The sequence below is a fragment of the Lepisosteus platostomus genome, chromosome 18, assembly GCF_059453375.1.
Source record: "Lepisosteus platostomus isolate fLepPlt1 chromosome 18, fLepPlt1.hap1, whole genome shotgun sequence".
Taxonomy (NCBI): domain Eukaryota; kingdom Metazoa; phylum Chordata; class Actinopteri; order Semionotiformes; family Lepisosteidae; genus Lepisosteus; species Lepisosteus platostomus.
In genome coordinates, this window is record NC_142628.1 from 8,223,735 (window position 1) to 9,355,528 (window position 1,131,794).

General features: G+C 36.3%; 24 protein-coding genes and 3 long non-coding RNA genes across 89 annotated transcripts; 10 read left to right on the forward strand and 17 right to left on the reverse strand.

The window, feature by feature from the left end:
- Positions 1-64,101: 64,101 nt before the first annotated feature.
- galnt18b (UDP-N-acetyl-alpha-D-galactosamine:polypeptide N-acetylgalactosaminyltransferase 18b) lies at positions 64,102-196,711 on the reverse strand. 2 transcript variants are annotated; one of them, XM_088610883.1, is made up of 11 exons: positions 196,127-196,711; positions 122,621-122,741; positions 117,840-118,006; positions 105,140-105,323; positions 99,839-100,036; positions 98,906-99,020; positions 92,726-92,911; positions 89,026-89,163; positions 86,256-86,351; positions 74,897-75,061; positions 64,102-64,874 (listed from the first exon to the last, which is right to left on the reverse strand). In XM_088610883.1, exons 1-11 carry the CDS (start codon positions 196,362-196,364, stop codon positions 64,728-64,730), a joined length of 1,755 nt encoding a protein of 584 aa, XP_088467009.1. In that variant the 5' UTR covers positions 196,365-196,711; the 3' UTR covers positions 64,102-64,727. The 2 variants fall into 2 exon arrangements, with proteins under 2 accessions (XP_088467009.1, XP_088467008.1); XM_088610882.1 differs by having other exon boundaries at positions 122,546-122,741.
- A 17,476-nt stretch (positions 196,712-214,187) lies between these two features.
- pyurf (PIGY upstream open reading frame) lies at positions 214,188-214,929 on the forward strand. The gene is made up of 2 exons (XM_088611440.1): positions 214,188-214,510; positions 214,770-214,929. The coding sequence occupies exons 1-2, from the start codon at positions 214,299-214,301 to the stop codon at positions 214,909-214,911; spliced, it is 354 nt and encodes a 117-aa protein (XP_088467566.1). The 5' UTR covers positions 214,188-214,298; the 3' UTR covers positions 214,912-214,929.
- A 39-nt stretch (positions 214,930-214,968) lies between these two features.
- LOC148645592 (phosphatidylinositol N-acetylglucosaminyltransferase subunit Y) lies at positions 214,969-215,365 on the forward strand. Its single transcript, XM_088611441.1, has one exon. The coding sequence runs from the start codon at positions 214,969-214,971 to the stop codon at positions 215,182-215,184; it is 216 nt and encodes a 71-aa protein (XP_088467567.1). The 3' UTR covers positions 215,185-215,365.
- Positions 215,366-215,620: 255 nt separating this feature from the next.
- Positions 215,621-219,150, reverse strand: LOC148645593 (uncharacterized). The gene is made up of 4 exons (XM_088611439.1): positions 218,941-219,150; positions 217,971-218,031; positions 217,716-217,812; positions 215,621-217,361 (listed from the first exon to the last, which is right to left on the reverse strand). The coding sequence occupies exons 3-4, from the start codon at positions 217,785-217,787 to the stop codon at positions 215,910-215,912; spliced, it is 1,524 nt and encodes a 507-aa protein (XP_088467565.1). The 5' UTR covers positions 217,788-217,812; positions 217,971-218,031; positions 218,941-219,150; the 3' UTR covers positions 215,621-215,909.
- An 8,044-nt stretch (positions 219,151-227,194) lies between these two features.
- On the forward strand, positions 227,195-229,226 carry LOC148645594 (uncharacterized). Its single transcript, XR_015928139.1, has 3 exons — positions 227,195-228,491; positions 228,785-228,882; positions 229,105-229,226. It is a non-coding gene; the product is annotated as an uncharacterized LOC148645594 (long non-coding RNA).
- A 1,959-nt stretch (positions 229,227-231,185) lies between these two features.
- Positions 231,186-248,000, forward strand: LOC148645595 (BTB/POZ domain-containing protein 10). 2 transcript variants are annotated; one of them, XM_088611118.1, is made up of 9 exons: positions 231,186-231,381; positions 232,232-232,380; positions 241,011-241,207; positions 242,398-242,692; positions 243,652-243,754; positions 245,128-245,248; positions 245,575-245,772; positions 246,078-246,188; positions 246,841-248,000. In XM_088611118.1, the coding sequence occupies exons 2-9, from the start codon at positions 232,280-232,282 to the stop codon at positions 247,149-247,151; spliced, it is 1,437 nt and encodes a 478-aa protein (XP_088467244.1). In that variant the 5' UTR covers positions 231,186-231,381; positions 232,232-232,279; the 3' UTR covers positions 247,152-248,000. The 2 variants fall into 2 exon arrangements, with proteins under 2 accessions (XP_088467244.1, XP_088467243.1); XM_088611117.1 differs by lacking the exons at positions 231,186-231,381; positions 232,232-232,380 and adding an exon at positions 237,268-237,858.
- Positions 248,001-250,261: 2,261 nt separating this feature from the next.
- bmal1a (basic helix-loop-helix ARNT like 1a) lies at positions 250,262-276,504 on the reverse strand. 9 transcript variants are annotated; one of them, XM_088610825.1, is made up of 22 exons: positions 276,367-276,480; positions 270,385-270,614; positions 269,887-269,942; positions 263,263-263,306; positions 262,337-262,481; positions 261,533-261,553; positions 261,003-261,143; positions 259,986-260,024; positions 259,361-259,399; positions 258,674-258,831; positions 258,029-258,108; positions 257,833-257,925; positions 256,971-257,088; positions 256,312-256,461; positions 255,868-256,114; positions 255,215-255,321; positions 254,866-255,016; positions 254,374-254,462; positions 253,230-253,338; positions 252,755-252,848; positions 251,915-252,014; positions 250,262-250,919 (listed from the first exon to the last, which is right to left on the reverse strand). In XM_088610825.1, exons 5-22 carry the CDS (start codon positions 262,474-262,476, stop codon positions 250,759-250,761), a joined length of 2,037 nt encoding a protein of 678 aa, XP_088466951.1. In that variant the 5' UTR covers positions 262,477-262,481; positions 263,263-263,306; positions 269,887-269,942; positions 270,385-270,614; positions 276,367-276,480; the 3' UTR covers positions 250,262-250,758. The 9 variants fall into 9 exon arrangements, with proteins under 9 accessions (XP_088466951.1, XP_088466948.1, XP_088466950.1 ...); XM_088610822.1 differs by having other exon boundaries at positions 263,263-263,310; XM_088610824.1 differs by lacking the exon at positions 270,385-270,614 and having other exon boundaries at positions 276,367-276,487.
- Positions 276,505-278,788: 2,284 nt separating this feature from the next.
- On the forward strand, positions 278,789-622,502 carry LOC148645597 (TBC1 domain family member 2A). Of its 3 annotated transcripts, XR_015928206.1 has the most exons (16): positions 278,789-279,044; positions 279,711-279,798; positions 280,236-280,343; positions 281,183-281,369; positions 282,039-282,164; positions 284,746-284,869; positions 285,315-285,384; positions 287,755-287,869; positions 291,176-291,293; positions 296,024-296,136; positions 557,983-558,164; positions 563,349-563,488; positions 571,681-571,899; positions 583,782-583,888; positions 585,173-585,289; positions 622,388-622,502. XR_015928206.1 is itself a non-coding variant. In XM_088611885.1 (14 exons), exons 1-14 carry the CDS (start codon positions 278,911-278,913, stop codon positions 583,858-583,860), a joined length of 1,803 nt encoding a protein of 600 aa, XP_088468011.1. In that variant the 5' UTR covers positions 278,789-278,910; the 3' UTR covers positions 583,861-584,802. The 3 variants fall into 3 exon arrangements, 2 of the variants coding, with proteins under 2 accessions (XP_088468011.1, XP_088468012.1); XM_088611885.1 differs by lacking the exons at positions 585,173-585,289; positions 622,388-622,502 and having other exon boundaries at positions 583,782-584,802; XM_088611886.1 differs by lacking the exons at positions 571,681-571,899; positions 585,173-585,289; positions 622,388-622,502 and having other exon boundaries at positions 583,782-584,802.
- On the reverse strand, positions 589,238-603,908 carry LOC148645598 (uncharacterized). The gene is made up of 4 exons (XR_015928067.1): positions 603,676-603,908; positions 595,566-595,685; positions 594,622-594,726; positions 589,238-593,999 (listed from the first exon to the last, which is right to left on the reverse strand). It is a non-coding gene; the product is annotated as an uncharacterized LOC148645598 (long non-coding RNA).
- LOC148645599 (ras association domain-containing protein 10-like) lies at positions 601,145-603,676 on the reverse strand. The gene has a single exon (XM_088611154.1). It carries the CDS (start codon positions 603,507-603,509, stop codon positions 602,115-602,117), a length of 1,395 nt encoding a protein of 464 aa, XP_088467280.1. The 5' UTR covers positions 603,510-603,676; the 3' UTR covers positions 601,145-602,114.
- On the reverse strand, positions 612,763-679,521 carry LOC148645600 (transcriptional enhancer factor TEF-1). 7 transcript variants are annotated; one of them, XM_088611888.1, is made up of 15 exons: positions 679,263-679,521; positions 678,687-678,819; positions 655,920-656,172; positions 632,514-632,578; positions 630,105-630,167; positions 629,953-630,015; positions 626,815-626,826; positions 625,338-625,472; positions 624,945-624,982; positions 624,668-624,729; positions 622,417-622,541; positions 620,691-620,864; positions 617,636-617,776; positions 616,884-617,036; positions 612,763-616,488 (listed from the first exon to the last, which is right to left on the reverse strand). In XM_088611888.1, the coding sequence occupies exons 3-15, from the start codon at positions 656,074-656,076 to the stop codon at positions 616,375-616,377; spliced, it is 1,302 nt and encodes a 433-aa protein (XP_088468014.1). In that variant the 5' UTR covers positions 656,077-656,172; positions 678,687-678,819; positions 679,263-679,521; the 3' UTR covers positions 612,763-616,374. The 7 variants fall into 7 exon arrangements, with proteins under 7 accessions (XP_088468014.1, XP_088468013.1, XP_088468015.1 ...); XM_088611887.1 differs by having other exon boundaries at positions 624,945-624,991; positions 679,263-679,515; XM_088611889.1 differs by lacking the exon at positions 626,815-626,826 and having other exon boundaries at positions 624,945-624,991; positions 679,263-679,514.
- Positions 679,522-693,457: 13,936 nt separating this feature from the next.
- On the reverse strand, positions 693,458-723,087 carry LOC148645601 (alpha-parvin). The gene is made up of 13 exons (XM_088611589.1): positions 722,733-723,087; positions 714,409-714,498; positions 714,234-714,304; positions 713,294-713,396; positions 712,474-712,614; positions 710,428-710,543; positions 709,884-709,942; positions 708,928-708,947; positions 708,157-708,218; positions 707,780-707,848; positions 706,858-706,959; positions 701,879-701,951; positions 693,458-699,395 (listed from the first exon to the last, which is right to left on the reverse strand). Exons 1-13 carry the CDS (start codon positions 722,866-722,868, stop codon positions 699,319-699,321), a joined length of 1,119 nt encoding a protein of 372 aa, XP_088467715.1. The 5' UTR covers positions 722,869-723,087; the 3' UTR covers positions 693,458-699,318.
- A 1,596-nt stretch (positions 723,088-724,683) lies between these two features.
- On the reverse strand, positions 724,684-804,637 carry LOC148645602 (F-actin-monooxygenase mical2b-like). 15 transcript variants are annotated; one of them, XM_088611577.1, is made up of 38 exons: positions 804,412-804,637; positions 800,877-800,925; positions 791,826-792,182; positions 783,267-783,474; positions 782,099-782,215; positions 779,930-780,031; positions 777,931-778,086; positions 776,672-776,772; positions 774,504-774,761; positions 773,737-773,852; positions 773,103-773,229; positions 771,880-771,970; positions 769,631-769,778; positions 767,635-767,834; positions 766,758-766,867; positions 766,228-766,314; positions 765,837-765,986; positions 764,021-764,137; positions 763,596-763,808; positions 762,966-763,070; positions 761,528-761,659; positions 760,545-760,607; positions 760,093-760,188; positions 759,192-759,299; positions 756,882-757,068; positions 756,053-756,132; positions 754,936-755,035; positions 745,156-745,318; positions 742,986-743,122; positions 741,125-741,202; positions 739,105-739,205; positions 737,720-738,686; positions 734,830-734,918; positions 734,301-734,411; positions 732,761-732,854; positions 727,634-727,733; positions 727,221-727,294; positions 724,684-726,135 (listed from the first exon to the last, which is right to left on the reverse strand). In XM_088611577.1, exons 3-38 carry the CDS (start codon positions 792,087-792,089, stop codon positions 725,951-725,953), a joined length of 5,535 nt encoding a protein of 1,844 aa, XP_088467703.1. In that variant the 5' UTR covers positions 792,090-792,182; positions 800,877-800,925; positions 804,412-804,637; the 3' UTR covers positions 724,684-725,950. The 15 variants fall into 15 exon arrangements, 14 of the variants coding, with proteins under 14 accessions (XP_088467703.1, XP_088467702.1, XP_088467705.1 ...); XM_088611576.1 differs by having other exon boundaries at positions 791,826-792,187; XM_088611579.1 differs by lacking the exon at positions 800,877-800,925 and adding an exon at positions 804,135-804,172.
- Positions 804,638-810,961: 6,324 nt separating this feature from the next.
- Positions 810,962-823,177, forward strand: LOC148645603 (dickkopf-related protein 3-like). Of its 2 annotated transcripts, none has more exons than XM_088611902.1 (8): positions 810,962-811,084; positions 811,405-811,695; positions 812,193-812,318; positions 812,800-812,880; positions 819,311-819,403; positions 820,380-820,524; positions 820,794-820,950; positions 822,416-823,177. In XM_088611902.1, exons 2-8 carry the CDS (start codon positions 811,447-811,449, stop codon positions 822,465-822,467), a joined length of 903 nt encoding a protein of 300 aa, XP_088468028.1. In that variant the 5' UTR covers positions 810,962-811,084; positions 811,405-811,446; the 3' UTR covers positions 822,468-823,177. The 2 variants fall into 2 exon arrangements, with proteins under 2 accessions (XP_088468028.1, XP_088468027.1); XM_088611901.1 differs by having other exon boundaries at positions 810,967-811,124.
- A 260-nt stretch (positions 823,178-823,437) lies between these two features.
- On the reverse strand, positions 823,438-850,673 carry usp47 (ubiquitin specific peptidase 47). Of its 6 annotated transcripts, none has more exons than XM_088611896.1 (29): positions 850,424-850,673; positions 842,383-842,442; positions 840,792-840,986; positions 839,992-840,105; positions 839,511-839,664; positions 839,314-839,410; positions 839,075-839,220; positions 838,621-838,700; positions 838,058-838,207; positions 837,666-837,761; positions 836,453-836,605; positions 835,834-835,992; positions 834,938-835,069; positions 834,166-834,242; positions 833,844-833,899; positions 833,505-833,617; positions 833,260-833,364; positions 832,399-832,606; positions 831,784-831,899; positions 831,329-831,448; positions 830,054-830,825; positions 829,284-829,459; positions 829,103-829,183; positions 828,749-828,864; positions 827,995-828,113; positions 827,256-827,386; positions 826,887-826,934; positions 826,587-826,717; positions 823,438-825,079 (listed from the first exon to the last, which is right to left on the reverse strand). In XM_088611896.1, the coding sequence occupies exons 1-29, from the start codon at positions 850,466-850,468 to the stop codon at positions 824,905-824,907; spliced, it is 4,125 nt and encodes a 1,374-aa protein (XP_088468022.1). In that variant the 5' UTR covers positions 850,469-850,673; the 3' UTR covers positions 823,438-824,904. The 6 variants fall into 6 exon arrangements, with proteins under 6 accessions (XP_088468022.1, XP_088468025.1, XP_088468020.1 ...); XM_088611899.1 differs by lacking the exon at positions 850,424-850,673 and adding an exon at positions 849,570-849,861; XM_088611894.1 differs by lacking the exon at positions 850,424-850,673 and adding an exon at positions 844,346-844,721.
- LOC148645605 (uncharacterized) lies at positions 827,381-828,207 on the forward strand. The gene is made up of 2 exons (XR_015928207.1): positions 827,381-827,842; positions 827,909-828,207. It is a non-coding gene; the product is annotated as an uncharacterized LOC148645605 (long non-coding RNA).
- Positions 850,674-860,036: 9,363 nt separating the features above from the next.
- Positions 860,037-868,423, reverse strand: LOC148645606 (uncharacterized). The gene is made up of 13 exons (XM_088612121.1): positions 868,265-868,423; positions 867,493-867,689; positions 867,240-867,377; positions 866,954-867,092; positions 865,715-866,336; positions 865,135-865,276; positions 864,422-864,580; positions 864,174-864,232; positions 863,670-863,845; positions 863,062-863,462; positions 862,278-862,374; positions 861,601-861,790; positions 860,037-861,083 (listed from the first exon to the last, which is right to left on the reverse strand). The coding sequence occupies exons 1-13, from the start codon at positions 868,382-868,384 to the stop codon at positions 860,941-860,943; spliced, it is 2,583 nt and encodes an 860-aa protein (XP_088468247.1). The 5' UTR covers positions 868,385-868,423; the 3' UTR covers positions 860,037-860,940.
- Positions 868,424-872,080: 3,657 nt separating this feature from the next.
- On the reverse strand, positions 872,081-881,354 carry LOC148645607 (uncharacterized). The gene is made up of 13 exons (XM_088612122.1): positions 881,140-881,354; positions 880,516-880,712; positions 880,252-880,389; positions 879,869-880,007; positions 878,148-878,412; positions 876,929-877,070; positions 876,521-876,679; positions 875,178-875,236; positions 874,673-874,848; positions 874,127-874,527; positions 873,368-873,464; positions 872,904-873,093; positions 872,081-872,582 (listed from the first exon to the last, which is right to left on the reverse strand). Exons 1-13 carry the CDS (start codon positions 881,257-881,259, stop codon positions 872,440-872,442), a joined length of 2,226 nt encoding a protein of 741 aa, XP_088468248.1. The 5' UTR covers positions 881,260-881,354; the 3' UTR covers positions 872,081-872,439.
- A 3,759-nt stretch (positions 881,355-885,113) lies between these two features.
- On the reverse strand, positions 885,114-893,434 carry LOC148645608 (uncharacterized). The gene is made up of 13 exons (XM_088612123.1): positions 893,288-893,434; positions 892,265-892,461; positions 891,858-891,995; positions 890,474-890,612; positions 889,867-890,065; positions 889,418-889,559; positions 888,998-889,153; positions 888,843-888,898; positions 888,365-888,540; positions 887,730-888,130; positions 887,340-887,436; positions 886,765-886,939; positions 885,114-886,200 (listed from the first exon to the last, which is right to left on the reverse strand). Exons 1-13 carry the CDS (start codon positions 893,405-893,407, stop codon positions 886,061-886,063), a joined length of 2,136 nt encoding a protein of 711 aa, XP_088468249.1. The 5' UTR covers positions 893,408-893,434; the 3' UTR covers positions 885,114-886,060.
- A 4,349-nt stretch (positions 893,435-897,783) lies between these two features.
- Positions 897,784-906,556, reverse strand: LOC148645609 (uncharacterized). The gene is made up of 13 exons (XM_088612124.1): positions 906,163-906,556; positions 905,679-905,872; positions 905,091-905,228; positions 904,283-904,421; positions 902,692-902,869; positions 901,741-901,882; positions 901,449-901,607; positions 901,311-901,369; positions 900,972-901,147; positions 900,368-900,768; positions 900,047-900,143; positions 899,262-899,463; positions 897,784-898,510 (listed from the first exon to the last, which is right to left on the reverse strand). Exons 1-13 carry the CDS (start codon positions 906,280-906,282, stop codon positions 898,383-898,385), a joined length of 2,133 nt encoding a protein of 710 aa, XP_088468250.1. The 5' UTR covers positions 906,283-906,556; the 3' UTR covers positions 897,784-898,382.
- A 6,050-nt stretch (positions 906,557-912,606) lies between these two features.
- Positions 912,607-937,031, forward strand: far1 (fatty acyl CoA reductase 1). Of its 4 annotated transcripts, none has more exons than XM_088610891.1 (12): positions 912,607-912,717; positions 920,851-921,073; positions 921,414-921,589; positions 922,073-922,252; positions 923,942-924,119; positions 924,854-924,898; positions 925,597-925,724; positions 926,065-926,132; positions 927,878-928,049; positions 931,491-931,620; positions 932,625-932,752; positions 933,878-937,031. In XM_088610891.1, exons 2-12 carry the CDS (start codon positions 920,885-920,887, stop codon positions 934,038-934,040), a joined length of 1,557 nt encoding a protein of 518 aa, XP_088467017.1. In that variant the 5' UTR covers positions 912,607-912,717; positions 920,851-920,884; the 3' UTR covers positions 934,041-937,031. The 4 variants fall into 4 exon arrangements, with proteins under 4 accessions (XP_088467017.1, XP_088467015.1, XP_088467014.1 ...); XM_088610889.1 differs by lacking the exons at positions 912,607-912,717; positions 927,878-928,049 and adding exons at positions 913,066-914,468; positions 928,331-928,502; XM_088610888.1 differs by lacking the exon at positions 912,607-912,717 and adding an exon at positions 913,074-914,468.
- Positions 937,032-944,734: 7,703 nt separating this feature from the next.
- On the forward strand, positions 944,735-959,321 carry ovch2 (ovochymase 2). Of its 2 annotated transcripts, none has more exons than XM_088611767.1 (24): positions 944,735-944,864; positions 945,253-945,350; positions 945,723-945,820; positions 945,995-946,167; positions 946,594-946,689; positions 947,505-947,656; positions 948,228-948,423; positions 948,787-948,816; positions 949,040-949,130; positions 949,552-949,685; positions 949,766-949,906; positions 951,211-951,341; positions 951,755-951,848; positions 952,195-952,326; positions 952,734-952,814; positions 953,514-953,697; positions 954,182-954,257; positions 954,355-954,547; positions 955,570-955,712; positions 956,358-956,523; positions 956,800-956,904; positions 957,843-957,942; positions 958,219-958,358; positions 958,866-959,321. In XM_088611767.1, the coding sequence occupies exons 1-24, from the start codon at positions 944,738-944,740 to the stop codon at positions 959,003-959,005; spliced, it is 3,021 nt and encodes a 1,006-aa protein (XP_088467893.1). In that variant the 5' UTR covers positions 944,735-944,737; the 3' UTR covers positions 959,006-959,321. The 2 variants fall into 2 exon arrangements, with proteins under 2 accessions (XP_088467893.1, XP_088467894.1); XM_088611768.1 differs by having other exon boundaries at positions 957,861-957,942.
- Positions 959,322-959,583: 262 nt separating this feature from the next.
- On the forward strand, positions 959,584-965,488 carry cyb5r2 (cytochrome b5 reductase 2). Of its 2 annotated transcripts, XM_088611769.1 has the most exons (9): positions 959,584-959,735; positions 960,935-961,093; positions 961,324-961,396; positions 961,832-961,938; positions 962,133-962,262; positions 963,061-963,144; positions 963,402-963,487; positions 964,124-964,223; positions 965,077-965,488. In XM_088611769.1, exons 1-9 carry the CDS (start codon positions 959,721-959,723, stop codon positions 965,247-965,249), a joined length of 927 nt encoding a protein of 308 aa, XP_088467895.1. In that variant the 5' UTR covers positions 959,584-959,720; the 3' UTR covers positions 965,250-965,488. The 2 variants fall into 2 exon arrangements, with proteins under 2 accessions (XP_088467895.1, XP_088467896.1); XM_088611770.1 differs by lacking the exon at positions 963,061-963,144.
- On the reverse strand, positions 965,487-968,573 carry rep15 (RAB15 effector protein). The gene is made up of 2 exons (XM_088611771.1): positions 968,264-968,573; positions 965,487-967,550 (listed from the first exon to the last, which is right to left on the reverse strand). Exon 2 carries the CDS (start codon positions 967,511-967,513, stop codon positions 966,749-966,751), a length of 765 nt encoding a protein of 254 aa, XP_088467897.1. The 5' UTR covers positions 967,514-967,550; positions 968,264-968,573; the 3' UTR covers positions 965,487-966,748.
- A 138-nt stretch (positions 968,574-968,711) lies between these two features.
- ppfibp2b (PPFIA binding protein 2b) lies at positions 968,712-1,031,365 on the reverse strand. Of its 19 annotated transcripts, XM_088611762.1 has the most exons (31): positions 1,017,557-1,017,657; positions 1,012,286-1,012,491; positions 1,001,984-1,002,070; positions 1,000,846-1,000,959; positions 995,812-995,943; positions 991,406-991,597; positions 989,406-989,498; positions 988,973-989,101; positions 987,441-987,552; positions 986,691-986,723; positions 985,750-985,811; positions 983,390-983,465; positions 982,965-983,071; positions 982,790-982,857; positions 981,489-981,554; positions 980,577-980,637; positions 979,860-979,901; positions 979,381-979,525; positions 978,394-978,426; positions 977,925-977,957; positions 977,552-977,687; positions 976,442-976,570; positions 975,426-975,576; positions 974,958-975,069; positions 974,735-974,823; positions 974,465-974,587; positions 973,325-973,477; positions 972,644-972,832; positions 972,258-972,443; positions 970,155-970,220; positions 968,712-969,083 (listed from the first exon to the last, which is right to left on the reverse strand). In XM_088611762.1, the coding sequence occupies exons 1-31, from the start codon at positions 1,017,618-1,017,620 to the stop codon at positions 969,021-969,023; spliced, it is 3,252 nt and encodes a 1,083-aa protein (XP_088467888.1). In that variant the 5' UTR covers positions 1,017,621-1,017,657; the 3' UTR covers positions 968,712-969,020. The 19 variants fall into 19 exon arrangements, with proteins under 19 accessions (XP_088467888.1, XP_088467872.1, XP_088467873.1 ...); XM_088611746.1 differs by lacking the exons at positions 968,712-969,083; positions 970,155-970,220 and adding an exon at positions 1,031,146-1,031,365 and having other exon boundaries at positions 971,564-972,443; positions 1,017,557-1,017,661; XM_088611747.1 differs by lacking the exons at positions 968,712-969,083; positions 970,155-970,220 and adding an exon at positions 1,031,146-1,031,365 and having other exon boundaries at positions 971,564-972,443; positions 1,017,557-1,017,682.
- Positions 1,031,366-1,033,654: 2,289 nt separating this feature from the next.
- On the reverse strand, positions 1,033,655-1,036,870 carry olfml1 (olfactomedin-like 1). The gene is made up of 3 exons (XM_088611572.1): positions 1,036,364-1,036,870; positions 1,035,447-1,035,732; positions 1,033,655-1,035,169 (listed from the first exon to the last, which is right to left on the reverse strand). Exons 1-3 carry the CDS (start codon positions 1,036,487-1,036,489, stop codon positions 1,034,370-1,034,372), a joined length of 1,212 nt encoding a protein of 403 aa, XP_088467698.1. The 5' UTR covers positions 1,036,490-1,036,870; the 3' UTR covers positions 1,033,655-1,034,369.
- Positions 1,036,871-1,056,730: 19,860 nt separating this feature from the next.
- Positions 1,056,731-1,093,233, reverse strand: syt9b (synaptotagmin IXb). 2 transcript variants are annotated; one of them, XR_015928151.1, is made up of 7 exons: positions 1,092,454-1,093,233; positions 1,077,595-1,077,946; positions 1,075,544-1,076,090; positions 1,061,080-1,061,200; positions 1,060,020-1,060,191; positions 1,059,377-1,059,501; positions 1,056,731-1,057,524 (listed from the first exon to the last, which is right to left on the reverse strand). XR_015928151.1 is itself a non-coding variant. In XM_088611447.1 (7 exons), exons 1-7 carry the CDS (start codon positions 1,092,599-1,092,601, stop codon positions 1,057,450-1,057,452), a joined length of 1,545 nt encoding a protein of 514 aa, XP_088467573.1. In that variant the 5' UTR covers positions 1,092,602-1,093,223; the 3' UTR covers positions 1,056,872-1,057,449. The 2 variants fall into 2 exon arrangements, 1 of the variants encoding a protein (XP_088467573.1); XM_088611447.1 differs by having other exon boundaries at positions 1,056,872-1,057,524; positions 1,059,377-1,059,506; positions 1,092,454-1,093,223.
- Between the last annotated feature and the right edge of the window lie 38,561 nt (positions 1,093,234-1,131,794).

Genomic DNA, 1,131,794 nt, shown 5'->3' on the forward strand with positions numbered 1-1,131,794 from the left:
TATACATTCATATTCATCTTAACTTCATTCCTAGTTAATGCAAGAGCTATAGGCTGGCATTCATAATACAAGCTACCTATTTTATGTGGCGATATAACCTCAACATAAAACTCTCAATAAAATCAATCAGTTTTAATCAGCGAGCTGATTTAGTAAAGACTGTGATTTCATCGCTGTTCTACGTCTTCCAACTTCATAAAGTCTGAATGATATTCCCTGGCAGGCTTGCTTAAGACTTTGCTATGCTTGTATAAATGAATGTAGATTTGGCACATTTATACACACAGTATATATTTTCATATATATGAGCACCTTCTTCTGCTTCTTTTGTCATCACAATATTGATATTGACATCACATTGACATCAATTATTTTGCGGGCTATTGTCTTACATTTATCAACCCAGGAGATCTGCACGGAGCAGGTTCATCTACATATTTTCACAGTTGTACTTGTTTCATCCTGACAGCTTCAGAGGAACATTCGCTCATAGTATTCAGCAGCAGAACTTCTCTTTTCTTCATTTATTGCAGAAAATAAGTCCATCTGTCAAGCTACGAGCTTAAATGTCATGCAGTCTCACTTCAAATCTTATAATAAGACCCAAAGTGACAGTAATGTAATTTACATAAGCTTGGCAGTTTTGTTTTCGTAGTAGGGATGGGATATCAATGAGCTGGGTGTGCCCTCTTACACAGTAAAATTAATATATAATTTACTGCTGAATACACAGTCAAAAGATTGTGTGCATCTGCGTGACATGTTGGGTGTCTCTCTTTGCAATCTCAGAAAACCTCAGCAGGAAACCTGAGATGAAAGCCTAGTTGGCCACTAAACCCATTAAAAAGCTGCTGGCCTTGATGAAGAGCTGTTAACGGACTTTTATCTTCTTTGCCTAAACATATCACCCGTCAAAGCTTCAGAAAGCTAAAGAAGCTAAAGACGTTTTTTGCTTATACATTAGGATGGAAAGGAATAAGCACCATGGGCAATAATTACATGCTCTCTCTGTGTGCGAAAAGAGAGCTTACGTCTCTCATATGCTGTCGAAAAGGGATAATAAACTGTTGAACACTAACATATGATGATAATTAGCCACATTATTCCTGGTACATCTGCTTCAGCCAGTTCCTGACAATGAAGTCATACTACTTTAAAAATACACAGGTTACTCACATCATGGTCTGAACTCTTCTCACCTAACTTCAACATTTTAGTCTTCAAAAGTTTAATGGTGAAGTAGTCTTCTCTCATATCAAGGAAGTTAAAAGCTTGAAGAAGCACTAGCTCTCAATGCAAAATGAGAATAATGTTATGGACATCATCAGTACAGAGCAAGCTGGTGTACTATTCAGAGCATCAGAATGCTGTTGTAAGGACAAATTTGACATCTGGTAATGAATCAATAGTTTCATTTACTGGAACAGGATGGTCTTGTCAGCATCCTTGCTTATTTCTAAGGGTTCAATTTAACATAATTATTGTGGGCATTGAGTGGGTTATGATCTCAAAAACACTCAAAAGCACCAATATCTTAAAACTCCTGGTGTGACATATGAAGCATTTTCCATATGTGAAGGAGCACAGTGGCCTTTACGGTGTATGTACAGTCAGCAAATGAAATGGCCTGTTGGCCCACTGTGTTAAATTTAAGACTTTACAATGGCTGAAATCCTTTTTTCAAGAATCTGAAAGTCTTAAAATGCAGTGTTTTGACATGTACGTTTTTTTCTGCATAAAAGAGAAGAAGGGAACAAGCTGTAACAACCAAGGAGTCACTATCATAATGTGTTTAGGGTAGTTTCAGGTTACCCTACTCATCTAACACAAAAGGAAGCTCACCGGATTCAAGGATGTATCTGCCTTGCCAACCAATTCGAAAGCCTATTGTTTTTTTAGTTAGTGCCTGGAAGACTGATTGAATCAGTAATTCATTGTATATCTCTCCCTGTAATCATACACTCATAAACCACTATTTTATTAATCTCTGTTGTATTTGACAGCATGGTTAGGCTAAGAGATGATTGTGCTGTATATAATACCATAATCCTTGCATGTTTTCGAATGCGTTCTGTGAATTAATGGAAACAACCCTGTCACAGAATCAGGGTTAAAGCAAAACACAAAATTCTGGGATAACAGTTAGATCCTTGACAGGGAACTCTGTAACCTGTTGGAAATGCATTACTGTGGTATTGCTTTCAGTATGGCTAGTAATTGACATTTGTTCGACTTCAAGAGAGGTTTAAATGTCTTCACAAAAACGCACAGGAATAGTCATCACAAAAAATAGTCACAAGACTATAAATGATTAATAATTGGACTATCTGAACACTGATTAATCAAACACCATTTTCTAATGCTTTCCAACATTTGTTATCATTTATATTGAGCTGTTCTCATAGCATTCTAGTTGCTTTTTTAACTTCATACGTTCTAAGTCATGCTTGAAAAGATACAGTCAGTTATTTCTGCCTGTTAACATTTGTTTCCACTATGTTCCCTCTAATTAAAATATTCTATTTTCACTTCTAGAAAACATATGGGTTATGAAATGGGTAACTAGTCTATAACCCATATTAGTAAAATGATGCCAAAGCAAAGTTTAGGTGGTAGAATCTCTGTCTAGATAAAGGGCATCAGAATGTCAATGTAAGTAAACACAATAATGATTTTAAACTCCCAGAAGTGGTTCCTAGGATTGGAGTGTAGATGGACAAAAAAGCCTATATTTACGAGCCCAGCAGAACAAAAAAAATCAAAGTTTAAAAATTACATAAAGCCATTGCTTGGGAAGGAAAATCACCATGTTCATAATATTTCAAAGCAATTCTGGAGTTTGGGACTCTGGTTGGAGTGAGTTTCTTGCTGCAAAGTTGGAATCTCTGATTATCCAGCACTGTGAAGCACAAAGGCGCTTGTGTAACCAGCTGTGTGGTGTTGTTTCATCACTCACACAGTAAAGGAGGATATCTCTGCACTCAGCCAACATCACTTCACACCAGCCTTCTGGTATTAGCTCAGATCAGTAGCCCTGTCACATATTTTGCTAAAAAACATAACATTTTAAAAATAATAAAACAACCGGAGGTACGGTAAATGCAAGACCCCCGTAAAAAGGAAATAATATCACGTATAGCCAGCAGATGGAGCTGCTGTCACTTTTTAACGTGTTTTCTGCAACTAGTATTCGTCCATTTGATTTTTCTTGACAGACAAAATCTTCAGTTCGTTCTTTTGATAATTTAACATAGCTTACCAAAGTATACAATGAAGTTTCTAAAATATAGCGGTGAAATGCTGAATAGCAGAATGGAGTAAAAGGTTGACTGTTTATCCATGATGTCAAATGTTCCACTCATGCAGTTCAGAAATGAAAGAAAGTTTCATTAAGTGATATAGGAATTTTCGCTAAAACACCAGCAGAGAGAAAAGCTGATAATTCAAATAGTGAGATTTTAAACAATGGTCATACTAGATTGGGTCATTTTTCACACAATCTTTCATATAGTCAATTTTAAAGGGGGAGAAGTTTTTTGCTCGACACAACATCTACAGATTCAGATCTTCGTCGGACGTTTGTGCATTTAAATATCTTCTGCGTGTAGAGGCTGCAAAGCCCTTAGTGTTAAAAATAAAATAAAAACAAGTTAAAAAACAACAATACATCATTATAATAAGCACAGCACAGTCCCCTATTAGTTTTAATTAAAACCACAAGTTTAAATATTATCATTGTTTAAAACGATGTGTGAAAATTGCTCTGGGATATTTTGGTGCTTGATAGAGCAGTGTATTGATTCTCTCAAATTACTCTTAACTCCGTTTACTCTCGAGGTGAAAAAGTTGTTTCTCACTGGCTGTGTTATCTTTGTGAATAAGTGATGAAAAAAGTCCCTTAAATCATATTGTTAATTATGAATAATTTGCTGTTTTCTATGAAGCGTTCAAACGAAATGTTCATTTTTTTAAAATGCTGTCTCCCTTAAGGTTTTGTAGTTCATTTACAATTCTAATTGAATTTTATGTGGTACATACTAGCTTATATTGTTTTTACCCCTATGTTTTAAAGAAAACATTGCTCTTCTCCCTGCAGCATCCTCATTTATACAAAGTGTCTGGCTTAAAACAAGATTCCTTGTTTAACACTTGCCAGAAATAAAGAAGGAAAGAAAGCAGCATGTGTCAATGTTGTATGTCAAGTCAAAGATATACTTTGACACTGACACATCGCATCTTGCATCCCAACGTAATGAACCACCATTTTTAAAGACAGTTTACTGAATAAGAAAATAAGCATGTTTTTTTCCATTGCATTACTAAACGCACAGTATCTGTTGTCACTGAAACTTGAGCAATTCCCCAAAACCACAACAGAAAGGTACTTGAATGCCTTGATCTGTTTCAGTTGAGTGAGTGATTGATAGGAAACTGGAAAAACATCAAGCTTTTTGAAAAATGGTGGCACGGCCTTCACTGTAATGCCCTGTTATCGACCAGGCAGACTGCCCATTTCTTGCCTGAGATTTGTGTCCAGTGTCTGCCATATCTCTGAACACCAGAAATCGTTACGTGAAGATGTCTTACAGTAAAAAATGGAGCTTGTTGCTTGATACTTTTTGTTCTTTAGCTTTGCTTGCAAGTCTCAGGCTCCGAGTCACTGTGTCACGTGTCACTGGAATTTCTCTTCTGAAATCTATGATGCACATAGGGAGAGGTCTAGTTAAATGTATTTTTCTATAACCCTCTTCACACCAAAGCCTCCATATTTGAATATAAACCAAGTAAAAATATTAAAGACAGTTTACAAAGTAGAGGAGGTCATATCTAGTCCATTTGCTAATTTGCAGCTAAATTATTCAAGAATGTCATCCAGAAGCCATGATATCAGCTTCAATGACATTGCTAGGTAGCTTGTTCCATACTCCCACCACCTTTTGTGGGAAAAGGCACTTCCACACAGTTCCCACTGGTTCCCACTGGTTCCCACTGGTTCATGATTTACTATTTATCCTAAAGACGTCCACTAGGCTGACTTTGACATTGCCTTTGAGGATTTTGAATAGATGTTATCAGGTCCCTCATAGTATATATACTCTGTTCAAGACTAAAATATTGATTTCTTTACCCTCTCAGTGTAGGACAATCCTACATGTCTGGTTGCTCTTCTCTTGATTGATTACAAAGCAACAATATATTTTTATTGTAAACTAGTGCATTGTAAAATGAAAACACAACACACAGTATCTTGAATTCTACCTTTTAACTGTGTATTCTAACATTTTTATCGCTTCTCCATATTGTTTACAAGATTTAATTTGTGTATTCTTAAGCACATAAGTCTTTTTCATAAATAGCGAATTCAAGTTTAGTGCTTCTCTGTACGTGCATTGGAAAAACAAAATTAAATGATTATAAGCTCATTCCAGTGAAGTGTTTTCAAATTAAAAAAACTCCAAAAATGCCTGCCTACAGTCTAATGGAAATTAGTTCCCTAAATTGCTCCATCGGTTTTCAGTACAACCTGAGAGTCTGAGTTTGTAGATCTAAGAGAGCATATTGGTGCATACTGTATGTGCATATATACAGTAGCTGCTGAGGATTTAAAGACCCTTAATGAAGATGATGAAGATTTGATTATACCATAAAGTCAGTTTGATGATTTGCAGATAACCAATGTAACGATTTTTAAACTGGTCTAACGTGCTAGAAATGCCTGGTGTGAAAAAGTAGTCATGCAGTCAACTTTTTAAAAAAGTTGAATCCTTAAATTACAGAAGAGAGAACCTGCAAACAAGGAACTGCAAAAAGAAGCAGAGCAGTAAGAAATTCTTATATCAAGATCTTTTAAGTCCTGGTGGTAAGTCCAGCACAGGTTTCAGACTAGCTATATTTGAGGTGATAAAATATATCCTTAACAGCAGAATTAAAGAGAAATTTAAAAGAGAGCTCTAAGTCCAATAGACTTTCCTGTAGTGTATGATCACACATTATTGGGGTCAGGTTACTTCAGAAACTGGATGTCCCTGTATTGCATTGCTAAACCAAATACAGAATCTGAGAAAAAATCATATTTATGAAGAAGAACTTATCTCATCGTAATCTGATGTGTTTCCTAAACAGTTTATTAACATTTCCTAGTTTTCAGACTGTGAAATCAGAACCTTTCCTGGAACCAGTGCTCACATATTTGGACACACACCACAAACGGAGGACTGAGAGACGTCGTGGAAGTGGGGAGGAAGTCTGGAAATAACCTGAATGTTGATGCAGGAGGCCATGCAAACATCAATTAGAAGGTACCTCAGTTCGGAATCGCACATTTGATTTATTTTTATCTTCTTGTTTTTCTTACTGTTTAGTATGTACTTTGCTTTTCTATATATAACCTTTGGGAACATTCTAATGTCGTGTCTTAAAGAAATGGGAAGGCTTGACATGCTTTTAATGTTGACGGTGAGTTTAACATTTTGAAAAACAAATCTGCAAGGGTTTTCTGAAGCAGATGCACATTGGAAGTGAGGCACATCCGCTTGTAGCAGAGCGTTTTGAAACCTTTGTCAGTAATCATATGAGAGATTCTTTTTTTAGCTTTAGCCATAGAAAATGGAACAAATCCCGGTAACAAATATGACAATTTGCTATATGCTGGTGTGGCTGCCGCAAAGGCCCCATGGCATTCACTGCATGCTACAAAAATTAAGATAGACAGGAATCAGGTGGGAAAAGCATACAAAATACTCAAATATGGAATGTTACAGATCACCTGAGATCAAGTCATTTGCATTCATAAACACAATGTTTTATGCAAACTATTAATAAATTAATCTCGGCAAAGACACTTTCACCTTGTTACAACCATTCCTTTTGTTTCACTGTTACGCTATGTTTTCACATATTCATGGAACAGCAGGTGTTCAATGACAGAAAAAAAAACATTTTCAACAGTAGGTTTTTTTAAGTGGTTATTTTTCAGTGCTGTAGTCATGTAAAAGCTAAAACACGTTTCCTGGTGGTTCTTGAAGTGATGCTGTTTTATGGTCTCTGGAATAAAGCCTGGTGTTATTTAATGGCACTTTTGAAGTACAGAAGCTTCAATTCCTAAACCTGCAGCTGTTAATACTTTCTGAAGATGAAAATTGCTTATGTTCAAGCTGAAGTCTGTCTGTAAATGTATACAAGTGCAGAGTATTAGAAAGAAGGTATAGAGTGAATGTGAAGAAGCTGCCTACCATGAGTAAAGGTTAAACAGGAAAAATTTCGATTCATTGCATAATTTTTCACAGGTACTCACAAATTGTGATAACCATTCTAAATAAAATTTCTGTAGTTTAGGAAAAATCACAGGCGAACATCTACCAGTACAATTTTTAAACTATATTACCATTGATGCAGATGCACATTTGAAGCAAAAAAAATTCTCTTTTTCTTAGATATGTTAAATAAGTCTGTGAGCCATATGTGATTGCATTAGATTCATTGAATCATTTAAATACATATCTTTTAGTTTGCTGAAGCCCATGCAGTGGTGTTTCTAAATCAAGCAAGATATAACACAGTCCAGTGGCAACAATATATAATTTAATATAAAGGTCATGGTCTTCTTTGGATCTACTCATGCTTTCATTATAATGTTCATTATGCTTTCTGAAAAGTGGCAATGCCCACAAAAAATTGCCTTTTTAAAACTACATCTCAGAGCTGATTAATTTTTGCTTTATGCCAGTAGGGAATAGATTTACATCAACAACCCCATGTCCACAATACTGAAATGAAAGCGAAGGCAATAAATCAGTCACAAGAAAAGCAAACCACAAAATAGATTTGTATATTAGTGCAACAGTTTGAAAAGAACTTTAATGAAAACAAACAGCTTGTCTGAGAACGCCCCGAAGCATCCAGAAATCAAAAGTAATCAGCTAGAATCATGCTCGGAGAAGCATTTTAATAGATCAGTGATTTTGTAAATACCATTTGCTTCCTTTGGGATTTTTAAAGTTGCCACTTTATTCTTCCTTCAGCAAACCATTACCAGACCTTACAAACTTTCTACCATTTTACCAAGTACTACATCTTCAACATGATCTCCATCCCTGTGCCTTTGTAGTCCTGACTCTTCATCAGTCTGTGGGTAGTGTAATAACAGCAACACCACTCTGTCATAAAACTTTGGCTCTGCAAGATGCTGGAGCACAGTGTGGTTGTGACAAGTTAGATCATGGAAAAAGCTGATTCTTACAAAGCAGAGCTACGAGTCCTGCTGTCAAATGGAAGCCCAGCAGAAGGACTGTGGCGAAGACCACACTGGAAACAGTGGCCAGACAGACCATCTGACTGCTTGGTTAGACACCACTTACAGTAATGCAGAAGTACAAATGAGTCTTCGGATGAATAAGAACACAGGTTTTGTGCCGGCTCTCACGTTTTAATCTCCTTCTGCTTGAAATAAAAGCACTCATTTCCTTCAGTTAAAAAAAAAAGTCAGCTCAACATGTACGTGTTCTTGAAAATTGAAGTGAAATGGCCTTCAGCGCAGTCAGAAATTTGTAATGATAAAAAAAGGTGATGCAAAAATTTGCATATAATGTACATTGGTTTTTTATGATAGATTTCATGGGCTGTTTATACTGTCTTGACTAATTTAGTCATTTTGACGTGGTCAGAGACGTGCTCAAAACAAGAGTTAAATGTAGGGATTTTGAAGCAAGCAGTTTATTCTTCTCTCAAGCCGTGTCAGATTGCATTATCTCCAAACTCATGCTGCCGAAGGTCCCTTTTGCCTGCCCAGTCCTTCAGCAGTAGGTACTTCAGGATGACAGAACTGGCAAAAACTGATGATCGCACAAGCTGTCATTCTTTTGACAGTTAGCAAATACGTATGTTTTACAAATTGGAGGAGGTTAGCTGAAAATGGAAATTTAGTGGAATACTCTTGGGAAGGACTTCGACCAGTGTAGCTTGTGTGGTTCTTCGATCTGCAAACGTCTCTCTGTCCCCTGAAGGTGTACTGTACACAGGCCAGGAAAAAGATCCAGTGAGCGCAGAAGACTGGTCATGTGACGCTTCAGAGTCTGCCGGTTATGTCACTGTAACAGGCTCACCTCAGTGACAGAAAATGACAGAAGTTTTCTTCATAAATACCAAGTAAACAAAACATAGGTTTTCTTGCTGGACCTATGCACTCTCTTAAAATTCTAAAATGGCAAAAACCAAATAGTGTTAATTTATAATATTAAATGTGAAACTTATTGTTTACACAACGAAAAGTCTGAGTGTGCAACTTATGTCACAATCTAATGGGTAAAAGCAGAGAACAATTTTACCTACAGTTTTGTATTATGACTGACAAGGGGGAGAGAACATACAGTACAACAATTAGTGGAATTTCCATCTGTTAATTTTTAGTTTTGAATTCTATCGTATCATACTATTAAAATGTTAAACTAAATTGCATATTTAAATATATACAGTATGTCATTAGTTTTAAGCTTCTAAATATTAGCATGAAATAATTGTCTCTCATGCCTAGTTATCAAGCATTTCAATTTGCAGCTTTCAGTTCATTTTTATATATTGTTAAAAATGAGCAAAAACATATCTTGGGGGTTTACGCTATATTAAGGAATAATTGTATGCAATATTTGAAAATTGTTATAATATTATTAAATGGCTTCAGAGAAAACATATATTAAAAAATTATCTTAAAGTCTGTTTTCTCAGGCAGAAAAGAAAACTGTACATGAAAAACAAAGTTTTATTCACCCTTTTCCAAGCCTTTTGATCGCAGATAAAGACAATTCTATGGTTCTGTTCTATTTTTCATATTTTTTATGTTTAGAAATAACCTGAATTGAATATAGTAAGATTCATCATATTAAAACAGACCCCTGGATCATCAGAATATAATATATAATATATATAATATTATATAATATATATATATAATATAATATATAATAAGTAATTGCTGTTTCTGTGTGTCCAGTTTGGTTCTTGTGTATTTGTGTCATAAATTGTGCATATTGTTTTAATCACACAATTTTGAGTCCCTTGTTTATTGTTCTAAAACATTAAATTGTGTTTTTGATCCACTATGTATTAAATGAAATGACATAATCTCCTAATATCAGGCCATGAAGTGTTTAGAGGCCATTAAAGAGAAAGCTAGATTTTTTTAATGCTATTTTGGAAATTTTACTTTTTTTTTGTTTTAGCACTTGTTTTGCTGAACCACAAAGTCACTACTAATGGTGATGTGCCCATATTCTTTTTCACCTCTAACACACAAGAAATATAAAACGAAGGAATCTCGACAAACAGGCTGACACAAAGTTAAATTAACCTTCTCTGTCTATAGGAATGTAGCACTGTATCACATTCCACTGACAAGAGACATGTGACTGAGAGGTTCAGCACACTGCCATGTCTAAATGCTCACTTAAACCCACTCTACTGAGTCACTGGGAACCTTTCTGGAATGTACAGAGGCATTTATGGGTCACTGATTTGTGGATGCCCAGCCTTTCTATTAAGACTTTCTATTAAGAGAGAGGTTTCAGGCAGCAGCTCAAAGAACCCTTACCCAGCAGCTCAAAGTACTTTGTGTACTGTACCTTGTACTTTGTCTGTTTATGGTATTGTGTGGGATCAATCACCGGCTCATCTAATATCCATGTGATATATTGTGCAGTTTGCAAAACACGCACTGTACCTACTGCTTGCTGTATTTTGCTGCAGCGGTACTCTATTAACCTTAGGTGAAGGTCCAAGCCATCAGCTAGTTGTGCTTTATTACAGGAACAAGGTTTGCTTCCTTTGTGAATAGATGGGATTGAGCTACTCTGATTACTGCCCTTGTGTCTAGATGAGACTCCACAGCTCTGATTTCAGACCAAGGTTTGTTGTGTTAACTAATAACAGTATATTGTTTACATTCTTAACAACATGTAAACGGGGGGGAACATTCCTCACTAAAGTAACTGCTTTGTTTTTCTCCTACATCCTTCTCTCTAAAGCCTGTTTTTCATCCATTTCATATTGTAGTACTCCAGTATCTTGTAAGCAGAATCTTTTTACCCAGGATTCAGCTTCATTTTACTTTTATTAAAAAAATGCATGTTTGTACACAAGAGACTTTGACAGCTTAACTGATTTACATGACTGTGCAAGAGGTAGGCCACTGATAGCTTCTGGATGGGATGACAGGTGACCCTTGGAGACATTCACAGAACTCCCATAAGATCCCAAAAATACATTGTCTGCTCTGCCTGCTAAGTGATTTTTTCACAGCCATTTACCTAGTCTAAATACTCAAATGCGCTTGATTTAGCTATTTTTCATTAATGTGCTGTAGAACGTTGCTTGGTGTGTTAGAGGGTTCAAAGCTGGTTCAGGGTCACAGATACAATTTAATCCCCCCCCCCCCGTTGTTGGAGAATTTGCTTCATTACAGGAGGTCACTGTCTCTTCTGTAATCGGACCCTAGTCTGGGGAAAGTAGCCCTATTCCAGAATTAAAAACTATAGTACAAGTTAATTCAAACTGTTTAAGTGTGGTCCTCATATCCTGACAAAAGTTCAGCTATGAGGTAAGAATGGAAACCTTAAAATTAATGAAAATGTCTCTTGTGATCCAAACAACTTTGTCTTGAGGACGAAAATGCAAGTTATAAGGAGATGGCAAAGAACTGAAATGAATTGCATACATTTTTCTGAAGGTCTGCAGATTTTGCTGTCTGTTGGTTCATTGAGCTTCATTATGAGGAGAAGCTGCATTTGTGGAGGAATACAAGTGGACTGTAAATACTGTATGCCTCATTCATGTAAGGAAAGAAATCTTGTCTGGTTTCTAAAAGAGATGTTTTCTGTCAAGCTCAAACTTGCAATGTCTTGTTCTCCTGATGTCCTATGCTGGCTTTTGCAGTGAAATAAAACCTGATACACTGACTTTCTGACTGGAAAAGTGAAGAAACATATCACAAATAACATGCTGCCACAAATCGTTTTCTACTATGTATACAATGAGATGCTTCATTTGTTTCTCCGTGCAGTTGAATGGAAGCATGGGGTTTTCTCAGTCTTCTCAAAAGGAGCTGTCAATTCAGCCTATTCTGTAATCAATTTCAGAGCCACGGGCTCCTATACAGAAGTATAATAGAGATAAGCAGCAGAATTAAAACCTATGAGTGACTGACTATTTGAGATGAGCAGTGAGCTGTTGTGCTAAAATGGAAACCTTTTACAGTAGCATACCTCTGCTGCAGTATTTCTGACATTTGACAAGACTCTGTCCTGAACTACGCTTACAATAATGTAGGTGCAGAGTAGAGGCCTTTAAAAATTGTTGATGGAATAGGCACAGGGGCTTTGCTTTTCAACCAAAATATCACAAACCTTTTTAGATTCAGGATAGGACCCACTTTATTTATTATCTGAAGCATAGCACCTCCTACAACATGGTATCCCTAGTCTCCATGCCTTGATTTTGAACGCTCTAGTCCAGAGGGAAGAGCACCACCTAGTGGTCCAGGCAGACCACTTACAGCAGCAACCTGGTATTCCTAGAGGCTCCCAAACCAGTGCTGTACTCACTGGTGCTTCTGTGATCATGCATCCTTACAGGGTGGTAATGCTAGTGTCACAAGGATCGGAAAAATACTGACCAAAATTCTGCACGACATTTTATATTTACAGCACTGAAAAAGGGAAAACATGCACATATTCTAGAATCAACATTTGCTTTGATAACTTAATATAATTTGTAATCCATGCCTGCATCTTCTATTATAGTTTATAGCAGTTTCTATAAAATACTTTATATATCGTGAATTGTTCTTGTATTTTTATATTTTGCTTTCAGCCTGTACCCAGGTATTTTACTGGCTCCACAATGGCATGATGATGTTGCCTAGGGAAATCGCCAGTTATTCCATTGCCATCTCAGCGGCACATGTATGTTTAAGCACATTTAGTTATTGTCTCTGAAACAGCTGTCTTCTGAATTTACTACTTACACAATTGCCTACTGTTTTTTTTTAGCACAGCCCACAAAGGCAAAACTTGACAGTTTACTCACTCGGGGGACAACGGGCTAAAACAATGCGATTTCCCTTATCACAACTACCCCTGTTGTACAGAAAAATACATTCTGTTCACACCTAAAAGTTTAATATCATTCAATTCTGAAGTAGTACACCAGTATATGTAGCAAAATCTAAATTAAATTACATTTAACAGCTATTAAATGACATTGAACTGTGTATATATGAAGGAAACCAGACTACCAGAACCATAGAAAGTAAAGGAAACCTGAATTTTGTCAGCAGAAAGCATACTGCTGCTGTTGCATATAAGCCTTGTTATTGAAATCTGAAATAATTTACTAATCTAAACATTAAAATGGAAGAATTTTATTCAAGTGGCAACATCAGTGAGAAGCACTGTGAACTGAAATTTCAAGTTGATTGATCAATCCCATGATTGCCAGTGACTGATTTTTGAGCCTGTATGGAAGTATCTTAATAGCATAAAGTGACAGCTTGTTCACTTTTTTATGATATTATAACTGTACAACAAAGAAATCAGTGTTTCAGCTTGTTGTAAGTTAAGATTTCCGTGTTGAAAACCAATATAGAAGGATCTTAGAAGGATTTGAATGCGTTGTTTCTCGTTATGAAATCACAACTTCTCAATGATAGCATAATTTGTTCTATTAGGGTGAATCAGATGTAAAGCTCATTTTGTATTTGAACTGCATTTGTAGCAGGAACCGCAAAACCTCAGTAAAAACTCCCATTGACAGCGATATTGAACTGTCCTTGGTAAAAGGTGATCTCTGTCTGATTTTTGACAGAATGAAAATAATTATGGTCTTTGCTGATAAGACTAGATTTATTTGTGCTGTGTATGAAATTCAAAATAAAAAATCCATCATAATCTGTGCATAGCATATGAAGCAATGTTGATGATCTTATAAATGCTGCTGTAGTTGTAAAAGTTTTTCTTATATCATTATGTGAATTTCTCTGAAGATGTCGATTTGGAATTTTCTGAAAGTCATTGTGATACACAAGCCAAACTCGCACTGTGGTCTTGGAGAGAACAGATGGTTTGTGTGTCTTTTTCTAAATACCAGCAATAAGCAAATCTAGGAAGCAGCCCTTTAGGAATACTTGTATTCCTTGTTTTTTTTTCCACTTCGTTCTGCCTTCTGCCAGATAAATCTGTAGCCCCTCTTTATCTAAACCGAAAGCCCTTGTGGCAATAAATGATAAATACCTTAAAAACATCAACAGTTTCATGTGATTTAAGAATAATCTTCCCTGTGTGACTTTTGGTGTTCTAAAGCTCAGTATTTGGATGTTTTATAAAAGTCTCCGAAGCATTTCAGATTGCATTGCTGTGCATATTATTTCTGATCTCTTGTACCAGCTCTTACAAGCAATTGTCTCTATACAATCAGATATCAGGTCTCCTCGCTCCCATAATCATTGTTTTCTGTTGTGCATAAGTTCTCCATCATGGGTTGTCAGTGCAATTATCATTATGACACATGATTCCATATAGCCATTTATTCTGTATTTCTCAATTCTGAATTTTGCAATCGAATCTCAAAAAGAGACATTTGATACATTAATATTTGAAGTCTCTTGGAGAGGTGGCTTTCTGACGTTTTTTCCAATTTGCGCTTTAAAAATATGTTTAAGTGTGAGCACCTAAAATGACTGAAAGGTGGCAAATAATTGTATTCAATGTACTACGGATTGCTGCATTTGGGACTAATATCTTTCGTCTGTCAGATTTGACAGATGTATGATCCCTTCACATCTAATGATCTTTGTAGTAAAAATAAAATAGTAGCAGGTGTTGCTAAAGAGGAATGCTGGGATGTTAATTATAATACAGGATCATGGAATAATTCCAGCTTGTGAAAATCCTGACCCAGCACAATACTTGTTAAGCGCTAAGTCCCTCGTGCTTTTTGCCTGTAGTAGCCATGCACACACACTCACTTGCCTAATTGTCAAGTTAGCCTTGTTGCTCACCCACCACTCTCGGCAGGACAGGTTTGATGTGCTCAACATGATGGATAGCAACCTTTAAATGTCAAATGGGAGAACAAGATTAAAAACAATGCATCTTATGCAGCTCTTCAGAGGGTTTGCTAAAATCTTTTTGCTTGTGTAATATACATTTTTAATAAGACAAACTGTGCTGTCAGAGCAACAAGCATGCAAGGGAGAAAACAAAAAACTGAATAATGTGTGCGCTCGAAACCCACTAGCACTTTGACTGACGGCCACTTGCTGTTAGAAGCCTACGTTGCTGTTTGGAGACTTCTCAAATTAAATGAGAAAAGGATGGTTGTAATAATTCTCAACAACAAATTTGCATTCAGTTTGATTTCTTATTCTTTTAATTATATTGTTTTAGAACATGTTTTGCTAGATTCACACAGACCAGCACTTTTCAGTGGAAGGTTATGATTAAATAAATAAAATAAAAATACATCTTGTAGAACAAGAAACTAGGATTTTGTAATTCTGAAATGATACGTCTGCTGTATTTTACATGGTAAGGTTTATACAGTCCAAATATCTCATTAAGACAATTGCTGAGTGCAAGGTGTTATTGGATTGAGACAGTCTGACTGTTTCACTTGTCTGTGATTTTTGTAAAAATGATCTGTCTGAAGCGCCTTTGCACAAATCTGAAAGATGCTGCTTTACATGAATAGTTTTTGATTCACTTTTCATTCTTCCATTTTAGTTGTTTTCCTGGTGCATGAAACTAAATGTGGTTTCTTGGTAGCCTGCATTAATATTCACCATTTGTATTGCTGTGGATGTAGCATCTTTTGAACCTGCTAATTTCAATCCCTTAGGCCATCTGTTGTACTTTTCATCACAAAATATCTCTCCTTAGTGTATTAATGGTAATTGTACTTGGTATTGTGCTTAATGACTATGATTTATGAGGCTGGTCAGAATTAACAAGGCTTGCACTTATTAAATATATCGGTTACTCAGCATTAAATAAAAAGGAGGCAGAAGCAAACTCAAGTCTTTATAATTCAGGCAAGGTCACTAAGTTTCCTGCTACCCTGTCAGCTGTAAAATAATGAAAGAATATCAGGTCACCCAAGTAGAAACAATTAAAATGTCTTCTTTTTATTTCAATCATTGTTCTAACTTTTAATTTCAGACACTCTGTTACTGAACTGTGCTTCACTGCAGGGAAAGTCTTTGTGAATGCATGTAGATTCTGTTCTTGGGCTGGACGGCCTTATTCCAGCAAGATGACTCAGCCACACTCGATCTGCCAGATCAGCCAAGCTGTGGACCAGCTGATCTGACAGAGGAGAGGATGTGTAAATCCTCGTGTGAAAACCAGCGCAGGGAATTTGTCAGGTTGCCCATGATACGATAACCTAGTGCACCCTGCGTTTTCAAAAACAGGATCCTTTTTTAACTGAAAATCTGCTATTTGTCATTTTTATTGTGGTTTTTGTCATGTCATGATTTGCACTGCTTAAATCCAAACCCTGGGCTCCAGGTTGGTGTAAGATGAATATTTAGATTTAAATTAATCAGTTCCATGTTGGTAATGAAGTGTTGCTTTTGCCCAAATGCGAAGGCGCCCATTTTTCAGTGTAAATTAATAAAAAATACATAGTTCTATGACACTGAGATGCAGATAACCCTGCTCGGATGCAAGGCTTTATTCCATCCTCCATACAGCTTTTCTGTGCTTTGTCAGTAACACCATCTATGCTCCTGAAGTAGCCTCCTGAATCAGTTGGTCAAGATTTGCCCTGGTGTTCCTTTCTCTGACCTGGACTGGTACTCAACCATTCACTGCTTTCACAAGAAGCAGATTTTTTGACTGGCAAACAAATGGCATTTCCATTTTCAATGTGATCCTCACATGAGCCACAGAGGTACATTCCTGATGTGACTGCAAATTGGGCTCGTTTATCCCTCTTTTTTAGCACAAAAGCTTTAGGGGCTGGTCTAAATTAATTCTGAACTATGTCAGTACATATCCATCACCCACCAGGGGAGCCCATCGAAACATCAACACGAGTATTGAGACTCTGTTAGCAAAGCTGCTGTTTCTGTAGTCTCCTGCTTTCTCCCCTTCATCCACATGAGCTTTAGAATAGCATCACGTTTGATGCACCAGCATTTTCTTGACGACAGCGTACTCTGACATTTTACCTGTTCAACTCATGCAAAAAAAAATATTAACCCACTACTCATGTGAAACTTTTAGTAACTTTGTTTGTAAAATCATGAACATTTTGCTTTTTATACCATGTTTGAGTTCGATTAATATCATTAAGTGGGTTTTGAAGTGAGTTACTTCCAACCCCATCAATAATTTTTTAATGTATGTATTATGTCTTATCCTTATTTTTCATTCATTTACATTTTATTTACGACTGTAAATCGGTACATTTACATTGGTATCGGTAGGTCTAATTCACCTGGAGTAGAAAACAGCTGAGGCATGAGGAAGGAGGTTGTATCGAGCAGGGGATCAGGAAATATGTTATAACTGAAGGATTACAAAAGGTTAAAAACAGGCTTTTAATGAGACCTTGTAATGATGAGAGGAATGTAATCCTGGCAAATCCTTGTTTTACAAGATTAGGTTTGCTGGTTGAGGGTTTAAAAATAAATATATAAAAATCCAATATTTAGAAATAATTATAAAATCTATAAAGGGTGTGAAAGTCCTCTCCTATTCTACTGTTATTGGGAACAATGTGAAGATTTGTGACAAAGTGGACACGTCAAGAAAAAAATCAGTCTCCTTGATGCTCAATAAAAACACAGTTTTATGTACTGATTTGTATAGGATTTTGCATACTCGTGTAATGACTGAATAATAGTCGGTACCTTACTGTTTCTTCTGCTGTGGATGATCCCTGAAGATTAGAAACCGAAGAAGCTAGCTGAGATTGTTTGACCTTCATGTCAAGCCACCATCATCGTCAAATCCAGATAATGCAGAAAGAACAAACAAATCTAATTAGTCCTATTGTGAAGGCTGTGTTGCAATTATTTCCTGCCAGTGTCTGTTTGACATTAGATGACCTTCATTTACCCTTAATGAAAATTAGCTGTAATTCTCAGTGAGATGGTTCAGCTTGTTTAATGATCACTGTCTCTCCACGAAGGTAATAAAGTCAGATAAATGTGCAGTGCCTGTGACCTCATTCACCATCTTTATCATATTCTGTGTAATATTGCTACTAATTACTCCAATCCGAACCAGTTTGGAATATTAAATTCTACTTTAAATATGCAGACCATTTTTGTTTGTTGTGTGGTACACCTGGTCTCACAGGATCTTTGAATAAAACTCACCAGAATCATGTTCGCTGGCTTTGTGGTCAGTTAGATCTTTCTGCTCCTTTCTCCCAGTGGTGCAGCACACAACAGGGACAGCTAGCAAGCAGATGTTGACGGCCAGCCTGGAATGTTATGCTGGTTTTAAGTAACCATTACTTGATCAATTATCTTTCTCCAATTAGTCAGGTGACTACAAATGGCAGGTCATTCGACATTGCACTCTGGATAATGTTGATAAGTTAAGAAACACCATCTTGTCTGCACATACTGCCCCTTTACAGTTCTTTCATTTGGTCCACAAAAAAGCTATGTGAATTTTTTCAGGCTTTTTTTCCCCCACTGCATCTTGAAAAAGTATTACAAATCAATATGGTTTATGTCTAATACAATACATAAATTTTCTCAAATGAATCTAAAAATGACTGAATTCCTGAAAGGGAATGCAAATACCTGAGGACAGTTTTATTGGATTTATTTTTATAGATTAATCTGTGGTAATTACTTCATCCTCTTCTATAAGGATATACTGCATGGCTGCAACAATCTGCCTCCACCTTTGTCTCTCTTTGGCTAGGCGTTCTGCCTCACATGCGGAGGCCTAACCATTGGGCTGTTCACATGTGAGAGAGTGAAACACAGAGACGTTCTCCTCCAGCACACCTGCGGAGCCTAGTAATTTGACACACACAAGCTCAGCAGTGCCTGACGGGAGAGTCAGAGGTGCATTAGAGGAGCAGCACGTCTCTGACTGATGTCACTGCAAGGCTGCAGGGAGGCAAGTCACAGGAGTTGCTATCTGTGAAATAGCTTTACTTTATCTCAGCCTTACCTTTACAGTTGACTTAGTACTACAATTTATGTGCTGTTATATCTGCCCTTTAAAATGTTTGTATTATTGTTTCTATTCTTTCTTTTTGAATGTAGTAGTTTGCGTCATTCTTTTGGAAATCAAAACAATAGGATGGCTTTTGGCATATAATAAAAGATGGAAATCTTATCTGTGGAATTCACTGCCAAAATATATCCCCTCTGAACAGCAGTTGTAATATTAATTTGGTTGAAAGACATGGCGAAAGTTCATCATAGTTGGACAGTTGATGCAGTTTCTTTTTAACTATAATTATATCTTAGCCGGACAACAGACCCCTGGATTGGCAAGCCATTTTTGCTGGCTTGTACAAAGCCATGGCTCAAAAACAGTGCCTTTAATGAAGGAACATGATTAATAGGGACTATAGTTGGTGCATATGGGAAATGAAAAATTGAGAATATGTCAAAACGTATAGTAATTTTACTAATAGTAATACATTTTAAAAAGAGATGCTTTTAATCAAATCGGATATCTAATGCTTTCTTGTGAAAACCATCTCACATTTATCAAAATAAAATGAAATCTAACATCTCTCAGAACACTCTTCAAGAGAATTATGCTGCAGCTGAAGTGGTTTTTACTGGGGCAAAATTGAAATACATAAAACATATTTATGAGCTTTTACTGTGACTGCAATTGTAATTATACCTCTTTTGCACTTTGAGGTTTTATTTCAAAGACTTACTTGGTCAGGTTGATAATAATTGTAATGTTAAAATAACTCGTTTTATTATTTAAAAATTTCATAGGACTTCTATACCTTATAGTAATAACTAGACATATGAACTTGAATACTGTCATGAGAATGAGCAGTAACAGTATGGTTTCTTTAATCATTATTTTCATATTTATCATTATATATATTTATTAACAATACTTTAATATTTTGCAAAAAAAATAAAAATGCCATCTACAGATTTTACAGCTTCCACCAGCTATGAAATATGTTGAGTGTTAAAGCTTGTACTTTTTCATTAATGATGTATGTTTTTTGTGCTATATTTGTGCACAAAAGTAGTTCTGTGGGTATCTTTTAAAAAATGAGTCCCTTTCCATTTTCCACTTCTGTGGTTGTTTGGCATCTCAAAGACACGGAAATCATTACAAGCCCCTCAGAAAAAAATGTGATCAGCTGTTTGAAGCCTCCTTTAAGCTTCAGAATGAGAACAAAAAAAGCAATAGACGTTTCTCATAAAGAAAGCACTGTTTTATAAGGTGAAAGCGTGTCTGTGACACTTAATGTAATATCAAAGTTCTTCTATGAATAATGCCAACAGCCATTCAGAAATTATTGAAAGATGACATCTGAGCTGAAGAAAGGTTACTGTTTGGAAGTTGTTCATTGTACTTGGTTCACAACCAACTTTATTTCACTATCATAAATTGTGCTGCTGCATAGTGCTTAAACAGTTTTGATAAATTTCATGAGAAATGTGAGTCCTAAGATTTCATTGGAGTGTGTGTTATTTATTAGTGCCACATTGCTGTGCAAGCAGGGTTTCACTTAAAAATGATCATATATTACTATAGTCCCCTTCAGACTTCATGTTAAAAACTGTAAATAATGTCCTTATACAAGATGCATTGAACACAGGCACTGAGATGCACTTATTTTAGTACATATCCATGGAATCTAAATAAAAAATAAAGAACAGAAAGTGAAAAATGTTCAGCATCAACATGGAGATGTTTTCAGAAAACAGATAAGGATAAGATTAATTGACAAATAGGTACTAATTGCTGATTAGGATGATTCCTGAAGCAGGTAGCCAAAATGTTCATTGTCGTAGGATTGATAATACAAATATTCTGGGATCAGATTAGGAATATAAATGTTGGAATAATTTATAATTAATGCCTTTGCAGATGAAAACAAAGTACATATACTAGTGTACTATATCTTAATTAATTCACTGAAATGTTATCTACTCAGGTTTGCTTCTGGATGTTGTGTTTGGTGCCTGTGTTCCTGACTCAGGTTTGCTCCTCTCGGCTGCGTTTGGTGCCTGTGTTCCTGACTCAGGTTTGCTCCTCTCGGCTGCGTTTGGTGCCTGTGTTCCTGAGTCAGGAGCTGCTTCAGAGGAACTGAATGTTGGCTTGTCAAAAGCAGGTTTGTGAGGATGACGGGAAATCTGTATCTGCAGTATCTGAGTGGCCCAAGGAGCTGGAACTTTGCCCCTTTGGCATGACCGCTAAAAGACAGAAAAGTAAAATATAATTAAAAGACCTTCAGGTTTGAATGACCATTTCAAAGGCAGTTGCAGAGTTTTTTTGAGCCAATACAGTCATGGAAGCAATTGTGACCTGTCTCACTCCATATTTCCCACTACCTGCATACACTTAGTTAAACTGGATTTCCATTGAATTGTCACGGAAAGAATAAACAGGCTGTCACACTTTATTTGGCTGGTCTGTTTACGCTTCACCAATACTAAACTTATTCCAGGACTATTTAACGGCCAGTTATTGCTGTATAATGACAGCCTGCTGCATAAAAGGGGCTTTCAGTAAAGTTGGCACCACCATGTAGCTCGTCTGTAAAGTTTTTGAACTGTTCAAACCAAAGCAGTCTCATTAGTAAGATATACTGGGTTTTTTCTGGGTCACTGACTTGTTTGTTCATCTTAAATCATGTTATTTCTTGTCAGGGTTGTCTGTTTTTGGAATGTGTTGACAGTGACAGTTGACTCAAAGGACACAGGGAAGTCATTTGCTAAGTTTTCGAAGACTGTTGACAGGTGTGATTTTAAAATGAGCTGAGAAGGGAGAGGCATATCATTCCAGTTTATTGTTTGTTGTTTAAGAAATGAACAGCACATGAAGAAATATCCCATGTGAGCTGCCTGCTGGTGAGTAGCACACAAAGCTGTTGTTCAAGATCAATTTCACTTTCATTCCTACTATACGTATGATATAAAGCGCTTGTTAGAAAGAGATGAATGAAATACATGTCATAATTGATAGCTTAAATTAGTACATTTTAATAACTTTTTTAATAAGAATTATTGAGATAGAATGCAGGCATGCTGAAAGAAGGACTTATGTGACTGTTTTGCAAAATCTTACCTTGTGTAGTGTGTTGAGTATAATCTAAAGACATATTGTTTCTATTTTTAAAAAGAAAACTTTTTCATAGTGTTTTCATTTCAGATTATTGTACAAAACTATTTTCCCACTTGAAATAATTCATGTTCATGGTTAATTCTTACGATTCCCCTTCTTACAATTGTATATCTGCTTTTAATGCGAGGCTATAAAGAATGACATTTTGTGGAACTCCTGACTTTGCTGCTACCTCTCCCCTTACTCATTACTCTGTTTTCACTGCTTCCTGTAATGTGTCTTTTGCAATGTCTTGAAGTCAGTCTGTCAGTTTAAATAGCATTCTCTCTGTGCCCTGAGTTACATATTTCCCTTGCCTCACCCAGCCAGGAATTCTTGAATCTGGGCCTACTTGACGTTGCCCACATGAAAACTAAGACCGTTTATGTTTTTCAATGATTAAACACCAAAGCTGTACACTGTAGCCCATCCAAAAGAATTGTATAATGGTAGCATTGGGTAGCTATAATATTGCTTTTCTTTTACATATAATATTTTGATGCTTTCTTTATAAGTTAGATTTATAGTTAAGAATTGCATAAAAAGAGATCTGTATAAAATACAATCAGGCAGAGTAAAACAATAAAAATGTAGTTTGTCTTTACAGTCAAGTCAGAAGCACTCTCGTGCTGTAACTTCATACTCATAACTTTTGCCATTGTCATTAATATTATTAGAGTACTGTAATGCAAAATTACACTACAAAATAGTATTATCAAAGTATACTGTGCAGGACTGCAGAGTAATTGGATGGTGCTGTTTCCCAGAATCGGCACCTGTCATGTCACTGGAATGCTTTTCAGCCGAGAACACACAGTAAATTATTCCAGGCAGCCCACGTGTAGGGATATGCACATGGGGCGGTGTGGAACAAGACTGAGGACGCACACAACATTTAAATTAACCTGGATTTACATAAGGTGTGGAGTTCATGTAAAGGTAAAACAGGTATCAATGGGCTTTGCATGTGGGACAGTATCTGGACCATGTTAAGTCAAAGGCATTGTATGATCTCTTCAAAATGTTAAGTCTCTCTGGAAGTCTCCCTGGAACTTGCATTACTTGAAGTTCTGCTTTCCAGCAGCCACAGACGGAGGGAAAATGAGACTCATCAGCTTGTAAGAAAATGCTACAGATTTTCTGGGGTCACAGGCTGTTTACTTCGGTGACTTTTTAAAAACCATTTATTGAACTGCGGGTGGCAGAGCAGCTTGTCCTATAATTTATGTCAAAAAGCGAGGAGTGCTGTATTGTCTTTCACATTAGAGGTGCACTCTTTCTCAGTTTGATCATTTGGAGGGAAACAATGCCTTTGTTGTTAGAGCAGAAAACAACCCAGAACGTTTTCATCAGGCAGGGTCCTAAAGATTGTAATTATAAATTTTATTCACGATTCATTATCCAGTTAACAAAGACAAATGACAGGTCGGAATATTTTTAAATAGTGTTAAGAATCACTAATGTTGTTTCATTCAATTATTTCTGCTCTGTTCAAAAACATCTAGCATGTGTGTTTTGTTCAATAACTGCTTATTCATCACAGTCATGCTGGCCCAGAACCTGTCTCAGGTAGCATTAGGTGCAAGCCAGGACACACCTTGGAGGAGACACCAGTCCATACACAGACACACACACTAACACCAGGGGATTGTGAACCCACATCTATTACAGCGTGCTTAATGATTTAGCAATGTTCCAGCAAAACTGCTCACATTTATATGTCTAGAGCATCTGATGAGGTTTCTGTTGTGTTGTAAAGCACCTGTTTTTTTATTAACAGTCCTGTCAGATGTACCCTATCTAGGGAAAATATTTTATCTTGTTTTCTGAATTATTGCAAAAAAAAAAAGCGAAGCATTAAACCACATTTTGCTGTTTTTTTTTTCTTTTTCTCAAACATCCCTTTCCCTGGAAATGAAATCTATTCTACTTCAGCTGCCTCACTTTGGTATATCTCACATGAGACCACAGCGATGCAGTGGGAATCCGGAATCCTGGAATGGTTCCTTAATAATAATGTCTTTGCTTTCTGAAAAGTGGTCACTACCTTTGTCAATGTAGACTTACTGAATGTAGGGAAATAAAAACGAAAAAACCCTGAAGTACATTAGAAATTCTCATCAAAAAGCAAACAAGTTAAACCTCCTAATTATCTCCAAATCTCCAATTTTGTATATACATAGGATCCCAGAATAGCTTGGGAACAATTTAATTTGTCGCATTTCAGTACAGTTGCCAGGGAAATGGCTAATGCTTATGTAACAGGAAGAAAATGATTATCATTAAAAAATATTCACAGGATTTCATTTCCCACATTGTAATTTTTCATGGCTATAAACAATTTCCATTCCATCTGCAGTAAGATATTTTATCTGTACATTACCACATCCATTCCTGCATTAAGAAATTGAACTTGCCAAAGCAATAATTTTCTCTGGGTACAGAATAAATTATATCATACCATACACTTTTATTTTGTAAACATTTTAGTACAATGGCTACTATGGAATCTGAACACTTCCTCTGAATACTTGTCAATGCTCAATTAAAATATTTTTGCAGAGGGACTGGTACTATTGTTGTTTCTGCGGCCATACATGCTGATTCTATCCCACTAGCAGCTAACTCTATAAGCCCAGCTAGCAGTTCTGCTTGAGCTTTAAATTCTCAATATTGACAATCTTTTCTTCAAATCAGGTTTTTAATTTTGAAACCTGAAGCTTTCCTTGCAGCTCCCGCTGAAACGTGATATGATGAGAAGTGACAGGGATGCTGGCCGTTAATTCTCTTCCCAGTGTCTCTCTGCACACTCCTGAGTGCCATGGAGCAGTGATGTTCAGAGACCAGACGCAGTACAAGACTCCAATTAACCTTCGTGGGCCCATTTAAATAGAGTCGGTGTCTCCTGTTTCTGATGTATCAAATGGCCAAGATTATGTAGAAACATAAGCGACTATGTGATGCATAGGAAGGAGTTTGTCCAGGCTAGCTGTGCAATTAGTACTATCCGTCACTTTGATGCAAGAACATGATGGAAAAGCTGTTCTGCTAGAATTATTATTCAGCTCTCCCTCATCTTTCTGTCCCCAGTTCCGGTCCCAACCCTAGATTTGTTGTTATAAAGTTATATGTACTGTATTATTATTTAATCATCATCATCCTCATCACCCGTGGTACCAGTGGTCATTTTACTCGAAAATCGTGTGCTCTGTATTTCAGACTTCTGAACATCTGAAGGCACAGTTTATAACCTTTCTTTTGAATTCCCAGTTGGCTTTGTAGCTGTTGAGTTGTGAGCTAGAATCCTGTCAGGTGTGTTTATGGCAGAGCTAAATAATTCAATTTCTCGTCACGGCTCTCTCTGCAATTTCCACTAAATTCCATCTTATCACCCAGAGGCTGTTTACTGGTATGTTGACTAATGTTTTTCAGACACAGTTTCTGTGGAGTTTTAATAACACCAATCAAACCTTCTTTTTACGACTTGAAACCAAGGAAAAAAATCATACAGAAAAGGTGATGTTTTGAATTTCAACTACAACGTGCTTGTAGAAAGAAATCATTGCATATACAGTATGCATGGCCAAATAAGGACTTTGCATGCTCAAGGTTAACATCAATATATGGCAGAACTGGAGCTTATGGGGGAAGTTTTTGTTAACAACGAACATGGTGTGTCTTACGTGTCTATTAACTGTAATTATCTTTTGTGTTATTTTTCTCGTTTTAAACATGGTGCTTCATTGTAAACCTGTCACGTTTCCGTGTTTACGGAATAGGAATATTAATGATGATGCAATCTTGAGCAGTTTCAAGAATTTCAAACTCGAATCTCCCCCTTACCTTGTGATGGCGTTTAAGCTTTGATTTATGGGTCTCTGGAATTCCATGAGACCCTAGATGGTGCCTGCAATGCTGTTACTCCGGTGGACTCACTGCCCACACTAGAGGAAATGCAGCATGTTTCCCAATGTTCTTTCACTCTGGTTACTTTGCAGCCTTTAATTTTTGTTTCCTTGGTAACTAAATAGCCAGCAGAACTGACAAACAGAATGACTAACATTCCATTATTCACCCTGTCGCTACGGAAAGGAAATATTGTTGCCAGTACCCATTATCAGTGGTAGCCAAACAACTGAATTAATATCAGGCTGAAACTCTCATGGAGTAACTGCACATACATTTCATATGCAATTTGAATTAAATGTTTAAACATAAAGCTGCTTTCAATAAGAAAATATTAAAAACTGAAAATGACTGTTGTCTCCTAACCAAATGTATTTTCATTTAGTAACTTTAATATAATGAAATGTTTCCATTAATTAAGAGAGATAAGTCTCTACAGTTTCATGTCTCAATTCATGTGACACAATATATAGGTACAGTACAATATACAAGTGCAGTAAGGTCATCCGAGTTTCCATTTTTAAGGATTATTTTAGTATAATCCTAGAAATGATCATTAATTATTTTAAATTAATGATATCACTTAGCAGTAATTTAATATTCAAAATACAAAATGAAATGATACCAACAACCTAAATTGTGTTTGGCCAGACAATAGAGATTTTAATTAAAAAACTTTCCTGACCTAAAAAAAGAAAAAACCCATACATTTCCATTTCTGGTCATTTGAACCAGATACTCAGCTTTGACAAATGTCATGATGTCTCTCCTGTGCTTTTCCATACATTCTCCTCATTCTTCATAGATTGGGGTTTGTGCTGAATAACTCCAATCATCTTAATGCACTGTTTCCTCCATGTTAATGCTTGCCAAGTGTTGTGCCCATTATACTCCAGAAAACATGCAGTTGAATTCTTTTAAGCTTGGTAACATATTGTATTTAATTCTTTTGCTGATGGTGCTCTGTCCTTCTGAAATTTATTTAAAAAAACATGAAACAGAGCTCGTAAAATTTTAGGATCAGATGGAAAACTAAGCCAAATGGTGCTGTTCTTTTTTACTAAAGATTTTTTCATTGCTCTTGGATGTACTGGATGTGTCTTATTATATACAGTATAATGAGAGTTTAATCCAGCAGAGTGAGTAGGATTCTACCAATATATCTATATGATATTGATGAAGATTTATATGTATCAGCAACTGCATATCTATCTTGAGATAAGTCAAGACCACACTAAACCAACTAGTCTGCATAGAATTTGTATGGAATAATTTGTATTATTCAGATGATAAATTGATGGGGACTCCATCAGTTTCTCTCTTTAAAGGCAATCAAACATGCTTAATGTTAAATTAAATTATTATTGTCTAGGGAAGTTAAATTTCAGATACAAAAAAATATAAATCTGGTACCCGTGTTTGGTGTTTATTATATGACCTCGTCAGGCAAGCATAGTAGCTGTGTCTCTACTGTGCAAGATTTACTAGAGTTTAGAAATCACAGACCATCTGTGGCTGGGGTAGCAATTCCGCTAATCCCTTGAGGAATGTAATGTAGTACAAATCTGTTAAACCACAGTCATATAAGAAATCATCAGTGGAAAAAAATAGGGGTCAGATTTTTGTTGCTACTTTTTTTGGGTACAGTTTTTGCAGCTCTGCGTTTGGCAGGAATATTATTATTTTCCTAATTAAAAAGGAGATGCAATCGCTGTTTGGTGGCACAATTGGAAAACTACAGAGAAGCTGTTTACCTTGTTTTGGCAGCTTTGATTACGCATTTCCATCTGCTGTGAGTTTGAGCCTTATCTAGCATGTTGATAAAAGTTTAATTCTTTGTCCTTTGAGATTCCAGCACATGCAGACACACCACGCTAATTTAAAGTCCTTGCACAAGCATTGTGTTCAGTACATAGCCCACGAAGAAAGGATGTGCTTTACTGATGCATGTAATATTTAACTTGACGCAATTGTGAAAATTCAGAAATGACATAGGGTTTGTCAGACCTCCTTCGAGAAAGACCTTAATCTATCCTCTACAATGACCATGGAGTGATGACTTTTGAAAGCAGATGCAAAATAAGATGCTGAATATTGAATGGAAGGAAGCCAGATTAATTCAGTATTCAGCACTGTCTATGGCAGGCATTGCAAGGAACAGCTAAAATCATCATTGCACAGGAGTGTGATCCATTACAAGTTTTATGAACTGCATTGAGCAATAAAAACAAAATGTGTATCAAACAATTTTGACACAACAGCTATTCTAAAAACATTCACTCAAAATAAGGTTACAATGGTTCCTCAAACTAATATGCAAACTGGATTCAACTGCTAATGTGTGTTACAACTCGATATATTCCTGTATGTGGCAGTGTTTGCAATTTTTGTGTTTATTATGATTAAGGAGAAGTGAGTATGGTTGTTGTTCAATTTATTGTGCTTTTATATAACAAAACAGTTAGGTTCAACCTTAAACTGCAAAGGTTTTAAGGTTGGAATTTAAATTGTAGTGCTAGGTATAGACATTCACCCTTAAGAGTTTCTGGCTACAGTCTTTGCAAATTTTTAATCCTGATCTAAAATCCCCTGCTGAGTAGAGACAATATAATAAGTGTTGGATAAGTTTTTATACCCTAAGGAGGTCAGGAGGGAAAACAGAGACTGGAAATTAAGACTATATGTTATCATAAGCATCCTTTGCTTTTTCCAAAACATCCACAGGGTGTTTTAATATAGATGTTTTTTCTGTTCATCCCAGAAATTATTTAGCTTCAAGGCAATCATAACTGTTTTATATTCTCCCTATCCAGTTTTGTATGGCTATAAGGTTTCTTAAATTGTCTGTATTATTTGGTTGTGATAAATTGTTAACTGACCAGAGACAGAAACAGTTAATTATATATACTATGTTTATTCTGTGGAATGAAGTTGTTGAAAATACTTTAAGCTCTCTGGTTACATAATTTATACTCACAAAAAAGCTTTAAATAAATGTTCACTTGATTCTTCTGCATACAGAGTTTTGTCACCAACTTGAATTAATTTTGTTTATCTTTCATTTATTTGTTTTGTTGCTGTTGTATCTGGTACAAAGGACACAACTGTGCATCTTCAGCACCAAGAGATACAAGGGTGTGATTTATCAGAAAAGAAACCCAAGCTCTCGTTGAGTGTGATGCAGAAACTAAAGAGGATTGTGAACACAGTAATTGAATTCAGGTTCTTTTAATAATGCAGAAGAGGAAAATCATAATCTTCACAAAAGTGATGATATAAGGAGAACACTTCTTACAATAGCAGAGCTCATTAGCTCAGAATGTGCGGCATCGAAAAGCAGGAAGCTGGGTGAAACAGGTGCAGAAGAAGTGTTCACAGAAAAGGAGGGCAATTACAGTGGTATGCTCAGACAAGAGGTCTGCAAATTAATTCAAAACAAAAGCAAGCATCTTCCACTTTTACATGAAAGGTCTTTCCTTTCTTTAGTTCTTAAAGATCAGAATAATCGTATTGTTGCTTTTACCACTGAAACCTCCTCAAGGCTTAAACTGGAAGGTCTGAACAGAATCCAGTAGTTGTTAGTTTAAGGTTTTGAATTCAAATAGTATTGTCAAGGAATGCATACTTCATTTTTTTCGCCATGGAAGTGATATGTGCAAATTGTCCATACTTAAATATTATGCAGTCTCAATGTGATGAAATGAGATTTAGATTTACACAGAATGCATGCTGAATTTGGACTTTTGCTACAAAATAGAGGGTGCATGCTTATTTCATACCCTTAATGTGAAATGAGAGTTGGTTCTCTGGATGTAACTAGGTATGAACAAATTGAACCACACTTATTATGCTGTACCAGGTTGCCAGATACTACATTCCCCCTGATAAATGATACAATGACCATTCCCTTAAGGGAAGCCCTTGTACAGATTCTGAAGCACAATTGGAAATAATAAAGGATCATCTGATGCATCAAGTGTTAAATGTGGCATGACCGGGTTGCAGAAATGTTCAATACCCCTGTCCAGGAGACACCTGGGTCTTCTTGCTTTTGTTAATGATCTATTTTAGTCAATGGTTAATCGCTACTCCCCGTTTTGATGGAAAGAGGAAGTGAAAGAATGGGCACACCATGGCAACCACAGGAGGTATTGTCATGGTGGGGGCTGTTGAAGTCTCACCCAGGCTTCTCTTTGCTTAATGGGAATGGAGAAGATACGCTGAAGTCTGACAGACTGAGACATACGGTGTGTTTTTTCACTAATGTTAGCTGAAGGAGAAAAACGAGCTGTGTGTCAGATAGTGACATTGTAATCAACCTTTATCAGGTTTATTATCAGGTTGACGAAAGTGAATCCAAGGGACCTACTGTGCCCCTGTAGTGCTCCAGTTCAGTCAATCAGGTTTTGTGAAACTTCTGATGTGGAAGTGCAGTTAATAGATTTGCTCATCATTTTTAGTAATATGAGAAAGGAAGCATTTTGAATATTGGAAGCTACTGTTTTTTTTTAATGTTTGCTGTTGTAAATTGGTACAATGTCATTAGATTTTGTGTTGGTCAATCCAAAGAGAGCTAAGCAACAAACAATGTTTGTTTCTTAAACCTTAAGTGGCTGGAGTACATTACAATATAGTGATTGTGAAAATAATTATTATAGAATAATTATACTCACTCAATAGCCACTTTTGGTTTTAATTTTACCTTGAATCTTAAATTTTATTCTGAATGTTGCCCCCTTTTGCAAGCATATGTCCTAATATCCTTATCCCAGTGTTTTTCCCCATGGCTCTTGCCCTTCCCTCTTAAATATTTAGGAGATCACAGTCACAGGCAACAAAGTGTGCTGCATTTCCAAAGAAGCTGTGTGGGAGGGGAATTCATAATCTTTCACACGCTTCTTCCTCCAGCCCTCATATGTCATTTAAATGATGCACCTGTTCTTAATGACTTCATTGATTCAGATTTTGATTTAATTGTTCTTAATTACAGCTCTTTCAAGCTTTTAGTCATTGAAAGGTTTGTGTTCCATGTAAATTCTGCAGGACCTTGGCTCTCTAGAACCAACAGTAATTATTGCATTTGAATTATTTCAAATCAAAGTTTCATCTCGCCTTAATGTGGCCGATAGACTTATAGTAGGTTTTCAATTACTCCAGGTCCCCTTGTTTATCTGAAGCTCTCTCTGCTAGCACCTCAGCTCTTCACAAAAAGCTTGTTTCAGGACTGTAAAGATTAACTGCTTCAGTTCAGTCCTTGGGAAATTTTACTTTCCACTTTTTTTGTTTTCAATAGGTACCAATGCTCAGTAGACAGAATATCTGCTCGTACTTAAATTATTTCTTGCCAATTAAAAAATAGTAAAAGTTTGCAGAAATCCGTTACAGAGACAATTCAATCTGAGCAGAACATAGCCTTGTAGAGGAAACTAACTGCATTATAGAGAGAATATACGGTAATGTTTAGAAATGTCTTCATTATCACAGCGAAACATGATGTCGTTGGATTCTAAATAAGACTTCTATAGGAAGCAGAGTCTCTTGGTTTAATATGTTATTTATTTACTTGTAAAATCAGATGTCTCTGTTCCCCAGTGGACGTCAGGGAGGTTTGTACGTTAACCATTGATTTTCTTTCTGGGTGATTAAAACAGCAACTGACATTATGATTAGGCTTTAATAAAATTCATAAGGCAAAGTGAGAAAATTCTCTAAGCTCTTTCTCCCTGGAGTCCTGTCTATCACATTTCACTTGACTTTGTGCATTCACTGTGTAATTAATTTAGCTGTGTATTTGCCTTAGGTAACAATTTTCAATTGCTTTGTATTTTCACAAAGTAACTATCCCCATATAATTAAATCTGTTGCAGTAGAAACAATGCAGAGTAGCTTTAGTGAAAAAAAGAACATGACCTCTTAGTCTTCTTGACATGCTTCGTATGGTGTCAGTATTGAATTGCATGTATTTAAATTGCTAATCAAGAGGCCTTTTTATCTATTTCAATTTATTTTGTGCGGCATCAAACAAAACAAAGGATGGGAAAAGCCAAGCCAGCAGAATGAGAGTGAGCTGCACAAGCAAAGTATGTCTTTATATATTGACCTCTATGCAGTAATTAGAGTGCCAAGATGGAATCTGAAGCTGAAGCTCTGAAAATCTTAAGACGCCACGTCCAGTTGGTACAGACCCGAAACTTGTATGCCTACAACATTAACAGCATTTCTTTTTGAGAAAGCAAAGTTTCTGATTTTTCTTGAATCCATCAAAATAACACGCAAGGGGGAACTACTTCTGACTACCAATATCAGGCTTACCGACATCTTTACAGTCTGTGCCGCAGTTCCTATAGTTATGCAGTGACATTTTCTTATGTCCCAAATCTCTTTCTTCCATGCATTATTGAGCAGAAATGGTACTCATTCCCGTGATATATAGTATAGGTCATTTTTAATGTAAAATTTAGCTTGGAAAGCAAGAAAAAAGATTTGGAGAGATTTCTGTGTTCATGTTTATGTCCTATTTTCTTGTATAACGCATTACCAGATTGTCAGGTACCTCTCTTCTTCTCATATTCCTTGCTATCAGGTAAGACAGAAAGTAGAAAAAATAGATCTAACAAATAGGTCTTTCCGCCTACCATATTTTCACCTGTGTGGATGGTTTTAGATTTGTAGATTAACATTGTGTTTCCTTCATATTTGCTTGAAGATTCAGTGCCCTAAACTAAGAGACTTTAAAAACTGAAAGTAAAAAAAAGCAAACGTGGCCAAAAAGAAAGCAAAAAGCAGTGTACTTTAATCAGTAACACAGACAGCGTGCACGAGGAGGGACTGTGAGAAAGCGTATAAGGCTGTGAACAAAGAAAGATCTTAAATACAAAATAAAATAGTTCATCAGATGTGATCTACAACATATGTTCCTCTGTCTCATGCTGGCTGATTAAACACCACCATCTGCAGTAAGGGTATTGTTGTGGCTAATTGTAAAGGCCATCCTTGACTTGGCACATATCATGGGTGACAGTGCCATCATTTCTTATTCCTCACATCAGGAAGTAGAACAAAATAAGTTCTTATATTGCATAATACATTAAGATTCAGAACTCAGCTAAGAAAGATGAGAGCGAGATAGACCAAAGAGGCAGCAAATCAAGATTTTTTTTTTCCCCACGTCAAACAGCCTGAAAACCTTGGGGAAACAGCATTTATAGATATCATCTGCCATGAAATATGCATGATTAATTAACCTTCCTTTTGAAATCATTGGGGTCCTCCTCTTGCCTCTTTTCTCTTCTCCTTTCCAGTAATCTGGTAATCCCCAATGTTTAGATTTAAGAGAAAAAATAACTAGACCCAGAGCAGATTTAAAAAAAAAAATTCATTAATGAAATCAGCATGTACATGATGATAAGGGAAAGTAGGCCACTCTGGTGGGTTTAGAAAGAGATTAATGGTTCGTTCGGCTGGTTAACACGTAGGTTGATGTTTAAAATAAAATCCCAATTGGAGCAAAGGGTTCCGGACCACAAAATCTGTTCTAAGCTGCTATGAATTGGATAAAAAAATACAACAAACGTTACAAAATGCAGGTTGGTCAAAAAACTTGCATATTTCTTTGGGTTCTTTTAATTCATTCTGAATTATGGCTAAATGTACTACATTTATTTGATAAAACAAATACATCTGCTCTCAATGTGTTATAGTTTTCCTAACTGAAAATGATCATTTGAAGATTGAAGAAACTCTCCTTGTTTAAAGTGCATATAGACTATAGACTACTATGGGAGTATTTGTCACTGAAATAACATGAGTCTTTCAATACACTTGGCTTACACATGGCAAGCTTTACAACGGATGACTTTTGACTTGGTTTCTGTTGCCTTGGTAAGACATAGTGCGGATGATCCAGGTCCTTAACTGTCCAGTGTCCTTAGTACCTAAATCTCAAATGAGAAAAGATTTGAAAATTATATTTCTTGATTTGACCATGATCTTTCATTTTCCTCACACAATTAGGAATTTTCTTTATATATTCATCAGTTATATAAAGCAGACGTGCGTTTCCTGGACCACTTTGTACTGTATATCAGCACAAATCCTTGGCATCTGTTTACCTGAAACACGGCAAACCTCCCTCTTCTTATTCTTCTCAGTATCTTTTCCAAGCAAGATTTTCATTTTAACAGCTGGCCCTCATAGCTAAGGGGTCTTGAGGTATTTCTCCAGGGAGTCTGGGAGGAATTCAACCTGAGTTTGCTAAGCACTGTGATTGAAATAAAAAAGGGCATATTTGTCAAGCTCTGTAGGTTCTTAACCCTTCATCTCCCTCAATCAGATGCACGAATGAGCTGATTCACCTGTCTTTATGCGCAAGCTATCAAAAATGTTTGCCCTATGGAGAGCCGTCCTTCGATCCTCATTTATTCTGTTCACAATGTAAACTGAAAAACGTTATGTTCTGTGCAGATTCATTAATATTGTTCAAATTATAGGATCTACAACATTTTGACCTGGACATACATTTTCACTCAGTTCATGGATATCCATTGCATCAGCAGCACAGCCCTGCGCTGGAAGTAAAAATATAACTCTATTTTCTTTATTCTTCTATTTCAGCGTTGAAAAGCACTGCGTTGCCAATTTGTTACATTTAAGTGAAAATCCTGGACCCCAGTTTAGATCTAAAATCAAACTGAAATAAAACATGATTATAAATAATGCTTATATTTTTAAAAAATGTTAGTGCTTGAGACGTCCCTGAGGAGGACCTGTGGTCCCCAGACTCCTGATTAAAAAGCCCAGCACTACTAGTTGTGACCTATTTTCAATAAAGTAGTGGAATCCTATTTTTGAATATTTAAGCTGTGAAAATGAACTTAACTTATTTAATTAATTGAAATACAAAAGTCCAATGTGTAGAGCTGTTTCCGTACAGGATGGTATTTTTTTTTCTGTTCAGTGTGTTAAAAAGCCTATCCGACAATGTACTTTATAGTTATGTAAAATGAAGTTCATGATTAAAATTTTATTTAAAATCTTAAGAGAAAGCATTAATGAGTCTTCAGCACTAGGGATTAATATGATGGGTTTAAATAACTGTGTTATTTCTGTAATGCTGTTAGAGTCTGATTTTTAACCCTGCACATTTCATGTGAGTTTCTTTAAGTGTTTGGCAGTAGGATTTGTGTGCTGTAGCATAAAAGGTTACCTGGCCAAGGTAAATAAATTAAATACTTGCAGGGCAACAGTTTTTTGTTCATACTTTAATAATACATGTACGGACATCCTGGATAATGTGTACCTATCTGTATGTTTATTTGCTCTCAACCTTTCATGTTTAAGGCAACTTAATAAGATACAGTAATTAATCATTTATGTGCAGCATTATTTTATTATCTTACAGCCGAAGCTATGAGGGAGGTCAATGGGTCACATAATGAATAATAACTACGGTAAAGCATCCAGCAGTTATGCATGATTATCTGTGCTTTATCAATCATATATTTGCTGTATCAATCATTGCATTTATGTGAATGTTTTATTTTTTATTTTGAAAAAATGTGCAGGTTGTTTTATAAAAAAGTGACACCACAATTCGGATTTAATAATGTTTCCTCTTGAAGAAGAAATGCTTATTTTTGTATTTTGCTATAATTTCCATTAATTTTCATTATTGCACGTTTGGAGACATTGCTTTTGAATTGTTTGCAAAGATTCAAAGCCCAGAATCATGAATTCCCTGAGGTTTCCTGCAGTGTAATGTACCATGACAAGGAAGCACTGTGAGAAAACAGAAAGCAGCCAGGTTTGGTGGTCATTTGTCTGGATTAAGTCTGATGATGGCATTTGTACCAATGTGAATGGAGGACTTGAATAACTCAGGTGGCAATTAAATAAGGAAGATGAAGGGTATTCATATGCTGGCGGTTACTTATCCATTCAAGGTGAGACATTGTTACTTCCAGTTTGCAAAGCGTTCTTGGTCTTATTCCCATAGATACGTTAAGGTCAGTTTAAAATTGATCAGTCACTGTCAGGAACTGGATCATCCATTGGGGAGCTGCAAAAGATAATCAGCTCCAGCAACTAAACAGAAAGTAAATTAGTAACTTGCATTTGTTTTGTGTTTGTTTGTGTTTTTCACCTTTTTAACAATGTTCATGGGGTTAAAGAAACTGCCTTGGCAACCATTTTTGTTCCATCTGGTACAGTAGGAATGAAACAGCATGGCATTTTTTAACTAAATGAATGCACCCTGTACCACTCCACGAAACATACTATCATACACTGTGGAGCTGCAGAACTTCAGAACTGGCAATCAGATGTATAGTAACCTTTTAAAAAATATTGACTCAATACCAATGAAAGAGACTAATAACCTAATTAATTTGAAACCCTTTCATATTGTACAGACAGACTTGTGGTCTTTTATTCTTTTTCCAAATGAGTTACTGCATTACAGCATAAAAATCCTTTTAATCTTCAGAAGCACAACTGCCTTATTATAAATAATTCATTTGGTAACTTATGTTTATTAATGAAAAAATATTAACACTGCAGAAGCTAGCATTCTCAAGCGTTTGGTTTAGGAATTTCTACATGTAATGGAGTTGAAAATTACTTTGCAAGGGTGTGGGTTGTTTGGATGGTGGTGAGGGGACAGGGGGTTCAGGTTTAAATAAATCAGTTTAGTTTATGATTATTAATGTTGCATTTGAAATTTTCCTCAACTACTGGGAGTAACCTAGTGTGGTTTTCATGTGCAAAGCACTTAATGGATTCCAAAGCAAGGTGGAGCTCAAAATGTTTGTCAAGGGGATACTTTGAATATTTCCCAATGTGTTCAGTCAAGATACTGAAGGTAGAGCTCTAGTTTTTGTGCTTGCTGTGCACACAAATGCTGTTGAAATCTGCTACTTGCTCTCACCCCGTCTGTATCTTGGTAATACATCCATCTTGATTGCTGGCCATTAATTGCTCATTTATACCATACCTTTTTTTATGTAGTAATCTACCATTGATCCACAGGAAAGTGAAGAGGTACCCTTTCAAATTATGGTACAGGCTGCAGTCATTACACACTGCAAGCTAGAATGAGAATAGTAAAGCTATATTGCTAAGATACTAGCGTAGTTCCTTCTTATTGTGTACAGTCCTATAAGCTCCCTGCCAACCAGTTGAGACCTTGTTGTGTTGCTAATCCTTAAGGAAACCCATCACAGCACAGGCCGTGAAGTCTCCAGGCTGTGCTTGGCGTGTGCAGTAGGCGCTATGGAGATTAATTCTGTTTTCCTTTGTTCTTTTCCTTACAAATTTACAAAAAATAACTTAAATCACAAAAGTCTCACAAGGCTTTGTCAGCGAAAAACAATATTCATGCTATATTTTGATTGCATTCTATGCAGAACTGATTGAAAGTCATCTTGTTCAAAGCCCACTTTATTACTCAAATGCTGATTGAACATCAAGAAATTGTGCAGTCCAGAGATATTGATTATGAAAGTAGAAATGAGTGGGAATTAATCTAATGGAATGCATCTCCCTTCCATGTATTTCAAAACCATTCATGCCAAATTCCTGTGTGCATCATTATTTTAACATTTCTGTCAATATCAGTATATCAGAGATGAAAGTGGTGTTTTCTGTTCTTACCCTATTTATTAGGTCAGCTGAGGAACATACAGTAGAATCCAAAGAGTTTAATCTTTCACTACAGGAGATTCCATTGACCCTAGTCTATATTGAGAAATTAGCTGATAAATTAAATTGATATTTTACTGCTAGAAGTTTATCCCTTCCTACTTTGCTTGGAATGCTAATGTGTATGCGCATGTGTACTGTATAAAATAATATACATGCACAGGGTAAATTTTTGTACTCTTCTGTTGTTGTGTGGCCTGTTTGCACTTAATAGTCTGTCTTTTTATTAACATACCTCCTGCTTTGTTTTACCTTTTCAAATTTTGTTTTGAAACCAATGACTCTAGATTGCTCAATATGAATAACTTAAGAGGTTTTACTCATCCTTTTGGCACCACTGTACATACTGCAGAAATGATCAAGTGTGCTATTTCTACTGATAACTAAGCTACAACAGAGTCCTGTAAAGTTCCATAATACCAGTTTCTCTCTAACAGTATCTCAGGTGCAGTTCCTCTTACTATGTTTTTTTCTACTCATGTTCTCTTGTGAAGGACCATCTTACATTTCTCATTACCAGTAAATGCTGTGTTTGTGAAAAACAACAGCAGATGTTCAAATTCTCTTTTGTAATTTGATTTTTAAATGTGCTTTCTAAAATTAATTTTCTCCTAGCAGTTAATTTATGTTCAATTATGAAACAATAGGAACATTGGGAATACTGCTTCAGTCCAACTTACACTGATGGTGTTAAAAGTGGGGTGTGTTCTTCTTCATACGCTGGGTACAACCTGAAACTGCCTGAAGTTGTTACACCATTTGATGTAGAATGAAATCAAACTTGTTTTTGTCACTTGTGACCATCTTTTAAAAAAATCTCCATTTCCATTCATGGCGGTGAGTAACTAAGCTGTCATTGCTCCAGGCTGTGGCCTAGTTCTCAGGATGTGCCCACTTCATAGGAGCTTTATATAAATAGACAAGTCATCTGGGATGGCCACTGACTGTCAACGCTGTGTTTGTTTCCAGCTGTAGTGCCTGTTGAGGATTCATATGAAGGCAACAGAAGGAAATTCATGCATTCTGCAAGAATTTCTAATAATTGCAGTCTCTCTCCTGAGGTAATTGGATCATTATAAAAGGCTTTTGATTTCTGTTTTTAATATTTGTTTTTTCATAGACTTTACCCTCTCTTACTTTTTCCTAACTTAGTGATTTAAGCTGAGACCAAGAGTTAAGAATGACTCACAAGTGTGGGACTCATGCACACCATGAGTTTGTTAATAAAATAGCATAATAAATTGCTAATTAAAATACTTCATAAAGGGGATGAAGTAAATGTTTCCTTGCTAATCTGCTAAGGTATGAGATGTAAAAGATTTTGATCATGTTCTATTTTTATTGACTCTTTTGTTGACTGTTAACAAGGATTAAAAGATGTTTACAGCCGGAAGCTATATCACCCTGCAACCCACTGAAGCTCAGCAGGTGTGAACCTGGTCAGCACCTGGATGGGAGACTCCTTGGAATAACTAAGGTTGCTGCTGGAAGTGTTGTTAGTGGGGCCAGTAGGGGGCGCTCACCCTGCAGTCTATGTGGGTCCTAATGCCCCAGTATAGTGATGGGGACACTATACTGTAAACAGGCACCATCCTCCGAATGAGACATAAAACTGAGGTCCTGACTCTCTGTGGTCATTAAAAATCCCAGGGCTTTTTTACAAAAAGAGTAGGGGTTTAACTCTGGCACCCTGGCTGGTGGGGCTGCACATTGGTAGTGGTGGAGGGGATCCCCATTACCTGTAAAGAGCTTAGAGTGGAGTGTCCAGAAAAGTGTTATGTAAGTGTAAACAATTATTATTTTTATTATTTCATTGCAATGAGGTTGTTACATCACAGGATATGTTTTTTTTAATTAATGTCGTATGATCAGAATTTTTATTTACATGGTATATGGTATAATCCCATGTACTGTAGTTGTTCCATTGCAGCAAACTTTTGAAAAAATTAATTCTTTTGTGCTTCTGTTGTTCAAGAGCAATAAGTAAACAAGTTACACTTAAACATTTTAAACTTAAAATGTATCAAAATGTCAGATTTATTTTTTCAGCAGTATGGTTTCTCCTACTATTTTTAAGTTTAAAAATCACTAAATAAACTTATAATCATGTTTATCCATATCCCAGTGGAAATACATTCACCCCTGAATTGGTACTGCTTTTCTTTTCATTCATATTTGATCAAAGAATAAAAGTCTTACAATATGGTCTATCATTTCCCACCAGTCCATATTAACTAAAACAAAGAGCTCAGCCACAAGAGGCTATTACACTAAATGAAAAATGTGAGTTCAAGAAACCACTAAAAATTGTTTGCATAAATTTAAACTAGGAATCACATATTTAGCATTAGCTCAAATTGTTAAATACTGTATATCGCAGTGAGCGTTTAGTAGGAAATGCTAGTCCTTTTTTAATTTTTAATTGTAATTTTTTGTATTTTAATTGTTTTTTAAAGTTATAAGTTAGTTAATGAGGATGAACTGTTATCAGCACTTTGGCGGCTTAGAACGTTGTACATCTGATCACATGCACATTGCTCCCTAGCCTAAGGATGTGAGTCAGACATTGCTTCTTCTTTTAAATTTTGGTCGTGGATCAAAGTAAGAAAAACCATTAGTCTTGCAGTCTGCTGTAATCTAAAGTTACATGCAGTGTTTCAGCAACATTCAATCATTTCTCTCACTTTTTTTCCTCAGTTTCCAGCCATTTGTCTATCAGTTGAAATGTGACTGCTCAGCTGTACCTGCCAGTTGTGTGTTGCGTCTTTTGGACTGTAGGAAACAAAGCACTAGCCTCGTTTCTGTAATGCTTACTTGGTTTTGAAAAGGACAGTTTGAACTCCAGGCCGTTTTATGTACAGTATGTCGTCTTCCACAGCTGACGGGAACACATCACCCTAAATTACAGTAATGATTGAATCACAACAGCCTATCTCAAGAGAGTCTCAGGAAGGAAATTAATCAATATTCCACTTACAGTGAGAGTATGAAACCATTTCAAGTGTCTCTTTAATAACTTTGCACTCCAGTGCACTTTTTCTAGATTGAAAAAAGTTAATCAGTTAGCATATCAAGCGAGTTCCAAACTCATGCTCACCTTTGATTATTTCCAAGGTGACAACAGCAAACCTGCTCATGATTAATGTTTCTGTTTCTGATGTGATTAATTGTTCTCTCTGTGAATGCAATGCAGTTAAAAGGTGGGGGTGCATAAAACAGGACATAGACTAAGTAATAACAAACATTTCAACTAATTTGAGCACTGCTGCCAAAACTAAGACTTCAGATGGATCAATAATCTACCAGCCCAATGATCAAGATGGTAGATCAAGATGGTAACCTCCATGGTGCTCTTATTTCAGGCAGTATGTCAGCTCAGCCTATAGTTATTCTGAGCAATAAAATCCAGGCCAATATGTTTCTTTGTGTAGAGTTTTGACAACAAGAAGAGCATGTTTGATTGTACAAATTGCAAATAGTTATAGGATACTGAAAGCTTTAAATTCATGGGTGTACAGTACATAAGGGGAAAAGGCATTGTTCTGAGGAAGAGCATTGATCTGAATCGTTGCCAATCTTACTGATGCTTCTTTGCTTTATTTCAGTGTGATTTCATATGTTACCACTTCAAATAGCAGCAATGAAACAGAACAGTGCTTTTTTTAAGAGGCCATTGTCTGTTTGCATCTGGGAATTGATTGCTAAGATTTCAGCTCTCCTTTCGCCTGTATACATTTTCTCTCCTCTATGTTATGACAGGCAGTCTGAGATTACCCATTCTATTCTGTTCTTTTCATTTCTGTCTTTAGTTTGATATTCTGTTTGAATTTTAAGAGTTTAAAGATGTGATGAAACATGAAGGATTTCAAAGAGTGAAATCAATAGAAACATAGATTTGGGGTTCACAGAAGTGGTGTGTGGACAAGTAACTGCTGCACTTTTTAGCTTTATCATATTGTTACCTCTTCTGTTTCATTGATGAACTTGCTGTTTTATTTTCATTTTATTTTTTATGTATTTGTATGCTTCACGAAACATTGTTTTTTTCTTTTAATAAGTGTCTTTTCGCAGTACATGTCTTCAGTTGCTAGATGCACAAAAAAAGTGTAACACTGAACAATCCATTAAGGAAAAAAGGTCATCTTACGACTTTATGACACTAGCCTTCAGAAGACATTATTGTAAAATGCATTAAGAAACCAAGTCTGGTCAGAATGGTCAAGAATGGTCAGCCTTTGCTTTATCATTCCAGATCATTCGAGGACATTGAACCTTCCAATACATTAATCACTGAATTGAGCCTTAATTCTGGTGAGATTAATTAATTCTGGTGCTTAGATTTATTAAGGATTAGCAAGAGCAAGCACTTGAAATGGATGAGTCAAGACTGGCTACCCCTGATTTAGATTGGCACTGCCATAACCACAGTTCAAAAAAAGTCTACCTCCTCTTTTTCCATTCCTTAATTCTAAGAGTGACAGTGCTTAAAACCATATACCTTATAAAAGTCCAAATAAGAACATTTTAACTAGCAAATCCTACATTACATTAATATGTATCTTTATAGCCATGATACCACCTCCCCAGGCTGTCAGATTGTTTTTCTTTGTAAACAAGCCAACTTGGTTTTACTTAGTAGCCTCCTGCTTTGTGCAGTTTGAGAATATTTCACCATGTGGCCTAGCCTTTTTGTTTTACAGTACTTTTGTTCTTTTATGCGTAAGTCATTTTAATACCCTTGCTATTGCTGCGCTGTAAGAATAATTTTTAATAGGGAGTCAAGGATAAGTTATATCCTTTTATTACTTTCACCTCGGGCTTTAAGGCACTGATGCCATGTACCAGCTTGAATATAATGACAAGATTGTATATATCTCATACGCTTTTTTGCCCTTTGGGCTTAGAACAATGATCTAAGGCAATGATTATAAAACTTAGTTCATCTCGAGGCAGCCTAACAGCATCTACAACAAAGCAGAGCCCCACTGGCAGATGAATGATAACGACTCCAGTACTGTAGGTAATGGTTTTGATGAGGGCGTGTGTGAAAATGTCTGGTGATTTACCCTAAATATTGTCATGCAGAGATATTAACTACTTTGTGTTTAATCTATTATTTTTATTGCACATCACATCTGAATTGTAGTTGCAGGAAGCTTGTTATGTTTGATGTAATGAGGCAGCTAAATTGTTTCAGTTTTCCTACATATTAAAGCTCCCGCGATTTATTCTGCTTCAGCAAGCTTCAGTTTTGAGATTCCAACTCCACGTCTTGGAGATGAAGTGCTCATCATTTTACAACCAAAAAAAATGCCATTAGAGTGTGCATAACAACTTTAACTTCATTAATTACATAAGTCATTAAATCCAATTACAGGTAAGATAATATAACATCAAGGATTGTATAACCTCACAAAACAGATGCATAGCTTAAACAAGGTAATAGTGAGCACTAAAGCGTAAAGAAAACTTTAATAAATATCCATTAGCAATACATTTTGTAGAAATAGAACAGAAGGAAGAGTGAGTTCTATGATCCCTGTGTAAATGGGGAGATTATATATACTGTATATATAATGCTGTTTAGCTGATAGCACTCAACCATTTTTTTACCAGCTGTGATGTTAAAATGTGATGTTGAATGACTTTTTGCAAACTGTTTGTGACAAATGACAAAGATCTCATTTCTCCACCTGATCTGCTGTGTAGTGGGGCTGAAGGCACCGAAAGGCTGCTTTGCATCTCTCTCTGGGTGCTGCACTTCAGAGGTAGATGAGCTGTGATCCTTTCTACACTTGGAGGGCTTTGGGATTCTTCAGGATAACAAGTGTAGTATAAATACAAGGAATCGTGAATTTATTTACTACTAAGAATGATTTATTTATTAAATGTAAGTACTACTAAGAATACAGAGAGCATGCAAATGAATACAAAGCTATTTAGTAAAAGTAAACTCCAAAAGGTGTTTTAAGAATTACAATTATAAAAATTATCTCTTGTTCTACACTGAACATAGGATCAAATTTAATTTATAACTATTTAGCTCTAATCAACATTCCTGGTCAAAAACTGGTATATTAATGGAAATTATTAGGAAGTGTCCTTCAGTGTTTTAAAACTTTAGATCCAACAACAAATAATGTTACTAACATCTCCTTTTTTTAACACTTACTTTTAATTGATTAATGGGGGATAGTTAGCTGGAGAGTGATGGATTAAAATGAGGAACCACCCCTGGTGATCCAGGATTTTAAATCCTGTGGGCAAGTAACAACCTCAATCAGCTCATTATTGGCTTAGTTTGTCCAGTTCAACAGCTTCTCCCAGATCTTCAGATGCTGGTACTTTCTTTGTTTTTGGTACAAACCTGTGAAATATCTACCATATTAAATATCTATCATGCCCAGTTTACAGTGTTGTAGAAAACGTAACATTAAGGCAGTTCAAAATACAGACATGGTACTGAGAATTTGACTGCATGGAACTTTATAGATCAATCAATTAACTTGTTTGAATCCATAGATTTGCTTGCTGGTATTATTCTAAAACAATCTCATTATAAATGACTCCAAAATGCATGTCAAAAAGAATTCCTTCAGTGCCTCAATTAGAGTAATTAGAGTGTGGTGTCCTAAATTTAAGGGTTGCAAATCATAGTTAAGAATTTTAACAAAAGGTTGTGTTCTATTCTTATTTTATTTTTAAAATAAAATGTCCGTCTGGACATGATTGAGTTGTGTCTTAAACATTGCAAGTATACACAAGTATAAAAGTCCACTAGTAATTATAAAATGGGAAAGTTGTTGACTCCTTATCCATTAGAAAAAAAAGGTTTGTGAGGTAAAAGCCAGTGTCTGTGTTTGCAAAGCCACGCAGGGTGGAATGTACTGCTATTAAATTTAATGGGGTCATGAAGAGTCTAAAATCACTCTGCTGCCATATATAAAAGATTAAAAAATAATTATGTTGTATAACCAACTCAAGACAGGGCTCAGCTATATAATCATCAGAGAGTGTTATGAAGTTTCATTTATCCCTATAGATTACAAAGCTCAGAAAATTTTAAATGCAACTTAAAAGATGGGTATTCCTTTACAGCTATGCTATGGAGACAGTGACATTGGTAATGAAATACATTTGCGTTGTTTCCAACAGTTTCATTTAATATTTTATTTAATAAGACACTCATATTTATTTGATATGTGTATGTTATTTGTTAATACTCTACATCATTTGAAAGATTTCTCCATGTTGTTCAACTCTCTGCAATGTTTTAAGAAACCTTTGAAGAAGCAGTCATGGTTCTGCGTTGATATGATAACCTTTATTTTTACCTGGAGAAATAGCAAAAATATTAAAAAATGTCTCACAAAGGATAATATTCATATTCAAACAAGCTATGCCGAATGGATTCTTGCATTTGCATACTTTTCTGTGCTCTTATTAGTCACTAAAACCTAATTTTCAAATTATTTTGAACATATCTAACTTGTTAACTATTATTTGGAAAGTGATTTATGCTGGATTGTATGCACAGTATAAGCTATAAGTGTACAGTATAAGTGCACTGTGCTTTTCATAATTTTGTGCTAAATGTCATTGTTTGTCATATTATAGATGAGTGCAGTGTCTGGGCTTTGGTAAGCATCTGCACAGTATCCTCCAAAGTCTGTAATCCTTTATTGTAGCTCCAGAGTAGTTCCCTTTCTACTCACTGGACAAAATGAGGGATGTGCAGGGGCTGCTCACAGAGCCTGCGAAATTAAAATCAGTCTTTCCCTCCTAGGCATCACCTGGAGCCTTGTCAGTTTGGATCAGGTCCAGTGTTTTTCTACCAAACTCAACAGTATCACAAACAGTAGACCGTACCAAAAGCTCAAGAGCACGCTGAGCTCTCTCAACATGGCTTGCCTGGCCAGGTGAGCTGTAAAACTCTCCATCTGACTGTTTTTCCTGAACAGGGGGAACAGAAAGAAATTAGTTATGCTTAATGGCCAGATGCTCAAATGGTCATTTATAGAACATGTGCTATTCTTCCACGTGCAGTATTTCAGCTGAACTGGAAAGGAATGGCAATGCTTCTGAGTTGCATGCTGTAAAGTTAAAATTTCAATGGAACAAGCCCACATGACCTTAAGAAAAAAGACAAAGAAACTGTGACTATTTTTAAATTAAATTACTTTTATTTATTTTTATTGCCTGCCAGATGCCAGAGGTCTGCCAACATTCCAACATTTCTATGACTTCCAATCATGAAGTCAAATACAAAAATACAAAACAGAAAAAGACTTAAGAGTTGTTCAATTTTATGAACCAAAGACTACAAAAAACAGCAGTTTCAAAATACTTAAGTCTACCAAGCTTTCCTTTTCTTCATTTCTTATTTTCGATGGCTAATTGCCTGCATAAATCTAATGTCTTGAAGATGTTTAATGAGGGTTCTACACATAATAAAGCTATTCAATTTCCTGATTTCCAAAGGCTAAAGGATTAGCCTCTAAATAGCCTAGAAACCGTGCTTCTGATTTAATCATGTGCATTACTAATGTACAATCTTCCTACAACACGAAAAAAGAAAATTAAAAAAGTACATCAGACTTCATAGTTTAAAAAAAGGTAAATAAAAAGTAAAGTAAAACTGTTGTTAAATCCAGCCATTTCCCTGTGAAACAAGTTTTCATTAGTTTTAATGTTTTTCACGTTTTGATAAACTAAGGTGAAGAGTTTTGAATTGTTATTAAGTCCAGATAATTGGAAAGTCTCTGTGGAATCTTGATTGGCCTCCTTTAAAGGATAGAATCCATGGAGATGCTGCAGTGCTCTAGTGTGATTTGTGAATCCATTACAGCAAATTAACAACAAGTTGTGCCATTTGATGTATTACTTTAAATAGTTTTCCGGAGGTTCATCAAACACAGCAGAATAAAGGTCTCTAACTGCATTATCAGGAAAAAATTGTGCTGCTTAAAAAAGCAACTGCATAAATTACTGTCTTTTGAAAAGCATGAACTTAACAAATGTGACATAACTTGCACCCACCCATTAGGGGAAAGCAGCTGATAAGGGTCATGGCAACACAGAGCGGAGGATTGTGCATTGTGGATGGGATATTGCTGCATAACTTGCATTGTGAAATATCAGGGGATAAATTAAGTGAAAAGAAAAAATTAGGGGTGACCATTTTTATGGCAAAAATTATACAAAAAAAATAAAGATAGGTAATGTGATTATTTTTTGCAAAGACATAAAGGCTTCAGTAAAACACTTAACCACCATCTTTTACTGGTTTTGAAATAGGTTTCAGGTCTGATTGGATAAGGGGAAAGTCTCTTATGAATTAGAATTGGGTTAAATCCCCTTGGTTCTCTTTACTCTGCTTTCAGTTTTCCATACTGTTTATCGCCAGCTGAAGTAAAAAGTGGTGAAGTAGTAAAATCTTCTGTATTTACGGTTTTCACAACCAGTCATGTGTTGGCTCCGGAATTCTGCCACCATGAAACACAGCATTCTGATTTTCATGCAGTGCTGTGAAGCTGAATGACCTGAATGACTGCAGAAGGCTCTTGACTAGGAAAGGATGGCAAGAAAAATAAAACTTGTGATTAATCATCAGTCCCTCTCCTTGCCTACGATAATACAGAAGTATGACAAATATAGAAAGCTGTAATATTCAAGCTCATTGCTCTGCCTCACTGTGAAATACTGCCAGTGACTGCTCCGATAACCTTTCTTATTAATCTTACCTCAGCCTGGTATCCCACCATCACTGCAATATCAAGATGTTGAATAAGCAATGTCATGTTTCTCCTTCCAAGTTTGTCTAACTTATTAACCTACATGGTCTGGCATGAAGAAAGGTTATTTGTGGACAAATGTCCTTAAAGTTGAGAAAGCCAATGTGCAGAAGAACAGAAAGACGGACAATAACAATAAGGTGAAGTTGACAGCATATGGAGGAAGCATCTGGTCTTATAGTTTAAGTTGACAGTTATTGTTAGTGTTACTCACTGAAAAGGAATCTTCAATATGTATTACATCTTACCTGAAATGTATTGTACGCCATTTTATTTTTTGACAGAAACAGGATTTTTAGTATATATCAAAAACCAAAATGGGTTTTTGAATGCGTTATTAAATTATTTAAGTGGTTTCACTTTTAATTCTTCAACTTTACTGTTACTCGTTTGGACTACTGATTCTCTGTCTAACATGAGCTGTGCTGTAGATGCTGTGGGGTTTCATGGTGTAAAAGATAGCAAGTGTAACGAGAGCCGGTCCAGGCTCCTGCGAGGCGTGGTTGAGGACCCTATACAGACGGTATAATCCGGAAGTAAGTGGAGAAGAACATCCGGGGAAGGTACAGCAGGATTGGATGGGTAAGCAGACAGGGGGGCGTGACGACGGTGATCCGGTGCTCAGGGGGCGTGGCAGAGCCAAACAGGTCTAAACAGTCCGAAGGGGGGAATCCAGGGCGCAGTCCAAAGTCCAAAATCAGGGGATCCATCCAGGACAAAACAAACACAGTTTAAATCCGGAATGGGATACGGAACAGGGACAGGGAATAAAAGCAGGATAAGGAGGCCAGGCGCTCTGAGCCCCGGACTCAGATGGTCAGGACGCCGTGATGAAGCCTGTGCGGTCGGGTCTCTCCTGGACCCGCTGGTAGGCCGGTTTCCGGGCGTCCACCTCCCAGTGCTGAGCCCGGAATTGCGAGAGCGCCCGGCTTAAATAAGGAGACAGAACAGGGGGCAGGGGCATGTAATCAACTCAAATAGGAAGGGGAGCGCCCTTGAGGGGAGGGATTACGATCGTGACAGCAAGTGACTTAACTGAGCTTGTGTTTTGGAGGATGGTGTGCTTGCCTCTTCTCCCCCTTTTACTGTAAGATTAAGTTTAAGGTATGGAAATATGTACAAAAAGAAACAATTCGTTTGTCCAAATTTTAAAACAAGGCAGAGAAAGAAATGGAGTCTGTGGTTCTGTTTCTCCTGTGAAAATCTTTTTTTTCTTATGTTGAGCAACGAAACAACTATAGTTTCAGGAAATATGTCTGAATACCATAGAACACCACTGACTTGAAAACTTTCATTTATCTACCCAATGAACTTGGACCAAACCCAAATCTTTTGTGTAATCCATCAGGACTGAATTTATGTTTAATTTTTTTCGGGAATGGTCTTCAGAACCTTTTTAAAAATTAATCCTCTCCTCAGAATAAAGCATCTCCGTTTAGTTTTTCTCCTATTGTCATTTTATGTTCACACTAATCACTGCTGTATTTGTAGGCTGGTTTAGCCATGCAGGAGAAGGGGAATTTACATTCGTTATGCTACCAAGATTTACAGTATTCATCAAAATTTAATCTGGATGGGTAAATGTATATTTGTCTTTGAATCATCTGTATGATCATATTGTGGACTTAAGAACTCCCTACTTTCATTCTGGTTGTAACTGTGAATTTGGAAACATACAGATCATACCGGTTTCTACTTTCTTGTAGAAAAGCCAATTTTAGAGGATTTTTGTCCTACGTTAACAGTACATCACAAGTTTCTTGCTTATATCTCATTTAGGTTTGCATTTTGTTTTTGTATCCCCTGCTTCTACATGACCTAACTAACCAGATGACAGTATTTTGCTAAAGCTACAGAATACCTTCAACTTATGCTGGACTCTGCCTTTCTTACCCATCAAACACAATGTGAATTTCCTTATCCTGCAGGCTTTGCAATTTACTTGAAGGGGTGCTCATTCTGGATCGATTGCTTCATCCACTTACAGTTGAGCTCAGGAGTCAAGGAAGCTACTTTATGTTCAACATAAACAGGGGATGCCATGAGAGGGCTGTAAGGCCTGTGGTTTTCCACAGAGGTACAGTGCAATGAGGCTATGATGGTCGTTCACTGTTTCCAGGAAAGAACCCCAACATTAAATTAGACTCTTTAGGTTAAACATTAGATGCTCATTTATATTTGCTGTTGGAGGGTCGCACACCTACAGCCTTAGTTTGCTTGATATCACGACAAAATAAAAGCAATTTGTGACAAGTGGCTCAATTAAGGGATAAATAGGTATGAACTTTTCCAAGAGGGAAAGGATGGAGAATGTGTGATCTGTAAACCTAAGAAACTTAGACACATTGAGGCAGAATATTTTAAGCACAGTGGAATCGTAAGAATTACAGCTTCCCACAGTAACATATGTTTGGAGATACCTTGGAGAACATTTTAAATAGCACCTTGAAAAGACCAGGACAGCACTGTTTCCCATTCCCCAGCATTGTAAGTGCTTAGATTGCTAATGTGTTGGATTAGGCCTCTTAGGGATTTGTGACGTAAAGTTTTCCAATGTGCTTCTGCATGAAGGGCAAATGTCTTTAGTGGCTTTCAGGCATCTGGACTGTTAAACCCAAAGAGGCTCATTTTAGAAATTAATTTGAAAATAGGTTCTAAATAAAATTCTTTATATGCTTTTTAAATGTGACTTTCTGCACTTTATCCTGCTTAAATGGCTTTACTGATAAGGTTTTACCAGTTGCAAAATGAGTCATTCTGATTTGCTCTTATCATAACAGAATCTTACCATGAGGTGGTAGCCGTCCACAGACAGAAGTCCTTTTTCTGTAGCTGTATTCTTCTGAGGTATTAATATCAAGCTTTTTTTTTTCTTTTGTGCTTTCATACAATATTAAAGAAAAAAGAAAAGTGAAAAACATTGTTATTAAAAATGCTTGGATAAGTGAGTAATCTCTGAAGGAAAAGTTTTCTTTCTAATGTTAATTATATTTCTAATACAAAGTGCATTAAAGTGTTGATTACAAAGCACGTAATATTAAAAAAATTTTAAACAATTATAATTGCAATTACTTTTACAAATTATTCTCACTAAATATCCAATATAAACACTAACTTGGGTAATATTTCTACGATATTCATTCGGAATTTCTTAGTAGTGGGCAATTTTTAGAAATTGTACTGTATCTTTCTTGTATAGAGAGTTTTAAGAGGATGGAACTGTTATATAATTTGCATTCTCATCAAAACAAATTGTAAAACTGCAGTTAGACACAAAACTGCACTGAAGCAGTTTAAACAAGACAATGTCCCCAACAGCTTGTTTGTACTTGATATACATGTGCTAATATGAGAATATCAAGTTAGGAAGTTTATATTAGGAAGTTGTGTCTGTGGGTGAGCTGCAAAGGAACAATCAGATGTAAACCTTCCACTGAAAAGTAAAAAGAAATGTATGTTAGCATCTGAGTTGCTTAAGTTTGTCAGTTTCCTCACTTTGAGCCTAATGCAATTCACAATGGCATATTGGAATGCTAGAAATATTCTTTCATTACCTAGAATCCCATTTTAGAAGTGTGAAAGGAAACCCCCTATACCATAATATCTCTGGGTTATTGGTTCTCTCCAACATCATGGCCACAGATTTCATGTAACCATGGAAACTTTGAGGAGAATATTTTCTGTCAGAGAAGAGGCAGGACAGTATAAGTGATTCTGTGGTTAGTCTGTGATGCTTTTCACAAACTATATGTGCTAAAATGTAAGATTACATTAATCTCTGATTTGAATTATTCTTTCAATTTCATTTTAATCATCACATTTAAGTTTTTTTTATGACTTGGTGGCTTTTTCCTCAAGAATCCTAAACTTCTTTTAGTGTGCTTGTTCTTCAGTGGTTATAAAATAAACATTTTGAAAAATACCGAACAAAAAAGGGGTGAAACGTACATTTTAAACCTTGCCATAATTTAAAAAAGATTAACAGCATAGTCTGATGTACTGGCAAGAATGAGGTAATTTTACATTTCTCAAAATAACATTATGTCCAGAAGAGTAATTAAGCGGTGGAGGCAAGGCCAAACTGAGTGTTACATTGTCTGTGATTTAAGTCGGTGATCAAATAACTTAATTAATTAAGGCATTAGGTCAGACCACAAGTAGAACTTGACAATCTAGACACCACTAGTTCAAGGCTATGTAAACTCATTAGCCAAATGTAACTAGAATTTGCTAAGCTGCTGGCTCAAATCTGGCCAAATTGCACTGGTGCTCTTGGCTGGGATTGAGCCTGCCTGGCTATCCCTCAATTCTAGGGCACATAATAATGGCCTCCAGGAGTTACCGACTGTGAATAAGTCATAAGATACCATTGCTCCCTTGTGTCTGCAGTGTTGTGGGTCTTGCAGTGTGAAAAAAGATGTTTGGCTCTAGCCACATGCATTCTGGAGGAGAGCATGGACAGTCCTCACTGCCTGGGGGCTGTTATGAGTGAAGTAACGGTGAGCCGAGTTGATGAAAGGTTGATAAATCTCAGTGGTAATGGAATAAAACATAAAATTGGCAGTTTTAAACATAAAAAATCTTTTTTGGTAACTATTCCTAATGATCTCCTAAGGATGAGTGGTTAAAATATATAGCTTACTGTAGATATGTTTAGCAGTCTGTCACTGTGGTATAATACAGGGAAACTGGTGTCCTGCAAAAATATCTATGGCGCTGGAAAACCCTAATGCCATCTGCATGTTTCATCTGCTGAAGATAATACCACTTTGTTTTGAGAAGTCAGTATTTCAGAAAAATTGCCATAATTTAAAAATTTCTTGAGGGAAGCCAATGAGAATGGCAAGGAAACTATTAAGAAGTGCAAATTAAGTGCAAAATACAAGAAATTATAAATGCAGAAAAGTACTTAAATACAATAGGGCAGTCCAGAAGCCTGAAATATATTGTATGGTGTTGTGTGATACAATCTGAGTTCAGTATGTCTCACACATTGATATTACTCACTGGCAGCATAATGTGGTGCTGGTGCTTTTCTACACCCTGGGAATCTGACGGTTTAAGGTTACAATTTTTGTTTTAATGAAACTGTGAAGTGGCTTTTCAATCAAACTTCAGTTTTTTTACCTCTGCTTGTACCTGCTGGGTTCCCTGTGGGAGCGACCTGAACAGAGTGCTAAAGTTGAAACCAGGTCACGGTTTTCAACAAGTTCACAAACCTGTCAGTTCCCTGCCACTGACAGAACGTATCAAAAGTGTCACGCAGAATATTTATTGAGGTAAAACTTGTGAAAGATGGTAAGAGTTCTTTGTTTTGATAAGAAATGTTACTTTTTTCAAAATGACAAGTGTTCAGTTCACTTTCACAAAAATGTTGATGAATCATGCTTCACAACAATTGATTGGCAAAACTGTTACACCTTATAAATATGACAGTTTTTTTTCCTGTATGTTAGATATACAGTAGAACTGTTTGAACTGCTGTCATATGTGACATTCGGACCCAACCATATTGGTTATACAGAAGCTCGACATATTTCTCTCAAGATTCCTTTTTCATGGCATGATTTAAGAAGGTTGTGCATTATTTATGTGTGAATTATAACTTTTGCTACAGTTTCATCTGCTCACGTGACTCATTTCCAAACCCTATTCATGGTTTCAAAAGAAGATGTGTCCTTATTTTGTAGAACTGTATATATCCCAGATATACAGTAATTCCCTCATGACATGTGAACAATAAACCCCTCATTCTCAGTAACCCAGAGTCTGAAGTTCTTATTTCTAAACTGGATTCAATTTAATAATAAAATAATAGTTTTGAAGATTTTCATAAAACTAAAATCTGTTCTAATTCATTGGAATCATTAGGAAGCCTTATGAAAATAAACATGCAAAGCTGTGTAAGCCCAATTTAAGAAACCAATGTTCCGAATCGGTGTTGGAAAGTCTGGTGTGAGAGCAACTGGAGACGAGAGACATGTGGCATAGCTGTCATGCATCTTTCTATGCTTGAAGAGTTTTACAGAGTGACTAACCTACACAGATGCTCTAACACAAAAAAATGTTAATTAATAAAACCGTGTGCCTAATTTGCTCCATATAGATTCAAACCTGTAATCCAGACAAATCAACTGTTATGAAAGGAATAGAATGTGTGGGTCAGAATATTTGTACTGTACCTCTTTTATGTGTATTGAAGGAGATGAAACACTCGACTCACCCAGTGTCACCTAAGTTTCAATTATCCTGTCTCGGAAAGGTGTGACTTTATTATGCAGAAGTTATAATAAAACCAATTAACTCCACAAATAAGTCTAACTGTCCCAGCTTGGGAACTCGGAAGAAAACATAGTAAAAAAGAGGGCCAACAGAGTCACTCGAAGCAAAGAAAAACAAAATAAGAGGTGGGGATATTTGAGGTACAGTAACTCTTCAGAAAGCTATTAAAAAGGATGAGGGCAGAGCAAAATGAGAAAAGAGAAAAAAGCCAGAAATGTGCCCGGTGCGACAAACTTTCTATCACTGACTTCAGTACACTGTATAAAAGTATAACAATATCCATACTGATCAGCATCAATATCAGTTCAAAAAGGCAATATAAACACTATTAAGCAAAGACAGAGAGTCCACCACCTTGTCCCATAAAATAACAAGACAATAAGTACAGGACCAGATTTCTGAATCCCTTCGATTTATAAAAAAGAAAAATAGAGGAAAAAGCAAACTCCTTTTTCATAACCCTTTCTACAGTCATTTCTTGAGAACTTCCATAAAGGTAGATAAGAGCGTATCAAATAGAAGCATTTTCCCTTTGTTTAAGGGCTAATTTATCATGATAAGTCAATCTTCACAACATATTGAGCAAACAAAGCTCCTTTTTTGAAGGATTGAATTTGCTCCATTTTTACTTGGCTTTTGTTAAAACATCCTGAATAAACAGCAGTCAGGATCCATTGTAGATGATTCAGACTTTTTTCTCCTGGCAGCCTGGTGTAGTCTTCTTATCCCCATAGAGGAACAACAACACTTCTTGGTGAATGACTGGGCCCTGGAGTGAGTCCAAGTAATCCGTGAGCTTGTTCAATATAAAATGGATCAGGGGTATGTGCTGAAAGCAGCATTTTTACTTTAGGAATTTAAATGGAGAGCCAGAGCCAGAGCCAGATCCTTCCCCCCTTCCCAGGCCCACAATTTCTCAGCTTATGGATTTTGTCCCTCCTGGTTCTGGTCTTCATGAGCAGGCTGGGGTGGTGGGCTTATCTCCGCATCTGCTGATGGCTGTGTTGAGACCTGCGTCTGAGCCCTCTTATTACCAGCCACCGTTTTGTGTGAATGAGAGGAGGCAAGAGAAGGAGGAGATTCCTTGAATCGCAGAGATTCTCTGAGGTGCACATTTTCTACGATTAAAATAAACCGTATATTCTAAGGAGTTTCTCTGGAAATGAAATGGAGAGAAAACTGAGGATAAGAAAAAAGATAAGATCAATATGGAGCTCTGAATGAAGCAGCCATCACGCCTGTGATGCTCACTTTTTTGTTTGTGTTGTTTTATTAACTGTACACAATGTACAGTGTAAACATGGATTCTCAACCAGTCTGACAGTATCCAGCGCTCGTAGAGCATGATGGTTTTATAATTAGAAACTCTTTTTTTAATTTCAAGGATAAATAGCTCAGATTTGTAGTGTTGGGGTTATCATATTGTGGTCAGATTTTGTCAAGTGTGTGTATCATAAATTGCCAAACAAATGTTAAACTTGTGTTTTGGAAAACTAACAAAAGTGTGTTTCTTTAAATCCATATACATATTTCCAGCATGCACAGAACTGTAGTGGATTTCCTGTATTTCTTTTAACTGTGACATTTCTAAGATATTTATTATAAATATATTACATTTGTGAGAAATAGAATGGGGGTTAGATACAACTAATTTGTAAAATACTCCAGAAGGTGCTGAATGAAATCATTTTCAGACATTTTACATTGTTTTCCCTTGCAAATGAGCAAAACACATCTCCGTAACTTTGTACTTCTTGCCTATCAGCTTTCACTATTAAAAGAATTACCTGCTATCATCTTTATAAAGCTTCACAGGTAACTGAATTCATTGCCATTTCAAACAAAATTGGCTTCTTCACATACGCTGTTAGAAAATTCTCTTTGTTTCTATAATCATATAGTGCAAGGGATTAGTTTGTTTTTTCTCCACAGCAAAATCTTTTTTCCTTTTGTTTGAGGAAGTGTATGCCATTACTGAACTTGATTATATAGCTGTAGTGCTCCCTGCCTCAACAACACAGGCCCAAAAAATACTCAAAGCCTGTGGATTCATCCTGGGCATGCTGATGAATTGCACTACTTTACTGTAGGTGTTTACTCTCATTTTCCATGGGCAGCCTGTGTGTCGGAGTGAACACATGCCAGAGGAATTGTTTTTATGAAGGCTAGGAGGAGAGGGTGCGAAATGAAGGGCGATGACCCAGAATAAGCAGAGTTTTGTTGCAGTCTATTGCACGTATCCAGAAAATGTGTATATTGTACAGTAAGCAGCGAACACGCGCAGCTCCACGCATTTCTGAAAGTCTGCAAGCAGTATGAGGCTAATCTATAAGGCTGTTTTGAAAGAAAGGGAATATTAATAGGTGTGACTTCTATCTTCAAAATATTATTTTTTATCATGTTTGTTGCTTTTGTCAGTGTTTGTGTTTTGCCTTTTTTAACTCCATGAATTGCTAGCGCAGAACCTTCCTGGTGAAAGCAATGATTAAAAATAATATTCAGCAATACCAAGGCACCCTTACCCACCTCTACACTGATGTTGTTCTTGCTTCATCATCTGTTCACACTGTTTTTACAGTGTCTTTAACTGATATTTAATTTAACAGGTGAAGGATAGTTGCTGTCTCATGTGACTCGGTCCTTTGTTTTTGACTGGTGTGGAAAGATGGGGGGGGGGGAAGTCTTCTTTGCAGCACAACAAGCCAACAGTTCAGTTTAAAACTTTTATCCTTTGATCATATATGAATAAAAAGAACTGCAGTATCTGTAAAGAGAAGGATGCATTTCCTCTGAGACCATATGATGAATGTGGTTTAAAAATTGATAGTAGAGATGTTGGTCTTTGAAGCACTGTCTCTTTGTCTTTTTATACTCTCACTTGTCTGCATGTGATGTCCATTTTGGAAGTTTGGAATTAGATTTACATTTGTGTTAAGTCTTGAAATTATATACATTTTAAGGGGCACACAGGATCCCATAATAATAATCGAAAATACACCTTGTTAACTACATATCCCACTGTTACTTGATAGCAGCTATGCGATTACAACTATTACATTACAATTGTACAATTTATCAAGTAGACAGGATTATTGAAAACATTAATAGTTCTAATCTTTAATGACATGCAAAGTGTTATCTCTTAGCAAAGTGTTATCTAGGTAAGCTTCTTTGTTTCCTTACATTCTTGAACGTTTAAATTGATTTCTTCTGGAAAAAAAAAGATCACTGCAGTAACCTATTCCAAGCAAATTTAGCAAAGCTGAAAATGGAAAACCCTGCATTGTTATGCCAGTTTTCCGGAACACTGTAGCACTGTGCCAGCGCTGTTATGTGATCAGGAGCATTCTTCAGTAAGTAAACAAACTCACTGAAGTGGCCGTGAACTGCAGTGTCAGGACCATTCCAAAACTGATGCTGAAAGCCTAGAATACACCCATTCCAAGTCACCAATTCCAATCAATATCTCAGAAAATAAGTAGTAGGGAGACAAGGAAAAAAAAAACCTTCTGGCAACATGAAGGAAATAAAATAGAAACATGACAAAAATAGGCTACATTTCATTGTGCAAGGAGCTTCCCGCTGTCTTTTTAATTTCCATCTGTAAGTTTCTTACGTTAAAAAAAATAAAATCATCACTAAAACAAACAAAACAGGGCTCTGCCTTGATGCTTCTTAGAGAATGTTTGTTACCATGGTTATGATGATATGTATCACTTCATCTCTTTCATCCAAGGTTGGACCGTTTTCTTGGGGATATTCCAGACAGCTTTTAGCATTCTGTGGTTTGTATTGGATATCTCTCTGGAATGGCATGGAAATATCATGCAGTGTGAGTTCAAATTGAAAAAGCTGGATTTTGTTTCTTCTTTGGTGTCACTTGCACTGCTCGTCTGACACTTACGCAAGGTCTCCCTTGCAAGATTAGAAGAGCAGAGGAAATGTTAGAGACCTGTCTCTTAAGAAAAGAGTGTTTACTAAGCGATAAAGTATAAGAGATAGATAAGGCTGTGTGTGTGTGCACTGAGGGTTTCACTGAGGTACTGTGTATCACTGGGGGGGTGTCTAGGTGTGTGTGCTTCAGTGAGTGTGCATGTGAAGAACTATTGAGTTCAGAGGGGCCTGTCCCCTGTGCTTTTCAGGCTTCAAGGTCTTGCTGTTCTTACGGTTGCCATGGATATGCCCACTGGAAAGTCAGACATTATTACATCCAGGTGTGTCAGCTGCAGCACTCTCACCGCTGCCTGCTTCAACAATTTTAGATGGGCATTTATCTCTGTCAGGAACTGTCTGAGCTCAGAGCTTCTCCAACTGCTGGGACTGTCAGATCGCTGAGCAATACACATGCTGATGTTCCAGTGCCCCAGAAACATGTGAATAAAAAATTAAATGTGGAATGTATTTAGAATTTTATGGTTCTGTTTTAAATATTGTCATTGTTGGTGATCATAGCCGACATGAGCCATCCATGTTCGGTTGACTTGCGCTAGTGAGGGTCCTCATGGTTAACGCTGCGTATTTTAAAAATACTGAATTCACCATTTTGACAAGATGAGGTGTGATGGTGATGCCTTCATAGCAGACCACAAGTGGGATCAGTGAGCACAGCAAAAGCCATTGCTTTTGTAATGTTCCGTTATGCTCTAGAGTAGCATGAATTGAGAAGAGATGCATAATAAGGAAAACTGTGGAAAAACATGAAAATCTTTCAATGGAAGTTTGTTCAGCTACTTTCATACATATTTCACACAGACAGAAATGATCCTTCAGCCTTACTATCATGCTAAGACAACCTGTTACCAGATTCTGTTAAATAAACATGAGTAGAACATGGATAATCACAGTGTTTTTCTGAAGAATACAAAACAAAAACTAAAGGCATAAGAAAAAAGTCATACTGTAAATGATGTCACCCAATAGCTCACACCTACACAACCTTATTGGATTGTCAAAATCTGTAACTGTATCTGTAATGCAGGTTAACAATATTGTAAGTACAGTATGGCAAAATAGTGCCTCACATACAGTACATTACAACCAAGTCTGTAAATAGAAATCAGCTTACAGTGTAAACAGATTAAGCCTGGAAGTTAAAACCGTGTCAAACTCAACAACTTTAAGTGATCATTTGAAAGGTCATTAGAAAGTATTTGAAGTGAATTTACTAGCTCTGTTATTGAGTCCATGTTTAGTGATCAATCCTTTATTTGACCTTGTTGACTCACCCAAAGCTCAATTGTCATTTATGTGGCCCTTATTAGATTCTAATATCTGCAAATCTAATATCTGATTCATATATAATATCTGCTTCATAACACCTATCTGGCATTTGCCTTTATGAATCCAGCTGCCACTTCTTTTATAGATGTCCTTTATTAAATACCGTGGGTGCAGACAGTCACCTGGGTTTGAGAAAATGTCTTACGTTTTGGCTGAATTCTGTTTAGTCGTCAGCATCAATTAAATATCCCTAAACTATAACAGGAAATTAATCATGTAAGGTAGTTGTTTAGAAAATTCAGTAGATTTGATATTAAAACAGCCAGACAAATAAGGACAATAGGTGAAAAGCTGGTTTATTAAAATGATTCTAGGCCTGCATCCTGAAATTGCATCTCGAGAACTGGAAGTCAAAAGTGCACCTATAAAGTCATACCTTCCTTTTAGCTCAGTCAACTCCTTCCCAGTAGCATTTTGACAGTAAAAGACTTGCTTTCGCAGCTCTGTGTGTATTACTGTAATATGATTGTGGCAGATATCTCCAAGAAGCTTGGAGCTATTATCTGTCACCTCATTAAACAGCCTCTAACCATTACCCTGCCACACAACATGGTGTTTGCAGGAGTAAGACACTCTTCCATTTGTAAGGCATTAGTGTTACAGAATTTACTGTGAAAAGATTGGGCTGAATGCCTGTTTTTGCGTGTAATCAGGAAAGCTTCCTGTAACACATTAGAGGTGGGTTTGTTGTGCTGTGCCACCCGGAGAAAGTTATTTTACCATCTCCTGCTCTTTGCTTCACAGAGAAGTAAAGGCGACTGTGTTTGATGGCAGATTACCTGGGTTAAAGGAAGAGGCCTCTTGCAAACACAAAGATGCAGGATATGATATGAGATGATGATTTATGTGTAAGGTGTACCATTTATAACTGGCTGCTGGATCATGGGCAAGGCTATTGATGTACAGTATGGTGTGCCCAGTAGGCTCCATGCATAGTTTTAAATAAAGGCGTATGCTAAATTATTCTTATTATGTGCATATTATATGTTTACATGCAGATTGTAGTTATTATGAAAGATAAAAGCACAGGCAGATTAAACCCTCCCACTGAGATTTCTTTATCCCTGTGCAATTCACCTCTTCTGTAAGATTCCTCCATCAGCACTCCATTGCAAAGTGCAAATACAACACAATAGACTTTCTTTGCAGTTTCAAAGAAAAGTTATTTTCAGTAATTTGTATTTTCATCAAGTTGAACAGCTCTGGAAGACTGGTCAAACGATGGGCACCTTTTTAGTTACAGGAGCAATCACACATTTATGTTGAGCATCAGATACATGTAATAGTTTACTGTAGTATACTGGAAAGTTTGCTTAGCTGTACAAATCCCACAAAAAGATTTATGCTAAATCTTCCTGAAAGTTGGGTCTTACATAATGCTTCACCAGTGTGCCAGTCAGAACCTGTCATTTCCTGCTGTGAAAACATGTTTAATTCATAAAATAAATGCATGCTAGGGAATGTGGAATTGTGGACAGGATTAATTGCTTTCTCAGGAATGAATCAGCTTGAATCAGCTTAATCAGCTTGGTTTTGTCTTAAGACCTGAGTGACCCTTAAGTCATCCTTTGAAGCACTACTATATATTGGTCTGAGATTCTTTTTCTGAAATCTGTTTCAAACTTCTGTGGTTGAATGGTGAGGAAATCAAAACATTATGTAGCGCTTTAATTTGTGAAATAGCACGAAAGACAAATCTCTTGCATAATATTTAAGGTCTATGTCACCTATCAGCTCAGCTGACACATAGTTCTAAATTTTGCATTTAAAATGTCATAATTCAAGATTTCCTGTGGTTTGTATTAATCAACAATCACCAGGGTATTTGTGAAATATATGAGCTTACTTTCGAAGTAGCTGCATGACGAGGTAATAATCGTTGTTTAGTCTTTTAGATTCTGTCAGGTAATCTCCATGAACTATTTCAAAATATGCAGAACCATCAAAATGATACATTTTGCTCATACTTCAGCAAATGAGAAATCTAATTCCTCTAAGCTGAATCTGGTATTCATCTTTGTATTTGCCTAATTGGTTAATAACTTACATACAGAACAAGGAACTGCTAAAACGCTGAACTAATTTAAATTGGGAAATTGATTACAGTAAGCTGCTAGAGTTCAGTTTTGGAATGATTTTCATTTTTTTATTTGACTTAGAAGAAAAGGTGTTAGAGAACATGCATAAAATTATGGCTGAAACAATTATTTTCTTGCATACAGGCTATGTGAATGCTGCTCCTTTCTCTTTGAAGAAGGTTCTATTATTTTTGTATTGCTATTCTTGAAGAGTGTGACAGAATAAGATATGGGATTTGTGCCCGTCTCATCAAGTATCTTTATAAGTAGTTGTTATGGTAACGGAATCTGGATCCCTCTGGCTGTGTTCTAATAAGAAATCCTCTCCTTGAGGTTAGAGAGGCATAAAAATCTCATACCAATAACAAAGTTTAAGGGATGTGCCAAAAACTGCAGAAGGAGCATTGCTGTCAAGATGAGACAGGTATCAACTTTAATGTGAAAGAAAAGTTAGCATGCACCAAGGATGAACATCTTTTTTTTGCTTTTGCCTTGATATTGTATATGCTCCTGCTATACTTATAATTAGTATTATGATCAGCGTCATATGATTTATACATGTTAATTAACTGTGTTCTTTTCAGAATTGCCCCAAAACAAATGACAAACATGGGAATTCTGGTTACTTTACATTACTTTTGTGTAAATTGTAACTCTGGGGTGCTCATATTTTACATATTCAACTCATTTTGGCAGTTTATTTCATCACAAATATCAACACTGAGTGCTTGGCAGTTTTATGAAATCATGTGCATAAACACTACTACTAAAATACACCTACAGTATAAGCTCAGTATTTAAATCTTTATCTGAATGTGAATAAAGCCTAAGGCTATATTAATATGTCTTTAATTGTATATCAGTATATTCAAAAACCTCTTTATCTGACATTTTTTTAACAGAACATATAATTTCAGAATCAATTATTGAATTGATTAGGAAACTTCATACAGTATGTGCATGTGAATGGGAAAAAAAAATTAATAACTTTTTTATACTGTTTCGGGTTACTACAGAACATTTGAAAGTTCAATTTTATGCATATTTTATAATGTGCAATACCTTCTTGAAAGCAAATTGAATGAACTCAATGATGTTTGACATGTCAGAAGTAGAATGCACAGCATTTTCCTCCAGTGATAATCTGTGATGTGAAAGATTTATGGCAGGATTGGCATTTTTTATAGAATACCTTTTCACACTTGAAACGGCAAATAAATGAAGTTTTAATATGTCACTGCATCACAGGTGTGCCTGAGTAAATGCTTTGAGATTGCTGAATTGTGCACTGACCAAGCACATTTCTTGTCTAAGGAATAACTCTTGGTGCACCGCACAGTTATTATGTGAGGAGAAGTCTGTGTGAAGTATTCTGCAGGCCTTAAACCTCCAGACTTCGATGTGGAATGCATTACTCAGATAAGTTTGAACAAGTATTGAAAACTGATGAAGGTGAATGGGGGTGTTGATGTTTCAGTGGTGCCTTTATTTTCAGCATTTTCTTACAAATTGTTTTATAAGCGTTATAACACAATTTTCTATGCAGTATTCATATGCGGAAACTCACTGGAAACGTAAGAAATGCTTAAACCATATTATAAATGTCACAACTAACTGCTAACTGAATAAACTGCTTGAGTATGATACTATTAGAAAGCATGAGTTTCTCGACTGCAGAAAGTCACAAAGTGAAGGTCATTATGGCATCAGGGCAACCTCGCCTACAACCAGGAGGGGGAGCAAGGTAGATATACACATGAGCACCAGCCACCAGCAAGTAAAAATCAATTTAGCACTTGCTTTACAGACAGATTATGGGACCATTCATTTGATCTTTGATTACTATACTGTATGTCTAATGGCATGCATATGACTAAATGTGGACACACCAAGAGTTGATAAATTATGTTTGTAGGTTGTGTTTTCAATAGAATTTATTAAGCGATCTATCAACACATGAATTTCAAGCTTTCTTGTTTGTTTAGGTTGGAGGGTTAATCCCCCCTTTATACAAGTCATCATCAAAGGTTTTCCACCTAGTAATTTTTGTCAGTGAATGTTTTTCCATTGTTTCACTCTAGTAACTTATCATGACATTTCTTGTTTTAACTCCAAGTACATTTTTGACTTGTCCTGATTGAGCTGAGGTGCTTGACGCAGTGAGGAAAAACAGATAATTACTTTATAATGACGTGAGGTATCTGAGGAGAAATGGCAATGTTTGAGTTTTCTGTTAGCAACAGAGAGTTTGAAAGAGGTTTCCTTGATAATATAGCAGATGTGTTCAAAATGCCTCACTCAGTTTGTTTGGCAGTAGTTGATATTCTGCCATTGTCAAAGAACAGCAGCTCTGCTTCATGCAAAGCTACAGTATCCCATGCAAGTTAAATGGAAAAATAATTACATTCCTTGCTGAAGCTTAGGATTGTCAGCCGGCTTTAAAAACTTAATAAACAAAGAACAAATGGAGTGTACGGTCCCACTTGAATGCCTCATGTAGCTGTTTTATTCTGTTCTTAATAAATAATAAATCATTATTCAGAGAGGCATGGGACATTAAGTCACAAAAACAAACCTGAATTGATCCATTATCTCTCATGTGGAATAACTTACTAGCAATATTTTTCCATTTGCTTGTTTTTCTCATTAGTTCATATGATGTTTGCTAAGGATTGTCTTAAAAATGGAAGGACAGCTTTCAGTAGTAAAAGAAAACACACATAAGCACAGACGTCTGCTTCACTCCTCTTTTTTACTCTCAGATATTATAAATAGATTGAACTTTACCCATATTTACATTTAGAAAAAATCTTGAGTCTGACATATTCCAGCCTGTTAGCACTTCCTTATAATCATACAGCTTGATTTCAAAATAAACTTACTCTACAAACCTGAGACACTAGAAGAAAAATAAAATACAGCAGGAAAATATGTAAATGTTTGCTACACAGTAGCAAAAATGTATCAAGTAAAGAATGAACAGAATAGGGCGAAGTGTATAACCCTCAGATAAGGATTTCAACACATACTGTAATTATGGATTCTTTGCACAATATATTCTGAAATATGCATTAGGGAGTTCTTTTCTCATGAAATGCAGATTTTAATATCTGATTTATAAACACATTTATCCTAAAAAAAAGCTTGATATTCATCACATGATGTCATTAAGTAAAAAAGCAGGACATCAAGATGCTGTAAATTTCTTGTTTTGACATGATAGGATTAACATCTTCTTTGTTTTCTCAAAAATAAAAATGTGTTTAAAAGGCATAAACAGCAGAGAGTACCCTCTCTCTTTTCAACCCTTTCCAGTGCTGTATGTTGGCAATCGTTCGCTCAGATGAGGTAAGATTCCATCACAGAGTTGCTCCTGACAAGATGTTAGTGATTGTCCATCTTTGACCAGAGCACCTCTGGAGCACAAGTTGGAATCCAAATTCGTTGTCACTAGTTTCCATCAGCTCTAGACACCTTTTTGATTTCCTGTTCTGAATTGAACCTCCCTAGAAGACAAAAAAAACAGAAGTATTAAAAATTCTTCCACGTAAAGGGTGCGCTTTAGAAACATTTGACACTAACAAAATAACATTTGGTGTTTGGGTTCGACAAAGCTAGACTGTCACGTTGATAAATTGTAAGGCACAGAACTACATGAAAGCACTTCTGTTTAATAAGTATTATTATTGTTGTTGTTAGTGGTGCAAGGCAGTCATTCTACACCACAGCAGATTTAGTGGAGAAGTGAGAAACTGTTTCACCAACTAAATTAGAAGCGAACTTTAGGGAGGCCAGATTGTAGCAGCCCAAAGTGGAGTTTAACACGGATGCTGGGCAGTAGCTTTGGTGATTAAGTCATCAGGACCTTAGTTTAGGACAGCACTGAAATAGGAAGTTACTTGCTCAAAGAGCCATGTTGAGCTCTATGGCCCAGACATTGCTAGTTCACACCTGGGTAATGGGACTTGCTAGCTGTTACAGGGATACACCAAATGGTCGTGCACAACTGGCTGAGTGTCACTGGGATAGGGCTCTCTCAGCTGTCTGGGATGCAGCAGTGGCTTGCTGAGTGCCTGCAGACTTGTGATGAGGCAGTGAGAGACATTCTGCTCTATCGGTGCTCTCTCTCCTGCCAGCCTGTGAGAGGCTCTCTGTGAGAGATTGTGTCATGGCAAGTGACAAATGGCTTAACAGGTGGCACGGTGGAGGAGCATGTTTACAAGCCCCATTCTTGCCTAAATCATTGCAAGTGTTCTGGAAACGGGTGGCTATTCTGAATTGGGTGGGTATATGATAAATACAATTTGCAATGACAAATTTAGAAAACAATATTAAGAAGTTTGTGCAATGATCTACTTGAGAATCTTAAACTTGGGATCAATATGAATGCTGGAGGAATGCAATGACCTGTAATTTCTGGTCACTCGCTGGTTTAAGACAGCTGCTTGATTATATACCATACCACATAACTGTAATATTAATGGTTTACGTAAGCCAATTCAGGAGATTCAGGAACAGAGTGCAGGAAACAGAATACAAAAATAGGCTTCACCGATCTCTGTAATACTCTGGGTTAGTCTACAGTTTCAGCTTCTTTTTGTTTTCCAAGGGATCTTAACTGTAAACATTAGACATGCAAGATTACATTTATGAAATATACCAGATAACAGGCAATGAGTGCTAGAGTCTTCGTTTAATCTCCGGCGTATGACTTCTAAGTGTGCCCAGCAGGAGGCCTGTCTGTCTGAGCTTCTATTACTGCTTCTTCGAGTTGTCTGTTGAACCCCCTTTTTGACATGTGAAGTCAGTAGTATATCTTTGTGTGTGTCCATCATGTTGGAATTAATGGAAAATCAGAGGTTTCTGTGTGTGTATCAATGTGAGGACAAGATCTGTGAGAACATTCCACTGGGCATTTCCTCACCACATAAATGACCTTTGTTCTAGACCTCATGGCATAACCTTTTAAATGCAAAAGGGCAAAATGTTTGTTGTGGGTCACTTTTTCAGTGTGTACAGTTTGGAATAAAATAAAACAGGTGAGCACAAAAGAACGCAAAATAAGAAATTTAGTACAAAATATTCTACCAGATGTCTTGAGACACACTATAAAAGATGTTTCTCTGGAGTTCTGATGTGAGGGTTGAAGTTCTAGTTCCTTATTTTAACCCTCTCCATTTTCATCTCTGTTCAAAGACCCACTCCATGTGGCTGACACATAAAAGCATGACCCGAAGGCAGTTCCCAGCGATTTGAACAGCTGTTAGTCTCAGGCACACGAACTCTTTGCATTTCCCATAGCCGACTGGGCAGTTTCATCCAGCAAATGTTAATTCCCCTTTATTTGACGATGTGCTCATAGCATAGCATGACAGTTGCACCATTTGCAACTGTAATTCTCTGAAACTAAACACCTTAAGCTTGGCTCCCAGTTATCTTCCGTCTCCACAGTACTAGAAGCCCTCAAACCATGGCAGCTGTTTGATTTTAGCTTATCCCTTCTGAAAAACACTTGCAGGCTGAGTATCATCACTGTGCACTGCCAGCTGAGACTGGGTTTTGAAATGATTGTGATGTAATTTGTTTACCAAAGGGTAGGACGTTTTTTTAAGTATGCTTCAAAGTATAAAGTATGCAGGTTCCCAATCATTCTGACTGATTTACAGTAGGAATGACATCTGAACATCTTACATTATTCCTACACATGAGAAAAGTGTCTCTGATGCATCTTTTCCTTTTCATTACAACTGAATCTATGGGTTATGATATGACATGACAGCGATGGGTTTTGGGTTATGTTTTAGACACCTTGAGCAAGAAAAGGCACTTAAGGTTTTAGATTCTTGTGTTATTCAGCTAGAAGTCATGACGAAACTGATGGCTACTGCAACAAAGTCACACTCCCTTTGACTGAAGTAGAGAATATCAGAAAGAGCCTTAGAGGAGGTCACTTGATCCATTGTCCTCAGTTCTGTTCTCCATACTTACATAGACAACTCCTTAAAATTAAACCTGTGAATATCACCCTCAGAAAGCATTGGTATAGAGTAGGCAATCAGGTTGAGTCTGTGTGTCTTTGGTAGCTGGGAAGAAAGCACCTGGCTAAAACCCATGCAAACATGGGGTTGGACATGCAAAGTCCACAGAGACAAGAAGCTTGAGTTAGAACTGGACCCCAGGTCCTGAAGCTGTAAGGTCAAAATGACACCCACCATGTCACTGGACTGCCCTTGAGCTACACCATCAGACCTACACAGTTAACTGACTTATACTTCATGACTTCACGACAGCAGACCTGATCGTGTGAAACATTCTTTCTTTAGAAAGTTCAATAAGTTATAATGCATCATATATTCTAAAAGTACTTTTTTGTTCTGAAGATAGAGTATCAGCTCAAATTAAATCTGAAAAATCATTACTATTCATTCATCGCATTTATTCATCAGCTAAAAAAGATGCCACGTCTGTCTCTTTGAATTAAGGGGGGCAAATGGAGAGTGCCAAACTCTCAGAGAATGTACTGTAACCATGCCTCATTTCATAATCTCAGTACGAAAAGAAGCTATAAACAAACGTGAAACCTGAATTCTTCATAGAAAGAATCACTACCAAGAGAGTGGCCTTATTGTTTTCAGAGTCAGTATGAATAACAGCAATAAAAACTTGATAACTGAATAAAATTAATTGCATTCATACAGTATTATTTATCTCAAAGCATCTTCACACTTAAGAGGGGACACTGTGTTCACTATTGAAGAGTAGCCCCACCTGTAAAAAGTGAAAACATCTGATTCGTTGTGTAGCCTTACCTTCCATCTTTAGAAAAAGCCAATGTTAAGGAGAATATATTCACAGATTAAACTAACAGATTTTACACAGTTTTGTCTTTAACACCTACAGTTTAGGTTGTTCTCTGTTCATACCTCTTGCTTGTTTGCTGTCAGTTCTCATTTGTCTTTAAAGAGCCCTCTTGTTCAGAGTTTTAATGAGCTAGAAAGTAAAACAGCTTCAAAACCCTTCTACAGTATGTCTTTGAGATTGGAAAGCCTTTCCACCCTGGAGATTTAGACTTAAAAAGAATTAGCTTTTTATTCCATTCTTTCTTTTTTGTCTCAAGAATGTAAATATATTTTGAGAAGCATAGCCCTCTGTATAGATAAACTACATTTTTTATTCTCTTGATTTTTTAATAAGTGTTCTAGAAAGAATAGGTCTAAATGACACAAAAAATATAATTGTGGCACACCTGAGTCATCGTCAAAGAGCCTCACAGTGTCTGGTCAAAGGTGTGGAGATTTAAATTAAAAGTTTGGATGAATCAGCCTATGTAATTAATATCTGTCAGCCCAACACAGTATTACATACAGTATATCTCAAAAGAGTTAAAAAAAAATTAAAACAGTTGTTAGTGCTAGATAATCCTTATGGGTGTGTTTCCCATAGTAAAAATAAATCTGTGCTCTTTGTATAGTATTAACACACCTCTTTCCTAGAGTTATGTTCTTTTGGGTGAAACAGCAAGGGAGTATAGACATGTAAACTAACAAACCAGAAATAATTGATAATCAAATGGCCTTTCTAGTCTTCCTTTCCAGCGCATTAACCTCCGTGTTCTGTATATTTTTGCTTATGGGGAATTCTCTGATTTTAAATAAAGATAATTAAACCAATTAGGAAGCGAGAGTCATTAATGAATGAAAGCTCTGATACTATTATAAGGATTGTTTTGCACTTGCGAACTACAGTATCACAAAGAGCATATTTCCATGCTAATATCAATGAGGAGATTCCTTGTATAAAATGAAAAGCCAGACCATACTCTAAATGGAGTGGTAGGTGCTCCAGGGCAGTGAATACAAGCCAAGAGGGAGATGCACAATGTGATTTGTGCTTGTGCTCAGTGCATATGTGTAAAACTCTCGGTTGACCTTGTACTAGATTGGCTCATCCCTAAATAAAACAAATAATTGTTTTTTCTATCTATAGAATGATGAACATTTACAAAATAAAAACTACAGGATACAATACCTTATATGTGGGTGTTTAGAAAAATAAAATTTGTATGATAACCCAAATATTCCTTACCCATAAAGACTCTTATTAAAGACCCAGTGGTAGTTTGTCAGAAATGCGCTATCCAGTGTGGACCACCTGTACCATGTGGTGAAGCTTATTGCATTGGGATAATGCCAGTACATCTGAATTACCATAGCTCACTGTACAAACGCAAGGTAAAATCCATTGCAGATGACCTTATGGAGATGTTACACTTAAACATCACTTTTAGAGTTATCTCAAGCTAGGTTTGTCTTATAGTGCCATTCCATTTGACCACCATTAAGAAAATGATAATTTCTTAAATATATTCTTGTGTATTTTAGCCTTACAAAGTAATTAGATCTTCATAAGCTTTATATTATAAACCATTGAGACAATTAGGATAAGACAAATGTATAACAAAAAAAGACATAAAATATTTGGATTATGTAATTAACAAAATGATCCAACAGTAAGTATATTTGTGTGAAAAGGTCTGTGAACAAATTCAGTAACAGGTGGTACCTCCTTGAGCAGCAAAGAATTCAACTTGATGTTCCCTGTAACTGTTTATCAATGTCGCACATCAAATTTAATTAATTTTGACCCATTCTTCCTTACAGAACAGCTTCAAGTCAGTGACATCTGAGAGCTTTCTTCCATGAATAGCTCACTTCTGGTCCTATCATAACACTTCAATGTGGTTTAGGTCTGGGCTTTGACACTTCCATCCAAATTGCAAAATTTCTTCTTCAGACATTTTTGTTTTAGATCTGCTTGTATATTTAAGATCATTGTCTTGCTGCAAGACCCCCTTTTAGCTCAGCTTCAGCTGATGAATGGATGACCTGCCATTCTCCTCCTGAATTTGCTGAAGCAATGCTGAATTCATGGCTTCATCAATGATGGCAAGCCATCCAAGTACTGAGGCAGCAAAGCAGCCCCAAAGCATGATTCTCGCAGGGAGTATTCATGATACTCCTCACCCCCAACAGTCAAGCACTTGCTCTGAGTTGTAGCTTGGGGAATCCTGGCCACGCCCGATCTAGGTTTAAACTAGTAGCATCTGGGAGCTCAGTAAGTGCTCAGACCATGTGCTCTACTGGTTGAGCCTCTAGTAAGTTTCCAAAAGTGAGCTAATTTAATTAAAAAGAACATCCTTCTTTTTTTTTCTTATCGGCTTATCCAGTACACAGTCCCAGTGTGAAGCTGGACTGCTAACTAGGCAAGCAGTGGCAGCAAAGCAAGACAGACCCTGGACAGGATGCCAGGCCATCTCAGTAAAAAGAAAATATTATTTTAATAACACTTTGTGATTCACACTTAACTTTACCTTTTCCTGCCTCAGACTTTGATTATAAAACTACCTCAAGAGGATTTGAACTTTAAAACAAAACCTTCACAGGGCAATTAATATTAGTATTATTCTTGAGATGCCTCTTACAGTACATGGGCCATACTTTGTAAATATAATAATGATAATGAAAGCAACTAACTGAATGTTCTGTGAAATTATCTTGACCATTTAAGCGGCCTGCTGTGGCTCTGAAGCAAGTTTTTCACAGTCCCTGCCATTCCTGTAATGAATGGCTGGTAATACAATGTGCAAAAACCTTTCACTTGAAACACATTTCCCAGTTACCGTATAACAGTCCTGCAGGTATCAAATGTTATTTTTCCTTTTAGTTCTAAAACCAATTTCAGGAACATATCTTAACAAAAGAAACTGTTCCAAAGCGACAAGATGATGACAATGCAGTGCATCCAAAAGTACATAAAAGGAGGAAAGCACCACACCATTTTATTCTTATTATTATTCTTAATCCTTCAATTAACTGCTTCTTCGAAATCAGGGCAGCAGGGGTTTATTCTTAATACATACCTGTACTGTATTTTAAATTAGTGTATTTTGAGAGCAATTGAGGTAATATTCTGATAACTTCATTTCCTCAGGGAGCTGAATGTCCTTCATCTGAAATTAATACTTACTGTACGTGTAAATAATTATTGCTACCATATATGCTCAAATTGATTGTTGACTTTTAAAATTAAGGTTTTTGTAGTGACTTTAAAAAATGTGCTGTCTTCACATTTGTTCTACAAAGCAGGAATTTTTAATCTTTTTTGACAGAAGACCTCTTTGCAAGATATCACTTTCCTCAGGCACACCAATTAAATTAGGTCTGTAATTATTACAAGTAATTATAAAATCTTAAACATTGAACAAAAGATCCACCATAACTACTGTTAGTATTGGCAGTTTACAATGCTAGATGTGGGATGATGTTTATGTTATGGGTTATGTTTTTAAGAACCAGACATCCCACAGCCCGTATTAAAAAATCCAGCTTTAAAGGATTTTTTATTTTGATAATTCCCCAAGAGGTCCATACAGTTTTAGCCGGTGTGTGGGCCTACGCATGACCAGCAAAATAAAGAAATTGGAAAAAAAAAGAGCAGAAGTAACATATGTTCAGGCGGTCACATCCTGGCACAGATTAAATTGCTCTGGTTTGGCGCCATCAGGATTGCATTACGGGAGGTGAAGACGCGATAGTGGCTTGCAGGCCCAACACGCACCGTTTTCAGAGGCGGTGAGAAATGTTTTCACATTTCTGCAGGCCTGGGAGCTTGACCCATCAAGGGTGTGAGGGAGGAAGAGGAACGCGTGGCGCTTCGAAGCAAAGTTAGAAAACACATAGATTTCAGTGAATGAAAGAGAGATCGTTGCCACATGAGAGAAGAAATGTTCTGTAATAATACCCTCTGTTTTATTCTGTGAAATAGAGAGCTTCTGACTGGAGGGGGGAGCTGCTTGTTAAATCAGTAGCTTCTGGAATGACTCCACGCGAGGCAGTAGGCAGCGGTTTCGAAATTGTGTGCCGGGCGAGGCTTGCAGTGATAGTTTGCATGTCAGCGTTCATCAGTTCTGCTACAGCGCACCTGTCTCTGATGGGACGAATTGTAAGGCATATTCTTCAGCCTAAGAAAATGGCTACTCTCTGATGAAGTTACAGCATTTTCAGAGAAAGGCATGCTTCTCAATAATAGCTTCATCCTCCAGTGAATTAATAATCTGGTGCTGCCCCCTTTGTTATTTGCATAAAATAATAATGGAATCCGTGCAAAACCATTTGTTGAAAACCGAGACCTGAAATCTGCTGATCTCATGGCACAGCTAAAATGTATGTAATATTTGTGGTTAGCAATAAACTGCTTTAAAACATACCAGATATGCAGCTGAAAAGATTAATTTAATGATTATTCCAGTCGAGGGAGAGAGATCAATTTCGCAGATCTCAAATCTTAACTTCTAGTTCTCAAGTTATTTAAAATGACTTTACATGTGTAAGACGCCAGACTGTGGAGTGTTTTACAATAAATCATTTTTGTATCGCACTTCTTCAGATCGGTCTAGTCGACTGTTCTACTATTTACTGGTCTAGTTTCTGTGTCAGAAGTAAAAAAAAAATAGCAAAAAGATTGCACTGCTTTCTCATTTTCAGCCAAGTTGTTAAAGTTGGCAGTGTCATCGCTCAAGGAATGGCTGGATTAGAGTTTGGGACTGATTGCTTATGAACAGCCAGACAAACAAAATGGGCCAGATGGCCACCTCCTCTCCTTTGTAATGTAATGTTCTTGAATGAGTGCTGCTTGAGTTTGTTATTTTTTTGCTCACAAAATGTTTAAATAGTAGTACATTGTTAAATACAAAAATGGGACCTGTTAATCACCATTATGCATCCAAAAAGGCAGAGCTAAATCACTGCAATACTGGGCGTTAGTCTGTACTTGTCTAAAGCAATGCACCCAGTCCTGCTGGACCTTTAATACCTTGCATACAGGGCTTTTCTGAGTGAAGGTTTGGCTCTACGATCTAGGGTTCGAGCCTGGCACATTAGTCCAAACTCTAACGTCTAGGGAATAGTGAGCAGGGGCTCTTTCTCTCTGCCAGTGATATGGCAGTGCCTGTGGGCACCTGGTCACTTCCAGGGATGCAGTGGGGCTGTGAGGGATGCTCCCCAATCGGCAGAGTGACATGTTAAAAGACGAGTGTTTCGAATCTGGTCAGTTCTACACTTCAGGTCTGTCCCGTGTGTGCGGTCTTTGTGTTTGTAGCTGTGAGCTAAGATGTAAATAAAAATAGGGGTATTCCAAATCAGGTCAGCACGACAAAACATAATGGGCAGTTCTGATTTATTAGAAAATTTAGAATTGCCCGATCACACATGCAAAGAAGGGGGCACTTTAAAGAAGTATGAAGTACTACACATAATATTATTCACTTATTTGAGTAGTGATTCCCAATGTACATACTTAAGTCTAAGCCTCCTGCCCAAAGTGATGTCTGTTTGCTTGGTCAGGGGGGCATATCATGTGGGTTATTTTATGGTGCCATCTTCTGCACTTCCAGGGTTGATAAAAAATAATGCAATATATTTTCTCTTCTTTGACATTAATATAGATGGCTTCTTGAGAAATAGTCTAACTGAATTCATGTCTGAGATATCTCTGTATCCACATAGTCTTGCCCTGAGATATGATTTTTGACTTATAATCTAATTGCAGTCTTAAGTTACATCCTGCTAGCATTATCCAAAGTCACAGAATAATGTGTTTTTCTACATCCCATCCACTGACATGGCCATTAGTTTTGACAGACTTACATTCTGGCTTGACTAATTTATGACTCTACTGTGCCTTTGAGCATCTGTGCTATTATACAGCTTTAGAATTTATATACAGTATCTAGAAATCTCCACTGGAAATTTATGTCAGCTTAAAACCTTACAATTTGGCTCATTTAAACCTTCTGACTTGTAAACAACTTTACAGCTGATGGAGAAAAAACACCCCGTCATTTTTAGGTAGCGTGAGAAAGTTTTCAAAGCAAATGTGGACTCCTTGACACTTTTGTGTAAACATAACATGATTCATTCATTTGTTTTGAATAACCCTTAATGGGTTAGCAAATAGCGTGTCTTCTTAATGAGACACTAAATCAACAGTGAAACACAAACAAGAAGACACAAATGGCAAATAAGGCAAAGTGCGTTTAAAATTGAGAACAGGAGACACTTTCATTATTCCAGTGGGAGATGGGAACTAGTTACCCAGCCGTATTGTTGAAGCTGATAGATTGGTTAGATCAGAGTTCTTGAAAACATGTCTGGATGAGATCCTCTGATCAATTAGCGACTCACAAAATGACAAGTTACATCGACCAACATCTTAGTTTTAACATTTCTTATGTACTTAACAGTCAAGCTCACTGACAATCACGGTAAAGTGCCTTGTGGTATCCTAATGAGTCAGAGGCAAATCTTTAAATCTTCATGATCCTGGACCAAATAACTTAGAACGTCTGCATTATTTTCCATGAAATCTTCGCTGGAAATATGATTGGAATTTTTATAGCCATTGAATAGGGTTTTGGCTTTTTGACACCTGGTCGATATTCAATTTAGCTTCATTTGCTGCTATTTCTTACCTGAGTAAACAGCCAGTATAGCTTCATCCTCTTTGCTTTGGCATAGCTGCACTCAATCAGCCTAGGCCTGCTGTTGACATCCACCAGACATTTGTTGTCATCATCATCGATGGTGGGGCTCAGGACACCTACATGGAACTGCTGGGTACTGGTGTAATAAACGTTCTGGAATGAAAGAACACGCAGAATTAATATTTTGTAACAAAATACACAGCAAGCAGCAGAAACACGCAGGCATGTTAAAAGGTGTATTTATTTTTTGTTTCTGTATTACACCACGGCAACAATACAGGATAGCAAACCATAGCTACAAGTAGTAACAAAATAAAGGCCAACATAATGTATGTTACTTGTTTAGTTTCAAGTTTACAATATTCTGGGCGGATAATTTCAAAAGACCTCTTGATGGGGAAAAGCTGAATGAGTACACACATTATGTATATACATGTACACTGTAAATGATGAAGAAAGTCTTTTATATCCTTCATATTATAAAGGAAAGGAAAACATAGTCATCTGCTAAAACTGAGCTAAACAGTTTTTTTTTCTGCCAGAACCCTGGTTTCAACATAAATATTTTACTCTCTTGTGTCCCACGAAGTATCCAATGGCCACATTAACAGGCCACAAGCACATACTCTGGTGTGTCAGTTTCTTTCCAAAGTCATGAGTCTTTCTCATGAGACATGACTTGCATGGCAAACGCGAGTTCCAGTACATTGTCAGCGCCAGCAGCTTCGGCTTCTGGACGCTAGACTTAAAAAAACTACATTGATTCGAGCAGGGTCAAATTTGCTAACACAAAGATTGTAAACAGCTGATATGAAAAAATCTCATGAGAACAACCCCCAAAATCTAGATTTAAAAACACATTCCCAATCTAAAGCTTTTCCCAGAATTGCCTTTTGATATTCCTGATGTTCCGAATTCATCATGAATAAATACATATTCAGTAGAACAAGGAAAACAGAGGAAAGAGACCAGTTAGGAAACTCTGATTATAATATATTTGGGATAGATATGCAGCTCTTGCTTAACTAATTTGTAGTACTGTACTTCAAAAACATCTCAACAAAATTCAAGGATGGGCACACACATTACATTTAGCGTAGGCAGGTGCAGAGTCTTCAGGTAAGCAAAACATAAACTAAACACTTTAAGAAGAAGGTAATTATGAAAAAGACTTGGATGTTTCCATCTTCATTTACTGAAGAAGAGGAAGCAATACAAAGGCAAACAGAACAGAATGTTAGGATACAGTATGAGGTTTCACTAACAGGAATCTGTAGCGATCTGTTTCGATTTAATTCTGCTTCTACTGTATAAGTAAAGTTACAAACGTTCAGTGAGCATTTCTCACGTTTGATTGATAACTCGAAAGACACACCCCTCTAAGATTTCCCTTCTAAAATCACATTATAAACTACACAAAAGGCAATTCATATTTAAGGGGAATCTTTGAAAATTTAAGTTCAGGCTCTCGGTTTTAACAATGGCTAATCAAATAATTGCAGCCAAAGCACGCTTTTTTACTGGAGATTTCTAACTTAATATTAAGATAAATATTTCTGACAGGTTTGATCCTTTCTCCCTCATTCTACTCCAGGCAGCTTAATTTTCTGAGTGGCTTAACCTGTCAAAGCAGTTCAGAGCACAAGCATTTAAGACCTAATAATAGATTCACCATAGAAAGGGGCTCAAAAATTCATGATACCTTTAAGCTGTGTTCCAGCTATATATTAAATCCTTTATTAGCCATGTGTTTTCTTGATTTTTTAAATTATCTTACAGAGAGAGGCACGGCTGAATGATTGACATTATCTTGTCTGTTGACTTGCAGTCAGTTTCTATTAGTTTTCACCAGCTGAGATATATATTCTGTCATACCGATAATAAAAGTTAAAATACAAAATCATGAAGCCTGACCTAATGGTATTGCTCCACGTACATTTTTTTGCGAGCAAACAATATTACAGCTGCTGTAAAACAATATAAATAATATAGTTAAACAATATCAATAATAAATAGGTTTGTATCAGTTTTTTAAAATTTAATTAGAGCAGGTTAAATATATCCAAAGTAAATTAAGTACCCTGTATCCCTAACCTAGAAATATAAATCACAAGATTAAGAAGTTTGAATATGAGGATAGGTTCACTGGATTACCTATAGACTATACTGTATGTCATTTATTACCGGGTAACTTTACAGCTGTTCGAACACTACAGCCCACTGAAAGACAGACCAGATTGTTGTTAGTTTGAATTCCCTATCTTGAAATAACACACACTAAGCCAGGGAGACATTCTACTTGAAGAATATTGCAATGTGAATGACATGCTAGCTTTAGAAAGAAACAAGCTTAATTGCATAATTGAATGATCTGCATAAAGCTTTGGTACAATAAGTGCATAAATACTTCAGCTGTGTGGAATTTCATATCTTTTCCCCTTTCCCTAGCTGTTTTAAACTGTGAAGGTATGCACCTGATCAGAAGAATAGGGCCAGGCTTGCAATATCATATGGTTTTAGACACTGTGTAATCCAGAATGATTCATATATAAGACTATAGGAATGGAATAAAAGTGATACTGCCCATGCAAATATACTGACAAGATGGGTAAAGGTTGTCCAACAAATTAAGTGTTTTGCAATCATTCACTGCACAAAATCATTCAGCTCCTGCAGAGCTTCTGTGGATACTGAGTATGAGAGATGCATTCCCCATGCCACTGCATTATACATACTGTGGATTTGTGCCTGTCACAGTTCTCCTGCACAAGGAATAATGACTGACTCAAGTACCGGTGAAGGAGCTCATTAATGTTGATTAGTCTCCGATCAGTTTTTGGCAGACACTCCTGATTGTTTATTGAGCATCATTGTGAACTGAAATCCCTTAGGACCACATTTTTCAAGGTCAACCAAAAGAAACGGATTTAGTAGATGTGCTTAACTTCTACCCACCGCAATATAAAAAAGTCCTAGTTTCATTTATCTGGCACAATAGAAGATAAAACAGCTCTTGCAGATTGCAGCAATTTACATAGAGACCTTTCATGCATTTGAAATGAAAATGCACATCAGCACAGTCAGCTTTAATGGAGCTCCGGTACTCAGAATGTTGTAGACACCTGGATGTAGTGATGGAAGCAGAGGCCCTGGTCAAAGAGCTGTTGTATTCAACAGCTGGCATCTGCAGCTTGTCCCTTCCAACCATTCCCCTGCATAGTTAATGCAGCTGTTTGCAAACAAATTAATGCACAAGCTTCCAGAATATGAAATGTGTGCAGCTCAGGTATAATTAGTGCCAGGATTTCATGTTTAATTCACAGAGATGGCACGGAAATTAATTTCATATTCAACAAAAGCATCTAAAGCAATACAGCATACACATATTCTTTGCTGCATTTTAATTGGTCTCACGAAACATCAAGCTCCGTTCATTGGCAGTTGTCAACATGTATTATTAATTCAATTGGCTGAGGCTTTGTCCAAAACTTTTATTTGTACTTGTTTATACAGCTGGGCAAAGTACCTTTTCTAGGGCAAAGTACCTTACCTGCAGTGCCCAGTGTTTGGCCCACAACATTCTAGTTAAAATTGCAGGGGTCCGACAACTCCTGCAGACTTCTGCCTCAAACCACATTAAACCACATTAAAGTTTTTTTTACTGAATAGTGATCCATTGCAATGATTCACGAGAACAAAGTGAGTCTCACCCAGTGTTAACGGCACATTAGCTCAGAGGTGTAAGTGAGAAAGAAAGTCTGGAGCAGAAAAGGTTTGTATCTTTAGAAGAGGGCAAGAGAAACCAAAACATAATTAGACATTTTATGCAGGTAATCAAATACTTTCTTGTGTGGGGAAAAAATATATATATAGAGTGTACTGTTTATTCATGACCCCTGCTGTGTGAAGCAGTCTACTTTTCTTGAAATATTACCAGAGTTCTGCACAGTTTGTGGAAATTTTATGTCAAGCCAGTAAATTACCAAAGGATCTGAAAGTAATATTGCTTCATTATTTTTCACAGGAGGTTTTGACAAGTGTCAGAGCTACCACAGGATCCTGATGTACATTTCAGTCAAGATGCACTTTGCTAATAAATTATCATTATTATTTATGGCCTTTATAAGGAGTGCAGCTCATACCAAAGGATAATTAGTTTAAAAGATTTTTAAAGAGTAGTTCTTGGGACTTGCAGGCTACAACACATTGTTTTGCTAACAAAATAATAATGTGCATAGTAAATATAATAATAAATATGCACATTACTAAGGAAAGATTTTGAGTTGAAATCTAGGTGGAACATTTGACCAATTTATCAATTAAAAATGTTCCAGAAAGGAACATTGAAAACAGTTTTGCTGGCTGCAGCTCGTGAAGTCAGATTTTGCCGTGGCACTTCATCTGGAGAAGTTAACCTTTTTACAAGCCTTGGGTTCCATCCCTGTGAAATACCTGCAGAGTTTTTCTTTTGCTTTTGTTGTCAATTACATTCAATATTTAGACGGAAAGAAGCCGTTCCTTTTACTCTGCATACAAAAGTGCATTGTGAGAACAGTTCTTTCTAATCAAGGTCAGAGCCCACAGATATGCCCTCATCCAGTAAAATTTAATCAGGGAGACTTGGACAGTATTTACGGAATTAGAATGAATGGGCTAGAAATCACAAAGAATAATGTGAAAACAGATAAAGAGAGACATGGAAAATATATATTTTTTTTAAATTGGTGTTTGGGTACTCTGCTTTCAAGCTGTCTGAAAAGCTCTATATCCAGTCTTGCGTGATTGTAATGTAAGATATTAGAAAGCTGTTGTATTTTTTAAAAAAAAGCCATTTAGGAATAAACAATGGAGCACTTTAATTTAGTGTTTTTTACTATGGGATCTGTTTCTTACTAGTTTTAGTCCTTTATTATTGTAGGTCTGTGCTTATTAAAATCCACAGAATATGAAAGCACTCTAAACCTTCATGCTCCCCAGAGCGTATCAGGGGACAGGTGTTGGTTGAGGCAAGAAGGAAATTAGCTTTAATTAATAGAGTGTGTCACTGATTATATTTATTGCATGGTTATGCTTAATAAGAATCTAATGTTCATTCTGTCTGGTAGAGACAAATTTGTAAGAATACGTTGCAAGTTTTTCATTCATAGCTGTTTAGTTTTATTTATTTGGGCATTCAGATCTCCCCTCACTTCCAGTACATTCATAAAAACGATAAAATCAAAGCAGTTTTGACTAGATGCTCTTCTTTACAGGTTTGCATTAGAAAATAAACCTGCATCCTCACCTCGAATTCTGACTTCATGATCTCCAGTTAAGAGAGAGTTTAGAGTTTAGAGATGCTAAATATTTATAATGATGGTATTTCATGTGTCTGACATGCAAAAACGATTTTATACAAATTTATTCCTCATAAGTCGGACTGAATAATGCAGCTAGACATTTGGGTATTTAATCTGTTTTTTCTAAAATTTAAACTGTTTTGCTGGTGATACTGTTAGGTCTTTAATTCACCAGCAGCTATATCACCTAGGTGTGAGAATGGTCAGTACCTGGATGGGAGACTCCTGAGAAAACTAAGTTGCTGCTGAAAGAGGTGTTAGTGGGACCAGTAGGGGGTGCTTACCCTGCGGTCTGTGTGCGTTCTAAAGGCCCAGTATAGTGACGGGGACACTATAGTGTAAAAAAGGTGCAGAGTCCAGAAAATCCCTATATAAGTGCAAGGAATTTATTTATTTATTTGGACACCTCAGAGCTCTCCTCTCTAATGTTAAGACCCCCCCAAAAAAAATTCTTAAACAATTTCGTAAACCATCCCAGATCTCCAAAGCCCACTGTAAACACTGCTCCTTGCAGACGATTATCTCATCAATATCTTGTCATTGCTTAGGGCCATGGGAACGCCTATGACACTGTACACAGCTCACCAAATCTATACTACTAGTGTATTGTGGAGATTGGAATAGAACAGCACTGTAGATGTCAAGTCCAGATCTTAATGAGTTAAAATAATTGCTAGAAGGTCAACACTGCATTATGAAATGGGTGAAAGTTTGAATTCTGGAAGTTATTTCTGAAATAATGCAGAATTAGAAACACTTTTAGGACCCATAAACCATTTTTTAAATTACAGCCTACAAAAATCCTTAAAAAACGATTATTACATACAGCGTACTATATGAAAAGCTCGCTGAAAAGGATAACTGACAAGTTATCACAGTCTTAAATTTTTCAGCATAAAGACTGGAGAAACTTGCATTCCACTAGTTTTGTACTTTTTCAGGCAAGTATTTGATCTCTGCTTCACAATTGTTTGTTTCATTTATATCAGTCCCATGAATATTATATATCCTGCTATTAAAGGTTTTGAAACATATCATTTGTCTTTCTTGCACTGTGATGGCCATCACTGTAGATTTGCACAAAACTGAATTCTCATTTCTTTTGCAGATTTGTTTTACTATTTTGTAGTACAAGGGATAAGCACAGAAATAGCACAACCCTCGGTAGAAAAAAATGATATCCACTTCATTTGCTGCAAATCTTCGAATCTCAAAGCCTTATGTCTTCAGATAAAAACAACATCTGAGCACAAAAATCATTAGTTTGCCAATAAGAAATTCAAATTGAGTAACTGAATTATTCACATTCATTTGTTTCTTAAAATAGGATGTTGCACTTCAAAAGATAAAGGTACTGTATGCCGACAGCATGAACAACAAAATCCATAGATATGCTTATTACTGAGAACTCTGTAAGTCAACAAAAGTGATCATCAATGAAGTAAAGCAAAGTCAAAGTCATGTTTTCAAGTTTATGTACAGTGAAGTCATTGCTGTTTTTTCAGCAATGTTCAATTCTAATTCAACAGGCCAGGGGAGGGTCAAGGCAAGACAGAGACTATCCTAGGGGGTAGAGTGCAAAAAGAGGACACACCTGTTTTCCCCTTGGACTGGACGCCAGTCCATCACAGCAGCCACAGAGAAAAGGCCAATATAGAATAGCCAGTCCGATCTAGTTAGCATACTTTTGAGAGACTGGAGGAAAATGGCGCACCTGGAGATAACCCACACAGACATGGGGAGAACATGTGAACTCTAATCAGACAGATGCCTAACGCTGCAACCAACTTGAGGGCCCTGGAGCTGTGAGCCTGCATTGTTAACTACAATGCTGACATACCTGCCTTGCACTGTATAATGAGACACAACATCAACACTTCCTTGTCTCTCAACGGTATTCAAAGCTCTCTGTTCATTGCAAAGTCTTTTGGTGTTATCTAGATCCCTTAGCATACTTCTGTAATGCAGGTTGTTCTTAATATGTATATCTTATATAATATCCTGGGGATGAAAGTCTCAAAGCTTTCCACGCATCTCCTTTGTTCTTATTTTGAGAAGTGCTGTTGACTGAGGCTTGGATGTGGTTTGAGTCTTCATTAATGGCAAAAAGACTATCAAAACTTAACTTTTAAGACAAAGTTGGGTCTGTAGTTCACCTGGGAGCCAGGCGCTGGAGTGGGTTATCTTAGAGAAAATTATAATGTAAATATCAAAGCAAAAAAGTTTAAATAAAAGGCAGGTTAAGGTTTCTTAAACTTCTCATCGATCTGTGTGAACTCCTGTTTCTCCATGTGAGCATGCCAACAATTCATCATGTTGGCATTTGCCTTCATCTTCACTCATCCATTTCTCATTTCTTTTACTTGACTCAGCAAGCAACGTCTGATATCCTGAGGACGTTGCCTTAATTATTATGGACCACGTGTGTGCTTATCCAAACAATCTAGAAACAAGCAAACATATGCCAGGGAGATTTACAGTAAAACAAATGCATGTTTCTCTCCCTTAGTAGACCATTACAGTGTTTTATTTTTTTTATCTGTGAGAGAATGTTCTTGTCCTGCTGACAGCTCTAAAGCAAAATAAATGGTCAGATGATTAGAATTAGGTTTTGGGAATGAACAAACCCCAACTTCCCATTCAAGTCATTTAGTTTGGCCTCTCTGCTCCTCTAGAGGATGCTGTTTATTGTACCAGTGCATACCACTTATCTCATCCAAACACAATGCTTCGTTAGTTAAATGACTGCAGAGGGGAAAGCTAATGAAAGTGATGTTTGATAAATTGCATTTTAGTTTTTAGTCGCCAGCTAATGTCTTCACAATTAACGCAGTAAGTGCAATTTAGGTAATGGAATCTTGTTTCTTTTTACAGGGTACCTCTTCCACATTTCATTTCTATTCATGAACCATGTGACCCAGGTTGGAAGTTAGAAAGGTGCTTCAGAAGGTGTGCATTTTGACTAATGCTCAAAATAATGAACACAGCAAGGTTGGTCGCAGAGGGAGAGCTGACATTTTCTCTCATGTAACTTAGGGCTAATTCAATAAGTCACACGGTCTGCAGGCTTTTTAATTGCATTCTCCTCCCATGTATTCCCTCAAGCAGTGCTTTGAACATCATTAGCTGATAGCACTTCAAGTGCTTGAGGAGCCATTTAAAAACAAAAAAAAACTAGAACATGTACATTAAAATTGCCTTTTGGAAGAAAGCTTAAAAGGACACTTAATGTGAAAAAACTGCACCACCGGTTCTAAAAAGCACTAACCCTGATTTTACACTTTCCACCTTCACATTAAATTTCAAAAATCCAATTCGACTCTACTTGGGCTGCTGTTCTAAAAAAGCCCATCGTACAGAGATGTTAAGATCTATACTTTTCCCTTTCATCTTTACTAATGAATTTGGTTAGTCATCCAAATAGATCTTAATTATCAGTCTTAAAGAAGGAAGGTGGAAGTGATTCTGAGCTTATGATGTCCTCATTTCCCCTCTTACTTGCCTCATACCCTTCCTTGGGGAAATTAAAGTGGGGGAGTCATTTTGGAGTCAGTGCTAAAGTGAGTGTGTGACAGGATTCCAGCAGCACTCCTCTCAGGGGGCAAGCTGGCAAACTATAAAGGCTTCAAATTGAAAGTCAGACCCAGCATCCTAGGGGTTTGTGCTGAAGCAGGGCCATGCTTTTTGTGTTCCAAGAGGACCACTGTTCCTCCAGGCCTTCCTATGGCACTTAGACAGACAGACACTCCTGAAGAACTACAGTTTTTACACTGGTCCAAGATATACTGTCTATATGTCATAAAAAAGATTGGTCATGAATTATTGGTTATTACTGATTAGGTTATTAAGAGGTGTGTTGGAATTAAAGAAATATGCAAATGAACCAGACTGGAGGAAAATCTCCCAGGACCTGGACTGAGAACCTCCCCCATTTCCTGACGACCTGAAAGCCGGCCATTAGGTTTCCATTACAACCTACTGTACAGGTAGTCCTGCATAAACCTGCTCATGACAAAATATATCCGATGGTGTGCTAACTTCTCAAGTCACATTTTTATAAGAAATTCAATGACCAGTTAGTAATTTTATATTTAATATATATATCTAATAAAATTAGGTTTTGTAACATTTAAAAGAAATATATTTACCTTAAGTTGTGTTAGTCATTGTAAGAAAAAATATTCAATATTTTTTTTTAATCGTTTTTCAATCCAACTTGAATACGAGGTATTATCAGGTTGCAAACGAAACATGAAGAAAAAGCAGACTCATTTTGGAAGAGATGGGCCACTGAATACTCACTGCTAGTGATTTGAATACACAGAAGGCAGGTATTACAGCAACCCAAGATTTTCACAAGACACACAAACAACTTCATTCTAATCTAAGTGCTGAGAGTGAAATTAAATTTGATACCGAGGACTTCAGGGTCGAACCACACCACGATCGTCATCTATTTTGTAAAATTAACTGTGACCTGTTCTCATTGAAAGTCAGTGTGCAATCAACCGGGGAAGCAAATCAATGAACAACACAGAATGGCTAATCGACAGAGCTATCCATACTTCGGGCGTCGGGGAGATAGAAATTAACCTCTCAATCACTAAATGACTCTGAGGCATGATGGAAGCAGAATGTCAATGATGAAGTGACCAGCTGAGCTCACACAGCGGTGTTTGGATTGCAGAACAACAGTACCCTGCTGCACAGGGTCCTACTGTATGTTAATGTGATGTTCAAAGCAACCTACAGTACAGTATAAGGCACCCTGTACATACTGTCATGACATAACTTTTCATCCATCTAACATTTCTCAAGATAAAGACTCTGTTTGTTCTGATTTTGATTCAATTTCATCATCTCCAAGATTTCATTCTTACTTCACATTACTAGCCAAAAGCAGATTCATGATTTATTATGGAACACCTTGACTTCATTCAGCGCAAACTGGTTTGTCAATATGTAAAACAGATAGAACTGTTTTTTTAACCTGCAGATTTGACCAGGTCACCCGTTACTTATACTGTCTTTTCTTTGTTGAGCCTTCAGTCCTAAGCCATTTCCTTTAAGTGCAGCGATCCCCTTACCCTATACAGTAATGGCAATATCTATCTTGAGAATGTGCCACCTTGATACACCATTTTAGAAGGTCAGCATACTGAATTGGAAGCAATGGAAAGAGTTAGACAACCCTCTTGGAGGTGGAAAACATTGTATTATTCATGAGTAAGTCCACTAATTTCAAGACAGTACTAATTCACCATACACACTAATTGTGTGATTTTATCACGTTAATGTATACGCCATTTACATCAATGTACTTTCTTTCCAAAGTACTGCTCTCTCTTTCACTTTTTCAGTTGTATGCTCGGAAAGGTTTTTTTTCCCTCCATGGAAGCTTTGTAATTTTATCTTTAAGAACCTGACTCTATTCAAGACTGCAACAGTAACAGTATTATGCCAGTAATAATTTTAATTATTTGATATAACCCAAATCCCTGGCTCTAGTGTGCTTAATCCTCTACAGGTTGTACAGGCTGAAATCTAGAAATTAAAAACAACATGAATCAGGAACATACAGGAAGACAATTCCCTTTCTTTTTTTCTGCAGAATATTAAGCTGTAATTGAAGGATATGGGCCAATGAACTATTGTGTCTGTGCCATTTATTTTCTTGTATTGCATATTGTCAATAAAACCACTGGTGTCTTATTTTGGGATGCTGGTGCATCAGCAAAAACAAAAATGTTTTATTGTTAATCATGTAATAAACCACCACATGCTTAATCCTTTATAAATTCAGAAGCATGTTCCCCAGTGGCAGGAACAAAAGAATGTGTTGTAATTAGCTGCCATTAGTAATGGGCACAAAACACCTGTTTCATAAAGTAGTAATTAAACAGCTTCCTAAGGAGCTCGAGATGAGTAAGGGAGAGATGATGTAGCACAGTCCCAACAGCTTGTGAGAGATGAAAAAGGAAAGAGAAAACTGTTAAGCGTCCACTGACCTGGGGTGTCATCCCATGACAGATGTACAGAATTGGAACATTATCAGTGTCTGGCCCTTGATCAAGACATAAGTCAGTTTTGAGTGAATTCTTCAGCTGAAATGGGAAAAAGAGAGGATCAATGATTACAATGTGAGTCAAATTATTCTGCCAAATGAGATGCCTTTTGAGAAGGTATAGAGTGATTAAGAGATCAGTTAAAACTTGGACAAGTTCAGAGCTTCTGAGCCTTAGCAGACATGCTAATGAGGTTTTGAATGCTACAGATAATGGTTTCAGCAGTGCTTCTGCTATTTCTCATTTTTTGACAATAGGCAGCATGGATGAGGACATAAAAGTATTCAAATCCCAGATTTATTTAATCTTTTGTCAAAAAAGCAAAACATTTCAAGAAATTACACACATTTCAATAACATTCTTGTTGATAGGAGTAGCGAGATATTTCCGTTAGACACTGAAAGAGGAACATGGAACAATTGATGGAACCTTGAATTCTCAGATGTGCATTTTCAAGGTTTACCAAGTCCAAAACAACCTGAATTCCCTTCCTGTTTCATGAATGATTAATCAGCCATTGTTAGGCCAGGACACATCAGTGAATTACACATGTTTTGAATTAAAAAAATTCCAACCATACAAGAACGTCTCACTTGCAATTGCTTGATGGAATACTTATGAGTTGGATGTAGCGCCTATGTTCACTATACAGTAAATATCAAGACTACTAAAATCTCTCCCTGTAATTCATGTTCATTCAGGCAGTCAAAAACCTCTCTGATAAAAAAAAACTTTGAAAAACCTATTTCTCCCACACTGTCCATTTGAACCCAGTGAAAACTGTTTATCAGACAGTGTAAGGATTTTCTTATGTGTGCTATCCATTTGAAAGATACTTGCAGTCCTATTAATTTAATGCTGGAAATCTTTATAAATATTCTTGTCTGTATAACCACAGAGTAATTTCCATTAATAAACTATCTTTGAGCGTAGCAAGGCAGGCTCCAGATCAACGTGGCAAACTGCAGGGCAGTACTGGAGAATTCATCATTTCCCATTACATAAACCATATCCCTATTAATTAGACGTCTTTCATACTTACTGCCCTGTTCTTCCATAGCAAGTCTTCAGAGTTTAATTGCAATTCTCATGAGCTCCCATGTGCAGTATTGAATATGAGGGAATATGACATTTAACAAATAGAGTGAAGCTGACACTTTGGCATCTTACAAGGGTTCATTCAACAAAACAGACCTTTTCTGCACCATAGTGCGCATTGACTTATTTATCAAATAAGACCTACCTTTAATTAGAGATGCATCATGGCAGACAGAGCCAAGAATGCTTCTAGAATGTTTTACTAAGAAGATTCTGAGAAACATAATAACATGGAGTGGTTGTTTTTGATGCCAACATGCAAAAAAGACTGTCTTCCAGGGCAAGTCAAGATTTTGAAATACTACGGTGTCCTAAAACATATTTTCTACAGCGCTTTATAATGAATTCTGCTTTGGTTTAAATGTCCAACCTTATAAACATAGCAGGATATAGTTCACATAGTTCTAGTTATTATAGCAATTATTTCAGTTATTTCATTCATGTACTGTAGTTATTGTTGGACCCTTTTGTGTTTCCTTGTATTTTACCAATGGTACCAGTTTCAAAACGGTGATAAAAGCAGTATAATACATTAATTCTACCTCCTTAAATGCCTATAAGGTTATTTGTTTGAGAATATGTTTGTTTTGACCTTTTTAGTTACTTTTTTTTACTTCAATAAGCAGTAGCTTCAAACTAGAAGAAATGAAGTAAAGGACTATAGAGGTTTATATAAATATTGTCAGGTTCAAAGAATACAGGTGCAATTTGTTGGGATTTTCAATATGAAATATGCAATGAAAAACTTAATGAAGTTTGTACTAATAACACACTGTATGAGTATTTTGCTCATGTTCAGCAGCACAAGCATCAGAAAGTAAAATAATGTCCTTCCAAGTGAATAATTCATAAAATCCACATTTATGGGACAAAGTCTGTACATAATAAGCATCAGCTTTATAAGTCAGCAGGCTGGTCTGAGTCTCAAGAATAAGATTAAAGCCATAAACACCTTTTATAAACAATGGCAGTTCTTCAAACCTGTCTCAGTATTTTCTATCCTGTTTTCTGCTTCCATGAACTACCTTTTACTGATGAATGCTATCATGGAATATAACAAAACTGTGCTGGATAATGTTTGTGAGGCAATTCTGCCACAGAAACTCATCAAGCCAAAAAATTGTTTTCTTTACAGAGTCTGTAAAGCAAAACCTTTACATTTTGGACTTGGTTTAGTCTGGGGTGTGCATGTGTGTGTGGTGGGCATTAAATAGGATTATGCATTTGATATGTAAATAAAGGAATCTGGAAACATTTTTATTAACATTGCAGTACAAATGTATTTTTGGAAAGTGACATTCAAAAAAACCATTGAATGTTTCTTATAAACCATCTTAGCACTTAGATTGCTAAGGGACTCAGTTTGGTTATTTCCCCTAACTGTAGAAAGTGAGGACTGTTCTGTCTCTAACCAACAGTGTGTTTAATTAGAATTGACATTTCAGTCATCAGATACATTTCCTTCTGTTTTTTGTTCTAGTGCAAAAATATCTGTATGGCTCAAATATACAGTATTACAGGCTTTGTGCTTTCCAAGCACATTTTCAATATTGGTGATTAAGCAAATATAGATACTACTTCTACAGTGATAAAAGAGTATTAACAAGAATCTTACCACCCCATAGGCGATGGTTTCTGTGTACATTCTCATTTCAGAGTAAATGTTGACAAGGTACCACCGGAACGTCTTGCACTGCAGTTTCTTCCGCAGGGCTTTCCTCTCTGAAATATCACCGATGTCAATCCCAGAGTCCTGAGCAGAAACAGCAAGGAAAGCTTTAGTGTCACTTCTTTCACGAGTCGGGAGGCATAAAGCACTTGTGGGCACTCCTGAGTTTTAGATGTCTGTTTTTGTCCGCTGTGCATATGTGGGAAATAGTTTTTCTTTTTCTTTGCGTTATCTTTCTTTTCTTGTGTAGCAGAGCCCTTAGTGTTCACAATATTTTGCATAAAGTGCTCTGCTGAAATGATTTCAAACTACTTCCAACACAGCAGGCCCACAAATGACAAACAGTTTCTGTGTCTGAAGTGAGCAACGGCAAGGGTAAGGCAAATTGATCCTTGCACTCATGGTACGGACACTTCTAGAGCTCAGTTTTTTTTTAACTGTATCCCAATGGCATCTCTGGCTGTGATTGTTCTGGCTTCGGCTACACTGTTGATAGAACAGCCTGAAGACAGAGCATATAACTTACTCCAACAGGACATATAACTCACGGGTGCATCAAACTACAGCCTTCTCTCAGAGCATGAAACCATGGACACACAGTGGACACACGGAGTGCCAAAAATGTTACTTTATTCAGTGCTTTGCTCATTTCTCAGTTTTATTATTAGAAGGTTTCAGAGATGTAGCCTGGCTGTTAAGAGATTTTCAAGCAGGATGAACCTTATTTACATTTGTAGATTTGAAAATGTAACTTAAGCAGTTCCTTGCCATCTGTTTCCATTTTTCCATTTTTTTATTTAAACAGCAATAGCTTTCTTCTCTGATTTCTACACACACATTTTAAAGAAGATATCCACAAATCTTACTTTCCTCACAGGCTTCTGTTTCTAATCTTCATTATCATCATTATCATGTTAATTGATTTGCATCTTGTTATGTATCCCATTACATGTGTTCTGTGTTTTATCTTGGTCTTTAGAAAACTACTGTAGTTATCAGGATGATGGTACAGCCCTGCCACATTAAAATAAGCATACCTTCATAGTACTGTAATTACTCTTCCACCTGTACCTCCACATTCTTCATAAAAAAGCTTTTCTGTAACAGTATGACTCAGGCCCTGCATAACGAAGAAGGCCAGACTACTAGGTACATGTGTTGGTGTTCTCTCTCTTTTGTGACTGGTGTTGTGTTGCCGTTCTTTTGCCCTTGTGTCAGTGTCTCTTGTTTTAAAATGGCAAGACTCTAATTACAGTAGTAAAATAGGTGGACAGAAAATGGATGGATAACAAGATCCCTCAGTCAGAAAGAGAGGATGTAGAAAATATTTGAGTATCACATTGCCTAAGGCCATTTCATGTTTTGCAGGTGGACTTTCGTGGTCTGTGCAGAAATTGTTAGCGTGACAAATACTATTCAGAAATGAAGTAAGTGTGAGGGGGGTAAACTGTGCTTGCAGGGGAAAGAACTAAGGGTGAAGTTGCTAATTTGCATATCCTCTTGATTTTAATTTCATAAAGATCCTTTTCCACTAAATCCTGAGCTTTGATCATACAGAACTAATTCCTCATAAGCTCAAGCAAGCAGGAGAAAGCAATGTTGACTAAGCAGTGAAAGATGAGTGATTTGAGTTTCTTTCAGCCCAATGTCAGTCATGTTGGCTGGCTGAGAAGGGATTCAGATTCCTGCCTAATGCATGTGGCGGGTTTCCAGGTGCCCAGCTTGTGTGGCAGAGAGAGAAACCATTTAGAAAGAGTGAAATGTATTAGAATACATTTGCTTGTTTTGCCCCTGGCATCATTATTGGGAATGAAAGACTCTTCAGCTCTTCAGGGAGTCAGATAAAAACACATAAAAAGTATGCTATCTCCCTGATACCCAGATGTTAAATTACTGTGCTCAGCTTAATTCAAATGAATTTCATTATTGTCTATGTACACATACTGTAGTGATCTTTAATTTTTTGTTTTTAAAACTTCATTCTTTTATATTATGTCATTATCACCATTCTTGGTGAGCACTTTATATAATAATTAAAACCAGTTGATAAACAACTAAAATACACAAAATAAAATAATTGTTTAATAAATTAGTGATTTAACTTGTGATCATAACATTTTACAGTAAACACCCTGAAGGAAGAAATTTGAAGATTTTCTTTTTTCCTGTATGCTTCATGGACTGGAATTACCCTGCCTTCACAAGAATTAAGGATTGAATTAAGAATTAATCTAGTCCATGGAAACATAATTTTGAACATTATTCAGCTTTTAGATGGGGTGATTGTTGATATATCTGTTGCTTCTATGACTGTTTAAAGAAGACATGACCTATCAATTATGTGGCCAAAACAATGTTATACTAGAAACAATTTCTAAAACTGAACACAAATAAAAACAATATTTCAAAGTGAGTACTTTCATCTCCAATGGTGGCATTATCTAGTTTAACAACTGTTTAACTTATTGGAACATATAATTTGGTGTCATAGACTTCAGTATCTTACCAACATTCATATTCTGTATTTTAGTTGCTCTAATGGTGATATTGCCATCCAGCATATGTGAATAAAGCTGTGTCACATCAATCCATCATGAGAAAGCCCTCAACGAAGAGAATCATTTAGCTCATATTTACAAAGTCTGTATTTTCTCTTTCATCAAAGCTATCGAAGCACTGCAATTTAGATTCAGTCGCTACACAAATTAGAAGAAAAAGAAAGGCTATTTAAAGCACACTTGCAAGCTGATCAGGAATAATGAGCTGTTTATCAACTGAAAATTAACTTGTCACTAATTTTAAGGGGATTGTAATTGAAATCTGGGGCTTAGGGACATACTAGAAACAGAAGCATCAGTCAAAGGAACGAAGCTATCAACTAGTACTTAATGAAGATAACATTTATTTACTACTGTGCTCAGACACAATATAGTAACTGTTTGGATGTGTAGTTTTAGTCTACTCAGTCTTGTGTTTTACCCTTTGAAGTATCCATACAGTATGTAGGAATATAGTTTCTAGCCTAACAGTTAGATGAAAAAATTGTTATCCAGCTCTTCATTCCTTTGAAATACATCTGTTTTCCCATGCTTTAAAGCTATCAATGTACTGTATAATAAGTTAAAAAAATAGTAATGGATAATTCAAGAAGTGTATTTGTAGATAGAATTAATAAGCCTATTACGTCATCTTTAAAAAGTAATCCAGTTTGTGAAGCTTGGATTGTAGTGTCTCAATATGGCCAGTCTGTGCTAATGTTCAATTATACTGTACAGTATGTTCAGTCTGAATATGTACTTCTCTGCACTTGTATAAAATGATGGATATGAGTTCAGGAACCACCCTCTTTATGTCATACGGCACTGTTACTGTACTTCATGCATCCTTACAGTATGTGGCAGTACTTTCTTGCAGAACATGCTGGTATGTCATGTCTCAAGTTCCATTCTTCTTAGACCCGCTAAACGAAATCTAATTTGCCGCTTTTCATACTTTCATACTTCCGATTTAACTGTGTAATCTTGGAAAGCAGCTGTCTTGGACACTGACAGCTGTTCATCTCAGATTCCCTAAGTCTATATGAGTTCATGGTAGGGACCAGTGCTAAAAGAACTAGAGACATAAGACAGATGGCCAAAGCCCTCACCTCCTGTGGTATGTTCCATGCCATGTACACGTGGCTCTTGAATTCATCCATCCAGACTTCTGCCACCCTCAGCGCGTTCCTCCTGACGTGAGCGGTCAGGTCCTCAGTGTATGGTTTGTGTGCTCGCTCGATGTGAGCAATCCTGGAGCATGGAAGGACCTCCACACTGCCCCCGCACTGCCACACCTGGTCAAGACAGCCAAACAGCATTGAAATGCTCAATAAACTGCATGGGAGTTGCCTCTGTTACACTCCAGATGGAATATGTTATCCAGCAAGAATTATTCACTATGTACACTATGACAATGTTACAGAACCAACTGAATGAATTAAAAAAGCTACTTATACAGTATTTTATGCAAATATAAAAATCTGTTTTCTGGGAAAGATCAGTAGCACTTGGTTACTGACTACATTTGCAAATATGATACTATTTTTCTCTAAGAATACCGACCAGGTATATTAGCTCCACAACCAATTACCGCAAGTCTCTCTCTCTTCATAAGACTGAATCAGCATAAAAGACATTAAGACAACATACATGTATCCTCCGAAATGTGACCACCTGCTTCTTTTTCCAGTCTAATCGCACAATAATGCTAAAGTAGTAGTTCAGTTGTAGCAAACTACTAAGCAGCAGAGCTCAGGGTTTTGACAAAGGAGAGGTGCTGGTGCTCTTATTGACAGCTCTGCACACTCACAAGAGCCTGCACAGCCTGGGGAGTTCTGGGCATTAACACGCTCCCTCCTGGCGGTGCTGTGCCAACTTCACATCACCCAGTCTAAGGACCGATAGGCCAACATCAACCTCTCGGCTATGGTTCAGGACCTTACAGTAATTTCTTTAAAATGGTTTGTTTTCATTACATATCTTAAGAAAGAAAATTGGGCTGCAGAATATTTTATTAACGGAATTACATATCTGGGTTAATATCTATCCCATCTCACAAAGCAGATTCACCTCGGGAGATAATTACTTAGCCATCATTGTCTGCCATGTCAATGCTAATGTGTAATTAACTCCTACAGCTCCTCAGAACCTACTTCTTCATACATTTTCCCTGGTCTTTCTAGCAGCCTTGTATGTAATTAATCAGCATGAGGCCCTAACAAAGTGATCAAGCTGCGATTCTCCACAGACCAGAAAAAATGTCAAAACGTATTTTTTAATGCACAGAGCAAACAAGAAATCGTTTTCGCTCTTATGTCTCTTAAGATAGCCATTGCACTCTAGGATAAACAGTATATTTATATTTTTACGATATTTGAACATTTCTACCGGCGAGTGAAAACAGACAGCATTAAAATGGATATATATTATTTTGTTAAAACAGCAGAATTACCCGGGTGCACGTCTTCTACTCTAAAATGATTTATTTATTAACAGCTGTCAATGTTTCAGAAAACACAAGCCATCTTCCTGATGAAAGCCTGTGGTTACCAAAACATTGACAATGTTAACACATAAATTATTTTGGAGTAAAACGTGTTCACCCAGTTGATTTAGCTATTTTTCCTGTTATTTTTCACTGAGCAGCACTTCTAGGATCTTTGGACATGCATTCCGTTTCTCATTCTTTTTATATTATTTTGCAGCAATATGTTAAAAAAGCAGATGCAAATCTCTGTCCCTCCGCACAAAACATCTCAAGTTAAATTTCCCTAAAGGGTTCATTGCATTTAAAGGTTCTGAATAAAGCAGAACACACCACTGATATGTTATAAATCACTGATAGGTGATGTATGGTGAGCACAGTAGTGCACTTCGGTTGCTGTTGAATCATCCAGGTGGGGTTACACATTACTTTTAAAGTGCCTTGAGTGGAGGATCCAGAAAAACATCATTATTATTATTATTATTGTTGTTTTTATTACATAAGGTGTTTCATGCACCCAAACTTCAAATTTCGAATACCATGTGTTTTTTTTGGGGGGGGGTTTCTTTGACTTTGTGGGTTATTCTAATGTTTCTAGGCCAGAATATATCTTAAACTTTTTAGCATGAAATGCCCAAACTGCTTAACCCCTGACAGACTCAAGCCATAGGTTTTTAGCAGATTAGCTGCCCAGGAGATGTCACTGTACTTCAGTCTCCAAGCGATTATCTCTGACAAAGAGAAAGATGGACTGCAAGCCTGGTGCTGGCATTCCCTTTTTTCACTGTGTTGAGAAAATGTGAGCACAATAAAAAAGATCCCTCACTAAGTCTGCTGTGTAATTACAAGTCTCTGGAACGGAATAAATTGAAAGTGCGGCACATTTCTTTCAAAGCTGAATCACATCTACAGAGTAATGAGACAGTGCCCACATCATATGTTCAATTATGGCTGATTTACTACATACCACTGAGGCTGCCCTTCCGAATGGCAATCCCAGCTGTAGTGGGACCTTTGCTTTAGCTGGGTTTTTCACCATTGTAAATGGCAGCAGCCTTATTATTGAATTACTGATAACCATACTCGGTTATTTTCAATAACAATGTCTAATAATGCTTTGATTTCTAACCTTTGATTCAGTAGCACTGTTTATATAGGAAGCTACTGTATATGTCCATATTTTTTAATAAAAGAAGATGCAGTTGTTTGTCACCATGCTTTTGTATGTTTGCACTTTTATTTTTCCTTACTTATACCTGTAACATAGCTTTCTGTTTACCAGCTTGAGCACAATACCCCTTGAAGACTACAAAAACATCTATAGCTGTCTATACAGTAGGTAAATATTGTGAATTTATATAATAGATGGCTAGCCTTTTCTTTGCTCCCGCCAGCCACCCTTTGAGTAAAGAAGTGCCTCCTGTCCTTGGTTTTAAATCACGTTCCACTCAGTTTCTACCTGAGTCTTCTGGTGAGTGTCCACAGACTTTAGTTTGTCAGTGCCTTTGAAGATGTTTGAATAATCGACTAAAGGTCCTCTTGTAGTCTTCTCTTTTCAAGACTAAAATGGTTTGGTTCCTTTGGCCTGTCAGAGTAGGACATTCGTTTAAGCCTGGAAATTGGCAGGAGGAGCATGATAGCCCTTCCATATTCTTCCTGTGCAGTACACACTGTCAGTTATTGCTGAATGCCAAAACATAGATAGAAAAGAAAACCTGGCAATTCAAAACTGGGGAGGGTATGAAGTGTAACGCAGGCAAAAAGAAAAGGTTCAGTTTTTATGATATATGAGGTATACAGTGCTTGGCATCTGGTTTATATGCCCCAATACAGTATATCAATGAGGAACTGGAGTGTAATTCTAAATATCTCGTGACACTCTCCATAATTGTTGCATTGAATTCAATTTAGATGCCATTCAATTTTTTTATTCAATTTTCACAGTGTCCACATAAACCCATAATAGCCTAATGCTGTCCATAGAAGGAGTTTTTGGCGGCCATGAAGGTCCATAAAAACAAAGCTTTTTACAAATATATATTCATATTAATATACAGCTTCCATTAAACATACTAAGATTTATAAAGAATCTTATGTTTTGAATATAGGTTTCACTCCAGATGCAGCAGATTCCACTTGGTGTATGAAGTATTTACTCTGCAAGAGGCACAACACAATTCAATTCAAGAACTGAAAAAACAGAGTGAAAAAAAATGACTCACCCGCGATGTGGCACGACAGGTTTGAAGAAGCTAAAGCACAATTACGGCTCAACCACACTGTACAGCATAAAGAAAAGAAATTGCATCTGACTGAATGCCTAGCCTGCCTGTGTCACAGACAACATTGCATCACTGAGAAACTTAACAGAAAAGTGTTAGGCCACCAGCTTGAATTCCTGTCTCCAGCCTCTCTTTGGTTAATAAAAATAAGTACCCCTTTGAAATATAAAATTACATGAAAGGGTAACAAATGTTCAAGGTCATTCCTCGTGAGGGTAGCAGCTGTAGTTCAAGGACAAGGAGAAGAATTTAAGACCGCTCAGTTGAAAACAAATGGCTGCAAATGCTTTTTCCCAGGAATGTCTAGCCAGGCAGGGGATTAGTGAGTGGTTGCATTGTCATATTATCTAAACCAGAAAGGCACTGTCTAATGCAGTATGAATAAGACACAAGTGGAAAATGAAGGTCTGCATTAAGTATTTTTGATAGGAGAGTTTACTGAAGGCTTAAGGTATGTAAAACATGTTAAAGTGTTTCACGAGCCTAAGTGGCTCATAGGGATGACACTTGTCCCAGTTAAGCTGACTGAGACTACAAGACCGCCCCTGGATGTTATCCCAGCCCATCTCAGGCTCACACTGTTGCAGGCCTGACACAGCAAGGCTAACAGCTGGGGTAAAGGATAAAGCAGCTGTGTGTGCAATAGAGACTTCTGCTCGTCACTCTCTAGTAAAGGGTCTGGGGACCTGGAGCATAAAAATACAAATTGCCCCAGATACTAAGTTGTCCCATTAAATGAATGCAACAGCCGCACAGTTTACCACACTGATACTCTCTTTAAATACCTTCTGTAAGGTTTCTTTAGCCCATTTGAGTGACAGCAATTTTTGCTTTCTAACAGTTTTCTGAAAACTTAGTTCCTTATGGTGGCAGTTGGTCAATGCAAAATAGGAAAAGTGCAGCACACAATATTATGCAAATAAATAATCTCAGGTTGTGCATAAAGTACTATAACATTGGGACAGATCTATGCTAGTCCTTAGACGGACATATTACTGTTTATTAGGCCATTTTTCACAGCTGTTAGATGCTACATTACAGATAAAACCAGCCTATAAAAATCACTTGGGATGGTTAGAGAAATCACCCTTCGCAGAGACGTGTTGCCATGTTCATGCTTTTCCACGAATGATAACAGCTTGTAGAATTAGTTTGTGGCCCATTATTAAAACTAAGGCATGTGCTACTATGAAAATGGAACCAATCTGAAATTGAAATAAAGGCCAAAAGACATTCAGAAAGATATATTATTAGATATGTACGAAATAAATTTGACAAGGAAGGCTAGAAATACAAAGAAGAGCCAGGCCAATCTGTTATCTTAATTACAAATCTTCAACCTGCCAAGCTGAGAGTAACAAATCCTCCTGTTTAATGAATGATTATTATCTGTAATGTAATTGTTAACTGAAATTCAAATCACAACATAAACGTTACAATGTCATTACTGAGTATCGGCTTTCAGTTTGGGGAATGTGTGAACTGAATCTGCAGAATGCAGGTAGAAAATTAGCATATTTATTTGACCTTTTGATCTGAAATGTCTGTCCAGGTACACATCACCACTCAGTATTTCCATTCTAGTTCCTAAAATACATGTCACTGAGTGATCATCACCATTTTGCCAGGGCTTCCTGCATCACTTCTCTCCCATTGGCTGAGGTCAAGTTTGTCTATTCTGGACCTGGAGAGCCGGTGTGTCTGCAGCTTTTCAAGGTCTGTTTTACACCTGCAGCACCTGATTGAGGTAGTTAAGAGCTGAGTTAGAATGAAAAGACCTCTGGACCAGGACGAGGCACCTCTGGTTCAGAAACACATTATTACAGTATTGTGTTATACCTAATGAGAACAGCTCTCAGTCAAACACACTAAAGGTTCACTACACAGGTCAGTGCTTGAGCTCTTTGGGATCCTTTGGAATGAAAAGTGCAACACAAGTGCAAGGAGAAAAAGTTAAAAAAAAAACTTGCTAGCGTCTATGTAATGTAGGATGTAAGATTCAGCAGTTCAGGAATGCCTTCAAAGACATTGTTGACAATGATTTTTTCTTTAAAAGTTAAAAGGCGCAAAGAAAAGTGCATTTTAAATGAGTCACCTATTGGTTAAACGGGAGTCCACACCATGTTGAAGTTAGCTGTTTCTAAGGTGACTGTTTCCCTCCTTTTTATTAAAGGCTGCTAGCTAAGCCAACATTGCAATTAAGGTTCTAGTTTATGTTGTTTATTGTCGATAACAAGGTGCACAGGAGATGAAGAAGAACCTGAAGGAGAATGAGTTACTTGTCACTTGCAGGCTCCTCGGCATGTTTTCCCTGTGGTCTTGTCCATGATGAGAGCACCATATGTTTAAGCAATAAACATGGATTTGTGCTATAAAAGGTTTTTCAAGGCCAAAGCAAAGTGAGGATCTGGAAACCAAAGTAACAAGGAGGAATCTACATTTCTGTCATCCATTTTGTTAATGCATTAGGACTGGACCAGTTATCTGTATGATGTAGCAGCTGAAGTCTACCCATCACTTACCCTAACACCAAGCTCCACATTCTCACCACCATACACTTCCATTCCTTCATCAAGTAAGCCAATCTCTTCGAAATACTGTCTGTCGACAACAAAGCACCCAATTAGAGCAGGACTCCTGCAAGAAAAACATAGAGGAGACTGATTTAAATAGAAAATGTTTCATGTTAAGCTGCCCTGTTGTGTAGATGTCTTAGGCGGGGTGATGGTAAGTTATAGTACCCTATGATTTAAGACTGATCTGCACTATTGGATGACAACAATAAAACAGATGTCTTGAATGTTGAACTGTTCAGGAATACAAAAGGCAAAATCTTTGAAATGGAATTTCAAACTCTTTGTCAGCTTTGAAATCTAAAGTTATTTTCAATAATGTGGTATTATCATAAATATTTCAAGAGGCACTATATATATCCAGTACACGTGTATCTAAAATTTGTCATTGAATTAATTGAAATAAGATATAAAAAGTGGCCTGGTCTGACCTGTGCAGAATACTTTAAAACTGATTAGAAAACAACGGAAAATCTTAATAATGCATACAGTATATTGCAGCCTCTGGATTAAAAAAATACTGTTCTAGTTGGAGCAAGATCTCATCTTTACCACATTACCTCATAAAATATTATGAGGTAAGTGCTTCTAGTAGTGCAGTTCATTCCTAATTTAACAACATATCTAAAAAATACTAGACTTCCACAAGAAAGTCTAGTGCTAAAGGAGTGTAAAATGTTTTACAGACTTTTATCAGATCAATGTAAGCAACATTGATCCGCTAGAGGCATTTTGGAAAACATTGTGTGTGAGGTTTAAATCAACACTGTACTGTAAATCATTACATCTCAATATTCTCCATACAGTATACTTGCTTTAGGCAAAGGCTGGGTTAACACTGACAGCGATTCTGAAATGTTTCATGTAGTCGACATACAGTACCTTATTGGAGCAGTAGTGTTTCCGAGATTCCACCAGGATTTTGGGGGGTTGAGATAGCGACACCACAGTTCCCAGTCAAAGCCCTGTGCTGACAGGGGGTACTCCTCAATTTCAAAGGTGTCATATTTTATATTATCAAAGGAAGGGGAGATGATTCGAGTTCTGTCTTCCTTTATTCTCTGGAGAATGGGTTCAGCCCTTAAAGGGAAAACAGAAGAAAATCAGTGTGAAAGAGGGTGACTCAATTTCATGGTTTAGTTTCGCCGGATGCTTTGTAATCTGACAGGAAAGAAAAGATATCCAGATAACGTGTGTTATCTAAAACAAATGAGAGTATAAAAATGCATTTTCTAAATGAAGAACTGAAAATTAAGGTTGATCCAGCAAAGCTGTTAGTGTTGCATGTCTGAGCTAACTTCACTTTTGTTGGCACTGTATAAGATTAAAAGTGCCCGTGCATTATTAATTCAGGAACTGTGAATGCCTGTTTTTCTCATACTTCCAACACCTACTTTCAAAATCACCCATCTCATGGAAGGACACTTCTAAGAGTGAATATACGTTTCTGAATAGCCAAGTATGTTATGTGCTTTGGAAAAATGGTAAGATTTTAATAGTATCTAACTAATAATATCTTTCTCTTTTTAGTGCAATATGCTGGGTTAGTGTAGGAGATGCAAAATTAATTAGAGGATGAATAAACCACAGCTGTCTTAATGGCTACAAAGCATTTATACAAAACAAGTATGAGCAATTTCCTTTGTAATTCATATATTAAATATACTCTGATATGATTAATATAGAAATTAGTCACTTCTGCACTTAACTGTTGTAAACTTAATGTTCTAGGCCCTGAATGAAAAAAACAGAAAATGTGCCCTTCCCATTTAAAGATTCGATGTGAATGCTGGGTTCTCAAGAATAGGAATTTCCCCAATCCCATTGGGAAGAGCGCCAAAAAAAATACATGTGAACTACACAATCAAAAAGAGGCCATACAATACAAACCAAATGATTAAATCTTATCACGATTTTAAAGATTTTAGGTTTCCCACAAAGTTATGTAACTTTAAAGTACTGTGTGTTTACTGACTCTCATTTCTTAAAGTAATGTAATTAAACAGCATTGTGATGATTTGCTTGCAATCTACCTTAACTCTTCATGGCCTGAATGTTTCATTGTTGTACAACAATATTGACCGGTAGCGAGGCTTAGAAGACCCAACACATCTCTCTGCACCCGAATATCATGCTTTGGTATATGTAAATGTTGCATGTATTTGTTTATTAGATACTGTACATAAAATTTCAGTTTTATATACTTGTCAAGGATTTGAAGTGAGATACATTCATAGAATAATGATTCATCTATAAACAATGACTCAGAAATTCAATGGTCAAAATATATTTGGCAAAACTCAAATGCCTGTTTTTAAAAAAAATGGGAAATGTTTCATGAGTATGCAGAGTTAGCATCCTCAATGTAGCCGAAATTCCACATTTTATTTAGCAGTAGACAACTCACAACTGGCTTTCTGGGAGATGAACTCTGTCCATCTTGACAATCTAATGTAATTGCTCACTGAAAATCTTCCTTTCCTCATCTTTGCAGGTGGCAAAAAGTCCAGATTCAGAGTTCACAGACTTTTCTACAGGCAGCAAGTCCAGACAGGTCACACGTAAAGGGTTCAACGAGCAGGGTCTTTACCACTCTCTCAGCCCATTGATGCAGCTGCTGTAGCCAATAAAAACATTGTTAGGGATTTCTGTAGTAGGGTGTAACTGGCAACATAAGCAATTGACTCTAACTCTTTTTCTTTAACTGTTTCAATTCAAGGAAAAGAAGCAGCAGAATAATTAATGGAATATTTATAGCTGAACAGAAAGTATTAGATTGAAGTAGTAGATTAGTTTGAAGTACTGTGGTTACTAACTAACCTTTGTCATTGTTACAGGTAGTTCAGCCTCAGCCCCTAAAATCAATAACTACTAATTGAACCACAAGTAAAAATTTAGATACAATAAGATACCACAGATATAGAGATATAGAGATTCATAGATGTCATTTATCAGAGTGCTGAAATAAAAGAACAATACCTAGAGAAGAGGATTTTTTTCCATTCTAGGTCTACCTAATGCTTTTCTGATAACCTTTTTTAAAAGAAAATACATTGCTCTCTTTCGTTACAAAGCCTCAAATTGGGCCCAAGGTGACATGAACCATGAGGCAGAATGAATCTGTTCATGGTGCAGGATCAGTAAAGCTACTGAGGATGCTGCCAGCTAACCAGTCTGTCTGTTCCTCAGAGCAGAATACAAACTGTTCCAAAGCAGAAACCCTACAAACGTGTTTAATCGTCACTACTTTCCATGTAGCTTAAGCACAGGATTAAAAGCTTGTGCTTCAGGGCTCAATGGAAGCAACAACATTAAATGGAGTGTAACAGAACAGTCCAAGATCAGAAGTGAACACTCCAGCTTTAAAACCTTTTCTCTTAAAGTTAATGTCACCCTTGTAGATTTGTGTCTGTTAGCATTTTACTTTACTCACAATCCCAGAATACAGAGAGCAATAATTGAAGAAATGAAGAAAGTAAAGACCAAAGACCAAACTATATTGAAGCAGGGTTGTTGTTGTTTTAAGGACTTGATTATATGTGTACATAAAACTAAATTTTATAAAAGTATAAAATGTGAAAGCTGTTCCTCATAGGTTATCTTTACTGCACGTTGGAAGAATTTTGGTGTTTCAATTTTCTGCAAGGAATCATTTTCCTGTTGTAAGCCTAGGATATGTTGCTAAAAGGATTCCTAAAAGCTGACTTTTTTAGTATTTAGCCATTATTTTTTTCTATTTTGCTTTAATACCATGTCACAGAGGATTTAAAGTTTACATTTTTTGGAAGGTTTTCAAAGACTTTGAAAGATTTAGGCCAGACTGCTGGGTGTAGGATTAAGGGGCATGTACTGTACAGTATATTCACCATAAAGATATTAGTCTTCTTTCTCACAGGATGAAAGCAGGCAACATTCTTTTTCTTTAAGTACACACTATACACCTGAGACTGACCTACATAAACACCATGAATCGTTTCCAGTAGTTCAGTGTGCACCAGAAGAAAACTGTAGTGTTTTTCTTACATGCACACTGTTTCTATTGTAATTAATCCAGAAATAACTTTTAGAATGTAAATGACTATTTTTCACTTTTCTACAAAGATATCCAATACAGTCGTATACTGAACCTGCAACTGAACTCAAAATTTGTGATCTTCAATATTGCTGAGGCTAATATGTAAACCTATGTCAATTATTCAATGTGTTTATACTATATAAATGTATATAGTATGCATATTTATTCATCCATTCACCCATCCATCCGTTTTGGTATCCTTCTCGCAGCCAAAGGATTCTGATCACGTTGGACCAGACATTTTTTTAAATATATTTCACAGCCCATCCACTGCCAGTCGGGAGGTGTAATCCCTCCAGCATGTCCTGGTCTGTTTACAGGGGTCTCTGATCAGTGGTCATGCCTGGAAGAGCTCCAAAGGGAGTCGCCTAGAAAGTCATTCTTATCAGGGCCGAATAATCTCAGCTAGGTCCTCTCAGCGTCTCGCGCCCATGATCTTGACCTTTTGGTAATTACCCTGTTTATGACTGTAGTTAAGGAAGGGAACGTAGGTTATTCACATTGTGCAAAAGCTTGCCTTCCACTCCACAACATCAGGGCCAGCACTCTAGAGTACGTTTTACTGGGGAAGCTGAAGAGTGTGATTCCTCTGTCACAAAAGGTGGGACCCCCAAACCTGGGATGCCATGTCTGTATCATGATCTCTATCCACCTCCCATGCAATGTTGAAGAGGCACATTAACCACAACAATCCATCACTGTCCAGTGCCCTCAGCAGTCGACCCCAGTCGCATACTACCATTGCACAACACCGTCGCAGAGACTTGGGCAACAGGGATGGCTCACACTGAATCTGAGGTTTCTGGCATCGCTCTCTATAAGGAGGGCCTGTCCACCGGCTTGAGGAGCTCCTCCAAGTATTCCTTCTGCCTCTCAGTTAAGGTCAGTGTTTTGCAATCCTTACTGAAAACCATGTGGGGCGGTGTCCTGCCAATCTCTCCTAAGATGCTTCTGACTCGCGTGGAGTGCGTTATTAAAGACCCTATGCGGACGGTAGAAGACAGCTGAGGAAGGTACAGCGGGGTTAGGATGGGTTGACAAGACAGGGGGTGGTGACTGTAGTGACCAAGTGCTCGGGGGGAAATGCGGAAGCAACCAAGTCCAAGAAAGTCCAAAAAGGGAAGTTGGGGCGCAGTCCAAGGGCCAGGAGATCCATCCAGAACAAACAGTTAAAAACAGGAACCGGATCAGGACCGGCACAGGAACAGGAACTAAAAACATAACGGGACCAGGCGCTCTGAATCCCAGACCCAGGCGGTCAGGACGCCGGGGAATAAGGCCTGCCTTCAGGCTACCTGGAAAATAGGCCAGCCTTGTGGCGTTTGTCTTCCAATACTGAGCCAGGAACTGCAGAGACAATAGGCTTTTTACCAAAAACTAGACGAGACACACCAGGAAATAATAGAAACTAATCCTAACCAAAAGGGGTAGGAGCACCCCCTAGAGGAGGGATGTGGAACGTAACAACATCTCTGAGGCCGTCTGAGAAATCTTATGGCATCCAATAGTCTTTAGATGATTATTAAACCGTTTAAATCTCGGCATCTTCTACAGGTTCTCCAAAGGCTCCAAATGCACAAACGACTTTCACGATAATCTCCTTTCAGATTCTCACTCCCAAACCGTTCCCTCTGGCACTAACGCTCTCCTTTCATTCTCCCCTTTTTGGGGTACTTTACTGTAGCTGCAGCCACCCTTCTGCCTTCTCTCTCTTTCATAAGGCAGACGCTCGCCTTAAATACTGAGCCTAGCGGCGTCTGCTAGCCCTACTCCAGCCCAGCCCTCTCACTGCCAAACCTCAGTCCCCGGGAGACCTGATCACACGTCCACTCGGCTCTGCAGCTAGCTCTGGACTGACGCCCCGAGGTGGTCTATGCTCGGGGAGGTATCCGGCTGACTCTGAAAGGATTCCCACGGCTGAGGCTCATCAGCATTTACTCCCGTGGTTGACGAGGCAGCGCATCACTCTCCATCGAGAGCTCCACCTCCCAGCCAAAAACACCCCCTGTGATACCACACCTGGAAAAGGAATTGCTCACAACGCCTCCCTCGCCTAGACATTAGAAAGTGACAATTAAATGACACAGCATTAAAAAAAGAACAATCACCATCCCACGTTGAACTCCACGTGCGCGTCGAACAGAGCGACGACCGGGCCGCTGGCAGCCCTCCAGCCGCTGACCCGGGAGCGGATCAGGCCCTCCTGCTTGGTGTGACGGATCATCTTTACAAACCCTGGGTACCGGGTGTTCATCTCTCCCACGTACTCCTGCAGCTTCTCCTTCAGCTCCTCTGGGAAGGAAAGAAAGCCGCCAGGAATAGCAATGAGGGTGTGTTGTGAAAGCACAAACAGACTGTTGCCTTTGTCACATGTTGAAAAAAACAAAACAAATTAGTTGAATTTTAAGATTTCCATGAATCCACAGAACTCCACCCCCAGATTGTACTGCTTGTTCCTGTACTACAGAAATAGATATCAAATAGATGTTAATTATTTGTTAAATGTGCTATGTATTTAGGACTATGGCTATTCACAAGGCTTATGTAGATATTCTTACCCAATAATGGCAAACAATAACTGGGTTTTCGCCTTTTTATCATCTCTTCTGTCTTCTTAATTGTGAATTGTGGTACCCACCTGAATTTGGGCATTAATTATTGTATTTCTAATGCATCTTACAAAAGCTATCACATAGAGTCATGAATGCGACTAAATCATGTATCTCAGTCTCAATCACATTTTTGCTTAGAATCTGTAAAGTTGTGTTTTTTTTCTCAAGGTGTTTATTATGAGTTTGTGAGTTTGAAAAACAGACAGCAATGAAGTCTGCATAGAGAGCAGAATATACCGTGAGACGCAGGGAGGCAAGGCAGTGGTCTGGGGGGAAGAGTAGGTATTTTTATGTACAGTATTCCCATTGCTTTTCCTGACCCAACTATCCTCACCACCAAAATTTAGCATCTGGCTCTAGTACTGCCTCCCAGTTGTGACTCCTGAAGAGGGCTTCTGCTTGTGCTCGACTGAAGGTTGGTAAGGGTCAGCCAAAGATATTGGGTAGAAAATGAGTTCCACTGGATGAGAACAGAATCAGGCTGGACGACAACAAACTGCTTTTCCTGATCTGGCAAATTGTTCCACGTGAAGGGGGGTGGGGAGGGGCTTATCAATATTTCTCACACAACAGTCTACTATGCAGCACATTCAACAAACTGCCTGAGAACATCCTTCCCACCTTTTTCTGACTCTCCCTGATCTCTTAAATGCTGCAAATGTGTCATCACATAGACATGGGGAAAAAAAAAACATCTTTGCTCATAGCCTAGCCGTTCGTACCGCCTTCCTCTGAGCTGAGCTAGATTGGGAATGCTTTTGTTTCACGAAGCCTGCCTGCAAACAAGTAGATATATAAATAAAAGCATTTAGCCCTGCAGGATGCTGTAATTGCTCACAGTGGCAGGGCTGAATTATCTGGAAGACAATGCCCTTACACGGTTCTGTCTCTGGTGCTGTCAATCGTCTGTCTCAAGGCTGTTGACTTTATTCTTTTACTACCACCTAATTGAAGGCTGGGGACATCATCGTGGTAGGCCATTAGTGACAAAATGTGTTTTTAAAGGGATTCAAGGAATGCACCTAGCTAACCACCAAGCTTAGGTTTGTTAATCGGAATAAAGGAAGTCTAGGAGCAAATAATTCAACATTATTTGAAAAGTAGTGAAGACTCATGCAGGTTCATTTTTTTGTGTCATTTTATTACATGGCATACTGTAACTCAAGCACTGCTTCTTTTCTTTAAAATATACATTTTTTATAAGCTTGCCATTCTAGACACATAGGTCATGGCTGTGTGTCTAGAATGGATCCCTATTATATTACTCCTGTTTCACTTAAAAACAGCTTCATTCCTGAAATCCTTTTCTACCTTTCTGTATTGCTTCCTTGTCCTCATCAAAAGCAACCTACACTGCTCAAGGGCACACGATGAAAAGGGGAAATGTACCATTGATGACACATCCAAGTTTCCACAATTGTTTACCATCTTCATCTCTATTATTATGAGTCCTTTCAAATTCTCTTTGAAAACATTAATGCTCACAGTTGTGAATGCTTCTAATTTTTTTCTAATTGAAGCTTGGTTGCCCTTCTTCATTTTTTTGCTTTTGTAAGTGAAGCAGCAATAGTGAACTATCTGGGATAGTCACACGCCCTCAGTGTGCTCGAAACTACAGAGACCAGGATGGGCTCTGAGCTGATTAGCCACTAGCCCTTTTCCAAATTTATTTTACATTTTACTTTATCCAGTGGAGCAAAAATGCACCTGTTAGGGGTTCATACTTTTTCAGATTATTTACTATTCTGTACATACTCTTTCAATGTATGCACAATCATGAAAACTCACTTTCAAATATAAAGTATGGGACACTAGGCAGTAAGGGATTAATTCTTTAATTCAGTGTGATCATTAATTTTCAAGAGTTCCAGTCAAGAAATGTCTCACTGTATCTGCCATTTAAAATGTTGTGCTTTTTGGCACGTGTTGCAACTCAGTGCTGCAGATCCTTTCGGAACTTAGCTTGTCTGTTTGTTCCTACCATTTATTGAACAGATGCCTTTGTCTTCCCTTTAGGCCAATCTGCATTTGTTTCTTTCTTTTCAAATAAGCGATCATTGCTGTTTCTAATAAAACCGACCAGATGATATGATTTATAGGAAAGAAATGAGAATTACAGTAGTTGCCACTTACTGTATTATTGGAGCAAAAAAAATGAAACCAGTGTGGATTATTCTGCACATTATGCTTTGGAGAGCTGTAGTACAGGATGGTGTACAGTAGTGCACACACAAAATGCTGCTGGAGGAATGTGTCATCCTCAGCCTCTGCAGAAAAATTGAATAGCTTGATGTGGAAAAGGCGTAGTGCTTCTGCTTAGCAGCAGGAGACTGACAGCTTACCTTAAAAATTGTGACTCTACATGGACTGTAAATCAGAGCATATTCTTCTGAACATCAATGTGACCCATATTTTTCAGGCATTTTGTTTTTTTTAAATGGGGCTGAATTCATGTTTCCATTAATTTACTATCTGGGATCTGATTTATTTTTTTTTTCGCTTACAAAGTTTCCTGTGTATTTTTATGTGCTTTTTTGTGAGTGTATATTTGTGTGGGAAGGGTTGTTTTCAGCAGATACAGTAACTCAATTGCTCTGTAAAATAAAAAGTTTTTTTTTATTTTTCAGCCATGATGACTGAAGGTTTAGCAGTAATATATACTGTATATATTTTATTCAAAACAAAAGATAAAACTTCAAATTCTGCTGAAGCAGACTATCTTACAGAGGCAAACTATTCAGCCTGAACCAAGCTGTTTATAGATTTTATTTATGCAATTATTATGTATAAATTGATTATTTGTTAATGATGCAGGGAAACTATGTGACTTATCTGTCTTTGTCTGTTAGCTATGGGTGTTTGCTTAGAATATTGTACGGAAATTTATACAACAGTTTTTTTTACAGTCTTGTGGTTAATTGGATGATCCCCTTTGTGACAACAGTGGATTCGTTTTAAATGAGAGGTGGACATTCTCAAAGCATATTGCATGTGCAATTTTTCACTTCAGAGAAGGAAAAAAGAAAAACTTCAGGGAAAAACGTAATTTCTCCTTTCCAGAATATCCTCCATACTGAAAAGCTACAGTATATCCTAGTTGCTATCAGTGCAAGTTAGGAAATTTAACGCTGCTGAAATCTCCACAAGTCTTTTGCCACCCTGTAAACCTGGTGACTTGGTAATTTAGAAAGACCTTGTTACATTTCATATGCTTCTGATGTGTTGTGCTTTCTTTCCTTTATCTCTTTCAGCAGACTCCCATAATGCTGTAACAACTAAGCAATGCCATATAGCTATAGGCTGCCTGGCAGCATTATCTGATGTCAACCGAATTCACAATTCTCAATACAAACTCGACTGCCTTCGATCGCTGCCATCTGCTGAGGGTGAACTTTTTACCCTCTTGGAGAGAAAACTTCTGCTGAGTTAAGGTGTATATGATCCAGGGCAGATCATAATCTCACTGCCAGAGGCCTTGATATAGTAGCTGGCTGTTAGAAGTACTGAACTGGATGTGAGTGTGCTCTGTTTGCACTACTCTTTTGTATCATTATTATTTTGTAAATAGAGTAGTAAATTAAATAATGAAAATCAGGACATGTTTAAAGCATTTTAATATGTAATTAGTATAAAGGATATTCAGTATTACATAAAAAATACGATTTAGGATAACAAGAAGTTGAGATTAGTCTAGATAGCACAGTAGTGTCATCTTAAAGTAACTTCAGATCACCAATAACTTTGTCGATCATTGGATATATAAGTATGCATGAAGCTGCTGAAGATCTGTCTCTTTCTAATAGTTTTTTGTTTGGAACACAGTTTTCAGTACTTTACAATTTCGTTTAAATGATAATATTATTGTATGTGCCCTGGAATGAATTGGTTTCATTAGGCTATATTCTCTGCAATGTGCTCTGGCTCCTTGTGTTTTTATCTCGCAGTTCTGCAATATTACAGTACCTAGTGTTTTCTTCAAAAATTATTTCTGGACAGACTAATCAGGGAGAGGAGATGGCAGGAAGAAGCAATGCAGATTGTTCATTAAATCTTATTGATCAGATTACGATTCCCTAAAGTCTTCCCTTTGCATTACGGAATAGCTGGACACCAGAGGTACCTCTGTTGGTGGTTTATCTCATTTGTGGTTATTTGATTCAATAGAAGTTTTAAGTTCCTGTTTTTAATTGATTTTCTATACAAAACCATGCATTATTTTTTTAGTTTGAGTAGGCAATATTAGCAAATATATCTATGATATAATAACATGAAGACCATACCATCTACCTGCCCTTGTCCCTTAATGAAGGAGTCATGGCCATTTTAATTTCTTAATCAGGTCATTTTTTTCTTAATTAAATTTTCTCCACAAAGATGTCACAAAAGACTGATGGCGGTGTTCTATTTCCACCTTTTGTGAGAATATTTGTTTCTCTATGGGTTGTCATTGTGATTTTCTGCTGTCTTGGATCAAACTCATGCATCTAAAAGATGAATAAGCAAACCCCGGTTCTAGGGTTTTCTCCTATAGCCTTTTTCATTCACTTGATCTGTTCCAACCAGCCTTGAAAGTGCCTTTAACAGGTTTGCTTTGAAACCGGCAGGGATCCAAAAAGTAGTTCGACTGATAATCAGGTTATCGGAAAACAGCTGGGCTTTGAGTTGGCCGATGTAGGGAACATCCCCATTGACCGCAATAATTAAGATTAATGTTGCTCTGTCATTGCCTTTCAGTGGCTTGCTAATAAAACCAAACAAATCCACTGGTCCAGCCTCCCGTAATCTGTTTTGCTGGACATCTACAATATATACAGTACTTGTCTGTCAAATATTTACTGCAATGCTCCTGCAAACCCTGTTTGATTAACCTGATTTAATATGACACAGGCATAATATATTCTGCTCAATCTAACAGCCATGTTTTAATAATTTGGTTATTGAAAAACACTGCATATTGATTACCAGGCATCAACAGCATAATATATTCATTTGGAAATCCAGTTCCTTGGTGATTTTAAATGCAGACATTCGCAGCTACACTCAATGAATTATTATTTTGTACAGATATGAAAGATGAAGGTGAGATAAATGTGTGATATATCCCAAATCATTAACATTAAAGTAATTAATTTCAGTTTATGATATACTGTAGACTTCAGAGTGACTCAAGACTCGACTTTGTACTTGGCCATTGGAACTAAGGGCCTGACTCTGGCTGGACAGAAATGATCTGAATACAACTCAGCAAAGTACGAAGCGATCTACAGTACATCGTCGGTCACACACTTAATATTTTCATCTTGCTTAACATCCTACTCAGTACCAACAGCAAGAGGCACAAATCTGTGACAACTAATAAAAAAATAAAATTCAAAGATAACTCTGGTCCATGAACCACAAAATGAACAATACTTAGCTCCACTTAAAATTAAAGACACCATTTATTGTTAAAAAAAAGATTTTACAGGGTGAAAAAAGTATGCATAGATGTGTTTTGTGCAATTGAATTTTGTGCATCAAATGCAACAGATGTCTATCAATTGCGCACTCCTATACATGACACTGTTAAGAAAGAACAGGCCTACACTGACTTTTACTGGCAATGTGACAATTTGGGCTATGTGGCTGATTTATCTTACTGCTCATAAAGTTTAAGCTGAGAGCATTTTCAAGATCTCATCCATTAGCATGCTTGCCTTGAGTTGCTTACTAAACAAAACAACAACACAAAGTTTGGAGAAATTAGTGGGCAAAGCACACAAAAAAATGCTTTCTTTTAATTTAATTGCTTTACTCTGCTATCTTTCAGGCACTGTGGAATTATGGTAAACCACATCAGCATTGTGATCATTTTTTTTTTACTAGAGCTAATAAAATTTCTATAAATAATATATAATTATATACATAATAAATACATATAGAGATTAAGTATATGAGCTCATATAGTTAATCTATATTGTTTTTTCAGATGTCAGTAATCCTGTTGTTTGTCGAGTGAATTTGCCTATGTAATACTCAAAGCACTTCTAACATATTGGATCTTGAATCTAGTTCATAGCCTGCCCACTAATAGGGAATTTTTTCAGAAATCCTGCAGTTATTTCAGGGATGTCAAACAGGAAAACTGTCATTGTTTGGAATAGTGTAGTTGCTATTGGAGTCTGTCAAGCAAATAAGAACTAATTACTTGTGAGGCTAAGAAATGCTACAATCAAGAGGAGGTATTTATCCATTTCTCCCTGTTGGTGTGTTGCTAGTTTATTGATCAAAAGATCTCATTCAGCTATATTTAATTAATTAGGTTCAAAAAGCTTCAGTTCAGTACAGCTTTCAACAACCAGCCTCATCCATATATTGTAGATTTGCTTCTAGTTCAGCACCCACCAGCCTTTGTATAAAGAAGTGCTTTCTATTCTCATACCAGTGCAAATTCTTTTGTATCACTGAGTCACAGGTTCACTGGTGATTCTTGAACAGTTAATACCTGTAAGGATTTTTAATAGCTTTATAAGGTCCCCTAAAAATAACAATCTGTTCCATTCAAGGCAGAAGAAAGTGGGTTCTTTTAACCTGTTTGTGAAAGACATGTCTTTCAGACTATGAATTAATCTGGAAGGTCTTCTTTGAACTTCTCCTGGGCATCAATGCCCTTTTGGTGGTGACTATACAGTATGCTGATAATAATCTTATTGTTATATTTATATTCTTACTTAAAACCCTTTTGTGGTTGGCTTTTCCAAATGCCACCAACCTTATTAAGTGTACATCCATGATACTTGTTAGCTGGGCAAATGGAAGACAGTATCATAAGTAGTTAATTGGATGTAATTTACAACTGTTTTGGAAGTTTACTAATCTTATCTTATTGAACACTTTCAGAGACTATAGAAACTATCCTTCAAACTTCAGAGTTCTTTGGACACTTTTACATGTTCTTGTTAATATAAATGCTACTGCTCTACCTAAATTACCACACTCTTCACCTCAACGTTGTGTTCAGTGTTTTTCTGTAGCAAAAATGCAGACAAATTATCAATCAATAGGTCTTTAAAACTCATTTGAACACAGGGAGTTTATTTCAAATTTAAAAAGAATTTAGATTAGATAGAGGAAACAGCATAGCCACAGACCTGGAATGTTTAATTTCAGGAGCCTGATTGGCAATAAATGCACTCTTGATAAACATTAGGTCTGGTTTATGTTATAAAACAGACTTGCGTTCATAACTTCATTAATAACAAAAATATACTGTATGTACTCTGAACCATACTTACTTGCCCCAGGCTTCCTTCAGGGAACAAACAGCATTTCTGCTATAAAGGTCCCCAGAACTCATTTCTAAGATTGCCTTTGCTGCTGCTTCATAACTAAGATTTGAGTTTAATGATCTCTTAATAATTTAACTGCAGTGATCTTAACTTCAAAGCCTCTTGTATATACATATGTGGGTGAAATGTATTTTGTTTAAATAAATGTGACACCCATTGCAGTGGGAAATGTTGTTTAAAGGGTGATTGCATAAGCTCTTTTCATATACAAATGAGTTTTGAAATAAACTCCTCACCTCATCACCTGGGATTCTGGTACCAAAAACAAAGCTCGTACTTTTGCTAAGAAATATAAATTTTGAAGAATTTTGCTTTCAGCAATGACTGCTTATGCAATATTTTATACTGCACTGGGATTACTTAGAAAAAAAAACTTAAGCAAAACAACTGCTAGTAACTATAAAACGTCTTTAAATGATCAACTAATTGTGTATGGAATTTGGACTTTAAATGCATATTTTTAGTTTTAACATTCTCTTTTTAGAGAAACTTAAACTTACATTAAGTTATTAAATGAATTTAGATATGACAGTGACTGAAAGGACTTTTAGACATTTTTAAATGAAGCACACTTTCAAATCTGGTTTCTGCATTACCCATCACAACAGTACCGGATGAAAATTAGTTCAGAAATAAGCGGTATTTACAACAGCAAGAGCAAAATAATGCATTTAATATCCTCGACAGATTCCGTTTAATTAAATATTTAGAGAGACTAGAGCAAAGAGTTATGATTTTGTATGGTAAACTTGCCAAAGAAGACATGATATCAGATTTATGATAAGCAGAATAACAAATCTTTGACTCTGAGGGGTTAAACCATGTATTTATTTCTCATCTGTTACCTCTTTGATATACTGCCTATTCTGTAGATATCAGGCATGCTTTGAATTTAAACAAGTAATTTTGTTATTCTAATGATTATACATCTCCTCAATATTCCAGTGTCATAAATAAGACATATGCTCGGCAATTAAACATTGCAATCCTATTACTCTAACCATTACTGCCCCATTTCATGATCAATGCTGTAAATCAGAGAGATGTGCTCTGCATTTGAAACCTCATGTTCTGGGACTAACACGTGACTCCTAACAGACTCTGGATCTATAAAATGATTTTTGAATTAAAAGTTTTCTGCTTTACTAATAACCTACCTACCATTACGTGCTGCCCTAGTGATTGGCAATGCTCACAGCTTATTTGCAGTAATTATTTTAGTACAGCAGTTTTCTTTAAATTAATTAACTGTATTAAAGAAAATTGCCTTGTCAAAATCGCAATGCAAGAGCTGTCAAGGATAGCTAGAAGCTAGGTGGGGATTGTACTGAAACGGCTTTGTGATCACAAAAATGGGACTTGTTTATTGCAATTAGGCTAGTAAATGCACAAGGTTAGGAAAGTTTGATTGTGAAATTTGCTCTGCACTATTAATTTAGTCATTAAAATATCTCAGTAGAAAGCTGGCCTTTGCATTTTTATTTTTGTATTTATAATTCATAAAATGTAAATTGGAACCCATTACATTCCGTATTTAAAGTGTGTTCAAATTAGGATTAATAATAATTCATACAACTCCTAAATGTGAAATGGTGATTTTTTATTCAACTTTGTTGTTCTGGCATGACAAAAAAAAAAACTTCTTCTCTTCTTTGGAGTCAGAAGAACAAAATCTGCTTTCCTGTACCTCAGGTCCTGTTAAAAGACATTAAGACAACGTCCTTTGAAAGGTTCTTTCTGAAAGACTTATGGGTTTGTACACGCCACATGAGAGGTCCGATCAGCGGAGGGAGCAGTGCAGCTCTCACTTTTTAACGGTGCAAGCTCAGACACGCAGGGTACCTCAGCATCCCTGGTGTGCAGACACACGCAGTGTCCCTGGTGCACAGGAAGACAAGGCATGCATTAAGATTGAAATGCATACAATGGTATTTTAAAATAATTTATATCAGGTGTTGTGCTTTCCTTGGCTTTACAATGATTTATTGGCAGCAGCACCCCAATTAGCTTGCTTATCGAGCACAGTCTTGGACTTGATTGTATTATGCTTTTAGCCATATTCTTTTTATTTTCCTTTGTGAGTGTATGAAAATCCCTGTATTCAACTAGAAAGTACAGGAAGCATCCCTATGAACTGAATTCTTAATGTAGCTATTCATCAGCAAGATGTGTGATAGTGGTGGTGAGTGACCTTGTCAGGATGTAAATTCTGCACATGCACGGTACTGGATCAATCCACACAGTGCACGGGAGATAGAACTTCAGACATGACTGACAAAAAAAGAGGATGAGCAATATATAATAAGGTGGGACAGGTTTTAGGATTGTTATCAGTTAATTGTTTTCAGTTATTTGGTATCAAAATTGTTTTTCCATTCATGCAAAGGTGCATCAATACAATAAATCAGATATCTACATGAAATGCTTTAATATGGGAAGGAAATGTTAAAGGCAGGCAGAAAGGTAAGCTTAATAAAGCTAATTGGCACTTACACTTTTCAGAGCAGTCAGACTGTTGCATGTTTTGTATCTAAAAGTAAAGGTTTTATTCATTGAAGGTTACAGTTTTGCTGGAATACCAATAGGTTGTCTTAATTGAATTCTCTGAAGACTGACTAAGCCATCTATTGATGTTTGAATTCTGTCTTGTATTAAAACTCCCCACTGATGTTAGTTGAGGTCTTTTTCATTGTACTAAATAATGTGTCAGTCCAGAAAATTTAATTACATTGGACTGGCTCCAGTCATTCAGGTGCTTGTGCAATTGGGCTGCCTCACTGAATAACCCTCCTGGAAGACACATGGAATAAACATATGATCCAATTCAGCAGCAATAATCTGGGCAAATTTACCTTAAATTTCTCATGAATTGTGTGCTGTATTTCCAGAATGTTAATTATGATGTTACTGCTCAAGGCAAGTTTGGGCTTTAGTGCTATCTGCCTGGAAGATGAAGCACTTACAATAAATTAGAATTGGTGAGCTTGTTTTACAGTGGAGTAGGAAGATAAACAATCTACTCAATTTGTTTACGTTTTCCTGAAATGTTTGTTATCATGTTAAATAAAAAACAGAAGCTAGTAAAATACAGTTGTGGAATAAATTTTAAAGTTTACAGAACATGGCATACAATAGACCTTCTTAGGCTTTAGTATGTATGAAAATTTATATTTTAACCTTGCCTATTCTTTGACATTTCATGTGAATATACTGTTTTGCTATGGATCTTCGGTCTTCATGTTATTTTATAATAAGATGGGAAGACTTCTGTCCTTGACTGTAATTACTTTATAAAGTACAACAGTGATTAATCCAGATTCCAGCTAAAAATCAGATATAATTGACAAACTCAAGAATTTAATTTGTGGAAATATTTATTAAAGAGCTCCTAAACTTGTCAAATAAAACTGTGCTTGTTTACTGCTTTTATTTTCCAAAAGGGAATTCCTGCACCGTCTTTATTTACCTCCAGTGAAGTGAAAAGCTTATAGAAACTTAAGTAGCATTAGGTATACTAAGCCCCCAAAAGGAGGCTAAAGACTTCATTGCTGTCTGTTTTAACCATTAGTTTTACCTTGATAAGGTAATGAATATGCTGTAGATTTCCAGAGCCAGTCTAAGGGGGAACAGACAACAGGCACAATGCACAGTCTTTGAAAATGTAATATGAAAGTGGAGAGCAGCAATAGGTTGTATCCCAAGGAATGTTTAGTCTCAGTAGGAATGTAGTGGTATTCCATAACTAGCTCTATTGACTATCTTGCATAGCCTGAGGTGCTCTTTTAAATCAGCAAGTAACTCTGCCCTAAAATCCCTCTGTATTTTCTCCACAGTGTTTTGACCAATCAGACCAGACTCTGGAAGAAGTTTTAAGGTTGTAGGCATCATTACCCACACTAATGTGCCCAGGGGAAGATTCACAGACGAACCTGGCTGGAGGTGTACATGAACAAATTGATGAACCTCAGGCTATAAACACAACCAAGGTCTTCATGACCTTTTCTATTAACATGTCTTTATAGAGAATAGTTCATTGAGTTACTCAGAGATACAGTTTTTTGTCAAAAGGAAAGGAGTGACACTTCCTCTGTGCTTTAAAAAAGTATTTCGCAAATATTTCCAGCTCTCATCACACTTTTAACATCCCAGACTTTTTTTGAACAACTGAATGATTTTAAAATATTCAGCCTTGCTATTGCAAGAAATAACTATTATTTTGAACTGAAAAATAGACTACAATTTTATTGAAACTTTAATGCAAGCTTGTTACAACAAACATAACTTTAATATTTGGTTCAGTGCTGGAAAGAGCTACTTTATATAAGGCTCCTGAATTGTACTTTCTAAACCTGATCTCTTGGTTCCATGGGACACCTGAAGCCTTTTAATGGTACACCGGTGAGCCACACCACACAGTTTGGGAAAGCTCTGCTTTCTACTCTTCTTTTCTTTCAATTCCATTGCTTCTGGAAAGAGTTCTGACTCAAACTCCCTGCAATTACTGACTCCTAGAAGTGCTCCTCTTTAACTGTTTATTAGCGGTGGAGCACAGCCCACCTGTTTCAATCTTATGCATTTTTGTGCATTCAGATCTAAAACCTGTGGCACCAGTCATGTTCACAGAGAGACAAAAAGTTAATCAGAAGCTGTGAAAAAAACGGTTGGTAAGATTTTTTTTAATGAAGCACAACAATGTAGATTTTCTTTAAAATTACTGAAAAACGAGGAGTTATGTTCCACTTGATATCTTTTGCTTTATGTGTGATATCAATAGTCACATAAATATATATATATACATTTGTGAGAGTGTATTAATTGTACTCCTTAGTAAACAAAAATGAAGAAGATTTAAAAAGGTAGGCACTTACCATTACTACTGTTGTCATCCACCAGAACAATCTCTTTCAGTAGGTGAGTGGGAGTTCTTTGAATGGCAGATTGAATGGATCGCAGGATGACAGACAGGGCTTCATTTACAAAAATAAACACGATACTGACCTGTGGGAGATTTGTGGGATATGAAATGTTTTTGCACCTGTAAAAAAAAATAACAAAAAAAAACCTTTTACTTACAAAAAGCATATGGTGATTAAAAGGATATCAGATAAGCTATAATAAAAAGAATCTTAGGTGAGTGCTTGCTCTTGCTCAGCAATATAAATTATATTTGGTTGTATAACTGATGGATTCTACAGTCAGCAAATCATTTCAAATGTAATCTCTTACCAGTTGCTTCAAACCAGGGTCTCAAAGGCAATTCTTGTGGGGCCTATTGACTTCTGAAATGTGCTCCACCTGAGCTGTCAGTTACTGTACATAGTTGGTTTAACTATTTAATTAACCACATACACCATTTGTAATTCTTCTAATCAGGATCTGGGGTGTTTGATAGGTAATTGTATCTTTAATTGTGGGCAGGGTTTGAGTAATCTATTGTGAACAACCTTAAGAATATTCCTATATACAGTGTGTCAAACTAGGAAAATAATATGGTTGTTAAAGTGACTGTTGGGGTTGAAACATAAGTCTTAAATCACTACAAAAATATATATCCATTCATCCAATTTCAGTTATCTCTTAGTATGAGTACAATGTTGTATATACATACTATATAATTAATTCCAACAGCAAAAGCTTTCTAAACTATTAATGTTAGTGTTTTCTTTTCTGGAAGAGTAAAAATATCCTGTATAAAATCTCTAGGATATAAAACATCCTGTAAAATATATATTGTTTGTGTGAGAGAAACTCACTTTATCACACATTACAGCCAAGATCACAGCAGTGAAACCACCACAATAAAATCAATTAATATGTTCTTCTACAAAATATATCAGGAGTAAGGGTGCTATATTACCAGTTAACAAATGTTTTAAGGACTGATCCTTTAATTGGTCTGTACTGGCAAAAGTCCTTTGTTGATCTCTCACCCTCAAAGAAGCTGTTCCCTTACATTTTCCTACTAAATTCATTTCACTGACAGGTAATATCTGACATTTCAGCTTTAATAGCCTAAGGAGGGATCTGTCTATACATGATAACAATGTTATGTACTTTTGTAGATGGGAAAAAATGACCTCTGCAGTGCTTATGCTCTAAAACGTACTGTGTTATTAAAGGTAAGACAACTGTTGCCACAGTAACATGGAAACAGCAGAAAGTGCCCTTTTTGTTATTTTAGTATTGAACGAATGCCAGTATCTCTTAAAGATTTAATTGTCTCTTGAATATTAAGATATGAGGAACAATTAACGGGATCTGTTATGTATTAAAACCTCTTCACATTAACCTCATTAGCTCTTGACATAGTTCCCATTGGAGAACTATTTTCACAGTACAAATGTACCCTAAGTGAATGTTTTCAAATTTGTTCAAACAAAGCATCTTTGATGATCTGAATTATCTTCAGTAATTCTCCATGTCTATGAAAGGAATTGCCTTAATATGTATTCACCTCAGTGGAATGACACAAGGGCAAATCAGTTTGCACTGAATGCAAATGTGTTCTGACATCTTTATGTGTCTTCTTCTAGGTGCTGAAATAACTCTAACTAAATGCCCTGGCATTTTGCACTACTGTTACCACCGTCTTCTTAACGATCCAAACAGAAATGGGGATCCATTATTATAGAAAGACAGTTTGCACCTCCTTGACTGTCAATTTACTGCTGTTAAGATGTACCTGGATCAAATTAAACGATAATACAGTAGGCAGTCTTCTATAAGGCAAAACTGAGGAGGAGGTGGTTTAGCATGCATGTGAAAATAAGACACACAGCTGAAAGATGAAGCCATGTTTCAAAAGGACAAATGTAGCATAAAATAATGAACAAAAGAAAAATTATCTGCTTTCCCTGGAGTACTGTACGTGTTTCAAATATCCTTTAGGCTGTACACTTCCCTATAGAGGAAATTAAATTGCACCAGAAGCAAAATTAAATTAATCAAATTGCATTCAAAAAATAATATATTTTTATTATGATTGCTTAATACCACAAACTTCTAGTAATTAGACATATATTAATCTATTAATATTCTTAAGGAAATGATAGTCTAGAATAATATTCTATAATTTCAAAAGCATCCAAATCAGACGTATTTATCAGGCAAATATTATATTAGAATACTATTCTAGTATTATTCTGTTTGTTTTCAAAAGCATCTAAATCAGAATTTTAACCCACTTTGCTTTAGCTTAACTGCCTTTTCCACCAGGGTTTTAGCATTCTTAACCTACTATCAAAGATTAGAAAGCCAAAGATGTTTTTTAATCTTTTTTTTATTATGAACCCTTCCCTCTTTTCCTTGATTAAAAACAGCTTAAATAAATTGCTATAAAAGATCTGCATTCATTACAGAGTATATTCCCAGCACTTTCTGATTCACATGACATAGATATGACAGAAAGCACATTGCCATTTTCGCTCTCAACCCTGTGATCCCATCCACATGTTCTTAAGAGCTCTTCTTAACTGAGAAGTCTTGTATCAATGGGGATAGGCTGGATGGCCTGGATTTTAACTCCTTGCAAGAGCATTTTAAGTAGATTGTCAGCACCCAATCTGGACTTCCATGACAAGGAGAATTTTTGCACTTTTCCAGAGGTATTACTGTGATTTGACCATGGATCTTCTGTGGTTTCCAATGGTTTTATGATGCTTTACTACACTGAACCATGGGGCACCATAGTATTCCCATGGTATAGTGTAGTACCACAATGAGACCATGGTACAATTGTGACAAACCCACGACAAATTTACCACAGTAAACTATCATAAGGAATAAGTCAGCTTTTGCCTATCCACTGGTGCACTGTTGCACTTCCACAACCAGAATCCCACACAGTAGAGCTGCTTTTCAAATAGGCAGAAGAATTAAAGATGCTACTGTAATTAAGTAATAGCTGTCCATTAAAACGAAAAAACCCCAGTCATCAGAGCAACATTTTTCTGTTCTGTGCAGAAAATGATCAGATATGTTTTCACCACTTTAAAGTTTTTTTCTGGTACAGTGGACCAGTTGAGTGTTTAAAAATCCAAATGCTAACTCACTCATGGTGCAGCTTGCAAAGTTTGAAACAAAACCTTCCTGGACGGTCTGGTGGGGAAAAGACAGTAGTTCTGCACTTCGTCTTGGATCTCCACCGGGGGAACAGAAGAGTCACAGTGTCCCTCAGCAACTGCCACATGAGAAAATGTATGCAGACTAGAACAGCACCAGAGGGAGCCCAGGAATCTAGAATTTATTATTTAGCTGTTCTGCCACATGAACCAGTTTCCAAATGATTTATTCTGACATCATGTAATTTTTTTTGCAGCCCTTTATTGCTACACTTGACTGGTACCAAATGGAACTAGGCTATTTCAACCAGACGCTGCCCAGTCAATGGCCCGGGGACATTAAGCGGGAAATAAAACCACATCTAAAGAGGAATCAACAGTAATGTCATTACATGCGCACTGCCCCATCAGTAACAACAGGTAGGTGATTTAGACCTTAACTTTAAGGCTTAGGGTAGAGAAGACCTCAACAAGGACAGTCACGACACCAAAGTTCAAAAGTAACCAAGTAAGAATTTCACTAATGGTTGTAAAAGCAGGATACTAGTTGTACAGTATATCAAAATCGCCCGGGGCACATGAACATTCAACATTAAAAAACATATTTCTTTTAAAAAATCTGCTTTCAAGATTTACTTTTATTCAAGCCTGTGTTCTTTTTATGTTTCATTGTAGGAAACTTTTTAATGATAGATGGTCTGTTTGACAGCTCTATACTGTATGGGGATTTTATAGTCATTCCGAGCACGGAGCACCAGAACATGTATTTATTCCTGTGTGCTGAGATATACAGTATCTCTTCAGGAATTATTTGTGAACGGCTGCTGAATACAAGACAAGGGTCAGTGTGGCTTCAGGGCAGCCTCGTCTGAAGGCAAGACTCAGTAGAAGCATATATTTCCTCACTGAAACACACACTACTTGAGCGGAGATTGACAATCTAACTGAGAGCCACACGACAGGACTTCCTGCAGCCCGGAATTGAAAGAAGTGGTTGGAAAATGGGTGGATGGGTGATAGGATTTAAAACTGAAAATGGCTAATACAAGTTCAACAGTTTTTGTGGATTTTTTAAAACTCTGACACTAATCCTAAAGGGCTCTTGACATAAAATAATGTCAAGATTAAGGTATTCTTCATTTTGTTTAAAATGTAAAGAAGCCCATGAGGACAATACCTCCTTATTACTGTACCTCCTTAGAGTTATTAGCAGAAAACGTAAGTAAGCTATTACAGTGTTTCATTCAAAAGCACTAACACTGAAAATAATTTCCAATTAATCAAAAACCAGCAATGCACAAAGATGCAGTGCTCATACTTTTTAATTAAGTGAGGATGTGAACTTTAATAAATGAAGTAGCATAAATGATGGCTGGGCATTGGAAAATGTGAATACCTGTACAGTATATTTCAACCACAAAGTATCACCCTTTCTCTGAGATTTCTCTAGAGTTTTCTTTCACTATTTATGTTAAAAGATCCAACTGTGATCAAGAAGTGCACTAATAGGTTACCCTTCAGGTCTGAGGTCAGGTATCTGTCTGTCTAGAGAAAGTCGATCGCTAAGGTATGCATTATATCCGTAGTACTGGAATTTCTTCAGTGCAATCCTCCGATTCTCAGGGCTAAGGTCCTGACCCCAGTGTGCAAACAAGGAGGAATCAGAAAAGGACTCCACAGCTCCATTCTCATCCTCCTTCGGTGGTGCTTCTGGGAAAAGAAAAAACAGGAAAAGGCTATTTTAGAGAAAGCAGAAACTGAGAATGAGAGAAACCGGCAATACTTCGATCACACAACCAATCAGGCTTTATAAGTAACTGTTGAACTGCAGCACTTTTCTTTCAAACATGCTTTCTGTGAACCTAAAGAAGCCGCAACCCTTTGGGTTTCAATAGGCCATTTGGGCCACGTTGCATGTTAAGTTTCTGTTAGGTGATCCGAGGATCTCATCCAGAAGTCAGGGAGTCAGGTACTGTACAACAAGGGTGTGGAAGGGTGTTTCCAGATTCCCAAAACCTTTCTGTATAAAAAGATGCCACTTTTTTTGAGCAGCATAGTTCACATGCTAATCAATCCTCACTGATGATCCTGGTTTTACCAGGTTTTTAATCCCCTGTGGCTATTTTTTTCAAATTTGTAAAATTTCGCCACCTCTTTACATTGTTATCCAAATTTATTTGCAAAATAATCGAAAGAATTACACATGCAAGTAAATAGTTAAGCCAAAGCCACATTAAGATTTGAATAAACCCGGTCTCTCAGACTCAGCTTCCTTTCTGCTGTTGTTATTGTCACTGATCTTTCTGCCCTGTGGCAGACAACATGCCTGCGTGCTTCAGAATTCGAGCCCAGCACATTTTGATACAGTGCCTTCGTTTAGACAAGGAACTTCTTCCCTCTTTAGTGGTCATTTATAATGTGGAGACAGTCCAGCCAGCTTATCTTGAACATCACACATACGCCCCCTCATTAACAGAAGGTCTCCTGTATCACAGGTGTTCTTAGCAGCAGTTCTTACTCTACAAAATGTGTAGCTACCACATCAATCTGCTTATAGAAAGCTGAGCACTAGAGGGTGTCACATACTTCAGTAACTGATAACTAGGCAGAGCAAAATGCTGTCAAAGCAGAGGGCATAACTATATTAGATGTACAACCAAACACATCCGCTACAAAGTTAGTGTCCATTTTGAGATGTGATGCAATGAAATGCTGTTATTTCATTTTTGGACAGTAAATATATACCTGAAAACCAGGAAGTGAGTGTATCTTATGTTAAAAAAAATCTGAAAGCTACAAAGTATAAAAATGTAGCATGAATACTTCCATATAATTAAGGTTTTAAATGTGTATTTATAATATGTATTGCTGGTTTGCTGTCCCATACCTGTATAATGAAAACATTCAGGAATGTGGATTTTCCACAACTTCAGCAATGTGTACCCATGTGTACTTCCATTCTTTGAGGATGCATGCAGTATGTCATAATTGAACTAGCATTCTATCTTTAATACACTGAATTGTTTGTAAAATAAAATGACAGCAAATAATCTAACAGATATTAAATACTACACATACTGCATTACACCATATCAGACATGTCTGAAAAAGATTAGTTTGAAATTAAATGATTCATTCTTTTATTTAAATTGAATTTGGATTGATCTCTGCTCTTCATTAGATAATACTTTCATACTCATTGCCTCCTGTTCTGTTTATCTTATTCCTTTTATTGTTTGATCTTGTATTTATTGTTATTGCATTATGCAGTTTATTGTTTAATAAACATAAATATTATTATTATATTTCAAGGCTCAAACCTAATAAGTATGTCATAGACAAGACCACCGCTCCTTTATTATAAATAAATTATTTGGATATGACATTATCAATAATTAATATAAATAATTCTGGTATAGTTAGCAAACTAGTCAGGTGCTTGAATGACTCCAAAATACTGTAGATGAAATAGCAAATACAGCAGAGGTTAAAAAGGAAATTATGTGCAAACATCTGTCAGATGTGAGATGAACAAGACAACGATGATTACCTTCACATCATTTTGGTCTTCTAGACTATATAGAGAATCAATAATTAAAAGCAAACAGAATGTTAGGATGTATATTTAAAGATCTGGAATGTTTTAGACTTTTGAGACTTGAACAGAGAGAACTATAAAGGAATCTGTATTCAAAATCCTCAACAGCACTGACAAACTCCACTGGATTTGAGCCAACTGTGAAATACAGTACCAACCAAGGGACACAGGGCAAACCAGAAACTATACGGAGGTACTGTACATTCAGAACTGTGACCAGGAGGTCCTGTTTTATACAAAGGGTTGTGGAAGTCTAAAACAAGAAGCCAAACATATTGTTGAAGGTGACTCCCTGGCTTCTTTCTAGAAATGGCTGGAAATTATTCTTGGATCACTTAGAAGTCATATCATGTCATGTCATTTGCCAAACCGCTTTATAACATACGGTGTTGTGGGAAGCCGGAGCCTACGGGGCAAGCAACGAGCACAAGGCAGGGTAGGCTGGTAGTCCATCGCAGCACTCTGGCAAATGAGCCAAATACTGTAGGATGATTTGTATCTGTATTGTAACCTATTTGTGACCTTTGTGATTTTCATATTCTCATAATTCCTGAAGAATTATGCAAACTTATTGTGCACAATTGTGCAAAGGGTGGTGTGGTGGCTCTGTGGCTAAGGATCTGCGCCTTTGGCTAGAAGGTTGCTGGTTTGTATCCTGCGGCTGGCAGAGGAATCCTACTCCGTTGGGTTCCTGAGCAAGGCCCTTAACCCCAACTGCTCCAGGAGCAGCCATATAAATGGCTGACCCTGCGCACTGACCCCAAGCCTCTCTCCCTGTCTGTCTGTCTCATGGAGAGCAAGTTGGTATATGCGAAAAGACAAATTCCTAATACAACAAATTGTATATGTCCAATAAAGTGATCTTATCTTATCTAAACCCTAGAGAAAAAGCTGCCAACATCTACATCTACGTAGTAGCTTTCTAGCTGAACAATTCTCCAGTCTTAAAGCTGTTAAAGTACTGTGGTATTTTTGGTATTTTGTTTCAAAAAACATGCCTTTGCCCCTTCACACATGGATTAATGAATCAACCCAAAGGCAAAGAAAACCTGACTTTTCAGACTTCCTGTTTTCAAGGATGAATTAGAAACTACAATGGCGAGGAAAATTAATTGGAATAGGATTTATCTTTGGTACATTGCTCCCTGAAACGCTTTTGTATATTGTCGTCAATGTCCACCTGCATTCTTGAAGTAAACGTTATCCTTCAGAGAAGCAGACAACAACACCATTGTACAAAATACAATGACACAGGACACTGGGTCATGGATGAGAATTTGTGCAACAGAATGTAACTGTATTGTTGCTGTGACACTGGTTCTCACCAGGAGGTTCAGGCACAAACAGATTTACAGGGATCCAAAATTTAGGGACTGTCTTTCATTTTTTCTCAAATATTTACTATGTGCTGATCCACACTTTTCTGTTTGTACAATGTGTATATGCATTTTCACAGTTTTCACCATAATTTAATAATAATAATATAATTATATAAAGAAATATTCATAACAATGAATATATAAATAATAATAATAATAATATATTTTTTCACCATGATGAGAAACCACATTTTGTTTACCTTGTCATGATTTCTGTCTTTACAATGCATTTAGAATTATTTTTCTACACTACTGTACATTGCTTATTTTAATGAAATGGTACTTTGAAACTTTTCCCAGTAAATCATCTGAACACCTCTATCTCTTAGGCAAATATGGTTAAAATACTTTGCTAAATATATTTGGCTCACATACAGTAATGGGACTTAATTATTTTTCTTAAGAAGAGTAATTACATGGAACTATATACTGTAAAACTTGGATATCCTGCTTCTACATGATGTACAATGAACTTTGCAAAAGGAAATTCCTATCAAGGTGGGTCGCAGCTAGCACTGAGGCCACAAAGGCATTTGCTGGAGAATCACAGATCTAGGAGTTTAAACCCGGAGATAAGAGGGAACATTAAAATTAGCTGAAAATTGATTTGTTAGCTTGTTGGATTTGACAGCCACAGAGAGTCTTCAGACTGTGTCCCCATGTCCATATAAAATGCATAATTGTACATCTAAATATATATATAGTTTATAAATGTATAAATAGATCATTATTATATATTAATATAAATGCATAAATGTTGTGCATATATTGTGGAGGGGGCTTATGGTAAAGCATAGGATGAGGGTTATGGAAATTAACTCCAAAGGAGCTGGAAGCTGATAATATCCCAAACTCTCTGAAAACAAAAAAAAAAACATTATCTTAAGACCTTATACATGGTTTTGTCTGATGTAGAGTATGGAAGTGATTCAAACTTACATCCATCAGATTATGTCTGATGCTGTATAGTGTTCTGAGTGCCTCTATCTGTAAATTATGTTGTTTCCAAAGGTGTATAACATGTCCTGTCACTAACAGAAGCAGACTGAAGACGTCACACTGAAGAGACACGCAGTAACTACAGACTCTGGCTGTTGACAACTATGCACAGCAGACACACAGCCTGTAGCAAATAAGTCCCAAGTCCCTGACAAACAAATAGTTAATAATACTGGGTAAAATAAAGAAACAAACAAAACACAAAACATTGATGTAACAAAGAAGAAGCCTGTGGTTGCTATGTTCACACTAAATACAGTAGTTACTGGAACTGTAGGTTTGTTCAATAATGTAACAATTGAGCTATCAATACTGAACAACTGAATGAATGAGACGTGTACAGTAGATGTTTAGTAGTATTAAGAAAATGTGATTGTCTCCAATGTAAAATAATGATGTCCCCCTCCAGCCAAGAATATAAATATATTTTGTAGCAATTAATAATTTTATCAGTCACAATATATACTTTTGCTTACCTTTTACAAACTGATTCTGTTTAATGAATAATTTATAGGCACAGATTCAGTATATATTTTTTCATACAAAGATAGAGTTTACTACTGCCTTTTTTTCCTCCATGAACTTCTGAAAATAAATACTTAGTTTTGTTTTGGCATTTAAATCACATTCTTTGGAAGCTTTGTCTCATAAATACTGTAGTTCTTATTTATAAAAAAAGGATAGAATTTCCACAATATGCATTTGAGAACATCACCTTTCTATTCCTTAGTAGACATTTTCATTATTTTAAAATACCACTTTTGCATTTGTTTGAATAAAAAGTAAACCACTAAACTTCAAAGATAGAACATTGTTATTTTGTCCTCACAATACTATTTTAATATATATCTTTTATAAGAAAACAATGTTTTTAAAAGAAAGCATTATTCTTAATGGAACACAGCTGCTCCCAAGCTTAAGGAAATAAAAAAATAAAGATACATGTTTTCTTTTTGTTTCTTCTCTTAAATATAAATTAAATAGCAGGAAGTATAAATGTTATGAACAGTAGCCAACCATAACTTTAAGGTTTGGCTTTTAAACCGTTAGGTAATGTGATAGGTTGCTACCGGACATGACAATTCAATTCACTGGAGAGACAATTCATTAATTCACAGGACAGTAATCCAGTCAGGCTTAACAAATGTCAGATAACTGAAAGAAACTAGAAAAAAATACCCTTTCAGATTCAGTGGCATTTCTAAGTTTCATGTTCAACATTTACAGTTTTGGCAAAGAAATCTTTTGCCGGATTAAAAACTTCACTGTTAGAATGCTAGAAAGGCTGTTAGTTAGAAAGACTTCACTGTGAGGAACTGGAAATCCTAGCATTAGGACTGATCCATTGATTGGATTTTGCCAATGGCAAGTGACCAAGAGACTTCAAAAACAAAAACAATAAAAAACAGCGTGCTCACCACTGAGAATTCCAAGAATGCATTACATTTCACATTTTTATGTCTTACACTGCCTAAAATGATATATGCCAGTTTTAATAAGGCAGCACGTGCTTTTCATGGGTGTTGAAGCCTTACTAATGTATCAATCATGAATATAATTGCTGCCAATTTACTTAAATCAGTTTTAGAAAATAAAAGACAACAGATGCTAATAAGCAGTGAGTAGCTGTTACTCTAGACTGCCACAGAAACACATGGTGTAGTTATTAAAAATCAATACCATCTGTAACACCTGGCAACACCAAAGGCTATACAGTGCCCCTTAACTGACCCAGTGAGCTTTTGAGTGAGTGCCTGAAGCATCCTCATCCACTCCCATTCAAGATACTGAGTGTTCTGGGGCGGAATATGCTGTTGTCCAAGTTGCCATCAATCCTGAAGGTTATGTTCTGTTAAAGAGCTAGCCAAGGAAGCACTGGACAGTTCTAGCTTCAGATGCTATCTGTCCACATGAACCTGCCCATTGTCAGGTTGGACCACCTGTGGAACAAGACAGAGCTTGAGAGAAAGTCCCAGAATTCCTATCAAAGCAATGTCAGTGGATAGGTTTCCAATAGTAATAATAGCCAATTATTGTTTTCCATTTCTCTCCTCCCACTTTGGAATCACCTTGCATAAATCCATCAGCCAGCAGTCATGTCACCCTGCAACTCACAACTAGCAACCCACTGAAGCTAAGCAGGTGTGAGTCAGTGTCTGGCCAAATTTCCCATTGGCCTTTACCAGTCATGGCCTCCTAATAATCCCCATCTATAAATTGGCTTCATGACTCTGCTCTCCTCCCCACTGATAGTTGGTGAGTGGTGAGCACACTATGGCTGCAGTCACATAATCCAAGTGGATGCTGCACATTGATGAAGCGGAGTCCCTATTACCTGTAAAACGCTTTGAGTTGAGTGTCCAGAAAAAACACGATATAAATGTAAGGATTTATTATTATTAATTAACTTGGCTCACTGCCTTTAGGCTTGTACCACTCCTTTCCCAAAAGTGTCTGTTTTACCCATCATATTCCTTGCATTTCATTCCTTTTGGTGTCACTTATAAGCAATTTATAAGTATCATTGTGAAAAGTGTATGAATAAGAATAAGCTGAAACAGCAGCAGACCTCATGTTGAAAAAAAAGCATGCATGCATCAGGCATTTTAAAAAAGAACCCGTCTCTAGACATTCAAAGCAGCAAAACCTTTTTTTGTAATCTGGTTACCAAAATGGAAATGAAATCATAATGTAAATTTTACAATAAAACTTTCTGTTAATTTAAATTTTACACTTTTAAATATACAATATAGTCTGTATTTTTAATTGCTCCACCACATAACATAGAACAATTTAATATGTCAAAATAAAACATGTCCTTTTTTAAGTAGCTTGTTCAGGTTTATGTTTCCCATCTTACATACACATGTTTACTGTTTCTGCTTTTACTATTCACATGTAACACTTAATGTACTGTAACAATGTACAGTACATTTTATGTCAGGTGACTGCCTAATCTTGAAATTTGTCTTGAAATCTTTTTGCTGCTGCTTCTGAAGTGTTTGCATATCCTACTATTTTAGTATCACCCAATACATTTACTAGTTAATGCACTGCTCCAGAATATAGACCACTGATAAAAATCAGGAAGAGCACTAGTCCTAAAACAAATCCCTGTGTTTCTCTACTAATTGCATTGGCCCAATCTCTGCATTCACCCTTTATCTATATTCTCTGTGTTATGTCCATTAATCATTTCTCAGTCCATGCATTACTTTGCCTACCACCTGCAATTTGAGAATTAATCTTTTATAAGGAGCTTAATCATAAGCCTTTTGAAAATCTAAATATACCATATCATGTGTTCAGATTGCACTAATTACTGCAGTACCTTGTTCAAAGAACTCTATGTCAGTTAAGCAAAACCTGCCTTTTTTAAATCCCCACTGTCCCCTAGAATCCTATCATCTAGATAATAATTTAGTGTAGTTCAAAGTATCGTTTATATCTAATTAGAAGTTAGACGTATTCATCTATAATTACTGGGTTTGGTTTTGCCATCCCTTTGCTGTAAGAGTATTTTTAAAGGGCCTTTGAAGTGTATTTGTTTCAAGGAAACATCTTGTTTCCTACATACACTTGGTAGTTGTTTGTCCTTCCTGCTCCCAAGGAACACTATTGATCCCTTGGTAAACACCTGAGTGAAATATTAATTTAATACATTAGCACATTATCTCCATTTTTATCTCAGACACACTTGAAATGTCCTTCCTTAAGCTCATCCTCATTATGGGCTGATTTCCACTATTTCAATTTCCTTGCTCCAAGGTTAAACTACTATGTTTGCTGTAAGCCTGCCATGTCTGATAACATTCTGACCAGGGGACTGCTGTGGTACTTGTTTGTGGAGCTATGATCTTTGTTTTGGCTGTAAAGTATCATTCAGTGGTGAGACAGAGAGAGGGAGGATGAAGAAAGACATTTTCTTTTCTAATTTTTCATATTTCAGAGTGGGAACTAACCTCTGATTCTTCTTTTGCAAGCACCACAGCACCAAAGCTTCACAGCTCCTACTGTATCTCAAATCTGACCAGAAAAACTACTGTTGAAACTTTAGCAGGCACAATATGTGCATAACTTCCTTTGACAATATTTATGTTTGAAGAAGATGTATTTTGACTAAGTTCTCACAAATAAAAAGGTAATACATGAACAGGGTCCTACTGTATTTCACATATATATATATATTCACTGCTCATTGTATAAAATATATTATACATTATAAATGTACTTTGAGAAAAACTGAACATTTATATACTTTGAAACTATATGTATTTAAAAATACAAAAAACAATGAGAACTGTTATATTTATAGAAAACATTATTTTTTTAAAACCCAAAGCTAGTGTTAATTTCTGCCTGATTGGTTTTCATCCAAGTCAATGATGTATCACACTGAAATAATTAACACTTGACTTAAGACATACAGCTAATAAAACCTACACATGGTTGCACAGTGTGATGTTTAATTAAAGTTGGAAAGAAGACAGAACATTAAGAAATGAACTCATTCTACAAGACCCCAGAGGTATTAAAGTAATGCTTAAAATCCTTCCAATTACTGGTGCATTTACTTTCAGCAAAATACAGTAATATGTGATATGATAGTGTCAAAAGGCTTCAATAAAAGTATAAAGACATGAGAGTGATACTTTGCATGAATGGTCAGTTTCAAAGATAGCAATCTCAAGCCTCCAATTAATTCAAAATAGAATTTCCTATTCAAAATGTAAATTAAAAATGAAAAGAATTAATCAGTTTGTAGTTCGTCAAAAAGTCATTTCTCCTTCTTCTATTGCTGAGTTCTGTGCATTTGTACTGGTACCTTGTAGATTAATAGTTTGGGGCTTCATAAGACAAAAACAACTGGCATTTTACTAACAAAGAGAGGAGCTGGTTCACTGCGGCTAAATTCACATTCTGGGAGTTAAGGACTCCTTTGCTCTGTGCTAAGCAGAAGCACAGATGGAAAAGAGAAATGTGGCTGTTGGATCCTCTTTTCTCAGGAACATTGCAAGTGCGTTATGTACAGTAGTTGGGACCCCAAGTAAACAACAGTACGCCATCTTCCAGGAGCTCACGTGCTCTAAAGAGCCAGCAGGAGTCTAGTAACATGACATGAACACAAACAGCATCGTTTCCCATTGAAATACATTCAGATTTCTTTCTCTACCTAGAAGTGGTGGTGCTCTCAGGGCCTGAACCTTACAAACTGCAAAAGCTAACCTAAATGCTGGGGTGAGAGCACAGTTTGGCAAAGAAGGATACAGCTCTCTCAAACATTGGAAAGCTTTGTACAGCAGGGGCTATCAACACACACATGATGGATTACATCTAAATGAGAAGGGTAAAAATCAGCTTGAGGCAAAAATCTACAAAGTAATCCCAAAACATTTAAACTAGAATGAAACTGTCAGAGAATCCTAAGAAGACAACTTCAAGAGAGACACATAAAGAAGCAGAGACAGATAGAGAACTCAAAGGCAAAACAAGCCTTCAAAGGACCCAGTAATTAAGTGTGTGTATTTAATGCCAAGAGCATTATAGAAGAGAAGCTGCTGTATTACTTTATGATTATGATTTAATTGGAATCACAGAAACACAGCTCGCAGAAAGTGGCGATGAAGGAAACAACATTAACAGATACACCACATTCTGGAAAGACATGAAAGATAAAAGGGATGGAGGGGATGAAAGTGTCTATTTTACATTTATATTCCTGTATAAATCAGTTGTTATCATGAGAGATGTTGATTTGGATTACATTGAGGGTCACCACTTTGTAAAAAAGATTTTGCTGCTCTAGAATAACTGCAGTTCAAAAAAGTAGAAAACAGAGTTCTGCACTGAGAAGGCTAAAAGGACTGAATGTTTTTTCATTTTGAACAGAGAACACTTAGATGGGCCTTGGTTCAAGTATTCAAAATCCTCTAAGGCACTGAGAAAAGCACGTTTCACAATCTTCAAAATCAACATGAGAACCTGAGAAAACAAATGGAAACTACAGTGCATTTGAAACTGAGAATGAGGGTGACACAAAGGGCTGTAGGTATTGCGAAGAAACTACACAGCGATGCTGTTGAAACTGATACCCCGGCTTCTTCCAAGAAAGGACTGAATGAATGAGATCTTTCAATGATTTAGCTACTTACAATCAAATGAGGATTATGGGCCAAAACTACTATACTTTGAAATCTTTCTGATGTTCTTAGATTCTCCTTTTTTCATTGATTGTTTTTATCATTCGTGAATACTCCAGGTCAGTATTCTTGATGAACTGCTTCTGAATATGTCACAGGCCTTGGAAACGATGAAAAGGCCCAAAGGTTATGGATCACTGAAGACTGCACTGTGTGTGAGGATACCACTTTTTGACTGTGGTCCTCCACAATGATTATATATTTGCCTGCTGGGTATCCTCTCTGAAATCAATGTTTACCACTCTGAATGGAACATAGGGAGCTAGAGTTCAGGGACCTGTGGACGTTGTGAGAATATCCTGCTGTTCTCTGTATGAAATTCAATGTGCCATTTCATTTGCATTCTCAGCAAGCGTGTGTTTTTTAGAGTTATAGGTATTGATTTTTATATGGAAAAGCACAGCTGTACTCCTTCTAATTTGTTAGAGGACCAACTTTTCTATTACCAGAAATGCACTTCTATTACGGCCTCTGGTTGATAGATTACTATTATTGGCAGAGCTGACCTCAAGGCCAAGGTCTGCAGCGTCTCGCCAGAGCTTATAAAGCCAAGTGCTCATTTACCCACAAAGGGTAAATACAGGTAAACTTGCTTTTGGGGGCTTGTCACCTATTGCTGTAAAAGTTTAGGGTCTTTGGAAAATATTCCAAAGTTGGATGTCAAAACACCCAAAGAAGGCTCCACAGCTGAAACGTTGTTTTTTTTCTTCTCTTTTAAGTATGCAATAAACCTTTACTTGTTCCTTTGTAGCCCAATGCATGCTGGCACAGCTCCCTACTTGAACTATTTTGAGTATACATACATACAGTACAGCAGTACTTCCAATTAGACCAATTAAAGCACCTTCGTCTTACAACAAGAGAGCAATGCACGTCACAGTGGAGGTTAGGATAAAATGTTCAGAAAGGGCATCTGATATAAAAGATCTGTAAAGCAAGCATTGGGTTCGTGAATCAATATTAATTTGCCAACGAAGAAATTAATCTTTAAACAAAAATTAATTGGGAAAATGACCAAATAAATAAGAAATCCGAACCTTCACCCCTCTTTCGTTAAAGTGTCCTGAATATAAACAGATCCATACTGTTGCTTCTTTTCTCATGTTTAAAGCCTGCAGTAGGGCAGGCAGTACTGGTAGCAGCAAGACATTTGTTTGCACTTTCAATTAAACTATTATGGAAAAAAGGGCACAGGAACAGTGGGAAAATTTTGCTTTTGAAAATGCAGAGCCATTTTTTGTCATTTAGAAATAAAGAGACCATAATTTTCCTCCTGACAATAACTGACCTTTTTCAGCAGTTCTATGGTTGTGTCACAATTAGATGGCTTTTCTCTGTACTTTCTGTGAAACACAAAACTGATTGTTGTAAAATGCAACATAATAAGAGCAATAAACTAATACGAACATTTATTATGGCTGCAAAACACAGATGTGTCACTTTTTCATGTAGTTCCTGGCTCAATCCTGTCAACCCAGTCTGCAAAATATAATTTGTTGCAGATACCCATTTTTAGTATTTTTATCGCACATGAAAGCACTGTATTGTGGCATCAGATGACAATGCCTGAAACCAAGCTTCTTCAGCTACTACAGAAAAGGCAAAAACAAGCTTATGCTGTGAAATAATGTACAAATTAACACTACAAAAATATATGGGCAAGGACTTCAAATGTCAACTGTTTCTACTGAAAATCTATTACATTTTTCAGTCTAGACTACCGAGTTTCATTCCTTAGATTTCCAGTTCTACTTATTACAATTGTCTCCAGAAAAAAGCAGTAATAGCACTGTTTCTTAATAATAAATAAAACACTTCCATGTAACATTTAAATCAACTAAAAATAGTAATTTTGCATCACTGGACTGCACTCTGAACTTTCTTATTACCTCTGGCAATGAGTATTTAAGGTATTCATGTCTTAGATGCACTTGAAACAGGTTGATACATAATGGTTATTGGTTTAAAGTAAATGGTTTTGCTGTATTGCAATTGACGTACTTTTTCTTTCACCGACAGGATGCAGGGAGTGAATGCAAATGAGAGAGTGACATTTTAATAATTGACTTAATCCTCATTAATGTGAATACAATTACACACAAAGATTACACATAAATCATGTCCAGCAGTTAATGTTTCCCTTTATTAGACCGAGATTAGTAGCTTATTAAAATATTGCATTCTTAGTTTCTTATGTTCTGTTAATAAATGCAAAAAGGAGAGGCTTGGCCTAATACAAAAGACAATTCACTAGTTACACAACAAATGCAAGGCATTCACCATTACCAGGCTTCTCAGTTGTAATTGAGGCACATAAATTTCTTCAAGAGTCATCAGCTGAATTCTTAAAAAAAGAGAACAGAAGTAAGAAAAAATTTAGAAGCATAAGCTCTTTTATTAAAAAGACCTCTTAACCCTGTTAACCCTCTTAACCCTGTTTAAGTGTCTGCACTATTCGAATTATTCCCAGTTTACTGCAATTAGACAGTACATGGTAAACTACATAAAATAAATCTAAATAGAGCAGAGACTGTTTAACCAGTCTTAATTCTCATTTTAAAATGAAATGTTCCTTTATTTTAAACAATGAATCATGTTGTGAGATTTATAGTTATGAAATAATAACAAAAGGAGTGCTCTTTTGTCTTAGCAAGAGAGCTGCTTTGCTGTGACAATGGCACCTGTTTTAATAAAGCCTGACTCACTTGCTTTGGGCTCTGGACTAGCAAATAGATCAGAGCAGAGATTATCTACCTCTTCCAGCACGAACCCCCTCTCATTACGGACCCCATAATCCAAACAGAAATCAAGATGAAATATGTAATTAGGATTAATAATGTAACTATTGATTTTGACATAAGAAGAACAGAACGGCAGCGTAAAAGGTCTACCATAAGTTTGACCAGTGCAGCTCTTTGGTGTGAAAATATTGATTTGGTGTCAACGGCCCTTTATTTCAGGTCAATCCTATTGACAGTCCATGATGAACACCCTATGGTCCCAAGATCTTTGTTTGAGAAGCACTTGATAAAGCTTAAACTGAGCTTGTTAAGTTTCAGAGTGGTGGTGGCTCATTACCACTCAGTCTGTGGAAAAACAGAGACATTTACACCAGAAATATTTTCTGGCAGAAATGTGTGGCTCTATAGCCTTACTTATACATCATACAGTTTACTGTGCAGAACATCACAATAAGTCACTACAGTATCTGACACCCTCATCCCTAAAAGTTTTAGAATTTACTTTTCTGGAGTGAAATTAAAAAAGATTATAGTAACACAGAGTAGTGTTTTTTGTTAATCACAAGAAAACTACACTGTATATAACACGAGGAACAAAAGGTAAATACATAAGGTAAATTAAATTCTAGAAACTCACACCAAACAGCCTTTCTGAGCTTGTTCATTTCGTTTAACATGCCACTGATTCATCAGTAGTCAGGAACCCATTTTTTTAGCAGTCATCTACAGTTGTGCTCTGAGGGTCAAAAGGTGGTGTGCCGAGGACTCTGTAGCCTAGGCAACTTGCAGAGGATTAGGGAGCCCAGCATGTTACCAAAAGGGCCTTTGTCCAGAAAAGTATCTTATGCATTTTAAGACACAAGCTCTTTCTAAGTTTTACTTAAGTCCTTTCAGGAACTTTCCACTAACGCTGAGTTGATAACCGAGTGTTCAGTGTATTCATGTAAAAGAAATTACTGCACCATATGAAAAAACACTGGTCTTCATTAATGTGGTATCTTAGAGCACTCTTAATTTTATAGAAAAATATCCCTGGCTTACTAATATACAGTAGTAAGACTTAATTTTGAATAAATATTGAATTTATATTTACATTTCAAACTTGCTATAAGCCCTTTGTAAAACAGTTTTGTTTTCTTATATATAACCCAGAAGAAATTTTACACTGCTCAACATTGCCTTTATCCGTGTTTGTTCTTGGTACTGTAAGTAATCATGTCTGCGTCAAAGCTGCGTGTGGGGGTGGTCTATTTGGACATATACTGTGATGTCCTCTTGCTGTCTTTAGAAAGAACATTGTTAAATCATGCCCACTAATTACTTCAATCATGGAGAACTTGTGGTGTTAAACAAGCTCAAGTGTTGTTCTAGTTGTACACACCTTAAAGAAAATCTACCACTTTACTGTCACTGTAATATGCGCTAATCACTCTAATCACCACTTGTTTCATTAAACGGAGACATACTTTCTGGAAATACACCTCTCACTAAAATCATGAAATAATAATAATGCAGAGCTGACACTGAAACATTTGGGAAGATTCATTATTCATTTGCATTTAAAAAGGCCCAGTTTCCTTGCATTTGAGTGATAACCAGTCAGAAAACATGCCGCTTTGTTTTCTCTTCATTCACTGGTGTGAAGAAAATCTTGGTGTTCATTTGTTTGAATTGTTTTTTTTTTAATTAAAAAGAACTTTCATGAAAGAAACTGAAAAAGATTTATAACATTGATTTATAACATTTTTGTTGGGCTTTTTTCAAAATGGAACATTTAAGTGCATTTATTTTTCTGTAAGTGAAAACATAAGAGCTTTATGTGGTAAGCTGTTAGAAAATGTCATTTTTATTTAGGTAATTGATGTTGTATGTAAATTGTCCATTAACAGTTGCAGTTTTCATGTAGAACAGAAGCTTCAGAGAAAGAGAACTCACTGTTTTTTATGGAAAGATGAAATTGATTCCATTGATCGATACTCTCTGCAAATGTGCTTGAGAGATAGCCCACATGGGTAGCAATTAAACAGGGACTAAATATAGTAATCTTGTGAGAGATTTATTTGACATGTTCCACAAATCTGAGGGATTGTAGTAGTAACACTAGTTTATATTATACTACTGTTGATAAATGTATTTAATGGCATTATTGAGGAAAGGTAATTCATACTTGAATATTACTTCCCATGAAAATAAAGATAGACATTACATACGATAATAACTATATATTGATGCTGGTGGTGATATTAGAGAAACCAGCTCTCCTCCTAACAATAACTTAGTCAGACATTTCTTGCTGTCCTGTTTAGTACGAAAGTAGGAGAGAAGTAACCACAATGCCAATCATTTCACAGAAGGGAAGAAAATCAGGGATTATAGCCATCTCCCCCTCTAAGCAGTCTTCCAGGCAGTAATTTGAACTTGCTGGCAGTTTTTTATCTTGCTAATCCACTTCACGTCACTAAAAATCAGGTGGTGAAGTAGCTCTATATCTGGTGTTAAAAGCAATCTATTAGGCCCTAGATCATTCGCAAGGTAAGATGTGCTAAAATACTGCAGATCAGTTCAGCCAGATATACTGTAAAGCAGCATTAGAGTAAATGCATATAACCTCCCTGCTAAGCAATTGCTCAAATCACACAGGCAAATGGATGTGAAAATGTTGTCATTTTACTCAAAAACATTAACATATCCCTTTTGGTTCTGAGGGCTATGATTTCTAAAATGTGTCCTTGCGTGTATGTGCAGAGGTAGGGGGCGGACTGCAGTAAATAAGAATGTAATACACAATGCCAACATGAGACGAAGCCAGAAACAGTGCCAGCATGAGACACAAGAGAACACAATAACTGATTGCTTCATCATTTCATTCTAACAAAGAGATTTGTGTGCACGAAAGTATCAGGTCTGCCAAAAAGTTGATGTTCTTTTCATTGTCTTAGACATGCCGCATTTTTGTGGGCATTCTAATAGGAGAAAACCCTTCATGAATGGCAAATTTGAGTCAGACCTTTCTCAACAATTCTAACCTTCTGCTGCTTTTCATTCGTCTAAATTTTGCTTGAAACAGCATCCACAAGTATTATTGTGCGAATTTCGATGTTAGTTGTTGAATAGAATAAAACCAAATAAAACAAGCAACATTTAAACAGTGTCCTCCAAACAAGACCGACAGCAGAATCAAAACTCTCATTTTTGTGATCAGGGGATGGATATGAATGATAAGCACATTAGATGTTTTATTTGGGGGGTAATTCAATTATCATATTAGAACAGAAAAACATACTTTGTGTTCAACCCTGTGATTTCAAGTGACCACAAGTATTAAGGGCACTTGTCTTTACATAAATGTCGGAGTGCAAAAGTCAGTATTTAATTACATATCACCTTATGTAATGATTGCATGAAGTCTGCCAGCCACTAAGCTCAACAGACTCCTTGTGTAATTATTTGAGATGCTTTCTCGCAGCCAAATTGTCTTGTCTGTTTTTGGGATTTTCTGATTCCAGTCTTTACTTTGGCATGTAAAATTCATGCCAGTTAGATTTAAATCTGGATTTTTACTTGGTCTGTCCATGATTTTTTCTCCTGATAAAGTCCCTTGTTGCACTGGCCACCTGAGTTGTCTCACTGTATGTCTCACAGCATGGCGAGGCAACACCTTATACAGTATGTACTGTATGGCAGCACTTTCTCCAACATGTTTCTGAGAACTCATTCTGCTGCTTCCATCACTAGCTACATCATGAATAAAGACTAGTGAGTCAGCTCCAGAGGTGATATGTACAGTATGCTCAAACCATGACATTAACCCTATTACTGCATATACTGTATACATAGATTCTGTGGTGTTTGCTAATTCTCCTGTTTTGGTATTCTTTGCAGACTTGACTGTTTACCAGCTACAGTACATCCTTGATATAATTTAGAAAGAACAATGGGCCTAGCCCAGATTCCTGTGGTACTCAACTAATTGCACCACTCCAGTTTGAGCATGTCACCCTTATCTGTACTCAAAGTATTTATTCTTTGTTTTTATAACCTGACGTTTAATAGAAGTCAGACGTACTGTATTGATCTACTTGATTCAGTTTTGGCACTCTTCTTATGGATGGGCACTAAACAAGTTATTGTTCTTGAGTACTACTCCTTTCTGGAGTGACTGTTGTAAGAGTTGTCAATGACGTACAGTATGAATAATGTATCTTATTTCCTTAAGTACTGTACAACTGGTAGGACACAACTGGGCCCTGGATATTTTCTAACCTTGTGCACTTCAGGTATCTTAAGCACTTCTGCCTCTTCTGTGTTAATACTATTAAGTTGTCCTTCCACTACTGGAGGCCTGTTGTTGACTTCTTTCTAAGTGAACACTTGAGGGAAATAGTCATTTAGCACATAATCAATTTCGTTGTCTTTGTCTAGACATTTCCCATTATCGTTCCAGATACAATATACTTTATTATTCATGTTGCTTTTACTGTAAAATATTTCATGATATTTTAGCCTCTAATGCAATATTCATTTCCGACTCTCTCTTGGCATTTCTTAAATCCTTTTTACCTGTGCTAGTAATTCATTGTACCTCTATTCTTTTAATGGAACCTGTTGATTTCTGATCACTTTATAATGGGCTTTTCCCCTATACTATGATTTCTTTATCCCATACAGAGTTGGGTGGGAAAGTTGGGGTAACAGTGCCCCAACCAAGGTATGATACACCCTGGATGGGATGCACACACACACATCAGGGACAATTTTCCCAGAAGCCAATTACTGTACTGTACTGTATGCTTCTGGGCTGTGAAACCAGAGCATCCAAAAGAAACTCACACAAACAGAGGGAGAATATACAAACCCCATGCAGATAGCACCCCAGGTTATGAATTGTACCAAAGCAAAGCTAACCAGTGTGCCACCATGATGCCCTTTACCTTATATTTGCCCCCAACTGATTTACTGAATTCTTGAACCATTTGGTTCATTTCATTTAGTTTTTAAAGTAAATCTTTTCCATTCTTCAAGCAGTACCTGTTTAAAGTGTTGTGACACCCTACCCCCAGGTGTGCCATAATATGTACATTTATCTTTATAATATAAACATGTACCTTTATTTTTTGTCTTAATATTGTAATCCCTTTCACATTTATTAAATAGTAGACACATTTACTTTAATGGATTCCAAGAACTCCCCTCCTTTCCTTTATTTGTCAAACTTCCTAATTTCTCAGGCATTGTTTTGGCAGAAATACCAACACCCCTGAGACTTCTTGCTCACCCAGCACAGCATCTCCTCCTTTGTATGTATTCTTACTGCAGGGGTCTATCAGCATATTAAAGATGAATGTTTGCCAGGCTCTGTGTATTTAAACTGAAGCACATGATTCATTAACATCCATTAGAAGCTATATAAAACCTTTGATGTAACATTGAAACTGCAATGGCTTTAAGAGTAAACACAACAAAGCTAAAGAAAAACAATAACAGGGCAAGCTTTCAATGTGCACCTTTGCCTTCTACCCTAATAAGGAAGAATATACATAAACCAAAATAAATAAATGACACACGAAATAAATAGTGATTTAAAAGTGCATGACTCAGTTTAGTGTTCAGAAACTGCTTCTTACGGCAAAATACAGCTTGGCAGGCAGAGCACTTTCTTGACAGGAATTGACTGTGTTTTCACCCTTGGAATTTCAAAAGCATTTCCAGACTCAGTGATCACCTTCTCCACCTCAAGGCCATCTCCTGACAAAAGAGATGTGTTTTGGATGCGATTGCCCATCCCTCACAAAAGACAAAGAAAATTACACTCCAATTATTTGCTAACGCATACCTTCTCTTTATGCTGCAACAGGGGAAAAAAACTGCACTGCGCGAAATGTTTTCTGGGATTAGATTACGGTCCCTATTTCTCCAGGACGAACTGTCAGTGACTGTGATGAATCAGATCCCTTGTTTTGCAGGTAATTGAGATTCAGAAGCTCTCGGACCTCCTGTTGTTGAGAACCACATTATCAGATTCAGACAGGTGTGGTATATTGGGATGCATGAATGTACTTCGCCAACCCAAAGGATAGGCTTCAGCAACGTGCTTGGCCAGTGTAAGAGAGGCGACAAGCCCAACTTGTTTGCACCATCAACAACATATAACACCCAGAGAGCTTACTTTAAGTCATTTGGAGGAATGTCATCAATTAGTCATAATTTAGAGGCATGACAGTAACACATACTGGTCCTCAAGGACAGCCTCAATCTTGTAGTCACCTTTTACCCCTGTTATATAATTTAAAACTGCAAGACAATGCCTTGAGAATAGAACATGAGAATTCTCTCAAGCAGTCCAAATGGAATTAGAGCCATCTGGTTTCTTTTATCCTCCCCCTTGCAATTTGTTGCATCTTATAATCATTCATAATTCAGCAGATAATTGTATCTCAACAATATCAATTCCCAGCATCCACGTTTTCCCACTGTCAATGTCTAAGTGTGCTGTCAGTTTCACAGACCTTTATATTTATCAAATTAGGAACACATACATTTTGGGAAATACTTTCAAAAGTGTTGACACTGATATTAAAATGTGAAGCTGTTAAAGAGCCATTAACTGTTGTTCTGCAGGTCTTCCTAAATGCCCAGATACTTTTAGCGTATGTAAAACTAACAACTCATATTGGTATTGATGCATTTACTGTGTATCTGTATAATATTTAAACAAGCATAGGTAAATACAGTAGTTTCATGAAGGAAAATAAAACAAAATTTTGTTGTTGCAGTTCGTGCATACACAATAGTTAATTCTATTAGTCGTGGCAAACTACCCTGATTGTTATGATATGGCTATACAGTAGTATACTGTACATACAGTATAATTGAGAACTGTGAACTGCAAGGTGACATGACATGTTCATAAGGCATTAAAGACCAGACACGATACTTAATTCCTGGCCTGGATTTAACAGTGTCAATGGAGTAGCTGAATACATGATTGTTTATAGCAAAGCTGTACAGTCTACTGTACTAGGCATTTCTTGTCTTCTGTACGCCTTTCACTACATTCACTACAATAGACAGCAATGCAAATTAACAGAAGTGAGCCAGGAAATAAGTTAATTTCCACAAGCTTCTGGCACCTTTTCGTAGCCCACTCAGCTAACTGTGAGTTCAAATGTGTGATATTCAGTTCTCAGCCTGGTCAGGTGAGGTGAGGAATCAGACACAGTGTACTCTATACAGGTCAGTACTGATAAAGTGTGAGCTGTATTAATCATCTCTTAAGTGCATAAAGAAGTCGATAAGCCACACATTACTAAAGGAATGCTAAATATAATTTATCTCTTATTTTCACATCCCAAAACCATTGGACCTTGCACAGAAGATAATCCACTCATTGCATACAGACTTAGGGTAAACTATTTACTGTACCTAGTAGGTATTTCAATCAACTGCAAGCTGAAGTTCAATTATTTCTGGAACAAGAATCTGCCAGTAATCGTACTTGTCTTTTCTTATGATACTTGTTTCAGAGTACAGTACATTCAGTTCTACAGTACTATATTTCAAGCATCACGTTGCTTGTTGTGATATGGCTATAACTTGAAGTCATTAACATATCTGAAGCCAACATTTTTGCCTTTAGGTATGGCGTTCATCTTATCTGCAAAAAAGAAATCTACACATTTTGTTTTTTAGTGAATGGAGCCGTAGGTCAGTAAATAGCCAAAGCCAGTTTAATTTTAACTATTTTTGACTTTTTCTTTATCAGCACGCTAAATTCCCGCTTTACATATTATAGTATACATTGAAGAGAGTAAACTCCAAATCTTCCATTTTTGACCAGTTTAGAGAAACTTCTATTCACAAAGTAAAAGGGAATTCCAAAATTCAGAGGGTGTTTTGGCAGAGCAGACAAGGAGACAGAAGGCACTACAGCTGCACTAATTGTCTAGCAATAGAACTGGATCATCTTCAGATAGGAGCTTATCATGCATTCTGTCTGTTTTGAGACTTGTAAGATAAAAGGGTATTAAGCATGTACATTTACCAAGGCAGAAACTGTATTCTTCAGCTAAAACAGCTAACTGAAGAGGTACTGTCACATCTAGACAGACAGGGCATATGTGTGCCTCTCTGAGGGGAAAGTCATATAACATATGATCTTGAGAATGGAGGTCACTGTATACAGACTTTGGATCTGAGATATTAAAGTATCATTTTTCATTATGTTTGATACTCTGTATGGATACAAATGCTGGTCAGATACTAACTTCTCCAGTTGAAATATAAATATATAAAATGTTTCTGTGGATCCTGGCCCAAAGCATTCCTTATTTCCTTGATGGAGGGTAAACAGATCTATTTGGCAATGTAAAGCATTAGGGAGAGAAGTGTTTGAAGTCTGTTATGTGGTGCTGTTGGGCAAACAGTCGTCTGTTTAGATACAGTGGCTGAATGGATGCCAGTGTGCTAAAATAAGACCGGTCATTTTATAGACTAGCTATAGACTTCGGTGTTTTATATCTACTGCATGGGAACACTCAGCAGCTTTCACGTTTTTGAAAAATTAATTATACTTGTAGCTGTGTGTGCCCATTATATCCTCCCCACATTCATGCCCTAATTACAAACTTTAATACCACAAATTAATAAAAAGGCCATTAAGATCTACTTCTAAGTGAGATGATGATGGGAGTTTTAGTCTCCATGGTAATTTTCCTGATCCGTAAAAGGCCTGCACCTGGAATAGCAAATATGCTCAAAGCACAAAAGCAGCTTTCAAGAAAAGTTGTTTTTTTGGGGGGAGTTACTGTAGGCAGCCAGCCGTCTGTATGAGCACCCTGTAATCAGAGTAGTGGGGTACCCTTTTTTATTTAACAATGTTTGCACTTCAGACGTCTTCAGATGTGTGCCGACTGTACCCAAATGCCTTGCTAAAAGAAAGCTTTTGACTACAACAGGCACTCCTTTCAGCAGCTGCCTAATGGATAAATCTGATGGCTGTCAGCTGACCCAGTGATAGCGATTCTAAACACTTACTTTAAACAATATAAAACTGTCTGGCTAGAATAAAAAGCAAAATATCAACATGATTTAATTAAATCATAGGATGCATCTGAAAATTGTAAAGAAAATGCAAAATGGCAAAATGGAAATTCTCTTCATTGTAGTTCAATCAAGTAGGTTGCTGCGTCAGCCAGCGTAGGCAGCAAAGGGACAGGTAACGGAATTATGCCATGCTGAAAAGAGAAGAAAGGAAACACAACGTTTCGGCTGTGGAGCCTTCTTCAGCTTCTCTTCATTGTGTCAGGAAAATCTTTGAAAATATCCAATACATGTTCAAACAGGCTGGGTCATTTTTATCATTCATCTGACTATTGTAAAAACTTTGTAAAAACTGGAATCTTTATGTTTGAATTTAGACTGTCTGTCCTTAAGAAAACACAATCCCAAAAAGTGCAAGCAGCTCTAAGTGTGTTGTTAAGAGTTCGCCTCAGATAGAGCTCTGACCCAGACATCAATGCCTAATATTTATGCAGGACTGGCACAATCTCATGGTAACATCCTAATTCAAATTCAAATTTGATTAGTACTGTACTTGAAGAATCTTTTATTGCTTGCTAACCTACAGTATATAGCACTATATTGTGTTAGAAAGTAGTAATATAATAAACTGAATAAAATGCTATTTCCCTTGCGTCATTAAAGGATAATGGATGTAAGAATTAGAAATGCTTACTTTAAACTTAAAATATGCTTTAATGTACTTAGTGAGAGCTTAGTCATTAAACCACTATGCATCTTATTAATAGTGATTCATGTACGAGATATTAAATGCTGTACATGGAGAACAAGAGCCGTTAATTACTCATGTCAGTGTTTGCTTATTAAACTATTTCTAACACACGGACTATAGATTTTGAATCCTTTAATATTCCAGTACAATAATCTTTAGTTTTGTAAAAGATTATACAAGTTAACTCTGCAGAACACATGTAAAAGTGATAAAACATAGTATTAAGTTATCTCAGTGCTTCAAACTGATCATATTCTTTTATTTACTTTCATTTTACAACAGACAGCCTGTAAAACTAAGCATTGATTCTGCCAGGTCAGTGCATTTGTACTTAATGGATATTAAGCGACATTTGATTGTTACTGCATTGTTGCCTTTACTTTAAAATAATTACTGACATTGTGTCCATTTTTTGTGTTAGGAAGAAATCTTCTGGAACATTAACAATGTTTTTTTGTGCTTTAACTCAGCAGTCCAGACTAAAAACATACAGTTATGTACAGTTATGAACGTTCTCACAATGGCTTGGTGGTGTGCTGTTCCTATACTCTAACTGATGCAAAGACTCAGTTAGGGATGTTTGACAGAACATAATATATTTTTCCTTCTCATAATAAAGAAATCTTCAGTTTCCCAGTTTTATATTTCCCTAATATACCTATTTTTGACAATTTTGTTGTTTTCACACTCAGATAATAAAACAAACTAAACAGCCTACATAATGTGGCACTTTCCACCATTACTCAGCTAAGAAGTGAATTGTACTGTACAGTTTTTTTCTCAAACAAGAAAGGTAAAAGTTACATAATATACAGTACAGTTTGTTGACGGGTTTCTTTCTCATTTAGCGTTCAGTTTTTTTCCCATAAAACTAAATTCTTCCACTACTTGGCATCATTGTATGCCATGACATGACAGGACAAAGCACATGAAAAAAAAAACAAAAGGATCTCTTCACTCAGTCAAAATCATAAATAAGATGTTCAATAAGCACATTGCTGTAATTATTTTTTATTCTGTGCTGGAACGCTTTTACGTATTTCAATACATTCATTTTGTCCTCAGGCTATAATTTTTAAACCACTTCTACTGTTTTTATGATCACAAGTGTCTGGTGGCTGGTATTACTGCTATCGTAAAAGATACAGCAAACACATTCTGATTAGCACACACTCTTTCACTTATTACCTGCAGACAGGGATTAGCGTAATCTGTCCACATTCGGTTCACGTATTGACTGTTGCAGTAGATCTCTGTGGCTACTGGATATTGCTAATCCCTGACATTTCCGTTTCTGAACATTGTCGCATCAAATAATTTAATTCCCAAACTCACTCAGCAATCCTTCTATCATTTTCACAAGAGCAATTGAGTAACATTATGTTTATTTAAAATAGGTTCCTCATTTAAATGATCCTCTAATTTTTCTAATGTTTATTACTTATTCAAAAGTATTACACTTATTTGGTACAGTATATAATGGTATATTTTAACCTACATTATGTCATTTAACCGATTATGTCATTTTGCTTTTGTCCTCACAAACAAAATCTTTTTGTCCCTTTAAATTGCAGTATTCAGTACAGATATTGCATTCTGATGCTAAAGATATTGAATGTGAATTTTAAAAATTCACATCAACTCACATAACACAATGAAAACACACTAAGACATGTGACTTTATTCCTTCTGGTTTCATTTGCAAGCAGCCTTCATTTGAAGGTCACGTGTTGGGGGGGTTGGTCTTTCTTGTTTAAAAATGCAGTGATTTCTGGTGCTGCTAGTAGAGTTCTCCTTGAATCCTCTCTTCTGAATCAGTGACCTGCCTCTTCCTCTTAAGAAAGGACGCGTCATATTCACTTTAAATGACTTAATGTTTAATGCATCTACCGGGTCACCTTTCGGATTTACAAGTCGGAGGAAGATACTATTTTTAGGAAAATTGCCTCTTTCTACCTCAGCTTTTCTTAATGTCCCTCTCTATCTCCACCTCATTACCCCTTTCGTCTTTCTACAGGACACAAAGCAACTGCTAGGCAGCTTCTATGGCCAGCTGTATAAAACTCCTTCAGTTACATTTCCCTATAGTATGTCACTAGACAAATCATTTTTACAAGCTGTGCTAGACCTTGATTAGGAACTAAAATACAAATTATTCTATTGCAAAATTCTCTCAGTCATAGAACACACTGCATTATATTTTAACTGCTACTAAAAAAATTACATTTACCATTGCCCAAAAGGCAATAAAAATATTTGTAAAAAACATCTAAATAATAAAAACAACCAGGTGCATTCTAAAACACAGTGAAAATAAATATGCATTCCAGTTTTGTTGGACAGTTTCAATACAGATTTTAGGCAACTGCCATATTTAGAGGAACACATCAGGGTACCGTGTACCACGTCAATGGTGCGTATTCCAGTAGATCACGAAAACACAATAAGATGAATTTGAGTGTATTGGATAATCTATCACTTTAATGTTATGCTGTAATGACGCACTCTTTTTAGATAGCAGACATGATATGCTCCAATATCATACACTCTTAGAGGTTGTAGGAAGTTATTTATGTCTTGTGGTGGTAAGATTAAAAAGATTTCGTTTTTACCTATTTCAAATTAATTCTCAAGCTCGGGCTTCAAAAGGTAAAAAGGATTCTGACAAGCTATTAGACTAAATATAGTCATTTTTCATTTTCAATGTGGAATATTTGTTGTTACTGTTGCTCCCAGGCCCCTGGTGTGTACCTTTTAGAAGGAGTGAATGACAATTTTTCAAGTACATTTTAGAACAGAGCAAGCAGATCCTTTCTATCTCATGTTGGGTTTATCGTATTGCTCCTAATCTGTAACCTGCAGATTGTGTGCCCTTTGCTTGCTTCATGTTTTAGCTCTGTGTGCTCAATTCACTTAAGACTAGACACTGCCACATTTCTCAATAGCTCCTGCGTCACAGACAGCCCCTAGAGCATCTTAATCCATTGTTCCACACTATATGGGGTTCACCTTCAGACTTTTCATATGAAAAGTTCTGTTTCTTCAAACGTGAGCTGCCCAATAAAACAACACGTTTTTTATTCTATGCAAACAGGGCATGTCAGTCTAAAAGATGACATTTCCTAGCACTAGCTGACAAGGATTTTTATCATGAGTGGAATAGAAAGGGGAAAAAGATACAGGAGAAGTGTTGGCTTTGCAAGCTGTCAATAAGTTTGGTCACACAATATAACTCAGTGGGTTTACATATTGAGTGAAATGCTCCTTCACATTTCTATAAAAACATCACAATTCTCTTGAATTGTTTGTGATTTTTTGGCAGTGTTCCCTGGAGATTTAGGATTAGAAAGTCATGGGATGAGACAGAGGAACATGTTAGTCTATATCAAGGCAACTTTTAAGTACAAAACTGTTGTGCTCAGATACTTCCACCCACACTTTATTGTATCCCCTCATGAGCTCAGATAGCATTAAGGGGTCTATTTAGCTCATCATGTTCTAGTTCTTATCTTCTTTTAATCCCTTTATATCTACTGTGGATCATTCCTTTTCTGCAGTCAGAATGAGTAACAGTATTATCCATCATGTTTCAAAAGTATCCCAGCAAGACAGTCCATAGGGTTGTTAGCTACTATTTGGGCAAAATAGTGGCTGATGCCTGGTGCCTTAGTGGGACAGATGAGGACAATTAGGTGCTTAAAAATATATCCACACACGTACACAATGACACATTTCTAAGAACATGATATGATCTGCTGTAATCATTTCGACGGCTGCACATCCCACTGGGTTGACTAATAATGAGCTGTTGAATAATAAAAGTACGTGTTAAAAACCAACAGCAGCAGCACAAGTCTCCTGGGTGAATTTCAGTTTCAATCCATTTAACCATTTCCACCTTGAATCTGCGCTTTAAAAGAAAGTCATTCTTAAAACCTTCTGTTTTAGATGTAACAAACTATACCTTTTTATTGTTCTGCATTGTACTGCACCTCCAAGTGAAAGCTTGCGTACATGAGAAGTATGCTATCTTACCCGTAGAATACCAATTTTCCCTCAGTCTGGATAATACCACCCAAAGACTAATGTAACAGCAGTCATTTGACCTTTCTTCATAGATTAATACATTTTGGGCAACCCAAAATTCAGCACTTAGGATATCACCCTCAGTAAAGATACAGGTATTAAATATATATACTTTTTTCAGTAAAATCAAGCACAAGAGCTAAAGAATTCAAAGTAAAAAAGAAATCTTTGGAAAGTTGTTTGTATAAGAATAATATATGTAAAAGAGCTAAAGGCAGCTCTTTTCTATCTTTGAGCAAATAAAGAACATGTGAGCATGTGACCACAAACATGCCCATTGCCTTACGCTTCCAAACATATACAGTAAAGTTTAGAGTCTCAGAAATGTAAAATGTTAATTGGGGATTCAGATTTGTTTGGTAGGTGGATCCAGAGTAGTTCAGCTAGTAAATGAGTAATTCACAAATCACAGGTTCGAACACATGCCATGTCACTATTCTCCATGTGACAGCGCACAACTGGCCCAGCATTACCAGAGATCAGGGCTTGAACACTCTCTCTCAGCCCCCTGTCAAACAGCCACCATCGTCCAATCAGAACCGAACCTCCTGTACATTTCTGCAGAGCTTGTAGCATCCTCGAAAGTTGGGCGGCCTGGAAAAGCCTGTCAGGGTTCCTTCAAGCCCCATGTGTGGGTACAGGAGTTGTCACAGTTAGCGAAGTTTATGTGTCAGTCGTAACTCTCCCTGGTCCTCCTGGAATTCTAAGCGGGTCATCTGTGGGCTCCAAGTACACTCATCGCTTGTACATCCTTGTGTATCCAAGCACATCCTTTTCTAAAAACAGGATAACTCCGCCCACATCCAAAAGGCTGGGTCATCTAATGCTACAGAGTTGCACGCCAATAAAGATTTCAGAAGAGGGTGACATCACTTATGTAACCTGCTCAGTGCACTGTGCCCCGTTACTCTCTGACATCAAAACAATTGACGATTATAAGGTTTAAAAAAATAGGCGTTACTTTTTCTTATACTGGGAAATTTAAACATGGGTCTCTTGTCTGTCATGCACAGCAGGGTGTAATACAAATACTAATAAGATTACCTCCAGGCTCCAACTTATTTCCTGGAAAAATGAAATGTTCTGAAAGTACGTTGATGAGCACAAGCATGTTTAAAAATTAAGCCTTACAGCATTCAATTTTTGAAAATTAAATATTAATTCTTTCAAAGAAGGCTCCATTGGGCCCTTTTAAATATAAATCACCTTACAGAATTTTTCTACAAGAAATGTCTCTGTTAATTTTATATTTATAAAAGTGTATAACTCACATATATTTATAACACCGTGCTTTGGTCCTCTTTTTAATCTAGTTTTTTCCCCTGGCTGTGAGATTATTTTCACCAGTAAAAAATGGAACACTGAGACTGACCAGACAGACTGTGGCCAAGATATAAGATGAAATGAACCTGGGACCCCAAAATTAGATCTTATCCTTTCTGGTTATTCGTAGAGCTCGGGGAAACTATTGCAAAAATGTGTCTATGGCTAACCTTTTATTATTTTTTAAATAATAAATGTATGTCTTTAAATGTCCATCCTTTAAATGGACCTTTAAATGTCTTTTAAATGTTCACTGCTTTAACTATCCATTATGACAAAGCTGCTCATTACTGGAAAGAGTGGCTGCAAACCCACAGCACTGGATGCAGAGCAGGACTTCACACTTGCCAAACTGCTGCGGTGCACACACAACCATAGGGATAATTAGGAAACACTAATTAACCTAACCCACATGTCTATAAAAGCAGCACCTGGAGAAAACCCACACAAACACAGGGAGAAAATACAGCTTTAATTTCCTTTGTGGGAAAAGGTTCCAAGCTGCACATATTGGACCAGCATTTTTCAGCAAATGAAACTGCTGAAATTATTATGAAGAACAGTGCATGCCATTAAAAGCCATATCTTTCTCCAACAAAACACGGGCCCATATTTTTGAATAATTGCAGGTTTGCGCCACTACAAGCAAGGACTCATTTTCATGCTCTGGGATCAAAGCCTTCGGTTTTGTGATAACATGTCTCTTACTATCAAGGAGATTGGAACAGGATTTGAATGAGTAAAGAGCCAAGATCTGCCTTAGAGCTATGTGGCAGTGAGAGGTCTTAAAGTTGTAAAGACTATGATACATTCCTGTGTGGCATTTCATTACTTCCTGCTGTATGAAGAGTGGAGATTTACATATATTTAAGAAAATGTTAAACTTTCCTTTTCATTTCAGCAACATAAAACCTCAGCTGGCATTGTAATTTAAAGCAAAATATTCAGTGATATATATCCACTGCATTAAATATGCAGCATAACAAAGTATTGAAAACAAAGCATTTACATTTTTATTCCAGGATTTCTGCTGTTTCCACACTTACAGACTAGGGAGTCTACAGTATAGTTATTGTCTTTTATCCACATTAGAGGCTCTCGCGTGTTGTGGAACTGCGATGGAAATGTGACACATTAGAGTTTGCATTAGAGTTTCTTTTATATAATTCCTTTATTAAACATTTCGGAGTTTCGTTTTTATTAACTTTTTTTGTTCTGTCAATTAGGAAGTGTAATGCTTTTTAGAGGCATTTTGGTTACAGCCAGGGTTTTTCCTTGTGTCGTTTGCTGTTGTTTTTTGAAAAGTCAATAGATGTCTGCGTATCACAAAAGAGAGTACATGGACGTAAAAAAAGAGATCAATTCTCTAAGAGGCCAATTAATGCACAGCTTGAGGGCAAGTGTATTGACAACAAACAATCTGTGTGTTTAATCCGTGTTGATAAAGACCAGTGTCCAAGCTTTAACAAAAAATAAAACGTAAATCCATGGCTCTACATTCATAATTGCATTCTTATGAGGGAAATGTGACTTCCTCTAAATACTACATTTCTGAAGAGGCTTTCGAAAAGATGTATAACTCACAGAATTTGATAGGGTTTTATGTTGTTTCAAGCAGAGGAAAGGAGAGGTACCATTCTTTCATTTTCATATTAATGGAGAAGGAACAGCAATTAAAATGTTTCCTTGTTAAACAACTCAGCTTTCTACCATACACAGCATGTGGAAATAATGAGGGATACAGGAAAATATATTTTTTAAGCAGTAGAATATGAGTTATTATAGTTTTTGTGCATGATGGAACGTTGCAGTTGGTTTTAATACATTATGCAAAAACCCCTGTGTGGTGTGTGCAACTCTTAAAAGTGACTACTCATGGGTTCATGTACGTCTCAAAAAGATCTAAAAGCCATCCGTCCTATTTTCTTCTATAGACTCCATTTCTGTACAGGAATATTTCTTCAAATTATGATTTGAAAGGGGAATTGCACTGCACGATACCCCAGGCCCAGAAGCCGCTATAAATTGACCAAAAACAAAGCTCTAAGGTGTAGAATATGAATAATTTACATCAAGAGTGTTTTACATTCTTTGCATAGGCTTTGATGGCAATCTGTTTCAGATCATGCAGCAGTCCCAGACTCTGCTCATAGATGTCTGCTGCAATTTCTTACAGCTGCACCATTTGCATTACAGTGTAATCAGCTTTTGGACAGCTGTAAGTGGCAGTGGTGTAGCTCGTAGCTGGCATAATGGCAAAGCAGGGGTAAACAAGGAGCTGATCGCATCTCACAGAGAATACTTTCATCAATCTCCTTAGCCAGACTTGGAATACCATGCCCTTACATGATCAACATACCTAGTAGTTTACTTAGAAATGCACGAGGAGTTTCACAGAATGGTTTTTATTATATTAGGCCTGGCCTTTTACTTTTCTGCATCTTGCTCTTCCAGCTTAAGCTGAGCCCTGTAACACACTTTTAGTGTCCAGTGAAAAGGACACAGACTTCTGCACAGAATTAGATTTTGAGAAGCAGCAGTGAAAAAAGCTTTCTTCACGAATCAGGTACACAGCCTACACAGTACTTTCAATGCCTTCATCCTCCTTTCAAACAACAGATAAGGCCATATGTAATTATTCCTTAGAAATTATACTGAAAGGCCACTATATTCTCTTTACACAGTAAAGGGAGGGGAAGTTATCCTGAAGCGTCTACTTGCTACAAAAAAGAGTTGTTAAAGCAACAGACAGACAGCTTGACATCATCACCAATGTGATTTTCTGGATGAAGCTTATTACTTTGCACCATCTTCATTACATCTGCACTGACATTTAGCACTCAATAAATCTGTGGTCTCTGTGGAGCTCTACCTGACAATTACATTTAGTCTTTTCCTCTTCCCACTGTCACAGGCTGAAAGAAATAGAAAAATACCACGCGGATCAATTATAATTTTTTTATACTCCCTTCCTGTCTGCTTTCAATCAGCTTGTCACAGGAGAGTTTGTTTCTGGCAGGGAACAAAGGTCTTCTATGACTTCCATCCCAGTCTCAAGCTCTCTTTATTGTGAATGAGTGGGATAAAGAAGGACAAAAATGTAAATTCTGTCAGTTGCCCTCTGTCAAAGCACTGATTTAAAAGTCCACTCTCTACACTGTGAATACTTCAATGCTCCAGGCTGCGTACACTTTCCATCTATCAAGTCCCTCTCTTAAACATTCAATGAACAACAAGGCACCAGTGACATGCAACTGAACAATCTGCTGTTGTTGTAATCAGATCAGATTTCTAATTTAGTGCACAAGCAGAATATCTTGATAAGGTTTTATTCCCGTAAAATGTTCACTGTTTAGCTTCGTGCACAGAATGTTTATGATCACAGTCCCTTTACAATGGGGTTTAATGACATGCTCTTGCCACCTCAAGAGGCTCATATTATTCTAATATGGGCTTTGAAGACATTAGCATCAAAGTCACTGTGGATGTTTAGGTAAATTCCTTTCTGTATTAATGTGATTTTTTAATTTGACTGTCATTGAACCACCTCTCAGAAACCTGAACCAGAAACCTGAGCTGTCCTGCAGCCAAGCCTAGGCTCGGCCACTAAAAAACAGTTATTTAGTAACTGTATAAAAAGAAACAGCTAATTTTCTGGACTTTGAAATATTTCAAATTCATTTATGATACAGACATTTCAGAAGTAAGACTTGATGCTGTTCATCTATATTTCCCAAATTCTTGTCCGCCTCCCTGACAGCATTACAAAATCCTAAAAGTGCCAAAACACTGCTACCGCCCCCACACTACCCTGATTTTGCAACTAAGGTCCAAAGACGTGGAAAAGGTTATGTCTCTGAATTATTTTTTTTCATTCGTCTTTGCGCCTTGGTCAATCTACAATGTAGCAAGACCTTCCATTCTTTGCTGAAAGAGAACCAACTTTTACAAAGATAAGGTAAAAAGAACATTCTTTCACAATTTAATGTTTCAATTAATGATAAGTGTAAAGGTCTGAAAACATTCCTCTCAATGTCAACCCCTCTTGTGATGGTATATGTGTAATGGGAACAAATATTATAAAGCTTTTCAAATATTTTTTTACTCTTAACCACCAATAAACCAACTTACTATAATAAGTTATTTTAGCCTCACTGTCATCAAACATTTCAATTCAAACCCTGATTAAGAAAAAGAGCCAATTTAAACCTTGCATACTACTTCCACAATAATGACAGAGCACAGCGTAATGAAGAATTACAAGTATTTCAAAGAAAATACATTCCTTTCACTGCAGAATCACTAGTCTGCCTGACTTCACAACAGGCAAGGGCAAGTACCGGCTGCTGAAGGAAGCTACCTGGGAACAAAGGCTTAGAAAACTAACTTCTTCAGGACTTTGATGTTGATGTCTTTTAAGTTTTTTCATTGCATCGCTTCAACGTGTGTATTTGAGATCTCCAAAACCTGCCCTGGTTTGCTTGAGCCATATTCCCAGGTTTTCCAGCATGGAAGGACAAAGCTCACTTCATGGTGAAGCTGGTGGGTGAGTTTTCGTAAGAGTTTTCGCAAAAGAACGCTCTGCTCCTCACATGATGTACTCAAGATGTCTTGCTGATAACAAGCGTATGCCGAGAGAGTAAAGCACTTGATAGCCCCTGGATTCAATGATGAGATGATGCTTTTTGTGCACTCACATTTAATATTTACCAATACATGAAGGCAGCTGTGTTAGTACTGTACTTAAGAATGCATTTCAGAGATCATAAGAAATGTTGTAAACAAGAGAAAGAAACAAATTTGTCCCATCTAGCCTATATGGTAGATAGCAGCAAACTGATCTAAATACTGACACTTCAAGAAGTAACATGCAGAAATCCACACTAGACAGTTGGATGATGACCAGTTGTTCATAATTTCACATACAAAAAGAAGGGATACCGGTATAAAGAACGTTTCACTAAGGACAACAACATCCAAGTCCTGAATTCCTTGAGAATGCTGGGAATACGTGGTGAGAAAAGCTTGGCTTAGGCGGCCTGGTTAATGGGCCACAGGATGAGGAGGCTCACACCTGGTTCAGAGGGGAGAAGCAAGGGCCAGCTGCCAGGTGGAGATGGGGATAGGGATGATTGAGACAAATGTGAAGGGAGGCGCCCGAATGCAGCTAGTTCGGTGATGATGGCGATTAGGTGCAGCTGTGTGAGAGTGACGTGTCCATGTTATTCCTCCTGCACTTCAGTAAATAACTTCAATCAAAACATGAGAAAGGTTAGAAATGAGAGGAGGCCACTTGACCCATCTCACCCATTTGGTAATTGATTGGATATTGATCACAGGATCTTGTCTGGCCGTTTTGTGAAGAATGTATGTCCTTTTTCACCTTTTTTTCCCCCATCAATATTCCCAGATGGTGGACATGGGGCATGGCGATAGGCACTGCTGCCTAACAGCCCTTGGATAGTGGGTCCCTGTCTGGGGTGGGGCGCCTCCTGTGTTGGACTTTTTCTCCCTGTGTTTGTTTCTCACCTCATAAAACAGACTAGGTGAATTGTCTTCTCTACCTGCCCCACTGGCTTGCGTGTGTGTCCTGTGGTGGACTGGGTTCTATCGTTGCCAACAAACACGGATACTTTCCAATTGAACCACTGATCCATACACATGGGTTAAGAGAGCAAGTAGTTACCTTACTATTCAATTAAGCTACCTTTGACTGTGCTGTATATTGCAATACCAGCTAAGGGTTATCACTGTACTGTACTTGAAAATAGCCCAAGGCTATTTTGCATTTTGTGTCTTGGCAGTCTTCTAGATTTTCTTTTGTAAGTTTTCATCAATTACAAAACGTAATTCAAGCGCATTGAAACTTATGCATACTAAGCATGTAAATGGCAGCTGACAAGTGGTCAACATTTTGATATAGTCTGAAAACCATTTTTAATCCCCTTTAAGATAATTTTATAGTATGCAACCCAGAAGCTTCAGAGTGGTTGAAGGAGAAATTATTTCTACATTTGTCATTAAATGCATATCAGGGGGGCATGAAAGACAAATGGCTTAGGGATCCATTTCAGTGTTGTGCCAATAGCATTCCACAGCCATCACAGTGATGTGCTTGCCAAGTTCACTTTCCAGTGCTGTTTTTGTGTTTGTTTTTTCAGAAGCTGTTTTTTGCCAAATAAATGATGTAGGATTTAGAACTGCAAAACTGAAAACAAAACATACATAATATAATCATTAGCATGGCATTTTTAAGTTTCATCGTGGAAATTGAATTTTTAATAAAAAATTGTAATAGTAGAGTGAGGCTAAAAGCAACATGTATTTAATAAATAAATTGAGAGAATTCACTAGTTTCAAAGGTAAACGAATATTAAACTGATAAAAGCACTTAATTTTTTATCTGAACTCTGCTCCGTTTCTAGCTTTACAGTCAATCCTGAAACGTACTAGGTTTATGCAAGTTTTATTGGACTACATGTGTTTTATTCCTTTGTGAAACAGCACCATTTGCATATTTTAAATCTTCTGCATGTCACAAAACCCACTCTAGAATATAGTACAGCCCCCGGGTTTATTTCAATTCATATGTATATGTCATACCTCACAACCAATTTCATAATTTTCAAGAAAGGAAAGTAGGTGATTTTATGAAGAGTTATGCAATAAATCTGGCGCATTAAATTAAATGCTCTCAGCTCTTGTCTAGCAGCATTTTCTTTATAAAAAAATAAAAGTACAGGTTTCATGGATTGTATTAGTTATAACAATAATTTTATTTTTGTATTGTACAGAATTCAGTCTTACGTGTAGCCTTGTGATATGGTACGTTCAGTTTATTGTACAGGATATACAACATTTTAAAAAATATTTCAGTAGTTCATTTATAAAGAGCAATTTGTTTTTTATCTAGTTTTTTATTTGTTGTTTGAATATATACAGTACTACTTTCTAAATGGGATAACTTTATGAGGAAACTTCTGAACCAGCAGAAAACAAGACTTGTCTGTTCTAGAAAGACGAAAGGTGTTTTTCTTCAAACATATTTAAGGACATTATGATAATCCAAAATGCATTAGGCCTTACAGGGCAAAACAGAATGTTTTACAGTTTAAAAGCATTTCACAGTCTTAGTAAAATATTTACTAATGGATACCAAATCTCACATATAACACTGTGAAAAATTATTAGAGACTCTAGTGAAAGATTTCTTTGTATGACATATGAGTATGTACGTATCATGCATTGCACTGATCTTCTGAGGTTACTGTGGTTACAAAATTCACAATACAACTTTGGCAAAGCTGCTGTTAATCTATACCCATGCACTGGCAAATCCAAATTCTTTGGGTTGTAATTTGCTTAAATCCCCAGTGCTATGAATTTTTCTACACAAACTTTCGGGTCAATAGTTTGGGCTGAGTTTGAAGTCCATTTAAATATGAGATTTTGTAGCTCTGTCTTTGAGGCTGCTGTAACCACTGGAAGTCTGAAAAATTTTACATGGCAGAGTCTTTAGTTGAGTTTGTACCGTCTGCACAGTTAAAAGTGACCTGGAAGTATTACTGGAGTATATTTAATGTTTTAAATAATGGATTTCACAAACATTCATACAGAAATGGTAACAGCTAAAAAACAGCAACTCTAAATAGAGGATTGCCATCTGAGACCTTTTGATTCTGCCTGTGCACAGAGCACAGTTTTAACAGGGCATGTGAGGACATTTGTTAGATTAAGACAAGGTCCATGTCTGAACTGGTGCCAGAACAAGTAGCTTAGTTTTTTCTCCTTTCTCTCTGAATTCAGCTATTAAATGTCATTGTGAAGATCCACATCATATCCGTTCATTAAAAACTCATGAAGAACAAGACCGTCTTACACCTCTGAAAAAAAAGAGTCATTCAAGCACACTAGATTAATATAAATCTCTTCTAGCAGAACAGAAAAGGAGCAGATATCATCATTTGTGTTTCAGATTTACTGTGTGTATCTGTGGTATTATTGCAGTCCATCTAAAACGTTTAAGGCTGTTTAATGCTGACAAAACCTTAATTTGTCTTCATCCCACGTCATGTGCTCATCAGTGTATATAACTGACTTATATTAATAGATTATTATTAATGTCAATCAGATTATCTAGATGGGCCAAATAGTCTCCTATTATTCTGAACTTTTCTAATGTTCTAATTTTAACTACTTAATCATTTTTCATCAAGAAATATCTTTGCAATACAATCCAAAGCCAACCTTTGTTCTTGTACTAGAAAGGTAAGAAAAAAACTACTGTAAAAAGGGATCTGTAATAATCAGCAATATTTACCGTGAAAAGCAGGAGTATGATGATTGTAATAAAAATATTTTCTGTACATAATTCAGCAATATTTTTTCAGATGTAAAGTACAGAGAATTAAATTAACTTTTTTCCAAAGCTAAGGGCTCCTATAAAATAATATAATATAAAATGATACATTTTATATTAACAAGTGGCATTTGACTTTGACAGCTTGCAAAGTAGTGTGTTTCATGGCAGTAATGAAAAACATAACTGTGTACCAGCTGTATCTGAAATCACAAGACACAAGTACAAGCCATCTGAACAAATGAACAAACAGAAGAATTGCTTCTTTTTCATGGCCCATAAAATCAAAGCCTTTTTTAAACAAATAACTTCCAGTCTGAGAAAGAGGGCCATCAAGCCTGTACAATGGAGGCCTATCTGACCAGAAAACTTGAGGTTGATACATCCGCTTTGTAATTGTTGCTGGTTCTGCTACAAATACTGTAGGCTTGATCGGTTTAAGGACTGATATGCTCTATAAGATACAGCGGTATCTGGTCTGGAACTGTGCAAAACCACAGTAGCTCTTGAAACTTGACTGATTGTTACAGTAAGTCATTGAAATAACTGTCCACATTTCCGTTTACAAGGATTGCAAAGGAAGGCTCCCAAGAGTTTGAACGGTTCGCTGCGCGGGGCCCAGACTGAAATGCCACAGTGTAACATGCAGTGTTGATGAAGCAGCAGCTCAGATTCTATCAGGTCATCTAATAGGCCTCACCTGGTAGAAGACCATCTCAGTGTACAGTACCTGGTGAGTCAGGGCAAGATCCAGCCGGGTTTGCAAGTGTGGCAGGAAGCCTTCTGAGGATCAGTGCAGTAATGCTTATACCTTGACATTAAAAAAGCAGCTGGAATACAACTCCCATCTGTTTTATGAATGACAGCAAACAAAAGATAAAACTAAAAAATGATACTCCCAAAAATGCTATTACCACAATTTTATGCCTGAGTATCTTCCACTAAAAAGACAGCATTGCTAACAATACAAATTTAGAATTGCTGAATATTGGAAGAAAAAAGTTGAGTTTAATTAGGTTTGTTCATTTCCATTGGTACACCTCAGCCAGACCTAGATCATCCTTAAATGAACAAAACAATACAGTGCAGTACACAATACAGCAGTCCATCACTAGGAAGGTGCAGGCAGGGTGAGGGCATTGAAACAACCTCTTTCTCTGCTGAAGTTTCACTCAACCAGAGTCATTTGGAGCTGACATTGTTTCTTTCTCTTTTTCTGCCTTTTGGACTGTTGCCGACAGGAGAGAGATCCTGCCCCCCACCCCCGTCCTCCAGCTGACAAAAAGCAACTCGCCATTCCTTGACACACAAGGTTCACTTGGGGACGTAAACTGACAATGTCTTTATTCCTTTCAAACAAGACATCTTGAGAAGCTATATGAGACAAATGAGACATACAGCACATAAACAAAAAAATGGCAAAGGCTGTGTACTGTGTTAGGTGTGACATTCAACACATTCCACAAGGTTGTGGACCCTTATCCAGGTCTTCTCTACTAATTTAAGCATGTGTTTAAAGCAGAAAAGCCAACACCAGAAATCCTATCACTTTACAGTATATCAGTTCTAAATTTAGCTAAAAAACTGTCACAGTATATTCAGTAATCTTACTGTGTTTATCATACATCCACATTTTTCCCGCCATTTGTGTCATTGTTTTCAGTAGCTTACTACAGTAAATTTCTAGTAACAGTAGTATATGTACTGTACACTCCAGGGATCAGAACTGGTTTTTCACAAACGCCAGCTGTATATTACATTATAAGTTATGATAAAAACTGCTCCTTTCAACTGTAAGACAGATTATTTTAACAGCATCATAGCTGTGATGATAAACAATTAATAGGTGTGTGAATAAGTATATTCTCTCATTTTTATTACCACAAGGAAAGACCGTGCCTGACACGTTTCTTTAAGTGAAAGTGTAGGACAGGCAGAGTGTCTCATTCTGCACACTATTTTTCAGTGCCAATACTGGGAAGCTAGAAGTAACCTAAGGTCTGGATTTGCATGTCTGCAACCCCCTCTAGACGTGCAGCTGCCATGGTGCCATTTGAGATAAGTGATGGCTCTTTCTTGGCTGATGTTTCCTCAGCCACAGGTGATGTACTGACAAGTACGCTTCCTCTACTTCACTTCCATAAGACACCTTGATGAACTGTTTCTGACACGAGAGAAAATCGGTGCTTCCCCTTCAGCAGAACCAACCACTTTAAATACTGCAGGAAAGATTTCCCATGTCAGCTTTTTTGCAATATCTCAGAAGAAAAGAGCAGAAGAGAAAAGTCTCATTTGATTTCAATGGAATTTTACTCTCAGATGCAATGTAGCTGTTAGGATAGTTCTGTTTGGCCTGTGGCCATGCTGGGCACCATGCTGTCATAATAAAGTGCACTAGACGTTTTGACCAATTTTAAAAGTTAGGTCAAGAGAGCAATAGCAAAAAGCTTATATTCAGCGGACAAGATATAATGGCATTTGAGCTTAATCAAACTTTTCAATTAAAGAATACAGGACTGTTGGCTCTAATTATGATTTCCTGAAACATCCAAACTCCCCATATTGTTCTGTAAGTACTCTTCTGGCTCCTGTAGCATAACATTTGTACAACGGAGCTTTTTTAATGAATTATTATTTCCACTGGTTTCTTCCGCAATTCTGGAATTCTCTTAGTCTTAGTATACATGGCAGAGCAGTTCTCTGAGATTTTTGTTATCATCTTTAATCATGTCCTGATATTTCATGCTCTGTGCTGGGCGTTTAAGGGCTCAGCAAGCCAAATCAGAACTTCAAAACACCATTGCCATAAAACTTAACTATGATCATAAGCCCTGAAATTGGTACATCTGTGCAGTGGGAATATTTTTTCAGGACAGAGGACAAGGACAATAAAGATGAATAAACATCACACAAAAAACAGAATCTATTGAGCCTGAGTCGAACGGTAACATAGCCAAAGATTTACATATTAAATGGGTCACACTGAACTAGAAAAGACAATATATATACTGTGGAACTAGGAGTTGTGTTAACTCACTTTTTATTTATCTAGACAGTGTGAGGAAGCTATAATAAAAGGGTCACACAGTAATGTTTTCGATGTTATGTATTGATTTTTGTTTAAATAATTTTCAGAAGATGACGTTAATGAATTGTAAACTGCGGTTTACTTCTGTCATAACCTCAAAAGTTGAGACATAAAAGTGCTCTTTATTGCCGTGTCTTTCATACATCACTACCATTTTTTTTTACTTAAACTTACTGAACTCTTAATAACCCATGTCCCAGACAATCACATTATACTATCATTATCCTTTTTATGGAAAGACCTGTTGATGAATACTTCTTCACAAGTCTTAAAAGTACTTGGTGCTCACTAAGTCTTGTAGCTTTATAATGAAATGTGTTCCATGACTAATTAACTTCACAGTTTAGAAGGCACAGTAGTTTTCTGATGGTACTTTTTATGCTATCTTCTAAAGTTGGTGCCACTATCCCAGGTAAATGGTGTTACAAAGACAGCCTTTTACTTTCCCACAGTGGAGCAAAATCAAACTACAGTATGTCCTGGCAAACATCTCCAATGTTTTCAAATAATATACATACAAATGCACTCACCATCTCCAAAATGATAGCTCATGGGAGCAGAGAGCTTGCTCAGATCTCCGGGGTAAGATTTTCCGTGAATGTTTCAGTGAAGCGTTTACTGTAGATTTGCCCCAGAGGCCCACTACGACTGTGACACAAAGGTCACGGACTCTTGGGATAAAGCCATGATCGCCTAATCTGACAGCCCCTGCTGCACATCGACAGCTAGACTGCACTGCCTTGTCTGGCTCCTTCTCCCCTGCCTGTCTGACGAGGGAGTTCTTGAGTGGATGGGAGCTGGAGTCTGGGAGCCTTACAATTATCTCCTTCCAAGCTGCAACCCAAGCAATTATGTAATAGATTTCTCTCTGTCAAGTGTGCAAAAGAACAGAATGACCTCTCCAGAAATGGCACTGCCTGCAGGAAAGCGAGACAAAAGGAAGTGGATACAGAGAATGGCCATTATTAAAGTTTACGGTAGTTTTGGAGTTTACCGATGCTCTGACCAGGCCTTTGGTTTCCTTTGATTTGATTTCCTAGATATTTGCAAATCTAGGACATCTTTTTTTCAGACGGTGTCACTTCTTTGCAGCTACACTACACAAGTTACGCTATACTCCTGAACAACTAGGTTTGAATAAAAATAGCCATATTACTATTTATATATTATATCAGAGGAAAGCTTGTAATATTAGAAATGACTTTTTAAGGTAAAAATGTTGTAGACCTTTAAAATCAAGGTCTTTTTTTTCTGTTTTCTGCAATGCCATTGTTAAAACTATCAATTTGAAAAGGCAGGCTAGCCTTTTTATTTTGGACTGTGCTGGAGACACCACCAACCTTCCAGTCCTAATGTCTGTTTAAAGGGGATTTAACATATTTACTACCTTCACGCCAAACTTCCTACCATCAAGCCTAACTCTTTCTGCTTTTGTAATCTGACCACATGTTCTTCAAAATGCATCACACAGGGAGAAAAAGACACCATCAGTGCCCACTAATTCTCAGCACCAGAGTGCCTAGAAAATGTATATGCGTACACAGGTGCTGTTAACAATGCAGGTCAGGACTTAATTCAACTTCTAAAGAAAGTAATGAGCTGTACTTGAGATGCAACACAAAACGAATCCAGACAGGATCATGGAAAAAGTTCACATGGTCCAAGTATCTAGTAATACAAGCAAGGGAAAAGGTCATTTTCCAAGTAACACAAAACCGTTTAAAGTATGAGCCTTACAAAGTTTTAAAAGAATACATTTTTCCAATATGAATGAGTTTTAACAGAAAAACGTCTTGAATACAAGCAAATAAATTAGCACCTGATACATATTAGTCTTGCTAGCATTCTGCTGTACTGTAATTGAGCTGCAATGCTCCCGAACTTTAGCAAGCTCAAAAAGGCTCAAAAAGGACTTTCCATTCCGATTAATTACAGTGAATAGCCTGTGCATTCCCAGGTGCATTATCACTTGTGTGCCAACTGCAGTGGGTAAGTTAAATACAACATTCCTTTCTTTCTTGACTCACACGCAGGCAAAACAATTCCGTTAACATCTACAGGCAAAAGTATGAGGCATCTAACACATACACTTCAATCCTGGAGCCAGCCTTCCGATTCTGGCTTCCCTTGATCTGACCTGTGACTTTTATCGTCAGCCTTCAGCTATTAAGTGAAACACCAAGTCTCTCAAGGTGAATGCAGACAGTATGTCTGACATCCTAGGAGCCCTACACTGCTGTGTGTGGGCTGCATAATTAAAGGCATAATCGTGGCTGGCATGTTGGAAAAGCAGATCCGTAAATCACTATGCAAGCTAAAACAAAATAAATAAAATGCCTTTATTCTTCTACAGGCTGGTTTATTAAAAGAGTGGCAGATTTATTGTGTGTGCCGAGCATTATTTTGCTGTCCCTGTATAACTTCAGTAAGAGGACAGTAATCAGAGGCTGCAATTCAGGATTCAGTATGCAGTTGCAGCAGCCTAGCAAAAATCCACACTAGGAAAATATCCCTGACCATAACTCTTCCCCTCTGTTTGTGTTATACAGTATGTGCAATGTGCTACCTCTTTTCTTAAATCATCTCCTCAATAAGTCCTTATGAGGTTTTGTTCCAGAAAACCTTTCTAGGCTGGCAGAATTAACACAAATGGATTCAGCATTCCCCATGTATTATTTTATTTCAAGGTTCTTGCTTATTCTTTTTATATAGAGGACATAATAACACATACTGTATACCGTACTGTTCAAAGGCTTGAAAACATAATATCCAAAAAGATGAAGAAGACAATATAATTAATTCTTCTTCATGGTATTGTCTGCAATTTCTGTAGCAAAAGCCAACATTCCTTTACGATGCTTTTTTTCCACACCTTGCAAATTCTGCATGAAGGACAATGCAAATGTAGGCTTAAAGCTTCAGTGATCCACTCGCACCATAGGAAAGTAAAAGCCCAACAAAACTGTCAGACAAAAGCGCTACAAGAGGAAACTTAGGTGGCACAACCCCCGAAAGCCACATCCGTAAAAAAAAAACAGTGTTCATGAAAAAGGAGGGCTCCTGTTGCAAAGTCCATGGAAACAAAATCACAAGGTTGACATCTGTTCTTATGAGACAACCTTGAAAGCAGAGGCAGGTACCATACACTGACTGCACGCCTGAGTGCCCTCCTAACACTGGACAGGAAAAAAAAGATGAAGCAGCACAGGTCTTGGCAGTGCCTGTATTAATCTTCCCTTATTACTGTCACGATTCTCTACCTCATATGACATCTGTACAACACCTCCAAAATGAGTTGAATCTCTTTCTTTTTTTTGTTGTTGTTGCACCAGGCCGCCTTTATTCATGTACTGGAACAGAATTTCAAAGGATTCAAATGAGGATGTTAAGCTGGAGAGCTGTAACCAAGCCAACTCACATCTAGAGTCTTGATTTAAAAACAAAATGAAACTGTCAATTATGTTTCGGTGTCTGCCCACTTTGATTGGAATCGTCGGTTTTCTAAGACCGCTTGCACCTACAGCTCCTGGTCTGCCAAGGGAGAATGCAGACATGCTTCCCCAACATGCCCACCTGCTTGCAAGCTCCACAGGTGAGGCCACACTGGCTGGAAGAGCAGCACACCTCTCACTGATGTTGCGGCTGGCCTGCACGTGTCCAGCATGCTCCAGGGGTTGCAGTTTTGCTGAAAGTCAAGAATTCCCTGGCTGACTCACACCCACTCTACCCTGGCTACAGTCTGCCATGTGGGCACCTGCCCCTTCGGGAATCCCTGGCACTTTCAGCAAGTGGCGTAACCCAGACTCACACTGGCAGCGTATGGAACGATCGAGCACAATCCACGTTTTGAGCATCTGCCTTTACCAGTTTAGCAAACTCTGGCGCCCCATGTCTCACTACTTTGCTGTGTATCAAAATGGATGATCTTCAGTCGATGAAAGTATTGAAGCAAAATCTGTCACATGTACAAAGAGAATCCAAACAAGGAATAACCTGCTGGGGCTCCTTTCATTTATTAATGTATTTGAGGCAGATGGTTTTGTTTTCTACAGATAAACAGAGCAGGCCATATATAAAGATATACAGCCTCCTCATTTGCTGTTCTTTCACGTTAAGGCAGAATTGTTTTCTTTCTTGTTTTCACATTTCTTCTGCAGTATGCAGGATTTTGGTTTCACCATTCAGTAATACTGTGAAGGGAAGTACAAGGAACTTCTTTTCAGCATACCCACCTGTTTCCCCACATTCTGCTCTATTTTTATAACATGTTCACAATCCTATTTATCAGGCACACACCTCTAAATAATGAATGGTCGGTGTCTACGGTGTTTTGCAAAGCAATTTATCTGCCAACAAGCAGGAAATAACATGAAGGAGACTAAAAAAGCTGGTTAAAAAGATAATGTTTGCTTCCTTCTAAAGGCTGCAATACTACTGTTTATACCCAGTACAGTTAAACCAATAATGACTCAGGGAGGAATTTGTAACATAAATACACATTAAAATAATAATCCGGAAAGTATTGTTAGATGGGAAACAAACAAAGCCAAGTGTCTTTTCAAAGTCAATCTTCTTGATTGCAAAATGAGCATTTAAGGGTCTTGCAAGTGCTGTGACCTCCACACTACAGCGTTGAAATATAGAACGACATATGAGACATACTGTATCTCATGAAATGGTAAGCAGGGATACGGTTCTGAAATATAGATCCTGTAAATTGCACAGGCACATAAGTTATGGCACAGAGTTTAGTGAATGTGATTATTTTTTTTAAAACATTTTCATCCCTTTTGGCAGTAATTAAACCAAATATCAGTATTACCACACTCAATGAAAACATAATCGCAAAACTGCATAACAATTAGCATTTACATAATATACGATTGCATTATATATAAATTATAGTCAATTACAGACAAAGCAACATCTTAAATGCTTGCTGCATCCAGATCCAAAATACAGGTATAGTTTAAAGTTTCCATTTATTTCAAACAATTCTTTGTCTCACCAGATGTCCTGGGTGTCTTGACTGTTTGATTCCATGCATTATATTTTGAGGTCTAGTAATTAACAGCTCAGGCACGCCTATAGAAGGTTTATGACTTAGAGACAAGGTAAACAATAGTTATGTGAAGTAGAGGTTATGTTGCAGAAATCCTATCTGCTTCACAGTTTGTTTTTTATCAGAATAGCAGAGAAATTCATTTTCATTAAAAAAAAAACGTTTTTTAAACGAGTGGGACAAGACTCAGTGCAGGAAGAATGCTACAAAAGTGACCAGTCACCCAGGCAAAAAAGCCAGACTATTGGCACAGTGGTGTCCGAGCCACTGTGATCAAATCCCGCCACCTGCAAGCAGCAGTGATCACATCCCAGCAGGGGCAGAGAAGAACTGCATGATACACAGGCAGCACAAAACTGAAGGAGCCCCACGCCTTAGTCTTACATTGAAGCTGCTTTGGCAATAAGAATGCCAGCACACTTCCATTATGAAAACCATGAAGAATGGGATGTTATGTGTCACATGCCTAATGCTTAATCCCCGTCACAGACAGGAGTAACTGTGCACGTCACCAACGCCAGCAGATCCTTCTTATCACAGCAACCTGTGAATCCACTGGGAAATGTTTCAAAAAGGCCTGCATCATCCAGAGCACAGCCCACCATTCTAGTGGTATAAAGAATCGCCTGGAGTTATAGTAAAATATTCTTTCAGTTTTTTATCTAATTTTTTTTTATTATTTAATGAAACAGGAACCAAGACTGTAAGCATCTCTGGTGGCTTTGATGTGCAAATCACACTCTATTGAAGTATAAAAACAGAATTCTGCTCAGATCTCCAAAGAGAAACCTTTAATGCACAACGAACAGTAATTAGGTTTGAAGATGTCAAACACAGCAAATCCAAACAGATTCCAAGGTCAGGATAGTTTTTATCAGACCACTGAGGAACAAAATAATAAATATGTAAAAAATGTGAAGCCTCCTAACAAATCTGCAGCTCAAGTTTTTCTAACACATTTAAAGGTACAGGGTTGAGTCTAGTGGATGAGCAACTCTTAAGCTATGGGAGTTCAAGGCAGTAAACCTACAGTGATCTAAGTCCTTTAGTGAAGTCTCGTGGACATACAATGTGTTAAAACAGACAAACAGTGTCATGGGTCATCAGTTGGACTCACCTGAGCATAGATGAAATGATCAAATGCAAATCTTTCATGAATGCCAGTTACTCCAGTGATCCAGTTTAAAAACTCTGTGTTTCAACCTTTAAGAACACGTTGGACAATATGGCTAAACTTTATTAGCTAATGCAAAAAGTTCTACACCTTAAGCCTGATTAGCAAAGCTGAAAATGAGGAGAAAACATTCACAACTGTGCATTCGGATTCCAGAACTACCAGAAAATAACAACTGTTAACCGCATAATGTTGCTCTCCTTGCTCAGCAAATGTTAAGAGCTAGAAGCATGTGTTAAGTAAATAGAAGGACACTACAAAGCAGTGCTCTTGGCTTCCCCAAGTCACGGCAGCTTGATTCCTTAAACAAGTCTGCTGTCTTGATTGCTCACTCCTGCACAGCAAAACAAACCCAGCGTTGTCCTCTCAGTCCAAGTCTGGAACAGCTAAAGCTTTTGAGCCCTGCTTTTTTTGTCAGCATTATTAATTATTCTCTAAAAATAGCCTAATTATCTTGGCCATCACCAAAAAGAAAATTAATTCAATGGAATTCTGAAAAAATATGCTGGAGCAATGGATGTGGGTGATGGCAAGGAATATCGCTCTGAATTAATCTCATTTTTCAGAAGGCCAGTGGGTCACAGTTCGTGTCAGCGTTACAATGTGATCTTGAGATAATTGCCATCAATGACATTCTGGTAATTAGTTGTTAGCTGATCATTCTGCTTCCCCTCTATTATGTTTCACATAAAGCAATTTATTTAAAAATTCTTCTGACATTTGCACTGTCCCTCAGGTTTTAAACTTTCTACAGCTCCCAAAAGACCCTCAAGGATGAGCCACTAGCGATATTGATAAATGACAAAAATCACATCAGCCACTTCAGTGATGAATGAAATTCTGGTTTCTGTCCAGGCACTAAGAACTACTAAATTCCCCACTCTTTTGTTTTATGAGGATGTATAAATAGCACGCCGAACACCCTTTAGGAATTCGACAGTTACAATTATACATTGGGCAGGAGATTCCAATACAATGTACACATGACACATACAGCACTAAATGAGACAAAGCACAAGACAGAGTGAGCTACTGCACAACAGAAATTATGAGGCTATGTGAATCAATTAATATTTCCAATGCACTTTCATCAACATTTTGTAGACTCAAGAATTACCTCAGGAAAAGGTTTCATTAACATCTGGCATCATTACAATACAACAGCACTGGAATTAATATTTCTATGAATCCTTGTTAAAAATACTACAGTTGGTAGTTATTGAGTGATTAAATAGCAGCATTCTACCCCACTAGTTAAAAAAATTCAGGAACCCAGGTGCAAAAGCATGAACCTTTAACCCCACCCACACACACACACACACACACACACACACACACACACACACACACACACACACACACACACACACACACACACACACACACACACACACACAGGGTTACTGAAGCTGTTTATTAATTCAGACTCCTTTTTCACATATGAATTCCAGATCATGCTGTATGTGACACACCTCATTGAGTCAGCATTGAGTCTGACAGGGAAAACATCTACTGTCGCTATTGGTCATCTTTTATGACAAGTAGTCAAACAGAACAAATAATCAAGGAGAGGACTACTTTCACCTGCAGAGGAAGTCAACAGCACCAAGGTTATTTGAGGACTCCAACTGCTTAATCACCTAAAGATGTCTTTGGCTTGTTGACAAATTGTTACCTATAGGCTTCATATACAGTACAGCTGACTTTCAAGAAATAACTACACTTCAAATCATATTGAAACTGATGCCTATTTCTCCTTTCAAGAAGCACTCGTGACACATTGAGGTCATACTCTTTCTGTGCTTACCTTGCAATAGGTATAATTATGTCTCCATCCTCTGGAAAAGATCAATCAGTAAAAGTTGGTGAACTTTGGTAGTTGTAGTCTGCATGATTGGTGAGTCCCTGTGACAGTACTAGACTAATTTTGTTGCACTGAGCTGTCATTGCCCTCGGGTACTTATACATTATAGTAGGACTGCCTGGACAAGCAGACGTGTCTGTAATTGGATTTACAGCACTACAGTCTTGATTTTATAATTTCCTTTTAACTTATAGTTTTGGTGTTTAGAATTTATTAAGTTAAGAAGGATGACCTGTGCACACATCCTCAGACACAGCCTCCTGTCAGTTGTCACTCAACACCGAGGGCTCCTTATTGGAGAGTTAACAATGACTGAAGAAGCAATGTGATTTTCAATGACAGCTCTACAAGCTCACAAGCAACTAGTCCCAGGGGTCAGCAGGGGGGTACCCTCGGTAACCCAGACTCACACAACTCTTGCTGCAATGGGCCAATTACGCATTTCCAGTGGGAAATCATGGGAAATCCTGTCCACACTTGGCATAGCTGAAGATCAAGCCTGTGATGTACAGTATACAGTAGGCTGCAGCACTCATACCATACTCTGTTTGAGCACTTTTACTTGTTGAGCAACGTTCTATGTATCTTCAAATGAACAAATGCATTTTATCCTGCAGAGCGCTTGTTTGAGGCAGCTCTGCTCCAGAAAGAAGCAGAGTGTAAAGTAACCACAAAAGGTGCGTACCAGGCGCCCATTTTCCCTTACCCTATACTGTCTGGCTCCAGGAGATATTCAGAAAGTCATACCACTGGAATCTCATCCTGAACCAGCTGGAGATCCACTTCATGTAAAACCTTTCAATGATCCAGCTTCCACAAGCCTGACCTGAATCCTGTTTTCTGTCTGTCTTTTAATATGATCAGCAATTGCTATTGCTGAACCAGTTGCTGAAATGTAAAAATTCAAATGTATATTGGTAAAATGACCTATATTTGCTACCACTATTCTTGCTCTTGTCCTCCCTTATGTGACCACAATATACATCCTTTGATGAGGCTTTAGGTTTTCATTTCCACGGCTCTGAGAATTATTTGTCACTGTGTTAGAGAAGCAGTAAGCGGCACTGTTCCCCCTGGACTCGGATTTCTAATTAAATGTCCAAATATGGTGACCCAGGACCAAGAACCTGACTACCTGGTTATTAAAGACCTCATTCACTGTTCATAAGAGTAGGGGTGTTCACTCTGATGCCTTATAATTGAACAATGGGTTTAAACAATTTAGTCTCCCCATAGGTTCCCCTTAATTCAACTGGTGAAGCAATTGTTCATTTCACTTGATCTGATAATGGAGCTGCAGTCACATTAGTGGCTCAGGTAATGACTACACTTCTGTAGGGGATGAAGTGGGTCCCCTTCTATATGTGAAGTACTTTGGGATCCTTTGAAATGAAGTGTGCTATACAAATATAATTAATCAATCACATAGTCAAGTAATAGATTGTGAAATACAGCACAGTTGGCCACTTGCAGTGAACATTACAGGGGCCATTTTCAAAGTACTTTATTCCCTAATTAAAAATGCTTTTACCAAAACATAAGAATATTTAATTTAAACATTTGGAAATCTAGGGGTAGTTTAATTCTTGTTATTAAACTAGCATTTTTTGGGGGTGTGCATTTTTTTTTTCACTTTTGAAGAAATGTGTGGCTTGCAACATGGAAAAAATGCACATCTTTGCGAATTGCACCAACATGTCCTGTCAGACAAGACACAAATGATTGAATTTGTAAAGACAGAGCCTTGGAAACAGTGAAATTTCTTTTGCTTCATGCTGATGTGCCCAGTAGGATAAGCCTCCAAGATGTCATATTTTACACACCATTTGCCTGTTCTCTGATGTGAAGCACAAAAGACATCTTGCAGGCTTTTTTTTTATCTTAGCCAGCTGCTTTTGGTAGTTCTTAAAGTATTTTAAAACAGATTTTTTTATTTTCTTCTTAAAAAAGCAATTGTAAGACCAAGAAACCAGAATCTTATCTCCTAGGAGAAGCAAGATAGAACTGATTTTGTTGAGACAGAAAGTGTAAGCTGTAATGAAATTTCAGCTTTTTTTCAGGCACTGTTCACAGTGTGGACCTCAAAAAAGGCCCAGGAATCAATAGGCTGGATATTATCACACAGAATGATAGCAGCAGAAGAGGATTTACAACAGTGCATGCCAAGGAAAGGGATGTTATTCTACACCTGCACTGGGGCTGCCCATTTCAAGTGGGAGGGTGATGGGTTGCCATAGTGATATTAAGTGCAAAAAAAATCTAAAAATAAACATACAGGATGAGCTATGGTATTTTGTGTCTTGAAGTTAACATTTTTTAAAAGCCACAACATATTGAAGGATGGTGCACAACACGATTAAACTCTGAAATCAGGTAACCAGAGATATTGAATATCCTCAGGTTTAATATGTTCAAGTGTTTGAAACCAGTTTGAGTTTTAGTATTTTCTTCTAATCCTGTCTCGTGCTCTTTTAGTCTGAGTGTGTTCTTGTTTTGATTAAACCTACAGTATGTGCTTCTCACGTTTGCCAGTAATTCTAACTTCAGGTACAGTACATTAGTGTATCCTTTCAGACTATTGCCTCCCTACCTTCCTCAACAACAGTAGCTTTGGATCACAAGATTAGCCAATTCATCACCCAGCAGTGTTCTTACAGCAGTTGCACGGCCCATTCCTAGATGTAAAGTCAGTCCCTGAGTAGTATAGAGAAAAATACTAAATGCATACATGCTCTCTGACCCGACTTACAGTACTGATCATTCTCATCTACAGATGTGGGAAGCAAAAAATAAATCATGAGGAAAGCTGTCTTTATGTAATTACCATGTTCAGAGACTTAAATATAATTAATGCTTGTTAATTATACAGTGCTTTCTTTCTTTTGAAGTCAGAAAAAAACAACCAAGCATTAAGTGAGTCAACACCATTTTGTCATTTACCAAATAGTTAAATATGATACTGAATGAAGGAAAAATTAACCTTTGACAGGCTAATACAAAGTAATTCATAGTTTCATTATACCTCAGCATAATTCTTCATATGTAAGTGTTATACTCAATCGTTCTTAATTAAATATTCCCCTTGGTACCTGGAATACCAAAACTCATTGCCAGAACCTTTGCAGCAGAAAACTCCATATACATGCAGTGTATGAAAATATGAATGTTACAAAAACAGTGAACTCTTATTAGTTAACTTTTACTAAATATTCCTTAAATTAGATGACATGCCACACGTTTCTGATTAAACCATAACTATTTACCTTATTTTATCTACTGTAACAGATAACCTCTAGGTGAATGTAATGACTGGAAAGTTTTGTTAATTCACAAAATAATCCTTCTATACATAACACACGCATATTTAAATATTCCACACTCCTTTATGTTCACAATTAAATAATAACAAATGTAATACAATTGATTTATTCATAAACAAAGCCCTCTGTAGTGGATAGCTCTAAGTTTGCTTTGTAACTTGGAACAGATGCACTCAGTTAAGCAGGTACTCTGAAGTTTGTGAGTCAGGGGTTATTTCTAAATTATTCAATGTGGCAGACTAATCAGTCATTCAGACATTTCATCAATTGTCATCCTCCTTGTTTCTTGGTCAGTGATCTAGGTTAATCGAGTGCCTTTTAACTTGTAGAGGCAGCATGTCATTTTTCCTTCAGAATATTAAGAGTTCAGAGTTAAGACAGCAAGCAGGTAGTACTTCTTTACACAAAGGGTTGAACCCTGGCTTCTTTCAAGAAACAGATGGATGAGATACTTAGATCTGCTTGCTACAAACAACCAAATTTGCAAGTGGCCTCCTTGGGTTTGTACCCCTAATTAATTTTCTAAACGTCTTGGCTGTGATAAGAATCCTCAGATGTTAGCAGAGAATTTAACATGATTCTCTCCCCTTTTCACACAGACTGACTTTAACAAAGAAATACTCTTTTCCTCTCGAGGGTCTTATTGTGATTTTACATTGCTGTCTTCTAGTTCATTCATTTAATAATAGTCAATAATATATGTCTTTATAAGAATAGTCAACAAACATTACCCCATCCTACAATGTGTGACTGTCGGGCATCGATATGGGACTTTTTGGATTGTTATTGTTACCATATAATAATAATATGAAACAGTGACTCCTGACTTTGTAAGGCTGTGAACATAAGCAAGGTTACAAAGCAAAGGAGACCCTTCAGCCCATCAGCTAAAGTTAAAAAACAGGCAATTCAATCAGAATCTCTGTAAAAATGGACACTTTTATACAGATGAGTATGTTGTTTTCACAATCCGAGTACATTGCTTTGGCTAAGGTGACAGACTAACCTTGAATATTCATTAACTGTGAAGTCACCCAGACTATACTATATTTGTAGGAAATGTGCCAGTTATTATGTCATCAAAATCAGGCAGTAACCCTGACTTGGCTAGAAGCTAAAGCTGCAATGTCTGAAAAAGTACAGAATAATGTGAGTTAGATTCATTCTGTTAAATGCCATAGATCTCTTCAGTGTCAGCACAGCCCTCCTGAGACACATGCCTACTGCATTCTGATTTATTTGTTCACTACTCAGTACTCTGCTAATTTTTTAATGGAGTGAAACAGTATCCACGCTGAAGAAGAGAAGACAAATGCATCCAAGATGTGTGAAGTCATCCAAGGTCGTGAAACACAATGCAAAAATTGAGTATTATCAAATAAAGTATTCAAACTTGCACATGACTCTCACACATGACTGTGTACAGTTGCTACATATCATTCTTAATGTATAATCCACAGTGACATTCCCCATAGTTGATGAGTGTACTGCATGCAAAAACTAATTCATAATTTATATTTCTTTGCACGATAAAGCCCACAGTGGATGTATTTCTTCAAGTAATAGGATGCTAGATTCTCCACCCACCTCCCTCAATTAAACCAGGGTATGTCAGCACAGGACACTGTAATTGTAATTAATGGATACATTACTGCAGTACATTTAAGTTAATTACTTTAATCTTTGATGTTACACCAGTGGTTTTATTACAATGCTTCGCAAAGGACAAAAAAAATCCCCAAAATTAGGTCAGTCCAATCTTAGCTTTTAGGATATACAGATCATCTTCAACTTACGTCTGTGTGTTTGAGGTGCTGTTTGAGTGTAGGAGTTATTCAATCCTGCAGGCACTGATAACAGACAAGCACTGTTCCTTATCAAGATGGGTTAGTTTGTCTGTTTGGTTTCCAACCTTTCATATTTTTGCTTTACTTGTTCTGGTCAAGAGAATTGTTCCAACGTAAGGTCAAAGTCCCATCCACCAGGTTATCAAATTGGTCAACAATTCCATTTGAAACATAAAAGAGATGAAAGTATTCGCATCTTTTAAAAATGTTGTTTTAAACTACACCATAATCCTGAGCTGATCAAATTTAATGAGCTGACATATGCAGAATAAGTCTAATACGTCATGAATTGAAGTCTGCACTCCTGTTTTAAAAGTACCTTGCAGTATTAACAATGTTAAAATCTGGTCTAGGTTTGCATCAATTACTATTTTGGTGCATTTTCAGTAGGATGGTTTTAGACTGTCTATTGTCTAAATTTCTTACATAGATCAGAGAAACCTTCATTGATTTCCTGATTCCTTTTTCTATATTGTTTCGAAAATTAACGTTTGAACTCCCTTTAAAAACAGCCATGCTCAGTAACACTGTCTTGAGGATGAAGCTAAATGATTCCCATTTAGTATGTGTTTTTCAGGTTATGTAAAGTGGTATGACTTGAAATTATCCAAGCAATTTAGGCTGAGGGAAATTCAAAACAATATTCGACAAATAAGAAAATAAATCTTTAAAATGAACCCCCAACAAAGAGAGATACACACTCTAAAGGAAATCTCTTTATTATTAAGACTTATATACAACTTTCAAATGTCTGAGTTACTCCAAATCTGAAACCTGTCTATGCAATTCTGTTTCTTTGTGAATCATTCAGTCTGCTTTTACATGAGGTGGTTTGTTTCTGTGTGTTTTGTCAATGTCCATAACAATTCCATATTGTTATGGATGTTACTTTAATCATGCTGCACTAACATGCACAAATATCCAATTTCTGCACCAAACCTTCATAAATGGTAATTTATTGCAAAGAGATATTATGTACTGTATTTTTTCTATTATACCACCTCTTTACTGCTGTTTTTTTATACAATTAATGTTACAGATATTACATATATTCAGGAGACTAAATAATTAATCCAACTTGCAGCAGAAATGGATGCAGCCCACTAATGAATCTGTTTTCATATGCCAGTGAGCATGAACCCTGTGATGTTTATTTCAGTGATGTGCATGAGAAGATTCTCAGAAATTATAGAGCAGATTTGTTTCTTCACCCAAAATGACCATCAAGAAGTTCTTAATATTACATGAGGGCCTCCAAGAAACTCCGTATTTCATGGTAATTTACAGGACCTATGAAGATTCCTGTTAACAGAAGTGGCCAATTAAACTTGAAAAGGAGTAATAAATAATGCTGATACATCAGGCTATAAGATTACTCTTAATGAGAACCCCATTGATCTATTTTATTGGTTTATACATAAAGTGATAATCTATGGGGATTGTTTTCGTTTTAATAGTTTGGTTTAAAAACATATCTCTGTTTTACAGTGATATTGGCAGCAGTGATAACACATCTTTCTTTGTGCTTTATTGTATTTCTATTTACACTGGTATCATTGTCAAACGTCTTAATGAAAGTGATATCTGTATAAATAATGCTAAAAAATAACTACAGTATGTCTTTTTGCTAGATCTACAAGCGCTCACTAATTTTCCTGTGATCTGTTCTGAAAATTGATTTAATTTCAAGGCAAATGTGGAGTCCTATTGTAAAGAGTTTTGAATACCTTTGGGTGGGTGGTTCTGGTTTGTGTTATAAGATAACTAGTTATCCTGCCATTTTAATGCAATGCAGAATCAAGGAACTAAAAAGCTGTGGACATTTTAGCCTGTAATGAGCGCATGTTAGGGAGGGCAAGCACTATAAAACATGTGACCTACATGATGTCCTTGGTTCTTCCTGGAAATTAGTAAGTGAAACATTACTCATTCACATTTTAGAATGTGAAACATTCCCAGTAACTGAAGCTTATATATTCCATCCATCCATGTTCTAACTGCTTTATCCAACACAGGGCTGTGGGGAAGCAGGAGAGTCGCCACTCCGTCACAGGGCACACACAAACACAAACACGCACACACTTACACAGGGCCAATGTTTCCCAGAAGCCTGCTCACCCACCAGCAATTTTTTGGACAGTGGGAGGGAACCCACAGAAACGCAGGGAGCACATCCAAACTCCATGCCCCAGGTCCAGAATTGAACCCAGCACTGCGTGGCAGCAATGCGCTGCACCTCTGTGCCACTCGCATATTACCATTCAGAATTCATTTTTAATTGGAGAAAAGCAGAAACAAGCTCATGTTTTTTTTAATCACTTTTTTTGAAATATAAGCAAACTCAAGAGTCATGCTCCAGTCTTGCTGTGTTTTTTTTCCTCATGTCCCAGAGGCCCTCCCTGCCACTGTGTAAACTACCGAATAATCCGCACGCTCTTGAAATAGTCTGCCACAGAGGTGTAGTAAACACATGCCATGCTTGCTTTTACAGTGCCCGTAAAGTACCAAGGTATGAGGATGCCGTAGTTTGGCAGGATCCCATACTGCAGTAAATAAAACAGAAAATGGGTATTCGGTTGATCTGTTCTTTCAGGCTTTGCAGAGGGCTTTATGGTGAGTGCCATTTCACAAAGGCCTTAAGTGATATTAAAGCGTTATGTACAGTACAGTCAGCATTTTCCTCACAGTTTATTCAGTGTCTAACCCTAGAGGTACATGAAGACATCTACAGTATTGTGCTCCTTTAAGTCAAAGCTTTCCACAGCTGAACTATTCTATGATTTCAGACTGCATGCTAATTAAGTCAGCCTTTTTGCTAGTGCCTGGAAGGTGCCGATGGTTAGCGTGAGACACGGAATTAATTAAACCCAAAGTTTGGGACATCTCATGTTGAAGGATATGGCATATTCTGAAGACTGTAACAATCATAATGAAATATACTGTGTTCCCACAGGAGATATAAGCAGTTAATTTCCAGGTGATGGAATGCGGGAATAGTCTATTATTCAATACTATAAGATTCCAAAGTAAACACAGCTCATTATTGGCTCCATTTACACTTACCTTTTATTTCATATCGATTTTTTATATAAGAACTTGCCTTCTGTTTCAGCAATTAATGGCTTATCAAAGAAGAATTAAATAACATCATTCAGTTCTAGATGACTGATTTTTCCAAGTCCATACACAAAATTAATTTTGCTTTGCGCAGAATTTTCAGAGCATAGAACAGCTGTAAACCTTAATGAGACACACTGGAATTACAATACCTTATTTATATACTAGTGTGATGCATCTCCACTGCTTAGCCTGAATTCATTAGAACTCATTAGATCAACAAAGTTTGGGCCTAGTCACTTCTGAGATGGGAGACCTCTAAGGAAAACCAGTTTGCTGCTGCACGTGCTACTGGTAGATCAGTAGGTGGTGGTCTTCCATCTGGTACAAAATTTACAAACCAATGCTCGAGTAGAGTAAAAGGAAACACTTTATTGCAGCAGATGCCATTCTTTGAATGAGACATAAACCAGACATCCTTGCTACTTTATCATTAAAGATTCCATGGCACTGTTTGTAAAATTAGGGGTGTTATTAATTAATTGGGGGTCCTGGCTACATTCTTCTTTTATCTTGCAAAACATGGCCTAATTAAATTCCATTTTAGTGGGCAAAGTGATTTTTCACTTCTGCAACTGGTCTACTGTGCACCGAGTCTGGGGATGCAGAGGACTATGACCTAGGTGAAAGCAAATGACATGCTTAAAAGGCTACTTTCTAAAAAAGCATTTTCTATCTGTTTTATTTCTCTTTCTATATTAACCATCTTTCATGCTTTTCACAAGGATTACACAACCAAAAAAACAGACTACCAATTGATCGTCAAATGTCACCAGCCATTTCAAAGAGGTTTAGAAAACAGAAGAGGCAAGGTACAGAGATACAAAATGTATTATGATTGATCTTGGTGTTGAAAGAGCTTTCATTTAGTGGGTTGTAATGCACTTCTAGATCCAAGGAACACTGATATTATAGCAGAGGCCCATGGTATGATTCAGATTCAGTTCTTAGAATGCATTAAATATACTTCAGTTCAGTGTTGTATGATTTAGAAAAAAAGGGTACCTGCAAATAACACACAGGGCATCCTTGACTCACTGACATTGTAAAAATTCGCACTCGTACTTTACTTTCTTTGTGTGTCAAGGAATACAGTCCCATTTAAATATTCAAAGCTTTAGATAATATAACTTGTTCTTATAGAATTTCATAATCTTGTTCTGTCAGTTGTAACTAAAAATGATATGTCAAGTTGTCTGTCAAAATGATAAAGCCTAAGAATAAAGATTGTAATGATACATTATTACAATGTATTCATGTATTATTCTTTAATAATACACAATAGTACTTGTTATAATCTAACGAATGTAGCATTATATTACCTTGTGGCATACCAAGCAAGCACAGCACTTTAATCCAACAGTCTCTAGAATTGGCATTAAGGTGGGTAATTAGTCATGAAAGTGTCATATTCCTCCACTTTATTACTTTCAACACACGTGATGACGACGGGATCCTACAAAATAGTGGCCTGTAGTGGGTTAAGAAACCCATCCCTGGGCTCTTCCCTTAAATAAGCATGTTAACATGTTAACAGAGACAGAGCTTGCCAGTTTAGGGGCCTTGAAACACTACTGTCACTCTGGATCACAAAGAACCATAACAAACTGCATTCGACAGCCAAGTTGTGACAGCGGGGGGAGTTATCAGTTATGGGAGTCGTTTTTGGGCATGTGGTGAGCACCCTTCGCAGGAAAGAAGGAAAAACAAGAACTTTTCCTGATGAGACTTGTCAGCTCCACAGCCGGATAACTATTCTAGTTTTGCTCTAGGGAAAGCAAAAAAAGATTCAGTGCACAGCCAGCCTGCTTAGAGTGAATACAGTTGGAAATGAGAAAGCAGGAGCAATTCTCCTTTCAGTCCAGCAAAGGAGCTAACTATTAAGCTGACATTCGGTTTAGTGAAAGGGGAAGGCCTTGCTTTGACAGTAAAGGAAATTGTGGAACAAAGGCCCAATCAGGAGGAATACTGTATCTTCTCTGTTCTACAGGGGATTTTTGTAGATGACACTGCCAACCAGTTCCTTACGGTTGCTCACTGACGGAGCCATTAGCAAAGAGCTCAAAGTTACAGAGAGGGAAAGCGTGCAGAATCATGAGCTTTTCCACAGTTTTGTTTTCGCTAACACAGAAACCACTGACACTCTGTACTCACACTGTTTAAAAAAAGAAGAGAAATGAACAAAGAATAATGCACTGGTATGTACAGTATAATGCTGATACAGTGTTCTGGATCCATATAATTCAGAATCTCTATGCAGCTTTCAGCCTCAGTAGTATCTTTTCAAAAAACAGCAGCAATAATAGAGATAATGATGCATAAATAGTGCATTAAGTACTTAATTTTTTCTCTTTATACATGAGAGAATACAGATAGCTGTAGCCATAGTATTCACTGAATGCAAAAGGCCTTACTCACCGCTAGTCCCGAAGTGTCACAATTAATAAATGTTTCACCCCTCGGCCTGAACTGTTTGAAATGTGTATTCAACGAGAATTGTGAACACGCGAGAGGTGTATTCAGTACAAATAAACCCTGTTGAATGCGGCATATGGCTAGAACTGCTTACGTCTATGCTGATAAATTAGAAAAATCACTGTCATGGTCTCTTTCAGTGAAAGCATTAAAGAATCACTCTATTGATCAATTCTATTATTGTTGCTGATTGTAAAAGATAATGTCACAGCCATAATTGAAATATAAAATTCAATAAGTCTGAAAATAAGATTAATTTCCACAAATTACATCAAAACCTAAAAAAGATAACAGAGACAAAACCTAAGAAAAGATAACAGGGACAGTGCTCTACTTCAATTAAGTCTATAATTGTGAAAATATAATACACTGCATTCTGAAAACCATGTTTTTTAGGTTAGTTTGTGAGGCTTCCCAGAATTTGACACTAAAATGAAATTGCTTTTTTCTCCATTCTATTACCTTTTTTAAATTACATTTTAACATATAATAGGTTTAACTATTGTCATTATGATTATAGATTACACTGTTCTAAACAATCAACACACTCTGAATTAAAGCATAGCTTTCAGATTTAATCTTTGCACAGAAATGCTACCCTGTAAACTTGTTTTACAGCGTAGAAGCCATGTGTCTTTTTGTAATAACACTTTCAGTGTGGAGTTTCTCCTTAAGAAGTAGCAGGCTGATTCATGATTCAAAGCATCCCGTGAATTATTTTTTCCTGTATTCCTTTCTTCCAGTAGAAACACAGTCATTTGTGTCATTCAAACTGCCTCAATTACCTCTAATCATTCCACCAGATAATCTCTTTTCAGATTTCCCTTGTCAAATATCATATTCTTACTTTAATCAATTGTCTCCTCAGTCCAATTCTTTGCTGATTTACTTCACAGAAGCACTGCATCTAATGGGTTTTTATAATCTGAGAACGCATCTAACCAGATGGATTTAGTATCATAAGACTGTCTTCCCCCAAAATTAATTTCCATAGAATATATTCTGCTCTGTTTACCCTTAACAGCAAAAAAACATTTCCTTTTCATCTTTGGTCCCATTTTTATAGGCTCTCCTAAGAAAGTGTAATAGAAGATTATTGTTTGTCCAGACACTGTTTGTCAGAAACAATGCCATTGCTCTTTTTAATCCTATAGCACCTTATGATCCAGGGAAATACACAGAGATAACTTCCAAGCCATGTAATAGGGTATGTTTTCTGATGTGTTGCCTTTTTGAACACAATGAACCCTGATTTAATACTTCTGGTTTCCTTGGCTCCAGAATAATTTTCTTAACAAAAAATAAATTCATTTTGAATCCCCTGAAATGATCGTTTCACTAAATTAGTGCCAGTGTGACAGGGCTCCCTGTGATGGCTCACCATTGAGAACAAGCAAGTAATAGGTTCCTCCTCCTTGATAATGAGAACTTCACACTTACATTCTGGTTTCCCCACTGAGGCAAGCTCTTTATATCTGTCAGTGTGGGTTCTGCTTCTGTTCGGAGTTCAAACATAAAGGACAGAGATGTGAGAACATATTCACTTTCTTCATCATCAGCTGCAACCTAAATGAGATGGAGATGGAAAAAATGGAGCACAGGATGCCCAACACCTTGTTCTTTTGCTTGATTCCTGTTTGACATGGGCTGCTAAACTTCAAGTATCTTCTTATCAAGGAGACAAATTGCTTTCCTTACCTTTACAGCAGGTTGCTGTAACCGTAAAATAAATCAAACGAATGCCCTACACTATTGTGTTTAATAGGGAATACTGTATTATCTCCAAGAAGAATGCTGTGCAACAGAAAAATGTCAGTACCTTCTCTGACATGTGGCTATAATATTACTTAAAACTATAAGACATTAGTTCAGTTTAACCAATGAATTTACAGTAGCACAAGAAGGTCCAGAAATTTTAACTTATTGCACTGGTTTTCTATACCTTAAGAAAGGAATTATAAATAATGTTCAATGGTTTACATAATCCCCATCACCATCTAATGTTTGCCTGATAACCTTGTAATAGGATCCAATGCTAATTTTTTTCCCTATATAAATTCTCAAAGCACCAATGGAAATCTTTGAAATCGCACTAGAACAGAGGCCCTTATAAATCAGTCACAGTAATGTACCCAAAGATCAAAGTCACCTTTTTTCTTTCAAATTCCTTTCAATAATTCTATACAGCATCTTATTTCTCCTTACAAACCCCAAGAAAGAAATACAATTTTGATCATACAAATGCTATTCACTGACCTACTAAATCACCAAATCTGTGCACCAAAGATCACTTCAGTTACTTAGGAAACCTGCAGCAAGTTCAAAGTTTAGGTCAGGGTCAGCACTGCCTGACTCACAGTCAGTGAAAAGCAGTCTATTGCATTTAAGGCTGCTGAGCCTTAAATATTTGTAGCATGTGTCCCGTAATCTCTGAAAATCTGTTATGATCATTGCATCCTTCCTGGTACTGCACCTTGTTTCCATGACTTCAGCTTCTTTTTTTCTTAAATAAGAGTAAGGAACTGTGTCATCATTCATAACAATTCTTTCAGAGCATGGGTGCATTTTTGGCAAGGACACAAACTGTTATTTTTAGAAATAATATGAATGCTGAATCACTTTGGAGAACAGTAGCTGCAGTCCACAGATGCAGAGCACCTTACTCTAACACTTACCTTTTGTGACGCTAGGCCTTCCCTAATTAGCAGGGCTACTTGGGCAAATATGTTAGATTTTGCTTTGTGAAAAATGTTTTCTCAGCTCCGTTTTAAAAATACGCAGCCACACTGCTGACTTTAGCAACCCTTAATTTGCAAGCAAGCTGCTCCACAAATAACTGCAGGATCTATTTAGAGAATTCAAACAAACTATAATAGAAATGCCCTATGAATTACAGGACCTCAAAAATCAAGTAAAAACACGATACCTCACCCCTTAATAAATTACTTGTAGTTCATGGCTGTAACTTACAGGATAAAAACACATCACAAAACCAACCAAACTATATTAATATTCAAACATTCTGTGGATCTTTTTAAAGGAAGGTATGAAGAATATAAAATAACTAATGAATGCTCAGTGTTGCACATTGTTCCCAGAAGACAAGGGGGGAAAGGAAATAGACCAGCTGCTTAATTCCAGTTCTTTGTATTTTTCCTTGACATCCACACAGTAATAACCTATGGGCTCATTAATATGGAGCTCTTTGTTTTTGCCTTGAGGTGCATTAATTCTGTGTTTTGCATACGTGTTTCCAAGTCTGCTCTAAATTATTGAAATACACAGAACGAAAGTTGCAATCTGAGGCATTGCTTGACTGTGGTATAAAAAAATTAAAGAGGGATTCAAATAAAATGAAAAGGGTTCTCTGCAGTTTTTAGACGTACAATTTTCATCAACTATGGCCAGACAGAGTAATGTAGGACTTTTCCTTCATGAGTTAGGAGGCAGATCCCATGGTAGTTCCCTACTGGCAAGTTATTAAAGCTGCAGACTGGAAGAGGAAAACTAATTCTTTATAATGCCCTGACACAGGAGGTAGGAGATGGCTGGAGATTGATCTACAGCTCATTGGGGAGAAGGGCACTCCCACAACATTGACTGAACAATCATACAAATCATTCACTGAAAGCTGCTGAGACCACAGCATGCAGCCAGGGTTTATAAGAAAAATCACCGGGTCTGCTAAAGCACTGTTGTCCTATATAAATTTTTACCATGCTAAATGCAGTATTTCGGCTTTCTCCCATGTTTTACCATACATTTTACACTGTGGTGCAACAATGTCCTATGGCTTAGCTTCACTATGCTACAATAGATACAACACATTTATTATACAACTATATATAATATATAAAATGTCATAATAAAGATTAGAGATTAAATTAAAGAAAAAGTCAAATAAGTGTGAGCCCACCACTAGTGGTGATTATATGAAAGAAAGACTTTCAGGAGCACTGCACATGTGCTTAATAAGGTTTGAAGTCTATAGCTATATGTGCAGTGCTCCTGAAAGTTTTCTTTTCTATACCAAAGCAGATTGTGGAAAACCCATACAGCTCTCAGAAAACATGTGATAATACTTAGTAACGGGTTTTTTTCTGTTATTTTGTTAGGATCAATGGTGGTATAGCTCAGACTAGATTCTAGTCGTCTCTCAAGAAAGTGTATTCTGTACAGCAACCTGACAATGAAATACAGCTAACAAGAAACTGAAGTAAACATTAAGTTTGTTTTACTAAATTAAGACAGCTGTAGTTCGATTTTACTATTTGTATTAGTTTATAGTTTACTTCTTACACTAAAGCATGCTTACGTATTTAAAAAAAAATATTGATGTGATTGGACAAGGCGTGTAATTAGTCCGCAACATCACCTGTTTAAAGTTATTACTCTCTGCATCACATCCTGTTGTAGAATGGTGTCCCAGGGGACTCCAATATTAACGCAGCAGTCTTGAACAGGTTAAGCCTTGTGATACATAGAAGTGTTTTCCTCAGTTTCCCAGTATCCCTTGTCTTCATAATTAATTGTTTTCATTTGCAAGTATTCTCTGGTGTATTACAATCCCACTGCAATTAATTGTTTACCGCATTGCCTGTAGACTCTCACACAGTCAACACTCAAGGGGGCCCTTCTGTTCCATTCTTGTAACGACCACTTCCTCAAAACCTGAAACGTATGCAGCAGGGGTGGACAGTAGCCTCTGCCCTTGAGCTCTTATGTTAATAGACTTGACAACTCTCTAGTTGTTGTTTCTGAATATTTATTATCGATGTATCGCAGCTACCAAAGTACTGCTCCAGAAAAAAAAAATGTTATGAAGGAAAAAGAAAGGAGCTAAAAATTTTGAAACATTTGATAGGGGAAACAAATTTGAGCCTAGTTGTTCTGAGACCCTGTGCAGTAAACCTGTGAAAACGTTGACATATCCTAACTCATTCCATCACATTAATGCAGTATTTTGCTGGGATGCTAAAGTACACATACCACACGAAAGATATGCATCCAAACAGGTAAGAAAAATAAATCATGGAAAATACAGTAACTGGAGGTGATACAAAAACACTTCTTTAAGCTGTTTTCACAATACCTGTTTCCCCCCTTTTTTGAGTTTGATGTGCAGGCACAACCTAAAAATATAACTGTCTTTAACACCAGAGGCTCTGCTTGATTAATAGCCCCTGTCTTGATGGCCAATGGAATTTGCACTGTCTATGTCAAACAGAACTCTTTGAGATTGCCATGAAATAACTCTTGCAATACAGCCATAAATCAGACTGAAAATAGGCCCTTCAAAAGAGCTGGGTTCAGCCCTAAACTGGACAGCTGAATGGAAGAGTCCATCAGTCATCATGAGTGACAAAGAGCCTTCAGATTCAGTGGAGTCACATCCCTGGGTGGAGTCATACTGGCAACAGGGCAAGGCAAGATGAGTAATATGGCAGACATGCTTCTGATGCTGTCTGCTCCAAATGTTAAACTATAGCATTATTAACTCTGATTACAATACTGTTAGGAAGACTGGATTGTGTGTATGTTGGGAGCTGTGGGTAACACATCAAGAAAGCTTATTCTACAGCCTAGTGAATTTCTAAAGCACCTGTAATGAACATCATACTGCTCTGTGCAGGCTCTAGCATTAATGTCACTCTCCGTACGTGACAATGTAATCAGACAGTTCTGTCGACTGTGAAAACTCAACTTTCAGCTTTTAATGGATTCTGGGAAACCTGCTCCTAAAGCCATCTCATTCTGACACTGTTTTATCTCAGAATTGGAGAGGGAAGCGTGAAAAATTGAACTGCCTTGATCTTTCCTTTTCATAAAATCACATGCTGCTCTACTTGGGTGAAATGCATTTTCGTCAACTGCTCTGAATACAGTATGCTAATGGAGGGTCTTTCAAACACATTCCTGTACTACAGGTAACTCCAACTGTGGTGGTGAATAGGAGTTGTGGAGCTAAAGGCAAAATCAGGTTCTCTAGAATTCACCCCTAGAAGCAAATTTCAATTATATACTTTTTTTATATACATACGAATGAGCATCATGTTGGACTTTGGGTCCAAATGTGTTATTTAACAAGTACTACCTAAAAACACATACATGTAAGAAGAATTTTGTTGTTTTTGTAGCTTAAACTAGCTGTTTTGCCTCAATATTTTTTCTATGTTCTGTTGTCCAAGGAAATGACTCTAAGAACAAGCTTAGCAAAACTTAAAAAAAAGTCCTGGCAAAAACTTAATGGGTTAAACAACTGCTAACCTCCTTCAACCACTTATAACCACAGGAATTCCTAAAGAGCAGACATAAAAATACCAGTGCACTTGGTTTATTAAAGCAAAAGTTGTTTTACAACATCACCTTCTGAGTTTAGTAATATTAAACCAAAAACAAACAGTATCAAGTTGACAGTATTGTATTTTCAGATTAATAATAGGATATTTACCATTAACTTCATGAATTAACTTCAGGCTTCAAACCTCTTGCTGTCTTTAACAACATCAAGGGCATGTGTATTTTTCAAGGAACATAATTAAAATTAAAGGCTCCATTCAGATTATTTCAAAACAAAATAAATTTGTGATATAACACAGTCTGTATTAATGTAGATTCGCTGTATCCAGTTACTTAAAAAGCAGGCTTTCATGACATTTCTAATTAACTTTTTGACATAAAAAACACCAGTTTTCTGAAAACAGTTTTGTCAGTTAAAATTTATGCATGTGAGAGCTGGTTCATGTTTCTTTCTTACAAAAGACCTCTTTATTTAAAAAGTATTTGCTGTAAAATTGTTTGAGCATGGATTTTCCAAACGAAGTGTTTGACCACTCAATTTCCCTTAAAAGGTGTGTGTTTTGTGATAATTATTTTGACCTTATTTATTCTGGGTATCGTTATTATTTTCTTCTCTCAACTCCTTCCATTAAATACTGTAAGTCAGACTTTCCATTCCATGGAATGTGATGTTCCGATTTTAATCCAAGAGTAACCAGAGTCAGTTATATTAGTAGAATTTAAAGCTTTAATACACAGTCTTACTGTACTTTAAGACATTAAACATTCTGCATAATATGTGCCTTTAAATATAATTGCATGAATTACATTTAAATGATCATGTAATACTAAATGTTAAAAAGTCACTAAAAACCATGACTGCAATGGTGCTGGCAAGTCTAGACATCAACTGTGTTTGAATACAAAGAATGCCTTGGAAATTAAATAGACTGGTAAGCTTTTTAGTCACAGTGAAACTATTGTCCAAAAGTTTGCACAGGTTTCCAAAAATTACAAACAACTTTATATGCATCTCAGGCTGCAACATATCAGGTGCCATTTCACTTATTTTTTCTCCAGAATTTCTCTGCGTGTATTTAACACTGCTGTACGTTGGAAACTTCTTGGCTTTGAATCGGTCTGTAAATCTCCAGTGATTTGCTTCAGCTGAATCAAGCGGCTTCACTCTTCTTCCTCAAAACCTAAAGTGTTTTAGAAAGGAGTTCAAACAACTGACCCGTTCATCCTTACTATACTAATGCCTCCGTAAAGTGCTTTTCTCCGACATAACAGAGCTGATAAATGCACTGTGGGAAAAAGAACGATAAAAAGATGATGACACTCTGGAAAGCCTTTTATACTATTCTGTGCAAAACAGTGCTTTTTTTACTCTATTTATAGTCCAAACAAACAGGGGCACCCAGCATTCCTCATGGCTTCAGATTTCCGTTCCTACCTAGTTCTTAACTCCTTAATTGACTAGTTATCTACATGTTGCATCATAAATATCATCTTTCGCTGGTCTCATTCATGTGGTGGATTGAAGAGAGCAATAACACCAGCAGGGTTTGTCTCTTGAGCCTGCCCTGCTGGAAAGTATGTATCACTGGATCTCCAGCTCCAGTGCTCTATGGGTTTCATTCCACCTGAACTCTTAATTACCCAATTAAACTGATTATTCACTCAGTTTAACCTGACCAATTAAACACTCTTCCCTGGTTTAATACCATCCTCAATTTAAAGAGACCAATCAAATTTGCAGGACTGTGCCCTGAAAGCACTGGAAGTGTGGAACTGCTGTGTATATACTGTAGGTACAGTACCTGAAACCTGGAAGCTGAGTAAATATGGACCACAGCTTTTCAGCACATTCCACACCAAGCTGTGATTGTTTTTCTTTTTCTTTCCTCTTCTGCTTCATTGCTTGCAGTGTTCTGAAAGAATCCATTCCTTCTACATCCTGCTTTGTGTTTCATTAGCTGGGCAAGTACACAATTGAGCTGTCTCATCAAGAACATGAAGGTTTTCCAACTGACCTAACGACTCAATTTCACTTATTGATTTAGCTAACTTTAGATAAATTGACATCATTACTTCGCACAGACTTAGCTTGGGTTAAACCACTGACCCCTGACTGTCTTAATAAGTCATTTCAGCAGAGCTTTGTTAACAAAAATAGACCGGGGAACACAAGTCCACATGATTTTCCTTAAGACAAGCACACATTTCATCAACAATTCTGGAACTCATTTCAGTAATGTACCCAGCTGGGTAATCTGTAGCTCAGGTTCAGTTTTCTCTCATTTCAATGTCTCTAGACATCAATCATTAAGTCAGAAGGGCCTTATCTGTCCACTTTTCTTTGAAGTTGCTATGTCGTAGAAGGATGATTCTAGCTTTCCTGCTGCCAGTCTGCACAAAGGATGTCTTCTGCTTCTATCCAAATCAGAAAAATTAACTTAACCCTAGCCTATCCCACCAACGGTCTTGTCAACTAGAGGGGTGTTATTTTACTCCCCAGTCAAACCACTACAAACTCCTCTAAAGTTCTGAAACATGTTATCCCAAGCTAACATATTTGGTTCTTTGAAACCCCAGCACTCTCGGGATTTCAGCCCACGTGAGACCTCGTTTAGCTAATTAATAACATGATTGATTTCCATGATCAGAAAACCTCTCATTCCCGGCGAGGCCTGTGGTATTCTGCAGCCTAGCCTGACAGCACAGGGCCCACTCCCAGACTACATCCTGGAGCAGCGCTGGGCCTCCACTGGCGACAGGTTTGAACACTTCGATTCATGCCAGGAATTTTCCTCTTAACCGTTACATTTTAGAAGTAACTTAGCCCCTTTTGAGGAGAAGACAAATTGGATAAAAGACCTGTTAAGCCCCCCCAGGTTGTTTAATTATATAACCAAGAACTCAGCTGAAATGAAATTCAACAAGTGCGGGAATCCCAAGGATTGGAATTGGCAAGATAGCTGTTGCCTTTTACTTTTGAATATTGAATAATAGTTTTCATAGGAATCAATGAGGGCACGGTGGCACAGTGGTTAGCATAGCGGCCTTGCAGCGCTGGGGCCCTGGGGTGCTGTCTGCGTGGAGTCTGCATGTTCTCCCCGTGTTCACTTGGGTTTCTTCTGGGGGTTCTGGTTCCCTCCTGCAGCCTAAAGACACTCTGGAATGTTCGTTTACTTTGGGGAAAGTAGACCCTGGTGCGTGTGTGTGTGTGTCTGTGTGTCCGCCCTGCGATGGACTGGCACGTACCCACCCCACCTTGTTCCTGTTGCTTGCCGATATAGGCTCGGGCTCTCCCCGTGACCTTGAATTGGATGAAGCAGTTACAAAACAGATGGATGGAATAGTAATTAAACGTAAGTTTTAATTGTTTGCCGTTATCCTTTGAAAGGCATCCGTTTGCTTTTTGGCCCCTATCTGCTGCTATTAATTTAAATAGATGATGGTTCATTCCACATTAACATTCTCAGTAATGGGTTGTTTCTCTGCATTTACTATACAAACAGAGTTTCAAGGCACTTTCTCAAATTCGTATAAACTGTTAAATCTGCCAGGAGCAGAGAAAAGAAGTGAGAACACAGTTTGCAGTGGGAGGGTGGCTGTGCATTGAGCCTTATCTAAAATAAGAATAATTAAGTAGAGCAGAAGAGCTTGGTAAAGAAAGCTTTGTTTTACAAAAAGCGCAGCACAGGCTTGATATCAATTATTGTATGAGCTGCATAGTTATCCAGTAATGAATGAAACAGTCAAAGCAATTTTTGACAAGCTCTGTAAAATCTGCATACTGTAATCCCTACATTTTAGAGTCATCGTTTTTAAAATCTGAGTTTTGGTATGCTGTTTTTGCTGGCCCTTGAAACGTTGTAAGGATGACTTTGGAGGCACCAACAGCAAACACTGGTGGCGTGAGAACACAAAGAGCAGAAATTCAAAATCCTACAGGACAGGAACAGATGTTGTTGGTTGCCATCACTAGTACAGTTTCACTCACCATTACAAATCTTTTGGAAACTATTTTCAATGACGTCTCCTAGAATTTCCACAGCAATTATCCAGCATCATCATGTCCTCAGTGACAGGACAAAAAACTAGCTGTGTAACATACAAAAACAGCCCTAAAAATTGAGGTGACAGTATTCTGAAAAGGTGGATCACTTTACTGTGACTCAAAGCAGCTCAAATGGAACTGAATCAAGTAAGAGAACTTTCCAGAACATTTTCAGTTTTAGTTAATTGAGCAAGATGTCACTGCTAAAGTCTGCAAGTATACACCACTGTGTTTTAGACACAGAAGAGCATCTTGTAGACCAGATTAAAATTAAAACCTTCACTAGGACTCATCCACTGCATTTCCGATATTAATTGTGGTTATTAGTGACAAAAACATGCACAGTGTTTACTTCAGGATTAACGTTTTGAAAAGAAAAGCATTTAAGAGGCCCAGTGTACATTCATGTAGAAATACAATCTGTATTTAGAACTTTCTAAAAGACACAAAAAATGATTTTGCTATACTGTATTATTTAAAGGAACTAATGCAATGCCTTACAAAAAGAGGATGAAATCATGCAACAGAAACAGAAAAGTCTGCAGTTAAAGTATCTTATGCCAGAAGCTGACTCTGAAGGGTGAAAAAAGATCAACTGGAGTGACTACAGAATACTTTTACAAGCCAATCTCTACTGTCAGACTCAGCCAACTGGTGCATTTAAGATACCAGGGTCTGCTATTAAATTACCAATTCACAGCTATTGATGCTGGCTGCCTAATATTGTAACAATGCACATGTGAACAGTTACACTTTGCAAGGTTAAAGGAGATCACCCCCTGCTCACTAATGTCATGAAGATGAACCAGGTGAACTAAATCAGATCATGTGCCAACAGTATAATCTGGCATTGGCACTAAGTGCTAAAATCACAAAGATCAATTGTGCCAGGTTTTCTCAGTGTGCTTCAATACAAAGGGTTTTTGTCTACAAGAACTGAAATTGATGTTACAATTCCCAGCAGCATTCACAAGTAAGGGAATGCATAAACCGGATACAACAGAAAGAAAAATGTAAGACTGTATTTGCAATTTCCTCCAATGTCTAAAGTCTTTAAAACAACAAGATAAAAAAAATACTTATTTCAAAATAGATGAGAATATGTAAGCATGCATTAGCTTCATAGTTAATGAAACTCAGTAATCAATTAGACATTCTAGACAAAGAGTCTGGGCACCCAGCAATCACATTTTCTTTAGATGGGAGCTTGAAAGAAGAAACCAGACTCCAGCAAGTACACAGACGAGTTTCAGATCATAAGTAGACATTAAGAATCAAATCTGTGTTCAACAAGTAGCCAATTTACATAGCTAAGAGGTTTAGACTCTGTGTTCAAAGGTATAAAATCCTTAATGTATAAAAGGCATTGGAATGAATCTTGTGTTTGCAAAATCACAGCAAAGGAAGAAATAATAATACATTTAATTTATATAGCACATTTCAACTTTAAAATTGATAAGAAGGAAAAAGTAAGGTAATCAACAATTTAAAGTACTAGAATTTGATAGGCTTGTTGGTAGAGAAGGATTTTAAGGTCTTTCAAAGGTCTCAGTTCAAACTGCTTGTCTCTGTGTATTGTTGGAAGTGTCAAAGCAGTGACCATCAAGAGAGTGATGTTATCTTTTTGATGTTACAGAGGTGAGCCCTATGTCACCGGTTGGTTATCAAAATAAAAACAATTAAGTACAAGAGAAAGCTAACTGTATATCTACATTTGTATTGTTACCTCGTTGTGCCTAAGCCAAAATGCCCGATGAAACAATAAGGACAGGTAACAAACTCCATGAAATACAAAATAGATCTACAGCCTGCTTTTAGTGGCCAATGAGTGAAGCGGAGTGTAGCAGTGTGATGTCTACTGACAGCTTGAGCAGAATTTTGGGGTAGTAACTTGCACACGGATTCAAACACTGACCTTATGGTGCCTCTATCCCTCAATCCGGGCACCTGTTCATGCTGGAAAACTGCCTGTGCATGTTTTTTTGTCCAAGAAACCACACTCTCACGTCCTCACGGCACTCAGATTTCTCTCCACTAATTCCGTGCAATTACATTTTTGAGCTTCAGAAAAGAATGGATGCTGACAGACATTTGAAGTGCTTTCGTGGTGCGCACAGAGCTCGATCTCTGAAGTTTGATACAGTGTGTTAACTTTTTCGACACCCCTTTCAAAGATCAGCCTGTTGCAAATGTCCTATTGATTTTAGTAATGGAAGGTTTACTTCACTTAGGCATTGCACTCCTCGCACTTAATACAGCAGTTCAGAGTCTCTCTTCTGCCCTAAATGAATATCCTTCTCTTGAATATATTTGTCCCAATCTGTTCTACGGCTAATTGAATGCTTAGATCGCAATTACTGCCTCAGTTCTTGCTTTTGAAACAAATGGCAGTGTCAAAAGCTCAGGACGTTAATGGAAACCAATCTCTTATTGAAAAGGTAGAAACAAACATTTAAATAAGGCATTAAGTGTTTACTCTTACTATCTGCACTCTATATTTTATAGAAACTTCTACAACTAAATCAATATTCTCTTAACAGTAACGTTTTTAAAATACCGCAATGCCCTAAAGTATTATTATATTATTTATTACACTGTTCAATCCCGAACTGTTCAGACATTATTCTGTTAAAATCGGGGTGCTGCTATTAAAATATAAATTCCTCATTAAAGTAATGCATTTTTCTCACTTTTTACATCATTACCACTAAGGTAATATTGGCATTACAATTACTCACTGTATTACGGTCTTTAAGGAGGTGTTTCAGAACAAAGTTCTTGGCACGCAGGCTGGCTGCGTTGCTACCACGTTTAAATTTCCATGGAGTAACTTAAACTTGAGAGAAATATTTTTACATGTATTATATCCTCCAAAAGGAGAGGCAATTTCAAAAGTTTACACCATTTACAAAATGCATTAACTAGGTAACTAGGTTTCTCTTATTGATGTGTAAATTACGATTGCGCAGTACCTTGTTAACTCAGTTGGATGAGAACTTTGTTGTAGGGAATTAAACAATGATGAGAAAATGTTATCGAGTAATTAAATGACTGCCTACTCACAATCAATGTAAAAAGATACTGAAAGATTCAGAAATGTTACTACGGCTTTGCAAACGTTATTCTGAAAGCTAAACACGAAACATTACCTACAATGTGAAATGTATTCAACTGGTGTTCGGAACAACTAAAGATTAAATGTAAGCATGCTCTGTAGTACGACGTGACAGACGAGTCGAGATTTACAGAATACTGTTTAAAAGAATAACAGCCCAAATTAGCGATGTATTGAGGAATGGAGACAATGTAGACTGTATAAGAAAAAAATGCGTTTGTCACAGCAGCCGCTAAACTTTTAGCTAGTGGAGCTAGAGAATTCGGACGTTAAATCTAAATCATAGTGAGCAAGAATAGAATTTAACACTACATTTCTGCTATATCAGACTGTTACCTGTATCGGTCACTCAAGTCATAAATGGACACAAAAACAATTCCAAACTGCCAATTAGACAGCCACGGTCAGGACTTGGAAGTTAACAGTTGGCAGCAAAAGTTCTTTATGTTCGTCCTAAATTTGCTGTTCGTACTGCAATATACATAATCGCACATTAATAAGGATTAAATAGACTGGTTGTATATACGGAGTATGTTATATAATCATCTGGGTGGTGAGACGGTGTGCTGCATTATTAAGTATTATACATTTTATTTTTAGATGCATTATTACAATGTTATGGAGCAATGTTTGGTTGCAACCTAAAGTTAATCGTTTTCAGGAAATATGAGAGCTTCTGAATAAAAACTCATGAGCGCATTCTCGCATCTCTATAAAGAAAAGTCTCCCCCTTTTTTAAACAAGCGCCGTGTGAATTGTGGAGGCTAGTGTCAGTACACGAGAATCTTGCGTTTCTACAATGGGGCAATACATCCCAAACCGCTTCTTTAAGTGTGATTATGGCCAAGGCAAAGGGAAACAAACGTGTTTACATTGAAAAAGGACCCTGGACTTGTAGTTCGTGTGCATACACTGATGACCCTAATCGAGATAACGTAGACTGGGTGCACACACAACTAAGCACAATACATGCAGCGATATAAGGTTTCCTCCCTAAAGTATGAGATTCCAATTCCCGCAACACATTTTTATGGTATAAGACCCTACAAGAAGACTCCAGTGAAAAATGGGATCCTGGCACTTTGGTGCATGATCACAACATCCCGAATCAGTAAATAAGAAATCAAAGTAGGGATAATAATTGGAGAATAAAATATTATACACGGACATCATTTCAACGGTTACAGTACAGTAATGCAGAGTTTATCAATACCTTGTATGTGTTGGTTGACTACATTCTCCAGTCGATCGAGTCTTTCTATAATCCTCAAAGTTTCCCCTTTATTGTCGTCCTCCAACTTTTTCTCCGGGACGGGCTCTTGAACTTTGATATAGACATTCGCAATGTAATTAGTGACCCATCCGACATACAGCAGACACACGATGTTGGTCATGCCGCTCAAGATAACACAAGTAGATACCAAAGTTTTGGTTTTCCTGGTGCAAGCCATCCTGAGATCCCTCCATATAGATGTGAAAAGATGAAGCCCTAGAACACAAGTGCAGTAAGAAACTCAGACCGTGGTATCACTGACTGTTCCTTCCATTTATACGCAAAATCATTCCGACTACCACACAATCCTCCAGTTCCCCTTCGCAACGGGGCTGTGCTGAGAAATATCCCCGCTTGCTGCGTTTTTCGAAAAGGAAAAGGTGCAGCACAAACATGGATCACTTGCTGCAAAGTGCGTGAAACTTTCCTCCCACCGCCTCTTGCGCGCTGCTTTCCATCGCGGACAACCGGGGCTGAAACCACATCCACTGGCCGCAGTTCGGGACACGGGGCTGGCGGCCAATGAGACGTGCGTGAGAGGCAGTAACTTTCCGATTCAGCCGCTCACAGATCCAATAAGGAGTGAGAAGGGTGTGTCTTGGTTTTAAAGATAATACATCAGTCGGCGTTTTCTTCGAATAGCCGATCTGGAGCTATTTTAAGAGGGACCTGGTTACTTGAAGTGGGGAGAAGTCCTATTTTAGAGAATAGTGAACGAGAGGTAGAAAGGCTTGTGGCGGAAATGCAGATTCCCTGAATATCTTTTGTTAAATAGAATTAACTTGCGAGAACTGTGCTGTTCAGCTCGCTGGGGCCGTCGTTTCGAAGAACAAAGTCCATTAACTCGGCGCCGATTACATCACAGGTGTGAAGATGAAAGACACCTCTGCTCAGACTCTGGGAAACCGGGTCCGATTTACCGGGAGAGACGTGCCATGACAACAATACGGGTTCTGTCTTTTCCATTCCCTGCAGTCCTTTAAACGCTTTTGTCTTTTACGGTCATTCGTCGTCGTTCAGGCGACAAACTGCTTCAGGGCGTTATTGATAGTAATTAGAAATAGATTGGGGCTGTACTTGGATATCTGAATCGTGCTGTGGCGTTACGGTATTAGCTCATGAAAGTGAAAAGCTGGAGGCATTCACGGATGTTGATCTGAATGCATCGCCCAAATATTATTTTAAAAGTTTTAGAAATGGCCAAAATCACGCTTTTACTGCTGCTACTGATGCCACGGTGACTGTTGCTGATGAACATTCTCCTCATTGCCGAGTTTGAGCTGCTGAGATCACTGATATGTTTACCATTCCGTGATGATGCTATATAGAAAAAATGTATCGTGTATTATCGTGCAATATTTTCAATATTCCAATATTTCGTCACATTTTGCTTGTGCAATTGTGTAGATCCTACTCTCCGTAAACTAAAATCGACAGCCAGGACTGCCCGATTTAAACCATACATCAAAAATACTCATTTTCATGAGCAGTTGGTTCAAAATCATGCCGCTGTTGGTTTCGTATGATCTTGTTAGGAACCTGAACTTCAAAAGTCTGCAAATTTGTTAAGAGTTTCATTTAATTAATATGTAAAAACTGATATGTTCAAGTTTAATGTATGCAGTGCAGTGCAGATTACGTGGTTTACACCAGTTTTAAAAAGCGTCATAATCACAATTGCTGTCTGCAATAGATCTATTAGAACACGTTGCAGAAGCGAATGCAGTTTTGATTTTTTCACCCTTACACGCAGGGGTTATTGTTTTTTACGAAGGAATAATAGGCACAATGTAGCCCAGTAGTGTGTACGATGTGCAATGAACTAAAGTGTGGACAGTGAATACTCACATTGACCACTAGATGGAACCATTCGAACCCTAAACGAGTAAATTGTATCGAATTTACAATAACACCCTTATAAATTGCATGCGCAACATAGTAGCAAACATTTGTAAGTGTTCCACTTGTCTAAATATAAATATTCAAGTTAAAGGGTCCAAATATAAATGCAGTTGTATTTAAAGATATTATAATCCGATAAATAAAAATCAACTACGTTCCTTTTTTTCCCCAACTAAAGAATTTTCACATCTCATCTTAAATTTGACAAAAACACTATGACGTCTTTAATATGAAGCAGGATATTGTTGTTAAACCTTTCAATTTTTTCATTACTTTCAATTAGCTTAGTGCACTAAAGTTTTATAACGGGGGCCAGCTCAAATATATAAGTGCCATATGATAAGGCCAAAGGCTTATTCAAGATGACAATATTTTAAGTGTGTAAACTTTCATGTTTCTGTGACTATGAGAGTCATGTGGATCTACAGAGCTTTGTTCTTACACTGCAAGAATACTGTATGTTTCCGGTCGTCCTCCACCAATGTACAAATAAACAGAGAAAAGATGTAATGACATTGCAAAGGAACCAGACAAACGTCTCATGTCACAGACATGGTTTTTTAAATGTAAAGTGAATTAATCTATGGGAACATTCTCCTCAAAATGCATCATCATTCTGGATGTTCAATACAGTCAATTCTCAGGCAATCTCAGAGACATAAAAGTAAGAGTTTTTTTAATATGGTATTAAGTCTCCTGCTCGGGTTTATGAATTGTTTTGATGAAAGGTACATTTTATGTAAATTACCAGATGTTTTATTTGCACTTGGCATTGAAAACCTCGGACCAGATAGCAGGCACGTATCCTTGCTAAAGTACAGAATTGTACACCAGAATCACGACAGTCAAAGGGACTAAAAAATGGACAGAAAAGTCTTTTTTTTATTTGATGCAGGGTTGTTTTTTTCTACAAAATCTGTTAAAATGCTGTTTTTCCCTTTTGTGAAAGCATTTTCAAAATTGAATTTTCTGTCTAGACAAATAGCACATCAATTGACAATTTCCAAAGCCCTGACTTAACCGATCATTATTGTCTATAGGTTCAGCCTATGTAGTATTTTATGTACAGTACAGTAGTTTGATTTTTTTGCGATCTGTCATGTTTCAGTGCTTTTCATGTCTGCAATACTGTACGATTTGGGGAGATGTGGCATCCACTTCGAGAGCCATTGATTATTCTATGAAAAGTATCCTTTTTACATCAAGGAGCCGTTCATTTCATTGTGCTGAAAGTAAATTTGTGTATCTTTCTTCTCAATCATTAACATAGTAGACTACCGAGGAAGAAACCAAAAGGAATGTCAGCAATGACTTAATTCCCTGGAAACACCCTCATCAGGCCAAAGACTGAAAGAGTAAAAGCTGTGGTTAGCATTACTGCCCTGCAGCGCTGGGTTCAAGTCCCATCTCCTCGATCGGAGTGGAGTTTGTATGTTCTTCCCGTGTTTGTGCGGATTCCTCCAGGTGCTCTGGTTTCCTCCCACAGTCCAAAGATATACTGGCAGGTTAAATGGCTTCTGGGAATATTGGCCCTGGTGTAACTGGGTGTGTGTCTGTGTGTGTGTGAGCCCTGCGATGGACTGGAGTCCCATCCAGGGTGTACCCTGCCCTGTGTCCATTGCTTGCTGGGACAGATGCTCATGGTCCCTCACCGCTATGAAGTGGTTAAAGCAGGTTTGAATGCCTTGTGAAGCCATTACAAAGAAAGTGCACCAGAGATTTGTGTTTCCTGCATCATTCAGTTTTACAGAGCCACTATTGAGAGCATTCTTACACCTTCTGCATCTGTTTGGTTTGGCACCATGTCTGTCCTTTCTAGAGGCAAATTGCAACTCATTGTCCCCTGTGCAGTGAGAGTCATTTGCCCTCTATTGAAGACCTGCGTAAATTCAGATTGAAGAAGCAAGCAGAAAAGATTGTCAATACCTCCTCTCATCATGGACACCATCTGTTTAAAAAATGTGCCTTGGGGAGATGGTACCAGTCGATCAAAACCAAAACTACTAGGCATCTGAACAGCTTCTTCCCCATGGCCATGGCCACGCTTAACCAGGACTCATGAATACGGGAGGTAGAGTGTGTGTTCTTTGTGTTAGGTGTACAGTATAAATATTATTGATTGTTTCTATCAATGGTTTTGCACCAAGATTCCTTGTTCATGTAACTGACCTGGCAAATAGTGATTCTGATTCGGAAGATGGATGGATGCCTTTATTCCAGATAACGTCATCATTCTCGTTGCAGAAATACCACCCCTGCTTTGCTTTTCGTCATTACCCATTCCACTTCGGGAAGAGAAAAGAGGAATCTAATCATTCTTTCTTTCATTGCCTTTTTGAATTGAATTATGTGATTTGCCCCCAAAAGAAACTGCACTTTTATTGGGAAGAATGTGTTACTTGTCCGTGCCATTCTACAGGTCTGCATGGAGAACATCTTAAATCCGATTGTAAAACATCACTCTTTTATATGCTTAAAAAATGGCTACTTATCTTAAATATCAGGCCTGCTGTAACTTTTCCTTAAGTGTCTTGGTTTGAATTATGCAATCTGACTCATTGATCCTCTCTCTCTATTTTTTTTTTGTTGCTCAGGGGAAGTTGTAAGATAACATGTCACCTGAAAGGTGGAGCTCAGTGAAGAAAGAGTCAGGCACAAAACAGAAAGAAAACAAATCCGTATTATCTAATGTAATTCACGCTGTCGGAGATTAATGCATACATAGTGGGAATTTCATTTGTTGTATTTTTATTGGAATTCCCCTGGGGGAGATTCGTATGAGAATTCCCTTTCTGGATACATTATTGTAGTTTTATAAGACACTTGCCAGAGGTGAATCTGAATAAGATGACAATATAGCCTGACAAATTCTGTGAAATATGTTCATGGCATTTTCAAATCCCAAGACAATTCAATTATCCCAATCTTCAAATAAGAAAAAGAAATTAAACCTTAAAAAATCATTTGAAACTGCAAATATCAAAGTGTAAACACAGTGAGTCATTTATGTAATCCACAAGAGGGTTCTGCCTTGTTCCCCATATGTCTTTTGTGTTCTTAATAGATTATGCTTTAATTAAAAAAGAACATAAAAAAATAACAGTAAGAAAATAAACCTAGACATTTTGGTCAGACACACTGTACATGATAAACGAGCGTCCTCTTCAGTATCTAAAGCTGCCAATTAAATTAAAGTACAGTCATTGATCACCTCATTACTCCAGCCATAAACTGATTGAGCTTTAAGTTCAACTTTGAATACTGTAGAGCCAGTAGAAACTGATAACAGCCATTAGGTTGTTAATAGTTAATCAGGTTAATTCAAGGGACACATCCTGCCAAAACCAGAGTATCAGCTTTGAACAACATGGCTAAGTAGCTTGTTCCAGACTCCCACAACTCTTTGAGTAAGGAAGTGCATCCATTGCTTGATTTTAAATGGACTTAAATCTCTTGTGTCCTGTGGGTTGTGATTCATTCTTGATTCTGAAGCAGTCAGCTGGGTTGACTTTGTGAGTGTCTTTGAGGATGTTCGATAATTTTAAGAGATCCCCTCACACTCTTCTCTTTCCAAGACTAAAAAGGTTCAGTTCCTTCAGTCGGTCAGTTTACTTTAGGACATTCCCTTTAGCCCTGGAATGTATCTGGCTGCCAGAGAAGTTCAGAGTTCACAACTAAACACCCCTGTTAGAGCAAAACCAGAAAGTACTTAATTTTTTAAAAAAGTGAAATAATAGAAATCAGACTATGCTTCTAAGTTGAAACATTACAGCTAACCTAAAATAATACAGAAAAAAGACCAAAACTGATGTAGAAAAAATATTCAGTAGTCATCGTCCATATGGAATTACAGTGACCTCCTGTGGCTAGATTCTGAAATTTGTGAAGACGTTCAGTCTGCATGAAAGCCTCTTTATCCTCAATGGCTTGTGGTTCCTATAGTCAGACAGGCAAAAAAATTAAATTGATATAATTTCACATCTGTATAATCGATCAGAGCAAAGTACTGAAAGCCTGTAATATATCACTTCACCTTAGCTCATTAACAAGCTCCATAATATTGATTAAATTAAATTTTTAGAGGGAAATAAAGGACCATTTTATGGAAAACGTATACCTTCCCAATATTTGTGTTCTTCCGAATATGAGGTTATTACTGTGTTTTTGTCATTGGAAAAGGAAAATCGTCTAATAATCTAATAAACGTTTGAGATTTGAATTAGCGAGTCTTTACAAATCTATTCAGTAAATCTCCTCTGCTTGTGCCTTCCAGTTGTTGTATATCCCATTATAAATCCCTGATTAAAATCGTATGTAGGCTTTCCATAATGAAGTCTTCATGGGTTTCTTGTGCATTTGTATTCCAGCAGGAAAGGAGCACAAACAATTGAGCCATCCGTCATGTTCATCAGCAGCCTTTCCTTTCTTATTGACAATATATTCACGTTCCCACTGCAGAACAAGTTCTTACCTGTTTCCTTCACAACAGAAGGTTTACCCTGTGGAACTGCTCATGAGAGGAACAAGATGTACGTCTGAAATCATTCACTTTCCAAGGACCTTGAAGTAAAATAGGCGACATCACTGAACATCAGTGTATTATGATACAATATCACCACTGCCTCACATTCAAGCAGGCTCGTAGTGTGTCATACCCATTGGGCAATCAATCTGATTTCTCTTCTGCAACTTCTGAAAGAATTGTTCATGTGTATCAGGTGTAATTTTCAGTAAACGTTCATGAACAGTTCCATGGTTGATATCTGTAGTGGTTTTCACATGAAAGATCTCAAAGTCACCAGATGTGAAGTGAAAATTGAGGTATTTTAAGCCAAAGCACTACTAGAATTGACAATTACAGGTCACAGCAAAGAACAAAAAAAAATTGCTAGTCTGTCTGAGTTTGGGTTTCCAATATAGCATAAGCAAGGAGATAAAAATGTGAATTTATATTTACGTTTATATTTATATTTTTATATTCATATTATTCTACTGGGAGCAATAATGTACAGATGTCTGTATTGTTCTGTAACATAGAAATAAACTGAATAAGGCAGTTTCTCAAGTATTTAAGAGTATTTTTTTAAGATGAAAGGGTAAGTGTTTTTTACAAACATACAATCGAATTGAGTGACTGCGGCTCTCTGTAGCTCACTGGTTACTGTTTTACAGGTTACTGCTGCGCGTTAGGAGGAGGAAACCCTGGCTAATGTCAAGCCTTCTCAGCCTCTGCAGCCCTTTGGGAATCCTTGTCAGCTAATGAATGGTAGGCTGGTAGTGACCGGACTAGAGGGCCAACCCTTGAATTCAGATCAGTTTCTCCTGTGCTTGGCGGAGGTCCAGTGCTAGAGGGAGAGAGGACTGAGTTCAGGGTTTAGGTGCTTGTGCGGGGAGAAGCCATAGTGCCCAGCGGCGACGTGCCTGACGACATAAACTTCGATGTCCCTCACCTTTCATCTACCTGTAGTATTCCAGACATTGAGACACGATTTTATAATTAGTATTATTTCCCTTTCAGTGTTCTGAATTGTATGAAAAAGCAAGCCGTATGAACACATCAGACTGGCTCACCAGTCAGCTTCATCAAATGTGCTACAGCTTAATGCCATTGCCTCCAGGCTATGACTTTGAGTCTCTAATTCACACATTCATTTATTACAATTTACTTAGTCACCTGGGCCATCAACCAACAATTTTCCCTCAGACTTCTCACAAAGAAACAAAATTGCAGTGTGGAGTGATCAGGATTTTGATTCTCCACACTGTCTGGTTGATGATATTGGTTGGGGTCCATTGAGCAAAAATCTGGTTCTCTCTCACTCTCTCTTTCATGGCAGTAGTTCATTTTCTCTTAACACCCTGTCACAGTGTTAGACTGCCACTGATATCTGTATGATTCCTCCACCTGTACTGCAGTGACACGTTCATTTTAAGCTTTATAATATTTATTTAATAGCAGACAGATTGATAATGTATGAAAGCTCCGCTCTGTGAGGCAGTTGATAGGATGTGAAAAACTCACTAGCTCTATTTAGGATAACAAGTAGTAGAATACTAGTAGTAAAATGACATTATATCCTGTGGTCCCTTTTTTAATTAAAAATGAAAACGTTTTTTTTAATTGATTTATGAACACAAACTTCACATAATGCTGGTAAGCCGTCTGAAATTGCTTTGAGAGACAGGCTTCAAGCAAGAAATGTAAGAGAAAATGTGAAGTGAAAAGGAGAATTCAGTCTCCTGAATAACACAGTTATCTTTGGATCATGACCAGACTCAACATTTCCTCTTACGCTTCTTAACTGTTTTCTTACTTACTAAGAGAAGTAAATATTTTATACAAAACCATTTTTTAATGCTTCACAGTACAGAGACAGAAAAAAGATAGCACTGTTATTAAATTGTAATGTTATTTCAGATATTTTTGGGGGATTTCATGTTGTGGTATGTCGGGTAAGTCCAGGGAATACAATTTAAAAGGAAGAGAGAACTGTGATTAATCACCTCTAGGTTACATTTGCCAGCAGCCATATCACCCTGCAATTCACAACTGGTAACCCACTGCCACTAAGCAGGTGTGAGCCTGGTCAGTACCTGGATGGGAGACCTCCTGGGAAAAACTAAGGTTGCTGCTGGACACTATACTGTAAACAGGCGCCGTCCTTCAGATGAGACGTAAAACGGAGGTCCTGACTCTCTGTGGCTAGGGCGTTTCTCGAAAAGAGTAGGAGTGTAACCCCGGCGTCCTGGCCAAATTTCCCATTGGCCCTTACCAATCATGGCCTCCTAATAATCCCCATATATGAATTGGCTATATTACTCTGCTCTCCTCCCCACTGATAGCTGATGTGTGGTGACCATTCTGGCGCACTATGGCTGCCGTCGCATCATCCAGGTGGATGCTGCACATTGGTGGTGGTGGAGGGGAGTCCCCATTACCTGTAAAGCGCTTTGAGTGGAGTGTCCAGAAATGCGCTATATAAGTCTAAGCAATTATTATAATTAATTAATTACATTGTAAGAAGAGTTTGAAAGAATTTAGAAACAAAGCTACAGTATATAGCAGACAGCAGCGCATGTGCCAGAATGATTGTAAATTCCCTTGGTATATATAGTTAAGTAGCCTGCTAAGGGCAAGTTGCAGAGGAGTTCTGAATTATAGATATACAGCTCAGACATATAGTAAGAGTTTCACTTCGTTGAGTTCACTAGTTCAGTTGTGCATTGTCTTTAAATACAATGGAGATCTTCCACTGAACTAATTTCCTGCAATTCAGTGAAGATACAAAATGAGTAGGAAGAGTTGCATTTAAATAAGGACCCATTCAGTTAAAGAGGGCATCACTGTTATTCAAAGTAGAAGAGTAGGAGAGCTATTTATTGTATGTGCTTTCTTTAAGTTCTCATGCCCCTGCATTAGCTATTACCCTCAATTCTGACAAGCCTTGAAACATCAGTATAATAGTATTATGCCCAGACTGCAATGCACAGCTGCACAGTTCTGTTTGGCTTTAAATCATCTGTACAATGATTGATAGCCCCTAAATGCAAGAGTAGAATATTGGGAATTATATTATATCTAAAACAATAGTTTGCCAACTATTACTCCAGAAGAGAATAACAATGTCATGCGTGGTAATAGACTTTTTAAAAGGAAAGCTTGCTTTCCATCATGTTTTCTGATTGAACTGTCTCCCAAGCAAAAAGGAAATGGCCTGAATCTGTTACAAATTAGGGTGTTTTTTTCACTTGGTCTCTCATGCTGTTAATGGAACCCTAATTTTCCTCTATTTCACACAGTTAGGATTAACACTTCTTTGCTTATATTCTGAATGACCCCAATGAGTGAAGTGACAGTTTTGATTTAGAAATAGTCATTTTTCATTATTAGTATGTACTTCAACCAGAATAAACTCATTTTGAACCTTAGGTCATTTTTTTTATGCCTCATAGCGATATTTGTTTTGCACAACATATTTTTGCAAGCACAGATCGAGAGCATTAAATGATGTTAGTACATGGCAGAAAATGCAAGTTTATCTGAGCTCAGGAGTTTGGCAAGTTCCCTGTCTGATACTGGGTTGGGTTCTCCATGTTCTTCTAAATATATTAAAATATTGTTATTGTTTTCCACTTCTGCACCACTGCAGATTGATCTGCAAGAAATTTAAAGATAAGAAGTGTGGAACCAAATTAAACACTGTTTATTATGCATACGACTAGGTCACTGATGTCACTGTAACCATGTTAATTTCTTAAATTATCAGTCTGCAATGAATTTTTGAACATCAATCAATGCGATGAGAAGAATTTAGGTTATTTGCTCCCGCACATGTTCTTTAATTATAATTGTTGCTAAGGGCCTCTCTTTACCTATTTGAATGTTAATGGATTTTAAATTATCCTGTTAGATGAGACATTAATTTGATAATGGAATTTGCAATTAGCAATTTGACGTATATGTGAAAAGATGAAACTGTCTTTTCCAATTGTTTATGAAGTCAAAGAGTGGCCTGACTCACTTAATTCCACTACAGTAAGTCATCCAAATACAATACACCTCTGTCAGGACAGGAATGGAAGGTTTTGTCAAAGTGCAGTTCAGTAAGTTATGAAGAGCTCATTCAACATGCTAAAATGTACATGCTCTTCATAAAACAATGACTAGGACTACCAATGTTTTACTGTCTTTCTTTCTAAGCTTTTCATGAATGTGAATTCAAAGTTAATCAATTCTAACTGGCAGAGCTTGCCCTGAGAAGAATATGGGTTACTTCCCCAGAGTCCTCAGAAGGTTATTGGCTCTAACATCATGCTACCATCGTACGCCAGAAATGACCACCACATATGCCACTGGTAACTGGTACCAGTTAAAAATTCAACATATCTCATCTGTGACAATAGGCTTCACACTGAAAATGCCTTTCAGTATGTAGCAGCAGCATTTTGAAACCCTTTTCGTTTCCCTGATTAAAAAAATGAAAAAATAATTTGTCCAGTCTTTTCTCCCATGATGAGCTCATTCAATATTTTTTGTTTGACTATGCAATACATTAAATCACCATACATTGAAGGTAAAGAGCAATGTAATGAATATGCTGTTCCCGTTAAATCTCAGTACATCCTGCCTCCCCATCGCTATCTGATGCACATTATGAACCAGATACACTGCAGAAGGGGTCTTGAAATTAGCAGCCATCATGTGCATGAAATCCTGGGCATATTAGAAGTGCCATTCTGAATGCACATAGAAGAAGAACTGACTTTCAGAATTTGCAGTGCTTCACAGAGAACTACTGATCCTCAGCAGCAGGTGTAAAATGTCTGATTTCTTATCTAGTTTTGGTTTTACAATTCATAACTCAATTTAAAGGACATTTTTAGTCATACGTATGCTTTTGGGTATGATAGTATTTTGGACTGCTGGATTTATAACAAAGTCCTAATTTGCAAGCTGAGATTATGCTAAGATATTTAGAACTAAAATCACAGTTTATAGTGCAACGCAAGTCTCAGTAGCCACTGAAAAAAGGGATGAGGGGAATATTAATTATTCAAAACAGGACCAGGTTCAAAGATGATGTCACAAGCAGTCCCAGCAGGTCACCTGCTTTGCAAAATAATATAATCATGACAAATATTCTCATTTCATAGTAAACAGGGATGTCTTTAGGGTGTAGTTCTGGATTGTGAAGCATAATTAGTCTTCCTAGAGACTTTTGGAATATTCTACTGCAATTGTATAGCAAAACCAGTTATAAAGGACAGGATGCCCAGGCACCCCACTAAACAGGACACAGTGCAAGCCCTGCGATGCCACACAGAATTAATTATACATGCTTCACTAACGCTGTCTTTGGAACTGACTTGTTATTCCCTGCTCGGCTACACAAAAGACATTATGTGGAAAGAAACAGTAACAGAATCATGAGTGCATGCTGTTCCCATTAATATTTAAGCAGAAAGGAGTGTAGCTGTTTCATTACCAGTGACAGATGAGGGAACTTTCTGGGCAATGTTACAGTATTTAAAATGTGAAAAATGACTTCTGAGATTTTTGCTGTACTTTCGTGGTATGCAAGGAATAGACTAGAAGTACAAATATGTGTGTGGCATACTGTGGGACGAGTGGGAAAGTGGAGAATAATGCATGAAGCATTTAGGTGAGGAAACAGGCACATTGGGCAAAATTAGTTCCCTTCACTGCTCAGGGTAGTTCAGAGACAGACTGTAGCACTGTAACACCTAGTTGTGAAGGGGTACACATACATATGGCATGCATCATAATGTTGCCAAGTCAGTGCTGTGTAGACCAGCATTTTCTAGGTGGTTTGCATTGTCTATGTATTTAAGGTGATTAACGATTTGATTGCTGAATAACCCGTTAAAATACAAAGTAATATTTTTACTGTTACAACTTAGACCCTTGCAGCTACCAGACTCCTCGAACCCATGCAGGGATGGATATTGATTTTTACTGCCAGCTGTAGTTCAGACAGATCCTTCCAGAAAAAAAGCTCTATCAGTTTGTCCTGCAGTCTCACACAGCTCAATTTGAGCCCTGTCCCAGGGGTCCGAGCACTTGGAGCTATGGAACTGCTCACAGAGCACTGTAACAGACAGTAAGAGGGATGATGTCAGTTTAAATCAGCATGAGCAGAGAACACATTAACATCAACACAGTAATAACCTATCTCTGGAAACACAGAATTAAGTGTACATATGGATCAGTCCTTCTATACGGTGTTTTAGACTTTGAATCTTAACCATGAAAAAGCATTAATAAATTAATTTAAAAAAAACTATGGATCCTTTTCTGAAACATGCTGGATCTGACAAAGAGGTTTTCAGTAAAACTGTAGTTTATATAAAAGCTGAAAAGTATACAACTGTACATATCATAGTGTTTTACTGAACAATATTGTATCAGAGAAAGAAAATAATTTTAATGTAATATTATGAGAATTTATTGGTGTATAGTAATTAACATAGACATTAATAATTTTAGAGCAGCAAGGTGGCAGACTGGTTAGTATTGGAGTGTTGGAGCCCTGGCCTCATTTCTGGACCTGGGGTGCTGTCTGTGTGGAGTTTGTATGTTGTTCCTGTGTTTGTATGGGTTTCGATGGGTGCTCCAGTTTTCTGCCACAGTCCAAAGTCATGCTAGTTGGATACTTGGTTTCTGGGAAAATTGGCCCTGGGTGTGAGTGTGTGAGTGTCTGTGTCTCCCCTGCAATCGACTGGCCTCCTGTCCAGGGTGTAGCCTGCCTTGTCCACCTTCCTTGCCAAGATTGACTCTGGCTGCCCTGTGACCCTGCATTGGAAGAAGCAATTAGAAAAAGGATTTGTTTTTATTTGGTGGACCATGGCCGCAACAGATATATACAGATATATATACATTAATAATTAATGGGTCTTCATATAAAAAAGGCTGGTGTAGATGACAACCAAAGTTTTCAAAGGATAGGATTGGCTCTTGATGTTTTTGACTACATTGGTTAAAAAATTACCTTTTACTATGAATTCTCTGAATCCTATAATGAATTTGCTTTCTAAATGGGTTTCCCATGGTAGTTACAAAATATTTAGCCAAACTAGGTCCTGATTCTCTTGTATCTTCAAAGTTTTCATGGTAGATTTTGAAAAGAAAAATGTTGTATCAGGAAGCACAAAGGAATGACTGCAGACAGAAATAGTGTAACATATTCCCTAGCAAGATTCTGATTTAGTATGAGCAGACAGGAACATTTAACATCACAGCAGTGCTAATCTGACCAACAAAATTATTGGTCCTCTTTCAGCTTTAGAATTAAGATCATGCTGAGATGGAGATATGAGTCGGCCACACTGAATAATCTCTACACAAGGATCTTCAGTGTATTTCTAAATTTACTGGAGAAAATGTCAGCATTTGATTAGTAAAACACCACATCATTTTGTGTATACAGTACACAGCGTAGCTACAGTTTGCATTTTGTCATTGTGTATCAACCACTACACACCACAATATTCAAAACTCACATCACCATCTGCCATTTATTTGTTTTAAACCTTTTAAACAAAATGGATTTCAAAGAGGCTAATGGATATCAGAACGCATGCAGCACAGATGTACCAGCAGTACAACAAGTCAGAGAACATGTATATTTAAGATCTTTTACATTGGATTGTTGTTTCATATCTCACCATGCTGAGCATATTCTGTTCACAGTAACGTCTTACGTTGCTAACTGTTCACTTCATAGGTTTAACACAGAATAAATTAGATATACAGTAGTTGTGGAAGAGATTGTAATAATTCAGAGAAAATGTAAATAAGCTTAAAGTTCTCCTTTTTGACAAACTGCCATCTTCATTTAGACATATGAATTTGTTTTAAAAATGTATTGCTTTGTATGTAGTTAAAATGTAATTAAATGTAAAATGTCAAAAAAAATTGTTTTTGGAGAGATGGAAAGAAAAGAAATTGCTCAAGCCAGAAAATGTGTCAGCTCTCAAAATATTGAACCATTTAAATAGCATGGTACAAACTGACTGAATTAGTGGAAAATTAAATTTAAATATCCCAGAACATCAGACCACAAGTCCTGTTATGTGTTATTATAATCACAAATGCAATAAATTAAACTACCGCCACTATGTACTCTTGAAACAGTTTAAATTACCTTTAAAATTTGACTTATTCCAGTAAGAGGGTTGGATTGGATTAGTGCTGCATGAGAAAACTGCTTGAATTTGTAATCTCAGTAGTGAAGCGAAGATATTATATATGGTGGCCGTATATAAGGGTGAGACTGTAATATGAACATTTCCTCTGGTTTTATTTTATTTTTAGAGTGGTACTCAAACAAATGCTATTGTGTTCTGAAGAGGTGCTCACTAATTTAACAGATGGTGTAGGATGTGAAAAGGCATCTTCTACTTCTTGTTAGTTCTGAGCTGACAGGTAAGAAAAGGGCAAGAGCTAACAACACTGTCCACTAGCTTTCTATGGGATTATATCCCTGTAAATTATGAAACATAAGTGCAGCTATTCATCCTGTGAAACACATTTGCCTTTCAACAGAGCATACTGAAATTATTATGTTCTTATGAAATGTATTTAGACTGTTAATATACTGTACATAGGATATACAGGTACTTGGAATTCCCCTCGAGTTATTTCCTTGCAAAGTCAGTGCACAAGAGGATGGTATTGTACATTTAAATGCTTTATTCCTCTTCTATGTTATACATAAAGGGCTTTTTAGTAACTGCAGTACTATGCTGTTTCCATGGAAACATTTAAAAGTGTCACATTTTTCATCTTCCTGTGGAATTATTGCATTCCCCTGATATATTACTTTACTGGCCTTCCCAGAAAAGTAAAAAATATATCTGAGAAGAGGACAGAGTTTTAAATCTGGAGCAATTACCTATAATCCTTGCTCAGCAGCTCAGCATTAGCCTTAAGATAATACTTAAAATACCAAGGTAATATACTATGACAATGCAACTGAATACAAGAGACTTACATTTGTGTAACAGCAACATAAGTATCTGAGACCAGAGACAGTGTGTGTGTTTGGTACTATGTCTAATATTCACCTATGTAATTAAATTATCTTTTAAGATTCCCCCTCACTTCATTGATGGTGTTAATCATTTGTGTTGCAAATGGAACAATATTTCAATATTATGAATTTTCCCACAGCTTTCAGTCTTTCAAACTCTAAGGTATTGTGAAGACACCTGGAAGTTGCTAAATTATTATATCCTTTTGTTCAGTTACAGAGATAAATTGAATTATTTATGCAAAATATGGCACAAACAAACAGGTAATTGATTAAGACGAAAAGCGCAACTTGTGTGTTGAAAACTTTTATCTTTACTTGCTGTCGGTAGCAATAACAAAGGATTTATCCATAAATTGTGTGCCCATAAATGGAAATTAATTTACCGGAGATTTTGTACAGATTAACCAAAACGGTCCTGTCTTTGTCTCTACATCTCAGCTCAGGGTTAGGTACATTATTTAAACGTATTTCAAACTTGGAGGCTGGCGAAATTAATTATTGAAAAAAACGTTCCACCTCAGCGAACGGCAAGTAAAATATTAAAAGCGCTGCGTCTTTTGGGTCGGCCAGGTACACCCTTTAAAATAGCTCACTGTGTATATCTGCACAGGTGTGGTACAGTTCACGGATTCCATTCCTTCCGAAACAGGTCTTGAAAATAATGGAAGCTTTAGAAAGCAAAGATCAAAGATCGCTTTAAAAACAACTGGGGATAAAATAATTATTAGTTCAGGTGGGTACCTGCGTCAGCATGCGTAGGCTTTAAAGGATTATGTTGGGTTTTTTTTAATATCCAGGTCGATTAAATCTAGTAATGGGAAATAACTTAATGACCTCTTTACGTAGGAGAGTAGCGTCAACAGCCTTTGGTATCCTTGCACAGATTTTTTTCACTCAATAACTGCACCACGTCTTAATTAGCAGCACCTTGTATTACACGCGCTCCTCACCGGGTAAGCACAACACTAGCTATTAAATTAATGCTCCATTTCGGGACAACGTCTCGTTCAGAAAGCCTGATAGATTGGATGTAGTGTGAGCACATTTTAACATAACATCAAAAAAAACATTTTTGTGAAAGCTGTATGATCACTACCGAAAAAAAGAAAAAAAATCAAAAATATTTTTCAGTCGGGGCATTACAAATACATTCATTCATGCTGTATGCCGGATGGCTGATACATTTAAATCAGACAGCCGCTTTGCGGTAATGATGCATTTCTTTCACGTTGCGTTTTTTACTATCGCTCCTTATGTCGCCTTGCTTTTCTGAGGTTGTTTGCTTTTGGAACATAACAGACCATTTGATGCTTGAAAATATCGTCATCAGGGGTACAGTCTGTCGGGAGGTTACGTCCCCCACCCCAAGCCTAAAGAAGATTTGTACACCTCCCCCCATAATCCGGTGATGATGACACAGTGCTTTCTATCGGTATCTTTCCTAGGAAAGACGGCAAGCCAGCGGAGGCGTCAAGATGACTGAGGTACGCCTCCTCTTCCTCACAGAAACAAGTGTGTCCAAACGTGCCCGTCTCGCCTCTCTTCCTACCTGCACAGTCCTTAGTGAATCACTGCTACAGTAACAGGTAGCAGCAGAGGAGCTAGGTTGGGTTGGTAGCTGGTCCAGCGTATTAGCCTTGTTTCTGGTTTACCTGAATGCACTCATCTTCGTAAAAAATATAAAGGTGACCGTTTTTGTTCAAAGAAAGGATAGTTTGTCTGCTCTTGTGTTGCACTGTAATCTACATCTATGACTAAGCAAGCAGTCAGAATGAGAAGGATATCGGAGTACCTTGCAGCAAAGGATCAATGCAGTGCAATCAGATAACCTGCATCTGTGATGCATAGTATTTGGTCTTGCTGTTATTAAAAGCTCTTACACTAATTGCCCTTTGTGTTAGCAGTAGTCATATCCAATTAGAAGTGTGTATCATTTTATAGAGTGAAAGTTTTACATATTCATTTTAAAAATACATTTTAAGATTCAGTTTTCAAAATCCAAACAGAAGGAACTCCGGGATGAAAAATAACCACTTTACGGACACGGCGTCAATCAGTCTCGAAAAATATGGTTTCAAATAATGTTAACTTTTAAATAATGTGATTTAAATTTTGAAGTACATTGGTAAGAGGGATAAAATAAGAGTTGCCGTATGACAATAGTGCCATCTGCCGCTTGGAAACAATATAGTAAAACTCAGGCATTGAAACGGGAGCCTATCCCGTAATTTAGGGGGTACGCTAGTCTGAACCCCAGTATACTGTACACGTCATCCATCCAATTTCAGTAATAGCTTAGTATTAAATATTAAATACAATATTTCTTTACAGTGCCGTTCTTAATGTCACCACAGACTTAAAGAAGAAATCCAGAAAACTGCAAATTCAAAAATGTATTTATTTTTTTCACATATGATAACGTGTTTACGTCAACCAAACTTTCAATGCACCCGCCTCCTTCGCTTCCTCGATTTAATTACGACCGTCATCACTTCAGATGAACAAATGAGTGCCGGAATGACGAAGGAACTTTAAATTCGACGCAGTCGAAGTACGGGGAACACTATAATAGCTGCACAGGACGGTCGTCACGCAATTTCTTCCCTAGTAGTTTTAATCTTGAAAATCGCTGTGAACGCAGTGCGTTTTGGAACATGATTCAGAATGCTTGCAGAAGCTTTGTTTTCATAGCATTCAGGCGACAAAATATCTGGAGTTTCACGCCCTCGGTCCCCGGTGTCAGGCGCCTCCAGGTTTCTGTCGCCAGATTATCCGAGGACGGAGTGAAGGACAAGGAACACAAACAGAGCTTCGATACCTCACTGTTGAAATTTTTAGTTTGCCCCTTGTCTAAGAAACCGCTGCGGTGAGAACTCGGTTTTTAATATTCATAGCATGTTTTAATTGAGCCAACACCCTTTTATAATGCAGATTTTATATGCTGTGCCAAATCGCTACATTGCTGCAACGTCTTAATCTAGAGTCAGTATTTCGACCTGTTGTGATGGCAGTATTAAAGCGGTTATCGCATTTGCAAATGTATTCGCATTCACGATTGTTGCAAAAGAATATTGGCGTAACTGAACAGCTTTTTTACCAGTGTCTTAAAGTCTTTATTTTCCCAGATACGACGAGAAGACCAACGAACTGATAAACGAGGAGCTCGGAATATCTTATCCCATAATTGACGGTATACCGAACTTGATACCCCAGGACGCCAGGATGATTGGCAGAGACTCGCAGAAGAAAGAGCAACCGCAAGAATAATTTTTGAACAACCTTTCCTTAAGATTTTAAATCGGCGACAAATTTTCATTTTTCACAATGGTATTTTCTCTGTCCACCGTGACGGTGCTGGTTCCAATTATCTCTCTGTGTGGACTCTTTTACTCGGCGAGTGTCGATGAGAACTTCCCACAGGGATGCACCAACACCAGCAGTTTGTGTTTCTATAGTCTCTTGCTCCCAGTAACCATACCAGTGTACGTGTTCTTTCATCTCTGGAAGTGGATGGGAATCAAGCTTTTCAGACATAATTAAATGCCTTGCTGTACGTGCCTTAGACGTTGTTTCAAAAGTAATTAAAGACAGAAAATAATTCGAGTTTTAGGCATGTAGATTTCTTAAACATGGTTTACCAGTGTATATGATCATTCAGTTTTACTATTTGACATCAAGTACACCACAAGAACAATAAAAAATTCTGTCCACAAAAATGAAATCTAGTAACTTTTATTCATATAAGAATTCAATATTATTGCAGAGGTGTCTAAACATTGTCAGTAGAAATCCATAGAAAATGAAGTAGAATTGTGTAAGAGAACATCAAGTTTAACAGATCAACACATAGATAAACGTGAAAACTGCAAGTGTTTACAGGTCTATTTATAAAAAGCTTATTACAGATATTTACTATTTTGAGCATATGGAATAAGTATCAACTGGAATTTATATTAACATTCCATGTCAATGCAGAGAAATTGAGAACATTAATATAAAAATAATACAAATTATTCAGTGAATATTAATGAAAGTGTTACATATTGATATCTAAAGTTTAAATGCAACAATCAACTGTAATAGGGTATGAGTTGAGCTAAAATACATTTGTTACTAGAATACTTTTTTATTTAACCATACTTGCTTGTATCTTAACTCTTAAAAATGCTGTACCTTAACACAGTAGGAACATCTTTTCCACTTTCTAAGCAAAAAAACTTCAAAAGCATTCTGAACTGACTTTTAATTTCATATTGGTCTTTGTATCATTTACATTTTTTCTGATTTGCCATATCCAATTTCATTAGGGGAGAGAGCGGTTTGGGGGAGTCACCCTCTCCTTTAAGCCTGAAGAAAAAAGACTCATTGAGCTGCGTTTGAATATATTTTCCGTCCTCGCATCTGCGAAACTGAGAGATACCAAATTTATTTCGAATCTGATTTTCTTTTGAAATGTTGCATGTTACCCTGTGAGCCAAAGAGCAATCTTTTGGAAGAGAGGAGTCATTTTTCGAAGACATGCTCACCTCATTGTTTCTTTCTATAATGTGGCCCGGCATACTGACTGGGGTCAGTGTTGCCCTGGTTCTGTTGGGCAGACTCAAATCAACTGCTTGGTCTGAACACTTAATCTCTCTGCATGGGTTGTAAAATTTAAAAGAAGCAGTAAACTCGCTAGAGCTGAAGAAATCATGGGTCTGTGTGGCTTTCTCAGCTGTTGGCTTCACAGGTATTCCAGATGGCAGGAAAGATGAAAACTCTACTTCGGTGTGCTGACCATTCTTGGCATCTCCTGGGTTTGTAGCTCCACAGGCACTGTCTTCACTTGAGGTTTCCACTGTCAGGAAAGTCCTCTGAGTTAGGAAAAGTTCCTGGCTGTTGAAAGTTTCTGCTGTTTCTTGTGCAGAGTCGGGTCGATGTTTTTTTTTTCTCCTTGGGCCTAGCACATTCACTTTGTGTTTAGAATTTAAAGAGTCTTTATCAATAGCAAGCTTTAAAGACGGTAATGGTTCTGTGCCGCTCCAGTTGTCTGAGGATTCCCCTTGCATTTCTCCTACTTGCCCTTCTGCGTTTTTCTTTTGTGCAGATACACCTTCAAATGCTAAGGACTCCACACCAACGTTTTTACTGGGAAATGTTCCGGTATCCAGTGATACATTCTTAGGAAACTTTACAGCTCTGTCATTCTCTTGTCCACTGGAGTGAGTCTTTTCATATGTCGGATAACTTACGATGCTATACCCCTGTTCTTGCTCAGACTGAGTGATTCTGGTATTGTCACAGGCCACACTGCTCCTCCTAAGTGTAAGGTTTTCTTTACTACTGTCCTGGTTGGAACTATCTGAATTGTACTTTTTCTTCTTTGGTTTCTTAAAATAACTATTCACAGGAAGCAACAGAGAGGAGTCTTGATTTTTAGTTAGCTTGACTTTCTTGGTTTCTGTCTGCATCTCACTGCCTCTGTCAAGGTTACTTCTTTTGGACTTCTTTTTCTTAATTTTTAGCGAGCTGATTTTTCTCGCTTCACCGATGGGATGTGCTACAGGACAAAAGTCATCTCTAAGCTCTGTTTGGTGTTTCTTCTCTTTTCTACGGCTTTTGGATTTCTTTGATTTCTTAGACTTTTTGCTTTTTTTAATCTCATCTAAAGTGCCAAATAGTGATGTAGTTGAATTAAAATCTTCCAAGTCTTCACTCAAGGGTTTGTTCGAACACATCTAAAATTATACATGCATAATAATATATAAACATTGAATAAATGTTTTGCAATCCATGCATCTGACCTATCAAATTAAAAACTATTTTGCTTTCATTTGATTAAGTACAATTTGTTTTTCAAAACAATTTTAGGTATTTAATGCCTTTGTAAAACTCACAGTTTTATTCATCATGGTAGTAATTATAGAAAACGTAATATTGTTCATTTTATGCAAACTAATATAGATGATGTAAAATACACATTAAAAACATATAAACATGCCTTTAACATATAAACACAGCTTTAACTGTGATGGTGTCTTTTTGTTAAATGAAACAAAATGACAAACAATAACCATTACATTAATACTTACCAGATATTTCACACACTCTTTTTTATCTTTCACAGCTGGTGTGCTGCACACATTTTTTTTCTTCTTTAGCATTTTTGATATCCAGGGAACTGATAATCTGTAAATATAATGAAATTTCCCCTAAGAAACAGAAAAGTAGTTTTTCATCTTAAAAAAATTAATTATACTGCATCTTATAAATCAGATATAAAGTACAGTATTTCCTATCTTAAACTCTTAAATACCAACAACAAATCTAGAAAACTGCAGACTCACCTGTCCTCAAGTACTGGGGTTTGGTCACCCTGGCACTCACGGTTTTCTTTTGAATAGTTTTCTATTTAATTGGGGGAAAAAAGACAATGGTACAAATCACACAATGTTGTTTTTCCTTTATTGCAGAATTTATAGCAGTGGCCCAGCAAAATCTAGGCCGTAAATCCTGAAATCGTTAAACTACCATGATACAGTATATATTAAAATGCAAAGTTAAAAGATAAATTAAGTATTAAAATATATTTCGTTTCGCCTATTTTTACACCCTGCCTTTTAGGACAATATTTTAATAGGAATTTCCAGTTTCACAAGAAAGCATAGTTTTATCGTTTGTACATGCAGTGAATTAAAACAAGATTTCATTTTAGGATGTGTAATTTTTATTGTCATCATCCGGAGTTGTAACCGCTAAAATACAACACTGCTTTTACCTAGTATTTACCATATCTAAATGTACTGTATCGATAAAATAATACGCGAAAAAGATCAGGTATCCATGAAAGAATCAGGTAACATACTGTAGGCCCATCATGTTTTCAAGTCTAGTGGTTACATAAGGTTTTAAGTCATTTCCTTCAGATTATAATATGTATTTCCGTGCAGTATTCCAGAATGTCTTTTCAAATCGTAATTACTCGCATTAAACTTCACCCCAAAATACAAAAAATATAACTAAAATAGCATCTGATGTGACAACTACAGCATACGAACATGCAGGAGTATGTGACCTATGTATCTCATTTAATAGGCACTGATTAATAACCAAAAAGAAAAACGAATATATATTCATACCAGTTACATTCCAATCTGACAATCACATTTATACGATATATATTGATTATGTATTCTAATTTTGAATAGAGCTACCTCCCCATGAGTCACCTCAACAGTAACTAAAATATAGTAATATGATATTACGGGCTAAAACTACTGACTAATTAACATATTTGATTTGAAAAGATGATTTTACCTTGCTCTTTTGACACCACCTAATTTATTTTCTTAAGTCCCGCCTGTGGACTTTGCATTTTTCGAAAAGCGCCGATGCGCCTTTTTTACCCATATTTATACGAACACGATACCCTTTCTAGCCAATGAACTGATGTTTAATTTATTAAATAGTACGGTGGGACCATAAAATAAACGTATAAAAAAATAACATACAGACAGGAAAGGTTCTGTCAAAAAGTTTCTTTATTTGTTTCACTGACCAAAAATTACGCGCTAAATTTACATATTTCGCCAGTTCAATAGATTAGCAATAGCAAACTGTGAGAAGGGTTGCAAGGACATTTTAAAATAACGGTTTATTGAACGAAGACTATTTTGTGTTTCATCTAACATTTATTTTTTTACCACTTTCGTAATGAATTGAAATTGGAATATTGGACTTTAAAAGGCAAGTAACATTTTGAATTTGGATGCCACAGGAGCGTTACGTGTTTAAACTTGTTTCAATGAATTCCTGATTAAAAAAGAGAACTCACAGGTGGCAGCAGCTTGACATGGTTGAAAGAAGTCAGGTGAGTCATAAATTTACTTTCCATATTCTTGTTAATAAATCATTGTAATTGTATTATATAGTTAACATTTAAAGTGGCACAGAGGGAAAGTTCTGTTCCAGACGTTTCAGGCCTTCTAAAATACAGTGAAAGTTTTTTTTATTTGATTACATAAACCATAAATTTATTTAAATACAAGGAATTCATTAAATAATCATACCAACAATGCAACTGAGAGCTCAGGAGAAGTTGAAAACTGAAAGACACTAGTGTTTAGTCTAATTATATAATTAAGACACCATGCCCCAGGAATTAATTTGAGACATTTTGCCTCACAGTCAGCTTCATAACAATTATTTAAAAATCTTGTCTGAGTGAGGACTATGGTCCTGCTATTGCATTGTAATTAAACTTTACATTTGCTTTACATTAATGGTTATTCTACTTGCATCAGCAGTAGTGGCTTGTCTCCAGAGCTGTAAATATAACAAGAGCTGGGTGTACAAGATATATTTTATAGGCCTGTTTGATTTAATATGCACTCTATAAACAGTTTACTGTACGTCTTTGAAGTAAAATTACAGCAGCAGTCTCAAACTCTGTCCCTTGAACGCATTGTGTCTTTTCGGTTAAACCAGTTATCAAAACATATGGTGTTGTCAAGTCCTTTTAGTTCTCAGACTCCTTATTTGTGAAACTCCATACAGACTGACTGTAGGGATCTGTGGTCTTCTTTAAGTGACAACTCAAGGTGCGTTTTTTATAGTACCTCAAGAACAAATCCTTTCCTAATATATCGCACTGTAGTTTGATCAGTGCTGTTTTATTAGCATGAATGGTATTAGATCCCTTTCCACAAAAAAATAGTTTAAATTGTAATTTTACTTGGTGAATAATTTTAAATAGCTTAAATAGTGTTAAAATGACAGGAGTGAAATCATTCATTTTTAATGTATAAATGAAAGAAATCTGTGGACAAAATGAGCAAGGCCTTCAGCCTTTAAACGATGACCTCTCTGATGGCAAGAGACAGTGATTTGGTATTTAACCTTTCTGTACCCGTTCAGTTTTATGAATCACTGGAGTCCGGCTCACATCAGCTCCTCTGCTGATCTTCACTTTGAATTGCTTGCTGTGGCAGTTTGCTCCAAAGGAAATGCCTTCTCAGAATTTAAGGGAAAAGACCTTTCATTGGTTTTTTTTTAGTGTGGAAAAACAGTAGAGGATTTAGTTTAACAATTAATGTCACAGATTAATTCTTGCTTTAAAGAGGGCAAATTCTTTACAATTTACTTTGGGAATATTTCTGGTTTTTGAAATTGCTTTTCCTGATTTCCCTTTTCCTTCTTTTTCTTTTGACATTTTGAGTTTTCAGAATACTGATAAAAAATAACAAGATACTTTGAAACAGAGAAACTAAATATCTTTTATAAAATACATAAAATTGGATAGCCCATGGAATCTTTTATTATTAATAGATTGTATTAATTTATTAGAGATATATTTTATATTCTAGATAGATTTTCAGAGTCATTTTACTCTAATCTACTTTTCCCCTGTACTTATTTCTCATGCCTGTATCTAGTCACAAGGTGAGAAAAATATTCATGTTTAATGATAGTAAGGTTATACACTTAAAGTCTAAGGAAACACCACCAATGATGCATTTAGTGCATTATTTTCTTTATATAGTAAGCAGTGATTCACATATAATTCAGACTCAGTTTCCCTCTGTGGGTACTCTTAGAACTTAAAGACTGATTTATATGTCAGTGAAACATTTGTAGTTTTTGAAAATTCACTGTTTTTTAGCATTTTTAACTATAATTAAAGCTGATAAAGGCATAATGAGTATGGTCTTGTAAATTTGTAGGAAATTACACAGCTGTAAAAGAGGGGAGGGACAGCTGTGCTTTGTCATTGTAAGTGCCTCATTGTGAGGCATACAAAATCTTTCACTAGGGCAGTCCCAGGAATCCGCACACACAAAGACATACAATGGTAGAGTAGGCTTTTTTGCAGAGTTTTGAAGACCTACAATGGGAAAACTTCAACTACAGACACCCTCCCCCCATGACTGCTATCACACCACATTCACCCCAAATCATCATGCAACCTCTTTATATACTGGACCAAACACTGATTAAACCCAAAATGAGAATGTTTATTTTTATGCCACTACCTATAATTCTGGGCCAGCAGCCATATCACACTGCAGCTCACAACTGGCAACCCACTGAAGCTAAGCAGGTGTGAGCCTCGGGGGAAGAATTAATAGTATTATCATTTAATCAGTTGTCTAGTTACTGTACCTCCCAGTGAGACAATCTAAAGTCCTGTTGTCCCTTTGGTGGCCTCTAGTGGCGTGTCAGCTGCTACTCCAGTCACTTCATAGGCCTTGCCTGTCAAACTTATCCAAGGCTTTGGAACAGTGAAACACTGTGTAAAAATAGTCCCAAGTATTGCTTGACATATTAGGTTTTCATATGAATTGTAAGTAAAAGTTTGATATAGACCCAGTCTGTTCAATTAAGTTATGATTTATATACTGGATAGGCAATATTATTGTTGTGAGCTGTACTACTGTATATCAGTAGGTTTCAAACAGAGATTTAAATGGTACATCAGTTAGACACTTTTTATCAGTCATTAAAATGTGGAGTCATTAGTTAGGGGAATCTAATCACATGTAATAATGATGTAACGGTCAATCACAGCTCATTGTAATAAAAATGATGGAATGTTTTATTCCGTAACTATGACTAGTCCTTTGAGTTGCATGCATACCAAAAAACAATATTAAGACAAAATGAATTTAAAGTTAGGAGAAAGGTATAGTTCATTGTAAACATCTCTATATCTGCTTTTAATGCAACATAGAGATAGAAGTGTTTTAAGCACTGTTAATGTTTAATTCTCTTAATGAAGTGTGTATAATAAAGCTTCCATTTTAGTTTTTGTGTACCTGACTAACTTTTTATCCATTAAGTTACAATAGTTGAGCTAATTTAAAAATTTTGGGGAGGTTATTATTTTATGAAATTGCTTTTAGGACAGGCCCTTTGTCCATTGAAATGAATAAAAAGTATAGAATGTTATTTGAATGTCGAGTTTTCTATTATCCTTACTTGCTGTTATAAGGTTTCTTCACTATTTAAGTCAGTAAAAAATGGTTTGTAGTTTTGTGGTCTGGCTTTGTAAAGATTAAGTCCACATTTGATTTTTCATTCTTGATAAATTAAGTGTATCATAAACGTGCAAAACAATCTCTTGTTTTTTTATTTTTAATGTGTGTAACAGTGTTTTTTAATTCCTTACATTTATCATTTAAATTATATAATTGGATTCATAATTTGTATACATATTTAAGACTGGGAATAATCTGATGTGCTGAGCTACAGAAGACTGAATGAAGTGATAGCATCCTCAGGATATATACAGATTCCTTATTTTGGTTCTGAAAGGACACAACTCAACAACTTTTGTTCAGTTTGTAAAAACTGCCAGCACCATTAGAAAGTAGATTTTTCCATACTTTCAAAAATACTTTTCAATAGACAGCAACCCATGATTAGACACTTTGTTTAGTTTCTATGGCAATTATGAAGTAAACACATTTAAGATGGGGTTGTAACGTTTGTCATGTGTTAATGTACTTAGACTTTCTTAATGATCTGGGTAAATACCTGCTCATTGCTTAACAGATGAGGTAAAAGCTTATAGTGTGTGACAGTGTATAAATGGGACCATTAGAAATGCCTGTTACCTTAAATAGAACATGAGGCATGCATCCACTGTTCAGCTTCATGTTAAAATACAGTTATATAACAGGTCATCACTATTGGCATTTAAGCAACTTAACATCAGTGATAAATTGGGATAGGCCTTCTGATGAATATGGCTTCAGAGACCCCAAAAGATCTAGAGTGTGGCTATATATACTGTACAGTCTAAACATGATGATGACATCACCTTCCACAGATGTGCACTGAAGTCTGTTGTGCTTCTCCTGGGTCAAACAAAGATATGTCAAATGGGCAAATGACATCAAATCCCCCAAGTGAAAGGAAATGAAGCACTGCATCTCCTAATATTCTGGTAAGAATAATATTATTTCTAGTTTTTCATGCGTGAAACATGTTTAAGAGCTCTTGAGGATATGACAGCTGTTCTGCTAACTTTAAAATACGTTTACCTTTCTTTCAGAACATACTTAAAGTAAAACCCTCCTTAATGTCTACTTTTTATTTTCCTGATACATTAAAACTAAATGTCTGCAAAGGTATTTTCATGTATTTGTGTGGATTTTTTTATTGTATGTATTTTTCATTATGTATAAAATAATTATACTTCATTATATGTTAAATAATATTTAAGATTAATAATATTAAGATAAAGTTATAGTATTTACTTTTCTTATTAATTTATACTCCTAATAGTACACAAACTAATAACAAATGCCTGAAAGAGCATTTGAATAACCATACCTTTTAGGTGACAAAATTAATCTTAAACTGCTTTAAATGTGGTATAACAAGCCCTGTGTCTAATAAATTAGAATATGAAATCAGTTCTCACCCAAACTGTTTAATTGTTTAATCTTATTAAAACCCTGATTAAAAAAAGTAATCATTGTTAATGCAATTTTGCCAAGAATGATGGGCACCTCATCACACCAAATGTTCCTTCCTTAAATGTTCCTTAGACTTGGAAAACACTGCAGATATTTGAAGTTATTAAGCATTTACTGTTCAATCCACCACAGTTAGCTCCATTTATTTAAAAACAAAAGTAGTACTGTTGCTCATGTGCACAAATGACAGCTAGTTAGTTTCCTGTTATGTAGTAGTGATGTGACAGCAAATGTATCTGGTCAGTCCTTAACAGAATGCCCGTGACAGGTGCATGGCATACTCTGCAGTACATAATCATTGCCCTTTCACACCCTGAATCCAAACAGCCGAGAGCATGTCATGTACCACATTCAAATCATGATGCAATGTCTTTGGGCACAGTACTAAGAGGAGGAGTGAGAATATCCAGGACCATTGAAGAAAAAAACAACTGCTACTCATTTTGCCTCGGTGGGTACCCTCAGGCCATTGGCACTGCCTTGGGAAGAGCTCAGAAATTGCCACGAAAGTTTGCAGACTTTAGTTTTGAACTAAAATATTAAATGTCAAACCCCCAAAAACATTTGATTCCTTAACTTTCCTTAATGTGTTTCTAGTTAATTCGAACAAGATTTAATCTGTTAAATTAAGATTTGTAAGAACATTTAGCACCTACCAAGTTGTCATCTTGCCATTTTTTAACTCATTGTAGATTATTATAGTGGTAATGAAGCACTAGGAAGTATTTCAATACTAATCTACTAGTTATTATAACACATTATGAAATTATTAATACTTCATATATATTACATTTACCAACCCCAAATACCTTTTGTTCTTATATTATTTTTATTTAAAGCAGTTATTCATTCATCCATTTTGTAAGCCACTATATCCAGTACAGGGTTGCATGGGAACTCGGTTAGTAATTATGATTATAATTAATAATAGGCTGTGTTTCAAACGTGTTAGCTTCTGCCTCTATGCCCTCTTTATTTTGATGATTAATAGCTGTTTTTGTAATGGGTGCTGAAAAGAAAAAATATTCAACTCTGGTAGATGTATTCATGGCAGGAGATGAATCAAACTCTCCAAACTTAAGAGTCCTTTATAAATGCACACAGAAATGTGGCTCCGTCACACCATGTCATGAAGCATTCATTGAAAAATTAAGTGTCAATGGATTTTGCAACAGCAGTGTACATTGTGTATGTGTGTTGGGAGTTTTTCAATATAGTTTAAGTGTTAGTAGTCTTTCTTGGGTCACAACCCAGTGGTCAGAAATAATATGGTTTCGTTTTATTGAATGGAATACCCTTGTCTCTTTCCAATAATTTTATAGATCATGTTACCTAAAACATCCACATTTTTCAAATGTCGGTGTTAAGAAGCTGTAGTTTCACCATGGGGTGACCCATGTCCATGCTGTCCATACAGTTTTCACCTTGATTCCTTCTGAAGTCCTTTGCACAACATTGGTGTTGCATACCGTTGGCAGCATGGCTGGCATTGTGTTAGGATGAGGTCATGAGAACTACTGTTTGAGGGTTGAAGGTTTCCCTCCATGCAACTATATACTGCTTGGAATTGGAGAAATGAGGTTTAGAATCTCATGGAAAGGGCAAAGGCCAATTGGCTTTGGTTTATATCCTATAAACACACCATAGCCAAATAAAAGTTTCATGCGCAAGAAGTAAAAAGACCAAAAATGTCAAAGTGAGCTCATCCCTACAACTAATTTTAGATCTGCAGTGCTGTTTGTAAACAGCTACAACCTCCGGTCTCCATCAAAGCGTGCTGCTAACACACAGCACCTTATAACTAAACAAACTATTAAGTAGTACATATCCAAACCCAGTGGAATGAAGAACGATTAGAAACACTATCGTTTTACAGAAGAAATAATTCTAAACATAATGTTCAGAGGTTTGCATTGAAGCAAAACGTTAACCTAGCCAGACCAGCCAATTACAGTAGCAGAACTTGGCAGGGGTGGAAGTGAGGCATGTGAGGCAAACAGGTATGATTTATCTTGGCTTCAGGACTCATAGAAATCATGTTTATGATCTTTCAGCTCTTCCGACTACAGACATGACGACAGAGTTCAATGTACATCTAGCTGATATTTTCCCTGGCCTACTAGTTATCTCCTCAAACCTGCAACTGTCCTTATCCAAGTTTATCAACAGCTGACCACCTGCTGCCAAGTTCTTTTCCTATATTGAAATGCGAGAAGAAATTCTTACAGCTATGACAGAACGCCTAACCATCCCATGAAGGAAGAAGTATGGGCCTGTACTGTTTCATTCATCTCTGGGACGTACTCCTGACATGACATGGCCATTCCTGTCCTACATTTAGAAAGCTCGCCTCATGGCTGTCTATTCTAATATGTTACCTTGTGGCTGCAAAGGGGCCTAAACGTCTTTAAATACAATTTTAATGCAAAACACACAATTGTTTAGACCACCCAGGAAAAATGACATGCCAGCCTGCTTCTTGTAATTGTGTTTGTGCAAAAAGACTAACTGTGATCAGCCATTCCGATTGAAATCTATGTGACAACTTAATTAAACCTTTAATTTTATATTATTGCTTTAGCAGCATGGCAAAGAATATAATGTGATATTTGTGGGATTGGAACAAAGATAAAAACTGAAATGAGATCAACCTCTGGTGAGCTGTGCAGTGATTAAATACCAAGTGCTGATCTCTATACTTGCAAAAATGGCCCTGGAGTAATAACCTTTTACCTTTTACAATAACCTTTTTTGAAGATTTTTTTTTCCTGTGACGCAGGGTCTCATCATTATAATTAGGACTAAAATAAAATGATAAGACATAACATACTGTACTTGAAACACTGTATATTAACGTGTGTGATAGATTTTAAGTGAATTGTATTTGTCTTTGTTCAATCAACATTTTTCACAGTAAACCTGCTTAACAATACCTAATAAAGTAAATGGCAGATGTGAGAAATCAATATCCATTACAAATCTGTGGTAGGCGAATTAAAAGGACCACAATTAATATTTGTTTTCAAGAAGTGGGGTTACAAGAATATATATTGTTTGAGGTACGCTTTTCTCTTTTCTATTAACAAAAACTGAAAATACTGAAAAGTGTAATACTGACAAAATCAACGCTGGATTTGTCTTTCTCCAGCGCAACTACTTTGCTAACCTGGCGTTCACAGCTTAATACTTCAGGACATGAAGAAAATGCCTTAAAAGGGATGCGTTCTTTTTCCGTTTAGCAGAGTGACGCAATCACTTTTAGAAAGCCAGTCTTTTACTCATCCATTAACATTTGTGTCTGACGTGTGAGGGGTATGCTGACGTCATTGGTTCTAACACCTTTTCAGTGCGCTTCATGGTGTTACACACTCCGTGTAATTTGTGGGATTTCGGATGGTTGTTGCTCTCCGGGGCAACGTGATCTGCATAAAAGCGTTTTCAAACGACAGCCTGTATCTTGGGTGCTGTTGCAGCGGCTAATCTCATTAGGTCCGCATTGTGTCAGTCTGAATATCTGCTCTTACAAACAGCAAATAAATAAGTTACCGTTTCTCATTTCACATTGTTCATGAACGTTATTGATTATTTCAAACAGGTGGTAGCGACGGCAATATGATGGCGTTTTTTTTTTCTTTACAGGAACTAAAAACTCTTCTCGTTGCGACCAAATATATGAATGCATTTTAGTTTAAACGAATTCACGGAAATCTAAATTCCTTTTCAAAATTACGATTTTTAGGATTAATGCATTTACCAGAATATTATAAAAAGTAAGTTTTATGTTTATACATCTGTAAATTCCGGTTGGGGATAAGAAAAATAAAATCTAACCTCAACACGCTGTTTTGGATAAGATTCTTAATCTAATATGGAATTAAACTGGACCAAGACCGACAGTGTGTGCGTTTACATGAAATTACTTAAAATTGGAATATGATATTACGACAGATAAGACAAAAGCCCCCCACACTCCTCCACACACACACACAGTCGCATCCCCACGCAAGGCACAGAGATATTTCAATGCAATTAATTGGCCGTGATATATTTGATCAGCGTCACCGACTTAATCTGGGAGTCCACAAAGAGGAAAAAGTGATTTCCTTCTGGGTAATTAGTCGGTGAGGATGCAGATCGGCTGAAAGATGTGGTGTGGGGAGGGTTGGTAACGTTATTGCCATGCGCAAGAATGCTTCACCCCCATCAAAGCTTGGGGTGACATCAACGCCAACAACAAGAGCGGCCCATCAATGACCGGGAGCTATATAAGGCACTTTGGGGAGAGGTTCACTAATCTCAATGGACAGGCTGATGTGAAAACGGGGTTAAAAATCCAGCGCAGAGTCAGCCTCAGATCGCAGCTTCTGGAAAGCTATACCAAGGGTGGTAAGTAGAGTTCATCAGCACTTCAACTTGCTCTCAGGCTCACTCACTAAACCTGATCATCTCCATACAAACGAAAGCGATTTTTACTTTTCCTCATTTTGTTTTTTAAAAGACCTGTCAAATGATGTTTCTGTGTATGTGCTTTAAAACTTTTAAAATTACTATTTTGTAAAACTCCTTTCAGCAACATTAGATGTTTCGTAACATTTGATCTCATCAAGATAAGCAATTTTAACTTCAGTTATTGTTCGCAATAGGGTTACCCTTTTAAACTATTTAATTTTAATTGACAGGATACCAACATGTTTTTTATGAGAAGCCTGGACAAACTTTCCTGCATTATGGTCCTGTGTGCTCTTTACTATTCACAGTCAGAAGGAGTGCCACTGAGGTGTGTATAAATACAATTATATTTTGTTAAAACTATTGTAATGCTGCGTAATTAATTGAGATCTGGATTTTATTGTGGTGTTTCTTATTGATTTTTTAACGTATTAGTATTCCCTACAACGCTATGGTGCCATTAGGTCTAGAAGTCGTTAGATACAGTATTTTGCCTGGCACCGTTGGCTGTAAAGAATCACTTAAATAACACTTACATTGCATTTTGCAGAAAGAGATCCGTAAGTGAAGTTCAGTTAATGCACAGCCTTGGTGAGCACAAGTACGATAAGGAGAGACAAGACTGGCTTCAGATGAAGTTGAAGGACATTCACACAGCCGCTCTCAGGAGTACCGCGGAGAGGGGCGAGAAAGTAAGGAACAGGAGGCTTCTGCCAGAAGATTTCACGGACTTTGAAGTGCTTACGTTCGAAGAAAAAGAATATATCCGGAACTTACTAGAAATGCTGTTCAACCCACAGTAGACATTTTTTTATTGCTATATTGAAATTGACGACAGCAGCTACACATGGAAAACTCCGACCAGATTTTTTTTTAAAAATCGGAATAATTTAAATTCCTAAGAACGGGTCATTTTAAAATACGTATGTATTGACGACTGCTTCATTAATTCCTTTCTTTGGAATATTGAAGTATGAACAGAAACATGATAACGTAATTTCAGGAGGCTAAGCCATTTTTGCATATTATCTCAATTTAAGAGGAAAATGCACTTATTATTTATTCCTTGACGTGATATATGGAATTTTGAATACATTTTTTAAAATAATGTGCTGTTTTTATACAATATTTATTACAATGAGTAAAAACAAACACCAAAAATATAGGACCAAACTATTTTGTATCTGGAAAAAATAAGAGCATGAAAATGATTCATAATTCCTATATTGAAAACGTTGAAATAAGAAATATACATGTGGTGTTTTTCTATTAATGTATCCTATTAAATTATATTTTTCTGATTTTGTACCTGAGAGAATGCACTTGTATGAAGACGAATGTACATCCGGTAGATTGTGTTAATGTGTTGTAATTAACGCTGTTTTATATTTCAGAATTTAACATTACCAACTTCACATGAAAGATACAGTACATGTCTAATTGATGGAAGCACTTATTTGCTGTTCAACAAAAACAGCATGTTATTCTTGGTTATAATTACAACCTAAGAAATGTTAACTTTAATCTTTTTCAGACTCTGTACCATTAAATTAAAACAATATAGGAATTGCTTATAGTAATAAGTAAAATGACAGTTGCCACAAATACAAATGTAATGCAAATTGCAACAATTGGCAGATTTGATCTTATTTCCTGTTTCCCTTTACTTTATAATTCCTAGACAGCGTTTAAGGTCTGTTCAATTCAGACTTTGTCCTGGAAGTCCACCATAGGTAAACCCGTATACAGAAGATAAATGATAGAAATATGTAACCGCGATTATGCAAAGAAATGCCCATTAAAAAAGGGGAGGAGTTAGAATATGTAATGTGTACATTACCACTGTGATAAACACGCTGAATCAATCTTTAAATAAACTTTTTTTTTAAAAAAGATCTTGATCGAGTTCTTTTTCGTGTTTGGGACGAGATGTGGCCTGTTGTATCACGTTTACTAATGTAAGTGATCCACTTGTGAGTTCAGTAGTCTTTGTTAGCAATATCCACCTACTGTGAAATCATTCCTGGCTTGCTCTTACATTATTGCTCTCTGGCACAACGTTAGGTCACATCGCATTCTCCTGTTGAACATTATTCAAAATCAAAGCTTCGGGAAAATACATAAATCAATATAAATATCATATACATATGCATATACGACAGTGTTTTAGCTAAGACAAAGTGTGTCTCAAAAGTTACATTGACACCTGACTAGCAGTTTAATACTATTGAGGGTGTTATTCGATTGATATATTTGTTCGTTTCCAAAACATCTGATTATCCATCATTTGCAACCGAGGGAGCGGTACAACAGATGTCTTCCTCAGTTCATTATTTGTCATCCAACAGATGCATCATGACTGTATGCACAGTATGTCTGTGGGAGTCCAGCATACATGACAGGCTCACCGCAACCCTCAGTTTAGGTTAAAGCTGTCACCAAAAGTGATATGGGCGGATGAAACGTAGTATCCGCACTGTATTTCTCCGCTGCAACCATTGAAACTTTTCTGCTCTTGCTGGAGAGCCAATAAGATTCACTTTGGGTTTGTTGTGACCTTCTGTGTCATCTGATTCGCCACCTTAGGTGCACGTGTAGGGTATCTATGGAAACGAAGGAAGTCTCGCGAGATCCGAGCGGTTTTCGTGAGAGGGGCGACTGAGGGCCCTGACATTTTTTTTACGAACCTGAAGCGAGAGTAGTTTTGGGTTGTCGGAGTGTGTCAAGAAAGCTAACTAGAATGTAGTTAATTATTGTTGTGTCATTTGTAGCTTAAATGCGTGCTGCACCTGGATCATCGATGCTTATGTACTCTGAGCCAGACAAGGTAAGAAGTCGTTTTCATGTTGTTTGTAGAGAGCGTCCATCATTCTTAGAAAACGCGTACAATCCCTTCTAGACCCAAATTTGGTCATAGTGAAATTGACTGTTTTTTGTTTATTGAAGCAGAACCTCCACTGTTTTGCCATCGTATTAGTTATGTAGTATTAAAATGGTGACAAACTCATCGATCAGTTTCGGTGTGATATGCACTTCTTGTTTTGTTGCCCGAATGCTGTGTGACTCGGAGTATACAGTACGTAGCTGACGCATTCCGGTAAGATTTGTTTTGTAAACAACGTTTTTATTTTGTTCCTGCTTTTTAGATAATCCAGGCTTGCGATGCTTAAATTGTAGTTGATTGTTTTTGCCAATAAGTATTACGATACCTTGTCTTCTGTAGCTCTGGCCTACCTCACCGAGAGAGCTGGTTTGAACACTGTAAGTGGGTGTTAAACTGAAAAGGCTTCATGTAGGTACAGTAGTGCTGTTTCCGTGCGTCGACTGCTTCCTGTTAATTAACTAGTATCGCATTTATTTAGTTCATTTGTGCTGTCGTAATGGAATAAACCTCATGTTGGTCCCCAGGGAAGAGGTCTGCCAAGCCAGTCGCAAGAAATGAGGAATTAAATACAGGCCTGTTACACACTGGCCGGCCCTTAGTATGGATACATAGTAGAATGACCGTTTTCAGCCAATGTGAACCGTCTTGCTTTTTAGTCCTGACATAGTCAAAGTGTTATATACATATTCGGGAAGATGTAGAAATAATACCTTTCATTTGACATTTTGTGAGCTGTGTGTGTGAAATACCGGGAAGTACAATGTTTGCTCATGTTCTGTGTTCTTAATGACAGGTTATGAGTACTGTGTGCTGAGGAATTGCTAGTGGAGATCTGTGTGTGATGGCAGGACGGCCTCATGCTTATGATAGCAACTCAAGTGATCCAGAGAATTGGGATAGGAAATCTCACAGCCGGCCACGCAAACTCTATAAACACTCAAGGTATGTTGGAATTATACCTTTGGCTGATTAAGGTTGATGAAAGTAAATTTTGTGCCAGTGACACGCAGTCGATTGGAAAGAAGGACGTTTGTTTTTTAGGGGTGTTTTGTATAGCACAGTGTTGGCTGGATGCTTAATGAATCACTTTATTTCTAACAGTTGTTAACCAGTCAAAATGTGTCTTCTTGCCAATGTGCTGAATTAAAACAAACCTTGTTTTCAAAATGGTATCTGTAATAAATCACAGAATATGAGTGTCAAAGTTTGGGAGGATAAGGCATCAGATATTGATTTCTAGAAAAAATCATTCTTGATTAATCTCTTCTGTAGATGTTGTCATCCTGCACTGTTATTTTAATTGGGATTGTTTTTTAAAGTTGTTAACTACAATCAAAAGATAAATGTTTTCATACAGTTTGTGAAATGCAGTATTTGAGAATAGCTCCATGTACTGCACAAAACTATACTGTAGATGCAAATGGAATTAAGTTAGTGATTTCTTTATAGTTGCTCTGTTTCTATAGATCATTCAAGAAATCTAAATCTGCCACTACATTTGTAGATTAATTTTTAGATGTAATATATTAAGTTTAATATGTATATATAACACCTATGAAGATTTTATCTAGGATGGAGTCATGATTGTTTGTACATTGTTTTGTATTTGATAGAGATTCATACATTTAATTTTTCCTGGTCTCTTGGCTTCTTGAAAAGCTAACCTGTAGTCAATTTAACTGGCAGTGCCTTTTAGTTTTGCCCATCTTTGGTGTACATTGCAAAATGTTATTTCTGTGATGACAACAGTATGTGTTTTGTCATGACCATACCTCTAGATGTCTTATAGAAAGGCGTATACATTTTCTTGTGTTAAATTTTTTTTCTTAAAGCAAATCTTGTCTGTTAACTAAAATTTGCCGTGACATGTTTGTAAATCACTTCAGCCTACAAGCCCTTGAAAGCAATGATGCAAGTGAGATTATTTTGGAATGTTAGACAGCAGTTGTATTTTCTGTAATAGTGTCTGAAATCCATCCTTCTTGATATCCACATGAATTCGGTGAGGTTAAAGTGACCTTCCCCCAGGTTGATGTGTAGGCCTGTTCTGCTGTTTGGTGGCCCAAGGATCAGGGCAATTATCAGGGTACTCAGTATGTTTCAACCTGGGTAGTCAGTTAAATATTTAATCTAATTACATTCTTAGCCATATAAGATAAGACACATGAGAGACACAGACAGAGAAACTTGGGGTCAGAGCACAGGGTCAGCCGTTTATACCGCACCCATGGATGTAATAGATATATAGGATGTCATGTCTTTTACATTTACTCTAAACATTCAGATAATTAAAGGAGCAGTTGTTTGAAAACAGAGTGACTGACTTAGGGCAGCTTAGGTTAGTGCTGGTACAGTTATGCTATTAATGTAACAGTTAGTCCAAATATGTAAATAAGAGCTTGAGTGGAAAAGTAAATACGATGCTAGGATCTATAGAAACTTAGAACAGTTCTGAGACACCGTATGACGTCCCTGAGCCTCCTAAAATATGAATTTGTTACATCCTGTGGTGGCTCAGAACAGTTCTTACTGCAAACCAACTTAAACATTTTTAAATTATTTATACTGTATGTGCAAGATTGTGGAATTTGTATATTGTATAAAAACACATTGAAATGTAATGCTTAATAAACACTTACAAAATGTATCTACTTTCATTACCTAAGTTGGAAAAATTCCTAACTCCCTTGTTTATCACAGTGTATGTATTGCAGTAGCTCTGCTTTATAGCGTATATACAATTCTATAGTTAAACATGCAAAAGAGATAAGTACCTTCTCCGATTCTGTGAAAGGGGAGTCCTTTCTCCAGAGATCTCACAAAGCACATATAATCTGAGGAAGCTCTAGCTTGTTTGGTTACTGGTAGCTTATTGATCATTCTGCTATTTCTTGACAGAAGCCAGGGTTTCTGCAATGTGGCTGTGTCTTGTTCCAGACACCCTCAACCTTGTGGAGACAAGGGAAAAATGAGCAAGCGCCTCCTGTTCTCAAATTGTAATGCCCTTTCTTTTAGTTTCATCTTGTCCTCTAGTTTGTGTTTCACTATTGATTCTGAGTTAGACTTTCATTGCCTTTGTGGGTTTTGAATAAACCTGCTAGCTGAGTTTGCCCACTTTGGCACATGGTTTCGGTTGAGAACCAGCCTTCCCAGAGGTGAAAATACCCTCGCTCATGCACGCTTCTGCCCATGTTAAAAAGCATGCAGCCTCTCCACCCAGCATCCCCACATACTCGGATATTTACCAGTCTTTCAAGGGTCTTCAGGACTGTGACCTCCACAGTTGATGACAAAAGGCTGTACATGAACAATAATTCTTGTCTTCTCTGCTCATGACTTAAGACTCAGGCTACAAGAGCTGAACAAAAAACCCAAATTGTTCTTTATTCTTAATTGGGCTTTAACATAAAATATATTTTACATTGAATTAACCTTAATTGCCCCTAAGGGAATTTGTTTTGTATATCAAGAGCTCATATTATGAGACATAATATAAATTACAACAATACACTACAGCAACAATACAATACTATTATACTAAACAACATTGAATAACATTTTTCATCTAGAACTCAGTCCAGTATCATAAATATTAACTTTATATATAAACAGATCATATTCGGCACTTACTGCTCCCAGTATTCTGTTTTTTGTTTTCTCATTTTATTCAAATTGGAATCTGCACCAAGCTCAGATATAGGTTGGCTTAGGGCCCTTTTGGAATAAAAGGGGAGTCCCCATTACCTGTAAAGCGCTTTGAGTGGAGTGTCCAGAAAAGCGCTATATAAGTGTAAGCAATTATTATTATTATTATTATTAAAAGAGTATGAGAAATTATAGGTTATCAGTGGTCCATATTCCTAGTTTAACCCATGCATTTCGTTATTGCCCTCTAGTGGAGAGAGACCAATACTATTGCAGGATTGAGGTGCAAGTTGGTCTAGTTAATTCAGATGTATTTTCTTTTGGATACACAAGTTCTTGAGGCATATGCACAACACAAGCTCCTTTAAGCTTTGTATTTTAACCTAGCACTGTACAAAAGACATTTTATAAATCAGTCATTTCTTTCAGTGAGGTATAGAAAATGTAATATGTTGGTTACAATACTTATTACGTTTTTGAAAACCTAACTGTATGGATACATTTTGGTTGTAAAATCCTTTCTGAGGTTTAGGTTGTTTTTTTTAAACTAAGATTTCTTATCCATATCAAATTCAACTCACATCTTATTTCAGTGCTGTTTCATGAGCTTCCCTTTTTACCGTATCTGACTTTGTAAAGTCATTTTTGGCTGTTGCTCAAGACTGATGGGTTCTCATTGATTTTTGATTTTTATTTCTTTCTACAACGCCAAGTTGTTGTCTGTGCCTGTGATTTGGCAATGTTTTTTTAATTTGGCTACCCTGATTGAGGCATTGCATTTATTAAACCATTTTTAAAAAATCATGCATGAGTGATCAGTGTTTCTAGGGTCTTAAATGTGTTAGCTGGAGTCTTCTTGAGCTTTATGCAGTTGTGTACTCTAGGTGAACCTGGGTTTACTACATGTTTATCATGAAATTTCATCTTTTTCCAGAGCATAGGCATTGCTTTGTCTGTGATCTTCTATGATAAATTACCATCTGCTTTATATACTGAGGAACTAAATGCATTAAGTGAGCATTTGAGTCAATAGATTAATTCTAATGCCTCTTTCTCTGTGGTACTGGTACTGAGTTCTAACTGAAAATTACTTTTATAAAATAACACTTTCAGTTGAACATGCTGAAACAGATTAAAGCAGATGATTTGGTAATGCTTTCCTTATTTCAGTTTTTTTCCCCTTTGGAATGGCTTTGTTCCAGTATATCTCTGTCCTTCTTTATTCTTCCTTTTTATAAAACCATCCATCTGTGCCAGTTAACTGTCCTAGGTGTGGTGAAAAAAAAAAGAAATCTCTTATTGCATACATTCCTTATAAATATTTTGAGATCTGTTACCCATCCCAAAGAAAAGTGCTTTAAATGTGTTGGGTTTAGGCCATCCTTTGCACCTTGCCCTTGGTTACAGTAGTTACATTGTAAATAAACTTTTACAGAAATGCCACAATATTGTGATATGTTGTATCAAGTATGCAGCACCTAAAATTTTGCTATATGTATTAAGTGTGTCGCCTACTACATATAGCATACATTGCTATATGTAGTAGCTGTCTTACTGCTATGTACCTGGAGTAGCATACTTAACTTTTTGGTTTATCTTAAATTTTGTGTTCCTACTTCTTTTTAGCAAGGCATCTATACATGTTCTATGATTGGTGATTGTAGTCATTGGAAAGCAAAATCAGATGGCAGGTTAATATTTGTCAGTCCTGATGATTAAGGTTGTAACTGCACCTTAAAGTTGAAGCATCTAGTAGAAGCTACTTTTCTAGGTTTTGATACCTCATAGAGAAGTCTCTTAGAATACAACAGTAATCTGTTTTTTAGAATGTATTAGGTACATTTGCAGACAGTTACATAGTAGAACACGTAAGGGATTTTAAAATTTAATCTGTTAGAAATCTGATTACAAATCTAAAAAATGTAAGGTCATTTTTTCCCTTAAAATTGATTAACAAATCTATATGTAGGGGAATATAAAAATAGAAGTTGAAGGAGGAATAAAAAACCAGAAACCTGCAGATTCTTTGTGCATTCAGGCTGATCTTTGAGCTGTAACGTCATGTCGCCAAGTGATGTGTCTCTATCGTTGCAAATAGAAATGGTAGGAGTCCTATTTTAATCCTCCTTGATATATATATTTTCTGCAGGGGTTGAGGAGAGTAGGCGGCCATCTTTTTAATATTTCATTGCGAGTTGATAGATGCTGCTGCCAGCTCACAGCCAGAGGAATGGCTACACAGACGGTGCTTGGCAGAGAGCCAGAAGAACTGCATGCTCTCCCGTTTTCTCTTCCCGTTTTTCTCCATTCTTATAAAGGTTGTGTTCCCTGCATCATCGGTCTGCTTCTGCTGCTTGGAGATGGAGTAATTGCAGGCTTGAAAGCAGCTTGCAGGAGGCTGTGGGGGTCAAAATACGTCAGCAGCACTGCACTCCACACGTCTGACTCACTGCCTGGGATAAAATGATTTGCCTTTATTCCTGCGGGTCTCAATGCTTGCACTGAATGGCTTTTAATGTGTGCCTTTTTTCTTTCTTCCTGACTGTACAATTAAAAAGCTCTCTAGTCTTCTTTGGAGATGGTGCTTGAGGCTGAAGGCTATGCCAGAACGGTAATGGGAGTAGCACAAATATGCTGAACTTTAAAAGTAATGCCCAAGGATGTTGAGCCGGCTTCCAAGGCTTCATTGTTCGGAGGAGTGCATGTCTTTTGTGCTTTCATCCCCCCGTTCAGCCCATGTTGCTTTGTCTTTAACCTACCGTGCGAGGCAGAGGGGTAGGTGCTACATTGGTGTCTAACTGTCTGTGCTTTACTATGTTCTAAAACTATTATGTTCTAATGGAATTAACTGTATGAACAAAAAAACTTTCTATTGCTGTGATGGATTTAAAATCAAATTCAGTTTTAAAGTTGGGAGATTGTGTTCATTGTGCAGATGTTGTAGTATTTGGGGAATTAATACATTTTCTCCATTTGTTGTCAAATGCCTTGGTTTTCAGAAGGGTTTTTAAGCAGAATTGGATTTTATATCACCGGAGGTTAACCTTCTTATCCTTCTTCCTGTTTTGTTTAGCGATGTTACATAAAAATAGTGTTGTCAGCACTTTAAATTATAAATGAGACTTATGCGTAAAGCTGTAGGACCATTTAATATATTCACGGTAATTGTCAAGAGTAATTTCATTTCACTGACTATAACAGACCTTTTAAATGTTAGGTGTAAGAGTAGTGAATGGTATTTACACTAATGAAGGGATTATTTATATTAATCTGCTAGTGTAGATCCCCCCCCCAGCATAAACATGGAGGAAATCTGTTATTTTATATGAAACTGAATTTTATGTAGATCTGTAAAGTATTTTTATAGTAATAATAATGGTCTGGAGGCATAAGTGAATAAACTTCACTGATTCATTCAATTACTAGTAAAGAGGCTGCTGGGATTGCCTTTTGATAATATGAATGAAAGCTTAGCTGTCAGGAGGGAACATCTGTCTTTACAAAATGGGTTTAGGAAATGCAGGTTTTTATTTTTCTTTGCAGTAATTATGTTAATACCCTGGATGTAGGTTCTTTGTGTGAATACTCCACTAAACCCTGTTTTGACTTTACTGGTTGTGCCTTTGTTACGTTAGTGAAATAGCACATCTACATTCCCTTCTTTTTGATTCATAAAACTGTGCTTCAGGCCCAGGATTTCTTTTTGTGTGTGGAGGTCTGTGTGTCGATCAGGATGCCGGTCTGTCTGACTCGAGGTGTGTCACAGAGCAGGTTGGGCTCGGCTTGATGTTTGTGCCTACCATGAGTGGGTAAAACAGAAGCTATTTTAGGCAACAGCTAAACGTGAAGTTTGTGCATGAAGTGTTTCGATATCTTGATTGGAAGTACCATGAATAAATGCATTAACTGAGTTTGCAAAAACTTCACTGGTAGCAGACTTGCCTTTTTTTGTGGTTCCACAATTGAATGACCATAATTTTAAAAACTCTGTATTTAAGTTTTCGGCTGTGCTGATGTTTGCCAAAGCTCCTCCTAAGTGTAATTTGCTTTGGATATCCTCTTACCGCAGATGAGGGTCTTGTATTTCACAATGTAATACAGCAGGTAGTGACCTGGGGATGCTTGCTGCGGTATCACCTGGCGAGGGAATCTGAATTGTTCTTCTTTAACTGTGCAGTACAGTAAACATCCTTTACGTTTTCTTTTGCCTTTACTGCAACCCATTTTGTAAAGAAGATAGAAAACTGATCAAATACATAGCTGTGGGTTAAAGACTCATGGAGGCTGTTAACCCCACCCCTGCTGCATGTGGACCCAGGGGGAGGTAGGAAGTAGCATAATTAACCTGGACCTCATGAAAGGACAGTGTGCTGTCTCCTGGTCCAAAGAAAATTTGGATCAAAAGAATTTTGCTATTTGTTTGCCTCCTTTCACTCAGCTGGTGTGGTTTTTGTGCAGTGATTGCAGAAAACAAGGAGTGTCGTGGTGAGAAATAGAAATCCATACTGCCTCAGTATAATGTGGAGATGACATCTTTTAGTAGGTGGGAGTGTTGTGGTGTGATGGTGCTAGTCCTAACAGTATCAAGAGATGTGAAATGACATGAGGAAAATCCTGTGGCATGATTGGTTGAGCATAATCGTATAACTATAATAGGCTGTGACTGGCTGAGTTACTACAGGTCTTGTATCTTGGTATATTACAACTAGTGCTAGAACACTGTGAAACCTTCAGTTCAATAAAACTGCCTGTATTTATAAAAATGTAACATGCTGTAATTCATTTTTCAAATGCAGATTTTTTTTCAGTACTAGGCCTAGACAATACAGGTATATTACATATTATATAATCTTTTTTTGTTTGGAAATCTTCTTGCTTCTAGTTTCATATAATGTCTAATGTCTTTAATTACAAACATTAGGTGATATTGATCTTTAAAGTTTAAGGCAGTAAAAAAAACATATTCCAAAATATTTGATTAAATCGGCTTTGAAGCATGCTATTGCCAAAACCAAAATTTCCGTTGTTTAGAGTTTTATTTCTGCAGTGTTCCTGTTAAACTGCAGGCAACCTTGTGAGCTAGATAAAGTATTGTTTTAGGGCTTGGTCACAGGCACAGAAACTCCCTGTGCTGTAATTGAGTTACTCCAAGGACATTTAGGGTATATCACATTTCAAAATCGGGTTTTGTATGCAAGTATTTTCCTAGTCGCAGATCAAGCTTGTGCAGTTAATAATACATCATTTTTATTATCATTTAATTTTTTCCTTAATTGAAATGGCATTAAATATTAATTTATGTAAAATATGTATTAATGTGAAAATCTTCATGTATCTTATAAAAAAAAAAAACAAGTTCTGTGACTGAAGCAATGCAGAGGTCTTATGTCCTTGAATGTTGTGCTTTCGTCAATAAGTCAAACAATTTACAAATTGCAAATTTACAAATCGCTTCATCAGGGAACAGACAAGCAATCTTTTGAATACTCTTTTATTTTGATCAATAATTGTTTAACCTGTAGTGTTTCCAGCTAAGGGAGAGTAATTCAAAAATTAAAAACTGCTTGATTAATTTGTGAATTTTCTAATGCATTGCCTTCATCACCTACTCTACTGAACTGTTTAAAGTAGGTATTGATGGGAGAGTGATGAGTGATGCAGAGGAAATTCATGGGATTGTTTTGCGAACAAATTTAGCTTAATGTTTGTTCCTGCATTTGCTTCCAGAGGCAATAAGGTCCTATTGATATTCGTTAAGGCCTACTCAGCACTAGTGTGGATTATTGTTTTAAAAAGAGGTCAGCAAGGAAATCTGCAGATCTGTACAGATTTTATTTCTCTGGCAGAGGTTTCCAGACAGTGTGACTTTCTTGTGATTTTTCTCTTGAATTTGACATTTTTGATTAACTCAGAATTTTGAATTGCAGTGCCCAATCACGTGCTTCTAAACTTGAAGCTGATCTGGTGAAGATGAGCTTCCATGGTGCCAGTGGAGGATGTGACCGGTCCCGAGATCGGCGCAGGTCAAGTGACAGATCCCGAGATTCCTCACATGAGAGGGGGGAAAGCCAGTTGACTCCATGCATTCGAAATGTCACCTCCCCTACTAGACAGCACAACAGTGGTGAGTGACTGAACAACATGACTTTTTTGTTGTTGTCAACACTTAAGCGTAGATCAGATTTGCACATTTGAAGTAGTAATGAAACACAGTAACATTAAAAAAAAAAAATCTTGAGATTTAGATGATTACATCCACATACCAAAACAGTAACATTTGATTTAATGGTGGATCTGCAAAAAATAAAAGCTGCTGCGACAGCTCTGTCCTAGATTTCCAGCAGGTAGCGGGGCTGGAGAGGGAAGGCAGAGTTAGTGGGTTTGCATCATCCCTGCATGTGCAGCTGTAGTCAGAAAACACTTTCTTGGAGTATATCTAAATATTTTGCCAAGAATTATAATGTATTTTTCATTAAGTACAGTCCATTGTATAGACTATAAAAATGGTGCCTTATTTTAAAATGTCAGACAAATTTGAAAGAAACACTATTATGTTATATATAACTGAATACTAGACAGTCTTTCACCATTTCCACACTGCTGCATGTACTGTACTAGAATGCGGTTGTGGTGCTGTGCATGTGTTTATTATACGTTTCCTCCCGGGGTGCTTGCTGTTATAGTGGGATGAATGAAGAATTCCAAATTGCTCCTTCCACACTGCTGCTGATGTGTTTTTAATGTGTTCATTGCTAGGGCTGTAAATGAATAATGAAGTTCACCCAATGCTTTGATTAGAGGAAAACTGTAACTTGTCTGCAGTGAATCTATTTATGGTTGTAAGCATCTAAAATGTATGTTACAAATGTCTGTGAATGGTATGGCTGCTGAAAATTGTATATAAATATATCATTTTAAGATGTTTAAATTTACAAGTGATGAACCTAAGGCACATTTGACCAATACTGTGCCTTTCAGCTGTTTTTTAATTGCTTTAAATTTTTTTCTACCCAGATTTTGTTTCGTGTTTCTGTACACAGTTCTCTATACTGAAATCCATAATGCTTAATGCTGTAGCGCTTTGACGCGAGTAAGCTGAGCAAGTATTTTTTGTGTCGGTGATTAACACTATTTGGAAAGAAACCATTTACATAAAGCTGATGGTTATGAAACCTTACATCTTGGGGGGGAGGGGGGGAAGACAAACAGATGGATAGTGTACATCTTAAATTCACAAACAAGATCCGTGAGGTACAGAGCCTTCCGTTTTTAAGTATTGTGTGGTTTTGCCCTTTGACTGGGCGTGTATTCCAGATCGCGAGAGAGATCACAACTCCTCCTCCCGGCCCAGCAGTCCCCGGCCTCAGAAAGCCTCTCCGAATGGCTCCACCAGCAGCGGAGTCACCAGCAGCCGGAACAGCTCCCTGTCCAGCACCGAGGGCAACTGCAAGGGTGTGGGGGTCGGAGAAATGGTGTTTGTCTACGAAAATGTCAAAGAAGGAGCAAGAAGCATGAGAACCTCGGAAAGAGTAACCCTTATTGTGGATAACACTAGATTTGTGGTAGATCCTTCCATCTTCACCGCACAGCCTAACACGATGCTGGGCAGGTATAGCAAATGATGCAGCTCTCGTGCTATTAAACATGAAAGCTGGTTTGTTACTGCTGACATTTGAAGCTCTTTTGTGACCTTGGGTGTCAATTGATTTTTGTTGTACAATTAGTGCTATAAGAACAAAAATGCTCCCACAGAAAAAAACTGCTGAAATTACATCAGATTGTTGAGATGACACACGCATTTACTTTTACTGGATTATCTCATTTAATCCGGTGTGCAAGTATACTTAGATGTGGTTGGCAGATGGTTTCTGTATTCTTAATATTCTGAATGTTTAGGTAATGACCAGACAGTATGGAATTATTTGAAATGACCAGTTTTGTTCTGTACATTGCTAGGATGTTTTTAAAGGAAATCTTAATTTCAAATTTCAGCATTTTTTCTAAACTTGGTTTGTATTTTGTTAGTAATTATAGTACAGTACTCCCTTGGTTTCACTGACAAATACGGGGAAGGGGTATCCATTATTAACACTTGTCTGTCAAATCCATTTTTTTAGCCAGAAAACACTGACAAAAATATAATAGATGATATGTATACTTTCTGGATCTTTTGACTTATTTAAAAAAAAGTACATTTTCCTGTGCTATTTTTAACATTAACATATAAGCATATTAGCTAAAGCATAAAAAACACAAACACCCATCATAAGCAGTTGATCTATAGAGTACCAGTGATATTCATGCCTGGTAAACCTTGTATTTAAATGTAAGTTACATAAAATGTTAGTGTTATTATGTTTTCATTTAACTTTGTCAGTTATTGTGGTGAACCCCTATTTGTGATTTACATATAAAATTCCCCTTCAAAAGATTTTGTCTAGTAACTCCGAAGTCAGTTAATGCAAAGTCAGTTAAATCAAGGGTTAGCTGTACACCTTTTGAAGTAATCAATAAGTAGCATGTCCATGATATTAAAATATTCCACTGCATGCATGTCGCATTAAACAGAATGTTTGGATCTGGAAGGGAGCACAATTTCACTCGACCCAATGAGAAAGGAGAGTATGAGGTAGCAGAAGGCATCAGCTCTACTGTGTTTCGAGCCATTCTGGTAAGGATGTGTTTACAATTACTCAAAAGTGTGGAAATATGGTATTAGTATAGATTTGTACATCTTTCATTTTATACAGTTCATACATATTAAAAAATGTGAATGTCATTGATGTGGGAAAAAATCAAGACTGGTTGCTTTTGAGCTAAATAGTTTTTTTTTTCTTGTCCAGTTGTTAAACAGTCAACTTTAAAAATGTTCACATTGTAGCTACAAATGTTTAAGCAACTGTATTATACTTATCATTCTTACTGTTAAAACTTTAATAGCAATTTTATCACCAAGTATTACTTAAATTTTAAATATCCAGATAAAAATAAGTGTGCTTTTATTGTATAATCTGTATTAGCAGCCTCAGGCTGTATTAAATAATATCAGACCTCAAGTGTGAGCAAGAGGGTAGTAGGTGTGTGGCAGTGCCATGTGGAATCTTAAATTCTTCACTGAATCCTTTTGAAATTAAAATAATCCAAAAGTGTTAAATATGCACGTTAGTCATCACACTGCTCAAATCATGAATCATTGCTTTTCCAGGAATAGAAATGTGGTTATATTCAAGGATGTGTACAGCCTGATTTGGTTGTAGTTAGCTGTATATCCTTGTATTACTAATGATTCTCTTCACAGAATTATTTTATAAAATTTGTTTTCCATTAAAATTAAAAGTGTATTGAATAATGTTAACCTTAGCATAGCTTACAATGTTTAAAAATATCACACTACACCTATAATGTTTTTATACCTTGTCATCCGACCATGATATCTGATTTTGTAAAGCAGATTTACAAGGATCAGCAAAATATCCAGTGCCCTTCGTTTCTGCTTCAGTATCTGCAGCTGTGAAGCAGGGTTCTGGTGACATGTACACACTATACCAAATGTTAAAATACGTTTGTTTTGGGGGGTTTATAGTTTTGTTTTATTAATAATGCTGTTTCCACCATCTTCTCTTATCTGTATGACATTCGAGCACTTGCACATGTAAGGGATGTCTCAGACAGAATTAGGTTAAGATGAATATTTATCTGATGTCTGTACCTTTGTAGTTGACTGCAGCAGAGGGATGATGGATCATTAATTTCAGTTTAGCACCTCCATGCTGCACATGTACAAGGGTGAGATGTAAAATATTCATTGAAGGGTTAATGATAGTTGAGTTGCAGCAGTTATGCAGTATTTAGAAAAGAATCTGTTTGAACGCTGTATTTTCTTACTTGACTGATCCAATGCTGTTTAGCCTGTGAGCAGACTTGGGCACTTAAGAGGAAGAATCGTTGGTGCTACCGACATTTGCTTTTAGGCAAAAGGTTTATGAGTAATGCTGCTTCAGTAATGGCTGCTGCTTTGTTTTCTGTGCTTTTCTTTACTGTCAGGATTACTATAAATCTGGGATAATCCGCTGCCCTGATGGAATCTCTATTCCGGAGCTAAGAGAAGCATGTGACTATCTCTGCATCTCCTTTGACTACAGCACTATTAAGTGCAGAGACCTGAGTAAGTATGGCTTTTATGATTCTCTTCATCAAACAGATATTGGTATTAGTCAGAGAAAGTTGTAGTATTTTATTTGCTAATATATGGAAAGTGCATCTTTGTAGTTAACGTCTTGTAATGTGTACTATAGTACTTGAGATGACTAGTTCGTTTGAATTGTTCTTAAATGCAAATTGCTGTGCAGATATTTTAATGGAAAATTGTCAGATATTATGTTCCAGAAAAATTGGGTTGCCCATAGCAAATACTAAACTGTTTTGCGAGCTTGTGTGCTGTGGATGCAAGCTGTCATGTGCTGACCTTAATCTGTTCTTGTTTGCCTGTAGGTGCACTAATGCATGAGCTCTCCAATGATGGAGCACGCAGGCAGTTTGAATTCTATCTGGAGGAGATGATCCTGCCACTGATGGTGGCCAGTGCCCAGAGCGGGGAGAGAGAGTGTCACATTGTAGTGCTGACAGATGATGATGTGGTGGACTGGGATGAAGAATACCCTCCACAGATGGGAGAGGAATATTCACAGAGTGAGTCTACAAAAGTTCATTTGCAACCACCTACAGCTTTAATTAGTAAATAAGTATTTTAGAATGCATTAAATCTTTCCCTTTATTAGTCTACACTCAGTTTAAGCATTTACTGTTCATAAGGCATTATTTAGATTTAGAAAAATACTCTTAAAGACAAACAGCAAGATCTTTGCAACTAAGATGGCAATCCAAGTGACAAAGTATTTCTAAAACTTTCCTAAACACTAATTTTCTTACACATTTTACAGCATATCTTTAAAAGAATAGACTTGAAGCTGGACTAACCTTTTTTTTTATTTCAGTTATTTACAGCACAAAGTTGTATCGTTTCTTCAAATATATAGAAAATAGAGATGTTGCCAAATCTGTTTTAAAGGAAAGGGGTCTGAAGAAAATCAGATTGGGCATTGAAGGTAAGATGAAGCACTGCATGTTAACGAAGCATTTAAGACAATACCTAACAAGATTGTTTTGTTTTGTGAGCAAATTGTATTTTTGTAGTTTTTTCTTCATCGGTGTATTGGTATTTTAGTACAGTAGAAGTTTTCTCTTTAAAGTTATTCAAGAATGTCTAGTTAACTTTAAACCAGGCAAAAGTATAAAGTTAATACTTCAGTAGTGACTGTGTGTTCAGTAATATCTGTGTATATGTAAGTGCAGTATTGAATTCGAATGATGTATAGTGAATTTAGGATTTTTCTGAAAATCACACAGGGAAACTAAACACTTTTCAATAAACATTCTTTTTAAGAACCATGAATATCAGTTTTTAAACTTCAGCTCAGATCAAGACATTAAAAATAACTGATATAACAGTCATTCAAGTGGTTTGACATTCAAAATGATTAGGATGACAGATGAAAATCAAATGTCTAAAAAATGTAAGCTGTTACTTAAGGCAGTATGTGTTCTGTAATTTTCTGCTTTTTCTCTCCATTAACTGTTTTTAGCAGTATTTAATTGGTGTGGTAGAAAGGATTGAGATTATACATTTTTTAAAGTTTCAGCAAAGGTAAAACAACATTAAGTAATGCTGAAGCTACTATTTCTTTATTCAAAATATAGGTTACCCAACTTACAAAGAGAAGGTGAAAAAGAGACCAGGCGGCCGGCCAGAGGTCATCTATAATTACGTCCAGAGACCCTTCATCAGAATGTCTTGGGAAAAGGAAGAGGGAAAGAGTCGGCATGTGGATTTCCAGTGTGTGAAGAGCAAATCCATCACTAACCTGGCTGCAGCTGCAGCCGATATTCCTCAGGACCAGCTGGTGGTAATGCACCCCACTCCCCAAGTGGATGAGCTGGACATCCTCCCAATTCATCCTCCGCCTGGCAACAACGACCCCGATCCCGACGCCCCCTCACCTGCCCTCTGAGACTCGCACCTCAAACCATAGCATGCTGCAGAAAAGGGGCAAAAGTGGCACTGTAACCTTAATGCCTTTGCACTTCATCAGCAGCCTTAGAATCTGAAGGAGAACTGGTTTACCTTTACACCAAGAGGGATGCAAGATTTTGGCAGCAGTGTATTTTTTTACGACCAAAGGAGTAAAGATGTTTTTTTTATTTAAATTGGTTTTTAAATTTAATTTTACCAACCCACTACTTTTGAATCAGTCCAACAGTATTAGTCTTTAACAGTTTGAGATCTTGCACAGTGTGGTGCTATTGTGTTTTGAGTTTGCTTTCACTTGCAAAATCTTGCTTTGCCTTCTGCTCATGCAGTGAAGCAGCAATAACACATGGGAATGGAGCACATTTGGGACAATGAATTCTGGTGTTGAACTGATGCTTTGGGTTTATTTTTTTTCAATCATCCTAATAAAAGGTGATGTTCGAGTGGGGAGCTGCGTCAGCATGGGCTGGCTGAAAAAGAACAAGAAAAGGTTGATTCCACTCTGACGAATAGGAGAAACAATAAACAACAAGGAAAATTTCACACTAAAAAAACAAGAAAAGTTTCAGTTGTTGAGCCTTCTTCAGGTGGAAAGAAACATCTGAAGAAGGCTCAACAACTGAAACTTTTCTTGTTTTTTTTAGTGTGAAATTTTCCTTGTTCTATTACGAGGTGACCCAATCAAATAAGCGTGTCACCTACCCTGGCCCATCTGTTTTAAGTTTATTCACTTGCCAGGGTGTATTCAGTTCAATGTGTAAATTTCCTGCAATCAGGATCCTTTTGTTCAAAGCTTGAAACCATTGTTTAATAAACAACTTAAAATGACTGTTTTGTGTGGTATTGGTTATTACAATGTTTGCATTTCTGGTGATTATCATAGGAGCAACAGCTGTTTGAGAGGTCTTGTTACATTCTGAGTGGTGTACTGCAGCATTCTTTTCAGTTAAATTTCAGAGAACTGGCCACAGTTTTTCGGGAGCATTATAGTGCCACTTCTCAAGTTTTACATCAAGACAGTGCTTTGTCAGTACTGTTCTTGGGCTTGAAGTTTTCCAGGTATGATATTTAGTGATTTTTTTTATATGTGAGGTCCTGACATACAGAATGAATAACTTAATAGTTGTCTTAGCATTCACTTTTTGTCTTTCACCATCATTAGTGCTGGGTATTTGACTGGTTGTCCTTCAACTTTAGTGAGGCATAAGATGTTCCTGTGAAGACGTCCTATGCTTTCAGGTCACTTCATCTATGATCTATGATTAAGAAACGGTTAGGTTTGTAGAATACAGATATGTAATGCCAGGATAACAGGAGATCCTGGGTAATTGCACTTCTAAATTGGGGTAATTTTAGTCAGAGGGTGAATTGCAGTGGATGTCATCTGTATCCAAGCATGCAGTAGACCATGCACAGAGAAAGCAGACCACACATGTGGAGAAGTAGACCACAACTTCATATTGTAACTTAAGGGAGAAAGCTGTTTGTGTATCCTAGCAACCGGCATTCAGTCACAGGAAAAGGTATTGGTTTAACCCACCTCTTGGAATGAAAGGATGTGGCTCGTTTGAAGGATTGGAAAGTCAATGTTTTATAATGTCAGTGTGACGTAAGATAGTGGTCTTGATGCTATGCTATGAATCCATCATTTCAGCAGTGTTTTTAAAATAGAACTCCAAATGAAGCTTGTAAGCTTTTTTTATCCTGTATTTTGACACGATATGTGCTCGTCTGTTTGACTGTATTACGGACAGCAGGATTTCCTTAATCTTCAGAGGAAAGTATAAAATAACCATTGCTGGCACAAAGTGTTATATATTAATATCTTAGATATTTGCTGATTTTATGTCTGTGACACTTATTAGGCGATACAAATGGTTAAGTCTAGTTAGTTTTTTTTATGATTGTTACTAGTCTTTGGAAAATAATGCTTGTGGAGTGCTTTTTAGACAGGTAAACTTTAACTGCCACTAATATTAATTGGAGCATTGGTACAAGAATATATATGCCCCAGAAGCATGCTTTTCTAGATTTTATACTCAGAGTTGAAAAAATTACTTGAAGAAATTGGGGATAATTGTGACAATTACAAATAGAATGCTCAAATAAATTACCTTGCATATAGTTTTCTAAATCTTGATACAGAAATCACTTGCTCATACTTTTCATGTTTGTATTGACCATTAGTCAGCAGAGCAAATGGTTATGGAAAAGAAAGGTTGAAATTTGAGGGGTTAAAATGTAGAGAGATTCTGCTTAAGCAAATCCTAAAATTAATACAGTGCTGGATTTATAAAATTCTACAAATTCCATATAAACACAGTTTCTAACATGAACAAGGCTTAAAAATGGCGATTTTTGATTTTCAGCATTCTGTGGGGCTGCTCTTAGCAGTTGATTAGATGTGGGATGTGTTGTCATTCCGCCAGCTGTCACAAACCTTTAGTGAAAGTAGTAGTTGTGAAGCAAAGCTGAGGAAATATCTCATTAGTTTTCTGAAGTGAAACTCCCTTCAGCACATAGAATGAAGCTGTTTAGTTTCTGACAGTTTTGAGAAGGTTTAAAAAGTTTTGTTTCTGAAATAAGTTAAATTGAATTTTAAATACACATAATATTACTGCAACAGCACCGTATGCGTTTTCTGATGCTATATTAACCTCGTGATTTCATTTCAGGCGTCAGTGTTGTTGAGATGCTGCATATGTGATGGAAAAAATCTTCCCACGTCTTAGTTAACTATTGATTTATAATCAAAGTGCTGCCAAGCTCTGGTCTGCCACTAGGTGACAAAGAACACAACAGTGAAGATTTTTGTGCTGGATTTGAAGAAGGACCATTTTCATCAGCATGTTGTTTACTAAAACATGTCTGAAGTTTTTCTTAAAATAGGAATTGCAGTTGTGTTAACTGCTGTTGTAAAGCCTTGCTGCCATTTCACCGCCTGACGAATGATTGATTATTGATGCATGTCACTGAATAGTCAATATCAGTTACATTTCCACTTGCCTGCTTTCCATTTATTGCCATGTATGGCTACATATAAAGTTAAACAATTTTATGCGATAGAAAGGAAGGACATTAGAACTAAAACAAGAGAAACAAGACTTTTATTTTAAAAATATTTCACTGCTAATACAATACACTTTTACCATATTTATAGCAAAGAATTCTTACATGATAGAATAAACAGATTTATGATACAATTTTTTTTATAAGAAATATTTAACATGTAAATCCTTGTAGTGTAAAAACACCAACCACTAAAACATAAATGGCATTCAAAGAAAAGCTTGGGATGATACCAGTGTATGATGAAACATATAAAACCTTGAGAACTGTAATGCCTGCTGTGGGTAATAGAAGCAATTAACATCTGGCTGATCAAGACTGCAGAAGGGTTGTGAGCTTGATCCCAGCATCCTGAATGAGGTTTTACGCTGTTGCATGTCACTTATATCCACGCAGGGTTCGTCTAGGCCTTTCTGATATGGCTTCCTGGCAGTCGTCACAGACAGCAGATGTGAAATTGTCACCGTTGTCGCTGAAATACCCCCTCCGGACCCCACTCCGATTTTCCACAGGGGCTCTCACAAGGGCCAAGGTAAGTCGCTGAAATCCACCGGACCGCCCAGTCCAGCGTCGGCTTCCAAAAGACTCATGATGACGGCCATAGCTGCCTCATCGTTGCTGGGGCTGCTGGAGCCTTGGTCATTGTCTATCATGTCTATACCAATGTGAGAGTTATCACCTGTCACGCAGGAGAGGAAACAAGAAATGAGCCGTGCTTTGATCTGACACTAGGGAGAAAATACTGAAATACTTGGAGTAGGATAAAATCAATTTGAACAGCCAAAGGATCTCTAAACACCCTTCACTTGAGCTCTTAGGAACTACACTAAAATTCACTTACTGGTTCCAAATAAGTAAATGCATAATATTATATAACCCAATTAAGCAATTAACAATGAAGTACAAAAAAACTGACAATTCAGTCATGAAACATATTTTTTCTGAAAAAACTACAATTTGCACAACTGTGCAGAAAAGAGGTGAGATTAGAGACCATTAAGAAAGTGTAATTTTATAATGATAATAGTTTAAAATAAAGCAAATCCAAGGTTTACAGTTTCAGGAAAATATACTGTGCTGACAAATAGCATAGGAAAGGATTAATATGGAAGCAGTACAGAATAGTCGAAAGTTTAAATGTACTTTGCTTGAAGCACAGAACATAATTGTCCCCTGATAAATCAAATCAAAGTCTAGAAAGTAGAAGCCAGAACTGGTTAAGTCAATTAAGAAAAATATAAGGAGAAGCACAGCACTTTAAAAGTGATTAAAAAAAGTAAAGAATTCAGTTAAAGAAAAGGAATAGAATGAATTTCAAGTACAGTTAGAGATACTAGGCTAAGAAAGGGAGGGTACTGGTAAAATCAAGCCAGTGACCTCCTCAAAATCAGGAACACAAGCACAAGCGCTTCTAAAACAGAACCAGGGCATTTTTTACCAAAAGTATAACAGAAGTGTGGAGTAAATTACTCAGCTGATATCCTGGCAGGTCCATTCGATACTGACAAACAGGCTAGATGAACCCCCTCTTACTTGAAACTTGAAGATTTTAAGTGTATTTTGTATTAGTTTTATTTTAACCTGATCATTTTGCCATCTGAATTGTCAGTGGCAGTTGCTGCGAGTCTACAAGGTCACTTCTTCCCACAAAGTAACGGTCGAGTCCACACTTACTAAGTAAGGAGTTGTCTGAGTAGGGGTAACCTATTGAGTCTGGGCCTTGTCCAGGCACTAATCCTGCCGAGGGAATGTCTGGGGTTCCTCCGTTGTGTATCTGCAAAAAGCAATAGGGAAAGAATTAATATCTGGCTGCCCATAATACCTACATTCTGCACACACATTATGTGATACCACAAGCGTACATGAAAGGAATCCGGTATTTGCAATGATTCAAAATCATTATTGAATTAAGGGGAATAGAAAAGATATTGCTTGGTTCCCTTTTGTTACAGTACAAGAAGATGTACAGAAGAACAAATACTTTCAAAATCGAGTAGGCGGCTGCGTCAGCATGTGTAGGCTGCAAAAATACAAGGAAAGGTTTATTCCGGGCTGAAAAGAGAAGAAAAGAAACACAGCGTTTCGGATGTGGAGCCTTCTTCGGGTTCTTCTTCACACACCTGAAGAAGGCTCCACAGGCGAAAGTTCTCTTTTCAGCATGGAATAAACCTTTCCTTGTTACATTCCAAATCATATTTCTGGTTATCTTGCAACTTGCAAACTTTTTAGCTTTTTAAGAGACTTACAGACACAGTTAAGAAGTAAACTTTGTTTTTAAAGAGGCACAGATCCCCTGTCAAGAACCACAACAATATGGTTCTTTTCGGAAAGAACATTCAGCTATTAAACAAAAGACTTAAGCTCTCGATATTCTGCTCTTTTTTTCAGGTCTTTTGTAGATCTCGTAAGCCCAGCCCCCACGGTGCTGCGTGCCTCTGTGTAAATGCAGACTGGAGACTGGAGGTGTGTGACAACACAGGCCATGAGGGCCCTCCCTGCCAGAGCCGCTCTCACCTTCTTGCCCCCTGGGGAGGAGGTGTCCGGAGGGGGGGTGCTGGTGATGTTAAGCGGGCTGGATCCGCAGCTGGAAGGCGATGACCCTCTAATCCTGTTGAAGCCAAAGGCCAGCTCATTAAGACAGAACAGCACGCCACCACCCCTGAGGGGACGAGTGCAGCCAAGACGATGAGGTTCGACGGCCAGGAAGTCTGTTATAGCAGGTCAGTGCTGTTATTTTTTTTTAATTCGTGTAGATCTTTGCTGGAAAGTGTGCGCCTGTACCTGCTAAATAGTATGAGTGAGATACACTCTGTGATTAACCTTGCTGCTTACAGAAACAACTATTTGTGTGGGGGTACAAAAACGTTTAAAAATGTGTTTTCTTTGGGGAAAAAAAATAAACGTGCAATCGCAAACGTTAAGGTTTGTTAAGCTCCAGTAGCTGGGTCAGTGCACTGGTCTCTCCTCCAGCCTGAGGCCCTTGGCTCACCGCTGTATCTCCATCACTTCCTCGGCGATCATACGGCCGATCTTCCCGGCTCCGGCTCGTGTGCCGCCCGGGATTCCTGGGACCGTCTGCAGAGCTCGCTTCCCTGCGCCTGGAGCCAAGCGAGACCCCCGTCATTCTTCCGCTAAATTCAAGCCCTCTCGGAAAGCTATACAGGACTAAACAGCTTACACTTGACTCCCCAAAAACCTGACAAAAGTCCATTGTGCATACGACTCATAATACATATATCTTCAAATTCAAACAAGACTTTACCCCATTATTCAACTGAGCACCAAACCCATCTGAGCTAAACTTTATCAAAATATTTCTTTGAAACACTCTGGTAAAGCTGACATGTGGCAGTTCAGATGTGTAGGCACAGGATATTGATATTATTATATGGAGAATTTAAATTATTTCTCAATTTTCCCTCCTTTAATCACATTTTAATCCAACTTCCAGTGAGAATATCAACTTAACAGAGAGGTTTATGCTGACGAGTTGTAAATAAGAAGATTAAGTTTCCTGGCTTTATATTAATTTGCAATCAGTGTTGCTTTGCATCACAGTCCCTGGTGGGACAATATCACCTTCCAGTGAGCTGAAACTTTCCTCATCACCAGGAAGCCTGTCTTGGTTTGTTTTGCGCTAAAGGTGATAATAGTGGCATTCATGTTTGCAGGTATTCTACAGATGTAGAAATTGTCGTTCTAAAATAAAATACAGAGATGCACTTTGTGAATGTTTCATAAAATACCACAAGAGATGCGTAAAAAAAGCACCATTGATGTGTGTGGTTTCAGGCAGTGAAGATGCCTTCACTTCAACTCTATGTGGTACTGCAAAAAGCAAAGCCCAGAAAAATGGAAAAAGGTAAGGGATTAAAATTAAAACCTGAACAGTTTCCATGGAGCTCAATGTGACATGTTAAAGGTGTTGAAATGGGAGAATATTAGAAAATTCTTTACATTAGCATGTGCCTCACCTTATCAGCCATCATTACTGTAGACATATTGTAATATAGCTAGGAACGGTTGCTTTAAAAACCCTTTATCATCAATGTGGGATGACTCAGAACTGCCTTTTAACCATCTACTGTAGATACATGTGAAAGGGAAATGAAGAAACGCAGGAGTCTGCATACCTTCTCCTGCTTGTAGTACACTGTCCATACTGTGGGGGGAAGCAGCGAGCTGTGGAAAGCTTGGGTCTGTTGCATCAAGCGTGCTGCCACTGAAACAACAAGCTGTTCTCAGTATTCGCATCTGTAAGTCCATTTCTTCACACAAATACAGCCACCTTACAGAAATGCTTACTCAAAATGCCGCAACACTATTGCCAGGATATTATAACTGATTAATACATTTATTTCCACAGAAATGCAAATGTCGTTAAATTCTAAATTAAATAACAAAATCCACATTTGGATTTACGGTGAAAAACAATCTCTCGGCCATTACTAGTAGTCCTTCCACAAATAGCCTCAATTACATTTCAGTAAACATCAACAAATACCTTTCTTAGAACAAAGAAGTGACTTGTGCACTAAAGTGAAGACAGCTGCCTGCTTTGTGATTGCTCTCAACAAATCCATGTGTCTGAATGTATTTGAGGTATAAAAAATGTTATCACTTACGAAACAACTGTGTTTGTAGAAACAATATATTCAACTTCTTTGGTCCAGGGATTCATGAAACTGAACCAGCGGCTTCTCAGAGTAATGAAAGAGCCGTCTTTAATTTTGAATTTGTAACAATTCGTCGTTATTTTTTCTCTCGTCTGCAGCACTGAAAAAAACACGCACAATCATAAATGAACTGTATATTAATTCATTTTTAATGATTATATTTGCCCGTCAGGTTTATTATCAGTTTGGTCAATGTGAAATACCTAAACACTTTTTTTCACAGAGAATACCATTTTAGAGATTTTCAGGAATTTAATGTTTAATAAATATTTTCTGCTCTTTTGATTTTTTGCTGTACCTTGTCGATGGCACTCTGCCAGGTGACCAATGTCATCTTGGTGGAAATATTCATAAAACGATGTGCCCAGTAGCTCCTGGGGTAAATAGGCAAGAATTGCTGTTGCCCTAAAAGAAATTAGTCAGTATGCTGTTATGATATTAGGATGAGTGGTTTTATACAAGACTATTTTGAAAGCAAAACATTCTAGATTTATATGTATTTCCAACATATTTTCAAGTTACAAAGGAATTGTATGCTTGAAATTCTTAAACCTGAAAAGAAAAGCATTTGGAGGCAATGTGCTATCTTAAAATCTCTTATTGTGTCGAAGGAATAATCTCAGAGTCTATACTGCATCGTCTGCACTCTCTCCCTGCTGGAAGGACTGCACTGCGGTTAAGATGGAAAAATTAACAGCACTTTACATGAGCACAAGCTGTCACTCTAATTTGAGTTTCAGTCAGTCTCGGGACTTGTTGAGGTCACCCAGGTTAAAAGCAAAATCCCATTAGGAAGGTACGGTAATCCTTTGAACTCTCATTAAAACCTTGTTCATTCTGCTAAAGAGGGAGGGAAATAACGAGTCTTGATTTCCCAAAGGGTTGATGAGGATGGTGACAAAAAAGCCCCCCCCGAGACGCTCAGTTTTGATTTAACCGTTGAGTTCTCACCTCTGATCTACGAATACAAACTTCCCGTCTATCGCGTGTCGAGAGACGTATTCTGTGGGCTTTACCCGAATGTCTCCGTTCATCGGCTGGGGTACTATGTGGGGGTGCAGGCGTCCGATTGCTACAAGGCAGCTGAGATTGCATCCCTCGTTGTCTGGTTCGTTGTCTTCATCCAAACCCATTTTTGTAGGCGGCCAGCTTTTCAAGTAGCCAGTGCTGTGGATTGTGCAAAAGCTTTTGCGGTCTGCTGTAGTGGAAACAGACATAACAGCCAGCAGGTTTTAAAGTCCATTTCCGGAAAACAAAATCTAAAGCCTACACTACAGATGCAAGAACTAGGAGAATAATTAAATACATTTCAGAACCCTCAACATTAATGGGAAATAATTCTATGGCAATTTTTTAATAATTTTTTTAATAAATTGGCTGGGATAATGGCCTTACCTTTCTTTTTTGAACACGTGGAGGGGAATTCCTTATCTTCTACTTTGACCGAAGGCCTGTTGCATTTCATCCTGCAGAAGAAGGAGCGTCTTGCACCAGCGCACAGTCTAGACGGGCCGGGTGTAATGTCTGTCTTCACCGGAAGGCCAGCTATGAGTACAAAACGTCGTTAGGGTACAGCACTGGGTCCCCACAGGATGTAAAAACATCAAGTCTACAGCCGCTAACTTTACCAAAGCTGTCATTTAGTTCTACACACAGGTGGGTCCCAGCTGAAAAACTGGTGCAAGCCACTGCTCTAGCATTAGGACAGAGCTCCAGATAAGCTAGACACTGATAGGAACTAGTGAACCCAAAGACCAAATTGTGGTGGTATGGTGGGGTTTTTAAACAGTATTGTGAAAAACTAAGAGAAAATAAATCCCTCATTGTTACTGTTGCAAGGTCAGCACAAACATTGTTACTGTTACTTGCCACTCTATGAAATGAGTGGCAGGTAACAGTGGGCCCGAGAGTAGGATTTAAACATTGACCAACTCACAGGATAAATCACTAGTTGGCTTTAAGAAATCATGTAGTGTATACAATAAATCACACCATTGAGTGTATGTACTGTAGTTTGCTGCAACTTGCACAAACAGAAAACAGAAACACTGTACTTTTGGCATCTATGAGTCTTTCCCGTGGTGCTGTGTCTGATGAGGACAGCTGCTCCTTTACTTTGGCAATGTCTTTAGGATGCAGGTAATCAAACAAACTCTGACCTATAAGGTCATTCTGCGTGAGGGAAAAAAAAAGACAAGTCCAATTAGTACTAACCATACTGTATATACTTACAATTCACAAAAACAGTCTAGATCAACATAAGCATTTGCTAAATTGAGCTCCTGATTTCCTACCTGTTTCTGGATTTTTCAGTGGCAAAGTAACATTCCATTTCCACCTCTCCTGTGGCTACATTCAGAAATTAGCCCTCTTGTGCATGACTGATTCTGTTCACTTTTGTATACATTTTTGCTTATCCCACTGTTAGTCGATACGTTTTACCTTTAAGCAAATACCTCTACTATTTGTCACATTGGAATGTGAAAGGAAATATACAGTACCATCTAATAAAAATAATAACATTAGATGTCCAAACCTAAGGCACTAGTTGAGCCTACCCTTGCCCCATGTTTACAACAACATGCAAGGTAAAATCTGCATGTTACTAAATCATATAGCTGTGTGGAAATTATAATACAAGTACTGTATCACCTTAAACTGCTGTTCTCATTTACAATATATTTGTGCTTTGTCTACAATAAACAGACCAAAAAACAAACATTTATTGCAAAATTGTAAACAAACAACATCTGTGATTTAAAAAAGAAAGCTAACATTTCAATCTTTGTGTCCTTGTAAAATTTTATTAAAAATGCAAGCATCATCGTGAGAGATTGAGGCCAGTTTCTTATTGTGTAGAAACCCCAACTTTGGACAGTGCTGACCCCACATTTCTTGCCTTTTCAGTGAACATACCTGGCTGTAGTTTAGAATTTTATAGACCGACTCCGATACAAACAGTATCTTGCCGCGATCACAGCCCACAACAAACAGAAAGCCATCAGCAGCCTGTGGGAAAAGCAGTGATCATGTCAGAAAGGTTCTGACATGTTCTCCGTCGCCACACATTTGTGAAAGGAGACATTGGACCGTGCACCCATAGCAAGCCTACCCTCAGTATTAGGTGTTTGAGCTCATCGTCCGATAGGAACGCGGGTTTGTAGTTGGCTTCTGTGTATGGATTTGCAGCACCTGAAGCATAAGAAGATTGGAAAATTATTTCATGTATCCCTTCAAATCCAGCTCCAGTGTGATTTTTAAGTTTGGTTGTTGCATCATTTCCAGAGGTGCAAACATGGACTGGATGTAACAAGAAAAACCAGCCATGTACTGTGGTTCAAAACAAGCTTGAAAAAACTGGATTGTTAATGATTCAGAGATTTATGAGATGGGTTATGAAATGGATCAGTTAAGACTCCAGTAGGAGATATTGGGGAGGTGGATTATTTTTACTACTCAATAATAATAATAATAATAATAATAATAATAATAATAATGATTTTTATGTTCTTTTTCCTCTATCTTCATTTCTCCCTAACTTCAAACTGGAAAGGAATGTGAATTAGCAGACTTTATACTTATTCATATTTAGAAGTATTCTTATAATACTTGATGTTTTGCGATGACTTACAACTTAATTTCTGATCATCTTTGCATGTTTCTAAAAAATAACAAAATACAAGTAATAAAAAAAGAAATCTAGAAACTGGCAGTCTATACACTGAAATGTAACCTACGATGGCCCTTGGTTTCTCACCTCTTAGTGTCTTCATATGTTGTACAGCCATTCGTAGCACCGTAAGTTTGTCCAGTTTTCTGGACATGGCGTTGCAAGTAGGCACTAAGGAGGCTAATTCGTCAATAAAACTGTTCATTTTATCTCGGCGCCTCTTTTCAATTTGACTGTGAGCCTCCCTGCACCAAAATTAAAAAAATCAAAAGTCAGGTTTTGATTAACCAAACTGGTGGTCAGGCAATCAGGTGCAATTATCTCTTTTACAGGAGAGACTGGACCAAACAGACAAAGTACAAACACCAAACTTAAATAATAATAAGACTTTTGTCAGGTGACATACTTGGGACCTTCATTACTAAGATCAAACTGTTATCAACATCTAATCGCAGCGAGGTAAATGCTTATTTATAAAACAGTTGTAAACCCCATCAATAAATTGATCATAAATCCTAAGCAAAGGTTTGGCATTTGTACCTTAAAATCAAACTTGTGTTTTTATATTAAAGAGAATTTAACATTTTCAAATAACAATACCAAGTCAGTTGTCCCAATACAGAACATTTATTCACCAGAATTATGGCAAGAAGACAAGGCAGCATCTTCCAGTTATAATAAAAGCAAAGTCAGGAAGAATTTTTTTAAAGATCTCTCCCCACCCCCACCACCCCACCCCTAATGTCAAGGAGAGTTAAAAATAAACAAACATACCTGGCATTCTTGATTCGACCTTGCTGATCTGTACAGTCCCTGAAAGCAAAAGGGGAGAAGTACAATACTGAAGAGATCTCCATTATTGATGTTTTATACAATGCAGGCTGTAAGGGAAAACCGTCCCAGCCCCAGTTTCTAAAGCGCTTCATCCAGTACAGGGTCACGGGAGAGCTGGAGTCTAGCCTGGCAAGCAACAGGCATGAGGCGGGATACACCCTGGGCAGGACGCCAGTCTGCCACAGGGCACAGACGCACACCAGGGCCAATATTACAGAAGCCATTTACGTGTTCACCCCTAAATTAAGCCTGGCCACTTCTTGACAGTATAAAAATGAAAATAATAATAATAATAATAATAATAATAATAATTGTTTACACATATAGCGCTTTTCTGGACACTCCACTCAAAGCGCTTTACAGGTAATGGGGACTCCCCTCCACCACCACCAAATCTTTAAACAGCTACATTGACAACTATTGCAGTATTACTGTTGACATGTATTAATATAGAAAAGTTACGTAATGTGAAATGTATACAGTTTACAGTTTTACTTGCCCTTTTAATGTAATGAATATCTTTAGCTATCTTGTAACAACAAAAAATGCTAAATGTTTACTGTACCTTCCTAGTTGTTTGTCCTTGTCTGTGTCCATACTATCCCTAAAAGAAATCCAAGAGTGCACATGTTGGCATTTTTGAAACACGGAATAAGAGAGAGAACAAGCTGCAGAGGTTTGCTTGACTTTTGATACAAGAGCTGATGAATATCTGATGTGCTGGATGCATGTGGATCAATTTAAAAAATGTCCAATTAATCCTTTTCGTGTAAAAACACTTCTTGTATGTGAAATGCAACACCCTATTAGTAAGACAAAAATCTTGCACCTATATTTTACCCACAGTTGCCATTTCCTCTGCATTGACTTCACCAAGATTGGAACCGCAAGAACATATGTGATCTTCACACTTTCTAGGCTTGTCAGTGTGACAGGCATGAAGGTTTGCAAGAAGGGACATTGCTTTCTGCTGTACAGAAAAGGAGTGGGTCAGTCCCAGGCAGAAAAATATTGATGGTTGAATGTTTGCAACTTTTTACAAACTTTAAAAGGTTTTCGGTATAATGTTTTTCAGTACAGTGAAATGTATCCTAATAATCACCATCTAATTTTGAAACCATAGAGTAGAAAAAAATAGTTGAACATAAGTTCCTGTGCAAATATCTAAATTATTTCCAAAATCAGATTCACACCAAATGTTTTATTTGTAAAACAAATGCACAGTTGTTAACAGTCAATTGAGCAAGTCACTAACAATTTTCTTAATTCCTGCAAGCAGGGCACTTATTAAAATAGATGTTTCAAATACTGAAAAAGTCAGTGTAGCAGATTAGGGTAATAATATTAATTTTTATAAGTCAATGTCAAATACTGGGTAAACCTATTTCTTTTGTAATGTAATAATAAAACTCGGCTCATGAGGTATTGGTTAAGGTTCTCAAACAGATACATTATATGTCCATTAGAGTGACTTAGACAAAGAATGGACAGCACCACTGACTTGCTTTACGATTTATTACAGAAACAGTTTTAAAAAGAGACTGTTTCTTCAAGTAAAAGCCTTGCAGTCACGTTCACTGACCTGTTCTTCTCATAATCTGTTTTTCTTTCAGCATCCATAAAAAAGCATGATTTCGCTAATGAAGGGGAACTTAACCTGGAAATGTGACCCTGAAGCCACAGTGCTTGGTAATCATGCTGTCTGAAATCTGTGGCATATGATCTGAGGGGACACAATTTTTTTTCTGGAACTTCAGAAAACAATAGCAGGTACATTTTTATTGTAGTCCTCTTGCCTCTAAATCACATTTACTAACCAACAGAACTATTGGCCACATTACGCCTTCTAAACAAAATGAAATTTGCACCAGAAATGTGACTTAAAGGTGTGAGATCTTACAACTGAAAGGCTGTCAGTTTAGCAAACAGACAATGCCAATCTTTTGCCATTCAAACATGTCTCATGAAACAATTCTAATACAGTCTCAGGTAACGCCTAACCATGTGTGGCTTTAGATATGAGGGGCTAAGGGTGCTTTGAGTACAGGTTAAGGCCTGTTTTTTGTTATCACTCTTTCTATTTTAGAATCAGTAAATGATATTCATACTTACTCAAAAGAAAAGCCATCAATTCTGAAAAGGCAAGGACAGCCATTTGTTACTCATTCATAGGATATTACTAATATTACTCACTGCATATAAATGCGATCTAGCTATCAAAAATCTTAACTGTACAATTTTAATTCCATTGCACAAATTGCTTTTTTTAGCAGTGTTTTAGAGTTAATGAAAATGCACTCATGTTGATTTAATTTTTAGTCTGACAAAGTGAGAAAATATTTTGTATTGTATTGAAAATACTTAACAATAAAAAACAGAATGTTTTAAAGCATTAGCTAATATGCATCAAGACTTGGGAAATTAAAAAAGTAAATATTAAAAACATGTTTTGCTTTGAAATGTAAATATAACTTGCCTCTATACACTGAAAACATGAACTCCACTTATTTTGATACCAAAATTCAATTTTCGAACCAAGGTTTTCTTGCTGAATTTCAAGTTGAATACTTGTCAAAGTATGACATGTTTTTGGGATAGGAAGTAAATTTTGAAATAAAAGGAAGAGTGTACCACAGCTACATCACCTGCCACATTCTGTTGACTCTTAAAATCAACACCAAATCATGAAGATGCTGAAGGGCGCATGCTTCATTTTTTATCAGCCAACTTTCAGCTTCATTTTTTATCAAAGACAAATAAATTCGACAGCAAAGGTCTGAATTGTTGCTGCGGACAGTTAGAGCTGATTAGATTTGTAAAACTCCCAGGAAGCAGGCCGGGAGATACGGAGTCTCCTCTGCGCGTGTTTCAGGTGACTGGGGAGGAAGCAGGGCCGGAGGGAGCCGCTGTACTTACTGGTAGTCTGTGGAACTGCCCTTCCTCTTGCGTGTGAAGTCCATGCCGGGGGCGCTGAGAGAGCTGCTGATGAGGTCAGTGGGTCCCGGGGACATGAACTCACTCATGGTTGAAGAAATGTCCATTCTTTGGTCTGCCATTAGATCTGAAGCGATAGATATAAAAAAAACAAAAACAATCACGTTTCCCCAAAACGAATAAGCTTGCAACTGTGTGAACATCTGGCTGAACTTCAGCAGGGCAAAGGACCAAAAAAACTCTCACCCAGGTGTCTCTCAATAAGGTGGCAACTTTTAGCATGCTTTTGCTTCCTACAATTAGGAGACAAGACTTTCCTTGTTAATTCAGCCGACTACCGATTCCTCTCACCAGTGCACACCGACACCCTTTATCCTGTTCCTTCAGACACACAGAGAGGTTGTGCCAGTGGCCAGATGCAAGAGCAAGGGGCCTCTAGACTGGATCGATCAGTTACCAGCAGCCAAATGGGCTCCAAAGGGCACTAGATAACACCTTTCTGTTTTTAACCTCCATGTTCTTTTGCTAGCTTTAACATTTGCTAGTGGTAATGTTTAGTAAGATGTATAGTTGTCAGAAAATTTGAAAATTGTGTTATAGACAGAATTAAATTAAAATTCAGTCATGAAATGCATCTGTACAAAAAGTATGTACAATTCACTTTAGTATTTCTAAACAGCACTTGAAATAAAATAATCCACTTTACTGTACATTACATCTTTCTGGCACAGTCTGGTCAAATACAACGGACATATCAGTGCTATTTTTATTTTTGTCTTTTAATGCAAAATGTATGGCACTGGGACCTTGACAAGCCAGTACAGTTATAGATCACTCCCCCGCCTCTTGTTCAGCCAACTCCAGAACCTCTGATCGCAGCAGTGCTTATCAACTTATCAAAAACTCACCACAATGTTCATTCAAGCCTGTTCTCAAAGCATCTCACTTCATTCTGTCTGAAAGGAAAAACAAGAACACTCACTGTGGACATGGCTTTCAGCTCAAGAAGCACAGCAGCTCATTATTTTGATTTTGAGAGCTCATGGGCTCTAGCAGGACCTCGGAAGATGTTTTTTAACATTAACAGGTACTACCGCTCTTTCAAAAGAAACATCCGGCGTTTATGAGAAAGTAACAGCTAATATTATTCCTGCACTCCTCCCTCCATACACTTCTACATCCCACACAAGCCCTGAAACAGTCAGGGGTGCCCTTATGAAAGGAGGTCATGCAAAGCCTGAAAGAACGGCAAATTAGTGCAAAATTCTTCAAAAGAAAAACTGGAAAGGTGGTGTTATAAAGTGTGAGCCGTAAAATAATAATGCAACAGAAAGAAAAAGAATATACTAATTTGGGGTATGTGAAAGCACGACACTAAGTAACTGCTAAAACTGGCAGAATGCACCTTAAACTCTTCAGAATCATACTAGTGTTTTATGACCCATGTGGTATTCACATTGCTGGCTATTGAAAAGGTCCACTTCTACTTAACTATTTGTACAGCAGGTTCCAATAACCTACTGAAAAAAGATGTTCCAAAATTATTACCTAAAAAAATGAAGACTTTCTATGGATTAATTTAAAAACAGGCTCCTAAAGTTTTATTAGCCTTAGTCCTTCTCATTAGTGCCATATACTTTCCAAAGCAAGTCAGTAATTCCTGACTGGAAGGCTGACCACCTACTGCACCTCAGATGTTGTGGCCAGGCTGGCACAGTATACGCAGCTCTTGAAACCTACCCCTGAAGAGTGCTTTGTGTTTCAGATTTTAGACTTTCGAAGTTCTTATTCTGCTGTTAAAGTATAACTAAATGTAAAAAGTTTCAACGACAAACAGGTTAGGGTTTTCGTGCTTGTGCATTGTAGATCACACATCTGATATTAGAAAATTATCATCTGGTCTGCAAAGTAGTATTATTCATGTTAAGGAGTTTATTTGTGGTTGGCTGAGGCTTGTCAAATAATTACTTGAATGGAATTAAATCAGAAAAAAGAGCAGTGACTAAAGCACCATTTAATCGATTTTTGTAAACACGCAAAACACATAATTTCTTCTATTAGGACCAAAGTAATCAAATTTACTGAACAACGTTCTCAGAGATCCAGCATCACAGAACTCAGTCTGTGACTGATTCCCCTGTCGTTTTTAGATTTCACAGAGGTAAAAAAAACACTATTGATCACTAGATCTCAATTTCTCAAACCAAACTAGGAAACAGAATTCTTTCCAGGTCCTCCTTCTCCTGAGTGAATTAAAATTATATTTATGGGATTTGGTTTCCACACAGGTATTACATTTACTACTTATAAATCTATCACTGTCATTGTGGGAACTTAGTGCTCTCTGTTCTCAGAATACAATGAAAGGAATTTAGTGAAATGAAAAGGACTGCTTCCAGAATTTTAGACTTGAAAAAACAAAAAGCATGCAGGCGTCTATGTACTGTAGCAAGTAATCAGATTTAGACAATAAATATGGAATTTCAAACAGGTGTAACAGATCCTATACTCATAATGTATATTGTATATCTCAATCTTAATTGATCATTTTAAGGATATTTGTACATACGTTTCCTCTGTAGGAATTTGTCTTGAAGTGCTTGGGCTAAGATATTTTTTTTACAACCCGCTGATGTTGATATTCCATGTTATTTAAATAATCCATCTAAATGAATTGCAGGCACTAACTTCACTAAGCCAACTATGTGTCTTTTTTCCTGCTAATTTTCTGTGGTCTGCTTGCTTTTTGTCCTGTTATAAATGAAATGTATTTAATGTTTTTATTTTTATGAACTAGAAGAGTAGATTGAAACAAAAACTCTAGCTTATACTCTTTACATCTCAACACTGATTCTCTTCAATTCACATGTGCTCAAATCAGACCAGACAAATTAAATGTCCTTGGTTTATTTTAAACTGTTGTTGGTCTTCCTAAGAAATCCTTATTTCATCACCCATGGTGTAGAATGTCTTATTATGCCAGTTTGTCAGCACTGTCAAAAACAAGAGTGGTATGCATTTAATGGCCATACACATAATTCACTTCTCTCCTAATGGACAAAGCTGCCTCATTTGTAGCTGTTTTCAACTGCTATTTTAGTTCTCTGAATAGCCTTTCACTTAACACGAACCTAACACCAGCAAACAGTGACCCAGTAGGGGAGTCAGATCAGCTAATTAATGGTCCTCATTTGGTTGCCAGGATACCTCAAGGACCTGCTTCACGATGTCCCATCTAGGCCACTTCCGGATTAAACTACCCCGAGACAGAGAATAGACGATCTGAACCATACCACAGACTATTAATATTGATTGGGGAAGCTTTTTGCACTTTCACAAAGCAGTTCCTTGCTGAGCTGCAAAAGGGGATGGCCAAGTAGCGTCCTGCTGGCCTGCGGAGCTGAAATATCAAAGAATTGAGGCGACAAACGCCAGAGACAGAAGGCTGCTCTGCTCATCTCCCGGTTTTCTATGAGGCTTGGTCATGTGACTGTGTTAATCATGCAAAAGAGCTAATCTCATGATCACTCTTGCACCTCACAGAGAGAGAGAAATTAGGGTCAGGGTGAAAGTAGGTCAGTTGAATCAGCCTGTTTGCTTAAAAAGCAAATAAAGTTCAGGTTTCTCTAATTTATTGAAAGGTTACCTACTGGGTTTGACAGATTTTTTTTTACAGCCATGAACTGTCCCCCATATTATGAGCACTGAGTATCCCCTCATCTGTATTTTGTCGCTGTCATGTACCATCTCACGCCTTTTAAGTATAAGGCAAGGTGGTGTCCAATGGGTGTTTCAATTAGAGCTAGAACACTCATCACTAAGCTCCTGCATTCAAGCAGTGTTTCCTCATAAAACGCCCTTGCACTCCTTGTCTTTCCCGAGCGATTCTCCATCTTATGCCTTGTGGCGCAGTCCTTCCCCACTTCAACAACTCCTCGCTCTGCTTCCTGCACCACTTAACATCTTCCCCCACACACGCACCTTCTGACAGGTTTGGAGTTTTTTTTTATATAGTCCTAAACTTCAACAAAACAATCAACATTTCTTGGACTGACTGCAGCAGCTGAATTCCGTGGCACATAAGGAGTGTGTGGGGAAAAAAAAAACAATCAACTCCTTCATTCTTCACTGCCCCCATGATAAACCATTATTGGGAAACGCCCATCTTGAACCAAAGTACTTTTCGTCTCCATTTCATTTTCACTTTGTGGGTGTTGATAGTCTCTTGCTCAAAGGGACCTACTTTTAACTTCTCTGCTTTTTTCTGCACTTGTACATTTTAACATCTGAAACAATATGAACCTTTTACTTAATTTATCTGCATGTAGATTTCCCTTAGTATTTCTACTGTTTCATGCAATTCCTTTTAGAAAACTAGGTTTTTGTGTAACTGTTTAGTTAAAAACAAAAGGCCTACTAATGGCTATGTAATTTGGAAGCTTTTGAATTGTGCCAAGTCTCGGCTGTTCTAGAACATCGTCAAAAGGCACTTATGTAATCAGAAAATCGGCGCTCTCCTTGAATAGACCTGGAAAGTCTGGAAAATCTCACAAAATGGGTTTGTATTAAAAACCTGTTAGCTTTTCAACGTTTAAGAAAAAAAACATATATGACTACTTTAGAATCACGTAATGCTGTCTGCTTATAACTTTCATTTAAAATCAGATTTTTCTCATAGATTTTTAGTTTTGTCTCGGGAAAGGATATCTTTGGTTTCATTTGACACACAGAAAAGGTAGATTTATGAATTGTGTCACAATCATTTAGTTTTTTTTTTCCATTTCAGAGACATTTGGGTGGATTAATCTCTGTCTGGATATTAAAGCCAGTTTTTGGCAAAGCATTTTCTGTTGTGCCTTCTCTTTTTAATTGAAATGTTGAATTGATGATACGATACATGAATGCACCATTTTAAATCCTTAAAGATACAAAAGGTCTGAACTGCATAACTACATATAAAAGGAGCTGGGGAGGCAGAGTTGTTGATTTCAGTCTTACATTGCACAGTGCCCATCCTTCTGGACTCTGAAGAAGCAGAGGAGAAGACTGGTGGAGAAGGTAATTAGGTAACGATCATGTGTAACCTGCAGACCCTGACAGATGGGGGACTGAAAACCAGAGCACATTCAGGGACCAGCACGCAGTGAAAGTCGCTCTGCCTGAGACTACTTGCCCCTCTTGAGCCCTGTGCTGAATGGCCGTGGGAAAGCTGCTTCCTGGAGGTACAGAATCCCCTACCCTACCAGATTAAACACTGCAAAAGTGCCCTGCAGCTTGTTTGTGCTGCTGTATCCTGACTCTACGATTCACATTCCTTAAGAAGACAACAATCAGGAAATCTTTTCTTTTCCCTGGTCATGAAGAACAAGACAAATAATTTCACCATTCAGGCTTCAGCTGGGAACCCACTGAAGCTCAACAGGTGTGCGTCTGGTCAGTACCTGGATGAGAGACCTCCTGGGACAGCTAAGCTGCTGCTGGAAGAGGTGCTAGCGGGGCAACTAGGGGGAGCTCACCCTGTGTCTGTGTGGGTCCTAATGCCTCAGCATAGTGACCGTCACAATATACTATAAAAAAGGCACCATCCATTTTATGGATGAGACATAAAATCAAGGTACTGGGGTGCCAGGGTGTTTCTCAAGAGTAGGAGTTTTAACCCCAGTGTGCTGGCCAAATTTCTCCCTGGCCTTAACATATCATGGCCTGCTAATAATTGCCATCTCTGAACTTCATCACTCTGTTCTCCTCCCCACAGACAGCTAATGTGTGGTGAGCATTCTGGCGCACTATGCCTGCTGTAACATCATCTAGGAGGGGCTACACACTGGTGGTGGTGGAGGGGAGACCCCATTACATGTAAAACACTTTGAGTGGAGCGTCCAGAAAAGCTCTATAAAAGTGCAAAGATTATTATTAATGTCTCTTTCTACAACTTGTATATTTGATTCTCACTGTGTCCAAATCCTCACCTCACCATACTATACCTCTCAATGCAAGTTAAACTTCTACAAAAAAAACAAAGTAATAGGAGTTCATATCTGAACAAAAAAGAGGAAACATTTGAGCAGTACGTTTTAACATGGATTTGTACTAAAAAACACTCGTATTTGTTCTAAGGTTATTACTTTGCTTCACTGTATGATGTTAATGGATGGTATTACTGGCCACCTGCCTCAAGGAAGTGAATATATTAGACAACAACTCAATCCAAAAACAGTAAAAGCTCCAAACACTTCCTTCTTTCTCCTTAACTACATTAAAACATACATGTCTCACAAGAAGACTTAATAAATGCTCATTAACCCACCTAAGTTTTAGATGTAATTTACTGGTCTAAGCCAAAGTATACAGCAGTTTTCACTTTCACTCTGGGAATATTGATATTTACTAGCTCTGCAGTACGTAGGCCCTGCAGAATTACAAAACGGTGAACAAAGCTCAGGAAAATTACCATGGTGATGAAATACAGTATTAAATCACTTTCCCTAAAATGGATAGGATGTTCTCTTAAGCTCAGTCTTCTATATGCCAGTGAAAACGTGTTACCACTTACAGTACCAGCTCTTACATTCTTGAAAGGCCCCTTTGAAATTAAATAACAGCAACTGAAGCCACTAAGTTGCTATCCACAACTAAAATATATTCAACAAGTGACAATGGAAATGTACACAACTTCAGCTGCATTATGTACAATTTGCAGTCATTGTAAAAAAATATATTTCTCTATCTTTTGACCATAGTAATACGAGAGTAGCTGAACACACAGTTACACTTCCTTCCCAAAATAACACATTGTGTGACCTAACAGCCTGAAATCAAGATACATTAAATCAGAATTTATTTTAGCTTTGTTTACACATTGTAACACACAACCGCCAAGTGAAAAACAAATGCTCCAACATGTAAAAAGGACTTACAAATGAAAATAAAATAAAAAAGCGTTGGATAAATGCACACACCCCTTAGTAACAGCATTTTGTAAATTAGATCTGGTGTAACCAATTGTCTTCCAAACCACACAACAAGCTAATTAGCCTTCACCTGTGTTCAGCTGTAGCGAATCTGATGATTTCAGAATGAAATCGGCTACTCATGTGGGTCTCCTCTACTAGGTAGTGCATCCAGAAGCCATGTGGAAAAAAGTTGTATGGTCTGATGAAACCAGATAGAACGTTTTGGCCAGAATACAAAACCTTACGTTTGGCGAAAACCCAGTACTGCACATCACCCACAGAGCACCATCCCTACTGTAAAGACTTCTGTTCTGGGGGTGTTTGCAGGAGCCACTGGGGCACTGGTCAGGACTGAAAGGAAACTGGATGGAGCAAAATACGGAGATTCTTGAAGAACACCTGGTGCCTTCTGCAAGGAACCTGAAATTACAAAGGACGTTTACCTTTCTATGATCATGACAATGATCCTAAGCATGCATGAAAGCAAGAGCTGAATTGCTAAGAAACAAAAAGGTAAAGGTCCTTAAGTGGCCCAGACAGAGCCCTGACCTCCATTCAATTGAAAATCTGTGGACTGACCTGAAGGCTGCAGTCCATCAACAGTCCCCTTGCAGCCTGACTGTTCTTGAGCAGTTCTGTGAGGAAGAATGGACAACCATGGCCAAGTTTAGTTGTGCTAAGTTGGTACAGACCTATACAAGCAGAATTATGGCCATAATTCAAGCAAAAAGTGCTTCCGCCAACTACTAACTCAAGGGTGTGTAGACTTATGCAACCCATTTTTCTAGGTTTGTATTTGTGATTACTTTTCAGAATGCTTAAGTATTTGGTTTTTCACTTGGTGGTTGTGTGTTATGACATGTAAAATAATTTTGGGTTTAATATGTCTTGATTTCAGGCTGCTAGGCCACACAATGTTACTTTGGAAATGTAGTGTATACTGTCTATAGGTAACTGTACTTTATGTTAACTACATTCTGTAAGTCAAGATAAAATTTACTTACTGAAAAAAATTGGACAAAGAAGTAATGCATTTGCAGGAATAGAAAACCCGGTGCTTGAAAACTAGTAACTTACGAAGTTTAATAAGCATATTGCTGGATTAGGAGAGGGAGGAGGGATTTTCACTGCTTGAATTTGCTGTAGCAATTGAATTGCAATCTACTATTATAACTGCAGCCATCCTCATGCCAACCTGTCCAGATTAACAGTCCCTGAGATTCAATCACATTTACTGCAGCAACGGAAAATGAGCATTATCACTGTGCTGCTACATTTTGGCATATATTCTCTAGTTATTTATAAATCTGAAAGAGAAAAAAACAAAAGCAGCATTTATTAATCATTCTCAAAACCTGGAACCCTGATTATAAAAAACAAGATTATAAAACACCTTACAATATATTAATTTAAGATTCTACAAAAATGGATGAAGATACATTACCTTGCATTTATGTTAAAACTGATTAAAATAATTGCTAAAGTCATTTAATTAACAGTACTAATTCTTATCAAATAAATATTTACTATATCATTTGGCATTATTCCCCACTGTCATCTCAGGACCTTTGTGTCCAATTAGGCAATACATTGATTTCTAAAGCAACTCTAATCCACTGCTTGGTCATGTTCTGTTACAGGTTTTAAAAAATCATCTTGGCCCCAGTAGTAACACAAGATAAACAATTATGACACTGAATTTCTACATTCAATTTCAGTCAAGCAGACAGTGAGAGGGGGCCACTCAGGGGCTATTATTGTAGACCTAGGCAGCTCTGTGCCTTGTAACTACCAAAGAGCTAGATAAGCCACATGCACTCCTCTTGTTCGTAACTGTTCTTCTGGAGCATTTCCACATTCTGCACTGCTGATGTTCAATTCATTGTTCAAGATCAATTCCTTTATTGTGTCAATCACAACAAACAGCAGGCTGTAAAAAGTCTTGGTATTTTTATTGTTTAAGTGCTATATTACATTTGTTCAGGAGACATTCTCTAGATGCATGATAAAATAATACAACACAGCAGTTACATATTCAACTGGCTTGATTTACTGTATACTGTGCAGTATACTGTATGGTCATTTCTGAGTGTCCAGAACACTTTCCTCTTTTTTCCATCTGTTACAGTAGCAACAAGATATTCACTCAAATGAGACTACAGCATCAAGCAGCTCCCAAATATAATTATTTGCTTTTTTTTCTTATTAAATTTTTTTACATGTATTCTCTGTGACTGATGGTGCCAGCTCTGTAGATTTTTTTAGAAACCCAGTCTGAGGGGCACAAGTCCAAGCCTACAGTGTACCACTGCAGTCTCGAGTCTGGGTGGAGTGATTGACCAGGATGCTACATATGACAGCGTACAGTAGGTTAAGTACTGCCACGATTGGCAAGCTGAAACCAGTCAGGACATTCTTGACATCTGTGCATTCTGTGACTTGCCATGTGTTGGTGAGATGGCAGTGCTGTCAGCGAGAGCCACATCACTACTCCAACCAACGCTCAATCTTCTGCAGCAAGCATGACAAATGGCAGATGGCTCTGACAACAGCACGTTTTAGAGGAATGCTTACGCAGTCCTCACCTCCCGCACGTTGTTACAAGAGCTGCAGCAGTCAAGCAGAATCGTTTAACAGCTGATGAATTTAAAACCAGGAGAGCAGAAAAGGCAAAAACAGCTGGACAGCCCTAGAAATGGAAAATAAAAAATTCCCCTTATGTCTAAGCATCAGGTGCAATTCTAATATTGCACCAAGGCTTATTTTATCTCACTGGTAAAATGCTTTGTTCTACTGTAGTCAAGAACAATACACTATAGTAAGGTTATGTGTAAGTGATCAAGAAACTAACCCTAAAATAAACTGTGTTGCAAACTAATACAATGATAACATATTAATAGACTGTAAACAAGGCATCTGATCAGACATCCTAGTTTACAATAATGTCATTTACATTTTAAAGTACTCTTCGGTGTACAATAAGTCTCCATTTCACTCCTTTGAAACACTTATTTGAAATATTTATTTTCAAGGAAAAGGTCAGATTAACCTCTTTAACAGAATGCCCTGACTTTAGTTAATGGTAGTGCAATAGGAAGCAATTGGAAAGGCAGCTGTTGCTGTTATTGAGATTGATCCCAACAGTATATACAGTACATACTCTTACACTATAGTGTTACTGGTGTCAGATAAACTGGAACAAAGACAAATACCTTGAGCCTGCATATAATGCAGTCTGTAATAAGTTAACACTTTAAAAGGTGTTCATGGCAGAAGAGCATAAAGCTTAACTGAATTAATAAAAATGGTTAAACCAGCTTGCTTTGGCGAGTAAGCTGCAAATGTCTTACATTTTCAATGGCCTTCGAAAAGCCAGCTTGCTCAGTGTACTACACTGTCGCAGTAAGCTGACTACACACATAATGGATACACTGCTGAATGACAATGCATTTCCCGAGACACATATAGCCTGCTATATATGGAACTGTATCTGTTTCTATAGAAATGCTGAAACCAATGTACCCAATCCATTTGCTCTGATACAGTATGTAGTATCTAGGAAAAACGTACAGTAACACGATGAGGGTAGGGACATGTGCTAAGCAAATACATCATAACAGAGCAATACGTAACCAGTAGCTTTCGCAGACTGTTATTACTGTAGATAAGCACCACACAACATGCTTTACGTTACAGAAATCTTTGACAAATGTGATATTAAAAATAAGTCAAGTTCACTTAAACTTTAAACTAAATGAACTCAGGAGAAATATTCCAGTAATTTCACCCACAAGAGAAGCGCTGTATGTAACCTTTCAATTTTATGGATATAAAGCTACTATAAATTGCACAAAAACAGGGGTATGAAATAATTTACTCCTTCATATTTAAATATTTAAGCAATTACGTAGCTTTTTAAGAGAGGGTTACCATGCCTGTGTAGAACCATTAACTATTAAGATAGATCTTACCTAAGCTTTATGTACAGTACAGTCAAGTATATGAAGATCATAAAGCACAATACACAATAATGGAGATACACAGCAAAACACCTTATGGTCCAAAATGGAAGGGGAAAAAAAAATCAGTGTAACACAGTTTCAGTGACAGTAAACATCCAACTACAGTAGGTCATGTTTTCCATGACATTCATTCTACAGAAAAGAATAAAAAATGCTATTGGATTGTTAGTGACTCAACCAATACTCATCATAATGTTTTTTTTTTAAATGGCCCCTATCCTACCTTGGACATGTGAACATCTATGTTGTCTTTTCAGATTAGCTTAATTGACATTTCAGCACAGTCTAATATTTGACACTCACCTAGCATTTTAAGCAATGACAAGGATGGAAAGCATTTCCTATATAACACAAGACGTTTTATAGGGCTAAATATCATCTGAACATTACAGGGTGCCCCAATCCTAGTGATGGTAACCTGCGTGTCTGCTTGTTTACCATCTATATTGGACTTTCAGTTACTTTAACTGAACAACTGGAGCGCTTTCATGGTGACTTTCCAGTATGCGTCAAGTAATTTAATGTTGAATGAGTGTAGATGTGCGAAGAGAAATTCGATTAATTCCAGGAATTACTATGTTTCCAAAAAGAGGTGCAAGAGAAGAACTGCCAGTGTGCACTAGCTGCAGGGGAGCCAGTAAAGGCGAGTTCGGCACCAAGAATTAAACAATAAAGCGATCTGCTGGAAAAACAAACCAGTATACAATGGGGTCAAAAGGACCCAGACTGTGAACTCGGGTCCAGCGGGAGTGTGTGTTGGTGCTGATATAGTTGAATGGACTTTGTTTAGAAAATATTTTTATCATCCTTATCATTTTAAAGTCATTTCCTTCTTTCTCTTTCCCCCCAGAGAGGTACTGCAGCGTATAACTACTGAGCCTGCATTGGAATAACATGCCCAAAATTCATGCAGCGTGCTATTTTGGTGTCTTCTTATTAAATGTCCAACTACCACACTTGGAAGTGCCCTGCAAAAGATAATTCCGGGTGATACTGTACAAATGGAAACCAGCCGAGGTCTGCTTCGTGTCCGAAAAATTTATGAAATACAGCATCGAGCCAATTCACCTGGTGTGAGAGAAATGAATTTCAGCTGAAAGATGGCTACAACTGTGCGTGTATCACTCAAACTTTTCATAATCAAAACTGACTGACTGATTTGCGATCCATCTTTAATTGAAGAAAGTACTGCATAAAGTAACTTAAATCCTTAACAGACCAAAGGTATCTGGAATGCACAGTAATACAGTTCAGACCTATATAATCACACTGGTTATGTAAACAGGTTTCATACAAGAACAGGCTCTACAATAGTTGTGTTGTTGTAAGAGCAATCACTTTGAATGGAACTGTATGTTCTTTAGTTCTTTCTGACTTGGGAACACCGGCACTGACTGAATAGCTGTGTTATTATTTACCTTATGAGGGGTGTACGTCAATAAATATTACTTTTTCTTCCCCGAAACACAGGTAACGGTCTCTGAGCTTGCTCTCTACAAATCCACAGAAATATATTTCCTATCTCCTCGTAATACGATGTTTTGCTATAAATTCTTCCCGTGAAATTTTACGCAGATTTCTATTGTCATATGCGATTGAAATAAAATAGCAATTTTAAAAATGATTAAAATGGTTTCCATGTACAGTGCAAGCACTTTTATAACAACAGTGGTGCTTCAAACAGTACAGTACTTTCCATACGGATAAGGACTCCACTGGAACTTTGCAACGACTATTAAAGGTAGTACTGTATTATTATACTTACAGTAGTATTATTATATATAAATAGCCAAACTGCGATACATAAGTATACTATTACATGGCACTACAGAAGAAAGAAGCTCCCAAACATCAGAAGCTGAACAGTTAAATATTCTCATGCGTAACACTAGCCAGACACGGAGAAGAAATAAATGAGCAAAAATTAGACACGACAATAATGAGCAGGCTATCTGTACAATCCCGGTCAGTAAATTCCTGACTCTGGTGGCCAAAGATCAGCTTAATTGTGCATAAGTTCAACAAATATAGGCAATTATAAAAACGTAACGCAGGAGGAATCACAAACTGTTTCCTTGGAATTAATTTCTTAGGAGTCCCAAGCTAGCTGACTAAAAGAGCCCTTTAACTCCTTATCTTCCGGAATCGCCGGAATATTAAATACAAGGACACCTACAACGAGGGTGAAACGATTCCATTTTTTTTTCTCATCTACAAAGCACAAAACAGGCAGCCAGACCCAAACTAACAATAACCAACAATCTGATATTGTTTTAAATTGCAGAAATCAGCTGACGGTTTCTTGCTGGAAATGCAACCTCGCGTTAATTATTTCCGTGAAAGGCAATAAGAGTGTTGGTAGGCCTAAAAGAGCTAGTGAACAGAACAATCCTACCTCGCAACAATGTAACAGGTAGTTACAGATGAAAGGAGGCCAATGTCCTGGGGGAAATGACAAATTCCCAAGTACGGTAATAGTCCTTACAGAATCGCCTCCCTGAACACTGACAGCTGTCAGTTTGCCTGTTGACAGCTACGAAACCAACTAGCTACACATTACATGCTTAGATATGAAATAAAGCATTTTTTCACACCACCTCCGAGTATCTGAATGTGTGCAACATTTGACCCCAATAAAAACCCTATCAACGCGCCCGTGCGATGTACCGTATTTAAAGGAAACGCACGCGTTTTCTGAAGAAAATCTTAAATAACAAGCAGTCGTATAGATGTATACACGTTATTTTTTTTTACAAAACACTATCCATATCCAGTTTGGCACATGAGAAATGTGGAGCAAAACCCCGATTTCTTGAGGCCACTGTAAACGAAAACAGACTTTATCCTTCGCGATATGAAAGCACATCCTACGCCTTTAAAGTTATATATACATAAGGATTGCCCCTCCTCCCGAAATCGGCAATATATCCTGATTCGGAACAACACGTTACATTACAGTGTTACCTGCTTTTATGTCTGCGATCTCTCCTTATCAATATAGAGAACCAAGCCGTAAAATACTGTGCATTGTACTTACGTGATGAAAGTTAAATAAGCACATTTAAATACAGGGTAACATGGACGGTGATAAACAGCAGCAGTCTGTGACCTACTTTCTCCCTTCTGTAACTGTCGTCGCACCACTAACCTACTTTTCAACCAATTATGTCTTTGGAGCGGCCTGCATAGTCCTCGCAGCCAATCGCGCCGGGCTCGGGCAGCGCCTGGCCAATCTCGCAGGGCCGGATAAAACAAAGGAGCATTTCGCGTTGCGCTCCACGCCACGGGCGCGCAATCTCGGAGAGACACGGCCAATAGGAGGAGGCTTAGGAAAGCGAAGGAGGAAGGAAGCCTTCCGCCGACTTGGAAAAATGGTGAATCACCGAGCGCTGAAGGAGAAAATGTATCCACGACTTCGGAGCCGTGCGCGACCGTGGCACCCAACTGCGGCACCCGATTACTCAGGCGCCCTGTGCGGCCAGAAAGTTGCACGGCTTGATTCGGATGGTTGCCTTGGCTGTAGTCACAGCTCACACCGATGGAGCCAAGAAGTAGACTTTGATCTTTAAACCCACCCATTTCACTGACCCGTGTGAATTTCAAGAAGAGAGAGTTTGAGCAGCGGAGTTGACAGCTCGGTGTGGCGCATCGTGCCTTACAAATTACGCGCAGTGTTCGTAAAATACAGCACCCAAGGCATCTGTCTTCAAAGAAGGCTTTTTTTTTTGATGCGTTGATGTCTTCTGCATCAAGACATTGTATATTGATGTCTTTTACAATATAGTTTCTTACATTATAGTTGCTAAGCACACACACCAGGTTAAAGGATACCCAGCACAAGATATTATTGTAACAGGAAATGGACATCGTAAACTAAAGAATGTGATTCAGATTCACGGCGCTGAAACCAAAAGCAAAATGCGCCACCTGTTGGAGTTTTTTTATATACATGGTCACTCTGACTCAAGAGTAGTGTTGCCACGATTAAGTAAAACATAATAATATCCTGTACAAAAAAATTACATCAAAACTATGCCTCTTTTGAATTTTACTCATATTTTACCTCCAATATAAATGCATTTTAGAAGGCATAACTACACATACGCACTCTCTCCCGAATTACAGCCTTAATTTGTCAGTTCAGTCTGAAATCATCTTCCGAAATAATTTTATACCAATTGTGGAAAAATCAACTTTATTTAGTCAAGACTTTAAACCACCACACCAATTTCAAATCCGTTGATGTTCTTTTTAATACATATATTGAAAAAAAAACCTTATCTGTTTTGTGTTTGGAGTCAGAATTACGGTGATGAAGAGCACACCTTATAAAGGACTATGATAAACGTCCGTGACGCTGAAGATGGATGATATCGTTACTTCAACGACGTGTCATCTGTCTTTACTATATAACTATTTTCTTACACTGGTAAACCTGCCCAAAGCTGCGCCCTGTGACCTCATGCTTTATTATAGTAATAAAATGAAAACCCCTCGTCTTATATGCATCTCCTACACCGTATACTGCCATTTCCTTTGGGAGCTGTAAGAGAGATCTTCTTAATCAGTCTTCACACCAGAGGTGTCCATCTGCGGTCCTCAAAGGCAGTTGGCCAACAAGGTTTATAGGTACTTTACATCTCCAGCTTCTGAACAACAAGGGAAGTCTTCAACGTGTCCAATTAAATCAATAAAGAGTTTAATTAGGTAGTTAAGGACTTGGGTGGAAAGAACAGCAGAACTCGTCCGTATCTTTATCCACTGCAGTTTCGTGTATGGTGGGTTTGCCTCTTTCAAGCAGATTTCCACAGAAGCCCACGCCATTCTCTCAGAAGCGTGTCCTTGTGCCACTCAGCCTGGCCACCGCTGATGAGAAACTGATATGGGCTGCAAGCGGAGATCTGATTAGGAATGTATTGGCCCTGGTCTTCGATCATAGGTTTGTTGGTCCATCGGTTTTTATAGCTGCCAGTATTTCTGCATTTGTTGATTGTCGTCTGCTGGGCTCCTTGATGTGAGCCATTGATTCTTCTTCATTTCTCATCCCAGGATCCCCTTATGGAAAAGTAATTTTTCTGGGCTGGGGGAGGGGTCCTATTGCTGCTGGCTTTGGTTTCATGCTGTCAATTATATAATCGAACCGCTAACTGAACTAATAATAGGATTATTTGGACTCTTACAATTGCTCGTAAAAACGTTTGAGGTTGCCTTTTAGCTATAGCATTTCATCGGTAAATTAAGACCTCCAACTTTTTTAGAAAGAAACTTGCAAAGGTTCCAGTCAAGCAAGGTCTCAGTTTCCCCTCAAAGTAGATTTAAAGTAGATTACATGCTTGCACCTGCTGCGCATTATGGTTTAAATAGAAATCAAACTCATTGGTGAAGCAACGCCTTTAGTTGTAGTTGATTGGTTTCAGAGTTTCAGCTCTGACTTCCCATTGGTCTACGTGTTTGTCAGTTAAGGGGCGGATCGGAAACTGGGAAGCGGCGTCTGATTTGAAACAGAGTTACAGTTTACAGTTGTTACTTGTTGTTTTGTTACTGCCTTCTTTGAGTTTGAGAAACCACTTTTTTTGCTGTCATGTCGCGGAGAAAGAGCAGTCACGGAAAGTCCCCACGAAGGCGTAATGTGGTTTTGGGGTTTGACGAATTTGGTTTCGCTGTGTTAGGTAGAAAAGATGTGAAAATATCGCCAGGCAGATGTCACGAATACAGGTAATGCTCAGACTACTTTATCTTGCTAGTGCAACTGCACAAGTCTAGTTTAAGGGTGGTGATTTTTATACCCCACAGTGTATCCATTATCTTCAAAATATTTATGGGAAACGTGTCGCTAAAGTAAAACAATTTGGCATTGCTAAAAGAGAAACGAGAGACATCACGGGGACATTTTTTTACAGCACACTGCTATAGTTTTAATGCGTCATTTTGAATGTTCTAATGACAGCATGCCCTTACTATTTATAATAGCCCCACGTGTTTCTTAATTTTCTGTTAATGTCTTGATATAAAAAATTATAAATACTAAGTCAGCCCCCCTTAATAATAAGAAATATTTTGAATTACCTTCTTGGAAGAGAGACGCCGCAGTTCATATTAAAAGTAATATTCCCGAGAGTTTGACTGGGTTGAGAATAGGTAAATTAATATATATATATATATGTATGTAAAATTGCATTCTTTTGAGTGGAGTATTAAAATACTGTTAGGTAATACAAATCATACATGCATACAAATCACCACAAGGCCAATAGCTCTCCTGGTCGGTTTAACATATATGATGTTTTTGCCTCCTTACAAATTCCTCATTTTACATTTTCATTGCTTATGCATTGCTTTTTCATCGCTTGGTGTTTAACTTTGTTCATTCCATTTTAATAGCTACCCCAGACCAAATGCTGTGAAGGTGAAGGAATTGTGCCATTTGCTCAGCTACTGGAATGGTTCGAGTTTCATCTGCAAGAACCAGGTAACTTGATCACAGAGAAGGATCTGGTCTTGACTGACAGCACATAGAGCTGTTGAAACTACAGACCTACTGTAAGTCAGATGTGCAGTGAGGCTCGCAGGTGCTTGCTCATCCCGTATTCTGAGATGTCTTCTGGGACCACTGCCTTTATTAAATATTTCTCCAGAATTCCCATCTCTTTTGCCATGTATAGAAATGTATGTTAACCAGGATAATTCCGTTTTTACTGAAACATGCTGTAAGTTAAACAGAAGGCTGCAATGTGAAATTAAAATTGCATTTTCGATTATCCCCAGTGCCATACTCAGTCGTAATGTTTTTTTTTGGTAAATAAAACATATTTTATTATTAAAGCTCTTTTATTGAGTTTTTATTTTTGTATTTTTTTGCATATATGTCCATAAAATCTGATATTGTGCTTTGGGTGTTTATGTCAGATGGAGCAATTTATTAAAATGGGGCTTCCACCTGAGTTACGCGGGCGTGCATGGAAGTCTCTTCTGGATGTTGAGTCAGTGAAAGGTGGCAGTCCTTTCAATTATCAGGTACTGTGCCTTTTGCAGTTTTCACATTTTCCTGGGAATTTTTTATTACACTTTTTTATTATTTGGCCTATTTTTTTAGTTCAGTGAACATGCAGAATGAGTTAACAAAGGTACTCCCCAGCTTGCTTGATTACCAGTGCTGAGGGGCAATTGGAATCTTGTTTGGCAAGAGTGGATGACATTCTCTCTCTTTTTTTTAATTTTTCTGAATTGTAGTAGAGATTGAGATATTAATTTTTATTTACAAGTTTTTTTTTTTTTTGCCTGCCTGCCTCTCCAGGTAATACGATGACATGTTAGCTACAACTATAAATTACTCTGCTTAGCTTCCCAGTAATCCCTGCCTACTTCCTTGAGGTGATCTATCCAAACAATTACTAGGTCAAACCATAGTTGAAGTCTGAGATCTGAAGGCATTAGGTTTAAAGATACCCATTGCAGTTTCACATAAGTGTGCACTTGAAACTAGGATAATCCAACTCAGGATTCTTTCAGATCATAAATTTATTTTTATGCATTGAGTTTGAGTATAAAGTTTTTTTTTTTTTGCACTGATTCATATTAACTGGCACCAAAAAGTGGTGTCTGTAACACCTGGAACCATATCTTTGACATTTTAACAACCTATCATTCTTTCATTGCTAAAACGTGATGAGTGAACTTTATTATCAGGTAACTTAAACTCATAATGAAGTGTACACCACTATAATGCCAAACTGTCAGAGGTAACAAAGGGGTTTCTGTGTTTCAGTTTTTATAATCAGTTGCATAGAATCCAGAGAATTCATGAAAGACATCTGCTACACAATTTTAACAATAATTTCTGCATTTTTCTTTAGAACTGTCTCAAAGAAATTCGAAGGCCTCTCGTTGACCTTGGTGTGACGGAGTATAGTATCCGTTCTGCGATCACCATTTTGAGTGAAACGGAGAATGAAATGAGATGCACGGAAGATGGTCCTAATCCCAGTTGCGAGTTCACCAACAGTGATGTTGTCATCTTCAGACAAGTGGCTCTTGACCTGCGTGGGTATTAATTTGAAATACTAAGCAAAACCTACATTCAAAAGGAAAAATAATCTTAATCTGTTGTAATATGAGAGTAAAACGTTTAATAGCTTTGTAATTAATTTGGTGTATAACCTGCTAGCTATTTTCCAGGAAAGCCTTCCTTAGATGCATCTTAATTCAAATTTTAGGCATGTGTTTCTTTTAGCCTCATCCTCTTTGGAAATCAAAGAATTGGAATAACAGATTCACACTACTGATAATTCTGGGAATATGGTATCAAGATTTTTTTAAATTATTTTCTTGGTTCTCCCCTTTTAGTTATAATACTTATAAGGAGAAAAGCTAGGTTTGTCTGCCATTATTAGACAGATTAGCAAGAGGAAATGGTCCCTTCAATTAAACATTATTTTTAGATCATAAGAATACTGTACATGAGTCAAATCTTTTTGGTTATTTTTTTATCAGTAACCCATATCGTTGTTGAATTATTTTCACCCCTTTACTGCTATTTAAATACTTTTATTTCCATTATTCTTGAAAGCATGCTTTAAACTCGCCTTTTACACCTTGAATAAAGCAATCTATAGGTTTTTTTTTTTTTTTTTTGAGACCGCAGGGTGGAGAACAGGTCTGTTGTAACCTATTAGGAAGGAAATGTGACTCAGGAATTCCTTCTCTTTGCAGAGAGATCTTTTCCTACTCATCGCTCATTAATGGGTGACACCCCAGAAGCTATTGAAGGGCAAGCCAAGCTCTTTCGTGTCCTCATCGCGTACGCAAAGTATAATCCCCAGATAGGATACAGCCAAGGTGGGTGTGTGGCGGATGACAAATATGGTTGTGGAACGTATCCTGGCTGATTCACACACAGATAAAGAAGTTTATACATGGTAATTAGGTTTCATTTTTCTGCTTAATTCCATGTGCTTGAAGAACATGTTGTAGATTTTTGACTTGAGACTTGGACTGCAGTCAGGTTTGTCTTTTTTTTTTTTACTTCAGACTCTGATTAAATTGACCTTAGGATTGATTTAGGGCTTTTCATTTTACTTTTTGTATTGTGATGTTATTCTACCTTACATTCACCTTATCCCACAGCTACACTTTTTAGAATTACCAAGAAGCACATGATGACCCAGTCAATTGCTCTTAATACACTGCTTTTTACCTGAGCACTAAAGCAATATTGTATTTTTTTCTATTAAATTACTGGCAATTGTTTTCTGGATGGCAAGCTTTTGAATTACCAGTGGCGTTTTCCTTATTTTAAGAGCCTTATTCTAGTTTCCTGCTGATGGTAATTTTGTATTTGCCTCTCAAGGTTCTTAATTTTGATTAATGTGACCTCTACACATTCAGACATGTAAGGCTTGAAAGGCAAACATATTAAGCTACTGACTATAAATGTTACTCTGAGAGAGAAAAATATGAATCAGACATATTTAATCAATGATGAATATTGCCAACTGGCATCTTTTCCCCACTCATCTCTTAGGTTGGGCTGTCAGAGGCATACAGTTACAAGAAAACATTTGTCAACCCTTTGGAATTACCTGGATTTCTGCATTAATGACTCATAAAAATGTGGTCTGATTTTCAACTTAGTCACAACAATAGAAAAACACAATCTGTTTAAACTAATAACACGCAAACAATTGTACTTCTTGTCAGTACTGAAGACATCGTTTAAACATTCACAGTCTAGGCTGGAAAAAGTATGTGAGCCCTTGTATTTAGAAACTGGTAGAACCTCCTTTAGCAGCAGTAACCTCCACCAAATGTTTCCCGTGGCTGCTGGTGAGACTTGCACAACGGTTAGGAGGAATTTTAGACCATTCCTCCTTACAAAACTGTTTCAGTTCATTGATATTTCTGGGATTTGTATCGCAGAAATTCATACTTTTATTGCAATAACGTAATAAAGAGAAGTTGAAACTCACAATATGTCAGTGTGTTTTCAGTTATACAGTTGCAGTTTTATGAAAGGAATTCGTTAACAAAACTGCCTCAGACTAAAAATAGTCTGTTCTGTTCAACTTAATGCTCTTAATATGTAATTTCTTGTTGGGTAGTTGGACTAAAACTCACCACTGCGAGTTATTCCTGTCTTATACCCTAAAACTGAGAAAAATGACCACAGTCACAATTTTGCTTTATAATTGATTTAAATATAACTTCTTCACTTTATCTTCAAAGTCCGCAATAATTATTCTGCACTCCACAGGTATTTATTCAACCCCCAGTTGCAAGACTTCCAATACATACACAACCTCTATCAATGAAAATATTATTTTTGGAAAAATAAAATGTTAGTTCTTCTACATGGAAAGTGAATGTAGCACTTTAAAATAAGGAAGATTCTTTTGTATAATTTGCTACTCATTATTTTTGTTTTTAACCTAATGTTTTTACGTAGTACTGTTTTTTTTTTTAGTTCTTTTTGGTTCAATTTGTTCTGGCTTTTATTCCATCTCCTTTATCAATTTTATTTGAAATGATGAAATAATGTGCTGAAACTGAAAATATTTTGTCTCCTTTGTTCCATGTCTGGTCTTCATTACCTGCATGTCCTGTGCATAAAAAATGTTGATTGTTGATTTTGACTTTTCTGTTTTGTTTCATCAGTGTATGATAGAGGTTTCTTGAATGAACTGATTTTAAGTGATTTTAACTGGATTATTTTGGTATGTTTTTACTGTGAGTATTTTTATGCTGCTTGGCTATTGTACAGTTGCCATGCTCATGAGCATTTATACTTTGGTGTGCCTTTCTCTTTAGTTTTGAACATATTCTATTGGAACTGATTTTGTTGGGGATAGATAATGCTGCAAAGACCTGGGATAAAGTCTATTATTCGGTTTGGATTATGTGACAGTTCACATGGTCACTTTTTAAATGACTTTTATGGTCTCGCCAGCAGTGGGCAGCAGTGCACAATGCACGAGCTGCTGAGCTGATAGTTCAGCCAAGTAGTATTGTACATTCAGGAAGAGATGAAGGAAAATGGAGAGTTGTTCATCTTTAGTTAAAGTGCAAAACTTTTTCAAAATATATATTTAATGCAATTGAAATGAAGGCTTTGAGATACTAGTCCTACAGCACTTGTGAGTCATTACTGAATTACCCATGTTCTTAAGACCTGGAATGAAAACATTGGTCATCTGTTTTAATGCATATTTTCTCATGGATCTGTATAAATTATCCATGTGAATTATACAATAGGGAAAACCTATCTGGCCCAATCCAAAGTGACTTGTACTGCACACTGGTGGGACGATAGGCAGCAAAGTCTCCTTCCTGAGAAGAATTCTCAGTTCAGTGGAATCTGAATCATTGTTTTTAAGGTTATGCCTTATCCACCCTGGCGTCATTGTTTCTCCTTTATTGGCAGGTATGTCATACCTTGCAGCTGTACTCCTGATGCACTTGTCTGAAGAGGAGGCGTTTTGGGCCCTTGTGATTTTATTAGAGAGACCTAAATACTTATCAGGGCTGTTTGACCATTCTTTACACAAGTAAGAATTCACCTTGTTTCTGTCCTGTTTTTGCAATTAACCTGCAAGTAGTTTTATGTCTGCTGGCTGCAGCTTTGCTGAAGCTGAAGAAGGATGTTTCATGCATGAAATCATAGTTAAATGTTAACATGCAATAAGGATCAGTGGAATATTCTGACACAATTTTTATTTTTCAATGTCACTTAGGAATGGCCTGGTATCTAAATTGTAGAAATAGAATAATTTCGAGTTACAGTTTTTTACATTTAAAGTGTTTATACAGAACAAAGAGAAGAATATAAACTGAGTTGAGCTTTAGGGTTGCTGTCACTGACTGATCCAGGTTTTCCTGATGTTCAGGTGAATAAGGCTTCATTCCGTACCTTTTTCATACTTTTTGTCTTTTATAAAAGTTCAATCTGACATGTTTTACTCACAAGTGTTCTTTGGTCCTTTTGCTTTTCAGAATCCAGCACAATGCAAAGGTTTTCCAACAGCTCCTGAAGCACAGAATGCCACAGCTTTCGCAGCATATTGTAAGTAATGGGAAATGTGGTCTACAAGTGATGTGTATTCAAGGTTTCTAAAATACTTACTGTTTTACTGCCAACATTGTTAAACAGAATGTGACACACAGCTTTTTTTTAAGGTAAACCTAAAATAGGTTTTGCATTTTCATAGACCATATATGGTTTAAAAGTGCACATCATCAGTGATTAAGATGCCCACTGACTTTGTTTCCAAACAGATTTCTGTAATTGAACTGTAATTATAAACCAGGTCAACCAAATGACTGTATCGTGTGTTCATGGATAATGACTCATCCTTGTAAAGCTGAAAAAAAACTTAGTTTTTTTAAAACTATTTCTCATTTAAGCTAACGTAGTGCATTTTCCCAAGCTTATGATAGTGTCATTTCTAGTTTACTGTGAGGGCAGTGTGGATATTAGGTTGTTTATAGATGTGAACATAACCTATTTTATCTGTATTTGCTAAGGTACAGTTTAATGGAGTTTATGCTAGTGAATGAAATAAATACATGTTTCTATGTCAGATGACTTTGATGATATCTTTTGCTGGGTTTAAATACAATTAAATAATAAACAGAAGCTGAGGGTAAGTTGGAAATAAATCAGCAACATACAGTAATCATGCACTAAACTAATTCTGAGGCCATCCAAATTAGCTTACCTCATATGCCCTCACTCTTCTTTGAGACATTAAACTCCCACAGTGATTTAAGACTGTTGTTTTGCCATTTCATGCCCATTAGCAAAATCAGATCCTTTAATGATGGCATAAGTGGTTAATTTTTGCTAGCCAGGAGCAGTTGTTGTAATCTTGCTGCAGTCAGTGTATCTGAAAGAGAAGTTTTCTTCCTGACGCAGCCTTTTCCCAGAGATGATGGTAGCAAGCAGTTATTGGTACAGTAGCTCTTTTTTGGCCACTAGGTCAACCCACATACACAGGAAATTGCTTACTTGAGACATTTGTCTCTAGAAAATTAGTTTTGAAAATTATTATTGTTCTACACTTCCTCACGAATATGATTTCAAATGAAAAAGCACAGTAAACCAAACTGCAAAGCAAAATCAAGAACCAGATCACAAATTATCTTTTGCACTTACTTAAGTGGATTTCAAACTGGGCTTCCTTTTTATAAATTGATGCTCTTGATGGAACAGTTTGTAGTATAAAATGTTTGAGAAACATTTTCGTCTTGTACCCATTATTTGTCACGCTTTTGAAAAACATTGGAAGTTTGTGAGAAAAACAAGGAAACTAAACACCTGTGTGGGAGTTTAAGATTCCTCTGGTTTCTCAATGGTATATTTTGAGCGAAAAGTAAATTGCTCAAACAAAACAAAAAGCTATATCAATTTTCACAAGTTACTGATTCACTTGTATGGAATGTTTGGAGACTTGTATTAAACGGATGATACCAGTGCGTCCTATCGTCATACAGATGTATTCTGCAAAGCTGCTGTTTGTGATGTACTGTATCTAGTCAACCAGAATAAACGTGTATCCCACTTTATCCCACAAAAGCTGTTTCTCTAATTTGTGATACTTGACTGTTTCTGTATGGGTTTATGCCCCCTTAACATTTAGCTTGGCACATTTGGCAAAGTATTGCAAAAAACACAAGTTTGGATATTTGGGTAGTCAAACCTTTTGAATTTAGCGGACAAATTTAATGTCCCAATTTCAGTATAAGTGTTTATTGTATAGTGTGGTATTAAAAACAACAAATGAGTTTTGGCCTAATAAGCACTTGTTAGTTTTTAATGCCTCTTGGTACATCTTTTGCGATAATAAGGATCTCGTTCTTCATGGAATTGCAACACTAAAAACCTACAAGGCATTATAGTTGTACACATACAGTAATATTATGGCCTTTTAAGCCCTAAAAATATTTTTGTTGTGATAATGAATGTACTGTAATTTGCAATAAATGGCTGTGCTTCTATGTTTGACAAATGTTCCTTTTTTTTGCTTATCAATATATGCCATGGTTATTTATGTAAGGGTTTCATCTGTTATTTAAGTTATATATTTCTAAAGATCTGATTGCTCCTGATAGTAAGCCCTAAAAAAATCTTGGTTAATTTTTGTGAAAAGAGAATACTGCGGAAGAACAATGATGGAGCTACTGAAAACTTTTGTTTTTGATAGGACCTTGATTGTTCTGACCTTGCACTCACTTAAACAATTTTCTCTGATATTTGAGAAAATGAGAGAAGCTAAGGGTTAATGACAAAGATTGTGGCACCACCTCCATTTTCAAACTCTTGAAAGTTCTGCTGCTTATTCAAAAAACATAAACTGCTTTGCTTGTGTATTGCACCGTGATCTTATTTTATGACAGGTATGAGTGTTGGTCATGTTTCTTTCAATATGAACAGGAAGATCTTGGAGTGTCTTCCTTGCACTACGTGATGCCCTGGTTTCTGACGCTGTTCACTTCTCTGCCCTGTTGGGACTCTGTGCTGGCTGTGTGGGACCTCCTCATGCTCCATGGTAAAAACCATTCAGTATTTGCTCTATGGCTACACCCTGCGGTTAGCCCACGGCACAGGCGGAGAGATCTTGGTCTCTACCTTCATCACTTTATTGGCTCTCTAGACAAAGATGAGCAATTTGTTAAAGGTGCATGGTAGAGTCTTGTTCACTAGGGGTCACTCTCAGCAGAGTTTTTTTTTTGCATGGGAGGTTGGCTTAAAAAGTTTTCCTTTTCTTTTTTTAATACAAATTCTGGCTTTTATCAGTTTGGATAATTATCTCCGTAATGTTGATTTACTTTTACTTGCGGGGAAAAACCCAAGGCAGGAACCAGAGGTTTTTAGGTTTACTGTGAAATATTTTGTAATGTCAGTCTTGTTGTCGTCTTCCATTAATGATTTCTTTCATATTGTTAGGGAAGAATTCTTGGGAGGGTTTTATTAAGTGTCTAATTTAATTTAGATCTGTCCATTTTACTTTCACACAGCAATTCAGTTCTAGCATTATTACCATATGTTACAAGTGGCATTTACTAACAAGCTGTGGTTAGCCTTTTAAATGTTATTTTCCAAGGTCCTGACCTTTGTGACAATGAAGTGCTGCTCTTTCTGACCTAGGAAGAAGTGTAGTATTTTGCAGATCGGAGATGGCATATCTGGCATTTCTGGAATATTGCAAAGAAAGATGGGTCAAATGGTCATTTGGTGTTTTTTTTACACATTTTAATTTTCTTTCCTTTCTCCTGCGTGATATCTAGAGCGGAACTGTAATTGACATTAAGTGAATAAAATACACATCTGAACATGTTTAAATGGGAAATGATGCAGCACAACCACGAACATCTGTGTTTAATGGATGCATAACAGCATAACTTCACAACCTGTCTCTTTGGGGAAACATTAACTTTGACATTTGTGCCTTAAAGTTTTGCCTAGGATACTGAAAGATTTGATTAACACTATGTTGTGTATGAGTTTAAGAAAGAAAATTGGTTCCAATTTTAGAATTCTATATGTAAAATGGGTATTTTTGATCATTTTGATTTTTTAAAAATGGAGTATCTTTTAATAAAGAGGAAGAGTTATGTAGGAAGAGCATATTTCCTTATTTTATGCTTTCATAAATGTTTTAATATTTAATTAGGGTATTAGTGTGGAGTATCCAGTTTTTTTTTTTCTATAACCCTCATTTGTTATTGAAGCTCAATTCTTAATCCTTTGACGTTTAGGTACATTAAACTAACTGGAAAATAGTCATTTTGGCTCCAATACAAGCCCTAGTGGCTGTGCTGTTAAAGTATTCAAATGCGCATACACATCAGTTTGTTGAAAGGATTTCTAGGCACTGAGGGTAGCCTGTCGCTTTGAGTTATGGATGTTTAGTGTTTTGCTACCTGCTAAAAGTCTTAGGCCTGCTGCCCATTCAGAAAATACCTTTAAGGTAATTGATGCTGAATGCAGTTCTTGTAGGAAGTGCTTGTGAAAAGCCTGCAAGAGGACCAATTCAGGACTCTTTCAACAAAAGACCTATAGATATTTATCTGTAGCACACAAAGGGCCCCATGCTGTGTTTGTCACACATCGGTAAGCAAATCATTCTGATACACTGTTTTCTTATTTCCTATCAATCATCTATTTCTCATTGATAGAGGGATCTTCTGGGATGACAGGTTTCTTTTGTAGTGTCCCTCTATGTGCGGTCTTTCCATTGGGTTTCCTACTTGCAACAATCTTAGTAAGCCTGAGAAACTCCTAGAGGGGAAGTATACAGACTCTGTATTGCTCCAGATGTAGCCCTTCTCTGAGAGAAACTTTAAAAGTGTTTGGAAATGTGTAGGTGTTTATGTCCATATTAATACTTATTGCTGTGCTGTGTTGTGTACACATCTGGTTTAATTGCATAAAAAGTAAATTAATTATACTGTTCCTCCCCTCTGCATGGGTCTCTTTAGTACAGCCCTGCTGGTGATGAATGTTTTGTTTTACTCTTGATAGGTTCTGTAACAATTCTAATTCATTCTGAGACCTGGATATTCAAGAGCCAATCATCTGCCATTAATGGGACCCAATGCAATGAATTCATACAATACAATACTACTAAATGGTTGCTTGAAATCTCAACTTATTTTTATCAAGTGCTGTTTTTGCATGCGCAATTAAAATTAGAGCTGTTTATCGAACGTCTGTTTAGTCTGGACTGAGGGCTGAGTTTGCAAACCCTGCAATTAAACGGAAATAAGGAAAACCCTGGGGTTTCAAAACTTTCCATCAGACTCCGTGGTCGGCCCATTACAGCTGAAAAATTGGATTTAAAAAGCTCTCTAAGTGCTGTTACTGCACTGGCTTACTGCTGGCCTTTGTCCTGTCTACAGAACAATAGTTCTTTTGCTTGATGTATCTGTAATGCCTCACCGGTTTCTTAGAACTTACACCTGGGTGGTAGACAGCAAAACAAAATGAAAAATCTTTATGAAGATTTATTTGCTTGCTTTAAGAGAAACATCGTTTTAAACCTAATATAATGATTATATGATGATTTTTAGAAGAGGAAGTAAGCAAGCACCAGATGTGTGTGCATTATTTTAGCTGCACATAGATTGCTGAACTGCTGGACAGATTATTCAGAAATTGTGTATGCATTTGCTTACTTTCAGAGTTGCTAAAGCTGCACTGAAAAACTGGCTGAGTGCAGTGGTTTCCTTAATGTAAAAATGTTTCACTCCCTGGATTAAATCAGTTTTCCCCTAGAAGTTTTTCTAAAACAATGGTTTTGCATTAGCATTATTTTAATGCTCTTGGTTTCTTTGTGCTTGTCAGAAGCTGTCATGAATGATTAGTGAGCATGATGCAGATTATTGAACAACACGTGGAATAGTGTTAATGATGGAGCCTGTAGAGTTCGAGGATGCCAGTGTGATTCATCTCCTCTTGCTGAAGGGATTTCTGGTGCAAAGCTATCATGTGTCAGTGGCATCACATATCGTCTGTCAGTCACACCGCAGAAGTACTGAAACTCTTTCATTTGTCTTTCAAATAAGATTTTTGGGTCACATATCAAAGATGGAACACTTTAAAGGCAGAGTTTATGTTCAGAATAACTTTCTTAAAAACAAAAAGGACATGCGAAGCAGGGAGGTGGGGTTGAGAGAACACTTTTAATCTCTGACTTTTTGTTCCACTTCTCTCTGAGTGTTTTGTGCTTTCCTGACAAGTTATCTGTTCCTGAAGGGTAGTCAGGATTTGCCACAGAACTTCACAGCTCTCTTTGTTTATTGACCCAGATGGCGTTGCAGTAGTGCTTTTTGCTGTCCTTCTATTTCCGCAGGCATAGCTGTGGTTTTCCGCACGGGGCTGTGCATTTTCCAACTGCTCGAGCCCCGGCTGCTGCGAATGCCAGACATGTCTCTGCTGCTGCCCACGCTGCTCAGGGTGCCTGTTGATGTGTAAGTCTTCATTTATTTAGCTTCCTGTATACAGATTCAATAATGGATGAAGCAGATCATTGCTGGGCGCATAACCGTGACGGAAGGAAGCCAGGAAAAAACTGGCTCTTACAAAAGTGTGCACTGCGGTTCTTCATCTTTTCAGGGGCTGGTAAACAGGGTCTTTTTGTTTTCGCTCTGGCGTGGAATGTGAAATCAGTTAACCTGGCTTGATTAAGATCAGGTATTCTCCAGATGTGATGAATAGAAGCTATGAAAATGGAGGTTACTCGGCTTACTATATTTTGGTCCAAGGGCCTAATTTGGCTGAGCTGTTTGTGGCCCTATTCATCTAATTCATCTTTCTTCATTTGTGGATTAAGCTTAAGAATTAAATAAAAGAAAACACTTTCTAAAGAACTGAATGCCTCCTATGTAAAAACTAAACCATCCAGTTGGGCTGGTCAAATAAGAACTGTCTTGTCCTCAATTTACAATAACCAGCACGTGTGTTATTATCCACTGTTCCTATGTAATGTGTTAGTAAGCCTTTTAATGTTTTGTTTCTCTAAATATTTAGATAAGTATGGGGCTAGACATACTGTACCTACCTGAGAATTTTGCCTGCTTTCTAACATAAAAATATTAACATTGTACACCATGTAATACATTGTTCTCCAAAACCAGAGTGCTGAGTGAATAGAGAATTTTAAATCGCAACAGAATCTAGCTCAAATTCTGTGGCACAACTTCACTTAATTGTGGCTTTTTAAGATAACAGAGCTGTAATTTAAACCTCAGTCTGAAATGAGGAGCTTTGTTGTGTAAGCGGCATTGAAACACAATTTAAATATGAACATCAAGTCAATCAGCATTAAGTTGGCACAAAATGAAATATTTTGTTTATTGTTAACTGTCACCTTGGTAGCCAGAGGCAACAAAGAAGGCTGTGTTGGCATAGAATTGGCACAGTAACCGATGCTTAAACATTGTTTTATACTCATTTCAACTGTTTGAGTAGGTTTCCTGTAAATTAAATTAATTATCCTTGGAAATCCCAACGTGGAAATTTAATGGAGCATTCCTGTTTCTCTGTGAGGGATTGGGAGGATAAGGAAAAAGAAAAACAACTCTTGCCCTTTCTGCACAACCCTGTGTCTTGTAAATCAAAAAGTGTTGCCTTCTTAGTTGATTTTAAGTTGACAGAAAACATGGTCGCACTCACATGTCAAAGTTATTCAATATTGTTTGTGTTAAGAGCCTTTATAATCTGTGGTTTCAGTTAGTGGGTGGGGAAGTTACCATGGAAACAGTGCCATGCTCCCTTTTTATAGGCCTTGCCCTTAGGTTGCTTATAAAGCTATACATGAGGAGGCCTCCTTGCTTTCACTGATTAGGCCCCTGTTCACCTTTCTGCTCTGCTGAACACAACTTCATGACTTCACAGCCCAAGAATTAAAAAAGAAAAATGTTCACAAAAGCATCTTTTTACTGATTGTTCACCATAGAAATTAAACGACTGTTCTTGTATAATGACTCAAAACTGACTTATGACCCCCCTCTCTCAACTCCTACATTCATCTTCTGTTATTCTGCAGTTTTACAGGTTTCCAGAGCTGTGTATTCTTGTTTTAAGACATGGTCTGATTTTTGTAAATCTGAGTTTGTGCCTTTTCTATGTCCTATAATCACTGAATGTTAATGCCACTGTTATCTACCTGGGCACAAAGCAGCTGTTGTAGAGTTTGCCATCTGGACAGAGCATTGACTCACTCTGGCAACTTGAAAAGAAATTGCTTTGTCATAACCTTAAATAAGACTTAGAAACCACTTCAAAAGAATGCTAATTATGTTTTTGTCTGTTATACAGGTAGCTTCTGAATATGAAAAAAAAAGTGGTTTATAAACTTTCATAAAATGGTGCATTACTTTGTGCCATTTTCATAAATCCATGTAGAGTCAAAATCTATGATTGTTCCAGTTTGTAGGATTAAAGTTATAAAAATGTATAAGATGTAATTCTGTGTGCTTATTTTTCATTACTTTAGAATGTTCATTTTGTAGTCCAAGGTAAAGAATGTTAATAAGAACCAGCAATAGCAATTACAGACTGAATTCCATTGCCTGATTAGCAAACAGCCTTACGTTCACGACAATTTCATACACGGTGGAGTGTAGGGTTGTTTTTGTACAGTTCCTACTGCCAAGAGAATTAGATACATTATGCATCTATGAAGTGATTTTGCTGTCATCACAGTTACGTTATACCAGTATAATCAAGTGATTTTCATAATTTACAGATCCAGAAACTAGTGCTGTAATGTTATTTCTTCCACTGAGCAAAAGCACTTTTTGTAGCAAAAAGTATCCATAAAGCCTGATGAAAGGTCTAGAGTAGTAGTGAACCGTCTGCTAAAACGCATACAAGTGAAAGGGGCCATTTGGTCCATCGATATTCAGTTGATTGCTAGCTGATCCAAGAATCTCATCCAGCCAATTATTGCTAGTAGCCAAGGTATCATCTTCAACAACATGGCTGTACAGCATGTGTAAAGAAGGAAATGGTTAATATTCTTCTTTGTAATAATTAGTATGTTTAGTAAGTGATACAGAGCTCTTGGGTAGGGGGGAAAGAACAAACTGAGGAGGTTAATATCATAGTGCAAGTGGCCTACAGTTTCCTTAGGCATCACGCTGTCGGGACATTTCAAAACTACCTCTATACAGTTTATCATGATGTTTGGTGTAACCTCAAGGCCAGGTCATGGGAGAACGTACATGCACACAACACAGTATATTGGACCTGGAGGAGGTTTTATTTTTCCAGCTTGCTGAATACTGAATAACCATGGCAGTTGTTTGACTCTCAATGGGGAAATTCTTTCAGATATCTAAATCGCAATCAGGTAATCTGAAATCAGGAGTGGACAGTTTTATATTTAAACTTCCTTTATTTCACCTGTTGTGTCAGTGAAAATGAAATTCTTATTTCTACTGGTGACCTGCAGGACATTATTTCATGCTGCTGAAATTTGCAGGTGTCTGCATTTTTTCCTTCAGTTAATGAATTAGTGAAATTCATTGGCCAAAACATTATTCAGTACCAATGATGTTACCTCGCCAACAACATTTAAACAATAGCTAGAGCATTTCATGAAAGTTATTAAACAACCAGCTATGTGGCATTTGTGCTTTAAAGTTTTAGGATACCAGGATGGCATCACTGTGTATGAACTCTCACAACTGACTAGCATAAGATTCCTGAGATGCATCGGTGAGACGCAGTTTCTGCAAAAGCACTATGGAAACTTGTATTTGATCCCTCAATGTAATTAATGTATAGAATATATAAACTTCTACCTTTATTTAGGTAACATTGAGGCATTAACTGAAAACTCAAGAATAGGCAGGATGAATCTTCAATATCTTATAGACATATAGAAATGTATCCAAGAAATAAGACCTTGCCATCACATTTTATTTTGCCTTGAAAAGAGGAATCAATTTTTAGAAAGGACTTGGCTTTGTGTAACATCTTCAGATGCCTATTTGTCAGGCATCCTCTAACAACATTTTGTTTTACCATGCTATTTATATTTGCTGACTGCCGTATCTTTCTTATACCTGAAGAAGGCTCCACAACTGAAACGTGTTTTCTTTCTTCTCTTTTCAGCATGGAATAAACCTATTACTTTTTCCTGTGACCTAATCATGTCTGTTGACATATTAATGAGGATTAATTCTAATCTCCCCACAGGGCACCAACTGTTTTGAAGTATACCAGGCTTACTAGGTTGCTATTTTAAACATTTTGCCTGAAAGTGGATCCAAAATTTGTAGACTTAATTGTTATTCACGGTCTGTTAATCTGTGAATCCCTAAAGACAAAGCTAGCATGGAGTATTCTGTTGGGCCTCGAGGCCTAGTGGTGTGTTCTGTTTATACGATATAGAAGAGTTGGTGTCAGAGCTCCAGGCTATTTGTGACAAACTGACCCTTCCTTACCACCTGCACTGTGACAGGTTTCATTTCTAATCCAATATTTGTTGGACAAGAGGAGAAGTCAAACGCTATTGTACAGTACAATAAGCTGATTAAATACTTTGTTTCATCCGTCTGGTCATTTTTCTGAGTGCAAGTGCGGCCTTTTCATTGGTTGTCAGCATAGGCGATTGTTCCTCTTTAACAACAATAACCAAGACTTGACGGGCTGCTGGACTGATCTTCTCGCTTGTTTCTAAATCCCCGGCACGCGGAGCGCTGGAAACCTCAGCCCTGCTTCCCCAGAGCCCTTCGATGTGCGCTGCTCTGTCTGAAGAGCTGACATGACCTGCAGCAGCCATCTGCTTGGCATTGGGCACTATGCTGTGAACACATCACGTTATTCTTGAGTTCACAGGGTTGTAGAAAGCATTCAGTACTGAGTTAATACATTTTCAGAATGTTTGCAATTTGAAATGTAAGACTGGTAAACACACAAGTTTCAAATAACTTATCTCTTGAGGTTTTTTCGCAGTATAAGACAATTAAAAGTGGTGTATAATTTTCATAATTAGATAATGTAAGAAGTAATGTTCTCTAGTTCATTGTACTTAGATGTTGCAAGATTAACTTTTGTAGCAGGGAGTATGGGAAATACTAAAATGACTTTTTTCTGTACAGGGGTGTGTTTGATCGGCTTTCACTTTGGATATCTTTGAGATAATGGCATTGAAGGACACTGTATGAAAGAGTTTAATCATCTCCCCCAGCTCCCGCTACAGTGCTCTGGTGCCGACCCTGTGGAACACCGAGGTGCAGGAGTGGGAGATTGACTGCATGCACAGCCTCGTTCTGGAAGAGGACCGGGAAGAACGCTGCCCAGGTAGAACCCAGATCGGGCTTTTCCTCTGGTGCCGTGCTGATTTCTACTGCTGTGCCTAAGCCTTGCTATTCATACTGTACGTGTTTGCCTCCCATCAACCAGATGGGAGGGATAAGTGAAATCATAAAGAGCAACTCCCACCTCCGTATTGTTATTCCTTCAATTTATGGCACTCTAAAAGCATTACTAAGTGAGTGCCCTGCTTCCATCTGCAACATGTAGATAGTCTTGTTGAGGTGTGCTGTTAACAGATGGACTTTAGGGTGTTTTCAAATGACCTATGGTTGTCTGATGCCAGTATGTTTGTGATCATATAAGTAAGGGAATCGAGTTAGCAAACAGAGTAAATTGGGTTTCCAGGGGCACTTTTCCAATTGGACAGCCACTGGTATAGACAATGAAGACCTGAGCAGTGTGAGATATTTGTTTGTTTTCCAACAGTCATTTAGTTATTAAAAGAACTAGAAAAAAGACCCTCCTTTAGTTGTTTCTAACTTAAGCCAGTCCTGATCACAGTCAAAATATCCTGTGATGTTGAATATAGAAATTCAAGTACTAAAATATAGCAAAGAATGTGTGAACTGGACTTTTTCTAATATTTAGTCAGATGTTTTAAAGAAATTGATACCTTTTTTTTCCAAAAAACCTATACAGTTGATTTCTGTGCTCTGCAGTTGTGGAAATGTACTTGAGGGTTGATATTTGCTTAATATATGTAACATGTAGAACGTTGATTAGATACCTAGTATTTACTTTCCTTGATTATGTAATGTTGCCAGACGTAAACCTGTTTTTGTTTCACTGTGTTCCAAATGGTCCACACTTGCCTGATGCAACTTGGGGAAAGCTTTTATCAGCAACCCTTCAGAAACGGGCTATGAGTATTAATACATAGAATCTTTGTGATAGTTGTGATGTATATAAAGCTTCTGAATACAGAAATTGCCTGTAGGGACCATTTTACATTGTTGCAAATTTGTTTGTGATTGTGTCTGACTATTTGTGTGTGCTTCTGCGGAGAGAGAACAGAAGTTCTCTGCTGTAAAACACTGCTTCTCGATAAGATAGTAGGCTTGTCTCTGCAGCAGGGTGCAGCACTGACTGTTCCAAAGGTCAGAGGTAAAAATGTGTGTTTATAATACAAGGTGCTTACCCTGTTAGCTGACTTATTCAGACAATGATCCACTGAAAATGGGGCAGTGTGGATGGAGTTTGGTTTTTTTAACCTTTTAATTTGGTGTTCCTTTATAGAAAATGCACACGTTTAGTGATCAACCCAATTAAGGAAACAGTTCTGGCCTACCGTTTTGTTTTGTGCTTTGGAATAAAAGAAATGAAATATCTCGTACTATGAGTTTTGCTTATTGTTGAGGTTCCAAAGTTTAATCGATTCTAGCAGGGCATAAATCAGTGTCTGTTTGTTGAATGTGCTTGCCCTCTACAACACAGGCCAGAGTCAAAGACCTATTGTGCTGCCAAAGCTAGTGTTTTGGACTTGTCTGAACAGGTAGATTGGAGGACAATGCACTTTGCTGCTCTACAAGATTTTTTCCCAATGTTGGATTCAGTGTTGAAAGCCCTCATACACTGCTGTGTAGCCTCTATTGCATGTGCAAATTGGGAAACATTTTAAGATTTAGTAAGATGTGGACAAGCAGTCAATAGACCTGACCCCCTGGTATTTCAAGGTCCAGATAAAATTTCACTGATTTTGCTGCTCAGCTGCTATGAGGTTAGTGGGTACATACAATACCACTATTATTACCCCCCCCCTTTTGGTGCAAACTGACTAAGATAGTATCTCAGGCTGATATTGTTTTCTTTTTCTCTAGGCTCTGTTAGCAAAGGGATGACTGCAAACAAGAATAAACATTTTCACATAATAAACAGGGCCTTGTAATAGTTTATTCATTAGAAAGTTATGCCTGGTAATCTTTGGTTAAACTCCTCAGTTTTTATTTGCATCCTGTGAATATTGAAAAACCTGTTTTTTTTTGCACAGGTCTGTGAATCTAAATTTCATCAATGCGTTGATGATGCCTGCACTTTATTCCTGAGTAGCAGAGTACTGGTTGTTTAATCTCATGCTTGAATTAGTAGGGTTTAACTCTGTATTTCTCTGAAAAGTTTCTTCAAATATTTCTGCTGGAGCAATCTGTACCACAGATGTTTTCCTTGGTTGGGACTCTCAAAGTACAAAAAATGTCATTAACCAGTCATTCTCTTATCTCCTTATATTTCTGACTGAATATGTTTCATGTGGTGCCCTCCATATTTTCTGTATGTACATGACATGGTATTCTTTCATTACGTAAACACATTTTTGCCTTTGTAACTTTATCAATATCGATCGTCCTCATGCTCACAGACCTGCATCATCCTGCTTTTTGTGAGCTAGCAGCTACAGTACATGGTGCAAAACAGCCCTCAGATCTATGGTTTGTTTGAGGAATGTTCAGTCTGGTTGTAGCATGTGCTGTGGGCTGGCTGTGCAGCTTTGGATCGCTGGTGGAATTATCAACTGAAGTGCAGTGACAGTATTTTGAACATTTGATTGTGGCCTCTTGCTGCCTGTTGCTTTAGTGTTATAAGTTAAACAACTTATAAATAATCAGCATTGGCGATATATGGGAATTATGTGAGCATCTGTCTATTGGCATGTTTGATCACACCTAAGTGTGTCTTCAATAATATTCTTGTCTGCAGTGTTGACTGTATTTGTTGATATCAATTTTAATATTCTACAATTGCCTTATTCACTTCAAACTTGTGATACTGAGTATTGCAGTCTTCATAAACCCCCCAGAAAGATTAGGGCATTTAATAGACAATTTAATAAAAAAAACTTTCTTGATCCATTTATAATTGACTAAAAAAAAAGTGGATTTTTTATTTTTCATTGAAACTTTTTGGTTAATTTAAGCTCTTAGAAATAAAATGGGTCACAACATTTCCTTCTCAATACTATAAGAATTGTTGGTATTGGTTTTCCCTATGCATTTATTGTATATCTCACCTTGAATTGACGGTACCAGAATGCATTCTTCCCCTTAGACATGCTAGAACCCCGCTACACATCTGACATGACTCACAGGCTTCCAGACAAAAGAAAAATTCCCAGAAGTCATTTTAGAGGGTCTTGGTGTATTACAATTGGGGGGCTGTGTTTGGTCTCGCAAAACCTCCAGCCCCGTGTTTTACTGGCAGTCATTTCTCCTCCAGTCTGGTGAGTCATCAAGCTGTCTGCTTCTGTTCCCTAGAAGGGAAAACGATGAATAAATCAAGGCCTTATGTTTTCCTGTTAGTGGGTTTCATACCAGTGATTTAGCAGCTGGCACTATTTGGAATCAGGGTCTGAATGTTGCAGATGTAGAAATTTGTTCCATAAATTGTCCCAGGAAAATAAATGTGGCTTTTCAAAACTGCTAAACACAAAGGGAAACATTTAGAGACACTGATTTGTTTCTGCTTCTGATCAGGCAGATTCATTATTGTGTGGTTCTTTATACCAAATTTTTGGAGGGTACCCATAATGTTTGGGGGTTCTGAGGGGAAATGGTTGATTGTTTTATGTTTTTATAAAATGAATTCACACAAAAGTTATTCTGAGCCTCCTGAAATCTAGTGGTAGCCAGCACAAAAACTTTTATCCGTCCTATTAACTTTCTGAATGCTTTGGATTATATACTCTTTTTCTACTACCCTATAACACTGCTTCATTTTAATTGACCATGTTTTGAACTTTAATTCTATTTAATGGTAAATCTCTGATCCAGAGAGCTATTGGACGTCACCTCTGACGTCACACGTCTAGATAATGGCCAAAGCCTGTTGTGCCAGGCAAAGATTTTGCTGTAAATGTAAACTTGGAGCCAACAGATTCTTAAGTGAGGAATGTTCTGTGCTTGTATCTGTAGCCTGCCTGTACTCTGAGACTACACAGTGCACGGTTAGTGTCATGGTTCAGTGACTTGGCATTGCAGAGCCATTCAAAAAAAATTCCCTGAATCAAAGCTCAGATCTCAGGCACTGTGGCATTGTAGTCCTGTGACTGCACAGCTGGCTGCCCCCTGCACTGCTCCCTGTCCTCTGGGCCTCATCTGTCTGGGAGCTGATGGATGTTAGGATTCCCTCCTTGGATGGCTGCCTTCTTCCTTTTCGCACCTGTGGAGGAGGAGGAAGACTGATCTGGCGTGGGAGAGTGAGGAGATGGAGAGATACAGTAGTATGTCTGGAAATAATCTCGTCAATTAGAAATTAATTTATGACCACACAACAAAATAATACAAACCCTATCAGATTCTAATGGAACTGCAAATTGAAATCCATAAAGAGGTATTTGCTGTGACAAAATTAAAGCATATTCCCATTACCTAGTTTGTTGAATTTTCTATTAAAAACACTAATTCTGAGAGGTATTTTGAACAGTTGATTTTTTTTTTTAAAGTAGTGTATATGAACATATTTGGAACAAGTGTGGAAACATCACATGACGGAGGTAGACAATGCCCAGATATCTGGCTCACTTGAGATTAGTTGTCTCATGATGATACTAGGGCTAACATTTGTAGCTTTCCTAGAAGACTGGAGAAACTTGCTGAGGGAAAGCTTGTCCTTGGTCATCCTCAGCAACAAGTGTGTAGTACTTACAGAAAGAATAAAAATGTAAACTTCTGCTTTGAGAGAGACCTTGGAAGTTGTATTTCAGTAGAAATCTGTTACAGAAGTCTGTATGTTGCAGTATATGAGTGGAGATTCCACAATTGATGTATTGTTCATACACCTCCAACCCTGCAGCTCTGAAATGTTCTCTTCAGTATTATGCAGGTGGTAATGTGTGCATGCAGAACACTCAGGCAACATGATGTTCAGGCTATGGCTCCCAAAAGAGGCACTTGCAGTTGTGGTGGTATTGGCAGGAGCAATCCCGAATGTTTTTCATGGTTTAATAGAGACATTGTAACTGGTGTCACACATAGGGATGGCATTGATCCAGAGATCTCACAAGAACTAATCATCTCCATGTTGGGCATAGTCTTGTTTTAACGATTTTCCTAAGGTGCAAACAAGTACCAAATTAAAGTGTGTTAAGTTCCGGTGGGACCAAATTTTAGTAGCATTTTATCTTCTGTCTTGACTTGTACATGTGGGCTTTCATTCTCTCACTTACATATGAACCTGTTATGCTGTTTATTAAAGCAAAATGTTAAGCCGGCATAGTTGATGCACTTCATTTTTAAAGGTTGTTGACTGTTTCTGATTATCTGTTTAAAAGTATTTTAAGAATATTTTATACTTAAATCCCTTATTTTTGTATTTACTTTCAGGAAAGTAAAAAGGAGGAAATCTATAATGATGAGTTGCTGGAGTCCCCACATAAACAGCACCCCAGCTCTGAAAGGGAAAGTTTTGTTTCCATCTTAAAGACTTCCTAATGAAGCACATGCTGTGGTCTATTGTTGATTCCCCAGTGAGTAAGCTGTCACATCAGAAAGCCACAAAACAATTGAGTTCACTGCTGAGTCTGAAGCTAAAGAATGCCTTAGCTGGGATACATAATTAATTCACTCACTACTTTTGCTTCAAGTGGATTGTGAGCAAGCCTCACCTGGATTGAAATTGCTACTGTAGCAGCAGTGCATAATGTATTTCTTTTCTGCAGTGTTTCCTCTGTAATATCACAAGACAAAATGTCATAAAATATGATTACAGTGAAAATAGGTTTGACATCAAGTACAGGTAATAAAGAAACCGTTGATGTGATTACTAACAAGTACTGTAATATCCATGCAATGGAGTCCTGATAAAATTGTACAGTATAGATATAGTAATGAAGAGCACAATAATGCTTGTAAAGTGCAACACAAGTGCTGCTAAAACATGCAAGAGGTACCAGAGAATCACCAAGTGGCACAATTATATATATTGTTACTTTAATATTCAGTAGCAGTAGTTTGTATGAAAAAAAAATCCATAACATTTGCCAGTGTGTTCCATGATTTAGCACTTTGAAGCAGAGATGTGAAACGTGGAGGTGTGCATAAAAAAAGACAAAAAGGTAGATGAAGAGCAGAAATCATGCCATTCTGTACGGTCAGTGCTGGCATTAATGGGCATGATGTGGTTTTGCTCCCATTTCTGTTTGGTTTAGCAGATAAACCTCTGTATCTCACAGCTAGGCATTGGAAATCTGTAATACACAATCAGGATTCAAAAAGCTAACTAAAAACATTGTGCCCAAAGCTTTATTTTGTAGATGGATGATGAACCACAGGGGGCTACAGATTATGATTTAGGGAGGATTTTCAGGATCAATTGCTTATTTTAAATCCTGTTCGGGAAGCTTGCATTTTGGATTGGAGAGTTAAAATACCACATATTCTCATACCCTGTTGTTATTTTTCCAGGACAACCAGCAAAATAGCCATTTCATTTACAAAAGTGTAAAAGGCGAGAGTGTGGGAGTAAGTAAAAAGCGAGGAGTAAGTAAAATCCTTTATCTTATTAATTAAGAAATGCTGAGAATGATTAAGAAAACAAATACACCCCCAGCTGAAATATCGGAGGAAATTTGTAAGGTGGCTATGCTTTCCTTTCTGTTCAGGGGAATTGAGGGTTAGTGTCAGAGCTCTAACTTAGTGTCATAACTTGAACTTCTCAAGCTGTGAGCAGCAGATCCCTGGAATTCCATCTACAGTATCCTTAGAAAAGCCCCCAAACAACAGTTTTCTAGGAATTGTTCAGCTAATAACATTTCAATTGCAAGTAATCCATCTTTGTGTCTTGCAATGACGGTATTCATGTTTACCTGTGTGTGTCTGGTTTTGCATCGGGATTTTTTTTATTTTCTAATGTTTTGAGACCTGGGCACCCAGGTGCTGCTCCCGTACAGTGTAGTCAGATTTTACTTTTAAATGTGTGTATTCATCCTTTGATATAGCTGCTGTGTCTTGGTTTTGATGTAGAAATGTACGGGGTGATACTATCAAAGAACTTTGCACAAGGGGCCTTTTTTGTTTACACTGTTCTTAAGATAGAAATATCGGCCATGAAAAACATGCAGGTGAGCTCGTGTTTCTTTGATAAGCCACAAGGAAAGTAATCACATCTGAACTTTTAAACAAGACAGCACTGTTACTTTAGAGTTTTGTTTGAACTTCTCAGAAAAATGTTTTGTAGTTTTTTGGTTTTCCATGAAAATAACCTGTACAGATGCAGCCATTCAAAATGGGTGAGGTATTTCGCGGCATACCCCGGTGGGCGTGTCACAGTATCACGCGGTATCACGCATTTCACGTGTGTCACGTGACTAACTATCCGGCGTCGCCTTGTAAAACCGCCAGGGGGAGCTTAACCTCTCATGTACAGCATTTGAGCCTTTAATTTTGAACTGTGTATTACAGCATGTTAATCATCAGTCATTAAAATGTTGGTATATTTTATGAAAGCAAGATTGCTCAGTTGGACAAAAGTACACAACCTACCTTTATCAGAAATATTTATGCATCAAAGCCTTTACTGAAGATATTACTAATAGTATTAATAATGGATGACTTTGGACAAGCTGTATACTCAAAGTATAATTTCTTTAGCACATTTGTACAAGCACTTGGAATCTGTCCAAGCCATACTTTGTCAGGCATTTTGTTTTACTTCAACGGGGCATAAAAACTTCCTTGCTTTTAACAGGGCGTTTCATAATTTCTAGCTACGAAAATGATTTAAAATGTGACACCTATCATTCAACTAGAGCTTAAAATATCACAAGGAAAAATACACACCGGTATTCCATTTCTCCCTAAACATTGTAAGCTTCGAAGTCTTTAACTAACGTGATACCGGAGTCAACAAGCATACTTTTAGAATTTGATTAAAAGGGAATATAATATGGAATCGCGTATCTAAAGAATTTAATAACGGTATGATTATATCCGTGTACTGCGGCAGGGCTGTGTAGGGCTGTTTCGCCTGCCTGATCATGCGAGCTCTCTTGTAGCCTACTGGTCTAGGTGCGTGACTACCAACTGGCAGGTTGTGTGTTCGAATCCAGCTGGTGCTGGACTTTTATTTTAACAAACATTTCTTCGAAAAAATAGGTAAGCGATATTATGGACAATCAATTGACTTTTATATTTCAAAATATCGCAACATGATCGATATTTGCGATATTTTGAACATATCTTCCCTTCTGGCAGCGGTTCCTGCTTCTATTGTGTGTGTGTGTGCAACAGTAAATTTTTATAGAGAAATGGAGGCTGGACAGTATGCGTTACAATATAAACATTTAAATTTGATTTAAATCGTGTTCTGATTTAAATCGCAAACGCGTGTTTAATTATGTGTTTTTTAATCATGATCAGGCTAATGCATTTCTACATTTTCTGTATGAACCAGCTTAGAGGTTCATACAGAAAGACAGCTTGTGTTTAAATTGAGTGTAAGGTAATTTATGCTTCTAAAGTCATGGTCAGTATTGTTGTACTGTGCTGTACTGTGTCACATTATTTTATAGCGTTTTTATTGCGTTATTAAATCCGGTGGAGCTGTGTTAGTTTCCTGACTCACATTATTTAAACTGCGACACTGATCATTCATCTCTAAATAAACTTTATTTTATATAGCGTTTTAAGCGAATAGGTAATTAGATTGCTCATAAACCTAATCACTTTTTCTACATAAACACAGCGTGATTGCTCTCTGAAAATGCTTTTCCTTTATTTTTAAAGTAGGCTCAGATTTCAACTATAGATCGTATTATTATAAACTTTCTTGGAAAAATGTATTTTATGTAAACCATGTTTGCTATTAATTCATTTAGGGCTAAAATACGTTCATTGTCTTCTAATCGAGTCGAGTTGACATTGGAAGCCTGCCACACCCGGACCGTTAAACCAACGCATTAGCACGTCAAAGCCCATTGAGCCAGTATTGGCTTTAGTATCCCCCCCTTCTCCCCTCAATTCAATTCAATTCAAGGTGTTTTATTTGCATGACAGATGGGTACAAGCAGTGTTGGGTACTGTATGTATATTGTAACGCTTACGGCAGACAGGCACTGTGTAGGAGCCGACGCACCAGAGCAGCGCCTGCAATTTTTATATTTATAACTTAGTTTTTAAAATTAGTCAAGCAATACGAAGCATCTCCTTTTACTTAGTGCCTGAGCATACTGCAACGCGTGTGAAGCCCATAAACGATATTAATTTTGGAACTTAAACATACAGTATATGGCTGGTCTCGGTACTTTAAAGAAAACATACACACCAGTATTCCATTTCTCCCTAAACATTTTAAGCATCGAAGTCTTTAACTAACGCGATACCGGAGTCAACAAGCATACTTTTAGAATTTGATTAAAAGGGAATATAATATGGAATCGCGTATCTCCAGAATTTAAAGACCAGACAATCGCAAACTCGTTTTCAATAAAATTATTTTATTCATTCAGCAGTTTGTGAGAGGGACATCCAGCAGGGAGAGACACACACACACCGGTTTTCATTGACAACATTGTTTTTTTTTCAATTCCTCTTGTCTAACAGGAATGTTTTGTTTGTGGACAGACTGTTAGACAAGAGGAAAAGACCGCCTCCTCCTACGAAGCATTTCGTTGATCCGATCACGAATTCTTTTCCAGTCGTACGCAGCAAGGGTTGAGAATCTCCGATTCACCATCGTACTAATGGTTTCCCGGAGATTGCAAGGCAAGGCACTTTTGCCTCTGGACCCATCGAAATTTACAGACGTGGTCCACCCCCAGTAAATTTCAAAAGTAACAAGATTTCTAAACACGAGGGCGGCGTAGTGGTCGGCTCTTGCTTTCCCGTCTATGCCGATGCACTGCAAGTACAACCCCCCCTCCATCTCCTGGGTGATGGGTAGCAGTTGGACATCTGGGAGAATTATTCGTCCCACTGGCATCTGTGAATTCCGCTATGCTTCCTGGGGGGAGATAGCCGGCGGGGACAGCATCAACAGATTCCTGCGCGGTGGTGAACTGAGAGGCCGGGATGGAGTGTCCTGAGGCGGTGTGTGCTCTGCGGGGGGCAGAGCTTCCGCCAGGCATTGCAGCCTGCGCGGTGGGGAGAGGCACTTTTCGGGAGACAGCTGCTCAACTGTTTGACTGCTGGAACTCTAGCCTCCCAATCCTCCCCAGTAATGCATCGTAATGCTCCCGCTGCTGCCGAAATGTCTCCATACAGGTGCTGCTTCTACAGGTTGGCACCCTGGCCAGTGGCCGAGAGCAGAGACCCACGGCCTGTGGCAAAATAACATAAATCATGTAAGAAATAAAGTCACACAGTAGTATTCATCAGTCGCGGAACAGAAGTCAAAATAAACTTTTCTTTTTTTCCGTCTTACCGCTTTCTTTTTTACTGTCCTGGTGGTAGATCGTTTCGCCCGTGCGGTGTTTTCTTGAAGAACAGGCTACAAAGAAATAATTATAATTGAATTTAAAATTCAAAACGGCAATAATACCTTGTAATATGCGCTGTAATCGCGTATTTCAGATGAAGTCTGCTGTATTTGCTTACCCTTCGCTCTTTGGAAGCTGGGGCGGCAGAAGCACCCCGTCTCTTCCCGTAAAACGCCTTGGTCTCCATACTGTACTATGGTCGCTGTAGTGCAGGTTCGCAGTTTTTTTTTTTTGTGATGGGAGCTCACCCAATCCCTTGGTGTCTTTTATGCATCACACATACTGTATTTCAGCGCCATATATTTCATGGATATTATGGAATATAATGGATGGATATCTTAGTTATCTTTCTAGTTCACAGGTTTGCATGCATAATTTAATTTTGAAAGCCACTGAGACATCAGGTACTACTGTTGTATTTATGAAAAAGAAACAAAACAAAAAACATACTAACAACTGTGCCATCCTACTCCTTAGTTAATACATTTTATTATTCATAAACAGTTAACATTGTTAGCAAAATATTTTGAATTATATTTAACCCTATTTTTTCTTTAGTTTTGTATTTAACTTATTATATGATAGTCAGACTTAATGTATATTTGAACAATGAAAATATATTTTTACAAGATTTTACATTAAGCACCTAAAATTAATATGGTTAATAAAAGTAAACTGTAACATGCTGTAACAAGATCGGTTAAACTGCGAAGAAAATGCTTTCAGAGAAAATGTTTCAACCAAACCTGTTCCCACACACCCCGCCCCCACTACCATTAGAATATACACAAACATTTTAGCGTTTCATTCTGAGCAGAAGACCCTCACACCTGAAGAGTGCTGGCTGTGACGAATTAAACCGGTTTTACAGGTTTCAATCACAGACCATGTGACATGGGACTCGGTAAACTACAGTAACACCGTATTTGATAACGCTTTAAAAACGCTATAAAATAATGTGACTTGGCACAGAACAAGTTTACAGCACAGTACAAAGATAAATGCTGACCATGACTTTAGAAGCATAAATTGCCTTACACTCAATTTAAATACAAGCTGTCTTTAGCCCTCTAAGCTGGTTCATACAGAAATGTAGAGATCTAGGCTCAGAACACACAGCTTCATTAGCGAATACATATGCAGGACAACTAGAGAAGACGTTTTACAGAGGATGGATTTTTAGAAACATCCCATCAGACATCCCATCATATTCACAACGTGAAATCTAGAAAATAATATTACGTAACCAAAATCCGCAATATGGAAACAGAACCTGTGTAATTGTTGATAGATGATGTACTCGTAACATTTTTTCAAGACGAACTACAACATTTAAAAAATGACTTGTATGTACTTGATATCTCTAATCAATCCACGGGCCCCAGCACAAAACGAAAGTAAAATGCATACCGTTTCGCGCATCTTATTAGTTGCTCAAAAGTAATTTGACCGTATGAAATGCATAATATAAACCTAGAAACATATACGTGAGCAGTACGTAAGCACTGTAGTATCGGTGTTAAGACATACCTCTCAAATACTGTTAATCAAGTTAAAAATATCTCAAGACCGATTCTGGTCGTAATGAAACCATGCAAGGGAGTTTTTATGTCCGTTGCAGTTCTTTTGCAACATGAATATAATTATATCGTTATTAATTTCTTGAGATACGCGATTCCATATTATATTCCCTTTTAATCAAATTCTAAAAGTATGCTTGTTGACTCCGGTATCACGTTAGTTAAAGACTTCGAAGCTTACAATGTTTAGGGAGAAATGGAATACCGGTGTGTATTTTTTTCTTTAAAGTACCGAGACCAGCCATATACTGTATGTTTATGTTAAGATTTCCCTTCAGTGGTAAAATTAGATATGAATATTCAGTACTTAAACGGGCACAGTTAAGACATTAAATATACATATACATATTGTATACAGTACAGTTTGCATACGGTAATATGTTTATGTTACGCGATTAAAAAATAATAAAATAAAACTGGAAGGTCCAGCACCACCATTATGTTTATATGGTTGTTTTTGTTGGTTGGTTGTTATTATGGTTATTAATAATACGATCTATAGTTGAAATCTGAGCCTAAATAAAAAGAAAAAGCAAGTGATTAGGTTTATGAGCAATCTAATTACTTATTCGTTTAAAACGCTATATAAAATAAAGTTTATTATTAATTTGCTGGACAGAGCGGTGAACATTATTATGCATAAGACAAAGATAACGATCCTGATCAGTTTAGAAATCTGTGTACGCTGTAAGGTTTTTACTTCTTAAACTTTTAAAATACACGTTTTGAATAGAAAGAAATCCTCTTCCTGGTAGTGTGTATAGCACACCAGCACGTCTTTTTTCTCCAATCAGAGGGGTGTCAGATACCGTCAGCCAATCACCATTCTGCGTTGGGTAGCAACGGGTGAATGTTCTCAGGCGGAAGATGTAAACAGCTTAATGTTCGTGTTAAATATTTTTTTTTAATTCAATTAAACGGGCACAGTTAAGACATTAAATATACATATACATACTGTATACAGTACAGTTTGCATACGGTAATATGTTTGTTACGCGATTAAAAAATAAATAAATAAAAATGAAAAGTCCAGCACCAGCTGGATTCGAACACACAACCTGCCAGTTGGTAGTCACGCACCTAGACCAGTAGGCTACAAGACAGCTCGCATGATCAGGTAGGCGAAACAGCCCTACACAGCCCTGCCGCAGTACACGGATATAATCATACCGTTATTAAATTCTTTAGATACGCGATTCCATATTATATACAGCCCTACACAGCCCTGCCGCAGTACACGGATATAATCATACTGTTATTAATTTCTTGAGATACGCGATTCCATATTATATTCCCTTTTAATCAAATTCTAAAAGTATGCTTGTTGACTCCGGTATCACGTTAGTTAAAGACTTCGAAGCTTACAATGTTTAGGGAGAAATGGAATACTGGTGTGTATTTTTTTCTTTAAAGTACCAAGACCAGCTATATACTGTATGTTTACGTTCCAAAATTAATATCGTTTATGGCCTTCACACGCGTTACAGTATGCTCCTATTCTTTTTATGCTCAGCTACTAAGATTTCCCTTCAGTGGTAAAATTCAATATCTACAACGGGCACAGTAAAGACATTTACAGTAAGTCTTTCTACGACAGACCAGCGGACCACGAGTGCCCCTGTCGGTCAACCAATCACGCACCGCGGTATCGCGTGTCATCATACCTGCGGTATCTGTACCGCGGAGTCTGTACCGCGCACTTTGAATGGCTGCATCTGTACATTTACCACTAAAGTTTGAACATACTTTCCATTTAGTTTGTTTTAAACCACATAAAATAATTGGATTCAGCATGTAGAAAGGCTGTTTTCAAAACATTCAGCGTTGACTGCGTTTGCCTGACAGGCGTGGGGATTATAAAAAATGACAAAATGGGGAAAAATTAAATTTTCAAGGAAACTAAAAACCAACACCTTTCCTGTATTTCAAATGCATCCTAATGCACAACAAATGCATCAGAATATGTCTAGGTGCTGTCAAACCCTAACCCTAACCCTAGCTCGGGCACTTCTGGAACAAATTTTAAAATCCTGGTCTGCTAAAAAAGTGCTACAAAAGTTAGTAAAATGAGTACAAATTGTTCAGAAACATTCACAATGGCAGTATTTCAGTACTTTAAAGGTATCTGCTTTCAATCTGTTTTAATTCTGCATTATCTAGGTTTTTGCAACCTGCTGCTGAAATGGTATTTTAAATGTGCATGATTTTTGCTGTTTACAGCTTAGGATTACATTTACCACTAAAGTTTGAACATACTTTCCATTTAGTTTGTTTTAAACCACATAAAATAAGAGGATTCAGCATGTAGAAAGGCTGTTTTCAAAACATTCAGCGTTGACTGTGTTTGCCTGACAGGCGTGGGGCTTATAAAAAATGACAAAATAGCAAAAAAATTAAATTTTCAAGGAAACTAACAACCAACACCTTTCCTGTATTTCAAATGCATCCTAATGCACAACAAATGCATCAGAATATGTCTAGGTGCTGTCAAACCCTAACCCTAACCCTAGCTCGGGCACTTATAGAACAAATTATAAAATCCTGGTCTGCTGGAAAAGTGCTACAAAAGTTAGTAAAATGAGTACAAATTGTTCAGAAACATTCACAATGGCAGTATTTCAGTACTTTAAAGGTATCTGCTTTCAATCTGTTTTAATTCTGCATTACAGTATCTAGGTTTTTGAAACCTGCTGCTGAAATGGTCTATTAAATGTGCATGATTTTTCCTGTTTACAGTTTAGGATTACATTTACCACTAAAGTTTGAACATTCTTTCCATTTAGTTTGTTTTAAACCACATAAAATAAGAGTTTTCAGCATGTAGAAAGGTTGTTTTCAAAACATTCAGCGTTGACTGTGTTTGCCTGACAGGCGTGGGGCTTATAAAAAATGACAAAATGGCGAAAAATTAAATTTTCAAGGAAACTAAAAACCAACACCTTTCCTGTATTTCAAATGCATCCTAATGCACAACAAATGCATCAGAATATGTCTAGGTGCTGTCAAACCCTAACCCTAACCCTAGCTCGGGCACTTTTGGAACAATTTTTAAAATCCTGGTCTGCTGAAAAAGTGCTACAAAAGTTACTAAAATGGGTACAAATTGTTCAGAAACATTCACAATGGCAGTAGTTCAGTACTTTAAAAGTATCTGCTTTCAATCTGTTTTAATTCTGCATTATCTAGGTTTTTGCAACCTGCTGCTGAAATGGTATATTAAATGTGCATGATTTTTGCTGTTTACAGCTTAGGATTACATTTACCACGAAAGTTTGAACATACTTTTCCATTTAGTTTGTTTTAAACCACATCAAATAAGAGGATGCAGCATGTAGAAAGGCTGTTTTCAAAACATTCAGCGTTAACTGTGTTTGCCTGACAGGCATGGGGCTTATAAAAAATGACAAAATGGGGAAAAATAAAATTTTCAAGGAAACTAAAAACCAACACCTTTCCTGTATTTCAAATGCATCCTAATGCACAACAAATGCATCAGAATATGTCTAGGTGCTGTCGAACCCTAACCCTAACCCTAGCTCGGGCACTTCTGGAACAAATTTTAAAATCCTGGTCTGCTGAAAAAGTGCTACAAAAGTTACTAAAATGGGTACAAATTTTTCAGAAACATTCACAATGGCAGTATTTCAGTACTTTAAAGGTATCTGCTTTCAATCTGTTTTAATTCTGCATTATCTAGGTTTTTGCAACCTCCTGCTGAAATGGTATATTAAATGTGCATGATTTTTGCTGTTTACAGCTTATTATTACATTTACCACTAAAGTTTGAACATACTTTTCATTTAGTTTGTTTTAAAACACATCAAATAAGAGGATTCAGCATGTAGAAAGGCTGTTTTCAAAACATTCAGCGTTGACTGTGTTTGCCTGACAGCCATGGGGCTTATAAAAAATGACAAAATGGGGAAAAATTAAATTTTCAAGGAAACTAAAAACCAACACCTTTCCTGTATTTCAAATGCATCCTAATGCACAACAAATGCATCAGAATGTCTAGGTGCTGTCAAACCCTAACCCTAACCCTAGCTCTGGCACTTCTGGAACAAATTTTAAAATCCTGGTCTGCTGAAAAAGTGCTACAAAAGTTAGTAAAATGAGTACAAATTTTTCAGAAACATTCACTATGGCAGTATTTCAGTACTTTAAAGGTATCTGCTTTCAATCTGTTTTAATTCTGCATTATCTAGGTTTTTGCAACCTCCTGCTGAAATGGTATATTAAATGTGCATGATTTTTGCTGTTTACAGCTTAGGATTACATTTACCACGAAAGTTTGAACATACTTTCCATTTAGTTTGTTTTAAACCACATCAAATAAGAGGATTCAGCATGTAGAAAGGCTGTTTCAAAACATTCAGCGTTGACTGTGTTTGCTTGACAGGCGTGGGGCTTATAAAAAAAGACAAAATGGGGAAAAATTAAATTTTCAAGGAAACTAAAAACCAACACCTTTCCTGTATTTCAAATGCATCCTAATGCACAACAAATGCATCAGAATATGTCTAGGTGCTGTCAAACCCTAACCCTAACCCTAGCTCGGGCACTTCTGGAACAATTTTTAAAATCCTGGTCTGCTGAAAAAGTGCTACAAAAGTTACTAAAATGGGTACAAATTGTTCAGAAACATTCAAAATGGCAGTATTTCAGTACTTTAAAGGTATCTGCTTTCAATCTGTTTTAATTCTGCATTATCTAGGTTTTTGCAACCTGCTGCTGAAATGGTATATTAAATGTGCATGATTTTTGCTGTTTACAGCTTAGGATTACATTTACCATGAAAGTTTGAACATACTTTCCATTTAGTTTGTTTTAAAACACATCAAATAAGAGGATTCAGCATGTAGAAAGGCTGTTTTCAAAACATTCAGCGTTGACTGTGTTTGCCTGACAGCCATGGGGCTTATAATAAATGACAAAATGGGGAAAAATTAAATTTTCAAGGAAACTAAAAACCAACACCTTTCCTGTATTTCAAATGCATCCTAATGCACAACAAATGCATCAGAATATGTCTAGGTGCTGTCAAACCCTAACCCTAACCCTAGCTCGGGCACTTCTGGAACAAATTTTAAAATCCTGGTCTGCTGAAAAAGTGCTACAAAAGTTAGTAAAATGACTACAAATTGTTCAGAAACATTCACTATGGCAGTATTTCAGTACTTTAAAGGTATCTGCTTTCAATCTGTTTTAATTCTGCATTATCTAGGTTTTTGCAACCTCCTGCTGAAATGGTATATTAAATGTGCATGATTTTTGCTGTTTACAGCTTAGGATTACATTTACCACGAAAGTTTGAACATACTTTCCATTTAGTTTGTTTTTAAACACATCAAATAAGAGGATGCAGCATGTAGAAAGGCTGTTTTCAAAACATTCAGCGTTGACTGTGTTTGCCTGACAGCCATGGGGCTTATAATAAATGACAAAATGGCGAAAAATTAAATTTTCAAGGAAACTAAAAACCAACACCTTTCCTGTATTTCAAATGCATCCTAATGCACAACAAATGCATCAGAATATGTCTAGGTGCTGTCAAACCCTAACCCTAACCCTAGCTCGGGCACTTCTGGAACAATTTTTAAAATCCTGGTCTGCTGAAAAAGTGCTACAAAAGTTACTAAAATGGGTACAAATTGTTCAGAAACATTCACAATGGCAGTAGTTCAGTACTTTAAAGGTATCTGCTTTCAATCTGTTTTAATTCTGCATTATCTAGGTTTTTGCAACCTGCTGCTGAAATGGTATATTAAATGTGCATGATTTTTGCTGTTTACAGCTTAGGATTACATTTACCACGAAAGTTTGAACATACTTTCCATTTAGTTTGTTTTAAAACACATCAAATAAGAGGATTCAGCATGTAGAAAGGCTGTTTTCAAAACATTCAGCGTTGACTGTGTTTGCCTGACAGCCATGGGGCTTATAAAAAATGACAAAATGGGGAAAAATTAAATTTTCAAGGAAACTAAAAACCAACACCTTTCCTGTATTTCAAATGCATCCTAATGCACAACAAATGCATCAGAATATGTCTAGGTGCTGTCAAACCCTAACCCTAACCCTAGCTCGGGCACTTCTGGAACAATTTTTAAAATCCTGGTCTGCTGAAAAAGTGCTACAAAAGTTAGGAAAATGAGTACAAATTGTTCAGAAACATTTACAATGGCAGTATTTCAGTACTTTAAAGGTATCTGCTTTCAATCTGTTTTAATTCTGCATTATCTAGGTTTTTGCAACCTGCTGCTGAAATGGTATATTAAATGTGCATGATTTTTGCTGTTTACAGTTTAGGATTACATTTACCACTAAAGTTTGAACATACTTTCCATTTAGTTTGTTTTAAACCACATAAAATAAGAGGATTCAGCATGTAGAAAGGCTGTTTTCAAAACATTCAGCGTTGACTGTGTTTGCCTGACAGGCGTGGGGCTTATAAAAAATGACAAAATGGGGAAAAATTAAATTTTCAAGGAAACTAAAAACCAACACCTTTCCTGTATTTCAAATGCATCCTAATGCACAACAAATGCATCAGAATATGTCTAGGTGCTGTCAAACCCTAACCCTAACCCTAGCTCGGGCACTTCTGGAACAAATTTTAAAATCCTGGTCTGCTGAAAAAGTGCTACAAAAGTTAGTAAAATGAGTACATATTGTTCAGAAACATTCACTATGGCAGTATTTCAGTACTTTAAAGGTATCTGCTTTCAATCTGTTTTAATTCTGCATTATCTAGGTTTTTGCAACCTCCTGCTGAAATGGTATATTAAATGTGCATGATTTTTGCTGTTTACAGCTTATTATTACATTTACCACTAAAGTTTGGACATACTTTCCATTTAGTTTGTTTTAAACCACATAAAATAAGACGATTCAGCATGTAGATAGGCTGTTTTCAAAACATGCAGCGTTGACTGTGTTTGCCTGACAGGCGTGGGTCTTATAAAAAATGACAAAATGGGGAAAAATTAAATTTTCAAGGAAACTAAAAACCAACACCTTTCCTGTATTTCAAATGCATCCTAATGCACAACAAATGCATCAGAATATGTCTAGGTGCTGTCAAACCCTAACCCTAACCCTAGCTCGGGCACTTCTGGAACAAATTTTAAAATCCTGGTCTGCTGAAAAAGTGCTACAAAAGTTAGTAAAATGAGTACAAATTGTTCAGAAACATTCACAATGGCAGTATTTCAGTACTTTAAAGGTATCTGCTTTCAATCTGTTTTAATTCTGCATTATCTAGGTTTTTGCAACCTCCTGCTGAAATGGTATATTAAATGTGCATGATTTTTGCTGTTTACAGCTTAGGATTACATTTACCACGAAAGTTTGAACATACTTTCCATTTAGTTTGTTTTAAAACACATCAAATAAGAGGATTCAGCATGTAGAAAGGCTGTTTTCAAAACATTCAGCGTTGACTGTGTTTGCCTGACAGGCGTGGGGCTTATAAAAAATGACAAAATGGGGAAAAATTAAATTTTCAAGGAAACTAAAAACCAACACCTTTCCTGTATTTCAAATCCATCCTAATGCACAACAAATGCATCAGAATATGTCTAGGTGCTGTCAAACCCTAACCCTAGCTCGGGCACTTCTGGAACAAATTTTAAAATCCTGGTCTGCTGAAAAAGTGCTACAAAAGTTAGTAAAATGGGTACAAATTGTTCAGAAACATTCAAAATGGCAGTATTTCAGTACTTTAAAGGTATCTGCTTTCAATCTGTTTTAATTCTGCATTATCTAGGTTTTTGCAACCTGCTGCTGAAATGGTATATTAAATGTGCATGATTTTTGCTGTTTACAGCTTAGGATTACATTTACCATGAAAGTTTGAACATACTTTCCATTTAGTTTGTTTTAAACCACATAAAATAAGAGGATTCAGCATGTAGAAAGGCTGTTTTCAAAACATTCAGCGTTGACTGTGTTTGCCTGACAGCCATGGGGCTTATAAAAAAATGACAAAATGGCGAAAAATTAAATTTTCAAGGAAACTAAAAACCAACACCTTTCCTGTATTTCAAATGCATCCTAATGCACAACAAATGCATCAGAATATGTCTAGGTGCTGTCAAACCCTAACCCTAACCCTAGCTCGGGCACTTCTGGAACAATTTTTAAAATCCTGGTCTGCTGAAAAAGTGCTACAAAAGTTAGTAAAATGGGTACAAATTGTTCAGAAACATTCACAATGGCAGTATTTCAGTACTTTAAAGGTATCTGCTTTCAATCTGTTTTAATTCTGCATTATCTAGGTTTTTGCAACCTGCTGCTGAAATGGTATATTAAATGTGCATGATTTTTGCTGTTTACAGCTTAGGATTACATTTACCATGAAAGTTTGAACATACTTTCCATTTAGTTTGTTTTAAAACACATCAAATAAGAGGATTCAGCATGTAGAAAGGCTGTTTTCAAAACATTCAGCGTTGACTGTGTTTGCCTGACAGCCATGGGGCTTATAATAAATGACAAAATGGCGAAAAATTAAATTTTCAAGGAAACTAAAAACCAACACCTTTCCTGTATTTCAAATGCATCCTAATGCACAACAAATGCATCAGAATATGTCTAGGTGCTGTCAAACCCTAACCCTAACCCTAGCTCGGGCACTTCTGGAACAATTTTTAAAATCCTGGTCTGCTGAAAAAGTGCTACAAAAGTTACTAAAATGGGTACAAATTGTTCAGAAACATTCACAATGGCAGTAGTTCAGTACTTTAAAGGTATCTGCTTTCAATCTGTTTTAATTCTGCATTATCTAGGTTTTTGCAACCTGCTGCTGAAATGGTATATTAAATGTGCATGATTTTTGCTGTTTACAGCTTAGGATTACATTTACCACGAAAGTTTGAACATACTTTCCATTTAGTTTGTTTTAAAACACATCAAATAAGAGGATTCAGCATGTAGAAAGGCTGTTTTCAAAACATTCAGCGTTGACTGTGTTTGCCTGACAGCCATGGGGCTTATAAAAAATGACAAAATGGGGAAAAATTAAATTTTCAAGGAAACTAAAAACCAACACCTTTCCTGTATTTCAAATGCATCCTAATGCACAACAAATGCATCAGAATATGTCTAGGTGCTGTCAAACCCTAACCCTAACCCTAGCTCGGGCACTTCTGGAACAATTTTTAAAATCCTGGTCTGCTGAAAAAGTGCTACAAAAGTTAGTAAAATGAGTACAAATTGTTCAGAAACATTCACAATGGCAGTATTTCAGTTCTTTAAAGGTATCTGCTTTCAATCTGTTTTAATTCTGCATTATCTAGGTTTTTGCAACCTGCTGCTGAAATGGTATATTAAATGTGCATGATTTTTGCTGTTTACAGCTTAGGATTACATTTACCATGAAAGTTTGAACATACTTTCCATTTAGTTTGTTTTAAACCACATAAAATAAGAGGATGCAGCATGTAGAAAGGCTGTTTTCAAAACATTCAGCGTTGACTGTGTTTGCCTGACAGGCGTGGGGCTTATAAAAAATGACAAAATGGCGAAAAATTAAATTTTCAAGGAAACTAAAAACCAACACCTTTCCTGTATTTCAAATGCATCCTAATGCACAACAAATGCATCAGAATATGTCTAGGTGCTGTCAAACCCTAGCCCTAACCCTAGCTCGGGCACTTCTGGAACAAATTTTAAAATCCTGGTCTGCTGAAAAAGTGCTACAAAAGTTACTAAAATGGGTACAAATTGTTCAGAAACATTCACAATGGCAGTATTTCAGTACTTTAAAGGTATCTGCTTTCAATCTGTTTTAATTCTGCATTATCTAGGTTTTTGCAACCTGCTGCTGAAATGGTATATTAAATGTGCATGATTTTTGCTGTTTACAGCTTAGGATTACATTTATCACGAAAGTTTTAACATACTTTCCATTTAATTTGTTTTAAAACACATCAAATAAGAGGATTCAGCATGTAGAAAGGCTGTTTTCAAAACATTCAGCGTTGACTGTGTTTGCCTGACAGCCATGGGGCTTATAATAAATGACAAAATGGCGAAAAATTAAATTTTCAAGGAAACTAAAAACCAACACCTTTCCTGTATTTCAAATGCATCCTAATGCACAACAAATGCATCAGAATATGTCTAGGTGCTGTCAAACCCTAACCCTAACCCTAGCTCGGGCACTTCTGGAACAATTTTTAAAATCCTGGTCTGCTGAAAAAGTGCTACAAAAGTTAGTAAAATCAGTACAAATTGTTCAGAAACATTCACAATGGCAGTAGTTCAGTACTTTAAAGGTATCTGCTTTCAATTTGTTTTAATTCTGCATTATCTAGGTTTTTGCAACCTGCTGCTGAAATGGTATATTAAATGTGCATGATTTTTGCTGTTTACAGCTTAGGATTACATTTACCACGAAAGTTTGAACATACTTTTCCATTTAGTTTGTTTTAAACCACATCAAATAAGAGGATGCAGCATGTAGAAAGGCTGTTTTCAAAACATTCAGCGTTAACTGTGTTTGCCTGACAGGCATGGGGCTTATAAAAAATGACAAAATGGGGAAAAATTAAATTTTCAAGGAAACTAAAAACCAACACCTTTCCTGTATTTCAAATGCATCCTAATGCACAACAAATGCATCAGAATATGTCTAGGTGCTGTCAAACCCTAACCCTAACCCTAGCTCGGGCACTTCTGGAACAATTTTTAAAATCCTGGTCTGCTGAAAAAGTGCTACAAAAGTTAGTAAAATGAGTACAAATTGTTCAGAAACATTCACAATGGCAGTATTTCAGTACTTTAAAGGTATCTGCTTTCAATCTGTTTTAATTCTGCATTATCTAGGTTTTTGCAACCTGCTGCTGAAATGGTATATTAAATGTGCATGATTTTTGCTGTTTACAGCTTAGGATTACATTTACCATGAAAGTTTGAACATACTTTCCATTTTGTTTGTTTTAAAACACATCAAATAAGAGGATTCAGCATGTAGAAAGGCTGTTTTCAAAACATTCAGCGTTGACTGTGTTTGCCTGACAGCCATGGGGCTTATAATAAATGACAAAATGGCGAAAAATTAAATTTTCAAGGAAACTAAAAACCAACACCTTTCCTGTATTTCAAATGCATCCTAATGCACAACAAATGCATCAGAATATGTCTAGGTGCTGTCAAACCCTAACCCTAACCCTAGCTCGGGCACTTCTGGAACAATTTTTAAAATCCTGGTCTGCTGAAAAAGTGCTACAAAAGTTAGTAAAATCAGTACAAATTGTTCAGAAACATTCACAATGGCAGTAGTTCAGTACTTTAAAGGTATCTGCTTTCAATTTGTTTTAATTCTGCATTATCTAGGTTTTTGCAACCTGCTGCTGAAATGGTATATTAAATGTGCATGATTTTTGCTGTTTACAGCTTAGGATTACATTTACCACGAAAGTTTGAACATACTTTTCCATTTAGTTTGTTTTAAACCACATCAAATAAGAGGATGCAGCATGTAGAAAGGCTGTTTTCAAAACATTCAGCGTTAACTGTGTTTGCCTGACAGGCATGGGGCTTATAAAAAATGACAAAATGGGGAAAAATTAAATTTTCAAGGAAACTAAAAACCAACACCTTTCCTGTATTTCAAATGCATCCTAATGCACAACAAATGTATCAGAATATGTCTAGGTGCTGTCAAACCCTAACCCTAACCCTAGCTCGGGCACTTCTGGAACAATTTTTAAAATCCTGGTCTGCTGAAAAAGTGCTACAAAAGTTAGTAAAATGAGTACAAATTGTTCAGAAACATTCACAATGGCAGTATTTCAGTACTTTAAAGGTATCTGCTTTCAATCTGTTTTAATTCTGCATTATCTAGGTTTTTGCAACCTGCTGCTGAAATGGTATATTAAATGTGCATGATTTTTGCTGTTTACAGCTTAGGATTACATTTACCATGAAAGTTTGAACATACTTTCCATTTTGTTTGTTTTAAAACACATCAAATAAGAGGATTCAGCATGTAGAAAGGCTGTTTTCAAAACATTCAGCGTTGACTGTGTTTGCCTGACAGCCATGGGGCTTATAATAAATGACAAAATGGCGAGAAATTAAATTTTCAAGGAAACTAAAAACCAACACCTTTCCTGTATTTCAAATGCATCCTAATGCACAACAAATGCATCAGAATATGTCTAGGTGCTGTCAAACCCTAACACTAACCCTAGCTCGGGCACTTCTGGAACAATTTTTAAAATCCTGGTCTGCTGAAACAGTGCTACAAAAGTTAGTAAAATCAGTACAAATTGTTCAGAAACATTCACAATGGCAGTAGTTCAGTACTTTAAAGGTATCTGCTTTCAATTTGTTTTAATTCTGCATTATCTAGGTTTTTGCAACCTCCTGCTGAAATGGTATATTAAATGTGCATGATTTTTGCTGTTTACAGCTTAGGATTACATTTACCACGAAAGTTTGAACATACTTTTCCATTTAGTTTGTTTTAAACCACATCAAATAAGAGGATGCAGCATGTAGAAAGGCTGTTTTCAAAACATTCAGCATTGACTGTGTTTGCCTGACAGGCATGGTGGGGCTTATAAACAATGACAAAATGGGGAAAAATTAAATTTTCAAGGAAACTAAAAACCAACACCTTTCCTGTATTTCAAATGCATCCTAATGCACAACAAATGCATCAGAATATGTCTAGGTGCTGTCAAACCCTAACCCTAACCCTAGCTCGGGCACTTCTGGAACAAATTTTAAAATCCTGGTCTGCTGAAAAAGTACTACAAAAGTTACTAAAATGAGTACAAATTGTTCAGAAACATTCACAATGGCAGTATTTCAGTACTTTAAAGGTATCTGCTTTCAATCTGTTTTAATTCTGCATTATCTAGGTTTTTGCAACCTGCTGCTGAAATGGTATATTAAATGTGCATGATTTTTGTTGTTTACAGCTTAGGATTACATTTACCACGAAAGTTTGAACATACTTTCCATTTAATTTGTTTTAAAACACATCAAATAAGAGGATTCAGCATGTAGAAAGGCTGTTTTCAAAACATTCAGCGTTGACTGTGTTTGCCTGACAGCCATGGGGCTTATAATAAATGACAAAATGGGGAAAAATTAAATTTTCAAGGAAACTAAAAACCAACACCTTTCCTGTATTTCAAATGCATCCTAATGCACAACAAATGCATCAGAATGTCTAGGTGCTGTCAAACCCTAACCCTAACCCTAGCTCAGGCACTTCTGGAACAATTTTTAAAATCCTGGTCTGCTGAAAAAGTGCTACAAAAGTTACTAAAATGGGTACAAATTGTTCAGAAACATTCACAATGGCAGTATTTCAGTACTTTAAAGGTATCTGCTTTCAATCTGTTTTAATTCTGCATTATCTAGGTTTTTGCAACCTGCTGCTGAAATGGTATATTAAATGTGCATGATTTTTGCTGTTTACAACTTAGGATTACATTTACCACGAAAGTTTGAACATACTTTTCCATTTAGTTTGTTTTAAACCACATCAAATAAGAGGATGCAGCATGTAGAAAGGCTGTTTTCAAAACATTCAGCGTTAACTGTGTTTGCCTGACAGGCATGGGGCTTATAAAAAATGACAAAATGGGGAAAAATTAAATTTTCAAGGAAACTAAAAACCAACACCTTTCCTGTATTTCAAATGTATCCTAATGCACAACAAATGTATCAGAATATGTCTAGGTGCTGTCAAACCCTAACCCTAACCCTAGCTCGGGCACTTCTGGAACAATTTTTAAAATCCTGGTCTGCTGAAAAAGTGCTACAAAAGTTAGTAAAATGAGTACAAATTGTTCAGAAACATTCACAATGGCAGTATTTCAGTACTTTAAAGGTATCTGCTTTCAATCTGTTTTAATTCTGCATTATCTAGGTTTTTGCAACCTGCTGCTGAAATGGTATATTAAATGTGCATGATTTTTGCTGTTTACAGCTTAGGATTACATTTACCATGAAAGTTTGAACATACTTTCCATTTAGTTTGTTTTAAACCACATCAAATAAGAGGATTCAGCATGTAGAAAGGCTGTTTTCAAAACATTCAGCGTTGACTGTGTTTGCCTGACAGCCATGGGGCTTATAATAAATGACAAAATGGCGAAAAATTAAATTTTCAAGGAAACTAAAAACCAACACCTTTCCTGTATTTCAAATGCATCCTAATGCACAACAAATGCATCAGAATATGTCTAGGTGCTGTCAAACCCTAACCCTAACCCTAGCTCGGGCACTTCTGGAACAATTTTTAAAATCCTGGTCTGCTGAAAAAGTGCTACAAAAGTTAGTAAAATCAGTACAAATTGTTCAGAAACATTCACAATGGCAGTAGTTCAGTACTTTAAAGGTATCTGCTTTCAATTTGTTTTAATTCTGCATTATCTAGGTTTTTGCAACCTGCTGCTGAAATGGTATATTAAATGTGCATGATTTTTGCTGTTTACAGCTTAGGATTACATTTACCACGAAAGTTTGAACATACTTTTCCATTTAGTTTGTTTTAAACCACATCAAATAAGAGGATGCAGCATGTAGAAAGGCTGTTTTCAAAACATTCAGCGTTAACTGTGTTTGCCTGACAGGCATGGGGCTTATAAAAAATGACAAAATGGGGAAAAATTAAATTTTCAAGGAAACTAAAAACCAACACCTTTCCTGTATTTCAAATGCATCCTAATGCACAACAAATGCATCAGAATATGTCTAGGTGCTGTCAAACCCTAACCCTAACCCTAGCTCGGGCACTTCTGGAACAATTTTTAAAATCCTGGTCTGCTGAAAAAGTGCTACAAAAGTTAGTAAAATGAGTACAAATTGTTCAGAAACATTCACAATGGCAGTATTTCAGTACTTTAAAGGTATCTGCTTTCAATCTGTTTTAATTCTGCATTATCTAGGTTTTTGCAACCTGCTGTTGAAATGGTATATTAAATGTGCTTGATTTTTGCTGTTTACAGTTTAGGATTACATTTACCATGAAAGTTTGAACATACTTTCCATTTTGTTTGTTTTAAAACACATCAAATAAGAGGATTCAGCATGTAGAAAGGCTGTTTTCAAAACATTCAGCGTTGACTGTGTTTGCCTGACAGCCATGGGGCTTATAATAAATGACAAAATGGCGAAAAATTAAATTTTCAAGGAAACTAAAAACCAACACCTTTCCTGTATTTCAAATGCATCCTAATGCACAACAAATGCATCAGAATATGTCTAGGTGCTGTCAAACCCTAACCCTAACCCTAGCTCGGGCACTTCTGGAACAATTTTTAAAATCCTGGTCTGCTGAAAAAGTGCTACAAAAGTTAGTAAAATCAGTACAAATTGTTCAGAAACATTCACAATGGCAGTAGTTCAGTACTTTAAAGGTATCTGCTTTCAATTTGTTTTAATTCTGCATTATCTAGGTTTTTGCAACCTGCTGCTGAAATGGTATATTAAATGTGCATGATTTTTGCTGTTTACAGCTTAGGATTACATTTACCACGAAAGTTTGAACATACTTTTCCATTTAGTTTGTTTTAAACCACATCAAATAAGAGGATGCAGCATGTAGAAAGGCTGTTTTCAAAACATTCAGCGTTAACTGTGTTTGCCTGACAGGCATGGGGCTTATAAAAAATGACAAAATGGGGAAAAATTAAATTTTCAAGGAAACTAAAAACCAACACCTTTCCTGTATTTCAAATGCATCCTAATGCACAACAAATGCATCAGAATATGTCTAGGTGCTGTCAAACCCTAACCCTAACCCTAGCTCGGGCACTTCTGGAACAAATTTTAAAATCCTGGTCTGCTGAAAAAGTGCTACAAAAGTTAGTAAAATGAGTACAAATTGTTCAGAAACATTCACAATGGCAGTAGTTCAGTACTTTAAAGGTATCTGCTTTCAATCTGTTTTAATTCTGCATTATCTAGGTTTTTGCAACCTACTGCTGAAATGGTATATTAAATGTGCATGATTTTTGCTGTTTACAGTTTAGGATTACATTTACCACGAAAGTTTGAACATACTTTTCCATTTAGTTTGTTTTAAACCACATCAAATAAGAGGATGCAGCATGTAGAAAGGCTGTTTTCAAAACATTCAGCGTTAACTGTGTTTGCCTGACAGGCATGGGGCTTATAAAAAATGACAAAATGGGGAAAAATTAAATTTTCAAGGAAACTAAAAACCAACACCTTTCCTGTATTTCAAATGCATCCTAATGCACAACAAATGCATCAGAATATGTCTAGGTGCTGTCAAACCCTAACCCTAACCCTAGCTCGGGCACTTCTGGAACAATTTTTAAAATCCTGGTCTGCTGAAAAAGTGCTACAAAAGTTAGTAAAATCAGTACAAATTGTTCAGAAACATTCACAATGGCAGTAGTTCAGTACTTTAAAGGTATCTGCTTTCAATTTGTTTTAATTCTGCATTATCTAGGTTTTTGCAACCTCCTGCTGAAATGGTATATTAAATGTGCATGATTTTTGCTGTTTACAGCTTAGGATTACATTTACCACGAAAGTTTGAACATACTTTTCCATTTAGTTTGTTTTAAACCACATCAAATAAGAGGATGCAGCATGTAGAAAGGCTGTTTTCAAAACATTCAGCATTGACTGTGTTTGCCTGACAGGCGTGGGGCTTATAAAAAATGACAAAATGAGGAAAAATTAAATTTTCAAGGAAACTAAAAACCAACACCTTTCCTGTATTTCAAATGCATCCTAATGCACAACAAATGCATCAGAATATGTCTAGGTGCTGTCAAACCCTAACCCTAACCCTAACCCTAGCTCGGGCACTTCTGGAACAATTTTTAAAATCCTGGTCTGCTGAAAAAGTGCTACAAAAGTTAGTAAAATGAGTACAAATTGTTCAGAAACATTCACAATGGCAGTATTTCAGTACTTTAAATGTATCTGCTTTCAATCTGTTTTAATTCTGCATTATCTAGGTTTTTGCAACCTGCTGCTGAAATGGTATATTAAATGTGCATGATTTTTGCTGTTTACAGCTTAGGATTACATTTACCACGAAAGTTTGAACATACTTTTCCATTTAGTTTGTTTTAAACCACATCAAATAAGAGGATGCAGCATGTAGAAAGGCTGTTTTCAAAACATTCAGCGTTAACTGTGTTTGCCTGACAGGCATGGTGGGGCTTATAAACAATGACAAAATGGGGAAAAATTAAATTTTCAAGGAAACTAAAAACCAACACCTTTCCTGTATTTCAAATGCATCCTAATGCACAACAAATGCATCAGAATATGTCTAGGTGCTGTCAAACCCTAACCCTAACCCTAGCTCGGGCACTTCTGGAACAAATTTTAAAATCCTGGTCTGCTGAAAAAGTGCTACAAAAGTTACTAAAATGGGTACAAATTGTTCAGAAACATTCACAATGGCAGTATTTCAGTACTTTAAAGGTATCTGCTTTCAATCTGTTTTAATTCTGCATTATCTAGGTTTTTGCAACCTGCTGCTGAAATGGTATATTAAATGTGCATGATTTTTGCTGTTTACAACTTAAGATTACATTTACCACGAAAGTTTGAACATACTTTTCCATTTAGTTTGTTTTAAACCACATCAAATAAGAGGATGCAGCATGTAGAAAGGCTGTTTTCAAAACATTCAGCGTTGACTGTGTTTGCCTGACAGGCATGGGGCTTATAAAAAATGACAAAATGGGGAAAAATTAAATTTTCAAGGAAACTAAAAACCAACACCTTTCCTGTATTTCAAATGTATCCTAATGCACAACAAATGTATCAGAATATGTCTAGGTGCTGTCAAACCCTAACCCTAACCCTAGCTCGGGCACTTCTGGAACAATTTTTAAAATCCTGGTCTGCTGAAAAAGTGCTACAAAAGTTAGTAAAATGAGTACAAATTGTTCAGAAACATTCACAATGGCAGTATTTCAGTACTTTAAAGGTATCTGCTTTCAATCTGTTTTAATTCTGCATTATCTAGGTTTTTGCAACCTGCTGCTGAAATGGTATATTAAATGTGCATGATTTTTGCTGTTTACATCTTAGGATTACATTTACCATGAAAGTTTGAACATACTTTCCATTTAGTTTGTTTTAAACCACATAAAATAAGAGGATTCAGCATGTAGAAAGGCTGTTTTCAAAACATTCAGCGTTGACTGTGTTTGCCTGACAGGCGTGGGGCTTATAAAAAATGACAAAATGGGGAAAAATTAAATTTTCAAGGAAACTAAAAACCAACACCTTTCCTGTATTTCAAATGCATCCTAATGCACAACAAATGCATCAGAATATGTCTAGGTGCTGTCAAACCCTAACCCTAACCCTAGCTCGGGCACTTCTGGAACAAATTTTAAAATCCTGGTCTGCTGAAAAAGTGCTACAAAAGTTACTAAAATGGGTACAAATTGTTCAGAAACATTCACAATGGCAGTATTTCAGTACTTTAAAGGTATCTGCTTTCAATCTGTTTTAATTCTGCATTATCTAGGTTTTTGCAACCTGCTGCTGAAATGGTATATTAAATGTGCATGATTTTTGCTGTTTACAGCTTAGGATTACATTTACCACTAAAGTTTGAACATACTTTCCATTTAGTTTGTTTTAAACCACATCAAATAAGAGGATGCAGCATGTAGAAAGGCTGTTTTCAAAACATTCAGCGTTAACTGTGTTTGCCTGACAGGCATGGGGCTTATAAAAAATGACAAAATGGGGAAAAATTAAATTTTCAAGGAAACTAAAAACCAACACCTTTCCTGTATTTCAAATGCATCCTAATGCACAACAAATGCATCAGAATATGTCTAGGTGCTGTCAAACCCTAACCCTAACCCTAGCTCGGGCACTTCTGGAACAATTTTTAAAATCCTGGTCTGCTGAAAAAGTGCTACAAAAGTTACTAAAATGAGTACAAATTGTTCAGAAACATTCACAATGGCAGTATTTCAGTACTTTAAAGGTATCTGCTTTCAATCTGTTTTAATTCTGCATTATCTAGGTTTTTGCAACCTGCTGCTGAAATGGTATATTAAATGTGCATGATTTTTGCTGTTTACAGCTTAGGATTACATTTACCATGAAAGTTTGAACATACTTTCCATTTTGTTTGTTTTAAACCACATCAAATAAGAGGATGCAGCATGTAGAAAGGCTGTTTTCAAAACATTCAGCGTTAACTGTGTTTGCCTGACAGGCATGGGGCTTATAAAAAATGACAAAATGGGGAAAAATTAAATTTTCAAGGAAACTAAAAACCAACACCTTTCCTGTATTTCAAATGCATCCTAATGCACAACAAATGCATCAGAATATGTCTAGGTGCTGTCAAACCCTAACCCTAACCCTAGCTCGGGCACTTCTGGAACAATTTTTAAAATCCTGGTCTGCTGAAAAAGTGCTACAAAAGTTAGTAAAATGAGTACAAATTGTTCAGAAACATTCACAATGGCAGTATTTCAGTTCTTTAAAGGTATCTGCTTTCAATCTGTTTTAATTCTGCATTATCTAGGTTTTTGCAACCTGCTGCTGAAATGGTATATTAAATGTGCATGATTTTTGCTGTTTACAGCTTAGGATTACATTTACCATGAAAGTTTGAACATACTTTCCATTTAGTTTGTTTTAAACCACATCAAATAAGAGGATTCAGCATGTAGAAAGGCTGTTTTCAAAACATTCAGCGTTGACTGTGTTTGCCTGACAGGCGTGGGGCTTATAAAAAATGACAAAATGGGGAAAAATTAAATTTTCAAGGAAACTAAAAACCAACACCTTTCCTGTATTTCAAATGCATCCTAATGCACAACAAATGCATCAGAATATGTCTAGGTGCTGTCAAACCCTAACCCTAACCCTAGCTCGGGCACTTCTGGAACAAATTTTAAAATCCTGGTCTGCTGAAAAAGTGCTACAAAAGTTACTAAAATGGGTACAAATTGTTCAGAAACATTCACAATGGCAGTATTTCAGTACTTTAAAGGTATCTGCTTTCAATCTGTTTTAATTCTGCATTATCTAGGTTTTTGCAACCTGCTGCTGAAATGGTATATTAAATGTGCATGATTTTTGCTGTTTACAGCTTAGGATTACATTTACCACGAAAGTTTGAACATACTTTCCATTTAATTTGTTTTAAAACACATCAAATAAGAGGATTCAGCATGTAGAAAGGCTGTTTTCAAAACATTCAGCGTTGACTGTGTTTGCCTGACAGCCATGGGGCTTATAATAAATGACAAAATGGCGAAAAATTAAATTTTCAAGGAAACTAAAAACCAACACCTTTCCTGTATTTCAAATGCATCCTAATGCACAACAAATGCATCAGAATATGTCTAGGTGCTGTCAAACCCTAACCCTAACCCTAGCTCGGGCACTTCTGGAACAATTTTTAAAATCCTGGTCTGCTGAAAAAGTGCTACAAAAGTTAGTAAAATGAGTACAAATTGTTCAGAAACATTCACAATGGCAGTAGTTCAGTACTTTAAAGGTATCTGCTTTCAATCTGTTTTAATTCTGCATTATCTAGGTTTTTGCAACCTGCTGCTGAAATGGTATATTAAATGTGCATGATTTTTGCTGTTTACAGCTTAGGATTACATTTACCACGAAAGTTTGAACATACTTTCCATTTAGTTTGTTTTAAAACACATCAAATAAGAGGATTCAGCATGTAGAAAGGCTGTTTTCAAAACATTCAGCGTTGACTGTGTTTGCCTGACAGCCATGGGGCTTATAATAAATGACAAAATGGCGAAAAATTAAATTTTCAAGGAAACTAAAAACCAACACCTTTCCTGTATTTCAAATGCATCCTAATGCACAACAAATGCATCAGAATATGTCTAGGTGCTGTCAAACCCTAACCCTAACCCTAGCTCGGGCACTTCTGGAACAATTTTTAAAATCCTGGTCTGCTGAAAAAGTGCTACAAAAGTTAGTAAAATGACTACAAATTGTTCAGAAACATTCACAATGGCAGTATTTCAGTACTTTAAAGGTATCTGCTTTCAATATATTTTAATTCTGCATTATCTAGGTTTTTGCAACCTGCTGCTGAAATGGTATATTAAATGTGCATGATTTTTGCTGTTTACAGCTTAGGATTACATTTACCACGAAAGTTTGAACATACTTTTCCATTTAGTTTGTTTTAAACCACATCAAATAAGAGGATGCAGCATGTAGAAAGGCTGTTTTCAAAACATTCAGCGTTAACTGTGTTTGCCTGACAGGCATGGGGCTTATAAAAAATGACAAAATGGCGAAAAATTAAATTTTCAAGGAAACTAAAAACCAACACCTTTCCTGTATTTCAAATGCATCCTAATGCACAACAAATGCATCAGAATATGTCTAGGTGCTGTCAAACCCTAACCCTAACCCTAGCTCGGGCACTTCTGGAACAATTTTTAAAATCCTGGTCTGCTGAAAAAGTGCTACAAAAGTTAGTAAAATGAGTACAAATTGTTCAGAAACATTCGCAATGGCAGTATTTCAGTACTTTAAAGGTATCTGCTTTCAATCTGTTTTAATTCTGCATTATCTAGGTTTTTGCAACCTCCTGCTGAAATGGTATGTTAAATGTGCATGATTTTTGCTGTTTACAGCTTATTATTACATTTACCACTAAAGTTTGGACATACTTTCCATTTAGTTTGTTTTAAAACACATCAAATAAGAGGATTCAGCATGTAGAAAGGCTGTTTTCAAAACATTCAGCGTTAACTGTGTTTGCCTGACAGGCATGGGGCTTATAAAAAATGACAAAATGGGGAAAAATTAAATTTTCAAGGAAACTAAAAACCAACACCTTTCCTGTATTTCAAATGCATCCTAATGCACAACAAATGCATCAGAATATGTCTAGGTGCTGTCAAACCCTAACCCTAACCCTAGCTCGGGCACTTCTGGAACAATTTTTAAAATCCTGGTCTGCTGAAAAAGTGCTACAAAAGTTACTAAAATGGGTACAAATTGTTCAGAAACATTCAAAATGGCAGTATTTCAGTACTTTAAAGGTATCTGCTTTCAATCTGTTTTAATTCTGCATTATCTAGGTTTTTGCAACCTGCTGCTGAAATGGTATATTAAATGTGCATGATTTTTGCTGTTTACAGCTTAGGATTACATTTACCACGAAAGTTTGAACATACTTTCCATTTAGTTTGTTTTAAAACACATCAAATAAGAGGATTCAGCATGTAGAAAGGCTGTTTTCAAAACATTCAGCGTTGACTGTGTTTGCCTGACAGCCATGGGGCTTATAATAAATGACAAAATGGCGAAAAATTAAATTTTCAAGGAAACTAAAAACCAACACCTTTCCTGTATTTCAAATGCATCCTAATGCACAACAAATGCATCAGAATATGTCTAGGTGCTGTCAAACCCTAACCCTAACCCTAGCTCGGGCACTTCTGGAACAATTTTTAAAATCCTGGTCTGCTGAAAAAGTGCTACAAAAGTTAGTAAAATGAGTACAAATTGTTCAGAAACATTCACAATGGCAGTCGTTCAGTACTTTAAAGGTATCTGCTTTCAATCTGTTTTAATTCTGCATTATCTAGGTTTTTGCAACCTGCTGCTGAAATGGTATATTAAATGTGCATGATTTTTGCTGTTTACAGCTTAGGATTACATTTACCACGAAAGTTTGAACATACTTTCCATTTAGTTTGTTTTAAAACACATCAAATAAGAGGATTCAGCATGTAGAAAGGCTGTTTTCAAAACATTCAGCGTTGACTGTGTTTGCCTGACAGCCATGGGGCTTATAATAAATGACAAAATGGCGAAAAATTAAATTTTCAAGGAAACTAAAAACCAACACCTTTCCTGTATTTCAAATGCATCCTAATGCACAACAAATGCATCAGAATATGTCTAGGTGCTGTCAAACCCTAACCCTAACCCTAGCTCGGGCACTTCTGGAACAATTTTTAAAATCCTGGTCTGCTGAAAAAGTGCTACAAAAGTTAGTAAAATGAGTACAAATTGTTCAGAAACATTCACAATGGCAGTCGTTCAGTACTTTAAAGGTATCTGCTTTCAATCTGTTTTAATTCTGCATTATCTAGGTTTTTGCAACCTGCTGCTGAAATGGTATATTAAATGTGCATGATTTTTGCTGTTTACAGCTTAGGATTACATTTACCACGAAAGTTTGAACATACTTTTCCATTTAGTTTGTTTTAAACCACATCAAATAAGAGGATTCAGCATGTAGAAAGGCTGTTTTCAAAACATTCAGCGTTAACTGTGTTTGCCTGACAGGCATGGGGCTTATAAAAAATGACAAAATGGGGAAAAATTAAATTTTCAAGGAAACTAAAAACCAACACCTTTCCTGTATTTCAAATGCATCCTAATGCACAACAAATGTATCAGAATATGTCTAGGTGCTGTCAAACCCTAACCCTAACCCTAGCTCGGGCAGTTCTGGAACAATTTTTAAAATCCTGGTCTGCTGAAAAAGTGCTACAAAAGTTAGTAAAATGAGTACAAATTGTTCAGAAACATTCACAATGGCAGTATTTCAGTACTTTAAAGGTATCTGCTTTCAATCTGTTTTAATTCTGCATTATCTAGGTTTTTGCAACCTGCTGCTGAAATGGTATATTAAATGTGCATGATTTTTGCTGTTTACAGCTTAGGATTACATTTACCATGAAAGTTTGAACATACTTTCCATTTTGTTTGTTTTAAAACACATCAAATAAGAGGATTCAGCATGTAGAAAGGCTGTTTTCAAAACATTCAGCGTTGACTGTGTTTGCCTGACAGCCATGGGGCTTATAATAAATGACAAAATGGCGAAAAATTAAATTTTCAAGGAAACTAAAAACCAACACCTTTCCTGTATTTCAAATGCATCCTAATGCACAACAAATGCATCAGAATATGTCTAGGTGCTGTCAAACCCTAACCCTAACCCTAGCTCGGGCACTTCTGGAACAATTTTTAAAATCCTGGTCTGCTGAAAAAGTGCTACAAAAGTTAGTAAAATGAGTACAAATTGTTCAGAAACATTCACAATGGCAGTATTTCAGTACTTTAAATGTATCTGCTTTCAATCTGTTTTAATTCTGCATTATCTAGGATTTTGCAACCTGCTGCTGAAATGGTATATTAAATGTGCATGATTTTTGCTGTTTACAGCTTAGGATTACATTTACCACGAAAGTTTGAACATACTTTTCCATTTAGTTTGTTTTAAACCACATCAAATAAGAGGATGCAGCATGTAGAAAGGCTGTTTTCAAAACATTCAGCGTTGACTGTGTTTGCCTGACAGGCATGGGGCTTATAAAAAATGACAAAATGGGGAAAAATTAAATTTTCAAGGAAACTAAAAACCAACACCTTTCCTGTATTTCAAATGCATCCTAATGCACAACAAATGCATCAGAATATGTCTAGGTGCTGTCAAACCCTAACCCTAACCCTAGCTCGGGCACTTCTGGAACAATTTTTAAAATCCTGGTCTGCTGAAAAAGTGCTACAAAAGTTAGTAAAATGAGTACAAATTGTTCAGAAACATTCACAATGGCAGTATTTCAGTTCTTTTAAAGGTATCTGCTTTCAATCTGTTTTAATTCTGCATTATCTAGGTTTTTGCAACCTGCTCCTGAAATGGTATATTAAATGTGCATGATTTTTGCTGTTTACAGCTTAGGATTACATTTACCACGAAAGTTTGAACATACTTTCCATTTAGTTTGTTTAAAACCACATCAAATAAGAGGATGCAGCATGTAGAAAGGCTGTTTTCAAAACATTCAGCGTTGACTGTGTTTGCCTGACAGGCGTGGGGCTTATAAAAAATGACAAAATGGGGAAAAATTAAATTTTCAAGGAAACTAAAAACCAACACCTTTCCTGTATTTCAAATGCATCCTAATGCACAACAAATGCATCAGAATATGTCTAGGTGCTGTCAAACCCTAACCCTAACCCTAGCTCGGGCACTTCTGGAACAATTTTTAAAATCCTGGTCTGCTGAAAAAGTGCTACAAAAGTTAGTAAAATGAGTACAAATTGTTCAGAAACATTCGCAATGGCAGTATTTCAGTAATTTAAAGGTATCTGCTTTCAATCTGTTTTAATTCTGCATTATCTAGGTTTTTGCAACCTCCTGCTGAAATGGTATATTAAATGTGCATGATTTTTGCTGTTTACAGCTTATTATTACATTTACCACTAAAGTTTGGACATACTTTCCATTTAGTTTGTTTTAAAACACATCAAATAAGAGGATTCAGCATGTAGAAAGGCTGTTTTCAAAACATTCAGCGTTGACTGTGTTTGCCTGACAGGCGTGGGGCTTATAAAAAATGACAAAATGGGGAAAAATTAAATTTTCAAGGAAACTAAAAACCAACACCTTTCCTGTATTTCAAATGCATCCTAATGCACAACAAATGCATCAGAATATGTCTAGGTGCTGTCAAACCCTAACCCTAACCCTAGCTCGGGCACTTCTGGAACAATTTTTAAAATCCTGGTCTGCTGAAAAAGTGCTACAAAAGTTACTAAAATGGGTACAAATTGTTCAGAAACATTCAAAATGGCAGTATTTCAGTACTTTAAAGGTATCTGCTTTCAATCTGTTTTAATTCTGCATTATCTAGGTTTTTGCAACCTGCTGCTGAAATGGTATATTAAATGTGCATGATTTTTGCTGTTTACAGCTTAGGATTACATTTACCACGAAAGTTTGAACATACTTTCCATTTAGTTTGTTTTAAAACACATCAAATAAGAGGATTCAGCATGTAGAAAGGCTGTTTTCAAAACATTCAGCGTTGACTGTGTTTGCCTGACAGCCATGGGGCTTATAATAAATGACAAAATGGCGAAAAATTAAATTTTCAAGGAAACTAAAAACCAACACCTTTCTTGTATTTCAAATGCATCCTAATGCACAACAAATGCATCAGAATATGTCTAGGTGCTGTCAAACCCTAACCCTAACCCTAGCTCGGGCACTTCTGGAACAATTTTTAAAATCCTGGTCTGCTGAAAAAGTGCTACAAAAGTTAGTAAAATGAGTACAAATTGTTCAGAAACATTCACAATGGCAGTATTTCAGTACTTTAAAGGTATCTGCTTTCAATATGTTTTAATTCTGCATTATCTAGGTTTTTGCAACCTGCTGCTGAAATGGTATATTAAATGTGCATGATTTTTGCTGTTTACAGCTTAGGATTACATTTACCACGAAAGTTTGAACATACTTTTCCATTTAGTTTGTTTTAAACCACATCAAATAAGAGGATGCAGCATGTAGAAAGGCTGTTTTCAAAACATTCAGCGTTAACTGTGTTTGCCTGACAGGCATGGGGCTTATAAAAAATGACAAAATGGGGAAAAATTAAATTTTCAAGGAAACTAAAAACCAACACCTTTCCTGTATTTCAAATGCATCCTAATGCACAACAAATGCATCAGAATATGTCTAGGTGCTGTCAAACCCTAACCCTAACCCTAGCTCGGGCACTTCTGGAACAATTTTTAAAATCCTGGTCTGCTGAAAAAGTGCTACAAAAGTTACTAAAATGGGTACAAATTGTTCAGAAACATTCAAAATGGCAGTATTTCAGTACTTTAAAGGTATCTGCTTTCAATCTGTTTTAATTCTGCATTATCTAGGTTTTTGCAACCTGCTGCTGAAATGGTATATTAAATGTGCATGATTTTTGCTGTTTACAGCTTAGGATTACATTTACCACGAAAGTTTGAACATACTTTCCATTTAGTTTGTTTTAAAACACATCAAATAAGAGGATTCAGCATGTAGAAAGGCTGTTTTCAAAACATTCAGCGTTGACTGTGTTTGCCTGACAGCCATGGGGCTTATAATAAATGACAAAATGGCGAAAAATTAAATTTTCAAGGAAACTAAAAACCAACACCTTTCTTGTATTTCAAATGCATCCTAATGCACAACAAATGCATCAGAATATGTCTAGGTGCTGTCAAACCCTAACCCTAACCCTAGCTCGGGCACTTCTGGAACAATTTTTAAAATCCTGGTCTGCTGAAAAAGTGCTACAAAAGTTAGTAAAATGAGTACAAATTGTTCAGAAACATTCACAATGGCAGTATTTCAGTACTTTAAAGGTATCTGCTTTCAATATGTTTTAATTCTGCATTATCTAGGTTTTTGCAACCTGCTGCTGAAATGGTATATTAAATGTGCATGATTTTTGCTGTTTACAGCTTAGGATTACATTTACCACGAAAGTTTGAACATACTTTTCCATTTAGTTTGTTTTAAACCACATCAAATAAGAGGATGCAGCATGTAGAAAGGCTGTTTTCAAAACATTCAGCGTTAACTGTGTTTGCCTGACAGGCATGGGGCTTATAAAAAATGACAAAATGGGGAAAAATTAAATTTTCAAGGAAACTAAAAACCAACACCTTTCCTGTATTTCAAATGCATCCTAATGCACAACAAATGCATCAGAATATGTCTAGGTGCTGTCAAACCCTAACCCTAACCCTAGCTCGGGCACTTCTGGAACAAATTTTAAAATCCTGGTCTGCTGAAAAAGTGCTACAAAAGTTAGTAAAATGGGTACAAATTGTTCAGAAACATTCAAAATGGCAGTATTTCAGTACTTTAAAGGTATCTGCTTTCAATCTGTTTTAATTCTGCATTATTTAGGTTTTTGCAACCTGCTGCTGAAATGGTATATTAAATGTGCATGATTTTTGCTGTTTACAGCTTAGGATTACATTTACCACGAAAGTTTGAACATACTTTCCATTTAGTTTGTTTTAAAACACATCAAATAAGAGGATTCAGCATGTAGAAAGGCTGTTTTCAAAACATTCAGCGTTGACTGTGTCTGCCTGACAGCCATGGGGCTTATAATAAATGACAAAATGGCGAAAAATTAAATTTTCAAGGAAACTAAAAACCAACACCTTTCCTGTATTTCAAATGCATCCTAATGCACAACAAATGCATCAGAATATGTCTAGGTGCTGTCAAACCCTAACCCTAACCCTAGCTCGGGCACTTCTGGAACAATTTTTAAAATCCTGGTCTGCTGAAAAAGTGCTACAAAAGTTAGTAAAATGAGTACAAATTGTTCAGAAACATTCACAATGGCAGTAGTTCAGTACTTTAAAGGTATCTGCTTTCAATCTGTTTTAATTCTGCATTATCTAGGTTTTTGCAACCTGCTGCTGAAATGGTATATTAAATGTGCATGATTTTTGCTGTTTACAGCTTAGGATTACATTTACCACGAAAGTTTGAACATACTTTCCATTTAGTTTGTTTTAAAACACATCAAATAAGAGGATTCAGCATGTAGAAAGGCTGTTTTCAAAACATTCAGCGTTGACTGTGTTTGCCTGACAGCCATGGGGCTTATAATAAATGACAAAATGGCGAAAAATTAAATTTTCAAGGAAACTAAAAACCAACACCTTTCCTGTATTTCAAATGCATCCTAATGCACAACAAATGCATCAGAATATGTCTAGGTGCTGTCAAACCCTAACCCTAACCCTAGCTCGGGCACTTCTGGAACAATTTTTAAAATCCTGGTCTGCTGAAAAAGTGCTACAAAAGTTAGTAAAATGAGTACAAATTGTTCAGAAACATTCACAATGGCAGTCGTTCAGTACTTTAAAGGTATCTGCTTTCAATCTGTTTTAATTCTGCATTATCTAGGATTTTGCAACCTGCTGCTGAAATGGTATATTAAATGTGCATGATTTTTGCTGTTTACAGCTTAGGATTACATTTACCACGAAAGTTTGAACATACTTTTCCATTTAGTTTGGTTTAAACCACATCAAATAAGAGGATGCAGCATGTAGAAAGGCTGTTTTCAAAACATTCAGCGTTAACTGTGTTTGCCTGACAGGCATGGGGCTTATAAAAAATGACAAAATGGGGAAAAATTAAATTTTCAAGGAAACTAAAAACCAACACCTTTCCTGTATTTCAAATGCATCCTAATGCACAACAAATGCATCAGAATATGTCTAGGTGCTGTCAAACCCTAACCCTAACCCTAGCTCGGGCACTTCTGGAACAAATTTTAAAATCCTGGTCTGCTGAAAAAGTGCTACAAAAGTTAGTAAAATGGGTACAAATTGTTCAGAAACATTCAAAATGGCAGTATTTCAGTACTTTAAAGGTATCTGCTTTCAATCTGTTTTAATTCTGCATTATCTAGGTTTTTGCAACCTGCTGCTGAAATGGTATATTAAATGTGCATGATTTTTGCTGTTTACAGCTTAGGATTACATTTACCACGAAAGTTTGAACATACTTTCCATTTAGTTTGTTTTAAAACACATCAAATAAGAGGATTCAGCATGTAGAAAGGCTGTTTTCAAAACATTCAGCGTTGACTGTGTTTGCCTGACAGCCATGGGGCTTATAATAAATGACAAAATGGCGAAAAATTAAATTTTCAAGGAAACTAAAAACCAACACCTTTCCTGTATTTCAAATGCATCCTAATGCACAACAAATGCATCAGAATATGTCTAGGTGCTGTCAAACCCTAACCCTAACCCTAGCTCGGGCACTTCTGGAACAATTTTTAAAATCCTGGTCTGCTGAAAAAGTGCTACAAAAGTTAGTAAAATGAGTACAAATTGTTCAGAAACATTCACAATGGCAGTAGTTCAGTACTTTAAAGGTATCTGCTTTCAATCTGTTTTAATTCTGCATTATCTAGGTTTTTGCAACCTGCTGCTGAAATGGTATATTAAATGTGCATGATTTTTGCTGTTTACAGCTTAGGATTACATTTACCACGAAAGTTTGAACATACTTTCCATTTAGTTTGTTTTAAAACACATCAAATAAGAGGATTCAGCATGTAGAAAGGCTGTTTTCAAAACATTCAGCGTTGACTGTGTTTGCCTGACAGCCATGGGGCTTATAATAAATGACAAAATGGCGAAAAATTAAATTTTCAAGGAAACTAAAAACCAACACCTTTCCTGTATTTCAAATGCATCCTAATGCACAACAAATGCATCAGAATATGTCTAGGTGCTGTCAAACCCTAACCCTAACCCTAGCTCGGGCACTTCTGGAACAATTTTTAAAATCCTGGTCTGCTGAAAAAGTGCTACAAAAGTTAGTAAAATTAGTACAAATTGTTCAGAAACATTCACAATGGCAGTCGTTCAGTACTTTAAAGGTATCTGCTTTCAATCTGTTTTAATTCTGCATTATCTAGGATTTTGCAACCTGCTGCTGAAATGGTATATTAAATGTGCATGATTTTTGCTGTTTACAGCTTAGGATTACATTTACCACGAAAGTTTGAACATACTTTTCCATTTAGTTTGTTTTAAACCACATCAAATAAGAGGATGCAGCATGTAGAAAGGCTGTTTTCAAAACATTCAGCGTTAACTGTGTTTGCCTGACAGGCATGGGGCTTATAAAAAATGACAAAATGGGGAAAAATTAAATTTTCAAGGAAACTAAAAACCAACACCTTTCCTGTATTTCAAATGCATCCTAATGCACAACAAATGCATCAGAATATGTCTAGGTGCTGTCAAACCCTAACCCTAACCCTAGCTCGGGCACTTCTGGAACAAATTTTAAAATCCTGGTCTGCTGAAAAAGTGCTACAAAAGTTAGTAAAATGGGTACAAATTGTTCAGAAACATTCAAAATGGCAGTATTTCAGTACTTTAAAGGTATCTGCTTTCAATCTGTTTTAATTCTGCATTATCTAGGTTTTTGCAACCTGCTGCTGAAATGGTATATTAAATGTGCATGATTTTTGCTGTTTACAGCTTAGGATTACATTTACCACGAAAGTTTGAACATACTTTCCATTTAGTTTGTTTTAAAACACATCAAATAAGAGGATTCAGCATGTAGAAAGGCTGTTTTCAAAACATTCAGCGTTGACTGTGTTTGCCTGACAGCCATGGGGCTTATAATAAATGACAAAATGGGGAAAAATTAAATTTTCAAGGAAACTAAAAACCAACACCTTTCCTGTATTTCAAATGCATCCTAATGCACAACAAATGCATCAGAATATGTCTAGGTGCTGTCAAACCCTAACCCTAACCCTAGCTCGGGCACTTCTGGAACAATTTTTAAAATCCTGGTCTGCTGAAAAAGTGCTACAAAAGTTAGTAAAATGGGTACAAATTGTTCAGAAACATTCAAAATGGCAGTATTTCAGTACTTTAAAGGTATCTGCTTTCAATCTGTTTTAATTCTGCATTATCTAGGTTTTTGCAACCTGCTGCTGAAATGGTATATTAAATGTGCATGATTTTTGCTGTTTACAGCTTAGGATTACATTTACCACGAAAGTTTGAACATACTTTCCATTTAATTTGTTTTAAAACACATCAAATAAGAGGATTCAGCATGTAGAAAGGCTGTTTTCAAAACATTCAGCGTTGACTGTGTTTGCCTGACAGCCATGGGGCTTATAATAAATGACAAAATGGGGAAAAATTAAATTTTCAAGGAAACTAAAAACCAACACCTTTCCTGTATTTCAAATGCATCCTAATGCACAACAAATGCATCAGAATGTCTAGGTGCTGTCAAACCCTAACCCTAACCCTAGCTCAGGCACTTCTGGAACAATTTTTAAAATCCTGGTCTGCTGAAAAAGTGCTACAAAAGTTACTAAAATGGGTACAAATTGTTCAGAAACATTCACAATGGCAGTATTTCAGTACTTTAAAGGTATCTGCTTTCAATCTGTTTTAATTCTGCATTATCTAGGTTTTTGCAACCTGCTGCTGAAATGGTATATTAAATGTGCATGATTTTTGCTGTTTACAGCTTAGGATTACATTTACCACGAAAGTTTGAACATACTTTTCCATTTAGTTTGTTTTAAACCACATCAAATAAGAGGATGCAGCATGTAGAAAGGCTGTTTTCAAAACATTCAGCGTTAACTGTGTTTGCCTGACAGGCATGGGGCTTATAAAAAATGACAAAATGAGGAAAAATTAAATTTTCAAGGAAGCTAAAAACCAACACCTTTCCTGTATTTCAAATGCATCCTAATGCACAACAAATGCATCAGAATATGTCTAGGTGCTGTCAAACCCTAACCCTAACCCTAGCTCGGGCACTTCTGGAACAATTTTTAAAATCCTGGTCTGCTGAAAAAGTGCTACAAAAGTTAGTAAAATGAGTACAAATTGTTCAGAAACATTCACAATGGCAGTATTTCAGTACTTTAAATGTATCTGCTTTCAATCTGTTTTAATTCTGCATTATCTAGGATTTTGCAACCTGCTGCTGAAATGGTATATTAAATGTGCATGATTTTTGCTGTTTACAGCTTAGGATTACATTTACCACGAAAGTTTGAACATACTTTCCATTTAGTTTGTTTTAAAACACATCAAATAAGAGGATGCAGCATGTAGAAAGGCTGTTTTCAAAACATTCAGCGTTAACTGTGTTTGCCTGACAGGCGTGGGGCTTATAAAAAATGACAAAATGGGGAAAAATTAAATTTTCAAGGAAACTAAAAACCAACACCTTTCCTGTATTTCAAATGCATCCTAATGCACAACAAATGCATCAGAATATGTCTAGGTGCTGTCAAACCCTAACCCTAAACCTAGCTCGGGCACTTCTGGAACAATTTTTAAAATCCTGGTCTGCTGAAAAAGTGCTACAAAAGTTAGTAAAATGGGTACAAATTGTTCAGAAATATTCAAAATGGCAGTATTTCAGTACTTTAAAGGTATCTGCTTTCAATCTGTTTTAATTCTGCATTATCTAGGTTTTTGCAACCTGCTGCTGAAATGGTATATTAAATGTGCATGATTTTTGCTGTTTACAGCTTAGGATTACATTTACCACTAAAGTTTGAACATACTTTCCATTTAGTTTGTTTTAAACCACATCAAATAAGAGGATTCAGCATGTAGAAAGGCTGTTTTCAAAACATTCAGCGTTGACTGTGTTTGCCTGACAGGCGTGGGGCTTATAAAAAATGACAAAATGGGGAAAAATTAAATTTTCAAGGAAACTAAAAACCAACACCTTTCCTGTATTTCAAATGCATCCTAATGCACAACAAATGCATCAGAATATGTCTAGGTGCTGTCAAACCCTAACCCTAACCCTAGCTCGGGCACTTCTGGAACAATTTTTAAAATCCTGGTCTGCTGAAAAAGTGCTACAAAAGTTACTAAAATGAGTACAAATTGTTCAGAAACATTCACAATGGCAGTATTTCAGTACTTTAAAGGTATCTGATTTCAATCTGTTTTAATTCTGCATTATCTAGGTTTTTGCAACCTGCTGCTGAAATGGTATATTAAATGTGCATGATTTTTGCTGTTTACAGCTTAGGATTACATTTACCACGAAAGTTTGAACATACTTTCCATTTAGTTTGTTTTAAACCACATCAAATAAGAGGATGCAGCATGTAGAAAGGCTGTTTTCAAAACATTCAGCGTTGACTGTGTTTGCCTGACAGCCATGGGGCTTATAATAAATGACAAAATGGCGAAAAATTAAATTTTCAAGGAAACTCAAAACCAACAACTTTCCTGTATTTCAAATGCATCCTAATGCACAACAAATGCATCAGAATATGTCTAGGTGCTGTCAAACCCTAACCCTAACCCTAGCTCGGGCACTTCTGGAACAATTTTTAACATCCTGGTCCGCTGAAAAAGTGCTACAAAAGTTAGTAAAATGAGTACAAATTGTTCAGAAACATTCACAATGGCAGTATTTCAGTAATTTAAAGGTATCTGCTTTCAATCTGTTTTAATTCTGCATTATCTAGGTTTTTGCAACCTCCTGCTGAAATGGTATATTAAATGTGCATGATTTTTGCTGTTTACAGCTTATTATTACATTTACCACTAAAGTTTGGACATACTTTCCATTTAGTTTGTTTTAAAACACATCAAATAAGAGGATTCAGCATGTAGAAAGGCTGTTTTCAAAACATTCAGCGTTGACTGTGTTTGCCTGACAGGCGTGGGGCTTATAAAAAATGACAAAATGGGGAAAAATTAAATTTTCAAGGAAACTAAAAACCAACACCTTTCCTGTATTTCAAATGCATCCTAATGCACAACAAATGCATCAGAATATGTCTAGGTGCTGTCAAACCCTAACCCTAACCCTAGCTCGGGCACTTCTGGAACAATTTTTAAAATCCTGGTCTGCTGAAAAAGTGCTACAAAAGTTACTAAAATGGGTACAAATTGTTCAGAAACATTCAAAATGGCAGTATTTCAGTACTTTAAAGGTATCTGCTTTCAATCTGTTTTAATTCTGCATTATCTAGGTTTTTGCAACCTGCTGCTGAAATGGTATATTAAATGTGCATGATTTTTGCTGTTTACAGCTTAGGATTACATTTACCACGAAAGTTTGAACATACTTTTCCATTTAGTTTGTTTTAAACCACATCAAATAAGAGGATGCAGCATGTAGAAAGGCTGTTTTCAAAACATACAGCGTTAACTGTGTTTGCCTGACAGGCATGGGGCTTATAAAAAATGACAAAATGGGGAAAAATTAAATTTTCAAGGAAACTAAAAACCAACACCTTTCCTGTATTTCAAATGCATCCTAATGCACAACAAATGCATCAGAATATGTCTAGGTGCTGTCAAACCCTAACCCTAACCCTAGCTCGGGCACTTCTGGAACAATTTTTAAAATCCTGGTCTGCTGAAAAAGTGCTACAAAAGTTAGTAAAATGAGTACAAATTGTTCAGAAACATTCACAATGGCAGTATTTCAGTACTTTAAAGGTATCTGCTTTCAATCTGTTTTAATTCTGCATTATCTAGGTTTTTGCAACCTGCTGCTGAAATGGTATATTAAATGTGCATGATTTTTGCTGTTTACAGCTTAGGATTACATTTACCACGAAAGTTTGAACATACTTTTCCATTTAGTTTGTTTTAAACCACATCAAATAAGAGGATGCAGCATGTAGAAAGGCTGTTTTCAAAACATTCAGCGTTAACTGTGTTTGCCTGACAGGCATGGGGCTTATAAAAAATGACAAAATGGGGAAAAATTAAATTTTCAAGGAAACTAAAAACCAATACCTTTCCTGTATTTCAAATGCATCCTAATGCACAACAAATGCATCAGAATATGTCTAGGTGCTGTCAAACCCTAACCCTAACCCTAGCTCGGGCACTTCTGGAACAAATTTTAAAATCCTGGTCTGCTGAAAAAGTGCTACAAAAGTTACTAAAATGGGTACAAAGTGTTCAGAAACATTCAAAATGGCAGTATTTCAGTACTTTAAAGGTATCTGCTTTCAATCTGTTTTAATTCTGCATTATCTAGGTTTTTGCAACCTGCTGCTGAAATGGTATATTAAATGTGCATGATTTTTGCTGTTTACAGCTTAGGATTACATTTACCACGAAAGTTTGAACATACTTTTCCATTTAGTTTGTTTTAAACCACATCAAATAAGAGGATGCAGCATGTAGAAAGGCTGTTTTCAAAACATTCAGCGTTAACTGTGTTTGCCTGACAGGCATGGGGCTTATAAAAAATGACAAAATGGGGAAAAATTAAATTTTCAAGGAAACTAAAAACCAACACCTTTCCTGTATTTCAAATGCATCCTAATGCACAACAAATGCATCAGAATATGTCTAGGTGCTGTCAAACCCTAACCCTAACCCTAGCTCGGGCACTTCTGGAACAATTTTTAAAATCCTGGTCTGCTGAAAAAGTGCTACAAAAGTTAGTAAAATGAGTACAAATTGTTCAGAAACATTCACAATGGCAGTATTTCAGTTCTTTAAAGGTATCTGCTTTCAATCTGTTTTAATTCTGCATTATCTAGGTTTTTGCAACCTGCTGCTGAAATGGTATATTAAATGTGCATGATTTTTGCTGTTTACAGTTTAGGATTACATTTACCATGAAAGTTTGAACATACTTTCCATTTAGTTTGTTTTAAACCACATAAAATAAGAGGATTCAGCATGTAGAAAGGCTGTTTTCAAAACATTCAGCGTTGACTGTGTTTGCCTGACAGGCGTGGGGCTTATAAAAAATGACAAAATGGGGAAAAATTAAATTTTCAAGGAAACTAAAAACCAACACCTTTCCTGTATTTCAAATGCATCCTAATGCACAACAAATGCATCAGAATATGTCTAGGTGCTGTCAAACCCTAACCCTAACCCTAGCTCGGGCACTTCTGGAACAATTTTTAAAATCCTGGTCCGCTGAAAAAGTGCTACAAAAGTTAGTAAAATGAGTACAAATTGTTCAGAAACATTCACAATGGCAGTATTTCAGTACTTCAAATGTATCTGCTTTCAATCTGTTTTAATTCTGCATTATCTAGGTTTTTGCAACCTGCTGCTGAAATGGTATATTAAATTTGCATGATTTTTGCTGTTTACAGCTTAGGATTACATTTACCACGAAAGTTTGAACATACTTTTCCATTTAGTTTGTTTTAAACCACATCAAATAAGAGGATGCAGCATGTAGAAAGGCTGTTTTCAAAACATTCAGCGTTAACTGTGTTTGCCTGACAGGCATGGGGCTTATAAAAAATGACAAAATGGGGAAAAATTAAATTTTCAAGGAAACTAAAAACCAACACCTTTCCTGTATTTCAAATGCATCCTAATGCACAACAAATGCATCAGAATATGTCTAGGTGCTGTCAAACCCTAACCCTAACCCTAGCTCGGGCACTTCTGGAACAATTTTTAAAATCCTGGTCTGCTGAAAAAGTGCTACAAAAGTTACTAAAATGGGTACAAATTGTTCAGAAACATTCACAATGGCTGTATTTCAGTACTTTAAAGGTATCTGCTTTCAATCTGTTTTAATTCTGCATTATCTAGGTTTTTGCAACCTGCTGCTGAAATGGTATATTAAATGTGCATGATTTTTGCTGTTTACAGCTTAGGATTACATTTACCACGAAAGTTTGAACATACTTTCCATTTAGTTTGTTTTAAACGACATAAAATAAGAGGATTCAGCATGTAGAAAGGCTGTTTTCAAAACATTCAGCGTTAACTGTGTTTGCCTGACAGGCATGGGGCTTATAAAAAATGACAAAATGGGGAAAAATTAAATTTTCAAGGAAACTAAAAACCAACACCTTTCCTGTATTTCAAATGCATCCTAATGCACAACAAATGCATCAGAATATGTCTAGGTGCTGTCAAACCCTAACCCTAATCCTAGCTCGGGCACTTCTGGAACAATTTTTAAAATCCTGGTCTGCTGAAAAAGTGCTACAAAAGTTAGTAAAATGAGTACAAATTGTTCAGAAACATTCACAATGGCAGTATTTCAGTTCTTTAAAGGTATCTGCTTTCAATCTGTTTTAATTCTGCATTATCTAGGTTTTTGCAACCTGCTGCTGAAATGGTATATTAAATGTGCATGATTTTTGCTGTTTACAGTTTAGGATTACATTTACCATGAAAGTTTGAACATACTTTCCATTTAGTTTGTTTTAAACCACATAAAATAAGAGGATTCAGCATGTAGAAAGGCTGTTTTCAAAACATTCAGCGTTGACTGTGTTTGCCTGACAGGCGTGGGGCTTATAAAAAATGACAAAATGGGGAAAAATTAAATTTTCAAGGAAACTAAAAACCAACACCTTTCCTGTATTTCAAATGCATCCTAATGCACAACAAATGCATCAGAATATGTCTAGGTGCTGTCAAACCCTAACCCTAACCCTAGCTCGGGCACTTCTGGAACAAATTTTAAAATCCTGGTCTGCTGAAAAAGTGCTACAAAAGTTAATAAATGGGTACAAATTGTTCAGAAACATTCAAAATGGCAGTATTTCAGTACTTTAAAGGTATCTGCTTTCAATCTGTTTTAATTCTGCATTATCTAGGTTTTTGCAACCTGCTGCTGAAATGGTATATTAAATGTGCATGATTTTTGCTGTTTACAGCTTAGGATTACATTTACCACGAAAGTTTGAACATACTTTCCATTTAGTTTGTTTTAAAACACATCAAATAAGAGGATTCAGCATGTAGAAAGGCTGTTTTCAAAACATTCAGCGTTGACTGTGTTTGCCTGACAGCCATGGGGCTTATAATAAATGACAAAATGGCGAAAAATTAAATTTTCAAGGAAACTAAAAACCAACACCTTTCCTGTATTTCAAATGCATCCTAATGCACAACAAATGCATCAGAATATGTCTAGGTGCTGTCAAACCCTAACCCTAACCCTAGCTCGGGCACTTCTGGAACAATTTTTAAAATCCTGGTCCGCTGAAAAAGTGCTACAAAAGTTAGTAAAATGAGTACAAATTGTTCAGAAACATTCACAATGGCAGTATTTCAGTACTTTAAATGTATCTGCTTTCAATCTGTTTTAATTCTGCATTATCTAGGTTTTTGCAACCTGCTGCTGAAATGGTATATTAAATGTGCATGATTTTTGCTGTTTACAGTTTAGGATTACATTTACCACGAAAGTTTGAACATACTTTTCCATTTAGTTTGTTTTAAACCACATCAAATAAGAGGATGCAGCATGTAGAAAGGCTGTTTTCAAAACATTCAGCGTTAACTGTGTTTGCCTGACAGGCATGGGACTTATAAAAAATGACAAAATGGGGAAAAATTAAATTTTCAAGGAAACTAAAAACCAACACCTTTCCTGTATTTCAAATGCATCCTAATGCACAACAAATGCATCAGAATATGTCTAGGTGCTGTCAAACCCTAACCCTAACCCTAGCTCGGGCACTTCTGGAACAATTTTTAAAATCCTGGTCTGCTGAAAAAGTGCTACAAAAGTTACTAAAATGGGTACAAATTGTTCAGAAACATTCACAATGGCAGTATTTCAGTACTTTAAAGGTATCTGCTTTCAATCTGTTTTAATTCTGCATTATCTAGGTTTTTGCAACCTGCTGCTGAAATGGTATATTAAATGTGCATGATTTTTGCTGTTTACAGCTTAGGATTACATTTACCACGAAAAATTTGAACATACTTTCCATTTAGTTTGTTTTAAAACACATCAAATAAGAGGATTCAGCATGTAGAAAGGCTGTTTTCAAAACATTCAGCGTTGACTGTGTTTGCCTGACAGCCATGGGGCTTATAAAAAATGACAAAATGGCGAAAAATTAAATTTTCAAGGAAACTAAAAACCAACACCTTTCCTGTATTTCAAATGCATCCTAATGCACAACAAATGCATCAGAATATGTCTAGGTGCTGTCAAACCCTAACCCTAACCCTAGCTCGGGCACTTCTGGAACAATTTTTAAAATCCTGGTCTGCTGAAAAAGTGCTACAAAAGTTACTAAAATGGGTACAAATTGTTCAGAAACATTCACAATGGCAGTATTTCAGTACTTTAAAGGTATCTGCTTTCAATCTGTTTTAATTCTGCATTATCTAGGTTTTTGCAACCTGCTGCTGAAATGGTATATTAAATGTGCATGATTTTTGCTGTTTACAGCTTAGGATTACATTTACCATGAAAGTTTGAACATACTTTCCATTTAGTTTGTTTTTAACCACATAAAATAAGAGGATTCAGCATGTAGAAAGGCTATTTTCAAAACATTCAGCGTTGACTGTGTTTGCCTGACAGGCGTGGGGCTTATAAAAAATGACAAAATGGGGAAAAATTAAATTTTCAAGGAAACTAAAAACCAACACCTTTCCTGTATTTCAAATGCATCCTAATGCACAACAAATGCATCAGAATATGTCTAGGTGCTGTCAAACCCTAACCCTAACCCTAGCTCGGGCACTTCTGGAACAATTTTTAAAATCCTGGTCTGCTGAAAAAGTGCTACAAAAGTTAGTAAAATAAGTACAAATTGTTCAGAAACATTCACAATGGCAGTATTTCATTACTTTAAAGGTATCTGCTTTCAATCTGTTTTAATTCTGCATTATCTAGGTTTTTGCAACCTGCTGCTGAATAGGTATATTAAATGTGCATGATTTTTGCTGTTTACAGCTTAGGATTACATTTACCACGAAAGTTTGAACATACTTTCCATTTAGTTTGTTTTAAAACACATCAAATAAGAGGATTCAGCATGTAGAAAGGCTGTTTTCAAAACATTCAGCGTTGACTGTGTTTGCCTGACAGCCATGGGGCTTATAATAAATGACAAAATGGCGAAAAATTAAATTTTCAAGGAAATTAAAAACCAACACCTTTCCTGTATTTCAAATGCATCCTAATGCACAACAAATGCATCAGAATATGTCTAGGTGCTGTCAAACCCTAACCCTAACCCTAGCTCGGGCACTTCTGGAACAATTTTTAAAATCCTGGTCCGCTGAAAAAGTGCTACAAAAGTTAGTAAAATGAGTACAAATTGTTCAGAAACATTCACAATGGCAGTATTTCAGTACTTTAAATGTATCTGCTTTCAATCTGTTTTAATTCTGAATTATCTAGGTTTTTGCAACCTGCTGCTGAAATGGTATATTAAATGTGCATGATTTTTGCTGTTTACAGTTTAGGATTACATTTACCACGAAAGTTTGAACATACTTTTCCATTTAGTTTGTTTTAAACCACATCAAATAAGAGGATGCAGCATGTAGAAAGGCTGTTTTCAAAACATTCAGCGTTAACTGTGTTTGCCTGACAGGCATGGGACTTATAAAAAATGACAAAATGGGGAAAAATTAAATTTTCAAGGAAACTAAAAACCAACACCTTTCCTGTATTTCAAATGCATCCTAATGCACAACAAATGCATCAGAATATGTCTAGGTGCTGTCAAACCCTAACCCTAACCCTAGCTCGGGCACTTCTGGAACAATTTTTAAAATCCTGGTCTGCTGAAAAAGTGCTACAAAAGTTACTAAAATGGGTACAAATTGTTCAGAAACATTCACAATGGCAGTATTTCAGTACTTTAAAGGTATCTGCTTTCAATCTGTTTTAATTCTGCATTATCTAGGTTTTTGCAACCTGCTGCTGAAATGGTATATTAAATGTGCATGATTTTTGCTGTTTACAGCTTAGGATTACATTTACCACGAAAAATTTGAACATACTTTCCATTTAGTTTGTTTTAAAACACATCAAATAAGAGGATTCAGCATGTAGAAAGGCTGTTTTCAAAACATTCAGCGTTGACTGTGTTTGCCTGACAGCCATGGGGCTTATAAAAAATGACAAAATGGCGAAAAATTAAATTTTCAAGGAAACTAAAAACCAACACCTTTCCTGTATTTCAAATGCATCCTAATGCACAACAAATGCATCAGAATATGTCTAGGTGCTGTCAAACCCTAACCCTAACCCTAGCTCGGGCACTTCTGGAACAATTTTTAAAATCCTGGTCTGCTGAAAAAGTGCTACAAAAGTTACTAAAATGGGTACAAATTGTTCAGAAACATTCACAATGGCAGTATTTCAGTACTTTAAAGGTATCTGCTTTCAATCTGTTTTAATTCTGCATTATCTAGGTTTTTGCAACCTGCTGCTGAAATGGTATATTAAATGTGCATGATTTTTGCTGTTTACAGCTTAGGATTACATTTACCATGAAAGTTTGAACATACTTTCCATTTAGTTTGTTTTTAACCACATAAAATAAGAGGATTCAGCATGTAGAAAGGCTATTTTCAAAACATTCAGCGTTGACTGTGTTTGCCTGACAGGCGTGGGGCTTATAAAAAATGACAAAATGGGGAAAAATTAAATTTTCAAGGAAACTAAAAACCAACACCTTTCCTGTATTTCAAATGCATCCTAATGCACAACAAATGCATCAGAATATGTCTAGGTGCTGTCAAACCCTAACCCTAACCCTAGCTCGGGCACTTCTGGAACAATTTTTAAAATCCTGGTCTGCTGAAAAAGTGCTACAAAAGTTAGTAAAATAAGTACAAATTGTTCAGAAACATTCACAATGGCAGTATTTCAGTACTTTAAAGGTATCTGCTTTCAATCTGTTTTAATTCTGCATTATCTAGGTTTTTGCAACCTGCTGCTGAATAGGTATATTAAATGTGCATGATTTTTGCTGTTTACAGCTTAGGATTACATTTACCACGAAAGTTTGAACATACTTTCCATTTAGTTTGTTTTAAAACACATCAAATAAGAGGATTCAGCATGTAGAAAGGCTGTTTTCAAAACATTCAGCGTTGACTGTGTTTGCCTGACAGGCATGGGGCTTATAAAAAATGACAAAATGGGGAAAAATTAAATTTTCAAGGAAACTAAAAACCAACACCTTTCCTGTATTTCAAATGCATCCTAATGCACAACAAATGCATCAGAATATGTCTAGGTGCTGTCAAACCCTAACCCTAACCCTAGCTCGGGCACTTCTGGAACAATTTTTAAAATCCTGGTCTGCTGAAAAAGTGCTACAAAAGTTACTAAATTGGGTACAAATTGTTCAGAAACATTCACAATGGCAGTATTTCAGTACTTTAAAGGTATCTGCTTTCAATCTGTTTTAATTCTGCATTATCTAGGTTTTTGCAACCTGCTGCTGAAATGGTATATTAAATGTGCATGATTTTTGCTGTTTACAGCTTAGGATTACATTTACCACGAAAGTTTGAACATACTTTTCCATTTAGTTTGTTTTAAACCACATCAAATAAGAGGATGCAGCATGTAGAAAGGCTGTTTTCAAAACATTCAGCGTTAACTGTGTTTGCCTGACAGGCATGGGGTTTATAAAAAATGACAAAATGGGGAAAAATTAAATTTTCAAGGAAACTAAAAACCAACACCTTTCCTGTATTTCAAATGCATCCTAATGCACAACAAATGTATCAGAATATGTCTAGGTGCTGTCAAACCCTAACCCTAACCCTAGCTCGGGCACTTCTGGAACAATTTTTAAAATCCTGGTCTGCTGAAAAAGTGCTACAAAAGTTAGTAAAATGAGTACAAATTGTTCAGAAACATTCACAATGGCAGTATTTCAGTACTTTAAAGGTATCTGCTTTCAATCTGTTTTAATTCTGCATTATCTAGGTTTTTGCAACCTGCTGCTGAAATGGTATATTAAATGTGCATGATTTTTGCTGTTTACAGCTTAGGATTACATTTAACACGAAAGTTTGAACATACTTTTCCATTTAGTTTGTTTTAAACCACATCAAATAAGAGGATGCAGCATGTAGAAAGGCTGTTTTCAAAACATTCAGCGTTAACTGTGTTTGCCTGACAGGCATGGGGCTTATAAAAAATGACAAAATGGGGAAAAATTAAATTTTCAAGGAAACTAAAAACCAACACCTTTCCTGTATTTCAAATGCATCCTAATGCACAACAAATGCATCAGAATATGTCTAGGTGCTGTCAAACCCTAACCCTAACCCTAGCTCGGGCACTTCTGGAACAATTTTTAAAATCCTGGTCTGCTGAAAAAGTGCTACAAAAGTTAGTAAAATGGGTACAAATTGTTCAGAAACATTCAAAATGGCAGTATTTCAGTACTTTAAAGGTATCTGCTTTCAATCTGTTTTAATTCTGCATTATCTAGGTTTTTGCAACCTGCTGCTGAAATGGTATATTAAATGTGCATGATTTTTGCTGTTTACAGCTTAGGATTACATTTAACACGAAAGTTTGAACATACTTTTCCATTTAGTTTGTTTTAAACCACATCAAATAAGAGGATGCAGCATGTAGAAAGGCTGTTTTCAAAACATTCAGCGTTAACTGTGTTTGCCTGACAGGCATGGGGCTTATAAAAAATGACAAAATGGGGAAAAATTAAATTTTCAAGGAAACTAAAAACCAACACCTTTCCTGTATTTCAAATGCATCCTAATGCACAACAAATGCATCAGAATATGTCTAGGTGCTGTCAAACCCTAACCCTAACCCTAGCTCGGGCACTTCTGGAACAATTTTTAAAATCCTGGTCTGCTGAAAAAGTGCTACAAAAGTTAGTAAAATGGGTACAAATTGTTCAGAAACATTCAAAATGGCAGTATTTCAGTACTTTAAAGGTATCTGCTTTCAATCTGTTTTAATTCTGCATTATCTAGGTTTTTGCAACCTGCTGCTGAATAGGTATATTAAATGTGCATGATTTTTGCTGTTTACAGCTTAGGATTACATTTACCACGAAAGTTTGAACATACTTTCCATTTAGTTTGTTTTAAAACACATCAAATAAGAGGATTCAGCATGTAGAAAGGCTGTTTTCAAAACATTCAGCGTTGACTGTGTTTGCCTGACAGGCGTGGGGCTTATAAAAAATGACAAAATGGGGAAAAATTAAATTTTCAAGGAAACTAAAAACCAACACCTTTCCTGTATTTCAAATGCATCCTAATGCACAACAAATGCATCAGAATATGTCTAGGTGCTGTCAAACCCTAACCCTAACCCTAGCTCGGGCACTTCTGGAACAATGTTTAAAATCCTGGTCTGCTGAAAAAGTGCTACAAAAGTTAGTAAAATGAGTACAAATTGTTCAGAAACATTCACAATGGCAGTAGTTCAGTACTTAAAAGGTATCTGCTTTCAATCTGTTTTAATTCTGCATTATCTAGGTTTTTGCAACCTGCTGCTGAAATGGTATATTAAATGTGCATGATTTTTGCTGTTTACAGCTTAGGATTACATTTACCACGAAAGTTTGAACATACTTTTCCATTTAGTTTGTTTTAAACCACATAAAATAAGAGGATTCAGCATGTAGAAAGGCTGTTTTCAAAACATTCAGCGTTGACTGTGTTTGCCTGACAGGCGTGGGGCTTATAAAAAATGACAAAATGGGGAAAAATTAAATTTTCAAGGAAACTAAAAACCAACACCTTTCCTGTATTTCAAATGCATCCTAATGCACAACAAATGCATCAGAATATGTCTAGGTGCTGTCAAACCCTAACCCTAACCCTAGCTCGGGCACTTCTGGAACAATTTTTAAAATCCTGGTCTGCTGAAAAAGTGCTACAAAAGTTAGTAAAATGGGTACAAATTGTTCAGAAACATTCAAAATGGCAGTATTTCAGTACTTTAAAGGTATCTGCTTTCAATCTGTTTTAATTCTGCATTATCTAGGTTTTTGCAACCTGCTGCTGAATAGGTATATTAAATGTGCATGATTTTTGCTGTTTACAGCTTAGGATTACATTTACCACGAAAGTTTGAACATACTTTCCATTTAGTTTGTTTTAAAACACATCAAATAAGAGGATTCAGCATGTAGAAAGGCTGTTTTCAAAACATTCAGCGTTGACTGTGTTTGCCTGACAGGCATGGGGCTTATAAAAAATGACAAAATGGGGAAAAATTAAATTTTCAAGGAAACTAAAAACCAACACCTTTCCTGTATTTCAAATGCATCCTAATGCACAACAAATGCATCAGAATATGTCTAGGTGCTGTCAAACCCTAACCCTAACCCTAGCTCGGGCACTTCTGGAACAATTTTTAAAATCCTGGTCTGCTGAAAAAGTGCTACAAAAGTTACTAAATTGGGTACAAATTGTTCAGAAACATTCACAATGGCAGTATTTCAGTACTTTAAAGGTATCTGCTTTCAATCTGTTTTAATTCTGCATTATCTAGGTTTTTGCAACCTGCTGCTGAAATGGTATATTAAATGTGCATGATTTTTGCTGTTTACAGCTTAGGATTACATTTACCACGAAAGTTTGAACATACTTTCCATTTAGTTTGTTTTAAACCACATAAAATAAGAGGATTCAGCATGTAGAAAGGCTGTTTTCAAAACATTCAGCGTTGACTGTGTTTGCCTGACAGGCGTGGGGCTTATAAAAAATGACAAAATGGGGAAAAATTAAATTTTCAAGGAAACTAAAAACCAACACCTTTCCTGTATTTCAAATGCATCCTAATGCACAACAAATGCATCAGAATATGTCTAGGTGCTGTCAAACCCTAACCCTAACCCTAGCTCGGGCACTTCTGGAACAATGTTTAAAATCCTGGTCTGCTGAAAAAGTGCTACAAAAGTTAGTAAAATGAGTACAAATTGTTCAGAAACATTCACAATGGCAGTATTTCAGTACTTTAAAGGTATCTGCTTTCAATCTGTTTTAATTCTGCATTATCTAGGTTTTTGCAACCTGCTGCTGAAATGGTATATTAAATGTGCATGATTTTTGCTGTTTACAGCTTAGGATTACATTTAACACGAAAGTTTGAACATACTTTTCCATTTAGTTTGTTTTAAACCACATCAAATAAGAGGATGCAGCATGTAGAAAGGCTGTTTTCAAAACATTCAGCGTTAACTGTGTTTGCCTGACAGGCATGGGGCTTATAAAAAATGACAAAATGGGGAAAAATTAAATTTTCAAGGAAACTAAAAACCAACACCTTTCCTGTATTTCAAATGCATCCTAATGCACAACAAATGCATCAGAATATGTCTAGGTGCTGTCAAACCCTAACCCTAACCCTAGCTCGGGCACTTCTGGAACAATTTTTAAAATCCTGGTCTGCTGAAAAAGTGCTACAAAAGTTAGTAAAATGGGTACAAATTGTTCAGAAACATTCAAAATGGCAGTATTTCAGTACTTTAAAGGTATCTGCTTTCAATCTGTTTTAATTCTGCATTATCTAGGTTTTTGCAACCTGCTGCTGAATAGGTATATTAAATGTGCATGATTTTTGCTGTTTACAGCTTAGGATTACATTTACCACGAAAGTTTGAACATACTTTCCATTTAGTTTGTTTTAAAACACATCAAATAAGAGGATTCAGCATGTAGAAAGGCTGTTTTCAAAACATTCAGCGTTGACTGTGTTTGCCTGACAGGCATGGGGCTTATAAAAAATGACAAAATGGGGAAAAATTAAATTTTCAAGGAAACTAAAAACCAACACCTTTCCTGTATTTCAAATGCATCCTAATGCACAACAAATGCATCAGAATATGTCTAGGTGCTGTCAAACCCTAACCCTAACCCTAGCTCGGGCACTTCTGGAACAATTTTTAAAATCCTGGTCTGCTGAAAAAGTGCTACAAAAGTTACTAAATTGGGTACAAATTGTTCAGAAACATTCACAATGGCAGTATTTCAGTACTTTAAAGGTATCTGCTTTCAATCTGTTTTAATTCTGCATTATCTAGGTTTTTGCAACCTGCTGCTGAAATGGTATATTAAATGTGCATGATTTTTGCTGTTTACAGCTTAGGATTACATTTACCACGAAAGTTTGAACATACTTTTCCATTTAGTTTGTTTTAAACCACATCAAATAAGAGGATGCAGCATGTAGAAAGGCTGTTTTCAAAACATTCAGCGTTAACTGTGTTTGCCTGACAGGCATGGGGTTTATAAAAAATGACAAAATGGGGAAAAATTAAATTTTCAAGGAAACTAAAAACCAACACCTTTCCTGTATTTCAAATGCATCCTAATGCACAACAAATGTATCAGAATATGTCTAGGTGCTGTCAAACCCTAACCCTAACCCTAGCTCGGGCACTTCTGGAACAATTTTTAAAATCCTGGTCTGCTGAAAAAGTGCTACAAAAGTTAGTAAAATGAGTACAAATTGTTCAGAAACATTCACAATGGCAGTATTTCAGTACTTTAAAGGTATCTGCTTTCAATCTGTTTTAATTCTGCATTATCTAGGTTTTTGCAACCTGCTGCTGAAATGGTATATTAAATGTGCATGATTTTTGCTGTTTACAGCTTAGGATTACATTTACCACGAAAGTTTGAACATACTTTCCATTTAGTTTTTTTAAACCACATAAAATAAGAGGATTCAGCATGTAGAAAGGCTGTTTTCAAAACATTCAGCGTTGACTGTGTTTGCCTGACAGGCGTGGGGCTTATAAAAAATGACAAAATGGGGAAAAATTAAATTTTCAAGGAAACTAAAAACCAACACCTTTCCTGTATTTCAAATGCATCCTAATGCACAACAAATGCATCAGAATATGTCTAGGTGCTGTCAAACCCTAACCCTAACCCTAGCTCGGGCACTTCTGGAACAATGTTTAAAATCCTGGTCTGCTGAAAAAGTGCTACAAAAGTTAGTAAAATGAGTACAAATTGTTCAGAAACATTCACAATGGCAGTAGTTCAGTACTTTAAAGGTATCTGCTTTCAATCTGTTTTAATTCTGCATTATCTAGGTTTTTGCAACCTCCTGCTGAAATGGTATATTAAATGTGCATGATTTTTGCTGTTTACAGCTTAGGATTACATTTACCACGAAAGTTTGAACATACTTTTCCATTTAGTTTGTTTTAAACCACATCAAATAAGAGGATGCAGCATGTAGAAAGGCTGTTTTCAAAACATTCAGCGTTAACTGTGTTTGCCTGACAGGCATGGGGCTTATAAAAAATGACAAAATGGGGAAAAATTAAATTTTCAAGGAAACTAAAAACCAACACCTTTCCTGTATTTCAAATGCATCCTAATGCACAACAAATGTATCAGAATATGTCTAGGTGCTGTCAAACCCTAACCCTAACCCTAGCTCGGGCTCTTCTGGAACAATTTTTAAATTCTGGTCTGCTGAAAAAGTGCTACAAAAGTTACTAAAATGGGTACAAATTGTTCAGAAACATTCACAATGGCAGTATTTCAGTACTTTAAAGGTATCTGCTTTCAATCTGTTTTAATTCTGCATTATCTAGGTTTTTGCAACCTGCTGCTGAAATGGTATATTAAATGTGCATGATTTTTGCTGTTTACAGCTTAGGATTACATTTACCACGAAAGTTTGAACATACTTTCCATTTAGTTTGTTTTAAAACACATCAAATAAGAGGATTCAGCATGTAGAAAGGCTGTTTTCAAAACATTCAGCGTTGACTGTGTTTGCCTGACAGCCATGGGGCTTATAAAAAATGACAAAATGGCGAAAAATTAAATTTTCAAGGAAACTAAAAACCAACACCTTTCCTGTATTTCAAATGCATCCTAATGCACAACAAATGCATCAGAATATGTCTAGGTGCTGTCAAACCCTAACCCTAACCCTAGCTCGGGCACTTCTGGAACAATTTTTAAAATCCTGGTCTGCTGAAAAAGTGCTACAAAAGTTAGTAAAATGAGTACAAATTGTTCAGAAACATTCACAATGGCAGTAGTTCAGTACTTTAAAGGTATCTGCTTTCAATCTGTTTTAATTCTGCATTATCTAGGTTTTTGCAACCTCCTGCTGAAATGGTATATTAAATGTGCATGATTTTTGCTGTTTACAGCTTAGGATTACATTTACCACGAAAGTTTGAACATACTTTTCCATTTAGTTTGTTTTAAACCACATCAAATAAGAGGATGCAGCATGTAGAAAGGCTGTTTTCAAAACATTCAGCGTTAACTGTGTTTGCCTGACAGGCATGGGGCTTATAAAAAATGACAAAATGGGGAAAAATTAAATTTTCAAGGAAACTAAAAACCAACACCTTTCCTGTATTTCAAATGCATCCTAATGCACAACAAATGCATCAGAATATGTCTAGGTGCTGTCAAACCCTAACCCTAACCCTAGCTCGGGCACTTCTGGAACAATTTTTAAAATCCTGGTCTGCTGAAAAAGTGCTACAAAAGTTACTAAAATGGGTACAAATTGTTCAGAAACATTCACAATGGCTGTATTTCAGTACTTTAAAGGTATCTGCTTTCAATCTGTTTTAATTCTGCATTATCTAGGTTTTTGCAACCTGCTGCTGAAATGGTATATTAAATGTGCATGATTTTTGCTGTTTACAGTTTAGGATTACATTTACCACGAAAGTTTGAACATACTTTCCATTTAGTTTGTTTTAAACCACATAAAATAAGAGGATTCAGCATGTAGAAAGGCTGTTTTCAAAACATTCAGCGTTGACTGTGTTTGCCTGACAGGCGTGGGGCTTATAAAAAATGACAAAATGGGGAAAAATTAAATTTTCAAGGAAACTAAAAACCAACACCTTTCCTGTATTTCAAATGCATCCTAATGCACAACAAATGCATCAGAATATGTCTAGGTGCTGTCAAACCCTAACCCTAACCCTAGCTCGGGCACTTCTGGAACAATTTTTAAAATCCTGGTCTGCTGAAAAAGTGCTACAAAAGTTAGTAAAATGGGTACAAATTGTTCAGAAACATTCAAAATGGCAGTATTTCAGTACTTTAAAGGTATCTGCTTTCAATCTGTTTTAATTCTGCATTATCTAGGTTTTTGCAACCTGCTGCTGAATAGGTATATTAAATGTGCATAATTTTTGCTGTTTACAGCTTAGGATTAGATTTACCACGAAAGTTTGAACATACTTTCCATTTAGTTTGTTTTAAAACACATCAAATAAGAGGATTCAGCATGTAGAAAGGCTGTTTTCAAAACATTCAGCGTTGACTGTGTTTGCCTGACAGGCATGGGGCTTATAAAAAATGACAAAATGGGGAAAAATTAAATTTTCAAGGAAACTAAAAACCAACACCTTTCCTGTATTTCAAATGCATCCTAATGCACAACAAATGCATCAGAATATGTCTAGGTGCTGTCAAACCCTAACCCTAACCCTAGCTCGGGCACTTCTGGAACAATGTTTAAAATCCTGGTCTGCTGAAAAAGTGCTACAAAAGTTAGTAAAATGAGTACAAATTGTTCAGAAACATTCACAATGGCAGTAGTTCAGTACTTTAAAGGTATCTGCTTTCAATCTGTTTTAATTCTGCATTATCTAGGTTTTTGCAACCTGCTGCTGAAATGGTATATTAAATGTGCATGATTTTTGCTGTTTACAGCTTAGGATTACATTTAACACGAAAGTTTGAACATACTTTTCCATTTAGTTTGTTTTAAACCACATCAAATAAGAGGATGCAGCATGTAGAAAGGCTGTTTTCAAAACATTCAGCGTTAACTGTGTTTGCCTGACAGGCATGGGGCTTATAAAAAATGACAAAATGGGGAAAAATTAAATTTTCAAGGAAACTAAAAACCAACACCTTTCCTGTATTTCAAATGCATCCTAATGCACAACAAATGTATCAGAATATGTCTAGGTGCTGTCAAACCCTAACCCTAACCCTAGCTCGGGCACTTCTGGAACAATTTTTAAAATCCTGGTCTGCTGAAAAAGTGCTACAAAAGTTAGTACAATGAGTACAAATTGTTCAGAAACATTCACAATGGCAGTATTTCAGTACTTTAAAGGTATCTGCTTTCAATCTGTTTTAATTCTGCATTATCTAGGTTTTTGCAACCTGCTGCTGAAATGGTATATTAAATGTGCATGATTGTTGCTGTTTACAGTTTAGGATTACATTTACCACGAAAGTTTGAACATACTTTCCATTTAGTTTGTTTTAAACCACATAAAATAAGAGGATTCAGCATGTAGAAAGGCTGTTTTCAAAACATTCAGCGTTGACTGTGTTTGCCTGACAGGCGTGGGGCTTATAAAAAATGACAAAATGGGGAAAAATTAAATTTTCAAGGAAACTAATAACCAACACCTTTCCTGTATTTCAAATGCATCCTAATGCACAACAAATGCATCAGAATATGTCTAGGTGCTGTCAAACCCTAACCCTAACCCTAGCTCGGGCACTTCTGGAACAATTTTTAAAATCCTGGTCTGCTGAAAAAGTGCTACAAAAGTTAGTAAAATGAGTAGAAATTGTTCAGAAACATTCACAATGGCAGTATTTCAGTTCTTTAAAGGTATCTGCTTTCATTCTGTTTTAATTCTGCATTATCTAGGTTTTTGCAACCTGCTGCTGAAATGGTATATTAAATGTGCATGATTTTTGCTGTTTACAGCTTAGGATTACATTTACCACGAAAGTTTGAACATACTTTCCATTTAGTTTGTTTTAAACCACATCAAATAAGAGGATGCAGCATGTAGAAAGGCTGTTTTCAAAACATTCAGCGTTAACTGTGTTTGCCTGACAGGCATGGGGCTTATAAAAAATGACAAAATGGGGAAAAATTAAATTTTCAAGGAAACTAAAAACCAACACCTTTCCTGTATTTCAAATGCATCCTAATGCACAACAAATGTATCAGAATATGTCTAGGTGCTGTCAAACCCTAACCCTAACCCTAGCTCGGGCACTTCTGGAACAATTTTTAAAATCCTGGTCTGCTGAAAAAGTGCTACAAAAGTTAGTAAAATGAGTACAAATTGTTCAGAAACATTCACAATGGCAGTATTTCAGTACTTTAAAGGTATCTGCTTTCAATCTGTTTTAATTCTGCATTATCTAGGTTTTTGCAACCTGCTGCTGAAATGGTATATTAAATGTGCATGATTGTTGCTGTTTACAGTTTAGGATTACATTTACCACGAAAGTTTGAACATACTTTCCATTTAGTTTGTTTTAAACCACATAAAATAAGAGGATTCAGCATGTAGAAAGGCTGTTTTCAAAACATTCAGCGTTGACTGTGTTTGCCTGACAGGCGTGGGGCTTATAAAAAATGACAAAATGGGGAAAAATTAAATTTTCAAGGAAACTAATAACCAACACCTTTCCTGTATTTCAAATGCATCCTAATGCACAACAAATGCATCAGAATATGTCTAGGTGCTGTCAAACCCTAACCCTAACCCTAGCTCGGGCACTTCTGGAACAATTTTTAAAATCCTGGTCTGCTGAAAAAGTGCTACAAAAGTTAGTAAAATGAGTAGAAATTGTTCAGAAACATTCACAATGGCAGTATTTCAGTTCTTTAAAGGTATCTGCTTTCATTCTGTTTTAATTCTGCATTATCTAGGTTTTTGCAACCTGCTGCTGAAATGGTATATTAAATGTGCATGATTTTTGCTGTTTACAGCTTAGGATTACATTTACCACGAAAGTTTGAACATACTTTCCATTTAGTTTGTTTTAAACCACATAAAATAAGAGGATTCAGCATGTAGAAAGGCTGTTTTCAAAACATTCAGCGTTGACTGTGTTTGCCTGACAGGCGTGGGGCTTATAAAAAATGACAAAATGGGGAAAAATTAAATTTTCAAGGAAACTAAAAACCAACACCTTTCCTGTATTTCAAATGCATCCTAATGCCCAACAAATGCATCAGAATATGTCTAGGTGCTGTCAAACCCTAACCCTAATCCTAGCTCGGGCTCTTCTGGAACAATTTTTAAATTCTGGTCTGCTGAAAAAGTGCTACAAAAGTTACTAAAATGGGTACAAATTGTTCAGAAACATTCACAATGGCAGTATTTCAGTACTTTAAAGGTATCTGCTTTCAATCTGTTTTAATTCTGCATTATCTAGGTTTTTGCAACCTGCTGCTGAAATGGTATATTAAATGTGCATGATTTTTGCTGTTTACAGCTTAGGATTACATTTACCACGAAAATTTGAACATACTTTCCATTTAGTTTGTTTTAAAACACATCAAATAAGAGGATTCAGCATGTAGAAAGGCTGTTTTCAAAACATTCAGCGTTGACTGTGTTTGCCTGACAGCCATGGGGCTTATAAAAAATGACAAAATGGCGAAAAATTAAATTTTCAAGGAAACTAAAAACCAACACCTTTCCTGTATTTCAAATGCATCCTAATGCACAACAAATGCATCAGAATATGTCTAGGTGCTGTCAAACCCTAACCCTAACCCTAGCTCGGGCACTTCTGGAACAATTTTTAAAATCCTGGTCTGCTGAAAAAGTGCTACAAAAGTTAGTAAAATGAGTACAAATTGTTCAGAAACATTCACAATGGCAGTAGTTCAGTACTTTAAAGGTATCTGCTTTCAATCTGTTTTAATTCTGCATTATCTAGGATTTGCAACCTCCTGCTGAAATGGTATATTAAATGTGCATGATTTTTGCTGTTTACAGCTTAGGATTACATTTACCACGAAAGTTTGAACATACTTTTCCATTTAGTTTGTTTTAAACCACATCAAATAAGAGGATGCAGCATGTAGAAAGGCTGTTTTCAAAACAATCAGCGTTAACTGTGTTTGCCTGACAGGCATGGGGCTTATAAAAAATGACAAAATGGGGAAAAATTAAATTTTCAAGGAAACTAAAAACCAACACCTTTCCTGTATTTCAAATGCATCCTAATGCACAACAAATGCATCAGAATATGTCTAGGTGCTGTCAAACCCTAACCCTAACCCTAGCTCGGGCACTTCTGGAACAATTTTTAAAATCCTGGTCTGCTGAAAAAGTGCTACAAAAGTTACTAAAATGGGTACAAATTGTTCAGAAACATTCACAATGGCTGTATTTCAGTACTTTAAAGGTATCTGCTTTCAATCTGTTTTAATTCTGCATTATCTAGGTTTTTGCAACCTGCTGCTGAAATGGTATATTAAATGTGCATGATTTTTGCTGTTTACAGCTTAGGATTACATTTACCACGAAAGTTTGAACATACTTTTCCATTTAGTTTGTTTTAAACCACATCAAATAAGAGGATGCAGCATGTAGAAAGGCTGTTTTCAAAACATTCAGCGTTAACTGTGTTTGCCTGACAGGCATGGGGCTTATAAAAAATGACAAAATGGGGAAAAATTAAATTTTCAAGGAAACTAAAAACCAACACCTTTCCTGTATTTCAAATGCATCCTAATGCACAACAAATGCATCAGAATATGTCTAGGTGCTGTCAAACCCTAACCCTAACCCTAGCTCGGGCACTTCTGGAACAATTTTTAAAATCCTGGTCTGCTGAAAAAGTGCTACAAAAGTTAGTAAAATGGGTACAAATTGTTCAGAAACATTCAAAATGGCAGTATTTCAGTACTTTAAAGGTATCTGCTTTCAATCTGTTTTAATTCTGCATTATCTAGGTTTTTGCAACCTGCTGCTGAAATGGTATATTAAATGTGCATGATTTTTGCTGTTTACAGCTTAGGATTACATTTACCACGAAAGTTTGAACATACTTTCCATTTAGTTTGTTTTAAACCACATAAAATAAGAGGATTCAGCATGTAGAAAGGCTGTTTTCAAAACATTCAGCGTTGACTGTGTTTGCCTGACAGGCATGGGGCTTATAAAAAATGACAAAATGGGGAAAAATTAAATTTTCAAGGAAACTAAAAACCAACACCTTTCCTGTATTTCAAATGCATCCTAATGCACAACAAATGCATCAGAATATGTCTAGGTGCTGTCAAACCCTAACCCTAGCTCGGGCACTTCTGGAACAATTTTTAAAATCCTGGTCTGCTGAAAAAGTGCTACAAAAGTTACTAAATTGGGTACAAATTGTTCAGAAACATTCACAATGGCAGTAGTTCAGTACTTTAAAGGTATCTGCTTTCAATCTGTTTTAATTCTGCATTATCTAGGTTTTTGCAACCTCCTGCTGAAATGGTATATTAAATGTGCATGATTTTTGCTGTTTACAGTTTAGGATTACATTTACCACGAAAGTTTGAACATACTTTTCCATTTAGTTTGTTTTAAACCACATCAAATAAGCGGATGCAGCATGTAGAAAGGCTGTTTTCAAAACATTCAGCGTTAACTGTGTTTGCCTGACAGGCATGGGGCTTATAAAAAATGACAAAATGGGGAAAAATTAAATTTTCAAGGAAACTAAAAACCAACACCTTTCCTGTATTTCAAATGCATCCTAATGCACAACAAATGTATCAGAATATGTCTAGGTGCTGTCAAACCCTAACCCTAACCCTAGCTCGGGCACTTCTGGAACAATTTTTAAAATCCTGGTCTGCTGAAAAAGTGCTACAAAAGTTAGTAAAATGGGTACAAATTGTTCAGAAACATTCACAATGGCAGTAGTTCAGTACTTTAAAGGTATCTGCTTTCAATCTGTTTTAATTCTGCATTATCTAGGTTTTTGCAACCTCCTGCTGAAATGGTATATTAAATGTGCATGATTTTTGCTGTTTACAGTTTAGGATTACATTTACCACGAAAGTTTGAACATACTTTTCCATTTAGTTTGTTTTAAACCACATCAAATAAGCGGATGCAGCATGTAGAAAGGCTGTTTTCAAAACATTCAGCGTTAACTGTGTTTGCCTGACAGGCATGGGGCTTATAAAAAATGACAAAATGGGGAAAAATTAAATTTTCAAGGAAACTAAAAACCAACACCTTTCCTGTATTTCAAATGCATCCTAATGCACAACAAATGTATCAGAATATGTCTAGGTGCTGTCAAACCCTAACCCTAACCCTAACCCTAGCTCGGGCACTTCTGGAACAATTTTTAAAATCCTGGTCTGCTGAAAAAGTGCTACAAAAGTTAGTAAAATGAGTACAAATTGTTCAGAAACATTCACAATGGCAGTATTTCAGTACTTTAAAGGTATCTGCTTTCAATCTGTTTTAATTCTGCATTATCTAGGTTTTTGCAACCTGCTGCTGAAATGGTATATTAAATGTGCATGATTGTTGCTGTTTACAGTTTAGGATTACATTTACCACGAAAGTTTGAACATACTTTCCATTTAGTTTGTTTTAAACCACATAAAATAAGAGGATTCAGCATGTAGAAAGGCTGTTTTCAAAACATTCAGCGTTGACTGTGTTTGCCTGACAGGCGTGGGGCTTATAAAAAATGACAAAATGGGGAAAAATTAAATTTTCAAGGAAACTAAAAACCAACACCTTTCCTGTATTTCAAATGCATCCTAATGCCCAACAAATGCATCAGAATATGTCTAGGTGCTGTCAAACCCTAACCCTAATCCTAGCTCGGGCTCTTCTGGAACAATTTTTAAATTCTGGTCTGCTGAAAAAGTGCTACAAAAGTTACTAAAATGGGTACAAATTGTTCAGAAACATTCACAATGGCAGTATTTCAGTACTTTAAAGGTATCTGCTTTCAATCTGTTTTAATTCTGCATTATCTAGGTTTTTGCAACCTGCTGCTGAAATGGTATATTAAATGTGCATGATTTTTGCTGTTTACAGCTTAGGATTACATTTACCACGAAAGTTTGAACATACTTTCCATTTAGTTTGTTTTAAAACACATCAAATAATAGGATTCAGCATGTAGAAAGGCTGTTTTCAAAACATTCAGCGTTGACTGTGTTTGCCTGACAGCCATGGGGCTTATAAAAAATGACAAAATGGTGAAAAATTAAATTTTCAAGGAAACTAAAAACCAACACCTTTCCTGTATTTCAAATGCATCCTAATGCACAACAAATGCATCAGAATATGTCTAGGTGCTGTCAAACCCTAACCCTAACCCTAGCTCGGGCACTTCTGGAACAATTTTTAAAATCCTGGTCTGCTGAAAAAGTGCTACAAAAGTTAGTAAAATGAGTACAAATTGTTCAGAAACATTCACAATGGCAGTAGTTCAGTACTTTAAAGGTATCTGCTTTCAATCTGTTTTAATTCTGCATTATCTAGGATTTGCAACCTCCTGCTGAAATGGTATATTAAATGTGCATGATTTTTGCTGTTTACAGCTTAGGATTACATTTACCACGAAAGTTTGAACATACTTTTCCATTTAGTTTGTTTTAAACCACATCAAATAAGAGGATGCAGCATGTAGAAAGGCTGTTTTCAAAACATTCAGCGTTAACTGTGTTTGCCTGACAGGCATGGGGCTTATAAAAAATGACAAAATGGGGAAAAATTAAATTTTCAAGGAAACTAAAAACCAACACCTTTCCTGTATTTCAAATGCATCCTAATGCACAACAAATGCATCAGAATATGTCTAGTTGCTGTCAAACCCTAACCCTAACCCTAGCTCGGGCACTTCTGGAACAATTTTTAAAATCCTGGTCTGCTGAAAAAGTGCTACAAAAGTTACTAAAATGGGTACAAATTGTTCAGAAACATTCACAATGGCTGTATTTCAGTACTTTAAAGGTATCTGCTTTCAATCTGTTTTAATTCTGCATTATCTAGGTTTTTGCAACCTGCTGCTGAAATGGTATATTAAATGTGCATGATTTTTGCTGTTTACAGCTTAGGATTACATTTACCACGAAAGTTTGAACATACTTTTCCATTTAGTTTGTTTTAAACCACATCAAATAAGAGGATGCAGCATGTAGAAAGGCTGTTTTCAAAACATTCAGCGTTAACTGTGTTTGCCTGACAGGCATGGGGCTTATAAAAAATGACAAAATGGGGAAAAATTAAATTTTCAAGGAAACTAAAAACCAACACCTTTCCTGTATTTCAAATGCATCCTAATGCACAACAAATGCATCAGAATATGTCTAGGTGCTGTCAAACCCTAACCCTAACCCTAGCTCGGGCACTTCTGGAACAATTTTTAAAATCCTGGTCTGCTGAAAAAGTGCTACAAAAGTTAGTAAAATGGGTACAAATTGTTCAGAAACATTCAAAATGGCAGTATTTCAGTACTTTAAAGGTATCTGCTTTCAATCTGTTTTAATTCTGCATTATCTAGGTTTTTGCAACCTGCTGCTGAAATGGTATATTAAATGTGCATGATTTTTGCTGTTTACAGCTTAGGATTACATTTACCACGAAAGTTTGAACATACTTTCCATTTAGTTTGTTTTAAAACACATCAAATAAGAGGATTCAACATGTAGAAAGGCTGTTTTCAAAACATTCAGCGTTGACTGTGTTTGCCTGACAGGCATGGGGCTTATAAAAAATGACAAAATGGGGAAAAATTAAATTTTCAAGGAAACTAAAAACCAACACCTTTCCTGTATTTCAAATGCATCCTAATGCACAACAAATGCATCAGAATATGTCTAGGTGCTGTCAAACCCTAACCCTAGCTCGGGCACTTCTGGAACAATTTTTAAAATCCTGGTCTGCTGAAAAAGTGCTACAAAAGTTACTAAAATGGGTACAAATTGTTCAGAAACATTCACAATGGCAGTATTTCAGTACTTTAAAGGTATCTGCTTTCAATCTGTTTTAATTCTGCATTATCTAGGTTTTTGCAACCTGCTGCTGAAATGGTATATTAAATGTGCATGATTTTTGCTGTTTACAGTTTAGGATTACATTTACCACGAAAGTTTGAACATACTTTCCATTTAGTTTGTTTTAAAACACATCAAATAAGAGGATTCAGCATGTAGAAAGGCTGTTTTCAAAACATTCAACGTTGACTGTGTTTGCCTGACAGGCGTGGGGCTTATAAAAAATGACAAAATGGGGAAAAATTAAATTTTCAAGGAAACTAAAAACCAACACCTTTCCTGTATTTAAAATGCATCCTAATGCACAACAAATGCATCAGAATATGTCTAGGTGCTGTCAAACCCTAACCCTAACCCTAGCTCGGGCACTTCTGGAACAATTTTTAAAATCCTGGTCTGCTGAAAAAGTGCTACAAAAGTTAGTAAAATGAGTACAAATTGTTCAGAAACATTCACAATGGCAGTATTTCAGTACTTTAAAGGTATCTGCTTTCAATCTGTTTTAATTCTGCATTATCTAGGTTTTTGCAACCTGCTGCTGAAATGGTATATTAAATGTGCATGATTTTTGCTGTTTACAGCTTAGGATTACATTTACCACGAAAGTTTGAACATACTTTCCATTTAGTTTGTTTTAAAACACATCAAATAAGAGGATTCAGCATGTAGAAAGGCTGTTTTCAAAACATTCAGCGTTGACTGTGTTTGCCTGACAGGCATGGGGCTTATAAAAAATGACAAAATGGGGAAAAATTAAATTTTCAAGGAAACTAAAAACCAACACCTTTCCTGTATTTCAAATGCATCCTAATGCACAACAAATGCATCAGAATATGTCTAGGTGCTGTCAAACCCTAACCCTAACCCTAGCTCGGGCACTTCTGGAACAATTTTTAAAATCCTGGTCTGCTGAAAAAGTGCTACAAAAGTTAGTAAAATGGGTACAAATTGTTCAGAAACATTCAAAATGGCAGTATTTCAGTACTTTAAAGGTATCTGCTTTCAATCTGTTTTAATTCTGCATTATCTAGGTTTTTGCAACCTGCTGCTGAATAGGTATATTAAATGTGCATGATTTTTGCTGTTTACAGTTTAGGATTACATTTACCACGAAAGTTTGAACATACTTTCCATTTAGTTTGTTTTAAAACACATCAAATAAGAGGATTCAGCATGTAGAAAGGCTGTTTTCAAAACATTCAGCGTTGACTGTGTTTGCCTGACAGGCATGGGGCTTATAAAAAATGACAAAATGGGGAAAAATTAAATTTTCAAGGAAACTAAAAACCAACACCTTTCCTGTATTTCAAATGCATCCTAATGCACAACAAATGCATCAGAATATGTCTAGGTGCTGTCAAACCCTAACCCTAACCCTAGCTCGGGCACTTCTGGAACAATTTTTAAAATCCTGGTCTGCTGAAAAAGTGCTACAAAAGTTACTAAATTGGGTACAAATTGTTCAGAAACATTCACAATGGCAGTATTTCAGTACTTTAAAGGTATCTGCTTTCAATCTGTTTTAATTCTGCATTATCTAGGTTTTTGCAACCTGCTGCTGAAATGGTATATTAAATGTGCATGATTTTTGCTGTTTACAGCTTAGGATTACATTTACCACGAAAGTTTGAACATACTTTTCCATTTAGTTTGTTTTAAACCACATCAAATAAGAGGATGCAGCATGTAGAAAGGCTGTTTTCAAAACATTCAGCGTTAACTGTGTTTGCCTGACAGGCATGGGGTTTATAAAAAATGACAAAATGGGGAAAAATTAAATTTTCAAGGAAACTAAAAACCAACACCTTTCCTGTATTTCAAATGCATCCTAATGCACAACAAATGTATCAGAATATGTCTAGGTGCTGTCAAACCCTAACCCTAACCCTAGCTCGGGCACTTCTGGAACAATTTTTAAAATCCTGGTCTGCTGAAAAAGTGCTACAAAAGTTAGTAAAATGAGTACAAATTGTTCAGAAACATTCACAATGGCAGTATTTCAGTACTTTAAAGGTATCTGCTTTCAATCTGTTTTAATTCTGCATTATCTAGGTTTTTGCAACCTGCTGCTGAAATGGTATATTAAATGTGCATGATTTTTGCTGTTTACAGCTTAGGATTACATTTACCACGAAAGTTTGAACATACTTTCCATTTAGTTTTTTTAAACCACATAAAATAAGAGGATTCAGCATGTAGAAAGGCTGTTTTCAAAACATTCAGCGTTGACTGTGTTTGCCTGACAGGCGTGGGGCTTATAAAAAATGACAAAATGGGGAAAAATTAAATTTTCAAGGAAACTAAAAACCAACACCTTTCCTGTATTTCAAATGCATCCTAATGCACAACAAATGCATCAGAATATGTCTAGGTGCTGTCAAACCCTAACCCTAACCCTAGCTCGGGCACTTCTGGAACAATGTTTAAAATCCTGGTCTGCTGAAAAAGTGCTACAAAAGTTAGTAAAATGAGTACAAATTGTTCAGAAACATTCACAATGGCAGTAGTTCAGTACTTTAAAGGTATCTGCTTTCAATCTGTTTTAATTCTGCATTATCTAGGTTTTTGCAACCTCCTGCTGAAATGGTATATTAAATGTGCATGATTTTTGCTGTTTACAGCTTAGGATTACATTTACCACGAAAGTTTGAACATACTTTTCCATTTAGTTTGTTTTAAACCACATCAAATAAGAGGATGCAGCATGTAGAAAGGCTGTTTTCAAAACATTCAGCGTTAACTGTGTTTGCCTGACAGGCATGGGGCTTATAAAAAATGACAAAATGGGGAAAAATTAAATTTTCAAGGAAACTAAAAACCAACACCTTTCCTGTATTTCAAATGCATCCTAATGCACAACAAATGTATCAGAATATGTCTAGGTGCTGTCAAACCCTAACCCTAACCCTAGCTCGGGCACTTCTGGAACAATTTTTAAAATCCTGGTCTGCTGAAAAAGTGCTACAAAAGTTAGTAAAATAAGTACAAATTGTTCAGAAACATTCACAATGGCAGTATTTCAGTACTTTAAAGGTATCTGCTTTCAATCTGTTTTAATTCTGCATTATCTAGGTTTTTGCAACCTGCTGCTGAAATGGTATATTAAATGTGCATGATTTTTGCTGTTTACAGCTTAGGATTACATTTACCACGAAAGTTTGAACATACTTTCCATTTAGTTTGTTTTAAACCACATAAAATAAGAGGATTCAGCATGTAGAAAGGCTGTTTTCAAAACATTCAGCGTTGACTGTTTTTGCCTGACAGGCGTGGGGCTTATAAAAAATGACAAAATGGGGAAAAATTAAATTTTCAAGGAAACTAAAAACCAACACCTTTCCTGTATTTCAAATGCATCCTAATGCCCAACAAATGCATCAGAATATGTCTAGGTGCTGTCAAACCCTAACCCTAACCCTAGCTCGGGCTCTTCTGGAACAATTTTTAAATTCTGGTCTGCTGAAAAAGTGCTACAAAAGTTACTAAAATGGGTACAAATTGTTCAGAAACATTCACAATGGCAGTATTTCAGTACTTTAAAGGTATCTGCTTTCAATCTGTTTTAATTCTGCATTATCTAGGTTTTTGCAACCTGCTGCTGAAATGGTATATTAAATGTGCATGATTTTTGCTGTTTACAGCTTAGGATTACATTTACCACGAAAGTTTGAACATACTTTCCATTTAGTTTGTTTTAAAACACATCAAATAAGAGGATTCAGCATGTAGAAAGGCTGTTTTCAAAACATTCAGCGTTGACTGTGTTTGCCTGACAGCCATGGGGCTTATAAAAAATGACAAAATGGCGAAAAATTAAATTTTCAAGGAAACTAAAAACCAACACCTTTCCTGTATTTCAAATGCATCCTAATGCACAACAAATGCATCAGAATATGTCTAGGTGCTGTCAAACCCTAACCCTAACCCTAGCTCGGGCACTTCTGGAACAATTTTTAAAATCCTGGTCTGCTGAAAAAGTGCTACAAAAGTTAGTAAAATGAGTACAAATTGTTCAGAAACATTCACAATGGCAGTAGTTCAGTACTTTAAAGGTATCTGCTTTCAATCTGTTTTAATTCTGCATTATCTAGGTTTTTGCAACCTCCTGCTGAAATGGTATATTAAATGTGCATGATTTTTGCTGTTTACAGCTTAGGATTACATTTACCACGAAAGTTTGAACATACTTTTCCATTTAGTTTGTTTTAAACCACATCAAATAAGAGGATGCAGCATGTAGAAAGGCTGTTTTCAAAACATTCAGCGTTAACTGTGTTTGCCTGACAGGCATGGGGCTTATAAAAAATGACAAAATGGGGAAAAATTAAATTTTCAAGGAAACTAAAAACCAACACCTTTCCTGTATTTCAAATGCATCCTAATGCACAACAAATGCATCAGAATATGTCTAGGTGCTGTCAAACCCTAACCCTAACCCTAGCTCGGGCACTTCTGGAACAATTTTTAAAATCCTGGTCTGCTGAAAAAGTGCTACAAAAGTTACTAAATTGGGTACAAATTGTTCAGAAACATTCACAATGGCAGTATTTCAGTACTTTAAAGGTATCTGCTTTCAATCTGTTTTAATTCTGCATTATCTAGGTTTTTGCAACCTGCTGCTGAAATGGTATATTAAATGTGCATGATTTTTGCTGTTTACAGCTTAGGATTACATTTACCACGAAAGTTTGAACATACTTTTCCATTTAGTTTGTTTTAAACCACATCAAATAAGAGGATGCAGCATGTAGAAAGGCTGTTTTCAAAACATTCAGCGTTAACTGTGTTTGCCTGACAGGCATGGGGTTTATAAAAAATGACAAAATGGGGAAAAATTAAATTTTCAAGGAAACTAAAAACCAACACCTTTCCTGTATTTCAAATGCATCCTAATGCACAACAAATGTATCAGAATATGTCTAGGTGCTGCCAAACCCTAACCCTAACCCTAGCTCGGGCACTTCTGGAACAATTTTTAAAATCCTGGTCTGCTGAAAAAGTGCTACAAAAGTTAGTAAAATGAGTACAAATTGTTCAGAAACATTCACAATGGCAGTATTTCAGTACTTTAAAGGTATCTGCTTTCAATCTGTTTTAATTCTGCATTATCTAGGTTTTTGCAACCTGCTGCTGAAATGGTATATTAAATGTGCATGATTTTTGCTGTTTACAGCTTAGGATTACATTTACCACGAAAGTTTGAACATACTTTCCATTTAGTTTGTTTTAAACCACATAAAATAAGAGGATTCAGCATGTAGAAAGGCTGTTTTCAAAACATTCAGCGTTGACTGTGTTTGCCTGACAGGCGTGGGGCTTATAAAAAATGACAAAATGGGGAAAAATTAAATTTTCAAGGAAACTAAAAACCAACACCTTTCCTGTATTTCAAATGCATCCTAATGCACAACAAATGCATCAGAATATGTCTAGGTGCTGTCAAACCCTAACCCTAACCCTAGCTCGGGCACTTCTGGAACAATGTTTAAAATCCTGGTCTGCTGAAAAAGTGCTACAAAAGTTAGTAAAATGAGTACAAATTGTTCAGAAACATTCACAATGGCAGTAGTTCAGTACTTTAAAGGTATCTGCTTTCAATCTGTTTTAATTCTGCATTATCTAGGTTTTTGCAACCTCCTGCTGAAATGGTATATTAAATGTGCATGATTTTTGCTGTTTACAGCTTAGGATTACATTTACCACGAAAGTTTGAACATACTTTTCCATTTAGTTTGTTTTAAACCACATCAAATAAGAGGATGCAGCATGTAGAAAGGCTGTTTTCAAAACATTCAGCGTTAACTGTGTTTGCCTGACAGGCATGGGGCTTATAAAAAATGACAAAATGGGGAAAAATTAAATTTTCAAGGAAACTAAAAACCAACACCTTTCCTGTATTTCAAATGCATCCTAATGCACAACAAATGTATCAGAATATGTCTAGGTGCTGTCAAACCCTAACCCTAACCCTAGCTCGGGCACTTCTGGAACAATTTTTAAAATCCTGGTCTGCTGAAAAAGTGCTACAAAAGTTAGTAAAATGAGTACAAATTGTTCAGAAACATTCACAATGGCAGTATTTCAGTACTTTAAAGGTATCTGCTTTCAATCTGTTTTAATTCTGCATTATCTAGGTTTTTGCAACCTGCTGCTGAAATGGTATATTAAATGTGCATGATTGTTGCTGTTTACAGTTTAGGATTACATTTACCACGAAAGTTTGAACATACTTTCCATTTAGTTTGTTTTAAACCACATAAAATAAGAGGATTCAGCATGTAGAAAGGCTGTTTTCAAAACATTCAGCGTTGACTGTGTTTGCCTGACAGGCGTGGGGCTTATAAAAAATGACAAAATGGGGAAAAATTAAATTTTCAAGGAAACTAATAACCAACACCTTTCCTGTATTTCAAATGCATCCTAATGCACAACAAATGCATCAGAATATGTCTAGGTGCTGTCAAACCCTAACCCTAACCCTAGCTCGGGCACTTCTGGAACAATTTTTAAAATCCTGGTCTGCTGAAAAAGTGCTACAAAAGTTAGTAAAATGAGTAGAAATTGTTCAGAAACATTCACAATGGCAGTATTTCAGTTCTTTAAAGGTATCTGCTTTCATTCTGATTTAATTCTGCATTATCTAGGTTTTTGCAACCTGCTGCTGAAATGGTATATTAAATGTGCATGATTTTTGCTGTTTACAGCTTAGGATTACATTTACCACGAAAGTTTGAACATACTTTCCATTTAGTTTGTTTTAAACCACATCAAATAAGAGGATGCAGCATGTAGAAAGGCTGTTTTCAAAACATTCAGCGTTAACTGTGTTTGCCTGACAGGCATGGGGCTTATAAAAAATGACAAAATGGGGAAAAATTAAATTTTCAAGGAAACTAAAAACCAACACCTTTCCTGTATTTCAAATGCATCCTAATGCACAACAAATGTATCAGAATATGTCTAGGTGCTGTCAAACCCTAACCCTAACCCTAGCTCGGGCACTTCTGGAACAATTTTTAAAATCCTGGTCTGCTGAAAAAGTGCTACAAAAGTTAGTAAAATGAGTACAAATTGTTCAGAAACATTCACAATGGCAGTATTTCAGTACTTTAAAGGTATCTGCTTTCAATCTGTTTTAATTCTGCATTATCTAGGTTTTTGCAACCTGCTGCTGAAATGGTATATTAAATGTGCATGATTGTTGCTGTTTACAGTTTAGGATTACATTTACCACGAAAGTTTGAACATACTTTCCATTTAGTTTGTTTTAAACCACATAAAATAAGAGGATTCAGCATGTAGAAAGGCTGTTTTCAAAACATTCAGCGTTGACTGTGTTTGCCTGACAGGCGTGGGGCTTATAAAAAATGACAAAATGGGGAAAAATTAAATTTTCAAGGAAACTAATAACCAACACCTTTCCTGTATTTCAAATGCATCCTAATGCACAACAAATGCATCAGAATATGTCTAGGTGCTGTCAAACCCTAACCCTAGCTCGGGCACTTCTGGAACAATTTTTAAAATCCTGGTCTGCTGAAAAAGTGCTACAAAAGTTAGTAAAATGAGTAGAAATTGTTCAGAAACATTCACAATGGCAGTATTTCAGTTCTTTAAAGGTATCTGCTTTCATTCTGTTTTAATTCTGCATTATCTAGGTTTTTGCAACCTGCTGCTGAAATGGTATATTAAATGTGCATGATTTTTGCTGTTTACAGCTTAGGATTACATTTACCACGAAAGTTTGAACATACTTTCCATTTAGTTTGTTTTAAACCACATAAAATAAGAGGATTCAGCATGTAGAAAGGCTGTTTTCAAAACATTCAGCGTTGACTGTGTTTGCCTGACAGGCGTGGGGCTTATAAAAAATGACAAAATGGGGAAAAATTAAATTTTCAAGGAAACTAAAAACCAACACCTTTCCTGTATTTCAGATGCATCCTAATGCCCAACAAATGCATCAGAATATGTCTAGGTGCTGTCAAACCCTAACCCTAATCCTAGCTCGGGCTCTTCTGGAACAATTTTTAAATTCTGGTCTGCTGAAAAAGTGCTACAAAAGTTACTAAAATGGGTACAAATTGTTCAGAAACATTCACAATGGCAGTATTTCAGTACTTTAAAGGTATCTGCTTTCAATCTGTTTTAATTCTGCATTATCTAGGTTTTTGCAACCTGCTGCTGAAATGGTATATTAAATGTGCATGATTTTTGCTGTTTACAGCTTAGGATTACATTTACCACGAAAATTTGAACATACTTTCCATTTAGTTTGTTTTAAAACACATCAAATAAGAGGATTCAGCATGTAGAAAGGCTGTTTTCAAAACATTCAGCGTTGACTGTGTTTGCCTGACAGCCATGGGGCTTATAAAAAATGACAAAATGGCGAAAAATTAAATTTTCAAGGAAACTAAAAACCAACACCTTTCCTGTATTTCAAATGCATCCTAATGCACAACAAATGCATCAGAATATGTCTAGGTGCTGTCAAACCCTAACCCTAACCCTAGCTCGGGCACTTCTGGAACAATTTTTAAAATCCTGGTCTGCTGAAAAAGTGCTACAAAAGTTAGTAAAATGAGTACAAATTGTTCAGAAACATTCACAATGGCAGTAGTTCAGTACTTTAAAGGTATCTGCTTTCAATCTGTTTTAATTCTGCATTATCTAGGATTTGCAACCTCCTGCTGAAATGGTATATTAAATGTGCATGATTTTTGCTGTTTACAGCTTAGGATTACATTTACCACGAAAGTTTGAACATACTTTTCCATTTAGTTTGTTTTAAACCACATCAAATAAGAGGATGCAGCATGTAGAAAGGCTGTTTTCAAAACATTCAGCGTTGACTGTGTTTGCCTGACAGGCGTGGGGCTTATAAAAAATGACAAAATGGGGAAAAATTAAATTTTCAAGGAAACTAAAAACCAACACCTTTCCTGTATTTCAAATGCATCCTAATGCACAACAAATGCATCAGAATATGTCTAGGTGCTGTCAAACCCTAACCCTAACCCTAGCTCGGGCACTTCTGGAACAATTTTTAAAATCCTGGTCTGCTGAAAAAGTGCTACAAAAGTTAGTAAAATGGGTACAAATTGTTCAGAAACATTCAAAATGGCAGTATTTCAGTACTTTAAAGGTATCTGCTTTCAATCTGTTTTAATTCTGCATTATCTAGGTTTTTGCAACCTGCTGCTGAAATGGTATATTAAATGTGCATGATTTTTGCTGTTTACAGCTTAGGATTACATTTACCACGAAAGTTTGAACATACTTTCCATTTAGTTTGTTTTAAACCACATAAAATAAGAGGATTCAGCATGTAGAAAGGCTGTTTTCAAAACATTCAGCGTTGACTGTGTTTGCCTGACAGGCATGGGGCTTATAAAAAATGACAAAATGGGGAAAAATTAAATTTTCAAGGAAACTAAAAACCAACACCTTTCCTGTATTTCAAATGCATCCTAATGCACAACAAATGCATCAGAATATGTCTAGGTGCTGTCAAACCCTAACCCTAGCTCGGGCACTTCTGGAACAATTTTTAAAATCCTGGTCTGCTGAAAAAGTGCTACAAAAGTTACTAAATTGGGTACAAATTGTTCAGAAACATTCACAATGGCAGTAGTTCAGTACTTTAAAGGTATCTGCTTTCAATCTGTTTTAATTCTGCATTATCTAGGTTTTTGCAACCTCCTGCTGAAATGGTATATTAAATGTGCATGATTTTTGCTGTTTACAGTTTAGGATTACATTTACCACGAAAGTTTGAACATACTTTTCCATTTAGTTTGTTTTAAACCACATCAAATAAGCGGATGCAGCATGTAGAAAGGCTGTTTTCAAAACATTCAGCGTTAACTGTGTTTGCCTGACAGGCATGGGGCTTATAAAAAATGACAAAATGGGGAAAAATTAAATTTTCAAGGAAACTAAAAACCAACACCTTTCCTGTATTTCAAATGCATCCTAATGCACAACAAATGTATCAGAATATGTCTAGGTGCTGTCAAACCCTAACACTAACCCTAGCTCGGGCACTTCTGGAACAATTTTTAAAATCCTGGTCTGCTGAAAAAGTGCTACAAAAGTTAGTAAAATGAGTACAAATTGTTCAGAAACATTCACAATGGCAGTATTTCAGTACTTTAAAGGTATCTGCTTTCAATCTGTTTTAATTCTGCATTATCTAGGTTTTTGCAACCTGCTGCTGAAATGGTATATTAACTGTGCATGATTGTTGCTGTTTACAGTTTAGGATTACATTTACCACGAAAGTTTGAACATACTTTCCATTTAGTTTGTTTTAAACCACATAAAATAAGAGGATTCAGCATGTAGAAAGGCTGTTTTCAAAACATTCAGCGTTGACTGTGTTTGCCTGACAGGCGTGGGGCTTATAAAAAATGACAAAATGGGGAAAAATTAAATTTTCAAGGAAACTAAAAACCAACACCTTTCCTGTATTTCAAATGCATCCTAATGCCCAACAAATGCATCAGAATATGTCTAGGTGCTGTCAAACCCTAACCCTAATCCTAGCTCGGGCTCTTCTGGAACAATTTTTAAATTCTGGTCTGCTGAAAAAGTGCTACAAAAGTTACTAAAATGGGTACAAATTGTTCAGAAACATTCACAATGGCAGTATTTCAGTACTTTAAAGGTATCTGCTTTCAATCTGTTTTAATTCTGCATTATCTAGGTTTTTGCAACCTGCTGCTGAAATGGTATATTAAATGTGCATGATTTTTGCTGTTTACAGCTTAGGATTACATTTACCACGAAAGTTTGAACATACTTTCCATTTAGTTTGTTTTAAAACACATCAAATAAGAGGATTCAGCATGTAGAAAGGCTGTTTTCAAAACATTCAGCGTTGACTGTGTTTGCCTGACAGCCATGGGGCTTATAAAAAATGACAAAATGGTGAAAAATTAAATTTTCAAGGAAACTAAAAACCAACACCTTTCCTGTATTTCAAATGCATCCTAATGCACAACAAATGCATCAGAATATGTCTAGGTGCTGTCAAACCCTAACCCTAACCCTAGCTCGGGCACTTCTGGAACAATTTTTAAAATCCTGGTCTGCTGAAAAAGTGCTACAAAAGTTAGTAAAATGAGTACAAATTGTTCAGAAACATTCACAATGGCAGTAGTTCAGTACTTTAAAGGTATCTGCTTTCAATCTGTTTTAATTCTGCATTATCTAGGATTTGCAACCTCCTGCTGAAATGGTATATTAAATGTGCATGATTTTTGCTGTTTACAGCTTAGGATTACATTTACCACGAAAGTTTGAACATACTTTTCCATTTAGTTTGTTTTAAACCACATCAAATAAGAGGATGCAGCATGTAGAAAGGCTGTTTTCAAAACATTCAGCGTTAACTGTGTTTGCCTGACAGGCATGGGGCTTATAAAAAATGACAAAATGGGGAAAAATTAAATTTTCAAGGAAACTAAAAACCAACACCTTTCCTGTATTTCAAATGCATCCTAATGCACAACAAATGCATCAGAATATGTCTAGTTGCTGTCAAACCCTAACCCTAACCCTAGCTCGGGCACTTCTGGAACAATTTTTAAAATCCTGGTCTGCTGAAAAAGTGCTACAAAAGTTACTAAAATGGGTACAAATTGTTCAGAAACATTCACAATGGCTGTATTTCAGTACTTTAAAGGTATCTGCTTTCAATCTGTTTTAATTCTGCATTATCTAGGTTTTTGCAACCTGCTGCTGAAATGGTATATTAAATGTGCATAATTTTTGCTGTTTACAGCTTAGGATTACATTTACCACGAAAGTTTGAACATACTTTTCCATTTAGTTTGTTTTAAACCACATCAAATAAGAGGATGCAGCATGTAGAAAGGCTGTTTTCAAAACATTCAGCGTTAACTGTGTTTGCCTGACAGGCATGGGGCTTATAAAAAATGACAAAATGGGGAAAAATTAAATTTTCAAGGAAACTAAAAACCAACACCTTTCCTGTATTTCAAATGCATCCTAATGCACAACAAATGCATCAGAATATGTCTAGGTGCTGTCAAACCCTAACCCTAGCTCGGGCACTTCTGGAACAATTTTTAAAATCCTGGTCTGCTGAAAAAGTGCTACAAAAGTTACTAAAATGGGTACAAATTGTTCAGAAACATTCACAATGGCAGTATTTCAGTACTTTAAAGGTATCTGCTTTCAATCTGTTTTAATTCTGCATTATCTAGGTTTTTGCAACCTGCTGCTGAAATGGTATATTAAATGTGCATGATTTTTGCTGTTTACAGTTTAGGATTACATTTACCACGAAAGTTTGAACATACTTTCCATTTAGTTTGTTTTAAAACACATCAAATAAGAGGATTCAGCATGTAGAAAGACTGTTTTCAAAACATTCAGCGTTGACTGTGTTTGCCTGACAGGCGTGGGGCTTATAAAAAATGACAAAATGGGGAAAAATTAAATTTTCAAGGAAACTAAAAACCAACACCTTTCCTGTATTTAAAATGCATCCTAATGCACAACAAATGCATCAGAATATGTCTAGGTGCTGTCAAACCCTAACCCTAACCCTAGCTCGGGCACTTCTGGAACAATTTTTAAAATCCTGGTCTGCTGAAAAAGTGCTACAAAAGTTAGTAAAATGAGTACAAATTGTTCAGAAACATTCACAATGGCAGTATTTCAGTACTTTAAAGGTATCTGCTTTCAATCTGTTTTAATTCTGCATTATCTAGGTTTTTGCAACCTGCTGCTGAAATGGTATATTAAATGTGCATGATTTTTGCTGTTTACAGCTTAGGATTACATTTACCACGAAAGTTTGAACATACTTTCCATTTAGTTTGTTTTAAAACACATCAAATAAGAGGATTCAGCATGTAGAAAGGCTGTTTTCAAAACATTCAGCGTTGACTGTGTTTGCCTGACAGGCATGGGGCTTATAAAAAATGACAAAATGGGGAAAAATTAAATTTTCAAGGAAACTAAAAACCAACACCTTTCCTGTATTTCAAATGCATCCTAATGCACAACAAATGCATCAGAATATGTCTAGGTGCTGTCAAACCCTAACCCTAACCCTAGCTCGGGCACTTCTGGAACAATTTTTAAAATCCTGGTCTGCTGAAAAAGTGCTACAAAAGTTACTAAATTGGGTACAAATTGTTCAGAAACATTCACAATGGCAGTATTTCAGTACTTTAAAGGTATCTGCTTTTAATCTGTTTTAATTCTGCATTATCTAGGTTTTTGCAACCTGCTGCTGAAATGGTATATTAAATGTGCATGATTGTTGCTGTTTACAGTTTAGGATTACATTTACCACGAAAGTTTGAACATACTTTCCATTTAGTTTGTTTTAAACCACATCAAATAAGAGGATTCAGCATGTAGAAAGGCTGTTTTCAAAACATTCAGCGTTGACTGTGTTTGCCTGACAGGCGTGGGGCTTATAAAAAATGACAAAATGGGGAAAAATTAAATTTTCAAGGAAACTAATAACCAACACCTTTCCTGTATTTCAAATGCATCCTAATGCACAACAAATGCATCAGAATATGTCTAGGTGCTGTCAAACCCTAACCCTAACCCTAGCTCGGGCACTTCTGGAACAATTTTTAAAATCCTGGTCTGCTGAAAAAGTGCTACAAAAGTTAGTAAAATGAGTACAAATTGTTCAGAAACATTCACAATGGCAGTATTTCAGTTCTTTAAAGGTATCTGCTTTCAATCTGTTTTAATTCTGCATTATCTAGGTTTTTGCAACCTGCTGCTGAAATGGTATATTAAATGTGCATGATTTTTGCTGTTTACAGTTTAGGATTACATTTACCACGAAAGTTTGAACATACTTTCCATTTAGTTTGTTTTAAACCACATAAAATAAGAGGATTCAGCATGTAGAAAGGCTGTTTTCAAAACATTCAGCGTTGACTGTGTTTGCCTGACAGGCGTGGGGCTTATAAAAAATGACAAAATGGGGAAAAATTAAATTTTCAAGGAAACTAAAAACCAACACCTTTCCTGTATTTCAAATGCATCCTAATGCCCAACAAATGCATCAGAATATGTCTAGGTGCTGTCAAACCCTAACCCTAACCCTAGCTCGGGCTCTTCTGGAACAATTTTTAAATTCTGGTCTGCTGAAAAAGTGCTACAAAAGTTACTAAAATGGGTACAAATTGTTCAGAAACATTCACAATGGCAGTATTTCAGTACTTTAAAGGTATCTGCTTTCAATCTGTTTTAATTCTGCATTATCTAGGTTTTTGCAACCTGCTGCTGAAATGGTATATTAAATGTGCATGATTTTTGCTGTTTACAGCTTAGGATTACATTTACCACGAAAGTTTGAACATACTTTCCATTTAGTTTGTTTTAAAACACATCAAATAAGAGGATGCAGCATGTAGAAAGGCTGTTTTCAAAACATTCAGCGTTAACTGTGTTTGCCTGACAGGCATGGGGCTTATAAAAAATGACAAAATGGGGAAAAATTAAATTTTCAAGGAAACTAAAAACCAACACCTTTCCTGTATTTCAAATGCATCCTAATGCACAACAAATGCATCAGAATATGTCTAGGTGCTGTCAAACCCTAACCCTAACCCTAGCTCGGGCACTTCTGGAACAATTTTTAAAATCCTGGTCTGCTGAAAAAGTGCTACAAAAGTTAGTAAAATGGGTACAAATTGTTCAGAAACATTCAAAATGGCAGTATTTCAGTACTTTAAAGGTATCTGCTTTCAATCTGTTTTAATTCTGCATTATCTAGGTTTTTGCAACCTGCTGCTGAAATGGTATATTAAATGTGCATGATTTTTGCTGTTTACAGCTTAGGATTACATTTACCACGAAAGTTTGAACATACTTTCCATTTAGTTTGTTTTAAAACACATCAAATAAGAGGATTCAGCATGTAGAAAGGCTGTTTTCAAAACATTCAGCGTTGACTGTGTTTGCCTGACAGGCATGGGGCTTATAAAAAATGACAAAATGGGGAAAAATTAAATTTTCAAGGAAACTAAAAACCAACACCTTTCCTGTATTTCAAATGCATCCTAATGCACAACAAATGCATCAGAATATGTCTAGGTGCTGTCAAACCCTAACCCTAGCTCGGGCACTTCTGGAACAATTTTTAAAATCCTGGTCTGCTGAAAAAGTGCTACAAAAGTTACTAAAATGGGTACAAATTGTTCAGAAACATTCACAATGGCAGTATTTCAGTACTTTAAAGGTATCTGCTTTCAATCTGTTTTAATTCTGCATTATCTAGGTTTTTGCAACCTGCTGCTGAAATGGTATATTAAATGTGCATGATTTTTGCTGTTTACAGTTTAGGATTACATTTACCACGAAAGTTTGAACATACTTTCCATTTAGTTTGTTTTAAAACACATCAAATAAGAGGATTCAGCATGTAGAAAGGCTGTTTTCAAAACATTCAGCGTTGACTGTGTTTGCCTGACAGGCGTGGGGCTTATAAAAAATGACAAAATGGGGAAAAATTAAATTTTCAAGGAAACTAAAAACCAACACCTTTCCTGTATTTCAAATGCATCCTAATGCACAACAAATGCATCAGAATATGTCTAGGTGCTGTCAAACCCTAACCCTAACCCTAGCTCGGGCACTTCTGGAACAATTTTTAAAATCCTGGTCTGCTGAAAAAGTGCTACAAAAGTTACTAAATTGGGTACAAATTGTTCAGAAACATTCACAATGGCAGTATTTCAGTACTTTAAAGGTATCTGCTTTCAATCTGTTTTAATTCTGCATTATCTAGGTTTTTGCAACCTGCTGCTGAAATGGTATATTAAATGTGCATGATTGTTGCTGTTTACAGTTTAGGATTACATTTACCACGAAAGTTTGAACATACTTTCCATTTAGTTTGTTTTAAACCACATAAAATAAGAGGATTCAGCATGTAGAAAGGCTGTTTTCAAAACATTCAGCGTTGACTGTGTTTGCCTGACAGGCGTGGGGCTTATAAAAAATGACAAAATGGGGAAAAATTAAATTTTCAAGGAAACTAATAACCAACACCTTTCCTGTATTTCAAATGCATCCTAATGCACAACAAATGCATCAGAATATGTCTAGGTGCTGTCAAACCCTAACCCTAACCCTAGCTCGGGCACTTCTGGAACAATTTTTAAAATCCTGGTCTGCTGAAAAAGTGCTACAAAAGTTAGTAAAATGAGTACAAATTGTTCAGAAACATTCACAATGGCAGTATTTCAGTTCTTTAAAGGTATCTGCTTTCAATCTGTTTTAATTCTGCATTATCTAGGTTTTTGCAACCTGCTGCTGAAATGGTATATTAAATGTGCATGATTTTTGCTGTTTACAGCTTAGGATTACATTTACCACGAAAGTTTGAACATACTTTCCATTTAGTTTGTTTTAAACCACATAAAATAAGAGGATTCAGCATGTAGAAAGGCTGTTTTCAAAACATTCAGCGTTGACTGTGTTTGCCTGACAGGCGTGGGGCTTATAAAAAATGACAAAATGGGGAAAAATTAAATTTTCAAGGAAACTAAAAACCAACACCTTTCCTGTATTTCAAATGCATCCTAATGCCCAACAAATGCATCAGAATATGTCTAGGTGCTGTCAAACCCTAACCCTAACCCTAGCTCGGGCTCTTCTGGAACAATTTTTAAATTCTGGTCTGCTGAAAAAGTGCTACAAAAGTTACTAAAATGGGTACAAATTGTTCAGAAACATTCACAATGGCAGTATTTCAGTACTTTAAAGGTATCTGCTTTCAATCTGTTTTAATTCTGCATTATTTAGGTTTTTGCAACCTGCTGCTGAAATGGTATATTAAATGTGCATGATTTTTGCTGTTTACAGCTTAGGATTACATTTACCACGAAAGTTTGAACATACTTTCCATTTAGTTTGTTTTAAAACACATCAAATAAGAGGATTCAGCATGTAGAAAGGCTGTTTTCAAAACATTCAGCGTTGACTGTGTTTGCCTGACAGGCGTGGGGGGCTTATAAAAAATGACAAAATGGGGAAAAATTAAATTTTCAAGGAAACTAAAAACCAACACCTTTCCTGTATTTCAAATGCATCCTAATGCACAACAAATGCATCAGAATATGTCTAGGTGCTGTCAAACCCTAACCCTAACCCTAGCTCGGGCACTTCTGGAACAATTTTTAAAATCCTGGTCTGCTGAAAAAGTGCTACAAAAGTTAATAAAATGAGTACAAATTGTTCAGAAACATTCACAATGGCAGTATTTCAGTACTTTAAAGGTATCTGCTTTCAATCTGTTTTAATTCTGCATTATTTAGGTTTTTGCAACCTGCTGCTGAAATGGTATATTAAATGTGCATGATTTTTGCTGTTTACAGCTTAGGATTACATTTACCACGAAAGTTTGAACATACTTTTCCATTTAGTTTGTTTTAAACCACATCAAATAAGAGGATGCAGCATGTAGAAAGGCTGTTTTCAAAACATTCAGCGTTGACTGTGTTTGCCTGACAGGCGTGGGGGGCTTATAAAAAATGACAAAATGGGGAAAAATTAAATTTTCAAGGAAACTAAAAACCAACACCTTTCCTGTATTTCAAATGCATCCTAATGCACAACAAATGCATCAGAATATGTCTAGGTGCTGTCAAACCCTAACCCTAACCCTAGCTCGGGCACTTCTGGAACAATTTTTAAAATCCTGGTCTGCTGAAAAAGTGCTACAAAAGTTAGTAAAATGGGTACAAATTGTTCAGAAACATTCAAAATGGCAGTATTTCAGTACTTTAAAGGTATCTGCTTTCAATCTGTTTTATTTCTGCATTATCTAGGTTTTTGCAACCTGCTGCTGAAATGGTATATTAAATGTGCATGATTTTTGCTGTTTACAGCTTAGGATTACATTTACCACGAAAATTTGAACATACTTTCCATTTAGTTTGTTTTAAAACACATCAAATAAGAGGATTCAGCATGTAGAAAGGCTGTTTTCAAAACATTCAGCGTTGACTGTGTTTGCCTGACAGGCATGGGGCTTATAAAAAATGACAAAATGGGGAAAAATTAAATTTTCAAGGAAACTAAAAACCAACACCTTTCCTGTATTTCAAATGCATCCTAATGCACAACAAATGCATCAGAATATGTCTAGGTGCTGTCAAACCCTAACCCTAACCCTAGCTCGGGCACTTCTGGAACAATTTTTAAAATCCTGGTCTGCTGAAAAAGTGCTACAAAAGTTACTAAATTGGGTACAAATTGTTCAGAAACATTCACAATGGCAGTATTTCAGTACTTTAAAGGTATCTGCTTTCAATCTGTTTTAATTCTGCATTATCTAGGTTTTTGCAACCTGCTGCTGAAATGGTATATTAAATGTGCATGATTTTTGCTGTTTACAGCTTAGGATTACATTTACCACGAAAGTTTGAACATACTTTTCCATTTAGTTTGTTTTAAACCACATAAAATAAGAGGATTCAGCATGTAGAAAGGCTGTTTTCAAAACATTCAGCGTTGACTGTGTTTGCCTGACAGGCGTGGGGCTTATAAAAAATGACAAAATGGGGAAAAATTAAATTTTCAAGGAAACTAAAAACCAACACCTTTCCTGTATTTCAAATGCATCCTAATGCACAACAAATGTATCAGAATATGTCTAGGTGCTGTCAAACCCTAACCCTAACCCTAGCTCGGGCACTTCTGGAACAATTTTTAAAATCCTGGTCTGCTGAAAAAGTGCTACAAAAGTTAGTAAAATGAGTACAAATTGTTCAGAAACATTCACAATGGCAGTAGTTCAGTACTTTAAAGGTATCTGCTTTCAATCTGTTTTAATTCTGCATTATCTAGGTTTTTGCAACCTGCTGCTGAAATGGTATATTAAATGTGCATGATTTTTGCTGTTTACAGTTTAGGATTACATTTACCACGAAAGTTTGAACATACTTTCCATTTAGTTTGTTTTAAAACACATCAAATAAGAGGATTCAGCATGTAGAAAGGCTGTTTTCAAAACATTCAGCGTTGACTGTGTTTGCCTGACAGGCGTGGGGCTTATAAAAAATGACAAAATGGGGAAAAATTAAATTTTCAAGGAAACTAAAAACCAACACCTTTCCTGTATTTCAAATGCATCCTAATGCACAACAAATGCATCAGAATATGTCTAGGTGCTGTCAAACCCTAACCCTAACCCTAGCTCGGGCACTTCTGGAACAATTTTTAAAATCCTGGTCTGCTGAAAAAGTGCTACAAAAGTTACTAAATTGGGTACAAATTGTTCAGAAACATTCACAATGGCAGTATTTCAGTACTTTAAAGGTATCTGCTTTCAATCTGTTTTAATTCTGCATTATCTAGGTTTTTGCAACCTGCTGCTGAAATGGTATATTAAATGTGCATGATTGTTGCTGTTTACAGTTTAGGATTACATTTACCACGAAAGTTTGAACATACTTTCCATTTAGTTTGTTTTAAACCACATAAAATAAGAGGATTCAGCATGTAGAAAGGCTGTTTTCAAAACATTCAGCGTTGACTGTGTTTGCCTGACAGGCGTGGGGCTTATAAAAAATGACAAAATGGGGAAAAATTAAATTTTCAAGGAAACTAATAACCAACACCTTTCCTGTATTTCAAATGCATCCTAATGCACAACAAATGCATCAGAATATGTCTAGGTGCTGTCAAACCCTAACCCTAACCCTAGCTCGGGCACTTCTGGAACAATTTTTAAAATCCTGGTCTGCTGAAAAAGTGCTACAAAAGTTAGTAAAATGAGTACAAATTGTTCAGAAACATTCACAATGGCAGTATTTCAGTTCTTTAAAGGTATCTGCTTTCAATCTGTTTTAATTCTGCATTATCTAGGTTTTTGCAACCTGCTGCTGAAATGGTATATTAAATGTGCATGATTTTTGCTGTTTACAGCTTAGGATTACATTTACCACGAAAGTTTGAACATACTTTCCATTTAGTTTGTTTTAAACCACATAAAATAAGAGGATTCAGCATGTAGAAAGGCTGTTTTCAAAACATTCAGCGTTGACTGTGTTTGCCTGACAGGCGTGGGGCTTATAAAAAATGACAAAATGGGGAAAAATTAAATTTTCAAGGAAACTAAAAACCAACACCTTTCCTGTATTTCAAATGCATCCTAATGCCCAACAAATGCATCAGAATATGTCTAGGTGCTGTCAAACCCTAACCCTAACCCTAGCTCGGGCTCTTCTGGAACAATTTTTAAATTCTGGTCTGCTGAAAAAGTGCTACAAAAGTTACTAAAATGGGTACAAATTGTTCAGAAACATTCACAATGGCAGTATTTCAGTACTTTAAAGGTATCTGCTTTCAATCTGTTTTAATTCTGCATTATCTAGGTTTTTGCAACCTGCTGCTGAAATGGTATATTAAATGTGCATGATTTTTGCTGTTTACAGCTTAGGATTACATTTACCACGAAAGTTTGAACATACTTTCCATTTAGTTTGTTTTAAAACACATCAAATAAGAGGATGCAGCATGTAGAAAGGCTGTTTTCAAAACATTCAGCGTTAACTGTGTTTGCCTGACAGGCATGGGGCTTATAAAAAATGACAAAATGGGGAAAAATTAAATTTTCAAGGAAACTAAAAACCAACACCTTTCCTGTATTTCAAATGCATCCTAATGCACAACAAATGCATGAGAATATGTCTAGGTGCTGTCAAACCCTAACCCTAACCCTAGCTCGGGCACTTCTGGAACAATTTTTAAAATCCTGGTCTGCTGAAAAAGTGCTACAAAAGTTAGTAAAATGGGTACAAATTGTTCAGAAACATTCAAAATGGCAGTATTTCAGTACTTTAAAGGTATCTGCTTTCAATCTGTTTTAATTCTGCATTATCTAGGTTTTTGCAACCTGCTGCTGAAATGGTATATTAAATGTGCATGATTTTTGCTGTTTACAGCTTAGGATTACATTTACCACGAAAGTTTGAACATACTTTCCATTTAGTTTGTTTTAAAACACATCAAATAAGAGGATTCAGCATGTAGAAAGGCTGTTTTCAAAACATTCAGCGTTGACTGTGTTTGCCTGACAGGCATGGGGCTTATAAAAAATGACAAAATGGGGAAAAATTAAATTTTCAAGGAAACTAAAAACCAACACCTTTCCTGTATTTCAAATGCATCCTAATGCACAACAAATGCATCAGAATATGTCTAGGTGCTGTCAAACCCTAACCCTAGCTCGGGCACTTCTGGAACAATTTTTAAAATCCTGGTCTGCTGAAAAAGTGCTACAAAAGTTACTAAAATGGGTACAAATTGTTCAGAAACATTCACAATGGCAGTATTTCAGTACTTTAAAGGTATCTGCTTTCAATCTGTTTTAATTCTGCATTATCTAGGTTTTTGCAACCTGCTGCTGAAATGGTATATTAAATGTGCATGATTTTTGCTGTTTACAGTTTAGGATTACATTTACCACGAAAGTTTGAACATACTTTCCATTTAGTTTGTTTTAAAACACATCAAATAAGAGGATTCAGCATGTAGAAAGGCTGTTTTCAAAACATTCAGCGTTGACTGTGTTTGCCTGACAGGCGTGGGGCTTATAAAAAATGACAAAATGGGGAAAAATTAAATTTTCAAGGAAACTAAAAACCAACACCTTTCCTGTATTTCAAATGCATCCTAATGCACAACAAATGCATCAGAATATGTCTAGGTGCTGTCAAACCCTAACCCTAACCCTAGCTCGGGCACTTCTGGAACAATTTTTAAAATCCTGGTCTGCTGAAAAAGTGCTACAAAAGTTAGTAAAATGAGTACAAATTGTTCAGAAACATTCACAATGGCAGTATTTCAGTACTTTAAAGGTATCTGCTTTCAATCTGTTTTAATTCTGCATTATCTAGGTTTTTGCAACCTGCTGCTGAAATGGTATATTAAATGTGCATGATTTTTGCTGTTTACAGCTTAGGATTACATTTACCACGAAAGTTTGAACATACTTTCCATTTAGTTTGTTTTAAAACACATCAAATAAGAGGATTCAGCATGTAGAAAGGCTGTTTTCAAAACATTCAGCGTTGACTGTGTTTGCCTGACAGGCATGGGGCTTATAAAAAATGACAAAATGGGGAAAAATTAAATTTTCAAGGAAACTAAAAACCAACACCTTTCCTGTATTTCAAATGCATCCTAATGCACAACAAATGCATCAGAATATGTCTAGGTGCTGTCAAACCCTAACCCTAACCCTAGCTCGGGCACTTCTGGAACAATTTTTAAAATCCTGGTCTGCTGAAAAAGTGCTACAAAAGTTACTAAATTGGGTACAAATTGTTCAGAAACATTCACAATGGCAGTATTTCAGTACTTTAAAGGTATCTGCTTTCAATCTGTTTTAATTCTGCATTATCTAGGTTTTTGCAACCTGCTGCTGAAATGGTATATTAAATGTGCATGATTGTTGCTGTTTACAGTTTAGGATTACATTTACCACGAAAGTTTGAACATACTTTCCATTTAGTTTGTTTTAAACCACATAAAATAAGAGGATTCAGCATGTAGAAAGGCTGTTTTCAAAACATTCAGCGTTGACTGTGTTTGCCTGACAGGCGTGGGGCTTATAAAAAATGACAAAATGGGGAAAAATTAAATTTTCAAGGAAACTAATAACCAACACCTTTCCTGTATTTCAAATGCATCCTAATGCACAACAAATGCATCAGAATATGTCTAGGTGCTGTCAAACCCTAACCCTACCCTAGCTCGGGCACTTCTGGAACAATTTTTAAAATCCTTGTCTGCTGAAAAAGTGCTACAAAAGTTAGTAAAATGAGTACAGATTGTTCAGAAACATTCACAATGGCAGTATTTCAGTTCTTTAAAGGTATCTGCTTTCAATCTGTTTTAATTCTGCATTATCTAGGTTTTTGCAACCTGCTGCTGAAATGGTATATTAAATGTGCATGATTTTTGCTGTTTACAGTTTAGGATTACATTTACTACGAAAGTTTGAACATACTTTCCATTAAGTTTGTTTTAAACCACATAAAATAAGAGGATTCAGCATGTAGAAAGGCTGTTTTCAAAACATTCAGCGTTGACTGTGTTTGCCTGACAGGCGTGGGGCTTATAAAAAATGACAAAATGGGGAAAAATTAAATTTTCAAGGAAACTAAAAACCAACACCTTTCCTGTATTTCAAATGCATCCTAATGCCCAACAAATGCATCAGAATATGTCTAGGTGCTGTCAAACCCTAACCCTAACCCTAGCTCGGGCACTTCTGGAACAATTTTTAAATTCTGGTCTGCTGAAAAAGTGCTACAAAAGTTAATAAAATGAGTACAAATTGTTCAGAAACATTCACAATGGCAGTATTTCAGTACTTTAAAGGTATCTGCTTTCAATCTGTTTTAATTCTGCATTATTTAGGTTTTTGCAACCTGCTGCTGAAATGGTATATTAAATGTGCATGATTTTTGCTGTTTACAGCTTAGGATTACATTTACCACGAAAGTTTGAACATACTTTTCCATTTAGTTTGTTTTAAACCACATCAAATAAGAGGATGCAGCATGTAGAAAGGCTGTTTTCAAAACATTCAGCGTTAACTGTGTTTGCCTGACAGGCATGGGGCTTATAAAAAATGACAAAATGGGGAAAAATTAAATTTTCAAGGAAACTAAAAACCAACACCTTTCCTGTATTTCAAATGCATCCTAATGCACAACAAATGCATCAGAATATGTCTAGGTGCTGTCAAACCCTAACCCTAACCCTAGCTCGGGCACTTCTGGAACAATTTTTAAAATCCTGGTCTGCTGAAAAAGTGCTACAAAAGTTAGTAAAATGGGTACAAATTGTTCAGAAACATTCAAAATGGCAGTATTTCAGTACTTTAAAGGTATCTGCTTTCAATCTGTTTTATTTCTGCATTATCTAGGTTTTTGCAACCTGCTGCTGAAATGGTATATTAAATGTGCATGATTTTTGCTGTTTACAGCTTAGGATTACATTTACCACAAAAATTTGAACATACTTTCCATTTAGTTTGTTTTAAAACACATCAAATAAGAGGATTCAGCATGTAGAAAGGCTGTTTTAAAAACATTCAGCGTTGACTGTGTTTGCCTGACAGGCATGGGGCTTATAAAAAATGACAAAATGGGGAAAAATTAAATTTTCAAGGAAACTAAAAACCAACACCTTTCCTGTATTTCAAATGCATCCTAATGCACAACAAATGCATCAGAATATGTCTAGGTGCTGTCAAACCCTAACCCTAACCCTAGCTCGGGCACTTCTGGAACAATTTTTAAAATCCTGGTCTGCTGAAAAAGTGCTACAAAAGTTAGTAAAATGGGTACAAATTGTTCAGAAACATTCAAAATGGCAGTATTTCAGTACTTTAAAGGTATCTGCTTTCAATCTGTTTTATTTCTGCATTATCTAGGTTTTTGCAACCTGCTGCTGAAATGGTATATTAAATGTGCATGATTTTTGCTGTTTACAGCTTAGGATTACATTTACCACAAAAATTTGAACATACTTTCCATTTAGTTTGTTTTAAAACACATCAAATAAGAGGATTCAGCATGTAGAAAGGCTGTTTTAAAAACATTCAGCGTTGACTGTGTTTGCCTGACAGGCATGGGGCTTATAAAAAATGACAAAATGGGGAAAAATTAAATTTTCAAGGAAACTAAAAACCAACACCTTTCCTGTATTTCAAATGCATCCTAATGCACAACAAATGCATCAGAATATGTCTAGGTGCTGTCAAACCCTAACCCTAACCCTAGCTCGGGCACTTCTGGAACAATTTTTAAAATCCTGGTCTGCTGAAAAAGTGCTACAAAAGTTACTAAATTGGGTACAAATTGTTCAGAAACATTCACAATGGCAGTATTTCAGTACTTTAAAGGTATCTGCTTTCAATCTGTTTTAATTCTGCATTATCTAGGTTTTTGCAACCTGCTGCTGAAATGGTATATTAAATGTGCATGATTTTTGCTGTTTACAGCTTAGGATTACATTTACCACGAAAGTTTGAATATACTTTTCCATTTAGTTTGTTTTAAACCACATAAAATAAGAGGATTCAGCATGTAGAAAGGCTGTTTTCAAAACATTCAGCGTTGACTGTGTTTGCCTGACAGGCGTGGGGCTTATAAAAAATGACAAAATGGGGAAAAATTAAATTTTCAAGGAAACTAAAAACCAACACCTTTCCTGTATTTCAAATGCATCCTAATGCACAACAAATGTATCAGAATATGTCTAGGTGCTGTCAAACCCTAACCCTAACCCTAGCTCGGGCACTTCTGGAACAATTTTTAAAATCCTGGTCTGCTGAAAAAGTGCTACAAAAGTTACTAAATTGGGTACAAATTGTTCAGAAACATTCACAATGGCAGTATTTCAGTACTTTAAAGGTATCTGCTTTCAATCTGTTTTAATTCTGCATTATCTAGGTTTTTGCAACCTGCTGCTGAAATGGTATATTAAATGTGCATGATTTTTGCTGTTTACAGCTTAGGATTACATTTACCACGAAAGTTTGAATATACTTTTCCATTTAGTTTGTTTTAAACCACATAAAATAAGAGGATTCAGCATGTAGAAAGGCTGTTTTCAAAACATTCAGCGTTGACTGTGTTTGCCTGACAGGCGTGGGGCTTATAAAAAATGACAAAATGGGGAAAAATTAAATTTTCAAGGAAACTAAAAACCAACACCTTTCCTGTATTTCAAATGCATCCTAATGCACAACAAATGTATCAGAATATGTCTAGGTGCTGTCAAACCCTAACCCTAACCCTAGCTCGGGCACTTCTGGAACAATTTTTAAAATCCTGGTCTGCTGAAAAAGTGCTACAAAAGTTAGTAAAATGAGTACAAATTGTTCAGAAACATTCACAATGGCAGTAGTTCAGTACTTTAAAGGTATCTGCTTTCAATCTGTTTTAATTCTGCATTATCTAGGTTTTTGCAACCTCCTGCTGAAATGGTATATTAAATGTGCATGATTTTTGCTGTTTACAGCTTAGGATTACATTTACCACGAAAGTTTGAACATACTTTTCCATTTAGTTTGTTTTAAACCACATCAAATAAGAGGATGCAGCATGTAGAAAGGCTGTTTTCAAAACATTCAGCGTTAACTGTGTTTGCCTGACAGGCATGGGGCTTATAAAAAATGACAAAATGGGGAAAAATTAAATTTTCAAGGAAACTAAAAACCAACACCTTTCCTGTATTTCAAATGCATCCTAATGCACAACAAATGTATCAGAATATGTCTAGGTGCTGTCAAACCCTAACCCTAACCCTAGCTCGGGCACTTCTGGAACAATTTTTAAAATCCTGGTCTGCTGAAAAAGTGCTACAAAAGTTAGGAAAATGAGTACAAATTGTTCAGAAACATTCACAATGGCAGTATTTCAGTACTTTAAAGGTATCTGCTTTCAATCTGTTTTAATTCTGCATTATCTAGGTTTTTGCAACCTGCTGCTGAAATGGTATCTTAAATGTGCATGATTTTTGCTGTTTACAGCTTAGGATTACATTTACCACAAAAGTTTGAACATACTTTCCATTTAGTTTGTTTTAAACCACATAAAATAAGAGGATTCAGCATGTAGAAAGGCTGTTTTCAAAACATTCAGCGTTGACTGTGTTTGCCTGACAGGCGTGGAGGGCTTATAAAAAATGACAAAATGGGGAAAAATTAAATTTTCAAGGAAACTAAAAACCAACACCTTTCCTGTATTTCAAATGCATCCTAATGCACAACAAATGCATCAGAATATGTCTAGGTGCTGTCAAACCCTAACCCTAACCCTAGCTCGGGCACTTCTGGAACAAATTTTAAAATCCTGGTCTGCTGAAAAAGTGCTACAAAAGTTACTAAAATGGGTACAAATTGTTCAGAAACATTCACAATGGCAGTATTTCAGTACTTTAAAGGTATCTGCTTTCAATCTGTTTTAATTCTGCATTATCTAGGTTTTTGCAACCTGCTGCTGAAATGGTATATTAAATGTGCATGATTTTTGCTGTTTACAGCTTAGGATTACATTTACCACGAAAGTTTGAACATACTTTCCATTTAGTTTGTTTTAAAACACATCAAATAAGAGGATTCAGCATGTAGAAAGGCTGTTTTCAAAACATTCAGCGTTGACTGTGTTTTCCTGACAGCCATGGGGCTTATAAAAAATGACAAAATGGGGAAAAATTAAATTTTCAAGGAAACTAAAAACCAACACCTTTCCTGTATTTCAAATGCATCCTAATGCACAACAAATGCATCAGAATATGTCTAGGTGCTGTCAAACCCTAACCCTAACCCTAGCTCGGGCACTTCTGGAACAATTTTTAAAATCCTGGTCTGCTGAAAAAGTGCTACAAAAGTTAGTAAAATGGGTACAAATTGTTCAGAAACATTCACAATGGCAGTATTTCAGTACTTTAAAGGTATCTGCTTTCAATCTGTTTTAATTCTGCATTATCTAGGTTTTTGCAACCTGCTGCTAAAATGGTATATTAAACGTGCATGATTTTTGCTGTTTACAGCTTAGGATTACATTTACCACGAAAGTTTGAACATACTTTCCATTTAGTTTGTTTTAAACCACATCAAATAAGAGGATGCAGCATGTAGAAAGGCTGTTTTCAAAACATTCAGCGTTAACTGTGTTTGCCTGACAGGCATGGGGCTTATAAAAAATGACAAAATGGCGAAAAATTAAATTTTCAAGGAAACTAAAAACCAACACCTTTCCTGTATTTCAAATGCATCCTAATGCACAACAAATGCATCAGAATATGTCTAGGTGCTGTCAAACCCTAACCCTAACCCTAGCTCGGGCACTTCTGGAACAATTTTTAAAATCCTGGTCTGCTGAAAAAGTGCTACAAAAGTTACTAAAATGGGTACAAATTGTTCAGAAACATTCACAATGGCAGTATTTCAGTACTTTAAAGGTATCTGCTTTCAATCTGTTTTAATTCTGCATTATTTAGGTTTTTGCAACCTGCTGCTGAAATGGTATATTAAATGTGCATGATTTTTGCTGTTTACAGCTTAGGATTACATTTACCACGAAAGTTTGAACATACTTTCCATTTAGTTTGTTTTAAACCACATCAAATAAGAGGATGCAGCATGTAGAAAGGCTGTTTTCAAAACATTCAGCGTTAACTGTGTTTGCCTGACAGGCATGGGGCTTATAAAAAATGACAAAATGGCGAAAAATTAAATTTTCAAGGAAACTAAAAACCAACACCTTTCCTGTATTTCAAATGCATCCTAATGCACAACAAATGCATCAGAATATGTCTAGGTGCTGTCAAACCCTAACCCTAGCTCGGGCACTTCTGGAACAATTTTTAAAATCCTGGTCTGCTGAAAAAGTGCTACAAAAGTTACTAAAATGGGTACAAATTGTTCAGAAACATTCACAATGGCAGTATTTCAGTACTTTAAAGGTATCTGCTTTCAATCTGTTTTAATTCTGCATTATCTAGGTTTTTGCAACCTGCTGCTGAAATGGTATATTAAATGTGCATGATTTTTGCTGTTTACAGCTTAGGATTACATTTACCATGAAAGTTTGAACATACTTTCCATTTAGTTTGTTTTAAACCACATAAAATAAGAGGATTCAGCATGTAGAAAGGCTGTTTTCAAAACATTCAGCGTTGACTGTGTTTGCCTGACAGGCGTGGGGCTTATAAAAAATGACAAAATGGGGAAAAATTAAATTTTCAAGGAAACTAAAAACCAACACCTTTCCTGTATTTCAAATGCATCCTAATGCACAACAAATGCATCAGAATATGTCTAGGTGCTGTCAAACCCTAACCCTAACCCTAGCTCGGGCACTTCTGGAACAATTTTTAAAATCCTGGTCTGCTGAAAAAGTGCTACAAAAGTTACTAAAATGAGTACAAATTGTTCAGAAACATTCACAATGGCAGTATTTCAGTACTTTAAAGGTATCTGCTTTCAATCTGTTTTAATTCTGCATTATCTAGGTTTTTGCAACCTGCTGCTGAAATGGTATATTAAATGTGCATGATTTTTGCTGTTTACAGCTTAGGATTACATTTACCATGAAAGTTTGAACATACTTTCCATTTAGTTTGTTTTAAACCACATAAAATAAGAGGATTCAGCATGTAGAAAGGCTGTTTTCAAAACATTCAGCGTTGACTGTGTTTGCCTGACAGCCATGGGGCTTATAATAAATGACAAAATGGCGAAAAATTAAATTTTCAAGGAAACTAAAAACCAACACCTTTCCTGTATTTCAAATGCATCCTAATGCACAACAAATGCATCAGAATATGTCTAGGTGCTGTCAAACCCTAACCCTAACCCTAGCTCGGGCACTTCTGGAACAATTTTTAAAATCCTGGTCTGCTGAAAAAGTGCTACAAAAGTTAGTAAAATGAGTACAAATTGTTCAGAAACATTCACAATGGCAGTAGTTCAGTACTTTAAAGGTATCCGCTTTCAATCTGTTTTAATTCTGCATTATCTAGGTTTTTGCAACCTGCTGCTGAAATGGTATATTAAATGTGCATGATTTTTGCTGTTTACAGCTTAGGATTACATTTACCACGAAAGTTTGAACATACTTTCCATTTAGTTTGTTTTAAAACACATCAAATAAGAGGATTCAGCATGTAGAAAGGCTGTTTTCAAAACATTCAGCGTTGACTGTGTTTGCCTGACAGCCATGGGGCTTATAAAAAATGACAAAATGGCGAAAAATTAAATTTTCAAGGAAACTAAAAACCAACACCTTTCCTGTATTTCAAATGCATCCTAATGCACAACAAATGCATCAGAATATGTCTGGGTGCTGTCAAACCCTAACCCTAACCCTAGCTCGGGCACTTCTGGAACAATTTTTAAAATCCTGGTCTGCTGAAAAAGTGCTACAAAAGTTAGTAAAATGGGTACAAATTGTTCAGAAACATTCACAATGGCAGTATTTCAGTACTTTAAAGGTATCTGCTTTCAATCTGTTTTAATTCTGCATTATCTAGGTTTTTGCAACCTGCTGCTAAAATGGTATATTAAACGTGCATGATTTTTGCTGTTTACAGCTTAGGATTACATTTACCACGAAAGTTTGAACATACTTTCCATTTAGTTTGTTTTAAACCACATCAAATAAGAGGATGCAGCATGTAGAAAGGCTGTTTTCAAAACATTCAGCGTTAACTGTGTTTGCCTGACAGGCATGGGGCTTATAAAAAATGACAAAATGGCGAAAAATTAAATTTTCAAGGAAACTAAAAACCAACACCTTTCCTGTATTTCAAATGCATCCTAATGCACAACAAATGCATCAGAATATGTCTAGGTGCTGTCAAACCCTAACCCTAACCCTAGCTCGGGCACTTCTGGAACAATTTTTAAAATCCTGGTCTGCTGAAAAAGTGCTACAAAAGTTACTAAAATGGGTACAAATTGTTCAGAAACATTCACAATGGCAGTATTTCAGTACTTTAAAGGTATCTGCTTTCAATCTGTTTTAATTCTGCATTATTTAGGTTTTTGCAACCTGCTGCTGAAATGGTATATTAAATGTGCATGATTTTTGCTGTTTACAGCTTAGGATTACATTTACCACGAAAGTTTGAACATACTTTCCATTTAGTTTGTTTTAAACCACATCAAATAAGAGGATGCAGCATGTAGAAAGGCTGTTTTCAAAACATTCAGCGTTAACTGTGTTTGCCTGACAGGCATGGGGCTTATAAAAAATGACAAAATGGCGAAAAATTAAATTTTCAAGGAAACTAAAAACCAACACCTTTCCTGTATTTCAAATGCATCCTAATGCACAACAAATGCATCAGAATATGTCTAGGTGCTGTCAAACCCTAACCCTAGCTCGGGCACTTCTGGAACAATTTTTAAAATCCTGGTCTGCTGAAAAAGTGCTACAAAAGTTACTAAAATGGGTACAAATTGTTCAGAAACATTCACAATGGCAGTATTTCAGTACTTTAAAGGTATCTGCTTTCAATCTGTTTTAATTCTGCATTATCTAGGTTTTTGCAACCTGCTGCTGAAATGGTATATTAAATGTGCATGATTTTTGCTGTTTACAGCTTAGGATTACATTTACCATGAAAGTTTGAACATACTTTCCATTTAGTTTGTTTTAAACCACATAAAATAAGAGGATTCAGCATGTAGAAAGGCTGTTTTCAAAACATTCAGCGTTGACTGTGTTTGCCTGACAGGCGTGGGGCTTATAAAAAATGACAAAATGGGGAAAAATTAAATTTTCAAGGAAACTAAAAACCAACACCTTTCCTGTATTTCAAATGCATCCTAATGCACAACAAATGCATCAGAATATGTCTAGGTGCTGTCAAACCCTAACCCTAACCCTAGCTCGGGCACTTCTGGAACAATTTTTAAAATCCTGGTCTGCTGAAAAAGTGCTACAAAAGTTACTAAAATGAGTACAAATTGTTCAGAAACATTCACAATGGCAGTATTTCAGTACTTTAAAGGTATCTGCTTTCAATCTGTTTTAATTCTGCATTATCTAGGTTTTTGCAACCTGCTGCTGAAATGGTATATTAAATGTGCATGATTTTTGCTGTTTACAGCTTAGGATTACATTTACCATGAAAGTTTGAACATACTTTCCATTTAGTTTGTTTTAAACCACATAAAATAAGAGGATTCAGCATGTAGAAAGGCTGTTTTCAAAACATTCAGCGTTGACTGTGTTTGCCTGACAGCCATGGGGCTTATAATAAATGACAAAATGGCGAAAAATTAAATTTTCAAGGAAACTAAAAACCAACACCTTTCCTGTATTTCAAATGCATCCTAATGCACAACAAATGCATCAGAATATGTCTAGGTGCTGTCAAACCCTAACCCTAACCCTAGCTCGGGCACTTCTGGAACAATTTTTAAAATCCTGGTCTGCTGAAAAAGTGCTACAAAAGTTAGTAAAATGAGTACAAATTGTTCAGAAACATTCACAATGGCAGTAGTTCAGTACTTTAAAGGTATCCGCTTTCAATCTGTTTTAATTCTGCATTATCTAGGTTTTTGCAACCTGCTGCTGAAATGGTATATTAAATGTGCATGATTTTTGCTGTTTACAGCTTAGGATTACATTTACCACGAAAGTTTGAACATACTTTCCATTTAGTTTGTTTTAAAACACATCAAATAAGAGGATTCAGCATGTAGAAAGGCTGTTTTCAAAACATTCAGCGTTGACTGTGTTTGCCTGACAGCCATGGGGCTTATAAAAAATGACAAAATGGCGAAAAATTAAATTTTCAAGGAAACTAAAAACCAACACCTTTCCTGTATTTCAAATGCATCCTAATGCACAACAAATGCATCAGAATATGTCTAGGTGCTGTCAAACCCTAACCCTAACCCTAGCTCGGGCACTTCTGGAACAATTTTTAAAATCCTGGTCTGCTGAAAAAGTGCTACAAAAGTTAGTAAAATGAGTACAAATTGTTCAGAAACATTCACAATGGCAGTAGTTCAGTACTTTAAAGGTATCTGCTTTCAATCTGTTTTAATTCTGCATTATCTAGGTTTTTGCAACCTCCTGCTGAAATGGTATATTAAATGTGCATGATTTTTGCTGTTTACAGCTTAGGATTACATTTACCACGAAAGTTTGAACATACTTTCCATTTAGTTTGTTTTAAACCACATAAAATAAGAGGATTCAGCATGTAGAAAGGCTGTTTTCAAAACATTCAGCGTTGACTGTGTTTGCCTGACAGGCGTGGGACTTATAAAAAATGACAAAATGGGGAAAAATTAAATTTTCAAGGAAACTAAAAACCAACACCTTTCCTGTATTTCAAATGCATCCTAATGCACAACAAATGTATCAGAATATGTCTAGGTGCTGTCAAACCCTAACCCTAACCCTAGCTCGGGCACTTCTGGAACAATTTTTAAAATCCTGGTCTGCTGAAAAAGTGCTACAAAAGTTAGTAAAATGAGTACAAATTGTTCAGAAACATTCACAATGGCAGTATTTCAGTACTTTAAAGGTATCTGCTTTCAATCTGTTTTAATTCTGCATTATCTAGGTTTTTGCAACCTGCTGCTGAAATGGTATCTTAAATGTGCATGATTTTTGCTGTTTACAGCTTAGGATTACATTTACCACGAAAGTTTGAACATACTTTCCATTTAGTTTGTTTTAAACCACATAAAATAAGAGGATTCAGCATGTAGAAAGGCTGTTTTCAAAACATTCAGCGTTGACTGTGTTTGCCTGACAGGCGTGGAGGGCTTATAAAAAATGACAAAATGGGGAAAAATTAAATTTTCAAGGAAACTAAAAACCAACACCTTTCCTGTATTTCAAATGCATCCTAATGCACAACAAATGCATCAGAATATGTCTAGGTGCTGTCAAACCCTAACCCTAACCCTAGCTCGGGCACTTCTGGAACAAATTTTAAAATCCTGGTCTGCTGAAAAAGTGCTACAAAAGTTACTAAAATGGGTACAAATTGTTCAGAAACATTCACAATGGCAGTATTTCAGTACTTTAAAGGTATCTGCTTTCAATCTGTTTTAATTCTGCATTATCTAGGTTTTTGCAACCTGCTGCTGAAATGGTATATTAAATGTGCATGATTTTTGCTGTTTACAGCTTAGGATTACATTTACCACGAAAGTTTGAACATACTTTCCATTTAGTTTGTTTTAAAACACATCAAATAAGAGGATTCAGCATGTAGAAAGGCTGTTTTCAAAACATTCAGCGTTGACTGTGTTTGCCTGACAGCCATGGGGCTTATAAAAAATGACAAAATGGGGAAAAATTAAATTTTCAAGGAAACTAAAAACCAACACCTTTCCTGTATTTCAAATGCATCCTAATGCACAACAAATGCATCAGAATATGTCTAGGTGCTGTCAAACCCTAACCCTAACCCTAGCTCGGGCACTTCTGGAACAATTTTTAAAATCCTGGTCTGCTGAAAAAGTGCTACAAAAGTTAGTAAAATGGGTACAAATTGTTCAGAAACATTCACAATGGCAGTATTTCAGTACTTTAAAGGTATCTGCTTTCAATCTGTTTTAATTCTGCATTATCTAGGTTTTTGCAACCTGCTGCTAAAATGGTATATTAAATGTGCATGATTTTTGCTGTTTACAGCTTAGGATTACATTTACCACGAAAGTTTGAACATACTTTCCATTTAGTTTGTTTTAAACCACATCAAATAAGAGGATGCAGCATGTAGAAAGGCTGTTTTCAAAACATTCAGCGTTAACTGTGTTTGCCTGACAGGCATGGGGCTTATAAAAAATGACAAAATGGCAAAAAATTAAATTTTCAAGGAAACTAAAAACCAACACCTTTCCTGTATTTCAAATGCATCCTAATGCACAACAAATGCATCAGAATATGTCTAGGTGCTGTCAAACCCTAACCCTAACCCTAGCTCGGGCACTTCTGGAACAATTTTTAAAATCCTGGTCTGCTGAAAAAGTGCTACAAAAGTTAATAAAATGAGTACAAATTGTTCAGAAACATTCACAATGGCAGTAGTTCAGTACTTTAAAGGTATCTGCTTTCAATCTGTTTTAATTCTGCATTATCTAGGTTTTTGCAACCTCCTGCTGAAATGCTATATTAAATGTGCATGATTTTTGCTGTTTACAGCTTAGGATTACATTTGCCACGAAAGTTTGAACATACTTTTCCATTTAGTTTGTTTCAAACCACATCAAATAAGAGGATGCAGCATGTAGAAAGGCTGTTTTCAAAACATTCAGCGTTAACTGTGTTTGCCTGACAGGCATGGGGCTTATAAAAAATGACAAAATGGCGAAAAATTAAATTTTCAAGGAAACTAAAAACCAACACCTTTCCTGTATTTCAAATGCATCCTAATGCACAACAAATGCATCAGAATATGTCTAGGTGCTGTCAAACCCTAACCCTAGCTCGGGCACTTCTGGAACAATTTTTAAAATCCTGGTCTGCTGAAAAAGTGCTACAAAAGTTACTAAAATGGGTACAAATTGTTCAGAAACATTCACAATGGCAGTATTTCAGTACTTTAAAGGTATCTGCTTTCAATCTGTTTTAATTCTGCATTATCTAGGTTTTTGCAACCTGCTGCTGAAATGGTATATTAAATGTGCATGATTTTTGCTGTTTACAGCTTAGGATTACATTTACCACGAAAGTTTGAACATACTTTCCATTTAGTTTGTTTTAAAACACATCAAATAAGAGGATTCAGCATGTAGAAAGGCTGTTTTCAAAACATTCAGCGTTGATTGTGTTTGCCTGACAGGCGTGGGGGGCTTATAAAAAATGACAAAATGGGGAAAAATTAAATTTTCAAGGAAACTAAAAACCAACACCTTTCCTGTATTACAAATGCATCAGAATATGTCTAGGTGCTGTCAAACCCTAACCCTAACCCTAGCTCGGGCACTTCTGGAACAATTTTTAAAATCCTGGTATGCTGAAAAAGTGCTACAAAAGTTAGTAAAATGAGTACAAATTGTTCAGAAACATTCACAATGGCAGTATTTCAGTACTTTAAAGGTATCTGCTTTCAATCTGTTTTAATTCTGCATTATCTAGGTTTTTGCAACCTGCTGCTGAAATGGTATATTAAATGTGCATGATTTTTGCTGTTTACAGCTTAGGATTACATTTACCATGAAAGTTTGAACATACTTTCTATTTAGTTTGTTTTAAACCACATAAAATAAGAGGATTCAGCATGTAGAAAGGCTGTTTTCAAAACATTCAGCGTTGACTGTGTTTGCCTGACAGCCATGGGGCTTATAATAAATGACAAAATGGCGAAAAATTAAATTTTCAAGGAAACTAAAAACCAACACCTTTCCTGTATTTCAAATGCATCCTAATGCACAACAAATGCATCAGAATATGTCTAGGTGCTGTCAAACCCTAACCCTAACCCTAGCTCGGGCACTTCTGGAACAATTTTTAAAATCCTGGTCTGCTGAAAAAGTGCTACAAAAGTTAGGAAAATGAGTACAAATTGTTCAGAAACATTCACAATGGCAGTAGTTCAGTACTTTAAAGGTATCTGCTTTCAATCTGTTTTAATTCTGCATTATCTAGGTTTTTGCAACCTCCTGCTGAAATGGTATATTAAATGTGCATGATTTTTGCTGTTTACAGCTTAGGATTACATTTACCACGAAAGTTTGAACATACTTTCCATTTAGTTTGTTTTAAACCACATAAAATAAGAGGATTCAGCATGTAGAAAGGCTGTTTTCAAAACATTCAGCGTTGACTGTTTTTGCCTGACAGGCGTGGGGCTTATAAAAAATGACAAAATGGGGAAAAATTAAATTTTCAAGGAAACTAAAAACCAACACCTTTCCTGTATTTCAAATGCATCCTAATGCACAACAAATGCATCAGAATATGTCTAGGTGCTGTCAAACCCTAACCCTAACCCTAGCTCGGGCACTTCTGGAACAATTTTTAAAATCCTAGTCTGCTGAAAAAGTGCTACAAAAGTTACTAAAATGGGTACAAATTGTTCAGAAACATTCACAATGGCAGTATTTCAGTACTTTAAAGGTATCTGCTTTCAATCTGTTTTAATTCTGCATTATCTAGGTTTTTGCAACCTGCTGCTGAAATGGTATATTAAATGTGCATGATTTTTGCTGTTTACAGTTTAGGATTACATTTACCACGAAAGTTTGAACATACTTTCCATTTAGTTTGTTTTAAAACACATCAAATAAGAGGATTCAGCATGTAGAAAGGCTGTTTTCAAAACATTCAGCGTTGACTGTGTTTGCCTGACAGCCATGGGGCTTATAAAAAATGACAAAATGGCGAAAAATTAAATTTTCAAGGAAACTAAAAACCAACACCTTTCCTGTATTTCAAATGCATCCTAATGCACAACAAATGCATCAGAATATGTCTAGGTGCTGTCAAACCCTAACCCTAACCCTAGCTCGGGCACTTCTGGAACAAATTTTAAAATCCTGGTCTGCTGAAAAAGTGCTACAAAAGTTAGTAAAATGAGTAAAATTGTTCAGAAACATTCACAATGGCAGTATTTCAGTACTTTAAAGGTATCTGCTTTCAATCTGTTTTAATTCTGCATTATCTAGGTTTTTGCAACCTGCTGCTGAAATGGTATATTAAACGTGCATGATTTTTGCTGTTTACAGTTTAGGATTACATTTACCACGAAAGTTTGAACATACTTTTCCATTTAGTTTGTTTTAAACCACATCAAATAAGAGGATGCAGCATGTAGAAAGGCTGTTTTCAAAACATTCAGCGTTGACTGTGTTTGCCTGACAGGCGTGGGGATTATAAAAAATGACAAAATGGGGAAAAATTAAATTTTCAAGGAAACTAAAAACCAACACCTTTCCTGTATTTCAAATGCATCCTAATGCACAACAAATGCATCAGAATATGTCTAGGTACTGTCAAACCCTAACCCTAACCCTAGCTCGGGCACTTCTGGAACAATTTTTAAAATCCTGGTCTGCTGAAAAAGTGCTACAAAAGTTAGTAAAATGAGTACAAATTGTTCAGAAACATTCACTATGGCAGTATTTCAGTACTTTTAAGGTATCTGCTTTCAATCTGTTTTAATTCTGCATTATTTAGGTTTTTGCAACCTCCTGCTGAAATGGTATATTAAATGTGCATGATTTTTGCTGTTTACAACTTATCATTACATTTACCACTAAAGTTTGAACATACTTTCCATTTAGTTTGTTTTAAACCACATCAAATAAGAGGATTCAGCATGTAGAAAGGCTGTTTTCAAAACATTCAGCGTTGACTGTGTTTGCCTGACAGGCGTGGGGCTTATAAAAAATGACAAAATGGGGAAAAATTAAATTTTCAAGGAAACTAAAAACCAACACCTTTCCTGTATTTCAAATGAATCCTAATGCACAACAAATGCATCAGAATATGTCTAGGTGCTGTCAAACCCTAACCCTAACCCTAGCTCGGGCACTTCTGGAACAATTTTTAAAATCCTGGTCTGCTGAAAAAGTGCTACAAAAGTTACTAAAATGGGTACAAATTGTTCAGAAACATTCACAATGGCAGTATTTCAGTACTTTAAAGGTATCTGCTTTCAATCTGTTTTAATTCTGCATTATCTAGGTTTTTGAAACCTCCTGCTGAAATGGTATATTAAATGTGCATGATTTTTGCTGTTTACAGCTTAGGATTACATTTGCCACGAAAGTTTGAACATACTTTTCCATTTAGTTTGTTTTAAACCACATCAAATAAGAGGATACAGCATGTAGAAAGGCTGTTTTCAAAACATTCAGCGTTAACTGTGTTTGCCTGACAGGCATGGGGCTTATAAAAAATGACAAAATGGGGAAAAATTTAATTTTCCAGGAAACTAAAAACCAACACCTTTCCTGTATTTCAAATGCATCCTAATGCACAACAAATGCATCAGAATATGTCTAGGTGCTGTCAAACCCTAACCCTAACCCTAGCTCGGGCACTTCTGGAACAATTTTTAAAATCCTGGTCTGCTGAAAAAGTGCTACAAAAGTTAGTAAAATGAGTACAAATTGTTCAGAAACATTCACAATGGCAGTATTTCAGTACTTTAAAGGTATCTGCTTTCAATCTGTTTTAATTCTGCATTATCTAGGTTTTTGCAACCTCCTGCTGAAATGGTATATTAAATTTGCATGATTTTTGCTGTTTACAGCTTAGGATTACATTTATCCACGAAAGTTTGAACATACTTTCCATTTAGTTTGTTTTAAACCACATAAAATAAGAGGATGCAGCATGTAGAAAGGCTGTTTTCAAAACATGCAGCATTGAATGTGTTTGCCTGACAGGCGTGGGGCTTATAAAAAATGACAAAATGGGGAAAAATTAAATTTTCAAGGAAACTAAAAACCAACACCTTTCCTGTATTTCAAATGCATCCTAATGCCCAACAAATGCATCAGAATATGTCTAGGTGCTGTCAAACCCTAACCCTAACCCTAGCTCGGGCACTTCTGGAACAATTTTTAAAATCCTGGTCTACTGAAAAAGTGCTACAAAAGTTAGTAAAATGAGTACAAATTGTTCAGAAACATTCACAATGGCAGTATTTCAGTACTTTAAAGGTATCTGCTTTCAATCTGTTTTAATTCTGCATTATCTAGGTTTTTGCAACCTGCTGCTGAAATGGTATATTAAATGTGCATGATTTTTGCTGTTTACAGCTTAGGATTACATTTACCACGAAAGTTTGAACATACTTTCCATTTAGTTTGTTTTAAAACACATCAAATAAGAGGATTCAGCATGTAGAAAGGCTGTTTTCAAAACATTCAGCGTTGACTGTGTTTGCCTGATAGCCATGGGGCTTATAAAAAATGACAAAATGGCGAAAAATTAAATTTTCAAGGAAACTAAAAACCAACACCTTTCCTGTATTTCAAATGCATCCTAATGCACAACAAATGCATCAGAATATGTCTAGGTGCTGTCAAACCCTAACCCTAACCCTAGCTCGGGCACTTCTGGAACAAATTTTAAAATCCTGGTCTGCTGAAAAAGTGCTACAAAAGTTACTAAAATGGGTACAAATTGTTCAGAAACTTTAACAATGGCAGTATTTCAGTACTTTAAAGGTATCTGCTTTCAATCTGTTTTAATTCTGCATTATCTAGGTTTTTGCAACCTGCTTCTGAAATGGTATATTAAATGTGCATGATTTTTGCTGTTTACAGCTTAGGCTTACATTTACCACGAAAGTTTGAACATACTTTCCATTTAGTTTGTTTTAAACCACATAAAATAAGAGGATTCAGCATGTAGAAAGGCTGTTTTCAAAAGATGCAGCGTTGACTGTGTTTGCCTGACAGGCGTGGGGGCTTATAAAAAATGACAAAAGGAGGAAAAATTCAATTTTCAAGGAAACTAAAAACCAACACCTTTCCTGTATTTCAAATGCACCCTAATGCACAACAAATGCATCAGAATATGTCTAGGTGCTGTCAAACCCTAACCCTAACCCTAGCTCGGGCACTTCTGGAACAAATTTTAAAATCCTGGTCTGCTGAAAAAGTGCTACAAAAGTTAGTAAAATGAGTACAAATTGTTCAGAAACATTCACTATGGCAGTATTTCAGTACTTTAAAGGTATCTGCTTTCAATCTGTTTTAATTCTGCATTATTTAGGTTTTTGCAACCTCCTGCTGAAATGGTATACTAAATGTGCATGATTTTTGCTGTTTACAGCTTATCATTACATTTACCACTAAAGTTTGAGCATACTTTCCATTTAGTTTGTTTTAAACCACATCAAATAAGAGGATTCAGCATGTAGAAAGGCTGATTTCAAAACATTCAGCGTTGACTGTGTTTGCCTGACAGGCGTGGGGCTTATAAAAAATGACAAAAGGAGGAAAAATTAAATTTTCAAGGAAACTAAAAACCAACACCTTTCCTGTATTTCAAATGCATCCTAATGCACAACAAATGCATCAGAATATGTCTAGGTGCTGTCAAACCCTAACCCTAACCCTAGCTCGGGCACTTCTGGAACAATTTTTAAAATCCTGGTCTGCTGAAAAAGTGCTACAAAAGTTACTAAAATGGGTACAAATTGTTCAGAAACATTCACAATGGCAGTAGTTCAGTACTTTAAAGGTATCTGCTTTCAATCTGTTTTAATTCTGCATTATCTAGGTTTTTGCAACCTGCTGCTGAAATGGTATATTAAATGTGCATGATTTTTGCTGTTTACAGCTTAGGATTACATTTACCACGAAAGTTTGAACATACTTTCCATTTAGTTTGTTTTAAAACACATCAAATAAGAGGATTCAGCATGTAGAAAGGCTGTTTTCAAAACATTCAGCATTGACTGTGTTTGCCTGACAGCCATGGGGCTTATAAAAAATGACAAAATGGCGAAAAATTAAATTTTCAAGGAAACTAAAAACCAACACCTTTCCTGTATTTCAAATGCATCCTAATGCACAACAAATGCATCAGAATATGTCTAGGTGCTGTCAAACCCTAACCCTAACCCTAGCTCGGGCACTTCTGGAACAAATTTTAAAATCCTGGTCTGCTGAAAAAGTGCTACAAAAGTTAGTAAAATGAGTACAAATTGTTCAGAAACATTCACAATGGCAGTATTTCAGTACTTTAAAGGTATCTGCTTTCAATCTGTTTTAATTCTGCATTATCTAGGTTTTTGCAACCTGCTGCTGAAATGGTATATTAAACGTGCATGATTTTTGCTGTTTACAGTTTAGGATTACATTTACCACGAAAGTTTGAACATACTTTTCCATTTAGTTTGTTTTAAACCACATCAAATAAGAGGATGCAGCATGTAGAAAGGCTGTTTTCAAAACATTCAGCGTTGACTGTGTTTGCCTGACAGGCGTGGGGATTATAAAAAATGACAAAATGGGGAAAAATTAAATTTTCAAGGAAACTAAAAACCAACACCTTTCCTGTATTTCAAATGCATCCTAATGCACAACAAATGCATCAGAATATGTCTAGGTACTGTCAAACCCTAACCCTAACCCTAGCTCGGGCACTTCTGGAACAATTTTTAAAATCCTGGTCTGCTGAAAAAGTGCTACAAAAGTTAGTAAAATGAGTACAAATTGTTCAGAAACATTCACTATGGCAGTATTTCAGTACTTTAAAGGTATCTGCTTTCAATCTGTTTTAATTCTGCATTATTTAGGTTTTTGCAACCTCCTGCTGAAATGGTATATTAAATGTGCATGATTTTTGCTGTTTACAACTTATCATTACATTTACCACTAAAGTTTGAACATACTTTCCATTTAGTTTGTTTTAAACCACATCAAATAAGAGGATTCAGCATGTAGAAAGGCTGTTTTCAAAACATTCAGCGTTGACTGTGTTTGCCTGACAGGCGTGGGGCTTATAAAAAATGACAAAATGGCGAAAAATTAAATTTTCAAGGAAACTAAAAACCAACACCTTTCCTGTATTTCAAATGCATCCTAATGCACAACAAATGCATCAGAATATGTCTAGGTGCTGTCAAACCCTAACCCTAACCCTAGCTCGGGCACTTCTGGAACAATTTTTAAAATCCTGGTCTGCTGAAAAAGTGCTACAAAAGTTACTAAAATGGGTACAAATTGTTCAGAAACATTCACAATGGCAGTATTTCAGTACTTTAAAGGTATCTGCTTTCAATCTGTTTTAATTCTGTATTATCTAGGTTTTTGAAACCTCCTGCTGAAATGGTATATTAAATGTGCATGATTTTTGCTGTTTACAGCTTAGGATTACATTTGCCACGAAAGTTTGAACATACTTTTCCATTTAGTTTGTTTTAAACCACATCAAATAAGAGGATGCAGCATGTAGAAAGGCTGTTTTCAAAACATTCAGCGTTAACTGTGTTTGCCTGACAGGCATGGGGCTTATAAAAAATGACAAAATGGGGAAAAATTTAATTTTCCAGGAAACTAAAAACCAACACCTTTCCTGTATTTCAAATGCATCCTAATGCACAACAAATGCATCAGAATATGTCTAGGTGCTGTCAAACCCTAACCCTAACCCTAGCTCGGGCACTTCTGGAACAATTTTTAAAATCCTGGTCTGCTGAAAAAGTGCTACAAAAGTTAGTAAAATGAGTACAAATTGTTCAGAAACATTCACAATGGCAGTATTTCAGTACTTTAAAGGTATCTGCTTTCAATCTGTTTTAATTCTGCATTATCTAGGTTTTTGCAACCTCCTGCTGAAATGGTATATTAAATTTGCATGATTTTTGCTGTTTACAGCTTAGGATTACATTTATCCACGAAAGTTTGAACATACTTTCCATTTAGTTTGTTTTAAACCACATAAAATAAGAGGATGCAGCATGTAGAAAGGCTGTTTTCAAAACATGCAGCATTGAATGTGTTTGCCTGACAGGCGTGGGGCTTATAAAAAATGACAAAATGGGGAAAAATTAAATTTTCAAGGAAACTAAAAACCAACACCTTTCCTGTATTTCAAATGCATCCTAATGCACAACAAATGCATCAGAATATGTCTAGGTGCTGTCAAACCCTAACCCTAACCCTAGCTCGGGCACTTCTGGAACAAATTTTAAAATCCTGGTCTGCTGAAAAAGTGCTACAAAAGTTAGTAAAATGAGTACAAATTGTTCAGAAACATTCACTATGGCAGTATTTCAGTACTGTAAAGGTATCTGCTTTCAATCTGTTTTAATTCTGCATTATTTAGGTTTTTGCAACCTCCTGCTGAAATGGTATACTAAATGTGCATGATTTTTGCTGTTTACAGCTTATCATTACATTTACCACTAAAGTTTGAGCATACTTTCCATTTAGTTTGTTTTAAACCACATCAAATAAGAGGATTCAGCATGTAGAAAGGCTGATTTCAAAACATTCAGCGTTGACTGTGTTTGCCTGACAGGCGTGGGGCTTATAAAAAATGACAAAATGGCGAAAAATTAAATTTTCAAGGAAACTAAAAACCAACACCTTTCCTGTATTTCAAATGCATCCTAATGCACAACAAATGCATCAGAATATGTCTAGGTGCTGTCAAACCCTAACCCTAACCCTAGCTCGGGCACTTCTGGAACAATTTTTAAAATCCTGGTCTGCTGAAAAAGTGCTACAAAAGTTACTAAAATGGGTACAAATTGTTCAGAAACATTCACAATGGCAGTATTTCAGTACTTTAAAGGTATCTGCTTTCAATCTGTTTTAATTCTGCATTATCTAGGTTTTTGCAACCTCCTGCTGAAATGGTATATTAAATTTGCATGATTTTTGCTGTTTACAGCTTAGGATTACATTTATCCACGAAAGTTTGAACATACTTTCCATTTAGTTTGTTTTAAACCACATAAAATAAGAGGATGCAGCATGTAGAAAGGCTGTTTTCAAAACATGCAGCATTGAATGTGTTTGCCTGACAGGCGTGGGGCTTATAAAAAATGACAAAATGGGGAAAAATTAAATTTTCAAGGAAACTAAAAACCAACACCTTTCCTGTATTTCAAATGCATCCTAATGCACAACAAATGCATCAGAATATGTCTAGGTGCTGTCAAACCCTAACCCTAACCCTAGCTCGGGCACTTCTGGAACAATTTTTAAAATCCTGGTCTGCTGAAAAAGTGCTACAAAAGTTAGTAAAATGAGTACAAATTGTTCAGAAACATTCACAATGGCAGTATTTCAGTACTTTAAAGGTATCTGCTTTCAATCTGTTTTAATTCTGCATTATCTAGGTTTTTGCAACCTGCTGCTGAAATGGTATATTAAATGTGCATGATTTTTGCTGTTTACAGCTTAGGATTACATTTACCACGAAAGTTTGAACATACTTTCCATTTAGTTTGTTTTAAAACACATCAAATAAGAGGATTCAGCATGTAGAAAGGCTGTTTTCAAAACATTCAGCGTTGACTGTGTTTGCCTGATAGCCATGGGGCTTATAAAAAATGACAAAATGGCGAAAAATTAAATTTTCAAGGAAACTAAAAACCAACACCTTTCCTGTATTTCAAATGCATCCTAATGCACAACAAATGCATCAGAATATGTCTAGGTGCTGTCAAACCCTAACCCTAACCCTAGCTCGGGCACTTCTGGAACAAATTTTAAAATCCTGGTCTGCTGAAAAAGTGCTACAAAAGTTACTAAAATGGGTACAAATTGTTCAGAAACTTTAACAATGGCAGTATTTCAGTACTTTAAAGGTATCTGCTTTCAATCTGTTTTAATTCTGCATTATCTAGGTTTTTGCAACCTGCTTCTGAAATGGTATATTAAATGTGCATGATTTTTGCTGTTTACAGCTTAGGCTTACATTTACCACGAAAGTTTGAACATACTTTCCATTTAGTTTGTTTTAAACCACATAAAATAAGAGGATTCAGCATGTAGAAAGGCTGATTTCAAAACATTCAGCGTTGACTGTGTTTGCCTGACAGGCGTGGGGCTTATAAAAAATGACAAAATGGCGAAAAATTAAATTTTCAAGGAAACTAAAAACCAACACCTTTCCTGTATTTCAAATGCATCCTAATGCACAACAAATGCATCAGAATATGTCTAGGTGCTGTCAAACCCTAACCCTAACCCTAGCTCGGGCACTTCTGGAACAATTTTTAAAATCCTGGTCTGCTGAAAAAGTGCTACAAAAGTTAGTAAAATGAGTACAAATTGTTCAGAAACATTCACAATGGCAGTATTTCAGTACTTTAAAGGTATCTGCTTTCAATCTGTTTTAATTCTGCATTATCTAGGTTTTTGCAACCTCCTGCTGAAATGGTATATTAAATGTGCATGATTTTTGCTGTTTACAGCTTAGGATTACATTTATCCACGAAAGTTTGAACATACTTTCCATTTAGTTTGTTTTAAACCACATAAAATAAGAGGATTCAGCATGTAGAAAGGCTGTTTTCAAAAGATGCAGCGTTGACTGTGTTTGCCTGACAGGCGTGGGGCTTATAAAAAATGACAAAAGGAGTAAAAATTAAATTTTCAAGGAAACTAAAAACCAACACCTTTCCTGTATTTCAAATGCATCCTAATGCACAACAAATGCATCAGAATATGTCTAGGTGCTGTCAAACCCTAACCCTAACCCTAGCTCGGGCACTTCTGGAACAAATTTTAAAATCCTGGTCTGCTGAAAAAGTGCTACAAAAGTTACTAAAATGGGTACAAATTGTTCAGAAACATTCACAATGGCAGTAGTTCAGTACTTTAAAGGTATCTGCTTTCAATCTGTTTTAATTCTGCATTATCTATGTTTTTGCAACCTGCTGCTGAAATGGTATATTAAATGTGCATGATTTTTGCTGTTTACAGCTTAGGATTACATTTACCACGAAAGTTTGAACATACTTTCCATTTAGTTTGTTTTAAAACACATCAAATAAGAGGATTCAGCATGTAGAAAGGCTGTTTTCAAAACATTCAGCGTTGACTGTGTTTGCCTGATACCCATGGGGCTTATAAAAAATGACAAAATGGCGAAAAATTAAATTTTCAAGGAAACTAAAAACCAACACCTTTCCTGTATTTCAAATGCATCCTAATGCACAACAAATGCATCAGAATATGTCTAGGTGCTGTCAAACCCTAACCCTAACCCTAGCTCGGGCACTTCTGGAACAAATTTTAAAATCCTGGTCTGCTGAAAAAGTGCTACAAAAGTTACTAAAATGGGTACAAATTGTTCAGAAACTTTAACAATGGCAGTATTTCAGTACTTTAAAGGTATCTGCTTTCAATCTGTTTTAATTCTGCATTATCTAGGTTTTTGCAACCTGCTTCTGAAATGGTATATTAAATGTGCATGATTTTTGCTGTTTACAGCTTAGGCTTACATTTACCACGAAAGTTTGAACATACTTTCCATTTAGTTTGTTTTAAACCACATAAAATAAGAGGATTCAGCATGTAGAAAGGCTGTTTTCAAAAGATGCAGCGTTGACTGTGTTTGCCTGACAGGCGTGGGGCTTATAAAAAATGACAAAAGGAGGAAAAATTAAATTTTCAAGGAAACTAAAAACCAACACCTTTCCTGTATTTCAAATGCATCCTAATGCACAACAAATGCATCAGAATATGTCTAGGTGCTGTTAAACCCTAACCCTAACCCTAGCTCGGGCACTTCTGGAACAATTTTTAAAATCCTGGTCTGCTGAAAAAGTGCTACAAAAGTTACTAAAATGGGTACAAATTGTTCAGAAACATTCACAATGGCAGTAGTTCAGTACTTTAAAGGTATCTGCTTTCAATCTGTTTTAATTCTGCATTATCTAGGTTTTTGCAACCTGCTGCTGAAATGGTATATTAAATGTGCATGATTTTTGCTGTTTACAGCTTAGGATTACATTTACCACGAAAGTTTGAACATACATTCCATTTAGTTTGTTTTAAAACACATCAAATAAGAGGATTCAGCATGTAGAAAGGCTGTTTTCAAAACATTCAGCGTTGACTGTGTTTGCCTGACAGCCATGGGGCTTATAAAAAATGACAAAATGGCGAAAAATTAAATTTTCAAGGAAACTAAAAACCAACACCTTTCCTGTATTTCAAATGCATCCTAATGCACAACAAATGCATCAGAATATGTCTAGGTGCTGTCAAACCCTAACCCTAACCCTAGCTCGGGCACTTCTGGAACAAATTTTAAAATCCTGGTCTGCTGAAAAAGTGCTACAAAAGTTAGTAAAATGAGTACAAATTGTTCAGAAACATTCACAATGGCAGTATTTCAGTACTTTAAAGGTATCTGCTTTCAATCTGTTTTAATTCTGCATTATCTAGGTTTTTGCAACCTGCTGCTGAAATGGTATATTAAACGTGCATGATTTTTGCTGTTTACAGCTTAGGATTACATTTACCACGAAAGTTTGAACATACTTTTCCATTTAGTTTGTTTTAAACCACATCAAATAAGAGGATGCAGCATGTAGAAAGGCTGTTTTCAAAACATTCAGCGTTGACTGTGTTTGCCTGACAGGCATGGGGCTTATAAAAAATGACAAAATGGGGAAAAATTAAATTTTCAAGGAAACTAAAAACCAACACCTTTCCTGTATTTCAAATGCATCCTAATGCACAACAAATGCATCAGAATATGTCTAGGTGCTGTCAAACCCTAACCCTAACCCTAGCTCGGGCACTTCTGGAACAATTTTTAAAATCCTGGTCTGCTGAAAAAGTGCTACAAAAGTTAGTAAAATGAGTACAAATTGTTCAGAAACATTCACTATGGCAGTATTTCAGTACTTTAAAGGTATCTGCTTTCAATCTGTTTTAATTCTGCATTATCTAGGTTTTTGCAACCTGCTGCTGAAATGGTATATTAAATGTGCATGATTTTTGCTGTTTACAGCTTAGGATTACATTTACCACGAAAGTTTGAACATACTTTCCATTTAGTTTGTTTTAAAACACATCAAATAAGAGGATTCAGCATGTAGAAAGGCTGTTTTCAAAACATTCAGCGTTGACTGTGTTTGCCTGACAGCCATGGGGCTTATAAAAAATAACAAAATGGCGAAAAATTAAATTTTCAAGGAAACTAAAAACCAACACCTTTCCTGTATTTCAAATGCATCCTAATGCACAACAAATGCATCAGAATATGTCTAGGTGCTGTCAAACCCTAACCCTAACCCTAGCTCGGGCACTTCTGGAACAATTTTTAAAATCCTGGTCTGCTGAAAAAGTGCTACAAAAGTTAGTAAAATGAGTACAAATTGTTCAGAAACATTCACAATGGCAGTATTTCAGTACTTTAAAGGTATCTGCTTTCAATCTGTTTTAATTCTGCATTATCTAGGTTTTTGCAACCTCCTGCTGAAATGGTATATTAAATTTGCATGATTTTTGCTGTTTACAGCTTAGGATTACATTTATCCACGAAAGTTTGAACATACTTTCCATTTAGTTTGTTTTAAACCACATAAAATAAGAGGATGCAGCATGTAGAAAGGCTGTTTTCAAAACATGCAGCATTGAATGTGTTTGCCTGACAGGCGTGGGGCTTATAAAAAATGACAAAATGGGGAAAAATTAAATTTTCAAGGAAACTAAAAACCAACACCTTTCCTGTATTTCAAATGCATCCTAATGCACAACAAATGCATCAGAATATGTCTAGGTGCTGTCAAACCCTAACCCTAACCCTAGCTCGGGCACTTCTGGAACAATTTTTAAAATCCTGGTCTACTGAAAAAGTGCTACAAAAGTTAGTAAAATGAGTACAAATTGTTCAGAAACATTCACAATGGCAGTATTTCAGTACTTTAAAGGTATCTGCTTTCAATCTGTTTTAATTCTGCATTATCTAGGTTTTTGCAACCTCCTGCTGAAATGGTATATTAAATTTGCATGATTTTTGCTGTTTACAGCTTAGGATTACATTTATCCACGAAAGTTTGAACATACTTTCCATTTAGTTTGTTTTAAACCACATAAAATAAGAGGATGCAGCATGTAGAAAGGCTGTTTTCAAAACATGCAGCATTGAATGTGTTTGCCTGACAGGCGTGGGGCTTATAAAAAATGACAAAATGGGGAAAAATTAAATTTTCAAGGAAACTAAAAACCAACACCTTTCCTGTATTTCAAATGCATCCTAATGCACAACAAATGCATCAGAATATGTCTAGGTGCTGTCAAACCCTAACCCTAACCCTAGCTCGGGCACTTCTGGAACAATTTTTAAAATCCTGGTCTACTGAAAAAGTGCTACAAAAGTTAGTAAAATGAGTACAAATTGTTCAGAAACATTCACAATGGCAGTATTTCAGTACTTTAAAGGTATCTGCTTTCAATCTGTTTTAATTCTGCATTATCTAGGTTTTTGCAACCTGCTGCTGAAATGGTATATTAAATGTGCATGATTTTTGCTGTTTACAGCTTAGGATTACATTTACCACGAAAGTTTGAACATACTTTCCATTTAGTTTGTTTTAAAACACATCAAATAAGAGGATTCAGCATGTAGAAAGGCTGTTTTCAAAACATTCAGCGTTGACTGTGTTTGCCTGATAGCCATGGGGCTTATAAAAAATGACAAAATGGCGAAAAATTAAATTTTCAAGGAAACTAAAAACCAACACCTTTCCTGTATTTCAAATGCATCCTAATGCACAACAAATGCATCAGAATATGTCTAGGTGCTGTCAAACCCTAACCCTAACCCTAGCTCGGGCACTTCTGGAACAAATTTTAAAATCCTGGTCTGCTGAAAAAGTGCTACAAAAGTTACTAAAATGGGTACAAATTGTTCAGAAACTTTAACAATGGCAGTATTTCAGTACTTTAAAGGTATCTGCTTTCAATCTGTTTTAATTCTGCATTATCTAGGTTTTTGCAACCTGCTTCTGAAATGGTATATTAAATGTTCATGATTTTTGCTGTTTACAGCTTAGGCTTACATTTACCACGAAAGTTTGAACATACTTTCCATTTAGTTTGTTTTAAACCACATAAAATAAGAGGATTCAGCATGTAGAAAGGCTGTTTTCAAAAGATGCAGCGTTGACTGTGTTTGCCTGACAGGCGTGGGGCTTATAAAAAATGACAAAAGGAGGAAAAATTAAATTTTCAAGGAAACTAAAAACCAACACCTTTCCTGTATTTCAAATGCATCCTAATGCACAACAAATGCATCAGAATATGTCTAGGTGCTGTCAAACCCTAACCCTAACCCTAGCTCGGGCACTTCTGGAACAAATTTTAAAATCCTGGTCTGCTGAAAAAGTGCTACAAAAGTTACTAAAATGGGTACAAATTGTTCAGAAACATTCACAATGGCAGTAGTTCAGTACTTTAAAGGTATCTGCTTTCAATCTGTTTTAATTCTGCATTATCTAGGTTTTTGCAACCTGCTGCTGAAATGGTATATTAAATGTGCATGATTTTTGCTGTTTACAGCTTAGGATTACATTTACCACGAAAGTTTGAACATACTTTCCATTTAGTTTGTTTTAAAACACATCAAATAAGAGGATTCAGCATGTAGAAAGGCTGTTTTCAAAACATTCAGCGTTGACTGTGTTTGCCTGACAGCCATGGGGCTTATAAAAAATGACAAAATGGCGAAAAATTAAATTTTCAAGGAAACTAAAAACCAACACCTTTCCTGTATTTCAAATGCATCCTAATGCACAACAAATGCATCAGAATATGTCTAGGTGCTGTCAAACCCTAACCCTAACCCTAGCTCGGGCACTTCTGGAACAAATTTTAAAATCCTGGTCTGCTGAAAAAGTGCTACAAAAGTTAGTAAAATGAGTACAAATTGTTCAGAAACATTCACAATGGCAGTATTTCAGTACTTTAAAGGTATCTGCTTTCAATCTGTTTTAATTCTGCATTATCTAGGTTTTTGCAACCTGCTGCTGAAATGGTATATTAAACGTGCATGATTTTTGCTGTTTACAGCTTAGGATTACATTTACCACGAAAGTTTGAACATACTTTTCCATTTAGTTTGTTTTAAACCACATCAAATAAGAGGATGCAGCATGTAGAAAGGCTGTTTTCAAAACATTCAGCGTTGACTGTGTTTGCCTGACAGGCATGGGGCTTATAAAAAATGACAAAATGGGGAAAAATTAAATTTTCAAGGAAACTAAAAACCAACACCTTTCCTGTATTTCAAATGCATCCTAATGCACAACAAATGCATCAGAATATGTCTAGGTGCTGTCAAACCCTAACCCTAACTCTAGCTCGGGCACTTCTGGAACAATTTTTAAAATCCTGGTCTGCTGAAAAAGTGCTACAAAAGTTAGTAAAATGAGTACAAATTGTTCAGAAACATTCACTATGGCAGTATTTCAGTACTTTAAAGGTATCTGCTTTCAATCTGTTTTAATTTTGCATTATCTAGGTTTTTGCAACCTGCTGCTGAAATGGTATATTAAATGTGCATGATTTTTGCTGTTTACAGCTTAGGATTACATTTTCCACGAAAGTTTGAACATACTTTCCATTTAGTTTGTTTTAAAACACATCAAATAAGAGGATTCAGCATGTAGAAAGGCTGTTTTCAAAACATTCAGCGTTGACTGTGTTTGCCTGACAGCCATGGGGCTTATAAAAAATAACAAAATGGCGAAAAATTAAATTTTCAAGGAAACTAAAAACCAACACCTTTCCTGTATTTCAAATGCATCCTAATGCACAACAAATGCATCAGAATATGTCTAGGTGCTGTCAAACCCTAACCCTAACCCTAGCTCGGGCACTTCTGGAACAATTTTTAAAATCCTGGTCTGCTGAAAAAGTGCTACAAAAGTTACTAAAATGGGTACAAATTGTTCAGAAACATTCACAATGGCAGTAGTTCAGTACTTTAAAGGTATCTGCTTTCAATCTGTTTTAATTCTGCATTATCTAGGTTTTTGCAACCTGCTGCTGAAATGGTATATTAAATGTGCATGATTTTTGCTGTTTACAGCTTAGGATTACATTTACCACGAAAGTTTGAACATACTTTCCATTTAGTTTGTTTTAAAACACATCAAATAAGAGGATGCAGCATGTAGAAAGGCTGTTTTCAAAACATTCAGCGTTGACTGTGTTTGCCTGACAGGCATGGGGCTTATAAAAAATGACAAAATGGGGAAAAATTAAATTTTCAAGGAAACTAAAAACCAACACCTTTCCTGTATTTCAAATGCATCCTAATGCACAACAAATGCATCAGAATATGTCTAGGTGCTGTCAAACCCTAACCCTAACCCTAGCTCGGGCACTTCTGGAACAATTTTTAAAATCCTGGTCTGCTGAAAAAGTGCTACAAAAGTTAGTAAAATGAGTACAAATTGTTCAGAAACATTCACTATGGCAGTATTTCAGTACTTTAAAGGTATCTGCTTTCAATCTGTTTTAATTCTGCATTATCTAGGTTTTTGCAACCTGCTGCTGAAATGGTATATTAAATGTGCATGATTTTTGCTGTTTACAGCTTAGGATTACATTTACCACGAAAGTTTGAACATACTTTCCATTTAGTTTGTTTTAAAACACATCAAATAAGAGGATTCAGCATGTAGAAAGGCTGTTTTCAAAACATTCAGCGTTGACTGTGTTTGCCTGACAGCCATGGGGCTTATAAAAAATAACAAAATGGCGAAAAATTAAATTTTCAAGGAAACTAAAAACCAACACCTTTCCTGTATTTCAAATGCATCCTAATGCACAACAAATGCATCAGAATATGTCTAGGTGCTGTCAAACCCTAACCCTAACCCTAGCTCGGGCACTTCTGGAACAAATTTTAAAATCCTGGTCTGCTGAAAAAGTGCTACAAAAGTTACTAAAATGGGTACAAATTGTTCAGAAACTTTCACAATGGCAGTATTTCAGTACTTTAAAGGTATCTGCTTTCAATCTGTTTTAATTCTGCATTATCTAGGTTTTTGCAACCTCCTGCTGAAATGGTATATTAAATGTGCATGATTTTTGCTGTTTACAGCTTAGGATTACATTTATCCACGAAAGTTTGAACATACTTTCCATTTAGTTTGTTTTAAACCACATAAAATAAGAGGATGCAGCATGTAGAAAGGCTGTTTTCAAAACATGCAGCATTGACTGTGTTTGCCTGACAGGCGTGGGGCTTATAAAAAATGACAAAATGGGGAAAAATTAAATTTTCAAGGAAACTAAAAACCAACACCTTTCCTGTATTTCAAATGCATCCTAATGCACAACAAATGCATCAGAATATGTCTAGGTGCTGTCAAACCCTAACCCTAACCCTAGCTCGGGCACTTCTGGAACAATTTTTAAAATCCTGGTCTGCTGAAAAAGTGCTACAAAAGTTAGTAAAATGAGTACAAATTGTTCAGAAACATTCACAATGGCAGTATTTCAGTACTTTAAAGGTATCTGCTTTCAATCTGTTTTAATTCTGCATTATCTAGGTTTTTGCAACCTCCTGCTGAAATGGTATATTAAATGTGCATGATTTTTGCTGTTTACAGCTTAGGATTACATTTATCCACGAAAGTTTGAACATACTTTCCATTTAGTTTGTTTTAAACCACATAAAATAAGAGGATGCAGCATGTAGAAAGGCTGTTTTCAAAACATGCAGCATTGACTGTGTTTGCCTGACAGGCGTGGGGCTTATAAAAAATGACAAAATGGGGAAAAATTAAATTTTCAAGGAAACTAAAAACCAACACCTTTCCTGTATTTCAAATGCATCCTAATGCACAACAAATGCATCAGAATATGTCTAGGTGCTGTCAAACCCTAACCCTAACCCTAGCTCGGGCACTTCTGGAACAATTTTTAAAATCCTGGTCTACTGAAAAAGTGCTACAAAAGTTAGTAAAATGAGTACAAATTGTTCAGAAACATTCACAATGGCAGTATTTCAGTACTTTAAAGGTATCTGCTTTCAATCTGTTTTAATTCTGCATTATCTAGGTTTTTGCAACCTGCTGCTGAAATGGTATATTAAATGTGCATGATTTTTGCTGTTTACAGTTTAGGATTACATTTACCACGAAAGTTTGAACATACTTTCCATTTAGTTTGTTTTAAAACACATCAAATAAGAGGATTCAGCATGTAGAAAGGCTGTTTTCAAAACATTCAGCGTTGACTGTGTTTGCCTGATAGCCATGGGGCTTATAAAAAATGACAAAATGGCGAAAAATTAAATTTTCAAGGAAACTAAAAACCAACACCTTTCCTGTATTTCAAATGCATCCTAATGCACAACAAATGCATCAGAATATGTCTAGGTGCTGTCAAACCCTAACCCTAACCCTAGCTCGGGCACTTCTGGAACAAATTTTAAAATCCTGGTCTGCTGAAAAAGTGCTACAAAAGTTACTAAAATGGGTACAAATTGTTCAGAAACTTTAACAATGGCAGTATTTCAGTACTTTAAAGGTATCTGCTTTCAATCTGTTTTAATTCTGCATTATCTAGGTTTTTGCAACCTGCTTCTGAAATGGTATATTAAATGTGCATGATTTTTGCTGTTTACAGCTTAGGCTTACATTTACCACGAAAGTTTGAACATACTTTCCATTTAGTTTGTTTTAAACCACATAAAATAAGAGGATTCAGCATGTAGAAAGGCTGTTTTCAAAAGATGCAGCGTTGACTGTGTTTGCCTGACAGGCGTGGGGCTTATAAAAAATGACAAAAGGAGGAAAAATTAAATTTTCAAGGAAACTAAAAACCAACACCTTTCCTGTATTTCAAATGCATCCTAATGCACAACAAATGCATCAGAATATGTCTAGGTGCTGTCAAACCCTAACCCTAACCCTAGCTCGGGCACTTCTGGAACAATTTTTAAAATCCTGGTCTGCTGAAAAAGTGCTACAAAAGTTAGTAAAATGAGTACAAATTGTTCAGAAACATTCACAATGGCAGTATTTCAGTACTTTAAAGGTATCTGCTTTCAATCTGTTTTAATTCTGCATTATCTAGGTTTTTGCAACCTCCTGCTGAAATGGTATATTAAATTTGCATGATTTTTGCTGTTTACAGCTTAGGATTACATTTATCCACGAAAGTTTGAACATACTTTCCATTTAGTTTGTTTTAAACCACATAAAATAAGAGGATGCAGCATGTAGAAAGGCTGTTTTCAAAACATGCAGCATTGACTGTGTTTGCCTGACAGGCGTGGGGCTTATAAAAAATGACAAAATGGGGAAAAATTAAATTTTCAAGGAAACTAAAAACCAACACCTTTCCTGTATTTCAAATGCATCCTAATGCACAACAAATGCATCAGAATATGTCTAGGTGCTGTCAAACCCTAACCCTAACCCTAGCTCGGGCACTTCTGGAACAATTTTTAAAATCCTGGTCTACTGAAAAAGTGCTACAAAAGTTAGTAAAATGAGTACAAATTGTTCAGAAACATTCACAATGGCAGTATTTCAGTACTTTAAAGGTATCTGCTTTCAATCTGTTTTAATTCTGCATTATCTAGGTTTTTGCAACCTGCTGCTGAAATGGTATATTAAATGTGCATGATTTTTGCTGTTTACAGTTTAGGATTACATTTACCACGAAAGTTTGAACATACTTTCCATTTAGTTTGTTTTAAAACACATCAAATAAGAGGATTCAGCATGTAGAAAGGCTGTTTTCAAAACATTCAGCGTTGACTGTGTTTGCCTGATAGCCATGGGGCTTATAAAAAATGACAAAATGGCGAAAAATTAAATTTTCAAGGAAACTAAAAACCAACACCTTTCCTGTATTTCAAATGCATCCTAATGCACAACAAATGCATCAGAATATGTCTAGGTGCTGTCAAACCCTAACCCTAACCCTAGCTCGGGCACTTCTGGAACAAATTTTAAAATCCTGGTCTGCTGAAAAAGTGCTACAAAAGTTACTAAAATGGGTACAAATTGTTCAGAAACTTTAACAATGGCAGTATTTCAGTACTTTAAAGGTATCTGCTTTCAATCTGTTTTAATTCTGCATTATCTAGGTTTTTGCAACCTGCTTCTGAAATGGTATATTAAATGTGCATGATTTTTGCTGTTTACAGCTTAGGCTTACATTTACCACGAAAGTTTGAACATACTTTCCATTTAGTTTGTTTTAAACCACATAAAATAAGAGGATTCAGCATGTAGAAAGGCTGTTTTCAAAAGATGCAGCGTTGACTGTGTTTGCCTGACAGGCGTGGGGCTTATAAAAAATGACAAAAGGAGGAAAAATTAAATTTTCAAGGAAACTAAAAACCAACACCTTTCCTGTATTTCAAATGCATCCTAATGCACAACAAATGCATCAGAATATGTCTAGGTGCTGTCAAACCCTAACCCTAACCCTAGCTCGGGCACTTCTGGAACAAATTTTAAAATCCTGGTCTGCTGAAAAAGTGCTACAAAAGTTAGTAAAATGAGTACAAATTGTTCAGAAACATTCACTATGGCAGTATTTCAGTACTTTAAAGGTATCTGCTTTCAATCTGTTTTAATTCTGCATTATTTAGGTTTTTGCAACCTCCTGCTGAAATGGTATACTAAATGTGCATGATTTTTGCTGTTTACAGCTTATCATTACATTTACCACTAAAGTTTGAGCATACTTTCCATTTAGTTTGTTTTAAACCACATCAAATAAGAGGATTCAGCATGTAGAAAGGCTGATTTCAAAACATTCAGCGTTGACTGTGTTTGCCTGACAGGCGTGGGGCTTATAAAAAATGACAAAATGGCGAAAAATTAAATTTTCAAGGAAACTAAAAACCAACACCTTTCCTGTATTTCAAATGCATCCTAATGCACAACAAATGCATCAGAATATGTCTAGGTGCTGTCAAACCCTAACCCTAACCATAGCTCGGGCACTTCTGGAACAATTTTTAAAATCCTGGTCTGCTGAAAAAGTGCTACAAAAGTTAGTAAAATGAGTACAAATTGTTCAGAAACATTCACAATGGCAGTAGTTCAGTACTTTAAAGGTATCTGCTTTCAATCTGTTTTAATTCTGCATTATCTAGGTTTTTGCAACCTGCTGCTGAAATGGTATATTAAATGTGCATGATTTTTGCTGTTTACAGCTTAGGATTACATTTACCACGAAAGTTTGAACATACTTTCCATTTAGTTTGTTTTAAAACACATCAAATAAGAGGATTCAGCATGTAGAAAGGCTGTTTTCAAAACATTCAGCGTTGACTGTGTTTGCCTGACAGCCATGGGGCTTATAAAAAATAACAAAATGGCGAAAAATTAAATTTTCAAGGAAACTAAAAACCAACACCTTTCCTGTATTTCAAATGCATCCTAATGCACAACAAATGCATCAGAATATGTCTAGGTGCTGTCAAACCCTAACCCTACCCTAGCTCGGGCACTTCTGGAACAAATTTTAAAATCCTGGTCTGCTGAAAAAGTGCTACAAAAGTTACTACAATGGGTACAAATTGTTCAGAAACATTCACAATGGCAGTAGTTCAGTACTTTAAAGGTATCTGCTTTCAATCTGTTTTAATTCTGCATTATCTAGGTTTTTGCAACCTCCTGCTGAAATGGTATATTAAATGTGCATGATTTTTGTTGTTTACAGCTTAGGATTACATTTATCCACGAAAGTTTGAACATACTTTCCATTTAGTTTGTTTTAAACCACATAAAATAAGAGGATGCAGCATGTAGAAAGGCTGTTTTCAAAACATGCAGCATTGACTGTGTTTGCCTGACAGGCGTGGGGCTTATAAAAAATGACAAAATGGGGAAAAATTAAATTTTCAAGGAAACTAAAAACCAACACCTTTCCTGTATTTCAAATGCATCCTAATGCACAACAAATGCATCAGAATATGTCTAGGTGCTGTCAAACCCTAACCCTAACCCTAGCTCGGGCACTTCTGGAACAATTTTTAAAATCCTGGTCTGCTGAAAAAGTGCTACAAAAGTTAGTAAAATGAGTACAAATTGTTCAGAAACATTCACAATGGCAGTATTTCAGTACTTTAAAGGTATCTGCTTTCAATCTGTTTTAATTCTGCATTATCTAGGTTTTTGCAACCTCCTGCTGAAATGGTATATTAAATGTGCATGATTTTTGCTGTTTACAGCTTAGGATTACATTTACCACGAAAGTTTGAGCATACTTTCCATTTAGTTTGTTTTAAACCACATCAAATAAGAGGATTCAGCATGTAGAAAGGCTGATTTCAAAACATTCAGCGTTGACTGTGTTTGCCTGACAGGCGTGGGGCTTATAAAAAATGACAAAATGGCGAAAAATTAAATTTTCAAGGAAACTAAAAACCAACACCTTTCCTGTATTTCAAATGCATCCTAATGCACAACAAATGCATCAGAATATGTCTAGGTGCTGTCAAACCCTAACCCTAACCCTAGCTCGGGCACTTCTGGAACAATTTTTAAAATCCTGGTCTGCTGAAAAAGTGCTACAAAAGTTAGTAAAATGAGTACAAATTGTTCAGAAACATTCACAATGGCAGTAGTTCAGTACTTTAAAGGTATCTGCTTTCAATCTGTTTTAATTCTGCATTATCTAGGTTTTTGCAACCTGCTGCTGAAATGGTATATTAAATGTGCATGATTTTTGCTGTTTACAGCTTAGGATTACATTTACCACGAAAGTTTGAACATACTTTCCATTTAGTTTGTTTTAAAACACATCAAATAAGAGGATTCAGCATGTAGAAAGGCTGTTTTCAAAACATTCAGCGTTGACTGTGTTTGCCTGACAGCCATGGGGCTTATAAAAAATAACAAAATGGCGAAAAATTAAATTTTCAAGGAAACTAAAAACCAACACCTTTCCTGTATTTCAAATGCATCCTAATGCACAACAAATGCATCAGAATATGTCTAGGTGCTGTCAAACCCTAACCCTACCCTAGCTCGGGCACTTCTGGAACAAATTTTAAAATCCTGGTCTGCTGAAAAAGTGCTACAAAAGTTACTACAATGGGTACAAATTGTTCAGAAACATTCACAATGGCAGTAGTTCAGTACTTTAAAGGTATCTGCTTTCAATCTGTTTTAATTCTGCATTATCTAGGTTTTTGCAACCTCCTGCTGAAATGGTATATTAAATGTGCATGATTTTTGTTGTTTACAGCTTAGGATTACATTTATCCACGAAAGTTTGAACATACTTTCCATTTAGTTTGTTTTAAACCACATAAAATAAGAGGATGCAGCATGTAGAAAGGCTGTTTTCAAAACATGCAGCATTGACTGTGTTTGCCTGACAGGCGTGGGGCTTATAAAAAATGACAAAATGGGGAAAAATTAAATTTTCAAGGAAACTAAAAACCAACACCTTTCCTGTATTTCAAATGCATCCTAATGCACAACAAATGCATCAGAATATGTCTAGGTGCTGTCAAACCCTAACCCTAACCCTAGCTCGGGCACTTCTGGAACAATTTTTAAAATCCTGGTCTGCTGAAAAAGTGCTACAAAAGTTAGTAAAATGAGTACAAATTGTTCAGAAACATTCACAATGGCAGTATTTCAGTACTTTAAAGGTATCTGCTTTCAATCTGTTTTAATTCTGCATTATCTAGGTTTTTGCAACCTCCTGCTGAAATGGTATATTAAATTTGCATGATTTTTGCTGTTTACAGCTTAGGATTACATTTATCCACGAAAGTTTGAACATACTTTCCATTTAGTTTGTTTTAAACCACATAAAATAAGAGGATGCAGCATGTAGAAAGGCTGTTTTCAAAACATGCAGCATTGAATGTGTTTGCCTGACAGGCGTGGGGCTTATAAAAAATGACAAAATGGGGAAAAATTAAATTTTCAAGGAAACTAAAAACCAACACCTTTCCTGTATTTCAAATGCATCCTAATGCACAACAAATGCATCAGAATATGTCTAGGTGCTGTCAAACCCTAACCCTAACCCTAGCTCGGGCACTTCTGGAACAATTTTTAAAATCCTGGTCTGCTGAAAAAGTGCTACAAAAGTTAGTAAAATGAGTACAAATTGTTCAGAAACATTCACAATGGCAGTATTTCAGTACTTTAAAGGTATCTGCTTTCAATCTGTTTTAATTCTGCATTATCTAGGTTTTTGCAACCTGCTTCTGAAATGGTATATTAAATGTGCATGATTTTTGCTGTTTACAGCTTAGGCTTACATTTACCACGAAAGTTTGAACATACTTTCCATTTAGTTTGTTTTAAACCACATAAAATAAGAGGATTCAGCATGTAGAAAGGCTGTTTTCAAAAGATGCAGCGTTGACTGTGTTTGCCTGACAGGCGTGGGGCTTATAAAAAATGACAAAAGGAGGAAAAATTAAATTTTCAAGGAAACTAAAAACCAACACCTTTCCTGTATTTCAAATGCATCCTAATGCACAACAAATGCATCAGAATATGTCTAGGTGCTGTCAAACCCTAACCCTATCCCTAGCTCGGGCACTTCTGGAACAAATTTTAAAATCCTGGTCTGCTGAAAAAGTGCTACAAAAGTTAGTAAAATGAGTACAAATTGTTCAGAAACATTCACTATGGCAGTATTTCAGTACTTTAAAGGTATCTGCTTTCAATCTGTTTTAATTCTGCATTATTTAGGTTTTTGCAACCTCCTGCTGAAATGGTATACTAAATGTGCATGATTTTTGCTGTTTACAGCTTATCATTACATTTACCACTAAAGTTTGAGCATACTTTCCATTTAGTTTGTTTTAAACCACATCAAATAAGAGGATTCAGCATGTAGAAAGGCTGATTTCAAAACATTCAGCGTTGACTGTGTTTGCCTGACAGGCGTGGGGCTTATAAAAAATGACAAAATGGCGAAAAATTAAATTTTCAAGGAAACTAAAAACCAACACCTTTCCTGTATTTCAAATGCATCCTAATGCACAACAAATGCATCAGAATATGTCTAGGTGCTGTCAAACCCTAACCCTAACCCTAGCTCGGGCACTTCTGGAACAATTTTTAAAATCCTGGTCTGCTGAAAAAGTGCTACAAAAGTTACTAAAATGGGTACAAATTGTTCAGAAACATTCACAATGGCAGTAGTTCAGTACTTTAAAGGTATCTGCTTTCAATCTGTTTTAATTCTGCATTATCTAGGTTTTTGCAACCTGCTGCTGAAATGGTATATTAAATGTGCATGATTTTTGCTGTTTACAGCTTAGGATTACATTTACCACGAAAGTTTGAACATACTTTCCATTTAGTTTGTTTTAAAACACATCAAATAAGAGGATTCAGCATGTAGAAAGGCTGTTTTCAAAACATTCAGCGTTGACTGTGTTTGCCTGACAGCCATGGGGCTTATAAAAAATAACAAAATGGCGAAAAATTAAATTTTCAAGGAAACTAAAAACCAACACCTTTCCTGTATTTCAAATGCATCCTAATGCACAACAAATGCATCAGAATATGTCTAGGTGCTGTCAAACCCTAACCCTACCCTAGCTCGGGCACTTCTGGAACAAATTTTAAAATCCTGGTCTGCTGAAAAAGTGCTACAAAAGTTACTACAATGGGTACAAATTGTTCAGAAACATTCACAATGGCAGTAGTTCAGTACTTTAAAGGTATCTGCTTTCAATCTGTTTTAATTCTGCATTATCTAGGTTTTTGCAACCTCCTGCTGAAATGGTATATTAAATGTGCATGATTTTTGCTGTTTACAGCTTAGGATTACATTTATCCACGAAAGTTTGAACATACTTTCCATTTAGTTTGTTTTAAAACACATCAAATAAGAGGATTCAGCATGTAGAAAGGCTGTTTTCAAAACATTCAGCGTTGACTGTGTTTGCCTGACAGCCATGGGGCTTATAAAAAATAACAAAATGGCGAAAAATTAAATTTTCAAGGAAACTAAAAACCAACACCTTTCCTGTATTTCAAATGCATCCTAATGCACAACAAATGCATCAGAATATGTCTAGGTGCTGTCAAACCCTAACCCTACCCTAGCTCGGGCACTTCTGGAACAAATTTTAAAATCCTGGTCTGCTGAAAAAGTGCTACAAAAGTTACTACAATGGGTACAAATTGTTCAGAAACATTCACAATGGCAGTAGTTCAGTACTTTAAAGGTATCTGCTTTCAATCTGTTTTAATTCTGCATTATCTAGGTTTTTGCAACCTCCTGCTGAAATGGTATATTAAATGTGCATGATTTGTGTTGTTTACAGCTTAGGATTACATTTATCCACGAAAGTTTGAACATACTTTCCATTTAGTTTGTTTTAAACCACATAAAATAAGAGGATGCAGCATGTAGAAAGGCTGTTTTCAAAACATGCAGCATTGACTGTGTTTGCCTGACAGGCGTGGGGCTTATAAAAAATGACAAAATGGGGAAAAATTAAATTTTCAAGGAAACTAAAAACCAACACCTTTCCTGTATTTCAAATGCATCCTAATGCACAACAAATGCATCAGAATATGTCTAGGTGCTGTCAAACCCTAACCCTAACCCTAGCTCGGGCACTTCTGGAACAATTTTTAAAATCCTGGTCTACTGAAAAAGTGCTACAAAAGTTAGTAAAATGAGTACAAATTGTTCAGAAACATTCACAATGGCAGTATTTCAGTACTTTAAAGGTATCTGCTTTCAATCTGTTTTAATTCTGCATTATTTAGGTTTTTGCAACCTCCTGTTGAAATGGTATACTAAATGTGCATGATTTTTGCTGTTTACAGCTTATCATTACATTTACCACTAAAGTTTGAGCATACTTTCCATTTAGTTTGTTTTAAACCACATCAAATAAGAGGATTCAGCATGTAGAAAGGCTGATTTCAAAACATTCAGCGTTGACTGTGTTTGCCTGACAGGCGTGGGGCTTATAAAAAATGACAAAATGGCGTAAAATTAAATTTTCAAGGAAACTAAAAACCAACACCTTTCCTGTATTTCAAATGCATCCTAATGCACAACAAATGCATCAGAATATGTCTAGGTGCTGTCAAACCCTAACCCTAACCCTAGCTCGGGCACTTCTGGAACAATTTTTAAAATCCTGGTCTGCTGAAAAAGTGCTACAAAAGTTACTAAAATGGGTACAAATTGTTCAGAAACATTCACAATGGCAGTAGTTCAGTACTTTAAAGGTATCTGCTTTAAATCTGTTTTAATTCTGCATTATCTAGGTTTTTGCAACCTCCTGCTGAAATGGTATATTAAATGTGCATGATTTTTGCTGTTTACAGCTTAGGATTACATTTATCCACGAAAGTTTGAACATACTTTCCATTTAGTTTGTTTTAAACCACATAAAATAAGAGGATGCAGCATGTAGAAAGGCTGTTTTCAAAACATGCAGCATTGACTGTGTTTGCCTGACAGGCGTGGGGCTTATAAAAAATGACAAAATGGGGAAAAATTAAATTTTCAAGGAAACTAAAAACCAACACCTTTCCTGTATTTCAAATGCATCCTAATGCACAACAAATGCATCAGAATATGTCTAGGTGCTGTCAAACCCTAACCCTAACCCTAGCTCGGGCACTTCTGGAACAATTTTTAAAATCCTGGTCTACTGAAAAAGTGCTACAAAAGTTAGTAAAATGAGTACAAATTGTTCAGAAACATTCACAATGGCAGTATTTCAGTACTTTAAAGGTATCTGCTTTCAATCTGTTTTAATTCTGCATTATCTAGGTTTTTGCAACCTGCTGCTGAAATGGTATATTAAATGTGCATGATTTTTGCTGTTTACAGTTTAGGATTACATTTACCACGAAAGTTTGAACATACTTTCCATTTAGTTTGTTTTAAAACACATCAAATAAGAGGATTCAGCATGTAGAAAGGCTGTTTTCAAAACATTCAGCGTTGACTGTGTTTGCCTGATAGCCATGGGGCTTATAAAAAATGACAAAATGGCGAAAAATTAAATTTTCAAGGAAACTAAAAACCAACACCTTTCCTGTATTTCAAATGCATCCTAATGCACAACAAATGCATCAGAATATGTCTAGGTGCTGTCAAACCCTAACCCTAACCCTAGCTCGGGCACTTCTGGAACAAATTTTAAAATCCTGGTCTGCTGAAAAAGTGCTACAAAAGTTACTAAAATGGGTACAAATTGTTCAGAAACTTTAACAATGGCAGTATTTCAGTACTTTAAAGGTATCTGCTTTCAATCTGTTTTAATTCTGCATTATCTAGGTTTTTGCAACCTGCTTCTGAAATGGTATATTAAATGTGCATGATTTTTGCTGTTTACAGCTTAGGCTTACATTTACCACGAAAGTTTGAACATACTTTCCATTTAGTTTGTTTTAAACCACATAAAATAAGAGGATTCAGCATGTAGAAAGGCTGTTTTCAAAAGATGCAGCGTTGACTGTGTTTGCCTGACAGGCGTGGGGCTTATAAAAAATGACAAAAGGAGGAAAAATTAAATTTTCAAGGAAACTAAAAACCAACACCTTTCCTGTATTTCAAATGCATCCTAATGCACAACAAATGCATCAGAATATGTCTAGGTGCTGTCAAACCCTAACCCTAACCCTAGCTCGGGCACTTCTGGAACAAATTTTAAAATCCTGGTCTGCTGAAAAAGTGCTACAAAAGTTACTAAAATGAGTACAAATTGTTCAGAAACATTCACAATGGCAGTATTTCAGTACTTTAAAGGTATCTGCTTTCAATCTGTTTTAATTCTGCATTATTTAGGTTTTTGCAACCTCCTGCTGAAATGGTATACTAAATGTGCATGATTTTTGCTGTTTACAGCTTATCATTACATTTACCACTAAAGTTTGAGCATACTTTCCATTTAGTTTGTTTTAAACCACATCAAATAAGAGGATTCAGCATGTAGAAAGGCTGATTTCAAAACATTCAGCGTTGACTGTGTTTGCCTGACAGGCGTGGGGCTTATAAAAAATGACAAAATGGCGAAAAATTAAATTTTCAAGGAAACTAAAAACCAACACCTTTCCTGTATTTCAAATGCATCCTAATGCACAACAAATGCATCAGAATATGTCTAGGTGCTGTCAAACCCTAACCCTAACCCTAGCTCGGGCACTTCTGGAACAATTTTTAAAATCCTGGTCTGCTGAAAAAGTGCTACAAAAGTTACTAAAATGGGTACAAATTGTTCAGAAACATTCACAATGGCAGTAGTTCAGTACTTTAAAGGTATCTGCTTTCAATCTGTTTTAATTCTGCATTATCTAGGTTTTTGCAACCTGCTGCTGAAATGGTATATTAAATGTACATGATTTTTGCTGTTTACAGCTTAGGATTACATTTACCACGAAAGTTTGAACATACTTTCCATTTAGTTTGTTTTAAAACACATCAAATAAGAGGATTCAGCATGTAGAAAGGCTGTTTTCAAAACATTCAGCGTTGACTGTGTTTGCCTGATAGCCATGGGGCTTATAAAAAATGACAAAATGGCGAAAAATTAAATTTTCAAGGAAACTAAAAACCAACACCTTTCCTGTATTTCAAATGCATCCTAATGCACAACAAATGCATCAGAATATGTCTAGGTGCTGTCAAACCCTAACCCTAACCCTAGCTCGGGCACTTCTGGAACAAATTTTAAAATCCTGGTCTGCTGAAAAAGTGCTACAAAAGTTACTAAAATGGGTACAAATTGTTCAGAAACATTCACTATGGCAGTATTTCAGTACTTTAAAGGTATCTGCTTTCAATCTCTTTTAATTCTGCATTATTTAGGTTTTTGCAACCTCCTGCTGAAATGGTATACTAAATGTGCATGATTTTTGCTGTTTACAGCTTATCATTACATTTACCACTAAAGTTTGAGCATACTTTCCATTTAGTTTGTTTTAAACCACATCAAATAAGAGGATTCAGCATGTAGAAAGGCTGATTTCAAAACATTCAGCGTTGACTGTGTTTGCCTGACAGGCGTGGGGCTTATAAAAAATGACAAAATGGCGAAAAATTAAATTTTCAAGGAAACTAAAAACCAACACCTTTCCTGTATTTCAAATGCATCCTAATGCACAACAAATGCATCAGAATATGTCTAGGTGCTGTCAAACCCTAACCCTAACCCTAGCTCGGGCACTTCTGGAACAAATTTTAAAATCCTGGTCTGCTGAAAAAGTGCTACAAAAGTTACTAAAATGGGTACAAATTGTTCAGAAACATTCACAATGGCAGTAGTTCAGTACTTTAAAGGTATCTGCTTTCAATCTGTTTTAATTCTGCATTATCTAGGTTTTTGCAACCTGCTGCTGAAATGGTATATTAAATGTGCATGATTTTTGCTGTTTACAGCTTAGGATTACATTTACCACGAAAGTTTGAACATACTTTCCATTTAGTTTGTTTTAAAACACATCAAATAAGAGGATTCAGCATGTAGAAAGGCTGTTTTCAAAACATTCAGCGTTGACTGTGTTTGCCTGATAGCCATGGGGCTTATAAAAAATGACAAAATGGCGAAAAATTAAATTTTCAAGGAAACTAAAAACCAACACCTTTCCTGTATTTCAAATGCATCCTAATGCACAACAAATGCATCAGAATATGTCTAGGTGCTGTCAAACCCTAACCCTAACCCTAGCTCGGGCACTTCTGGAACAAATTTTAAAATCCTGGTCTGCTGAAAAAGTGCTACAAAAGTTACCAAAATGGGTACAAATTGTTCAGAAACTTTAACAATGGCAGTATTTCAGTACTTTAAAGGTATCTGCTTTCAATCTGTTTTAATTCTGCATTATCTAGGTTTTTGCAACCTGCTTCTGAAATGGTATATTAAATGTGCATGATTTTTGCTGTTTACAGCTTAGGCTTACATTTACCACGAAAGTTTGAACATACTTTCCATTTAGTTTGTTTTAAACCACATAAAATAAGAGGATTCAGCATGTAGAAAGGCTGTTTTCAAAAGATGCAGCGTTGACTGTGTTTGCCTGACAGGCGTGGGGCTTATAAAAAATGACAAAAGGAGGAAAAATTAAATTTTCAAGGAAACTAAAAACCAACACCTTTCCTGTATTTCAAATGCATCCTAATGCACAACAAATGCATCAGAATATGTCTAGGTGCTGTCAAACCCTAACCCTAACCCTAGCTCGGGCACTTCTGGAACAAATTTTAAAATCCTGGTCTGCTGAAAAAGTGCTACAAAAGTTAGTAAAATGAGTACAAATTGTTCAGAAACATTCACTATGGCAGTATTTCAGTACTTTAAAGGTATCTGCTTTCAATCTGTTTTAATTCTGCATTATTTAGGTTTTTGCAACCTCCTGCTGAAATGGTATACTAAATGTGCATGATTTTTGCTGTTTACAGCTTATCATTACATTTACCACTAAAGTTTGAGCATACTTTCCATTTAGTTTGTTTTAAACCACATCAAATAAGAGGATTCAGCATGTAGAAAGGCTGATTTCAAAACATTCAGCGTTGACTGTGTTTGCCTGACAGGCGTGGGGCTTATAAAAAATGACAAAATGGCGAAAAATTAAATTTTCAAGGAAACTAAAAACCAACACCTTTCCTGTATTTCAAATGCATCCTAATGCACAACAAATGCATCAGAATATGTCTAGGTGCTGTCAAACCCTAACCCTAACCCTAGCTCGGGCACTTCTGGAACAATTTTTAAAATCCTGGTCTGCTGAAAAAGTGCTACAAAAGTTACTAAAATGGGTACAAATTGTTCAGAAACATTCACAATGGCAGTAGTTCAGTACTTTAAAGGTATCTGCTTTCAATCTGTTTTAATTCTGCATTATCTAGGTTTTTGCAACCTGCTGCTGAAATGGTATATTAAATGTGCATGATTTTTGCTGTTTACAGCTTAGGATTACATTTACCACGAAAGTTTGAACATACTTTCCATTTAGTTTGTTTTAAAACACATCAAATAAGAGGATTCAGCATGTAGAAAGGCTGTTTTCAAAACATTCAGCGTTGACTGTGTTTGCCTGACAGCCATGGGGCTTATAAAAAATAACAAAATGGCGAAAAATTAAATTTTCAAGGAAACTAAAAACCAACACCTTTCCTGTATTTCAAATGCATCCTAATGCACAACAAATGCATCAGAATATGTCTAGGTGCTGTCAAACCCTAACCCTACCCTAGCTCGGGCACTTCTGGAACAAATTTTAAAATCCTGGTCTGCTGAAAAAGTGCTACAAAAGTTACTAAAATGGGTACAAATTGTTCAGAAACATTCACAATGGCAGTATTTCAGTACTTTAAAGGTATCTGCTTTCAATCTGTTTTAATTCTGCATTATCTAGGTTTTTGCAACCTGCTTCTGAAATGTTATATTAAATGTGCATGATTTTTGCTGTTTACAGCTTAGGCTTACATTTACCACGAAAGTTTGAACATACTTTCCATTTAGTTTGTTTTAAACCACATAAAATAAGAGGATTCAGCATGTAGAAAGGCTGTTTTCAAAAGATGCAGCGTTGACTGTGTTTGCCTGACAGGCGTGGGGCTTATAAAAAATGACAAAAGGAGGAAAAATTAAATTTTCAAGGAAACTAAAAACCAACACCTTTCCTGTATTTCAAATGCATCCTAATGCACAACAAATGCATCAGAATATGTCTAGGTGCTGTCAAACCCTAACCCTAACCCTAGCTCGGGCACTTCTGGAACAAATTTTAAAATCCTGGTCTGCTGAAAAAGTGCTACAAAAGTTAGTAAAATGAGTACAAATTGTTCAGAAACATTCACTATGGCAGTATTTCAGTACTTTAAAGGTATGTGCTTTCAATCTGTTTTAATTCTGCATTATTTAGGTTTTTGCAACCTCCTGCTGAAATGGTATACTAAATGTGCATGATTTTTGCTGTTTACAGCTTATCATTACATTTACCACTAAAGTTTGAACATACTTTCCATTTAGTTTGTTTTAAACCACATCAAATAAGAGGATTCAGCATGTAGAAAGGCTGATTTCAAAACATTCAGCGTTGACTGTGTTTGCCTGACAGGCGTGGGGCTTATAAAAAATGACAAAATGGGGAAAAATTAAATTTTAAAGGAAACTAAAAACCAACACCTTTCCTGTATTTCAAATGCATCCTAATGCACAACAAATGCATCAGAATATGTCTAGGTGCTGTCAAACCCTAACCCTAACCCTAGCTCGGGCACTTCTGGAACAATTTTTAAAATCCTGGTCTACTGAAAAAGTGCTACAAAAGTTAGTAAAATGAGTACAAATTGTTCAGAAACATTCACAATGGCAGTATTTCAGTACTTTAAAGGTATCTGCTTTCAATCTGTTTTAATTCTGCATTATCTAGGTTTTTGCAACCTGCTGCTGAAATGGTATATTAAATGTGCATGATTTTTGCTGTTTACAGTTTAGGATTACATTTACCACGAAAGTTTGAACATACTTTCCATTTAGTTTGTTTTAAAACACATCAAATAAGAGGATTCAGCATGTAGAAAGGCTGTTTTCAAAACATTCAGCGTTGACTGTGTTTGCCTGATAGCCATGGGGCTTATAAAAAATGACAAAATGGCGAAAAATTAAATTTTCAAGGAAACTAAAAACCAACACCTTTCCTGTATTTCAAATGCATCCTAATGCACAACAAATGCATCAGAATATGTCTAGGTGCTGTCAAACCCTAACCCTAACCCTAGCTCGGGCACTTCTGGAACAAATTTTAAAATCCTGGTCTGCTGAAAAAGTGCTACAAAAGTTACTAAAATGGGTACAAATTGTTCAGAAACATTCACTATGGCAGTATTTCAGTACTTTAAAGGTATCTGCTTTCAATCTGTTTTAATTCTGCATTATTTAGGTTTTTGCAACCTCCTGCTGAAATGGTATACTAAATGTGCATGATTTTTGCTGTTTACAGCTTATCATTACATTTACCACTAAAGTTTGAGCATACTTTCCATTTAGTTTGTTTTAAACCACATAAAATAAGAGGATTCAGCATGTAGAAAGGCTGTTTTCAAAAGATGCAGCGTTGACTGTGTTTGCCTGACAGGCGTGGGGCTTATAAAAAATGACAAAAGGAGGAAAAATTAAATTTTCAAGGAAACTAAAAACCAACACCTTTCCTGTATTTCAAATGCATCCTAATGCACAACAAATGCATCAGAATATGTCTAGGTGCTGTCAAACCCTAACCCTAACCCTAGCTCGGGCACTTCTGGAACAAATTTTAAAATCCTGGTCTGCTGAAAAAGTGCTACAAAAGTTACTAAAATGGGTACAAATTGTTCAGAAACATTCACAATGGCAGTAGTTCAGTACTTTAAAGGTATCTGCTTTCAATCTGTTTTAATTCTGCATTATCTAGGTTTTTGCAACCTGCTGCTGAAATGGTATATTAAATGTGCATGATTTTGGCTGTTTACAGCTTAGGATTACATTTACCACGAAAGTTTGAACATACTTTCCATTTAGTTTGTTTTAAAACACATCAAATAAGAGGATTCAGCATGTAGAAAGGCTGTTTTCAAAACATTCAGCGTTGACTGTGTTTGCCTGACAGGCGTGGGGCTTATAAAAAATGACAAAATGGGGAAAAATTAAATTTTCAAGGAAACTAAAAACCAACACCTTTCCTGTATTTCAAATGCATCCTAATGCACAACAAATGCATCAGAATATGTCTAGGTGCTGTCAAACCGTAACCCTAACCCTAGCTCGGGCACTTCTGGAACAATTTTTAAAATCCTGGTCTGCTGAAAAAGTGCTACAAAAGTTAGTAAAATGAGTACAAATTGTTCAGAAACATTCACTATGGCAGTATTTCAGTACTTTAAAGGTATCTGCTTTCAATCTGTTTTAATTCTGCATTATCTAGGTTTTTGCAACCTCCTGCTGAAATGGTATATTAAATGTGCATGATTTTTGCTGTTTACAGTTTAGGATTACATTTACCACGAAAGTTTGAACATACTTTCCATTTAGTTTGTTTTAAAACACATCAAATAAGAGGATTCAGCATGTAGAAAGGCTGTTTTCAAAACATTCAGCGTTGACTGTGTTTGCCTGATAGCCGTGGGGCTTATAAAAAATGACAAAATGGCGAAAAATTAAATTTTCAAGGAAACTAAAAACCAACACCTTTCCTGTATTTCAAATGCATCCTAATGCACAACAAATGCATCAGAATATGTCTAGGTGCTGTCAAACCCTAACCCTAACCCTAGCTTGGGCACTTCTGGAACAAATTTTAAAATCCTGGTCTGCTGAAAAAGTGCTACAAAAGTTACTAAAATGGGTACAAATTGTTCAGAAACTTTAACAATGGCAGTATTTCAGTACTTTAAAGGTATCTGCTTTCAATCTGTTTTAATTCTGCATTATCTAGGTTTTTGCAACCTGCTGCTGAAATGGTATATTAAATGTGCATGATTTCTGCTGTTTACAGCTTAGGCTTACATTTACCACGAAAGTTTGAACATACATTCCATTTAGTTTGTTTTAAAACACATCAAATAAGAGGATTCAGCATGTAGAAAGGCTGTTTTCAAAACATTCAGCGTTGACTGTGTTTGCCTGACAGCCATGGGGCTTATAAAAAATGACAAAATGAGGAAAAATTAAATTTTCAAGGAAACTAAAAACCAACACCTTTCCTGTATTTCAAATGCATCCTAATGCACAACAAATGCATCAGAATATGTCTAGGTGCTGTCAAACCCTTACCCTAACCCGAGCTCGGGCACTTTTGGAACAAATTTTAAAATCCTGGTCTGCTGAAAAAGTGCTACAAAAGTTACTAAAATGGGTACAAATTGTTCAGAAACATTCACAATGGCAGTAGTTCAGTACTTTAAAGGTATCTGCTTTCAATCTGTTTTAATTCTGCATTATCTAGGTTTTTGCAACCTGCTGCTGAAATGGTATATTAAATGTGCATGATTTTTGCTGTTTACAGCTTAGGATTACATTTACCACGAAAGTTTGAACATACTTTCCATTTAGTTTGTTTTAAAACACATCAAATAAGAGGATTCAGCATGTAGAAAGGCTGTTTTCAAAACATTCAGCGTTGACTGTGTTTGCCTGACAGCCATGGGGCTTATAAAAAATAACAAAATGGCGAAAAATTAAATTTTCAAGGAAACTAAAAACCAACACCTTTCCTGTATTTCAAATGCATCCTAATGCACAACAAATGCATCAGAATATGTCTAGGTGCTGTCAAACCCTAACCCTAACCCTAGCTCGGGCACTTCTGGAACAAATTTTAAAATCCTGGTCTGCTGAAAAAGTGCTACAAAAGTTACTAAAATGGGTACAAATTGTTCAGAAACTTTCACAATGGCAGTATTTCAGTTCTTTAAAGGTATCTGCTTTCAATCTGTTTTAATTCTGCATTATCTAGGTTTTTGCAACCTGCTTCTGAAATGGTATATTAAATGTGCATGATTTTTGCTGTTTACAGCTTAGGCTTACATTTACCACGAAAGTTTGAACATACTTTCCATTTAGTTTGTTTTAAACCACATAAAATAAGAGGATTCAGCATGTAGAAAGGCTGTTTTCAAAAGATGCAGCATTGACTGTGTTTGCCTGACAGGCGTGGGGCTTATAAAAAATGACAAAAGGAGGAAAAATTAATTTTTCAAGGAAACTAAAAACCAACACCTTTCCTGTATTTCAAATGCATCCTAATGCACAACAAATGCATCAGAATATGTCTAGGTGCTGTCAAACCCTAACCCTAACCCTAGCTCGGGCACTTCTGGAACAAATTTTAAAATCCTGGTCTGCTGAAAAAGTGCTACAAAAGTTACTAAAATGGGTACAAATTGTTCAGAAACATTCACTATGGCAGTATTTCAGTACTTTAAAGGTATCTGCTTTCAATCTGTTTTAATTCTGCATTATTTAGGTTTTTGCAACCTGCTGCTGAAATGGTATATTAAATGTGCATGATTTTTGCTGTTTACAGCTTATCATTACACTTACCACTAAAGTTTGAACATACTTTCCATTTAGTTTGTTTTAAACCACATCAAATAAGAGGATTCAGCATGTAGAAAGGCTGTTTTCAAAACATTCAGCGTTGACTGTGTTTGCCTGACAGGCATGGGGCTTATAAAAAATGACAAAATGGGGAAAAATTAAATTTTCAAGGAAACTAAAAACCAACACCTTTCCTGTATTTCAAATGCATCCTAATGCACAACAAATGCATCAGAATATGTCTAGGTGCTGTCAAACCCTAACCCTAACCCTAGCTCGGGCACTTCTGGAACAATTTTTAAAATCCTGGTCTGCTGAAAAAGTGCTACAAAAGTTAGTAAAAAGAGTACAAATTGTTCAGAAACATTCACTATGGCAGTATTTCAGTACTTTAAAGGTATCTGCTTTCAATCTGTTTTAATTCTGCATTTTTTAGGTTTTTGCAACCTCCTGCTGAAATGGTATATTAAATGTGCATGATTTTTGCTGTTTACAGCTTAGGATTACATTTACCACGAAAGTTTGAACATACTTTCCATTTAGTTTGTTTTAAAACACATCAAATAAGAGGATTCAGCATGTAGAAAGGCTGTTTTCAAAACATTCAGCGTTGACTGTGTTTGCCTGACAGGCATGGGGCTTATAAAAAATGACAAAATGGGGAAAAATTAAATTTTCAAGGAAACTAAAAACCAACACCTTTCCTGTATTTCAAATGCATCCTAATGCACAACAAATGCATCAGAATATGTCTAGGTGCTGTCAAACCCTAACCCTAACCCTAGCTCGGGCACTTCTGGAACAATTTTTAAAATCCTGGTCTGCTGAAAAAGTGCTACAAAAGTTAGTAAAATGAGTACAAATTGTTCAGAAACATTCACAATGGCAGTATTTCAGTACTTTAAAGGTATCTGCTTTCAATCTGTTTTAATTCTGCATTATCTAGGTTTTTGCAACCTCCTGCTGAAATGGTATATTAAATGTGCATGATTTTTGCTGTTTACAGTTTAGGATTACATTTACCACGAAAGTTTGAACATACTTTCCATTTAGTTTGTTTTAAACCACATCAAATAAGAGGATGCAGCATGTAGAAAGGCTGTTTTCAAAACATGCAGCGTTGACTGTGTTTGCCTGACAGGCGTGTGTGGGGCTTATAAAAAATGACAAAATGGGGAAAAATTAAATTTTCAAGGAAACTAAAAACCAACACCTTTCCTGTATTTCAAATGCATCCTAATGCACAACAAATGCATCAGAATATGTCTAGGTGCTGTCAAACCCTAACCCTAACCCTAGCTCGGGCACTTCTGGAACAAATTTTAAAATCCTGGTCTGCTGAAAAAGTGCTACAAAAGTTAGTAAAATGAGTACAAATTGTTCAGAAACATTCGCAATGGCAGTATTTCAGTAATTTAAAGGTATCTGCTTTCAATATATTTTAATTCTGCATTTTTTAGGTTTTTGCAACCTCCTGCTGAAATGGTATATTAAATGTGCATGATTTTTGCTGTTTACAGCTTAGGATTACATTTACCACGAAAGTTTGAACATACTTTCCATTTAGTTTGTTTTAAAACACATCAAATAAGAGGATTCAGCATGTAGAAAGGCTGTTTTCAAAACATTCAGCGTTAACTGTGTTTGCCTGACAGGCATGGGGCTTATAAAAAATGACAAAATGGGGAAAAATTAAATTTTCAAGGAAACTAAAAACCAACACCTTTCCTGTATTTCAAATGCATCCTAATGCACAACAAATGCATCAGAATATGTCTAGGTGCTGTCAAACCCTAACCCTAACCCTAGCTCGGGCACTTCTGGAACAATTTTTAAAATCCTGGTCTGCTGAAAAAGTGCTACAAAAGTTAGTAAAATGAGTACAAATTGTTCAGAAACATTCACAATGGCAGTATTTCAGTACCTTAAAGGTATCTGCTTTCAATTTGTTTTAATTCTGCATTATCTAGGTTTTTGCAACCTCCTGCTGAAATGGTATATTAAATGTGCATGATTTTTGCTGTTTACAGTTTAGGATTACATTTACCACGAAAGTTTGAACATACTTTCCATTTAGTTTGTTTTAAACCACATCAAATAAGAGGATGCAGCATGTAGAAAGGCTGTTTTCAAAACATGCAGCGTTGACTGTGTTTGCCTGACAGGCGTGGGGCTTATAAAAAATGACAAAATGGGGAAAAATTAAATTTTCAAGGAAACTAAAAACCAACACCTTTCCTGTATTTCAAATGCATCCTAATGCACAACAAATGCATCAGAATATGTCTAGGTGCTGTCAAACCCTAACCCTAACCCTAGCTCGGGCACTTCTGGAACAATTTTTAAAATCCTGGTCTGCTGAAAAAGTGCTACAAAAGTTAGTAAAATGAGTACAAATTGTTCAGAAACATTCACAATGGCAGTATTTCAGTACTTTAAAGGTATCTGCTTTCAATCTTTTTTAATTCTGCATTATCTAGGTTTTTGCAACCTGCTTCTGAAATGGTATATTAAATGTGCATGATTTTTGCTGTTTACAGCTTAGGATTACATTTACCACGAAAGTTTGAACATACTTTCCATTTAGTTTGTTTTAAAACACATCAAATAAGAGGATTCAGCATGTAGAAAGGCTGTTTTCAAAAGATGCAGCGTTGACTGTGTTTGCCTGACAGGCGTGGGGCTTATAAAAAATGACAAAATGGGGAAAAATTAAATTTTCAAGGAAACTAAAAACCAACACCTTTCCTGTATTTCAAATGCATCCTAATGCACAACAAATGCATCAGAATATGTCTAGGTGCTGTCAAACCCTAACCCTAACCCTAGCTCGGGCACTTCTGGAACAATTTTTAAAATCCTGGTCTGCTGAAAAAGTGCTACAAAAGTTAGTAAAATGAGTACAAATTGTTCAGAAACATTCACAATGGCAGTATTTCAGTACTTTAAAGGTATCTGCTTTCAATCTTTTTTAATTCTGCATTATCTAGGTTTTTGCAACCTGCTTCTGAAATGGTATATTAAATGTGCATGATTTTTGCTGTTTACAGCTTAGGATTACATTTACCACGAAAGTTTGAACATACTTTCCATTTAGTTTGTTTAAACCACATAAAATAAGAGGATTCAGCATGTAGAAAGGCTGTTTTCAAAAGATGCAGCGTTGACTGTGTTTGCCTGACAGGCGTGGGGCTTATAAAAAATGACAAAATGGGGAAAAATTAAATTTTCAAGGAAACTAAAAACCAACACCTTTCCTGTATTTCAAATGCATCCTAATGCACAACAAATGCATCAGAATATGTCTAGGTGCTGTCAAACCCTAACCCTAACCCTAGCTCGGGCACTTCTGGAACAATTTTTAAAATCCTGGTCTGCTGAAAAAGTGCTACAAAAGTTAGTAAAATGAGTACAAATTGTTCAGAAACATTCACAATGGCAGTATTTCAGTACTTTAAAGGTATCTGCTTTCAATCTGTTTTAATTCTGCATTATCTAGGTTTTTGCAACCTCCTGCTGAAATGGTATATTAAATGTGCATGATTTTTGCTGTTTACAGCTTATCATTACATTTAACACGAAAGTTTGAACATACTTTCCATTTAGTTTGTTTTAAACCACATCAAATAAGAGGATTCAGCATGTAGAAAGGCTGTTTTCAAAACATTCAGCGTTGACTGTGTTTGCCTGACAGCCATGGGGCTTATAAAAAATGACAAAATGGGGAAAAATTAAATTTTCAAGGAAACTAAAAACCAACACCTTTCCTGTATTTCAAATGCATCCTAATGCACAACAAATGCATCAGAATATGTCTAGGTGCTGTCAAACCCTAACCCTAACCCTAGCTCGGGCACTTCTGGAACAATTTTTAAAATCCTGGTCTGCTGAAAAAGTGCTACAAAAGTTAGTAAAATGAGTACAAATTGTTCAGAAACATTCACAATGGCAGTATTTCAGTACTTTAAAGGTATCTGCTTTCAATCTGTTTTAATTCTGCATTATCTAGGTTTTTGCAACCTCCTGCTGAAATGGTATATTAAATGTGCATGATTTTTGCTGTTTACAGGTTAGGATTACATTTACCACGAAAGTTTGAACATACTTTCCATTTAGTTTGTTTTAAAACACATCAAATAAGAGGATTCAGCATGTAGAAAGGCTGTTTTCAAAAGATGCAGCGTTGACTGTGTTTGCCTGACAGGCGTGGGGCTTATAAAAAATGACAAAATGGGGAAAAATTAAATTTTCAAGGAAACTAAAAACCAACACCTTTCCTGTATTTCAAATGCATCCTAATGCACAACAAATGCATCAGAATATGTCTAGGTGCTGTCAAACCCTAACCCTAACCCTAGCTCGGGCACTTCTGGAACAATTTTTAAAATCCTGGTCTGCTGAAAAAGTGCTACAAAAGTTAGTAAAATGAGTACAAATTGTTCAGAAACATTCACAATGGCAGTATTTCAGTACTTTAAAGGTATCTGCTTTCAATCTTTTTTAATTCTGCATTATCTAGGTTTTTGCAACCTGCTTCTGAAATGGTATATTAAATGTGCATGATTTTTGCTGTTTACAGCTTAGGATTACATTTACCACGAAAGTTTGAACATACTTTCCATTTAGTTTGTTTAAACCACATAAAATAAGAGGATTCAGCATGTAGAAAGGCTGTTTTCAAAAGATGCAGCGTTGACTGTGTTTGCCTGACAGGCGTGGGGCTTATAAAAAATGACAAAATGGGGAAAAATTAAATTTTCAAGGAAACTAAAAACCAACACATTTCCTGTATTTCAAATGCATCCTAATGCACAACAAATGCATCAGAATATGTCTAGGTGCTGTCAAACCCTAACCCTAACCCTAGCTCGGGCACTTCTGGAACAATTTTTAAAATCCTGGTCTGCTGAAAAAGTGCTACAAAAGTTAGTAAAATGAGTACAAATTGTTCAGAAACATTCACAATGGCAGTATTTCAGTACTTTAAAGGTATCTGCTTTCAATCTGTTTTAATTCTGCATTATCTAGGTTTTTGCAACCTCCTGCTGAAATGGTATATTAAATGTGCATGATTTTTGCTGTTTACAGTTTAGGATTACATTTACCACGAAAGTTTGAACATACTTTCCATTTAGTTTGTTTTAAACCACATCAAATAAGAGGATGCAGCATGTAGAAAGGCTGTTTTCAAAACATGCAGCGTTGACTGTGTTTGCCTGACAGGCGTGTGTGGGGCTTATAAAAAATGACAAAATGGGGAAAAATTAAATTTTCAAGGAAACTAAAAACCAACACCTTTCCTGTATTTCAAATGCATCCTAATGCACAACAAATGCATCAGAATATGTCTAGGTGCTGTCAAACCCTAACCCTAACCCTAGCTCGGGCACTTCTGGAACAAATTTTAAAATCCTGGTCTGCTGAAAAAGTGCTACAAAAGTTAGTAAAATGAGTACAAATTGTTCAGAAACATTCGCAATGGCAGTATTTCAGTAATTTAAAGGTATCTGCTTTCAATATATTTTAATTCTGCATTTTTTAGGTTTTTGCAACCTCCTGCTGAAATGGTATATTAAATGTGCATGATTTTTGCTGTTTACAGCTTAGGATTACATTTACCACGAAAGTTTGAACATACTTTCCATTTAGTTTGTTTTAAAACACATCAAATAAGAGGATTCAGCATGTAGAAAGGCTGTTTTCAAAACATTCAGCGTTAACTGTGTTTGCCTGACAGGCATGGGGCTTATAAAAAATGACAAAATGGGGAAAAATTAAATTTTCAAGGAAACTAAAAACCAACACCTTTCCTGTATTTCAAATGCATCCTAATGCACAACAAATGCATCAGAATATGTCTAGGTGCTGTCAAACCCTAACCCTAACCCTAGCTCGGGCACTTCTGGAACAATTTTTAAAATCCTGGTCTGCTGAAAAAGTGCTACAAAAGTTAGTAAAATGAGTACAAATTGTTCAGAAACATTCACAATGGCAGTATTTCAGTACCTTAAAGGTATCTGCTTTCAATTTGTTTTAATTCTGCATTATCTAGGTTTTTGCAACCTCCTGCTGAAATGGTATATTAAATGTGCATGATTTTTGCTGTTTACAGTTTAGGATTACATTTACCACGAAAGTTTGAACATACTTTCCATTTAGTTTGTTTTAAACCACATCAAATAAGAGGATGCAGCATGTAGAAAGGCTGTTTTCAAAACATGCAGCGTTGACTGTGTTTGCCTGACAGGCGTGGGGCTTATAAAAAATGACAAAATGGGGAAAAATTAAATTTTCAAGGAAACTAAAAACCAACACCTTTCCTGTATTTCAAATGCATCCTAATGCACAACAAATGCATCAGAATATGTCTAGGTGCTGTCAAACCCTAACCCTAACCCTAGCTCGGGCACTTCTGGAACAATTTTTAAAATCCTGGTCTGCTGAAAAAGTGCTACAAAAGTTAGTAAAATGAGTACAAATTGTTCAGAAACATTCACAATGGCAGTATTTCAGTACTTTAAAGGTATCTGCTTTCAATCTTTTTTAATTCTGCATTATCTAGGTTTTTGCAACCTGCTTCTGAAATGGTATATTAAATGTGCATGATTTTTGCTGTTTACAGCTTAGGATTACATTTACCACGAAAGTTTGAACATACTTTCCATTTAGTTTGTTTAAACCACATAAAATAAGAGGATTCAGCATGTAGAAAGGCTGTTTTCAAAAGATGCAGCGTTGACTGTGTTTGCCTGACAGGCGTGGGGCTTATAAAAAATGACAAAATGGGGAAAAATTAAATTTTCAAGGAAACTAAAAACCAACACCTTTCCTGTATTTCAAATGCATCCTAATGCACAACAAATGCATCAGAATATGTCTAGGTGCTGTCAAACCCTAACCCTAACCCTAGCTCGGGCACTTCTGGAACAATTTTTAAAATCCTGGTCTGCTGAAAAAGTGCTACAAAAGTTAGTAAAATGAGTACAAATTGTTCAGAAACATTCACAATGGCAGTATTTCAGTACTTTAAAGGTATCTGCTTTCAATCTGTTTTAATTCTGCATTATCTAGGTTTTTGCAACCTCCTGCTGAAATGGTATATTAAATGTGCATGATTTTTGCTGTTTACAGCTTATCATTACATTTAACACGAAAGTTTGAACATACTTTCCATTAATTTTTTTTTAAACCACATCAAATAAGAGGATTCAGCATGTAGAAAGGCTGTTTTCAAAACATTCAGCGTTGACTGTGTTTGCCTGACAGCCATGGGGCTTATAAAAAATGACAAAATGGGGAAAAATTAAATTTTCAAGGAAACTAAAAACCAACACCTTTCCTGTATTTCAAATGCATCCTAATGCACAACAAATGCATCAGAATATGTCTAGGTGCTGTCAAACCCTAACCCTAACCCTAGCTCGGGCACTTCTGGAACAATTTTTAAAATCCTGGTCTGCTGAAAAAGTGCTACAAAAGTTAGTAAAATGAGTACAAATTGTTCAGAAACATTCACAATGGCAGTATTTCAGTACTTTAAAGGTATCTGCTTTCAATCTGTTTTAATTCTGCATTATCTAGGTTTTTGCAACCTCCTGCTGAAATGGTATATTAAATGTGCATGATTTTTGCTGTTTACAGGTTAGGATTACATTTACCACGAAAGTTTGAACATACTTTCCATTTAGTTTGTTTTAAAACACATCAAATAAGAGGATTCAGCATGTAGAAAGGCTGTTTTCAAAAGATGCAGCGTTGACTGTGTTTGCCTGACAGGCGTGGGGCTTATAAAAAATGACAAAATGGGGAAAAATTAAATTTTCAAGGAAACTAAAAACCAACACCTTTCCTGTATTTCAAATGCATCCTAATGCACAACAAATGCATCAGAATATGTCTAGGTGCTGTCAAACCCTAACCCTAACCCTAGCTCGGGCACTTCTGGAACAATTTTTAAAATCCTGGTCTGCTGAAAAAGTGCTACAAAAGTTAGTAAAATGAGTACAAATTGTTCAGAAACATTCACAATGGCAGTATTTCAGTACTTTAAAGGTATCTGCTTTCAATCTTTTTTAATTCTGCATTATCTAGGTTTTTGCAACCTGCTTCTGAAATGGTATATTAAATGTGCATGATTTTTGCTGTTTACAGCTTAGGATTACATTTACCACGAAAGTTTGAACATACTTTCCATTTAGTTTGTTTAAACCACATAAAATAAGAGGATTCAGCATGTAGAAAGGCTGTTTTCAAAAGATGCAGCGTTGACTGTGTTTGCCTGACAGGCGTGGGGCTTATAAAAAATGACAAAATGGGGAAAAATTAAATTTTCAAGGAAACTAAAAACCAACACATTTCCTGTATTTCAAATGCATCCTAATGCACAACAAATGCATCAGAATATGTCTAGGTGCTGTCAAACCCTAACCCTAACCCTAGCTCGGGCACTTCTGGAACAATTTTTAAAATCCTGGTCTGCTGAAAAAGTGCTACAAAAGTTAGTAAAATGAGTACAAATTGTTCAGAAACATTCACAATGGCAGTATTTCAGTACTTTAAAGGTATCTGCTTTCAATCTGTTTTAATTCTGCATTATCTAGGTTTTTGCAACCTCCTGCTGAAATGGTATATTAAATGTGCATGATTTTTGCTGTTTACAGCTTAGGATTACATTTACCACGAAAGTTTGAACATACTTTCCATTTAGTTTGTTTTAAAACACATCAAATAAGAGGATTCAGCATGTAGAAATCTGTTTTCAAAAGATGCAGCGTTGACTGTGTTTGCCTGACAGGCGTGGGGCTTATAAAAAATGACAAAATGGGGAAAAATTAAATTTTCAAGGAAACTAAAAACCAACACCTTTCCTGTATTTCAAATGCATCCTAATGCACAACAAATGCATCAGAATATGTCTAGGTGCTGTCAAACCCTAACCCTAACCCTAGCTCGGGCACTTCTGGAACAATTTTTAAAATCCTGGTCTGCTGAAAAAGTGCTACAAAAGTTAGTAAAATGAGTACAAATTGTTCAGAAACATTCACAATGGCAGTATTTCAGTACTTTAAAGGTATCTGCTTTCAATCTTTTTTAATTCTGCATTATCTAGGTTTTTGCAACCTGCTTCTGAAATGGTATATTAAATGTGCATGATTTTTGCTGTTTACAGCTTAGGATTACATTTACCACGAAAGTTTGAACATACTTTCCATTTAGTTTGTTTAAACCACATAAAATAAGAGGATTCAGCATGTAGAAAGGCTGTTTTCAAAAGATGCAGCGTTGACTGTGTTTGCCTGACAGGCGTGGGGCTTATAAAAAATGACAAAATGGGGAAAAATTAAATTTTCAAGGAAACTAAAAACCAACACCTTTCCTGTATTTCAAATGCATCCTAATGCACAACAAATGCATCAGAATATGTCTAGGTGCTGTCAAACCCTAACCCTAACCCTAGCTCGGGCACTTCTGGAACAATTTTTAAAATCCTGGTCTGCTGAAAAAGTGCTACAAAAGTTAGTAAAATGAGTACAAATTGTTCAGAAACATTCACAATGGCAGTATTTCAGTACTTTAAAGGTATCTGCTTTCAATCTGTTTTAATTCTGCATTATCTAGGTTTTTGCAACCTCCTGCTGAAATGGTATATTAAATGTGCATGATTTTTGCTGTTTACAGTTTAGGATTACATTTACCACGAAAGTTTGAACATACTTTCCATTTAGTTTGTTTTAAACCACATCAAATAAGAGGATGCAGCATGTAGAAAGGCTGTTTTCAAAACATGCAGCGTTGACTGTGTTTGCCTGACAGGCGTGTGTGGGGCTTATAAAAAATGACAAAATGGGGAAAAATTAAATTTTCAAGGAAACTAAAAACCAACACCTTTCCTGTATTTCAAATGCATCCTAATGCACAACAAATGCATCAGAATATGTCTAGGTGCTGTCAAACCCTAACCCTAACCCTAGCTCGGGCACTTCTGGAACAAATTTTAAAATCCTGGTCTGCTGAAAAAGTGCTACAAAAGTTAGTAAAATGAGTACAAATTGTTCAGAAACATTCGCAATGGCAGTATTTCAGTAATTTAAAGGTATCTGCTTTCAATATATTTTAATTCTGCATTTTTTAGGTTTTTGCAACCTCCTGCTGAAATGGTATATTAAATGTGCATGATTTTTGCTGTTTACAGCTTAGGATTACATTTACCACGAAAGTTTGAACATACTTTCCATTTAGTTTGTTTTAAAACACATCAAATAAGAGGATTCAGCATGTAGAAAGGCTGTTTTCAAAACATTCAGCGTTAACTGTGTTTGCCTGACAGGCATGGGGCTTATAAAAAATGACAAAATGGGGAAAAATTAAATTTTCAAGGAAACTAAAAACCAACACCTTTCCTGTATTTCAAATGCATCCTAATGCACAACAAATGCATCAGAATATGTCTAGGTGCTGTCAAACCCTAACCCTAACCCTAGCTCGGGCACTTCTGGAACAATTTTTAAAATCCTGGTCTGCTGAAAAAGTGCTACAAAAGTTAGTAAAATGAGTACAAATTGTTCAGAAACATTCACAATGGCAGTATTTCAGTACCTTAAAGGTATCTGCTTTCAATTTGTTTTAATTCTGCATTATCTAGGTTTTTGCAACCTCCTGCTGAAATGGTATATTAAATGTGCATGATTTTTGCTGTTTACAGTTTAGGATTACATTTACCACGAAAGTTTGAACATACTTTCCATTTAGTTTGTTTTAAACCACATCAAATAAGAGGATGCAGCATGTAGAAAGGCTGTTTTCAAAACATGCAGCGTTGACTGTGTTTGCCTGACAGGCGTGGGGCTTATAAAAAATGACAAAATGGGGAAAAATTAAATTTTCAAGGAAACTAAAAACCAACACCTTTCCTGTATTTCAAATGCATCCTAATGCACAACAAATGCATCAGAATATGTCTAGGTGCTGTCAAACCCTAACCCTAACCCTAGCTCGGGCACTTCTGGAACAATTTTTAAAATCCTGGTCTGCTGAAAAAGTGCTACAAAAGTTAGTAAAATGAGTACAAATTGTTCAGAAACATTCACAATGGCAGTATTTCAGTACTTTAAAGGTATCTGCTTTCAATCTTTTTTAATTCTGCATTATCTAGGTTTTTGCAACCTGCTTCTGAAATGGTATATTAAATGTGCATGATTTTTGCTGTTTACAGCTTAGGATTACATTTACCACGAAAGTTTGAACATACTTTCCATTTAGTTTGTTTAAACCACATAAAATAAGAGGATTCAGCATGTAGAAAGGCTGTTTTCAAAAGATGCAGCGTTGACTGTGTTTGCCTGACAGGCGTGGGGCTTATAAAAAATGACAAAATGGGGAAAAATTAAATTTTCAAGGAAACTAAAAACCAACACCTTTCCTGTATTTCAAATGCATCCTAATGCACAACAAATGCATCAGAATATGTCTAGGTGCTGTCAAACCCTAACCCTAACCCTAGCTCGGGCACTTCTGGAACAATTTTTAAAATCCTGGTCTGCTGAAAAAGTGCTACAAAAGTTAGTAAAATGAGTACAAATTGTTCAGAAACATTCACAATGGCAGTATTTCAGTACTTTAAAGGTATCTGCTTTCAATCTGTTTTAATTCTGCATTATCTAGGTTTTTGCAACCTCCTGCTGAAATGGTATATTAAATGTGCATGATTTTTGCTGTTTACAGCTTATCATTACATTTAACACGAAAGTTTGAACATACTTTCCATTAATTTTTTTTTAAACCACATCAAATAAGAGGATTCAGCATGTAGAAAGGCTGTTTTCAAAACATTCAGCGTTGACTGTGTTTGCCTGACAGCCATGGGGCTTATAAAAAATGACAAAATGGGGAAAAATTAAATTTTCAAGGAAACTAAAAACCAACACCTTTCCTGTATTTCAAATGCATCCTAATGCACAACAAATGCATCAGAATATGTCTAGGTGCTGTCAAACCCTAACCCTAACCCTAGCTCGGGCACTTCTGGAACAATTTTTAAAATCCTGGTCTGCTGAAAAAGTGCTACAAAAGTTAGTAAAATGAGTACAAATTGTTCAGAAACATTCACAATGGCAGTATTTCAGTACTTTAAAGGTATCTGCTTTCAATCTGTTTTAATTCTGCATTATCTAGGTTTTTGCAACCTCCTGCTGAAATGGTATATTAAATGTGCATGATTTTTGCTGTTTACAGGTTAGGATTACATTTACCACGAAAGTTTGAACATACTTTCCATTTAGTTTGTTTTAAAACACATCAAATAAGAGGATTCAGCATGTAGAAAGGCTGTTTTCAAAAGATGCAGCGTTGACTGTGTTTGCCTGACAGGCGTGGGGCTTATAAAAAATGACAAAATGGGGAAAAATTAAATTTTCAAGGAAACTAAAAACCAACACCTTTCCTGTATTTCAAATGCATCCTAATGCACAACAAATGCATCAGAATATGTCTAGGTGCTGTCAAACCCTAACCCTAACCCTAGCTCGGGCACTTCTGGAACAATTTTTAAAATCCTGGTCTGCTGAAAAAGTGCTACAAAAGTTAGTAAAATGAGTACAAATTGTTCAGAAACATTCACAATGGCAGTATTTCAGTACTTTAAAGGTATCTGCTTTCAATCTTTTTTAATTCTGCATTATCTAGGTTTTTGCAACCTGCTTCTGAAATGGTATATTAAATGTGCATGATTTTTGCTGTTTACAGCTTAGGATTACATTTACCACGAAAGTTTGAACATACTTTCCATTTAGTTTGTTTAAACCACATAAAATAAGAGGATTCAGCATGTAGAAAGGCTGTTTTCAAAAGATGCAGCGTTGACTGTGTTTGCCTGACAGGCGTGGGGCTTATAAAAAATGACAAAATGGGGAAAAATTAAATTTTCAAGGAAACTAAAAACCAACACATTTCCTGTATTTCAAATGCATCCTAATGCACAACAAATGCATCAGAATATGTCTAGGTGCTGTCAAACCCTAACCCTAACCCTAGCTCGGGCACTTCTGGAACAATTTTTAAAATCCTGGTCTGCTGAAAAAGTGCTACAAAAGTTAGTAAAATGAGTACAAATTGTTCAGAAACATTCACAATGGCAGTATTTCAGTACTTTAAAGGTATCTGCTTTCAATCTGTTTTAATTCTGCATTATCTAGGTTTTTGCAACCTCCTGCTGAAATGGTATATTAAATGTGCATGATTTTTGCTGTTTACAGCTTAGGATTACATTTACCACGAAAGTTTGAACATACTTTCCATTTAGTTTGTTTTAAAACACATCAAATAAGAGGATTCAGCATGTAGAAATCTGTTTTCAAAAGATGCAGCGTTGACTGTGTTTGCCTGACAGGCGTGGGGCTTATAAAAAATGACAAAATGGGGAAAAATTAAATTTTCAAGGAAACTAAAAACCAACACCTTTCCTGTATTTCAAATGCATCCTAATGCACAACAAATGCATCAGAATATGTCTAGGTGCTGTCAAACCCTAACCCTAACCCTAGCTCGGGCACTTCTGGAACAATTTTTAAAATCCTGGTCTGCTGAAAAAGTGCTACAAAAGTTAGTAAAATGAGTACAAATTGTTCAGAAACATTCACAATGGCAGTATTTCAGTACTTTAAAGGTATCTGCTTTCAATCTTTTTTAATTCTGCATTATCTAGGTTTTTGCAACCTGCTTCTGAAATGGTATATTAAATGTGCATGATTTTTGCTGTTTACAGCTTAGGATTACATTTACCACGAAAGTTTGAACATACTTTCCATTTAGTTTGTTTAAACCACATAAAATAAGAGGATTCAGCATGTAGAAAGGCTGTTTTCAAAAGATGCAGCGTTGACTGTGTTTGCCTGACAGGCGTGGGGCTTATAAAAAATGACAAAATGGGGAAAAATTAAATTTTCAAGGAAACTAAAAACCAACACCTTTCCTGTATTTCAAATGCATCCTAATGCACAACAAATGCATCAGAATATGTCTAGGTGCTGTCAAACCCTAACCCTAACCCTAGCTCGGGCACTTCTGGAACAATTTTTAAAATCCTGGTCTGCTGAAAAAGTGCTACAAAAGTTAGTAAAATGAGTACAAATTGTTCAGAAACATTCACAATGGCAGTATTTCAGTACTTTAAAGGTATCTGCTTTCAATCTTTTTTAATTCTGCATTTTCTAGGTTTTTGCAACCTGCTTCTGAAATGGTATATTAAATGTGCATGATTTTTGCTGTTTACAGTTTAGGATTACATTTACCACGAAAGTTTGAACATACTTTCCATTTAGTTTGTTTTAAACCACATAAAATAAGAGGATTCAGCATGTAGAAAGGCTGTTTTCAAAAGATGCAGCGTTGACTGTGTTTGCCTGACAGGCGTGGGGCTTATAAAAAATTACAAAATGGGGAAAAATTAAATTTTCGAGGAAACTAAAAACCAACACCTTTCCTGTATTTCAAATGCATCCTAATGCACAACAAATGCATCAGAATATGTCTAGGTGCTGTCAAACCCTAACCCTAACCCTAGCTCGGGCACTTCTGGAACAAATTTTAAAATCCTGGTCTGCTGAAAAAGTGCTACAAAAGTTACTAAAATGGGTACAAATTGTTCAGAAACTTTCACAATGGCAGTATTTCAGTACTTTAAAGGTATCTGCTTTCAATCTGTTTTAATTCTGCATTATCTAGGTTTTTGCAACCTGCTTCTGAAATGGTATATTAAATGTGCATGATTTTTGCTGTTTACAGCTTAGGATTACATTTACCACGAAAGTTTGAACATACTTTCCATTTAGTTTGTTTTAAAACACATCAAATAAGAGGATTCAGCATGTAGAAAGGCTGTTTTCAAAACATTCAGCGTTGACTGTGTTTGCCTGACAGCCATGGGGCTTATAAAAAATAACAAAATGGCGAAAAATTAAATTTTCAAGGAAACTAAAAACCAACACCTTTCCTGTATTTCAAATGCATCCTAATGCACAACAAATGCATCAGAATATGTCTAGGTGCTGTCAAACCCTAACCCTAACCCTAGCTCGGGCACTTCTGGAACAAATTTTAAAATCCTGGTCTGCTGAAAAAGTGCTACAAAAGTTACTAAAATGGGTACAAATTGTTCAGAAACATTCACAATGGCAGTATTTCAGTACTTTAAAGGTATCTGCTTTCAATCTGTTTTAATTCTGCATTATCTAGGTTTTTGCAACCTGCTTCTGAAATGGTATATTAAATGTGCATGATTTTTGCTGTTTACAGCTTAGGATTACATTTACCACGAAAGTTTGAACATACTTTCCATTTAGTTTGTTTTAAAACACATCAAATAAGAGGATTCAGCATGTAGAAGGCTGTTTTCAAAAGATGCAGCGTTGACTGTGTTTGCCTGACAGGCGTGGGGCTTATAAAAAATGACAAAATGGGGAAAAATTAAATTTTCAAGGAAACTAAAAACCAACACCTTTCCTGTATTTCAAATGCATCCTAATGCACAACAAATGCATCAGAATATGTCTAGGTGCTGTCAAACCCTAACCCTAACCCTAGCTCGGGCACTTCTGGAACAAATTTTAAAATCCTGGTCTGCTGAAAAAGTGCTACAAAAGTTACTAAAATGGGTACAAATTGTTCAGAAACATTCACAATGGCAGTAGTTCAGTACTTTAAAGGTAGCTGCTTTCAATCTGTTTTAATTCTGCATTATCTAGGTTTTTGCAACCTGCTGCTGAAATGATATATTAAATGTGCATGATTTTTGCTGTTTACAGCTTAGGATTACATTTACCACGAAAGTTTGAATATACTTTCCATTTAGTTTGTTTTAAACCACATAAAATAAGAGGATTCAGCATGTAGAAAGGCTGTTTTCAAAAGATGCAGCGTTGACTGTGTTTGCCTGACAGGCGTGGGGCTTATAAAAAATGACAAAATGGGGAAAAATTAAATTTTCAAGGAAACTAAAAACCAACACCTTTCCTGTATTTCAAATGCATCCTAATGCACAACAAATGCATCAGAATATGTCTAGGTGCTGTCAAACCCTAACCCTAACCCTAGCTCGGGCACTTCTGGAACAATTTTTAAAATCCTGGTCTGCTGAAAAAGTGCTACAAAAGTTAGTAAAATGAGTACAAATTGTTCAGAAACATTCACAATGGCAGTATTTCAGTACTTTAAAGGTATCTGCTTTCAATCTTTTTTAATTCTGCATTTTCTAGGTTTTTGCAACCTGCTTCTGAAATGGTATATTAAATGTGCATGATTTTTGCTGTTTACAGTTTAGGATTACATTTACCACGAAAGTTTGAACATACTTTCCATTTAGTTTGTTTTAAACCACATAAAATAAGAGGATTCAGCATGTAGAAAGGCTGTTTTCAAAAGATGCAGCGTTGACTGTGTTTGCCTGACAGGCGTGGGGCTTATAAAAAATTACAAAATGGGGAAAAATTAAATTTTCGAGGAAACTAAAAACCAACACCTTTCCTGTATTTCAAATGCATCCTAATGCACAACAAATGCATCAGAATATGTCTAGGTGCTGTCAAACCCTAACCCTAACCCTAGCTCGGGCACTTCTGGAACAAATTTTAAAATCCTGGTCTGCTGAAAAAGTGCTACAAAAGTTACTAAAATGGGTACAAATTGTTCAGAAACTTTCACAATGGCAGTATTTCAGTACTTTAAAGGTATCTGCTTTCAATCTGTTTTAATTCTGCATTATCTAGGTTTTTGCAACCTGCTTCTGAAATGGTATATTAAATGTGCATGATTTTTGCTGTTTACAGCTTAGGATTACATTTACCACGAAAGTTTGAACATACTTTCCATTTAGTTTGTTTTAAAACACATCAAATAAGAGGATTCAGCATGTAGAAAGGCTGTTTTCAAAACATTCAGCGTTGACTGTGTTTGCCTGACAGCCATGGGGCTTATAAAAAATAACAAAATGGCGAAAAATTAAATTTTCAAGGAAACTAAAAACCAACACCTTTCCTGTATTTCAAATGCATCCTAATGCACAACAAATGCATCAGAATATGTCTAGGTGCTGTCAAACCCTAACCCTAACCCTAGCTCGGGCACTTCTGGAACAAATTTTAAAATCCTGGTCTGCTGAAAAAGTGCTACAAAAGTTAGTAAAATGGGTACAAATTGTTCAGAAACATTCACAATGGCAGTAGTTCAGTACTTTAAAGGTATCTGCTTTCAATCTGTTTTAATTCTGCATTATCTAGGTTTTTGCAACCTGCTGCTGAAATGGTATATTAAATGTGCATGATTTTTGCTGTTTACAGCTTAGGATTACATTTACCACGAAAGTTTGAACATACTTTCCATTTAGTTTGTTTTAAACCACATCAAATAAGAGGATTCAGCATGTAGAAAGGCTGTTTTCAAAACATTCAGCGTTGACTGTGTTTGCCTGACAGGCGTGGGGCTTATAAAAAATGACAAAATAGGGAAAAATTAAATTTTCAAGGAAACTAAAAACCAACACCTTTCCTGTATTTCAAATGCATCCTAATGCACAACAAATGCATCAGAATATGTCTAGGTGCTGTCAAACCCTAACCCTAACCCTAGCTCGGGCACTTCTGGAACAAATTTTAAAATCCTGGTCTGCTGAAAAAGTGCTACAAAAGTTACTAAAATGGGTACAAATTGTTCAGAAACATTCACAATGGCAGTATTTCAGTACTTTAAAGGTATCTGCTTTCAATCTGTTTTAATTCTGCATTATCTAGGTTTTTGCAACCTGCTTCTGAAATGGTATATTAAATGTGCATGATTTTTGCTGTTTACAGCTTAGGATTACATTTACCACGAAAGTTTGAACATACTTTCCATTTAGTTTGTTTTAAAACACATCAAATAAGAGGATTCAGCATGTAGAAGGCTGTTTTCAAAAGATGCAGCGTTGACTGTGTTTGCCTGACAGGCGTGGGGCTTATAAAAAATGACAAAATGGGGAAAAATTAAATTTTCAAGGAAACTAAAAACCAACACCTTTCCTGTATTTCAAATGCATCCTAATGCACAACAAATGCATCAGAATATGTCTAGGTGCTGTCAAACCCTAACCCTAACCCTAGCTCGGGCACTTCTGGAACAAATTTTAAAATCCTGGTCTGCTGAAAAAGTGCTACAAAAGTTACTAAAATGGGTACAAATTGTTCAGAAACATTCACAATGGCAGTAGTTCAGTACTTTAAAGGTAGCTGCTTTCAATCTGTTTTAATTCTGCATTATCTAGGTTTTTGCAACCTGCTGCTGAAATGATATATTAAATGTGCATGATTTTTGCTGTTTACAGCTTAGGATTACATTTACCACGAAAGTTTGAATATACTTTCCATTTAGTTTGTTTTAAACCACATAAAATAAGAGGATTCAGCATGTAGAAAGGCTGTTTTCAAAACATTCAGCGTTGACTGTGTTTGCCTGACAGGCGTGGGGCTTATAAAAAATGACAAAATGGGGAAAAATTAAATTTTCAAGGAAACTAAAAACCAACACCTTTCCAGTATTTCAAATGCAACCTAATGCACAACAAATGCATCAGAATATGTCTAGGTGCTGTCAAACCCTAACCCTAACCCTAGCTCGGGCACTTCTGGAACAATTTTTAAAATCCTGGTCTGCTGAAAAAGTGCTACAAAAGTTACTAAAATGGGTACAAATTGTTCAGAAACATTCACAATGGCAGTATTTCAGTACTTTAAAGGTATCTGCTTTCAATCTGTTTTAATTCTGCATTATCTAGGTTTTTGCAACCTCCTGCTGAAATGGTATATTAAATGTGCATGATTTTTGCTGTTTACAGCTTAGGATTACATTTACCACGAAAGTTTGAACATACTTTCCATTTAGTTTGTTTTAAAACACATCAAATAAGAGGATTCAGCATGTAGAAATCTGTTTTCAAAAGATGCAGCGTTGACTGTGTTTGCCTGACAGGCGTGGGGCTTATAAAAAATGACAAAATGGGGAAAAATTAAATTTTCAAGGAAACTAAAAACCAACACCTTTCCTGTATTTCAAATGCATCCTAATGCACAACAAATGCATCAGAATATGTCTAGGTGCTGTCAAACCCTAACCCTAACCCTAGCTCGGGCACTTCTGGAACAATTTTTAAAATCCTGGTCTGCTGAAAAAGTGCTACAAAAGTTAGTAAAATGAGTACAAATTGTTCAGAAACATTCACAATGGCAGTATTTCAGTACTTTAAAGGTATCTGCTTTCAATCTGTTTTAATTCTGCATTATCTAGGTTTTTGCAACCTGCTTCTGAAATGGTATATTAAATGTGCATGATTTTTGCTGTTTACAGTTTAGGATTACATTTACCACGAAAGTTTGAACATACTTTCCATTTAGTTTGTTTTAAACCACATAAAATAAGAGGATTCAGCATGTAGAAAGGCTGTTTTCAAAAGATGCAGCGTTGACTGTGTTTGCCTGACAGGCGTGGGGCTTATAAAAAATTACAAAATGGGGAAAAATAAATTTTCGAGGAAACTAAAAACCAACACCTTTCCTGTATTTCAAATGCATCCTAATGCACAACAAATGCATCAGAATATGTCTAGGTGCTGTCAAACCCTAACCCTAACCCTAGCTCGGGCACTTCTGGAACAAATTTTAAAATCCTGGTCTGCTGAAAAAGTGCTACAAAAGTTACTAAAATGGGTACAAATTGTTCAGAAACTTTCACAATGGCAGTATTTCAGTACTTTAAAGGTATCTGCTTTCAATCTGTTTTAATTCTGCATTATCTAGGTTTTTGCAACCTGCTTCTGAAATGGTATATTAAATGTGCATGATTTTTGCTGTTTACAGCTTAGGATTACATTTACCACGAAAGTTTGAACATACTTTCCATTTAGTTTGTTTTAAAACACATCAAATAAGAGGATTCAGCATGTAGAAAGGCTGTTTTCAAAACATTCAGCGTTGACTGTGTTTGCCTGACAGGCGTGGGGCTTATAAAAAATGACAAAATGGGGAAAAATTAAATTTTCGAGGAAACTAAAAACCAACACCTTTCCTGTATTTCAAATGCATCCTAATGCACAACAAATGCATCAGAATATGTCTAGGTGCTGTCAAACCCTAACCCTAACCCTAGCTCGGGCACTTCTGGAACAAATTTTAAAATCCTGGTCTGCTGAAAAAGTGCTACAAAAGTTACTAAAATGGGTACAAATTGTTCAGAAACTTTCACAATGGCAGTATTTCAGTACTTTAAAGGTATCTGCTTTCAATCTGTTTTAATTCTGCATTATCTAGGTTTTTGCAACCTGCTTCTGAAATGGTATATTAAATGTGCATGATTTTTGCTGTTTACAGCTTAGGATTACATTTACCACGAAAGTTTGAACATACTTTCCATTTAGTTTGTTTTAAACCACATCAAATAAGAGGATTCAGCATGTAGAAGGCTGTTTTCAAAACATTCAGCGTTGACTGTGTTTGCCTGACAGGCGTGGGGCTTATAAAAAATGACAAAATGGGGAAAAATTAAATTTTCAAGGAAACTAAAAACCAACACCTTTCCTGTATTTCAAATGCATCCTAATGCACAACAAATGCATCAGAATATGTCTAGGTGCTGTCAAACCCTAACCCTAACCCTAGCTTGGGCACTTCTGGAACAAATTTTAAAATCCTGGTCTGCTGAAAAAGTGCTACAAAAGTTACTAAAATGGGTACAAATTGTTCAGAAACATTCACAATGGCAGTAGTTCAGTACTTTAAAGGTAGCTGCTTTCAATCTGTTTTAATTCTGCATTATCTAGGTTTTTGCAACCTGCTTCTGAAATGGTATATTAAATGTGCATGATTTTTGCTGTTTACAGCTTAGGATTACATTTACCACGAAAGTTTGAATATACTTTCCATTTAGTTTGTTTTAAACCACATAAAATAAGAGGATTCAGCATGTAGAAAGGCTGTTTTCAAAACATTCAGCGTTGACTGTGTTTGCCTGACAGGCGTGGGGCTTATAAAAAATGACAAAATGGGGAAAAATTAAATTTTCAAGGAAACTAAAAACCAACACCTTTCCAGTATTTCAAATGCAACCTAATGCACAACAAATGCATCAGAATATGTCTAGGTGCTGTCAAACCCTAACCCTAACCCTAGGTCGGGCACTTCTGGAACAATTTTTAAAATCCTGGTCTGCTGAAAAAGTGCTACAAAAGTTACTAAAATGGGTACAAATTGTTCAGAAACATTCACAATGGCAGTATTTCAGTACTTTAAAGGTATCTGCTTTCAATCTGTTTTAATTCTGCATTATCTAGGTTTTTGCAACCTCCTGCTGAAATGGTATATTAAATGTGCATGATTTTTGCTGTTTACAGCTTAGGATTACATTTACCACGAAAGTTTGAACATACTTTCCATTTAGTTTGTTTTAAAACACATCAAATAAGAGGATTCAGCATGTAGAAATCTGTTTTCAAAAGATGCAGCGTTGACTGTGTTTGCCTGACAGGCGTGGGGCTTATAAAAAATGACAAAATGGGGAAAAATTAAATTTTCAAGGAAACTAAAAACCAACACCTTTCCTGTATTTCAAATGCATCCTAATGCACAACAAATGCATCAGAATATGTCTAGGTGCTGTCAAACCCTAACCCTAACCCTAGCTCGGGCACTTCTGGAACAATTTTTAAAATCCTGGTCTGCTGAAAAAGTGCTACAAAAGTTAGTAAAATGAGTACAAATTGTTCAGAAACATTCACAATGGCAGTATTTCAGTACTTTAAAGGTATCTGCTTTCAATCTTTTTTAATTCTGCATTATCTAGGTTTTTGCAACCTGCTTCTGAAATGGTATATTAAATGTGCATGATTTTTGCTGTTTACAGCTTAGGATTACATTTACCACGAAAGTTTGAACATACTTTCCATTTAGTTTGTTTAAACCACATAAAATAAGAGGATTCAGCATGTAGAAAGGCTGTTTTCAAAAGATGCAGCGTTGACTGTGTTTGCCTGACAGGCGTGGGGCTTATAAAAAATGACAAAATGGGGAAAAATTAAATTTTCAAGGAAACTAAAAACCAACACCTTTCCTGTATTTCAAATGCATCCTAATGCACAACAAATGCATCAGAATATGTCTAGGTGCTGTCAAACCCTAACCCTAACCCTAGCTCGGGCACTTCTGGAACAATTTTTAAAATCCTGGTCTGCTGAAAAAGTGCTACAAAAGTTAGTAAAATGAGTACAAATTGTTCAGAAACATTCACAATGGCAGTATTTCAGTACTTTAAAGGTATCTGCTTTCAATCTTTTTTAATTCTGCATTTTCTAGGTTTTTGCAACCTGCTTCTGAAATGGTATATTAAATGTGCATGATTTTTGCTGTTTACAGCTTAGGATTACATTTACCACGAAAGTTTGAACATACTTTCCATTTAGTTTGTTTAAACCACATAAAATAAGAGGATTCAGCATGTAGAAAGGCTGTTTTCAAAAGATGCAGCGTTGACTGTGTTTGCCTGACAGGCGTGGGGCTTATAAAAAATTACAAAATGGGGAAAAATTAAATTTTCGAGGAAACTAAAAACCAACACCTTTCCTGTATTTCAGATGCATCCTAATGCACAACAAATGCATCAGAATATGTCTAGGTGCTGTCAAACCCTAACCCTAACCCTAGCTCGGGCACTTCTGGAACAAATTTTAAAATCCTGGTCTGCTGAAAAAGTGCTACAAAAGTTACTAAAATGGGTACAAATTGTTCAGAAACTTTCACAATGGCAGTATTTCAGTACTTTAAAGGTATCTGCTTTCAATCTGTTTTAATTCTGCATTATCTAGGTTTTTGCAACCTGCTTCTGAAATGGTATATTAAATGTGCATGATTTTTGCTGTTTACAGCTTAGGATTACATTTACCACGAAAGTTTGAACATACTTTCCATTTAGTTTGTTTTAAAACACATCAAATAAGAGGATTCAGCATGTAGAAAGGCTGTTTTCAAAACATTCAGCGTTGACTGTGTTTGCCTGACAGCCATGGGGCTTATAAAAAATAACAAAATGGCGAAAAATTAAATTTTCAAGGAAACTAAAAACCAACACCTTTCCTGTATTTCAAATGCATCCTAATGCACAACAAATGCATCAGAATATGTCTAGGTGCTGTCAAACTCTAACCCTAACCCTAGCTCGGGCACTTCTGGAACAAATTTTAAAATCCTGGTCTGCTGAAAAAGTGCTACAAAAGTTACTAAAATGGGTACAAATTGTTCAGAAACTTTCACAATGGCAGTATTTCAGTACTTTAAAGGTATCTGCTTTCAATCTGTTTTAATTCTGCATTATCTAGGTTTTTGCAACCTGCTTCTGAAATGGTATATTAAATGTGCATGATTTTTGCTGTTTACAGCTTAGGATTACATTTACCACGAAAGTTTGAACATACTTTCCATTTAGTTTGTTTTAAACCACATCAAATAAGAGGATTCAGCATGTAGAAGGCTGTTTTCAAAACATTCAGCGTTGACTGTGTTTGCCTGACAGGCGTGGGGCTTATAAAAAATGACAAAATGGGGAAAAATTAAATTTTCAAGGAAACTAAAAACCAACACCTTTCCTGTATTTCAAATGCATCCTAATGCACAACAAATGCATCAGAATATGTCTAGGTGCTGTCAAACCCTAACCCTAACCCTAGCTCGGGCACTTCTGGAACAAATTTTAAAATCCTGGTCTGCTGAAAAAGTGCTACAAAAGTTACTAAAATGGGTACAAATTGTTCAGAAACATTCACAATGGCAGTAGTTCAGTACTTTAAAGGTAGCTGCTTTCAATCTGTTTTAATTCTGCATTATCTAGGTTTTTGCAACCTGCTGCTGAAATGATATATTAAATGTGCATGATTTTTGCTGTTTACAGCTTAGGATTACATTTACCACGAAAGTTTGAATATACTTTCCATTTAGTTTGTTTTAAACCACATAAAATAAGAGGATTCAGCATGTAGAAAGGCTGTTTTCAAAACATTCAGCGTTGACTGTGTTTGCCTGACAGGCGTGGGGCTTATAAAAAATGACAAAATGGGGAAAAATTAAATTTTCAAGGAAACTAAAAACCAACACCTTTCCAGTATTTCAAATGCAACCTAATGCACAACAAATGCATCAGAATATGTCTAGGTGCTGTCAAACCCTAACCCTAACCCTAGCTCGGGCACTTCTGGAACAATTTTTAAAATCCTGGTCTGCTGAAAAAGTGCTACAAAAGTTACTAAAATGGGTACAAATTGTTCAGAAACATTCACAATGGCAGTATTTCAGTACTTTAAAGGTATCTGCTTTCAATCTGTTTTAATTCTGCATTATCTAGGTTTTTGCAACCTCCTGCTGAAATGGTATATTAAATGTGCATGATTTTTGCTGTTTACAGCTTAGGATTACATTTACCACGAAAGTTTGAACATACTTTCCATTTAGTTTGTTTTAAAACACATCAAATAAGAGGATTCAGCATGTAGAAATCTGTTTTCAAAAGATGCAGCGTTGACTGTGTTTGCCTGACAGGCGTGGGGCTTATAAAAAATGACAAAATGGGGAAAAATTAAATTTTCAAGGAAACTAAAAACCAACACCTTTCCTGTATTTCAAATGCATCCTAATGCACAACAAATGCATCAGAATATGTCTAGGTGCTGTCAAACCCTAACCCTAACCCTAGCTCGGGCACTTCTGGAACAATTTTTAAAATCCTGGTCTGCTGAAAAAGTGCTACAAAAGTTAGTAAAATGAGTACAAATTGTTCAGAAACATTCACAATGGCAGTATTTCAGTACTTTAAAGGTATCTGCTTTCAATCTTTTTTAATTCTGCATTATCTAGGTTTTTGCAACCTGCTTCTGAAATGGTATATTAAATGTGCATGATTTTTGCTGTTTACAGCTTAGGATTACATTTACCACGAAAGTTTGAACATACTTTCCATTTAGTTTGTTTAAACCACATAAAATAAGAGGATTCAGCATGTAGAAAGGCTGTTTTCAAAAGATGCAGCGTTGACTGTGTTTGCCTGACAGGCGTGGGGCTTATAAAAAATGACAAAATGGGGAAAAATTAAATTTTCAAGGAAACTAAAAACCAACACCTTTCCTGTATTTCAAATGCATCCTAATGCACAACAAATGCATCAGAATATGTCTAGGTGCTGTCAAACCCTAACCCTAACCCTAGCTCGGGCACTTCTGGAACAATTTTTAAAATCCTGGTCTGCTGAAAAAGTGCTACAAAAGTTAGTAAAATGAGTACAAATTGTTCAGAAACATTCACAATGGCAGTATTTCAGTACTTTAAAGGTATCTGCTTTCAATCTTTTTTAATTCTGCATTTTCTAGGTTTTTGCAACCTGCTTCTGAAATGGTATATTAAATGTGCATGATTTTTGCTGTTTACAGCTTAGGATTACATTTACCACGAAAGTTTGAACATACTTTCCATTTAGTTTGTTTAAACCACATAAAATAAGAGGATTCAGCATGTAGAAAGGCTGTTTTCAAAAGATGCAGCGTTGACTGTGTTTGCCTGACAGGCGTGGGGCTTATAAAAAATGACAAAATGGGGAAAAATTAAATTTTCAAGGAAACTAAAAACCAACACCTTTCCTGTATTTCAAATGCATCCTAATGCACAACAAATGCATCAGAATATGTCTAGGTGCTGTCAAACCCTAACCCTAACCCTAGCTCGGGCACTTCTGGAACAATTTTTAAAATCCTGGTCTGCTGAAAAAGTGCTACAAAAGTTAGTAAAATGAGTACAAATTGTTCAGAAACATTCACAATGGCAGTATTTCAGTACTTTAAAGGTATCTGCTTTCAATCTGTTTTAATTCTGCATTATCTAGGTTTTTGCAACCTGCTTCTGAAATGGTATATTAAATGTGCATGATTTTTGCTGTTTACAGTTTAGGATTACATTTACCACGAAAGTTTGAACATACTTTCCATTTAGTTTGTTTTAAACCACATAAAATAAGAGGATTCAGCATGTAGAAAGGCTGTTTTCAAAAGATGCAGCGTTGACTGTGTTTGCCTGACAGGCGTGGGGCTTATAAAAAATTACAAAATGGGGAAAAATTAAATTTTCGAGGAAACTAAAAACCAACACCTTTCCTGTATTTCAAATGCATCCTAATGCACAACAAATGCATCAGAATATGTCTAGGTGCTGTCAAACCCTAACCCTAACCCTAGCTCGGGCACTTCTGGAACAAATTTTAAAATCCTGGTCTGCTGAAAAAGTGCTACAAAAGTTACTAAAATGGGTACAAATTGTTCAGAAACTTTCACAATGGCAGTATTTCAGTACTTTAAAGGTATCTGCTTTCAATCTGTTTTAATTCTGCATTATCTAGGTTTTTGCAACCTGCTTCTGAAATGGTATATTAAATGTGCATGATTTTTGCTGTTTACAGCTTAGGATTACATTTACCACGAAAGTTTGAACATACTTTCCATTTAGTTTGTTTTAAAACACATCAAATAAGAGGATTCAGCATGTAGAAAGGCTGTTTTCAAAACATTCAGCGTTGACTGTGTTTGCCTGACAGCCATGGGGCTTATAAAAAATAACAAAATGGCGAAAAATTAAATTTTCAAGGAAACTAAAAACCAACACCTTTCCTGTATTTCAAATGCATCCTAATGCACAACAAATGCATCAGAATATGTCTAGGTGCTGTCAAACCCTAACCCTAACCCTAGCTCGGGCACTTCTGGAACAAATTTTAAAATCCTGGTCTGCTGAAAAAGTGCTACAAAAGTTACTAAAATGGGTACAAATTGTTCAGAAACATTCACAATGGCAGTAGTTCAGTACTTTAAAGGTATCTGCTTTCAATCTGTTTTAATTCTGCATTATCTAGGTTTTTGCAACCTGCTTCTGAAATGGTATATTAAATGTGCATGATTTTTGCTGTTTACAGCTTAGGATTACATTTACCACGAAAGTTTGAACATACTTTCCATTTAGTTTGTTTAAACCACATAAAATAAGAGGATTCAGCATGTAGAAAGGCTGTTTTCAAAAGATGCAGCGTTGACTGTGTTTGCCTGACAGGCGTGGGGCTTATAAAAAATGACAAAATGGAGAAAAATTAAATTTTCAAGGAAACTAAAAACCAACACCTTTCCTGTATTTCAAATGCATCCTAATGCACAACAAATGCATCAGAATATGTCTAGGTGCTGTCAAACCCTAACCCTAACCCTAGCTCGGGCACTTCTGGAACAATTTTTAAAATCCTGGTCTGCTGAAAAAGTGCTACAAAAGTTAGTAAAATGAGTACAAATTGTTCAGAAACATTCACAATGGCAGTATTTCAGTACTTTAAAGGTATCTGCTTTCAATCTTTTTTAATTCTGCATTTTCTAGGTTTTTGCAACCTGCTTCTGAAATGGTATATTAAATGTGCATGATTTTTGCTGTTTACAGCTTAGGATTACATTTACCACGAAAGTTTGAACATACTTTCCATTTAGTTTGTTTAAACCACATAAAATAAGAGGATTCAGCATGTAGAAAGGCTGTTTTCAAAAGATGCAGCGTTGACTGTGTTTGCCTGACAGGCGTGGGGCTTATAAAAAATGACAAAATGGGGAAAAATTAAATTTTCAAGGAAACTAAAAACCAACACCTTTCCTGTATTTCAAATGCATCCTAATGCACAACAAATGCATCAGAATATGTCTAGGTGCTGTCAAACCCTAACCCTAACCCTAGCTCGGGCACTTCTGGAACAATTTTTAAAATCCTGGTCTGCTGAAAAAGTGCTACAAAAGTTAGTAAAATGAGTACAAATTGTTCAGAAACATTCACAATGGCAGTATTTCAGTACTTTAAAGGTATCTGCTTTCAATCTGTTTTAATTCTGCATTATCTAGGTTTTTGCAACCTGCTTCTGAAATGGTATATTAAATGTGCATGATTTTTGCTGTTTACAGTTTAGGATTACATTTACCACGAAAGTTTGAACATACTTTCCATTTAGTTTGTTTTAAACCACATAAAATAAGAGGATTCAGCATGTAGAAAGGCTGTTTTCAAAAGATGCAGCGTTGACTGTGTTTGCCTGACAGGCGTGGGGCTTATAAAAAATTACAAAATGGGGAAAAATTAAATTTTCGAGGAAACTAAAAACCAACACCTTTCCTGTATTTCAAATGCATCCTAATGCACAACAAATGCATCAGAATATGTCTAGGTGCTGTCAAACCCTAACCCTAACCCTAGCTCGGGCACTTCTGGAACAAATTTTAAAATCCTGGTCTGCTGAAAAAGTGCTACAAAAGTTACTAAAATGGGTACAAATTGTTCAGAAACTTTCACAATGGCAGTATTTCAGTACTTTAAAGGTATCTGCTTTCAATCTGTTTTAATTCTGCATTATCTAGGTTTTTGCAACCTGCTTCTGAAATGGTATATTAAATGTGCATGATTTTTGCTGTTTACAGCTTAGGATTACATTTACCACGAAAGTTTGAACATACTTTCCATTTAGTTTGTTTTAAAACACATCAAATAAGAGGATTCAGCATGTAGAAAGGCTGTTTTCAAAACATTCAGCGTTGACTGTGTTTGCCTGACAGCCATGGGGCTTATAAAAAATAACAAAATGGCGAAAAATTAAATTTTCAAGGAAACTAAAAACCAACACCTTTCCTGTATTTCAAATGCATCCTAATGCACAACAAATGCATCAGAATATGTCTAGGTGCTGTCAAACCCTAACCCTAACCCTAGCTCGGGCACTTCTGGAACAAATTTTAAAATCCTGGTCTGCTGAAAAAGTGCTACAAAAGTTACTAAAATGGGTACAAATTGTTCAGAAACATTCACAATGGCAGTAGTTCAGTACTTTAAAGGTATCTGCTTTCAATCTGTTTTAATTCTGCATTATCTAGGTTTTTGCAACCTGCTGCTGAAATGGTATATTAAATGTGCATGATTTTTGCTGTTTACAGCTTAGGATTACATTTACCACGAAAGTTTGAACATACTTTCCATTTAGTTTGTTTTAAACCACATCAAATAAGAGGATTCAGCATGTAGAAAGGCTGTTTTCAAAACATTCAGCGTTGACTGTGTTTGCCTGACAGGCGTGGGGCTTATAAAAAATGACAAAATGGGGAAAAATTAAATTTTCAAGGAAACTAAAAACCAACACCTTTCCTGTATTTCAAATGCATCCTAATGCACAACAAATGCATCAGAATATGTCTAGGTGCTGTCAAACCCTAACCCTAACCCTAGCTCGGGCACTTCTGGAACAAATTTTAAAATCCTGGTCTGCTGAAAAAGTGCTACAAAAGTTACTAAAATGGGTACAAATTGTTCAGAAACATTCACAATGGCAGTATTTCAGTACTTTAAAGGTATCTGCTTTCAATCTGTTTTAATTCTGCATTATCTAGGTTTTTGCAACCTGCTTCTGAAATGGTATATTAAATGTGCATGATTTTTGCTGTTTACAGCTTAGGATTACATTTACCACGAAAGTTTGAACATACTTTCCATTTAGTTTGTTTTAAAACACATCAAATAAGAGGATTCAGCATGTAGAAGGCTGTTTTCAAAAGATGCAGCGTTGACTGTGTTTGCCTGACAGGCGTGGGGCTTATAAAAAATGACAAAATGGGGAAAAATTAAATTTTCAAGGAAACTAAAAACCAACACCTTTCCTGTATTTCAAATGCATCCTAATGCACAACAAATGCATCAGAATATGTCTAGGTGCTGTCAAACCCTAACCCTAACCCTAGCTCGGGCACTTCTGGAACAAATTTTAAAATCCTGGTCTGCTGAAAAAGTGCTACAAAAGTTACTAAAATGGGTACAAATTGTTCAGAAACATTCACAATGGCAGTAGTTCAGTACTTTAAAGGTAGCTGCTTTCAATCTGTTTTAATTCTGCATTATCTAGGTTTTTGCAACCTGCTGCTGAAATGATATATTAAATGTGCATGATTTTTGCTGTTTACAGCTTAGGATTACATTTACCACGAAAGTTTGAATATACTTTCCATTTAGTTTGTTTTAAACCACATAAAATAAGAGGATTCAGCATGTAGAAAGGCTGTTTTCAAAACATTCAGCGTTGACTGTGTTTGCCTGACAGGCGTGGGGCTTATAAAAAATGACAAAATGGGGAAAAATTAAATTTTCAAGGAAACTAAAAACCAACACCTTTCCAGTATTTCAAATGCAACCTAATGCACAACAAATGCATCAGAATATGTCTAGGTGCTGTCAAACCCTAACCCTAACCCTAGCTCGGGCACTTCTGGAACAAATTTTAAAATCCTGGTCTGCTGAAAGAGTGCTACAAAAGTTAGTAAAATGAGTACAAATTGTTCAGAAACATTCACAATGGCAGTATTTCAGTACTTTAAAGGTATCTGCTTTCAATCTGTTTTAATTCTGCATTTTCTAGGTTTTTGCAACCTGCTGCTGAAATGGTCTATTAAATGTGCATGATTTTTGCTGTTTACAGCTTAGGATTACATTTAACACGAAAGTTTGAACATACTTTCCATTTAGTTTGTTTTAAACCACATCAAATAAGAGGATTCAGCATGTAGAAAGGCTGTTTTCAAAACATTCAGCGTTGACTGTGTTTGCCTGACAGCCATGGGGCTTATAAAAAATGACAAAATGGGGAAAAATTAAATTTTCAAGGAAACTAAAAACCAACACCTTTCCTGTATTTCAAATGCATCCTAATGCACAACAAATGCATCAGAATATGTCGAGGTGCTGTCAATCCCTAACCCTAACCCTAGCTCGGGCACTTCTGGAACAAATTTTAAAATCCTGGTCTGCTGAAAAAGTGCTACAAAAGTTAGTAAAATGAGTACAAATTGTTCAGAAACATTCACAATGGCAGTATTTCAGTACTTTAAAGGTATCTGCTTTCAATCTTTTTTAATTCTGCATTATCTAGGTTTTTGCAACCTGCTTCTGAAATGGTATATTAAATGTGCATGATTTTTGCTGTTTACAGCTTAGGATTACATTTACCACGAAAGTTTGAACATACTTTCCATTTAGTTTGTTTAAACCACATAAAATAAGAGGATTCAGCATGTAGAAAGGCTGTTTTCAAAAGATGCAGCGTTGACTGTGTTTGCCTGACAGGCGTGGGGCTTATAAAAAATGACAAAATGGGGAAAAATTAAATTTTCAAGGAAACTAAAAACCAACACCTTTCCTGTATTTCAAATGCATCCTAATGCACAACAAATGCATCAGAATATGTCTAGGTGCTGTCAAACCCTAACCCTAACCCTAGCTCGGGCACTTCTGGAACAATTTTTAAAATCCTGGTCTGCTGAAAAAGTGCTACAAAAGTTAGTAAAATGAGTACAAATTGTTCAGAAACATTCACAATGGCAGTATTTCAGTACTTTAAAGGTATCTGCTTTCAATCTTTTTTAATTCTGCATTTTCTAGGTTTTTGCAACCTGCTTCTGAAATGGTATATTAAATGTGCATGATTTTTGCTGTTTACAGCTTAGGATTACATTTACCACGAAAGTTTGAACATACTTTCCATTTAGTTTGTTTAAACCACATAAAATAAGAGGATTCAGCATGTAGAAAGGCTGTTTTCAAAAGATGCAGCGTTGACTGTGTTTGCCTGACAGGCGTGGGGCTTATAAAAAATGACAAAATGGGGAAAAATTAAATTTTCAAGGAAACTAAAAACCAACACCTTTCCTGTATTTCAAATGCATCCTAATGCACAACAAATGCATCAGAATATGTCTAGGTGCTGTCAAACCCTAACCCTAACCCTAGCTCGGGCACTTCTGGAACAATTTTTAAAATCCTGGTCTGCTGAAAAAGTGCTACAAAAGTTAGTAAAATGAGTACAAATTGTTCAGAAACATTCACAATGGCAGTATTTCAGTACTTTAAAGGTATCTGCTTTCAATCTGTTTTAATTCTGCATTATCTAGGTTTTTGCAACCTGCTTCTGAAATGGTATATTAAATGTGCATGATTTTTGCTGTTTACAGTTTAGGATTACATTTACCACGAAAGTTTGAACATACTTTCCATTTAGTTTGTTTTAAACCACATAAAATAAGAGGATTCAGCATGTAGAAAGGCTGTTTTCAAAAGATGCAGCGTTGACTGTGTTTGCCTGACAGGCGTGGGGCTTATAAAAAATTACAAAATGGGGAAAAATTAAATTTTCGAGGAAACTAAAAACCAACACCTTTCCTGTATTTCAAATGCATCCTAATGCACAACAAATGCATCAGAATATGTCTAGGTGCTGTCAAACCCTAACCCTAACCCTAGCTCGGGCACTTCTGGAACAAATTTTAAAATCCTGGTCTGCTGAAAAAGTGCTACAAAAGTTACTAAAATGGGTACAAATTGTTCAGAAACTTTCACAATGGCAGTATTTCAGTACTTTAAAGGTATCTGCTTTCAATCTGTTTTAATTCTGCATTATCTAGGTTTTTGCAACCTGCTTCTGAAATGGTATATTAAATGTGCATGATTTTTGCTGTTTACAGCTTAGGATTACATTTACCACGAAAGTTTGAACATACTTTCCATTTAGTTTGTTTTAAAACACATCAAATAAGAGGATTCAGCATGTAGAAAGGCTGTTTTCAAAACATTCAGCGTTGACTGTGTTTGCCTGACAGCCATGGGGCTTATAAAAAATAACAAAATGGCGAAAAATTAAATTTTCAAGGAAACTAAAAACCAACACCTTTCCTGTATTTCAAATGCATCCTAATGCACAACAAATGCATCAGAATATGTCTAGGTGCTGTCAAACCCTAACCCTAACCCTAGCTCGGGCACTTCTGGAACAAATTTTAAAATCCTGGTCTGCTGAAAAAGTGCTACAAAAGTTACTAAAATGGGTACAAATTGTTCAGAAACATTCACAATGGCAGTAGTTCAGTACTTTAAAGGTATCTGCTTTCAATCTGTTTTAATTCTGCATTATCTAGGTTTTTGCAACCTGCTTCTGAAATGGTATATTAAATGTGCATGATTTTTGCTGTTTACAGCTTAGGATTACATTTACCACGAAAGTTTGAACATACTTTCCATTTAGTTTGTTTAAACCACATAAAATAAGAGGATTCAGCATGTAGAAAGGCTGTTTTCAAAAGATGCAGCGTTGACTGTGTTTGCCTGACAGGCGTGGGGCTTATAAAAAATGACAAAATGGGGAAAAATTAAATTTTCAAGGAAACTAAAAACCAACACCTTTCCTGTATTTCAAATGCATCCTAATGCACAACAAATGCATCAGAATATGTCTAGGTGCTGTCAAACCCTAACCCTAACCCTAGCTCGGGCACTTCTGGAACAATTTTTAAAATCCTGGTCTGCTGAAAAAGTGCTACAAAAGTTAGTAAAATGAGTACAAATTGTTCAGAAACATTCACAATGGCAGTATTTCAGTACTTTAAAGGTATCTGCTTTCAATCTTTTTTAATTCTGCATTTTCTAGGTTTTTGCAACCTGCTTCTGAAATGGTATATTAAATGTGCATGATTTTTGCTGTTTACAGCTTAGGATTACATTTACCACGAAAGTTTGAACATACTTTCCATTTAGTTTGTTTAAACCACATAAAATAAGAGGATTCAGCATGTAGAAAGGCTGTTTTCAAAAGATGCAGCGTTGACTGTGTTTGCCTGACAGGCGTGGGGCTTATAAAAAATGACAAAATGGGGAAAAATTAAATTTTCAAGGAAACTAAAAACCAACACCTTTCCTGTATTTCAAATGCATCCTAATGCACAACAAATGCATCAGAATATGTCTAGGTGCTGTCAAACCCTAACCCTAACCCTAGCTCGGGCACTTCTGGAACAATTTTTAAAATCCTGGTCTGCTGAAAAAGTGCTACAAAAGTTAGTAAAATGAGTACAAATTGTTCAGAAACATTCACAATGGCAGTATTTCAGTACTTTAAAGGTATCTGCTTTCAATCTGTTTTAATTCTGCATTATCTAGGTTTTTGCAACCTGCTTCTGAAATGGTATATTAAATGTGCATGATTTTTGCTGTTTACAGTTTAGGATTACATTTACCACGAAAGTTTGAACATACTTTCCATTTAGTTTGTTTTAAACCACATAAAATAAGAGGATTCAGCATGTAGAAAGGCTGTTTTCAAAAGATGCAGCGTTGACTGTGTTTGCCTGACAGGCGTGGGGCTTATAAAAAATTACAAAATGGGGAAAAATTAAATTTTCGAGGAAACTAAAAACCAACACCTTTCCTGTATTTCAAATGCATCCTAATGCACAACAAATGCATCAGAATATGTCTAGGTGCTGTCAAACCCTAACCCTAACCCTAGCTCGGGCACTTCTGGAACAAATTTTAAAATCCTGGTCTGCTGAAAAAGTGCTACAAAAGTTACTAAAATGGGTACAAATTGTTCAGAAACTTTCACAATGGCAGTATTTCAGTACTTTAAAGGTATCTGCTTTCAATCTGTTTTAATTCTGCATTATCTAGGTTTTTGCAACCTGCTTCTGAAATGGTATATTAAATGTGCATGATTTTTGCTGTTTACAGCTTAGGATTACATTTACCACGAAAGTTTGAACATACTTTCCATTTAGTTTGTTTTAAAACACATCAAATAAGAGGATTCAGCATGTAGAAAGGCTGTTTTCAAAACATTCAGCGTTGACTGTGTTTGCCTGACAGCCATGGGGCTTATAAAAAATAACAAAATGGCGAAAAATTAAATTTTCAAGGAAACTAAAAACCAACACCTTTCCTGTATTTCAAATGCATCCTAATGCACAACAAATGCATCAGAATATGTCTAGGTGCTGTCAAACCCTAACCCTAACCCTAGCTCGGGCACTTCTGGAACAAATTTTAAAATCCTGGTCTGCTGAAAAAGTGCTACAAAAGTTACTAAAATGGGTACAAATTGTTCAGAAACATTCACAATGGCAGTAGTTCAGTACTTTAAAGGTATCTGCTTTCAATCTGTTTTAATTCTGCATTATCTAGGTTTTTGCAACCTGCTGCTGAAATGGTATATTAAATGTGCATGATTTTTGCTGTTTACAGCTTAGGATTACATTTACCACGAAAGTTTGAACATACTTTCCATTTAGTTTGTTTTAAACCACATCAAATAAGAGGATTCAGCATGTAGAAAGGCTGTTTTCAAAACATTCAGCGTTGACTGTGTTTGCCTGACAGGCGTGGGGCTTATAAAAAATGACAAAATGGGGAAAAATTAAATTTTCAAGGAAACTAAAAACCAACACCTTTCCTGTATTTCAAATGCATCCTAATGCACAACAAATGCATCAGAATATGTCTAGGTGCTGTCAAACCCTAACCCTAACCCTAGCTCGGGCACTTCTGGAACAAATTTTAAAATCCTGGTCTGCTGAAAAAGTGCTACAAAAGTTACTAAAATGGGTACAAATTGTTCAGAAACATTCACAATGGCAGTATTTCAGTACTTTAAAGGTATCTGCTTTCAATCTGTTTTAATTCTGCATTATCTAGGTTTTTGCAACCTGCTTCTGAAATGGTATATTAAATGTGCATGATTTTTGCTGTTTACAGCTTAGGATTACATTTACCACGAAAGTTTGAACATACTTTCCATTTAGTTTGTTTTAAAACACATCAAATAAGAGGATTCAGCATGTAGAAGGCTGTTTTCAAAAGATGCAGCGTTGACTGTGTTTGCCTGACAGGCGTGGGGCTTATAAAAAATGACAAAATGGGGAAAAATTAAATTTTCAAGGAAACTAAAAACCAACACCTTTCCTGTATTTCAAATGCATCCTAATGCACAACAAATGCATCAGAATATGTCTAGGTGCTGTCAAACCCTAACCCTAACCCTAGCTCGGGCACTTCTGGAACAAATTTTAAAATCCTGGTCTGCTGAAAAAGTGCTACAAAAGTTACTAAAATGGGTACAAATTGTTCAGAAACATTCACAATGGCAGTAGTTCAGTACTTTAAAGGTAGCTGCTTTCAATCTGTTTTAATTCTGCATTATCTAGGTTTTTGCAACCTGCTGCTGAAATGATATATTAAATGTGCATGATTTTTGCTGTTTACAGCTTAGGATTACATTTACCACGAAAGTTTGAATATACTTTCCATTTAGTTTGTTTTAAACCACATAAAATAAGAGGATTCAGCATGTAGAAAGGCTGTTTTCAAAACATTCAGCGTTGACTGTGTTTGCCTGACAGGCGTGGGGCTTATAAAAAATGACAAAATGGGGAAAAATTAAATTTTCAAGGAAACTAAAAACCAACACCTTTCCAGTATTTCAAATGCAACCTAATGCACAACAAATGCATCAGAATATGTCTAGGTGCTGTCAAACCCTAACCCTAACCCTAGCTCGGGCACTTCTGGAACAAATTTTAAAATCCTGGTCTGCTGAAAGAGTGCTACAAAAGTTAGTAAAATGAGTACAAATTGTTCAGAAACATTCACAATGGCAGTATTTCAGTACTTTAAAGGTATCTGCTTTCAATCTGTTTTAATTCTGCATTTTCTAGGTTTTTGCAACCTGCTGCTGAAATGGTCTATTAAATGTGCATGATTTTTGCTGTTTACAGCTTAGGATTACATTTAACACGAAAGTTTGAACATACTTTCCATTTAGTTTGTTTTAAACCACATCAAATAAGAGGATTCAGCATGTAGAAAGGCTGTTTTCAAAACATTCAGCGTTGACTGTGTTTGCCTGACAGCCATGGGGCTTATAAAAAATGACAAAATGGGGAAAAATTAAATTTTCAAGGAAACTAAAAACCAACACCTTTCCTGTATTTCAAATGCATCCTAATGCACAACAAATGCATCAGAATATGTCGAGGTGCTGTCAATCCCTAACCCTAACCCTAGCTCGGGCACTTCTGGAACAAATTTTAAAATCCTGGTCTGCTGAAAAAGTGCTACAAAAGTTAGTAAAATGAGTACAAATTGTTCAGAAACATTCACAATGGCAGTATTTCAGTACTTTAAAGGTATCTGCTTTCAATCTTTTTTAATTCTGCATTATCTAGGTTTTTGCAACCTGCTTCTGAAATGGTATATTAAATGTGCATGATTTTTGCTGTTTACAGCTTAGGATTACATTTACCACGAAAGTTTGAACATACTTTCCATTTAGTTTGTTTAAACCACATAAAATAAGAGGATTCAGCATGTAGAAAGGCTGTTTTCAAAAGATGCAGCGTTGACTGTGTTTGCCTGACAGGCGTGGGGCTTATAAAAAATGACAAAATGGGGAAAAATTAAATTTTCAAGGAAACTAAAAACCAACACCTTTCCTGTATTTCAAATGCATCCTAATGCACAACAAATGCATCAGAATATGTCTAGGTGCTGTCAAACCCTAACCCTAACCCTAGCTCGGGCACTTCTGGAACAATTTTTAAAATCCTGGTCTGCTGAAAAAGTGCTACAAAAGTTAGTAAAATGAGTACAAATTGTTCAGAAACATTCACAATGGCAGTATTTCAGTACTTTAAAGGTATCTGCTTTCAATCTTTTTTAATTCTGCATTTTCTAGGTTTTTGCAACCTGCTTCTGAAATGGTATATTAAATGTGCATGATTTTTGCTGTTTACAGCTTAGGATTACATTTACCACGAAAGTTTGAACATACTTTCCATTTAGTTTGTTTAAACCACATAAAATAAGAGGATTCAGCATGTAGAAAGGCTGTTTTCAAAAGATGCAGCGTTGACTGTGTTTGCCTGACAGGCGTGGGGCTTATAAAAAATGACAAAATGGGGAAAAATTAAATTTTCAAGGAAACTAAAAACCAACACCTTTCCTGTATTTCAAATGCATCCTAATGCACAACAAATGCATCAGAATATGTCTAGGTGCTGTCAAACCCTAACCCTAACCCTAGCTCGGGCACTTCTGGAACAATTTTTAAAATCCTGGTCTGCTGAAAAAGTGCTACAAAAGTTAGTAAAATGAGTACAAATTGTTCAGAAACATTCACAATGGCAGTATTTCAGTACTTTAAAGGTATCTGCTTTCAATCTGTTTTAATTCTGCATTATCTAGGTTTTTGCAACCTGCTTCTGAAATGGTATATTAAATGTGCATGATTTTTGCTGTTTACAGTTTAGGATTACATTTACCACGAAAGTTTGAACATACTTTCCATTTAGTTTGTTTTAAACCACATAAAATAAGAGGATTCAGCATGTAGAAAGGCTGTTTTCAAAAGATGCAGCGTTGACTGTGTTTGCCTGACAGGCGTGGGGCTTATAAAAAATGACAAAATGGGGAAAAATTAAATTTTCGAGGAAACTAAAAACCAACACCTTTCCTGTATTTCAAATGCATCCTAATGCACAACAAATGCATCAGAATATGTCTAGGTGCTGTCAAACCCTAACCCTAACCCTAGCTCGGGCACTTCTGGAACAAATTTTAAAATCCTGGTCTGCTGAAAAAGTGCTACAAAAGTTACTAAAATGGGTACAAATTGTTCAGAAACTTTCACAATGGCAGTATTTCAGTACTTTAAAGGTATCTGCTTTCAATCTGTTTTAATTCTGCATTATCTAGGTTTTTGCAACCTGCTTCTGAAATGGTATATTAAATGTGCATGATTTTTGCTGTTTACAGCTTAGGATTACATTTACCACGAAAGTTTGAACATACTTTCCATTTAGTTTGTTTTAAACCACATCAAATAAGAGGATTCAGCATGTAGAAAGGCTGTTTTCAAAACATTCAGCGTTGACTGTGTTTGCCTGACAGGCGTGGGGCTTATAAAAAATGACAAAATGGGGAAAAATTAAATTTTCAAGGAAACTAAAAACCAACACCTTTCCTGTATTTCAAATGCATCCTAATGCACAACAAATGCATCAGAATATGTCTAGGTGCTGTCAAACCCTAACCCTAACCCTAGCTCGGGCACTTCTGGAACAAATTTTAAAATCCTGGTCTGCTGAAAAAGTGCTACAAAAGTTACTAAAATGGGTACAAATTGTTCAGAAACATTCACAATGGCAGTATTTCAGTACTTTAAAGGTATCTGCTTTCAATCTGTTTTAATTCTGCATTATCTAGGTTTTTGCAACCTGCTTCTGAAATGGTATATTAAATGTGCATGATTTTTGCTGTTTACAGCTTAGGATTACATTTACCACGAAAGTTTGAACATACTTTCCATTTAGTTTGTTTTAAAACACATCAAATAAGAGGATTCAGCATGTAGAAGGCTGTTTTCAAAAGATGCAGCGTTGACTGTGTTTGCCTGACAGGCGTGGGGCTTATAAAAAATGACAAAATGGGGAAAAATTAAATTTTCAAGGAAACTAAAAACCAACACCTTTCCTGTATTTCAAATGCATCCTAATGCACAACAAATGCATCAGAATATGTCTAGGTGCTGTCAAACCCTAACCCTAACCCTAGCTCGGGCACTTCTGGAACAAATTTTAAAATCCTGGTCTGCTGAAAAAGTGCTACAAAAGTTACTAAAATGGGTACAAATTGTTCAGAAACATTCACAATGGCAGTAGTTCAGTACTTTAAAGGTAGCTGCTTTCAATCTGTTTTAATTCTGCATTATCTAGGTTTTTGCAACCTGCTGCTGAAATGATATATTAAATGTGCATGATTTTTGCTGTTTACAGCTTAGGATTACATTTACCACGAAAGTTTGAATATACTTTCCATTTAGTTTGTTTTAAACCACATAAAATAAGAGGATTCAGCATGTAGAAAGGCTGTTTTCAAAACATTCAGCGTTGACTGTGTTTGCCTGACAGGCGTGGGGCTTATAAAAAATGACAAAATGGGGAAAAATTAAATTTTCAAGGAAACTAAAAACCAACACCTTTCCAGTATTTCAAATGCAACCTAATGCACAACAAATGCATCAGAATATGTCTAGGTGCTGTCAAACCCTAACCCTAACCCTAGCTCGGGCACTTCTGGAACAAATTTTAAAATCCTGGTCTGCTGAAAATGTGCTACAAAAGTTAGTAAAATGAGTACAAATTGTTCAGAAACATTCACAATGGCAGTATTTCAGTACTTTAAAGGTATCTGCTTTCAATCTGTTTTAATTCTGCATTTTCTAGGTTTTTGCAACCTGCTGCTGAAATGGTCTATTAAATGTGCATGATTTTTGCTGTTTACAGCTTAGGATTACATTTACCACTAAAGTTTGAACATACTTTCCATTTAGTTTGTTTTAAACCACATAAAATAAGAGGATTCAGCATGTAGAAAGGCTGTTTTCAAAACATTCAGCGTTGACTGTGTTTGCCTGACAGGCGTGGGGCTTATAAAAAATGACAAAATGGGGAAAAATTAAATTTTCAAGGAAACTAAAAACCAACACCTTTCCTGTATTTCAAATGCATCCTAATGCACAACAAATGCATCAGAATATGTCGAGGTGCTGTCAAACCCTAACCCTAACCCTAGCTCGGGCACTTCTGGAACAAATTTTAAAATCCTGGTCTGCTGAAAGAGTGCTACAAAAGTTAGTAAAATGAGTACAAATTGTTCAGAAACATTCACAATGGCAGTATTTCAGTACTTTAAAGGTATCTGCTTTCAATCTGTTTTAATTCTGCATTATCTAGGTTTTTGCAACCTGCTGCTGAAATGGTCTATTAAATGTGCATGATTTTTGCTGTTTACAGCTTAGGATTACATTTAACACGAAAGTTTGAACATACTTTCCATTTAGTTTGTTTTAAACCACATCAAATAAGAGGATTCAGCATGTAGAAAGGCTGTTTTCAAAACATTCAGCGTTGACTGTGTTTGCCTGACAGCCATGGGGCTTATAAAAAATGACAAAATGGGGAAAAATTAAATTTTCAAGGAAACTAAAAACCAACACCTTTCCTGTATTTCAAATGCATCCTAATGCACAACAAATGCATCAGAATATGTCTAGGTGCTGTCAATCCCTAACCCTAACCCTAGCTCGGGCACTTCTGGAACAAATTTTAAAATCCTGGTCTGCTGAAAAAGTGCTACAAAAGTTACTAAAATGGGTACAAATTGTTCAGAAACATTCACAATGGCAGTATTTCAGTACTTTAAAGGTATCTGCTTTCAATCTGTTTTAATTCTGCATTATCTAGGTTTTTGCAACCTGCTTCTGAAATGGTATATTAAATGTGCATGATTTTTGCTGTTTACAGCTTAGGATTACATTTACCACGAAAGTTTGAACATACTTTCCATTTAGTTTGTTTTAAAACACATCAAATAAGAGGATTCAGCATGTAGAAAGGCTGTTTTCAAAACATTCAGCGTTGACTGTGTTTGCCTGACAGGCGTGGGGCTTATAAAAAATGACAAAATGGGGAAAAATTAAATTTTCAAGGAAACTAAAAACCAACACCTTTCCTGTATTTCAAATGCATCCTAATGCACAACAAATGCATCAGAATATGTCGAGGTGCTGTCAAACCCTAACCCTAACCCTAGCTCGGGCACTTCTGGAACAAATTTTAAAATCCTGGTCTGCTGAAAGAGTGCTACAAAAGTTAGTAAAATGAGTACAAATTGTTCAGAAACATTCACAATGGCAGTATTTCAGTACTTTAAAGGTATCTGCTTTCAATCTGTTTTAATTCTGCATTATCTAGGTTTTTGCAACCTCCTGCTGAAATGGTATATTAAATGTGCATGATTTTTGCTGTTTACAGCTTAGGATTACATTTATCACGAAAGTTTGAACATACTTTCCATTTAGTTTGTTTTAAACCACATAAAATAAGAGGATGCAGCATGTAGAAAGGCTGTTTTCAAAACATGCAGCGTTGACTGTGTTTGCCTGACAGGCGTGGGGCTTATAAAAAATGACAAAATGGGGAAAAATTAAATTTTCAAGGAAACTAAAAACCAACACCTTTCCTGTATTTCAAATGCATCCTAATGCACAACAAATGCATCAGAATATGTCTAGGTGCTGTCAAACCCTAACCCTAACCTTAGCTCGGGCACTTCTGGAACAAATTTTAAAATCCTGGTCTGCTGAAAAAGTGCTACAAAAGTTACTAAAATGGGTACAAATTGTTCAGAAACATTCACAATGGCAGTATTTCAGTACTTTAAAGGTATCTGCTTTCAATCTGTTTTAATTCTGCATTATCTAGGTTTTTGCAACCTGCTTCTGAAATGGTATATTAAATGTGCATGATTTTTGCTGTTTACAGCTTAGGATTACATTTACCACGAAAGTTTGAACATACTTTTCCATTTAGTTTGTTTAAACCACATCAAATAAGAGGATTCAGCATGTAGAAAGGCTTGTTTCAAAACATGCAGCGTTGACTGTGTTTGCCTGACAGGCGTGGGGCTTATAAAAAATGACAAAATGGGGAAAAATTAAATTTTCAAGGAAACTAAAAACCAACACCTTTCCTGTATTTCAAATGCATCCTAATACACAACAAATGCATCAGAATATGTCTAGGTGCTGTAAAACCCTAACCCTAACCCTAGCTCGGGCACTTCTGGAACAATTTTTATAATCCTGGTCTACTGAAAAAGTGCTACAAAAGTTAGTAAAATGAGTACAAATTGTTCAGAAACATTCACTATGGCAGTATTTCAGTACTTTAAAGGTATCTGCTTTCAATCTGTTTTAATTCTGCATTATTTAGGTTTTTGCAACCTCCTGCTGAAATGGTATATTAAATGTGCATGATTTTTGCTGTTTACAGCTTATCATTACATTTACCACTAAAGTTTGAACATACTTTCCATTTAGTTTGTTTTATACCACATCAAATAAGAGGATTCAGCATGTAGAAAGGCTGTTTTCAAAACATTCAGCGTGGACTGTGTTTGCCTGACAGGCGTGGGGCTTATAAAAAATGACAAAATGAGGAAAAATTAAATTTTCAAGGAAACTAAAAACCAACACCTTTCCTGTATTTCTAATGCATCCTAATGCACAACAAATGCATCAGAATATGTCTAGGTGCTGTCAAACCCTAACCCTAACCCTAGCTCGGGCACTTTTGGAACAAATTTTAAAATCCTGGTCTGCTGAAAAAGTGCTACAAAAGTTACTAAAATGGGTACAAATTGTTCAGAAACATTCACAATGGCAGTAGTTCAGTACTTTAAAGGTATCTGCTTTCAATCTGTTTTAATTCTGCATTATCTAGGTTTTTGCAACCTGCTGCTGAAATGGTATATTAAATGTGCATGATTTTTGCTGTTTACAGCTTAGGATTACATTTACCACGAAAGTTTGAACATACCTTCCATTTAGTTTGTTTTAAAACACATCAAATAAGAGGATTCAGCATGTAGAAAGGCTGTTTTCAAAACATTCAGCGTTGACTGTGTTTGCCTGACAGCCATGGGGCTTATAAAAAATGACAAAATGGCGAAAAATTAAATTTTCAAGGAAACTAAAAACCAACACCTTTCCTGTATTTCAAATGCATCCTAATGCACAACAAATGCATCAGAATATGTCTAGGTGCTGTCAAACCCTAACCCTAACCCTAGCTCGGGCACTTCTGGAACAATTTTTAAAATCCTGGTCTGCTGAAAAAGTGCTACAAAAGTTACTAAAATGGGTACTAATTGTTCAGAAACTTTCACAATGGCAGTAGTTCAGTACTTTAAAGGTATCTGCTTTCAATCTGTTTTTATTCTGCATTATCTAGGTTTTTGCAACCTCCTGCTGAAATGGTATATTAAATGTGCATGATTTTTGCTGTTTACAGCTTAGGATTACATTTACCACGAAAGTTTGAACATACTTTCCATTAAGTTTGTTTTAAAACACATCAAATAAGAGGATTCAGCATGTAGAAAGGCTGTTTTCAAAACATTCAGCGTTGACTGTGTTTGCCTGACAGCCATGGGGCTTATAAAAAATGACAAAATGGGGAAAAATTAAATTTTCAAGGAAACTAAAAACCAACACCTTTCCTGTATTTCAAATGCATCCTAATGCACAACAAATGCATCAGAATATGTCTAGGTGCTGTCAAACCCTAACCCTAACCCTAGCTCGGGCACTTCTGGAACAAATTTTAAAATCCTGGTCTGCTGAAAAAGTGCTACAAAAGTTACTAAAATGGGTACAAATTGTTCAGAAACATTCACAATGGCAGTATTTCAGTACTTTAAAGGTATCTGCTTTCAATCTGTTTTAATTCTGCATTATCTAGGTTTTTGCAACCTGCTTCTGAAATGGTATATTAAATGTGCATGATTTTTGCTGTTTACAGCTTAGGATTACATTTACCACGAAAGTTTGAACATACTTTCCATTTAGTTTGTTTTAAAACACATCAAATAAGAGGATTCAGCATGTAGAAGGCTGTTTTCAAAAGATGCAGCGTTGACTGTGTTTGCCTGACAGGCGTGGGGCTTATAAAAAATGACAAAATGGGGAAAAATTAAATTTTCAAGGAAACTAAAAACCAACACCTTTCCTGTATTTCAAATGCATCCTAATGCACAACAAATGCATCAGAATATGTCTAGGTGCTGTCAAACCCTAACCCTAACCCTAGCTCGGGCACTTCTGGAACAAATTTTAAAATCCTGGTCTGCTGAAAAAGTGCTACAAAAGTTACTAAAATGGGTACAAATTGTTCAGAAACATTCACAATGGCAGTAGTTCAGTACTTTAAAGGTAGCTGCTTTCAATCTGTTTTAATTCTGCATTATCTAGGTTTTTGCAACCTGCTGCTGAAATGATATATTAAATGTGCATGATTTTTGCTGTTTACAGCTTAGGATTACATTTACCACGAAAGTTTGAATATACTTTCCATTTAGTTTGTTTTAAACCACATAAAATAAGAGGATTCAGCATGTAGAAAGGCTGTTTTCAAAACATTCAGCGTTGACTGTGTTTGCCTGACAGGCGTGGGGCTTATAAAAAATGACAAAATGGGGAAAAATTAAATTTTCAAGGAAACTAAAAACCAACACCTTTCCAGTATTTCAAATGCAACCTAATGCACAACAAATGCATCAGAATATGTCTAGGTGCTGTCAAACCCTAACCCTAACCCTAGCTCGGGCACTTCTGGAACAAATTTTAAAATCCTGGTCTGCTGAAAATGTGCTACAAAAGTTAGTAAAATGAGTACAAATTGTTCAGAAACATTCACAATGGCAGTATTTCAGTACTTTAAAGGTATCTGCTTTCAATCTGTTTTAATTCTGCATTTTCTAGGTTTTTGCAACCTGCTGCTGAAATGGTCTATTAAATGTGCATGATTTTTGCTGTTTACAGCTTAGGATTACATTTACCACTAAAGTTTGAACATACTTTCCATTTAGTTTGTTTTAAACCACATAAAATAAGAGGATTCAGCATGTAGAAAGGCTGTTTTCAAAACATTCAGCGTTGACTGTGTTTGCCTGACAGGCGTGGGGCTTATAAAAAATGACAAAATGGGGAAAAATTAAATTTTCAAGGAAACTAAAAACCAACACCTTTCCTGTATTTCAAATGCATCCTAATGCACAACAAATGCATCAGAATATGTCGAGGTGCTGTCAAACCCTAACCCTAACCCTAGCTCGGGCACTTCTGGAACAAATTTTAAAATCCTGGTCTGCTGAAAGAGTGCTACAAAAGTTAGTAAAATGAGTACAAATTGTTCAGAAACATTCACAATGGCAGTATTTCAGTACTTTAAAGGTATCTGCTTTCAATCTGTTTTAATTCTGCATTATCTAGGTTTTTGCAACCTGCTGCTGAAATGGTCTATTAAATGTGCATGATTTTTGCTGTTTACAGCTTAGGATTACATTTAACACGAAAGTTTGAACATACTTTCCATTTAGTTTGTTTTAAACCACATCAAATAAGAGGATTCAGCATGTAGAAAGGCTGTTTTCAAAACATTCAGCGTTGACTGTGTTTGCCTGACAGCCATGGGGCTTATAAAAAATGACAAAATGGGGAAAAATTAAATTTTCAAGGAAACTAAAAACCAACACCTTTCCTGTATTTCAAATGCATCCTAATGCACAACAAATGCATCAGAATATGTCTAGGTGCTGTCAATCCCTAACCCTAACCCTAGCTCGGGCACTTCTGGAACAAATTTTAAAATCCTGGTCTGCTGAAAAAGTGCTACAAAAGTTACTAAAATGGGTACAAATTGTTCAGAAACATTCACAATGGCAGTATTTCAGTACTTTAAAGGTATCTGCTTTCAATCTGTTTTAATTCTGCATTATCTAGGTTTTTGCAACCTGCTTCTGAAATGGTATATTAAATGTGCATGATTTTTGCTGTTTACAGCTTAGGATTACATTTACCACGAAAGTTTGAATATACTTTCCATTTAGTTTGTTTTAAAACACATCAAATAAGAGGATTCAGCATGTAGAAAGGCTGTTTTCAAAACATTCAGCGTTGACTGTGTTTGCCTGACAGGCGTGGGGCTTATAAAAAATGACAAAATGGGGAAAAATTAAATTTTCAAGGAAACTAAAAACCAACACCTTTCCTGTATTTCAAATGCATCCTAATGCACAACAAATGCATCAGAATATGTCGAGGTGCTGTCAAACCCTAACCCTAACCCTAGCTCGGGCACTTCTGGAACAAATTTTAAAATCCTGGTCTGCTGAAAGAGTGCTACAAAAGTTAGTAAAATGAGTACAAATTGTTCAGAAACATTCACAATGGCAGTATTTCAGTACTTTAAAGGTATCTGCTTTCAATCTGTTTTAATTCTGCATTATCTAGGTTTTTGCAACCTCCTGCTGAAATGGTATATTAAATGTGCATGATTTTTGCTGTTTACAGCTTAGGATTACATTTATCACGAAAGTTTGAACATACTTTCCATTTAGTTTGTTTTAAACCACATAAAATAAGAGGATGCAGCATGTAGAAAGGCTGTTTTCAAAACATGCAGCGTTGACTGTGTTTGCCTGACAGGCGTGGGGCTTATAAAAAATGACAAAATGGGGAAAAATTAAATTTTCAAGGAAACTAAAAACCAACACCTTTCCTGTATTTCAAATGCATCCTAATGCACAACAAATGCATCAGAATATGTCTAGGTGCTGTCAAACCCTAACCCTAACCTTAGCTCGGGCACTTCTGGAACAAATTTTAAAATCCTGGTCTGCTGAAAAAGTGCTACAAAAGTTACTAAAATGGGTACAAATTGTTCAGAAACATTCACAATGGCAGTATTTCAGTACTTTAAAGGTATCTGCTTTCAATCTGTTTTAATTCTGCATTATCTAGGTTTTTGCAACCTGCTTCTGAAATGGTATATTAAATGTGCATGATTTTTGCTGTTTACAGCTTATGATTACATTTACCACGAAAGTTTGAACATACTTTTCCATTTAGTTTGTTTAAACCACATCAAATAAGAGGATTCAGCATGTAGAAAGGCTTGTTTCAAAACATGCAGCGTTGACTGTGTTTGCCTGACAGGCGTGGGGCTTATAAAAAATGACAAAATGGGGAAAAATTAAATTTTCAAGGAAACTAAAAACCAACACCTTTCCTGTATTTCAAATGCATCCTAATACACAACAAATGCATCAGAATATGTCTAGGTGCTGTAAAACCCTAACCCTAACCCTAGCTCGGGCACTTCTGGAACAATTTTTATAATCCTGGTCTACTGAAAAAGTGCTACAAAAGTTAGTAAAATGAGTACAAATTGTTCAGAAACATTCACTATGGCAGTATTTCAGTACTTTAAAGGTATCTGCTTTCAATCTGTTTTAATTCTGCATTATTTAGGTTTTTGCAACCTCCTGCTGAAATGGTATATTAAATGTGCATGATTTTTGCTGTTTACAGCTTATCATTACATTTACCACTAAAGTTTGAACATACTTTCCATTTAGTTTGTTTTATACCACATCAAATAAGAGGATTCAGCATGTAGAAAGGCTGTTTTCAAAACATTCAGCGTGGACTGTGTTTGCCTGACAGGCGTGGGGCTTATAAAAAATGACAAAATGAGGAAAAATTAAATTTTCAAGGAAACTAAAAACCAACACCTTTCCTGTATTTCTAATGCATCCTAATGCACAACAAATGCATCAGAATATGTCTAGGTGCTGTCAAACCCTAACCCTAACCCTAGCTCGGGCACTTTTGGAACAAATTTTAAAATCCTGGTCTGCTGAAAAAGTGCTACAAAAGTTACTAAAATGGGTACAAATTGTTCAGAAACATTCACAATGGCAGTAGTTCAGTACTTTAAAGGTATCTGCTTTCAATCTGTTTTAATTCTGCATTATCTAGGTTTTTGCAACCTGCTGCTGAAATGGTATATTAAATGTGCATGATTTTTGCTGTTTACAGCTTAGGATTACATTTACCACGAAAGTTTGAACATACCTTCCATTTAGTTTGTTTTAAAACACATCAAATAAGAGGATTCAGCATGTAGAAAGGCTGTTTTCAAAACATTCAGCGTTGACTGTGTTTGCCTGACAGCCATGGGGCTTATAAAAAATGACAAAATGGCGAAAAATTAAATTTTCAAGGAAACTAAAAACCAACACCTTTCCTGTATTTCAAATGCATCCTAATGCACAACAAATGCATCAGAATATGTCTAGGTGCTGTCAAACCCTAACCCTAACCCTAGCTCGGGCACTTCTGGAACAATTTTTAAAATCCTGGTCTGCTGAAAAAGTGCTACAAAAGTTACTAAAATGGGTACTAATTGTTCAGAAACTTTCACAATGGCAGTAGTTCAGTACTTTAAAGGTATCTGCTTTCAATCTGTTTTTATTCTGCATTATCTAGGTTTTTGCAACCTCCTGCTGAAATGGTATATTAAATGTGCATGATTTTTGCTGTTTACAGCTTAGGATTACATTTACCACGAAAGTTTGAACATACTTTCCATTAAGTTTGTTTTAAAACACATCAAATAAGAGGATTCAGCATGTAGAAAGGCTGTTTTCAAAACATTCAGCGTTGACTGTGTTTGCCTGACAGCCATGGGGCTTATAAAAAATGACAAAATGGGGAAAAATTAAATTTTCAAGGAAACTAAAAACCAACACCTTTCCTGTATTTCAAATGCATCCTAATGCACAACAAATGCATCAGAATATGTCTAGGTACTGTCAAACCCTAACCCTAACCCTAGCTCGGGCACTTCTGGAACAATTTTTAAAATCTGGTCTGCTGAAAAAGTGCTACAAAAGTTACTAAAATGGGTACAAATTGTTCAGAAACATTCACAATGGCAGTATTTCAGTACTTTAAAGGTATCTGCTTTCAATCTGTTTTAATTCTGCATTATCTAGGTTTTTGCAACCTCCTGCTGAAATGGTATTTTAAATGTGCATGATTTTTGCTGTTTACAGCTTATCATTACATTTACCACTAAAGTTTGAACATACTTTCCATTTAGTTTGTTTTAAACCACATAAAATAACAGGATTCAGCATGTAGAAAGGCTGTTTTCAAAACATTCAGCGTTGACTGTGTTTGCCTGACAGGCGTGGGGCTTATAAAAAATGACAAAATGAGGAAAAATTAAATTTTCAAGGAAACTAAAAACCAACACCTTTCCTGTATTTCAAATGCATCCTAATGCACAACAAATGCATCAGAATATGTCTAGGTGCTGTCAAACCCTAACCCTAACCCTAGCTCGGGCACTTCTGGAACAATTTTTAAAATCCTGGTCTGCTGAAAAAGTGCTACAAAAGTTACTAAAATGGGTACAAATTGTTCAGAAACATTCACAATGGCAGTAGTTCAGTACTTTAAAGGTATCTGCTTTCAATCTGTTTTAATTCTGCATTATCTAGGTTTTTGCAACCTGCTGCTGAAATGGTATATTAAATGTGCATGATTTTTGCTGTTTACAGCTTAGGATTACATTTACCACGAAAGTTTGAACATACTTTCCATTTAGTTTGTTTTAAAACACATCAAATAAGAGGATTCAGCATGTAGAAAGGCTGTTTTCAAAACATTCAGCGTTGACTGTGTTTGCCTGACAGCCATGGGGCTTATAAAAAATAACAAAATGGCGAAAAATTAAATTTTCAAGGAAACTAAAAACCAACACCTTTCCTGTATTTCAAATGCATCCTAATGTACAACAAATGCATCAGAATATGTCTAGGTGCTGTCAAACCCTAACCCTACCCTAGCTCGGGCACTTCTGGAACAAATTTTAAAATCCTGGTCTGCTGAAAAAGTGCTACAAAAGTTACTACAATGGGTACAAATTGTTCAGAAACATTCACAATGGCAGTAGTTCAGTACTTTAAAGGTATCTGCTTTCAATCTGTTTTAATTCTGCATTATCTAGGTTTTTGCAACCTGCTTCTGAAATGGTATATTAAATGTGCATGATTTTTGCTGTTTACAGCTTAGGCTTACATTTACCACGAAAGTTTGACCATACTTTCCATTTAGTTTGTTTTAAACCACATAAAATAAGAGGATTCAGCATGTAGAAAGGCTGTTTTCAAAAGATGCAGCGTTGACTGTGTTTGCCTGACAGGCGTGGGGCTTATAAAAAATGACAAAAGGAGGAAAAATTAAATTTTCAAGGAAACTAAAAACCAACACCTTTCCTGTATTTCAAATGCATCCTAATGCACAACAAATGCATCAGAATATGTCTAGGTGCTGTCAAACCCTAACCCTAACCCTAGCTCGGGCACTTCTGGAACAAATTTTAAAATCCTGGTCTGCTGAAAAAGTGCTACAAAAGTTAGTAAAATGAGTACAAATTGTTCAGAAACATTCACTATGGCAGTATTTCAGTACTTTAAAGGTATCTGCTTTCAATCTGTTTTAATTCTGCATTATTTAGGTTTTTGCAACCTCCAGCTGAAATGGTATACTAAATGTGCATGATTTTTGCTGTTTACAGCTTATCATTACATTTACCACTAAAGTTTGAGCATACTTTCCATTTAGTTTGTTTTAAACCACATCAAATAAGAGGATTCAGCATGTAGAAAGGCTGATTTCAAAACATTCAGCGTTGACTGTGTTTGCCTGACAGGCGTGGGGCTTATAAAAAATGACAAAATGGCGAAAAATTAAATTTTCAAGGAAACTAAAAACCAATGGCAGTAGTTCAGTACTTTAAAGGTATCTGCTTTCAATCTGTTTTAATTCTGCATTATCTAGGTTTTTGCAACCTGCTTCTGAAATGGTATATTAAATGTGCATGATTTTTGCTGTTTACAGCTTAGGCTTACATTTACCACGAAAGTTTGAACATACTTTCCATTTAGTTTGTTTTAAACCACATAAAATAAGAGGATTCAGCATGTAGAAAGGCTGTTTTCAAAAGATGCAGCGTTGACTGTGTTTGCCTGACAGGCGTGGGGCTTATAAAAAATGACAAAAGGAGGAAAAATTAAATTTTCAAGGAAACTAAAAACCAACACCTTTCCTGTATTTCAAATGCATCCTAATGCACAACAAATGCATCAGAATATGTCTAGGTGCTGTCAAACCCTAACCCTAACCCTAGCTCGGGCACTTCTGGAACAAATTTTAAAATCCTGGTCTGCTGAAAAAGTGCTACAAAAGTTAGTAAAATGAGTACAAATTGTTCAGAAACATTCACTATGGCAGTATTTCAGTACTTTAAAGGTATCTGCTTTCAATCTGTTTTAATTCTGCATTATTTAGGTTTTTGCAACCTCCTGCTGAAATGGTATACTAAATGTGCATGATTTTTGCTGTTTACAGCTTATCATTACATTTACCACTAAAGTTTGAGCATACTTTCCATTTAGTTTGTTTTAAACCACATCAAATAAGAGGATTCAGCATGTAGAAAGGCTGATTTCAAAACATTCAGCGTTGACTGTGTTTGCCTGACAGGCGTGGGGCTTATAAAAAATGACAAAATGGCGAAAAATTAAATTTTCAAGGAAACTAAAAACCAACACCTTTCCTGTATTTCAAATGCATCCTAATGCACAACAAATGCATCAGAATATGTCTAGGTGCTGTCAAACCCTAACCCTAACCCTAGCTCGGGCACTTCTGGAACAATTTTTAAAATCCTGGTCTGCTGAAAAAGTGCTACAAAAGTTACTAAAATGGGTACAAATTGTTCAGAAACATTCACAATGGCAGTAGTTCAGTACTTTAAAGGTATCTGCTTTCAATCTGTTTTAATTCTGCATTATCTAGGTTTTTGCAACCTGCTGCTGAAATGGTATATTAAATGTGCATGATTTTTGCTGTTTACAGCTTAGGATTACATTTACCACGAAAGTTTGAACATACTTTCCATTTAGTTTGTTTTAAAACACATCAAATAAGAGGATTCAGCATGTAGAAAGGCTGTTTTCAAAACATTCAGCGTTGACTGTGTTTGCCTGATAGCCATGGGGCTTATAAAAAATGACAAAATGGCGAAAAATTAAATTTTCAAGGAAACTAAAAACCAACACCTTTCCTGTATTTCAAATGCATCCTAATGCACAACAAATGCATCAGAATATGTCTAGGTGCTGTCAAACCCTAACCCTAACCCTAGCTCGGGCACTTCTGGAACAAATTTTAAAATCCTGGTCTGCTGAAAAAGTGCTACAAAAGTTACTAAAATGGGTACAAATTGTTCAGAAACTTTAACAATGGCAGTATTTCAGTACTTTAAAGGTATCTGCTTTCAATCTGTTTTAATTCTGCATTATCTAGGTTTTTGCAACCTGCTTCTAAAATGGTATATTAAATGTGCATGATTTTTGCTGTTTACAGCTTAGGCTTACATTTACCACGAAAGTTTGAACATACTTTCCATTTAGTTTGTTTTAAACCACATAAAATAAGAGGATTCAGCATGTAGAAAGGCTGTTTTCAAAAGATGCAGCGTTGACTGTGTTTGCCTGACAGGCGTGGGGCTTATAAAAAATGACAAAAGGAGGAAAAATTAAATTTTCAAGGAAACTAAAAACCAACACCTTTCCTGTATTTCAAATGCATCCTAATGCACAACAAATGCATCAGAATATGTCTAGGTGCTGTCAAACCCTAACCCTAACCCTAGCTCGGGCACTTCTGGAACAAATTTTAAAATCCTGGTCTGCTGAAAAAGTGCTACAAAAGTTAGTAAAATGAGTACAAATTGTTCAGAAACATTCACTATGGCAGTATTTCAGTACTTTAAAGGTATCTGCTTTCAATCTGTTTTAATTCTGCATTATTTAGGTTTTTGCAACCTCCTGCTGAAATGGTATACTAAATGTGCATGATTTTTGCTGTTTACAGCTTATCATTACATTTACCACTAAAGTTTGAGCATACTTTCCATTTAGTTTGTTTTAAACCACATCAAATAAGAGGATTCAGCATGTAGAAAGGCTGATTTCAAAACATTCAGCGTTGACTGTGTTTGCCTGACAGGCGTGGGGCTTATAAAAAATGACAAAATGGCGAAAAATTAAATTTTCAAGGAAACTAAAAACCAACACCTTTCCTGTATTTCAAATGCATCCTAATGCACAACAAATGCATCAGAATATGTCTAGGTGCTGTCAAACCCTAACCCTAACCCTAGCTCGGGCACTTCTGGAACAATTTTTAAAATCCTGGTCTGCTGAAAAAGTGCTACAAAAGTTACTAAAATGGGTACAAATTGTTCAGAAACATTCACAATGGCAGTAGTTCAGTACTTTAAAGGTATCTGCTTTCAATCTGTTTTAATTCTGCATTATCTAGGTTTTTGCAACCTGCTGCTGAAATGGTATATTAAATGTGCATGATTTTTGCTGTTTACAGCTTAGGATTACATTTACCACGAAAGTTTGAACATACTTTCCATTTAGTTTGTTTTAAAACACATCAAATAAGAGGATTCAGCATGTAGAAAGGCTGTTTTCAAAACATTCAGCGTTGACTGTGTTTGCCTGACAGCCATGGGGCTTATAAAAAATAACAAAATGGCGAAAAATTAAATTTTCAAGGAAACTAAAAACCAACACCTTTCCTGTATTTCAAATGCATCCTAATGCACAACAAATGCATCAGAATATGTCTAGGTGCTGTCAAACCCTAACCCTACCCTAGCTCGGGCACTTCTGGAACAAATTTTAAAATCCTGGTCTGCTGAAAAAGTGCTACAAAAGTTACTACAATGGGTACAAATTGTTCAGAAACATTCACAATGGCAGTAGTTCAGTACTTTAAAGGTATCTGCTTTCAATCTGTTTTAATTCTGCATTATCTAGGTTTTTGCAACCTCCTGCTGAAATGGTATATTAAATGTGCATGATTTTTGCTGTTTACAGCTTAGGATTACATTTATCCACGAAAGTTTGAACATACTTTCCATTTAGTTTGTTTTAAACCACATAAAATGAGAGGATGCAGCATGTAGAAAGGCTGTTTTCAAAACATTCAGCGTTGACTGTGTTTGCCTGATAGCCATGGGGCTTATAAAAAATGACAAAATGGCGAAAAATTAAATTTTCAAGGAAACTAAAAACCAACACCTTTCCTGTATTTCAAATGCATCCTAATGCACAACAAATGCATCAGAATATGTCTAGGTGCTGTCAAACCCTAACCCTAACCCTAGCTCGGGCACTTCTGGAACAAATTTTAAAATCCTGGTCTGCTGAAAAAGTGCTACAAAAGTTACTAAAATGGGTACAAATTGTTCAGAAACTTTAACAATGGCAGTATTTCAGTACTTTAAAGGTATCTGCTTTCAATCTGTTTTAATTCTGCATTATCTAGGTTGCAACCTGCTTCTGAAATGGTATATTAAATGTGCATGATTTTTGCTGTTTACAGCTTAGGCTTACATTTACCACGAAAGTTTGAACATACTTTCCATTTAGTTTGTTTTAAACCACATAAAATAAGAGGATTCAGCATGTAGAAAGGCTGTTTTCAAAAGATGCAGCGTTGACTGTGTTTGCCTGACAGGCGTGGGGCTTATAAAAAATGACAAAAGGAGGAAAAATTAAATTTTCAAGGAAACTAAAAACCAACACCTTTCCTGTATTTCAAATGCATCCTAATGCACAACAAATGCATCAGAATATGTCTAGGTGCTGTCAAACCCTAACCCTAACCCTAGCTCGGGCACTTCTGGAACAAATTTTAAAATCCTGGTCTGCTGAAAAAGTGCTACAAAAGTTACTACAATGGGTACAAATTGTTCAGAAACATTCACAATGGCAGTAGTTCAGTACTTTAAAGGTATCTGCTTTCAATCTGTTTTAATTCTGCATTATCTAGGTTTTTGCAACCTGCTGCTGAAATGGTATATTAAATGTGCATGATTTTTGCTGTTTACAGCTTAGGATTACATTTACCACGAAAGTTTGAACATACTTTCCATTTAGTTTGTTTTAAAACACATCAAATAAGAGGATTCAGCATGTAGAAAGGCTGTTTTCAAAACATTCAGCGTTGACTGTGTTTGCCTGACAGCCATGGGACTTATAAAAAATGACAAAATGGCGAAAAATTAAATTTTCAAGGAAACTAAAAACCAACACCTTTCCTGTATTTCAAATGCATCCTAATGCACAACAAATGCATCAGAATATGTCTAGGTGCTGTCAAACCCTAACCCTAACCCTAGCTCGGGCACTTCTGGAACAATTTTTAAAATCCTGGTCTACTGGAAAAGTGCTACAAAAGTTAGTAAAATGAGTACAAATTGTTCAGAAACATTCACAATGGCAGTATTTCAGTACTTTAAAGGTATCTGCTTTCAATCTGTTTTAATTCTGCATTATCTAGGTTTTTGCAACCTGCTGCTGAAATGGTATATTAAATGTGCATGATTTTTGCTGTTTACAGTTTAGGATTACATTTACCACGAAAGTTTGAACATACTTTCCATTTAGTTTGTTTTAAAACACATCAAATAAGAGGATTCAGCATGTAGAAAGGCTGTTTTCAAAACATTCAGCGTTGACTGTGTTTGCCTGATAGCCATGGGGCTTATAAAAAATGACAAAATGGCGAAAAATTAAATTTTCAAGGAAACTAAAAACCAACACCTTTCCTGTATTTCAAATGCATCCTAATGCACAACAAATGCATCAGAATATGTCTAGGTGCTGTCAAACCCTAACCCTAACCCTAGCTCGGGCACTTCTGGAACAAATTTTAAAATCCTGGTCTGCTGAAAAAGTGCTACAAAAGTTACTAAAATGGGTACAAATTGTTCAGAAACTTTAACAATGGCAGTATTTCAGTACTTTAAAGGTATCTGCTTTCAATCTGTTTTAATTCTGCATTATCTAGGTTTTTGCAACCTGCTTCTGAAATGGTATATTAAATGTGCATGATTTTTGCTGTTTACAGCTTAGGCTTACATTTACCACGAAAGTTTGAACATACTTTCCATTTAGTTTGTTTTAAACCACATAAAATAAGAGGATTCAGCATGTAGAAAGGCTGTTTTCAAAAGATGCAGCGTTGACTGTGTTTGCCTGACAGGCGTGGGGCTTATAAAAAATGACAAAAGGAGGAAAAATTAAATTTTCAAGGAAACTAAAAACCAACACCTTTCCTGTATTTCAAATGCATCCTAATGCACAACAAATGCATCAGAATATGTCTAGGTGCTGTCAAACCCTAACCCTAACCCTAGCTCGGGCACTTCTGGAACAAATTTTAAAATCCTGGTCTGCTGAAAAAGTGCTACAAAAGTTACTAAAATGGGTACAAATTGTTCAGAAACATTCACAATGGCAGTAGTTCAGTACTTTAAAGGTATCTGCTTTCAATCTGTTTTAATTCTGCATTATCTAGGTTTTTGCAACCTGCTGCTGAAATGGTATATTAAATGTGCATGATTTTTGCTGTTTACAGCTTAGGATTACATTTACCACGAAAGTTTGAACATACTTTCCATTTAGTTTGTTTTAAAACACATCAAATAAGAGGATGCAGCATGTAGAAAGGCTGTTTTCAAAACATTCAGCGTTGACTGTGTTTGCCTGACAGACATGGGGCTTATAAAAAATGACAAAATGGGGAAAAATTAAATTTTCAAGGAAACTAAAAACCAACACCTTTCCTGTATTTCAAATGCATCCTAATGCACAACAAATGCATCAGAATATGTCTAGGTGCTGTCAAACCCTAACCCTAACCCTAGCTCGGGCACTTCTGGAACAATTTTTAAAATCCTGGTCTGCTGAAAAAGTGCTACAAAAGTTAGTAAAATGAGTACAAATTGTTCAGAAACATTCACTATGGCAGTATTTCAGTACTTTAAAGGTATGTGCTTTCAATCTGTTTTAATTCTACATTATTTAGGTTTTTGCAACCTCCTGCTGAAATGGTATACTAAATGTGCATGATTTTTGCTGTTTACAGCTTATCATTACATTTACCACTAAAGTTTGAACATACTTTCCATTTAGTTTGTTTTAAACCACATCAAATAAGAGGATTCAGCATGTAGAAAGGCTGATTTCAAAACATTCAGCGTTGACTGTGTTTGCCTGACAGGCGTGGGGCTTATAAAAAATGACAAAATGGGGAAAAATTAAATTTTCAAGGAAACTAAAAACCAACACCTTTCCTGTATTTCAAATGCATCCTAATGCACAACAAATGCATCAGAATATGTCTAGGTGCTGTCAAACCCTAACCCTAACCCTAGCTCGGGCACTTCTGGAACAATTTTTAAAATCCTGGTCTACTGAAAAAGTGCTACAAAAGTTAGTAAAATGAGTACAAATTGTTCAGAAACATTCACAATGGCAGTATTTCAGTACTTTAAAGGTATCTGCTTTCAATCTGTTTTAATTCTGCATTATCTAGGTTTTTGCAACCTGCTGCTGAAATGGTATATTAAATGTGCATGATTTTTGCTGTTTACAGTTTAGGATTACATTTACCACGAAAGTTTGAACATACTTTCCATTTAGTTTGTTTTAAAACACATCAAATAAGAGGATTCAGCATGTAGAAAGGCTGTTTTCAAAACATTCAGCGTTGACTGTGTTTGCCTGATAGCCATGGGGCTTATAAAAAATGACAAAATGGCGAAAAATTAAATTTTCAAGGAAACTAAAAACCAACACCTTTCCTGTATTTCAAATGCATCCTAATGCACAACAAATGCATCAGAATATGTCTAGGTGCTGTCAAACCCTAACCCTAACCCTAGCTCGGGCACTTCTGGAACAAATTTTAAAATCCTGGTCTGCTGAAAAAGTGCTACAAAAGTTACTAAAATGGGTACAAATTGTTCAGAAACTTTAACAATGGCAGTATTTCAGTACTTTAAAGGTATCTGCTTTCAATCTGTTTTAATTCTGCATTATCTAGGTTTTTGCAACCTGCTTCTGAAATGGTATATTAAATGTGCATGATTTTTGCTGTTTACAGCTTAGGCTTACATTTACCACGAAAGTTTGAACATACTTTCCATTTAGTTTGTTTTAAACCACATAAAATAAGAGGATTCAGCATGTAGAAAGGCTGTTTTCAAAAGATGCAGCGTTGACTGTGTTTGCCTGACAGGCGTGGGGCTTATAAAAAATGACAAAAGGAGGAAAAATTAAATTTTCAAGGAAACTAAAAACCAACACCTTTCCTGTATTTCAAATGCATCCTAATGCACAACAAATGCATCAGAATATGTCTAGGTGCTGTCAAACCCTAACCCTAACCCTAGCTCGGGCACTTCTGGAACAAATTTTAAAATCCTGGTCTGCTGAAAAAGTGCTACAAAAGTTACTAAAATGGGTACAAATTGTTCAGAAACATTCACAATGGCAGTAGTTCAGTACTTTAAAGGTATCTGCTTTCAATCTGTTTTAATTCTGCATTATCTAGGTTTTTGCAACCTGCTGCTGAAATGGTATATTAAATGTGCATGATTTTTGCTGTTTACAGCTTAGGCTTACATTTACCACGAAAGTTTGAACATACTTTCCATTTAGTTTGTTTTAAAACACATAAAATAAGAGGATTCAGCATGTAGAAAGGCTGTTTTCAAAAGATGCAGCGTTGACTGTGTTTGCCTGACAGGCGTGGGGCTTATAAAAAATGACAAAAGGAGGAAAAATTAAATTTTCAAGGAAACTAAAAACCAACACCTTTCCTGTATTTCAAATGCATCCTAATGCACAACAAATGCATCAGAATATGTCTAGGTGCTGTCAAACCCTAACCCTAACCCTAGCTCGGGCACTTCTGGAACAAATTTTAAAATCCTGGTCTGCTGAAAAAGTGCTACAAAAGTTACTAAAATGGGTACAAATTGTTCAGAAACATTCACAATGGCAGTAGTTCAGTACTTTAAAGGTATCTGCTTTCAATCTGTTTTAATTCTGCATTATCTAGGTTTTTGCAACCTGCTGCTGAAATGGTATATTAAATGTGCATGATTTTTGCTGTTTACAGCTTAGGATTACATTTACCACGAAAGTTTGAACATACTTTCCATTTAGTTTGTTTTAAAACACATCAAATAAGAGGATTCAGCATGTAGAAAGGCTGTTTTCAAAACATTCAGCGTTGACTGTGTTTGCCTGACAGCCATGGGGCTTATAAAAAATGACAAAATGGGGAAAAATTAAATTTTCAAGGAAACTAAAAACCAACACCTTTCCTGTATTTCAAATGCATCCTAATGCACAACAAATGCATCAGAATATGTCTAGGTGCTGTCAAACCCTAACCCTAACCCTAGCTCGGGCACTTCTGGAACAATTTTTAAAATCCTGGTCTGCTGAAAAAGTGCTACAAAAGTTACTAAAATGGGTACAAATTGTTCAGAAACATTCACAATGGCAGTAGTTCAGTACTTTAAAGGTATCTGCTTTCAATCTGTTTTAATTCTGCATTATCTAGGTTTTTGCAACCTGCTGCTGAAATGGTATATTAAATGTGCATGATTTTTGCTGTTTACAGCTTAGGATTACATTTACCACGAAAGTTTGAACATACTTTCCATTTAGTTTGTTTTAAACCACATCAAATAAGAGGATTCAGCATGTAGAAAGGCTGTTTTCAAAACATTCAGCGTTGACTGTGTTTGCCTGACAGCCATGGGGCTTATAAAAAATGACAAAATGGGGAAAAATTAAATTTTCAAGGAAACTAAAAACCAACACCTTTCCTGTATTTCAAATGCATCCTAATGCACAACAAATGCATCAGAATATGTCTAGGTGCTGTCAAACCCTAACCCTAACCCTAGCTCGGGCACTTCTGGAACAAATTTTAAAATCCTGGTCTGCTGAAAAAGTGCTACAAAAGTTACTAAAATGGGTACAAATTGTTCAGAAACATTCACAATGGCAGTAGTTCAGTACTTTAAAGGTATCTGCTTTCAATCTGTTTTAATTCTGCATTATCTAGGTTTTTGCAACCTGCTGCTGAAATGGTATATTAAATGTGCATGATTTTTGCTGTTTACAGCTTAGGATTACATTTACCACGAAAGTTTGAACATACTTTCCATTTAGTTTGTTTTAAAACACATCAAATAAGAGGATTCAGCATGTAGAAAGGCTGTTTTCAAAACATTCAGCGTTGACTGTGTTTGCCTGACAGCCATGGGGCTTATAAAAAATGACAAAATGGGGAAAAATTTAATTTTCAAGGAAACTAAAAACCAACACCTTTCCTGTATTTCAAATGCATCCTAATGCACAACAAATGCATCAGAATATGTCTAGGTGCTGTCAAACCCTAACCCTAACCCTAGCTCGGGCACTTCTGGAACAATTTTTAAAATCCTGGTCTGCTGAAAAAGTGCTACAAAAGTTAGTAAAATGAGTACAAATTGTTCAGAAACATTCACTATGGCAGTATTTCAGTACTTTAAAGGTATCTGCTTTCAATCTGTTTTAATTCTGCATTATTTAGGTTTTTGCAACCTCCTGCTGAAATGGTATACTAAATGTGCATGATTTTTGCTGTTTACAGCTTATCATTACATTTACCACTAAAGTTTGAACATACTTTCCATTTAGTTTGTTTTAAACCACATCAAATAAGAGGATTCAGCATGTAGAAAGGCTGATTTCAAAACATTCAGCGTTGACTGTGTTTGCCTGACAGGCGTGGGGCTTATAAAAAATGACAAAATGGCGAAAAATTAAATTTTCAAGGAAACTAAAAACCAACACCTTTCCTGTATTTCAAATGCATCCTAATGCACAACAAATGCATCAGAATATGTCTAGGTGCTGTCAAACCCTAACCCTAACCCTAGCTCGGGCACTTCTGGAACAATTTTTAAAATCCTGGTCTGCTGAAAAAGTGCTACAAAAGTTACTAAAATGGGTACAAATTGTTCAGAAACATTCACAATGGCAGTAGTTCAGTACTTTAAAGGTATCTGCTTTCAATCTGTTTTAATTCTGCATTATCTAGGTTTTTGCAACCTGCTGCTGAAATGGTATATTAAATGTGCATGATTTTTGCTGTTTACAGCTTAGGATTACATTTACCACGAAAGTTTGAACATACTTTCCATTTAGTTTGTTTTAAAACACATCAAATAAGAGGATTCAGCATGTAGAAAGGCTGTTTTCAAAACATTCAGCGTTGACTGTGTTTGCCTGACAGCCATGGGGCTTATAAAAAATGACAAAATGGGGAAAAATTTAATTTTCAAGGAAACTAAAAACCAACACCTTTCCTGTATTTCAAATGCATCCTAATGCACAACAAATGCATCAGAATATGTCTAGGTGCTGTCAAACCCTAACCCTAACCCTAGCTCGGGCACTTCTGGAACAATTTTTAAAATCCTGGTCTGCTGAAAAAGTGCTACAAAAGTTAGTAAAATGAGTACAAATTGTTCAGAAACATTCACTATGGCAGTATTTCAGTACTTTAAAGGTATCTGCTTTCAATCTGTTTTAATTCTGCATTATTTAGGTTTTTGCAACCTCCTGCTGAAATGGTATACTAAATGTGCATGATTTTTGCTGTTTACAGCTTATCATTACATTTACCACTAAAGTTTGAACATACTTTCCATTTAGTTTGTTTTAAACCACATCAAATAAGAGGATTCAGCATGTAGAAAGGCTGATTTCAAAACATTCAGCGTTGACTGTGTTTGCCTGACAGGCGTGGGGCTTATAAAAAATGACAAAATGGCGAAAAATTAAATTTTCAAGGAAACTAAAAACCAACACCTTTCCTGTATTTCAAATGCATCCTAATGCACAACAAATGCATCAGAATATGTCTAGGTGCTGTCAAACCCTAACCCTAACCCTAGCTCGGGCACTTCTGGAACAATTTTTAAAATCCTGGTCTGCTGAAAAAGTGCTACAAAAGTTACTAAAATGGGTACAAATTGTTCAGAAACATTCACAATGGCAGTAGTTCAGTACTTTAAAGGTATCTGCTTTCAATCTGTTTTAATTCTGCATTATCTAGGTTTTTGCAACCTGCTGCTGAAATGGTATATTAAATGTGCATGATTTTTGCTGTTTACAGCTTAGGATTACATTTACCACGAAAGTTTGAACATACTTTCCATTTAGTTTGTTTTAAAACACATCAAATAAGAGGATTCAGCATGTAGAAAGGCTGTTTTCAAAACATTCAGCGTTGACTGTGTTTGCCTGACAGCCATGGGGCTTATAAAAAATAACAAAATGGCGAAAAATTAAATTTTCAAGGAAACTAAAAACCAACACCTTTCCTGTATTTCAAATGCATCCTAATGCACAACAAATGCATCAGAATATGTCTAGGTGCTGTCAAACCCTAACCCTAACCCTAGCTCGGGCACTTCTGGAACAAATTTTAAAATCCTGGTCTACTGAAAAAGTGCTACAAAAGTTAGTAAAATGAGTACAAATTGTTCAGAAACTTTAACAATGGCAGTATTTCAGTACTTTAAAGGTATCTGCTTTCAATCTGTTTTAATTCTGCATTATCTAGGTTTTTGCAACCTGCTTCTGAAATGGTATATTAAATGTGCATGATTTTTGCTGTTTACAGCTTAGGCTTACATTTACCACGAAAGTTTGAACATACTTTCCATTTAGTTTGTTTTAAACCACATAAAATAAGAGGATTCAGCATGTAGAAAGGCTGTTTTCAAAAGATGCAGCGTTGACTGTGTTTGCCTGACAGGCGTGGGGCTTATAAAAAATGACAAAAGGAGGAAAAATTAAATTTTCAAGGAAACTAAAAACCAACACCTTTCCTGTATTTCAAATGCATCCTAATGCACAACAAATGCATCAGAATATGTCTAGGTGCTGTCAAACCCTAACCCTAACCCTAGCTCGGGCACTTCTGGAACAAATTTTAAAATCCTGGTCTGCTGAAAAAGTGCTACAAAAGTTACTAAAATGGGTACAAATTGTTCAGAAACATTCACAATGGCAGTAGTTCAGTACTTTAAAGGTATCTGCTTTCAATCTGTTTTAATTCTGCATTATCTAGGTTTTTGCAACCTGCTGCTGAAATGGTATATTAAATGTGCATGATTTTTGCTGTTTACAGCTTAGGATTACATTTACCACGAAAGTTTGAACATACTTTCCATTTAGTTTGTTTTAAAACACATAAAATAAGAGGATTCAGCATGTAGAAAGGCTGTTTTCAAAAGATGCAGCGTTGACTGTGTTTGCCTGACAGGCGTGGGGCTTATAAAAAATGACAAAAGGAGGAAAAATTAAATTTTCAAGGAAACTAAAAACCAACACCTTTCCTGTATTTCAAATGCATCCTAATGCACAACAAATGCATCAGAATATGTCTAGGTGCTGTCAAACCCTAACCCTAACCCTAGCTCGGGCACTTCTGGAACAAATTTTAAAATCCTGGTCTGCTGAAAAAGTGCTACAAAAGTTACTAAAATGGGTACAAATTGTTCAGAAACATTCACAATGGCAGTAGTTCAGTACTTTAAAGGTATCTGCTTTCAATCTGTTTTAATTCTGCATTATCTAGGTTTTTGCAACCTGCTGCTGAAATGGTATATTAAATGTGCATGATTTTTGCTGTTTACAGCTTAGGATTACATTTACCACGAAAGTTTGAACATACTTTCCATTTAGTTTGTTTTAAAACACATCAAATAAGAGGATTCAGCATGTAGAAAGGCTGTTTTCAAAACATTCAGCGTTGACTGTGTTTGCCTGACAGCCATGGGGCTTATAAAAAATGACAAAATGGCGAAAAATTAAATTTTCAAGGAAACTAAAAACCAACACCTTTCCTGTATTTCAAATGCATCCTAATGCACAACAAATGCATCAGAATATGTCTAGGTGCTGTCAAACCCTAACCCTAACCCTAGCTCGGGCACTTCTGGAACAAATTTTAAAATCCTGGTCTGCTGAAAAAGTGCTACAAAAGTTAGTAAAATGAGTACAAATTGTTCAGAAACATTCACAATGGCAGTATTTCAGTACTTTAAAGGTATCTGCTTTCAATCTGTTTTAATTCTTCATTATCTAGGTTTTTGCAACCTGCTGCTGAAATGGTATATTAAACGTGCATGATTTTTGCTGTTTACAGCTTAGGATTACATTTACCACGAAAGTTTGAACATACTTTTCCATTTAGTTTGTTTTAAACCACATCAAATAAGAGGATGCAGCATGTAGAAAGGCTGTTTTCAAAACATTCAGCGTTGACTGTGTTTGCCTGACAGACATGGGGCTTATAAAAAATGACAAAATGGGGAAAAATTAAATTTTCAAGGAAACTAAAAACCAACACCTTTCCTGTATTTCAAATGCATCCTAATGCACAACAAATGCATCAGAATATGTCTAGGTGCTGTCAAACCGTAACCCTAACCCTAGCTCGGGCACTTCTGGAACAATTTTTAAAATCCTGGTCTGCTGAAAAAGTGCTACAAAAGTTAGTAAAATGAGTACAAATTGTTCAGAAACATTCACTATGGCAGTATTTCAGTACTTTAAAGGTATGTGCTTTCAATCTGTTTTAATTCTGCATTATTTAGGTTTTTGCAACCTCCTGCTGAAATGGTATACTAAATGTGCATGATTTTTGCTGTTTACAGCTTATCATTACATTTACCACTAAAGTTTGAACATACTTTCCATTTAGTTTGTTTTAAACCACATCAAATAAGAGGATTCAGCATGTAGAAAGGCTGATTTCAAAACATTCAGCGTTGACTGTGTTTGCCTGACAGGCGTGGGGCTTATAAAAAATGACAAAATGGCGAAAAATTAAATTTTCAAGGAAACTAAAAACCAACACCTTTCCTGTATTTCAAATGCATCCTAATGCACAACAAATGCATCAGAATATGTCTAGGTGCTGTCAAACCCTAACCCTAACCCTAGCTCGGGCACTTCTGGAACAATTTTTAAAATCCTGGTCTGCTGAAAAAGTGCTACAAAAGTTACTAAAATGGGTACAAATTGTTCAGAAACATTCACAATGGCAGTAGTTCAGTACTTTAAAGGTATCTGCTTTCAATCTGTTTTAATTCTGCATTATCTAGGTTTTTGCAACCTGCTGCTGAAATGGTATATTAAATGTGCATGATTTTTGCTGTTTACAGCTTAGGATTACATTTACCACGAAAGTTTGAACATACTTTCCATTTAGTTTGTTTTAAAACACATCAAATAAGAGGATTCAGCATGTAGAAAGGCTGTTTTCAAAACATTCAGCGTTGACTGTGTTTGCCTGACAGCCATGGGGCTTATAAAAAATAACAAAATGGCGAAAAATTAAATTTTCAAGGAAACTAAAAACCAACACCTTTCCTGTATTTCAAATGCATCCTAATGCACAACAAATGCATCAGAATATGTCTAGGTGCTGTCAAACCCTAACCCTAACCCTAGCTCGGGCACTTCTGGAACAAATTTTAAAATCCTGGTCTGCTGAAAAAGTGCTACAAAAGTTAGTAAAATGAGTACAAATTGTTCAGAAACTTTAACAATGGCAGTATTTCAGTACTTTAAAGGTATCTGCTTTCAATCTGTTTTAATTCTGCATTATCTAGGTTTTTGCAACCTGCTTCTGAAATGGTATATTAAATGTGCATGATTTTTGCTGTTTACAGCTTAGGCTTACATTTACCACGAAAGTTTGAACATACTTTCCATTTAGTTTGTTTTAAACCACATAAAATAAGAGGATTCAGCATGTAGAAAGGCTGTTTTCAAAAGATGCAGCGTTGACTGTGTTTGCCTGACAGGCGTGGGGCTTATAAAAAATGACAAAAGGAGGAAAAATTAAATTTTCAAGGAAACTAAAAACCAACACCTTTCCTGTATTTCAAATGCATCCTAATGCACAACAAATGCATCAGAATATGTCTAGGTGCTGTCAAACCCTAACCCTAACCCTAGCTCGGGCACTTCTGGAACAAATTTTAAAATCCTGGTCTGCTGAAAAAGTGCTACAAAAGTTACTAAAATGGGTACAAATTGTTCAGAAACATTCACAATGGCAGTAGTTCAGTACTTTAAAGGTATCTGCTTTCAATCTGTTTTAATTCTGCATTATCTAGGTTTTTGCAACCTGCTGCTGTAATGGTATATTAAATGTGCATGATTTTTGCTGTTTACAGCTTAGGATTACATTTACCACGAAAGTTTGAACATACTTTCCATTTAGTTTGTTTTAAAACACATAAAATAAGAGGATTCAGCATGTAGAAAGGCTGTTTTCAAAAGATGCAGCGTTGACTGTGTTTGCCTGACAGGCGTGGGGCTTATAAAAAATGACAAAAGGAGGAAAAATTAAATTTTCAAGGAAACTAAAAACCAACACCTTTCCTGTATTTCAAATGCATCCTAATGCACAACAAATGCATCAGAATATGTCTAGGTGCTGTCAAACCCTAACCCTAACCCTAGCTCGGGCACTTCTGGAACAAATTTTAAAATCCTGGTCTGCTGAAAAAGTGCTACAAAAGTTACTAAAATGGGTACAAATTGTTCAGAAACATTCACAATGGCAGTAGTTCAGTACTTTAAAGGTATCTGCTTTCAATCTGTTTTAATTCTGCATTATCTAGGTTTTTGCAACCTGCTGCTGAAATGGTATATTAAATGTGCATGATTTTTGCTGTTTACAGCTTAGGATTACATTTACCACGAAAGTTTGAACATACTTTCCATTTAGTTTGTTTTAAAACACATCAAATAAGAGGATTCAGCATGTAGAAAGGCTGTTTTCAAAACATTCAGCGTTGACTGTGTTTGCCTGACAGCCATGGGGCTTATAAAAAATGACAAAATGGCGAAAAATTAAATTTTCAAGGAAACTAAAAACCAACACCTTTCCTGTATTTCAAATGCATCCTAATGCACAACAAATGCATCAGAATATGTCTAGGTGCTGTCAAACCCTAACCCTAACCCTAGCTCGGGCACTTCTGGAACAAATTTTAAAATCCTGGTCTGCTGAAAAAGTGCTACAAAAGTTAGTAAAATGAGTACAAATTGTTCAGAAACATTCACAATGGCAGTATTTCAGTACTTTAAAGGTATCTGCTTTCAATCTGTTTTAATTCTTCATTATCTAGGTTTTTGCAACCTGCTGCTGAAATGGTATATTAAACGTGCATGATTTTTGCTGTTTACAGCTTAGGATTACATTTACCACGAAAGTTTGAACATACTTTTCCATTTAGTTTGTTTTAAACCACATCAAATAAGAGGATGCAGCATGTAGAAAGGCTGTTTTCAAAACATTCAGCGTTGACTGTGTTTGCCTGACAGACATGGGGCTTATAAAAAATGACAAAATGGGGAAAAATTAAATTTTCAAGGAAACTAAAAACCAACACCTTTCCTGTATTTCAAATGCATCCTAATGCACAACAAATGCATCAGAATATGTCTAGGTGCTGTCAAACCGTAACCCTAACCCTAGCTCGGGCACTTCTGGAACAATTTTTAAAATCCTGGTCTGCTGAAAAAGTGCTACAAAAGTTAGTAAAATGAGTACAAATTGTTCAGAAACATTCACTATGGCAGTATTTCAGTACTTTAAAGGTATGTGCTTTCAATCTGTTTTAATTCTGCATTATTTAGGTTTTTGCAACCTCCTGCTGAAATGGTATACTAAATGTGCATGATTTTTGCTGTTTACAGCTTATCATTACATTTACCACTAAAGTTTGAACATACTTTCCATTTAGTTTGTTTTAAACCACATCAAATAAGAGGATTCAGCATGTAGAAAGGCTGATTTCAAAACATTCAGCGTTGACTGTGTTTGCCTGACAGGCGTGGGGCTTATAAAAAATGACAAAATGGGGAAAAATTAAATTTTCAAGGAAACTAAAAACCAACACCTTTCCTGTATTTCAAATGCATCCTAATGCACAACAAATGCATCAGAATATGTCTAGGTGCTGTCAAACCCTAACCCTAACCCTAGCTCGGGCACTTCTGGAACAATTTTTAAAATCCTGGTCTACTGAAAAAGTGCTACAAAAGTTAGTAAAATGAGTACAAATTGTTCAGAAACATTCACAATGGCAGTATTTCAGTACTTTAAAGGTATCTGCTTTCAATCTGTTTTAATTCTGCATTATCTAGGTTTTTGCAACCTGCTGCTGAAATGGTATATTAAATGTGCATGATTTTTGCTGTTTACAGTTTAGGATTACATTTACCACGAAAGTTTGAACATACTTTCCATTTAGTTTGTTTTAAAACACATCAAATAAGAGGATTCAGCATGTAGAAAGGCTGTTTTCAAAACATTCAGCGTTGACTGTGTTTGCCTGATAGCCATGGGGCTTATAAAAAATGACAAAATGGCGAAAAATTAAATTTTCAAGGAAACTAAAAACCAACACCTTTCCTGTATTTCAAATGCATCCTAATGCACAACAAATGCATCAGAATATGTCTAGGTGCTGTCAAACCCTAACCCTAACCCTAGCTTGGGCACTTCTGGAACAAATTTTAAAATCCTGGTCTGCTGAAAAAGTGCTACAAAAGTTACTAAAATGGGTACAAATTGTTCAGAAACTTTAACAATGGCAGTATTTCAGTACTTTAAAGGTATCTGCTTTCAATCTGTTTTAATTCTGCATTATCTAGGTTTTTGCAACCTGCTTCTGAAATGGTATATTAAATGTGCATGATTTTTGCTGTTTACAGCTTAGGCTTACATTTACCACGAAAGTTTGAACATACTTTCCATTTAGTTTGTTTTAAACCACATAAAATAAGAGGATTCAGCATGTAGAAAGGCTGTTTTCAAAAGATGCAGCGTTGACTGTGTTTGCCTGACAGGCGTGGGGCTTATAAAAAATGACAAAAGGAGGAAAAATTAAATTTTCAAGGAAACTAAAAACCAACACCTTTCCTGTATTTCAAATGCATCCTAATGCACAACAAATGCATCAGAATATGTCTAGGTGCTGTCAAACCCTAACCCTAACCCTAGCTCGGGCACTTCTGGAACAAATTTTAAAATCCTTGTCTGCTGAAAAAGTGCTACAAAAGTTACTAAAATGGGTACAAATTGTTCAGAAACATTCACAATGGCAGTATTTCAGTACTTTAAAGGTATCTGCTTTCAATCTGTTTTAATTCTGCATTATCTAGGTTTTTGCAACCTGCTGCTGAAATGGTATATTAAACGTGCATGATTTTTGCTGTTTACAGCTTAGGATTACATTTACCACGAAAGTTTGAACATACTTTTCCATTTAGTTTGTTTTAAACCACATCAAATAAGAGGATGCAGCATGTAGAAAGGCTGTTTTCAAAACATTCAGCGTTGACTGTGTTTGCCTGACAGGCATGGGGCTTATAAAAAATGACAAAATGGGGAAAAATTTAATTTTCAAGGAAACTAAAAACCAACACCTTTCCTGTATTTCAAATGCATCCTAATGCACAACAAATGCATCAGAATATGTCTAGGTGCTGTCAAACCCTAACCCTAACCCTAGCTCGGGCACTTCTGGAACAATTTTTAAAATCCTGGTCTGCTGAAAAAGTGCTACAAAAGTTAGTAAAATGAGTAGAAATTGTTCAGAAACATTCACTATGGCAGTATTTCAGTACTTTAAAGGTATCTGCTTTCAATCTGTTTTAATTCTGCATTATTTAGGTTTTTGCAACCTCCTGCTGAAATGGTATACTAAATGTGCATGATTTTTGCTGTTTACAGCTTATCATTACATTTACCACTAAAGTTTGAACATACTTTCCATTTAGTTTGTTTTAAACCACATCAAATAAGAGGATTCAGCATGTAGAAAGGCTGATTTCAAAACATTCAGCGTTGACTGTGTTTGCCTGACAGGCGTGGGGCTTATAAAAAATGACAAAATGGCGAAAAATTAAATTTTCAAGGAAACTAAAAACCAACACCTTTCCTGTATTTCAAATGCATCCTAATGCACAACAAATGCATCAGAATATGTCTAGGTGCTGTCAAACCCTAACCCTAACCCTAGCTCGGGCACTTCTGGAACAATTTTTAAAATCCTGGTCTGCTGAAAAAGTGCTACAAAAGTTACTAAAATGGGTACAAATTGTTCAGAAACATTCACAATGGCAGTAGTTCAGTACTTTAAAGGTATCTGCTTTCAATCTGTTTTAATTCTGCATTATCTAGGTTTTTGCAACCTGCTGCTGAAATGGTATATTAAATGTGCATGATTTTTGCTGTTTACAGCTTAGGATTACATTTACCACGAAAGTTTGAACATACTTTCCATTTAGTTTGTTTTAAAACACATCAAATAAGAGGATTCAGCATGTAGAAAGGCTGTTTTCAAAACATTCAGCGTTGACTGTGTTTGCCTGACAGCCATGGGGCTTATAAAAAATAACAAAATGGCGAAAAATTAAATTTTCAAGGAAACTAAAAACCAACACCTTTCCTGTATTTCAAATGCATCCTAATGCACAACAAATGCATCAGAATATGTCTAGGTGCTGTCAAACCCTAACCCTAGCTCGGGCACTTCTGGAACAAATTTTAAAATCCTGGTCTGCTGAAAAAGTGCTACAAAAGTTACTAAAATGGGTACAAATTGTTCAGAAACATTCACTATGGCAGTATTTCAGTACTTTAAAGGTATCTGCTTTCAATCTGTTTTAATTCTGCATTATTTAGGTTTTTGCATCCTGCTGCTGAAATGGTATATTAAATGTGCATGATTTTTGCTGTTTACAGCTTAGGCTTACATTTACCACGAAAGTTTGAACATACTTTCCATTTAGTTTGTTTTAAACCACATAAAATAAGAGGATTCAGCATGTAGAAAGGCTGTTTTCAAAAGATGCAGCGTTGACTGTGTTTGCCTGACAGGCGTGGGGCTTATAAAAAATGACAAAAGGAGGAAAAATTAAATTTTCAAGGAAACTAAAAACCAACACCTTTCCTGTATTTCAAATGCATCCTAATGCACAACAAATGCATCAGAATATGTCTAGGTGCTGTCAAACCCTAACCCTAACCCTAGCTTGGGCACTTCTGGACCAATTTTTAAAATCCTGGTCTGCTGAAAAAGTGCTACAAAAGTTACTAAAATGGGTACAAATTGTTCAGAAACATTCACAATGGCAGTAGTTCAGTACTTTAAAGGTATCTGCTTTCAATCTGTTTTAATTCTGCATTATCTAGGTTTTTGCAACCTGCTGCTGAAATGGTATATTAAATGTGCATGATTTTTGCTGTTTACAGCTTAGGATTACATTTACCACGAAAGTTTGAACATACTTTCCATTTAGTTTGTTTTAAAACACATCAAATAAGAGGATTCAGCATGTAGAAAGGCTGTTTTCAAAACATTCAGCGTTGACTGTGTTTGCCTGACAGCCATGGGGCTTATAAAAAATGACAAAATGGCGAAAAATTAAATTTTCAAGGAAACTAAAAACCAACACCTTTCCTGTATTTCAAATGCATCCTAATGCACAACAAATGCATCAGAATATGTCTAGGTGCTGTCAAACCCTAACCCTAACCCTAGCTCGGGCACTTCTGGAACAATTTTTAAAATCCTGGTCTACTGAAAAAGTGCTACAAAAGTTAGTAAAATGAGTACAAATTGTTCAGAAACATTCACAATGGCAGTATTTCAGTACTTTAAAGGTATCTGCTTTCAATCTGTTTTAATTCTGCATTATCTAGGTTTTTGCAACCTGCTGCTGAAATGGTATATTAAATGTGCATGATTTTTGCTGTTTACAGCTTAGGATTACATTTACCACGAAAGTTTGAACATACTTTCCATTTAGTTTGTTTTAAACCACATCAAATAAGAGGATTCAGCATGTAGAAAGGCTGTTTTCAAAACATTCAGCGTTGACTGTGTTTGCCTGACAGGCGTGGGGCTTATAAAAAATGACAAAATGAGGAAAAATTAAATTTTCAAGGAAACTAAAAACCAACACCTTTCCTGTATTTCAAATGCATCCTAATGCACAACAAATGCATCAGAATATGTCTAGGTGCTGTCAAACCCTAACCCTAACCCTAGCTCGGGCACTTCTGGAACAAATTTTAAAATCCTGGTCTGCTGAAAAAGTGCTACAAAAGTTACTAAAATGGGTACAAATTGTTCAGAAACTTTCACAATGGCAGTATTTCAGTACTTTAAAGGTATCTGCTTTCAATCTGTTTTAATTCTGCATTATCTAGGTTTTTGCAACCTGCTTCTGAAATGGTATATTAAATGTGCATGATTTTTGCTGTTTACAGCTTAGGCTTACATTTACCACGAAAGTTTAAACATACTTTCCATTTAGTTTGTTTTAAACCACATAAAATAAGAGGATTCAGCATGTAGAAAGGCTGTTTTCAAAAGATGCAGCGTTGACTGTGTTTGCCTGACAGGCGTGGGGCTTATAAAAAGGACAAAAGGAGGAAAAATTAAATTTTCAAGGAAACTAAAAACCAACACCTTTCCTGTATTTCAAATGCATCCTAATGCACAACAAATGCATCAGAATATGTCTAGGTGCTGTCAAACCCTAACCCTAACCCTAGCTCGGGCACTTCTGGAACAAATTTTAAAATCCTGGTCTGCTGAAAAAGTGCTACAAAAGTTACTAAAATGGGTACAAATTGTTCAGAAACATTCACTATGGCAGTATTTCAGTACTTTAAAGGTATCTGCTTTCAATCTGTTTTAATTCTGCATTATTTAGGTTTTTGCAACCTGCTGCTGAAATGGTATATTAAATGTGCATGATTTTTGCTGTTTACAGCTTATCATTACATTTACCACTAAAGTTTGAACATACTTTTCCATTTAGTTTGTTTTAAACCACATCAAATAAGAGGATGCAGCATGTAGAATGGCTGTTTTCAAAACATTCAGCGTTGACTGTGTTTGCCTGACAGGCGTGGGGCTTATAAAAAATGACAAAATGGCGAAAAATTAAATTTTCAAGGAAACTAAAAACCAACACCTTTCCTGTATTTCAAATGCATCCTAATGCACAACAAATGCATCAGAATATGTCTAGGTGCTGTCAAACCCTAACCCTAACCCTAGCTCGGGCACTTCTGGACCAATTTTTAAAATCCTGGTCTGCTGAAAAAGTGCTACAAAAGTTACTAAAATGGGTACAAATTGTTCAGAAACATTCACAATGGCAGTAGTTCAGTACTTTAAAGGTATCTGCTTTCAATCTGTTTTAATTCTGCATTATCTAGGTTTTTGCAACCTGCTGCTGAAATGGTATATTAAATGTGCATGATTTTTGCTGTTTACAGCTTAGGATTACATTTACCACGAAAGTTTGAACATACTTTCCATTTAGTTTGTTTTAAAACACATCAAATAAGAGGATTCAGCATGTAGGAAGGCTGTTTTCAAAACATTCAGCGTTGACTGTGTTTGCCTGACAGCCATGGGGCTTATAAAAAATGACAAAATGGCGAAAAATTAAATTTTCAAGGAAACTAAAAACCAACACCTTTCCTGTATTTCAAATGCATCCTAATGCACAACAAATGCATCAGAATATGTCTAGGTGCTGTCAAACCCTAACCCTAGCTCGGGCACTTCTGGAACAAATTTTAAAATCCTGGTCTGCTGAAAAAGTGCTACAAAAGTTACTAAAATGGGTACAAATTGTTCAGAAACTTTCACAATGGCAGTATTTCAGTACTTTAAAGGTATCTGCTTTCAATCTGTTTTAATTCTGCATTATCTAGGTTTTTGCAACCTGCTTCTGAAATGGTATATTAAATGTGCATGATTTTTGCTGTTTACAGCTTAGGCTTACATTTACCATGAAAGTTTGAACATACTTTCCATTTAGTTTGTTTTAAACCACATAAAATAAGAGGATTCAGCATGTAGAAAGGCTGTTTTCAAAAGATGCAGCATTGACTGTGTTTGCCTGACAGGCGTGGGGCTTATAAAAAATGACAAAAGGAGGAAAAATTAAATTTTCAAGGAAACTAAAAACCAACACCTTTCCTGTATTTCAAATGCATCCTAATGCACAACAAATGCATCAGAATATGTCTAGGTGCTGTCAAACCCTAACCCTAACCCTAGCTCGGGCACTTCTGGAACAATTTTTAAAATCCTGGTCTGCTGAAAAAGTGCTACAAAAGTTAGTAAAATGAGTACAAATTGTTCAGAAACATTCACAATGGCAGTATTTCAGTACCTTAAAGGTATCTGCTTTCAATCTGTTTTAATTCTGCATTATCTAGGTTTTTGCAACCTCCTGCTGAAATGGTATATTAAATGTGCATGATTTTTGCTGTTTACAGTTTAGGATTACATTTACCACGAAAGTTTGAACATACTTTCCATTTAGTTTGTTTTAAACCACATCAAATAAGAGGATGCAGCATGTAGAAAGGCTGTTTTCAAAACATGCAGCGTTGACTGTGTTTGCCTGACAGGCGTGGGGCTTATAAAAAATGACAAAATGGGGAAAAATTAAATTTTCAAGGAAACTAAAAACCAACACCTTTCCTGTATTTCAAATGCATCCTAATGCACAACAAATGCATCAGAATATGTCTAGGTGCTGTCAAACCCTAACCCTAACCCTAGCTCGGGCACTTCTGGAACAATTTTTAAAATCCTGGTCTACTGAAAAAGTGCTACAAAAGTTAGTAAAATGAGTACAAATTGTTCAGAAACATTCACTATGGCAGTATTTCAGTACTTTAAAGGTATCTGCTTTCAATCTGTTTTAATTCTGCATTATCTAGGTTTTTGCAACCTCCTGCTGAAATGGTATATTAAGTGTGCATGATTTTTGCTGTTTACAGCTTATCATTACATTTAACACGAAAGTTTTAACATACTTTCCATTTAGTTTGTTTTAAACCACATCAAATAAGAGGATTCAGCATGTAGAAAGGCTGTTTTCAAAACATTCAGCGTTGACTGTGTTTGCCTGACAGGCATGGGGCTTATAAAAAATGACAAAATGGGGAAAAATTAAATTTTCAAGGAAACTAAAAACCAACACCTTTCCTGTATTTCAAATGCATCCTAATGCACAACAAATGCATCAGAATATGTCTAGGTGCTGTCAAACCCTAACCCTAACCCTAGCTCGGGCACTTCTGGAACAATTTTTAAAATCCTGGTCTGCTGAAAAAGTGCTACAAAAGTTAGTAAAAAGAGTACAAATTGTTCAGAAACATTCACTATGGCAGTATTTCAGTACTTTAAAGGTATCTGCTTTCAATCTGTTTTAATTCTGCATTTTTTAGGTTTTTGCAACCTCCTGCTGAAATGGTATATTAAATGTGCATGATTTTTGCTGTTTACAGCTTAGGATTACATTTACCACGAAAGTTTGAACATACTTTCCATTTAGTTTGTTTTAAAACACATCAAATAAGAGGATTCAGCATGTAGAAAGGCTGTTTTCAAAACATTCAGCGTTGACTGTGTTTGCCTGACAGGCATGGGGCTTATAAAAAATGACAAAATGGGGAAAAATTAAATTTTCAAGGAAACTAAAAACCAACACCTTTCCTGTATTTCAAATGCATCCTAATGCACAACAAATGCATCAGAATATGTCTAGGTGCTGTCAAACCCTAACCCTAACCCTAGCTCGGGCACTTCTGGAACAATTTTTAAAATCCTGGTCTGCTGAAAAAGTGCTACAAAAGTTAGTAAAATGAGTACAAATTGTTCAGAAACATTCACAATGGCAGTATTTCAGTACTTTAAAGGTATCTGCTTTCAATCTGTTTTAATTCTGCATTATCTAGGTTTTTGCAACCTCCTGCTGAAATGGTATATTAAATGTGCATGATTTTTGCTGTTTACAGTTTAGGATTACATTTACCACGAAAGTTTGAACATACTTTCCATTTAGTTTGTTTTAAACCACATCAAATAAGAGGATGCAGCATGTAGAAAGGCTGTTTTCAAAACATGCAGCGTTGACTGTGTTTGCCTGACAGGCGTGGGTGGGGCTTATAAAAAATGACAAAATGGGGAAAAATTAAATTTTCAAGGAAACTAAAAACCAACACCTTTCCTGTATTTCAAATGCATCCTAATGCACAACAAATGCATCAGAATATGTCTAGGTGCTGTCAAACCCTAACCCTAACCCTAGCTCGGGCACTTCTGGAACAAATTTTAAAATCCTGGTCTGCTGAAAAAGTGCTACAAAAGTTAGTAAAATGAGTACAAATTGTTCAGAAACATTCGCAATGGCAGTATTTCAGTAATTTAAAGGTATCTGCTTTCAATATATTTTAATTCTGCATTTTTTAGGTTTTTCAACCTCCTGCTGAAATGGTATATTAAATGTGCATGATTTTTGCTGTTTACAGCTTAGGATTACATTTACCACGAAAGTTTGAACATACTTTCCATTTAGTTTGTTTTAAAACACATCAAATAAGAGGATTCAGCATGTAGAAAGGCTGTTTTCAAAACATTCAGCGTTAACTGTGTTTGCCTGACAGGCATGGGGCTTATAAAAAATGACAAAATGGGGAAAAATTAAATTTTCAAGGAAACTAAAAACCAACACCTTTCCTGTATTTCAAATGCATCCTAATGCACAACAAATGCATCAGAATATGTCTAGGTGCTGTCAAACCCTAACCCTAACCCTAGCTCGGGCACTTCTGGAACAATTTTTAAAATCCTGGTCTGCTGAAAAAGTGCTACAAAAGTTAGTAAAATGAGTACAAATTGTTCAGAAACATTCACAATGGCAGTATTTCAGTACCTTAAAGGTATCTGCTTTCAATCTGTTTTAATTCTGCATTATCTAGGTTTTTGCAACCTCCTGCTGAAATGGTATATTAAATGTGCATGATTTTTGCTGTTTACAGTTTAGGATTACATTTACCACGAAAGTTTGAACATACTTTCCATTTAGTTTGTTTTAAACCACATCAAATAAGAGGATGCAGCATGTAGAAAGGCTGTTTTCAAAACATGCAGCGTTGACTGTGTTTGCCTGACAGGCGTGGGGCTTATAAAAAATGACAAAATGGGGAAAAATTAAATTTTCAAGGAAACTAAAAACCAACACCTTTCCTGTATTTCAAATGCATCCTAATGCACAACAAATGCATCAGAATATGTCTAGGTGCTGTCAAACCCTAACCCTAACCCTAGCTCGGGCACTTCTGGAACAATTTTTAAAATCCTGGTCTACTGAAAAAGTGCTACAAAAGTTACTAAAATGAGTACAAATTGTTCAGAAACATTCACAATGGCAGTAGTTCAGTACTTTAAAGGTATCTGCTTTCAATCTGTTTTAATTCTGCATTATCTAGGTTTTTGCAACCTGCTGCTGAAATGGTATATTAAATGTGCATGATTTTTGCTGTTTACAGCTTAGGATTACATTTACCACGAAAGTTTGAACATACTTTCCATTTAGTTTGTTTTAAAACACATCAAATAAGAGGATTCAGCATGTAGAAAGGCTGTTTTCAAAAGATGCAGCGTTGACTGTGTTTGCCTGACAGGCGTGGGGCTTATAAAAAATGACAAAATGGGGAAAAATTAAATTTTCAAGGAAACTAAAAACCAACACCTTTCCTGTATTTCAAATGCATCCTAATGCACAACAAATGCATCAGAATATGTCTAGGTGCTGTCAAACCCTAACCCTAACCCTAGCTCGGGCACTTCTGGAACAATTTTTAAAATCCTGGTCTGCTGAAAAAGTGCTACAAAAGTTAGTAAAATGAGTACAAATTGTTCAGAAACATTCACAATGGCAGTATTTCAGTACTTTAAAGGTATCTGCTTTCAATCTTTTTTAATTCTGCATTATCTAGGTTTTTGCAACCTGCTTCTGAAATGGTATATTAAATGTGCATGATTTTTGCTGTTTACAGCTTAGGATTACATTTACCACGAAAGTTTGAACATACTTTCCATTTAGTTTGTTTAAACCACATAAAATAAGAGGATTCAGCATGTAGAAAGGCTGTTTTCAAAAGATGCAGCGTTGACTGTGTTTGCCTGACAGGCGTGGGGCTTATAAAAAATGACAAAATGGGGAAAAATTAAATTTTCAAGGAAACTAAAAACCAACACCTTTCCTGTATTTCAAATGCATCCTAATGCACAACAAATGCATCAGAATATGTCTAGGTGCTGTCAAACCCTAACCCTAACCCTAGCTCGGGCACTTCTGGAACAATTTTTAAAATCCTGGTCTGCTGAAAAAGTGCTACAAAAGTTAGTAAAATGAGTACAAATTGTTCAGAAACATTCACAATGGCAGTATTTCAGTACTTTAAAGGTATCTGCTTTCAATCTGTTTTAATTCTGCATTATCTAGGTTTTTGCAACCTCCTGCTGAAATGGTATATTAAATGTGCATGATTTTTGCTGTTTACAGCTTATCATTACATTTAACACGAAAGTTTGAACATACTTTCCATTTAGTTTGTTTTAAACCACATCAAATAAGAGGATTCAGCATGTAGAAAGGCTGTTTTCAAAACATTCAGCGTTGACTGTGTTTGCCTGACAGCCATGGGGCTTATAAAAAATGACAAAATGGGGAAAAATTAAATTTTCAAGGAAACTAAAAACCAACACCTTTCCTGTATTTCAAATGCATCCTAATGCACAACAAATGCATCAGAATATGTCTAGGTGCTGTCAAACCCTAACCCTAACCCTAGCTCGGGCACTTCTGGAACAATTTTTAAAATCCTGGTCTGCTGAAAAAGTGCTACAAAAGTTAGTAAAATGAGTACAAATTGTTCAGAAACATTCACAATGGCAGTATTTCAGTACTTTAAAGGTATCTGCTTTCAATCTGTTTTAATTCTGCATTATCTAGGTTTTTGCAACCTCCTGCTGAAATGGTATATTAAATGTGCATGATTTTTGCTGTTTACAGTTTAGGATTACATTTACCACGAAAGTTTGAACATACTTTCCATTTAGTTTGTTTTAAAACACATCAAATAAGAGGATTCAGCATGTAGAAAGGCTGTTTTCAAAAGATGCAGCGTTGACTGTGTTTGCCTGACAGGCGTGGGGCTTATAAAAAATGACAAAATGGGGAAAAATTAAATTTTCAAGGAAACTAAAAACCAACACCTTTCCTGTATTTCAAATGCATCCTAATGCACAACAAATGCATCAGAATATGTCTAGGTGCTGTCAAACCCTAACCCTAACCCTAGCTCGGGCACTTCTGGAACAATTTTTAAAATCCTGGTCTGCTGAAAAAGTGCTACAAAAGTTAGTAAAATGAGTACAAATTGTTCAGAAACATTCACAATGGCAGTATTTCAGTACTTTAAAGGTATCTGCTTTCAATCTGTTTTAATTCTGCATTATCTAGGTTTTTGCAACCTCCTGCTGAAATGGTATATTAAATGTGCATGATTTTTGCTGTTTACAGCTTAGGATTACATTTACCACGAAAGTTTGAACATACTTTCCATTTAGTTTGTTTTAAAACACATCAAATAAGAGGATTCAGCATGTAGAAATCTGTTTTCAAAAGATGCAGCGTTGACTGTGTTTGCCTGACAGGCGTGGGGCTTATAAAAAATGACAAAATGGGGAAAAATTAAATTTTCAAGGAAACTAAAAACCAACACCTTTCCTGTATTTCAAATGCATCCTAATGCACAACAAATGCATCAGAATATGTCTAGGTGCTGTCAAACCCTAACCCTAACCCTAGCTCGGGCACTTCTGGAACAATTTTTAAAATCCTGGTCTGCTGAAAAAGTGCTACAAAAGTTAGTAAAATGAGTACAAATTGTTCAGAAACATTCACAATGGCAGTATTTCAGTACTTTAAAGGTATCTGCTTTCAATCTTTTTTAATTCTGCATTATCTAGGTTTTTGCAACCTGCTTCTGAAATGGTATATTAAATGTGCATGATTTTTGCTGTTTACAGCTTAGGATTACATTTACCACGAAAGTTTGAACATACTTTCCATTTAGTTTGTTTAAACCACATAAAATAAGAGGATTCAGCATGTAGAAAGGCTGTTTTCAAAAGATGCAGCGTTGACTGTGTTTGCCTGACAGGCGTGGGGCTTATAAAAAATGACAAAATGGGGAAAAATTAAATTTTCAAGGAAACTAAAAACCAACACCTTTCCTGTATTTCAAATGCATCCTAATGCACAACAAATGCATCAGAATATGTCTAGGTGCTGTCAAACCCTAACCCTAACCCTAGCTCGGGCACTTCTGGAACAATTTTTAAAATCCTGGTCTGCTGAAAAAGTGCTACAAAAGTTAGTAAAATGAGTACAAATTGTTCAGAAACATTCACAATGGCAGTATTTCAGTACTTTAAAGGTATCTGCTTTCAATCTTTTTTAATTCTGCATTTTCTAGGTTTTTGCAACCTGCTTCTGAAATGGTATATTAAATGTGCATGATTTTTGCTGTTTACAGCTTAGGATTACATTTACCACGAAAGTTTGAACATACTTTCCATTTAGTTTGTTTAAACCACATAAAATAAGAGGATTCAGCATGTAGAAAGGCTGTTTTCAAAAGATGCAGCGTTGACTGTGTTTGCCTGACAGGCGTGGGGCTTATAAAAAATGACAAAATGGGGAAAAATTAAATTTTCAAGGAAACTAAAAACCAACACCTTTCCTGTATTTCAAATGCATCCTAATGCACAACAAATGCATCAGAATATGTCTAGGTGCTGTCAAACCCTAACCCTAACCCTAGCTCGGGCACTTCTGGAACAATTTTTAAAATCCTGGTCTGCTGAAAAAGTGCTACAAAAGTTAGTAAAATGAGTACAAATTGTTCAGAAACATTCACAATGGCAGTATTTCAGTACTTTAAAGGTATCTGCTTTCAATCTGTTTTAATTCTGCATTATCTAGGTTTTTGCAACCTGCTTCTGAAATGGTATATTAAATGTGCATGATTTTTGCTGTTTACAGTTTAGGATTACATTTACCACGAAAGTTTGAACATACTTTCCATTTAGTTTGTTTTAAACCACATAAAATAAGAGGATTCAGCATGTAGAAAGGCTGTTTTCAAAAGATGCAGCGTTGACTGTGTTTGCCTGACAGGCGTGGGGCTTATAAAAAATGACAAAATGGGGAAAAATTAAATTTTCGAGGAAACTAAAAACCAACACCTTTCCTGTATTTCAAATGCATCCTAATGCACAACAAATGCATCAGAATATGTCTAGGTGCTGTCAAACCCTAACCCTAACCCTAGCTCGGGCACTTCTGGAACAAATTTTAAAATCCTGGTCTGCTGAAAAAGTGCTACAAAAGTTACTAAAATGGGTACAAATTGTTCAGAAACATTCACAATGGCAGTATTTCAGTACTTTAAAGGTATCTGCTTTCAATCTGTTTTAATTCTGCATTATCTAGGTTTTTGCAACCTGCTTCTGAAATGGTATATTAAATGTGCATGATTTTTGCTGTTTACAGCTTAGGATTACATTTACCACGAAAGTTTGAACATACTTTCCATTTAGTTTGTTTTAAAACACATCAAATAAGAGGATTCAGCATGTAGAAGGCTGTTTTCAAAAGATGCAGCGTTGACTGTGTTTGCCTGACAGGCGTGGGGCTTATAAAAAATGACAAAATGGGGAAAAATTAAATTTTCAAGGAAACTAAAAACCAACACCTTTCCTGTATTTCAAATGCATCCTAATGCACAACAAATGCATCAGAATATGTCTAGGTGCTGTCAAACCCTAACCCTAACCCTAGCTCGGGCACTTCTGGAACAAATTTTAAAATCCTGGTCTGCTGAAAAAGTGCTACAAAAGTTACTAAAATGGGTACAAATTGTTCAGAAACATTCACAATGGCAGTAGTTCAGTACTTTAAAGGTAGCTGCTTTCAATCTGTTTTAATTCTGCATTATCTAGGTTTTTGCAACCTGCTGCTGAAATGATATATTAAATGTGCATGATTTTTGCTGTTTACAGCTTAGGATTACATTTACCACGAAAGTTTGAATATACTTTCCATTTAGTTTGTTTTAAACCACATAAAATAAGAGGATTCAGCATGTAGAAAGGCTGTTTTCAAAACATTCAGCGTTGACTGTGTTTGCCTGACAGGCGTGGGGCTTATAAAAAATGACAAAATGGGGAAAAATTAAATTTTCAAGGAAACTAAAAACCAACACCTTTCCAGTATTTCAAATGCAACCTAATGCACAACAAATGCATCAGAATATGTCTAGGTGCTGTCAAACCCTAACCCTAACCCTAGCTCGGGCACTTCTGGAACAAATTTTAAAATCCTGGTCTGCTGAAAATGTGCTACAAAAGTTAGTAAAATGAGTACAAATTGTTCAGAAACATTCACAATGGCAGTATTTCAGTACTTTAAAGGTATCTGCTTTCAATCTGTTTTAATTCTGCATTTTCTAGGTTTTTGCAACCTGCTGCTGAAATGGTCTATTAAATGTGCATGATTTTTGCTGTTTACAGCTTAGGATTACATTTACCACTAAAGTTTGAACATACTTTCCATTTAGTTTGTTTTAAACCACATCAAATAAGAGGATTCAGCATGTAGAAAGGCTGTTTTCAAAACATTCAGCGTTGACTGTGTTTGCCTGACAGCCATGGGGCTTATAAAAAATGACAAAATGGGGAAAAATTAAATTTTCAAGGAAACTAAAAACCAACACCTTTCCTGTATTTCAAATGCATCCTAATGCACAACAAATGCATCAGAATATGTCTAGGTGCTGTCAATCCCTAACCCTAACCCTAGCTCGGGCACTTCTGGAACAAATTTTAAAATCCTGGTCTGCTGAAAAAGTGCTACAAAAGTTAGTAAAATGAGTACAAATTGTTCAGAAACATTCACAATGGCAGTATTTCAGTACTTTAAAGGTATCTGCTTTCAATCTTTTTTAATTCTGCATTATCTAGGTTTTTGCAACCTGCTTCTGAAATGGTATATTAAATGTGCATGATTTTTGCTGTTTACAGCTTAGGATTACATTTACCACGAAAGTTTGAACATACTTTCCATTTAGTTTGTTTAAACCACATAAAATAAGAGGATTCAGCATGTAGAAAGGCTGTTTTCAAAAGATGCAGCGTTGACTGTGTTTGCCTGACAGGCGTGGGGCTTATAAAAAATGACAAAATGGGGAAAAATTAAATTTTCAAGGAAACTAAAAACCAACACCTTTCCTGTATTTCAAATGCATCCTAATGCACAACAAATGCATCAGAATATGTCTAGGTGCTGTCAAACCCTAACCCTAACCCTAGCTCGGGCACTTCTGGAACAATTTTTAAAATCCTGGTCTGCTGAAAAACTGCTACAAAAGTTAGTAAAATGAGTACAAATTGTTCAGAAACATTCACAATGGCAGTATTTCAGTACTTTAAAGGTATCTGCTTTCAATCTTTTTTAATTCTGCATTTTCTAGGTTTTTGCAACCTGCTTCTGAAATGGTATATTAAATGTGCATGATTTTTGCTGTTTACAGCTTAGGATTACATTTACCACGAAAGTTTGAACATACTTTCCATTTAGTTTGTTTAAACCACATAAAATAAGAGGATTCAGCATGTAGAAAGGCTGTTTTCAAAAGATGCAGCGTTGACTGTGTTTGCCTGACAGGCGTGGGGCTTATAAAAAATGACAAAATGGGGAAAAATTAAATTTTCAAGGAAACTAAAAACCAACACCTTTCCTGTATTTCAAATGCATCCTAATGCACAACAAATGCATCAGAATATGTCTAGGTGCTGTCAAACCCTAACCCTAACCCTAGCTCGGGCACTTCTGGAACAATTTTTAAAATCCTGGTCTGCTGAAAAAGTGCTACAAAAGTTAGTAAAATGAGTACAAATTGTTCAGAAACATTCACAATGGCAGTATTTCAGTACTTTAAAGGTATCTGCTTTCAATCTTTTTTAATTCTGCATTTTCTAGGTTTTTGCAACCTGCTTCTGAAATGGTATATTAAATGTGCATGATTTTTGCTGTTTACAGCTTAGGATTACATTTACCACGAAAGTTTGAACATACTTTCCATTTAGTTTGTTTAAACCACATAAAATAAGAGGATTCAGCATGTAGAAAGGCTGTTTTCAAAAGATGCAGCGTTGACTGTGTTTGCCTGACAGGCGTGGGGCTTATAAAAAATGACAAAATGGGGAAAAATTAAATTTTCAAGGAAACTAAAAACCAACACCTTTCCTGTATTTCAAATGCATCCTAATGCACAACAAATGCATCAGAATATGTCTAGGTGCTGTCAAACCCTAACCCTAACCCTAGCTCGGGCACTTCTGGAACAATTTTTAAAATCCTGGTCTGCTGAAAAAGTGCTACAAAAGTTAGTAAAATGAGTACAAATTGTTCAGAAACATTCACAATGGCAGTATTTCAGTACTTTAAAGGTATCTGCTTTCAATCTGTTTTAATTCTGCATTATCTAGGTTTTTGCAACCTGCTTCTGAAATGGTATATTAAATGTGCATGATTTTTGCTGTTTACAGTTTAGGATTACATTTACCACGAAAGTTTGAACATACTTTCCATTTAGTTTGTTTTAAACCACATCAAATAAGAGGATTCAGCATGTAGAAAGGCTGTTTTCAAAACATTCAGCGTTGACTGTGTTTGCCTGACAGGCGTGGGGCTTATAAAAAATGACAAAATGGGGAAAAATTAAATTTTCAAGGAAACTAAAAACCAACACCTTTCCTGTATTTCAAATGCATCCTAATGCACAACAAATGCATCAGAATATGTCTAGGTGCTGTCAAACCCTAACCCTAACCCTAGCTCGGGCACTTCTGGAACAAATTTTAAAATCCTGGTCTGCTGAAAAAGTGCTACAAAAGTTACTAAAATGGGTACAAATTGTTCAGAAACATTCACAATGGCAGTATTTCAGTACTTTAAAGGTATCTGCTTTCAATCTGTTTTAATTCTGCATTATCTAGGTTTTTGCAACCTGCTTCTGAAATGGTATATTAAATGTGCATGATTTTTGCTGTTTACAGCTTAGGATTACATTTACCACGAAAGTTTGAACATACTTTCCATTTAGTTTGTTTTAAAACACATCAAATAAGAGGATTCAGCATGTAGAAGGCTGTTTTCAAAAGATGCAGCGTTGACTGTGTTTGCCTGACAGGCGTGGGGCTTATAAAAAATGACAAAATGGGGAAAAATTAAATTTTCAAGGAAACTAAAAACCAACACCTTTCCTGTATTTCAAATGCATCCTAATGCACAACAAATGCATCAGAATATGTCTAGGTGCTGTCAAACCCTAACCCTAACCCTAGCTCGGGCACTTCTGGAACAAATTTTAAAATCCTGGTCTGCTGAAAAAGTGCTACAAAAGTTACTAAAATGGGTACAAATTGTTCAGAAACATTCACAATGGCAGTAGTTCAGTACTTTAAAGGTAGCTGCTTTCAATCTGTTTTAATTCTGCATTATCTAGGTTTCTGCAACCTGCTGCTGAAATGATATATTAAATGTGCATGATTTTTGCTGTTTACAGCTTAGGATTACATTTACCACGAAAGTTTGAATATACTTTCCATTTAGTTTGTTTTAAACCACATAAAATAAGAGGATTCAGCATGTAGAAAGGCTGTTTTCAAAACATTCAGCGTTGACTGTGTTTGCCTGACAGGCGTGGGGCTTATAAAAAATGACAAAATGGGGAAAAATTAAATTTTCAAGGAAACTAAAAACCAACACCTTTCCAGTATTTCAAATGCAACCTAATGCACAACAAATGCATCAGAATATGTCTAGGTGCTGTCAAACCCTAACCCTAACCCTAGCTCGGGCACTTCTGGAACAAATTTTAAAATCCTGGTCTGCTGAAAATGTGCTACAAAAGTTAGTAAAATGAGTACAAATTGTTCAGAAACATTCACAATGGCAGTATTTCAGTACTTTAAAGGTATCTGCTTTCAATCTGTTTTAATTCTGCATTATCTAGGTTTTTGCAACCTGCTGCTGAAATGGTCTATTAAATGTGCATGATTTTTGCTGTTTACAGCTTAGGATTACATTTACCACTAAAGTTTGAACATACTTTCCATTTAGTTTGTTTTAAACCACATCAAATAAGAGGATTCAGCATGTAGAAAGGCTGTTTTCAAAACATTCAGCGTTGACTGTGTTTGCCTGACAGGCGTGGGGCTTATAAAAAATGACAAAATGGGGAAAAATTAAATTTTCAAGGAAACTAAAAACCAACACCTTTCCTGTATTTCAAATGCATCCTAATGCACAACAAATGCATCAGAATATGTCGAGGTGCTGTCAAACCCTAACCCTAACCCTAGCTCGGGCACTTCTGGAACAAATTTTAAAATCCTGGTCTGCTGAAAGAGTGCTACAAAAGTTAGTAAAATGAGTACAAATTGTTCAGAAACATTCACAATGGCAGTATTTCAGTACTTTAAAGGTATCTGCTTTCAATCTGTTTTAATTCTGCATTATCTAGGTTTTTGCAACCTGCTGCTGAAATGGTCTATTAAATGTGCATGATTTTTGCTGTTTACAGCTTAGGATTACATTTAACACGAAAGTTTGAACATACTTTCCATTTAGTTTGTTTTAAACCACATCAAATAAGAGGATGCAGCATGTAGAAAGGCTGTTTTCAAAACATGCAGCGTTGACTGTGTTTGCCTGACAGGCGTGGGGCTTATAAAAAATGACAAAATGGGGAAAAATTAAATTTTCAAGGAAACTAAAAACCAACACCTTTCCTGTATTTCAAATGCATCCTAATGCACAACAAATGCATCAGAATATGTCGAGGTGCTGTCAAACCCTAACCCTAACCCTAGCTCGGGCACTTCTGGAACAAATTTTAAAATCCTGGTCTGCTGAAAGAGTGCTACAAAAGTTAGTAAAATGAGTACAAATTGTTCAGAAACATTCACAATGGCAGTATTTCAGTACTTTAAAGGTATCTGCTTTCAATCTGTTTTAATTCTGCATTATCTAGGTTTTTGCAACCTGCTGCTGAAATGGTCTATTAAATGTGCATGATTTTTGCTGTTTACAGCTTAGGATTACATTTAACACGAAAGTTTGAACATACTTTCCATTTAGTTTGTTTTAAACCACATCAAATAAGAGGATTCAGCATGTAGAAAGGCTGTTTTCAAAACATTCAGTGTTGACTGTGTTTGCCTGACAGCCATGGGGCTTATAAAAAATGAGAAAATGGGGAAAAATTAAATTTTCAAGGAAACTAAAAACCAACACCTTTCCTGTATTTCAAATGCATCCTAATGCACAACAAATGCATCAGAATATGTCTAGGTGCTGTCAAACCCTAACCCTAACCCTAGCTCGGGCACTTCTGGAACAAATTTTAAAATCCTGGTCTGCTGAAAAAGTGCTACAAAAGTTACTAAAATGGGTACAAATTGTTCAGAAACATTCACAATGGCAGTATTTCAGTACTTTAAAGGTATCTGCTTTCAATCTGTTTTAATTCTGCATTATCTAGGTTTTTGCAACCTGCTTCTGAAATGGTATATTAAATGTGCATGATTTTTGCTGTTTACAGCTTAGGATTACATTTACCACGAAAGTTTGAACATACTTTCCATTTAGTTTGTTTTAAACCACATCAAATAAGAGGATGCAGCATGTAGAAAGGCTGTTTTCAAAACATTCAGCGTTGACTGTGTTTGCCTGACAGGCGTGGGGCTTATAAAAAATGACAAAATGGGGAAAAATTAAATTTTCAAGGAAACTAAAAACCAACACCTTTCCTGTATTTCAAATGCATCCTAATGCACAACAAATGCATCAGAATATGTCTAGGTGCTGTCAAACCCTAACCCTAACCCTAGCTCGGGCACTTCTGGAACAAATTTTAAAATCCTGGTCTGCTGAAAAAGTGCTACAAAAGTTACTAAAATGGGTACAAATTGTTCAGAAACATTCACAATGGCAGTAGTTCAGTACTTTAAAGGTATCTGCTTTCAATCTGTTTTAATTCTGCATTATCTAGGTTTTTGCAACCTGCTGCTGAAATGATATATTAAATGTGCATGATTTTTGCTGTTTACAGCTTAGGATTACATTTACCACTAAAGTTTGAATATACTTTCCATTTAGTTTGTTTTAAACCACATAAAATAAGAGGATTCAGCATGTAGAAAGGCTGTTTTCAAAAGATGCAGCGTTGACTGTGTTTGCCTGACAGGCGTGGGGCTTATAAAAAATGACAAAATGGGGAAAAATTAAATTTTCAAGGAAACTAAAAACCAACACCTTTCCTGTATTTCAAATGCATCCTAATGCACAACAAATGCATCAGAATATGTCTAGGTGCTGTCAAACCCTAACCCTAACCCTAGCTCGGGCACTTCTGGAACAATTTTTAAAATCCTGGTCTGCTGAAAAAGTGCTACAAAAGTTACTAAAATGGGTACAAATTGTTCAGAAACATTCGCAATGGCAGTATTTCAGTACTTTAAAGGTATCTGCTTTCAATCTGTTTTAATTCTGCATTATCTAGGTTTTTGCAACCTGCTGCTGAAATGGTATATTAAATGTGCATGATTTTTGCTGTTTACAGCTTAGGATTACATTTACCACGAAAGTTTGAACATACTTTCCATTTAGTTTGTTTTAAAACACATCAAATAAGAGGATTCAGCATGTAGAAAGGCTGTTTTCAAAACATTCAGCGTTGACTGTGTTTGCCTGACAGCCATGGGGCTTATAAAAAATAACAAAATGGCGAAAAATTAAATTTTCAAGGAAACTAAAAACCAACACCTTTCCTGTATTTCAAATGCATCCTAATGCACAACAAATGCATCAGAATATGTCTAGGTGCTGTCAAACCCTAACCCTAACCCTAGCTCGGGCACTTCTGGAACAAATTTTAAAATCCTGGTCTGCTGAAAAAGTGCTACAAAAGTTAGTAAAATGAGTACAAATTGTTCAGAAACATTCACTATGGCAGTATTTCAGTACTTTAAAGGTATCTGCTTTCAATCTGTTTTAATTCTGCATTATTTAGGTTTTTGCATCCTGCTGCTGAAATGGTATATTAAATGTGCATGATTTTTGCTGTTTACAGCTTAGGATTACATTTATCACGAAAGTTTGAACATACTTTCCATTTAGTTTGTTTTAAACCACATAAAATAAGAGGATGCAGCATGTAGAAAGGCTGTTTTCAAAAGATGCAGCGTTGACTGTGTTTGCCTGACAGGCGTGGGGCTTATAAAAAATGACAAAATGGGGAAAAATTAAATTTTCAAGGAAACTAAAAACCAACACCTTTCCTGTATTTCAAATGCATCCTAATGCACAACAAATGCATCAGAATATGTCTAGGTGCTGTCAAACCCTAACCCTAACCTTAGCTCGGGCACTTCTGGAACAAATTTTAAAATCCTGGTCTGCTGAAAAAGTGCTACAAAAGTTACTAAAATGGGTACAAATTGTTCAGAAACATTCACAATGGCAGTATTTCAGTACTTTAAAGGTATCTGCTTTCAATCTGTTTTAATTCTGCATTATCTAGGTTTTTGCAACCTGCTTCTGAAATGGTATATTAAATGTGCATGATTTTTGCTGTTTACAGCTTAGGATTACATTTACCACGAAAGTTTGAACATACTTTTCCATTTAGTTTGTTTAAACCACATCAAATAAGAGGATTCAGCATGTAGAAAGGCTGTTTTCAAAACATGCAGCGTTGACTGTGTTTGCCTGACAGGCGTGGGGCTTATAAAAAATGACAAAATGGGGAAAAATTAAATTTTCAAGGAAACTAAAAACCAACACCTTTCCTGTATTTCAAATGCATCCTAATACACAACAAATGCATCAGAATATGTCTAGGTGCTGTAAAACCCTAACCCTAACCCTAGCTCGGGCACTTCTGGAACAATTTTTATAATCCTGGTCTACTGAAAAAGTGCTACAAAAGTTAGTAAAATGAGTACAAATTGTTCAGAAACATTCACTATGGCAGTATTTCAGTACTTTAAAGGTATCTGCTTTCAATCTGTTTTAATTCTGCATTATTTAGGTTTTTGCAACCTCCTGCTGAAATGGTATATTAAATGTGCATTATTTTTGCTGTTTACAGCTTATCATTACATTTACCACTAAAGTTTGAACATACTTTCCATTTAGTTTGTTTTATACCACATCAAATAAGAGGATTCAGCATGTAGAAAGGCTGTTTTCAAAACATTCAGCGTGGACTGTGTTTGCCTGACAGGCGTGGGGCTTATAAAAAATGACAAAATGAGGAAAAATTAAATTTTCAAGGAAACTAAAAACCAACACCTTTCCTGTATTTCTAATGCATCCTAATGCACAACAAATGCATCAGAATATGTCTAGGTGCTGTCAAACCCTAACCCTAACCCTAGCTCGGGCACTTTTGGAACAAATTTTAAAATCCTGGTCTGCTGAAAAAGTGCTACAAAAGTTACTAAAATGGGTACAAATTGTTCAGAAACATTCACAATGGCAGTAGTTCAGTACTTTAAAGGTATCTGCTTTCAATCTGTTTTAATTCTGCATTATCTAGGTTTTTGCAACCTGCTGCTGAAATGGTATATTAAATGTGCATGATTTTTGCTGTTTACAGCTTAGGATTACATTTACCACGAAAGTTTGAACATACCTTCCATTTAGTTTGTTTTAAAACACATCAAATAAGAGGATTCAGCATGTAGAAAGGCTGTTTTCAAAACATTCAGCGTTGACTGTGTTTGCCTGACAGCCATGGGGCTTATAAAAAATGACAAAATGGCGAAAAATTAAATTTTCAAGGAAACTAAAAACCAACACCTTTCCTGTATTTCAAATGCATCCTAATGCACAACAAATGCATCAGAATATGTCTAGGTGCTGTCAAACCCTAACCCTAACCCTAGCTCGGGCACTTCTGGAACAATTTTTAAAATCCTGGTCTGCTGAAAAAGTGCTACAAAAGTTACTAAAATGGGTACTAATTGTTCAGAAACTTTCACAATGGCAGTAGTTCAGTACTTTAAAGGTATCTGCTTTCAATCTGTTTTTATTCTGCATTATCTAGGTTTTTGCAACCTCCTACTGAAATGGTATATTAAATGTGCATGATTTTTGCTGTTTACAGCTTAGGATTACATTTACCACGAAAGTTTGAACATACTTTCCATTAAGTTTGTTTTAAAACACATCAAATAAGAGGATTCAGCATGTAGAAAGGCTGTTTTCAAAACATTCAGCGTTGACTGTGTTTGCCTGACAGCCATGGGGCTTATAAAAAATGACAAAATGGCGAAAAATTAAATTTTCAAGGAAACTAAAAACCAACACCTTTCCTGTATTTCAAATGCATCCTAATGCACAACAAATGCATCAGAATATGTCTAGGTACTGTCAAACCCTAACCCTAACCCTAGCTCGGGCACTTCTGGAACAATTTTTAAAATCTGGTCTGCTGAAAAAGTGCTACAAAAGTTACTAAAATGGGTACAAATTGTTCAGAAACATTCACAATGGCAGTATTTCAGTACTTTGAAGGTATCTGCTTTCAATCTGTTTTAATTCTGCATTATCTAGGTTTTTGCAACCTCCTGCTGAAATGGTATTTTAAATGTGCATGATTTTTGCTGTTTACAGCTTATCATTACATTTACCACTAAAGTTTGAACATACTTTCCATTTAGTTTGTTTTAAACCACATAAAATAACAGGATTCAGCATGTAGAAAGGCTGTTTTCAAAACATTCAGCGTTGACTGTGTTTGCCTGACAGGCGTGGGGCTTATAAAAAATGACAAAATGAGGAAAAATTAAATTTTCAAGGAAACTAAAAACCAACACCTTTCCTGTATTTCAAATGCATCCTAATGCACAACAAATGCATCAGAATATGTCTAGGTGCTGTCAAACCCTAACCCTAACCCTAGCTCGGGCACTTCTGGAACAATTTTTAAAATCCTGGTCTGCTGAAAAAGTGCTACAAAAGTTAGTAAAATGGGTACAAATTGTTCAGAAACTTTCACAATGGCAGTAGTTCAGTACTTTAAAGGTATCTGCTTTCAATCTGTTTTAATTCTGCATTATCTAGGTTTTTGCAACCTCCTGCTGAAATGGTATATTAAATGTGCATGATTTTTGCTGTTTACAGCTTATCATTACATTTACCACTAAAGTTTGAACATACTTTCCATTTAGTTTGTTTTAAACCACATAAAATAAGAGGATTCAGCATGTAGAAAGGCTGTTTTCAAAGCATTCAGCGTTGACTGTGTTTGTCTGACAGGCGTGGGGCTTATAAAAAATGACAAAATTGGGAAAAATTAAATTTTCAAGGAAACTAAAAACCAACACCTTTCCTGTATTTCAAATGCATCCTAATGCACAACAAATGCATCAGAATATGTCTAGGTGCTGTCAAACCCTAACCCTAACCCCAGCTCGGGCACTTCTGGAACAAATTCTAAAATCCTGGTCTGCTGAAAGATTGCTACAAAAGTTAGTAAAATGAGTACAAATTGTTCAGAAACATTCACAATGGCAGTATTTCAGTACTTTATAGGTATCTGCTTTCAATCTGTTTTAATTCTGCATTATCTAGGTTTTTGCAACCTGCTTCTGAAATGGTATATTAAATGTGCATGATTTTTGCTGTTTACAGCTTAGGATTACATTTACCACGAAAGTTTGAACATACTTTCCATTTAGTTTGTTTTAAACCACATCAAATAAGAGGATTCAGCATGTAGAAAGGCTGTTTTCAAAACATGCAGCGTTGACTGTGTTTGCCTGACAGGCGTGGGGCTTATAAAAAATGACAAAATGGGTAAAAATTACATTTTCAAGGAAACTAAAAACCAACACCTTTCCTGTATTTCAAATGCATCCTAATGCACAACAAATGCATCAGAACATGTCTAGGTGCTGTCAAACCCTAACCCTAACCCTAGCTCGGGCACTTCTGGAACAAATTTTAAAATACTGGTCTGCTGAAAAAGTGCTACAAAAGTTACTAAAATGGGTACAAATTGTTCAGAAACATTCACAATGGCAGTATTTCAGTACTTTAAAGGTATCTGCTTTCAATCTGTTTTAATTCTGCATTATCTAGGTTTTTGCAACCTGCTGCTGAAATGGTATATTAAATGTGCATGATTTTTGCTGTTTACAGCTTATTATTACATTTACAGTACCACTAAAGTTTGAACATACTTTCCATTTAGTTTGTTTTAAACCACATCAAATAAGAGGATTCAGCATGTAGAAAGGCTGTTTTCAAAACATGCAGCGTTGACTGTGTTTGCCTGACAGGCGTGGGGCTTATAAAAAAAGACAAAATGGGTAAAAATTAAATTTTCAAGGAAACTAAAAACCAACACCTTTCCTGTATTTCAAATGCATCCTAATGCACAACAAATGCATCAGAACATGTCTAGGTGCTGTCAAACCCTAACCCTAACCCTAGCTCGGGCACTTCTGGAACAAATTTTAAAATACTGGTCTGCTGAAAAAGTGCTACAAAAGTTACTAAAATGGGTACAAATTGTTCAGAAACATTCACAATGGCAGTATTTCAGTACTTTAAGGTATCTGCTTTCAATCTGTTTTAATTCTGCATTATCTAGGTTTTTGCAACCTGCTGCTGAAATGGTATATTAAATGTGCATGATTTTTGCTGTTTACAGCTTATTATTACATTTACAGTACCACTAAAGTTTGAACATACTTTCCATTTAGTTTGTTTTAAACCACATCAAATAAGAGGATTCAGCATGTAGAAAGGCTGTTTTCAAAACATTCAGCGTTGACTGTGTTTGCCTGACAGGCGTGGGGCTTATAAAAAATGACAAAATGGGGAAAAATTAAATTTTCAAGGAAACTAAAAAACAACACCTTTCCTGTATTTCAAATGCATCCTAATGCACAACAAATGCATCAGAACATGTCTAGGTGCTGTCAAACCCTAACCCTAACCCTAGCTCGGGCACTTCTGGAACAAATTTTAAAATACTGGTCTGCTGAAAAAGTGCTACAAAAGTTACTAAAATGGGTACAAATTGTTCAGAAACATTCACAATGGCAGTATTTCAGTACTTTAAAGGTATCTGCTTTCAATCTGTTTTAATTCTGCATTATCTAGGTTTTTGCAACCTGCTGCTGAAATGGTATATTAAATGTGCATGATTTTTGCTGTTTACAGCTTATTATTACATTTACAGTACCACTAAAGTTTGAACATACTTTCCATTTAGTTTGTTTTAAAACACATCAAATAAGAGGATGCAGCATGTAGAAAGGCTGTTTTCAAAACATGCAGCGTTGACTGTGTTTGCCTGACAGGCATGGGGCTTATAAAAAAAGACAAAATGGGTAAAAATTAAATTTTCAAGGAAACTAAAAACCAACACCTTTCCTGTATTTCAAATGCATCCTAATGCACAACAAATGCATCAGAACATGTCTAGGTGCTGTCAAACCCTAACCCTAACCCTAGCTCGGGCACTTCTGGAACAAATTTTAAAATACTGGTCTGCTGAAAAAGTGCTACAAAAGTTACTAAAATGGGTACAAATTGTTCAGAAACATTCACAATGGCAGTATTTCAGTAATTTAAAGGTATCTGCTTTCAATCTGTTTTAATTCTGCATTATCTAGGTTTTTGCAACCTGCTGCTGAAATAGTATATTAAATGTGCATGATTTTTGCTGTTTACAGCTTAGGATTACATTTACCACGAAAGTTTGAACATACTTTCCATTTAGTTTGTTTTAAACCACATCAAATAAGAGGATTCAGCATGTAGAAAGGCTGTTTTCAAATCATTCAGCGTTGACTGTGTTTGCCTGACAGGCGTGGGGCTTATAAAAAATGACAAAATGGGGAAAAATTAAATTTTCAAGGAAACTAAAAACCAACACCTTTCCTGTATTTCAAATGCATCCTAATGCCCAACAAATGCATCAGAATATGTCTAGGTGCTGTCAAACCCTAACCCTAACCCTAGCTCGGGCACTTCTGGAACAAATTTTAAAATCCTGGTCTGCTGAAAGAGTGCTACAAAAGTTAGTAAAATGAGTACAAATTGTTCAGAAACATTCACAATGGCAGTATTTCAGTACTTTAAAGGTATCTGCTTTCAATCTGTTTTAATTCTGCATTATCTAGGTTTTTGCAACCTGCTGCTGAAATGGTATATTAAATGTGCATGATTTTTGCTGTTTACAGCTTAGGATTACATTTACCACGAAAGTTTGAACATACTTTCCATTTAGTTTGTTTTAAACCACATCAAATAAGAGGATTCAGCATGTACTGTATGTATGGTAGATGCAAAATGACAACGGCCTTTTTTCCTTCACCTGGAGGAACATTTTATTATTGCCTAAGGGATAAAATGAGCTTAGGTTGCTTAAGTTTACTGACCTTCTGTAGTAAAGCCAGACAACAGATCAATGAACACTGAAGGTGTGTAAATATCTCTGTTATTCTAGGGCAGCAATGCCAGTAGTGGCAAGATTCTGAGAAATTAAAGCAAACCCTTAGGTTAATACGGACACTTCCCTCTTAGATCTTCATGGCTCAAGGCCTCCAAGGCCAAAGCTATTACAAAATAATGTCCAACTCTCTTAACAAGGAAAACAACTTTTATGAAAGTTCAAACCAAACATGTTATGAAATATATGATTTGTTAGGTGTGTAAGGGATTAGCACAATCTATCCACGTTTTGAATTAATGTCAAATTTCTTAATAAACTCATTGAACCTTTGACCCTTGACAAACAAGAGATCAGTTAGGAACCTAACACTGGGCCTCAGCCAGGTTAGAAAGGTGAAATTCTTTTCCTTTTAAAGAAGGATTATCAACCCCCATGGTGGCTTTAGGGCACCATATATTGTTGTTACATTTTTAAAAGGCCTCCTCTCCTGCGACAGTTCTTTTATTAGTGTTTGACTTCACATCCACATAAAATTAAATTCATATTCAAAGTGACATTTTCAGAATGCAAGCAATCTGTGTAAGTTTTTTTTCCTCACTTTTTGGGGATTCTGACTTTTTTGTTTTGCCCTCATTTCTCATTTATATGCCACTAAACTTGAGAGTCACACTTGTTCTGTTGCTTAGATTTATTTGGATAGTAAGTGCAACTCTGATTTTTTTTACTTGACAAAATATTAAATTAAAATGTTAACATTGGTTAATACAAAAATAGTTTTTCCTAGCCTTTCAAGTTCAGCATTAGCTTGGCCCCTGAAAATGAAGGCTACATGTGGTTTTGCCTTTCAGAACTAACATGGGGAGGTAGAAATGCAAAGCAGCCCATGCATAAAAAGCTGTTAATTAATTTTATAGTGCTTCTTTCTTCTGTTTTTAAGGTCTTGGTCTTAAGGAATTTTCTTCATGTATTCTTAGTGACAGAATAGTCTTTCACCTACTTTCTTTTTAATTATTTGACGCCTTGTACATACTTCTTTCTCTCCCTAATGTTTTTTTTATTCTAGTTATCTAATTCCAGAAAATGCACCATGCTAGAAAAGGCAGATGATTCCTTTATTGGTACAGTTTTTTTGGGGGTTTTGTATTTTTTTTTTGTTAAATTGTTTGGCCTAAGTGATTAAATAAATTATTTTACTATTTATTTTTATTTAACATTTTTAGTTCTGTAATTCCTTTCTTGCCCTTTAGGGTATAGGAATAAGTTTCACACTCAAATGTCTAAGCTAATATGGAAAGGGAAGCAACTGCATATTAAATTCACCACTCCACAACATGGAAAATCTGCACAGGGCTTATCTCAGTCAAACTCTGCATTCCTTTGTGTTGCTAGTACTCTTGGATTTAACCCCGGCTCTCCTGTACCTTGGCATCAACTTGGAGAAAGTCTGGTCTCTCCATCTAGATTTCAAGATTTAATTTCCCCTTTGATACTTTAATTATGTACTTAATTACAGCTTGACATTGAGTAAAAAGATATAGATCGTGGAACGAAGTATAAGAAGACCTGGCATGCCCATTCTTCCGTTTTCCATGATCAACTTCCTTGCTGATACGTTTGATTTAAATAGTCTTCTCTCTGGTTTGGACTCAATACAAACTTCCTGGTTCCTCTTTTTGTGTTTACATGCCTGTGGCGCCCCCTATGGGGAGAGGTTGTCTACACATCCAGTGCAGGATGTGCTGGATTCTAGGGATAATATAGAGGGTTAGGCTTCCTACAGTTATTTAGACATAGGAATTGGAACATTCCTCAGGAAATATCTTAACTGGTACAGTATAATAAAAATGTAATATAATAAATAAAATATAAGTGCAGCTTCCCATATATGGCTTCCCAAAGTCCTCCTGAGTGAAAGATCCAATTTTCTTCATGGAGTCTATTTGACTTCTTGTAGATGATAACCTTTAGGCCCTTGTATTCACTCTGGCAACATTTCGTACCTAACAGAAATGGGCTGCAGTTTTGAAGAAGACCATCCCTTACTCTCCCTAGTTACTTTTACTCTTTGATCGCTGATCTGGTTGGCTGATCTTGCTGTAGTCCTTTGAAAACTGTCACTTGTGCAGATCAATGGAGCTGGGGATAGGATGAGGTATGGGCTGGTTTGGAGTTCTCCTGCTGATGTGCTCGAGTCCTTATTTGTCTTTTTAGGGATCCTTTAATAGGATTCTTAAAGGGAGGAAGCACTGATAGTTGGGAAATTTTGTGCAATATTTTCTAGAAATATTTAATTGTTTTGTGGTATTTGTAATTTTGGTATAATTTCAGGACTGTTAAAACTATTTTTGGTTTGGGATCTGCAGGCATTTTAGCCAGTTTTTATTAGCCATTGAGGAAAGCTGTCCTCCACAGGACAGCCTGCAATTTCTGTGTTTTGTAATAATAATAATTCATAATTGCTTACACTTATATAGTGCTTTTCTGGACACTCCACTCAAAGCGCTTTACAGGTAATGGGGACTCCCCTCCACCACCACCAATGTGCAGCCCCACCTGGATGATGCGACGGCAGCCATAGTGCGCCAGAACGCTCACCACACATCAGCTATCAGTGGGGAGGAGAGCAGAGTAATGTAGCCAATTCATAGATGGTGATTATTAGGAGGGCATGATAGGTAAGGGCCAATGGGAAATTTGGCCAGGACGCCGGGGTTACACCCCTACTCTTTTCGAGAAACGCCCTGGGATTTTTAATGACCACAGAGAGTCAGGACCTCGGTTTTATGTCTCATCCGAAGGACGGCGCCTGTTTGGGACATTAGGACCCACATGGACCGCAGGGTGAGTGCCCCCTGCTGGCCCCACTAACACCTCTTCCAGCAGCAACCTTAGTTTTTCCCAGGAGATCTCCCTTTCAGGTACTGACCAGGCTCACACCTGTTTAGCTTCAGTGGGTTACCAGTTGTGAGTTGCAGGGTGATATGGCTGCTGGCATTGGCATTGTTTTGTAGCTACCCGTCATGAAATTCCAGGGCTAAATTATGTACACAGACATTTGAACCCCTCATGCTGTATTCCAGGCACACAAAAATTTTCAAATGGCTAATTAGCCTAGCTTTACAGATTTACAGTATGAAGGCCAACACCTTGAATCTATCATGCCTGTTAGGTTTGTTGATCATTTGTCTTGATTTAGATGGGCCTGGGTTTTCCTGGTTGTAGACTTGAAGCTGTGTTTTTTATGTAGTGCCCAATGTAATTGCTGAGAAACATGCCCAAATAGTTTTTCCCCTTCAAGAAAAATGACTTGTTATTGCTAGATTAATGTTTAATAGAAGATCTTGTTAAAGATTGTGCTTCTGTATGTACTTGCAAGGTACAGTCAGCACCAGGTCTTGTGCAATGTCTGAAAAAATAGCAGGGCTTTCCATTCTTGTGTTCAGGTGGAAAGAAAACCAGTGAACTCTTAATGCCTTAATTGAACCTGTGGGATTCTTTTGCAGTATTGTATTCTGTTCATCCCGGTATTCTGTGAAATGTTTATTCAAATATTAAATCTATGGAGACAAAACATTTGGCTTATGGTGCTGCATTTATTCAGCTGATTATTTTTTACTTTCAGTAAAAAATTGAGTCCTTTATTCCAGTTAGGAGCACCATGCTTTCTTTAACACTGTATATGACAGCGTGGAAGCAATCTTTTAATCCTTTTGACAGATGGGGACCCTTTCTCTTGAGTTGTCAAAGGTAAAAGAAATCTGGGCAAACCTTCTGTTTTACTTTATCGAAGTTTTGAAATGTCTTCAACTAATAAAATGAGTTGGACATCCCAGAATACTGCTTTACAAGGGAAAATGATGCTGACCACATTATTAATTTTAATAGACAGTGACTTAATATCTATGACTCAGGCATACTGTACTTTGATTTTGAATCCCACCCCCACATTTCTGAGTCAGAAAGAAGACGGTTACGATTGGGTGGCAAGCCAGAAAAAGCTCATTTTCCCTTCACTGAGTCAGGGATTATACTTTCTGACATGATGCTGAGACTTTTTTTTGATAGCTCTTCCCTTTTGCTTTTTTTTAGCTGCAACATAAATTTAGATTGCTCTCCACAGGGAGCCTAATAACAATTTTTCCCTGAGAAACCTTTCAGAAAGTTGTTACTGAAGTGTGTGTTGGGGCGGGGACTCATTTCACCTAGATAGAAACTGACTTAGTACAACAGTAATTCTTTTATCACTGACAGCTTAGTATTACTGTATTGTATATTTTAGAACTTGGGTAATTCAAGTAAAAATCAGGTAATCTCAAAATATTCCCTTTAAGTGTCTGCTTTATCATTATATTTCAGTAGCATCTAGACTAAATGTTGCTCCATGATGAATTATTGCTGTTTAATAGTTTAATGTAATAGTTTATATGAAACGTGTATATGAAATAATGTTAAAACATAAATTAGTGATCCATTTGGAGGGATTATTTTATTATGGATGAATAATTTTGTAGTAATGTAGCCATCATACTGTATATTCCGAAAATCATCAGCTTTAATAAGTTGATAATGTACTACAAGTCGCAAACCTCTGCATACAAAATTGTCATGTGTAGAAGACTCAAGGAAAACATATCTGAAATGATTTATTTGCAAATCATTTTGAAAAAGTTCTAAAGTGTCTCTTGCTTTTCCTACAGAACTTTTTAGCTAATCTTCCTGCAATACATTTATACAGTATTGTGTGATATATTTTTAAGCCTTGCAGCTACAGGTACATGTTTTGTTTTTTTTTGTTTTTTTACCACAGTGCAAAAATAAATTTGCTGTTGAGAGGTCTTGAGTATTGTGCATTTTAAGTCTTGTGTTTCTGTAACATTTCCAGACCTGGTGTTGAGAGCAAATACTTGAATGACTGTAACAGACCATCTGTTGGTACTGTTGGGATTAACAAAACTGTGCCTTTAAGTGTTAATGGTGATCCTCTTATGAAATTTAATAAACGGTGATGGTAATGCCTTTTAAATGCTTTCCAATTTACTTTATAAGCATTCAAATGTTACTTCAGTAGTAAAGTTGAAGGAGGTTGCACAGTTGCTTTTCAGAATTTTAATGCTTATAAAAAAAACAAGTCTTCATTGCTGAAATAATGTATTCAGTACAAGTATCAGGGAATTTTGGACACTTACCCTGCACCCATGTTTTCTTATGAGGCTAGTTTAATGGGTTAGTGTGCAATTATAGTTGTAAAGCTATTAAGAAAATGTGGCATTTTAAAAACTCAAACAAGCTGAAGGTTCACCCTTCACTGCATGAAATTACCCCTTTAGACCATCTAAAGCCAATTTAAGGCTCTTGTTTGGCCTTTGTCCCAAGGGCTGACCCTTAGAAGACTTAAAGCTTGGTAAGACTCTTGGTCTGTATTGGGGAGTTATGGATTTCAGCAAAGATCAGCATTGGAAAGGTCACTAAAGAGCAGTCTTGCACAGGTCTCTACACTGCCTGTTAACCACTACCTACATCCATTCTTCTTCCACTGTGTTTTTGTATATTAAATACGTGTATATTAAATGCACTGTATATTAAATGCGTGCAGACAATGTAAGAGTTCTTAGCCAGAACATTTTATTTTTGCAAAGTGAAGTAACCTTGTGTGCTTCTTGGAACTGCAAGTCCTAAGTCAAGCCAAAAATGCTGTTTTCATCAGGCCTTCAAATATGACAAAACGGCATTGCATGCTAATAATATGACACCTGAAGAAGGCTCCAAAGCTGAAACTTAGTGTTTCTTTTCTGTACCTGTTAGCATGGAATGTGCCTTTGCCTGTTCCTTTGCAGCCTGTGTATGCAGACATAGGTCCCATACCCGAACGACACTAATAATGTAATTGGGAATAAACCACTTGCATATCCTGCAGTGGTCAGCGTGTTCTGTTGCGAATTACTGCAGATCAAAGATGAGCTTTCTCTTGTCATTAAAGTCAGTTCCTTTACCTCATCCTTCCTTGCCCAGAAGAGAAATCATTTTAAACTGCAATAAGAGGATCAAAAATTGCAGGTCTTAAGGTGACCATTAAGTGCGTTTTTTAAAACGTGTACATTTTGGAGAAGGTGTTTTTTAACTTCTCGGAATTTGGCATCAATGTCAGTATTTAGGTTCTGTGCAGCTGGGCATAGACTTTATTCCATATGGTTTAGACAAATCATAGTGGAAGAGATGTTTTATTTATAGTAATTTACGTTAGGAGAGAAATGCCTATGTATTTTGTTTGACCACTGTCTACTCTTTCAGAGTTGTGGTAGCAATAGAAACGATTCCCATTCTGCTCCTTTTTTTTTTAAGGGAGGTAAGTAGTGTGTGGTGGGCTTTCATTTTCCTTCAGACGTAGTCTGTCTCCGCCAGCAGATTTTGCAAGATTAGAAATGTTATCCCTTTCTGACAAGAGGCTTAAGCTACTGTAGGCAAGACGTATATTTTGCCTGGTTGATTACAGATTAGAAGCAGCAGGCTCTGATGCCGACCAGACATTTACGGGGAGTACTGTGAGTGTGATCTGTGGGGTCGTTTTCATGGGTTTCAGTGATTGTTGTGAGAAATCAGAAGTAAGAAAACAATTGAGACCTAGCACTTTTAACAGTCATGATAACATCTTAAGATGGATTTTTGAAACTTGTAATTTATGTTGTTGCTTAACTCTACATTATAACACAAGTGCCCAACAGCATAACTTGCTGCACACTGTCTCTTCGCCTTAAACTTCAGACATGACCTGTGGTCCGTTTCTAACAGGAGAAACTATCCATACCAGAACTCTAAGTAGCTCGTTTAGAAGTGCAAGTTGTTGTGACCACAAGTTATAGATCATATAATGTAATTATACAAATGTTTTAGTGTTTTAACATAAAAGGCAAGTAAAAAATGAATACAAAGATGGCCAGTTAGACAAAATAGTGTAATTTGTCTGGAATTTAAAAAAAGTTCCTGAAAATAGAATGAAGGTAAGACTTCACTGTTTGCAAATTAGTACACTTTTAAGATTTTGGATTACTATTTCAATAATGACTTTGAGACATAATTAATCTGTGCCATGCGATTTACCTGTTTAAAATGAGTGCACTGCGCTGTTTTCAGATGTTATGTAGTTGAGACAGTGGTGAGCCTAGAGCCATGGGTGGTGGTTGTTGTTGTTGTTGTTGTTGTTTTTGTACAACAAGGTCAGTTTTTATTAGAGAAAGTATTAATGTGGAGAAGACATCAATCACAAATGACGTATACCCCATTCCTCATTCCTAAGTTCCTTGTTAAATAAAGATGAAAGCAGTTTCTGTTGTTCCATGATGAAGGAAACAGATGACTGTGTTAGACTGGTCATTTTCTTTGTCCGGTAATGGTATACTGCAATTACGTGCATTTAAGTTGGGCTTTAATTGATGTATGACACAAGCTTCTATCCCAGAGCCCAGCAAAGCACTGCTTGAAATAAGGCATAGCTATCGTTTATGGGAGTCCTTTAATCTGCAAAGCCTTTTAATTATCTGTCCTGACCGCTTCCCCAGTCCATATAGTACCTCTTTAGTACTGCTTTAATATTTCTAGAACTTTTCTAAGTTTTTATTGGCACAGCATGGGAACACAATCATGCTTTCTTGGTGTGGTCAGCTGATATTGGATGTGTGCTTACGGCCTGGGCTGTTAGTGCTCTGGTTAAAAAGGAAGAGCATAGAGCAGAATTTAACTGGGGAAAAAAAAGCCTTTGTACCTTAGTGCTGGTGAATGATCGTCCTGGGGAGCCAGACAGTTGATAGCTGGCTATCAGGTAGAGATGAGCTGTTGATGATTGATAGATTAAAAGCAACAAAGAAAGAAAACAATGGCAAACTGACTTGTCAGGTTATTTGGGGCATAGGGAAAGGAGTTTCATTGTGTGATGAGCCTTGTTGTGAAGTCTGTAGTGTTTGGATTTAAGAAAGAGGGATTTCTTCAAAAGGTTCCCCATAAGGCAGACTCCACTGGCACAGGAATAAAAAAAAGTAAACCCGCCATTCAGCCTACAGCTAAATATGGTACTAAGGCCCTCGCAGGAAAGAAGATGCATGAATGAAACTTTTGAGCCTAGCAAATGCTTTTTGAAACAAAGAATCCATCCACTTATTTTGAAGACAACTGGGTTTGAACATCAAATTCAAACGTGAATATGCCAGTATACTGTATCTGAAATATATCTTTAAACTTTTGAGTGTTTCCCTAGATGAAGTAAGGTTGGTTATAGATTATTGAAGATATGCCACTACTTTTGAAAATTAAAATTAAATTAGTTGTTTTGAGTCAATAGATACATTTTTAAGGTTAAAGACATTGCATTGTAAAATAAATAATTTGCGAAATATGAGCTGTCCTCATTTACTCCATATTTTCAAAAGCTGGTACAAACACTTTAATATTGAGGTGATCTAAAACAATTTGCATATCTTCAAGGCAAGCTCATCTCAATTAACCAAGAAGTTGCTTTTGGTATCCTCCTTTTCCACCTACAGTATATCAAGATTTTTCCATTTTTTTATCTTTAATTCACTGATAGATTTTCACACCTGTAATTTTTAAATATAGTATGTAAAGTGTATATATAGTATAGTATTTAAAGCATATAATACTATATAGTATTAGTGGTATTTTAAAGTCTTATGTATATGATACATGTCCGTCGTTAGTGGGCAATGAAATGTGTTTGATTCCATTTCTCTCAATGCACAGGCTCTGGAGTGCGCTTATATTATATCCTGTATTTATATTAAGTATATGAGGCAGCAAATTAGAAGAATGAGATGATCATGATGTCATTTAGCTTTTACTGCCTCCAGGTTCATTGTCATAGTCTAATAACACAGGTTGTGGCACTCTGAGAATTCTGTGAGAAAATTGCGGTACTTAATAAAATGCAAGAGGCCAATTACTTTAATACTGTTTGAAAGTTGTTAGCAATAATGGCAATCCCTACTGTACACTAATGTAGGTTGAACTGTTTGGAGTAATACCATATAGGTTTTTATTATTTTAGAATGGGGGTTAATCTCTAGGAAATTCCAATAACATTTTGACCGCAACATCTGTGTGGTCTTTTCACCTCTCCCGCTCAAACATGTTTCCGAAACGATCAGCCCCTTTTGTTTTCTGCCAGGGCAGCAATTATGATTTAATGCATAGGTAAACCAAAAACAGTTGCAATTATTTATTTAGTCTAGCCAGTGTTTTACCTTTGCACGTGTTGTAACTATAGAAAAACATCCAACTGTGAAATTAGAGACAGCTGCAAGATGATGGCTTGTTTAGGCATGTTGAAGAAAATCTCCTTGTCATTATGAGAGTAGACCTATTAACGTCTTTTGCCACTTTTTCTGTGGTTTTGTGATGAATTTAGATATAATCTAAAAGTTTGGTCTTAATATAATTAGTGGTGCTTGACTTTATCACAGGAAACTAGACATGGGGCCTGATGCTGAGACCTGTGCTGTGAAATAAGGAGTCTTTCCAGAATATAGGTCATCGTTTAATCCAAAATGTGTTTTTATTTTCAGTTTTCAATCACACGATTTTCGTTTTTTATTATTACTGTATAATACAAGTGCTTTTTGAAGTTTATTAGACTCAAAAAATCAATGCCCTCTGTTTTCTACCCTTTGGCTAGAAGGGTTGAGCCTTGTCTAGGGAGTGACTTGGCTAAAATGTTTAAGATTAGTTCGAAAGCTTTTTACTTCCTAGACAATCCAATCATTTTACCCCTTCTTGATTTCCATCTTTATTAAGTTAAATGGTAGTGGTAGCGGAAAGGGATGGATTTCAATTTTCCGTTCTTTTGTGTCTTGATCTCCAAATGTCTGCTTAGGCGTTCTGTAATTCTGTACAAATCATCTCATTAATTTACAGAAAAAAGCCAGCTGTCTTTTGAAGAATGTAACAATATAAAAGTTAGTTAAAACTTAAATTGACTTGGAACTTGAATCTTTTCAAAGTGCTTGAGGATCTGCAAGCTTGTCTGATGAAAGTGTGCATGTTTCATACCTCTTAGACCAAGAAAGGTAACCATTCAGAGAACACAACTCAGAAAGTGATGTTTTGTGCTGAGGCAAGACCTACTGTATCTGAAAGCTTTTTCCATACGTTGCTTTAAACTGGCAATTTTATGGTTTTCACAGTGTACAAGGAATATCCTCTTACAGTATGTTAGCTCAAGTTAAAAGTGAATTCAAATGGCTTTCCATTTTAGATGATTGTAAATGCTGTGTATCCTCTATTTAGTTTTGCATTTAAATATTATTCAGGCTTCAATGTTATAACACTGAGAGAATTCATTTAGGATTTCTATGTTTCAGCTTAAGTGAATCAAAATAAGTTCAAATAATGCCACTTTGACATTTTCATTGTATTAGCAGATCAAAGAAAAGGCTCTGCATTCCTTTTTGCTCAGGTACTGCATCATTTGAATGCCTTCCCTGCAGGTATGTGAACTTTATGACCCTTAATAACCCTAGGATATTCTTTATTTATGAATTAAAATTTTGAAAAGGCTGTCTCATCTGTGAAAAGGTGGGATTGAGATGATATAAACTCAGACAGGCTTTCTTTTTTTCTGCAGTGGGTTCCATGCAGAATGCCTAATCCTTTCAATTTCAGGTTCCACATGGTAATGTTAATTGACAAAGGCTGTGGGCGGCTGGTGCACCCATGCCTTTTTTTGGATATTTCCGTCAGTCAAGTCCCTTGGCCTGGATTATGTTGCCTAGAGGCTCTTACCAGCAATCTCTTTCTTATTATAAGGGGATTAAAGTTTATTGAACATTTTGTTTAACCAATGTTCCTCAAGGACTATAGAAGCAAACATTTTAATAAATATATATTTTTTAAAGCTTCACTTTTGAGGCAAATACTTGGACATTTTCTTTAGATAACTGTACAGTGTTAGACTTCTTGTATATAAAGGTAATGTTTTATAATGAGTTCAGTGAAAAAGCAGGATCGTGTGTAAAAAAAGATTTAAGAGTAAATCTGTCTACCTCGTATTTCTTCCAAGAGTCTTGAATACACATAATACATAAGCGAATACCACATATAGTATATAACTAGAAGATCGCAAATTAACCAGAAGTGGACTAGATGTTGTAGCAAAATACACCATGTAATAGGCCTCTGTTAAGATCTAAGTATGGGATTAGTGTGTGTAGAGACCACTGTGTCCTCTCCGGGCCCAGTCCAGGGCTTCTGCAGGGCCACATTGAAAAAGGAGGCAGAGTGCTAGAAGACGGCATTTGCAATTGCTGAACCTTGTGCTTTTATAAAAGTTTTCCCAGCACGCCTTTTGTCACACTTGCAGAGGGATAGATGCTTCCTCTGTATTTTTCTTTATACGTTTTAAAGTTCTAATTTGCAGAAAACAAATCACGCTTTTAAATGAGTGCATGCAGAGACAGGGCTGTAAAAACTTTCTTGTGTAACTACCCCATGCTACAAAAGGTTTTAAAAACAAAATGGTCAGAGAAGAACAATACGTTGTGGCACAACAGATAGTCTCCATTGTTTCTTCTGGAGCAGATTTATCTTGAGGGAATAATTTCCATTATCTGAATGCTGGCTTTTCTAATTTATTGGCTGCCTTTTCTATATTCTTTAGTTTGGAAATCTGTTTTGCAGAGTTCCTTTCATTCCTTATCTTGTTTCCTGTTGTACCACTGTAGTGTTTTTTCACTTTGTATCATACCATCCAGATATGTGCCAGTGTAGATTTGGGGTCTATGAATATTAGATAATATTGTGTATGAGAAATGGTTGCTTAAGGATATGTTGGTTACCTAATATTATTGTAGTAACATTAATAATAGAATACCTTTCCTAAAAAAACATTCTTGTCAAGTGTTGCTTAAGTGTCTGGACATCTTAAATGGGTGCAGATCTTATATTAATAATTATAAATGAAAGCAAATGAACTTCTTTTGCTTTTGTGCCAGTCTGTCTTCTGCTAGCACAAAAAAGCCCTTTTTGGCATACTGTGCTTCTATGTAGATGTTTGTGTGCTGAGCAGTAGTTTACAATGCGTTTACACAGCAATTCGATTTTTTGTTTCCTTACATGTGGTAAAGAGAAAGAAACTATTCTATTCTCGTACTGCAGTTTTTCTTTTACAGTATTTTGTGCTCTTTGATACTAAAAATGTTCAGCGATAGTTGTGTGAGCTCACATGGCACCTGCATGTAATTTGTTAACCATAATGATTGCACTGCACAGGGCTGCAGGTCATGTTACTTTATTACTCAACATCATGGCTTCCAACACTACTCCAGGCTCACAGGTGGGTCTTTTATTATCATTGGCCTAGAAGAGCATCATTTATTTTTTTTTTTTTTCAAATCTACTTCTCTCCAGATTGATCCTGGTATACAAAGGCAGTCTCTCTGCTATAGCCTTCAGGTATCTGTGCCAGTGCTTCAGAAGTAAGTCCACATCAGCGCATCAGCTTACTGTTGCTTTTAGGTTACTGAAATATGAAGCGCATTAGTCTGCAGAAAATATGCTAATGTGTGCTACTTAAGAAAGGTCTCAAGTGATAGCAGTGTGTGCTATGCCAAAGATCAGCTCTGCAAAGTTACAGTGACTCATGTGTTGTACATTTTTTTTTTTTAACGTGGGATGTTGTTTAGAAACATTCAGTACTGCCTGGGAAGAAAAAACATTCCTCTCAAAAGAAACCAGCAAAATACCTTCATCATCGCTGCAGAAAATAATGTTGCCCTCAAGGCTGTCATACTGTACATTGATTATTTTGTGCACAGTTAGGTCTCGGAAAAAGCACCATTTTACAATGGTCTTATAGCAGCTAAATTGATGTCTGTAATTTTTCACTTAGAGGAAATTTCTCCATTTAATTTTGGTTTACAGAATGCCTTCAACCTGTGTGCCATAAAAGCAAGTTGCTTCTAGCACAATCAGTCTTTTTATTTATAAATGGACAAACAAGTTGTCAACACACATTCTTTTTTGTTCTGTATAGGAATATATTATTTATAACTTGTTTTCAAATTTATACAGATTCTATATTAACTTTTTTTAAAGGATCCATTTAATTTTAAGTCTTTTTTTAAAACTGGCTCAAAGGCTTGTTTTGTAAGGCTCTACTGGTTTTTTCCATATTGCTACTCGGCTACATTTGGAGATGTTGGCAAGTCTCAGAGGAGAGGGTTTTTTTTGAAAATGAGATAATTAAATGGATCCAAGCCCTTCGCATATCTCGAGTACCGAGTTGCATTCTTTTGGTGCTTTCACCTTCACGTTGCACATTATCTGAAACTACCCCCCACTTTGGGCAGTACCGCTGGGGTCTGGAGTGCCCGCTGGGAAAGCCGATGGGAGTGAATGGGTGAAACAAAGAGGCTAGTGAGTGTCAAAAGGAGAAACGGCAAGGATGTGAGAGCCTGGGCCCTCCACTCCCCCCCTCCCCCCTGTCCTGTTGTACAATACTCACAAACGGCACTCGGGCCCAGGGGCAGTGCCACAGCTCTAGGGCCGGGGTGGTCTTTAAACAAGGTTCCTGAAGCTTGTCTTCTGAGAGCTGAGCAGAAACTGTAGCACACACTGTAAGATATTCATGAGACCGTGCCTCCCTCACATGCATGCTGTGATGTGCCTCTGTATGGGTATACACTCCATATGCACGGCTGATTTTGCTGCACATAAAAGCACAGGTTGGTTTTGCTGCCTTTGTCGAAAATAAATGTGTTAATGCTTAAGTTTAGTATATGCTTTATTTATACAGATTAGTCCATTGGTTCATGTTTGAAGTAAGTACCACTCAAGCCCATTGCCTTCATGCATTTTAGGTTCATCTCCCATAAACTTACTTCATTTTAAACTTTAATGAATTCAGTGAATCTCCTTAAGATGTTTACCTGTAATGCATAAGTGTCTCTGAGTGATTCAACCTGTAGGACTGGATGTTACAAGCTTAGCAATAGTTTGGCACTTCAACATAATGACCTCATTGTAATTTATGCAGGAAAAAGAAAGTATACTTTGCAGGCATTAATACTCTTTAAAGAATATAATGAAGTCAAAGTGCAGATTAAAATTAATCCCAAATTAATTAATCTTTCAATTAATCGGGAGTCCAGAAAAAGTAGCTGCTCTAAAATGTGATTCAGGATATGAATTTGTGGATCTGCGTGGGTTTAACCAAGGAACTATTTTATTTAATCTCTATTTAGCATGGTTCCTGTTTTAAGTTACCAAGGTAGGTGGTTGCTAGGCAAGCAATGTTTATTATTTGTGCAATTAAGTAAACTCCAGCTATCGGGCTGTGAGTGGGACACATGCTGTACTGTTTGGGCTGCAATTGTACGTCATTGTAGTGTGGCTATAGCTACAGACAGGAGTCTAAACATTCTTGAAAACTTTCAGCAGAGTTTTCAGCAGCCTATGCTTTTTCTAATCATTTTCTGATTTGTCACACTCCTTGGGTATAAATATTGAACTAAATAATGGCCTTTTGCAGTCCCATAAATAAGCAGTTCTATGCAAAAAGTATCTCCTTTTAAATAGTTGAGGGGAAAAAAAACAGAAACCAGAGCTAATTGAGTTCCAGTAACTCTTTGCCACTGAAGCCATAGAAGAGGAAAACCGTTCTTAGTTAGAACTACATTTCTGAAGGCAATTTAGAGGCAGTAATCGATTTTCGCTTATAGTATGTCCAAGAGATGACATGAGGATAGAATACTATCACCTGACATTTGGTATTGGGAATCCAACACAGATCTTTTGTTAATGCAAGCTTTTCATCCATGTAGATTTTTTTTTTTAGCCACTGACCTTGAATTTCATTATTAAGCTGTGACTTGAAGCTGAGATAATGGAATGTAGGTAAAAAAAACTACAGAGATGTGACATCTTCGAAGGTAGAAAAAAAAACCTTCATGTGAATTTTTACTCTGCTTTTTAGTGGATTCCTTCTCTGTGAGGGAATCTGTAATGAAATTGATATACCAATGCTTTTCATAATCTTAGGGTCATAGCCTGAAACATCTAAGCTTTACTGTAATGCAGTCTTTATTGGCACTTAATAATCACTGAAAGTTTTATATGCTTACGAAGCTGAAAGTGAGAGGGCATGGCTCACTGCCATTCTACTCCAGGCACAGGACCGATATGGACTGTTTAAAACTAACTGCACTCTCCTGTTCTGGCAGATTGTCTTTATGTATTTATTAGAGTTCCATTTCAAGGTCAAGAAACATAAGGATTACCGAAAATTCTTGTCTTAGATGCAAGGCTGAAGCCTCCACCTTTTAACATACAGATAAGATTTTCTTTATTGAAATGATTCATGTTTATTGAGTTTCAGAGCACCGGCCTTCATATTTGATGTATAATCTATATAAACACTCTGACATTGTTAATCAAGTCATTTAAAAAAACCTATCTAGATTTTTTAACAGTTATGCTTTATAACTGAGGCACAAAGCTACAGTACATTCCGTGGTATCTTAGGTTAATTGACAGACACAAAGACTGAAGTGAATTTCCCATTTTTGCTGTGATTCTTTGTGTTTTAATTAAATTGCATTCTTTTCTGCAGAATAGGCAGTCTTTAGGTTTCTGTGAAGATTTGCATTCCAAATGTCCTCTGACCAGAGGTTATGTTGTATATTTATTTCAAGTACCACTGAATTATAGGTGAATTTGCCTTTTACTTTTCTTTATATTTGATTAACTGTTTCTGCAGTCATTTTCCTAAACCAAGGGGTTCAATTCAAATACTGAATGTCAACTTTAGTGGTACCAAAGGATACCATACTGACTTTTTTTAGCACTGAAGTTAAGCAATCTACAGATTAAGTCAAAGTTGTTTTTTTTTTGTATTGGGCTACAAATGTAATGTAGCTTACAAATCTACTTACTCTATTAGTAAAATAAGTTAATGAAAATGTTATTGTGTTTTAATTGCTAAAACAATATACAGTAAATATAAAATGTAAGCTTAGTAATTTTAACAAACAGTTCTTCATATATTTCCAAAACTGTTATTTTGCATATTTTTGTATTTGTAAAGCTAATATTTGATATTAGAAACATTACATATTTTCATTGGTAAGCAGCCCAGATTAAAGCTGCACACAAGGAGCAGATCTACTGTCTCCTTTTCAATAAACCTCATAAACTGTGATAAGCTATTTATGTATAATATAACAATTTTGTATGATAATAAAACATCCATATTGTTCAATTCTTAAAGAATGTTGTCTGCAAAGTACTTTGCAAAGAAGTGCTTTGCTTCCTTGTTTGTAGAGTGCTGAGTAACTACTGCAACCTTTCAATTGAAAGGTCATATTTTTCAAAATTAAATTGCACATCAAGTATTAAAGGTTTTTTATTTTTAAAAAAAAGTGCTCAAATACATATATTCTGTATTTGTACGTACTGTTAAAAGTCAGTGTATTCAATGTGATTTTTTACTGATTGTAATGTATAAAGACACTTTTGTTTTACCTCCAAACCCTGTACCATTTAAAGAAAAAACACATCCTATACTATTTATATACTTGAAATAAGTTTTTTTAAAAGCCAGGGGGCTGTCTCTGTCAGGTCATTTATATTAATGTACAGATCTAGCCAGAAAAATGTTTTTTCTTCTTCTACAAGTAGTCCTCTAGAATTTCAAAGTAAGCTTAAGATGTGCCTCCAAGACACAAATACTGTAGATCTCAGAAGGAATTTTGATGTTTCTTTGTCTGCACTCCTGAACATATCCTTGCTCTTACCTTCACCCAAGCTGTGAATAGGGATCTAGGGGCTGAGACAGTCTGAAAGAACCACCAAGCAGCTCATCTGAATCTTGTGAAAGGGAGGCATACAGTATGTTCTGAAATACTGAACAAGGTCATTATGCTTTTCTGAAGACAATTTTGGTGCAGATGTTTATCTTCGGAGCAGTCATTAATGTCCTGTATCTTTGAGATGGTTTGCTTCATGTTAGCCCCTGTCTAAAACAAGGTGGTTTTAGATGTTTAAGCATAAGAGCGTGTTTTAAGAAATGGGTGGTTAAAGTTCTGCATGTATAAGCAGGACAGTTTGTTTGCAGTCACCCAAAAATATTACTTATATTTGAGTTGAAATATCAAAGCTTTTTCCAAATTATGCAGTCCTGTAGTTTCTTCTTAATGTAAGTATTTTCTGTATTACTGTTAATGCCGCTTGGAATTTTCTCTTAATTAAGTTTTGAAAATTGAGATGTTATGTTCTCATTTATACAGCCCCTGTTCCATTTGCTTACTTTCAGAATCCTTAGCTAATTGTATGTTGCTTTGACATATCCTAGCATCCAACAGAGACAGTAGCTGTAAATATATTTTATGCAGTTTCTTCATTGTCGAGGTACATGTTTTATGGGGAAAAATGCTGTTCACCGATTGAGAAAATGAGTGCTAGCTGGGAGCGTGCATTAGTAACACAGAGGAATATGTAGTGGATACCCAATTAGGATTTGTTAAGCTTTTAAACAGGACTGGAAAAGTCTGAAATGTAATTAGCTTCTCTTCAGCATCAAAGAGTCAGGTTTTTAGGTTGTGTATGTCAGTTAAGTTCTTTTGGGCAGTGGTCTTGTAAGAGGGTGGCCTGTTCAGACAAAGTGGTAGGCTTTGTCTGAACCTGCTGTTTTTTTTACAGTCTTTACTTCAGAAAAAACAGGGTTAAATGAAACAGCCTTGTACATATTAACCTGGCTTTGTCATTGTTAATCTTACTTCTGTAAATTAAAACTATGCAAATAATCACCTCATTAATCCCCAGGAGTTTAGATGTCTTTACCTTCTTACTTACCTTCAGGAATTCAATGTAAGTTGGAAGGTTAGAAGTAATTTAGGACTAGTCTTTTAGACCGCGGCTCACCTTTTGAGAAAAACTGTCTTCTCACTGGAGCTTGGATTATGGGACTGGGGGTGGTGACACTAAGGGAGTACATTAGCCTATTATCTTCCTCACTGAATCATTCTGCAATCACAGTGCCAAGAGTTTATCCCGAGATGTATTTAATGGAAGAAAATGTGGTACATGCATAATCTAAGCATCTCGTTTGTAATTTTTCTCCGATCTTCATGCAAATCTGGTGGCTTTTGAAGAATTTTCAATTCCTTAATTTTTCACGCCACTAATATTTAGTGATACTTTAATTAATGTGTTTTATGATGTTAGGCAACTTTTTTTTTTTACCATTTCTGTTCCTCATATACCAGGTGAAGAAGGCAGAAGATCATTTTTTCTTTTTTGTTCATTGGTGCAACTCGTACAAAAGGATTTAATAGCTAATAGCTTTGTTGTAACCTTAGTTTTATGGTTAAATTGGCCTTCTGCTAAAAAGCCTTCCAGTGATTCCACCTTTCCATTGCCTTTGTGTCTAAGCAGAATTTTTGGAACTGATACTAAGAACGGCGTTCTTCACTTGACCTCGCCACTGTTTTCAAAACACTTTTTACTTTTAAAGAAAAACTTTCTGAGTGACCGTTGTCCTTGTCAGCTTGTTAAAAGTATCTTTCAAAGGCTATTGTTCTTTCCAGTGTCCGCAAAAATGCTGTGAGAAGTGGCACAGAAAAGTATCCATCTCTTACGAAAAGATTGTGCAGAAATTGAATGGTATCTATATGGCACAACATATCTTATAATCTAGCATTAACAATTAAAAAAAAAACAACTCCCAGAACATTTACAGTAATTACATTGAAGGTGAAGGTTGTTATCCTTTTGAATGCATCGCACTGTAGAGTCAAACTCAACTCAGAAGACTTGATATTGCTTTTTGCCTTCCATTGGATTAATGCAGGATATTCCGGTAACTGGTATAAACATGCGTTGCATGTTATTCCAGTAGTCAAAAAGCATCCTGGACAGATGCACTTGTTTGTTCTTGTCAAGAAATTGGCACTGAACGCATCGGAAGAGGTGTTAGTGGGGCCAGCAGGGGGCGCTCACCCTGCGGTCCATGTGGGTCCTAATGCCCCAGTATAGTGACGGGGACACTATACTGTAAACAGGCGCCGTCCTTCGGATGAGACGTAAAACCGAGGTCCTGACTCTCTGTGGTCATTAAAAATCCCAGGGCGCTTCTCGAAAAAAAGAGTAGGGGTGTAACCCGGGTGTCCTGGCCAAATTTCCCCCCTGGCCTTTACCCCATCATGGCCTCCTAATAATCCCCCTCTATGAATTGGCTACATTACTCTGCTCTCCTCCCCACTGATAGCTGATGTGTGGTGAGCGTTCTGGCGCACTATGGCTGCTGTCGCATCATCCAGGTGGGGCTGCACATTGGTGGTGGTGGAGGGGAGTCCCCATTACCTGTAAAGCGCTTTGAGTGGAGTGTCCAGAAAAGCGCTATATAAGTGTAAGCAATTATTATTATTATTATTATTATTATTATTATTATTATTATAAAGCATAGGATAACTGCAGAGTGAGTGTTTTACTAGAAAGTTTAGTTAAAACACTATATGACAGGATAAGAACAAACAAAATAGAAGAATTCAGCATAATTAAGGAGTGAAATGATAGAAGAGTAACATTGACTACTTATCTACCTTGAATTAAATTATTATATAAGAATTATGAGATAATTTTAAATCATTTACTTTGTGACGGCTGCTGAATATCCCTCTTGCAAAATTTGAATGATCATTTAAGCCTACTGGATGTTCCGTTTTGACTTGAGCAGATCAAATGCACAGTACAGAATTCTTCTGAAGTATAGATTCTTTCCGCAGTCTCAGGACAGAATTATCAGTTTCCCCTAAGGTATATACTGATGCACCATAAGGCTCTGTAATAAAACTTTTCTTTCTGCTTTTTTGACATTTTTTCTTGTGTATGCTTAAGTTTCCCTTTCATTGCTCTTTTAATGTATACCCCAAAAGCACTATATCTACATTGCATAAGGTTTAAAAATCTTGTTCTAGGACTGTTGATCTTCACAAAAGCTAAAACAAACCTATAAAGCACTAATGAGGTTGCCTGTAGCTGTTTTGTAAGCAAATGATGAAAGAAACCTTACTAAAGCAGGATCTGTAGTTCTACCTTTTCTATATTTAATGGGAAAAACTGAAATGCTTGCAGCATTTCGGAGGTGAGTTACCCTTGCTTGTAGCCTTAGGAATGTCACAAGATTTGGATGCATGCAATTACTTGTCATCTTTGAAGTTCACAGCAATAAAAAAAAGGAAAATTCTGAATGCACCTGAAGAACACTGCATAGAAAACAAAAGAAAAGGCTGAGAAGTTGTGGTGTTACATTTTCCAGTTAATAAAAAGAAACTTTGATTTTGTGAAATCAAATTAAACCAACAGATTTTCAAATAACTTATTCTTTTTACTTTTGAATAAATTGCGTGTGGTTTATTGAATTGAAAATTCTTTGTAAATTATTTTTTGTGGCTTTTGTAAATTAATTGTGAAACTTGTTGTTTGGGTACTTTAGAGGTTAAAATGCTTCAATATTAGGTTTTACTACAAGGGGCCTTCACAGACTATTATTTGTTTTCTCCACATTATTGAAAGCTTGCTGTGTAATAAAATTTGAATTTTCAAACATGAGCAATCTTGTACCACTTTCTGCACAAGCAAGGATTCACTGCTAATTAAATTTGTGAGCACAGGAAATCCAGATGTTTGGGAAAGATTCCCCTCGTTATTCCACAATGATGTGATGGCTGAAGGAGGTTGATTACAGCAGGTAATCAAATAAGATACCATATCTGGAGATCACATTGATGAGAGTTGTCCAGGAGTAGTTTCTGCTTTGGGAAACATGATAATATCTGGTCAAGGCTGTGGACGTTTGGCATTTCTGTTGGAGGCATCAAGGGCTGATTCTGAACCATGTACCCGTGACACAGGAGGTTGATGAGAAGAGGAAATGTCTGGCTAAAACAACTGGGCTAGGAGTCAATGAAGCAACACAGCCTGTGATCAGGTCAGTTGCTGTGCAGTCTGTATGCACTGAGCAATATTTTAAGAAAAAACACGAGTATGGGTGCCAATACCTTGTTACATTTTATAATGCCTCTCGGAAGATGGTAAAGCAGTCACTTCAAACTTGGTGATGTCCAGTGTACTGATATACTAAGTCTCAGTAATGCACACGTTTCCTACCATTGTGTTCACCTGCAAATATTTTCTGATGATGGTACCTGGTAATGTTTTAGTCTGTTTTGAAACAATGCTACTTTGGTGCAAAATAGAGGACTTGATATAGGATATGTCAATTACTGGTGGAGCTACTTGGAACCCCCCAGTAAAGTCATTTGTTCAAAGTGTGGGCTGAGCTGTGTAATCCAGCCAATATCGATGATTGAGCTTTGGGTTTGTCGTGCCTCCAGTCTGACCAGAATTCTCTGTGCTGGGGTGCACCACTGGCCAGGTCTCACTGGGGTTGTCTGGGGTGGGTATCCCAGTGACAACACTGTTGTCTCTAAGACATGCGTCACATCACTTCTGTAAATACTAACTCCCTGGACCTTTTTGAATAAAGGTGATACATGTTGGCTGATATCAAACAGAGCAGCATAAACGGGGGAAAAAAAATGTTTGCTGTCCAACTCCAGAATTAAAATAGCCTTTTTGCATTTTTTTGTATCAACTTCTACTTCAAAGCTTCACAATGGTAAGAGTTTTTAATGAAACGTTACCTGTTCAATAAATCAATACCAATGGTAAAACACTAATTGGTTGTCAATCTGTAAACAGAATGGGCTGTTGGGTTAAATCTATCATCTGTGATATACAATACATTGTAATATTAAACCAACAGATCTTACTATACACAAATAAAAACCAAACTTTTATGCCTGTATGCCTTAGGCCCTAGATGAAATGATAGTCAAAGACTGGAATTTGCTTGCAGAGCTATGTTAGATGGTAGCATGCTTACATCAATTTAGTAGTATCATTGACCAGTATCATTGCCGATGAACAATAACATGACAAGCAATAAATTGTTAAAAGAAGAACACTCCTCTTGTCTGTTCTACAAAGCTTGTTTATGAAATGTACATCCCCTTTATTTGCAAGTGGACAACATTACAAAGAGAAGGTACCATAAAGATCCTGAATCCCTGCTTAATTTGATCATTTATATTTTTTTCTTCCAATTTATTTTCATCATCAAGTCTTCTGAATGCATGTCTGCATATGTATTTCCAGAACCTGTGGAAGGTGCCCCCAAGAGCTTATTTGCCAAAGTGTTAGAGACAGCCCGGCGGTATCTGGGAGACACGGGCAAAGAGGACGACAGCAGGGAGACGAAGAATCTCCCCATTCACAGAAGTCCAATTGTTCCCTCTCGCTCAAAGCCCTGCTCATTCTCCTCTCTCAGGCGAGGACAGGTAAGTTCTGCATCTGATTGGTGGGATTGCTCAAGGCTGCACAGAAACTTTTTTTTTGTTACCTACGGTCTTCTGAATAGAAATGTAGACATAACCTAATTCTATCCAGTACCCTCCCTTACCTTCTGACCTCTGAATGAAAAACACATCAGCAAAACAAAAGCAGAAATATGGGATTTCTGTCTGTATTGTTATATCCTCTGAAGAATGCCTTGATTTAGTAGGTACTTAAGAAACAAAAGGTTTCATTTTTCAGTGGAAGGGGCCTCTCACGAAGTATTTTTTGTTTGTTTGAAAATATTTTTGTACTGGTAACCATCAGATTTATTTGCCACTGAAGACTAGATTTTTTTTACCAATGTCATTTTGTGCGTTACAATGAAGCAGTAAAATTAAGAGTTGTATTTCTGTTTCTTTATAAAACCATCTCTGCCTGTTGTTGTCGTCACTGGGTGTAATTATGGCACTGAATTAGATTCATGATTCAGTGTCTCAACACCTTCTTCTCTGTATTTTGTTGAAGTCTTGCATAACGCCATACTGTAGTCCCAAAAATAAGATTAAACAATATTCAGTAAGTCTTCAATGGCTTTGAAATTGAATTTATCTTATGCATTAGACATTCAAGTGAGTTGTAGTTTTTTTGTAATCCTGTTTTAATTTTGTTTAAAATATCAAATGGGTAGTGAATGATTTTGACAGATTTCAAGAATGTGGTTTTCTGAGCTGCAGAAACAGCTGGATGAAGTCAAAATGGTTAATTCTGAGAAAATGCCAGCAAACCTTGCATCATTGCACCAGACAGAAATGGTAACCACAGGCTTTAAAGGCTATTATGTAAATGTAGGCTGAGGAGCTGCTGTTTGACTTTTGTTTTTCACGGATGTCTGGTTTTGATTCTGCCTGGTTCACAGTGCCACTCAGTTTTGAAATCAGCACAAAACGACTTGAAAGAAGCTTTTGGCAGTTACTTCTAAAATTTCATAGCAAAAAGCTATTTTTCACATAGCTGTTCAGGGTTGGAAGATATACAGGCTCTAGCAGGGTGTTAGAATGGAGGCTTTCTGTTAGTTGCAGGGCCAGTTTTTGAAAAACTGCACATTCTTCAGGAAGACTTCAAATTTCAAGGCTTACAGCTTACCCCCTGTGTTTTAGTAAACATTATTTTAAATGTGTATGAAAATAGAAGAAATTGTGAAGTTTATCTGCAATTGTGCTTGACTCATAAAGCACAAGTAACTGTTATCATGTCATTGTCATTCTCCTGAGTTCCAGGACTATTCCTATGGCAGTGTGGTGTAGCAATGCCCCTTACTCACATACCTACAATAATAATAATAATAATAATTACTTACACTTATATAGCGCTTTTCTGGACACTCCACTCAAAGCGCTTTACAGGTAATGGGGACTCCCCTCCACCACCACCAATGTGTAGCATCCACCTGGATGATGCGACGGCAGCCATAGTGCGCCAGAACGCTCACCACACATCAGCTATCAGTGGGGAGGAGAGCAGAGAGTAATGTAGCCAATTCATAGAGGGGGAGTATTAGGAGGCCATGATTGGTAAGGGCCAATTGGAAATTTGGCCAGGACACCGGGGTTACACCCCTACTCTTTTCGAGAAGCGCCCTGGGATTTTTAATGACCACAGAGAGTCAGGACCTCGGTTTTACGTCTCATCCAAAGGACGGCGCCTGTTTACAGTATAGTGTCCCCATCACTGGGGACCAAATCTGTTGGTCCAATACTCGGTGGTTTGTGAAACTAACTTTAGATGATACAAAATACACATATATTGTTTTTTCTTTTAATTCTGTTCTTGTTCTGTTGGTCCTGGTGCCTGGGTTCTAGTATCTGAAATGCCTCTATTTTTGTCTGTGCATAAATAGTTGTTTCTGCAAGTCTTATGTAAGCTCATACTTAAACATACAGTAGTATCAGTAGGATTTTTTTTAATAATGCATTCTTTTAAAACTTTTTTAAAACTCTTATGAGGCTGAGTATAAATGTGAAGAAATCAACATTTTTGCTTAATCAATTTTGGTATATACACACACTTGTTTTCCTGTATGCATGGGACATCCTGTTTATTTTCATTATACTTTTATTTAATATTCCAATCTCCACTCAAAGAAACTCCAAATACATATGTGAAAATAGACGTGACACACAAACTCTTGGCACTTTTAGATTTAAAAGAAGATGCCATTTGGTTTATAAAAAAGAATTTGAATTGTAGAGATGTTCCCACGTTGTCTGTTTGTCAGAGGTTATCATCTTCAGGACATTTTCCTGGATTTTGTCCCTGTGTTAACTGCAAAACATGCCCACACACACTGTATCCACAGTGCAGTTCCCACTTGAAATCTTTCCAAGTCGACATACCTATTTCCTGCCAGAAAGGATGAATTCATTTCAGGCACATTAGCCTGACAATCAAAACAGTGCTGTAAAGGCAAAGTACGGAATTGCTTAAAATAAGATTACATCTCTGTAATCTTCACTGTCTTGTACAAAAAGCTACTAATGAAAAGAGTTTGATTCCAAGTGGTTTGTGTTACTTTAATGAAGAATAGAATCCTTTTTATTCTCAGAACCAGCAGAATCTTGGCAGAAACCATGGGGAGCAAAAAAGGAGAGGACTATCATGTGAAGGTTTCATGTTTTTCCACTCTTCTCTCTCCCTCTCACAATCTCATCTTTTTGTGAAGAGAAAACATGTTGTGAATTCATGAGATTGAGAAGTCTAAAGAAGCTAAGAAATACAACACCTCTTTATCAACCTTGTAGCAAGGGGAGACGAAGAGAAAAGATTGAGGGTGAGGGGTCATTCCATTCTTGCATAGCATCTGTGGTTCTCGTAGAAGTGACAGGCCAGTTGATGTGCACTGTATGGCACAAAGGTCTCGCACAGAGCTCACACATTTGTTATCCACAAACAACTGAAAATTCGCCCAATAAACGTGCAGCGATGAATAAACTTTGCTTGGGATCCTGAGACAGAGCTCAGTTTGGGTCAAAATGTATTATTTTCTTTAATTTATTAATTTTACCATTGAATCCCTTCACTGCTCCTATTCATTCAAAACTATACAGAATCATTTTTCCTGTTCTGCTCCATTAAACCAGGATCAATCTGAAAAACCATCTACATAAATATTAACTTTCAAACATTCTACAAATACAGCTGCTGTAAATATTGCCTCACATGCCAGTGATAACAAAAGTGAGGACTGATTTATTGGGATATTTAATCTAGTCTTTTTGTTTGGGATAATAATGATGGGATGTAACATTCTTAGATTTGTGAATTTTGGAGTTCTGGAGTTGGAAAAACAAGATAATGAGATGCTCCAAAAGGCATCTGTCTGTCAAAGGGGGGATTAATACCTGCCCATGTTTAAGAGCATGTGCACTGACAAATGGACATAAAATGAGACTGTTTCACGAAAACATATTTAAAATTACGTGGGAACTAGTCTCCAAAGTGAATCAAGAATCCACCTCCAATTATGTTAAGTGTTCTGTTGCTTTGTCGAGATGTGCAGTAAACGAGCTCACTATCTCTTTTCCCATCTTCTCACAAAGAAGAGATTTCAGCTGGTGCCTATTCTTGTTTAATGTGCTTTAATTTAATTTAAAATGAGTGCTTAACTCTGAAATGATTTTTACAGAGACTGACCTCTTGCTTCTAGATGATTCCCTTATCAGTGTTTTGTACAAAGCACTTGCACTCATTGCTCTATGATATCGTTTGAGGAAGGTCAAATGCGTCAGAACTCATTTGGACGGAAGTCTTTTGTTTGGGAAGCTTCTAGCCACTGTGCCAGTTTTGTTTTAAATTATTTAAACAGGTTGGGAGTTTAGTACCACAGTGGTACTTATTGTGACACATCATAGCAGCATATTAAACATTTAACTGCAAATCATTTCCAAAACGTCTCCATGAACAAATTATGAGTATCTTTAGCAGAGGAAGTGTAGTTTTTTGTACTGTAAATTAATACTTCACACTACCCTGTTTTCATGATACTCGTACAATGTGGGTATTCGTTCTTGATATCTTGGATTTTGGAAACTGTGGGTATAAACTGGCCCAGTGCATTTAAAGGTAAGGTGAGAATGATTTGCAACCCATAAGCATTAAACATTAACATTACATTAAGGTTTTTTATCAATTTCCCATTTTCCTTGTTTAACATTAGTCTTCCTTGAGAAAAGTAAGCCCTACAAAGTTTCCCATGAGTAAAAGCAAGCCTTAGGGATTATCTCATCACTACTACTACAGTATGCAGGCTGAAAACTATGTGCAGCAAATTCTAAGTGTTTCCACCATAATTACCACATCGGTGTCAGTACTTTCCACTTCGACAGAAAATTCTCATTTGTTTGAGCGTTACAGGCTACCGCGCAATACAGACGTTGTCTGTGCAGAGAGAAGAAAAATAACTTTGTATGAGAAGCTCAGTAACATTTAAGTCTAGAGTCGGAGTCTCAAGTCAATTTACATATGGGTATTTTTTATCATCAGTACTTTTGTTGTAAATGTACTCTATCTCATTTTATATTATGTAATTTAGAAGCAAACATGCTAGGAATTGTTTTGCATAAGTGACAGAAATGCCGGTACCAGGATCTCCACTTCTATTTCTGCATAAGTATGCTTGACAAAAACATGGAAAGGCACCTGCCTAAGGAAACATACTTTACACATCCGCAGTAATTTAACAGCTTTGTGTGGACGTGCTAATGATGAAGTGGTTGTTTGTGTGTTTATATAAAACAGTACATGTGGGTTATATGTATTTATGCTTGTAAAATGGGTGAAACATGGATAATTGCTTACAAAAACAGTTGGGGAAAAAAAACAACATCCATTGTTTATAACTTCTTTATATCCACCTCCTAATCGCCTAACCTTAGACTGTCTTTTGCTCTTTCTGCCATGCACCAGTTGCAAATATGTTTCCTGTGCTTAGCATCCGTGTACCTGCAAGATGTGATGATAAGTGAGCAGAAGAATAGCCATTTTGTAGCGGTTTGTTTTGACAGACTTTGCACATCCACCTGAGGCATCACTACATGAAATCTAAACAAGCATATCTGGTACTGGCAAGTTTGTCTCGCTGGCTTCCCCTTACTCTCACCTTGTTTTTCTTTTACCTGTCATGTTTTTAGATTAAGAGGAGGAAAAAAATAAACACCAGCGTTAAGGACTCAAGCCAGAGACTCCGATCCCAAGGTCTGGTAACAGTGCAGAGCCAGCGAAATACCATCACGTCTTCCATGGACCTAGATGGAGAGATTACAGGGGACCGGTATGTGGAACAGAATCCTCTATTATACTCTTTCAGTTTGGACATTGTAACTGTTGCACTCAGTGGAGAATAGGTTGGTGATGTCTAATGTTTTCACTGATCAACACGAAAGCTCCAATGAGTGATGCATTTCACATAATTTGAAATTCTGCAATTGCTTTTAATTGAAGGATACCCAAATCACTTATGTTGCAGAAGCCTATGAGTCTGGCTTAAAGCAACCTGCTCTTTGGTGTAATAAACTGGCCATAGTTGCAATAGTTTGCTGAGAAAATGGTGTAATCAAAAATAAGATGCATAACCTTATTTGGTTGTACTGTTTGATATAATCACAGATTTCCTTTCAAAACTAGAGCATGTTAATGTTAAATACTTGGTTCTGGGCTTGATCGACATTAACAAGACTAAGATCTCTGAATTTCTCAATTCAGTTCATTCTCTGTGAATCCTAAAGATAAATATGGAGTTTTGCATTCTTGAATCAAAGCCAGTCTTTGTGTAAATATCATGAGGGTCTATAGCAACCAATTAAATGTCTCTTTAAGCAAAATTATGTATGAATTAAAATGAATATTTAAGGTACAGGGGAGGTGAAAAAGTCCTAGTTTTAGCAGCTCAAATAAGAATAATTAGAATCAGGTGTTTAAATAATTAGGTAGATCTGTGTGGAAAAAAGACCTGCCAAGATCTAATGAGCTTGCTGAGGAACTCAGAAAAGAGTTATTGATGCTCATCAGTCCAGAAAGAGTTACAAAACCGTTTCTAAGGATTTGGGACTCCATCAATCCATGTCACACAGTCTAAAAATTGAGAAACTTCAGGATCATAGTCACCACTCAGAAGCAGTTGTTCTGCCAGAATATCTCCAAGAACAAACTGGAGAATCTATCAAGGAAGTTACAAAGAACCCTAGAGTATTATCCCAAGAACTGTGGGCTAATGTGACTGTTCATGACTCAGCTATCAGAAAATATATAAACAAGAATAATATTCAGGGAAGGATAGCAAGGAGAAAACCGTCTAAATAGAATATTACTCCCCATCTGAAGTTCCCCAAAGAGCACAAAGATGGTTATCAAGGGGTTTGAAGCAATGTGCTCTGGACAGATGAGTCAAATGGAAGAACCCCATCCTCAGCATCAAGGTTGGTGGGGTGGGGGTATTGTGGTTTGGCATTGCTTTGCACCCTCAGGATCTGGACAGCTTGCAGTCATTGTCAGGCCATCCATCTGTAACCAGAAGCTGAACAGAAAGAGGGTCATCCACTTAACATTATTTATCAGAAGTCATTAAATTAAGATCTGCCAACATTTCAAATATGTAAAAATCCTAAGGGGTTCAAAAACCTTTTCTCGGTTTTGGTAGTTTCACAATTAAAATTCTTCTTAATGTAAATAAAATTGATGGCCCAATGTCCCTAGTGTTTTTTTTTTCTCACACAGTTTTTATTACCTGATATTTCCACTTGTCTTCTTTAGATTTAATGATTGTGAGAGCACCTAACTGCTTCAAGCCATTACAGATTTAATTAGAATTAGTAAAGTCTTAACTTAAAAACACCTGGCACAGAAAATATGATGTCATTAAATTTATACATGTATTGTGTTGAGGTTGTTTAACCTGGCTCATATAAACTTTGTAGTGCAAGTTTCTCTAAATTTCTCCTTCGTTCTGGGTGAACATCTTTCCCATTCTAGAGGGTTGAGTAATCAAGCAACTCAAAAAGTATGCAAGATTGACTGACTGTAACCCTGATGCAGAATGTATCGAGCTGTCGCAGACTTTGGGAAAAGCATAATAACTTTTGTAATTGCTCAATTTTGCTTGAGGCCCTTTATGTTGACTTTTATGAAATATGACAGATTAAATTGCAGAACCACCCTTTTTTCATCTGTAACCGATACCCTTTAAACTTTTAAGATAATTGGTAATGTAATTTTTTATGTAATATTAGATTATAGAAGTAGAATCTTTTTTCTAATTTTGGTTTCTTAATTGCATTTCTAAAAAGCTGCTATACTGTTCAGTGCACTTTAAACATTAATACCAGATCTCAGGTGATACTGTTGGGTTTTTAAAGAGTTTTGGAAAGAATCCATTTTAGGGTGGAAGTAACAGTGTAAACAAAAGAAACTATTTTTCCCCCATAGTGTAATGTGTTGAGTCAAGACTGAATGCCATTGGTTAATATGGCTACACATGACTTAATATTTCAGTAACTTATTTATTCTTACCAATATGAATATGTTCAGAATTTAAATACAATCCACCGAATGAGTTTGTAAATTAGCCTATATCTTGGAAATATCTACCTTATTTGAAAATAAGTTCAAAAGTCAATCATTTCCAGTTGAATGAGAAGCGTGCAAGTGGTCCTACTGTGTGACTCAACCAGTAAAAATGCTTTCTATGAGCTCTGTGATTCGTCCTGTGAGAATATAAGACAGAGTCATGTCAATAGCTGTCTGAGATCAAGATTCTCCTAGCAATGAAGATCAATTGGCTCAGAGCTGTTAGAGGAAGGGATGGGATTAATCAGCCAGAACTCCCAGTGAAACAGCGACCCCTGTGACCCCTTCCCAGGCTCCTGTGGGCTTATAGTGATGTCAGTGAGCCTCTCTTCCACAAAGCACTGAGCTCTGCGTATGTCATTGGAGACTTTGCACCTTGTCAAAAAGACATATGACTTCAATGGGTGGGCAGGTTACTTCATTCTTCTTCTGTGGATATGCAAGTCCTACATGTAGACTGAAAGGTAAAGACACCCTTAAGATTGGATGGATGTAAAATAAGTGTTAGTGAAACCTAAAAGGTAAAGATCACATGGGATTGAATGTGATGTAGAGGTGCAGGTTGAAAACTATTCTGTAGCCATAGATACCAGGGCACCTGTAGCTTTGTGGAGATATTTGTCAGTGCATAACCAGTGCTTTTGCTTGGGCACAAGAATTGTCCCTCCAATCACTGAAAAGCAAACACTTTTTCCATGTGCAGCACTGCATTTCTGGAATGCCAAATTTGAAAGGTGTAAATCCCCTTGGTTTTAGTTTCAGAACAAAAGTTTATTTCACAAATAATTAAAATGAGTGCTTGTAATACGTGAATAGAGAAATCACCATTGCTCCAAGCAACTATTCTGAAATACTCTTGGAGCTTTGGGCTTGATCTCTGAGAACCACCAGTGGGCAGAGCAGGCAGGACAGTTTGTTTTTGATTGACAAGACCACAATACGTTAGCACATGTAAAACATGGTTTATTAAGATCAGTGTCAAGTATCATTTGACACTCGAGGGTAAAGGATCTTCCCTGGAGCTTTTTGTAGGTTTTTAATCAGAATTTGCAGTTACATTTATCTCTGCAGTGAGTAAAATGAAATAATTTTGTAGTTAGCCTCAACATTTTTTTCAAGACTTTACACTGGATATAAATATTTTAATTAAATTAATTGGCAAGATTTCATGCACCAGGTTTCTTTTGTGTTTTGCACTTAGAAATGTACAGGATAATATTTAAGTTATTAATTTTAGCAATTAATTTAGGTATGTGACTTTAAAAGATAATTGAAATAAAATTTTCGAAAAAATAAGACAGACAGAACCATTGGTTCCATGAAGTGTAAAAAAGGATCACTGTGAAGGTCGGCATTTGATTATAATTGTCCAGAAAGACTTTCCTAGAGTTCACAAATCATGGTGGATCTGATTTTTGCCTGCAAAGATGCCTGAAATGTGTTACTAATGCATTATAACCATGCTATAATAAAATTAATAAAACTTTTAACATGATCTCTGTAATTAAATATACTTTTTAAATAAACATTTATTCTTTGTTTATTATATAATAGATAAATGTAATTTTAATCAAGTTGTAGTGAAGAGATTAAAGGCTAATTCTATTTTGCAGCTACACAGTATTTGCTGGGACAGCTTGGTGAAGATACACTCCTGTACCTTACAGAAAAAGTCATTTAAAAATATCCCACAGATGTCTTTAGAATTAAGCACTCATTTGTGCAGATGTGTTCTCTTTGTGTAGAACTGGCTTAAATAAAATTATCTGCTGAGCACTATAATTTTGGTAAATAACTACAGGCTAATCTGTCCTGAATATTCTTGGTGATTTACAATTTGTACATAACATGATAATTTTTGTTTTATTTGAGTGCTTTTATTGTCTGCTAATTTAGATGACTAAGCTCTCCTGGATCATAAAATTCCTAGCAGATAAGTCTAGTCTTTAAGAAGAAAAATATCTTATCACAAAACCCACTAACAGTGTTAATAGATTCTTTTGTTCCATATCATCACACATAAAATCATGATGTGAAAAGCTGGAAATGCAGTGATAAACCTTGGTATCTTCATACACACTTAAGTTTCACTCCAAAATTGAGAAATTGAAGATCTTTTAGATCAAAGCTTTTATCTTTGACAGGGTTTAAGTCATTCGGTGAAGCTGTTTAAATAAGCAAGCAGCTAATCCATTTTCTCTGGGAACCCTTAGGTCACTGAGTTTCAGAAGTGTATCTTTTTGAACCTGGTTAGCTAAATTTATTGTTTGCTATAAACATCCCCTTGTCTAAAAGAAACTACAAGCCTAGATGAAAGCAACAATAAAATCATGCATTTCATTGAACAATTCGGCCTACGTTGGTTTTATGGGTGGCATCGGAACAGCATTAATGTCTCGCACTGTAGCTGCCTGCTATTGTTTTGCTGTGACACACGAAATGTTTCCCTGTAACACAGAAGGGTGAAAGCAGATGTGCCCTTTAGCTCCAGATAGACATCAAAGGCAAGAGTATTTGATGTCATCTGTTGAGCTGGAACAAGCACTCGCAGGTTGTCTCCAGCTTTTATGAGTAATGGTTTACACTTTCAACAATTGATCCCAGACTAATGTGGCCCTAGTGGAGAGCTGTAGTGTAAAGTTACTTCATGCCATTTCAGTGGTGATAACTGATTTCTCATTTTCAGGTTTTGACATCTGGTAGTTGAATGTTTTGTTGTAACAGAAACCACATGCATATTTTGTGTTTATTCATGCAATTTTATGCGTTTTAAAATTAAGTACTTGTAGATTTATTTTTTTTGCTTCGTGAGATTCATAAGTATGAACTTCAAGAATGGGCACTGGCGAAACTCTTCTTCCTGTTGGCAAGCTGCTGCATTCATGTAACAAAAACATGTCACACAGCTTTGAACAGAGACAAAATACTTTACAGTAGACCATACTAAAACAGGTTACATACCTGTCATTCCTACCATTTGCCATATTAGTGTAAAGTGGCCTAAATTGCTTGAATGAGGGCCAGGTCAGTTAGGGTCACAGACTGGATTATTCTGATTAGACAGAAGAGATTAGGCAAGTGAGGATTTAGCTCTTATTTCAGAAAACGGATAAATCCTTGTTTGCTTTTCAGTACAATGGCCGTCATCCAAATATTAAACTTGAATGATCAGTACAAGGGCTCTAACTCTTACAAACACAATACCTCTTTATAGCATTACATAGTGATTCTTGAATATATTGTATTAGTACAAATTATATGAAGTTAATTCCTTCTTTAAAACATTGGTATTGTTTACTGTTGAAATTATATCTATCTAGTGCTGAAGGTTTAGTTTTTTTTTTAAGTGCTGCAGGAACAAATGGACAGTGTTCAAATAACTTTTAGTAACATTGTGATGTTTTTCTAAGGTTTGCTACCAGACGCACACAAATTGTTGTGAAGTTCAGTTTCGGTATTAAACAGACCATAATCAAAATCGATGCAATCCAAAAATTCACATTGTGCAGGTGACTAACAGCCACGGTCTTCAGTTTTCAACACTGCAGGGTAGAAATGCCATACTGTATGTTAGTATTAAATGCTTTTGATTCTGCTCAGGTAGATACAAACTTTGGAACAGTCATTTTTAATTTCATAGCTGAATTGCCCTCTCTCTCCTGGAGTGTGGTGAGTATTTGTTACTCTGAGTGTCAGCACCAGGCCCTCAGACCCCAGCATTTTGATTGATTGATTGTCTACAGATAAGGGTGTTATTGCTGCTGGAGGTATCAGGTCTCACCAGTAACCAGTAAATCATCTGAAGGAAGTGTCAAATTCATTGTAAACCAAGGGCTCAATAGAAGGCATGCTGCTTTACTAGAATAAGCAATAAGCAACCAAGATGTAGAGGTGATATGTATTTGATCATACTGGGAATCCTTCTCTGGAAGCTTCATGGAATTACAGTACAGTATCTTGTGCAGATGATTATGCCTTAAACTAAAATGAGTTGCATAGGTCTGGAAGTGAAACTGAGAGAAAACAATTCAACCCTCCCACCCCCCCCCCCCACCCCAATGGGTGTTTCTTTTAATCTGACTGGGTCCTGCAAGTGTCCGATGGTTTTTTGCTGCTGTATATTGCTGCTTAAAATGTGATGATGCCATTTTCTGACTCACGCATTCAGTTTTCCATCTTAACTAAAATAACATCCGTGAAACCACCACTTTGAGTAAAAAATATGGAGTCTACATATCAACAATATTTCTGTGGTGTGTTTTTGTTGTTATTATTAAGCTATTAGACCAAAAATGAGGTGATGGTGTGGACTCGAGTATGAGTCCACATAGAGAGAGTACTTATGGGAGCTACAGGGTACATTGCTATTTAGGTTTGACTGTGCTCAACTGGCGCTTACTAATACACCAGAATTACTTTCACAAGATGCAAACTGTATATTAATGCATTTCCCAAGATTGTGAAATTTTGTATAACGAAATAAAACTCCCATTACTTCACATGTAGAAGCTTACAACTCGTTCCCGAGATCTAGAGCATTCTCCAATATACTCAGTTAAGTCAAGACAAGAACACGTTTATAATTACCAGTCATTTAGATTAGTACAGTAGTTGACATAAACCACGTCAGACTTGTAAACTTGAACAACAGCACAATGCAGATGAATATCACAGCATTGCTTTGAACTTAATTGCTCTCCTTTATCAATATTGTCACCTCACATTTTACATCCAAAGGAATTGTTTTCCTTATTGTTTATTTTTACAATTTAAGCACTTGCAACATGTTTTGTCAACATGAAGTTTGAATGAGCAGGATGTTCACCCATAAATATCACTGAGTAAGCAATATCAGAACAGCAAAAACCAAACACTATAAATATGTAATTGTTGTGCCTAGTATTTTGATAATTTATGGTATGTATTGCTTGCTTGAAGTGCATTTAAATTAATTCTGGTCCACCTCAAAATGACTTTAAAACAATTGATCTATAGAAAGAGGAGGCTAAAACGTTTTTGCCTTCATGTCATAATCCTCAGCTTTACAGCATGTCCTGTTTGGACATTGAAAGTTTGACCAATTTATGAGATGGATTTTGGATCAATCGCATGTGCTTGAAATGCTGCAGTTTCCTTGAAGACTTGTAGACCACCCAGGCTCCATCCTTATACTTTCTCTGCAGCTTGAGCATTGACCCTTTCCCACCCCACAGTGTACAGTAGATCGCTTTGTCACTTTCTATTAGACATTTCTCAGAGCACTTTGGTGTGAATTGTCGACAGCCAGGTTTTACACAGTGTGTGCTTCAGGTTTTGTTTGAAGCACTTCCAGAGATGTTTCTCAACAGACGTTTTGCATTAGTGTTGAATGTATACGATCAGTTTCCACTGAAGAAAGAAACCAAATATAATCTTTTAAAAAATCTGGAGCTCCCTTTGTTGTGGTGCTTTGTTTGTAGTACAGTTTTAAATTATTCTTTAAATTACAATTTGCATGGCAAATGGTCAGGATCGGAACTTCTTCAGTTACAGTACACCACCTGTCCCGTTTGTTCTATCACAGATCAGGTTGGAGATGTTTTGTAAACAAGGCACCTGAATCTTCCAGGGAGGGGATGGAGGTGCGATGGGAGAAAACTCTTCCATGTTACAGGTTGCGTTTCTGCCCAGGAGTGCTCAAATAAATTCTTATGGCTGACGTTTATGAGATCATGATAACGATGTGACATGCCTCATAGGCAACAACAGACTGTTATTAATGTGCACATTTACTGCAGCTTAATCGGGATGATAAAAATCAGAACAGGCATCGTTGTTGTTTTTTTGTAGGTTGTACCTCATAGTGGCTTCTGTGTTATCATATGGGCTCCATTTATTTATTTTTTTGGTGCGATTCTGTAGCACTCCAGACTCCTCCTTGAGAAGGAAGAGCTCAGGGCCAGCTAACAGACCTCTGGGGTGGAGGACACAGACCCAGAGTGTTTGGAAGAAGTCTCCGAAACCTCAGCTGAACAAGGCACCTCTTTCTCCATTGCTGGTTCATCAGGCCCCGAAGGGGAGTTCCCGCATTTCTGCACCTGAGTATGACTCACTGTTGGAAGCTACAGATACTCACAGCAGGTAAATATTAGCTAAACAGACTGAAGAATAAAAGTACAGTAAATGATTTATATCTTTCAGCAGACTGATGAAGTCCTACAGGGCACAAAGCCAAAGAATTCTGTTCTGAAATGGTTAAATCCAAAGGCTTCAAAGAAATTGATTAGAAGTGATATGTAAAAGGTAAAATTTCACTGGAATTGATTATTGTTTTTGATAAATGGGGGGAGATTTGAGTTTTAATCACTTATTTCAGCCTTTCAGGTAGACAACTTGTTGAAATATTTGTGATTGATTTTTTTAAATGTAGGGGGTTTTATCTCATGATTCACCCAATCTGTTAAAGACTGAGCCTAAACTAGCTCAAGATAGGGTGAATCTAGGCAATACAAATAATTGTATATAGCCAATTAATTGATTTTAGAAACATTTAATTTTGAAACTTTTCTCCAGCATACCGCTTGCACATAATAGTTTTTTCTAGTTTAATTCTGAAATTTTAAAATATATACTGTACGGATAAATCAACAAAACATAGTTAAGGATTTAAAACACTATCAGATTTCCTAATACATGTTATGTATATCTTCTCTCTTAAATGAGTTAAAACTGTGAATGGACGAATTCTTTGGAGCTGGCAAAGCTAGCCAATTTTGTGTCAGAGAAACAAGGACACATTTTTCCCAAGAGCACTTTAGTGGAAATGTGTACCAAAAAGGTTGGCAGTAATTAGAACAAAGTGTCATTTAATCAAAACTAGAGGTCAAAACTGCCTTCCTCTCATCTGATGAGCAACAGGGTTCAGCCTAAACTTCCATTTCTCACTTACTTTTTCAAATAAAGGCTTTTCTGTCATCCAGAAGATATTTTTCTTATTACGGTAGCTAGGTAGAGGCTTCCCAAAATAAGTGTGCCAAGTCCTTCTGTGCATGCTGTTCTTGATCGAGTATACTGTAGAACAGGCATGTTTCAAGGGTCAGGTAGCAGAGCCAGCTTCTCTGTTCTGATAATGGCAGAGTCATTGTCTTTTCATGTTGCACCCAGGATTACCATCTGGTCCTGCTCACATAATTAGATTTAATGAGTTTTGAGAGCTCAGTCTAGGCCCAGTGGATGTTTTTCCACAGAGAACAGACTCTGCAGGGTTTTTTTTTTGTTTTTTTTGCATTTCGAGCCTAATGAGGAGGGTCTATTTGTTCATATGGACAGAAGTGAATGACTGGTCTGGTTAGGAGTTTGTCACATGGATATAACTGCAAGTGAAAGTTTGTAAGGGCAGATTGCTTAAAGATGTTGTCTGGTAACAATTTGTGAGGATAACAGCTGTTCAGATAGGGGTTGTGGAGATAATAGTAACCAGACTTAGTTTTCTACGGCTTCTTAAGGATATGGTTGAGTGCAGTGTCCCAGACGCGGGGAATAATAGGAAAAAGCTGGTGTTTTGCAGGAGATGGTATCTGAAAATTGCAAGCCACTATGGGTTAATGACCGCAGTATACATCACTGAGGGAAGAAGATAAAAACAGCAGCTTTTTCTGCCACCTTCAGACTCATAGGTGTCAACTGTTTCTGTAAGAAGCTGACATTACTGTCCTTTACATAACAGTCTTTAATTCATTTGATGCATTACTCCCAGTATCCAAGTGGTCAGTGACTATTTAAAGTAAAATTTCTTAGTTTTCCCCTCTTAATTACCTGCAGGACTGTGAGGAGGGGGATCCTATGCGATGCAAATATGTATTCAACACACCTTTCAACACTACACAAGCTTTAAAATAAATTCCAAAAGGCTTGAATGCTAAATAATGAATAAAATTGCATTTGAATGCATTTTGAGGTTTTTTACATTTCTTCAATAATTTTTAAATTTTAAGAATAAGGGAAGAATGTAACATTTGCATTAAATCGCACAACAACTGTAATTAATTTATATTTCATTAATAACTCCTTAGTCTGTTTCAGTGCCCTGTGCCTAGGAAAAAAAACTTGCAATATTTTTCAGCATCTGGATCATTTCTCAGCTTATCCTCTTCAGCAAAGGTTTTTTCCATAACCTTTTGTTTTTGTAACGTAGTGCAACAGAAATGGTTTCCAGAAGAGCATAAAAATAGTAGAAATCTGCACCATTACAGAATAGTTCCCTGGAAAGTCCTTCATAATCTGCTGCCTGGACGGAAATGTGTAGGTGTTTAATTGACAGGCAAAGCCCGGGAGAAATAGAAAAAAACATTCTATCTATATTCAGATCTCAGCACCTCATGAGAATCTATTTTTCCTACCTTAAAAAATATCACCTCTTACCTTTTGGTTTCCTTCCTGTGCACTACGTTAATAGCACCCTTTTCCAGTAGCAGGAGATTGTTTCTGAGAATGGAACAGATTAATCACTCCAGCTATAAAAACAAATTTGAGACACCTGGTCACTTTGAGAGAACATAATTAACCTTTTACTCCTGTGTTTTTCATTCATCTAACTCGCTTATGTAGGATTATAATAGGTTACTGCAGTGTATTTCCATATGGAGTTTCCTGTGTTTGATGTTTGCATTTGATCTGCATATTTTTAATTTAACTTTATCTGTGCTTTTTTGTGCTATGCACTATTATTCCTAAAGATGTTATAGGATTTTATATGTACCCAGTTTAATCAAATACAAGCAGAAAAGGACTTTAAAGTATGGGTGTCCACTTCTGATTCTGGAGAGAATCTTTCATTCCTGATCAGTTCTTCATGAGTGAAATCATCAGCTTAATTGGACCAATTTAACAACTTATACCAGCTCTTCACAGCACCAGCAGTGGAAGACACATCCAGGGCCATGATTGGACACCTCTGAATTCAAGAATCATCCCACCACTAATTTATTATATAGTTAACCTGAATTTTAAAAACAGGAACAAAATGTTTTCTGTTAGCAGGAATACATGTTACTTTTTCCTCAAATATGAATTTAGCAGAGTTGATTAAATCTTTGAGCATGCTAAATGTTACCATGCCATCATCAAATTTGTATATAGATACTGTTAACTTATTTCTTCTAATAGCTTTACAAAAAGCATCCTTTTTTCAGTGCCTTTTCTTAGTCTAGACAAATTGGCACAAGCCAGAGGCAAGCCTTATAATTTCCTGATTTTGTTTTAAATGATCAGATGATTAAAGTAATTAAATTAGCTCAGAACTAAACTGCTTAGAAGATTTTTGTTCTCAAAAGCAGATCTGCTTGGGATAACAATTGAGTTAATTGGTACTATGTATGCCAGTGCTCATGTCTGAGATGAGCTAAAATGAAACGTGTGTGAATGCAAAAAGTGCCAATTAATATGTGGTAATTAAGGAAACTGCACATGACAAACGTTAAGAGTTTAATAACTGTGATAGATCTTTTCCTCAGTAGGACATTATTTAAACTTGATTTCCTTCATAATTTGAATAAAAGTTAAATTGCAGTCTAGTCATTATCTGAGTGATCCTGCAAATGTGTGCTTTTGTGGAACAGTAAAAAGGTAATTTTATCTCAAACATATGTGAGGAATATGTAACATTTAGAGTGTGACCTTAAAACAAATGTTCCAGGTTTTTTTTTCTCCTTGGAAGAACAAGGTGCAGCACTTTGTGTTTAACTAATCACTGCTTGTGAAAACAGTGGTGTTTTTTAGTGCTCAAAGCTGACTATCTGTTTGCTTTCCATCAGCAATCTGCCACTGAGTTTGACATTTCCCTAATGCTCCTGGTCAGGGTTCATAAAATTAAAGGACCATCTTTGCCTTGTTTCCTATCCATTTTTTAAAAATAATTTTGAAAAAATAATTGTAGACCAAGTGCACAAAAAAGATTCCCATCTTTTTGGTTCATACTTTTAGTTGCATAAATGTAACCAAGGTCATGTCTACAATTATGCTGTCAACATACCTTAGAGACTGCAACAGTCATGCGAGATAAGTACTGTATCGTGACTAAAACAACTTAGCATTTGTCGACATCTTTCAAATATAAGAGGACATTTTCCTCCTTGCTCAACTTACGTTATCATCAGACAAACAAATTCAAATTATTTGCATTTTGGAAAATTTGAGAAGTTTTGTTCCACTACTTGTCGTTGTGGTCAGATGCTGCATTTATTTTTTCACTTATTACTTCCCACCTGTAAGTCAGCTAATACTCATCATACATCTCTCCCACATGTAAAATGATTCTCAGTCTCTGATATTAGAAAATACTTTGGAGGTTCAGTTATCGTTTTTTCCCTCCAGCAGAAGAGGAAATTCCAAAATGTTGTCGTTGCACATTTTTAAAAACTAAAATATCCGCAAAAATTGCTCTTTCTGAGGGGGGTAAAGTGCAGGTATTGCAATTTAAGGATTTTTGTTTGAAGTTAACTTCAAGTAGAGCCAAGGGAAATTAAGCCTGTAAACCTCTTTAACAAAATGCTCCCTATATTTATGTTACTGCACACAACACTGGTTTTGGCACTTGCCATGGAATTCAGCTAATGAGAGTGTTAAGTACCAGAGGTTTGTGTTTAAGGTAGAACAGAGAATCTTTGAGGGTACCTCCAATGTTTTGTCAAAAAATTGCAGACTATATTTTGATCATCAGAAATTTAAAAAGTGCACTAAAAATACTAGACGTTTGTGTTAAAAAATGAAAGCCTTTTTGAATTAATTTTAAATTGTACTGTGTAACAGATACTATGGTACTGGTATTTGTATTGTAACCAGTGATTAGGACATAAGTAACTGAAAACATGTCCAAGCAGCTTTCTCCAACTTGCACTGCAGTCAGTGTTGCTGAACTAAGAATCTGATTCTTTAAGATACTGTGATGAAACTGAAAGCTTAGAGCTTTCCAATTCAGGGCTGCAGGAGGACAATAGCCCATACAGGGCTGGCAGGGCTCATCTGACCTATCCCTCTTTGCCGTAGCAGACACCCGCTGAAGAAACAGTGTCACCAGGTCCCTGCCCTTTTGAGTGTGCTCCCATTGTCTGCCCATTACATGTGTGTTAAGTGGACAAAGGCTAGCAGAGAAGATGAAGGCCTGAGCAGTGCATCTCTGCTGACCTCCTCTTTTCTTTAGCTTTGCAGTCCCCCCGAAGGCTTGGAGACAAAGACCGTGCCCTTTCATTGTGTCAGCTGGGCCTGAGGGGGAGAGGCCGTAGGTCCACCAACCTGCTGGGCTGAGGAGGGGGGTGTGGGGGTGGATATTCTAACTTCCTGGACTCTGTTCTGAGGTAGGAAGAAAGAGGAGGTGGGGGTATTCGCAATACCACAGAACTGCTTTCCTCAAAAGTGGGGGAGAACAGAAAAAAAGTGATGGTTGCTGACAAATTTGTCCCAAGCCTCTGTGGGATGCCCCTGGAACATCTTTCAGATTCCTCCACCCTCCCCAGTTGTATTGGCTCTGTGATAAGGTAGCTGCACAAATCTTGTAGGCTTGTACTTTCCTCAGAAGAAAGGTTTTAAATATCTTCATTCAGTGAGAGCATGAGATTTAATGTAAGGTGTTGGCTGTTTGCATTGTGATCTCCTGTAGAGTTTGTGAATGGATGAATGGATTTATGGACAGTGTAATTTTTGTTTGACAACAAATGGCTTCTTACACAGCAGGTGGATTGTCTTGTTTTTTGAATATATACAGGCAGTGATTTTTTTTTGAGGATTAAAAACTTAGCTTAAATGTAGTTATTCAGAAAATCTGTCCCCTGAAATTCAGGAAAGAAAACACTGACCACCTAACAGCAGACCTAACTCAAACTAGTCCCTGCAATGTTTGCACAAATATGAACTGTTGTGATTTTGTTGTATTACACTTAAGAGTGGTTTTGACTACCGTTCTTTACTAATGTCACATTGAGAGAATTCAACTATTGAACTGCTTGATTGCATTTTAAAATATTAAACAATCAAGAGTTTGGGAAATACTTTTACTATATTGTGCCGATGTCAGATCAATGCAAATAGTTTATATAACCACAGAACCCAGCAGTGATGAAAGAAATGTTTAATGATTGGTTACCTTACACAATTGTTTTAAAATGAAAAATTCTTCCTTGCTCCCTGAATCTTGTATTGACTCAATGAAAACCTGGACACCTGTTTTTTTTTTTATTGAGAAGGCTCTTAAATGTTTGCTTTCTCATGTTGGCATAAGCAAGGACGGACATCAAAGACTTTCTTTTCATCTTACGTTTTTCTGATAGGCTTTATCCTAAAGACTTTTAATCTTTTAATCCAAACATGTTACCTCGCACGTAGAGTGAGTAAATATTTCACAGTTGGAAGGCCCATTGAATAGCACACCATGTAATAGCAGGACAAGGATATACTGTACTAATCATAGTGTACTGGAAAGCATACTGTATCTTTCTCCAGCCCTCAAGGGAATGCTCATGTCCCTTCTATACAAATACATCAACATGAAATGCAGTGAGGGGTGACTTACGTTTTGATAACATTCTTTAATCATTTACCTGTTGCTGTAATAGGCATTCTGTTGCTAATTAAGTTTGCATAAGTTAAAAGGCAAGTACTTCAGAAATCCCAAGGCAAATGTATAAATGCCAGTCTTGTGTGAAGATTAAACAGCTAATGTGCATTATATACTGTACCTTGTTAGTTATTACATGTTTAACCGAATGCTGTTCTGTGATAAATACTATTGTTTGCACTCATATACGATTTAATAGCAAATTTCAATGCAGTGTATCATCCAAGAGGGGAAGTGATGCTTCCTTCAAAAAAAAAACATAATGACCTACAGGCTTGGGCACTTTGGCTTTAAGTAATGGCATCTGATAGAGCATACATGTCTGCAAAAGGCTATTACAGGTACTGCAGGAGTGAATAATTTCTCACCAATTAACTGTGTGGGGAAAGTCCAGTTTAGTCATGAGAAAATCCATGTGAAAACCTTTGTCTGAAGAACAGGCTTGAAACATGATCTCGTTTACATTTTACAACCTCTCTGTGGTTTCCTTGCTGTGAAATTAAAATTTGCCCCACAAGCTGTGAAGCATGCTATACAAATTTTAATGTGGCAAATCATTTTTCAGCAGAGGTCTGTGCCTTACATCACGAAGTAATATTTTCAGTGTGGTGATGAACAATGTGTGCCTTGCCATTCCATAGAGCATGTAAGTATTTCTGTTCGATATTGTGTGCTGTTTGTCCTTTCCAAATGTCCCCAGTAAGGGACAGAGAACTTGATGTTCTGGGTGGAGCCCTACTTGGGGTGCAGTCTAAGAACATGTCAGCTAGTCTATTTTAAACATGCCATGTTTAAATGCAGTCAACATCACGCCAAGCTGTTCCACACAACAGCTCCTGACCCTGTGTGTCAGGTGCTGCCTGTACTCTGGGTGCGACTGGTACATTTTGGGAGTGTTCTCTGGGACAGTCCTTGGGATGCATGTGACTAATGTGTATTCAGATGTGATTGTGCCCCTCAGCCTTTGACTGTACGTGCTTAAAGATGAAAGTTACTATCAAGCTTCAGGCAAGTAGCATGTTGGCAGGAACAGTATATCTGCAGCCAAAACATGTGTTCCCTGACTTTGCACTTAGCTGCCTTAATTAGCAGAATTTTTACATTAAAAGTTAAATTACATTTTGTTACTGCATAAATCAATATTTTGGTTGGATGTTCTATTTAGGCACGTGTTCCTTACTCTTTTTTTATGTGAGCTCCCATTTTTGTATATGGTTTTGTTGGACATTTCTGAAAAATTAATTAACATGTACAGTTTTTCTTATCACTCATCAGGATGTCCAACCAGGCCTCCCAGTATCTCCATAATTTATTAATAATTTCCCAGCGATTCTCTGTAAGAATCTTCATTCCTCTATGTAGACAGTTGTGACCCCAGAAAGCATAATTCTTATCTCAAAATCTATTGCTCCGTTAATTGAATTAAAGCTATTTAAATTTCATTTGAAGGACATAAGCTTTAAAAAGAACTGTAAAATGAGTAATATCTAGTCAGATGAAATTGGGGAAACTTAACGTAATTTAAATTTCAGATAAAAAATTAGTTTGAGTTGAATTGAGTTACACTGCAATTACAGCTACAGTATATCCATCTTCCTGAAAACTGCAGTTTTCACACTTAACACTTAGACTTTCACTCCCTTCTGAAACTCAATTTGTAGTTGATTCACATGCCAAAATGCACATCAGTTTGGTTTTTGGTTCTTTTTGTTGTGGAGAAGAAGTTATTTACAAGGTGCTGCTTGAAAAGAATTAATCATGCAAAAAATGTTATCAGTGTCGATCTGTCATTAAATATTAGAGCAAAGATTATTGTGGTACAAGAAAGAATGTCAAGATTTTATTTTTTCTCTTCATTGTATTGTATCCCTTCTATTGGGAACGTCTCTGATCTCGAGTACTATGACTTATGCATGCACTCCATGGGTTTTCTCAGGGCTTCTGTACCTATTTTGCAGAGAAATATTCAGGACATGGCGGTCTGGCTTAACTGCCTCCCACTCTGTGCCTATTCCCAGCCGCCCTGTCTCTGTGCCATGTTGCCTGGTCAAATTACAGATAGAACAGAACCTTGTTTTTAAGGAAAACGGGACAAGTCCCCCGTTACGCCCCACCCCCACCGCCCAGAACATCACAGGCAGTCGCGAGAGGTGGCGCACAATGATGTGTCTGTTCTTTTCTTCTTTTTTTTTTGGTGAAAAAGGTTTTTAGCTGTCGAAAGGTATTAGGAGTTCTGTGATCTAATTTCTATTCTGCCCCATGGTAATCTTTCTCATTTGCAGGAAATGCCAGATTTCACTTGGCTGCCTATTGGGCTATGCAAAGTAAGCAGATGTAGGACTGGGCAGTCGCCGCTCTGGCTAGCTAAGGGGACAAAAATTTGAGACATCAGCACCCATTTAGCGTGTCTAAGACGCTGCAAGAGCTCATTTGTGTTTATTCATTGTGAGGTGCATAAATGTGGCATCAAATGCCTCCCTATCTTATCATTTCATTGCTGCGCTTCAGATCTAGTGTAGCTAAAATCTTTAGGGTAATCTCTTTTACATAAATGGAAATGATGACAATGGAAATGCAGAGCTCAGCAGCTGTTCCACACAATATAGACTAAACATCAAACCAGTATAAAAAAGCACTTCTCAGTGCAGACTTCTTATTCATATTTATGAGATGCATCGAGTGCTATGACTTTATTATGAGGCATTGGGCCTTTATGAGAAGTTTTCAGAACAACAGCTACAGACACTGGGTTGAGGCAGGATTGTGCAAACGAAAATATAGATTTACTGTGATAGTGCACTTTGGTTCTAAATGACTGAATGCTTTCTTCTCAAAGACAGATTTTTGTTATATTATGGTAAATCCCTTTGCATGAATATCTGCTTATGCATCCTTTGAAATAGAAATGTTTTCCTGGTAAGAAAGTGTTATGCCGAAAAGATGCTCTTCTGGCCCTTTTCAGCTGTTGTAGCTGTAAGCCAGCTCAGTTTACACTGCAGTGCCCTGAGGACATGTTGAGTACAGCACTGAGCCTTCAGCAGAGTACCACCTTGTCTCTCCTGAAGTCATGCCTAGTCTGTTGCAGAACTGTTGTTGTCTGGACAGGATGAGTGAGTAGCTGTTTGCCCTTGGAACGGTTTTCTCTCAGACACAACACCGGTTCCTGATTTTGTGTGTTTGGTTTTGTGGTCTGTTGCAGGGGTCATTCTGTGTTATGTTCTTTTGCTTCCTCACCATTTAGTCTTCAGTGCAGTGCTGTGTTCTTTGGAAAATGGAAAGTACACTGAAAGCCAAAGGGGAATATGCAACTCCTCTACACACCTACAGCTTTCAGTCCTCTTTGTGTCATGAAGTCCTCTTTACAAAGGAGGCCAACTTACACCAGATACCATGGAGTTACCCAGCATTTAACTCAACATTTGTGGCATTCCTTATTAAATGGAAGCCCTTTCTTTTTTCTGTTTGTATTGCTTATTACATCCATGAAGTGAATAATAGCCATAAACCAAAACAGTTCTGAGGTTTTGTAACTCAACTATTTAAAATGTCAAGGCAGTCAAGTGATGTCATGAACAACATCAAGTAAGCAGTGTATCCTTCCTGAGCCTGAGTCTTTTCTCTGTGATGACTCTGGCCTTCGTTGACAATTAACAGTTGCTCATATCTGATCTGGTGTAGAGCCTACTTTTCATGTTTGAAGTCTTGCCTATCAAAGTGAACATCATCATTCTTCTATAATAAACAGACCTTTAGTTCGCATGGCTGAAAAAAGTGCTCTTGGTTCATATGAACTTCCTCTGGTTATCAGTCAACTGCTAATCCTGGAGAGGGGTAACGTCAAAACTGCTATTAATCATAAAACAGACCAGATTCATATAGCTGTGCAGCTGTTCTGTTAAATTGAATCTTTTCACACTATGCACTTGGCTTTCAATGTCATTGATGGTATTAATGATGGAATAAGGCACACTCTCCACAACTCTTCATCTGGATATTTACATTTTCCTGTTATTTCTGTTATCTGATGTCCTCCCATCTCTGATTAAGAGAGTGACTAAGAGCAGGGCCTCGGGCTACCCCTGACTCCAGTATCATGCCTGAGTCTGGGGACTGTTTCTCTCGGGTGCCTTTTGAAAGGGGTTGCCTGCTTGAGGTGAGGAGAAAGGCAGAGCACATTTGTGCTGCACTGCAGTGTTTTAACGGATTAGCACTGAGCTGGCAGATTTCGGTTGTCAGTTAGCCAATGCACTGTGCAGGGGAAATTAAGTTCTGGGGCATTTTACATTTGAAAGGAAAAAGGAGATATTCTCTTCAATAAGGAAAACTCCAAACCAATTACAGAGAATTTACAGTGCCCAAAAAATATGATTACACACATTGTATAAATTAAAGCGTACTGCTTTGATGACTTGGGGAATTGCTAGAATACAATTACTTGTCGCATTTTCAGCAATTTTAGAAATTTTTTAACATTGGGCAATACATTATTTTTTCAAACAATTTGCATGTGGTATTAGAGGTGATATATTGAAGAGCATTTACAGTTTGTTCTTGTTCTCACCACTTTTGTACAGCAAAAGGTATAAAAAAGCTGCCGCTTCACTTGTAACCTTTTTTCAAAGTCTATTGTTTCTATTAATTGAATACAATCATTGTTTTACAGTCGAAACCCGCCTTTCATTCGACAGTTTCCCTGTTTGTCTACCAAAGCAGATATGCCTTTAAATTAGCATAAGAAGTCATACTGGTTTCTTGTTTGTGATCAATTTAAAGAGGAGTTACTGTACTTCTCATAAGTGGATGGGCTGTAGCTTCAATGCTTTAACCATCTGTGCCATTTTTTGTTTTTTGGCTTCTGTAGTAGTTCTTACATAAATATATTGAATTCTGCTGTAGGAGTACTCTATACATAAAATAGATTAGAACATCCAAGAATGTAAATGTTTTTTTTACCTGTATCTACTGTATTTTTCAAAGAAGGAAGATGAAGTAATTCACTGTATTCTTGGGACACTGGCATTCTGGGGGAGGTGAAGCTGCCAACCCAGCAAAGTAAAGAAGTGTGAATTCTCCAATGTAGTTTTGTATGTCTGAACAGAGTGGGGTGGTGTACACAGCGTATACATAGTTTTCCCCAGGCTTCAGTAAGGCATTGACTGAAATGGAGAACAGTACAGTATTTTGTCACTGGATTATATTGTATGAGAACTGTTTTTGAGTGTTGTCATGATTTATGTACACTACAGGTTTTGAGTCGTACATTTGTTTTGTGTATGTATTGAGTTTTAGTGAATGAAAAATTGTCCAGCACCACATAAAACCTTTCCATTCATAAGCTTATTTGCTTGCTGTTTTTGTCTCTGCTGAGAATAACTTGTCTGCAGACTAATCACTTTCTTTTCTTATTTGGTTAAAGGGAGCCGTCACCAAGACATAGCACACTGAGCAAGACAAAGAGCTCCTTGGAGAACGCTCAAGAATTGCAACTTATCTGAGAGCTGAGGGCGTAAAGTGGAAGAACGGGTACAGGCTATAAATTAACCTCCTAAACGGCAACTCCCACAGTAGCTGACATGCTGTTAATATTTGAAATTATTTTTAATAGCTCTTTTTAAAAGAAAATTCACATGACCAGTATAGCAGGTGTAACAACATAAAAAGCAACTCGAACGAATTCAATCCTTTACACAGTTGTTTTTAGCTCATGCCTTTTGAGATGTATGCCGTGAGATTCGCTCTCATCTGGCTACTAGTAAATGATGGTTTTAAAGGAAATGGAGTGATACTTTACTAATGTGATATTTCACTACTCCTATTTTAAGAATAGCTCACTGTTCCTGTAGTTTTTTGCTGTTTGGCTTTACATTGCTAACCAGCTCACACCAAGCTAATGAATGTACAAACCACAGACAGACCTCTTTATTTCTAAACTTGACTGCTGCGTTATAACTGTCTAAACAGGACTTCACTTGGTCAAAAGCTGTATAATTAGAAAGTTCTTATTTACATAATGGAGCCTTTGTAATCAGACTATAATTGTGCTAAACTGAAGGTTTGAAAGACAACAGTCTCATAATATTGGATACTCTTCAGAAGGCTTTAGCTCGTATTCCTTTTAGAAATCTAATTTAGCATTTAAATGCATGAGTCATTTTAAGATGTTAGGCCTATAGACCTATAGCGGTACATATGAATCAAATATTTATCATGGTTAATTTTAAATTATTTTGATAAATATTCCTAGCTAGATTTGTGTGGTGTTTTGAGACATTCATCCACCTTTAAATTGCAAACGCAATGTATTTTTGGTTTTTTGTCAGCTATAAATTAACACTTTAAAACTTTTCCTTGTTGGCTTACTTGTGAAAATGTAGATGCATTATTGTGATTTGTTTTAATACTACTTTAAGTTAATAAAATATTTATCACTTTTCAAATGGTCTCATCATTTATTCATACTGTAGCAGTTTCTGGTACTTGGCTTTCTTGCAATATATTATTTCTCTGTAAAGTCTGTGAAGCATATGCATGTCTTTTATACCAAAGTCTTTCTTTTCACAGGCACAATAAAACTGGGGGCTGCTGTGATAACAGCTATAATATCAGTATATATATATATTTTTAATTTACAAATTGCTTACTTTGAGGTCAATACCTAAGCTTATATACCTGTACCCAAACATCTGATACATCCATACAAAAGGAGTGTGCAGTCTTGAAACAGTCTGTCAGTTTTAAAGTACTTCTTTTAAAAATAATCCTTGTATCGTCTCTGTTGTAATACAACTGCCGTATAATTTCATGCAGGTCAGAATAACTTCACTGAAAAAGGTGTGTGAACAGTAGAATGTGTAAAGATGACAACAGAAGTCATGGACAATTAGAGGAAGATTAAAGTTGAGATCCTGTCCTGATGGTTTTAAGGTAAGACCCTTATAAAAGCATACTAGAATCAGCTGACAGGGCCTCAAGTGATACTTAGACCCAAAAAACGTCTGGTGTATTTGACAAATCAAGGGATAAACAGTCTGTGATGAGTTGGTAAAGTGGCGAAAGTAAAGGTCTTGAGACGGTTCTGTGCACAAATGTGGAAAACCCTTCCTTATATAATTTAATATGGTCAGCTTTCAAAAGCTGGGTGTTAGAATCTGCCTGCATTAATTGTCCTCATGCTATTTTTCATTCTGTAAGCTCTTCCTCAACCAGGGGTTTAATTTATAGAGTATACACTATTGTCACAGTGTACAGTATCATACATTTGTATCACAGAAGAAAAAGGTTTTAAATGCAGTGTCAAAACCTGAATGTATATATTCTCTGTTCCTCTTATGTGTACTGTTGTGAGTGAGAAGAGTTAGTGACCAGGTATTGTTTGGACCTTGGAGCAGGTTAGAACCCTTATCAGGAGCATCAATCCATTTGAGTGTACTAACAGCAGTCATCGCCCCATCAACAATTCCTTGTAACTTAAAGTCAAAGCAGTACTGTATTGAAATACTTCACACTGTACACAGAGTAGAAGAATGGACACTATCATTAAGCTTTTTGAAAGAATCAACAACAGTAATTATATCAAGTATACCTTTTACATACAAACACTGTATACTGTACCACCCCTGAAAACCTACAAATAAACACACCTCTGCAAGTGAGTGAAGAAGTCAGAGATACAGATTTCTCTTTCATAAAGGTGTTTTGAAAAGGTTTGGATTTGCCACACAGGATAACCTCTGCAATAATGATTGTTATAAATCATTGCTTTTTGAGTCATCTTATTAATTATTTTTCTGATTGGGGATTAAGAAGTCTTTCTGACACAGTATTAATTTTGAGCAATTTAGGGTTTTTACAGCTTGTTAACTTGTTTGAGCCTGTAAGCCAATATGGTACAGTGTCCTGGCAAAGCAGTGAGGTGGAGGCATGTAGCTGCTGAAGTCATTTGGGAAAAAAGCATAATGCTACTTTTCTCGCTCTGCTCTCTTACCAATGAAGTGCTGTGAGAAAGAATTCACGTAAAAGATTATATGCAAGAACTGTGTTCCCTTCAGATGTTTTAGAAATGTGATGTAGTACACACTGTGCCTGGGTTTCTCAATGTATTTCACAATATTTCAACCTGTTTTATTTTGACAAATTCTGTATTGGCCATGTTCACAGTTCACCACTGTTCTTCAGATGGGCCCTGAAATAACTGTAAAACATTCTTTGTCTATCATGTTGATTAGCAGCTCCTAACAGTTTTGTTTTAATTTTCTAAAGTTGAGAAAATTCTCCTGACTTGTATTTTTCCATAAATGCATATGAATTCATGGATAATTACCAAATTATCTTGGTAATCTAATTGTTAACTCATGCTGTTTAGTAGGACTGTTCTGCTTTAGGACGTGCTTTTAATTGTTCCTATTGCACTCAATATTTAATATGCAGGACATATCTTTCCCCCATGAAATGCAATAAATTACGTTAAAAAGTAATTCAAACTTGGAAAATAGGTATTTGAAAAATCAATCCAATGATAGACGAAACATCTCTTCTCGTTCAATTCCAGGACCATGATCATCCACATCAGCTTTGCTCCCTTTCTATGTAATTGACATGTGGACTTTGCATTGAAGTGATGAGCCTAAATAGAGGGCACTCAAGTAGGAGGCACTGCAGTGTTAAATGGCTTCGTTTGCGTTTTTGAGCACACCCTATAGAGGGAGGGTGATTCCTGTCCCGAATGGCCTTCCAAACAGCAAACTAGTAAACCAACAGCAAAGAAAGAAAATAATTTGATGAAAACAAAGATTGGTATATGAGTCTGCCATGCACAGATATTCAAACAGACGCTTACTATGTGTATCCTCAGACTCCTACAGATATTGAATTTTTTGTTTTGAATGTAGTACTTGATATGCTGTACTGTAGATGGAGAAGTACAGTATCTGTTGTCAATAAGTTAACCTTGTGCTTTTGTACTGCATTGATAAAGTAGTTTGATTTTCACAATCTGACAGCCTGTGAATGAGGTTTCTGTTACACTTGGCTATTTTGGGATTTATAAAAGCACAGTGATCATGCCCCTACTCTTAATCTATTTGGGTAGTGACCTGTTGGACAATGGAATGCTGTATGTTCTGTATACCTAGCTGTCCCAGCAATGATGAGAGCTTATAGTTCAAGATCAAAGGCAGTTAGTCTAAACAGACAGAGCATGGCAGGGCTCAGACTGACACCTTGATAACCTCGGGATGGGAAACGAGACTCTTTAACCTATTGCACTGGAAATCTTTTGGGTCATTAAGGTCAGATTAAATGTGTAAACTCCCGTCATATTTCTCACAGGAAAAGCAAGCCTACGGGAGAAGAACAAAATTGAACCAAGGGTCCTGGACTGTGTTTTTAAGAATTGCTTGCTGTGTGTTCATGTTTTTAAGCTGGTAGTAGTAGCTTGCCCTTAAGTACAAGTATGGCAGTAAGAACCCATTTGGGTGCTGTTTCTGTTCTGCTTCACCTCTTTAAATGTTATATCAGAGCTTCATATTTTTTAGCACTGAACAATGGAGAGACATACAGTACATTAAACTAGATGAGACGCATCTACATGTAATTCTAAAAAAGGATCCAGAAACAACCAAAAAGCAAATCTGGAAACTAGCCTTTTTTTCCCCAGACATCAGTCAGTACCGAGCTTAGTTGTTATTGATGCTGTTTCCCATTAGGTGCTGCTGTCTTGTACATTTAGAGGCTTGGGAAGGATGAAACAGCTCACCAAAGACCGATAACGTTCCTGCCGCAGCGCAGTGGCAGGAACTGGAAACACTATCTTATGTGTGCATTACTGAATTGGGGAGCACACCTGACAAGGAATGAGGGAGATTTGCAAGACTGGTATTTTACTGAAAATATAAGAAAAACATATTACCACACTGAACACAAATTGTAGGTTTTAGGCAGTGGAGGAAAATTGAATGCCATACAAAATGTTCCTATCTCCGGATTACAAATTAAAGGTTTCTAAATATATGTAATTAATGTAAAGCCATTTCAGCAGTTTAAAATGCATATACACTGATCCTTGTTAATGCTGAGTTCAAAGTTACATGCTTTTCTTCACACCACCAAATACTCAGGAGTAGAAAATTAGCACTCAAAATCCTGATTGTTCCCAAGAGATGAACTTGTCCTGGAACATTTATTATCATTCTTCATATTCTTTTCTGTTTATTTTCCATTGACTAGCTGTAATTAAAATATTAAATTTCTAAACATCTATTCATGTTTTTCTTTCTTTTCATATTTTGCTTGTATGTGTAGACCACACCTACTAACATATACATCCTGTCTTCAGATTCGTACTCATCTCTCAACACTGCACTGGCTATTTTTTATTGGCTGCTATAGATATATCCCCATGAGGTACAGGTAGGCTACCAAGCGCCCCATCTCATCACTTACCCATAAGCTGTATGACATTGGTTCAACTCTCTCCCGCCAAAACCAGTTCTAGTTATGGGAAGTGATTTTTGAGGGTGGCTGTGAGGTTCTGCTTTCCTAAAAGATATTATGGGAATGAAAGAGGCGGGTGTGTGTTTTGTGTAGCACCTTTAAAAAGTGTTTTCTTTTAAAATAGAAGAACACTCTGCTTGTAAAGTTCTATCTATGTGGTAATCTCTTTGACAGATGGGAACAAGCAACAGAATGATAGCTCAGGGGTCAGAGTCCTTTTTCAGTCCAAAAGGCCATCTTTCATTAGTTCATGGGAATTGTTGGCAGGAAACGCAACTGCAACATCTGCTTCCTGAGATTCATGTGCTGAAGCAGAGGGAACACGTGTCAAGAAGAACATCCTGCTCCCCTTGATGAAAAAACAAATCATCACGCTTCTAATTTCAGTGCTGTTTGCTTTTAATAACTTTTTTTATGGACATAATACCACACTACATTTCAATAGAAAATGGCAGATGATGCTAAAGGTGTTATGGTTGTAATCCCAGGCCTAAGGCTTGTTGATGTGGGAAAATTAAACTGCCTGTGCAAAATGGTACTTTTTAATCGCATTTTATGTGGAGTTATGCAATAACTTTTGTCAGGAGAATACCTGATTTGTAGGAACAGCCAGGTCTGTTCCTGTAGTTCTTAAGGTCGCTCCTAAACGCCTCTAAACAAAACTATAACAATAACACAAAAGCAGAGTTTTCACTCTTGGATTCTTTGGAATGTTGTTTATTACGGCTAGGATTCATGGTTTAGTCTGTTCTGCATGGAAACGATCACGTTAACCTTAGATATCACAAGCAAGTCATAAGCAGCCAAAACACTGTGCAGAAAGGCACCATAATCTATAGTAGTAGTATATAGTTTGATAAAAATAGTTTTGATAGAGACATGGAGAGATCAGCTACATTGAAAGGCAGCTTTCACATCTATTCCCCATCGTGCCATCCTGGATTTCCTCCTTAGCTGTAAAAGACGTGAACTGGATCTGACTGACGCCAGTAGTCTGTGACTGTGAAGGAGTCTCATGCCCGTGTTCTGTTGAGACAGAATCACTGTTTCCAGGTTTATCAGCAGCTCCTTGCATGAGAGTGATGCTGTAAAGTTGTTTATAACCGATTGGACAGTACTTACTGTATATTCCCCCTATACTTAATAGCTTGGCTGGCACTCTGTTTCCCAACAATGTGAGGTTGAAACATGCCTCTGTGGGCATGGCGTTTGCTTTGAGCTATATTGTCTGCCTGCTGTACTTTCGCACTCTTCAATGAGCTGCTTTCGTAAAGCCTATCCTCCACACAATTACTGATTGGTGTAACTGTGATTTCAACTAAAGAATGTGATTAGAAGGCTTGCTAAGTTTGACACCAGTGCTCTCTTCACATATTTTTATGAAGGTTTGAAAAACATCATCAAACACTAGACACTATCCCTTAGTTACTGCAGAAGATGCACTTGGCAGTTTTCTGTATATCTCTTGTTCAGTCTGTCATTATTCCCTTGTTCCAGTTTGTAACATTAAGTGGATCACATTTCTTTTTTTAGTGAATGCTTATTGGGCCAGTTTATTTAAAAACTGTCAGCAATAAAAAGTAATTCACTCTCTGTTTATAACAGTATTTGATGAGTGAAACTGCACCCGAAGAAACTTTTGGAATTTAGTAAATTAACATTGTGACTGGGTTCTGAACCTTTGTTTGGTACAAATGTCTTTACCTGTTATTCCATTACAGAAAAAATCCTGTCATTCTCCTGCATTGCTGTTAATTTTACATTTTCAGTGACTGCTTCCAAAGGAATTTGAGAATGTTTTGTGAAATGTGATGCATACAAGTTTTTCCATTGCTGATAACAAAAACTACCTCACCTTTGGAACTAATCAATTGAAATTCCTTAAAACCGTAAACACAAAGACTGCAACCAAACCATTCAGGGAAATTTTGCTTTTAAAAAGCATATAGATTTGAGAATTACTGTAAACAAAACTCTAAAATATTTTTCCTTCAATTAAAACGCAATTGTTTGTGACAGCTATTTATCACAACTAAAACATTCACTATGATAGACTTTATATTAGGCAACAAAAAAGATAACTAAGAACAACAACATAATTATGTAGCTTAAGATCAGTTCTAAAGGACACTGGGATAAAAAGTTTTTTAGGAGCAATATATTTTGTTTTGGCTATTTTTTTATATTGAGTTCTAGGAATTTTAATTTGAGCATGATTGTATTTTAATTTATTAGAACCCAACATACATGCAAACAGATGTAGGAAATAACATTACCAGAAGCTAATTCTGCCAAGGAAAAATATTTTGAAACAAGAGTTTAACATTGTAATACAGACCTCTGTATTGTTACAGACATTATCCGGATTTGACAAGTTATGCTGTCTGTATCAGTGTTTTTCTTGATGTTTCCTTTCACAAGAATGGCAAGATTATTTAAACTAGACTTTAAAGCAGCATTGTGACATGTGCATAAAACACAGTCAAGGACCTTTCATGTCATTCAACATAAAAAGTAACTGTAAAAACTATAAAAATGTTATGGCTTTTATGGCTGACACATTGTTTCATTTGTGGAAAAAGGCAACAGTTTAAACTTTTTCAGTCCATGCTTTTCTTTCAACAAAGAGCTAATTCAATCATAGCACCTAAACAGACATCTTTAATAATCAAGGTAACTAAAACAAGAGGCAATAATGCTTGACCACCTTCAGCTCAACAGGATGTTTCTTTCCAGTAAAAGTTCAATCCTATCCATATAATCTGCTTTTGGTACCACACTTTATACAGGCAATTAGCATCCATAGCCTTTTTTTGCTAGATTGATTCCAATTTAGTACAGCCTATTCATTGCACTCTGGGTAGAAGGCATTTTATTATTATTTAGTCATAATTTCATTCAATAATTATTAGTGCAATTAATTTACACTATATACAGTATAGCTCTATTCTGTTGGAATGAATATTGTCAGGGTGTCTCATTGAAATGAAATGCACTCACTGACCTGCCACTTAAACTTTCAGCGAAACCTTGGAATCTCCCAATCATTGGCCCAGTATGGTGACAGGGGACACTGTGTTGTAGGAGGTATCAGGACAGTTTCCTGTCTAACTTTCACTTGGGAATTGAACAACCTGGCCTCTTTAAATTTCCCCTAACTTCAATTCCTCAAGCAGTTCCTCGCTTTTCCTTTTGATCTGCTGTCTAGTGAATCTGCTTCAGTGTCTCACCCAAGCAGGTGCTGCACTTCAGGGGTGGATGAACTGGGTCCCCCCTTTATCTGCAGTGCCTTTACATCCTCTGGGCTGAAAACCTCTGAACAACTGCAAGGAAATTTTCTCCTGAAATATGATTCTTAGCGGTTCGGCTTTCATCATTTTCATCTAATGTAGCAGAATGCGGCTACTATATAAGTGTAAAAAATGGAGCTAGTGAACAAGGGCAAGGATCGGAATGTACTCCTACATTCCATGTTTTTTTTTGCCTTTGACAAAAAGCAGAGTGTGGGGTCATGTAGTCCTCACAGATACATTTACAGAGGTAAATATTTAATCAGTGACTTATTTTGAAACTAGATGGATCGCTTGCAGTCCAGTATTTTAAATTCCATGTCATTACACTCCACTGTAGTCTGGTTTTCGGTTGCAGTGTTCCTGGGGAAAGAATTGCCCCTAAAGCTTTTGGTGTATTAATGTACTTCATCAGCTTTAGTATGGTTTGTGTGTACTAAAAAAGTTAGATGATACTATGTGTTTAAAAAATTCGGTTAAAAGCATTTGGTTCCCTTCATGGGCTAGCATTTTGTCCGTTTGATGTTGGCAGTTTACAGGCTGTGTTGACAGTGGGGGGCATGCGTGGTTGATTTGAAAAATAACACTTGTCACCCAGTTTATATTAAGCTATGACAGTAGCTCAGCAGTGTATTTTGTCAAATTAGAGCCAGTGAAACAAATCAATCAATAGATCAAAATAGTCATTTGCTGTTTGCTTTACAATTATTTTAAACTTAGCGCTTAGTTCCTGCTGCATTACATAGGTTTATATGGATAATTTACTGTGAGAAATTTACCATAGAATTTTCATATTTTTCAAATGGTTTTATACTTGTTTGATTGTGGACCTGACCACTGATTTCAGAGTAAATCATGTCTAATCCATAATAAATGTCTAAAGCATGTTACTACAGGGTGTAAGTATGAAAGCGTAGTGAAGCCCCAGACAATTCATAGTGACAGTAAAATAACATCCTGTGGCAAATGCACCAGGGCAGACTGTCATAAGGGTTAAATCCATATTGTTTTTGCTCTGGTAACATCCCCCTTGCTGTAAGAGATCTTGCAAAACAGCTTTTCCTTTTTTTGGAAAGTATTTTTTTATGTGACAAATGATCTCAAACTTGCAAAACAGGAGCAAGTGGAGATTATGTCATGCTTAAATGTTCGTGCATTAAAAGGATGGGTGCCAACGGCGCGTATTAATTTCACTTAATTGCCGTGGAATGGTACCTGTAATCTTTTTCTCTGAATTAATTAGCCTTGGAGGCAGCACTTGCCCATTGTTTTTTCATCAGAGGTCTGTAAAGATCCCTGATACCTGTGCCTATTCATTGCTGGCAGCATGCAGTAAGGATATGATAGGACAATCTGCACATGGATAAATATATCCATGAACAGATATTATCATGTCATCATGAAATGTCCAGGATAATGTCCTTTAGGTTCTCAAATGAGTATCAAAGAGTAGTTCTGGTACACATGTGAGGCTGTGCTAAACTATCATCAATCTAGCAAAAAGAGATTATAACTGCTGATCCCCTGTTTAAAGTGTGTTACCGTATGTAACTGTGAAATAAAAACCAAAAGTACATAAAACTGTGGATGGGACAGAACAATAAAAATAAATAAAACAAAGATCAAGAGCAACAGTGTTGTAGATATTGTTTCATCTGGTGAGGTCTATAGGGTTGAGGAAGGTTATAGTGCCTTTCAGTCACATCTTTTTCTGTTTGCAGTCCACCCAGATTGCTTTTGCATCTTCATGTTCTTCGGATTTTTATGGTTTGCTATACATGTAAATCTTTCAAAACTTAGCAGTGGTCTAGTATCGTCTTTAATCCACCTTCAGATTTGTCATTTGAGACATTCTGTAGCCAAAATAAACAGAACGATGAGGACGTTCAAGCAGGAAGAAAGAGTTGGACACAAAGATTAATTAAAAAAATTAAACAAAATGTTAGGAAATATAGTTAAAAGCATACATATTAAATCAAGAGGGGTTATGTTAATGTACTTCAGATCACCATGTTATAGAGAACATTTATTCAAGGTATTAGCACACTAGAATTGCACATCTTAATCTTAGGTTGTGTTGTCCTGTTTGTTTTAGTGTTTCATTTTGTGCTATATTACTATAGCTGTAGTATATATACTAGCAAACCTAGTAAAATCAAAATGAAAACAGCTTAAGACCAAGTCCTAAGTGACACGTTTAAATGATTGTCCTTTCCCCATCATAGCAGCAGCATATTTTGTGAAAAGAATTATATTTATCAGGAATGTACCAGAATATATGATATGTATTCTCTGGTAATCCTTGTTTTCACATTTTTGAGATCACACTAAAGTCCTTTAAGGACACTGGCTTGTTTTTGGAAGCGAGGCTGCGTTTCGTGTTAGTACCCATTGTCATTTTGACATGGCTTAGCACATAAAAGTCTGTTTTTTTATTTAAAGGCAACTCATGTCATTTTTGAGTGAAAAGCATACCTTGTCTTAATGATGTAAAACTAATTGTGCATGATGAAATCGCCAGAGCAGGGACTCATTAGAGTGCAGGGATGTCAGGATATGTGCAGGGAACTGGAAGAGACCCTGTAAGGGATCAAAGAAAACAATAGTAATTACCCCTCATGCCCAGGAGAGTCATTCATTATTCTACAAAATGAACATTTGCTATATTAGAAAAATGAACTAGCACTTTTCTCACCAGATAAAACCCACTTAGTTTGAAGTCTTCTGTGTTTTTTTTTTTAGCCTTACTTTAGTGACCTATACAAATAATGTTAATCTCTTTGAAGGTGAAATTCGATTTAGAGTCTTGAATATATTGTAAACAATTTACTCAATTTATATACAGTGGTGTAAAATTTTCGACATCACTCTCATTTTGGACTAAAGTCATTATCGCATCAAGCAGTGTAGCTGCAACATTACATCAACAACCGACATTCTGAAGCAATCCTATAGAGAACGTCAGGACAGATTTTACTATACTAGTGAACCAGCTAAGGAGTATTGGAGACTTTGTTCCCTGGAAAATGGAACTCACTTTTATAGTTGAGACTTAGTTTGGGGAAAGAAAGTCCAAGACATCCTAAAGAAACAATTTTAGGAAGGTACTAATCCCGTAATCATTTATCAACTAAATACTTTTCACGGGGCTGTGCTTCTCAAGATGACTTCCTAACTTCAATTTCAAAGGGTGTAGGACTTGTTTTTCTTTCTGCGCTTGACACCCTGAAGCTGAAAGCAGAGGCTTTAATCACAGAATAAGTGGAGACAATGAGTGGCTTGATGCAAGTGAGGGAAAACCTCATGTTATCCACATGAATGCAAGAATCATCACTGCTGCCTCAACATTTGTAAAGCTCCTGTACCTTTGAAATGCTTAGTGGAGAGATTCCTGCAAAGGGGCCAATTATTTTGTTTACCTGCATTCTAGATACAATTATGGAGGAGACAGATGAATCTCTCTTGTATTCCATGAGACAGTGTAGCAGCTTGAATCATGCCAGCTTTGAGCAGTGGGCAGTACTGTCTCCAGAGGGTTGCTGCATGAAAAAATGTACACAATATCAGCAGGCTGGTTCATGTTGGAAAATTGTTGATCGTATGTGCAGCTACAAATCATGAAGGGAACGCCATGGACCTTTCCTCATATAGATTTAACAGTTTTAATATATATTAAATCAATGTTTTGGTTGAGGCCATTGTTTGTAATTGAAATGTGAGTCATTTAATTTTTTGAGAATTTGGAGATTAAAGGAAGGGTGAATATATTTATACAACATTTATGCTTTTTCTCTTAATATTATGTGAGAACTTGCCCTTAATCTGTGCTTGAAGTTTGTAACGGTGACACTGTATTTGGTAGTGGGGTGATGCAAGTGATTTCTCAAGATGCTGGCATGTTTTCTGTGCACGTGGGAATATACATTTACAATATTCCTTGATCTAGGTGAGTTGTTGCCGATTCCCATAGGCTTCACAGATAATTGGTAGTCTTGTGTCATACAGTCTAAATAAAACCACTCTTAACAGAAAAATAATTGTTCTATATTTACTGTTGTTGTGCCTTATTTGAGATAGTTCTTTTAACACCACAATTTAAAATTGGTCACGATATGCTTTTGAAAAATCCAAAAAAACATTTCAATCTAATATTTCAGACTGTGTGCTGTGAGTCACATAGTTTATATATGTTTGTTCTGGAAAGAGAAACCCGTAACCTTTTGACAGTGTAAGACTTTCCAAGTAAGGTTCCTTATACTACTTCCATTTTCAGATTGCAAACAATAACTACAGGTTGGTTTCTGTGGTTTGTTGATAAGAAAGCAATTTTATAGTGTATCACCCTGGCAACCACCAGTCAGGGGCCACTCCACAATGAAAGAGTGCTTAACAACTTGGACTTTAAAATTCTTTTCTATGTGCCATATAAATTTCTTTGCTATTTTAACCGGGACAGTGTGTTTGTACCACGGCCTCCTCCCTGTACTCCTGTCTTGATAAGATCTATGGCTGCTTGTTTCTCCAGCTTCAACAAGCTGACAGGTTTACAACATCACACCTTCATGCTATTATATATCTACATACTGTACATTTATTTTTAATTCATTTGAGAACTGAAGAGACTCCCAATGTAATTCCTAAACCATCCATCTGGACAGATACAATGAAGGTGTTATCAAAGCAATTGTGTTGAAGTCCAAGTTTTTAAAAAAAAACGTTAATACAGTCACAAATGACTGAAGACTAAACATTTACAGAAATACTGTATTACAATTCATTGTAATTCAAGTTTTTCATTTAGAGCATTGGATAACCTGAATTAAACCGTTTGTAGAAATATTCTTAATAAGATGTGAATCCAAAAATGATATACTGTATTCGTTTACCAACACCAATAATATTTAAATACTTAATACTATTCGAATAATTTTTTGAGAACATTGCACTTGACATTTTTTCTATGAGCCCTTATTGCTTCCATCAAGGTTAAATAGAATACAGTATAATGTATCGCTCTTATAATCTCATTGATTGTTGAACCAAATGTGAATGTCTTTTCTGGCCACAGAATTTAATATGCTATCTAATCTTAATTAATGTTTCACTAGATATGTGGCTTTCAGAAGGCCTGTATCAAAGGTGTTTTAGAGCCTAACAAAAAGCACTGCTTTCACCTGAGCTGTCAAAGGCTCATTTTTGTTACTGATAATTATCTGTGTTAAATGAACCATTCAATTCTGTAGATGTCTATAGGGGTTACAGTCTTCAGGGGAGATTTGGTGTATTTATGATAAGTTTCATGCATATATTTTTTTATGCGTAAATGCAACCAGTATTGTTGAAAAGAACAATAACTTGATACATTGATTATCTTTAGGAAATCATTCTTTTGCTTAAAATTTTATTTTGCGCTGCTTTTGAAGATTTCAGACCTCTAACAAGTACTCACAGTATATATTTTCAGACAGATGGCTACCACCTCTTGATGATCAGGTGCTGTTTTGTGTGAGTCTACAGGGATAACTTGTACTGCGATCACTGAACAATTAGATCTGTGAGCTGCTTGTCTTCTGAAACTGCCAGATGCTAGTTTTCATCCACAGTTTTGAGCTTCAAACTCTGTGAATGGGAAATTTCTTTCATTAAACCCCTTTTGCTCATTCAATTCCACTGATACAAATTTCTTTAATCTCTCTGTTTATACTGATGGCACTATTAATATAACCTTTTGAAAGCTTACAGTTACTGTTCAAAGCTATTTCTGCATTTTGGCACAAATATTTTAATTATATTAATTGGTGGGTCCTCTTTTACATTTGAACCAATTTCAATATGTATGCTCAGTTCCATAAAAAAGATAAAGATTTTGGTAATGAGCATGTTGTATTTTACAGGAAAATGTATTATCTATATAAAATATGTAAATCAATTATTTTTTATAATCTAAACTGACAAGACATAATCCTCATTATTAAATTTCTAAGATGAAACCATCTTGATCTCACCCTATAAACATATATTGTATATAGTTAGTCTGTTTACACAGTATACTTCAATTTTGTTAAATCATAATTAGGAAATGTAGATTATGTTGATATGAACAGGCTGCTTCTACAAAAAGATGAAATGTTCATTTATTCCCAAATCTAGGATGACCTTTTAAGTAATTCTAGAACTTTCAAGTTCTGTTTTGTAATTCCTCCTGTACCTGACAGGACGTGATAAAAATGCATATATATAGCAAGTAAGTGTGACTTATTGATCACAGCAGTTAGAAAATGGATGGATGGATTAAGTGATAGGCGAAATGAGGAACTCAAATCCACATCTTATTTAGGTTATAAACTATACAGATGTTTATACACATTTGTAATTATAGTACATAGCAATAGGATTACTTATCAGTCTGAAAATACAAGCAAACAGAATGATTGTTGTGCAAGCTAGAATTATTGAAACAAGTTTGTTGACATTTTTATATAATGGGTGGTGAGGTTTCCATCTTGTCTGCAGCTATGATTGAGCAATGACACTCATTATGCTGGGGGAAAGGCCGGTTAACACACACATTCCTGTACGCTTCCTTTCCATCAGGATTAAATAGAGGGATAATTTATAGGGGGTCTGAAGTAAGCAGTTTGGAAACTGGTCTCTGGCCAAATAAAATCAACATAGCAAAATCACTGCATGCAAGTCAGGTGTTAATAATTGAGGTGACTCTGCCATTAGTTCTGTACATCACACTGGAGAGAATGGGAGGCGTGGCAAACAGTGACCTTTAGATAGAAATGGTAAAACAGGGGACTTCAGGCGCTGTGACGAATATGGATCAGAAGTTCCACTTGGAACAAGTTAGAGACTGGCCAAGCAATACCTGGATAGTGGCTATGAGACTCAGTATTATTTCAGACAGCTGATAGAAAAAAGTCAACTTCAAAGAACGTGTGCTACTCCTTGTCAGACTAAAAGGGCAAATAATAAACAGTAATTTTACAATGTAGCTTTAGCAGCAACAAATGTAATCTTCAATACCTGACACTAACACCTTATCATCAATTATAATGACCTCAAAATCTGCTAATAGTGTCAATCACTGTACTTAGTTATATTCATTAAAAGAACAATGTGAACTAATACCCAATTACACTGTAATGCAAATGCTGTATGATCTATAATACTGCTCTCTTATTTTAAATTCTGTCAGTCACTGTCCTATACAGACATGTAGAAATAGTTAACATTGCATATTTCAGGACTTTGAAGCTTGGTTGTTTTCCTGTGTTTGTGTGTTTCTGTGATCTTAAAGAGTGGGTTTTTAAGTTTCTCAATTTTCCAGCCAACAATTAAACTTGGTAATCCTGTGTTATTTTACTTTGCTGTTGGTGCAGGTTCCTTCCTGTTTGGTACGTAGTGTTTTCATGAACTCTGCACATGATAATGCCACTGCCTGTACAGTTTACCATGCTTTCCATGAGCATTCTGAATTAGCTGTTTCTTTCTATTCAGGGCAGATCCAAATTTACAAAACTCTCACGTTTCAAAAATAAAACCCTTTTACAATTTTACCTAAAATCTAAAAATCTGTTTTCCCGTGAGGGAAATACAGTATTTTTCAAACTTGCAAGTGCCAGTTGTGGGTAAGGTGAAAGAGGCCTCCTTCATCACCCTATAATTAGAAATGCTGCCAACTCTTCAGGTCAGAAATACAAACTTTAAGAAAATTAGAACTTTAATCCTCTAAAATGAAAATATGCAGTGAATAAAGAACGTACTATGTGTTGAATATGAAACAGCAGTGGAATTAGCTGGCTTTTTGCCACAAATGTTGGCCTTGTACTTAAACCTGTCCTTAACCCTTAATTTTTTGCGATTCTTTTCTTAATGTGATCATATTATAGCATGCATAATCTCATAATGGTCAGAGAAAAGGTAGAACAGTTTTACTGACAATAGTAAAATCTTTCTGTAGTATCACATGCGGTATGGGGTACACACAACCTTTTACTTACCTATTGTTGACAAATAGCTCAAACTATAGTCTCTAGAACTCGCTTGTATAAAAGTGCCAGCTAAATAATTAATCATACTGGATAGTGAATATTACATACACCAGTGTTTTTTTTTATCTTGTTCATTCCACTATAGGGGAGCATGCTGAAGACATAAGAGTGTGATTCACTTTGTGGCAAGTGTTTTCATAATCTTATGTTCCCCACCAAACTCATTTGTGGTGTACTATTTTTGCACTTAACACAAAACAAAACATTTCGCAGTTTGCATTCAGCCATGTTCGAAGGTAAGAGGTAACCAGAGCCTTCAGTATCACTTTCATTCACTCCAGGCCTTTCTTCTGTTTTATGCCCTGTGTTATGTGGGTATAGAAACTTCAAGGTTTTAAAATGTGATTTTCTAAGATTTATTGCTTTATAGGCATAGCTTTTTTTTCATGTGGCATAAATTTGAATGATCCATGACATTTTGACTGCATGGTGCCAGTTTTTCTTTATTTTAGGAAAGGACTCTATACCTTCCTGAAGCTGTAATCTTTTAAAGTAGAATCGCCAGGTATTTTTTGTTGAATAGGTAAGTGTGTGTTTTTCATGTCTGTGCTTGATGCAGAGAACCCCAACACCGCACACAGGGGAGAACGAGACTCCTCCCACCCACCCAGCTTTGAGCCACTCATTTTTTGACACATCACTAGCAGCACAGCCAATCAGAGAGGAGACGCATTCCTCACTGACAGCAATGCGTGCTGTGCAAGTGCCCAGGTGATCACAGGGGTCACTGCGTTTGCTGAGAGCCCAGAGACCTCTGGCCAACTTAGTCGCTCAGCCATTTGTGAGTCATTACTGGGGGAATCAAGGCCACAGTTGACTAGTGACATGACCCAGGCTCGAACCCATGATCATAGAACCCAACGTGGTCTTGAGCAAACACCTTTCAAGTTGTAATTTTGAAACTCAAACTTTCTCATTTATCATAAACACTGCAGTGCTGTTGGTATAACACTTTAATGTTATAAACATTAAATAGGTACTTGTATCATAAATGTAATACACAATTCTTCTGGAAATTCTGCAGGTTTTTTTCATTTCAAATGTCTGTGCTTCAGAAAAGGTTGGGTAGGAACCTGGATACAAGTTATTGCTTTACAGAGACCTCCCCATAATTCTAAATAATTTAACAGTCTCATGCATCAGTAGACTGAAGGTATGACTCTAATCAGACAAACACAACGGTGCATGACGTTCTGGGCGCATAAAACATCAATGTGAAAAAGAATGAAATGGAATGAAAAACACAAAAACTTCGATGTTACAAAATCCTTGTAAAAATGATTAAATAAAATCCATTCTTTTAAAGCTACATGGAATAACAAATCGGTTAAAAAGCTTTACTAGCTTGCCAGAAAATAGAGTTGTATTAATATCTACAGAACTTCACAGATTGATCGTGTCAAATTCATGCATTGTTGGTTGTAACATAGTCACTCTTCCTGTGCGTAGGTTATTTTAAAAGGAGATGCATGCGTTAAAAACACTAACTCTTGGTTATGTTTTTTTCTACAATTTGAAATCGTGTTGACAACACTATCGTCGCAATGTCTTTTTACGCGCTTACAGTGCACTCGTTAAGTCTCTTTATTCTACAGATATTCGTTAACACCTGTTCGTCTCACTTCTGAAGTACAGATCAAATGAGCACATGTATAAATCTCCACTATGTAACCCACTGGCCAGCACTTCATACCTACCATACCGCGTAGGACACTTAGCACTACTGTTCACAGGTGCACACTTCAGTGATAAAATACAGTGCGTATCGATCTACCGGTTAAATCAATACTTTCTGTGATATCTTGTTAATAAATTACGCGTGCAGTGTTTTAGAACCAGTATGTTAATATTGTTTTTCCTCTTTAAATATACTATTCCCTGAGTAAATGGGTAACGGTTCAGACTTTTTTAAACCAAGGATTCGCAGACAGGTGTTATGTCCGAGTCCTGACTGTGCATAGAACTTAGTCCAGTGTCCGAGTCCTCGTCGTTTGTACCGCACGTCTTGGAGAGACCCCTTGCCTGTTCTACCCACCCGCTGTGTGTGTCCAAAGGAGGCAACATTTCAGTCTCGGTTATCACCGGGCTGCTCTCAAAACCATCACCCGCACTTTCGGATGTGTCGACCTCCTCCTCTATATCCAAGGTGTCCACTTTTTCCACCAGGTCCCTCAGTTCTTCCTCTTTTGCATTCCATAGCTCCTGACTAAAGTCCAAATCACTTTTAATAGCTTCCAAATCAGTGTTCAGCCTCAGCCCGATATACAGGCTCGTGTCTAGCTGAGTTTTCACTCTTTCTTGCTCCAAAAGCAACTCATTCTCAGGTGAGGTGTCGTCTGCTGCCGAACCTGTTACTGTCGCGTCTGCAGTGAAGACGGTGTCAGTCTCTGCTAAACTGCTTTCTCCCTCCTTGTTTGTGAGCGCTTCCTGGCGTCTTTTCATCCACCTCTGATTTAGCTCCTCTTGGATCTCGGCAGTAATCCTGTCCATCAGTGCCTCCTGCTCTTTAAGTTGCTCCTGCAATTGAATAACTTCTTCACACTTCCTAGCATATTCCTCAAACTGGGCAAAAGCTTCCTCGGAGTGTGTTTTGTTACATTCGACCTTAGAATCTGCTTCCAAGCTCGTATCGACTAAGTACGTGTCCTGCACATAATTGATTCCATGCCTTTTCATTCTGTCGAAGTGAACTTTAGCTTCGTACCTGTCAATCTCCCGGTCCAGTTCTTTAATCCGCTGGATTTGCTGACGAATGGTGTGATCTTGGGATAAAACCAGGTGCACTAAGGTTTCCATCTTTTCCACGGAAGAGGTATCCTTGGATAGTGCCTCTTGCCTTTTCTTGTTAATTTTATCCAATTTTCTAAATGCCTTCCTGACAATTCGACGCTGTTTGTCTTGGGAAAAAGCCATTGTGACTCTCGCAGTTCCTTTATATATGCAAGGGCTTTGCTTACTGAGAACGACCCGAGCCTCTGCGCTCCTGGGTCCGTTGTTAGGCAGAGACGCTTCGTTTTTCACCAGCACAAACCTCACATTCTCCTGCTCTTCTCCCCATGCGGTCCAGAGACGAAGGATTTTAGTCTTGTTCGGCAAAATCCTCTCAAAACCTCTCCACTTCTCCACTATGCAGTAAGATTGAGGTGAACCTGACAACATTGCCGCAGATACGCCTTGCTGCAGATTCTGGTCCTCCAAAAGCACTTTAATCACGTCGGAACAGGTAGTGCGCCTGGACAGTCCAGAAACTAACTTCTCCTCTCGGCAAACCCATACTGATATTTTACATTCCTCTAGATCCATTTTCAACTTAATAGTTGATGCAGTTATTGTAGAAAACTGTTGTTCTCTTTTTAGTCACATATAAAAGAGACCTGTTTCACCGAGTCCGGTTGAATATGCAAGTCCCTTTCGAAAAGACTTTAGAAGGAGGTTAAAGAGTTTGTTAATGTTACTAATGTTGCATTACCTGCAATTCCAAAGTTAATTTCGACTTCATATCAGAATGTTCCCATTCATCGTTTCAGTGCTCAGTTGCTCGACGTGGTGGTATTTACTGAAGTGCATCACATTTCGCCTTAGAGATCCTTTTCAAATACTGTGCAGGCTGCCGGAATCGCGTCCGCCCTCGCTGTCAGAGCTGACTGGTGTATTCAAATCAACCCGCAGCACTGTGCCTCTAGCTTTCCAGCCTGCACTACTACTAAGGCCGTTTTTTTCCATGGTCACATGACACTTCTTAAACAATAAGTTCTTAAACTTCCCAAATAACACCGCCCATCTCTCTTGGGGGGAAAAAAAAAGTTGACAGTACACTTTAAATAGTAATTTGAACCATCTATTCATCTCGCATACTTATATGTTACTAAATACATTCCCAGCTAATTTATGAGTTATATTCAGCATTTGCGGTTCAAGCCCTTTTGTTTTACGAACTCCTGTATAAGCTGTGTTATCTGTTTTTTTTATAAGACACTTCTGTGTTGAAGAATTTAAGATGGAAAAAAAAGCTCTGGATAATTGGAACATTATCAGGCCTTTAAAGTCATTTACATAGGTTTTTGAGCAGAGGTCCTTTAGGTTACATGAAAAAGTAAAGGGATGAGGCTTTTGATAAAAACAGGTTATTCCTTCCCAAACTGTATGCCTTTCCAGAGCTTTTAGCACATCATTTCCCACAGAAAGGCTGTCATGGAAGACACCCAAAGTACTGCTCAGGGAGTAGGGCTGTGAATTGAAAGGAGGAAAGAGAAAAGGTGTGGTCTGAAGAAACAGGGCTTGCTTCGGCCTGGTTTGAATCAGCCTTTGCTTTCAGACAGTTATCTATTCCCTACAGCACTGCAGAACTATACTATGTGACACATTTTGCATCAAAAATGTGTTTTATCTTAACGAGTCTGAAATCTGCAGAAAGGCACCTCATTGAGGCTGCACACATGGACAAAAAGGTCAACTTTCATGTCCACACTGACATTACATAACATACCACCACAGTACACAAGAAAGGTTACAAACCAGCCATTCCACCCGCTTGGATGGTTTAGTAGTTAGCAGTTAATTGAACCCAGGATCTCATTCATATGTTTCCTGGAAGAAGCTAGGGTATCAGCAGCTTGTATAAGATGGCTAAGAGCTTCTTCCACACTCCTACAGTATGGAACTTGGTTTAGACTGTACCTAGGCTCAAAGCTGATGCAAAAGACTATACTGAACGGCAAAAAGCAGAATACTGAATGTCCATTTCGAAATACAATTTCATAGCTCATTTTTGATCATGAGTATAAGTTTCCTTTCTGAGCATTAGAAACAGTTAGGAGCAGCACTCCTGGTTTAAGGACAGAGGGTGAGTGAGAGAGTCTTGTGTGTTTCCCAGGACCCAGCATTGTTTACCCTTTGTGGGAAAACATAAAGACAAGCTTCTTTTTAATATAAAAGGAGCCCTCCAGGCTGAGAAGATTTTTACAAAATTCTATTAGAGAAGTGGACCGCAGGCAGGTGCTGTCTCATTGACAACCCTGCCTCGCCGATTCCATTTTCAATTCATTTAAAGGCCATTTTTCCCCCCAAAACAGAAATGTTTGCCCATGTTGTACTGCACAGCCACGAGATGTGGTTCTTAGATGACAGCATAAGTATTTTAGGCTTCTGCATTAACTCAGTTCATTTTGTCATCTGTGACTTTCTAAAAACCCTTTACATAAGAAACAAGATAGCAATCCATTTCACAAACATGATGTCATTAACATGCATGAAAGAGCTCTTGGTTTGTGCATATGACTTTTTCCAGTTTTTATTTGGCTTACTTTAAAATTATTTATTTTATAAACAAAATCCTGCTATATACATTACACCACTAGTAAAACACTTTAGATTAAAAGAGTAAAAGATCATCTTCTCCCTTCTCATACATTTCGCTTAGTGTTCAATCAAGCATGTGAAAGACAGTTCCTGTGTGCTGTTTGAAAGGAATGGCTTTAAAAAATGTTCATAGCTTTTATTAATATATATATATACAGTATACCAATAAAACAGTGCATCTACAATAATTCAAATCTAGTTTGGGATACTGTGAATACAATATACACATTTTGCATATCCTTGAAGAGTATATCAATATTAATGGCCTTAAAACCTCTGAAAGACTGTCTATTGACAATGAATGAGCGACAATGAATACCACACCTATTACTGTTAACTCGGTACGCTAACTCATTGTTTTGTGCTCAGCTAGCATGTTATATATATAATATGCTAAGATCTGTGTCTTCTAAAGCATGTAGAAGCATGCTGCTGCTTTTCTCTAATAAACAATAGTTTTATCAACAGTACTCACCTGTACTTTCCCAAGGTATTCCCTGAAAACAACATACTGTTCAGCTGTTCCTTTTTAAAATACAAATAGAATAAAGACATAAAACCTTTAGAACCTAAGTAGTGTGGTCTTTGAAGATCTAACTATTACTTAAAGGTCTAATAATATAATTGTATTGTTTTTATCCAGGATATTTTAAATTAATATAATTCATATACCTAAGTGCTAGTACACTAGTACATAGCTAGTACACTTAAGAACTCAGCATTATAGTGTAAAAAAGTACTTCAAGTTTCATTTAACCATACAGCCTATACAACATTGAATTATATACAATGACATCATCATGCTGTTTAATGACATACATCTGTATGACATTCATTTGTTTAAAGTATTACAAAAATAGCTGAATGTGCAGTTTTAAATATAGAGAGGTAAAAAATCAAAAGACTGTGAGAACACACAGCCTTGTAACCTGTGTGGGTTCTGGACTTCATGAAAGTCATTGAACAAGTAGGGAGGAAAACTAGAAATGTGATGAAGCTGTGGATACTGTGTCCAAGGCCAAATTCCTAAAACAGAATTTCCACTCATTCTAAGAAGAAGGAGGCAGTAAATTTGTGTCACATAAATCTTGCACAATGCTAACTGCAAAGTCCCTGTAGGCAGTTTAAGTGTTTGCTTTTGTAACATTAGGAGTCTGTTTTTTCCTTTTTTATATAAAATGTGTAATTTATGCTTGCTTGGCAGAGAATGTTTTCCCCGAGATGATCGGTAGTTTTTAAGATTTTAAAAGGACATGCCCATGCCTTTGAAAAATAAAGGGAAAAAAATCCTTTTCTTTGATCTGCATTAAATGTTGTTCAATATCATTTGCTACCACAGAGCATGCTATTAAAAACTTTTGAGAAAATAACAGTTGAGATCAGAAACCACAACTTATTTTAAAAAGACAGTGTTTTTATTAAAGTTCCATTTGATATTCTACCTATTGTTCATCACTCCATTCTAACACAAAAACACAAATGTGAAGAATTAATTCATATGCGATTGTTTTCATTTTGTTTTTTGGTGGGAAGTTATTAGTGTATGATTGCTGTACAATAGGAAATCTTCATTGTAGAGGTTAATGCATACATTTTATGAATATTAGCCATTGCAGACTTTTTATTTTAGATTTATTTTTTACTTCGGGAGTTCACACCTGTACCACAAGCTATAAGAAGACACTGTAGAACAAGTTTGAAATAATGTGCACTTCACTCTGACATTTTCTGATAGGTATATTGAAACATCACAACAGTTGTCTACTGCACGAATAAAGCTAAAAACAAGAACAACTGTGATTTAATTTGAGAAATATTTTTTGAGAAACAAGTTATGACAGCTGGACTATGAAATACTGCACAAAGCTCAGATATTCTGATACAGAACATTACAAAATAAGGTTGTTTTCAATAGCTGTCAAGTTACATGAGTTGAGAACAAATACTTGATTAAGGTTGAGTTTTGAAACTATTTTGTTGAGCATGGTACCCTCTTGTGTCCACCTTAAGTACTGCGCCCTCTTGCTCTTGGTTTTAACATGACAGAGCATCTTGAGGAAATAGCCCGTTATAAAATCAGGTTTTAATAAATTAATTGTAATTTACACGAATATATTTAATACAGTCCCGTAACATAAGCATTAGTATGCTATTAGTATGGTGTTTCAGTCTATAAATCAGGGCTGCCCAACTCCAGTGGGCTTTATAGTGTATTTTAATCTGCAGCACCTCAAGAGCTAAGGAAAGCTGTTAAAATACTGCAGTTAATGAAATAATCATTTTGGACTCTGGAGAGCTGAACTGTAGGTTGCTCTCCCCCTTTTTAAAGTACAAGATTGAAATCCTGCACAGTGCTCCCTGAGAATGGTCAGATGGTCAATTGTTTACCCCAGAAATACCTGAGTTTTTTGGGAAGAGACTGCTACATAAACACAAGACATTATTATTAAGATATTTAGAGTGGTCTTACCCTCATGTATTGATCCCATTTCTAAACGAAGGACATTTTCCCTCTGAATAAATCATATTTTCAATATTTGTGAAGTTATCTCACCAGCTCTACCTAAAAAATAGACAATACAAAATAGTTTGGCTTCATGCACATGAGAGCTTTTGAATTGAAGTCCTTATTCAAATTATGTCCAGTATTTAGATGTTACAACTTTTTACCCTCTTTTTAGAATGTATTTTTATATAAAAAACGTGTTGTATAAAACAATACTGTCTTGAGAAACATGTAATTTAGATTTGTGCTATTATTATGCTCCTTAAGATTTAGGATTTGGGATCCATTTTAAATGGTTAAGTGTCTGACAGGGACTGCTTAGCCTGGGAACTCAACCTAAGCTGTGGCATACTGGGAACAGCTGGTTCTATATTTGGCATTTTATTGCATGTGTTTGTGTAGTACTAAATATTTAAAGCAGCAAATGTCGAGTCTCTTGGGGAACACAGAGTGCCACTTGGTAAATTTTGTTTTATTCTTCTCAGCGCTGAGAAGTTACTTTGAATAGTACATTCAGAAATCATTTGTATTTTAAATAGCTCCCAGAAAACAAAATGTTTATAAAGACATATCGTTGTACATTGTACTTTAAACAGTATAATTAATAGTTCTTATTTAGCAGATACCTTTATTATAAAAATAATCCCAATTTGTGCAATAAAATATCATCTTTTACTATTCATTATCTATTGAAACAAGACTTATAGTTAAAATATAAGGTAAAAAGTGGATACAGTAATTCAATAAATGAAGAGCAATTAAATATTGTTTAAAAAGTAATGAGTCATTAAGTCATGGATTAAATATTGAAGGAACTGAGAAAAAGAGGCACACTTTATTCAGTAATCATTCAGGCAGTTTCTTATTTACAAGTCTATAAAGTGATTTAAGATAAGTTATTCTGCTTTGTTGCATAGCTATAAAATAATTAGCTGATACATACATCAAAATAATATTTTAAGGTGCAGCTGAAATGCAAACAGCTCTAAAGTAACAGAAGAACAGGAATTCTTTTTCAAAAGCACTAAAGTCTAATTTATTTAATTTGTTTAGCTTTATTAATATTTGCTGTTTGGCTGTCAGAGGAAAATACTCTCAAAGACTGAAATAATTGTAACACAATTATCTGTGACTTCTTATACCCAGTAAGAAAAAAAGTATTTTTAAAATGAAGGTTAATTTGTATGTTCAAAAGCTAACCATAAATTCTGATGCTCAAAGAGTTTACTGTGGACTGATTTTAATCTTATCAATTTTTAACATCTGTGGCAAATCTGAAAAGACACTCAATTTGTCTTGAGAGGGAGTTCACTGTAGGTGACAAATAATTCTCAGTTGACCAGCATTATCTTTTTCTTTGAAAAAGAGTTCCACGTTTCAATTTTCATTTCGCAATAGATGTGACACTGTATAGCAGGAAGATTTGTTCTGTATGAATCTGGTCATGAATGAGCCCTGTGTTCGAAGGAAAGCACCATGAAACCGTGAGGTGGCAACAAATGCAGAAAATATTTCATGGTTCGTGAATATCACTTACATACAATAAAACACAGTATATAAAAGTAGATGAGGTAGAAATGTGGACCTGTTACAGGTCAAGCATTAATAATGTGAAAGTATTTGACTATTTTAAAAAGATTTATGTTTGAAACCTCAGATTGACGCTGGGAATATAGGAAACCTCAGTAACTCATTCTGTAACCTCAGTCTTTCATCTGCATGTTTTGGAAGACAGTCTCCACCATCCCAATTCTCTCTCTGATATTTACAATTCCAAAGCACTGGGTATAAATTATTGTAGTATTGTAGAGCAGAGTAGTTTATCGTCATATGTACACATACACATACACATGGAATTCTTAATTGCTCTGATCTGTCGGGACATACACAGAATAACAGACAACACCACACAATGTAGACAGTACATTACAAAAACATAATAAATAATAACAGGAACAATAAATGTTGTGGGACAATAAATATGTAGTAGTGAAAAAACATTGGACCATGCAAACAGTGCATCATGCAGGTGTGTATTGAGTCTGAGGCATTGCAGTTAGCTGTTGAGGATGTGTACTGCAGTGGGATAGAAGCTGTTCTTGAATCTAGTGCTATGTGTTTTAATTGTACGTTTGCCAGAGTGCAGGGGGGAGAGCAGTTTGTGGCCAGGGTTATCGACTGTGTATAGTTTAGACTTAGGTCTAAAAGTATAGATTTAGACTTTGATTTCCTTTGACATTTAGGTACACCTACTACATTTAGGCTTGGATTTCCTTTGACATTTAGGGTCCTTCTTAAAATGACAAAACTATGTACAAGATCAACTATAGTGTTTAGCAGCCTTCCCAGTTCTCCCTTTACCAGACCACGCCATAACAGTATTATTCACAGTCGCTCCCAAAACACTGCTTGTAGATCGTGTAATAATTGTTACTGAAGTAAAAGCATATACTGTGAACATTTAAAGCTGGCTAGTCTGGCATGCTGTTTGTGTCGTATCCACGTCACACATGGGAATCTTTTTCTTAACAGCACTGAGGTGAGTGCAAATAAATCTGGGTTTGCCCAAGCTCAGTCTGTGTTACAACATGTTTTTCTCAGTCTTTTATTCCTAAGGGAAGAGGAAAGACAATCTTACTGAAGGAACAATCGTGTGACTGAACTTGCCTCGGAGAGAGCAGCAGCTAGTGTCTTAAATAACAGCTGATCTTAATCACGAAGGTCAGCCAGAGCAGTTATTACACAGAACTGCCACAGCTGATGTAGTAGATGATAATCTTGAATGCAGTACTGTCAAAATATCACGCTTAACAGCAAAGGAACTTCCAAGGCTGTGCCAGTAAAACTGCCCCCACCCCTCTATTCTTATTAAATACTGCAATTTACAGTAAGTACACAAGGAAGTGCCTATACTTGCTTTCTACAAGGAGCGTGATTTCGGTAAAAACTTTAAATGATCTCTACACTGAGGTGTACTACTGATGAAATACAAGGATTATATGAGGTCAAACTGCACATAAGTGGGGGTGGGGGTTAAAACCATAGCTTAAAATTATGGATAATCTAGGACACACAAAAAACACCAACAAATAGCCAAATATAAAATCTTAGTGAGAAGTTTTTAAACCATGTTTTTGGTTTGCTTGTGTTAATTTGGTTCAGGCCATTTTATTTATGAAGACTAAACCACTTGGCTACATGTTGTTCTTGAGTGGTACCATGTTGTTTTGCTTAGTGTACTGTGTAATTGTTAATGTTATGTTAAATGGGCCTGATATCCTGAAATATTTTGTGTTTAAATTATTTCCAAGCACCAAGCATCAGCATTTTACTTGCTTAAAGTTAAATCTTAAAAATACCTTGTTTTAATGCGCCTTGTTCATCCTGGTCAATTTAAATACCCATTAATTAAAAAAAAATCAGTTTTAAACCTCTGTGTAGTTTTAAATCCTCACACTGCAAATTAAATTGAAAGACTGCTTTCCATCAAACCTTAAAATAACCATACATATAATGCATCTATACATTCCTTCCCTGGCTAAATGCTTTTATCACTGTATAGCATTGGTATTTAAATGCAACCTGTGGCAGTCTGACATTTGGATCACACGTAGCACCATCATAAAAGAGGGGTCTTATTTAGAACTAACCAATCACCTGTGCCAAGCACAGCAATACCGTACATTAGATATCCTCCCCTTACTGCCTCAACAGCTATAAGATACAGCAACACTAGACTAGGTCCCCAAACACCATACCTTGCTTTCCCCAAGACACCACATGGGGGACCCCTTCTCCCTTCTCCACACCTTCACCTTTTGATTCCTCAATTTGACCACCTGTGTCAAATGTTTCTCTTAGAGAAAGCGTGTAAAATGACCTGGCAGTTAAAAAAAAAATAGACAAACTCAGACATTTAGAACTAATCCTAGCTAAATCCTTAGATGTTTGTCATCTAATTTGAAATGGTCTGGATTCATTTGACTTTCAGATGTAATTTAAAGAATCTGGACATACAGGCATATTGGTTGAACAGTATTTCTTGGTTTAAATATAAGTGTGGGAATGGTGATCTTTTAATGTGCTTTAAGGTGTTCCAAGAAAGGTATCCTCAGCAACCTGTTTGTAGAGGTCCTTTCACTTTCGTGAGAGTTCAATCTACCATTAAAATAGAATTGTGGGAGTTCGAGATACAGATTTTCCTTTAACTCTGAAGCCTTCCAATGAGAATAGTTATCAGCAATTCCCCACAGGACTAAATGAGTGCACAGAGAAGGGACACAAAACACTGAATTCTGGGAAAGACCTGTTAGCCATAATTATATTAAGAGTGTCACCAACTGTTAACCCTGTGCCATCCAGTAGAAAATTGAAACTGTTGGATTTTTGTCTTTAAAAATTTCTGCTCAATGTTTAAAAGAGTCATAATTACATTAAAAGACTTCCTTCTGTAATTTCACAATTATACAATAACAGTGCTGAAAACCTACGATGGTAATAAATTAGGATTTGTATTAAAATTAGTCTTATGGAAATATAAAAGGGTGTTTGAGTGGTGATAAAAACTACATTCATTTAGCTGCCAGTGATATTCCACAGTGGAGGAAAAAAGCAGCTGGCTGAAGGTACATAGGCTCTGAAGGCACTACCATGATTGAGACATTCATCAATATCCGAAAAACCAGACAGACACATGATTTTATTATTTATTGTCAATTGATATTGTATGCATACAAAGTTCCTAGAAAGCTACAAAATATCTACCACTTTATCAAGAAGGCATCAAAATGTTACTGAGCAAAGACAAGACCATCAGCAGTAAAGAACACACAAGTGTGGCAGGTGTTTCTATCTTTTCCTGCACTTTACTGTCATGGATATTAAAGATATCACACATTTGTACCGAGAAAAGCCAGGATACATGTTTTTATACAAAGCACCTTTTAAAAAAATTCTCTGCACACAAACCCTATAGTTCTCATACTACCTGAACTAAAGAAAAAGTTCACGTTAAAGCCAACATTTAAAATGGTTATAAACAAAAGGTACCAGTACCTACACAGACAAAACACAAACAGAAATAAAAACAAGAACTGTACTGCTGATATGTTTGTTGAAATTCCTTTTGACATCTTTATATATTGTCCACTATATTAAAATAATATTCTTCAAACATTCAATCTTTAAAGAGAAGAATCTTATAAATCCAAATTTCAGGAGAGGTATTATAAGATCTTTCAAAATGGAATTTACATAGCAAATGTACCAGCAGTGGGGCAGTAACAGATTCACCACTGACCGATTTCTGAATAAGCTGAAGTCATCACAAAACCATTTTATACATACAGCACAATAAAACATGAACGGAGTTAATTTTAAGTTATTTATAAATGTGAACACGTACACAGGGCAAAACAGCTGTCAAACACGAAACAAAACCTGAAGGTAAAACAAATAAAGGCTATTTGATTTGAAATTATACAAAACTCCAGAGTCTACTTCAGGCACATAGCAAGATGGGCAAAAATAGTGTTTGATTTGATATCTTTTTAAAGTGTTTCTATAGAGCTGTTGCCATTACATGAAACATTTTTAACAATACTTTAAGAAAAAAAGGGATTGGCTTTTTCATAATATAGATTTATGGAGCTGGACAGTAAAAAAAACTTTAAGCTGCTGTATTCTGGCACCAAAGGGTTTGGGGGTGGGAAGTGGGAGCACTCCTTCCAAAGTGAATTTTGGGAACGGCTGATGAACCGATTTCCTTAGTTTTGACAGTTTTTAGATGAGGGAGATGAAAGTCAAATGGGAAAGCTAGCATGTGGACTATATGCTATAGTCTCATCCCTTGGGTTTTTAACTGGCCTTGCCAAACAGAGCTTTAAGTCTCATGTTTTTCTGCACCTGGAGCTGTCAAGAAATCAAACAATGACTTCAGTCAAACCAACAAGGCAGGATGTGTTATTTCAATCCGAAAACTCCTGTGGCACTATAGGTTTGCAAAATAGTAGGATTAAAAATAAGGTAACAGTCTTCACATAAAGGAAAAAAATATATATAAAAATTGTACCAAACCAGAAATCTGTTCAATTTTGGCCAATCAGATTTACCCAGTTCTAGAATTACTGGAGTGTTTGCAGTGTCACGTGAATGTGACTCCTTTAAACCCAGAATCCACAGAAGTACTCTCTTGTAATAACACACAGCACTAAGTGACATGAAGAAAACAATCAAATTTTAACTAGCCCATCAAATGACTGATTCCAACAGCAAGAGTTAAAAATCACTTTGGTGGAACCCCTTTGCTTACCATGGTTTGTAACTCATTTCATAGATGTTAACATCAGATACTGGTGCTTTTTTCTTACTGCTCCAATGTATTAAAGATGAATTTTTACACCCTTCCTCAGTACAGAAAATTAATTTATATTCATAATAATGAATACTAAATTTCAGTTTCTCCCGTGAAAGACACGATGTGCCTTGTTATTTCATTACAAAACTAAAAAAAAGGCATTGTGGTGATCTGTTTTCTCTCTCTTTTTTGGTCTTGCTACAATTAGTTAATACTTAATATTGAATCTGTCTTTTCTAAGCTGGAAATACCAAACCAAAGGCACTTTCATGCTACAGTGCAGGAAATTGCTAGAGAAGATCTCTATTTTTGGTCATTTAGATTAAAAAAAGGCAAAGTTTGTTTAGTATATATTGTTCTACCCTGTGAAAAATAATCACATGAAAGTGAGTAAATTCTTTAAGTTTTTTTTGCACATTCTATGAATCACAGTTCGTTTCTGACATGGTACAGGTTGGTGTCTGTGCGTGTGTAAGAGACTATGGCAGCTACTGTCAGATACTCCTTTCTTGCAATCGATTTGCTACTTCTTAATATTCAAGACCCAAATAGACATTTTTATTACAAGTAAACAAAGGTCAGTATTACAACATACACTAAGGCACTGTATACTGTTATACTTTGGCAGTTCTGTGTGTGATAAAATTCCTACAAAGTTCAACAATAACAAGAAAGTCTTCCAGCTTAGGAAAGAGCTCACAGTTTTAGTGGCATCTTTTGGAATCCACACCACCACATTTAAGGCTTGTGAGTAATATAAAATGAATATTGTAGGCCACAGATTCATAGAATTTGATGTATGTAAAGGCAGCAACCAGCTGGTATTGGATAGGAAAAAATATCTAACCGTAATATTTCAGTTACCCCCAATCATGCCGATAGCCTGTTCAGGAATTATGCACCATAACGAAAAAATGCCATGGAAACTTGTGAACTTTATCTGGTTTCCCAGCAAAACTGATATTCTTTTAAAAATGATCCCAGCCTTTTCTTTACACAAAAATAATTCCCATTGCTAATCTAAAAATATGCAAAGAAAGTAGGCAACCTCAGTAAGAGATGTCCTAATGAGGAACCAAGTGCTTCGGACAAGGCAACAATTGAGTGTAGTGCTTTCATTTTGTTTTTTTGAGAAAATACTTTTACTGGGCAAAATCCATTTGCAGCTTTGGGAAAGGAATCAAAATGCATTAATTGACATTGTTCTTATTGCAGTTGTGATCTCTCATGGCTTAGGCCAGAAAGAAGCAAATATAAGCTTCCATATCACAGTGCGTTTAGTTTTTCAGTTAGTCACTTTTTAAAAAGTCACCTGATTTAAGATTAAATTAAGCGTAGTATCTAACAGAATATCAGAATATAGAGTTTCAGTAATTTATGAACGCTGCAAATGTTTTGATAACGTAGTGTATCTGTAGTCATGTTGGTCATGATTTTTGTCTCGAAAATAGTATTTTTTGTAAATTTATTTATCCAAAATTATATCTTTGAAATACTTTCTTTGGAAAAAAACTCTCTCTATATATTATACAGTTTACACAACCCTTGATATAACAACTAGTGTCTTTGATAACTGTTCTTAATTGACAACACAGGAAAAAATGAAAAAGAGAAATAAATCTATTGACCAAATGCAACCTGACCAACAGATAATTCTGTTATACTTTCCGTACTGCCACATTATATATATACACACACACATCTTCCTCAGAACAGGTATCGATTAATCATCTGTTAAAATGAACTATTTCAGTATCAAAACATTTTACAACTGTACCGTAATTCACAGCTGTAGTCATACACATATACATTAAAAATAAAGACAAAAAAAATAGACTTCACCCAAATCTGACTGAAAATAAATCTGGGTTTGATTTTGATTAGAGGCACTGCCACTTGTATTGAGGTTGTCAGTCTATATTTAAGGTTTTCAGTAAATTCCTCTACTCTCATTCCTTCACAAGCCTGTAGATATGATGCTGGGCTCCATGTTCACTGTTCGACACTTCAAAAACACAAGCCATGCAGAGTAGGGTTTCCTGTGTGTCCCTGTTTGTTACCACCTGAAACAAAGAGAGGGGTTATCACCAGGCGTTAAAGCTTACTTATGACAACATACGATCTGGTTTTGATAACCAAGACTAAATGCTCAATGCTTATTTAAACATGTTGGCTCTTCTGTTTCTGAAATGTTTCATGTTGAGCACATTAATGAGTTTTGGAAACAGAAGTACATGGTAGGCAACACTAAGAGTTATGGGGTGCATTACATAATTAATGTACAACACTTGTTACATCATGCATTATTCATAACACTTTTACATAAGTGACATCTGGCTAAAAAATGTTTTAATGCTATATATGTACTGAGTTTACAAACTTATTAAACTTAACCAATTTAACATGCTCACACAATACTCGCACAATGAGGTGCACATTATGAAATAAAGTAACTTACCAATAAGATTGTGAAGTTCTCCAGTACACTGTTCATCATGTATTTTTCTGGCAAATGTTTGAGCTTGTGAATAAAGTTGATCATATATTCACACATGGGTGAGCGGCTTATTCTGTATACAAAACGTCCATTCTCAAACCTTGCATATTCAGTCTGGAAAAAATGCAAATGTTACATTGATAGGGGTTTTAAAAACTTATGGACATAATTAAAGGTTAAATTTGGTAGAAAGATATCACGTTTGACAATCTGTCTAAAATGGTATTATTTTATATAATAAAGAACAGTAAAAAAAAACACAAGCCCTAGTAAAACAATAACATGTTTTGTAACTTTTCTGCCCATTAAAATATGAATTGCAATTTATAAATCAACGTTGCGTAGTATTCATGTTAGACATTAGATCATTGTTCTAACAAGCTGAGTCATTCCTGTTTAATATTAGCAATGACAACTACTCCGGGCTAGTGCTAGTATTGTCTACAAGTTGATAAAGTTGAATCTACATTGATAGTCTTACATGTTAAGTATTATTTCAACAATATTATCACTTTTAAAGATAACCTAATGAAACGTGCAAATACTGCTGTAAACAAAGAAATGTATTCTAGTCACCATTCTGTTACATAACACCGTAACAAAATGTAAGGGTCAGATGAATTTATAAGCCCATTCGACAAGGGAAGCAGTGAAACCTCAAAATATACGCATTGTATGCAAAATAAAGTAGTTTCACTAAAAGGAAGACTCACCTCGACTTTTTCCACCACTTGTTTGCCGAAGGAGCACACCTTGGTGGAGCAGGTGATTGTCATGTTTTCAGAGCTTTCGTATTGGCTTGTCACCCCATAGAATGCTCCGGCATCATCTTGAATATTGCAGTTCAAGTCAGCCTGGAAACCAAACATTTCACATTTAAACATTTAGCCGGAAGGGATCGTTTTCGTCTCATTAAAAACAACTGTTGGCATTCAAGGTTTGAATCAAGTGATTCTTCCGGTGCTCGGACATATGCTGCAGTGTTAACATCTTAAAAAGCTTAATGAAGGAACTTAAACCTATAAGAGGAAGAATGGCTTTAAGCAATAATTCTAGTAGCATCAGTTAGCCAATTCCAAAAAGTACACAATATTTGCTTTTGGATGACAATTTGGTTTAAGTGGAAATAAAGATAAGTGGAACAAAGAAACATCTCTCTTGAAGGTACAAGTGAATATTTCTTTTTCTACTGAAGAGTTCTAGTGTCCTATAGGCATGGCTTTTAAAGCATTTTGTTCAGGGTATTTACTTATTAATTTAAGAAGTTCATCCCCCTGGAGATGAATATTCAAGTATTTTGAATTGAATCTAATTCAGTTGTATCAAATGCTCATCACTGACTTAAACAAAAGGATGAGAGAAGCTGTTTAAAAGACGATGCCTATTCGTAGGTGTTGTTTGATACAAGCAGGATAACTAGCTCCATGGCTCTGATGCTTAGCACACTGTTTTTGAAAGACTTGAGCCACTAACACGGTTTACTGTTTTGTATTCACTGCAAGGAAAACACTGCTGAATAAGTCTAAAAAAGACAGTTGCACCCACATCCATTATTTTTTTCTTTATACCTTATTTTTGAGATCATGACTATTCTGCTTTATTACATGGGAGATGACTGGCACATGACCACTTTACAATTTATTTTCTTTTCACCACATGAGAATTCCATTTGTGATGAGAAATATTTTTTCATTTCAGACTTCCACAGAAGTTTATCCCCACGGTATTCATGTATTTAATCTCTCACAATTAGATCACGTATGCTTTCATTATAACCTAAATAGATTTCTAGGACATTTTTAAGAGGATGTCTAAACCAACCACAAGAAAGCAAGGGATATAAAATGCTATAAAATAATTTCCTGTGTATTACTGGAAAGCTACCACTAGACATGGTTTCTGGGATAGTACACGGTGTTCATTATTGCTATAAAAAGAGCAAATATTCTTTGCAACCATGTTTCTCATTCATTAAGAGAGGTAGTTATAAATAGAGACAATATTCAGGAGGGTATCATTGTGCAGATTCCGCAATTCATTTGAAATTCAGATTTGTCCTGTACTTCAAAAGAATTTTAAAAGGCTCGTTCTGATGATGATATGCATTACTTTGTAAGAAGCTGCTAGTTTGCATTTTGCATTTCAGTGAATCTGTGCAATGTTGAAACAGCTATTAAAGGCTCAGTAGGTCACTTCATTGTTTTAAAATACTGAAGAACAAAAGGCTTTGATGCTACTATCTAGAGCTGCATTTAACCAAATATAGTAACTGTCCTTTCAGAAATCTATTAAACTGCACTGGGTATTCCTGAATGTAATCAATATTCCCTGATCAACCCAATAATTTAGAGATCATCAACTCTAAAAATAGACTGACCCCCTCCCCTTTAATATTTCTTTCTATTTTCCAAACTATATTCTAGGTATCCTATATAATTCATTTTGAATGATGCTAATGGTTAGAAACATAATTAAAAAGAAAATGCCTAGATATACCAAGAGAACTTGATACTTGCTTTCTATCCTTCAGATGCACGTTTACAAAAGTTTTTTTGTGCTTTTTTTAACCTGAGATCATTTCTTACACGCTTCAATTTGAGTGTTTTAAGTCAACACACTTAAGGCTACAACCCCTGTGACAGCTAAAACCCATACAGAACTGATTCTACAATCACTGTTAGGACAGTTAGTTCTTAACATTTCAAGCCCGTATGGGGTCTACAGGGGAGTTAGCATTGACTGGCACATTAACGCAGTTCTGATAATACTGCAAACACTGGCATGCCCAGCAAACCACAGGAGCTGCTGGTGTGCAGAAAGCCCCTTTCAGAAGCAGGTTCACTGCCTCCTCAGTCCTCAGGGATTCTAGGTCACATCTGGCTAACTTGTACTGGGATTGTCTGGACTATAGGCCTCAACCTGCCTGCCAGACGAGTGCCTTCATGGGTTTAATCACTCGGGTGCCCATCTGTGAAGCTGGGCAACTCAAATTACACTTAAGGACTTTAAACAGGACTGCTTCGTAAATATGCATATTCAAGGTGGCTGATTTTACTTCCATCTTATGTAAGACTTAAAAAAAAACCTCTCCCCTTCCTTTAAAAAAAATGTACATTTTTTACTGCTTTACAAAAAGCTCTTTCCAATTGTTTCTTACCGAGCTTAAAAAAAACAGTTCTCTCAAAAGTTTTGAAGTAACCACAGAATGCCAGGAAACGTTTCCTGTAATATCAAAAATGTTCCACAAGCAAAAAAAAGAGCAGCATAGGAGTGGGAGATATTGGAATGCTCTAAACCTTTCTACAAATGCACATCAAATAATGAAAACAATGTTGATTAGAACTCCACACTTCTCACAGAGAAACTAAGAAAGATTAAATTCTCACATTATATAGGAACATATTCTTTAAATTGAACTAAGAACTAAAGAATTTCATTCGGCAGGGGGCAGCAGTCTTGCTTTTGAGTTGCATGGAATACTCACCACCTGTCAGACTGCAGGCAGGTGTTCAAACAAAGAAACAATAACGCCCTCCAAGTGATACTGGGAGAAACATGCATAGTGACGCAAGAGGTAGAATCTTTTCCAAAGTAATAAGTCTGGTTCCAAGTTAAAAAAAAAAACTTTACCACTTGTGATTCATGTAAAATCCCAATAAAACTACAAATCAATAGATGAAGTTCCATCTCTTTTTATTATGTTTCTTTGAAGAGTGCAGGATAGGAAACAGATTCCACAAATCGCAGCTTGTGCATCATAAAACTCACCCAAAATTTCACGAGGAAAAAGGAATTCTGCGGTCCTTTGCCAAAAAGCTCCTTCAGACCTCCTTTCTTTTCTGGGAATTTGTCATAAATCTGACGAATGTCTACTGATTCAAGCAAGGCATCGTTGTAGGAATGATTGGTTTGTCCAATGTGCACAAAGAGGTGCTTGTTGTACTAAAATAAAAACAGGAAATAGTATTAAGAGTCACGCAACTGAAAATGAAAACGTTGTGATATATTACAAACATTGCCAGCGCCTTTTTCAATTGTTAATGAAAACCTATTATCCTGTATAAACAAAGAAATTATGAATAAATAACGATTTAAGGTTCAGTTGAGCACAATCACAAAAGTTGAAATGGAAATTCCACTGTTTATGGGTGTACACATCATTCACAATCAAGCCAAAAGTAGAGATATTATGACACCCTGATGTTCTTTTCATTAGAGTTTTACTCTTTAATAACAATAGCTGCTCTCTCAGGCCAGATGACCATAGGGTACAGGGATACAAAAGTTCATCTGGGAAAATTTGGAATAGAATTGCAAAGAAAATTTGTATTTAATTTTGAAAGAAGGCAACTAAGCTCACTCAATGGCCCAAAGAGACAGTAATTTGTTATGACCTGGGCTAACACTGGACATGAATGCCTATTAAACATGTATGGGCCTATCCTCAGATGATCCCTACATAAGAGCTACAGTAAAACCTGCTTCCCAGGAACGCCTCATACAGCTCTGGAAGAGGCCTGCCATCCCACAGACGGGCTCATTGTGTTGGAGGACACTTGGGGAACATAACCACCTGTTTAAGTCTTTCTCTAGAGAATTCTCATGAGTTCACTCTAAAACTTATAAATAAGAATAAAAAAATTTCAAGAATTCTGAGACTCTTCTGAGACTCATCGTTTCAGGGAGGCATTTATGTTATTTGATTTTATGAGGGTTGTTTCAAAGTCATTGTTAGCCTTCAGTTCAATAACCGATTCTGCAAACCAACAACTCCAGCCTTCAGAAGACAACCATTTGAAATATTCTAGCAAAAATAAGATAAATGGCTGTTGTCATGCAATATCAATTGAAAAATAAAATTCATTTAGGAATGCAGACTAACCATGACAAATAACCCATGTCTAGTTCAAATAATAAAATATTTGCTTGTAACAGAACGAGGGAAAAACTATTTTAGACCAATTGAAACATAACATTTTTTATTTCAATCTTGCCCTCTTCTGTCCTTTTTTTCTTCTTAAATAATTTTATAATTTTGCCACTGTTCAGCTTACTCTGGAGAGGAAATCAATTGCGAAATGTATAACTGAGCAATTTCTTGAAAAGTTGCACAAGAAGCACAAACAACATTAGAAAATCAAAATGCCTATCAGCTCTACTTTGCAGTTAATATCACTCCTTGTAATAGAAACACGGGCTTGGATTGAGTTCATTGTGCTGTAGTTCAAAGTGGGGGGGTTTCTCCTTGAACAATAGAAGACACTGTAGTAACAGACATCTCTTCACATTCATCTTGCATATACTTACACCAGTGACACCATGCCCAGACTAGAAAGTCTGTTTTTTTTTTGTGCGACAAAGGCTTTTCTTCTTAATCACGAGACAAACTGCAGTTTACATTTCACCGTTTGTAGTGAAACAACATCCGTAATGTGAGGTGCAAACGACAAATCAAACTTCCACAGGTCAAGTTGCCCGGGAGAGGAGGTCTTACCGAATCGGGGTCTCTCTGCTGCTCCAGGAAAGCGGAGAACTCTACCAGCCGCAGCTTGGACGTCCCGATGGAGCGGCCCTGCCAGGCTGGGACAGTCGGCGCTGGGGCGGCGGCGGGCTCGTATCCTGAACATCACACAGACACGTCAGCATGTAGCAGTCACACCCAACCACTCTACCCCCCCGGCAGGGACGCAAGGTCTGACCGGTACACGGCTGGGGAGCAGCTACTGTAGTGCTTTCAAGCAGGGGGCTGTGGAAGCGTGCTTAGGCCGCAAAGGAACAAGTAAAGGTTTATTCCCTGCCGAAAAGAAAAGAGAATGATTCGGCTGTGGAGCCTTCTTCAGGTGTAGAAGGTCTTCATCTGAAGAAGGCTCCACAGCCGAAATGTTTCTATTTTCTTTTTTCAGCATGGAATTTACTTGTTCCACCATACTACTTTATTCGGTTTACCTTAATTTAACAGTGCTAAAAAAACCTTACATGTGGTATAAGCAATGATATGGTGTGAGGATTTAGTTATTTTACTCAGTTTTTTTTTAAACCAAAGTAACGAAATACTTTATTTCAAAACAGATTTACAAAGTTCGAGAAAATCACAATTTCTCTCTGAGCAGCAAGGACAGGCTGCTGCTCAGAACTCGTCTATTTAGACAGCACAAGTGGCCTCTCAGCTTCCAGCTACCTGCTTCAGCAACTCAAACACCAATGTTTCGAATTCTCAGGCTGGTAATGTAACTTACTCGTTGCATTTCTTCCAAGTAAACAAGCTGTGCATCCATACCTGGTGTTTATATTACTGCTCTGTATCCACACTACCTGTATACAGTTTAAATTCTTACCATTTCATCTGTTTGCATAGCACCTGTGCTGCTCATCTAGTTTGTACTTTCCTCGCTATATTTATTCTACCATACAAATATTCCTAGTACCTACAATGTACACCTAATGTTCATTAAAAGTCGCCTTGGATAACAACGACCTGCTAACTAAATTAACTCTAAAGAGATTGGTGCAAGTTGTAAGCGGGCAATGAAATCCCCTCCATCAGTACACTACCTAGGCAAGTTCCTGAAGATTCCTTCAAGAACAGATGAGATGCGATCCTCATATCACTTCCAAACTAACAAGCAAATGAGTAACACAGGCCTAATGGCATCTCATTGTAACATTCTTATGTTCTGAAGTCTAAGAAGGAAATAAATATAAGAATCAACAGCATATCCTGCAAATATTACACTGACTAGCCATGGCATGTGTTTATAAAACATTCAATATGAACTCCGTTATATTTCAAACAACCACAGAGTATGCAGTTAAGACAAGGACCAGGGAATCAAAGCCAGAGAAGTACTCCAGCTGGAATAACAAATAAAAGCAAATTCCTGAGAAAGACTGGAAGTATGAGAGATTTTAAAGAAAGTCAGCAGAAATAATGATTTCCGCTTCAGTTCATACAGAAATAGGGAGAACCAATGTAAACTACCTGAGGGTTGATTCATATGGCAGGTGGTATTTTTCCACAAGAAGGAGTGGCGATTGTACGGAATGGATCACTACTGTGACCAAGAATGCCTTCTTAAGAAAACAGTAAAAATCTTTCACTGCTGAGTTTATTAAGAAATGAACAGGCAGGAGGGAAACATCCTCCCTTTTGTCCTTAACTTTAAATTTTGGTCTTCTCTTGTGAATTTTTTTTTATTCCCACTTGAGCGGACAGAGCAGATTTACATGGGAAAAACTAACTCTAAAACCTAAATAATGGTCGACTACAGCCAGCTCAGGTCACCCACAGCTTAATGGCTGTTTATCAATGGGGCGCCTCCTACTGCAGCTAATAGCTCCGTTAGATACAGCCATTTCATACTATTACAACACTGAACAGACGTGAAATTCAAAAGGAGGAATGAATCAGTTGGAATGCACTTTTTTTCCCCCAAACAGGAAATGCATTATGTTCTTCCTGTATTAGCCATCATGTCAACTTCAGCTCACAGGAACCCTACATACATTTAAAACCAAATGGGTGGGGATTTAAGAAGCAGTTTTATTTGTTATGCATCTGGTATTTTCTGTAGAATATCAATCAAAAATGTAATCTTCTAAGGTTCTCCTCACAGGATGACATTGGATGTAATATACTATTGCATTTTGTCAAATATGCTACTGATAAAACTTAATGTGGGGGATTTGGAGGTAAGTAATTCAGTGGGAATGTGACTATTATCCAAGGAGAGTGCATCAAAACCTACCTGAAATAGGCGTTGTTACTGCTGGCTGGATGGGATAGGCTTGCTGGGCAAATGGCTTTATGCTGAAATAAAGTAAATAGAAAAGCAACACTTGGATGTGAAAGCATATTTGATGTGCAATGATTAGTAAAAATGTTTGTTGGTGTGTATTTGTGCATATTGTTCAAAATAGTATGAGCTAAGAAATGTTATCCATCACTAACATTCACACCACCCATGGAGAAAAACTGCAGACGCGTGTCACAACATCATTTCGGATTCAGCTGTGTTTACTTACTCTTGTGATGATCCGGGCTGTCCTGTCGATATCATGCCCTGCCAAAACTAGGAAACGGATAAATGAATGGTTAACCAAAACAACACACCCCCACCCCCTACACTCGCTCACACACCATCACCTGGTTTTATCAAGCACTTAAACCCCAATGAAAAAAGGAAGGTCAGGCGCACAGTTCTCATACACCCTCAGATGCTGTTTTTATTACATGATTATCTTTGACTTATTCATTCAGCTTTTAATATTTTTTCCTATCAGCTGCTAGATCAAATAACCTCCACTGCAATTGACCGCACTTGAAACCATCCCCTTTTCCCCCTTCGCTGGCTCCAAGTGGAGCCCATTAGCTCTCCTTTCCCCACACAAGCTCGGTGGATGCAGCTCTTCTCTTACCCCTGGTGCTCCTGGAAAGGCTGGGCGCGGGATGCCTGGCAGGCCTAGTTTATTGTGGATGGCAGTGGCCGATACAATCTGTGCCGATGACATGGAAGCCATACTTTGGAGTGCTTTGTCCTTCACGGTTTGATCCTTCAACAGCAGTCACACAAAAGGCTTAACATTACAGGCAATGGCAAGATGCTCCACAGCAGCAGCACAAAACAGCTACAGTACACAAGCTTTGATTAATGGCAACAGCAAGCGTTACATATGGGAATTAAAAAAAACTAAATTAAATAATTACATCTGCCACAGTTATATGTTTGAATGAATGTGCCATTCATTCTCTGTAACTATCAAGCATACATGAATTCCTCTAATGTAATAATGCAAATGCTGGAGTGTTTCATACTGTGGATCAGTATGCACGATATACACTCAAATATTGTGAATACAGTTCTACAATGTAACTATTAATTAGCTTACTTTTCAGAAACAAAACTGTACTAGGGATGGTCCTTCTTTTGTTGGACTTGTCTTTGTATGCATATATAGTGAGGCACTCTAGACTATCATATTTATACAAGTGGAAAAAGCTAGCTTATAATATACTTAAAGGCCATGAAAGACCCTGGAAGGCACTTTTTGTATCAGTAGACTTGAGAGATGCACATGTACTAATATTCAGAATATCCCAGATTGCTTTTATATAGTAAATCTGGGGAATAACAGTAGTCACGCCATCTGTGGACCAATGTATATTAAAAAAGTTTCCATTTTAAGCAATAGAAGTCCAGATTTGGAGTTTTTAAGTGCTCAAGACTATCAATACATCTCAATTGCTTTTAACTGATTCAATCAGGCAGATCTGATCAATAAAATAACCTGGGATTGCTCCATATGAAGTATTATTGATCACATATTGCCCGAGGAAGGTAAAAGTTGTTTCAATTCTTATAGGAGATCAAGCACAAAATATGGTTCCCATTTTTCAAAGACTAAATACAGCAAACCTATTAGTCTATCAGAGGAAACTTCAAAAGAAATGTGGTTAGAAAAGACTACATACTCCACCATGCAAGTAAATTATTGGGTGTTTTTTTTTGTTAATAGACTGACAAGAGAAATCGTGCCATGTTTCACCTTTAAATCCAGAAAAAAGCCAACAGCAAATCTTAAATGTTTTATAAACATTTAGGTGAAATGTCAGTTAACCACTAGAAACAGCAGAAAAAATGACTGTACAAAAGTCATACACAGGTAGGTTTGATCAAGCAAACATTCTGGGTGAGCATGCTGGCAAGGAAAAATGCACTGAAGTGTAACAGCACTGTATCTGCTTAAAAACAACAAAACCTTGACATCAGAAACCAAATGATAAGCAGGTGTTCTTGAGGAGAGGCATCTACACTAACAGCAGAGATACTGTAAAAGCTAGCCTAAAGATAGGCCAAGCACAGCTAAGAAACATAACTGGGAAAGGCATACTTACCATGCTTGTTACCTGAATGCAAACAAATAAGATTCATTGTAATTTTATAAGCTTCTTGCTAAATGACCATTGAGCTACACATCACATTAACCATGTAAAGAAGGAATACTAGTACATTAGAACTAACTGAACAGGTTTGTTTTTGAGGTCAGTCATTGAATGAGACTCTTGCCCTTTGATGACATCTGCTCTAAAATGCACTCTAACCAAGCATTAAATTATGATAAAATGAAAGAGTTGATCAAACTGAAGCATTTTGTAAACATTCATTTAAAGAATCATTTAAGGTAACACTAGTACTAAGTTATCAAAATGTCCCAAAAGAATGTGAAATGATTGAAGTTTTCCAGATCCTATGCAACACATTTTACAAACGTTTGAAATTTCTAAATTCATTCTGGGTCATAACAGCTGAAGAAAATTAAGACATTATGCATTTAATTTAAGCTTTTCTCTTGTTTTAAGCAGTGAATTTTAAAAACATAGCAACACATGCATACACAAATTTAATACCACAGCACTAAGCATGGCTTCTGTGACTGTATCCATATTGAATGTTCTCTTTTATCTTTTAATTTTATATTAACAATGCACTGATGGCCTTGTTTTAGACATTTTCTGCATATTAACAACCAAGGTTAAATCTTTTCTTACCACCTCATTGTTGAATTATATAACTACAAATATATTTTCTACAAAAAACTAAGGAAGTTTTTTTCTTCCTTTATGTAGAGTTTGACAACAGTAACTCTTAACTTATGGTATATTATATTATATTTTTTAAGAAGAGTGATGATAGAAAAAGACACAAATTGAGCTTCAAAATTCAGATCTTTAAAATGCCCACAGAGGTAGTTATTGATCAAAATGTAGCTTAAATTGAAACAGTTTAGAGTGGTTTATAAAATATGCACTTTAAAACACAGCAGTCTTAAATACATTAAAGGTTCAAAATTAATGCATCATAAAATATCACCAAACTCCTCCACCTTAATATCCAAAACACTGGATAATAAATTAATTTTCCTCTGAGATATTTCATATCACCTTTGCCTAGATTTCATTTTGGACTACCCATAGAGTGTGGTAACATAATGACAGTAATTTCACTTAACAGAACAGAGATAAAGAAAAGGGGATATGAATGTACAATAGGGCTCTCAGCAAATGGAAGGCCTGTACTTGAATTCTTTTCCACCCTGTTCTCTAATTTGCTTTTGATTAAGGTAGACAGTAACACATACAAAAGCTGGCTATTTTACTCAGGCAACAGGCAATGCCCATGAAAGAACGTGCATTCATTGCTGCCCCCAACACACTACCTAATGAGCAGCAATTAATCCATTTTATTGTGTTTGAAAATGGTGAAAACTGGGCACATCAAAGAAAGATTCTAAGCTATCTTTCAAGTAAGATCTTTGTTCTTCATTTCAAAACCCAAGGAAAAACCTGAGATTTTTCCAAAAAAAATCTTAAGTTTCAATTACTAGGATTCAGATAATGCACATTTATTATACAACATGAAATAACCTGTATGACAATTTTATTCACACTTGTAATCTTGACATGGACTTGTGCCCTAAAACGCTGGTTTTAGCCTGAATGATTTTTAATGTCTATTAACGCAGCTTAAGGGAAGCAGTTGTTGCAGCCAGGTGAATATTAGATCAGTCTTTAAGAAAAGAAAGGAAAGAATGCAAAGTAAGCATTAAAATGTAATAAAGCCTGATTTCTTAGTTCAGACTGATGTACTTTGCTATTTAGGTTAAAAAGGAAAATATCAGATTCTTAAGAGAAAGGAATAACAGGGCCTGATCTTGAAGCATTTTAATTCAGCACAGCTACTTCCTGTGCCTGATTAAAATACATAAGCCAAGGCATTCAACGGATGCCCTATCAACCCCAGTGCTCAGCAAGCACAGCTCACAGCCACTCACTACCATCCAATGCATCTTGCCAGCATGCTGCCCATTTTGCACTGAAAAAACAAACACTCCCTTCCAGCTCATATGCGTGTTATAAAGACAGTCAGATGTGCAACACCATGCCTATCAGCACTGTGGAAAGCAATTCCTTTAACTAGCCATGTGTCATTTGTTTTGAGCATCATATTCTTTGTGTCCACACTGTACTACTATTAGTTAGGGCTTGGGACTGAAGGGTTACACGTTCAAATGCCAGACTAGTGTACCTCACTTAAAATTGCTCCATTATAAGGCCCACTTTTGAAATGGGCACTTCTCCCCAGGCCATGAATGCAAATGAGAATTTCTTCAGTTAACCTAGTTGGTTAAATAAAGGATTAAGTTTTAAAATTTAATTTTGCCTAGTGCTGCCCTTGTACTGAACTTCCAACTTGATCTAGCCTTGTAATTTTATTTATGTATTGTTGTCCATAGACTGTCTTAGATTATATATCAAAATTCATAATTTGCCTAGTAAGGACATCTACTAGGCAAGCAACATCAAAGACACTCATTATGGATACTGTGCTTGATGATCTCACATTTGCTGGCATGTTAGATGAGATGTTGCCGATTCCTTTAAATTACTATGAAACCAAATTAAATTGTACTGTTCATTGTTTCAGATTACATATCTAATTGATTACCCTAGAAAACTGTTAATGAGCCAAATGTAATTCAACTGTTTTTCACAGTATCTTTAGTAAATACATTAAGGACACAGCAACACTTGAATTCCTTAACTTCAAATGTTTTATTTACAATTATGTAGTACTTGAAGCATACAAAGGCCTAGATTTACAAATACATTTTCTACATTACTCTTTAAGAAGATAATCAGCTTAGAATGTGTGCATTAGGGATTTTCAGTTTTCCCGTTTTATCTTAATTATACTTTTGTGATTAAGAATGTTCAGGATTTTTAAAGGACCAAATGGGTCACATATTTTTTGGTTTGCTCAAATCAAAAGCACATATAACTTAAACCAAATCCTTCCCAAAGGCTGAAGAGGTGCTTCCAGACTAAAGATTTGTGTTATAAATGCTAAACAGACTGCCACATGCAGGAAAACTAGGTTACAGGAATCACAGCACAAGGCATTCACCCATCACCATGGAAAACAGGAAGTGAAACGCATAGCAACCACAAGCCCAAAAGCAGAAAAGCGCATACCTTTAGCTTGGAATGAAACTCACGAGATTTCCTTCTGGCAAGAACCTGAATGTGACTAGACACCTGCAGGGTAGGGGAAGGGAGGAAAACAAAGGAAAAGCCTGTAACCATGGAGATGAAAAGCCCCCTGCAACTGGGCAAGCCAGACGTACCTTGATGGCGGCTTGGATTTCTCGAACTTTCTTTCTTGCTAAGACCTGTATGTGACTAGACACCTACAATCGTTCAAATTTATAAAACAAAAAAAAAGAAAAGAAAACCAAATGTAAAAAATACATATCTATTGGTTAATACACTTAGGGAAAATGATGGGTCTCATCAGGCAGCTAAGCTAGAAGGTGTACTGCATTTTCAGCCACGCACCAAGCTCTAAGCAACCAAAGCATTGTTATATAGGTCATCATCACTTAAGTGAGTTGATTAAGGAAGACGGTCTCATTTACCACATTTAGCCTTGTGCAGATGTCAAATTGTAGTTCATGTGGTAAATTAAAATTTCCAGATGTTTTTTTCCCCACAGTATTTAAAAGTGTCTTCATGAAGGCTGACTTTGTTCAATTTACTTTTGTGTCTACGTGCTTTAAAATAATGCATAAATACTCCATAGTCTTTGATAAAAGCTAATGTATATCAAAACATTCAGGTAACGCGAGGTTGAATAATAATCAAAACTTTAGGAACTCGCTCCACAGGCAAAGAGAGCTGAGGGTGGTGAGAATAAATCTGCAATGGCATTTTTGTTCCCCATTCACACCACCTTCTCTTTGCATTTTTATCAAATCAATCAAATACAAGTGGTTGTTGAAACATTTCACGCAGAGAAGCAATACAGTATCAGGGTGCTGTTAATGAAAATCAGAAATCATTATGTGCTATTACACCCTTTGTGCATATGAAGAAAAATGAAAGGTCTCATACAGGAGTTTAAATGATACTATATTTTAACAAATAAAAGCCATCAGAAATTGTATTCCATTTAAGCGCTATATAATATTCAACTTTTCATCATTCTTTAGTACCACACTTTACAATATTAGAGACTTAACATCAAGAAAAATCCTTTTTGCAGTATGTTGAATTTGATCTACATCTTGAAAAGGCTCAAACATAACAGGATTTTACAACACAGGAATTCTCAAAATGATCTTGTTTTAAAACAGGCCTTTGTTACATTAAATGACGCACACAGAGGAGTACATATTGAAGCAAAAAACACTAGCTCAGCTTTCACAGAATTCTTCTACAAGAAACAGAAGTCAATCACTGAGTTCTGTCAGCCACATTGCAGTGCGTTTGCAGAATTTTCACCTATGTATTAATTCCTTTTTAATTTGTTCATAATATGTGCACAAAAATATTGTACTTTATTTTTAAGAAGTTTGTTTTAAATTACACAGTGGATTATCCTTACCCTGTTTCAGGATAAGTCTTAGTTCAAGAATTAAGACAATTTGTTTCACCCATAAAATCCTCTAAACAAGTTAAACCCAGATGTATATGTGGTTCTGACTAACATACGACATAATTGGCAACACCAGAATCAGAATCTCCATAAGATTACTTTTCATCTTCCACTTAACAGCATAATTAATAAGATCAGCCCAGTGAAACAGAAAAGGAATTCCGCTTGAACAGAACAGCATAACTTTACTTTAGGAAACTGTTCGGCTTGCACTTATTCCATTTAAAATCTTTTTTTTTTACCATCTTAGGACTCACACAGCTGTCAGCCAACTGCGCAGATGTGCAAAACTAACACCATCCGATGTCTCGATTTCTTTTTAGCTACGCAAATTTAACAATTTTCTCAAGCATTCAAATCAAACATTTTAAATTTGAGATAATTGAGAAGAATGTTTAATAAAACAAATGACAAAACTAATACATCTAAAAATCATGGGAAGGTTTCACTGTTACCAAAAGAAATGTTTCAATACTTTATACATTCATATACACAATGACAATTTTTGGTTAGTTGGCATACTAAAATATGCATGGCAGTTTAATTTTTAATTTTTGTGTTTTATTTCGCAACAAATTCGGGAAAGTAACATGTCTGCTATGATTTGTGGTTGACATTTTTCGTACTGTATTTGCTTCCATTGCTTATTACTGTCCGCAGTGAAAAGTGCGCAAGCTTTGCAAGTACGTCTTAGCGGTACTGTGTTCACATGCAGCACGCGGAAAAAAAGCAGGCTGGCATGCCAAGACTTTTCACAGAAACCAGAACCACTTACCACACTGCTCACCATAGCAAGTGCCAGGCATGTTGATTTTCCTGGGAAGATAAATCGCTGTGATCTGAAGCCACTCTTGGCAAAACCAACAGGGCATGCAAGCGCAATAAATGCATGCATGTGTATTGTGTTTTCAGGTCACTTAAGTGATGACAACACTGCGTTCCGAGTTGCAAACAATATACTTCAGCAAACAGGTAATAAAGATGCCAGTGATATTCATGACAGCTCGTCAGAGCTGAAGCAGAGGCAGCCAGTGCAGCCAGATATGGTCATGTTTCTTTGTCACTGTGGCATGCAAACATTCTCATCGGTCCTCATTACCTGCTTCCTTGTCCTCGTCTTTCCTGTTCTGAGTTTGATGTATCTGGCTATCAATTCGTTTCGACCTTTAAAAAAAGACAATTGAAGAAAAAAAATTCTTATTAAAACATGCAGCCATTAAAGGTCATTCTTTGTTAAGATCTTATACTGCGCCCATTTATCAGTCAATATTCATGGATGAGTTTTACGTTTTTATTACAGTTCCCATCCAATATATTTTTTAAAACAGTGCCTGGTAAAGTGGCTATAAAAATGCTATTTGGCAGGATCTAACTAGCTATGGAAAACCTATTTAGGGCGCATAACCAAACCTCAAACTGTGAAAGAAAATGAGCACCGGTTGAAACACATAATAAAGTGTGTAATATACGTTTAACTATATATACACTTATTTTGTGGTTAGGTTACAGAAGGAACGTGCACAGAGGCCATTACCGAGCTACTTAAATAAGCAAAGAAAAAAAATGGTAGTTCTTTGCAAGGGAGGGTAATACACTAACACATAAAACATTAATAACTAAGTAATAACTTCCAAAATTTCAAATATGCTATAGCACCAAGAATTCCATAGGAAATCTGTTCATTAAATGTTAACACTACCGTATTTTGAAAATGGAATGAAAAACAAGTGATTTTTAATGTAACAGATTATATTAACTCAAGTCTTAGACAGTACGTTACTAATTGCCAGAGGCTGTGCAGAACTGACCTGTAGTGGGCCTCATCATATGTTTATAGCATACCATCACCCCCAAACTATTAGGCAAGTTATAGATAAAGGGTCATTTTGACTGTGCAACCTGCCACAACAGAAGGCTGAACTCATCATTTTTTATCCTTCACGTAAAGGGCTCATCACAAAACTCAGTTTGAAAAGATTTTCTTTTGAAAAACTAAACTGTGCCTTTTGCACCTTGTCCATCTGGGACAGTGCCTTGTGAGACTGGAGCCAACCCAGAAGAACTGGCTTTCCGACAAGGGATGGACGAACAACCAACAACCAAAACTAATCTTTTTGTCAGAACAGATCACAGAAGGGGACAGGAAAACACCAGATTTGGTCTGCATAAAGAACCAAAGTGAGTAAGAGCCACATAAATCCACAAAACCATTTGTACAGCACAAAACATAAGTCTTTAACGAGGTGACTTGTTTGAACATTTTAAGATAACGCTACCACATGTTGAACAGCACAGAATGACCAGGAGGAATCGGGACAATTTTTTTTTCCCCCAGCCTTGCATTTGATTCAATATTCTATAGACACCACTATTTGCTTGTCATCCATTAAGTTAAAATTATCCAAAAACCATATACAAGTTCACAACAATGACACCTGCTCAAATAAAATGTCAGGGCAATTTCAAGCCATCAGTTTCGACTGCCATACTATATCTCAACCAAGGCGGCGAGGCACAGAATTCCACCTGCTTTTTTTTTGTTCTAACATCCTCAAACCAGGTGTGGTAGATGAAAGGCTAATCTCCCTCTCTGTAGTTTAGGAGCACATCTTCAGTTACTCCCATCAGCCACACCTGCTTGGCGGGGAGGCCAAGGAAAGAGAAGCCGTCTGCTTCTGCAGCATGGAGTTTCTCAGACCTTTTCAAATCCTGTTCACCTCCCTGTTGCGCCTTTATCGAAGGCAGCCAATGGCAGCTCCTCCAGAAATTTCAGAAGTGCGCTTTTGTTAAGCCCCGAAATTATAGATGTATGCTTTTACATAAGAGCTATCACGGCCACTTCATGAAATCACAGGTGTCAGCAGTGTCTTTTTCACCCTTGGAGATCAGTCTAACGAAAGAAAAAAAGTTGTCCAAAAACATTAAAATATTTTTCCCACCCCCTCATTACTATTATTCAAAATCTACTAAAAATATATTCTACAAATGCAAAAGACACTGATCTTTCCAACACAGCTGTTTTATAAGCTTTTTCTAATGAGCATTTTATGTTTTTGGTCATTCGGCTCAGGCTGTGGCTATCAAATAAACCAGCAGTTCAGTGTAATTACATTACAGTATTCCTTAAAATATTGTAACACAAAACTGCAATACATACAGTTTACCTAATGCATTTTAGTATGCATGCTGTCAAAGGAAAAAAAGACCACATGAAATCAAAGTGTGTACTTTGACCCTACACACACTGGTGCTTCTGCATTTGTAGAAGCACCTTTTGAAAGCTAGATACAACACCAAGACAGGTGTTTTAGTGTTTAGTACAGTCAGTTGCTTAATGACAAGAGCTGTGGAAGGAGGAAGGGCCCTGCTTTCTTAGTGGGTATCGTTTTGTTAAGGCCACACCAACTGCAGGAGATCATGTGACCCCAGCCAAATAAACAGCATCTGGGGATTTTCAATTACAGCCCTTCACCCAGCATGCCTGCACTGTAATCTCTACCAGATGAGGCTAGGGCCTCGCTATTTTCAATAATTCACACACTGTGTACACATAACATGACAATAAGGGCATTCATGCAGACGCCTGATTCGTAGATCAAAGCTCCCAAATGGCCAGCTGTAAGCATGCTTACTGCTGAATAATTCATTCTTTTCACAAGCTTGAAAAAACGCTCAGCAGGACTTGGCAAGCTTGCTTTTTTCCTGTGTGGTGTGCAAAACAACATTTTGAAAAGGGGGCAACCCACTTTTAAGACTTGCAGCCCCCAAAATAAAGAACCCCCCTTCTTTGCCTTTTTGTTTTGAGAAGGACATGCTCTGCGTCTAATAAACTAATCTACACAATTGGCTTGTTTTTTTGGGGGGGTGATTACATGGAAGGATAAAAATAATGTTTCCCTTTTCAGACCACATCAATCTAAATGAGCACTCTTTTACAAATAACAGGCAATTAGAATCAAATCAAAGTTTAATCCACTTCAAATTCTTAAAATCTCAGTAACCGCTTCACACTGTAAATAAATTACAGTTTCACCATGTCTTGGAAACTGAACTTTCTAAAGTTATGAGTTTTTTTAAAGTGTTTTGAAGAGCCCAAGCACTGAACAATAAAGTGCATTCTGAAATACTTTTTAAATTAAGGTACTTCTTATAACACAGCAGACATTTAATACAGTTAATGAAATGAAAAAAACTTTCTAAAAAACCTTCATTAAAAAAGAAATTACAAATGTCATTAATTTTTGGTCACCTCCAGTTCTAGGCAAAAGTGAATAGCAGTTCTCCTTCTTTTCTGACATCTACAAGGATTAAGGATCTATAATTAGACTCAGCACTACCCCTAATGGTAAAGAACTTTGATATAAAAGCCACGCTTAAATACTATTGCTACATGCACACTTTAAATAGCTCAAGTCTGACTCTTATCACACATGCTTATTTAAACTTGGTGGGAGGTACGCAATCTCAAATAGCCAGGAGCTGTTGATCTTGTTCGTAAGAACTGTGATCTGCGATAAATTACTGCCCTTCAGACATTTATACTTCTGGTACTGACCTTTTCATTCCCCCCACTTTTTTTTTTATATGGCCGTCTGTCAACACTTCTATAGCACCTCCTGCTGGGGGAATGTGGGACACTAACAGCTTTGAGGTCCCCCTCCTCCTCGAGGACACCAGAACTGGGGGAGGAAGAATCGCTCAAATCAACTCCTTTCTTGCCGCCAGGCACACCCCTCCCCCACGGCTCAAGAAATCACATGATGCCTTCGCATCCCGGCAGATGACCACCTAGCTGGGAACGCGAGAATGGTGGTTCACAGGCTTTGGAAGCAGTGGGTCATCATTCCAGAGCACTGCCAGATAAATTTTTAACAGTTCACATGTACTTGTGAAGTTTTACTGCAGACAACCAGGCCAATCATTTAAAACCTCCCCTCCTTCCAACCAACATCTCTGCTCCTTAGGTGACTCTAAATAGCACAGCATGGAAAAGCAAGCGACATCCTGTTCTGGAATACCGTCAAGTCTCACTTTATGGCATGGCACTCTTTGCTAGCGTAAGATAATAACCAACTGCCTAGAGATATTCCACCCGAAACTAGGGACCATAATTCAATAGTCACATTCATTCAAGAAAATTAGAAGCGTTTTAGGTTTTTATAAATAAACTTTTGAATCTCCTCTGCCATTTGCATTAGATCTCAGGGGTTTAGCATGAAATCATCATATTAAAATAGCTGGTCTTCTAACACAAAAATTTGCTCCGTTCTGATAGTTTAGTCTTACTACGGGATGGGCAGGGGAGAAAGTTTGAACTCTTTAAAGAGTATTAAAAGAGTTCTCGCGTTGTCAGTCAAAGCAGCAGGACAAGGATTAGATATTTATGGCCTGACCCCCATAGTAGTCACATGCTGCTCGGCAGCTGTGAGACCATGTATTTCTTCCACTCTTTTCTCTGACATTAAGAATGGCTTCCTCTGAATCTCAATGACCCCAAGAGGTCCTAGAGCATATCAATTGCACTCAAACGGCTGCCTACAAAGAGAAAGCAGCCCGGCTTTCTCGGGATTGTCCCGCGGCAGCTGATTTCTCATTCAATAATAAATCCAATTTAGCAGTTACACAGGCTTTAGAGTGCCCCCTCCACATACATACAAAAAGAGGCCCTAGCTGTACTGCTCCCCTTTCTTCAAGTCTGACAGTTCAAGCAAAGCACTGATACAACCTTAAACGTCACCGTGCGCGCAATCTGGTGGATAAGTTGTGCTTTAACTTTCCCTTCGATATTTCTCCAGTCACTGCTTTTTGTGCATCAGAAACTATGAAACCACACACTAATTTGTGTTACAAAGCCCGTGAAATACCTTTGCATACCCATCACTAAGTTGAAAAAAATGCGTTTGTGTTTACAGTCTCCACTTCAAATCATATTTATCACGTGGCACGCTGCATTTCTGAAAGGAGAGGCTTCTTTAAAAGGCATGCTGTAAAAATACTGCCAGAATTTTGCCGATTCCTGTGCCATCTTCCTTACTGAACAGCACTCAATTAGAAAATTTTTGTAAATCAATTTGCCCTATCGGAAAACTTTTTTCCCCATCATCAAAATGTTGGTTCTAGTGTTATTCTTTGTAGAAAATCACCACCATTTTAGAAAAATAGTGGTATATTTTAGGAAAGCCCATCAGGACTTGTATAAGCCTTATTATCCTTAGTTTATCTGCCACTAAAGCTCAGATTTGTATTTCCTTATAACGTTATTCTCCCATATAGAAATTGAATTACCAACCAGTCTAGATGACCTATACATATCACTCAAATTAAAACTGAGGTAGTCAGGAGGACATTCAAAAGGTGTTTCAGCGACGCAGAAGGCCAATGAAAGGAATGTAGAAGTAATTCTGATCAGGTAATTGTACTTCATATCACATACAAGAAGTCATTTTAAAACCTTCATGGAAATAAAATGTTTTAACCTTTCGTAAAATTGTGAGCAGTGAATGTCAGGCACAATCCCTCTTCTAAATGTTTAAACCACAGACCAATTGGATGGTAAAATATCAAAACAGACAGGTGGTGTTGTGACTATGCACTGCTCGTCCACTTGTAGGCTAATGCCTGCATCAGATGCTTGTGTGAGCTGGGAATCTCAATTCCTGCCAGAAGGGCAGGGATCTGAGCTGACCGGAGATGTGACAGCAACGCTTGATTATCAGCAACAAATGGCATCTCATTCTTCGAGTCAGCCATTTCCCAAGGGTAGAGGTGGAGCCGATGGCGATGGATCGTGGCTTTAATTCTCCCTCTGTATCCCAACATGGTCCTCTTCCACTAACAGACTGTGACCAGAGGTGTCAGGATAATCTTAGAAAATAGACTGCAGAAATACAGAGGGAGTTAGGCCCAAAGTTCCTCTGATCATTATTTCAGAAAAACCCATGGGACACAGTGCACAAACAGTCACCAACAAGTACTGTATCCTTTGTCTAAGCAAAATAGAATTTAAATCATTAATACAAAGAATAAGGTTTATCACTTATTTAGTTATTTTATCACATGTTATTACATGTTATTGTTATTGTGCTCCTGTCTATTAATAGTCTTATCTTCTGTTCTATTTATATACTGCACCTGAGTGACTAATGAGAAACACTTTTCACTATACTATGCACCTGTGTAAGTATAATGACGAATAAAGTTGAATTTCCCACATAATACTGCTTTCGGGATGTTTGTAGTTGACACCCTATAAAAAGATATCCCCCCTTTATTCAGATGGTATTCAACCAGCATACCAAATATATAAAATGTTTCTTCTAAAATGAAAGGGGTATAAAGAACTGTCAAATCACCATACAATGTCTAAAAATGTAGTAATTACAATATAAGGCTACTGTTAACTGAAACTATCATCTCACCTAGCTCTGACTGTAAATATGCTTTGCACTCAATATCAAAAGAACAACACATTTATTATAGATAAGTTTTATAACATGTAATTTCATAATTTTTATTATAAATATTAAATATTTCGATCATTTAAAGTAATTGCATAAAAAGGTAAAATAGCCTTGTTCACAGCTTTTGATTAATAGCGATATAGCAAGGAGATGACCTTCTTTTAAAATCGGGAGTCCCTTTCCTGTAGCAGCACTTTTGTTAAACCCAGAATAACCACAGTCACATCTGGTATCGTGGTCCACAGTGAAGTAAATGAATTGCAGCGAGCTCTGGCTGGCATGTTCCCACACTGTGGAATATTCACACACGCAAGGTTCACTTCATGTGGCTTCTCTGCTTTCTTCTCCTTTTTTTATTTAATAGAGGAGTTAGTCATTTCAAAGCAGCAGCAAAAAAATGCCTTCCCATCCCAAAGATAATTTATCATTAATTCAACTTTATATCAATTTCATCGCTTTGCCTTGTCACAGCAACAACAAACAATCACAACTGGAATTTAACCTAATGTGTGACTTTAATTAAATGCGAATGCCATTCCCCTCCAATTACATATCTCACGTTGTGTTACATCTCATTAGCTGCTTTTTATTTTCAGAGGTCCACTTTTCCATATTAAAAGAAAAATCTCTGGGGCTAAAACGTAGTTTAAACCCCAATAAAATATATCACCTTTAATTAAAATGTATTATACCAACACAGAATGTCCCTTCTAAAATAAAAGGGATCTAAAGGCCTATGCCAATCACTCTATAATATCTCAATAATTATCCCTTTAAGATTCAGACATTAAAAAGAACTAAAACATTTTCATAAAGCATTATTCATTCATAATTCATTTAATAAACCATCCACTCTAGTGCGTTTCCTTTCACTAAGATTTGATGAGAACTTTAAAATCATTAAGAGCTTGGTTGGATGACTGTCCTGGTAGCTTGCATGCTTTTCAGCTGTCCAGTTGGTATCTTTATACAACCCCTTTGTTTTTGTCTGATTATGCCATATTTACATAGCAACAGCAGGCCTAATCCTTTCCGTTCCTTTTCCTCTCCCAGAATCCATCAGCTTAGGCCCCTGGTAGAGAGTCTAGTTTAAACACAAATCCTCCAAAGGAACGGACAATAGCCTGGCTGTCCTGTCATGCGTGATGGATGACTCAAGGGTCTCAAGCTCAGATTTGCATTACAATAGACAAAATCAACAATATGGAGCTTTTCACTAGGAGGTCTACAGTCCTGCCTTTGCCCAGGGGAAGCAGGAAACCTTTTACTTACAGGAACAACACTGGGCTTGGAACACAGGCGCCGCAGGCTTCTACACCCGAAGCTATGCCTTAAAGTTCAACGAGTAACAGAGACAAGACCAGAAACTCTACTGGCAAGCCTAAAGCTGACTTATGCAAAGCTGCAAAAGTTGTTGCTTCTAAATAAAACAACCACAGAGCACTTGAAACACTGTTTTTTGTAAAAACAGACCCAAAAGCTTTGCAATGTTTGTGAGTCTTTTGTTTTTGAATTTCTGGTCGTTTCATTTAAAGGGAAAAAAATCAAATCAGTGATAGGTCTATGTACTAAAAAGATTTATAGTACAAAGGGAACAACACTACATTCACAACCATGAACAGCAAATATTTACAGAACAGTACTTTCCTACAGCACACATCAGAATCTGCCCTATTATTGTAACAAAAAGGTCAGGCTCTTTAACCACTGAGAAAATCTCACTGCAGCAAGGGAGGGTATTTAATTTGATAATATCTCTACCGATTCTAGGTGCTTCTGTAATTAGGTGTGGCAGCCCCAAGGTGGCAATTAAGGTCAAAAAGAGGTGGCTGAAACTCCTGCAAAAAATATCCATTTAAAAAGACAGAGGACAAAGTCTGGTGTTCACACAACTAACTCCAGCCAACCAGCTGCCTATTGTAGGTGATTTAAATCCCTGAATTGAGGCCCCACAGATTTAAAAAGGACAAGACTGAAAAGACTTCAAGGCCAAAGTCAGACTGTCTGCAGCATTTCCTTGTGCTTGACGATTGGTCGGTCTCAGGCCATTCTTAAATGTCATACCAGTAATAGTACACACCCCGTGGCTTTTACATGGTGACAGTTCAAGCTCAAACTCTTCCACAAACACAAGCTGTTGCTTTTCTTCTTGACTGTGATCTGCACACTTTCACTTCGATTCAGCTTGCCCTCATTAACTCCCCTCCAGTGCATTCAGAAGGGTGCAGTGTGCTGCAGCCTGCAGTGTGACACAGCAGACTGTATGCAACTCATTCTCTCTGTAACCACTTCACATATTTAAAATGTTAGGCTTTAAAAAAAGTGAAATAAGATTTATCCACTGATTTTTAACTGTTGTGATACATGATTTATTTTTTTAAAGTATATTATGCAATACCATCTGCTGTTATTACCTTTATTGGAAACCAGACCCTAATAATTAAAAACCAACAGACCTTAGCTTCCTACTAACTCCGTTTTAAATCCTGTAGTGTATCACCTCTGACATGACAAACTAAGCCTGGTAGTGCTTGCTAGGAGAAGAGTGCAGCTTTAGACCAGTCTGTAATGAACATCAGTATGCGTAACAAAGCCACAAACCACACTAAACTGGCTCTACATTGGCAAAAGATAGTCATTTAAGTTCTTGAAATTAAAAAGGGTGTGTATATAGAGCAGGAAACTAGAAAAGAGCACGCCATCAGAATGATTCCCTATCGCTCTTGAATGGTTAAGCCAGTGACATTTTCTGCCAAAAAAGTCATTAACAACAAATCAAGACAGTTTTAAGACAATGAGTTTAATGTGCCTAATTAGCCATGCTTCCTGCAAACATGGCTGTTCCCAATATACAGTGACAAGATGGCCTGAATGTCTGAACAAAGAAACAGTCTAAATCAACGTTAAAAATAAAGCCCCAGGGACCCCTTCCCCATCTCTCATAGGTACACTCAAAAGTAAAAAAGATGTTTCAACAGATTTATTTCTCCATAATTTATCTTTTAATATCCAAATGTCTGCAAATGTTTAAACCTGTCTCAAGTCAAGAGAGTACATTAGAACACTGAATGCCCTAAGGTGCTACAGCAAACTTAATTTAAGTAAATTAATAGATATTACACAATCATGTGCAGCAGTCAGACAACCCTCGGTGTACATGGTTTCTAAACATATAATACAGAACACAAATTAAAGGAAGCATAATTAAAAGATACTTTAATTGGAATTAATGCGATTTAACATTTTGTGGGATTTCCATCTGCTCCATTTCTAAAAGGCCCTGGGATTATACCATTCGTAAGTCATGGTATAAATGACCTTTTTGCAAACGTGCTGAATAATCATTAATTAAAATTACAGAGAAATATACAAATACCAAATATTAAGAAATTAGCTGAAAGAGAAGAATCAGATACGATTTCCGTTCTAGGTGAAAACTCTGAAACATGCTCAAAAGTATAGATGTGCAGCCCTAAATATTTTAAAGAAAGACCAAAGCTGTTTTCACTCAATGGGTTCCCATCAACAAGCAAAGCCAGCATTTACAACTTATCTCCATAACAGAGAAACAACAAACAAAAACATCTACTCTCGTTGACTGCAAGAAGCATCTGGAAATGCTTTGTAATTGAACAGTTAAACTAAATGAAGTTTGCAAAAGTAAGAAATAAACCTTGGTTAGTCACAGACCAAAAGCAAATAAAACTGGTATGGCTAAAAATATTAAATTTCGACCACTAAGAAAAAGGCAAAAGTGATTTAATCAAACTGAAAACAATTGATTTCAACAGGATTTAAATTAATGAGACACATTCTTAAACTGGCTGTTAGACCACAATGCTCCACCTGTAAGTGGCACAGTTTAAGAGTTATCTTTGTGACTGAACTGTAGTAAATGGGAGATTTGGCAGTGGAAGCACTAAGGTACTTAACTCGGCCATATTTTTGAAGCCAATACCGTGGCTTCTTTTAAGAAACAGTTGATTGAGATCCACAGATCAATTAGCCATTAGTTAGCAGGACAAAATGGCTTCCTTTCTTTTGTAACCTATCTTGTGTTTATAAGGTCTGGAGAAACAGTATTATTTTCTGTAAACTTAGCCATTTTTTATAGAAAGGTCAATGTAAAAACATACATGTACAACTGCTTGGAAAACATTACCCTTCAACCCATACTGATTTGATACAAAATAATGTTCTAATATTATGTCACATTTCATTATCATCTGTAGTATTTTTATTACAAAAGCTTAGCTTGTACAGAATAATTGCCAATGCAGACGTAAGCCTTACAATCATGATCTGATATTCTATCAACCTACAATAAGTAGATATATGGAATGCAGTTAAGAATTTTTTAACCATAAGATCCCACCACTTTAACGAATACCCAAGGACCTACCAATTCCTACACATTGCAGTGCTGACACCTGAACATGAAAGCTCCACTATAATGTCTTTACTGTACTTTATAATTCAATATATTATAGACTTCAATTAACTTCCATAAGCAACACTTGTATCTACAATTATCAGTATAAGCAAATTTTAAAATATTTCTTCTTTGGATGTGACAAAATTGCAAACAATTAATCAGAACTTCTGAAGTTAAGAGAAGTTAAAACGATACAACTTATACAAAGGGATAAAATGATTAACCCAAATGATTTGCTTCATGCTGAGATCCTAGATGTTGAGTAGGAAAAGGGTTTTTGTTTTCCAATTTCCTCATGCAAAACTGAGAAAACAAACTCAACATGGAAACCCAAGAGGCTGTGTACTTGAGAAGAGACTTAAAAACATCTGCTTTATCCGATGATTCTATAAGGATAAGGCCATTAGACCTGTAAAGCATGCTGGCATTGCACTTAAAACCAAAGAAGCGCAGAGTTTCACCCTTTTTTCTTTACTACTTAAAAAAATCATACTGTTACTTAGGGCTTGATTGAAGGCATTGTCAATTTGCAGTTCAAGCTGTTTATCTCAGCACTGCCTAAACTTGATGAGAGGCCAGTACAGCCTCCCTTCTCCTAGTCGAATCCTTTGTGACCACTGGGGACCAATTAATATTGTTCACCAATGCCTGACTCACTCTATCAATTAGGTACAACTAACTACATCATCACGTGTATTACTGGTGAACCAAGCCCATTGGCCGCAATGCATCTTGCAGGAGTGGGATCAAATGAATTGACAGTGACTCAGACAACTGTTAGAATAATTTCAGAGGATGGAAAGACAAATGCAGTAGTTATTACAAGTCCCCTGAGGAATTACAAGCAAGCAATTGTAATGTGCTAAGACTGTGCTGGCAGGCGCCTGGGCTTCTAGTCAGACACAGGGTTAAATCAATATTTTCAATTTCTCAGGATCAATCTACTATTTGAACAAGAAGAAAACTTGTTAGCAGTGGCCAAAACGTGTAAATGAAAAGTCAAACTTCATGGTTTGTTTTTTTTTCTCCTTCTTGACAAGGAAATAATACTACCATTTTCTCATGTAACTGCCCCGGAGGACTCCCCCCTCCCAAACCTTAACCTTTCAACAAAAATACATCATGCACAGTACTATGCTTCTATCACAGTATTTGAGAGGGTTCATCTTATTCTTAGGTTTTTATAGAGTGCAGATTCACACACCCACCATTCCCAGCTACACTGAAGATCACAGTACAAATTTAAACAGAGCAAAAACAACCCACATGGAGGATGACTGGATGCGATCGTACAGGACAGGAGATACACGTGATAACGATCCTGCAGATGAGAGGAAAAGCTCAGCCTCCAAAATGAAACAAAGGTAGAAAATGATTTAACTGCATTCGATTTCATGTTCACTTTTACCAGAAGCAGAAGATTAAGACAGCCCCACTGAATATTTTAAACCACTGACGAGCCAGTGAAATAGTAAAAGAGGAAAGAACAGTTTAATTTAAAATTTTAACTTTGCAATGTTACACTTCATGCAGCTGTTTGCAGAATTATTGCAAATATGCCTTCAGACCACTGTTGGAGCAAACATTTGCCACTTCATATCCTTCATATCCATTCATGACTAAACATTTGTGGCATACTAGTGGATGAAATTAGTGTTATTCAATTACATGCTATTATGTTAGAATAAAACATTAACTTTAAAATTCTAAGTTGAAAAATCACCTTGTTATATTAAACAATTAGCATTGGAGAACGTCCAGCACAAAATCAACATCTCACCATTATTACGTCACAATCTCAAAATAGTATACAATCTGCCTTGCAAACAAAATGAATTGCACAGTTTGAATAACGGCAAGCTGCATTCTAATTAGAAAGGAATGCAGTTTCAGCTTACTATACTTGTATAGTATAACCTACTTGTATAATCCTAACCTTTCCCAAGCTTAGGGTTTATTTAATAAGTTCTTACCCAGTATTCATTTTTGCTGTACTATTCACAAATTGTATTAAGATGAGAAGATTAAATTTTGAATCAATTGCCCTTTATGTATCTTAATAAATATTTGTTCTTCTATGTTAACTAATGCTTATCAGTGTGTGACAATTAATTGATGCTGCAACTTTAAGACATTAGTCTGAATAAACTTTTAACTACTGCAAGGACCAATCAAGTTCATGCAACCTGAAACCAACCCACGCACAGCCTGGGAGAAATCTACTGCTTGTTTCACTCCTAGACACACCCTAATAACTTGCCTAGAGATCAGAAGACTTCTTCAGAACCATACACTCCCTGAACAAGCTTGATTTTCAGTTTTGTTTCACCAAGATAATCAAGATAACCTGATCATATGCAAAAAAAAAAACTAACTTTAAAATTTACAAACTCCACAGCCGAAAGACAAAAACTAAATATTTCCAAATGCTTCTTAATATGAAAAAAAAAACAACCATAAAAATCAACACTGAACGGAGATTAAGCACAGAACTCGGACTCCTGGAATCATCATGGGGTGGTCCCACTGTAATCCGGCAATAAGCTTCTTTCCTGAAATATAAAAAGCTTTCTGCAAATGAAAGTTTGTGTCGTATCTAATTTACAAGAACTGCATCGTAGGTTGCTACGTTTACCATTTTACAGAAGCTCCAAAAGGCGTTCTTGGATGTTCTAATGTATGAAGATTTTGCTAAAAACAACACCAGTATCAGCTGGTTTCCCTTCAGGGCAGGGCTCTTTTGCAAATTACTTTAATCATTTAAACTCCCCCTTCCTTGCTTTTCCACTGACAAAAACTGAAACTTTCCTGGAATTCCCAGATGTTATGTATTTGTAAAAGTACAAGCAATCAACATGAAAAACATTGAGATTTTTTGTCTTCTGCGTTAATTGCACTGATAGCTAGACAAGTACATTAATTTGAGCAATTTTTATCATATTTTGCACTGGCTGACTTTAATATTACTTGAAATTTTTAATTCCATGCGATCAGGGAAGCATGTGGACACAAAACTAAAGGGGCTGGTGAGCTCACAGTTGGGAAGGTGGGAACGTCAGGCAAGTATCAACACGTCAGCTAAGGCCGCTTTAGGGTCACTGTCAAACAGAATGATTCCAGGTACAGATACAGATGTAGATGCATTGCTACTTATCTGCCCTGCTGTCCTTATGTTAGATATTCAATTATGTTGGAAAGACGTATATAATTAAAACAGTACTGCATTGCAAACAACACAAGATGCACCCTGCAGACATTTAAGGATTGGCATAATTTCCCACACAGTCCTTCCCTGGCCGGAAATAAGTGAAATTATAAAACGAATATGGAACAATTACTCACACCTGTAATTCTAAATTCTTAATTGTTTACTTAAACACCATAGAAACACACAGTTTGTACCATAAATTATGTAGCAGGAACAAAAAAAAAACATTAAAACTTGTACCAGGATAAAGGTATTCTGAAATATATTTGACTATGACAATGAAAATTTAAAAAGTGATGCCTCCTAGCTAATATGCACATTCTGATTATGCTCTCAGCTTGTTTCATAGTCTTAAGTTCATCTTTAGTGTAAAGGTCGGTTTTTACAATGCACATGAGTAAAGACTTTGTTGAAACAAAATTTGCTGTATTGTTCTTAAAACAATCGACAGTTGCCTGCTCTGTCAAAGTTGAGCATTGTTTAAACTAACACCATGAAACTGAAAACAAATCTCAGGATTTTAAAGTGAAATCAGGTTCTTTTGAACAAAATATATTCTCTGGGTCTCTTTCATTACAAAAAAAAACTGGTCTCCAGAAAGCAGATAGACTTCACACAAATAGAAGCTTTGTTTGGGAGCTGTTAAATACAGTGAGTGGGTCAGACATATCTACATTTTAAAGCCACAAAGACAAGACGGTATTGTCTGGGAGAGAGGGGAAAAAAAATCTGACATTACACGGAATATGATAATACTGTTCTATTCTTTCAACTCTGGAAAATATACGACTTTAAAATGCATAATATAACAAAGAAAAAATGTATGCCTTGTTTGCAGCAAAATCATGATAATATTACAATTCCTCAAATTAAGCTTTAATCTGGATCTTCTCTAAATGAACCCTGTTGATCCTATATCCACAATAAAACAAGCTCAATTCTAATCATATGATGCGGCTGACTGTTGTTTATCTTTTAATACTAGGTGCCTTATACAGCTAATACTGATGGAAGAGAGGGCAGTGGAAATAAATTTAATACTTGGAAAGCATTTCCTAAAAACTCAGAAACCCTCCTTTCCCCTTGTTTCACACCACCCTCTGACAAAATTAAGAAGATTAATTTCATTCACAGGTGTATGTCTATGTATGTCAATGGAACTAGAGTAGTTCTACAAGTTCCTGGCTGTGCTGAAATGGTAAGTATACCTGCCCAGGCTGAAAGCCTTCTCAGCTTCTAAAAGGGCTTTCTCTTTTTTGACCATTTTATACACTGGTAATCTGGAGGATACCTGGGGTGCAAATTCAGCTTTGCCACAAAAAAAGGAAAGAAAAAGGCTTTAAAATGTGTCTTTCATACCTACAGTAAATAAACTTGATATGCACATATGTAATGGAGATATACTAGGTAGAAAATAAATATTTTATCACTGCAGAGCCAATGGCTTATTTCCTTAACTAAGACTCAGTGGCTGTATGGTAAACAGATCAAGCTAAAGGACCTTAAGGCAGCGCCTACAGAACAATGCCTTTCCAGGTCACAGCTTTACACAGCCAGCTAAACCAATTTACATCCAATGGGAGCCTACCATTAAGAACATTTATTTTGTACATAACAGAAAATTCTTATGAATCGAGGGGATATAGTGAAAGTCAGAAGTCAGAAACATCATTGTTTTGAAAATAGCCTCTAAGGAAAACAAGCAAGCAAACAAATGTAGTCACATTCACCAGAAATGTGAATGGGCCTGGCTAGGAGTAAGTAGCTCAGATAGATCTTCTGCAATGAACAAAAACCAGATGATGACAGCCTTCACATTTATATAGATGCATTTGTAAGGTTATATATAAATTTGTAAAAGGCTAATAACACAATTACTGCAGTTGTCCAATACATGCTATTTTCACACAGCTCCCAGAAATGGCATAATAACAAGAGAAAAAAGACTGACATTAAATCATTAGCATGTGACCCCAAAAACAAAAACAAAGCTTCCTGCACTTGCACAGACCCACGCATTTCTATTGACAGTTTGTCTCTGATGACACATTTGAATGGAATACAATCACTATAAGTGTAACACCAGCCATTTGCACTTTCCAGGTTACGGTTAAGTGAGATGCATCTTTATAACATTCTCCTTAAGATTCTAATGTTTTCTTTTTACCCACACTCACAATTAAGGCTGCATCCAGTCTGTGTAAGCAGAGAAATAGATCTGCAGATGCCAACAGCATCAATTTATTACCTGCCAGATGGCCAAATAGCTACAGATTTATTAAGTTATTTTTTCCATGAAAGAAAATATGGCCTACGAAAATCATACTGTACCTCTAAAACAAACAGAGAAATGCTTCTATGATAAAATTCTATTTACATAAACACTTCATTCAGTGAACGATTAAAGCAACACTACTATATGTTACTTTCCAAACACAAAATTCAAGGAGGAGGGGTTTCCATTTGGAAGGAGGCAGAAACAGGCCAAAAAGGTTGTCACCTTCAAGTTTATAGTTTGTCAACGGTGGGTTGTCTACTTGCATTTTAAAGTCTATACTATATTGGGATTATGAGCTACAAAAATAACATTTCTTATTTTGAACTGGCAATTTGTTACTCGCCTACCACAACAATCAAGAATTGCTAACTGACTGTTACTTCTGTAACCCTTCATGTCTGTGTTGGACAAGAGACTGTTGTCAAAACCATCTGCCATTCCTCACACTGAGCCCACAGCGGAGTCGGCATCAACCAGAGGACTGATCCAGCCCTTCCTGACACACTGCTAGCTCACAAGTGCAGGTAAATCGCAGTGGTTGCTAATACCACAGCAAGCCGATGATAATCCCAGCTGACACAAATCCACACAGACCTGACAGCACCGGGGAATGGCGGCCAATACTGGATAGTCCTAGTTTACCAGCAATATCTGGATTTGGATGAGCTCAGTATTCTACAAATTCACTTTTCAGACCCTGAGGGGGTTGTAAAGAATGAAAAGCAAGAGCAAAAAACAGCAATACTTCCAGAATCCAGAAGAATATGAAGAGAATCCTAAAATAATTACCAATAGGTGTTTTTTTCCCCCCAATAATGACTATACAGTCAAAACGTAGTTACATTTCTGTCAATAAAGTGAAAATGCACAATCATATTCTGACACTACAATACTAACCATGTAATACAGGAATTATATCCCAGTTCTAGGATTGTTTGCAAATCCAAATCATACTCGTGCTAATTCAGAAGACTTCAGGTCTGAACAGACCTGTAAATTCCTATTTATTCACACAGTGGGGTGTATTCAAGTGGTTTCTTCATGTGTATTCGCCACTGACAATGCAAGTCCCAAAGGAATGGATTCACAAACAGTGAAGGCGAGGCTCCGTCATTATGCCTAACTGATCCTTGGCATCTCCGCAAACAAAGTACCACTTAGTGCCAACACTGACACGAGCTGTGAGGTGCAGACCTGTCTTGTAATAGAGTGGCAGTGCTCACAACTTATCTGCAATGGGAATAGTTTAATGTCAAAACGGTCTTCAGGCTGCACTGGCACGAATACGTTAAAAGGCTAAACTGCAGGACATCAAATGTTTTAAACACTCTCAATGTACAGTCTGGGGGAAAAATCGTTTTCAAGGTGCATTCCAATCAAATAGAAACATTACTGGAATACAATGCAACTGTCGCAGTGGATGCTGCTATAAAATGATACACTCATAGAGTTCGTTCGTTTCTTTACCAAAGAGGAGTTGTTTTCCCCAAAAAAGACCAAAAGTAGCAATGTTTATAGGAACAGTACTTGATGGTCTTATTGAAAAATAGGTTCCTGGCTGTAATAAACAAAAATTAGGGATGACTTAATAAAAGACATTAATGTGATCTTGGAACATTTATTACTCTTGGACAGCCAGTGAGGGGAAAAAAAGAAGACCATCGAAGAGTTTTACTGTTTGAAACTGTTTTACGGCAACCTTATGCAGTCTTTAAGCCATTCAGAAAATGTTAATGGTTAAATATATAAAATGATTTCCTTTAATATGCTACCAAAGACAGAATTGTATTGGATATCCCACCACATAAGGCCAGATCGGATTTCTAGTTTTAGTGAGGAAAGTCTAAAGCTTAGGTAACAGCCTCAATGTATTGGTCACTGGTTTTTAGAAAAATGTATTGTAGAAGAATTCGGAGAGGGAGTTATTTCACAAAATCACACTGCTAAAACTGTCAACAAGTTACTTTGGGCCTTAATTTGTAGTATTTTACAGAAAAAATGCTATGCGTTTTTTTAAATACCACATCTAAAATATAAACTCATATATGGTAAAGAATATTACTATGGCCAGACACAGACAGGAAATACAAACAGGCCTTTAAAAGCCATTCAACAGATGCTTACTTCACACATCGTAAATATTGCAGACTATTTTGTGCCGTCTGACTGTTACTCAAAACGGGCTGCGGTACTGATAGGTGGTTTGAGAGAACAATTTAATGTATTTTCTATTTATATACAAGCATCATAAACGTTCTACTCTGAGAGCCCAAGGGAATTTGTTTCCCTCATAAGCAGCACATTGCCAGTATTCTACTATTTTCTATGGATTACAAAATAGCAAGATGTTTCACATGGTCCACATCTGTAAATAATTTTTAAATTGTATCTAGTAGAGGTTATACTGCAGCAGCATCTCATTAATAAAAAAATTAATTGCAACAGCTGGATTGTAATGAAAACAACAAAGCTTAGGCCTGAGATACTCAGCGCATGTCACTATCCAAATATTTTAGCCATGAAAATAGATCCTGAATCAACAAATTTGATTTGTATTTGGCATTCGAGACTCCTAGGCTGGACTTTACCACTATGGGCAAATCGCCCATCTAATTCATTTACTATGGAGTGGGCAAGTTGCCCCGCAGTGAAAAGTAAGGACCTCTGTGTCATTATATCACACTTTAGTAAAAGCAAACCTGAGAGTAGTGCCACATATAACCTTATAAATTTACCTCAGAGACAGACTATACCATGATGCAATTTTAATTAATACTGCTATTTGATTGGTAATGGAGCCTTTTAGAAGCACGTAAATTTGTGGAAGTGGACAGAAGATATTTCTTGGGTGAGGTGTTAAGCAAAACTCATTTTGAAACTGCTCTTTATCATGGAGGTGCTCCGACTTTCAGAAGTGTGCTAATGCTCCTTGCATTTGCTTCTTAAAATCAGTAGGACAGCAGTGTTTACAATGCAACTGTCATGGTTTTTTTGCTGTCTTCACAATTAACCTCTAAAGCTAGGCATGGAGCCAGCTCAAATGAGACTCAAAGCAGCAAAAAGCCCTTCAGGTAAACAGTATGATAAGCTTAGCTGCAAAAATTAGACATTGTTTTGAACTAAGAGGCAGTTGCTATAGAGACAGTTGCTAATTAACTGCATTCAGCCAAGAGAACAAAGGGCTTAAGGGCACTCAGGACGTTGTTTCTCATAGTGAGCAATGCATAACATCTTATGCAATCTGCGAGTCTCTCATAGCTAAAATACCTGAGCCTGTGCTTCGCTTGCAGATGCCATAAGAACAATGCGATCAACTAATCAAAATATTGAGTTGTGAGTGAACAAAAATAAACTCATTAAAGCCTGTTGTAATTTTGGGTTGCATGGTTTAAAATAAGTCTTAAAATGATACATAATGAAGTACCGCATCAACCCTGAGCACCACTTCAAATGTCTCTCATCGGCTCTGCAAGCAGATACGTTGCATCTTAAGCAAGGAATTACCAAAGTAGATGAATAAGTTCCATTTAATTATGGAAATTAACATACTGTACCATTAAAGTCAAATGCATATCCTAAATGGTAAATGTTTGCAGAATGCAACTCAAGAGGTGTCTAACTACCACACCAAGATGTAGAATAACTGATTTGAACCAACAAGTACACCATTTAGAAAATGATTTCTTTGGCACACTGCTGTAACAATAGACACACCAATTATTTCAACACGGAAAAGCATAATACAGTAATAATCTGAATTAACAAAATGATCCATGCCTTGTTGATGCAGGATAAGATTTAAAAATCTGTGCAATGTCAGGTATAAAAACCCAAATTTTACCGGCACATTTATCCTTACAAAAAAAACACCTAACTGAGAAAAGTCCAATCTCATCTCTCTATCAGATCTAAATCTGACTCACAGTTTGAATAGTGATTGCGTGTGATTCAGCCTTTACATAAATGCAAATCTGTATGATTCTTATACATTAAAACTTCATATTTGGCTTGCTTTAAGCTGTGGCCACCACGTTGTCAGGAACTCTGCTTTATTTTCTGAAATGGGTCTTAAATTAAAAAAGGAAAGACTTTTACCTGAATTAATGCAAACTTTAAAAACTCAGTTCTTTTTAGATTACTAGTCTATCCAGACTACATTTTGGTTCAAACCAAAGCATAAAGACTAAGAACACTTTTTGTGGATATCCAGGAACAGAATGCAAACAACTTCCGTGACCAGGCACTAGGACCCAGAGGAAAGGTGACTGGAAAACGGCTCTCCTCTCTCTCTCTCAGTGAGTGGAATCACAGGCTGCACAGCCCAGCTCTCCAGAATCACAGGCAACATTTCTGGAGCAGTGCAGGATGGCAGCGATATGCAGACCTTTAACTAGAAAGCAGTCTGATCCTCAAATAATGGCTTTTAAACACTTTACTGTGACCTCTAGAACCTACCCTCTTATGTTAAAAAAAACACAGAACAGTCTTGTAGACAAAAAACAAAAGAAAATCAACTGATGTCTCTTACATAAACAACAGGGGCCCTTTTTTTTCCACAGAAACAATACTGCCAAAGCAAACCCCCTTTTCACAATAACTGATTCAAAAATCTGTTGTCCCTCATCACAACCTCTGAAAGCAACTGACTTATGAGAAGTTACAGTACACTACACACTTGCAGAGCTAATAAACTTTCAGTATTTAAGCATATTATGACTTACTATATTCCTCAAAGTAAAATACATTGTCAAATTTTCATTTTCAGTTAGAAATACCACTGCATTGTCAGCACTGTGATTGCAATACCAGTTGAATAAACATGCAATCTGATACCTCACATATGGTAACACTGACCTCCAATCATTTCAACTGCATTCAAAATAGGTCTGAAACTTTAATACTGCATAAACTAAATACTGCATATTGTTTGCAAACACTGGTATATACCATCCTTTCTCAAGCTGGGAGTATTTATATGCAAGTGCTACACAAATACACTGAAAGACAGAGAGATGTACACAGACTGACAGAGACAAATGAGTAGTGTGGCATCTGAAGTGTTATATTGTAAGTGTATTTGATAACAGGCTTCACATATGTAATTTTTGTTAATACGATCTGCTCTTGTTTTGTTTAAACAAATCCAATATGTCTAGTAATGCAAAATACAATGGCAATCTCCTTCAAAATCCATCACATTTCATAAATGCTGCCTTTTGCTATAAAATCTCAACTGTATTTCCCAAGTCTCGACAATTATATAGATGGCTTATGACCACATCTGTTAAGCTTGTGATAGTCTCTATAGTGCTCATTCAGTTAACCCAACTCCTAACAATCATATAGTTTGGAAAAACAGACATGTAAAACTAAGGAAGCAGATTACATGTACTCAAGTGTTTTCACATTTTACCCCATGTTTTGCATTGGGAAAACTCTAAAACAAAATTCTTTACAAAAAGATTAAAAAGAATGTGTTTAATGCACTGAAGCAAAAAATAAGACAAAAATACCAAAGTTGTATATTGGCTATATTAAAAGGGCTCATAATTATCAGGCAAGCACAGACATGACGCTGAACTTCAACACTTCAGCCTAGAGGTGGGACTGCAGCCCTTAACGATTAAAAAAAACACATTGTTCACATAACTAACCTACAGGAGGTCTATCTTTTAAATCTGATTTAGGGTCAGTGAAATAGTTGGGGCTCAAATAAGGGGCTCCAGATAATTTTTGTACTTGTGGTCCGGTTGTGCAAGAGTAAAATGGATTTTCCACCTGTAGACTAGTCAGGACTACAATATGACAGTCTTAAATTTCTCTGAGCTCCCCACCAAAAGGACAATGAGTAGATCAATTTTTTCATGCTAAAATTAACCAAAAATACATTACTTAAACTATTTTAAAATCTTAATCAGTAACAAATGATACCCTATCACACTAAATATTTATGTAGTATTTTACATTTTCAAATTGTACTATTTACAGCTTCATAAATACCCTCCCCAAACCCCCAAAAATCACCTTCATGTTGAGTGTAACATGCTCAAAACTAGCTTTTGAAATGTTTCTTAGTATTTTACATATTCCATTAAACCTATTTCTGGAACAACTTTGAATTGTTCCAGTGTTTTAAAATCCTTTGGTTCCGCCAGGAAGTCCAACAGTTCATCAACTTTTTTTTTGCTTTTAACCCCAATTATGGAAAGAGCATGTTTTCAATCATAAGACTGTTTGCATCTGATCTGAAGATCTCCAGCAAATTATGGTGCTGCATATTTAAAGCTAATCATTTAAAACTTACAAAGCAAACGTATTTATTTTACTTTAATCCTGTGCAGAGCGAGCATATTTTTTGGCAAACACAATGCACAGGGGGATCTGTGGTCTGAAATCTCTTTGTACCAGCAGCTGAGAAGCTTCATTACAACTCCCTGTTTTCCAGACTTTACATTTCATTTGGCCAAAGGGGTCACATGACAGCTGCAAACTAATGCCCTGAGGGTTCTTTCTGCTTTCATTTGACACTGACAGCCTGTGAGAGACTCCAACACCACAGAAAGAAAATATTCCTTCTTTCCATTACATCACCCAGCCAGGAATGGGGGAGGGGGCACAGCTGGTGGCAGCCGCAGTACCATCTGCTCTTGTCTAATAGTTCATGCTGGTTTACTTATAGACTCCTACTTCTGCAGCTCAAGACATTAATATGTGTGGCTGCCACTGGTGGGTAAAGACAGGACTCTCGTCTTAAGTCATGAATTCTTGATTGACAATTTCAGCCATATTACCAGTATTAACTCCCACTTTGTTTTTTTGGCTGTTTGTTTGGTCTCTATCCCACACTTCAGAACAGAAACTGGGGCAGCGCGCATTGCAGCGCTAGTTCTGGATCATCCCCTCGAAACTTCCAACAGGGGAGGAAGGCAGATGATAAAGGCAACGCTGAGCTGATTTTTTTTTTCTTGTTCAAATTTGGTTTGAACTGCTGAAAGAGCATTTCTCTGTGATGAAACATACGGATTATACCTCCTCCCTGCTATGACACTGGGGAAAACCCGTCCGAGCCGTGGTTCAAGAGTAGTAGTTATGTGTCGGGCCGGGTGGTACCTTTCACTACTCACCGTACATCTTTCCTTCATCGGACAAGATGATTTTCCTCCTACCGCACGGAGGGTAAATAGCTAGCGCTTCCTGGAAGCTCTGCTCAATGTCGGGGCTCCAGACGCCCTCGGCGTCGTTGTCGATGGGCTTGTCGGCGGAGTCGCTCATCCTCTCCATGTCTTCGGCAGGGCTCTCGCTGCCGCTCCAGCTGCTGGGATCAATGGTGATGGCTGGCTTCTCCAAGCCTGCGCCTGGAGCCGACTACAGAGAAACCTAGAAATCCACGGACACAAAACAAACAAAGGATCACCGACCAGCAAAAACCCAGCTGGTTTTCAGAAAGGACTGCTCGTCGAGGCTCTGTTGTCCAACAAAAGAAAGCAAGGTGCTGGTGGTGGTGGTGGTGGTGTGGGGGCTTGACACATTCTAGAGAGCCGGTTTAAGATTTATCCAAATTCTAATGAGTTATGTTTTCATTCCAATAGGAGGATGCAGTACTGAAGGCAAAAAGTAAAAGATTTACCCCATTGTTTAAGGAAATCCCATCACTGATGTTAAATTCATAATTTATAAAAAAGTCTGTAAAGCCATCTGTTGCCCATATTTATACATTTTTTTAAATGAACAAGATCTTATAAAAAAAATCCAGACAAATATCTCTCACTATAAACCAAGGTTTAACGGTAATGGACACAAACCAGCACAAATAGAAAATGGGAAAACATAACTGAGTACAAAACAGTTATAAATCATTAACCCAGCAGAGAGGATATTTACTACAATGACAATGTAACTTAGCAGCAAAAGCCTTTACCAACATAGCCAAATCCATGCCAGACGCCCGGTGTTGTCAAACGGCCTCTTAATATCTTACTAGAAAACTGCTGCAGTGGTTTACTTAATGAAAGCATGTCCAGGATCCCAAACAATTTTAAATATGTTAAAATGTCCTAGAACTCTTAAAAAAAGAAATTGGAGGACTTTTCAAGGAAGAACATCTCCACAGACTGCACAAAGTGGCGATCAATTTTTTTGTTTAGATATTTGAAATTCCCTAGACATGGAAAGGGACAACCAGGACTTATGTTACTTTATTTAAAATTTTAATTCTGAGGAAGAGTCTAAATTACATCAATGAAGGCATTGTACCCTAAAAAAAGAAGGTATTATACAAGTTTTGCCAAGTTTACAAAATGCAGGTTTTATGCATACGAGAACAGCAATTTCATGGTGGTGTCATAATCAGCGATTTAGCGATCGAATTACAAACGTAAAGGATGCACTTAGAAACCAGAAGCTGAACAGTGCAGCCTAATACCCTGGGCTCCGGTGGAGTTCCCCCACTGTTCAACACGAAATGGGTTCTGTGTTCTTTCATTCCACATCCCATGGAAAGGCATGTTAAAAAAGACACGTTAAAGTCAAACAGACTAAGAGACAGCAGTGTATAAGAAGTGTTTTTTTTTTAAATCAATGTGTTCAAACAGGTATCACTGGAGACCTTTTTAGCTTAGTGGATGTGCTGGTTACTGGTTAAGATCTGTTTCATACAGCACACTCCGGAGTGAAGTGGGACTAGGAGCATATGTTTCTTCTAGAATGTCAGCTCATGTGAGGGGGATGGGAGCAAGCTGTTGGAAAAAAGCTTGCACTGAGTGGAGGGAGCTTTTACTGAATTCCGTTTTTGTGTGCTGAATGCTGACACTGCAGATCTGGCTTGCGGACTGATGAGGGAAAAAAAACCCTTCCATTCCAACCGCTAAATGGCTCAGACTTTTTTTTCTTCTAACTGAATAATGAACTACAGCTAATCACTTCCAGCACGACGATGCATATAATGTGGTTGTTTGACTTCATTCTGCGTCTTGAAACACAATGTTTTTTCTTCGGTAACTCAAACCATTTTGAACAGGGGCTTGTGAGAGGGAGTTGAGAGCTGAATGTTTACTTCCAAGGATCTTTGAAAATTGTATCTCCTCAGGCTTAGAAGTGAGCTTTCACATGCAATTGTTAGTCATTCCTTGAGGTTACTGCCTCAGAAAACCCTAACCTCCTATCAGAAGGGTCTTTTATATTCGGAGAGCAGATAGCTTGACTGCAGAGAGGAACACCAGCACTTCAAAGTGCTTTGGTAAGGTTCAGCTATACATGTCCCAGTGGAAAGCATAAACAGCTGACGTTCCCTTCATTTCCACAGGTGGTTTTCCCCATAGATCATACTAGGAAATGGAGACTCATACAGAGAAGCAAATTATGAATTACTAAACCTCATTTTAAAACCAAACTCAGGCTGTACATTCAACCACAGCTCACTGTACCATTACTGGTACAGCCTGAGACTGAAAACATTTTTTCAACAGTAATCATAGTAAAAATATAGCAGACATTTAAGGTTTTTTTCCTTTTTAAGGTTACATGTTTTCAAGTATAAAGTGTTTTCCACTTTATAATGTATAACAAATGAACAATATATCTAGAGTTCCATTTAAAAAAAAAATAAAGCAAGTTCTTCTAACCATTTCTGCATTAAGAGAAAAAAATAACTAAAGCTGTGCTGTTGATTTACTTTTTAATTTAGCTCTTTCTCCACAGCAAGAGGACATAAATAGAAAGCATCTGCTTAAAGTTGGTAAAATAAGTAGCAGTAATCACTCTGTTATTTAGAGTGACTTCAAAAAACAGGTGAGCACAGAAGATCACAAGTCTTCACAACAACCTCTTTCTCACCTCCAGTAAAGGTATTCTAATTATAAAATGAACGTATGGATCAATCAAACCACACTGGAGGGTCTTGGATGCACATCAAGATCTTATTTCCCTCACATATATTTTTTCTGCTCATGTTCATATTCAGATGTGTTATCTATCAACCTATAAGTGGATTTTATTTGCATATCTGCCTAGCAGAGCAATTTAACAGAACAAACTATGCAGGTGATGTGTACACACTTTATTACAGGAATGGCATAAACAGACTTCAAAAGTTTGTGGGTAAGGGAGTATGCAATTTTTTTTAGGAATACTTGTCAAAGATCAAAAACTTACAAGAAACAAAATGGATTTTTAGTTGCAGATTTGTACAAATCATTATGCATTTAATAGAAATTGTATTTCTATATTTCATGCATGAAGGAACTTCAACCACTAAGGTGGGTTGTATGCACCTTTTTCCTTTTATTAAAGTTAATAAAGTACAGAAAACGCAGTCATTTGATACCTTGTCAGATTTCAAGGGAAATTAAGTGATCTTGGGTTGCCCCCGCAGTCAAATTAACAAAACGGCCAACCCCATTCCTGATTTCAAGGCATATTGAATACAGTATGACTGCAACTAAGCTATGCTACTTGGAAGCTGCAATTTATTAACCCATATATATGTGAAAGAACATCAGAAAAATCAATGCTCAACAAACTACTTAATCATGGTACATGGCTGAAGTCACTCCAGGGTAATTTACTCCAGAATAAATCACCTTAAATAATTGACTCCTGTCACTATTTTATATGCATCGTTCCTCAGGAGAGCAGTTCTTTAAAACCAGATCTATGCTGACTAAAAGACTATTATGATGATGATTTCCTAATAAATTATGCTTGCTATAAGAAATGAAATTCCATTAACACATCGTACCAGGGTATAAGGACCTTTTCTTTGTGGATTCATTTTACTTTAACCTCCTCCTAAGATCAGCAATTGTTCTTTAATATCTCTTGACAATTTTTTCATGCTGTAAATGGTGCTGAAATTGTTTAATTTGAATGAAAAAATAAGTTTGTTGTACGAACAGTCAGTTCAGACCCCACTCCCAGTCTCTTTGTGGAATTACTGTCCCAAATTTAAGAAGTCTGAAAACTTCAAATTAAAACCGACTTGAGTTCAGGCAGACAGTTCTCTTCAATCAAGCCAGAACACAATGGAAAGTCCCTTAAGGGACTTTGTTGGAATTTGAAAAAAATAAAATTAAGGTTTATTGTATTTTTACAACCACAATCTATTCCAAGCCTCACACTCGCATTATATTTTAATTTGTATTATATATATATAGATGACATTTAATTCTCAAATTGGTAATGCAATTCACTTGAATGCATTCCCTGCAAACTTGGAACACAAACCGTACCAACAGGATGTCTACAGCATCCACACTACCTACATATGCTGCTATTATGGCACTTATTACTTCCCATGTTCATGTAGCACTTGCATTACAGTCGTGATATACAATTGCTATACTTGCCTGCAATCAAACTGTGTCCTTTTACACCCCCTCTTAACACATTTTGCAAACACTTAACCTGGATTAGACAATAAATAATAAGCCTTACATAATTTCTTCACAGAACTGAGTTTAAAGTAAGATGGATTTAAAATGTTGGGCACTGTATTAACTAACATATAGTGCTTTATTCTTCAACGATTAATAGCTCATTAGCATTTGGATCTCGAGTACCTGAAGAGATCTGACTCTAAAGCATATCCTCAATAATTACATTTCCTCATCTAAACTCAGAAATTAATACAAGGTTGCACAGTCTAATATGACACATGGTTGAATTATACACCAATGGTCTTTCGATTAATATCAGTAACTTAAGTAACACTTAATTTGCAAAAATTTCCAAAAAGGTCTGACTGCACATCTTTAACATTAAATCAGGAAAAATTTGAGCCTAAAGACCATTTTGACTCCATCAATCACATACTTCCATGTATTATACAGTACATGGGGACACACTTAACACTGCTACAGCCATAAGGTGGAGATAAGGTTTAGGATGTTGATATCCACACAAAACAAAATGCTGTGATTTGTGCAATATGCCTGTAAATGAAGCTGAAGTGGAGCTGTTTGACTAAACCTCAGTGGCAGATGGAAATAAGAGATTAGTCATGCAACAATATATTGTGACAACAGTTATCTTGCACTGTAGCCTCCAGGCAAGGAGAACATTCCAAGCAAAGGCAAAATGTAGTTTTCACAGAAATGATGGCATTTTCACAGCAAGCACCATCTCTTCCCCTTGCCAGCTTTCAGGGATTACCATGGTACATACACATGCCTTAAAGCATGGAAATAAAAAGCAGCAAGCTTAATGGTGAAACCACAAGTGCCCAAACACATGCAGAAAGCACCCATTTCTTCCTCACCGACTTCCCCTGGTCAAGAAGTCTGAAGCACATGGGAACCTTTATAAGAAATGCATAGACTCTTTGCTCAGAACAAGGCATTGCTTCCTTCTATGAAACACTTCCAAAGAAAGCAAGATATAGCAAATGAGAAAATGATTCGGGTTCTACATCTGATTTGCAAAAACATTTTAGGAGTCTATGGGGAATGAGTCACATAGTAAATGCTGTCTGTTTGCCAGAAACCTGCCCTTCTTTATTACAAATATGAAGATAAAAGCTCTTATACTACATTAGCTGGCACACGCCCACACAGGCTGCACAGCTAAATTAATTGTGCCTCAGCTCAGACCTATAAAGAGGTGTAGTAGGAAGTCACTCCATCTTGTTTCATTAACAAATTAAACTATAATAGAACAACCATTCTCTTATGTACACAAACTTGGCAGGTTTGCAGAAAATATTTTGACACTGCTTTTGAAAAGCCATCCAACTACATGCCAGTGTTGTGGAAAACGTCCTGGGAACTTTGTACATCTCAAATTAATTGTGCTTATATGTGTAGGAAATATTCTTCAACCAAAAATGTTGTCATGTCATTTGAATTTCTAAGCGGTTGCAAACCTGCAATGGGGAGGTGGCAAAATGGCTTTAAATGAAATGCACCCAAAATGTAATTTTTATGAAAAAAGGAGTTCACATAAAATAAGGTAATATAGTCTGATCAATTTTTAGTTTATGCCCATTTCATCTCCAGTTCCTTGCTAAGACATTAACATGCACATCCACTGGGGTGTTTATGTAAAGTTTCACTAATTTGGATACAATTAGGCCCGTAACAGTGGATGTACTAAAGGGATAACAAATACACAGCTCTCCCCCTGACAAACAGTCTTTTTCTTCTAATAATTAAGGCTGATTTTCATTAAAAGATTAAAAGTCTGCATTTAAAAGACAGGAGAATAAAACAGAGGTGACTTCAGTTGCCAGTCTTTCCACATGATTTCCTCTGTACAGGATCAGATTCATATTTGAAACACAGCCCTGACTGAAGTCAGAGAAACCGTGTCAGCCAAAATGTTGTCTAATAACCTGCAAGTTTCTGAACTCTCCTAGGACTCATTGCCAGCACCTCAATCAGAACACAGAACTTTCACTACACTTCAATCCCACCTGAATCCTAATCTCAACAAGTCAAAGTACAATTATTTTATTATAGTAAAGCGTAGCGCACCCTAAAGATGTGTACTTTCGACATTTCCGTTTGTCAAGCTATGTGCTTGGAATGTTTGGAATGCTCAGTCCCTTTCATTTTCTTAATAAATACTGGAGGCTTTTGATGTCCCCCTTCTTAAACATCACCAGGATTCCTTTGGCATTCAACTGTATAGTGATATTCAGTTATGGTGAAGCACTGAATATCTTGTCACTCCATCTCAAGGAAATTCGAAAACAATTTCTACTGTGTTCTGACTGAAGGTGACACAAAGCACGCCTTCTTCTGCTCTCGTGTATAGAAAGATGATCATGAATAGCTCACAGTGGGAGTTGACGTTAAGAAATCTGGCTAGGGTGGTCAGCATGAGAACGATGTGGTCGTGAGCAGTTTCGTGAAGGTGTTTTGCTCCTTCTGTTCTTCAAGAATGCACACAATCCCTAAAGTGAGCTTTCCAGCATAAAACAGGAAAAACCGGTCTTGATGATGCGCTACTATCTGTGCCAACAATTGAAGTTGCACTCCCTTCACCTCTTTCCTTTGCAGTGTTAGGAGATCACTTTATTGGCCATATACAATTTCTTGTATTAGGAATTATCTTTCCGCATACCCCAGCTTGCTCTCCGTGAGACGCACAGACAGGGAGAGAAGCTTGGGGTCAGAGCGCAGGGTCAGCCATTTATACGGCACCCCTGGAGCAGTTGGGCTTAAGGGCTTTGCTCAGGGGCCCAACTGAGTAGGATTCCTCTGCCGGCCACGGGATATGAACCGGCAACCTTCCAGCCAGAGGCGCAGATCCTTAGCCACAGAGCCACAGCACTCAGCTGGGGAGATCCAAATCTCTCAGTTTCAGTGCTCCAGGAGCCCGCCTGTCTCTCATTGTGCATCCGTGGTAGTATCTGTTACAACATGCCCCCCATACAGTAACTCATTAAAACCAAGATGCCTTCAGTAGATCCCAATTTTCATACTTTGAACACCAATCATTAACCTTAACTGCACTTTTGTTTAATAAATTAAGACAGTAAAGCAAATCAGTACAATAGGTTGCACTGTAGGATTAGTATAAGTGGCCATTAAGGATTAACCACCACTTCTTTACCAGTAAAAGAGGTCTGAAACAAGCAGATTTGGAAAGCAGTGGTACAATGACAACATAATAATTAGCTTTCTTAACTAAGAATGGCATGTAATTATACTATTAAACAAAATGAAAAATGTTAGTAGGATGTTAGTCATAACATAAGGCTTCTGTTTATAATTTAACACATAAATGTCTGCTTTGAAACAAGCTAATTTCAATAGAGCATGAGAGAAACCACTGAATTCCTGGAAAATAGCTAACTTTCAGACAGTGCATCTCACAGATATTAAATACATATGAAACAAATAAGATTAAATTTCATTTAAGTTTCAACCATACACAAAAAAACAACTACCACTTCAAGACGATGACCACTCCAAATTGCTTTGCTGGGTTTTCAAGGTTACTAGTCTAATAAGCTAGTAATGAAATACAAGGGGTTTGTACTACTTTGATAGCTCGCAGTGGTATTTTTGTATGTTGTATCTGTTTAAACTACTGATTTGATGGTACGTTTGACACTTGCCAGACAATCAGAAGTGCTTTATAAGGGGGATCAGAACTTCCCAAGTTGTCACACTCAAGTGGCTCAGTATCACCGCGTGTCCGGCTGGGACTGGGAAACCTGAGCTCTCTAGAACCAGAAGACCCTGTAGCACTACAGTGACAGAAAGGAAGAACACACCACTCCTGTAGAGCTTGTTGCACATCAAGAGACTGCTGAATGGATGGGAGGGCAGGTTAAAAGAGACCATCTTCCTCATTCCTCCCGTATGGGTAGAGGAGCTGTCAGTGTGACCCAATACGTCAAAACACTTGCCAATCTTCAATTGAATGGGTGAATGAGAAAAAAAATCATATTTGAATTAACTAACTTTTTATTCTATGAATTCTATTTAAAAAAAATATTGTATTAACTACAGCATTCCCTCATTTTGAAATGAAGAGCTATCTTTAAGATCCAATACCTTAAAAACTTTTCAGTAAAAAAAAAGCTTCCCCAGAAACGTCATTTAAGCAAAGAAAGTAGTTTTTAAAGAGAAATATTACAAAACAGAACACAAATACATTTCCAAATCCTGCCCACAGTCTTCACTTATTAGTACACAGTAAGCTTCTGTTAGTAATCTATAATCCGAGGTGTATGAATTATTGAATAACTGCAGTGATAAATTGAAATACATTTTAAATGGAACTATTCCTGACTTCACGTCCACTTTAAGATCACCCATCACTTTATGCTAAACAAGGGGTAACAAAGCAACAACATAAGCCATTGGAAAAAATGCCATGCAATACACCTTGCTGTAAACTTGAGAATTGCCTTAACACATTATCCATGTCAGGCATGAAATTCTCTTTTAAAGAAAACGCCACAATCAACATGGTTCTGCTGGATGTTCAATGCTGCACACGTCATGTAATATTTCCCTCTATAAGCAGAATCAAAACGGCAGAAACACCGAATGGGATTGTTGCAGCCGCTTCTTTGAAGCTGACTTCTGTCATCTCAAGAGAGGCGAGAGCCAGTAAGAAAGAGCAGACACCCAGGGAGGACTGTGAGAGGGCACTGCACCTATCTTCAGCAGGGGGTTCTTTGAAGCCACTGGGTTGGAGGGCTGGGTAGAGAGTTCAAGAGCAGTTGTTTTTGTTTTAACAAATAGAGAAAAGGATTGTTAGCAGATCAGCTTACAGGAAACTTTTCCTCAAAAGGAACTGAGATTCAGGAACAGGTACACAGAGTGTGGGTACGTGTTGTCGTTGCGAAGTTTTAACAGGGTTTGCCGACACTACACAATGCTAAATCGTACTAGATCATTTAATTCTTATTTCGCGTTCAAAATTGAACAGTTACAGAAAAAAAAATCTGATGTTTACACAACCAATCCATTTAACAGTATATTAAATTATTTACATACAGTTTTTGAAGCATTTCACATCAACCATTCTCCATTATGAAAACTATGTTAACTCAATCAGGAGACCCAGAGCAATTCTATGATTTCAATAAATACCACAAAACCCGTGTCTTGTTTAAATGACATTTGCTGCCATTCTACTACAGGAAACCAACATCCAATTAATATCAGGGAAACTAATTACCTAAAGAAGAACCACAAGATTAGCAACATGTTGGCTTGTTGGTTTTTGTTCTCCCCTGGTTTTATTAAAGAAGCCTGCAACACAGGGAGAAAAAAGCTGTATATCAAACTAAATATCAGAGCTTTTTTGTGTTTCAATCCATTTAAAATCATTACCTAAAATATTTACCAGACTCTAACATATTAATCTATCATCACACAGAATTAAATTAATGATGACCTGAAAACGTTTCCTTTCATGCTTTTATTTCAAAGCCACTTTGCATTTCAATTGAATACATTTCTATTTAACAGAGTCTACACAGCTTATGCAGTGGAGTCTACTTTACACTGAACTATGTGGGATGCAATTCTTTTATTTACTATAAATGGCCTTCACTGCAGAGGGAATCATTATCGAATCAAAGTGCCTACACTGGATGAGGCTTATTTACTCGGACATCTTTTTTGTGTTTTGTTTCCATTTATGAATCACGACCCTTAAAACGACATGCTCATCTCCCCACGTCTCACTTTTACTATAGAATGAAACAAAGCCCACTCGCAATTACCCCTTTTCTCCTCCAAACCTAATAACATCAATTAGGAAATATATACATTAATTTGTACGTTTTGTACCGTGAGACTTTAATCTTGCAAGCAAAGTTCATCAAACTTGCCAACGGCTCACATTCTTAAAAAACAATATTAAAACAAAACCTCATCCTTGTTTTTAAACTGAGAACATTATATTATAGCAAGAATAACTTTGCTAATATGCTAACGCACTTTCCTACACACTATCTGGTTGGAAGGATCAAACAGAGATATTATGCTTGACAATAGTACATAGATCTTAGTTTCTGCCCCATTGCCAGCTTGTAGCTGAATACATGCACAAATTCATGTTCCCACATTCGATGGGCAAGAGCTCCTTGTGCTGAACTGTTTCACTGGGGCCTAATGATCCTGATTCAGTTGATTATTAGCCACAGAAGAATTTGCATCGATTGCTTCTTATGGACAAACATGTCAATGCGTCTTTCTTCATGTAACTTTGATCTTGCTTCAACCTCAGACCAGTATTTTAAAGTAAAATAAAATCCCCTATTTATGGAAAAGGATAAATAGTAATGTCTTCTTCCTATTCATAATTCCAATGATGCTTGCAGTTCTAAATATTTTTTTATTTCACATTGACATTGTTGGGATGTGCATTACACAATATTAAAGATAAATATATAGATTTAAAACTATATTAACATATAAATATTTAAACTTAAAATGATCTAACAAGTGCTATTTTTTAGTATTTAGCCAACTGATTTAAACTGTTCTATCAGGCACGTTGTTTTAAACACTGGAAAGGGCATTTATCATATGGAAACTGGAGATTCCAAAACTGCTATTTCAATGATGTACTCCGTTAATATAATAAATTCAAACCTGAAGCTGGAGTGTTACTACCTAATTTCAACAGCTTGCCAACTGATGCTGGTTATTATAAAATATCCCTCATGTAGTACTTACATGACAGAACCACAAAAACCAAGCCTTATGTCACACATATATAAGAACACTAATTACACTACCCTGTGAAAGTCAGGAATGTCACCTGTGTAGCAGTCAGTGCTGTCTTAACAGATAATTACATACTACTGCCCACCACACTGAGCACCATGGTAATGGTCTTATTAACAGGATAAAGGGGAAACCAACCAACAAGTGAATGTCTAGGTAGAAGTAGGGTGGAACTGTGACATCCCATTAAAAAAGCTGACACTTTCCGACACATTACATAAACTGGACTCATTTGTGCAGAGCAGGAATCTGGTTAAATTAAGACAACCAATTTCACAAAAGCTTCCAGGACAAGGGTAATGAAATAGCAGATGAGAAGACTAAAATGTAATTTTCCACATGGAGTTCTTTGTACTGTTATCTTAGAATGTGCCATAATGATTTTGTGAATGGCTTTTGTGAATTCATAATGACCCAAGTAGTTAAGGTCTGGCTGTCAAGTATAGTCTTATAATTATGCTATAATCATAAAACACAATGTTCGAATACGCTTAAAATGTGTAACATTATCCAAGGCTAATTATTTTAGTAATGCTTAAAGTATTTCAAAACCCAAGAGGAAAAAAAAACGCCCGAAACAAATATACTGCATTTACTGTGAAAGAATATTACAGAAATTCCATTTGCAGTTTGTCCAGCTTACATTGTTTTTTGATTAACTTCATGCCTGTTGAAACAAAGGGAAATAAGTGTTCTGCACTGCATGCACAAATTTTTAAACAATTTGACACTAGATAAATCATCATAAATACATAGATGTTTTAAAGCTAAGCCACTAAATATGTAACAATTTGCAGAGACTACAGTAAGGACATGGAATAATGAACATATTTAGACAAAATATTCACCTCATACAGAGCAGCCAATGCAAGTAGAAAAAATACTAAACTGAAAAGTCACAAGCCACAATTTTTTATTTCTATAATAAAACAATTAGCACCCTTATGGTGTAAATCCTTGTCCAGGGACAAAGTCATTAGAAATAAAACAACAAGACTTATAATTTAGCAACAGATCTCAAAAGGGCAGAAAGAAAATGTCTAATAGCTGTTAAAGAGGGTTTAGTTAGTAGACTATGCATTTAAAATTTAAAATATTCTGTTTGTGCAAACAATTTAACACCATTTATAAGTATTAAGTGTGACTATTTCTAAATGTGATTGGCATACCATTTTAATCTATATCAATTGGAATTCTGCCATTTCCCCTTAGAAACATACAGTACATTTGACTGTTATAGTTAGCAATTTCTTCTGAACTCTGAAGTTGCTAAATGTAATTTTGCCTGTGTCAAGAGCTAAGGTAAACAAATTTGATTGCAATACCAATCCCTAAATACAGTGGGTGCAGTGAGCCAGAGGTGTGAACTACAAATACCATCATCCCACTGGCAACAGCACATAATTTAGAGTATGTTACTTTAAACCAGCAGGAACAGGCAGTGCAAAATCTGCCTTATAAAAATAAATTCAAGTCTTCAGCCTGAAGGGTAGTTTGAACACAAGTGAAAAGACTTCTGACATCAGTCTTTTTCAGATGGACACAACACTGATTAACAATGGTTGTCACACAAGCTATTCGTGCCTGAATTTGTTGTACCAGATCAGAGAAGTCAGTTACTACTACACAAACCCGCAAATAAAAATAATTTTATTCACAGTCTATTTTGAAATTCGCAGAAGAATAGTTTTGTTCAGGAGCAGTTGATCAAGTATTGACGACAAACAGAAGGAGACAATACTGAATAATATGTACATCACCCAAGCCTACCTTATTAGCACATAATAGGAAAAATATTAATATTCAAATGGAGCTGTGGCTGAAGGTCGAGAAGATGAAACTGCATTTGAAAACGTTCTCAGCTCAAAGACAATGGTAAAGAGAAAATATGTACAATATATTCATGAATTCCAGCAAAAGAAAAAAAACATTCTTCAATAATACCTTTCAATAGGTGAATGAGGCACTCCAATTCAAATGGAAACACAATAGGTCTTAGATGCATTTATAAAGTACATTTCTATATCTATATATGCATATAACAGAGGATATGGATAAAGCTAAAAAAATTAAGAGCTGTAATATATGACCATGGAGGCACATAACCTCAGAAAAATCTATGATCCATTAAAAAAATTTCAAGTGCATTAAAATCTAAGTATCACACACTAACTATAAAGGCAATGCTCTTAACAGCCTCTTTGCAGTGTATAAGACTGTTTGTATTATGTATACCAATTTAAAGAAATGTAATTGTCTTTTAAACTAGTGCCAGTACTATCATCCATAATCTTTTATCCAACAGGCCCTTCAGACAGAGGGCCATATAGAACTCTTAAAACAACAAACATTCTGTAAACAAGCCAAAACCTCATAAAAGCAGAATGGACCATAACAAGAGGAACATGCAATATTGGAATGAGGAGTATTCATAACAAATCTGAAGCTGCCTCTCGGAGATTAATACAAATACATTAAAATGTATGTTTCACTACAAGGTTCCTAGGTTATTACAGAGCAAAAGATGAAAAGAACATGAAAGAAAACCTTAAGAGGGGAAAAAAACTGAAAGCTTTATTTGTGAATTGAATATCTGATCCGGTTCTAAAATCAAGGTAATAAATTCAAACTTACATATTCTGAGATTTTCTAAATTATACGGTAAGTGAAAGAGTCACAGGGTGTGTTATGTAAACACAGAGAACATACGTTCAGTCTCCAAAATGCAACTTACAAAGGAAATAAGTACAGTACACAAACCTCATTTCCACCAGGTATTTTTTCTAAATCCTAACAAGGCATGTCGGCCCTCATTCCTTTCATTTCAGCATTTAAGCTGAGTCAGCCTCTACAATTACCTGACATGTTCAAGGACTTCATATTTCTGCCTTGCCTTTCAGTCAAAATGTTATCCCTGGTGTGCAACCCTAAAATGACATTACATACTGCTTTTACATAAGATAAACCTTCAATTCTGAAAGGCAACAGGCTGATGTGCTGCCAGAGAAGAACAAAATAAGAAGTTAGCTGTACATAGAACAATTTCCTACTTGCTGAAATCTCTAAACTGAATGTTTTATAGGACCTGTTCAAAAACACAAAGGTATTGCACTGGGGAAAATTGAAGATGCAGCTGCACTTTCAATAACACAGACTGAAAAAAAATCTTCTGACAGAGCAACGCTGGTGTATGTTTACAGTACACACCAATGCGGAATGTTTTTATTATTTTTTTAGTCATCTTAAATTGAAATGTTATGATTAAGTACAATTACCTGAAGAGGCACCAGTTTTATGCATTTTCTGTAGTTCAGACCACAAACCTGGGCTCAGAGCCTGCTAATAATCTAATATTTCTTTCCAAGATTATCTTGGTGATTGTGAACAGTAAGTGACCTTTCTTATCTGTGTTTTGGAGCTCAAGACATGCTTCTAAGCTAATGAAATTTTCTTCTAAAGTGCAATATGTAAAGCGAAATTACTCACTGTATGCTCTTACAAAATTGGTTTAGGAAGATGCATTTTTGGTTGAGGGTGCATGCAAACAATTTACATTAAGAACATAAAAAAATAAATGGTTCTTAGATTTAAAAAAAACAGACCATGTTTAATTGTGTTGATTTTCATGAAGTGCTCGGTATTCAACCACGATTTAAAAAAAACTAGAATAAGTACTGGGCATACATCATTAGATGGCATGCAACACCTGTAAGCCTACCTCTTTTAGGGAATGCAGTTGAAAAAGAATTATACCAGTAAAGAAACCGTCTTACATGATAACAATACTGAAGCCATTAACTGCTTCACTTGGCTTTATTACTGTAGAAAAGAATGGAATACAGTACCAGAGAGCCAGTACAACTGACATTTGAATACAGACCACAAATTATAAACAGTTTCAGTAAATTAAGTGACTGAGTGCCTTTGTTCCACAGACATACATCTTCCTATTGCTTGCAAAAAGCAGCATATTCTAACCACTAATACTGCCATAGCCAGCACTGGGAAAGGAAGTTATTGAAGCCTGGATTTCCTGCTTTTGGCTGTGGCCAAGAACTCTGAGGTTTATAGCGGTTTCAGGAACTGACTCATCTAATGATTCATGGATTAGATATTGGTTTTCATATGTGTCTGGTCATAGGACTGCTGAGTCTAAACAACTGTTTGCAAAACTGTGGGCAAAAAAAAAATCTATATTATACATACATGTCAACAAAAACACAGCACCCAAATTATTTCTTTCTCTAAGAAAGTAATTAAGATGCCATTTGTTCCTCCATTATTAAAAAAATAGATTAAGGCTGACATATGGTTTTAATTATGATCCCATTACTGTAAAGTGCTGAACTAGTGGTTTAGTTTATTGTATGAGAGTCCTAGGAAAAAAAAAGAACAGGAAAAGCTGTATCTTACATTTCATCTGAGTAAGTTCTTGCTTAAAAAGATACTGGCTAAAGTAAAGAGATATTTTTGTTTAACAGAAAATATTTTCTCATGTATCAGTCAAAATAAAAACTTCCTTGCCTTAGTCTGACCTGTCACAACTCTTTCTTTCCCACTCACACACTCAATGGACAGAGGCATTGTAGCTTGCCAAGCATTTTTACTGTCATCCAAGAGCTACGGCTTCATGTTGATAGGGTATAATTTAAACATCTTGATTAATGGTTTAATTTAAATAATACTGGATCAGAAGCGCTTCATGTTTATTCAGCATGGACACAATCAGATATGACTGAATTCACGTGACGTTACAATGAATAACTTTCCCCCCAGTACAAAATCTGACATTTCACAAAGTCAAAAGCAAGGGACTTCCTTTGTCAAAATGCAGCACGTCTCTTCAGTCAGCTCACACAATTATGGAGCTCATAATGGTTTCCTTATTCAAATTCAGGAATCTGTCAGAACTTAAGCTGTTCGAAAGAATTTTTTATCATGAAAAAATTAATGATGTGCTACAAACAACTGAAATTCCTCCTTCACAACTCAAGACAAATACCACACAGGAGGAAGAAATACATAGATGTTTATATAAACATTTTACCATAATTACATACATAAAAAATATACTTGGTGTGAATGTCACTTACAAAAGCAGTTGACAAGGCCAAAGTGCACTCGGTAGCTGGCAGTCATTTTATGGCTACAGTCCTAAAGCAGATTTACTTAGATGACGTCAGTGGCTTCAAGCCAGTTTTTTCCTTTTGGTGGCACTCACCATTCGCCTCTTGAAACCTTCACTAAACTGCAGTGCAGCAGACCATAATAAAATATTCCCTTTGTGACACAGATTACCTCAGGGCACCGAGGCCTCGATAACAAAGGCAAACCCCTTTACTTACCTGACTACAGCTCATGAAGGAACGGATAGTTTTGCCGTGGTTCTTCAGAACCAAGAATCCCTCCACACCAAGCTACACAATGCTGCACTAAAATCACTGCTACACAAAGAAGCCTGACTGAAAAAAATCTCACTTGTTTTCTCCATTTTCTTTTCGAGTCCTAAAGAAAGGATTTTCTGCTGACACTCGCAAAAGATAGTTTACTTGCGAACTGATGTATTCGATCAGTCACAATTACTATATACTTCCATTTCTAAATGATTTACCTCACAGACAAGCATCAATGCTTTACTGAAATCACCCATGGAGTCTGAGGCCTATTAAAATAATAATAAAAGTCTGTTCAGAACCGATAATGGTCTCATACATTTTCATCTATTGTTTTTACCAACTTTATAAGATAAAGATACTTAGAGAGCATTCCTTTCAAACCGTTTAAAAGTTCACATATTGCTAATATCCAGCATGTTTTGTATTTTTGTGTAATATTACTAATGGTATGAAAGGTATGTCAAGCAAATGTTTCAGTGTGGAACTGTATCTGTGCAAAAAACTTCAACAATAAGAATCCATTGCCCCTCTTATAACCCTCTGTTCCCCAGGATTAACTTTTTTACAAGACAAAAATTATTGGAAATGATAAATTCTGACAAACTGAAGGGCAGAAGCATTTTCTCCACTGGACTAAAATACTTCAGGATTTGTTTTTCAGCACCACCACAAATGGCTCATTACAATGACTTATATCTGATTAATTTTCACATACACTATGTAGGCACTCCTAAAATATGAATATGAGCCTTCGCAATCAGATGAAGAACAATGTGAAATATGAGTATCTCACTTCAAGCAAGAAGCCATAAAGGCATTCTACCCAGATAAAACTGATCACAAATTTATTTATGCTGAATGTCGAAATGCTATTCTGTAAACTGACATACCCAAGCTAGAGATTCCTGTAAATCTTTAAAGGTTAACTGAAAAATCAAATATATAAAACCTGCTCAGGAATAACTTGCTTTCTGATAATGGATTTTCAATTGACAATGCTAGCTTCCCCCTGTATTACAACAAATCTTTTGATTTCTTTTTTTTTTACCCCCCAATATTTTGTTCAGAGGACTTTTGCTACCAGTTCCTTGAGCTAAACAGCTAAAAAGCTGACATGTGGCAGATGTCAGAACAATGTGTTATGACAACAACATGCCCAATGACAGACTGCAAACATGAACGATTCATGTAATCCTTCTGCAAAGGATATACTGCATACAGTAAAATTAAATACAATTATTCAAACTTGCATTTCAATTTAAATTGTTTTTTTTTTTAGAATTCCACTAACACAGCAGTAGTTCTAAAGCAGTTACGTATGCATTATTGTGAGTTATTAAATCAGAAATATTAACCACACATCATCAGTAGCCGATACCTACAACGCATTCAAGGTATTTTTCCAGATCTTTCACAAAGGAAAAACACACGCATTGCAAAGTCAGAAGACTTTTCCTAGCTACATTATTTTTTCTCCATTTAATAACATGAAAGCTGAAGTAAATGTATTAAAGAGAACCACTTCAGACAGCTAGATTTTACATCATTTCCAAATGGAACCACAAAAAAAGAAAAACTTGCAATGGAAGAGTTAATGTAGCTTCTGTCCACAAAATGGAAATTTCAAGTGCATGAAGATTAATTTTTTTGGCTGCTCTGTAGTTAATATTTTATTTGGCATACGTAGGTGGAAGTGCTTGTATCATTTATACTGCAGCATTAATGCTATTGGCTAGCACGCCATTTAGACTCCATTACTGAAGGATATGTATTTAATCAGAAAATAAACCTTTTTTACAAAATAGCATGCTTTAAGCATGTGTTCAATTATATAAATGGTCAGGCTATGCTTAAGAACTCACTGGTTGTGTCAAAAACTATTTGCACATGACTTCTGATTTCTTCCACTTGTGTCCCCAAAACTGAAACATAAATATTTGTACTTGAGTAATTCAGCTTTTCCAATGCACTTATATAACTTCTGTTGTATTAAAAGATCTCTTATATTTCTAAAGTCGCAAACCATACCACAGCACTCAAAGTGGACTCCAGAAATAATTAAAGCAAGCCTGTACACATACAAATGTTTACCATTTTATGGAAAATGAAATGGAAAGCCCAGAAACTTAAAATAACTAAAGATTCCTGTGTAGGAAAAAGAAACAGTTACATCCCCTGCAGAAATAAGCTAAAACAGTTGGTGACTCAAATATGAAGCATATTAAAATGCTATTGATAAGCTAAATTAACAGATAGCTTATCTGAAGCATACACTAGCCATATGGTGCCACAACCACTACAGCCTGTTGCTGGCATAACAATAGGCTGTTCCAGACAGTGGAAAGCACTGTTTGACAAATGGTCGTTAGCATGAATTTTCAGAGCAGAGTGTGCAAGAGTAAATGCATTATGCGTATTTGCATTTTTTTTCTACAGGTGCATAAAAGACCAAACCAGATGTCAACTTCAGCACTGCCCTGTTGGGCCTCCGTGATTGTACAGCACTGCACATTCTGCCACAACTATGGCTAGGACAATTATCTTCTGCCCCCCCTTCCTGCATGGCCCACCCCCACCAGTTCACCACCAAGCCAACAGCGAGCCCTCTTAAAACACCTGGTTTCTTTTCACTTTGCCTCTGTAGAAATGTATTCTACTCTTTGTGTCAGCAGTCACTTTGGTCTTTCCGTTCAAACATGCACCATACGATGAGAATTTATTCCAGTTTGGGTTGGTATCTTTATTTCCCCAAGTCGCATGATTTTGAATTCAAGGAAATGGATCTGTACTAAAACGCATTCATGGACAAAAATGTTGAATAAAACTGTATGCAAGCAAGAAATGGGAGAATTGGACCCTTTCAACACGTTTTTTTTAAAGGTGTGCAAAAATTGATCTTGCACCATTTCATTTTCAACTTTCAATTAAAACAGTATTTTCTAAATGACCATAATTAAACATTTATCTTGTATGTATGCTTACCTTGCTTCACAAAATTGACCATTACTCGACACCTTACAGAACAAAAGGCATAGTGCATATGAAAAACTGCTAATGTACTGAACTATGAAAACCATCAAATATATGAATTATGTTTCTCATTCTATATTTTGTGAAAAAACAGAGTATAAGTGTAACATACAGGGTTTTATTTGATTTTTTGCAATTCACGTCTACAAAAAATTCACAACTAAATCATCCAATTTTAACTGCAGCTCCTGTTACCGTTTTCAGTCACATTCTGAATTGCAGGTCACAGTGACCCTGCTGCAGAACTCGTATCCATAGCACAAACCTGTATTAACCTTCACATTGAAAACTTCAATGACCCTTAAACAAATATTTTCCTCAGTGGAATGGGGATTTTCTTACACCAGTCTCCAGAGACTGAAAAGGATCCATCTTCCTTTACTTAAATAATCCGTGAAGGTTAACCTTGTAAAACAACAAAAACATAAGTATTTCCTATCAAATATGATGGTTTAAGAATGTGAACAACTATCGCAGCTTTATTCCAGTGTAGCATCATTGTACTGTTACATCCAAGATAAAAATCAAATCATATTTGCATGTCAAAGATTTCATTTGAATGCTTTCCAAATTCAAAGGCTGCAGCAAATTATTTTAATTAAAACCTGTGCACATAAAAATATATCTGTTCCTGTATTTAGAAAACAAACCATGCCAACATATATAAATTCAGTATGTTCACACATAATTAACATTTCCCAATACTGGCTTACAAATCTTTGAGAAGTGCCATCTAGAACTGCCTTTTATTTTCATTGGTTTATGGTCCACAGCAAAAACTTAATATCAATTAAATTCATCTATGACTATTTACGTAATTAAAATGATACTTTTAGTATGAACTCATCTTCAACAACAGCGATTGAGGAGGAAAAAGTACATTCTCTTTCTAGAGCTGAGATTTTTAATAAATGTTCATTAAGGGTCGACAATCACTGTAGCAAGCAAAAGATTAGGTAAAAAGATGTATACTTTAACTCACGTTTTGTGCTGGTTCCCATTTCTCTAACAGTGTGAGGACAGGCTTCTTAAACTAAAACTACTAACCTCAGAAACACTTATTTGTATACAACCAGATCATTTCAAGATAACACATTAAAAAACAAAAAATGCTCAATTTAATAAAGCACATCAAGTGTACTGTTCACTATGTTACTACAATGTAAAAAAATTAATTATGATTCAACCTGTGAAATGCCCTTTTGCTTTTGTGTTGTGTCTTTTAATACTATGCACTACATTATATACATAGAAAAGTCGATAACCACACTCTCAAGCCTGTGGGAGACAATGTTCTATTCTTCCACTGGTAAATGTAATGCAGGCTGATGTCCAACAGGTCCAGTAGTTGCATAAGCTGAAACAAAGCAACTATTGCTATCCTTGGTATTTTCTCTCAGCAAACAGATTTACTCCTCACCATCCTGTTTTGTCAAGGGTTAAGTCTGCTAGAAGTCAATCTGTTTACAGTAGCAAATTGTCCTAGTTAGAGACGTCAAGAAATAACTACAGATAAAACAATACAATGCTTGTCTTATTTCATTTTACACCTTTTAAAGAAAAACAACTACAAGAAAGAATTACCCAAATCAAACAGTACAAGCTGCTTGCAAAAAAAATCTACTGAGGGAGGATAAAAGGATGAACACCTACTAAATTTCCAAGATTTTTTTTTTAATCCAGAATTGCTGCTGGGGGTCAAATACATTTTAAATCTTATTTCAAATAGACTATTCTATTTAGACTTTTCAGGATATTTGATCATTTCTGCTTGGTTACCTCTATAGCATCCATGTACATAATAAAGCAGCCCTTTGGAAATTTTAACCTATTTACATAGGCAGGTGTTTAAGTGGAAGCAAACCAGGCCAGATCAATATAAATCGTAATAAAATGAGTAAAACAGAAGAGAGTCATGACTATTCTTTAACAGAAAACTAAAACTAAAAAGCCCAATAAGAAACCTTTAAACCTCCAGATTATATAGATTTTGATCTTAATACCGTTTGGCGTATTTGAATTGGACAGAAAACAATCACAGTTTAGGTTGTTAATTTCAAAGCGCTGGTTAAAGCTCTGAAATAGTTAACGACGTTTAACTTTTTCTAAATAATAACACACACCACCAAAACTGTACTATGTCCACGATCAAAACGGCAAAAGAACTATATATTTAAAAAACGTGTGAATTTTACTGCGTTTATTTTTCTAAAACCTATTTCACCAGCTCTATCAACTTTACCGTTGTTAACCAAAAACGCTAAAATTCTTTGGAAATATTCGCAACACCATCACTACCGGGAAGTCAAAACTCTTAAGTCCAGGCCTTGTCGGGATGTTTATTTTTTGCAATTTTGTTTTCCCCAAAATAAACATTTCAAGACGCACCTACACTGTTGCCACGTGGTAAATCAAACATAACTAAAATAAGTTATCTTTAATCCAGACAGCAAAGCAACGGAACTTGAAAATAAAACAATATTACTATTTATTTTTTAAACAATTGCAAACAGAGGCCTTCAGTGGATACAATGCTTCCGAATGGCAAAAAGACTTTTTTGAAATGTATTAAAATCTGAACTTCGTAGTAATTTTCCACTGATCTTTATCTGTCTGAGAAGAAAACTACAACTAACAAAGAGCCGTGGATGACCATGAATTATTGTACAACAAAAACTTAAATAATAGTGAGTAAAAGTTCCTTCTTAATAACATCAGAAATCCTTTAGAAAAATAACTCGGGGAACTTTCAATCTTTACAGTTTCAGATCATTAAGTTTTAATTATTGACAGAATCACAGAAGGCTACTTTTGTTCAAGACCTCCCCAGCTGCCGTCGTTCCCAATAAATTATTTACAAAGCCTCCCACCAAAAATGGACTTTCTCCTGCTCTCATCAACAGTACATTACATCGCTCGTTAAAGTTAATAAAATAGAGTCGACGGATTTTTTTCCCCCCTCGTACGGTTTATTTTGTTTGTTGTTGTTGCTTTTTATGATCACAGCGGCTCGTTTCATCCACACATACTACACACAACTTTTTTTTTTCGATTTCTCTTAAAATTCCCCCATCTTAAGCCGAACAACGGCTTATCGTTTTCCCCCAAGACATTCCCTTTGCGACACGTCCCTTCCACAAGCTCTTCGGCAACAAGTAGTCCATAACCTGCCGCAAGTTTACCATTCGGATCGAGTGTTAATGGAATGCAAAGAATTCATTAAAAGGATATAAAACGAAAGGGTAAATCGAAGAAAATACTTAATACTTACAGTTGATTAAACGACAAAGAAGGAAAAACGCGGGGGTTATCCTAAAGCTGCAACGAGCCTCCTTGGAATACAATGTTTTTGCGGAGTTCTGAAAATGTTCCACTTCAATCCGCAACTCCCAGCTGAAGCGACTCTGGAGAACAAAACAGCAACAATCTGATCCTTCATCGCGTACAAATGTCGATTTAAACGCCACATTTTCGACAGAACTTGTCGCAAAGCCCCGCTGCGGACTCTCTCCGGTTGGTGATCGGGAGTTATCGCAGCCCCAGCGTGCGTAAGGTCGGGCTTCTTTACAAAAAAATGTAAAAAATGTCAGATTTTCGTGCTATGTCAGGCTACAACGCAGTGAGTCAGTGGACAAAGTGAAAGCACCCTGTTGCAAGAGCAGCGAGAAACAATGTAAAAGCCCAGCATACAGATCAACAAACCACTTTCAGCCCTCGCTACTAGTTACCAGTGATGCTTAATACGGTTTTTATTATTTGAATCTAATGCATTTTAGTCGAAAGGTACAACTTTATTACCAAACTACCCAGCTCCAACCATTTTGCATACCATTAAATGCAAACTTACCTCAAAACACCACTCTCTGCTAGTGTTATTTGATTTTAATTTCGGCCTCTCTTTTTTTTTCTCTCTCTCTCTCTCTTGTATGTGCTGTTTAAATCTTTGTAAACTGTGTAAAGTTATTCTCGTGTTTCTGGGCCGGCCGGGTTTTGTGTACGTGAATCGGCGGCGCACCGACAGGGATGCGAAGAATGCTCGGAATGAGAAGAGGAATGAAATGAACGCGAAGACCGAGCTCGCACCAGGGCGGAGCGAGGGTGGCGTCATCCCGAACCCCGTCGCCAGCCGGGGTAGGAGGGACCAGCGCCGAAAGGATGACCTCACGAGAGACGCCGCTTTCAAACTCCACACACACACAAACCAAAAAAAAAGGAAAGGAAAGGGAGGGAGGGAACTTTCAAATGGACGTCACCAGTGACCCCCCCTCCCCATTACCAGACTCAAATCAAAGGGGGCGATCGATAATGTCAGTACCCTTTAAGTGAGTGCCAATTTAAGATTTTTGGTGCGGAAAGGAATGGGAGGATGAGGGCAAGGGAATACATTTCTTAGTATCTCATCGCCATCCGCGCAGACGTTCATTCAAGTTAAAAGAAGAGTATCGTACGTTTCTCTTTTAGAAAAGAGCTGCAGCTGGGTAAATCGCGCTAGTTCTGAACTTTACCGCGTCTAGCTTTAGCCTCTGCCTCTGCTTTATCATTTGTAATGTATAGTCTTCAAATAAAATTACTAATTTATGAACCCTTTTTGCACTCATGCTGGCTTTTTCTTCCTCCTTGATTGATTAAGGTTAAGGGGAAGCGTGTCGTCGTGTTACAAATTTAATTGTTTACTTTTTCCACCATATTTTAACAAAAGGATGATGGAGACCGCATTTATCAAAATTAAATACCTCGAGAAGTGTCTAGTTAAGAATGGTTATTAGTTGAAGTACGATGAATTACAGAATTTGTAAATGTTGTGTTTTAAGCTATTTACTGTTAACTAGAACTTGTGCATTAAAAACAGACACTATTTTTCAAGTGAATTCAGATTTGCTCATTTTAAGACTGTCTGAAAATTAGCCAGAGTTCATGAGGAAGAAGGTACAGCAATTCAATCAACCCTTCACATCTGTGAGGACTGCATAGTGACTACCACACAACATTAGTATTGTATTTTGTTAAACTGGTCTAACCAGCTGTGAACATTGCAAAATGTGGTTAAACAGGAACTTATGCATGATTTTTAACGAAATAATAGACGCCTCCTGTGTACATTCTTGATGAAGTCACTGCCGCATAATGCAAAACGTAAAGAAGCTTTTTAAATGACCAACGTTTTCCTCTAGCTTCACGTCTTACATGCTGATTTTACTACTGAGTCGTTCTGTTGTTATTTCTGTTAGGATCAGTAGCCATCTATGATCTACAGATGCTTCATCCTACAGAGGGTCACGAGCTACAGGCAGTGTGTCGAAGTCTGTTCGATTCTTCCCAATAAAATCAGCATTTGAAAAGAATTTCCAGAAGTGAATAAGAGTAATTAACAAGGGATGAGTGTCCGTAAAAGGAACACGACATATTGTTTTACAGGATCTTGAGATCACTTCGCCCGGAGAGTGACCTTTGAGCAACACACATCTGGGAGAGCTTGCCAGTGGTCCGAGTAATGGCAAGTGAGGGGAATTGGACACAAGGCAAAAACAAGGATATGTATCAAATAATGGGAAAATAGGGCAATGCAAATGATTAAAAGGAAAATGGAATTTGAATAAAACAAACGACGAGACCAACTGTTCTCATGTTTCGTGAACAGTCCTGGTGCTGTGCTGTTTCACCCTGGTGCAGCTGAGGAAACATGCTGCTACATGACAGGACTGAAAAAGATCCAGAAACGATATATCAAAATTTGGTGGGAGGCAATTGCAAAACCTTGAATTCCAAGTTAGCGACCAGAGGGCATGTGTTTAGATCCTACATAATGCCTTGGTAAGGATTTGTAGTAGTTAACTTGCCCGGTCGTGTCTAAGCAAGCCGTCTTTCAAGAGCCTTTTTTTTTACACTGTTGTCTTTAGGTATAGAAGTCCATAAAACCCAACAGCTTATTTTTTTTAAAAAATCCATCAGCAGTTGTCATGTCTGTGGGCATGTTATTTGTGAGGACACAGAAATGGAGCAACCGCATGGGATGGTGTTGGAGAAACTCACAAATCTGCATCTTGTGAAGTGGCAACTGCACTCCAGGAGCCAAAACACAGATCCAGACTTCTGTTTCTGCCAGACTAACTGCTTGAGCACATCCTTCCCAAGAATCTTTGTGCAAAAAAAACTTGAGAGGAAAAAGAAGTGTTTCGTTTTTTTACAAGGAATTCGTGAACTTTTTTAAAAGTAAGTGGAGCCGTGGCAGCTCAGACGGCAAGGGTGCCTAGCTCCTGACGGGAAGGTCCTGGGTTCAATCCCAGGTAGGGGCAAGTAATGGAGCTTGCTCTAATTCCTTCCAGAGAGCTTCCAGATCCAATCAGCCTGCTTTCCAAATGAGTACTGGGCGTTAATCCTTCTAGGAGAAATAGACTGGCTGGAGTGTGATGCTGATCACCTCCAGTGTTGGATGGTTGAGAAAAATGGTGGCCCTCACCCCCCATTCTCCCCTGGGCCTTAATAGCCTGAAAAGAGGACCTAACCTGCCTACCATTTAAAGTAGGTATACACTGTTCACAGATATACTGCTTTAATAAATAGATGAAAGATTTTCTAAAATGATAGTAACACTGAATCAGTTTTGATTTGTGCAAATATAGACATATATTGCAGTTCCAAATTTAGAGTGGTATTTTATATTGCTTTTCCTAGAGCCAGTATAAATATGTCTTATTAGGTTTATTATAAGGTTTAAATGTACATGTGCTGCATAATGTATATAAAAACAAACATTTGTAAATCTTTCTGAGATACCAGCACTAGTTGTCCTCAGATTGACAGAGCTGTGTTGGATAAGAGTGGTAAAGCTAAGAAAGAAAACAGGCAAAACAAAAAAACAGGTCACTAAACGTGTTGGGAAAAACAGCTTAACAGAAAGTGGCATCTACAGTATAATACAATCTTGCAGTGACGAGAGAAGTTTAAGTCCTTGTAATGTAAGTGAAGTCCCATTATCACTGCATTTCATGCTGCGTAGGACCCGTTTTTCATTTCGTGTAGCAGCTTGGCAACAACATTGAAAACCTCTGCCAAACATTCAAGCCTCAGTAACCCAATTTCTCCCTTGATTTGTCTCTCAACTAATAAAAAGGCCTGCTAATTACAAAGATGCTTTCTAACATTACTTAATCTTGATTTTCCTTTGTTCTCTTGGGCGGTGGTGTTCCAGGGCAGTACCATTAAATATCAAAAGGTATGTTTATTTATGCAAAAACCAAGGGTATGGGAGAGCTCTCCTGCCTTTTGGTTCCTGTGGATGAGGCGTTAGGGAGGCAAAACATTGGTAGTGAGGTGGTAAACTGGGACCTTTATTTGAGTCTGCAGGTCACTTATTGAAACAGTTGCACAAGCTCTTGGTTAAACATTACCATTGTGTAACCAGGAAGCATAACCATAGATACCTGCCAGTATCGAAACTGATTCATAACCTTACACTCAAAGCATGTTCATGAGGCAAGGTTTATGAAGGGGCACAGTGCTATCACAGTAACAAGGAGGTGATTCTGACGGCAGCATGCATTTAAAAAATGATGAGCATCTGAACATTTTTAAATTGCTTTTCATATGGTCAAGGTGATCCCAAATATTTCTCGTGGAGGCTTCAGCACACAAAATCTTTAGAAAATACATAAATACCCAAGAACAGCATTCATAAGTATTCTGTGCAGCCCTTGACAAAATTAATTTAGATATCCAATACCAAGCATCATTTTTATAAAGGAACAGGCCTCTGTTTTCTTAGAAGTTTCATAAATTAATTTCCCATTGTATTCAGTTTAAATTATAAATCTGTGGTTGTGTGAATATTTGGGGATTTGAAGATTCTCAGCAACTGTACAGTTTCAAACACAAACCTTCTAGAGAGTGTGTGTGTGTGTGCTCATGTGGGTGTGAAAGGGAACAGGCAGATCAGGTTTGTCAACAAATTTGGAACAGACAGCCCCTCATACACAAGATAAGCACACAGTTTAAACCAGGGGTGTAAAAGTCCATTTCACAAGGGTCTCATGATCTTTTGTGGGCACTTTATTCCCATTTGAGCTCTTAATCACTGGATTGATTAGGTGATTGAGAAATTACTTTACAAAATAAATTTAACCTTTAAAAAAAAACTGAGACAGTTTAAACAATATGCTTCATTGAAGGCACATTTACAATTAAATGATTTTGAGGCCAGCAGAGAACCATTAAACCTGTCTAGCTACTCAAATAATTAAGTGAAGTGCCTGAGAGTCTAGGTGGGAACAGAGTCTCTACAGCGAATTAGCCTTCTAAGAAGTGAGTTTGATTTACACTTGTTTTAAACAATGCTAAGAAGCTCCAGATTTCCCCTGCTGTAGGTACTGATCAAATAAGTAGTTCAAGTAGGTAGGTGCGTCAGCATGCGTAGGCTGCAAACGAACAAGTAAAGGTTTATTCCGTGCTGAAAAGAGAAGAAACACAACATTTCGGCTGTGGAGCCTTTTTCGGGTGTCAAATAAGGATGGCCATTTAAACTGAACCACAGTCGTTATGAGAGCTGATCATTTGAACTCTGATTTACCACAACTCCGATGTGTGCCAAGAATCTACAGAATCAATGTAATAATGCAGTAAGGGGGCAGATGTTGTCAGTTTTACTGCAAAATGCTTTGACAAACAAATGCAGCACCTGAAATAAAAATGCATTATTATCAAATATAACAGCAAGAATCACAATCTTTACAATGTATGACCAGTACACATAATACAGGATTCTGTAATGAAAGCAGTCTTTTAAACTACAAAATATAACAACCTACAATACACCAACAGATGATTGAATACATATCTGTTTATCAAGCACAGGAAACTAACTGGGTTACAGGATAGCCTGGCCTCTCCCATCTATTTTGGACAGGAAAGTAACACTGATTTCATATGTAGAAAGTGGGAATATTTCTGGGTTGAAGGAAAGGTGGTGGTGATTTAGCAACATAGTTTAGAACCCTTGCACAAGGAAAGTAAATATGAATTCCACATTATGACACCTGATAATACTTCATTTTTTGGAGTGAATACTTTTTAAGTAATATATTTTCTTGGTCCATTTGCAGTTTTTGTTTCTGTGAACAGAAACTATGTTGCTATATTCCAAGTGTTTGGTTTGGTTACCAGCTGAAAGAGCTGCATTTCATTGTTAGTGATGAACTCCTTTTACTTTACCATTTAGAAATTCCCTGGAGGCCATAGCTTCTTCACCAGGTTTAAGCTAGCAATTTAAGCTCCTTGCCCACCCAGCTCTGGCCATGTGTTGATTGAAAAGATCTGTTAACACCTGTAACAGTTTTATGATGATTTGGGTGAGGTGGACCTTTCTGGAATGTAAATTTGTAACCACAAACCCATAATCCCCACTCACTTCACACACCTAGAATATTATTTTGTAAATCACTGTATAAAAGCAATCCAGTTTTGGCCAAAGCCAATTTAACTTCAACTAAATTAAAATTTTATTCTAAAATGGAAGTGATAGTGCTCTCCTTACACAATGATACCTTTACCTTCACAAGCTAATATCTGCAATAAAATGTATTAACAATGTTCCTTATCAAGATATTATTATACTATGTTAGTTCAGATGCTATTATACTAGATTTTGACAAATTATGTCTCCGCTTTTGTTTCAATAGCCATATTCTAAAACAATCTTATTTTATTCTTGTTTTGAAATGGTCATTTCAAAAGCTGTAACAAATTACCACTAAGTAAAATAATCTTAATAATGTTCATTCTAAACCTTCAGGTAGTAACAGGTGCAGTTGAGAGACCAAGAATGAATGAATGATGCACTGAAATTGAATGCAAAGGTCTGGAAACTAAAAATAAAATCCTGCTTATGAAAAGTGAATATACAGACAGTGATATTGTATATGGTGGGCTCCAGTTATTAAGCACTGACAGTTTATCTCCTCCAAGGAAAAAATCTTAAATTACAAAGCTGCTAAGCCAGCAGTCATAACAGCTCACAGCTTGTAAACTGTTTACCCCCAAACAACCCTCCTCCAGTTTCAGATCCCATTTAGGGCTGTAGTGTCCTGCTTTTAAACTGTTTTACAGCTGGGTGGGGCTGCTGCACAAAGCAACAAGAGATGCCCTGGGGGTCATTCAGTTAAACACTAGTGAGCATGAAATCTGACACCTGACTATCTCGCCCAGCACTGCACTGAGCAGTGGGCTGCACTGCCTCCCTCAGGTGATGTGAAGACTGGAGTCATTTCACAATACATCAGTCCTTGCATGTCTGGCTGGTTTCCTTCTCTTTAATACTTTCACATTGTGCGTCAGCAGTGCCATGAAAATCGCCAAGTTCGAGATTGAACCATCAAGAAAACCTTCAAAGCTAATTGGCTCCACAGATGAAGTTGCTTAAAGTTTGCCAAGCAGCTCCACACGTTTAAAGGTGTCTATACTTAAAGGTGTACAAAATCTACAAAAAGATCATGACATTTTCCACCTACATAATCACTGCTTGGGAGTGTTTATCTTGGAAAGTTTTTTGAATTTGTAAAACATGAACTTAGACTTTTGCCATGAAGCTGAAAGATTGAAAGTCAGTTTGCAGGAAGGGATACCAGAACACCCCAAAGGCAAGAGTTTGATGGAGGGAAGAAGATTAATTTACACTGAACCAAACCCTCAACAGAAATTTCCCACAGGGCCTTTACCAATTCACGGCCTTCTAATAATCCCCATCTATGAATTGACTTCATCACTCTGTCCTCCTCCCCACTGATAGCTGGTGTGTGGTCAGTGTACTGGTGCACTTTGTCTGCTGTCACATCATCTAGTTCGGGGCTACACATTGGTGATGGTGGAGGGGAGTCCCCCTTACCTGTAATGTGGAGTGTCCAGTGTTGCACCACACTATGTTGATTTAGGTTTTTGTATCCATGATTGTATCACATATACTGTACTACAATACTTTAAGAAATCAGGAATTTCAAGTCCATTAATCATTTAGTTCTTGAGTGCCTGATTGTTTACACGATTGTGCTAAATTCTTCTGTCAAGTGGTCTACCATCCCATTCACGGAATAGTCCTTTCTTGCACCCTGTATTACCTTGTTTTAGCTGTACTGCCAGCTGGGCCCTGTGGCCACCAGTGGAAATCTGCTGCCTGTAACTAATGAGCTTGCTGGCTTAGACGTTTTTATGCACTTTGTAACCGAAAGGTTGACTTCCACCGATTTCCATAGGTCTTTCCTAGGCTGAAGAGAAAAAAACAAAACAAAAATTCAACAAAAATTGTACAAAAATTCTAATTAAAACAATAAATCAAAAGGCATCACAAGTTCAGCTCTGTAACAATTTTCCTGCCAAATGATAAAGTGACTCTATGCTCACATAGAGTAAGAGATTTTTTGCAGCTACTGTATGTAATTAGATTGCTGGTAGTGAAGATCCCGGCAGAACTGAGCAGCTGATCTTTGCAGGCTAATAAAGAGCTGAGCTTTGCTCTTCCGTGTGCTGGCAGTGAAAAACTGGCAACCCCTTACTTTGCCTCATCACCTCACAGTGACCCTTGCTGTTCTGAGTCTGAATGGACAGTCAAGCTACTGTAGCTTCTGAGGGTAACTGGCCATTAGTGAGGGTGTGAAACCTCTAAAAATCTATACTCACATATAGATTTTTAGACAAGGTGAATAAAAGGTGATAACTCAGAATAATCGAGGATACAGTGCAATGTTCAGTTATATGTAATTTTAAGGGACACAAATAAACCTCTACAAGCAAATAACATAGTACTAAACACTGACATAACCCATGATAATTAAGTTATAAATGACAAATATCGTACTTCAGTTAATAACCATCCAATTCATCAGTAATAACTGATCACTTCACATAAGGATATTGGTTCTGTATTAATATTCTCTTTATAAATTGCATGTTACAAGGGATTCATGCTTGAATACACACGTTCTGTAGTGTTACCCAATATTCTCCTACTTCACATTTAGAAAGGTACATCTCGAAACCTGAATTGTTAGGGCATGTTGAATCTCGCATCATGGATACGACTGAATGGTGTTCTTGTTCTTCATCTTGTGTCCTTATGAGAAAGAGAGTTTTTTTTCCCCAAGCATGCACAAGCAATGGCTCTTTCCACTGCAATAATGGGAGTTAACCTTTGTACGGATCCCCCCAAGAAACTGGCAAGTGAGCAGGTGTTTCATGGGCTGACGGATGGCAGGTAAGGAATACACTTCCATATACAATACATTCATTAGTGTTTTAAAACAATACTCATAACAGTCAGGATACAGAGTCATGGTTTCTTTGACACTGTGTCTTAACCTTTTATGAGCATTTAAAACACAGGGATAGAAGATTAAGTGACCAATAATTTCTGCTTTATTTACCGCAAGGTGACAGCTGCCTGTTTTTATCCACTATCTGCATGCAGCATATTCAGATACATCTTGAGTTTTCCATCAAATGACTAATCTGACCCCATACTAAATATTTTGCAACATGGCAGACATATACTGTAATTGAAAATGTTGCAACCTGGAAATAAAAAAGTTTCAGCTCCTTATTGCTTCTTATCACCATGAATGAACCACATTCTATGTGAAGGTTGCGAAGTGTTCAGCAAATTAGAAGACTGCTGTTTTCTTCAAGAGGTACAAAATCAGCTCATATTTAGTACTTGTAAATTGCCAATGAAATGTGCCTTCTGTGCAGGGTTTAAATTTAAAACACCTGCATCCGGTTAAATATATACAATAACCGGACAGACCACAATATGGATTATGTTCAATTCATTTGATAAATGAAAACCTGCTTGCTGCCCTAATTTAATAACCTAATAACATAATATTTTTTAAAGTACCCTTGCAGACATTTAATGCTATTTTAACTTTATCTTGCAAGTCATTTGCCACTGAGTGAATTATACAGAACCTAATCAAAATGTAATAGTGTGTAATTAATTTTAGCTAGATTTGATAAAGGTTCAGCATTTGCAAATGGATGTTTAATGTGTCACCGGTTGCCATCTAGTGCTCATCCAGAAGTACTGTTTTTGTTGTTTGCAGTTTGTAAACTGAACTGCATAGCTACTGTACGTTAAGGGATCGCAGTGTAACAATTTCTTTTCCAAAGAGTACGACAGGTCGGAGGAACATTTGTCTTACTTTAAATGCCATTCAGGGTAACTAGAGTAATATTTCTTTAAACTGTTGGTAATGTAAAGAAAGAGAAGGAAAAATAAACTATATATAGTGTTAATATACAGTATATAGGTATAAACAAGAAGCATTATTTTAAGAACACTTGATAACAGATGCAGGACTTTTTTATCCTACCCTGTACCAAATGCTGTTGTTTAAAAATATTGTGTACTATTAAAAAAAGAAAACAAACCTTACCATCCCTGGATGTCTATGACCAGTCTATGTGTAATTTATTTAGACAATAAAAGAGTAATTTTAGAGGACCTTCGAAGACATGAAAGCTAGAATGGTAATTATAATCCATTCTTTTGGAATTCCTATGAAAGAAGACGAACCACTGGACCCAATGGAAAAACACATCAGCATGATCATAAGAAAAGCACAAACATGTGGGGTTTTGTTTCCTCAAGCGGAATGGGTGAACTTAATACAATAAGAGGTGTCATGAATAAGTATGATTCAAAGCATATTTTCATAATATTGCAAAGGTCTAGATGTGTAACTAGCTCTGTTGCTTTATCAAAACACACTTTAAAAGAACCGGAATATTTTTTTTTGCCAAAGCACTCAATACAGAAGGTATGTTGAATTAACATAATAAGCCTTTCAAATCTGCACAGAAGGCCATATATTTAAGTGCCTTTTTAAAAAAAGATCTGTCTGAAAGAAGCATTGGATGTTTTTAAATATTGTCACTCAGAAAATAAATGGTTTTATTTTACTTACCCTCTTGATGGTTAGAATATTGTTTCATCAAAGAAATTAGAGTGTGGTATAACTGGAGAGTGGCACAGGATTGTTTCCTTGTGTTGTCTGAAAGATGTCCTATAGAATAATGTTTTTAATTGCTCCTTAGTCATATGTTATTAAGAACCCTGAATGGCATTTACTAGAAAAACAAAGACTGGGGGAGACCATTACTATTGTCATATAGTAGAGGTATTGAACCTAGACAACACAAGGATAGCACCAACCTGCTTAAGAACCACAAGGAGTTCACTTCTCTTTGGTATATAGAACTATGTGTTCCTTTAAATAATATTGTTGGATCTTTTGAGTTCTCCTATTGTTACATGATGATAAAATCCTAATAACCTATAATAATCAGCTTGTTCATGGAAAAAATAGTCATTAATCATGCACAGGTCTTACACGTTTATCAATTGCCTGCTCAAAATATCCAGTTGTCACCAAAGAGGATTCAGTGAAAGTAATGTATCTGGGTTTGGACACATTGGATTAACATTCACTTGAGTATTCATTAGCGTCATCGATTGCTCAAGACGTTCACTTTCTGAAAAAGCTTGGTGATGATCCAGAAAAGGTGAGAAAGCTTTAATGAATATTATGTTGCTTAGGTAGTTGGTGATTTTTTTTAAAGTGCTGTTTATTTTAGTTAATGCCAAAATATCTTTATATCAAATCTCTTTAAGCAAGATTTTATATTTTATATATAGAAGATACAAACTTAGCAGGAGTTTTGCCTTTTGAAACAGTAGATAAAAAAGAAAAAGTTGTAATGTAGTTATAGGTTATAACGTATGTTCTTTCTGTGCAGGAATAAAGTAATTAAATCTGAAATAGAACATATGGGCATGCTCTATGTGAGATATAAATCCAAGAACCTTCCATGGTTAGCTAGCCTGAATGAATCTGAGTCACTCTTGCCTCTTTTCATTTTTCAAATGCACAAACTGGAGAAACCGGAGAAGAGAGAAGCTCATAAAGGGAACTTAAAGACTGAAAGAATTGAAATAGCTTTTCTGCTTTTTGCGTTTCAATCTGTAGCTTTCCAACATTCCAACCTCCTAAATATTTGATTGACATATTTGGTGATATATTTCTGGCTAGTCTAATTCAGTTAATTTACAGAGGCCTGTAGTGCCAAAAAGGGTCCGAATTTTGTAGAATTTCGTCAACATGTCCACTGGCAGTCAGCCCAAGCTCTACAAAACATGAGAAAGCTTTGGGAGCACAATTCAGGTGTGTACTGCAGTTCAGAGGTTCATGGAAATGATAGCCATTTTGTGATAAAAATTCATCCAGTTTTTCAACTGGAAGCTTGAAGGTTAAACAATATCACACTTTATCTCTTGGGCAAAGTGTCTATTTTCATCTTTGTCACAAAGAAAATTAATAACCACCCCCAAAGAACCTTACTCAATCTATATTATTTAATGTGATATAGTGATTCCTGAACTATGGATTTCTACTTCAGATGCGTGTTCATCTCAGAAAAAAAAATCCTAAATATGAATTTCTTTACATTTAAGTGTTAATCATTAAAACAAATAATCCGTACATAAATTACAGGATTTTTCTTTTCAGTGAGTCAGTAATCAAAGCTTTATATTTTGTACTGTTTTCAGGGATTATAAATAAGGTCTAAAGCTGGTTTCTTTTTGGTGAAGTATCGGTATGCATTTCTTTTTTCCAAAGCCCAATTTCCTCAATTGTATGAAACCAAGAAATAACAACTCCAGAAGAGAAATGTTTCCAGTAGAAGCTTTTGTTGAGTTTTTGATGTTAAAAATGTTTGCGTACTACACTCTTGTCTCTTTAATTTATATCGGTAATGCAGTGTTTGAAGTTACAGATGAATGCCCCCCTCCTTTGATGTTCTTTCCTATTCTTAGTAGCTTGTCAAAATCACATATTTAAAAGGAAAAAGGTGGATTACATGATAGAACTGAAAGATGGACACTGGATTTAGCAAAGGCTTCTTTTCAGTGGTATTGTTTACAGGCAGTGAAGAAGCCGGGTACAGATATTGCATACCACATATTGTGGTACATAGAGATGACTGCTTATCTTCATCAACATTCACCCCAATATCAAAGGAAAAACAACAATCTCACTGGGCTATTGTGGGATTGGATGGAATTTCAAATTCAAACATAAGAACACATGTATGGCAACAATAATACCTGAATTTCTGCTGTTTTTATGGGGTTTGAATCATATGAGATACTATGGACAAATCTACAAAAACCAGAAAGAAAAGGAATACATAAATTGACCATTTTTCTTTTCTAAAATAGTTTTAAATAATATAATATGATTTTCAATTATTACATTAATTATATTAATATATCTACTATTTTGTAGGAGGTGTGAATCCATGAACACAGTTTGTGCTCACCTACACTTCCCAATAAAAAGAAATCGGATGCAGATTGTGTGATGCGGATCACAATCTGAACAGAAAGTTCAAGAGCTCAAGAGAGGTGGTGGATACTGCAGACCTGCTATTCCTAATAAGAATTCATTTCATTTATATATCACTTTTCATACCAAAGGATCCCAAACCACTCCACATCATTGAGGGAACCTACTTAATCCACCTAGGATTAGGGACAGCACCTGCCTACGTGAAATATGACATTATATCAAGCCAGCAGCCATATCAACTGGCAGCCCACTGAAGCTAAGCAGGTGTGAGCCTGGTCAGTACCTGGATGGGAGACCTCCTGGGAAAAACTAAGGTTGCTGCTGGAAGAGGTGTTAGTGGGGCCAGCAGGGGGTGCTCACCCTGTGGTCCATGTGGGTCCTAATGCCCCAGTATAGTGATGGGGACACTATACTATAAACAGGCGCCATCCTTCGGATGAGATGTAAAACCGAGGTCCTGACTCTCATTAAAATGTGGTCATTAAAAATCCCAGGGGTGTAGGGGTGTAACCCCGGCGTCCTGGCCAAATTTCCCATTTGGCCCTTACCAATCATGGCCTCCTAATAATCCCCATCTATGAATTGGCTTCATTACTCTCTGCTCTCCTCCCCACTGATAGCTGATGTGTGGTGAGTGTTCTGGCGCACTATGGCTGCCGTTGCATCATCCAGGTGGATGCTGCACACTGGTGGTGGTGGAGGAGAGTCCCCATTACCTGTAAAGCGCTTTGAGTGGAGTGTCCAGAAAAGCTCTATATAAATATAAGCAATTATTATTATTATTATGTGCCAGACGCCCCACTACAAAGCAGAACTTGTGAAGAGGAGATATACTACTTGAATCAATTTACGGGAGAAGTTCAGGGAAGCCCAAAGTGAAAATCAGCCTGAACACCACTACTCATACACAGATCGTCTTGGGATCCGGACCGGACCTGGACTTTGGTTCAACCTCTTATGCAAAGGAGAGAGAGAACTTTCTACAGAACATTGTCCCTGGTCTCCACAGTGGAGTATTTTGGAAATTCTGGTATGGAATGAAAACTGCCACCCACTAGTCCAGCAATTCTACTTACAGAAGAAACCTGGTTTTCCTTGGAGATATTGCGTCACATCAGCAATCAGTCCCAGATCCAGTCACATTCTTGCTTAGCTTTGAAATACAAAGTGGTGACACAGCTGTTGAATTTAAAAAATTTGTAGCAGATTTCATTAACTTAATAATGACAAGATAGTTCTTTAAGAGATGAATTTAGTACAGTTTACTAATAAATTCTGCTTTCTAATAAAGGGGGCCACAATTTAAAGTAAAGTATATACAGTATATTACAATTCAAACTATCTGCAAAATAGAGCCCATTTGGTTTCACACAAACAGAAACATGTACAGTACTTGTCTTACGTGGTCACCCTTCAGGAAGATTGAGGGACCTATTGTACTATGCTTCTGAAGCACACATGGTCTTCAAGACTATAGTTTGAGAATCAAAGAAGGCAACTTCTGCACATGAAGATCTACAGTATGTGTAATATACTCACCATTTTGTGTAATCAATGGAAAATATTTCTGTTAATCCTTGGAGACCCAAAACGAGTAGAACAGTATATAAACGTACAAGGTTCCCATTATAATACACCAGTACCATAAGCATATTTTATAAATATATTTTATTTAACTGAACAGTGTTTAAAACAAACTTAAATACATTTCATTTCTGTATATAAGCTCAACAAAGAAAAGATTTCCAGAAAGGAAACGGTGTGTACTTAATAGAAAGCATAAACATTTGGGGAGTGGAGTGTGGACCAAGAAGAATGCCAAGAAAAATATTGAATACACATTTATGTTTCTTTGGAATCTATAAACAATACAGAAAAACAAAACATACTTTGTACATTATTGCAGATACGAGCTTTTATAGTTATTAAAAAACATGCTGGGGCAAACTATAACAGAAACCGAGAAGCATATTAAAATAGCATTAAACCCTGTTTAAGCAGGAACAGTGATTTTCATGTCATTTTTGAAAGCCTCTCTGTAAAACAGGCAATGGACTTGGAAACACCAAAAATATTTGTACCAGCAGAGCTACATATCAAGTTGACCTCAACACTATTTCTTCTCTATCTTTCTCTCCATTTATGCACAGTTATACAGAAAATACTAACCAAAAATATAACAAAATATAAAATATAACAAAATTGTTAATTGCTCTTTCAAGGAAAAAAATACAACCAAGATACAAGGCTTTTTTCAACCAAAGAAACAATGAATAATAACTCATTAATACGGGGCAGTGTGAAAAAAACACAACACTTCAGTAAAGCAATTTCCTGAAAATCTAACTAATGCATTTTCCACATGCAACTGCAAATATCCAAAAATGATAACTTCATAAAACACTAAATCAAACCAAAGTTAATAAGTGGGCATGTTTAAAAAAAAGTGACAAATAATACATTACTTTAATATATGATATAAAATATTTTGACAATTAAATGGTTGTTAAAATGAAAGGTAAGATGTTAAGTGTGGTCATGTACCAGGTATTTAGTATTTGGAAATTAAAAGACAGTATTTTACATTGGTTGAAAATATGTTAAAGAGCAAATTTGAAATGTTTAAGACATCAATATCACCTAAAACCCAAAATAATGGTTTTAAGACGACACAGAGAACTGGATATTTTCAGTTTTCTGTTGGTAATTCTTAATACATTTCTTGATCAAGGAAAGACCCAAGAGCATGAAAAATATATCTTAAATTCACATCTTGACCATGACGTATGTAAGGGCTAGAAAGTAAATTCAATGTGTTTGTTAAGGATACTGAGTGAGCCTTTAGCCTTGATCTCCGTTTAAGAGAGAATTGCTTATTGTTAATCACTGAAACAAAATCGGTCAGTTTTCACATCTGTCAATACAATATTCTTCAACAAGTATGTCAATTAAAAGCCAAGGCAATCTAAAGGCTATGTGAAGCGTGATTCCATTCTAAAAGTAACCTTCAGATGACTTATGAGTGCATGGGCACTGCTAAAGCTTATGACAGTTATCAGAATAAATATTTATTACTGACCAAGTAGATGACAGTTTCTTTCACCACTTGTTTACATCAGGAATAATGATGATCATCCAGCTGCTCTTTAAAGCTTCTTAAAAACCAATCATATTAAAATGATCATACATATGATAAACACAGATAAAGCCACAGTATATGTGCCATTAACTTTTAGAAAGGGTCAGCAAACAAAACTGCTTAAGTAAAAGAAAATGCATAGTTCTCACACTGCATAAACAAGGGCAAAATGTAAACCTTGCAGGAAAGACACAACACAGCAGGTGTTAAAACAGTTCCTCTTTTAAATTGCACAATTCAACTCATTAGGGCTATTAAATCAGCTGATGAAATGTAGGGAATTAAAACATATGTTTGGTCTAAAAAGGCAAGTGTCTGTAAAGACATTCTGGAAAGCTCTGTGACTGTCCAACATCCTCTTTTGCACACAATCAGTTTCTAACACCGGGCATGAGTTTTGAAAAATGTGTTGAAATTAAAAAGCACCAAGATGGTAAGTAGAAATATTTTACAAAATGTAATGAGTTTATATTTATATTTATTGGCAAATAGCCCCACCTTTCTTCCTGTTTTGTAAAATGAACAATAACTCCTGCCCTCAATGCTTACAGAGAATGCACTTCCTAATAAGAAGGACCCATTTGAAGTCATCACTCCAAGTTTAGTATAATATACATAATATACGGGGAATGAGCAAGAAATGCTAGAGTAATTTCAGGATAATGGTGGCTCTTTCCTTTTCAGGATACCTTAACCCAGATTCTCAATAACACAGGTGTTCTTTTCTGTAATTTTCGCTATCCTAGGAAGCTTATATGAAGACACTGAAAGCTCTTAATCCTGAAGGTTTAGTGATAATAGCTTTCCAGATAATGCAGCTGAACAATGGGCTGAAAGGTATTGTTACAACCCACTTAAGTGAACACACTTACAAAGACTTAATAGAAATAGCGAAAAATGTCACAAATACTGTACTATTTTTCATGATTCGTCATGTCTGCTATTGTGCAGAAGGCAGAATATAGGTCTACTGTAAGCCAGTCTTCTACATTTTAACATTACTAGGTAAAGCACAACAGTCCTCTAACAAACAGTATGACTTAGTTCTGGATATCTCCTCTGTTAAATTATACAATTCAAAAGCAGGGAACATCGATAATAAATGGAATCTTAAGAAATAACAACCCTGTCGATTTTGGCACTACTGACAACATTACATTCGTTTGAAAACACAGCTTCCCTCGTTGTACAGCATTAGTTCAAATGCTAAACCTGAAGAAACAAAAGACAGGTTTGGTTCTTCTCACCTACAGTATATGTGGTACAGAAACAAAGTCATATTTCTACCAAATGCTTTATGTGGAATTCATAGTTGACAAAAATGAATTAATGGATCACTGTTATTTTACCTTTATTTAAAAAGAAAATTTGACCTGTGAATTTATAGCCAGCCAATAAACAGGCTAGAGGTCTCAATTTATGTCACATTTAAACTGATACTCAAAAATGTAAATTAAAGACTGAGAACATAACATCATAAACAAAGACTGAATCACCGACATCATCATGGGACTAATAGAACAACAGCATTCTTTCGAAAACCAATTAAGCCACGCTGTGGAATTTTCACTGTGGAAAAACAAAAATTGACAACATTACATTCCCTTTGCTGTTAGACACATTATTTTTGGGAGACTTCGATAGACATCCCTTTTCTTTTTAGGTTAAACACATGAAAGCCTATAAAAGCAAGCAAAATATGTTCCCATATATTTTTTCCACAATTGTTCTATAGCTTTTCAATAAGCATTCAGATTTTTTAAAAAAGGTAACTAGTGATTAAGACAAAAATTACACTAATTCAATGGATGACAAATGAACACAAATCCAAAGAATGGGCAGTGCTGTGCAAGGCACAAAAGACCTGCTCTTTAACTATTGCAATAAAATGAACTATTACTGTGACCTTCAAATTAAAAAATACAAGGGAAGGTTTTTTTTTTATAAACACCCACGCAGCAGATACTTCAAAAAATAGCTCACCATCTGCTGTTCTTGATTTATAGTGTGTGCCTACTCTCTACCCTTGGAAGCTTAAGGCCTGGAAATTTTATTTAGCCTTTTTGCTCAAACTAATAAAACTTCTCTTTAAATTAATAACTACGTTTGTTGTAACTAAGTTATAACAAAGTACTTCATCCCAAGGCAACTTGAGGGAAATGTATTAGAATCAATCTGTGCAGGGAAAGAATTATAACAGCACATCATTTGATCAAGTTAAAAATGTGAAACTAAAACAGCAATAATGTTACAGAGAACTTAAAATGACTGTGCAATCTGATTATGTGAGCATTCCTATACTGCTCTGTCTTGAACGAAAGTGTTTCTCCACTTTCTTAAACTTGTTTTCTTCCAAACACACAGAAGCAAGACTTTTGATTATTCACACAATGAATCTAATTTTTCTGTTATGCCATCTGATTTATCATGTACTTAAAACCCCTACAGAGTGCAAATATATACAGATATATTTGCCAGACAGGAAATTTGCCAATCTGCAATTACAAGTTTTCACTGCTATCTTGCAAACTAGATTTAATGCACTAATTCTTCTATTTACTTAGGAACCTATTTTTCTTAAGCAAAGATAACTACTTATGAGCAAGAAATTGTTTTATATTATGGTTTCATTAATTTGCATATTAATTTAAATTTAAAAATTAAACTACAGGAATAGTTAAGGATTTACCACACAGAAATGGCATTACTATAATACATAAATCAAGACAGTCGTACAAAACATTACATAATGTTTTTGTGTTACATTATGTTACATACAAACATTAGAGATTTTGTTGAGAGATGTTGAGACAGATATAAGACATGCTCTGTAAAATTATTCAAACATTCAAATGCAAAAGTCATTAATGTCAGTAACAATATTTTTATAACCACAAGATTGTTTAAATGTGTTCAGTCTAAGGAAAGCTCTTTACAATTGTACTTTCTTTGGAATTATATTTAATGAGCTTGCTTTGAATGATTAAATTACCATTCAGGTAACTTCTAGAAAATATGAGAAAAATACTACACCTGCATGTAAGACAATACCTCCTTCCAAATTATTATAGTATGAGACTTTCAAGAAAACAAGACTTAACTAAAACATAAAATGTTATGTAAAATATTAAATGTTTTAGTTAGGCAAAAGACAAAGAAAGATATATTTTAGTCAATCTAAACATATAAATGTAAGATATTATAGCATAGTAGATACAAATAAGAGATTTGAGATTTTGTCCTGCATTAAACTAATTTCAAAATACTTTAAATGATAAGTATATTTTGATCATGAAATATACTGCAAATTATTTTAAGCAAATGCAGTGTTTTCACTTTCACCAAATACTGAACATACAAACTTTAATTATACACTTTACTGAGGAATTCCTTAAACCCGTTTATACATTAACAGAACATACCAACAGGCAACAATTTAGCACACAGCACTGTGGTGTTAAGTTTTAAGAGACAAAGTTGAATTTTTTGCATTTTTAATGCCTGCTAGCCTTTAAATCTTTTTTTTACCAATACAACCAAAACACATTCAGAAACTTAAAATAAAACAAACTGCAGAATTGTATTGAGGTGCTATATAATACTACAGTAATAAACAGTACTTTGGTGTGGATGTTAGCCCAAAACTCTACCCTATCTATAAAGCACTAAACTAACTTTTTAGAAGTCTTGTCCTAGTCATGTATATTATTCATTTAAGCATACATTTCAAGTGAATTACATTAAAAGGTAATTTCAAATACTATTTTTTTGTTAATTTCTTCCTTGTACACTGTCTTGTACATTGTTTATGCTTTTGGTTGTTCTTCCTAGTTTGAATGTTAATTGCCATCCTAATTAAAGTTGAGATAAAAAAACATCTGCAAAAGTAAGTACATAAGATGATTATCATGGAACTTGTCATTTTCAAAATAGTTCCAGGGTTGCAATGTATCTCTTATTACACTAGGTAATTTCTGGTGTTGCAACATTCGCAGCAAGGCAAATCAGAAAAGAGAATCATACAGACCACGAGGATTGTAACAGGTAAAAACACAAATCGCAAAAATCTCTTTACTACTGGTGCTTATGGAATATAACCAGTTAAACCTTTTTAACAATGTTAAGTCATATTTAGTATTGAAATTCTATTCCTCGAACTATTTATATAACTTAATTTTAACATTATTCTATACTTGAGTTCTTCACAATGGCCCCATATCCTTTTAAAAACTTGGAATTCTGCATCAGACTTCAGCTACTCTTTATGGCTGCAGTGGTATTTTTGTTTTTCACTGGGTAAGATCTGAAGGCAGGAAAAGCAGCTTCCCTCCAGCGGTAGTTGCTCTGGAAACCCAACTCCTGTCACTTCCTTTTTACTCCACATTCCTGTATTTTGTAAACAGATTATAGAGCACTCTCAGGGTTGACTTCAGGTCACAGTTCACAATATCTGTGGGGGGGGGGGGTAATCACAAAGAAAAATCACAGCAACTATCAGTGAAAAGGCAAATCATCAATTCAGACTACATAAAATGCAGTACACTCTGACAAACATGAGACAGCAGAATTAGTATTTGCTCCTCTACAGGTGTGTAAACAGGTTTTCTTACAAAAAGGCCACAGGCCATCCTATTTCTTTAAAAGAGAAGAGATGCATAGTTTTACTGAAGAGAACTATGACCTTGATAAGCCCAGCAAACACTCAGTTGTGACGGGTTTTAAAGACACTGCATCACAGCTGAAACCTAATTAAAAGTTATTTTAAAGCCACAGTTATGACTACCACCAGCATTTGAAAAATATGCCAGTATAAGAGAGCTCTGTAACTCCAGTCATGTACATCCCCCTACCACATATAAGCTGTTACTGTAATTAAACAACCAAGTCTTTAAATAAAAGCTAAAAAACTGCAATAGTTGAAACAGCCACCTCAAGTCATTCATTGATGCTTTAATAAAAAGTAAAAAAAAACTTTACAGCCTGCTGGTGAACTGTGTTATGTGGTCCATGTGTTTCTTCTTAAGAGAATAAAAATGATCTAATTTCAAATTTGTAAGCACATTTTATTTTGCTTAAATGTTGTAATAATTATTACTTGTAAGTAAAATACCACTATTGTGCTAAAAAAAACATCACAATGGTCAATGCTCATCAAGAGGAAACAAAAAACAAAAATGAAAAAAGGCACATCGTGATATGCACATATGGAACTAGAACTGATGGGAGTCTGATTGTAATAGCTAAGATCCATATTAAAATGATTCTGAAATACCACAGGCAGGACCTTACTTAAAGGTTTGGTTGTCAGATCTCATTTTACATTGCTCCTTGTATTCTGCCAACATGTGCTCATGATTTTAATATTTTTTGGTGTGCAAATGCATTTTGTTTTAAAATATCTGTTATTGTTTCCAGTAGACATTAGGGATTTTAGAAAAAAAACAGCAACCAATGTAAAACAGATTAATACGTATGGTTGAAACACATTGTTAACAGTGTGAATTAAGTCTGGACGTTTTCAGGAGTCTTACCCATTGTAAACCTATTTCATTATCCGGCATAAAATATTATGAACATTGTTAAAGCCCATCAGAAATGATTAAAATTGAAGTAACAGATACATACAAAAGATTTCATACATCAGAAAGACCACCGAAACTAAAATTATTCTGCAACTAGGATCACACATTCTCCCTTCCCTTAACGACAGATTACTGTTCTTTTAAATTTTCTCCATTCATTGGAAGTTTCGTTTCACACCTCTCTCCACCCATTCTGACTTCACACCTCTTGATTGGCCTCTCTTTCTGTCCCCTGCTCCCGCCTCTCACTCCTCCTCCCTCTCAACCTTTGTTCTCCCGCTACTTTACCTTTGCCTACTGCCCTGTCTCTCTCACACCTGAAGAAGGCTCCACGGCCGAAACGTTGTGTTCTCTTTCTTCTTTTTTTCAGCATGGAATAAACCTATTTCTTGTTCCTTTACATACAAAAGAGCTATGTACAATGCAAGCTCTGAATTGTAATGCTGTGCTGTAAAAGAAAATAACTACTTCTGCACTTTGTAAAAGACCTATGTAACCATCTGGAAAAAGACCAGAGGTCAGAGATCTAAATTCTTTAAACAGCCTATTATATGCTATTTGTAATATCTTTGGTTTTGCTTCAAAATACTGTTGAAACTGATAAGGTTTGGGGGTTTAACAGTGTGGTAATGGTTCAATATTATTCTTAATAGCATTTAGAATCTTCATGTTTAAAATCTATCAGGATGTGTATGAGAAACAGTACAACTTAAAAAATATAAATGCAGTTTTGTGTTTGCCCACCATTTTAAAGTACACTAAATTTTGTATATACAGTATTATAAACCATAATATAACCCTTGTAATTTTTTTTTATTTCCCTTCAAATCCTATGCCAAAAGGAGTGAAATAAATTTCTGAAGAGTATCAACTGCAACTGCAATTCTTACTGATGAACAATGACGTGAAAATCTTATTGAACTGTTTTCCTTATAATAAGGCCTGCTATTCAAATAAAAATATTCCTGATGCCAAGACATTGCTTTTTGGTCCATATTCTTTATACAGTTTAAAAATAGTCTTGAGTCCTCCATTTTTATAGCAGCTGCTTTTCATAACTGAAATGGAAAAAGGGGTCACTCACTATTAGTACAAAATTTAGCAGGCATAAAGGCTTTTCCACAAGGCCTTCAACCACCCGGCAGTAAAACATTTAAAAATGTGTTGGCTATTAGAAAGAAAGAGAAAACCGTGAAAATTAATAAACCATGATGGTAAACCCAAAAAATCTTTTTCCTGTATGTCTGTTTTTATTTAATTCATATAGCCATGACCTTAAATGTGGTGTAGGTTTTACCCCCTTAGTACAAATGCTGCATGGAGTTTCACGCAAAGTTACACAACCTCCTACCTTCAGGTCTGGGTTTGGGTCTTTCCAGTCCACCATCCTGCATTAGCTCAAAGGAGAAGGACACATTATGCACCTACAGTAGAAACAAATGCACAGCCCTTATGGAACAGAAATAAAGACATGGCAAAATGCTGTGAGATATCTGCAATCTAATTTGCAAAGTATGAAAAGCTGTGATGGAAAACTTATGTATTCTAGTAACTCGAGCTTAAATGCAATAACAAAACTTACACATACATGGACTTAAACTTACATGTTTCTTATAAACGTCTTCAACAATTGTTTTTTAAAGCACAAAACGTGGAACACTGAGCTGTAAGAGAGGTAGGAACTGCATGGAGGATATTGGAATAAAGGCTATATCCAGAGGGCTTAGCAGAATGCTTCATTGGATCCTGTGGAGACTTCTGCCTGTCCCATAAGAATGCCTTAAAGCGCCTTTCCATATGTGTGTGGTCTCATTTCACAAGTAACAAAGGACTGTTATGCTGCTTCCATACTGAATCACTCAGCAAAGAGCACTGATTTTCATAAAACTCACTTTATATACTGTGTTCATTCTATACTGCATTCAGCATGTGAACAGATTGCATCAGCACTAAAATGGATTAGCCTTATCCACTGAATCTGCATGGATAAACATTTTCTGTTACACCATGTAAAGCACATACTGCTGTGTTTGCAAGGAGCAGTTTAGTCAGTTTGGTACAGAATCTGGAATGCTAAAACACTGACTGCTTGGGAAGTGAAATAAAAAGCTCTGGGAAATTACTCTGCCTGAGTAAAGGAATAAGACCTCCTTGAGGCATGAGATAAGTTATAGCTCAGTACACCTGGAAGTGCTCTCTAAAGCAGTACTGCTAGCCTGGTTAGGGCTACCCTTATTAATCCCATCATAAACAAAATCACGAAGAGTTAATAGTTCACATAGGTACTGTATAACACTGAGCAAAGGCCAAGTATGAGGTGAAGATTAACATGAAAAATAATAAGCAACAGTCATCTGAAAACAATGAAACCATGTACTAAATACAAGAAGCAGGCATTTAATTACTTTAAGAAGATTTTATAAGTGTAATGTGGTGTCTAAGTTAATATTACCAGCAGGATGCAATATTGTACAATTGGGTTAAACAAATATTTTAACATGAAGAACAGGTGATGTAAACAATTTTCTTAAAATAGATTTGATGTGGTTTAAGCTCTCTTTCACAGAGACACAATCACACATTAAGAATTAGAGTGTTTCAATAAGTAAAGATGTTTATTTCCCTTTCGTATTTCAACAATCTTCTTTTTAAGATAAGTTTGTTTTCCACTTAAAGGAGAGCTCTACTTATGCATTTTAAAATACCTAAAAAGAATCAAAAGCTCTCACAGACAGGGGGCATTGCTGGAGGGTCTTATGGCAGCACCTGCAGCAGACTGTAGAACAATGCAGTTCTGCTGGATCTGGAGCATGCATTAGATAAATTATTCCATGAAGGCAGGATGAGAAAATGTAATAAAAAGGCCTTAATAATGAACTGCAGCCTCTTTTGACTGTTTTAACAAAATACAGATTAATAGCCTTAAAACATAATGGTGATTGAATTTTAAAATGTCACACAGCCTTACAAAATCCCATTGTTTGCAATGAAAAAAATAAAAGCAATATAAAAAACAAAAGAGAAAAAAAAGGGAAGAAAAGGCTCAAGAAATAAATGGAAACATTTCTATGGAAACTTTAAACCTTACTTCTGATCAAAACACCAAAAAGACAAGGCTCTGGCATCCATGAGCTAAACCAAGAGGAAAACAAACAGAGAAAGACGCAGAAACCCCAAATTAAATAGCAATTAAAGTTGTTCAAAGTTGGTTGGAAGAAATGAACAAATCCATAATCTTTAATCACTTCAATCTGGGAGTTCTGCAGTCTGTACTGTATATGCACAACAAATTTACTTTAAAATCTCACGGATGTAAAAGTAAACGGTACATATGCACTTTTCTTTCTCAGCCCCCAGATGCGTTATTCTGAGCATCTCCGAATAGCTTCCCTCAAGGAATTGTTTGTGTCCATCTCCTGAGAACTTCAACCCAAAAAGTATGCCACAGGAAAACGCAATTGTTACAAACATGTGTTATTGGAAAAGAAAATACAGCATGATGCACTTAAAGGACAAAGGATTATGATTCACTTATATCAATAAGAAGGGGTTTGGATGCAGTAACGTTCTTTTGTAATCTGTTAAAAAAACTTGCAACTACATGCCAAAGAAAACGAATTCCAAAAAAATGGGAATCATAACATTTTCCAATGTCAACCAAATGTCAATACGATGTATTCAGAAGAAGAAGTTCTTTTTCAAATTGAGTAGGCCTTTTTCAAGATAATTCCTCCCTCTTAAACTCCAGTCCTAACATTGCAGTTCTTTGGATTTTAGAATATTAGGGTTAATCTGAGCCATCTACCAGTGTAATATTTGTGTTAAAGTTGTAACTTTCAGACTGAATTTAACTAACTTTAACTCACTCCTTGTACAATTCTCTGATGTTGCGGTTTTAAACATTACTTACTCAGTGCTGCCATTTAAAAAAAAAATACTGACATGAAATAAGAGTTTCAATTGACATGACAGCAACAGCAAAAAAATGGATACATTATTGTGTACATCTCTGATCAAGAATTCTAAATAGCTTTCTGCAAGAAACTCGGATTGTTTGTCTCCTGGGAACTTCAACCCAAAAAGTATTCCATATGAAAATGTTACAAACAACATGTTATGAAAAAAAATACAGCATGATGCATTTAAATAACAAAGGATTATGATTCACTTATATTAATAAGAAGGAGTTTTAATGCATACAGCAATGCTCTTTTGTAATCTTTTAAAAAAACTTGCAACTACTTTCCCTAGAAAAGGGTAAAGTTGGGGACAAGGTATTTTAGAAAGGCAAGACTCTCACTGTCAATATTCTACATCCAGTAAAAATAAAAAATAAATTGTAAAAAGGAAAAATGTATATATGTAAGAAATCACATCATTGAACATTACAAGGCCCAAAATTAATAAATTATAAAAAGGAAAAATGTATATATGTAAGAAATCACATCATTGAACATTACAAGGCCCAAAACAAGGCACATCTGTGTCCTGGGTGTGGTTGTAGGGTTTGTAGTCGAGAGACGAGACATGAAAAATGCAGTGATTATTTCAAATCATGTGGGTTTATAACAAAATAGCTCACAATTTTATTGTAAAGTGAAAAATACTATTGTTTTGTACATGTTTTTGAAACTTTTGCTACATTGTTTTCCTAACCTTATCAATAACAGATGTAAACCTGATAAATTCTTGAACAAGTTAACTTAGTGTTAGACCTGCAACACTCCAATCTCTGGAAACAGCTCCCATCCTAATTGTGAGATGAAGTATCCCAAGTAGGGGTCCATGAATAGCATCTTTCATTTCCTTACGTACAACTGGGGAATACCACTAGGTCCCAGTAATTTATTTTTTTCAAGATGTCCTAACCCCTACAGAATCTCATTGGCAGTGTTCAAGTTCTTCGATATTCACAGAGCTCCTTCTGTAACATGGGGAATGTTAATGAAAAAAATGTAAAAATATCTGTGGGAAATATTAATTAGCATGTTTACTATTTCCATATCATCCTCTATCATTAACCCCCGTGAAATCTATTTACTTCATCTTTTACAGTTCTTTATTACTGTAACACTGAAAAAAAACACTGAAAGATTTTTTGGGAGTAACTCTGACCATAACAATAAGTGCAGGTTATTCAGAACAATTTAACTCTGACATGTTTTGGAAGCAAAACTGAGCTGCTGCCAAAACAAATATTTGTTTGAAACAACTGTTGCTGAAAATTGAGGCTTGTGAAGCCAGAAAGAAGCCTTTTAAAAAAACAAAACAAAAAACAAACATATATTGTTCTCAAAGTGGACACCTGATTAAACCCTCCTTTTGGAATGCATGATGTACCATCAGCATTACAAGTTTGAATCCAAGCTGTGCTACAAGTCCACTGTAGGTGGAAGCACCTAGGAATGATGTACATTTGACTGTTTACCACACAGCTGTAATCCCTGTTCTCCCAAATGGGTATTGCCAGAAGTCACCTTCATAAGCAAAAACGAATTCTGCACTACTGCAGATCAATGATGACCCTCTACATTTGCACATCACAGCCAAAGTGGCCTAATTGTCTTAATCATTCCTGCTCCTTAGTAAATATAAGCATGTAAGTTTCCCTAATACAGGAACAGTTAGTGCCACCTGAAAGCAAGTCTGAATAACTATTGGATAGTCCAAACTGAATGAAGGTTTGTGAGCATTCTAAATTAGAAAGAAAAGTTTGATTTTTTCAGACAACAGAATTACTGAACATAACTGAGCTTTTTTTCCCCAAATTATTTTTTTCACCATGTGGAGAGTCACCTATGGACATTTCATCTGCACTTAGATACTTTGCTGAATATAATACAAATAAATCACAAGCATAATGGACAAAACACATTTCTTGGAGAAGTCCAAGACATAGTGGTTTTTGGAATACTGAGAGTGAAAAGGGTAGACGGCTTTATATTGACTGAAATTTCTAAGTTGATTTTTTAAAATAAAAAAAACACTATGAAGAAGGCCAATTTTTAGCAGATGTTGAAAAGCTCTTCTATTGATCTTCTGGAAATGAAGTTATAGGTTTTTTTTTTTGCAACAACCTGTATGCAGATCAATTATCACAGAAAGTATGAAACAGGAAAACAAGAAGAAGAACTGCAATTTTTAAATATACATATCTTTACAGGGTAAAAAAAAAAGCTTTAAGGTTGGAACTGTCTTCAATAACTTAAAAAAAAACACTGGGGTTGCAACTACCGCAAGTTAGCTGAGCATTTGTTCCCAAAAAATCTCTACCACTTTCAGTGTCGGCAACTGAAGTGGCAGATCTCAAGGTCAATTATTTCAACATACCTTTTGATCAAAGTTTTCGGGTGTAAGGAAGAAGTTGTATAGCGGGACAAAGTATCCCTCCAAAAGGCCCATGAGCAAAACAAGGTAGACACCGTCAGCAAACTGAAGGAGAACAGAACATGCATGATTTTTTTTCTGCCCAGCACACCAAAGCATCATAAAAATGTGAGCAAGTCTGCAGAACAAAAACCGTAGCTCTCTCATATTTTATTAAAATATGCAAACCATACAATCTTGAGAGTTTGTGCTAAAAGAGACACTTCATTGTTTACATTGATATTTGTCCCATTTTGAATCAAATGTAAAAACAGCCTTTTGGAGCAATATATTTAACATTTTGACGAGATCAAATGACTGCACAAGGTACTATGAATTATGCAGGTTTCAGTCACAAATAGTCCACTTCACATCTTATTAAAACATTTTGCTATGGTAAGAAAGTAATTCCAGCCACTTTCTGTTAATAACAGGTAAAAAGAATACATTCACATAGTGATTTAAACACATTGTTTGAAGTTTAAAGAATGTGTCTAAAAGAAAACTTAACAGAGAGAAGAGTTTTTATTTAAACCGGCAAATACTATAATGTCAAGTCAGGGACAGATATGAGTGATATGGATAATTATGTACCTACAGAACATTATGGTTTGTTTCTTTATGACAGATTATTCTCTTAACAATGTGTATTTCTAATAAGAAACAAAAATGTGAATTCAGTAACACAGAAATAAATTAGATTTAAGATGTTTATTCTTGCGAGTTCTGTACTTATCGCTTTGCTTTGCCTCCATTCAAGGAAAAAAAAATTTTCTGTTTGTTCCTTTATTTCACGACTCTGTAACAATGTCACAATGAACCCAGTAACAAACAAAATACAATAACTAGATGGTTTGGCAGCATTCTGTCCCTTTTATTTTCTTACCTGAGTGTCCAGTTCAGCTACCTCCAAATTCAGTTTGTTTAAATGCTTGTTCACAAATGTTATCAGGGTCTGGAAAACAGCACACACTTTACAAAGTGGGTTCACTGAGTTAGGAATCATACAAAACAGTCACACTTCCCGAACTAATGTAAGTGTTTGTTCTAATGATGAGGTATAGATAAACAAAACATACTTCAATTACAAAGAAAAGTGCTTGCAAGATATATAAAATATCTTGTGAATCAGTGAATCTGCGATTCATATAACTGGAATGAAATTACAAGTGCAGATAAAACGTTATATATTTAAATATAATATTTAAAGTACTCAGAAAACTGCTAAGTTCATCACCATTGAATCTGTAGGTAAATCTGTACCTTTTTCACAACGTTGAGTTTGTCTGGAGCATGATCAAATAGTGTATCAAAAGCATCCCGCTCTAAAAGATTACAAAATAAAGAAGTTGTTATGTACAGTATTCCAACCACAGGACAGTTTTTCTAATGGCAGCAGAAGCGCTATAGAAATGCTTTGGTATCATTCTATCATTTGCACAAGCTATGCTAAAACACACAGGAAATTTCACAGCATTATCACTTTTCCTGTTTCTGTTAATAATTACCCTCAATGAAACACAGCCTTCCAGTGGAAAAAAACCCACAAATATGAATAAATCATATTTGGAATCAGTCAAATTTCATTTCAGTGCACTAATGCAGATATGAAATTTGCATTTATTTATGACAAGCACGAAGCTGTAACTTTACTAAAGTCACTATTGTTAACTTCTTTTATTGAGCGTACTGCACAAAAAAGCTTGTTGCTACATTTAATTTGTTATTATTAATAAGTGACATAAAATAGGACTCAGCTCACTCCTCACAAAAACATAATGGAATGGAATGAAACTGTACATAGGCTCAAGAATACAAATCCAATATTTAATTTATGAAGCACTTAGAGATTGAGGCCTTCCTGTAACAAAGAATCACACTTCAAGAGTTCCTTATACTTGAGAATTCCTCTTACATCAAACACTGCGTTAATTACAATGCAACTCACTATATAAAATGTTTCTTTGACAAGTGACAAGCTGCTTTTCAAACAATATTAAGTATTATTTTTCACAACAACATTTAAGTACCTACCATGCCTGCCAGATAAAGCCCTATAAAGAAGGGAAAGAAAGCAATGCTACAGTTAAAAATGGACTGATTCCCATATTAGAATAATGTACTTATGCTATAAAAAATCAAGAGTGCATTTTTCCATTTGAAATTTTACATATGCCGTCAAACAGATTGTGTTACCAGGGGGATGTGATTAGGAGCCGGAGTTGTGTCCCTGAGAGACAGAATCAAATCAGCTGGGCAAGGCCATTATTCCAGAGAGAGGCTTCTGTCCGAGAATGCCTTTTCTTCTCTTCCAATCTGCTCTTGCAGAAACATTTTTCCGCAACGTTTTTGAGTAGCATGACAACAGCATTATGTCACAGGCTATTTTCTTGGCTAGCTTTCATGAGCTGGACATCAATTAATTGACTACAGGTTTACAAAAGCCAGTGTTAGATGCACAAAATTTGGCACAAAGCGTGGGTCTCTGCACAGAAGAAATGTCTTAAGGCTTATTACGTACTCATCAATCAGTGCTCATTTTAGCACTTGAAACTTTGCTTTAGAATGAACACTGTTAGTTGACCTTTTGAATTGAAATGTAATACTACTTTTTAAACTTCTTAATAATTTAGCAAAAGAACCTTAGAAATTGCACTGACCCTGTTCTGAAAGCATCCCTACAAGTCCCTTGGAAAGGTCAGACATATCACATACGTTTCTCTCGTCTCTGACCATCCTTGGTATTTTAACTTGCTGTTGAGAATGGGAAATAAAAGAAATAGAGAAGGCCATCCCTAAAACTGTCTTTAGGCTTTTCTTTGACACTGGCTCAACTGTCTCAACACTCAGGTTGAGAATTCTACTGTTCTTCACTGTATTCCTTCAGGGGGTTTAACTAGAGTATCAAACCCATGGCAAAGTGATTGAATTTCATCTGGGCATCTGTATTCCATTAAGAGAAATCGCTGACTACGACAGCGCTGACATACTCAGTGTTGCCAGTGATTTCCTCCTGGATCTGGCGAGATTGAAGAATTCCCTCACGTTTCTGTGGGAAAAAGGACAAAGCACTAAATTATAGAAGACACCAGGAAAAAATACATATATCTTATATGGATTGAATTCTCCTCAACAGGTTTATCATTTCCAATTTTTTCAAAGCACCACAGTTTAAAAAAAATATATATTTCCATCTGGAATTCTAAAGAGATAAAAAAAGTCTTGGAATTTAAGCAGAAACCTTTTATTCAGCAACTTTGGGATGCACCTTAACATTTCCAGGGATTATTTGCAAAAAATGTATATTAAAATGCTACACAACACTTTAAACGAATGGAAAAAGGCATGAAAAACACGTTAATTTTTACACCTGGAAATGAGTACTTAAGTAAATAAGAGAAGAAAACAAATTAATTGGAAGGTGAAGATGATTAATGTATTAAAAAAGGATCACTAGAGGATTAGAATTTAACTGCAAAACATATTAGGTTACCACATTGGACAAAACCAGGAAAACTGGAAACGACAGTTTACCTGAACGACCACCACTTGTATGGACACATGGTCAGGAAGCCTAATGGGGGCTCTGAAATGCTGGGACAGAGCCACCAACAAGTGCAAAATGGCCACCAGGCTCTTAGCGTGAACAGCTGTCAAAGGCAAAAGAAATAGGACATCATAAAAAGCTGCAGCAACCTGCAAAATATTTTAATCCAGATTTCTGGCTTTATCTTCCAAGTCCTAGGACTGCAATTTTAAACAGGGTCTGGCTATGGGTACTTTAGGATGCATGATTCTTATAAAAACTTAGCTTCACATCTATTTTCTCCACGTCTGGTAGCTACATCATTTTACCAGGTGCTGATTAAATACTCAATGTCAAGCAAAGGTATCATACTGTACATGATAATTAAAAATAAGATGGTCTTTGTGTATGTCTATATACTGTACTAGATCTTAGGAACGTTTTTAGAAAACAATAACTCAAAAGATAGATTCATGATAGTACACCATGATTTCATAGTTATCCAAGAACAGAACAATAGAACAGTAACTAGCCTATATTAGGCAATGAAGCTGAATGACTGAGCATTTCTTAGTGAAGTAAAAATACTATTTAAGAACATAAGAAAGGTTGCAAATATCAACCTGGAATGTCCACTGAAACAAACATATGAAAAATAGTAAATAAACCAATAAACCACTTGCTTTATTGTGTGATGACAAAATGTCATACAATTTTGTTCAGAGGTTCCTACAATGTCTGGTGGCTGATTATCTTTTGATTTGGGTCACCCAAAGGTTACATACTCAAAAACTAGCAACTTTTTATTTGAGTGCATTCATGTCAGTAATCAAAATCACCTGCGATCAGAACAACACAAATTTTACCATAGGCAGGTCTGTTGAGTACTGCAAAGTGATCAGCTAGTCCAAAAAAAGAAAAGTAATTATTTAAAGAAAAGGTTGAATTAAAAAAATGCTTCAGGAGATAACGAGGAGGTAACCTGACAACCTGGGGCATGTGGTCAAAAACAAATGGTAATCCTGCTCAATCTCTTTGCTTTGTTTTCTTATAAATCCATAAAGAATAAAAAAAGGAAAAAAATGTTGATGGAATTAAACACTCATGAATGTTTAATATGAATTAAGTTAATTCATCTTAAGAAAATGCACAACACTAAAGAAGTGCCATGCTTCAAACAACACTGATTAGCCACGTGAACTCTGTTGCAAAATCAAAACAGAAATCTGAATGAATACTGTACTGACGTTGTTAAAGGTCATTGGATTATTTGCTGGGCTAATGGCAAAATGTTTTGTCCCCATTGTTGTAAAATGTTTAATCTTTGTGAAGTTTTAAAAGAAGTCTTGAAAGAGCCACCTACAGTATCTTAGATATGAGACATAATTCTTTGCTCTTGCAGTTTTAGCTCTGTTATGGCTTAAGAACTTTACCATCTTGGAAATCTTGAAAATTTGTTGAAAATGAAATGTCAAGCCAGCCTCTTACAAACAGCATTAAAAATGACTTGTACATGCCTTGCTGATCAGTCCTCTATCTAGCCATTTGTGGTGAGTTGCTGGCAAGTGCCACAGAGCTAGTTGGTCAAGGAGCTCTTGCAAGACCTATGACATTCCAGGCCTTGGCAAATTTGTGATGTTGATAACAGCTGTGACACTCCTCCAATCAGCACTAACTCTCCTGTAACACACTGTGAAGCCTTAAGGCAATCACTTTCCTAGATCGGTAAATAAAAGAAATTTCATATTTAAATTGGCGATTCCAATTTTAAATTTATGCATATTTCTTGTACCGTTTGTGGTATGTGTGTATTTAACTCATGATCTTAGAGCATGACAAGACAATCCACTGAGATGCAAGGAAAACATGATAGCGATCTCAGATTTTCTATTCACATGGCTTACTCTGACAAAACTGAAGGAGACATTTCCAAGGCTTGCTCATGTGCTCAAGAGGATAAACCCAGAATAACTATCACAAATGGAAACTACAATATCACCTCCTGACAGCTTCTTAATGTGACCAAGGCTGTACATTAATAACATAACACTTACAGTCGACATTCCACTTGATATTCCTAGGGGAGATTTTCAGAGTGTCATTGATCTTCTCTAGGACCGTCTGCAATTTCTGCTTCTGGGCGATTTCAGACTGAGTCACTTCTGCAACGTTCAGTTTCTCACCCTCCAGCTTTTCTACATGTGAAAAAAAATAGTGCTCACAACAAAAACAGATCCCAAAACAGAGTAAAATAAGTGCACACACAAACCATTTAGAATTGCTTTCTTAAGACACTCATTTAAAAAACAACTATGCAATAAGAAGTTGTTGACATTAAGATGCAATTAATCTTTGTTTCCAAAACAAAAACTGGAATTCAAAAACTGGCTTTTTATAACCCTGCAATTTGAAATTGCTTTGATTTATTAAATGGGCTCACTGCCATGACATTGTTACTATTTCCTCTAACACAGCCTACAGTAGAGTTTGCATTGAACAGAGAAGCAATGCAGCTCAGTCTGACAGCACTATGAGCTAACAGATGCCTGGCAAGAAACCAGACTCGACCTAGGTCTATAGAAACACAGTATATGGAGCTACAGTCACAGTCTGTTATTAACAAAGCCCTGACTTGAACTGGAAACATCCTCGCAACAGGGTTCAGCTTCTTCCCCAAACAAGCACCTTTACAAACTGTGCATCCTGGCAATGAGCATTCATTTTAAATTAAACATTTTCTTCAATGTTTCCAATACCTAACTCTTTTTTTTTTGCAAATCTCAAGAGCAGGTCAGACAGGATTGCAAGAAAAACTCTTTGGATCTAAACTCTTTTGTTTCAAGGATAATTTGAAATAAGGACAGGTGTCTTTACCAAAAAGCTTCTGAAGAACCTGCCCATCGTACAGATCCTCTGCAAGGTCTTTCACGATGATCCTTTCTCCAACTAGCACATCATTAATCCAGTCTATTATAACCTGTGAAACAAAGGGACACAGGAAAAAAAACAACCAAAATGACAGACTGCTTACAGCAATGTCACGTTATTTAGCAGACAGCTAAAGGTGTAAATGTAGGCATTTACAATTTTTTATTTTAAGAATGATTATCCAAAGGTATGAGAGAATAACAATGATGTTTTAAAGCACATTATATACAGTAAACCTACATCTGCAGAGTGCAATTACAACTTAAACTGAAAAGTGCGGTTTATATGGTCTACATTTTACAGAAATTTCAACTTTGCTGCATCTTCTGCAATACGATGTGCTCAGACATTTCTGCTACCTGCCTGCCCCCACAACTTCTAATGAGACTTCAACATCGAATGAAATACACAGCTGTGGGACAATGTGCTTATGGTGAACAGACACAGAAAAATGTGCTTTATGAATTCTACATTATTGGGTGGCACAATATATTTCTCCTTGCTAAAATCTACATGACATTTTTCCAAAGCTAATCTTCATTGGAACAGCTAGCTTTTGAAATACCAAAAACAGCAACAAAAACCCTGATTGAGACAGAATACACTGTACAGAACAAAAATATAAAAAAATCAATAAGATCGTATACTATATAATGTGATACATCACCACTCTGACTTTACATTTAAGAAATGTTCTTACTGTAACTTTAAATGGTATCTCTTTGTATTATTTAAACATCTTTGTATATTTCCAATTAATATTTCTGACTTGAGATGCACAGCAGGTCACTCAACTGGTAGTATTACTTAGACTTCGATAAAAACTGTTTTAAGGTTCGTGAAGCATACAAGTTTGTTCTTCAATCAACAAGTTAAAATGTCAAACCTTCATTAGCTCTTGAAGCTTGGGGTCATTTCTTGAATTTGGATCAACCATTGTTCTAACTTCATTCTCCTCTGCAAAAGTAAAGAATACATGAACAGCACAAATACTGTAAATGACTATTGTTCTAATGGCCATATTGCCCAGCATTGACATTTTTATGTTCTGTAGGTCTTACCTAACATGGTGTCTTCACGATCCAACTCAAAAGGAATTGGGCTGAGGGGCAGATTGATGGCATTCATTCCTTCCTCCTGCAGTTCAGACACTGGGGCAAAAAACACGCACAGTGGGATTCAACATACTGGTTTCATACACATCTGTCAACCTGAGAACAATACACCAACATCTTCCTGCATGAACAAAAAAAGAAATGTTTTTTTTTAATACATTTAGAATCCTCATTAATCTTTTTTCTATATTCTCCCCAATCCGGAATTGTTAATTTTTCTCGTTATGATGCATCTCAGTTGGGGCTCTGTTGATCTGTCCACCCATTATAAGTTGCTGTGGAATTTACAGTGTGTCAAAAAATGAAGGGTGCAAATAAAATATGATAGGTCATTCTGCACCAACTGGACGAGTGGCACCTCTGTCACTGATGTCACTGCAGAGCCTGCAGGTACCCAGGAAGCTACAGAAGTCACTGTGCTACTGGGACCACTGGCAGGACTGGTCCAGTTGTGTGCTACAGCTGGCTTCAAACTCATGACCAGACAACTACTGTCCATCTGTTTCACTGTTCCTTCACCACTCCATCCTTTAACAATCAGATCAATTACAGCCCTTGCACCTAAAACACTTGCAATTTAACTTAAAAACAAAAAAAGTAATTTCAACTGTTCTCAGTGAAAACTTCTGATTACTGTTTTAATTTTAAAGCTACTGTAATGAATTACTTAAATCTTCCAGGAATTGTGTTATTACAATTTTAGAATATTGTTTTTAGCATTTTAAAATAAACTTTTAGTAATGAGCATATACATAAACTCTTATGTACGGTATATGTATTTATAAGTATATTTTACAATGTATTATATACCTTATATTGTACCTAAGGTTATCAACAATTTAAAACATAATACCTATTAATTGTACTGTGACCAATGTATAAATATACATTTCCAAACCTATTTGTGACAAATATTTTCTGTGTAAATATAAAATATGGAGATGTAACCAAGACCCGTACATAGTCACACATCAAATAGTCTGTAAGCCTGAGATTTGGATAAGCAAAGTTTTATAGTACTGTATTTTCAGCTTCATTTGCTTTTATTAAAAGTTCCTCTGATCTGCCTTCTTTATCCAGATGTTTGCCTTCATTACAGTATTTTAGCTTGAATGTTTAAATTGTTAACTTTAACTGCCAGTTTTATGTCTTGCTGCTGACTCTTGTTTTACTGCATGTATTGCATGTAACGACTGCTATTATAAAATTATTGCCACGTGGGTATGCCAAAATTCTGCAAATCCACATGCACAGCTGCTGAAAAAAAACACTTCAATTTTTACAGTAGCACAAAGATATCATTCCTGCTACACTGCGACTGTGGACTCACCTGTGTGGGGACGTTTTTGACAAAGACAACCCATATGAACACCATGTGTAGTCTAATTGCAGTGGCAGTGCACTAAATTGGAACAATTACCTTTGGAGTGCGCTTTAACAACAGATGATAGCACTATAATTGGGACTTACATACGGCTAATAGATGGCCTAACTGCACTTCCCAGTTATTTTTCCCAATTTATTGCACTTTCCCTCAAGTTAAACTGCGCTTGTTTTTTTTATGCTTTACATTACAAGAAATTGCGGACGGATAGTGCCGCACACCAGTTTTGCTCTAACAAGGGCTTTCCTCTCCAATTTCGTGTAGCTTCTGTTGGATTTGATTTAAAAAAAAAAGCTTTTTAACATTTAAAGATAGGCACGCTCTTTGTATCTGCTCACAATGCTTGTGCAATGCAGAGAATTTTCATATTTACAGAGACCATGAAACACAAATGTTTGGTTATGTAAAACAAAGTACAGTACATTAGGGGGAAATACAGAACAAGAATTCTACTGTCCTTGTCCAAAATTAATGACAGACAATCCTAGAAGTTGTGTCATATTGAAAACATTTTTAAAATTCTTTATTTTAAAACTAATTTCAGAACTGCTTATTCAATTTTGTGGGGAAAACATTTATGACAATATAAAATTCTTCTTCTGAAAGGCGCATTATTCACCAAAATACAATTTTCCCCCAGGTTTCTTTGTGAGTTGCCTGAGACATTAGCATATGAAGCTAGCGCTTTGCCCCTTGGTTAGGTCCAGGGACCATGAAAGCATCTTTTTAATGGTCGAGGAAGAGGTGTTAGTGGGACCAGCAGGTGGCGCTCACCCTGCGGTCCATGTGGGTCCTATATGCCACAGTATAGTGATGGGGACACTATACTGTAAACAGGCGCCGTCCTTCGGATGAGACGTAAAACCGAGGTCCTGACTCTCTGTGGTCATTAAAAATCCCAGGGCGTTTCTCGAAAAGAGTAGGGGTGTAACCCCGGCGTCCTGGCCAAATTTCCCATTGGCCCTTACCAATCATGGCCTCCTAATAATCCCCATATATGAATTGGCTTCATTACTCTGCTCTCCTCCCCACTGATAGCTGGTGTGTGGGGAGTACAGGCGCACTATGGCTGCCGTCGCATCATCCAGGTGGATGCGGCACATTGGTGGTGGTGGAGGGGAGTCCCCATTACCTGTAAAGCGCTTTGAGTGGAATGTCCAGAAAAGCACTATATAAGTGTAAGCAATTATTATTATTATTATCTTTTTCCACATGCTTTGGCTGTTTCAGATGTGGGTAACTTTCTGAAAAAGATCTGGTCTTTGCCCACTACTCCACACAAGGCGATTCCTGGATTTTCCCAATTGACAACCATAAGTATGGAAGACTCCGCTGCTCAGATCCAGGGTGAGGGAAGGAGGGGGAAAGGGCTTCGATTTTTTATTTTAAGGTTTATAGAGAAGTCCCCCCTCTATGCTAGTTGGCTCCCAGAGACAAATAATGAAAGGTTTACTAAATAACTCCCACAACACTCAAGCATCCAAAGTTTAACCTATGTGTCAAAAAAGCTCTTTAACAATGCATTCCAAGTTTGAATCGAAATTGAATACATAGGCCTGTATTAACAATCCCTTGATAAAATTCCCTCACTACGATAGATTCTTTTCCAGCTTGCTACTAAGGTAAAAAGATTCAGCACTAAAACTGACCTAGAAGATCCAGGTATGTATTTGGAGCATTGATCATATTCAAATATAAACGTTTTTTATACAGACTGACATTTAAGATTTAAAACAGTTTAAAAAAAATTAAACATCTATTTTTTAAGTAGGCCACTACCTTGTCAGATATGCTTTTAGTTAAAGCAGTGTCTATCACCAGGAAATCACAATTCTAAGAAGCAGTTTAGAAGCTGGCTTCAAGCTAATATAATTTGCTATTAGTTCCATTCTATTCTATTAGTATCAGTGTTGAGGGCTACAATCACCACTGCTTGAAAGTCAATTTCAATCTGACCGAAAGCTAAGCATATGTAAATTAAATGAAAAACAGTTTTACAACACTGGGATGCGGTCTTCATTTCGGACTGCATTATTCCCCAGTCTTCGTGAACAGAAAAGATCAGTTTATGTTGATGGTAGGCATTTATTTTATTAAAAAGGATTGCATGTCGTATAAACCATCATTGGATCTGGTTTCCTGCATGATGCGAATGCATGCATTAAAGTGGAAGGAATCTGCAAATTGACCACGCATGTTGTTACTGAAAAATGAGCTTTAACAATCAATGGAAGTCTTCTCCTCTTCCCTAATTAGAGTTAACTTGCTTTAGAAATATTGAAAAAACATTTTTAAGCAAATGTATATGATATTGGTGGCATTTCATTTCTAGAAAGAAGTAAAGAATTTTACTAGCTGCACTTTGCACACTCCTGCATTAAATAGCAGTCTCTGTGCCTTACAGAAATCCTATCGGCCTGTTGAACAAAATGACATAGAGGCAAACATAGTACATTTATATAATATTTAAAAGAATTACTGTTTTTGAATATAGACCTGTCAATCTTTACTTTGAGAACAATCCTATTATTAAGGTAACTCAGTAATCAAGGTTTATACAAAGCACCTCTGCCTGCCCTGTTATTAAAGTCAAGAAAAGAAAGAACATAAACTCTGCAAACCAGAGGAGAGAATCTGGCACATCCAGGAGAGCAGTCTAATTATAATTATGATACTAAATTCAGAAGTTTAAATTGATCTTTTCTTACAGCATTTGTATATATAAAAGAACCTCTGTGCTTCACCCTCTTCTACACTCCAGCCAGCATTTTTTTTCTCAGATTTTAAGGAAAAAAAAACCCGAAATGCAAAAGTCTCAAACACAAGGGGGCCACTTGGCTGGACATGCTTGTGCAGTTGCTTTGAGCTTACGGATCCTAGAAGCCTTCCAGCCTGTTTGTTTGACGCCTCAGAGATAATCACCATCAGTTAGTCTATCCTTCTCAGTATCAAATTAATATATAAATAAACCAATAGATAATTAATACCGCGCAGCAACATCGCTGTCATCGCTCCCCAGGCAGCGCGAACGTGTTTGTCCCAGTAGGAGAGCTGGATGTAGCTTTGCCGTGAAGCGATGTGCTGGGTGGGCCTGCGAAGGGAAAGTGCTGGAGTACATCCCGTGCTGGATTTCACAGCTTTTCACAGCTTCCATCGGAAGCAGCTTCTGCCACTGCTATTCCAGCTCTGTAGGTCTACATCAACAGGGGGTGTCTGTATCCTGACAATCAACACTATGATTCAGATGTGCTGACATCCCCCCCCCCACCGTTAATGCAAAATTAAAACACTTTATTTTTGAGACTCCTATAAGGCTTTAAAAAAAAATAAAGGTAGGCAGATTCCTTGGTTTTCATCTGCAGCTTCAAGTGATTAGTAAGAGCAGAGACTCTTCGAGTCTTCGTTTCTTGCCATCTTGAAAAGTTATCTGTTCTACTTATTGGACTTCATATTCAGACATATAACATCTCAGAAAACAATGCACTTCTCCAGATGTTCTCATCAGATTTCTTTTAAAGTACAAAATACAGAAACGGAGTTTGTTAGATCCTGTATTCTAAAGTTTTCTTCACTAAAGTCAAGGGCAAGGGCACATGGGGCAAATACATCTCGATAATAATGGCATGATTCACATAATGCAAAGCAAAGTCATTTCTTTAACCCGAAAAAGATTAATAATCAGTTTATGTTTTAGGCAGTATACATGCATTTCATTTTGTGCGAACAGTAAAGTAAAATTTGCAAGATCAAATAAGCTTAAATAGAATGCTGGCTTCAGCCTGGCATATAAAGTTCATTACAGTGCCTTCATCGTAACCTGGCACAATGACAAACTGCTCCCTGCAACAAGACTGTGTGTCAGTGACTGATTCACTCCTCATCCCCTCCTCAGATTCAAGAGGACAGAAGGAAGGACCTACCTTGGGGACACAGTGCTCCACACCCCATTGCAATCTATCCAAGGTACCATCATCTTCCCTGAACAATATGCACTGTCACTAAAATGTTCTCAACCTTTTATAGCCTGCTACGGCCTCCCACTCCTATCTGCTAGATGGATTATCTCTCTTTTTTAAGAAGGGCTGCTCTCACTTGTCAACTTTCAAAAGCTGGCTCTCACCTCCATTTATCACTATGGCTGAGTCCAAATGACTGAGTGTTCATAATTTAATATTTCGCCCCATGGGACTCAAAGACTTTATATCAAATCGAATCAATCCTTCAAACATTGTGGTAAGTTCCATTTTCTTTTTCTGTGTAAATACGGTACATCTGCTGTCTCGGAGCCTTCCTGGGACTTTATTGATTCAAGTGTATGAAAACACCAGCAGGCTGAAATTACAAAGAAATCTATTTGTTGACCATTAAGGATTTGAAGCAAACATCCACGCAAATTGATATACAGTAAATATAGCTGTAGACAAAATGTTCTGACACCCTTCATTTTAAACGATGTTGTTCATTTAGTGTATTAAACATTTGATTCATTCATTATAAAACTTTCAATCAACATTCAGGGAAAATATTCAGATAAATGCAACGGTTAATGACATAAAACATTACCACAGGGTGCTTTATCCTATTCAGACAACACGATTGTGAAAGTTGTGTGACTTGGAGCAATGAAATGTTGATATGCACAATGGCAGCAGACAGTGAACAGCTCTGTGCAGCTGTACACCTGTTATTCCTATGTGTGGTACTTATTATCAACACAGGTGATGGGCACATAGAGCTGAAGATACTCTCCATGGTGTATAACGTTGTCCAAAATAATGTAACGCCTACAGTCACATTTGTACTAAACCTTATTTCTTCACACTGCACTATTTTCAAAATAATAATCTGTTTTGAGTGAACTCATTTTATAAACACTCTCTGTATATTAGCAAAACGATTTAGAATTGTAGCGCTTAGACAATGGAGCCATTTTCAGGACAGCTTTGGTGCAGTGTATAGCACAGAGATAGTGTCACAAGTGCTCAGAAACATACCAACTCCTGGAAATAAAAAAAATAAAAAAGCCCATTAAAACAATTAGAGTACTCATTTTTACTCTGAACTACAGCAGCTTGCGGTTTATCTTATAATTCAAATAACACAAAGGACACTTTTTTAACTGTAATAACCATCCAATACTTTGTTCTGTAAAAAACACACCAGCATTTCATCTACTGTAAAAATTCTTTTTATCTGCTCTTCCTTCATTGCTCTGCTGGCCTAGTTGCACATGTAATGAAATAACCAAATATTCTTCCATACAAGGCAAGAATGAAGCACTCCACTGAATATAAACATTACAACCTCCTGTGCTTTTCAGGCAAGTCCTGTACCGACTCTTTAGGAAATAAGCTGTATAGGGCTTCTGGTAAGTGTATATTAGGGCATGGCCACATGTACTGTCTGTACAGTATGCTCTACGTCAAATCATGATTGCATTTAAATAGCTAGTAATAGTTTTCACTATAGCACTCATAATACCTGGCCTAGTTATTATGAGTTATTAAAAGAAGAGTCCAAGGTGACACTCCTTCTGTATTAAAACTGTAATGTCAGTAGCAAAAGACTCTGACAGCCAGGTGTGTTTCCTTAGAGAGATAGTGGGACATCAATGCTGCATTTCTGTAATTTATCTGCAACTGGAAGTGCTCTCTTTAATCACACACTGCATTTCATCTCATGCTTTTTTTTTCCACAGCCATTTACCAATATTACCACTGTACATCCTCAGCCTCAAATTACAGAGAGGGAAATATTTGTTTTTTCTTTATTAGCAACAAAACAGGAAGGAAAACAAAAGAAAATGAAGTATGCAGTTATATCATTTTAAAAAATAACCCCATTAATAAACAGTTTTTAGAACTGGACTGCCTTCTTTGTGGAGACCAAAGACTGATTCTACTGAGAGAGAACTTTAAATAATAGTGCTCTCTCTTTTGTAGTCTGTGGTTTAAGACACAGAAACAGAACGTTTCCCTATTAAAACAAGTGGGTTATTGTCCACAGAGTTTTACTTCATGCACTTTTATGTACTAGTAACTTATGTTTCGTGCTACAGCTTTACAAGGCTGTGTCTAGGCAAATTTCACCGTATCCTCGTTTACAGAGGAAACTTCAGTTTACGCTATAGCAAAACAAGTTACTTAAACATGAAGCGCTACTAAGGTTTATGGGGTCAAGTTCAAAGAACCTATAATCCCTAATTCAAGCTTTATGGAGAGCGCAGTGCAGCCGCGTTCAAAGTTCTTCAAATGCGGTTTTAAAAATATTAAGTACCGCATTGCTACTTTGTTTCTTTCCGAAACTATAGCCACATTTTCAGAAATGTACACTTCAGCACTGTAACTAAATGCTGCTGTAGCTCTCTGTAAATGCCTCTATGTAAAACCTAAGAATCTCAGTTCCTATCTAAAAGCCCAGCTGCAGGCTATGAATACCAAGGCGATGATTAACCATGAACTAAAGAACTTAGTTATTAACTAAGGGGCTAGTAAGTATAAGTTATGCGGTGATAAATGTGGGTTTGTTCTTTTTTTTTCATTCAAAAACTTTAAGATTATGGGTGTAGAATGACGTCACGTCACACAGGAAAAAAATCCAAGATGTCTGGGCACACCCAGTTTAAAAACTATCCAATTCGTCACACTGCATTAATTATTCTGTCCCATAAAATAACATTTAAGTGTTTTACGCTGTTATTTAAAATACCCAGTCCGTAATGTAGCAATTTAACATCATTATTCAACCAGTCAAAAGTTTTTTTAAGTATCTCGTATTCGCTTATTAAGGCGTGAAAAGTAACACACGTTAAAAATTCCTAATACATGGAATCAAGCCTTTGAGCACAGCACTACACAAATAGCGCTGTTTTATGAAAACTATATACCTTCTTTTGCTTTTTTCCTTCTTGCCAAAGTTCCTCCAAGTTTCCCAAGAAAAGAGTCATCTTTCTTCCTTGAAGGTGGCGATTTAGGGGTCGGAGATTTTGGAGAAGACGGAGATTTCTGTGGTGAGGAAGCCATCGATGATATTTTTTTCCTGTTGTTTTTTAGAAGCAGGCGGGGGGGAATTGCAGACTTACACAGTTGTCTACCTTGAGTTTAGTCAGAGTTTACCCTCTCCCAAACGGAAGCGGAATTCCAAGTTATTTGTTCAGCCTTCGGATGTCAGCTTTCCCTACAAATGAATTCCAGTTCCCTTTCTCGATCCATGTTCCCTCCCCTACTGCGAGGAAAAAAAATGTAATATGTAATAGCCTACACACAGCCCAATTGCACTGAAGCTCTAGCTGAAAAACAAAAGGTAGCCATTTGTATTACTGCTTGTGTAACCCACTACTGTGTTGTATGACCTTTGCGAACTTAATCTATTAATGCCGATCGGATTTGTTTTCTTTTTCTTGGAGATTGTCACTTTACTGTTTGTAATGTGTGTTTAATGAACGCGATTACAACACACGAGAGTCCTACATTACAGAGGGAAATGTCGGACGTTTTCATTATTTAAAACTAAATTATTCTCAATCTATGTGTCCCCCAAAACACATAGATTGTAAAGTTGGTACATACTATAGATTTGTGGTCAAAATTATAGGAACATCTGGAAATCTTTCTGAAGAACCAGTAACGGAACAATCGACATAACTGACTGATTCATATCAAGTTTCTAACCTCAAAAGTGCAACAAGGGGATGTGATTTACTGCCAACTTCTCATCAAAATATGCTAGGAATCACAACATTATCTCCTCTAGGGCATTGTCACATGACTTCAGCAGTGCGTGTGTTTCTGGGTACAAGTTGGCAGCAGTTTTGTTATTTTGTCTTTTTCTTAGCACAACAAATCTGATTTAATTTACAATTCCGAGATTCATATATGTTGGGATTTTTTTTTGGGTGGGGGGGCACAATTAATGTGGACTACATATCTAAATATTGCATATTTTAAGGATATGTAGATATCTGTTACAGATACTGACAGAAAATTAAAGGAACGGGCAAGAGCACAGTTATTTCTTTTGCTTGAGCCAGGCCTTAAATCATTTGAGCCCACCAGTACTGCAGCAGCACAGGAGAGATAAATGCGTGTCCCCCACTTAAAATGTCAATTGTCTGGACAAACAGATGGATGCTTATCAGATTGAACAAATCTTCGTTTGAATTGTTTGATAGCCAAGGACAGAAGTACTGTATGTGGAAGAGCCTTGTCAAGGATATACAGCAAGGGGTCAAAAAAGGCAGATGAAGATACAGTATATAATGATATACTGTATATATTCACTTTTATAGATGGCTAGCTAAATAAGAAGATATTCTGAATATTTATTAGTACTTGCAGATTCCCTAGGGACAAAACTGTCAAAAGAGCCTAAATCTGTTTTCACCTTTTGCATATGTGATGTCAGTGTTAACAACTGCACATATCTTACAAGAAAAACCATTGAGGTGTTTGGTGTTCCTAAGAGCATGCAGATGATTCTGCCCCCTTCAGTGATGTGAAACCACAAGAGCTAATTTAATATTGATTGTCATAATTTATAAGACGACATAGTCTTAAAATGCCCCCCAAAATATGCAATTTACCAGCTGTTATATTCTGAATGTTATTCACAATGAAACGGCATGATTCTGTAAAAGATATATGAATTAATGAACACGTGTTGTACACCGTCCTTGAAAAATTACAATGGACTTTCTTAGGTTGTGCAGTTCTTAACACAAAAATGGTACTTTAAAAATTCTAGAACATATGAAAAGCAAACTATTCAGTTAATAGACTGAAAACACAACATAAAAAGGATTGCTTGGCTCTATCAAATTCAAAATTCAGGCATAAAAATAGAATTGTTATAACTTTTATTAGAGACACAAAGAATTAAGCATGTTTTAAATTAAAGTTGTTTGCAAATTGAAGTAAATTAAAGTTTATTTTCAGCATGGAATATTTCACTAAGCAATTAGAATCGTACTAAGATGATTCACAAGATGCATTTACTTATACTTATTGTCTTTTTTTACACCATAAGGATTGCTTGTCAGTTACAGTATAATCTGAAAAAAATGTTTAAGGAAAAACAAAAAAATATGCGTTTACATTTTGTTTGCATTTAGTTTAAGGTATATAACTTAAAGGGCAAATAAAGAAGAACATTTTTATGTTCAAATTTTCACACACTTCACTCTGAGGCAGTTGCCATTTTGAAGATGCACATCACAATATGCATTTTAAAAAAATAATTGTCAAAAATCTTATTTTAAAAACCCACTACCACATCTTATTTTCTTGTGAAATATATACCATTTTACCAGTTTTTACATTTTTGTAATGTTCAGACTTGCTAAAAATATTAAAGGTGTTATGCCAACATAAAGGCACATATATAGCATCAGTTAGTTTATGTCTATGAAAATAGATCTGTCTGATGTATACAGTGTGCATTTATAACAAGCTGGCCTATTCCGACAAGTGTATCAAACAACTGCAGGGCAGAAACAAAATAATCGGGAAAAAAAGAAATTAAAGAAAAGAACAGATTTCTTACACACGGTGCACATCCGCAGTTTTGACTTATACGGTATGCTGTTTGCTTAATCTCTGACTTTCATGGGCAATTTAAAAAAAACAACAAGAATTCTTTGGTTGTGCAGTAACGTTTCATTAGCCATTTAAATTCCTTATATATATTTTTTCCTAGTAAACATTTTAAAGAGGAATTAAATAAAACTTTTGCCACAAATTATTTGATATTAGAAAATGGATATGAAAACAGAAAGGTTTATTATGCTGAAGTGCTAGTTACCAGATTAAGCTTCTTTTTGATTAGGCACAGATCACAAAGGCCTAAAACCACTGAGACCAACTCTGTAACTCTGAAATACAAGATCTGTGCTGTTTCTGTGTATGACTAAACTGACATCCTCTGTTCATTTGGTCTATACTAAATGTATCCTGATAAAGACTTCCTTGCCATGCTTTTTCTATATTTTAGCCCTATAAACATGTTGTCCATCAAAGACAGAACTAGCTTTTTTTTCCGTTTTTGGTGCCAAATGTGGCAGACTTTCAAACTGCTGCAACAAGACACTGGCTCCTGTTGAGTGGAGCGTCACATCCAGTTGAGCTGATATCCTTTAGACAGCACAAAGCTCTCCAGGTCTTTGTCTTCAGCTCTTTCTTGAAGCCTCTGCTCTTCAAGCAGGACCACCAGCCTGTCTCTCTCCTCCACCATTCTCATCATCTCACCGAGGACCTGCTGTTCCTCAGCTAGCTCCTGTGGGCTCTTCTTGGAATCTGGGAAAAAAAAAACACGAAAAGGAAGGAAACTGAAAATGATACTGAATTTTGCTTTGGAGGTTAAAAAAAAGTTGGACATTTTTGTTCCTTTATAAACTGCATCAGTATTTTGTAATTGCACCAGTATATAATGTAAATAAGTGTTAAACATTGTATTTATTTGTAAAAAATCTATTTTCAGTTTTGAATTATTTATATATACAGTTATTTTTTTAAGCACAATAAATCAATGGGGAACTTTTGATTGCAAATGCCCTTTTGGTATACGTTTGTGTTTATTATTGTCGGGGAGCAAGTTAAAAATAAAAATCCGTTCAGAAAATAAATATTTTAACTTTGCATACTGAAATACATCCTCGGATTTATGTGTACACATTCTGATAATCGATTTGTTGATGTTTTCACTGCTGTGAAACACTTTTTACTCAATAAGATAAACACATAATATATTTAGTTATACCTGACAGAAATACTCTAACTGACATTACAAACCAATAATACTAAAGCCACTTCATCTAGTCAGAAGCAACTACAGTAGAAGGAAGATGAAAAAGCTAAGGGCATCACTTGAAATTGCAAAGGTTAAACCATTATGATATTTCTGAAAGCCAATACGTGAATCAGGACATGTGCAGAATATTGTCTACAAATCTGGGATCAAAAGGTCATTTACAGGGGATGCATCTTCTATTCACACCCATCAGGGTTCAAAGCTAATTTGTTCATTCAAAAAGAAAGGAAAATTCAATTAAGAATCCCAACCCCTCACTGTTCTTGATCTCATAACCCCAGCAGTTTTGTAAAAAAAGATCAGAAAGGTAAAACCTTAATAAAAAAAACATACATCATTTTCTGAATTAAATCACGTGTAAGCCCTGCATTCGGGTTCGCCTTTTGTAGGTAAATTTCAGCAATGCAAAGAATTAGCTGAAGAATTTACAGTATCTGAGGAGACTTTCCAACAACCTAGCGAAATAAACACGGGGAACTAAGCTTCTTGGTTTTCTTTTATAGAATGTTGTCCATTTCCTTCTAAAACCCTCACAAAGATTCGTGTCTCTGACTCCTCTTCACATTCTCACCATGGATGGCCATCCTGCGGCGCAGTTTCTGCTGTAACTGGCTTTGGCAGTCCTCCAGCTCCAGCTCTTGGGCACTGAAGGGTAGACACAAGCACAGTCTCACACACTGCCTGATGCCAGAGCTTCTGGGGACCGATTATATACTTTGCTCTTTTCTCCTGTTTCTCTTCTCAACTCATCACCTTGATGTGAGCGGTCCTGGGGGGGTATCTATTGTTGCTGTTTTTTTTTTTACTATTAATTATTATTTTAACAAACCAGCAGATGATTTTAGAAAAGATTCTTAGTCTCATACCCAAATGACCGGCAGCTACATTGTGTCTTGGAAAATTAGAACCTATGTTAGTTACCAAGAAGAAGATGAATTCTGTCAAGAGGCAAAGATGTTCTGGATAAGCTGAGTGCATACTTACAAAATCATCAGTTCAGATTCATAGCGGACAAGTTTATTCTTCTCCAGAACCAGCTTAAACCAGGTTTGAAGGAGTTGTGTTTCATCAGCCGAGCTGGAATCTTAAGGGAATAAAAGCCCTAAGTTTCAGTGTACATGAACAAATAATTCAGGTCTTTAATACCATTTAGACAGCCCTGGTTATATGTCCATGAATTTGTCTACCTGTCTGCTCATCCATCCATCTGTCTGCTGCTTTTCTGTTGTTATATAATTTTCAATGATCCTCATGGTTTGACATCAGTCTTTTGTGAACATCACTTATTACAGCAATTTATTGATTACACTTCATGAATGTTGCCCATACTGAGTGCATATCACTTTCAAAGTTGTTGTACAAGTGGCAGGAAGAATTGTGAAATTGTAAGGTTTTAATTTAATTACTCAAATATTGCCAAAATTAAAGATGCACCAAAACACACCCATAAAATCTAAGGTTTTACAATAGGTTTTACACATTATGTAGTTAATCCCAAGCCAGGACTTTCTAAATTGGTGCCAAACCTGATCCAATTTCATCCTGACAATCCAGAATTTGTGTACTAATGTAAGTTTTAAACAGTACTGCCCCCTTCAGGAGAAGCTGTAAGTAATTTTCATTTTCTGCTTAAATATTCAGTAAAAACAATAATTTTGCTGCACTGTAATATTAAACTCAATTTTGTGAAACACAAATGCAGTTCTACACCAACCCCCATCTTTATGCATTTCCTTACAGGTATACCAGCTTGGATAAAGTCATTGAAATTCTTTGCAGTGTATTCCACAATATCTGTCAAATATGTACTTTATTTCACTGAAATACTTAATTTAGTATAGGCACAATCAATATTTTACATGGAATTCCCCATATCATATAGTAGGAAATACAATTTAATTACAAATACTTCTGCTAAATTCATTATCTAAGAAGCATATATTCACATTTTTTGTTCATGTAGGCTCAAAGGACATAATGAAATCTAACTCATTCTTTTTTTACAGTGCACGGATGTGGAAGTGGATTACCAAAAGAGCTGCAATTTGCAATTACGTTCCAGAGTTGAAATTCAAAACTTGTGAGAATGTTGATAAAATATAAATGTTATTAAACAGATCCTTTTTAAATGTCATAAGTACACAAATGTCTGCAATCTGAAGGAGGAAAATCAAAGAATGTTTAATGAAGTCATACTTCACTGATGGAAAGTGAAGGAAATAGGTATCTTCCTTAAGATTTGAATATACCACAACGTGTGGCAGCAGATCCTGCTTTGAAACACATGTTGCTGCTGTTACCAAATGTATTAAAACCTTTACCTTACTGATGAACCAGTGATTACAGTGATTGTGTTAATCACGTAACACTTCTGTAATCGTATCCTCAATAAAAGAAGTGCTCAAATAAAGTATGTACATCAATTCTTATACAGACGGCATTAATTATCATTATACAATATATACAATAAACCACTCCAGACTGTCCAGCTGCCTGTGATCATATGAATCCAATCCAGCGTTTTACAGTTTCAGAAATATATTCTAGACATAACATACATTTGAGAAGATTATTTTTTAGTTACATTACTTCCAAAGGAATTTAAGATTAGTGTCAGAAATGTGCATGTATTTTGAATCAAAGGTCTCCTGGTATAAAAAAAAGACGATAGCTCAAATACCATTGCACTTGACTGTCTGAGCTCCACGGCTGATTTCTATCCGGCTAGAGCCAATAAAAAATACTTTTTGCAAAGCAGGCCTTTCAGAGAATTTGCAAGTGACACTCATACACACTGATGAATTGTATGCTCCTTGTTGTATCTCCTTACCACTCAACTACAACACAATGTTTTTTTTATTATTCCTGAAGAAAATGGTATTATTACGGCTGAAAAGGAAATAGTCCTGTGGTATACTCCTGAAATCAAATGCCACAGTGTTTATTATTGGTATTGCAGAAGGAATCTTAAACATTTTATTCTTCATCCTGAAAACAACAAGCACAACAAAGAGAAAATCCCCAAACAGCAAACAAACCCGCAAAACTTGCAGGTTCTTTAACAAAAGAAATGGGGAAAATGAGCCTAATTAAACAAATTCTGAAGATAGGAAAAGGCAACAGTCATAGTTTTTGCCCCAGCAAATTGTAATTAAGACACTATGTATTTCTGTAATAATAATTCGAGAAAGAATCATTTTTAAACATAGAAAAAAAATCAGTGTCCATTATGTCAAATGGAGATAGCAGGATTGTCATATTCACCATCTCTGTGCATTGTTTCCCACCTACTCATGTCCTCTTTCAATCTAGTTTGGGTTTATGAATAATACCCATTAACAAAAGGCCTATTCACTGTTCACCCCTCCTTAATGCAATTATCTGAACAAAGCCATGCAAACGTTACATACAATGGACACTGCCCTGCCTTGGGCTGTCATTATTATAGATATTTTCCATGCAGTTATGTACTAAAATCTGTTGCAAGGACACATTTACCACTGAGAAGTGCCTGAGGCCCATGGCTGTACATCTTTTCTGTAAATGAAGGGACACTTTTCACTCACAGAACACGGCTTCTGTGCATCCAACAAGACAGCCCATTTCAGTACAATTTCTAATACAGAATTATGTATGTCGTTCTTCTGTTGCTAAAATACAGAACATACTTGCAGTAAGTATTCCATAGAATAACACAGAGGGACTTCTGTAGCAACGACAATAGTTTGATCAAAATGCTTCAGAAAAAAATATTAGTAACAATAATTATATTATACCCCACTGATGCCATGAATCACATTATAGATGTCAATACATCCTGAAAGCATGACTCATTATCTAACTGCAAACAGAAGAGTTTTGCAACAACTGTCCTTGCTCTGCTTGATTTAAATCAATAGCTGGCTTTTGAAGAGACAACCTACACAGCCTAATCTACTATATGACAGCAAAATGAAAACATAGCTCAGGGTCACTCGGAGGTAGAGAGGCTTTTCGGAGTCACAAAAATTACAGCAAACTGGAATGCAATACATTCAAGAGCAATCAAAGCCTACAACAATTACATGCAAATAGTAAAAAATGAACCCATTTAAATGGTCAACTCTTTTAACACATTGCATAGTAACATATTGCTTTGTGTACACCTTCTTCTCAACTAATAAACAGCTTCTTCAGGGGAATAAAATGACAAGAATATTACTGTAAATATAAAAAAATGTCCTTTTTTGTCATTACCACTCGAAATAACTGTTTTAATGACTATCCTGTATTGTGATGTACCTTAAGCTGATAAAATATGATATGGGTCTTTCTGTTTTTTCCTTTCATCATTTCTCAAACTATTACCTTTCCTATAATTTCATACAATTTCAACTGAAAATTGCTATTTTGTTCAAATGCAAATCTTTTTTCATTTCGGGAGTATTTTTTTTTTCATAATCCAGCTAACAGCGCATGACATCTTCCACACTTTGAACCACAAATGTTTTCCAGTTTTGCACTTTAAATCCTGAACTCTATTAAAAGCTTGTCAAAGCTTTGTATTTAATTTAACCTCTAATTCATACAGACTCTGGTTAGCAAAATATACCCTCTCCAGAAGTAATCTATTTTTCAGCATCCAGTCCTAATCCTGTAAACCTTTTATCATTTAGACTTGGATGACCCTAATGAAGCCCACACGCTAATAAATAAATGAAAGTGGTTCTGTCAACTCCACCTGAGACACTGCATTGCTTATATTTGTTTCCTTTCCTTTCTGTGCCTCCAGGCTAGTCCATGTTTCTCACCAGAGGTCATGCAAAGTGCAAGTCTGCAACTGAAAATAATTTCCCATTCTTCACTGTCAATATTCAGCTCCTTTATGCAGCCCAAACAGGCAATCTGCACTTTTCTTGGCTCCACAAACACCTTAGATGAGGCAAAGGCATTTTCACCACTGCCAGAGTAGATATATCAAACGAGAATGATCTAACAGCACATACAGTTCATTTCTTTGGATGAAAATAACATTCTGCCTGGAAGGCTGGAAACTTCATTGTAGAATTTTCTGTAACAAAAGTGTCCTGACTTACCTTGAGATTTACATGATAAATGTAGCACTATGAAGAAAGATTAGAAATACAACATGATAATACATAGATATACAGGAATAGAAGGTCATCGTGGCCAATAACAGGTCAGGGCCATAATGTTTTGGTTTTTGGTTCACAGTAACCTTTGCTCAGCAACGTGACTTGGTGAGAGCCATGTTCACATTGAACATGTTTATTCAGTATCACAACAGTCTAGCACAAAATTATCTATTCTCACTCTTTTAATAAACAGATGTGTAATAGATAATAAATACCTAAATTAAAAATCCAACTCTTAACTAGTTCAGGTTAGTAATGCAATACTCTAGAAAAATATAATATCCAAAGTGGCTGTTAAGATTAACCAAGCAACATTTTATTACCCAGGATTAGAGCAATTCATCTTTACGTTTAAAGGAACTCTTAGATCAGCAAAGATGGCCCTGAACTTTGCCAGCCCCTCTTTCCTCTTGATTGTTTGTAGAAGAATCTGTCAGCCTCAGAGCAAGTCATGCAGAGTGAAACCCCAGCAGCCAGGTCAGCTGTCAGTCCTATTAATTTGTGAGGACAGCCACAATTCCTTAGAAATAACTTTATCAATCACAGGAATTCTGGCCAGTGACCTTCTGCCATTATTTCAACCTCCAATTCGCCCTTTGGTACCTCTGAGGAAGGGTAGGAGGGGTGTGGTGCAGGATGAATTCCATCTAATTAATGCCTTCACCTTCTAAACTGCAGCACTCTGACAAGCCCCTCCACTCTACTCTGTAATGGCTTCTGACAGGCCCACCTGATGATGGGAGAAAGACAGGGCCCCGGTATGAAGGGTGCAGCTTCAGTCAGACAGCAGGCCAAATTAAATGGAGACGAGAAGCACAAGAGTGACAGAGCTGAGGATTGTGAATGGCAGGCGAGACGAGGAGAAGAAAGGGAAGGTGCTCTTGTCACAGCCTGTCCCTCAAGTGGAATTGAGAGGCCTTCTGTGCTTCAGGCCAACACGTGGTGTTTTTGAGTTTTGGATAGCTGGGTCCCTCACCTGTCTCTCCCCGCAGTTCCTTCTCCAGCTTCACCCCCCGTTCCTCCAAGACTCTCTGTCTCTCCTCCACCTCTTCAAGCTGCCGCTGTATCACCTGGGGAACACACAAGGACAAGCAGAGCATCAACGGGGAATTGCTCAGACTGCTGAATTAAAAAATACTTGCAATTCAATTGCAACTTGCTAGGAATTAGCTAGGAATTACATTCATTATTACCATTTGACAGGTTTAAATTTATAGCATTATTTTTCAACTTTGAATTTATGGTATGAATGTTCTCATTCCTGAATGATGAAGTACGCTTTAAAAACTGAAGTACTGTAGTTCTCCGGTTTCAAAGATCAGATCTTCAAATGTTCAATTCCAGGCTTTACACAAAGAAGAAGCTCAGAAGCAGCACTTACGAAAGTTGTTAACGATTTTTTGACGGTGTCTACAGATAATATCCCTCTAGTTCTGGATGGAGTGAAAACAATCTAAGGATCACTGGTTCTTCTCTTAGTTGATTTAGCTTTTCTTTTGCTACAAGGAGCAAAAAATCTTGGTTGTTCAAAAACTAACCTAGTTCCACTTACTCATGGAGTTCCACAAGGTGCTGTACTGGGATCAACTTACTTTTTGTATTTGTATGTTGCCATCACAGACTTAGGATTTACTGCTATGTTGATAACAGACGTATTTGCAGAACAAATCTGATAGTATTGATACATATTTGGGATATTTAAAGGGTTTGAAAATAAGATATGGATGCAACAGAACTTTGTTAAACTGATGTGTGGCAAAACTGAGATTATGCTCAATGGCTTCTATCATTAGACATCAGTGTTGTCAACGTTTCTTCCACTAGTGTAACATTACTCATTTAAGACCCTTTCTTAGCCTGGTAACCCAATTTCATCTGATGATGAAATATTTCTATGTGCCTTATATTATGAAGATTAGACTACTGTAACACCTTGTTTACTGAGGTATCTTTTAAGGTACTTAAACAGACTTCTATATGTCCAAAATTATATGGCTCATGTGCACAATTAAAATAAAAATAACAATTCCTGTCCTTTGCAATCTGGCACGGGGTCCTAGTAAAATTTAGACATGTAGTGGTTTGTCATTAAAGAGTCAGTAACTACATTTTAAGTATTTAATTGTGGTTCATGTAGAAGATATTGAATGATTTAGCTCCAAATCATTTTAAGTTTTTACCATTCCTAATATGAGATTAGAAGACTAGGTTTTACACAATGGGCAACAGAACCTTTTCTTGTGCAGCACCGTGCCTGTATAACTCCAGCTCCAACTGTCCATTCACGACTCTGGGAATATCAACATTTTCAAACCATGCTGGAAGTCCTATCTTAAACTAAAGCTTTTAATACCAAAGCCAGTTTGGTGCTCTTTTTTCTATGTTTTGCACCTTTACTGTGTGTTTTGTGCTATTATACAGCACTTTGAGTTTGCTGAAAAGAGCTCTTAAATACAACTGCATTAGAAATAGTAGTACTTTTGGGAAGAGGTCTGATCAGGTCCACTGCTCAATACCTGTGCCCTGTGGAGTCTCTTCAGATTTTCGTGGCGGGCCTGCCTCTGTTCCATCTTCTCCTGCTTCCTCCTCTGTCGGGGGCTGGAACTTCCCAGGTGAGACGAGGAAACCTTCAGAACAACAACACAGCAACACAAGGGCAGTTACTTACCAGCATCACTATTCTTCTAGAGCAGAGCCTTATGAATAACAGCTCTTAGATTTCATATAAAGTTAAGTTACAAAACGGAACTCCCCTGACTTAATATAAATCTTGCCATGAGATCCCAGCCTTGAATATTTTAAAGAATATTCTTCAAAAGTGAGCCCTACCAATCATACGTTACAGCAGCACAGTCTCAGGAATACATTTTAGTTAAAGATTTGATTTTCATTCCAATTATTCGGTAAGATTCAGTCATTTTACCGGGAAGAGGTTCCAATGTTTAACTTTAAATCCAAACACAATGTTTTAATGCCGAACTAGAAAAGTTTGTTTACTTAGAAAAAAGTCAGCTTTTATTGGAATATGTGATTTTCATGCAGTACCTTTTGTTTTGATGAAAGTTTCTCTTCCTCGCTTGAGGAACTAGCTTCATAATGGTCTGCCTGATGTCCTTCAGACAGATTATCTGAGTCTGTCAAAAAGGCATAAGAGGTGTAAGGAACAGGTGTGATTAATGGCACACACCTACAAACTGTTCTGAAGTCACCTTTATCCTATTTTTTAAAGTTGCTCAACTGATCAGACTTTGACTTGGGAGGAGAGAATGAATTGCTCTAGTTTAAATTATGGACCCACACTGTTCATTTACTCTGATTGAAATCTGAAGAGCCTTTCTCAAAAACTATCTGATATTTTGATCCAACTCCAGTCATCATATTACATCATGGAAGGCATAATTGTATGCATTAATTAAAATGATTTATTTCTCCTCTGGATTCATCTTACACTGGAACACATGAACTTGGTTCACAAGCTCTCGTAAAAGGAGGGAAACACTGGAACTAATTTAAATAGCTGTAATGTTACTTACAAATGTGCCTTCAAATTTTAAAGGCCTATAGCTTCAGACAATTCAAATAACCTGCATTGTGAATCATGGAATCAACACTTTAGAATGATTGAGAAAGCCACTGACACCTTAACATTCCGACCAAGAATTACTTCAAGGGGACAATGAACTATGATTACCTCAGGAAAGACCAACTGCCAGACAATAACTTCAACTACAACTCAAGTACAGTATTGTGGTGCCCAAAGACATCAACCATGTAACAGACTGTACAGTATGTAACACTTTGGAATGACCAACAGCATATTGACAGTTAAATGTAAGATGATGGAAAAGCGCAACACACTTTTATAATAAGAGTTCACAATAAGATTTCAGTGTTGAGTTTGTCTGGAAATTCTGGCATTATCCAGGACTGGCACGATCAGTGGGCAAGTAATGATAAGACCAAAGGCAGTTTGATTATAGCTACCAAATACTGTATATTGTTCTCCTGTGTTCATGGGACTGTGCATATCAATGTGAAGGGATTATTATATATTGAGAATAATATTGAGTATTATCAGTATTCTTAGTACATCAAATTATTTTGTTTTAAAGATACGTCAAGAAACCTTGTGTTAACCTTACATTAAAGACAACCAAATCAAACATGAGAGTAGGTATATCTGTTTTATGGTTTACAAAATAAAGCATGAGAATTTAGGGACATAAAGTAAAAGAGGCCTCATACATACAGTATGACACAATCGGAGACACTGTCAAATTATACTGATACACAATGCAATGTTAAACCCAATACGCTAGACGTTAAGCGATTTGGCTAACCTAAGCACTGGTCTTAGCTAAACTTTCTGTTCTAGGCTTATGAGTCTCCAAACACGAGGAGCTGCATTTATGAAACGAGTAATCTGATGCTAAGATCCATAATCATATGAATTTGATTTGCCTAAATGCTTTTAAACTAGGTATCTGTTCACTTAAATTGTATAAGCAAAGGTTACACACTGGCTTGAATGACTCTGTGAGGTTTGCTCTGTCACATAATTGGATTGAATATTGTGAGCCAGCTATTAGACAGATTACCCTTAGGTAGCTTATAGCATCTGGCTCCCACATTTGCATCATGACATCTGTTCAATGTAAAGTAACTGGCGTCAGAAAGTCTGGTCATAGCAAATAAAGAGAAAAATCATTTACACCCAAATAAAAATAGAAGTAAACAATGAAGTCACTGATCATATGAATAAATGCTTTCCATGAACTAACTTGTGTCTTATACTGACATATATACAGAAGGATATCAGAATGAATGTCAGCTTTTGACTTCCTAGGTCTGAATGTCACCACATCACCAAATTAAAACATTTAGGACAGGCAGAATCTTTCACAACTAATATACTGTACGTTGTTCAGAGTGGCCTAACTTCTTCAGGCTGAATAGATAGGAGGAACCAATCCATTGTTATTCTTATAATTATATTATCATCTTCATGCTGGAGGGAAACACAGCGTCCCCACAGTCCAATGTAATTTTTAACACCCTAAAATAGGCAATCCAGTGACATCGATCAACAGTACCAAAGATATTTCTACTGTGAATGAGATTTTTAAAGTGAGAATCTGAAATTTCCTCTTTATTAAACAAGAACCACAATTCCATGAGCTACACAGTTGTTGTTTTAAACCTTTTATACATTGATTCTTTGAACAAAACATTTTCAGAGAAATGTGATGGGGGATTTATAGTAAGTACCTTTAAGTAATATATCCTGATTACACTTAGGTGTTGGAGTGTCTTTTTAACAGGAGCAATGATCCAAATTTCCCAGAAATCACGATAAAAAATATACATACTGTATCTGTGTACTAACAGCTCTCCATTATTATAGCCTGGTATTAAAAACTACCAGAAACCATTTAATTGTACAATTTAATAAACTGGAATACAGCTGTAGAAGTTAAATCCCTTGATCCTATTTTTACCATTTTTGTTGAATTATGAAATTCAGATTGATTTTTTTCCTGAAAATTAACCCCATTTCCTTCCTTTATGAGGCTGGCAAAAAGATACAGAATTAGGATATTTAGAGGGAATAATCCTATAACACTGAGACTGGAAAAGTTTGTAAGGGCAACTGTAAAATTAATAAACAATTGAAAATTAGTTAATAGAGCTTTTTTTCATCAAAAGTATTTTTGGGCTGTTTATCAATTTTATGAAACAGGAGACATTTTGGCTTCCTCTTACTGTTTCGTCCTGTGTTATTTAGCATTCAAAATATTTCAACAATAGGACAGAAAAAGTGCAAATGTTTTTTCCCCAAACTGAAACAGAGATGCACCTGTTTTATAAAAGGGCCCTCCATTCTTAGAAAGTGCAGTTCTACTGTTAGAGATTCTCTTAGTTTCTTGGTCCATACCTTTCTTCTTGAATTTGGCAAGAATTGCCCAGATGTCATTTCTCCCTCCAACTTCATCTGCACCCTCTCCACCCCTCTCGGTGCCTTCGCTCCTCTTGAGTCGCAAAGAGGAAAAGAAGTTGAGTCTTCTCCGTGGCAGAATTGTCAAATCATCCTTGGTGGCACGGGAAGACATTTCGTTCAAGGACACCTTTTCTAGCAGCTTCGGCATGTCATTCTCCACCCCCTGGGGACCTAGCCCTTCTTTCCCCATGTTGCCGGTGTTATTCAGCAACTGGACTGGTTCTGATGAGCACCTTGCAGATGCTGACACAGCTGAGGCAGAATGATGAGGTGGCGCTGTGTCCTCAATCCTTCCCTGTGTACTCTCCCTTTTGTCTGTCTCCAGTGTGGGCTCACTAAGTTGCTCGTCACAGGACGGACCCCCAAAGAGGGCTGCGAAGTTGAAGAAAGATCCGTCTGAGACAGGCCGTGGCCTAGGAGGACTGCTCTCTGTGTTGCTGGTGATGCCTGAGGAGGAAGCACCTCCAGACCTCCTGAAAGATCTTCTTAAGGCATTTGCAAGAAGCTGAAGGCCTGACTGAGGCGTTTTGTTGGCCTCTTTAGAAGACTGTGGAGGCTGAGCTCTAGGTTTGGGAGCTGCAGCTACTGGCACATCAATGGCACTTGGGGAGTCAGCCTTGCTGGTCCAAGAGCTCTTATCCTCTCTAGCTCCTTTCTGTTGGCGCAGGTCTTCAGAGAAGTTCAGGTTCCAGTCCAGTAACTTTGCCTTCTGGGAATTAGAAAGGGTCAGCTTTTTCTTCGTTGTCATCATCTCTTGATCGACATATGCACCGCTCGGTCCTCCCCAGCCACCGGCGCCCACTTTGCCTCTGTCTGTGGAACGAAGACTCAGGGGGGAGCTATTGGTTTTCACATCAGTTATTCCAGAAGATGGGATGTGCCTTTTCGCACAACCCAGCAAACTCTGAGGAAGTTGAAAATCAGAAATAAACAGGTAAAAATCATTTTGTTTTTATTGTGCCCAACTAGATTTTTTTTTAGGCACCGAATATAGTTTTACCCAGAGAAAATGCCACACAAACATATTGAGGAAGATATTATTGATACTTCATAACAAAAGTAATAATAATTTTGCCCGGTTAAGTATTTGTGAAAGGTAAAAGCAGTGTTAGGTCAGAAAAAGTAAATAAATAATAATAATAAAATAAATTAAATAAATTCTTTATTTTATATCACTTGAGAATGAATTCTAAAGTTCAGGAGAGGTTTGTGAAACACTTCATAGCCCGTACTTTTTACTTAGTCATGGTAAAGTGCCATGAGACTCTGCATTATGAAAGGCACTTTATAAAATAAAGATGTTTAGTATATCATTTCTAAACCTCAGACTTGGATTCTTCCTCCTTTCCAGAATCCTTAGGAGTGGGAGATGTATCTTCAGGGTGCTGAATTAACTTCTTCTTAACCATCGTCAAAGGAAGAGCTTGGGCAGTGGAAAAGCAAAGAAGGATAGAAATGGATTTTCAAAATCACATCTGCAACCCTGACACAGAGTGCACAATCCAAAGGAGAGTTTTACAATCCGAGTCTGACACATACTTGACAGATATCTGTAAAATTCACACAGACAATAGTAAGGGAGAGAAGAGTATAAAAATGTTCATAATTAATTTAATACTGATAGACATAAATACATATATTATATGCATATTCCTATACTTTCACAACACTGAATGTTCTAATATGAATTAGATGTTATGCCTTTTGTCTTCAACTGTGACCTTGATTAATGTTTTGGTTTGGACAGAGAATAGTACCGATTACTATAGAAATCATATTATTGGTATTTTGTATTTTCTTTTGAATGAGAAGAAAACAATGTATCTCCAGAGATGTTTCTTTGCACAACTTGTGGATACATACTGTTTCAGTCAAGCACAAATGGGATTTTTCTGCGCATTGTATATTACAGAATTCAAGATTTAAAAAAAAAGCTAATTAGAAAAAACAATGCAAACGACTGAATTAGAATATCCTTGGTTTATGTAAAGCAACACGACATTTTTTGCTCAATGAAATTCAGTAGCTTCAGTCTCAAAAACACAATTCTTGATGTAGTACACTAACGGCATATTTTGGGAAATCAACACTACCCTCTAGCGGTTACATTCTTAAATTGCAACTTAAATTTTTTTGCTTGCTCTAGAAATAGAGGACACACCGACCCCAAGGACAACTACAGATATGGGAAATGAGTTCCTGAAACAGGTTGTATTAATCGTAGGAAGAAAGTTTAGATCTTAGGGTGGGTGGAACAGAACCTACAAAAAAATACTTGTATCTATTAATGATTAATCCATCTGTTATCAGAAAGCCACTTCTTACTGATATAGGTTCTAGGAACCTGGAGCCTATCCTGTAAGCATAAAGCAGGACTTCATCCTGGTCTATCACAGACTCACACACACCCACAAACAGACAGGGTCATTTAGAGATGACAATTGACCCAACCAGCATGTTCTTGGAAGGTGGAGGAAAATCAGAGGAAACCACATGAATACAAGAATATCACACAAACGCTGCACAGAGTAAGATAGCAGTGCTAACAGTTACGCCACTGTGCTGGCCATTATAATTAAAATGATCTACAATACATGACTGGATTGTAATATGGAAAAATTCAGAACCAAGAATGAAATACAAACCTATTCTATTCAACCCAGAAGACAGAAATGGAAACTAACAGGGTCCTGTCTACAAAATTGAGAATAGGAATCTCTTTTTCACAAGGGTGTGCGAATCTGCAGTAAGCTAATACCATCACGTCTCTCACGAAAATCTTTGGATTAATTAACTTCTAATAACCAAATGAGCCTCCACATACTGCAAAATTTATTATTATCATAATATAATATACGATGAGACAGTGTTGGTCTTTTCTTTTTTATTATAAGGAAGCATCATCTCTAATAATTTTGGAATATAGGTTAAAGAATAAAAGTATGAGTATGTATGAGCAGTTTCTATTTTGGTATAACCATGAGAAACCGTAATTATAATGTAAAGAGAGAATGGGAATGTTTAAAGTGTTCCAAGACAAATCTTTATTCAAATGAAAAAGTATATATTTACAAATTACACTGACTGCTTGGCTTTAGTTTTATTCTTCTAAAATTGCTTGTATGTCCCAGGGCATTGACCAATTAATGATGACTGCCAACACACTGGTGTGGAGCCTCATGTAATAAAACACATTTTGTCCAGCCTGGCATAGTGCATTTCCCATGCCTGTAATTCTAAAGCATGGTAGCAAGAGGGCCAGAGAAACACGTCACTGACGCACCATCATGGTCAGGACAAGCTTAGACAACAGCAACAAAGGGAAAGCAGAAACAGACTCACTGGCCTGAATCTTTCTCCTCCATCGACTATTTCTGTTGGATGATGAAGAGGGCTGGACAGCACTGGAATACTCCTGAGCTGCAGGGAAATTTTAAATTAGATTTCACACACCCACAACCATACTGGCATATTTATAATGTTAAGTCAGTCCATCATCATACTTTGAAAAGATCACCAATTATACTGGATCCTTCCAGATACTTACTGTGGCTAAACAAGATTTTCATTTTAAAACAGCACGAACAAAAGCAGCAATGTGCAGATAAGTATGCACTGTATCTCTATATGTATGTATCTCTATATATTTGTGCAACGGTTATCAAATCCTATAACAGTTTTGTTACAAGATGCCATGTTCATCTACTAACAAAAAAGCCGATGCCTTAGATAAACCAGACTACTGATATGTTTTGGAGATTCATCTCCAATTCGGCCAAGAGGTGGCATTACAGACCTCAAGTTCCATGTATATTCAGACTTCATAAATCTTCATTTTCATAATTTCTTAATGCCTATAATTCAACCTTTTTATTATCTAATACGAACACATCATTTTAAAAAGTAATGAAATAACCCGAACTAAACATTTCTTCTTATTAAACAAAACAATGTGTCTTGGTTTTAGCAGATATAGTTTTTCAAACAGGAAATACACTCTACTGCAGGTGCAGAATACATTCTGATATATAATATTTCATAAGTGAAAAGAGGAAAGGAAAACAGTGGCAAAATGGAAAAGGGAAGTTATAAATACAAAACATAAACCCCCATTAATGTGCCCAGGGAAATTATTTTCTGGTAAGATGTTGATTAGTTCACAGCCTCACTTCAGAGCAGCTAAGCAGTGGTTTGTTTATTGTTTTAGAATCTATGAACTATAAAGAAATTTAAACATATCTCAAATAAATAAAAAAATGTAATTTCAATTAAACTTCACTCAGCACAAGATTAGTGTGCTCATCAGAGAGCTGCTATACTATTTCAAGAGTCATCTCGTCAGATTTCAGAAGCTAAGCACCTTTCTGGAGGCGAGGTCTCTAAGGAATATGAGGTTGTTATGGGAAGACATTGGAGGACCAAAAGATGACACTCTTCCCATAGGCTCAGGAATGTCGAATTAGTGTTCCAGTATGATGAATGGAAACATGGTGCAGTAAGAGGTACCAGTCTTGCACTGAGGTTATGACTACTTGATGTAATCAAAGATTACACATAATTCCTTACAATAGTAGGGTTTATAACACTGATATTACAACAGTAGGGATTGTAATTGAGGTAATTATTAAATACCTTTTCATATTTTCCCCTTCTATTCACCCCAGATTTTCAAGTTTAACTGGTGAAGTGATTTATAAATGCTGGTGCAGAATGACTCTGCACACCAACACAGGCAACGAACCATTTGTGGTCACTCAAAACGCAAGTTATACTATCAAATCACATGCACCCCAATATCCAGCTATAATCAGGCTTAAACATATTCATTAAGTGAATCCACTCCTTAGTCTCAGTAAACAAAACAATCCCAGGATTCCTAAAAAATCGGACTTTTGTTGCTTGTGGGTGCTGTGGTGCTCAGAGGATTTTGTCCTCAGCCGGAACAGGATTCACCATCATTCCAGAGCAGTTCTCCTCACTCAGGAGGCGCTGAGTGTTACAGCGACCACAAGAAGCGTTACTGGAAAATACAGGGATATTTAAGATAAAGAGGTAGGGGTACTCAGCTGTTACCAGGTTTTGTAAATGTTTCAGCTGTCCCTTGGCCTTAAAGAACAAAGAGGATGGAGGAGGGGTTGCTTCATGTGAAAGATTTCTCACATTTATTTGAATTTTTCATCTACAACTATCAGGCTTCACCTACCACCATTTTCATCAGTCAGTAAGTCACATCTTCTTAAGTGTGGTTGGAATTCAACGGACGTCCGTGGTGAGTCTGAGGCATCTGGCACTTCTTCATTTTTACAAGCGCTCCAGTGGGGACTGGATTCAATGCTGGCACTTTGATTGGCATAGACATGAAAACTTTGTAAATGGAAGTGAAAATACTATGCCCCTAATTATCAGTTTAGGTACAGCCGCCACTATCTCCTAGTAGGTAAATTGTTTACATTGTTTTCTTTTAGAAATATTTTTCACTTGGATACGATGATTATTAAGTCTTCAAGCAGGAGTTAACTACAAATTAAACCTAGCCTTCCATCATAGTGAAAAGAGCAATGCTGGTCTTGGTAGTGTCCCTGGTATCTTTTCTCCCTGAAATCAAGATTCCAGCATTTTTCATGACACCAGCTTTTGCAATGTTTCAGAGAATAGTATTGATTAAATGTCTGCAAGCAATCATCAATACAGCCTTGGACTGCACTGGTTTCCAGATTACATCTTGATCTGATAAAGGCATTTATTTGAATATTCAAATCAGGTGGTGCTTGATATCTCCTTTCTCTTATGATAATTCTTTAAAACTAGACCACAGTACTTATCTCTTTAATATGCATTAATATATTGAGAAATAATCTCCTTTACCCTAGCATGGGAAATGTATATTTGTTCCATTTCAATCATTTTTGCCACAAACCTACCCCAAAAGTGTGACACCTTGTTTTTAAGAGCTCTCTACTGATGTAAAGAGCATCAAGTGGCTTAACAGCCTCTAAGAAAATCTTAGACACTAGAAATTACTGAATTAAACAATAAGAGAATCTGCTTCACATTTAAATAGCAATTATAAGCTGCTGTATAAGTGAGCCTTTTTTCAATATTACAAAATTTATCTTAAGTGGAATGTCTTATTCCAAATAATTTTCCCAAATACATGTAACTGCATTGATATTTTCCACCTATGTCCACCTGATCCTCTTGAGAGCTGAGTATCTGCTGCATGTTAGAGATAACAGAAAAACCCAGTGTACTGCAGTGCTTGCAGCCTCTACAACGGATAATCACTGAAGAAGGGTAAAAAGGCCATTAAAAGAATTTAAGTTCAAGTGTCCTTACTGTGGTTGCAGCTTTGTTGGAACAAAGGGATTTGATTCAGTTTTAATGGCATATGTTACAAAGCCACAAAAGCACTGAACTAAATACGTGTCTGTAGTGCATATATTTCTCCAAAGGAGCCAAGACTAAGACACATATCACTGGGCTGTAAGCCTTTTCAGTTGAATTTCTCAAGAACAGGCCTTCTACACTTTCAGTTCTTTATCATCTTTCGCCATTGACCTACTGTACATGAGAATTGATTAAGATCTCCTAAAGCATGTATTCCTTGCTAATTCCAGAGATAGGAATTATAACTATGTGCCTTTGTAAAAGGCTTCTGAATTGGAAGTCACCTTATAAAATAAAAGGTCATTTTTTCATTCCTTTTTAAATTCATACTTTTACAAAATTTCACAAACTGTTGTTCATTACTAATTAGTGCTGAGGTTGTCATGCAGGGGTCAAGGGGTTGAGGGAGATCTGCCGGTCCTCAGAGACTTCCAGGGGCCCAAAGGGCCCAACTAAGGAACACCTTTCACTATCAAACCTGGTTCTGAGAAGCACGACTTCTGTGATGGCATTTATGATAAACATGTTTATATGCCTAAACCATGCTTAAAATATTAAACCTGTGTTTCTGCTTTTTTAAATTTTCTAACCAAGAGCAACATTATTAACAGTAATTACATATTTCAATTTGATTACACTGTATGCTGAAATTGTGGAGGGTCTCTGAAACTAGACTAAAAGTATGCAAATATATACTTATATAATACAAGTATATTATTATATATTATTTAGATAATATTATATTACTTTATTATAGATATAACACTATGATGTTAATACATAATATTATATATTATTTAGTCTACAATATATTACATATTATAATCAAATGCATGAAATGCATGAGTATGAATAAAGAATTAATAAATGGAAATTATTCTGGCACTGACAATATGAGTATATGCTAGGAATAAAAAGTAATGAGAGGCTCTTGTAAAATCTTCACGTGACAATTTTGCGATCTAACCTACTTTGTGCATACTTACTAGCTGGAGTCAGTCATGATCCTGTTGTGCACAGCCTCCTCAGGTACACCTGTGACTGAGCTGGACTCTGAGAGGGCCGGACAGCTTTGAGACGTCAGACCCTTTACAACACTTCTAGATTTCTTTGGGCTGGCAGAATTGCTCAAACGCTGGAAACAGCCTCCTGCAAATTGGAAAAATGTCCAATACAGGCTGATGAAGATCAAAGCACTGTGTGTACCAGTGCTTCTCACTACAATCCATGCATTTGCTCCAGGAGGTCCATGTGAAAATGTACTTATGAAAAAAGAGAATATAAAAAGAGAGTAGACATTGAGGAACCAATGTGCTTTTTGAAAGGGGATCAGAATGTCTTTCTGCTTGACCAGGCACATACTAGTAGACATTTTTGAGGAAAAATGGTAAAAGTAGGCTTAAAATAATCAAGAGAGTTTAACTGGGTAGTCACTCAAATAGTTAAAAAAAATACAAAAATAATTGACGATTTTGAAAAATACAGTGAGAAAACACTGTAACAATATTTATGTTTGTAATGTAGTACTTCTTGCAAGCACTGGTACTTTTGAAAGGGCTAATTCATATCCAAACAAGAGAGGTTTCTAACATTACCTAGATAATTTGTTGAGCAGCACAGTAAAACTGAAGTGTTATGTGTACTCAGGTGTCAAATGATCAATATCTGTTGCTCTGATGTTAAGAAGAACATTTGGCAAGCTAGGGGTTGGTGACACATCCATAGAGTACAAAACAGCTTAAAATTCAAGGTCAAAGAAAACCATTTATGTTAAGTTTGACCATACATGAAATATTTGTTGCACATTCTTTCTCTATCTACTTAAATTGATTTAACTTTTTCTTAAGGTGTTCAGTAATTTAATTAACTGGATAAAAGACCCATCCCACTCGAAATTCCAGTTTCTTTTGTCATTAGTTAATTGCTTTAGTTCTCGTGAGTTCTATTGTCCCATTCTACAGCAGCATTTTGTGTACAGTACAACTACTCTTTGTAGGGCTGCTCTCTATTCAACAGACAAGGCAAACAAAAGGAACTAAACCCTATAGACAGATCAGAAAAAATGTTTTCAGCAGACCAGATTGATAAAACTACTGTGGAACTTGGGAAACAGCAATGAATAGATTTTAGAAGGACTGTGTGGCCTTTTCTCTCAGTCCTTTGTTGCTGTATACCTGCAGTTTTCTAAAGGTGAATTTCTATTGATAAGTTTCTCCTAAACAACGTTGTGTTTTAACTCAGGAATCTTAATTAAAGAAAACTATTTGAATTCCTTAATTCCAGACATTCTCATGTACTGTATATAATTGTGTTTTTAAGAGTCAGATTCAACACACAATATATGATACACAAAGAAGCATTATCTACTGTATTTCTTATCTATTTAGAAATCAATAGCCCTTATACATACACACACAGACTTAATCATTAGTAAAAAGAAACAAGACAGTGGCATGTCCTTTGTTGTCATTTTTTAAGATTGCTTGAAATGGCAGAAAATAAGTGAAAATTCACTGTACTATATAAACATAGAACTGTTCAATATGTGTACCTCAGAGTAGAAACTCTTTACTCCAGCAAGCTTGTACTATGACACCGTGGATGTCATGCAAGTTCTCCACACCAAACTAATTTTCAGACATATACTATAAAGATTTTTTTTTAAATATACAGTGGAAAAAAATGGAAAGAACCAATGTAAAGGTTAGTGTCAGAACGGATGTCAGAGTGGATGTACCTTTATTTATTTATAATTAAGTTGTTTAATTGACAGTTTTTAAATGAAGCATGTGGCGAATTTCCAATGAAATTCTTATGTAATCTGAAAAATAGGAAGTCAATGAATTATGTCACCTCCCGTTACTGTTTCCGGTAAAGGAAAATGTTTTGTTAAGGCATCAGAATAAAAACATGTGTACTGTACACTGTCTTATAGGAAAAAATAAACCTATAGGATTTAAGGTTTTTAGTGCACCATACTATGATGGTGCAGTACTAGTGGAGAATTACAAGCAGGTCAATACTGTACTTTGTGTAACGGTTCTTAATACAGATGTGGACAGAACAGTTTGAAATGATGGGAAGAGCAATGCATATACATGCTATTTTGTTTAAGGCTGACAGCTCATTCAGAAACAGCTGTAACAACAGCTAATCAGAATCAGGCCGCATGAAAGACAAATCGTGGGATAACGCAGGCAGTTGAAATAAACCATCCGGAGCGCCCATATTGCGATAATGATGGTTAAACCTGCAATCAAGGTGAGAGGGGATGCAGCTACTATTCATTCTCTTGTTTAATGAGAAGGGGAAAGAATGTTTCATATCTTGGCAGAGGACACCTTTGGAAGCCTGCACTACATTACAGAAAGCGCAGGAAATGTCCATGTCCAATCACACAGGGCGAAGTCATAATTTCCCATAAAACTGTTCAGAAGCTGTGCAGGTGATGTAATGTCTGCCTTAGATAAAGCCAACGTCACCTTCGGAAATTGTACTCATACTTCACCTTGTTTCTGGACCAACAATAACAAAGCCTGTTTCCTATTACCAGAATCACTCAGGTTATTAGCATTGTTTCCTGGGACACTGTGGCCAAGGATGGCAGCATTAAGCTTACTGATATAAATTATTAAGGTCACAAGAACAGCTACTTCCAAAGCCAAGCCGAATATGACACAACCTCCTGGCTCTTTCTGTACGTCTTTATCTGAGCAATCCAAACAAGCTAAGGAACACAAATAATATGGGAATGGGAATGGGAATTTAGACATCAGTATTGGACTTAAATGTTTTCAAAGGAACTTCATGAACCCTTCACTGAGGTGCTGATCATAAGAACTGTTTCATTTTTAGAACATTAACATTTAATAGGTGGATTTGAAGGCCAAATGGTTCAGTTTGTTTTTATGTACCTTTAAAGTTTTTAAGGTGGTGAAAGGGAATACCATCCTGGTGTTACAAAACTGTATTCTCTATTACTAATGTCAGCTTTATAGCATGTGGAAGCAAATTTTCACTACAATTTTTACTACTTACCAAAATTAACCAAAGTCTTACCAACAAATTATTTTACAACTGCAAATCTGAATAAAACAAAATAAAAAAAGACAAATTCAGGATCCTGAAGCTGTAAAAAAAAAAACTAAAGTAAATTTAATTATACACCTTTATAGAGACCCATTTACCTCAAATGAAAACTCAGATCTGCATTACCTTTTTATCCTGGAAACATTTGAAGCAGATATAAGAAGCCACATGAAAGTAACAAAAAATAAAAGCAAAGGCATAGACAGTCCTTTACAAAGTAGATAGATAATCTTGCTGTTGGTCTTTTTTGCAGTTTATTAACAATACCTCACATAGAGAATCTAATGCAATGGGTCTAGTGCATTAAGGCGTTGTTAAACCTAATTTGAGAATAACCATAAAACATCATATACAGTACCCAACAGAAACACATCCAGGTACACATTAATAGACCTTTTTGTGATTCTTTTCTGGCTATGGTGATACATTGGTTTATTTTATAGTTCCCTAACACAAAATCAGTTATTGTGAGAGAAATGTTCACTTGGACTTTATTTCTCTAAGATGAGGAGTGCCATGTTTCACTCTGACAACACTAGCATGAAATAATTTGACATGCGGATCCATACCATTCTTCATTATGGAGACACTGTATAATATAACAATTTAAGTTACATAGCCATCTGTGACCACAAGGGAAGTTCTTTTGGACATAGTCATTTGGTCTTACCATTCTGCATGCAATGCCAGAAAGCCATTCTTCATAATTCATCTTTTCCTTTGCAATTTGTTTTAACTTGAATGTACCCAAGATCATCCACCCCTGTTCTAACCTCTTAATCCAAAACAGGGTCACAGGGAAGCCGGAGCTTATCCTGGCAAGCGATGGGTGCAAGGCAGGATAGCCTCTGGAAGGGACACCAGTCCATTGCAACAAGATCATTTGAAGAATTTTCACATCGACTTAAATGTTAAGCTGCAGTATACTGTACATGTGTATAGATTGTGTGCTGGTGTGCATACTTCATTGTATTACAATTAGAAAATTGTTTTGGCTAGTATTTTGATTTTCCTTTTATTAATATTAATTGCTTGCACATGGTTGACATAATTTAATTAAGTCTTTAGATGGAATGAAAAAAAAAAGACTACTTTCCTGGTTCACAATTGAAGACAACAGAGATGGACCTTTGATTCACATGAGATTTTTTCCAAAATTATATTTCTAGGATGTTCATTTTCCTTCAGTTAAAAAAGAACTCTTGGTTTTGTGTAGCATGTATAGATGTGTTGGAGTAAAAATTCTAAATAAAAATTGTGTTTCTTACACCTATGGTCACAGGTGATGTATGTCTTTCCAGATATTTAACAGCTAATGATTATATCCCAAGAGGAAATAAAGGCAAGAGAGGAAATGTGATTTGTATTTTCTGTTTTTGTTCTGTAATGTTTGACTTTGTTGTCTCCATCTCTTAGGTGAGCCTTATCTTATATGATTAAAAGTGTCTGGCCTGCGTACCAAGAGTGCAAAGTTTATTCACGGTGGATGATCTCATCGCCCAGGAATCTCATCAGGGTTTCAGACATCTAGGCTCGAGCCGTGATCAAAGGCATCTGAATAAACGCCAACAGTCTGACACAAAAACCTTACAAGAAGAATTCTGGGCCATTTAGATACAGTAGGTACAGTCAGGTTTTGCAGCCAGTATGACAAATTTAATGTATCAGCTTCAGAGTGCGGTTTAAGTGTAATAATGAAGGTATTGCATTTTGAATTACTAAGAATGTATTATTTGATTAAAGTTGGCTTTTCTCCAGAATAAATCACTGTATTGGTGCCCTATGATGCTCACATTGTACGTGTATTATAGGTACTGTAATGTTAGAAAACATTAAAGTTTAGGCCAGAAATGTAACACGTCAAAATTGCGAACACCATATTGTTAATAAATGTACAGAGACCATATTAATTTTACAGTATGAACCTTTATACTACTGTCTGTGTTTTTTAAATACACTTTGAAATGCTGTGCATTTTGACCTCAGTAAAAAGCAGTCACAAAAGAGAGAGCACATTAGTTTATAAAGAATTGTATCCATTTATTTATACTTACAGCTTTAAATATCATAAATAAAGCTAAACAGTTTTTTTTGACTGTGCAAAATACAGTATTGCAAGTGATTTTGTTTTATAAATACAACTTTAAATTTACAAAACATCTCTCTATGGTGAATTTGTAAAATATGTAAAACTGAAATCCTGTGAATAATATTAACCGCAATTTAAGGAAGAATAAGACAGATTCTTGAGTGGCTTTCTGAAAGAGAAGCTCATTCTGCAACAGAAAATAAAATAGGGGTATATAGAGAGACTTTGAGGCCTGGGTGTTCATTTCAAAACAGATGAGGCAAAGCAGAAAACTTTGAAACATGCAGAGTTTCAACACTGAAAATGATATAATTAAAAGCCAATGGCACAGCATTTCTGTTAGTAAGCTTAGCTCTAACTCAATAATCCAGAAGCAAATAAAAAAATCAAAATGCAGCAGTATTAGTCTCACATCCTTCTGACTTGTGGTGCTAAACCACTGAAGTTGTAGTGTTCGGTACACTTTGGTCTTTTAGTTTTATTTTTGTTTATAAAACTAACATAATATAATTTGTTTAGTAGCCTTAAGTGCACAGCAAAGTTAGTAACTTGCAGCAGAAAAAAAAGAACGCTTTAATACACAAGACCCATGCAATTTTCTCCACAAGGTTAATATGCTGTTAAAAGCACTCGAAAACACTGATAGCAGTTATTGCAAAAGATATGTGACCAATGTTGGCCATTCACCTTGTTACTGTCATTTTTCAGCCAATGAGAGGTTGCAGTGCTGGAAACTTGAAACAGACTACAAGCAAATTGTAAAAAAGGGAATAAAATAAAAAATGGAAGGATTGAAAAGAGAAAAAGAGAAAAATGAAAGCTTAGTGTGGTTAAAGCAGATAAGTTACACTGGCAAATCAAGGAAAGTATCTACACCAGAAAGATTCAATTGAGAACAAATACAAAACACATACAAACCCTACTGTTTTTTTGCACAAGAGCAAATGTGATTGCAGATTGAAACAACAATTTGCAGATGATATACACAGGTGTTTCCTTGCTGTGTTTTTAAAACAAATTTTAGCTAAGACAAACTGAAAGTACAATACAGAAGGTAAATCTAGGAAATACCTACAGTATAAATCATTTCCAATGCTTTCCTTCAACTAAAAACAAAAACCTGCTTAACAGTATGTATGAACATACTTGACTGTTGACAAACATTTAAACCTTCCTACTACAGCACTAAAATTAAAGCTAACACAAAGAAAAAAAACTAGCACTATTTATACAGAGAGCTTTATAATGAAGGCACTGAGAATATTTCAATACAATTTGGTTAGCAACAGCGGGAAACAGATCAATAAAAAGTAAAATGAAAATCTTAATTACAACTTTTAAATTTCTTCCAGTGTAGAGATGTTTGTATCCAAAGCATTTGGTACAATTCTTTGGTGAAAACCCTGGTATAAAAACTTTAAACACACACTTGCTCCCATGAATTGCAAGAAGTAAGAATCTGGATTTGCAACTCCCAATTGACGTGGTGCTATTTATAGAAACATGATTTTCAAAATACTGGAATGATCCTTAGATGTGACTGGTTGTATTCAATATGTATATCTGATTTTGGTCCTTTGAAGAAATCTGACTTCTTATTAAATTACATTGGGGTATATGAATAAAATAAGATCAGTCAGCCTTCAATGGATGTGAAGAGTGAAATAATTTAATTAATTCTCTCCACACAACTGCACACTGTTTTCTAAGAAGTGATGCAATCTACCTAAAACACTACAGTTTCAGTGCTTCTGTTGACATGAATATTAAAAAAGTGAAACACACAAAAGAACTGATATTAAATAAAAAAATAGGTGCTACCAGCTCTAAAGAAGTACAAAGAAATGTCCATATTATTTTGTTTGCATGTACAGTTCAATATTTCTTTTGTTTACAAAAACCCTGATATCCTTACATTATGTCTTTCAAAGTTATTATGACATATGCTTATTTAGGAAATGATTTGGTTAGAAAAATTTTAAAAATGAGGTGGAATTACAGTAAAGCATTACAACCTATTGCTGCCTGCGCAGTTATGAATGCCAAAGAGGGTTTATCACATCCTGCTCTCTGGATATATACTCCACACGCTGGTCAAAGTTCGGTTTGCAGCTGCCTATATAAGCATCCAACTGCCTGATACAAAATATGTCTAACTGAAAAGACAGAATTTGTTTTCTATTCTTTTCACGACCAATATGTCAAAAAACATGGGAATGGAATTCTTTGAAAAATGCTTAGAAAAGCAGCAGCCAGTACAAATAATTCTGGCATTTGAACTTAAACATAATTAGCAAAGGAAAACCTCCAGAGGGGAGCTGAACAATTTGGAACATTCCTGTCTGATACATTTGATAAAAATCTTAATTTCTCTATTTTTGTGCTTGTTTTATTTCTCTTTTTTTATCAACAGTAATTTAGAAAACTATCCACACGAAACTCGATTTTGTTAGGTAAAGCTATAGAAATAGAGATGTTGCCGGAAGTTTTAAAGTCTAAAACTATCACTGTCATTTGCATAACAAGAAACAATTGAAACATTTGTGAATAAAAAAAGTTGGAATTTAAACCTCCTGTATATCCAGTGTTGCTGTAAAGGCAACTTAAACATAAAAATGTAAACCAGACCAAAATGAGTGTATTCAGGCCTTTTTAGCACTCTGTTCTTCAGAATGTAAAGCTGAACAATAAACATTATTCTATATCTTACATGTTGGTATTAACAAATAATGTAATAAAATGTAAACCACGGTAAATGTGAGTGTAAACTACAAAAAGTATCAAAAGAACCTAAATCAATAGCAATATAAATTCAATATAAAATTGGAGAGCATTGTGCATGTTATTTAAAATTGAAAATCCTCAATTTTAAAATCAATTGTCACAATATTGTCAATACTAAAACAACTGTCAATATTTAAAAAAAATGTGCTACAAAAAATGCACTGTTTTGTTCACCAATGGTATTTAAAATCTGTTGATGGCAGCATTATGGAGAACAAAAAGATGTAAACTTTTGTTTCATTTTTAAAAAGAGATTCTGAGAATGGCTTTTATAGGCTTTTTGGCATTTCGAGTGTATATAATGGATAAGAATGCATTACACATTGCACAAAAAGGTTTCTAATGTTTAGTAAACTGTGTGCGTAATGGCCGAATTCACAAAGATTTACTGCATATTTTAACCCTCGATATTAAGAAAAAGCTCTTCCATTCCCATTTTAATAAAAGAATGGGACAGTGCCTAAAATTAAAGTGCATTCAGTAAATCCTTTTTACTTTTTAAAAGATTTTTAGACTATTGTATCCTGAGCAAAGCATTGAAAAACGGAAGACACCCTTAGTTTGTTAAAACCTAAATTTGATTGCTAAGCTCTATTACAGTAACATCAGGGGTAGCACTATATTTGAATGCATTCTTAAATGTAGCCCACACAACTTCACAGAGGCTATGTAACCATGCTGTAATAACACTCATTACTCTATGCAACCATTTTAAAAAGACATATTGCATATTTTAAACCTTAACCCCAATCCAAACCCTAACCATAACAAAAGTGTTGACTGTGCAAGCAATTTGCTGCAACAAATGCTATGCATTATGATTACTTTTTTCTTAATTATGAATTTTGGAATAGCATTGATAAACAATTCTGAATGTTATTACAGCTTTATAATTCTCTGAAGGTGTTATTGTTGGCTAAGACTGCATTCAAATAAAGAGAAGACCAAATCAGGTGACCCTGTTTGAACTGGACACCCACAACATTTATGAGATTTTCAAAAATGATATGGATCACTGTCTGACTATGCATGTTACCTGTTGCAATCCGTTTAGCTATTCATCATAAACTATTTATTGGGTTTACATCTTGGTTTTCAATTGGATTTGTAATTTACTAGTTTGAAATGCTGAAGGATAAAATTGTTTCAAAACATCCAATAACTGCAATAAAAGAGCCTAAGATTAGGTATAAGAGGCACATACAAATGTCAGGCCAAGATTAAATCAAAATTTACATACTGATTGAAAATTACAATCCAGCTGCATTTTGTTTGCCTGGGATATACTGCTTCTTCTAAATGGAAATACATCAAGTTTTTTTTTACTTCAAGACTGGGGGTATTGGGTGGATCAAAGCTAAGATTTAGTCTTTTTGGCAGGTTATCAATGCACATCATCAGAGAAGGCCATGTCATTTTCATGAAACAGTGATGAACGCTACAATGTCCAATTCAAACCAAGCATCACCCAATACTGAATGGCACATTTGGTACTCAGTGGCACTTTAGTTAAGCTTCACACCTAATTGCATCTCCACCCATTCAAGCACATATTCAAGTGTTGGAGGTGCGGCTTCCATGAACATGTGCCCCAGTATCTCATGGAGCATGCAGAGAAGAGGCACACCTAGGCTTAACAGCTCATACAAGTAGGTATAATCATTGGCATTGTCCCTGAAATGGAGGCCAGTGGCGTGCACTGCACCATGCATCCAGCGAGACAGGCGTCTGGGGATATCAAACACATCCCGGGTGACACGCAGCGGCCAGCTTATGGTTTTCCTAAGGAAGGAAGTCATGGTACCTGGGGGCCGGCTCTCCAGGCTTCCCATGGCCGAGTAAGTGCTTGCTGCTTCCTGGGCAGACGTTCCAGAGTCCTCCTGCTTCACAACCTCCTTCTCATCCTAAAAAGGAAACACCCACAGAATGCAAATCAGCAGGGTCGTTCCCGATGGTGGGATGCGGCACCATGGCTGACAATCTATTTTCCACGAGGTCTGTCGTTTTCTTCCTCTGTGGAAGTCTTCACGTCATTTCCCAGCACTCATCATGCTAACACCCCTCCACCAGCCCCAGTGTTCACTGTTTAAAGTCATGGAAGGGCCTCCTGAGTGCCTGAAAGCAGACTGAGCTCTTTGTTCCAGACATTGCGGGGTCACTAGCTGACTGTGACTGGAAATTGGATTTCCCAAACATTGATGCACAATTAGCTGAGCGCCGCCGAGGGATGGATTGGAATTAGTCGGATTTCAGTGACACAGAAAACCCTGAGGTCTCCTGGGCACTAGCAGGAATGCAGGGCTACTGGTCAGGAATGACTCGCTCCTCTAATTAATGCTGAACCTGAATCAGTGCAGGGCTGTACTGACAGATGTGTTAAAAGACGAGTGGATCGAAGGAGTATGCCTTTGTACTCATTCTCCCCCGTATTCTGAGGCAGGGTTTACAGCCGTGCACCAAGACACAATAAAAGCACAACTGGCAATTTCCAAATCGGATGGATTAAAAAAACAATTGTCTATTGCAGTCCAGCGATTTTCACATTAGTAAGTCAAGACATTCAGAACCTCAACACTTCTACATATTTTAATATAACCCACATTATCCACCAATAAAGTCCAGCACCTTCACTCCATAGCAGAGCAGGGAAGGAGAGAGAAATCACTTTGCCAGTTGAATTGAGAGAGAATTTAAGGGAGGCCAGATTGTGCAGGCCCAGTGTGGACACCTGGGTAACACTCCCTATTGCTTTAAAGGACACCATCTCTACCAGATACTCAATACACTTTTCTTGCTGTGTGAATATTCCATATTTAAATACATAAAAATACCTTTTAAAGCATTGTATTGAAAATAATGCTGAGATCATTGTTTGGCCATATACCACTTTTAAGCAAAGAAAATATTTTTACTTTGCTTACCTTTTCTAGATCTACACGCCTCTTCCTGTGCTTGACACTGGTCTTGCGTTGAGTGAAATGGGGCTTGCAGTAAAATTTACCTACCAATATAGTAAACACACCCATTAGATTTCATGGAGAAACAACCATAGTGAGCTTTATTTTTCAGGAAATAAGAAAAAAATATTCTACAGTTAAATGTAAGCCTGATTAACTCTACTTCAACAAAACCAGGTACCTTTTTGCTGAAAAAAAAAAAACTGCTGTAGGAGAAAGAGTTGTCAAAACATGGGTAATTTCATATTTCAGGCAACAGACCTCCAATCGTTTATGGCAGCCATTCTGAAAATACTACATCTGATGCAATAGCAAAACATATTTTGCAGCCCATGACAAAAATCCACAAAAAGACAAACTGCTGGCAGTCTCAGGCTCTTTAAGATGTGAGTTTGAACATTTGTCCTTATTTTCCAGTGCTCATCAAGTTAACACCTCTCCATTAATCCCAACCTCCAACACATTAACCCTTGGGTTTATCATAGGGGTCATCATCTCACTTCCTTGCCATTATGGCCAAACAATTATCCCTTAAACCAGAAGGGTTAAAAGCAAATATATTATCAAATGACACTACTGGTTATTGTTTCAAATACCTATTGTGGTTTCTATCTTTGTTCTGCTTTTTATTAAAACAATGTAGGGTACAAGAGTTTCTGGATGTTAGAAAATATTTCCAAGGTTTAGTTTACCAGCTGATGAGTTTCACCCGCCACAGAGCACTGCAAAGGAAAAGATTCCCAATAGATTAAGTAAACATCTAATCCTTGTCCTTTCCCAGCCACGGTCCTACCTTCATCCACATCGAAGGCATAAGCACCCAGGCGCAAGGTGGTGTTGCAGACGTCACACCTGAAGCACTCTCTGTGGAAGAACCTGCCCTCTGTGCTGAGGCGTTCCATCACGTAAACCCTCTTCTTACAGAAGTGGCACGTGTCGCTGCCCCCGAGGTTCTGTGGGAACTCCTTGCGCATCGACCCCTGGGAGCAGAAAAACAAATGGTGAACATCTACTTCAACAAGGCTTCGCAGATGTGCGGAAAATGCGAGGATGATACACGACTGAATAAAATACCGCCTTTAGATAGAAGGCCCTTGGAAGACCTGTGCAAAGTTTTTCAAAGTGCTTCTCCCCACCCCCCCCCCCCCCGAGAACTCTAACTCGTAATACTGAAGAAGAAAACAGTTTCCAGGAGCATCTGCAGAGTTGCCTAGAGGCACATCCAGAGTGGCATGGTAGATTCTAGCACGCTGGGACCTGGCTCAATGAGATGGGCAACAGGAACATGCCAATGTCTGTTGTGGGAATCACAGCTGCCACTGTTTGTAAATCCAATACTACTCGTGAAGATGGACATGTTGTAGAATAAAAATGTGAAAAGCCTTGAAAGGAATTATTGAAACCACTCCTACCAGATTAATAAATGCCAATAACCATTATTAAATAATATATCATTTTTAATTTAAAACAGTGCATTATAGATGTGGAGAAGACCCCTCACTGCAGATAAAAAAAAACTTGCACAAGTCATGCATGTACACAATGTATACAATGAAAAATAACTTCATTCTAAACACAAAAGGTAAAGGAAAAACAAAATGGAAACAATGCATTTGCTTCCATTGTTAAACTAATTGATACAATAAGCTATATTTCAGTGAATAACTGAATTGTAAAGGTAATTTACTCTAAAATACAGTACAGGCATGTGGGAAAATATGATATGATAGGCTATAGGATTAACAATGTACGAAATCGCTTTTATCACCCCCATAAGTGTAATGGTATGTTACCATTAGTACTCATTTCACCTGTCAGAACGAAAAAACACAGTGAAGCAGAGCACTGTGCAGGAAACTGGATTTCTGACCCAGCGGACTGAGGAGGAGCAGGTGAAAGATGAGTCTAGATTTGAGGACCAGGTACTAGGACAGGATTCATTAATGAAATATTAACCAATTGGTTGGGCTGCTGTTCCCTCTCGATTTAACAAAGCAGCAGCAGGAGCTTGGTGTTGTCAAAAATATACAGTAGCTTTGAGAAGAAATGGGTTTAAACCAAAATAGTTTCATAAAAGGCAATTCAGTGGTCTCCTTCACCTACTACTCTGTCCATTCCACCTAAACAACAATCTAAACCCTCCTGATACAACGGAGTGATCAGAGTTAAGAGAAAGCTAATATACTTTACTTACAAATATCCCAGTAAAGACCAGGAGGTTACAAGACAGCATTAACATGGAATTTCCTCCCTCATTATGGAGTTCTGCAGTGCCCTGGGTCCACAAGCCTCTAATTATGGAGTGAACTAGATATTCAAGATTTTGTTTCTGTATTTTGCACTTTACTCAGACAAATTCTCCTGCGAATGCTGACAAAGGCCATCTATAAGATGACACTGTATTCAATGAAGCTCATGCCTCAGGACTGAAAAGTGAATTTCCCAACAGGGACAACTATACCACAATGTCAGCTGATGTTGACAGGTTGCAAGATGCACATAGAATTATGCAGTTTTCACATGAGTGCTAAATATTTCCAATTCCTCATGGTAAGCAGAGGTAACACTCTTGGGCAGTTTTGGGTATAAAAAAAGCCCTTCATTACTATTAATGTTTTTTAACTTAATCAATTTCAGCATTTATCAGAAAACATCCTTAATACCCCAAATTAAATCATTTTTAGAAGCCACAGTATGTCAGCCACTAGCTTCCAATTAAGTTTGAAAGCAAGAATGTAACAGGTTACCTGCATTTAGGTGTAAAAATTATCTGAAAACACAGAAGCAAATTTATACATCATTTGAAACACTGTGTCCAACAGGACCTAAAGAAAGGGAACCCATACGTTCTCCAGATCTTAATGTACACAGACATTTAAATGATTCACAAGTCTGATAAAAATCTTTTGCAAACCCGTACTCTGTTTTTTTATTTTATATGAAAAATAACTTAAAACTGATCAACTGATCCGGGCAAACACGCATCAAATAAGGACTTGAGCCTTAAAACACGAATGACTTGGCTGGGTTTTCTCAATTCCAGAATAACCCCAGGTTTGAGAAAGCTACTGTACTTTCTGTGAAAACTGTACGTTTTGCTTACCAGCACAGGAGATGTGCAACAAGCTTTGGGCCTGTGATCATTCTCATAGAGGGTGACTAGAACTTCAGCCATTGCACCAATGACTGAAGACACTTTTCCAACAGTCATCTGACAGGCGGAGAGGAAGAGAGAGTGACAGAATTAAAGGAAGGAAAGGTTAGAGGCAGAGTGGACATCATCACAAGTGATGGAACAAGTGACAGCCAGAGGTATTAAAGAGGGAAGGATATGAAAACGCATCCAAAGCACAGACACACAGCAGACTTACTGCTTTTGCTCAATAACATCAACAGGTTTGCAATTACATTGTTTTTGCATGCTATAATTAATTTTCGCACCCTATGCTGTAGAACAAGAACTCCTCACTACAAGGAGAGAATTACAGAGGTGGAGGGGTTTTTTTTTTAGATGTGACCACTCACTGCGATTTAGTTATTTTTCTTTATGAAGTATGTGGTTAAAAAATAAATACAAAAGCAGGAGTTCCGTGTCAAAATAAGAGGGTTTTTTTTAAAAAAACATCTGTTCGCGAATGCAAAGAAGCAAAGGAATGTGTTTGCATAATAGTTTGTCAGGACTGTCTGGGTGTTGTAACTCCTATTGTACACTGCTACTCTAGCCTAAATTCCTTCACTGGAGCAGAAGGAGAAACTCAGAGGATACAGCATAAATAAGCAGCTGCTGTTATTCTGAATGGCATTCTGTCAACTGCAACACACTGCACTCAAGAACCTTTGGATTCTAAAATAACCTCTGTACCTGACATGCTCGGTTTGGAATCTTTTCTCCAAAAAAACAGCTTGGATTACCGTGCTTAACAAAATAATGTGAACAGTTACTTAACATGAACAAAAAAGGGCATTACGTAAAAGCAGGCGTTTAAACTTCAATCCATCTATACCTGTCCTGAAGAACTCAATGTCTGAGTCTGTTTAGACTCGGGCTTTTCGAAAATGGGGTTCTGAAAGATTACACATGAGGTACCATTTCCATTGTTCTACAATTAAAGAAAACATTGTAAGAATTATTTAGCAAAGTCTGTTTTTTCATTAAACTCTCTGCAATGATATCTGATTGTTAAAGAGGAAAATAAACCACTTTTACTGTTAATCTTAAAATGCAGTTTTAAATGAGAGGATAAACATTTTGCAGTTTAAGCACAAACAAAAAGCAACTTGTTTCCAAAAACATACAAGATGACCAGAGTCACCTCCTACTGTGACAGCAGTTCTGTAATTTAGAAATACTGGTTGACAGCAGCATATTGGTTTCTGGAAGAATGACGTTAAAATAAAAACTCAGTGTGACGTAATGAGGAGTGGTGATCTGGGAAGTTGTGCAGAAGACACTCACCACATTCCTCCTTTTCGGCTGTTCACTGGGCTCACCTGTTCTATATAGCAGCTTATCTAGATCCTGCATTTCATTAATCATTTTTTTAAATTAAATACAGAACAAAAATGAAAACAGAGAAATAGGGAAGAAATATGAGTACACAGAATGAGTCATAAGAAGGAACAAGAACAGGTTTGCTTCAGCCTGCAGTGATCAAACATACTGTAGCTCTCTATACCTGATAGCCCAGCATGTCAGGTTTATGTTATGATTCTTTAAAAAAATCCAGAATGTAGAGTATTATCATTTTCAAAGTTTACCTAGCCAAAATTAATATATCTTATTACATACACAAGAGACCAGACCATGAATCAGGAAATGTATTACATTGGACTTCTAACTGTACTGTTATCATGTCATAGCTCTGAACCAAGGTATATTTAAGTTAATTTTTTCTTTTCTTACTAATTAGTTACTTTAGTAAATTCTACACTGAAGTACATATTGTGATAAACACAATCTGCTGTGGAGTACACTGACTGGCCAAAATATTATGATATGCCCTTTTAACATCACACAAACAAAACTACACATTGCGCCTCCTCTTTAAGCATGAAGAACTGTCTGAAGTTACACAACACTTGCAACCTGATCCTGTCCCACCCTTCTAGAAGATCAGCTTCATCTGAGCTTAAGAGGTTCACACTGTGTTGGACTTCAATGTACTCTCTCCCACTTCCATCAGTTTCTTTGACAGAAATAAGAATCTGGGGATGAAGTTGAGGCTCAGGTAGCAGATGAGAGTCTGTCACATGCTCTTCAAGCCAGCTGCTGTCCATTTGCTCATTTGAACGGGAGTTCCTAATCATTTGGCCAGTGGAGTGCATATCCTGACATGTCTTTGTTTATATATCAAGCTAGCTCTCCTCCCCATCATCTGCGGTACAATTGTAGCCCCTGTCCGGCGAGATGCACACAGCTGCAGCATGTTTAGACAGTACCTGTGGAGGGTGTTGAGAAGATGGAGCTGATGTTTGAGATGAAAAGGGTGAAGCAGCGGAGGATTCTGGGGAAGGAGAGGCCAAAGAGTTTTTTGGCCGGGATGGTAAAGGGCTGGGAGCGGGCAGCGCACTCTGTACAGAGCAGATGCATGTTGGCAATGAATCAGGAATGTTCCATCAATGAAACACAGAGAGGGGAGAGAGCAAGTGTGGAAAAGCAGTGTTACAAAGCACAGTCACCGAAAAATGGATGAACAGGCCTGTTGATGAACATAAATGTTAGGAGTGGAAGTGTTGACATACTGTATTAGATATGAACAGAAACAATTTACCACGCTCTGAAAGGTCTACGTGGTCTTCATGCAAAGAAATTCACTCTTTGGCGATTGGGGTGAGGGCAAAAACACAGAACTGTAATTCAAATTAGTTTTGTTTTATGAGAAAGAAAGGTCTGCCAAGTACTGTATAATGAGTTATTTGGTTCATGCCTATTAGCATTTATGTCCGTTTTTTAAATCAAATTAGTGAACATGCTATGAAAAAGTATTTAATCTCAGCTGTGGAAACTTCGGAGAAAATGTTTCACACTTGGCAACATTCCATATCCCACAATGATGCAACAAACCATTCATAGAACAAGCTGTGATGGTAAGACTATTTTATATGGCTATGAAAAACTACCCTGAAAAAAATAGTTCAGGGTCAGTCACCATTTATGCTGAACCTATATAATGATCATGAGCACCGGCAATAGCAGAAACAACTGGATTTATTTTATCAGTATTATATATTATTACAGAGATCATTTACTCCTCTACATATTTTCTTTTCATGTTTATCATTGTGATGTGTACTGAACCAGACAATGGGAATATCCCTCATAATTTAATAAATGCCTAAAGCATTCATATGGCCTATAACATTTTTATAGTTCTGGAAATAAGCAATTTAAAATGTCCGTACATCTAAGAAATAGGGAAAGAAAAAGACAAGAACTACCAGTGTTTCTCTTAAGTTTGTACAAATATAAAAAGGAAGAAAAAATAATATTTAATGTAAAGAATATAGTTTTGTGTAAAATCTGCTATTTTTTCATTTTAATGCAAGGATTTGATTGTTATCCTCCCTGAACTTATGCAATTTCTGATGCTGAAATAAACAGAAACCAGCATTTCTGCTATAAATATATACAGTACATGAACAGTGAAATCATGATAAAAACATGTTTAAGTGCAGAGGTTTAATGAAGTATGAACTTAAATGTGATGAACTCTAGTAAAGAAAAATAAATGCATTGCTTGGTTAAATTGTGAAAAAAACTGTGACTATGCTGCATAGAGTTATTATGGTAAAATCAGATATCTCGCGGTAAAGAAACATGCAGAGCACAAGAACACAGGAGAGCCGAAATGCAGGCAGGAGGGCAACAGTCAGTCACCTGAGGTTGAAAAGCCATGTACCCAAACAGAGAACAGAGATGAGCAGCCTTCTCTTTAACGCTTTTTTTGTGAAACTCCCTAGCAGACTGAGACTGAGCTTTCCGCTGAAAGATTGGAATGAAAGGGAAAAGCAAAGGAGAAAGAAAGTTTGAAAGAGGTCAAAGTAAAGTCATAGTTAGAGAAATGTTCTTGTCATCTGAGACCAGTAATGTTTTCTACAAACAGAATTATAAACGTTTTGTGACTCTATTAAAACACTGTATGTAAATGGGACTCATTTAATATACAAAGTCACGTATCTTAATTAATTAAAATTTTCATTGTGGGAACCTAACAATGTTTATGCTACTTCTGAAACATCGCTTATATAAAAGAGAGGAACCTAAATAGGGAGAAGGAAGCAGCTTGTAGTTTCAAGTATGCTTCCCTTAAGCAATAGGAAGAGAATGTTGAGCCTGCAAGGGGAATAGTGGTGAGGGTCAAGTATGTAGGTGGCTTGCAGCTAGGCAAAACCACAATGCTCCATAAATCTAGAAGTTATTATATTTCACGTTGCGAGTACATGTACCGTGAAGAAACACAAAGAGTATAGGACAAAGGAAAGGAGAAAGAAAAAAGCAGCTTGTCACCTGTTTGACTTTTTCTTCAACCCGCTGAAGGCGCTGAAGCATTCCTGACACAGCTAAGACAGTGGAGCGACAGGAAGCCGAGCAGTCTGTGCTTTCTGCTTCAACAAGTGCTTTATCGGCCTGTTTAGGTTTCCTGGGCAGAGCGTACCCAGTGCTCTGCAATGGCTGGTCTGTCCTTTCGACCACATATTGAATACTCGCTGAAGACTGTAACTAGAAACGCACAGCAAATGTGAATACCTTCTGCTCACAACTGAAAACCGGATCAAAACATCACACTAGCGCAGAGAGACCAATTTGCTTTTTAATTTCAGGCACATTACAGGTTTTAAATGAAAATCTCATCGGTTGTGCATTAACTTTTTGATTTTAACTTCAGACTTATTCTATCTGCATCTGCCAGGGCTACATCAACAGACCCATACCTGCCTCTTCTGTGGAGGAACAGGAGTTTGGTCCATAGGCTTGGCGAAGCGAGGGTTCTCAATCATGTCAAGATAAGGAGGCCTTGGTGGCTTTATTGCACTTGAACCAGACTCAACCTTTTTAATGCAGACACAGTCCAGGAAAGCCCAGAGGGAATGCAAGCAGGATATGACAGTGGAAATTTGAAAGACATAAGGAAAGGGAAGAAAAAGAAATGCACTTGTCAACAGAAGAAGCAAGATATTTTCTACTGTCTTTTTCTCACATAAGAACAGAGAGGAGCAGGGATAAAACCATCAGGTTGTTGTCTATAATAACCTGAAAAAATAAAATGTGTGTATGTAGCATATTTTAGTGCATTTTAGAGATGAAAGCCTTCTGGTACACCTATAAATCTGTCAAATGTCATATCTAGGGCCATGCTATTTAAAAAGCAATGCTAAAAGTGGGATAAAAGTCATGCATACCTGCTGTGTGTACCTGTGTCACAGAGGGTCCTTTATACAGCACACTATAATTTCTTGTAGATATTAAGAACATACTTTAAGCAATCCTTCAGTGATATCTGCACTTAAAATTTATAATTGAACCACATGGAGGCATATTCTTTAAGAAAAACTGGCTGTAAAGTATTTGAAAACAATTCATAGCATAAACAACATGAAACTGTCATTACAGTACCAAATGTTCACTTTGGAAGCAATAGTATATGAGTACTTTCACAAGCTGTTTCTATAAAATGCAATGTTGAATCAAATTATAACACATAAAACAAATCTTATATTTAAATGCTGTCCTCCTATAATTGACTGCAGTGAAGCCTTTTGAGTTTAGAGAAAAAATACCATCTTGAAAAAGCCATGTATAGCACATTTAAAGCCTTTTAAATGTGTACTGAGACCATAAAATGTATTTCAATATGAAACACTAAATTTATATCTGAATTTGTGACTTCGGTAACTTTTTCTGAAAATCCTTAATTGTTTCTCTGGTCTACAACATTCTTGATTCTTAGCAAAGGAGAGTTTGAAAATATCAAAGACTGTACCGTGAATTATGTCAACGTACTTAAAACACATACTGTGTTTAAAACAGGACAATATTCATAAGGGATTATCATGTTAGCGAAGCTGCCAAAATTAGATTTCCACTTGCTGACTAGTACCCTACTGCTTAAGGGAACTCTTGAGCATCAGCTGTTCACTCCTCACTTCTTTAGAATGAATTAGATGATTTAGTTTCCTGGCATTAAAGCTGTCATGTAAATTGCATACTGTAATGAAAGGCTCTTTACTACTTGTCTTGCAAAGTTGTGTGATCAACACACCTCCCCTCATTACAACTTTATGAAAGCATTTAAATAAATCACTTGCAAAACAAAAGAAGGAATTTCTGAACCATGTCAATATCTTATGTTCAATACGATTTTTTTGTGAAGAAGACACATTCCTGTCTTGTTTCAAAAAGACAGTTAATGGAGCGGTGCAGTAGCACTGTGGCTAAGGATCTGCGCCTGTGGCTGGAAGGTTGCCGGTTCGTATCCCGCGGCCGGCAGAGGAATCCTACTCCATTGGGCCCCTGAGCAAGGCCCTTCACCCAAACTGCTCCAGGGGCGCCGTATAAATTGATGACCCTGCGCTCTGACCCCAAGCTTCTCTCCCTGTTCGTGTGTCTCATGGAGAGCAGGCTGGGGTATGTGGAAAGACAAATTCCTAATGCAAGAAATTGTATATGGCCAATAAAGTGATTTTATCTGATCTTGATACAAACACAGAACAGACAACAGAAAGAGCTGCATCCTGCATTGTTGCTCACCTGTCGACGTAAAGTACAGCTTGGAGCATTTTCTTCAAACTTTGCGAGGAGCTGATTAGCCATGGATTTTACTTTGTTCTGATTCCCTCCCACTTTCCCCTCTCCACCCTCGCTCACTGAGCACAGGCTCTGACTGGAAAGGTTTGTCGCCTGTATGAAAAACAAACCACGCTTAGATGGCAACATAACACAGAGGTAGATTAATTTTCTGAAAAAATCTCCATTAGTATTACATTGACATTGTGCCATTTTATTATCCACATATCCAAATTACAATGGACACACACAATGTTTTTAAATATCAAATCTACAAGCAGTGTCATCTATTTAAACCTTCAGACCACAGATTAAAATTATGGATTAATTTTCCTCAATTCTAGGATGTCCTTATATGCTTCAAACAAACCTCTTCCAAATGATTGCAGCCCCTTCTCCTCCTTTTGCTCGTATAATCACTGTCTTCCAACTTTTTGTCAACCTAAAACAAAGTCAGTAGGAAGACCACCATCAAACAAATGGAATCAATATGTAATAATAAACCACTGCAAGAACAGATGTCTGGTGATTATTATTTAAGATCAAGATCTTGAAAGCTTTAGCTTAGTCCTTTTCAGTTTGGCCCTGAAGCTAATATGCACACTTGCTATGAAAAACCTGTCCAAGGCTTTGTTACAATTAATTAATCTTTTCCACCTTTTAAAACAAACCATAATCCTGTTTTTTTGCTAAAGTTAACTTCAGTTAACTTGATAAGTTTTCTTTACAGAACTGCTTTTGATGGTGCATTTCCTCTTATAGCGCCTATATCCCTAAAAACAAAAATAAAAGTACAAAGGTATGGCAGAAAAGTTTGCTTGTTTATAGCAGCTCATACTTTAAATAAACTGGGACACAATTTCATGCTTCAGGTACTGAAATTACCTTTGGTATCCGTTTCCTTGGCAGAGTTTGGGTTATCAAGTTGCTGTAAACAGAGTTGGCTGGCTTTGATGGACATTGCTCATTGTTCTCTTTAATTTTTCTTCTTATTCCTGGCATAAAGTGTAGAAACATGGTTAAAACGTTAATCTAGATTTCCATGATATTCATTCATGGATTGTAATTCAAAAGTGCTTTGCGCAGCAGGGTTTGTAGGAAATTTGAGGTTCCAGTGAACTAAAGCAATGACAAAAAACACTAGATACAGCTAAGAAATCTTGTTCCAACTATGCATTAATAAAATGCTGCTTTCCATGAAATAAGTGCCAAAGATATCTACAAATAATAATAGCATATGAATAATATTAAGACATACAATAAGACCATGGCACCAACTGGTTTTCCTTGTAATTAGTAAATCAAGTTTTCTTTGCATTCATTTTCTTTTGGATGCACATTATTTCCTCTAATGAAAATAATTCACAGAGATTAATTTGCTCTAACATTGTGAGTTGTACATTCATAAGATGAACAGCCAAAATCATATTAATTGCTTTTCAGAGGCGGTACAGCATTTTTGTATGGGCAGAACAGTGGCAGGGTGTGTAGCACTGCCTGCCTCATGGCTCTGAGGGCATGCTTTCAGCTCTGGCCTCTGGTGATCATGTTCCCCTCATGATCACTCTGGCTTCCTCCCCCCTCCCAGAAATGCACCTTCAGTTTAATGGGCTGCTCATAACTACCAATACCAGGTCTAAAATACCAGGATTTTCTCGTTGGCTTCATACGGAAGGCAATCCTGCCCCATCACTTTCCCCCAATCTCTCAAAGTCTCAGGCCTACGTTTTGTGTAAAAACAAATGCCACCTCGCCAGCCTACCTGGTGGCTGTACTGGTGAGCCCTGGAACAGCTCGTAAAACTTGGAGAGGTACATGACCATGCTCAGCTTGTCAGGCCCCCTGTCAGCCGCCATCTCCTTCCCTGTGGTTACGGGAGGAATGCCAAACTCCTGTTCGGCAATGTCGAATGCCAGCTGGTTGTTTCTGGCTGAGTCTTCCTCATTGATGGAATCAAAGTCACTGCACGACAAAGGACAGACAGAGGCGTCAGCCTGAGCCTCACAGCTATCGTAAGGAAAAGCGGTTTTCCTGATGGACAAGAGCGAGGCCTGGGAAAATAGAATACTGGAAAGCTCCCATAACCACTCGCACAGTGCCAGAAATAATTCATTACCCTGGATAATACGTGTGAATTATAACACATGGTAAAGCTATCCAAACTCTTTTCTCCCTCCGCCACTGTGCTAATCAACACACTTAGGTCATTCAGGAAATAAAAGAAACAGCTTGTCCGAGTGTTATGTTTTATCACGGCTATGTGCGACAGCGAGGGAAGGCTGGCATGCAGAATGAATCTGCAGCATGTGCTGTTCCTGGGTGTGGACAAAGCAGTGTTTGCACACAAGCCATTCCTTTTCAGCTGGAATCCGTAGCTGCTTTCAAACCGAAGAAGCTACTGTAATTCATAGCTCAAATAGTGAAATGCAATGTAATGCAATCCCTTGATAATTCTTTTTTTAGTGCAATTCACGTGAGAATGTTCTCATGCAAGTGCAAAAAAAAAAATGAAAAAGTTGTATGAAAATGGTTTTATCTTCTTTCATTCAATCAGCTCCAATTTTCTTACAGGTCAGATTGTTCTTGCAGTTAAGAAATTTATAACTCCTTAAAATGGTAGGAACAGAGAATAAGATTCCAAGGCAGATGAAAGGAATCAAATTATTCAGGTCATATTTCTACATACGGTGTGCTCCAGAAGTATTGTGACACTACAGTCAAAATTGCTATTTTTTCTCTATCCTCAAGCAATTTGGATTTGAGATGAACAGATAAATATGAAGCAAAATACAAAATGTTACTTTTTATTCTGAGTATTTCAGTGCTTACAGCATATGTTACATTGTTGTAGAATAATTGTAGCACTTTTCGTGTTTCAGGAGAGGATAAATATTGGCACAATTGGCTGCCAGGTGGTTGTTATTGGTCAAGTGTTTATTGGTTGTGCACACAGAAAAGAGCTGTGAATGTGTAATGTTGGATTTAGCCTTTGCTCTTCTCTTTGGTGTCTGCCTTTGGAGTCAGCAGGCCCAAACCAACATGAAGACAATCAGAACCATAGCAGAGAATCTGGGCATAGTAAAATCCACAATTTGAAATATCTTGGAAAAGAAAGAAACCACTGGTGTACCTAGCAAACAGCAACAACTAGGTCAGCTGAAGAAAACAATTGGAGTTGATGATAGAAAAATTATCTGAGTTGTGAAGAAGAACTCTAAAACAATTGTCACTGCAATCACTAACAACCTAAATAGAACAGAGGTATCACAATCTACTGAAACCCCCCAGAACAAATAGCAACTGAAACTGGCTATAGCAAAAGCTTGGCACAGCACTTCAAAAGAACAAATCAAGACTTTGATGATTTCAACGGGTCGCAGGCGTGATGCAGTTATTGTGTGCAAAGGATTTGTAACCAAATACTAAATTTTATACTACTTTAATTTACTTTTAGTAAATTTTTCCCACTACTTATGTTCAACTAAATTGGGGAGATGGAACACAAAAAGTAGTATTATTCTAAAATGTTAAAGCATACATGCAGAAATACCCAGGAATAAAAGGTGACATTCTGTACTTTTGCCTCATGTGCATCTTTTTATCTCAAACCAAAATGCGTGAGTATACAGAAAAAAAACTGCAATTTTGACTTTTCTGTCAAAGTAATTATAGAGGGCACTGTAAATAGAGTAAATGTAGTTCTGCATATTACACCTACAGCAGTATAAAATGGTCTTAAAGGCGTCCCAGCAACTTACACAAGGTCAGCTCGGAAGCTATGAATTAGGGCACACAGTGCCAGGCCACTCTTCCAAGAAGTGGTGAGGTCAGAGACATTCACGTTCCTGTAGCCCTCTGTCTGCTTCTGACACCATGTCAAAAGCCGGTTGGGTCGGATTTCAGATTCTGCAACAGAAGACATCACAAGAAGATATGATTAGGAGCACTCTGCTTGCATCATTTCCAAACCTGACTCCTACTTCACCAAAGTTGCATTGCAAGCCTCTCCAGCTTATCACAAAAGGAGAGTACAGATGCCCTCAATACATGAAGCATCAGCTCATCCACTACTAAAACAGAACTAAATATTCTTAATATAACCACATAATAACAGGCAGATCTGGTTACTCGCTCATAGTGTAGCAAAAGCTTAGTCACTTATGTTAACATTTATTTTACCCAGTACAGTTTATTATTTGTGATGAGCATGCAAAGTTTGGTTCTTTTGCCTCTTTTTATTGTTTTACTGATGAGATCTGGGGGAAAGACGGAATGGACCAACATGTTGGAGAAAAAGTTTTGAAAAAACCTAGAGAATGAGGCTGCACACTGAACTCCTCAAAACAGATGAAAGTCTTGCTAACTCCCAGGTCTATTATAATCTATTAATCAAAAGACCAGAATTCATTAGTTAGTCCTTCCGGATTTGTGCTTTGCTTTTTATGTTGCTTAGTTACAGTATCTTGCAGTCTGGCCAGCTATTTTAATTATTTTGTGCGTGTATAGCTTTTCAAATTAATTACATGAAATTCAAGGCTCTTTTAACTTCTTTCAAGTCTGACATATCCATTTAAGATATGCCTCTCTTCTGGAATTATGATATACTCACTGCTGACGACAAGACAAAAACCTAAAAAAAACAAATTCCACAAACCTCATTAATCCCCTTAGAAAAACAAACTTCAGACTGTACTTTGTTCCCAGTACAGAAATAAACACTGAATTGCAAAATGAAAACCGATGACTAACAGGTTAACAACTAACCACAAAGATGAAAGTATAAAAGTCTTTATATATTTGAAAAGTAGGAGGACTGAACTGGTCACCCATGGTTGCAAATGCATTATCCACCAGACTAAAAGAGAAACTGTCTCAATCGCTGAGGCTTATATTACATACACTCTGATGCCAGGACAAATAAAAGAAAACTCATCATCATTTCAACTTCACACTCCAAAAATAAATTGTATTAAAGTCCATCCATCCATTTTCTAACTGCTTTATGCATTACAGGGTCGTGGGGGAGCTGGAGCCAGAGCCTATCCTGGCAAGCAACGGGTGCAAGGCAGGATACACCCCGCATGGGGCACCAGTCCATCGCAGAGCAGACACAGACACAAACACACAGACTCACACCAGCACCAAGTTTCCCAGAAGACAACCTACCAGCATGTCTTTGGACTGAGGGAGTAAACTGGAGAACCTAGATGAAACACATGAGAATCCAAGGAGAACTGGACTCGGGGCCTAGAGGTCTGCACGGGCATGACATTGAAACCCAAACCCGGCCTGTATCCGAGACCTTGAGACCCGACCCGACCAAGCCCGAATGGTACTGCCAAATTTGAAAACCGAACCCAACCAGAACCCGAAATCGGTCACTCTCTTTTCCTCCATGCGCTGAGAAAAACTGGTGTTTAGGTCAAAATAGTTCCATAACGAAGCTGTCCCTGACTCATTTGGCATTTTGAGTAGTTCTCCCTTTGTGAGTTTTTGTTTTATTTCATCCATTGCGAACAGATAGCTCGGTAGGCCCCGTTACACACATACGAGAGAGAATGAGCGAGTGCGCAAAACGAGTTACGAATTTCTTCTTATAAAAATAAATAAAAACATAAAATAATAATAATTCATTTTCACTTATTAGGAAACAAACCCGAACACAGCCCGAAACCTGGTACTTTGTCGGGCCCCATCAGGCTCGAGTCGGGTAGCAGACGTCTACCAGGGCCCCAACGCTGTGAAACAGCAATGCTAACCACTGCACCAAAGAGCAGCCTGACTGCATTACATCATCCAATATCATTTCAACTGACCACAGCATCTCATCACAGTTGACTTATTAGCGACAATCTAGATCTTCAGCAGGCTTCACTTCACTCCCCACTGTACAGATAGAGAAGGTTCAGTCGTCTGACACAGCTCAGACATAATATACACTGTTTTGAAGGCGAGAAAGATTCTGCTGTCCTGACACTTGAGTTCATCAAATAACTGGCGGACTTACCATGTCGAGAAAGATTAACAGATCTTCTCACTGAAGCTGCTCTTTCAAGGGTACAGGGTTGTAGCTCACCAGTGATGTAGAGATGGCGTACCTATGAAATAGAGAGTAAATATGCAATGCTGATCGATGTAGTCAGCACACTGCAATCAACAAAAAACAGAGCCTAGCAGAATATGTAAAATGGATTTGCACTTAATACCCAATTTACATTCACAGTTCTACCTTTTAATTAACAAGTTAAAAATTAATTAAAACTTTGCCATGGTTCTATAAAGCTTTTGGCAGTTCACATAAGATTGGTTATAAAGGAGAGGAGACAATACAGCCACTTATTGACTGAAGTACTGCCCTACAGTACTGTCTACATTAAATATCATCCCCAAGGTAGTTGCCCAGTCTTTGATTTTAGCTAAATGTTTTAAAATTTCATTGGTTGCTTCTATAGCATTAGCTAATCCTGTTTTTTGGTATTATCTGCAATAGTAGAATCTTTATTGATTAAAATTAGGAAGAGCAGTGCTCTCAGTTTAGATCCCCAATTAGATCCCCAATTCATTGCACTCTAATTTGAGCATTTATGCCTCACCTATACTCTCAATCTAAATACACACATTTGACTGAATGCAACTGTAATTGGAGAATTAATCTTTTACAAGGAAATTTATTTAAAGCCATCTAAATATCTAAATACACCATATAATATGCCCTGTGTGTACCCATTGTTCAATGTGCTCATACAATTTGGTCAGGTGAGACCTACCTTTTCTAAATCCATGCTAACTATTTCCATGGACACAATTTCCATATACTGTACGTGATCCTCTAGTGTGGTTCTAACAATTGTCTGTATGACCTTAAATGTGATAGTACTATGATTAGTTGCATTAGTACTATGAGTCTATGATTGATCTTGACCTTCAATTACCAGCCATATAGGGAGTACATGGGCTGTACACACACTTACACACAGCTACTGAGCTATATTTTGCAAGACTGGATTTCAGGGGAGCTAGGTAGGAGCTAGGTAGTGCCATGTGGAATACAGAAGTTCTCTCACTGACAACACTGCAGGCTCACTGGCACCAGGTAAACACCAGTCACCTTGGCCAGCCAAGGATACCCTGGTCAACAGGAGCCCACACAGCTGTGGTTGAGGGTTCCAGAGTTGATCATTTATTGTAGATTTAATCAAACATTTTTTTAAAAGAAGACAAAAAACTGACCTGGAGTGGCCTCACACAGTTAGAATTGAGGTTTGGGTATCGAGTTGCTGGATCGATGGTGTACTGCTCAAAATTTTTGGTGATGTTTTCTGGGGTTGTCTGGGGCAGCAATCTATAAACACTTTCTCTGAAAATGGATAAGAGTTTCAACTTATGAACGCAAACTATTCTAATCGTTCTGTTGCCTTAATGTGAGGGACATGCTTGTCCTCCTAGAATATTTTTTAAACCAAGACTCCTTCATCATGGAAGAATATACAACTTAGAAAATGTCTTAAAAGATGGGATTCTCTTTTGGTAACATCTTATTACAACAGTTTCTATCTGCACACACAAAAGCAACATAACACATACATTTAATAGAACTTACAATTTCTAAATCTGCATCTTTAAGTTTCAGCTGTATTCATATTGCAATTATGAATCAGCATGCCAGGATGGTTGTAGTTATTGGTGCTTACAGGCAATGGGTTACCGTTGCCTATCTCTATGAAACTTCTCAAGTGCTTGAAACCTGCATTCTTTAGAAAGACGGGCACAAGAGTGTTAACCTAACTCCTGAGGCCATGACCACAGCAAAACAAGAACTGAGACCAGCAATTCGACAGAATCAAAGAGACGTTTCCACAGCTACCTCTCGGCCAGCATCTCCAGTGGGGCTTTACCCTCTGCCCAGCTCTTCACCATCCATGCTGTGTCAAAGGCAGCCAAGAAACCGCGGGCACAACCAGTTCCCATGGGCCAGAAGGGCTGCAGAGACATTGCAATACACAGCTTTCCAGGTGCTCAGCAGAGCCTTTGAACTCAAAGGGAGCAAATGCAACTCTCAAGGACATAAATTAGTAAAAAGATAAAAGGTATCACAATTTGTTTTTGCAAACCAGAGCCAAGAAATGTGGGAAAAGTTTCTGTAGTACTGAAATCTGATCTCAACACAAGGGTAAAGCCAAAGAAAGAAAAAGGAGGAGCCACCTACATTGTTCAATAAGCAGCAGCAGATCTCAAGCATGAACGTAGCTTTTATATGACTACTGTACCTATAGCCCCTGTGATGGGCATACTACACTGTGTACAATATGCATTTAAATGCACTGTTTGCATCTGGTGAAAATTAAATTTATTCCTCGTTTTAGATCACACTAGAAAGCCACTAATGCACAGAAAGCTGAACTGACATTCACTTATCTTTACCAAAGTGATCAAAGTCCGATTTACTAATCCAGATTTTTCTACAGAGAGCTACACTGGAATCCATACAGTTACAGAGGAAACAAGCCAATATATACTATTTCATTGTCTTTCATGCCTCTGGGGTGCTCAAATAACTACACACCGACTTAAAAAAATAGATGTGAAAGGTACTTTTGCAGTTGAAAGGAAATGAAAAGGTCCCCTGCTCACCTCCAGCAAACTGTCCCCGACAAGAGCAACCAACAGCTGATGCCCAAACCTTTCCCTGACCAGGGCTGCGTTCTCAGAGGCATACATGCAGGTGAAGTCAAACATGGCCACATCAGGTTGGCCATAGTGATTTATTGCATAATCAAGGGATGGCAGCTGATAGTTTGTACCAAAGTCGGCTGCTTCACGAGCGTAGGAGAGCAGGGCCTCTTGGTTCACATTGTTGCTGCTGAGAAGCTTCTCCGTGTCAATGTAGTCCTGTTAAGGGAGAAAAAAAGCAACTAAATATACACTAGTCACTAATGGATGGTAACCAAGGTAACCAGGATTGAGGAGGCTGCTTCCTTATTTAAAGCTTCTGAATCTTTAATCTTTAATCAAGATCTATGGGACCAAGTTCAGAGCTTGGAATTCACTGAATGTTGGTCTTTAAGTACTGTAATATATACATCGTATTGTATACATTGTGGTTCAGTAGTATATTATTATTAAACATTAATTTATTAGGTGCTAAACCAACAGTCAAACTTTTTACTAAAAAGTAAAATATAGTAGGTAAATTAATGAAAAAATGTTTTTAGGAACACACATTATTAAGAAAAAAATAAAATTAACAGTTACTTATGAAGGTTACATTACAGAGTTGAAAAAAAGTTAAAAGTTTCTCACAGCTTATACAGCTCTTACAAATGTGGAAAGTCTGCAGCTGCGAAAAGTTTGAACCCCTGTTTCTCAAAATTATTTCAGTATGTACAATTCCCCAATGAAATAAGTTAGAAAAACAAAAACTACACTTCCAGAACAAGATCTGAAAACATTTCCCTAAAAAATAGAGTGCATTAAACCAGAAAAAAAAAGATTAATTATTCTACCACATTCTTTAAAATTAAAACGCAATGAGTCTTGTTATAGTTGTGTCAGTACTGTGTGAAGTAAACTGCTGTGGAAACATATTAAGACTTGTAGTGCTTGTCTGTAATCTGATCCCCTCAGGCGATGTTTATGACCCTGTTTTTATATCTTTGTTTGGACGTTTACAGTTTCCAGACAGTACTTGTCAAACTGGTATGTTGCCAGAGACGCACTCTTCTGTACCGAGCAGCAATCTCTAAACTGGTGTCTTATCATTGTCCTCCCCCTGCTTGCTTGTGCATACCATCAGTGGATTTTATATTATAGTATCTATAACTAAAAGTCAGCACCTTCTTCAAGCCCGTCATAGGCAAAAGTATTTTAAAAGGCTGGTAGCTTGCACTGATGAATCTGTAAACTGAGGGAGGAAAAATGAAGAAAACATGTCACATGGAGTTGTAATATTAACCAGAAACCACTTTAAATTATTTTTAATTTCAATCAAAAGTCACCTTATCTTGTCAAAGTTGCAGGATTAATATATCCTCTTTTTCCTATTTGTGATTGAATAAAGGCAGAAAAATCTTTAATGCTTAATAGTGTTCCTTGCCGTGCAGTGGGGAAATATGTGGGGAATTATGTGAGAAACCGAGGCAGCTGGTGTCCATGGGTTGCGCCTCACCGATGGAGGATTTCTGCATTGCATAGTGTCAACTACAGTATGTCACTATAGCCCCCTATGTCACAAAAACTGAAGGCAGAAGCTTCTAAAAACATTAAGACATGTCATGCAATTTGCTCAAGTAAAATGCAGGTTCCCTATGAGCTGCAATTAGTTATGGACTCCTTATTATAACCTTGAGATTGCGGTCTCAAAAGGAATGTCACATACTGTACTGTACTATATACACAGACGGGCATAAAGGAACCAAATTTCTCTAATAGTGAGCAAAGGAGCATGAAGGTAATTGCACTTTTCAAATTAATCTTCTTTAGACAAATAGTAGGCCTGTCTGGAGCAAACTGTCCACCAATGTATCTCCTAGGAACCATGAAGAAGATGAATTAGGGATCAGTCAGCTCCTTGAAAGCCAAATGGCCTGAATGGAGTTCTTGTAACCCTTCTGGATTTTTTTTTTATCTACTTGCATCAGTGATTGATTTAGCAAAGATGTATGATTTAAGAGAATCTGTGAAAGTTCCATAGGTGTGATAACTCTACATTCAAAGTGAAACTCAAACTTTTCAGTTGAACTCAAAAGCAATATGCAACATAAATCTAACACAGTGCTGCAGTCTTGGAATAAGCTCCTTACATGAATGATAACTTCTTTGTCCAGAAGACTTTGCTTCTTAGCAGTCATGACAAAATAATGAGTGTCATCCTTATAGTACACAATGTTCTCCAGGTCTACTCCTGAAAACAGAAGTGAAAAGATAAATTACTTCACTATACAAATAATTTGAGAGCACTGTCCACAACAGAGATAATGCAATTATTTGCAATGATTTATTTCCTTGGTGCAGCTACATTATGGCTACAGAATTGTTGTCATGATACAAGTGTATAATGTATTCCCAAATTGACCATTTTCACAGATCTGACTACTAGATTGAAAGTATTTCTTTGAAATAGCCTGGTGACAAAATTGTACAAGAATGAAAAGATGACAGAAAGAAAAAAAGTGAAAAGGCTCTGGAAATTAAGCTATCCTGATAAAAGCCTAGCAATCTTAAGTTTTTGTATTCAAATTCTTTTATATTATGTATTCTGGCATTAACCTTGCAATAAATCCAGCAATAGGTGTGCTTCTAGAACTTGCCGTTTGCTACTTATTTTTTCAAAAGGTTTATCACAATTAAGATATATTCACACGATTACCTTGGTTTGACCTCATGTATGCTGTTTCTTTAGTTTAAACATGCTCTCACTGTATTTTACTACACTCAATCATATGCAAATCATGATGTACAAAAATACATTTGGAAGAATTTATACTTGTATATTATAATCCCATGTAATAATAGCACGGCATTAAAAGTATGTAATGTGACCTCATATTAAAGGTCTGGTGAGTTACATAATGGTTTATGATTAAAATGACCACACAATGAAACAAATCTAATTTCCTCACGATTCCTGTTATACATCTTCTTCTGTGCTACTGTGAATGATATGCTTGCTCTGTGGTTTCATTAACTCAGGATTAGGGATCAGGCAATGGAAGAGAGAAATTCTGTACATTGGGAACCCTATCTGTGAAAGACATTGTGGGTTACACTGTGCAAAACTCCTAAATCCTCCTCTTAATGCATGCTTAAGAAATTGAAAATGCAAATTCCTGAATCTGAGAAATTTTCTAGACCTTCTCTCCCATCAAGAAAGGGTTGTGCATAACAATGATGTTTGCCAGTAAAACACCTTATGATAAAAGGCACCCAACTGTGACTTTCATACAAAAGGGAATTAATTTTAAAACTGGCCCATTCCTGGACAGTTAGCAACCCAATATCTTCCTCACTCAAGTTCTTTGTAATAATGTCTTCAACACCAAAAAAGGGAGTAGGCACCCACCTGTTTCTTCTTTGAGATCCTGAAAGAATTTCTGGTTAAAGATGAAAGCAACACCACTAATTTCTTCTACCTTCGCCTCCGCAGTCGTGTTTCTATTTATAAAGTTGGCAGTGATTGCTATAGCCAACTTGCCACGGAACTCCTTTCTTCTGAAACCTGAACAAAGCAAGCAAGATCATTACCTCCCCGCTGTGCAGTAGCGTACAGCACAGAACATTACAGCCACAAAAATCAGACAATTTGTCTTAAGCAAATGCAAGTTATTTTAAGTAGAAGTCTAGCCATTAATATCCCAGATTTTAAAACTAAATGAGCAACAGCAAAATGATTCTGTGCTTGGATGAAGCAAACTAATAAAATGTTTGTGATGTAATATAATAAGCACTAAGAGAAGATTGTGATTTTCCTATGTTTGACTTTTTAAATCTGAAGGACTCAGTCTTAGAGCCACTTAACAGTACCATGGGTCTTAAAAAGCAGAGGAATAACACCATGTGATCTTCCTATAAAGAAAAACTTTTGTAAAAAAAAGCTAAAATGTTATTTCGTCACCCAATTTCCATTTGAGATTTTGTTCCTGATAGAGACCTAAATGAAATGATTTATCCCAAATACATGCAGGCATCTGAAAAAGTGAAATGATGTTGACTATTTATTTCCACAACTGTATAAGTCAGAAAAAACAAAGGCTGGCATTTTCTAGCAGGGCTTTAAACACACTCTAATTAGGTCTTCTTAACCTCTCAACAGAATGCTTTTATAGAATTTCAGTTTGATCAAAGGTAAAACTGTTAAGTCTTCTTTGATCTCTAATATGCACTAGTTATACTTATATTCATCCTTCACTATCAAAGTAGCCCAAAATTGGGGTGTTATGAGTGTTCATCTATAAAATGAAAAATACGGAAGCACAATATAGCCAAAAGGTAAGAATGTCTAAGAAATACAAACACTAGGCAAGGAAAACCCATATGGCTTCAGGCAGTAGCATATACACTCAGACAGGGGCATGACAAAATTACTTGGGTCGGCTGTTAAAACTTGTATAAAAAGGAAACCAGTCTTGGCTGGAAGTATGTGTTAGTGATAATGTTCTAACAGGTAGTGCCCTGTTTTAATAAACCAGCTACCTGAAATCCATATCCCACTATGTCCGTACAGATAAGTGTACCAGAAATAATGGAATGGACTGTATACAAAAGGGAAAGACCATAATAAATATAGTCCAGAGATGTTCCACTGGACTCATCTCTGCTCCCATTTTATAGAGGCATTTTCCTAACACATCACTCTTTGAAAATCTGGAAATATTGCTTTTAAAATAACAGTTTGAGGTAGATTTAACTAACCTCAGACAAGTGGAAAAGAAGTTAAAATAAAGCCGGACAGAGAACTTTTTTTTGTCTTTTTTTAAATTATAGTCTAGCCAAACGTTTCATTATTTTTAGATGAGCGAAGCTCTCCTTTTTTGGAAGAAAGATTTTTTTATGGTAAGAGATTTCAGACATGAAACTCCCAGAAGCATGCATAAACTGTTGAACACGAGCCAGATGATTACATAGGTTCTGTGGTTTACTTTGTTTCTGTAGTTTGGCAGAACATGTATAAAGAGCAACCTAACATTAGTAGCAAAGGCAATGACATCATTGAACACAGCTCCTAAAAAATTGCATGTGAAAAGAGATTACAGAGGCTAGTATGAATTTATAGGTTCATAACTTTTTAATGTGTATTTGGAAAAAATTAGGCATTTAAAAAAATAATTAACACTAATGAGAAAACCAGGAACAGAAAACTAGAGAAACTAGTTATTTGCTGTTGTTAGATTTAGTGCATTTAGATTTAGTACAGCTGTCTTGCAATACTTTCCTGAGCAGCAACTGTCAGTTTTCAATTAATGCCCTGCTCTCCCTAAGCACGTGCTCAGTCTTTAACGCGTCTGAGTGAAAACAAGCCTTAATCTAGAGCTGTGGTTCATTATGGGCCACATGTTTCCAACCTTCCAGGGTGTTTCGGCGTCCGTCTGCCCCCACAATCACGTCAAAGTCAAAATCCGCCACAGGGTGATCGGCTGGTCGGATCTCTGCCCTCCATCCGGGGCCTGCGAGGCAGACGGAGGAACCACATGTTAACCTTGTCAAAAAACTCCCAGAAACCTTAGCAATTAATGTCTGTCACAGCTTTATCAGGACCAACAAAATGAACGTATCTCCCTAGTACAGTACATGATCACGAAGTCACAAAGTACTTCCTATTGGACTTTTTTTTTTAAACATAATCATGACACTTCTCAGTACTTGACATGTCAGTAACAGTTATGTCTTCATATCTGGCATGTAATGAGTGTATGCCCAATACTCACATGTGTCAGAAAAGCTGGTGTCACTTGTCAACACAATTGGAGAATCACTAGATTCTTCTAAAGGCTGAATCACTATTGTCAAACAAAGCAATTACCTTACTGAATGCAGCCCCAGTTTCTGTTCAGCTACAGTTTTCCATTACACTCTGGGGTAATAGTCTAAGCTTTTCTTCTTGATTAAAACTAAAAAGAGACTAAGCTGATAAATGAACTTTTCTAAAAAAAGCATTCTAATAAGGGTGTGCTGAACAGCTGCGTTTGCGGAGAATGGAAATGCAATGTTACTGAAAAGCAGTCTATGTTGAATGCATTATCCCGAAGGGAAAGCACGCAGCATCAGTGGCATAAAGGAAAATGTATGTCACTTCATTTCGGAAACACTATTTTTATCTCGCATCTGACTCGCATGCTGGCCAGTTACACAGAGGAAGCATCGAGAAATGCAGTCCAGAATCTAATCAACAAATCCAATTGGAAAAAAAGATCCTACAAAGAAGAAGTTTAACAGTAAAACTTCGCTCTATGCATCCTCAGTGCCAAATTATGTGTGTAAATTGACACGTGCAGTTACATTCTTGGTGTCTGGGCCTTTGAGGAAATGCAGGGCTATGGAAAAAATCCCTCTGGATTAGTTTGTAAATAAAAGACTTATGAAGTTTCCCCACCTTGTTCATCCCCAAATTAATTCTGATTTTAAAACAAAGCCACCCACTTCGGGGAAAGAACATCTGTTACACAGCCAAGGAATGACATCAGTAATTCGGAACTAATAATTTGGAACTAAGCATGTAACAATTATTTCACAAATGGTAATTGATTTTCTTTACTGCGGAATTTCACAGAGCTTTTCGCTTAAGTAGACTAGGCCATTCTTATTAGCGAGGCAATACTGTTTATCCTGGTTGTCCGGGATGTATTTATATGTGTGGAGGCTCATAGTTCTGCAGCTTGTAGCTTTGACTTGCTGGACTTAATGCTTCAGTGACATGAGGCGGTACACAAAACGAACAGCAGAGCCAACACTGTTATTCTTTATACAGCCCCCTTGCACTGAATGGAATAAATAGAGCATAGAGGTGAAGAAAACATGATGAAAACACACAGTAAAAGAGTGCCCAGGCGGCCTTATTCTCTTATTCTAGAAAATCAATGATAAAGATGGTTGCGAACTTAACAACTATTGAAATGCTCTTCTGAACTAAAAAAACAACAGACAACAGAATGCATTAAACAGCATATGCAAACAGTAAGTGCAGAACTACTCATTATGTGCTGTTCTCCCTTGAATGGCTAAAGACACCCCTGGAAACAGTCCAGGTAAAGACTGACCAGGTGTTTCTGAGACAGAGAGGTTAATTTAACTTCTGTTCCCATCTGTCGTCAGATAGCGCCTTAATGAAAAACTCTGGTTTTCTAATCTGTGCTAATAATAATTTTGGGCCACAGAGATGCTAAGCTGCGTTGATGAGCGTTGATCCTAGCTTGGATCTGATCCCACGTAAGAAAGACCTCAAAGACCTCAGACCAGGTGAGTGACCCACCTGCAGCTGCTTGCTTGCTTATTTCTGACTTCCCCCTCCACCCAAAGTGATATATCAGCTGTTCATGTTCTCTCTGTATCCTAAAAACGATGCTGCGGTTATATTTTTGTTTTTTCTATTTAGACTGTGAGCATTGAATTCATGAACTTCACCCAGATGAAAATCACTAAAAGAGAAAAGGCTAGTGTTGATGCAGTGTGAACTGTAAATACTTGACTGTCCACTTACAGTGTCACTAAAAGAGCAGTTAAAAAGAGACGCTTACCTTCATTTTCCTGTTCTTCAGGAGGTTCCAAGAGCTTCACAAACTCCACATTCACATGGATCTCCACTGCCAGAAGCAAGGCTACTTTAAGCAGCATGAGCTGAAGCTGTCTAATACCTGTGCAATGACATTTCAGATACTAATGTTTAGCACTTACTGTATATATACACGGCATGATTATTGCTTATACATACAACATATGTGCAGTTGCAGACATTAACATTGATGCTCTGTACTTTAATTGAGTAGATTCACTATAACATTTACATTTCAATGGATGTGATGAACAATTTTAATGAAATGCAGAAGATTTATGACAAAATATGATTTAACAATATTTCATATAATGAATCAGTCAACCTTTTTTTCTGATTCAAGGCTCCAATGGCAAAACAGAAAAGAATAACAAAACGAATACTTGTTTTATGTTTTCTAAGAGTACACATACAAGCACGTGGCCTTTAGACTTGACAGGTCTCAGGGAAATATTTCCAATAGAAGCACAGACAGATCTGCTTTGATTCTCGGCTTCTCCTACATGAAAAGCCTTACCCCGACGTATTATTCAAAGCTTTGATAGAAGAGATGATACCAATGAATAGTCAAAACAGACCTTTCACAGAAAATTCTGATTGCATATGGTCATAACTGTAATAACTATATGTAATTAAATTGATTTTGTGGCCAGCAACAGGTTTAACAGCACATTTTCATGTGTTAAACAGTAGGTTTTACTATAAACATTTATTTTAGACTTTCACTGACATTTCTTTATAGAGCTTATCTATAACACCGTTAGGAGTTAAACCATCTGGCACATAACTCATTCTGCAGCTCTTTTCCAAGATTACTGACTTCATTGAACTGCGCTCAGTTTTAAAATACTGCCAAGCAATATATCTTTTTGTGACTGCAATATTACAAATGAATATAGATATCAGAGTGAAATACCATTTTACCAACAAAACATATATAACTGCATGTTGAGAATTGTATGTTTAACAATTTACAATTCTCACATTTAAGCAATGTCCGCTCTTCAGTGGAAGAGATTTTTCCACCACAAAAACACATCTCTTCTTCAGTCTAAATGAAGGATCAGCTAGAGATAATAACAGTGTAAGAGTAAGGAAAAGAAAAAAGAAATTCCACCCGCTGTCCCACTTACTGATATGGTCTATGGCTCCCGCACAGAACTTCCCATAGAACTTCTTAGCACCCAGTCCTCGCAGGTCATGGATGGTGTAAGGCCAGAGGTGAAGCACATTGTTTCTAGAGAAGGTGTCTCTCTTCTCTATCACCACCACTTTAGCCCCGAGTAAGGCCAGCTCTATAGCTGTCCTTAGACCACAGGGTCCCCCTCCAATAATGAGACACTGCAGGAAGCAAAATGAGAAAACTTCGTGGTAAGCAATTGTTACAGCAGCCCCGAAACAGCAGTTCATAAAATGGAAAAACAAATTAAAAATGGTCACCATGAATTTGACAATCTTTCTATATTAGGGCGGTGTTAAAAAAAAAATGCAGAACCTTCTGCAAGGAAAGCAAACAGTGTTACAATGAAATTCACATAAAATAATAGGGGTCAAAGCTGCTGAAATGAAAACAAAAAAATACATTTCTTTCAAAATACATATGCAATAAACAACCCTGAATCCAGAATGTTAAAGATTTATTGTGCTATTTATCATTAAGTACTAATACTTTTGTGAAGTGACAGTGAACAATTCCATGGTGTCACATCTAATTTGTTAGGGACAGAATGGATAGTGCCACAACACGTCTGCTTTTCTTCAGAAGTAACTTGTTCCTATTATTCTATCCACTGTCGCCTAAGGATCTAACCTAAAAAAACATGTTGGCAATATGTACATTTAGTTTTTATTAGTATATTCCAAAAAATAACTGATTAAACAAAGAAATACATTCTGTAATTGCACGACGTTACAGAATCATTTAAGCAAAGAAGAACAATATGTAGGATTCAGCGAATCTACGAGACAGATATGCAGAATTCTTCATCTCAAGATTACGATGTAAAAAGTCCTTAATTGTTACAAACTCTCTCTTTGTGCATAATGTTTCATGCTAAATGACAAAACATGTGATTACATCATAATCTTAACCAATAATTACAGCACTGCAAGATCAAGGCATTTTGACATCTATGTCACAAAAATATGCTTTGATTCACTTTCTCAGTTTACAGGTCAGTCTGAAAATGTATTAGCTGGGTATGACCTCATCCTGAAGGATGCTGACTGAGAGGTTGGTGGTGTTATTAACAAGGTTTTCAAAAGCATTATCTCATCAGCTAACTACGCTTGAGTCACTTTGTAACAGTACTGTTCAGATGGTGAATAGCTGTTTGAGATCTATTATACTGCTGTTCAAGTCATTGTTATAAAGGTTACACAGTATAAGGGTCTAAAGGTTTAAGCATTGAATGCATAAAAAGTATGATTCACATTCTATTAGGAAACAACTTGTGATGTGCTGAAAAGGTAAGGTGCTTAAATATTACCACACATTATTCTAGGAGTTAAATTTATTGTTTTTACAATCTGGCAGTATTTAAGTAGTTTGGTCAAATTCTAATCAACGTGACAAGACAAAATTTAAAGGGATAATGAACTAAACATTTTAATGTTTGGCATTAACTTTGCTGGTTGAGGAAATGACAGCCTCAATCTTATGGCACAACCTTGACTTTGCCCCCCAAAAAGGAAGCCTTTCTTGATTGACAGAGCTATCGGTGCATGACTTTAAGTTTGATTGACTTGGTTGGGAAATGCAAGGATTCAGGGAAACACTGATTGAAGAATGTGTGCCATTGTGTGGAGTGAATGAGAAACACTGCAGGAGATTAAACAAGTCAGCAAAAAAATAAAATTAAGATCACTTATTTTTGGAATTCTGCGATGGGCTGTAGAAGATGTTGTGCCAACCAGGAAAGAGTAGCCTGAGGTTATCTGCACCGAGATGGAAGCAGAGTAAGAAACCGTAGCGACTGAGAACTTGCTGATGTTTGTTGGTGAGCTGGAGGACTGCCAGACCGAGGAAAGGGTGGAGAGTAATAAGAATAAAGAGAATGTAATTGAGCTTGGTGGACTGAATATCAATGCTATGACATGCTCCGTTTGCAGTGACTGAATGAATAAAGACAGATTCCAGGCAGAACCCCCAAACAAGAAGAAAAAGCAGCTAAAGCAATGTTCTTAAAGTAATGGTGCCGAGGAAAATGTGTCTGTGAGTAGAAACTTGTGGGGGGGCTAGGGGGGAATCGAGGGCCAACATGGCACCAGTTGGACACCAGTGGAGGGGGGTAAGAGGGTAGGTGGTCTGTCACCATATCTTACGGGCTTGACTGGCTTGGGCTCAGTTTCTGGGGTGATTAAGGATCCCAAGCCCAGTGAAGACTGATGCAAATGTGCCCCTTTGGCAAACTGAGGGTTTTTGCAAGTTTTTTTGTTCTTTAAAGATCCAAATTCAGTTTTTAAGGACTTCAACACCTTTTGCAACACCCAATGCTCTCCTGAATGCACTGTTTTCTGTTTAGCTCAAGTAGTCAGAACTGGGCAACTGTGAAATTAATTATTTTAAAGACGTAATGCGCAATAATTCCACAAAAAGCACAGGCCTCTAATTCGATATGATTGTTTATGTAAAACACGTCACTTATTAAATTTAGAATGAAGCACACAACTTGTTAATTTATTGTGTACAACATGTATATAACCATTTAAGGACAATCAAGAAGAAAATGTCTTGCTTTTTAAATCTATTAAGTTTTTTTTTATTTGGCACAGACTTAACATTAAAAGCTAAACATTTTTCAAATAATTATTGATTACTATCTGCGTACCTTTTATAAACATACACATCACGCAAAGAAATACAGTATATATATATACTACTCCCTATTTGTTATAGAAAGGCGATAACATTTTTCCCTCCTTGTTTGATCCATGATGACTTTCTTCTTCAAGGGGTCAAGCAACTGGAGTTAAGAACTGGAGCAACCAGTGACTGCGCTGGGTCACACTTCCTGTCACAATGTGTGTCAGAAGATAATGAAAGGGTACTCATGGGTGCTGGGGATCTTGCAGACCATTTTGAAAATATCCTTGATGCATCATATTTTCTGAACTAGAACAAAAGTGCCTCAAAAACAGTTTCCCAGGCTACAGCCAAGGCTCTTCTCATGATGTTTGTTTAGACTTACGGAAGCCCTCTGTCACTAAGGTACAGTACGTGTGAGTAAGAGCATTTCAGACTGTTTCTTCATTGCTGTTTACAGAGCTGCCTCCAGTGGGTAGAGAAGGCAGACCTTAAAAGGCTTGGTACAGCTGTGCTGGCAATAAAGTAAAGTAATGCTTTAGTCTCTTTTTTTTTTAATTTGAGGACAGGTCAGCCAAGGACAGCAAAACAACAAATCGTCGTGCAAAACTGAACAACATTCAACTGCATCAGTTCCTCAGGTACTTCTCCTGGCTATGGCTGTGTTTTGTCAGGTCTCGCTCAAGCCCTTTCAATCACTCCGCTGTGTCCTGCATTTCTTTTTGTAGCCAGTCCTTATTCCAAAAACAATCAACAGCGTTTTCCGCGAGGTTATGAAAACATTCCTCCTCCTTATCTGGCGAGGTGTGAAATCGGAGCACAGGAAAACATTTAACATTTGCTTCTATTTTAAAGCAATGAATGTAGGCAAAAAACTGATGAACATACTATGTTTTATAATGTTTTATAATTCTAGACAGATCTAGATTACTATTGAACTTACATTAAATACAAGCAATCATTGACACTGTATTAATAAAATTAACAAGCTGATAAACTCTTAAAAGTTGCACTTAACTTTACAGGATAGGATGAATTAATTTAAAAGTGTTTGGAGCTTCTTTCTTTATAGTCTACTATCATAAGAGCGTTGATTCCTTACATATCAGGAAATATTTACTTCAACACTTATCTGGGTTTTTTATCTTTAATAAAACAGACAACTATCAACCTCATCATTTCTAAGTGTTGGTGATGGGTATAGTTATTACATTTTCAGATTATTATTTTATGTTTTTTTTTCTTATGTAGCTGTTCAAAATAAAAAAGACTAAATAAGCAATCTACTGTACAGTATAACTAGCAGTAAAGCTGTAGTACATTTTTGCGTTTTGTTCATTCTTTCTTCATAAAAGCCTCAGTACAGGGCATGTGTGCGATCTGTGGATGATGCAGGTTTAGTCACATAATGAGTAAGATCACTTCCACTTCCTTCCTATGGGTAGGATAGCTGCCAGCCTGGCTGCTCAGGAAACAGGCCCACTACCTCCATCAATCACGACACCAGAACTGTCGAAGTCCTTCAGCTACAATCATTTCACAGCCACTGCAAGAAGAGTCACAGCTACAGGCCTTTGGATACACCAGCCCCTTTATGTAGACAGCAGGACAATGTCCTGGCAAATAACAGTGGACTATTTAAATCATTCCACTTTAAAATTGCTAAAGCTTAAATGGATGGAATGGAATTAAAAGCAAATACGAAGATTACTTGAATGTGAAGGATTCACATTTTGATTCTTCACAGCAAAGAGGCATCATTGAGTAGGCTGAGGCATTGCAATATCTTTAGCAGTTATTTTTGTATTGATTTTGGTGGGGGGGGGGAGTCTGTGATAATTACTTAAATGTGCACATCAAAACAATTTCTTTTTTGCACGCTTTGAATGTTCAACATAATTAAATCGATGGAAAACATAAATAGCTTTTGATCCATTTTAATGCAACTACATTCTTCATTAATTTCTAAAAAGAACTCCAAGGGACACTTGTTATGAAGAGCAGTGAGGTGGACAAGGACGCATTGGTACTCTATTAAGCAAAAGAGCTCCTAGTGCACACTAGAGCACTCTACTAGAGCACAAAATTCATTAAAAAAGAAAGGCTGAACTGCAAGTGAAAAGAAAAGAAGGGAAAGAGTTCTTTGACACTAGTTCTAAGACTTTATACTAGGCAGGATGTACTGAATTTCTGCCACGTCTTCTTTTCCTATAGACAAATACTGAGGCTAATTAGAACACAGAGTTAAAGTCTGCCTCTGTTGGTCAATATAATTATCCTGAAAACATATAGGGCTGCTTGTCAATATACATTACTTCGGTCAGCAACTGCCAATTATAAAAGTGAATGATAACATGCTATTCCCAGACTTAAATGTAGGACTTCTAGGATTCCGTGTGTATTCATGAAGTAAACAGCGATAAAAGTAATGGAGAGCAAAGATCCTTAACGCAAACTTATGCTAATGATTTCAGAAAATGCCATGCTGAAATATGTGGAAAATAAAATAATTTTCAAAAGATTATATTTTCTGACACAGGAATGCTACATTAAAAATAAAAAAATATAACAATATGAGATAATGACAGAGAAACTTATTCAGTTTGCAAGTACATACCATAAATTGCAGGATATATAATAGAAATTAAATCTCCATGAATTTTAGAACATTGAGTCTTGGCTCACAAGATTGCAGCTTCTTTGATGTGCTTTTATTACCAGAAACTAAAAACATTTTAATTATTAATACTTTACAACAGACATTTACTTATATATTTCTGAGCTACTCAGATGTGGTATGCAGGGTCAAGCATACATCCAGAGAGAGGAAATTAAATTATGGCGTTACGCCAATAGTCTGAGCCTGTACATTTTTTAGAAGCCATAGTCTATTTTTAATGTAAACATATAACTTGCAAAAAACATAAAACATCCTTTCACATCAGTAAACCTATGGTACAATTAAACCATATGCTAGTTTGGCCCCCTGTAGAATAACTAAGTTTATGGCCATCATTTTCTTAAAATGTATTCAAAATTATTATCTCCCTTTTCTTTATATATCCTTCTCCTATATGATCTGTCTGTAAGTGGCTAGTACAAAACACCAGGTAAATATCAAAGAGCTTGGAAGACAACTTTGAAAACATCTGTCCTTTGCTCCAAGAAGCAAAGCAGAATCTTTAGTCACAGATCCAAGTTCAATTCTGAGTCAGCACCAAGTCCAAATACTTTCTCCTGGACTGTATGTCAGCACCACACTAAACATGTATATCCTTTTAACTGCGTCTCTGTCCATCTAAATCCACCCTTTTCCTCATTTGAGATCTTGAGGTCATTTAAACAGAATGTAAACTAAGTCTGAAGATTTTTACATAAATGGTAAAATTATTTAAAAGAGCAATCATACAATTTTTTTTACGAAAACTTGGCCACTTGCCAGCCTTTTCTGTGCTTTCAATTTCTGTTAGATCAATAGGTCAACATGGAAAGATTCGAATCCAGCCAGGGATGTTCAACAAGTATTTATGGTATTGTATACCATTTATTAAGGAAATAGTTCAACTAAAATAACTGACAGGAACCATTAGTGAATTACTTGTGAATAACAAAGTAATTGTAATGAAGTAATATTTATTCTAGATCACTATTAACAATTTGCAGCATGGCATCACACCATTCTAAATAAAGCAAAATCTGTACTTTTTATTAGCATAACATTTTATTGAATAATTAAAATGAACACTGAATCACAAATATAAATTCATAATATATTTGTGAATTCTATGAAATGACAAAAACCTTTTAGATGAAACCTAATATTTATTACAATTACTATAATTGTGTTTGCATTAAAAATACATTTAATTCCTTATTTTGCTATCTTTTAAAAACATGTTAAGACTTACGGAATGTTAAAAACGTTTACTGACAAGTCTGACAGAAAAGGCATTACAACAACAAATAAAAACACAAGAATTGCATCAAATTAAATAGGCACTAAGAATTTTGACCCATTTATTATGTATATTATGTGTTATGAACATATTTTAACATACTCTAAAATATGAAGCACCAACAGAGAGAAAGAAAATTAGACATAAAAAATCAAAATAAGAAGGTTTTCAATAACTAAAGTAATTATTGTTTGCATGATTCACATGAAAAACGTTGAACAGATATTTTTATAATGCACAACAATAAATATACTAAGACCAGTAAAGACTGCCTTGTATTTCTCTTTTTAGAGTGATTTTTATTACCGTTTTAATGATGCATTTAGACCTGAGCTTAAGCAACATTTCTTTGTGAAAGGAAAAAGCATGATCACAAGGATCATGTAACATTGATATCATAAGAGTAAGAGCTCTTATGACGAACATTATGAAGGCTTGGCTACCTCTTGCTTTGCAAATGTAATCTTCTGCCTATAACTCTATATCTTCTTGAGATTGCAAAATTACTTGTGACTAATGGTATCAGCAAAATGACTCCAGCTGCATGAAGCCAGCCTTCCTCTTGAGTATTTGTCTGAACTATAAATGTGATTCATCAGTATGTCACTGAAAGAGCATCTTGATTATTCTGGCAAACTAGCAATAACTAGGGTAGAAAATGGGAATATAAACCAGGAGCTCTTCTGTTACTTTCAGCCTGCAATTTCAGCAAAACATCACAAGTGCTGCAGTTAGCAAAAACATCCTTTATACCACACACGGCGCAACGTGTCTGTTAAGACACCCTTGGCAGGACTGCCATTAATTCCTATCCAGCCTTTGACCATTTAATCCATAACCTCTTTAACGCTAGAAATTTTTTTTACATAGGAAATTGCAAACCAAGTGGGAGTCCTTAAGAGTGATGGCATCCTTATTCAAACAAAATCTGCAAAAGATGACCTTATGGGGGAAAAAAAAAGTTGTCGAGCTGAATTTACCTACTGTCTTTAAATACCCAAACTCAGCAGGGAAGGTATAGATTTTCCAGTCAGCTATTTGAATGCACGAGCAAGTCATTTACCTGAATTTACATTCAAAGACAAACACTGCCAATGAGATCGACGCACGAGGGCTGGGAATTCAACAACGACAAAACCCTGTGGAGTCAAACACTTTAAACTTCAAGTCCTGCTAGAGGTTAAAGCATCTTATGACTCGAGTGGAATAATATTAATCCAATATTTAGAGGCCAATCATTAACTAACAAAAGGAAATGTTAACTTTAAAATAAATTAAGCCACAAAATTAAGACTTGACAAAATGAGTACAACATTAGTCCCCTGGAACCTTTTCCAGCCACATGCCTTTATGCCATTGGAACAAATTGCTGCTGCCAATATTACTAATACTAATATTATAATACAATAATTACTAATACTTCATCCCAAAGGAACCCATCTTGTGTTTATCTCATATAAGAGGGGACACACTTCATCCACGTCTGGGTGAAGCATGGCTGCCATTATGCAGCATTAGCTATATAACTTGGAAGATCCAAATGAATGCTCCATGCATAGGATGGCACCCTCTACAAAGCAATGTCTGTGGTTACCATACTGGAGAATTGGTTTGAAGGGCAGAGTACCACCTGCTGGTCCAGCTCCATTTAGATCAGAATCCATGGGTTTAAACCAAAAAAAGAGGTCCTCCATCCCAAAATTAAACAGACCAACCAAGTCTAGCTTTGGAGATTTGACACAGTCAGGCTACAGAGTGGTGTTGCTATGCTGGTATTGACACACCCCCATCACAGTTACTGTGACTATGATCCTTCCTGTACTCCAAGTCATAATGCCCACAAGCGAAGAGGCATTTTGAAAAAAAAAAGCCTCAGAGAAAGAATTTTATTATCGTGAGTTAAATATTCAAGAAGATAATAGATTACTCACCTTTGTACCTGTACAGGCATTTCCTTTTTTGTATTCTTTATGACTTGCTCTCTTGTCAAGTTTATTCCACAGGGCTTTGGCCTTCCAGGTGGTAACCTTGGACTTGAGTTTCGCATAGAAGCTTTTAAAGTCCAGAGGATCAAGTTCAAGTTGGCGGCAGAGGATGTTAAAGGCCTGGATGGTGCCTTTGCCTGTGGAGGCCTGGACAAAGTTCTCAAACAGCTGGCCAGCCTGGGTGTTCTTCTCATCATCGTTTTCACCCATGTTTTCCCCAGATCACTCGGCAACAAAGGTTCGCCCTCTCTCCAGCTGTTCAGCAGCTACATGGACTGCTGGACGTCTTCAAGCATTTTCTCCCTAAACTGGTTAAAAGAAAGCTCACTGAGTCTGATGTCATCTCTGCGAGAATATTATCATGAAATTCTTAACAGATGGCTAATAAAGCTAAACATAAAAAAACTGGGATGAAATGATTATACTGATTGTTTTGTATAGAGAGTAGTTCAGATGACTTCTTCATATTAATCCCCATCAGAGACGGCAAGCCCATAATCACTTCAAGTCAATTGGTCTGTCAAGTTTTCATCATGAATAAGATTAAATACTACTCTGTAGTAGTCATTATCCTAAATCAAAAACTAATGCTGATGACTTCAACGTTGGAAAAATGTCTTGTACCTTGAAGAAATGATTAAAATCCTAATGCTCAGTACTTATTCTTTAATCAAAACGCTTAGAGATGCAATAGCTGAGAGGAGGTTACTGGATTTCAATGTTCTGTACATGACTGCGCATTTTCAAACTCATTGGCATGCTTTTTAGCAAGGCCTCAAAATAGACTCCTAGCTACATATGTTTCAAGAGTGAATCACATTCTTTGGATTTGAAGACATGCACTGCATAACAGGGAAATGATACTGTGGAGAGCACAGCCATGTGCATAAACAGCAGACAAAACCTTTCAGAAATGTAAAAAATACCACGTTCAAAGTTAAATTCAAGAGCAACATCTTTATTCTTATTCCCACACCTGAACCCTCTACCCCGATCATTCATTTGTTAAATGCAAACATTTTCAAAAACACTTTATTAAGTATTAAGTTAAAAGGCCACCATTAACACATAAAGCCACATTAATTTTTTTTTGTATCCATTCTTTATCAGAAATAAATGTATAATTTTATATTAAATATTATTTTGATAGTAATATATTTTAATAATAATAATAATATACTAGCACAAATCTCTAGTGGTGGATTTTACACATTCTCTGTAATGTAATGTATAATAAAATACTGTTTCATTCTGAAGAACACACAGTGAGTCACTCTTCACTTTCAAGGCAAACAAACATTCAGCATATAAACCAAGCTGTTGTTAAAAAGGATATCTCTTAATCTTTCTCTGCAATAGGATGGTTTAAATTAAAAGCTTACTTGATGTCTGTTTTATAAAGAAAGAACCCCTTGGACTGGCTCCATGTCTGTAATTGTTTCATTGTCCTGTCCCTGACAGACGAACCTAGAGCGCAATCATTTCTGACTGATGCCTCAAAGTGCTGCCTGTTTTGTGCTTCAGAACTAATGACCTGCATTCACCTGACTGAGCAACAATGCAAACTGTCTTATTTGGGCAAGGAAAGCAGAAACAAAAAAAAATGTTTGTTTTGTGGATTTGACTGCAGACCTTAATCCTCAAAATTCATTCCAAAAATGCATTTCTCTAGAACCATGCTAGTTTCCACAATCTAATGAGAACATTCCGCTACCCCTGGAAATATTAATTAAAATCCATGTTTATATTAATATCATACATTAAAACACAACCCTTCGCACAATCCTTAAACAAGCTATTTTTATCTCTACGCTAAATTAACTAAACTTGTACCTAGTCTAGAAGACCATATATTTTTGTCAAATGTAATATATTTATAATACCAATTTATTCTTCTGAAATCACCACTATTTGGATGAAGATTAACGAGATACAGAATGCCTGAAGGTATTAAAGTCGACTTCTCTGTGCTCAGTCTTTCCACTAAGACCCATATGAGCATTCTAAATTGGGAATATTGTTTCCATGAGATCTGAAACAGGAGCTCTTGGATATTCGAATCATTCATTATGGATGTACAGATGCATGCAATATGAACAAGTGTGAAAGCTGGACTGGCTTGCTTAACTTGCTTTCCTAGATGTACATAAACAGAACTCACATTTATAGGCCTTTAGAGATATCAGTTCACTCATCTCTAATTGAGCTTGGCAGTGTTTCGTATCTTCTCATCTTCCATCAAACAGCAACCACTGACAGATTGATACCAGAAATTTATGTGAAAAGATCTCTGGACAAGGGACTGACAGTGAGCAGTTTATGTTGAAAGGAAAACAAAAAAGCAACAGCATAAATGAGTTAGGTGACTAGTGATGTAAAACGTATTTAACATGGAAGCAGGAAAAAAACAAATGTAATTTTGTCAAAAAATAAATACACTTAGGACACTGAAAAAAATAACTTTGGTTTTCACTGCTATATATAAACACAACATTTGAGCACTGGGAATTTCAAGATTTTTACAGGAAGAGCCTGACAGCATATCTAAGAAACAATCAGCACTATTAGTAGAAACCAAACCCATCATGTTGGAATGCTGTAAGATTATGTTTTTAGCTCAGAAACAAGTGTTATTAGGGGAAAAGAATAAAACAGTCTTCTTTTTCTTTGCAACCTCACCACCTGAAGAGAAATAGATACTAAACCACCGACAGCTCCTTGTCGAGAGATGGATCTGTGTTCAGCTCACTTTTCATGTTTTGTTGTGATTGCAGAAGTATCACTTTAGGGAACTCAAAACACATTAAACCAACAGCTACTATAAACCCAGAAATGAGTCAACAGTAGAAGTGCATAATGTCAAAGTAGTATTCCACTACATATATAGGATTTTTGAACAAGTGCAAAAAACTGCAATTGGTTTTATTTCACTCAGATATTCCCAACATTACCTCAGACCTTTATGTATGCTGAAAAGGGCAGAAAAATCATAAAAAGACCTATGGACAATGCAGCCGCTTGAGGAAACAGAATCAACTGAATAACGGTGCAGAAAAATAATCAGACCACAGATGAATATTGCAAGAGGAGAAATATTCATTTCTTTATCAGCGCTTCTTGAGCTCCTGAGCATATCCTTTGTTTGCTCACTGAACTAAATAGGTGTGGCATCACAAAGCGACAGGCTACCACAATCTCTAAGTTCCTTTATCGGCCCCACCTCTTTTTGTAAAGTGCTGACTGTAATAACGGACTGGTCGGTTATTCCACATTACTTGTTGTATGCACATAGCGTAGGCTTTTTTTTGTATACTATTGAAAAGAGTTTTACCTTTAAAATCAATTTAAACATTGCAGATTCTCCCCTCATCCAATCTCTTGAAATGAGAAATTTTAAGATTAATTTTAGCTCTAATTGTATTAACAAATTTAACTCTGTTGTACAAAACCTAAATAAAAATAGAATAAAAAGTAAACTTTTTATACTTACAGAATACAAATATACTTTAAAGTAGCAGATAAATACAGATTGCTAACTCCCTTGAAAGTATTTTGGACTTACTTTGTGGTCAGGGAGGGAATTCAAAGCAGTTCCTACGTTGTAGTAGGATTTTGGAAAAAATATCCCGCAGAAGAATCTAAAAGATGTGAAATATGCACCTGCTGGGGCTAATTCAACAGAAGGTTGAGAGAAATAAGAAAAGTAAACAAGTCTTTCATAAGAGACTCAAACTAGAATGTAACTGTTTCGAAATATGTTGAGAGGTATTAAAAATGTAATGTAACACATGAGTATTGGAACAAACAGCATTTTCTTTTTAATCCCTTTCGGTATATAAATTCCGTTTTTACTGTAAGGAGATTAACTGAGTCTCTACGAATAATCCTCCTGCCTATGACAATTTTGTATTTTAGGATGAAACATTCAGAGGCATGGTCCTTCTCTCAGATCATGCACTACCTTGGAGCAGAGCTTAATCAAGTTAAGGTCTTAGTAATAAAAAACACAAAGATATATATATTATATACATCTTAAGTATGACTTAAAATCTTATAAAAATGAAAATCTGTCATTTAAATGGTATGCAAGTGTAAAAAACTCAGGATATGACTGATATTATAATCTGTATCATAATTAGATCAATGCACTTATTTTGTGAAGGCTGTACAGATTTCCTCCAGTGCAAATCCCACTTGTCACACCCAGGCTTCTTAGTACCTGTATTTTCTTGTGCATTTCTTTCTTTTGGTCTCTTGGACCTAGTGCATTTCTTTTTGCGTTGCCAAGACTGAATTCAGGTGAAGCTCCGACGTAGATAAATAAAAAAAAGTGTATGCAGACAGGTTCCATAAACAATACAGGCGTGACAAAAGGAAGCTGGTGTCAACCGATGCAAGCAGAACAATGCGAGATCTGGGAATTTTATGTAACTCTGGTAATTACAGCGGAGTGTGAATAAAACCAGGAAGGAACTCCAGGCACTCTGATAATGGAACACAGAAGTTCAGAACGGGATGCTAGTTCATTCTAACAATATTTGAGTTATCCAGAGAACTAAAATATTTCCATGTTGTAAAACGTATGAGCAGTGTCCTGCACAGAAAACTCTAAGTAACATCATTTGCTTAAGGACTGAAGCCAAAAGCAAGGAAAGCTGTTTTTTAGCCATCACTCATGTAGCACATTTGTTCTAGAGATATGAAATAAAAAATTCACCCATCCCTACAATCCTGAGTAAGATGTGGCATCTACCCAGCTGGGCCTTTGTTATATTTGTTTTTCCTCACACTGCATCTGTTGATCAAATACTTCTAAACACAGGTTGTTTAGTGCCAGGACTCTAGGTATATATTTAAGACGCTCCACATTCAGCACTGCTACACATTTAAAAAGACAAAAATGCCAAGAACATTGAGCCTTTCAAACACAAATTAACTCCTTTGATCAAATTACAGCCTGCATTTCAGTTAAAATATATTCAATCCGTTTCTGAATTTACACTATTCCAGAAGTAAAAGAAAAAAGATCCTACTGAAAATCATAAGAAATACAGTAGATGATGGCATTATGTGTTTGTTGGAAAATAAACAAACTACAATACAGTAAAAATACTATTCCCCTCAGAAAAATAAAACATATAGAGTATTTTCTAAATCTATGCATAATATTAAATATTGTTAGTGTACGATTAAAAATGGATGAGTAAAACACCAGCAAGAATTAATAAGCAATTTCAGTTTGTGTTACCCACGCTTTTGTACCCTCTTTGCAACAACTTACAGTATTTAAACCTAGAGATTTCCAAAGCTTATCAATTCAAATTCATGGAAATTCACATTTCTGGTGCTTGTTGTTTAGAAACTTCTTCTTGGCTTCCCTAACATTAAGAAGGCAGGATATTAACATTCGATTGAGTATATCTAATACGCAGTACACTTAAGTTTGAAAAAACAGAAGTTCCTTTCTCCTTCTCAAATAACCCAGTTTAAGGAAGTAAAAACGATTACATTTTTTTGTTAAACAGGACAGGAACCGTACTGGCTATACCTGTTTGCTACTCAAATCTATTTGGGTGCACTGTGAAAATAATTATGGTCTATGCTTAATGCAGTTCCATGTCATTCTGCTTTACGAGTAGGCAGAAATGCCAGGGCCAAGAGAGTATTACAGAGAAGACGGGAGTACCTCAGAATAGCGAGAGGGTTTCAGGTTCCAGTGCAATAAATACATAACCTTGCAGTAGCTTTCAAACCAATACTATTTAGAGCCGTGTTACTTCAGTGTGAATCTAAAAGTTATTGATCCCCATGTGTTTATAGAAGGTACAATAAACTTTGACAATGGGTTTGTTAAGAACCATGCTTTAAAATGGTAAACTCTTGGAGAAGCTAATGCATTGCTCAAGTTACACTTATACAGTATATAATTACACTTATATATAAATTATGTGGTACACCACTGTGGTAGCAGAGTAAAGAACAGTAAAGCACAGTGATGCATTGTTGTAAACACATGGCAAAGCATGGATAGAGATAGAAAACATGATATACAGTATATACTGTACCACAGAACACTAAGACCAAGCAATTAACCACTAATATTTAAGGGTCAATATTCTTACCCTTAAAAAGGTTTATTAGAGAAAAAGTTGATTGTTCAGAAAAGGTTATCTGCTCATCTAAGAGAGAGACCATTTTAAATTTCTCTAAATTTCTTCCATAAATAAGCAAAAAGGTTAATCACAGACAATCAAGAAATGTACAGTACCAAGCTACATACAAAATACATTTATTATTAAACTGGCACACTCCTCCTCTAGAAGTAAACCGCCTTCTATTTGAACAATTTTGTCAAAGTATGTATTTCTTCTCCAAGTCTAAAGCATGCAGAATGATCTGTCAAAGACATTAACAGAGCCCCCCTGACTACAAACTGTATTGCGTTCCTGGATTAACATTAAGCAATATTAACACTTTTTCATTTTCCCTTTATATTCTTTAAATACAACATATGAAAGCTTGAGTGGGATAATGACTTTAGACAAACTACTTCAGCAGTTTGAATGCCTTGCCCAGTCCTGCTGTGAGGTCTACAGTTTCACTATAAAAGATATTGCTGATCAGAGCACTTGAAAGGAGCTTCTCATCTTCTAGACAAGCGCTGCTGACTGGAATCACTCAACGGGAGGGTGGCATGGCCTTCTGAGTACAGCTGATTAGGAATCCAGGAGGTTATTTTCTCTATGACCTCTTTTCCCCTTCCTGTTCCATTACTAGCACCTGAATATTCTGCGCACACCAGCAGTGCTGGCCTGGGAGGAGATGCATCAGAACAGGAAGGAAACGTTAACACCTCTCTGCCAAGGTAAAAGCGACAACCTCGCAGAACAGGCCGCTTCAGAACGTTTCTCTGTGGGATTTCTGTGTCTTGCACAATTTTGCATTGATCTCGTTTTGTCAGTAAAGTTCACTGGGAAAAGGAGGCTGCCCATTCAGCAGATTCTTATCACCTATCATTACATAGGGTTACAGTTCAATGAACAATGAACTTTTAAAAAACATAGACCTCAAAATATACGGATTCAGAAAAACAATTTCAAATGTCAACCGATATCTGTGGTCAGTACTGGAATTACTAAGGGTTCTTTTTTAAACAGGATTGAGAAAATTCAGATTTTTGGAGTTCATGTGCACACTAGGTTTTTAAATGAGTTTTGAATTTTTTTAAACTTGCTCCCTCAATCAAGGAGAACAAATTTAATTAAGATTCGTTTAAATTATCCCATAAGAGACCGTATAGTCCTTAACATAAAAAAAAATAGAATCTGTAGGAGAGAAAGACACGCACTCATGTACATAGACAATACTGGTTCATGGTCATCCACACATCACTCTTTCTAGTAGAATGTAAAATATTCGGCAATAGTATTTTAGTTAAGTTTAATTTTATTTTTTTAAATATACTGTATAATGAAATTAAGGAAAAAAAGGCCAGGGCATACTGTGGTCATTTTCAAACATGAGAAAGAAATGAATGATGGTATATCATGGTGCGACAGACAGGAAGAACAGCTTAGACACTCTTCCTCAGTCTTCATGAGTAACGCTACACAACCCTCACCACTTCCTCTTGAGTTATTACGACAGAACTAAATTAAGATCTGTTTTTGTGAAAATGTTAACTACTATCAGACTGAAACACAAGCATGTCGGCTGTTTTAGTAAGAATTCAGGAATTTGCACAAGTGAAAACACAGCTCATTCATGCCAGGCAGAAGTAAGGCAGTGACTTAATTTCTAAAGCATCCTGACTGATAAGTGATGCTAACTCTTTGCAAAGATTAGACACAGAATGGATTATTTCTCCTACATTTTATAGCAATAATAAAACATTTACAGTTTTAGCCATGGCAGAAACCAGAAATTCAACTTCAGAGATCATTATAAGACTCAGCTTTAAAGGTTTTTTTGATGGGCTTTTTTCGACACCAGTTTTAATAAAGGTCGTGGCTGTCTTGGGAGCAGAACATACCTTGTTTAATAGCACAAAAAATACAGAAGGGCAAAAGATAATCATATGATTTACACAACACTATCTTCATTTGTTCACTTGCCCAGATCTACTGTATGTCTGCACTACACAAAGGACAGGGTTCTTTAATAGTGCACCCACTGGCAAGCAGTTCTCTGAATTACAGAGCTTCATGCTCATACACCACTAACCCCAGATTACTGTAGGATGCTAGGTACAAAAAGCCCTTTATGCATTTCTGATTAAAATGCTAAGCTTATTCTAGACACCCTTAATGCATATTAATCAAAGTACAACAGTACAGCAGAACAACTGAACTATTTAAAGGTCTGTCAGTGTAACAACACACATGCTGTTGCTGAAAATTAAAGCGATTCTGTTTTATAAATCAAAGCATAGTGAGAGAAAGAGGACAGAATTCCCATTTTAATAGAAGATCACCAAAATCTATAGACCAATTCTTAGAGTTGTTCCCTGATAGACATACAATGGCCAAGTGAATGACAAAATTACACTCATATTGAACAGTGGAAATTCACAGGGGAAACAAATACAGTTAAAAGATACAATTTTTCACATTGCTGTTTGGAGTCTAGCATTTAGTACTGGTAAATGGCATTAGTATATTGCTTTCTAACTGGAGATATTATGGCATCTTTTAACATATTCAAAGCTAGCCACACATTTGAATGTAACACTTTATAGACAGACAAACAGTTGTTTGGCACCTCTTCTTCTGTCCGGACAAACGCACGCTGGGATGATAAGGCAAGCACTGCATAAGTGCCTCTATGGGTCACAACAGTCAGAGAATGGGAATTTATGGCTTGCCATCACCTTCTCAAAGAAGTGGGATCCCTGTTCCAGGTCCATTTTGCTTTTCATAATGTTTTTGGTAAAAACAAATAGAGACTTCAGACAAAAACATTTCAAACATTACAGGAAGAATTCACACTAAACCTTACATTTATTTCGATAACAGAATGCTACATCTCCCACCACAGGCAAATTCCTCTGAAAAGTAAAACAAAAGCATAAATCAAACACTAATGAGGTCTGACGTCCATGTCCACTGAGAGCCCCAAGCAACTGGCTCAGTATTGATCTGTTTTAGAAACACTATAGCTTTCTAGGGACTATTTTAAAATGTGATAGAGTGATAACATGACTAGGAATCAATACAATTTATTTTTCCTTTTCTAAACTTCCTGTATTATTTAACATGGTACACAAACATCCCCCTGATAAAACTATCCTGAAAGTACGACACAGCAGTTGGAAAAACAGTTACCAGTTTCATCACATACACTTTAATCAGCTCTTGTTCTTAATTGATTTTTTTCCAGCCTCTGGTGAAATAGCTTAATGCCACCCACAAATATGACAATCAACAGGTAACGAAATAACTGAGGCAAAAGCCTTTCCACACTTGGTCCCACCTCACTGCAACCTTGTACTCGTCTTTCCAGATTCATATCACCTCTTCAGTGTTCACCAGCACCTGCAGACAGCACCAATACACACCCGCAGAGCATATTTTCATTGACCGGTTCCACTCAGTGTTAAAACTATGCTATTATGTTCAAATAATGCTGTCTCTCTTAGGAAATATTTACTATATTTTCCCTCTAAAAGTTTGTAAATGTTATTAATATGCAAGCAAGGAGCAGTTTGCCAAGGATAGAAACACTGTGTATTTGTTGCTGTACTAATCTTCGTGCCAATTGTGGAATACTTAATCAGGCAAAGCAGCCAGATCTTAGGGTCATAGAAAAGATGTCAGAATTTGCTACACAAAGGATCTTGTAATGGTTTGACAACAAACACTACTGTAAAATGAAGCAATTTCACATGTACTACACTAATAAAATAATATACTACTGACAGACCAAAAATAAAAGACGTTGCTTAGGCTTTATAGTTACTGGCTAACTTAATTCTTCTTTATTTAATTAATGCTAATAATTAATCTATCTTAATTAATTCTGCTAAGGTAAAGACTATCATCCCTAGCAATGGAATAAATTAATCTTATACTGTCAAACAAGCAAATAAAACAACTTTGCTTTGCTCATCAAATACTCTGCCAAAACCCCTTGAAAGTCTTTGTAACACTTTTTTTTTTAGTTTGTTAAAGCACCATCTGAGACAATGTCATTATACCTCCTGACAGTTAAACTAAAGCTCTGTTATTTTTTTTTTTGCAGTGGATCTTGGACAGGAGTCAAGTGTAGGTTTCTACTCAAGGCAAAAAGTCATAGATATGATTTTTTTAAAAAGCTCAAGCACTATCTCACACATTCTCTGCCAAGGTCTCACTGCTAATTGGACAGTTTCTATAAAGCACATGTATATTTTTGTCCTCTGGCCTGCATTCAAGCACCTTATAAGTCAGTGATTATGCCAAGACAACATTTTGCAACTTGTCTTTATATAGGAGAAAGGATTTCTGACATGTAGTAGTATACTTTAGGTATACTTAAATAAGCAGAAGAGGAATGTATAATATTTGGTTCTTTTAAGCCGTTAAGAAGGTAGAAAGTTATGCCATTCAATTCAGAGATTCGGAGAATCCAAATATTAGTACCTAGGACCTGTCATAAAATCATACAAGCTCTATTCAATGATGAACCTGCATTAGACCACAAAAATGCAGGATGCAATTTACCATTAAACTTCCAAGTGACGATTAATTTGTGCAAGAGGAAAAAAAAACTTCCTTTGTTTTTAAGATGCTGGCAATATATTGTAGCAAGCATAAATGTACATTCTGCCATAACCTGCTTAGGTTAAGGGCACTGTTTACAAAAACTACAAGGAATTTGTTTAGGCAAAATAATTATCCACAATTGGATGACAAACTGACAACTGAATTATGTACATTGACAAATAGCACCTATATTTCCATACAGTTTGTTATCTGTGCTTTAGCATCTGGACAATCACAACTTCAACAGTTTTTGAAGGGTCAAACAAAGATCTCTAACCAGGTGGAAAAAGAAGTACTATTTTAAAATCACAGTGTTCTTACCAAGATGCTGGAGAAACAAGCTCACACAGATAACAAAGATAACTTTGCAACAAAGTAACTTGTAGCAATTCCTGTAATTGGTTGTTGATTCCTATGTTATGACTGTTGCAAAGAATGACCGTTATAAACACTGCATATGGTGACTAAAAAAAACAAACAAGAAAGGACATACAGTTTTCATACTTCATATACTCTTTAGGATTGGCTAAAATGACACAAATAATACAAGTTTTGTATTCAATGTACAGGTGATACATTTCAAAACATTCATTTTTAGCTACAAAAGAGTTTACAGAAGATTTGAGTTTAAATTCCCATACCTCTTTCATGCCTAAACTTGTTATAACTTAAGCCAAGAATCCAGCAAATATTTCAGAAATGTAATAGAAGACTTTAACAGTACAACTGTCATTATAAACCAGAGTTCAACGTGGGCTAACAAAGAACTTGCAAGGGCTATAATTTGATCACTTAGACGACTATAAGGCCATCACAGTGTTAGTCCTATGCCAGATAGTCTGGCAGAATTACCTCAACACACTTTCGAACTGTCCTGAAACCAAACTGAATACTTTGAAAACCCCCATTCAATCCCTATTCAGCTTTATAGACAGATCATTGCAGAACAACAACTCTCAACATCACACAGCAGGATAAAAGGCTCATCCCTTGAGTCATACAGTACAGTATTTGCGTTACAGCTGTAAAAATAAAACGTACCTATAGAACACGGTCTGTTAATGGACAACCCTCTAGCGTGAGGTCTAATACCAATACACCTAAACGAAGTCCATCAGAAATTAAAGTTTGAATGATGCAGCCCGGAGCATTCAGAATGAATGTATTATTAGGTATAATTGTTCATAACTTAATTACAAATACTATTGACTCTAGGGCTCACAAAGTCAACTGTTAGCCTCGAAGGTCTTTTTGTAATGGTAAAATGTTTATACTCTCTTCAGAAGACTGCTTCTCAGGGTAGTCCAGGTGCAGAAACTGCGCTGTATGTGTATCAATACGATTTCCAATACGTACAATTATGGTTTTAAATAGATATTCATTGTTTTTAAAGACAATAAGATTCATTCATATGCCATTAATCTATTTAAACATGTCTAAAACAGGTACCAGATGAAAACAATATTTATTAAATACAGGTACACATTAAAAACGACTTCCCAGTCCCACTTACCTGGGACAGCCAGTTCATTATTGAACATGGTCTTCTGCCTAGGTAAAGCAGATGTAACAATATACAGGTACTTCAGCTGTAATACGATAGCTCTAGAAAAATCACACCTTAATTTTTTATGACCAAAGGCTATGTAGAACAGAAGCTAGACTCGTCACGTTTTTAAATATATGTAATTCGTTTCAAATATGTTTGTCTGTCAAAAGTCCAAAAACTCAATAATGTCATGTGTGATTACAACGCAAATACAAAACCGGTTTGTCAGTCATTAACTTACATTATTCTCCAGTGTTTGCTGAAACTTAAAATGCCATGTGCCGTAATCCAGACTGGTACAGGTCATTTATTCAGTCAAGAAGTTTCAAAATTTCACATTTCCCGAAATTCTGTGACAAATTTCTGCTGCCTCTGCAAAGGTGGTGTCAGTCTGTCCTGTCCTACCCTCTGACTAAGATCAACTGCTGGTATGTTCTCGCATTAATGCCTGTGAACTCTTGCTGCAGGACGGCTTGTTCCTTTTTTTTTTATAGGCGGTGCTCTCTTGAAATGACGTCCAATGGGAAGTTCGCCGACACTGAAATGACACCGGCTGTGTAGGCGAATCCTCCCCTCAGCTGTCAGGAACTTTACAATCCTAATTAATATACGCAGTTTCAAAATATTTATTTTAAATTTCAGTAACAGAACTGTTACTCCTACTGTTTCGAAATAATGCGTAGGTTATCAACCTTGTATTTTACAAATGTTCTGTTTCTGTGTCTCCACTCTAGATGCATTAGCTTAATCTTTTTAATCTTTCGCTCGAAATACTGTAAAATAAATGGAAAACCTACAGACCATTCTTAAAATTCATCATAGTAGTATTCCGAAGGCCGTTCCTTCAGAATACTGCCAACCAAGGCTAAAACGCCTTCAAAACCTTCAAAAGCGACAAAGGCTGCGAACTCATGAAAACAGCATTTTCTTGTTCTAATGAATACACTCATATTGTCCGTATTCAAATAGTGTAGACGCACACGCACATAAGACCTAAGATTTGTTAAACAAATGGAAAACAAACGCTAAGCAGGTCTGCTAAATTATTCACAGCTGCACTGTGCTACAGTGAAATTGAATTTGTCATTTTAAGCATGATTGTGTAACTCAAAGTTGGTGCCTGTGTTACTCGATAACAATTAAACAACACCTCGCCCTGAGGATATTTCTTTTGATAGACTCTGACCGTCTAAAGGGTTTAATATACAAACAGAAAAAAGAGTGAGCAAGTAGATGATAATTAGATATGTATTTTTTTAAATCAAACAATCGCAAGGCAAAGCCAAATTTAACAAGGATTTGAAGTATTTTTATAAAAAGAAAAAATGAAAGGCCACACATGAACTTTACTCGACTCCACACAGTACTTCAGGTATTACCTATTAGAAACTAGCATGAAAGATAGTGCATGGTGGTGTACTGTAGTAGTCAGCACTGCTGCTGGAGTCCTGGGTTATATTCCAGACCTGGGGTGCTATCTGCATGGAGTCTGTATGTTCTCCATGTGTTCACAAAGGTTTCCTCCCACAGTCCAAAAATATACTGCACTGGTAGGTTAATTGGCTTCTGGGAAAACTGGTCCTGATACAAGCGTGTGCATGTCTGTGTCTGTGTGTGCCCTGCGATGGACTAGCAGCCTGTCCAGGGTGAATCCTGCCTTGTGACTGTTGCTTGGTGGGATCGTTTCTGGCTCCCTTGCAACCCAGTATTGGATAAAATGGTTAGAAAACAGATGGATGGATGATGACACTTCATGTCAATTTGGCAATGATATGTCTGGGGAACTGACAATGAAAGGAACGCTAATCCAGAACTAACCCAAAATCGAATCCAAAACAGCCACATCAGGTATAAATGTTTTAATTAATAATGACTTTTGTAATGTTAGGCATTGGGACAGTGAAAATGCTTGAAAATGCTTCTTGTACCAAAGCAGAGTTAAAATAAAAGCTCTGCAATCTAAAAATGAGTATTTTCTATAATATGCTTTGTAGAAAGGTATTTTGTTTCGCAACTCCCAAATGTACAAAAAAATCAATCTGTATGAGAAACAGAAAATATTACTATTATGATTTTACTGAGTTCTTTCTCAAGATTGACAAGAATAAACCCTGACAGAGCACAGCAGTGCTCTTAAGAAAGTGAGCCTGTTAACTTCGTATCTAGGCCTCTAGTGACCTTATCTGCCAGACAAAAACTGAGAGAGATGACTTATGGAGCACAGCCCTACTTTTTTCTCACAGACTCTGCTCAGTCATTCCACCCTGTCACAGCTCAGGTTTTAATACTGCTGCTTCCGGACAGCTGACTCTGTAAGACAGGAGCTCCATATTGAGTTATTATGGAATAAAAAGCAGTTTATAGTCTTAGCTGACATGAAAAGAAAACAACACACAGGATCGATGTATTAACTCTTCTGCTGCACTTGGTATTCCTTGTCTGAAGTGGAAAAAGGCCACACCCTAAAAATAGTACTGGAGGGTACACTACATGCCCCTTCCACATGCCAAACTCCTTCTCCAGGATAAGCCCATGTAGTTTAATTGGAAGCAGGGACTCCAAACTGGTTGTCCAGCTCTTAACACCCAACATGATACTTTAATATTTTCATGATACTTTCAGACACCACCAAGGTTGTCAAACAGCATTGATTGGTCAGTCTGGTCTCAGCTTCATAGCACTGTATCATGTATGAAACAAAAATTTATCTTTTTATTTCTAAATGTAGAACTAAAAGAAGATCAGAAATTTAAACTGTCACAGAGTTGACTGATATGAAGGGACGAGGATGGTCATTATTAATATAATCATGATGAAGAGTGCTACTTACAACCTAATTAAGAACAGTTATACAGATTGAGTTCAGGGAGGTTTCAACGATTTACTGAAAATACAGTACAACAAATGATTCTGCTTCCCATACTCATGATTATGGTGCGCACTTGTGGCCACTATTGGGATCTGCAGTTTATTCAAAACTAATGTAAATAAACCTAATGGTGGTGCACATCCTGTCTGAGTGAAAAACCACATCCAGGCTAATTACTGCAAATACTAGAGTTTGGCATCTCTGAATAATAAACCTCTGTACCCTGTACCAGAGTGTCCATATTCAAATCCTTGATATTACAATGTTTTGATAAATTCATGATAAATGAACTCAGTAAATTCATTGCTGTGGCTCACCTTTTAGATAATGTTTAGTTTAGATCTTTTAAGGAAACAATTACTGTATATGTACAGAATATATCATATATGTGGGTGTGCAAACACATTTCTGCTCATATGACACAGCTTCCTATATATACACAGGGTGTAAGAATAAATATCCCCCCATTTATTGTCCAAATATCCTGTTGAGCTGTGGAATAAACATAGATTTACTAGATGTACTGTATTATATAATACATATTACATATTTGTTCTAGCTGGGCAGATATACTGTAATAGAGGTTTGGAAACTAGTGAATAGTGTTTCTTATTTGATCCACTTTTGAATAATAAACTTCAATAGGCCTAGTGGTGTTTAAACAGAATTATAATATATTGAGTCCTCTGCATGTCTAAAGCTGCCCTTTGCTGTGTAAAACAAAGAACCTCTGGACTGTCACAAAAAGATCATGGCAAGATGTCCACCATTCCACTTAATAAACTACATTCAACTTCAAAAGACACACACAGCAAGGGGAAAGTTTCTATTTTCTCTCAGCAGGTGGGGCCAAAACTAATCTTTTCCACTAATGAGTTTTGAAGTTGTCTCGCAAAATCTGCACAAGATTGACTTCTGTGCATTTCAAACATTGTTTTTATGTAATATGTAATATGTTTTATGTAAAGTTTATGTAATAACCATGCGCTGCTAGATTAAAGCAAATCTTTAAAGATAATATTGCAAAGGGTTACAAGGAAGGCTTTGGGATGGTTTGTTATTTCTGAGGTTTGGATGAAAGGCTCCCACCCCATTTTTGTTTTTTAAACTGCATGACTGAAAGTATTCAGTATTTATGTAGCTGTGCAAAATTGCTGCTATTTTTGAGAAGTGGAGACGGCTGAGAGGGCAACCAAAGTCTATACATGATACTCTTGTGTGGGTTTTGAAAATTGCCGTCCTTTTTTATACTTAGGTTACTATTTTATGTTATCTTGAGAGCACGAAAGCACATCTGCAGTTTATTATATTTCAAATCAGGCTGAAACAAAGAAAACAGTTCATGTTTGTACGGTGAGCATTCAGGGTTTCATCTGGTTTAAGTAACAGAAGGGTGCCCTAGTTTGTAGCTTAAGACAGTTGAATGTTTTGTTATCCAGCATAATTTAAAAGATGTGGTATCATGAAAGCAACAAAAATGAAACACAACTTCATTTACAATGCCACATTTTTAAACTGCAGGTCTCCCCATAGTTCTAAGGTCAGAATTAGTTAAAACATGAATACACATAACACGGCAACCATCCTTAAAAATTTGTACAGTGAAAAGATGGAAATCATTTCATTTGCACTCCTCATAGGTCCCATGTTCTACTTGGTAAGTTATATCTAAATATGTAAAATAACTGATGTCATTTTTTACACCAGGAAATGGATTCTGATGCCCATTCTGATGCTCACACAATTTGTATTGTCTATTTTATATGATATGCACATCCATTATTAATTGTATTTTTTGTCTCTAAAAAAATCACATTCCATGTCTGTTCAATCGCTTAGTCACATAGAAAATATCAAAATGCTCCTATTGCCCTTTTTAAAAATAATAAACAGAACATACATTTAGTTTAGGAGTTGTAGAGGAATATTAAATAATCACGGTTCTCTAGCACCATCAACAGGGGAAATGTAGTAAGAAAATATTTTCCCAAACTTCATGTACTTTAATAATCCAACAAGAAAATACTATTATTTCATTATTATTTTGTATACATATCACCATCTTATTTAGAACTGTTTGATAAAGACTCATGGTATAAAGAGCAAGCATGTGATTTTTTTATGTATTGTTTGTACTTTAAAAGTAAAAAATAAATATCAGAAAGCCATAAAAAACAAATGGAAAAAAATATTTAAGACAAAGGTCTTGATTTTTCGTTGTGGACAAACTGCCCTCTCAATAGAAAAATAAATAATAAATATGGCAAAACATATTTAAAGATTTTTTTTATTTTTTAAGATTCATGTAACAGTTTGTCTTTACAGATGAAAACAGAAGGACGCACTCTTGTACCTCCTTCTGAGGCTTCAGTTTTATTGAGCTAATAGCCAACTCAAGCTGTGTCTCATCCCATAAAGGGAAAGATGGCAGGGCACTGTAGCTCCACATAAAACTATCAAACCTATACATTCGGTTGACTCTGTAGTCAATAAGTGTTTTAAATCAGTTTGGCCACACTGTCATTACATACTGCTAGTAATCTGTAATGGTAATGTCTTGTTACAACATACAGTATTCACATGGTCTGCAGTCATTAACAGAGATTCGCATTGTCAGTGCTAAAGGGTCATCACACACTGTGCCTTACTAATCGCTCATCAGCTGGGGCACAGCTTTTTCCACAGATGCTGTCTTGCGTATTTTGAATTACTATATGGCAGCACTTTTAACAGTAATGCACAGCTCCAGCCCAGATCCACAGTGGGCCTCCATTCTGTCTGGGACCTCCTTCAGTCGTTTTTCTTAAGCAGTTGAAATTAATTACTGTAATTCCTTCCTTCAAGCATTTAAATACTTGTATAACTTAATAAGATAATCCAGAGTAAAGTAGCTCTTTTGAATGTTACACCAGGCCACTGCTGCATCTTGTAAAAACCCTCACCGGACATAGAAAATGAAAATATATGAAAAACATTACACATTGTATCAAAATTAACAACTTTAACCAATTTACTTGAAATATTGGACGTGGCATCATTTGTTATAGCACATAATTTAATATATGTATATAATTAAGATTTAAAGGAATAATGATTATATATTCCAGTGACACTAGAGATATCCAATATTGTACTCAACTAGGTTAGTCATAATCAGAATGTGGCAGCGAAAATCCCAATCTAATAATCCTCATATCAAATTACCATTTAAGGGCCAAAACCACCCAGAAATCTGCTCCCTTTAACTGTTTTTATGTTTGTTAGCACATGCTTTATATTATATAAATCATATAACTATGTTTTCAAACATTGTTTTTCAAACACATATTTGGATACTGTTAGGATCATAAATACAAATTAGAATATCAACACAACAAACATCAAATTGAAAACTCCTTCAATAGAGGAAGGAATAAGTTACTTAGTAATGCACTTTGAAAATACAAAACCGAAAAAAATATTAAATATTTTCATTCGGCGTTTTCACATCATTGTTTATTTACAAAATGTTAAGATACGTTTTCAATAATAATCCTCATGAGTCACATGAATGACACACTGAGTCAGGAGTAATGGTGAGGGGCTCTGGGTTCACAACTATTTACTTTTTGTAATATAAATTCTTTGTCTAGCATAACTTTACAAAGCTGTGTTTATTTCTGAAGTGCATTAGTACACATCCATAATTTAACTCGTGCATGATCAAGTTAATTACCTGAATCAAACAACATTTTAAAGTCTGGATTACAAATGTTTCAGTTTTCACACATCTATGTTCACAGAAAGCGAACATCTGTATTTAAAATGTACTGTACATCTCAGCAGAACAGAAAACTGCAGAATAGCAGAGCTGATAACCAATTAAAATTACGTAGCGATCCCACATTACCTCAACGCGCAGGACCGCCTGCCCACCACAGTGTACCAGCCAGTCAACTCGGGGAATCGCAGTATCTGGTTCCAGTAACGACGGGCTTTCGTTGTAGAATAAGTTAGATGTGGTAAGTTGTGGATACACACCAGGTAATCTACAGGAAAAACTCAGGTAAACCAGTTCACCTTGTGCAGAATCTACTCCCGGACAGGTATGGCATATTATTACTACTCTAGATAGTTAATCTCTAGATAAATGTGATAAATTGAAAATTAAGTGAGAAAAGGGACATGTGCTTTTTCTGTAAATTTCCTTTTTAATGCAGTTATCTATGGGTGTATATTCCATTGATTTTATATGCAAGAACTTAGAAAAGAGAACTAAATAGGATTTGAAAGAACTATAGGGCTATATTGATTAAGTGTATTGTCTTAACGGTACAGTGGACGTTAGAAGAGTTAAAGGGATATTTTGTTTCCGGGTTTCATCAGGCAGAGCAATTGTTTGGCGGGGGGGGGCGAACCGCAACATTCATGAGAATCGGAGGAGCTTGCCTCGCTGACACGTCTGGTTCAAGAAGCAGAATGATGCAGTTTGCGGCGTTCATTCTCTGCGTAGCTCTTATCAATGGCAGTGCGTTGTCCACCACCTTCAAGTCGGACATCACGCCGGCCCTGCAGGCGGGTCTGGCGCAGGGACATGCCAGTCTGAACGACATGTTCAGGGAGGTGGAAGAACTGATGGAGGACACGCAGCACAAACTGGAAGAGGCGGTGTACCAGGTGCGGTCGAAAACAATTCTAGTGCGGTGTTTGAATACCACATTGCCCCTTGTGACAACAAGCTCGTTATATTCACTTTTTTTTCTCAAGGTTAATTTCAGCTATTATTGTCATGACTTGAGTGCCAAAAATACATTTTAAACGACTACAGTACTAAGATGTATATGCACGACTTCTTAATAAAATTTAATTTCACACATCGAAATAAGTAAAAGGCACTCAGGAGCAAAAATTACTGCAGAACTGGTCTGAAATGTATGAAGACGTATGACTTGCATTAGGTAACAACAAACTTTTCTTCTAAGCAGGCGAGACGCACTTCAACCATTTGGAATATTTTCTTTGTTAAATCAGAATGGTTTTAGTAATATTTATCCTAATTTTTTTTAAATGTGGTTTAGTACATAACAATACCCTGAGACATGGCAGAGGAAGTATGTAATTGATTTATCTAACAACAATACCACCAAAGACTAATGATGGCTCTGTTTTTGTAGATGGATAATGAGACTGCTAAATCATTAATTAACATGGATGACCTGCCTCTAAATTACCATGATGAAAGCAAAACAGAGAAGAAAGTTGGAAATACATCTGTGCACACGTTTCAGAAGATTGATAAGGTACTGCTGAGTGCTGTTTGCCTTTATTAGATTAATCTTTGCGAATCCTTGCATCTGTGATTGGCCATCAAAAAAAAAACATTCTGAATTAGTGTTTTCTTTATATTGTGATGCAATTTAGTTTGAATCTCTCATTATTGCACTTGATTGAATGCATTGCAAATTTAACAAAGCCAAAGAGAAGACTGTAAGAATTCGTAGAAATGTTTTCTGTGGCACCACAGAGTTGCTTCTCACGTAAATGTATCCTCTGTTGGAGCACAGTGCTAGCAGTCATTTTATTTTTTTTAGCTTTTAGAAGCGCTCATGCTTACTCCTTACTCCTTTAGTTCTCATGTATTTGAGACTTGCAGGAGTCTGTTTGGGCAAAGTGAGGATTACAGTGAATGATAGGATTCTATTATTATCCAAGCTCCCTAACCTTCCCCCCCCAAGCCTGGTTTTATCGTAATAACTACTGTAGCACACTTTTCTGTTACAGGTAACGGACAATAAAACCGGAGCTACTTTCTTCTCGAAAACTGTGATAAAGTCAAGCAGCAAGGAAAATCAAATTGATCGTGTGAGTGACTTCATATTCTTAAATGTCACATAATAAAAAAATTTCAGAATTAGGTTCTACTGTAATTCAAATTCTGATTCTTTAAAATAGTTGAAGTATAACCTTCATTTTGTATCTTGGATTAGTTGTTACATTACCATTACTAAATCAAATAATAATTTAAAAAAATGGAGTTTCAGGCTTATGTTTACCCTGTAAAAGCTGAATGTGCTTTGAGTGTCTGTAGCATATGTTCTTGTTAAATGATGACAGGAAGAGCTAGCTAGAACAGATAAACAAGATTCTTTGCCATTAATGCGTTTAAGTCACTATCTGCCTTCTTGAATATTCTGGAAACTTCCAGTTTGCAAATTTAATTGCAGGACTATTGCAGAATAAATTTGACTGTTTTTCTGAGAGTGGTTAAACCTGTTGGAGTTGGGTAGACCTGTTTTCCTGTGTCTATCAGTCTAAAAAGTAAAAAAAACAATATACAGTAGGCCTCTGTACCAAAATTTAAATGAATTATGCCTCACTGTGTTAGTGTATAAACATTTCTCAGATGGTAATGCTAATTACATTCGATTAATGTTTTTTTATGTTATGTTTCAGTCTAAAAACAAGTGTCATGTTCTCTGAAAAATATATAAGATATATATTGTGTGGTTCCACTGTTTTTGAAACATCACCACACCAATGTTAGCTTTCGGATAAATCAGATCTTTATGAATAACTGAATGTGGATCTTGATCACAGATGCTGTTTAAATTTAAAGATACTGTAGCTGGTGAGAGATACTGTATTATCACTTGTGCATTTGTAGTTATTGCAGATTAGATTTGTGTTATTGCATTGTGGTTAAACACTTGACAAAACCTGACAAAAGCTCTTCAGTAATGAAGCCAGTAATTCATCCTGCATTATGTTGCCAAAAATCCTAACTTTAAGCAGAACAATATTAATATCTCTCCCTAGAGCAGACTGTGGAAGGCCATGAGCACCTCAAATTATTAAGAGTGGCATCTCTTTTATCTGGTGGTGCGTTAGTCTCTAATTATAACCTTATTGATTTTTGATTACTTGATTGCCTTACTTGATCTTAGAAATGCTGGATTTACTTTTCTATCCACACAATCCATATTAGCCTTGACAGTGAAGTCCACTTTCCTCCATGCCTGAACCGGCAGATAGACTGAGGTGCAGACGTTGCTGGTTTGAGTCTGGGTCGGGTCCTCGGTCAAGCAGGATCCAATGCGCAGTTCTGCGCCAGAGATGGATGAGGTCACGCAGTCCCTGGAACAGCATGCCAAGGATGTGGTGTCCCCGGCTGGCGCTCTGTCACCTGTAGAGACTGTGGGACTCGGGGCAGGGGGCTGACAGCTCTGACTCCAGAACAGAGTCCTCACACTCTAAAAACTCTAAAACTGAGTTAATGAACAATTTGTGATTAAAAAGCAAAAGCCAAGAATATCATCATCAATGAATTAGAAAAACTAAAGTAATGACCTCTGGTCATCAGAGCAATGGAGCATTGAAGTGGTTTGATTTTATGTTGCCAGAGTTTGTTCTTCACTGCTTTTTGTTGACGATGGCATTCCATTTAACATGTCAGGTTCTATAGCTAAGCTGTCTTGGATTTCCACTTTAACCATCCCCAATAATATCTTTTATGTCATTTTGTTAATTGCAGCATTAATATTACATAGTTTTTGTGAACAATGAAAGGTCAGCGGAGAATACAGACAGCTCTTTTTTGTGTTGCAAAACAAACATTGGTATGTTTACAGCTTAATTGCATTCCTTATCTTTTTAAATATCCTTTTTATTCATTTAATATCCTCTCTATTTTATTTGTTTGAAGCAGGGTGGTTTTTCCACATTCTAAAGTGGTAAATCAACTAGTCAAAAAGAGTAAATAATATTTCCTTTTCCACATAAGGAAGTGAAGTGTTAAAAATATGTTAGATGTTTCATCCGGTAACCATGTCACTGTTTACTCGGATTGTGAAATCCGCTTTGGAGGTGGTGAGGTGGTGACTTTTATTGACTTTTCGTCTTATATAGGTGGCTGTGACTGTGCCAGTGTCAAAAATACGAATTGGCCAAACTCTGTCAGTTACTTTGACAACCTGATAGCAGAAAGCACAGACAGGTTGTTAGATTTAATAGTGGCTGAATGAGCTAGTGTGGACTTAATGTCCAGTGAAACTTACAGCATAGTAAGATATTGCCGTACAGGCCACGGGCACAGCAGGAAATTAATCACAATGCAAACTATGTTCTGCAAATACTGAAAATACTTTTATATTTTTGCATATTCTTTTCTTTCTACATGCAATTCTGTGCAGCATTGCATTACTTTATTTTTTGGGGGGTGTTGAAAGCATCTGTGGCTAAAGACAAAGCAAAAATTGAATTTAGGCTTAGACAGTTAAACTGTTGTGCAGAAAATCTGTAACATACTGTATTTGTATTTTGTGGAGAGAGCCTAGAATTTGTTTTCCAAACCAATTATGATATTGTTAGTATTGCTGCCTTCCTATACCCACACTTTTCAAAGACGGTTCCTGAATGCGATCAACTGCATGCATAAACTTCCTTTTTTAAAGTCTTTTTCTGATTTGTAATTTGTGATTTTTAATTTTGAAAGTGCCATGAGTAAAAATCTCAACTTAAGAACATGTTAAGAATTACAGTTGTAAAACCTTACCTATCAAATGGCATGTAACCTTATTCTAGAGGGCACCAAATCATTAGGTTTTCTTTTTTTTCCCTATGTGACACATCTTTTGACCTGATAAAATGTTCAAATGGGTGGCACAATGGCGCAGCACTTTGTGCCTGAACCTCTGGGGCCCTGGGTTTGATTGAGACTGTGGATGGGTGTCTTGTCTGCGTTTGCATGTGTTTGTGTGGGTTCACATATGGTGCTGTGACTTCCTCCCACGTCCCAGATAAATTCAGGCGAGGATTTGTTCTCAGTATGACCACTGCTGTGTACACGGCTTAGACAGAACTGCATTCATATAATGGGCTGGACAGCCTTCTTATGATTAGTTGCAACAATCAGGAGCTCAGGAGGAATGTTATAAGAGTGTTCCTCGATTGGAAACCCCTGCGGTAATTTCTGGAGTGATTGAAGGTGGGGTGGGACAGTGAAGAAAGCAGACTCTTCAACTCTCTTAATCCTTATATTAACAGAAGGTCATAGCCTGTTTATTACTGAAATTTTCATTTGCCGGTTCTACAGTACCTAGAAAATCTTCATTTTAGCATTTGTGTCCCCTTCTCGGCCAAGCCAGGCCATACTTTTTGCAACTCTTGGCGTCACAGCACTGGCAGATGGTCTGTTTTCTTATTACTATCATGAGTCACCCTTTCTTCAAAGGGAGTCTGCCAAGAGTAAAACCACATAACTGCAAAAACAAGGGACTGCTTCTCTTTGATCCAATTTTCTGTTAAAATCTAGGTCACTGCAAATCAGACTTCGCAACACAGAAAGCATATTTCTTTTGAGTTGCCTTAATACTTAATACAACTCAAATTGGCTATAGAAGGAAACGGTAAATTAATCTTTGTTGTTCCAGAAGAAAGATTAATTATACTTTTGCTTTTGTTACAAATATGTTTGCTTTTATTGTCTACATAGTGCCAAAAAGAATGACTAGAATTACAATAAGATATCTGTAGAACACAAGATATATAATATGTGAAATTGAAAGGCTGATTATCTGTTGTTGCAAAACAGCTAATATCATATAACAGAAACATGGCTATAATCAGACTTTCAAAATTATGGAAAATGCAGGACAAAAACTCTAAAAATTCCCTTTTATTTGAGAAAATGTCTGATGTCTTAAATAAAAAATACTATAGAAAAATAAGAGCATAAATAATGCTTAATAAAAGAATGCTTTTAATTACTCCTTAAGTCAATTGTCAACATTGTAATTTTCATTTAAAGTATTGACCCACTGATTTCCCATTCGTACACTACTGCATTTACTGGAGAATTTTGAGTAAAGTACTTTGTTCTCAAGTACTTTTTTGTAGAGTGCTTTGCTTATTAAAACCAGATTTTTCTAGCCAAGCAAGAAAGAGTATTATGTTTCATTTGGAAAATTATAGGAATAAAGCATAGCGTACTGTACATATGCACCAAATGCATAGGGATAAATGAAAATCCCACTTTTTTCCATGGTCAAAAACCTATCGTACGCATTTCAGGTCTCATATTTCTTTCCTAAAATGAAACTTGAGCTCAATTTTTAACTGATGAGAAATGGGAATTTCACTTTGAAGCTGAGCATTTGTTTCTGCCTTTTTTTTTGGTGAAGAATGTTTCTTTCATCCTTTCAGGGCGGGGTAGAAGGCATGCATGTGAACAAGGGGTTAAAGGAAAAGTAGCTTTGTGAATCAACAAGGTATGAGTCAGTTGAAGCTTATAAAAGCCACAAATAGCCGAAATAGTCTAGACTTAGTGTTAAAAAACGCCAGGGTAGACTGACGTCAAAATGCTGGATGCCAGTTCTTTGGTGATAAATATGTGGAGTTTGAAAGAAATGGACTAATGTCCATGGTAGTTTTGCCATTTTCATAGATCTAGGGCTGCTGGTATATTATTGTATTAATATGTTCACAGCAGGAATACTGTACTTTAGTACTGTATGATTTATAGTGTTACAGTATATAGGAGTACTAGCCGTTATCCATGTAATTAGAAACTAGGCACTTTTTAAAAAGTTAGCTTGCTGTCTAGGATTTATCCATTAGCATGTTCTTGATAAACAGAAGCCTAAGTTAAAGTCTCTGTTATTTCTTTATATAATTCATAACCCTGTTTAGTTTTTTAAGAATCATTTACAAGGTTAAACAAATTTAATAACGGTAGAGTAGTTTTATCTAAACTTTTTACATTGCTGTGCACTTTATGTAGATGGCTTCGCTAAAATTGCATAAATTGTATGACTGATTGTTGGAATTATTTGGAAGATGCAAATCTGGTCAAATATTTTCTTTAAAGGTTGTGGACTAAAATCTGATTTTTTCAAGCTCTCAAGGAATGATAGGGATGTTGGCTGTCATTCACATTGAAAACCTTGGCTTAAACTCTGAGTGGTGTGGAACTGCCAAACTCTTCTTAACTTAAACTGAAAACCCCAAAAGAATAGTCTGCAGTGTCATAATTACAGAAAGTTTCCAGATGGTTTCGTTAAAATTAAATTGGCTTTGTGAGTTCCTGACTGAGGTACCTACAGTATACTATACAGTATAGGTATTCACTCCTTTCCCATCTTTTTGGATTTTACGATTTTCGTGAATTACGAATGATGTATATTATACACTTTTTGAAAAGGAACATTTTTTTAATCAAAATTCAAACTAATCATTTTTATGGGTGAACAAAATTAAATGTTGGCAAATACTGCAAAGAAAAATCCTAAACTACAATGTGGTGATTGCATATGTATTCACCTTCTTTACTGTGGCAGGTGCATCAAAAGATTTTAATAGGTCACGCTATTAGTTGAACGGCCTTGTTCTTTGTGTAATAGTGGTTTATATCATTTCAGAATACTCCTGCCTCTGTAAGGCCCCTTCGTCAGGGAGCAAATTCCAAAGATTCAACTGTGAAGACCAAGACGTTTTAAAAAAAATCTTGGGGATAGAGATGTAGAAAAGCATTGATCAGGACATGGGTAGAAATAAACTCGAATACCCTTCATATCCCTGTGAGCACAGTGACGTTGATCATTAAGGAGTGGAAGATATACCATGCAGACACTGCAGATCAGGCTGTCCCTCCAAATTGAGTATCCAGGCCAGAAGGAAACTGGTTAGCATTGCCACTGTGAGGCCAACAGCGACTCTGGAAACCACATGAAATCCCTCATACAGTTTGCAACAAAGCATGTAAGAGATGCTGAAAATGTGCCGAAAAGCTTTGTGGTTTTGTACGCCGGACATGCAGTTGTAACTGGTTTTTTTCTTAATTCAGGGGGTTGGGGGCAAATACTCGTGAAGTCAACATGTTTTAAATTTTTAGTTTTGTAAGAGTTCAGTTTGCAAATTCAAGTTCTGGTCAGAAATATTCACTTGGGGGGGGGGAAGAAAAATGAATGTTGAATTTGTAATTCAGGAATTACAAGGAGTGAGTGCTTTTTCATGGCACTGTATAGGTGGATAGATTATGGTTTTAGAAGAGTGTGCTTTTATGGGTAGAAGCCAGAAAACAAAAGAGATTTTGCTTACACTACAGATCAAGACCCTGTTTTTATTTGAGTTTAGTGAGGGTCTAAAAGGTGGCAGAAGGGTGTGATGCTGAGAAGCTGTGTAATAACCTCTCAACCTAGAAGGCTCAGCCAGCCCTTTAATATTTTACTGGGAGCACATCTGTTGTTCCAGGAAAGGATACTGATTAATAGTAGACGGCTTTTCTTTCTCCCTGTAGGAGTGCATCATTAATGAAGATTGTGGTAGTGGGAAGTATTGCTCCTATGAGCTGCTACAGTCCAAGTGCTTACCCTGTAAGACACAGGATTCGGTACGTATTGTGACATAGTTCTTTACCATGAAGTAAATGGCTTCACATTTGGCTGCAAAGTACACATTTAATGTCTTGCTTTTAGCCACAAATCATTTCTGCTTTTCTGACAAACTTGTGCGTCTTGCCATTTTCAAGAGATTGGAAAGCTATAATCTTCTCATTTACATTCTTTTTTTATTAATTTTGAATGTTCTGAGAAGATTCCTAGTCCGTTTCTTTATTCCTTTGTGTTATTTTCTTCACAAGCTTAATCAACCGTTCTTTACTATAGGGTAGTAACAAAGATAAGGGTAGGGTTAGGACTGAACCAGATCAGTGTTGAATTCAAACGTCCTGCCACCTAAGGTTAAATCCAAAACATGTAAGGTTATTTTTTTCCCAATTGTAAATTGATTTTAAACATGTCCTCAACTCTCCAGTAAAATTGCAACTGAAAAAAAACAGGATGTGTGAGCAGAGACATCAAAAGCTTTGTTAGGATCTTTTTGGCAGGGTTTCACTGGAAATTATGTGCAAGTAAATTTGCACAGTAGACAGTACATTATGACTGACATCCAGGAAGAAATAATTTTGCCTGAAATAACAATTGTAGTCTACATACGAGGGTGGATTCTGGGTTACCATGACTCTTACCATGAACAGAGGGCTCTCTGGCAATAGATACAGGCTATGTATGTAATTGTGATTCATATTTGAAGTGTTATTTGTTTCATATTTTGTAATGTATAACTTTTATCAAAATAATATTTTACAAGGAGTGGAAGCCGGTCATTATGTAAATAATGTTTATTATTAACTGTACAAGTACACAGTATTTTCCCAATAGATATTTAATCTACAGTAGCTGCACACTAATTTAGAAAATGTTTTAAAAAAAACTCTGCATAATTAGATTTAGTGGTTGTAGAACTGAAATGCTCCCCTTTCAAATAATAAAAAAAGGCTATGCTTCATTTTTCTTTTTGAAATGGAGAAATGCACCAAAGACGAAGAATGCTGCAGCGACCAGCTCTGCGTTCTGGGACAGTGCTCAAACGGCGTAGCCAAAGGAGAGGCAGGCAGCATCTGTCAGTACCAGACGGACTGCAGCGCTGGCCTGTGCTGCACCTTCCACAAAAGTGAGGGCACCTGCGAGTCTTATTCTTCAAATTAAATCATCATTTAAATTGTTTTCTACAGTAACATCCATAATCGCAGTGAGTGCATCCCATATCTAACCTCAGATATGCTAGATATAAAAAGATGATAAATGCTCCATGACCGGTTGTTTTACATTACTTTGAATGTTTACATTTTTAGAAATGCATTACTGTAATTATAATTATTGCAGCACTTGTGCTTTGTTGGTTGCATCTTTATCGCTTTACATGTACTACTTTGGCTGTAGCCCTGTTGTTCCCCATTTGTACCCCGAAACCCGGTGAGGGGGAGCGATGCCACAGCCATGCCAATAGCCTGCTAGACTTGCTGTCCTGGGATATAGAGGCTGAAGGGCCTAGAGAGACGTGCCCATGTATCGGGGCACTCAGATGCCAGCCTCATGGGTAAGCAAATTGTTAATTCTGGAGTCGGACATTAATTAAGGTATGCATCAATCAGGAAGGTGATGCATCAATTTAATTTGCTCCTTTTGTTATGACTTGAGTGCCGATGATGACTAATGACTGGTATTGTTGACAAGATAACAAGCCATAATGGGCTGTGAAATGCATTAGTCTTAGTTGTTCAACTTCATCACTTTTAAGTGAGAAGAATGTACAATCACTCATCATACAATTGCTCCTTTTAAATACCAGCTCTTCTAAAACAATCTTTTTATTGATTGCACGGGGAAGAATAAATGTCAGCCAATTCACAATATATGTGTGAAACTGATTGATCATTGCAAATGGAACATTACCTTTTGTAATTGTAAAGATTTAAATTTTTCAGAGCGGAAAATTGTCAGAAGTTAAGAACAAGCATGTGAAACTCCTTAGCTGGGGTAGTCAATAGTCAAAAAAAAGGAGAAAAGCTTAAAACCCAGCAGATTCAGCAGAGTGTCTGTTGTAAAACATGTTTTACAATTTGCAGGTTGCAGAAGGTTTCTCATTCATTTGAATCCAGCATATAAAAACAAACACCGGGGTTATACCTCATCTTGACCGAGACTGGCTCATTAATGCGTTAAAATACATGAAATGTCAGCATACAGCTTAGAAGTTTGTGATGGGAAAGCATTTTCCATTGCTTCAATAGCTGCAGATATGGCAGTGAAAACACTCTCTGTGAAGACAGTGGGTTTAAATCGTAATGTTGGAAAAGTCTACCCTGCTCCTGAGGCTGCTCCACATGAAAATGTCATTAGAAATCCTGACTGTGATGCCGATTTGTATGTGACTGCACAGAACTAAGCAAGAGCATGGGTTAATATTTTCTATCGTTATACTTGGCAGAATTATCATGCTGTTACTGTAACTACAGAAAAGCAGCTGCTCTTTTTAAACTTGTCATTAATATAATGAAATCTGAAGCATGTATACGGTAAGCACATTAGGCCTAAGATGGAGATGCTGCCATTCATTAATTTGAGATGCACTACATTGATCAAAACCCTGTAACTATTTCACAGTAGTACAACTAAGTAATTAGTTGATTCATTTTGTGGGTAAATACAAGTACTTATTGTTTAATTGTATTCAGAGCAGAAGGAAATAATTACACAGTTTAAAATTCTGTAATTTAGGTTTAAATTTGTGTATTCAACTTTAGAGAGTATATACAGTAACAATGCTTATTGTTTCATTGTAATTACATCTACAGTAAGATAATTCTGCAATTACATTGTGATGTGGCATCTAAAATTAACATCTGCATCACATTTCATTAAGCTGTCCAAGCAATCAAGTGACATATTTTACAAGAGTGACAGGTGTTTTTTTTAATAAGCATGCAGTTCAAATACAAACGCATTAGTGACCAGCCTATTGCTCACTTTAGTCAATCATGGTTGTTATTTTTTCTTGGCAGACGGGGCTCCCTTTGTGAAAGACGCAGAAACTCTTCAAACGAAGAAAGATAATTCAGAGATAGACATTTAAATTAACCAGAAGTGCTGGAACAGGCTTCAGAATCCTGCGTAAAAATACTCTTTACAGTCTAGTCAGAAGTGATTCTGGTTAATAAAATATATACATATGCTTCATCTTTTATTCAGTTGTTCCAACTTATAAGACCAAATATTCTCATATCAGTTGTGTTTATATCCTTAGCCTAGTTCAGGGGTTTTGCTAAATTGTGGAAAAATGTCATCTTAAATTATTCTTTGTAAGATATATACTCTAAGATACAAGTTCAGGACCATCCACTTCTCTGTGTTGCTTTTCTTTAATCCATCCAAACTTATTACTTACAAATGTATGTATAAATACACATTTCAATTGTGGTTACTGAGTGCTGGTGACAGACCGATAGAAACAAACTGCTGTTACATTTGTTTACTCTGGGGGGGAAAAAGGGATACATTCTATCAAAGAAATCATTTTTTGAGGGAACCAGAAAATAATTACTTTAAAAAAATGTAATAAGGAAAGTAAACATCACCAGTGTTTCTGTACTATCCAATTGGACACTTACACAAAATCTAAAAGAATTAAAACCCACCAAAATATTAAGTGTTTTAAAGTTGATCTTTAAATCAGTGAGAATATTGTTGCCTGCATCACTTCAGTTCCATTTTTCAGTGATATACTGTACCTTGCTTGAATAGAAATTAAAAACATGAAAGATCTTAATATTTTTCTCCTATTTCTGTTGCAATAATATACTCTTGTCTGCTGCATGTGTTTGAAGGTTTCCATAATAAGGAATAATATCTGGAATGAGCTGGGATCATATAAATAGATGTAATAGTCTAAACTCAAGATTCTTTTGAATTTCAAATATGATTTCCTACTATTCTGACAAAAGACTTTACTGGTAATACATGAATACAAATCTGGCAAAATGAAGATGTAAATATTTTAATTTATGACAAAATGCTGCAATTATGAAAAAAAGCCTTTTAATTCCATTCTAAAATCATCTCGTCTATGTTCACACGATTTAAAACTCAAAACAATAAAACATAATAAACTTTTTATTGGCATGTCTACTGTAAACAGCTTGCAACAGCATGAGACACCTTCCAAAAACCACACTTCTCTTTTGTGATTTGTTGCGTTTAATAAATTAGGCAGTGCTTTCACACTATGCACACCTGCTCTATCAGTGTAAAACTGTGCAGCAAAGCCAAACCTGCTTTTCAATGCACCCTATCTGTAATTAGGGCATTTCAAGCGGGCTTCCCAAACGCACACCATGAAACATTTTTCACCTCAAGGGATGTGTATACTATGTTGTTGTGCAGAGGGAAAAAAAAACTTATCTACATACACAAAAGATGGTTAAATACAGACAAAAATTAAAACCTGTGCCATATAATTCAGACCTAACATTCATTAAGTCTTAGACAAAATAATTTACAAAAAAGCCAAGCAGCCTTGGGAGTATGAGAACTAATATGTACCAACCAAAAGAAAATGTATGAAATAAACAAGTAGATTTAAAAGTACACAGTATCGTTCAGAATTTAGGAGACTGATGGGTAGAGAAGTCAGATTTAGTAGGACTGCAACAAATGGAAAGATATTTACATACAGACATATACACACTGTCAATCTCAGAAAGGCTGATGGAAAGCACTAGATTGCTCAACTCCAAGTCTGAAAATCATCCAACAATTAATGTTTGATCAAGGTAAGGAAGATTGGAAATCTTGGATCTGAACACCTACACTTCTCATTTTACAGAATGAAAATTTGATCAAAATAAGTAAAATTGGAAATGTTGGATATGAACACCCATACTTCTCAATTTCCAGAATCAAAATTTGATCAAAATAAGGAAGATTGGAAATCATGTATGTGAACACTTAACATTTCTGATTTTCCAGAATGGTACAACCCATAATTTGTATTAAAATAATATTGAACGAATGGAAGATAGCTGTTCTCAGCATTTCTTTTTGATTTATCTTTGACATCATTGGGGTTAGTTTCAACTAAGTTATGATACAATTGTTTTTTATATAATTAAATGAGGTAAATGTGCACAAGTGTGAAAGAATGGCTCTTTCTCAGGCCTCTGCAGAGCTCTGACTAAGCTAAGCAATACCAGTTCAGGCCTAGCTGTTCTACTCAGTATGTGCACCCATCTGTTTACTTTATCCTCAATGTAGTTTTCTTTTAGGTTATCTGATTTATCTTTTGCTCTTCCCTTTAAACTTTACAGTACAATTAACTATAGTGCACAACTTTATTCTGAGCCATATTACACCGCGAGGGCTCTGAGTAGTGGGCAATCAGCCATACAGCACTGGTGGTATTGTTTTAACACCAAAACAAGATTCCTGCTATGGTGATGCTACATAGCCACAGGCAGCCAGCTATAGAGTTCTACTCCAGAGAACAGAGCCAGCTTCAGTCTTGGCCTGAGTCTTTATTTGGTGCACCATCCAAATAGATCTTCAGTGCTTTCTCTTTGCGAGGTGAGTAGTTTACTCGGTGACCTGTCTTCAGCAGACGGCTGCTTTCCTTTTTCATGAGCTCATTTCTCTCTTCATCTGATAGCTCCATGAGTTCCTCTGACTTGTCTCTAAATTTAAAAAATGAGAGCTATGAGCATCTCTAGACTTAACTGCATTGCTCTGACTACAACATACAAACTCACAGGACAGATTCTAAATGCAAGACTAATTACAAACTACCGAATGCAGTAGGATGACCTTCTGAATGAGTTACAGATGTATTAAAGAATTACAAAACAACATGATAGCTTTACATATTCAAACACCACATTACATTTTTCAAGAGTAAACACTATAGGTGATATGACAGAAAATCTCACAATACAGATAATAATCCTTATGATTACAGGAATCATATTTTGCATTAATACCTAATAATTCATGAGACATCATACATTTATACTTCCAAAGGAAAGATAGGAAAATGTGACTTGATTAACATACATTAGTGACAACCACTAAATTTAAACAATGAAACTGTAGTATGAGGAAAGAGATTAGCAATACATCACTTCAGCACAATAGAGACGAATTTCACAAGCTTTAGAAGCATTTAAGATAAATCTCCAGATCCTGATGGTACTCTAACAATTGTACTTAAAGAAGCAAAACAGGGTAATAGTAAGATAGGGTAATGCAGCAGTCATCCATACAAAGGGCAGAAAACTAGACTAATTATAAACCAAAAAATCTTATTACATGTAAGGCTAGGGAAATGCTAATTAAAGCAAATTTATAAGATCAACTTTAAACATAAGGGTTTATTAAATAAGGTTTAAATGCTCAAAATGGAGCAATGTAATGAGTACCACAGGGGTCTGTTTGAGGATGACTGTTCTTCCTAGGGTTTTGGCATGCAAAATGCATTTTCAATGGCTTTCCATTCCAAAGCATTTTATGTACAGTATAGGAGCTATCTGGTTGACTCATGGCACCACAGATGCTTCACCAAATGAATTAAGGGGGATCTTTAGGTAAGCCAGAATGAGCTACTCCAGAGTGGGTGTCTCTTTACACAAATGGTTTGTCTGACAGCCAGAAAAAACTAAATTCCCTCCTTTTCTGTAAGCATACTTATGTTTTAAAAATATATGTTTGCATGAACATAAAGGATTTACCTTAAAGGTTCAGCATACATTTATAAATGGTCAAAGCATAATTTAGATTTTGACTGAAAATGTTAGGTAATAAATGTAGGATGTTATAGAAATATATTTTCACACCCTGTAATTTAAATTGCATATGCAGAGGAAATGAACTACCACTTCCTAAATGTGTTTTCCACAAACATGGAAGAGACACTGGTTTAAAATATAAGTATAGTTTTAAGTACAGTCTAAAATTATACTGTATTAAGCTTAATAAATTAGCAAACAACATTGTTTAAGGGTATCAATACATAAATCTGCTACTCTATGTATGTGTGTATATGCATTTCAATTAAGTTAAAGGCTGTAAGAAATTATTGGTTGTATACCGGACATTAAGTCAGACTGAGAGCTTAAGCTAATGATGTAAATTCTGAACTCTACATGAAGTCATATGTTTTGCACTATATCTATAGCAGTGTTTTACCTGTAAAAGACAACGGCACCATCATCACAGATGTAGAGAGGCCAGACGTTCAAAGTTGAAACTTTAGGATTCCAATCCAAATCCTGATGAATCTCCAGTACTGAGATGTCACATGGAAATGTTCCTCTGCCCTTTAATACAGAAATACAAGAAATAAGCAGAAAAACAAAATAGAGCTGTAAAACCACAGCATTTTTCTTTTTTTTAAATAACAGATAAAAAACAATATTCATAGAATTCTACTCTTTTACATCAACAAACACAAAGTAACATTTTAAAATTTAAAAAAATATATATTACCTTTGCAAATTCTACATTTTCTAGAGGAATTCCACTTATTTCACTGAGCTGAAAAACAAGACATTGCAAGTTCACTAAACCACCACCACAAGTGGTGGAAATACAGGAATAAACAGCATAAAAATTATTATGCAACTACTGAGTTGTCACTTAAGACAGTTTAACAGTGTTTGCCTGTATGAGAAGGTGTAAGGATTCCATTATCAGTGATAAAATATTAATTTAGTCTGAAGTAAACAATCAAAAAGTGTGGATGCAAATTCAAACGGCAACAGAGTATCTACCACAAATGCAAAATATATTTATACATTCCTTATATAATTCAGTCTTAAGGCAAGGGGACTGAAATTCTAAAATGTGGCAGCTCACTTTTTCTTTCAGTTCATCAACACTGCTGCTCTCCAGAACCACCTCCCGGAACGGCTCTAGCTTCATCTGCGCAGGACTCCATCGCCGCGTCAGCACTGCGAGCTGAGACATCGATTTCATCCTCTCCGGTTCTGCAGGGAGTGTGAAAGGACAGAGCAACAGCTACTGTAGGTGTGCAACACAGCGCGGAGAAGACACCTTGGTGTGACAAGAAGCACTGGGGAGGTGAATTTCAAACTCTTTATTATGCGATCACCCAAACAGGCAGCCGATAGAGAGCTCACAGAGCCTACAGGATCAACAAAAACACTCTCATGAGTCAGAAGTCAGAACACAAGGTTAAAAATTCAACATCTCTTGCTTGTTTTCAAGTGTGTCTTCTGTTATGAATGGCCAGTTCCTAGTGTTACTACTTTGGAAAAAATCCATTAAGCTGTGTAGATGAATGGCCTCTCATGATTTGAATGCTTTAATCTAGTAACTTTCTATGTTTCAGACTAAAAAGATTTAGCTTTGTATTGGCTCTACAATATCAATAGCTTTCAAGCAGCTAAATGCAACTGAATAAAAGGTCTAATAAATACGCTGTATAAATTACCCTTTTCATAATTATACACAATTATAATAACTTGTTGGCTAGACTAACCCCCCAGTTACAAAGAACAACAGCAAATATTTTAGAGTTATAAACTGTAAATGCAGTTGAAAATTTTACTAATGCACTAACAGAAACAATTACCATCAAGAACTTCAAGGAAGACTTCCCAGTTACTAGAGATGTTTATGTCTTCCTCATAAACATGATAGTCCAGAAATACTGTTCCAGGATTCTTCCAGGTTTTCTTCCTCAGACGAAACCTGTGGAAAAATAATGTTACAGGTATATAACACATTCCTTTAAGACTTTTAATTTATATATCAGAGAAATTATAATAAAAGGATGTAGATGATACATTTTTTATTGTTGTTGTTGTTCCATATCTCGGGGGTCTCATTATCTTTAAAAAGGTCACAGGTGTGACTCATAGTAACTGTACATAAAGAAACTTTTTACATATCTAACATGAATAAAATGTAAAACAATGCAATTATCATTTAACATGAAAGTTATTTCGTTTAAAAATGACATTTTAAATAATAACCAACATAATAGCAAAATCAATGAGTCAATTCCTGCTGGACAGGTTAAAAAATAGTGCTTTTGTCTTGGACTAAGGCAAGTTTTTTATGCAGCCAGTGTCACTGTGAGCAAGAAGCAAATATGCTTTCATCTGTACTGGCATTGGACAGGGCAGCAGTTATGGAAAAATCTTTTCCTGTGGCAAAAGACAAACCGATATATTAAAAGAAGTCTATTTCTTTAGTCATCTGCCACTTAAAAATATCCCCAAAACAAGACTGCAGACTACTTACCGAAAACAAATCTGCTGTATAAATTATTTCCCCCCCCGTCTTTCCTAAACGTTTTTCTGTTTCTGTGCAATGTTACTCACCTGTCAATGCTGAGATCCAGTCTGCAAAGATCCCTGAGCTGAGGCAAAAGCTCCTCTTTAGACTGCCGGACTGTCATTCCTTTAGCAAATACTGCATCCACTAAAAACTTGCAAGGCTGAATTCAGGTGTGGAAAACAATACATGTGGCACATTAAAAAAATGAAGTATTCAACTTCATAAGGTAAATTTCCCTTACTACAAAACATTACTAGTAATCAGTGTAAAGTGCCAGGAGAGCTAAAAATATTTTAGTCACGTGTCCCGACTAAAAAAACAGCTGGCACACATTTTCAATGCTGTAGTGATACAGTGATAAGTCATCAAAAAGGAATCCTTTTCTGTTCAGCGCTTACCTCTGGATCATTCACCAGAAGCTGGTAAACTTTAACTCGATACTCCCCTTTTTTCAGTGCTCTTCCTAACCTTATTGTTATCTGTGTCAAAAGAAAACAGGGTAGTTTATGAGGCATTTTTGCTGAAACACAAAACGCTGAGATGTCACACTCAAAACTGACAACTTTCAAAGTCACTCACCTTATTATCATCTGAAAATGAAGAAAGTGTTTCATTGAGTCGTACACTCTCAAACTCCTGGTTGTTGGCATAGACCCGGAAGACCTTGAATTGAGAGGATGGAACTCCCACAAATGGCTCCAAATTTTGTTTAAATGCCGCAAGTGTGATTCTTTTATCAACATGGACCAACAGACCTACAAGACATTTCATCACATATTTAAAGACTGACTCTGTTAGAAGAGAACTCTGACAAGGATATAAACAATGATTCCAGCATCACTGTGTACTCTGAGTGCACTACAAATTAAAAGTATTTAAACAAGCAAAATCAGACTAAACTTAAACAGTATTCACATGCAATTTTACTAACACAATCACTATGAAGAAACGTTTATAACATACAAAATACAAAGTCATATTGTATTTTAAATCAGGTTTTGATTAAAGGCTCAAAGTATTCAAAAAAATTTCTTAAAATGACATTAATAAATCTATTAATACGGCTAATTACACCATACTGCAACAACAGAATTTGAAAAACCAACCAAATTATGTCTTTTTCCTTATAATTTATCTTTAAAATTTACCTTTCCTTTGTCAGCTTTTTTCATGACTTAATTAACTGTGCTTAAACAGATGCTGAATGGAAAAAGAACTCTACAGAACAGTATTTTATTCAATTACAACATTTTATTCCCCTAGAATATTAGCAGCTCTACCCCAGGAATCCAAAACAACCCATAAGAATCACTTCTTTTAAGCCCTGAAGATTATATGGAGAGACATACATTTTTGTCTTTCTCCAGAGCTTTCATCTGTAGAATATGGCTCTGCTCTGAAGTACATGTACTGGGTCTCTCCTTTATTCTTGCCATTCTCATCATACTCGCTGTCTGTCCCAGAATCCTCCTCTGCTGTGTCCCACGTCTCTTTTTTTCCCTCATTCGCTTTTGACCTCCGACTGCAGGTGATGCTGTGAGAGTCAAGGCCATTGGCTAAGGGGATGGGGGCATTGTCAGCATTGCACAACGTGTCACTGCTGTGGCTGGAGCTGAGGATATCGCTGTCCACCGAGCTGGTACTGCGATCGTTGTTTATATCCGAGTCGGAACGCTCTTCTGACTGAAAGTTGTTCTCTGGATCCGAGGTCTGAATCCGGTTCTCCAGCTCTCTGTTGTCTACTGACATTGAAGAGTCGGCCTCCTGTGAGGGTGACTCAATGTGTTCAAAGTCACTAGCATCTGAGCTTTTGAGGCTGTCTCCGTTCCCTCCTCCCTGCTGCTGTTGGAGGGACAGGTTTTTCAGTTTCTCTGTGCTTTCCTCCAAAATGGCCTCCACCGATTTTCTGTTGCCCTTTACCATTTCAAAGTTGTCCTCCAAATGGCCTGAATCTCCACCACCTTTTTGGCAAAGAGTTCTGCTTGCATGGGAACCTGGAGATTGCTCAGGCAATGAGACAAACAGTCTAATAGTGTTTCCATGGCGGTCAAGCAGCTTCCATAAAAGTGAATCCGTGAAAGTGACTTGATGATCTGTTGAATCAGAGCTTTCGACAAAAACCTGAAATTAACAAACAAAATATTACTTTCCAGAACTTCATTCTGCTAAATATATTTGCTGATTCTTTTAATAATTTTTCATTACTTTGCTGACTTTATAGATAAAAACTATTAGTAGCTTTACTAGAAAAATTTAACCATTTATTCAAATTAGAAATTATGACATTGAAACACATCTGTAACTATATATATGCTTTCACCACCTGATGAGAAACTATTTCCTCAGGTCACTGACACTTCAACAATTCTACATAAAAACAATAACAAAACAGCAGCTGAGCCACAATAGAGAGAGTGATGATCTAACGATGCACTCAGAAGACAGCATCTTCAAACACTTAAGGCAGCTAAATCTGATGAATTAGCCCAGATGGACAGCAAAAATTTGTTGTAAGAGCAGATGTACATAGGTATTTTCAACAAAAAAATTCTGATTCCTAAATTTAATATGGAAAAATTTCACCACTTACTGTGCTATACTGTTATGTAAACAAATGGACTGACCTTGTTACTCCTGAAGAACCCCTCTGCTTTCAGTGTCTTGTTAGGTACATAGAGGAGCCTTAAGTCATTATAGCAACGCTCCAGTACTATGCGCATGGTTTCAGCTGAGAGCCCAGTTGCCTATCAAACAGAAACAGTATTTGCATTTGAATGATGACATAATGGTTAACGTATCCAGCATTATTATACAATTTGTGAACAATTTAACATCTTGCCTACCCTACAAGATCACCATTAAACTCTATCACAGTTTGTCCAAATACCCTATAAGAATTTTCTGGAGAGAGAAATAGCTCCATTAAGTTTTATAGCTTGTACAACGTGTGAATTCACGTCACACACATTACTCATGAGAGGTATATCATCATCATCAATACATTAAAAATAAAAAAACATTAAACCATTTGTTTTTATGCAAGACAAACGATTGGACATCATATCAATGAATCTCCTACCTGTGATATTAGCTGTTTGAACTCTGTGACGGTCTGGTTCAGGTAAGCTCTGACACTGACAGGAGAGGCTATCACCTCAGTCTTCAGATCAACAACATGCACTTTCACCATCACCTCTGCGAGGAATACAAGACCCAAAGCAGCTGATTTCAACGAGGATCCACAATCAAGAAGAAATGGATCAATGGGTACAGAACTTCTTTAACACCATAGCTTGACTGTGCATCTATGTATGGGCAATATGTGCATTACAGCATTCTGACTAAGCTAAACAGGCCTGTTATGTGTGCAAGAGAGGCTATGAGTCACTGATTTAACCAAACCATTCAGACATCTTCAGTATGTCATCTGCTGTAAACAGCTTGACATAGATTTGGCTTGCTCCTAAAAATATTATCAGGTGCAATCAAGGATATTTGTAGAAAGCTATAGATTTATGAGAGAAATATCAACCAGCAAGTCTATTTCTGAAATGCTGATGGAGCAAATTGGTATAATTCAGTTCTAAACACAATAGGACATCTTGTGGTCAAAGTACGTATTGCAGGCCAGAAAAACCGCAGCTTGATTTTCTAACTGGAAGCAAGCAAAGCAGTGTTTGAGACTAATTTTCACCTCCTGGTTTGTATGGCTGGAAGACTTGTTCTGGCCTCCTTGTTTCCAGTAATAAGTCAAACATGTAGGATGACTTCACTCCACCCAGGAGAAGGCCCATTGGAGTATCCTCCTCTCCTTCATATGACCTCTCCAGATACTCATGGAATTCATCGTATTTAACAAGGCGGCAGCAGTTCAGGGGAACTATCCCATCCAGATCCATGAGCTTCACATAAGAAAAAGGACAAAATTAAAGCAACAAAGGAACAGAAATGTTCAATCTGTGAACATTCTGTAGACAATATTAAAGAGAAGATTTATTGTTAAATACTCACTTTGACTAGAAATCCACGACATGATATTGTGTTGAAACATATCAATGTTTATTAACACCTATGACTTACGGGTATTAACATCAGCTCTTTCTGGTTCACTATGCTGGGAGGCGAAGTGTCTCTAAAGAGACTTTTAATTTTGCCTTTTGAAAACACACCATTAAGACTAGAAGCCATGGACAGTTGTTTCAGGGCACATCAACTTTGCATAACTCACTGTGACCAGAGAAAGTGATGTATATATGCATCTTCCGAGGAGGTTCCCTGGTTTACGGTATATTTTTAAAGTGTGCATTGCTACAAATCATGGAAAACGTTACTTAAGTCTTGCTATTTCACATGTGTGCGGCAAAACACCCATTATTACGTACTACATATTTTAAAAGAAAAAAAATGAAAGTTGCAATTGATACTACAGAAATGTGCATGTTCTGCATCAAATGGTAAAAATAAAAACATGAATCCATATTTCACTTTAGAATACCAAACAATTGCATGAAATACTATCATTAAAGACTTATGTAATTCTAGATACTTTCTGTACCTTGTATGCAATTTCAACAGCTTCCTTCAGTGTCTTATCCTTGTGAACCTCGAGTCTGTTTTCCATCATAAGCATCTTCACTGGGTGCATGCAAAACAGCTTAATCTATGTGGGGAAAAAAAAAGTTATGAAAATGAGTGCAAAAGGAGGTATTTGCTATTATTCTTCTATTTTATTATAACAGTAGTCTCTCTTGACACAGGTAAAAACATGGCAGCCAGCCACATCTAGCAAGGGCCTCATACCTTGCAAGTGTTGCGTTCTATTTCACGTTGCTTCTTTTCCTGCTCCTCCAGATCCTTCTCCTTCTGCACTAGACGCGTTATATGGGCAGGGAAGTCTTGAACCTCCAAATACTCTACACAGTCAAACATCATCAATAATAAAATGTTAACTTGAAAACAGATGACAAGAAGCAGTACTGATCCAACCATTTTGTTAGCTATACATGACTTGAAACATACAATAGCTTTTTTTTTTCAGTAGCCTCTTCTTCGTTTGAGAGAAAAATGTGATGCTACAATTATACAAATCAGTGGTATAACACCACAAATATCGAAAGTGGCACTTTTTCAATAACTTACTTGCATTCCTTGAAGGATCCTTTAGTCTGTAGATCAGCATATACGCATTTGTAGAACTATTGAAATTGGAAAAAAGGTTGATTATTCAGTCTGAAGAAACAACTATTCAGTAAAAGTTTGGCGATACTGTTAAAAAAATAGCTTCAGCTACTGATGTTGATGTTTAATTCAAGGTTAATCCCTCTACCAAATAAACAGTATATGGGATTCATAGAATAATAATGTATTAATAAGAAAACAAAACTGAAGTGTCAAAAACATTTCAACACAGCTTTCCAGGAGTCCATAAACCTGTCATATAGAAAAGGCATTTACAACTAACCTGGCAAAGGCACTAGAATAATAACCTCTGGTTCCTGAGGTTCCACCATATGTTTTCCTAATGTCATCTTGAGTAATCTGCAATTCAGAACAAACCACATTTCAATTGATAACCCCAAAATCTAAACTAGACCACTAAAGATACAATTTCAAATGTGCTGGTAAGTAACTTTAAGGAGCAAGCAGTTTTCAATCAGCTATTTACCCCAGCATTTTTTCCCTTTGGCCTTCTGACATTAATGGGAGTGCTACAGAATTTTGGAAAAGCTACATATGAGAAAAGACAAAATAATTAATTAGTTTAAACATTAATTGTGTGATGTGTCGTGTTTCATGTTGTATAAATATGATAAAGAGGCCACGCTCTATAACTTTTCATGTGGGAATTGCGTGTGGTGTGAGTTCAGGTTCTTTAAGTTTGGCATAAAAAAACAAAGAAGAGAACATTGGAGACTGGTTGAACAAGTGCTCAGTGCTTCATGATCATCAACTCCTGCCAGGGTAAGATGACTACACACTTCATGAAAAATGACGAAATGCTGAAATAAATTTTGTTATGTGTTAATGTCAGGTCGGTGATATATAAATGTGTGTGCTTTGTGAGGAGGGTGCATGGTGCAAATGTGTCTGCTGTGAGGAGGAAAAGATTTAGAAACACTGACCTAAAAGACTGATTAAATAAAGGATAGAAAACTGAGCAGTCTTACATGGAATGGCAATTTCTTTTATAATTTCAGGGGCTAATGGCTGGCTGCTTTGTTGTGTGCAGTTACCTTGCTGACATGTTGGTCATTAAAACTGTACCACTGTCCATCACTGAAGGACTTGATGCAGGCATAGTAGTGGCCACCAGCTGCACTTCCTGAGTGGACCATGACGGAGAAGAGCTCAAACGTTAAGGAACTCTGGTGCGAGAGGACAAATAAAAAAAATCATTAGCATTCGTACCCAAGAATATGTGAAATCAGTTGCAACTGATCTATGCATAAGGAAATCACAGATTCTGTATCTTTTTAGAAAAAAATGTAAACAACATGATGTTTTAAAATCTTAAAAGCAAACAAAAAACAGTTTGAAAAGGTTGGTAAGGCAGGGCCAGTCTGTCATTTTGTGTAATCCTCTATTCAAGGATGATGACACTACATTCAGTTCATTGTTCTGATTCTGGTGGGTATTTATAATTAGTCACTATGTTTACACAGTTAACAGCTCGTTTAAAATGCTGGAGACATACTTTTCAAACATTAAAGATAAATCATACAGGATAGGCTAACCTTCTTATTATAATCTAATAGAGGAAAGGGCACACACTGTAACAATGTGCACTTATGTATATTCAAATTGTTTTGAAAGTGTTGTATATATTGTGCTGATGCTTGATGGGGAAATTATATAGTGAAAAAGAAAATTTAGTTTCAGCTGTGGAATAGAATTCTACTTCCTTTTTACTAACTCAAAAAACTCACCACAAGCAGTGAAATGTTGTACAGTGCTGACTCTATTTAATTTGATACAAGTAAAATGTCAGCAGCCTTTTCATGTTAAAGGTGGCAGAATAAATAAAACATGCATGCACAGTAAGCAACGTAGCATTTCACTGCTTGCACCATACGACCAGATTCATCTTCACTGCGGTACAAACATAGGGTTACTGCCAAGACTGGCTTACTTTAGACTTCAAAGATCTTTCTGTACTGCTGGTGTTCTCTAGACAAATGCCTTCATCAACTCCATCGTCATTGGAGAAATCATTACTCATCTGATCACTGTGACAGCTGCCTTCATTCTCAGCCCCACTGTCAGTGCAGCTTTCTGTCTGAGGAGATTTCTTTAAGACAAGTAATAGAAAAAGATTAATTATACCCTATTAATTAGTTTACATAATCACCTATATTACAATAATAAAATAATAATACAAATAAGAAATCATCTTGATAGGTTCATCCATCTATTATTAGAGAGCAACTTGTCCTGGTGAGAGATGGAGCAAAGTCTCTTTTGGCGAAATGTAGAATATCTTGTCTAATCTAGCCAGTATGTATTTGAGAGAAAACTGGATAACCTGTAATTAACTTGTGCAGAAACAAGTGTAACATGCTCCCATACAGAAGACACCACAACCTGCAATCAAACACAGGATCCAAAAACTGTTAGGCATGTATCTGTAACTCTAAGGCACTTGCTGCCTGATAGGTCTTTTATGTAAATAATCTCATGGATACACAGAATTAGCAACTCATAAATTCCATGTAGCCACAGATACATCCCCTGATCATATCTAATGTTACCTCATCTTCCACATCAATAAATGGACTCATATCCAGCTCTTCAGGGAACGTCATACGATCATTCAGCTTTATTCGGTGCATGGTTGTGTAGTCAAAGTCAAAGCGCTTCAACTGCAGAGTCAGGAGGTATGGAAAATGCAGAAACCTCAGGCCCTAGAACACACACATGGCATATATTCAAGTCCAAAGAAATATCCTTTGATGATGACATATGGTGATGGGAGACCTACAGACTATTTGGATGAGATTATATACACAGAAACGCTTGAGAAATATTCACCCTTAAGCCTTATTTATGTAAAGAAGAAAAAGTAAGCATTCCAGTAGTATTAGTATTCCAGTAGTATTACAAAAGTTATCTAAACCGGGCATCTGATACAGCTAAGATACTGTATGTACCTGGAGTACTGAATTACAATTCATTATTGTCAATTTATTCTTGCTAAAGATTTATGGATCTGTGCATTATTTGGCAAATTGAGAGTACATAGCTTGGGGCTTTTGGTATTGGAAGAATAATGTGGAATGCCCCCAGTACCAGATTACAGAGACAGCTGATTTTGTTAATAGCAGCCTCACTGCACAGCATTATATAGTCAATATACTTCCTTAATTTTTCATTATGATAAAGCTCATCTAGATGTGTGGAGAGTCACATAAGACTTTATGTCACGTCTACTGTATTACTGGATTGTGCACCTATTATTTTATGTGTTCGAATAAACACAATACAAGTGTATGTCAGTGACAGTCAATGGCAAATATCACTGCTTAAGTGGAAGTTGCTTTTCAGAACTAATGGAAGAATGTCTAAGTGCAATGACTACACTATACCATTAGTAGCAATTTTTACACATAACAGCAATGTTGGGTTTCAATACAAATTAGAAGATACTATATTAAATCAATAATGAAAATAATGAATGCAAAGGTGAAATGTGTGATATTTCAAATGTCATGTTTTCTAGGGCCATGTTTACAACACTTTTCCACATATGTTTTTAGTTCTGTGACATTTGGTTAATACCAAGATAGATTAGGCCTAGGACATATTCCAAATTTAGAAAGAGAGAAAACAGCTTCTGAACCTTGTGTTTACAGAATTAAAAGACAGTACTGCGCTGGAAAGTAATTTAAATCCAGGTGGCTTACTACATTATTCCATCCTAAACTACTCATGACCCAAAAACCTGTTAATCAGTTCTAGTCTTACCTTTCGGGCATCACATTTCTTTTTACACCGCTCACAGAAGTATTGATTAGGGCCATCAAGAGTCTCGGGCTGGATAAATGCTTGAAGGGCTTCTTCCTGTTTTAAGTTTTACATCATTAGTGCTTACAGCAAAAAGATGCTCTAAAATTCTTCTTTACTAAATCGTCACTATAAAATACATAAATGTGAATGAGCTGGTAATACATCCACCCTAAAACTGTTAACAATATAATAGATGTATAGCCTGGAATGGTGTCTTTGAATTACATGGCATTTGGTCGTTCCCCAAACTGGATGAACGACAGGACAAGTCTTTTTCAAACACCACTACTCATTTTTTCTTTCAATACATTATTATACAAAGAACATTGCAAAAATAGCTGAACACCCACCACACTGCCAAAAGCCTGGTTTGAACCATAAGGCCTGATCACAAGTGGGATGTCAAGGTATGTGTCAATTCTCCAGCTCTCGTACCCACACTCCAGACACCTTACATAATCCTTCAGCTTGCCCTGATAAAGCTGATTGATAAGGTCAGCCTGGAAGAAAAAAAAAGGGTGCTTATTAGAAATAGGGATTTTACATTTTTCCTTAAGCAAATGTATCTATCCAAAAATACCAAACCTCCTTCTGTGACCTTAGTGCCACAACTCAAAGGCAGTGTCCTATTCAACAACGCTCCAACAAAAACAGGAATGCTATTTAATACTGTCCTGTTTCCAACAGCACACATTCTAATCAGCCCTCCTGATACGTAATTTGAGTTAACTGAACAACTTGAGAAACTGTACAACTCTTGCTGCCTTTTCACATTTCAATCTTCAGGTACTTGTAAGTGGATATAACAAAGTGTTGAATGTGAAACCAAAAACGTGTCCTTCCTTCCTAATTTGCCATCTGATTCATAAACCAAGTGCTTTATTTCTTACAATTTTAGAAACTTAAAAGGTACCTGCTCTGTCTGCTTCCATTTTTGCTCCAGTGCATCAAACATAACACGGCATAACTCCTGTACATCATGCTGCTGCCAGGCTGCATGAAATGCATCAGTAAATCATTGTTACATTATAAACACCTTAACACTGAAAAAACAACTTCAGAAAGCAGTTTTTCGCACAAACAAATACACAACGTCTACTTCAATCTATTTCATGACTGGTCAAGGACTTTTTAATGCAACTCGCCAGAAACAAATAGGGTGAGACTACAGACTCTCTCAGGCTCTAAAATGAAGCTATACTGTTACAATATTCTATGCAGGTTGTAAAATCAGCATATTTTTAATTTCATAACCTTACAGAGATCTGGACAAAATCAAGCATGAATCACAGGAAAGAGATATAAAGATATAAAACCAGTTATTCACTGCAGCAGTTAACACTAAGTTGGGAGAATTCTTTTTGCACCTTCACTGCTGTCCCAGCCAAAGCTGCGAGTCACATCCGTTGTCTCAATGGCTCTTTTCTTACTCGTCTGCAGCAGCACAAACAGCCTTTGGAGCTGGTAAGGAATACTTGTTACAGGGTCCTCTTCTGACTCTTCAAACTCCCAGCTGATGAGAAGGGAAAAGGCTGGTTACCATGGTTCCTCAAAAACAAAATTATTCTATTATTTCATTGTTGCAAAACTATAGCATTGCTCTCACTTGTACAGAGCATTTCGGAATTCAGGCGTCATGAAGAGTGTCTGCAGCAGGCTGTTTAGATAACAGGTCATGGCTTGGTTCACTAAACCCACATATCCTACAAGAATAAACAGAACAGAATGAGTGTCACAGTGCACTGCCGAAAACACTGTCAACAGCTAGGCTCAGTATTTCAACAAAATTTCCAAGTGCCTAACCTGTTTCGGATTTGCTTAATATGGAGGAGTAAGAATAGCTGGGGCTGCTATAGTCACTACTGCAGCCAACTGTGCAGTCTCTGGGCAGGGGACCAATTAACCTGTCCTGGGAGCTGTCATCTAGCCCGCTGCTGTCTGCTGTACCTGATTCGTCCTAAAAAGAAAGGTTATTGTTAAATCCAACAAATGTTGCAAGCAAAGGCTTTCTATACAATTCCATGAATTGCACATTTTGTATTTGAAAAAATGACTATAAGCTGACTGTAAGGGTGCACAAACTTACTGTAAGGCTAATCCACTCAAAAGTAATAGGGTTTGTATAAGGGAAGTGCTATAGAAAGGGCTAAATCATTTATTGTGATAAAAAATGTACATTTTCATTTAGTATTTTAGCTAAGAGAAAAGCAGGATGTTGTTTTTAAACAGTCTTAACAGTGTGGCTAAAATGTTCCATCTGTTTTTATGTCACTTTTCCACTTACTGATGCTATCTGAGGCTGTTCACCATCTTTATCTGTGAGATGGAGAAAGTTTTTCTTTCCTGGTTCAAACCCAGACTCTGCCAGAGATGAGTCACTGCTATGGTCCAATGGTGCCTACACAATCAAAAGAAAAAATAATGCATTGACAATACATCATGGTCTGACTTGCCCTTTGTTGACTTATGATAGAATATGAATTCCTTAGAACCAGCGGTAGAGGTCTATCTGTAAGATTCATCAGTGTAAATAAGCTGATTCTTGGCAGTGTCTAGAAATCATTGTACAGTGGCCTTTTCAAGATTATCAATAGATGGGATAAAAAAAAAACTTCAAGAACAAAACATACTGAACTTTTCAGCTGGTCACATATTTTGTATTTTAAATAAATTACTATCCTAGCCGTGGCCTATGGTGCTGCTCAGTGGAGAGACGGCATCTATATACATATGAGACTACAAAACATTTTTCAAATTACACAAAAGGATTGGACTCAAGACTTGTATTCTTGTTGCTGCCACTGGCTGCTGAGACCTAGAGTAAAAACCTGAATTCTAACAGCCTCAGCATCTGTACACCGCGTTGGAGGAGATATGGTCAAATTCAAAACCATCTGCACATATTGGTAGTCAGAATAAACTTCTCAGTTTCTATTGCCTTCTCCTGTCCTTATGTAGCACAGTATAGAATAAGCCCTGCTGTTAACAATGGTAGTTGAAAAACATTACGTTTTGAATTTTGTTTTAAGCAGAATAATGCTATGTACAAACTACAGAAGTAAGCATTCAGCACAAGAGGCTTACCATGTCTGTACCACTTCCCCATGTTAAATCAAAAGTGCCATTCACATAGCCAGCTTTCGAGGCAACATCTTCAAAAAGTTTTCTCAGGGGCGTTGAAGCAGGGAGGTTGAAAGTGAGTTTCTCATTTACAGACTTTGCACTGGTGGTATCCTGAATGATGCACAGCACTCGTGGCTCATCTGCAGCATTTTCTATCTAAAAGGACAGAGTAAATCCTGTAAATACTAGGAATAAAGGAAAGACACATTATATATTCTGATGTGGTCCACATTTACGTTGTTTAGGGTACCTTCTTTTTCTGAATATTTTGACATAAAAAAACACTTTCACTGCTACTAGTCACTATATATGTTGCTATATGTAACTTAAATATCTAACAGTATTAACTAAAAAGAAAAATGATATACATCAAACATAACAACAAAGCTTTTGATTATGCACTATTACACTGCCTGGTCTGATTAAAATGCATTAGCCTCCATAAAAGTTTTGTACTTCAAATCTCCGCCCCCCTAAGTGACTTTAAATGTGTGAAGTACACTTAGAGTTAACCAATTACGCAAATCTGTTTGCATGAAAGTTTATTTCATCAATCGAACATACAGCACACAGTTCCAGTTTCCTGGGGTTCAAGGCTTCATGGCATACAGTATTAATCTGACCCACTGCACACCTTGTTTCATTAAGCTCTCAGAAGGCTGCTTAAAATGGTAAGCCTCAAAGCGTATGAACAGCGACTGGAAAAACTCATCCGATGCATTATAAAACCAATGAGCTATAGCTGTGACACATAGCTGGACATACAGTATCTAGTGGCCTACAGTAATGTAGGAATAGGCTGCTCTGAGCACATCTGTGAATGGCTAGCACTTGTTTTAATTCAAACACTTGCATGCATGTTAGTGATGATGTACAGATGAATGACGTGGTCTTAGGCAAATGCTCTTTAGGCCATGTTGTGGATTAGTTTCAATCTCTGAAAAACATTGTAATTGCAAATGAAAGGCTTTTTGTGACTTTTCTTTTTATCTAACCATGTGCACAGTATGCTAATCTCCATACTGTCCTAAAGTTCCATAATAATCACATCCCATGCTGAGATCTGCAATGCTCTCTTACAGTGTCTACCTTAGGACATTTTTTATTTCTCTTCCAGTTATCTGATATCCAGAACTACACAGTTTCATCCTTAATGGTATGCTATTATTTTGGTTATATTGTAACTGCTGCAGAAATTATTTCCTGCAATGTACAGAACCTGTACATATGGACTGGAAGTTTTGCTCAGTGTTTTTTAGATTTAGAAATGTCCCTTAGATTACTTTCCGAGTAATGGCAAGAGATGCAAAAAAAAACACACAATGTTTCCTAAACTGTATTGCGTTTTTAAGTGTTAGTTAAATTTGTTGATTATTCAACATCTTCACAGGTACCACCACCACAGGTTATTGGTACTGCAGCTGTGCCTAACACTCACAGTATAAGGTGGGTAAACATTAAAAATGCCATGCTACTTGACAGCAGTGAGCTGAACAACTTACAGCAGTGCACCATGCTGCTATCTCATGCTTTGGCTTCACCAAAGATCTACCTGAGAGAATTTCTTCTTCATCTCATCAAAAATACTCTGTCTGCAACTCCAAAACTTACCCTGTGGCAAGTGGAAAGAAAAACAAAACACTCTGTTGTTATGGAGCCAATTGGTTGTCCAGTTCATACTGCGGTCTGGACCTGTGTTCACTTGTACCTAATGGTTATGTCAAGGAAGGGGCTACAGCAGACTCAGCTGGACAGGGGGCCAGAATAACTGCAGTTTCCCTCAAACCAAGCTTTTACATTCGCATAAACCAATTCAGACAAATTTTCAGAATCACTCTCAAGAATAGTTTCGCACTACTTCACAGGAGATATCCAAATTCTAAAGAAACTGTCTACCAAAACATTATTTGGTAAACAGTTTCTTATTATTTCCTGTCTTGACATCACTTTTCAGTTTTGCTTTAAGATTCAGCAGATTGTTTTTAAAAAAGTCTCCTTCGTTCCATCGAACAGCCGATATGATTTATTCATCACGAGCTAGCAGACATAAGATAACTTTCCAAAACTATAGTTAGAGGCTCTAAAAAGCCCAACTTGTCAACACATCAAAGAGTATTATCGGATTAGAGGTATTTTTAACAACAGATAATAACACTGCGTGCTGAGTCAAAGCTTCTGACACTCAGAAGCTGGTTCACCATAGAAAATGAACTTGAAAAAGGAATTTTTCTTCCAAGTCTCCTCATTTTATAATTGTAAAGAACATATACATTTTCACAAAATATGAAAAGGTCTGGAACATCCCACGCTGAATCCTTCTCTCTAAAGAAGGAAAAAGTCATGTTTCAGTTTAAAAAGACTAACACAGGTAAAATATTCCTGGGTTTATACAGTAAAAACCCAGTTGGATTAATAAGGGGAAGGGGTGTCCATTATTGCAAAATGTCTGTTAATTTATCAAATAATGTTTTTCAGCTCAAACATACCATGAGAGATACATACTTTATATACATTTTCTTGAACTTTTGCCATTTTTTAACAATTAAAATGATTGCAGTCAATGAAATCAATGAAAATTATTCCCGTGTCTTTTCTTAAATATACAAGTTCTTTACTTCATGTGTATACATATACTTTTACAATTCACAGCATACAAACACATCATAAGCAACTGACCTATACAGATATTCCTAAATTTTAAACCTATGTAACCCTTTATACATTGTTTTACTAGTTGTGCAATTCCCCTTAATTGTGTGGAAAGACCAATATTTCTGATTTTACAGACAAAATTCCCTTTTAGCAGATTTTGTTCATTAAATCAAACATCTATTAAACCTGAGGTTTACAGTACAGTTAGAAAAATTGCATTTAAAAAGCCTCTAAAACCTATGATTAATCTAGTGGTTATATATTGATCATTTATACATTTATTGAATTACAAATGTAATCTTGTAATATAAAAAGTTATATTTGTGACATAAACATTCATGCATCTTCATGTATTCAAGTGTTCAGACTCCCTTATACTAAAGAATGTTTTTATAATATATTTAAATACATCAAAACAATCCCCAATTAAAATTAAAGTTTCCAAACAGAAAACAAAGGTAGTATTCCACAGCAATGCAGTATTTCTGTATCTACCCAACTGAAATATTTTCCCACAGCAGATAACATCACAGAAACTTCAAAGGGTGATAAAGAAGGTTAAATAGTGAAATTAAGAACAATAATAAAAAAATCTCCATCATAGTTGTGTAAACTAATATTAAAAATGTATCAGCTACACTAAAGTGATAAATAATAATTCGAGTATGTCGAATAATCAAATAATTCAGGATGTCAGCTTTCAGCAGCATTAAATATTAAGCAATATTAAGCAAACAGTAAAATATCTAAAGCGCAAACAATAAAATAAGATTGAGATATGCCTTTATTAAGAAAAACAAATGTCATTAACAGGTTTAATCAACTTCTGCATTCACCCCACAGGAATAAAAACAGTATACTACCTGGCTTGGAGATATTAACTGGAAACTCTTCTTTGGCTTTAAACCTGACATCAAATTTTGTAAAACTTTCAACATTAGCAATCTGGTATTATCTTCTTCCAGGCTCCAACTGCTCAACAAGTTTATAATTAAGCAGTTCTGGGAAGGCAGAATCTTGGACAGGCTAGTGCATAGGCCTGCTGATAATATCAGTGTTTTGCTTGTAGTTTGTAAAATATGTTTAAAACATCAAAATAATTCATCTTAACTGTTCATATTAATGCCTACATAGAGAATATAAATCTAATGAGACAACAAATCAAACTGTGACACTTTTTAAATGACAAAATATAACAACTATTTTGTGTTTTATCCTTTTCACCTTAAAACAAGAAAATGAAAGTTTATCACTTCCTTGTTTTACAGTATCTGTACTACTGTGAAGCACTTCCTGCCAAAAAGCCAATCCAGACTGACTTACTACTTTTTCTGCCAATCAGAAACACTCAGAGGAGAGCCTGTCAGCACTCAGATTAATATTATGTTCTCTAGAAAAGGAGTGCCAGAAGCTGCTTATCAAAAAAACATTACTTCCTGATACTTCCAGGTAACATACATTTTTGCACAAAAAAATACCAGCCTAAGAAAAAACCTTACAAAATCAAGCATATAATATTAACTTAAATTTCAGTAAGAACAACATTAAAACTAATAATTTTGAAATCTTCGTTGTTTTCATTTTTAAAAATTCTTAAAAATCACACAGATCTTGTCACAAGCCCAGTTAGCTGAAATGTCACCACATTCATAAACTGAAAATCACTGCACAGCATGGATTTGTTTTGCATTCACTGTAAAGCTGAAAAACCCCGTGTGCATGGGCTTCAGAAGGGTAGAGACTGAAGCAATGCTCCTAATTTGTCTCAGGAAAACAGCATTGCAAGTGCCAACAGGACACTGTGTGCCATGGGTTTAGCAACACTGCAAACCCGTGATCTACTGTACAAGCAAGTCTACTATTCTCGTATGTGCAGATAAAATTAGGTAACAGATACAAAACGGATTTATATCAGTAAACAATGTATTTTTTTTAGAAGTAAGACATTCCAGTACAATAAAGTCTCACTAATAAAAGTGAAAACATAATTAGCCTGCAACATTAATTTCTACAAATATTTCAATCAGGATAGTGTTTCATGTGAACTGTTGTATCGACCAGGACTGCTTTCTAGGACTAATTACAGAACTGACAAAAATATCCATACTGCCCAGCTGACTCACCCTTGAGTATAAGACTTCTGTCAAACATTTTAATTTGTGGTAGCAGGTGGCCATTCTCAGATTTTTATTTTAAACACTTACTAGTGTAAGAGTGCCCAGCAGTGTTCTGATAAAAATAAAGAATTGGGGCCTGTTTATGCTTGCAGTTGACAACTAGATCATCTCCAACAATATCTTCCTGACATTAACTTTATCTCTACAATATTTACACAGAAAAGTATACAAATGAGAGAAGGTCTTTCAACCAATCTAGAGGAGCAATAAGTGGAACCACATAATACCATATTGCCCCTATATTTGGTCTATATTTGTAAATATTTTTTCTACCCAAAGTTTAGTCTATATCTTACAGAAAAAGCTGAGAGGTTGAACATTCAAAGCCATTACTACAATGTATGAATACCTGAACGTCCACTCTAAACAGGAAGGATGAGCATTTACCACTTGTCACAGGCATTCGTTATATTTAAAAGTGTTCTTTTGCAAGTTTAAAATTTAAATTTAGAGATTAATAAACTGAACTATTAAATACAATTATGAAAAATAAAGAAAATTCCAATGTCAATATCAGGTAACACCAGTTACAGGGACCTTGCAAGAAATCAGGTTCTGGGAATTTAATTTAAACAAATACTTATTTTCATCTGGAGAATTTATTAGAAGAGAACTACTAAGTAGTTAATATTGTTCTAAACACTGACGACATGAAGGCCCAAAGACTGTTTTGCTGAAAAAGTCCAGAAACGCTGAAGTTCCCAAAAATGAATTAGCACTGTTTAGCACTGATGTAACTGTGGTCTAGTCTGCAAGTTTTAATGTAGTGTCCAGATTGCATATTGCTAGTAATAACTAATTTCCACTCCACATTTTAACAGTAATACATCTTAACCTGCCTATTTCTAAGCCTTGAAGACCCATTCCCTATACTTTCTCTTCTACTGTTAGCTGTCTGAAAAAAATATCATAAATATCCATCTTAGTGTCCCTCATGGTCATGAGTGATGACAAAAAAATAAACAGACTTTCTGTAATGATGTACTATCGTAACACAGACAGCATTGTACTAAAAGTACTGTGTAAACAATAATAGTCGTGTTTTGTATTAAAGAAGAAACCCTGAAGACTAAGACTACAAAGATTTTAACCTCAAAGTTTCAGGATTGCTCAAGTAGCTGGAATCTAAGAAGGCTATAATTTCATATTCTGTTTTGAAATCAACTTATAAAATCATTCCTTAGTGTTTAAGGGAAAAAAGCACAACATATCAGTCCAGAATTCATACCTTTCTTGCAAAGGAATTCTAGCAATTGCATGGAAAGCAGTATTCTTGGAAATTTTATTAATGTTTCCAAACATAGCAATTTATTTTGTTCCCCATTTACATAAGATCAATTTGTCAAAGTTATAACAACTTCTTAATTTTCAGAAACAGACACTGAATACCAAGAGAGGGGTTATAATATGGTTCAGCAAAGTGATTACAAAAGACAGAACAATGAGTCACTCTAGGTCTTTGCTCACTATTGGGCTGACTTGATTACAGTACCAAGCAGATTATAGGACTTAATATCATCTTGAAAACATGTCACTGAGAATAATTGAGAAAGCATCTCCATTTGCCTTACATTATGCTAATCATTGTCTTTCCCCAAGCTCCTTTCCAACTTCTATAAAAAAAATACATTTTAAAATAAGAAATAAATTGTATTTCAATAGATTAAGATGAATAATCACTACACTTAGTGCCATAGTTATCACAGTAACAATTCAATCTTAAACTGTGACAGTTCAGTGTATAAAATGTAAGGTAAGCCACCTAGGATAAAAGCATCTTTTAAATATCAAACCTTAGAGCACTGCATACCCACATTCTGAACTGTGTCTAGTTCAATTGCAATTTACCAAACATGATAAGAGTTTTTATGTTTAAATCTGTAACACTGAAAAAGAAGCATTTATATTTATATTGCATTTAATAACATAAGGCGACCAATTTAAAACTAAGAAAAATTTACACCAATACAAGGTCAGCATGATTTATGGTGAACAAAAACAAAACAATTTTGTTCACCAAAAACGTGGGACAGTAATATTAGGAAATGTTTCTACATATTCTATTCTATAGTCCTGTAGCCTACGTCACTATGTTTGGTGGTTTTAGATTCACCTTTTGCAATATTTTCAGCAATACATACTACAAATACATTGTACTCATTTCTTCGTTTGAAATGCTTTTACATCTTTTGATTACATATTTCAGCTGACCAGTTTATGTTATATTTACTGCTGTGTATCTTTTAGCATACTTTAATTATACTACACAGCACTACATTAATTAACTATTTTATGAGGATCATAAACAGTTGGCTTATACAGTTGCACAGGAATAAATTACAATTAATATGGTCACACTGCATTCTATTACTTTGTAAATAGATGTATCTGAAATACAGTACAGAATATTCCATATTCTATTCTTCTGCTGAAGGTAATGTTCTAAAGACAGTAAACATTGAATAATGGTTCCTATGATTTACAAACACATCATAACTATTACAGTGAAAGCTTATATTTTACATCTTAGCCCTCATTTCATTGCATTCAACGAATACTCTTTAAGACAGAAAAGTTGCTTCATAAAGTATATCTCACATACAATGAAATGTATTTGAGATACACTACTACAGGCATTGCTTGCTTGGTGTGCCTTCAAAAGCAAAAGTGGAACATGGTGTACTGTTTTTGTACTTGTTTTTTTGTTTTATAAACAGGTTACATTTTAAACCTTTAGTTGCTAGTATAAAGAAAAACAACTACAGACTCCATCTGCTGAGTCAGGCTGTACAAGTTGTGAAAATGATATAACTTTCCAATAAAAAAAAGTGACACCCTGTAGCACAAAAAACACTTAATGCTATCTCAACTGAGACATCTCAACGCAGGTGAAAAGCACTTACAGTACTTAAAAACACTTGTACTGGAAAAGAAGAAAATGAAGAACTATTAGTTTATTCTTATATTATTTCAACGTAAGAAATTGCATAATGCTAATCATAACAACAAATCCTACAAAACTTAAATGCAAGGCACTTAAATGCAATATGGCAGGCACACCATATTACTAAATTTGTACAACATTTATGCATCACCTATATTTCTCATCTCCAAAATACAGCCTGTTATCAATTTAATTTTAGTTCCCTAAAACTGAACTATAAAAATGAATAAACTCATGTAATGTAAGTGTATCATTGTTTAAACTACTGTAGTAATCTTGGGTGACCTTGTATTCAGTAAATCTAAAATCTTACCTATAATCACATCTGTTAACCCATTTCACAATCCCTCAGGTTGCTCTATTAGAAAAGAAATTGAGACACCCGTGTACTCACTTCAAATCGTCTCCTCCTTTACCTGTTAAATTCATTTCTAAAAAACTGCTTTGTTTTAGAATTGATAGGGCTATACCATCAATGCGGTCTAATCCGTAAACTGCACAGCAGGTTGTATCAGCTGAAATAGTGAATATTTTTGATTAACACAACTACTCACACTTTCACAAGAAATTAAAGGTCAATTTTGGTACCACACACTGCCAAAAAAAGCCTATGCAGAACCACCCGAGTGCTTCCCTAGAAAAAGAGCAGTATTGGTGTTTCAATTCTACATCAGCTATACAAATCTACTCTAAAGCTTAAGCATTTCTGCCTTTGTAGATGGACTCCCCCCCAACCCTCTCTGAATACAGGTCAAAAGTAGCTACGTTTTATTAAATTTCATGATCGACGATTAAGCTGAAGTGCGCCTGTCAAGTTTCTGCTACGGAAAACTATCTCCCAAGATTGTTAAAACAGCAATCAAACCAGTTAACGCAGAAAAACCATCGCACGGGAATGATCATGAAAGACAAAACGGTATCCTTTACCTATAAATAACCAACAAGCATTTTTTTTTAAATACATACCTATTGAGAGCCCTTTAAACAGTACTAAAATCTGCCGTGTCTGTGTTCTTTTTTAACAATGAAAAGGAAACTGCCGGGAGAATTGTTTCAACTCGGATTATTTCCCGTGGACACGAGGTGACCGTGTTGTACTTTTCTGAGCTTCAGGTTTATTTTTCTCCTTTAAACTCTCGCAGATGAGATACTTTCTATTTGAAGAACAAAAGACGAGGCGAAATCTGGATTGGGCGACCGCTCGCAGCTACAGCTCGCCAGTGACACCACTACGGACCGCTACAGTGTATTCAGCTACGCGTAAACACGCTTCTGCACAGTCGGCTGTCCTGGATAATTGAGAAGCTAGACGTTTAATTTATCCTTACAGTCGCAGCCTATGGAGCCGTGTGAAAGAATGTGTGAACCACTGACTTCACGAACTCCACACACAGACAGGCCTCCTCTTGTTTGCTGGGAACCTGATACGGATTTGCATGAGGACTCACAAAAGGCCGCAGCGCGAACACGGCGTTAACCCACAAACGCAATGCTGTCATGCCGGCGATTGTGTAGCGACACAATCGGCAGTCCGGAACTCGGCTCACTATCCAGTCCTTCAACACAAAATATTTCGGGCAGCTGAAGGTTAACTTCGTTTAGCCAAATGTATTTAGATCTCCCCCCCTCCTCCTCCTCCCTCCAGGAAAATAAAAGCTCAACGCTGTGCTAAAAGCGAACCAGCGGGGCAATTGTTAACCGACGTCTGAAGTTTAAAGCTGTAACGGGAGCCTAGTTGTCTATTTTGCCTTAACACAGGCAAGACACCCAGGGCCTGCCGTTGCCAATTTCTTCCCCCGTGTTGTGTGTGATTATCTCACCTCTTTGGGTACGAGCTGGTTTTCTTCGCTGGGCACCATTTCCATTTGTCAGACAGTTTAAACAGACAGTTACCCGACCTCGGAAGTCAACAGGAAGGCTTCAACCCGGCGTACGAGATCATTATGTCGTGTGTTGTTTCGGGGCCAAGATAAAAAAAAAGACCAAAACAAATAACCAGAGTGAGCGCAGTTACTTTTCTTTTCTGTTACACCACCTACAGCACAGACAGCAATCAATGGGGAAAAATGGCTGTCCTTCAGTTTCGCGAGATTTCAGAGGGACTCCAAACGTCATTTCCTAAACACGCAGGAGGATTCACGGGAATATCGGTCAACTTAGCACAATAGGTGCATCCGCAACGTGAAAACCAGTTTAGGAGGGCGTTAGAAAAGGAGATTTCAATCGTGCCTAACAGATGTACGTTGTCCTTATAGTGACCGTGCACAAAGCTGTGAGACTCGTTCGTTACCACAACTGTATACCTCACATTTACGGCTTCAATTTAGCTGTTGGTTTTCTAGTTTAATCATCATGTTTTTAATTCTGTTTTCATATAGTTATTCTTTAATAGAATGTTATGTTTTAAAATATATGTATTGTTGCTTTGTAGTTTACATGTGCTTTATACACTTACACTTCACACAGGTGTGAAAGACAAAACAAAATCCACACCTTGAAATAATATGATTCTAGTTATAGATTTCTGGTATTCCAATCGGCCATATGTTACATCACAAAACATCTTAGTTTTAGATTCCCCTCCTTCCCCGAAGAAAATCAAAATCTCAATGCTTTGCTAAAAGCGAACCTGCAACTCTGAACCATCTTTGGAGGTTTGAGGTTGTAGCAGGAGCCTGGTTGTATATTATGCCTTAAAAAACTCTAAAATGAATTGCTAGCCAATGTGTGGTAGTGCTCACCATACTAAGGTGTTTTGTGATTTAACAGATGACTGATTTGTAAAACAGCAAGCATGCCTACTGTATCTCTTGATCATGCTGAAAAGGACCTTTTACCGTGTTTCTTTTAGTACTGTTGGAAGATGTGAATGTAAGTCAATCATACCCCAAGAAAGAATCATACAAGTAAATCTTTTTTGGAGTTAAAGCCCTTTCTAAATGTACCTTAAGATTTCTGGAATATCCCATCTGGCTGTTCTCACGAGGATTAAAAAAATTATTGACTTTAAACTCCATCACGACTTTCTAATAAATGTAGTGCCTCCAGTGTGGTGTTTACATGACTGGACAGTGGCCAGGGGACTGAGAGCACCCCCTAGCTGTGTGGGCAGATGGGAGATCCAGGGAAGCTAGCCCAGGCAGTTCAAGGGCACTCGCGCATTTCCTCTGATTTGGAGAATCTGATGCACAGAGTGCTCTTCTATTCCACTGACTGCTTGCATCGTATTTTAGGGGATAAAAGTAGCACTGACCCATCCTCCTGAAACTTCCAACACTCGAAACAAGCATCTGTAACGGGTGGTTTCTTGTAGCAGAGGCACCCAGAAAAGTAGAGAAAACATACAGTGTCGCTCTTAAGAAGTTGTTACCAATTGCGGGACTAATCAAAAATAACTGGGCATGTCTGTAAGGGCAAGACTTTCTGCTCTGAGCTCTCCTTGTGTCTCTCTGCTGAGCTTCAACCAGCTGAAGGGTGAGGTGACTGGGTGGATTATGGTAACGGAAGAATAAAGACGTGCTGTCCCAGAGGTCCTGTGCTGGGGACAGATGCAGTGCCTGGGGCCAGAAGGAGTCACAGGACATAGACACAGCTGCCAGATTCACCACCTCACAGGTGTTTGGACCGTGACAAGGAATGGCCTAAGGAGAACTGGCCTGTCTGTGGGCAACTGGACCTGGGCATATGTTGCTGTTGACAAGGGAAGAATGATAGCAACTGTTGGGAGCTAGCTCCAAACTCCACAGGGCTTTAATCACTCAGTGCATCGTCCTACTGGAACTGGAACTTGAAACAACCTAAACAACAATAACAGGTAACAGGCTTCCAACAGTGTTGCTAAGTCTTTTAATAATAGCCAAGACAGTAACAATCGGTCTCTTTAAGTACATTTGTTGCACTGTACTATAACAATAACAGTAATCTGAAGTATAACAATAACAGTGGCCGGCAGCCATATCATCCTGCAATTCACAACTGGCAACCCACTGAAGCTCAGCAGGTGTGAGCCTGGTCAGTACCTGTATGGGAGACTCCTGGGAAAAACTAAGGTTACTGCTGGAAGAGGTGTTAGTGGGGGGCCAGTAGGGGGCGTTGACCCTGTTGCCTTTGTGGGTTCTAATGCCCCAGTGTAGTGTAGTAAATCCCAGGGTATTTCTCAAAGAGAGTAGGGGTGTTACCCCCATGTCCTGGACAGATTTCCCCCTGACCTTTAACAATCATGGCCTCCTAATAATCCCCATCTTTGAATTGGCTCCATCACTCTGTTCTCCTCCCCACTAAGAGCTGGTGTGTGGGGAGTGTTCTGGCGCACTATGGCTGCTGCCGCATCATCCAGGTGGTGGTGGTGGAGGGGAGCCCATTTCATGTAAAGCGCTTTGAGTGGAGTGTCCAGAAAAGTTGATATATAAGTGTAAGGAAATATTATTAGTAACAGTAGAAACTTTGTTGCTTGTCCCCCAGATAATAATCTTCATTGTAATCCATCTGTACTGCACTAGATGGAGCTCTTACACTATTAAAATCCTTCATGCCTCCTCCTACCTTCCCTCTCCAAAAAGTGAGTTGCATCTTTAAATATGGAACAAGTAAAGGTTTATTTTATGTTGAAAAGAGAAGAAAGGAAACACAACGTTTCAACTGCGGAGCCTTCTTTGGGTATGAGGGCCGAAATGTTGTGAAGGCTCAGCAGTTCCTCTATTTCCTGAGGTGCCTCAAGCGCTGGGGGGTGCCAGTACCTGTGTTGGCGAACTTCTACCGCTGCATCATCAAGAGCATCCTCACCAATGGGATCACTGTGTGGTACGGCCACAACTCTTCTCGAGAGAGAAAGGCACTGCAGAGAAAGGTGAATGTGGCCAAGAAGATCATCAGCTGTGGTCTCACAGAGATTAAACAGCTCTATGAGGACCACTGCCGTGGTAGAATTCTGGCCATCATAGAGGACAGTCACCACCCCGGGCACTAGCTCTTCACCCCACTGCCCTCAGGCACGAGATATAAGAGCATATGGAAACTAGATTCTTCATTAGCTTCTACCCACAAGCAGTGCTATTGGCGAACATATTTGGCCATGTCCATTGGACCACACCCACACCATCTACCTCATTATAATTTCTTATTTATTGCACATCTGCAGTCATTGTTTACATGTCTGCATTGTTTACATGAAAACTGTTTACTTGTTTACTTGTACATTTTCTAGTGTTTCTTTGTATATTGTCTTGATACACTGTCTGTACTTTGTGTTTTTACACTTTTTAATAATCAAGAGACTTTCTGTAAGTAAGAATTCCATTGTGCCAGTACATGTACTGCTTACATATGGCAATAAAGTTCAAGTTTCCTTTCTTCCCTTTTCAGCATAGAATAAACCTTAACTTGTTCCTTTGTAGTCTACACATACTGACGCAGCTACCTACTTGAATATCTTTAAATATGGTTCATTTACATGTGCAGTATGTGCCTGTAACATGGAGATTTACCTAGACTGGTTACTTTTTACTTAATTCTGCAATTTCCCTCACGGGATCAATTAAGTATCTATCTTTATCAATGTTTTATGAAATGTACATAAACCTAACTAATATCTGCTATAAAGATGTGATGGATGAAGATATTTTTTTTGCTGATGATGTTTGGAGTTTCATTATTAATCATAACAACAATCATACAAACAAATATGAAGATATTCTGACCAGGGCAATGTATAAATTACAGTGATTTTCTTAAGTCTGATATTGATAATCATAATCAACATTTTCACACATTTATTTTTTTCAGGGGGTGGCAGGGTAATTAGATTGTTTTGTACTAAAGTCTTGAAGTACAACTGAAGGTCATATTTTGGATGGAAGTTAAGTCATATAAATCACCATTTCAAACTGAATACACAATAATATTTTAAAGTAAATAACAACTTTTGATATTTACACAAAAAAGTTGCAATTGGTTTTCATGTACCACATAAACCTAAAAAATAAAGCTACAGCAAGTAATGAGAAAATAAGGTTTACCAAGGTATTAACATTTTCTCCGCATGCTTGAATCCAGAAAAGCCTTTTCTAACCTCAATCCTACAATATATATACAGTATTTTCCTATATATTTTCAGTGTATTCTATAAGAATGCATAGAAATGTGTATTACAGTACCTATAATACTTTTTAGGCTACTTATTTTTAGAATATAATTGAATGAATATGTCCAAATATATTATTCGTAATAATCAATAATTCCTTACACTTATAACTCCACTCAATGTGTTATATTGTGACAAAAAGTTTTCAAAGATAATATCTGGTTCTCATTATCCTGGTGAACAGGATAGTTTGTTAACAGGTGTCATTCACAGGATGAACTGGGGGGAAACATTGTTAACTTTCTCTTCAGGAGAAAGTTAGACGTGCGGGTGTATAATATAGTATATCTAACTTACTAAAAGTGTCCCCAAAATAAAATAGCTCGAACGCTTGTAAAGTGTGACTCAAATTCAAAATGACAGTCCTGTAGCTATGACTGTGTTTAAGACTTCGAAAAAGGATGAAAAGATTACACATCTCTTATGCTTCATGCTTTTTCTGCATTTTGGAAATCTATTGTTATTTGTTCTTTTGTTTTCTGAAAAGGTGTGGCAGCATTTACTGGAAGGCCACACTCCATTTAGTTTCACTGCATGGGATTATCGGAAAGAAAGTTATCCAAAACAGACATTGCTTCATTCCTGAAAGGACTGTATGAAGAACTGTATAAATAACTTAAATAGACTATGCTCATGTCCTTATCATTTCCATTGAAAAGATAATTGTGTTTGTATTTCCTAAACTAGGGGTACGTCATGGGTAACTTGGAAACTAGAGGCTGAGCAAGGAGAAAAGATGAGAAACACAATGTTGAAAGTTCACGATCTTGTGTGGCAATTCCTGCCATGTTTGTGAAAATTATAACAAAAACGTGTCCTGAACAGTGTTTTCAAGGTTGATTGCCAGGATAGTTAAAAAGCTGTGGTCATATAATATAAAACTAAGTCAGCAATAAACTGATGCATAATGAACACTCACAAATCTACATTTACATCAATAGCTGATTGGGCTCATTTACATTTTAAATAGTGAGCAGACAGGTTTGCTGATTGAGTACCATTGTTCCTTGGCAGAGCAGAAGTCATGTGATTTCATAGAAAATGCCAAGCACTCATTGTTTTGCTGTTGGAGATTAATTGAAATAATCAAAATGAGTTGATGCATTTAGTAAGTAGTAATTCAAGAAGACATAATTTTAAATCACACAAGAGACACCACCATGGTTCCTGAGATTATGAAAACTGCTGGTCAGCATGATTAAAGAGAGTGTGTCTTGCTCCCTGAGATATCTGAGCAATGAGTGGATACAATTCAACAAACAGCAGATTAGTTCAGAGAAACCAGGAAACTGAGTTTGTGACGGGCAGGCCATGTCCTGAAAGGCAGATCATCACTACACATACCCCCCGATCCTTGTCTTTGGACTACAGTGGCAGTAGAATGGGAAAAACATCTGCAGATAGGAGCAAAAAGGGGCACAGGCTGATTATGTTTAGATGTTTAGATGTTTATCTTCATAATGCTTTGATTTCGTATCCTAAACTTATGATGATTCTTTCATCATTAATGTTTTCTGTGTTTAAAATGTTCGATTGTGTTGTGTTTGTTGTTTGCGTGACAAATGAATTGCTCAAAGGAGCAATGCTGTCTCCAGAAAGTGAAAAAAAATACTTCACATTCTTTGGCTCCTCACCTTTTTCATGCCACGACTTGCCTAATGTTCGGTTTTACTTTTTATTCTGGCCTGGGGCACGACTACAATAAACTACTCTTGAGCTTAACAGGTAGCATAATACAAGTCACTTCAGGGGAATTTCATCTGTAGCTAAGAGGGTGTTGTAAATCACACTGAACATTAATGATAAATTCTCCTCACCTACTTCAAAGACGTTGCCCAGTGATTTTTCCATCCCAGGATGCCATCCTGGCAAAATGTTTGGAACACTGATGATTCTTTCCTCTTTTCAATGGACCCTGTTCATCCAGCTGCAACTTGGAGAATTCTATAGAACACAACCTGAAGTCATAGGGGGTGACGTCTTTTGTCCTTCTCATTATCCACTCTCCCTCATATACAGCTGTCAATATGCTCACCTAGTATCCTCACATACCAGCAACCAAGAAAGAGGCTTCTTAGCAAGTCAACTCTGCATGTTTCGCAGTTCTCATTGCTTAGAAGGGCCCAGTCCGCACTCCTGCAGAGTGTCAGGAAGGCAAGGGAAACGGAACCTGCTCGTGAACAGGACACTCATATATGTACTGTACGTAGCAACCCGCATTTTAAATGTATTGTGATTCACTCACATTCTCTAGTCCCACAAGGGAATTTTTAATATAAAACTGACCACCAAAAAAAGGAAAGGCATAGTCTCAGAACATGAGGTTACAAACTACTATTATTTATATAATAAAGTATGGGTGGCACAGTGGCACATTGGTAAGCTTTGCTGCTTCTTGGGGTCTTGGATTCAGTTCCTGGGGTGCTGTCTGCATGGAGTTTGTGTTTCTCTCTGTGTTTGTGTGGGTTTCCTCTGAGTACATCAATTAGCTTCTGGGAAAATTGACCCTGTTGTGAGTTTGTGCATAATTGTCACTGCAGTGTCCCATCCAGGGAGTATCCTGCCTTGTGCCCATTGCTTTCTGGGATAGGCTCTGGCTCCTGGACCCATGACCATGACCATTGGATAAAACGGATGTACAAATATAATATAATTATTATGTATAACAATAACAAAAATCAAAAGCATTCCTTATGAAACAGTGTAACTACCATATCTTAAGAAATGTTCAAATCAATCATTAACAGTCATTAAAGAAAGCTGTTTTTAGTGGAAACATTCTAAACTGATGGTACTTAGAACCCTAACTTCTAAAAAATCATCAATCATGTGTTGTCCTCTAGAATCCTTTGCAGTTTATCACCCCATTGCTAATATCTTGATATGTACCTCTACTGATCATAGTTTTACTATTAACAAATTGCATTGTTATTGCTTCAATTTTCTATGTAGAAACCACTATTGCATCCATAAAAATAAATTTGTCTAATGAAGAAGTATCCTAAACTGTTTAATGCCTTGGATATTCTTTGTAATCACTTTAGTTTGAGCGATTCATTTCCATAGAAATTGTAGCCATAAAACACAACAGCATAAGAAAGGATACAAATGAAAGGTGACCATCTGGCCCATATAAACATACTGTAGTCAGTTGCTAGTAGCTAACTGAGCCTATGGTCTCACCTGTTCCTTTTTCAAAGCATACCAGCTTTAACAACATTGCTGGATAGCTTGATCCAGACTCCCAAAACAAAGAGTACCCTGTTATCTTTCGTTACCTTTGTTACAGGAGTCTGACATTTTGGAATACTGGAAATACCACATGAAACATAAAAACATTTTCCCTAAACACCCAGTACAATGGAAGAAAAAAAGGACAATTGTGTTTTTATGTGACACATTTGAGCTACTAAACTAAGCAAAAACACTACCAGTTTTTTGTTATCTTCATGTTCTGTATTGATTATGTTCTTGTATCCACACAAACAGACTGAGATGCATACCTGGAGAGGGGAAGGCAAATTGTGCAGCAAAAATGTTTTAGTAATTAATAAAGGAACATGTTGTTAAGATGTGGCCAAATTATTTAAGGTGTGGTTTAGTTATGGAAAATTATTTTGCACCTGCCTAATTGAGAATGCAAATGATGCAAAACATTTCTAACAGGTTCTAAACACTCCTTTTATTAAAAGCGCAAACAATTTTAAGTTTCATTATGATAGGACAAACATTTTCTTTTAGTCAACAGTTGAAGTTTCATTTGTCCTAATGTAATTTATGTAATGTCCTAATGTGATTTATAGGAGAGATTTATACAGTAAGTGATTTTTATATCTTAATAATAATAATTATAATTCATAACTTGAAATACTAAGCACCAATTTTTTACACTGTAAATCGCTTTTAAAAAATGCTATAATATTGTAAAGAATGTGTAAAGATATGTAATAAAATACATAAAATAAGAAAATAGAATTATTAGAAGAAAATTGCAGTAGTTGGACTTAATTTAGAATAATGATTGTAGCATTCTGTTTACAGCACCAAATGTTGGCCAAATCATTATTATATATGTTCAATATGTTGGTATAGTCATATTTGTATACTTCAGAACATAACCAAATATTATAATATACATAAAACACCCTTATATCTACAATTATGCAATTCGATTTGCATAATATAAATATTATAAAATATGATCAGAAGTAATATAGAATAGAATATTAAAATATTATAGAAATATGATCAGAAAGGTGATCAATTTTGTATTCATGAGACAGTAAAACATACAATAGGCAAAAATATAATCACTATATTAGACAATCAAAACAAGTTAACACTGGGGGATGTGTAGAAAAGTTTAGATTTTTAAAACATCTATACATAATAAAACAATATGTTTTGTTAACACATTTTCACTATAGAACTTTAAACGTGTGGTTCTACTCTAATTATGTTAACTGTCTGTAGTGATTAAACTCAGCTAGCACTTACTTGGTTGCTAAAGCTATGGAGCATCCTGAGTTTCAGCCCTAAATTCTGCTTTATGCAGTCATATTTTATGAGGTTTATTTTTCTCTTCACCATGTTCTTTTCTTTTTGAAGACGATCAGAAAAGCAATTCAAGACATTCTTTAGAAATAAGAAAGTATTGATAGCAGCATTACTTTGTTTGGAGGTTCCAACAATTGCATTACCACTCATTCAGTATTGGGAAGTAAATTATCTGGGAGAGGAGTTCACACAAGCTGGAGCCCATATGGGAAACTTGTGGTGCCAAGTAGGACTACTGTAAGTACACATATCTATTTTCCCTCTGGACAACATGTACCTCAGGGCTGTGGGGAAAAGGAAAATTGAGAATATCCAATCTAAAAAAGCCAGCATTTATCTGAAGTTACCTTACCGTGCTCATTCTGTGTTAATGCAAAGTCTTTGTAAAAAGTATGACAATAGGGGGAGCGGAGCGGTGGCTCTGTGGCTAAGGATCTGCACCTGTGGCTGGAAGGTTGCCGGTTCAAATCACTTGGCCAGCAGAGGAATCCTACTCCATTGGGCTCCTGAGCAAGGCCCTTAACCCAACTGCTCCAGGGGCACAGTACATTGGCTGACCCTGGGCTCTGACCACCAGCTTCTTTCTGTTTGTGTGTCTCATGGAGAGCAAGCCGGGGTATGCGAAAAAGACAAATTCCTAACACAAGAAATTGTATATGTCTAATAAAGTGATCTTATCTTATCTTAATATGACACATGAAGTGTTTGCAATAAAAACATCTAGCAAGGAGAACAAATGGAAGAAGAAGATTTTATTTAACATTTTATTAATTCAATTAATCACAAATAAAGTATAGTAACTCCAGAAACACAGTCCATATAAAGGAGTGAGAAATAAAAAAGTCATTAAGCTTATATCACTTTTTCTTATGTGTTTTAGCTCTCAGTAATAAATCTGAAGAAAAATCATTGGCGTATGTGCTACAGAAACTTCAAAATCAGTACGTAAAACAATAAAACAAACCGCCATCTGTGCCACGTGTGGGATCAAAACATGCAATAAAAATATTTTAAAAAATCACTTTATACTGCATTGGAACTATTAAGACTCACATGCAAACTGCAAAACAATATGTGCTTAGAATGATTAAAACTACAACTCTTCAGGGGCTCTCCATTATACTAGATAAAGCATATAGGCTTTAAATACAATATTATCATTCTCAAAAGAATCTAATAAGTCCAAAAAGAGCAACATCTTAAAACACATTCTCATGGGAATTGTATTTTATATAGGGACCTTAATTTAAGACATTCATTGTATTTAGGGATTAATATTTATTGTTCAGAAATACCAGTAAACTACTTCCTGGTGTGGGAAATACTGTCACGCTAAGAAGCAAATTGAGAACACTAATGATAGTCTTCAAAAACAACCCATTTCTCAAAATCTATTCAGAGCATTCTATAGGACACTTAAACCGATGAGGAAATAGAAATGCATCTATGTACAGTACAGCAATTATGTTAATATGAAACCACCAAGTATAATTTTCCCTATTTTAAGATTGACAGTAAATTGCCTTTGATCAATTATTGTATGATTAAACTAAAGTATGTTTTCAATATAAGAAAGCTGCATGTAGCTTTTACTACATGTCGATTGTGTCTCAGACTGCTGTTCAGAACTTTAAAAGAACATTAGAAGTCGGATGTGGGCAGGACTTCATATCTGACCCTTGACACCCTGGCTTTGTAGACAACTGTTCCACACACAAGGACAAGGGCAATCAGGAGAGTCCCCATGATGAACACAACATTCAGGTTCAGGTTCAAACTGGAGGCTGCAAAAAGGGGGATAAATGGTGCTTTAAATTTGAATCTTATGTCAGGAATATGCAGTCCTGGTCTTGTTGCAACTTTATTCCAGTTCAGCTCTTAATGATTATTAATCATTAATCATTAGCTGCATTATTAGCAGATCAGCTTATTACTGGTCTCAAGAACTTGTCCCATGCTGGTGCTTTAAAGAAACACAGAAATCCTGTAGATAAACTGGCTCTCCAGACACAGAATTAGACACACCTATACATTATACATACTGTAAGCTTTTGTCAATGCAGAATGGGAAACAGCCTTTACAGGAAAAGCTGCAACACCTCCAGATCTTTATTGTCAGTATATTTCAAACCAAAAAATTACCTCACAAGATTTTGTTTGTACAGTAGTTGAATGAATACTGTGAGGTTGAATCTAACCATACTTTCAACCCATGTGTTGCACTTTTTTTTAAAACAAAATAATGAAGTTCTCGCTGAAGCGACTTTTTAACTGATTCTTTTAGTTCTTATCCAAAGTTACCTGCACTGCCAGCGCTCCGGGTTAGGCGCACAGGCCCCTGGGAAATGTAGTGTCTGGCAGTCTGTGAGGCCACTGCTCTCCTGTGAAGGTGATGCCCTTGAGAACTGGAATTGCCATTGGTACAGCCCTGGGCACACCTGGTGTAGGGGTTGCCAGCCTGGCACAAGATGACTGTGCAGCTGATGTAAACCTTAAATCACACAAGGGCACAGACGGCACTGAACAACAGTGAAATATCAAAAAGAATACCTGGAAAAACTCAGTCGAAAAAAGTTACAAAAGGTGCATTTACATCGTGTGCTTTTTTCTTTAAGAGGTATTTTTGACTTATGAAAATGTATTGTATTTTACTTAACCTCTTTTTCATTGTCTTTCATTGTATAATTACTGTAAGTATGAAAATCACTTAAACGTACATTAACAATATACAGCGGGAAGAAATTTTTAGATATGGTAACATCTGTTTTCATTCAAAAGATTTTTGGAAGCTTAATAGTCATTATTTTTCTTGTCTTCCATTAGCTTTTTAAATTACATTGGCATCAAGGTAAGATCTTTTCATCTCAATCTGTATATTTCACTGCTTTATTCTGAAAATAGTTATCAACCAATGATCTACAACACTGTAGGTTCAATTCAATATACTGTTGTGCTATAAATGTGATTGTCTTTCTTACCTCTTCAAATTGGCCAATGAAGGCAAAAGCTTCCATTCCAAACCTGTACTCTGTCTGGTTACTCGGGAAGACCTGAACTGTGTTATCTTGAACACACCTAAAAATACAAAGCAAATATGTTTTTATATTAGATTAATCACAATTATGTTTTTTATACCACACAATCTACAAATAAATGAAAAGGAGAAACAAGATGTGATTTGCTTAACCAGCCTCTGACCATATAATAAAACAAAATGGCAGCAGAATTTTTTTAAATGAAATTTACGAATTGCTCCATTACAGAATCTGCTCACACAGGTGTTGGTTCAACGATTGGACCCTTCCCCAGCTATGCATAGGTGAGGAATGTACTGTATGATTATCCAGTAACTCGAGAGTTTTGACATAGAGCTCAGCTCTTGCTTCACAACAATGGACTGGCAACACAGCCGATGCAGAGCTATTCTGCTGATGTTCTCGTGCTCCACTCTACCAGCCCTTTCAACTTCCTGAGGCAATTAAACTCGACCTCCAAGAGCAGCTGCTTACCCCTTATCTGAAGAGAGCAACTATTCTGTTTGGGAAGAACCATGACCTCCAATTTAAAGAAGGCTCAACATAAAAATGTGAATCTAGAAGCCCGTGATTAAGGACTCGGCTAGAGCGAAGCAACAGAAAGGCATGGGGCTCCCAGGAACATCCCTGAGACCCTCTCCTCTACACTTCTGCAATGTTTCACACAGGAAAGATTGCAGACGTCTTTCCTAACAGTTCCTCTCAACCTCCAATTTTATTTTCTTACCCATTTCTGATGATGTCATAGAATACGGGGTCATTGGGGTCGTCATGAGGAGTCGCTCTGCAAGACTCCACAAACAGCTGGGTGTTGGGAAGAGATGATGTCGCCACAATGTCCATGTAAATCATCTGCTGCAGTTCGACTGTCACTGGGTAAGACCTGGAGTCGATCATTCTGTTGTACAGATCGGAGCTGAAGAGCTCAAACTGATAGGTGAACCTGCCGAAGCCAGACTCCGTGAACACGTAGGGAATCTTGTGCGCTTTGAACTCGAAAGACACGTTACCCATCTTGGGGTAGGAGCAAGAGAATCCAATCTCTACCAGATGCTTCCTGGTTATGATGTCGTTTAGGTTATCAAATGATGTAATCTCATTTTTGAAAATAAGATATTCGGGATCTTCCTGCAAATATAATGAATAAAAAAATAATTAGGCTCAAACGTTTCTGAAACCTTAAGCAATAAGGTGCTTGAAATAAAGGTGCTGCAATCAAAGTTGGAAACATTTTAGATGATGTGAAATAATTTATATTCAGTTTCAAAATTATACTTTTTTTAGGCTAACTGAGAGACACTGTATTTGGGAAAAAAAATCAGAAACAGTAATTACCTCAAGCTGTGTTCCACAGGAGTGAAGTGACATTATTGCAACTACATGAGTGCCGTTGGAAGTCAGTGTACATGAGGGGTCATTGAGACGTAAATGGCTTTCATGAATTCCTCTGACTGAAGACTTGAGCACAGCAATTTTCATGGTGTTCTCAGTGCATTCAATGTCAGCTTCACCTGTTCAATGCAAATTTTATTTGTAAACACCACCGTGCAGTATCAAATGATGTAATTTCACTTTGGAAAACAAGATATTCCTTATCTTCCATCAAACACATTGAATAAAAAAATAATTGCAAATACCTTAAGCTGTGTGGCTTGAACTATTTTTTGTTAGTGTGATATTTACAATACGATGTATTTTAACATTAATATATACAACCATTTTTTCTGACATAAAAGAAAAGAAATTTAAAAGTACCACTTGAAAGTATGCCCTCACTTCGGCTATGGTACTATATGTATTGCCACAAATCCTTTTGCTTTCTCCAATAACAGTACTCACCAGCGCTTATATGATTTCTTCCAACAAAGACAACAACACATCTCAGTTCAGACTGGTATCTAAAGAGATCAGTTAATGAAATGAATTTAAAATTAGCATTTAAAATTAACATTAACCTTAGCACTTTTTAAATTACCTTCAATAACTGTTTATGTTGAATAATAATAAAATATAATAATAACATCAATAATAATAATAACATGGCAAACGTATGTACTGTGTGTAGTGATAGTTAATCTCTTACTCACCCATCTGTGGTCTCTGCAGTAAAACAAATGGGCACATGATCATTTAAGTCATTTTCAGTTGGAGTCCATCTTATGAATGCTTGTCCGATTCTGGATCTTTGGTCATATTGGAATGACTTTGTTATATTCAGAGGCCCACTGATCTTGATGTCATATATCCTTTGGAAGATTAAATAAATATGTAAATAAAGAGCTTTGATATTTATTTATTTTTTTATTTTAAGAATCCTAACAGACATTCATAAATGTTCAAAAGTTGCTATTACAGTCCCCTTTTAAATTCCACATTGTTTGCAAGCTGTTCTGAACAGCCACAGAAACCATGATTTGGAATAATTGATTTTATGGGGTGACAAAAGAATCACGAACGAGTCTCTCAGTTTGCTTAGTTAAAAGATTTATATCCTGTGGTGTTGATGAACACAAATATCTACAATTGACAATTGCAATCTAGAACTGCCAATTGATTCTTACATAGTGGTTCAAATCACTGGCTTCTCTACCAACAGTGGGAATGAGGATGAGCAAATACTGTAGGTTCCACTGAGCCTCAATCCTTTTCCCTTTTGACATACCCCAAGCTCTGTAAAGGTTAAAGGGCATTTAGTACTTAACAGAGCAGAGGTGCTGGGGCGTGAGACAACTCAAGGGTATTGTTTCGCAAATTTGAACTGCCTTCCTGTTTCATAAACAAAATAGACATAATGTCTTACGTTGTGTAGTTTGCTTGTGCTCTAATGCTGATTTCAAACTCATGATCCACGGAGGCATTCAGAAAGGCACCGTGGGCTGGGGTGGGAGACAGGAGCTTGGGTCTGTAATCTCCAAATGTGCAGGAAGGCACATCGTTATCAACTGAAATCAACGGAAAACAAGAAATCTAAAATTAACCTCAACTTCAAAGTTAGATCTAAATGAAAATACATTGAGCTAAAAAAACAATTGCAATATTTTTCAAAACAAAAGAGTTGTGTATTGACCCCTTACGCTGAAGATAAGTATACCGTGATTACAGAATAAAGAACACGTCTGTATGTCTGACAACAACAAATTCTTGTCAGAGATTTTTGTTGTGTTTCAATTAACACAATGGCAGATGACTACAGGTCCCCCCCGTCATTGTCATTGGCCAAGTATGAAGTTTTGTTTCTCCTTGCATTCAGACTGAAGTAAAAAAAAAAAGAGAATGAACCCACTACCCTACATGAAATATTTCCATAGAAAATAATGGACTATTTGTCTTAATTCTAATTTATTTGTTCTAATTTAAGGAAAGGGTTTGGAAATACATACCTTGAACAACAAATTGTAAAGGAATCTTACTCAGGGGCGGACTGAGAAGGGAACGGGAGTATGGTGTGGTTGTAGTAGTTGGGGATGGTGTGGTTGTTGTAGGCCACCACCACCAGTTTGAGGCTGCTGTGGTAGTAGGTTCAGGGGTAGTAGTAGGTGCTTGTGTTGTTGCTGAAAACCACCACCACCAGTTTGAGGCTGCTGTGGTAGTAGGTTCAGTGGTCGTAGTAGGTTCAGGTGTTGTCAATGGAAACCACCACCACCAGTTTGAGGCTGCTGTGGTAGTAGGTTCAGTGGTCGTAGTAGGTTCAGGTGTTGTCAATGGAAACCACCACCACCAGTTTGAGGCTGCTGTGGTAGTAGGTTCAGTGGTCGTAGTAGGTTCAGGTGTTGTCAATGGAAACCACCACCCCCAGTTTGAGGCTGCTGTGGGAGGCAGAGAGGGTGACGTAGAACCTCCCCCGATAGAACGGATAGAACGGTGTGGGACCAAGGGCGATCTGCCGGACGATGTGCCATCTGTGTACGTTAAACTAACATACTGCCTTGGAAAATCCTCCAGCACGATTTCAAACAGATGATTCGTCTTTAATGAGTAGTGGTACGATAAGGTACATGTATTCTGGAAAAAGCAGAAACTGTGGTTACATACACATATACAGCAAGTTCAAAACACTGGAAAAATTAACCTGTTTTTGACCCATGGATTTACATGATAAAAATATGCATATATGGTAAATATATACTAATTCAGTATATTGAAAATATTACAGACAGCTGGGACTTTTGCATGAAAGCTGAGTTAAATAAGCGCTTTAATATGAAAAAAAATATTATTGCAATATAATTTATTATATAAGCAATTGCAAAAGCATTTGTTGTTAGTGGATACTATCAGATAATTTCTAAATTAGAATAAGAAAATTAAACATACAAATAAGCTTATCGAGCTGATTCATAAATCTAAAGTTTTAAAATCTGAATTTAAAATTTTAAGTTCTTCATTAATACAGTATAGAAACAGGGATGTTGAGCAATATTTTAATTAAAACAAAGGTAAATGATTTTTTAATTTCACCCTTTGTCTGTTTTGTGAAGTCATGAAGTCGTGCTCTTTGGGGGAGTCTGTTAAGTGGTATGTAGAGCTTTTTGTTTATTCCCGAAGTATATGTTGTTTCTAGAACCCTTTGCTGTATGTGTATGTCATGATTCATTACTCTATGGTTCTTTTAACCTTACTTCATCAAGGCTGAAATCTGGATGTGTGTTGCAGGAATAGCATTCCGAGTTTGACCTCAATCCATATCTGCATCTGACATGATCTCCATCTGGGTCATGTGCCAGTAATCTGTATGTTATTGGACAGTTTCGGGGGACTCTGATAAACACAAAATAAGACAGCAGGTAATTTTAAAGCAAGTTATATTTCATACAATGCATTAGTACAAGGCATGATTTATCTCTAATCTCAAAATGCTTCTCAAGACACAGGAGTACAATATATAAACAATCTATATTGCCATACCTGATTACTGGTGGAAGGGTAGTTACTGGAGACCTGTTTGGTTGTCTGGTGTCCGATCTTGTTCCCAGATCAACATATGTCAAAAGTTGCCAAGAGGGAGTATCGTATGAATCATAGATCCAGCAACAGCTTGACTCACTGTAATATTGAAACAAACAAATGCAAAAAAAGAAATATTTTTTTTGTAACTGAAAAAATGCATTCAGCCTATTACATTACTATGTCACTTGTAAAACTGAGAAAACTTCCTTACCTCAGTTCAAAAGGTTTGTCACTGGCAATGCTTCTGGTCATGACTCCCTCTGCCTGACACCAGCCAGCTCCTAATGGGTCGTCATCTATTTTCCCATATTGAAAATGGGTGTTTTGTCCACAGTTCCCACTACGGCATGGCCAGTAAAATTCCTGATGGCAGCCAGTTCTAAAGGATTCTTTGTACCGAATGTCTACCTGTAATTCAGTTTTGCTAATTTGTTAATAATTTGAGTTATAATTACCACATCAAGATATTTATTATGGTTTCATAAAATTCAAAAACAAGAGACAGGATCAGCACTTTTTTTGTGTCCATCTTGTATTAACACTTCCCAGTAGTGAAAGCCTATTATAATAATAAGGATTTTTTTCCCTTTACTTATTTCTGAAATGATTTGTCATATATCCATATAAACACACAATTCCTTTTGCATTTTTAAAATAGCTTTATTCAGACCAGTAAAACAGGTACTTGCAAAAACAATTTTACATCTTTAGATCATGATTGACTCAGTGTTTTCTTTAGTTCACAAGAATCAGACATTGCTGTGGTCAGCACTATTACAGTGTATTTTAATTAGGAGTAATTTATCTTTTTGGTTTTTCTTCCTGCCAAAATGGAATGGAAAGAACACATTGTGCAAGTCAGTTGAGCATTAAGTACAGATTAAACAGGATGAAGAAATGCAATTAAAATATTAGATATTTTCCACTATAAAAGTATTTTCAATAACCACTATACAGTCCAATATTGAAAACACAACTCTTACCCTGAAAGTCCCGTCTGGGTTTCTTCCTTTGGGACTGAAGGTCATGATCCCACCTTGCAAATGGGAGGCAAAGGCACTGGAGCCCAGGCTCAGGCAGACCACCAGTGCAAAGGCAGACATTGTAACACTGTAGTTATTTCACTGCAGTGAACAGAAATGCAAAGACAGGGACAGTGTCTTATATAGACGATGGAAACAAATACCAGTGAAGTCACCTGTCACTAACACAATAGGAGTTAAAAAGGAAAAATGAGGAAGTTAATCAAACATGATATACAGCAAACAATTGATGAGTTCTTGCTTAATTTATGTCAAAGTTGTTATGTAGCAAGAGTTAAAAAAGGTGTCAGAAAGATGCCACATAAAAAAAAAAAACGTTTGTTGGGTTTATGTTATTATTGTTGGCTAGTCAACTATTGCTATGTTCTGCAGTGTGTATTGATGAGGTAGGCTAGAGATTAGGGCTAGGACTGGAATGCACAAACACACCCAGTGTATCTGAGCATTTGCTACTGTTAATGACAGCAACCCAAGTACTAATGACCCATAAGTCTACAACACCAATTTTGAAGAAAGGCCCTGCCCTGATCTGATGTGTAAAATTACCAATTACAAAAGTGCTGACTGGCATTAAACAATTAAGTTATTTAATTATTCTAGTTTATTATTGATCACAAGTGTTTCATAATCAATGATTTTAATAATGTTAAATGAAATATTTCTAGTATGAAAAACGACCAAATGTAAGATCAGAGATGCTATTGTTACTAAAAAATGTACTAAACTTTATTTCATATCATTTATTAAAATGGCATTGAATGTGTTTCATCATAAAATGAAAAGCTAATTTGACACACATATAGTAAGCACTGGTACCGTTCATTTGAAGTAAACCCACTAATTTGTTTAGCTTAATTGGCTTCCAAGTGTTATCCTGACAGACTCGGGCACCTGGGTTTTATAACACTAAGAACAGGAACAACAAAGGCTGCACTAACAAAGCATACATTTGTGTTTTATTTATTTTTTACACAAACATGGAAACCTAAAAAGATAGCTCAGGTGGGTAGCTGCGTCAGCATGCGTAGTCTGCAAAGGAATAGGTGAACTAAATAAGTAATAGGTTTATTCCATGCTGAAAAGAGGAGAGAGCAAAAAACACAACGTTTTGACTGTGGAGCCTTTGTCAGGTGTGGCACTTTCAGGTTGACACCTGAAGAAGGCTCCACAGACGAAACTTTGTGTATTCTCTCTCCTCTTTTCAGCATGGAATAAACCCATTATGTGTTCCTTTGCCACCTAAAAAGATTGCACAGAACTGCTTTAGATTTGCTCATGTTGAAAAATGGCTCGGCTAATTAATTAGAAACCTATCATGTTTCCATATAGCAGCCATATCACCCTGCAACTCACAACTGGCAACCCACTGAAACTAAGCAGATGTGAGCCTGGTCAGTACCTGGATGGGAGACCTCCTGGGAAAAACTAAGGTTGCTGCTGGAAGAAGTGTTAGTGGGGCCAGCAGGGGGCACTCACCCTGTGGTCCACGTGGGTCCTAATGCCCCAGTATAGTGATGGGGACACTATACTGTAAACAGGTGCCGTCCTTCGGATGAGATGTAAAACCGAGGTCCTGACTCTCTGTGGTCATTAAAAATCTCTCGAAAAGAGAAGGGGTGTAAACCCCAGCGTCCTGGCCAAATTTCCCATTGGCCCTAACCAATCATGGCCTCCTAATAATCCCCATCTATGAATTGGCTTCATTACTCTCTGCTCTCCTCCCTCAATGGGAAATTCTAGGTGGATGCTGCATATTGGTGGTGGTGGAGGGGAGTCCCCATTACCTGTAAAGCGCTTTGAGTGGAGTGTCCAGAAAAGTGCTATATAAGTGTAAGCAATTATTATTATGTTTCTAGCTGCTGTCAATCTTATACAAATAAAATACACGCTGAATGCTGCATCTGTGCAGACCAAGACAGCTTTCTGACCAGCATTCTGTTTTCAAAATGCTGTACATTGTTAAACAAGGGTTTAGGTATTTAGCATGTTAAGTCCAAATATGACAGGTATTGTCCTAGAGAAAAGGCTGTCCCAACATTATAAAATTATATTACTGTGTGAATCAAAATGGTGTTCTGATCACCATTACTCTTTTATGTTATTGAATTATAAACATCTAAACTGATCTCAGTTGAACACTCTGTAGTGAATCCACATCAAAACTGGCAGGTATCATGCCTGGCACTTGCAAATTAATATTATAACATTATTGCTGAGTCTGCCAAGACAGTGGCTTGAATCAAGTGTTATAAAAAAGCTTTTAAGGTCTTCTTTCCCAGAGGCAGTAAACCAACTGATTCAAAAAATGACAAATATGAGAAAAACTCACACCAGGTTCAGAATGGCAAAGGCAGGTGTTGTTATAATATTTGATTTCAATACGGAGGAACAGATGCCACCTTTCAAAACTTTCTTTTTGGGAGCCATTGCGCTGATAGAATTGGGATGTGGCCATTATATTTTTTAGTTTCTTTTAATCATTTATATCTTTCCAGACATTGTAGAACACTGAGTCATCCTAACAAGGAGTGGAAGTGATTCCAGGTTTCAAGCAAGACCTCCAAGCTGTGACTCCACTGCCTTTCAAGAAATATGAGAGGGAGTGCTTCCAAGACCTCCAAGACCTGCAGTGAAAGAAAGTAAAGAAGACAAATTTCTATAATGCGAGGACTATTTCTGCAATACCAAATAAAAGGTACTACATAATTGTAATGTAAATTGAAATTAAATTTAATGTTGAAAAACAAAAAAATGAAAACACATGTGCTTACACTTGTCAGGTGAGGTCTGTACTTTTATTTTGTGGTTTGTGTTTTGTCTGTCCATAACATACTGTACCTTGATCATTCTTCTGACTGATTTCCTCATTGTATTCTTCTAATGCACCTGTTTAGCATTTCCTTAAATTAGGTAAGACTGAGACAGGAAACATACTGAGTAGCAAAAAAAAAGAACAGCATGTCTTCAATTTCACTTGTTACATGTCTTTTTTTTATATTGTACCAACTATTTATAATGTTAAAACATGGACTTTAGTAGCTTTTCTTGTATTGCCTCACTGGATAATTTTCCTTAAGAGCCTTGACTTTCTATGGTAACTAACTTATTTTGTTACAAAGGAACAAGTAACAGGTTTATTCCATGCTGGACCTTTAGGCTGACACCCGAAGAAGGCTCCACAGACCAAAAATTGTGTTTTCTCTCTTCAATTTTCAGCATGGAATAAACCTATTACTTGTTCCTTTGCAGACTACGCATACTGATCCAGCTACCCACCTGAATTATTTTCTTACTGAGTTCTCAGTTGTGAAACTGAACCTTTATTCACACTAATATGATTCATTTGAATTCACCTCTTAAGCATGTTAGAGATTGTCTTTTAACTCTTGCACAGTTACAATATACTATTTTCTAATAGGGAAAAATATTCTAGTCAACTTGTTATCTGGGTTAATGCAACTGAGAACAAAGCTGGAACAAAAAAAAAACAGTAAATATGTGAGCCTTCGGAGACAGGACTGATATACTGTATCCTGTAATGGATTGCAATTAACTGCAAAAACATATTTCTGTTGCCTTTGGGAAGTTATTCAACAACACCTTTTAAATCACCCTTGAGTACACATACTGTAGTTTTAGCTCCAACTAATGCAAGTCTTGGAAAAATCAACATGTAGCCTCGAGGGCTAACTTGACACAGTTCACCATTGCATTCTTTCTTTCGTGTGAGAAGTGGTATAACAAGTCAGAACACACTTTTATGCTCAAGTTTTTATTAACATGTTACATATAGTGTTATCATTTTATTTTCATTTTTGTCCAATCACATTAAAAATCACATTAAAAATAATAAAAGTTCAATCACGTTAAAAAGAATAAAAGATGTACACGAGTTTTACAAAGCTCTGAGGAAAAGAATTGCTTTTCTTATAATTATAGCTTTGTCATGATTTAGACATCTACTTAGTTAAGCTTGACAGTTAATTCCCTTTTACCTGTTATTCTATGATTTTACTGAAGTACTGTATATTATAATTGTTTCACAGGATTTCACTTGAAGAATTTGTTCAACACTTTCCACCACATTTAGCAGTGTCACTTTGCGGATTAGCAGGTCAGAGGTCTGCAGTCGGAAGAGCTTTGTATTGGACCTTTGAGATCTTGGCTTTATAGATGACCACTCCACACAGAAGGCCAATGGCAGCCAGGAGAGTCCCAGCAACAAAAACTATGTTGGGGCTCAGATTCACGTGGGATACTGAAAAAAACGGGTAAGAATTGGTTTGATGAAATTAATTATTTATCAAAGCTACATTTTCAAAACTACATCTCAAAAGGAAATATTTTCATTGTTACAACAGTTGGGACTCTCTGATAGATCTTTCACATATTTGCACTCATTATATTTTGCACCGGATATTTTGCTTTTCCACTGTGGTATATTTCACAGGTATACTGTGAATTCTCCTAGTATATCTCGATCTTTGATTATGCATTATGCATCAAAAAGACAAGATCGACTCACTCTTAACACTACTCAATTATAACCGAAGCTCTTAAAGTCTTTATACAAATTTACCTGCACTTCCTGAGCTCCTGGCTAGACGAACAGGTCCCTGGGAAATGTAGTGTCTTGCAGTCTGTGAAACCAAATCTCTTTTTTGAAGGTGATGCCCATCATAGATGGAAGTGCCATTGGTACATCCCTGGGCACACCTGGTGTAGGGGTTGCCAGCCTGGCACAAGATGACCATGCAGCTGATGTAAACCTTAAATCACACAAGGGCACAGACGGCACTGAACAACAGTGAAAATTACTTAACTTTTAAACATTATTGAAAACATTTTTTAAACATAAAGACAAAAATATATTGCTGTAAACTGAATAATGTACTTTTAAATCCTATCTTTTGGATTAAAGAAACAATAGAATATAGACTAATAGAAGATTAACTTCATCTTAAAATTCTGACTTTAGACGAGAACTTATGATTATGGTATTATAAAAACAAAGTTCATGAGATCTTCATGAGTCTTTCTGACCTCTTCATACTGGCCGATGAAGGCAAAAGCTTCCATTCCAAACCTGTACTCTGTCCTGTTGCTTGGAAAGACCTGAAGTGTATTGTCCAGAAGGCATCTAGAAAACAAAGCTACTATTACTTTCAAAATTGGAGGGAGGTCACATTCAACCATTTTTAGAGCATAAAAGTGTTTTCATTTGAGGCTACTATGTTTATAAAATCCTTGTGTATTATATGATGGGTGCTACGAATGCTTCCAAATTACACAAAGTAACAATTATAAAAAGTATAGTAGAAATGTACTATATGAGAACCAACCAGGTGGATTAGGTTAGGTGGATTTTGGGACTCTATGAATTCGCACTTGGTTGTGTTTGTTAGCAGAAATTCATCTTTTGGAAAGAAATCAACTGGGTGACATTTTGCTAGTGGGAAACTAGCGGCAGTGTGCTTTTTCTTGCTCCACAGTTAGACTGATTAGCCCTCCTTCTCTTTTCTGGAAGGTTTTGAGTATCTGCTGTAATGTGTTTTGTTTTGTTTTAAATCACCAACCCACAAAGGTTTCTTTCTGAATAAGAACAAAGGTAAAGGTACTTTATATTACACCATACACCAAGACAGTGACAGTGATTTCTGACAATCTCTTTTGTTACCCGGTCCTGATGATGTCATTGAGACTGAGACCCTCTCCCCTACACTTCTGCAATGTTTCACACAAGAAAGATGGCAGATGTCTTTCCTCACAGTTCCTCTCATCCTCCAATTTTATTTTACTTACCCATTTCTGATGATGTCGTAGAATACGGGGTCATTGGGGTCGTCATGAGGAGTTGCTCTGCAAGACTCCACAAACAGCTGGGTGTTGGGAAGAGATGATGTCGCCACAATGTCCATATAAAGCATGTCCCGCAGCTCCGCTGTCACTGGGTAAGACCTGGAGTCGATCATTCTGTTGTACAGATTGGAGCTGAAGAACTCAAACTGATAGGTGAACCTGCCGAAGCCAGACTCCGTGAACACGTAGGGAATCCTGCGTGCTTTGAACTCGAAAGACACGTTACCCGTCTTGGGGTAGGAGCAAGAGAATCCAATCTCTACCAGATGCTTCCTGGTTATGATGTCATTTAGGTTATCAAATGATGTAATCTCATTTTTGAAAATAAGAAATTTGTGATCTTCCTGCAAGAGTCATAAAAAAGAAAATAATTCAGTTCAAAATTCCCCTGGTCACATGTCCATAGCTAACTGAAAGAAAATATTTAAATCTCAACTTCTCAGTTCAACTTAAAGACAATGTGGAAAAAGAATCAGAAACACTCATCACCTCAAGCTGTGTTCCACAGGAGTGAAGTGACATTATTGCAACTACATGAGTGCCGTTGGATGTCAGCGTACATGAGGGGTCATTGAGACGCAGATGGCTTTCATGAATTCCTCTGACTGAAGACTTGAGCACAGCAATTCTCATGGTGTTCTCAGTGCATTCAATTTCAGCTTCACCTGTTTGATTTAAATTGGAAAGAAAATAATTTTAAAATATTTATATATGTGCTGAAATTGTTATTTTTAAAATTAGAGATGAACTTGCTATAGTCAAGCATGCTGCCATTTATGATATTTTAAATTTTACACAGCTGTTACTCACAGTTATTTAACATTGTTTTACATTTCCTAAATCAAATTGTTTTAAATCAAAATGATCATACATTAAGATAGAAAAGAGCATAAACAAAATGTTGTAATAAAAATGTTCTGTGGAGTGTTGGAGGTAATGTTCGGTGTTAAAGTCCTTATGTAATAATAATTATAATTTTAAGTTGTATATTTACCACTGCGGATATAATTTCTTCCAACAATTACCACAACACATCTCACTTCTGACTGATACCTGAAAAGAGTAATTCAGAAAAAATCAACAGAAGTCCATGCATGTGACATCAGACCTCTCATAAATTAGAGATCCCAAACTGTCTTATACATCCTGTCTGGTGTTATATGTCTTATATTATACATCTGTTACCTTGGACACTGTAATGGCTACTAGGGAACACAGACCTGTATACAACAGAAAATCGCTCTTTTTGTAAAAACTTTATTCTACTGTACAAATACCTGTGTAATAGTGGTTAATGACATGGATGAGAAATAAGAATATACTGTAGTAAACAGCATACATTTGTGTTGCTAATCCTAACATCTTGGCACATTACAACTAACAGCTTGCCAGGCACATTTAATTTTAACATACAAAGTCTGATAAGATACAACAGATAAGTGATTGCTGTGTTGTGCTTCCACCTGCTTCACCACTTTTTGCAAAGAATTCCTGTTACTGGAGAATAACAAAGTATTTAAGGGAAAGTTCATATGCTAACGAGTTTGAATAAGCAGGGATACACAGTATTAATTTTAATTTACATTTTTAAACTTTAATGTGATTAACTTTAAATATCTAATATCTACAGGATATTTATTGGAGGAAAGACATAAGCCCTTAAACTGGCTCCTAGTATTCAGCGTCTGGACCAGGTTGATATTTACCCATGACAGTCCAAGCAGTTATAATCAGCCAATATATAAACCAATAACAAATCAGTAGTAATGAATCTCAAACTTGTCTTCTTTGGATTTTGCCAAAAAGACACTATTTAGAGTCGTTATGGTTCACTAAATAGGTGCTTACGTCTGTCACAAAGAAGTATATTTCATTTTTAACTGAAGACTTCGATAGAGGGGCACTGTTGTCCCAATTCAATGTGGGAGCTCTTGTTTGTAACTGATGTATTTTTCCCTATATAAACAAAACTATCCCAAATATGTTTCCTGCAATGAAGTGGCAGTATAGTAAAGTATGTAAAAAGGAGGAAGGATAGTGACAGTTGCTGTTCCAATAGAAGTTTGTTGATTGAGATAAGTAGCTAAATTTAACAGAATGTCAAATGCAGGGATCTGTGGCTCAGATAGTAACACATATGACATGTCTTGGGTTGCTTAACTACTTATTTGCTGATTTTGAATTTATATGTGCAAAAACAGAAATTAGAAGTCTGCTTAGGTGGTCCTCCCTCCCAGCACAGTGATAAGGCAAATGACAGCATATAGTGACAGCATGCTCTTAGCAATATCCTGAAAGGTTTCCCCTGTAAGATTAGACTGGTAATTTCATACTCACCCATCTCTGGTCTCTGCTATAAAACAAATAGGAACATGCTCATCTAAGTCATTCACATTTGGTGTCCATCGTATGAACGCTTGTCCAGTTTTGTTGATGTCATCATATTGGAATGACTTTGTGATATTCAGAGGTCCACTAATCTTGATGTCATAAATCCTTTATAGGAGAAAATTGCAAAGATCTTAAATACATAGTAAAAGTATGCAATGCATTTAGTTTTGGTGGTATTTTATTTAATTTAGAGTAGTAGGGCAACCAATATTATGTCAATAACTGTGGTAAAGAACATTTATTAAAGTTCCTGTTAGATCAGATTATGAGCTGATTGTGTTTTTATGTTGTTTTTTTTTCATTTGAAATGAATTTTTACTACTGTTTTCTGAAAAATGTGATTTAATGCCTTACACGGAGTAGAATGCTTGTGCTCTAACGCTGATTTCAAATACATGATCCACTGTAGCATTCAGAAAGGCACCGTGGGCTGGGGTGGGAGGCAGGAGCTTGGGTCTGTAATCTCCAAATGTGCAGGAAGGCACATCGTTATCAACTGAAACACAGCAATGGGAAAGCAAGATAGTTACATTGAGTTTAATTTCAGTATTTTGAAAACTGAAAAAAAAACAAAAAATGTTTGCTCTGTGCCTAGACTTAAAAAACACATTCATGTGAAAAACACACAACTTACATTTGTGGTTGAATTGTTGCCAATATATGCAGTACAACCAGAAGAAAAACTGCTTTTATGCATTTCACACAAGGTATGTATTTGCATTACTTTTGTCATGACAGCATAAGAGATTATATTAAGTCAGGTGATTGTCATGGTATTGTTCAAAACTGAAATGTGCAAGCATTTCAGATTGCTCAGATAAAATGTACAAATACCACAAATGACCATTTTTGAGTCAATGAATTGACTCAGCAGCAAAATTATGTCCTAATGTTCTCCCTGCCAATGATTTCAGTAGATGTTTACATCCTAAAGACCAAACATGCAATGAGACAATATTTAGAGCACTAGCACCCTTAACTTATATGGATGTTCAAGCTCAAAAGTCCAGCTTTGGGGAGTCTTCCTGCATCTACAGGAACCCAAAGGCTAGCGATGTTGAGTGTGTACTTGTTGATTAAGGAGTTCAAACATTATGCTGAGGTTTTGAAGTGTACGGACACCTGATTGTTGTGCTTCAAATTTAAAGCTCTTTTCCTTGGTCACTGTTTCTTGAGGAAGTACAACTTATTTTGAAAAATAAATTATAAAGCCATCAATGAGTGTATCAATTAACAAGATCTTTAATGCACTACTTTGCAAACAGGACCCCACATAGCAATTAATCAAAGATCAGAAGATAAAATGCAATGTACAGTGTGGTAACAAATACTAAAATGGCTTTCATTTGTCTGAGAATTGCCTGAATTGCCCGTTTCTGTTCTCTGGTACGTCACAATTATAAGAGAGGCATTACATCGTTTTTATAATTAAGTAAAGTATTTGATCGGCTGATTATAAAGGCCTGTCAAATCCTTAAGAAACAAAGAATACAACAGCATGATTCCACTATATATCTTTCCCTTATTTGTATAGGAAGGGGTTAGCGAGATTACACATATTTTAAATTCATACCTTGAATAATAAATTGCAAAGGGATTTTGCTCAAGGGAGACGTAGAACTGGTAGGTGGGTACTTAGTAGTGGAAATGGTTTGGTAATCCGTAAGTGAAGGTGTTGCGACAGCGCGGCGGCGCCGGGACAGTGGCAACGGGGATCGGACTGATGATGTGTTATCCCTGTAGGTAACACTGATGTACTGTCTTGGAAAATCTTCCATAACAATCTCAAAGATATGAACCCTCGTCAATGAGCGAACATATGTAATGGCACACGTATTCTGTAAGGGAGAAAAAATGTGTGCTTACTTATAAATTTACAGTTTCCAAAGAATCACAAGAATAGCCCCCAAAACATTGACAGGGCAGCAAAATAACATAACAAGTATCCATTGTACAGCATTTCAGAATTAACTTTACAACATGGGGAAAGTAAGACAGATCGTCTTGTCCGCAGCAAAAACAAAAAAACATTAATATGCATGTTTCTATAAATTCAGAATTGATAAATGCTAAATGGAAACGAATTCATACAGAGGTTACAAACAAAATTCCAATAATCTTCGGTTGCCACTGATTCTACCTGCATGCTACTGTTCATAAAATTAGAACAAAAGAAATAATTAAAAAAAACTTACCGACTTACCCATCAGATTCATTTTATGCACTTTTTAGGATATTTTGTCAGTGTGCATGACTCCATTCAATTGTTCTTATTGACCCTACTAATTTATCACATTTTACCATATCAGAAGATAAAAGCAGCCATATCACCCTGCAACTCCAAGCCTGGTCAGTACCTGGATGGGAGACCTCCTGGGAAAAACTAAGGTTGCTGCTGGAAGAGGTGTTAGTGGGGCCAGCAGGGGGCGCTCACCCTGCGGTCCATGTGGGTCCTAATGCCCCAGTATAGTGAGGGGGACACTATACTGTAAACAGGCGCCGTCCTTCGGATGAGACGTAAAACCGAGGTCCTGACTCTCTGTGGTCATTAAAAAATCCCAGGGTGCTTCTCGAAAAGAGTAGGGGTGTAACCCCGGTGTCCTGGCCAAATTTCCAAATTGGCCCTTACCAATCATGGCCTCCTAATAATCCCTCTCTATGAATTGGCTACATTGCTCTGCTCTCCTCCCCACTGACAGCTGATGTGTGGTGAGCGTTCTGGCGCACTATGGCTGCCGTCGCATCATCCAGGTGGTGGTGGAGGGGAGTCCCCATTACCTGTAAAGCGCTTTGAGTGGTGTGTCCAGAAAAGCGCTATATAAGTGTAAGCAATTATTATTATTATTATTATTATTATTATTATTATTATTATTACCCTTCATACTTTATATCATATGTAATTATATATTTGTAAATGAAGAATACAGTAATTGTATCTTTTGTTAGATTCCCCAAATATCCTTGGAATGTTCTTTAAACAATCTTTGATATTATAGTTTGTAACTGGAGGATATACAGTATTACTTTTCAGCACTATGGTACTGTTAAAGAATAAATCTGTTTTACTTTTAATTAGGAACACAAAGCTACACTGCACTCTATACAGTATACTGTATGCTAATGAAACCATGTGCTGAAGAAAGGAAATAAATCAAAGAATATTCAATTATTTTAAGACAGAAAACAAAATAAATGTTCACATACTCAACTTTAAACCTAAGCAGCTCACAACTGCGTGAGGCTAGCAAATTAAAATACTAGACATTATTTATCATTTTTCTCCATGACACTTACCTCATCAAAGTGGAAATCTACATGTTGGCTGCAGTTATAGCATTCGAAGTTTTCCTTAAATCCATATCTGCATCTGACACGATCTCCATCTGGGTCATGTGCCAGTAATCTGTATGTTATTGGACAGTTTTGGGGTACTCTTGAAAACACAAAATAAGATTGCAGGTGTTTTAAAAAAATATTAAGCAGCATTTCCAGAAGTAGATGCACTAGTGCATGCCATCATTTATAATCTGTAATATCATTTGAAGATTGATTTGGCTGAAAGCTTATTATGCCTAGTATAGGAATGTTTGTCTCTAAATCAAGATATGCACATTATATAGTTTTTTCTGTGAAGTGCAATATTTAAACACATCATTTAAAAATCCATATTGCCATACCGGATTATTGGTGGAAGGGTAGTTACAGGAGACCTGTTTGGTTGTCTGGTGTCCGATCTTGTTCCTAGATCGACATATGTCAAAAGTTGCCAAGAGAGAGCACTGTATGAATCAGAGCTCCAGCAACAGCTTGACTCACTGTAATATTGATACAAACAAATGCATAAAAGAATTATGTCAGTGAAACTGAAAAATGTGATAGTTCATCCTATTATATAGCATCATACTACTCTGTCATTTTTAAAATTGAGAAAGCTACCTTACCTCAATTCAAAAGGTTTGTCGCTGGCAATGCTTCTGGTCATGACTCCCTCTGCCTGACACCAGCCACCTCCTAATGGATCATCATCTATTTTCCCATATTGAAAATGGGTGTTTTGTCCACAGTTCCCACTACGGCATGGCCAGTAAAATTCCTGATGGCAGCCAGTTCTAAAGGATTCTTTGTACCGAAAATCTACCTGCAATGCAGTGTTCAGTGAGTATCATTCACACCTTCATTTAAATGTTTTCTGTTTAATGTGTTAAGTAAATGTGATCAACAATTGTTACATTATAATATTCATATTGTTTTATGCAATACAAAAGAAAAACAGGTTGGGTAATAACAACCCATGTCTAACTGGAATGTAGGCTTCCAAGATGTGGATTTTCTTTTCCTTCCCACTTTTGAATGAAGTACAGTATTATGCTATACTCTGCTAGTAATAATACAATTAAAATATGATAAAATGGTGTTCTTATACAAACCATAATTGCTGTCTGACTGGCATTCTGTTTGCAAGAGTATTGAGTAAAGATGGAATATTAATAAAAATCACCCATGATCCTTATAAAAAGCTATTCTACTGCATGCATAGAGTGTGATATTGAAAACACAACTCTTACCCTGAAAGTCCCATCTGGGTTTCTTCCTTTGGGACTGAAGGTCATGATCCCACCTTGCAAATGGGAGGCAAAGGCACTGGAGCCCAGGCTCAGGCAGACCACCAGTGCAATCAGAGACATGGTTTCTGAATATCACTGGTGCACAGAAATGCAAGGACAAGGGGAGAGTTGCCTCATATAGACACAGAAACACACACCAGTGAAGCCATCTTTGAATGAACACAAAAGAAAGGAAAAATAAGTGCCACCCTTTGGAATGAGGAAATTAATCCATAGGATTTATTTACAAATAGTTCCTTTCCGATAAGGACCATCTTAGCCCAAGTTTAAATACATGCTACAGTATGTAACACTGCTTACAAAGACCACTTTAACCCATCTAACTTTTAAGCATGAGTGGCAAGACATTAAAGTTAGTCTTAAAGCTAAGATAATGTCATGTCCTAAACAAATGACATAGAGAGAGACCACTAAGGCAGGGACCTTCAGGTGTGACTTTAAGATGAGCCATGCATTACAGCTGTCTTATTGGAGCACAGCAAGTGAAATTACTCTTCATGCTTTCTTTCTGGAATGTGTAGGATATATATTAATTATTTTTACTAAGAAAAGGTAATGCATGCTCAGGCGGTCTTCCTGAAAAGGGTCACCTTGCAGTGGCTAAATAGTGATCTACAGTAGTGATACCAAGAAATGATATGTATTCACAAAAGCTTCTTAATCATAAGAAACATGTAAACTGTAATGCATGGATTGAAAACAGGTATGACCATGTCATAAAAAGCAACAACGTGGCATGAATGTTTTGTCTCATTACTTTTCTTTTTTGTCTTCTTTTCAAAAATGTCTTATGCCATATTTTTCATTGTAATAATCTTGTTCGTGTGATTTATTTATTGTAAATATGATATATGTATTGTATATTGCCATGCATAAGGAATATGCTATTATTGCTAAAGCTTAAGAAATGTTTCTGAAATTGGCCCAATGTCACTATCACCTGGGTTAAAATCACTACACTTTTGATGGGCTGTATAAATTTGTAAACGTGCAAATACTCTTAAACTAATTTAAATTTAAATTGAATCTCCTTGGGAGGACAATATCTCATACACCACAGGCCCAGCTCTGCTTAGTTACTAAAATCACATGGCCAGTACATATGTGGACATAATACTGGTGTCCAATAACATCACAAACAACAGAAACATGATAGTAAGCTTTTTATAATTCTTTGAGGAAACAGAATTGTTGTTGACAGGTATGTTAATGTGAAACCATCAATTATGGATCCAGCTTTTTAAAATTCCTAGGTGATTTCCATTCACTTATTCTTCTAAGGTGCTAGTAAAATGATTTGATTGATCACACTTTTTTATGTTTCTTCTCTGCAACTGTCATCTAGATATTGGTATCTGAAATGGTCTCAATTCCATCCACAAGGGGGTTACCGAATATTATTTTGATAAGATTTTGATCTACAGTGCTATGTTCCTTACAGATTTATCCCATTTTCCACTCTCTATAATTCTACTGCTTTGTTGCAAATCAATATTAGATAACTGCAATTAGACAACTGCAATATTACAAACTGCAGGTTTATCAATTTTAGTTTGTAGCTATAAGTATGGTTTAATCTTTTCAAGGGTTCCCCAAAACTGCCCTAGATGACATGAAATGTCTATCAGTAGTTCAAGTAGGTGGTTGCGTCAGCATGCAAAGGCTGCAAGAGAACAAGTAAAGGTTTATTCCACGCATAGGCAAAATATCGGTAATAGCATTAATTTAAATATGGTTGAACACTGACATACATTACATACGGCTATGGCGGCGACGGCTACGGTCTCCGGCTACGACGACTCTGCAGTGATTACATCGAATTCCAGAACCAAGCACTCAAAATGCACACTTTTTTCATCAACAGAGGATACCCCACTCGTGTTATTGACAGGGCCCTCACCCGACCCAATAACACCCCTCGGACCATCAATTCGATCAGGAACTCCCAGCCTAACAACCACATTCCTTTGGTGCTTCCCTACCACCCTAACACACTCTCTACCCAGAACCATTAACGACAACTTTCCTATCTCACAGGATGATCCCTTCATTGGGGCCCTTTCCTGACCGCCCCATCATCTCATTTCGCCGACCACCTAATCTGCGTAACCTTCTTGCTCACAGCTCCCTTGACTGCCCTCAGCAATCATCCACACCAGGCACTTTCCCCTGCAACAGAGCTCGATTCATCACCTGCAAGTACATATCTAACACCACACTCATTCAAAGCCCCTCAGGACAATTCTGGATCACCCAGATGACATCTTGTACCTCCAGCAACCTTATTTACTGTATCTCTTGCAGTAAATGCCCAGCCATCTACATTGGGGAAACAGCAAGGAGGCTCGGAGAGCGCTTCAGAGAACATGTTAGGGCTGTGAAGATTAAAGATTTCTCCAAGCCCATAGTTTCTCATTTCACCACTAACAGGCATGATCACACTGATCTCTCCATCTGCATTCTCAAAGTTGGGTTTCTTAACTCCTATAGCAAAAAGACATCTGAAACTAAAATGATCCCGAAACTTGGTTCACACCTTCCCCTTCTCTAAACGACAAACCTGTTTTCTTCTAAGTCTCTCTATTCATTTGTTGGTTTCATTTCGCACCTCTCCTCACCTCTCTCGACCTCGCACCACTTGATTGCCTTTACCCTGCTCCCACCTCCTCCTCTCTCTTGGCTTTTGTTCTCCCAAACTATATTATCGTTGCCGACTGCCCTATCTTTCTTACACCCGAAGAAGGCTCCATAGCCAAAACGTTGCCTTTTCTTTCTTCTCTTTTCAGCATGGAATAAACCTATTACTTATACATTGCATACTGTACATTCATGTGCCTGTGTTTGTTTTACCAGTCATTCTACATACTGATGCTCATTTCAGTTTCAATATGACTTTCATGTGTTAAAACAAAACGACAGGTCATCACAGGGTACACACAGACACAATCACACACACTCACATCGGGGCCAATTTTCCAAGTAGCCCATTAACCTACCAGTACAGTATGTATTTGGAATATGGGAGGAAACCAGAGGACCCAAATGAAACCCTCATGAACACTGGCAAAAATCTCCATGCTGACTGACATAAAAATCCATTACACATCAATAAAAACCTAATTCAAAATTCGAATAGATACCACTATATATACCAGTAGAGAAGATGCAGAAATGTTGACAAATAATGGAATTAAAGTTAAACATTGACAAATAGAACAAAGGCGAATTGCCATGAACCTTTTTTAAATTTATTGCACAATTTCACATTGATTTGACATGTAAAATATGGTCAGAATTTAAAATGAAATTCACCTTAAAGGTAAAGGTTTATAGATTGCAACAGTTAAAAGCCCTAGAATGTCATCTATTTTCCTATTTGCATAGTACACATTTTCTCCAAGAGTCTCTTTAAAATATCACTGATGAATTCACGTTAGTAATTCTGAACAAGCAGGTAAATCAAACAATAATACAATTATTATTAATGATGTTTCATACTATGATGGTATGGTAAGTAAACTCACAGGAGAATGTCTTTCAGGGTATAGTTCTAGGTCTGTGAAGGATACATTATGTCTCAAGTCTTGCTCATTGAAAGCTAAGCTATTTGATAACATAAATGATCAAGACTAGAGGTCTAAATAAATGCATCCTGCGAGATAAAGGTATAAAATGTTAGAGTTTTACTTATGATGCTCCTTTTGAAGGATTACAATGTTTACTCTTTTAGGAACATTGAAGTCCAATGATGTATTATTTTATCACATTTTTTAATGTGCAAGTAATCCCATACGACAATTGACTTTGTATTTATTCTTTACATACATTCCTTTGTGTAAGCACACCTTACTTACCAGAAGACCACACCCCTTGATAAATGCCAATAGGAATAAGTCTCAGCATGGGAGAATGCACACAAACCAGTTTTATATTTATTGCAATTGTAAAATCACCTAATAACAGCAGTTCAGTATACGATCTTTTCATATAACCCAAACAATTTGATAAATTTGATTTTTTATTTCTTGGATGATAAATATGGCAAAACAGATAATGTAAGGGAGATTAGTATGAAACAGAAAGAGAAGTACAGTTAACAATGTGAATGGTACATTCTTCAAGCAATCCAAATAAATCATTGTGGTGATATATTTCCTTGTCTTGACTTTTTTCCAATCTAAATTTTAATCACTGTCACACATTTAATTAGAAATGTTATGTTAAAAAATCACATCACAAAATAACAACAAAGCACTTTTATATTATGTGTTATAAATGACATAAGTGAGATTATTAAAGATCCTAGGTCACTATTGATAGGAGCAAGGATGTCCTGCACAATCTGGTCTACCTAAATTTTATCCCTTAATTTAACTGGAGAAGTTATTGCTCACACTTGATCTGCTGTGTAGCCAGACTGATGGAGATAATGGTTGCTGCATGTTAGTGCTGTAGGATCCTAATCTTATGATGATGTCATAAACGTTTGCCAAAGCCACACACCATAAATTGAAGTAAAAGAAAATGAATGAGTTTCCCTAGAAGGTACATAATAGTTTTGTCATACACTTCCAGATGTAGGAATCAGTACTATGCATCTGAAAAAAAAGTTATTCACTGATGTATTGACACAACTGATATGTTTGTTTATTAAATTGCATTTTATTGATAATGACATCTCCCCGATAAAAGCTTATTAAGATGCTACTTTTAATTAACCAATAAGAGATCCAGGAAACTGATACTTGTGTTAAAAAATCATGTAAGTTTAAAACTTATAAAAGGTTTATATGTTTTTTTGTCTTATCTAATAGCCTATTTTAATGGAACTCCCCGTTGCCCATGCTTTTGCACATGAACTCTAAAATGATAAAAGGGTTTCCTGTTTGACGGTCCTGGATCTCTTGACATTGTAGATCAATACGCCACACAGCAGGAGGACAGCAACAGCAAAAGCTCCTGCAAAGACTCTGGTGCTTGTATTCATAACCACATTCGAAGCTGGAAGAGACCAGACAATTTAATTGCCATTAAGAAATGAAATTGCAGCATAAAAACATGCCCAGTTTTCAGTGTCAAACATTGCACATTAAAACTTTATTTAATGGCCACACTTTCTAATTATATTTAAAATTATCTGCTTATTAGGAAGTTTTAAGAAACCTATTAAAATTGGTTTAAATATCCTTTTAAAATAAAGCAAAACAAAGACCCTTGATATAGATCAGTTGAAGAAAGCACATTTCTCTATCTTTCTTCTTAGTTGTACTGATGTCATATTTTTATAGTGTATGCTTAAATGCTTCAAAACCATTTTCACTTTCAATAATGCTACCCTACATTTCACAAAAGTGTTTACATTAAACACCACCTATTTTGTCCAGTGATAAAGCACAGCTGTGTTTGACTGACAGTCTTCTCTTTTTTTATCCACATATCAGCAAAGGTATTCCTTTCAGAATTCATTTTGGTGGGTACGGTACTTGAAATTTCAAAATGAAATGCCAAAGCAAACAAACATATAAATTCTTTATCTAGGACACTCTTTAGAGGTGTTCTACTTACCTCTTTTTCCCAGAGCCCTTTTGGCAGCACACAGAGGTCCTTGGGAAATATAGTGTCTTTCGGTCTCTGAGGACAGGGATCTCCTGCGACGAGCAGAGTTCGGAGTGCAGCCCTGGGCACACCTGCTGTCAGCATCTCCAGCATCACATAGAATCACAGTGCAGCTGATGTACACCTAATGCCAGGAAAATGCACATAAAACAACCTTATTAAAAAGTGCCTTATTATTTTAGTAATGCTAAATCACCTTTAAAACTAATGTTCAGTTATTTAGATCTTAAATCTTCTTAAAATAACTATATGCAAAGGGAGTTGAAATGCAGTAAAACACAGCAAATAATGTTTAGAAAGTTTAATTTATTTTGTGTATCAGAAAATTGGTCACTATTAATTTGATCTTATACTGGACACCAGTAGGCTTCAGATTTTGTGACAAATTTAATATATATATAGACTCAATTTAATACCTGCTCTACCTGTTCCACAATGAAACAGACACATTCAATCTGTTGTAACTAAAGCAGTCAGTTTGATTGAGAATTGAGGCTATTTCCCTGAATAAAACCTCATGTTACCTGGTCAAAATCCCCAATGAATTTGAAAGCCTTCATTCCAAACCTGAATTCAATTCCATCATGTGAATAGACAACTACTGTGTCATCCTTGATGCACCTGTAAAACAACAAGTTAACAGATTGCTGAACATTATGTTGTGGTAGTTGAAAAATGCAACCTTCTGGCGGTTTTAAACATTCTTGTATCCATGAAGGAAAAGAAATACAGTAGAAAAATACTGAAATGTTATAAGGGGCACTTTTTCTAAACTGAGATATTCAGGGAAATACTGTATGTGTGTATCCCTTCCTAGGAGCACTGTCTGCCAGATTCAGTCTTTCTTATGTTTCTTGCTGAAAAGTCCTAACTCTTCTGAACACTTTCCAGAATACAGCAAGCCAACACCTTACCCATCTTTCATGATGTCATAGTATATCGAGTCATTGGGGTCATCATGTGGGGATGCCCTGCAGGACTCCACAAAGAGCTTAGTGTTTGCAAGAGAAGAGTGAGCCTGGATGCTAATGTAGAGCAAGTCTTGGAGTTCCACTTCCAGAGGGTAAGTGTTAGGGTCGATCATTTCGCTGAAATTACTGCTGGTGTAGAACTCAAACACATAGCCAAAGCTGCCGAAGCCAGCCTCTGTGAACACATAGGCGGACTTGTGGGTCTTGAAATTGGATGTTATCCGACCCTTCTTGGAGTAGGTACACGTGAACGGTATTGCAATTAGGTGTTTCCTGGTTATCACATCCCTGATATCGTCAACTGATACTATTTCATTTTTGAAAGTGAGATCAGTTGCGGTTTCCTGCAGAACGAGAAAAGGCAGAAAAGCTGTAATATAGTGTAGCAAGTGTTCTACATATTGTGAATTCTTATGAACTGAGCATACAATAGAAAAACCCTAATTCTCCAACACTGGTAAGATCTTCATATATACATGTATAAACGAATAATGTAAATATATCTACAAATGTATATAACAATGCACTATGTAGTGAAAATTGTGAAGATATTGATATCATACATTTTAAAATACTACCTCAAGCTGTGTTCCACATGAGTTTAGTGACACAGTTGCCAATACATGAGATTCATTAGATGTCAATGTACACGATGGGTCATTAAGGCGTAAGTGACTTTCATGAAGTCCTCTAATTGACGACTTGTTCAGAGAAATGGTCATAGTGTTCTCAGTGCATACAACGTCAGCTTCACCTGATGAATAAAAACATCAATATTTATTAAGCTTAAAAGGCATTAATGACTACATAATACTATATACTGTTTAAATGTAGTAATATTAACTCATTAACACAATTACAGGATAAATACTGAATATACAGTAATGCAAATTGTTATACAATATTGATATGTATACAGTTAATTCCATTAAACTGAGCTGTTTTCAGGCTAAAATAATGTTAATGAAAATTATTACATCATTAAACCAGCTACAGCCTTTACTTTAACATACTGTATAATACTACTATCATGACTACAACTACTAATAATCTTACCAGAACGTGAATGGAATCTTTCAACAGCTACTATTATGCATCTCATTTCAGACTGACTGCAAAATGTCAAAGAGAATAATCATTAGGCATTTTTAATACAACACAGTATTCAGAAAAATAAAAACAGAAGCTTATCTACAGGAGACATATTGTACCTCTCGGTTGTTTCCGCAGCATAGCAAATGGGGATGCGGTGATATAATTCTCTTTCCTCTGGCGTCCAATTTATCCTTGCCTGTAGGATTCCACTGGTGTTGTTATAAACGTGTTTTATTAGGTTTGGTGGGCCACTGATCTGGAAGTCATAGATCCTTTTTTTTCAAAAAAGGAAAAATAAACCACACTCAGAAAACAGATTCTGGTATGTACAATATTTAATTCATCCCTAATATAGACAGATGCATTCTTATACATTTCTGTATGCAAGAAATATAATAATCATAATATCACATCATTTTATATGAATGGCTTAAAGGAAAGAGGAATAACATCACCTATACATACATAATTTTTATTCTTCCAAACACCAAAGGCTTATGCTAGACATCAAACATTAAGACATCAAATAGGCTTACATTCCCTGTGTGGCTTGAGCTTTGACATGAAACTGAAACTCCTGGCCAGCTGTGACATGAAACATGTCACCATGAGATGGTGTTGGAGGTAGAAACTGTGGTATCAAAATCCCAAGGTCACAGGTAGACAGAGGTGGAAGAACTGCAATACAGTGCAGTAAAGAATAATACATGTAAATGTATCTGTTAGGGTTAGGGTACTTCTAAAAGCAAGCAAGAGTTGCCATGAATTATAGGACACATTAATATTATTGAGTACTTGTAAGGATAATACAGTTATCTGTGGCTGTTTAACAAAAAATACATCTCACTATAGACAGTTCTGCTTTCTAGCACTATAAAATGGTTTATCACAGCCAAATGTATGTTGATTTTACATGCATGTGCCTTTGAATACCTTTTTCTGAGGTATAAAACCATTGTGAATTAAATTTACACAGAACACTTACTCTCTATGGCAAATTGCAAGGGCAATTTACTGAGTGCAGCAGTGTTGTTGTCTGTGTTTTGGGAAAAGGGGAGCCTGACAGATGAGGTCCCATCTTCATATGTTAGGGATATCATTTGCTTTGGGAAATCCTCAATTACCAGCTCAAATACATGAGCACCAATGCTTGTAGTGTTTATAATATGCAAAGTACACAGATTCTGAAAAAGAAAATCAGTTAGAACATTAAATTAATTTTTAATTGGCAGCTGAGGAGGAGATTATTTGTAGGAAACAATTATTTTAATATTGATATATTAATATATACAGCAAGCATTCACACCTGACTTAATCAGCTCTGTCTTCATGTGGCTATTTTCCAAAAACATCTAATTGAGGTAGCAATTATCAATCTAACAATGATACGCCATCCTTTTATTAAAAAAAAAATTCTGCCACTTTTATGCTACAGGGTATTACTCATTTCAACACATTCAAGAACATCCAACAGCCGCTGTTCATTGTACTATAGATGTAAGCAATTTAGTTATGAAACCACTAACAGTATGAGTTCACCATCGCACCAACATTGCGTTTTCCCATGAAGCTGTCCGAGCTGTGGATATTACCTCACTCAGGCGGAAGGCGGGGTTTTGGGAACATGATGCACACTCTCCGCTGGCTGCTTGCCCAAACCTGCAATGGACATGATCACTGTCGGGATCATGGGCCAGCAGCCTGATAGTTGTCATACAGTTCTGGGGTACTCTTCAAAACACACAAAGAAACATGATGTTACGGACTGTTGATGACTTTGCAGCAGCTGTAGAGGTATACTTTCTATACTTTTTAAAATATTGTATTTAAATATTCTACAGCACCCAACTTGTGCATTAAGTGTCAATCTTAAGGATACAATTGTGAGTGATTTTAAAAGGGAACTTGATGATAGAGTGTAATGCGAGTAATATCCATTTTTCAAGATGTTTCTCATCAATATTATATTGGTATTAAACAGAAAACAAGGGGTTTGACAGTACACTTTTAGGTCAATAGAACTGTGTTTCTTTTCCATTCTGGGGTCAGATTGGTTTCCTTCCCTACTCTGCCACGATTATTTTAATTGTTTTTAAGTCCATGCTATTTCACCCTGTATTTTTTTTTCGGTTACATTTTTGTGCTTCTAATAACTATGAGGTTTACATGAGAATTGTAATGGTACATGTATTCCCCCCCAAGAAAAAAGTAAGGAAAGAGGCTGCCATGTATTGTCACCAGTCCAAGGCCCACTTGTTTAATGCAGACACCAATAAGTCGTTAAGTAGTTGTTTCATTGGCATTACAGGTACAATCAAGGAGCTGACCGTATTGAAGATAGTCATGAGAATGCATCTGCGGGTACTTGTATATTTGCTATGAAAAAGTTTTTATGCCAGAAGCACTGGATGTTCTGCCTATATACTGTAATCTACAGTGTAGATGCTTGATCTTTACTAATCAAGGCGTGCATTCCTAATAAACATAACACAAAGAAGATTAAACTCCAATACACCTGACTTCTGAAATATAGAGTAATAATAATAATAATAATAATTGCTTACACTTATATAGCGCTTTTCTGGACACTCCCCTCAAAGCGCTTTACAGGTAATGGGGACTCCCCTCCACCACCACCAATATGCAGCATCCACTTGGATGATGCGACGGCAGCCATAGTGCACCAGAACGCTCACCACACATCAGCTATCAGTGGGGAGGAGAGCAGAGTAATGTAGCCAATTCATAGAAGGGGATTATTAGGAGGCCATGATTGGTAAGGGCCAATTGGAAATTTGGCCAGGACACCGGGGTTACACCCCTACTCTTTTCGAGAAGTGCCCTGGGATTAGAGTAGTGGGTCCTACATTAATTTATGCCAGAGCCTGCACATTTATCCGCGTTTCTTCCTCAGTGACTACCTGCATTCCTACCGGCATTATAGCCGGCTACAAGTTCCTTAAAAATGTCACAGACCTGATCGCCGATAGCATTGTGGTAACTGGAGATCTATTGAGCAGACTTGAATCAGATCGATTTCCCATATCCACATGAGTCAGCAGCTGCCAGTTTGATGTTCCAAGAACATTAGAGATCCAGCAGCAGTCTGCGGCCCTATTTCAGTCGGAAAAGAAATAATGCTGCATTCAGTAATACGAGTGCTTGTTCCTAGAAATATTCTCTATAATCTGTTCATCATCAAACATTTGAATCAATGTAATTGACTTTAATAGACATAATAGACAGGCTATCTATGATAATTGATTTGTTACCAGATTCTAGAGTTTGGTAAATTAGTATGTTCAAAATAAAAATGCCCTTCAACTAGTTCGCCATAACACTGAAAAAATGTGTTTTTTTTTACATTTTCAGGATCTGCTTACCTCAATTCAAATGGCTTATCGCTTGAGAGGTTTCTTAATATGTATCCTTCTGATTGGCACCATTGCCCAAGGTTATTATCCCTGGCTACATCCACAACTGCAGCATCAACAACCTCCCCACAGTCTCCATTCTGGCAGTTCCAGCTGTGCTCATGGTTGCAGGACCCATTGGAGGTCTCCTTGTAACGGAAGTCCACCTACAAAGCATGTTGGGGTATTTAACTGAAAGCAAATGCGGTATTCACCCACTGATATTATGTTCGTTTGCTTCGTATTTTCTATGTATTAAATTTTCTTTTAAATGTTTAGCCATATATCAAATATGCCAGTGATCCAGCCAAAATTAAGAAATAAAAACAATCTTTTCTGTTACTGTCCATGAATATGAAAATTGTGACCATTATCTGTGTTTTTGTTCCAGTTTCTATGTCTAATTATTCTGTTGTCTTGGAACAATAATTATTGTTGTGTTCTTTGTTTAAAGAAAGTGTGATTTATTTATGTCTACAATTTTTGTAAGCATTTGGAATCAGCTCTGTAACGCAGTCCATCTTTGAGTGTTAAGGCATAAAAAATTTCACAAAAATTTTGTGAAATGAGCAGTGAAATACATACAGTATCCCAATCATTAACTTTTTCTTATCAGGAAATATAGGGGTCATTGGACTGTACATGTATATTTTCAGAACATAAAGTAAAGAATCTTGTGTACACAACATATGCATTTTTTTTAATTAAAAATTGAAATAAGTATTTAGAACACTGTTGAAAATTTTCATATTTTGAGTGGATGACAATTAGTGCCTTTTCACAAAATGCAAAGGTGTTTAATATTTGAATTTAAGGGCTTATGTTTTTTTTAGTACACTTCTACATTGTCCTGTATCAGTTTCAAAATTCCATTCAAAATGGCTGATCAAATAAACAAGAAACTATTCACCTTTCTCACGTTCTCTGCCTCCCCATGTTGAATTGAAACTTTCCTTGTCTCCATATGTAGTACACATTATGAATTTAACTTACCATAATAGAACCATCAGGATTTTTTCTAATGGGCATAAAAGTCATTAACCCGCCTTGCATGTGTCCTGCAGTGCCTACAGAGATCAAGAAACTAAAAAGCCATAACTCGTAAAGAGCCATTGTTGCTTGATGTCTCTCCTTCAGCAACTGAAAAGATAAAAAAATCTTGTCCTTTGCTTTGTTGTAAAATGCCCTGGGCTGACAGGTAAGAACAAAAGAAAGAAATATCACGTGCTATGTAAATATTCACAGCAACGTCTTCCTGCTATTCAAACATTTTTCTGACTGATCATTTTCATTTCAATTTTGCACTTGTAATTTACCACATAGGGACTCATTGTTCCTATTAAAAGAGCTTTGTTAATGATTTTTTAATGAAATTCTAAAATTGAAATGAAAATGAAAGTCTCCAAAAGTTAAGAATGTAGTTTATATAGAGGTAACTTCAGAATGCTTTCCAGACAAATGCACTAAATGCATTGGTTGACAAATTGTAAAGTGATATTTGTGCGAGACAGAAACAAATTAATAAATTCTTAATGTATTCAACAGATGAAATGCCAAATGAACACACACTTGTTGATACTGAGTGCATTAACTGTGACAAGACTGAAGTAATGCTTATTGGCAACCCCCCATCAACTTCGTAAAGCCAGTCCTGTAAACCTATCTGTAGATGGTTTTGTAATTGAGCTTCAATCAAAATTGAAAAACCTTGGGGTTATATCCGATTCTGGCTTAACATTCGACCAACATGTGCAGCATACTGTCAAAACATCTTTTTTCACCTTAGAAATATCACTAGACTATGCCCTATGCTATCACTAACTGTGGCTGAGAAGCTGATCAACACATTTGTGTTCTCTCGAATTGACTACTGCAATGCTCTACTCGCTGGGGTATCTAAATCTACTCTGAACAAACTGCAGTATGTCCAAAATTCAGCAGCCAGAATCCTGACCAGGTCTAGTGCAAATGATCACATTACTCCTATCCTGGAGTCCTTGCACTGGCTTCCGGTCAAATTCCGTGTGGACTTTAAAATCCTCATGCTCACCTATAAGGCTCTGCATGGCTTGGCACCTCAGTACCTGTCTGAACTATTATCACCCTACTCCCCACCTCGCAACCTTCGCTCTTCTAATTCTGCTCTCCTTACTGTCCCCCCAAGCCCGTCTACATTGTATGGGTGACAGGGCCTTCTCCTGTCATGCCCCCAAGCTCTGGAACTCTCTCCCCAAGGATATTAGAGAGTCACTTTCTCTAAACTCCTTCAAATCCAGACTCAAAATCCTCTTTAGAAAAGCCTTTACTTAACTGGTTCCATTCTTCACCCCTCTGCTTTTCTTAGTACCACCATCCACGGTCTCCGCTATATATTGTAATGTTTTATCTTGTGTATTCTTATTTATTGTTGTCATCCTGTAAAGCGCTTTGAGAAGCCACCTTTAAAGGCGCTATAAAAAATAAAGTTTATTATTATTTTAGTTCATCCAAAAAGCTGCAGAACAACCAGGAACAATTACAAAGGGTAGGGAAATAACAATGGCAAGATTAAACTGCTGACAAACCTGTCAAGTTCTATACACAAACACCTATGGTAACTCATCTGTGTGAAAGGCAGCTGATGCAGAAACAAAACCAAAAGCAGATACCAGAGCTGAAGTCAGACCTGAAAATGACCCTTGACTTTGACTCAGAAAGCAGCCACCCACTGCTCTTTAAAACAAAGAGGTAATGAACTTTTACAATGGTTTTCTCATTGTTTTGAAGGATCAGAAAGTGTTTTCTAATACCTAAAATGAAACCTATTCATAATCAAAATTGTAATTGTAGTTGTCCCCGTTTCCTTCCTTTTATCTTCCAGTTTTCTAGTGCATTTTTCACACACGAGATTTACTTCTTAATTAATATCCAGTATAAAACAGACAGTTCAGACCCGAAAAAAGCTCCACAGCCAAAATGTTACGTTTCTTTTCTTCTCTTTTCAGCATGGAATAAACCTTTACTTCTGCCATAAAATAGACATAGATGCCATCTATAAAGTTGTGTGAAAGTACCTTGTCTGCCTTTTCTCAGACATTCAGTTCCACCCTCAGCACACCAGCAGGCTACAAAAGGAGATACATACCTGGAGTTAAGTTCAAGGATGCCTGTTTTTTGTGATAAATCAAGGGCATTGCATTTAAAAGCAAATGTTTTAGCCTGTGGATAAAAAGAAAAGTTTTAATTCTGTTTGAGTAAATTACCTACCTGTTTAGATAAATATTGCATAGGCTCAATGACAAAATTACTGTACCGTATAAATGTAAAAGTAGTCAAAAATGTCCAAACAACGTTACTTCTGTTTATTGTCAACAGCTTTGTGTTTTTCAGCACAGCTGAAGGTGTGGATGAGGAGAAAGGACTTACTGAACCCTTTGCTTTTATTGCAGATGGAAACCAGATCTCAGATTCACAGCTCCACCTAGTGACAATGAAATGCCTCCTTAGATAACAGCATTTTTCATCATTTTTATTAGGTTATTAGTTATAAGTGAGGTTGTAGTACCTATCAAAATTCTTACACTTTTCAGCCATGATGTGATGTGGCTTGCTGAAACTGGAAGACAATGTAGTATTGCGATTTATAAGGAATCTAATGCCAGTGTTTTGAAAATATACCATCTTGTATTTTCTTAATGTGTAATAAACTTCACATTAAAGAAAAACTAATGAAACCATAGCAAGGAAACAAATGCTTTCCCCATGCTCTATAAGACAGAAAAAAAGACCTAAATTCAAATACTGTTTATTTTAAACAAAATGTTATCACTTTGATAATGCAAACATTTGATTTGGGTAATTGTCATAGGTCTAAAACTTTTTTGTAGTTTTAGCCCCCCTTTGCTATACTTCTATGTTAGCCTTTTAAGAGAACATCTGCATGTGACGGGAATGATGGAACAATACCTCAGGTGGACTCACATACACTCAAGTCCTCCTTTGTGATGACTCAAGGGTTTGTCAGGGTGTCCGTTTTTTTACAGAACAACACTCGATAGGAGTCAAATTGTGATACTTTTAATCCTGTTTTCCAATCACCCCAGACCTCCACCTGGAGTGATTGAAAGGAACCTGGCCACACCTTACCAGATAGATCACATCCCTCCAGTGGGTCCGTCCTGCCGTGGATATGTCCTCATATTGCTTGTATAACAACATGCTTGCAAGACAAAGGTGTGGATGCCCAGCTTACCCAACTTGAAACCCGTTAAACATTTCGGACAAAAGCGAATAGGCACAAGCTTGTCTAGGTTCTTCAAATGGTACGATCACCGTAGAACAGCTCCAGCGCACTGCAAAAATGAACACTTTCCTACTAATCTTTGCACTTGTAGAGAGTACTTTCCTAACATGTCATGCTAACAGCTTTGCAGAGTCTAGTGTCTTGGGATTCATGGGAGTCACTGTTGCACTAGAAGCCTAGAGAACTTTGTCTGACTACTCCCAACATTAGCAGTCCTTTATAAAATGTGCCTGTGGGGTCCACTTTCTAAGGAAGAAGAACAGAGAGGCAAGTATTCAATAGAACTGTATACATAAAAAATAGTGGAATTTTACAGAAGCGCATTACTGTCCCCAAGAAAAAAAAATCCTCGCCCTTATCTCGGAATTACGAGATAGTAATTCTAACGTACTTTATGCGATCGCATGATGGCACAATTGTCATATACACTACTACCTATATCAAGTTGGTACCTGCGTCAGCATGCATAGGCTGCAAAGGAACAAGTTAAAGGTTTATTCCATGCTGAAAAGAGGGTGGGAAAATGAATGTTTCAGCTGTGAAGCCCTAACAGCCAAAACATTGTTTCTTTTCTTCTCAGCATGGAATAAACCTTTAACTTATTCCTTTAATACCTATATCGCTACGTGCAGAGTTACAGTTTTAAGTGATTGTACGTATAACTGTTCATAATGGAACCATCATTGCTTTGATCTCTAAATCCCACAAAACTGGTCCTCATGCTTGCAATGATTCTTAAATTTGTTAAAAATTGCAAGATTTCATTAGGACTAAACCCCAGTTGAAAGTAAATTAAACCGAAAGTGCCAGCCAAGTTCATGGTAGCTTCTACATGCATTCAGTGCACAACATAACGGGTTGTACATACACTGACGTAAGCAATGCTATCTGGTAATTCCAAGATAAGGCGGAATTGTTTTTTCCCCTTGGTGGCAGCAATGCGCTTCCGTAGAATTTCATACTAAGCCAGGAAAAGTCACAACTGACAATATGGTAGCTGAATCTTTGACACCTTAGCCTCCAACTTTAAAAGATAACCCCCAGTCTTTGAAGATTTCAGTCTGTGGCAATTTCAAAGAGTCACAAGCTGATCATGCACAAAAGCAGGCATGTTCCTGCTAGACCAGCTAACAGCTTAAGTGCATTTTAAAAGTCTTGACAAAACAGAATTAAATAAATGTTTCCATCACTTACAAAGTGACTGCCATTTGATTCATTCTACCCCTTTATTCACAGCGATATAACATTAGTTTTCAGATAGATGACAATTCATTATGGCGTTTTAGATAAGCTACTGTATGTTGACTTTTGGGATAGAGAAATCTGTGCATAAGACATTATCAAGCCATTACGCAAATACAGATCATCCCCATTCTGTCAATGATGAATTACATGGATCAAATATATTCTAGAGATGAAATTAAGATGTTGCGCTGAACAGCATCATTCACATCTTCGTATTAGGTGGCTAAGTTCCTGGATTGCTTATGTTCCAAATGTCTCCAGAATGAATGAAAGAAAAGCAGTGGTGGGGGAGAAGCTCTACCCATACTTGCTTTACAAAAACCAAACAAAATGTCTTGTGTGGAGACATCTGCAAGCATCCAAGGCACTGCTAAATGGCAGGATTGAATTTTGAAGCATAGAAAGATGTGCAGGCTGAAAGAATCCATGTTTACCATCTTCCCATCTTTTACTTATCATAAAAGAAGAAAGAAGCCCTTAAAATCTGCAAGGACGACTTCCACAGCCAGTAAACTGAGTGAAAGAAGTGGCACCCAATGTCAGTCCATACTGGTTTTCTTGTTACTGCAGCAGGTCGTATCGAATGGCCCTTCTGGTTTTGTAGATGACTGCACCACACACCATAACAGTGGTGCCAAGAACAGCCCCAGCGACGACCACGGTGTTGACGTTCACATTCACTGCGAGATCTGCAGTGAAATTAAAAAAGTGGGAGAGAAAACTGTTTACTACTGCACTACAAAAGAAAATGTACTCATTATTAAATACATTTGGAATCACCAGTAGAGTATATTCTCAGCAGCAAGACAGTCATATCCTTGAAGTACAGGACCCAAAGACTGCATCCCAGCTGTTTTCATTTTGAAAATAAATGAGCATAAGTGATTGGACAGATAACATACAACCTAATGGATTAATTCCTTAATTGATTTTAAAAGGAAGGCTTCCTGCCATATGGAATGCTTACAACTAATGCATGTCTTTGTGTAACCAAGTATGCAAGTCTTGACAAAGGCTACTGAATGTGGACAGCATTTAATACATTTTTTGGAGTACAGAGAGTGTACATCAAGCTCGTTTTTTGGTTTTCAACAATTTTTGCTGGACACCAATAACTCGGGTTGTGCATTATTTTTGAAAGCAGACTTATTAAAATTTCGGAATATAAAAAAAAAAGCAAAAAGGCCAGAGTAATTTGGGTTATATTAAGGTAACCATAGATTGTTCTGTCCTATAATCTCTGAGATTACCTTCTCAAGTGTCAAAATACGGGCCTATTAATCTATGATCTACTGTTTAAGACAGAAACTGATAAATTAAGTAAACATCTGGTTGAGTCTTATCCAAGGAGGTTTTTAGTTAAGGAATCTGTCACATGACAATTATTTGGTGTTTTTGGTAGTTTCGTCTGCACTTTTTTGCCATCAGGTCTGTCTTTACCTGAATTATCTGTAAGATTCGTATTTATCTGCACAGGTCCCTGAGAAATGTAGTGCCTCTCCGTTTGTATGCCCAAGGATCTTCTGTTCAGATGGCTTAGCCCAGAGTGAAGGGAGGAGGATGTGCTATTTATACAGCCTTGAGCACAGCGAGTGTTGGGATTACCGGCTAGGCACAAGATGATAACACAATTGATATACACCTGTAACAACACATGGTGGCAATTAGTCAGCAGGCAGAAGAGAATTCACTCTGAAACAATATGCATCTAGAGCACAATCACTGCGGCACAGGGAGCACATAACTCATGGACTCACTATGATACTGGAATAAAGCTGTTGTCTGTTGGTGAATGAATTTCAATACATTTAAATAATAGTTTACAGTAGAATTTCTTCAACTTTGTAACAGGGATGTATAACTAAATCCATAGTGAATTTAATATTTATTAAAATTAAAATGAGTAAAGACAGTAGAGCATTTTCTGAAAATCCCCAAACTAAGATACTGTATGCCCATTTGAGACCCAATCACTCATCATACTCTCTGTAGCACAAGCCAGTTGTCACAGATGTGGCATTCTCACTTCGTACTGTATGGGCTATTTCTTTTGAAAAAGGATTCTCAGCAGTCTAAAAACAAAATTCACAGTGAAGCAACACTCTTTAAAACAGGTGGTGGGGTAAGGGAATCGAATTCTGTTATGATCAGGATCTTATTTACACACATCTGCAATTAGCATCCAATTTTAACATTCCCCCTCCCAGTAAATCTTGAGGTTTCACCTGGTTATACTCCCCAATGAAACTGAAAGCTTTCATTCCAAAGCGATAAACCGTCTGGTTGCTTGGGTAGACCACTAAAGTATCATCAATTTTGCACCTACCAAAAAAAAAAATCAATTCAACAACAATTTTCTCATGGGATGGATAGAGTATGGTAGGAAGAAGAGAAAAAAAAAATCGAGAGCAGAAACAAGTTGCACAATGGTAATTGACAAGATTCTGGTAACAGGCAGTGTAGCAATTATGAACATTACTGTAGATATATTGACAAATACGAATAGACTAAAGGCCAAACACATCTGTAGAGAATAAATTACGTACCCATTTTTTATTATGTCATAATATATTGGATCATCTGGGTCATCATGAGGGGTTGCTCTGCAAGACTCCACAAAAAGCTGGGTAGTGTTCAAAGACGAGTGTACTTGTATGCTCACGTACAGCATCTCTCCTTGTTCAGCCTTCACTGGGTAGGTGCTGGGCTTAATGAGCTCTGTGAAAGCACTACTGTTATAGAACTCAAAGACATAGGTGAATCTTCCAGAGCCTGAACTTGTGAATGTATCAACTGTCTTGTGCACAGTGAAGGAGCCAGATGTCAGGAATGTTTTGGGAAAGGAGCAAGAAAATGGTATCTCTAGAACATTCCCCCTGGTGATGACATCATGAGGCGCATCAAATGTTGTAATTTCATTTTTGAAAACCAAGGAATTCTCCATTTCCTGAAAATACATTAAAAACATTATAGGGCATATGGGAAAAAAACTTCTTTGGAAAGCCATTCATAATTGGTAAATGTATAAAAGGATCTTGTTTTTTTTTTAATATGCAGTTTAACATCTTTTCTGTATGCATTATGGAAGACACTGTCTATAATGATGTGCAAATATTCAAGGTCAAATAAAGCAAAAAAGAGGGAAATTACCTCAAGCTCTGTCCCACATGAATTTAATGAAACTGAGGCAATGAAGTGGGATTTATTGGATGTCACTTTGCAAGATGGGTCATTGAGCCGCAAATTATTTTCATCAACTTCATGAATGGAAGACTTGTCCACAAATACTGACATTGTGCTTTCAGAACACACAACTTCGGCTTCTCCTGTTGATTACGTAATTACTTACAACATCACACCATTCAACAATTTAATTAGTCTTATACAGTAGGTGTAAGCAGTTACTCACTCATACCTAGTTAATAGCACAATTAATGCAGACGGCAACTGAAAAAGTTAATAGATGTATATTCATTTGAACGTACTTACTTGTCTGTGTAGCAGCAGTTCCAACCAACACTACTATACATCTTAGGTCTGACTGGTACCTAAAAAAAGTAAATTACACACTTAATTTTAGAAGTTTAGGAAATGCACAATGAGTAATAAATAACCTTAATAAATTACCTGTCTCTTGTTTCTGCAATAAAACACATAGGAACATGGAGCCCCACATCATTGTCTTGTGGTGTCCACTTTGCAATTATCTGCCCGATCTTACTTGTCCCATTGTAATGGAATGTTTTAGTAATATTCAGAGGTCCACTGACTTTGATATCATATACCCTTCAACAAAAAAAAAAAAGGAAAAGATTTTTAGGTAGAACATAAGGTTACAAATAAGTGGAGGTCAGGAAAAAGTTAAATGAATGTTAAAGATGCAGTTTACATCACTTGAATGAATTTAAAACCATCTTACACTGAAAGATTTGCTTGTGCTGCGACAGTGAGCTGGAACTCGCGGCCAACTGTAGCTTCTCTGAAAGCTCCCTGAGAAGGAGTGGGCAAGAGGAACTGGGGCCTGAATTCTCCAAACTCACAAGAAGGCACTGGAGGATTAACTGAAAAACGTGCAACAGTGTGATACTTGCAGCTTCCTACATTAATAGAAGTCCAATAGGATTTTCAAATGATCTCTTCAAATAAAGTGTCGATAAAATTTAAACTATTAATAAAAATAAACAGCAATTAAATCACAAAAACCACATTAAAAATTCAGCTCCTGCAAACAGTAACTGAAAATGTAATGAGAAACTAAGTAATTGGATACAATAATAAATAATAATTGCTTACACTTATATAGCGCTTTTCTGGACACTCCACTCAAAGCGCTTTTACAGGTAATGGGGACTCCCCTCCACCACCACCAATGTGCAGCACCCACCTGGATGATGCGACGGCAGCCATAGTGCGCCAGAACACTCACCACACATCAGCTCTCAGGGGGAGGAGAACAGAGTGACAAAACCAGTTCATAGATGGGAATTATAAGGAGGCCATGATTGATAAGGGCCAATGGGAAATTCAGCTAGGACAATGGGGTTACAGCCCTACTCTTTTTAAGAAACACCCTGGGATTTTTAATGACCACAGAGAGTCAGGATCTCGGTTTTACTTCTCATCCGAAGGACAGTGCCTTTTTACAGTATAGTGTCCCCGTCACTATACTGGGGCATTAGGACCCAACTGGACCGCAGGGTTAGTGCCTCCTGCTGGCTCCACCAACACCTCTTCCAGCAGCAACCTTAGTTTTTCCCAGGAGGTCTCAAATCCAGGTACTGACCAGGCTCACACCTGGTATACAAACCTCAATGCTAAAACTTTTAAAATTTCTACCAGATCTCAATGTTTACAGAATCACAAGTCTCACCTTTAAAAACAAATTGCAAAGGAATTTTGCTGAGTGGGGAAGACTGCTGAGGAGTTCTAATGGAGGAAGTGCCATCCGTGTAGGTGAGGTTAATGTCTTCCCTTGGAAAGTCCTCCAGTACTATTTCAAACACATACACAAGCCACAAAGATTCAGAAAATAATAAAGTGCATGTTCCCTAAAAGAAAAAAAATCCACAACAAGCGCATTTCAAAATCTTCACAAATGTAAGAACAATCATCTAAATTTTCTCAGTTCCATACACTTGGCTCACTTTTTCTTATTGCACCCATAGAGCATTACAGGTTGCACACAACAATAAGGCAGGAGAAGAAAAATAAAATTTCAAAAGGGTTCAACGTTTCATTTATCATAAAAATAAAATCCAAGATAAAAAAAATAGAGTTTTTCTTAACTATATTGCTTGTTTAGTTGCTATTAACTTATTGGTTCAAGGTCTTCAAACTGTTTCTTGAACAGTAATCAGTTTCAACAGTATAGACAGACAATTTGCACCAGATAGCCACAATTATTTTAATCAAGAAGTAAATTACAGTACATTTTATTCTCAATTATTTTCAGGCCACCACTTTATTAAGGACTTAAGTAATTTAAATAAACGCTGAGTTAAGTTATTCCTTTTCTAAGAATACTCAAAACATATTTACATTCTAATTAGGGTTGCATATCTGAATTAAGACATTCAGCATCACTACTGTCATAACACATTTTGCAATACAGTATATTCAAACATTCTGTTTGCTTTCTACATGTCTGGAAAATATTGCTTTTTAGCTAGACTGTATCTACAATTTAATTTACCCGTACATGGTCCTTCCTGTTATTGTTTGTAACGCCTAATATGTCAACATATATTCCAATTTCAGAATGAAGTGCAGATATCATTCCCACCATCATGCTCATCTTCACCTCATTTGGTTTTGCCCCATTTGCAAAGTCAACAAGTTTATAAGCTCTGTAAGTGTCTGGGCAAGGTTGATATACAGTACATGGAGCCTTCAGTCACATACTAAGCCTTTTAGAACTGTGAACCTTGCCACTCTCCTCTTACAAGTACTATTCTCTATCTTCACATTCCCAGTTTAGGAAAACACACTCCTAAACAAGCTGAGCTTAAGGAAATAACATCACATCTTAGGTTTTAAACAGCTAAGGAGCAATCTTGGATTAGTCAGTTGAAGAGAAATTGTTAAAATATGTTTACATTGACCTACAGTATAAGAATCCCTAAAACATAATACACACTGCATGATCAAAGTAATCCAAAAATGTGAGAATTATTGCTAACAATTATAAGTTTACTTCTAGTAACAGTTTGTGATAGTTATTTTACAGTAGGCATACTTACACGCATTTTGAAATGAGAAAAATTAAAAAGACTGTAGGAAACCTTGAATCCCTATTATGTTAACTACAATATTAGGCATAAATGCCCAAGTGCTGTTTTTAAAACAGGAGTTCTAAATAAACATGTGAGCCAACACAATCAATTGTGAACTATAATTATGCTTATGTTGTAAAAACAGCAAATCTTATACATCATGCAGATCTGTAGGATAATTACCATTACCTGATCAAGATAGAAACCTGAATGTTGACTACATGCAACACACTCTGAATTGCTCTTCAGTCCATATCTGCATCTAACATGATCTCCATCTGGGTCATGAGCCAATAGATTGTATGTAGTTGGGCAGTTCTGAGGAGCCCTTGAAAAGATGAAACCCAAACAAGCTACTGTCTAGTTTTGATTTCCAATAATTTAATTATCCAGAGTAAAATTACTAAAACATTAATGCATTCTAAAAAAACATTCTGTAACCAAAGATTTACTCTATTTCTACATCATATTATAGTGATGTGCATAACCCATTTGTTGATTACATTCCATATTGCAGAACACTTAACATTAAAAACTGGATGCTAAGAATGGGATGACATGAGAGGTCTCTTTACCCAGCACCTTATGAAGGCTAAATGTCAGAAACAAAGTGAAATGCAGTTGATCACTAACCTACAATACATTACATACGTTTTTCAGTGCGTTATCAGATTTGGAACACTTACTGCATGCGTCACTTTTGAAGTGTGACAGTCATGTCAAAAAGGGAACAAAAACTACCACATTACACCGTCTTAGGAAAGAGTTAAACTTCAAAGAAATCACAACCGAAAGAATAAACTAAATGATAACCATCCCAATTAGATGAATGATTAAGTTAAATAAGGCAGTATCTTCATCATAACGTTTATGAAGCAATTGCGTTTTACCACAAATATCCTTTACCAATAAAGAACAGTACCTAAGGCTATACAAAAAGAAGAGGCATTCTAGGATTATAAAAATAAACTGACAGATGGAGATCTGACAGCAAAACCTTATTTCTGGTAGAATTGTTGTCGTTGGGGATCTGTTGGAAGACCGCGTGTCAGATCTTGTTCCTAAATCCACATAGGTCAAAAGCTGCCACCAATTGGCATTAGCTGAATTATTAACCCAGCAGCAGTTGGTTGCCCTGCATTGATGAAACAAAAAGAAAAATCTTAAAAAATGTAGCAAAAAAAGACAATCTTAACTTTCTGGCCTTGAACGTGTAAAGCAGTAGTAAACTTAGGATAAATAACTTCTCTTCAAAGGAATGAAAGAGAAAATGGTCTTGAACCATACAGCCACTAAACCTTCACTGCCACTTATGAGTTCTTACTTCAATGTCAATGTTGCACAGGGGAATAAGTCTTAGCATATATCCTGGCTTGTAGGATTCCACCTATAAATGACAGTCTTTAGATTTAATACAAGTCTCAAAATAAGACTATATAACTCCATAGCAAAAGCTGAATTCATATATTGGTATGCAAAAACAAAAAACAAATCCTTACATAATCTGTACAAATAATGTGTGCTTGGCTACCCAAACAATTTAAATATTTCATATTCATCATGGTGATTTGAAAAAAAAACTCACCTTAAAACAAAAGGTTTATTGGTTGTAATGTCAAAAGACATATACCCTTCTGCTTGACACCAGTTCCCTAAAATGTCATCGTCTATCTTCCCAAATTCATAATGCACGTTTTCTCCACAGGTACCTTTAAAGCACCTCAAATGCAATTCAGAATGGCATCCATTAGTGAAGGATTCTTTAACCCAATAGTCCACCTGCAAGTGACGATAGAAATTATCCAATAAAACAGTGCTTAATGCAAAATAAAATAGTTTTCCAAGAAAAGAAAAATGTACTCATCCCCGGTGCATATTTAGAGAGTACGATTGATAATGATGAATTAATTTTATTGACACTGAACAAGCATGTAAAGTAGTGAACAATTTAGTGATGGATAACTAAACGTTTCCCTCTTATCGGCAATTTTTGGCTAGAGAAAATTTTGCCTGCATTTAAAATATTTAAACGCAGGCAACACGCCTTTAATTGGACAAACATTACTTACTCTAAACGTATCATCAGGATTTTTTCCTCGTGGTGTGAAGTACATAATCGCCCCCAGAATATGAGATGAAAAGCTAAAAGAAATCAGACTGCAGAAACGACACAGTATTAGAAGATTCATCGTTACTCTGACTCTGACAGTATGTTGAAAGTCGAGAGCGAAGCGTTCTTTATAAACTACGATTGCAGATGCTCGTTATTAGAATAATTGTTAATCAACTGATATATGAAAGGGGGGAAACTAAAGTTTGTACTCGTACATAGTGTTAAATAGACTTCTATTTCGTTCGCTTCCTGTCGTAACTATTCTTTATTCGTGATAGTTCGGAGTCGCAAATGAGATTGTCTTGAGCGCTAACACGATAATTTGCCCAAGATAGTGCACACGCAAAAGACGAGAAGCACGCATGGTGTCATATTGTATGTATTTTGGAACACACTGGTAATCTCTTCCTTAATGACTGTCAATCCAGTTTGCAACATCACCTGGTAATAATTTAATTATCAGGGCCTGATCTTTTAATATACTCCAAAGCAGTGTAACGATCACAAAATAGAGCGAATTAAAGAAACTAAAAAAAATATTTTTGAAAAGCCAAGGATTTATGTGCAGGATTAACACTGCTAAGTATACAGTTCATTCAGTACAACATTCAAATGAACCAGTTTGTCAGAATTGTTATTGTGTTCTTGTCGCCCTATTTCAGTTTTAACTGCTAATTTGGTAACTTGTTACAGGCTCCCAATTCCCTTCTTAGGAACATGGTCTTTCTCTCGGATTGTATTGTTTCAGCTTCCATGTCATAGCACATTGTATTACTGGAGCTGTCGTGCTGATCACCACAAAGACCTTTGTGTTAGAGAGAGAAAAGCGAGCTTCACGACGAACTGTACAGATTTTCCAGAGTGTAAGTGGGTCAGTCATTCGTCTGAAATTATTCCAATACGGAAAATCCAACTGTGCAGCTGGTAGCAAGATCCATTTGTAGGTGTAGGGTTTTAAAAAATGATGTGTAAAATATTGATGCATTTGTTTCCAAATACATTTTATTAAAATAAACTAAATATTGCTGCAGCTTTAAATAAGCTTTTGTTAATGCAGACACAGTTTTGGGGAAAAAAACTTCAAAACTTTAACAGATCAGGTCGGAACTCATCAATATGATTTGCTTCACGATTGTGAGTGTACAGTCAATACAGGCAAAAAGGCATTGTATGAATGCACTGTAAAATGCACACTTGTAATTGACAATCTTGGTGCATTACATTTAATATATTTTACTCTGGGGAGAATGTGCATTCTGATCACCAGAAGCTCTGGGTCTCCTAGTCTATGAGAAGTATGAGGTGCACCTGAGAGCTGTCCTAATGTTAGGGTGAAATTATGTCATTTGTCAGGTTTTAAGTGCAAGTGTCTAAAGATGTTGTTCAAATATGATTTGAAAGGAGCATCTCCCAACTCATTGAACTACAGCACTTGTACTGCTGCTACAAAGTCTTAACATGGAATAGTTATGCAAAATGATGAGTCATTAATAAGCAAATTAATATGTATTTAAATATGAAAAATTATATATGAATCTATTTAATACATTAAAGGAACAAAACAAAAAGAACACCCTTTATGATGCTGAGGCCAGGCACAATTAAAGTGCTGAAATGCCAAAAAGCTCTATGAATTCCTTATACTGTATACCTATGACAGCTCGTATGTGTCAGAAGCAGCTGAGGCAGAAATGAAACCAAAAGCACATGATAGAGCTCAAGTTAGACCTGACAATAACCATTGATTGAGTTTGACTAAGAAAGCAGCACCCACTGCCCACTTGAACTGTTAATGAATTCAGCACTTCTCTACAGCACTCATACTGTACTAACACCTCTCTTTGGAACGTTTAGTTAGCTAAATTTACAACATATTGTTCTAATGAAAAAATGAGGTTCCTGGGGTTTTATTCTTAATATATAAATGCAAATAAGTTTCACCTTTAAAGTTTATAAAATTACCTTGTTCAGCCTTTTCCAAAAACCTGGACTGGAAACCATACTGTGTATTAATAGTTCAGTACTGCAATCAATAATGATCTCCTAAAAATTAAATATAGCTATAGAAAACAATACTAGGGTGGGCAGCAAGTACAAGATTTATCACTGACCCATGTAAAAAAACTTTTAGAAAAACATTTTTCTTAAATGTGCCTCTAAATATTAGATCTTTACAGGCTTTGTAATCTATAAAGGACCTGTTGTGTTGCAGACACACTTATTCTCACTGATACAAACACCCACACTGTGACAGCGCACTAACTAATGCACACTATGACACACACAAGGACATTGGCACGCTTACTCACTGAACACAGTTCTCACGTTAGAATGTGCAAGCATGCATCTACATATTACTTTAACGTAGGAAGTCAATAGTTTACAAGTCTGCATAACGTGTGACAAAATAATATTGATCAGGAAAATGATTAGTAACTACGTAATGAAACTGCTCCAGGTCTTGGGGTCAGAAATGTTGAACCTCAGAGCGTAATGTCTTTCATTTTAACAACAGGTACATACTGTAACAGTGCTGCTGGTGGTGTATTTTCTAATATATGATGGATTGAACCAATTGAAACACTAGGTGGCAGTATCTGAAAACTTATAAAACACGGTTTGTCGTCCTGATGATTTCTGAAGTCCATTTCCTGATAAATTGCAATGCTTTCATTCTGAGCCTCTGGTAGTTAACCGCAACAACAGCTTACTGTATGAGTGATTCAAAAACTAAAATGATATCAGTCATGCCGATGCTAGAAAGCATTTCTGGCTGCTCATTTATATATATATACTCAGGAGCCTCCTTGCCACATATCCTGTTGGGTGTGGTTGCTGTGAGCTTTCAGGCTGAAATGCACTATCAATATTATGACTGAATTTCATGGACAGAGTATATCTATCTTGACAATAAGCAAATTACTTTGAGACCCAGAAGATTGTTTACAAAATTGTGCTGTACATAATCAGATACTGTACCTTAAAACACAGTTCTATTTCAACTTCTCAAGAGTGTGTGGATGTCATTAGGTCCTATCAGTCATCTGTGAGTTCATGGAAAACTTTCATCCTCGACTGTGAGGGATAGCTGATGAATGCCACAGCAGTAACTGGTAACATAATTTGTTACTGTGATGTGATACATTTTACAATAATAATTATAATTCCTTACACGTATATAGTGCTTTTCTGGACACTTCACTCAAAGCGCTTTACAGGTAATCCCCTCCACCACCACCAATGTGCAGCATCCACCTGGATGTGCGCCAGTACTCATCAGCTATCAGTGGGGAGGAGAACAATAGGATCTAGATAAAACGTCACTGAGGAAGTGGTATATTTCCAGTACATATGAACTGCAAACAAGAATTTTTTGTAAAGCAGAAAAACAAAAAATGTTCCACATATGTAATTAATTCAGCGCTATTTAAATTTAAAAAGCTTGAGATTGCAAAGCTGACAGTTATGTAAATACATTGTAGGAAGATAATGTGATTCTGCTTTAGTTTTGTAATTGAACCCAATTCCAATATACCACATCTTTAAGGAAGAATAATAATCAACCTATGCCTCTTTGGGATAATCTACATCTGGATTTCATTAGACCAAAGAAACTGTGTCACATACTGTACATGTACAGTACTGTATATCCCTACAGCAGTTGCTTGAGGCCATCCAGGAGAAATTCTGGTGCTTAAAGGTGGTCTATCAATTTGGTGTGTATGTTTTCACTTAGCCACTTATGAAACCTATCTTTTTGTTTCTTGAATACTAGTTATCTTTTGTTCATGGGTTTAGTATTTTCTCACTTATCAAATGCTGCTGCTGTGCAATGTTTGGGTGATGTTTCCAAAAGAGTGGCAAGAAAGAATAAATATTATTATGATGTTCATTATGTTGATAACAAAATCAAGGCACAAAACAGCAGGGTGTTTTGTTTTCTTAATCTGCCAATTTCAGCACCTGCTCATGCGTCAGATTCGGTGCGCTGATTTCTTTATAAGGCTAGTTAACGAATGAGGAATTATATCTTAAGAAACTGGTATCTTAGAATGTAGAGTGTTTTAAGAACACTCAAAATGGTGTGACACAATGCAAATAAAATATATTCATTGAGAAAAAAATATGATTTTAGAGTTTGATTCCTGTGGTGGCTGTTCAAAGAAATTGACATTGAGAGTTGAATGTTTAAAGTTAATGATTCACTGATAATGTAAGCTTTTGACCGTTCTTTCAGGGACAGGCTTGGCTACCCATTGAGCCACTCAATCAGACCCACTGATATAAATCCATGTAGGTTTTGCCCGCGGCAATACCTGAACCATGGAGTATTTCAAGCTAATACATATTGCTGAGGATTTCAAGGCAGGAATCTAACAAGTTAATTTAATTTAATCTGACATGCTAAGAGTATTTCAGAATGTATCCGTTCCCTAGGAGGATGCATTGAAATTAGAAGGAGACATTATGAACATGATTAGGTGTAAATTCACTTCATAACTTATTATCTTTAGAGTATGACGAGACCTTCTGCAACCTTTTGAATTTAATAATAAATCACCTTCCAGGAGATTTTTCCTTTTCTCCATGAATAATAACATGGAATTGATCCAACCTCCATATAATTCTAACTGTGCAAACAGTCTTATTCATGCAAACATTTCTTACAGCATGAGGGTGGTTCCACAAAGAAACTGCATTCTAAGATTATGCAGAGTTACAGGCTGTATAAATGGCTGACCCTGAGCTTCTCTCTCCCTGTCTGTGTGTCTGTGTGCCTGTGTGTCTCATGGAGAGCGAGCTGTGGTATGCGAAAATAAAAAATTCCTAATGCAAGAAATTGTAGATGGCTAATAAAGTGATGTAACAATAGCAAATGTTGAAATATAGCCAAAAGAAGGAAAGATAGCAAAAAACAAGATTATATGTTTTAGGAAATTGAAAATAAAAACTGTTCAGTTGGTGGACATGGGTAATGAAAAAAAGGTGTTTTTTCTAAGTAGTTAAAGGTAAACTGAACTGTAAATACCATTCAATGCATCAAATAAGTGCCAGAAAACAGGAGGAAGTAGAATACAGTTTCATATACTGTGTACTGCCTAACATTGCTTTCGTTTTTTAAATTAGAAATTTGGATTAACAGACTAATACAAACTTTAAATGTTTTATGATCCTATGTAGAATTTTATATAAAGCTGCATTATGAATTGATAACAGCAACGGGGGGGGGGGGGGGGGGGTGATTTCTGCATTTGAAAGGCTTAGTATTACTAATTCAGTGAAATGGTCTTAATTGTGGGCTTTAAAATGTAGTACATGTGTCCTTTCTATATAGGGATGTGTATTGGTTTAAAGATGTAAAGCATGTTCGTGGAGCATTTCTGTCATCCATTATCGCTAAATATCACTTAGCAGTGCATTAATCCACCTCTACCTCATGATCTGAGCAGCAGCATGTACAGTATATCGCTGGAGTTGGGTGATCTTTGTAATGTCCTTATTCATAATCGCAGGCTGTGCTACTTTACACGTAAGGTTTATTTCTGATGAGCTAAATATAGGGCCAAACAACAATATTAAAACATTCAAGACAGAAAAGATGTTACAGATTCTGAGGTTATTTTTCACATTTCTGATTCATGCATAAAAGTACATTTCATTATTAAAGATACAGTGTATCGTGTACCATCTCATGATGTTTAGAAGTGCAGTTCAAATACTGTATGACTAAAACCAGCAATCATTGCTTGTCCAAACAGATAAGATCTAGTCCACTAGATAGTGATTAAACTTGTTATGCAGGTTCGTGTCACTCGGAAATAAACTTGAACTGTCGTAGACAGAGGGGGGTTTCCTGCTCGATGACTTCGGATTTGAAGTTGTATGACAAGAAAACATGTTTTTTTTTAATTCTTAAAATGTTGTTGCTGCAGTTGTTGTTATTCGTTAAAATAAAAATGTATTTAGTCAACGAACAACAACAGCTGCAGCAGCAACAAAATATAACACCTGATAACATAATAATAATAATTATAATAATACAATATAATAACAATAACATCAACAATAACATTAACAACAACAACAATAATAATAATAATAATAATAATAATAATAATAATAATAATAATAATAATAATAATAATATACAACCCCACCTTACTTCTGTAAATGCTGTGTACGTTTTTACCAATCTGATATATTCATTTTAGTAGTGATTCATGTATCCTTAAATATTATCTCTGAATTACACCCCCTCTTCTCCAACCAACCAGTCTAGCCGGAGCGTGCAGAACACGAAGCTCACAATTCGGCAGAACGGCGCACGCCTCACGGGCGCATCGATGAGACGGGCTCGATTAAACATCCTGCACAGAGAGCGGCGTGGCCTGATCATCCGCTGATCACTGCTGGGCGGTAAGGCTTGTGTTACAGTGCGGGGCTGACAGCAGTTACAGCGGAAAAGGGAAAAGGGAGAAGTAACACGGAGGAGGATCGTTTTTTTTTCCAGGTACAATACTGCGGTTTTTTTACGATGTTGTTTTGCATTGTGTAATGCGTGGGTTATATTTGCAAGGTGCTTCTCCACTCTTTTGTTCGAAAGAGGAAAGAGGTATATTTCCAGGAAGTGGCGCTCGTCCGCGGCGCATTGCTGGGTTCATTTGCTACTTTTTTTTTTATTCTTGAATTCTGCATGCGTTTGAAGATGGCGTATCCTTTAATTTAATATCGCGAATATATTTTTTTGTTGTTGTTATGCGGACCTACACAGAAAGAAAAAATACATCTGTACAGAATTCTTCAGGGGCGCTCCTCATAAGTGCGGTTATATAAAAAATCGATGCATTTTGTCTGGGTTTTATTAAATGAGTTATGTATTAATCATGACCACTTACGAGCCAGAACCTGAGAGGCTGTCTTGATTGAGGGGAAAGGGGGAAGTCACAAACACGATTTTCTTTCGCACCTTCGAGAGAGTGCGGGGAATCTTGATATAATTTGGAAGTTATATTGAGGGACAGTGCTCCAAAGAGACAAGGTTGTTACTAGAGGTGGATGAATTCAGCATGGGTGCGACAGTGTTCTTGTTTTCTGGTAACACTACAGTAGCTACGTAAGGTTGCTACTGTAAATGTTGGGCTGAACTTCAGCTGAATAATGGCAGTTATTGTTCCGTTAAATGGATGCACTTTTTTAAAATGACAAGCATCTGTGAGTGTCTGTTTATTTGAAATCAGAAGCTTATTGAATGTTTAAGAGTACCAGGCTGAGACAGCTACGTTTCCTGCTGCTTGTGATAGTTCATCTCCTTTAGTATTACAAGTTATTTGTACTTATTTCTTAATTTTGCATTAGAAAATGAGAGGTAGTTGAATATTTCTGGGGTGCTGTTATATTGTAAACAGTAAATATAAATATGACAATACTCCGTGCCACTGTCATTTCACTTTTGTGTATCCGTTGCTCTGATCTGAGGTGCGTCAGTTCTTTAATTGTAGACTAGTTCTAAAAGAAGTATTTCTGACAGGAATGTGTCCTAGCTTTCTGTGTCATAATCTGTTTTCGACGTCCTTGAAATTTTAATGCTTTTAAGATTACAGTAGGATACACATCCTGGAAGCTAGTGTTCGAGTTAAGACTTACTTTATTTAGATAGTGAATGTCAATTTAAAAGTGACAGGCTTGAAGATACTGTAGTGAGTTATGTTGTGTATATAATGCAGCACAAGAATAATTGTCACAGTCTTATCCTTCAGTAGTTTAGAAGCACAGAAAGAATAGTGGAGTGATAATGATGGCACAGCCACAGTTGCATAGAAGTGCAATGGTGCTTATTGTGAGGAGCTGCATTTCCAAAGTGCACACAAACAAAAAACACTGTGAAAAAAGAAATTAATCAAAGGAAAAAAAAACACAAGGGAAAAAAAATGGTGTAGGTAACTCTATCTTAGCACTACTCCACAAACTTCCTCCTGTCTTATTTTTTCTTTTCCAGAGGGGCTCCCTTTTTAAGTAAAACACCCCCTAAAAGGTTCTGCTATAATCCAAAAATTAATTCTGACATAAATCAATCCCATTCACAATTCACAATTAACATATTATTGATAAAATCAAAATGCCAAGAATCCTTTTATGTACGTTTTTGTTTTTATGAAAATACTACCCCCACACAATGGTATCTTCTCATGTACCGAACCCTGGGACAGGCACTACTAAGCCAGCTCCTGTTGCTCTGTCATGGTTTGGGTTCATTAGAAACACGTGAGTTAACTAAATGTCTGTGGCTAAATTGGTGTTTTATTTCACTTATGATAACAAAGGATACAGTTGTATGATTTGAGTAAATATTTAATTTTTGATCGTACTTGAATTACCTTACTTTGCTCTGTTTGTGCACCCACAAAGGAAAGCAAAGCTATCCCTGAGATTTCAGACCAGTTAAAGTCCGTATGTGTTTGAAAACAGTTTTATCACCTTTGGCGATGAACTGTTGGGCATATGTGTGTGTGTGTGGATACCTCACGAGTGCCAGGTGATGTGGAGACAGAGTCTCCCGTCACAGTACTAATATTAGCAAAACCAGTGAACTCTGTTTTACTGATGAATTGGCAAATCACTTGAAACCCAGAGATATGCAAATACTACATTATGCAGTTGAAGAGTATGTGAGGTAATGTATGTTAATAGTCAGTTTTAGGTAAATGCTGTTATTAAATGTGGTAGTGCAGAATGCATGATTCAGAGTTCTAAAAGCTCTCTTAATATTTAACTTTAAATTTTACGCCTGAGAGATGTCCACATAAAAATACAGATTTACCCAATATTTACACAAAAGGGGAGTGCATGTTGTGAAGCTCACTGGTAAAAACTATATAAGAGTTTCCTACTGCAGGGCCAACATCATCTTTGGAGAATCAACACAGTGTTCCTTTGATTTGTTGAGGTTGTACTGTGCATTTTGTTTGTTATCCTGTACATTCCTAGTTTTGCACCTTATTATATTTACATATGTATTCCTCTTCCATACCTATTTTTAGGTTTTTACTTACTAATACTAATCAAATTTCTTTTGGTTGATGCTTCAGTCTAAAGTAGCTTACAGTACATTTACACCCATCTGTTGGTTATTTAAATGGAACAATTCGGGTGGAACAGGAGTGTTTCACTTTGGATTTGAACCCACAAACTTCTAGTTTGATGTCCAGAACTCTGACCACTGCTCCACACTGCTGCCCCTGACCATGTCTCGTCTTTTCATTTTCCAGATTTAGGCTAAAGTTTGTGTTGTATAGTGAACTGTCCTAGTCTCAATGCATCTTAATATTTGCAAACATTTTCTTAAAGAGCATTTCATTTGTTTAATTTAGTTTAAATATTGCAGTGATAAAAGTCCATTCAGTGGTAGTGCTGTCTGGGACGATTACCAATATCTTGATTTTTCTTTTAGGAAACCATTTCACTAAAAAAGTTACACATGCCTTTGGAGAAAAGGCATGGCTAAAACTTTTTGAATTTTTTTTTCGTAGTCACAAGATTTTGATTTCATTACCGTCAGTCTTATGACAGACCCATTCACAAACCTGTGCCTTTCGGTATTAAGAATAGCAAATGAGGTTTGTTTGGGTGTATCTTAGAAACTCAAAAGCTCTAGGTCTGTCTGTGTTTTGTTAGGAATAGTCGTGGGTCCACACACTCTGTGTCTTTGTGTTATTAGTGTTGTACAGTAGAGATTTTGTGAATATGTATCTCAAAACTATACATGTTCAAGAAACATTTTTATTTATAATAAAACTGTTTGGCATTAGAAACCTCTTCGTCAGACGAAGTAACAACAACCTCAACAACCTCAACCTAAGGCTTTTATTCCTGTTTGTTACAACTGGTATAATAAACAGTTAAAACAAAGTAGTAGTATGGCAGCCTAAATTCATTTTACTGGGATCATTGTATCTGATCCTATGACATTTATGCTAGCATTTCTGAGCAGGATTAGATATTGATGCTTGATTTATTGTTGTCATAAATGATTTATTTAACATAATGTATATTTGAGAATACATATATACTGTACCACTTTCATTGTGGAAAATGTTGAGCTGTTGTTCAGTGTTTTTTAATGTGAAAATGGAAATGAAAAAGCCATTCTTGGTGTGGTCAAGTCCAGATCCCAAATGTGAGATGTAAATCTAAATTTCATTACATTTTACTGTATTATTGCAGACCAGCTATAGTCTGTGTGCACTCACAATGTGCTGACTTTGTTTTTGTGGTGGAGGATTAAAAGATCTCTATTTTTTACTAAACTAAATGTTTTTCTATGGAGATTCTTTAGAATATTAAAATAACATAATTAAATGTACCTTTTTCATATCGTAAAAGGACAGAAATTGACTCTTTCTAAACGTTTAACATCACTTTATTAACCCTTTACAATTTCTTGCATTAGGAATTATCTTTTCACAAACCCCAGCTTGCTCTCCATGAGACAGACAGACACACAGATAGGGAGAGAGCCTGGGGTCAGAGCGCAGGGTCAGCCATTGTACAGCGCCCCTGGAGCAGCTGGGGTGAAGGGCCTTGCTCAGGGGCCCAACAGAGTAGGATCCCTCTGCCAGCTGCGGGATTTGAACGGGCAACCTTCCAGCCACAGGCGCAGATCCTGAGCCACAGAGCCACCGCTCCGCCCGAAATTTAAAAGAGTGAAAGTGGAAAGTCCCACCTGTTCTGCTTATTGTCTGCACCATAACTAGATAAATGACCTTTTTTGACTAGATATTAAATATTATTCGACCCAGACTCCCATTTCAGTGCCAACCAAGTAAATTGAGAAGATAATATGGAACAACAGTTGAGAAAAAGCTTGTCTGATTGGAAGAAACATGGCAATATTCAATTTATATTGTTAACTGGTGCTCCCTTTCTTGTCCTCTAATAGTATAGGTTTAAAATATGAAAATAAAGGTTCCAGGGCTTTTCTGATATGTTTCATTACTGCCTTCAATGAAACATTTATGCAAATAAGATGGGGGTTCAACTGGAACTTGCTATGGTGTTATCTAAGGATTAGTGATTCTCCTACTTGCTGAAACAACATGCAAAACTGAAGTAATTTAAAAGAAACGAACCTATGTTGCATAGATCCTATCCATAGAATAAGTAAAAATGCATTAAATATTTTTTGTGCTTAAATTAAGCCCATACTATATCTTTCCTGTTCTGTCACCGTTTTTAACAGGAAACTTATGTATTTTTTTTGCTTTCCTCAGCATGGAAGCATCAGTATTTCAGAAGCTACTGGAGACAGCTGGAAGCAGATTCTTTTTGTGTGTCTTTCTCAAGTTCTTGTCTCCCTTACTACATTCACCATACAGGTTATTTCACGTCTGGAATAACTGCAGCATATTTCTTGGAAAGCACACACAGCTTCAAACCCTTGGCAGGCAGAAATAACTAACTCTGCTCTCCACAGCAAAGACATAGCTGCTGTCAGCATGAAAGTCCCGCAGGATGTACTCTTTTGCATATTTTGACACCACAGCCAGTTGTCTATTGTGAGTCCATATAAGTTGGATATTCCTTTTGCTTCTGAGCCAAAAGGTATGGCTTTCAAGGTTACTGGTCTCGGCAAACAGCACACTGTTTTTATTTTTCCTATTTTTCAGATTCCCCTGCAACATATGGTTCCTGTTATACACTTGGCATTTAAGCCTGTATTGAATTATTAGTTTTAACATCAGGGCCGGGGTGCAGGGTTGGTGGTGGTGGGGTCATTAATAGTCCTACTGTACATTTCTAAAATATGTCTGAATCATACTTAGTTGTTATTTGTTTATTTGTGTCTGTACATAGGACAGTTGAGGTGGAAAAATGTGTGAACAGAAGGTGGAGTTTTAAACTTAGCATTTCTTCATGCCACAAAAGCATGTATATGATGCGTATTCAGGGTAGGAATCCAGTGAAAGAAGAATGTGCTTCACCATGACACACAAGGCACTCCCTCTCAGTCGTCTTGTAGCATTGAGTCCATTTACAGTTCTGCCCTGCTTAAAGTGTTTACAGACCCCCTTTAGTATTGTTTGTTATTTTGGGGGATAATTAAATGTCTCTTCAGTTACTACACCGCCATCGATCATTAATCGCCTCTCTCATCTTTTGAACAGTGAAAATCTTTTGAGGTCTTAGTTATGTAAAGAATTAATCTCATGTACTGGCCTACATAAACTGTACAGTGCCTTGCTACAGTTGAATTGTCACCAGACATTGAGTTCAGGGGTCTAAATACTTATACAATTGCCATATTTCATTTTCTGTTCTCTTTAGGTTTTGCTGACGTACCGTAACATCTCTTACTGTTGGACGTTAGGGCATTCAGGTTTGAATAAAATATTAAGTTTAAAAAAATGTGTATGCATAATTTTAATGTCACAAAATTTTGACCATTGGAAGGGCATAGATACAGTACTTTTGTATGGCACTGTACATATTTCTGGAGAAATCGTTCTCTCATGACTGCTTATAAAATGTGTTTGGTATACAGTTGTTGTAGACATTAAATGATGTTTATCTTTTTTGCATGTTTCTTGTAAACTCATCCCATGTCCTGTTTGGTGAGTTAATTTCTACATTGTGGTGTGCTTTGTTTGGTTTACAATAGGGTCTGTTTTATTTGGCTCCAGAACTGCTTGTTTTAGGTTCCTACTGTTGTTGTTGCTTGGCAGAAAAGTTATGCATTAAAGCATTGACTACTGCCTTCAACAAAGTGGCACTGCTAAAATAGCATAACAGTACCTGCAAACTGCTGCAGTATGTTAAAGAGAAATGTAAGCAAAAAGTATGTTTTTATTCCAGGATGGTTTCTTTGGTATCATAAAGTTGAGACCAAGTAAGTTTTAAAATAGCAAATCAAATTGACAGAAGTAAGAGATGCCTGCATTTTTGAAAAAATGAAGCCTGCATCTTTAATAATATCACATTCACTATACAGTATAGTGAAATGATAACTTCTGATCAGTCTACAGTGACAGAAGCATGAGAGTTTCCTGGCAAGGGCAAAACCTCCTGACATTTTACTGTGCTTTTCCATGCAGATGAACAGGCTGGGAATCTTGAGCAAACAAAAATATTATACAAAAATTTTAAAATATTACTAACTGGTTTTGCCTTTCAAGACTTTCTTGCAGTACTTAGGGTCAAGCAGGTTTCTCCATAAGTAAAAAAAAACAACTCCTCTCCTGGGAGAAGTGTTAAAGGGATCCACTTAGTTTTTAACTGGATCAATTTCATCCATCTCCACGGCCGTCAGCTGTTTGACTTGGAGACCTAGAATACTTGCTGGAATCTGACATTGGTGGGAGCTGTGGGCCTACACCTTGTCACATCTAAAAGCTATTCAACTTTAAATTATTATTTATTTTATATATATATATGTTAATTAATATTAATATTTTACAGATGCGCTTCAATTCAGGACAATTTTCTACTACTAAGCTTTTATCATCTAGATGCATAATATTTATATTTTATATGGCTTGATTGGGTCTGAAAAAACTTTCAGCATTACTTGTTATCAGCATTTGCCTCTTCAGTGAAACTGAGGTTATCTAGAACAATCAGATTAGTTTGTCTTTACAGGGTAATAATTAACGCAACTGCTGATTGGGAGCATGCAGTAACTGAGCAGGATACTGACTGTCCTATTGTACTTGCTGAAAGTAGTTGCACGTTCGTAATAAAAATGTTTGGACTTTTAAGATAGCATTATACTGTTTTTTAAGTGCTTTTTGAAAATGTTCTCAGTCCATTTTATGACTACAATGTATTTAAACAATAGAATATGTTTCAGTGGTTCTTTTAAAGAATTTATTACATTCCATCACTTTGTATAAACCTACAGTAATATTTTCTTTCCTTTTTTAACTTAATAATAATTGCTTATACTTATATAGCACTTTTCTGGACACTCCACTCCACATTTTACAGGTAATGTGGACTCCCCTCCACCACCACCAATGTGCAGCCCCACCTGGATGATGTGACGGCAGCCATAGTGCGCCAGAACGCCCACCACACACCAGCTATCAGTGGGGAGCAGAGTAATGAAGCCAATTCATAGATGGGGATGATTGATAAGGGACAATGGGAAATTTGGCCAGGACACCAGGGGTACACCCCTACTCTTTTCGAGAAACGCCATGGGATTTTTAATGACCACAGAGAGTCAGGACCTCAGTTTTACATCTCATCCAAAGGACAGCGCCTTTTTACAGTATAGTGTCCCCGTCACTATACTGGGGCATTAGGACCCACATGGACCGCAGGGTGAGCGCCCCCTGCTGGCCCCACTAACACCTCTTCCAGCAGCAACCTTAGTTTTCCCAGAAGGTCTCCCATCCAGGTACTGACCAGGCTCACATCTGCTTAGCTTCAGTGGGTTGCCAGCTGTGAGCTGCAGTGTGATATGGCTTCTGGCAATTCATACCTTACAGTTCTGTGACTATGCCAGGGTTCAGAGAAAAAAACAACAACCTTCCATCACTTCACAATTGCGTAAGAAGCATGTACATGACAGTGTTTTGTTTTGTTTGTATAAATGTATGAAATGTTGAGATAATGCTAAGTTGCCATTCTGCTTTTATTCCTTCAGGGAGATACACTTCAGCAAGGTTGCCACAGGCACAATGGTTTCAATTCCTAAATACTATGAGGGGAAGAATGTCCTCATCACTGGCGCCACCGGATTCATGGGCAAAGTCCTGCTGGAAAAGCTGCTGCGCTCCTGTCCCGCTGTGAACGCTGTGTATGTGCTGGTGAGGCAAAAGGCAGGGCAAGCCCCCAAAGCACGGATTGATGACATGGTGAACTGCAAGGTAGGTTCGGGAAGGGAGATAACCAGCTCATGATTTCTTAACAGAGTTATCGGAGCACTGCGGAAAAGTCACTTTTCATTTTGGTTTCCTTCTTGAATGATGAGACGGGAGGGGGTCACCATGTGTCTTGCATCAGATGTACACTGTACTTTCACTTCTGTAGTTGCACCTGCCACAGTTGCTGTTCATGCTGTGGTTAAGAATCCCGCATTGATTTCACTTTGTCTTCACTCAAGCAGAAATAAAAAGCAAACACTTTCAGTTTTCAAAAATTCAAATTTCTCTCTTCTTATTTCAGTTTTATTGATTTTTTTAAAGCATGTGTCCCTTCTTTCCTCAGCTGTTCGATAGATTGAGGGATGAGCAGCCAAATTTTGCAGACAAAGTTATTGCTGTGAGCAGTGATCTGACGCAGTCTGAACTTGACCTGAGCAAAGAGGACCAAGAGAAACTTGCCGACTGCATTCACATTGTCTTCCACTGCGCTGCCACTGTCAGATTCAATGAGCCACTGAAGTGAGTAATCGTAAGCGGTTTCTGCTCTGGTACCATTTTGCAGAGCATGGAAAGACAGTGCTATGAGTTTGCCTGTAGCTAATGTTGCCACCCCTTTGACTGTATTACAGGCATTTTCCCTTTGTAGATCTCGCCCATCAGTTCTCTCACTTCACTGCCCCTTCATCAGGCCACTTCCCTTCAGAGGTTTTATTGCTGTTTATTTGAAGAATTAGAATTGTTGTGCTCAAAGTGATTTAATGTAATTACACAACTGCATTATTACACAATCACTGCAGTTACACAATTGATTGGTCTGTCATAGTCCTTTGCTATCAACGGTTCAAAAAGGCTAATTTCTCATGAATGCATTTCTGCCAGCTAAATCTGCCTGCATGTATATACGTGAATATTTTGAAGCCGCAGTTTTTTAATACTTTGATATGCACTGAAGTCCACAGCAGTACTGATGTTTCCGTTTCTTATCACTGTTTTCTTTTCAAGGGATGCAGTGCAGCTGAATGTTCTGGCTACCCAGCAGCTTATAGCCCTGGCTCATAGAATGAAGCAGCTTGAGGTTTTCATCCATGTTTCAACAGCGTACGCCAACTGCAACCGCAAGCTCATTGAAGAAGTAGTGTACCCACCTCCGGTGGATTATAAGAAGCTTATTGACTCTTTAGAGTGAGTTGTAATGGTGTTCTCTCCACCTTGTTCGTTGAAGAGATTCTACCTGACGTTTTTCCATCTTGTACTTGTTTGGTCATGTTCATGAAATTGTTCAGCTTTCATGTTGCAATCATGCGTGGAAACATAATACAATACTGTACTGTACTAATTTTTGATTTTCTGAAGGGCCTTTATTTTTGACCTAGATATTGAAATTAGCAATAGTAGTATTAGCATTAAAACAAGCATTTTGTTCTAGAAAATTATTTTAATTGCCTGGGCCTTTATTAATTCTGTAAAGTAGCACTCAATGTTTAGTAGTCATTTAGTTGGTTATAGTGTTGGCTGACAGGAGACTACTACAATAACCTTTTATATTAAAATAAATTAAATTAAATTGAGTGGTTGCTGAAAAAGGTTTAGGGAGCTTAAATTATCTCGGAACTGTAGCTTTATTACATGCTTGCTTTAATATATTTTGTTCTATAGTTAGTGTTATTATATATTTTTGCAGAAATGGTGAAATACATGCCCTTTACTTTTATGTTTTGTTTTTCTTTCTTGTGCACGACATTTTTTGTCAGTAAGTAGATGTGTTCTTCATGCAAAAATACTGGTGCTTGCTTTACTAGACTAGCATAGGTAAAGCATTTGCCTTGTCTTCCCCTGAAGCACTGAGGTCACCTGTAAAGAAATGGACATAAGTTGTTCATGGTGCTCATTGTTGCATTGACAAGGAGAATTTTTAAAATGTGACAGTAATAGTACATGTATAATGAATAGTATATAAAACATATTTAGTCATCTGGGTTGTATTCATGTACTTGTAACGTCTTCTGACTTAATCACATTGAAATGCTTAGCACATCTTAACCAGTTTTCTTCTCAACGTAATGTTGACCTCACCTCTCTGCTTTTACAAAAATTGTACCTGTTTTGCTAAGTAGGTCCTGGATGTAGTATATGTAGATTTACTGTAGAGTTATGCACACAAGCAAATTTAGCAGGGCTTTTTAATGGATTGATATTGTAGCACCAAGGTATTTTGTGACTATTTCCATCCTGGTTCCCCTTTTCAAACTTGGCATAACTGAAGACTATTAAAAGTCTTTCTGTTATTGTTATTATGACAAATCACCATTTGAGTCACTTCAAGAAATGCTCTCAAGACATGATTGAAGGTACCAATTTTTTTAAGGGTGTGCTCTGTGTAGTGTTTATCATCAGTCATAAAACCTTTGGCTGAGTACCAGCAATGTTTTTTTTTTGCCTTGCTAAGTTTGTATTGCATTGCAGTTCTGAAAGATGAAATGTCAGATTTGTCTTCATTGAAGGCCCTTATCAGCTGTTGTGTTTTGTAGCCACATTTAACTTTGAACATTTTCCACAGCTTAGTATTAGGTTTAAAATGCATTATTTTTCAATTACAGACCACATTCAAGTGTGATTTTGAAATACTACATTAGAGTGAAGTAGAGTAATAATTTTTTGAATCACGTTTTAAGAGGAATGGATGTATAAGGTATATTTGAGAACCTTTTTGAGATAAACTCATCAGAGCCATCAATTAGTTCACTTACCACAAAGGATCGGTTTGGTGATAGCTGCTGTACAGTGGATATTTTATAATTCATACTCATGCCTTAAGGGCTAAAAATAATAATGTTATTCTTATGAAAAGTCTGAAAGTTTTGTTTTTTACAGGTGGATGGATGATAAACTCATTAATGAAATTACACCAAAGCTTATTGGAGACAGGCCAAACACGTACACCTATACAAAGGCTCTGGCAGAATATGTGGTTCAACAAGAATGTGGAAACCTCAATGTGGCAATTATAAGACCTTCTATTGTGGGAGCCAGCTGGATGGAGCCATTTCCAGTAAGTGCATGGAAGAAAGCTATATGCAGTCAAAACCATTGATGGTAGGAAAGGAGGCTTGTTTCTTAGGTAGTATCATTCTTCATACAGGCATTTGAGACCTTATGAGTCAATATTGTAATAATTGTAATATTGTAATAATTGTTTAGGATTTGTTCTGAAGATTCATACTTATATAGCACTTCCCAACCTGAAGCTCACAGAGTTCATTGCAGTTAAGGCACCTTTGGGCTACAGAGCGGAAGCTGTTCTGTGCTGAATCTGTGGGATAAGAGGTTGACAGTAAAGTGGAGTGGGACATTGGAGGAAATGAAGGAATTCCAGGGAGCAGCCACAGTCCCGTGAAATAAGCTGTGATGTTCTAAAAAAGGCACTGGGGACCCGTAAATGAAAAAAGCAATCTTTCAAAGGTTTCTTCCACAATCCATAGATAAAACCTTTGTAAAAGTGTTTTCAAGTCAGAGCAGTTCTGTGTGGATAGGAAAATTACTGTTGCTTTTAATCTTGAAATTCAGAACATATTTCTGTCACAGGTAACATTCACTAAAAAGTGAATGCAGTTTCTTTGTTTTTTGTCTTATTCTGCTCTTGTATTGCTTTCACTGTGCCTTGGGAAGAACAATAGTGTTCTTTGTGACCATGTAAGGCAAAGACAGTAGTTTGCTACAGACATGTTAAAGTGAAAGAAATCTTTTTAAAACCCTTAGTCATCTTGTCTCTTTCTTTCCTCCTAGGGCTGGATTGATAATTTTAATGGACCCAGTGGAATATTTATTGCTGTAAGTGTTCAATTTTGTGAATGACATTGTAGCGGTCTTAGTTAACAATTAGATACCACGTCCTAGAATTAGCAGAATATTGATGGGTTAAATTAATTTTTGGTAATAAACGTTCTTTAAAAGTATTTTTAGTCATCTTGCACAGAAAAAAAAATCTGTGGCTTTATTTAGCCGTCTTATGTTATGTGTCTCTGTGTTTCAAGGTTTTAGAAATGTGTCATTTTGCGTAAGCAGGGAGAAATTGGTTACATCGTTGACATTGCATCTAATACAGTTTATACAGTCTGGTTGGAAACTGACTATTTACTATCAATGCAAGTTTTTTTTAAATCAAATACAGTTTTTAAATGAGATGTGATTGTTTTGATTTATATTATCCGAATAGTATGAAAAACCTGTGGAGGCTTTATTATCTGCATATTAGTTAGGTCAGGCATTAGTAGTGTCAGCCTTGTTTACCCAACCTAAGCCTGTCTCCTTATACACCTTGAAGAAACAGCACTTTGAGTAACCATTTTATATATTCATAAAATCCTCACCATATGCAAAGGTAAATAAATGAATAGAAGAAAAGTGAGGTGTATGTTATTTATTTTCTTAGTTTACCCCTAAAACAGCTGAAAAATAAAAAAAAGATTTTTTAAAACTGTATGAAGTATTGAGAAAAGGTGTTTTTCAGTGCTGTCTGTTACTTGTAGGCTGGAAAGGGAATCCTTCGTACAATGAGAGCCTCTAACAGTGCTGTAGCAGACCTTGTCCCAGTAGACGTAGTCATCAATACTACACTGGCTGCAGCATGGTACTCTGGAGTTCACAGATATACCAGGTGATTTCTTCTCTTTTAAAAAAAACTAAATAAATGTTTAATTAAGTAAAAGGAAAGAAATCCTATTTGTTGTTTAAGAATCTATGTTATTGCCATGTTGCAAAATTATGTCATGATGGTCTAGCAAGGCATGATTTGGTGCACAACCCCTTTTGTGTAAATACTGCATGTTTCGTACAAACTTCCCAGCCGCACTCTGAAGCTGTTTTTGGGAGATTCTTTGCGAAAAGATTACATAAGATCTCAGGATCAATAAGAAACTAGCAAAATGAGCAAGAAGACCATGTGGCCTGTGTTTGTGACCTTACCCATGTTCTTCTTCTTATGTTTGGCTTTACAGGCCAAGAAGTGTGTTGGTGTACAACTGCACAACAGGTGGCGTCAACCCCTTTCACTGGGGTGAAGTTGGTATGGATGCATTTTATATAACAAATGATCAAGAAATAGAAACAGTTAATTTAGGACCCTGTAGACAAGTATGCTTTTCTATTTTTAAAATTTCTCCAACAAAATTTAGTGGCCCTGACTCATAAAGTGGTCATGTAGACAGATCATCTGCAGGGCCACCTTTCTCATGAGTAATAGTTTTTAATGAAAGAGGATCTATAAAGATCTGTTCAAGTTTACCTGCATGTTTGTTAAGAGTCGAAGTATGTCATTTAGTTTAAACCCCAGTGCAGCCAGGAATCTGGATGCCTCTTTCTACATGAGCGGATCATAGACCTGGCAGACAGAAGTCCTTTGTTTATATGCTGCACACCTGCTCAGCTGAAACAGGGAGAAGTTGCTGAGGTACTGAGTTTTGAAACCATTCCAGTTACCCTGACATTGCTTAGTCTGGTGTGCATCTGCTTCATCTGGTTATTATATATAATTATCTTCAGTCTCCAAACCCAAGGTTGATCTGATTCCTGGTTCAAAGCCTTTGTTTTTGTAGAGGAGGCCTGCAAATGGGATACGAGTAGTGTCCCACCTGCATATTTTGTCAGAATTAAGGGTTAAGGATTCCCACTCTGGGTATTGGAAACATCCACCCCTGCTGGTTTTGGTCTAACTGAGTTCTTAGTCACATAATTAAGCCCTTAATTGACCTAGTAATAGAATTTGTTTGAGACTTGTATTGTTTTCAGCTCTTTTTAGTCTTTTATGCTTCAGCCAAGTTTTTAATCAGAAGAACGTCTATTTCAGTTTTCTGTTTTATTTGTGTTGTCCAATTTTGTTTCAGCCTCTAAAATATTCAGAGTTTTTTTAGCATCAACTTGTACCAAGTTTCAGAACTGCCCTAAGTTTAGGTTTGTTATCTGAACTGTAACCAAATGGACTAAAGCAGAAGGAAAAAACAAAAGCACACTGTGGGACTATTTCATATATTGACATTCCCACCTGTGTTTGTTCAATATAATCTTATCAATAATATTTTAATCACAAATAAATTCCTAATTAGGAAATTGAGGAGAGGTTGCATTAAATTCAATATGCTGGGGACATTTAAAATCATATGATTTAGCTGTGCTATATTTGAAATAAATGACTGGGGGGAAAAAAACTCAAATCAGGCAAGCAGATCATTTATATGTGCCAGGTATCACCAGTGATTAAGGACTCAGTTGGAATTAAAACCAGCAGACGCAGCGGTCTCTGATGATCATTTATGAGAGCCACTGGCCCATGTCCACTTAATTACAGACCACTGGGCAACTTACTTTATTTTGTACATTCAACTCCCAACAAAAATGGTCATCCATATGTAACACATTTTTAAGAATGCTTTTACAGTTGCTTATTGCATTTTCTCCAAAGCAATGTTTTGAATCATTAAGAGTTTTATAGGTAAGCGTCGTTCATTATGTTAAACATTTTCTCTCAAATGCCAAATTGTTTTTTATATGGAGTATTGTGTCTTGCTATGCAGCTGTTTTGTTGACAATAGAAAAGGCCATAGAGATAACCCTTTTAGTGTACTGCATTTGAAAAGTGCTAGAAAATGAAATTGATGTCTTGTTGTTTATTAGAAATGCACACCAATGCTTATAACTAAGAGAGTGTCCCGCAGCATATGTTAAAATAACTATCAGATGCAATTATTCTGTTCCACGTTTGAGGTTAGAGATACTTTGAAAACGTTATACTATCACAACACTTTTCTCTCTTAGAGTACCATGTTATATCTACTTTCAAGAGGAACCCACTCGAGCAGGCCTTCAGACGGCCCAATGTTAATCTCACATCCAGTCACCTAATCTATCAATACTGGATTGCTGTAAGCCACAAGGCACCAGCATTCCTATATGATATCTACCTCAGGATAACAGGAAGAACACCAAGGTAAATTCAACTTGCTTAGCCCCCTGTTGTTATCGTTTCAGCCCGCAGCCTTTCAGTGCAGCCAAAATGTTGCCCTCCATGTGTTTCATAAATACATAGAGACAAGAATGCATAACGTGAAGGACTAACGGAGTCACCATCTTCTTGCAAACAAGTAGAACTCTGCTTGCTGCCTTCTAAAGATACAAGACTTCCATAGTCCTAGTTCTGCATTCTTACTCTGTATGTTATTTTATTTATTAAAGTGTATCTTTAAGGTTTTGATTATATTTTCTCTGCAGAGTATTATGTAAATGTGTCCTTCAAGATGAACCCCTTAGAACAGGCTTTCAGGCGTCCCAATGTTAACCTTCGGTCCAACCCCTTTACGAATCAGTACTGGACCACAGTCAGTCATACAGTACCTGCGCTGCTGTATGATGGGTATCTAAGGTTGACGGGTCAGAAGCCCCGGTAAGGCGATCAGTGCTGCAGTCCACGCTGGTGCTGGTTTTGTAGTGGTGGGGGAGGCAAGCAATCATTGCTTGACTTTATGGCATTGGACTTGGCATAATGCTATTAACACGCTGTGTAATGAAGCATGGGAATGGTTTCGCTTCATAAAAAAAAAAAGGCAAAGCATGTCCTCTAGTATATGCTGGCTTTGTAGACCGAGAATTGAGTTAATGCTTTGAAAGAGAAAAGTATTCTCCCTACACCACTCCTACTGTAGTAGGAGTATCTTACGTTGACTTGTTTTGCGATGAGTGTGATCAGATTAAACATTCTGCTTAAAAAGTTTTTTTTTTAATTTTTTAATTTTTTTTATGCTTAAAAAAATTATTGCCCCTATTTTCTTGAGCCTGTATCGGTGGAGCAAAGTAACACTGAAGCCATTCCTTAAGTAAGCCATGCCATTAAGTCTTTCGAAGTGACCTCTAAACTATCTCTAAGTGCCAGTCTCCTCTTTCACTCTGGCACTTTGCGAGGAGGAATTAACATACTCTTCAGTGCAGTCTGACCGATACTGGATACCAAGTGCCCGAGCACATTGGCTAGTTTTCTGAGTTATTGGGCTTTCAGTTATTGGACCAATACCAGATACTTACTCTTGTTTGAGTATGCTATAGCTCTACAGGTGTCTTATGTAGCTCTTATGACTGATCTTAAATGTGTTTTTCTGCCTACATTGTAAATACAAGAAGGCAGGGATGTGTTCACATTCATAGTTCTTCACAATAAGCAGAATAAACCGTGTAATAGAATTGTTTCCTTGTATGTTAATAAATGGTACAGAAACACCAACTGTGTTATTAATAACATTTAGTCTATATCCAAACAGTATCGATTTATTAAGTAAAATATTTTAGAAGAAGTTGTAACTAGTTGTTGGATGTGACTGTGGGAAATGTACAGCAGATAAGGATGATAATTCATTTCGCAGAGTCATGCTCAATTGATATTTAGTCCTATGTTGTTCAAAATGAACCTAGCAAGAAAATGGTGACATTGTTTGGATACTGCCTACTGTAATCTGCAGAATAAATATTTAGCATATAAGAAGCTCTTTATCTTTGGAGCTCTGTTTCTAAATAATAAATTTAACAGTGCTATATACTGTATACGTTCATCTAAGAGTGTTACAAAATTAAAGTAACATTGCGTTACAAAACAAGGTAAAGCAATGAACTGAATTATTTTTACAATGCAAAAGCCTGTTAATTTACAATAATTTTCTTTCTTACTTGCAACTACTGCAAAGACTCATGCTATGTTCCTAAGAAGTAAAGATTTAAAGTTTCTGGGCTTTATTTGTATATAATATATATATATAGTCAAATTAAAACGTAACAAATCTCGAAATTGTTAGTATCTGGTATGGGTCTTTAATGTGGTATTAGTGTCGGTTCATCTTTTGTGTTAACATGACAGATCATTTCTGGGCTCGTCAGCAATCTGTCAGCATCCCCAATCAAGGCCCAATAAATAAAATCTTTATATTCTTATACTGATCACAATTTGCAACAATCAACATTTCCCATTCCTTGTGTTTAATGCATTTTTCTAATTTCCCTCATTGCTACAATGCTAAAAAATGTAGATCCAATTCAAGTAATGTTGAAACATCAAATGCATTTAAAAAATGCAATTTGTCAACAGATGTGATGGATCATTTTTTTAATTTATCTTCAGGGATGCTGTTGTAGTGTAAAAAGCCATCTCCCCATTGTTTGAATTTCCCCCCATCACAATCTTAAATGAACTGGTTCTCTCTCCAAAGAAATATTCAAGAAGCATTCAAAAGGGGGCTTTAAATATGGGGCTTGCTGACCTGAAAAGACTAGAAAAATGTTTTCCACCCTTTTCATTGCAGTCATTTCACAGAGGTGGGTTTGTGATATCCTTTTCTTCTCCTCACTTGTTTCAATCCGAATTGGAGTCAATCTTGGAAGGAAAGTGAGCACATTGGAAAATAAGCCTGAACGAAACAATTAAACAATCAATTCAGGATATTGTAAAGAATATATAGACATTTCAAACAGTTCACTTTCCTACCAGTTGCTGATTGGCCTTCCTGTTCCCTTGTACAAGCTAAACGTGAAAGTGGGACAGGAATATCACTAGCGTTGATTTTGTTGATTTTACTTCTTTTTTTTCCCTGATATATTATTGTGGAGAATAATTGTTCTGTATATTATTTATAAATATTGAGCTCCTGTAAACCAGTCCAGCTTACAATACACTGCAACATCAGGATTTATAATATCAAGCATGTGAAAAATTTCTGTTATCCTATATCAGTTTCTATTAATCCAAATTTGTGGAGTAATAGAAATAAGGGTATTTTTCATATTTATTTACGTTAACATCTTGTTAAGATGAAAATTCATATACTCTTACGTCATTACTTCATTTTCAATTGAAAATATAAAAAATTGGTAGTTTAGTCTTTTTTATATTCACTCAAGTATGCAATTAGAATTTTATACTGTTGAGATTTTTCATTACAAACATTTCAATGTTTAGTTCATAGATGTTTGTGGTTTTGGTTTAAACTCAAAAAAACTCACATTTGCAAAGCCTTTGCAATAAAAATACATTTTATTGCAGTATAATATTATATAGTTTACAATATAGTTTAATTTATTATATAATTTACAATATCATTTAACCCATATTACATATGTAAATATTTCCCAGTAATTGACAATTTTCTCAATAGCATTGATCTAATGTGATTATTATCCTCTTACAAATACAGCTATTGATGGAACATAGCTTTTTTAGGAGGTTCTGGCTTAATAGAGTACAGTATAATGATGAGATGTTGCAGAACATTTAATTCATACAAATCAGCATAAAACTTACACTGGATTGGTGACATGGAGTATGAGGTCTGATGTCTCCATTTTTAGCTGTTCATAATGGTCTGTTGCTTCTGTGTAACCTGATGCAATCTAGAATGATGAAGACCATCACTCGTCTTCACAAAGCCATGATGCTCCTAGAATATTTCACCAGCCACTCTTGGGTTTGGAGCACCGACAACACCAACATGCTTCTGAATCAGTTATCCCCAGAAGACAAGAAGGTAAAAAACTATAGGCTCACCTACCTTATGTTACATAGTTGCACTACTGATCCTCTTTTACCACTGTGATTTCAAAGGGTCCCTTGAATTAATATCCATATGTCTGAAAAAATCAGATATGCTTTAATATAGATTCATGGGGTCTGATTCATGAGAGATATTCAAAAACCAAAGCCTTATTAGATGAACTTTGTAAGTGGCCTCTTCTGGGACAGTTGAGAAATTCACTAAGTGGATATAAAGAGGCTTGTTTAATATGAATGGAATCATTGTGTCTAAAGCCAGCTGAGTCCCTGGACTATGCAAATTCCACACAGGCTAGGTTACATTATTTAATTAAATGCTCTGTGTTTAGAAAAGAAAGCAAAAATGACCATACAATGTGAAAAAGGATCCTGTTTTCGAATGATAAAGTGAAACAGCTAGTACTATGAGAAATTTACAAAAAGTCTTCTGAACAGGTTCCTCTTGTTATATATCCATATTTGTATTCAGAAATGTATCGTCCCAGCTGTGGTGAGTTCCAGTATATTGTTTAGACAGAGTACCAGTGGGGTAGAGCTGTACAATAAATTGGTTAAGAAATATGACTTTTGGTCTCCTAAGCTACAGTGAGAAATATAAATTCATTCTTCATTCTTATTAAGCAATAATATAACCACTTTGAATGTTACAGTAGCATTATGGATTAAAATGTATTGTGTTTGGTTCTCATAAATAGACAGAAGTGTCAAAATAATTTAAGGATAAACCCCATTAGTTATTTTCTGAGATTGATATGTAAGATATTGAAAGTTATGGTCAGGTTTTTCTTTCTTAGATTTTCAAGGTTTTAGATAATTTATTTTTATAAAAATGTTGACATTTACGGTAGAATGTTTTTTAAGAAGGCTGTGTGTTTATGTAAAACCTGCTAAATCTCCAACAGACTATGATGTTCCTGCCTTTCTGAAAGTATATATCCATTTGCAAAGCTAACCCACAATGTGTATGGTTTTATTCAGGTTTTCAACTTTGACGTAAGGCAGTTACACTGGGCTGAGTATATGGAGAACTATTGCATGGGAACAAAAAAATATGTGCTGAATGAGGAGTTGTCTGGGCTGCCAGCTGCAAGGAAACATCTGAACAAGTAAGCTGTCCTATTGTATGTACATTCAGTAAAAGGTATTAAGAGGACATTGAGAGCCCTGGAGAAGGCTCCACCAAAATGTACAGATACTGATGGTGATACCAAAAGTTAAAAATGATACATCTTTATTTGATTAATGTGTTTTCTAAGAAAAAAAACTATCAGTATCTGGTAACAGATAAAGGTTTATTCCATTCTGACAGGTAAAGAAAAACTGAAAAATTTCAGGTGAAGAAGAACACCTTCACAGCTGAAGAAGCTCCACATCAGAAACATTCAGTTTCTTTTCTTCACTTTTCAGCATGGAATTAATCTTTACCTGGCCCTAGATACTAATGGCCCTTTTCTTAGAAAACACATTAATCAAATAAAGATGTATCGTAGTACTGTAACTTTGAGTAATCTGTGAAAGCACTGAGTGTTTTTGTCAATATGGTTAAAATGTGTCTCAGTCCACCTCCTCCAGGCTGTGTGAAGTAGGTCATGTGTTATTATGCTAGTAGATATTTATTATACATCTTTTGCATTTCTTTCCCAAATGTGTATTTAAAATGGTTTGTTTTATCAGATTGCAGTTATATTTCAATTAATATTATAGGCTCAGTTTGGAATATTTGTGGTCTGATATTTCTAAGAAAAAGTACTATTTAAAATTGGAATATCCAGAATGCCTGAACTGTCATGTGAGTGATTTCTAAAGGAAAAGTGTTTTTCTATTTTTACCAAATCTTACGAATATTGCATGGAAAAATAATAAACAGTATGTTTGTTTATTTATTGAAATAACAGTGACATGCCTTGATAAAACAGCAGACATTCTGCTGTATCCCAGCTAAAATGTAACCGGGTGTTATTTAAATTACAACTGAGAAGTGAAAGACATTATGTGCACTTTGCATCTTGATGATTTGGTACTGTAAATTCTGAACTTTCTTGTCTGCACAGGAAAGTGTGGTCTTGCATTGTCGGTTCATCTGTCTCTAATCTCTAGGATCTATATTGAGTCTGTCTCTCACGGTTGCAAACATATTGGTAGTGTTTTATTTCTCCCTACTCAACTCATGTTTCTTTCATGTTTTTATGTTGGGTAACCTTAGCTGCTAACCTTGTTTTTTTATCTTTCAGATTAAGGAATATCAGATATGCTTTCAATACCATCCTAGTAGTCCTGATTTGGAGAGTGTTTATTGCAAGGTCTCAGATGGCAAGGAACATCTGGTATTTTGTCGTCAGTCTGTGTTTCAAGTTCTTGTCCTACTTCCGAGCATCCAGTACCATGAGGTACTAAGAAGTGCCACGCTATGCCCCCAGAAAGCTATGCATTTGATGAAATGCTTTACACAGCCCGGACATTGTTGTTGGTATTTGGTCGCTGTACTGACAATGTGACACCCAATTTCTTCTATGCGTGTTCTCTGTCTGTAAGTTATTTAACATGACCTTAAACGGTAAATGACGGTAAATGTAGAAAACACAAATCTGATTAGGTTTAAGGTCCTGGAAGTGCCCTATAATGTATATTAGTTCTACTGACTTCAGAGAGAGCCTTTGCGGATATTGTACATTTGAATATTGAACTTATAGTGCTTTAAACTATGCTGATGTCTGCAGGCATTGTTTTTCATTTGCATGAAATGCCGGGCTGCTTCTTCTGGGGTGACAGTAGTTAACTGCTGTTCTTTCTAGCATTGGGGTTGCTGATAGCAGTGATTTTCAGTTCTGAATTCTTAGTGAGAGCAAATGGTGGACTGAATAAGATGCATGTATCATTATTGAAATTACCGTGTATTTTGGTCTGTTTCTGTTCTTTCATTTTTCCATCTTTATTTCATTACGCTGCACATCTTTACATATTCCTAGCCTTTTCTTTTGCTGTTATTAATTAAAAGACCTTTTAGAAGTTGATTTAGTCAACAAACCTATATTGCTGAAGAACCAATATTAATTTGAGCAAATATGCTACTTTCTTAATACATTAGAACCTGTTTTTTCAAAGGGGGTGAATGGGATAAAGGAACTAAAATGTACTGTTTCAGCAGCTTTAAGTTTAATGTCATCTAAAGAAGTGTTTGGCCATAAATCCTTTAGTTGTGTTGCTCAGGATATCACTTACAGTAGATGTTGCTTAGTTCTATTGGGTTTTGTTAATGTATTTGTTTGATTTCTATAAGTATCAGTAGCTCCTTTCCCTTGCATATAGCACTTATTTCCAGCCCAGGGACATAGGCACTCTGGGCATTAGGAATATCTCTTGTCAGATTTGGGCTTGGTCCAAACAGCTAGGTAAGGGATGTATTTACTGTATCACCTTCGCTGATTCTATTAGTATACTTATACAAGTGGTGAGCCAAAATGTGTGACTATATATTTAATTAAAAGTTGAATGACAGGAGTATCTTTCCCTTTTGGCTTTCAGTGTATTTTCAAATGTAAGCACATACTCTATATATACAGTAGGGTTAATGGGTAAATGCTTGTTTAAAAGAGTGTGAGACCACTCAAAAGTGGAGGGTGATACTTGTGTTTTTTAGCTTTACACTCCAAGTTTACCCTTCACTTAGTATATATATTTGCCAGAATTCTTGGATTTAAAGTACTGTTGATCTTTTTTTTTTTTACATATATGTGTTTATTTTTTGTCATACTCTGGAAAGTGAACATTAGGCTTTGTGCTTGCATTGTAACATGCACTTATGTGTATCATAAAGGAGAGCTTTCCATTTTGACTTGCTTGTTGAAACAGCGCTGTAATACTAGCCTGGAGACCTGTAGATACTAAAAGGCTTTTGGAAGGTGTGTGAATTGTGCCTGATTTTTTTTCAGATGTCTAAAAATGTGAAAAAGAGCAATCAGATCTATGTTTTCTAATCACTTTGTGTAAAACTCTATTTAGGTAGCTAAAAATAAACAAGATTAGATAGAGGTTTAAAACCTGAGTTATAGAAGAAACTTTTATTTTTGTGCTTAGAAAATATAAAAAGTGATGTATTTATTTACAAAAAGAAAAAGAAAAAAACATTATTCTGAGTTAACTATAATGATAACATTTGAGCTTGTCAGATAATTTCTAATGTATACCCTTTTCAAGAAAGCCAGTTTTTCTTTGTACTTCTGTATTTGTGCCGCTAAAACAGTCTTAAGACATATATGAAATCCCTTTTAGATATCCTAGCGCTTATCTTGACCATGTGAAGTCATCTGAAATCACATGGAGTCTTGTCTGATTTTTCCCCCTTTAATTAAAAATAACTTTTACAACTGTTACAGTAGCTAGTGTTTAAGAATGTAAATAGAAATGTTGTTCTCCTCAGTCTGAAATCTTTTACACCTAAAGAAAGAAGAGGTTAAAATTCTATAAAATGACTAATGTGTGATTCTTGGTGGCAATCCATAATTTGTATATTCAGAATGATGTTGATTAATGTCCTGTTGTATTTTTTTTCCTTAATAAAATGTCGATGTGACTTCTTTGTAGTTGTGGGTTGGAAGCCATGTTAAAATCTGATGTAAGAAACAGTGACCAGATTGTTGTTGTTTTTTTATTTGAATGGTCAGTTTTCTTCATTTTGGGTGGTTTAAAATTTGTACGCAGTTAACTTTTTTTCTTCAGCCAGTTAAAATTTATACAGTACATAGTTAATACACTGTGGGGTATTAGTTTTGCTGAATACAAGAAAATGAATTTGAAGCATTTGCTTTCAGAACATTTTTGTTTCCCTTGATTTAATTAAACAGACTTGTACATTTTCAATGTTATCAAAATGGTAGGTAATGACATTGTATTACATTTGTAAATCCAAAGATTTAGAGGAAAAAGTAACTATTAGCACATATTGAAGTTTGTTTTCTCCAGTTTTGTGCTGTTATTCTTGAGGGGGGTCATTATACACATGCATTAACACGAATCTTCAAATTCTCTTTTATTTCTTTTTGGTAGATTAATCTCTTTTATTTTTGGTGTGGAGTGTTGTTAAATATGGTTTAAACCCTTTTTGCTTGCAAAGTGATCGTAACATGTTCTTGCCCCAGTACAGTATAGGTATCCTGCCTAATATGTTACTGTGTAGTGCCCGGGTTCTTAAATGAATGTATCCCCCTTCAATGTTCTTGCTGTGTCTGTATAACTACAATAGTCGTTCTCTTCAGTGATTTTAAAATGGTGAAAAAGGAGGGAACCTATTACTCGACTGTCAGTGTCAAGGAAAAATTTATGGGTGCCTTTGTTTGTAAACCAAAACAAAAAAATAAGAAAATGAAATAAAAAATAAACCAAGTAAAATCGTTGTTTATGGTTTGTGTTGTTTTAATGTCATTTGATTTCTCTGTAATGTAAGTACAGTTTATAAGTCTGTTTAAATCGTAAGTAGTTTATAGCCTGTGATACATTGATTAAAATTATTATTCTTATTTGGCCTTGGTTGGACCAGTTTTAAGAGTTTTTTTTTTAAGGTCTAATGATTTAGCAATTTAGGAAAATTCCTGGGTTATAGCCCTTAACAGCCAGGGTCAAAGAAGTCCAATATAAGGAACATCATAATAATAATACATGATTTCAAGAAATCTATTAATCCACTCTCCATAATGATCACCAGTGCAGAGTGTGTGGTTACAGCTTTGTGATCGAATCCCAGGTAGAAAAACTAGTGGAATTTCTTACATGTGTAGATGGGGAAATTGTTTTATAAGAAGTAATAAATAAGTGACTTGTATCTTCTCTTGGTTTACAGTGTCCTAAAAGAATGTAAGAATCAATATTTGACTTTGAAAGTTGCAGGTTTATATGTATTTAAATGTTTTTATTCTTGTATTTCTGTCATCATGACACCCCTTTTATTTCAGTTTTTGGCTACAGCTAATACTTATCCAGTTTCTAAAGTGCACTGGAGTTATTTATCTCCACTTGTACGTTTGCAGGTAATATACTGTAATCAAAGACAGAACAGAAGAGGCAAGACTCAGCATGGATGGTGGCTCTGTGGTTAAGGATCTGCGCCTGTGACTGGAAGGTTGCCGGTTCAAATCCCGCGGCTGGCAGAGGAATCCTAATCCATTGGGCCCCTGAGCAAGGCCCTTAACCCCAACTGCTCCATGGGCGCCGTACAATGGCTGACCCTGCGCTCTGACCCCAAACTTCTCTCCCTGTCTGTGTGTCTGTGTCTCCATGGAGAAAAGCTGGGGTCTGCGAAAAGACGAATTCCTAATGCAAGAAATTGTACAGGGCCAATAAAGAAACATTACATTAACACATTACATATTTGGTGACCTCATAATGCCTGCCTACAAAATGTTATTTGTAGAAATTAATATTTAATTTTAGATGACTCTGCAGGGTTGGGTGTCACAGAGGTTAGCACTGCTGGGGTCCTGGGTTCAATTCCACACGAACACAGGGGGTTGGTATACTCTCCCCTTGAGGCTTTCCTTTTTATTTTTCCTTTCATGAGTGCTTCGTTTTTCTGCCATGGTCCAGTTAACGTAGGTTAACTGGCTTCTGGAAAGTTGACCCTGGTGTTAATGTGAGTGTGTGTGCCCTGCAATACACTGGCAGCCCATCCAGGCAGTTTCCTGACAGGCGCCCATTGCTTTCCAGGCCAGGCTCCGGCTCCGGCTCCCCTACAACCCTGTACTGGGTAAAGTGGTGTGAAAATGAACGGATTCTTGATTCTACTGATTTATTTATGAACCGTTGTTGTCAACAGTGGACATTTATAGTTTCCTGTATCATCTTTGGAGTTTTCAAAGCAAAAAAAAACTAACTAGTTTGAGAAATTCCAGATTTCTCCTGGGATATGTCAACGTTCGATTGACAGATGTAAATGCCTTTTTTGTCCCGTTTGATGAAATTCAATTCAGTTAAGAAGGGTTACTTGTAAAGTTTTGAGAGCTGTATTTAAATTCTTTTTGAATAAAGCAAAATGTATTCCCTTACTGCAGACATTCCCAGGGCTATAAATAAACCGCTAATCCTGTTGTGCACATGAGCGTTTGTATTCACATGCCAATAATTCACAATGTGCATTAAGAGATGGAATTATTTCCCTTTTAAAGGTCATCTCTGTCCAAATGCCACTCTTCTAAGGTGTAAACAGACCTTTTGATGTTGGCTTATTTTATTTTCGAGAGTTACAAATGATGTGTGCCATTTTTGGATCATCATACCAGGATTTCTCCGATAAAACTTAGGTATTTTTAAACCACCAGAACCCCCATGTGTTCTGACCTGATAAATTATGCTCCTAGTTAGCACACCAGTCCTCTCTGACACTAATTTAGTTACTCCCTTCAATAGGACTGTGGTTCATGGAGCTTTCTGCTGATATGTACTGTACCAAGCTTATGGAATACTCATCCCTATGAGATCAGGAATTATTTTTGTTCTGCCTGAAGTTTAAAATATCACATTTAATCTTTCCTGTTACTACAGTGTTGTACAGTACTTTGAGAATTGTTATATGAAAATAAACTTAATTTTAATAAAAAGGAAATGATAAGTTCTTGTGTAATTCTCCTCTACTCTTCCCTGAGTGCGTTGGAGCTGTTTTATGTACTGGTTGCTGAGGAGAATGTTATTGGTATTCCATATAGCCAGAGACTTGCATCTCAAACATGTTGAGTGAGGCACAAATGAAATCCTTTTATTAAAGAACAACCCATCCTATTGACTGCACTGCCACTGAGGAAGTTACCTAGCTTGGCAAGCAAGAATATTTACTGTAAATAAAATCTGGAAATATTTACACTTCTGTCTTGGAAACGTGAAAGCCTATTAGTAATGTATGCTTTTATTTTCTGGGCTGTCTGTTTAGTGGTGTTTATGAGTGTCCACTTAGAGGTGGATTGATCTAATGCAAAACACAGAAACTTGACTTATGTTAAAGTTAGCTTCTCTGTGTATGTCTTTATTCCTGCTTGCTACCATCAGTGATATATTAAAGCTACATAGGGCTTTCTCTCAGTAATCAAAAGCAACACAGCAGTTACTGCATTGATTTTTTTCTTTTGGCTCTGTCAAGACCTTGATGGACCTAATCATTTTGATCATGAAAAGTAATTTTGCAAAACACTAATCTTTCTACAGAGCCACCAGGCTCAGTATATATTTTTTTAAATTAGATACAGTACCTGTGCTTAACACCAACACAGCTTGAAAGTTAGTACGCCATAAATACCAGATTAAGATGGATGATTTTACTGACCTCTTTTAAAATAAAATTGGCTGTATTCATAAACTGTTTTCCTTCACATTAAATTTACTACCCTATTCTTCTGAAACTGGATATTCAAACACCTGACATCTAACCACTTCTTCAACTCAGGGTCATGGGGGAGCCAGATCCTATACCAGCAATGAACTGGTGCAAGGCAGGGCATACCACACAGGGCAGACACACACACATGCAGGCACACATTTACAACAGGGCCCATTTTTGGAGAAGCCACTTAACCTACCACTATTTTATGGGAGTGTGGGAGGAAACTGGCACACCCATCTGAACACAAGGAGAGCATACTGTACAAACTCCACTCAAATAGCACCCCAGGTCTGGAATTGAACCCAAGGCCCAGCGCTGCAAGAAGTATTATACTGTACGTGTATAGAACTGTTTAGTTTGCAAAAAAATAGAAAATTGTCATGTTGTGGAAGTTTGTGTGTTTTCTTTTATTTGTATGAGAGAGGGTTTAAAGAGAAAAACGTTTTGGTTTACCCAAAGAGTTGGTACCACCATGCCACCAACTCTTAACATGAAATAAAACATTTAAATTTCTTTAGCGCCTCCTTAATTAGTATCCTGCAAGTCACTGCAGTTTCGCTTTCCAATGTTTTTGTGCTGTGTTCTCATTAGGAAAAAACAGGTGTTAATTATCACGGCGGTAGATGATTTTTAAATACGCCCAAAGCATCTTAAACAAAGCTTGGTGTGTCTGTTTTGCCGTGGAAGAGAATGCTAAATTATCTCCACATAACATTACACTGTGTTAACACTGGCATTTCATTCATTCTCTTTCAAAGTTCATGACTGGTTAATTGTAGATTTGTCCAAGCTGAACACAAAAGTTCTTGTCTCAGTGTTTAAGGAAGAACAAAACCGAAAACACGATAAACCTCAGTATGCTTAAAATTTATTTTTAAAGTTCATGTTACTCTAATTATATTTCTTATGGATTTTTTTACAGTGTGAATTTTCAAAAATGTTAAATTACTTCTGAACTGAAGCCTTTGTCTTAAAACACTAAAGTTATTTCATTGAAAATATAGCATTCACTATTCTTTAATCCAAATAATAATAAAAATATACTCTTGATAGTGATACAGTATCTGGTATATCTATAAACTTTAAATACATACAAGTTTTATTTGCCACGAACCTCAAGAGGGAACTGTGTAGAAGGTTTTTATGCTCTTCCTTTCAGGAGCAGTATTAACTCTGAATAGCAATGCAGTACAACAAGTGCCTGGAAGGTGGGCAGATGTAACCTATTTCAAGTTGTGCTGTCTTCTTCAAATAGCTGCCTGTGCCTAGGTGTAGTGTTGTTGCCAGGCAACATGGCGCAGAAGACTCCATTTGGGTAGTATTACACAAAGAGATCTTATTTTGCAGCCAGGGTTGTGAAAGCTGCACAGGTAGTGACTTGGTTGAACCTGAATAAAAGAAAAACTTGTTTTGGCACAAAACAGTTTAAAAAACCAGTTTGCTCGAGCAGACGGGACAAATGTCCTCCAGGTTTTACTTTTCTCTTTCAAAATGTATGAATGATGATCCTTAAAAAGTGTTAAAAGGTTGGGATTATCACAGGAAAGCTTGAAATGCCACGAATGTGATGGCCATTGTGAGAAGGAAGGAATCCTGAAGTCCTTGATTTCTTCATATATGTTCTGTTTATTTTATTTCTTTCCTCCTTGGTTCATTTCATACCTGAGATAAAAAAAAAACAAAGGCCCATGAAGAAAATGTGCTTTCTTAGTTAAATATGTTTAAGAAACCATATTTGTTCACTGTAATGTTTCTACTCCATTGGTAAAACAAATTTCACAACTGTTTTATCAAAAACAACCAAACACAGGTAATACACACTCAAGGGGGAAAAAAAACTCTTTACATTAGATAAACTTGTTTGAGAAACCACATAGTTCATTGTCAAGTTTCTGCTTTATCAGAAACATATTTCAAAATAGGTTTTCTATTGTATGGCCATCTTCTCTTTCAGTTCTCTTTCGGATTGGAACTGCATTTTTTAGCTAAAACCCATTGAAATAACTAACTCCATCAACCTTTGTTTAAGGTTAAGACTCTGCAATGAAAAATATGGTTGACATAGTAGAGTTCTGTTGCTTCTGTGATCTATGAATGCAACTGTCTATTTTCTGACTCCTTTTCAGTCCACTGACTTTTTTCTGTGCTGTCTAATGGGCTGACAAGATTAACTTTTATGAAGGCGGCAGAAGAATAGTATTTTTAGTATAGTATAGAAGTATTTTTATCAGTGGATAATGACCTTATATTTTTAATGTGCTATGCTGTGCTGTAACCCACTTAATAATGAGATTTCAAGACCTGATATGTTAGGTGGACATCTCAATGACATTGGCCATCAGTTAGCACTTCTGGCTCAGACCTCCTTGCAACCCATCCAGGGTGCGGTGCTACCTTACACACAGTGTTTCTGGGATAGACTGAGTGACTATGACCCTTGCCAAGAGTGCATTGATGTCTGATCATGGATGAGTGGATATGATGGCCATCAGCTTATTCTGAAGCAATCCACATAGACACTCCAAACAAAATTGAAGTCTGATTTTATTTTTGTTCTTTCCTTATTTGGCATTGGTGATGTGGTTTGTCTGCTTGTCCCAGCTGGCTAATGGCAGCTCCATCTTGAACAATTCTGGACTGTAACCTTAGTGACATTGGAGTCTTCAAGTAAGACCTTTTCATTTGAGCTGCAGCTCATGCAGGTACACCTATGCTTGGTTTTAAAGTTGATATAGCTGCTGACTGCTTCTCTGGCACATGCGGACTGCAGTGGCATATTTAGAAAAGCTCTGTTGGGATGGATTCAATTCTCGCACTTACTGAAAAGCCTCGTCTGTCAGCAGATATAGCCTGACGCATGCTTCTGATATGAGAAGCCTCTGTGTACTACAGCGACAAGGATTAAGGTTAGCCTTTCAACCAAACGTGAAATTGTACAGCACCATGATGTGGGAAGAACACAAAGCTGTCCTGCCACAACTGAAGAATTAGATGACGTTTGCTAGCGGCAGTGGTTGATAAATTAAACTCTGTGGCTTCGACAAAGGCATTACAACCTGGAGCTGGCTGCAGAGTGGAAGGTATCTGCACATGGATCCCTGGTGCTGCGGCTCAGTGATGCCATATTTCCTGTACGAGTTAACGGAAAGATTTCAGTGTTCCATATAATTTAGTATATGATGTCACAATACCGCATCTCATGAAAAACCAAGGCTATCCAGAAGTGTTGTGGCTTCCTTTTAAGGATTTAAGATGGATTTAAAGTAACAAGAAATTCCTGATTACCACACTGTTTAAAACGTGAAATTAATACACAATGTGTACGTACAAAATCTCCAAGTGTCTGTCTTGTTATATTTAATATTCAGGGCACAATTGAATTCTGTGTGGGTGTTACAAGGACTGCCCATGTTTAACTGTCTGGTAAATCCAGTACACTGAAATCAAACACCTTGAACATGGTCAAATGAATTGATTCTGGGTCAGTTGCTTTATTGCTGTTCTAGCAGTGCTCCTTTTAAGAAGCACAACAAAGGAAGTACACTTTCAGGTGGAGTGTGTTCTGCAACGTTAGACAGAACAAGAACAATGAGATGCTGTTATGGAAACTACCTTTACTGTACCAACATAAAATAAGTACATAGTGAGAGAAGTTAATTGTTTTCATGTTTTACTGAGGACTGAAGGAAGAAAACCCTGTTCATTCAGTTCTAATGATTCTATTTACGCTTGCCAAGATTGTGCTCGTTACAGTGGTAATAGGAAAATGGAGGGATGTAAACAGTCTTGCTGTACACTCTTGTTTCCTGTCCAAAGCCTCCTAAAATTTTAACTCAAATGTCAAAGGAAGAGTCATCAAAGGAAGACCTTTGTGCTGAGCGTGTTTAAGTGCTGACATCTGTTTTACAGTATAAAGTGAATCACTCAGAGAGAATGACAGTAAAACATGTGATACCTACTAACGTTATGTAGTGAGATGACCATATTGATAATCAACAGCAAACATCATTTCCCATGCAAAATGGGTTTCTAAAATTGTTAGATTGTAATCATTTATGTCAGAGTGATCTGGTCATGCCCCTTTAGCTGCAGTTGTTATAGTTTTTTTGTGTGGTTTTTCAGATTCAAGAATGCAGAGGTCACAAGTGAGTGAGCAGCTTGTGTTTCTTTGAAATATCTTTCTTTTATGTTTCATTTCTTGGAATGTTTTAAAGCATGTATGACCAGGCCATTGTTTCAGCGGGACTCCTCTTAGTATTGTCGTCATGCTAAAAAAGAATTGTAATTAAAATGCAGAAAGCTTATACTTTCTCAAAAACAATGTACATCTTCAAGACTGGTTTCTTTTTGATGCAGGTTTCCAATACAGAGAAAAGATATGCATATTAAAGAGGTGTTAATGCCATGATTGAAAACCCGGCTTTACGCCCACTCTTGAATCACTATAGTGTGCATCTCAGCACCGTCCTCTGACATGCTTCATTTTGTAGAAATTCCAGATGTTTTTATGGATCCTCTGAAAATCAGACATATCATTTCCCTCAGCTGATGACAATAGCTGAATTGGAATGCCTCATATAAGAAGCCTTGGGTGGCGTTCTGCTTGACTGAAGTTATAGCACCTCACTGTGCTCTGTTTAACGCCCCGTGTCCTGGTTAACAAATAACTTCCCCTCCTAATTAAATGATGCCTGCTCTCCTGCTGGGAGAAGTATCCTGTGTTCCCCTATAAATGCACAGCCTTTTGTCTAATTGGGTTCAGCACAGAAGCAGGATGGATGGTGTTTTAGTGATCTACTGTGTTCTCCTCTCATTGTTCTGTCCAAAGACTTTCACAGCCTTCCTGCCCTCTGAAGAAGGTAAGCTCAGGTTTAAAAAACACAGAAAAACCCTGTATCAAATTGTTTGCATTCTCAGGGTTTTATGATGGAGAAAATCAACTGTGAGATATACATATAAAAGTTTTAGAATTTTTGTACAGGCAGCACAGCAAAAATATTTGCTTTCATAAGCATATCAACTAATTTATACTTACAAATACTTTGAGATCTGTCTTTGACATCAAATCCAGTTTCGCATTACACGGTACCTGTATAGATCATTTTCATTCCCTCTTTTTGACCTATTGCTAATGCTAACTCTGTCTGAAGAAGGGTGGTTGTAGAATCCATGTCTTGCTCACGACTTGCTGGGTGGAAAACTAGCTGAAACCAATACCTGTGGTGGCTGGCTGTGTTGTTTTTCCAGGTTCTAAATGTGGATTTTCTAAAGTGCACCAGCTCTTGGACCAGTCATCAAGGATTGTTGGTGGGAATCAGTCCCAGTATGGTGCACACCCATGGCTGGTATGTTTCAAACACCATGAATATCACCAACGTTTATAGACCAGTGTTACGTTACCAGCTTTGACAAATGTACAGGATGTTTAATCATTTATTGAACATGTTTAGTACACATAAAACAGAATTAGAAGTCTTTTTAGATGGTTATGTCTTCTAGCATTTTAACATTTTCTGAGTTCATTAATATTCATATATAATATGAATGCTTGCCCTTCAAAACATAATAAACAAGAAAGGTGTAAACTATGAAATAATGTGTTTAATTTCTCTTACGAATTTACCAAACTGTAATCATAACAGAATCTTAAGAATGATAGTGTTACACTGGTAGGGCTGATGCAATACTAATGCTACAAATTTAGAATTTTTTCTTAGGTTTCCATGAAATATAAAGGGTCTCACTTTTGTGGGGGAACAATACTCACTGATCAATGGCTAGTGTCTGCAGCCCACTGTTTTCCCACAGCAAGAAAGTAAGTAAACCTTTGCTTGCAACCTCTATTGATATTCTCCTGGTGTTAGTAGATGGATTTAGATATGATAATAATATGACCTAAAGTTGTAATCATCTCTTACATTATATTGCCTTATATTGAATTTATGATTTGTGATTTCAAAAGTTATTCTATAAAATCATTTTTTCTTAGAGATTTTTTAAAGAATATAAGAGTTGTTGCTGGAGAACATGATCAGACATCACTGGATGCTGAAGAACAGAGTCTAATGGTGAAGACTGCTATAATCCATGAATATTACAAGCACTCCAATCCCATGAGCTATGATATAGCTCTTGTGGAGGTAGATGGCAAGATTACATTTGGTAAGACCTTTTTTTTTTTCATTAAAATGCAGGGTGCCCAAAAAGTTGTGTAGTAAGAGTCAGGGGGAAATCGACAAGAACATGATGTAATTTTCTTTCGAATTAGAATTCATTGCTATTGAGATCTTTTTAATTACATCATAATGGCACACCAGTAATCTACCAGTAGATTGACCATGCTTTCCATTAATACCCTTTTAGAACGTTATTGCAGTACAGCTGAAGGCTTTTTTTGGAGATAGTATGCCTTTGACCACAAAATCACCATGATACTCAGATGATTTGAACAAAGCAAGAACAATATCGGCAGTGAGATTTTTTGAGTTATTGTGACAGACACATTTAAACCAAGAGTAATTGCAGACTGCAGAATGTTAAGTTCTATTAAAAGGACTGGAGTGTTTTGGTGACATTATCTTTTTTCAGGTGCACATGTACAGCCAATATGTCTGCCCCTTCCCAGTGAACTTTTCACACCTGGAACCAGCTGCCTTGTGAGTGGATGGGGACGACTGAGAGAACGTAAGGAATTCTACAAAACCATGTGATGTCCTTTTTGTAATAACTGCTTAATGGTTTTAGAAAACAATGGTTGTTCAAGACAGTAAGCCAAAGAATATAATATCTTACATAAGAATAATGCAACACCACTGATAATCTTATAAATCAATCGGCAGTTTAAGGACTGTGTTCAGAGAGGGCTTCTCAAAAACCGAGCTGCTGTTTTTTCCAAAGGACTGAATGAAGAAGGGTGAATAGTGAAACTGCTGCACTCTCTGTGACTGCAATTTAACTCCAGGTATCAAGGTTCTGAAAGTTAAGACGGTTTTACCTTGTCTTGCATTAGCGAAACCTTCCCAGTGTGCATACTTATCTTAAATTATCCATGTTTGACTGTGAAGGATGTGCCTTACAATAACAGGCTAAAGTTTTCTATACAAATGTCTTGGTTCTCTATAAACTTATAGGTTATGTGACGGTTATTTTTGTGTTGGGTGTCATGTGACAGTACTTAAGTTTTTCAAAATCTGCAATTGCTGTTGTTACATACAGCTCAGAAGTTGACACACATAACGAAAAACTTTCCTGATAGTAAAATGTTATAATGGGGACACAAATACTAAATGACCAAATTTACCTTCAAATCAAATTTTTCATCTGAACTGACCTTATGATTTGATCATTTTCAAATCAGATCATTTTTATTTGAAATAACCTTCAAATGCAAAAGAGTGTAATCTGTATTAGTGTCAACAGATTTGAATATGTGTTTTACTTGCATAGTAAGAACCATGTAAAAACAGAGGGATAAATATTTACCATCTTCTTTCATTCAGGTGGCCCCCTACCTACTGTAGTCCATGAGGTAGAGCTGGACCTTGTTGAGCAGGACAAATGTAGGTTTGTCATCAGAACAGTAAGGCCCAGGCAGAAGGAGTTCACGGTCATATGTGCTGGGCCAGAGAAAGGAGGCAAAGATGCATGCCAGGCAAGAAACCTTGATTCTACTGTGCTACTGCTGACAGAATCTCCAGAATGTTAGACTGTGCACTCAAAATCAATATACTTCAATTATTTTTTATTTAAATTGTGGGTATTATAGTAAAGGATTGTCATTTTTTTTCAGATTTGTTTAATTTATATCACATTTATAGTTAAATATGTTTACACACACACACAATCAATAAAACTTTGTGCACTTTATATGATTGTTGATATATTAAAGGTCTATACTCTGCCCTCAGTATTGTATTAAAGCTTTTGTTGTATGACATGAAAGTGTACATTAGATTAGTACTTTTCAGTTTACATGGGTTGTATTTTACATTTACCTTATATGTACTAGCTATGGAAATAAGATTCAATTTATAAGGAAGGCAGCTAAATGCCACAATCCAAACACTCTGTCCAGCATGTCCAGCACGTAGTCCGATTTGTGTAAGTCTACAGTATGCTTCACACCAGACACAGTATATTGAAAATGGTGATTAATTGACACAGTTTCTAATTAACCAATGCCTTTTGTCCATCTCTTCCTGCTTCGTCTCTCTCTGCTCCAGGGAGATTCGGGGGGTCCTCTCGTGTGCCCCAGGAATAATGGTCAGTGGGCCCTGATTGGGGTGACATCATGGGGCAGAGGCTGTGGCCGTAGTTGGGATGATAACACAATGAAACCCATGACCAAAAGAGGATCTCCTGGAGTCTTCACAGATGTAGTCCAATTTCTGCCTTGGCTAAAGAAGCAGCTAAATGAAAGTAATCAAAATATTATTTTTCATCATGTGTTATTAGACTATTATTTCTTAAGGCACTGAAATAAATTCTTACGAGAGAAGGCCTCAGCTGTCAAGTGCACCAGAAAACACAGGTTCTTGCCAGTGAAATGTTAGATGATTTTTGATAGACATTCAAACAAACAACATAGTATCAGACACATCACAATTTTAAGAAGTCTTACAGTAAAGATTTACTCTGCTTTCAGCTGATAAATCCAATTATTTTTAAAAATGAAGACTAGCTAAAACTGCAATAATTTTTTTTTCTAAAAGCTACACAAATGATTTTTAAATTAAGAGAAAGTTTTTAGTTAAGCACATTCTGTTTTCTTCTTCTTTTCAGGGATACAGCCAAACAAAAAATCCACAACAAGTAAGTTAATTAATGTAATTTAGCTAAAAGTGTGTTTTGTAACAATGCAGTCATGTAAACCAGTGACCATGGATGAGCACATGCAAAAATTTTAAATATTAATATAATTTGTTGCAAAAGCTTCATTTTCTGCATTATTGAAAATCTAAACTTTTAAATGTTTTTCTTTTCACCACATTAGAGGTGTTTCCTTGCTCTTTTACTGATTTCTCTTCTCTTCAAGAGCTATGCAGCTCAACAGATGGTATCCTGACAAGTGTGGAAGGTCAGATACACAATCCAGAAAAGCCCAATCGCTTCTATGAGAACAATCAGTAAGTGTGCGCAGCTCTATCTCTGTGTACAGTCTCCTTTTATTTAAAAATGTCTCTATTAGAAATTACATCTACTCAGAATTTCACAGCCTCAGAATACTCCAGCATGCTCTCATTTGCTTTCAGGCAAAGTGCACATCACTATTTTGCAGCTGCTTTGTGGTTAACACTGAGTTCATATGTCTTTTCAAATTAAGAAAGGCAAAGTCACTCTCCATGACGTCACCGCTTGAAAATCCCATAATGAAAAGGCTGATATTCTGAGATAAAGCATACTGAACCCAATGATTCTTCTGTCAGGTATTCCTCTTAGCCTGCAGATGCTTGTTTAAAAATGTAGATACTGTATATCTATATAATGTACAGTAAAATTTTAACTATTCTAATTACATTCCTTAAATCAACATATATTCTTCTGCAGACTTTGTTTCTGGTCTGTACAAGTTCCAGCTGGGAAGTATATACTGCTGGAGTTTTCCAAGTTTGATGTGGAAAATGATACTCTTTGCAGCAGTGACCAGTTGGCAGTATTTGCTGGGACAGATAAACTTATAGGTGAGTATGAAGCAGTGCCAACCATAAGAATATCTCTCCTCCTCCTTCTGCTGTTTGATAATATTGTGATCTCTATTCAGGAAAATTCTGTGGTAGCGAACTGCCTACTCCCATCCTAATCAGCTCCAGCAGTGCTACACTCAAGTTCACGTCTGATTTCACCGGCTCAGCAGCAGGTTTTTCTGTGACATACAAAGCAATTGACCCGGATCCTCTTTTAGGTGAGTCTGCAACAAGAAACATCCAAACCTGTGAATTGAAGATGTCCAGACTCAGAAAATGTAGGAGATAACAGCTTTTGTCAAATTAAGATTATACTGTTGTAACAGCATGATTTAGTAGAATTCTGTTGCCTGTTAATTGTAGCACACATTGTGTGAATGCTGCACATTTACCATATTCTAAACAATAGATGGACCTCATTAGTAAGGCTTATTTTATTCCCTCACAATCCAAATGACTTAGGACCTTCTAAATTACTTTTCTGGGGTGTTGTTTTAGCTAAGGAGAATACATCAAGAGAACTCCACTTAAGCACCTGGGATCTGTCATTAACTAAATTCCTCAAGTGTATTCTCTGGAAAACATGAGCCCTTGGAGTGCTGCAGTGCGATCTCCCAGCAGAGGAAGACACTATGGTTACACATCACAGTAGAGCCCATGCACCTTTACTCTGCCTCCCTGTTGTGTTTCCTAGGAACCCATAAAACTGGAGTGCACCTGAAACCAAAACAAATCAAAGACACAGCTGAATAGCAAAAAAATGGGCCTTCAGCTTGCACTTGAGTGTCAGTTTTATGCTACAAGGTGTCTGAGGGTATTGCTTTGCCCAAGAGTAGTATTTTAAGTATCAGTCATTTTCTCGACTATTGATATTAATATAACAAATGTGATCTAACAATTGAAGGAAGACATGAAGTCACTGTGCAGTTCTGTGGGGTTTTGAAATATGTTTATTATAAAAGGCCCTCCAGAGAGCCGATCGGGGGAAAAGTATTGTTTTCTCCTTCCTCAGATGTAGAGATTAGGTGTTTCTTGGTGCTTTTCATACCTACATCAAAAATGAGCAGTCACATGTGCTGCCATTAAAGATGTGTTAGAAAAAGGGACTTATTTGGAAAGGTGTATGTTTAAAAGCCAGCATAGAAAGAACATTTCTGACTCCCAGAAATGCTAGCATTACACTGTGTTATGTTATCACATACTGAATCTCTCATAATCCCAGTAGGTTCAAGCACAGACCTCTTTGCTACTGCACCACATGACAATTGTCCTGGTTTTAAACGTGTCAGAAAACCTGTCTCTGCATCACCAATCAAAATTAACTTAATTTAATAGAAAATAATGCTAAGCTACCAGTGTCTGATATAGTCATTATCCATGTGTGGTACCAGAAATACTGTATACAGAATTTGTTTTTAAATGATGGACCCATTGTCGACAATGTATGTCTGATGTTTTTAAATGCACTAGTTACATCTTATCTCGTATCGTTCTTTAAAAGCTCTCCTTTGTGTAATTGTAGCCTCGGGCTGTGGAACAGTGGCAGTGCTCCAAGCGGAAGGTATTGTTCAGAGTCTGCACTACCCAGACCTCTATAACAACAATGCAGACTGCCACTGGATAATCTATGCCCCTGAGAACCATGTTGTTAAGGTAACATTACAGTAATTTAGTTTGTTCTTTGTTTGAGTTCTGAGTTAAAATTGCTGAGAATAGGTTAGCCAGCATCATCCCATCATCTTGATGGTTATTATCTTCTCTCAGGAAAACTGATAATGTTTTGTATGTGGAGTGAATTTTAATCTTTCCTTAGACTGTGTGTGTTCTTTTCATTAAGAAAAGCTAGTGTTTTCGTCTACTTCTACTTTAATAATCAGACTAGAATTATTGACTAACAAAATGTAAATGATTAAAGGATAGATTGTTTTACAATTTTATTAAATTAAACAGTTTTTTGGCTGAATACTTATTAAAAAGGCACCTGTGTTGCTAATGTATTGGCAAAACAAGGAGAAAAAATAATGTTAATTACTGGCTTAATGTAAAATTAATGTCTTGTCTTTCAGCTGGAGTTTCAAGATTTTGAGGTGGAGCTGTCCAAAGAATGTGTGTATGATTCGCTGAGAGTGTTTGGAGATTTGGGAGGAAGAGAAGAAATAGGTACTAACATGGACTACAAAAAGATGTGCATGCATGAATGACGAAGGACTTGGGATTTTTTTGTTTTTAAGAAAACACCAATATTTGTTAGTAATGGATAAAAATAACCCAAACAACAAAACACTTCTTGAATATCATTATACCGATACTTTTATGATATTATAAATGTACTAAAATGCAATTTGCTCCCCTGAATGAATAATTTGTTGCTCCCCCCACACACATTCTTTACAGACGTAAAAAATTATTCAGCATGGAATTTTTTCAGTGGGATGCAATTCTTACTACTTTGTATAACATGCAGATACAGTATCTTACTACAATGCTTTTAATGTTCTTTTTGAAGCAATATTGTGTGGAACAACCATGCCGCCCCCTGTGTTAAGCTATGAAAATGTGATGGTAGTACAGTTTGCCACTGATGACAGTAATTCCTATAGAGGGTTCCGTGCCACCTTATCCTTCATTAATGTGAAAGGTAAGCTTGACTACAGAGCTTAGTATTGATTGTTCTTATAACTGTTTATAACTACACCAAAACTGAATATTTTCATAGCACATTGATATTGACATTTCCTAGATTATATTTATGACTATATGATATTTATAAATAAGGAAAATTCTTTGAATTTTTAAATAAATTTCTTTTTTTTAATGAATACATCATCTTCTGCACCATATCTGTTTTTGTTTTTTGATTATTAAGTGTTAATAATCACCATTACATATTATGCTATTGGGAAAAATATGCTATCATAAAGAAAATGTCATGCATATCTCACTTAATTCTGCACATATATAGCTCGAAAACATTAACATTTAAATAATTATATTTCAACGTATTTGTGAATTATTTATTTTACACCTTTTTAATAATATCAACAGATTTGCATGAAGGAAGCCTCTCAGAATCAGAAGAGAAATTGACTGAAGACTATGACATTTCATTCCCAGATATACCCTTTGGTTTGTTCATTTATCCTTTATATATTTCTAGATATACACTTGTACTGTATATACAGGTTTGGAAGAAGTTATCTACATAACTTTTCTTAATTGGTTTGTTGTGTGCCTTGTGGAAGCACTGTTGTACATTTAAAAGCTATTCAGATCCTATATTCCTAGTAGCTTTTCTTGTAAATGTAGATGAAATTTGTAAAAGTAAATTTAAAAGATTCATACAGTACACAGTTAAAACAAGTATTTTGTAAAAATGCATTTGGGAATACTTTACTTGAATGAGATATTGTTATTCACCTCAAAGTATATAAAGATATATGAAATGCATCCTTCATTTTTCAGGTACAATTTGATACATGACCTAAATTTATAAAAAGAAAGAAAATACTCACATAAGTCAAGCCCTTTTATGAAATTTCTTAAATATGAGTGTTTATAAAATGTTACTTGTACACTCAATACTATGCTTGGCAAATTTCTTTATTAAACTCGGAGTTAATGTTTCAGTCCCAACAGGGATATTTTTCAAATCGAATGTTGGCTTTCTTACGTTGCTTGTGGGTACATACAAAGGGAGGGGTGGGAGGCAGCAGGGACAGTGCAAAAAACAGTTTTCTCTATACATGGCTCTAATTTCCTTTAGTGTAAACTGTCTCAGCGCTCGGGGTGTGCCGAGCACTGGTGTAACACTCGTGTCCTCTTCAGATGCGTGTGGAATTCCTCATGTCCCTGCCAGGTTTGTGTTCAGCCGAGTTATAGGTGGGGAAGAGGCCGCCCCTCACTCCTGGCCCTGGCAAGTTCATCTTAGCCTTCTCGATGAGCACATCTGTGGAGGAGCCATCATCCAGCCAGACTGGGTCCTCACTGCTGCCCACTGTGTGTATGGCATGTAAGCATGTGCATCTTGTCTGTTGCAGGTTGTGTGCAGGCTGATGTGTAGCGCTATTGTGTGGGAAAACTGAGTGCACTGTGGCAGTAACTTCCATGAAGACATTTTTTTTTACTCCTAGACATAATTGACAAACTAACCTGCTATTTGGACATTTAAATATTTTAGGCGAAGCAGTGGTAATTTCTCAGTGTAATTTCTCAGATATGGCTCTGTTCTTTTGAATAAGGATATGGTCAAGCTAGTTTTTGGCAACATTGGTCCCTCCAAACAGTTCCATCAACCCTTTTGGTCTCTACAAGTAATTGCCTCAGTTTCAGAAGACAAACATAGCTGTACAGGGAAAGTGGCCTGCCATGGTTAGCAACATTTCATATTTGTTTAGTTTTATATAAAACAACTCTGAAGGCATACATTGATTTCTTTTGTTATAAGGGACATTAAGCAGCCCTGCTTTTAACAATGTACTTTGTCTTTCTTTCAGTGAGAAGAAATACTCACACTTGCTTGTTGTTGTTGCTGGAGACCATGACATTTCAACTACAAATCCTGAAGAGCAGGTGAGGGGGCAATATGAATTATATATTTGACTTTTTTCTGTCTTACTGTATTTATATCTTATGCTGAATTAATTGCTGAATCGTATCTTTTTCCCAGAAAAGACCTGTGAAAAGGATCATTCTTCACTCAAGCTACAATGACTCTTCGTTGGACTATGATGTTGCCTTGCTGCAGCTGGCCTCTTCACTTGTGTATAATAACTATGTCCGTCCAGTCTGTCTTCCAAACAAGACCCTGGAAGTAGAGCCCTCTGCCTTTTGCACTGTCTCAGGGTGGGGAGGTAAAATAGGTACAGAGCACGTCCATCCATTGTCTAACTGCTTCTTCCAGTTCAGGGTCATATGGGGGGCAGAACCTACTCTGACAAGCAAGGCTGCAAGGCATGATACATCCTGCACGGGACACCAGTCCATCACAGGGTTGACACACTACGTACCGTCTGAGAGCTAGCTAAATAGCTAAATACCTGTATATGAGTATAATGACAATAAACTTGAACTTGAACACATACTCACACATAGTTGTGGAGTGTGGCAGGAAACCCACATGAGGATATACGATATATATATAAGATATAAGATCCATGCAGATAGCACCCCAGGTCTGGAACTGAACCCAGGGCCCTGCACTGCAAGGCAATGATGCTAACCACTGTATCACTGTGCCACCCCATTCTTAGAGTTAGGGCTAATGCTGCACAACATTTGTTTTTAAGAGATCAACAACAGAGAGTAAAACAGCTTTATTGGTGTCTATTTGATTTGCACCACTATAGAAAGTCATAGATTTATTATCTTCAGGTTTACTTTTGATGGAAATGTACAATAATGCAGTTAAAGGCACCTTCTTTCAAGATAAAATGTGTAGAATATTACATTATGGGAGAACAAAAATGAAATTATTAACAAGACCCTTATTTTGACTCTTTTGGGAATAGAGCAGGAGGGCGATTTGATTATCTACTTTCAGCAAGGTGTTATTTTCTTGTTCAAACACAGGTGTTCAACTGGTGAATTAATTGGATATGGCCTCTTAGTTTTAAGAGCAGCAGTGAAGAACCAAGTATTAATAATTCAATAGTATGGTTATCGAGCAATGACTATAAAGACCTTCAGAAAGAAACATAATACATAGATATTTTTCTTTAACTTACTTGGTTATGTAATGGGATATATTTGCTCTGTTATTTAATCTATTTACCAGAATATATATTTCATTTAACCAGAATAGCCAAAACTGTAATCTGTATGAACCTAAATTTCCTATGAGGCATAATCCTATGAGACATTTACACAAGAATCTTCTCATAAGGTGGGCAATGGAACAGTACTCTGCAGCAGCTGGAGGTCCCACTTCTTGATGCCAGTGACTGTGAGCTCCTATACCCCGGCAGAATCACAGAGAGGATGTTCTGTGCTGGTTTTCCGCATGAGGAGGGACATGACACCTGCCTTGTAAGCATGCCTCAAAATGTTGTTTTAGAAATGCATGAGAAATATTGATGGTATTTAGAAAAAATACATTTTTAGTGTAGGTCTAGTTCAGGACTGGGCAAACCTCATTCTTCAGGTCCGGTGTATCTGCAGGTTTTTCTAGGTCTCTTTAAAGCAGTAGTGCAAGATGAACTGGGAGAGTTTATTAAATGTTAATAAGAAGCTGATTCTTCTTATTAAGAGTTGGAATGAATGCCTACAGTCACAAGCCATCCAAGACCCATATTGATTCAACTGGGTTTGTTTTTAAACGTTTGTATTATGTTCTGCTTTAAAATATAGAGCCATCTGCTGTAGGCATCTGGGATTACACCTAACTAACAAGACACATACTGTAGTGTTGACGCCCATCCCTGTTGACATCTGTGGCGTATGAGAAGAATTTCATTTATCATTGCAGTAGGGTGGCTCTGATTAGTTTGGGTTCTGCTTAAAAATATTGACTCTTCCTTTAAAATATTGGTTTTACACGAAACTGGAAACATTAAAATCTGTTGTTCTTCCAAAAATGAAGATAAAACTGGAAATAAGGAGATATTACTAACAGTTTTTGACAGAAAAATGAAAGTGGAAAGAATATCAAGCTTCATCAACATGCTTTGATAGGGTGATTCTGGAGGGCCACTAGTCTGCCATTCGGAGCAGTCTCTGCAACCCAGTTATTTCATTTATGGAATCACCAGCTGGGCCTTTGGTTGTGGAAAACTGAGCAAACCAGGAGTCTACACTTCAGTGCAGGTCCTCAGGGAATGGATTCTTCAACAGCTCAGTGGTGAGTTTAAAGTACCAGACACACTCTTCTTTTCTCATCTCTAGAAAATAATACATGGTTTTTACTCAGTTTCAGTTTCCTTATGTGGATCAAATGTTGGGTGTATTTGTCTTATGTGGTCAATAAAATTGTATACATTTTAATGATTGTTATCTTGTTGTTGGTTTTGCCTAGAGAAAATACAGAATCTGTCATTTACTTGAGGTATCTTGTGATGCAGACAGCATGTACTGTATCAAACTGTCATCCTCACTTTTTATTGTGTTTCTCATAAAGCCAATATGGAGTCAACAGTCAGAACAGAAACTAAACCTAAGACTGAATCATCAAAGAAGAATGCATATCTTGAAACCAATACTACACCAGAATTTTTTGGAGAAGGTATGCTTTATTTTGGTCCTGGAATTACTGTTATAAATTCATCTCCCAATCTCTGTTATCTTTTTCATCTCTTTTTATAGAGTGCAAACTTTGATAATGCATTCTGTAGGATTGCCACATGCGTTAATCATGTTACTTATGCACTTAATACCAACACGCCTGTCAAAAGTACATGATGAATGTGCATCATTCATACATTCACTTATTGGACTTAGAACAAACTATACTGACACATTGTTAAAGCAGATATCATTGCATCTTTATAAGAAACAGCTGGAACAGATCCTCAAGTCCATTAGGCTACCAGCAGACTCCTGTGCTACAGTACAGTAAATGGCCATACAGTATGTTTCACTTGTGTTGCTAACGTCATAAGAAATGTAATGTTCACTGCCTTCCCTGGTCATTACTGGAGCAAGCTTTACTGCTGTGATTATTATTTACAAGAAGAAGGCTTCCCTATAAAGGTTCAGATACTGCAGTTCTTCTTCCCTCTATCTTATGACTGAAAATAAAAAAGACTGCTTCCAATAACTGAACTGCAAGGACTTTGTTTATTGAAAATGTACTCTGTTGTTGACCCACATGTTTCAGGATGGGAGTCCTAATGTGCCTGTATAGAAGACTTTGACTGGAGGAATTAGCATGGACTGAGTCAAATCTCACTCCCAGTCAACCTTGCACTGTTGCTTGGGGAATCTGGGTCTCACTGACTAATAATGTGCTCCAGGAGAACAGCTGATCTGATGAGCTATAGGAATCTGCCTTTGCTCCAAATATATGATTTAAAAAATAATTTCAATCAACAAGTAGCTCAAATTGTTCTCTTTTAAGAAGGGTGTTTCTCATGCACCACATAAAATCCAGTTGACCTAAATGCTGTTTTTTTATGCAGTTCAGTTACACTTGCAGCATCTTGACATTTTCAATGCTTTCAGATGTTCATTTCTCTTCAGGGTGTCAGAATATCATTTTAACAGAAAGTGAAGGAGAAATACAATCTCCAGGCTACCCAAACAACTATCCCAATGACCTGAGGTAAGACACACTCACACTCAGTGCTCAGTGCAATGTTTTTTGTTACGTCATCTGTTTCATTTAAATATCTTTTTATTTGGCAGATTTGAAAATTTAATGTTTGATTTAAATGAAGCTAAATATTTTTAAAATGTTGACAGTAATAGCATTTTTCCTATTCTAGTTGTATTTTTTTGTTGAATGTGTTTAAAATGTATAGCTAAAGTATATATTTATTACATTTAAACTGTTTTTGCAAATCCTTCATTAAAAAATATTCTTCAATTTTCATTTTAGCTGCCAATGGCGAATACTTGTCCCCCAAAATCACTTTGTCAAAGTGGAATTCATAGAGTTTAATCTGAGTACCAATGGTGAAAGATGCGCTGATTTCATTACTGTGTATGATGGAATGAACCAAGATAAGAATTTTAAAGGTGGTGTTGAGTTTCTTCTAAAGCTATCTGCGTATTTCAGCTACCCTTGATGAAATATTAAGATAATAAATCTAGTTCAGTGTATTATTTTCTCCTGATTTCTTATTAACTGCTTTTTTAACATGCTGATGAAAAAGTGTCTTGACAATTTTTTTATTGGAATTAGAGAGGTGTAATTAAAAAGAAACTATTTAACCTAATACAACTTTTATTTCGGCCAAACGTTACTTCTCAAGAGAAATATGTTGTAAAACAGCAATGGAGATTATTTCATTGATAACTTCTTTGACCCTATCTCAAAGACTTAAATGCTTTCTTTTGTTGATAGAGAGGAAATAGATCTAGTTTAATCATCTTTCTGTAATATTATCTTCACACAAGTTTGCTTATCTTCCCTGTGGCGTAAGCTGTATTTAATCATTTTTTTAGTCATTTTCATGCCAGTAACACATGACCTGTGACTTGAGTTTAATGCACCTGTTTATTTACCCTTTCTTCTTCCTACAGCCAAATTCTGTGGAGGTATCATGCCACATCCAGTGTGGTCCAGTAGCACAGCTCTTACTGTGCACTTCCATACTAACTCCATTGGAACTGCAAGTGGGTTTAAACTGGAATACAGACTCTATGATTTAAGTCAGGGTTGACATTCTTTGTTTTCCTGTGAATGTTAAGTTAGAATCTGAAATATTGATTATAACCTACAAATATGTTCTCGGAACTTGAAATTGATCAATATCTGCATGATAATATCTGATATGATTTTAAATAATCTTTGTTGCTCTTTTGACTGTGATTTTCTTTCCTAATAAAATAAAAAAACATGATTTTAGAGAACAAAACACAGATACTATAATTAATATTCACTGTAATACCAGATACATTTATAATGCCAGTGTCATACTCTGTGAGATTCAGATTTAGACTAAATAAACCATTTTCCAATTACTTCATTATTTCTGATGTGTGTCTCCATTGTGTGTTTCTTATTAAATTATTTTTGGGAGATTGGTACAGATACCTGAGCAGTATTCTAAAAGTGGATTGTTCTTTTCACACACAAAACTCTTACACTTTGTCAATGGTGTGATCTGTTGCCTTGTTAGAGGCATGCATGGTTATCGATCTCTGATACATTTGAAATGCTGAATCATGCTCTCACCATGACAAAGGCAGGACTTCAGTCTCTGGGACAGAGCTCTCGGTGACAAATCACATACGTACGGTATGGTTTCCTCCAGACACGTTTCTCTCGCTGTGACCTTGTACGGATCAGGTTCACAGATTGTATAGGAAACTCTCCACCCACAGCAGAATGGACTCTGACCACTGTATACTGCAGTCTGGGACAGCTCAGGCAAGATGGAACAGAGTTTGGTAAGGCTATTGAATTTGTTTTTAGATACTGCTTCCAGTAATTAAATAGCACCCTTATTTTTGCTTTCGCACAATGATTTTGTGACATACAGTACATGGCATACATGTAGGAGTGTTCCATCAAATGTCTGCAAAATTGTTTGCATTTAATAAAACTGGAAAGTCTACATATCTCCATTTCTGCAGGATTATGCAAAATTTGCAGTTATATCCTTTCATGCATCTGAAGTAAATGCAAAGTGAATCAATCATACTAATTCTTAATGTGCAGTAGGCTTATATGACTACAGCTCTTCTGTCTGTGTTGGGAGGAGGAATTCGCCGCACATATTTTAACAATGTATGCATTTATTTCTTTGGAGTATTGCGTCTGAACTTTTTATGCTCCAAAGACACTTTTGGATTTAATGACGAGCACAATAATCAGCTTTTTTCAATAAAGGTCTTGGCAAATGCATTATGCCAGGAAAAACCTACTCACAATTGCACAGAAGAGGAGTCTGAACTCTTTCACTGTTGAAGAGTAGTGCCAAAAAGCCAAGCACAATTCGAGAAGGTTTTGTTTGGGGGTGTTTCTGGGGTTTTAATTTCTTAAAGACATACTTTAGGCTTTAATAATTTACAGGATGTCATTATTTCTACATTGTGATAATTGCTAAGTGTATGTTACAGCTCCTCTCTTAATGAAAAATACATTTTAAATATACTGAGAACTAACGTATGCCTTTAGTCCTATAGGGCTTGTTGTAGAGATGGTATTATTCTGAGATGGCAAACTTTTTTTTGAACATGTGAGATGTGAGTTTTTACAGTACATTGGAATGTGATTTTTAGAGAATGCATGTGCAATTTCTTCTCTTCATATAAAATAACATTCAAATTTATAACAGTGCTGCAAGTGTTTTAAGACCTTGGGATAAATTAATTCTAATTTTGAACTAAGACAAATTGACCATCAGGGCCTGCAGCAGACCATTTCATGTTACCAGGACTCAATGGAAAGCTTACGATATGCGTTCACGGAAGACAGAATTTAGAGGTCATTTAAAAAATTAGTGGAACAAGTGTCTGGATTTGAATATAACCAAGGATTTTACGTTATAATTTTGTTATGAGTTCTTTTTAAAATATTTTCTTTCTTACATTTTGATGGCCTATATTTTTCAAAGTACATCTACAGTACATCCTTGTGTTTCCAGCTGTTACCGGTGGTGATCGGGGCGGCTGTTGTTGCTTTCACCGCGCTGTACTTGTTCTTCCGATCAGTGAGCTCAAACCACAAGAAGAGAGGAAAGAAATCACCCGTTACATTACAGGATCCCTCTGCAAAATATGCATTGCCTTTAATAGATAAAAAGGTAAGATTCCTTCTGGGGACCTTTGGGACATGTTTAATTTTGCTGTTTGCAACATGTGACTCAGTCGAGACTAGACAGAAACAAATGACTACTAATTAATAAAGAGAATCTCTTATGCTCAGTTATATGCATTGTAAAGATTCTTTCATGCTGCATTTAGTTTTTTCATTGTATTTTGTCTTTTATAAAACAGTTTATGTTGAAATGTCTCTCACTTGGTCACTTGACAGGAAATTAATCACGATACCAAGAGGTTCACATTTGGCCTCCCATCTCCAGATCATGTCCTTGGCCTGCCTATAGGTAATTTAAATATACATATGGAGAAGCGCAATATTTTATGACGATTGATGTGAAGAAATGACTTCAATGTGCTTTCATGTAGTATAATAACAGACAAATTTGAATAACTCATCATACCAAACAAAATGTTTGCTATAAGGACACGACACAAGGGTTGTGTTAGTGAAGTTGTATTTGACCTGACCCTAGATTTTTTCACAATAGTCTGGCCATGTTTCTTTTGTTTTACCTTATTTGAATTGTTGTGCGGTGCTTTGTGAAAGTTGATTCCATTGGAATGTTATAGTATAATAAATTGATAATGATATTGCATGTAAATCCAGAAATAATGAAAAAATAGATATCCATAGCATCTGTTCTCTTATATGGATGCACTGTAGTATCTCAGCTTTAATCATTAATTACCTAAGAATTAACCATTTGTTTGTTTTTGAGGACAACATGTGTATCTGTCTGCTAAAGTGAATGGAAATCTGGTAATCCGAGCCTACACACCAGTCTCAAGCGATGAAGACAAGGGTTTTGTGGATCTGATTGTAAAGGTATTTTTATTATTGTAACTGTACATTTTTGTTGATGATGGGCTTTTATGGAAGCGTGCAAGATATTCAGGGGAAATGTGTCTCCAAATGACTGAATTTCTCTCTCAGTACACATTGTAAGTGCTGGAATGGTACTGTAAATCCAAACTCACATATGATCTTTCCAAACTTTCACATCTTTAACTGTCATCCAGGTGTACTACAAAAACATGCACAAAGATTACCCTCAAGGAGGAAAAATGTCCCAATATCTGGACAACATGAACATTGGAGATACAGTGGATTTCAGAGGCCCTAATGGACTACTTGTATATAAAGGAAAAGGTAATGAAAGGACTTTTCTCTATTGAATTGAAACTGCAGCCAACCTGCAATGGATGTCACTTTCTTTTTGCCAGTCTACATCTTTCTGCCCAGCAGGAATATCCTGCCATCAGCTGAGAAATTGCAGCTTGCCAATTAATGGATGAGCCCATGTTTTTCTTAAAACAGGCCTGATAAGGCATTGTCTGCAAAAACCTGTAAAGAAATTTTATAGCACACTGTCAACGTCTCCTTACTTTGATTGTTTCAGTAAAATTTATTTAGATAAACCAAGATTAGAGACAGATTTCTGAAGAGCATGGTGCAATTTACTTTTTTTAAAATTCTATAAACGATATACACAGACCACATATGGAGCTTATTCATTTAAACAACTTTTTAAATTAATTTTATTCGTTCTGTGTACTACAGTGAGAGCAAGTACTGTAGATGGGTTTGGTAAGTTTTGGCCAGTAGAGGGCAACATTTGCCAACTGTTGTAGCAAGATCTTTGAAATGATACCTCTGCCAAAGAATTGTATTTATTAGTTTTGTATCCAGTTTCTCTTTGCTTTGAAAATTTGAGGTTTTCTTATTGGAACATAAAGTAAGTTTATAAGATTTTTATATCCTAGTTAACTAGACAGAAAATTATATAAAAAACGGAATGTTACAGAAGTGAACCAATCGGTTTCTGGGTAGTCACAATCCAGCAGATTTATAGGCCTCACCTTAACTCATCAACGTCTATACATTTGGAAGAATTTTATTTTGTTCAGTTTTGAAGTTTGGAAATCATTTATTCTTTTGTTCATTCAGGGAAGTTTGAAATCCGTCCAGACAAAAAGTCAGAGGCAAAAGTGAAGCACATTAAGAATCTTGGAATGATAGCTGGAGGAACAGGTAAGTCCCTTTATTAAATTTAAGACATACTGTACCTCATTAAAACATTCTTAGACAAGAATTGTCCTATTATTATGCATTCTACTATTTCAATAATCATTTTCTTCTTTTTTAATTAATATAATCTGTCCACTGAAGGAATTGTTATCAGATATCCCAAAATTGTTCAGTAGTTTTTAGAATGAGGTGGAAATATCAGTTAGAAGCCTGACAGTTTAGGAATAATTTTGAATTTCTTTGCACTGTTTCCCATGCAGGAATTACTCCAATGTTGCAGCTAATCCACCAAATAACAGCTGATCCTGAAGACAAAACAAAGTGCTACCTACTTTTTGCAAATCAGGTTAGGACATAATTGAAAATAAGTGCTTTTAAAATGTAAATGTTAAAACGATGGTCAAGTGTTTAACTTAACTTATGGATATATTTTGCCAGGACAAGAGCTTGTCTTTTGTTTTACTTTCCTTATTGTATATACTGTAAAATTGAGATACCTGTATATTGTAGCTGTGGACTGTATAGCAGTACACAACAGTTTTAGAAATTCAAAAGGGGACTTTTAAAGATCTACTGTATGGTTATCCTGCATTAATTTGGCTGGCTACACCCTATAGTTCAATCACATTACAGATTGAAAAGCAAATGGAAATAATCCCTCAGTTTTCTGATTGTATTAATATTTAATGATGCAAACCTACAGCAATATGAGTAGAAAACAGTAGTAAAGTATACACAGATATGCTGATCGGAAACCATGGTAAATATATTAAATAAATAAACTTGGTAAAAGTATGATACAGATGTAGTAACATCTGCAAGATCATTAGCTTAAGATAGAACTCCTGATTATTGCTAATGTCATAATAATAAAATAGAATAATAATTATCATTACTCAATATCATTTTCATAAAATAAGTTAAGGAAAATATTGCTAAATTCCATTGAGATTCTAAGAACAAAGGCTTTTTATGTGCATAGAGTGAAAAGGACATCCTCCTGAGAGCAGAGCTGGAAGACGTGGCTCGGAATCACGCTGATCAGATCAAGCTGTGGTACACCCTGGACAGAGCCCCGCAGGGTAAGAGACTCAGCACACCAAACACTCACGTCAGCTGCTGCTTGGCTTTGTCATGAATGCACAATAGTCGTGCTGATCAAGCTGTCTGATTTCTGTGATAAATGTAAGGCATGAAAACACTGATGATGCTGTCTGATTTTTGTGAAAAATGTAAGACGTGAAAACCCTTTTTTGCACAGCAAATATGTTGATATAGAAACTTTATTGATCCCGTGAGGGAAATTGCAGTGCAACAATAGCTTAGCACAGTCAACACAGCACAGTGTAATGAAATTATCTAATAATACAACAATACATACAATACTGTCGGTACAGTGAGAAGAGCAGTAAAAAGTAAAAAATTGATTACACAGAGTTAATTGCTGTGAACCCATTTATATATGTTAATTGCAATGAAACCAATCAGTAAACTAATAAGTTGCATACCTGAGTGCTGTTAATTTGTGTGATAGCATACAGAATTAGGTTTGGATGTGGGAGCAGAATTATGTTGAATAAATGACTGAAATCAAAACTAAATAATTGAATAGTTATATCTGAAATACAGCTTCTTATTGTGTATGCTAGCTTAGAGCCAATCTTTATAGTTTAAACTCAAGCCTCTCTCTGCATATACATTTATCTTCAAGGACAATGATAATGAGGTTTTTCAACCTGTTTATTGAAAATATAGCAAGGCTGGTCCTAGCCTCATGCTTTCACTGTAGCTTTAAATGGTCAGTAACGCCCCAGGTTCATTAGGGTGGAGCTAATGCCAATGTCCCAGAGTAGTAAAAACAGCATTCAAATAAAAGACAAATTCATGCTTCTAAATTGTAGACCTGAAGAGTTAAGCTTGTGTTTTGTTTCACAGGTTGGAAGTATGGCACTGGATTCATTAATGCCGAAATGATTAAAAATCATCTGCCTCCTCCAGCAAATGATGTCCTAGTTGTAATGTGTGGTCCACTACCCATGATTCAGTGTGCATGCCAACCCAATCTGACAAAACTGGGATACAAGATTGAGGACACGTTTACTTACTGAGAAGCAACCTTGATCTCATTGAGGAAAGTGTATGACACATATTCTATTTCACTGTGAAGCTGAGTACTTTTTATAAGACAAATTATATGAAATGTGAAATGACTTTCCTCACTCTTGAAGACAGTTATTACTTTCTCTTTATGGACTAATATATGTTAAAATATAGGAATCTCTGTTTGTAATACCTTTTAAGAAACCAATACCAATAAAGTTTAATTAAAGAATAACTGAAAACAGTTCATCCAATCTCATTTTATTACATCAAAAATATTTAATACTGTTAATGTAACATGAAAATATGCAGACACAGGAATTAAACATCTGTTGGGAACAAATATTTGTATATTTGAACTACTTTAATATTTAATTTCCTAGTTCCCACTTAGATACAGCATGAAAACAACATCAGTGATTAAAAGAGAAAAAAAAGATCTAATAAGCATGCATTTTTTACTTTATTAAACTGAAATGTAGAATATTAGACAGGATATCAGAAGTGCTACTTTACAAGGATTGAGCAATAATTATAGGTGTTTAAGCAATGCATGTAATATAATTATAAATAGCAATTTGATAGTAAGAGCAGATTTAGAACCATTTTACTTAAAACCCATCTGCTTTAGACCCTCCAATCTTATGTTGCATTTTATAATGTATGATGTTTTGTGTTACAGGTACAGAAATGTAGTGGACAATATAATTTGGAAATCCTAAAAAACATGATGCCTGTTTAATAATGTTCATGGTCAATGTTTTTTTAATTACAGGAGGCGCGTAATTAACAGCTGTGTATATGAAAGTCCCACTCCCAGGTGTGCAATAAGGTGTTACTTTTAATTCATTACCTTAAGAAATTTCACACGGTCATCACGCACGGTTTCCCTGTTACTTATTAACTCCACACATGACCTGTAGAAAATGTAGGTAAACATGATTTTATCTTATTACCATAAAATTATAAATCTTTAATAGGTCACAACAAGTGTCTTCTTCCGATCTCTTCTTTTCTCTCTTTTGGTGACAGTTGGCAATTAGCGGTGTGACTTAGCGGGTGACTTATTTTAAGTGAAGTGAGGTGAAAATGTTTCCTCTTACACCTCAGAAGGAATCTCAGGAGGGTTCAAAGGTATTAATAGTGCAGTGAATCGTCATGAGTTCTATAAAGGAAAATGTTGTTTTAGGGTAGTTTCAATGTTTTCCATGAATATTGTAAAGAGAATTGGTGTGTCTTAAAAAATGTGGACAGGCTTATGGCTTAAAAGCCTTGTAGCTGGACTGCCCATGTGACTGAGGTCCTTTGTCCTGGAAATTATATACTATAAATTACATAAGGGTTTGCACGCAATCTTTGGACTAAAAATTCAGATAGCAGTTGGTTGTAAATCAGAAACCAGAAACAGATCAAGTTCAAACAGTACAGGGAGAGACGTGTAAAATAAGTTGTAAATCTTCGATTAGCGGGTTGTTGCTTGTTATAAAAGGGTTTCCAATCCAGGCACTTAGGTAAACTTGATGACCATCATTAGGGGTTCGTCGTGCTTCTTTTCTTTTTGAGCAATGGTCTGCAACATCTTTGCTGGGGTCACAAAGGTTTTTGATCCTTTGAAAAAATTCTCAATGAACGCTTGGTCGATTTTAGCACCTTTGCCAAAGGCAGCCTGGAAGTTATTGCTTAGCACACCATAAATGTTGCCCGGATCATTTTGACGACCAAAGAAAAGGAAGAGGGCGTAACAGTCCTTGCCGATTGAGGAGCAGAATTCAATCATCTTCTCTGGCTTTGATTTATCAGCCGACTCCATCTTGGCGATTTCCATACTCTCAGTTAACATTTCAACCTGGTCTCCTTTAGCAGGCTTGCCCTCTTCTTCTGACAGGTGAAAGACCTGGACTGCGATCTGGACTTTGGGGTTCTTGCTTGGTGCATCAATGAGAGCCCAAACCCAGTCGGCACCCAGTAGAATCTCCTGCTCTTTGGTCATTGTAGTACAATTGAAGGTTTCTGACAGCTGAAGGTAGACACTTTGGTTGATGTATGTCATGAGAAAGACTTCATTGAGGGTAGCAGCACTGGGATGAAATGTGTTTTCAGGATCCTGAAATAGAAGGTATTCTTTGGTTCTGTTTGAGGCATACTTGACACTCTCTCCAAAGTTTTGTGTGAAGTCGGCTTGGCTTGTTTTCTTCATGATCCCCTTGAATTCATTCGTGATGAACTCATTCATGAGGGCTTTGACTTCAGGTGTTGTCTGTGTTTGACCCATCACTGAAGAATGCTTAGATTGTTGTCTCCTTTATACACTGAAATCAAATGTTTAGATAAATATTTAATGTATACATTTTTATCATTTGCACAATATGCCTACATCAACAATAATATGATCATACAACACAATGATATTGCTGTGAAAACTTTGGATGTAAAAACAATATAATACTTTATATGCATGGATCCATTCCTGAGACATTTGGTAGATTAGTAGCTGTGAATGGATCTTCTATGTTTTGGAATACTGCTGCTTTTCTTGATATAACCTTTAAATTATATGGAGTAACATATGGATAAGGATGAAGAAATTATTCAATGCTTTTATACTTAAAATATTTGCCATACTTCATATATTTCTAATCATATTCCAGAATTTATCTACGATCTACCATGATCATATTGAACGTCACAATAAAATACAGGAAGAAAAGTCCCACCTAAGAAGATTGATACAAGCCCTCTTAAATTACTAACCTTTCATTTGCTAATGTTCTACAGAACCTGCCATGAAATTGCAGTAACCCAGTATCCCCAGTATTGTAAACCCATTATAGAATTCTGCGTTTTAAATTATAATATGTAACAATAGGTTCATCCTTTGCTTCCCAGTATACATTTGATTCCATTTGGCGTTACGCTGAGATCCTCCTTTATGAAATATACATTATACTCTATTCTGTGAAGAGAAAGAAAACTATTTCAAATGTTTTTTTTCTCCTTAAAATCATTGAGAGAGGATACTTACCAATGCTCCTATACTCTGTGCGTTATCCTGAGTGAAGAGCACACAGCTGGCATCAAAGTCCTTTCTGAATACCTGGCAAAAAACGCGTTCAGGCTTGAAGCAAAGGCACAAACTGGAAACTCGGGGGGTATGTCTAATACACATCTTCACCTTGCTTTGACTTTCAAATGGTGTGCTTTTCTAATTGCGTGAGTGTCCGCCCAGGGCTTGGGCATTCACTCTGCTAAAAAAGCTGAGCATTTAGTCTTTGAAGATTGCAGTTCCCTTTGCAAATACATGACAAGCCAATTTTCAATGTAAATCCCCAAATGGGAGTAAAACCTGTTTCTGGTTTCCCAGGATAAACAGACATTTAACCATTCTAGTTAATCACAGGGTGTGTCTGACAGTAACTTTATATTGTATTCAATATCAAATAATGGAAAACAAAATAAATCTGAAATGCCTATTGTATACAATTATATTTATTTTTGTTTTATAACATAATATAAAGCTTGTGTCACAAATAAATAAGAAGGAAATACTGGAGATGCAGAACTTAACATTTGCCAAGTTCCCAAGCTTAGAACAAAACTTAACTTCAAAACTTTTGTAGTAACCGTTATCCAATGTGAACTGAAATGATACAAATAAATACATGATGTTGGAAGATGTTAAAGCAGGTGATTTACAAAAGCTGCTGGTCTTAGTTTCTCAGTATAGTTGAGGTATTGATGTTTTCCCTGGTCAAGCTGCATGTTAGTCTGGCACTTTCTTCTCAGAGTGTTGCTGTTTGTCCCCATCTGCAGTCCTGCAGCAGGTCGTCGTGGCTTAGCAAATACTGAAAGCAAGAAGTGTCAGGTGTTGGTGTTAGCTTGAAGCATGGCATGGCTGAACTGTCATTTATGTCTCCTGAGAACTTTAGAAAATCCTATTCACAAAATACAGTTGTTCCAAAAGTTTTGTAAATTATACATTAATCATGGAATTTAAGGACCTTAAGTGCTTCATTTGGAACAAAATGATGAAAAAGCAGTTAGCCCACTTACTAAACCTACATTATAGAGACAGGTGAGCACTGCACTAACTCTGTTTTGCAGACTTCTGCTATCAATAACTGAATACAGACGTGGTTAGGAATGTATTTTACTCTCTAATTGTGATCTTGTTGGTTTTATAATTGAAGCCGTATAGCACTGTACTTAATACTGAAGTCCAAAGCTCTCCATTTTATAATGTTTCACGTTAGCAGGATTATGGAATTAGGAATATGCATTTTACTAATGATAGCCATCACTTGGTTACTTGGTTAATTATTAATACATTAATGACAAAACTTTAATTATTTTAATATATATACAGTGAATATATTACATACTAAGCTTCAAAAGAAACATACTGTCACATACTGTATAACTACAACAAATTCACAAAGTTAATATCTAGTTAATGGCAAAATCTATTTTGTAATGGGTACACTGACATTCATGATACTGATGAAACTCTCATCATCAACAGGCCCATAAGAAGAGCAGAAGTGAGGTCACAGCCATTGATCAATGTAATACCTTCGGCTGCAATCAGTTGCTAGAATTGGATTATATAGTGACTAGACACTTCTGACTAGTCCTTTATAGTTGGACCTCCCCATCAACTGGCCTGTTATTCACATTAATTAGCATACAATTCTGCACACGTGTGCCATACTCACTGACATTCATCTAGGTGGTCTACACAAATGCTTAAGTCATTGCTAAAACATACTGGGCACCACAACTGGCAAGACCTCCTGAGCTAGGGGTCCCCAATGGGAGATAATTATTCAAGCTGCATACTGTACATATAGGGTGAGTTTCTTTAGATGCTCAGTATATATATCTTTCTGTGCATATATTTGGCAGGGGGTACTTACTGTAAGGTTATTTATGCCTGCTGAGAAAGCCCCTATCTGCTGTACTGTTCCTTCTGTAACCTCCATCTGTAAAATTAGGCAGCAACTGCATCAAACCATAACCAGGTCTGTTTTTATAACTTATTTCATGCACTTGGCATAACACTGATCTATTACACAATAAAGAATGTTTGAGGTGAGCATAACATAAAAGGATTCTAGATAGGTTGTCTTTGTTTTGTTTTAAAAAGACAGAAAATAGAAAACATGTTTATTGTAGGGCTTTTCAGTAATGGATTATCTGCATTTTGTTCCCCATGCTTTAAAAACTAGTTTAGCAATGTTTTGGATTATTAATTTTATTGTTAGCACATTTCTTGCTTGTCCTAAAGAAAACCCAGAGAGCATGCTCTTATCCTGTTCTGTTTGAGCTGAAGAAGAATACTCAGTCTGAGTTAAGGAATTGGCCACAGATCATTTTTTGAGATATAAATCAAAACAGTACTGTTTAAGACACACAATTATCATAATAATTAAATGTGTTTATTTTACTTAATCCTGTTATTTGTTTCTGATCAGGATTTATAAGAAAGTGAATATTTTTTTTTTATGAGCTAGCCAAAACTAGCTTCATGCTAATTGGCAGGATACTACAGTGATTCACTTTTAGATCAGGGGGCAATCATAAATGTTTTGATTATATGAGTGAAATTGAAGAGAGCTGTGATCAGACACCGGATGAACTTATTTCAGCACTGAACAAGACACTGCAGAATGAAATGTCAACAACATGGAACTGGTGCAAATTGTAACAAGAAGTGTTATAGCTCATACCTTTCAATGAGCCCCTTTAAGATGATGGCGGCGTTTTCCTTTCCCAGCATGCACTTAGTCATCTTGCATAAAATGGGCAACTCAAGTTTGACAAAAGCAGGTTAGGAATTGATTATTTTTTGTTAATCGTGCACTTTAGAATAGGAATGTGACCCTGGTGTCCTAGATAAATTCCTCTCTGGGTTTGCACAATCTGGTCTCTCTACATTTCTCCCTTCCTCTGACTGCTTATGAACTTTCTCACTTTTCCACATGCACAGCTGGACTGTTGGTGCATAACTGCTATCCCAGATCACCCATGTAGTGGATGATGTTTGTTCACTCCTGTATGTAAAGCATTCTGGCATCCTTTGGGACAATATAATGCAATCTATTCATTACTTTTATAATCCCACATTCTTGTTAAAAACCTTACAGTTGCATTTATACAACATTTAGCAGAAGGAGCTCAAAGAAAGATGCATAGAAGTAGAATACATTTCTGCTAGGTAATATAATTTTTGGGATTTTAATTGTGAATTATGCACAGAGTACAAAACTACAGTGTACTGTTGTAGGATCCATGTACATGTTTTGAAAAAACAACTTTCCAAAACTAACGCTCAAAGAGATTCTTTTATTATTTTATTCCAATCATTTTTTAAGTAAAATATACATAGGAGACGTATGCTTAATTACCATAGCAAACCTTAGTTTGCTACAAAAATATTTTAGGTTATATATAGGATATATTGTAACAAATAAACAGAGCATAAAATAGTGACAATGTATTTTCTCTTCAAAGGTACATAGCCACAGGATGGTTTAGCGTTTATGTGCTCATATAATATAATTAACCAACATAAATAATAAATACGTTCCCCAAAGTGCAAATATTGCACAGTGTTTATTATAAAAGAACTGTTTGTGAAACAGCTGGTTTGGAATTTTAAAATGTTAAATTTTTGAAGTCTCATAATACAATTCTAATACTTTTGGACTTATGTGCGAAATAAAATATTTATCATCTTAATATGCACAAAGCAATGAGCACATCATTTGAATTATAAACATCAATGCACTGTATTAAAGTAATAAGAAACAATTTCATACTAAAATGCTGAACACATTTTCAGACTGATTTAGGAAATGACAAAAATTCTTCCAGTGAACATCCGTTTTAGTTTGTCCTGAATAGTATACATGCCCATGGTTCAGGAGTCTAGGTGTTAAGTGATGGCACGGGGTTATGGTTGGCAAGCAATGATTCCTATCTTGACTGGGTGGATGACATCAGCTTTTTTGTCCCACCTGCTCCGGTCTCTCCATGTCCCTGTCAAAAATTGGGCTCAGTCCCCTGGTTCTTCCAAAGCCCCTGTGACCTCCATTTGAGGCAGGCAACTGCTGGGCTGTGTCCACTGGGCAAATATAATCCGAGGAGTCATCAAGCTTCTTTTTTCTTAAGTGCCCAAAATTTGAAAATCCAAGTTTCTTTGGCTAAAATGAAAAGGCAAAATACAGTCCGATTGATCAAACAAAAGATGTCCAAGTGTCCTCTTTTTTTCTGGTCTTTCCTGTTATTGTAATTACTTAAACTGATATATGGTGACTCATAAGCACTTTTCAATTTGAAATATCTATTACAAATGAGATTAAACAAATCTAAATGTGATTTTCCAATGAATGAAAGTTCCTACCCTGACTTTTGCAGTGGTGGTAAGGGGCGTGTAGCTGGAGGACTCCATAAATTCTCGCTTCTCTTGCTGTGCCTCTGACCCTATCAGCATGTTGAAGTTTGTTGCCAGGTGTCTCCTCAGAAGAGTTTTTTGAGGTGGGATATTCAGCAGCATTGCTAAGGTGTCGGAATTAAATCGAGGCTCTAGAATCTACAAAAAAGGAGGTAGAGTGGAGGTAAGGATAACTGTATGGAATTCTTTTTCACATTGACATTAGTTCAAAACACCTTTTCTGGCCGAAGGCTCTCAGATTGCATTCCAGAAAAAAGAATATTACCTTTTTCCTGAAGAAATAAAGACACCATGCTACCCTCCTCATATTAGATATAATATGTAATTGTATTTGCTGATTAAAAATGATACTTTTAACAAAGAATCTGAACTTAAACTAATAATAAATTTGAGAAACTTGTCAAATGAATGGTAGATTTACTTCCATTTTCTGGTACCTCCAAAAATGGACATTTCTCTCTGTTATTGTAACAGGGAAAGAAATTTTAAAAAGGCACATAAAACAGCAGATTGCATTAAATCAGAAAAGGGACTGTCTGGACAGGTGTGGGTGGCATTCACACTTGTACATGGCATTCTTGCCATGTAATGCATCTGTAATGTTTTTTAACAAGGTATTGATATACTCACAATCAGGCCCCCGTGAACTCCACTACCTCTCAGATTGGGCGCATACTCTGCCAGGTCCACTGAGCGCAGCCACTCCATCACCCGATGGTTTGACCACTGCATCACTTCCAAGGGAGAGCTCTTGTTCTGTGCCATACACACACACACTTTATTCTAAGGAGATAGTAAAATAACTCAATTTCAAACTGATCTTCAGCTCTTAGCATTGAGACTGACACCAATTCCCTTGGCAATGCTGCAGTGTAAAGGCTGTCTCACTGTCACTTTCAAACTGTTTACATTTATTTTTAATATGCTGTAATTTTCATTGTTAAGGTCAGCTTGTTCTAAATCATATTATCCCATGTAAAAGAGAACTGCAGTCCCAATTTCTCAGACCGGTTATTAAATCTCCATAACAAAATTAATTAATTGACGGTCTAGAAAATGTTTACTAATCCCAAATTAAATGTAACATTGTGATCATTGTGAAAGTACTGAAAGAGTCACAAACTTGCCATAGGCAAGATTCCTGCTCACTAGTAACCATAATGACTAATGTAATGTTATGCACGAGCAAATAAATTCAGGTTGTGCAGCAGATATTTCACTGCAGAAATGTTCTTATGTGATCTGCATGCAGAGTTAACAAGTAGTATTTGTCGGCAAAACCGCTGGTCGGCAAAAAAGTCGAGAGCAATATTTCTGCTGGATTAAAAGAGATGTTTATTCACAGCCTGCCTGTTTGCAATTTAATAGGGCCTGAATGTTTTGCTGCCTCATTCTGAATCAAGACAATGACAGCAATATCATTTCAGAGGTTTTACAGGTTACTGTGTACATTTTACATTTTACTGGTTTGAAATGCTAATTCTTTCTCACCCTGCCTTGTTCTGAATCACAGAATATGGCATTGCAGACACCTGTAAACTTAATCTATTTTGAGATGTACAGTAAATTGGAGGTTTTACAAGTTACTGTGCATATTTTACTTTTATTGTGGTTTGAAATGCACTCATCAATGCTAATCCTTTCTAACCACAAATAAAAAAACAACAGTGTTGCTGTTCCCCTTTAATACAGTAGTACTGTAGAGGAAATTAGAAGTCAGCCAAAAACAGGCTGCACAGAACAAGTACTATGCAAGTCTGTTCTGCTTACCTCATCTGCAGGCCTGCGTCTCAGGCAGTTAGCGTTGAAATTGTTGACATGCAGGATGTGAATGGCACATTTGATGCTGTGATGATGGAGCTGGCTTGTGACTTTAAGAAACAGGAGGTCATTCTGTGAAATTAAAATAAAATTGTATGTTAATGTTCCACATTATTTTCTACAGAAACCAACCGTGCTGCCATGTGCTCTGCACCCAGCATTGCCAGCAGGTACTGTACAGTATGTTGATTTTCTCACCAGTGAAACATGAGCACCTACCACTGTCAGGTACTGTAGCATCCTGCCATCCACCCTTGCTTCATTGAACTGATCTTTGTACTGTGGCAAGCCTATGTCATCTAGCCAACCTGCAAACAGGAATTAGGATATGTTCATTTTAAAAAATAATAATAATTCAAAAATGTTTAGCTCATGCAATTAGCAGACAGGAAGAAACACGACTGATTATTCCCATATGAAGTCAGTTTAATCTATAACTTACGTGTTACCCAGATGTGGTCCAGTTCAGATGATTTCTCGGTCTGTTTTGTGCTGAAGGATCTGAGAGCCAGTAGGCACTTCTTTCTGTGCAGGGGGTGCTTTATTCCCATTTCCTGGAATTTGTTCCACACTGAATATTACCTGGAGGCTTCATGTTACATACAATTCACTCTGTTGTGATTTTTAGATACCGTGTATTGCTCTATTATGTGCTGAAGACATTGTGTAAACAGCAGTAGTGTAAATATTAATGGTATTAATGTATTCTATTACTAGAATTACTTAACTCTTTCATATAAAGAAAACAGTTTTAAAATGCATCTAGAGAGGATTCCCTAGAATTTGCTAAACAAGAGTATGTATTTCTGCTACATTCATAAATGGGAAAATTAAAATAATTGCCTGATAGGGAGTATTATGTGTATCAGGAGTTGCAGGCACATATTTATGAGCAAAAGATTCCTTGTACCTTTTCAAGCTCCTGGGGTGTTGCAGCTAAGAGGGTTTGCCCATTGTTGACCCATTGCCTGGCCAGGCTCACATACTGGCCCAGACCAAAGTCCTCCAGCCAGCTGCACACCTGCTCTGTTGTCCACTTCGAGAAGGGAGTATTCAGGTCACTACAGGACAGAGTCAATGACAAGATGTATAACCTTTTAAACTTCACCTTTGAGGATGTGTAAATAGGTCAATTGTAGCACCATTCAAACACATTATGGTTATAGAAACTGAACAGACAAAAGCAGAAGCCTCATGCACTGGACACGCATGGACTATAAATGTCATTTTCATTATCCAGTTTAAATGAAACAAATAGTAAAGCATTTAAGGGAAATCAGCACCCTCCCCATGATGAAAAACTCTAAGGTTTATCCAGTGTGTTACTTGCAGTTAATCATATCATAGGTTTTGTTTAACAAATTTCTTTTGTGCCACCCTTACAGCCTTGATAAACTGGAAAAACATTTGAATGGTAGGAGCCTACAAACAGCAATTCTGAGAGGTATTTTGAAATTTGAAAACAAAGGCACTAAAGAAATTAATACATTTATGAATTAAAAATAAAGTAACACATATAAAAAAGAAGCTATTTGTATAGACTTACATCTACAATATGTCAGAATTCTATCATTTATGACCACCTTTCCAGGATAATTTTCCTGTAATTTTGGCTCACTGAGTTTCTACTGCTGTTGGGTGTGTACAACAGTGTTATCTTCACTGCTGTTGTCTCTACATCAGTAGAAACTCTACAGCAAATTAAATTAATCTTATCTTTATCTTATCTTAACTTGGAAAAACACATAACATTGATGAAAGGGATACAATTTGTATTACACATCTACTCAGCCATCATAGTGTAAAGCAATGGAAGTCTGGAAGAATGTAGGAACCATTGGCAGAGTAGCTGTTTTAATACTTTCTTGTAAATGGATCGATTTTGGCAGCTTTACTTTAGCTCAGTGGAGTCCCACTACAGCGTACCAGAATGCACTGCTGGTTTCTTTAGTCCTGGCTAGCCGAGGCCCAGCTGTCGCCCGTAGCCCCCCTCTTCGGAACTCAGACGGCTCCAAGTCATCTGCCTGCAGAGTGCCAGACTGGGTTCTTCTGATCCTGGGCCATAAATGGAGATTTTAATGACAATTCAGAAGGGATGACGGCAACCAAGGTCTCCCTCATCTCTATTACTCAAACTCATAATTCTCCATGACATAACGTTCTAAAAAAAACTATAAATACCCTTGTAAGCCTCTCTCTCCCTCTTGCTTCATCTTTCTGCTTCCCTCCTCCACCCAATTTCCATCTTTGCAGCTCCCCCTTGGTTATGATCTGCCTATGGCTAAGTGGTCGGCCATCAGCCGAGTGGGTTAAGGCAAAGCTTCGTACAGCCTAACTCCACAATAAACTATAAACATTCTTACACACAATTTCTTATTGGGTGAAGTTATTCTTCGCCAAGGGGAAAACAGCATACAATTGACAGACATGCAGTTTACAACTACTGTATATATTTCTTTTAATTTCAGATGTAAAGTAAAACCATTTGGCCCCCACGATCTCCCATTATCTCTCACCCCCTCCACAGATCTCTGCTTGGGAATGTGTAAAATAAGAAATAAGAAAGCCCCTGCAGTCCCCAGCAATGCCACGAGAGGGAATGTGGAGGCTCCCAGTGCTCTGCTAGCAACATCTGAGCTGCCTGCAGACCAGACAACCAGGTTCATTTCTGCTGCTGCCAAAGAGGCCCCAGTAAGAATCTATATCTAGCAAAACTACCCTGTGAGGTCAGGCAATATCCCCATTTAGAATAATGGACAAAGAAGACAAAAACATTTCTACAGCTTAACCCCTTTTAAAAAAGAAAAGGTGTTTTTTAAAAGAACAAAATGTTTGCTATACCTTTAAACTTTGGCTAACAAAATATTTGCCATAAAGTAATGTAGAGCTTATTAAAAAATGTCAAAACATAGAACAGTAATCCCCTACTTAGTTGTCAAAACAAATAACAAACCTCCCGCAAGTATGCACGCCTGCTTTACATTTATGTACTTGCTTAATTCATTTTGTGATGTATATGTGGTCATCCAAACTCACTTTCCCCAGAATTTCTTGATGCCTTTTGGATTTTTCTTGCTATCTGGGGAAACAGGAGACTGTTCTCCAGAGTCGACGCCAGACGACAGGGGTGAAAGATCAGACAAGGCCGTGTCCTCGGTTTTCTCTGTCTTTCCTTAGAAATAAAAAGAAATGTGTTCGTTTTCCATTTCTTTATTCAGACCACTCCACCCTTCAACACGTACACACACACATAGGGACAATGTAGAATAATGACCTAATCAGCACATCACTGAAAGGTGGAATCAACTGGTGAAACACATTTTGCTATCCTTTCAGTAAAATAAAAAGTACACCATTTTAAAACAAACTTCAATCCAAAAAGGCACACACAACTTGACTAATAACCCACCACTTCCAAAAAGATCTTGTTTCCCACGAGATCCTGGACATGGGCAGGCAATGAATGAAGCATACAGAGGAAATATTCAGTTACTGTTCAGTCATGTCAATATGTTCTTATTGTACAAAATAGGTACAATTATGCAAGAAGCAGAGCTCATTCATTAAAGGTTTTCAGCTACCAGCTTTCACTAATTCAGAGTTAATTAACAAAAAACAGTCATAAGAATGCCTTCATTTGTTACAAGTTACACATTAAAAAAACAGCAATTAGTGTGTTAATTTGAATTTCTTTTAAAAGCTTGGGTGGGTGAGTGCTATGCTTATGTAAATGAATCTATTATAATCCCTGCACCCTCCTTTGGCTTTCCTGTGTGTTGATATGAATCAGGTCTGTTTTAGAGTTACAGTAGATGTCTTAAGTCTTTAATATACAGTATTGATCCTCTGTACAAAGCCATAGCTGCAAAGTACAATACCTAAAGCTGGAGCACTGGCACTCCTGCTGCGATCTTCAGCCATTCCATTAAGCAGAAAGCACCACAAAAAGCAAAGAAGAAACACTAGCAAATTAAGGAGTAATGGAAAGCAAATATTGAGAACACAGACCCATGCAAATCCCTGGCAAGAGAAAGACTCGGAATAAAATTACAGTAGTTTATAAGACAGGTCAAAAGATTTCAGCTGTTTTTACAGCCTGTTTTAATTTAAATTTACACACAGTTTTGAATGTAGGTCATAATCTTTGGTACTGTATTTAGAAGTCAAATTCTGTAATTTAGAACAATGTTTAAAATAGAAATGTGATGATGTACTGCACTTTATGTGTCAGAATGACTTACATGATGACATTTTCTAAAGGATATAAATATATAGTATATATTCACATTGTGATCACGCACACAATAGTTTTTCTAGCAAAAAGGTGAAAAAGCTGACACACGATAATGCCATTAACACATAAAATTGGAAGAAAAGTTTAAAAGAGAATACTTTAGTCCACATAGGACAGCAATGTGTTATTTTAATGTAAAATCAAAGCTTAATTTGCTTTTTGAAAATGTTAATGCAGTTAAATCAGCGTTATTATTTATGGAAGCACTGCTCCTTAAATTTTATGTCCTTATAAAATACATCTGTGATTGAAGCACACACATATGATTCTGAACATTGTGCTGGACAGTGGTTAAGGCTCTGGCCTCAGATAAACCTATATTGGTACACTTTTGAGCAGGATACTTTAAACACATTGCTGCAGTAAAAGCCCCAGCTGTGCAAATGGGTAAAGATGAAAGTCGCTTAGGGTTAAAGCAACAGCCAAAAAATGAATAGTTGAACATTAAGATGTGCCTTTAAATACTGCTAAAACCTAATAATACCCAAACAAGAATTTCTGCATTTTCTTGATATTATTCATCTAAGTATTGTTCAAAGATTTCTTGTGCAAACAATTAATTTTGACATACTTAAGTTGAATTCATTGTCTGCTGCATCCTCTTCTGACTTCTGACTATCTGGTGACATATATTTCTCTTTGTCTCCATTTTGGTTAGAACGATACAGCTTCCCTGGTAAAGTCTGGTATTTGTTACTTTCTAAATGTTGTCGATTCTGTAAAAAAGTTAGATAGAAGTTAAAAGTATATAATATTTTGCATTACCTTACTGTATCATTCTCTCAGGAAAATACAACGTTCTTTACAAAAGGAGAATGAATAATTGCCAAAGTGTACAAAAAGACACCTGAAAAATTAAAATGAAAATATACTTATACATAACATATACAGTATATGGCTGACTCTGTTGTTTGATATTTATATACATGTACAACACAGATGCTTTCGTCTATCCTTCAAGTGTTTTAAATTAATTGCAAGAAAGAGAGAGCACTCAGCAGGTGAAGGGTTAAACATTAAGCTGAAAATTACATCATTCAATTAATGTACCTCTGTTGAAACAACAGGTTCTACTGGTTCCTCAACTACATGCTATGGGTTGGAAGGGTGGGAATGAAGGAACAGTCAGTGCATGTAATGAAGAGAACAGACACATGGTTAGTAAAATGATGAGAACAAGCGTTTAAAGATACAGTTAATGTGTACACAAATTATAATTAACACTTTACATACGTTAGCCACTTGCCACAAAATAAAGATTTGCTTTATTATAAATACAATATTAATTGAATTAAACTGTTAATAATTGTTGAATGCTGGAATGGATTTTTAAAACTAGGGCCTAGATCAGAAAAAATATATAATTCACCATTCAACTACAAATTGTAAACCTACTACGTGATGTTAAGATTCTTTTCAAAGCTGAAAGGCACTTTACATTTCTGTTGATTCAATATGTTAATGCATATACCTCCATTCTCCTTTCTATAGATTTCATAAAGCCTTAGACAACATGTTAGTTAGTAGATGGAGCTATTTGAGTGGAAGAAACACCAAGAATTTTCCCCAGTTAGAAGCCGTGTGCAGACAGATTATTTTAAGGGCGTGACAGGTTAACAGCAGGAAATAATGATCTACTTCTTTTACTGCAATCCCTTCCCATTACTGGTTATTCTGCAAGATGAAAACTGAAAATGCAAATTATTGCGGTGGTTAGTTTGATGTAACATTTTCACACTTATTTGTACCATTACAAAAATGTCCAACCTTTTGTAATGATCCACTTTGCAATTCTTCTAAACTGCTGGATAACATCCTTTGTTGAGGCCTAATAATTTAAATTGCACATAAAAAAAGTTGCAAGTTACAAAATAAAAAAATAATGAAATCATGAATATCCATTTTGATCCACGAATATACTAAATCAGGCTAATTTAAAATATATATGTGTTTATAGCCAGTATTATTTTTCAGTTGGAGAGAAAGGACTTATCTTCTCAAATCTCATGTCTGTAATAGCGCCTGTACTGAAAATAAACATGCTTTAGGCTTAAAGCATCCATATATTTATCAATTTTAATTCCAATCAATTTCCATTCTGGTGATTTATAAGCATAATTCATAATTAAGCCTGGCTTCTCAGCCAAAACGTTGTGTTTTCTCTCTTCTCTTTTCAGCATGGAATAAACCTATTACTTGCTCCTTTGCAGACTATGCATGCTGACGCAGCTGCCCACCTGAACTAATTCACAATTAATCAGTTGTTAATTAAACAAGTTTAAAATTAAAATTAAGTAAATCTTCAAGAATTGTTGTACAGGAATAGTACACAGGATAATATGAATTTAGCAACATCTTCAGTCACTTACAGTCAAACAAAAAACCTCCATTTAGGACAAGCCCAAGGGGGAGCAATACAGCTATCTTTTTACGTAGACTTTGGCTGCTGCTTTGTCAGATATTTCAGAGCTGCCAGCAGTAGTTACTCTGTTGATTTTACCTTACGAAGGGTTTTCATTTTAATCTGATATGGCAGTCATTGCTCAGCATTAACCAGGGTGACTTCTGTATTCAGGCCAGAGACATTAGAATGACAGGGCCCAAGCCATTTTTTTCTTGCTATTAATTAAACCAAATCACAACAAGTCAAAAGCACTCCATCACACTTTCAGTACTTGCCACTGTCCGTTTTCAAAGCTCTCTTCACTGGGGGAAAGTAATGGCCCTGGAGACAGACTTTTGCAGCTGGAAACACAGAGACAAAACAATGCTTTACATTAACTCCAGGTATTCAGGAAGAATTGACAGAAGAGGATTCTGTGATTTAATTGCTCATTAAGCCATAATGAAACATTAATATTCTAAAGACCATAAATAGTAAACTATTTTTGGACCCCTTTAGTTCACAAAGTCTCAAGATGGTTTTTCTTTCATGAGAACGTTACTGTTTTCAACCTTGATGAGCCTACCTGGGATTTGTGAAAACAATGTGATGATTCAATTGGAATTATATACAACCTGCACAGTCACAGAACAAGTGAGTCTCCTACATGTGTACACATGGTCAAAATAAGCTTTGGGTCTCATTACATAGGGAAAACCAAAAATAACAAAGAATTTCCCTTTCAAAGTTTGTAGGACAAACAAGCCTGTAGGAAAAATATAATTTTGTGCGTTCATCTCGATAAAGTTCGGCTGGTTACTGTTAACACATGAGAAAATACAGACTGGGAAAAGCCAGTGACTGTTGCTATACTACTCCACAAACTCCAGAGGCTTGAATATGCAGGGAAAATAATAGTTTCACCACTGCAGGCATGGAATGGCTTCGCTGGGTTAGAGGCAACAAGGTCATCTTTTAGTAGCCCAATACTGATGTGAATGACACGTCTGTCCCTGTTACTAATTTGGTTTTCCTTGACTAGAAGAGGGTAGTGCGGCTATGAAATGCTTTTTCTTTTCACATATGAATCACTCTGTGCTGTTGAAGAGCATGTCTCATTCTTGCTGCAGTTACAGCAGGCAAGGACAGGGGACATCTTTGTTCCCATACTGCCTTTTAGAGGTGTGTGGAGTGCAACAGTATAAACTTAGTTTCTGAAGTTCTTAACAAATTACAAAATTTGTTAGATAGCCAGCAGCTTTAGTACATTTTATTTTAATATGTGAGAAGCTAAATGTGCATAGCCCCCACCTCATTTTTGCGACTTCTTGCAGGATTAAATATTCATCAACAGTCTATAAGCAAGAATTAATTACTGCTGTGAAACATTTCTTAAAACCTCACTGATATCATTGCACTTCTTTACTGCAGCACTCAACGCTTCCAACTCATTAGTCTCTCTGTATCCGGACTCTTAAACCAGGCTCGGTCCTTTCATGCATCTGACCCTTTCTATACTAAGAGCAAGCTAATCTGCTGCTTAAGCACTGCTATCCTGTTTGTGCAATTACACTCTTTACTTCAATACAGTACTTGCCTGGTGTCCAGCTCCTTTTGTGTTGATGAGGGTGAAACCAGAATCGGTGAGGAGCCCCTGGAAGACATCTGTAAAGAAAGATAATAACGACAGTAAATCACATTGACTTGGTTCACCAGACAGTTTAAATAATACTTACAGAAATAGTAATATGGGAGAGGGGTGTGGGCCTCACCTCTGATCTGGCCTTTTCTGTGTGAGTCGTATGTGCTGGGTTTCTCATTTTCATATTCCCACTGAGTTCTTCCTCACTGCTGCCAGACAGAATTCTTTCACCTGAGCCTGCGAAAACCCACACAGTTACCTAGTGGTACTAAAGTATAACCCTTCTTAGTTTAAAGTTTGTTTTTCTGATTATGCAGGTGTATTTAAGTAGGTTTCTTACTTCTTAATACTTGTGCAGATAAAGAAATACGTATAATTTTTCTTAGATACAAGGTCCTGTACAATAATACAAATATTCTTTGGAAAATAATGTATAAAGACATTTTTCATGATTAAAGACTACATATATCCAGATAAATATATTGCACTAATATTTCATCCTTTAACTGGTCAGTGTGGAGATAAACAGGTAATATTTGAATGAGATAATGATACCTTGTGTTACTGCCATGACATCCTTTCTTTTTCTATATTGGTTTAAAAGAATTGTCAACTCCTCTATACGACGGTCCTGCAAAGCAATGTGCAGATTTCAGATCTCATAAAACAGGTTTAAAAATGATCATAAATGGGTTTTAAAGCTTCACTCCATTTTTTTTAAATACAGCTAAAATTTCCAAACTTGAGTTACCCTGTGTACACATTTAAATTTGTACAATTGCTTTCAGGTGCATACTGCATGAAAAACCTTGAAAAATCACCATTTTATATTGGTTACTAAATGTGTTTTTTTTTACTGGAAATTGTTCAAAGATTTAAAAACGATTGTTACAAGAATGATAAAGTATTATCATCAGTTCAAGTAACTAAATGTGCTTCACAAGAAAATAATACTTCTAGCACATTTAAGTTTGCATACATGTTTTTATTCAACTGCTTTTGGAAGCAATTTTATTAAAATAAGCCAGATGTGTCACGAAGAGTGTACTAATTATTTTCAGTTCTTCAAATTTTAAACAGACTGTCCAAATTTCTTTTTGGAAAACATGAACAATTCTAGTTGTTGAAGACAAATGGATGTGCAGGTTTCTTTCAATTGCTTTGTGCCTTGCATTAGACAGTTTCATGTTTCTCCTTTTTAATGATTTTTATGATTTACAGTAGTTTATTAGCAAGTGTCCCTGAGAAAAAAAAATCGGCTATTATGTTATGCATTGTGTCTTTCCTGTGCATAAAATAAATGATAGTGGCTAAGCAGTGACTGCTTATAGTGACTATATATTGTTGTCAGTGTAAATCAGAAGTGATTTGAAATTTGCCAATTGTTTACATGTAATAGTTCATCCAAAAGCATGCTATGAGGCAGTAAAAATTGCATTCAGCTGGAGACTTGTGAAATTCATGCAAAGCCAGTTTAACGAGCACAATTTAAGTATCCATACCAATTATATTCCAATACATATACTGTGGCAAAGTTTCCTGTAATAAACTATAACTATGAAACTATGGTAACATTTCCCTTGTTAAAATAACTAAAAAAGAAAGAGGATTTCCTATATTTAAGATTGTCAGTATATGCTTTTCAATTTGCCAGCAATTAATAAGATTTTTAATGGAAAGCAACATGATGATTGAAAACAATGGGAAAAAGCAGAGACTTGCAAATGACAAGCTCATAAGGATTTGCTCCCCAAACTTTCAGAAACCCCTTAATCCCTAACTGTTCCAACCACTTATTGTTTGTATAAAACCTTGAGGTGTTGCTTGGATAGGTTTAGATGCTATTGGAGGACTCTGAGGCATTAGTTTCTCTTTGCTTAATAACCAATATACCAATTTAATTAACACTCAATGAAGCCACAGGTGTGTTTAATTTTGCAGTTTATGTTAGTTTTTCTCTTTGCTTACTAACCAAGGACTTAATGTATATCTAAGATTGGTGTTTAACTTTGCAGCTGATTTTAGTTTGCCTCTGCTTAATAACCAAAAGTCTTAATGAACACTTTAGGTTACTACAGGTGTGTTTCTTTGTAGTTGATTTTGCTCACAGTTGCCTGTGGGAGGAAGAGTGGAGCTGTTTTTACTTATAATTTCTATCTTAGAAATTCTATCATTTCATTTCTTTCTAACATTATAACATTTGACCTTAAAGAATTCACATGATCTCAAGTCAGTTCTTTAACCTGCTTTGAATGAAAGTGAATATTAGGTAAACTTTTTACTAAATAAAGATGCACAAAACAGGCCTTCAAATATAAAGAGCCCTGCAGCTGAAAAGGGAGTATTTTTGTGTGTGTGCTCACCAGTGGACACAGATAATGAGAAAGTGACTTTTCAAGAAGGCTTGGATCCGGGGTGAAGAATTCCCGAAGTAAGTGATAGAGTTGTTTTTTTTTAATTTATGGTTGGCTGGATCTTGTCCTGTATTTGTGCATATAGGTACATTCTTTTTTGGAGCAGAAATGCCTGACATTTTTTATGGTTCTTTTTTGTAATTTTAAAGTATTAATGTTAAACTGTCTTGGCACACAGTATAAGGTGTTGTTTTTTAGAAATGTCCATTCTATTTGGTGGATGTATGAAAACTAAGCTTACTCTAATTTTAATAGCTTAACATGGGTGATGATATTTTTCAATTCAAGTCTTTCAAATGAATATTTGTATATATATATTATCCACATACTGTAGACCACTAGTGAAAATAATAATTTAGCAGATGCTTAAATTACTAGTTCTAACTGTGTACATCGAGATTTCTTATTGAGGTCCAAACCAACACCCACAAGAAAAGCTTATCAAGACTTAGATATGTCACATTTCTGAGACCAGTTACAACTGTCCCAAATTTTACTTACCTTTTCTTCATTTGCTGTTAGCAAGGAATCCATGCCTATTTTCAGTCGTTGTAGTTCCTGATCTAAAAGAAAATGGATCAATTAATGAATGCTTTTTTTAGTGTAGAAGGTAGATTCTAAAACTAAATCGTATGAATTGGAAATGTGTCTCTGTTGTTTAGATTACTCATGCATTTAATTATTGATTATTTTTGAGGGGTTGTCTAAATGCCAAGAGTTTGTATCCTGAGGGTAAGGGAAGAAGCGTTTTCAGTTATGAGGGAAAAGGAGGGAGTGTTCTTTTTCTTCCTTTTACTTTAATAGATTGGAGAGTTAGGAGAGTAAGCGGTGCAGTATGATTTTTAGCAAGACATGGAGATTCTGTATTTTAAATAATATTTGAGATCTTTCATTGAACATCTCATCTCGGTCCATGTTCTTCTGTCTATATTAAAATATCTGGATCTCAAAAGCCAACCTCACTCTTTTCATGAAGTTGCATTGTCCAGACTCTTCCCACTGGTCATGTATTGCAATGGTTAAGAAGATCCATAATGTTGATGTGGTCACAGCTAAGCAAACAGAGTGGAAATATATGGAAGCAAACAGATGTGGTGGGGCCATTCAGATTCATGACAACAGTTAAAAACAGAAGCAAATCTAAGTCTGGTCTGCATCTAAAGGTTGAGTATCTTTTGCTTTCAAACACCACAAGATTGTAGTTAAAAAATTCCATTGGGCTTAAAATATCTAGTTATGGATTAGATAACTGCGGCCCCCCACTTCTTCTGAAAATGTGTTTGCTTCACGCAGGCAGAAATGTGCAAGGCAGCTGAAACAGCACTTTGGAATAGCTTGGATGCTGCAGTGAAAAGCAGGGCAGATGTTCATCGGTAACAAAGCCGTTGATTTGGTGGGATGTAAGCATCATAGTAAGGCCACAAGAGAATCTAAAGGCTTACGTTTTTCTTTCAGCCTTCTCCTATACATCTCCTCTATGATGGTAGCGTTGTAGGAAGTAAAATGAAGGAGGATGGGAAAAAGTCACCGTTAGGAATGATCTCAAACAAATTATATAAACATGCAAACCAGAGATGGATAAGATGCTCCCTAAGCCTGGCTCCAGGTGACCTAATGAAAGATGTCTGTTTAGGTATACTCCTGTAAAGTGTCAGGTTCCAGCTTATCTAGCGTAGCTGCAGGCTCTGACACTTCCCAGGTCTGAGATGAATATTACTGACATGTTTATCTCTTTCATCTCTAGTAGGAGTAATTTCTTAATGTGTATCCTATTATTACAAAGAAGCAGAAAAGTATAACCTTTCTGTTCGCCAACAACAAAAAGTTGTTGGATACTTGCTGGTTATATTAAGAATGATTTTCAGGTGTGATGTAATTTGTACATTACACCTGAAAAGCACAGAGCTCTATTTGAATTTCACTTGTGTTTTTCTTTCACAAAAGATTTAATACTGAATCTAATCTTGATAAAAGTAGATTTGCTGTTCTGGTTGACAGAGCTATGGTTGGAGCTATTTGTATTTTATAAACAAACTGTGAAATTACAGTCATGAAACCGTGTGCTTTGTTATATAAATTTGAAATTTATTTAATTGTCTGTGGTACCTTGGTCTTTTAAAAAGTCTAATGTGATTGTTAGCAAAAAATCATTCAAGGTCATGCATTAAAAAATTTTTTTGCTTTATCATTACCTCTTTCTGTATTGTCATTTGACACTGGAACTCGTGACATTAGTTGACTCTGCAGGCGTTCAATTTCAGCATCTTTGGCAGCAAGTAACTGCTGAAGGTCTGCTATTTCTGCCTGTAACACAGATGAATATTATTTTACCTTCTCTACATGTAGTAAAAAGTTCTGGATATTATTTAAGGCAGGGAAGAGACTTATGTTTTCCTATTATGCCCTGTAAAATTACTGTGATTGATAATTTAGTGGTTGGTGCTACGTTTTTAACCATTTAAGTGTTACTTTAAAGGTTATGTTAGAAGATGCATTTTAAAAAAGAAGGATACTTTCTGAAAAGCATAATTTCTTCATGGCAGAACAGTATTTTATGGGTAATTCTGTGGAAATTAAAAAAACTTTACTGCATTCTATGGTTCAGGGAGGGGAGTGTGTGTGAGGGGGGAGTTGTGGGCTCTAAAGTTGGAAGGAGAATAAAAGGACATTGTAAGGTTTTTCTGTAAGTAAAAAATCATGTATTGTAACAAAAAAGTGTTTACATGTGGAAGCAAAACTGGAGTTAAAAAATTGTTTTTTTTTTTTTTTAAATCCCCGCTATTGTCATGCAGAATAAATAGGAAGGTGCACAGTCCAAGCACTGCACATAAATGAAGACAAAGATTTCATCATTAAGGAATTAGGTTGCTTAATGCATAGGAGAGGAAAAGTAATTAACAAAGTACCGTTAAAATTATATACTGTACATGCATAATAAGGAACCTCACTTAACCAATTATATCTAAAATCAAATGCACACTTAAACATATTTGTGAAATCAGTAATAGGTACTGATTAATTTTGTTTCCTATGTCTATTGCTGACCACAAGGTGTTTGCTTGGAAAAAATACCAGTGGTAGTAGCCTCCTAAAAGGAGCCAGTAGGGATTCATAAACTAGCCTTGATTACTTAAGGTAGTATGTCTTTCCTTCAGCAGAAGTTAGAGATCCTTTGTATCAACGAAGAACTCTTCATTGGACTCATTTTTGTAAGGGAAACTTACATAAAATATTTATAAGCCATGAATTCCGTAAGAATGTCTATGACTTGGAGAATAATAACTGGGAGATTTCTACAATTTTTTTACAAATACATTTTTTGCCAAGTTAAATTCAAAAGCTTGAAGTCTCGCATTGCAAAATGGAAATTTTTAAGTGTGTTTTTCTTTCTGTTTAAGGATGAATTTTAAAGAAACCTGTCAACTTAATATTATGATTTGAGAACCTAAACATGGCAAGTGACTAGTAGATTATGTGAGGAAGTAAATTAAGTACCATTAAGTACTTTAAAAAATCACAAAGTATTCTTTACAAGCAGGAAAACAAAAACACTCTAGTTCTTGTAATAACAAAACTTATTTCCATTGTGTCTGGAATTGGATGAGTGAGATTCCACTGACAAAACACTAAAATTGAAAGAAAATGACCACAAAAAAAGCCAACACAATACTTAAGAGCAAAACATCAGAGTTGCCCAAGTAATCTGATGAGCAAGAAAAAGCACCTGAGCAGTTCTGCATTTGTCCTCCCAGTGTTGTTTCTCTACCTGCATGTGTTCAACTGTGAGTTTCAGGCTAGAGAGCTTGGTCATTAAGGACTGGTAACAGACATGGAGAGAATAAGAAATTGAAAGCTAGAAAGAAAGAGAGTCAGAATGATGGCATGTAAGCTAAAAGAAAGGAACATCATAACCTACAAGCAATATAGCTAAGAGCAAAGCCAATAAATATGAAGTTCTAGTTTAAAAAAAAAGAAATTGTGAAATTTTAATTTCAAAATGTGATTTTTTTGTTGTTGTTGAGTGTTGTGGTGATTATTTAAAATGGCAGAAATCTTTAAAAATACTACCCCTTCAACTGTAAATGTGCAAATTAAGAAAATTGCTATAAAAACCCTGATATACCCTCTTCGTTGGCAATTGACACATTTATGCCCACCTTTGTTGCTTTCAGTTTTTTTTCATACTGGCATTTTTCTCCCTCCAGTTCATCCACTTTGCTCTGCAGGACTCTCAGTTCCTGCAGCAGGCCCTGAAAACATTAGGAAATCTGCTAGGCATTCTCCTTTGAGCTCTTACAAGGAGGAAAAACATGGTTCAAACAAAGAAACCACCTCACCCATTAGTGATCTAGATGCAACTACATTGCACTTTTAATCTCAGAACATTTGAGGGGTGCTTTTTTTGAGGAAATTGATCAACAACAGCTTTGGAATTTCTTTAAAATCAAGCAGGGCTTCTCATAATGCAGTTAGAATGTCTACTTATGAAAGGGAATTGGAGGCTATTCAAAATCACACAAACCACAGAGTAATATTTAGAACTTTTAGTCACCTCTTACAAGGGCTTTGCTCTCCAGTTACAGTAATGTGTAAAAGAGCAGAGCAGAAGGCAGAACCTGAAATTAAACATTTTTGTGGGGTGCAGGCTGAAATGAATGCAGTGAAAGAGTTAAGTTTCTGAATTAGCATCATGCCTTCCCCCCCCAGTCTTAATTCCAACAACTGTCTTATCTTTTATGAATGTATAGTCTGTGTGAGTTTTGCATAGCTTTTCATGAACTGCACTTTTTTTAAACCAACTGCTTTATTCCACTACAACAAAGGACCATAAATAGTTGGATAAATGCTGATAGTGGATTTTCGGGTAATGTCCCAGATCTTTCCGCATTTAGCGACGCTCAAGAGGTCAGTGACGAGCTGCTGATGATGTTCCTGATTTTTTACACCCCATGTAATGCATTAGATGCTTAGCCAGTTGTGCACCACTCACAATTGTTAACAGTAAAGGTTCTGTGCTTTTTGGTCACTGAGTGTCTTACTCTTGCTGGAATTCTGCATGTTTTTGCCAGCTCACCATAGAGATGAACATGGTGTCTGAAGCCACCCTTAAATCAATCAGCGCGCAAGACGGATCTTTGAATTGCTATTGCTTGGAGAGCTAAAAAAGGTTTGCTTTCTCTGATCCTTCTAAATAAACAGTGCTTCTTTTGATGCAAACCTCTGGTTAAGTAAGACAGTAGTTTTTCCTCATTCTGGAGACTTTGTGGTAATAAGCACCACTTGTATGAGTAACGGAAGTTTTGCTGAAAATGTACTTTTCTTTAATGTATGTATTCTTGTTGGGGAAAAAAGTTGGGTATTGGCTATCAATTTCAATCCTGGCTTAGGGGGGCAACTTCAAATACCACGTACTCCAGACTGGAGCCAGGTTGATAAAGATGTGTGGAATTCCAGCAGAAGTAGGACTTGCAGTATTTCTTGACGATCCACTCCCAAAAATCATCTAGGAAACGGTGTAAAATTTTTAACTTCATTAAACCTAATACCGACAGACAATGAGTTATGTTGCCCATGCCCATGAGTGATGGCTCAAAATTCTCTTAAAAAAACTAGAAAACTGATGAGTGAGACTTCACGGCTGTGTCCGTTTTACAGCATTTGAATTTCTAATAGTAGATTTCAGTCAAGCTGTAATCATTCTCTACTTGGCTTTTATTTTTCTGAAGCAGTTTTAAAGTGTGCAAAATTAGCATTGCACGTGTTGGATGATGTTGCTCCTCAAGGGTCAAATGTTTCATCAGTGCAGTACTATCAGATCTTTGAGCCATCTCATTATTGAAGGAAAGCCCACGGAAAATGACCAGATTTCACATATAAGCACACAACATACTGTACATGCAAATATCCTAAGGCTTAAGTGAGATTGTTTTGGGGGTGGGGGTGGGAATGGGATACCTAAATAATATGTCAGGTAATAATAAGTGATTGCTTTTCAATTTATTCAGAATCCTGGTGATCACATATTATTTAGGCACTCCAGATAGGCTATTAGTATGAGAACGCAGATCTTCCAAAAGAGAAAAGTTATTTGAACAGGACTCTTAAGTGGTTAGGTCAAGCAGGGCGTGCATCTGTTCGTGCACAAAGATTTGCCTACATTCTCTCCTCTACAGCGACAGCAGTCTTCAGTGTTTGAGCTGCCTAAGTTTGTGTCTGTGCTGTGGTGTGGTTCCTTAGCTTTAGTATCAGGATTATTTTCCAGTGCCTTTTTCTCCTGGATTCTCGTATTGATCTCCTGCTGAAACTTACACATCTGCTCCTGTAGCTCACTAATCAGATTTACAACACACTGAAGGAGAGAGACAGACAGACAGATGGGTAAAGATAAAAAAAAAAAAGTGAAACAGGGGAAAAACCAGAATCAAATGAAACTGAAAAATTAGTTCTGATCAGTTCAACTTATATCCTGTTAACAAAGGTAAAATCTGAACCATTTTGAAGTATTACGACAATCTCTAACAGTATCTGGTGGTAAAAGATCTGTTCCCAAATACTGTGAAATTGCATATAATAAACATTAAAACTAAAATTAAGATTTATTGAGTAGTGTAAACTGATAAAAATGTACTGCTTAGGTGGATATAATCTTTACTTTTCTGACCAACATAGACTGTGTATCTGTGATCCCTGGACAGAGGTGAATTTGAAGACTACTAAAACAGATCAGTAACGTTTTATTTCCATTCGAGATATGTTGGAGGGCAGCCCAAGTGACATTGTTTGTACAGTTGCCAGGTTTACTTTGCAGGGTTAATTTCAGGGCAGCAAAGATTTAGCAGAGATCTCACGGCTGGGCCCCATCGGGATGGAGCTTAATGGAATGGGATCAGCTGAAAAAAACATCTGAAGTTATGAATGCTTGGGAGTTAAAAGATCCCACAGGGGCTTTAAAATCAAATGCCATACTATCACAGAAAAACAGATATTTGCCAGTGTTTTTACTGGTATGTTTAATGCTGGCCACAACACAAATGACTCTTGACTCATTGCAACATCGTGGAGGGTAAAAAGAAAGTGGCAGCGTTTTACTATAAATATTCCTAATCGCTCCAGGCGGAGTTTTCAGATATTGCTTTGTAATTATTAAATGTACAACACTCACTCTCCACATTCAGGAACTAGGACTGGGGTCTTGTTCTTACTTCATGCAGGGCATAGTGTCTTTTTGTTTTTGTTCTTTAAAAGCTCTGTTACACTCCTAATCTAGTTAAATGAATTTGTATAATAGTTCTAACCAGGCTCTGGGGTGTTTTATATGTAACTCTGCCGTTTAATAAAGAGAATGCTTTGAGTAATAAAATGTGTAACACATTAAGAAAAACTCACGTCTAAGAAAAGTAGGTTATTCAACTGACTACTTGGGATGGAATTAAAACTAGATGACACCAGGTGTGGAGGGAATTGGCTTTGAGACTCCTCAAGCAGAGCGACAAAGACATGTGCAGAATATCCTTTTGTTGTGAAACTTGTTCATGAACATGGCTTTCTTCTGAAAATAGAAATAAGGGCTAGCAATAACAAGCCATGGCAGTTTTCCTGAGTGAAAGTGCTCTTTGGAATGTTTGAAACTCATTTTTGCCAATCCGATCACTGACGAGGAGTACAGCTGCCACGTACAGTGCGGGAGACTAGTGATTGCCGACCGGTGCAGACTGGGCTGAGTGGAAGTCCAGTTATATACTGTAGGTCGCAAGAGGAACAATGACCTTATTTGACAAATAAGCACTTAAGTACTTTTATGTAGCAGAAAAAAAAACAAATATAAATTATTCTGCCCTATTTAAAAATGCAGATGTTAAAACGTCATTGCAGGTTGCATGGAAAGATCTCAAATTATAACCATCCCCTTAAAAAAGAGCAGACGTAACATTTTCCTCTATTCTATGATTTCATTTCTGCACACTGTTCTTGACTTTGTCCTCTCTATGGAAATTTAAAACAAAAATACAGTATGTTGGAATATAAATCTTGATCCTGTCCTTTTCTGTACGTAAAACTTATTCTCATTTTATTTCATTTTACATGTACTGCACATTGCTCAGAAAAAAAATCTCAAATCTGTTTTATTAACCTGAATATTAGTCATTGCTCTCTAAATATCCCTGGACCTTGCATTTTTATACGGTAATGAATACCATCCTATCTTAACTTCTCATTGTCATTTCAGAATTGTCACATTTCTTATTCTGGCAGTTCCCACAGTTACTTATCAATCCATCTCTCTCCCCAGGGGAGATTTAGACGATGTGGTTTTTGAAAAATTTAGTTCATTAATGGATTTAAGTCATGGGTGGCCAGTTGTGGTTCTTGAGAGCTATGGTGCATTGGCGTTTACATTTCAAATAATCTCCAGCTGGGCGGAGCGGTGGCTCTGTGGCTAACGATCTGCGCCTGTGACTGGAAGGTTGCCGGTTCAAATCCCGCGGCCGGCAGAGGAATCCTACTCTGTTGGGCCCCTGAGCAAGGCCCTTAACCCAAACTGCTCCAGGGGCGCCGTACAATGGCAGACCCTGCGCTCTGTCCCCAAGCTTCTCTCCCTGTCTGTGTGTCTGTGTCTCCATGGAGAAAAGCTGGGGTATGCGAAAAGACGAATTCCTAATGCAAGAAATTGTATAGGGCTAATAAAGAAACATTACATTACAGTTGACCCGGCTGATTCATTTGCCTAAGTCTTTCAAAAGCGACTTTGAAAGTGACTTTCAAAGCATGCTGGTCTTTTAGGATCTTGGTCTGCCATCCTTTGATTAAATCATTCTTTAACAATTAATATTACTAAAGCAAGCCAAACTCTACGGTGTGGTTTGAGTTAATCTGCAAGACGGGCAGATAACCATTCAGCTCCTGGAAAGTGATTCATTTCTCTGCTGTGAATCCATACTCCTTTCAGTAAACACAAAAAGCTTCAAGTGACTGCTTTCTATGCTCGTAAGTGAGGCAATCCAAATGCTTCCCCTCCTACTGCCCCGGTGTAAAGAAGCAATGTAAATTTCCAAATAATTATACGAGTGCCTTTTCAAGCAGCCGAAAGTCAAACCAGTAATGCATTAGCCTTGTAAAATAAGAATTAAATGGACAATACATGAGCCATCACAATATAAAGCACTTGAAATTAATGGAAATTGTTTTAATTAACCACTTTGCCTTGCTGTAGATCTACTCTAGAATGGGACGAAGAGCCCTACTTCTGCTCCTTATGAAGTAGCTAGACAACTGAACTACATACCAACCAAGCTTGGCATGTGGAAGGAAACTGAAGCACCCAGAGAAAATCCATGTAAAGTCACAGAATAGACTGTAGAGCATACAGTCGACCTCCATACCACTACTGCCCCCTATTTTAAACACTTTTAAAAGTGCTCGTGTTTAGATTATGACCTAAAAGGGTCATGATTTGGACTTCTGCCCTGTGATTTCTGCAGACCTTCACGTTAAGAATGATTGGCTAGATTACAGCCTACGCTTTGTCACACAGTGTATGAATGGGACGTGATTAATGTCAGGATATTGACTTGCAGACAGAAGGGATCCTGTCTGACAAGTGATGAGTCAGGAAGAATCCCTGTGTGTGGCCATGTGTACCATGGGCAGCAGTCTGGTTAGAGCCAGCAAAGTCAAGCTCTTGGACCCCTTTGAGAATGTGTTTTATGGTAGCTAACTGACCCTTGGCAGTTAGTAATTGATCTGACTGTGATTTGCAGGACATCAAAGGCCCCTGTATTGAGAGGTGGCTGTAATTTAGGAAACAGCACCTTTTAAAGGTTGACATATACCTGTAACACACCCAGCCTAATTACTAAATGGCTCATAAAAATGAACTGGGACTAAAACCTTTTGTTAACGTGAAGATTAAATATTTAATGACATAGGAAGCTTACATAGGTCCATTACATTTTTTTAATTCATTTGAAATTTTCATACTTGGCAACAAAGCCAGTGTTCAATTTAGATTTTTTGCGTACTGCCAAAACAATTGAAACCAAATTTCCTTTTTAAGTGTTTACTTGGTGTACAAGTAAATGTTCTGAACTAGTATTAAGTCTTGAGCTTCAACTGAAAATCAACATCTGTGCAAACTAAATGTTTGCTTGGGGTGTGGTATATGCATTTAATGTTCACACAAACAGGAGCATAATTCCAAGAAAATGAAAAACCGTCTGGTAACGGGGTCAGAATTCCCAGCTGCCTAAATGTCACCTGCTACCAACGGAATGTTATTTTTGTGAACACTCCTGTCATTCCAAACTGGTTTTAACTTACAAAAGGAATCTATGATAGAGTGTAAGGGATCACAACACCACAACTTGTTTAACAGGATTTTGGACGTTTGTGGAAAAACTGCAAATTTAAAAACTTTCATAAATGAAATGTAAAACACCTTTTCATTGTATTTCTTTGAAATTCTGAGCTCCTTCACGGTTTTGTTTGTCTTACAGTCTAGCCACTGAGATTATAGTTTCGTTCTCATTAATCCTTTTCTCGAAGGGAATTCACTGTACAACATACCTCAGCTTTGTGCTGTTTGTCCTCACAGCCATTCTGTTCCTTCTCCATTCCAACTAGTTTCAGTTTCAGATATGAAACTTCATCCATAAGATCCAATTTCTGAGTTTCCAGGGACGTTCTGCTCAGCAACTCCTACCACATGAGACAAAACAGTTCAATGTCTTCCTCCGCAGAGTACAAAGTCTATCAAACAAACCTTTCATCTAGGATCCACAACTTCTAAATATAAACTGCTATGGACTCTATTTATATTTTCACTGTCGCTGTCTGACATGCAAACAACCAAGCTAGAGTGCATTTGCACACTTCCTTCTGAGGCACACAACCTTTCTGAGCTAAAACAAATTGTGAGAAAGATTCAGTTATAGCAGAAGTACCATGTTCCTTTTGCTTCATAATCTTAACTATTTAAAAAATTTTAAATATTGTGTACATATCCACAAAGTTAAAATAATAATTTAGGTGCTTGTAAAATAATTGATTCAACTGATACTGGTACTAAAAGTAGATTAGGACTAATTGCTAAGTTATCTACTAACCGCTTTCCATTATTTTACATGAGCATGTGACCTTTTATTTTCCATCAAGAAAGCAGAAGCTCCTACAAGAAGAGCTATTGTTTTCTCCTGTATTTTAGGCAACGTTTCTTTTTTCTTCTATGCTTGGACAAGGTCTAATCACATGTGCTTTTTCTCCATCTTTTTCCCAATAGATCAGCACTTGTTTTTAATACAAACAACCCACACTTTTTCACACCTTCAGGAACTTGTCCTCAGCCAAATCCTTTCAACCTCAATGGCTGGGAACTACACAAACTAAAAGCCAAAAAAATCAATTTACGAAACTGAGAGGAAAAGCCTGAAAGATCTCCATGCCTATAACCTTTATAATCATCTCTTATAAAATGAAAATGTCCAATGTGCCATTAGTGACTAACAATGATTAAAGGGGATCTGAAACTTGGCTGTATGGCACTTCTGCAAATCCTAGCTGTTTCTTAGACCACAGCTATACTGATCCTGTTAATCATTTTATATACTAGCAATAGTTCTTTTAATTAATTAATGACTGGCCTTTTCAATTTTATGTTTTACTTAAACTGTCTCTGTGGATTGAGTCTGGAAGGTAAATCCTACTGTGTTTTCCAGTCTATGGAAAATAATGGTAATCCTTTTACTCAACTATTGTACAAACCTGTACCCTAATTCCCATTGCTTGGAACTGTCACTAACAAAGAATTAAAGCTTTCAGGCTTGTTTTGTTTAAAGGGTAGAGAAACAAACGGAACCTTGGTTGTGCGCTCCTGTGCTTTTGGAATGGAAACTTTCACAAAGACTTATATTTATTTACCTGTCCAGTTGGGCATGGTAGGCAGAATCTTAATGGTGCCTTTAATCAAATGCTGGACTGTGGTTATATAGGCAAAAATGTAATTGTGATCCCTTGGATATAAATCTAATGAAACTATCATTACAATGATTTCCTAATCAAAACAACTGGAAATATTTCCATTAAATTTGCTTACATTTTGTAGTTTATCGCAGTATAAGAATCTTCTAAGATATATTTTTAGCAAGAATTCAGAACAACAGGATCCTAATTAATCCTGAAACCAAAGAAGAAGCCTAAAGGAAGTGACATAAATAGTTTTATGCCTGACTACATTCAATGGAAAAAGTTCAAAAGCTGAAATTGAAAATATTTTTGGGAAAAAAAGAAAACATTTTGAAAAAGGATGATTTTTTGGGTACTTCTTAAAAAATACATCTTGTAGGCAAATGGAGATATATAATAAATGTCTGTGATTGTACTGTACTTGATGTATATTGTGTTTGAACAGTGGAAATGAATTTGTAGATTTTTGTCTGTAACCAATCTCAAATTTAGAAGATGCTTTAAGACTTAACTTCTGGAATTCAGAATTTCAACAACAAAAAAAGATCAAACAAACTCTACCTAACTGTAGAGTACAGGAAATTCAATAAATACCTCAGACATTGAGAAAGAGTTTAAGAATCCACATTTCAGAAATGTGAAGTTTACAAAAGACTGTTGCTTGACCTGCCCGTAAATGCTTTGAAATACAAAACATTTTTGTTCCTTAATTTAAAAAAAGTATTTTCAAATTTGGAAAGGAAGTGTGTTATCTTTAACTTTAAACATTTTGTTGCTGCAAAGAATGGAGCTCAAACAGAATGTGGCCCTACAAACATAAGACAACTGTACCCAATAAGAAGTTAGGCGATTTCATTAGCCTCTCTTTCACTACTTAATCTGAGTTTGCATCTCTAATGCAGACCTACTTGGCAGCCAGTAAATGAACTGATTGAGTAAAACCATATTCGTTAGTGCTAAAACCAGAATCTCCATAGAAATGGCCTAAATTGCAGACATTTAAGCAGAGGAAAAAAATGAGATCTGATAAGCTTCTGAGAATGGAAAATTAATGAAAGAATGCAGGAAGAGGAATGTTGCCCAAGCATGATTTGTTTGCATGTAAACACTTTTAGGTTTATATGAGGAGACATAAGGTAAATATCACTTTAAATGGAAACCTCTTTTATCTCCTAACACAGAAACATTCTGCTTTGTTGTGGACTTAACCGGAATTGTCAGACAGACCAGTCCAGATTCATTTCATGTGCTTAGTTTGCTTCACAAACTTAATTCTTAAGGGACCTTGCAGAATGACCACAGCATTTCACGTAAACATGAAACAAATTCCTGAGGTGAGCAGCTGCATTTAATATTAAAGTAAATATTTGACAATGTTGTATGACTTGGTCACATTAATTTCTGATAAAGCCCAAAAACACATTAATTCCCACTAACAGGTCTTTTAAATGATGTTTATTCAAATGGAGGCAATACAAATTAGACAGAACATGTTTCTAATGACAGGCTTATCCCTAGCGAAGCCTCATAAAGACAAGCTACACTAAATCCTGCCTATCTGATCTGGGACTAGCATAATGGCACATTGCATAATGTACTGTAGGGAATGGCTTGAAGAATTCAATCAATTTATTGGCTCCTCAGATGTGGCATTAGAAGACTACACACCAGAAAAATGCTGATCAGACCGCAACTTCAAGCAACATGTTGATCTTCTGTATACGATTAGAGCTACAGGGAACAGTTACTGTAGGTCCTCTAAAGGACCAAGAGTAGATATTTGCCTTGAAATGTGTGGCATCATTACTCTGGACCTCTTTGCCAATAGAAAAGCTTCACCTCCTTTATGTCCATACTGAAGCAAAACCGTTTTTCCTGAATTTCCCTTAAACTTCTACCTTACTTTCAACAACTAGAATATAATTTAACTGCTGAATTCCGTTTCCTGAGCTATTGTATCTTTTTAACTTTCTAAGTTTTTGTGAATTCATATCCATGCTGCAACCCATCCTTCCATTTTCTAACCACTTCTCCAAGTTCAGGATCGTGGGTAGCCAGAGCCTACCCTGGTAATCAACAGGCAGGGTACAAGCAGGGCAGGGCAGATAGACATAAACACGGACACACTCATGCTTGTTCCCAAAAGCCAATTAATCTACCAGCAGAAGAAACCGGAGCCCCTGGAAGAACCCCACCATAACAAAGGGAGAACATACAAACTCCACACACATACCACCACAGGTTCGGAATTGAACCCGGGGCTCCAGCACTGTAAGGCAGCAATGCTAGCCACTGTACCGCTTTACTGCCCTTGCAGCAATTCACAATATGCAAAACTAGGAATGGAAACCTCTTTACATAACGGACTCAAACACCGTTCAGGTTATTTGAATATGCTATGCAAACATCTGAAATCCACATGATGTCCGATAGAGTACACAAAAGAAACACGAACAAGAACAAGGTCATCAGGAGAGCAAGCTCTGTCATTGGGTCTGACCTGGACCCCTTGGAGGTAGTGGCTGAGAGGAGAATGGTGTCCAAACTAGAGGCCATCATGGACAACATCTCCCATCCCCTCTATGACAGGCTTGTAGAAATGAAGAGCACGTTCAGCAACAGACTGATTCATCCACGGTGCGACAGGGAGCGCTACAGGAGGTCATTCTTGCCTTCTGCCATAAGACTGTACAACGCATCCACCTTGCATCTGGGCAGAGGCAACATTGACAGTGATCTGTTTCTGGACTGAACGCATCTACTGCTACATCTGTTCTCTTTCTTTTCTTTTCCCGTTTACAACCATTTTTTGTGCAATATATGCCAGGGACCCGTGCAATACATTTATATCTATATCTATATTTACATCTATATTTATATTCATATGTGTGATACAATTTTTCTGCGTACTGTTCTGTTCTAGTTTGTTCTTTGTGTGTCTGGACTGTGAGTAAATCTTTTAGTGCACACCTCACTGCACTGATTGTATTGTACTATTATTATTATTATTGTATCATTCATTACACTGTGGCTGTGGTGTCTGTGTAAAGCTGCTGTTGCACTGCAATTTCCCTCACGGGATCAATAAAGTATCTATCTATCAAAACAATGAACTGGGGATAAACTATTTTACAGTCTCCAAAAAGAGACTTACAGGCAGATTTCTCAACACCCATGATTCAAATAAAACTCCATGTTTGTGAAAAGCTTTCATTAATATTCAATAGTTGAACTCCTGTTTCTCTACGGTACATGTGTATTTCTGTCAAATGCATTGTAAAGCTGAAATCCTCTGTAAAAGGATAACTAGTACTCTGAATAAAACCACACCCTGTTTAAGCACTGAGCACCTTTGGAAAGAGAACAAACCAACCAAAGTAAACAAAGCATACAAGCAAAAGGCTGGTTCATTCATTTCTTTGCACATACTGTATAGTATAAAAGCCACTGAGATGTACAATGTCATTTTCACACATTCTAACATTTTCAGTTTGTATTTTACACTTCCACATGAACTATAAAAATTAGCAAACTTTAGAAATAGTACAAACAGACCTTTTCATACGAGTAATTATTCCACTTAAAGGTTATTCAGTTGTTCAGTATTCCTTCGAAGTGTTTGGGAAGATTGAGCCCTACCTGTTGCAGCATTTCTTCAGTGGAATTAAGCTTTTGGTGGTGTTCATCTAGTGAAGTCTCCAGGTCTCGTATCTTCTCTCCTTGAGCCTCCACCTGGTCTGTGAGCACACTAACCTGCCAGGCCAAACATGCTGCACTCAATCACTTGAGCTTGTCTCAACCTCCCCGTAACCCACCCACAGAAGGCTCTGTTGACCTCCCAGCCTTGCAAAATATGCTAATTCAACCAGCTGAGGCTGGATCTTTGTCTGCTTTCTCAGCAGTTTTTTTTTTTTACTGATCTAACTTTCTGTTTTAATAGTTATACATAAATTGCTTTTTTAAATACCTTTAAGAAAAAGGTGCATACTTATTCACATTTTATTTTAAATGTTTTATTAAATTAGCATACTAAGCCATGACGAATAGTTCCTTTCCCTTTTAAGTTTCAAGTTCCTCTAGTCTTTGACCTATGAAAAGGCAGGTAAGAGGGAAAGCAAAGCACCTTTGAAAAAGCTCCAGCCAATCACCTTCCCCGTAACTTAACACAGGGGAAAGTTTCACCTATCATCTGTGCTTTTCAGAAGTGGTGGAAGAATGTTTGGCTGTATATAAAAGGCACGTATTGGCACCAGGCTGCTAGCATTACTCTGGAGATCTTCCAAATTCAACAAGCCGCAACATGAGTGAGGACAACTTTGTTTTTCCCCAGTACAAGCTAATACTAAGAACATATATTATGGAGCAAAATATGTGAATCATCCCATTTACAGGAACTATAACCTTACCTACGCCCCAGAAATATTATGAACAACAAAACATTGATATTGGACATCTCTAAAAAAACACATAGCAGTTTATCTTAACTAGGTTAATTACAGCTGCTGTACTTGAATGAAGGTGCAATGTGGTATGTAAAACATCGGCTCCAACACCCATCTCATCTACTTTAGACATCTCGCATACTGTATTATATTAGGTTGTTGTTTACATCTGACAGGACACTGTCATTTGAACATACAAAATATTATCCAATATCTGTGAAAAACAAAAGGTGAACCAAAATACAAGAACAAAACCTATTTTCAAACCTCACACATTTATTTTTTATTTATTTTTTTTAGTGTGGGAGGTCGCATTGTGTATTGGGGAAATGTACCTGGAGAACCAGTGATTCCTTATCACCTTCTAAACGAGTCAGACGCTCTTGATAGGTTTCATTGTTCACTGGGGAGCGAAGATTTACCTAGACAAACAAAAGAGCAGTCTTCCGTTAGTGTACGTGCATAGCGCATGAAACGAAGATCCAACATTTTTAATTCCACAACGTTTTTTTTACACAAAAGGTATAAGATTATACAATTGACATTGAGCTTCCTTAAGCTGAATGGACACTGAAAATGTTATACTGCAAGCTCTAATCGGTCCCTACAGCCACCTAACAAAGTGGCTATGCCTGGAATTTTACAAGGGTTTATAAGGGTTTTACCTTCCTAATCTTGTTATAAAAAATCTTGTCTACAAAGCTTTTATACTTCTCAGTAAGCAATTGAGTGCTGTTGCTCAAGGACTCTTAAGATGGGGGTATTTTCTCCATTTCAGCAGCTTTAAATTTGAAAGGGCTGTTTGAAGTTGGTAGGAATATCCATATCCACACTTGCAAAAGAGAAGGCTGATTAGCAAACATTTAAAACACATTGCCATCAAAACACATTTTAAGTTGCCTCAGGGCATGTAGGGGTTTTGATCACAGTTTTAACTAAGAGTGCAACATTCAAGGGTAAACTAAAATCCTGCTCTTACACAAGAGATTAGTGACAGAGCACAATTTGGAATAATACATTCATTGGTGTGAATCGCAGCTGTGAAGAGGGGACATTTTACTGAGAGATTTTACAAAAAAAAATAAAATAGCTACCTCCACCTCTACTTTTTTTTATTTTTAGAAAGGTTGTCTGTGATTGGTTTGCATAAAACTGGCATGGAGGACCAGTGTGCTAGTGGTTTCATTCTAAATTGGCCAAACAAGCTAAATAAGCTTCTGGGTTAATTAGACCAATCCGAAGCAGTAACAGCAGCACACAAAGAGCTGGGAGAAGTTGTTAAAGAGCCCACTAGTCCAACTCAGCGAGGGTGGACAGCTTTGTCTTGCAGAGATCAGTACTGCTGTATTTTTTTTTTCACTGAATTACTCTATATTGCATGTGTATGCACTTTGTTGAACTTGATATTCTATGTCATACATATAAGGGTAAAGTACTGCAGATAGTTATAAACATCTTCATTACTGTATATTGTATGACATCTAAAATACTTAAAGAATTAGTCTAGTGCATGTTTCCAAGCCACATTTTCCCACAAACTAGATATAATTGTTAGTGGGGAAGCCAGCAGCTGCTTGTCTGAACATTGCAGCAAACACTGTATTAGATGCATATCAGAAGAAAAATAATTCCTGTAAATTTTGTGATTTCAGAAGAAATTGGAAAGGTTCGTTCCAGATGAAATTGGGCATTTTGAAACTCACGTGAGCTGGGTTCCTTCAATATTTTGAAGTTTTGACATGCATTTGAAGTCAAGTATGACCTAATTTTGTAAAGACCACAGTTAAATACAAAACCATGCTTTTATCTCCAAAGCAAGATGTACTCCGTATATAGTCTGCTTATTATGTAGACCAGGACTTGAACTAAGGGCACCATTTATAACTGTTACAGATACAGATTTCCTTTCTAAAGTTCTATGAGGACACTGTGGCAGGTAGCAATATGTTCAAGATGCCTCTGTCACCTGACTGCTGATGACAGCGCCTTGTTTTAAACTTACAACTTGAGTGCTGGTCAAAATATAAATCCCGTAGTGTGAAATTCTATCTTTCCACCACTTAAATGCAAAATTGGCAATTTTGAAGATCTAAAGTCTGCCCAAGGACTCGAGTGCAATTTATTCTTCATTATTCATAGATAATTTCCAAAATACAAAATGCCATTCATTATTATGATGTATAATTTGCTGGAAATTCTAGGACAGAGCTGAGATCATTTTCAACATTTTAATAACAGTGCTTAAGTATTACTAATCTTAGATGAAACATGTTAAGTTAAACTAAAGGGTTATCTATTAAAAGTTTTGCCTTTTTAGCAATTTTCTTTGAAAAATGTGCAGAATCCTTAATAGGTTTATACCATCCTTCCATTTTCTATATACTGTACGTCTACAAGCTTGGAGTCGCAGGAGAGCTGGAGCCTGTTCCAGTAAGCAGTGGGTGCAAGGCTGGGTACACCCTGGACAGGACACCAGCTCATCACAGGGCAGCCACACAGATGGAATCTCACACACACATTCACACCAGGGCCAGTTTTCCCAGAAGCCAATTAACCCACCAGTATGTTTTTGGACTGTGGGAGGAAACCGGAGCACCCGGAGGTAACGTACAGTATGTGGACATACAAACTCAACACAGGTTAGCACCCAAGAATTGAACCCAGGTCCCTAGCAATACAAGGCAGCAATGCTAACCCCTGCACAGCTGTGCTGCCTTTACTTTCTACTATTCCTCTTTAAAGGTGGAATATAGTAAGATGGAATGAAAAATGCAGCTGGGAGGCTTGTGTATGGCATCGCATAGTTTGGAGGCCTATGATATTTCCTCCCACATTTAATGTGGTTAGGGCTATTACATGGGTATGATGGATACAATGAAGCCCTTTTAAATAAGAAGGGAATTCTGGTAAAGTTATTGTTAAGGCATTATTTATTTGTTGTAAAAATCAGTCATAAGAAAATGCTATAATATTTTAGAACGGAAGTTTTCAATCTGGTATCTAGGGATATCTTGTGGTTCCTTTTACTTTTTCCCCCCCTGTGGCTTATAACTTGGAGGGTGTACCAGTGAGGTGAAGAGAAGATGGAGGATTTTCCCCCCCAAAATAACTAAGACTAAAAAACTGGAGGGGTCCCAGAAACGGAAGCTTTCAACCCACGACCAGTATTACACAGTATTATTATGCACCCATCTTTATAGCTGGGTACAGTACCTTACTCAAGAATAAAACAGCAGTGTCTTGTGGGGGATTTGAACTGACAACGTTCAAGTTTGACAGCCAGAGCCCCAACCTCTACTCCATATGCATAATGTACTCATACAGAGGATCGGCTCTTACAGGGTTTATGGTGGATCTATCATTTTTACAATTAGTAGTATTGTATACAGTATCAACTTCAATTTCCTATTTGAATGGAGTTTACTGATTGAGAACAATTTCCAGCAACCCTGAACTTTTAAAACCTCCTGGTTATCAAACAGGATTTTACATTTGTTAAAACATTTTGGATTTTAAAGTACTAGTTACTTAATCAGCACAAAAAGTATTTTGTAGGGTCTTAAAATTCTCTAATTTTTTTCTATGCTGTTTGGTTTGTGTTCATTCATGAATTCCCAATTTCATGCAAGATATTACACGTATGGAAGATGCTGAAGACCTGAAGCACTGTGACAGAAACATCTCTCCACATGGTGCAAGAGTGATTAGGCAGGCTTTGCAGACTGCCCAGGCTTACCGTGCCAGTGTGCTTTAACGGTGCCCTGGAGGGACAGTCTAACTGTGGTTAGATAATGAGCAATTTCAAAGTACTTTTTAACCTCTCTTTCAGAGACTGCCTCTCTGACGTTTGAATCCAGTAACATCAAACTGTGGTTTTATGATCTATTTATAGGAGAGAAAACCCGATTAGCATATTGGGGAAGGATCAATTCTACATTCGTGGTTCCCTCTAAAAATGTAAAATACAAAATTTCCCCCAAAGGAACCTTCTGGTCAAGGTAGAGGGAAATTAATATTTTGATGGCCACCTAAAGGACAAACAAAAAAGCTGAGGGGGCTTTAACAATAACTCTTAATATTTACCGTTGAGGTATTTATCAAACAGAATAATTTAGAATATCAATAACCACTACATAGCTGCCTGGAGACGTGCAACATTTTTATGGTTTCTGTCTCTCAGTGAAAATCGTACACACAATTAAATATGGCAGATTTCTTCTCTGTACACTGGGCTGATCCTGGACTGTCTTATAAATGGTTCAGGAACTGAAATGGTTGGGCAAAGAAAGTCTCAGAAAGCTCAAGTGGCTTCATGAAATCATAACTAGTTAAAACATTACTGCTGTATGAACTTGAAATACTAAAGTTATTTGGTAATAAACATATGGTAGAAATTAGGGAATCGCTTCTCTCTCTGTACATTCCACGTTCTCAAAATGTCTGATGAAATGGAAATTTGGAGAGGCCAGTTAATGGGAATTCTATATAAACTTCTTTTTTAAGGTCTGAAAAGCCACCTCATCCTTTTGTGAATTATTTTTCAGGCTGTTAAATCTTTTAGAAGGCACTGTGAAGCTTTACACAGGCTAAAACTAAAACAATTTACAGAAGACATTGAGGCCCCTCTTTCTGATGCAAAGCAACCCACAAGTACTGGAATTTCCCTTAACCCCTGAAGTGCCAAATATCTAACCTCTAAAAGCAGACAGTGTGGATTTTCATCACAGCATATTTAGGTTATTTGATTGTTTTGAAACCTTACTGAATGAAGCTGAAACTGTATTTATTTAGATCTATCAGTTATGCAAATGTATGACACTGGCATTCATTTAAGACCAGGCATCACAGAAAATTATTATGGTAATATTTCAGAAAACATATACAGCTCCATTCATTTTTTTTAATTTTTCATTGCAATTTTTCTTTGGAAGCTGAATAAACTCGGCTTGCCATGAACTTAGTACCTGTCACATTACTATCCATTATTTTTTCATCTGACTTAAGCCTGCAGTTGGAAGAAAACTTCTCTGCAAACCTGTATGTACATATACAGTATGATCAATACTCAGATTTTGGATGTTACATCTAATCCTGAAACATAAAACCTTCCAGCAACTTCAAAACGTATTTGTGTTTTCAAACAGCATTTGTTTTTAAATAAAAAAGGTCTATCTAAATCTAATTTATTATTTAAGAATTTAAGAGGATTTAATCTTGTTCTACATAGAACAATAGATGCTATTTAAAAAATAACCCAGATTGTAGATCAAGCTGGCACAGAACAGTACAGCAAATTGTTTTGTTACGGTGGTCACAAGCCTTCTAGTGTAATGTGACTTCATAATTATACCTCCCTACACCCAGAACAAAAAAAAACAGCAGTTGGCATACCTTCTTACTTCCTTATTCATCTTCATCAACAAAAAAAAACAACAACAAAAAGATAGATGTTGTGTATCCCTGGTAGCAGTCTGGATTAGAGTAGACTACAAACTGTTCTACGTGCAAGCTTTATGGGGATTTTGGAATTTTCAAACAAAAAAAAATCTCACGAGAAAGACAGATGATCTTTGTCCTCATGTGCTCTGCACAAAATTAGATTCTCATGAAATTCTTGGCAGTGCATTGCATTTCACAGTCATGTTTTCTGTCCAAAAAAAAAGCTAGCTGTCAAAAACAATACCTGTGGAACTTTTGCAAAAGTGAGAAAAAGAAAAGATAGATAAGACTGCACTTACCTTTTTAAGCCACGTAAAATGTTTGTAAAAATCAATATCACTGTCCATGCTTCAGGCCCATTGTTGCCTTAGCCTGTGCTTAAGTCTAGAGTAGCTTGTCTTGGCAGAGGATAAAGCAGTGGTCTGAAGTGCTCAGTTTCTTTGTAGTACTGCTTGCAAAGAGATACTCGGTTCAATTTATTCTGTGGATTCTTTCCTCTTCAGCCAAGCTTGCGCTATGCTCCCTCCTGACACGAAGGAGCAACTGTAAAAACTCTGAAAGTGTCGTCTGGTTCAAGCCACTGAGCATCTGGTTTTCAGAGCAAAATGCAGAGCTAAGTGACAAGCTCTAATATCATGCTGCAGACTTTGCAAATAAATCATGCCAGCTGGCTTCGTTCGTGGGGCTGTGTCTAATAAACATAAGTCTCAATACATGTACATGTCTAAACTCAGCTGTATTCTATGCATTTTGTTTTGGTGGAAAAGAAAGCAAAATAATTCCAACATGTATGCTCTTCACAAATAAATCCATTAATCATGACTAGTACTACAGCTCTGTTTAAACACTGGCTGGAAGTCATTACCCAAAGACCTTATTTCCTGTTGAAGGTTTAGTTATTCTCCTTAGCAGAAACTACCCCCACCGTTTGCCTCACTCAGTTGAGGACGCCTAAGAATTTGCTTTATTCATATTTCAAAAGAAACAAAAGTGTCTCGCACAAAAATACAATAACTAGAGTAGCTTATGAGTGGAATCAGAAGCAGACTTTCTTTTATGGCACTGAATATACAAAGATGAATCCAGAATGTTCATTTTAAAATGTGCCAGGCTCCTGCTGGTCGTCTTGATGTCCACTGCAAATTGTGAAGAGTGGAACAAAAGCGAGAGCTCTGCTATAGACGGGCATGACGATGACACGCGTGTCAACATTTCTTGGACTTTCCTGTCAATAAATTTATGCAGCAGTTCCCAGATCACCATTACAGTCTTGAATTCCCCTTTGTATTAATCCTACTCTTAGCAGCGTTTCCTGTTTGCTATCGAAGCAAATTCAAAAGCAGAATCTCGATTACTTGAACTCAGGCTTGGTGAAACTGTTTTATGTGCTATGTAGATGAAAAAAGGAATGTTGTCTTCACTGTAGAGAATAAGTTGAACCTACCAAAAAGCAAGGATAATACTGTAATTACAAGATTTCAGATCTTATTGTTGTTTGTAGAACAGCACATTTCAGTTTAATTGTGCCACCTCAATACCCTAAAAGTGCTGCTGCCTCACAGCTTCAGGTTGCTGAGTTCAACCTGGATGACTTTCCAAATTCTCCCTGTGTTTATGTGAGCTTCTGCCAGGTCCTCTGGTATCCTCCCAGTGATGAAGGCTAGGTTTTACTGGTTATTCTAAGCTTTCTCTCCATGACCCTGCAATGAACTGGTGTTATGTCTCAAAGTGCATCCTGGGATAAGCTGCAGCTTTTCACTTGTCAGATGTATTATTTTCTCCTTTTTTCATGCACATTTAGCATACTGTAGACTTCATACCATAAATATATGCTGGGTGATTTGGATATGAGACTATCAAGCAAATGCAAGTATCATCCTCTTGGGAGTGGATCTGTAGCTATTGTTTGATTGTATATGACAGGCATCAGACTAATGTCAAACTCAGTTTTTATCAATGAATCAACTCCACAGGATCCACATATACAGAACAGTTCTGTCCTGCTGAGGTTATGTTTTTTACATTGTCTTAATTTTATGTTCTGTACCTCCTGCATTAACATTAAGACTTTATAGTAGTTTATAAGCAAGATCTGCAAGTTTCACAATTTACATTTACAAACAATTACATAGGAAAGAGTTGTACAGAGTTGTAGAAGATTTTAGCATTATTTTGGGTATTAATCACTTTTTAATAATATTGAGGGTAGGCCTGAGAGACTGGTAAAAGATATAGACTTTTTCATGGCATTTTAAGTTTCTGATATACAAAAAAAGAAACCCGCAAGTAATGTGAAACCTTTTTAAGCAAGTTCCTTTGTTATAAAATCTAATTTTAAAGCAATATGGTAGTAATGAAATTGTTATACAACATGGTAGTAACAATGACTATCTGATTCTTTTGTACTTTTAATCAAATTGAGTTCTGCTACAGAAATGATTTACAAGATTTTGTAGAACAAAACATAAATGCCAAATATATCAGCTGAGCCCTTACCAAAATAAGATGGAGTAGTATTCTAGCATTAATTACAATGATATGAGATATTGCAGATGTAAGGAACTGCAGCATCTATAAAACATTTTGCACTAAGTATGTAATGATAATTAATAAATATTCAGAATAAAGCATCCCAAATGACAAACTGGAGAGGTGGCTGTAATTATTCACACAGGAATATTATAGAGTATTTTCAGGTTAACCAGATTAATACCAGTCAGGTTTGTATTTACTGTAACAGGATATATAGTTTCCGAGCAATTGCAGTTTGTGGGACCATTTTTGTTTCAACCTGAATTGAATGACCTGTTGCAGGTGTACTGTAATAACGTACACATTTTGGGAGGGAACAGTATACATCTGAGTGTGTGTTGACTTGCCATGTTCACATTCTATTGATTCCAGATTTCTCATGATAATTCCAGAATAGGTTTTTTGAAATGCATTGGTTAAGCCATCATCCAAGTTGACGTAAGATCAAGTTTGTTGTCGCGTATCAATCAAGTATGAGCTTGTTAGTGTTCAGCCAGGGGAACTTTTTTTCTTCGCAAATCCTATTGCTATGGGCTGCTGCTCTTGGATGAGTGAAAAATCTTTTTAACAGAATATGAAGAAGAAAATGAAGGTGTAGCACTTAAGATGGCAACATTCACACCAGTAGACAGAAACCTCATTACGTATATTGTATAAGACAGGTTCTAAATGAGAGGAGGTAATTTGTCCCATCTGGCGTATCTGGCTATAAAATTAATCCTAGTGTATTTCTGCCTCATGATTACACAGTCATTACACCTGCTTGTTCCTGTGACTTGGGCAGCTGCAAGGCTGAGTACTACTTATTAGGCTTTTCCCACAAAACGGATAAGAACACATGCCATCCATTCAAATGCTGAATCTATCTTTGGTGTTACATTTTAGAAGTCATAAATATAGCTGACACTTCATTACTGCAACTTGCAGTACAATAGGTACTGTACATAGGCAGCTTAGGACCTCTGAGTAACTTGTCAAAATGGGGAGTAATAGAAGTCTTTTGGAGATGGTATCGGTCACAAGCTTTCAGACCCAAAGCTTTTTTTTTTTTAACTCGCACTTTCATTTGAAAGAAAAAAAAAAGAACTTCCCCTTCACAGCCCTCTCCATTTTCAACACAAACAGCTCCAGCATTAATCAAGGCTCACGTGCTTTTGCTTTGTTTCTAGGCTACAAGGAGGTTTCGTTCTACTAAAGGGCTGTGGTGAGTGAGACCTCTGGTGCATGGAATGTGGTAGAAAGCCACAGAGCTCTCAGTCTATATGTGGAAACAGCCTCCCTTTCATCAGTTACTTAGCTCCAGCAACAGGTTGTTTACAGCCTGGAAAAGTTAACGCAGCTGTTCACTCTCGAAAACCTCGACTTACTGCGCTGCTGTGCTCAACCATACTTTTCCCTGCTCATTTCTGGGAAAACATGGTAAACCACACTCTGATTTTTTTATACCATTTAAGATTTTTAAAAGACTATGTATTATGCATGTTGTGGACAATGGCATCTTTACATTTATGAATTTATAATATACAATTTTAGTGAACTATTGGGTTTCCTTACAAAAAAATATACAAAGTAGACAACAATTATAAAAAGAATCCTTTAGTATCAAAATATTTGTCTTCTTTTGAATGTATTTATTAAAACTTTAATAGGCAAGAGTGGTACACTATATAGACATACTGTAGCTATTTTGTATGTAAATGAAAGTCTAATGAACTCATTGTGTCAATTTTGATTCTGAATATGCAAATATACATCTTGCATTATATATAATAATGCATTTTAATGCTTTTGGTTGCTTAAAATGTACCTGAAATGTAAAAGTGTTTTAAGATCCCTGAACTTCAAACCATTTAACATTAAATGTGTTTACTATGTAAAGACATTTGAGCCAAAATGATTAATTAGGGAAACATAATAAACATTTGTTAATTTAAATAAGGAGATTTTGATTTGATAATGGTAAGATTATATAAAACATTTTGCAGAAAAGAGAAGGAGATGTACTGTAGCCTGTTACTGCAGTTCATTATTAAATATTCAGGTAATTTTCATGTGAATGTGCCAAACATCCCACTTTTGAGTCATATTTTCAGAATATTATAGGGTTGAAGCTCAGTGCACGTCATGCACATCTCTAATCCTGGACATCAAAGGATAGCAAAAATAAACTGGCACAGTCGCTGAAGAACCTTAAACCGTAACAGCTGCATACAAAAAGGCTGGCCTTATTGCATTAAGACTTCATGTAGTCAAAGCTGCTCTTCATTAGCAATAAGTCAATCCTACCTAATAACCCATTCTCTGAATTAATTTATTTTGGGTAGCAGAAGGGAAGTCTAGATCCCACATTGTTTTGAGAGAATCGGGTAAAAATACTTAAACAGGAGGGGAAAGTTCTTATTCTGCAGGAGTATAAATGGGTAACCCTGACAACTTCATACAGTACATCCAGGTATCCTCTCACAAATCTACATTGACTCCCATTTACTGTACATTTACTTTTCACATGGAGCATAAGAAAGCTTATCCTTTTCTCAAATGACACTCTAGTAGGTTTACATGGCAAGTAGTTCAGAACACAGTAAAAGTATAACCTTTGTGTTTTGAAAACCTGTAAAATCCCTCAAATAAAGAACATGGGTCAGGATCTGCATCTGAATACTTACCACACCTTTCTCCAGCCATTCCATAAGATACTGTGCAGTTGCTGCTGGGATTTGATTTCTTATAGTCTCTTTCTCTTCTTCATTCGCCTGTATTTCCAAAGCTATTTTCAGCTCTTCCACCAGTTGTAAAATCTGCAATGATCCCAGATACCCTGGCGAGCCCATATCGAAGATGCCATTGTTGTACTCTGCCGCAGCCTTGGAACCTAAATGAAAAACAAAATTATCTTGGACTTTTCTTTTCTTGAAAGCATCACAAAGCATCCAGTGACCGTTGGTGGAATGGCTAATTTATAGTGTGACAGCAAATTAATACAGCCAGCGAGTCATTACTTTTAACTGCCTAAGTGTATCTTGCAACTGCAACTCATCAGTGCTGGAAAGAGAATAACTGCTAGACAACAACCAAAAAAAAACACATCTGGAGAATATTAAACCATCACAGTATTGCACGTCAAACAGAATCTGTGCCTAAGTGTTTCGGCTGTGCGATACTATTTGGGGACCTAGTCAAAATCAATATACTGACACCCCCTCTTTGTCAGAATTATGTTGGAAAATGAAATGGTCATCGGATGAATAGTTGGAATTCTATTAAAAGGTTATAGTTTGACCATCAGACAAGAAGGAACACCTTATTTTGTGGTCTAGTAGTAGGAAGGAATTGTCAGGAATTTCCTCTTCCTTTGTTGGAAACTGAGTGGCCAACTGAGTGATGCTGCAAGAGTATTCCCAGGATGCAGCAAGTCTTGCAAAAGGATCACCAACATATTCAGTGGAATCTGATCTAGTGGCCCAGCAGTTGGATCCAGTGTTGGTGGTTACAAGATGGTCTGATTAAGCCTCCTCTCATTTCTAACTCTTTTCACATTTTGGCTTATCGCTGAAGACATTGATCAGCCTGACACACAAGGGCAAGGGTGCCACCTTCTGCTGTGCCTGACTGTGAGGAAGACTGCTCTTGACATTTTTCACATCGTCTCAAGAATGCTGTCAAAGTCACAGGAATTTCTGTTGCCCACTGTGCACATCCACACATCTGAGAATAGCCTACATTCATCACATACCACATGGCACCCAGACATCACCAGGCTACTTCCTGACATGGAAAATGCTGGTTTACCATGAGAGGTCTTCATTCGCCAACTCTATTCAATGAGCTCTCATTTACCCAAAGAAACATCCTCAACCAACTTGGTCAGCATCAGTTACCAAGGTTGTGCAAATGCATACTGTACATTGTTAGCCGTTTCAATTTTTGGGGTTTAGCATTTTTCCATTAATTGGTATTCACATCACTGTGATTTCACTGTGAAAGCAACAAGCTCGTATTTGCTCTGCTTGTTCTTTTTCTGGTACTTGGTACTGAGTTTCGTATACCAGGACTTATTTGCGCACAATTCTAGCTACTCTTTCTTTTAACTTTTACAAGTTTAACAAATTTCTAGAAAATATTTAATTTATCCTCTCTATACATCCTGGGTTTAACTTTACTTTTAACTTTAACTTTTAATCTTCTAACATTCACTGGGTTTTTAGCCACTACTTTCTGGACTGTAGCGTTATGGAGCTTTGCTGCCTTTATTCTGATTCTTTCAATGAATGTAATAAAGGACAAATGAATACACATTAATACCATAATGAAGTGAGGGCTGTACAGTACGTTTGGAAAAAACTTTGAGAACTTTTATCAACATTGACTGTTCAGCTAGTACCTAAACTGACCAGAAGAGGGCCCTTTAAATATGCTTGATGGCATTGAATCTGTGGGTTTGGGTGACGGCTGTCTCATTTGTTTCTTTGGATGTACCCTGGGCTGGGCTGTGTACTGTCCAGCACACGGTCCCTGCTGGCGCTTCCAGGATTTGGCTCTGAGATGTTGAGACCCGTACCAGGAAAATAATAAAGTAACATTCTTTAGAAAAGATGTGGCCTGAAACAAAAGAACCGGGACTGATCTTTCAGAAAAGCTTCATACAGAGGGAATGTCATTTAGGTTTTTTTTTTTGGTCTTTATTCAAAATAGTTTAGTTTTAAAACTAAAATTGTAATTCTAATTCTTTGCTACAAAGTTCCTCTGATTGACCCAACAGTACCAATATTCATATCCAATTTACCATTATTTTGTCTTTTTCTAAATTATTAAACCACAAACTATTTCCAAAAAGTGAACAAACAACTTCTTTATTTTGGTTTCTGTTAACTAGAGACTATGCTTCAGAACAGATATACAGAACAATATGTCCTTGATGCATTCATTTAAACCTGATGTAGTGTTTTGAAGTAAAAAAATCATGGGATATGCCTAATTATAATCAATCAGTCTACCTCTCTGTGTATTCTAATCTTGAATAAATTGTCACATACAAGGAGAATGCACAGCTAAAGGACAATGTACAGAGGGATGAAGAAGTACATAAGTAGTATTAGGATTTCAAATAATGTTTAAATTGCCTCTTAACTAAATGTTTTATCAGATTAAGGATATTGGTCAGCATCTACAACATATTAACTTATCAACATAATGAGACTGAAATTGTTCCAATCCAACTTCTTGGTTAACAAAATGGTAAATGATTAAATCTTGCATTAGGCATCTTTATATACTCAAGAAATAAGTATTCAAAATACCAAGTGTTTACTATCCTAGTTTTACATTCTTACATTCAGAAAACCTGTAAGATGGATAACGTGCAAATAGACACATTACATTCTTGTTCAACCAGCCATATCTTCATGTGAAGGCATGTTTGTTTCACCTGTTCAGGTCGAAAGTTAGAATTTTTAAGTGCAACAGGACTTGATGTATCAGACTTGGATGCATGACATTTCTCTGGGCTCTCACAATGACTGCTGAAATCCTCTGCAGCAATTGTTTTTTTGGGAAGGTACTGTATCCCATCAGCAAACCCTGAAGACTAGGGAAAGTAGTAGCATACCTGGATGCTGCTCTGTCAGGGACACCGTTTTGGATTATGGGATTATGGTCAGTGTCGCTCATCTACTTGTAGAGGTTATTACTGGTTAAAGTTAGATTTAAGAATGAGAAATAGAGAAGGCTGTTTTTTTCTTTCCTTGTCAATAGTACTGCAGGTACTGGGTGCCTAAAGAGGAAGGAGTTGTTTCTCAGTTTTGCTTAAACAATTTCCATGTTCCATGTTTCCAAACATCTAAGTACTTTGGCAGAAATTAAAACAAATACACTGCAATTCTCATCGATGTCTTTTTTGTTCTTCTGGTACCATTTATATAAATTTCTGTAATCACCTGAGTGACTGAAGACGGCTCTTTCAGAAGATGTGCATCCAGCAATGGAAGTTAACAATGTGCAATTAGATAAGCATTCATATAAAGTGCTCTTCCGAACCTGTGAGACTGGATTAGTAGTGCTATCATTAGTACATTGTTGTCAAATGTTTGGGGTCATTAAACCTTTGCTATTTATAGTTATTTTTAAATTAGGTTCTTCTCTACAATGCTATTTGATATCCTTGTGTTGGCTGATAATCAGTACCGTCTGAAATGTATCGGTTAAACATGAAATTGAGCCATCAGAGGTACAAGAAGAGGCTAAACTAGTGTTTCCAATTCCTCAGCTGATACATCATAAGTGAAAAGGCACCATGTAAATATACTGGGCCAGACCTACACAGGGTAGGATGCATTTTTACAGAAATCTGTCTGAAGCTATTGCACACATCAGAATTAGATGTAAAAACAATTCAGGGCCAATGGGAGCAGTGTAACATAACCAGTGAGTCTCTCTGGTCTCATAACTAGTGGATTGTGAGTTCAAGTCCCTAATGCAGATACTGCTGTTACTTTGAGCAAGGCACATTACCCCGAGTGCTCCAGTCCCAGGTGTATGAATGGGGATAGACTGAGGGAAGGCTCCAGAGGTGGTTAAATTTAGTATACCTGTTATGGGATTTTGATAATCATGCAAAATTGTGTTTTTGGTTTTATGACATATTACTATTTTAAAAATAAGATGTGAATATGGGGTCTGTAGTTTTTCTATTTAAACAGTTGATTAGTTTGAGCCTTTATCTTTCTTTAACTGTAAAATATTTAATGTTTTCTTGCATATTATCCTGATATCGACACATTTATATCATACAAAAATTCTAATTAAGCAGTTTTATTCTAATTTGAATAATTTGATTAAGTACAATTATTGGTTCTCTCAAGGTGTTCAGGTGAATAACTGAGAATAACCAGGTGGCATGAAATTCAGAGGCACAGGAGTTACAAAGACCTGGACAAGATGCTATTGGATACAATCTGATCTGTCACTCGGTTTCAAAATTGTACATTTCTAAGCATCTTATTCCTTATTCAGTTAATGTCAAATCATTAGTTATTCAGGTTATTTAAACTGAAAGCAGATGGATTAAAAATCTGAATTGGAAATCCAGTTGAATGTTTTCCTTTAGAGGTTAAATTGCATAAATCTGATTTTCACATTTCCCAGGAAGACCTACTTTTCATATAATCACCTTTTTGAATCTTGGAGATGTCTGGCATTTTCACTTTTAAAAGGAGAAGAACAGAAAATGCAGACGGTTACCCCCACTACATCAATTACAGCAGGAAGACCTAACAATGAATGACATAGAATACACTTTAAATGTCTGCTACTCCACCTACACTTTTAAGGGTTATACAATTTTTCTATTATCTAGATCCGAGTGGAACTGATGAATCATTCCCTTGTTTGCAAGTAAAATAATTTTTTACTTTGAAAAGTCTTTCTTTGAGACGGAATAGCCCAGATGGTTATTTATACAGTGCTCTTAATAAAGTCACTCATACAGTATGTTTGATCTCCTCTGAAAGCATTTCGTTTATTGAAGATAATTGTTAATGATACATCCCCCCCCCCGTAAAAACCAAAAGCTCCTGATTGCACTGCATTCTGCAATTATAAGGTCTGTAGATAAATGGGAATATTTTACATGTGAGACACTGATCACTGCCGCAAAGATGGTAGCCAGGTGTTAAGAATCACACTTTCAAAGAGGGCCTTCATAAAATTGTAATTCCATCCCAGTCTTCACAGTTTATCAAATTCCATGTCAGAGCAGGTGTGTGGCACAACCCTTGAAATTCAGAAATTTGTTACATAAATCATTTATATAATTGGGTTTTAAAATGACTAACTGTACTGTATTTGTGGCTTGTTTGTTAACACTTTAGTAAATCTCCCCATGGTTTGTAAAAGAAACATGAGCTTGCAAAAAATATTCCATGTAAAAACACAAGTTTTACCTGCAATAATGTCATCCATTTGCTCCAAGGCTGCTTCAAGCATATGGCTAGCATTTGATGCCATGGTGATAAACTACAGCATCTGTTTTTCTGGATTAGTTCAACCTGCAAAACGAAAAAACAAGACTGCAATCATAATGAATCAGCAACTACAGCACAGATACGTGTAGTCAAAATAATTGTGCAGCAGTTATACTAAAATACTCAGATTAAAACCTAGGTTTACTAACAGAAAAGGTAACGTACTAAATCATACCTTTCTATTACTGTGAATGCAATCCGTGGATTTAAAAGGGCTACTCAATAATGGATCGTAAGTAAGTTTAGTCCGGTCAATATTATTAACCCTGTGTTTTATCACATACTGAAGCTAATTGCAATGAATTAGAAACAACTGATGCCTGTAATGGGTCTTACAGCTTAAAACTTTGGAGGGACCCTATATTCAAGTGATGGCACTGTATTCTCACCTCCTGCAGCAACCTCCTTCACACCCCTATACAATCCTCTCCTACTATTCGCATTACCATAATGACCTTTTCTGACACTAGAAGTGTATGTTATATACTGTGTGTCTGCAGTTTCTTGTGGGGTAAGAGCACTGAAAGGCTATGTGCAGCACACCCAGAATGATGTCACTCAGGTGATCTGTGGAATCCTGTTACAAACTTGAATGAACCCTCTACCATGTACACTTTTTACAGTATTTGATATTAGCAGATGAGATCCAGAATATGATAAAGCAAATTTCACCTGATATTTGTATGAAGAAATAAAATGAGTGTTAATATTTAACACTTTTTCATCACATGTGGTGCTTATGGTTAAGTAGTTTAGGTTTTTCAAGCACATTTTTCCCCAACAGTTTCCTTTTAAACAACGTCAGCTCTGAATATTATTTCTTTCTTTATGATAATTTGTACAGCACAGCTTATGTAAAGACGACATCCAAAATCATCAAACTGACAACACAGACCTTATATTGCAAACTTTCACTGATTTTTACATATTCTATATCTAGGTATACAAAATATACGGACATCATAGGTATCTTTGCGTGACGATCTGAGATTTGGCTACTTTAAATGTCCCGAGAGAATAAATTGGTTTGGTTCCTTTTAGTTTAGATGAAATGAAAGGTTAATTAGGCCTTGGAGGAAAGTCTGGTTTTAGTCTTGTAAGAGAGGTTGGAGATGACTTATCCAGTCATGATGCCTAGCAGTGATTTGAATCTAATCTCAAAATAGAAAGTGCTGTGCATCTTTTTTTCAGACAGTCCTCCTACAATGGCATTAGCTTTGCCTTTGCCTCAGCTTTATGTACTCCCAGAGTTGAGGCTGGTGCTGTGTAAGGAAGGAGGAGGATGTTGTCAAAATGAATTCTGTTACAGAAGGCAAAACAATCCTAAATTGTGAACGAATGGCTTATGCTCTGTGATCCTAGATTTGGAAACTGATTATACTTTGATTCTTTTTTTTTATTGCTTTTCGATTTTGGTGGTACTGTATGAATAGATTTGGAGGATGCTGTAAGAGCTTATGTCCAAATCTGTAAATTACGTCTACATCTTAAGACAATATGTCAGTTAATTTTCAGAAGTTGCGTCTAAAGACATTATTTGTCCAAATGCAGCAATGTTAGTATGTCCAGGTTAAATAAAAAGTGAAGCTAACTTACAACTGTGTGTATTTGTGATCAAAGGAAATGCATATCACAATTAACTGACTAATGGCAATGTAGTACACATGCAATACAAAAGACAACTGTAGCGAAACAGAAAGCTGAAAAGACCTTGTGCGTCAATGGTGTTAATTATATGGCCACATTTAGTTTGACACCAGTGAGAGTAATGGTTCCATTCATAGTTACTGACAGTCATTCCATTTAACATTTCTGGAAAACTGGCTATTAACAAAGGCAACAGTAAAATGATAATAGCTGGGCTGATAATAGAAACTGAATTAAAGCCATAAAAATTCTATGTTGAGGTCAGTACCACCTAGTGCTGAGAAAGAAAACAAAAAGATTAGTATAGTTCTCTCAAGTAAGAAGATTGCAAGGCTCGAACTGTTTTTTTTAAAGCTAGTAAATCGACTAAATTTAAAGTATCCTCCTATGTCTCTCCACCCCTTCTAAAACAATCCTTTTTAACTGAACAGGAAATTCATGTCTTTTGAAAGCAGTAGAACTATAAACATCCAGCATTTGATAACTACTTTGTTGTTATGACACTTTTGTACCAAACAAGTACAAAAGTATAAGTAAGATGCTACTGCCATAGGGTGCTATGAATACTATTTAAGGTGGCTGTAAAACTAGTTTCCACGCCTTGTTTGACTGTCTACACATTAAAACATCGGTGCATAGACAAAAACACCATCTCCGTTTTCTCCATTAAACGACCTTGTCAGTCTTGGTTTTCAAAACCCCTGTTCATTACTGCAATTTTTCTACTTTCTGGATCTTGAAAGTTTATTTGGTACTAGGTCACAGACGGATTTTGTAATGCTGATAAACTTCTCAATGATAAAGCCAAAAATTCAATGGATAAATAATGATTAACAGAAAAACATGATAGTACACAGAATGCAGATGCCACAGATGGAAAAACAGAAATGCCTTCAAACTAAACGGTAATTTACTTTGCTGAAAAGGTTTAAGATAGATCTGCTCAGAAAAACAAGGATTAACTGGTTGCATAAAATAACACCAAGCACTGCCCAGACATCATTCATTCTGATTCAATGTCACTGGATTCCATTTATTCAGCAGATTGATTTTTAGTCTTGCGTTAAACAAAAATATACATAGAAAAGCTACATGGATTAATCTAAGATACATCAATGTATTCACCAGCTGGTACCTGTTGGGGTCTAAAACTCTTCTGGTCTTCTCTAGGTAGTCTTAGTCTCCTTTAGCTGTTAATCTCTTTGCATAGATTTAACACGGAGCTTTTGTCATGCAAGGAAAGCAGCAAAAACATTTGCTGTCTTCAGCAGTTTTAGATTTGCATAGTGAATTCCACAGACCACACCAACACCGCATATTCTAAATTGTTTCCAGAATTCCACAAAATGAATCCAAATCTACTTCCAATACATATCTGTGGTAAATTAAAGTCTTTGAGGACTTAAACCACAAACCAAACTCTGCCCCTCATTTATAGCTTGCATTCACTACAAACATGTTTGTGGTAAACTAGTTTAAGCTCCAGTGTTAGAGCCCATGTGAGTATGTACTTTCTATTTGTCTTTTATGCATAATCATGTGATGTTTGTATTTTTTCTATCCAAGATGGAGTAACCACGGGATTTGAAAAAAAAAGTAGACTGAAAAAATTCTGTTAAAATTACATGAGGAAAAAAACATTTGAAGTTTCAAGAAAAACTGTACTTCCAAGCTTTCTAATTAAGTCTTTTACCCAAATCGATACCGAAGGTGCCACTACCAACCTAGCTAAAGATTAAGTTAATAATAAAAATACAATTCTGCCTTCAAAACAGCATTGAAAAGTATAACATTAACCATTTACCACTTGCAAAACAACAGCATTCCTCAGCAGTTTTTTTCTTTCCACTTTTAAGCCAGAGTTCCAAATCTAATTTTATTTAGGAATAATTTTAGATATTTTAATGAAAGTCTATTTTTCATTTAAAGTGTGACCATGAGATAATTCCTCATTAATTACAAATCCCTTCCAGCAAGATTAATTTTGCAGAAACCAGCATTACAAAGTTAGTGAAATATCACCAGGCTACTGTGAGGTTTTTATGCTATCAGGACAAGAAGATTAGCAAGGACATTGTCACAAGTCTGAGAGTGTTGTAAATGCTGTACATGACAAAGCCCCAACTTGTATCTCAGTATCTTGTTTCTGGATATCATCAACCTGGACAAGGCTGATAAGGTCTGAGAAAAGGACCTTTTAAAAAAGGAAAGCAATTAACAAAGAAGGACACAGACTATTTGTTGGCTATGCAAACAGGGTCATTTCTTTTTCAAATACCAGCATTTCTTTATAATGTATATAACCTATATACATTTCTTTACAACCCCCTGGATCTTAAATACAGTTAAATGAATTTGTTGCCTAAATTCACCTCAAAGTCTACACTGTCCAAATATGGACTGTAAAAGGTCCAAAAATCTATATATACTGATGGGAATAAAAATGCAACATTTTCTGAGTGAGAATACTATAGTTATAGCTTATGTACTTTCACAAAAAGTTCTCAATTTGTTTTAAGCCCTCTGACCAGCAATACAGCTTGTGCAGTGAGGCATTGCAACTTGCCAATCACATGAAAGTTCGTTAGGTGCACTTTTACCCAACAAGGTCCAGGTGGAACCATGCCTGATCACATCACCTTTTAAAAGGCCTTGATTCAAAGCTTAGATCACTGCAAGAAAAAGGCCACACTTAGCCAGTTTTCTGTGCATTCCGTAATGCCTCGAATGTCACCAGAAGCAAGGGACAGGGCCACTGGCATGCTGCAGACAGGCCGCTCCACTGTGTCCCAACTGCAGAGAAGGCTTCAGCAGACTGGCAGGACAGGTGACCGTCCAAGATTCGGTTGCCCTCGAGTGACCACACCAGAGCAGGACTGACACATCAGACTGGTCTATATGAGAGATTGTCTAGACAGAGACTGTGATGGACTCATCAGCAGTGTCATCAGGTCCTCTTCACGGATGAGTGACTTTTCAGCCTGTTCCACGCAGACAGGAGGGCCAGAGTGTGGAGGAGGAGGTGTTGCGTTTCTTTTTTCCATTAGTATATATCCAAAAATATCTATATATCTCTTAAATCACAAAATGTCAGGAAAACAGCATGATTCTATGTGATCCCTAGAGTTTGTCTGGTCCACGTTTTCCCAAAAGCTTTACTTTAAACGCATAAGGCCAGAAAATGCTACTTCACTCTGTCAGGAGGCACTATGGGTAGATTTCCATACATTTTGGGAGTGTCCAGAGGTTATCTTCAGGAAAGTGGTCTCTTTCCATTATACATTTTCCTAAACGGAGATTAATTTATTTACTGTGCATTTAGTGCACCTGCTGGGTGATGACTCTAATCTGGGCTTCAAATGGTAACGGAAACAGATCTACTGTAGCTGCCCAGTATGACTGCAGGTAAAAAGGCTCTTTGCCCAGAATTCGGAGCCCCCACATTTCTGCTCTTGACATCACTGGATCCTGGACCATCTTGATATTATTTGAATGAATCCTTCGGCTTCTGGGATTCAAGGTGCTAGCAGGGAATATTGGAAGCTTGGAGTGCTGCTGCTGTAGGGAGGTTGTTGTCACAGTTGGGGTAGACGTGTGGAGGGGAGTACAGTCGAGGAGCACAGGTGAGGAAGGCTTGTACGGGGTGCAGCATGGCAAAGCTCACTCAATATTAAATAGAAACATGGGAAATTTAGCAATGCCTGTTCTCAGGCAGATGACGGTAAATAAATGGAATTTGACTTTTCAACTTTTTTTTCCCCAAATGTAAAAATGACCTTTGCATGCTGGTCATTTGTGGACATTTATTCATTAACAGCAAAACAAAACTTTAGGACAAAGTCCAAAATGGGGAAAATATTGACAGATCATGGTAGCGGGTCACTTCCAGTGTGCACCATTGCAGAACATTTGCAGATATGTCATGAATAGAAGTTTAGGCTCTGGACTTGGTGGTGGTTTTTGTGGGTGCTGTTATGCTCTTAAGGTACTATATCTCATTAAGATTGTTTTTTAGTGAAATGTATAACATTTAAAATCACCCATTATATATAAAAAATAAGGAAAACACAGACAGCAAGTGAAGAAGTGTTCCTTTGCGGCATGACCCAGCTACTGTACCTACTAGATAATATACATCTACAGTATAAGTGTCAAAACATGTTTAGCCATTTTGTTCTGTTTATAGCATTGCTTTATTTGTTTTTTCTACTCTTTGGGATGATAAGTCCTGTAACTCACCTGCTGAGTTTGCAGGGTGGAGCTGATTAAGACAGAATGTGACATGCAAATAAATCCATTTGAATCAGTAGAAATACTTGTTATTCACCTTAAACCATCATTACAATACCCTCAGTGTTTTAAACTTTGTAACATCGCAATTAGTAACTAAGACCTATGACTATGAAAAGAATCCATGCCTGGGCATAAACCTATCCTTGTATAAGGAAGAATTGATACACAGTGGGCATTTGATTTTTTTTCTAATCAAACTCCATTTTAGATCGAACTAAAATTCAGCGAGGCAAGCAAAACATGTAGAGGCTTGTTAAAGCATGAATAAAGCCACTTAAACATGACAGTTCTGTTCCAAGGTTTAAACTTCTTTGACTGCTGACATTTTGCATTTTGGTTTTCTCTTTGATAATGGTTATATAATTCTTCTCTTTGATTTTATATGTCAGCATATTAGCTTGCTTTGCTTTTGTTAATGTTAATTTCTTTACTTCCATGTCAGGAACAACCTTTGACTACCCTAAACCTTTCTCTAGAAATGAAGACTTAATAGTGTAAAGATTATTCTAAATCCTGTACATACCAACTGTGGTTTTGGAATATCTAGCACTAACCAAGTATCTTAAATATCTTATATTTCCTATGTATTTCTCCCTGTTTTTAGAACGGGATGTACCAACGTCCTTCAGCCTCTTGTTAAAACATGAACTTACATAATCGTATCGGGGAAACAAAATCTGAAAAAAACAAAGCGACACCTGTGCTATAACCAGGGTTGGTTGTTTTTTTTCAAAGACTAAATGGAACACAGAACACAGAACAGCTAGACTTGATGGTTGTGCTTTCAAATCTAAAATATATACTTGGTTGAAATATGATTTATGATTAATGGAGGATATCAAGGATGGTTACATTCAGAAATAATTCGTGAAGAGGTGCGTTAATTAAAGAACAGTATTATACCATGATTTGTTTTGCTCTCATCCAGGCTCATTGACATAAATTACACTTAATTAAGTTGTGGTTTGACTATTACTTTCTAATGTAACTTGTGCTAATGACCTATTACACGAGGGCATGATTTTAAATGACTTGTTGTGTGAATCACTTTGGTAGCCTTCAATAGCACTGAAATGGGGAATTCCTTTCAATCTTGCCATTACAACAGCTCAGACATCCTCAAACTCTAATTACTCAAAAGTGAAACATGATGGAAACCCAATATGTGATCTAACAATTAGCTTGCTTTTTCTGGCAGCTCCACAGCTATGATGTGAAAATCACAATGTAACCTTGTGTTTGCCATTTGCTGTCAAGCCTTTTTATCTCTTCAGCTTGCCGCTAGAATATTGTTTAGTTATCTGAAATGTCAGAATCAGCTTCGCCAAGTATAATGGTAGTGACAGGGGATGTTATGTTGCGGATATGAATATGGGTATGCAATCAAGTCAGATACTGTTTGAAAATATACTGAGTAAGTATGCAATATTGATATTCTACTAAATCATTCTACTAAGTATGTAATATAATTAAAATTATGCTACGAATTTGATGATTTATCTTGAAAGCCCCTTTTCCATTTTGATTACAATATATTTTATATAAAATGTAAATATGATAATACCCTGATACTAAATTTTAAACTGTTTCTCTAGTGGATATTGATTTTTTTTGGATCATATAGTACAGTGAGTGCAGTTATTTCAAGTATAGTATAAGGTTTATTTTTCTTTTACCAACAGCAATTTCTTTTGCTTAATGCTTGGGCAAAGACTAAATGACCAGCTCTTTATCCAAGTTTGAATTATTTATTTTTTAAATGGAATATTGTTCTGAAAGTTCAGAAAGCTTTGTTTTTTTTTTTCAAGAAAGACACTTCAAAATATCTAACCCTGTGAAAACGGAGTAAAGCGCTTTTTTATGCAAAACCACCTTCATCAAGCCAAAAAAAGTATCAAGAAGGCTGTCGTGAAGCTTCTTAAGTGCTTCTGTGCATCAAAATAAATCTTAATGTGTAATAAAGCATTTCATACTGTAATTCAAATGAACATTTCAGAATGTTTTATTGAAAAGTTTGATCAGTCAACAAAAAAGGTTAATTGTGAATTTCGTCCACAGCATGGAACATGCTTATGGAAAAGCTTGCATCTGCAGGGAACTCAGTGGAGAATAGTTACATGTGACAGAGCCATAAAACAAACATGTCAACACGACTTAATATTACAACATCAAACAGAATGCATCGGCTCTTGCAAGACCATACAAAGTAACACAGAATTAAACTATTACAGGCGACTCTGAAAGCAGTGCATTATTCAGGAAAGACATATTACACAAACTCATGTGTGCAGAGTAGGTATTATGTACTGCCAGCTTAATTTTAATTTACAGTTCTCTTGCACCTACACTGACAAGATTTTGTCGGTTACGTTGTAGCAAGAAGTAGAGCATCAACAAGGAAGTCAATGGGTGAAGACCTTGCAGCTGTTGTTTTTTGTTTGATGTTCAATGTAGCAGCATTTCCACTAACATAATACACCATCACTTAACACTGCCAAAAAGACCACAAGGCAGTTTATTTTGCATGAATATTTTATTGGTCTGAACACGCTACAGATAAAGTACTACTTCATACATGTTTTAAGGACTGAGGTTTCACAGCTGTGCTTTTCATAAACATAATATTCCTGAAAATATTCCAATGGAAGTATTCTATTTGAATCATGTTAAAGTTTATGGTCTACAGTGACGTCTTTCTCCTGAAGAGGCTTCCAAAGCTTCTGCAGTGAGCTCAGCAGATTCTACCCACGGGCCCAGAGCTCTGCATGCTTACCTGCCACAATCTGAGCTGGCAGTTGTGACGCACAATGGGATGTGTCTGGAAGGGCATGAAAATTTCATCTGAGAAGGGGGCACTGAAGTGGAAGTCTTTCGCCAGGGCAAATGTCAGAAAACATTTAAAGAAAAACGAAATGGTGTATTCTATTCTGAGTAACTCTAGAAAAATACTAAGCCCAGTGATGCTTTTCCATTTACATTCTTTTTACAAACTAATAAGGACTTTTGTACTGTATAAGATGTTATAGATCACAAATCAGGAAGAGTACAGTACTGGCACTATTCTTGTATAGAGAGGGCCCAATAGCGTTTTTTCAATATGGAACTTGATTATACATTCTATGAGAGTACTGCAGTTATAAAATTCATAAGACATTGCCATTAAGATAGTTTTGAGTATTTGACAATAGAGATTTTCTCAGCACAGTAAAGTGGGCTAAGGAGACTGAAGACACAGAAACAGAGGTGTATACAGTAGCTTTGACTGTATAGCTAAAGTGGAATTCTAGGTCTTTGTCACTTAAAACAATCCTCTGGAAGAACAATACCAAAAAATGCCACGACTGAGAAGGAAGACTATTTTCACCGTCAGTAGTGTGTAGATATCTAAATAATTCGTATTATCTTAATGACAGGGATACTTGCTCAAGGAGGTTCCATTCTCTCGCTCTACCTCAAATAACAGGAGAACCAGAGAGGGACAAAAATGCAGTCAACGGACTCAAATGGGGAAATAAATCTCTTTTGGAAAGTTGTTCTTTGCCCTGTTGTAACTAAGGAAGCCAAAGTAACTTTTTTTGATATGTGAAACTATAATAGTTTTGGTTTATACTTGTATTTTAAATAAATTTGAACCACTTTATCCACTTTTTTTTAGTTGCATGTTTACATGGTGAAAGCTATCAGAAAAAAATATCAATGATCCCATTTAAGGTATAGTGTCTTTTTAGTGAAAGGGCCTTGACAGAAATGTCAAGAATTTCCTCTTCCACGTTCGTATTTGAAAATGTTGAATAGTGTTTGATTATGCTTTGGCTATTTTAAATACACAAATTTGCTGCAGATATCCATGATGATTTGACTATGGATAGTGGCTACTGATGCGTATTAAATATCACTTTGTATAGAACTGTCAGCCTCCAGGGTTTTTTCTGACGCTATAATTATAACAAAAGAAAATCCATTCCCTCACATTTGCCGTCAACACAGGTTTAGTTTCTTTGACATGACTATTTTGCTTTCCTGAAGAAACAACTGTCCTCTACAGAACTGGTCTTGTGGAACTGGTCCAGTGAGTCATTCATTTACTCACAGGTACTGCTTACTTAGTAATGAAAAGAGAAACAATACAAACCTGTCATAACCCATCAAGTATGACTAATACTGTATATATATATAAAAAAGAAATGCTCCTAGTTCTTCACTGGAGCGTATTGTTTCTGCAGTTGCTCTTAAAATTTGCTTTCAAATCATACCATACTATCCGAGATGGATATTGGTACACTTATTCTCTGTTAAACTTCATAACTGAGAATTTGGCAGAAACTTTAAGAAACATGGAATCAATACTAAAATCTGACGAGTATGGTTTGTCAAGAGACAGACAAATAGTATAGATTTTAGGCAATGCATTTAAAATAAGACTAAAGATTGGTAGCCAAGATACTTAACAATTACAATATTTGTATTGTGTGTTTGGCTGAGATACTGGGATGTTATGTCATTGTGAAGACATACAATTGTGTTCTGTTTGCCATGAAAGCAGAGGATGACTAATGAATAGGCTTTTATAAACTTTATACTGCAGTCATTTGCAAAGGAAAAAGTGCTAAAATTTCTCAGGGACATGTGAATACTTTTGTGAATCCTTGAGGAGTGCCCCACAAACATTCTACATGCTTATCGGTAGATGTTTTTCTTCATCTTTGTGAAATTACACAGGCAAGCAATAAGCAAAAATGAATCCTTGTTAGCAGACTGTAAAACCTTCAGTAACCTGTTCATTACATTTACACAGTGCTGAGCAGACCTCAGTTCCCACCTAGTCAAGTGTGTATTATTGCTGCTTTTAATGTGCACAACGTATTTGATCCAAGGTGGTGTTAAATGATGTACTTTCTGTGGGTTAACAAGGTGACCTAAAGGAGTCCACTTACAGGATTACTATTTTGTTCATGCCATTATATATTCCCAAGGATCTAAATTGTTTAAAATGAGGTGATACTTTCCATTAAGAATACACTTACAGTGCATTGTAACTTTTAACTCTATTCTGTGGAATTCTCCATGAAAAGCCATAGTCCAAAAAGACATACCCTGTAGAACATTCCATACCCTAAAGATTCTAATGCTATTATATGGCATAAAGTCACTGTAAAAAGTAGACATTTATATACATTGATTAACCTAGCTGCTATGTCTGAGAGATGTGAGAAACCCATAAACTTATAAAAAAAAAATTTGGATGACTCAAAACTTCCTTCATCTTAACTGTGACAAGACTGAAGTCATGCTTATTGGTACCCCCCATCAACTTCGTAAAGCCAGTCCTGTAACCCTGTCTGTAGATGGCTCTGTACTTGAGCTTCAATCAAAATTGAAAAACCTTGGGGTTATATTTGATTCTGGCTTAACATTCGACCCACATGTACAGCATACTGTCAAAACATCTTTTTTTCACCTTAGAAATATCGCAAGACGCCCTATGCTATCATTAACTATGCTATCATTAACTGTGGCTGAAAAGCTGATCAACATATTTGTATTCTCTCGAATTGACTACTGCAATGCTCTGCTCCCTGGGGTATCTAAATCTACTCTGAACAAGCTGCAGTATGTCCAAAATTCAGCAGCCAGAATCCTGACCAGGTCTAGTGCAAGTGTTCACATTACTCCAATCCTGGAGTCCTTGCACTGGCTTCCGGTCAAATTCCGCGTAGACTTTAAAATCCTCATGCTCACCTACAAGGCGTTACATGGCTTGGCACCTCAATACCTGTCTGAACTTTTATCGCCCTACTCCTCACCTCGCAACCTCCGCTCTTCAAATTCTGCCCTCCTTACTGTCCCCCAAGCCCGTCTACATTGTATGGGCGACAGGGCCTTCTCCTGCTATGCCCCCAAGCTCTGGAACTCTTTGCCCAAGGATATTAGAGAGTCACCTTCTCTAAACTCCTTCAAATCCAGACTCAAAACCTTCTTCTTCAGAAAAGCCTTTACTTAACTGGTTCCATTCTTCACCCCTCTGCTCTTCTTAATACCATCTTCCACGGTCTCCTCTATTGTTATTGTTGTATTGTTGTAATTATAATTGTGTCCTGTCTTGTGAAATTTTCTTATTTATTGTTGTAGTCTTCTTATTTATTGTTATTGTCATCCTGTAAAGCGCTTTGAGAAGCCACCTTTAAAGGTGCTATATAAAATAAAGTTTATTATTATTATTATTATTATTATAAGGCCTTTGGGGGAGAACATGGAAAATGCACACAGAAGGCTCTCCAGTTCAAAGTTGAACCCATTACTTACTAGCTGTGGGGCTGCAGACCTAACTGCCACACCTCTGTTGTACCCAAACCATTGCAAGGATATTTTAGGTAGTACATTTCTGCCACACCCAGTGTACTGAATCCTGACAGTTCTCTTTATGTGAAGTGTCCTCACAATCAGAAAGCATCTCTGTAAGCAACAGCCAGCTGAGTAAACTGCTGGGACAGATAGTGTATAATTTACAGCGTGGTGCATTTGCTCAGGCAGTTTGTCTTGTGTTTCCTTAATGACATTTTAAAATTAAACTATTTCCTGCCGCTGCAAGCATGAGAAGATGCTCTATCATTTATAGCATACGGCAGGAGAAAGCTACCTGAAAAGAAAGCTGAAGGCATTAGGGGTGTGGGAGTGTGAGGAAATATCAGACAAGACTTTTCTTTTAGGACGTGGAGAGGTGGTCTCAACCTTTCTTTACCTGAAAGTTAATTTAGTTCCCTTACGTTAGAAGACTGAGGGTCACAACCTGAAATATGTAGGACAAACATGGGAAGAAATAAATACATTTATGAGTCCATTGTTAAAATTCACTCCATGGTATATAAAAGCTCCTATTTATATACTATATTATATTCTTGCTCAAAGGTACTACTTATCTGAATGCAATGTATTTTACTGAACAGCATAACATGTTATAATACAACGTGTTTTACAAACTTTCCTGAATACTAACGTTATTTTCTAACAGGTCTGAAAACCTGTAACCATCAAGTTTGATGGTTAAGTTCAAATATATTGCTGTTAATTCATGGTGGTTTCATTTAGTACTGCACTATGATATTAATGTTGCAAAGTGTGAATGTTGTTTTGTGAGGATGTATAAAAAAGTAGTCAAAGGACAAGGACACTGCATACCGTATACTCCCATCATGCAAAAATATCCAAGTTAGAATTTAATTTCTCATACTAAATTATCGTATAACCGTTCGAGAGCGCAACACCTGGAGTCCTTAAGTCCTGAAAACTGACAAAAACATCCGACGCCTATGCTATATACAGTATAGGCTAACCTATAAACATCTCAAACCATTAACCATATGCCTAGTTGCTATACATGACTTTTAAAGAGATGTATTGCCTACGGGTGACATTGTACACAGACAAAAACAAACGCTTATTAAAATAAGTAACACAGGGATCACGGTAAACGTGCATTTACTTAAGCATTTCCAGTATACCAGTATACATCATAAGATAAAAAAAACACTACAACCAAGAAGACAATACATAAATTTTAAATTACCAACCTTTTCCTTATAGATCGTCTACTTTTCTTCACTTTGACTTAACGCACCGATAATAAAAGTCACAGCTGATGAATCGCACGCAGCAGGCGTTTCAAGAACTTCAAAACTGTGTTTGTACTCTTATTGTAACAGATCGTCTAGCGTCCGGACACTTCTTAATTCTAGTCCCAGAGTGAGTTGCTGTCGCCATAGTTCAATACTCAAGTCTTTCTTCCAATCACCTGTCATGTGATTACAGAGGCGTGCCAGGGCCAGCACAGTACAATACACATGCTGCTGCAATGGAGCGCTAACGCACTTGTGTGGTCCGGGGTTAAAGACTACGCGCTTGCTGCAGTTTACTGCGCTCCAGAAAGAAAGCACAGCTGGGTAGCACTGACAAACCGTACTATAAGGCAAACCCATTAAATAAGTCTTCCTCAGTTTCTTACACTATAGAAAATGTTTTTCTTTGCTGATTTGCAAAACATTTTTTATTTTCGTCATCATTGGCATTTACGCTTCACCCAGCAATGCGAAAAGTGTATTGAGCATGGATGTCCTGAAAATGTTGAGTTTTACATCGGGATGATTCAAATGAGTCTGAAATGACAAAAAGGTCTACATTGTCTAAATACCACGAAGAGAAATATTTGTGGGAACACTGCGGTGCCACCTGGTGATTAAACCACTTGATAATATATTTATAATTGAACACATGGATTACAATAGCATTTTGGGCTAATTACAGTATGTAATCGAAAAGTAAATATGAAGAATAGTATTATTGTTGTTCAATACAGTATGTACAGAAAAAGTCGAAACAGTCACGCAATAATGCAAAATGTCCCATTGAAGACCTTCGTATACTGAATGTGCGTTTTTAGTAATGATGCAGAAAATTATTAAAGAAACGTTCAAAGTTAACGTTTAAAGTATTAAAAAAGCTTTATTTGGTGTAGTAGTGATTTTCTATTAATTTAATTAGTTTTATGGTGTTAATTATATGGTAACAACGATTCAATAATAATTTTACAGGAATGTTACTAATGCTTTGATTCAAATAAGAGCTACAGTACAGTATATATGAAGTTAGTTCAGGGCATTCCTAAACTCAACGTAGCAAAACTTGGACACGAGTAGCAGCTGGGAACAGGAAACGCTCCTTTTTACGCGTAGATGCGAATATCTAAGCAACCTTCCTAGTCTTGTTGCCGAAAGTTCAAACTCTGGGCGCGTTTTAAAAAATCGATTGAAGACGTTATGAATTCAGATCATAACCTAGGAAACGAACACGATTAGCTGGACTTTAACTGAATGTCAAACACATAAGTGATATCTGTTCTAATTAGACTTTTTTTTCTGAAGTTCCCAACAATAAAGGAGCAACACCTTCAGCATCTTTATTGTTGATGGTCGCATTGTCGTTAAAGTCAAATGTTTCTACGCAGGATACGAACATCGATAATACTCTTTTCCCTCATTTTCATCTTCTTGATTCCTGGTTTTAGTCTTGGTCCAAGTGGTCTATTATGTGGTGTCTGTTGATTTCTTTTTTAAACATGGGATAAACCGTGGGCAGCTGATGTTTTATAACCGTCCTGCTCCCTCCAGTGGTAGAAATAGTTTTGGCTAGTAACCCGAGCTCAAGGATGCAAAAGTACAGTAGGTCACATTCCTGCACAGTTTTCTACTATGGAGGTAACTGTTACTGTAACTACATTTAAAATAAACTTTTCAAACATGATAAACAGTACAAAACAATAACCAAAACTCCTTAAATAAAACAGCCGCGTTAGATTGTTTCTACATAATTTTTTAAATCTCAAAATTAGCTATTCAGTGAATCGTAGATTAGATTCAGAACCATTTGTGAAACATAATGTCTGAATCTTTGTTGAAAAGAAGTCACTTAGTGATTCTTAGCACCAGAGTATATTTCACTTCTATGGAAAAGTCAGTATTTATTAATCGTTTATTGTTATTTTATATAACTATTCATTAGTGGGCTCTTTTGAGACATGACGCACCGTAAATGTGTTCCTTGCGCGTTTAATTGATAACGTTCTTCTGATCGTAGCATGCTAGAACATTTCCTGGGGTTTTATTGACAATTAGATGCTTTTAAACTTCAATACCTATAGTGAAACAGATGGATGCCACTTGCGCGAACAGTAGCTGTGGAACATTAATGAAATCTTCAGGCTCTGTAAGTGGCAATTTTCAAACAGTTCTAAACATTGTCTGAAACACTGGCACTGTAATATACAGTGCTGCCCGGATTACTGTATGTACTGTACAACTAACAACAAGGGCTTAATAATTTTGCTGCTACCATAGCCTAGCAATATCCTCGAAATGGTATCAAAATGACCATCGGTAACAGCCACCTGCATGTGCAGAATATTGCGCTGTTTCACCTGGTTGGTGCTGCGCTTCGATAGCGGAGGACATTAGTTCTCTCCTGTGTGTGAAGTGCTTTGAGAAACCATTGGAATAAAAAACGCTTTACAAATGCAATGTACTCGTATTGTTATTGATCAAAAACGTCTTTATTAAGATGTATGATTTTCAGTCATCATAAGTACAGTACACATTTAAAGAGCAAGTAGCATAGCTCGAAAAATACAGCGTTATACTTTGCTGCATGTTGCTACAACTGCAATTTGCAACTAGAAAGTAGCCTTAATACGTGTAGAACTTACTTTTTCACTCCCAGTTTGCTTGACATGAAAGCATGGCTGTGTTTTCGATGTCCTATGACTTCACTTGTCGCAGCTGGATAACTGCAAAGTGGCGCCGCTACTTTACTGGAGTCTGAAGAACTGCATTTGTTACAGATATGCTGTACATGATTACTCGAAACTTCATGCAGTGCTTTGAAATTTTTCAGATGTGAACCACGATAAAAAAAGATTTACAGTTACAGTATGTTTCTTAAACCGCTGTAACAACCTGTGGGGTTGTATACAGTAGATCTTATTTTTGGCAGTTCGCCATTTGCTCGTTCAAGTTCACAATACTACTACATGCTAAAAATAAGTTTATGTTAATATTCAGCTTTCCCCGCCTCGTATCAAGACTTTAAATACATAACAGAAGCAAAGCCTGCTTTGCTTTTTAATTAGTGCCTCTTGTAACTGCAATTACATTTTTGCAAAATGGAATTAGATTTGAAGAGAGCATGCAGCATAACTTTTACGCGATAAGCTTGCAAATATCTGCCTGCAAATCCGTGCTTTGAGTTATATCGATCCTAAAGATCCTTGGTTTTTTTGCTTCGTAACTAATCTGTAAATGGTCTGGTATCCATCATCCCACGAGTAAATCTGCTTTTCCTTGGGGTTGTAATGCATAACAGAGTGACTTCCATAACGCTTAGGGAAATATAAGATCTGGCTCTCCTCATTGCTTATCATATCGTGAATATCGTACAAACACTGTATTCTCGATCTTCCCCCATAACGCGAATTGTAGACTACATACAAGGTACCGCATATTAAGAAAGCTGCTTCCGCGTCTTCGCTGCTACAGCTGGTATCCCAACTATGTTCTACAGAAAGACTTCCTCTGTCTATTTTAGTGATCACTATTTTACGACCAGTGTCTGGATCAGCATGAATAGACCACAATCCCAGCTCATCAATAGCCAAATCGATAAATGTGAATGGGGAAAGCTGATAAACTGGCACTCTGCCTGCCCCCGGCAATAACATGCTGTCAGTCACAGTTCTGTTGCGTATGTGGAATTTTATGATCTCATTTAAGCTGCCACTCTTGTGAAAATACAGGAAACCATTGTACACTACATGCCCAGCTCCCTGCCAAGGGAATGGTAGAGTTACATTCCTTGCTACTTGGGTGAAGTTGCTTTCAGTAAATTCTTTAACGTTGGGAAATTCTAATAGAGTAGTATTTTTGGTCCCGCTGAAAAAATAAATTTTCGGAGAAGATTTGCTCGGGTCTTTCATCCATGAACCATGAACGTCTCCTGCTTTTTTCACAATCTTTATAGACTTTATACTTGTTAGCATGGCATCACAATCTGTAAAGATAAAATAGGCTTATTAGTGTATTGTTTTGTAACCCAGCGAGCTGTATTTTTAAAAAAAGAAAACACCCATTTATCACTGATAGAACAGACTGTTTTACATAATTTTATTCAGCACACAAAACTGATAAAGAACAGAGGGACTTTGTTACTGGTCATTTGTATGAATATAAAATATTTAGTTTTTTTCCTTCATTGATACAACTTGTACAAAAAGGCCAAAAGCTTGTAGTACTTAAGGTGGGCATGTTTCTCTGCTGTTTTTCCTTACCTATCCCCAGCTTGAGCTTGTCTGCCTTCTTGCCTTGTGCCTTTTTTACCTGCTGTTCAAGCAACCTGTCGTCTATCTCTACACATGGCTGCACAGGGCTCTGATTCTCCAGGTAATCGATGTCATGCTCGATTCTCTCCACTCTGGACACCACACTCTCCACTTCGCTCCTGAACTCTGTTCTGTAAACACCCAGGCCATCCAAACGAGCCCGCATTTCTTTCGAGAAGGCATACAGCTCCTGGACATACTTCATGATGTCTTGATCACATTTTATCAGCCTGTCCTGTTAAAGGGACATAAACACAGGGCTCACGAAAAGATCCAGTAATGTAGCATGTTTGCAGACAAACCCAGACACAAACACATGAATAAATATCTTATATTCAATGCACTAAGTTTAGAATGATTTTCTAGAAAAACAATAAATTCAGTGTTGAGATTCCCATGAAAACACAAGCTCTGCAAAGCAAGAAAGATATGTGTGAGAGTGTATTTAAAAAAAAAAATGATTCAAGATGAAAAGATGAATCATTTAAATAAAACTTGAAAGCCTGCCACAGACATTGTGAAAAACAAAATCTATGTTTCCAGGGAGAGCATTCCAGAAAACAACCCTGAATATGCTGAAGTTGTTGCAGCTCATAAGTTGTGCAGGGTGAAAACCCGTTTCTAAACAAACTATTTTTAACGTGCATGTCATTATAAACATATGGCTGGTAACACCTTATGTTAAGCACCGCATATTAAGACTTTCTGAGGTTTTCGATTTTTTTCCTCCTAACCAGCATAAAGTAAAAATGTTAAGAGCTACACGTTACTCAAAAAGCATATCAAATTTTCTTCACCTCATTTATTAATATCAATCCATCTATTTCATTGAAATACGTATTTCAAAAGTTAAATTATATCCTTACCTCAAGCATTGCAATTCTGCTTTCAAAGTACTGCATAATGATGATATCTTGAGTGATCCTCTGTGCATTTCCAATCACCTGAATCAAAAGCACAACTATGAAAACTTTGAAATAGCAATAATGCATGACTGAGGTTTAATCCAAGCAAAAAAAAACCCTTGAAGTTAAAGATGGTTTGATTCACAAGTCGCCTAAAACATGCTTGAAGTTTCACATTAAATGTGATTTTGTTGGTGACTACTTCACTTGCATAAATCTGTAGACAGCAGGCAACTTATTTACTCCATAACCCTTCCCTTTTGCAGTACATTTAAATCCACGTGAAAGGCATTTTTCCACAGGCTGAAGTATCGTTCCAGATGGTAATCTAGTCCAGATGTGTTGTGTCATCTAAACTTGCAAGCCCTTTCAAAAAAAGGAATATTTTCTGTGATTATTTGTATGCACAGAAAGATTTTGGAGAAATATGAGGTTGCAAATATGTAGAAAGACAAAATGGCTGCACAAAATATTCATTTAGCCCCAGGTTAGCTGACTGGTGAGCTATTCAGCATTTTCAAACTGACCACAAGTTGATTTTGGAGAAGGATGAGAACTTTTTGAACATTTTTTCATAACTTCTACAAACAACTTGCAGAATGAGCTGACTATTTCGTCTTTTTTCCTAACTGCACAAAGAATTGTACTGTTATGGCGCTCTTACCATTCCATAAATTGACTTGCCAAGATAATTAAAATATGTATCTTCGTGCTGAAAGAAAATAATACAAAATGTTGTTCACCTTGTTAGGAGTCACAGACGTCAGTTAATGCTTTTGGAAAATTTGCACAATTTGTAAAAACCTTTTACAAACGTGTTTGCATGCTAAAGGATTCTAAATGGTTTTATTACTTGCTCTGTGGATGAGATCTGGAAACAAGGTGTTCTTTACTGTGGCATAATTTGAAAAATGGTTGGAAATTGTTCCATGGCTAACTGTCAGGTTTTTAATCCCGCTCACCTGACAGTTAATAATAATAATAATAATAATATTTCTTTATTAGCCCTATACAACTTCTTGCATTAGGAATTTGTCTTTTCGCATACCCCAGCTTTTCTCCATGGAGACACAGACACACAGACAGGGATAGAAGCTTGGGGTCAGAGCGCAGGGTCTGCAATTGTACGGCGCCCCTGGAGCAGTTAGGGTTAAGGGCCTTGCTCAGGGGCCCAACGGAGTAGGATTCCTCTGCCGGTCGCGGGATTTGAACCGGCAACCTTCCAGTCACAGGCGCAGATCCTTAGCCACAGAGCCACCGCTCCCCTAGTTAATAAGTTAATGAACTTCAGTTGACTTATTGTGAGTAAATATTACTATATAACTATCAAATAATGGTATAACATTAGAATTTGACCGTTCTAGGGTTCTCACTGTCCCTAAAATCATAAGAGCTTAATAAGCCCATTCCACATTGAGTTTTTACAGTGAAGTCTCTGTTCCTTGAGGATGACAGACTACATCAACAGCTTGGGATCTGGGAGAATAATAAAAACTGTTGTAAAAATTAAGCAAATCATCCTTTTAGATTGGCTGTGAAGTTCTCTGGTAGAACAAAAAGTAGGATACCTTTCTTCTCTAGAAGGCTCCAGCTGTGCGCAATTTATTTAAATCAAAAAGCAACTAGTATGTAACACAGTTCACTTAACAGTAGTTTGAAATGTGAAATGGCTAATGGAAAAAACATTTGTACAGATAATGGTGAAACCTATGACAAAGCAAAACCTAATTCTTTGAGTTCCAGAATGTACTGTAAGTGTGCATCATTTCTTAATATTTTTTGGAAAAGAGCAGAGGTTAATTCCATGTAAAAAAAAAAATTTTGACTGTAGAGCCCTCTACAGGTTTGTGTAATCATTTGTGTTATCAAGTTTTATTACCATAATTTTAAGAGTTTTCTACAAAAAAACGAGAAGCGTTAAATGTTATCTGCTTCTGTGATTACTGTATGTGCATTTATGTGTGTGATTGTATGCATTTGGGTTCATTATTTTTCTTTGAGCAGCTAATTTTATTTTTTTGACCCTGGTAGTGTGTTATTGCCACTTAAAGAATGTCTGTTTTTTCAAAATATTTCAAAATCTTTTTGGTTTAACTCACCAGCTGGTTCATAGTCAATAATGAAAATGTTAAGTGTGTAAATTAAGGGTTGTGTTGAAATCTGTAAGGCTTTTTTATCAGGTTCACAAAGTTTCTGTGCCAGTGAATAATGGTCTGTTTTCCTAGAAACAAATAAGCAAAAAGATTTTCTCATCCAGGGTTTTAAGGCTTCCTGCTTGAATGGTTTTAGAACAGATGCATTTCTTAATCTAAATAATATTTTTAGACATTTTAAGATAGAATATAACTGTTTTTTTAAGGTATAGTTTACTTTTATTGCTGTTGATATTGCCCAGGCATTGCAACACAGGCTAACAACACTTCACTTACTGTAGACTGATTTAGATTTTTAATTTTGAATAATCATTGAAGGCAGTTTTATGCTGACTGAACTAATCAGTACTGCAATTAAAATAGTGTTTTCAGAATCAGCTGTATTAGTAACTAAAACAGATAACCTCCAATTTAATGTACTCTGTAGCAGTGCTGTAGTTTTAAATAAACCACAGTCTACTGATTTGTCTTAAGGCAGTAACTTCTCTTCATGTTCAGAAAAATAGTTTAAACCTTTGGGATGCAAGAATATTATTGCTGCCTCTTGTATACTGTTGTTCATTCTAATTGCAACACTGATTTGTGTATTATAGAGAACAAATGGAAAATTATGTAAGAAGTTGAAAATTATATGCTTAACTGTTTCTAATTCAATTATTTTCATTCCTATTTCTAATTCAGATCAATTATGTATATTGATGTATTATGTAATTGGGAGAAAATTCAATATAAATTGAATAATATACATATAAGTCTGCTTGTTCATGTGGGATTCATAACGGATTTAAAACCCTGAGGTTCCCGAAAGGTTTAAAATTAAATATTATAACAGAGCACAGGCAGGAGCAAACTTTTCTGTGGAACAAAACAGAAACAACACTTCCTTTCAGTTGTCTGAGTGAAGGTTGCTCACTAAGCCATTTATATAATAATAAATTATAAATTATTTTTTGTCTGTGGCCAAATTAAGTAGTTCTGCAGTGATATACTGTACAGTACCAAAATGGTTGATACAGGATAGTAACACTTCACCTGATGGCCTCAGAGGGGCAGTCTAGGAAAGTATAGAGACACCAGTCAGGGCTAATACAGAATACCAATGTTAGTAGCCTTCCAATATTACTGATAAGTAGTACAGAAACCTAAAACCACTATAGCAGGGTTTTAGAGAACTCGCATTCAGTTAGTCTTACACTGTAGGTCACCCGTAATTGGTAAATAAAGCAAGGAGTCAGTTCAATTAAGCAGATATCTGGTCCTTGTGGGAGTTTATATGGATTTTGGGTTCCATATGATGCCTAAATTAATGTAACCTATAGAACCTGCTTCATAGGACCTATCCAGGACCAGGGTTGGAATCCCTTGATCTCTAGTATCCTTAGAATATGAATTCCTTTGTGTCAGAGCTAAAATAAATTTACTTGACTTAAATTGCAGTTAATCCCGAATTATCTAATGCTAATTGTTTCTCATGGTCAATAAAACCATCCCCATAATGTGGATGTTCACCAACATTTTCTGAAACATATTGTAAAAAAAGTTATTTCTAATCCTCTTTCCTCCAGTACTGATACTATAGATTGTTGATGATATCGTCCTCCGTATCTGTTATTGCTCTTTTCTAAGAGTTGTATTTTTTCTGTTAAAAAGCTATAGTCTTAATAGTTAATATTCTAAATAAAAACACTATACCAAAAAGCCAAGTAAATCCTTAATTTAAACAGTTATTTGGAATTTAGGGTTATAAATATTTAAACTACACTTATTAATGTGTGTTACGTTTTCACTCTAGTGAGTTTGAATGTGGTTTCCAGAGTTAACGAAGTTCAGGCAAATGGATGCCAATACTTAAAGATGCTGCATTATGACGTGGTATTCAATCAGAAATCAACGTAGTCTAACATGCTGCATCATCGTGTAATCTAAATCAACAAACTAACAGATAAGAGTGTTGTAAATTAATGAAATCCCATTGAAGGTTCCAGTTGCGTTTTGGAACGTGCCTACATGTAAACTGCTGTTCAATACAGCATATGCTATATTGAGGATAATTATGGAAACAAATGGAAGAACTAGGCATTTAATGCAAGCTATTAGTAGCAAGGAACTTTCAATGTATATTGCATATACAATGAGTTGTCATAGGAAATATCCAAAGACTAATTTATTGCTTATTAAATTATTTGGAAGGAACCCTTTACTGTATACTAAGTGAACATCTTCCCAAGCCCCTTTATCAAAGAAGGCCTTTGGAATGATGTTCCTAATACACTAAAAAACTTCACCCAAGTTGCTTGGCTGTTGTTACTGAATCCATGTAAATCCATATGGTCTCAAATGTTTGTGTGAGGACTTTGTGCAGATGGAGACTTCTTTGCTAGTGTTCCTTTACAATCCAAAAACTTTTTTTCACCACTGAACATTCGAACATCGTCATGGGGAAGGTTGAATCTCTGCACTACATAGTGTAATTATTTCTGCATTTTTCTTATTTCTTACTTTGGTACATCATTTGTACATGATGCATAACAAGACTATATTGCAGGTTTCTATGTTTTTTATTCTAATGTAAGAGAACTGTGTACCAATGTATAAACCTTTTCAACAAAAAAATCAATAAAATAATAAAAGACTCAGACAATAAAAGTCTGAGTGCAGATCTCCAGAAAAGAGAACACTTTAGCTTTTGCCAGAAGAGCACAAAGGAGAAATGTATCTATGTGAATTTAAACAGATCTTTTGAGCACGTTCATGAAAGTAAGAGGAGCTCCAAACGTAATATGTGATTGTGATGAAACGGAAATATAAAAGTAAAAGTGCACCAGAACACTCACCACACATTAGCGATCAGTGGGGAGGAGAGCAGAGTAATGAAGCCAATTTATAGAGGGGGATTGTTAGGAGGCCATGATTGATAAGGGCCAATGGGGAAATTTGGCCAGGATGCCGGGGTACACCCCTACTCTTTTCGAGAAACACCCTGGGATTTTTAATGACCAGAGAGTCAGGACCTCAGTTTTACGTCTCACCCGAAGGACGGCGCCTGTTTACAGTATAGTGTCCCCATCACTATACTGGGGCATTAGGACCCACATGAGCCGCAGGGTGAGCGCCCCCTGCTGGCCCCACTAACACCTCTTCCAGCAGCAACCTTAGTTTTTCCCAGGAGGTCTCACATCCAGGTACTGACCAGGCTCGCACCTGCTTAGCTTCAGTGGGCTGCCAGTTGTGAGTTGCAGGGTGATATGGCTGCTGGCTAAGGGAATTAACTTTTTAATTTTAAAAGTTACAACATTTTAAAAGCCTAGTTACACCTTCTGTGCTCAATGGTTTATACATATGATTTTGGCTTGGTTCAAGGTGTAATTATGTTTGATCTAATAAGTTATATAGGGTATATCCTACTTAAAAGTGTTATCTAGAAAGCAATGCCCTATGTTAAAAAAGTTAATTCCCTCAGGAAAACCATGAAACTTTCTGTAGTGAAAGATTTTGCCTTCCATTTTTTTGTTTCAAGAGTTCAGCGATTTATATCCGGTGCATTTCACAAATACATACAGCTGCAAATTCAAATTCCTAATACATTTTTAACATAAAATACATTTGGCAATACTTTTTGGGTGATACTTTTACATGTAGTCTTGATCCTTGAGCTTTTTGGGGAAGATGGGATTTTAGAAGAACATGGATGAAAAAAAAGTAATTTAAACCCGTTGACAGATTCCCTGCAGGGCTTTATGAAGATCAGTATAAAACAAGGATACAGACTCCTGTGTCATTGATTTATTGCAGTTTTATACATTTAATTAGAATTTTACAGCAAGCTGGAATGGCTGAAACAGTTGGCCTTTGAATTTTTCTGCTTTGGACTTTGTGCAGTCATAAAAATGTTGTAATAAGTCTCAAAACTCTAAATAAAGGAAGGTTTAAATTCAGAGTGCTTTTTTTTACAAACTGACCGAGCGATCCATTGTAATGTACTGAAGGCTTTCTGTACATGGCACATTTGAATGGCACGCTGTACATCTTTCCCCTTCATCCAGAATCCCTTGAAAAATGATTTTTTTCCCACAAAAAGACTTTTTTACACCTGTTGCCATATTCCAATGTTACATGGTTAGTATGAATTGTAGGCAATCTAATTTTTCTCTGTATCATTCCCTATTTGGATCCCATACTACATGACAGATGGTGAAATTGAATACGAGCCAAGGTATCCCTGTTGCTGAGAGTTTCTGGCTGCAAGAGGTACTGCTGAACTTTTAACATGCAGTACACTATACAGTATACAGTAGGTGCATTTGAGCCAACAGCTCTCAGCTGCTGGAATAAGAACTCCAGCAAATCCCAGCAAGGCCCTCCGAACCTTTGTAAGCTTTCTGTGTTGCATTGCCACAATTTTCTGTATTTTTTATCCCACATCTTTCCTTCCGTTGTCCTGGGTTATATTACCTTTTAATCACATTAATGAATATCGAAGGAGAAATTATTGTTTAATAATGGGGCTGTCTAATTTTACTTTTACAATCACTTATGGAAATCATGTACAGCCTCACTGTAATTGTGCACAAAAAATAGAATGTATGAATGAAACCATACATTGCTTACCTTATGATCAAAATTGTCCACTAATTTAATTTACTTACTTAGGTTTTTATCTTGTTCGATACTACTTTTTGTCTTACTTTCTTTGAAGTACTTTAGGTAATACAATTGTGTCAAGAGAGGACAGCACAGGGCTGCTTTACATTTGCAGTGCTTTTTCTTGAAAGCCTTCAAAGCCTGCATTTGTCTAATTGGTTTGTCTGAGAATGAATGTTAATGTAACTGAATAAGGAATTTCAAATTCTGTCATTAAAAATGGATCAATGTTGAGTTGATTTTATTCCTCCGCTAATGATAGTCAAGTATTAACATGCATGCCTTTCCATTTTCTAAACATTTCTGAAAGGGAAAATGGAACAAAACAGTATTGAAACTGAATTTCTGCAGGTGATGCGTTACAAAGCACTAAACTAGGATGGTGTGATGAATTGTTGTCAGACCTTTGTATGTGTAGATTTTCAAGGTAAGTATACATTTGCAGTAAACGATAGATTAATGGAACTACGCTGTAAAACGTGGTCTTATCCTATTAATAATTCTCCTTATTTTTTAGTAGTTTTTTGGAGTGCATACAGTAAATATCAGGAGTAAAACAATTCTCCTTACTTCAGGACCTTGTTAGTTTCTTTAAACTGCCTTTAAATGATCATTTCAGAGACTTGCTCAGTCATTGTGTTAATAATGTCTCTGCCATCCTTTTTTGTCTTGGTGATGAGGCACAGATTTGTTAGTTTCATACCAATGGAGCAATCCTTTTTTTCCCCTTTAGTTTTTCTGTTTGGGGAAACCAAAGTACAGATGTGCTGCTGTGTGAAGAGAATGGGGAAGTGTTTTTTTTTTCCTTTCTGTAGTACAAAAATCAAGTTATTCCGGATTTACATTGCATATATGTTTGAAGGCAGTATACTGTAAACAACGGCAAATGCTTTATTACTTTAAGTTCAGCCAACCTAAACACAATACATAGACAGTTTTTGGCTTCAATTATTTTTTTCTCCTGTGAGCTTCAGGAAAAAATCAGTTCATTGGTGCATTTGAAGTTGTCTCGCTAAGCTTCCCAGATGCAGAATTATAAATTATGCACAGAAAACACATGAGACCCCAGCCCACTTCCGATTATGATTTTGCTGGGTCAAATCAATATTTAATTGGAAAGCCAAGTGGATGCTAGTTTTGTGGCATGTCAGATCTTTTTCATTAATGGAGTCTGTGATATCTAACTAAGTCACATTTGTTAGCTCTATTGGATGATTGCACAAATAGTTAATAGAAGACAAAGGGAAAAGATGACTGCAGCTGATAATGGAAAATAACCCTGTTATGTAATTCCAGGAATGAAACCCACTAATAGCAGCAGGCTCAGCTGGAATCCTTTGAAATAAGCTTTTAATTAATAAAAACCAGATTACCGTTACATAAATGACTTTAAAGTGTCCATTTCTGCAGCTATGTAATGGCCTCGGGATACAACTGTACTTTTAGGTCAGGGGCACATTCATATCAGAAATTGTCTGGTCCATTTGTTCAATCTAAAACCTGACAAAATTAACACCTAGGTCAGTCAAAATACATTGTTGTGGATGTGAAATCTCTCCCGATTACAAAAATAAAATAAAATTTTCTCAAAATTTCTTAGTCTTTTAATGGTGTAAATTATGCAAGTATCTCACACTTCTGTATGTACGGGATAGTTATTGCCCTGTATATTAAACCCTATGTCTTTTAAATGTGTAGCAGTATATTCACAACAGAAGAATGGGTATCCAGTTATGTACAGCATACTGTATGCTGTTTTTTTTTAAATACTGTACCTCTTGTAACAGCCAAAGTTTTGAGAAATGAGACATTGGTGACTGCTCAAGGTGTGTTCTTGTCTAAGCTGGTCCACCCTGACTGGATAGAGATTCTTATTCATTATTCTTATTCATCATGCAGAATTTCTTTTGTTTTTTATTTTTCTCCTACTTCAAACGTCATCTGCATCATATATGTTGTGTGTGTCATTTCCATAGATAAAGCTTTAAAAAAATGAATAGTACATGGTTAAACTGATAAACAGCTGTGCCACAGTCTGTGGGTCTCCATTAAACTCTGTGTGTAGAACCTTTGTCTCCAGCATTGTTCAGTGCATTCTGGGAGAACGTGAAGATTTAACATTAGAAATGTGTTTTGAAAATGTGGTATTATTTTGCATGCTGCATCTGAACTAAGGCCTTTGATCATTGTTGAGAGGCCATGTAAACTATTGTACTTCTCTTAGACTCCAGAGTCTTTCATTCAGGTCTGACCATCTGTACCCATAGCCCACAGAATGTGTACTGGATGTTTGTCTCTCAGTATAAAACCTAGAAATACATGAATAATTCACGTTTGCCTTTCGCCCCCATTATAATGTTGCTGAGCAGCTTCAGGATAACCTAATTTAAACGCTTATTATAAATATGCTAAAAATATTTCTGATAGTCTTGGAGGAAATTAACAAGGAGACCAAGAAAGAACATTGTTTTACACTGTGCTGTAGCTCCCTTCCTTGAATACATGAATCTATCGCAGGCATTTTTGTGATTTTATTTTAATACTTATCTGTGTAACAGCAATGTTAGAATGGTCACTTACCAAAATATCGTAGGGTATGTATGGGGAAAGAAAAAAAAGCATATATAAACTCCTCTCTTGATGAATGAGAGGGAAGAAAGCCTCAAACTAGAAACAATAAGGTTGACGCCAGTATCTGTGAAGTTGAGTATTACTTCTATTTGGTTTCAGGTATAATCTTAACAGAAAGCCTCAATAATATCTTGGATCCTAATGATTACTATTGTAGCACTTTGAAGTTGTTAGCCTTTGGTTTGTAGAATTTAAATATACAATGCCTAATAGTTAAACCAATTCAACACAGAAGACCACTTACTGTACCTACTTGTTGCAAAAGAGAGTTCATTTAAAAGTTAAGATTCTCCTTTAGAGATAACTGACCTGTTCCATCACTGCAATAGTGATTCTAAATGGATTATTTAGAAACAAAACTGAAAAAACCAAGAACCAAGTCTCATTAAACAAAATCCCATTTTAGGTTTTATTTGTTTTTACTGTAGATGTACTGTAATAGTGATTTATTTGATACAATAGTTCTTCTTGATGTAAATGGGTGATTAACACGATTCCCTTGATGAATAAAACCTTAAATCCTTTTCTTTTTCTTGGTGAATTAGTTTCACCTCCGCTTAATGATATCTTATGCTAATTTTCCATCCAGTCATTAGTAAAACCTTCTACTCATAATGCACAGTAAATGTGCTCAGGGAGACTCCTGGGAGTTACTGCTGTTTGGTTTGATGGACATTATCACCTTGGTACTGCATTTCCAGTTTGCTGGGTTTTTGTTATACCTAAGTTTAAAACCAGATCATCATTCAGGTGATTGCAAGTTGACAGTTTGAAAAGTGTATTCAATAAGACGACACATTTGGTACTCTTAAGGGATTACTGTAGATAAAGCAGTGGGTTTCTTTCTTTTACCTTTATCTTTCTGTGTGATGAGGCCCCAGCTTTGTTTTTATTTTCGGTGTTTTGCGTTTCTTGAAAAGCACTCATAATTAAAATGGAATTATTTAAACATTACTTTTCTTAACTGGGTTGTCATTTAATTTGTTGATTGAAGGCAAATAAAAATAAATGTTCTTTAGACATGAATAGTTGTCTATTATAGACTCTGATAGTTGTTTATACAGTACAGCAGAGGGGATCCTTTTAAAGGACTTTTTAAATTTAGAACATAAAATCTGCTGTCAACTGTGGCTCTGTAATTGGCTATCACCTTTCTTGAATCAAACCTGCATTTGCATGCAAGCAGTAACATGAAGTGTCATTGTCATAGCCCTTCACACCAAACCCTTTTAGAATCATTAACTTTGCTTTCAGTTTAAGATTTGATATACATCCTGTTAGGTGCAATGTGTTATGAAATTACCCGGATACAGTACAGTAAATTACATTTCTATGTATCAAAAGATAAGTTCCAGAACTGCATTTCAGAATGTATATATTTCTGAAATCATTTCTTGCTGAAGTTTTCTAAACAGTTATACAGTATCTCTACTGACTGTAGGGCTCTATGAGGCTCTTCACGTGGATCATATTAAGTCTCCTTTTCACATCAATGGTGCAGTACATCATATTCCATTGCTTTAAAGTCCTGTGGAATTCTATGTCATTTATTACAAAGCTGTCCTGTTCTAATTTCATCTCAAAATCAAAATGTGTGCAATTAATTTTATTTTTGTAGTCCGTATGGGGTTCTGCGGTTCTTTTTAACACATGGATAATTGCAAGGAACTGTAATCTTAAACATACATGGGAAATTTACAAAAACAGTAAAACTTCCAGTGATAAAAGTCACTTAAGTCACTCTCGATGTCAGCAAGAGGGAACCTTTAAGCATTGCATTTGAGATTTAGATGCAGACAGGGAAAAAGAATGCATTCAGGACCAAGTATAGAGTTTAGAATGAAAGCATTGTGAATGTGAATTCAGTGAAAAATATTTCTGTAAAATTCCAGTATACAAATCTCTAACTAACATTTTTAACATATGTTCTCAATAATCTTTTACAAGGGGCAGAAAGCAACAGGAACTGAAAAAAAGCTGTTTTGAGTGCAGGGTTCTTGCTGTAGAGAAGACAGATGTTTCAGATGGAATCATTATAGTACTCTCAAAGAATAAGCTTTCTGAACCTTATAATGATTAAACAGCAGGAAAGACAGTGGTAGATATTGAGAAAAAAATATGCTGATTTTGAAAGACTGATCATGAGTCTGCTCTTAATCTTTTTTTTCACTTTTTCTGCAAGACTGGCCATTAGTAACCCATTAGAAATGAATGTATTTTTTACTTTATAGAAGTACTTTGCATGGTATTCAAATACAGTATTTGAATTGTGCTAATGAATTTGATTGGCCAACATTGGCTAATGAACTTGTTTAGAAGTTGTGTGTTTGAAATCTTTAGCAACTAAGGTGAACTTCTAATACTAATGTGTCTCCTTGAACGTGTTTGATGTACATACTGTACAGTACCTGTACAGTAAGCAGGTTTCCTGTTTGAATATGGTAGCACATTCTACAGTATATCTGTAGTGTACTACAGTATCTTGAAATTTTTTACATTTAACATTTTCTTTCTTTTTTTAAATTCACTAGGTACTGATTTAGGTCTTCTGTGCATTAGGATCTCAAATTCATTCAGTGTTTCTGCAAAAACAGAAAGCATTCCATTAATTCTTTATGATTATTCCTCCTTCTTTACACACCAGAGATGATATCGAAACTGCTTCTTGAAATACAGTACGATAAGAATAGAAATCCAATACAAGGTTCTGTACACAGTGAAGACTACACACAGCAATGAAAAAGGACGACATAACCTCACTGGGAAATTCTTCTGTGGTAAATAATTAATGTCTGTTTCTTACTGTATATTCCTCATGGTTGTCTCATGTTGTCCTGATACAGGCATTTCTTGCTTAAAATCTTGTTTCTCATAAAATTGATGCCCTACTTGTAGGCAGTGTACATTTGCATTCAAAATAGGAGGTCTGCAGATTTTCTATAATTTTGTATTTAAATTGTAATTCTTACAACTGATATCCTCCATTTACCCATTGACAGGAGATGTTTTGAGCACATAAATATACATTGTAGGTGATTGTGTCTGAGATTTTTAAGACTTTCGCAGATAAGCATACTGTATATCATCATTCTTTTCATCATGTTGCATTTAAATATGGAAGTACTGTGACTTTCTATATGCATATAAACTTATTCATAAAATCTTGGTTTTTTAGCAACATTTTAATAAAATTGAGTATATTGAAGGACAGAAAAATCAATCATTCTGCTTATATTGTGATTTAATATATTAAACAGAGACCAATATTTCATTCTAATCAAAAAAAAGTAACGTTGCTATAATTGGTGCCCTGATACAAGCCATTACACATAATTCCTAGATGAGAGACGTGGGTTAAGCACCTATCATTTGTTATATTGTAAAATAAGTGCTCTATGATGGTTCGATAATTGCAATATTCTTATTGCCCATTGGGTTGATAAATCCTGACTGCTTAGATATGCCCCCAAGAGTTTCTTCTCCTCATTGGAATGCTGCTCATTTAGTCGAAAGCACTGCATGGCTCTTCATTTTCTTTCCAGTCCCTAATGAGCTGCAAGACTGCGGAAATGTAAATGCTGGAAAAGTTCCATCGCGATGAGATGGTAGATAAATGTGGCTAACCAGACAAGTGTGACTGTAGTTATTAGAGACCATCAAAGAACAACATAGCATGGAAATTTTGATGAGCACTCTGTACTAATCTATTTGAGACCAAGAGTGATGCCATTTATTTTGAAAACAGATAATGACTACTTTGAAGACTAGATTTTGATTGCTGTACCTTAGCTGTTGTACAACACGTCTTTATCTCTTGATGTTAATGCATGAAGTTAAAAATACATTTGATACAAAATAGTTTTCATCATGTGCTAAATTAATTTTTCTGAAGCATAGACTGCAAAATAATAAAGCACAACTTTTCCTTCTACCACTGAAGTGCAGTATTCATCTTAGTAAGCAAGGCAGCTATGTATTCCAGATTTCTGCTCGCTAGACAGCAGATGAGATGGAGCAGAGAGAAAATTACCTCAAGTCAACTGAGGGGGAAATGTAGGTAGATTAGTCCCAGCAAGTCTAAAGTGGAATTTATCCAGAACACTGTTCTGAGTGTTCACACTAGCATGTCTGTGACTGTTCCTCCTACAGCATTGTGTGTCCTGGCATTATACTGGGACGATAGTCTGTGACCACTACTTCCAGTAACAGGAGCAGCAGCATAGCTCCTAAGAGGATAATTGTACGGGCTCGGTGAAAATTAGAAGTCGATGAGCCAGAGAGATGCGGCAAGTGGAGAGTTTATTAAATAATGACAGCGCTGATGAGGACAAAGAGGTCTGGGACTGAGGAAACAGCTGAGGCAGCAGCTGCACAGCTGAAGCAGGCAGAGCAGAGACTGAGGTCTGAGGAATGATGCGATGATTAGTGGCAATGATGACTGAGGACTGAGAACCAAGAACCGAGAAACGCTGAGAAATCCTCTTGAGAACCTGAAACTGAAACAAACACAAGATGGGGTTAGTGACTCAGTGTCTGAGCCTGAGAAATGTTTCCTCAAGGCTGAAATACTGCATGAAGTCCCCCGATTGGGCTGATAGGCCCAGCCTGATCTCGTTTGTGATGGCCCGATGAGCCTCTGGCACGTGTGGAATGCACGTTGGTAATTGATGAAGTTAATGTAGCGGTGCTGGAGCTCATCGGGGCGTTTCAAAAATACTGTTAATATACCGTATTTTTGATACGCCCCGATGAGCTCCAGCAAGTCTCTTGGTTTCAGAGATCTGATTTTAGAACAGGTTACAAGGTGTTACTGCTATCTAATATAATCAGTTTAAAATCTTCAAAATTTGTCAGTTTATCTTTTGTGATTTCATTGTACAAATCCATGTTAGAATGAAGTGGAATGCAATTGTATTCCATTTTTCTATACCTGAAGGTTCTTGTTAACGTACAGAGTAAGAAAGCACGGCTGAGATACTTGGGATGGAACATGCAATGCAGTATTAGATCGCTGTTCCGGCATTTGTAAAGCCAGTGTTTACTGTTACCTGAAGGTAAAATGTTACTCTGTGACATCTACCCATCTTTCCTCATCAGAAATGATATTTTGTTAATGCAGTTTTTCAAAATTAAAAAACATTATCCTGATTTACAGTCATAATAAGCCGATACACCTGCCACTATTCTACATCTTGAAGTTAATGAGTAAGATTACTTGTTTATTGCCTACATAATAAAGCTCTGATTTATCGATTTTCATCCTGTACAACATCAGGATGATCTACCCATACTGTACCTGACCACCTACTCAACTCCACCCCTCATTCAGACTTTGATCTCCCAGCTGAAGGTGCATGCACACGTGCAGTTTATCAAATCACTCCAGCTCAAACAGAAAGGTGCAGCCCACCTAGTCTTCAACCTTCCAAAGCATCCTCTACATTGCCTTCCATTTGTGGCCTGCATCAGACTCAAAACCTCAGACACATCCCATAGGGCTTCCAGGAGTATTGCAGCAGTATATCCTTGTCAGGTCGTATGTTCCCCTCAGGGTACTGAGATCTGCTTTCTTAGGTTGAATGGCAGTGGCATGGCTACGAGGCTGCATGTTCCCAGGCCAACTGGTCCCTGTGCTGCCCCCCACAGAGAACAGTGGAACTACCTACCTGTCACTGTCAGAATCTGCTTTCGGAATAAACTAAAATCACATCTGTTCAGGATCTTCCGAACCCCAGAGGCCAGTGACTAGCCTTCACTTCCTTTGCTCTTATGTCTCTCAGGCAGCATTGAAATTCCTTAGCACTGTGCAACATGTATTATTACTGAATAAATAAATCTCATTCTTTTGCTTTTACGTAAATAATGCAAAATGTTTTATTGTAAATGCACCACACGCCACTTTGTCAGGAACTGCATTTTGCTTTATAGATCATCTCAAAGATATGTTTTGTGATACAAAACAACGTTGTTCACAAGTTAGCAATTTAATTGTAATGTAGACATGCTTCATATTCATTGCATACCAAAAATTCAATGAGTGTACAAGGATAAAAGGACTGTCTTCTAAAAGTAAATAAGACTCTCATTATCACATATATAAGCTAATAGCTAGCTTAGCTATAGGTAAAAACAGTTAATTGTTTTTACCTAAAGCTAATGTTGCTTTTTGAACTTGAACATGAACTTGAACTTTATTGCCATATGTAACCGGTACTGGTACAATGGAATTCTTACTTACAGAAAGTCTTTTCTGGGTTTTCTTACTCACCCAGCTGTACATGTGCCAGTATATATCCATATGTAATAATTTCAGTTAACTGTAGTGTTTAAACATGAAATAAACACATTTTGTGCAAATTGACAGTAGACAGTGTCACAACCTCATAAGGTATGTCTTCATTTACTTGGTAATTGATTTAAAAAAGCATGACATGTAAATGGTTGTTTAATTTTAACCATCCTTAGTTGTATGAGCTTCATTTGGGAAGAGAAAAATAGGAAAAATGTTATTAACATTAGTATGACCATTAGAGATGACCAAGCCCATGGTAGCATCCTATATTAAACACCTGAGATACCAAGTTTTTAAGTCCAGTCTTTAATTCCAGTTTAAGAAACGGGTTTGCTTAAGGTGGCTTTTTATGGCAGATTTTCAGAAATAGCCTTCAGGGATTTTCACAGTTCTGGTTATACCATGTTGTTTATTAATGTATAAACCATATTGCTGTAGTCTACGTCATAAAAGATTGAAGTAACCCATGGAGGCCGATTTTGGTTTTCCCATTGTTCTAAATCTAACATTGCTTAGTTGTCTAATGTCCACCGACTTTGTGGAAATTGAAGTGATTTGTAAGATGTTTACCTTACTCACCACACTGTAGGTTTGTGACAGTGATCAGGCAGAACCATCACATATAACGAGCTCCATCAGATCAACTGCATGTTGGCATAATGCATGTAATTTAAAGTTGTCACCTGCTGAATGTGTGAAAACATCTATGAATGTCATAAACATACAGTATTACAACAGACTACTCCAATAACCTGGGTAGCATTTTAAAGAGACTCGCCCTTCCACTCTGTTATGTGCAGCTGTTGAATAAACAGGCTCCTTTAATAGCTGATGTGTACAGGTAGATGATGTTCTGACGTGTGAAAAGTTTGTCTAAAGAATGCCCTATAATGAGACGGCAAAAGCCACACAAGTTCAAAGCAAATGCCAAAAGTCTTATTATATGAGGTTATACAGTACTTTCCTTCAGCTTGATTACATTTTAGATTTTTTTTTTGCTGTCTCTTAATTAAGCAGTGTCCCTTCAACGAAAGTGTAGAGAGGTCTTTCAGTTGTTTCTTTGTTCATTCCGTGAGCATGTCACCTGTATGAGTACAAGTCGTGGGTGTTTTTTAACAAAAGCCATTCTGTCATGTGTTGGTGTTATTGCTATACTGTATGCTGTATTAGTGAAATAATGAAATCTTGCTCTCTTTCTTCTTATTATTAATTTGGTCACGACTTAAAATACCACATCTGTTCCAGGACGGAGTTGGAATGAAAATGTTACAAGGAATTCTGACAGGTGTAGTTCATATAGGCCACACATGGCAGTCGTATTGGCTGTCATGGAGTGAAAAGGTTTGTTAAAAGGCATATAACAATTCAGTGGAGGGACAGCCCAGAGGCCATATACAGTAGGTGAGTTTTAAATTCCATATCAATCAAAGGAAGCTGTCGAAGAACACCATAGAACTAAAAAGAACAAAAGGTTGTCCAGTCATTTTATTAAGCTATGTGTAAGGCAAGTAAGTTACGTTAGGCATACAAAAACATTGAAATGAAAATGGCCAGTGTGATATCTCTGGTTAGTATGAGACAACATTAATTTGCAGGAAAGAAAAGCTTGAAAAGCCACATGAGGTTAGTGTGACAATGCTCGTATTGTAGGCTCACTTTCTGTAGGTCTTGCAGAGCTTGAAGGTTCCACACAGCAGACAGGGCCTAACAGAGCCTCACGCCAAATGCAAGCGTTTCTGCCAAATGAAACACTTGAGCTGCAGCTGTGCTTTCATTTGTGCAATAAATCAATTGTAAATACAATTTAAGCCTGTGGGTGCTTTGGAATTGTGTATATTCTGAGACATTTACCTTTCTGAATAATAAATGGGAGTTCGGGGAGGATGTAATTGTGGGGCATGGCTACCACATAGTCTAGACAAAAAATCATTCGGATTATTAAATAGATTTGCTGCTGACTCCAGTCATGGAAAGAATGACCTGAAATGTCTGGCCATCGTCTTTTTATCCGTTATCCTCTTTTTCACAGTAAAGAAGTAATGAAAATGTTTTATTTGGGTGCTGAGATGCCAATGACATACTTAAGCACCTGTATAGCATTAGATAGTAATGATTTAATTGGCAGTTGAGTGCCTAGCTGAAATGTACATTGGCTGTATTTTCAGTAATTATTATTATTATATTCTGTCAGGCCCCTTGGGCAACAGTAATTACTGTTTGGAACATAAATTATTAAACAGCATGATCCTTCTGAAGTGCAAAGCAGAGACATACTGTGTGCTCTTTGAACATTTTCTATAACTTAGTCACAAAAGAGCAGTAAACCTCCTTTTTGTCCTGAAAACACATTTTGTGCAAAAAGAACAACCTCCTGTGGATTTATTTTTCCATTTAAATCTGCTCCTTGAAAAAAAAAAGCATTTTTTTTTAATTCTGTGGTCTTTATCTTGTCCAGTCCCATCTGTGTTTGTGTAACCATTTTATTTTCATGCGAATGGCCTACTGCTTGTTTGTGTTGGTTAAACAAATAAATTCAGGCCAAGCACTGGGTTACAAGTGTACAAAAATTGTCTTTAGGTAAAGTTCCTCAGATTTCCTTTCTGGAAAGAAAATTACCTACCTCCTTTGGTAAAAAAAAAATAGTTGTTACATTTCAAGTTCTAGGATTCAATCAAGATGTATTTGTGCATTTATTATGCATTCTTGTCATTCATTGGAAATTGCTGCACCAAAATGTAAGCTCTTGTATATTTTGGGTAGCTGTACCAGGGAAAATGGATATACAGTACAGTATAATTAATGTAGGTACTTTTATAATCTTGTCTATCAACTTCTTGAATACTCCTGAATGTGCTCTTAACTGAAATATCCCAGAAAATTCTATCCTCTCTAAACAAATGCCTCTAATTTACAGCTGTTAGTCACTCAACCCAGAACAAACCTGTATGTTTGATCACATATCTTCTAACCATAAGCAGCAGAGTTTTTTGTAGTGCTGTTGCCATATCTACCTGTGAAGCAAATATAATTTTGTGATTTGTTTTTTGTACTAAAAAACTAAAATAGACACATTCACACAATTATTTTTATTTGGATGTATCTAGTATAAAAAACAGATGTCATGGTGGCACAGTGATTAGCATTGCTGCCTTGTGGTACTGGAGCCCTGGGTTCAGTTCCTGGGGTGATATCTCTGTGGAGTTTGTATGGTGATGCTGTGCTTGTGTGGGTTTCCTCCCACAGTCCAAAGACATACTGGTGGGTTAATTAGCTTCTGGGAAAAATTGTCCCTGGTGTGAATGCGTCATATTTGTGTCTGTGTGCTGGACTTAATTTGCTTTTATTCTGAAACAGAAAAATGTATGCAATTTATTGAACAATTGAACAAGCTGCCAAATAATCCATTCCTATTTTCATTGTTCTCCTTTTAGTTTTAGTAGAGCTGTTTGTTTTATTAATCTAATCCATACAGACTACTGGTTATAATTGTTTTTCTGAAAAAGAACAAAGAAACAATGTTTTCTGCTTTACCATGGAAATCCCTAGGTGATCACACAGTATAATGTAATAGTTACTGTGACTGCTGAATAAAAGGAGCATGTACTCATGCTGTGTGTTTTGCACACATCAAACAACAAAAAGAGTGCCTTTTATTTGTGTAAGTATGATTTGGGTCTAATAAGGAATAAATTGTTTCAGAACTTTACCATCCAATGTACATTACTGCTAAAACCCAATAGCTTTATCAGAGCCATGCGAGTTCTATATTAAGTAGATATTTATTCTATTAATATATTCTTAATAGAAGAATATTTTTCCATTAGCCCTTTGGGGATTTCAATTACCTAAAAGGAATGTGACTCCACAAGTCACCTGTGGTTATTGATATTTATACTGGATTTGTATTCCTTTAGAATCCTAAGGTTTAGTCTTCTTCAGAGGAATAACTTTCTCATTTTGTGTTTTAATCACTCACTATCTATTTAAAAGCTCTGTGGCTGCCTCTGTTCTGACACCTGATTATTTTGAATTCACATTTCAGGTGGAGACCTTTCAACAACTTTTCATAGAAGAGTTGGCTGGGTTTTCCTCACAAAGTGCACTGATGGTGATCAAATTATTGCTGTGAAATAAGCTTGAAAAGCAACATTTTCTTTTTTGTTGTATCTCCAACATTGATCCAAGTCTTGATCTAGAGAAAACATTTTATCGATGTAGATTTTCTTTCACTTTGAAAGAAGTGATTGCACTGTTATGGGAAGAAAGACAGACCTTTGTTTTCAGACCATTCATATAAAAGTAGCTCAGGTGGGTAGCTGCGTCAGCATGGGTAGGCTGCAAAGGAACAAGTTATAGGTTTATTCCATGCTGAAAAGAGAAGAAAGAAAACGCAACGTTCTTTGGGTCTGGCCCCATAGCCATAATGTTGTGTTTTCTTTCTTCTCTTTTCAGCATGAAATAAACCTTTAACTTGTTCCTTTGCATTTATATAATAAGCCTTCTAACTTTGTAAAACCACTTTAAATATGTTTTCCCATCGATGAATAACAAAGGTTTACAACTGAAGCCTCCTTAACAAATTTGAGCATGAATGATCACAATCTGCAATTGGAAGGTGTTTGGTCATTGTAGAATTGTAAACATGCCACACTGTCAGTCTCAAAAGTAAGTCTTCTTGGTGGAGTTTTCCAGATCAAGAGAGAGTCTTCCACATGCAGTGAACTAGCAGTTATCCTCAGTGCAACATTCTCAGGCACTCCAAAACACAAAGATTTTTTTTTTTTAGAAAAATGTATTAGGAACATTTTAAAGACCATATTACATACTAGTTCTATAAATAGCCACAGTACATTTTACTAGCGTTTATATCATACAATTTCACTGATTTCAAAACATTAACAGAAAGAGTTAATGAGAATTTCCTGCCAAAATGAAATCATGCATTATATTCAAAGAAAGTCAATACAAATGAGACATTTGTTGATATAATTAATAATGTGCAATGCAGACACATTATCAGATGTATACCAACACTATGTTGAAAACATTTACTTTAAGATGTAATGCTTCACAGAAATTAGAACGACTTTGTTAGTTTTAACTGTGTATAAAAAGGAAGGATGGCTACTCAACATGCAACTGAATCAATGTCCCCATGCAAAGGAAACTCATGTAGGCATAGAAACATTTGCGTTCAAGTTTTCTCATGTGTATACATTTAAGATGAACACTTAATTCGATACAGAATCTTCCTCTCTGCAGTTGTCGACATCCAGATGTCGGATATCCAACATCCATTGTATTCCCTGCGGTGACTGTGGCCTGTCCTCTTATGGGGAAGGAGGAGCCTTCAAAGAATTGCAGGAACCAGCTTGACTTCCACTTGTTGGTGCTTGTCCTACCCACTGAAAACAAGAAATTGCTTTGATTACTTCAGAAGACGTTGACGCATCTAATGAAACTGCTTTGCAGAATTAAATGAAAACAGGGCCTTGAAAAACTGAACATAAATACTAAGTTCAGGAATACCAAAGTGATTTATTGGGAAGAGACACACCCTACACAGATGAAAAGCTTTCCTAGTACAAAGAGGACAATTAATAGGTGTCTTTCTTATCCATGTCTGTTGTATGTAGTTTTCTTATGTTGAAAATGGATGATCCATAAAGCAATGAAAAATTAAGATAATTTGAAGTTGAGAAGTGGCTATACTGAAAGCTATACTGATTTATTTATGTAGACATATAAAGCTATTTTTAAAAGTTTTGTTCTGTTAAACTCCCAAATGCATTAAGCCACAGCTGCAACCTCAGACAATCTGATGACACTGCTTCCCTTTTTTACAGTACCTTTTCCTGCAAGTTAGAACATTTATTTTTAGACATTTTTTTCCAATGATTCTAAAACTTGAAACTTGAAAATCAGTTTTCCAAACTGTTCCAGTACTGAAACAGACCCTGTCTAAGTGCAAACATTCAAATACAATTGTGATTAAAATCAAATGAAAAAATACTTTAATGCTGCTTTAATGGGTAACTTAATGTTAGCAAGTGTAGCCTTGACTAAACTGGCCAGGGATGTGGTTTTTTAAATAATAGATGAGGAGCATGATCTCTGAGGGTTGCTGTGGCTTAAACGAACATTTCAAGCTAGTGAAGCATGCTCAGCATCAGACAAATGGAATGAAATCACTGCTTCTCTCTCTTATCTGCTGAGTAGGAACAGAGTTTAAATGCTAAATTTAAAAATCCATTTTAAATAGCATTGGCTTTCTTTTTTTAATATTAGTGATTTATACTGAATTGTGCTCATGCTTAAGCAATTACATGGGATGCTATATGCTAAATTATATATAATATATGCTTATTATATTTTATAATAATAATATAATATTTTTTGAGTTGCAATATAATTAATGTATGATAATGTGGTAGAACGATTTATAGTTGATCTTCATAAGCAATACTAGCATATAATTTTTTACAGTTCTGTTGTAGATTGTAATCTATACTAATTTAAACATATTTCATATTTCAGATTAAGTCTTTATAGTGATCCATAATATATTAAAGCATAAGTGAGATTATCATGAAAAATGACTTTGGTAAATTAAGTACTGTATATAATTTTCATTAGGCAGTAGTCTTTCATCAGTGATGGTACTCTGAAAAGTTTTTTAATTGTATTAATAAGGGTGTGCATACTGTATGTGTAGTGGTGGTTTGAGTACAATTACAGACCAATATCTCTACGGAATTATTACAACAACATGGAACTCTTCGACTGCAATCATTGCTGAATTAGCCATGTGTTGAATACTGACAGTTTACCCAAATGTTATCTGTAATTGAGGCTGTATAATTGTTTCTAGAAAAATAATAATACATTGACTATATATAAGGGTCAACAGGGCAAAGTAGGCGAATAATGTTTTGTTTTTTTAATGGAAAACTTTTACATGAAGGAACTGGAGATCTTAACATTGTACAGTATGTTTTGAGAATTCTTAACAATGTGGGATTTCATTCTAGGCCTGAAAATTTAGAAAAAGTTGACTTCTCTGTCCCATATTTAGAAATGATCAAATAAAACACCATTACCCAGACTGATGGTCAGTTAGTCTGTTTAGGAGTAAAAGGTTTATTCAAATTAGAGGATATCTATCATATGTATTTTGATCTACTTTAAAGTAAAGCTGGCATTTCAATACAGTTTGTTGTGCAACGTGCGCACATGGATATAAAGTAAAAAATATACCTCGACCAGGGGGTGCCAGTGGGCTATAGGTTTTCTAGGGTATGTCAGCATTTCATTCCAATGGTCACGACCCAGGCTGTCTGCATCGTTGCCCACTCGACATATGCCGATAACCTCGTTGTGACCTACACTGTGAAAACGGGGCATAATATTTTTTTCTTGAAAAATACTGTCAATATTTACAAAAAACCTAATGACACTTCCCTTAAATGTAGAATAACTAGTGGAATAACAGTTATAATATTCAGTACCTCATGTAATTTCACACAAAAAAAAATCCAAACAAATGCACTTTATCTAAATGTTTGTTAAACTTTATCTGCAACCTTTTCCTGTTTCATTTTTGTCTTGTTTAACATGATTAAATCAACAGTGCTATTTCTTCTTATTTCAGTAACCCAATCATGACAAAAACTGCTGTCAATTTAAAATATACAGTAGCACTTAGATTGTAATATTTAGACTGTCAAGAATTTTGCTGAAGAGATGTAATGAGAGATTACTTTTGAGGGAAATACTATACCACATTTCTAAAATGAAGGTGACCCTTGAGTCAGTCATTCACTCTTTTCTTATTTTTTTTTACTTTTTTGTGTATTTGTAGTTTTTTTTAAGCCATGCAAAAATAAGGCATGAATCTCACCGGTCATAGTCCATTACCGCTATCAAAAGGCTAACTTGGTCTATGTTTTCTGGAGGAACATCAAAAACTATGGCTTCATTGTAGACAGGGTTTAATGTGTTCCTTTTTGTAGATGTTTTCCTTTTCTTTAATCTCCGCCCTTCACACATGAGAGAAACCTTTACATAAGGATCTGGAAATAAACAAAAAATTTTTACCCTGGAGACAACAAACAGTTGTGGTAGTACAGTCAAGAACCAGCCCTGAACACTTAACTTATTATTCATAAAAAATATATATATATATATTGACAATATAAAAATACTTAAATTTAAAGTACATGACTTTTTATTTTCATTACTGATTTTTTTTATAGTTTGTCAAAATAATGTTAAACTCTATTTTAATTATGAAATATACCAAATTAATAATCTTTCCACCAGGGACCAACAGTAATTTTTTATACTCTCAAGTACTCTCTTTTAAATATAGTACTGATATACAATATCAGTTTAGTCTGTGGAAACGTCTTTGACCCATCCAGGATATCTTCCAGAACTTAATTGTAAGGGGACATTACAAACACTAGCTGTTGCATCTTACACGCTACATGTAACACAACCACACAGGATAACTGTTTTGAGAATTTTATCGGTTGTCTGCTTTTTATTTTGCTTACAATGTCATGTTGCCATAAGCTTCAATGTGTACTATTTTTCTATTTATGAATGAAAAAATATGCATATCCCAGCAAATCAGGATCAGAACAAATGATTCACTCAACACCAATGGTCATTGCATTATTATGTGACTATAGGAAATGAATGTGTAGCAGCTCTTCAAGTCTTATATTTAGTACCTATACCTCGATATTAAAGGCATCCCGTGGACTTATCTTTGTTCACTCTCTTTTATCTATATGCAGTTATAATGCCAACTATTCTAAAATCAATGAACATCCACCAAAAAGATCACGTAATCTCCTTGCTGTATCTTTGATTTGCATTTCAATTAGTTAAACTTACCTATGGTACAAAACAAGAAATGGTTCCAGAAATGATAATTAAGAATACTTTCTCACCCGATGCACCAGTAATGTCCATGGCTTTCAGATTTCTTGCTTTTATTATAGTTATAGTTAATCTTCCAGCAGTTGGAAGATAACACAGCGAAAACATAAGATCCCCAAGGTCCACATTATCCTGTAATAGAAAGTAAGAAGCATGAGAATGAAAGGCCATTATTGGGAAGAAAAACTGTACTTCATTTTTTTTTAATTCACACTGTTAAAAAGGGAAAGGATAACTGGTAATTCTGAAACCCCTTCAAAGATGTTTTATAATGAATACATTTGAAATGTAAATCACATTCTTGGAAATCCTCTTCTTCCATCTGAAGATTCTGTGAAATCACAAGAGCCACCTTCTCTTTCACATAAACTGGCGACATCTCCAGAGGGAATCCAATTATCACCATTCTTAAAATAAAATCTCTTAGAGATGTTGCATTTTAACTATACAGCACTGTGAATATATCTGAAATAGCTTGTAACCAGCTCTCACACCATACAATACTAAGAACTATGTTTTAAGATATGCTTCTTTTCTTGTAAAAAATCTCAGATGTCTTTTAAGTGAAGTACTGAACCCATTATACTGTTTGATAATATACTCATATTACAAAGGAATAATACAATGTCTGGAAAAATACAGTATACGATCTTTGCTATATCATTAAATAGGCTCTGAACTGAAGTTTGATTTATAATAATCAAATGTAACTTTACTAAAGTGGATTAGCAATTACTGTATGTTATATGCAGCCTTGTATTGATTTATAAGATGTTTCTTGCGTTTGTAACCATTAAAACACAATATATACACAGTACATGGTCACAATATTTAAGCCCAGTAAAAATTGTCTGTGACAAACAACCTAATTGTATCTCTCCTGGCGAAAGAACAGTCTGATCAAATAGCTTTTTTTTTTCCTATGAGCTGGCACAGACATGCCTGAGGTCTCTTATTGCTGAAAATAGAATTTTACAGATCATGAGAAAAGGTCAGACTTGTACTCCACAGGGATTTGGTTATTATGGAGCGAGGTTACATTTGACAATTTGAGACAAATAAAGTAGATGTATGAGCCTAGCATCTACTGAACACCTTTCTCATTCATTCTGTAATATTTATATAAACCCTGAAATGGTTTTCCATTAATCAGACATTTAAACCAATACATAATGCCTTAAGAACGTAGGTATCACACAAGGGGACGCAATTAAGCTCATCTTGTTCATTTGCTTCATAGTTGCTTATCGATCACTGGGTCTCATCCAGCTTTTCTTGAAGGATCACAGGGGATTGACTTCAATCAATTTAAAAGCACCTTAAAATGTGTATATTTTAGCATGTTTATCATCTTTTGCTTTCATTTATGTGATAGTGGAAGCATGAATTACAAAAAAAAAACAATTTGTTCATCAGAATCCGAGATTAGTTTGACACAGATACATAAGCACAGCTTCCCATTTCTCTCAGTTATTGAGTCCATCTACTGTATAATCCCGATTCATAGCACATTTACATAAGGGGATGGATTTTATGGGAAAGAGATATTAAATGATTAAAATTAGGGCCTTAAATTTAGCCATACTCTCAAGTAAGGAATATTATGTTGTAAGCATTTTTAAAATGCATAAAAAATATATTAATATATTTTCAATTATTTATTAAAAGATTTCTAATTTTCCTCCTCAATTATAAACGCTTTACATTTTTGTACTATGATCAGCTGTTGAATCATAGGGAGGCCTAGGCTAATTTTTAAAATTATGGACATACTTACTACAGACATTCCAGGCAATTGTTTTAGTGCTGCCAAGAAATCGGAATACAGTATCCTCTAACTTTACAAAAATAGAAGACACTCATAAAAGTTGTAAAACCATTAGGTGATCCTGCTTATGATATATTTTGAGGCTAATGCAGTATGAATGGTCAAGACTTTAATAACCAAAGAGTGTTCATTTAGACCTCTATTCAGAATGCATTTCAATTTAATCAAATAAGGAATGGATTCATGGATGAAATGAGCATCACATCAAATTTCTTCAATGAGAAAAGACAGACAGCTCCTGACATCCGAGTTCCCATTATGAGCCTATGATTCAAACATATCACATTCAAATCGTTTTGTCACATGCAGGTGAAAGTTTCTTCAGTGGATGTTTTCATACTGTAGAAATAGTAATGAAACCAGGGCTATTCAAGTAGGAGTTACGGTAACCTGCCACTGAGCAGCACCAATGCACTTAGCTTTTCACATGTTAAATGGAGGCTGGTCTGTGAAACCAGTTCCTCTTAGGCCGATAATGAAATTACCCACATCCATTTCCCAACTATAGGATGACAGTTACCTCCATTTTCATGAGCACTTAAACCAAGTCACTGGTAACATTATGGACAAAGTAGGCCATGTGTGTTATGGTCAATCAAATTACTGTTAAGCAGTGAGATTCAATATGCCTAGGAGAAAATGGAAGCAGTCAGTTATATAACACCTTCCCTGAAGGCTAATTTACTTTGTAGAGAAACTTAAAATAGAGAAGACCCTGAGCATCGTTTTTTTGGTCAAGATGAGTAATGAAATATTTTTTGAGTGATTTCTCAACATGAATAGTCCATTAGGCATGGTACAACTTAAAAGCAATATATTGTGTGTGTGTGTGTATATATATGTAAAAAAACATATACACCAGTACTGATGCAATATTTATTTCCTTTCAGAAAGTTATCTATTTTATAAATTAGTAATACTTGTGAATGTGCAAATTTAAAAACCTTGAAGATAATGACGAAGTCCTGGCAAGATGATTGTTTTTCTAAATTATTTACAGAAAAAAAATTCAATGCACCCTAATTTAATTCTCTCATAAAATAAAATAAAAATATTGATGGTACAGAAACCTCATCTTAAAAGGTCTTTTTTTTGCACTTCTGTTCTATGATTCCAAATACAATACATAGAAGATTGTCAAGCCTTGCACTGTTTACATTGTTTTGTGCCATTTCTGTGGAGGTCATGGGAAAATTCACAATGTGTTTCTTAACAGAGCTTATTTTCCAGCTTTGAGACGTCTCTTTACAATTGCCAATCAACCGTAACATAATTGCCTACAAGATTTATCAATGAGCAAAAAAGTCTCCAAAACCCACAAAAATTGGAGACTGTTCATTGTAAAAAAAACATAAATGTAGATTAATACTACCTGCTTATAATGAAATAACATTGCACATTTGCATATTACTCTAAATGGTGGATGGAATGCATTGGCTTTGGTAAAGAAAAACAACTGCTTTATATAAATTAATATAAATTATTGTCTCTCTCATCATTTTACTTTTTAAAAAAGCTACTTTTTTTGGAAATTTGAGAACATATTGTGGTTACCAATGTGTACATGCCAATTTCATTCCTACCAAACTGCTATTTTTAATAGGAGACAAAATACTTTTTATGTGAGTAATTCTGTAAAAATGGTTTTAAAGCAAAATCCTAAAATTGGATTGCACTCGAGGAGGTTATTTAAAGTCTTCGCTCCCCTTCGATGTTTTTTCATTTTATTGTTTTACAATATGGAATCATAATGTATTTAATTGGGATTTTTTTTGCAATTGATTAATACAGAGCACTCTCTAATGTCAAAGTGAAAACAAAAATCGACTGATCCTCCTAATTAGAAATATAAATCAGAAAATAAATGATTGCAGTTATATTCTATCTTCACAAGTCTTCCAGGCCCTGATGCAGCTAAGCATCATCATAGCACGATGGAACAAGTAATAGGTTTATTCCATGCTGAAAAGAGCATGGAATAAACCTATTACTTGTTCGTTTGTGGACTACGCATGCTAAAGCAGCTACCCACCTGAACTATCATAGCACGATGCTGACAACACCATGTTTTGCAGTAGGGATGTTGTTAAGATGGTGTGCTGTGCTTGCACCAACCGTAGCACTTATTATTAAGGCCAAAAAGTATATTTTGGTCTCATCAGACCAGAGAATCTCTTTCACTTGATCTCAGATACCTTCTCTGGCATACCTTCTGGCAAACTGATGTGAGTTTTTTTCCAGTCTCCTATGAAACTTATACTTGTGAAGCAGTCACAGTCCTCTTGGTGGCCTTCCTGACTCGAGCCCTTCTCGTCCATATACCCAGTTTTTGAGTATACCCTGTTCTATACAGATTCATATTTATGCCATATTTTCTCCATTTATTTATAATGGCCTTTTTACTGTGCTTTGGGGGATATTCAATGCCTTGGAAATTTTCTTATACTCTTTCTCTGGTGCTTTTCAATGAATCTGTCCAGAATTTGCTTTGAAAGTTCAATTGTCTCCCTGATGTAGTTTTTGTTGGGAGCTGTATTAATCAACTGCATGACCTCCCAGAGATATAGCAGGAGTATTTAACCTGAACTCATGTGAAATACCATAATACTACATAATCAACACAAAAACCATAGTGTTTTGTGTCAATTAATGGCCGAAAAACCACTTGTAACACATTATCAAAAGTGTTACTATATGTAAGCATAGCCACTGTTTTTAAATAATCACAATCAGATACATGTAATATATTATTTTCCTTTTATCCACTAACTGGCTATATAATAATCATAGCCTTTATTTTAAAAGGTAAATAAGTATATATATAATAGTCAATTAAATAAGTGTATTTTTGTGAGCATCAGCACACCTGTATATACAGAGAACCCTAAGTATGGTAAAAAATCAAGGTTTCTCTGTATTCTCCTTGGCTACATTTGGAGAATCAAAGGTTACATGTAAATGTTTGCACAAAATGTATGTGGTGTTGTTATACAGCATTACAATTTTTAATCTTCTGGGGATGTAAATAATACTGTAAAACAGCATAATATTGATTATTAAGCAATTTTATAGTAATAAATAAATCTTTAGCTTACTGTTCCTGCATACTGTAGTCACATTTTTGCAAAAAACAGTTTTTTTTGCCCTTTGCTAACTATTAAGTTATGATAAAAAAAGTATGCTGTTCAAAGAATTCATAAGACAAGTTGTATTTACTTTGCATCTAATTTTTTTAGGTAATATTTATTTTTTTACTGACTGAGGAGGAGGTGACATGGAGGTGACAGAATTATGCTTGAAAAAATATTGCACATTGTCATACATATACTATTTGCTAAATATAGTACAACCCACTGTGTATACTACATTATATGCAACCAAAAAGAGCTACTTTAGGAGCATACCTTCTGTGAGTCAACTTAATGCTGTTGAGTTTCCAAAATGATTTTAATTTCCATATCTTAAACCTCTCTTGAATGAGGAGAGTTATTTCTGCATACATACTGTATATAAACAGAACTGCAATTCCTTTGGGCCATCTTGGCTATTTCTCCATTTTAAACTTTCAGTTGTGTTAAAAAATATCCTCCCCAGGTTTTTAGAAGTTATATTTTACAAAAGAAAACTCTTGCTTATCCTTGTGAACACAAACTCCCTTCAACTAGTTACTAACACAGATGACACTATTTAATGTGACAAAAAAGAAAAAGAAAATAAGAATTACATTAATGTTTAAATGTTTAAGAAGACACATTTGATAATGTATGTTACCTGACACCTGAAGACTAAAACTTTCCTTCAATCAGTTGTATTAATCTGCTTCTTCAAATTTCTCTTCTCATCCATTATACAGTGCTTTGTGTTTTGTCCATTATTAAAATCCATTATTATACATGACCTGTGTGGTGTATGAGGAGATTTTGAAAATCTTTGACAAATGTTTTTGAGGACATCTGATTTGGTTGGTTATTTTCTTAATTACTTACCGAGATCAGAAATACAAAACAAGAAAAAGGTTACAGTGTATTGATTGATCTGAAAAACACAACAGTTTGAAGATCAGTATAAAATATCTTAATAGGATACTTAGGGGAACAGAAACTGTAAAATCAGATGTACAAGTTTCCCTTGATACTAATGAATAAGAAAAAACAGGATAAACAAAACAATTACTTGTTCTATTGAGGATGAATGATTGTGGGCCTAATTGGCATCCTTTATGGTTGTCTGCTTAATAAAAGGCTCCTCTCTTCTAGGTCCTCATTTATACCTTGTATAAGAAAACATCTTCACAAGAGCAGAGAAAGTGAAAGGCTGAATAATTTGATTCTTTTTCAAAGACAACTTCAAGCGCCACAAAGCCTAAAGATAAGCATGGAAATTGCGAAGTGAAAGTGGTAACTACCAAAGAAATTTATCTAGGACATCTGCAGACCAATGGGCAACCCAGTATTTTACATCCATGTGTTTTTTGCAGTCTTACAAAGACTGTAAACTTAAAAAGACTGTAAACATATTATAGTGCTGTAGTTGCTGACATCTTCCTTTGCAGCTGCCCTCAATGTGTATAGGCAGATTGATTGGAGGTATAGATCCTTTATATCTGTTTCTATTGAATCTGTTTTCCTTTTATAATATAGTGCTTACCTCTAGATATCCCTCTCTTACTGAGTGCCAGAAATGTGAGCTTTGCAATGAGGCTCATTAAATTATTTATCCATACTGTATAACCATGACAAACCTACTCATGTCCCATATGTCATTACTCAAGAGGGCTGTCCCAGTTCAGTGGCCTTAATGGGCTTCAGATGACCTAGAACCCAGGTCCCAGAATCGTAGTCCCTTCTCTGCTCTTTAATAAAACTTTGGGATCTCAGATGTGTGGAATTGATTTTTTATCTTTATGCCACAAAGAAAAATTCTGATAAAGGTGCAGTTCAACTGGTAGGATATTGGCCTTGTCAAGGAGATTAGTCTTTGATCTTGAGCAAGGTAAAAAGGTACAGCAGCATTTAACCTAGTTACTATTTAATTTCCTTTGCCGTGGAGAACTGGTGGCAAAAACGCATAAGGAGCCAAGCGCAATGCAAAAATAGAAGGAGAAAGATAGGTGTAATTGATGATACCTCATAGCTCTTTTGGTCTGCTTGTTTCTTCTCCTGTTTTTCAATTTAGTTTCCTAAGTATTGTCTCAGACATTTATCTTTTAATGTGATGTGTTAAACACCTATCCACATTCCTGTTGTATAGTACCAATATTAAATATGAAAATATATACACATTTAGATTACGGTACTTTATATACAAGTATTAAAACACCTTAATTTAAGAAAGCAAATACAAGCGAATGTTGATCAAAAGGTTTAAAAATATGTCTAAAATATTAGGAAGATAAATAATGGAAATTTAACAAACTGCAGTGGCAAGTTATTCTTGTTTTGGTGGATGGGGGGGGGATCAGTGTGGGAAGTAATAGTGGATTGCAGGACTCAAAGCAGTTTAAAACAGAATATAAGTCTTGGTTCTATATCATGTAGTCGAAACATAGTTTTCACTGCCATTTCAATTAAGGTCAGAGTTATGTATACTTCGGGATGGGCATTCATGAAATATTCACTGCTCTAAGTATACTTTCATGTCATTTTCTTTAAACTGAAGGCTTGAATCCAGGGACAGAAAGAATTGTGTGTGGGGGTGCTTCTGTAATGGAAAATATAGACTACGGAAAGTGGATGGGATATTGAAAGTACTGTATATTTCTTTGCTTGGACTAATGCTCTTTGAATTCTGGGTGTTCCCTTTACTAGATGAAATGTAAAAAATACTCAATCTGATATCATCATTAATTCCCTTTAAAGTGAAAAGTTGCATAGCAAAAATAAATCAAATATGTTAATTTGAGAGTTATATTGGTTACTGCATGTTGTACACTATAATTGCTGAAATGAAATTCAGTATTTCAGATGTGCAGTACACCTGCAGGGGAATATTAGGAGCATTTTATTATATGCAAATAAATGATTTCATGCTGTATAAATGAGTCCTATTGTCCTTTCCACAGGGGGAAAACAAATAACAAATTTTAGCCATAGTCAATCCAGAAAAGAACTTAACAGCAGAGAGAATACAAAACTTTTCTGATTCTGAAAATAGTCCACTGCATAATGTATGATTAAAAAAAAAAGCTTTCTATTGGAATGGCAGGAGACCTGATGGTAAATTAAGAAATTGACTTCATGATTGTGAATGAAAGAAGGCAGATATGCCATGGGTGCTATTATTAGCAATACAGCAGTGTTGGTGTTGCATACAGTAAGTTAATTTGTCAGCTAATAAGGATTAGCAAAAACAAGAAGGCACAGAGTTTGTTACAACAGAATGTTGATACAGATCCTGTTGGCATGAGTTTAAAATCACTGATGACATGTGGATTTCTGGTTATCTTATCTGTGTGCATCTTTCTGACTGTTAGGAGATGGTACAACTCTGCTTTGGTGCTTTATTGGGGTAGGTACAGTATAATATACAGATGACAGTATAGATTGTTGCATGCATCTAATGGGGGAACAGAAAATAATTCCCAGATGTAGTGAACAAAGGTTGTGGATGGTTATTTAATTCCCAGATGTGTAAAGGCATTTCTTTAGAAGAAGCATCTTAAAAGACTTGAATGGAAGACCCAGTCATCTGATCTAAACCCAATAGAACACTAAGAGGCATAGATTGAAAGTAAAACTGGAGGCAAAGCCACCAGCAAGAAAAAGTGGATTGAAATATCCTTCCTTATTTCTCCAGCCTTGCATTTCTGATTCATTGTGCAAGAAACACTGAAACAGACAGAGTCGATATAGCAAATAAAGGATAGGACAGATTAAATACAAATGGTGACCGATAAAATGCTAAATACTGAAATGACTACTAAATATATTTAACGTCCTTAATAAAACACCCATTTTCATTCAGCACTGATGAATAATTGCCACAAATATGTACTGTAGCTTCTCTTAATTAAACTGGGATTAGTGCAAAGCACTGTTATTTGAGAAAAAATCCCTTTCAATCATCATTGTTATTATTACTGCCTATGATTTCCTGTTTGTTTGTAGAGTTTAGGCTACAGTTTCTTTTCATCATAAGCTCCTGTATGGTCTTTGTGCACAGCTTTAAATTAATACCCAAGACAAAACTACAGTGGTATTGATCATAAAGCAAATAATATAACAATATGAGGCAGAGTTACCATGATAGAAGAATTTGTAAAAAAGAAAGATTGTCCCATTTCATGACTTCCAAAGCTAATTTATGCAATGCGATTTACAGCTGTTTCAGAAACCTCAGCTTCTTTTTCGAGTTGTGACATGTTTCGTTTTCTAATTACCTGACTCTTGTTTCTAACAGAAAGCTAGAGCCAGATATTACAGAAGGTCATTTTTCTTTTGTCTATCTTGATCTCTATTCTCTTTACTCAAGTCAAATTATGATTCCAAAAGCTGTCCCAGTGAGACCATTGATCAAGGAAGTCATTTTATTTTTAAGATGACTTAATCCTCATGGATTTCATACTTTTCTATACAGTATATATATTTCTGACATCTAAATTACTCTGTAGTAAAAGTATTTAATACATTGTTTTGAATATTTCCAAGTGTTCTGTCTTAAATTTGTAAATTTATTATGACCTTTCCTTTAATATTGATTTCCCTCAGCTGCCTTCGGTATTTTAATGTCCAAAATGTGATAGGTTAAATTATGCCAGTTCACTATGTGTGTGGCCCAAGTGTTCTGAACAAAGCTAGGGTTAAATACATATTTAAACTACTGTAATGTGTAGACTGTAGAGCCAAACAATACTTAAAATGTTTCAGGCTGCATGATTAATTTCACACTGCTCTACAATTACTGTATATGGTAAAAATGAGACTATGTGAGCTTAGCTGCTCTTTCAAGGTACTTGAATAACATACAGAGTTCAATTGAACTTGAACCTTGAAAAACCTTATCACATGGTTTATATCATATATGATGGATAATTTTATTTATTTCTCAATAAACAGAAGAAAAAGATTTTTGCTAGTTTTGTTTTTAAAGAAAGATATGATGAAGAGCATTTATTGCAGTGCTGGACATCCCTTGAATTGAAGGGAATTTTTCTGCGCAATTATAATGACTCTAGGGTAACCTCACCTGCGAGTTTGCTCTGTCTGTATGATAGGGTTTGTCTCGAGTGTTTGGACCAGAGTGTGGGCTGTGACATTAGCTACTATAACTGTGACCAGGCTTCCTTGAACATCACACAACTGGCTGAGCAATGCCAGGGTTTCCTCAGCTATTCCATACTGAGAGTGTATAAGGAGAGAATGACAAAGTTTTAGAAGACCCTACGTGACAGGGCCAAGTGTCATGAGCAACCCAGACCAAGATTTCTCTTATGGCACAGAACCAGGTTTTGTAGTGTAGAGGAGTTAACTGCTGCCCAGAGAATGGAGCCAGTCGAAGCTCTAAACCCATGAACAACTGTGATGAAATCCAGGTAGTTTGACACTCAGAAATTTAGATCAATAAAATTTTGATTGTATTTACAGTGCCTATAGAAAATCTAACACCCTTTCCTTTCCAAACGAACACATTTTGTGCTCTAACAGCTTGAACTCAAGACCCACTAACTCAAAATGTACTGTTTTTATGGTTTGGGTTTCTGATTTTTATTTTTTCTTAGTTATTATTACTTATTTCTACCAAGTTAAAATTCCTCAAACCACTCATTCCCTTAAACACCACTTTTTCTCTACTGTCTCCATTTTGTTTCTGTTTCTTTCATTTTGCCTCACTATTTCCTTATCCATAACTATGGAAGTGAATTTGTGAAGTCAGACTTAGTTTTCATGTTAGGTATGACAAAGACAAAGTCCTTCAGGTGAGTGCACTTTCTTGTATTTTTGTGCTAGGAAAAAGGGATTATTTTTTTCTGAGAATGTTTGCCTTTATTTGCAACATCTTCTCATTTTAAAGTTTAAGAACACATACTTTAAATGAAGATCTATAACTCTACAGAAATGCGGTATAGTGTGGCTTACTTTCTAATATCACCCCTTAATTCTTCAGTTTTGATTGATATTCTAGCACGGTGCCATCCAGAGATAAGGTTACTACATTGGCTTTATGGTGGTGATGGGAAATGCCATGTAGTATGACCTCAGTCTTGTCAAGTTTAAGTAAATGAAATTTTGAGTCATTTAGGTTTTTTTTTATCAGAGATGCAATTAGAGAGAATTGAAACAGCTACTTCAGTTTCAGGTTTAGTTTGGACATATATTTGAGTATTCTTAGCATTAAATTTTGATACTTCAGACTATGTGATTTTAAAATCTGACCAAGTGGAAACATGTAAATGCTGAATAGCAAGGGACCCAGTATTGAGCCTAGGGGAACACCAGATTTAACTAATCCAGCTTTAGAACTAAAACCCTCAACAGAAGAAGTGTCAGCTATGAGTAAATTACCAGTTGAACAATTTAAGAGAAAAGTCAGAAACTCCAAATATAGACTAAAGATGGGAGAGTAAAATGTCCAAGGTAGCACTTAGATCTAATGTAGATGAATTAGGATAGACAGAGAAATTGAATCAGCTGCCATAAGAAAATAGTAACTTGAGTAATGACGGCTTTTTACTCTTCATCTCTTAATGCTACTGTAATATTGATGTTTTTATGAAGGTGATATGAATGTTATCTTGCTACATCAACTTTGTCTGATAGTAATCTTACTATATGTTTAGTTTATATGTTGTTTTCAATGCAGGTAAAACACTCACAACTTAAAACGATTGAATTGATGTACAAAATAAGTTTAACACATTTCTCACAGCTAATATGTATAAGAAATCAAATTTTGACACCTATAAAACTTCAGTGCATAGATTTATACAGTATATAGAGTACTAAATATAAAATAAATAATTAAGTCAACAACTGCAAAGATTAAGATGTTCAATCATACCTCTAATCTAACATTCCAGGAATGTATCTCTTGTTGCTGTCTTTTTGTTTAGATGAGATTTATCACCATTGTCATCCTCTCATCCTGGTGTTTGAAATGTTATGAGTGACATGTATTGTGGGTTGAATTTTGCATGCCCCACAAAGTGTGATTGCACAATCTGCAAATATGTTTGGGCCTTTTTCTACAAGCAGTTAAGAGTAATTTACTTGTCTACTTGTTACTTTACTCCCTCCGCTGAATTTCTACAGTTCTTGTCTCTGTGAACTCTCTCAGGGCAAGTAGTGTGCCACTTACTGTACTTCCTTGCCTTGGAGGCTACAGCAGAGTATTTTTACATGTCAGCAGAGACTGTATCCAAGAGAACCTCATTGCTGAAAGGGATAGGAAGAGTAGACAGAGGTCCTCATCTAAGACTTTTACAATTGATCTTTTCACAATGATGTTGACCTTATCTGGTAAATATGACAATAAACAGAAAAAGGGTGAATGAATTAAGAAGCAGTTTTACTCCTTAAAGGAGTAGCAACTTCTAACAGAACAGGTGTCTGACATCCTGAATCTAGAAAGCCATAAATGGAAACCTCCGCTTTTAATTCCAAGCGATTACTTAATCATGACACTTGTAGCTTAATGTTTTTTCATGACTGAATGAACTTGCTTCTAAAACCAGGATTAAGGAATTATTACTGTGTCCAAGTTAAACACAAGGAGCAATGGGACTCATACCTCCCATTTACAACAGCAAAGGATCCCTCTCATACCGAAGTAGTCATTAAATATAAAGAAGGCAACGTTAATCACTCTTTGAAGAAAAATAATTGTACTGTATGTATATCAATTACAGTCTTGCATTTTAAAACCATAAACACTTTTAAAAATTCTATTCCATTAGATCTAACCAAATCCGGATTCAAATGCCTATTCCTGAAAGAACAAGCTTTAAATATCCAATTTTTTTTTCTAAGCAGGAAACATGGTTGTTGTAGTCACTAGAATTAATCTTAATAAGAGAAAGATTCAATACTGAATGAATTGTACTGGCTGTCAGCGAACACAAATTAGGTTTCCTTTCAACGTGACAGGAGGCATCAGCAGGGCTCATCATTTTGAGCTGCGATGAGGTTATCAGATACTGGGGAGCAAGTGCAGTAAATGTCACTGCTCTGCAGAGGGATTCAGCAAAGAGAAATGAGATCGACATGGAGAAACAAGCACCTTTGTTGGGGCAAACCTGTAGCAGCAATCACTTCAGCCACAGCAGTACTCTTTTCACTGAGAAATTGATTTGATCTGGCAATTCATTTCCATGTTCAATAATGGACTTTCATTAAGTCAGGCTTTTACAGATTTGCATTTACACCTATGTGTCACCATCTCCTTCAAAGCTGTCATTTTTCGTAACGCTTATATGGGAACAGAAGTCTCTTAATGTGCTTACAGCAGGTATATGTGTGGAAATATGTTTGCACATTACAGATTTGGTAATCTGTATTTTATTAAAATATTAAAACAGGATTTTTAATATTGTCACCATCTTTAACAACTGCAATATTTCCATTTTCTTGATCTGTACTGAATTCCTAGCTAATTTAGTCACAATTCCCATCATTTCTGTGTGTTTTACAGATAATCAAGGAGACTATAGTACTCACAGGGCATCCCTCCTCTCCTGCTTCCACCCAAGATGATTCTCTTGCTATCAAAACCTGTAGTTCCCATGTAGTTCTTACGAATTAAGAAACCCAAGTTAATTGGTTTAAATAAATAAACAGATATAAAAAAAATTAATTGAATCATAAAACCTTATAAGTTATAAGTTTTATGAGAATGTTTGTATTATGATGTAAAGACTATTTTATTACTTCCTGGTTTGAATGGACAGGGCAATTAGGCTATATTGTTCTATTTACATAAAGCCAAGTGTTGCTTATATACAGTATGAATTTTAACAAAAAGATATTTTTTCTTCTCTCAGGGCACCTTGATCTTTTTTTATTTGACATTGCAGAGACAGACTAAAATTCCTGCTGTGGTCTCCAATGAAAAAAAAAATCCTTTGCAGCATCATTTTCCTGCCGCTGTGAAAAACATCATTTTAGGCTGAATGTAAGTCAGAACAAAGTCATTCAAAGTGGGACGTGCTATGTGGATTCAAAAGTCAACCTGTACTCCCTGTCCTGGTTAAACATTCATTGTTTAAAAGTTTTATTTTTATCTTTTGGTGCAGAATTGTCATTAAGTGCATAAACTTTCCAAATGTTTTGCCAATATTTAGCAGCTTCAAGTATGAAGTATCTAGTAGTAGAAACTGGAAACAAGACTCCCAATATGTATCTTTTTTCATTTTGATTTAAAAGTACAAGTTCTAGAATATTCTAGACCTATTCAGTATTAAGTTTGTTTCTTTTTATTCCATTTCCTAAAATTCCTGTTTTGGGGATATTGACAATCACACTTCTCATTCCAGGTAGTTAGGTTTCACAGTTCTTACCAGTAGTCATTAAGCATGATGAAGCAAAAACACCTGATACCCACCGTGCAATTTGTCAGACATTCTTTACAGTAACTACTGTATACTCTGAGGATTTTGAGTCAAGCTTGCATGATTTCTCAGCTGCTTCAGATAGAGAGCTATAAAAAGCACTTACTGTGGTGACATACTGGATATCCCTCCAGAGTTTTGTCTCCCTTGGAAAATCGGGCAAGTCTAAAAAGTTATCCACCACCACCTGGCCAATCATGTCGTGCCTGGAGAATCTGTCGAAGTCGTACACACTGAAGTGCAGCTTTCGCGTGGGTAGCTCATTATAGGAAACGGGGAACAAAAACACCTCGTCGAACACGGGGTTCAGAGTTTTTCTGTGCACTTTAGTCTGGTGTTTTGTTTTGCGATCTGGGAGCAAATATATTTTGACGTAAGGGTCAGAGGTGCCAGAGAAGTCCTTAGCCGGCAGGTCCTGTGCTTTGTGGATTTTGACAATCAGCTGCTCCAAGTCACAGTCGTATTTGAGGATAAAATTGAGCTTCCCACAGGATTTGCTGTTATTTCTCCTACCATCATCCGTATCAACTGATCTCTGTTTGTACAGCTCTGGTTTAATCCTCCCAAGCCCAGTGAGTGACTCCTGCCTTTGAAACTGTGTGATGTTGAAATCCGGGTTGGAGAGATTTAGTTGCCTTCGGATCGAATTGTGCCTTCAGAGGAAGGAGAGACAGGCGTAAATGTGCTATTAGAGTATCATGAATCATTCAAATTATAGTAACAAGTACATTATGGAAAATATGATGTATTCCTAAAGGTCTAAAGTTTCCCTGCTGCTCTGCAGAAAGATATCCTTTATCTCAACAGCACAAATGAATGCAAAACCCTTTAAGAGCTGTTTAAGAGCCCTTCTCTTGCCTGGAGGTTAGGCACTTACTGTAGTTTTTCATATCAAACACTCTTTTGGATACCACATGTTTACTCTTTTTTCTCCATTCTTTAAATGAGATATTAACATTTTGATAAGGATGTTGTAAGTTACAGGCAAACAAAGCTTTTTAGATACTAGGTTGTTTCTATTTAGATCAGTCTATGGTGGGCAGATGGACAGAAAAACATTAGTAAACTTTTACTAAGGAGTATTGCTTTTGGCAGATTGGGAGCCCAGCATGTCTTTTTTCCTTTGGTTGCTTTTCCTCTTTTTTCAATCTCTTAACAGATGTACACAGAAAAGGTGACTTTGTGTTCACTAACAATCTCTTCAAAGCCTTGGTTATGCTCCTTACTGTAGCCATTGCTAATGTTTAACTGATTTTCATGTGGCTGAGTTAATGACAGGTCTCGTTCACATTATTCAGAAGGAATAATCCCTGGAGAACTGGATGTTTGTGGATGTTTAGTTATAGTGAGGTTTGGCTTAACTCGCTTAGCCGAGAACCAGCCCCTTGGCCACAGAACTAGAAGGCTGGGACCCCAATTCACAATGAGAAGCTGCAAAGATTGGGATGTGGTTGAGGAGGGATGTGTAGAATCGCAAAAATTCTACACATATGTACACCATATGTAAAGAGAGCTTTACATAAGGTGTACTGTAGCTTTCAGGAAATGCTGCTGGAAATGATGATTATTATTTAGTACAGCTGTGGTGAAAGTGACTTGGTTGTCATGTCTCCTGAACTTCAGCTGAGACTACCAATTTGTCCCAATTTTAATATATTCTACAGTATGTTACTCCAGTCTAAATAAAAAATACTTCTTGATAAATAGTGGGACAGATATATTTATATCTAAAGTCTAGAAATGAACTTTAAAAGATGCAGAGTAAGTAGTAAAGTTTAGAGTTGTGATCTGATAGCCCAGGTGCACCTGACCTTGGAAAGGGAACAAAATGTCTAAATTCATCAAATGAACTACTACATGTTTTAAAAAAATACAGAAGTGCTTTATTTTTGCACTAATGTATAAGATCGCCATAGAATAAGTTAAACCTATTGACCAAATAATGATTTTTTTGTTCGCTGCCACTGTTTTGCCATAAGTGAGGAGCAGATCTCGACCTGTGGGATAATAATGTTTAAGGAGTTTAAACTGAAAAAGTCAGCTGTAGATGTTCTTGTTAAAAATGAGACTGTCAGTTGTACACTCAGTAAAACTGTGGCTATTCTGTCTTTATTCTGCAAATCTAATGACAGCACAAGGAGTGAAAGGGAAACTAACCGAACGGAAGAAGTGGGTTCCGTGATCTGCCTCTGCATGCGAGCATTGTGGAGGCAGTTCTCTTTCGGTTTGGACTGGGCCTCCAGGGGGATATCGGGGGAGGTGTGACTGATTTTCATGGCAGACTCGGGAACGGTGGTCGGCTCCTTCATGTAATCCTCGCTGTACTCATTGTCGTTGACCTCGGTGTCCGTGTACACGGGCTGCTCCGGCTGGCCGGCTTTGGTTCCGGCTGACGGGCCCCGCTCACGCCATGGGATCCAGCACAGCTTCCAAGACACAAAGAGGGAGACCCCGAACAACGCAAGACCGCACGCAGTCACCACCAGAGAGAGCAAGCTCACCGAGACATCTGCAAGGCACAAAACACAGCACTATTCAACACTTGATTGTTCCGTAAGGAAATTCTGCTTGATTGAACAGGAAATAGATAGATAGATAATACTTTATTAATCCCGTAGGGAAATTGATTAAATGTAATCAATTTCCCTGAAATGAAGTCTTGGTGAGCAACACGAAATAGAAGTGCATCAAATATGTCATATACTGTGTACAGTATATAAATAACAGCAACATCTCACACAATCCTCATAACAAATAATCATATTAGAAAAATTAGAAATATTAGAAAAAACTAATCATACCTGCCATATCTTAAAACTGTTAAAAATCCAGGACTTATACAGTCTGTTATGAAGATTAATATTGTACAGTACAAATAAACTTTGGAATCTGTTTTAAGGGATTCTTAATTAGAAGCTGGATGATTCATGGGGATAATCAAGGGATGCGTTATTTTACAGGATAAACTGTATTTGATTTTCCTGTCCTAAAATAGCATTACAGAAGTTGGATAAAAAACATATTAGAATAACTTCTTGCAATTATAAAGGGCTTTTTATCTTAAAGGATCCCAAAATGCATTATGTCTAGGAGGGGACCCACTTTATGTGCACTTGATGGGCAGCACCCCCCTGGGGGACAAGTGGAGAATGTCGAGCTGCTGATGCAGAACTACACACCAGAGTTAACGAGGAAATTTGGTGAAGTAAAATTGTTCAATTCCAAGTGAAAACATACAGTAGCCAGCATACTGAGGTTGAGTTTTGATAATGCCCTAAGATCTTTAATGATGTCAAAATGAGGTTTTAACTTTTAGCTGAAGAATGGCTTCTGGGCAAGCATAGTGTCCCAGGTCTCCATGCTTTGGCGGTGGTCCAAAATTTTCTGGTCCAGAGGGAAGATTGCCAACTACTGGTCCATTAACACTTCTTTCGGGTTTTGCGCAAAGGTGTACAGCATGATGCCATGACTGGCAAAATAGGTAATTTAGGTAATTTAGTTGTCTGGCAAGAACTACCAGAATAGGTGTCTTATCAATAGGCTTTCAGATACTTTAAAATGAGAAGTATGTATTTGAGAGAATGATAGAAGGTGTATTTGTTATATTGCAGTAGATAAAGAGCAGACTGATTTAGATAAATGCAAATTTAGGCACTGGCTCTTGCAACATACCTAGAATATCGTGTTAGTATGAGTATTGAATAAAGCCAGAAGGAATATACACCGCTAGAATGATTTAACTGTGAACTGGTCACACTTTTTGCCTGATGTGTAATACATGATGCCTAATGAGTGTACTGTACTTACTGTATATATAGACAGCATTCCCACAACATTTCTTGTGTTGGACTATTTTGAGATATTGTAACAGTGCAGGTCTCTCTCTTGGAAGACATACATACTCTAGCTGATGACATATTCATTGTATTTAAAAATGATCAAGTAGTAACACTTTTACCAGATACCAGATGACCAGATTCAAAATGAAGTACTATAGATCTCTAGGGAACTACATAGGATATCCAGAAGTTATTCCCCGTGTTCTTCAATCAGAATTTATTAAGTATTTTCAAACAAAAAGAATTCAGAATAAAATGGCTTTGCAAGTTTCATGAATTTACTGTACACAAATCTTTCTGTTGGCATCACATTCTAATTAAAAAAATAAAAACATTATTTTTACACTGATTAAAATGTAGATGATACGACCACCTATTAATCACACTGTATACATACACGCCTTTTTCAACAGTGTTTTGCAAAAGACAAATAGTAAAGTAAAACAAAATAATTATTATGCTACTTGAAGATTAAGAAGGTTTTGACTGCTTACAAGTCTTTGTCTAGTTTCATGCTTGCTGGTGTAAAACAGCAGTATGACCTCTGAATATTAAGATCAACCCATAGAATTTCATTCCCTCTAGCAGTATTTAAATTATTAGTATCTTCACAATGTTAAATAAGCCCCCAGTTGTAGATACGAAAATGCAGCAAACATTTAACTTTAAGGAAACTGCATTTTAAAAATGTTCAAAAATCATGTACTGTAAAAGTGTGTCTTGGGAAATTTTCTAAATGTACAATTCTATATCATAAATAAACGAACACTGGGAAATACAGTATTTTCTCAAAGGTACTGTGAGAACTCCATAAATTATGATTCAATATTTCCCCTGTTTTTTGTGGATCGTACAGTATGAAATGTATAGTGCTATTGTTTTTGTAAATAAAACCTCCGTCAAATTTATCACACATAAAGGACATTACTATGTATGTTTATCAACTACTCTATATTATTATGGTTTCCATGTGTAGTAACTTGTATAAATAATTTTAGAATTTTGACTAAATTGATATGTATAATGTATTTTTATATCCTTACCCAGAAACCAAAACTGCGCCTTGAACAAAGATCCAGATATTTAGAATTTACAGCAATTGCCTTATAATCCTAATTTCATGTACTGATTGCTGATATATATGTAAAGGCATCAACCAATATATGGGTTGGTAATTGCTATGTGCATTAGTAAATCTCTCAATCTCTCAATATATAAAGGGATTTACCTTGAGCAATGAACTGATATAAGTGAATAAATTTGCAAAATGTGATTCAGCTGGACATCACATTTAATAGAAACCATTATTTGTCTAAATTAGCACAGATATTACACACATTATTCACTGGAGTGAGACCCAGCTGTACCGCACATAATTATGTAAAGGTGTGTAAAAAGATTAAAACTGGCCTCCACATCTTTCTAAGAGGCAAAAGTCTTATTTACAAAATGTTTAATGTTTTCCATATCTTAAATTTCATTAACATATAAATCTGTGCAGTCTGTATGAATGTATCTTAATAATATGTATGTGGTAATGTACATATTATTAACATGGTAAATGATAAAAAAATAACATGGTAATTGTATTTTGGTAATACAATGAAATTCCTAGAAAAGTATGAAATGCACTTTAAATCATACAGTAATGTATGTATGGATTAATCAAATGATTTCCCTGTTCTTCATGAAATACAAACAGCTATGTATGAAGAACATAGCTGTTTGTTTCTGTACTAAAATGCAATAAAGTTAATGATTTATAGTCTCTGAATTTTTAATCTAATTAGACAGGAAGTAAGGCAACATTTCTTATATAAATGCACATTAAGTCACAATGTATTTACAAGCTATTTATGGCTACTGTACATAGTATTTCCATTTTGTTTTGTGAGCAAGAGTGTTTTTGTGAGATAAAATAGATTTATGTTTTCAGGATTAATGTCCGTGCATGCAGTAAGTAAGACACTGGGAAATTAAGAAATCAGCCTCCTACCCCACCCTACCCTGCTCTGTGTTGAAATAACAAATTACAATAATTACTTACAGTGATAAACTAAAAATGTAGAGGAATTAGCCATTTAGAGTCATCTGGCTTCTCATCATTACAGAAGAAAAATTAGCTGATTAGTCATGTTAACTGACATTTAAAAAAAAATGAATGCTCAATTTCATTTAATTTATTCTGGATGTTATTTTGTTTGAATAAATCTTTCAGATGCATTTCAGTAGCCTGTTAATTGTTTGGTAAACATAAATTACTTTGCTTAATAGCTTAATAATGCTGACATACTGTACACTAGTATTCTGAAAACTATTATATGTGGGTTAAGTATGATTTGTTAAAGATTAATTTTTGTTAATGTTTGTTTATGCACACGTTACCAAGAAATGCTTGTAGTCTGGAGTATGTCCTTTTAGGAAAGTTTTACAGAGTTCTTCAAAAACTTGAATTTTACATTCCTTCTGTGGTTCAAATGGGCTCATCTCAAATATGCTCTAATTGACACATACTGTCTATCTTCCCTACATGAGAAAAAAATTGTAACTTTGTCCGTGGTTTTAAAAAACAAAGTATAATCAACTATAAGTCCAGTTAAAAGGCCTTTCACCAGGGAGGTCAACTCTGCTCCTGAGGCGTCAAGTGTCTTCTGGCTCATGTTGCAACCCGAGTAATCAAATCAACATCTAATCTAGTCATTTTCTTAGTAAGGAATATATGGAATTTTCTTTAGGTATTTTCCAATTGATTACTCAAAACATTCACTTCATTAAAGGTACAACTATCTTTAAAACACCTCCGAGCCTGGATAGATGTACTCCCAAAATGCAGTTAATTAAATAATTAGATCAACAATGTAACTGAGAGCTGGGGTGGAACAAATCTCGGAAGACATTAGCCACTCCCGGGATTGAGTCTGAGAACCTTGCGTTATACCAAAGCAAAACTTAAAAGACAAGTTTTCAGTTTGGTTTGGAAAGACTCTAGTGTTGCATGTTAAGTGGGATGGAAATTCAGAATCAGTGGACGTAGCAGGTAGTGGCTCTGAATTCAGCCAAACCAAGATGATATATAATGTAGCAACCAGCATATCTGCATTGCCAGGTGACTGTAAAGTGTCTTGATATTCTGGCATAGCATAGGGAACGGCTCCCATACCACGGGAGAACACGAGATTGGTTAAAAACTAGAAGAGCTCACTCACTCACCCTCATGCTTTTTGATTCCTTGTAATAAAAGAGCCAGTCCCTGATGAACAGTGGCACTTCAACACAACAATTTTTTTTTGGTTTAAAATACATTGCTTAAGATGAAAAGTATGTAGACATGAACATAGAAAGCAACTATTTCATATAAGAAAAAAAATAAATTGTGTTCTGGATAACCTTGACACTATACCACTTAGCAATTCAGAAGCAAATCACGTTGGTAGCTCATAGTTAATCACACAGTCTTTGAATAGGGTTGGTAAAACTAGTGGAAAGTACTTTGTGCAAGCTCTTGACAATGTTTTTTTATGTGGAAATGTCACATTATTATTTTCAGTATCCATTTAGCCTGGATTTGCTATTTGCTCATATCTTTGCTTTAGGACTCCTACACCTGTTGTTGTGATAATGAGGACCCACAGATGTGGTCTTGTGATAAGCCCTCCTTTTACATGAGGCTCCACAGCGCCTTCACGGGAGAGTTAGCACCAACTGGAGGAGTGCTCTGGGGTCCTAGTAGGTGTCGCGAGTTCTTACTGCACCAGAAGTCAAGACATCCTTGCCTGAAAAAAGCCCCCCAAGTTACCTTTCTTTATAGCAGCTTTAGGCAAACCAGCTTGGAGTATACAACTGGTGAAAAAGAAAAGAATTGCACGGAAAGCACATTTAAAATGGTGGCTTTTCTGGTGGTTTTAGTTTTTATTAAGAATTTGTAAGAACCTTCATTTAGTGTGATTTAGTTTGCACTCTGTCCTGCCTACTTTATTTTTTTTAGAGTACAACATAATTTCTTTCAATCAGAAAATAGTTGTATTCATTACTCAGTCTGGCACGGAAATTAGATGTAGGTTCTTTGATGGGCTAATGACCACTATGTCGTAAAACCTTAAATATTAACATGAAATAAAAGCTATAGTAAACAGCACAGGATTAGTAGCAATAAGGAAGTGGAGTAGTTGGTGTTAATATGTTAAGTTTAATGATTGACTCAGTAGACTTTTAGACCCGTGGAGGTAATATCAGCCAAATATACAATACTAGACTCTTGCTTTGTTTGAAAATAAATCTGTTTGTGAAAGAACTAAATATGAAATATGGATACAATATATTCTCTAGTCAGTGACTAGAGATTTTAAACTTATAAGTTACCATTGATAAAGACCATGATAATCACATCATATTGAGCAAATAGCCCATGAACAGCCTTATTTTGACAGCTGTTTTATTGATACAAGATAAGAGGATATTCCAGAATGTTCTGTTTGCAAGACGTTTTATTCTCACAAGTGATAACTATGGTTTTCATTAATTTCACTGAAGGCTAGAAGCAGGTTCTGAACAAATGTTGAGCAAAGATTCTGCTTTTAAGACAATGCCATTTAGAAAATTAGAAATGTTATTAAAAGGGGATTTATTTCTGGCAAAATGTTTTATTTGACTAAGTTAATAGAAGAAAATAGTTTAAAGTCTACCATGTATCATTTTAAACACAATGTCATCAAATGTACTGCTCTTATGCACATGGTGCTATGACAGAATGTTTCATGATATCTCACAGCTCTATATGACTTTAACCAGGAAACCCAAGTGAAGTACGGTACATTATGGGTGTTTTTTAATAAGGATAATCAAAAAGCATTACACTTCACCACTATGTGACACACATGAAAATTATCATGGTAAAGGAGCATAGAAAAGAATAAAATAACTTTTAAACAGGTCACTGTTCTGATATTTCTCAAGTCTTGGAATTGGATGCTTGCTGATAATGGAACATTTTGGATGAAGCATCTGTAATGATGCTCTGAGAGGGTTGTTGTAGGGCAGGAAAATGTTTCAATTCATATTTAAACGGAAAGCCAGCCAATCCCTTTGATTATCATAAAACATATTGTGTTTTGGCCCTACCCATGAAATGAAATATTCCCTTTGAATTAAACTATGTGGTTACCAGACATTTAGGTTGTTTCATTAGAAGATAGAAATATGGCACTGGCTATACTGTAAGTACGACAGCCACATTTTAACCAGGAAGCCATTAACTTTGTTTTTTTATCATATACTGCAGTTTTGACTGTCTGGATACGTTTGTATTCTGTACCAAGTGTCTCTTTATTCACTTTCTGCCCAAGAAATATGCTAGTGTGATTTACCATTTCTTAGGTCTGAGAGAGCACTTCTATATACTATTTCTGTACATACATATATAGAGAGAGCCTTTTCTTGGGTAAAAAATAAAACTAACAGTTTTTCTTCTGTATTCCAGATAAACGAATACTTGAAAAATAGAGTATCTAAATCTCTTGTCCTGCTTAAAATGTGATTACCTCAAGAAATTAATTATCTTGCCTTTCACCGAGTTGTATTCTAACCATGGTATAATTGTAGAAGACACAACACACTGTAATTGTGGAGCTCTGCAAACTTTGAGTTAAAAGCCGTTCAAGGTAATAGTAATAGTTAACATGGTGCTTTAACTCACCAGTTGAAGTTGCTCCATCTCACTTTGAAGATAACGCTAAATATAGAGCAAGAAAAGAGCCAAACTGCCAATGCTAAAGGCAGCAGCATGATTAAACATGTCTCTCTTTGTACTTGGTTAGAATCGATCTTCAAAAAAAGGCCAGACATAGCTGATGTAGACAGGATGAAATATACAGTGAGCCAAAAATTAAGATGAAAGAATGAGTTTGGAAAGAACAGTAGCAGAGGAAGAAAACAGCATCATAAGATTAGAGATTGAACCATTGTTGTTGTTTTACAGTTTTTGAGGAATGTCATAGTATGTTTGCTATATCTACAGTGATTCTCTTGGCAGAGTGTGTATTATCCAGGCATAAGGGCAAATCTTTCTAGGTTTTCTTAACTCAGAACTGCAGTTTGTTCATGGAGTTTACACAAATAATCTGCAATATAGTATTTACCCCCTACTTATTGGCAACAATTAGTAAGGATTAATTTAATCTGATGTTTTCAACTAGCTAAGATGATTACAGAGGCTATCTAACAATTTAACTTATGACATTTGACTTCCAAATTTTAGGCTAGCCTCTTCAATCCTGTTTAAAAAGTGATCGGTATCCAGCTTGTATTGTTTCAGCTTCTGTCTCTTAAAATATATGCTAATCATTCTTGAGCACATACGCTTAGTTTATGACTGGCCATACAATTTTAGCTTTGAGCACACTGTTTATTCTGTATCTTGCATTGCTTATGCGGTAGGTTCTTTAGCAATGTATATGCTACAAAAAAGCACTGTAAAGTCATTACAAACCAAAACAACTTCTTAAAAGAGATAACCAATTTATACAAATCTTTGATAAATCAGATGCAAAGAGAGTTATGTTCTAGCTAAGGGCAATTTGCATTTGGGTATAGCATACAAAAGATAATGACAAAGGTAAAGGCTTAAAATAGAAATGGATTGAATATCCATAGGAAGACAATACACTTTAAAACAAAAGTGAGCTGCTCTTTCATATCTAGGTTGAATGTATAGATGGATGGATAACTAGAAACTTTCACTGATTATAAAACAGCGCAAAGCTCAACATCACATTCATATCATGCAAGCAGAAATTGCAGCAAAATGAGCCCGAGGAAGCAATTTTCTACCGCACAAAAGATAAGTATATAGTAAGAGCTGAAAGTAACGGCAATCCAATAAATGCATTCTGAGCCGGCACATAATATTTTTGTGGCTGCTTCACTGTGTGTAGAAAAGCTATGAATATCTTAACTGACTTCTGAAGGAAGTTATCACCCTCAAAACGCTGTCTTCTTCCAACATTTTCCCCTGGATGCACAGAATAATGACTATGCAATTACCATTGAGATATTTCTGTAGATGAGCATAGATTCCACTGGTATTAGAAAAGTTTCAGCACATGTGCTAGGTTGTGCACCAGAAACTGTTGATCAATTGATAGCTTGTAGCAGGTACTCGAACAAAACTGCAATGTGCAATTGAACATAACACCCTGAAACAAACTGAAACAAACTGTACATATGTGCATTCATTTACAGGACAGGTTTGAACAAATTACCACAATGTAGTATTATCGGCGATTAATACCTGTCAGGAATGCTCTCAATTGTTAAATTAAGGATTATGTAGATGAGCCAATCTTTTGCAAATTGTTTTATCCTCTTTATGGAATGCAACTAAAATTTTATTTCCTCTATAAATTACCATGGGATCTTGAAAAATCTTGGAGAATACAGAATGTACAATAAATGTTAGTAGATCTAGCTGTAGTCTTGTGGAGTCTTGTTCTATCTTCTCCCCATCACATTCCTAATGTCTAGCCTGAAGGTGCAATTGCCTGAGACTTGGACTCTGTAATCACTCCACTCTGAACAGCACTTTGAGGCTCCTTGGAGAGGAGCTCACTCACTTTAAAGGCCTCAGAGAGGAATTCAATATTTTATACCACTGACATTGAAGACAACACTCTAAGCAAGCATTCTGGAAGATTCGTTTTCTGTATTGACCACAATGGTTTTACTTTGCAGGATATTAACTATGTGCAACAACATATAATGTCTCAATGAATCATGGTGCTTTGTCATAAATCAGATCAGTCATATAGGAGAAGTGCAGTAAAATGATGAGTGTCTGGAAGCACTTTGTGGTCACAATCTTTGCGCTGTTTTTCCTCTATGATAAGTGAGTGCAATTCACAGTTTTCCTTAATATAAAGTTTTGTTTCTACAGAGCAGACATATCTGTATGGATATTTCTATACATAACAAAGCCCCCTCAGGCACATGATGCTGTGATTTCGGTGCACTTGATATCTTAGTCCTTCTACAGTGAGTTTGTTTCCCACACTATGGGCAGCATTTATTTCAGTACTGCACAAATTTAAAATTCCCAGCCATTAGCACATTATGGGTGACAATATACAATATACAACATACATATATCACAAATGTTTTCATGTTTATTTTTATTTGTATATACAGTTTAATTACACAGAACAATGCTTTTATGTTAATCCTAAAGTATATATCTCATCACCTGTATAGATTAATCCTCAAGGTGAGTAATTCTACCTACTGTACAACTGTTCTACAAATTTTGTACTGTAGCAAATGGTAATGATGAACAATGACAAGCTTTAAAACTGAACTGCAAGGGATACTACATTAAACGTTTTGATGTACAGTAAAAGAAAAATTACCTTTAGAATCACCATTGTTTGTACTAACATTGTTCCAATGATTTATTTTCAATAAAATAATAAGTTTAAGTAAAGCAGGTGTCTTACAAGAATGGTCTTGTCAGTCCTTCCATATGGCATTTACACACACAAACCTTTTTTAATTAAGTATTGTAAACAAAAACTATTGTCCTTCAGCCAGTGTTTGTCTTGGTTTATATTAAATAAATCGTGGCCACATCGTTTTTTTCTGTATTTGCCTATGTTTCAGGGGAAATTACTCAGGTGATGAAATGGTTTAATACAGTATGTTCTCTTTTCATAGCAAATTGTTCAACCATATAAATTGAAAGGATTACACATAAGAAATGAAAAAAATCGAATATATTCTAATGATTACAGTGACTGAAATCCCAGTGATCCCATAGGATATGAAATGTGCTGCTCTCTAGATACAGCAACAGCAGCCAAACGAACTGCAATAGATGACATACTTTCCAGACATTTTCGACCGCTTGACACTTCTATTGTGTATCATGGCTTTTATTGAACCATGCTCTTCATTATAAGATGCATTGTGTTGGTAAATATTTCCTGCAAGAATCTGAAGTGAACAAAGCTAAATATTAATGGCAAAAAAATGATACTGTTGTGCTGTCTTAAAGGCTCTGTAGGCCGCCTTCTGCTCTACATGGAGTATACCTTTAATCTTCCAATGTCCTAATTACAGTAACTGGTGAAATGTAATTATTTTAGAACAAGCTGTCATGATTAAAGCTTCTGTAACATGAAAAGACCTACATTTTTTTTTGTTGCTTTGGAGTAGTGCTTTTTACATCTGACATTTTTCAAACTAAACATACAATTCCAAATGCTGCTTCAATTTATTGTATGCAATATGCAGTATTAACCACACTATAAATATCATTTCTGGGTTAAAATAGCAATTTACAGTAAGTATGGTATTTTTTCAGTATAGTCTGACTGGTATTATTTGTGTGTTTTTAAGACTTGCACATGAGGGGGTTTAACTTGTTTAGAAGAATACAAACTGAATACCTCTTTTGGGATGAATTCATAATTTAGCAGAGCTTCTAAAAGATAATTCTATTGTTTCAGAGATTGTGTTAACTGCCCATTACAGACTGACCTACTTCTTCTCAGTTTTATTCCCAAGGATCCTCATGAGGGCATAAAGTTTCACAATTTCAAATTTTGTTTTTTAAAAGCCTTTTATATCCACCCCATAGTTCCTCTATAATCTTATTCCATTCAGATATAAAAAAGATTGACTTTTCACTTTAATTACTTCTAGGGAATAATTCAGATGAATACATTATAAATATTTTTCTACTGGTGTTTATATTTTCAATTCCTGAATCTCCAGTTATTTTTTTAATAATTAATTGACAGTTATTAATCAACTTGGACTGCACACGGGAGAAAACACACTCTGATCTAATACCCGCTTGTCGGAGCCATTCATTTTCTGATGTACTGTAAGCTCCACAGTTCCTTATGGTAGAGTTAGCACTGATTGGGGATGTCAAGTCTCTCACCAGCGTCAGTGAAGCCACGTCAAGCTTGTAAACAAATTGCAGGTCCCAGTAGTCTGTCACTTTGCAGGCTGAGGAAACACTGACCAGGTCTAGTCCATTCAAGCCAGGGCTGCTCAGCCAATTGTGCAGTGCCACTTGAGGAATCCTGCTGAAAGCCATCTAATTCCAGAGCAAGTACAAACCACAGGTATCAGGAATACAGGTCTAAGCCTGCTCTCTCCATGCTCTTGCTTATACTGGCTGAGCCTCTTGGGAGCACACCGTCTTCCACAACATTTTGATTTAAAATTCAACAAATAAAAGGTGAGGACAGATACAGTATGTACAGTAGCTGCAGTTTAATAAATCATTGGATTTTGAGCTATGGTAGCATTAGCCCTGCCAGTATTTCTGTAAAAAAGATCTGAACCTTTTGCATTTTGAAACTCACAGTTAGAACTATCAAGCTAAGTAATAGCTTGTAAAAACTCCTTACTACTCACAAACTGTGTGAGCATCAAAGAAAGGTTATTAATACATTGACTGTGGAGGCGGGGAATCTTAACCCCAGCACACCTCCAATGGACCATAACATCTGCCTCTCCAAAACCTTATTATCACACTCAAAACTGCCAAGCAGGAGGCTCGACTGCTTCATAAATTGGCAAGAAAACAAAAAGCCTTTCATTTATGTCTTACTGTGTGGAATCCAGTAGGGGTGGGCAATTATCTAGAGTAATACTGTTGTGGTAGGTGTTGTAAAAGGAGTTATGACAGTGTTCTAGGGGGGGAAAATACCACTGTCAAAATTGAGGCTTCTTGTGTCACAGAGATGAAAAGGGTGTATGAACTAGAAAAGCTTGCTGAACCTACAGTACATCTGCTGTAAAATTTATTGAATTTCTAAAGAAAAAATGCAATGTTCTTCTACACAGCAAGTCAACAGAACATGTTCATTAAAAATACTCTTTATAATTTTTTTTCCATTCTAATAATTTTATTCTTGTGCCAAATGGAACATAACCTAAACAGATTGTATGTTTCTATAAATAATATTTAGTAACAGCTTGCAATGGATTGTCTAATTAGAACGACTTGAAATAATTAGCTGTAATATTTTATATTTTTTGCCTTCTGTTATGCAATTGTAAGTTTTGACGTTTTATTAGATATGTCATGTTTAACCAAGAACTCTGATTCCTCTAAAAAACAGACATTAAAAAATAATTTCATTTTTCTTTTGAAAAACAGACTTCTGTTAGCTAATAGGGATTAAACAAGAAAAGCATTTGCTGTATATTTCCGCTTATGAATTAATATCCTGTAAATTATATCAAACTTCTGTTTATAAACATGTCTAAACATTTATAGATATTCATGTCTGGAATGATGTACAGCACTGTCAAATTCTGAGAGCCTTCCATATTCTGTGGTGCCATGTTTAGCTTAATGGAAGCCAACAACGGATGATTAGTTATATAGTGAATGGTGTACAAAAGTGCAACCAATTCCTGACACTGAATCTGTATTGTCCAAGGAAGTGGGTTCACTAATATGCTTTCACTGGTGTGGTTAAGAACAGCCCGGATGTGGTCAAAGGAGTTCACACAGTATGCCATGACCAGATCATGGCAATGCCTGGATTTGGTGAGGCTGTTTACTGAATTGTAACCCACTAGAACCACCTTGACGTATGTTGCAGATTTTGTCATTATGGAAGATGGGGAACTAGTTGACATGGCCTGTCTAGTGCAAACTAGACTGCGTGAATGATGCTCAACTAATCCAGGAAAACATTTCTACTAAAACCATGTTTCCTGAAGTCCTTCATGCAAATTATGTGCCATATTGGGCTCCTTCACATACTGTAATGTGTAAGTGTGGTATTGCCCTTTCATAAGACAAAAGATAGGCTTCCATTCTGTGTATGGTTCCACTTCTAGAAAAACAGGTGTTCTCTCAATTATACAGTAGGTCACTATTAGACTGTATTATATCTCTGTAGAGTTTTGCATACCTTTCGTAAAATTTTGGGAAGGGGAGATCAATATATACTTCAAAACACTGAGAACCCGAAATATTAAATATTCCCATTATGAGCTAATGTTGGACATTTTCATAACTGCATAAAAATCTAGTTACTCTGCTGAAATAAAATACAGAAAAAATGCCTGCACGTCCAGGCAGTAAATAGGTCACTATGCCTTTAGGGAAATAACTATGAACTTGTATGGGATCATGTATGTTTTATTATATTTGTAACACATGGTTTCATACATTTTTGTAATCAAACTGCTATAATTGGCCGCTTACTTAGAATATGTAAACCCAGTTCTCTTGCTGGTAGTGTTAACTAAATGCAAAACAATAAAATACACGTTGACCAATTTATGCTTATTGTACCTCTCACTGAAATAAACTACTGTACATTATTTAAAAAAGTCTCTGTATCTGTATCTTTTGAAAATGAATTCCCTAAGTATGTTTTGCACATTCATTTTATATAGAAATATCCGCACAGAACGGAAATAACTAGCATACAGTGTAAATCTGAATTTCTGTTCTGTTCTGAATTTTTTTGCTGCTTAATTAGGACATAATTTATGGATTCATCTCTTAAAATAATTTTTCATCATATACGGTTTGCACTTACAGTAGATCTTAATGTGTTTTAGCACAGCTCTTAAGATTGGGTGGGGCACTTTTTTCTTCTGTCTCTTAAGATGGGTTGTTAATATTGAGTTCTTCCTTGCGTCTAAAACTAGACGATTTACTAATTCCTAGCCGCCAAATAAAGAGAAAACAGAAAATTACAGTTCAGTCCCCATACTCACGTCTGCTTAATTTAAACGAAGAAAGACAGCGAAAACAAAGTGCGTATATTATAGTTGCTGCAACAAGTTATTCGTATTTATTGTATTTGATTGGCTTTTTCTCCGAAAGAACACCCATGCCATTTATTTAAACTCTGGCTTCTCTATTCTAGTTCTTAGCTCGGGAAAGCAAGGAGGTACCTAGATTAATCCTGGTGCCTTTTTGCGCCTGGTGGGTGGAGTACCGTAGCGCCATTCACACGCTGCAAAGTTGTGAATGAAAATTCTGTGCAAAGTGGGGAAAAAAAGCAAAAGGTGCTTTCGTTTCTGGCACATTTCTGCTAAAATTCTACAAATAGAAAAAGGGTGCGGAACTAATGCAAAGTATAACATTCAAGGAGAGACTATTGATCCCGGAGCAGAGTCTCTGACGTGACAATGAAAGCATTACCTGAATCTGTGTATCTTGGTCTGGCAATATCGCGGAAATAATAGATGAAATCCAAGCAGTTTTCGTTTTGCACTTCGCCTTTAGAGCAGAGATCCGACAAGAGTTCCAGCGCCTTTTGACAAATCTCGTCCTCTCTGTCGCCAGGCATTTCCCACCAGCATCCTTCTGAATGGAGGGGCTCTTAGGCAGCACCACACCACTCCGACCGCCTTAGAGACACGGATCCACAATACTCAGCGCATCTGCTCAGTCTGAAGCACACTTTGTAACAGCCCAGCTAATCCTTGTAGGCGAAGATCGGGTACACGGTTAAAACCTTGTAGAGCAAGGGAGGTTAAGTCTTTTTTTTTTGGCAGTTTTTTTTTTCAGAGGAATTGTTTAAATAGACAAAACAGACAATCCCAAAATTACAATATGCTTTTCTAAGAAAAGAAGTAGGAAAAAATGACACTGGTTGAATTCACATGTAAAACACCTAGAAAATCACCAGTGCGCTGTTCACAAGTAATGGTGCTGAACTGCCGCGCTCGCTTGGAGTCTGAATGAACTCCAGGCTTCTTCTATGACTTCTTGCTCAATGTGAGCGCCCTGGGATTTCCAAGCTGCCTCGGTTGAAACTGATCAACTAATTACTGGAAGCTTTTGGTTACCCCCCGTCCTTTCTTTGCTTTATGGCACCGCAGTGATCCAAATGCTGCTTCTCTGAACTTAATTATAATGCGGTACACACTGACGCTTAAAATGGTAAAATAATTACTTATGAAGGCAGATTTCAAAATAAACCCCTTGGTTCCAGACTGTAGGAGAATAAAACGTACTCGTTGTACCAGACTTGATAAAATGATTAATGATATCACAGCACTTCTACTAATGTTGCCTCTGCTGCTGTCACTTCACTTAATAATAATATTAACAAAAACAAGCTACATAAATTCATAACACTCCACAGTTTTTATTAATTAGTAAATATACAACATTTTCCTAGTTTTTGTTTTAGATCCATGATGGCAAGTGGTCAACTTCCACTTTCTGTATTTGCCAATGTCTTACTGAATAGTTGCTCCTTTAGTGATGGACATCTTTCAGGATTATGTGGTTTTGCTTTCCCTCACTTGATTTTTAAAAGGCACATAAGCAGGATTATTAAAGCAAACACTAACCAGGACACCACAAATGAAACAATTCCCTTGACTTCATGTTGGCCTTCTGAACTATACAAAAAATCTCACAAATTATGCAAATTACAATAATTTCGCATAATTGCATCTCAGTACAGTATATATGTTTTTGTATTACCCGTAGTATTATTTTCAGATAATAAAACATTCATGTTATTTTTATTAACATTTATTATGTTAACATGTTCAAAGTTTTTTCTTACTTTTAAATGAAGGTTTCGTCTTCCGTGTGACATAACATGCAGTTATAATGAAATAAGACATGAATTGGAGTGAAGTAATGAAGATATGTGCTCTTACCATCTGCTGTCATATCTTTTAAAACCTGTTTTTCCATCTTGGGTAAAGTGGAACATCAGACATTAAGGTTACTTTTGGAGAAAAATAAATGAAAACCCCTTGGTCTGAAAAAAATACCCAGTTATCTTATGGATGTCTGTAATACTTACACTTATTTGTTCAACGATGCCTTTAGGCATTTAAGATAAATTAGGATAAATAAATGATGAGGCAGACTCTTACATAAATGTGTTCTCCAGAAGGTGTATGATAGATCCCTTAAGGCAAAGCTATAGAGTAGACCACATTTTAAAGCAAAAATCTAAGATCTAAGATCTAAAATCTACAACACATAACCATAAAGTGCATAGCTGACATTCTTTGTGGTCAGTCCTTTGGGGGTGTGCATACATTAATGGAAATAATTATAAATATGTTTTACAATGTTAACAACTTAGAAATATGCTGCATTCTGTTGCACACCATGGAAACTAATCTACACATTCTGGGCAAAACTCTTCCTGGTCCCTGTGTTGATACACTACACTGACACTGTTGGCCTTTATGCTCTGAAATGCATGTACTGTAACTAGAGGATTGTGGGTTCAAATTACAGGTGTTATCATTCTCTTGAGCTCACCAATCACTAACATTTGGGCAGGTCAGCATTAGGATACTGTAGGTAACCTCTAAAGAAAACGTCACATACGTTGCTGTGTTGGTGAACAGTAGATGCCTCTCTTCCTTCTGTGTTCATAATTTCCAAACTAATACCCCAGCTTGGCAACAGGGGGAACTATGCTGTAGAATGTACCATCTTTCAGATGAGACATTTAAATGGAGGTCCTGACTACTTGATCTGGAACTATTTGTAAAAGTAGGAGTGCTGACCCTGGAATCCATTGAATTCCACCTTGGGACTACACAAGCAGGCCTCCCTAATCTAGCCCTTTCATTTGAAGGGTGATGCAGTTTCTCAATTTTTATCCTGATCTGTTGTGTAGTGAAGCCTCAGGTGGGCATTGCACTAATGAATGAATTAGTGGAAGTAGTGGGCATTGCAGAACTGAATGAATAAGTGGAAGTATGGAGCATTGCAGTAGTGAATGATTAACTGTATGTAAAGTGCTTTGGGATCTGAAAATGCTGAAAAGCATCATCCAAAATGTAAGGAATTTGCAAGCATGGAAAGATTTGTTAAAATAGATAATTTACTCATAAATGATTACTAGTGCTCCCACTAAATATTTTTCACACTAAAGTAACTTGTATGGAAAGCCTGATAATTTTCTGTTCGTTCAATGGCCTTAGCAATAACCAGCTTTTGCAAAACACTTTGAACTTCCTCAGCAATATGAATATCTGCTAAAGTTTTGTATATGTTCTGCAATATGTTGATGAAACAAGCAATACACTCTATATACATGTAGCTATCAGCTAGAATGGTGTATACAGTTAATGAATAATCAATAGGTAAGTTAATAACATTTTACTAGACCAACATGTGTAATTGTAAGCTACTATTGGTAACTTCATTTATAGTATATTCTCCCATGTGTACTGTTCTGCTGTATTTAAGAAGTATCATGCCAGTTTTCAATATAGATGTTATGTAAATGGTTCTCATGTTAAACTGCATATGACCTAAATGCCACTTCCATACTATAATTATATGAAAAAATAAATATTCTCTTTGATCTTAAGGGAAGATTTACAAGGATAAAAGTATTCAAAATCCTGAAAGTTATTAACAAAGTCATTCTGTCTACCCTTTCATGCTCAGCAACAAAAACAGGACCTGAGGGCACCAGTGGAAATTAGAATAAAGTGCATTTAGGAATGAAAATAGGGGACACTTCTAAAAATATAGTATCTGTTGAAATAGTGCTTGCATAATGAGTATGATAAGACATAATCTTCATAATTTTACTGCTCAGAAAGTATTCACGATTTCTGTTTTAAGACCGCCAATTCCTAACTAGTAAGAGAACTCCGTTGGAAATTACAATAAATATAAATCTGCATTTTAATCTGTTTTCTTGGTTATTCTTGGTCACATTGAAACATCCTGTCCTGTGCATAAAAAGACAATCATATCTTGCCCTTGGCTCAAACAATACCTTTGTATGAGGACATTATAGTTTCCATTGGCTTCAAAGGCAGTTGATTTTTCCAAGGGTAGGTTTCCTAAAGGTACAAGTATTTCTACTGTAATTGGTTTTGTAAGGGAGACATCAAACAGTGTACATCAATTTAAATAATAGCATAAGAGTATAATTCTTCAAAGAGTATTCTTTGTATATAAAATGTGTTTAATTTATCAGACAAAACAGATTTCTAACGGTGCTTATATTGTAACTGGGTACAACAATACACAGTGTATATTGTTTTTCCAATCCACTGATCAGATATTGCATTTGGGGTAACCAAAATATTTCATCTTGAATCTGAAGCCATTTTATATCCCCAAAGTGAAACATAATCATAAAGATACAGAATAGTGTTTTGGGCTTAGATGATTTTTTTCAGTTTTAAAGGACAAATGTACTGTATTTTTATTTCAAAAAGTAGCTATCAAAAGTATATGAATCATTCCCATCTTGACGGAAATACAGAAACTGCATCTACTTCTACATTGTGTTCTCAAAGGTAACTGTGATTTCTGAATTACTGTAGGGGTCTATGTAAGTGTGTAGATAAAATGAAATGCAAATGCAGCCTTTCCAAACTATAGGAGTTTGTGTGTCACTCATACAGCTGGATGACCAAAGCCATTTCTAAAACTTGGCTCTCCCAGGGGCTTCATTGACCCAAATCATGTTATGCAGTAACTTAAAACACCTCTGTTTAACATACACGATTAACGGAGAGGAGATAATCCATCACTGTAAAATATCACCAAAGCAGTCAAAGAAAGCAAAATAATTGTGTAATAACTGGGTCAGCCATTCAAAGATATACGCAACAGGAAAAAGCAATTGTACAGTATATATTCACAGACACAATTATGGACACATATGATATGAAATGGTATTATTCACTAATTAGTTTAACAGTGTTATACTACACTTAGGCATTTGTTCTCTCACCGATTTGCCTCTCGTACTGTAGGTTATTGCATTCTTGCCAGAATTGGCTTTAGCTCCCCCATGACTGTGTATTGGATAAAGTTGTTAGAAAATGGATGGAAGTTATTGAGTCCTATAAATTATTAGTATACATTCCAGGTGAATGAATTGCATTTAGATGGGTTCATTTCACATTCATCCATTCAGCTCCAGATGTAATGCACACAGTTGAAGAGATCTGAAGGCATGAAACTTAAAAGAATAGAATACTCCACTTTTACTTACACTGTACCTACAGTACTACAGTACTTGCTTACTATGTATATTGCTTTTTAATGGCATTTAAATTTTATATACTGTATTTTTCTATCTACACTGGCTTTTTAATTTTTTATGCTCGTACTTGTGTTGAATTTTTCAGCCATTTGCCTAATAACAATAAAATACACTCCAGTTAACAACTGTAACTGTATAATAAGAGAAAACATATCCTGTTCATGAATACTTTGTTTTCACCCCTTTAGACCTGAATATATCATAATGCTCATTTGGTAATTACTCATTAGTAGCTAACCCCAGAATCCCACATGGGTTTGAGACAGGAATCTGGGGAGACAGTGAGAGTTTAGCAGGATTTTCTTCTTTTATATGTAAGATCCACCTAAAACCCTGCAGTAATGCCTTCTGCACCTTAAAGTGACTGTCATCATGTTTTTTTTTGTTTTATATCTTCAGTTCCCTGCAGCCGCCTTGTCTATGGGTGGGGCCTGTCACACTGCAGTTTTGGTTGTGTTCAACAACAGGAATTGGTGAATGGACTGGAGTGGTGGAGTAGCATAAGGAAGACAAGGCAGAGAAAAGACAAAGGGGGCAGCAGAATTCTGGGTGAACTGCGCTGACAAAGAGGAACAGCGCTGGCAAAGTAGCTGGCTGACAGACAATACCAGTTTTGAACCGGCAACCTTCCAGTCACAGGCACAGATCCTTAGCCACAGAGCTCCACCCCTAATGTGTTGGGAGTAGGTAGGGAGGATGGGTCACAAGGGCCAGTGAAGATCTTGGTAGAGAGAGAGAGGGGTGACTGGGGGATGGAGTCAAGAGGAAGAGAGAGAGGAGCTCAGAAAGGTGAAGGAAAGCAAAGGAGAAAAAGGAAGTCAAAATCTGAGCAAGTAAATTTGAGTTTACAATGATGGGAGTGCTTTTAGGAGGAGATGACTCTAAGAATTGCAGACACAGGATGAAAACATAGTATCAGGAGGAAGAAAATACAGGAAGATCTGAGTGCCGTCAGCATGAAAATTATACCAAAAATGATAGGAAGGGAAGAGTGGCCCCATGCAGCAGGTATAGATGGAGAAGCCCTTGTACTTGGCTTATTCCAGGTGGCTTTGACCTCTTGCTCTGTCCATTCTGGTTATTACATTTTGTCATCCTCTCCCAGCCAAAATAGAGATATTCAAAAAGCTATGAATGAAAATTTTAAAAAAATCCTTCACTAAGAAAAAAGGTCAGTGGTATACGGTAACAATGCAGTTTTACTCCACAGAATCAAGACTGCTTTCTAGTGTCCATGGCAACTGGAAAACAAAAGTGACTCTTGGTGTATCTATTTCTTATGCCCTTAGATAAACAATTTATTTTTCCCCAAAGGCAAAGCAACATAGACACAGACGAAAGTATTAAAGATTTGCAATGATTTTCTGCCCTGCTTTTGCAATGAAGACTTATGAGACCAATAATACCTTTCTGCATTTAACAGCCTTTCCACACAATGCTGAAAAAACCTGCTGTGTTTTAATTTAACATTGTACCCTACGGTGTTGCCATCCAATAGATGAATGAGAATAACATGCCAATTGTCTTCAAATGTTATATAGAGTTAGGGCCTTTTATTTTATAATTCCCTACCAATTCTCATTTACATTCATAAATGCTATCAGGGGAAAAAAAGGATAAACAAGTAATCTTTCCCAGTACTGGTATGTCAATTAAAATGCACTTTACAGTTTGAATGTGCTGGACTATTGCAAGATGCAAATTACACAGTAATAAACACTTTGGCTTCAAATACTATAAATTAAATATCAACTTGATATAACATGAAGTATGTCTTGAGATGAATATGACTCGTAATGCATCTTGCCATGCAGGACAATTCCCACTTATTCATTTTGATCTTCAAATGATCTTTATCATCACATATTTGCAAAATACAAGATTAAGATCTGTGTTTAGATTGTGCACAATCTAGGGGTTAGGGGATGTGTGATATACTTTATGTAATAAAATGTATAATTTTTCTACACCGGTAGCAGCACCTCATCTGAGTGCGGGCTGGGACCTACAGTCCAATGATTTCTACCTGTGCTGTTGTCAGCAAACAATGACCAGCTCTTCTGAAGCAGTTGCACACTATTGGAAAAATGCCTGTGAGCGTGCAGTGTTATATCAGGGAGAGCTGTCTCTGTCCACCTTCTGATGCTCTAGCTGTGTTGTTGATGCAGTGGGCTTGCAGTATAAATCTAGTACATGCTTTGAATGACTTGTTCCTATCTCTTGTACTAGGATAAGGGTTGTCATATTCAACCTTGATTAGTGGTTCCAATCTGGAAGACATAAAAAGAATATGTATTGTAAAGAGTTAGTGGTTCATAGTTATGCACTCCCATCTATCTGTGTATGGCTCTTTGTTGATATTTTAAGGTCAGATTTTACATGTGTACCAAACCAAATGAGTATCTCTTTGATTTAATTCATTTATCATCAGCATTCCAAACTGTTCTAATTTCATACATCAGCACAGAGTTCCAACAAACATTCCTTTTTTGGTTCTACTACAACCTTTTTATGTTTGTGTGAAGGCATTTATTAAATGCAAATCCGTTTGAATCCTTTGTGTACTGTAAGTGGCACCTCTGGGGAAAATGCAAAATGAGATTTGCATTTCTTACTTAGTTTTTCATTTTTAGCTTCTGTACATCTTACATTGGAGTACCATTATGCCAGATTCTACCACATGTAATGGAGTGATATGTTAAATATCCCTTTAGCAGTACATACAATTGTACATTTTATATGAGCTGTTTTGAATTCAAATAAGCATTGTGAATTACACTTGTTAGTTTCCATGAAATATCTGTAGATTGTTACATAGAATTATAGTGAGTGGCAAGAATCATATCAAAATAAAGACGTATCTTTGCACTATTATAGATAAATTGATGGTAGATTTTTTACTGAAAGTCTTCAATGATTTCTTTTATGTAATAAAGAATAAAAAATAACAGATACTAATTGGGATGCGAGCTTTGAAGTGTATACATTTTTTAATGTTTCAACAGATTACCGTATACATTACAATGTCATGCTAAAACAATCTCTACAAATTATATAAATGGTAATGTTAAATGTAATTACAGTAAATGTACACATTTAATCAGTTATTTTTTATCAGTTTTTGAGATAACTTATTTCATTTTTTATTTCCAAAGCAGGGCATTTTCTGTATTAAATATTTAAGATTGAATGACATTTGGTCTAGTTCTTAATTTAAATATGTTTGCCATTTCGGTAGTTATTTTACATACATGACCTAAATACCTAAATACATGATTTTGGATTCTGTCCATCTTTACAAGAATTTTGCCAATTATAAATATAAATCAGTTATAAAGTAGATCTTTATAAAGAGCAGCTTCCAACATACTGTATTGTAGAGTTTTTAAAAAGTGGGAATCAGTGAAAATTAGTTTTAAAGCATAAGAATACAGAAACCTATTAAGGAACATTGCTGTGAGCACCATCAGCTAGGTTTTAAGCACGTAGGTCACTATTACAAAAATGTTTCTTTTGTCCATAAAAAGTCAAATGCAGTACTTTAAAATATTTAACTGGAATCACAAGCTCTAATGATTTGTAAGCATACAGTCACAAGCCATGAGTAGTAACCTGACTGTCAACTTGAATTGATCAGTGTGGACAAGCTCTGCTCTCAAATATTATATATAGAGTTAAATTAAATTACAATTTAAATGTCTTTAACATATTGTAACTAAATGATAGCAAAATGTTTTACTTTATTAAACCAGAGGTTTAGATGATGGGTTTATTTTGCAGTAGTTAATTGCAAAAAGATTTAAAAAAATAATAATGAAGTGTTTTCTCTAACCAATAAATAATTAGAGCTATTTTGTCAATAAACATAGACTTAATTTAATAATTTAAATTGTTTAACATTTGAGACAAAGTACTTGAGGTTGAAGGTCCCCATGGAGTGGAATACTTTATTTTCTTCAAAGAAAAGCGGTGCCTTTCCAAAGTGCAAAGCTGAGTAGTGCTTCTGATACAGCAGTAAAGAAACAGCAACTTTGAGTAACAAACCCTTACTCTTCTGAAAGATGCACAGTGAAAATTCAAAACAGGGAATTATGTCCTAATTCTGTTAGTTCTGTGAAGCATTGTGCTTCTGCAGGCAGTCTCTCTTATAGTATTTAAAACCAATATTAAAAAGCTGGTTTTCTTTAACCTTTTGAAAGCTTGCTAGTGTGTATTTGCACAGTAGATTTACAGCTTCCAGTGGCTTTGCTACTGTATGTTACTATCACATACTGACCTATGCTGTCTTGCTGCTTTTTTTCAGTTTGTATTGGGTTGCTATATTAACCTGTCCTTTAATTTGTTTTTTTTTTACCATTGTTTCAGTGTTCTTTAACAGACGTTACTGTATGTTGAAAATGAAAATTGATCATTTAACAACCATAACCACCTACTGTAGTCCAAGACTGAGAGATTGAGAACCAAGAGGTTTTCAAACTTTCTGTCTTTCTTTCAAGTTCAGTTACTCTTTTGTTTACCTGTTTTAACCCCAATTGACCCCACTCTTATTTCTCATTTTACTGTAAAAATAAAGCCCTTAAAATACAAATACGAAACAGTTATTTGCTTTACAGGGATTGACTTCAGTATTTAGCATAGTGATTTCTAGTTTTAAAGAATTGTTGCATTTAAACATTTCATGACATGCCCTATGATCTTGAACTTCTATTTTCCAGCACTAAATGAACTAGATAGCTCACTGTCTTCACTTTGGTTCCATGCTTTGGTTTTCTTGCAGAGTTTCAGTGACTAGGTTCACAGGATTGGTATCAAAGGTCTAGCAGTTTTTGTCATCATCATTTATCACTTCTGTCTACTAAGGCGACAGTGCTGCCAGAAGGTATAGTCCTTAGGTGCTATGTTACACATCTTCCTGTCTTCTTGTGAATAAATATGCCAAGAGAAAAGAAAAGTCAAATTTCAAAAGAACATTTGCTAAAAATACCAAATAGAATTGAATTTACCGTATACACTGTGTACATGTACTGTATGATTTTTTTTGCAGAATATCGTATGGTGCTTTTTTCTTTAGGCTGAAAGAATGTTTATTGAATGTAATGATGTCAAGATGTAAAAAAAATATTCAGCTGCAGCAAAATTTTGAGATGAACAACACAGGATTTGCAACATATAAGTGTTGCAGTGGATGCCAGTGGGGCTCTTTTAGCTAAACTTAAAGAGTGAAATACATTTAAGATAAATTCTCAGTCTCCTTCTAATTAACATGGATAACAACATTCTTGATTTTACATCCTTTGGTTTTGCTCCTCACCTTATTCCACCAAGTGTGAACTGTTAACCAAGAGCTCTAAACCTGCAGGGTTCAGTTTCCTGAACCAAATACAAACCAATGAATTGCTCACTAAATCATACAATGTTATGGGGTGTGTCTGAAGTTATTGGAGTATAATTTACTGAAGGATTGGAGCAAAACTGCATATGAGTTCTCCAGTCAGAGAAATCCCCGAGTTTCCCAAACCAAACCAAGATGCATTGAGCAGTGTGCCAAGACTTGTTAACACAGTACAGCATCCATCATTGAAATTCCTTTTGAAGCAGAATAAATACGTTAGCATTAAATTTTATTAAGAGGTTATAGTTGCAAGAATTCAATAATGTGATAATCAGAATGATAGTGATGGTCCCTGCCTTGCAATGTCGAAATTCTATACTGAAACTAGGTCAGTCTACTTTTAACTCGCAACTGAAGTGCCAGGATGAGGTGTCTAAGATCATAAGCCTCTCATTCTTTTTGTGAAACCTGGTGTTTGTGTAGGATTACTCATTGCATCATACGAACAAAATTATACATATACAGTAGGTAAAAACGTCCTGTTGGGTGTACTGTCAAACACACCCTATTGGTACAAACGTGGAGTTATCTCAACTCTCTTAATTCTTAATCTTCACCAGTGTCTTGTTCTCTCAATGTTTCATGATGGTTATAAAAGGCCATGCAGTGTTGATATGTACTGAATCTGATGTATCAAATAGTCTGTTGGATGGTTCTTTTCATATGCATATACAGTGCTTTTTGGCACACTTTACCAAGATAGATTGCTGGTATAATCATTGTGACATGTAGCAGAAATACTGTGCTTCCTTTCTTCAAACCCAATTATAAAATTAAAAAATGTTAATCATAACTTAAAGCAAATTGCTGGATACGCTTTTTATCTTAAGGAATGCTCTGAAAATACTAAGAAATTTTAATTAGATGATTTACTATGATTATTTTTTCATATAATCAGATTTAACATGATCCGTTAAGAACGAACTCTATATCTGGTGCTGTAAGACAAAGTAGAGTGCTTTCACATCATACATGGAGATGTAATGCTCAGGAACTGGAATGGTGCCTGGGCCTGAGTGTTGATGCCTGAGGCAGCAACCCCCATCACCTACCATCATATGCTGACTACAAAATAATGTGTATGACATAGTTTCTCTATCTGGCGCCAGGATCTTCCACAGAACACTCTCTTGCAGACCTTTTGAAGAGAGTAATAGTATTTGCTACAATAAAATACAAAACTGCAAACTTGCACAGGTACAGTAGCATTTACTTCCCCACATCTAATGATGTGACAGCAAAACCAAGTCGTGACATAGGAATTTGATCAAAGCCATGCTGTTACACAATAAATTGGATACATACTGTACATACAGTATTAAGAATTGGCCTTTGTGTTAAACAAAAGCGTACAGAAAATACAGTAATTGCCAGCTGTCTTAAGTAAAAGATACGCCAAAATAAAACATATTTCCAAACCCATGCTAGTGTCTTTTAGCTGTTTATAGAATACATTACTCAGTCCCTAAGTGTCACTGGTGTGATATGAGCTAAATTATAGAAATGCATCATTTAAAATGGGCATCAAAAGTCTAATTGTATTATGGTAAAAAAACACCAATCTTTTGTTAAAACGAGCCTAAGGGGATTTTATTGACATATCAACTGTGTTTTCTTTAAAAAAATAACTGACTTATGTGGCTGAAATCTTAAAAATGATTAACTTAAGTGTGGATAACTTTTCATGCTATAATGTGCAATTTTTTATGTGACCATGGGCAAGGTATAGCTTTCTTTACATCAGGAAATTGTAAATGATCTTTTTCATTTTATTAATTATTATTTTGAATGTTTCATGACATCAATGCTGTGAAAAAATGGCATTATCCTTAGCAGTCATGAAGTAACTCTACAGGAAGACAAATTATATTGTTTAGTAGTAATACAAATCCTTGCAGCTTTCTGAATAGAGAGTTCCATTCTTTGTCACAGTGGCTGAGTTAAAACAAATATATAATAACAAAGACTGTCCATTTGTAGAGGTAATGAAGTGTTGAGTGAGTACAATAGGAACTGCCTCTCCAGTGTTTTGAGTACATTTCATTGTCCATACCTTTTCAGTTATTGGTCCTCTCTGCTAGAGGTGTGTTATGAAAATTGCCTTCAGACAAATTCTGACTTAAGGAACAATCACCCTGAAGATGTTTCAAATGTTTATTTCTACTTTTCATCAGAGAAATATGCTCTTATTGATCCTTATTGAACAATAACCTTCAGTGTCCTTTAAATAGGAAAAACAATTGAGATGCATTTGTATCTAGGTGACCAATTCACTATCCCCAGTAAGATATTTTCCATATCCAAGATTGAGCGTCTCATCTGTCCAGAGTTTACCTTGGTTTCCATGGCATTAACTGGTCCATTGCAGGGATCACCCCCAGAAAATGCAGCTCCCTATTTATACCTTGTCAAGGTTCAACAGCAACGGAGACTTGAATCCACAACCAGAGAATTTGTGACGGCGCTATTCTTTCCAGCCGGTTCCAGACGCTTACAGTCCCCTGAGTAAGATAATATATATTTATGTGGTCCAAAATTTAATTTCCACTTGTGTGTCTAGGCCACAATGTGTATTGTTGCTGACATGTTCATAGCCTTTCAGCGTTTTGAATATCTGAGTGTGACATTTCCTTCAGCCCAGAAATGACACGGGTTTTCTCACTTGTACTGGCACTAGAGCAGCAATATATTGCTTACATTGCGATCACCAAAAATGTCCAATGTTTCTAATATTTGTTGCTTAATGTCTTTACAGATGCAAGTGTTGTAAAGTGAAATGTTATTTTTTCTACATGTCCATGAGATTTATGTGATTATATGGAGATCAGAAGAGCAGGTTGAATCTGTTAAGACAACCAACCAAAGCAATAAGAAAAGGTAGGGAGCTTTAGCAATCCAAGAAAACCTGCACAACCAGATTTGCAGTTAAAAAATGCAAGACGGAAACTTCACAAGTTCCAAACACAGCTAATTAAAAATAAGCAATTATGGAGCTTTAGCTGTGAAACCACCAACCTAAAAGCATTATGTTAATTAGGTAGGAACATACAGATATGTCTCCCCTGACGCACTGCAAAGTGTGAATTGAACTAAAAATAATGATACAAGTCTTTATGTGCGCTAGAACCAAGCAGATCTATACGTGTCAAGGTTTCCTGATTTTTAACCTCTTTAAAGCAATATAATTGAGGTGACAGAGAAAAAGTTACGTTCATATTTTACATTTAAATGATTGAAAAGTACAACATAATATAGGTTTTCTTTAAGTGAGGGATTGAGAATTTCAATGCATACATAGCTGTCTTAAAATCCATTCCTTCATTTTCAGAAATGCACTTATTTCTGGGATGGTTGTAGCATCTTAGAACCTGGAAGCTTAGGTGAGGGCTTCAGTGCACTCGGAATGGGATGTCAGTCCACTGCAAGGCACACATACTGTACACAGTACACTTGAGCACATTAGAACAATTTAGAGACACCAAATAACCTGGCCCTTACAGTACAGTATATATTGAGAAAGCACGCACTGACTGAAGAGCCTGATGAAAATCCATGCAAGTGCTGAGAAATGTGGAACCCCCCACAGAAGGCACCCCAGTCCAGAATTTCACCTATGAGTTGTGAAACAGCAGAACTATCCACCATGCCATCTTCCGATACACAATATCCGCAGTATACAGTATGACCTCTTATGATAGCTTTTAATTTCATCTCATTAACCGCCTTACTCCTTAGGAAAAAAAACATGTGTTCTGGTTCCCCTCATGAAGGAATGCCAATAGTAAAATGTGCAGGAGTCCATGTCTGTGAATGAAACAGAGAGCTGTTTTGTCCCTCGGGAATTCTAGCTGTTTGAACTCCTGTGATAACTGCGAAAAAAGCCACCCACTCATGGGACTGTGTTGCAATGATTGTGCATTTTTATTGACTATTCCAACAAAGTTCTCAGAGTAATCTGTTGTAGTGTTTCTCTCTGGGAAGTGTTTCTTCATTTAACATATTAATAAACATGTTCATTCTTTTTCAGCTGAAACTGTAGAATAGTACCACTGGAGAGTTATTTCTCTGGTTTGATTATTTGTTGAAATTAACAAATATTATGACAAAAGAAGTTTAATATTTTATACACCACTACTCAGGGAAAAAGTACTGTGCAAGGAATAATAAAATGGTTTTAAAAATTATTTGTCTATGAATACACTAAAAACATCAATGACTGCACTTCACAGAAGAAGGTAACTTGGTAATTAAGTTCTGGCTAGAGCATTGCTTTACACATTAAAACAGTGGTTTCTAAATCCCACTTGGCACTAATCTAATTCAATTGTTTCATTTCAAATCATTATTTGTCATTCGGAACAGCAATATGTACAGTATATTAAATTGTTGTCTGTGAAACCAGTCCTATAGGCTATTCGTTTTAATTATTTTAACTTAATTCCTGCTCCAATGTGATTTTTTCAAGGGCATATTTTTATATGAATATTTATCATACATTTACCATTTTAGAAGTAGTCACAGGAGTAGTAAAATTTAGTATAATTACTTAGTAAAACACATTTTTACAGTAAAATTCTACACATCTAATTTGTGATGTAGTTTCTGTTTGCTATTGGAAAACAACATTTTTTAAATGTTTTACATGTGCAGTGCAGAAATAGCAGGGTTAATACAACCTTTTCCCTTTTCACAGTGCCTTTTGCTTTACACAAATCATTGTTTTTTTATTTATTTCATGATTGTGTGAAATAGCAATGCTCAAGGCTCTAGCGTGACTTTTTCAAGGACTGTCAATCTAAGAACTGTACAATTAGTCAGTGCGATACCTCTGGAGGAAGATGTTCTGAAAAAAAACTCAACAAAAAGGGAACAGAAGCTTAACCTAGCTGTTAACCTTGCTACATAATTGTTTTGTGGGAAGCCATTTCATCAAATGATATGCAGAATGGCTGCTGCTTTTCAGTATCTGTCATACAGTGAAGCAAATGAAACATTTTTTAAATCAAAACAAACATTTAATTTAGCGAATGTGCTGCAAGTAATTGTGCAGTTATTCAAAATTTCAATTTCCTGCATTCAGCCATCACAACTCTCAAGGCAGAAATAATTTTTTGAAGACCTCTGTTTCACTGTTTCAGTGATCTTCTAGTCAAGTTTAATTGCAGCAAATGTGCATGACAAATAAAATTGATGTTTGATTTGTTTGTGTTTAATGGTTCTATGGGTTTTTCATGTTCTAGAGTCAAACTCCATTCTGAAAAAGGTAATTAGTTTTAAGCCTCCTGCTGGAGTAAGTCCTGCCAGTTGCTGCCACACAATGATTACCAGTATATGGTAAATTAGATTATGGAATCATGATACAATATAGAAGAGATTTAAATGGTCTGGTTGAGGGCATAATATAAAAGTATTCAACAGTATTCAGCACTGTCTCTTGATTTATGATGTGTATCAGCTTGTAACCTATTTTGTATGTTCAGTTTCCTTTTGTGACTTGCAGGAAGCACTGTATTTGTGACAGGACACATCTGAGCAGACAAAACCCTAATCTCTCATTTAAAGGAACAAGTAATAGGTTTATTCCATGCTGAAAAAAAGAAGAAAGAGAACACAACGTTTCGGCCGTGGAGCCTTCTTCAGGTGAAGAAGGCTGAAGAAGGCTCCACGGCCGAAACGTTGTGTTCTCTTTCTTCTTTTTTTCAGCATGGAATAAACCTATTACTTGTTCCTTTGCAGCCTATGCATGCTGACGCAGCTACCCACCTGATCTCTCATTTAATATGATTTGCCGTTAATTTAGTCTTCTGGTGTGCCACAAAATAGACTGACTGATTTTTTTTTAAACTTAAACATTTTTGCTATTGGATAATATAAAGATTTGCTAATAACACATTTCACTTGTGTTATTGTGGGTAGCTGCCAACAGAGTACAGAGGGCTCAGTGACTTCACAGAGGTTTTTTAAACAAAGCCATTAGTGTAGAATGGCACTGGCTGGTGGTCGCATAAAATGACACTGCAGCTCTGGCAGGACACAGCCTGCCAAGTGTCAGTGATCGAATACAGTTGCTGCTGTGACTAGAATTCTGCATGACAGAGTGCTTTGGGACCTTTTGCTGACTTGATCCCATTATAATTTACTTCACTGCAGGGAGATGGGCTATTTTTGAAAGGTCACCTAAATGATGTCTGCATTCTCATATGTGTTGGATTCCAAGCAATGTGTTGATTAAGCACATTCATTTAGTCCTTTATAAAAGAAAAAAAATCTAGAGGAACTGCATGGATATGATACAGTAGTATGTTAGAAAGCTGGTTGAAATGAATGAACACTTTAATATTGTAATCTATAAATAGGTACTCATAGGCAAAGAGAGTTTATGGGTAAGGTTAGTTATATCACCTGTTTTCCAAATTAATTCAAGTTCATACTAAAGTTCATTAATATTGCAATGCAGAGGCATTCCACCATGGTGTGAGATTAATGAAAAGCTTTTTCCTTTTGTGGTACAGAAAGGAGCAAAAACTGACTAAAGTCTTATAATTCCTATGGAATGAATAGAAGTAAACTGTAGTAGTACACTACAATGATAGGGATGTCAACCACTATTGACTTACACAATAACAGGTCTAACTATATCTTCCCTACAAATTGGTGGATCAGTCAGGTTTCTGTGATTTACAGTATTAGGCATAATAATTATCAACATGAAATACAGCTTTTAAGGAATATTTTTTACAGTATTTTGCATTTTACAGCTCAAGTAAAACAACGTCATAAGGAAAGTAACATCATGAGCTCTAGAAAAGATGCACTTGTGACATCAATTAACAAAACAGTTGTTTCATCTGGTATAAATTAATTTGGGCTTGAGGAGATTTGCTTTGAAAAGTGGAAATCTTACTTGGGATAAATTCTAGCAGCAGGTTTCTTGGGTTAAGAGCTAAACAAAAAAGACAAGCTGTGATGCAAATTTATATTTAATGTAACAATTAATTTATTATTTATAAATGTCTCATCATTTATTTAAAGTCATGCTGCTCTTCTGTAGTACAAAGCATCATGGAAGGGAATCGCAGTGATGTGCCTCAGGATTTTAGTGCTGTCTGAAGCTGACACGACAATTAAGCATTCATTGACTAAGCTAATTAAATTTTTTTAAGGGAAGGAAGAGTCAGTAGCCTTTTTGATCTGCTGTAATTGTGATTGAATGACTAAATTTCTGAACTGGTTATCAACCTTCTGTAGCTACAACGTTTATCAGCATGGACTTTCCTTTAGCATTTTCTCGCAGAGTTAACCCTAAGATATTGGGATCGTTGTAATCACCACAAGGTCAAACTTGGCTAGAGATTCTACAGCGCATGTACTGTGTATACACAATGTTTTACAATTTGAAATGTGCTTTTTCACTGTGTTTAGGCTTCATTAAATCAGTAATTCATAGAAGGAAATACTAGAAATTGAGCTTTTCAGTGGAAATAAAGGTATGAGGGTAACCCTAACCCTGGAGACATTTGAAGCCTTAAAGCTCTGCCGTAGTCATCATGCTTGAAGGGATAAGAAGGCTGTAAAAATGGCTGATGATAACATTGACCATCATTAAGGCATAGCAGCCTAGCAGCCTAGCATGACCATTCGGCAGAACATGAGACTCTTAAACCTGGGTTGTGGATGGCTAGATGGCTCAAATGTCCTTCTGACGTGTGTAACTTTTCAGATAGAAGAGATAGCAGCAGAGTGTGGCATTTCTTGTGCAAGTGTTTTGATGAACAACTCCCAGCATTTCTGTTTGGCCATGGTTGGCATCCAATAGTCAAATTGTATATCAGCATCCATGGAAACAAGTTGTCAGCTCCTTTAAATGTTAACTTAAAATCCAGCCAGTCCTTGAGCCCTCCTGGTTACAAGGAACACCATTCTGATAATATGGAATAGAAGCACATGAGGGCTCTACCAGCAAAGTTATTCTGCACTTATCTGTCAGTGATCATGATCTGAGCACTTTTTCTGGTATTCCCAGGCAGCAGTGATAATTGACTGTATGCCATAAATATTACTCTTGTATTATTCCAATTTTATGAAGAAAAATTGAACATATGCTGTTCAAGCAAGCCACCACGCAAAATGAGAGGGAAATGTTTCACGAAACACATTTTAAATGAACACTTGTAAATATTGGAACAGTGTATTGTGACTATTATAATTAGAATTGCCACATTTTGTTTTCTCTCCTGTGATATCCTCAGATCAGGAGAGTTTGTGAATGTTGTTAATCTTTCTTTCATCAGTGTTACAGACCCCTTCCTTCACATTTGAACATCAGTAATTGAGTGTGTAATTGTATACTGATCAGTTTTATCTCTTGGTTTTAACTTGAACTGCAATGTTTGACCATATATCCAGAAAATGTACTGTATGAGTTAATACTAACTGTTCATCAGTGGATGAGGTTCTGTCTCCCAAAAAAATATTGTGTTTGAGCTTTAGTGGTCAGTGATATGCTTATACAATTCAGTGTATCCACTGTTCTATCTTAAAAAAAGTGGAAAACAGGAAAACCACCATTTTTACTTGAGTTTCTCATATTGGACCTCTATAATCTACATCATTCTACTTATATCCAAATATCACAAAATACACTCAACTATAGAAAAGAGAATAGTGCATTCAAATACAATAATCCTCAGTGATGTGATGCATTTACTTTCCAAAGATTTCACACTTATAAAAAACCTTGAGCAAATCCAAGAAACATAAAGCACAAGGCTATACCAGTCCCTTACAGGGCATGCTCACAAACAGGCATGCTGGGCCAATCTAGAGATGCTAATTAACTGAGCCAGCAAGTCTTTGAAAGGTGAGAGGAAGCCAGGGTACCTGACAAACACAGTCAATTTGAAATAGAATCCAGGGCTCAACAGCTGTAAGGCAGCAGTACTAAACCCCACATCACTGTTGTCTGTTTGTGTACCATTATCTTACATTACCCATACATTTATTCTTCATGCCTTATTGAATTTTTATATTTAGCAAGAGAAGCAGGTTGATGGTAAGACGCATGTCAGCAAGTGAACTGTAAACCTGATAATGAACACACAGAGTAAGACAACAGTGTGTGGAATCAATTTCAAGATTATTCAGAGCAGTAGAATAAGAAAAACAATGCACTCGGAATGTTCTCCAGTGATTTGCAGCATAGCAGTGGGAACAGTTGTTGGCAAACGTAGGAGAAGGAACATGAATGTGTGGTTAGCCTTTAGTGAGACACTGGAAACACAATACCAGGGAGGTCTATTATAGAAATGGCTGTCCTCTCTGAATCTCACCATTATTAGTTTAATGTGAAGTACATCGCCCTGGTTACAAGCTTGTAACATTGTTTTAGAAGATTGTGCAATATAATATAGTTTTTTTAACACTTTATGAATTGGATTTTTCATTAGGGCTGTTAAAATGTATATTTTCCCTAAGAAAGCTATGACAAGAGCAATGTTATTCAAGTATGTCCAGGCCTAGACCTTTCCAGATTACTTTAGAGCAACAGCAACTTAAGTTTGTAAATTTACCCACCTAAACCAATAAGAGGCTAATTTGACTGAGTTGGAAATAAAACCCTACAGACACACCAAAGTGCGTTATGAGCAGACACTAGTCTTTTTTAGTAAATTGAACAAAAAAAATGCTTTCATCTAATGTGTTTTATTTGTCTTTCACTGTGTGGCCCTCCATTGATTCTAGTAAAAAATAAAATATTGAAAATGTAAAAAGCTTTAGATAAAAGAAGAAAAAATGTATAATCCCTTCTGTAAAATCATGTGTACTAGAAGGTGTCAATCTCTTTTTGTCACAGTCCCCACACTAGAGATGATATATTTACTGTCCAAATGTAATTTTTTACTAAGGTGAGAAAAAAAATCCTCTGCAATACCTCTCTTCTGCTTTAATTGCTCATTTTTTATTATTTTCTGCTTGAAATGTAATATAACTATTTCTTTCAGAATGTTACAATGCGCACAAGAACTTTCTTGGCATATCAGAAATAATCAAGCGAGATAAAGGCTTCAAGCATTTTGTAATTGGCTTTGCTTCTCTTTAGATGGGAAAAGAGGAGAGGAGCAAGGGGGTGCAGGAAATTGCATTAATGCAGAGCCTGTTAAGGATGCAAGTGTCATTGACAACTCTTCCATCCAATATTAGAACTGACATGTTTTATGATATGATCTGAGTCCTTGGAGACTGGGGAAATGGTGAGAGTTCAAGAATTTGAACCAGATTTTGCAGTTTGTGAGGAGTTTGCAGAGCAGGGTGACACTATATGAAATATGTGCAAGGTGTTCATATTGAATGCTTGTCTCCTTGTCATTTTTGGTTAACTGAAGCAAAAAAGCAGAACCTTTTAATTACTGGAGGATTTTTGAGGGATACTGATTTGTAAGTATAACTAGTATTTACACAAAAGGACTTTTTCAAACTGCAGTGAGTAGTGGTATGAAGCTTATTCAAATAATTACTTACGCAAATTGGCTACACGTTACAAACAACAGTTGGGCTGTCTTGCTTTGTTCTTTTAATACAATGTCATTTGGTTTGACTAAAGCTAGTGAGACTAAAAAAATGAATGCTGGCTATCCATGTGAAGCTATTACATGAGTACTTTGAATCTTTTGCAGATTTGTAATGGTTTAGCTTTGTAGCTTATTGGTTTTTCTTAGTCACCAATATTTCATATTAAAATGAATAGAAAAACTCCAGTCACTTCATCAATATTCACTATTACTTCTATTGTGTCTGCTTCTACTTTTATGACTTTGTTCGTACTGTTGATCTGTAGGTAAGGTATTGAATGCATTAAAGTGCCATTTACAGAACATTACAAACAAATTACTACGATTTCCATTTGATATTTTCTCTTCAGTGTGCACAGTATTAATTTGCAACCCTTAAACTACAGAGTTATTAGATTGAAATATCAGTCTTTGTGTGAATTCAAATACAATTTCCAATAGAGACACAGGAATCCTTGTGACTCCTTCCAGGTAATACTTAAACTTAGAATTGAGCAGTACAGATGTAGTTCTGTCTAGTACATTTTGAAGCATTATAGCTATGTAGAAGAGATCTATGAATTACAATTATAATAATTCATAAATACCTGTTCATTGAATCAATATTCTTTTCTGTATATTTTCAACTTTGGTTTCACATGTTTTAATCCTTGTAAGTCATTATTCCTGGCTGGATTCATTTAGTGTCAAGTATTACCTTCTGACTTGTAAAACTTTCTTCTTTCTCTCCTTTAGCTAACGGCATAACAGCCAATCATGAGTCACAGAAAGTGTGCTTCTGTTAATTAATACAAAGTTAATAAATATTAGTTTTCTTAGTCAGAATCTGTTAAAGAAATTGAAAGAAATGAAGATCCTTTGGTGCTCCCTATTGTTTACACTCAATAATATCATTGTACCCCATGTGCAGTATATACTGTAATAATACACATTTAAAGAAGGAGACTTGGATACAAGATAAACAGTAAGTGGGATAAGCTTGGGTTTATTCTGTAAGTAATGGATGTGATGCCATTTCACCATTTGTAAACAGATTTTTCAACATTGACAAAACACTTCAATTTAAGTACCCATACAGTATGTAAAGTGATTTACACAAGCAAGTAAATGGCACTATACAGACCAGCAATGAGGTTGCACATGGATCACTGAAATGTTTCTCCATTTAATGTACAAAGCAACTGCAAAATAAGAGACAATTTAATACTGGAGACATTATAATACTGTATATTGCTTTGACTAATATTGTATATTACAGCATCACCCTTTGAGGGCTAGCGATCAATTTCTCACATCTTAACAAGAGTAATGTGACTCATGCTGTATTTAGGAAATTAGAATGTGTAGGGGAATCTACCTGTAGATGTCCCCAGAGGGGATGTGTTTAGCATGTATACAGTAGCATGTTTTAAGAGGCATGTTTAACAAAATAGCTGTATTACAGCATGTGGTTAATGTTCAGTTAGGGTCTCTTCATCTGGAGATCCTGTTACTAGGTTTTAAGACAAAGCTAACCAGGTCTTGAGGCTCCACAGCCAAAATGTTGTGTTTCTTTGCTTCTCTTTTCAGCATGGAATAAATCTTAACTTGTTAATTGCAGCCTACACATGCCAACACAACTAACTAACCAAGTCTTGGTCAATCATGGGATTTCTATTGAAATTCAGTGATTGTGACAGGATCAATTTATTTTAAATGTCCTAATTACTAGTAAAAGTTTCAAAATTCCCATGTCTTATCAGGCATTCATTAAGTTCTAGAATCACTGAAATGTGATTTAAATCAGCAAAGCTGATTTTCACGGGTATACATCTCCTTTGCACATGTACAGTAAATTTTAAAGAAAATGAAAACGATCACATTTTTATTCACTTAAACACATTAAACAGTTACATAAGAGAGGTGAAATGGGTTATTCTATGTACATTATCTGCAAATCATTTTAAATTATGTTAATATTGTAGCTTTTAGAAATTTCAATGCGAACTAAATGAGCAAAACAACTCTTAAAATGTAACAGTGTGATACTATTGTCACCCTGGAGTTAGAGAACTGCACAGTATAATGTACATTAACATTAAAGATAAAAACATAAACAATCTCTGGTTTTGCTAAGCTTAGTGATCTTATTATTTCTGATGAGTTGGAATGATTTCTGTTTTAGCTTATCTCCCAAGTATGCTTAATGTGAAGACATCCAAATTAATGTGTCTTTTTTCAGGCACATTGAAGCACAGCTCAGAGCCATCGTAATTCTTTACCATTCATAAACTGATGCAATTCACTCATTTATTGTTCTAGATTAGTCCCAGTCTTCTACAGTGATGTTATGTTTTTTTTTAATCTATTCATCTAAGCCTTCCACCTAAAAGCCTGGCTAGTCTCCTCTTTCGTCTCATTGTAGGAAATGTGTGGCAGAGTGCAGTAATATATCATTCATTTAGATCTCTCCCAGTACCAGTAAATTCAGTTTCATTTTGATCGATGTGATGTGCTGGACCACTTCATCCATTAAGCCAGTAACCTCAGGTTTGATAAGTTATGTGTCCTTGTCTGGCAAGGAGTAGGTATACCACCTCAGGAGTGTCCTTTTTACCAATACACAATGAGCTACATTAAAATGTCACTTTTGAGCAATATAATGTCAAACGGAAAGAATAGACCTGTGTTACTCAAGAACCTGTATATTTCATAATGAGAGTGAATCATCATTTGGAATCAGGATGATTCTGAGCATTAAATACTGAAGGTATACAGCAAGTTCTTATAACAGATTTATTACATTGCTTTATAGGTATGATATGAAAGCAAGGAAAACCAACGGTATTGCCAACACATTTATATCACAAATCCCACTGTGAGACACTGGTGTACCCCTGAGAAAAGGTACATTTCCCAAATTGCTCCATTAAAATACTCAGCCGGGTAAATGGGTGCAAATGTAAGTCATGTTGGATGTAAAGTCAATAAAAAAAGCAGTAAGGGTTAGTAGTCTGGGAAATATTGCTTTAAGGGCAGCAGCACCTGAACAATCTGGTCCAATAAGGAGCAGATCTAGGTCATTAAGACCTGAAATGGAATGAAAACCTGCAGACACACTGGTGCTTTTGTAGGATATTCTACAGCACTGCCTTGGAGACATCTATATTTTCATATGTATAGCTCAATTAAAAAAACCTTAAGAAGGTAAAAAAAAAAAATAAGACCACAAGATTTTCAGACATGAAGTCGCTATAATGCTAGTAATGATAATTTAAGCTTTTTAATAAACCAAAGGACTTCTAGACAGAGCACAACATAATTAGAAAAAAAGCATCATAAACTGAGCAAAATGCCAGATGTGGAGAAGTACATTTTGCCTGATTTGCTCTTCGGGCTGAAAAGGAATACTGGATTAAAATAAGTGACTTTTGCCGCTAAAATAATTGAAATTATTGTGTCTTCTCAGTTAGGATTATAATTTACAAATTCTAGCCTATTCTAATTTGTGGTGTACAGCCATACTGGCTGTGCTGCCACCTCCTGGCACTGAAGAACAGCAAAAAGCAAAAGTGTGGATTATTGTAAATCCTACTGTACAGTATGTCACATTTACTGTATTCACCTCTCCACCCCTATGTGATGCAAATATCTGATAAAAGGTAATTGTATATTAAATTCCAATCCCATCCCTTAATTTCAAATCACATTATTAAAGACTGAACAATTTTGTTACTTTAAACAAACTGTTGAGCAATGAAAGAGTTAATACCAATTTTTTATATGAAGCATATTGGCCTTTTTTAAAAAATCTAATCAAGCTTTAGAAGGTTTTTTGCCATTTTTATGAGAATGCATTTCATGGTTATGCATTATTTAGGGCACATTTTGCACTGTAGGAAGGCTGTAATCTTGCACATTGACCGTTTTAATTGTGTTCCTGTTAAAGAGTTTCATTACTTAGATTGCCACTGAAGAAGGCTTTGATCGGCTGATAATGTCACATTTCTTTTTAAGTTTCTGTACTGTGTGCCTGTGAAATTAATCTCTTGTCTTAATTGTTTAAGAGCCATTAATTCTTCTCCACCACTTAGTTTAGAAAAAACAATCATTCTTCTCTTTCTGACATAGATGCCTCCTTATCACCATGTTACCATAAAATCTCTTGCTTCTTTATTGACTGGTCTGTTCAGCAGAGATTTCCAAGAGAACTCCCTGCTGAATACACAATGGGCTCTATTTTAAGTAATAAGGCAAGGAAAATCTGAGGCATGTTTTGTGTTTGACCAGTGAAAACATAACAGAGGCATTTGTTTGCTGACCAGACTTTTTAATTATAAATCTAATCTTATTTGTGTTATACAATATGATTAATTAGTGGCCACATATTGATCACTTGTGAAACTGGACAATTATTGTGCAATAAAACATGACATTAATAATATGCTGTTTTTGTACTTAAACTAATTACCTTCATTCTATTATTACTAGACTATTATTAGATATTAAATTATACCAAAACACATACACTGCTATATATAATACTGTTGAAAATACACATTTCCTTAACAAAGATTAATCACATCAAAAATAATTATTAAAATTACTGTAAACTCCTTAGTGCTTTTAAGACTACAATTAGAACAAAACAGCAGATACTGTACATTACTGTGGCTATCCCTCTGAATTTTCCATAAATCTATAAGGAGGTAGCACAATGACATTGTTAGCTCTTACATCTCATATGGTTTTATGACTTCTGTTTGTTGCCTTAACATTATTAATGTACCATCTGTACTATATATAGACACAAAACATATTAAATTGCCTATTAATTGTATATTTATTGTTTCTACGGCATGTTTCCTTCCATTTTACAATAATAATGAATACTTAAATAATCCTAACTTGTCCTATAGCCACAAACGTGAGGAAATATCAGATAAATATCTTCCACAGTAAGGCTTTGTTGTCACTGTATAGTTTCTCATTCTTTTTTGATAAATCTTTAATCTCTGCAAGGTCTGGCTGACCCATTTTTCAATGAGGTCCAAAAAACATCCAGGAGAAATCTCTCCTTAAGAAACTTTGTGTTGCAAATGTTTTCTCTTTTCCATGCATATTTTATAAAAATATTTAGCAAACATTATTCCATTGTCAGCAGTCTTCATAAGAAGTGTACGCTCTTTATCCTCCATGTTAAAGTGTAATTTGACTCATTAAGAGAATGTACAGAATTATTCTGCTCAGCCAGTATCTACCACCATGGTCCAGCAGTCATACTCCAGAGTCTCTTATGTTTTGATGGCCTTGACTGGCCAAAGTCATTCATACATAGGCTTTACAATCAACAGATACCACTGATAGATAACCGTTGTAAGAATGGCTTGGAGGCACCAGTAAAGGTGTACAGTATGTCAGTTTACAGCATGTCCAGTCTTCATTATACCTCCCTTAGAAATTCCAGCTTGGTTTGGCAAAGACAAGAAAGATGGCTGGTGATTTCATTTTTTTTTTTAAATCTCACATTGGTCAGACCGCTGTCCAGGCAGTGCCAGGGTTAGTCAGCCATGGCAGGGCTCTTTCAGCTTCCCCTCTGCTCCCTCAGTTGACAGCAGCTCTCCTATCTGGCACTGTGGAACTTGTACTGTGTCAAAAGAGTAATGGCTTGATGGGTGGGTGAGCTGTCATCCCTTCCCATCCTCTGTGGGGTTGGGCACTTAAACAGCATTTCTTATTTTCCTCTTAACCAGTATACAGTAAGAAACCAAATTATTAATATCACCTCAGGTAAATTTCTAACAGCTCTTAAGCAGCAGAAATATACAATAGTTTAAAAAGAATAGCATGGTTAACATCTTTTGCAGGAGCAGTCTGAAATAACAAGGTTCCCCAAAGGCCATTACCTGAAAGTAAGGTTATAATTTAAAAAAAATGGTTTACCTTTGTTGAATATTGGTGTAATTAAATCATGCAAATTGTAAAGCATGAGGTATAATTTCAGATATTGACACAAGGCACCCTGTAATCACTGAAGTAAACATTCTGGGAGTAACAGCAATGCAATTAAGGCCACAAGCCACAATGGAATCCATTACACTCCATTGGATCCTATTTGAAACCACAAATACCTATTTTTTAACTTTTTAAATAACCTCCAGGTTTGTCAAATTCTAAATAGGTTTATTGCTTTTATAATTCTAGTGAGGAACCATTTCTTACAAGATTTGTTACATGAGCTACTACCTCTTAAACATATATGTTTTGGGCTGATTTACTTCCACTTGTGTAAAGTGTTACACTGAAGTCCTATTTAACTGCTTTCTGTGAATAAATTCTAATGTTTCTGTGCAGTATTAACCTCAATTAAACGTTAACATAAAAAGCTGTTTATGAAGTACATACAGTAGGCGCAATTCTATTTTGTCTTGATTAAATGCAGAAGTGAAATATAACCTTACTTTAGAAAAAGGTCATCTATGTGTTTTAAAGATGTTTTAAATAATGCTTGTATTGTAATACCCCAATCTATTGATCTCCTGGTTTAACCCTCTATTTCCTACTACTGCATTTTGTGCCTCTTTCTTGTGTTTGTGAAAGAATATTTCAGCTGTTCAGCTGTTTACCCAGTGGAATTACAAGTTTGTGCATGAAAAATATATGGTAGATTTCAGTAGGCCCAGTGTGAGGGAAACAGTTGCCATGGAAATTGGGAAGAGAAGCTGTGGAAGAAATTGCACAACTGCAGGTTGAAGTACTCACACAAAAGACAAACTTATTTTAATATTTACAGTAGCTCAGTGTTATATGTATCCACAAAACTGTTAATTCACTGTTAACTGTTAAGGCAGCACTGTTTTATTTTTAGATTTAATATTTACATAAACATTGTGTAGCAGGAAATATCCTTGAAATAATAAGAAGTGAATGCACAATAGCAAAAAATAAAGGTTAAATTGGTGTTTTTGTAATACTGCATTTATATATTGTCTTATATGGTATGGTAATCCATTAATTAAAACATGAAAAATATACGGTAGAATCATCATAAGCCTGTATCTCAATGTAGTTGTAGTTGTTTTGTTTTTCTACAAAATGTTTTAACTGTCCTTGGTGAAAGATTTGTTAGTTTGTTATTTATTCACAAAACATAGTTTGATCTTAAATAGTTGATGTCACTAACCAACAAGTATAAAGAGAAACACCCTTTAAATTTAGTGAATACATGTACCTGCATACTGTACATGGGTTAATATATATACAGTATAAATACATAACAGAGTACTTACTGTATATCTTAGGACACTAGCATACTGTAAGCATTTTTTAAAAAATGTTTGTTTTTTGCTTAGTGTCCAGAGTAAAACAACGAAACCTTAGAGAAAAGAAAAGAAATGCAATTTCATTTGTAAAGGATTTGGTGCTTTTTAAATATTGGGGTAAAATGAATTTTCTTCTGAAAAAAAAAACAGAACATCTTCAAAATCCAGATGGCAGCACAGTGCTATCAGGAATAATAGACCGTTGCTATAGAAACACAATGCTAGACCCTCTGCAAATAGCTGAACTGTCAGACTTTCAACTTCTCATGGGACTTTGCTGCTTTTGAAGTCATTCTCCTCCTTTCTATATACACCTGACATTTCAGTGTTGACTTTACTTCAGCATGAGTTGACGAAGCTACTCTTTAGCTTGGATGCAATACAGTTGCTTTTTACCTTGAAATTATTTAAAGAATAAACGTCAGCTTTTTTTTTCTCAATACCACGAGCAACTAATCTCTTCTTACGAAGAGCTAAATTAATTTTGCATAATATGAGAGCAGTTACAAATGAGAGGAAGCTATTTGATCAACCTAAATCATGTGATTGTGACTAAGAATCTAAGGATCTCATCCAGCCATTCTTGAAATAATCCAGGGTTTTAGCTCCAAAGACATATAGTACAGTAGCTGGTTAGTCTGTTTCAGATACCCACTACCTGATTTGTACAATCTGTTCTCAGTTTTACAAGAACTTTTCTGTGGTTTCCCCTTGTGCCCTCTGGTTCATTTTACACTGGTGATTCTAAAAATGTCCACTGGATTAGCTTTGCCAATAGCTTTGAGGGTTTTGAAAACTTGAATCATGCCCCCTATCATGAGATAATCGTCTCTGTTGAAGACTAAAAGATTAATTTCTTTCAGCCTTCCGGTGTATCATGTTTACTTAGCACTGAGAGGCATAAGGTTATCATCTTTGGATGGATTCCAGAACAGTAATATATTTTTCTTAACCTGGTGACCTTGTTTGTACACAATATATTAAATAAGGTTGTTCTAGTCCATTGAAAATGTTGGGATGATTTAAATTCTACACTTTAACTACAGTATATACTGTATCCTAGAATTCTGATTGCCTTTTTGCTTCCCAACACAGTCCAGAAAAGGAAATGCAATTATATTATTATATATTACAGTATTTATAGTTTTATTTTTAAGTAACATAATACATACTGACTAGTATGCTGTCCATACCACATTCCTCCTAAAACAGATTCCAGTGGAATTCATCCCATTTTGACCCCTTACCAGTACTGTTTTCTATATATTAAACTACTTCTCAAGCAACAAGCATACATTACCTTTGATGCTAATAGCCTTCAGTTTAATAATCCTTATAATGGGCACAAATAATAATATATCTAAATCTATCATATTAAACACTGTTTATACCCACTACTGCTGTTGCTTGTTTGAATACTTTTAGGTTAGGTAGAGCTACATTTGTTAAAACCAAAATTTGTTGACTGTCAAAAAACGTTGCTCATTTAATCCCTCACAAAGACTTGCAAAAAAAAAGGTAAGGAAAATAAACACTGTTCACAAACTGTGAAAACATACTTACACAGTAACTGGACATACCTATCAGGTCAAATAGTTATGCCCAGTATTAGCGGGACAGGAAGCTTATTCCAAGAGAAACACATTCAGTTTTTACGGTATGTGGTTTTATTGTGCAATGAAATTTTGATTCAACAAAAATAATGTATAGAATCCATAGAGCTTGAAATCCAATAGTGCTGTTGTTTGATTTAACAAACTTTCGGGGCACAAATAAAACAAAAATGCAAGCCAGAAAATGTTTTACTTAATCGAAATAACTGACAACTCCTTTGAGAAATCAAGTCAGAATAAAGATCTCCTAACCCTCATCACAGGTTTGCCAGTCCATCTGTCTGTGCTTCTGCATAGCCTCTCCATTCCCTGCTCTGAGGAATACAGAATACAGTATGTTAGCTTGCATCTTGTGAGGGATATTTTCTGTTACATAGCGTACATCTCAGACTCCAGAACCCGGAGTTCCCTGAGGCAAATCCACAACAAGAGTGAAACTTCTTTTTTTAGGAATGTCTGCTGTATCTATTTATTTACCCCCCTAAGATTGCATGCTGCTCTTTTTCTAACCTCAAGTCTAATTATCTGTTTTTATGTTTCCTTTATCTTGTAAGGAAATTAATGTGGCATTTCCATTTTCTAGATGATAGATATGACTATCATCCATTTGTCTAAATATTCATTAAAAACTGTAAAAGCAAAACGTTATGTTGTGAAGATGGAATGGAATAAAATGAAAGAGGAAAAGAGACAGCAAGAGTATAAAATCATATTAATTAAAGGATATGGAAGATAAGAGTTCATGCTAAAGAGTAGTTTTAATACATTTAAAAAGTTCTGGTTTAATGTTTATTACAGCATTTGATGTAACACAAATACTTAAAAATATTATGTTAGTGGAAAATTACATATGAAGATATTTAGTATCTTCTCACCTGGAAACTCCAAAATCAAAATCAAATTATTCAGGTGGGTAGCTGTGTCAGCACATGTAGTCACATATGAAGATAATTAGTATCTTCTCACCTGGAAACTCCAAAATCAAAATCAGATTATTCAGGTGTCAGCAAATGTAGTCTGCAAAGGAACAAGTAATAGGTTTATTCCATGCTGAAAAGAGAAGAGAGAGAACACAACATTTCAGCTGTGAAGCCTTCTTCTGGTGTCAGGTGTGAAGAAATTCAAATTATGTTCAAATACAATTCAATAATTAGTCTGAGAGCAGCACTGTGACGTGCATTTGAATTGTTCTGCAGACAAATTTCTTAATATTAGCCTCAGTGTTAATTTTTTCTTGCTGTGGCAAAATATGGAGACTCGTCCTGCTGTGCTTTTCATATTAGTCATTCACAATTCAGAGAAATAATGCGACAGATTTAATTTTTCATTCATTTTAAAATAAAAAAAATGATCAAGCATTCTGTAGCCTAAAAAGGCTTTTACCGATAAACAAATCAAAGTTCAAAGTAAAAATCATCGCTGCCTAATTGCCACTTTATATCCTGAGAGCAGATTCTAGAGGCAAGCTAATTAAAAGGCAAACAATGAATCATAAATAATTGGAAATATGTTTTCTCCAATACATTAATATAATATTTTTGCTTTGGGTTTGGTATAATGTTGCCTAGTTACCTTACAGATCAGTGATTCTGGATTGGCTTCCTTTGTACGGTAGCTGCAGTAGATGGTTTAGACCAGAACCAAAAGGGTAAGAGTTTCAGTGATGAGTACTGTAATTTCACTGCCAGCTCACTTGGTAATTAAGTCATTTTTCTGTGCACTTTGTCATTTCAAATTGAGCAAAGACAACTGAATAAACAGTTTGTCATGCCTAACTGATGGCATGATTTGATTCCTTATCCATTTTCTGTTGAGAAGTAAGATTTTGTAATATTGTCTTTTGGGCTGAGCTTTTGAATTGCAGACAATCAGATCAGCTGTTTATGCATTCTGGTAACGGTTGTTTCTTTAATACAACAGTGGAATTCAATTTCTATCTATGATACAGTATGTATATTTCTATAATCAACAAAATGTATTGGCTTGAAATTGGGGCACAGTTGCCTTCACAGACCTTTAAAAAAAAGAAAACAAAGAAAGTAATTTAATTCAAGCAGAACCTTTGTTTAAGTTGTGAGGTAGTAATTAAAATTACATTTAAGACTTCTTTGGCAAAGGCAGAAAAACAAAATCCTGCTGCATCAAGGTGCTTCAATTTTACTTTTATCTGTTTAATTCAAAATGTAATGCATTACGAAATACAAAACTGGTTGGTTGAGATTAAATCTCCAGATTTATAGTTAGTGTGATTACAGTATGTGACTTATGCTATCGTCTGTGGTCTGTCTTAAACACTGAAATAGAATAATCTGGTTTACTGTATCTAATACACCATGTTAGTAGTTATGCTGAGAATATAAATATTATGTGAAATACATTTTCATATAGTTCTTCTATATAATATACAATAAATATTATATAAATTTATAATAGTATAATATTATATAATCTTATATTACATATAAGAAAGTATGCAATGATAAATAATAATAAGAATAATAATAATAATACATTTTCTTCATTAATGGAGAAAAACTAGATGTACTGTAGACAGAATTGACACTCTGTCATCTATTGTATTTACATTGTTGTTAATGACCTATTTCCACCATATTATTCAGTCAAATGCCCCTTGCTAGAATTACAATAGGAGCCATGACAAGAAATGTGTCAGCATTTGCTAAGTGCTTCTGTAACGAGCAGTGTGATCTTACGAGTGCAGGTTGACATTTCTAATGCAAAGAATTCTTCAAGCACTGGTGCTCCTGTGTTTGTTTTCAAAAGATGTTTCATGAAAGTACTGTGTACTAATTTATTCAAGAAAAAACGGCCATAAAACAACAAATTGAATGAATATACTCTACAAGTGTTCTTTTGTTTTTGCACATACTGTAGTTGATTTTGCTTTCTAGCTATTTTTCCCCATTTTTTCTTTTTTAAAAACTTTTGTTTGTTCCAACTACTAGGTGAGAATCACAAATCTTTAACTGACCACTGCCTTATTGACACAGGCATTTAGTTAATTTCTCTAAGGTCTGCTTCCTTAACTCTCCAGCATGAGTCATTTGGCCATCTTAAAAGCTCCAGTGCCTCTTGGGACGTGTAGTCTTTTGTTCCAGACCCACATATTCTGGTTGCCATGGTTAAAAGTAAAAAACTTCTCAACAGTTTGTTCCCAAAATTAAAACTGTGCTATACACACTTTTATTTTGACATTTTATTAATGTATTAATTTTTATTACATTATTTTAGATATTCTTCTTCTTCATAATACATATAATATAATATAATTTCTGCTAGGATGTAATAAATCTTAAAATACACATCATGCAGATTGTATTATACACTATACCTTTAAGACAACTTAATAAAACAGTACAATATTAGTTTGAATGAAGGTTGTTCAGAAGCCTGAAGAAAATAAAAGGAAAGAAATACAATTTTGGTTTTAATACAAGCTGAATCTCTGCTATCAATAAAAGAGATGGTGCAATGACAGTTATCAATATCAAGGACGCATCAATTACAGGATTACTTTGGTGATAACTACAGTAGCTGCTTATTGAGAATTGATTGACAAAGGACCAGTTGTTATTGACAAAGGATCACATACATAATATCACATACAGTAACCTCTGTTTCATACCATGTTGTACAGTATTGATTTCATAGTAAACAACAAACACTGGAAAGCAATGGGAGGTGAGGACTATTTGGCATTCTATTTCAGATAGATTTCTAGTTTATGTTACATTTCAGGGGTTTTGTATCTGATTTGGTGTACACATTAGTGAGGTACAGTACTACTGTATGAATAGGACTGATATGATACAGTATTTAAAGATAATCCAAAATTAAACTTACTGATGGGGAAAAAAGTATACAAGGACTTGGTTTATAAGAAAATGTACATAAAGTATATAAGTATATAAAAAGTGGTGCATGCATCTCATGTTTATGATATTTAACATCTTTAATGAACCGGTCAAGCTCAAACCTATGTCTTGTGAAACATACAGTATGTGAGTGAAAATGAATATTTATCTTCTTTATACGGTATGTACGTAGGTTGTTCTTACTTTATAGAACATTCTCCACAAGTTTAAAGATATAAAATTAAAGTTTAAAATATATTTTTTAATTAGACAGCCTAAATGATCACCTGTTTATTACTTTCCTTCTTAATTAAGAAACAACAATTTATCCGTCCTTTGCTGCATATAAAGTCAGGTAATCTTAGGAGCAACAGTAATGAGATAATAAGACATCAAGTTCTTATGCATAATTTGTTTATTTATTTTTTTAATTCAGCTTTATTGTTCTCATTAACATATAACTGCTCCAATAATTTCTTTCCAGTATTCCATTCCCAATAAGACTAATTAGTAAGGACAAACAGAAATTAAGGGTCATTAAGTATTATCCACATTACCATGGTGTAGTGATGTTAGCACATAATCTGTACTAGGGGAACTGTTTTTTTTTTACTTTTTTGATCAGTTAATTCAAAAGTAAATTTAATCATCAGAAATACAATTTTAGAAAACGTCTGTGATATTTTTGAATTTTACAAATCAATTGTAATTTTCACTATAAAAACTAAAAATGTTTTAAACAGTATCTAAAAGAGGCTTAACACCAGCGCAAGATAATCACACAGTGAAATTGACATTCATGGTTGTTGCTCATTATTAGGCTTCAGAGGTGTTACCTACTGAATCTGCTTAGATCTAGTCAACATGTATGATCAGCATATTCTGAGGGACTACCTGACAGTACTCGTCAGCACAGCAACCACTGTGCCTGATAATTGGGCCTAACAGAAGGCAGGTAAAACCAATTATAGAGCTTGCAGACAATGCTAACATCATTATCCAGCCTCTCTGGGCTGCACAACAGCAGTTTCCATTTGAGACAGAGCACATTTATACAGGAGAAACCACAACATGTACCCTCATGTTTGAGCAAAAGAAATACATTATTTTAGATGTAGTAGCAGGCTTACAGTATGTGATGTGCTATTAATGATAACCTCAGGAGTACACCTACAGATGTTAATGGCAATTACACATCTTTTTGGTAACTTTTTCAGACCCATGCTCTGACTGCAGCATCATCACCACCAACATAATCCTATACTCTTTCACCTATTGTAAATTTTGTAGAATCAACATGCAATTTCAGTGTGCACTGGCATGGGTATTTTAACCCATGTTAGCCCATGTAATACAAGTTGAGTAGAAGTCAGCATCAACCATCACCAGTTCACATCAATGAGCTGAAAGCTGTTTTAATAGCCTTTGTAGAATAATACATCTGTGGTTGTTGTATACTGTATAATCTCTTCCACTCTATGTCTAGACATTTGCATCCTTGTGTTCAAGCTAATCGCAGACCCATCAGCTATGTTTCACAGGAGTAACTGACCTATTTTGCTGTGTAACCCATATCAGATATGTCTTTATGATATGAACGTCTTTTTCATAATCCTATTTGCATATGATATAATAATATCTCTGCTAAAAGTACAGGGTAAATCAGTTTGCATCCCTTTCTAATGGCTCCACAATACAAATACCAGCAATAATAATGAGACTTACAGTAGTAAACATTGCTTTTTAGGAACACATTACAGAGTGCAGTACTGTTTTGTTGTTAAGCCTTTAAATTAAGGAAAATAAGACTCACTTAATATAGTATGTGGCATGCTTTATGATTTGTATTCTGTGTAATGCTTTTTCGGTTTAACACATCATATACTCTTCTGTCTACAGTAGGAGCATTTTCCTCATGTTTTCAAGAGGTTGACAAAAATATTCCATGAGGGTACTGTATTATAAGTTTTATAATATTTACCTGAAACTAGAAGTTCCTTTTCTTCTACATAAATCAAAGGTGGCATGGCAGTTAGATTTGTCTGAAAAAGAATTTGCAAGGAATTTGTACTTCTATCAAATATCCATTATCTTCCGTTTAAAAGAATGGAAATTATCTTGGAAATGTCTCTTTAATGAGGCAATCCAAATATTCATTATTATGAGGATTGTTTGATGTTGGGAATTCGGTATTGGACATAAATGATTTTTTTCCACTGACAGAATGTGAAGGAATGACACGTTTGGCCTGATCATTAAGGTTATGATGAAATACATAAAACAAATTAGCAGTAGCCCTACAGCATTATTTTATAGAAAGGATAAAATAATTTCTTTAACAAATTATCCCACTACGAATGTTGTATTTTTAACTATATGATTAATAGTAGAGTCTAAAAGCAGTACAATCTCACAAAGTTAATATAAAATCTAATAATTAAGGATTAACTTAAATATTTTATTAATGTTGCATTCTTTACTCCATATTTCTGGGAGCAATTGAAGATTTCTTTGCTAGCGTTTAATGTAATTGCATGTGTTTAAGCTGATTATGCTCTACATGTAAAGGAGTCATATTTAGAAGAACTAGGTTTACAATAAAGTATATTTTCTAAAACCTTTTTAAGTAAGTTTACTGCTGTACCTCTGATATTAAAATATAATGGTCATCTTGAAGATTTTGGAAGGCAGAAAACCAAGCAGGAGTGAAGAAGAGCCCTCAGGGGGTGAAAACAGCCATGTCAAGCATCTGAATTTCATTAGGTGAGGTTTGCACTGTGAGAAGTGAACAAGGATTGAGTACTGGCTTCTTAAAAGGGCAACACAAAATCAATTTGTAAATTTCATGGTATGCATAAAACATAATTGATGAGTCGTGAAGTCCAAAAAATCACAGACTAACTAGCAGCTAGTATCTGCTTGCTCTGAAAAAGCACCATTAAACAGTGTTCTTGGTAAGATGTATAGTACTGTATACTGTATATAAAGCAGGATTCCAGTGCTCACAACAAAGTATTTTTACAATAATGATCTATATTAAAGCTTTACTGATTTGCAACAAATCTTTCCTGAAGGTCTTCAAATCTTTGTTTCCATGGATGCCGCTGTGCATGAAGTCTTAAAACAGACTAAGTTTTTCTGCAAACGCTAAAACCACAACCAAACCCATCACGTTTAAAAAGATTGCATCCACTTGTCTTAGAGCTTTTACACACGCCAAAAATGTGAATCAAACTTTTCCGAACTGCAATACAATATGTTTTGCAATCAACATATTTTTCAAAAAAGCTGACAGAACCCCATAACATCAATGCAAGAATTAATAATGAATATTCCCAGTATCTGAGTATCTGTTAAGTCCCCTTTTTCCATATTTATTATGTGCTGAATTTTCACTTTTAAAACATTTTTTTATGTCAGTATGTTACTGAAATGGTTTGCTATATTTAGTCTTTCAAAATTTTTAGAGTGTGGATTTTGGCTGTGGAGCCTTCTTCAGGTGTGGCTTCTTCACCTGAAGAGCTTCTTCATACCCGAAGAAGGCTCCACAGCCAAAACATTGTGTTTTCTTTCTTCTCTTTTCAGCATGGAATAAACCTATTACTTGTTCATCTGGAACTATATAACATCTTTGCTTAAGTCATGTCAACTTTTTTGAGGGCTGCGGTTTACCTATTTTAGTTACTACATTTTCTGTGTACAATCATTAATTTAAAGCAATGACTTTATGTATTACGTATGACTTCAAATTCTTTCGGCTTTGCAAACAGTATTTGGAGTGAAAAGTCTTCTGGGGAGAAAATTATTTGCAGCTTTTTTACACTTATGGTCAGAGAGAATGTAAGCTCAAGCTTCAGAGAATGTTTGTTCACTGGCTGGAGATTTGTGTCAGATTACATTGCTATGTGGTGGGAAAACTGTAGCTTTTGCCATACTGTTCCAGAAAAGGGAATGCCTTGTTTCACCCCAATATATTTTCTTTCTCAAGAGGAAAAATATCCTTTCTGCCTCAGTTGTAAAATGTAAGTTCCCAGATCAAAGTTGTACAGTAACATGAAGTCAGAATATTGAAGCCAATGTGGAATGTCATTTGTTATTTATGACTTGAGGGGTTCACAATCAGCTGTCTCTCTGTTATGTTTTATTTATTCTGCAACTGATTATGTAAAGTTCTGCAAATCTTATTTGAAAATAATTGAATTTTATTCTGTAATTATTCTAAAATGTAATGCAATTACATCTCTCTCACACTGGAGTAAATTTGATTGGTCCTGCTCCAGGGACACTGGGGCTCTGTCACAACAACGCTGAAGGAGGGAGAACATCAAATCACACAGTTAATTACCTCGGTCAGGAAATTGTATAATTATTGCTATCACCACAGTCACAGACAGGCCTGGTGGTACAGGAAAGAACTCCAGGAATATGGAAGAGGAGTAATGGAAAAGGGTGAGGCCTACTATTAGTCCTTTAATATAACGGGACTGCATCTGAATACTAAATACCCAGCTTCATTTACTCTCTCTTCATGACTGTCTCCTTATGCTTTAGATTCCCTAAAAGACATTTAACAACAAAGCTGTTCTAAAGGTTATTTTCCTAAACCTGTTGTAAGCATTCAGACATGTTTCAGAGTTTAACAATTTAGACACACAGGTAATTTAAAACAATTTTGTTTTAAGATTCCATTATGTCTCAAGTACAGCTATTTTACAACACAACATTACTTAATTCAATATAAATTGGATTCCAATATTCAGTACTTAAATGGGCCTGATCATAGAATATTTAAATTTTATGATTAGATGAACTTGCATATCTACAATATATTATGTGCAGGATCTTCTCTTCTGAATAGCTATATGTATGCTATAAAAGAATATATACATAATGCTGATATTTTCAGTTTCCACCATTATGTGTACAATTCAGCACCTTTCCAAGGGTAAAATAATGACTTCCTGTAATGATGAGATCCTAGCTATAGGTCCTGTGCCTCATTTTGAAATTATTTGTATGCTATGCTCAATACTGCTAAAGCCCCTAAAGCCACTTTCTGGATTCTGCATTCCAGTAAGCTTAATCCCTAATGACCTCTTTTCTTGATGTAGTTTACAGCAAATTGACATTACAGGAACAAAATGTTTCAAAACATTAACTTGGCCACTGTGGACTACAGTGAGAGACAAATGACCATCTTCCCTGTGATCTGACAGAGATAATTGTTTTTCTTATATAAACAATTAGAAAGTGTCCATTCCTGAATTATTGCACAAAATTGGTATTTGCAACACCTAATAAACTGCATGGCTATATACTGTATATCTTTAAGAACACATACACAAATGAATACTTTAGTCATTTGTCTCCCTCAAGTGATTTCTGAAAGTATTACAGTACATTTTGGTTGTAGTGGTATTTTAGGCTGTAATGTGTAACTTTCAAGCTATGCTCCTTGCTTTTTTTGAGAAAAAAAAGTTTATTTTAAAAAGGCGAATGGCAGTTTTCACAACATCAGAATAACACTGGCCGCTTAAGATTCAGAATGAAAGGTTGTTTGGTGGGAAATGTTTTTATTTCCCATTGAAATAATGTTGGCCTCCAAGTAATAAGCTAATCTAATTTATGGGTGTGTTTAATTATTGTCTGACAATATTAAAACCCCACCAGTACGCTTGAGAAAACAAGCTTTGAATCATAAGTTTCTTCATGTGAACTAATACAAACATAG

What these genes read in the sequence shown, in the direction of transcription:
- LOC148645608 (XM_088612123.1), bottom strand. Translation starts at nt 893,407, where the DNA reads ATGGCTCTTTACGAGTTATGGCTTTTTAGTTTCTTGATCTCTGTAGGC. An exon ending in ACAATGCTATCGGCGATCAG is followed by an intron (nt 890,613 to 891,857) that starts GTCTGTGACATT and finishes TGTGTTTTGAAG; the next exon opens with AGTACCCCAGAACTGTATGA. An exon ending in TATGACATCATGAAAGATGG is followed by an intron (nt 887,437 to 887,729) that starts GTAAGGTGTTGG and finishes GTTGTTTTACAG; the next exon opens with GTGCATCAAGGATGACACAG.
- LOC148645595 (XM_088611117.1), top strand. Translation starts at nt 237,734, where the DNA reads ATGCCCAAGGATGTTGAGCCGGCTTCCAAGGCTTCATTGTTCGGAGGA. An exon ending in CTACCGTGCGAGGCAGAGGG is followed by an intron (nt 237,859 to 241,010) that starts GTAGGTGCTACA and finishes TTTGAATTGCAG; the next exon opens with TGCCCAATCACGTGCTTCTA. An exon ending in TACTAGACAGCACAACAGTG is followed by an intron (nt 241,208 to 242,397) that starts GTGAGTGACTGA and finishes CGTGTATTCCAG; the next exon opens with ATCGCGAGAGAGATCACAAC.
- LOC148645593 (XM_088611439.1), bottom strand. Translation starts at nt 217,787, where the DNA reads ATGCTAAAGAAGAAAAAAAATGTGTGCAGCACACCAGCTGTGAAAGAT. An exon ending in AAGAGTGTGTGAAATATCTG is followed by an intron (nt 217,362 to 217,715) that starts GTAAGTATTAAT and finishes GTATAATTTTAG; the next exon opens with ATGTGTTCGAACAAACCCTT.
- LOC148645600 (XM_088611887.1), bottom strand. Translation starts at nt 656,076, where the DNA reads ATGGAGAGGATGAGCGACTCCGCCGACAAGCCCATCGACAACGACGCC. An exon ending in CCTTTCCAGGAGCACCAGGG is followed by an intron (nt 624,992 to 625,337) that starts GTAAGAGAAGAG and finishes TCCGTTTCCTAG; the next exon opens with TTTTGGCAGGGCATGATATC. An exon ending in AAGTGGTGGAAAAAGTCGAG is followed by an intron (nt 617,037 to 617,635) that starts GTGAGTCTTCCT and finishes CATTTTTTCCAG; the next exon opens with ACTGAATATGCAAGGTTTGA.
- olfml1 (XM_088611572.1), bottom strand. Translation starts at nt 1,036,489, where the DNA reads ATGCATTATTGCTATTTCAAAGTTTTCATAGTTGTGCTTTTGATTCAG. An exon ending in GCAGAATTGCAATGCTTGAG is followed by an intron (nt 1,035,733 to 1,036,363) that starts GTAAGGATATAA and finishes TCCCTTTAACAG; the next exon opens with GACAGGCTGATAAAATGTGA. An exon ending in CAAGCTCAAGCTGGGGATAG is followed by an intron (nt 1,035,170 to 1,035,446) that starts GTAAGGAAAAAC and finishes TTATCTTTACAG; the next exon opens with ATTGTGATGCCATGCTAACA.
- ovch2 (XM_088611767.1), top strand. Translation starts at nt 944,738, where the DNA reads ATGCACAGCCTTTTGTCTAATTGGGTTCAGCACAGAAGCAGGATGGAT. An exon ending in GAGGCAAAGATGCATGCCAG is followed by an intron (nt 947,657 to 948,227) that starts GCAAGAAACCTT and finishes TCTCTGCTCCAG; the next exon opens with GGAGATTCGGGGGGTCCTCT. An exon ending in GCCCACTGTGTGTATGGCAT is followed by an intron (nt 953,698 to 954,181) that starts GTAAGCATGTGC and finishes TCTTTCTTTCAG; the next exon opens with TGAGAAGAAATACTCACACT.
- LOC148645592 (XM_088611441.1), top strand. Translation starts at nt 214,969, where the DNA reads ATGGTATTTTCTCTGTCCACCGTGACGGTGCTGGTTCCAATTATCTCT.
- LOC148645607 (XM_088612122.1), bottom strand. Translation starts at nt 881,259, where the DNA reads ATGTCTCTGATTGCACTGGTGGTCTGCCTGAGCCTGGGCTCCAGTGCC. An exon ending in TACGACATCATCAGAAATGG is followed by an intron (nt 873,465 to 874,126) that starts GTAAGTAAAATA and finishes TTTGTTTTCTAG; the next exon opens with ATGCCTTCTGGACAATACAC. An exon ending in CAGGAGCTCAGGAAGTGCAG is followed by an intron (nt 872,583 to 872,903) that starts GTAAATTTGTAT and finishes CGTTTTTTTCAG; the next exon opens with TATCCCACGTGAATCTGAGC.
- bmal1a (XM_088610820.1), bottom strand. Translation starts at nt 262,476, where the DNA reads ATGGCAGACCAAAGAATGGACATTTCTTCAACCATGAGTGAGTTCATG. An exon ending in TGTACTACAAGCAGGAGAAG is followed by an intron (nt 253,339 to 254,373) that starts GTATGCAGACTC and finishes GCTTGGCTCCAG; the next exon opens with GCGCAGGGAAGCGAGCTCTG. An exon ending in CCTCCCCAGGGGGCAAGAAG is followed by an intron (nt 252,015 to 252,754) that starts GTGAGAGCGGCT and finishes TGCTTTTTGCAG; the next exon opens with ATACACAACGGAGGAACCCC.
- pyurf (XM_088611440.1), top strand. Translation starts at nt 214,299, where the DNA reads ATGATTCAGAATGCTTGCAGAAGCTTTGTTTTCATAGCATTCAGGCGA. An exon ending in TTGTCTAAGAAACCGCTGCG is followed by an intron (nt 214,511 to 214,769) that starts GTGAGAACTCGG and finishes TTATTTTCCCAG; the next exon opens with ATACGACGAGAAGACCAACG.
- cyb5r2 (XM_088611769.1), top strand. An exon ending in ACTTGTATATAAAGGAAAAG is followed by an intron (nt 962,263 to 963,060) that starts GTAATGAAAGGA and finishes TTGTTCATTCAG; the next exon opens with GGAAGTTTGAAATCCGTCCA. An exon ending in CCTGGACAGAGCCCCGCAGG is followed by an intron (nt 964,224 to 965,076) that starts GTAAGAGACTCA and finishes TTTGTTTCACAG; the next exon opens with GTTGGAAGTATGGCACTGGA.
- usp47 (XM_088611894.1), bottom strand. Translation starts at nt 844,420, where the DNA reads ATGTTGAAAGTTTTACAAAATTTGATGTCAGGTTTAAAGCCAAAGAAG. An exon ending in AACAGCCTCAGATAGCATCA is followed by an intron (nt 839,665 to 839,991) that starts GTAAGTGGAAAA and finishes CTTTCTTTTTAG; the next exon opens with GACGAATCAGGTACAGCAGA. An exon ending in ACCAGGCTTTTGGCAGTGTG is followed by an intron (nt 837,762 to 838,057) that starts GTGGGTGTTCAG and finishes AACTTAAAACAG; the next exon opens with GAAGAAGCCCTTCAAGCATT.
- ppfibp2b (XM_088611762.1), bottom strand. Translation starts at nt 1,017,620, where the DNA reads ATGGCATCAAATGCTAGCCATATGCTTGAAGCAGCCTTGGAGCAAATG. An exon ending in TGCCAGTGCTCCAGCTTTAG is followed by an intron (nt 977,958 to 978,393) that starts GTATTGTACTTT and finishes GCCCATGTCCAG; the next exon opens with GATCTCGTGGGAAACAAGAT. An exon ending in CCACCACTGCAAAAGTCAGG is followed by an intron (nt 972,444 to 972,643) that starts GTAGGAACTTTC and finishes TTTTCATTTTAG; the next exon opens with CCAAAGAAACTTGGATTTTC.
- LOC148645606 (XM_088612121.1), bottom strand. Translation starts at nt 868,384, where the DNA reads ATGTCTGCCTTTGCACTGGTGGTCTGCCTGAGCCTGGGCTCCAGTGCC. An exon ending in CAGATTTCAGCCTTGATGAA is followed by an intron (nt 866,337 to 866,953) that starts GTAAGGTTAAAA and finishes TGCTTTTTCCAG; the next exon opens with AATACATGTACCTTATCGTA. An exon ending in ACTGCAGAGACCACAGATGG is followed by an intron (nt 864,233 to 864,421) that starts GTGAGTAAGAGA and finishes TGATCTCTTTAG; the next exon opens with ATACCAGTCTGAACTGAGAT.
- LOC148645601 (XM_088611589.1), bottom strand. Translation starts at nt 722,868, where the DNA reads ATGGCTTCCTCACCACAGAAATCTCCGTCTTCTCCAAAATCTCCGACC. An exon ending in AGCTTCAAGAGCTAATGAAG is followed by an intron (nt 713,397 to 714,233) that starts GTTTGACATTTT and finishes TTTGTTTCACAG; the next exon opens with GTTATAATAGACTGGATTAA. An exon ending in AACTCAACGTTGTGAAAAAG is followed by an intron (nt 707,849 to 708,156) that starts GTACAGATTTAC and finishes GCTGTTTTCCAG; the next exon opens with ACCCTGATAACATTTGTGAA.
- LOC148645599 (XM_088611154.1), bottom strand. Translation starts at nt 603,509, where the DNA reads ATGGATCTAGAGGAATGTAAAATATCAGTATGGGTTTGCCGAGAGGAG.
- rep15 (XM_088611771.1), bottom strand. Translation starts at nt 967,513, where the DNA reads ATGGGTCAAACACAGACAACACCTGAAGTCAAAGCCCTCATGAATGAG.
- LOC148645603 (XM_088611902.1), top strand. Translation starts at nt 811,447, where the DNA reads ATGAGAATCGGAGGAGCTTGCCTCGCTGACACGTCTGGTTCAAGAAGC. An exon ending in AGGAAAATCAAATTGATCGT is followed by an intron (nt 812,881 to 819,310) that starts GTGAGTGACTTC and finishes TTCTCCCTGTAG; the next exon opens with GAGTGCATCATTAATGAAGA. An exon ending in CCTGTAAGACACAGGATTCG is followed by an intron (nt 819,404 to 820,379) that starts GTACGTATTGTG and finishes TTTGAAATGGAG; the next exon opens with AAATGCACCAAAGACGAAGA.
- far1 (XM_088610889.1), top strand. Translation starts at nt 914,380, where the DNA reads ATGGTATCTTCTCATGTACCGAACCCTGGGACAGGCACTACTAAGCCA. An exon ending in CCAGTGGAATATTTATTGCT is followed by an intron (nt 924,899 to 925,596) that starts GTAAGTGTTCAA and finishes TGTTACTTGTAG; the next exon opens with GCTGGAAAGGGAATCCTTCG. An exon ending in TTGACGGGTCAGAAGCCCCG is followed by an intron (nt 928,503 to 931,490) that starts GTAAGGCGATCA and finishes GATGCAATCTAG; the next exon opens with AATGATGAAGACCATCACTC.
- LOC148645602 (XM_088611575.1), bottom strand. Translation starts at nt 792,089, where the DNA reads ATGGGTGAAAACGATGATGAGAAGAACACCCAGGCTGGCCAGCTGTTT. An exon ending in GGATCTCAAAGAAGAAACAG is followed by an intron (nt 776,773 to 777,930) that starts GTGGGTGCCTAC and finishes TTCTGTTTTCAG; the next exon opens with GAGTAGACCTGGAGAACATT. An exon ending in AAGAGGTTTGTTTGAAGCAT is followed by an intron (nt 765,987 to 766,227) that starts ATAAGGACATCC and finishes TTTTTCATACAG; the next exon opens with GCGACAAACCTTTCCAGTCA.
- LOC148645609 (XM_088612124.1), bottom strand. Translation starts at nt 906,282, where the DNA reads ATGAATCTTCTAATACTGTGTCGTTTCTGCAGTCTGATTTCTTTTAGC. An exon ending in GCACAAGCAAATCTTTCAGT is followed by an intron (nt 901,608 to 901,740) that starts GTAAGATGGTTT and finishes TTTTTGTTGAAG; the next exon opens with GGTATATGATATCAAAGTCA. An exon ending in ATTGCAGAAACAAGAGACAG is followed by an intron (nt 901,370 to 901,448) that starts GTAATTTATTAA and finishes TACTTTTTTTAG; the next exon opens with GTACCAGTCAGACCTAAGAT.
- syt9b (XM_088611447.1), bottom strand. Translation starts at nt 1,092,601, where the DNA reads ATGCCTGGCGACAGAGAGGACGAGATTTGTCAAAAGGCGCTGGAACTC. An exon ending in ACCAAGATACACAGATTCAG is followed by an intron (nt 1,077,947 to 1,092,453) that starts GTAATGCTTTCA and finishes TGTGCCTTGCAG; the next exon opens with ATGTCTCGGTGAGCTTGCTC. An exon ending in ATATCCAGTATGTCACCACA is followed by an intron (nt 1,061,201 to 1,075,543) that starts GTAAGTGCTTTT and finishes TTTCTATTACAG; the next exon opens with GATAATGTGGACCTTGGGGA.
- galnt18b (XM_088610882.1), bottom strand. Translation starts at nt 196,364, where the DNA reads ATGGCTTGCACCAGGAAAACCAAAACTTTGGTATCTACTTGTGTTATC. An exon ending in CCTGACCTCAGACCTGAAGG is followed by an intron (nt 118,007 to 122,545) that starts GTAACCTATTAG and finishes TTTTTTTTACAG; the next exon opens with GTGCAAAAACATTTCATATC. An exon ending in GTGGAGTTCAACGTGGGATG is followed by an intron (nt 100,037 to 105,139) that starts GTGATTGTTCTT and finishes TTTCCCTTTAAG; the next exon opens with GGCTGAACCCATTCTCCAGA.
- LOC148645597 (XM_088611885.1), top strand. Translation starts at nt 278,911, where the DNA reads ATGTCGCGGAGAAAGAGCAGTCACGGAAAGTCCCCACGAAGGCGTAAT. An exon ending in CACAGCTTTCGCAGCATATT is followed by an intron (nt 285,385 to 287,754) that starts GTAAGTAATGGG and finishes CAATATGAACAG; the next exon opens with GAAGATCTTGGAGTGTCTTC. An exon ending in GGACCTCCTCATGCTCCATG is followed by an intron (nt 287,870 to 291,175) that starts GTAAAAACCATT and finishes CTATTTCCGCAG; the next exon opens with GCATAGCTGTGGTTTTCCGC.